This window comes from Loxodonta africana, chromosome 2 (genome assembly GCF_030014295.1).
Source record: "Loxodonta africana isolate mLoxAfr1 chromosome 2, mLoxAfr1.hap2, whole genome shotgun sequence".
Classification (NCBI taxonomy): Eukaryota; Metazoa; Chordata; class Mammalia; order Proboscidea; family Elephantidae; genus Loxodonta; species Loxodonta africana.
In genome coordinates, this window is record NC_087343.1 from 3,866,264 (window position 1) to 5,019,696 (window position 1,153,433).

The 1,153,433-nt window shown below is 43.4% G+C and overlaps 6 protein-coding genes and 1 pseudogene across 15 annotated transcripts; 4 read left to right on the top strand and 3 right to left on the bottom strand.

Annotated features, from left to right (window-relative positions):
- Window positions 1-19,761: 19,761 nt before the first annotated feature.
- Window positions 19,762-85,284, bottom strand: LOC135230418 (transcription factor SPT20 homolog). Its single transcript, XM_064279678.1, has 5 exons — window positions 85,213-85,284; window positions 84,305-84,418; window positions 26,217-26,324; window positions 21,315-21,479; window positions 19,762-21,042 (listed from the first exon to the last, which is right to left on the bottom strand). Exons 1-5 carry the CDS (start codon window positions 85,282-85,284, stop codon window positions 19,762-19,764), a joined length of 1,740 nt encoding a protein of 579 aa, XP_064135748.1.
- A 101,873-nt stretch (window positions 85,285-187,157) lies between these two features.
- On the bottom strand, window positions 187,158-234,884 carry MTRR (5-methyltetrahydrofolate-homocysteine methyltransferase reductase). 8 transcript variants are annotated; one of them, XM_023545372.2, is made up of 15 exons: window positions 234,801-234,884; window positions 230,737-230,900; window positions 225,744-225,897; window positions 223,296-223,413; window positions 220,796-221,174; window positions 215,868-215,990; window positions 211,850-212,003; window positions 210,797-210,885; window positions 207,131-207,311; window positions 204,936-204,978; window positions 203,372-203,558; window positions 196,127-196,245; window positions 194,118-194,210; window positions 193,819-194,001; window positions 187,158-192,485 (listed from the first exon to the last, which is right to left on the bottom strand). In XM_023545372.2, exons 2-15 carry the CDS (start codon window positions 230,863-230,865, stop codon window positions 192,341-192,343), a joined length of 2,097 nt encoding a protein of 698 aa, XP_023401140.1. In that variant the 5' UTR covers window positions 230,866-230,900; window positions 234,801-234,884; the 3' UTR covers window positions 187,158-192,340. The 8 variants fall into 8 exon arrangements, with proteins under 8 accessions (XP_023401140.1, XP_023401139.1, XP_023401142.1 ...); XM_023545371.2 differs by having other exon boundaries at window positions 234,842-234,872; XM_023545374.2 differs by having other exon boundaries at window positions 234,822-234,867.
- Window positions 234,885-234,943: 59 nt separating this feature from the next.
- On the top strand, window positions 234,944-247,068 carry FASTKD3 (FAST kinase domains 3). 3 transcript variants are annotated; one of them, XM_010588061.3, is made up of 8 exons: window positions 234,972-235,046; window positions 235,712-235,774; window positions 236,682-238,146; window positions 238,806-238,891; window positions 243,823-243,997; window positions 245,148-245,217; window positions 245,542-245,656; window positions 246,662-247,068. In XM_010588061.3, the coding sequence occupies exons 3-8, from the start codon at window positions 236,709-236,711 to the stop codon at window positions 246,758-246,760; spliced, it is 1,983 nt and encodes a 660-aa protein (XP_010586363.2). In that variant the 5' UTR covers window positions 234,972-235,046; window positions 235,712-235,774; window positions 236,682-236,708; the 3' UTR covers window positions 246,761-247,068. The 3 variants fall into 3 exon arrangements, 2 of the variants coding, with proteins under 2 accessions (XP_003407994.3, XP_010586363.2); XM_003407946.4 differs by lacking the exon at window positions 235,712-235,774 and having other exon boundaries at window positions 234,944-235,046; XR_002785101.2 differs by lacking the exon at window positions 246,662-247,068 and having other exon boundaries at window positions 234,965-235,046; window positions 245,031-245,217; window positions 245,542-245,593.
- Window positions 247,069-247,535: 467 nt separating this feature from the next.
- Window positions 247,536-252,813, top strand: LOC135230419 (uncharacterized). Its single transcript, XM_064279679.1, has 4 exons — window positions 247,536-247,616; window positions 249,354-250,310; window positions 250,378-252,387; window positions 252,562-252,813. The coding sequence occupies exons 1-4, from the start codon at window positions 247,536-247,538 to the stop codon at window positions 252,811-252,813; spliced, it is 3,300 nt and encodes a 1,099-aa protein (XP_064135749.1).
- A 7,043-nt stretch (window positions 252,814-259,856) lies between these two features.
- Window positions 259,857-280,318, top strand: CFAP90 (cilia and flagella associated protein 90). Its single transcript, XM_064279681.1, has 3 exons — window positions 259,857-260,051; window positions 277,987-278,103; window positions 280,139-280,318. Exons 1-3 carry the CDS (start codon window positions 259,857-259,859, stop codon window positions 280,316-280,318), a joined length of 492 nt encoding a protein of 163 aa, XP_064135751.1.
- Window positions 280,319-289,647: 9,329 nt separating this feature from the next.
- On the bottom strand, window positions 289,648-805,034 carry ADCY2 (adenylate cyclase 2). Its single transcript, XM_010588063.2, has 25 exons — window positions 804,831-805,034; window positions 771,137-771,334; window positions 649,477-649,638; window positions 551,395-551,544; window positions 472,989-473,137; window positions 462,580-462,691; window positions 458,339-458,466; window positions 439,618-439,776; window positions 438,678-438,810; window positions 436,891-437,067; window positions 430,092-430,135; window positions 425,679-425,759; window positions 412,659-412,728; window positions 409,953-410,050; window positions 383,069-383,153; window positions 371,480-371,617; window positions 358,815-358,934; window positions 353,538-353,707; window positions 338,578-338,662; window positions 335,096-335,254; window positions 316,984-317,130; window positions 315,163-315,270; window positions 299,504-299,618; window positions 293,307-293,431; window positions 289,648-290,114 (listed from the first exon to the last, which is right to left on the bottom strand). Exons 1-25 carry the CDS (start codon window positions 805,032-805,034, stop codon window positions 289,962-289,964), a joined length of 3,270 nt encoding a protein of 1,089 aa, XP_010586365.2. The 3' UTR covers window positions 289,648-289,961.
- A 241,955-nt stretch (window positions 805,035-1,046,989) lies between these two features.
- Window positions 1,046,990-1,049,189, top strand: LOC100672603 (vesicle-associated membrane protein 3-like; annotated as a pseudogene).
- Window positions 1,049,190-1,153,433: the final 104,244 nt, after the last annotated feature.

Below are 1,153,433 nucleotides of genomic sequence, written 5' to 3' on the forward strand. Positions count from 1 at the left end.
ATACAGATTAAATAGGTATGGTGAAAGGATACAACCCTGACATACATCTTTCCTGACTTTAAACCAGTCAGTATCCCCTTGTTCTGTCCAAACAGCTGCCTCTGGATCTATGTAAAGGTTCCTCATGAGCACAATTAAGTGTTCTGGAATTCCCATTCTTCCCAATGATACCCATAGTTTGTTATGATCCACACAGTCGAATGCCTTTGCATAATCAATAAAACACAGGGAAACATCCTTCTGGTATTCTCTGCTTTCAGCCAGGATCCATCTGACATCAGAAATGATATCCCTGGTTCCACGTCCTCTTCTGAAACCAGTCTGAATTTCTGGCAGTTCCCTGTCGATATACTCCTGCAGCCGTTTTTGAATGATCTTCAGCAAAACTTTGCTTGCGTGTGATATTAATGATATGGTTCTATAATTTCTACATTCAGTTGGATCAACTTTCTTGGAAATAGGCATAAATACGAATCTCTTCCAGTTAGCCAGGTACCTGTCTTCCAAATTTCTTGGCATAGATGAGTGAGTACCTCTAGCGCTACATCTGTTTGTTGTAACATCTCAGTTGATACTCCATCAATTCGTAGAGCCTTGTTTTTTGTCAGTGTGGTTTTTTTCAGAGCTGCTTGGACTTCTTCCTTCAGTACCACCAGTTCCTGATCATATGCTACCTCTTGAAATGGTTGAACATCGACTAACTTTTGTTGGTGTAATGACTCTGTGTATTCCTTCCACCTTCTTTTGATGCTTGCTGCATCATCTAATATTTTCCCCATGGAATCCTTCACTATTGCAACTCGAGGCTTGAATGTTTTCTTCAGTTCTTTCAGCTTGAGAAACACTGAGCATGTTCTTCCCGTTTGGTTTTCCATCTCCAGCTCTTTGCACATGTCATTATAATACTTTACTTTGTCTTCTCGAGAGGCCCTTTGAAATCTTCTGTTCAGTTCTTTTACTTCATCAATTCTTCCTTTTCCTTTAGCTGCTCAACGCTCAAGAGCAAGTTTTAGAGTCTCCTCTGACATCCATCTTGGTCTTCTTTCTTTCCTGTCCTTTCAATGACCTCTTGCGTTCTTCATGTATGATGTCCTTGATGTCATTCCACAACTCGTCTGGTCTTCGGTCACTGGTGTTCAATGCGTCAAATCTATTCTTCAGATGGCTTCTAAATTCAGGTGGGATATACTCAAGGTCATATTTTGGTTCTCATGGACTTGCTCTGATTTTCTTCAGTTTCAGCTTGAACTTGCATATGAGCAATTGACGGTCTGTTCCACAGTGGCCCCTGGCCTTGTTCTGATGATATTGAGCTTTTCCATCATCTCTTTCCACAGATGTAGTCAATTTGATTTCTGTGTGTTCCATCTGGTGAGGTCCATGTGTATAGTCACCGTTTATGTTGGTGAAAGAAGGTACTTGCAATTAAGTAGTCATTGGTCTTGCAAGATTCTATCATTTGATCTCCGGCATTGTCACTATCACCAAGGCCATATTTTCCAACTACTGATCCTTCTTCTTTGTTTCCAACTTTCACATTCCAATTGCCAGTAATTATCAATGCATCTTGATTTCATGTTCAATCAAATTCAGACTGTAGCAGCTGATAAAAATCTTCTATTTCTTCATCTTTGGCCCTAGTGGTTGGTGCTTAAATTTGAATAATAGTTGTATTAACTGGTCTTCCTTGTAGCCGTATGGATATTATCCTATCACTGACAGCGTTGTACTTCAGGATACCTCTTGAAATGTTCTTTTTGACAATGAATGCAACATCATTCCTCTTCGAGTTGTCATTCCCAGCATAGTAGACTGTATGATTGTCTGATTCCAAATGGCCAATACCAGTCCATTTCAGCTCACTAATGCCTAGGATATTGATGTTTATGTGTCCCATTTCATTTTTGAGGATTTCCAGTTTTCCTAGATTCATACTTTGTACATTCCAGGCTCCAATTATTAATGGATGTTTGCAGCTGTTTCTTCTCATTTTGAGTCATGCCACATCAGCAAATGAAGGTCCCGAAAGCTTTACTCCATCCACTTCATTAAGGTCGACTCTACTTTGAGGAGGCAGCTCTTCCCCAGTCATCTCTTGAGTGCCTTCCAACCTGGGGGGCTCATCTTCCAGCACTATACCAATGTTCTGCTGCTATTCATAAGGTTTTCACTGCCTAATGCTTTTCAGAAGTAGACTGCCTGGTCCTTCTCCCTAGTCTCTTAGTCTGCAAGCTCAGCTGAAACCTGTCCTCCGTGGGTGACCCTGCTGGTATCTGAATACCAGTGGCATAGCTTCCAGCATCACAGCAACACACAAGCCCCCACTGTACGACAAACTGGTAGACACGTGGGGGAGTAAAATACATATAAAGCAGTAAAACCTGCGAAAGCCAGAACCTGTGTAAGGTCAAAACCCATCCAAGAAGGAAAACTCAAATATTTTCCATTAAAATGAAAGATAGAAAAGTGGTAAAATTGTACTCTGTTGAAGGCAGAAAACTTGTGAGATCCAGAAAAACAAGGTGGTCCCATCGAATTCCAAGTAAATTTTTATACATAATATAGTAAAGTAAACACATAAGTTGTTGTAAAGTATTTAATATATTATAATCTATAATGGAACATAATATTATCTCACTAACCAAATATAAACCATTTAATTTAGAGCTTTGAAAGACAATTTTGACTGAAAATAGGAATTATATATCCATAAAAATTTTATATTCGTTAGTAATCTATAAGACGAAAAATTTAATTAGAATCTACTTGAATAAAACTTCTAGCAGTTTCAAAATGCAAGTTCTAAAGTATAAATATAAATAAACGCAAAATAAATAAACAACAATTATGAATGGACAAAATACAAATAAATATTAAATAAATTATAATAAACCCATATTTCAATGTATTGACATGGAAAGTGTTTAAAAGGTATATATGAAAAAGTTACACAATAAGGTAATAAATATACTTTGAGAGCATTTATAATAAACACACAAGATAAAGGAATGTAATACACCCCCAGGGATCTTACTGTACTACTATGACTTTCGCTTGATAAGGACTATGGCATACAGAAATTGCTGTTACAAGTCATCCAGTTCTGCATGGGCCTAATGACTGCATTGACTGTGAAGTAGTCTATGTCCTAGTGAAAGCTTTCAATATATTGTCCCGTTTTCCTTGGCCCTGCCAGATTTCAGGATATGCCAGACAGGTATGGCTACAAATCTTACAAACCTTCCATATGAAATATTTGGTACAGCCATCACCTATGATAATGAAGAAGGCCTAATACATGCACCTAATGGACCTGAGGTTCCGGTAGACTGTCAGATTTAGCATACACAAATGCAAGACACCCAGTTTAATCTGAATTTCAGATAAACAATTTTTTTTTTTTTTTTTAGTATATCCTATGCAATATTTCAGGAACGCTGCTGGCACAGTGGAAAACCCTGTTGGCATAGTGGTTAAGAGCTATGGCTGCTAACCAAAAGGTCGGTAGTTTGAATCTACCAGGCACTCCTTGGAAACCCTATAGGGTACTTCTACTCTGTCCTATGTGGCCACTATCAGTGGGAATCGACTCAATGGCAACAGGTTTGGTTTGGTTTAGTGGTGCAATGGTTAAGTGTTCAGCTGCTAACTGAAAGGCTGGCAGTTCGAACCCAGTAGCAGCTCCTCAAGAAAAAGATGTGGCAGTCTGACTCTGTAAAGATTAAAAAAAAAAAAAAAAAAAGCCTTGGAAAACCCTATGGGGCAGTTCTACTCTGTCCTGTAAGGTCGCTGTGGCAACAAGTATGCAATATATAGATCCCTGGGTGGCACAAATTGTTTGTATTCCACTGCCAACATAAAAGTCATTGGTTCGAAACCACCCAGCAGTCCCTTGGAAGAAAGTCCTGGTGATCTGCTTCTGTAAACATTATATCCCAGAAAACCCCACGAAGCAGTTCTACTCTGTAACACATGAGGTTGCTATAAGTTAGAATCAACTTGATGGCAAGCAACAAAAACAATAAATATTATATGGAAGTGTGGCTATACATGAGCATGATGTATAGGGTCAGCTCTTCAAAGTTGAAAAGGAGAATTTCTAAAATTTTTAAGGAGTCAGATATGGCCATCAGTTCTGAGGAAAAGTTCTTAGAACTTACATTGCCTAAATGGGAAATGATGTTTTAAAATAGACGAAGTCATAGAGATTTCTGAAAATGATGTACAATCTTTGAAACACTCCTTATTCTGAACATGATGACTCTTTGTGGCCTTCCTTTAGACACTGCCCATTCGTAATCCTGGCCAAACTGGAAAATGTGTTGTTCCTGAGATCACATCTGAACCTTCTCACTGCCTTGAGTTTTCTACCCCAGATTCCCTGTGCAGTCGGGAGGGGAACCAATTCCGTTACTGCCACCACCTCACACACTGGTAAACACAGAGTTGTTGTTGTTGTTGGGTGTTGCTGAGTCAGCTCCAACTAACAGAAACCCTACATACAACAGAACGAAACACTGCCCGGTCCTGCGCCATCCTCACAATCCTTGCTATGTTTGAGTCCATTGTTGCAGTCACTGTATCAATTCCTCTCATTGCAGGTCTTCCTCACACACACACAAAAAAAAAAAAGTGAAAGAAAGAAAAGAAAAAAAGCACAGAGTAGATTCAGGATACATATGTTAAGCCAATGAATGAAGACATATTTGTCCTAACTATAAAAAAAAAAAAAACTATAATGATCAAGAAATATGGAAGACAGCTTCCTGGTCAACTGACTGGAAGAGATCCATATTTATGCCTACTCCCAAGAAAGGTGATCCAACCGAATGTGGAAATTATAGAACAGTATCATTAATATCACACGCAAGCAAAGTTTTGCTGAAGATCATTCAAAAATGGCTGCAGGAGTATATTGACAGGGAACTGCCAGAAATTCAGGCCGGTTTCAGAAGAGGACGTGGAACCAGGGATATCATTTCTGATGTCAGATGGATCCTGGCTGAAAGCAGAGAATACCAGAAGGATGTTTCCCTGTGTTTTATTGATTATGCAAAGGCATTCGACTGTGTGGATCATAACAAATTATAGATAACGTTGCGAAGAATGGGAGTTCCAGAACACTTAATCGTGCTCATGAGGCAGTTGTTTAGACAGAACAAGGGGATACTACATGGTTTAAAATCAGGAAAGGTGTGTGCCAGGTTGCATTCTTTCACCATACCTATTCAATCTGTATGCTGAGCAAATAATACGAGAAGCTGGACTATATGAAGAAGAACGGGGCCTCAGGATTGGAGGAAGGCTCACTAACAACCTGCATTATGCAGACGACACAATCTTGCTTGCTGAAAGAGAAGAGGACTTGAAGCACTTACTAAAGAAGATCAAAGAGCACACAGCCTTCAGTATGGATTGCACCTCAACATAAAGAAAACAAAAATCCTCACAACTGGACCAATGAGCAACATCATGATAAAAGGTGAAAAGATTGAATTTGTCAACGATTTCATTTTACTTGGATCCACAACCAACAGCCATGGAAGCAGCAGTCAAGAAATCAAAAGACGCATTGCATTGGGCAAATCTGCTGCAAAGGACCTCTTCAAAGTGTTGAAGAGCAAAGATGTCACTCTGAAGACTAAGGTGCGCCTGACCCAAACCGTGGTATTTTCAATCACATCATATACACGTGAAAGTGGGACAATGAATAAGGAAGATCGAAGAAGAATGGATGCCTTTGAATTGTGGTGTTGAAGAAGAATATCGAACATACCATGGACTGCCAAAAGAACGAACAAATCTGTCTTGGAGGAAGTGTGGTCAGAATGCTCCTTAGAGGCAAGAATGGCAAGACTGCATCTTACATACTTTGGACATGTTGTCAGGAGGGATCAGTCCCTGGAGAAGGACATCATGCTTGGCAGAGTACAGGGTCAGCGGAAAAGAGGAAGACCCTCCATGAGGTGGATTGACACAGTGGCTGCAACAATGAGCTCAGGCATGGCAAGGATTGTAAGGACGGTGCAGGACCTTTGTTCTGTTGTGCACAGAGTCGCTATGAGTTGGAACCAACTCAACGGCACCTAACAACAACAACAACATAATGATCACCATTTCTTCAGTGTCTATGTAACTCTAGGCTATACTCCAAGGTCAGCTCTGACTCTGTTTTCTTGATGAATCCTTTGGAAATGATCTCCATCCTTAGGGATGTTACTCTCCTATGACTTATAGTTCATTTGGACTATGGCATATTACTGTCATAAATCACCCAGTTTTGCACAGGTCTTAGAATTTAATTAAACTCTGCTTTCCTCTCTAACTCATCTTTTTTTAATTTTTTCTATTACATCCCAAAAGTTCACAGTCCATGAAGTGAAGGATTAGGTCTTATTATTTTTGTAGCTTGAATAATGATTTGCCCATGTTTAAAGTTCCGTACATATTTTTTTTTTTACTGCTAATAACTTTAGGTAAGTAAAGCACAAATAAATACATGCACACACAAATATTTTCTCCCCTACATGTCTGTCAGTCTGTCATACTGTGGGAACTTGCTTGTTGCTATGATGCTGGAAGTTACACCACCAGTATTCAAACACCAACAGGGTCACCCATGGCAGACAAGTTTCAGCTGAACTTCCAGACTAAGACACAAATAGGAAGAAGGACCTGGCAGTCTACTTCTGAAAAGAATTAGCCAGTGAAAACCTTATGAATAGCAGTGGAGCATTGTCTGATATAGTGCTGGAAGATGAGCCCCTCAGGCTGGAAGGCACTCAAAAGGCGACTTGGGAAAGAGCGGCCTCCTCAAAGCAGAGCTGACCTTAATGATGTGGATGGAGTAAAACTTCCCAGACCTTCATTTGCTGATGCGGCACGACTCAAAATGAGAAGAAACAGCTACAAACATCCGTTAATAATCAGAACGAAGTACAAAGTATGAATCTAGGCAAATAGGAAATTGTCAAACACGAAATGGAACACATAAACAGTGATATCCAAGGCATTAGTGAGCTGAAATGGAGTGGTAATGGCCATTTTGAATCAGACAATCATATGGTCTACTATGCCAAGAAGGACAACTTGAAGAGGAATGGTGTTGCATTCATCATCAAAAAGAATATCTCAAGATCTATCCTGAAGTACAATGCTGTCAGTGTCAGGGTAATATCCATACACCTACAAGAAAGATCAGTTATTAAGACTATTATTCAAATTTATACACCAACTACTCAGGCCAAAGAAATAAAAGATTTTCACCAACTTCTGCAGTCTGAAATTGATCAAACACGTAATCAGGATACATTGATAATTACTTCTGATTGGAATGCAAAAGTTGGAAACAAAGAAGAAGGATTGGTAGTTGGAAAATATGGCCTTTGTGATAGAAACAATGCCAGAAATTGCATTATAGAATTTTCCAAGAACAATGACCTCTCCATTGCATATATCTTTTTTCACCCACATAAACGGGGCTTTTTATACACATGGACCTCACCAGATGTAATACACAGGAATCAAATTGACTACATCTGTGCAAAGAAACCAGGAAAAAGCTTAATATCATCAGTCAGAACAAGTCCAGGGACCAACTGTAGAACAGACCATCACTTGCTCATATGCAAGCTCAAGTTGAAACTGAAGGAAATTAGTACAAGTTCACAAGAGCCAAAGTACAACCTTGAGTACACCCCACCTGAATTTAGAGACAATTTCAAGTATAGATTTGACACATTGATCAGACAAGTTGTGGAATGACATCAAGGGCATCATACATGAAGAAAAAAAAAAAAAAAGCAAGGGCTAATTAAAAAGACAGGAAAGTAAGAAAAGACCAAAATGGATGTCAGAAGAGACTCTGAAACTTGCTCTTGAACATACAGTAGTAAGGATGGTGCGGGACCAGGCAGTGTTTCATTCTGTAGTGCATAGGGTCACTATGAGTCGGAATTGATTCAACAGCATCTAACAACAACACAGAACTGAAGAAAAAATTCAAGCCTCGAGTTGCAATATAGAAGGATTCTATGTGGAAACCCTGGTGGTGTAGTGGTTAAGTGCTACAGCTGCTAACCAAATGGTCGGCAGTTCGAATCTGCCAGGTGCTCCTTGGAAACTGTATGGGGCAGTTGTACTCTGTCCTATAGGATTGCTATGAGTTGGAATCAACTTGACGGCATTGGGTTTTTTTATGTGGAAATTATTAAACGATGCAGGAAGCATCAAAACAATATGGAATACTAGAGTCACTATGCCAAAAAGAATTAGTTGATGTTCAACCATTTCGGGAGATAGCTATGATCATGAACCCATGGTACTGAAGGAAGAGGTCCAAACTGCACTGAAAGCACTGGTGAAAAACAAGGCTCCAGGAACTGACGGAAGACCAACTGAGATGTTTCAACAAATGAGTGCAGTGCTGTAGGTGCTCAGTCATCTACCTCAAGAAATTTGGAAGACAGCTTCCTGGTCAACTGACTAGAAGAGATTCACATCTGTGCCCATTCCAAAGAAAGCTGAATCAACAGAATGTTGATATTATCAAACAATATCATTAACATCACACGGGCATAAAATTTTGCTGATGATTATTTAAAAGCTGTTGCAGCAGTAAACTGACAGGGAACTTCCAGAATTTCAAGCTGGATTCAAAAGTCAATGTGGAACCAGGGATATCATTGCTGACATCAGATGGATCTTGGCTGAAAGCAGAGAATACCAGAAAGATGTTTACCTGTGTTTTACTGACTATGTAAAGGCATTTGACTGTGTGGATCATAACAAATTACGGATAACATTTCAAAGGATGGGAATTCCAGAACACTTAATCGTGCTCATGAGGAACCTGTACATAAATCAAGAGGCAGTTGTTCGAACAGAATAAGGGGATATTTCATAGTTTAAAGTCAAAAAAAGGTGTGCCAGGAATACAAACCATTACTAAAAATGCCAAAGAGAAACCAAATAACTGGGAGCTCCTAAAAATCAAGCACCTGTGCTCATCCAAAGACTTCACCAAAAGAGTAAAACGACTACCTACAGACTGCGAAAAAGTTTTCAGCTATGACATCTCCAGCCAGCGCCTGATCTCTAAAATCTACACGATTCTGCTAAAACTAAACCACAAAAAGACAAATAACCCAATTAAAAAATGGGCAAAGGATATGAACAGGCACTTCACTAAAGAAGACATTCAGGCGGCTAACAGATACATGAGGAAATGCTCTCGATCATTAGCCGTTACAGAAATGCAAATCAAAACTACAATGAGATTCCATCTCACTCCAACAAGGCTTGCATTAATACAAAAAACACAAAATAATAAATGTTGGAGGGATTGTGAAGAGATTGGAACACTTATATACTGCTGGTGGGAATGCAAAATGGTACAACCGCTTTAGAAATCGATTTGGCCCTTCCTTAAAAAACTAGAAATAGAATTAACATACAATCCAGCAATCCCACTCCTTGGAATATATCCTAGAGAAATAAGATCTTTACACGAACAGATACATGCACACCTATGTTTATTGCAGCATTGTTTACAATAGCAAAAAGTTGGAAGCAACCAAGGTGCCCATCAACGGATGAATGGATAAATAAATTATGGTATATTCACACAATGGAATACTACACATCGATAAAGAACAGTGTTGAATCCATGAAACATTTCATAACACGGAGAAATCTGGAGGACATTATGCTGAGTGAAATCAGTCAATTGCAAAAGGACAAATATTGTATAACACCACTATTTTAATAACTGGAGAAATAGCTTAAGCAGAGAAGAAAATACTCTTTGATGGTTACGAGGGGGAAGGCTGGAGGGAGGGAGAGGAGTATTCACTAATTAGATAGTAGATAAGTTTTATTTTAGGTGAAGGGAAAGACAATACACAATAAAGGAGAGGTCAACATAAATGGACTAAACCAATAACAAAGAAGTTTCCTTCAAAAACTGAACACTTCAAAGGCCAGCACAACAGGGGCAGAAGTTTGAGGACCATGGTTTCAGGGGACATCTAAGTCAATTGACATAATAAAATCTATTAAGAAAACATTCTGCATCCCACTTTGGAGAGTGGCGTCTGCAGTCTTAAACACTAACAAGTGGCCATCTAAGATGCATCAGTGGGTCTCAACCCACCTGGAACAAGGAAGAATGAAGAACATCAAAGGCACAAAATAATTACGAGCCTAAGAGACAAAAAGGAACACATAAACCATAAATCAAATGCGATACGGCATTTGATTTCTTGACTGCTGCTTCCACAGGATATTGATTGTAAATCCAGGTAAAATGGAATCCTTGACAATTTCAATATTTTCCCCGTTTATCATGATGTTGCTTACTGGACCATTTGTGAGGAGCTGAGACCAGAAGAGCTAGATGGTACCTGGCCACAACCGATGACTGTCCTGACAGGGAACTCAACAGAGAAACCCTGAAGGAGCAAGAGAGCAATGGGATGCAGACCCCAAAATCTTGTAAAAAGACCAGACTTAATGGTCAGACCAGGAGTGAAGGAACCCTGGAGGCCATGGACCCCAGACCTTCTGTTACCCCAGGGCAGGAATCATTCTCAAAGTCAACTCCTCAGACAGGGATTGGACTGGAATAGGGGATAGAAAATGAGACTGGTGAAGAACAAGCTTCTTGGATCAAGTAGACACATGAGACTATGTTGGCATCACCTGTCTGGAGGGGAGATGAGAGGGCAGAGGTGTCCAGAAGCTGCCCAAATGTACACGGGGTGGGGGGGGTGGGCAGGGAAGTACTGTTCTATCTCATCAAAGGGAGAGCAATTAGGAGTGCATAGCAAGGTGTATGTAAATTTTTGTATGAGAGACTGACCTGATTTGTAAACTTTCACTTAAAGCACAATAAAAAAAAAAAAGTGTGTCAGGATTGTATCCCCTTTCACCATACCTATTCAATCTGTATGCTGAGCAAATAATCTGAGAAGTCTGACTATATGAAGAAGAACTGGGCATTAGGACTGGAGGAAGACTCATTAACAACCCGCTTTATGCAGATGACACAACTTTGCTTGCTGAAAAAGAGGAGGACTTGAAGCACTTACTGATGCTGGAAGTTATGCCACCAGTATTCAGACACCAACAGGGTCACCCATGGCAGACAGGTCTTTACCGTATTCAGTATGAATTGCACCTCAACCAGAAGAAAAAAAATCCTCACAAATGGTCCAGTAAGCAACATCATGGTAAATGGGGAAAACATTGAAATTGTCAAGGATTCTATTTTACCTGGATTTACAATCAATGTCCCATGGAAGCAGCAGTCAAGAAATCAAATGCCGTGTTGCATTAGGCAAATTTGCTGCAGAAGACCTCTTTAAAATGTTAAGGGGCAAAGATATCACTTTGAAGACTAAGGTGCACCTAGCCCAAGCTATCTTGAGATCTTGAAATGTTCTTTTTGACGATGAATGCAACACCATTCCTCTTCAAGTTGTCATTCCCAGCATAGTAGACTCTATGACTGTCTGATTCAAAATGGCCAATACCAGTCCATTTCAGCTCACTAATGCCTAGGATGTCGATGTTTATGTGTTCCATTTCATTTTTGACGATTTCCAATTTTCCTAGATTCATACTTCCTACATTCCAGGTTCCAATTATTAATGGATGTTTGCAGCTCTTTCTTCTCATTTTGAGTCATGCCACATCAGCAAATGAAGGTCCCAAAGGTTTGACTCCATCCACATCATTAAGGTCAACTCTACATTGAGAAGGCAGCTCTTCCCTAGTCATCTTTTGAGTGCCTTCCAACCTGGGGGGCTCATCATCCAGCACTATGTCAGACAATGTTCCACTGCTATTCATAAGGTTTTCACTGACTAAAGCTTTTCAGAAGTAGACTGCCGGGTCCTTCTTCCTAGTCCGTCTTAGTCTGGAAGCTCAGCTGAAACCTGTCCTCCATGGGTGACCCTGCTGGTATCTGAATACCAGTGGCATAGCTTCCAGCATCACAGCAACACACAAGCCCCCACAGTACGACAAACTGACAGACACTGCTGCAGCAGTGTATCCACAGGGAACTGCCAGAAATTCAGGCCGGTTTCAGAAGAGGACATGGAACCAGGGATACCATTGCTGATGTCAGATGGATCCTGGCTGAAAGCAGAGAATACCAGAAGGATGTTTACCTGTGTTTTATTGACTATGCAAAGGGATTTGACTGTCTGGATCATAACAAACTATGGATAACACTGCAAAGAATGGGAATTCCAGAACACGTAATTGTGCTCATGAGGAACCTTTACATAGATCAAGAGGCAGTTGTTCGGACAGAACAAGGGCATGCTGATAGGTTTAAAGTCAGGAAAGGTGTGCGTCAGGGTTGTATTCTTTCATCATACCTATTTAATCTGTATGCTGAACAAATAATACGAGAAGCTTGACTATATGAAGAAGTACGGGGCATCAAGATTGGAGGAAAACTCATTACCAACCTGCGTTATGCAGATGACACAACCTTGCTTGCTGAAAGTGAAGAGGACCTGAAGCACTTACTAATGAAGATCAAAGACCACAGCCTTCAGTATGGATTGCAACTCAACATAAAGAAAACAAAACTCCTCACAACTAGACCAATGAGCAATATCATGATAAAAGGAAAAAAGATTGAAGTTGTCAAGGATTTCATTTTACTTGGATCCATAATCAACAGCCACGGAAGCAGCGGTCAAGAAATCAAAAGATACGTTGCATAGGGCAAATCTGCTGCAAAGGACCTCTTCAAAGTGTTAAAGAGCAAAGATGTCACCTAGAAGACTAAGGTGTGTCTGACCCAAACCATGGTAATTTCAATCACACCATATGCATGTGAAAGAGGGACAATGAATAAGGAAGCCCGAAGAAGAGTTGACACCTTTGAATTGTGGTGTTGGTGAAGAATATTGAATATACCATGGAGTACCAAAAGAACAAACAAATCTGTCTTGGAAGAAGTGTGGTCAGAATGCTCCTTAGAGGCAAGGATGGCGGGACTGCTTCTTACATACTTTGGACATGTTGTCAGAAGGGATCAGTCCCTGGAGAAGGACATCATGCTTGGCAGAGTACAGGGTCAGCGGTAAAGAGGAAGACCCTCCACAAGATGGATTGACACAGTGGCTGCAACAATGAGCTCAAGCATAACAAGGATTGAAAGGATGGCGCAGGACCGGGCAGTGTTCCGTTCTCTTGTGCATAGGGTCGCTATGAGTCGGAACCGACTCGACAGCACCTAACAACAACAACAACCCAAGCTATGGTATTTTCAATCCCTTCATATGCATATGAAAGCTGGACAATGAATAAGACTGAAGATGAACTGATGCCTTTGAATTATGGTGTTGATGACGAATATTGAATATATCATGGATTGCCAGAACAAAAGTCTGTCTTGGAAGAAGTAGAGACAGAATGCTCCTTAGAAGCAAGAATGAGGAAACTTCATCTCACATACTTTGGACATGTTATCAGAAGGGACCAATCCCTGGAGAAGGACATCATGCTTGGTAAAGTAGAGGGTCAGCAAAAAAGAGGAAGACCCTTAACAAGATGGATTGACACAGTGGCTGTAACAATGGGCTCAAGTATAACAACGATTTGTGGGGATGGTGCAGGATTGGGCAGTGTGTTGTTCTATTGTACATAGGCTGGCCATGAGTTGGAACCAATTCACTGCACCTAATAACAAGTGTCACACTAACCTAATCCCACTTTCTTTCCATTACACTTATAAAAATCTTCACATTCATACTAAAACCCAAAAAACATTTATACTGCATATTATTATTTTTTATGTTTAGACTCTCCCAACTAGAATCTAATTAGGATATAAGCCCCAAGATGAATTTCAGTCTGTTTTATTAGTTGTTGAAACTCCAATGCTGAGAACAGTGGCTGGCACACAGAAGGAACTCTACATATTTGTTTAATTAATTAATTAGTCGAGTAGTACCATGTGGTCATCCAGCTTATGGTTAAAGCCTCAGTGAATAGATATTAAATACCTCCTTACCTAATGAAATCTTAAATAGTTCTATTGGGAAATTATCAAGGAAAATCCATCATATTTATTTCTAAACAAATGTTAATACGTTCAAAAATAGACCTCTACTAAGCCAGCTGCCACAGTGTTGACTCCAACTCATGACAACCTCATGTGCCTCAGAGTAGAACTGTGCTACAAAGGGTTTTCAATGGTTGAATTTTTTCAAAAGTAAATTGCCAGACCTTTTTTCCAAGGTGCTTCTGGGTGGGTTTGAACCTCCAGGCTTTCCATTAGCAGGTAAGTGTGTTAACCTTTTTCATTACCCAAAGACTTCTCTAGTCACAAAGACTAGTCTAAATCTCTCTTCATTCAGATATTTTCTGACAGCTTTGGATACTATCTTTACTAATATTTGTAAAAAAAAGAATTTCTGATAATTGTAAACTGAGAAAACACACAAATTTGAGCAACATACTGCATGAGATGTGGGTACAGTTTCTGTTACAAGTCATCTTGTACTCTCCTTGGTCAATAGCCATTGTTCGATGTTGATCACAGGGACACATTTACGTTCTCAAAAATACTCCTGATTTAGCTCATATTCTTCCAGCTCCTTTCATATTTCTGCTGAACATTTGTTTAAAATAACCCTCCTACCAAACCAAATTAAAATGCAACAGAGGCAAATTTGATGCCAGGGTCTAAAAATGAAGTTTTCATAAAATGTGTCAGTGATAGCTGGATTGAAGGAAGAAAAGGCAAGAATAATAAATAATAAAAAAAAGGGCTATTTTCAAGGTTCAGAACACCCATAAAAATTTCCAAGTCATGTAAATCTTAACATGTGGAATGGAGTAGTAAATAAAAGTATGTATTCTAGAACAATACCTGGGTACCTAGATCCTGGCTCTAGCAGCCACCATCAAGCTGTCCCCCAATAATCCTGTTTAATTTCAAAATTGTTATAGAGCCATGACTCATGTGTGCCTCAATTTCACCACTTTTTGAGTTTACAGTGGTTATCCTATTCTTGTCCCACCATTGTGTATTGAATGGGGGCTGGGGGGCAGGTGACTTGTGTCTTTAGTTCACAGGTCTGCAGATGGAGAAAGACAATGCTCAATTGTTTGTACTCAAGGAACCATACCTGATGAGCCTCACCCACAACAGAACTGAATTTAGATTCAATGGTAGAATTCTCACCTTCCATGCAGGAGACCCAGGTTCGATTCCTGGGCAATGCACCTGATATGTGGCCACCACCCATCTCTCCGTGAAGACTTGTGTGTTGCTGTGATGTTGAACAGGTTCAGTGGACCTTCCACACTAAGGCAAACAAGGAAGAAAGGCCTGACAATCTATTTCCAAAAATCACCTACGGAAACCCTATGGAACATGATGCTCTGATCCACAAATGACCACTGGGGATGGCACAGGACCAGTCAGCATTTCATTCCATTGTGCCTGGGGTCCTCATGAGTCAGGAGCCAACTCGACGGCAGCTAACAAGAACATAATAGGGTGGAACTTACAAAGGGATGAGTCATAGCTCTCTCATGGCAGAGAGATATGAACCATTGGTGCCAGAGGGTGGAGTATGATAACCAGCTCCAAGACAGCCTCCAATAATTGCCATCATCTGGCTCTTGTGTAGTCCCCTCACACACTGAATCAGGGATAACTTATATAGAATACCATGAAAGTGATAGTGTATTACTTCTGAGGTTATCTCATAAAGGGCATTATAGTTTCTGCCTTGTGGTAATTGGTTATGTTTTCTGATTAATGATACAGTGAGTTGAAAGTTATCAGGAGAAAATGCCACCACCCCCCCGCCCCCACACTGGGGTGCACGCTTAGTACAACAAAGTGGCCATGAAGACGGTGCAAAGTGAAACTCACACTGGGAAAGCAGCTGCTTTCCTTCAGCTCCCATGATGTAAGGCCACACAAGCAGCCCTGTGCCGAGTCCTACGTGAAGACAACCTGAGGCTTCCTGTCCAGCATCAATTTATTAGTCACATTACTGGATCTTCTTGCAAATTTTCCATGTCCTGTCAAGTCTTCACATGACTGCAGCCAGCCAACATCTTCCTGGAATCTAGTGAGAAACCTTAAGCTAGAATCATCCAGCCAACATTCTCCCAAATTCCTGACCCGCAGAGACTGTGAGAGATCATAAATGATTATTGTAGTTTTCAACCACCAAGTCTTAGGGAAATTTGCTACTCAAAATAACTCTTATATTGGCTCTTCCTAGTCTATTTTGGTAGCCTTGGGCAAGGTATTGAAACTCCATAAGCCTCAGCAGCTTCATCTGATTGCAAACCCTCCCTCCTATTTAGGTTGTAAACCACTGAAGAGCAGGCCTGACATGAGTGGGGCTTGAATCAATGTTAACTGCTGTTATTCAGTGTTCTAGATAACAAGTGGGATATAATAAGTCCTTTTTCTAGGTAAGATGATATGTTTATTTATAATAAATAAGGTTCCCGGGCACTCACCCTCCAGACCAGCCTCTGAAACAATATCCCATATACTTGGTTGCTTTGCACAAAGTAGATAACAGCACTGAACTGCTAGCTTAACTTCCACAGTGTTGGAAAGAAAGCCACAAACAATCATCTGATCTTGTATAAAATGCATCTAAACTCACATTAATCAGACTCCATTCCAGTCAAATGTGAAAGCCCCTGAGAGGTTTCTTAGCTCATAGTTGGTAGAACATTTATAAATGTTCAAATATTTTTCATATATGTCTATCTTACTAGAACCTCACAATAGTATTAGTTACAGCTGATGTTATTATGCTGATGAGACAAAGTTCAGAGTAATATGGTCAATAAATGCCCATTAACATTTAATTGGAAGAGGAAAAATTAAACCCAGGTTTTAATATTGAAACCCAAAGCTTTCCCACAATGTTACACTGGCCAGTCATTGTATGTGGTCCCTTCATTACGCAAAGTGTAATCTCCAAAATTAACCCTTATGATTTAGGTCCCAAAACAGCTCTCAGTTAAATTTAATCTCAAATTCTTCTCAAACAAAAATTGTTTATTACATCCTAGGATTGTGAAAGAGCTCAAAAAAAATCTAGGTGTTTGGCATAGGAGAGGCTTCTACTCGGGGTGCAGGCCGAACTCCACTTTTGTGTTGTGCTAACAGACCAGAAAAAATAATGTGGCATTTAAGCAGAGCTCACAGTAATGGGTTATTCTGCATTGACTCAGGCAGAAAGTGGGGGAGGAGCGACAGAACTGTAGCTGGTCTCAAAAAGAATGTTTTTGTACAAACTGCCCCAATCCTTGAAAGATAATTAAAACCATTTTCCCAAAATGCGTACACAAGCTAGCTCCAGGAGAGGACATCCAAATATCAACCAATGTATGACTTACAGTTACTAATGTATGACTGAGGGTTACTATTTCCCTAGACTTCTCCTATGTAAAAGCCCTTCTCATTCTCTGTTCTTTGGAGAAACTTGCAATTTTGCATATTGTTGCCCATCTGCAGTTGTAATATCCTTCAATAAATCTCTTTCATTTTAATTTTAACATAGGCTCCAGTACTACTTTTTGACATGTGCTCCACACATGTTGTCCACACACGCACTCCTCTGGGCCGTGTGCTTCCACTGCAACTGGACGCAGGAATTGTGCAAGATCCTCAGAAGCCTGTGGCCTGTGGGCACCCGAAGTCTCCCAATTTACCAAGCTAAGCCCCAAAAGAAAAGGGACAATTCCGAAGATGATCTGAGATAGTCTCCTTGTTTAACTTGGCTGACACAGAAATAGGTTTATTGCCAGAGGAACTGAAGCCGTTTCAGGGAATGTGGCCACTGCTGAGGAGCATGGAGCAACATTGTGAGCTGCTTCAGGCCAGGAAAGAAAACACCCATCCAACGGGAATCTCAGAAGGGGATCTCAGTGGAAACAGGGATGTCTCCAAACTCTGGAGAAGGGCGGAGAAGAGCAGGGTCAGATGCTCAGTCTGAGAGCTCGAGCCAGGGGGGCCACCTGCCCAGGGTCTCAGCCAGTGGAGTCCTCAGCTTGGAGGAAACTGCAGTTCCCCAGGAGTTGGACCACCAGTTCCCAGGGCTGTGCAGTCATGAGCACCAGGACAAGAGGGACAGTGCACAGGTTCTCAGAGGTAAGATCACCTGCACAGGTGCTGGTTTACAGACCTGTCCTCAGGGGATGGGAGTCCATGTGGATTTGGATGTGCCAGATGACTGGTGAAACTATTGGCCTACCCACTTGCCCCAGGTTTAAGGAGTTGGTTTTGTTTTTGTTTTGTCTGTTTGCTAGCCCTAGAGATCAGAGAGTCATGTTTATAAATTTTGTGTTTCCACCAACTCTAACTAACTACCTTGGGGTAATTATAACAGACAACAGAAGACATTTGAAGTGGACCACTACCTCTACCTGAAAGACAGAGGGAGCTCATTTCTCTCTAGACAAAGGTCCCTTGTGTCTGGTGACAGGAATTCTTTGTGTCACCTTTGGGGAAGGACAGCTGGGTCCTTGACCCACCCTCAGGGCCAGACACACTCACTCCCCAGCCCTGGCCCCATCCATCAGTAAAAGCACATATTCCTCAAAACTCATCTCATGGGACCCCGGCAGGCTCAGGGGACAAACCTGAGCAGCTCCGCATCTACGATGTGAGGCAAGGGCTATTCTCACTCCCCTGTGAGGCCATCAGCAGTCACTTTACCACCATTTCTAGTCTCTTCTGAATCACGGCCTTTTCCTTGTTCTTTCACTCTAAGTTTTCCAGGACTCACAGGATTATTAGAAGAAGGTAGTAGGTATGAGAGACACAGAACCCTGCGTTAGGGGCCTCTCAACCCAGTGTTCAGACACTCGGTGACCTCATGGCCTTTGTGATGACTCTTCCATCTGGATTCCATCCTCCTCAGACAAACATGGGTTTGGACTCCCATGGCTTCCAGACAAGAGCATGACTGATCACACAATGTGACAGAATTAAAATCTTATTATCTTTCTTGTCACACTGTGACAGGTTATTAAACCCTGAGACAATTACAGTGTCCAACTCAAAAATTAAGATGCCCAACTTGTGTCCTCAAATCTAGGACTTTAACAAAAACACAACGACACTCTATGACATGTAGCATTTCCCCAGTAGCTGTCAAGTGGGACATCGAGTTCTATCATCTCATAAGTGTGCGAGGTGCATGGCTATTATACCCACTTGACAAATGAAGGAACTGGCGCTCCAGAAATTTACTGTATTTTTTTACTCAAATAGCTTTCGAGTTACATGTTTTTTGCCAACCATGCAACTTCCCAGCTATTTTTATAAGCGAACCATTTTGCATGTCATATGTGTGCACCTTATTTGTGTATGTGCATTATTTGCAGAAAAATTCTGCAGTGACCTTGGATTTTCCAGCTGGTGAAGGGAATCAGTGAAGATTGTTTTTTTAAGTTGAAGTCCTGTTTGCTGAAATAAAGGACGCCACCCCAACGTGACCTTTCTTCAGTCAGTGATTTCACTCAGGGGCACATTATATTGGGGTGTGCATCGTAACTACCAACTGAGCAGTTTCTTAGGGTAAAGCTCAGCTGTCTCTCTGGTGGCCCCTTTACCCTTATATCTGCAGCTCCTTGTGGCTACAGCTCTTTCCTTGTATGTCTGTGTCTACCTCGGTTTTCAGCTGTTCTCTGCGGGGCTGCCCAGATCCTGTTCTCTAAAGGGTCAGCTCTGTTCTCTGTGGGCTGTCAGGGGTGGCAGCTCTGTCCTCTGTGGGCTGTTCCTGTTCCTGCTGCCTGAGGCGGCAGCTTTGTCCTCTGGGGGCTGTTTCTGTTCCTGTTCCTGCTGTCTGAGGCAGCAGCTCTGTTCTCTGTGGGCTGTTCCTGTTCCTGCTGACTGAGGTGGCAGCTCTGTTCTCTGTGGGCTGTTCCTGTTCCTGTTCCTGATGTCTGAGTTGGCACCTCTGTCCTCTGTGGGCTGTTCCTGTTCCTGTTCCTGCTGTCTGAGGTGGCAGCTCTGTTCTCTGTGGGCTGTTCCTGTTCCTGTTCCTGCTGACTGAGTTGGCAGCTCTGTCCTCTGTGGGCTGTTCCTGTTCCTGCTGTCTGAGGTGGCAGCTCTGTCCTCTGTGGGCTGTTCCTGTTCCTGCTGCCTGAGGTGGCAGCTCTGTTCTCTGTGGGCTGTTCCTGTTCCTGTTCCTGCTGTCTGAGGCGGCAGCTCTGTCCTCTGTGGGCTGTTCCTATTCCTGTTCCTGCTGTCTGAGGTAGCAGCTCTGTCCTCTGTGGGCTGCTCCTGTTCCTGTTCCTGCTGTCTGAGGCAACATCTCTGTTCTCTGTGAGCTGTTCCTGTGTCTGCTTCTGCTGTCTGAGTGTCAGTTCTGTCCTCTCTGGGCTATTCCTGTTCCTGCTGTCTGAGGTGGCAGCTCTGTCCTCTGTGGGCTGTTCCTGTTCCTGTTCCTGCTGTCTGAGGCGGCAGCTCTGTTCTCTGGGGGCTGTTCCTGTTCCTGCTGACTGAGGTGGCAGCTCTGTTCTCTGTGGGCTGTTCCTGTTCCTGTTCCTGCTGTCTGAGGCGGCAGCTCTGTTCTCTGGGGGCTGTTCCTGTTCCTGCTGACTGAGGTGGCAGCTCTGTCCTCTGTGGGCTATTCCTGTTCCTGCTGACTGAGGTGGCAGCTCTGTCCTCTGTGGGCTATTCCTGTTCCTGCTGTCTGAGGCAGCAGCTCTGTTCTCTGGGAGCTGTTCCTGTTCCTGCTGACTGAGGTGGCAGCTCTGTCCTCTGTGGGCTGTTCCTATTCCTGTTCCTGCTGACTGAGGTGGCAGCTCTGTTCTCTGTGGGCTGTTCCTGTTCCTGTTCCTGCTGTCTGAGGCGGCAGCTCTGTTCTCTGGGGGCTGTTCCTGTTCCTGCTGACTGAGGTGGCAGCTCTGTCCTCTGTGGGCTATTCCTGTTCCTGCTGTCTGAGGCAGCAGCTCTGTTCTCTGGGGGCTGTTCCTGTTCCTGCTGACTGAGGTGGCAGCTCTGTCCTCTGTGGGCTGTTCCTATTCCTGTTCCTGCTGTCTGAGGCGGCAGCTCTGTTCTCCAGGGGCTGTTCCCGTTCCTGCTGTCTGAGGCGGCAGCTCTGTCCTCTGTGGGCTGTTCTTCCCCCTCCTGCCCCTGGAGGTGTCATCTCTGTTCTCTGTGGGCTGTTCTGCCCTGTTCCTGCTGTCAGAGGTGGCAGCTCTCTGCACATCTCTGGTGAGGTGAGTGCTCAGTGTCCATAGCAAAGGGCAAGAGAGCCCGGCTTCACAAAAAAAAAAAAAAAATCACAAACCAAGCTATCATCAGCCCACCGGGAGAAAGACTTGGCTGTTTCAGAGGAAGCACACTCTGGTATGGTCAGATGCGAGAGCCACAGCAGCTCACCCACAGCCCGGTGCAGAGGAGCCAGGGGAACCTGTTCACTCAGCATGGGTCCCACACAGCCCGGGTGGCTCTCCTAGTGAAGGACGCCAAGTGCAGTGGTCACGGTCATCCACTCAGCATGGGTCCCACACAGCCCGGGCGGCTCTCCTAGTGAAGGACGCCAAGTGCAGTGGTCACGGTCATCCACTCAGCATGGGTCCCACTCAGCCCGGGCGGCTCTCCTAGTGAAGGACGCCAAGTGCAGTGGTCACGGTCATCCACTCAGCATGGGTCCCACTCAGCCCGGGTGGCTCTCCTAGTGAAGGACGCCAAGTGCAGGTCACGGTCATCCACTCAGCATGGGTCCCACACAGCCCGGGTGGCTCTCCTAGTGAAGGACGCCAAGTGCAGGTCACGGTCATGAGGAGGAATAGCTCGCTCCACCACCAACAGCTTCTGAGGGCAGGTCCACACCAGATGTAGCCAGACCTGGTCAGATGAGTCAGAGAGCAGGGCCAGCAAGAACATGTGTATGATTCCTTGTGTTTGCGAGTGTGTGGGTGTGTGTTGTGCACATGATTGTGTGTGTGTTCTTGTGTTTGTGTTTGCTGTGTGTGTGTGTCTTTGTGTTTGTGTGTGGGTGTGTCATTGTGTATGTGATTGTGTGTGTCCTTGTGTTTGTGTGTTGTGTGTGTCTCCTTGTGTTTGTGTGTGTTGTGTGTGTCTCCTTGTGTTTGTGAGTGTGTAGGTATGTGTTGTGTATGTGATTGTGTGTGCCCTTCGGTTTGCGTTTGTTGTGTGTGTGTCCTTGTGTTTGTGAGTGTGTGGGTGTGTGTTGTCATATGTGTGATTGTGTCCTTGTATTTGTGTGTATGTTGTAATGTGTGTGATTATATGTGTCTTTGTGTTTGTGAGTGTGTTCGTGTGTGTTGTGTGTGTGATTGTGTGGGTGGGTGTTCTTGAAAGTGCTCGTATGTGTGATACTGGGAGTGTATGTTTGTAAAAGTGTGTGTCAGTGACTGTGAGTACATGTGTGTGAGTGGGTTTCGTGCTTGTGCGTGGGAGCAGGCATGTTGTACAAGAGTGTATGTGAGTAAGAAAGTGCTGTATGTTCTGGACGACTGGGAGTTGTGGTAGAAAAGCATAGAGGGAGCCTTTTGGCACTTCCCCAAGGGCTGTGACACTGGGATCTCTCCTGGTCCCTGCATGCGCGTCTTGCTGAAACTTCATGGTGCCCCAGGAGCCTGGAAAAATGATGGGAAACTCTTCTCTATGAGAGAGAAGACCCCTTGTACCTACAGTGGTATCATTGTTTATGCTCATCCTCACCTGAAGTGCCTCTCTGTTCTCGGTGTGGGTTTGCCTCCTCAGTGGGAAGAACGTCAGCTGGAAACAGTGGTGCAGATTGTTTTCTGTCTTACCTCATTCTCCTTCCATTCCCTTTTGTAACGTGATTTTATCACATGCAATTTTAATCACTTCATGTTAATAACTTTCAAAGACAGATGATTTGGAAAAGTCTGCTAATTTCAGATTGTGCCTCAGTGTACCTGGTAAATCTGCCTCCATAGCAAAGTCAGCAGAAAAGCGCAGGCAGGTTTTGAACGAGCTCTATCCACTGTGCCCTGAAGATAGTACTGTATTTGGTCACTATGAGGTTGGGGAAGTTCTGACTGAGCTCAGTGTGGTGTTCATCTTCATGGGAAGGACATGGCTCCTCCATGGGGAAGGGCATCATCTCACAGGGCTGGCTTTGGGGGATGCTGTGGATGGGGAACACTAGCCCCAAAGCTGCCCCTCTTCTGAGTTGGGCTGAGGAAACAAAGGTGACAGCTCACACACCCCAAAAACGACTTCTTTCAATTCACAACTTCTCAGAACAGAGGGAGACATGCTCACTCAGGGAGAGGGCTGGAGTGAAACAATCACAGGGAGGAGACAGATAGCAGGACTTTCCACAGTGAGAACCACAAACAGGGAGCCAATGTCCGAGGCCTCCTCTCCAGACTGCATCCTGAAATGCTCAAGTTATAAAATATCTATACCTCATGTGGAGGTGTTTAATAATTTTTGAGAAAATATGCATTAGCCAGTGAGCACCACTCATACAGGAGCGCCACGCTCACACAGGAGCACCACACTCCACAGGAATACCAGTCTCGCACAGGAGCACCACACTCACACAGGAGCACCACTCTCACACAGGAATACCAGTCTCACACAGGAGCACTACTCTCACACAGGAGCATCACACTCACACAGGAGCACCACACTCACACAGGAGCACCACTCTCACACAGGAATACCAGTCTCACACAGGAGCACCACACTCACACAGGAGCACCCCACTCACACAGGAGCACCACTCTCATACAGGAGTACCACACTCACACAGGAGCATCACACTCACACAGGAGCATCACTCTTACACAGGAGCAACATTCTCATATTGCTGCAGGCTTTTGAGTCCAAACCTGAGAGATGCTGGTGGCAGCCCCACAGAGTGGGGCAACCCTGTGACAGCGATGTTGAGATTAGGCCCCAGAAATGGGCTGAGAATGGTCCAACTTGGCCCCCAGGAACTTCAGTGTCCCCTCTGCAACTTCACACAGTGACTGCTGCCATTCTTGCAGGGACATTTCCTCCATGGAGAAGTTGCTGAGGTGTAGGGTCAGGGTCTGTTCGCCCCCAGAGGTGGCAGCCCCACCCTATCATTGTGCATGAAAATGTCCATGATACCTGTGCCCCATCCAGTGGAGTCAGCGTACCTATGATGAAACATTGAAATGGCTGAGCAAATTGGGAGACTACTGCCCATGATGCATTTCTTCACGGGTTTTCATTTTTGTTTTTTTCTGGTTTAAAGATACAACTCAAAGGCAAAGAGAACATACCTAGTAATAAGATGAAAGGCATTTTAGTGTGGTTTCTAGCATTTTGGGAAGCCAAGATGCTTAAATTTCCAAGAAGAAAGAGATGTTATACCCTGAGGTATGAAGCCTCTTGCCCTGAGTTTTTCTTATGGACTTAATATAGAGACCTAGGAAGATTTTATAGACATTTTAATTGAAAAATGTAGGGGAGAGCTAAGTTTCAGATATTAAGACCTCTGTAAAATTATCTGTGTCACCTGTACAGGGTCCATCTGAGTCTTTCTGCACCAAAGCCTGAGGACATAGACTTGTTTTCCTCCAGCCTCAGAAAGGCACTCCAGCATTCTTTACTGTGTGGCATATGATACAAAGCATTGAGAGAGAAGGAAGACAGACAAAAACCAGATTCCACGTTGATAAGTAGAGTGTTTTTTTTTTACCACTGTTGTTGTTAGCTGTCATTGAGTCAACCCCCAACTCATGGTAACCCCATGCAGAACAGAAAATGGTGCCCAGTCCTGCCCCAACCTCATGATCATTTCAAATCAGATCATTCCATTGGAATGCTTATGATTTTCATTGGTTGAATTTTGGACATAGATCGCTAGACCTTTCTTGCTAGTCTGCCTTAGTCTGGTAGCTCTCCTAAAACCTGTCCACCACAGGTGACCTGCTAGTATTTGAAATGCCAGTGATACAGCTTCCAGCATCACAGCAACATGCAAGCCACCGATGAAGGATGGGTGGTGGCTTTTATGATTAGGTGAAGTACATTCAGCTGATCAAAACTCCCGTGTTGCTTTACAATAACCAGGTTTATATCCAGTAAGAGATGTGAGAATGTAGACATTCTCCTTTAATGAAGCTGGAAATAGTGTCTCAGTTTAAGCTGGTTTTGATTTATTACTCACTGAAAATTTATTACTCTGATTCCTTAATACATGTTAAAAACAATCAATAAATGTTATCTATACAGGAAAAAAAATAACTCAGATTTCTAAAATGGTACACTCAGGGCTCATAGAATATGGATGAAGAGAAGGACTTTATGCAAAGCACTGATGAGGTTAGTTTCTGGAATGTATGAAAATTGTAAGGGTAAGGTCCAGGAAAGAAAATGAAACAGAAAAATCAAATTCAGATTTGTCATCTTGGACATTAAGCCAGGAGACATGCACATGGAAACCAAGCAACTTAATTACCAATCAATGAATAATAAATTAGGCTCCAAGGAAACAGAGATACATTTGCTTAGGTAGACCCACACATAAGAGTTTTTCTCATGTTGCCCTAATGTACCATGACCATTTCAGTTTCTGTTGCATTTACTGACTCCATATTAAGTTGGACAACTGGATGTTGATGCTCTGTGTTCTGAAACAGAAAGCTGAGAGCTGAATTTGTAGGCTGTGAAAGAAGACTGGATCTTTCCTACATTCAGAAAATCCACGGCCACAAGGGTACATTTGATGCTCCTAAAACATGCTTTCCTGTTGGTCATTTCTTAGCCCCCATGGTGAGATGGCTTAGTGCAAAGTGAAGAGAATGGAGAAGCCAGGGTATTTCTTCCTCCTTCCACCTTGGGTGGGGTCTCTGCTGGGGCCACGTCTCCTCTATGTACTCAGACACTCCTGTGGTTACACTTGCCCTGAGTGACCCGACCCTGGGCTCTGGTCACCTTCTTCTGCCTTGAGCCTCCTGCCTAGGATGGTGGGAACTTTCTGCTGTGACAGATCACTGGGTCACCTCACCAGCTTCTAAGTAGATTGTCAAGATTTCTATCATCTTTGTAAACAACTCCTTGAGATAGATTCTATTTGTTTGAAATACTCAGAAAAATCTCTGTTTCACTTTGGCTCCTGACCAAAGTCCCAATGAGAAATATATGGTAGTGTCTTCTCTCTTTTTCCCTACCCCTATTTCATCTTCTCCTTTTTCTTCTCCTTGGCCTTCCTTGCCGTCTCCTCGTCTTCCTCTTCTTTCCCCTCCTTCTTCTTTCTCTCTTCTTCTCCTTTTCCTCCATCTTCTTCATTTTCTTCTTCTTCTTTCTCTGTCTCTCTCTCTCCCTAAATAGTACCCAGGCATTATATTTAAATCAAAAACAGTGCTTGAATTTATTATGATTAATACAGACATTTAAGGTTTTCAGTGCAGCAAATATTCTAAAGAGATCGGGAATAGAAAAAGCAAGGGAATATAAAAAGTATTAGCAGCACCTTGGGCATGCATAAGAAAGACAGTAACATCAGTCCACCCACCTATTCACTGAACAATCATTTTTAGAACGCTCTTTTGGGGAGATCGGGTGGATGGGGAAATCACGCAACCAAAACAACCTGGTATCTGCCTCTGAGGAGCAAACATTAACCACAGAGGAGAGAGTAAATAAATAATTTCTATAATTCCCATCCAGGTGCTCTACCCCAGTAACACCCACTGGGGAGGAGAAGGCAGTCAGCCAGCCAGCTAAATGCCCTCACAATCCCCTTCCACTAAAGGCCAAAATCCAAAAAACCAAACTCATTGCCATTGAGTCATTTCTGACTCATAGTGATCCTATAGGACAGAGTAGAAATGTTTCGTAGGGTTTCCAAGGAGCAGCTGGCAGATTCGAACTGCCAGCTTAACCACTGCGCCACCAGGACTTCCCACTGAAGGCATAGGGATTTAAAAAATATTTATCTACTTCTCGTGTGTTTACCCCGACTGCAATTCATTTCTATGCATCTTCTGTTGGACTTTTTCTAACCAGTTTGATGCTCAAGTGGCCAACCCTGCAAGCCCTATGTTCTCACAGCTGTGAAGGGATGATGAGTCCACATTTTTGTACTAATTTGCAATTATCATGAAGGAAAGAAATGTTACACTGCCAAAAGACCAGAACACCCCTACAGCAAGACCTCCTTTCAAATTCGCTGCATCCTGTTTTAATTCATTGTGTTTTTCCAGTTCATTGAATATTTCCCATGGCAGAAATAAATTTATATTTGATGTTTCATAGACTTATCTGTATACCGCCCAAACACCCTACCTCATTTCACTTAGAGTTGACTGCAGCCTAAGCCATAACACACACCTTTCATGAAAGCCCAAGGCATGCAGCAAGCCTCAGAGAATCGCAGCTGGTGAGTGCTGCTGTGTGAATCTCCTCAACATCTGGGAGACCCTGAAAGCAAACAAATCCTGAGACCCGCAGCTCTGAGCACAGTTTAAAGAAGGGAATGTAGAAACAATTTTAGAATCAACCATGATTTCTCTGCCTTCTCTTTGCATTTAACCTGCTGTGAAGGATGTACTCAGGTTTTTAAAAGCAGATTAATTTTCAGAGCTTCAAAGAGCAGCATCTGAGAGAGTCTGGGAAACTGCTTGTCAGACCCTGTTAACTCTTAAGACAGTGCTTCGAATAAGCCCAAAGAAACGCATAAAACGAGAGCCCTACTGGGACTGTGCCATCTGAGCAAAGCTGATATGTTCTTATAGGAACAAAAGCTAAAGAGGTGAAAGAAGCAACCCAGAGAACAGCTCTGCCACACAACGAGAGCCCTCTAGGAGAAAATATGAGAGGAAGAGGGTGGTCTGGAACACGGGAAAGGATCTGGCAACCTCCTTATAGTGTCCATTTCCAATAGGAGATGGCCATCCATAGAAGACACTAGCAGAGAACCTCAGTCTACATCACAGATTTAAAGGAGTCCCTGGGGGTGCAAACGGTTGATGGCTGCTAACCAAAAGATTGGAGATTCAAGTCCACCCAGAAGTACTTCAGATAAAAGGCCTGGCAATCTATTTCCAAAAAATCAGCCATCGAAAACCCTATGGGGCATAGCGCTACTCTTACACTCGTGGGGTCACTGTAAGTCAGAGCTGACTTCATGGCATTTCATATGTATAGGTTGTGGAAGGGTGAGGTAACTCATTTTCGTTTGCTTCAAACTACAAAACAGGTTCAACTTTGATGGAGTAAAAATTCATTTAAATATGTGCACTTTTAAAAATATTCCAAATTCATGCTTTTTGGATGGAGGTTAGACTAGATGGTACCAAAGGCTGCCTGTCTCTGAGATTTATGATTCTTATGATTCTACCCAACTACGATTATTTTGGGGGGATTATAAAATACCTCCCCCACATGTTTGTCAGTTTATCATACTGTGGGGGCTTGTGTGTTGCTGTGATGCTGGAAGCTATGCCACCGGTATTCAGATACCAGCAAGGTCACCCACGGAGGACAGGTTTCAGATGAGCTTCCAGACTAAGACAGACTAGGAAGAAGGACCAGGCAGTCTACTTCTGAAAAGCATTAGCCAGTGAAAACCTTATGAATAGCAGCGGAACATTGTCTGGTATAGTGCTGGAAGATGAGCCCCCCCAGGTTGGAAGGCACTCAAAAGATGACTAGGGAAGAGCTGCCTCCTCAAAGTAGAGTCAACCTTAGTGATGTGGATGGAGTCAAGCTTTCGGGACCTTCATTTGCTGATGTGGCAGGACTCAAAATGAGAAGAAACAGCTGCAGACATCCATTAATAATAAGAACCTGGAATGTACGATGTATGAATCTAGGAAAATTGGAAATCCTCAAAAATGAAATGAAATGCATAAATATCGACATTCTAGGAATTAGTGAGCTGAAATGGACTGGTATTGGCCATTTTGAATTAGACAGTCATATAATTTTTTTTAGTTTTTATAGTCTACTATGCTGGGAATGACAACTCAAAGAGGAATGGTGTTGCATTCATTGTCAAAAAGAACGTTACAAGATCTATCCTGAAGTACATTGCTCTCAGTGATATCCATACACCTACAAGGAAGACCAGTTAATACAACTATTATTCAACTTTATGCACCAACCACTAAGACCAAAGATGAAGAAATAGAAGACTTTGATCAGCTGCTGCGGTCTAAAATTCATCGAACGTGTATGTAATCAAGATGCATTGATAATTACTGGTGATTGGAATGTGAAAGTTGGAAACAAAGAAGAAGGATCAGTCGTTGGAAAATATGGCCTTGGTGATAGAAACAATGCCAGAGATCGAATGATAGAATTTTGCAAGACCAACAACTTCTTCATTGCAAATAGCTTCTTTCACCAACATAAATGGTTACTATACACATGGACCTCGCCAGATGGAACACACAGGAATCAAATTGACTACATCTGTGGAAAGAGACGATGGAAAAGCTCAATATCATCAGTCAGAACAAGGCCAGGGGCTGACCGTGGAACAGACCATCAATTGCTCATATGCAAGTTCAAGCTGAAACTGGAAAAAATCAGAGCAAGTCCAAGAGAGCCAAAATATGACCTTGAGTATATCCCACCTGAATTTAGAGACCATCTGAAGAACAGATTTGATGCATTGAACACTAGTGACCGAAGACCAGACGAGTTGTGGAATGACATCAAGGACATCATCCATGAAGAAAGCAAGAGGTCACTGAAAAGACAGGAAAGAAAGAAAAGACCAAGATGGATGTCAGAGGAGACTCTGAAACTTGCTCTCAAGTGTCGAGCAGCTAAAGCAAAAGGAAGAATTGATGAAGTAAAAGAACTGAAGATTTCAAAGGGCCTCTCGAGAAGACAAAGTATTAAAATGACATGTGCAAAGAGCTGGAGATGGAAAACCAAAAGGGAAGAACATGCTCGGCGTTTCTCAAGCTGAAAGAACTGAAGAAAAAATTCAAGCCTCAAGTTGCAATAGTGAAGGATTCCATGGGGAAAATATTAAACGACCCAGGAAGCATCAAAAGAAGATGGAAGGAATACACAGAGTCATTGCACCAAAAAGAATTAGTGGATATTCAGCCATTTTGAGAGGTGGCATATGATCAGGAACCGATGGTACTGAAGGAAGAAGTCCAAGCAGCTCTGAAGGCATTGGCGAAAAACAAGGCTCCAGGAATTAATGGAATATCAACTGAGATGTTTCAACAAACAGATGTAGCGCTGAAGATGCTCACTCGTCTATGCCAAGAAATATGGAAGACAGCTTCCTGGCCAACTGACTGGAAGAGATACATTTTTATGCCTATTCCCAAGAAAGGTGATCCAACCAAATGTGGAAATTATAGAACAATATCATTAATATTACACACAAGCAAAATTTTCCTGAAGATCATTCAAAAACGGCTGCAGCAGCATATCGACAGGGAACTGCCAGAAATTCAGGCCGGTTTCAGAAGAGGACGTGGAACCAGGGATATCATTGCTGGTGTCAGATGGATCCTGGCTGAAAGCCGAGAATACCAGAAGGATGTTTACCTGTGTTTTATTAACCATGCAAAGGCATTCAACTGTGTGGATCGTAACAAACTATGGATAACATCGCAAAGAATGGGAATTCCAGAACACTTAATTGTGCTCATGAGGAACCTTTACATAGATCCAGAGGCAGCTGTTCGGACAGAACAAGGGGATACTGATTGGTTTAAAGTCACGAAAGGTGTGCGTCAAGGTTGTATTCTTTCACCATACCTATTTAATCTGTATGCTGAGCAAATAATACGAGAAGCTGGACTATATGAAGAAGAATGAGGCATCAGGATTGGAGGAAGACTCATTAACAACCTGCGTTATGCAGATGACACAACATTGCTTGCTGAAAGTGAAGAGGACTTGGAACACTTACTAATGAAGATCGAAGACCACAGCCTTCAGTATGGATTACACCTCAACATAAAGAAAACAAAAATCCTCACAACTGGACCAATGAGCAACATCATGATACACGGAGAAAAGATTGAAGTTGTCAAGGATTTCATTTTACTCGGATCCACAATCAACATCCATGGAAGCAGCAGTCAAGAAATCAAAAGATGCATTGCATTAGGTAAATCTGCTGCAAAGGACCTCTTCAAAGTGTTGAAGAGCAAAGATGTCACCCTGAAGACTAAGGTGCGCCTGACCCAAGCCATGGATTTTCAGTCACATCATATGCAAGTGAAAGCTGGACAACTAATAAGGAAGACCAAAGAAGAATTGATGCCTTTGAATTGTGATGTTGGCGAAGAATATTGAATATACCATGGCCTGCCAGAAGAACAAACAAATCAGTTTTGGAAGAAGTACACTCAGAACGCTCCTTAGAAGCAAGAATGGCGAGACTACATCTCACGTACTTTGGACGTGTTATCAGGAATGATCCATCCCTGGAGGAGGACATCATGCTTGGTAAAGTAGAGGATCAGCACAAAAGAGGAAGACCTTCAATAAGATGGACTGACACAGTGGCTGCAACAATAGGCTCAAGCATAACAACGATTATGAGGATGGTGCAGGACCAGGCAGTGTTTTGTTCTATTGTACACAGGGTCGCTATGAGTCAGCATTAACTGGACAGCACCAAACAACAAAAAAACATCTGCAGGATCCAAAGTCTATGGTTATTCAGGGGCACTCAGATCACTTCCCTGTGTGGAGGTGGCCGCAAAAGAAGCTCAGCGTCTGCGTCACAGAGGGTGACAGTCCTGACCCCCCCAGCTCAGTACCAGGCCAGGGAAGAACCTTGTATCCATCCCAACCTTCCCTGCTCAGGGACCAGGTCGCACCTGAGAGCATTTCCAGAGACCCACCGGGATGGCAGGGACCATGTGAGGGACCACATGCTTAGCCTCAGGAGCACATATAACAGATCTTTTACCTGAATCCAAGTTTCTGGCAAATTCTCAGATGAAATGAGTCTTCTATACGTATTTAGTGCCAGAGTACTAACCAAAACTAAATCAAACCCAATGCAATAAGTCAACTCCAACAGACTAGAACTTCTGCACAGGGTTTGCAAGGCTGTTAATCTTTACAGAAGCAGGCTGCCACATCATTCTCCTGCAGAGTGGCTGGTGGGTTCAAACCAACAGCCTTTCAGTTAGCAGCCACTCACTTAGCCATTGTACCACCAGGGCTCCTTCAAAGTACAAAACAGAATAGTTATTTAAAACTTCAGAGAGGGAAATTTCCTCTCAATGTAAGAAAGAACTTTATAAAAACTAGAAGTGCCTAAAACTGTAATTGGCTGCCTTTGGAAATTTCCCTTCCACTCAGAGTATTCAGTAAAGACAAAGTTAGCACTCAGAAATAAGCAGGACAGTTTTGCGGTGGGCTTTCTCCTACAGCTGATTTTCTCTGGACTTCTAAATTGAGACAACACATACAGATGTTATGGATTTCTCTTCTAAATAAGGTAGAGAATTTAAGCTTTTGTGATTATTCTGAGTGAAGTGTTGCAACCACAAAGCCTTTAAGTAAAGGCGTGTTCTTCTATAAATAAGCACTAACCATGTTCAGTTAGCTAGGGTGATGACAAAGCAGAGTAACATCTGTAAGCTTTGGCAGATTAAAAGCACCGTGTTGTACTCCACAGGATGCTACTTTGAACAATTAGTTATCTGTCACAAACAGGGCTAATTAAAGGATGAACTTGGAAGATGCTGAAAAGAGCTAACAAAAAAACAGATGTAAACACCTCAAACAATCATCAACACTCCCAACTACAGTTTTCATAAGAAACCCACCATTTGAGATGTTTTGATACAAAAAAAAAGTGAAAATATAAAAAGACACTTCTGAATACGTATAGCCCACTTTTGAATTTTCGATGTATACATAGGCATCTCCAATACCTATAGGCTATCTATATCGTCAGTATAAATCCCACATTTTAGACCATCTGTCCATCCCATCTACATATCTAGACATATAGATGTTGATCCTGAAAGATATGTAGATATTCTGCATTTTGGACTACCTCTGTATCCCAGATCGTAGCCTACTTTTTCACCACCCACCTGTTTGTGTGTCCTACTGTGATGGCTTGCGTGTTGCTCTGATGCTGGAAGTTATGCCACCTATATTTCAAATCCCAGCAGGATCACCCATGGTGGATAGGTTTCAGCAGAGTTTCCAGACTAAGACAGACTAGGAGGAAAGGCCTGTAAAATTAGCCAATGAAAGCCTTATAGATCACAACAGAATATTGTAATATCTAGTGTTGGAAGAGAGCCCCTTAGGTGGGAAGGCATTATACAACTTCTACAACAATGGACTCAGACACACAAATTATCATGAAGATGGTGCAGGACTAAGCAGTGTTTTATTCCATTGCACATAGGGTCACCATGACACAGGGGGCCATCTCAACAGCAGTTAACCACAACAGCCTACATCTCAGAGCCTACCTTGTTTTTTAAAAAATCAAAGTTATGGAAAAAGTGTGACACCAAGACTTTGGGAGTCACAGAGGGGAGTTTCTTTACTAAAGAAAAGAAAGTCTTACTATTGCAGAAACCAATGCTAAATCCCACCTGTTGGAGAAGAGCTGGGCCTCTTTTAGGCTTCACTATTACAAGCCCAAAATAAGTTGTTCCCCTTCCTTGGAGCATGAAAGCATTAACCCATCTCTCAAGACTTTTATCAGCCAGATATGGCCCCTATTTTGCTTGTGACAACTCTTTTCCATCCTTTCTTTTCTCAGCATGCAGTTAGGCTAAATGATGCGGGCTCCTACCTTCTGCATCGAGAATGTTTGCTCCATGTGTGCTCTCCGATATTTGCAGTAATTCCACCAGAAAAATAATACATAAATCTTCAGATGATATCAAAGCTCTCGTTAAAGTCTGATTTTACCCACTGGGAAAGACATTGTTCTCAGTGCACTGCAACTGCAGAGTGAGGGTTAATACTCCCTAAAAACCAGTGCATTCCTGTCACCTATGGTGACAGCTCTCAATGGCTGTAAAGCCCTAAGTACAGACCACAGGGCGCCATGGGCTGAGAACTTGGTAACAAGGTGGCTTGATATCTCTCAGCTCCTCCACGTGGACAGTAGCTCCATCAGCCACCAGCCCTAATGGAATGTGCAATGGAGGATCAGTGAGGGTCTCCTTAAGCAAATGGGCTCATTAGGAACCGCTCATGCTCATTACAGCCATCACACTCCTCCATGTCAAAGCGAGCAGGAGCAGATCCAGACAGACTGTTCACAGGCCAGGTGCCTGAGCCAACACCAGGACTGGCAGCTGTAGGGAAAGAGTTACCTTCTGATTTTGGCCCTATTACCTTGTATTGCTTTGGGCACAGCTACTGCACAAGACCTCTTTAAAGGGTTAAAAAGCAAAGATGTCATTTTGATGACTAAAGTGTGCCTGGCCCAAGACATGGTCTTTTCAATCACATCATATGCAGTGAAAAAGGAAGACAGAAGAATGAATGCATTTGAATAGTGGTGTTGACAAGGAATATTGAATATACGGTGGACTGCTGGAAAAACTAACAAATCATTATTAGAAGAAATACATCCAGAATGCTCCTTAGAAGTGAGGATGGTGAGGCTTAGTCTCACTTACTTTGGACACATCATCAGGAAAGACACAGCATCATGTTTGGTAAAGTAGAGGCTCAGTACAAAGGAGGGAAACCCTCCATGAGATGGATTGACATAACACCCACAACGATGGACTCAAACATACCGATCACGAAGATGGCACAGGACCAGACAACTTCTTGTTCTGGTGTACATGAGGTCGCCATGAACTGGAGCTGACTTGACGGCAACTAACAACAACAACAAAATCTGTCTGTAAGGAACTTACCCTGAGTGAGTAGGATATTTGAATCACCAAAATACTCTTTTTCGTTTTCATTTCAGTAGATGTATTTTCGTACAAAATAAACTCTTACATGAAAGGCATGATCAGCTAGTGATCAGCAACCTTGTTGCCTTGTAATTCTATTGGACTGGGAAAAATCTCTGGAGAAATGAAATTTGGTGGCAAGAGGATTTGCTTCATCATCGGGGAGCCGTAAACAAAGTCTTCCGTTTATTCACTGTCTGCTGGGGCTTGCTATTAATACCAAGTTGGGTTTTTCGTATTACTAAAAATAAACTTGCATGGCAAGCAAGGCAAGAAGAAACAGACAAGCCTTAGGAAAGAATGAAAGCTAATCAGTTCAGGTATAAGGAGAAACTCTCAGGAGGAACACAGGAGTCGGAAGTGAATTCTTCAATGGCCGAGGCATGACAATGCAAAGGGGCTTTGACTTGCTGATTCTGCTCTCTGCTTTCCTGCAATTTTGGTGTTTGTTACTGTGTGAACGTGTTATGTGGCCTCAGGTTCCTGCTCAGCGTCTGTCCACAAAGGGTAATAACTGTTGCTGGAAAGCCACGCACAGGAAGTTGTGAGGATTAATAACAAAAAGTCCCCAGCTTGGTGCTCTGCAGAAAAAGTGGAATCAAACTAGAGGCCTTGTTGCCTTGCATCCTGGGAGGAGTATGTGCTGAAATAAAGCCTTTTCTTCTTGAGTAGGTAGAAAGTTGTCCTGCTCATTTGGGCAGGAGGTCCTGATGTTTAATGTACTGTGACTCTGGATCACTTCTGTGTCTGAGCAGAAGCATTTCTTCTGATTTTCATGCCTAAGTGCCTGATTGTTTTCCTCTGATAACTTGGAACCTGGCATTATTTGCGTTCACAATGAATGCCAGAAAATGTAGAAAACATGCTGAGCACTATACAAACACCTTTATAGCAGAAAATTAGCATCTTATATACAGCTCCATTTTAAGTGTGAAAATCCCATGCCAAAGCAAACAATGAGGGCATGCTTTCAAGCTCTCCACATTATGACATAATACCCATTATGACGTAATATTCATTGACTGTTCTTGTCCAAATGACTTTGTTTCTTGCCTCTTTTCTATCTCGATTATCCTAGTTATTTAATTGACTATTTCTCATATGTTTTGAACCCAATTATAACACACACCAACTCTGTACTTTTTGTATTTTGTGGCTTTTCACTAATACCAAAGAATTTGGTATGAATTGGGGGTCCAGAATCTTGCCAACAGAATTGGACACTAATATACTGAGTTCAGGCTGAACGTACTCTTCACAGTCAAGATGTGCACTCGTTGCTTGTTCTTTTACTTAATGCAACTCTGTTAAGTTGGTCATTTTAGGTTAGTCCTGTTGCCTTTACCCAAATCAGCAGCCCCACCCCCATCTACTCTGAAGTCTTACTTGCGAAGCAGTTTGGCCGCTCACCAACTGCGCAGTTAACAATAATCTATCCATCCAAATCGACGTCTTAGTTTTTTCAGATACAGTGCATGGGTTTGATAAGGCTCTGATAATGAGTTTAGGAAGTGATTGAAACACAGTAACAACAGGATTTAAGAGATGAAACACATTTAATTATCACCTTGATCACATCTATCATAGTGAAAATGATTCCTAAACCACAACGTATATTTCAGGATTACGTCAAGAAAAACTGTGGGATGAAAATATGTGATGCTCTTTTACAGCCACATCAAGGGCAACTTATCTAAGGAGTGGCTGGTGGCAGCAGAGCGCAAGGTGGAAGCCACTCTATTCCACGTGGCCCCTGTCATTACAAGATCCCAGATGAATGATGATGTGAAGGAACTCGTATTTCCCGATGGCAGTGAGCGTGGGTCAGGAGGAGGAAAGTCACAGAGTGTAGGTCCTCATTCAGGAGCTCTAAACTCAGCTGTAGGTTAGAATTACCTGGAGAGTTTGAAAGCTGGAAAATGAATAAGGCAGATAGAAGAAGAAATGACACTTTTGAATTATGGTGCTGGCCAAGAATATCTAATATACCATGGACTGTTGGAAAGATGAACAAATCTGTCTTGGAAGAAGTACAGCCAGAATACTCCTTGGAAACAAGGATGATGAGACTTTGTCTCATGTAATTCGGACATGTTATCAGGAGGGTCGTGGAGAAGGACATCAAGCTTGGTAAAGTAGAGGATCAGCAAAAAATAGGAAGACCCTCAATGAGATGGACTGACACAGTGGCTGCAAGGATGGGCTCCAACATAACAACGATTGTGAAGATGGTGCAAGACCAGGCAGTGTTTCTTTCTGTTGTACGTAGGGTTGCTGTAAGTCAGAACTGACTCGATGACACCTAACAACACTGGCAGGGTGGCACCCAGAGATGCTGAGGTACTCATTCTAGGCAGGGCTGGGGTGCATATATTTAAAGAACTCCCAAGGTGATTTTACTATACAGCAAGAACTGAGGTTTGTATGTAGTTCTGTCCACATAAATCAAGGCTTTACATTCTGGTCTGTATTTCTTCTCTTCCTTTTGCCCAGGAGCAAATGACCCACCCTTTGTGACTTGTGTCATGGCAAGGATCCTCTGTGACACTTGTCATCTGTGAGAGCCATCGCCCAGGCTGGCACTTCTCACACTTCCATGAGCACAGGGACCACTGGGACGGGCTCAGCGCTGGCTTTTCTAATAAGCTCCCAGGGATGCTGATGGTCAAGAAGCCACACTCTGAGTAGCAAAATTCTAGGTTTTATTTTGCTTAATGACTCTTCTTTCCAAACACCATCAAAATTTCTTTTGAATGTGTCTGTATTTGTGGGGATTATTGTTGTTAGGTGCCATCAAGCCAGTTCCAACTCATAGTGACCCTATATATAACAGAACAAAACACCGCCTGGTCCTCCACCATCCTCACAATTGTTATTATGCTTGAGCTCATTTGTTGTAGCCACTCTGTCAATCCATGTCATTGAGGGTCTTCCTCTTTTTCACTGGTCTTCCACTTTACCAAGAATGATGTCATTCTCCAGGGACTGATCCCTCCTGATAACATGTCCAAAGTATGTGAGATAGAGTCTTGTCATCCTTGCTTCTAAAGGGTATTCTGACTGTGGGAACAAAGGGAGTCAATAGACTGTCAATTTATAACTATCGACAATAATAACTATAATGTGGATGTCTTGATTTCTTTGGTAGTTACATGCAATGTGGGGTCCTAGGGTGGCACAAGCAGTTAAGTGCTTGGCTACTAGCCAAAAGATCTGAGGTTCAAATCCACCCAGAGGCATGTCAGAAGAAGGTCCTGGCCATGTGCTTCTGAAAGTTCTCAGCCGTGAAAACCTTATGGAGCACAGTTCTGTTCTCCACACATGTGGCTGCCATGAGTTAGAATCAACTTGACAGCAACTGAGAAAAAAATTATGTATATATACTATGTGAGTATAATAGCTATTTAAACAAAATTAAATTCTACCATCGTGTGAATCAAAGCAACAGGTTCCACTTCCTTGCTGGAGAATTCTGAGCTCACGCCTCCTTACGTCCATGTGACTTCACGTGTGCTAGGAGAGCTGTTACGGACCTCAGTCAAAACATTCACATGTGCAAAGAATAAACCTTCATTTACTGCAATTTAATGTAGTCTTGGAGCTATCAAGCCAGGCAAATAAATAAACTCAGTGATATTTCTTTGACCATTGAAATGTGAATGTAAGTAAAACATGGAACCGTAGGATAGAAGCTGTAAGAGCTAATACAGAACTGCTGACATTCTCTTCTACCTGCTGTGACAACTGTGGTGACTCATGCTGTGTAGCTTTTGTCAGTCTGAATCTCAAATCACTATGACGAGCAGGACACCCCTGTCAGCCTGCAGTGGACCAGTAGCGTGAATGAGAAATAAAGCTCAGGTATGTTTAGTCACTGAAATTCCTGGGTTGTTTGTTGCTGCAGCAAAGCATACTTTATCCTGAATGATGCTTGTCATGGATTGAATTATGTCCTCCAAAAAACATGTGTATCCGTTGGGCTGGGCCATGATTCCCAGTATTGTGTGATTTTCCTACATGTTGTAAATCCTGCCTCTATGATGTTAAGGACGGAAGATGGGCAGCAGTCAAGTTATTGAGGCAGGACTCAATCTACCAGATTAGATTGTGTCTTGAGGTAATGGCTTGAGACAGAAAAGAGAAAAGGGACCAGAGAGACAGGGGGACATCACATCACCAAGAAAGCAGTGCTAGGAGCAGAGTGCTTCCTTTTGACCCGGGATCCCTGCACGGAGAAGCTCCTAGGCAGACAGAAGGTTGATGAGAAGTCTGACAGAGAGAGAGAAAGGCTTCCACCAGAGGTGACGCCCTGAATTTGGACTTTTAGCCTACTTTACTGTGAAGAAATAAATTTCTCTCTGTTAAAGCCATCCACTTGTGGTATTTCGGTTATAGCAGCACTAGATGACTAAGACAATGCTCTAGCCCAGCTTCTAGAAACTTAAAATGTTTGTGCCTGCTGAGAATTTTGGGACAATATGTGATAACGATGATGATGATGAGATGGTGATGATGACGATTGTGGTGATTCTAATAGAGTAAATGTGTGTGGCTTATGAAAAAAGAGACAGCCCTTTTGTTCTGTTGTTTTTATGGTGCAGCACCAGTAAGACATATTTATGGCTTCACTGGCAATTTCTAGGATTTTGACAATGAAACTTATAGATCTCCAGAAGTTCCCAAGTTTTCTAATTCTGAGTCTGAGGATTGCCAATATTAGCTTCTTGAAGAAATATGTATGACTCTAAAGTGACGACAGACACAGGGGCAGTGAGAACTACTGTTGCAATTCTGCAGTCAGTGAGTTGGATTGTTAGGGTTGTAGAATTTATAGAGAAGGTTTCTGGAAATACATTATTATTGTTTTAGGTGTCAAATTGATTCTTATTCATACCGACCCTTTCTCCAACAGAAGCAAACACTGCCTGGTCTTGTGCTATCCTCACAATCGTTGTTATGCTTGAGCCCATTTTTGCAGTCACTTTGTCAATCCATCTCGTTGAGGGTCTTCCTCTTTATCATCTACCCTCTACAAAGCATAACGTCCTCCAGGGACTGGTCCCTCCTAATTACATGTCCAAAGTAAGTGAGATAAAGTCTCTCCATCCTCACTTCTAATGATATATAATGGGATTATTTTCCCCCTTTGGAATTATACTGTATTAGGCTTAACATTCTGTCCCTGAGATTTGTGATTAGCTAATGCTTTTGGCAATGAACTAGGTAGACGGCATTCAGGGGAGATCATAAGCATACAATTACATGAAAAATTAAAGTAGCAGGGTTTGTTTAGCACAGTTGCTTGTTAATGGAGATACATTCCTAATGAAGATGACTCTCCAATAACTGGAACTTCCACCAGAGGGTCTTAAAGTTTGGAGATGTGGCATAGCCATCAAAGAGATGGGTGAACTAAGACAGAGAGATGAGAGGTTATTCCCAATCAAGCAGTTGCTGAAACTTTAGAAACCTCAGTTGCTGAACCTTGGGAACTAGAATGAATTGTTCACTCTTTGTGAATGTTGCTGTTGTTGTTAGTTGCCATCAAGGCACTTCCAATTCGTGGCAACCTTATACACAACAAAAGGAAACACTAACCGATCCTGTGCCATCTTCATGATTGTCACTATGTTTAAGTCCATTGTTGTGGCCATTTTGTCAATCCATCTCATTGAGGGTTTCCTTCATTTTCATTGACCCTCTACTTTACCAACCATGATGTCATTTTCCAGCGACTGGTCTTTCCTGATGTTGTGTCCAAAGTCAGCAGGTCAAAGTCTCACCACCCTCACTACTAAGGAGCGTTCTGGTTGTATTTCTTCCAAGCCTGATTTGTTCATTTTTCTGGCAGTAGGGAACAAGAAACCCCCTAAGGATGGGTCTTGCTGCTGTCATTCTGCACTGATTTGAATTTGAAATCGCAAGTGTGCTCTGTCTAGACAAGTCTTTCAAGCAAAGCTCTATCTACCCATCGCTGCTGTCCTTTTTAATAAGATTTCTTATGTTTTTGCCTCTGGTTCATGCATTATAAAGTAAGGCAATGAAATACGGATCAGTCCTCAGCTGAGCTTTAAAATCACAGCAGTGACAGCAGCAAACACGTCTTGCCTTTGTTTTCTTTCCTGTCCTGGAGATACTAAATAACTGTTACCTGCCAGAGTCAAAGCAGGGCCTATAACTTGTTTGATAACTGGAAATGCAACTATCTGTTTTACTAATCTTAACAATGTGCACTTGCACTGGAGAATTACATGATAAAACAGGTTAAAAAAATGTTTCATATTCCCGAGAAAGCATCCAGAAACCACAAGAATAACAGTTGCTGAGGCCATTCAGGTTGAAGCAACAGTGGAGATGGCAGGGAAGTCAGGTGAACACAATTAGGGGATATGAGCAGGATGGAGCCTGGAGTTCAGAGAGTATCCCTTGCCACAAGCATAGTTGGTTGTGGAGTCCCAACCCATTGGAGGAAGGCCGAGCTAATACCCACAGGGTAGTTGTTCAATCGTTGATCTTGCTGTTGCTGTTGCTGTTGAGTCAATTCCGGCTCCTAGCGACACTATAGGACAGAGCAGAACTGCCCCATAGGGCTTCCTAGGCTGTGATCTCTATGGGAGCAAACTGTCAGGTCTTTCTTCCTCAGAGCTATTGGTGGGTTTGAACCTCCAACTTTTGCTTAGTAGCCCAGTGCTTAGCCATTGTGCCACCCAAGCTCCTGTAATCATTGATACCTTGGTGGAAACCCAAAACGAATTTCTCCAGAATATCCTGGTGAAGGTTAAAACACAGATTTGCTACAGATATCCAAGCCTGCCTTGGTTTGGGTGTGCAGGGCGCCTGTCCACACCAGCCATGTATTAATGACATTTTGGGTATTAGTGCTCATCCAGGAAGTCCCTGGGCAGCACAAATGGTTATGCACTCGACTACTAGCTGAGAGGTTGGCAGTGTAAACCCACCCAGAAAACAAACCAAACCAAACCAAACCTGTTGCTGTTACATCAATTCCAAATCATAGCAACCCTATAGGACAGAGTAGAACTGTCCCATAGGGTTTCCAAGGAGCGCCTGGTGGATTCAAACTGCTGACCTTTTGGATAGCAGCTGTAGCTCTTAATGACTATGCCACCAGGGTTTCCAAACACACCCAGATGCACCTCAAAAGACAGACCTGACAACTGCTTCCAAAAGGTCACAGGCTTGAAAACCCTATGGAGCACAGCTCTACTCTGCATGCACGGGGGTCTCCATGAGTCAGAATCAAATTGACAGCAACTAACAATGAAAACAACAGCTCATCCAAGTCATCTATTTGTTGGGCTTGAGGATAGAAAAGTCTACAAGACATGGCCCTTCCTTTCAGCTTACTACTAAGAGACTAACTTAGTCGGCCCTAAAAACAACTTCCTTCACCTTTTCGATAGCTTAGCAGATAGGTAGCTCAGTGGGTCACAGTAGAACAGGCTGGAACCAGCCACTCCCCTTTCTAACAAGGCCTCTTCTCCAGCCAGGGAGTGTCCATTGGCACCTAGTCACCCAAGTGTCCCTGCCCCCCAACCCTATAAACACAAACAGCATCAGCTGAGCGGCCCTGTGCACTGCAGTGTGGCCCATGAGGTAAGGAGGCTGAGACACAGAAAATGAGAGGTGGGGCTCCTAAGACTTCCCAGTGAACCTCTGGTTTTACCTGCACTCCATGGGGCTGGTATCTGACAGGCACCTCAAGCACAATTCAGGAGGGGCACAGGCAGGTAAAGGACTGCTAAGCAGGCGTTAAATCCCTGTGGAAGCAATGTCTGTTCTAGCACAGGGGAAAGCATATTAACCCCATCCACAGTTCATGGTGTCTGGGAGCAGGAGGTCACAGGCTGCACCCTGGGGCCACATGGGATGTGGATGGAGGAGGAGAGAAGGTGCTGGGGGGGGTGGGAGGGGGTAGGTGTGGCCCTGGGAAATGGGCGGGGTGCTGGGGGAGGAGCCCAGCAGGGCTTGGATGTAAGTACTCTCAGCTATTACCTCTCCTAGATGGCCAGATGGGGAGGGCTGCAGAGTAAACACACGTGCACTGGATGATGTCACCTCAGCCCTCTTGGAACACGGTCAGCCAGACAGTTACCAATGGGAAATCCCAGAACACAGAGCTGCCCTGGACCCAGAGATAAGTGAAGACAGATTTCTCTTTGCATCACTGTTTTCCATTTCTCCTTCAAGACATTGCACCTGCTAAAGTGTAGAGTCTTGGGGTCTTATATGTAGCACATATCTTATAAATGTTCCTTTATTTTTTAAAAAAGGACACGTTTGGAGGAGGAGCCAAGATGGCAGAATAGATGCTTCCTGCAAGCCCTCTTTACAACAAAGACCCGAAAAAACAAGTGAAACAAGTATATTTGTCACAAGCTGGGAGCCCTGAGCATCAAAGGCAAGCTTAGACAATGAACTGAGAGGCACGGGGAGAAACAGGTCATTCAGAAGTGGAGAAGAGTAACTGGACCTGAATCGCAGGGAGCCCCCAGACACCATTCCTGGAGTGGCGGTGGCAGTGGTGGGCTGGTACTAGCGTTCAGCTACAGTTTCCTCAGGGAGGAGCAGCCAGTCACACAGCCTACTCACACCTCCAGAACCTGAGCATAAGGGGCTCTCAGCAAAAGCTAAGTACCTGTGTATATTTTACCGCACCCCCCCCGCCAACAAGCCGGCTTCAGTGGCTGAATCCCTGAGCCTGAGATAGACCCTGGTGAGCACCTAGAGCCATCCTCCCGAAGTTGGGGAAGGAAAAAATTTGCAACTGGGGGAAAAGAAAATTTGCTAGCTCCATTAACTGGAGGAGCTCAGGTCAGAAGTGTCTCCTGTCCAGGCATAAACCATCCGTGGACCTTGAGCAACTTTCCCTTCTGCATGGACCTATGTGGGCCTATTTTGGGAGAATAGGCCCTTGATGGAAAATTCCAACCATTTCAGCTGTGCAGTGGAAAGGTGGGTGTTTGATGTTTGACATTGCTTTGCCTATTAAACAAGGTCCTCAGCTACCCACATCAGGGACCTAAGGAGTGGTAGCCCCACTCAGGTCACCCGGCCACCCATGACAGGGGTCCAAAGATAACTGGTACCTCCCATCCTTACAATCAAAAACTTTGGGTGTCCATGGTCCATCTGCAGAACCCACCCACCAGCATGCTATAGGGAACAGAGACGCGTTTTCCTCAGAGACACTTGGAGGTCGGTTCTCAGCCCCCTGCCTTGTTCAGAGCATGATGCCCTGCTGCGATCAGATACCAGTATATACACCAATCACCCCTGCCCCTCTAAGACTGTAGGACAGACCCTGTACCACACACTTGATGATCAGCTACCTGGAAACCTGGCTGAATTCATACAAGAAAACTGAATGGACTCCTAGACTGATATACCTGATAACAGCTCTAGCCAGCTGGGGACAGGACATCAGAGCTCCAAAGGTGAAAATAATCAAGCTAGCTCACCCAGGCAACCTATAGGGGTATACCAAAACAAAACAAAGCAAGCAGCTATGACACAGTAAGCAAGCATAAACTAATACAATAACTTATAGATGGCTCGGAGACAACAGTCAATATCAAGTCACATAAAGAAACAGACCATGATCACCTCAACAGGCTCTCAAAACAAAGAATCCAGGGATCTTCTAGATGAAAGTGCATTCCTGGAATTACCAAATGCAGAATACAAAGGTTTAATATACAGAACCCTTCAAGACATCAGGAGCGAAATGAGGAAATATGCAGAACCAGCCAAGGAACACACAGATAAAGCAACTGAAGAAATTAGAAAGATTATTCAGAAACATAATGAAAAGTTTAATGAGCTGGAAAAATCCATAGACAGGCAGCAATCAGAAATTCAGAAGAGTAACAATAAAATTACTGAAGTAGACAACTCAATAGAAAATCAGAGGAGCAGAATTGAGCAAGTAGAAGCTAGAATTTCTGAACTGAAAGATAAATCACTTGGCACTAATATATTTGAAGAAAAATCAGATAAAAGAATTTAAAACAATGAAGAAACCTTAAGAATCATGTGGGACTCTATCAAGAGAAACAACCTCCAAGTGATTGGAGTACCAGAACAGGGAGGGATAACAGAAAATACAGAGAAAATTGTTGAAGATTTGTTGGTAGAAAGCTTCCCTAATATTGTGAAAGATGAGAAGATATCCATCCAAGATGCTCATCGAACTCCACATAAGGTAGATGTTAAAAGAAAGCCACCAAGACATATTATAATCAAAGTTGCCAAAACCAAAGATAGAGAATTATAAGAGCAGTGAGGGATAAATGAGAAGTCACCTACAAAGGAGAGCCAATAAGAATAAACTGGGACTACCTGGCAGAAACCATGCAGGCAAGAAGGCAATGGGATGACATATTTAAAAAATTGAAGGAAAAAAATTGCCTGCCAAGAATCATATATCCCACAAAACTGTCTCTTAAATATGGAGGTGAAATTAAAACATTTCCAGATAAACACAAGTTGAGGGAATTCATAAAAACCAAACCAAAACTACAAGAAATACTAAAGGGAGTTCTTCGGTTAGAAAATCAATAATATCAGGTATCAACCCAAGACTAGAACACTGGGCAGAGCAACCAGAAGTCAACCCAGACAGTGAAATCTGAAAAAACAAAGCAAAATTAAAAAAAAAAAAGAAGCCCAACACAGGGTAACGGCGATGTTATTATATAAAAGAAGACCACATTAAAATAATAAAGAGGGACTAAGAAATGTAATCATACACCTTCCATATGGAAAGGAAGATACAGCAATACAAAGAAATAAAAGTTAGTTTTAAATTTAGAAAAATAGGGGTAAATAATAAGGTAACTACCAAGGAGACAAAGTATCCTACTCATCAAAATAAAATACAAGGGAAAAATACAGACTCAGTAGAAACAAAATCAACAACAACAAATATCAGGAAAGGACGATATATAAAGATAATCTACTCAGCACATAAAATCAAGTGGAAGAAGAAACTGTCAACAACACACACAAAAAGACAAACAATGATAGCACTAATTTCATGCCTATCCATAAATACCCTGAATGTAAATGGACTAAATGCACCAATAAAGAGACAAAGAGTGGCAGAATGGATTAAAAAACAAGATCCGTGTATATGTTGCCTACGAGAGACACACCTTAGACTTAGAGCCACAAACAAACTAAAACTCAAAGGATGGAAAAATTATATCAAGCAAACAACAATCAAAAGCAGGAGTGGCAATATTAATTTCTGACAAAATAGACTTTAAAGTTAAATCCATCCAAAAGGATAAGGAAGGACACAATATAATGATTAAAGAGACAATACACCAAGAAGATATAACCATATTAAATATTTATGCACCCAAGACAGGGCTGCAAGATACATAAAACAAACTCTATCAGCACTGAAAAGTGAGATAAAAGTGAGATAGACAGCTCCACAATAATAGTAGGAGACTTCAACACACCACTTTCGGTGAAGGACAGGACATCCAGAAAGAAACTCAATAAAGACATGGAAGATCTAAATGCCACAATCAACCAACTTGACCTCGTGGACATACAGAACACTCCACCCAACAGCAACCAAGTATACTTTCTTTTCTAGTGCACACGGAATATGCTCTAGAATATACCACATACTAGGTCATTTATTTTTTTTTTTAGTTCATAAAGCAAGCCTTAGCAGAATCCAAAACATTGAAATATTACAAAGCATCTTCTCTGACCATAAGGCCATAAAAGTGGAAATCAATAACAGGAAAAGCAGGGAAAAGAAATTAAACACTTGGAAATTGAACAATACCCTACTCAAAAAAAGACTGGATTATAGAAGACATTAAGGATGGAATAAAGACATTCAGAGAATCCAATGAGAATGAAAACACTTCCTATCAGAACCTTTGGGACACAGCAAAAGTGGTGCTCAGAGGCCAATTTATATCAATAAATACACACATCCAAAAAGAAGAAAGGGCCAAAATCAAAGAATTATCCCTACAACTTGAACAAATAGAAAGTGAGCAACAAAAGAAACCCACAGGCACCAGAAGAAAACAAATAATAAAAATTAGAGCTCTACTAAATGAAACAGAGAACAGAAAAATAATTGAAACAGTTAACAAGACCAAAAGCTGTTTTTTTTGAGAAAATCAACAAAAATTGATAAACCACTGGCCAAACTGATAAAAGAAAAACAGGAGAGGAACCAAATAACCCAAATAAGAAATGAGTTGGGCGATATTACAACAGACCCAAATGAAATTAAAAGAATTATATCAGATTACCACGAAAAGCTGTACTCTAGCAAATTTGAAAACCTAGAAGAAATGGATGAATTCCTAGACACACACTACCCACCTGAACTAACACAAACAGAGGTAGAACAACTAAATAGACCCATAACAACAAAAAAAAAACATTGAAAAGGTAATCAAAAAACTCCCAGCAAAAAAAAAGCCCTGGTCCAGACGGCTTCACTGCAGAGTTCTACCAAACCTTCAGAGAAGAGTTAATACCACTACTACTAAAGGTATTTCAGAGCATACAAAAGGACGGAATACTACCAAACTCATTCTATGAAGCCACCATATCCCTGATACCAAAACCAGGTAAAGACACCACAAAAAAAGAAAATTATAGACCTATATCCCTCATGAACGTAGATGCAAAAATCCTCCACAAAATTCTAGACAATAGAATTCAACAACATATCAAAAAAATAATTCACCATGACCAAGTGGGATTCATACCAGGTATGTGGGGATGGTTCAACATTAGAAAAACAATTAATGTAATTCACCCCATAAATAAAACAAAAGACAAGAATCACATGATTTTATCAATTGATGTAGAAAAGGCATTTGACAAAGTTCAACACTGGTTCATGATAAAAACTCTCAGCAAAATAGGAATAGAAGGAAAATTCCTCAACATAATAAAGGGCATTTATAGCAAGCCAACAGCCAACATCACCCTAAATCCAGAGTGAGGCTGAAAGCATTCCCATTGAGATCGGGAACCAGACAAGAATGTCTTTTATCACCACTCTTATTCAACACTGTGCTGGAAGTCCTAGCCAGAGCAATTAGGCTAGATAAAGAAATAAAGGGCATCCAGATTGGCAAGGAAGAAGTAAAAGTATCTCTATTTGCAGATGACATGATCTTATACACAGAAAACCCTAAGGAATCATCCAGAAAACTACTGAAACTAATAAGAAGAGTTCAGCAGAGCATTGGGATACAAGATAAACATACAAAAATCAGTTTGTTTTTTTTCCCTCTACATCAACAAAAAGACCATAGAAGAGGATGTTTATCTGTGTTTTATTGACTATGAAAAGCCATTTGACTGTGTAGATCACAACAAATTATGGATAACATTCCAAAGAATGGGAATTCCAGAACATTTCATTGTGCTCATAAGAAACTGTACATAGATCAAGAGGCAGTTGTTCGGAAAAAACAAGGGGATACTGCTTGGTTTAAAGTCAGGAAAGGTGTGTGTGAGGGTTGTATCTTTCACCATACCTATTCAATCTGTATGCTGAGCAAATCATCTGAGAAGCTGGACTATATGAAGAAGAATAGGGCATCAGGATTGGAGGAAGACCTTATTAGCATTTGCTAATGAAGATCAGAGACCACCACAGCCTTCAGTATGGATTGCACCTCAACACAAAACAAAAATCCTCAGAAGTGGACCAATGAGCAAAATCATGATAAAAGGAAAAAAGATTGAAGTTGTCAAGGATTTCGTTTTACCTGGGTCCACAATCAACAGCCATGGAAGCAGCAGTCAAGAAATCAAAAGATGCATTGCACTGGGTAAATCTGCTGCAAAGGACCTCTTTAAAGTGTTAAAAAGCAAAGATGTCACCTTGAAGACTAAGGTGCGCCTGATTCAAGCCAGGATACTTTCAATCACATCATATGCATGTGAAAGCTGGACAATGAATAAGGAAGACCGAAGAAGAATTGACGCCTTTGAATTGTGGTGTTGGCTAAGACTGTTGAATACACCATGGACTGCCAAAAGAACCAACAAATCTGTCTTGGAAGAAGTACAGCCAGAATGCTTCTTAGAAGCAAGGATGGCGAGACTGCATCTTACATACTTTGGACATGTTGTCAGGAGGGATCAGTCCCTGGAGAAGGACATCATGCTTGGCAGAGTACAGGGTCAGTGGAAAAGAGGAAGGCCCTCAACGAGGTGAATTGACACAGTGGCTGCAACAATGGGCTCAAGCATAACAAGGATTGTAAGGATGGAGCAGGACCAGGCAGTGTTTCGTTCTGTTAGGCACAGGGTCGCTATGAGTTGGAACTGACTCGATGGCACCTAACAACAACATACAGCAGTTGTGGGGTATTCCATAAAGACTTGTCATTTTCTAGTAAAGCTTATTGATAGCACTCTTAGTAGTATAAATGCTAAGAAAAAAAAAGTGAACATTCAATTGCTTCTTTATATCTTTTTCTCAAAAATGTACACCATTAACACAGGTTAAGATTTTAAATTGAACTAAACTTTCCATCTGTCAGGTGTTGACAGCTGCAGGTGTTGGCAAACAAAAGTTTTAAAGATTTGAAGTCAGGGCAAAACTGAACTTTGTAGGAGAGCTCAAGTTGGGCTATTGAAGTTTCGGCAGACGGAGCATGAATTGGTGAAAAGGGCAGGTTTATCACATTATATTACAAATGGGCAGAACATTCTTTCCCTACCTCTCATTCTAACTGCTTTAATTTCTTTATTTGCAGCTCACTTTGACCTTCTCAAATATCCATCCTCAGAAGCTAGTCAGCTAGTCTTTGTGAACCGAGTCTGAGATGAGGATACATTTCAGTGTTCACCATGGATTTCCATCACGAATTTCCACAAAGGAACAACTGTCCACCTAGAATTCTATATTCAGCTATCTTTTAAACATGAAGGTGAAATAAAGGCATTTCTAGACAAGAACAAAGACAAACCACCGCCAGCAACCTGTACAAAAAAATGTTAAAGACATTTCTCTGGAATTCACAGGAACTTGCATGTACATGAAGGAAAGGCAAGCAGTGGAGATGATAGGTATGTGAGCTAATATGGCGGGCCCTTAAAAATTAATTTTAAAGCTTACAGAAGCAATTCTCAAGCTTTGTGGTCTCAAGACTCCCTTACATTTATAAAATCATTGCAGACACCAAAAAAAAAAAAAAAAGGATGCTTCAGAAAAAGTAGTTACATTTCTTTTAAAAATTGTTTTCATTAATAAACATATTATTTTAGTTAATTATATATGTATAAAATTTCTGCTTTGATTTTTAATGTGTTAAATATTGTAGTCGATAGGATCCATATAAACAATAGTGCTTTGGTGTCCCAGGGTAGCACACATGGCTAAGCACTTGACTACTACCCAGAAGGTTTTAGGGGCAGTGCCAACTCACCCAGCCCCGATGCATCAGAAAAACTACTTCCGAAAAGACATGAATCAGAATCCACTCAAAGGCAATTGGTTAGGTTGGATTTTTTTTTTTTTTTTTAACCAGGGAAGGACAGGGGAGGGAAAGGGTGACTCTATGCTTAGGAGGCGATAAGATTTTGTAAAGGATGATGGGAATATTTGGAAATGGATAGTGACAGTCACACAACACGATGAACACAATTAATATCACTGAATTGTGTATGTGAAGAATGTTGAAATGGAAAATGCTTTGTTGCTTATATATTTTCCACAATGAAAATAGAACAGACAGCAAATCACCAGGGATCTCCAATATTGTCCCGAGCCAGCATGTGTCTGTGCCATCCTCACAATCGGGGCTGTGTTTGAGCCCATTGTTGCAGCCACTGTATCAATCCATCTTGTTGAGGGTCTTCCTCTTTTCACTAACACTCTACCTTACCAAGAATAATGTGCTTCCTCAGGAACTGGTCCTTCCTGATAACATGTACAAAGTACGTAAGACAAAGTCTTTCCATCCTACCTTCTAAGGAGCATTCTGGCAATTTTAATTGTTGTTGTTCTTGTTGATAGGTGCCTTCGAGTCAATTCTGACTCATAGCAACCCTATGCACAACTGAATGAAACACTGCCTGATCCTGCGCCATCCTCACAATTGTTGCTATGCTTCAGCCCATTGTCACAGTCACTGTGGCAATGCATCTCATTGAGGGTCTTCCTCTTTTTCACTGTCCCTCTACTTTACCAAGCACGATGTCCTTCTCCAGGGACAGATCCCTCCTGATTACATGCCCAAAGTATGTGAGACATCCATCCAACAGCAGCCAATTATACTTTCTTTTCCAACACACATGGAACATTCTCTAAAATAGACCACATATTAGGTCATAAAGCAAGCCTTAGCAGAATCCAACACATCAAAATATTACAAAGCACCTTCTCTGACCGTAAGGCCATAAAAGTAGAAATCAATAACAGAAAAAGCAAGGAAAAGAAATCAAACACTTAGGCACCAGAAGAAAGCAAATAATAAAGATTAGAACAGAGTTAAATGAAATAGAGAACAGAAAAACAACTGAAAGAATTAACAAGACCAAAGTATGTGAGACATAGTTTTGCTATCTTTGCTTCTAAGGAGCATTCTGGCTGTACTTCTTCCAAGACAGATTTGTTGGTTCTTTTGGCAGTCCATGGTATATTCAATAGTCTTAGCCAACACCACAATTCAAAGGCATCAATTCTTCTTCTGTCTTCCTTATTCGTTGTCCAGCTTTCACATGCAGATGAGGTGATTGAAAATACCATGGCTTGAGTCAGGCACACCTTAGTCTTCAAGGTGATATCTTTGCTTTTCAACACTTTAAAGAGGTCCTTTGCAGATTTGCCCGATGCAATGTGTCTTTTGATTTCTTGACTGCTGCTTCCATGGCTGTTGATTGTGGATCCAAGTAAAATGAAATCCGTGATAACCTCAATCTTTTCTTCATTTATCATGATGTTGCTTTTTGGTCCAGTTACAAGGATTTTTGTTTTCTTTATGTTGAAATGTAATCCATACCAAAGGCTGTGGTCTTTGATCTTCATCAGTAAGTGCTTCAAGTCCTCTTCACTTTCAGCAAGCAAAGTTGTGTCATCTGCATAATGGGTATTGTTAATGAGTTTTCCTCTAGTCCTGATGCCCCATTCTTCTTCATATAGACCAGCTTCTTGTATTTTAAATAGAGTTCTGTATATTTTAGATCAATTCCTGAGCTATAACCCTGATCCAAGATGATGGAAACACATGACAAATACAATGATAGTGAATACTAAACATCGGGGGCGGGGGGGGAGAACAAAACTTGATGGTGGGTTAGATCAGTTTTGGGAGAAAATAAACTGAAAATTCTAGTAGAGATTGAAGGAGAAATCTGGAGATAATGTAGTAAATTTCAGGAGGAAACACTAGTGAATGCCTGCCAGGCCACCCACAAAAACAGAAACCCTGAATCTCGGGAACATTTAGAGACAGCTTCCACACCAACCTGGAAGGACATTAGTGGAAAGAGTACTCTGCATACAGAGTGAAACCAGAGTGGGTCAGAAGACCAAATCCTTGGGAAGGGTCACCAAGATAAGTTAACATTCCTTACCTGGAAATGATTAATACTTGACTGTGTTTCATGTCCACATGTCAGTGGAATTTTGTAGGAGGATAGCCCAGGACTGCACAAACCAGAGATGTCATATATCCCACTTCTGGGTAGCCTGTGCGAGAAAGACAGCCATTGAGCTCGTTGTCTTGTCTCCCAGCAAAAATATGTTCCTATGAAAACATAAAAATTCTCCTTGCTGAGCTCCCTCCATCTCTTCTTCCTTCTCTCTTCCCACATCCCCCACTCCACCTAAACCAGAGTGCCATTTGCACTCTCTGTTACTTCTCCTAATCCAGATTGAGATTTCCAGGCTCCAGTTTGACTTTCTTTGTTGATTCCCTAACTTAGGGGGACATCCAGGATGACCCTCTCTTTGCCCTCTGGTGGGCCATTATTGAAGGGTCCCCCGACAGGAAAACTTGTGAAAGAGATCAGTGTGGTTTCTTCAATCAGTGGGCCAAACATCTCTTTGGTCCACATACCTTCCTGGAGAAGAATTCACCTTCCTTACAAGTTTCCCAAAATGTCTATGTAGCTTTCACATCTAGTGGTCTCAGAACTGGTGGTGCAGTAGAGAAGGTAAAAAAATGTTTCACACATTAGCGAAGGTGTGTTTTCTCTTTCTTTGCTTGGAGTTGTTTGCCAACTTCATAGGTTGATTCAAATTTAATGACATATATTCATTTGCAAGCCTCAAGTTACAATACTAAATAATTCTATGGGCAAAAGCCTGAATGACTCAGGAAGCATCAAAATAACATGGAAAGAAAATAGATTCACTGTACCGAAAAGAATCAGTTGATATTTCACCATATCAGGAGGCAGCATATGATCAAGAACTGATGGTACTGAAGGAAGAAGTCCAAGCAGCAATGAAGGGAATGACAATAAATAAATAAATAAATAAGGTTCCAGGAATTGACGCAATACCAATTGAAATGTTTCAGCAAACAGATGCAGCACTGGAGGTGCCTACTTGTTGTCTTAGTCACCTAGTACTGCTATAACAGAAATACCACAAGTGGATGGCTTTAACAAAGAGAAATTTATTCTCTCACAATCTAGTAAATTACAAGTCCAAATTCAGCGTGTCGGCTCCAGGGGAAGGACTTCTTTATCTGTCAGCTCTAAAGGAAGGTCCATTGTCCTTGATCTCCCCCTGGTTGAGGAGCATCTCAGGCATGGGGACCCAGTGTCCAAAGGATGCGCTCTGCACCTGGTGCTGCCTTCTTGATGGTGTGAGGTCCCCAATTCTCTGCTTGCTTCCCTTTATCTCTTGAGACATAAAAGGTGGTGCAGGCCACACCCCAGGGAAACTCCCTTTACCTTGGAGCAGGGAGGTGACCTGAGTAAGGGTGGTGTTACAATCCCACCCTAATCCTCTCAACATAAAATTACAATCACAAAATAGAGGACAACTACACAATACTGGGAATCATGGCCCAGCCAAACTGATACACAAATTTTGGGGTGGACATAATTCAATCCATGACACTTGTCTATGCCAAGAATTAGAAAGATAGCTACCTGGCCAACCGACTGGAGAGATCCATATTTGTGTCCATTCCAAACAAAGGTGACCCAGTGGAATGTGGAAATTATCAAACAATTTCATTAGTATCACACGAAAGTAAATTTTTGCTGAAGAGAATTCTAAAGTTGTTGGAGCAGGACATCAACAGGGAATTGCCAGAAATTCAAGTGGATTCTGAAGACAATGTGGAACAAGAGACATCATTGTTGACATTGTAGATATCAGATGGATGTTGGCTGAAAGCAGAGAACACCAGACAGATGTTTACCTGTGTTTTATTGACTACACAAAGGCATTCAACTGTGTGGATCATAAAAAAATTATGGATAACATTGCAAAGAATGAGAATTTCAGAAGTCTTAATTGCTCTCATGAGGAACCTGTGCATAGAATAAAAGGCAGTCATTCGAACAGAACGAGGGGATACTGCATGGTTTGAAATCAGAAAAGGTATGTGTGAGGGTTGTATCCTTTCACCATACTTACCCAATCTGTATGCTGAGCAAATAATCTGAGAAACTGGACTATGTAAACAAGAATGGGGCATCAGGATTGGAGGAATACTAACAACCTATGATATACATATGACACAATCGTACTTGCTGAAAGCAAAGAAAACTTGAAGCACTACTGATGAAAATCAAAGACTACAGCCTTCAGTATGGATTATACCTCAACATATAGAAAACAAACATCCTCACAACTGGACCAATAAACAATATCATGATAAACAGAGAAAATATTGAAATTGTAAAGAATTTCATTTTACTTGGATCCACAATCAAAGCCCATGGAAGCAGCGGTCAAGAAATCAAAGGCGTATTTCATTGGGCAAATATACTACAAAGGACTTCTTTAAAATGTTAAAAGTGAAGATGTCATTTTGAGGACTAAGGTGTGTCTGACCCAAGCCATGGTATTTTTGATCACCTCATATGCAAGGGAAAGCTGGACAAGGAATAAGGAAGACTGAAGAAGAATTTATGCCTTTGAATTACGGTGCTGGGGAAAAACATTGAATATATTATGGACTGCCAAAAGAACAAACAAATCTGTCTTAGGAGAAGTACCGCCAGGATGCTCCTTTAGAAGTGAGAATGCTAAGACTTTGCCCACTTACTTTGGACACATTATCAGAAGTGATCAGTCCCTGGAGAAGGACATCATGCTTGGCAAAACAGACAGTCAGTGAAAAAGAGAAAAACCCTTAATGAGATGGATTGACACAGTGGCTACAACAATGGGCTCAAAAATAGCCACAATTGTGAGAACAGCACAAGACTGGGCAATGTTTTGTTCTACTGTACACAGGGTCACTATGAGTCGGTGCCTACTTGATGGCACCTAACAACAAAAATAACATCACATATTCACAGGTGTGGTATCTCATCCTGACCAATTTGGTGGGATTGAGGTGGCACTTTTAGAATTCTGCCTGTAACACAAGGCTTAGTCAAACAGTGTTCTGTTTTGATCCATAACTTTTCATTGGGTAATTTTTGGAAGTAGATGGGCAGGGGTTTCTTCCTAGTCTATCTGAGTCTGGAAGCTCCACTGTAACCCGTTCACCATGAGTGGCCCTGCTGGTAATTGAAATATCAGTGGCATGGCTTCCAGCATCACAGCAACATGCAGTCCACCACTGTATGGCAACCTGGCTCAACTGCCACAACAATGGATTCAAACACACCAATGATCACGAAGATGGCATAGGACTGGGCAAGATTTCCTTCTCTTACACATAGAGTTGAGTTGGAGCCAGCTCGACAGCAACTAACAACAACATTAGTCAAATGTTTCATGGTTCATTTTTAATTCATTGTACATATTGCTGGAACCATAAGGCTTTCTGTTCTAATTATGGTAATTATGGGACTAAGTTTGGATACTCATTTTTGTTTTTTGGTCGGGGGAGGCTTTAGCTCTTTTTTTTAAGTGGTCTGGAGATTATTTTTTGTCTTGTTTCTCTTTTTAAATCTACAGACTATTATACACCTTCTTAACAATGATTTACTATGATTACTGTTACAAATTTTCAAAACAATTTTGTTCCCAAATTTTAGAAAATGCTAATGTATTTCTATTTCACTTTTTAATTTAATTTTTTATTATGTATTTGATCATCTTACTGTCTGCTTAAAATATTTCAAAATCTCCCCCTAACACTCATGTCCATATGCCATATGGCATTGTTCTGCAGATCCCATTTCAGCTAGTGCCCTTTTTTACTCTATCTCTGCTATGCAGGTCTCAGGATGCTATAAACAATTTCAACAACATGAAGCTAAGGTCCCCATGACTCCCCTGAGCAATGGGCCCATTAGCACTGAGACCAGCAGCACCTCTAAGTCCAGAGCTGAGCCCAAGGTTCCTCACTGTTCCTGTAGCTGGAGCCCCCCCTCTCCCCCACCAGCATGGTTCATTGTTCTCCACCCTGAGAGAATCACTTCTTTCCAATTAAGTGGACAATACGCATAGACAAAGAGAAGCACCCAGTGGGCTAAGTCCAGGAGGCTTAACCTAATTAGGAGGCCCAGCTCCAGAAACCAACTTGCCTTTTAATTATGACTGAATTAGTTATTTCCCCATTCCATGCTCTGTCCTTCCCTTGTTCTGAACATCAAGTCGGTTAGAAAAGTTATTCTGTGGGACTCGGTGAGTATGTAAATGAAGGGCAATATCCATATGAAGCCAATTATAATTAAGTTTATCATGCTTCCAGCTTTCTCTGGTTCATTATGAGAAGGTACATTTTCAGATGACTTTGTATTAGTGCTAGAAAGGTATTATGGTCCCCAGCCCCTCCCCTCGAAGCACTATTCAGGGTCAGGCTGTTAATTTAAAATGCATTCTGTTTGGAAGTCTGCCAGAGAAATCCCCTCTAGAAGTGAGAGGAAAGGAAATAACCTGGTATCTCCATAAGCTTCTTTCTGAAGTGCATGCCAGCAAAAATCCTCCAATGTGTTTGTAATCTGACTTCACAATATGTTGATTTGAGTCTGGCCGTGTTTTCAAGGAACTCAGTCTACTAATACACGTCTTCGTGAAGTAAAGATGTAGACTTTACCTTCAGAGGTAAAGTCTACATCTGTGGAGGGACCAAATGTTATACGGCTGTTTGTAGTAGCCCGTTTAAAGAGATTGGCTTAGATGCAGTCAAGCGAATGTTCTCTCCCAGGTCTTTGCAACCTTCAAGCAGACACTTCTTGTGGGGAAGCCAGTTGAGTCATCTTGATCCAAAGGCAGCGATGATGGTGTGCAGACGAGACTCTTCCCACTTCAGGTGCTCAATCTGCTCACCGCTGCCCAGCCACATTGGAGCCTGTCCTCTTCCCAAACTCTGTCTTTCAGCTTTTTCTGAGTTCCTGAGAGGGTTTCAGTAAATTTTATCTTTGACTAAGATGTCCAAGATCAATTTCCACAGACAGTCAGGCTCCCTGCTTCCTCAGACTCAGAGAGTCATTATCATGTTGGCAGGATTCCAAAACTTCCCTCCATACTGTAAAGGAAGTGACACAAAAAAAATTTGCCATTGTCTTAGTTATCTAATGCTGCTATAACAGAAATATCACAAGTAGATAGCTTTAACAAAGAGAAATTTATTTTCTCACAGTCTAGCAGGCTAGAAGTCCAAATTCAGGGTATCAGCTCCAGGGGAAGGATTTCTTTCTCTGTTGGCTCTGAAGAAAGGTCCATCTCATCAATCTTCTCCTGGACTAGGAGCTTCTCCGTGCAGGAATCCTGGCTCCAAAGGATGTGCTCTGCTCTCGGCGCTCCTTTCTTGATGATATGAGGTCCCCCACCCTCTGCTTGCTTCCGTTTCCTTTCATCTCTTGTAAGATAAAAGGTGGTGCAGGCCACACTCAAGGGAAACTCCGTTTACATTGGATCAGGGATGTGATCTTAGTAAGGGTGTTACAATCCCACCCTATTCCTCTTTAACATAAAATAACAGTCACAAAATGGAGGACAACCACACAATACTGGAAATCATGGCCTAACCAAGTTGACACATATTTTTTGGGGACACAATTCAATTCATGGCAGCCATTAAGTTGGACCCTATAGGACAGAGTAGAATTGTCCCATACGGTTTCCAAGGAGCGGCTGGTGGATTCAAACTGCTGACCTTTTTGGCTAACAGCCGAGCTCTTAACTACTGCACCAAAGGAAGTGAAGACAGAGAAAAATGAGTGTTTTTGCTCTATCCAAGAAGATTGATGACAACGTGAGGCTGACCCTGGCATATCTAACTGAACAGGATTATTGCTCCAATTCTCACCATTTTCACCCTGTGTATGTCATCATGAGATCTCTCCTGAACATTTTAATAGAGCCCAGAATTCAGCAAAGGAATGGAGCTCAATGGCTTTGGAGCCAGCAAGACCCAAGTCTGAATCTCAATCTTTACCCTTGTTAGTTTGGCCATCTGTGGCAAATCCCGTAACCTCTCTAACTCTCACTTCTTTAAAATGTATATGATGTTTCTTAACTTGCAAGCTTACTGAAAGGGTGGCAGGTGCAGAGGTGGTAGCTGGCACGTGTGGGTGCCTCATAAATGGTAGCTGCTATTAGTAGTAGTACCTTTAAAGGCCCATTCCTCTGATGTATCCCACTCTAATCTGGCTGCACACCAAAGTCAGAAGAATGGCAATCTCATCCATTTTCTGTGGACTAGTACAGTGGCAGAATCAGACAGTCTGGAGGTGTTGGGTGGGTCTGCTTTGAAGTTTAGGCCTGCCAACTTCCTGTTGTTTGAAAATTCAAGCATGAATGAAGTTCAAAAAGTTGGCTATTTCCATTTGGCAAGCACCTACCATCTCAGAGCCTCCGTCTCCTTTACTGTAAAATGGGGATAAACTTGCCACTGTCAAGATTTGTGGGAGCTTAACTTAGTAAGTTTACAGTATTAGATTAAAAATATAGATAGTATTTTTAACACCCAGCACCCTGACTGCCTTGCTCACCAGAGATGTGTACTTTCCAGTAGCTTCCTCTTTTTTTTCCCTCCTTTTCTTCTCACAATCCCCCTCAAATAACAACATCCATTGAGTCTGGTACTCACGTTCCTACTGACCTTGGCTCCAGTTCACCTTTAATTTCACCTTTGACTTGTCTTATAACAACTCTTCCATTCTCCCCAGAACCATTGCTACCCATCTTCTAGTCCTAAGCCCAACTGCCCCTCCTCCCTCTGTCTACAATGCCTCCCTCCCTAGGAGGCACCTTTTCTCAGCCCCCTAGACCTCCAAGGCCCAGAGCTCAACTGCGTCCTGCAGGGCTCTCTCCCACCCAAGCCCTCAGGTGGCTCAGAGCTGGGCCTTCTCTGTTGGACATGCTCCCTCACAGGCTGTCCTAGCCACACCAGGCCCACCACTTTCTCCAACTTCAGTCTGTTTTCTCTTACTCTAGTTAGAGCTAAGTTTCTATAGGGCAGAGGTACTATGTAATCCTCTGTCTCTCTCTCTGTGGCCACAGAAATGTGGGGTCCCTCCCTCAACTATTGATGTTTTCACTCATCTCTTCCCCAATAGAAGTCCCTAGGTGGTACCAATGGTTATCACTCTCCACTGCTAACTGAAATGTTGGAGGTTCAAGTTCACTTAGAGGCACCTCAGAAGAAAGGCCTAGAGATCTACTGAAAAATCGGCCACTAAAAACCCTGAAGGATGGGTAGCTGGAAAACATGGCCTTGGTGATAGAAACAATGCCGGAGATCGAATGATAGAATTTTGCAAGACCAACAACTTCTTCATTGCAAATACCATCTTTTGTCAACATAAATGGCAACTATACACATGGACCTCGCCAGATGGAACACACAGGAATCAAATTGACTACATCTGTGGAAAGAGTTGATGAATAAGCTCAATATTATTGGTCAGAACAAGGCCAGGGGCCAACTGTGGAACAGACCATCAATTGCTCATATGCAAGTTCAAGCTGAAACTGAAGAAAATCAGAGCAAGTCCATGAGATCCAAAACATGACCTTGAGTATATCCCACCTGAATTTAGAGACCATCTCAAGAATAGATTTGACGCATTGAACACTAGTGGCCGAAGACCACACAAGTTGTGGAATGACATCAAGGACATCATCCATGAAGAAAGTAAGAGTCATTGAAAAGACAGGAAAGAAAGAAAAGACCACAATGGGCGTCAAAGGAGACTCTGAAATGTGCTCTTGAACGTCGAACAGCTAAAGCAAAAAGAAGAAATGATGAAGTAAAAGAACTGAACAGAAGACTTCAAAGGGTGGCTCAAGAAGACAAAGTAAAGTATTATAATGACACGTGCAAAGAGCTGGAGATAGAAAACCAAAAGGGAAGAACACTCTCGGTATTTCTCAAGCTGAAAGAACTGTGGAAAAATTCAAGCCTTGATCTGTAATAGTGAAGGATTCTATGGGGAAAATATTAAGAGACGCAGGAAGCATCAAAAGAAGATGGAAGGAATACACAGAGTCATTGCACCAAAAACAATTAGTCGATGTTCAACCATTTCAAGAGGTGGCATATGATCAGGAACCGATGGTACTGAAGGAAGAAGTCCAAGCAGCTCTGAACGCATTGGTGAAAAACAAGGCTCCAGGAATTGATGGAATATCAATTCAGATGTTTCAACAAACAGATGCAGTGCCAGAAGTGCTCACTAGTCTGTGCCAAGAAATATGGAAAACAGCTTCCTGGCCAACTGACTGGAACAGATCCATATTTATGCCTATTCCCAAGAAAGATGATCCAACTGAATGTGGAAATTACTGAACAATGTCATTAATATCACACGCAAAAAAAAACTTTTTCTGAAGATCATTCAAAAACTACTGCAGCAGTATATCAACAGGGAACTGCCAGGAATTCAGGCTGGTTTCAGAAGAGGATGTGGAACCAAGGATATCATTGCTGATATCAGATGGATCCTGCCTGAAAGCAGAGAATACCAGAAAGATGTTTCCTTGTGTTTTATTGACTATGCAAAGGCATTGGACTGTGTGGATCATGATAAATTATGGATAACATTGTGAAGAATGGGAATTCCAGAACACTTAATTGTGCTCATGAGGAAACTTTACATAGATCAAGAGGCAGTTGTTAGGACAGAACAAGGGGATACTGAGTGGTTTAAAGTTAGGAAAGGTGTGCATCAGGATTGTATCCTTTCACCATACCTATTCAATCTCTGTACTGAGCAAATCATCCAAGAAGCTGGACTATATGAAGAACGGGGCATAAGGATTGGAGGAAGACTCATTAACAACCTGCATTATGCAGATGACACAACCTTGCTTGCTGAAAGTGAAGAGGACTTGAAGCACTTACTAATGAAGATCAGAGACCACAGCCTTCAGTATGGATTGCTCCTCAACATAAAGAAATCAAAATCCTCACAATTGGACCAATAAGCAACATCATGATAAACAGAGAAAAGATTGAAGTTGTCAAGGATTTCATTTTACTTGGATCCACAATCAACAGCCAAGGAAGCAGCAGTCAAGAAATCAAATGACACATTGCATCGGGTAAATCTGCTGCAAAGGACCTCATTAAAGTGTTGAAATGCAAAGATGTCACCTTGAAGACTAAGGTATGCCTGACCCAAGCCATGGTATCTTCAATCGCATCATATACATGTGAAAGCTGGACGATGAATAAGGAAGACAGAAAAAGAATTGACGCCTTTGAATTGTGGTGTTGGCTAAGACTATTGAATATACCATGGACTGCCAAAAGAACCAACAAATCTGTATTGGAAGAAGTACAACCAGAATGCTCTTTAGAAACAAGGATGGCGAGACTGTGTCTTACATGTTGTCAGGAGGGATCAGACCCTGGAGAAGGGCATCATGCTTGGCAAATTACAGGGTCAGTGGAAGAGAGGAAGACTCTCAATGAGGTGGATCGACACAGTGGCTGCAACAATGAGCTCAAGCATAACAATGATTGTAAGGATGGTGCAGGACTGGGCAGTGTTTCATTCTGTTGTACTTAGGGTCGCTATGAGTCGGAACTGACTCGACAGCACCTAAAAACAACAACAACAAAAAAAAAAAAATCCATGGAGCACAGTTCTACTTTGATACCCGTGGGGTCTCCACGAGTCAGAGTCAACTCAATCGCAACTGGTTTTTGTTTTTACTCCTCAATAAGAGATCGTACTAATTAATTAATTTTCTCTCTCTTTACCTTGACGATCATACAGGATATTCTTTATTAAACAGGACAGAATTGAAGAAAACAGTACATTTCTCAATTTGGACCTGTATACTTTTGAACTGTAAAACAAAATCCTCAGATCAAAATTGATAAGCTTCATCCTTTTTGTTTTCAGAACACAAATTATTTTCTAAATGAACAAGACAAACTATTGTTTTGGGCATCTTCAGTTGTTTTTATGAACATGCTCATCTTCTCATTGTGACTGGAGAGGCCATGTAGCATGGTAGGTAAGAGCATAGCAAGTCCCCACTCTCCCCCTTACTCATCATGTGACCCTGGCAAAGGAGGAACCACCCCTCCTATTGGCAGGACCGGCTCTGGTCAGCAATGTGTGAGATGTGGGATAAAGGTAGGTGCATGGTAGTGACTCTCCCATTTACAAAGCTTATGCTTGGGGCTGAGTGTCTCCTTTTTTTAGATGAGGGATATTGAGTAAGGGGTTTTTCCTTTAATCCTGTTAGGGGCTTTATATTTCCTCTCTTAAGCTACCTCTAGCCACTAGGTGAATCTGAGCCAGCTAGGTTTTGTTCATCAACTGCCCGACTTGACAGTCGGCCCACTGGAGGGGAAGGTCTGATGAAATGGCCTCTCAGTTCAAATCATCTGTAAGGATATTACCATACTTCGGCAGTGTGGGGAGCCCTGGTGGTGGTGCAGTGGTTAAGCATTCGGTTGCTAACCAAAATGTTGGCAGTTTGAATCCACCAGCAGCTCTTTGGAAACCCTATGGGGCAGTTCTGCTCTGTCCTATAGGGTTGCTATGAGTCAGAATCAATTCAATGGCAATGAATTTGGTTTTGTCTTGTTTGGCAATGTGGAGGAGAACTCCAACCAAAGTGGCTGCAAACTAACAAGCTAGTCTTATACATTCTTCAGATGCTCACAAAATACACGAGAGTCCTGGTTCAGAGACAAAGGACTTGTTACAGTAGGATTGATTATTAGCATTGCCCCACTGTTGGTTTTTACTGGTTCCTCAATCCCCCAATTCCACTGGACAACACAGAAGGCCAGGTGGAGGCTGAATGTGCAGTGAGGTACCCCACAGAAGAGGAGTCCTGAGTATTGGGGATCTTCCACTTCTCTAGTAAGTACTAAGCAAGCCTGTTAGTTTGTCCAGAGGGAGGTCGGGACATCGAGGACCACAACATGCATTCCTGTGCTGAATTATCTCACCTCTCAGAATTGGAAGCTGTATAAACATTCCTGAGAAGTGGCCCAGATGAAAGCAGAGCCAGGGCCTTGAGACTCTGAGACACTCATCAAGAGTATAGGAGTGATAGATAGAGGTCCATGGCAGCTGCCTCCCAACACTACCTACCTAGTAAAATGCTGCCTTTCCCACCATATACCATGACTCGGCCCTCACCAAAAAGTTTTATTTGTCAGCACAAGTGCATACTTTCACTGCATAGATTCTTTTTTTTTTTCTTCTTGGAAAGGAACAAAAGAAATGATCATTTTATGAATTTAAAAATATTACAATATGAGAAACAAATGGCCTGATTTGAGCATACTTACTTCAATATTTGTCACAGAGCAACACACTTATCCTGAATGTTGCAGGAGAATATTATTATAAGGAAAATTCATTGTTTACTTAGAATTATCATTCATATTGCACACATTTGTTGGCCAAAAAAATTTCCCAAACCAAGAATATAATGATTTATAGCAACCAAATTGAGAAGTTCTGGTTTAGTAAAATGCAATCAAGGTCTGGATTGAGGTTAGATACTGTGCCTTGAAGTGCTTCACAAATCAAAATTGGCAAGCAATTGCTTCATCCATATATTGTTATTATGAAATATTTATAATTGAATTCTTGATTTAAGTGCATTTCGGTTGCACACATGAGGGACACTTCTCATAATTGAGGAAAAAGAAAAAACTACACACCTAGATATTATGGCATAAATGTTTTAGTAGATTTTTTGAAAACTGTCATTCCACAGAGGTGACATTTATAACTTGATATAAATTGTGAATCCAGTACATTCAGATGTGTAAAATTGGAGGCTACATACATAAATATTAATCTAAGATGTGTGATACCAGATAAAAGGAAGAACAAATAGAGGTATGACAAAGTTGACAGAGCTATGACACAGGAATTGTGAAACCCTTCCATAGAATTCATGCAGAAATCTCACTGACTCCATTAGAAAGACAAGAACAGCAGCCCTAGAATTTTCATGATAAGGAGAAAGTAATAGCATGTAACTGAATACTTACCATGTGCCAGGCACTGTTCTGAGGATTTTACACAAGGTTCTTATTGGATCTTCAGGACACCCCCATGAAGTCTGTACCAATCCTTCTGCCATCTTCCCCATTTCCATTGAGGTCAGCTCCATTCTTTGGTTGCTCAGGCAAAGTTCCTAGTCATTCTTTTTTGTTCACACACCCTGCATCCAGTTCACCAGCAGGTTCTTTCTGTTGTACTATCCTATCTGTTGTACCGTGAATTCACCATTTCTCACCACATGCACTGACTCCCCTGTGGTCGAAGCACTGGCATGGCCAGCCTGTGATAGGCTGGTCCTGCATGCCCCCTGCCAGTGTCTATTCTCCACAGAATCAAAGGGCCCCTCAAAACTTAGTCTGACCTGTACCTCCTCCAGTGCCCACATCACATGGAGTGAAAGCAGAGCCTCCTCCCTGACAGCATCCTGGCTTGCTTGCCTCTTGGCCCTGCCTCCTCCTCTAAGGCCTACCTCTGTCCTCTGCCCCAAGGCCCTGGTTTCACTTGATTCTAGGATCCACCAGACAGCCTCCAGCCTTAGGGCCTCAGTTCCATCACATCCTTCAGGGATTTGCTCAAAAATCACTTTCCCAATGGGGCAATTCCTGGGCAAAATTTCAACTCCTCTCCTTCTGAATTTTCATGCCCTATTCCCTGGTTTGCATTTACATCACTTGTACACATTAACCCAGATATTCCTTGGGTCCATCTATAGTGTGGTCAGTGTCATCTCTCACCATCTGGAACAATGCCACTAATGTCCACTCTTGATCTATTTTGTCTAGGACCTGCCCTGAGTAATGCACGTAAATTATATACCTTAACCTCCACAACATCACTGTTACGAAAGGAATTTGTGTCTCCCACCTGTCCATCTCATCCCCTTCCCTCCTCATTCCCCACCTCCCCTGTTGAAGTCCTAACCCAGCACCGGTGAATGTGACCTTATTTGGAGAAATAGAGTTTTTCTGGAAGATGTTATTAGTTAACGAAGTCATACTAGAAGAGGGTGGGCCCCGATCATAATCCTTTCTGAGTGATGACTTGTAAAAGAGAAGGACAAACACAGAAACAGACTCACACACTCGAGAAAGATGCCACGTGAAGATGCTTCTACAAGCCAAGGAATGCCAAGAGACTCCTGGGGCCATCAGAAGCTGAAAGAAATAAAGAAGGCTCTTCCTCTAGAGCGGACAGAGAGCATAGCCTTGTGGATGCCCTGAATTCAGACTTTTAGCTTCCAGAACTATGAAACAACAGATTTTTGTCCTTGTAAAGCCACCCACTTTGTGGTATTTTGTTATGGCAGCCCTAGGAGAGATTAAGTCAGCCCTTATAAGGTATGAGTCATGTTTATCCCCACTTTAGAGATGAAGACACTGAGGTCACAGAGGTTAAATAGCATACCATTGTGGTGCTTGTACACAGGGTCGCTATGAGTCAGAACCGACCTAACAGTACCAAACAACAATATATAGTGCTTAGTAAACATTGTAGTCCAAGGCGCCTGGTTTTGCTGGTGTGTGGTACTCCACCTCAGGGTGGTTCTGGGCCCGGGCTCCTTCTGGCTCTCAGCTCACCATTCCCAATAGTCTTGTCATCATATCTGTCTTCATCCAGCAGAAGGGGTAAGAGAAAAGAAAAAAGCACATGCAACTCTGGAAAACCTCAGACCAAAGTGCACCTATCACCTCTGCAACAACACACTGCTGAGACAGCCTCCCCAGACCAGGATCCAGCCCACAGCAGGAGAGGCTGGGAGTGTGTTCAACCAGGAGCTTGGCTACATGCCATTTCCAAAGATTAAAAAAAAAAAAAAAAAAACAGTAGAGTCAGCTCCAACTCATGGCACTCCCATGTGTGTCAGAGTAGAACTGTGCTTCACAGGGTTTTCATGGCTGATTTTCCAGATGTAAATCCCTAGGCCTTTCTCCTGAGGCAACTCTAAGTGGACTTGAACCTCCAACCTTCTGGTTAGCAGCCAACCGAGATGACCACTTGGGCCAAAGAGGATAAAGGATAAAGACGATAATGTTGGCGGATGCCTGGCAGATTCTGCCAGGGGCTAACTTAGAAGAAATTGATTAAAGTAAGGACAAATGGAGTGACACAGACCTGCCCACTCAATGATGGGAAAGGACATCTACTGCAGGCTACAAACATTCAGTCACCTGCCCCGGTCAGACACAGAATGAAGGAGCAAAGAACTGTGCTCCCTGCAGGCAAGATCGCTCCCAAGAAAAGGTAGGAGCTTAGCCAACAGTTCCAGTTCATTCTTTCTAAATTACCAACTTAGTCACTTGATAAATGCTGGGCAAGAGAAAGGAAATGGGGACAGAGGTCAGAGTGTCACACCAATTGGGTTCTCCCCACAAAGAAGGAAATATCAGGAATGGGAAAGAATGGTTGGTTTCTCACAACAACCTTCAGGAACAAATTCAACTGCCCACCTACTTCTGAAAGATATTGATCCCACAGGTAAAATCAGTCACCCTTTCCTCTGATTTCCATATAGTTGCGGACTGTAATGGAGCTTGCTTTCTTGTTCTTATATCACAGACATCTGTGTGTACATCCAATTTCCCTGAATAGACTGTAGGCTCATACAAAAAAAATTCGTTGTCTTTGGGTTAATTGAGACTCATAGCAACCTTATAGAACAGAGAAGAACTGCCCCATAGGGTTTCCAGGGAGCAGCTGGTGGCTTAGAACTGTTGACTTTTTGGTTAGCAGCCGAGTTCTTAACCATGTGCTACCAGGACTCCAGGCTCATACAGAAAGTGTTCTTAGCATTTTGTATTAGTCTCAGTAACTAACACTTGCCCTTATTTACAGTAAAATCTTGATGATGAAGAAATAAAAGATGAAAATGTGAAATACACATTTAGCAAAACAGATTGATGTGTATTTAGGACAGAAGCTGTTGGTTTCCCCCACCTTATGCCACCATGAGCTTTACACTCGGTGCACTGAATGCTACTAAAAAGAAAGTCGTGGTTTAAATTCTACTCATGTCTCAAAACCTGAATGACATGAAACCAGCCCGGAATCTAAAAAGGCGTGTTGATTGCTAAAATTGAATGCACAGTCTTAGCATTTCAGTGTAGCTCCTGGATTTCTAATACAGTGAAGCAATTACTTGGCAGTTAGCAAACCAAATAGCGTGGGTTGGCCACAGTTTTTTAAAGCCAATGTGAATATTTTCTGTCCTTGAATATCTCATTTTATCCAATTCTTAAAACACAATGAATTATTAATATGACTGAACATTTTAAGGACAAAGCTTATTGAATGCTTTGTTAATTACAGAAGAAGGAAATATTAGATTTGGCATTTCTAAATTAAAACTTTCAGAAATACCATTCAATTTTTGTTGGGAAGAGAACATTTTGATTTAAGGGAATAAAGGTAATATTTTCAACTTGGAAAGTCAGTCCTTGGAATCATGAATTACCAGACATCATTTTAGAATAAAGTGATAAAAGAATGTAAAACTAACGAAAATTCATAGTTTGCATCTTCTACTTTGTAACATAAGCTTGAAAAGGAAATACCTCCACTGTTATTGATAGTACCAATACTTTGCTTTACTAACTCTCCTGTAACTATCCACATTATTTATCAGCAAAGACTCTTCCAGTTTCTCGGGAGCCAAGACTTCCCCCCCTTGGAGATCTCTCAATACCTCGTGCACAGCTCTGGACTCCCATCCATTTTATCGGCTATGGTTTTGCATGTCTACCTTCCACATTAGATAGCAAGATGTTCATGGGTGGGGACCATCTCATTCAACAATGTTATGGATTGAATTATGTCCCCCAAAATATGTATTGAAATCCTAATCCTTGTACCTGTAAATATGACCTGTTTGGGATTAGGGATTTTCGTTTTTTTGTTAATGAAGTCATACCAGAGTAGGGTGAATCCTAATTATTTGTGAGTTACAGAAAGAGCAGAATAAACACAGAGACGCACTCAGGGGGGAAGATAAATGCCAAGGAACAAGGAATGCCAAGGATCATTGACAGTCACCAGAGACCAGGAGAGAGACCCACAGAAGGAACTGACATGGCCAAGGCCCTGATTTGGACTTTCAACCTCCAGAACTGTGAAACAATAAATTGCTGTTCTTTAAAGCCACCTACTTGTGGTATTTCTGTTTCAGGAGCACTAGGAGACTAAGACAGCCTGCATGGTTCCAGGAAGATGATGGGTGTCTCAGTCTTCTTGTGCTATTATAACAGAAATACCACAAGCGAATGGCTTTATCAAACAGAAATTTATTCTCTCAGAGTCTAGAAGGCTAGAAGTCCGAACTCAGGGGGCAACTCCAGGGGAAAGCTTTCTGACTCTGTTGGCTCTGGGGAAAGGTGCTTGTCATCAATCTTCCCCTGGTCTGCAAGCTTCTAAACATAGAGATCGTGAGTCCAAAGGACACGGTCTGCTCCTGGCTCTTCTTGCTTGATGGTAATGAGGTCTCTCTCCTCTCTGCTTGCTTTTCTCTTTTATATCTCAGAAGAGAATGACTCAAGATATAACCTAATCCTGTATATTGAGTCCTGCCTCATTAGCAGAACTTTGTCTAGTCCTGCCTCATTAACATCATAGGGGTTAGGATATACAACACATAGGAAAATTACAACAGATTCAAAATGGAGGACAGTCACGCAATAATAGGAATCACGGCCTAGCCACGTTGATGTATATTTTGGGGAACACTATCTAATCCATGACAATGAGTGCTTGATGACTGATATTCCTCAGACTAAATCATGCTTCTTGTGGTCTTCGTGTTCCTCAGCTCAACATGTACTGGTTCTGTCTTCCCAAATAGTAAACTAGGGAGGGCTTAGTCTCCTAACAAAGTCATAGACTACAGCTCTCGGGAATTTGTCAGCATTTCTCTCTGCACTTTAGAGGGATTTGTTAGATTACTGGATAGTAGCAAATTATTCATCTCCTGGAAATGAGTTGATTTTTGATTATTACCCATATTTCAAGATCTATAGAAGAGATTTGATGTGCACATAAAAACTATAATGTTGGTATTATACTCCATTTTATACAGATTTGGTAAAAACTAGTATCTTCAATACTAGCAGAAAATAGCGGCACTGCTATCATGGATGCAACAGAGTAAACTAAGTTTTGTTTTGTTTTGTTCTGATTTTTTGTATACCCATGGGTGAATGAAAGGCACATTACAAAATGTATCAGTCACTTCACAAGTGGAAAAGAAAGAAATTTATGAAAATGTTTACTGTGGGAAAATCACTTAAAGGACGAGGAATTGCAGATGGCTTAAGTACCGCTTGTGAGAGAGCAGGCACCTTCGCTCCCTGCCAGCTTGAAAGAAGAGCATCAGGAGAGCACGTAAAACCAGGGAAGAAATCATCTAGAGGATATTAATAATGAAGGCAAGCTGACAATCTGAAATGGGCAATGCTGGAAAGCTGAAGGCATTGTAACTCCAAATTCTGTTGTCTGCACACTTTATTGGGAAACTCTACATGGTTTTGTTGATATATCTGCAGTATAAAGGTTCCTTTCATAACTGCTGTCATTGGCAAAATGGTCAAAATGCTATTTTTATTGTATTGAATTTGAGGTTATGAAAACCTGCCATTTCTTGTAAACTAATAATGTCGTCCATATAAAAGCAAATAAAAGAAAAAAGATAAAATATCAATAAAGTTATAATTTTGATAATTATGGCATGCTTGGGAAAAAGATGTGGCAATCTGCTTCTGTAAAGGTTACAGCCTTAGAAACTCTATGGGGCAGTTCTACACTGTCCTGTAAGGTCATTATGAGTCAGAATCAACTCGATAGCAATGGGTTTCTGTCGATGCTCACCCTTTTCAGGAGGTAGCATATGATCAAGAACCAATCAAGAACTGAAGGAAGAACTCCATGCTGCTCTGAAGGTATTGGCAAAAAAAAACATAAAAAAAAACCCAAGGCTCCAAGAATTGACAGAATACCAATTAAAATGTTTCAACAAATGGATGCAATGTTGGAAGTGCTTACTTGTCTATGCCAAGAAATTTGGAAGACAGCTACCTCACCAACCAACTGGAAGAGATCCATATTTGTGTGTATTCCAAAGAAAGGTGATCCAACAGAATGCAGAAATTATCAAAGTATATCTACTAAAGTGGAATTTTGCTGAAGATAATTCAAAAGCAGTTGCAGCTGTACATCAACAAGGAACTGCCAGAAATTCAAACCTGATTCAGAAAAGGACATGGAACCAGGGATAGCATTGCTGATGTCAGACGGATCTTGGCTGAAAACAGAGAATACCAGAAAGATGTTTACCATGTTTTATTGACTATGAAAACGCATTCCACCGTGCACAGCATAACAAATTATGGGTAACATCTTGATGGATGGAAATTCCGGAAGACTTAATTACGCTCATGAGGAACGTATACTTAGAAAAAGAAGCAGTCATTTGAACAGAACAAGGGGATGCTGCGTGGTTTAAAATCAGAAAAAGTGTTCATTAAGGTTGTATCCTTTCACCACACTTATTCAATGCGTTTGCTGAGCAACTAATCCAAGAAGCTTGACTATGTGAAGAAGAACGTGGCATCAGGATTGGAGGAAGACTCATTAACAACCTGTGATATGTAGATGATACAAACTTCCTTGCTGAAAGTGAAGAGGACTTGAAGCCCTTACTGATGAAGATCAAGACCACAGCCTTCAGTATGCATTGCACCTCAGCATAAAGAAAACAAAAATCCTCACAACTGGACCAATAAGCAAGAGCATGATAAATGGAGAAAATACTGAAGTTGTAAAGAATTTCATTTTACTTGGATCCACAGTCAATGCCCATGGAAACAGCAGTCAAGAAATCAAATGACATATTGCCTTTTTGCTGAAAAAGACCTCTTTAAAATGTTGAAAAGTAAAGATATCACTTTGAGGACTAAGGTGAGCCTGACCCAAGCCCATGGTATTTTCAATTGCCTCAAATACATGAGAAAGCTGGACAATGAATAAGGAAAACCAAAGAAGAGTTGATGCCTTTGAATTATGGTGGTGGCAAAGAATACCATGGACTTCCAGAAGAACTAACAAATCTGTCTGAGAAGAAGTACACCCAAAATGCTCCTTAGATGCGAGGGTGGTGAGACTTTGTCTCAAGTAGTTTGGACATGTTATCAGGAGGGACCACTTCCTGGAGAAGAACATCATGCTTGGTAAAGTAAACGGTCAGTGAAAAAGAGAAAGATCCTCAATGGGATGGATTGACAAAGTGAATGTAACAGTGGGCTCAAACACAGCAACAATGATGAGGATGGCGCAGGACCAAGCAGTATTTCATTCTGTTGTACATAGGGTCGTTATGAGTGGAAACTGACTGGTCAGCACCTAACAGCAATAACAATATGAAAGGCACATGTAAGAAAACTTTAGAAAAGTACCAGTGGCAAATAAAAACTTATGATATTGCTACTGAAATATCACAGAATCTTATCAGACTGAATTAATATGAGAGAAACCCAATGGTTGGGTAAATTGACTGATTAACAGTGAATAAAATAAGAGCCAATTTTCTTTTGTAGCCCAATCACCGTACATTCATTTCTTGTGGAATTACATTACTCTTCCTATGAGTAAAAGGAAGAATTACCAAAGCTTTTCAAGTTAGAATTGCAAGTAACTGTCAAAAGCTTTTAGTCTAGAAGAAGTTTTTATTCAAAAAGAGTCATGTTCTTTCCTGTTGCTTATACTGCTTCCTTCTCCGAATAGGAGTTGAAAATTCTGTCTGACTTCACCAGTTAACCACACGCACCTGGTCCTTCGACCTGCAAAATATATCCTGGGCCCTCCCATCTCTTTCCTTGCCTCTGGATACAGTCTTTCTCCCTCACACCTGCACTGGGATGCTGCCCTCCCTCCCCCACACCTGGACTGGGGTACTGCCCTCCCTCCCTCACACCTGACCGGGGTTGCTGCCCTCCTTCCCTCATACCTGGGCTGGAATGATATCCTCCCTGATCCACCTGCTTCCTCCTGCTCCCCTCCTGCACTCTGTGCATAATGGCCCAAGTAAGCTTTCCATGCTTCCTTGGATCTTGCTGTTTACCTGTTGAATTTGCAACAAGTAGACACCCACCAGGGGAAAAAAAAAATTATCCCAGAAGGAAGAATAAACATAACAGGAAGAATTAAAAGCAGTGAAAATGAAAAATATGTGGGTAACTCTAAAATAATATGGACTTTGTAAAATAATATTATATTGGCTTTGAAATATCTACATAATGAAAATTCAGGGAAGCCAAGCACAAAATACGAAAGGAGGTTAAATGGAGTTAAAAGTAAGTTCCTTGAAGTAGTAAAGCAGAAATTTATGTTATATTCTATAAATCACACATTCATGTTGGAAATTCTGCAGTCACTACTAAAGAATAGAACGAGAATGTATAAATTGTAAACTATGGGTCGAGTGAAGAACAACAACAAATTTATTTAGTACAAAATAAGTCATAAAAGGAAAGGAAGGGTGAATGTGGTACAGGTGGGACAAATAGAAAACAAGTAATAAAGTGATAGATTTTCTAAATACAAATATATGTGATTGTATAAATATAAACCAACTAAATACTACAACTAAAAAGGCTGTCAGACTGCATTTTAAAAAGAAAAACATATGCAGAAAATCTATGACCAAGCCAGTATTCAGAAAAAACATTCAAATAATTTCAACACCCTTTATAAAAATAAATTCCTTGTAAAAAAAAAAAAAATATGATGGAACTTTCTTTATATATTAAAGTGTATCTTCAAATAACCTACAAAAGAAATCATACATAATGATGAAATATTGAAGCTTTTTCCCTGAAATGAGGAATGACTTAAGGAAAGCATTTTCCTTCAATAGCATTCTAGAAATTCTGGCCAGAACAAAAAGCAAGAAATTTAAATAACAGGCTTAAAGATCAGAAAGGAAGAAATAAGTCTGTCACTATTTGCAGATATCATACGTATGTATTTAGTGAATCAAAACTAATCTATAGAAAAATTATTGTAGTTAATAAGTCGATTTTGCAAGGCTTATAGATTGAAGATCAATATACAAAAATATATTATAACTCAATATACTTAGAACACAACATTTTCTAAATATCACAGTAGTATAAAAATCTTAAATTGCTAGGAATAAATCTAAAGAAAGTTTTGCAAAACCTCAACACAGAAAACCAGATAACATTAATGAGAGAAATTTAAGAAGAAAAATTAATGGAGAGATAAACCATGTAAATGGATTGGAGCATGCAATACTTTACAAATGCCTATTTTTTCAAATTGATCACTATATTCAATGTAATCCCAATTAAAATTCCAACAGGACTTTATGTAGAAATTTAAATGATGGAATTAAAATTCATGTGCAAATGCAAATGTCCAAGGGTAGCCAAGAAAATCTTGAAGAAGAGTAACAAAGTTGGAAGAAGTTTTTATGGGACTGGACACTGACACTAAACAAATGGAAAAATGTAATACTTTAGAATCTAGGTAAAGACCCACCTATAAATTAATATTTATCCAGAAGCTGGTACAGCAGTTCAGTGAGGGAGAGGAAAGGCTTTTCAATATATCATCATGGGTCAACTGAATACTCCCATCGAAAAAGAAATAAATATTGGCACCAATATCAAACCATAGACAAAACTCAGTTGAAGGTACAACCATAAAGTTTCTAGAAGATAATAGACGAGAATGTTTTTGACCTTGGGAATAGGCAACACTTTCCTACCCAAGACACAAAAAGCACTAACCGTAAAGGAAGATAGTGACGAATCAGATTACATTAAAATTAGGAACTTCTGAACTATGAGAGATACCAAAAAGAAAGTGGAAATGGATAACACAGTAATGTATTTTCAACACATATACCCAACAAAATTTTGTATGCAGAATTTTTTATGTCTACAAATTAATAAGTGAAAAAGATATCAAGATAAAAGACTTGACTGACAAAATTTACTTTCATATCCTTAGCACCTAAGTCAAATAACAGAAATGAACAACTATGATTCTTTCTATTCTAAATTTTTACTAGAACATTAGATCTCTAAATATTCTAAATACTTATCCTAACATAAAAAGCAAATAATACATGAAAGTTGGAATATTTTCACTAGGATATAAATCACATTTTTGTAAAGTTGCTAAGAGGTGCAGTTTCTTTTTATTACTTTAAACTTTCTTCCCATCACTATTTTTTTTACATTGAACCATGTGGCCACAAAATGACTTTTTCCAGTTATTTTTTATTTCCAGGCAAAAGTATAGGGGTTGAACTATATTATTATTATATTGTTCTTTTGTTCGATTTTGTCTTTTATGTATTTGTTTATAAAGCCACTGGTCTTTATAAGTCAAGCTCTACCAGATTCTTAGAAGTTCCAGGTGTCAAACACGGTTTAAACCAAAAACTTGTTGCTGTCGAGTCGATTCCAACTCATAGCGACCCTAAAGGACAGAGTAGAACTGCCCCATAGAGTTTCCCAGGAGCGCCTGGTGGATTCAAACTGCCGACCTTTTGGTTAGCAGCCATAGCACTTAACCACTACGCCACCGGGGTTTCCAAAGCGGTTAGTACTTGACTGTTAGCCAAAAGGTCTTTGGTTCAAACCCTTCCAGAGGCAGCTCAGAAGTAAGACCTGGAGACCTGCCTCCTAAAGTCACGGGCTTGAGAACCCTACGGAGCGTAGTCCTACTCCGCACACACAGGGTCGCCATGAATCAGAGTCGACTCTACGGCAACTAACGACAACAAACCAGATTTTTATAGAACTGGTTAAGGGGAAAAGAAATAAGCAGCAGACAGATAAGCCATGTCCTGTTCCTAGGGGACCCACTTTATATTTTCACAATCATTCCTAAAACTGTGACAAATAAATGGTGTATTTTTACAGTAAAAATAGAAATGTTGAGGAGAAAAATTTCTCTAGATGAAAATAAACCAGAATGGAAGGAGATTTCATTCCCTTCCAATCCATTTAAGTCTCTAAGCTATAACCAACTCATTTTCCCATTTCTATGATCATTATTTCAAATATTGCCCTGCTTCTGAAAGCTCTGTGCATTTTTCAACAGAAGTTTTTGTTTCTGACATCCCTGAGAGATAAGTCAATGATCTGTCTCAGATTTGTGTCACCAGCTCCACAAACCCACCTGCATTTCATTCATCATTTTTTTCCCCTCCTATTAATTGGGAGCAGATGCCCCGTCTTGAAGTCCAGCTTCTCCCCAGGTGTGCTGGGACTCCTCTATCACTACCTCCCAATCGCCAGGAGCTCCTGAATTACCAGTTATTTCCTTTCTGCTGTGCCTTCAACCTCCCCTGCTGTTATGGACTGAATTGTGTCTTCCAGAAAGATGTGTTATAGTCCTAACTCCTGGCCCTGTGAATGTAATCCTGTTTGGAAAGAAGCGTTTCCTTTTGTTGTGTTAATGATGTCACAGTTGAGTGGTGTGGGTCCTAATCCTTATCCCATCTAAACAGTGATCTATAAAGGGACACAGAGACAGACACACAACAGGAGACATAATGTGATAATGCATCCTTTAGCAGCAAAGGAATGCCAAGGATTGCTGACAGACACAGAACAGACTCTCCCTCAGAGACGTCAGAAGTAATTGACATGGCCAAAATCGTGATTTGGATATGAAATTCCAGAGCTGTGAGAGAATACTTTTCTGTTCTTTAAGACCGCCCGTTTTGTGGTATTCTGTATGGACAGCACTGGTGGCACAGTGGTTAAGAGCTCAGCTGCTAACCAAAAGGTCAGCAGTTCTACTCCACCAGCCACTCTTTGGGAACCCTATGGGGCAGTTCTACTCTGCCCTATAGGGTCGCTAAGTCAGAATCGACTCAATGGCAACAGGTATGGCAGCACTAGTAAACTTTCTGTCCACTCATTAGCATTTAAAATTTTTCGAGAATCTTCTTTCTTTAAACAAAAAAAAGTCTCTTGGCTCCTTATCTTCCTCTTGTTATCCATGTGGCTGTTCCATCCCTCTGTCCCCGCAATATGCAGTTGAATCTGCTGTATGAAAAGAGCCCAGTGAACTTCCTGTAGCTATATCCAATCACTGTTTTTGTATCTTTACCTCAAGGCTGATCCTTCATCCTTATTCCCTATGTCAATAAATTATTGTTAGGTGCTGCCGAGTTGGTTCTGACTCATAGTGACCCTATGCACAACAGAGTGAAACACTTCTTAGTCCTGCACCATCTTCACAATCATTGTTATGCTTCACCCCATTGTTGCAGCCGCAGTATATCATTGAGGGTCTTCTTCTTCTTCTTCTTCTTCTTCTTCTTCCTCTTCTTCTCTGACCCCCTACTTTACCAAGCATGATGTCCTTCTTCAGGAACTGATCCCCCCTGATAACATGTCCAAAGTATGTGAGACATAGTCTTTCCATCCTTGCTTCTAAGGAGCATGCAGGCTATACTTATTCCAAGACAGGTTTGTTTGTTCTTTTAGCAGTCCACAGTATATTTAATATTCTTCACCAACACCAAAGTTCAAAGGTGTCAATTCTTCTTCAGTCTTCCTTATTCATTGCCCAGCTTTCGCACACACATGAGGCAATTAAAAACACCATAGCATTTGTCTGGCACACCTTAGTCTTCAAGGTGACATCTTTGCTTTCTAACACCTTAAAGAGGTCTTTTTCAGACAGTTTGCCCAACCCATACATCATGTGATTTCTTGACTGCTGCTTCTGTGGGTGCTGATTGTGGATCCAAGTAAAATTAAATCCTTCACAACTTCAATCTTTTCTCCATTTATCATGATGTTGCTTAAATGCAGTTTCTTTATGTTGATGTGCAATCCATACTGAAGGCTGTGGTCTTTGATTCATCAGTAAGTGCTTCAAGTCCTCTTCAGTTTCTGCAAGCAAGGTTGTGTCTTCTGCATAACGCAGGTTGTTAATGTCTTCCTTCAGTCCTGATGCCCTGTTCTTCTTCATATAGTCCAGCTTCTTGGATAATTTGCTCAGCACACAGATTGAATAAGTATGGTGAAAGGATACACACCTTTCCTGGTTTTAAACCACACAGTATCCCCTTGTTCTGTTCGAATGACTGCCTCTTATCTACGTACAGGTTCCTCATGAGCACAATTAAGTGTTCTGGAATTCCCACTCTTCTCAATGTTATCCATAATTTGTTATGATCCAAATGGTCTAATGCTTTGCATAGTCAATAAAATGCGGGTAAACATCTTTCTGGTATTCTCTGCTTTTGGCCGAGATCCATCTGACGTCAGCAATGATATCCCTGTAAAACAGATCATCAATTGCTCATAGGCAAGGTCAAGTTGAAGCTGAAGAAAATTAGAACAAGTCTGTAAGAGCCAAAGTACCACAATGAGTACATCCCACCTGAATTTAGAGACTATCTCAAGAATAGACTTGACATGTTGAACACTAATGACCAAAGACCAGATGAGTTGTGGAATGACATCAAGGACATCATACATGAAGAGAGCAAGAGGTCATTTTAAGAAAAGAAAAGAAAGAAAAGACAAAAGTGGACCTCAACAGAGACTCTGAAACTTGCTCTTGAAGCTCAAGTAGTTAAAGCAAATGGAAGAAACGATGAAGTAAAAGTGAACAGACGATTTCAAAGGGCAGATTGAGAAGGCGAAGTAAAGTATTATAATGACATGTGCAAAGACCTGGAGATAGAAAACCAGAGAGGAAGAACACACTTGGCATTTCTCAAGCTAAAAGAACTGAAGAAAAAATTCAAGCCTCAATTTGCAATATTGAAGAATTCTATGGGGAAAATATTAAACAATGCAGGAAGCATTACAAGAAGTTGTAAGGAATACACAGAGTCATTATACTAAAAAGAACTGGTCAATGCTCAATCATTTCAAGAGGCAGCATATGATCAGGAACCGATGGTACTGAAGGAAGAGGACCAAGCTGCACTGAAAGCATGGGCAAAAACGAGTCTCCAGGAATTAATACAAATTGAGATGTTTCAACAAATGGATGTAGTGCTGGAAGTGTTCACTCATCTATGCCAAAAAATTTGGAAGACAGCTACCTGACCAACTGACTGGAAGAGATCCATATTTGAAAGAAAGGTGATCCAGCTGAATACGGAAGTTATCAAACAATATCATTAATATCATATGCAATTAAATTTTGCTGGAGATCATTCAAAAGTGGCTGCGGCAGTACATTGACGAGGAACTGCCAGAAATTCAAGCTAGATTCAGAAAAGGCGGAACCAGGGATATCATTGCCGATGTCAGATAGATCCTGGCTGAAAGCAGGGAATACCAGAAAGATGTCGATAAATAGGTGCTATATAATTTTTTTTTTTAATCAAATAGGTCCTACCCAATTTTTCATGCCAGAACCCTATGGAAGGATGATGTTGAGCTGGGAGTCCCACAGAGTAGTAACCCTTCACCTCACCACCAAGTCCCTGTGAAATTCTGACGTATTTATATGGGAGACGGATGATGTGGGTTAAATGCCAAGAAAATTTTAAGACTTTTAAAACATTTTTTCAGCTACCCCAAAAATGTGTCCGTAGATATTTCTGCATAGAAGGGAGTCAGTTCCCACATACCTTTGACATTATTGAGACATTACCATTCTCTTTCGCCTTGACCAACATGTTGTTGTTGTTGTTGTTGTTAGAGGCTGTCAAGTTGGTTCCGACTTATAGCAACACTATGTACAATAAAACAAAACACTGCCCAGTCCTGCGCCACGCCCACAATCGTTGTTATGCTTGAGCCCATTGTTGCAGCCACTATGTCAATCCGTCTCCTTGAGGATCTTCCTCTTTTTCGTTGACCCTGTACTTTACCAAGCATGATATCCTTCTCCAGGGACTGATCTCTCCTGACAACATGTCTGAAGTATGTAAAACACAGTCTCACCATCCTTGTTTCTAAGAAGCATTCTGATTATACTTTTTCCAAGATAGATTTGTTTGTTCTCTTGGTAATCCATGGTATATTCAATACTCTTCACCAACACCACAAATCGAAGGCATCAATTCTTCTTCTGTCTTACTTATTCATTGTCCAGCTTTCACATGCATATGATGCTATTCAAAATACCATGGCTTGGGTCAGGCACACGTTAGTCTTCAAGGTGACATCTGTGCTTTTCAACACTTTAAAGAGGTTTTTTGCAGCAGATTTGTCCAATGCAAAGGGTCTTTTGATTTTTTTGACTGCTGCTTCCATGGGTGCTGTTTGTGGATCCAAGTAAAATTAAACCCTTGACAACTTCAATCTTTTCTCCATTTATCATGATGTTGCTTACTGATCCAGTTGTGAGGATTTTTGTTTTCTTTATGTTGAGGTGCGATCCATAATGAAGGCTGTAGTCTTTATCAGTATTTCAAGTCCTCTTCACTTTCAGCAAGCAAGGTTGTGTCATCTGCATAACGAAGGTTGTTAACGAGTTTTTCACCAATCCTTATGCCCCGTTCTTCTTCATATAGTCCAGCTTCTCAGATTATTTGCTGAGCATACAGATTGAATAAAGTATGGTGAAAGGATACAATCCTGATCCACACCTTTCCTAATTTTAAGCCACACAGTATTCCCTTGTTCTGTCCAAATAACTGCCTCTGGATCTATATACAGGTTCCTCATGAGCACGATTAAGTATTCTGGAATTCTCATCTGTCACAATGTTATCCATAATTTGTACGATCCACACAGTGGAATGCCTTTGCATAGTCAATCAAACACAGGCAAATATCTTTCACAGGTAAATATTCTCTGCTTTCAGCTGAGATCCATCTCGCATCAGGAATGATACCCCTGGTTCCATGTCCTCTTCTGAATCTGTCCTGAATTTCTGGCAGTTCTCTGCTGATAAACTGCTGAAGCTGTTTTTGAATGATCTTCAATGAAATTTTACTTGTGCGATATTAATGATATTTTTTGATAATTGCTGCATTCAGTTGGATCAGTTTCTTGGGAATAGGCATAAATATGGATCTCTTCCAGTCAGTTGGCCAGGTAGCTGTCTTTCAAACTTCTTGACATAGATGAGTGAGCACTTCCAGCGATGCATCCATTTGTTGAAACATCTCAATTGATATTCCGTCAATTCCCATAACCTTGTTTTTTGCCAGTGCCTTCAGTGCAGCTTGGACTTCTTCCTTCAAGTACCAACAGTTCCTGATCATATGCTACCTCTTGAAATGGTTGAATATCGACTAATTCTTTTTGGTGTAATGACTCTGTGTATTCCTTCCATCTTCTTTTGATGCTTCCTGCATCGTTTAATATTTTCCCCATAGAATCCTTCAATATTGTAACTCAAGGCTTGAATTTTTTCTTCAGTTCTTCCAGCTTGAGAAATGTGGAGCGTGTTCTTCCCTTCTGATGTTCTATCTCCAGGACCACCATGGAGAGTGAGAAACGGGGTTTTGCAATTTTGAATCCCAGTGATACTAGTCCTCTGTCCACAAATGTGTTGGTCCTTTGTATTTTTGAATTCACACTTCATCCTTTTCTCATTTTTCTATTATTGTGTCATCTTGTTGTTGATTTGCAAACACCTTAAAATTGATACAAATCCTGGAAGAGGAGCTTTGCTAACTGATGGAATGTACCGAAATGGTACATTGCTCTCAGTCTGTATCTTCCTATTGAGTCATACATCCAAGATATAATCAAATAAAAATGACTCAAGGCATGAGAGAAAAATGCAGTATAACGATTAATGAAATATCAATGTCATTGTAGACCCAGTTTTGGCACAGGGCAGAGACTAATAGGACCCATGAATTATGGACTTAATTCAGACTAAAGAAAAACTTTGAGCGTTTTACCACTTCATCCTACGACAAAAACTGTATTGCTTTCCATTGAACCTCAAGTTATTGATTTCGGTGAACTTTCAAGGCGACAAGATTGTTGTCTTAATTTATGGTGAGCTGTGAAGTGCTGCCCCTCCCCCCCCTTCTGTGGATCCATCATTTTGACCAGTGCCCTCTGCTCCCCACCCAGGGCTCCATGGGGACAATATTGGATGGGGGACAGGAGTGAGTATGCAGGCCCTCTCATCCATCCCCTCCACTCTGCAAAGTCCATGAACACCAGCATTTACATGTTTTATACAATTCTATAATCCAGTTACTTACCAAGAATAATATGTGGAAATCTGGACAAAACCAGAGCTTATTGTTCAACTCTCGTCATTCTGGACCCTGCTGCCTTCGCCCAGCTCTCTCCACCCTGGAAGGTGCAGTGGGCCCTGCTAGCTCCTGCCTCCCACCCCTCCACACAACCCTCTGACAAGTTTTTCTAAAATTTGGGAAATCACTGTCCCTTTACACACACTGAAGAATGCGGAGAAGAGCAGGTTTAAGGTACCCAGCTCTACATCTGGCAGCTATTACACGAAGGAAACATTAATTCCTTTCCCAAATTTTTAATAGTAATGCAGTAAAACCTGTGAGACCTGCAACTCCACAGGACTGCCTTGTTTTTCCAGGTCTCACGAATTTTCCGCCTTTGGCAGGGCGCAGTCTTACCACTTTTCCATTACTCACTTCAGTGATAATATTTGTGCTTTCCTTCTCTGATAGGCTTCTGCCTTACACAGGATCCAGCTTTCACAGGTTTTGTTGTAACAATAATCACCACAATTCATGGAATCCCCAGCCTATAGAGGGCTGAAGCATCTTAAGGCATGTTCCTGGCCTTTCACTCACAGATGGTCATTCCCATCCTGCTGGGATACTCTTGAGCACTCCCACCCCGCTCCACTCCTGCTGAAGGACCTGAATCCCCCTGCTCCAAGAGAGGTCCGAATTCCTGAGAAATTCAGCCCTCCCGGGATGCTCTGGACTCTGGCTGTGTCATTTGTCTGCTCTCTGCCTCCGTTTCCAGAGCTGCTTTTCCTCCAGCCTGGAGGTCCCCAGAACTCCATCCTTGCAGCCCAGTTTGAGGGGCAGCTCAACGTTTCCAGGGTGTGGGGACCTGAACCTTGAACCCCCAGACCCGAGGCCAGTGTTTCAGCAATGTCCCCCAGGCCCACTGATGTTCATTCAAGCCCCAGAAGAGCTTCTAGCCACCCCAGCCTGGGGGTCCACCTGTGATTACAGAAAATGGTCCTCAGCCTGTTTTGTTAATTAGTCCCCAAAAGGTCGCCCCTCGGCTGGCTCCCCGCCTGAGTCCCCTTGGGCTCCGCCCCATGTCTTTCAGCCTCACTGTAGATGGTGTGGGCTGCCTCCTGGCTTACCAGGAGCTCCAACTGGATCTCCCACATTAGCCTTGGCCCCTCGGGGCTCCTCCTTCCCAAGGCATCTGCAGCTCCGTCCCTGGTAGCTTCCATCATGGCTGGTGGCCCTGCCTGACTGATATATCTGAGCTCACTGCCCTCCAGGCAAATGATAAGTAAATGCCACCTTCTGTTTCAATTCCTCCATCCTTGCTCCTAGAGTAATAAATAAACTTCCTGGGTCCTGATTATATTACTTTCTGAGCTGATGTCATTTAAATGTAATTGTTCAAATACCAGCTCCCCTTAGCTTTACAGGAAGGCTTAAACGCTCTGTAGGATTGTTTTCATATCTTGAATGGCCATGTTTTTAAATCTATTATTAAGTATCAAATCAAAAACCACCATTATTTAAACAGCTTCCTTTTGAGTCTTTCTTGAACTTATTTTATTTTATTTTTTTGTATTAACAAGCCACCACCTTTCAACTCTTCAGTATCTTATTTTGCATGTCTTTCTTCTCCATAAACAGTAACTGCATCTGTGATACCAAGAAAAGACAGAGAAATAAAATTCATCGCTTAGATGCCACATGCTCTGCCTCTGCAGCTCTCACCACTCAGAAAAAAGAGAGAATGATGAGTAAAAAAAGAAAAGGCAGAGCAGCATTTGTACTGTTATCAGTAACATAAAAACTAGACCATTCTCATGGTGAAGCCACCACCTGCCTCCTGCCTGATGGGGTTTAATCTGCCTGATTAGCATATGTGGGGGATGATTTAAAATAACAAGATTAAATATTTATGAGGATCCATATTCACATAAACCAACTCACATTTATTTCCTGTGGAATTGGAGAGTCTGGTTCAAGTTGGGAAGGCTCGTCATCCCACAGTTATTGTCTCCAGTGGCAACTGTCCAGGTTGATAATTCAGGTGAAATTGGAGTCTATTTCACGCTTCGGTCATCAATGTTCACTGATCCTTGTGATTCTGCAATAACAGAGCAAAATAGAAAGTCATTTGGTCTAGCCGTACGACAATGAAGAACCCCCCAGCAGGGCTAGTCCTTCTAATTTTGGCATTTATACACATTTTCTGGGAAATTTTTAATCCTATTTTCTCTCTCCATCCCCCCTCCTTTCTTTTCTTTTTTCTTTCTTTTGCTAAAAAATAAAATAGGGAAGAGTTCACTGTTTTATTCTGGCATACTAAAACATTTTTTTTTTTTAACATGAAGTCCTAATGCCCAGTGATAGAAAATCAGTTAAAAAACAAGAAAACTGTGTGGGTGTGAGTGTGAGTGTGTGTGTGTGTGTTTAGTGTGTGTCTGTGTGAGTATGTGTGAATATGTGTGTTATTGTGTGTGTGTGTTTAGTGTGCGTATGTGTCTCTCTGTGTGTGTCTGTGTGTGTGAGAGTGTGTGTGTGCTTAGTGTGTGTGAGAGTGTGTGTGTATGAGCTTAGTGTGTGTCTGTGTGTGTGTCTCTGAGTGTGTGTGTGTGTATGTGTGTGTGTGTGAATGAGTGTGTGCATCTGTGAGTATTTATGGCTTACCTGCTTTGTGAGGTTTGCCTGGGTTTCCGTCTGGGAAGGAAAACTTCCAACATGCATCTCCTCTCCAGATTGGTACGTGGACACCAGCCATCCATGCTTCCCTTGAGGAGTCCTCTAGTGATGAGAAAAATAGCACAAGTGCAGCAAAGGCAAAAATAAAATAATAACAAAATGCACAAATGCACCAACACACAGCCTCCCACCCACAGGGGGCTGTGCCGCAGGGGTCTGCCGACTGGACTCTGAAGTCACGATTTAGAAAACAGATATGCATTCTTTTTAGATAAAAGTCTGCTCGTTTTCAGTCCATGGTATTCTGCCACTTTTTTGTTCTCAATCAATGCAAAACAAATTTGGGTATTTAAAGAATGTCCTAGCTCATATTACACTGTTTTTTTTACCAGGAAAAGAAGCACTTTCCATCTTTGATAATACACAGGCTCTTCCTTTCACCTGGCATCCCTGATACAATCAGGTCACGTCGCACGGATGCTATCCTGCAACGACTGCAGAAATGCCATCCTAAAGCAAGCTCTTCTTCTGGAGGAGCTGGGAGCTCTTGCATTTAGATCACCATGACCTCCCCTCACTCATTTCCACCGCACTGTGAGCGCGAACACAGCTTTCTCAGTATGTCCTAATATATGTTGTTATTGTGGTTGCTGTTGTTGTTAGGTGCCATCAAGCCACTTCCCATGCATAGTGACCCTACGTACAATAGAACAAAACACCGCACCATTCTCACAATCATTGTTACATTTGAGCCCATTGTTGCAACAAGTGTCCATGCATCTCTTTGAGAGTCTTCCACTTCTTCATTGACTCATTACTTTACCAAGCGTGATGTCCTTCTCCAGGGATTGGTCCCTCCTGATAACCTGTCCAAAGTAAGTGGAATGAAGTCTCACCATCCCCACTTCCAAGGAGCATTCTGGCTGTACTTCTTCCAAGACAGACTGGTCATTCATCTGGCATTCCATGCTCTATTCAATATTTTTTCCCAACACCATAATTCGAAGGCATCAATTCTTTTTTAGTCTTACTTATTCATTGTCCATCTTTCACAGGCATATGAGGCAATTTAAAATACCATGGCTTGGGTCAGGCACACCTTAGTCCTCTATGTGAAATCTTTGCTTTTCGACATTTTAAAGAGGTCTTTTTTGCTGCAGGTGTATCCAATGCAAACATTATTTGATTTCTTGACTGCTGCTTCCATGGGAGTTGATTGTGGATCCAAGTAAAATGAAATCCTTGACCATTTCAAAATTTTCTTCACTTATCATGATGTTACTTATTGGTTCAGTTGTGAGGGTTTTTGTTTTCTTACGTTGAGGTGCAATATATACTGAAGGTTATAATCTTTCATCTTCATCACTAAGTGCTTCAAGTCCCCTTCACTTCCAGCAAGAAAGGTTGTATCGCCTGCGTATTGCAGGTCGTTAATGAGTCTTCTTCCAATCCTAATGCCCCATTCTTCTTCATATAGTCCAGCTTCTCAGATTATTTGTTCAGCATACAGATTGAGCAAGTATGGTGAAAGGATACAACCCTGACATACACCTTTCCTGACTTTAAAACACAGAGTATTCCCTTGTTCTGTTCAAAAAACTGCCTCTGGCTTTATTTACAAGTTTCTCATGAGCACGATTAAGCATTCTGGAATTCCTATTCTTGTCAAAATTATCCATAATTTGTTATGACCCACACAGTCAAATGCTTTTGCGTAGTCGATAAAACACAAGTAAAAATCTTTCTGGTATTCTCTGCTTACAGCCAAGATCCATCTGACATCAGCAATGATGTTCCTCATTCCATGTCCTCTTCTGAATCCAGCTTGAGCTTCTGGCAGTTCCCTGTGGAAGTACCACTGCAATAGTTTTTGAATTATCTTCAGCCAAATATTACTTGAGTGTGATATTAATGATATTTTTCAATAATCCCCACATTCTGTTGGATCTCCTTTCCTTGAAATGGGAAGGAATATGGATTTCTTTCAGTCAGTTGGCCAAGTAGCTGTCTTCCAAAATTTCTTGGCATACATAAGTGAAAGCTACCAGCATTGCATCTGTTTGTTGAAACATCTCAATTGGTAGTCTGTCAATTCCTGGAAACTTATTTCTCACCAATGCCTTCAGTGCAACTTGGAATTGTTCATTCCGTACCATCAGTTCTTGATCATATAATACCTCCTGAGATGACTGAACTTCAACCAGTTCTTTTTGGTGCAGTGACTCTGTATTATTTCCAACTTCTTTTAATGCTTTCTGAATCGTTGAATTTTTTGCCCATAGAATCCTTCAATAACGCAACTCGAGGCTTCAATTTTTAATTCAGTTTTTTCAGCTTGAGGAATGCCAAATGTGCTCTTCCCTTGTAGTTTTCTAACTCCAGATCTTCAAACATGTCATTATAACACTTTACTTTGTTCTCTCAAGCTGCTTTTTGAAATCTTCTATTCAGTTCTTTTACTTCATCATTTCTTCCTTTCACTTTAGCTATTATATATTCATTTTTTTATTATTATTATATATTCAAGATCAAGTTTCAGCATCTTCTGATATCAATTTTGGTGTTTCCTTTATTTTTAATGACCTTTTACTTTCTTCATGTATAATACCCCTGATGTAATTCCACAGCGAGTCTGGTCTTTGGTCATTAATGTTTAATGTGTCAAATCTATTCTTGAGATGGTCTCTAAATTCAGATGGGATATACTCAAGGTCGACTTGTTATAATTTTCTTCAACTTCAACTTGAACTTGCTTGAGAGCAATAGATGGTCTGTTCCACAGTTAGCCCCTGGCCTTATTCTGACTGATGATATTGAACTTCTCCATCTTCTCTTTCCACAGATGTAGTCAATTTGATTCCTGTGTATTCCATTTCATGCGGTCCATGTGTATACTTACCATTTGTGTTATCAAAAAAGGTATTTCCAATGAATAGGTTGTCGATCTTGCAAAATTCTATCATGTGACTTCTGGCCATCATTTTTATCACCAATGCCATAGTTCCCAACTACTGATTTTTCTCATTTCCAAATTTCACATTCCAATCACCAGTAATTACCGATGTACCTTGATTGCATATTTGATCAATTTCAGACTGCAGAAGTTAGTAAAAATCTTCAATTTCTTCATCTTTGACATTAGTGGTTGGTGCATAAATATGAAAAATGCCCAGACTAACTAATCTTCCTTCTGGTATATGAATAGTATCTTGTCACTCACAGCATTGTACTTTAGGACAGATCTTTAAATGCTCTTTTTGACAGTGAATGTGACACCATTTTTCTTCAATCTGTCATTTCCAGCATAGAAGGCCATATGATATTTTCCAATTCAAAAATGCCAATACCTGTCTATTTTAGCTCACTAACACATAGGTACTATGATGGGTTGTGAGTTGCTCTGATGCTGGAAGCTATGCCATCAGTATTTCAAATACCAGCAGGGACAGGTTTCAGAGGAGCTTGCAGGCTAAGACAGACTAGGAAGAAAGACTGGAAGTCTATTTCTGAAAAAATTGGCCAGTGAAAACTTTATGAATACCAGCAGAACACTGTCTGGTATAGGGCAGGAAGATGACGCCCTCAGGTTGGAAGGCACTCAAAATACAAAAGAGGAAGAGTTGCCTTCTCAAAGTAGAGTCAACGTTAAAGACGTGGATGAAGTCAAGCTTTAGGGACCTTACATGCTGAGGTGGCATGACTCAAAATGAGAAGACACAGCTGCAAATATCCATTAATAATCAGATAATGGAATGTACAAAGTATGAATATACAAAAATTAGAAATCATCAAAAATGAAATGGACCACATAAAGATCAACACCCTAGGCATTAGTGAGCTGAAATGAACTTGTATTGGCCATTTTGAACAGAACAATCATTTGACCGTAGCAACAACTTGAAGAGGAATGGCATTGCATTCATAATCAAAAACAGTATTTCAAGATCTATCCTGAAGAACAATGCTGTCAGTGATAGAATAATACCCATACACCTATAAGGAGGACCAGTTAAAGACTATGATTCAGGAGGCAGAGCCAAGTTGGTGGAATAGACAGACGCTTCCAGTGAGGCCTCTTTATAACAAAGACCTGAAAAAACAAGTGAAAGGAATATATTTGTGACAACCTGGGAGCCCTGAGCATCAAAGACAAGCTTAGAAAATGGATTGAGAGGCAGGGGGAGGAAGATACCATTCAGAAGCGGAAAGGAGTTACCAGACCTGAATCGTGGGAAGCCCTCGGGCACTATTCCTGGAGCGATGGATGCAACAAGCTGGTACTAGCATTCGGCCGCAGTTTCCTCACGGAGAAGCAGGCAGCCACACAGCCTACTCACACCTCCGGAAACTGAGAAGAATGGTGCTCCCGGCAAAAGCTAAGTACTTGCATATATTTTACCCCCAAACCAGCTTCAGCGGCTGAATTCCCTGGGCCTGATATAGGTCCTGTTGAGCACCTAGAGCCATCCTTCTGGCCTTGGGGAAGGGAAAAATTTGCAATTGGGGGAAAAGATAATTTGCTAGCTCCACTAACCAGGGGAGCTCAGGACAGAAGCAGCTCCTATCCAGGCATAAACCGTCCGAGGACCTTGAGCACCTTTCCCTTCTGCATGGACCTGTGTGGGCCTATTTTGGGAGAATAGGCCCTTGTTGGCAAACTCTAGCCATTTCAGCTATGCGGTGGAGAGGTGGGTGTTTGACGTTTGACATTGCTTTGCCTATTAAACAAAGTCGTCACCTACCCACATCAGGGACCCAAGGACTGGTAGCTCCACTCAGGTCACCCACCCACCTGCAACAGGGGTCCAGAGATAACTGGCACCTCCCAGTTCATACAGCCAAAAACTTTGGGTGCCCATGGTCTGTCTGCAGAAACCACCCCCCTGCACGCTATAGGGAACAGGGACACGCTTTCCTCAGAGACGGTCGGGGGTCATTCCTCAGCCCCTGCCTTGTTCAGAGCGTGGCCCCCTACTGCAACCAGATACCGGTATATACGCCAATCACCCCTGCCCCTCTAAGACTGTAGGATAGACCCTGTACCACACACTTGATGATCAGCTACAGGAAACCTGAGCTGAATTCATAGAAGAAAACCGAATGGACTCCTAGACTGATATACCTGATAACAGCTCTAGCCAGCTGGGGACAGGATGTCAGAGCTCCAAAGGTGAAAATAATCAAGCTAGCTCAATCAAGCAACCCATGGGGTATACCAAAACAAAACAAAGCAAGCAGCTATGACACAGTAAGCAAGCATAAACTAATACAATAACTTATAGATGGCTCGGAGACAACAGTCAATATCAAGTCACATAAAGAAACAGACAATGATCACCTCAACAGGCTCTCAAAACAAAGAATCCAGGGATCTTCTAGATGAAAGTGCATTCCTGGAATTACCAGATGCAGAATACAAAGGTTTAATACACAGAACCCTTCAAGACATCAGGAAGGAAATGAGGAAATATGCAGAACAAGCCAAGTAACACAGAGATAAAGCAACTGAAGAAATTATAAAGATTATTCAGGAACATAATGACAAGTTTAAAAAGCTGGAAAAATCCATAGACAGACAGCAATCAGAAATTCAGAAGATTAACAATAAAATTACAGAAGTAGACAACTCAATACAAAGTCAGAGGTGCAGAACTGAGCAAGTAGAAGGTAGAATTTCTGAACTCAAAGATAAAACACTTGGCACTAATATATTTGAAGAAAAATCAGATAAAAGAATTTAAAAATATGAAGAAACTTCAGAATAATGTTGGACTCTATCAAGAGAAATGACCTTTTAGTGATTGGAGTACCAGAACAGGGAGGGATAACAGAAAATACAGAGAGAAATGTTGAAGATTTGTTGGCAGAAAACTTCCCTAATATCGTGAAAGATGCAAAGATATCTATCCAAGATGCTCATCGAACTCCACATAAGGTAGATGTTAAAAGAAAGTCACCAAGACATATTATAATCAAACTTGCCAAAACCAAAGATAAAGAATTTTAAGAGCAGCGAGGGATAAACAAAAAGTCACCTAAAAGGAAAGCCAATAAGAATAAGCTCCAACTACTCAGCAGAAACCATGCAGGCAAGAAGGCAATGGGATAACATATTTAAAAAATTGAAGGAAAAAAAACTGCCTGCCAAGAATCATATACCCAGCAAAACTATGTCTTAAATATGAAGGTGAAATTAAGACATTTCCAGACAAACACAAGTTTAGGGAATTTGTAAAAACCAAACCGAAACTACAAGAATACTGAAGGGAGTTCTTGGTTAGAAAATCAATAATATCAGGTATCAATCCAAGACTAGAACACTAGGCACAGCAGAACAGGGAAATCCAAAAAAACAAAGCAAGATTATTTAAAAACAAAGAAAAAAACTCAAAAAAGGGTAATACTGATGTTAGTATATACAAGAAGACAACATTAAAATAATAAAGAGGGACTAAGAAATGTAATTATACACGTTCCATATGGAGAGGAAGATATGGCAAAACAAAGAAATAAAAGTTAGTTTTAAATTTAGAAAAATAGGGGTAAATAATAAGGTAACCACAAAGGAGACAAACTATCCTACTCATCAAAATAAAATACAAGGGAAAAATATACACTCAGCAGAAACAAAATCAACAACAACAAATATGAGGAAATGACAATATATAATCTACTCAGCACATAAAATTAAGTGAGAAAAAGAAACTGTTCACAACACAAAAAAAGACATCAAACTGATAGCACTAAATTCATACCTATCCGTAATTAACCTGAATGTAAATGGACTAAATGCACCAATAAAGAGACAAAGAGTGGTAGAATGGATTAAAAAACAAGATCTGTCTATATGCTGCCTGCAAGAGACACACCAGAGACCTGGAGACACAAACAAACTAAAATTCAAAGGACGGAAAAAAATATATTAAGCAAACAACAATCAAAAGCAGGAGTGGCAATATTAATTTCTGACAAAATAGACTTTAAAGTTAAATCCATCCAAAAGGATAAGGAAGGACACAATATAATGATTAAAGAGACAATACACCAAGAAGATATAACCATATTAAATATTTATGCACCCAAGACAGGGCTGCAAGATACATAAAACAAACTCTATCAGCACTGAAAAGTGAGATAGACAGCTCCACAGTAATAGTAGGAGACTTCAACACACCACTTTCGGTGAAGGACAGGACATCCAGAAAGAAGCTCAATAAAGACATGGAAGATCTAAATGCCACAATCAACCAATTTGACCTCATAGATATATAAAGAACATTCCACCCAAAAGCAACCAAGTATACTTTCTTTTCTAGTGCACATGGAACATTCTCTAGAACAGACCACATATTAGATCATAAAGCAAACCTTAGCAGAATCCAAAACATTGAAATATTACAAAGCATCTTCTCTGACCATAAGGCCATAAAAGTGGAAATCAATAACAGGAAAAGCAGGGAAAAGAAATCAAACACTTGGAAACTGAACAATACCCTGCTCAAAAAAGACTGGATTATAGAAGACATTAAGGATGGAATAAAGAAATTCAGAGAATCCAATGAGAATGAAAACACTTCCTATCAGAACCTTTGGGACACAGCAAAAGTGGTGCTCAGAGGCCAATTTATATCAATAAATGCACACATCCAAAAAGAAGAAAGGACCAAAATCAAAGAATTATCCCTACAACTTGAACACATAGAAAGAGAGCAAGAAAAGAAACCCTCAGGCACCAGAAGAAAACAAATTATAAAAATTAGAGCTGAACTAAATGAAATAGAACACAAAACAAAAAAAAAATTGAAAGAATAAAAAAGACCAAAAGCTGGTTCTTTGAAAAAATTAACAAAATTGATAAACCACTGGCCAAACTGACAAAACAAAAACAGGAGAGGAAGCAAATAACCTGAATAAGAAATGAGAGGGGCCATGTTACAACAGACTCAACTGAAATTAAAAGAATCATATCAGATTTCTACGAAAAACTATACTCAAACAAATTTGAAAACCTAGAAGAGATGAATGAATTCCTAGACACACACTACCTACCTAAACTAACACAGAGGTAGAACTAAATAGACCCATAACAAAAGAAGAGATTGAAAAGGTAATCAAAAAACTCCCAGCAAAAAAAAAAAAAAAAAAAGCGCTGGTCCGGATGGCTTCATGGCAGAGTTCTACCAGACTTTCAGAGAAGAGTTAACACCACTACTACTAAAGGTATTTCAGAGCATAGAAAAGGACAGAGTACTACCAAACTCATTCTATGAAGCCACCATATCCCTGATACCAAAACCAGGGAAACACACCACAAGAGAATTATAGACCTATATCCCTCATGAATGTAGATACAAAAATCCTCAACAAAATTCTAGACAATAGAATTCAACAACATATCAAAAAATAATTCACCATGACCAAGTGGGATTCATACCAGATATGCAGGGATGGTTCAACATTAGAAAAACAATTAATGTAATCCACCCCATAAATAAAACAAAAGACAAGAATCACATGATTTTATCAATTGATGCAGAAAAGGCATTTGACAAAGTTCAACACCCATTCATGATAAAAACTCTCCTCAAAATAGGAATAGAAGGAAAACTCCTCGACATAATAAAGGGCATTTATACAAAGCCAACAGCCAACATCACCCTAAATCAATAGAGAGATTGAAAGCACTCCCATTGAGATCAGGAACCAGACAAGGAGGTCCTTTATCACCACTCTTATTCAACATTGTGTTGGAGGTCCTAGCCAGAATAGTTAGGTTAGATAAAGAAATAAACGGCATCCAGATTGGCAAGGAAGAAGTAAAAGTATCTCTATTTGCAGATGACATGATCTTATACACAGAAAACCCTAAGGAATCCTCCAGAAAACTACTGAAACTAATAGTTCAGAGTCTCGGGATACAAGGTAAACATACAAAAATCAGTTGGATTCCTCTACACCAACAAAAAGAACATCAAAGAGGAAATCACCAAATCAATGCCATTTACAGTAGCCCTCAAGAAGACAAAATACTTAGGAATAAATCTTGCCAGAGATGTAAAAGACATATACAAAGAAAACTACAATACACTTCTGTAAGAAACCAAAAGAGACTTACATAAGTGGAAAAACATAGGAAGACTTAACATTACAAAAATATCTATTCTACCAAAAGCGATCTATACATTTAATGCAATTCCGATACAAATCTCAATGACATTCTTTAATGAGATGGAGAAACAAATCACCAACTTCGTATGGAAGGGAAAGAGGCCCCAGAGAAATAAGGCATTACTGAAAAAGAAGAACAAAGTGGGAGACCTTACTTTACCTGATTTTAGAACCTATTATACTGCCACAGTGGTCAAAACAGCCTGGAACTGGTACAACAACAGATACATAGACCAATGGAACAGAATTGAGAATCCAGAAATAAATCCATCCACATATGAGCAGTTGATATTTGACAAAGGCCCCAAAACAGTTAAATGGGGAAAAGACAGTCTTTTGAACAAATGGTGCTGGCATAACTGGATATCCATCTGCAAAAAAAATGAAACAAGACCCATACCTCACTCCATGCACAAAAACAAGCTCAAAATAGATCAAAGACCTAAACATAAAATCTAAAACGACAAAGATCATGGAAGAAAAAATAGGGATGTTAGGAGCCCTAATACATGGCAAAAACAGTATACAAAACATTATAAAGAATGCAGAGGAAAAACTAGATAACTGGGAGCTCCTAAAAATCAAACACCTGTACTCGTCCAAAGACTTCACCAAAAGAGTAAAAAGACTACCTACAGACTGGGAAAAAGTTTTTAGCTATGACATTTCCGATCAGCGTCTGATCTCTAAAGCCTACATGATACTGCAAAAACTACCAAAAGACAAATAACCCAATTAAAAAATGGGCAAAAGATATGAATAGACACTTCACTAAAGAAGACATTCAGATAGCTAACAGATTGATGAGGAAATGTTCACGATCATTAGCCATTAGAGAAATGCAGATCAAATCTACAATGAGATTTCATCTCACTCCAACAAGGCTGGCATAATTCAAAAAACACAAAATAATAAATGTTGGAGAGGCTGTGGAGAGATTGGAACACTTATACACTGTGCGTGGGAATGTGAAATGGTACAACCACTTTGGAAATCAATTTGGTGCTTCCTTAAAAAGTTAGAAGTAGAACTACCATACGATCCAGAAATCCCACTCCTCCGAATATATCCTAGAGAAATAAGAGCCTTTACATGAACAGATATATGCACACCCATGTGTATTGCAGCACTGTTTACAATAGCAAAAAGATGGAAGCAGCCATGGTGCCCATCAATGGATGAATGGATAAATAAATTATGGTATATTCACACAATGGAATATTACGCATCGATAAGGAACAGTGAGGGATCTGTGAAACATTTCATAACATGGAGGAACTTGGAAGGCATTATGCTGAGTGAAATTAGTCAGTTGCAAAAGGACAAATATTGTATAAGACCACTATTATAAGAACTTGAGAAATAGTTTAAACTGAGAAGAAAACATTCTTTTGTGGTTTTGAGGGGGGGAGGGGGACGGGGGGGAGAGGGGTATTCACTAATTAGATAGTAGATAAGAACTACTTTAGGTGAAGTAAAAGACAACACAATACAGGAGAGGTCAGCACAACTGGACTAAACCAAAAGCAAAGAAGTTTCCTTACTGAATGCTTCGAAGGCCACTGTAGCAGGGGCAGGGGTTTGGGGACCATGGTTTCAGGGAACATCTAAGTCAATTGGCATAATAAAATCTATTAAGAAAACATTCTGCATCCCACTTTGAAGAGTGGCATCTGAGGTGTTAAATGCTAGCAAGCATCCATCTAAGATCCATCAATTGGTCTCAACCCACCTGGATCAAAGAAGAATGAAGAACACCAAGGACACAAGGTAATTACAAGCCCAAGAGACAGAAAGGGCCACGTGAACCAGAGACTACATCATCCTGAGACCAGAAGAACTAGATGGTGCCTGGCTACAACTGATGACTGCCCTGACAGGAAACACAACAGAGAACCCCTGTTGGAGCAGGACAGCAGTGGGATGCAGACCCCAAATTCTCATAAAAAGACCAGACTTAATGGTCTGACTGAGACTAGAAGGACCCCGGTGGTCCTGGCCCCCAGACCTTCTGTTGGTCCAGGACAGGAACCATTCCCGAAGCCAACTCTTCAGACAGGGATTGGACTGGTCAATGGGTTGGAGAGGGATGCTGGTGAGGAGTGAGCTTCCTGGATCAAGTGGACACCTGAGAATATGTTGGCATCTCCTGCCTGGAGGGGAGATGAGAAGGTAGAGGGGGTTAGAAGCTGGCGAAATGGACACGAAAAGAGAATGGAGGGAAAAAACGGGCTGTCTCATTAGGGGGAGAGTAACTGGAAGTATGTAGCAAGGTGTATACAAGTTCTTGTGTGAGACTGACTTGATTTGTAAATTTTCACTTAAAGCACAAGAAAAATTATAAAACGAAAAAAAAAGACTATGATTCAAATTTAAACAACAACCATTAATGCCAAAGATGAGGAAATTAACACTTTACCAATTTCTGTATAAATTCAACAAGCATTGATAATTACTGGTGATTGGAATGGGAAAGTTGGAAACAAAGAAATATTGGTAGTTGGAAAATATGGCTTTGATGACAGAAACAATGCCAAAGATTACGTGATAGAATTTTACAAAACCAATAACTTCTTCATCGCAAACACCTTTTTTCAACAACATAAATTGCGACTATGCACATGAATTTCACCAGATGGAAAACACAGGAATCAAATCAACTACACTGAGGAAAAAGATCATGGAGAAGCTCAATATCATCAGTCAGAACAAGGCCAGGGCCAGTCTGAGGAACAGACCATCAATTGCTCATACGCAAGCACAAATGGAAGCTGAAGAAAATTAGAATAAGTCCATGAGAGCCAATATATGACACTGAGTATATCCCATCTGAATTTAGACACCACCTCAAGAATATCTTTGACAGAGTGAACACTAATGACCAAAGACCAGATGTCATCCATGAAAAAAACAAAAAGTCATTGAAAAGACAGGAAAGAAAGAAAAGATCAAAATGGATGTGAGAAAAACACTGAAACTTGCTGTTGAATATAGAGTAACTTAAGTGAACAGAAGAAATGATGAAGTAAAAGGACTGAACAGAAGATTTCAAAGGGCCGCTCGAGAAGACAAAGTAAAGTATTACACTGAAATGTGCAAAGACCTGGAGTTAGAAAACCAAAAGGGAAGAACGCACTCAGTATTTCTGAAGCTGAAAGAACTAAAGAAAAAATCAGGCTTGGATTGCAATATTAAAGGATTCTACAGGGAAAATATTGAACATCACAGGAAGCACCAAAAGAAGACGGAATGAATATACGCATTGTACCAAAAAGATTTGGTCAGCGTTCAATCATTTGAAGAGGTAGCATACGATCAAGAACCAATGGCACAGAAGGAAGTAGTCAAGGAGCACTGAAGGGAATGGTAAAAATCTAGGCTCCAGGAGTTCACGGAATATTAATTGAGATGTTTCTACAAATGGTTGTAGTGCTGGCGGTCCTTGCTCATCTATGTCAAGAAGTTTGAAAGACAGCTATCTGGCCAACCAGCCAGAAGAGATCCATATTTGTGCCCATTCCAAAGAAAGGTGATCCTACAGAATGTGGAAATTATCAAACAATATCATTAATCTCACACAGCCAAATTTTGCTAAAGATCATTCAAAAGCGGTTGCAACAGTACATTCACATGGAATTGCCAGTTCAAGTCAGATTCTGAAGAGGCCATAGAAAGAGGGATGTCATTGCTGATATCAGAAGAATCTTGGCTGAAAGCAAGAGAATACCAGAAAGATGTTTCCCTACGTCTTATTGACTATGCAAATGCATTTGGTTTCATGGATCTTAGCAAATTATGGATAACATTGTAAAGAATGGGCATTCCAGAACACTTAATTATGCTCATGAGAAACCTGTATTTAGAACAAGAGGCAGTCATTGGAACAGAACAAGGGGAAACTTCATGGTTTAAATTCAGGAAAGGTGTGCATCAGGGTTGTATCCTGCCACCATACTTATCCAATCTGTATGCTGAGGAAATAATCCCTGAAACTGGACTATATGAAGAATAACTTGGCATCACAATTGCAGGAAGACTCACTAACAACCCGTAGTATGCAAATGACACAATCTTGCTTGCTGAAGGTAAAGAGGACTTGAAACACTTACTGATGAAGATCAAAGACCTCAACCTTTAGTACGCATTGCACTTCAACACAAAGAAAACAAAAATACTCACAACTGGACCAATAAGCAACATCATGATAAACGAAGAAAATATTGAGTTTGTCAAGGATTTCATTTTACTAGGATCCATAATTAATGCCCATGGAAATGGCACTCATGAAATCAGAAGACATATTGCATTGAGCAAATCTGCTGCAAAAGACCTCTTTAAAGTGTTAAAAAGCAAAGATGTTACTTTGAAGACAAAGGTGCTCTTACCTAAGTCACGGTATATTCAATCACCTCATATGCATATGAAAGCAGACAATCAATAAAGAAGACAGAAGAAGAATTGAAGCCTTTGAATTGTGGTGTTGCCGAAGAATATTGAATATACCATGGACTGCCAGAAGAATGAACAAATCTGTCTTGGAAGAAGTGTAGCCAGAATGCTCCTCAGTACAAAGAATGGCAAGACTTGGTCTCACGTATTTTGGACATGCTTTATCAGGAGGGAACAATCCATGGAGAAAGACATCATGCTTGGTAAAGAAGAGGATCAGAGAAGAGTAAGACCCTCAAAGAGATGGATTGACACAGGAGCTTCAAGAATGGGCTCATGCATAACAATGATTGTGAGGATGGCGCAGGACCAGGTGGTGCTTTATAAATGGGGTCACTACTGGAACTGACTGGAGGGCATATAACAACGATGGTCCCTAAGGATATTGATTTTGAAGCATTCCATTTCATTTTTGACAATTCTCTGCATTCATATTTTTTACATTCCACATTCCAATTACTAATGGATGGTTGCAATTGTTTCTTCTCATTTTGAGTCTTCTCATATACTCACTTTAAAATACAACCTTTTGATTCACTATTTCAAATATCCATGTAGAAACATGGGTAACTTCTAGAACTCTCTGACGAGGTATGTTTTCATGTTGACAAAAAAATCACCTGATTTACAGGTATAGCCCATATTCCATAAAAAAATGACAGCTGAGCTTATGTCTTTAGGTGGTAATTTAGTAGCATAGGTGGAGCTAAGTGGATTTACACATGTAAAAATAGATTTGGAATTATTTTATCCCATGATCACAGTCTTACTTACCTAGTGCTCCCATAACAGAAATACCAGTGGAGGACTTTAAAGAACAAAAATTTGTTTTCTCACTGTTCTGGGGGCTATAAGCCCAAATCAGGACCTCACCCTTGTCAATTCCTTCTGTGAGCCTCTCTCCTGCTTCCAGGATCTACCAGTGATCTTTGCTATACTCTTTTTTTTTTTTTTTAAAGACAATCCTTACATATCATCTATCTTCTGCTATGCATATGTCTCTGTGTCTATTCTGATCTTTTTATAACTCAGAAGTGATTGGGTTTAGGATCCACACTACAATGGTATGACCAAAACTGACTGACTGATTGCATCCTGTTAGATTGCATTGGGAACATGATTACATGAAAACACGTCCCGTCCCGTCCCGTCCCGTCCCGTCCCGTCCCATCCCATCCCATCCCATCCCATCGTATGGAAATCCATCTGCTTTACCCAAGACCAACTGATTTAATCACATGTAACTACTCCATGACAGCAACTAGACTAGTGTTTGGCCAAGCTACTGGGAACCACAGACTGGCCAAGTTGACACATAAAATTAACCATCACAATTACCTTTCCAGTATTATTTTTCTCAGGTCCAAAATCCATAAACAGAAAGAAATGAGCTTCATCTTCCCTCCTTCCCACACCTGTATTCGAATCATATGAAAAGAAACACAGCTTTAGTTCTGTCTGAGAATCTCAGGTATATCACTGTCTCTTCATGGTGATATGTCGTTTCTCTTGCTTATCAGAATGTTCTTCTTCCTGATCAGGATCCCTCTGCTAGGATTAAGTATCTGTCACGACTGGAATGAATAGCAAATTCACAGAGTACATTGTTTTCACTTCTAACAAGCCAGACCGCCCAGTGCCAAGAGCACCAGTTTAACTAAATTACCTCTGTAAATTATCACCATTTATCTGACACTCTTAAAACCAATGATTGAAGCCACAGTCGCGATTTGTTTTGTGTTCTCTTCTTTCCCTCTGGGCTTACCAGGGTATAAGAGGTTTGTATAGCAGATTAAATGAAATCCAAATTGTACTTTGATCTTTTTTCCCTAGGAGGTAGGGGTGTCACATGGCTACACAGGGGTCAGCTATCTCATCCTACAGATTCTGTTTGTTTCTGAAATGGGAGGCCAAATTTAATGAGGGTAAAGTTTGCCTTACTCAGGGTGAAAAAGGTGAGACTCAGGGCATGGTCTTGAATGTGTGTGTTTATGTTTCTACTGCATGAGGCCATCGAGGGGTGTCAGGGAGCCCCCCGTGAGCAATGACTGAAGGGTGAGGTAACCAGAAGGCCTGCTGAGAATTGTGACAGTAGAAACATAATTGTGAGGTCTCCAATGTATGCATCCATATTTCCCCTGCATGTGGTCATTGAGGGGCCCCTGAGGGAGCTCAGTACCCCGTGAACACTGACAGGCGGGTGACCAGAGGGTCTACAGAGAATTGCGACAGTGCATCTACAAGTATTGGGTCTTCAGCAGTTACCTTATTAAAAGCAGATAGAATTTGTACCTCAAATTCAATGCCCATAGAAATACTTGAATGAATCACCAAGGAATCGATTTCTACCAACTTTCACAACCACAGGGGGAATCGTCAAAAGCCCAAAACAATTTCCTCCTATGCACTGTGATGAGCTTAAAAGACCAGGGGGTGAACAGCCATGACCCTACCTGTTTTTACTGCTCCTTCCTTCCCCTATACTTGGACAGCGGGTTAGAGCATTTGGCACTTAGGACCTGAAGATAAACACAAATCTATTGTCAAGTTAATCAGGTCTGCAAACCAATAGCTAGGAAGGCAGAACAGATCTGATTTCCCTCAATGATGTACCAATAAAATCAGTATTTGGCAAGATAAAATGAATTTAATATGAAGCTATTAATAACAATTGTAATATATTCAGGAAAACAGGAAACAAATTTCATTGTACTAGTATAACCCTGTATCCTCTGTTCATTTGTTACTCAATGACTGATTGATTTCATATTTAATTCAATAATTGTATTATTGCTCTTATGATTCATAGTACTAGTTGAAAGCACAGGCACTTAACATTCATTATTTTATTTATTTATTATTTTACTTAATCTCACCCAACTGGAAGAAACCCATATCTATGCCTATTCCCAAGAAAGGTGATCCAACCGAATGTGGAAATTATCAAATAATAGCACAGACATGACATGCAAAAGTTTGCTGAAAATCATTCAAAAGTGGCTGCAGCAGTGTATCGACAGGAAATCAGCAGAAATTCAAGCTGGATTCAGAAGAGGACGTGGAACCAGGAATATCATTGCTGATGTCAGATGGATCTTGACTGAAAGCAGAGAATACCAGAAAGATGTGTTTACCTTCATTTTATTGACTATGCGAAGACATTCAACTATGTGGATTGTAACAAATTATGCATAACTTTGCAAAGAATGGGAATTCCAGAACACTTAATTGTGCTCATGAGGAACTTGTACATAGATTAAAACGGAGTCATTCGAGCAGAACAAGGTGATACTGAATAGTTTAAAATCAGGAAGGGAGTGCATTAGAGTTGTATCCTGTCACCATACATATCCAATCTATGCTGAGCAAATAATCCCAGAAGCTGGACTATATGAAGAAGAATGGGGCATCAGGATTGGAGGAAGGCTCATTAACAACCTGTGTTATGCAGATGACACAACCTTGCTTGCTCAAAGTGAAGAGGACTTGAAGCACTTACTGATGAAGATCAAAGACCACAGCCTTTAGTATGGATTACGCCTCAACATAAAGGAAACAAAAATCCTCACAACTGGATCAATAAACAACACTGTGATAAATGGAGAAAAGATTGAAATTGTCAAGGACTTCATTTTACTTGGATCCACAATCAACACACATTGGAAGCAGAATCAAGAAATCAAAAGACGCTGGGGGTCTTAAACGCTAGCAAGCGGCCATCTGAGATGCATCAATTCGTCTCAACCCCCGTGGAGCAAAGGAGAATGAAGAACACCAAAGACACAAGGTAACTATAAGCCCAAGAGACAGAAAGGGCCACATAAACCAGAGACTACATCAGCCTGAGACCAGAAGAACTAGATGGTGCCCAGCGACAACCGATGACTGCCCTGACAGGGAACACAACAGAGAACCCCTGAGGGAGCAGGAGAGCAGTGGGATGCAGACCCCAAATTCTCTTCAAAAGACCAGACTTAATGTTCTGACTGAGACCAGAAGGACCCCAGTGTTCATGGTCCCCAGACCTTCTGTTAGGCCAAGACAGGAACCATTCCCAAATCCAACTCTTCAGACAGGGGTTAGACTGGACAACGGGATAGAAGATGATATTGGTGAAAAATGAGCTTCTTGGATCATGTAGACACATGACTCTATGCTGGCATCTCCTATCTGGAGGAGAGATGAGCTGGCAGAGGGGGTCAGAAGCTGGTGGAATGGACACAAACAGAGAGAGTGGAGGGAAGGAATCTGCTGTCTCATTAGGGGGAGAGCAATTAGGAGTATATAGCAAGGTATATATAAATTTTTGTTCGTCGGAGCTCCTTCCTGCAAGAAAGCAAGTGGGCCTGGCTGGCATACGGGCGTGGAAGAGGCCCCTCCCCACCCCGCCGCACGGTGGCCAGAGGGGGCTGACCGACCCCTGCTGGCCGCCGCACACCACCAAGAGGACTGCCGGGGGGGCAGGACCGGCTTCTCCTAGGGCTGCGCCTGAGGTGGGCGCGACAGCGGCCCTGCGAGGGGTCAGCGGCCCGGGCACAGGCAGCCCCAGCGCGCTGCCACCCGAGCTCACACGGAAAAAGGGTCGCGGTGTCACCTTCCAGGGACGCAGGGACTGTGACCGAGGCCGGCCTGGCCAGCCAGGACCCAGTGGCGCTCCGACGCGCACACCAGACCCGGGAGGAGAGGCCGCTCTGGGAGAGCTCCCTTCCCACTGGTGACACACCACCAACGGGCAGCGGCGGGCGCAGAGCTAGGGACCGCCAGCACACCGGGAAGCGATACACACAGGGGCGCGACCCCGGGTCTGAAGCCGGACAGAGAACGAGGCAAGGGCAGGTGGCGAAGGAGGAGGAGGGGCGGGCACTGGGAAGGCAGAGGCGCGGAGGGGCATCAAACTCCCTGACTTGCCGCAATCACCGAAACCCAGAGACCTCTCCATTGCTCCCTTTCTGTAGACCACCATTGGACAACCCTTGCACACTCTATGGCCCCACACCGCCTACCAGCCCAGCGTGTATGCGGCATAGGCCTGGGTCCGAGGGCGCTTTGCCAGGGGACGCCACTGGCCAGAGAGGCCCGTGGCAACACCCAACCTGGTAAGTCTGGTTCATGGTTCGGGGCCAGGAGCCACGTGTGCACGGCCAGTCCAACGACGGGGGCGATCGATGACGGCGAGGGAGACGCTGTGGGGACAGCCCCCAGCACATCCATCCATCCTGCCCAGGGGCACTTCGCTGGGAACGCTCCCCAGCGAGGAGGCGGCCCATGTCCCTGCACTGCCAGCTGCAGGGAACGCAGGTGGCCCGAAAGGTGGCACCAAGACGGGGGGGGAGGGGCGGGCTCTGGGACAGGCCCCAGTCCCCTCCCCCACCACCAGGCATCATACCAAAAAGAATTAGTGGATGTTCAAACATTTCAAGAGGTAACATATGATCAGGAACCCATGGTACTGAAGGAAGAAGTCCAAGCTGCTCTGAAGGCACTGGTGGAAAAACAAAGCTCCAGGAATTGATGGAATATCAACTGAGATGTTTCAACAAACAGATGCAGCACTGGAGGTGCTCACTTGTCTATGCCAAGAAATATGGAAGACAGCTTCCTGGCCAACTGACTGGAAGAGATCCATATTTATCCCTATTCCCCAGAAAGGTGATCCAACCAAACGTGGAAATTATAGAACAATATCATTACTATCACACGCAAGCAAAATTCTGCTGAAGATCATTCAAAAACTGCTGCAATATCAACAGGGAACTGCCAGAAATTCAGGCCGGTTTCAGAAGAGGACGTGGAACCAGGGGTATCATTGCTGATGTCAGATGGATCCTGGCTGAAAGCAGAGAATACCAGAAGGATGTTTACCTGTGTTTTATTGATTATGCAAAGGCATTTGACTGTGTGGATCATAACAAACTATGGATAACACTGCGAAAAATGGGAATTCCAGAACACTTAATTGTGCTCATGAGGAACCTTTACATAGATCAAGAGGCAGTTTTTTGGACAGAACAAGGGGATACTGATTAAAGTCATGAAAGGTGTGCGTCAGGGTTGTATTCTTTCACCATACCTATTTAATCTGTATGCTGAGCAAATAATACCAGAAGCTGCACTGTATGAAGAACGGGGCATCAGGATTGGAGGAAGACTCATTAACAACCTGCGTTATGCAGATGGCACAACCTTGCTTGCTCAAAGTGAAGAGGACTTGAAGCACTTACTAACGAAGATCGAAGATCACAGCCTTCAGTATGGATTACACCTCAACATAAAGAAAACAAAAATCCTCATAAATAGACCAATGAGCAAGATCATGATAAACAGAGAAAAGATTAAAATTGTCAAGGATTTCATTTGACTTGGATCCACAATCAACAGCCATGGCAGCAGCAGTCTGGAAATCAAAAGATGCATTGCATTGGCTAAATCTGCTACAAAGGACCTCTTCAAAGTGTTGAAGAGCAAAGATTCACCCTGAAGACTAAGGTGCACCTGACCCAAGCCATGGTATTTTCAATCGCATCATATGCATGTGAAAGCTGGACAATGAATAAGGAAGACTGAAGAAGAGTTGACACCTTTGAAGTTGTGGTATTGGTGTCTTACATACTTTGGACATGTTGTCAGGAGAGATCAGTCCCTAGAGAAGGACATCATGCTTGGCAGAGTACAGGGTCAGTGGAAAAGAGAAAGACCCTCAATGAGGTGGATTGACACAGTGGCTGCGACAATGAGCTCAAGCATAACAACGATTGTGAAGATGGCACAGGACCAGGCAATGTTTCGTTCTGTTGTGCATAGGGTCGCTATGAGTCGGAACTGTCTCAATGGCACCTAACAACAACAACAACAAGGCAACAGGGGCTGGGAGATAAGTGGACTGCTGGTTTTCAAAGACATTGTTGGGTACTTCACTAGCGCTGGACTTGTTGTTGTTAAGCTGGTTCCCACTCATAACCTCCCTACGCATAACAGGACAAAACACTGCTCAGTCCTGCACCATCTCACAATCATTGTTATGCCTGAGCCCATTGTTGCAGCCACTGTGTCAATCCACCTTGTTGAGGGTCTTCCTTTTTTTTGCTGACCCTCTATTTTACCAAGCATGATGTCCTTCTCCAGGGACTGGTCCCTCATGATAACATGTCCAAAGTATATGAGACATGGTCTCACCATCCTTGCTTCTAAAGAGAATTCTGGTTGCATTTCTTCCAAGAGAGATTTGTTCATTCTTCTGGAAGTCCATGGTATATTCAATATTCTTTGACAACACCACAATTCAAAGGTGTCAATTCTTCTTTGGTTTTCCTTGTTCATTGTCCAGCTTTCACATGCACACACATACCATGTCTTGGGTCAGGCACACCTTAGTCTTTAAAGTGACATCTTTGTTTTTCAATACGTTAAAGAGACCTTTTTGCAGCAGATTTGTCCGATGCAATGCTTCATTTGATTTCTTTTTTTTTTTTAATTGTACTTTAGATGAAGGTTTACAGAACAAACTAGTTTCTCATTAAACAGTTAGTAAACATATTGTTTTATGATATTGGTTAACAACCCCACAATATGTCAACAGTCTCCCTTCTCAACCTGTCCTCTCCTGCCTTCTAGTCTTTGCTCCAGGGCTGGTATGCCCCTTTAGTCTGGTTTTGTTTTATGGGCCTATCAACTCTTTGGCTGAAGGGTGAAGCTCAGGAATGACTTCATTACTGAGCTAAAATGGTGTCCAGGGGCCATACTCGCAGAGTTTTTCCAGTCTCTGTCAGGCCAGCAAGTCTGGTCTTCCTTTTTGAGTTAGAATTTTGGTCTACATTTTTCTCCAGCTCCATCTGGGACCTTCTGTTGTGATCCCTGTCAGAGCAGTCAGTGGTGGTAGCCGGGCACTATCTAGTTGTACTGGGCTCAGTCTGGTGGAGACTGTGGTAGATACAGTCTATTAGTCCTTTGGATTAATCTTTCCCTTGTATCTTTAGTTTTCTTCATTCTTCATTGCTCCCAAAAAGGTGAGACCAGTAGAGTATCTTAGATGGCCACCCACAGGCTTTTAAGACCCCAGACACTACTCACCAAAGTAGAATGTAGAACATTATCTCAGCTGGTTTAATTTTACACCATTCTTGAATAAGAGTCCAGTTTATTCTTCAAACCACAACATGCAATTCTCTGAATAGTAAACTTTCCATATATTTTGTTACTCACAAAGCATTTTCCTAAGTACTATCTCATAGGATTGGCATTAACATCATCCACATACCAATATTTTTTCTTTTTTAGACTATTTCCATCTTTTTCTGCCTGCCCCCCCCCCGCCCACACACACACAGTTTATAGGCTGGGCCACCTTTCAAGTAAAGAACTTTCCCTCCTGATCCCTGGTATTGAGTATTATAAGAATGTAATTCTCTAGCTTAACATACACAGACATACACACACACAAACCCATAATCCACATTGGTATTATAACCACATTTGTTGTATCTACATTTTTAAAAGTATTTGTCACAATGATGACTCAGATATAGATATGAAAAGGCCCTTAAAATAGTCTACTAATATTTTTGTAATAGTGTTAAAATATTTTATTGTCTTAAGTATCCTTCTCATCCAATTTCACTGACATTTAAGCACCTCATATTAAACAGGTAGCGCCCAAAACAGTGTGTGGTGAATGGAAATAAAACTGGGCATTCTTGTGAGTTTATGAATGGAGATACTTGTTATTTCCAGGTGTTCTAGCTGCTGAGGAATTGAAAAGTAATGAAGTCACCTTTCTGTGCAGCTTGACTGCTCTTCCTGGAAAAACAGCTAGATTAACAAAAGGATTTTTGAGCTAGCCAAAAGGTGAAGGCAGTGTTATCAGCAACACTACAAAACTACCCCTAAAAAACTAGAAAGCATTTTCCTTGCTTCAGAAATAACGTGTCTGTGCATTTAGCATCCTCTCTCTCTCCCTCTCATGCATACATAGAGATACACACACACACACGAGCGTGTCTAAGTGTCAGTTTCTTCAGCATGTATTCTGTCTGCAGAACTGAAAAACATGCAATTAGTAAACATCCCACCAGAATCCCTTCTGGCTTAAAGCAGCTCATTTCTTTGTTTGCTACCAGTTCCATTTTCAAAATTCAGTGCTTCCTAAATCCAAGACAGGAAAAGTCTTCAAGAACTAAAGGCATTCTTGTCTCCACATTGATTTCTCCCAGCTCCATTCCATTATTTCCTTTACTTTCTCTCATTCTTTTGCTTCCTTACCAATCATCAGCAGATTCTCTCTGTCCCCTCTGTCCAGAGAAAAGGGACAGGGTAGATCTTTAGTCTGAGCCCATGGCATGTCCCCCCACTTTCTAGAGGTAAACAGAACACAATAGATCTTTGATAAACACCAGTCACATTCCACACAAAAAAGTATAAAGCCCTCCACATTGCTTAGGGGTCAGAACCATGTGCTGAGAAAGTGGACCTGGGGGGCTGTGTTTGTCTCCTTTACCCCCTGTGGTCACAGGCCGTATTATTGCAGTCTTTGCACAGTATAAGGCTAGGCCTCCTGGGTTTCAGCTCCTTCAAGATAAAGGAAGCAAAGCCAGAAAAGAATTTTTATGTCTCATTTACTCTTCCACATGAGTGGATAACCAGTGAAGACCTAACGTTTGAAGAAAATCTCTAATCTGAATGGTAGTGAGAAAAACTACAAATAGAAAACAGCAAATACAGAGGCAATTCAGGAAGCAAAATGGAATTATGTGAAAATAAATAACCTCCTCAAAGAGATAAGGAGAGATACAGCACTATAAAACAAAGACAGGATGCTTAAAAACAAAACTTTGAAAGGAAAAAATAGAGAGCTTGCAAAACTTACGAACAGAAAACTAAGGCATTGGTCTCTAAGATCTTACAATTGCTGAACTAGGAATAGAACTGCTGTTTGAACTGCTGGTTTCTGGTTCAAAAGTTGGTTACTGGGTTTGGTTCCAAAGTTATCCTGCCTCAAATTTACTTTCCATTATTTTCATATTTATTTTAATTTGATACTCTAATATAATTCTACTATGAGAATGTCAGAAAATAACCCTTATATTTGCTATTATTTTAATCTCTCTCCACACTTGGGCATCAGCCCCTTTTTCTTCCCAAAGTTGTGACTTAGCTTCAGGTTCCTTTTATCTAAGCTGGGTGCTATAAACCCCCAGAGCCACTGGTGAGTAGAATCACAGTGGGCTTTGCTGGCCTATGTCAGGGTTAGTCATTGATTTTCTAAGACCTCAAATCATGGCTTCAATATTCAGAAGGTTTTTCTCCTTAATTGTGTTTAAGGCATCTCCTTAGAATTCTGAAATCTTGTAGTTTTTATTTCTCATAAATTTCATAATTTCTGTGAAGCCAAGAGTGATTTTCACAAGGACTTAACACTGTAGATACTGGAATTCATCATAGACCCTGACTTTGAGGAATTCAAAATTGTGGCATAGAAAGTCTGTCTCTTCAAAAAATAATACATGGTTTCTTGCAGTTTGTTTCTTATTAACAAACATTTGGAAAAATACATGTTCAGTAAATTCAAAGACTTCTAATAAAAGGCAGCTATTTTAACATTATGCCTCTGTTGATATCAAACAGGCCACTTACAGAATTTAAAAAAAATGTTCTTCAAAAATGTTAGTTTTCTTTTAAACAAATCAGTGCCCGTATTCCTAATATGTGATGCATGTTTCTGTGTTGTCGTTGTTGTTGTTGTTAGGTGCCGTCAAGTCAGTTCCCACTCATAGCAACCCCATGTACAACACAACTAAACACTGCCTGGTCCTGCACCATCCTCACAATCATTATTATGCTTGAGCCCATTGTTGCACCACTGTGTCAATCCATCTAGTTGAGTATCTTCCTCTTTTTCGATGACCCTCTACTTTACCAAGCATTATGTCTTCTCCAGGGACTGATCCCTCCTGATAACATTTTCAAAGTATGTGAGACGCAGTCTTGCCATCCTTGCTTCTAAGGAGCATTCTGGTTATATTTCTTCCAGGACAGATTTGTTAGTTCTTTTGGCAGTCCATCCTACATTCAGTATTCTTCTCCAACACCATAATTCAAAGGCATCAATTCTTCTTAGATCTTCCCTATTCATTGTCCAACTTTCTCATGCATATGAGGCAATTGAAAACACCATGGCTTGGGTCAGGCACACCTTCATTTTCAAGGTGACATATTCGCTTTTTAAGACTTTAAACAGGTCTTTTGCAGCAGATTTGCCTAATGCAATGTGTCTTTTGATTTCTTGACTGCTGTTCCCATGGGTGTTGATTGTGGATGTTTCCCTAGAACTACAGAAAAATTTTAAATGATGTCCCAGTGAGAATTAAGGTAAATAAATTGCTTTAACAAATGGATCCAAAGATGTACAGTGATTCAAACATCACAGAAGTTGGTTTTTGATTGTTTGTGTTTCTGTTTCTTTTTGGTTTTTGTTCATGTAAATTCTTACAGGTCAGCGATGAGAGCACAGAGGAGGTCTCTAATCTACACAATCATTTGGGAACCCAGGTTGCAGGGGCTCTTCCCTTGACAACATGCAGCATCCAAGCTCTGTCCATTTTCAGTGAGATACTTTTGCCCCTAAAGGTGTAGGCCTCGGTGTGGGGTAGCTTTATATTTGCCTCTGTCTAGACTCCTAATGGAGTCTTGGTGGCAGAGTGGTTAAGAGCTCGGCTGCTAACCAAAAGATCAGCAGTTCAGATCCACTAGCCACTCCTTCAAAACTCTATAGGGGCAGTTCTACCATGTCCTATAGGGTCAATAAGAGTCAGAATTGACTCAGAAACGATGGAGTTTTTTTTGTTTGTTTGTTTAGACTACAGAAGTCCCTGAGTGGCCCAACCAGATAAAATTCTTACTGGTAACTGAAAGGTTGGAAGTTCAAGTTCACCCAGAGGCACCTCAGAAGAAAGGCCTAATGGTTTACTTCCAAAAAAATCAGCCATTGAAAATCGTATGGAACACAGTTCTACTCCAACATAACATGGGAGCACCTTGAGTCAGAGCTAACGGGATGGCATCCTGTTGGGGTTTGTTTTTTGTTTTTAGGTTCCTAATATCTTTTTAATATCTTATCAGTTATTTTAATCAGATATATTGAGTTATAAATTGCATAAAAGAAAATTCAACAATTTTAAGTATAATTCAGTGAGTTTTGACAAATATATATATTCATGTAACTACAGTACACAGGAATCAAATCGACTACATCTGTGGAAAGAGATGATGGAAAAGCTCAATATCATCAGTCAGAACAAGGCCAGGGGCCAACTGTGGAACAGACCATCAATTGCTCATACGCAAGCTCAAGTTAAAACCTAAGAAAATTAGAACAAGTCCACGAGAGCCAAAGTACAACCTTGAGTATACCCCATCTGAATTTACAGACCACCTGAAGAATAAATTTTACACTTTGAACACTAGTGACCAAAGACTAGATGAGTTGTGGAATGACATCAAGGACATCATACATGAAGAAAGTAAACAGTCATTAAAACAACAGAAAAGAAAGAAAAAACCAAAATGGATATTAGAAGAGACTTTGAAACTTGCTTTTTAATGTCAAGTAGCTAAAGTAAAAGGAAGAAATTAAGTAAAACTGCTGAACAGAAGACATCAAAGGGCACCTCAAGAAGACAAAGTAAAGTACTATAATGATGTGTGCAAAGACCTGGAGATAGAAAACCAAAAGGGAAGAACACGCTCAGCATTTTTCAAGCTGAAAGAACTGAAGAAAAAATTCAAGCCTCGAGTTGCAATATTGAAGGATTCTATGAGGAAACCAACCGAATGTGAACATTATCAAACAATATCATCAATATCACATGCAAGTAACATTTTGCTGAAGATCATTCAAAAGTGACTGCAGCAGTATATCAACAGGGAACTGCCAGAAATTCAAGCTAGGTTCAGAAGAGACGTGGAACCAGGGATATGATTGCTGATGTCAGATGGATCCTGGCTCAAAGCAGAGAATACCAGAAAGATGTTTACATGAGTTTTATTGACTATGCAAAGGCATTCGACTGGGTGGATCATAACAAATTACAGATAACTTTGCAAAGAATGGGAATTCCAGAACACTTAAGTGTGCTCATGAGGAACCCATACATAGATCAAGAGGTAGTCAGTCAAATAAAACAAGGGGATACTGCATGGCTTAAAGTCAGGAAAGGTGTGTGTCAGGGCTGTCCCCTTTCACCATTCTTATTCAATCTGTACGCTGAGCAAATAATATGAGAAGCTGGACTAAATGAAGAACGGGGTATCAGGATTGTAGGAAGACTCATTAACAACCTGCATTATGCAGATGACACAACCTTGCTTGCTGAAAGTGAAGAGGACTTGAAGCACTTACTAATGAAGATCAAAGACCACAGACTTCAATATGGATTACACCTCAACATAAAGAAAACAAAAATCCTCACAACTAGACCAATAAGCAACATCATGATAAACGGAGAAAAAAATTGAAGTTGTCAAGCATTTCATTTTATTTGGATCCACAATCGACACTCATGGAAGCAGCAGTTAAGAAATCAAAAGACACGTTGCCTTGGGAAAATCTGCTGCAAATGACCTCTTTCAAGTGTTAAAAAGCAAAGATGTCACCTTGAATGCTTAGGTGTGTCTGACCCAAGCCATGGTGTTTTCAATCGCCTCATATGCATGTGAGAGTTGGGCAATGAATAAGGAAGATTGGAGAAGAATTGATGCCCTCGGATTGAGGTGCTGGCAAAGAATACTGAATATACCATGGACTGCAAAAAGAACGAACAGGTCTGTCTTGGAAGAAGTACAACCAGAATGCTCCTTAGAAGAAAGGATGGCAAGACTATGTCTCATACACTTTGGACGTGTTATTAGGAGGGATCAGTCCCTGAAGAGGACATCATGTTTGGTAAAGTAGAGGTCAGTGAAAAAGAGGAAGACCCTTAAGGAGATGGATTGACATAGCGGATGCAATGATGGGTTCAAGCATAATGATTGTGAGGATGGTGCAGGATTGGACAGTGTTTTGTTCTGTTGTATATCGGGTTGGAACAAACTTGATGGCACCTAACAACTACTACAGTAAGCTATAGAACATTTCTATTACCCCTCAAAAACTATCCTTAGCTCCTTTTCAATCAATATAGTTTCCAGCCCTCCACCCCCTAGCAAGTAATGCTTTGTTTTCTGTCATTTTACTTTTGCCTTTTCTAAAATTTTGCATAAATGGAATCATTCATTATGTGATTTTTGTGTGTCTGGCTTTTTCATTTAATATAGTGTTTTAAGGATTCTTTCCCGTTTTTGCGTGTATACAGTGTGTTCTTTTTTGTTGTTCAGTGGTATTCAGTTGTATGAATGTAACCCAAAAAAACCCACTGCACGTACAACCCAGAAATCCCACTCCTCGGAATATACCCTAGAGAAATAAGAGCCTTCACACAAACAGATATATGCACACCCATGTTTATTGCAGCTCTGTTTACAATAGCAAAAAGCTGGAAGCAACCAAGGTGTCCCTCAATGGATGAATGGGTAAATAAATTGTGGTATATTCACACAATGGAATACAACGCATCGATAAAGAACAGTGACGAATCTGTGAAACATTTCATAACATGGAGGAACCTGGAAGGCATTATGCTGAGTGAAATTAGTCAGAGGTAAAAGGACAAATATTGCATAAGACCACTATTATAAGATCTTGAGAAATAGTATAAACTGAGAAGAACACATACTTTTGTGGTTACGAGGGGGGAGGGAGGGAAGGTGGGAGAGAGTTATTTACTGATTAGTTAGTAGATAAGAACTCTTTAGGTGAAGGGAAGGATAAGACTAAATACACGGAAGGTCAGCTCAGATGGACTGGACCAAAAGCAAAGAAGTTTCCGGGATAAACTGAATGCTTCAAAGGTCAGCAGAGCAAGGGCGGGGGCTTAGGGACTATGGCTTAAGGGGACTTCTAAGTCAATTGACAAAATAATACTATTATGAAAACATTCTGCATCCCACTTTGAAATGTGGCATCTAGGGTCTTAAATGCTAACAAGCGGCCATCTAAGATGCATCAATTGGTCTCAACCCACCTGGAGCAAAGGAGAATGAAGAACACCAAGGTCACACGACAACTATGAGCCCAAGAGACAGAAGGGGCAACATGAACCAGAGACTTACATCATCCTGAGACCAGGAGAACTAGATGGTGCCTGGCCACAACCAATGACTGCCCTGACAGGGAACACAACAGAAAACCCCTGAGGGAGCAGGAGATCAGTGGGATGCAGACCCCAAATTCTCATAAAAAGACCAGACTTAATGGTCTGACTGAGACTAGAGGAATTCCGGTGGTCATGGTCCCCAAACCTTCTGTTGGCCCAGGACAGGAACCATGCCCGAAGACAACTCATCAGACATGGAAGGGACTGGACAATGGGTTGGAGAGAGATGCTGATGAAGAGTGAGCAACTTGTATCAGGTGGACACTTGAGACTGTGTTGACATCTCCTGTCTGGAGGGGAGATAGGAGGGTAGAGAGGGTTAGAAACTGGCAAAATTGTCACAAAAGGAGAGACTGGAAGGGCTAACTCATTACGGGGAGAGTAAGTGGGAGTATGGAGTAAGGTGTATATAAGCTTATATGTGACAGACTGACTTGATTTGTAAACATTCACTTAAAGCTCAATAAAAATTATTAAAAAAAAAAAAAAAACACTGCCGTCGAGTCAATTCTGACTCATAGCAACCCTATAGAACAGAGTAGAACTGCCCCATAGAGTTTCCAAAGAGCACCTGGCAGATTTGAACTGCTGACCTTTTGGTTAGCAGCTGTAGCACTTAACCACACCACAATTTATTAACCATTCATCAGTTGATAGACATTTAGAGTATTCCCAGTATGGGACTATTGCTATGGAAATTCATATAGTTTTTTGTGAACATGTTTTCACTTCTCTTTGAGTAAGTAGCTAGAAGGGATTGCTATGTTGCTAGAAGTATACGTTTAGCTTTATAAGAAACTGCCAGAACGATTTCAAAATGACCGTACTATTTTGCATCATCTCCGGCAATTTATAGGAGTTTAGCTTGTTCCAAATTCTTGTCAATTCTTTGGATTGCCAATGTTTTTAACCATTGTAATAGTTATGCAGTGGTAGCTCATTATGGTTTTAATTAGCATTTGTTTAAAAACTAATGATGTCATTTTTTCATTTGCTTATTTGCCATATGTATTTCTTCAGCAAAGTATCTGCTCAAATATTTTGTCCATTTTTTAATTGTGCTCTTTGTCTTCTATTATAGAGTTGTGCTTCATGTACATTCCGGTTAAAATTTTTTTATTAAATATGTTTTGCAAATACTTTTCCCTGTCTGTGCTTACCTTTTTGTTTTTAACAGTCTTTTGAGAAGAAAAGTCTTTAAATTTACTTTAGTCCAGTTCAATTTTATTTTCTTTCATCGTTTACGCCTTTTGTGTCCTACTTAAGAAATATTTCCTAAACCAAAATCACAAAGATGTTCTCCTATGTTTTATTCTAAGAGTTATAGCTTTTGAATTCAAGTCAATGATTCATACTGAGTTAACTTTTGTATATGGTATGAAGTAAGGGTCAAGGTTCAACTTTTTACATATGAATATCCAACTATCCTAGCACCATTTACTGAAAAGATGATGCTTTCCCCTGTTGAATTACTATGGTACATTTGTATCATGTATAGCCGTATGTGTGTGGACCTATTTCCAGGCCTAAAATACTACTTTCTGTTTTCTACCCTCTTCTTATGGGCTGTTGTTATACATTTTCATTCAACTCATTAAATCTCCACAACACATTGTTATTGTTTAAACATTCAATTTTCTTTGAAGGAGTTATAAAATGAGAATAATATCTTTAATTTCTATCTACATATTTACTATTTCCAGCACCCTTCATTTCCTCTGTGTAGGCCCATGTTTACACCTGGTATCATTTTTCTTCTTCCTGAAGGACTTTCTTTAACGTTTCCTATAGTTAATGTCTACTGATAATGAGATCTTTCAGTTTTAGTTTGACCAAGAAAAAAAAAGGCTTCATTTTTTCCTTCTTTTGAAAATATATTTTTGCTAAAATTAGAATTGCAGACTTCCAGTTTCAGGCCCACCATGTAAAGAACTTGGAAGCCATCCCTTTCCATCCTCACAATAAGAAGAGAGCTGAAAAAGTGAAAATCAACAACTTAGATTCATCAGAAAAGTGATGTCACAAGCAAAAGGATGCTCCCAAAACTGAAGAATCAGGCTGACACAGAGAACTGTTTATTGGGAGCAGAAACAACCGCCACTGGAGCTAGTACCGAGTAAAACTACTCTAAGAATAATGGGCTAATCGCTGGGGACTGAGCATGGACTAGCTTGAGAGATTAAAAATTCCTTGAAGCCCAGTCTCAGGAGAATCCCACACTTACTCGAGTTTTACCTCTAGGAGTTTCACAAGGTTCTCACTATGAAGCATGAAGAAAATATCTTTTATGCTTTCAGCAGGGAGAGGGGGAAAATAACCATTTTGAAAGAGTGCCCCATTCTCCTTAACAATGGCCTTCCCTCAAGGGAAACTAATTTACCAGAGTCTAATCAAAGCCTTTAATCAAAGCCAGGTTTTGTCAGAGCCTAAGAGATGTAGAAGAAGGGAATTATCCAACTCTAAAAAAAAACCCTCTAATTTTCTATGTGAGGAAAGGAAATTATCTAACTCAAGCCCCCTCTAGCTTCAGATACAGACAAAAGGAAATAACCAATTCCAGCCACCCAGCCTTCTTGTGTCACCTAATAAGTGAAAAAAAAGTCATTAAGTTCATAACCCAGGGGCATAGACTCACTAAAAGAGTGAGATCTAACCTTAAAACTATAGAATGCTTCTCCTACTCCCATACATTACCATCACATCAATATCTACAAGACTTTACAGGAAATTGAAACAGAAAGAATCTCAGTTAATTTTACTTGATACATCATGTCTGGCTTTCAACAAAAAAATTACAGGATGTGCTAAAAGGCAAAAAATTAAAAAACAGAAATAATACGGCAAGCATCAGAAACAGTTTCAGGGTATGGAAGATATTTTGTAATTATCAAACAATGGACCTAAAATAACTATGAATAATATATAGACGCCCTGGTGGCACAGTGGCTAAGCATTTGGCTGCTAACCAAAAGGTTGGCAGTTCAAATTCACCAGCCACACCTTTGAAGCCCTATGGGCAGTTCTCCTCTGTCCTATAGCAGGGTCGCGATGAGCTGGAATTGGCTCAAAGGCAATGAGTTTGTTTTCATTTTGTTTTATGATTAATATGCTAAAGGCTCTAATTTAAAAAAGTGAAGATCATGCAAGAACAGATGGGTAAATGTAAATAAAGGGATGGAAATTCTAAGAAAGAAAAAAGTTCTAGAGATCAAAAACATTAACATAATGTTTTTAATGGGCTCAACAGTAGACTGGACATGGCTAAGGAAAGAATCAATGAACTTGATATGTTGATAGAAACTTCACAAACTGAAAAGCAAAGAGAAAAAATACAGAAAACACAATAAAATAATAACTGCAAGATAACTGCAAAAGGTGTAACATATATGTAATAAGGATTTCAGGCAAAGAAGAAAGAGAGAAAGGAACAGAAGACATGTTTGAAGTAAAAATGGTTGATAATTTTCTAAAATTGCTGACAGACACTAAACCATAAGTTTAGGAATCTCAGAAAACAACAAATATGATAATACCAAAAAATGTACACCTAGGAATACTATATTCAAACTGCAGGAAATCAAAGACAATGAGGAAGTCTTGTAAGAAGCCATAGTTAAAAACAGCACCATATGTATAAAAGAAAAAGGGTATGAATTATATCAGACTTCTGTTTAGAAACCATGCAAGCAAGAAGGGAGTGGACTGAAATATTAAAAGTATTGAAAGAAAAAAAAAAAAAAAAAACACCAACCTATAATTCTGTACCTAACAAAATTATCTTTCAAAAGTGAAGGACTTCAAAGGACAGCATAGCAGGGGCAGGGATTTGGGGACCATGGTTTCAGGGAACATCTAAGTCAATTGGCATAACAAAATCTATTAAGAAAACATTCTGCATCCCACTTTGAAGAGTGCCGTCTGGGGTCTTAAATGCTAGCAAGCGGCCATCTAAGATGCATCAATGAGTCTCAACCCACCTGGAGCAAAGAAGAATAAAGAACACCAAGGACACAAGGTAATTACAAGCCCAAGAGACAGAAAAGGCAACATGAACCAGAGACTACATCATCCTGAGACCAGAAGAACTAGATGGTGCCCGGCTACAACCGATGACTGCCCTGACAGGGAACACAACAGAGAACCCCTGAGGCAGCAGAAGAGCAGTGGGATGCAGACCCCAAGTTCTCATAAAAAGACCAGACTTATTGGTCTGACTGAGACTAGAAGAACCCCGGTGGTCATGGCCCCCAGACTCTCTGTTGGTCCAGGACAGGAACCATTCCCGAAGCCAACTCTTCAGACAGGGATTGGACTGGACAATGGATTGGAGAGGGATGCTGGTGAGGAGTGAGCTTCTTGGATCAGGTGGACACTTGAGACTATGTTGGCATCTTCTGTCTGGACGGAAGATGAGAAAGTAGAGGATTAGAAGCTGACAATACGGACATGAAAAGAGAAAGTGAAGGGAGGGAGTGGGCTCTCTCATTAGGAGGAGAGTAATTGGGAGTATGTAGCAAGGTGTATATAAGTTTTTGTGTGAGAGATTGACTTGATTTGTAAACTTTCACTTAAAGCACAATAAAAATTATTAAAAAAAAAAGTGAAGGAGAAATAAAGATTTTCTCAAGGGAAAAAAAAATGAGAGAAGTAGTCACCACTAGACCTGCCTTGTAAGAAATGTTAAAAGTTCTTCAGAGATAAGGAAAATGATATAGATCAGAAAATCAAATCTACATAAAGAAAGGAAGAGAGGTTGAAAGGCAAAATAAAAACTTTCATTTTCTTCATTCTTAAATGATGTAACAGATAACAACTTATTGAAAATAATATTAGCAATAATATATTGAATGATTGTAGCTTTCGGATAAGTGAAAGGAATTATAGCAATGTTATAGGGGACTGCAGGGAGGAATTGGGAATTATCTAAGATACCAGTACTACCTGTGAAGTAGTTATTTGAAAGTAGACTTAGATTAGTTGTAAATGTATATTAAAAACCAGTAAAAACATTTTTAAGAAGTATAATTGATATGCTAAGAAAGAGGAGTCCCTGGGTGGTGCAAACAACATGCTTAGCTGCTAACTGAAAGGTTGAAAGTTTGGGTCCACCCAAGGGTGCCTTTGAAGAAGGGTTTGGTGACTTTCTTACAAAAAATCAGCCACTAAAAACCCTCTGGAGCAGTTCTACTCTGATATACATGGGGTGGCCATGAGTCAAAATTAACTCAACGGCAACTGGTTAAGAGAGGAAAGAAAATGGAATCATAAAATGCCCAATTAAAACCAAAGAAGACAAAGAGTGAGTGAAAAGAATTATAGGTGACTTGAATTGTAAACGTTCACTTGAAGCTCAATAAAAGTTAATAAAAAAAAAAGAATTATAGGGTGACCGCTTTTTTCTTGCCATGCTTTAAAAATATCATTTCCATATTCTGCTTTGTACAGCTTCTAAGAAGTCTGCTATAATCTTATCTGTGTTCTTCTGTATGTAATGTGTCTTTTTTTATTTTCCCCTTGGGCTGTTTTTAAGATTTTCTTTTTATCACCGTGTCTTAGTTATATAGTGCTGTTATAACAGAAGTACTACAAGTGGATGGCTTCAAAAAACAGAAGTTTATTCTCTCACAGTTTAGTAGGCTAGAAGTCCAAATTCAGGGCATCACCTTCAGGGGAAGGCTTTCTCTCCCTGTGGGCTCTGGAGGAAGGTCATTGTCATCAATCTTTCCCTGAACTAGGAACTTCTCAGCATAGTGACTCCAGGTCCAAAGGATGTGCTATTCTCCTGGATCTTGTTTCTTGGTGGTATGAGGTCACCCTGTCTCTCTGCTAGCTTTTCTCTTTCATATCTCAGAAGAGATTGATTTAAGATAAAACCTAATCTTGTAGATTAAGTCCTGCCTCATTAACATTACTGCCTCTAATCCTGCCTCATTAACATCATACAGGTAGGATTTACAACATATAGGAAAATCACATCAAATGACAAAATGTTAGACAATCACACAATACTGGGAATCATGGCCTAGCCAAGCTGACACATGTTTATGGGGAACACAATTTAATCCACAGCACATTGGTTTTCAGAAATTTTATAATACTATCAGAAATTTTTTCTTTTTTTTTTTTTTTATCTTTTGGTGTGCTTTTGTTTATTTTTCTTCTACTTTTGTCTGGTTGACCTTCTTGGATCTTTGGATTTATCATTTTCTTTAAATAAAAAATAGTAATAATAATTGGCCACTATTCTTCAAATATTTTTCACTCCTCTCCTTCAGATTCCAATTATATATACCACTTCATACAAGCCACTGATACTCTGTTCATTATTTTCTAATCTTTCTCTGCTTCATTTTGGATAATTTCTACCCTTATGTTGTTTCTTCTACAGTGTGTAATCTAATGATGCTATCCAAAAAATATTTCAGATATTCCATTTTTCATCTCTAAAATTCCATATTTTTTGTTTTTTCCTCATCATGTTAATGCTTTCCTTTATGTTCTCGAGTTTATGGAGAATATTTATAATAGCCTTTTTAACATCTTTGCCTGCTAATTTCATCATGTCTAGATTGCATTGTTTGCATGTTTGGTAGTTTGAATGGATGCTGAAAATTATGAGTTTTATGTAGGTTGGATGCTGGATTTTTTTTTTTTTATAGTCCTTTATAGGGTGTTCGGCTTTGTCCTGGCATTCAGTTAATTACTTTAGATCAGTGTGGTTCTTTGGAGGCTTGGTTTCAAACCTTGTTTGATGGGTCCAGAGCAGTCTTTGACTTGACAGGTCTTTTCTTTCTTTCTTTTTTTTTTTTTTGACATTAATCTCTACACTACATTTTTCATTACTTGTATTATGAATTGAGAACCCAAGTCAATACATATTACATACTGGGGCTCTGCTTTCTCATGTTTCTCTTTTCTAAATATAGTTCACGACTTGCCTCGAGTGGGTACTACATTTCTAAACAGCAAGCACAGATTTTCTACTCCTCACATTTGGCTTTACAAAAAAAAAAAACCCAAACCTACTGCCGTTGAGTCGATTCTGACTCAGAGTGACCCTATTGGACAGAGTAGAGCTGCCTCACAGAGTTTTCAAGGGGCACCTGGTAGATCTGAACTGCCAACCTTTTGGTCAGCAGCCATAGTACTTAACCACTACACCACCAGGGTTTCCACAGAAGTTTAATTCCAGTTCTCCCCAGCTGGGACTTGAGAAGTTTGCCAGCTCAAGAGAATTCTGTCCTTGCAGGGAGATTGAACACCTAGTACCTAAAGATGTTTTTTTCTGATATCCCCATAGGGATATTCTACTCCCATGTTTAATATATTCAGTGCCCACTCATGCTCTGGATTTAAACCGTGTCTCATTTTAGACACTTGTGGTTTTATTTTTCTTTCTTTAAATCTCACCTATGCATCTTAATTTTACACTGACTGTATTTTATTCAGCATTTGCATGTTTGCAGCATGTGTTTATTGGTGAGAGGTTGAGGAAAGAGGCACTCCAGGTCATCATACTCTCCCATCCACTGGAAGTCTCATGACACTAGGAGAGATGGTCCCAGAGAATCATGGCTGCCATGGTTACTGGGAGGTATATTGACCAAGAAAAGTTAGTCCTATATGAGACTTCACCGGAATATAATGAAGATGTCTTCGTCTTTCTCAGAGTGTCCAAAATAAATGTAGTATCTCTTTATAGTAAAAATTGATATATACTGTGTTAGGAAAAGTGAATGCACGGGAAACTCAAGAATTTTATATGCCTGAATGTTAATCAGTACTCTACCTGGAGGTCACCTTCTGAAACTTTTGTTACTCTTCATTTTAACTATGTAATTCAAAGAAGCAGTAATAATATAACATGGAAATGAAATGATTTCTTAAATTTTGGGATGAGGAGCACCCCTAAATTGTACTTCAATTCCTCTGCCTTCCCATGATGCAAAAAATCAGCTTGGGAGAGATCAGTGAGTAATAGCCTATAGCCATTCTTGCTAACCTCAACATAGCCTACCTGTTTCCATCGAGTCAATTCCAACTCATAGTGACTATCTTAGGCTGGGTTCTGTAATGAAGCAAAACCAGTAAATCATATGAATACAGAGAGAGAGATTTATAACAATGAAATAGTTCACATGAATGTAGAGGCTGAAACTTCCCAAGTCCACAGATCAGGATAGAGATCTCTCCCAATTCACTCAGCTGCAGAAGCTGGCAAACCCAAGGTCAGTAAATCAGAGAGCAGGGCTCCCACACACAGGCTGTGAAGGCTGACGAATCCCAGGCAAGACGATCAGCAGGCAAGACGGCAAGGTTTCTCCTGACTCACCTAGCTGCAGGGGCTGGCAAATCCAAGATCGGGAGGTCAGGGAGCAGGACTCTTGCTCGAAAACTATGAAGATTGATGAATCCCAAGATCAACAGGTAAGCTGCTAGCTCAAGTCTCAAGAACTGGAGGTCAGATGACAAGAGAGAGCTGCTGGATCCAGCACAAGCCAAAAGCCTTGGCAAGGCCAGCAGGAAGGAAGTAGGTGGCAGAGGGTGGAGAATGAAAGCTGAGGGGGTGGTGAGCTGCCATGGGCCCCACCCCCACAGGTCCCACTCAGGAGATTCCATCATGGGGGTGATCACATATCAAAGTTCAAAAGGAAAGTGATCACAACATTATACAACTGCCAAAACACTAAGAATCATGGCCCAGCCTAGATGACACACAATCTTAACCACCACAGCAACCCTATAGGACAGAGTAGAACTGGCTCATAGAGTTTCCAAGGAGCATCTGGTGGATTAGAACTGTTGATCTTTTAGTTAACAGCTCTTGCTCCTAACCACTGCACCACCAGGGCTCCTCTACATGAGTAGGAAGTAGAAAACAACTCTAAAATTCCTCAAGTACAGTCTATCTTAATTCTAACTAACAAAGTCTTCTGTTTTAAGAAATGGTTTAGTTCAAGAGATTTTAGGCATTTTTTCTTATAACAGCCTGGATGGTAAAGTGTTAGGTATCACAACTTTCTCTGTAAATTTATTTTATTTCCATACAGCTATTCTTTGATTAGAATAGACTGCAAGAAAATAGGAAGCTTATTTCTAGGATACACTGGTCAAAGTATTTTGGAGGTAATATGAGAGCAACATAGACCAGAGGAAATAGTTTCCATCCTCAAATCCTATCTCAAAAGGGAAAATTGGATATAATTTAGCAGATATAATAATCTTCTTCCCAAAAGAAACAAAAATTGGCAACCTTTCTAATACATCCATTTGAGAGTTAGACATCTTAACTGAGTTTTCACTTCAAACTATGAAAAATTTGTAGACGTCAATGCCCAGGACTGGCAGAATGAATGTAGGATTGAGACATGCCCTGGATTTTTTTTCCCCTAAATCCCTTCCTCCCCACTGTTTTCAACCATCTAATCTTTTTCTTTCTATTCCCCAAAGAAAGCATGGCCAATGTGGGCAAATGTTGCATCTTCACCTGGGTTGAGTAATAACTCCTTGTTGGTTCCAAATGACTTTCACAGTCACTCACAAAAGATGACCATCACAAGTTCCAATGATAGGATTTATTGTTGCCTAGGTCTCATTTTTATTACACAGTTGAAAACTTTTTTTTAAGCTTTCAGAAAATTGTAAAGCTAGCAGTGATGAGTTTTAAGATAAACAAGATTGTTGGCTATTTTCTAAGCTTTGAAAGATCTCCCCTACAGCCTCATCTCCAGATTAGCAATTTGACATTTGCTGACTACAACAACCCAGGGACAGTCTTTAATAAAGCTCCAGTCCTTTGACCAAAGGACCTTCCATTCTCTCAACATATCTATCGTCTTCTCTTCTTTCTTGTACTCTATAATTACAGAGCCCTTCTCCCCTAGTTGTGCTGTATTTATTGTCTCCAAGTCTAAGAACAGACTATCACTTTTCAGTGATGTCTTCCAAGGTGTTGATTTTTCCTGAAGCAGCAATTTGATGTGGAGGTTTAGATTGGTGTTAGCAGCCTCTAGTCCATGAGTAATAGAATAGAAAAATACAGAACTCTCCCACACCTCAACCACACCAGCTCCAACTTGAGCTGTTCTGTATATTTGTGTTTCACATAAAATTTTATTTGTAAAAAAAAAAATGGGTTCCACAAACTAAAAAAAGAAAAGAAAGAAATTAAAGCACTTGTCTATAGGAGTAAGGGTTGTTTTCTTTTTGTGTGCTAACAAAGGTACCTAAGCCTTCATTGTGGGTCTCCCCCTAATGGTTCTAATTCTCTCCTCCCCTCTCTCCTCTTCCAGAGAAAAGCTTTATTCTTCTCAAGCTCTTCTCTTTACTGTACTCCTTTCATTGGGTCTCTACTGGTGTTTCCTTTTCCAAAAATACACAACTACTTGAAACCCAATGTTTGCCCTCAGGACTTGCTCAATTCCTGCCAATTATTCCCCTCTCTCATGGGTCTCCTTCTTCTTCCATCTCAGCAACTTCATGGCAGCACCTCCGGGAGAGTCCTCCTTCCTTCTTTTCTGGAGCTCCACACAGTAGACTTGGTTCTTTCACAGCACCTGACTCCTCAGTACTCCTGCACACCAGAGACAGAGCCTGGGGTGGCTGAGCAGTCATTACCAAATGCATTTAAGCCTTAAGGCCCTTTTTTCACATATTTTAGATAAAAATTTGAATTTTCAGAAGGGCTGTTCTTCCTATGAGATTGCTCATACCAAAAGAGCTGATCTGTTTTTAGACCCAGCTGCTGGAAAGGGTGGTTTTTCGGTAAATAACATTTATCCAATGAAGCACTGGTACTTCTGTGGTGGTGGGGGGGGGTACCTTTTAGGTTCAGGTCCCTCTGCAGGGGAGCTGTTTTGCTCAAGTGGCCTCCATTTTGTGAAGAGGAGAAGAAAAGGATGCAGGAGAAGAGGAAGGGAAAAGCACTTAACTCGCATTTCTTAATGAGTCCCAATCACCCCTGGATGGAGGCAATTGTTAAACCTATTAAAATGCATCAGTGTCTCTCAGGCTGGTCATCATCACTGCAGTCCTCTCCCAGGAGGGCTCCCACAAGAGCTTCTCACAGGGGTTCAGGACCTTCCCTGCCCCTGCACTCAGTGATGGCATCATTGTGCTCAAGGACCATCGTCCTCCCATAGTCATGTCCACAACTGCACATTTGTATGTGATGCTGCTCTCCATGAGCCCACAGAGGTTACTCACGCCAAGTGTGTATTTCAGATCTAGTCCACGGCATCCACCGTCTCTGACCCGTTCACTAGAGAGAGAAGGAGGAGGTGGGTGGGCGGGAGCGGACATGCTCAGGCATCCAAGGGACACCAGCATTCCCACCAATGCCACCCCACCTGCCTTCAGGTGCTCCAGCCCCGCTGCCAGGTTCCCCTGGGACACCAGAAGCCCACAGTGCTGCATCCATGTGCAGAGCCATATTCGCAGCCACACTGCACCCTCTTCCCCCTGGATCCTGTCCCCTTCCTCAACTCAGTAATGTCTGTACCTGCTTCTGCTCGGCACTGCAACATTTCAACATAGCTGCTCTGAGGCCAGTGGCCACGGAAGGGTGCTGCCATGTCCCCAGGTCCCCAGATCTCAGGGGACAGAGAACTCTGGGTTCCACACAGAGTGGAGGACAACATATCCCTAACTCATGTTGCTTATTGCTGCCAAAGCAAAACTGTGTTTTATTTCCCCAGAGAGTCATAAATCCCTTGTGGAAAACAGCTCCATCAGGACCCTGGCACGATAGCCTCACCCACTAGGATTTTCGATTCCAGGGCTTGGGAAAAAGATCAGACCCACCACTGAACCAGCTCCCCTCACTGGCTTCACTATCCACACCAGCCACACACAGCCAAGACTCCCCATGATATCTGCCTTCCTCCTTGAAACCCTTGAAAAGCACACAAAAATACACAAAACAGACATAGATGAAGGTCATTTGCTTACCTGAAAACAGCAAACTCTGAATTTCCATCTTCTGTCAAAACAAAAAACTGCAAGTCCCTATTTTTTAAACACATTTGTCTTCCTTTGGTTATCTCAGGTGCAAAGAACCCAAGGTAACTCGCAACCTTGACTTATTGAACACAAAAAATGTATCTTATTCATAATTTTTCAAGGAAGTGAAGCATCTCAGACTCTTCTTTTGAAGAATACCTGCTAATGAGGAAATACGTCTTAGTTGTAAAGAAAGCCCTTTCTTCTAACAACTATAAGAATTTTGTGTGTGTGTGAGCAAGCTCCTCCGTCCTCAGCTGAGGGCAGGAAAGAACTTTGTATTCCACAGAGCAGTGGAGAGTCTAAATGTTCCCTTTCACATCTCACCTCTGTAATGGATCATTGCACTTTGATTTATGATTTTCCTGAACCTGAAACAATTCCAAGAGTGCCTCTTTGACCAAAAAGATGCAGTTCTTTTCCTGCTATGGATATGTGTCTCTTCTGATGTCTACTCTGTCACTTCTGTGACTGCCGGAGTAATAAACTTACTGGATTTGAACCGACTGTCTGCCACTCCCCAGTGTACCCCAAGCTAGAAGCAGCGAGTTTTCGGAGTCTATTAAAAAAAAATTTTTTTTTTTTTTTTTTTATTAGCATGGTTAGGTGGCAGAATCAGACCCAAATCATGTTTTCACGTCAAATTGATTCTTGCATGTGCATCTCCATTTCCACTGCTCCAGACACTTTGCTGGCACACATCAGTTTTTTAATTCCAGATGTATTCTGGGTCAAATAGCCACATCAGGACCTGAGCAGATGCAGCTGTCACAGCTGATGGGATGGCCTTGTTCTGAGCACAGGGCCTTTCTTCTGAACTGTCCTTTACTCACTGCAGCCTCCTCCTTCTTTGACCACAGCACTGTCAGTCACTGCTGCAGTTCTGTCCTCAGGGAGCCCTAAGCCTCTCCTGGGAGGTGACCCCTGAGCCTCTCCCAGGAGGTGACTCCTGAGCATCTCCTGGGTAGGGACCCCAGAGCCCCTCTCTGGAGATGACTCGCCAGCCTCTTCTTGGAGGGGACCCCTGAATCCCTCCCTACAGGTGACCCCCGGGTCTCTCTCTGGAAGTGACCCCTGGGCCTCTCTCTGCAGGCAACCCCCAGCCTCCACCTGGAAATGACCACCAGGCCTCTCCCTGGAGGTGACCTCAGGGCCTCTCCTGGGAAGTGACGCCCAAGGCTCTCCCTGGAGGTGATCCCCAGCCTCTCACGGGAGGTGGCACCAGGGCCTCTCCTGGGAGGTGACCCAAGGAAATGCCCAGCCTGGCCCACAGCCAGTGGTATGTCCCCCGCCCCAGGGAATCCACACACAGGTGGTCATTGTGCATTCCCTCTCCTTCCCCCAGTATGACCTGCTGGGCTCGAGGGCCTTCCTGTTCTTCATCTTGGGTGCTAAATGCTGACCCTCAGCACGGTCAGCCCCTGAAAGCTGCTCTCTTTTCTAGTCAATAGTGAGGGAATTTGTCACCACCAGTCTTGCTGCCTCCAACTGCTCCTACTGTGAGTTTCCACTTGGGGGGGTGCTGCCCTCAGTAGACACGTCTCCCCAGGGGCTCCTGGTATGAGCTTCCACTCAGGGGCTGCCCTCAGTAGACCTGTCTCCCCAGGGGCTTCTACTGTGAGTTTCCACTCAGAGGGTGGAGGGGTGCTGCCCTCAGTAGACACGTCTCCCCAAGGGCTCCTGCTGTGAGCTTCCACTCAGGGGCTACCCTCAATAGACAGGTCTTCCCAGGGGCTCCTACTGTGAGGTTCCATGCAGGGGACTGCCCTCAGTAGACACTTTTCCCCTCACAACCTTCTGAAAATAAAGGGCTGCTCTTTCCTGTCACTCTGTGGATTGCTTCTTCCTCAGTGGCCTCTTGCGAAGGAATTAGCAAACTCCTTTCGAAACTAGATAAAGTTGCATGTCTGGATAAATTATGACTCCTGAACTTGCTTTATTGTTGTTGTTAGTTGCCACCAAGGTAGCCCCAACACTCGTTGATCTCATGCACAATGGAAAAAAATGCTGCCCCATCCTGCACCATCTTTGTGATTGTTGGAGCTTTCAAGTCCACTGCTGTGACCACTGTGTCTTTTGAATGCCTTCGACCTATGGGGCTCATCTTCCAGCATAAAGGACAATATCCTGTTGTGATCCATTAGGTTTTCTTTGGCTGATTTTTGGAGCCATAGAGGCTGAATCCCCCATGTGTCGGTCAGTTTGTTGTACTGTGGGGGCTTGTGTGTAGCTGTGATGATGGAAGCCATGCCACTGGTGTTCAGATAGGAACAGGGTCACCCATGGCAGCTAGGTTTCAGCTGAGCTTCCAGACTAAGATGGACTAGGAAGAAGGACCCAGCAGCCTACTACCGAAAACATTATGAATACCAGCAGAACATTCTCTGATATAGTTAGTCCCAGTAAATTAGCTTCCCAAGTTGGAAGGCTCTCAAAAGACGACTGGGGGAAGAGCTGCCTCCTCAAAGTAGAGTCTACATTAATGGCGTGGATAGAGTCAGGTCTTTGGGACCTTCACTTGCTGATGTGGCACAACTCAAAATCAGAAGAAACACCTACAAACATCCATTAATAATTGGAACCTAGAATGTATGAAGTATAAATCTAGGAAAACTGGAAATCATCAAAAATGGAATGCATAAACATCGATATCCTAGGCATTGTTGTTGTTCTTAGGTGCCGTTGAGTCAGTACCGACTCATAGCGACTCTATGCACAACAGAAGGAAACACTGCCTGGTCCTGCGCCATCCTTACAAACGTTGTTATGCTTGAGCTTATTGTTGCAGCCACTGTGTCAGTCCACCTTGTTGAGGGTCTTCCTCTTTTCTGCTGATCCTGTACTCTGCCAAGCATGATGTTCTTCTCCAGGGACTCATCCCTCCTGACAACATGTCCAAAGTATGTAAGATGCAGTCTTGCCATCCTTGCCTCTACGGAGTATTCTGACCACACTTCCTCCAAGACAGATTTGTTCGTTCTTTTAGCAGTGCATGGTATATTCAATATTCTTTCCCAACATCACAATGCAAAGGCTTCAATTCTTCTTCGGTCTTCCTTATTCATTGTCCAGCTTTCACATGCATATGATGTGATTGAAAATACCATGGCTAGGGTCAGGCACACCTTATCTTCAGGGTGACATCTTTGCTCTTCAACACTTTGAAGAGGTCCTTTGCAGCAGATTTACCCAATGCAATGCATCTTTTGATTTCTTGACGGCTGCTTCCATGGCTGTTGGTTGTGGATCCAAGCCAAATGAAATCCTTGACAACTTCAATCTTTTCTCCGTTTATCATGATGTTGCTCATTGGTCTATTTATGAGGATTTTTGTTGTCTTTATGTTGAGGTGTAATCCATACTGAAGGCTGTGATCTTTGATCTTCATTAGTGAGTGCTTCAGGTCCTCTTCACTTTCAGCAAGCAAGGTTGTGTCATCTGCATAACACAGGTTGTTAATGAGTCTTCCTCCATTCCTGATGCCCCAATCTTATTCATATAGTCCAGCTTCTCAGATTATTTGTTCAGCATACAGATTAAATAGGTATGGTGAAAGAATACAACCCTGACACGTACCTTTCCTGACTTTAAACCAATCAGTATCCCCTTGTTCTGTCCGAACAACTGTCTCTGGATCTATATAAAGGTTCCTCATGAGCACAATTAAGTGTTCCTGAATTCCCATTCATCGCAGTTTTATCCATAGTTTGTTATGATCCACACAGTCGAATGCCTTTGCATAGTCAATAAAACACAGGTATAAACCTCCTTCTGGTATTCTCTGCTTTTAACCAGGATCCATCTGACATCAGCAATGATATCCCTGGTTCCACGTCCTCTTCTGAAACCAGCCTGAATTTCTGGCAGTTCCCTGTTGATATACTGCTGTAGTCGTTTTTGAATGATCTTCAGCAAAATTTTGCTTGCATGTGATATTCATGATTTTGTTCTATAATTTCCACATTCTGTTGGATCACCTTTCTTGGGAATAGGCATAAATATGGATCTCAAAATGAGAAGAAACAGCTGCAAACATCCATCAATAATCGGAATTACCAAAGTATGAATCTAGGAAAATTGGAAATTGTCAAAAATGAAATGGAATGTACAAACATCGATATCCTAGGCATTAGTGAGCTGAAATGGACTGGTACTGGCCATTTTGAATTAGACAATCATATAGTCTACTATGCTGGGAATGACAACTCAAAGAGGAATGGTGTTGCATTCATCGTCAAAAAGAATGTTTCAAGATCTATCCTAAAGTACAACACTGTCAGTGATAGGATAATATCCATAAGCCTACAAGGAAGACCAGTTAATACGACTATTATTCAAATTTACACACCAACCACTAGGGCCAAAGATGAAGAAATAGAAGATTTTTATCAGCTGCTGCAGTCTGAAATTGATCGATCACGCACTCGAGATGCATTGATAATTACTGGCGATTGGAATGCAAAAGTTGGAAACAAAGAAGAAGGATCAGTCGTTGGAAAATATGGCCTTGGTGATAGAAACAATGCCGGAGATCAAATGATAGAATTTTGCAAGACCAATGACTTCTTCATTGCAAATACCTTCTTTCACCAACATAAACGGTGACTATACACACATGGACCTCGCCAGATGGAACACACAGAAATCAAGTTGACTACACCTGTGGAAAGAGACGATGGAAAAGCTCAATATCATCAGTCAGAACAAGGTCAGGGGCTGACTGTGGAATAGACCATCAATTGCTCATATGCAAGTTCAAGCTGAAACTGAAGAAAATCAGAGCAAGTCCATGAGAACCAAAATACGACCTCGAATATATCCCACCTGAATTTAGAGACAATCTCAAGAATAGATTTGATGCATTGAACACTAGTGACCGAAGACCAGATGAGTTGTGGAATGACATCAAGGACATCAACCATGAAGAAAGCAAGAGGTCGCTGAAAAAACAGGAAAGAAAGAAAAGACCAAGATGGATGTCAGAGGAGACTCTGAAACTTGCTGTCGAGTGTCGAGAAGCTAAAGCAAAAGGAAGAATTGATGAAGTAAAAGAACTGAACAGAAGATTTCAAAGGGCCTCTCGAGAAGACAAAGTAAAGTATTATGATGACACGTGCAAAGAGCTGGAGATGGAAAACCAAAAGGGAAGAACACACTCGGCATTTCTCAAGCTGAAAGAACTGAAGAAAAAATTCAAGCCTCAAGTTGCAATAGTGAAGGATTCCATGGGGAAAATATTAAATGATGCAGGAAGCATCAAAAGAAGATGGAAGGAATACACAGAGTCATTATACCAAAAAGAATTAGTCGATATTCAACCATTTCAAGAGGTGGCATATGATCAGGAACCGATGGTACTGAAGGAAGAAGTCCAAGCTGTTCTGAAGGCATTGGCGAAAAACAAGGCTCCAGGAATTGATGGAATATCAATTGAGATGTTTCAACAAACAGATGTAGCACTGGAGGTGCTCACTCTTCTATGCCAAGAAATGTGGAAGACAGCTTCCTGGCCAACTGACTGGAAGAGATCCATATTTATGCCTATTCCCAAGAAAGGTGATCCAACCAAATGTGGAAATTATCCTAGGCATTAGTGACCTGAAATGGACTGGTATTGACCATTTTGAATCGGACAGTCATATGGTCTACTATTCTGGGAATGACACCTTGAAGAGGAATGGCGTTGCGTTCATTTTCAAAAAGTAAATTTCAAGATCCATCCTGAAGTACGATGCTGTCAGTGACAGGATAATACCCATACGCCTATAAGGAAGACGAGTTAACATGACTATTATTCAAAAGTATGCACCAACCACTAAGGTCACGGGGGAAGAAACTGAAGATTTTTACCAGCTTCTGCAGTCTTAAATTGATTGAACATACAACCAGGATGCATTGATAATTACTGGTGAGTGGAATTCAAAAGTTGGAAAGAAAGAAGGGTCAGTAGTTGGAAAATATGGCCTTGGTGATAGGAAAAATGTGGAAGATTGCATGATAGACTTTGCAAGACCAACGACTTCTTCATTGCAAATACCTTTTTTCACTAACATAAACGGTGACTATACATATGTACCTCACCAGACGGAATACACAGGACTCAAATTGACTACATCTGTGGGGAGAAATGATGGAAAGGTTCAATATCATCAGTCAGAACAAAGCCAGGATCTGACTGCAGATCAGATCATCAATTACTCATATGCAAGTTCAAATTGAAACTGAAGAAAATTAGAACAAGTCAACAAGAGCCAAAGTACGACCTTGATTATATCCCACCTGAATTTAGAGACAATCTCAAGAATAGATTTGATGCATTGAACACTGATGACTGAAGACCAGATGAGCTGTGGAATGACATCAAGTATATCATCCATGAAGAGAGCAGGAGGTCGTTAAAAAAACAAGACCAAAATGGATGTCAGAAGAGACTGAAACTTGCTCTTGAATGTTGAGCAGCTAAAGTGAAAGGAAGAAATAACAAAGTAAAAGAATTTAACAGAAGACTTCAAAGAGTGGCTTGAAAAGACAAAGTAAAGTAATATAATGACATGTGCAAAGAACTGGAGATAGAAAACCAAAAGGGAAGAACACGCTCAGCATTTTTCAAGCTGAAAGCACTGATGAAAAAATTCAAGCGTCGAGTTGCAATAGTGAAGGATTCCATGAGGAAAACATTAAACGATGCATGAAGCATCAGAAGTCTTTTAAAACCAAGCAATAGTTTAGCTTAACTAGTAAAGAATCTCTGCCTTGAGCATTATGCTCTTTTAAGTTCTATCTATATGGGATCAAATCAACAACAGCAACTAGAAAGACTAGATAGGAAACTTAGGGGGCAATTAATTTATGTTAATGGGGGAGGAACAATTCAGAAAATGAGGGTGATGACGGTTACGCAACTTGAAGAAATGTAATCAATGTCACTGAATCGTACATGTAGAAACAGTTGAATTGGTGTATGTTCTGCTTTGTATATTCTCAACAACAATTTAATAAAAAAGAAAAACAAAAAAATGCAATAAAAGGATTAGTATTCAGGAAGAAAAGAAGTGCCTGTAAATACTTTAGAAGTACTCTTTATAGACTGGGGAAATACCAACATCTATTTTAACACCTTTCTGGAGCTGGAAGATGAATTTTCTTAGCAACTTTCTACCAGAAGTTGATGATATTTGAAATGTTAGATAAAAACAATGAAGCTGTGTGTTCCATAACTTGGCTCATTTAACAAAGTGTTAACCAAAGTGAGAGATATTTAAATTTTAGATACGGGTTTGATTCTTTTGACTAATAATCAATTAGCACTAAATGTACAATATCTTACAGTTTCTGAATTGAGATATTTTTAAAATTATTGAAATCATCAGGGTTTATAGCATTTCTTAAGTTTCAAAACATTTGTACTCAGTCTTCGAAAACAACCACCTCATTTCAAAGAAAGAGTAACTACAAATCCTATTCAAATATATCATAATGTCAGCCTAGACCTGGATATTGTTTTATCTTAAATTAAGTTTGGAAAAGTTCCAATCTTCTGTGTATTCTTGGGTAAAATAGACCTAAAATCTCTCAATTTATTTGTTATTATTTTGGTCAATCAATTTGATACTTTAAACTCTTTCAGAGAAAAATTACACTGAAAACCCAAATCTTGCTTTGGGAACCCAAGTAAAACCTCCAGTGCTCAGTAAGACACTCATGCACTGTCTTACATCTGGGGAAGTTTTTAGATGTAGGAATTTCATTTCTCACAAGGAAAACCAGAAAAACTGAAACTCTGCTTGAATTGAGCGAGATAAAGGAACAATCCTTGGGGCTGGTCTGACTCCACAATGCTTATGTTGCCAAAACCAGGGAGGTGGGCCCTTTTATAGTGTGCTCAGACTTGCCAATGATCCGGACACCAGTCTTTGAGAAAGAGAAAGTAACTTTATTGAAATGCACAGAGCAAGGAGCTGGGAGGAAGCTCCTCAGATCCGATTCCCGGAACGATGGGAAAGCAGGGCTTATATAGGATTTGGGTAGTAAGATGGCATCCGAGCAGGCATACTGTGGAGGGAATATTCTAGAAGGAAGATGTTGCAGGAATTATGGCAGCCAGGAAACAGGAGGTGATGTGGTTCTTGTCAGACCTCTCGCCTCGGAATGGGATCCAGATGATGATTTTCCTTCTGATTCATTCCACCTGTTGCTGAATCCTCTACTGAGGTCAACTAACAGTCGCAGCTGGCCCTTCTGCATATGTGGGGTGGGTCAAATATGTCTTGGGCTGGTTTAAAGCACTAATGGAAATTTACTTGTATTCATAGGGTCAGGTTACACCTACTCCCCATTGACCCCTTCAGCACTGGCAACAAAGGAAAGGGGATCAGGGAGCATCCTCAAAGCCACCTTTTCCACTTCTCTCCCCCAACCAGTATTGTGTGATTGTCCACCATTTTGTCATCTGTTGTGATTTTCCTACGTGTTGTAAATCCTATCTCTATGATGTTAATGAGACAGGATTAGAGGTAGTTATGTTAATGAGGCAGGACTCGATCTACAAGATTGTATTGTGTCTTAAGTGAATCTCTTTTGAGATAAAAAGAGAGAAGCCAGCAGAGAGACATGGGGACCTCCTACTACCAAGAATGCAGAACCAGGATGGAATCATATCCTTTGGACCCGAGGTCCCTGCACTGAGAATCTCAAAGAACAATGGAAGATTAACGAAAAAGACCTTCCCCCAGAGCTGACAGAGACAGAGAAAGCCTTCCCCTGGAGCTGGCGTCGTGAATTTGGACTTCTGGCCTCCTAAAGTGTGAGAGAATAAGTTCCTATTTGTTAAAGCCAGCCACTTGTGGTATTTCTGTTATAGCAGCACTAGATAACTAAGGGGAAGTTCCTTCCTCCTGGCTCCCAGCCTACATTTCCTCTCTTTGTGCCCCATGGTGATACCCCACATCTCTCTGCAATGCTGTGGTTTGCTCTCAGTTCCCCCTCTTGTTTAGGGACAACTCTGTGTTCTCACCTCCACAGTGTCCCCTCTAGCACCAGAATTTCCAGCACCTCCACATTTGTGTCCAATTGGCACCATGATGCATGGCCCCTCAACCTCTCAAATCCAGTGATGTATCACCTCTAGATATGATTGTCTCCAAACAGTGCAACCACCTCCCAATAGTGTCATTGCCCAGGAAGTCTCCATCCTGGAAGGTCTCAGTCTGAGATTCTCCCCTCTGACGACAACCCCTTTCTGGGCCTCTCCCAGTGCCCTGGTGCATGCACAGCCACTCTTGACTCTGTGATGAATTCCTTCACATTCTCTAGTGCTCAACCTCTCTAGGTGTACCTGTCTCCACTCACCACCTACCCTCAGCTCACCTTCTCATCTGAAAGCTCCTGAAGTCTACATCCTGCCTCTCTTGGTAATCCCCCTCACCTGTGTCAAATAAATAGCCATCTAGACTTCAATGTGGAGACACTTTATTCAGGGGGAAAAAAAAGGAAAGGGGAAGGAATTGTTCTAACAGTGGAGGAGAGCAGCTACTGCAATAAGGAGAACATTTCAACCATCAGATCTGCAAGCGTCTCAAAGAGTTAGGGAAACCTACTTTCTTTTATAGAGATTAAAATTAAATAATGCTATAAAAACCCACGTGTGGGGAAGGGGGATAAAAGAGCGACATCATTAGACTGTAAATTACAGCATGTTCTACAGTTAGGCCAGTGTGTCCTCCAGGAGGGAGGGCCCTTCAGGAGCGCTGTGTGCTGGCTCAGGCTGAAGGGGCAAAGCTCAGGGACCTGGGGAGGGAGGGAAGCCTAACCCAAGTTTGGTTCACAAGCACTTGTTTCTAATTGATCAGTGGAGAGCAGGCTTTCTAACCCTTTCTTTCCAGTTTGAAACTCTGCTGAGAATTTCAATTTCTACCCAGTTTCTGAAGCTCTTGGTGGAACAGTGGTTAACAGCTCAGGTTGCTAACCAAAATATTGGCAGTTCACCAGCTACTCCTTGGAAACCCTGTGGGGCAGTTCTACTCCATCCTACAGGGTCACTATGAGTCAGAATCAACTTGAAAGCAACAGGTCTGGTTTGTTTTTGGTTACAAGTTCCCAGGTAGAAATAATACAGCTGGATAGGGACCAATTCTGAGAACCACTAGTAGAGCAGTAGTTCTCAAAAATTATTATACATTAGAATCACCTGGGGATCTTTTTAAAAAGTAGATTATGATTCAGTATATCTGGTGTTTAAGTTTCTTCAACTTGAATATGAGCAACTGATGGTCAGTTCCACAGTCAAACTCTGGCCTTGTTTAGACTGATGATATTGAGCTTCTCCATCATCTCTTTCCACAGATTTAGTTGATCTGATTCCTGTGTGTGAATAAGGAAGACAACATAGATCTCCCACTATCTCCCATCTGAGTGTTATTGTTGCTGTTAGGTGCTGTTGAGTCAGTTCTCACTTGGTATTAACCCTGTGTACAACAAAACGAAACACAGCCCAGTCCTGCGCCAACCTCACAATCGGTGTTATGCTGGAGCCTATCGTTGCAGCCACTGTGTCAATCTATCTCATTGAGGGTCTTCATCTTTTTCACTGACCTCTACTTTGCCAAGCATGATGTTCTTCTCCAGGGATTGGTCCCTCCTGAGAACATGTCCAAAGTGTGTGAGACAAAGTCTCACCATCCTCCCTTCTAAGAAGCATTCAGGTTGCACTCCTTCCAAGACAGATTTGTTTGCTCTACTGGCAGTGTGTGGAATATTTAATATTCTTGCCAACACCATAACTCAAAGGCATCATTTCTTCTTGGGTCTTCCTTATTCACTGTCCAGCTTTCGCATGCATATGAGGCAATTGAAAATACCATGGTGTCGGTCAGGTGCACCTTAGTCCTCAAAGTGACAACTTTGCTTTTTTAACACTTTAAAGAGATCTTTTGCAGGAGATTTACCCAATCCAATACATTTGATTTCTTCTGCTTCCATGAGCATTACTTACAGATCCAAGTAAAAAGAAACCCTTGACAACTTCAATTTTTATTCTTTTTGTCATGATGTTGCTTATCGGTCCAGTTGTGGGGATTTTTGTTTCTTTATATTGAGGTGTAATGCATACTGAAGGCCGTAATGAGTCTTCCCCTTAAGTAATATTGTGGAATTCTGGAAGCAGCTTCTGTGTTTGGACTTGGGATGAACCTTGCTGAAGAAGGCAAGAGACTATGGTCCAGCACGTGAGACTCTTAGCCCTTGCTCTTTGAAGTCACTGTCACTGTCAGTGGAGGTGACAATAAAAGCACAGGCACAGACACAATGAAGAACAGAGTGTTCTGAAGGCTGCTGACCAACTACCCTTGTTCTGACTGCTCAAAATGAAATGGAACACAAAAACACTGATATCCGAGGCATTAGTGACCTGAAGTAGATTGGAGTTGGCCGTTTTGAATCAGATAGTCATATGGTCTACTACGCCAGAAATGACAAATTGAAAAGCAATGGCATTGCGTTCATTATCAAATAGAACTTTTAAAGATCTGTATCGAAGTGCATCGCTGTCAGTGATGGGATAATATCCATATACCTACAAGGAAGACCAGTTAATAAGACCATTATTCAAATTTGTGAACCAACCCCTAAGGCCAAAAGTGAAATTAAAGATTTTTACCAACTTCTGCAGTCTGAAATTGATCAAACATGCAATCAAGATGCGCTGATAATTACTGGTGATTGGAGATTTGGATAAAAAGAAGGATCAGTAGTTAGAAAATATGGTCTCGGTGATAGAAATGCCAGAGACCACATGATGGAATTTTTCAAGATGAACGACTTCTTCATTGCAAATACATTTTTTTGGCAAAATAAACAGTGACTATACACTTGGACGTTGCCAGATGGAATACACAGAAATCAAGTTGACCACATCTGTGGAAAAAGACTATGGAAAAACTCAATATCATCAGCCTGAACATGTCCATGGGTCAACTGTGGAACAGCAGTCATATGCAAGTTCGAGTTGAAACTGAAGAAAACTAGAACAAGTCCATGAGAACCAAAACCTGTTGTCATCAAGAGGATTTCAACTCATAGCAACCCTACAGGAAAGAGTAGAACTGCCCCATAGAGTTTCCAAGGAGCACCTGGTAGATTCGAACTGCTGGCCTTTTGGTTACCAGCCATAGCTCTTAACCACTACTCCACCAGGGTTTCAACCTTGGGTATATCCCACCTGAATTTAGAGACCATCTCAAGAATAGATTTGACCCATTAAATACTAATGCCCAAAGACCACACAAGCTGTGGAATGATATCAAAGACATCATACAGGAAGAAACCAAGAAGTCATTAAAAACATAAGAAGGAAAGAAAACACCAAAACAGATGTCAGAAGAGACTGAAAGTAACTCTTCAACGTGTAGTAGCTAAAGCAAAAGGAAGAAATGATGAAGTAAAAGAGCTGAACAGAAGATTTCAAAGGGTAGCTCGAGAAGACAAAGTATTACAATGACATCTGCAAAGACCTGGAGATAGAGAACAAAAAGGGAAGAGCATGCTCAACATTTCTCAAACTAAAGAACCAAAGAAAAATTCATGCCTTGAGTTGCAATACTGAAGAACTGAATGGGGAAAATATTAAATGACACAGAAAGCATCAAAAAAGATGGAAGAAATACACAGAGTCACTGTACCAAAAAGAATTGGTTGATGTTCAAACATTTCAGGAGGTAGTATATGATCAAGAACCAATGGTAATAAAGGAGGAGGTCCAAGCTTCACTGAAGATATTGGTGAAAAATAAGGCTCTAGGAGTTGACGGAATACGAATTGAGATGTTTCAAGAAACAGATGCAACACTGGAAGTGCTCACTTGTCTACACAAAGAAATTTGAAGACAGCTACCTTGCCAACCTACTGGAAGAGATCCATATTTATGCCTATTCCTAAGAAAGGTGATCCATCTGAATGTGGAAATTACTGAACGATATCATTAATAACCCAATCAAGTAAAATTTTGCTGCAGATCATTCAAAAGTGGTTGCAGTAGTACATCAACAGAGAGCTGCCAGAAATTCAAGTAGGATTCAGAAGAAGACATGTAACAAGGGATATCATTGCTGATGTCAGACAGATCCTGGCTGAAAGCAGAGAATACCAGAAAGGTGCTTACCCATGTTTTATCGGTTAGGCAAAGGCATTAGAATGTGTGGATCATAGAAAATTATGGATAACACTGCAAAGAACGGGAATTCAGAATGTTTAATTGTGCTCATGAGGAACCTGTACTTCGCTCAAAGGGCAGTCATTTGAATAGAACAAGGGGACACTGAGCAGCTTAAACTCAAGAAAGGTGTGCATCAGGCTTGTACCCTTTCACCACACTTATTCAATCTGTATGCTAAGCAGATAATTGGAGAAGCTGGACTATATGAAGAAGAACGGGGCATCAGGATTGGAGGAAGAGTCACTAACAACCTGTGATATGCAGATGACACAACCTTGCTTGCTGAAAGTGAAGAGGACTTCAAGCATTTACTGATGAAGATCAAGGACTACAGCCTTTAGTATGGATTACATCATCCCAACACAAAGAAAACTAAAATCTTCAAAATTGGACCAATAAGTAACATTGAGATAAATGGAGAAAATACTGAAGTTGTCTCGGATTTCATTTTGCTTGGATCCACAATCAACACCTACGGAAACAGCAGTCAAGAAATCAAATGAGAGGCAGGGCCAAGATGGCGGAGTAGTCAGACACTTCCAGTGATCCTTCTTACAACAAAGACCCAAAAAAAATGTGAAAAGATTATACATACTACCGGCTAGGAGCCCTGAACATCAAAGACAAAGTTAAAAAATGGACTGAGCAGAAGAGGGAAGGAAAGACGGTTCAGAAGTGCAGAATTGTTGCTGGACCTGATTCAGCAAGAACCCTCAGGCATGATCCCCTGGAGCCACTGTGGCGGGGCTGGTGATAGCATTCAGGATGCTGTTTCCTCAGGCCGAGACAGTGAACCACACAGCCTACTCACACCTCCAGAACCGAGAAGAACGGTGCTCTTGGCAAAAGCTAAGTACTCGTGTTTATTTTACCACACCCCCAACCCCAAAGTGGGCTTCAGTGACTGTTGAATTCCCTGGGCCTGAGAAAGGTTGGGCTGCATGCCCTGAGCCATCCCTCTGGCCTTGGAGAAGGAATAAATTAACAACTGGGAGAAAAGATAATCGTCATCTCCACTAAGCTGGGGAGCTCCAGACAGAAGTGGTTCCTATCCAGACACAAATGGCCTGTGAACATGAATACCTTTCACCCCTGCATGGACCTGTGTGGGCACATTTCAGGGGAATAGGCCCTTGTTGGCAGGCTGCAACTGCTTCAGCTGTGTGTTGGAGAGGTGGGTTTTTGATGTTTGACACCATTTTGCCTATTAAACAGGGTCCTCACCTACTCACATCAGGGGCCTAAGGACTGGCGGCTCCACCCATGTCACCTAGCCACCTGCGACAGGGGCCCAAGGATAAGTGATACCTCCCAGTCCTGACAACCAAAAGCATTGGGTGTCCATACTCTGGCTGCAGAACCCACCCACCCGTGCACTCTAGGGAAGAGGGATGCACTTTCCTCACAGCCACACGGGGGATGGTTGTCAGACCGACCCCTGCGTTATACACAGTGTGGCCCCCTGCTGCAACCAGATCCTGTACCTACACCAATCACATCTGCCCCTCTAAGACTGTAGGACAAAGCCTGTACCACACAATTGATGACCAACTACCTAGACACCTGAGCTGAATCCACACAAGAAAAGTGAATGGACTCAAAGGCTCATATATCTGGTAAAAGCTCTAGCCACCTGGTGACAAGATGTTAGAGCTTCAAAGGCGAAAATAATCAAGCTAGCTCGCTCAAGCAACCTATTTGGGCATATCAAAACAAAACACAGCAAGAAGCTAGGATACACTAAGCAAACATAAAATAAATTAATACGATAATTTACAGATGGCTCAGAGACAACAGTCAATATCAACTCACATAAAGAAGCAGATCATGATCACTTCAACTAGCTCTCAAAAAAAAAGAATCATGGAATCTTCCAGATGAAGGGGTCTTCCAGGAATTACCAGATGGAGAATACAAAAGATGAATATACAGAACTCTTCAAGACATCAGGAACGAGATCAGGCAAAACACAGAACAAGCCATGGCATACGCAGATAAAGCAGTTGAAGAAATTAAAAAGGTCATTCAAGAACATAATGAAAAACTTAATAGGCAGCAAGAACCCGTAGAGAGACAGAAAGCAGAAATTCAGATAATTAGCAATAAAATAACAGAATTAGACAACTCAAAAGAAAGTCAGAGGAGCAGAATTGAGGAAATGGAAGGCAGAATTAGTGACATAGAAAATAAAACACTTGGCACCAATTATTTGAAGAAATATCAGATAAAAGAATTAAAAAAAATGAAGAAACCCTAAGAATCATGTGGGACTCTACCAAGAGAAATAACCTACAAGTGATTGGAGTACCAGAACAGAGAGGCATAACAGAAAACACAGAGAATTGTTGAAGATTTATTGACAGAAAACTTCCCTGATATTGTAAAATATGAGAAGATATCTATCCAAGATGCTCATCAAATTCCACATGAGGTAGATCTCAAAAGAAAGTCACTAAGACATATTATAATCAAACTTGCCAAAACCAAAGATAAAGAGAGGATTTTAAGAGTGGCTAGGAATAAATGAAAAGTCATCTACAAAGGAGAGTCAATAAGAATAAGCCAGACTACGTGGAAGAAACCATGCAGGCAAGAAGGTAATGAGATGACTTATTTAAAGCCCTGAAGGAAAAACTTGGCAGGGAAGAATCATGTATCCAGCAAAACTGTCTCTCAAATATGAAGGTGAAATTAGGACATTTCCAGATAAACAGAAGTTTAACCAAAAGTATAGGAAATACTAAAGGGAGTTCGATGGTTAGAAAATCAATAATATCTGAGATCAACCCAAGACTAGAACACAGGACAGAGCAACCAGATGTCAACCCAGATAGGGAAATCATAAAAATAAAGCAAGATAAAAAAAACACTCAAAACAGGGAAACAGCGATGTCATTATGTAAAAGAAGACAACATTAAAACAATAAAGGGGGATTAAAAAATGTAGTCACAGATGTTTCATATGGAGAGGAAGTCAAGGCAATATAAAGAAATAAAAGTTAGGTTTAAACTTGGAAAAATAGGGGTGAATATTAAGGTAACTACAAAGGAGACTAACAATCCTACTCATCAACATAAAATACAAGAAAAAAAAAGACACAGCAAAAAAAAAATTGCAAATAAGAGGAAAAGGCAATATATAAAGATAAACTACTCAGCACAAAAAAATGAGGTGAGAAAAAGAAACTGTCAACAACACACAAAAAAGACATCAAAATGACAGCACTAAACTCATACCTATCCATAATTACACTGAATGTAAAAGGACTAAATGAGCCAATAAAGGCACAGACAGTGGCAGAATGGATAAAAAAACACACTCCATCTATATGCTTCCTACAAGAGATACAACTTAGACTTAAAGACACAAACAAAATAAAACTCAAAGGATGGAAAAATATATACCAAGCCAACAACAATTGAAAAAGAGCAGGGGTGGCAATACTGATCGCTGACAAAATAGACTTTAAAACTAAAGCCACAACAAAGGATAAGGAAGGACACTATATAATAACTAAAGGGACACTATACCAGGAGGATATAACCCTATTAAGTATTTACGCACCCAATGACAGGGCTTCAAAAAGCGTAAAACAAACTCTAGCAGCATTGAAAAGTGAGATAGAAAGCTCCACAACAATAGTAGGAGACTTCAACACACCACTTTCGGTGAAGGACAGGACATCCAGAAAGAAGCTCAATAAACACACAGAAGACCTATATGCCACAATCAACCAGCTTGACCTCATAGACATGTACGGAACACTCCACCCAACAGCAGCCAAGTACACTTTCTTTTCCAGCTCACATGGAAAATTCTCTAGAATAGACCACATATTAGGTCACAAAGCAACCCTTAGCAGAATCTAAAACATTGAAATATTACAAAGCATTTTCTCTGACCATAAGGCCATAAAGGTAGGAATCAATAACAGAAAAAGCAGGGAAAAGAAATCAAACACTTGGAAATTGAACAATACCCTGCTCAAAAAAGAATGGGTTATAGAAGACATTAAGGATGGAATAAAGAAATTCATAGAATCTAATAAGAATGAAAGCACTTCCTATCAGAAGCTTTGGGATGCAACTAAAGCAGTGCTCAGAGGTCAAATTTAGCAATAAATGCACACATACAAAAAGAAGAAAGGGACAAAAATCAAAGAAATACTCCTACAACTTGAACACATAGAAAGAGAGCAACAAAAGAAACCCTCAGGCACAAGAAGAAAGCAAATAATAAAAATTAGAGCAGAATTAAATGAAATAGAGAACAGAAAAAAAATTGAAAAATTAATAAGACCAAAAGCTGGTTCTTTGAAAAAATTAACAAAACTGATAAACCATTAGCCAAACTGACAAAAGAAAAACAGAGGAGGAAGCAAATAATCTGAATAAGAAATGAGATGTGAGACATCATAATGGACCCAACTGAAATTAAAAGATATCAGATTACTATGTTGTACTCTAACAAATTTGAAAACCTGCAACAAATGGATGAATTTCTAGAAACACACTACCTACCTAACACAAACAGAGGTAGAACACCTAAATAAACCCATAACAAAGAAGAGATTAAAAAGGTAATTAAAAAACTCACCCCCCCCCCCAAAAAAAAAAGCCCTGGCCTGGACAGCTTCACAGGAGAGTCCTACCAAACATTCAAAGAAGAGTTAACACCACTACTACTAAAGGTATTTCAGAGCATAGAACAGGACGGAATATTACCAAACTCATTCTATGATGCCACCATATCCGATACCAAAACCAGGTAAAAAAAAAAAAAAAAAGATACTACATAAAAGAAAATTAGAGACTTATATCCCTCATGTACTTAGATGCAAAAATCCTCAACAAAATTCTAGCCCGTAGAATTCAACAACATGTCAAAAAAATAATTCAACATGACCAAATGGGATTCATACCAGGCATGCAGGGATGGTTCAACATTAGAAAAACAATGAATGTAATCCATCTCATAAATAAAACAAAAGACAAGAACCACATGATCTTATCAATTGATGTAGGAAAGGCATTTGATAAAGTCCAAAACCCACTCATGATAAAAACTCTCAGCAAAATAAGAATAGGAGGAAAATTCCCCAACACAATAAAGGGTATTTATACAAAGCCAACAGCCAACATCATCCTAAATGGGGAGAGCCTGAAAACATTTCCCTTGAGCACAGGAACCAGATAAGGATGCTCTTATTCAATGTTGTGCTGGAAGTCGTAGCCATAGCAGTTAGGCTAGATAAAGAAATAAAGGGCATCTAGATTGGTAAAAGTATCTTTATTTGCAGATGACATGATCTTATACACAAAAAACCCTAAAGAATCCTCAAGAAAACTACTGAAACTAATAGAAGAATTCAGCAGAGTATCAGGATACAAGATAAATACACAAAAATCAGTTTATTCCTCTACACCAACAAAAAGAACATTGAAGAGGAAATCACCAAATCAATAACATTTAGAGTAGCCCACAAGAAGATAAAATACTTAGGAACAAATTTAACCAAAGACGTAAAAGACCTGTACAAAGAAAACTGCAAGACACTACTACAAGAAACCAAAAGACCTACTTAAGTGGAAAAACATACCTTGTTTATGGATAGGAAGACTCAGCATTATAAAAATGTCTATTCTACCAAAAGCAATCTATAGATACGATGCAATTCTGATCCAAATTCCGATGACACTTTTTAACGAGATGGAGAAACAAATCAACTTCATATGGAAGGGAAAGAGGCCCCAGATAAGTAAAGCAATACTGAAAAAGAAGAACAATGTGGGAAGCTTCACACTACCTGATTTTAGAACATATTATACCACCACAGTAGTCAAAAGAGCCTGGTACAACCACACACACATAGACCAACGGAACAGAATGGAGAATCCAGACATAAATCCATCCACGTGTGAGCAGGTGATGTTTGACAAAGGCCTGAAGTCAGTTAAATGGGGAAAAGACAGTTTTTTAACAAATGGTGCTGGCATAACTGGGTATCCATTTGCAAAAAAAGGAAACAAGACCCATACCTCACACCATGTATAAAAACTAACTCAAAATGGATCAAAGACCTAAATATAAAATCTAAAACAGTAAAGATCATGGAAGAAAAAATATGGACAATGCTAGGAGCCCTAATACATGGCATAAACAGTATACAAAACATTACTAACAATGCATAAGTGCCCGAAGAAAAACTAGATAACTGAGAGCGCCTAAAAATGAAACACCTATGCTCATCTGAAGACTTCACCAAAAGAGTAAAAAGATTACCTACAGACTGGGAAAAAGTTTTTAGCTATGACACCTCCCATCAGCAGCTGATCTCTAAAATCTACATGTTACTGTAAAAACTCAATGACAAAAAGACAAATAACCCAATTAAAAAATGGGCAAATGATATGAACAGGCACTTCACTAAAGAAGACATTCAGGTAGCTAACAGATACATGAGGAAATGCTCACGATCATTAGCCATTAGAGAAATGCAAATCATAACTACAATGAGATTCCATCTCACACCAGCAAGGTTGGCATTAATCTAAAAAACACAAAACAATAAATGTTGGAGAGGTTGTGGAGAGACTGGAACGCTTATATACTGCTGGTGGGAATGTAAAATGGTACAACCACTTTGGAAATTGATTTGGCACTTCCTTAAAAAGCTAGAAATAGAACTATCATACCATCCAGCGATCTCACTCCTTGGAATACATCCTGGAGAAATAAGAGCCTTTACACGAACAGATATATGCACACCCGTGTTCACTGCAGCACTATTTACAATAGCAAAAACATGGAAGCAACCAAAATGCCCATCAATAGAAGAATGGATAAATAAATTATGGTACATTCACACAATGGAATATTACGCATTGATAAAGAACAATGATGAATCTGTGAAACATTTCATAACATGGAGGAATCTGGAAGGCATTATGCTGAGCAAAATTAGTCAGTTGCAAAAGGACAAATATTGTATGAGACCACTATTATAAGAACTCAAGAAATAGTTTAAATAGAGAAGAAAATATTCTTTGGTGGTTACGAGAGAGGGGAGGGAGGGAGGGAGAGGGGTGTTGACTAGGTAGTAGATAAGGACTATTTTAGGTGAAGGTAAAGACGATACACAATACAGGAGAGGTCAGCACAACTGGACTAAAGCAAAAGCAAAGCAGTTTCCTGAATAAACTGAACTCTTCGAAGGCCAGAGCAGCAGGGGCAGGGGTTTGGGGACCATGGTTTCAGGGGACATCTAGGTCAATTGGCATAATAAAATCTATTAACAAAACATTCTGCATCCCACTTTGGTAAGTGGCATCTGGGGTCTTAAATGCTAGCAAGCATCCATCTAAGATGCATCAATTGGTCTCAACCCACCTGGAGCAAAGGCGAATGAATAACATCATAGACACGAGGTAATTATGAGCCCAAGAGACAGAAAAAAGAGACAGAAAGGGCCACATAAATCAGAGACTACATCACCCTGAGGCTAGAAGAACTAGATGGTGCCCAGCTACAACTGATGAGTGCCCTGACAGGGAACACAACAGAGAATCCCTGAAGGAACAGTGGAATGCAGACTTCAAATTCTCATAAAAAGACCAGACTTAATGGTCTGACTGAGACTAGAAGGACCCTGGAGGCCATGATCCCCAGGCCTTCTGGTAGCCCAAGACTGGAACCATTCCCAAAGCCAGCTCTTCAGACAGTGATTGGACCGGACTATAAGATAGAAAATGATAGTTTTGAGGAGTGAGTTTCTTGGCTCCAGTTTACACGTTAGACTAAGTGGGCAGCTCCTGTCTGGAAGGGAGAAGAGATGGCAGAGTGGGACAGATGCTGGTTGAGTGGACATGGGAATACAGGGTGGAGAGGAGTGTGCTGTCTTATTAGGGGGAGAGCAACTAGGAGTATATATCAAGGTGTATATAAATTTTTGTATGACAGGCTGACTTGATTTGTAAACTTTCACTTAAAGCATAATAAAAATAAAATAAATCAAATGATGCATTGCATTGGGCAATTCTACTACAGAAGATCTCTTTAGAGTGTTAAAAAGCAAAGATGTTACTTTAAGGGCTAAGAGGCTCCTTACTCAATCCATGGTGTTTTCAATCGCTTCATATGCATAGGAAAACTGGGTAAGGAATAAGGAAGACTGAAGAAGAATTGATGCCTTTAAACTGTGGTGTTGATGAAGAATATTGAATATACATGGACTGCCAGAAGAACGAACAAATCTGACTTGGAAGAAGTACAGCCAGAATGTTTATTAGAAGCAAGGAAGGCGAGACTTTGTCTCACATACTTTGGACATGTTTTCAGGGGGGGCCAGTCCCTGGAGAAGGACATCATGCTTGGGAAGTAGAGGGTCAACAAAAAAGAGGAAGGCCCTCAAAGAGATAGATTGACACAGTGGCAGCAACAATGGGCTCCAGCATAACAATGATTATGAGGATGGCACAGGACTGCACTGTTTAGCTCTGTTGTACATAGGGTCACTATGTGCCAGTAGTGACTCATGGGCTTCTAACAACAACTAACAACATTCAACAAAATGTTCAATCCCCTTGATGAAGGGTGTCTTAGTTATCTAGTGCTGCTGTAACAGAAATACCACAAGTCGATGGCTTTCACAAAGAGAAACTTATTCTCTCACATTCTAGGAGGCTAAGATTCTGAATACAGGGCGTCAGCTCCAGGGGAAGACTTTCTCTCTCTGTGGGCTCTGGCTGAAGTTCCTTGTCATCAATCTTACCCTGGGGTCTAGTAGTTTCTCAGTGTAGGGATTCTGGGTCCAAAGGATGCACTCTGCTCCTGGCACTACTTTCTTGGTGGTGTGATGTCCCCCTGTCTCTCTGCTTGCTTCTCTCTTTTATACCCTGAAAGAGATTGACTTAAGACACAACCAAACCTCACAGGTTGAGTCCTGCCTTATTAACATAACTGCCTCCAATCCTAACATCATAGAGGTTGGATTTACAACACACAGGAAAATCACATCAGATGACAAAATGGTGGACAATCACACAATACTGGGAATCATGACCTAGCTAAGTTGACACCTATTTTTCAGTGACATAATTCAATCCATGACAGGAGGGCTATATGGCCCTCTGCCGGAATCCAGAGCACTGCTGGTGGATGACGCTGGCTTTCTGTGGCACGTGGCGGTGCATGTGGTAGTGCTGCCCATGCTGTTGTTTCTGACTCCTGGTCAGGGAGGAGGTGGTGGGCGGTGCCTGGCTCTGGTGCTCCTGCTCCTGCTCTGGACCTCAGCACATTTCAAGGTGCACCTCTGAGAAGGAGGGCAGCTGAAAGCAAGGTTTTTGGTGGTTCCTGTGGCTCTGAGCATAGTTCATTGATAAACATTTCAGAGTGTTTTAACACAACTCAGTAGATGTCCTCAGGAGAAAATAAAGATAAATTACTCACAAACAACTGATATGTAACATATGGCAGTCAGTTGAATAATTACTGAAAGTAAGAATAAGATTGAAAATATTCATCTGATGTCTCTGGGCATACTGATAAAGGCCTAGGTAGACATGAAAACATGCTCTTATTGATAAAGAGACCTTCGTATTTGTGAAAATATATAGGACAGGTGTTAGGAATATAGACTTTGTTAGCATACATGTTTTTTTCCTATACAGTTTAAAGAAACAATTTCAGAAAGCGTTGGAGGAATTCCCATGTTTAGTAACGAGTTTTGTTGAGTTCAAAATATCTTCATATACTCACGTTTGTGGAAAAATTCATTGCTGTCAAGTAGATACCAACTCATTGCCAACCTACAGGACAGTGTAAAACTGCCCCCATAGAGTTTCCAGACTGCCACGTATTTCTTCTGTGGAGCAGCTGGTGGGTTTGAACCGCTGGCTTTTCGGTTAACAGCTAAGTGCTTTAACCATTGCACCACCAGGGCCACCAGGGCCCCCTATATACTGTAGATGCTATAATTCTAAGCTTATATTTTTATAATTTATACACCTTTATTAATATTCTTCTTGCGGTACGGCATCATTCTCATTCTTTCCTTTAATTAGACATATTTTTCTTTAGTTTTTTGAACATGTTTACAATTGCTGATTTAAAGTTTTTGCCTAGTAAATACAATATCTGGGCTTCATAGGGGACATTTTATGTTGACTACTTTTTTTTTTTTTTTCCTTTTATAGGTGATACAAAAGGAAAATGAAAAATACTGCTCCAGGATCTGTTGTAGCTGTTGCACATTGGTATTGTTGTTGCTGCACTTTGTTTAGTAACTTTGATCCTTTGAAATATGGTGTTGGTGAAGAATACTGAATATACTGTGGAGTGCCAGAAGAACGAACAAATCTGTCTTGGAAGAAGTCCAGCCAGAATGCTCCTTAGAAGCAAGAATGGAAAGGCTTCATCTCATATACATTGGACACGTTATCAGGAAGGACCAGTTCCTGGAAAAGGACATCATGCTTGGTAAAGTAGAGGGTCAGCAAAAGACAGGAAGACTCTCAATGAGATGGATTGACACAGTGGCTGCAATGATGGGCACAAATATGACAAGAATTATGATGATGATGAAGGACTAGGCAGTGTTTTGCTCATAGGGTCACTAAGAGTTGGAACCAAACTTGACTGCACCTAACAACAACATAGGTAATACTTTCCTTTTTGTGTGTCTCATAATTTCTTTGCTGTAAACTAGACATTTTTAATAAGACAATGTCCAACTCCGGAGATCAGACACTGTTCCAGGAGCTGTTGTAGTTGCTGCATGTTATTGTCATCTGTGGTGGTTTTGCTGCAGCTTGTTTAATTGCTTTGCTCGATTAATTCTATAACATCTATTACCTGTCATGTGTGGTCACTGAAGTCTATGCTCTTAGCTTAGTGGTCAGCTAATGTTTTGATACAGATTTCCTTAGATGTCTTGGACCAATAACATTCCCATACCTTGCCGCTTGGCTCTGTTTGTGTTGTGACATGACTTGAATGCATACAATTTACAACCCTGCCTTAGCCTTCACTGCCTGCACAGCTCAAGACCAGCCAGAGGTGAGAGATTAAGACCTTCTCAGGTCTTTCCTCAGCCTGCACGTAGCCCTGCATGTGCACATGTACTTCTTGCTTCCTAGGAATATGTAGAACTTCTCAATGGCCTCTGTGAGCATCTCATTTCCTAGATCCTTCTTTTAAGGTTTTTGGCCAGCCTATTATTAGCCACAAGTGATAACACCACCCAGGTAGGTGTGAATACAGTTGCGAATATGAACATCTGCTTCTGGTTGTTTTTAACAAACACCCTGGGGATAGGGCTGATACACAGAGTGAGCTCTGAGTCAGGTCAGTAAAGACAAGCCTTGAGAATTGAACTTTCCTGGGAGTTGACAGACAAGAAAAAAATTAAGGCAATTTTCTTGGGACATGGCTTTCTGAGAAGCCCCAAACCCATTCTTTCTCCTCCAGTGGGTGTTAGGGCGCTGGTTTTCACAGATACTGTGTTTCTTAAGGTCGTTTTGGAGTGGCGGGGGGGAGGAATTAGGGCAAGTGAAAATGCCACAAAACTCACTATTTTTTGTCAAGATTCAGTCATTTTCCTTGGATTGCTGCAAGTCTTTTATTAATTTCTAGACTTCCAAAAAACTTGATTTTAACAATTTTTGCATGTGCTCTCGCTGCTTTTATGATTTTCAGAGGTCATTTCTCTGTCATTCCAGAATGAGAAAATTTCTTATCCTTCATATGCACACATTTTTCATTCTCTCTACATGGATAAGGAGCCCTGATGGTGCACTGGTTAAGATCTTGGCTGCCAACCAAAAGGTCGGCAGTTGGAATCCACCACCTGCTCCTTGGAAACCCTATGGGGCAGTTCTACTGTCTTTTAGGATCCCTATGAGTCAGGATCAATTCGACAGCAGATTTGGTTTAGCTTGGTTTTATACGGGAATAAAAACATTTACTTCATACAGATAGCATAACCCAACACATGTGAAGCATGTGGAATATCCCAGCAACACATCAGCACCCACTGAATATTAGCTGCTGTTATTATGCAGAGAACCAAATGTGGAAGGATATACATCACAGTGTCAATAGTAGTTGTTTTTGGGTTGGTAAGATTATGGGTATGAATTTGTAAATATTTATCTTTCTGTATTTTCTATGTATTCCATAATGATTATGCAATAATCATTGCATAAAATAATAAATTTATTAAAAATAATAAAACCAAACTCAAACTAAACCCAAACCAAACCCGCTGCTGTTGAGTTAATTCCAACTCACGGTGACCCTAGAGGACAGAGTAGAATTGCCCATAGGGTTTCCAAGGAGCAGCTGGTGGATTCGAACTGCCAACCTCTTGGTTAGCAGCCATAGCTCTTAACCACTGTACCACCATAAACATAACAGAGGAATATCTGCCATTTTTTGTTTTTCTTTTTTCGTCTAATATATATATAAAAAATATATTTAAAGCAATTATGACTCTGTCTATACATAAATATTTCATTGTTTAAATTTTTTAATAAATACAAGGAAAGGAAGTGTGGTTAGCAAAGAATTTGAAATATTTCATTCCTTGCACTTCCTAGTGATTTAGCCTCATCTGAATGACTAGATGAGCAGGAAGTTTTTCTGAGAGTTGCATATATAGTTTTATTCCCCACATTTTCACCTTTCTCTTTTCCTACTCAATCAGGGGCAGGCTGCACACCACTTGTCCCAGGGAAGGCGGGTAGCAGGGCAGAGACAGAAGTGTCCCAATATATACTTCCCTCAGTGTCTTCTGTTTCCAAGAACATTAGTCCACTTCAGACTAAGATGTTCAGTCTGGGACCAAGGATGTGTGTTGGATTCCCAAGAGCAGCAGAGACCTATGCACAACTTTGTGTTGATGTCCTGGGAAAGGGGTCAAGCTCAAGGAGGTGGCTGCGTATGCACGTTAGAAAAGGCAATCCAGCTCAGGGGACCCTAGCTTCACCAAAGACGCTCATTCCCTAAACAGTGCTTATAATGTTGAATGGACCACATGACCTCAGTTGATAGTGTCTTGGCTGTAACCAACGCTACTATGTAACGAAGCACTAACGGTGTCCTTCATTTTCCAATTTCCTATTCTTTGTCTTCTTTGGTCTGTGAAAGGCTTGTTTCAGCATGAGAAGAGGGATGGAGTTGAAGAAATTCCAAGAATAACTGAGGTTAACTTTTCCATGAGCTGGGGAAAAAAATTATTTAACTGATTCAAAGGAAATAAAGATGGGTTATTTTTTGTACACCTGAGTGTGTATACATCTCAGTTGTGAGACTTGTGGATTCTTACACTATATATACTTCTTATTGTACATTTAAGTTACTTTTATTTAAAAAATTCTTAAAGATGCATAAACTCTTGAAAAAAATGATTTTTTTCCTGTTACACTAATAACTGGTAATACTAAGAAAAAATAAAACGTGACTGGGAGAATTCATTTTTGAGCCTGATATTACTTTGAATTACAGATTGTCAGATCAAGAAACTTTCTGTGTACCAATTGATTTAAATTAAATGATGTCTAACTAATCATATTCCACATATTTCTTCTTCTTCTCCACTCTTTGACCACTTTGACTCCACCTTGCCCCTTTCCTGCCTTCTTGAGATACCTACTTCCTTCTCATCTCTTTTGTAAGTCTTATCTGAGATCTCATTTCATCTTGGCTGTCTACTCTGCTCTTACCTTGCTTGGGTGCCTGTATTTTAACAATCAGATAGAAAGGCCTTATGTCTACCCATGGATGACTTGTGACATAATCAAAATCATTTGGCCCATTACAAAAAACCGACTAATACGGTCAAGCCCACATACATTTAAAATTGAACAATAACAAAAAAAAATCAAAGTTTTCTCTGTGTCCTATAGCAAGACTTATATTCATAATATCTGTAGCAGCTTTTTAAAGCATAGATCAGGGTTTCTCATTAGCAACACTACTGACATTTTGGGTTGGATAATTCTTTTTTTTCCTTTTTTTTTGTATTTTAGATGAAGACTTACAGAGTAAACTAGTTTCTCATTAAACAATTAATATGCATATTGTTTTGTGACATTGATTGCCAACTCCACAACATGTCCACACTATCCCCTTCTCAACCTTAGTTCCCCTATTACCAGCTTTCCTGTCTCCTCCTGCCTTCTAGTCCTTGCCCCTGGGCTGGTGTGCCCCTTTAGTCTCATTTAGTTTTATGGGTCTGTCTGATCTTTGGCTGAAGGGTGAACCTCAGTGACTTCATTACTGAGCTGAAATGGTGTCCAGGGGCATACTCTCAGGGTTTCTCCAGTCTCTGCCAGGCTGGTAAATCTGGTCTTTTTTTGTGAGTTAGAATTTTGGTCTACATTTTTCTCCAGCTCTGTCTGGGACCCTCTATTGTGATCCCTGTCAGAGCAGTCAGTAGTGGTAGCAGGGCACCATTTAGTTGTACTGGACTCAGTCTGGTGGAGGCCATGGTAGATGTGGTCCATTAGTCCTTTGGACTAATCTTTCCTTTGTATCTTTAGTTTTTTTTTCATTCTCCCTTGCTCCTGAAGAGGGGAGACCAGTGGAGTATCTTAGATGGCCACTCACAGGATTTTAAGACCCTGGACGTTACTCACCAAAGTAGAATATAGAACATTTTCTTTATAAACTATGTTATGTCAATTGAGGTAGATGTTCTCTGAGATCATGATCCCCACAGCCCTCATGGGCTAGACAATTCCATGTTGTGAGGGACTGTTCTGTGCATTGGGGGATGTTATGCCTACTAGATTCTGGTAACACCACCGTGCCCCCATTTTTGACAACCAAAAATGTTTCCAGACATTGCTAAATGTGCCCTGAGGAGAGGTGGGTAAAATCACCCCTGGATAAGAACCACTAATATTGGTGAACTCTTACAGTTCCTGTGTATTGAGCAAGGAACATCTTTACAAAGGATTATCTTTGAATTTTATTTCCTTTGTGATTCTTTTAGCAACAGCAATCTTAAGAGCCCTGCAGCAACAGAACGATGTTTATTAAGTCCTGGTGTGTTTGGGAAGATGTAAACTTAGAGTGAAGTCAGTTTCTGGAAGGCTAAGACTGGGTTAGCCTAAATCCTAAACATGCCTTGCACCGATTCTGGTGCCACATCCAAGGGGTAGAGAGGGTGGATGTAAGAATCATACCTGACAACGATGTGCTTCTTGGTCATGTTGTACTCCTGAGTTCAAAGAGGTGGATAAGAGTGGTTTTCTTTACGGTCTACCCAATTGATTTTCTGCCTCTAATTGGAACCAAAGACATTCAGAAATGATAATTCATCATCTTAGGCAAGGCGCTGGCAACTTTTGTAGGAAATTAAAAAATCTGTACTTGTAGAGAGGGCAGCTCACATTGTTTTTCTTAGCGACATGGTGTAAGGATAGTTTGGCTCTTCCAGAAACCAGATCTCTCTCCTGCCTTGAATTTTTATCTAACACTGGGTCGCTTTAAGTTTTATGTGTTTCATAGTAAGTTGAGAAGAAGTTGAGAAAGAATGGGATCACATCGGAACCAATAGCCTCTTGTTACTGACTAAATAAGGACAAGTGGAACAAAGTTTCTCACCTGACCTACACTTTAGTTCAAGAAGTACCCTAGAGTGCCTGCCACTAGCAACTTGTAAAGGATTTTACACTGTTTTTCTCCTTTCTGCTCTGAAAATTTCTTTCTTCTTGCCAGAGAAGCAAGGGGCTCAGAATTGTTCTCTGGGGTTTCCCATAAAGTATTCATGCCTCTATACTGATATAAATAAATGATTGCATCAGTGAATAAATGCAGGAGAATATACAAACCTCCCATGCAGAATTCCAGATAATTTACGTAAATACTGTACACTAAAGGAAGTGGAACATAATTCCCAACTCCTTTAGGGGGGCTGTGCAGAAAGACTTCATTCCAAAGAGTACAGTATGGAATGGGGGAAGGGTAACATTACAGTGAAGAAACCTGACAGATACTACCTCAACCAGGTGATCAAGTTCAACATTGACAGTAATAACTTATTATCCTTGATATGATGTGATAGAAAGGTCTCTTTACCTCCATAATCCTCCTCCGCAAAACCCATCACCCCAGTCTAATCATAAGAAAAACATCAGACATATCCATTGAGGGACATTCTAAAAAACACCTAACCAGCACTCCTCAAAACTTTCAAGGTCATCAAAAACAAAGAAAGTCTGAGAAACTGTTGCAGCTCAGAGGAGCCTAAGGAGACATGACAACTGTCATGTGGGGTCCTGGGTGAGATCCTGGGCCATAAAAAGAATGTTAGGAAAAAACTAAGGCAATCTGAATAAAGCATGGACTTTAGTCAGTGAGAGGAGAGACAGACAAGAATAACTTCCTTTGAATAGAATGTCAGGGAACAAAACTGAGGGGAATTTTTAGCAGTGATAGTCTCAAAGATTTATATTGTCAACATGGAAACTGGGGGCGGGGGAGGGAGTTTCCAGCCATTGCGTAGGATTGATTAGCAGACCAGCTGGGATGTCATTTAGAGAAAATTTCTCATCAAGTTCAGGGAAGCTTTCTTGAAATATTAACATCCTCATTCCTAAGGGAAATAAAAATCACCTTTCAAGCTTAGAAAGTATCCAGGAGTGGGAGGGAAAGAAAGGAGCTAAAATGTTTCTCTTCTTATGGGAGAGTGATGAAATTGGCTATCATGTCCAGGGAAAATCCAGCCCTGGAACAAGCAGGAACCCTCAGATGAATTCCACCACTGTGTGTGATGTGGACTCTGAGCACAGATGGAGCAGCCTCACACTGTGGACAAGAGCGTGGAGATGCAGCCTGACTCTCCTCTGGGAGGACCCTGGGCGCTCTCATTTTCACCTATCGGACCTCCCAGAGCACACTGGTAAATTTAATTTTAATAGACTTGTTTCCACAAAAGAGGCCCTGGTGGCACAGTGGTTAAGCACTCAGCTGCTAACTGAAAGGCCAGCAATTTGAATACACCAACTGCTTCACGGAAAAAAGGTGTGACAGCTGACTTCCATAAAGATGACAGCATTGGAAACCCTATGGAGCAGTTCTACTCTGTCCTGTGGGGTGGCTATGAGTTGGGACTGAATCAACAGCAATGGGTTTTTCCACAAACGTGAGTATATAAAGATATTTTGAACTTAAAAAGACTCATTACTAAACATGAGACTTCCCCCAACATTTTCTGAAATTGTTTCCGTAAATTGCATGGGAGAGAAACATGTGTGCTAATAAAATCTGTGTTCCTCAATACCCATCACAAATCTGAAGGTCCCTTTATCAATAAGAGCATCTTTTCATGTCTACCTAGGCCTTTATCACTACGCCCAGAGGCATCAGATGAACATATTCAATCTTATTCTTACTTTCAGTAATTATTCAACTGACTGCCATATGTTATATATCAGTTGTTTGTGAGTAATTTATCTTTATTTTCTCCTGAGGACATCTATGAATAGTATTAAAACACTCTGAAATGTTTATTTTATCAATGAACTATGCTCAGAGCCACAGGGATCACTGAAAACCTCACTTTCAGCTTCTCTGCTTCTCCAAGGCGCACCTTGAAATGTAGCCGCCTGTGCAGAGAGAAGTGGGACGAAGAGGCGCTGAAGTCCACAGCAGGAGCACCAGGGCCAGGCACCGCCCATCACCTCCTCCCTGAATGGGAGGCAGACGCGACAGCTTGGGCAGCACTTCCACATGCACAGCCACGAGCCACAGCCAGCCAGCGTCACCCACCAGCAGTGCTCTGATTTCCGGCAAAGGGCCGCACATCCCTCCCATCAAGGGGATGGAAAATAAAAAGATGCTTTTCACTCAACGTTAGCCCTTTCCGTATTTTCCATAACATGGAAAGTGAAAAGTTGTTTCCATTACATTTCGGTTCTTTCAATATTGTTGTTAGATGCAGTGTAGTCGGCTCTGACTCATGGAGACCTCAGGTACAACAGAAGGAAACACCGCCCTGTCCCATTCCATCTTCATGATCTTTGTATGTTTGAGTTGATTACAGCAGCCATTGTGTCAATCCCCCTCATTGAGGGATTTCCTCATTTATGTTGGCCTCTGCTTTGCCAAACATGATGTCCTTTTCTAGCAACTGGTCTTTCCTGATGACGTGTCCAAAGTAAGTGACACTAAGTCTCATCATCCTCACTTCTGGTTGTATTTTTTCTAAGGTGAAAGTACTGTTCTTCTGACAGTACTTTCAATACTGTCCGTAACTGAATACCATAAATGTTCAAAATTTTTGTTATTGGGAAAGTCTATCCAAATTCTAAACAAGTGCTTATTTTACAGGCTGGCTCTTGAAGACGTTACTATGGACCAGACAGCGGGTTTCTGGGCCAACAGCATGGCAAGGATGTAACAAAATTGGTAAAATGGATGGCAAGAATACTGTGAGATCCACAAGTCAGAATAAGACTAGTTGACCAGCAGCCTGAAGAATACTTTGTTCTCCATTGGCTCTGTGCCTGGGCTTTTACTGTCACCTCCACCAATAATAACACAGTTCCTTCAATAACCAAGGGCTAAGGGTCTCACACACCAGCCCATCATCTCTTGCCTTCCTCAGCAAGAATCATCTCAAGTGCAAACACACAAGTTGCTTCCAGAATGCCACGGTATTATTCAGATGGGGGACCATGGGAGACCTATGGGGGATAACTCTGTGGCCATATTTACTTTCTTCATTTTAACAAATACTACGGACTTAAGTAAAACCATTAAACCAAAAACACCAAACCCATTGCCTGCAAGTCGATTTTGACTCATAGTGACCTTATAGTACTCATTCAGAGGAGGGAAATTATTCTCAGATAAAGTTCCTATTGTCTTGAATTAAAACATCTTGATCATTCACATTCAAAAGTGAGATGTTCATATTTCTAAACTTCTATAAGTTTGGGTGGCATTTTGATATTTTAAAAAAGCGCAAGAAAATAATCAACATGTTAGAGAAAACAGACTGGACACAATGAAAACCTCACATTGTGGCTAACAGTGCTTTTCATGGCTCATTCAACAATGACCACATGTTCTACACCAAATGGTCACTCCACTATACATAGTTTTCTGTTGCTGTTAAGAGATGTACGTTTCTGGACAGGAATGAGCACTTATGCCTTGGAGAGTGCTTGAAATGGATCAACTTCATCTCAGAAGGCTCAAAAACCTGGGGAGTTGGGGAACACATGGCATAGGGCATTGCAGAATTATGAGAGACCAAATGTATAAGAACTACTAGTATTCATTAGAATGATCGAGATCTATTAAGTAGGCATTACAATACGTCTTTCCATGAGGTGTGGGCTGAAGTATTTGTTTCTTTCCTTCAGAATCAGGTTTGTTGTTGTTTTTGTCAAATTCCAGGGGGAAAAAATAAGGCGACTTTGAGAAAGGTACTATGACATTAGAACCTGAACCCTGAACTTTCTCCTAAGAGCCCATCACGCTAAAATGTGTTTTTTCTTATTACTTAGCTTTGTTGTTGTTGTTGTTAGGTACCGTCGAGTCAGTTTCAACTCATAGCAGCCCTGTGTACAACATAACGAAGCATTGCCCGATCCTGCGCCATCCCCACAATTGTTGCTACGCTTAAGCCCACTGTTGTAGCCACTGTGTCAATCCATTTTGTTGAGGGTCTTCCTCTTTTCTGCTGACCCTGTACTTTACCAAGCATTATGTCCTTCTCCAAGGACTGATCCCTCCTAACGACATGTCCAAAGTATGTAAGACTCAGTCTCGACATCCTTGTTTCTAAGGAGTAGTCTGGTTGTACTTCTTCCAAGACAGTTTTGTTCATTCTTTTGGCAGTCCATGGTATATTCAATATTCTTCTCCAACACCACAATTCAAAGGCATCAGTTCTTCTTCAGTCCTCCTTATTCATTATCCAGCTTTCACATGCAGATGAAGCAACTGAAAACACCTTAGCTTAAGTCAGGTGCGCTTTAGTCCTCAAGGTGACATCCCTGCTTTTTAACACTTTAAAGAGATCTCTTACAGCTGATTTGCCCAATGCAATGCGTCTTTTGATTTCTTGATTACTGCTTCCGAGGGCATTGATTGTGGATCCAAGAAAACTGAAATCCTTGAAAACCTCAGTCATTTCTCCATTTATCATGATGTTGCTTATTGGTTCAGTTGTGAGGATTTGCTTTCTTTATGTTGAAATGTAAGCTGTAGTCTTTGATCTTCCCAGTAAGCACTACAAGTCCTCTTCACTTTCAGCAAGCAAGATTGGGTCATCTGCACAACTCAGGTTGTTAATGAGTCTTCTTCCAATCCTGATGCCCTGTTCTTCTTCATATAGTCCAGCTTCTTGGATTATTTGCTCCGCATACAGATTGAATAGGTATGGTGAAAGGATACAACCCTAATGCACACCTTTCCTGACTTTAAACCATGCAGTAGCCCCTTGTTCTCTTTGAACAACTGCCTCTTGATCTATGTACAGATTCCTCATGAGCACAATTAAGTGTTCTGGAATTCCCATTCTCTGCAATGTTATCCATAATTTGTTATGATCCACACAGTTGAATGCCTTTGCATAGTCAATAAAACACAGGTAAACATCTTTCTGGTATTCTCTGCTTTCTGCCAGGATCTATCTGACATCAGCAATGATATCCCTGGTTCCACGTCCTCTTCTAAATCTGACTTGAGTTTCTGGCAGTTCCCTGTCGATACACTGCTGCAGCCACTTTTGAATGATCTTCAGCAAAGTTTTGCTTGCATGTGATATTAATGATATTGTTTGATAATTTCCACATTCGGCTGGATCACCTTTCTTGGGAATAACCATAAATATGGATCTCTTCCAGTCAGTTGGCCAGGTAGCTGTCTTCCATATTTCTTGGCATAGACAGGTGAGCACCTCCAGTGCTGCATCTGTTTGTTGAAACATCTTAACTGGTATTCTGTCAATTCCTGGAGCCTTGTTTTTCACCAGTGGCTTCAGTGAGGCTTGGACTTCTTCGTTCAGTACCATCGGTTTCTGATCATATGGTACCTCCTGAAATGGTTGAACATCAACCAATTCTTTTTGGTGTAATGGCTGTATGTATTCCTTCCACCTTCTTTTGATGCTTCCTGAATCATTTAATATTTTCCCTGTAGAATCCTTCAATATTGCAACTCGAAGCTTGAATTTTTTTTTCAGTTATTTCAGCTTGGGAAATGCTGAGTGTGTTCTTCCCTTTTGGTTTTCTATCTCCAAGTTTTTGAACATGTCATCATAATACTTTACTTTGTCTTCTCAAGCCACCCTTTGAAATTTTCTGTTCAGCTCTTTTACTTCATCATTTCTTCTGTTTGCTTTAGTTACTTGATGTTCAAGTTTCAGAGTCTCGTCTGACACCCATCTTGGTCTTTTTTTCTTTCTTGCCTTTTTAATGACCTCTTGCTTTCTTCATGTATGATAACCTTGATGTCATTCCACAACTCGTCTGGTCTTTTGTCATTAGTGTTCAATGCGTCAAATCTATTCTTGAGATGGTCTTTAAATACAGGTGGGATATACTCAGGTCGTACTTTGGATCTCATGGACTTGTTTTCATTTTCTTCATTTTCAACTTGAACTTGTGTCTGAGTAATTGATGGTCTGATCCGCAGTTAGCCCCTGGCCTTGTTCTGATGATATTGAACTTTTCTATCATCTCTTTTCACAGGTGTAGTCGATTTGATTTCTGTGTATGCCATCTGGTGAGGTCCTTGTGTACAGTCATTATTTATATTGGTGAAAAAAGGTATTTGCAATGAAGAAGTCATTTGCCTTGCAAAATTCAATCACAGAATCTCCAGCATCATTTGTACCACCAAGGCCATATTTTCCAACTACTGATCCTTCTTCTTTGTTTCCAGCTTTCACATTTCAACTACCAGTAATTATCAATGCATCCTGATTGCATGTATGATCAATTTCAGACTGCAGAAGTTGGTAAAAATCTTCAATTTCTTCAACTTTGGCCTTAGCAGTTGGTTCATAAATTTGAGTAATAGTCATATTAACTGGTCTTCCTTGTAGGCGATGGATATTATCCTATCACTGACAATGTTGTAGTTCAGGATAGATCTTGAAATGTTCTTTTTGAAAATGTATGCAATGCCATTCCTTTTCAAGTTGTCATTCCCGGCATAGTAGACCATACAATTGTCCGATTCAAAATGACCAATACCAGTCCATTTCAGCTCACTAATCCCTAGGATATCAATCTTGAATAAGTTTAATGAAAAGATACAGCCCTGAGCAAAACTTTCTTGATTTTAAACCATGTAGCATCCCCTCGGTTTGCTTGGAAGATGACGATTGTACATATTTCTGCACAGTCCCTTTCTCACTACTGGTGGTTAAATTAAGCTGAAATTTCAAATAACCGCACTTGTGCAAGTGGAAGGTAAATGCTGAGAGGACCAGAAAAATGACATAGGATGGTGGGCAGAGGCCAGCTGTCCCAGTCTAGCCATGGCCATAAGACGGAAAGGTTCTAGGAGACTCAAGGTGAAGGTCCATGCCACCACCATGCTCTGCCCACATTGCAGCAAGATTTCTGATTAACTTAAAGGGCTCCTACCTTAGTTTCCTAGGGCTGCTGTGACACAAACACCACAAGTGGGTGGCTTTAAAGAACGGAAATGTATTATCTCACAGCTCAGGAAGACAAAAGTCCAAATCAGGATTTGGCCATGTTGATTGCTTCCAGGACAGAAGCCCAGGCTTCCCTTGGTTCCTTGGTGATCCTCACATGTTATCTGTCTTTGTGTGTGTGTGTGTGTGTGTCCATTCTGATCTGTCTACAACTCGGAAGTGAGTAGGCTTAGGGTTCACTGGTATGACCTCAACTGAAATTAACTGATCATTAGATTGTGATTATATTAGATTGCATTATGGAAGCTGATTACATTACATTACAACCACAGATATAGAGGTTAGGATTCCAACACATATTTTGGGGGAACACAATTCAACTGATAACAGCTCCTGTATCCCAAGAATGCCGAGGACCAGTTAAATCATCTTCCGGGTACCTGAAGTAACAGTGAATATAAGGCTATCACGCTGGGATCACATTTGAAGGAATTCCATTTCTACTGTTCTGGAAATTCGTTTAAAAAGTTCTCAAGAGCTCCACATCACTCTCTAGACCAGGGAATGTGGGAGGTCCATGCAAAACAAACCAGACTTCATTTCCCTCCTCTTTGTGCTCTGAGAGGCCAGTTCTGAGGAGCTGTGAGGGACGTGTTATTAACTTATGGAACTTCACTCCTGGCTCTTTCACCTGACTCATGTGAGGAGCTGATGGATTCAGGAGCCTGGTTTATCCTGAGGCCAGTGAGTCAAATCCAACTGGTTGGAAGGAACCTTAATTATGAAGAAAAATGGCATGGATAGAGCAGGGAAGACATCAGAACACTCCCTAAGGTTGTAAGAGAAATAATTAATTGATTAAGAAAAATCAACTTTTAGTTTATTTAGTATGGAAAAATGTTCTTTGTTCCTATGTGTGATATAGTAAGTTAAATGCAGATGACAAGAGCCCTTGGCCTCTCATACCACGGCACAGGGCTTTAAACACATCGACCAAAACAACCAAATTTGTTGCCTTCGAGTTGATTCTGACTCACGTGTTACAGAGTAGAACTGAGCCCCACGGGGTTTTCTTGGCTGTCATCTTTAAAGGTGGAAGCAGATCGCCAGGCTTTTCTTCCCCGGTGCCAAGGGGTGGGTTCCAACCACCAACCTATAGGTTAGTAAAAAAAACAAACCAAACCCGTTACTGTCGAATCAATTCCGGCTCATAGTGACCCAATATGACAGAGTAGAATTGCCCTGTAGGGTTTCCAAGGAGAACCTGGTGGATTTGAACTGCTGACCTTTTGGTTAGCAGCCATAGCTCTTAACCACTATGCCACCAGTGTTTCATGTAGGTTAGTAGTCAAGTGGAAATCATTTGTGCCACCCAGGGACCTTAAACACATCAGTCCTTTTAAATCTTACAACAATACGGAAATGCATATTGCTATGTCCATTTTAAAGATAAAGAAACTGAGGTATAAACAAAGATAAATTCCTTGACAAGAGCCACACAGCTAGTAAGGATGTGCTGTCAATCGTCTTGTTCCAAACCTCATGCTCTGAACCACCACACAAAATGCCTCAAAAAAAGGCCCAAATTTAATGAGCACTTACAAGCCAGACACTATTCAAGGCATTTTACATCAGCTACCTCACCTGCCCCTACACCAGTCCTGTAAAAAAGTTGTTATCTTCAGTTTATACACCAGGACACGGAGGCTCAGAGGGAGGGAATAACTTGCCCAGGTGGGGAAGGACCCTGCTGCACTGCGAACCCAGCTCAGTCATGTCCACAGCTGATGTCCTTCGCACCCGTTCCTCCTGTTCGTCTGTACAAAATCTCTGCATTAAAAACTAGTGCTGTAATTGTCCCCGGGGAAAAAATGAACACAGTACACCACCTCACACAAGAAATGTACACAAAGAACGTTTACTACACGTGAAGATTTGAAGGGAAAGTTGAAATGAACACAAAAGTGGTCTTGGGTCGCCATCTAGGGGACATTTTCTGAAGTGGCGCCTGCTTCTCAATCCTTTGGCTGGCTGCAACGGGTTGTCCTCGGACTCAGAACGCAAAGCGTTTGGGGAGGCAGAGCTGGACACTGGGCAGCTGTCCTCTGCTGGGCAGGTCTTCATCTCTTGCTTTCACCGTGTCCCTTTAACACCTCCATGCCTGTATCAGTTATCTAAGGCTGCTGTCCCACAGCACTGCAAACCAGGCTGTTTAAAACAGCAGGCATTTATGGTCTCACAGTTCTGGAGGCCAGAACTCCAAATTCAGGGTGTCCTCAGGACCACTTTCCCTCTGATGTCTCTAGGAAAAGACCCTTTCTTGCCTCTGCAGCTTCTGGCAGCGCCGGGCATTCCTGGCCTTGTACAGGCAGCATAATTCCATCTCTGCCTGTCTTCACCTGGCCTCTTCCCTCTGTCTGTCTGCCTCCTCTCTTTTATAAGGACACCCTTCAGGTGGGATTAGGACCCCTCTACTCCAATAGAAAAATAAAAATAAAATTTTTTTTTTTTTACTCCAGTAAGACCTCATGTTAACTTGTGACTGGGGACATCTTCAAAGACTCTGTTTCCAAACAAGGTCACATCCACAGATACCAGTGGTTAGAACTTTTTGTAAATTTTAAGGGACACCATTCAACCCATGACAATGCCCAAGGTGCGATGCCATCACTCACAAGCAAAGCTAAACTAATGAGGCCACCCGCCACGCCATGTTCCCACCCTGTCTGCCCTGCCGCCACCACCACCACCTCGGAGCTCTGCTAACACCCCCAGGGCCCACCTGCCTCCTGTGCGCACCTGGCTGAGGCCGTCCCTGCCGATCCCTCACCTTGATGGCTTCCACAGAGTCGTACTTGTCCAGCTTGTTGATGTGGTTGGTGACACTGGTGTTGAGAGGGGTGGGCCAGAGGGGGGGGATGACGGTGGTGTCGTGGGCCTGCTGCTGAGCGCGCTGGCAGTAGGTGTAGACAAGCAGCGTGAGCAGGCAGCCGAGGGTGGAGCTGCCCAGCCCCACGGCCATCACGAGGAACACGTGGAACCAGCTGCCATCAAGCCCACCCTGATTCAGGGCAACCCCACGTGTGTCAGAGCAGAACTGAATCCCACAGGGCTTTTAGTGGCTGAGTTTTTCAGAAGTAGATGACCAGGCTTTTCTTCCGAAGCACCTCAGGGTATACTCAAACTGCCAACCTTTCAGTTAGCAGCCGAGCACTTGACCATTTGCACCACCCAGGGACTCCAACAAAGGGAGAGGAATTCATAAAGCTTTGCACTTGGCTGTTTTTTTCAGGAAGCCTCTAGGACTGGAGAACCCAGCCTGCAGCAGCTGAGAAAGCACTCTGGGCAGCACTCAGCTGCTGCGTCTCAGATGGGCCAGCGGTCTCACCTGCCGTCCTTTCTCACGTTAGCGCCAGCACTCCCCAGGGTCAGTGCCATGGACCTATGAGATAGTCTCTGCCGTGTCGGTATCTCACGCTTCAACATCACATGCTGCAGATGGTGGGGCTTCCACACGCGGCTGCCATGTGCTTGGTCACACCGATCATTCCTGCAGGTGCCTGGGGAGGGCGGGCAGCTGACATCTTTGTGACGATTATATCATCTTTTGTGTCTCATGCAGCTAAAAATAGCTACATTGAGAAACCAATAGAAGCACGTTTTTCTACATAAGGGAAAAATTGTGCCCATTAAAAACCACACACACGCAAAAAAAACTGTTGCTGTCAAGTCTACTCGGACTCATAGCAACCCTATAGGACAGAGTAGAACCGCCCCATAGGGTTTCCAAGGAGCCGCTGGTGGATTCGACCTGCCAACCTTTTGGTTAGCAGCCGAGCTCTTAACCACTGCGCCACCAGGGCTCCATGCCTATCAAATCCCTTTGGAATTGCTTCGCGCGGCTCTTTTCTTTTGAGTATGCTTTGATTTTTCTTTTTTTGGACAGTAAAGCTGGCGTAGAGACCAACCACCCGGTTAGTCCAGGTGGCTGCTTTCCTGCGCAGTCTGGTTGACTTCTCGACAAACAGAAGAGCAACGTCTGCATTGTCTCCTGAAGCATCCTAAAGCATGACTGCTGGGTAATTGTTCGCTTTTTCCGAACAGTCCTGAAATAATCTCTCACCTGCCTCTATTGATGTGTTAACCTCAGGAGCACCATCTGTGAGGACTGGAACGTTTCTGTAGGTTAATCAACTGCCTCGAAAGCCTTGCTTCTGGGATGCCTGCCTGTTGGCACTTCCTCACCTTCATGACTTTATGTAGTGGTTCAGATGGAAACAGCATTTTAGGATGGGGATGGCTTTGCATCCTGTTCTCCTGGGCTCTCAAGGCCCCTGAGGGACCCCACATCCTAACCCAGTGAGGGCACCCTGGCCATATCGATAGTACCTCAACTACCACACAAGGGCCACTTGACCCCCCTGACCCAGGTGGGTTTGCAGTGTAGACAAGTATTTTAGGGGCCTATGGATGGTATGATTTTGATTTCTTGACTGCTGCTTCCATGGCAGTTGATTGTGGATCCAAGTAAAATGAAATCCTTGACAACTTCAATCTTTTGTCCATTTATCATGATGTTGCTCATTGGTCTGGTTGCGAGGGATTTTGTTTTCTTTATGTTGAGGTGCAATCCATACTGAAGGCTGTGGTCTTGGATCTTCGTTAGTGAGTGCTTCAAGTCCTCTTCACTTTCAGCAAGGAAGTTTGTGTCATCTGCATAACGCAAGTTTTTAATGAGTCTTCCTCCAATCCTGATGACCCGTTCTTCTTCATATAGCCCAGCTTCAAAAGATGCATTGCATTGGGCAAATCTGCTGCAAAGGACCTCTTTAAAGTGTTGAAGAGCAAAGATGTCACCTTGAAGACTAAGGTGCGTCTGACCCAAGCCATGGTGTTTTCAATTGCATCGTATGCATGCGAAAGCTGGACAATGAATAAGGAAGACTGAAGAAGAATTGATGCCTTTGAATTGTGGTGTTGGTGAAGAATATTGAATATACCATGGACTGCCAAAAGAACAAACAAACCTGTCTTGGAAGAAGGACAACCAGAATGCCCCTTAGAGCAAGAATGGCAAGACTGCGTCTTACATACTTTGGACATGTTGTCAGGAGGGATCAGTCCCTGGAGAAGGACATCATGCTTGCCACAGTACAGGGTCAGCGGAAAAGAGGAAGACCCTCAATGAGGTGGATTGACACAGTGGCTGCGACAATGAGCTCAAGCATAACAACGATTGTGGGGATGACGCAGGGCTGGGCAGTGTTTCATCCTGCTGTGCATGGGGTCATTATGAGTCAGAACTGACTCGACGGCACCTAACAACAGCAACATGGATGGCACGTTCAAACAGAACAAGGGATACTGCATGGTTTAAAGTCAGAAAAAGTGGCATTAGGGTTGTATCCTTCCACCATACCTATTCAATCTGTATGCTGAGCAAATCATCCAAGAAGCTGGACTATATGAAGAAGAACGGGGCATCAGGATTGGAGGAAGACTCATTAACAACCTGCATTATGCAGATGACACAACCTTGCTTGCTGAAAGTGAACAGGAATTGAAGCACTTACTGACGAAGGTAAAAGACTTCATTACGGATTACACCTCAACATACAGAAAACAAAACTCCACAACTGGACCAATAAGCAACATCATGAAAAACAGAGATAAGAATGAAGTTGTCAAGGATTCCATTTTACTTGAATCCACAATCAACACCCATGAAAGCAGCCGTCAAGAAATCAAAAGACGCGTTGCATTGGGTAAATCTGCTGCAAAAGGCCTCTTTAAAGTGTTAAAAAGAGAAGATATCACCTTGAAGACTAAAGTGTGCCTGACCCAAGCCATGGTGTCTTCAATCACCTCTTATGCATGTGAAAGCTGGACAATGAATAAAGAAGACCAAAGAAGAATTGACACCTTTGAATTATGGTGTTGGCGAAGAATATTGAATATACCATAGACTGCCAAAAGAACAAACAAATCTGTCTTGGACGAAGTACAACCAGAATGCTCACTAGAAGCAAAGATCGTAAGGCTGTGTCTTACATACTTTGGACATGTTGTCAGGAGGAATCAGTCTCTGGAGAAGGACATCATGCCTGGTAATGTAGAGGGTCATTGAAAAAGAAGATCTTCAAGGAAATGGACGGACACAATGGCGGCAACAATGGGCTTAAGAATAACAAGGATTGTGAGAATGGCTCAGGACCAGGCAGTGTCGTGTTCTGTTGTACATAGGGTAGCTATGAGTCAAAGTCGACTCGATGGCACCTAACAACAACAAAAACTTGGATGGCACAGACCGAAAAGTCCAAATTTATCATGGATTGGAACCAGGTAGTGTGTTTTTTGCCACGCAGGGTTCTGGAAATTTTGAAAAGTGCCTCTCAGGTGTAGGTGAAACCTCATGCCCCGTTCGTTATAAGGTAGTTGTTCCGGAGGTCTGGAGGCTCAACTTTGTCTGCAATGAAATTTCACAAAATGCTACCCCAAGACTATGGCCCCAGACACACTTTTAACTCAGTACTGAAGTCACTCCTGAGGTTCACCCTTAAGCCAAAGATTAGACAGGCTTATAAAACAAAATGAGACTAAATGGGTACACCTGCCCAGGGGTAGGGATGAAAAGGCAGGAGAAGACAGGAAACTTGGAAGAATGGAAATGGGGAACCCAAGGTAGAGAAGGGGAGAGTGTTAACATGTCATGGGGTTGACAACCAATGCTACAGAATATATGTATTAATTGGTTAATGAGAAATTAATTTGCTCTGTACACCTTCATCTAAAGCATAATCGAGAAAAAATATGCACAGAAATGCTTTAATTCCTTTTTAATCTAGATCCTAGACTAACATCTATGTTTTTTGAGAAAAACATGCTTTTCCTCGGTGGTCAAAACCAGGACTCCAGGTGCTATCTTGATGTCAATTACTGAATACTGGCACACATTTCTGACTCACAGTGACCCTACAGGACAGAGTAGAACTGCCCCACAGGGTTTCTGAGGAGCGCCTAGTGGATTCGAACTGCTTACCTTTTGGTTAGCAGACACAGCACTTAACCACCATGCCACCAGGATTTGAGTCAGAATTGAGACAACAGCAATGGATTTGGGTTTTTTTGGTTTGACATGCATTTAATTACATACAAGATGATTGGGACCCTTTGCATATCTCCAGTCTGCCAATCTTGGCCACCAGAAAAAAGGAACAACACATAGAATAAAACAAACAGAAAAACAGTTGCCACAAGGTTGATTTCAACCCAAAGCAACCCCATATGTTAGAGTAGAAGTGTACTCAATAGGGTTTCCTGGCTTGTGACCTTTATGGAAGCAGATCGCCAGGTTTTTCTTATCTGGTGCTGCTGGTGGGTTCAAAGCACCAGCCTTTTGGTTAGCAGCTGAATTAAAAGCATTTGTACTACCCTGGGACCTTTATACATAGAAAAGGGGAGAAGAAATGATTGGAAAATATCAGAAACCAAGTAGACAGCTGAAAGAAATGACCTCCAACCTCTTTTATTCTAAGTACTGGATCTTGTTACAGAAACTTCTGGAAGAACAAAGAGGATGACCGGAAGGTATGAAGGGTGTGGGAAGGAAGATAACTGATGTGTCTCTTTAAAAACACCTAACATTTTTACTTTTACGTAACTTGAAGTTCTGGAAACATGCTGTATGGTAAAAAGTATGGATCTTCCTACTTGGTTTTTATATTTGTTGGCTTTGTCTCAGGAAAAGACAATTTTCAGTGTAGTCAGTGAGAAAGAGGCAAAATACACTGACCGTGCTGCCTAATTTTAATCTAGATTCTAGACTAACATCTATATTTTTTGAGAAAAACATGCTTTTCCTCGATGGTCAAAACCAGGATATGAAACCATGTGCCCCGAGAGGTCTTGACCAAGTGACCATCTGCACCCCTCAAAATGCACGTACTCAAGAAGAGTGCTGTCTGGATGCTGTTGCCAAGAAAATATTTTTTGCAAGAGAGACAAAGACAATACATGTAAGCGTCTTGTGACCATGATCTAAGCATCCTGTGAAGCTATCTGTAATCACTAACTATACTATTAATAACCAGTAACCAATCAGAGTGTGATTATTACAATATTCATTCATTTTCCTGTAATTGCTCTCCTATATGGTTTGGTTCCCTTTTTACTCCATGTGATGGTTAAGATTGTGTGTCAGCTTGGTTGGGCCATGATTCTCAGTGTTTATGTGTGATCACTTCCATGATTGGATCTGCTGTGAGCAGCCAATCAGTTGGAAGAGCATTTCCTTGGGGGTGTGGCCTGCATCCAAATATAAGCAGATGTTCTGATTTCTTTGCTCACTCTGGATCCTGTGCTGCCTCCTGTTCGTCTGACCTCCAGCTCTTGATCTTGAGCTATCAGTTTATCTGCAGATCTCTGAATTTGTCAACCTTCACAGCCTAAGAATAGAAGCCCCACTCTCTGACCTGCCAGTTGGGCTCGCCAGGCCCTGTGCCTACGTGAGCTGAAAGAAGCCTCTATCCTTATACATGGACTTGGGACGTTTCAGTCTCTACAACCGCATGAGCCATTTCCCTGATATAAATCTCTCTACATATATATTTACACGCTTTACTGGTTTTGCTTCTCTAGAGAACCCAGCCTAAGACATCTTGTAAGAATGCCTGTATAACAAATCGCCCCAGGACTGCCTGGTTCCATTTTCAGTGGGCTCCGTAGTTCCCCAGTTGCCATTGTTTTAAACCCTTAATAAACCTCTCTGTTTTAACTTGAAATGGCGTTCAGGCTTTTCTCTACAGTGGTTTATATGGACGGGCGGGCGGGCGGGCTGGTGGGCGGGCTGGCTTGGTCAGGGCTGCCTTGAGGGGAGGTGAGTACGGCCCCACTGGCTGAACCCATGGCACTCCAGTTGCTATGGAGCTGACTCCGACTAACGGTGATCACGTGTGTCAGAGCAGAACCATGCTCCATGGGGTTTTCAGTGACTGCTTTCTTGGAAGCAGAATACCCGGCATTCCTTCTGAGGTACTTCTGGGTGGATTCAAACCTCCAACCTTTCAGTAAGTAGCAAAGTGCCTAACTGTTTGTGTCACCAAGGGACCTATGTGCTCTCATAGCCCGTTAATAATAAAAAAAAAAAAAAAAAAAAACACAGTTGTGCCAAGTCAATTCTGACTCCTGGTGACCCCGCATGTGTCAGTGTAGAAGTGTGTGCCATAGGATTTCCAGTGGCTGATTTTTCAGAAGTAGATCGCTAGGTCTTTCTTCCAAGGGGCCTTTGGGTGGACTTGAACCTCCAACCTTTGGTTAGCAGCCACGAATGTTACCCATTTGCACCACCCAAGAACTCTCCCTTGGCACTACCCTCAGCCAACCCCCAGGCTTGTGTAATTTCCTAGTAAAATGCACACTTCCTTCTGTGGAATCCTGGGTAGTGTTTCCTCCATCTTCAAATTCCTTATCTCCTCAGAGCCCGTGTGCCTCCTGCAGTGGAAAACCAAAGGAAATTGCCCGAACAAATAACACCACCCTTCACGATCCCCTCCCTGCTCTCCAGCGCACCACACATGAAATCCACACGTGAGATGCCAATAAGAGCATGGATCTCCTGACTGTTCTAGCCCCAAGGATAAAATAAAACCCCGTTTCAGGAGTCAAGAAATGTTCTCTCCTGTACTGAATTTTCATTTAAAAATGAGAATTAAAAATAAGTCACGGCTGTGGAGAATGTTGAGATGGCAAAGGTTATGTTACATATATATTTGCCACAACAAGAAAATGATTAAAAAAATAGGTCATGGTTCAATAGAAAAGAAATACACCCTTACAGTTCAGTTCCAACATCTAATCAAGGTGTCCGATAAGGCTGAAGCTGATGACTGTCTTTAGAATAGTGTTGTCTTTGCCACAAATAAAGGGAGGTAATAAGCATGAGGAATAGAGTTTAAAAGTGCCCTGTTTCACAGGTTGGTCTTTGCATCAGAGTCTTGGCTGTGTATGAAATAGTTTATACCTGTATAGCACTATTCCTGAATAGAGATGCTCCTCCCCCCTTGCCCTGTTGCTGTTGAGTCGATTCCGACTCATAGGACCCTCTAGGACAGAGTAGATATAGTACATGGAAAAGTAAGAGCAACCAAACTCTTAGCCGTCCAGTCAACTCAGACTCATAACAACCCTATGGGACAAAGTAGAACTGCCCCATTGAGTTTCCAAAGAGTGCCTGGTGGATTTAAACTGCCAACCTTTTGGTGAGCAGCCATAACTCTTAACCACTACACCACCAGGGTACAGTGGTCTTCTACCGTCTCAGGTATACAAGAATCTCTCAGAGTAAATGGTCCCGTTTTTCTGTATAAAATTGCATAATCATAGAACTTAACTCAGTATTAAAATGACAAAAGGGAAGACTTTCATTCTTAAGAGCAAAATTGACTAAAACATAGTCAATACACTGTGGAAGCCATTGTTCTAGAAAAGCAATCATAACATAGTAAACTAAATTCAGCTTTGAAGCTGTTGTTTTCTACAAGTCTATACCCTAAAGACCACAAAACCACAAATGTTGATAAACCTAGAGGGGCATTTTGCCAAACAGGGCCTCAAAGAACAGAAATAATCTGACCTATGAATCCTATTCTCTCTCAATTTTTGGAAAAGACTTTATTCATGCTGACAAACACCTCTGCCCTTACCTGGAATGAAGTTAGAATCAAAAGCGCACAGACAACTTTCTGTGGTGTTTCAGAAACACCGGCTGCCCGCAGGGAACAGAAGGACACATTGCCAGGTGCAGACCTGGACTCCAGACCGTCACACTCAGACCCTTCTAACCACTCCGACCAGCTCTCTGCAGTGTCCAGATAAGGGACAGAGGGCAGAAATGACCTGTTAATATCCATGAAACCATAAACTCTGGCAGGGTCAATATGCTATTCTAGGTTTTCAGATAATAGTTTTAAAGTTTCTATATATGAACAAACTGTGATCATATCATTGGACCAATCCAATAAATACAACACATATGAGGATACATAAAAGCACATTTATGTCCTTTAAATACATCTAACGCATTTAAAGTAAATTTTGTAATATCCACATTATTTTAACGTTGTTAAAAAAAAAATACCACTTAGACTGTGAATATGCTAGTCCTTCACACAAATGATTTAATCATTAATGCATACACCATTTCCCACAGGGTAACAACCCCCTTAAAAGACAACAGCCCTCAGACACATTCCTGAAAAATCCCCACAGGCGTCAGGGTTCAGGGCAAGAGAAATAACTGTGTATTAAGGAGAAAGCCCAGTTGTGGAATTGGAGATTTAAGTTATCGCAAGTGCGTTCCCTTCCATTATAAAACTATTCTGTACAGTTCAATGTTTGAGAGTCAGGTCATGTCAGAGTTAGAATTTACTTTCTCCTATGTTTACTGTCAGGGACATTTCCTATAAAACCCCCATCACAGAAAATCATATAGTCAATACGTGAGTCTTATTTTTACTGGGTCAAAGCCAACAGACGAGCAGTACAAAGTTATTTTGCCCTGAAGTGTAAAATTTACTAAGACTTGTTAAATTAACTCTGGCGTACACATGTGTGAAATGAGAGGAAGAAAGAATAAAGCTAAGAGAAGAAATCAATAATATAAAACAGAAACATAATAGAGAAAATAAGTGAAATGCCAGTTCTTTGAGAAAATCAATAAAATGGATAAACTTCTAGACAGACTAACCATAAAAAAAAATAAAATAAAACAGAGAAGACATCACTACGGATCATACAGACATTAGAAGGGTAATAAGAGAATATCATGAGCAATGTTAGCCAGTGAACTTTACAACTTAGATGAAACAGACTAGTTTGTTAAAAGAGAAAAACTACCAAATCTCACTCAGGAAAAAAATAGATAACCTGAATACCCTAATATCTATTTAAATTTTGTATTTTTTTTAATTAAAGCCTTTTCTACAAAGAAAACTTCAGGCCCAGGTGAATTCAACAGTGAATTCTACCAAACGTTTAAGGAAAAAAAAACAGTTCTACCCAAACTCTTCCAGAAAGAAAGAAACAGTCCCCAACTCATTTATGAGGCAAGCATTACTCTGATACGAAAACTGAGGGGGAAAAAAGACACTACAAAATATAAAACTGTTGTTGTTAAGTGTCATTGAGTTTGTTCCAACTCATAGTGTCCCTATGAACAACAGATGAAAACAATGCCTAGTCCTGCTTCATCCTCACAATTGTCGCTATGTTTGAACCCACTGTTGTAGGCACTGTGTCACTGCATTTTATTGCTGACCCTCTGCCAGGCATGATGTCCTTCTCCAGGGACTGATCTCTTCTGATAACATGGCCAAAGTATGTGAGATGAACACCATCCTTGCTTCTAAGGAGCATTCTGGCTGTACTTCTTCCAAGACAGATTTGTTTGTTCTTCTGGCAGTCCATGGATATTCAATATCCTTCACCAACACCATAATTCAAATGTGTCAATTCTTCTTCAGTCTTCCTTATTCATTGTCCAGATTTCATAACAAATACTGGGGGGAAAAAAGACACTACAAAACAGAAAACTACAGACCGATACATGTTATGAATGTAGATAAAAAGTTTCCTTTAAATAATTTTAAAATCAAATTCAGCAATATAGTAAAAGGATAACAAAACATGACCAGATGGATTTTATCTCATTAATGCAAAATTGGTTTATCTTTCAAAAATCAAACAATGTAATTTACCATATTGGGAGATTAATAAAGAAAAACCTTATGAGCATCTCAATAGATGGAATAGATATTTTAAAACATCTGCTTGTGACAAAAACTCTTAGCAATGTGGGAATAGAACAATGATGGAAGACTACAGCCTTCAGTATGCATTACACCTCAACATAAAGAAAACAAAAATCCTCATAACTGGACCAATAGACAACATCATGATAAACCGAGAAAGGATTGAAGTTGTCAAGGATTTCATTTTACTTGGATCCACAATCAACACCCATGGAAGCAGCAGTCAAGAAATCAAAAGACTCATTGCATTGACCAAATCTGCTACAAAAGATCTGTTCAAAGTGTTAAAAAGCAAATATGTCACTTTAAGGACTAAGGTGCCCCTGACACAAGCCACGGTGTTTTCAATCACCTCTATGCATGCAAAAGCTGGACAGTGAATAGGGAAGACAGAAGAATTGATGCCTTTGAACTACGGTGTTGGCAAAGAATATTGAATATACTTTGGACTGCCAGAAGAACAAACAAATCTGTCCTGCAAGAAGTGCAGCCAGAATGCTCCTTAGAGGCAAGGATGGCAAAGAGTTTATCTCACATACTTTGGACATGTTATCAGGAGGGACCAGTCCCTGGAGAAGGACATCATACTTGGTAGAGGGTCAGCAGAAAAGAGGAAGACCCTCAAGTGGATGGATTGACACAGTGGCTGCAAAGATTGTGAGAATGGCACAGGACCAGTGTTTCGTTCTGTTTTAGGTAGGGTCTCTATGAGTCAGAACCAGCTCAACATACCTAACAATCATGAAGTATAGCATTTTCCTGAGTTCTGTGAGTCATTCTAGCAAAACGTCAAACCTGAGGAGGTAGTAAGTTATATATTCTGGACACAAGTCTTTGTTGTTGTTAGGTAATTATAACCAGTGAACAGAGCATCCCCCTACTCCCTGCCCTCCCTGGACCAGGGCTTCCTTTGCTGACATCTTCCTAATGGCTTGTCTGCCTTTCCCTTTTAGTATCCCAGTGCTCATCTGTCTGCATGTAGTCTGCCCCAACTCTAGGGGAGGGGACTGTACTTGAATAGCTTCCACCTGTCTGTCCGTCTTCCACTTCTCACACCCTCAACGGTCAGAGCGTCTTTAACCCGACACATCATGGCCACACCAGGTATTGCTGTCTATTATGCATGCTGTCTGTCCCTGTTGCCTGAGTGAAATCCCCACCACGTCTGTCTCTCTCACTACAGTAACCCCAGCTTCTGACATGGCCAGAAACACACAAGAACTATAGTTGTTGCTAGTTACCATGGAGTCAATTCCAACTCATGGTGACCCCATGCACAACAGAACAAAATGTTGCCCAGTCTTGGACAATCTTCATGATCGTTGGCATGCTCAAGTCCATTGTTGTGACCTCTGTGTATTTTGAGCGCCTTCCAACCTAGAGGGCTCATCTCCCAGCACTATATCTGACAATCTGTTGTAATCCACAGGGTTTTCACTGGCTAATTTTCAAAAGTAGATCACCAGGTCTTTCTTTCTAGTCTGTCTTAGTCTGGAAGCTCTGCTGAAAACTGTCTACCCTGGGTGGCCTTGCTGATACTTGAAATATTGGTGGCATAGCTTCCAGCATTGCAGAAATACATAAACCACTACAGTAGGACAAACTGACAGCTGTCGCTGTCATCGTTAGGTGCCATTGTGTCACTTTCAACTCACAGCAGCCTTACGCACAACAGAACAAGACACTGCCCCGTTCAGTGCCATCCTCACGATCGTTTTTATGCTTGGGCCCATTGTTGCAGCCACTGTGTCAATCCATCTCTTTGAAGGTCTTCCTCTTTTTTGCTGACTCCCGACTTTACCAAGCATGATGTCCTTCTCTAGGGACTGGTCCCTCCTGACAACATGTCCAAAGAATGTGAGATGAAGTCTCACCATTCTCTCTTCTAAGGAGCATTCTGGTTGTACTTCTTCCAAAACAGATTTGTTTGTTCTTTTGGCAGCCCATGGTATATTCAATATTCTTTGCCAACACCATAGTTCAAAGGCATCAATTCTTCGTCTTCCGTATTCACTGTCCAGCTTTTGCATGCATAGAGGTGATTGAAAACACCATGGCGTGGGTCAGGAGCATCTTGGTCCTTAAAGTGACATCTTTGCCTTCTAACACTTTAAAAAAGTCTTTCGCAGACTTGCCCAATGCTATGCATCTTTTGATTTCTTGACTGCTGCTTCCATGGGTGTTGATTGTGGACCCAAGTTAAATGAAATCCTTGACAACTTCAATCTTTTTTCCATTTATCATGATGTTGCTTAGTGGTCCAATTGTGAGGATCTTTGTTTGCTTTATGTTGAGGTGTAATCCATACTGAAGGCTGTGGTCTTTGATCCTCATCAGTAAATGTTTCAAGTCCTCCTCACTTTCAGCAAGTGAGGTTAAGTCATCTGCCTAACATGGGCTGTTAATGAGTCTTCCTGCAATCCTGATGCCCCGTTCTTCTTCACATGGTCTAGCTGTATAACTGACAGTACCCAAAAAACACCCGACAGTAAAAAAAATTAAAAAAAAAATTTTTTTACAGTAGGCTATGTTAATTCTTGTTTTGTATCAGCTGCCTCTGTATTTCTGTAACTACATGCTCAATTCCAGTTTAGAACTTTTGACCATTAATAAGGTGAAAATGTAGGTGAGTGACAACCTGCTACAATCTTGGCTTATTTCTCTCCAGTAGCAATACGGGTGCAAATGAGAAAACAATTTGTGTATATGGCAAAGACCGTTAGCTTTATTAGGTCTTTTGATGCTAATTTGCATATTTACTGAGAAACTTCTTACAAAGCAAATGCAACTTTTCTCAACTCCCCTTGAAATTACTGAGGAGAAAAAAAAATCTTAATAACCTGCAGATGTGTTCTGAAATACAGGAGGGTTTAACTGCTCTTATATGTCATGGGGTCCTGCTCTTTTGTTAAAGCCAGCCATCTGGAAAAATAGAAACATGATTTAGACCTTTTCTGAACCTGTTCCTTTACCTGTTAACCTTTGGAAAGTGAATTAAAGCTGGAGGAAGGTGCTGAGCTAATGGTTACGGAATCAGGGACTGTGGAGACAGATGTCTGTTCCAAAAACATGCAGTGGGCTGGGTACATGCCAGGGGAACAAAAACGTACCAAAATGACCTTGCTGTACAGCAAACACTCCTACGCAATTCACCTGTCAGAAAAGGGTGCTTCTCCAGAACAAGTGTGGTGGTGACAGTAGTATTAGGAACAGCGATAACGACAGTAGCAGTAAATAATAAAAACTAAAAACCTGTTGCTGTCAATAGATTCCTACTCATAGTAACCCATTAGGGCAGAGTGAAACAGTCCCACGGGGTTTCCAAGGAGCAGCTGGCGGATTCGAACTGTAGACCTTTTAGTTAGCAGTCAAACACTTAACCACTGCACCATACTAAATAGTATATGCCAGACACAGCTCTAAACCTTTTACATGCGTTAAATCATCTAACAAACCATCATCGAAATTCATGTTCATTGGAGTTGAAATTCCTACCCGATGGCCAATATTGGAAAACATATAGCAACTTCCTCAAAAGGTAGGCAATGAGACAAAGCCTCCTACACGTCTGCAAGCCAACATTGAAAAGGCATGTAGACCAAGAGGTCAAGCTTTACCTCTTTGTTATTGACCTAAATCTTCTAGTTCTAAAATGTAGCCAGGGTTCTTTACAGAGAAAAAGAATGAGAAGTTTCACTTTTAATGTATCGTTAACTTTTTAGTTAATTACTGATAAATACTACCTGATGAAGTCGCATTTTGCATGGCCAAGTGAAAGAGTACCTGTTACCTTCTCACAACACCTATCCCCCAAAAATGTGTGGAGTGTTGTGATGACCTTGAAGCCATAAAGACACAAGAGTCTTCAACTTTTTAAGCCAGGTTCTTCATGCATAGAGAGAATAAAAGGTGTCTTTTATAAATGAGTATTGCATTTGTCCTTGGTGACTAGTCTAGTACAGGTCCCCGAGTGGTTCAAATGGTGTTATGGATTGAATTAAATCCCCCCAAAATATCTGTCAACTTGACTGGGCTATGATTCCTAGTATTGTGTGATTGTCCACCATTTTGTCATCTGATGCGATTTTCCTGTGCATTGTAAATCCTATCTCTATGATGCTAATTAGGTGGGATTAGCTGCAGTTATGTTAATAAAACAGGATTTTAAGATAAGGTTGGGTCTTAAGTCAATCTCTTTTGAGATATAAAAGAGAGAAGCGAGCAGAGCAGATGGGGATCTCATCCCACCAAGAAAACAGTGCCAAGAGCAGTGCATGTCATTTGGCCCTGGGGTTCCTGTGCTGAGAAGCTTCTAATCCAGGGGAAGATGGATCACAAGGACCTTCTTTCAGAGCCAACAAAGACAGAAAGCCTCCTCGTAGATCTGGCACCCTGAATTTGGACTTCTAGCCTCCTAAACTGTGAGAAAATAAATTTCTTTGTTAAAGTCATCCATTTGCAGTATTTCTGTTATAGCAACCCTAGACGACTAAGACAAATGTGTGCTCGGTGACTAACCTGAAGATTGGTGGTTCAAACCCACCCAGAGGTTCCCGAAGAAAGGGCTGGCGATCGGTTTCCAAAAGTTCACAGCCTTTGAAAACCCTAAGGAGCACAGTTCTACTCTGCACACGGGGACGCATGAGTCAGAATTGACTTGACAGCAACTGATTTGGTGTTTTACCTAATAATCTAATATTTACATTGATTAGTCTTGGTTATATGTGTCTGAACACTGAAGTTTAAAGGTGATATTCAGAAATCAGGGTGCAATGAATACACAGAGAGACCATTCTCCATGTTCTCCTCCTCAATGTGGTGTGATAAAAACTGAAAACACTGAGCAGTTGACTCTGCAGTGAGAGGATGAAGGGATGAGCCCTGGCCACACTGGAAGGTCTGCTGTGCAGTGAGAAGATGAAGGGAGGAACCCTGGTGAAACCGGGTGGTCTGCTCTGCAGTAACAGGATGAAGCGATGAGCCCTGGCCACACTGGGAGGTCTATTCTGCAGTGAGAGGATGAAGGGATGAGCCCTGAAAACACTGAGCAGTCTGCTCTGCAGTGAAAGGATGAAGGGATGAGCCCTGGCCACACTGAGCAATCTGCTCTGCAGTGAGAGAGGACGAGATGAGCCCTGGCCACACGGGGAGGTCTGCTCTGCAGTCAGAGGATGAAGGGATGAGCCCTGGCTACACTGGGAGGTCTGCTCTGCAGTAACAGGATGAAGGGATGAGCCCTGGCCACACTGGGAGGTCAGCTCTGTAGGGAGAGGATGAGGGGACGAGCCCTGGCCACACTGGGAGGTCAGCTCTGTAGGGAGAGGATGAGGGGACGAGCCCTGGCCACACTGGGAGGTCTGCTCTGCAGGGAGAGGATGAAGGGATGAGTCCTGGCCGCACTGGGAGGTCTGCTCTGCAGGGAGCGGATGAGGGGACAAGCCCTGGCTGCACTGGCCCCCAGGGAGCTCAGCACCTGACAATCCCCCCCCAGGCCTGAGCTCCGGGTGACTTCAGAAGCCGTCAGGAGAAGTAATGTGCGACGGTGAGTGACTTCCGGATTGTTCTGCCTGGAGGAAGGAGAGACTGTGCCACTGTGTTGGTGCCACGCACGTGGTCAAATATGCCAAAGGGCACACACATTCCTGGGCAAATTTTCCTTCATTTTCTGATTTAAATTATATTATAAACCAAAGCCAGAGGCCATGGACTCTGACTCCTTGCAGCCCGTGTGTCAGAGCAGAACTGGGCTCCACGGGGTTCTCAATGGCCGGTTTTTTGGACGTAGATCACCAGGCCTTTCTTCAGAGGCAGCTCTGGATGGACTCGACCTCCCAACCTTCCCGTTAGCGTTCCGAGTGCATCACCGTTTGCACCGCCCAGGGACTCCGAAGCTATACTAGTAATGAAGTTACAGCAGCCCTCGAGCAACACTTGGGCAACCTCGCTCACCACCCACCATTCCTGGGTAGTGTAAGGAGCTTTATTATTACGGAAATCCACTCTCCTGAAATGACAACGAAAGCAAGGAATGGCGTAATTTGCTCGATGTTCTCCATGCTAATGTCTGTACTTTAACAAAGCATGCTAAAGAAAATGATGACATTCGCTTTTGCTTTTTTTAAATGGAATCCTTCCTGTTGCAGGATAGAAAGCCCTTCCTTCCATCAGGACAGTGCGTGCTAGGGTCCCCGTTGCTTGCCCTTTCTGAAGCCATGCTTTGTGTGCACAGTGTGGGGAAGTTACTGTCAGTAGTAATTACGTGATGAGACGCACAGTGATTGCAATTAGAAAAGAGACAGGGAAACCTTTCTTTCATTGAATTATAAACACTCCTTTTATATGTCCTGGTGGCACAATGGTTAAACACTCGGCTGCTAAATGAAAGGTTGGTGGCTCGAAGCCACCAGCCGCTCCACGGAAGAAAAGATGTGAAAGTCTGCTTCTGTAAAGATTCCCGTTGCCATCAAGTTGATTCTGACTCATAGCAACCCTATAGGACAGAGAACAGCCCCACAGGGTTTCCAAGAAGTGGCTGGTGGATTCAAAGTGCTCACCTTTTGATTAGTAGCCAAGCTCTCTTAACCACTTCACCACCAGGGCTCCCCATAAAGATTACAGCCTAGGAAACCTTACAGGGCACTTCCCTGTCCTATAGGGCCGCTATGAGCTGGAATCAAATAGATGGCACAAAACAACATGGATCTATAAATAATGCCAGGAAAAACTGAAAAGTAAAATCAATATTACAATCCAAAAATATTTTTAAATGGTTTATTTTTATTGCATTAATGAATTGTTTGAAAAAAGAGGAAAAACATCTACATATTGGTCTGACTCCTCAAGGAATTACATTCCACTGCCGTTTTCCATCTATAATGTTTGCATATTTGTCAAAACTAATCTTTTGCATATTCAGTTTCAATAGACATCTCTTTTCACTCATACTTTATCATAAACACTTTTTAAATTTTAATCTTGAAAAGGGTTTTTTTTTTTTTAATTAAGTATTGGATGGATGAATAGTTAGGAAAAACCTAAAACACAAGGACAAGTTTGTCCGAGACTCATAAAGATCACAGTTCACAGTAAGTTTGAGAAGTTGCAATGCTGTTCACGTCTTTGTTTCTTCAGGATTGATGTCAATGCCTCTCAAATAGCTCTGTGGTTGAAGAAATTCTTCTAAAACACCAGAAAATCATATACCTTTCTATTATGTTTGGTGAAATGTACATTTGGTGAAAACTTCCAAACTTTTTCTTCTTCTGATCAAAGAATTGGAAAAAACGGCTGAACGTTAGCAAACACTGAGAATATTTAATCCATTGCTTTAGTATCAATGTTTAGATCTTGGGGGAAATAATACCAGTGTTCAAACATGCTCTGATACTCCTTCTGGTGATGAGAAGCCAGCAATTTTTGCCCTTTTTCTCCTGATATTCTTCCGCGGAATTGGCTTTTTTTTTCCCCCTAGTTAAATGTCTTTCTTTATATTTGATTGTTGCATAGTGTTAGGTGTTCAAATTCCAGCCACAATTTGGCCAATCTCAAAGTAACCTCAGACATCCCCCAGGGCTGTTTTCCAAAGCAGCACCAAATTTATGGTAAAAAGAGGCCTTTCAAAGAGATAAACGCCCATGGTTGCTAGTGGCCAACTCAATTCCTGAGTGGAACTGCTCCATGGGGTTTTCAAAGCTGTGACCTTTCAGATGCAGACTGCCAGTCCTGTCTTCTAAGGTCCCTCTAGGGTGGTTTGAACCACTAACCTTTCCATTAGCAGTCCATCACTTAGCCATTTGTGCCATCCAGGGGCTCCTCCATAAACTTTTGTTATTGCACGTTAGGTGAAGGTTTACAGAGCAAATTAGTTTTCTGTTCAATAATTTATACACAAATTTTCCTGTGACATTGATGCACTCAATAAATCAGCACTCTCCCCATTACCACCCCGAGCTCCCCGTTCCCATTCGTCCTACCTCTCATTGTCTTTGCCTTGGTCATGTTGTGCTGACTTCCCCCACATTGTGTACTGCCTTTCCCTTCACCAAAGTTAGCACGCTGTCTACTACCTAGTTAGTAATTTTTCCTCCCTACCTCTCCCCTCACTGGTAACCATCAGACAATGTTTCTTTCTGTGCATAAACCTGTTCTTGACTTTTTATAATAGTGGTCTCAGGCAATACTTGGTGTTTTTTTGTGATTATTTCATTTAGCATAATGTCCTCCAGATCCATTCATCCCAGTCTGCAGGTTCTCTTTTTAACTCTTTTGGCAGTCTTTGGAGGAGTGTAATTGTTTAATTTTTAGGAGCTTCCAGTTACCTAGTTCATCTTCTGCTGTTTGTGCACTGTTAGTAATGTTTGGTATTCTATGTATGCATATTTTACGGTCCCTAGGATTTTCCCTATTTTTTCTTCCATGATTTTTATAGTTTTAGGTTTACATTCAGGTCTTTGATCCACATTGAGTTAGTTTTGTGTATGATGTGAGGTACGGATCTTGTTTCATCTTTCTGCAAATGGATGTCCAGTTTTGCCAGCACCATCTGTTGAAGAGAATTTCTCTCCCCCATTTAATGGACTTTGACCCTTTGTGGAAAATCAGCTGTCTGAAGGAGAAAGGACATACTTCTTGTTCCCGAACCTCTCCCACTGGTCTTTGTGTATGTGGTTGTACTAGTATCAGGCTGTTTTGACTACCATGGCTGTATAGTAGTAGGATCTGAGATCAGGAAGTGTGAGGCCTCCTAATTTGTTCTTCAGTAATGCTTTGCTTATCCCAGACCTCTCACCTTTCCTTATAAAGTTGATGATTAGTTTTTCCAGCTCATTAAAGAATGTTGAAATTTGGATCAGGATTGCATTTTAGGTATAGATCACTCTAGATAGTATTGATGATGTTTTTGTAATGTTAAGTCTTCCTATCCATGAACATGGCATGTTTTTCCATTTATGTAGGTCTCTTTTGGTTTCGTAGTGTTTTGTAATTTTCTATGTACAAGTCTTTTATGTGCCTGGTTAGATTTATTCCTAAGTATTTTATCTTTTGGGGGACTATTGTAAATGGTATTGCTTAATTTTCTTTTTGGAGTTCTCATTATTAGTGTAGAGGAATCCAACTCATTTTTGTATGTTGATCTTGTACCCTGCCGCTTTTCTGAATCCTTCTGTTAGTTCCAGTACCTTTCTTATTAAAATCTCTGGGATTTTCTAGGTATAGGGTTATATCACCTTCAAACAGGGACAGTTTTACTTCTTCCTTACCAATTTGGATGCCTTTTATTTCCATTTCTTGCCTTACTGCTGTAGCTAGAACTTCCAGTACAATATTGAACAAGAATGCAGACAAAGGGCATCCTTGTCAGGTTGCTATTCTCAAGGATAATGCTTTCAGTCTCTCTACATAGAGGGTAACGTTACCTGTTGGTTTTGTATGTTGTTGTGAGTGGCCATGGAGTCAGTTCTGACTCATAGCAACCCTATGTACAACAAAACACTGCCTACTCCTGTGCCATTCTCATAATCATTGTTATGCTTGAGCCCACTGTTCCAGCCACTGTGTCAATCCATCTCATTGAGGGTTTTCCTCTTTTCCGCTGACCCTCTACTTTACTAAGCATGATGTCTTTCTCCAGGGACTGATCCCTCCTGATAACATGTCCAAGGTATATGAGATGGAGTTTCAACCACCCTTGCTTCTAATGAGCATTTTGGTTGTACTTCTTCCAAGACAGATTTGGCTTTTCTTCGTTGTTTTGTGTTTACTAAGTCTTTATGGTTTTCTTCATTTTTTATCTTGGTGAGTAGGTTTATTATTTATTTATTTATTTATTTTTGTGGTTACTCTGAAATTTACCTTTATATCTTCCTAAGTTTAAAACAGTGTTATATCTTGGTATCACCTTGACTTCCTCTCTATACCGAAGTCCTGTAACTACGTCATTACTAGAGCTGCAGCTGCTAACCAAAAGGTCAGCAGTTCAAAGCTACCAGGCACCCTTGGAAACTCCACGGGGCAGTTCTACTCTGTCCTACAGGGTCGCTGTGAGTCGGAAACGACTCAAAGGCAACAGGTTGTTTTTAGTTTGGTTTTCTTATTACGGAGTGGTTGTCTTTTACAGATTGATGCCTCCAGTTCCCTGTTTCCAGTCTTGCAGCTTTGTTTGGAGAATTCTTTATCTTTGCTGGTGTCTGAGTGACGCTGTCTTGTGTCTAAACCTCGGGTTGCTGTCTGATGCTGTTGGTTCACCATCCGAAGAACCCCCTTTAATATTTCTTATAAGGTTGGTCTGATTTTTACAAATTTCCTTAATTTGTGCTTATCTGGAAATGTCCTAATTTCACCATCGTGTTTGAGAGACAACTTCGATGGATATATAGTTTTGTTCGGAGATTTTTTTCTTCCAGGGTTTTATATATGTCATCCCATTGCCTTCATGCCAACATGGCTTCTGCAGAGAAGTCAGAGCTGAGCCTTACTGATTCCCCTTTGCAGTGACAGTTCACTCTTCATCAGCTGTTCTCAGGACTCTTTGTCTTTGGTTTTGGAAGTTTGATTACGGTATGCCTTAGTGTCCTCCATACACTTCAGAAGATCCTAACTGAGACTTAAAGTCTGGTTAATATCAACTTGTTGACTAGAGTGTTTCTGACTCAATATACCAAAGTCAAACTAATCAGAAAAAAAGAATGTTCAATGTACTCAATGAATTAGCTTTTCCCAGTTCCATAATCCCTTCCCCAAAATTAGAGACTTCTCGCTTAACCAATTGCTTAGAATTTCTTTGATCACTTACCCAATCTCTTGAATTTGGGCTGATCTCCTCTGATGGTAGAATTATCCCCTTAGCATACACTTTTTAAAGGATTCTAACTATCTTGATTATTTTGGTATTCAACAATAGATAATGGCTTTCTCCAGAATTTCTGTGTGCTGAACAATTTTAAAGTTTGATGTTTCCCTAGACTATCTTAGGACTGACTCTAGTTGTCTAGAATTTTACATTAGGAAAGAAAATAGCTCAGGAAAAAGAAAATTACATGAGCAGAGAACAAACCGTAGAAGGATGCTCTGCTCCCACATTAGCTTTAGGACTGCACTGCACTTCAAAGGTGATCTGAACCTTTCAATGTTTGTCTTTCCAGCATGCAGAGCCTTGTAATGAGCACACTGGGTCACTGGGGACAGTCTTTTCACCGTTGTACCTATAATATAAAGCATTTTTCATCTATGAGATGAGACAGAAATAAATTTTTTTTCTAATTTTTCAAAAACATTAACCATGAGGAAAAAATCTAAGGGGTCGCAAAGAATAGCACGACTGAAGTAATAAGTTGCAATTCTTTGTTTTTATAATCCCTGCACTGTCATTTTTAAATTTTATATCCACTATTTAAATGCAATAACATTCAATGTCACAGGGATGGGAGACACAAACTGTACTCAAAGCAAGCTCTCACAATGTTAAACTCTTACAAATTTACTCTCAAAAAAACCTAAAAATTGTGGGTTTGAATGCAAACTGAGACAGTCACTTTGGAAGACAGTTTGGTAATTTCTTATAAATTTAAAAATACACTTACCATATGACCCAGAAACCCCACTCCTAGATATGTACCCAAATGAGTTGAAAATAGATGTCCACAAAAAAAATCTGTGCACAAATATTCACAACAGCTTAATCATAATCACCACAACCTAGAAGCAGCCACGATGTCCTTCTGTGGTGTACGCAGTGGAATACTATCGGGGTAGAGCCATAAGGTGGGTACTAATCAGTAATAAAGTGCGAAACAGACTGACACAGCGGCTGCAACAATGGGCTCCAATACAGCAATGATTCTGGGGATGGTGCGGGGCCAGGCAACATTTCGGTCTATGAGTCAAAACCAACTCGATGGCACCTAACAACATATCCATATACTATACACAGGTGGCTTAAAAATATTTAAATTATCTGTTTTCATAGTTTTGATAAAAATAGGGCACTTGGGTGTATACTTCCACATACATAAGAAAACTGCACTGAGTGACTCAGGAGAGTTTGAACTACCAGGGTTCAAATCTCCATGACTCACAGAGAAGAAGGGAAACTGGATTACCCAGATCTAGGCCCATGGGACCAACTCCTGGCAGCCAGCAGGTGACGGATGGCATTCATCTCACCAACATTTCCCATCATCCAGCTCTGGAGTGTGTGCTTCAAGTCCTTCTCACTTTCAGCCAGCAAGGCTGTATCATCTGCATAACGCAGGCTGTTATTGAGTCTTCCTCCAGTCCTGATGCCCCGTTCTTCCTCATATAGTCCACCTTCTTGGATTACTTGCTCAGCATACAGATTGAATAGGTATGGTGAAAGAACACAACCTTGATGCACACCTTTCCTGACTTTAAATCACTTAGTAGCCCCTTGTTCTGTTGAAACAATTGCCTCTTGATCTGTGTACAGATTGTTTATGAGCACAGTTAAGTGTTCTGGAATTCCCATTCTTCACAATGTCATCCAGAATTTGTTATGATCCACACAGTCAAATGCCTTTGCACAGTCAATAAAACACAGGTAAACACCCTTCTGCTAGTCTCTGCTTTCAGCCAGGATCCATCCAGCTGACATCAGCGATGACATCCCTGGTTCCATGCCCTCTTCTGAGTCCAGGTTGAATTTCTGTGGATATACTGCTGCAGCTGCTTTTGAATGATCTTCAGTAAAAAATAGTATAATAATAGTAGCTATATCTATGTATCTTGGAAGAAGTACCCAGAATGCTCCTTAGAAGTGAGGATGGTGAGACTATGTCTCACACACTTGGGACATTTTATCAGGAAGACCAACTCCCTGGAGAAGGACATCATTCTTGATAAAGTAGACTGGCAGCAGAAGAGAGGAAGATTATCAATGAGACGGACTGACACAGTGGCTGCAAAAATGGGCTCAAACATAATCATTGTTAGAAAGGCGCAGGACCTGGCAGTGTTTCCTTCTGCTGTACACAGGGTCACTGTGTTAGTTATCTAACGCTGCTGTAACAGAAATATCACAAGTGGACGGCTTTAACAAAAATTTATTCTCTTACAATTTAGAAGGCTAGAAGTCTAAACTCAGGGCACCAGCTCCCAGAAGATTCTTGTCATAAATCTTCCTCTGGTCCAGGAGCTTCTCAGTACAGGGATCCCAAGACTTCTTTCTTGGTGGTATGAGGTCTCCCTCCTCTCTGCTCACTTCTCTCTTTTACATCTCAAAAGTGATTGACTCAAGATACAACCTAATACTGTAGATTGAGTAATGCCTCATCAACATAACTGCCTCCAATCCTCCCTTATTAACATCACAGAGGTTAGGATTTACAACACATAGGATTATCATATCAGATCACAAAATGGTGGATAACCACACAATACTGGGAACCATGGCCTAACCAAGTTGACACACATTTTGGGAGGACATAATTCAATCCATAACAGTTGCTATGAGAAAGAACCCACTCGAAGGCAGCTAACAACAACATAAATATGTTGTTACATGCCGTCAACTCTGACTCATAGTGACCTCACATATAACAGAACAAAATGTCGCCCGGTCCTGTATCATCCTCACGATCACCAGCCTGTGAGTCCATTATTGTGGCTACTGTACCAATGCACCTACCAAAGGTCTCCCTCACCCTCGCTGGCCCGCTACTTCACCAAACATGATGTCCTCTTCCAGTAAGTGAGCCCTCCTGATGAGGTGTCCAAGGCAAGTGAGTGGGGCCATATTCTGTTGTGATTTATAGGGTTTCCATTAGCTAATGTTCAGAACTAGATCACCAGGCCTTTCTTCCAGTCTGTCTTAGTCTGGAAGCTCTGCTGAAACCTGCCCATCACGGGTGACCCTGCTGGTATTTGAAATATTGGTGGCACAGCTTTCAGTATCACAGCAACACACAAGTCACCACAGTATGAGATAACTGACCTGTTTTAAAATAAAGTTTTATTGGAACACAGCTACTTCCTTTGTTTATGTATTGTCTGCAGCTGCTGTCCCACTAAAAACAAAAGCAGTAAAATTAAATAGCTGTGACACAGACCCTCGCATCTGCAAAGTATAAACTATTTACTCTTCACAGAAAAAGTTTGTCAGCCCTTAAGAGGATTGTGCTTCTTTCATCCTTTATTCTGTAAATGTGTATCACATTGAGTTTTGAGTATTAAATCAACCATGTATTCCAGGAATGGCCTCCAGAGTGACGTACGTTCTTTTTACATATTACTTGATTTCATTTGCTAATATCTGGTTTAGGATTTTTACAGCTCTTTTCATGAGAGATATAATGACCTATATTTTTCATTTTTTGTAATGCCTCTGTGAAGACTTCGTACTGTGGACATGCTGACCTCGTTAAATGTGTCTGAAAATGCTCTTCTTCAATCTAATGCAAGGGTTTAATGAGGTGGGTGTTCTTTCTTCCAAAAAGGTTTGGAGGACAACACACCATGTAGCCATCCGTCCTGACTTTGCTTTGTAGGAACGATTTTAATTAGAGATCCTATATTTTAAACAGCTACTGAAATTACAATTGTTTTTCTATTTCTTTTTGTCTCAGTTCTGGTATGCTGAATTTTTCAAGGAATTTGTCTAAATTTTCAAATTATTGATATGGTCATTATATGCTCTTAGAATCTTTTCTAAGTCTACAGGATATGTAATGTTAGTTCGTTCATTCCTGATACTGGAAACTTTTTCTTTTTTCCTGATTTGTTCTTGTTAGGAATCTTTTTTTTTTAAAAAACTAACTTTTGCTTCCTTGGGTTTCTCTATTGTATATCTTTTTTTCTATTTCATTGAATTCCTCTTTCATCTTTATTATATCACTTCCACTGTATTGTTTATTTTACTAGTTCTTTTCTAACTTCCCAAGATAGAAGCTTAGATCATTGACTTTTAAGTTTTCTTCTCTTATAAGCATTTAGACTCATAAATTTCCCTCATAGCACTGCTTTAGCTGCATAGCACAAGTTTGGGTTGTTTTTTTTTTTTCTTTCCTTCATCAAATATTTTCTAATTCCCCTTGTAATTTCTGACTCATGGACTATTTAATGTGTTGCTTATTTTCCAAATATTTGGGAATTATTCTAGTTACATTTAGTAATTAACTTCTGGTTTAATTCTAAAAAGAACAAATGTTGTATGGTTTCTACCACTATAAATATTGGCCTATATCCTGATATTTAATGTGAATTAGAAAATAACTTATATACTTAAATCATTGGTTTTAATGTTCCATAAATGTTAATTAGATCCAGTTGGTTAACTGTGTTGTTGATAAATTTCTATACGCTTACTATTTTTTCTGCTTTTTCTTTCGCTACTGTTGGTGTTGCTGTTAGTTGCTGTTGAATTAATTCCGACTCATAGCAACTCCACGTGAGCAGAGCAGAACAAGGCTGTGACGTTTGGAAAAAGATCACCAGACCTGTCTTCTGAGGTGCCTCTGGGTGGGTTCAAGCTGCCAACCTTTTGCACAGTAGTCAAGCATTTAATGGTTTGCATCACCAGGATCTCCTACTACTAAGAGTGGCTAAATTCTCCAACTAATTTCTGGCAACCTTTGCCTTTTATACTTCTAAGCTTTGTTATTAAGTACACACATATTTAGGGTTTTTGTGTCTTCATTTGCTTCCTTAACCATTATCTCCATTTAACTATTGTCTCCATCTCCAGTAGTCTCTTTTATATTAATTTAGCTACACCTGTTTTCTTTGTGTTTGTATGGCCTATCCTTTTCCATCTCTTAAAATTGAATCTTTAGTTGATGATGTGTCTCTCCTCAACAGGACATTGGTAGGTTTATTTAATAACCTTTCATTTGCTTTGTTTAGTCCAATTACATTTAATAGAAAAAATATATATAAACCTCTGGTTGTACAATGGCTAAGCGCTCAGCTGCTAACAACTGCAGGGTTGGTGGTTCAAACCCACCAGCTGCTCCGTGGGAGAAAAGACTTGGTGATCTGCTCCTGTACAGATTACAGCCTAGGAAACCCTATGGGGCAGTTCCACTGTGTCCTACAGTGTTGCTATGAGTCAGAATTGACTTGACAGCACCCAACAACAACATACAAAATAAACAGACTCAAACATATCAGTGATGGCACAGGACCAGGCAGCACTTCATTCTGTTACATATAGAGGTCACCCCACAAGTTGGAGCCAACTCAACGGCAACTAATGACAACATAAAATAATGATAAAATATAATGTCATATAATTGTGTAGAGTGCTCACCGGAAATAAACCTGGGATTGTACACATGGAGCACGACTCTCTGGAAAATGTCACATTAGCTGTGTCATTTTGGGAGCATAAAACCAAGACATTTCATGACCTAAACAGCTGCTTTTGTGTAAGCGATGCCCACATGCATCATGTTTAACCTTTTGGGGGTCAGTGGTGGCCCCGCGTGGCTAGAAGCAGCCAGGGAGTTTATATGTGACTTGCGTGACTAAGTAGATGCACTGGGGTCCCCGGCCCGTGGTGCCTGCCTTTGCATTACTGCAGCACACGCACTGCACGCCTGCCTGTCAGGTGCCCCTGGGCGTGGGGAGTGTCGTCAGGACCTCCGCGTTCACCCTTCATCTCTGTCCCTGGTCAGGACAAGCGCCTAACAAGCACCCTGCATATTACTGAAACTGTAGGTGCGTTAGGGGCTTACTAGAATGGTGGAGGTAAGAAAAGGTCCCTCGCTGGTTAAAAACTGGTGTACTCAGGATTTGTCAGTGGGCACGCCCCACCCTCCACGAGCAAGGCCCTGAGAGGCGGAGGGCTGGCGGGGGGCGCTGGCAGGGACCAGCCCTCCCCTGAGATCCACCATCACAGCCTTCAGGACACTTCAGAAAGCCATGGCTGATCACCTAAGAGGGCCTGGACTTTATCAAGCTCACAGAGCTGGCTGTGGGAACAGGTCTGCCCCTGGCTGCTAATGGGTTTGTAATAAATGTTTCTGTGTGTGACAGAATTGGGGCTGAGATCTATTTTCTCCATACCCTGCTGACAAGGCTGTGGGGGGCGGGGGGCAGCTGGTCAGTATCCACCTCAAACTTAATATTTATCAATATCTAACAGAAAAAAATTTCATAACTGTGTATAAACAAATTAGGTTAGATCAGTTTTCAACAACCAGTAAGTACATACATCTACAGACTGGGAGTCAGGTATTTATAAACGATACTGGAACGTGGATACAAGTTTGTGATTGTTAAATTTTCTCGTTATAGCTACCAATAAATACAGCTCTTCATTCCTTTTAATGTTTTCACCTTAAGTGTATTTTGGCTGATGTATACAACATATGAATATAATTATGTACGTAATACAGTGTTTCTATGTTTTCTATTCTTTGAGATTGGTTTCTATTGTGAAATACATGCAATACGTAAGATTAAAGAGTAATGTAACGAATAGCCACAAAGTATTATCAAATCTTAAGATTATGCCATATTTCCTTCAGATCCTCACTTCCTGAAATGACCAGAAGCCTTTGACAGGTTGTCATGGTTTCCGTGTGCCACTGAGTCAAATCCTGCTTGTTTTTTAAAACGCCAATGTCTTGAATAAAAACATACTGCATACTAGAACCCAGGAAAAAAGTTACCATATGCCTTTATATTTTGTTTCTTACTGTGACAAATTCTGAGAGAATGTTGTCATTGCCAATTTAAGACATATAAGGCTAGTAACTGAATGGGTATTTTAAGACTGGGATAAAGTTTGAGTAGTATCACGGAGATCAGGATGAAGGGTGCGCAGAAATGCTAACCCGTGCCGAGGCGGCGGCAGGAGGAGAGTCAGGGAGGAGAGGGAGGACAAGGCAAGACCTTCTTCACTAGAACATGTATGTGCCACGTCTTCACATTCAATGCGAATTCCCCCGGATTCTGGAATTCTGATATTAAAAAGAAGTGACTGATAGATAAATCATATGTCTGAGCGGAATTTCAAAATATATTTCACATTTCTAGCATCATTTTTAAAAAATTCTGTAAGTATTACCTTAAAATATCAGAGATAAGAGTTTTGGTAATAAATAACCATCTGATAAAATTACACTAACTCGTAACGGAAATGTTATGCACGTATGAACACGTGCATCTGAGTACTCTTTATGGGTACACTTCATATCAAGACGATAACTTATGTTTACATTATTGGAAATCTTTGGCAGCATCGGTTCACAGGCACTAACCACCAGCCAGTGACCCCAGGCCCGCTCCCACAGCGGACAGCCTGAGTGTACAGATCTGGACTACCCCACCCCTGAGCTGGCCAGGCCTCTGCCAAGTGCTCCAGGGTGTAGGGGAGGCCTGGGCGCCGCTGAGGTTGGGGAGCACCACCTGTCAGCTGGGAGCGGGGTGGGGAGAGGGCCTGCAGGCAGAGGGTCCTTTCGGGGGGTCACAGGCACAGGGAGGGAGAAGAGAGCAGATGCCTAACGAAATTGGTTTTAGTATTTTTACCCATAAAAGCCAAATTCTCTTCCTTTAATTTCTGGGTTTTATGACCAAATGTCCTGAAGATACCGTTTTTCTTCTTTTAAAGCAGCCAATGTTTTCATTGCTTCTAGTTTTTCAACTCCAGCCTCTTTGCTTATTATTTCCACAAGAGTATCGTTTACATCTTTGGCCATATTCTTTGCATCTCTAGGAGAGAAAATAATAACATTAAGTTTAAGAAACAAGATTTTTTCTTCTACCAAATCCTCCTGAATTCAGTAACTTAATTCCCTCTGACACCTTAGTTCTTCCCCATTTTCCTTGGAGAGCTGCCAGTTTCCCAGCAGGTGTCCTGGCTTCAGGCATGTATCACTCCCTCCCCAGGCCTTCCTTGGGTGACCGCTCTAAAGCCACGCTGACCACGGCGTTCCTGATGAAACCCCTCAGAGGTGCCCAGTGTCCCCAGGAGCACCCCATCTTCAGTGAGCATCTAAGGGCCTCCGTCATCCAGTCCTGCCCACCCGTCGGCTCATCCTCTCACTCTCGGAGCGAAGCTCCCTCCCGCCTCCACCTGTACACACACACCTGCAAGCGTACTGTCAGCATCCATGAGAGGCACGTCTGAGCATTCATCCTGTGTCGCCCTCTTCCAGGCTCCACCCGCCAACTCACAGGATGAGCCCCACCCCCACGCTCCTGCAGCCCCGACACAGCTCTCTTTTTTTAATGAGACAATAAAACAAAACAGACTAGAAATGATCAGAATACGTTATACACAGAAAAGCTGTTTTTTTTTCATGGAACTTTTGTTCTTACTATATTCATACGTATCCAGGGTCACTATGTCAGCATTTCTTTTTATGGGTCACAGTTAAAAGACAAAAGTAGCAGACCTCGAGAATGTGTTAAATGTTAAAAGACACTTAGAGTGAAAGAACTTCTTTCTTATTTCCAAACCATCAGGAGAAATTTTGAGTTCCATTAAGGCAAGGAAGTAAGTGGAAATTCTTGGACTTCCCAGGGCGGCTACGGTTTCCCCGATGGGTCTGCCTCAGAGAACACCTAACATTCCCAAAATGACTCATGGCTGATGGCGAGACACCAAAGATTCTGCCTGAAGCAAGAGGACCCCGGTGCCCACGTTCTCAGTGTGAAAACCACGCTTCTCTTCTTAGCTGGTTCAACTGCACAGAGCACATAGATGCTTGTTCATAACAAAAATCCGTCCTGAGACTTCCAGGTCAAAGACCCATGACTTAACGCAAAGTCCATCTCTTAGAGGCTGAAACACATATCTGAGGTGGCCAAAGCATGCCGCAACCTAAGAACTAACTTTTCACAAATACTTCCCTGAAAGTGACAAGTTCCGGGCTGTTACACGTTTGTTAAAGTCATTTCAAACTCACATTTCTATGCCTGCACTTGAGAACCAATGGCTCATGACCACATGACAAGATCATTAACCTCTCGGTCTTTAATTTTGTTTATAAGCTTCCCTGACTCCTTTGTCCCATCTGACAGATACCTGAAGGCCACTCACCCACACACGTAAATAGAACCGTTCTCCTGGAGAAGGATCCTGGCCACCTGCTTGGCATGAAGCCGCAAGTTGTCCTGCACGTACTTGGCCGGAGCTGTCTCCTCGCCCACTGGGGCATCTCGTGAGAAGGACACCTTCAGGTGAGTTAGGACCCCATGCTTCAGGAAACGCCTGAGCTCATCTCTGGAATGCAACATGCAATGGGTCACTAGAAAGTCTGTCATTTCAAGTTTAAAAAACCTAACTCTGGAATTCCACACTCAGTGACTGAGCAGAGAGATGCCAGAACCGCACAGTACCTGAATAAATAATCCCGGTCCTTATGTCTGCAGCCAAAGAACAGCCACATTGCCCCAAAGATGCGATCCGGGTGTTGTTCCTGGAGTTTCTCTCTAAACGAAAAATAATGTAAGATGTTTGATGTGAAGAATACGTAAGACCAACCACAGTCTTATTAGGAAATGCCACAACCAAAGCCAGACAGGTCTGCAAAAATCACCTTTGCAGTCACTGCAGTTCATCCACTCAGCTAACATCAGTTAACAGTCACGGGGTGCCGTGGCCGCCCCAGCAGACACTAGTTAGTGACCACACAGGCTGCAGAGCCGTGAGCCACGTACAGTCCACGGGGTGCCGTGGCCGCCCCAGCAGACACTAGTTAGTGACCACACGGGCTGCAGAACCGTGAGCCACGTACAGTCCACGGGGTGCCGTGGCCGCCCCAGCAGACACTAGTTAGTGACCACACGGGCTGCAGAACCGTGAGCCACGTACAGTCCACGGGGTGCCGTGGCCGCCCCAGCAGACACTAGTTAGTGACCACACGGGCTGCAGAGCCGTGAGCCACGTACAGTCCACGGGGTGCCGTGGCCGCCCCAGCAGACACCAGTTAGTGACCACACGGGCTGCAGAGCTGTGAGCCACGTACAGTCCACCGGGTGCCATGGCTGCCCCAGCAGACACCACAGTGAGCCAGCACACAGAATGCACACCTGTGAGCCATGCATAGTCCACGGGCTGCCGTGGCCACCCCAGCAGACACCAGTCAGTGAGCAGAGGCTGCACAGCTGTGAGCCACATACAGCCCATGGGGTGCCATGGCCGTGAGCCACGTAAAGTCCACGGGGTGCCGTGGCCACCCCAGTAGACACCAGTCAGCCAGCACACAGAACGCACACCTGTGAGCCATGTACAGTCCATGGGCTGCCATGGCCACCCTGGCAGACACCAGTCAGTGAGCAGGGGCTGCACAGCTGTGAGCCACATACAGCCCATGGGGTGCCATGGCCGAGAGCCACGTACAGTCCACAGGGTGCCGTGGCCGCCCCCGCAGACACCACAGTCACTGTGCAAGCAGGCTGCACAGCTATGAGCCACGTACAGTCCACGGGGTGCCGTGGCCTCCCCAGCAGACACCACAGTCAGCCACCACAGGAGCTGCAGAGCTGTGAGCCACGTACAGGGGTGATATGGGACACATACATCATATAACGAGGATAACTCAGGTGTCGCACTTTGACACAAAGACTAATGTCAACGTCAAGTAACATTAACAGTGACTTCTATGAATTAACACTAACTCTCAGTTAACAGGAAATGCACAGGCAGTCTGGGCTTTAAGAGGACAATGTCTGTAAAAATTAGTTCTGAAATGACAGACACACCACTGAGACAACTGTTGGCCTCTGTTCATTTGCTTTCTTAAGGAAAAAACAAACAGCAAAATAAAACAACAACAGAATGACTTTTTCCAAGGAAACTACCCTACCATCTAGGGAACAGTACATAAGAACTGCTGACTACTTCGTAAACAGAAGTACTGTTTTATTTTTTTTGTATCAAATAGTTCTCTTCTGACAGTGAGTTACATCTTTAATATCATTCTGTTGAAAAACCCCTGACGACTGCGGTTTAACGTTGCCATTTCTGGTATAACTGGGTCTGTTACTAACACCTCCATCTGGTTAAGGAATATATGAAATGGCCTGTACGTCATCACAGCATGATGTCACGCCCCGTGTGTCCCCAGCTACATGTGCTGTGACCCACAGTGCAGCTGGGTGCTGCAGGGAAAAGGGAAGTCCCATCAGGAAGCACAATGTCCACAACACACGGTGCTTACCTGCCCCATGGAGACAGACTGTTTTATGCTATTGCATATTTGATAATCATTTATTTCACACAAAAACTTGGCAGCCAAAGTCCAATACCCTAAAACTGCTAAGAAAACCACAGAGGCTCCCTACTCTACCTCCCCTCAGGGTCACAGGGGATGCTGCCCTTCGCGGACCACCAGGAACCCACTGACCTGTGCTGCAGGAAGCCGATGAAGGGCGCGACGCCAGTGCCTGGGCCCACCATGATGACGGGCACCGCAGGGTCATCTGGTAGGCGGAAGGAGTTTGTGGCCCGAGGAGAGATGAAGATCTAGAATGTTAAACGAACCACGCCAAAAAGTCTGAAAAGAAGCTAGGTCAAGAGTATGCGACCAGGACTTTCTCTGCTAAAATAATCACAAAGGCAAGTTCCCCTCAAAGAAATATCAGTGAATGTAATAGTGGCATTAAATCTTATGGACACCATGAACACATCTGTCTCTACAGAGAAATAATCAAATTTGCCTTGCAAATTTCCGAAAATCATGTGTTTTTAAAATGATAGGCATGCTATTTTTGAGGTAGAAGGCTGAAGAGGTAACAATCCAATTCTAAGCCCATGGGTAAGATCTGCTTTCTAACAGACAGCCCAGAGTACAAGTTCCAGGGAAACGCACGAAGGAAAAAACGAAGACACGATTCTTCATGTTTACATGCAGAGGGCCAAAGAAGACGAGCATCACATCAGGTGAAAAATACTTTACATGAAAATCAGGCAACCAAGAGATGTTAGAGAATTGTGCTATACTCATTTGGGGGCCAGTATTACCCAGAATTACTCATGCCTGTGCAGAGCTAGTAGAACGCGTGATGTAGACAGTTAATGAAAACCTCTCTGTTCAGGAGCGTTTCCTGTATCATCTATGCACCAAGGATACTTAAAAGGAACCAGTGTGCAAATGTGCTTCACGTCTACCTTTATGCTAACCCTCAGGCACACTGAGGGACCTAAGGGGTAAGAACGGTATTATTCTGCTCTACATGGTGTGGCGTGTAACTGTATACAAAAACAGTTAATTCTAGGAAAACTGTATGACCTCAAGAATGGGCTGAACACCACGGCCCTGAAACGCAGAGCCGGCTGAGCTGTGACTAATTACGACTTTCTCATCTGGGAGAGAACCTGCAAAGACTGCTGCATTAGCTTCGTTCACTTGGCCCGTCTAGTTAGCTGTTTTATTGAAGGCACTCAATATGATAACCCCTGGGGACACGGAGCTCCGTGCTGGTGGGAAGAGCCAAAAACCATCGCTAGAATGGCAAGTGAGCCAACCCCTACAGACACGCAAGAACTACAGCGGAACGCTAATGCAAACACCCCTGTCGGTGAAGGTGTGGCATCATGAGCATTTACGTGGCCTTTGGCCTTGGTTCTTTGGAAAAACAGCTTGGGAGATTCCCCCTAAGCCCTGAGGAGATATTACCTTAGCCCTAATTCCTTGGAGAAGCCAACTGGGGGACCTCTGTCAGGTTGCTTTCTACCCCAGATGGTTGTTACTTTTGCCCAGGGAGGTGTCGCCTGTCTCTGCCTGCAGAACACGTTACTTTTACATATGAGTTGACTGACATCTCATGGGTAATTGAGGACTGGCTGAACACTGGTCTGGTAGCAAGCCCCCACCCTGTAGCTAATGAGGTCTGGGCTATATAAACAACTGAAACAGATGTTTCTGAGGCCTTCTGAATGACAGGAGCTGGGAGAAGGCATGTCCTTCAGGACACAGTCCCCTCCCAAGCCTGGTAAAAAAAAAGGCTGCAGTTGAGAAAGCTGCTGGCTAAGATCTCGGCAGGTTAGCTAAAAAAGCTGCAGCTGAGAGATGCTAGCTGAGAGCTGGGCTCGCAGAGCAGAGTCATGTGGGAGCTGAGCTGTCCTGAAGGTGCTGCACTGGCTGTGAGCTGGGCCAGTTTGCGGCAGAGACACCTGGCAGCAGAGAGGAGCCGAGAGTTAGGTGGGCTGCCACACTGCCCGTGAGCTGGGCCAGTTTGCGGCAGAGACACCTGGCAGCAGAGAGGAGCCGAGAGTTAGGTGGGCTGCCACACTGCCCGTGAGCTGGGCCAGCTAGCAGCAGAGAGGCCAGTGGTGGGGAGGCCTGACAGGAGAATGCAGCTGAGAGAACACTCCTGGTCAGAAGCTGTCCTGCACTGAAGGAGGGAGGGATGTACTCTCCACTTTGGGGTGCCTTCCAGGTCGTGGATACATGCTTCCTGATTCTGATTCCAAGTTGTTCCTGTTATTTCCAAGTGGACTGTGATCCTGAGTTGTAGCCTGTTATTTCCTTAGTAAATCACTTAACTGCGAGTATGGTCTGAGTTCTGTGTGGCCATTGCAACAATTATGGAGTCCAGCAGAGAAGCAGAGAGTCCAGCGAAGAAGCTGGAGAGTCCAGGTATGCCTGACCTCCACCTCACGGCAACTAGCTTTTTGCCGATGTGGTGTCTCATCCCTCAGGAATTTAGACAACTCACAACGCAGCACCACACAAGACCTCTGGTGAGAGTCAAGGGAGAGTCACACGCTGTGTCTGAGAGAAGCACACCAGGGCAGAGAGGAGAGAGAGCACAAACACCTCATGATGAGAACACACTTCCCACAGGCCGGGGTGGCAAGGGGGCCAGAGTATTCGCCAGCCTTGCTGCAGTGACACTGGCCCCCCATCTCAGATGGCTCACAGCCCCAAACGCTTGTATCTCGCTCTCGGATGGCTGCAGCTCTGCCATCCCTGACCTGGATCCTCCTGTCCTTAGGGTGCAGGGATGAATGAGAGGGCAGGCCACACCAGGCCATATTCAAGATCATCCCACTCGGGCCGCGTGCCCTGTCTGCTCACACGTCCCTGGCCAAAGCTGGTCAGACGGCCAGGCTAGTACAACGGACAGTGGGCATCTGTGAACATCACTCCTCCCATGGGCTGGAGGGTACGGGCAGAAGGGAAAGGGGTACCAGTGAACAATAGCACAATCTACCAGTTGGGGGAGGACTTGTGGTCGATGATACAAACACTGACAGTGTCCACACTCTGTGATCGAGCAACGTTACTACTACGTGAGTGCCAGGCAACGGAGATGGCTTCCCACTGTGTCCTTGGATCTGTTATCTCCGGTGCCTGCAAACTGGGCAGTCAGTAAACATCTGTGGAAATGGGGAGGGAAGGGAGAAGGGATGGAAGAAGGGAAAGGAAGAACATGTGAAACACACCCAGGCTTATTGCTTGGGGTAATTACCAATGTAGGTTCTTTTAACTCACTGGACGCCATCTTTCTCTGTTGTTGTTGTTGTTGTCGTTAGGTGCCATCGAGTCGGTTCCGACTCATAGCAACCCTACGCACAACAGAACGAAATGCTGCCCGGTCTTGCACCATCCTTACAATCGTTGTTATGCTTGAGCTCATTGTTGCAGACACTGTGTCAGTCCACCTCATTGAGGGTCTTCCTCTTTTCCACTGACCCTGTACTCTGCCAAGCATGATGTCCTTCTCCAGGGACTGATCCCTCCTGACATGTCCAAAGTATGTAAGACGCAGTCTCACCATCCTTGCCTCTAAGGAGCATTCTGGCTGCACTTCTTCCAAGACAGATTTGTTCATTCTTTTAGCAGTCTATGGTATATTCAATATTCTTCGTCAACACCACAATTCAAAGGCGTCAACTCTTCTTTGGTCTTCCTTATTCATTGTCCAGCTTTCACATGCAATGATGTGGTTGAAAATACCATGGCTTGGGTCAGGCGCACCTTAGACTTCAGGGTGACATCTTTGCTCTTCAACACTTTGAAGAGGTCCTTTGCAGCAGATTTACCCTATGCAATGCGTCTTTTGATTTCTTGACTGCTGCTTCCATGGCTGTTGATTGTAGATCCAAGTAAAATGAAATCCTTGATAACCTCAATCTTTTCTCCATTTATCATGATGTTGCTCATTGGTCCAGTTGTGAGGATTTTTGTTTTCTTTATACTGAGGTGTAATCCATACTGAAGGCTGTGGTCCTTGATCTTCATTAGTAAGTGCTTCAAGTCCTCTTCACTTTCAGCAAGCAAGGCTGTGTCATCTGTATAACGCAGGTTGTTAATGAGTCTTCCTCCAATTCTGATGCCCTGTTCTTCTTCATATAGTCCAGCTTCTCGGATTATTTGTTAAGCATACAGATTAAATAGGTATGGTGAAAGAATACAACCCTGAGGCACACCTTTCCTGACTTTAAACCAATCAGTATCCCCTTGTTCTGTCTGAACAACTGCCTCTTGATCTATGTAAAGGTTCCTCATGAGCACAATTAAATGTTCTGGAATTCCCATTCTTTGCAGTGTTATCCATAGCTTGTTATGATCCACACAGTTGAATGCCTTTGCATAGTCAATAAAACAGAGGGAAACATCCTTCTGGTATTCTCTGCTTTCAGCCAGGATCCATCTGACATCAGCAATGATATCCCTGGTTCCACGTCCTCTTCTGAATCCAGCCTGAATTTCTAGCAGTTCCCTGTCGAAATACTGCTGCAGCCGTTTTTGAACGGTCTTCAGCAAAATTTTGCTTGCATGTGATATTAATGATATTGTTCTATACTTTCCACATTCAGTTGGATTCACCTTCCAGTCAGTTGGCCAGGAAGCTGTCTTCCAAATTTCTTGGCATAGATGAGTGAGCACCTCCAGCACTGCATCTGTTTGTTGAAACATCTCAATTGATATTCCATCAATTCCTGGAGCCTTGTTTTTCACCAATGCCTTCAGAACAGCTTGGACTTCTTCCTTCAGTACCATCGGTTCCTGATCATATGCCACCTCTTGAAATGGCTGAATATTGACTAATTCTTTTTGGTATAACGACTCTGTGTATTCCTTCCATCTTCTTCTGATGCTTCCTGCATCGTTTAATATTTTCCCCATGGAATCCTTCACTATTGCAACTCGAGGCTTGAATTTTTTCTTCAGTTCTTTCAGCTTGAGAAGCGCCGAGCGTGTTTTTCCCTTTTGGTTTTCCATCTCCAGCTCTTTGCACATGTCATTATAATACTTTACTTTGTCTTCTCAAGCCGCCCTTTGAAATCTTCTGTTCAGTTCTTTTACTTCATCAATTGTTCCTTTTGCTTTAGCTGCTCGATGCTCAAGAGCAAGTTTCAGAGTCTCCTCTGACATCCATCTTGGTCTTTTCTTTCCTGTCTTTTCAGTGACCTGTTGCTTTCTTCATGGATGATGTCCTTGATGTCATTCCACAACTCGTCTGGTCTTCGGTCACTAGTGTTCAATGTGTCAAATCTGTTCTCTAGATGGTCTGTAAACTCAGGTGAGATATACTCAAGGTTATATTTTGGCTCTCGTGGACTTGCTCTGATTTTCTTCAGTTTCAGCTTGAACTTGCATAAGAGCAATTGATGGTCTGTTCCACATTCGGCCCCTGGCCTTGTTCTGACTGATGATATTGAGCTTTTCCATCGTCTCTTTCCACAGATGTAGTCAATTTGATTTCTGTGTGTTCCATCTGGCGAGGTCCATGGGTACAGTCGCTGTTCTTGTTGGTGAAAGAAGGTATTTGCAATGATAGAATTTGGTCTTGCAAAATTCTATCATTCGATCTCCGGCATTGTTTCTATCACCAAGGCCATATTTTCCAACCACTGATCCTTCTTCTTCGTTTCCAACTTTTGTATTCCAATCGCCAGTAATTACCAATGCATCTTGATTGCATGTTCAATCAATTTCAGACTGCAGCAGCTGATAAAAATCCTCTATTTCTTCATCTTTGTTGGTGTGTAAATTTGAATAATAGTTGTATTAACTTGTCTTCCTTGTAGGCGTATGGATATTATCCTATCACTGACAGCGTTATACTTCAGGATAGATCTTAAAACGTTCTTTTTGACGATGAATGCAACACCATTCCTCTTCGAGTTGTCATTCCCAGCATAGTAGACTACATGATTTTCTGATTCAGAAAGACCAATACCAGTCCACTTCAGCTCACTAATGCCTAGGATATCTATGTTTATGCATTCCATTTCATTTTTGATGATTTCCAATTTTCCTAGATTCATACTTTGTACATTCCAGGTTCCGATTATTAATGTATGTTTGCAGCTGTTTCTTCTCATTTTGAGTAAAAAAAAAAAAAAAAATGATCTTTCTCTACTGTTTATAAATCACATACGCTACAAGGTCATCAAGCAGCAGAGTATGTCCATGCCCGTAATATCGTGTTTCAGCCATGCCCAGTGAACCCAGGTGTGTGCGTAGGGACGGAGGCGGCGTGATACACTGTAAAGCACGTCTCTGTTCCAGCAGCAGGTCAGGAAACGTAAAGCTAAAGGGCAATTTCAAGCAGTTGTCTTCCCTTAAGGCCTCTCCAATACACATTAGAAGTCTTCATTTTCCCTCAGAGTTGTGAACTGTTCGACTGCAGTAACTTCCGGGTACCAAGGTGGTAAGAAGATAAAGCTATCAATGACACATTTTATCAGCAACATGGAGGATGAACACTTGACAATAAAGCCTGAAATGGTTTTTTTGTATTTCAACCATCCTTATGGGCAAGACAACCAAAAACTAGCCTTTGAGTCAGTTTCAACTCATAGCAACCCTATAGGACAGAGAACTGCCCCACAGGGTTTCCAAGGCTGTAATCTTTACAGAAGCCAACTGTCACATCTTTCTCCCACAGAGCGGCTAGTGGGTTCAAACCGTTGACCTTTCGGTTAGCAGCTGAGCACTTAATCACTGCGATACCAGGGTTCCTCAGGCAAAGAGGGACATACTTAAATTGCTCCCCATGCATGTGGCCTCAAGCGAGACTTTGCTGAGTGCTCTATCAAAATATAAAAGATGTCCCTAAATACTGATTAAATGTGTCGACAATCTGTTCAGAAAAATCAAACCCCTTTTTTTCCCAGATGTTTTAAGTGATTTCCCACCTGTAGTTTCTTCGCACTAACAGCACTTAGTTCAGATCCTACACACCACAGCTATGACAAAAAGGGAAGAGACAGGGACAGGAAAAACCCTGCCGCCCCAAAATGAAGAATAGAAAACTAATCTCTGGCCGTCACCAGACGGTCACTCTCAAACCACTCATCTGGGAAGTGTGATGGAACCTGGGCATAAAGGGATGCCACCTTCATCACCTCCCTGGCCCATCTGCGAATACTAACAGAGAAGGTCTGCTCTCCTGTGAGTATGACAAGCAGGAGGAGAATGGAATATCACATCACAGCCATGCGTGTCACACGCAGGACATAACGTGAACAGCTGCACTGAGAGTGGAGGTCACCACATCTTCCTGCCCTGACAACGGAGACCTTAAAATTGAGGCAAGCACGCATTTTCTTTGGATGACCTTATGACAACAGTCAACGCAGGAGGGCACGTTTCCTTCTCTAACCAGAAGACCGTAATCGCACTGTCTGGTACCTGAGGAGCCAGGGCTGTCCCGCTGTCTGCGGGTGACACGTGCGCAGCTGGCTGAAGAAGCGAGGCAGCCAGCGTGGCCAGCCAGCCCGTGCACACTCCCTTCCGCAAGACCACCGCTGGGGTGTAGGACAAAAACTCCACGATGTTAAAAACAAAATGAAGCTTCCCTGGGTGAAACAGACTTGAGCTGCAAAGACAGAGACAAAATTTTAAAGTCTGTATCAGGACTCATATACAGGTGCCAAAGTAAGCCCCGTTTCACTGCAGTGAAGGGTACTTCCTTACGGGCTCTAAACCACCTTTCAACTCCCCACCAGGAACAGCTACCTTGCTTACGTAAAATTCCTCCCCACCCCCGTTTTGTGACCAGTCAGAAGAGTTTCCAATTATTTGTCTGCCTTTTTTTTTTTCAGGATGAGGTAAGCTTTATAAAACTGACTTGCCCTGGAGAGCCCGTGTGTGAAAGGACTCGGTAAGCGTCATGAACTTTTACCACGTGAACGGACAGCGGTTAACTCCCGACAACTCTCCCACATGTCATTTACTGCTTTGTTGTCAGTTCCCGCCCAGTCGATGTCGACTCAGAGTGACCCCACGTGCGAAGAGCAACTCCCGACAACCCTCCCACACGTCATTTACTGCTTTGTTGTCAGTTCCCGCCCAGTCGACGTCGACTCAGCGTGACCCCACATGCGAAGAGCAACTCCCGACAACTCGCCCACACGTCATTTACTGCTTTGTTGTCAGTTCCCGCCCAGTCGACGTTGACTCAGCGTGACCCCACGTGCGAAGAGCAGGGCTGTTTACGGCGTTTTCAAGGCTGTGACCTTTCAGAAGCACATCACCGGGCCTTTCTTCCGAGGCACCTCTGGGTGGGTTTGAACCGCCAACCTTTCAGTTAGCAGTCGAGCATTTAACCATTTACACCACCCAGGAACTCCTATTATTTACTGCTAAACAGATAAAAATTGAAAATGCCTATATACACCAAGAAAGCTGACTGTTCAAAGTGGAAACACTTAAAAGGTATTACTACAAAGACGTGTTTCTCTTCCACATATTACCGCTGAAAATGCAAGGGAAGCCCACACCTGAGAGAACGGTGTACTTCCTGTGTCAGCACTGAGCTGGGCTGAGGAGGAACAGGGCAGGAGAGTGCAGAGGCTGGGAGTGCAGTGGAGGCCGCCTGGGGGGTCTGGCCACCTGGTGCTTTAGGGCAGACTCTTCTCTCCCTGTCCATCCCTGCAGGTACTCGGCACACCACGCAGAACCCCAATAAAGGGGGCAGTGGGATCTGGGGATGCACCATCCTCAGTGGAAAAAACAGTAGTGGACCGCCGGGAGCCCATGAAGATTTTAATCTCTATGAGCTCCTGGAGGACAGGAGGCCCACGGTTCACTTCTTCACAGCTCCTTACATCCGGTATTGTCTTGCACAAATCGGGTAAGTTTTCACTGAATGGATTAGTAAATTCTCACTGAATGCATCAGTAGCCCCTAAGGACTTAGAAGTCAGAGTTTTGGGGAAAAGATGCAAAATTACTATGTTACCACGTATTAGTACCTTGCACATGAATACGGCCTGGGCTGCAGCTTAGGAAGATGTTCTAGAAAAAAATAAAAGCAAGCAAGTATTAATCAGTGCTTATTAAAATACTCTTCTATCTAAGTGTGAATGAGAAGCCTACATGTGATTTCTGCTTTCTCTTGTTCAGAACATTCACAAATAACATATATTTTGGTTTTAAATCATCTTTTAGAGCACATATAAAACCACTGTGACTAAGTACGATATTAAAAAAAACACATTTCTGACTCCAGTACCCTATTACTGAATACTCTAATTCCTAGAATTAAAAGCCAGACACACTGCATTTCTCTGCTCTGAAATTTGTGCCCAAGTGCTGGTCCTCACTTAAGCCAGCAGGTGCCGAGAAGAATGTTGGGAACGGGCCTCAGCGCCCAAGAGACCACCAAGCTTGCAAGTGTGCCTGCGGTCTGCTGGGAAGACGCGTCAGCACGTTCTGATCTCCACCTCTCAGATTTGAAATCTGACCCCCAAAAGATAAAAGACAACTATCTTAAGGGTTACAAGAAATATTCTGCCTTCGAGTACTTTTTCTTCATAAATATGTACGTATATATAACATGAATAAAAACACACACGTAGTGGTGGTGGCTGTGTGCCATCGAGTTGACGGAGATGCACCGTGACCCTATACAACGGAGTAGAACCGGCCCGTAGGCAATCCTTAGGGGACAGGTCGCCAGGCCTTTTTTCCCGCAGAGCAGCTACTAGGTTCAAACCTCCGACCTTCTGGTTAGCAGCCAAGCGCTTCACTGTTGCGCCACCAGGGCTCCTCATATGTAGAGGTAGATATTATTAAACCAAATTATTTCGCAACCCAGTGGCTTCAATATGCGTAAGTATTCTTTTAAAAGGTGAAAGAATATTTGAATACTGAATTGTCCACTAATAAATTTTTAATTTTTTTTGTTCAGTGTTCTATTTTTAGTAGTTATTTAAACAAAAATCTAACAGACTTTTCATTTTCAAAGTGGATGAGTTTTAATAAATTTTGAAATATAATAGTAAAGGACTCAAATTAATGTTAAGTCTTAGATAATTTTCCTTAAAGAAACTAGAAAGTAATTTAAGTTCTAGTAAATCAATCCCAAGGCCTCTACTCAATTTTCTTACAAAACTACGTAATAACATATTTTTATAAACATTAAAGGTAACAGAAACACCACAAAAAGAATCGAAACTTAATGGAAAGTGCCCAGGGTGCTAGTCTGAGTACAGGAAAGCAGGCAAAGCCACCTCGATTAGTAACGTGTTTGACCCCGTGGGGAGGAGGAAGAAGCGAAGAGAGCGAGCAGGGCCCGCCTTCCCAAGGAGGGCGCCATCATGGTACCAGATGCCACGGGGGCCTGGCCCAGCAGCCAGATGGGTGACATCCTGCTCACATCAAAGAGACATGCAGGTTTTAAAGACCTCACTAGGTATGGCTACAGGAAACACAGGACAGAGAAAAGGCTAAGAAATCTTCTGAGGCTCTTGGTTGTTGTCCCCAGAAGGCATTCCAGGGTCCCTCACGGAGGCTGCCACTGAAGGCCTCCCTGACTTCGATGCTTCAGGGAGGTCTCGCAGACCTGAAGGAGACCATCAGGGCAGAAAACAGGACTGGCTTCCACGTGTGCTATTTTGTGCCGGGTCTCTCTGAAGAGCCTGAGGACGTTAGCTCGCATTGGAACAATGTGAGGAGCCCCTTTGCTCTTGAAGAGCTCCAGGTCCAGATCTGCTCAGGTGCGGGTATCGCGTCCTGCCCACGACACCAGCGCCTGGTGGACCCCCAACCTTCATAGCTGATGCCCATGACCTTTGATAGTTCTGAGGTTTTTTGAAAGTTCATTTTTAGACAAAGTTTGGCTCAACGAGCTTTATGAAAAACAGTTAAATTAGAAAAGATGCTGAATTGTGAGCAAAGAAAGAGAACTCAGACTGGCCTTTGGACAGAAACTGATAGTGACATTGACAGAAGAAAACAAGGACTCAGGACTGAAGTAGGATCCTTTCTGACCTCCTGGAGCACCGAGCAGACAGACAGGAGGCCCCCCTGACTGATTTTCCCCTCCTTTGGACACGTCCCCACTGCAGCTGCACAGAAAGAGCCACTACTGCTCTTCAACCCAGACAGCCCACCTGCCCGCCACACCGGTGCTGGGACACTGAGGTGCTGGCCTGGAGCCCCTCACCTAGCAGCAGACTCAGCGGAGGCCGGCACGTTGGGAAGGCGTGCAGCAGGTCCACCAGGCTGACGCGAGCATCTCTCACAAAACGGTTGTAGTCAGCAGCTCCCTGCTTACTGCACAGCTCCTGCAGCCTCCGCTTCTGGGCGCCGTCACTGGTACAGTCCACGAGGGCGCGCAGGAAGGCCTGTGGCCAAGAGGGGGGCAGAGTTAGACCCCATGTGCGCTGAGCTGGGCCTGTGGAATATTTGGCCAGTACCTGTCTGGGGACGTGCTAAATTATCCAAAAAGAGATGAAAGCCACCAGGGGTGTTATCCGGCAAACATAACTGCTATCTGCTTTCACATCTGCCTGCCGTCTGTGGTCTCTTTTTCTATGTCTGGACGCAATCTAACAGGTCACAAATGTGAACTCGAACTACACAGCAGCTGTATCAGAGTGTGATCAGAAAGTCACTTAAGTTTCCGGACACAACACTTTTCTTGCCTTAGCTGTTGATTACAACGTGGACTTCCACATTCATCTGACAACTGTCAAGTGCTGTTTATACGCAGACACCAGGCAGGTGAGGCACTAGGGACAGATGACACTCAGACCTGCCCCCGGGGGTTCCCAGGTTGCCGAGAGAAGCAGAAACATCAATAGCAGTTAGTGTGCAGGGCTGATGGCTACCACAGTGGCACACCAGCACGTTAGGGACTGCCCAGAAAGCAAGCCTGAGTTCAACGCTGGCCACGTGAAATGAAGGCAGCCAGAATGTGTAAATAGGTGGCACAGTTCACACCAACGCATGGGGGCAGGCAAAAGCACAGTGCTTGGGACCACGTGTAATTCAATGAGGCTGCCGTGACTAAGCACGTTGGTCAGAGGCTGAGGAAGCAGTCGGGGCGGGAACATCATGGACCCTCCAGCTGGTGGAGCCTTAGGCACTGCAGACCCACTGTGGCAGAGGAGGAGAACACTAACAAAACAACAAACCCCTGAATCCCAAGTCTCCAAGCATGGATCAAGTCCATACTCCTGGGCAAAAACCCAAACTTGCCCATCAGAGTTTCTGGTTTCAACACAATTATAAGTTTATTCATTGCATGACACATGTAGCTCTTATTATTCAAAGGCTCTTTATAAACAAAATACTTCAGCTAGTTATTTGCATCAAGTTTTATTTTAAACGGTAATAGGCACGGCTAATTTTTATGCTGCAACTCAAGCACAGCGTGCCACGACAGGGCAGACAAGACTGCTGTTCTGGGCCTCACAGAAACCCTGGTAGGGCACTGGTTAAAGAGCTCGGCTGCTAACCAGAAGGTTCACAGTTCACATCTACCAGCTCCTCCTTGGAAACCCTATGGGGCAGTTCTACTCCATGCTAGACGGTTGCTATGAGTTGGAATTGACTTGATGGCCATGGGTTTGGGTTTTGGTTTAGCAGGGAAATGGACCCCTGGTGGTGCAGTGCTTAAGAGCTCGGCAGCTAACCAAAAGGTCAGTAGTTCCAATCTACGAGCCACTCCTCGGAAACCCTATAAGGTAGTTCTACTCTTTCCTACAGGGTTGTTTTGAGCCGGAACCGACTGGACGGCAACAGGTTAGGAGAGGACTAGACTTCTAATAGCCTTGTGTAAGACTCACTGCCTAAAAGAGCCAGAGACTAACAGATTAAATGTGTGCGGGACACAGTGCTGAGCAAAAAACAAGAAGCCAGTAAAATGCTGTTGAATGGATAAATGAGTGCCCCAAATTTCTGCACAGACCTTTAGAGATAATGAAGAGCTTACCAACAACACTTAGCATCACAAATTCTACCGCCAACACTGCCAATTATTAAAACACCAGTTGCCGTCAAGTAGACTTCGACCCGCGGTGGCCCCATGTACGCAGAGTAGAACTGCGCTCCGTAGGGATTTCAACGCGATTTTTCCAAAGCACATCATCAGGCATTTCTTCCAAGGCACTTCTGGGTGGACTCGAACCTCCAGACGTTCAGTTAACAGCCAAGCATGCTGACCATCTGCACCACCGAGGGACTCTAATGCCAACTACAAATCCTTTAAAATATTTTTCACTTTTTGAACTAGAAACTTTATACCGCTAAATAAGGAAACAATGCCCTTTTTGGGAAAGCAAGCTGACAAGTATTTACCAAAATTTAAATTATAAGTATTTGTTAAATAACGATTTTATTTCAAAGAATTTATGATATAAAAAACTTCCAACAAATGTGCAAAGATGAACATAGTTTGAGAATGTTCACCTGGCGTTTTTCAGTGAAATCCTGGAAACACCCCAGTTTATAAAGCAGCACACAAACCAAACCAAGCCCATTCCTGCTGCGTTGATCCTGACTCACAGCGACCCTAAGGACAGAGCAGTAGCTGCCCACAGGGTTTCCAAGGAGTGGCTGGTGGATTCGAACCGCCGACCTTCTGGTTAACAGCCATAACTCTGAACCACTGTACCACCAGGGCTCCAAAACAATAACATGTCGTATCCATTAATACTCATCATAGCAGTAGAGTATTAATGGATACTGAGTATTAACGGGTACTACATGTTATTTTTTTGGAGATGAGTCGGAATCGACTCAACGGCACTGGGGTGCTGGGGCTTATCCATTAATAATTATCTCCACTATCTTTCCATGTAAGGATATACAGAGCTCTTGATGGCTTTTTTAAGGAAAAAAAAAAGGCAACTCACACAACAGCACACATAGTATAGGACCCGTTTTTCTTCCTAGCAAAACAAAATCTAAGTATTAACTCCTGAGGGTTTCACCATAAAGGATTTCCACTTTCTGAGTTACATATTTCTGTACCCGGAATTTTTTTTTTCCAAACAGCATATTAATTTTACAGTCAGGAAATAGAAATATATTTACAAAATTTTTTTAAATGGTAGAGTTGAACTAAAGTTATGAATTTAACAAATTTAATCAAGAAGTGCTCATCATAGTGAATTCTAAATTTACTCAAATTATATTTCAGGCTGTGCTTCCTAAGTAGTTTGCTTAACCACATTATGTCAAACAAATCTGATAAACAGCAGACTCATAAAACAGAGAATGAAAACCTCACTGGGGACAGGGCCGCCTGATGAGAGCACTGTCTACGCCCACTGAAGATACAAACCTGGCAAAGAGCAGCCTGGAGTTTCACCCATCCAAATCCACTTGAGGGACCTGGTGCAAAGTCACTACAAGCACTGTTTAACACAGTCCCCTGAGCAATGCTGACATCTAGGGGACAGTTCTTTCCCAGAGACATCCAGAGACCTGTCAAAAGCCTTCAAGCTCTTGCAAGCTTCCTGTCATCAATCAGATGAAAACAAACTAATAAACTGGGGGTTTGTAGCTGGTGCACCCAAGTCACCTGGGGTTATCTTCGTCACCGTTTAGTGTGTTGTATCGAGTCAACGTCTAGTAAAAAAAAGGTTAAGAAAAAGTCCCACTTACAGAAACCTCATTTCAATAAAAAGTATAAATGTCTCAATGGAAGCACAAAATAAAAATATCTGCCCATGACAATTAAAAAGATAGCATACACACTGGGACTACTTTTGAAAACATGCTGTGGAAACATATTTTGAGGTCCGAAGGGCAGTTACGAGGCCTAATGAATGAATCCCACACAGAACTTCGCCAGTTTTCCAACAGCCACCTGAAGAGATACCTTTTTCGGGACTGCTCGTATTTCCAGGCACCAGGTAAGGATGGATTGGAGGGAACTCCTCTCAGGGATGTGCTGAGGCAATGCTGCTCCTTTCCAGGTAAAGACAGGAAAAAGGTTCACAGCATGAGAAAAAGAAGAAAAACAGATTTTGCATTCCTTACAAGTAACTCTAATACCATACAGTACTGTACTATCAGAGCCCAGTATGATTTGTGGCAGTTTATTCAGCCAAAACATTTCTCTAAAGTGAATGCAGCAGAAAACCCGCCTTACAAAATGATAAATTACAAATTCAAAAGCATCATTATATTAGCCACGCCACTGAATCCAGACATGCCACAGAAAAGAAAGAACTACCTCAAACCACGGAACGACATGCCAAAAGATGGCAAAGTGCCATCAGATTTTACGACACGTTAATCTTCAAAAGAATGAGAGAACTTAAGTTTAAAATTCAAGAAAATAATTGTCGTTAGATCTAAAAAAAAAAACTTAGTTACAAGAAAATCAAATATACATTCAACAGGAAATAATAAATGTGCTGTAAGAATTAAACATAACAGAAAACAATTTTTAAAAAATGGTTTTAGGCTATTGCTTACTAAAGGCTACACGGAGACACATTAACTTCGAATGTTCAATAATATCCAGTAAGTAGAGAAGCCACTATCATCTTATTCAGTGCAATTAACGCAGAAGTTAATTTTCCATAGAGCCCTGGTGGCGCAGTGGTTAAGAGCTACGGCTGCTGCTAGCCAAAAGGTCAGCAGTTCGAATCCACCAGCTGCTCCTTGAAAACCCCATGGGGCAGCTCTACTCTGTCTTATAGGGTCGATCTGAGTGGGAATCAGCTCAATGACAATGGGTTTGGTTACTGTTTTTAACACAGAAGTTAACATACGGAAACATTAGCGAGCGCCTTCGCCCCAGCCTACACGGCACGAGGGGTGCCTGATGGGACCTCCAAGAGGGGGCATCTCGCCCATGAGCGCCGATCCACAGGCCTGAGGGGGACTAGGGAGTGAACCGATGCCCTCGGGCTGTGGGCTGCACCTTTCTTCCGCGTGTCTGCCTTCATCTCCAGGAGGACGTGGTGCTCTCTCCGGTCCATAAGCTGCAGCCTCTGGAGCAGACTCTGGACCTCCATGTCGCTGTTAGGACAGACCACGTGGAAGGCATCTCCAGGCCGACAGGAGAAGGCTGTTTTCTAGGGGAGAACCGCAAGGGAGACAGTGGGCACAAAGCTTAACTTGCGAGGTAAAAAAACAAACACAAACATAAAACCACGTGTCACTGTATGACCATTTTAATATACAAACTTAGAAATAACTCTAACTGTAAAAATCAAACCAATAAATACGCTCAACTAACAAAGGAGCCTACTTTCAATAGGAGGCATCCAGTATTGCAGTAATCAATAGTTCACTTTCTAAATTGAGTGTTTACAGAATGACCATTAAGATGTTCGGCATTTTCCACAAAGCAAGGGGCCTCAGGAAGTGGTGTTTTCTGTTGATCCATTTAACTGTCTCCCTACAAACACACACAGACACATAAATTGTGACCAAAAATACCTAAGGTCATCTGTTTTGGTTTTCAATTTCCTTCTCCTTACTTTACTCCTTTTGTTTTTTTTTGGGGGGGGGGGGGTGGGGCGAGGGGGTGGAGGAGGAAGGGAGAAGACACGTTCTTTTTCCTTAATGAGCATAAAACATCATACGATCTGGCTGGTCACAAGCAGACATGGCTGAAGCTGAGCCTTCTGTCAAGTCTACCGATGGTGTCCACTGGCTCCAGGCCTCGGGCAGTTCTGGCCATGGACGCAACCGGGGTCCTGGAAAGGACCTGTGACCTTGACAAAGACTCACACTCCTCACTGCCAGGAGACTCAGCAATGGGCCAGCCCTGCCTCTCTGTGACAAAAAATGTACACCATCAGAACAAAAAATAAAACAGTGTGGCTTATGTAGTATAAAGATTTGACAGTACAGATTATTAAAGTGTTGGAAGAAACTTGGAACTGCTCGATAGTACGTAAGTAAAACCATCCAGTTTTGACACCAGTCATAGTTCTTTTTCTACTAGTAGGAAGATCACATTGCTGATGTCAGATGGATCCTGGCTGAAAGCAGAAAATACCAGAAGGATGGTCACCTGTTTTATTGGCTATGCAAAGGCATTCGACTGTGTGGATCATAACAAACTATGGATAACATTGTGAAGAACAGGAATTCCAGAACACTTAATTGTGCTCATGAGGAACCAGTGCACAGATCCAGAGGCAGGTGTTCAGACTGAACAAGGGGATGCCGAGTGGTTTGAAGTCAGGAAAGGTGTGCGTCAGGGTTGTATCCTTTCACCATACCTATGCAATCTGTATGCTAAGCAAATAATCCGAGAAGCTGGACCTTATGAAGAAGAACGGGGCATCAGAATTGGAGGAAGACTCATTAAGAACCTGCGTTATGCAGATGACACAACCTTGCCTGCTGACAGTGGAGAGGGCTTGAAGCACCTACTAATGAAGACCAAAGACCACAGCCTTCAGTATGGATTGAACCTCAACACAAAGAAAACAAAAATCCTCACAACTGGACCCATAAGCAACATCATGATAAATGCAGAAAAGGCTGATGTCAAAGATTTCATTTTACTTGGATCGACAATCAACACACATGGAAACGGCAGTCAAGAAATAGAAAGACGCATTGCATTGGGCAAATCTGTTGCAAAAGACCTCTTCAAAGTGTTGAAGAGCAAAGATGTCACCTTGAGGACTAAGGTGCCACCGATACAAGCCATGGTGTTTTCAATCGCGTCACATGCAAGCGAAAGCTGGACAATGAATAAGCAGGATCGAAGAATTGATACCTTTGAATTGCGGCATTGGCGAAGAATATTGAACACACCACGGACTGCCAAAAGAATGAACAAATCTGTCTCGGAAGAAGTACAACCAGAACGCTCCTCAGAAGCAAGGATGGTGAGATCATGACTAACATACTTTGGACATGTTACCAGGAGGGATAGTCTCTGGAGGACATCATGCTTGGTAAAGTAGAGGGTCTGAGATAAAGAGGAAGACCCTCAACGAGATGGGCTGACACAGTGGCTGCAACAACGGTCTCAAGCATAATAAAGATTGTGAGGATGGCACAGTGTTTCATTCTGTGTGCTATGAGTCAGAACCAATGCGACGGCACCTGACAACAAGAAGGAAGATCACTTACCCACCCTGCTGTGATGACTTTCTGAAAGCCAACCCACTCAGCCTCCCAGGGCCTCCCCGAAAGGCAACTCTGAAGATGCTCCCAGGCCCGAGGTTTAGGGTTATCACTCAGTGTTTTAATCTGAGGTCCGTGGATTCTGGTGGGGGAGGGGGTGAGTTCAGCGCAGGAGGGCAGCACCCCCTGACACTGCAGGAGAACTTCACATGCCCTCACTTTCCAGGAGAAAGTCTGTACTTTCTTCCAGGCTCTCACAGGACGTGGAGAGCCAACACTCTGAAAAACTAACCTTTACATAACGGTCCCTGGTCTCTTACGTGTAAAATCCCGCTGACTCCATTTTCCTTTCGAGGCTCCACGACGGAAGCAGCAACTCTGTCCTCTAGCAGACTGCCTCCAGAGTCACTGTCAGCCCCACTGAGGCACAGTGAGGGGAGTGTGAGGGGGGGTGTAAGGCTGGTCCACAGCCAGCAGCCAGGGGCCATAGAAGCCCTCTCCTGAGTGTGTAACAGGGTGGGGTGTAAGGCTGGTCCACAGCCAGCAGCCAGGGGCCGTCAGAGCCCTCTCCTGAGTGTGTAACAGGGTGGGGTGTAAGGCTGGTCCACAGCCAGCAGTCAGGGGCCATAGGAGCCCTCTCCTGAGCGTGTAACAGGGTGGGGTGTAAGGCTGGTCCACAGCCAGCAGCCAGGGGCCTTAGGAGCCCTCTCCTGAGCGTGTAACAGGGTGGGGTGTAAGGCTGGTCCACTGACAGCAGCCAGGGTTTGTCACAGACCTCTCCTGAGCGTGTAACAGGGTGGGGTGTAAGGCTGGTCCACAGCCAGCAGTCAGGGGGCGTCAGAGCTCTCTACTGAGCGTGTAAAAGGGTGGGTTGTAAGGCTGGTCCAGAGCCAGCAGCCAGGGGTCGTCAGAGCCCTCTCCTGAGTGTGTAACAGGGTGGGGTGTGGGGTGTAAGACTGATCCACAGCCAGCAGTCGGGAGCCGTCAGAGCCCTCTCTTTAGTGTTTAACGGGGGGGGTGTAAGGCTGGTCCACAGACAGCAGCCAGGGGCCTTAGGAGCCCTCTCCTGAGTGTGTAACAGGGTGGGGTATGAGGCTGGTCCACAGACAGCAGCCAGGGGCCTTAGGAGCCCTCTCCTGAGCGTGTAACAGGGTGGGGTGTAAGGCTGGTCCACAGACAGCAGTCAGGGGCCGTCAGAGCCCTCTCTTTAGTGTTTAACGGGGGGGGTGTAAGGCTGGTCCACAGAAAGCAGCCAGGGGCCTTAGGAGCCCTCTCCTGAGTGTGTAACAGGGTGGGGTATGAGGCTGGTCCACAGACAGCAGCCAGGGGCCTTAGGAGCCCTCTCCTGAGCGTGTAACAGGGTGGGGTGTAAGGCGGGTCCACAGACAGCAGTCAGGGGCCGTCAGAGTCCTCTCTTGAGTGTTTACCAGGGTGGGGTGTAAGGCTGGTCCACAGCCAGCAGCCAGGGGCCTTAGGAGCCCTCTCCTGAGCGTGTAACAGGGTGGGGTGTAAGGCTGGTCCACTGACAGCAGCCAGGGTTTGTCACAGACCTCTCCTGAGCGTGTAACAGGGTGGGGTGTAAGGCTGGTCCACAGCCAGCAGTCAGGGGGCGTCAGAGCTCTCCACTGAGCACGTAAAAGGGTGGGGTGTAAGGCTGGTCCACAGCCAGCAGTCAGGGGCCATCAGAGCCCTCTCCTGAGCGTGTAACAGGGTGGGGTGTAAGGCTGGCTCTGAGCAGCAGGCCAGGGGCCATCAGAGCCCTCTCCTCAGTATGTAACAGCACTGCACAAGCCCTCTGCACGACCTTGGGGATCTAACTGTGCCGGGAGATAAATGCTGTAACTCACCGAAATGTCCAATTCCAACAGCAGAGTGGTTTTTACGGCATCATTCATAGTAAGTTGAACTGCCTTTGAAATCGGAACTTGAAAGACCGAATCCCCTGAAGTCACACATGCTTGGCTTTCCTCCTTAAAAGAATGAGATAAAGTATAATTAATTGCAATTTTCTCTCACACCGTTCTTTTACTTAGCTTATCTACAGGATCTGGCAAAGCTTTCTGGTCATTTCAGCTTCCTTTCTGACTGCAGACATTAATTTTAAAAGCCACATGGCTCTCTTCCGGAAGAGCAGCTCTTCTATATTCCTGACTCCTTGTCTATCAGACGTTGGAACGTCTGAAATGCATACTGAGATTATCAGGCATGAGCGTTTTCAGGTGACGGTCTAGTCATCCTCCTAGTAAAACAGGTAGAAGGAAACAGCATGCATGCTAACCTTTCAGGAAGGCGACCCTAGAAGAAATGACAGGTGTTTAGAGGTTGAAGTGCGCCTGTGCAGGTGGTCCCGGGGACTCCTGTGGTGCCTGACAGTGCTGCCCAGCAGAGAAATGCCCCACCTCTGCACTGTCTAATACAGGGGCCACTAGCCTCACGTGGCTACTGAGCCTTGCGATATAGCTAGTGTGGCTGAGAAGCTGAGCTCTTAGCTACTCAGTTTCCACCAGTTTAAGCTTAAATGGCAGCCTGTGCCTGTGGCTCCTGAACATGACGGCACAGACCTTGGGTAGCTGCAGAGATGCAAGTCCCAGTACTAGCACCCCACCCTTTCCTAACTCATTGTTGCAAACTTTACAAATAGAACACAACATTTAGAAAGTGCCAGTGAATTAACCCTGGATAACTGGGATACCCTGGCAGATGCGGAAGCTAGGAGGGTCTGAACGCCATGGGCACCGAGAGGCGCCAGCCCACCTGCTCTGAGCAAGGGCTCCTGGGGTGCAGCTGGAAGAAGGTCCTGCTGTCAGTCACCCCCGCGATCACTCAGTGCTCTCACAGGCAGCCAGTCAGTGACTGATCAATGACTATGAAGGCCCAGGCCCTTGACGCTGCTCAGGGTGAGTCTGAGGGGCTGAGTCTGAGGGGCTGGGTCTGAAGGAAGGGCTGTCCCAGGATAGAGACCTCAAGGCCATCAGAGTCCTCTGCTGAGACACTGCATTGCAGCTCAGCAGAGGACCCCAGGAGGACACCATAGAAAAGCTCCCTGTGACCCCAGGAACCCAGCCTAGACAGTAGGTGTCAGTGTGGGAGAAGGAAGGCACTGAGGTGGGATCTAGAGCTGACCGCTGCCTGGCTGAGCAGATCCATGGGGACAGGGCCCAGGCCCCAGAAAGCAGGGGGCTGTACCCGGGGAAGGGAGGGCACTAGCTGTGTGACGCTGGAGAAACACGGGGCCCCAGTACCTGCAAGGCCAGCGGAACCGGGTGGCTACTGCTAAACTCCAGGGACACTTTAGAAAACAATGCAAGCACTGAGAATGATTAACCCACAACTAGAAACGAGGCGTGAAAGCCAGCAAGGCGCTCTCACCTCCCGCAGCCGGAGGGTGGGTGGGGGATCCTACACCCGCCCTGACTGGAAAGAGCGGGGTCCTGACCACTTCGAGAGGGCACTGGGCTGGACGTCTTGAATCCTGAGGCTCCCTGGGCACACTAAGCCCGCAGAAGTGGCCCTCCTCTATGAAGACTAGACAATGGCGAGACCTCTGCCCTGCAAGGCACGTCCCCCACCCCGTGCCCACCCCAACTCCTGGCTACTGGGTCAACAACTAAGGGTAAGACAGCACGCCCGGCTGCAGAGGCGCAGGCGTGGGGTGGGCGGTCCGAGATTGCACCAGAAGGAGCCAGGAGAGCCCACAGAAGGAGCACTGTGGTGCTGGACCCAGGAGCCAGGAGGGGTGTACATGCAGATAAAGGAGCTTTTGAATTGGGGGCACTCTCCAGGGACACAGGGTTTAACACCCAGCAAGTGCCCCTCGCCAGCAGCGGTGAATGTGCTGACAGCCTGGCCACCAGAAGCACAGAAAGAACGAGAGCCAGCATGGAGTGAGGCAGAAACGGGGCAGCCACAGATGGCAGGAAAGAGTACGAGCCAGCACGAAGTGAGGCAGAAAGGGGGCTGCCACAGATGGCAGGAAAGAGTACAAGCCAGCACGGAGTGAGGCAGAAATGCGGGGCAGCCACAGATGGCAGGAAAGAGTACGAGCCAGCACGGAGTGAGGCAGAAATGCGGGGCAGCCCAGATGGCAGGAAAGAATACGAGGCAGCATGGAGTGAGGCAGAAGCAGGGCAGCCACAGATGGCAGGGAAGAGTACGAGCCAGCACGGAGTTAGGCAGAAATGCCGGGCAGCCACAGCAGCATAAGGGGCTAGGGGGCTCAGAGAGATGGGCGCATTAGTGAGGGTAAGCTACAAAAAGCCAGACACCACCAGGACGCCCCCTCCAGGTAAAGCACGCATTATTGCATCTCACACCTCATTCCCCTAGAAAGAAACCCAGCGCTGGTTGGCTTCTTTAGGATCTGGTGGCACACATTCCACAGGGAGAACTACCGCTCTGACCCAAATGCCAGGTGACAGGGAAGCTGCAGGCTTGGAGTGGGGCTGAGCACAGGAAAGGCTCTGCAGCAGGTCCGAGGGACGGCTCTCTAGAGGGCCTGGTGCTTGTGCCACACGATCCAGGACACTGCAGCATTACAGGGACAGTGGTGGGGATGAGGCGCCCTGTGGACCATCATGCTGCAGACCCTGCCGCTCTGGAGCAAGGCCACGCCACAGAGAACGACACTCCTGAAAAACCAAGCCTGATGTACCAACGGGCCCCAGAGGAGACGGAGCGCCTGAGCGTGGCCCACGACCAGATGGCATGGCCAGAGCGGCCCACCATGAGCTGGGTTCTGTCAGGTCCACCGAGTCACAAGGCTGGGCAAACCCAGCAGTCACCTGTTACAAGAAACTGGTTCCTCTGGCATTAAGCCCTACTAGGCTGAGTGAGCAGGTGGCCCAGTAATCCATGTGACCACGCCCTGTAGCTCACACCTTTCGTGGCACGGAGGCTCTCTGGCCAGCTGAGGCTCCTCTTTAGATACACCTACGACGATCTCAACAGGGACAGACTGTAGGGACAAGACTCAGACGACTCGCCAGGAGCTAGAAGTAGGGATAGGGGTCAGCTCTCGGGACGCTGACTCAGCAGCGCCTTGGACTCGGACACAGGGGAACCAGCCTCAGAGTCTGCAGGGAGCTGGCACAGGAAGCAGGCCTGCCATCCAGCCCCACTCTCAGCAGTCTGGAAAACACTGAATTTTCACTTCCATTTCTAACTTCCTGCTTAGTCTGTGTGTCTGTAAAATGGGAAGAACGGATCTTTTTCCAGCTCTTTAGCCTCTATGTGTATCTTGTATATAAAATAAATCTGCCTAAAATAGTTCACACTTAAAAAACCATTTAACCACATTACTAACAGCTCAAGTCAATTAAGTGACACTTAGTGTCAAAGCAAGTTCCTCACAGACCACCCCCAACAGAAGCGGCTTGTCAGGCTCTCCAGAACGCTCTGCCCTATCTGCCCTCACGCTGATCTGGGCCGCCTGCGGGAGGGCTACCGTCAGGTGCGTCTGCAGGCTCCCGCCCCCGCCCGTGGAGTCCGGTGTAGGTTTACCAAAGTCAGCTCTGTCTGCTCCCACCCTGATTAAAACTCCAGTAGTATTTGCTACTGTAATTACCTCACTTAGTCACACAATTCACAAACTAATGAAGTTTAAGGACAAAAACAAAAGCCCATAGTTGCTGCCATAAAAATGTACTTGTTTACCTGCTTTAGAAAGACACACAAAAAAACAAGATGCTAGAAAATTACTACCACTACCAGATGCTTCTGAAATAGCTCTAATACATCAGATGGATGCCGTGCTCAAATGTGTTCTCAAATGCCTTTGGGTCGTTGTTCATTAAAAAAAAAGAAAGAAAGAAACCAACAGTGATGCATCAAGGGCGTGGTTTAGGCCAGGGGGCCAGCGTGGCCCTCCAGCCCGCCACTCTAAAGAACGAGGTCTGGGCCATGCATTAAAAGACTGGCTGCAGTGGAAATGTATTCCAACTGTGTTAAAGGGAATTTCAGGGTGACTAGATCCTGGAGGTAGTAGGGATAAAACTAGCTGTTATTCAACTTGATGCTCAAAAAATTTACAGAGCATTTTAAAGGGTTTTTTTTTTTTTTTTTTTCATTTTTGATGGGGAAAAAAAGACAATAAAAACAAAGCAGGTCTCTAAAATATTACCTACAAAAAGAATAATCCCCCAAACAGGGCATCCCAGGACACCAGAAATCCATGCAGGAAAGAGGTTTTACTGTTAATAAGCCCTTTCAGTTCAGCTACGGAGACAATGCGCCGACAGGTCACTCTGCCTTGCACCACTCACATCTAAAATGAGGAACCAAGGGGACAGTTCTTCAAAATATTGCAGAAACTGAGCTAATTCTCAGCCATTTACTTCAAAGATAGAAACAGTGTAAAGATACAAGTACTTTTGCAATGCAGCGTGGCCAAACGTTTTGTGTAAGGTTCCAGACTGCAAACACCTTAGGTTGTGGAGGCCACACAGTCTCTGTCACGACTACTGAATTGCGCCATAGTCAGCGCGAAAGCAGACATTGAAAACAGTAAACACATAAGCACGGCTATGTTCAATAAAACTATTTAAAAAAAACACCTGGCCGCATGCTGCCCTGTGCTGACTCTACTGTAATGTACCAACAAACACAGAACAAATAAATATCCACGGCCTACGGGACAGAGCAGAACTGCCCCCACAGGGTTTCCAAGGAGTCCCTGGTGGATTTGAACTGCTGACGTTCTGGTTAGCAGCTGCAGTTCTTTATGACTATGCCACCAGGGTTTCCAATGTAGTAACAAAAACAGAACACAACCACTTACCTGGGCAAGTGGCTCCTGCAGACACACCTGCAAATACCCGGGGGGTAGAGCGGGGATACTGAGGGAGGCCTGTGAGAGTGGGGGTCCTGAGCAGGTGAGGGAGGGCTCAAAGTCTTCAACCAGGGCACCTGTCTGATCGCTGTTTGCTGTGTCTTGTTCCGAAGCCTGAGAACCCCTCCCTTCTGAATCATCTAATCGCAGAAGTTCGATTTGTGATTCAACGTGTAAAACTTCCGGCTTTACGGGGTCTGTCCTCAAGGAGGTGTGGGCTGCCGTTGCGGGAGCTCCACCCATGTCTTCTTTCCCTCTCCTCGACATGAAGTGCTTCGTCAGGGCGGCCCAGAGTCCATCAATCCACGGCTCAACCACAAGTTCCAAACTGGATTGGTCAACGGAAGAGACAACAAGAAGCAAAGACCTGAGTTCTCCAGCTCCGGTGTGCAGTAATGGCTAACAGCAGGTCTGCCCATTCGACAGAGTGCTGCTCAGCTGTTAATACTCAATATAAAGACAACTCAAAACAAAAAACACTCGGGAACAATTAGGTAAAGAAAAAAAAGAAACAACATTGTTATGTGCTTACCAGTATTGTCACTGTAAAAAACACATACACACATAAAGATCAGAAAACAAATAAAGAGGTTTTAGTAATAGGTTAAGAAAAATATCAGCTTGTCTTAGTTTTCTAAAATAGTTATAACCTTTAAGATTTTAAAAACTTTGTTTTTAAGAAGTTATACTTTTAAACGGCCATGGAAAATCCTGATGTGGCTGACAAAACTTAACCAAAATTCAAGTTGCTTCTAAATATCGCCAACAACAATCACATCAGTCAAGGGCACCGTATTTGTCACCCAGCCAACACTGGCCTCTACCTTAGCATGACCCACGCTACAATCTCACTGCATTCACTAGGTGTCACGCAGTACACAGCTCCAGACTTGGTTATACATCACATCTGTCTTTGAGGAGCCTTTGGGAAGGTAGGTTTATAAAGTTATGGATTCAATTACAACAGCTATTTGAAATACCATCTCACCGCTCAGGGGGTGGTATCCGTAACCCTAAGGACAGCCGCCATCCACTGAGGGCTTGCTGTATGAGAGCCATGTGCTAAGAGGAGGCCTGTGCTCATCTGTGAACCCTTCCCTGAACCTTACACAGTGCACACTAGCATGACCCACTCACAGACACAGAAAGTTCACATAGTTTGGCCAAGGTGTCACCGTCAGTGCAAGTAGGATCGAGGGTTTGAACCCAGACAATGGGATGCCAGAGTCTGCATTCTTAACCCTACAATGTGGTGATACATTAAGCAAGGATGCCCTCTTAAAGATATCTTAATTTTAGAAAAGGAAAAATTTTAAGTCATTAGGTAGAAATGTTAAGATGTGTCAGCTGCTCAAGTAAACGTCTAAGAACTGTAACACTTGTCCAATACACGGACAGGGAAACTGAAAGCCTACAGGGAGAAGTGAAGCACGACTGAGCGAGTGATAGGCCTAACGGGTTATGAGGAGTTAGCAATTAAACACAGCTGCTACAAGACCATAAACATGTAATGTCAATGGGCTCCCAAAAGAAAAGCCATGTGAAGGGACAAAACTAAAAGACCGCACACAAGGAAAGGTGCAAGAATCTGCAGTGGGTGTGGGAATGTCCACACCACCACGGCTACAGAAAACGGCTGAGGAGGAGGACCCTGAGTGTGAGTTTACAGGGAGGATTAGAGAGGTCTCAGACACAGTAAGTGTAAAGGGTTAATATGGAGAAAAGTTAAGACCGCAGCTGAATTTGTCGTGATTCATAAAAACAGTGCTACTACGTGCACATGCATTTAACACACGCACCCAGTAGAAAAAAACCAAGTGGCTGAGACAGTTACTAAGCCTAGATGACAAAACAGGTTATGGGACCAGGCCTCTAAGATAACTGAACTGACACGCTAAGAGGATTTAAAAGGTAGCACACAGGGGAAAACGCTGAGCTGTAAAAACAAAAATAATGAAAAGAGAAATTGCATTTTCGGTTGGTGAAGTGGCGAATAGAAACTCAGATGGAAGGAGACTGAGCCAGGAAAAGCGCCCTGGTCAGCACGTGGCAACTCGTGTGTACTGTCAGCAGTCGTGGAATGGGACACCCCCCACAAGAAGACACGTGTGCACAGAGAAGCACGGGCACACACCGTTCAATTTCCTGAGTGATTTAAGTACATTTCCTAAAGAAAATGCCACACTGAAACCCATGCTCTAAAATACAGGGGCACCTTTCTAATCCCTCCCATTAACAGATACTGAGGATGAAACACGCTCAAAAAAAGAAAATCAGCAAAATAGGTAAGTGCGGCTAACCTTGAGTCCTAAAGCTAAAACAGAAATATGCCTTTCAAGATGAAAGTTTCAGTGCTAAGCTGAAGCCCCCCATGTTTCCGCACTCGCTGATGCCGCATATAGACAAGGTACTACTGGAAAAGCAGGACAGAAGGGTAGACTGCTCTTACCCTACACAGTCATCCGCATGTCCAGTGTCATAGAAATGCCGGGCGCCGAGTTCTTGAAGTCGTCTATCAATTATTTTTCCCCCATTACAGAAGTAGGTGTATTCTGAGTCACCCAGACCTGAAGAACCCCAATCAGTTATTAGCGCATATTAACCTTTAAAGATATAAAGATGCAAATAAAATATTTAAAACAATAATGTTCTATGCTCTTATCCACGGAGCCCTGGTGACACAGTGGTTAAGAGCTTGGCTGCTAACCAAAAGGGCAGCAGCTTGAATCCACTAGCTGCTCCTTGGAAACCCTATGGGGCAGTTCAACTCTGTCCTACAGGGTCACTATGGGTCAGAATAGACTCATCAGCAGTGGGTTTCATTCTTATCGATAAGAGGAAGAAATAATATGTAGCTTCATATTTTATTAATTCTTTTCCTGGTTAATACTAAGTATACAATTATCTTGCTCAACAGTGTAAAAGTAATAACACATGGAAACAAAACATTCTGACCACTATCAAAATAAACACATTTCACGCTTTTGTTTCCATGAATCTATGTATGAACAGAAGTCTTAAAAAAAGGATTAGGTGGGTTTAAAAAACATAACATCTCCAGAGCAGGGGTTGGCAAATGCCAGTCTGTGGGCCAAATCCCCCCACTGACCATTTTTGTAAATATAGTTTTATTGGCGCACAGCCACACCCATTTGTTCATGTGTTGTTCTGGCTGCTTCTGAGCTCCAACAGCAGAGCTGGGTAGCTGTGATGGAGACGACACGGCCTGCAGAGCCTTCAGTATTTACTATCTGGCCTTCGCAGAGAGAGACTGCGGATCCTCATGTGGACTATGTCTGGAGTACAAACAGGCACTCGCTGTAAATGCTTCTATGTCGGGTAAGTTATGAATACCTTCTGTGTCTCCTGGTAAGAAAATGGACTTATTTTCATACTTGGTTTGTATTTTAAAATTAAAAGCTTAATTTTTCAGTTGTTATCTCCACATTCTTTCCCAACAAGGGCACGGTGAAAGATTGGTGGATCCATATACAGGCCTTATGAAACCAAAAACCTGCCACATCGAGTCAATTCCGACTCATGGCAACCCTACAGGCCAGAGTAAAATGGCCCGGTAGAGTTTCCAAGGAGCCGGTGGATTCAAACTGCCAGCCTTTTGGTTAGCAGCCATAGCACTTAACCACTACACCACCAGCGTTTCCATAAAAAACAAAACAAAACAAACCAAACCCAGTGCCATCGAGTCGATTCCAACTCATAGGGTTTCTATATAGGCCTTAAATTGACCAAAACAGTTGGACAGGCTACAATCTTTTCTGTTTAATAATTTTTTTGAAGAATTCTCAAAGTAGCATGTATTAACTGCTGAAAATACAGCAAATGGAAAATAAAAGAATATAAACACCAGACTTCCATAATTCTATGTAAATATAACCACTATTAACTTCTATTACTCCAACATTACATTTTTAGTAGTGTCTGACCTTAACACAGACATAAAATTTTACACTCTATTTTAGTCAGCATTTTCATAAAAGCTTGAGTAAGAAAAAAGCTATACTCTCTTGACCACGTTAGACATGACAGATCTAGGCCAGGGTCTTGAATCTCAAATGTCCCATCAACCATTTATTACAGCGAAACCCATCTTTGCTAGAGACCCCCCCAGGGGAAAAAAAAAATCCTCTAAAATGAACACTATAGGTCACAAGTGAGGAACATGGACCCTGAATTCCCTCCCTGGCGCCAGTCTCGCTGTGGCGGTCCTTTGGAGCCTTTGTCTTCATATTTTAAACTACACAGAGCTGAGGCCAGTGGTTCTAACCCGGGCTGCCCGTTAGAGCCAGCTGGGAATTTTTAGAGAGGCCTGTGCCCTACCTGAACACCAGAATTACGGCTGGTGTTTCGCAGTGATGGGCTTTACTTAAAAACTCCCACTCTCTTGGGAGGAATGATACTTCGATCAGTGTCCCTGGGAGCCTTTTACAGAGATGAGGGGAGGATCAGTGTCCCTGGGAGCCTTTCACAGAGACAAGGGAAGGATCAGTGTCCCCAGGAGCTTTTTACAGAGAACAACCACACAGCCTTCCTCCCTCGGGGACTCTGCGTCAGCAGGTATGTGGGGGAGCAGGGCACGGCCACTCATGTGTTGAGCATGTTTTCGTGCTTCATGACTGAGCCTGACATACTTCCCTGGTTATGGATGCAACTAAGGGGGCCCCACAGAGATCCTCCTGTGGGGAGAAGAAGGGGCAGGCATTCATACCAGACAGTACCTGTTTACTTACATATATACTTAGTAATGTTTTAAATACTTCTGTTTAAAAAAATAAAATGAGAAAACCCGTACAAGTTCATTTCGTGGTTTTGAAAAAGCCCCCAGGCCCCCGCTGCAGCCAATAAGAGAGCACGGTAAGAAAGAACGCAGGTTCCTTACCCAGCAATCCGTACCGCAGGTGAGCCAAGAAATCAGCTGGCAACGTCTTGTCCTGTATTTCCTTGACAAACTTGCGGGCCGTGTCGGGTGGGTCTCCAGTACCCGTGGTAGACACGACGACAACGAGCGGAGCTGTTTCGGTTTTTAGATTATACTACAAACACATGATAAAGGGGAGGATCAGCAAAAACGAGGGAAACCTTCAAGGGGATGGACTGACACGAGAGCCACGACAACGGACTCAAGCACATCAGTGATGGTGAAGATGGAGCAGGACTGCGCAACGCCTCCCTCTGTTACGCAGGTCGAGGAGTCGGAGCAGACGGGACAGCAACTGACAACCACACACAAACACGCGGATGTCATCTCAGGCGCTGACTGCTGTAGGTATGTTTTGATTTAACACGTCAGGAAAGCAATCGGCATCAGTTCCTCTGTCTTGTAACTCCTTCTGTTTCCCTTCTTACCCGGTTATCAGAGATGCACACCAGAGTGACAGCCAGTGATCAGGGAAGGGGGTGGGTCATGCATCCCCTGATGAACTGAGGTGCCCAGACTGGAACATGACTCAGTGGGCCACGTGCACCTGCTTTACTGACGCCCACCAGGAGGTCAGGGAGTTTAACATTTCCCTCCCTCCTTGTAGGCCACCTGAGAAGCAGAGCTGGGCCCCACCACAGGCTTCCATTTAGTCCAGCCCTCCATTTCTAGGAAAATCAGACAGAGAAGGGACTGATAAACCAACTATTTGGAGCTGTATCTTCAGTCAACTATTACCCTGGATGCTAACGTGTAAGGCCACTTCTGGTGCTATCAAAGTGGCAAAACCCAGCTTTCGACACACTTGGACCTGTGGGGCAGTTTGGACACCAGAGACAACCAGACAAACCTACTGCCCCAGCCATAAAACCAGCCCAGTCTTCAGAAGGGGAGAAACAGTCACTGAAGAAGCCCCCAACACCACAGAGCCCGGCAAAGAGCCAGTGACTATGCATTACGGCGAGCTGTCGTGAGGAAAACGGCTGCGTCAGCGGGAATATCTTCCCATCACAAAGGAAAACAGGCAGCAAAGAGGTTTTTTTAAAAAAGACACAAACTGTGGAAGAATCTTGATCAAAAGGGGGAGAGTGCAGGATAGAATTTTAAATTCCCACGGAATCCAGACTTCCTAGAGCCATGTAGGCTGAACGAATGCCTCAAATTACTGCCTTGAGATAATCTTTAAACCTTAAACCAAAGACATCCCCTGAAGTCTTTTTAAAACCAAACAATAACTTAGCTTAACTAGTTAAAAAGAAAAAAAAGCCTTCCTTGAGAATTATGGTCATTTAAGTACTACCTATCTGGAATCAGGAAACCCTGGTGGCACAGTAGAGTTCAGTGCTACAGCTGCTAACCAAAGGGTCAGCGGTTCGAATCCGCCAGGTGCTCCTTGGAAACTCTGTGGGGCCGTCCCACTCTGTCCTGTGGGGTCGCTGTGACTCGGGATCGACTCCACGGCACTGGGTTTGGGTTTGGTTTATCTGGAATCAAACTGACAATAGCGACTGGGGAGGCGTGATAGGAACCTTAAGGGGCAGTGAGTTTATGTTAACGGGGTAGGAACAACTCGGAAAAGGACGGTGAGAATGGTCACTAAATCGCACGTGCAGAAACAGTTAACTGGTGTATGTTTTACTGTGTACACTCTCAACAACAATCAAATGAATAAAACTAAAAAAGCACAGGTAACCAGGTGATCAGGATTAAAATGGCCAGACAAGAATGGAACAACCAATAGGATATTCCGGCAAAGAACAGAGCACTGAAAACAAAACACCTCTGGAATCTTCAGCAAAATACAAAAACCCAGCAAGGCTGGTCGCCTGTCCTGCGTGCGGCACAGGGCTTCGGGCTGGGAAACGAGACACGGTAATCCTCACCATCAGGAACCTGGCTCTGGACGACGGCTCCCTAACTCCCTGAGGGTTCCAGAGAGCTAAGTGTCAACTGTAAATGAGACCACTGGTGCTGCCAAGTCTTATAAACCAAGCTTCTCCATTCTAACTCTCTCCTAAATTCACATATTTCAAACAGACGGGTTCACTGCTTCTATTTATGACCCCACAAGCTCTGCTGCTCTGGAGCATCACTCAACATGGCTCCATGGAATTCATCTGATTTTTCATGCTGATACAACAGACAGGGATTTCAGCCCACCTTTTACCAGGCAACATGCTTACAGGACACTACAGAAGTTGCGTATTAGGGTCTACACAGAATTTGTGTAAGTAAATAGGATTACCGTGGGCTAGAAAGCAGAGACCTATCTGCTGAGACAGAGATCATGAACAAGTAGAGAGACCAGTGGCTGAGGAGGGCCAAGCGCATGACCAACATGCCTTAGAAACCCATCACACATGTCACTTTCTAATGGTGCTCAGCTAGCTGGTGAGGTCAGCCTCAGGGGCTAAGTCTGGGCCACTTTTACGATGCCAATGGATTTGTTTGCTTGGGATTGACGGATTCGGGTTATGTCCCATCATCTGGCTCCCACAGTGTAAATTAAAGTTACTGCGGGGTAATGATACAGCCTGCCTATGGGTCACTGTGCTGTCCTCGGGCCATCCCCTTTTGTGTAACTGAGTTCACCTGGAGTCATCCACGCAATGCGCCTAAGGAAACTTCCCTGGGTCTCCTTCCTTGAGCTGGGTTTACAATTCACCTGTGCTGTGGACAGTCTAGCCTTCTGAACTAACTCTGGGACAGGAGAGAGAAGACTGTGGAAGCGTGCGGAGGTAAGAATCAAATCTGCTTTTTCTGATTCAAACTGAGGAGTCAATAATCATCAACCTAATCAAAACCTCCGCTTTTCTGTCCCTTCTGTTCAGACACCAGCTGCCTTGGACCCTAAGCACCTGGAGCTGGGTCACAGCTCACAAGTTAAAGGACACAGTCCTCTAGACTGCCGAGGAAGTCCAAGACTTCAGACACCATTCGTAAATCTGAGTTCTCCAGGGCGTCCCTTGCATCTGACTTATTGGCTACAGATTTAGGTTTTTCTCTCTACCCCTTCAGTTTGCTGACTACAAGCTCAAGTCCCGCCCCTGGACTCCTTCACTTCTGACCCACTGGCTACAAACCTGAGGGTTCCCTCTGCTGCCTCAGGATACCAGCCATAAGCTGAGGGGTTCCTAGCCTCCCTCACTTCTGATTTGCTGACTCACACTACTCCAATGGGTTCGATAATTTGCTGGAACAACTCACAGAACTCACTGTATGAAAACAAAGTACAAACAGACACGTACGGTGAGGTCTGGGAAGGTTCTCACTGTACAGCTTCTATGTCCCAAAAAGGGACATACTACCATCCCGTGAGCACCACGAGCACCAATGTCTTCCACAGACCAGGAAGCCCAGGAGCTTCGTGTCCAGAGCCTTTACTGGGGACCCATTAGGTAGTCATGGTTACTGGATCCTCCCACCTTTCCTGAGGTCAGCTAATACCAGGTCACTTGCTGGTCTCTCTGGTCAGGCCAGCCCCACCTCACCAGCACAAACCCTCGAGTGTGGCCTGGAGGCCTCTTAGACAACAAAACTCAAAAACCAAACCCGCTGAGGCAGGGTCAATTCCAACTCACAGCAACTCTATAGGACAGAGTAGAACTACCCTACAGGGTTTCCAAGGAGCGGCTGGTGGATTCAAACTGCTGACCTTTTGGTTAGCCACAGTAGCTCTTAACCACTGCACCCCACTAGGGCTCCTCTCTTCAAAGACAAAGGCTTAGAGTCATCTCTCAGGAACCTAGGACTAAGACCAAATTCTTTGGGTAAAGCTAATATAAGCCCCACAACTGAGTGAGTGGTGCTGGCAGGATAGTTTCTCACAACTCAGTGGTTAGCACATCGTATCTGTTACAGCCTGAATTGTCTGGAACAGTAAATCTGGAGGTGTCAATCTGGATAACTAGAAGGAGAATACAGAACTGTTAGAGCCTGGGTACCCTCAGGTAGAAACTTTTGCAAAACCTGAACTAGAGTACGACTAGTCCCTAACCTTAAGAAGCTGAGTCTCCTCAGACCCTTACACTTCTACTTTAAGTTCTATTTCAAAAAAGAAGTGTCATGAATTGAATCGTATCCCCCAAAATATGTGCATCAACTTGGCAAGGCCATGATTCCCAGTATTGTGTGACTGCCCAGCATTTTGCCATCTGATGTGATTTCCCATGTGTTGTAAATCCTATCAATATGACGTTAACGAGATGATCAGCAACACTTATATTGATCAGATCTACAAGACTAGATTGTGTCGCAAGCCAATCTCTTTTGCGATATAAAAGGGAGAAGTGAACAGAGAGACGGGGACCTCATACCACCACCAAAGCAGTGCTGGGAGCACAGCGCATCCTCTGGACCTGAGTTTCCTACACGGAGAAGTCCAGGGGAAGACTGATGATGAGGACCCTCCTCCAGAGTTGACACAGAGAGAAAGCCTTCTCCCGGAGCTGGCACCCTGAATTTGGACATGTAACCTCCGAGACTGAGAGAATAAACTTGTCTTTGTTAAGCCACCCACCTGTGGTATTTCTGTTACAGCAGTACCACATAACCAGGGCAAGAAGGTAGGCAGACTTTCACTTGGTGGAACTCTAACGAGCTGTTCCTTTTGGGAGAACATACGAGGGACATGTACACACACAGCCCTGGCGCTGCAGTGCTTTCACACACACCTCACTTGCTCTCAGAGTCTCCCCGTGAGATAACACACACATACGCTACTTCAATTCATAGTAAACCAAGCAATATTCCTTGCTTTGGTTTTTTAGAATGTTTCACCTAATTCCAACGTACATTTTTATGTAATAAAAAGCTAGCAGAAACCTGACAATATAGCTGATAAGTTCTGGGCTATTTTAAGAAAAGCGCTGTGGTGCTCTCACTGTCGCACGTTGCACAGGTCACCTCGTTTTCAGAGCATGAGACAGAGACTCCCCAGGGTAGCAGCTCCTACCTTGTGGGACTCACTGATGCAGTGAAGGTCTGCCGAGAACCCGCGTGCGGCCGCCTGCTCACAGATTTCTTCCGCTATGGCTTTTGCCTGTCCTTGCTGTGTGGCGTACAGTAACAAAAACCTCCTCATCCTGCAAGACACACGCTGTGGCTGCGACAGCTGCACTGAAAACCACAAAAGGAGGGGAAAAAAACACTAAAGGAGGGGAAAAAGGGACTCCCTTTTCAACGAAGTAGTAACAGCCGCAGGTATTAGGTCCCTCATAATCTTTAACAACTGGTCCCTGGGTAGCAGGAGCCCTGGTGGCACAGTGGTCAAAGCCCTCGGATGTGAGCCAAAAGCTGGTGGTTAGAATCCACCCAGAGGCACCTGGGAAGAAAAGCCTGGTGATTTGCTTCTGAAAAAGCACAGCCTTGAAAACCCTGTGGAACACTTCTACTCTGACACATTGGGTCGCCGTGAGTCACAGTCGACAAAACAGCAACCAACAACCACCTTTAACAAAGACTGCAACAATCTCTGCATATGATAGAAACGGCCTCTCTAAACGCGTTTGTTAGCATCGATTCTAAACGAGTCTAGAAAGGTGAATTCATCAAACTAGGGAGGATACAGGGATTAAACTCCACGGTCCAGAACCACATTCTGGGGTTAGACTACCTGGATCTGAAGCGACCTTCTGCTGCTCACAGCTATACTTTTAGGCGAGCTACTTCACTGATCCGTGCCTCAGCTGCACTGTGCTCAAAATGCAGATGGAACCCACCCGACAAGTGACGTAATACGTGACCAGCGCTTGAAACAATACCTGGACCATAGCAGTGCTCACTAAATCTGAGATATCTTTTTCTTTTTTTAAAAAAAGAGAAGAGTAAAAATTCCTACAATTAAAATTGTATGATTCTTGGTTTCTCTTGATGCTAGTGCTAAATAAACTAATCACAGAACCAAAGTTAATTGAAGCAAAACTCTCATTTGTTATTTGATTAAATGTCACACATACAAGCATGTGTATAGGTACACATTTATATACACGTATATACATTTCCGATCCAGTCAAACATTTTACTAGTTCACGTTTTTCCTCAACAAGATGGCCTGACACAGTGGCTGCAACGATTGTGAGGATGGCGCAGGACCGGGCAGCCTTTCGTTCTGTTGTGCATAGGGCGGCTATGAGTTGGAACTGACTTGAGGGCACCTAGTAAGTTTTTTCCCGAAAAAGTAACCAGGAGCAAAATAATAGTCACTCACAGACTTTTGCCAATACTCACTCACTATGCCTAAACCTTGGGACTGTTAGTTTTGACAGATTAAACGATTAAACTGAAACCCAAACCCAAATTTTGGCTTTTGACAAATGGGCAACCAACAGTTTATGCCCCCCAGTAGCGGCTAAGAGCTCAGCTGCTAACCAAAAGATACGCAGTTCGAATCCACCAGCCACTCCTCGGAAACCCAATGGAGCAGCTCTACTCTGTCCTATAAGGTTGCTATGCCTTGGAATCGACTTGAGAGCAATTTTTTTCTTTTTCCCGGCCAATTATACCTAAGAACAAATTACACCATAAAGAAATTAACAGATAAAATAATTGTTAGGTAACAAGATAAAAAGTAAAAGTGCAGGCTACCCTTATGGGCCACAACAGCTCCTGGCACACAGTACGCGCTCAATAAGATAAACAAATGGACGAGCAAACAGCAAAGAACAACATGAAGACACCACACACACAGAAGCGACCAAGTACTGCAGAAACGTCAACATGAAAACCCCATCGCTTATTACTTTAGGTAACACTGAACACTTCCTAGGAGCCAACCTATGTTCCAGACACTTTAGAGGATTAATCCTTGTTGTTGTTAGGTGCCATCGTCGAGTCGGTTCCAACCCAGAGCAACCCTATGCACAACAGAAGGAGACATCGCCCGGTCCTGCGCCATCCTTACAATCATTGTTATACCTGAGGCCATTGTTGCAGCCACTGTGTCAATCCACCTCGTTGAGGGTCTTCCTCTTTTCCGCTGACCCTGTACTTTGCCAAGCATGATGTCCTTCTCCAGGGAATGATCCCTCCTGACAACATGTCCAAAGTATGTAAGATGCAGTCTCACCATCCTTGCCTCTAAGGAGCATTCTGGCCGTACTTCTTCCAAGACAGATTTGTTCATTCTTTTGGCAGTCTACGGTATATTCAATATTCTTCACCAACACCACAATTCAAAGGCGTCAATTCTTCTTTGGTCTTCCTTATTCATTGTCCAGCTTTCACATGCATATGATGTGATTGAAAATACAATGGCTTGGCTCAGGTGCACCTTAGTCTTCAGGGTGACAGCTTTGCTTTTCAACACTTTAAAGAGGTCCTTTGCAGCTGATCTGCCCAATGCAACGTGTCTTTTGATTTCTTGACTGCTGCTTCCACGGGTGTTGATTATGGATCCAAGTAAAATGAAATCCTTGACAACTTCGATCTTTTCTCCATTTATCATGATGTTGCTCATTGGTCCAGTTGTAAGGATTTTTGTTTTCTTTATATTGAGGTGCAATCCATACTGAAGGTTGTAGTCTTTGATCTTCATTAGCAAGTGCTTCAAGTCCTCTTCACTTTCAGCAAGCAAGATTGTGTCATCTCCATAATGCAGATTGTTAATAAGTCTTCCCCCAAACCTGATACCCCGTTCTTTTTCATATAGTCCAGCTTCTCGTGTTTTTTGCTCAGCATACACATTGAATAAAAATAAAAAAATTATTTATTTTTTATATTTTTATTTATTTATTTAATTAATTTAGGTATGGTTAAAGAATACAAACCTGACGCACACCTTTCCTGACTTTAAACCAATCAGTAGCCCCTTGTTCTGTCCGAACAACTGCCTCTTGATCTATGTAAAGGTTCCTCATGAGCACAATTAAGTGTTCCGGAATTCCCATTAATTGTAGAGCTTAATCCTTAATTCCTACAAAACCAAACCTTAGAGTGGATTCTGACTTAGGGCAACCCCACGAGTGCAGAGTAGAACTGTGCTCCACAGGGTTTTCAATGGCTGTGACCTTTCGAAAATAATGTTCTTGGGTGCTGTCCTCTCAATACCAACTCACAGCAACCCCACGGGACACAGCAGAGCTGCCCCTTGGGGTTTCCTAGGCTGGAATCCTTAGGAGAGGAGATGTCCAGGCATTTTATCCAAGGAGAGGTGTCGGGTTTGAACCGCAGACCTTTCAGCTTGGCAGCTTAGTACTTACCCTTAAGGGGACAGACACCCAGGCCTTTCTCGTGAGGAGCCTCTAGGTAGACAGGAACGAACAACCTTTTGGTGAGTAGCAAGCAAAGTGCTTAACCTCTTGCACCACCGAGGGGAGCCTCCTTAGCCCCTGCAACCACCTTGTAAAGAAGGTAGTTCCTCTCAGGTTTCTCTGGGACTGGCCGGCCCCAGGTCACACGGAGAGTCAGTGGGGCAGGAGTCACCAAGGCTTGTCAGGAACATTCCAGAGTTTCCAGGGCACGCACCTTCCAGACACCCCCAGTTCCCCGCGCCCCCGATGTGCATTTACTCAAGTCCTGAAAAGCACGCGGAAGGAAGGACACACGCGGTAGGAGGAGGGACAGACGCCACAGAAGGAGGGATAGATGCCATAGGAGGAAGGACGCCCGCCGAGGAGGAGGGGCGCTCGCCTCTCAACGTTGCAGGCTCGCACTTCTAAAAGAAACAAACGACGCGGCGGGGCGGGGAGGCCCCAGGCGGGGGACACGGGGAGACGGGGATCTCGGACCGGCCTACTCCGGAGCCCGACGGGGCGAGAACCAGGCCGGGAACGGCGCCGAGGGGCTCACCTGCTCGCCGAGCGGCCCCACCTGCCCGCCGAGCGCCCTCACCTGCCCGCCGAGCGGCCCCACCTGCCCGCCGAGCGCCCTCACCTGCCCGCCGAGCGCCCTCACCTGCCCGCCGAGCGCCCTCACCTGCCCGCCGAGCGGCCCCACCTGCCCGCCGAGCGCCCTCACCTGCCCGCCGAGCGCCCTCACCTGCCCGCCGAGCGGCCCCACCTGCCCGCCGAGCGCCCTCACCTGCCCGCCGAGCGCCCTCACCTGCCCCCGGAGGCCCTTACTTGTGTGTGGCCCGCCCGGAAGGCTCTCGAAGCGCGCATGCTCTGTGCCCGGACCAATAGGAAACTCGGCCCGGGGAGCCGAAGCCAATCACAGCGTGCTGGGCGTGGGGGCGGTGCCCGGACGACCTTCTCCGCGCATGCCCGGAAGCTCGCCGCGGTCGCGCGCGGAGCCCACGCAGCGCTTGTCACCCGGGAGCCGGGCCAGGTAGGTATCGGCCGGCTGCGGGCTCGGGGCTCTGCCGTCAGCTCTCCTCGGGCGCGGCTCCGGGCCCCAGCGCAGCTCACGGTGGACCCGGTGTTGGGGCCGTGGGTTTGGGGGCGTCGGGTGTAGGCGTGAGGGTGTGTGGGCGCCAGGTGTACGGGTGCCCGGACGTGGGTGCAGGGTCCGGGGTCCACCCGCTCCCAGGGGCCCGTGGGTGTGGGGGCGCCAGGTGTACGGGTGTCCGGACGTGGGTGCAGGGTCCGGGGTCCACCCGCTCCCAGGGGCCCGTGGGTGTGGGGGCGCCGGGTGTACGGGTGCCCGGACGTGGGTGCAGGGTCCGGGGTCCACCCGCTCCCAGGGGCCCGTGGGTGTGGGGGCGCCGGGTGTACGGGTGCCCGGACGTGGGTGCAGAGTCCGGGGCCCACCCACTCCCAGGGGCCCGTGGGTGTGGGGGCGCCGGGTGTACGGGTGCCTGGATGTGGGTGCAGGGTCCCAGGTCCGAGGTCCCGGGCCCACCCGCTCCCAGGGGGCCGTGGGTGTGGGGGTACAGGACTCCCCTCCCTGTGTTCTGCAGACTTCTCTCCCAGATTTCCAGAGGGGGCTCAATTCTGGCCAGATGGCCCCCACTTCCCCCCTCATTGCTCTTGTTGTTTTTTCCATTTTCAAAGCCTGATCTCGACCTTCCTCAGTCCTAATCCAATCCCAACTCCGAGGAGAAGTCCGCACCTCAGGTCGGTAGATGCTTTCTTTAGGCATGCCTTGCTTCCGCCTGTCTGGAATGAGACCATTTAACGTTGCCATTTTCTAGTAGATTTACTTTTACCTAAATGCAGTTCTTTTTTTCAACCAATATTTAGGGGGTGTTGTCAAGAGAGAGCCCTGGTGGTGCAGTGGTTAAGTGCTTGGCTGCTAAGGGAAAGGTTGGAGGTTTGAACCCACCCAGTGGCTGTGGGGAAGAAAGACCTGGCTATCTGCTCTTATAAAGATTACATCTTAGGAAAGTCTATGGGGCAGTTCTGCTCTGTCACATGGGGTCGCTATGAGTCAAAATCAACTCAACGCTAATTTTTACTGTTGGTCAAGAGCTGGATAGCCTCATTTTGAATCCCAGCACTTAGGCGAGCGGTGTCAGCTTGGCAAAATAACTTGTCTGTGCTGCGCTAGGCTCACTGGTGAAACAAGAATGGAAGGGCCTCGTTCGCTGTGTTGTGTGGAGGGCTAATTCACGCTCATGAAGCCCTCACGCCTGGCTGTGGAGTCAGTTCGGACTCCCAGCAGCCCCATGTGTCACAGAGCGGAGCTGCTCCATGGGGTCTTCTTGGCTGCAGTCTTTACAGCAGCAGGCCACCAGGCCTTTCTTCTGCGGGGTGGTTCAGAGCGCTGACCTTTCGGTCAGTAGTCAAGTGCAAGCCTTCTGCTCTAGCACTGGCAACAGTGCCTGGCAAATGAAAGCCATTTTTCTAGGCTCTGGGATATAGAGACCCTGCCCTCCTGGTCTTCTATTTCAGTGGGATTTTTATTAACCACTTTTTTTTTTTTTTTTTGGTACTCAGCCTTAGTTTCGTGGACACTGATGTTGAGTGGAATCACGTTCTCAATGTCTTTGACCGTGTTTTTTTTCCTTTAATTTTGTTATAGATCAAGAGGCATTGAGAACCTGGCGACATGGCTTTAGTCACTCTGCGGAGGAACCTTTCTCACTTGTGTGATTTCCGGATACAGGGAGCCCTGGCCGCTCTGAAGAGTCAGCCTGTGAGCCATTTCCACAAGGCATTCAGGGAGCATCCCTGCTACTGGTTCTTTTCACTACAACCAGCCCCCTCCAGGGTCAGGTCCCATCACGCCTGTTGTAAAAACTTCCATTCTGAAAACGGAAATGAGCCTCAGCCAGTTGGCCAACCAGCATCTTCTCGAGTGCACGACTGGGACAGGCTTGAACAAAACATTAAACACATGGACGAACAGGTGTTTTACAGGAGGCTAAATGACTTCAGTTCATCGGAAGAAGTGCTGAGTTTTGTAGGCACCCTGGAAACGCTGCCTGATGCTGGGGCAGCAGGAGCTTTACAGAGGATCTGGGAAGTAGAAAAGAAAGATGGCACTGGAAGGCTGCCAGAAGAAATCCTGGAGAATCACGTCTTCAAGGCTTTATGCTTTCGGTGTGAACGGGAATCTCCAAATCTGACCAACGCTGCTTTGGTGACAGCTGTGCAGGCCCTGACTCTGGCACGTGTAGATCCTCAGGGTAGCTTGTTAGAGAACCTAGTGGCAGAATGCCAGAACCGTCTCCAAAAGGGCGGCCTGGAAGTCCACCATCTTTGTATTCTTGGGGAAAGTCTGATTAAATTGCGGGATCCAAGCTGTGTGATGCTCGAACAGATTATAGGTCAACTGCAAGGTGAAGAATTGGAAAAATTTTCCCCAGAGGATATCATGGCCCTTTATAGAATACTCCAGGCATGTCCTGAAAAAGTGGACCAATACCAGACGTTTCTGAGTAAGATAAACAGGCTCTCTCTGTCGGTTGTTTACAGCCTGAGTCCTAAGTCCATAAGTCAGTTACTCAGTGCCCTAGTGACTCTCGATCAAACCCAGGCGCTTCCTCTGGTGATAAAGCTGGGCAAGTATGCAGTGAGGCACATCCCCCGTTTCACTAGTGAAGAGCTGGGCAATGTCTTAGAGGCTTTCATATACTTTGGGCACAACGACAGATTTTTCATGAAAGCCCTTGAGCAACACGTACCCGCGCTTTGTCTGGCTTTGAAACCTGAGGTGGTCAGCAAAATCACCAAGTACTGCAGTACAAAACTGATTCTTTCAAAACCCATCTTGAATGCAGTGGCAGAAAGTTTTGTTTGCCAGTCAGAAAAATTTTCACCTTGTCAGATTTCTGAGTTAATTGAACCATTTGGCAAACTCAATTACTTGCCGCCAAACGCCCCTGCGTTATTTAGGAAGCTAGAAAACACGCTGTTCACTCACTTCAGTCACTTCCCACCCAAGATGCTATTGAAACTCCTCCATTCATGTTCGCTTATTGAACGCCATCCCGTCAACTTTATGGCAAAAATTTTTAGCCCTTATTTCCTTCAACAGCTGCAGGGTGAGTCGGTTGTAACTTGTGAGAGGGAAAAATTAACATTTGGGCTTGTAATGTTTCGAAGTCTGCCCCTTTGCCTTTATTTCTCTTGCAAAACAGTTTGGAGGAAGATGTGAAGTGGCAGACGCTGTAAGCGCAGGTCTCGCAGGTCAAAGACCGCGAGGACATCGTGCAGAGGGAGGAAGGTGGTTCGGGCGGACTGACTGCTTCCCTAGCTGCGGGGCTGCCACGTCCTTATGGGCACATGGTGCGGCGGTGTGGTGATACCCACCGTCACGTTACAGTCTTTGATGAGAGAGCACCTGTCACCCCCCTACCCCGATGCCCCCCCAGAGGATGGCATTGTTCATCTTCATTCAGGGCCACCCAAATACATCAAATTTCTGAATCTCCATAGTTTTGGGAAATTTGTAATTCCACTAACATATTTTGTCACTTTAGGTTATATTCTGTAGTTCGGGTCTTGGGTTCTTAGAAGTCAAAGTGAGATTTCATTGGTGACAAATAAGGGCATAATTAGTTCTAACAAGCTTATTTCCTAGTATCCCATAAAAATACATGATTTCTGGAGCGGCTGGATTCATGGTGCACGTACACGATGTCCTCTCACTGTGCATACCGCAGCTCAAACTCAGCCGTGACTTGGGTGCTTTTTATTTCAGGTCAAGAGCCCTATTTGGACAGGTTGAGTCGGGCACAACTGACACAGCTTTCCCTAACCTCCATCCTAGAATGCCCCTTCTATAAGGTAAAAAAAAAAAGTTTTCTTTGGCCCCCCCGTGAAATCTTTTAAGTTCTCTCTCTCTCTCTCTTTTTTTTTTTTTAGAAAATTATAAATCTGTGTCTAACGTGTAGATTGTTAATAATTGAGGAAATTAAGATGCAGGGAGGGAAAAATCGGCATTCTGTAGCACTTTCTGCCCGTGCCATGTATTTCTTTTTTATTGTGCTTTAGGTGAAAGTGTACAGCTCGAGTTAATTTCTCATACAAAAATTTATACACGTATTGTTACATGAATTAGTTGCAATCCCCACAATGTGACAGCACCCTTCCCCTTTCCCCCCCAGATTCCCGGTGTCCGTTTGTCCAGTTCCTGTCCCTTCCTGTCTTCTCATCCTGCTTTTGGACAGGAGCTGCCCACACTTGGTCTCATGTATCTGATCAAACAAAGAAGCACTTTCCTCACATGTATTGTTTTTTGTTTTATAGTCCTGTCTCATCTTTGTCTTGAAGAGTGAGCTTCAGGAATGATTTCCATCCTGGGTTAACAATGTGTTTGGGGGCCATAGTTTTAGAGGTTCCTCTAGTCTCTGTCAGACCAGTACGTCTGGTCTTTTAATGTGAATTTGAGTTCTGTTCTACATTTCTCTCCTGCTCTGTGCAGGACTGTGTTGTGTTCCTTGTCAGGGCTGTCATTGGTGGTAGCAGGGTGGTAGTTGGGCACCATCTAGTTTTTCTGATCTCAGGCTGATGGAGTCTGTGGTTCATGGGATCCTTTAGTCATTTGGGCTAATATTTTCCTTGTGTCTTTGGTTTTCTTCATTCTCCTTTGCTGCAGGTGGGATGGGACCAACTGATGTATCTTAAATGGCCATTCGCAAGCTTTTAAGACCCTAGACGCCACTCACCAAAATGGAATGCAAACCATTTTCCTAATAAACTTTGTTATGCCAGTTGACCTATATGTTCCCCAAAACTATGGTCCCCAGCACCAGCACCAGCTACTCTGTCTCTCAAGTGTTTGGATGTGTCCAGGACACTTTTTAGCTTTTGCTTTGGTCCAGTTGTACTGACTTCCCCTGGGTTGTGTGCTGTCTTTGCCTTCACTGAAGTTGATTGTCTACTGTCTAGTTCGTGATTTCCCCCTCCCTCCCTCTCTACCTTCATAACCATCAAAGAATGCTTATTTCTAAGTTCTTACAATAGTGATCTCATACAACCGTTGTCCATCTGTGAGTAATTTCACTCAGCATAATGCCCTTCAGATTCATGCATGTTGTGAGGTATTTCATGGATTCATCATTGTTCTTTATCATTGCGTAGTACTCTTTTGTGTGTGTGTACCATAATTTGTTTATCCATTCGTTTATTAACGGGCATTTAGGTTGTTTCCATCTTTTTGCTATCATGAATAGTGCTGTAGTGAACATGAGTGTGCGTATGTCTATTCGTGTGACAGCTCTTATTTCTCTTGGGTATGTTCCTAGGAGTGGGATTGCTGTATCATATGGTATTTTTATTTCTAGTTTTTAAGGAAGTGTCAAATCATTTTCCAAAGTGGTTGTAGCATTTTACATTCCCACCAGCACTGCATAAGATTTCCAATCTCTCCAACATTTGTTATTTTGTGTTTTTTGGATTAGTGCCAGCCTCGTTGGGGTAAGATGATATCTCATTGTAGTTTCAGTTTGCATTTCTCTAATGGCTAATGATCATGAGCATTTCCTCATGTGTCTGTTAGCCATCTAAATGTTGTCTTTGGTGAAGTTTCTGTTCATATCTTTTGCCCATTTTTTAATTGGATTGTTTGTCTTTTTGTTGTTGCGGTATTACAGTATATTATAGATATTAAAGATTAGACCCTTATCAGATATGTTGTAGCCAAAAATTTTTCCCAGTCTGTAGGTTCTAAGTTCCTTCTCTTTCGACCTATCTCAATAATGTCATTAAAAAGTAAAAGTTTCATTTACTTGATACCTACTGCTGGCTAGTCAATTCCAACTCATAGTAACCCCATAGGACAGAGTGGAACTGCCCCATAGAGTTTCCAAGGCCGTAATCTTTACGTAAGCAGACTGCCACATCTTTGTCTCACGGAGCAGCTGGTGGGTTTGAACTGCCAACCTTTCAGTTAGCAGCGGAGTGCTTAACCACTGCACCATCAGAGCTCCTTTTACTCGATGATTGCCACAAAATAGCCTTTTCAGTGATAAATTCACCCCATGCCTGTATTCTTGCACTTGTAAAACCAATTTCTTGCTATATGAGATTTCTTAGACGGTTCTGTCAAGTGCTGAGGGTATAATATAGGAGTCTTAGTATTCCTAGATTCGCTGTGAGGGTTTTAGTTTTTGCACCCTGATAGCTGTTAGGTATGTAGTTGTTTGGTGCTATCGAGTCAATTCTGACTCATAGTGACTGTCTTTGGCTGGGTTCTCTAGAGAAGCAAAACCAGTAAAACATATAAATATATATATGCTTCAAGGAAATGGCTCACACGGTTGTAGAGGTTGGAACATCCCAAGTCCGTGGGTCAGGTTTCTCCTGATGAATGTAGCCACAGAGGCTGATGGACCCAGGATCAGCAGGTCAGAGGGCAGGGCTCTTGTTCACAGGCTGAGAAGATCAAAACCAAAAAACCAAACCCATTGCTCTCGAGTCGATTTCAATTCGTAGCAACCCTGTGGGACAGAGTAGAACTGCCCCGTACAGTTTCCAAGGAGCACCTAGTGGATTCAAGCTGCTGACCTTTTGGTTAGCAGGCATAGCTCTTCACCACTGTGCCACCAGGGTCTCCTGTTCACCTGATCTCCGGCTCTTGGGACTTGAGCTAGCAGCTTAGCTGCAGTCTTGCCTGCTGATCTCTGGGACCCATCAATCTGTGATCCCAAAGATCGGCAGGCAAGCCCACAGGTAAGCTGCTAGCTCAAGTCCCAAGAACCGGAGATCAGGTGAGCAGGCGCCAGCTGCAGGATCCGGAACGAGCAAAAGCCACAAGCCTTGCCAGAATACCCACTTTCATTTGATGCAGCCCACACGCCCAAGGAAACGCCCTCTCAGCTGATGGGCTGCTCATCATAGAGGTGATCACATAATATCAAATCTCATCACGGAAGTGATCACACCATCGTATGACTGTCAAATCACTGAGGATCGTGGCCCAGCCAAGTCGACACACAACCTCAACCACCAGAGTGACCCTGTGTACAAAAGAACAAAACACTGCCTGGCCCTGCGCCGTCCTCACCGTGTGCCCGTTGTTGCAGCCACTGTGTCAGTCCAGCTCACTGAGGGTCTTCATCTGTTTCAAATGCATCGTTTCTTCTGTTTGATGTAAAACTGTGACTCTCTGGAATGACCAAACCCTAAGTCATTTCTGAGTACGTTTTAATCCAACCTGGAAATGTTGCCTTACCTGGTAGGGTTTAGTTCAGGCGGAGGTGAACTTTCTGTATAAGTACTTTCAAGATTGATTCTCCTAACTACTGCACACCTTGTCTGTGATGAGAAATAGCATCACCAGGCTTGGTCCTCCCCTGACTGGCCCTCCATACTTAAATCTGCATCACATTTAGGGGTATCTGATGATAATGAGAGAAGCTGGACTATGTGAAAAAGAATGCAGTATGAGGGCTATTGGGAGATTCGTTAACAACCTGTGATACACAGATGGTACAACCTCGCTTGCTGAAAGTGAAGAGACTTGGAGCACTTATCGGTGAATATCAAAGACTACAGCGTTCAGTATAGATTACACCTCAACATAAAATAAAAATCCTCACTACTGGACCAATGAGCAACACCATGATTAATGGAGAAAGGATTGAGGTTGTCAAGGATTTCATTTTACTTGCATCCACAATCAACACCCATCAAAGCTGCAGTGAAGAAATCAAAAGACACATTGCACTGGGCAAATCTGTAGCAAAAGACCTCTTTAAAGCAAAGATGTCACCTTGAAGACTAAGGTGCGCCTGACCCAAGCCGTGGTGTTTTCAGTCGCCTCCTATGCATACAAAAGCTGGACAGTGAATAAGGAAGACAGAAGACGAATCAATGCCTTTGAATTATGGTGTTGGCGAAGAATATCAAATATACCGTGGACTGCCAGAAGAACAAACAAATCTGTCTTGGAAGAAGTACAGCCAGAATGCTTAATGGAAGCAAGGATGGCAAGACTTCATCTCACATGCTGTGGACATGTTATCCAGAGGGATCAGTCTCTGGGGAAGGACATTGTGCTTGGTAAAGTGGAGGGTCGGTGAAAAAGAGGAAGACCCTTAACGAGATGGATTGACACCGTGGCTACAACAATGGTCTGAAGCATAACGAGTGTGAGGATGGTGCAAGACGGGGCAGTGTTTCCTTCTGTCGTACCCAGGGTTGCTGTGAGTCAGAACCGACCCAACAGCACCTAACAACAGTACATATATTTTATTAATTAAAAAAAAACAGTTTTCCTTACTCAGATTTTTAATCTGCCTTGGATTTATTATCATTTGTGGTATCTGATAGGAGTTTAACTTTGTTCTTTTCCAGATGGATAAGCAATTTGCCTGCATAGCTGTCACCTTCTCCTTGAATTGAAATGTCACTTTTATCATAGTTTCCTTTATTAAAAATTTAGTTGGGCATCCTTAAGGTCCTTAAGGCAATTCTAAGAGTTACAGATATGTTTCTGGAACCATGATAGCATTGCAGTAATATTTATTTTTTATGGTGACCAGTGACTACTTTTAAAACACATTTAAAAGAAACTTTGATCTCTTAGACTTAACCTATAATAAGAGTATTCTGCATTATTATTTCAAGAAAGATACCTGTCCTGAGTTGTGGAAGACTATCAAGCCTATAATGTAATTTCGTATCTTTTATACCCAAGGACCTCATTACCTTCTATCTATTCCCTGATTTTGTACCTTACTCATCTTTCTCACATTTGTACGTGCAATTTTTAGGGTCCCAGGCTTCTTCCTAAATATCAGGTGAAATCGTTCCTTACTCCGTGCTGTTCCCTGGAAACCCCTGTGGATTTTCAACTTTATAAATCTGTGATGATTGGACTGCTTGACCTTCTAGGAGCGAGACCATATTTTGCTTCAAAAGTGTTGACACCCTATTGTTATACGATAGGTAAGCAGTAGGGAGTTTGTTGTTTCCTGGATCTCAGCAGTCCTGTCCCCTTTTGAGATCTATATGGAACTTACTAGCCCATAGAAGGTCTCTGAAATACAAAATGGAATATCCCCTCTCCTGAAGGCAGATAAGACTCGTGGGCACTAGGGTCACAACTGTCTGGGTTTGAATCCCAGCTTGCCACATAGTAGCAGAATGTTGACCAGTGTGTTTGATATTTTTCTCCCTGCTTCCTCATCTGTAAAATGAGTAAGAAGACTATCTACTTCAAAGAGTTGTAAGTACTAAATGAGATAATACATAATCATACTAAGAGCTCATAATTAGTGCTTAGTAAATGTTACTGTTTATAATCTAGGTTGTGTTGTCCACTATAGTGGCTACTAATAAAAAAAAAAAAACTCGGGGCTATTTAAATTAAATTAAATTCAAAATTCACTTCCTTAGTCACACACTGCACATGCTCAGTAGCCGTGTGTGGTCAGCGGCTACCATATTAGCCCAGATAGAAGCATTCCCATCATCATGAAAGGCCTACTGGGCAGTGCTGACTGGAGAGGCCAGGTCCTCCCATACAGGTTTTTCTAATTGATGAGTAAAAGAAAACGGTCTCAAAGAGGACTTAAGAGTTCCATAGGCTCAGTGGTCACACTGCACACCTCTCCTGTAACGGGCTGTCTTTACAAAGGAATGGCAGAACACCCGACGGGAAGGAAGGGGAGTCTCCCCCCACCATGGACCATGTGTTCAGATGCAGGGTGCCTTACCGCTTCCTGGAACACAGGTGATGAGCTCTGTGGGATGCATAAATGTCTAATTTTGCTTAAACTTTTGGTGACTGGTGGTCCTCTGAAGGAGCCTGCTGTTTGTAAGGAGAAAGAGAGAGAGTAGTTCCTGTTAAACAGAAGATAACCTAGAACCCCGTTGCTTGTTTTAGTCTGGTTGAGCCTCCTTAATTTCAGGCTGACTTGGTTAATCGTACAGCTGGTTAAATTCTCACCCTTCTTTGGTTATGGTCATTACTTTGCAGCCTTCAGCCATATTGATAAATGCAATTTGGAAGAAACTGATACAGAGCAAAGGAGTAAAGGAAGACAGTATTTGTGAGGGTATCACAGGAAGATTTTTCCCTTTCTTCTCTTGCCAGATGTTGAAATTAAGTTAGATGAAGAAGGATTTGTATTACCATTTACTGCTGATGACGATGCCCATAAAAGGTAAAGAAAACTGTGGTTTTCACATTATAAAACTTGTTTGAGGTTAATAAGCAATGATCTTTTTTTCTTTGAAAGGTAAAAAAGCATAATTCTGGAAATTAAAACACTACTTTTCAACATAGAATTTTTGGAAATTCTTTGCAGTTTTTCTAAACATCAACGTTGAGTATATTTTTTAATAGATTATAACACATTATTTATTTGAAAATGGAATCGGCACATAGGACTAGCCCAGTTCCAAATAAACTTTGGCAAGTAAAAATATGTAAATATTTTGATTGTTTTAAAAATTAAGCTTTTTTTTTTTTCTTTTGGATGTTTCAGGGTAGCACTGTGCATTGACGGTCCAAAAAGATTTTGTTTTAATGGCACAAACTTACTCGGAAAAGAAGCCATTAAACAAAGACACCTACGGCTACTTGGTTATGAAGTTGTTCAGGTATAGTGTCACCTGCTTCTTTTTTTTTCCAGAAGTAAATCCCTAATTCAGACTGACTTCCTCCAAGGTAGTAGATGGTCTGCCAGCCCAGTGGACCAAGAATCTTACACTTGTATATATCAACTTTGCTAATTAGGCATTTCAGAATGCTTAGTGTTTTCTTTAGACATAGAGAATTTTCAGATTCTTGGTTTTCCAAAAGTGGGGCGTGCCTGTGTTCTCCATAAACTGTGCTTCACGCTGCTTTTAGCAGTTTAACATTATTGGAGTATCTGCTTTGCGTTAATTTCTCCCTGATTTAATGACTGTCCATCTCGCTCATCCCAACATTAATCTCCCTAAGACTTGAATCACGTCAGCGTGTGCTCAGAAACCTTCATCACCTCTTTACTGCTCACGGGATAAAGTGAAGCCTCCTCTACATGGTAACGTTCACAGCTCTTCATGGTTTGTGCCGGACACACACCCATCTTCTAGCCCCTCTGCTCCAGGCTGAGTGGTCTCTTCCCTTCCACCAAGCCCACTGCCTTCTCTTGCCTATGGTGCTTCCACCACCAAGCTGTGTCCCACCTGAGTATCTGCGATCGGTCCCTTCATCAGCACGCAGCCCCAGGCTTGTCCCATCACCCTCACCTAAAACACCAGCTCCCTCTGGGTGCTGGCGCCCTGATGATCCTGGCACAGGCTGCTTCACACTAACGTTTACTGTTTGTATTTATTGTATATGTTCTTTTGACAACTAATTTGTAAGCTTCTCAAGGACAGTGTTCACGTTTGAATTGTATTTAGATAGCCCACTTCTTCATTCAGCAAATACTGAGTCCGCGTCATATGCCAGGCACCGTTCTGAGTGCTGGGATACAGGGTGGATAAGATAGACATGAACTTGCCCTTGGGGAGCTACCACTCTGTTATAAGGCTGGGAGGGTGGGGAACAAGTTCACAGAAAAACAAGGTCATTACAGATTGTGAAGGATAATAGCCCTTTTTTCCCTTCCCTAATAGATCCCCTATCATGAGACTGAGATGTTAAAATCAAGACTTGAATTGGTGGAATATTTACAAAGAAAACTGTTTTCTCAAAACACTGGGGTTCAATGGTAACAAGAAGGAATACAGACATCAAAACTCAGATAATGAAAGAACTTGTGTTTTTATGGGACTCACATAAAGAGAAGAATATGTGAATTTGCCATTTGGCAGAATTATCCTTATGGAAAAAACTCGTTAGGACTGTGGAGAGGCTGTGTGCAGGCCCTAGGTGAACAGGAGGGCCTGTGGTCTTCCTTATGCTGTGTACACCATGTATCAGTGGGCGGTTTAAAATGAACTTCAATACAGAATCATAGATACTTGTTTTTTATACATCAAACAGAATGGATCAAGTGCAATAAAGGAATGTAATGCATAAACTTGTTTTTAAATTTTTCATCTTGGAATAATTATCTGCAAAATGAAAATAGCGTGCTCTCTTAGAGACCTTTGTTTCTGCCTCTTGTGCAGACGAGGGGGCATTTCCCCGCCATTTTCTTATTCCGCATTTTGTTAGTGGAAGTAATGTATGATGTATGCTGAGAAGGAGCCATGAGAAACCGACAGCAATGCTTTGGATATAAAAGTATAATCACAGGATTATGCAGAAATAGCCCTTTAGTTAAAAAAAAAAGAAAAAATTGATACTAGCTTGGGGACTTTCTTCTTTTTAAAAATACAGGTACAAAGAAGTAAAAAAAACAACGTAGGGTTTTTTTTTATGGCGAGCGGGCGCTGATTAGAGGGAGAATCGGATGCGAGTTGTATTTAGTTCATTGCGGACTCTTCACTGTCCCCTTAGGATCAGGTCGGGATTCCCAGGTAGTAGAAGGGGCTCAGGTCAGGGATGTGGGTTCTATCACCACCTAGTCCTGTGACCCTGAACAAGGAAGCAGCTGCCGTTTATTACGCACGCCATGCTAAGCCTGTACTGAGCCGACCGTGACATAGTGCGTGTGCGATTCTCACCTGCCTTCTTATTTGGGTATTGCTCCCGGTTCTTGCAGGGTAATGGACCAGCTCAGAGAGGATAAATGCCCTGCCCCAGATCTCATTCCTCACAGGTGGTGAATGGGAGATTGACATCTGTCCTGAGAAGCAGTACAGCACACGCCATAGTCCAGGAACCCTGCAGCCTGCGCTTGGCTGCAGCTCCACCACCGGCTAGCTCTGTGTCCTTAGTGGGGTTGAGGTGAGAGTTAAGTGAGCTAATATGTAGGAGACACTTAGAAGAGTACCCAGCCCAAAGTAAGCACAGCACAGGTCAGCTGGTACGGCCTGAATTCCATGCCGTCATGCTGTGCTTCACTACCTCTGGGTCTTTTTAGAATAGGAAACAGACTGGCAGAGCCCTAAGGGACTTTGAAAGTGTCTGCTGCTTCAGTCAGAGAAGGAAGAGGCCTGGAGATAAGTAGAGACTGAATATGAGGTTCACAACAGGCTCTGACCTGCCATTCCCAGGTGACCTGCTGCTGGCCAGAGGCTCGGCCTCGAGGGTCTCACACCACTCACCTCTGGGTCACAGCCCCTCATACAAGCATCCTTGACTTGGGTCTAAGATCTCTGGATCATGTCTGTCTCAGAAGCCCTTTTCTGAGGATTTTCGTGTCAAAATCGAGTCCAGGGTTGTGTTCTGAGTCCTGTAAATCCATTCCCTCCGTCCAGCTCCATTACTGCTCCTCGCTGACCTTGCGTCCCCATTACTGAGCTCATCCTCCAGTGAGAAAAGAAATCCCGAGTGTGTGGGGTGAGCAAACCAGCCTAGCTGATTAAATAGCCACGCCGACAGGCAAGGGCGGCCAGGTGTAAGTGCCGTGAAGTGCAATCCAGCCTACAAGGCTCTTCCCCCACCTTCTCTACTATCAGGGCTCCACCTCCTTCATAGCCTTTCTTCTCGCCCTCACCAGAATCAGACGGTTCTCCCTCTACATTCGGGTTTCGTCCCCTTTGAGCCTCTGGCCTCTTCCTCCTCACTTCATCAGACAACTCCAGCAGTAGGCAAGGCTGAGTGCCAGAGCTGAGAGGTGAGAATCAGACAACTCCAGTGGCAGGCAAGGCTGACACCAGAGCTGAGAGGTGAGAATCAGACAACTCCAGCAGCAGGCAAAGCTGAGCACTGGAGCTGAGAGGTGAGAATCAGACAACTCCAGTGGCAGGCAAGGCTGACACCAGAGCTGAGAGGTGAGAATCAGACAACCCCAGTGCCAGGCACAGGCTAAGTATGTGCTAGGTGAGAGGAAAGAGCCTGCCCAGGGGTCTAGGGTTGTGAGAGGAAGCAGGTGAGGGAGCAGACAGCTCAGCCAGGTGCCCACTTGCTCCTAAGCATGGGCGACCCTGGGAGTGCTGGAAACTTCAGGCCTGCCAGGTGAGAGGTGGGAGGCTGCTGCTTGGAGCGGTTTGTGAGCTGGAGTTTAGAAGGAAGAGTGCAGAGTCCTGTGGGTAGAAAAGCACCATCACCGCCTGGAAGCATAGGGCCTGCAGGGAAGCCCTGGGAAGGGAGGCTAGCCCTAACCCTGACTGTTTAAAATGAATCTGAATCCTGAAATGTGCCTGTGCGTGGAGTGAGGATTAATTAGGCTCCAAAGGGATACAAGTTTGCTGGCTTCACCAGGTGGAGTGCATTGGACAGCTCTGCCAAGTCCCAAAGCCAAGCCCGTGTTCACAGAGTCCCCACACGGCCGAGGCGGTGTCCGCCCCGTGTAAACCGAGTCCTCACACGGCCGAGGCGGTGTCCGCCCCGAGTAAACCGAGTCCTCACACGGCCGAGGCAGTGTCCGCCCCGTGTAAACGGAGTCCTCACCCGGCCGAGACGGTGTCCGCCCCGAGTAAACCGAGTCCTCACACGGCCGAGGCAGTGTCCGCCCCGTGTAAACGGAGTCCTCACCCAGCCGAGGCGGTGTCCGCCCCTTGTAAACCGAGTCCCCACACGGCCGAGGCGGTGTCCGCCCCGTGTAAACGGAGTCCTCACCCAGCCGAGGCGGTGTCCGCCCCTTGTAAACCGAGTCCCCACACGGCCGAGGCGGCGTCCGCCCCGTGTAAACCGAGTCCCCACACGGCCGAGGCGGCGTCCGCCCCGTGTAAACCGAGTCCCCACACGGCCGAGGCGGTGTCCGCCCCGTGTAAACGGAGTCCCCACACGGCCGAGGCGGTGTCCGCCCCTTGTAAACCGAGTCCCCACACGGCCGAGGCGGTGTCCGCCCCGTGTAAACCGAGTCCTCACACGGCCGAGGCGGTGTCCGCCCCGAGTAAACCGAGTCCTCACACGGCCGAGGCGGTGTCCGCCCCTTGTAAACCGAGTCCCCACACGGCCGAGGCGGTGTCCGCCCCGAGTAAACCGAGTCCTCACACGGCCGAGGCGGTGTCCGCCCCGAGTAAACCGAGTCCTCACACGGCCGAGGCGGTGTCCGCCCCTTGTAAACCGAGTCCCCACACGGCCGAGGCGGCGTCCGCCCAGTGTAAACCGAGTCCTCACACGGCCGAGGCGGTGTCCGCCCAGTGTAAACCGAGTCCTCACACGGCCGAGGCGGCGTCCGCCCCGAGTAAACCGAGTCCTCACACGGCCGAGGCGGTGTCCGCCCCAAGTAAACCGAGTCCTCACACGGCGAGGCGGCGTCCGCCCCGTGTAAACCGAGTCCTCACACGGCCGAGGCGGTGTCCGCCCCAAGTAAACCGAGTCCTCACACGGCGAGGCGGCGTCCGCCCGGTGTAAACCGAGTCCCCACACGGCCGAGGCGGCGTCCGCCCGGTGTAAACCGAGTCCTCACCCGGCCGAGGCGGTGTCCGCCCCTTGTAAACGGAGTCCCCACCCGGCCGAGGCGGTGTCCGCCCCTTGTAAACCGAGTCCTCACGCGGCCGAGGCGGTGTCCGCCCCTTGTAAACCGAGTCCTCACACGGCCGAGGCGGTGTCCGCCGCGTGTAAACCGAGTCCTCACACGGCCGAGGCGGTGTCCGCCCCGTGTAAACGGAGTCCCCACACGGCCGAGGCGGTGTCCGCCCCGTGTAAACCGAGTCCTCACACGGCCGAGGCGGTGTCCGCCCCGTGTAAACGGAGTCCCCACACGGCCGAGGCGGTGTCCGCCCGGTGTAAACCGAGTCCCCACACGGCCGAGGCGGCGTCCGCCCCGTGTAAACCGAGTCCTCACGCGGCCGAGGCGGTGTCCGCCCGGTGTAAACCGAGTCCTCACGCGGCCGAGGCGGTGTCCGCCCCGTGTAAACGGAGTCCCCACGCGGCCGAGGCGGTGTCCGCCCCGTGTAAACCGAGTCCTCACACGGCCGAGGCGGTGTCCGCCCCGTGTAAACGGAGTCCCCACACGGCCCAGGCGGCGTCCGCCCGGTGTAAACCGAGTCCTCACACGGCCGAGGCGGCGTCCGCCCCGTGTAAACGGAGTCCCCACACGGCCGAGGCGGTGTCCGCCCCGAGTAAACAGAGTCCTCACACGGCCGAGGCGGCGTCCGCCCCGTGTAAACGGAGTCCTCACACGGCCGAGGCGGTGTCCGCCCCGTGTAAACCGAGTCCCCACACGGCCGAGGCGGTGTCCGCCCCGTGTAAACGGAGTCCCCACACGGCCGAGGCGGTGTCCGCCCCAGGTAAACGGAGTCCCCACACGGCCGAGGCGGTGTCCGCCCCGAGTAAACCGAGTCCTCACACGGCCGAGGCGGTGTCCGCCCCGTGTAAACGGAGTCCCCACCCGGCCGAGGCGGTGTCCGCCCCTTGTAAACCGAGTCCTCACGCGGCCGAGGCGGTGTCCGCCCCGAGTAAACCGAGTCCCCACACGGCCGAGGCGGTGTCCGCCCCGTGTAAACGGAGTCCTCACACGGCCGAGGCGGTGTCCGCCCGGTGTAAACCGAGTCCTCACACGGCCGAGGCGGTGTCCGCCCCGTGTAAACCGAGTCCTCACGCGGCCGAGGCGGTGTCCGCCCCGTGTAAACGGAGTCCCCACACGGCCGAGGCGGTGTCCGCCCCGTGTAAACCGAGTCCTCACACGGCCGAGGCGGTGTCCGCCCCGTGTAAACGGAGTCCCCACACGGCCGAGGCGGTGTCCGCCCGGTGTAAACCGAGTCCTCACACGGCCGAGGCGGCGTCCGCCCCGTGTAAACGGAGTCCCCACACGGCCGAGGCGGTGTCCGCCCCGAGTAAACCGAGTCCCCACACGGCCGAGGCGGCGTCCGCCCCGTGTAAACGGAGTCCTCACACGGCCGAGGCGGTGTCCGCCGCGTGTAAACCGAGTCCTCGCACGGCCGAGGCGGTGTCCGCCCCGTGTACACGGAGTCCCCACACGGCCGAGGCGGTGTCCGCCCCGAGTAAACCGAGTCCTCACACGGCCGAGGCGGTGTCCGCCCCGAGTAAACCGAGTCCCCACACGGCCGAGGCGGTGTCCGCCCCGAGTAAACCGAGTCCCCACACGGCCGAGGCGGTGTCCGCCCCTTGTAAACCGAGTCGCCACACGGCCGAGGCGGTGTCTGCCCCTTGTAAACCGAGTCGCCACACGGCCGAGGCGGTGTCCGCCCCGAGTAAACCGAGTCCTCACACGGCCGAGGCGGTGTCCGCCCCGAGTAAACCGAGTCCTCACACGGCCGAGGCGGTGTCCGCCCCGTGTAAACCGAGTCCTCACACGGCCGAGGCGGCGTCCGCCCAGTGTAAACCGAGTCCTCACACGGCCGAGGCGGCGTCCACCCCGTGTAAACGGAGTCCTCACACGGCTTAGGCGGCGTCCGCCCCGTGTAAACGGAGTCCTCACAGGGCCGAGGCGGTGTCCGCCCCGAGTAAACCGAGTCCTCACACGGCCGAGGCGGTGTCCGCCCCGTGTAAACCGAGTCCTCACACGGCCGAGGCGGCGTCCACCCCGTGTAAACGGAGTCCTCACACGGCTTAGGCGGCGTCCGCCCCGTGTAAACGGAGTCCTCACAGGGCCGAGGCGGTGTCCGCCCCGAGTAAACCGAGTCCTCACACGGCCGAGGCGGTGTCCGCCCCGAGTAAACCGAGTCCTCACACGGCCGAGGCGGTGTCCGCCCAGTGTAAACCGAGTCCTCACACGGCCGAGGCGGCGTCCGCCCAGTGTAAACCGAGTCCTCACACGGCCGAGGCGGCGTCCACCCCGTGTAAACGGAGTCCTCACACGGCTTAGGCGGCGTCCGCCCCGTGTAAACGGAGTCCTCACAGGGCCGAGGCGGTGTCCGCCCCGAGTAAACCGAGTCCTCACACGGCCGAGGCGGTGTCCGCCCCGTGTAAACCGAGTCCTCACACGGCCGAGGCAGCGTCCGCCCGGTGTAAACCGAGTCCTCACACGGCCGAGGCGGCGTCCGCCCGGTGTAAACCGAGTCCTCACACGGCCGAGGCGGTGTCCGCCCCGTGTAAACTCAGTCCTCACACGGCGGAGGCGGTGTCTGCCCTAGAGGCAGAATCGATGTTCACATGCTTGTTGCAATTACATCTCCAGGCTGATGGCTACTGGTACAATAATATTTCATATTGTTTTTGAGTATGTCATAGTGTATGGAAATAATCAAATGTCAAATCCACTTTTTCTGTCACCTCTGAGAGGAAAATAATCAACATACATCAAAATTCCCAGTCTTTATTTCTCTGCTTAGTTCTGCCACCAGCTGCCCACAAAGCACTTCATCCCCTGACCCTAACCACCCAGAGCAGTGAGGTCAGCACTCACAGGGTTTACCCCACTTCGGGGTCAGCCTGAGACCTCAGATGCCAGACACAAGCTTCCCACTGCGCCACAAGCTTAAAAAGAAAACCACTGCCTTAGGGGTCCACAAAACACCCTGACTTCTGACCTGCTGGCTAGTCACTTGGGAGTTCCCTCTACTACCCAAAGACACCATCCGTAAGCTTGGGGGTTCCCAGCCCCTTCACTTCTGACCTGCTGGCTCCCACTTCTCCCTGGGCTCGGCAGCTCACTTGCATGACTCAGAGCTCACAGAAAATGCTGTATTTATAATTACGGTTTTATCGTAGGAGAAAGGAAACAAATGAAGAGCCGCACAGGGGAAGGTCTCGGAGTGTTCCCAATGTGGAGCTTCCATGTCCCAAAGGAAGTGCTCCCTTCCCCACGCATCAGTGTCTTTCACCAACCAGGAAGCCCCTGGAGCTTCCGTGTCCCAAAGGAGGTGCTCCCTTCCCCATGCATCAGTGTCTTTCACCAACCAGGAAGCCCCTGGAGCTTCCGTGTCCAGGGCGTTTACGGGGATCCTCATTACGTTATGCAAACCCCATCCCCTCTCCCCTGAGGTCGGTTGATATCATGAGGTGATCACGAGATGGGTTTGTCTGGTCATGTCATCACGAGGTGGGGCTCTCCAGCCTGGCCAGCCCCCCACCCAGAGCCACCCTTCTGGCATAACCTGTCAGGCCTAGAAATCTTGTCAAGGGCACTTACACCATTATAGAAATTCCAAGGTTTTAGGGATTATTATCTCAGGAATCAAGGGCAAAGACCATATTCATTGGGTACGTTTAAACCCTAAACCCCACAGGCATAATCTTGCTGTATTAGCTTTCAAAAGTAGAACGGAGGAAGAAAAATGGGAGAAAAAATGTGCTACTTGCAAGTGTAATCTCTGAAGCAACTGCGATACTCTTTAGGACTGTCGCTAGGCGGCAGCAAAGTTGAGGACATTTATCCGGCTGCAGCAGTGGACATTTTCCTGGGTGATCCCTGGAGAAGGGGAGAGTAGGTCCTGTGTGTATGCGTGTATGCATGTGTGTTATGTGTGTGTGTGTGCATGTGTGCATGTGTGTGCCTGTGTGTGTGCGTGTGTCAGGCGGGGGGGCGGAATGAAGCTGTGGAAGGGGGTCAGTAACTGTGCAAGGTGCGTTACGGTACTGCCTGAAAAAAACAGGCATCTCTCCTTCCCTTCCCTTTTAGTTGCTTGTTGCCACCAAGTCAGTTCCAAATCATGCCGACTGTCTTCATTTGGGTTCTAAAAGAGAGAGATTTACTTTGAGAAAATGACTCAGATAATTACGGGGCTGGCAAGTTGCAGTCGGTGGGTCAGGCAACACGCTGGAGACCTCTGCTGCTCGTGGGTCACAGGGTCTGGTGAATCCAAGATCTGCAGGTCAGGCAGCAGGCCGGAGATTCCTGTGGGTTAACACCCCAAGAACTAGAAGTCAGGCAATGAGAAGAGTGCAGGGTCGAGAGAGAACATCCACTGATACACTGGTGGCAGGACACACTCCCAAGGAAACGCCCTTTCAACTGATTGGCTGATCAGGTCAGAACACATCATGGAATGTGGTTACATTATTTTACATGATGGAAGAACTCTCAGTCCAGTCTCTACCAAACCACTGAGAACCATGGCCTAGCCAAGTTGACACATAACCATCACAGCGACCTTAAGTACAACAGAATGAAACGTTTCCTGGTCCTGCACTGTGTTCATGATCATTACTATGTTTGACTCGATCGTAACCACTGTGTATTTTGAGTGCCTTCCAACCTACAGGGCTGTTCTTCCAACTCTATACCAAAAATCAAACCTGTTGCCATCGAGTCAATTCCAACTCAGACTGACCCTACAGGACAGGGTAGAACTGCGCCATAGGGTATCTAAGGAGCAGCTGGTGGATTTGAACTGCCAACATTTTGGTTAATGGCCACGCTCTCAAAGAGTGCTATATTGAACAATATTATGTTGTAATCCATAGGGCGTTGGTTGGCTAATTTTCAGAAGTAGATTTCCAGGCCTTTCTTCCTAGTCTGTCTTACTCTGCTGAAACCTGTCCACCATGGGTGACCCTGCTGGTATTGGCAATATCCATGGTGCAGCTTCCAGCATCCCAGCAACACACAAACCACCACAGTATGACAGATTGACAGACAGGTGGTGGCACTTTTCTTTCCCTCCCTGTCAGTAAGGGGCGCACTTTCTCGAGCCAGGCCTGGACGGGAGAGGAAGGTGGCACCCTGGGACAAAGAGGTACCTACTGGAGTGTGAACTCCTTGCAGACAGACCCTGGCTTCCATGTTCTCGTATGCCTGGGCGCATGTGGACTTCCATAAGTCTGTGTTAGATAGAAGGAAACAAAGGAAGGAGCAGGAATCAGCATGTTTGATGGAGTACTAGGAAAACAGGAAAGCCGGCAGCTCCCCTAAAAAAAGCTACACCCACTGGAACAGTTGGTCGAAAAATCCAGATGGAGCATCTTAGCTCAATGGGCGTGAATGAGGGAAATCAGCTCTGAAGGCTGAGATTTCCCAAGACTTGGAATAAAGTACAGCCAGACCCACCTGTAGGCTGAACGCTTAGGGCAGGATAGCTAAACGAGGCACAACTCGTAAAATGCTCAGCCCCAAAGCATAAAAAAACCAAACCCATTGCTGTTGAGTCTATTCTGACGCATGGCAACCCCATGTGACAGAGTAGACCCGCCCCACAGGGGTTCCTAGGCTGTAACCTTTACAGGAGCAGATCACCAGGTCTTGATGGATTCACTGGGTGAGCCGAATTACCGTGCTTTCGTTAGTAGCCAAGTGCTTAACCACTATGCAAACAGGATACTTTTTTTTAGGCTTAGCCCAACCAAAAACCAAACCAAACCCACTGCTGTCGAGTTGATTCTGACTCATAGTGAACCTATAGGACAGAGTGGAACTGCCCTGTAGGGTTTCGAAGGAGCCGCTGGTGGATTCAAACTGCCAACCCTTTGGTTAGCAGCCAAATGCTTAACCACTGCACCACCAGGGCTCCGTGCTTAGCCCAAAACCAAAAAAAAAAAAAAAAGCCAAACCTGTTGTGGTTGAGTCAGAGCTAACTCAGAGCAACCCCTGCAGCCCAGGACCTGGCAAATGGTAAAAAGTCAGTAAACGTCCAGTGCTGTTGTTGTTATTGATTACTGTGCTGTGGTATATTGCATTTTCAGTTCTACTTCGTTGATGTAACTTTAGGGGAGGGCTAGGGGTGGGTTAACCCGTGAACACGTTCAGTTCCACGTCATTGATGTAACTTTAGGGGAGGGCTAGGGGTGGGTTAACCCGTGAACACGTTCAGTTCCACGTCATTGATGTAACTTTAGGGGAGGGCTAGGGGTGGGTTAACCCGTGAACACGTTCAGTTCCACTTCGTTGATGTAAGTTTAGGGGAGGGCTGGGGGTGGGTTAACCCGTGAACAGGGTCTGTGCCGGCTTACAGTGAGCACGGCACCCACAGGCTTAATTGCACTCACTTGCTAATTTGTGATGAGCAATTTCACACGTGATTTCATCACATCTTTAACATGGTAGGTGACAGGTGAAACTGTGCACTGCACACGGGCGGGAGGGCACCACTGAGCCCGTGCGTGCCTTGTTTATTGGGTAATCTGGCCCTAATGAGGGTGCATGTAAAGAGTGGTCTGTAAGGAGGAATACGGACTGACTTACAGCTTAGTACCTGCGTAGCACAAATGGCTAAGTGCTTGACTACTAGCTAAAAGGCTGGCGGTTTGAACCAACCCCGAGGCACTTTGGAACACAGGCCTGGTGATGTACTTCCATAAAGGTCACAGCCTTCAAAGCCCTATAGAGCAGTTTCTACTCTGCACACAGAGTCACCATGAGTTGGAACCAACTTGACGGCAACTAACAACAACAGCAATAACTAGGGGATACCATTGTGGACCTAGGACAACTGGCTTGTTACTTAGCATCAAGGACACAGTGCTGAGAAGCCTCGTTTTCTAAAAGTGTTGCTGTTTGAAATCATAGCACACCCGGCCACTGCCTACAAGATCTGAGCCACGTGGGTCATTTGGTCACAGAGAAGAAACTTTGGTTAACATCCCTGATGGAGAGCTTCAGATAAGGGTTCTTGACACCACATCACAGGTTTATCTCACTTTTGTGATCCTGAGCCCCCTTCTCAGACCAGGCCTAGAATTAACCCTTTCCATACCACCTTGCTCTGCTTTGAGTTGATCCAAGACAGCTTCATGAAATCTTACCTCAATCTAACCGTCCCTCCAATCCTAGAATAGCCCTGCCAATTCCTTTGTTTGGAGCCCTGGTGGTGCAGTGGTTAAGAGCTCTGCCGCTAACCAAAAGGTCAGCAGTTCGAATCCACCAGCCACTCTTTGGAAACCCTAGGGCAGTTCTTCGCTGTCCTATAGGGTTGCTGTGAGTCGGAATCACCTCGAGGACAACGGGTCTGCCTGTCTATTCCTTTGGTTATATGCCTCTTGGTCCCTCTGGTGTGTGTTCTCCCTTGCTGCCCCAGTCAATAACTTGACTTTGTTGGACAACAGATATATTCCTGGTGCCCTTTGGCTATTGGGCTTTATAAGAGAACCTGTCTTAAGTTTGATGAAAGGTAAGACAGTACACAATACTGGGGAAATCGGCACAACTTGACCAAGGCAAGGTCGTGGAAGGTCCACAGACACATCCAAACTCCCTGAGGGACCAGATTACTGTGCCAAGGGCTGGGGACCATGGTCTCGGGGAACATCCAACTTGAATGGCAAAGCATAGTTTATAAAGAATACATTCTCCATCCTACTTTGGTGAGTAGCATCTGGGGCCTTAAAAGCCTGTGAGCAACCATTTAGGATACTCCACTGCTCTCACCCCATCTGGAGCAAGTGAGAATGAAGAAAACCAAAGACATAAGGGAAAGATTAGTCCAAAGGACTAATGGGCCACAACTACCACAGCCTCCACTAGACTGAGTCTAGTACAGCTAGATGGTGCCCAGGTACCACCACTGACTGCTCTGACAGGGATCACAATAGAGGGACCTGGACAGAGCTGGAGAAAAACGTAGAACAAAATTCTAACTCACAAAAAGGACCAGACTTACTGGTCTGATAGAGACTGGAGAAACCCCAAGAGTATGGTCCCTGGACACCCTTTTAACTCAGTACAGAAGTCACTCCTGAGGTTCACTCTTCAGCCAAAGATTAAAAAAAGATTAGGCGGGTCCAAAAAACAAAACGAGACTAAAGGGGCACACCAGCCCAGGGTCAAGGACCAGAAGGTAGGCAGGGTCAAGAAAGCTGGTAATAGGTAACTCAGGGTTGAGAAGGGTGAGTGTTGACATGTTGTAGGGTTGGCAACCAATGTCACAAAACGATATGTATATTGTTTAATAAGAAACTAATTTGCTCTGTAAACCCTCATCTAAGGCACAATAAAAAATAAAAAAGAAAACCTGCCTTAATATACTTCTAATTCCATCTCTCAGAATGGTGCACAAATTGTGAATTTCCAGCTCAATGAATTTTCAACAAATGGAACACACCTATGGAGCCAGCACCCACATCAAGAAACAACACAGCCACGTTCTCAGGGGTTCCCGCAGCAGCTCAGATCTGCGGGAGTTTGCACTAGGCTGATGTAACTCATCGAAGCTTTACACCTGCGCCGCCAACACCGCAACCAACAGGTGGCGATGGAGCACCTGAGAGGTGCCCAGTACACTGCGTTCAAACGATAACGTTTTGGACAGACTGAGTTCAATACACGCCTTATTACAGTGATTTTCGCCTGCGTCCTTCTGCCCTCTCAGCGTGGCTGCTGGGAAAGGCAAAACGACGTCCCGGCTCGCAGTGCATTTCGATGGCACGGTGCTGCCTTCGCCCTTCTGAAGCCACTCATTGTTGCCCGTTTTATTTGCCTCCGTCACCAGACAGGGAGGCCACCTCGGGAATGACTGGTCCCAGGCTGCGCCCCCAGCCGCCACCGCAGGGCAGCGCCCCCCGCCCCACCCCAGGGCTGCCTGCGGGCGCTCTGGCCTACCCAGGAAGGGACGGGCGCTGCGGGGAAGGCGGAGCGCCCTACCTGGACCCAGGCCCATACCTGCTGAGCAGGGGGGCTGCTCCCGGCGCAGATGGAGGGAGGCCCAGCGTGGTTGTTCCACGGAGCGGCGAGGATGAGGGTTCTGGCCCGTCCCAGATACACCTCCTCTCGACCTCAACCCCGGCCCGGCCCGCCCTGTCGCCTTTGATCACCGGGGCTCCACTCCCGGCCCCGCCCCCTCATCGAGGCCCCGCCCCTCCCAACCACGCCCTCCTCCCGGCCACGCCCCTCCTAGCGGCTCCGCCCCCAGCCCGCCTCCCTCCCTGCGAGGTGGGCGGAGTCCCTGGTTTCTTGGCAACCTGAGGACGCGGGTGGCCGGCGAACCCCGGAGGCTGGTGAACGCGGCCGGCGGGCACTCTGTGGCAGGCCGACGGAGCATGGCCTCGGCGGAGGCGCTGACCCGGGCCCGCGCGGAGGACGTGGACGAGGACGAGGACGAGGAGGAGATCACGGCCGCCACGCTGCGGGGCCAGCCGCGGCCGCTGCCCATCTCGGCGCTGTCCGCCTTCAGCTACATCCCGCCGCGGCGCCTGGACCCCAAGGAGCACAGCTACTACTACCGCCAGGGCAAGGTGGGTGCCGGGGGAGACGGAGGGGGCAGGACGATCAGCGGGGAGGTGGGCTGGGCGCCTGGACCCCAGGGAGCACAGCTGCCACTACCGCCAGGGCAAGGTGGGCCAGGGGCTGGGGTAGACGGAGGGGACAGGACGATCAGTGGAGAGGTGAGCTGGGCGCCTGGACCCCAGGGAGCACAGCTGCTACTACCGCCAGGGCAAGGTGGGCCAGGGGCTGGGGTAGACGGAGGGGACAGGATGATCAGTGGAGAGGTGGGCTGGCTGGGCGCCTGGACCCCAGGGAGCACAGCTACTACTACCGCCAGGGCAAGGTGGGCGAGTTGCGGGGGAGGCAGTCTGGAAGGCCAGAGGCAGAAAGGGGCGGGGGCGGGGGTAGGGGATAGCACGGTGCTGGGGGCGGGCTCGGGGCGGAGCTCGGGGGGAAGGTTGAGGACAGGATGTTTAGCAAGGGAGGGTAGACAGGCGCCTGGACCCAAGGAGCTCAGCTGCTACTACTGCCAGGGCAAGGTGGTCCCCCTGGGGAGCGAGGAGGGACCAGGGTGGAGCCCGGGGCTCAGCTGGGGCAAGAGGGGGCAGAGGTGAGGTGGGATGCCAAGGAGGTGAAGAAGGCAGAGGACCTAGATGTCTGGACCCCCAAATCCACAGCTATGACTATCTGGAGAGCAAGGTGATGCTTCCCCAGGGGAAGAGCGGTGCGGGGCGCGCGGAGTCAGGCGGGGGGGCGGGAAGGCTGGGGACTGCTTATGTGGGTGGAGGACTGCACAGTGTGAAAGAAGGGTCAGGGAGGGGCGCGCAGTTCCAGGTTCTGGGGACGCTCACAGGGGAGGGGCAATCCAACCGGGCGCTAGGACACAGAGGGGATGCTCAGAAGGGCAGGAGGTACCAGAGGAGAGAAGGAGGGCGGTTTTCACGGAGGGGTCTGAATTCCCGAAGAGGGCTCGGGACACCCAGGTGCACAGTTCGGAAAAGGAGGCAGGCGTGTGGCCTCCTCTGCTTTGTGTCTGCAGTCCGCACGGGGGCCAGGACGGTCCTTGGCAAGGGGACCCTCTGCCCACCTTCAAACCTAAGGAGGGAGGTGTGACCAGATGCGCAGGGAGGTGGATTGGGGGTGGTCTCGGATTCTGAAGTGGCCCGGGGGATCTGGGAGAAGGGCCCTGCGTGTCTGCAAAGGGCCTTACACCCAGCACCTCCCACCAGCAAAGAGGAGCAGGAGGAGCAGTCCAAAGAAAATGGAGCAACTTCAGGGTCTGCGGGTGCATCCTTCTTGCCCTGTTTCCAAACATCTCCAGGATGTCTGTCAGTCAGGATGCAGGGCCCCCATTATTAAACAGGAAGATGGCTGGGCCCAGCCTGCAGGGGTAACTTGGACCAGGCCTTTCATGCCTGCTAGCTACGGCTGCCAACCAAAAGGTCGGCAGTTCGAATCCACCAGGCGCTCCTCGGAAACTCTATGGGGCAGTTCTACTCTGTCCTATAGGGTCGCTAGGAGTCGGAATCGACTCGATGGCACTGAGTTTTGGGTAGCCACTCTGGTGGCTTGAGTGACCCAGGTGAGGAGGGGAGAGTAATCTGGTGAGAGGAGGAAGGAGGCCTTTCCCTGGTGCTGCACAAGATATTCCCACAATGCATCCTTGCCTTCCTCCTCTCACCACCATCAGTAGAGTCCAAACAGGTCCAGGTGCAGGTCAGCTCAGCACACTTCTGAGTCCTTACCTTGTGAGGGCTGGAAGCACATCACAGGGCTTTGCCTTACAGACATCTTCAGTTTCCAGTTTAGGGACCACCAACCTCAGCCTGCACCTCTCTGGGTGGCCTGGAGTGGTATGGAAGGAGAAAGAGGACCTCAGGGGGCATCTGGAAGTATCTGCCTTCGAAGCCCTGTTTGCAGACTCTCCCAGGCTGGAATATCCACTGAATATTAAGATGATTGGGGGTAGGGAATTTAAAGTGATGATACCCAACCTTTAAGGATCTCTACTTTTTCATCCATGAGCAAAATGTTTTGAAAGAGCTCTTAACTGTAAATAACTTCATTTATTAAATGAATTTACATTTTAAGTATAGTTGATGTTGTTAGTTGTTGCAGATTCTGATTCCTGGCTACTCCATGTGTGTGTTACAGAGAAGAACTGCTCCCTAGGGACTTCTTGCTCACCTAGAGATATCCATTTTAAGTATACTATACTTATATTCCCCCACGTGTCTGTCAGTTTGTCATACTGTGGGGGCTTGTGTGTTGCGGTGATGCTGGAAGCTATGCCACCAGTATTCAAATACCAGCAGGGTCACCCATGGAGGACAGGTTTCAGCTGAGCTTCCAAACTAAGACAGACTAGGAAGAAGGACCCGGCAGTCTACTTCTGAAAAGCATTAGCCGGTGAAAACCTTATGAACACCAGCGGAACGTTGTCTGATATAGTGCTGGAAGATGAGCCCCCCAGGTTGGAAGGCACTCAAAAGAAGACTGGCGAGGAGTTGCCTCCTCAAAGTACAGTCGACCTTAATGACGTGGAGTAAAGCTTTCGGGACCTTCATTTGCTGATGTGGCACGACTCAAAATGAGAAGAAACAGCTGCAAACATCTATTAGTAATCGGAACCTGGGATGTATGAAGTATGAATCGAGGAAAATTGGTAATCGTCAAAAATGAAGTGGAACGCATAAACATTGATATCCTAGGCATTATTGAGCTGAAATGGACTGGTATTGGCCATTTTGAATCGGACAATCATATAGTCTACTCTGCTGGGAATGACAACTCAACAAGGAATGGTGTTGCATTCATTGTCAAAAAGAACGTTTCAAGATCTATCCTGAAGTATAACGCTGTCAGTGATAGGATAATATCCATACGCCTACAAGGAAGACCAGTTAATACAACTATTATTCAAATTTATGCACCAACCACTAGGCCCAAAGATGAAGAAATAGAAGATTTTTATCAGTTGCTGCAGTCTGAACTTGATTGAACATGCAATCAAGATGCATTGATAATTACTGGCAATTGGAATGTGAAAGTTGGAAACAAAGAAGAAGGAGCAGTTGTTGGAAAATAGGGCCTTGGTGATAGAAACAAAGCCAGAGATCAAATGATAGAATTTTGCAAGACCAAATTCTATCATTGCAAATACCTTCTTTCACCAACATAAACGGTGACTATACACACGGATCTCGCTACATGGAACACACAGAAATCAAATTGGAAAGAGATGATGGAAAAGCTCAATATCATCAGTCAGAACAAGGCCAGGGGCCGACTGTGGAACAGATCATCAATTGCTCATATGCAAGTTCAAGCTGAAACTGAAAAAAAAATCAGAGCAAGTCCACAAGAGCCAAAATATGACCTTGAGTGTATCCCACCTGAATTTAGAGACCATCTCAAGAATAGATTTGATGCATTAAACACTAGTGACTAAAGACCAGACAAGTTGTGGAATGACATCAAGGACATCATCCATGAAGAAAGCAAGAGGTCACTGAAAAAACAGGAAAGAAAGAAAAGACCCAGATGGATGTCACAGGAGACTCTGAAACTTGCTCTTGAGCGTCGAGCAGCTAAAGTAAAAGGAAGAATTGATGAAGTAAAAGAACTGAACAGAAGATTTCAAAGGGCCTCTCGAGAAGACAAAGTATTATAATGACATGTGCAAAGAGCTGGAGATGGAAAACCAAAAGGGAAGAACACGCTCAGCGTTTCTCAAGCTGAAAGAACTGAAGAATAAATTCAAGCCTCGAGCTGCAATAGTGAAGGATTCCATGGGGAAAATATTAAACGATGCAGGAAGCATCAAAAGAAGATGGAAAGAATACACAGAGTCATTATACCAAAAAGAATTAGTCGATATTCAACCATTTCAAGAGGTGGCATATGATCAGGAACCGATGGTACTGAAGGAAGAAGTCCAAGCTGCTCTGAAGGCATTGGCGAAAAACAAGGCTTCAGGAATTGATGGAATATCAACTAAGATGTTTCAACAAACAGATGCAGCGCTGGAGGTGCTCACTTGTCTATGCCAAGAAATATGGAAGACAGCTTCCTGGCCAACTGACTGAAAGAGATTCATATTTATGCCTATTCCCAAGAAAGTTGATCCAACCGAATGTGGAAATTATAGAACAATATCATTAATATCACTTGCAAGCAAAATTTTGCTGAAGATCGTTCAAAAACGGCTGCAGCAGTATATCAACAGGGAACTGCCAGAAATTCAGGCCGGTTTCAGAAGAGGACGTGGAACCAGGGATATCATTGCTGATGTCAGATGGATCCTGGCTGAAAGCAGAGAATACCAGAAGGATGTTTACCTGTGTTTTATTGACTATGCAAAGGCATTTGACTGTGTGGATCATAACAAACTATGGATAACGCTGCAAAGAACGGGAATTCCAGAACACTTAATTGTGCTCATGAGGAACCTTTACATAGATCAAGAGGCAGTTGTTCAGACAGAACAAGGGGATACTGATTGGCTTAAAGTCAGGAAAGGTGTGCATCAGGGCTGTATTCTTTCACCATACCTATTTAATCTGTATGCTGAACAAATAATCCGAGAAGCTGGACTATATGAAGAAGAACGGGGCATCAGGATTGGAGGAAGACTCATTAACAACCTGTGTTATGCAGATGACACAACCTTGCTTGCTGAAAGTGAAGAGGACTTGAAGCACTTGCTAATGAAGATCAAGGACCACAGCCTTCAGTATGGATTGCACCTCAACATAAAGAAAACAAAAATCCTCACAACTGGACCAGTGAGCAACATCATGATAAACGGAGAACAGATTTAAGTTGTCAAGAATTTCTTTTTACTTGGATCCACAATCAACAGCCATGGAAGCAGGAGTCAAGAAATCAAAAGATGCGTTGCATTGGGCAAATCTGCTGCAAAGGACCTTTTCAAAGTGTTGAAGAGCAAAGATGTCACCCTGAAGACTAAGGTGTGCCTGACCCAAGCCATGGTATCTTCAATAACATCATATGCATGTGAAAGCTGGACAATGAATAAGGAAGACCAAAGAAGAGTTGACGCCTTTGAATTGTGGTGTTGGCAAAGAATAGACTGCCAAAAGAATGAACAAATCTGTCTTGGAAGAAGTGTGGCCAGAATGCTCCTTGGAGACAAGGATGGTGAGACTGCGTCTTACATACTTTGGACATGTTGTCAGGAGGGATCAGTCCCTGGAGAAGGACATCATGCTTGGCAGAGTACAGGGTCAGTGGAAAAGAGGAACACCTTAAACCAGGTGGATTGACACAGTGGCTGCAACAATGAGCTCAAGTATAACAACAATTGTAAGGATGGTGCAGGACTGGGCAGTGTTTCTTTCTTTTGTGCATAGGGTCGCTATGAGTTGGAACCTACTCGACAGTACCTAACAACAAATACGTATATTACTACCAATTAATTTATGATCAGCATGAGAGAACCACCCAAAAACCATGGACTCTTCATGTTTTCAGTGGGCCTATGTTGTTTTCCGAATCAGAATCGACTCGACAGCAACTAGTTTGGTTTTCTTTTTGATATGTTATTTAAAGGAGTCCCTGGGTGACACCTGACTACTAGCTGAAGGTTTGGTGGTTCAAACCCACCCAGAGGCTCCTTGGAAGACAGGCCTGGCAATCTGCTTCTGAAAGGCCACAGCCTGGAAAAACCCTATGGAGCACTTCTACTCTGCTCACGTGGGGTTGCCATGAGTCGGAGCAGACTCCAGGGCAACCAGCAACAGCAACGGCATGCTGTTGTATTGAGAGAATACAAAATGTGTGGCCAGTTTGAAATAATGAAAACAACTCACAATACACCGTTCTGGTTTTTACTTTGAGAGGCCATGTTAAATAGAACCTTGAAGCTATCGAGAAGACAAAAGACTAAGCAAATGAAGGCAAGATCTCTGTATTGACAAGAAAGGCCAGGAGAAGACTGCTAAGGATGCTGGGCAAATGGCCTTGTAGATAAGGAATCTTGGAATGGGCAGATCTTCCCACTCGGACAAGCAGCGCAGCCCCCGGCCCTGTGGGCCAGGCACTACCAAGGGGAGAAGGGCAGAGCTGAGCATGGTGGGCTCAGTGTGTTCTAAGTCTACCAGTGTGGGCAGCGGCTCCACTTGCCTGGGCAGAATCAACCAAGGGCAGACAGAGGCGGGTGGTGTGAGTGACCAGGCCCTCATCATTTGGGAGGAGTGCAGGAGTGGGCAAGGAGCCCACTTGAATCCAGGGTTGGCACGTGTATATGGCCCACTGCCTGAAGTAATCAATAAAGTTTTATTAGAATACAGCCAGGCTTGCCTAATAAAAACACATACAGACTTTGATAGTAAAAAGCTTTATTCAGAAAGAAAAAGGGGGGAGAGGAAGGGGTATCGTAAGATGGGGAAGGGGACTGTCATGGATTGAATTGTGTCCCCCAAAAATATGTGTATCAATTTGATTAGGCCATGATTCCCAGTATTGTGTGGTTGTCCACCATTGTGCCATCTGATGTGATTTTCCTGTGTGTTGTAAATCATACCTCTATGATATTGATCTTGGAAGAAGTACAACCAGGATGCTCCTTGGAAGCAAGGATGGCAAGACTACGTCTCACACACTTTAGACACATTATCAGATGGGATCAGTCCCTGGAGGAGGACATCATGCTTGGTAAAGTAGAGGGTCAAAGAAAAAGAGGAAGACCCTCAATGAGATGGATTGATACAGTAGCTCCAAAAATGGGTCCAGTGTAGCAACAATTGTGAGGATGGCACAGGACCAGGCAGGGTTTCAATTCTTTTGTGCATAGTGTTACTACGAGTCAGAACTGACTTGATGGCACCAAACAACAACAATGATGCTGATGAAATGGGATTAGCAGCAGGTATGTTAATGAAGCGGGACTCAATCTACAAGATTGGATTCTGTCTTGAGCCAATCTCTTTTGAGACATAAAAGAGAGAAGCAAGCAGAGAGACATGGGCACCTCATACCACCAAGAGAAAGCACCAGGAGCACAGTGCATTCTTTGGACCTGGGATCCCTGCGCAGGGAAGCTTCTCAGCTGGGGAAGTTTGATGACAAGGACCTTCCCCCAGAGCTGACAGAGAGAAAGCCTTCCTCTGGAGCTGGCGCCCTGTATTTGGACTTCTAGCCTCCGATACTGTGAGAGAAAAAATTTCTCTTTGTGAAAGCCATCCACTTGTGGTATTTCTGTTAGAGCGGCACTGGATGACTAAGCCAGGGACCATGACAACAGGAAGAACGCTCCAACCATAGATCTGCAGATGCTTGGAGACATGGGCAGAACTTACGGTTGGTTGGCAAGAGTTTCCAAGCGTTAGGGAAAAAACACCTTCTCTCATGGAGACAGAGTCAACAAGGCTAGGAAAAGACCCAGGTGTGGGGAAAAGGGATGAAGGGGTACTGTCTTTGGATAGTAAATAAGAGCACATGCTATCCTGAGACCAGCTTGTCCTCCGGAAGGGGCCTTTAAGGAGGGTTAGTGTGCTGGCTCAGGCTGAGCGGGGCCAAAGCTCAGGGCCTTGGGGAAGGAGAGAAGTCTAACCAAAGTTTGGTGAACAAGCACTTTATTTCTCATTGATCAGTGGGGACAAGCAGTTCAGTTACTTATTTAGGAGACAAGGAATGGGAGCGCTCAGTTGCTATCCAAAAGGTTGGCGGTTCTTTAAACCCTCCAGCCACTCTTCAGGAGAATGACCTGGCGATCTGCTTCCATAAAGATTACAGCCTTGGAAACCTTATGAGGCTGTTCTACCCTTTCCTATGGGGTCACTATGAGTTGAAATTGATTCGACAACAATGGGTTTTTTTTTGGGGGGGGGGGTCTGGCTTTCAGGGGCCCTGGTGGTGCAGTGGTGAGGCGCTTGGCTGCTAACTGAAAGGTTGATGGTTCAAACCCACCAGCTACTCCTCGGGGGAGAGATGTGGCAGTCTGCTTTCATAAAGAAACTATATGGGGGATCAATTGGAATCAATCAGATGGCAACTAGTTTGGTTTTTCTGGTTTGGTATCTGGCCTTGTATCAAAGTCTGGTAAGCAAGGGGACATCTGTGAGTCTTACCTGGGAAGAGAGTTCTTTCCTGAACTCAAAGGGTGGGAGAATTTCTTTAACCATCTCTGTATTCCAGTGTCAGGGGTTCAGGTACAATTCCACATGGGCACACCCATTCGTTTACATACATGAAGGGTTGAGTAGCTGTGGCAGAGGCCCAAAGGCTCAAAAAGCTAAAATAGTTACTCTGTGGCATTTTACCAAAAAAGTCTGCCAAACTCTGTTCTAATGTATTGCATTAGGACTAGAATTAGAACAAATTAATTCAAAGTGGATTTTTAAAAAAGCATTTCAGCACGGTTTGGCAAGCCGGGGTCACAGTCAATTTTAAGCCTAAAAGCTTGGCTGCTAACCAAAAGGTCAGCAGTTTGAATCCACCAGCTGTTCCTCTGAAACCCTATGGGGTAGTTCTACTCTGTCCTACAGGGTCGCTATGAGTCGGAATTGACTCGACGACAATGGGTTGGGAAGTGTGACCCTGGGTAGCGAAAATGGCTTTTTGCTCTCGGCAACTAACCTAAAGGTTAGCTATTCAAACCTACCCAGCGGTGCCATGGAAGAAAAGTTTGACGATCTACTTTTGTAGAAATTACAGTCCAGAAAACTCTATGGAGCACTAAAAAAGAAAAAAAAACCACTGTCGTCCAGCTGATTCCAACTCACGGCAACCCCATACATGTCAGAGTAGAATGGCTCCATAGGGTTTTCTTGGCTGTGATCTTTATGGAAGCAGATTGCCAGGCCTTTCTTTGTGGAGATGCGGTGTAGATTCAAACCACCAACTTTTAGGTCAGTAGCCAAGCGCAAACCGTTTATGCCACTCAGGGACCTTGCAGAGGAGTGCTGGGTAAAAACATAGGCTCCATGCTCACGAGCTGTGTGGGCTTGCCCAAATCACAGACTCTCTGTCTCCGGTTGCCTGTCTGTAAAACAGGGATCAAACAGTGCCTGTGTCCGTTAGCTCCTGTGAGAAATAATTTAATACTAAGTGTGAAAGTATAAAGTGCTTATGTGTAAAGTGGCACATAAGCAAAAACAACTAAACCCCTTGCCTCGCCGTAGAGTCGATTCTGATTCATAGCTAGGTATTAAAAAAAAAAAGGTTGCCATCAAGTGGATCCTGACCCAGGGCAACTCCGTGGGTGTCAGATTACAACTGTGCTCCATAGGTTTTCTTTTTCTTAATTGTACTTTAGATGAAGGTTTACAGAGCTAATTAGTTTCTTATTAAGCAATTAATCCACGTTATTTTGTGGCATTGGTTGCCAACTCCACAACTTGTCAACATTCTCCCCTTCTTGACCTTGGGTTCCCCATTTCCTGTCCCCTCCTGCCCTTTCATCCTTGACCCTGGGCTGGGGTGCCCATTAATCTTGTTTTGTTTTATAGGCCTGTCTAATCTTTGGCTGTAGGGTGAACCTCAGGTGACTACAGGGCTAAGTTAATAGGGCGTCTCTCAAGTCTAAGAGCTACGTTGGAGTCCCTGTGGGGCCATACTCTCGAGGTTTCTCCAGTCTCTATCAGGCCAGTAAGTCTGGTCTTTTTTTGTGAGTTAGAATTTTGTTTTACATTTTTCTCCAGCTCTTTCTGGGACCCTCTGTTGTGATCCATCAGAGCAGTCAGTGGTGGTAGCTGGGCACCATCTAGTTGTGCTGGACTTGGTCTGGTGGAGGCTGTGGTAGATGTGGTCCATTAGCCCTCCGGACTAATCTTTCTCTTGTGTCTTTGGTTTTCTCCATTCTCCCTTGCTCCAGACAAGGTGAGACCAGTGGAGTATCTCAGATGGCCACTCACAGGCTTTTAAGACCCCAGACGCTAATCACCAAAGCAGAATGTAGAACGTTTTCTTTATAAACTATGTTATGTCAGTTGAGCTAGATATCCCCCGAGACCATGGTCCGCAGTCCATTCCGTAGGTTCTCAATGGTTCATCTTTTGGAAGCAAGTCATCCGAGGTGCCTCTGGGTGGACACAAATGCCCAACCTTTACCGTTAGCACCACCCAGGGTCTCCTATTTATGAACAACTACTATAATTGCCGGAGGCAGTGATGGTTTGGGGGTAGAATTCTCTCCCTCCATGTGGGAGACCTGGGTTCGATTCCCAGCCCATGCACCTCATTATGGCCACCACCTGTCTGTCGGTGGAGGCTTGTGTGTTGCTGGGATGCTGAACAGGTTTCAGTGGAGGCCAACACCACCACTGTTACTATTATTTGTTCTCGTTAGTGATTGTGAGAGTGTTTTTTTCAGTGAGGGTTGGGTTCAGGTGGCCAATCTTGTATGTCCCAGACCCTGTGGGAGGGCAGATGATAAGAACATCATCTGGTGGCTTCTAGTCTCTAGAGCACCTCACCTCGGAGCCCAGAGAGCTAACCCCCTGAACACTGCACATTTGGTTAACCCCAGTGATGCCCCAGCAGAAATGTGACCAGCCCTGCCCCGATCCCTCGGGGTCTCTGGCAGTGAGGCTTTTCCTATCAAACACTGTTCCAGTGGCGGCAGACTCAGCTCAAAGCTGATCTTAAGTTACTTTTTCCTTCTTCTGCCTTAGGCAGCATTTCTGCTACTGAAATGGAGAAGCAGAGTTAAAGTGGATCCCCTTTTGGGAAGGTTGTGAGTAAATCCCTCAAGTCTAAGAGCTACATTGGAGTCCCTGTGGTGCAGTCAACATACTTGGCTCCTGATGGGAAGGTTGGAGGTTCTAGTCCACCCAGAGGTGCCTCAGGAGAAAAGCCTGGCAATCTACTTCTGAAAAATCAGCCAGTGAAAACCCTGTGGAGCACAGTTCTACCCTGATACACATGGGGCTGCTGAGAGTCGGCGTCAACTCGACAGCACTGGTAAAAAAAAAAAAAAAAAAGGAGGGCGGTCTACATTAAAAAATCCTAAGAGGTTTTGTTGTTATTGTGTGCCATTGAATTGATTCTGACTCATAGCAACCCCACGTGACACAGTAGAACTGCCCCATAGGGTTTCCTAGGCTGTAATCTTTATGAGAGCAGATCGCCAGGTCTTCTTCTCATAGAGCCATTGGGTGGGTTCCAACCGCCAACCCTTCTCTTAACAGCTGAGCACTTAACTGTTAAGCCACCAGGGCTCTTTGAGAGGTTTTAGAGATGGTGATAAGGCGGGCTGTGGATAGCTCTGTCTTAAGGGAAGCTTTTCTCTGAAGGCCCCGTCTTGGTTATCCAGTGCTGCTATAACAGAAATACCACAAGTGGATGGCTTTAACAGAGACAAATTTATTCTGTCTCAGTCTGGTAGGCTGTAAGTCCAAATTCAGGGTGTCAGCTCCAGGGGAAGGCTTTCTCTCTGCTGGCTCTGCAGGAAGGTCCTTGTCAAGGTCCTTGTCCCCCAGTCTAGGAGCTTCCCAAGCACAGGGACCCTGAGTCCAAAGGATGTGCTCTGCTCCCAGCACTGCTTTCTTTCTGATATGAGGTCCCCTCTCTCTGCTTGCTTCTCTTTCCTTTTATCTCTTGTAAGATAAAGGGTGGTACAGGCCACACTCCAGGGAAACTCCTTTACATTGAATCAGGGATGTGACCTTAGTAAGGGTATTACAATATCACTTTAATTCTCTTTAACATAAAATTACAATCACAAAATGAAGGACAACCACGCAATACTGGGAATCATGGTCTGACCAAGTTGACACATTTTTGGGGGACACAACCCAATCCATGACAGCACCCTTCAGTTAGGGGGATCATTCAGCTTTCCTTCCCCTGGAGTGTGGTGTCCATACTGAGGTGAGGGCCTTGTGTTTCTTTAAACATCATTGCATTTCCCTTTGCCACGTGCAGCCAGGCACTTTGTAAATGTGACCACGTGCAAGGACCGTCCAGAGTGTCCTGCATACAGCAGGTGCTCAATATGTGCTCCCCTGAGCCATTCCTTGATGTGGATTTTTGACCTTTAAGCACTAAGCACATTAACCCCTGTCATGGATTGAATTATGTCCCCCCCAAAATGTGCGTACCAACTTGGCTAGGTCATAATTCCCAGTATTGTGTGGTTGTCCTCCATTTTGTGATTGTAATTTTATGTTGAGAGGATTAGGTGGGATTGTAATACCATCCTTACTGAGGTCACCTCCCTGATCCAAGGTAAAGGGAGTTTTCCTGGGGTGTGGCCTGCACCACCTTTTATCTCTCAAGAGATAAAAGGGAAGCAAGCAGAGAGTGGGGGACCTCATACCACCAAGAAAGCAGCACCAGGAGCAGAGCGCATCCTTTGGACCCGGGGTCCCTGAGCCTGAGAAGCTCCTTGACCAGGGGAAGATTGATGACAAGGACCTTCTGGAGCCAGCAGAGAGAAAGCCTTCCCCTGGAGCTGATGCCCTGAATTTGGACTTGTAGCCTGAGAGGAAGACTGAGGACAAGGACCTTCCTCCAGAGCTGACAGAGAGAGAAAGCTTTCCCCTGGAGCTGACACCTTGAATTTGGACTTTTAGCCTACTTTACTGTGAGGAAATAAATTTCTCTTTGTTAAAGCCATCCACTTGTGGTGTTTCTGTTATGGCAGCATTAGATGATTAAGACACCCCCCCCAACACACACGCACATGCACACACACAGAGGCACACCCATACACACACACATGCACACTAATCCGCACACACATTCACACACACACACGCTTTTGCTCCTACAGACTGTGGTGCTCTAGTTCTGTGTTTTCCTAGTCTGCCTGTTTAAATCTAGGTGGGGTAGTCTGTATTACATCCAGCAGGCTCTTGCACCCACACACCTTCTGTGAGGGATTGAACTGTGTCCCTCAAAAAGATCTGCTGAGTCCTAACCCCAGAACCTGGGAAGGTGACCTTGCTTGGAAACAGGGTCTTTGAAGATGTTATCTGTTAATGCGAGGTCATACCAGAGTAGGGTGGGTACTTATCCAATCTGAGTGATGTCTTATAAGAGACAGAGAGAAGATACACCATGTAAAGATGCATCTACCAGCCAAGAACTGCCAAGGAACGCCTGGGGCTACCACAAGCTGGGAGAGACAAGGAAGGATCTTTCCCTAGGGCCTTCAAGAGAGAGCATGTCCCTGCTGACCCCCTGAATTCAGACCATATCCTCCAGAACTGTGAGACAACAAATTCCTTTTAAAGCCATCCACTTTATGGTATTTTGTTTTGGCAGCCTTGTTGTTGTTGTTAGGTGCCACTGAGTCGATTCTGACTCGTAGCAACCCTATGTACAACAGAATGGAACACTGCCCAATCCTGTGCCATCCTCACACTCAGTGTTATGCTTGGGTCATTGTCGCAGCCACTGCATCAATCCATCTCGTTGAGGGTCTTCTTCTTTTTTGCTGACCCTCTACTTTACCAAGCATAATGTCCTTCTCCAGGGACTGGTCCCTTCTGATCACATGTCCAAAGTGTGTGAGATGTAGTCTCACCATTCTCGCTTCTAAGGAGCACTCTGGCTGTACTTATTACAAGAAAGATTTGTTCATTCTTTTGGAAGTCCATGTTATATTCAATATTCTTCACCAACACCACAATTCAAAGGCGTCATTTCTTCCTCAGTCTTCTTTATTCATCGTCCAGCTTTCACATGCATATGATGCAATTGAAAACACAATGGCTTGGGTCAGGCGCACCTTAGTCTTCAAGGTGACATCTTTGCTTTTTAACACTTTAAGGAGACCTTTTGCAGCAGATTTGCCCAATGCAATGAGTCCTTTGATTTCTTGACTGCTGCTTCCATGGGCGTTGATTGTGGATCCAAGTAAAATAAAATCCTTGCCTTAAGGAACATAGAAGATTTATCCTCTGTGTAGCCAGAAGTAGAAGAGAATTGAATATTGGTAATGTGTGGTTGTGCAGTGGTTAAGCGTTCAGCTGCTAACCAAAAAGTTGGTGGTTTCAATCCATCCAGCGGCTCCACAGGAGAAAGATGTGGCAGTATGCTTCCATAAAGATTGCAGCCTTGGAAACCCTGTGGGGCAGTTCTACTTTGTCCTATAGAGTTTCTGTGCACTGGAATCAACTGGAAGGCACACAACAATAACAGTTGTCTACCAAACCAGTTTGTCTGCCAATTTGTTCACCTGGGGGAGAGCTCTCCTAGGTCGGGTCTCTGGCTCCGCTGTAGTTACCCTTCGTTCATCTCCATTCTTACTTTCCACTGTTCAAAAGGTGATGTGCTAAGTTTCTGGAGCTACTGTAACAAATTACCACAAACTGGGTGGCTTATAACACAGAACTTTATTCCCTCTCAGTTCTGGGAGCTAGAAGTCTGAAATCAAGATGTCGGCAGGGCCGTGCCCTTACTCAAAGCTCCCGGGAAGCTCCTTCCTTGTCTCTCCCAGCTTCTGGTGGCCCTCGGTGCTCCTTGGCCTGTGGCTGCAGCAGTCCAACCTGTGCTCCATCTTCATGTGGCCGTCTTCCCTTGTTTGTCTGTGTCCCTGTCTCTTTTCTTCTCATGAGGACACCTATCATATTGGCTTAGGGCCCATCCTAGTGAGCTCATCTTAGCTTGATTACATCTTCAAAGACCCTATTTCCAAATAACGTCACATTCACAGTTACTGAGTGGTTAGGACAACCTTAGGCCTTTTTTGGAAACACAATTCAACACGTAAAAGATGGTAACTCCTCCTGACCAGGAGGTCACTCACCCACTGGTCCTGTCTGTAGTGGGAGGTATAGCCTCCCTGCCTCAGCTTCTGCCACAGCCACCTTCTGCCCCAGCTGAAACCAGAGCGGGCCTCCCTGCGATGCCAGCGCCGTACTTACATCTGCCTCCCTTGCTTCATTTGTACTCAGCTGTTGTTTTACTATTGGGGTCATCTCCATGGTTAGACTCTGGTGTCCTTAAGGGCAGGGGCTCCTTTCTTCTGAGCAGGAGCCTAGCTAGTGCCTCACATAAGAGTGGGGCTAATGAGCTTTGGGCAGGAGCCCTAGTGGAATAATGGTTAAGTGCTCAGCAGCTAACCAAAATGTTGGTGGTTTGAATCTATCCAGCAGCTCCACAGGAGAAAGACGTGGCTATCTGCTTCCATAAAGATTACAGCCTAGGGAACCCTTGGAGCAGTTCTACTCTGTCCTATAGGGTTGCCGTGAGTTGGAATTGACTTGATGGCACACAACAACAACAATGTGCTTTGGAGGTTGTCTTGGTTATCTAGTGCTGCTATAACAGAAATACCACATGTGGATGGCTTTAACAAACACAAGTTTATTTTCTCACAGTCTAGTAGGCTATAAGTCTAAATTCAGGGTGCCAGCTCCAGAGAAAGTCTTTCTCTCTCTGTTGGCTCTGGAGGAGAGTCCTTGTTATCATTCTTCCCCTGGTCTAGGAATGTCTCAAAGCAGGAACCTTGAGTCCAAAGGATGTGCTCTGCTCCTAGCATGGCTTTCTTGGTGGTATGAGGTCCCCCATGTCTCTTTGCTGGCTTCTCTCTTTTATATCTCAGAAGAGATTCTTAGGACACAATCTAATCTTGTAGATCTCATCGACGTACTGCCGCTAATCCATCTCATTAACATCATAGTGATAGGATTTACAGCACGTAGGAAAATCACATCAGGTAACAAAATGGTGGACGATCACACAAGACGGAATCATGGTCTAGCCAAATTGATACACATATTTTTGGGGGACACAATTCAATCCATGACAGAGGTTGAAATTTGAAGGCCTCCACCAGACTTAAAGCACGCAGTCTACAGGCTAGAGTGACATTTCATACTAGGCATGGGGTCACCATGAGGGAAACAGATGGTAGATCAACCAGTACCACAACCAGTATGAGGCCCTTGTCTTAGCTTCCTGGAGCTGCTGTAACAAAACACCACACAGTGGGTTGCTTCGAAGAACAGAAAATTGTTTTCTCATGGTTCTGGAGGCTAGAAGGCCAGATCATAGAAGTCCTGGCCACACTGACTCCTTGGAGGCTGTCTCCTACCTTCTGGGGGTGCCAGCAATCCCTGGTGCTCCTCTGCTGTTCATTAATGCACCTGCCTTTCTTGCCGCATGGCGCCTGTCTTCCCCCCGGTGCCACCCCTTTTTATAGACACCATTCAGAGGAATCAGGACTAGGACCCACCCCAGTGTAAACTTGTTCCACCTAACTGATAACAAAGACCCTATTTCCCCAAACAAGGTCACATTCCTAGGAACAGGGTTAGGACTGCAATGTATCGATTTTGGGGGACACAATCCAATCCATAGAAGCCATATTTAATTTTAACAACACTCAAAGCCCAGAGAGACTATAGGAGATCACAAGAGAAAAGTAAATGGCTTTGGTTTTGCTTTGCTTTGCTTTTTAACAGACACATCATGTGTGAAAGAGAGGGAATGCCTTGAGAGATTTGAATAGCAAAATATCAGCAAAACCAGAGCTCTGCTTTATGAGAGCATCTAACTCCAGACTGGTTTTTATTAATATCAGTTTGCTTCAAACTATAAAGGAATGAAAGAAAAAGGGAGAAAAGAAGGAAAATTAACCATTAAAATCTGGGAAAAGGTGCTCAGTTTGATTAGGTTTTGGAAATGGGCGGTCACATGGCTAAAAGAGGGTGCCTGGTGGTGGCATTTTTCTTATATTTCAGTGATAGAAAAATTCATTTTTCATCCTGGAAAGTTCTGAATATGCAAAATCCCCACTACGAAAAGATGTCTAAGATTCTGGTCACGCCCTCGGTGGTGAGATTCCTAAAAAAGATTATCCTGAGCAATAGTGGGCTCTGGTAACTAACCCGGGCATTGCGGGGCCGGCAGCAAGGCTTCTTCAGGGCACTGCTTTATGGAGTGTTCCAGGGGACCTGATTTCAATGAGAAATGGGCATTTTTATAACAGTGCACATGACACCAGCTTCCTCCAACTTAGAGGACAAAATGCAGTCACGTTTCCTTGCACGTTCAGACCACAGTGATGGCATCTCATTCTGTTCTGGGGCCCGTCCTTCCCTCTTCAGGGACTCCCTCCCAGGATAAGCCCCAGAGCCCCAGGGGGGCTTACTCAGTTCAGAAGGGCAGGCCAAAACCAAATCTATTGCTGTCGAGTCGATTCTGACTCATAGAGGGACTTCAGGACAGAGTAGAGATGCCCCATAGGGCTTCCAAGGAGCAGCTGGTGGATTCGAACTGCCGACCTTTTGGTTAGCAGCCGAGCTCTTAACCACTGCACCACGAAGGCTTCCCATCTATCATGCATCTATTTATACGGATTATATGCAATTTCTGGGTCATGAAAACAGTTAATGCTCTCGGCTGCTAAGCCAAAGGTTGGAGGTTCAAGTCTACCCAGAGGCACCTCGGAAGAAAGGCCTGGCAATCTATTTCTGAAAAATCAGCCACTGAAAACCCTGTGGAGCACAGTTCTACTTACACACACGGGATCACCAGGTGTTGGAGTCAACTCTTGGCAACTGCCTTAAAAAGAGCTGAGGGAAAGAAATGAAAGTTCCCATGGAAGTGCCCCTACCCCATGCCCATCAGCTCTTGCAGAGACCCTGCCCCTGCTGGGCTGAGCTGTGACTGCCCCCTGCTGGGCTGGGCTGTGACTGCCCCCCCCTGCTGCTGGGCTGGGCTGTGACTGCCCCCCCTCTGCTGCTGGGCTGGGCTGTGACTGCCCCCTGCTGGGCTGGGCTGTGACTGCCCCCTGCTGGGCTGGGCTGTGACTGCCCCCTGCTGGGCTGGGCTGTGACTGCCCCCTGCTGGGCTGAGCTGTGACTGCTCCCTGCTCTGGGTCATGGCCGCTCCCCCCCTTGGTGGGTGACCATCCTGACCAAGTGCAGTCATGACAGTCCAAAGACTCTATGCCCCCAGCTCCATCAGGTCAGCATTGGCTCCATCAGGCTTTCCAGGCTCAGTTTTCAAATAAACCCACAGCTTCTTTTCTCCTTTTATTCCCAGACAGGAATCGTTTCCCTCTATGACTGTGTTTTCAAGAGGCGCCTAGATTACAACCAGATATCGCACCGTGATGACAGAGAGCACGCGAAAAGCATAGGGCTGTGTGTGAACGAGGAGGTAACAGGGTGCTAACAGATCAACATAAAATGCACATTTTAATACTGGGTTCCCTTTGCTTCCTGTAACTCCAGGAGTCTGGCACCTCACCTGGATTTTACTGTCCCCAGAAACCAAGATGAAACTGTTATTTTAGCTCAGTGTATTCTGTCTTGCTATTGTGTATTAACTTTTGTGATTCTGTTTCGTTGTACAGAATTTAGCAATTAGTGAGAGAAAAACAAAGAGCCCCTGGGTGGTACAAATGATTAAGGGATGAGCTACTAGCCGAAAGGTTGGAGGTTCAGGTCCACCCAGAGGGGCCTCAGAAGAAAGGCATGGCGACCTGCTTCTGTAAGGTCACAGCCTTGAACACACCACGAAGCGCACTTCTACTCTGCACGCATCGGTCGCCACAGTTCAGAACGGACTCAGTTTAGTGGCAACTGACTTTTTAGCATAGTTGTTTTTGTCATTAGGCGCCATCGAGTTGATTCCAACTCAGCGGCCACATATGATGGAGTAGAACTGCCCCACAGGAGTTTCTAGGCTGAAAGGAGCCCTGGTGGTGCAGTGGTTAAGCACTCGGCTGCTAACCCAAAGGTCAGCAGTTTGAATCCACCAGCCTGCTCCTCGGGAGAAAGATGTGGCGGTCTGCTTCCATAAAGATTTACAACCTTGGAAACCGTACACAGCATTTCTGCTCTGTCCTGTAGGGTCTCTATGAGTCAGAGCTGACTTGATGGCAGGGTTTTTTTTTTTTTTTTTTATCTTTATGGAAGCAGATCTCCAGGTCTTTTCTCCCTCGGAGCTGCTGGGTGGGTTTGAACTGCCAGCTGTTCATTTAGCAGCAAAGCACTTAACCATTGGGCCACCAGGGCTCCTTTTCTAAGCATTACTTATATCCATTTAAAGGAGCCCTAGTGGCACAGTGGTTAAAGCGATTCACTGCTAACCAAAAGGTCAGTAGTTTAAAACCACCAGCGACTCCATGGGAGAAAGATATGGCAGTCTGCTTCTGTGAGATTTACAATCTGGGAAACCCTATGGGGTTGCTATGAGTCGGAATCGACTTGACAGTAGTAGGTTGTTTTTTTTTTTTTCATTTTGGTATACCTATTTATTCAACAAATGCTTCCTGAGCACCTCCTGTGTACCGGGCATAAAAGGAATAAGACAAAAGTCTCTGCCTTCTTAGAGCTTCTGTTCCCATGAGGAGACTGAAAAATCAGAGGCAAATTTGTAATGAACCTAATTCCAGGTAGTGGTGATTGGTGTGCAGAAGAATGAAGCCATCTAAGGGGCGAGGGCTGAGCAGGGGGCAGGGGGTGCTCCTTTAGCTGGGTGGGTGGGTGGGGTCAGGAACAACAGTGACAGTTGGTGAGAAGGTGGCTGCAGGAGAGGAAGGGGCAGAGGTGTGCCCAGGAAGAGCAGACAGGCCAGGCAGAGGCCCCGGGTCCGTGGGCTGGGGGAAAGAAGGAGCCAGGCTGACAGCAGAGTGGGCAGGAGAGGGCAGGAGAGAGGAAGGATATGGCTCTAAGTCAGAGGTACCTGGGCTCAGGTCTCAAAGCTGGAACCACTGCAAGACCTCGGCTCTTCCTTGGAAGGACCTGAGGGCAGTGGAGGGCTCAGAGCAGGAGAGTCCCTGAATGGGGCGAATGTGAATGCACTCGCTGCTAGCCAAGAGGCTGGAGGTTCGAGTCCACCCAGAGGTGCCTCAGAAGAAAGACCTGGCAATCTCCTTCCAGAAAACCAGACCTTGACAACCCTGTGGAGCACAGTTCTACTCTGGTACACATGGGGTCTCCGTGACTTGGAGCTTACTCCGTAGCAACTTGTGTTTTTTTGGAGCAGAGGGCCTGAGTCCAGCATTTAAGGAGGTCCCTCTGGCTTCAGTGCCGAGTAGAGGAAGTGGCCAGGTGGAGTCAGCTCAGTTTGCAGGCTCCCAGGTGGTTCACCTTGCTGAGCTCCGGGCAGATGCACTCAGCACCCTGGCCGTGGGGTGGGCTGAGCTGAGGTCACCGTGTGTGTGACGGTGCTGTGGGTGCCCCCACAGGAGCGGGAGCGGCCCGTCGGGGTGCTGACCTCCTCTGTGTATGGGAAGCGTATCCACCTGCCAGTGGAGCCGCTGAACCGGGACCACGGGCGCGTCAACCACGTGAAGGCCGACTTCTACCGGAAGAACGACATCCCCAGCATCAAGGCCCCTGGCTTCGGGCACATCTCTCCAGTCTGAAGCCCCCAGATCCAAACGGCACGTCGGGGAGCCCGCCACAAGTGAGGCTGTCGGGGGTGGGTGGGGGTGCCGGGCCTTACTGCACCTGCTCATGGCCATGTAGTCATTGCAGCAGGTGTCTGTCCATCTCCGGGGAGGACCGCATGTGGGCAACTTCCTGCACGCTGGCTGCCTCGTCAGGAACCTGGCCCTGTGCCTCTGATGCTTACAAGCATGGGCCTGGTGACAATTTTTATGTGACGTTACTTGGATTAAATGATGCTGGGAGACTGATTCATTGAGCGCACCATACGTAATAAAGTTAAGACTCTGTTCCCATTTTGTAATGTTGCCTTGAAGTCAGCTCACGGACCTTGCGTTTGGAAGTATTATGGGGGAGAAGGGGCACATGGAATATGTGCTATGGAAATAGTGACTGAACGTTAGTGCGAATGGCCTTTAACTTGCCTTGCTTTCTCCGGGAGCCCTGCTGTGCAGTGCTTAAAAACTATGGCTACTGACCAAAAGGTCCGCAATTCAAATCTACCAGCCACTCCTCGGAAACCCTATGGGGGCAGCTCTACTCTGTTCTAGAGCCAGAATCGACTCAACTGCAATGGGTTTTTTTTTTTTTTTTTCTGGTTTTGTTCTCTCCAAGAGCAGAGGCACAGTGGAAATAGCCTTTGGTGCATCTGAACTCTAGATACTATCATGCTCTCCCCTCCCCACCTTCAGAGCTGCAAAGAATGGGATTTTGCACAATGGGGGGCAAGAGCCAGGGTAAGGACGGGTGGCCTCAGTGGCCAGCCATGCGTCCCTCTGTCCCTCCTCAAGTGAGAAGCCACCAGGGTCCCAGGGAGACCTTGGGAGTTTGTGTGGGAAATGATGAGCTAGTAGGGTGTAGCTGTCACCCAGGTACTGCACAGATCCTCTCCTGGCTCCGAGCAATCTCACCACAACAGCGACTCTGAGCTGCTTTCTCTCTGGAAGCAGATAATTTGAAAACCATTCAAGTATTAAAAGAGATCAGCTACATTTTTAATGAATTGATCCCTTGGAAGAAATCATCTCTCTTTTATGATTTAATTTCCACAGTTTAGCAGTTAACAGGCAGGTAAGCTAATTAATTTCAACGCTGATTCCAACAATCCTGGTTTTATTGTTCAGAATTCTCAGATGACCATGGTACTGAACTGCTGGCAATTTCAAGGCTGGGTGACTCCTAAATATTCCTTTATTCTTTTGAAAGAGGCTTTTCACTGTAGGAGCCTTTTGTTCTTTTCCAACAAATAGCAGATCATTTGAAATGCTTTTGGGTGTTCTGTACTGTATTTATAATAACATAGTGGAAATTATATATAGTTTGAGTTATAGAAATTTTTAATAAATTACTCTTTCTTCAGTCTTGATTATCAAGAAAGACAAGGTATCTGTAAGAAATGCCTTCGTTTCAAATGGCTGCAATACATTAACATCAAACTAACTTATTTTTAATTGACTTTAAGTTGGACCTAGTCCTTTAATCTCTTGGTACTTACTTTTAAGAAGCATGCTTGAATTGGGAAGGATTTTGGAAGTTCTTGCATTTTTTAGGCAACAAGGTAATATTAAATGTATTTATAAGGAAACCCTGGTGGTGTAGTGGTTAAGTGCTATGGCTGCTAACCAAAATGTTGGCAGTTCAAATCCACCAGCCATTCCTTGGAAACCCTACAGGGCAGCTCTACTCTGTCCTATAGCATTGCTATGAATCATAATTGACTCAATGGCAATGGGTTTGGTTTTTTGTTTATATGGGTATCGGGGTCCCTGGGTGGTGCAAATGGTTAACACGATTGGCTTCTAGCTGAAAGGCTGGAGGTATAAGTCCATCCAGGGTGCCTGGGAAGAAAGGTCTGATGACCTACTTCTGAAATATAAGCTATTGAAAACCCTGTGGAATGCAGTTCAGCTCTGACACACATGGGGCCACCAGGAGTCAGGGTCGATTCAACGGCAGCTGGTTTGGTTCATGGGCATCAAGAGCTTAACAGCTTTTAAAAATAACACATGAACGCCCAGTCCAGTCACCTTATCAAAGAGAAACCTAGACAAAAAGAACTTGTTCTGATTTACAAATTCCCACCACTAGTTGGTGAGGTCTCCTGGTCATCAGATGTACCTGAAACAAGGGAAACAGTGGTTACCACCTTTTAGGGAGGCACATGGAGCTGGGAAGAAGAATGGCAGGACTCAGGACAAAGCCCAGACATTTCTACCCAGGTACATTAGAACACCGCAGGCTGTAAGGGGTCCAGACTCGAAGCACTTGTGATAAGAGAAGGCTTCCTATGAGAGATAAAGGTTACAGAGAGCTTTGAGGAGGCATTTTTACTTGCCTTTACCAATGGCGCAGTGGCTAAGTGCTCGGCTGCTAATCGAGAGGTCCGTGGTTCAAACCCACCAGCCGCTCCACGGGAGAAAGATGTGGCAGTCTGTTTCCATAAAGATGACAGCTTGGAAACCCTATAAGGCAGTTCTACTCTGTCCTACAGGGTTGCCATGAGTTGGAATTGACTCAGCGACAACAGGTTTGGCTTTGTGTTTTTACCAATGTCACAAAGGCTGTGGTAGAATTCTCACCTTCCATGTGGGAGACCCAGGTTTGACTCCCGGCCAACACACCTCATGTGCAGCCATCATCCGTTGCTGTGATGCTCAAGAGGGTTGAGTGGGGCTTCCAGACTGAGATGGACTAGGAAGAAAGGCCTGGTGATCTACTTCTGAAGGTCAGCCAGTGAAAACCCATGGACCACAAAGGTCCTATCCTGTTGTACATGGGAATTTCACGTTACGGCCGCGCTGACGGTAGCTAACAACAACTGCAGTGTCAACTCCGGAGTCACAGGGACCATGGGCCAGAGGGAAGTGAAGTGCCAAGCCTCCAATTTGCATTTCAGCCTACAGGGGTGTTTTCAGATGCCCAGAGGGTACGGAGCTCATTCGTTAAAAGCAGGGGTTGGTCTAGGCCCTTGGCTCTGGGCCAGTGGATCACAAGCTTGGCTGTGAATCAGGATCACCTGAAGGATTTGTTAAGAAGCACACGGGCCCCATTCCCGGAACTCACGTGATTCGGCAGGTCTGGGGTGGATTTGCAACTCTGACAAATTCCCGGGTAATGCAGCTGCTGCTGGTCTCAGGGCCACCGTGAGAGGCCTGGGCAGGCACGGAGCTTTGAAAGGCAGGCTCTGACCGTGATTTTGATTGATTTTAAAAGTCTGTTGTTTAGTAAGGTGGATGAGACAGCTTTGGGAAATAAGTCGCCTTCTGAGTTCTTTTCAGCACAAATCCAAGTTCATCACATCCTGTAGGGTGAGGATGGGGGGCAGTGGGACTGTTTTGGAAAACCTGGCAACTCGCCCAGCCGTGGGTGGGTGGCTACTAAGGGCAGGTGGCCTACAGCAAGGCCTGGATGGACTCTGTGCTAAAGAGTAAGGGCCTACCAGGCACACTCCCTGATCTCATTACATATGGCAAATGCAGCAGTTTGAGCTCACGGAAACCCAAGGTGCCCTATTCCAGATATGGGAGACAGTGAGGAGAAACGCACTTGTCATGTTTCGTTCTTCCATCACCTTGTGGAGATTTAAGTGGATTAAGGGCGATGCTGAGCTGCCTAATGCTATAAAAAAGTTCCTGACTGAGGCAGAAAATAGAACAAATCACACTGAATTCAGGCTCCAGTGCTGAAGGATAGTTACTAGTTTCAATAAATAGTTTAAACTGAGTGTGGGACAGAGTATGGACAGGCAGCTGGCCCATGGTGCAGATACGCTGGCAGGAATAGCCCCAAATTTTGTTGTGTTATTCATAAGGTTGTCATGAGTTGGAGAAGACTTGAAGGCAACTGAGAACAACAACTTGCCAGGCTCCCTCACAAACCCCCACCTCCACCACCACTGCCACCACTGTCACCACCACCACGACCACCTCCACCACCGCCTCCACCACCTCCACCTCCTCCTCCACCACCTCCACCTCCTCCATCATGACCATCATCATCGCCACCACCATCATCACCTCTACCACCTCCACCTCCATACCACCTCCACTACCATCACCATCACCACCTCCACCACTACCACCGCGACCGCCTCCACCACCACCTCCACGTCCTCTACCATCACCTCCACCTCCTCCATCATGACCATCATCACCACCATCATCACCTCTGCCACCTCCACCTCCACCACCACCTCCACCATGACCATCATCACTGCCACCACCATCATCACCTCCACCACCACCACCACCACCACTACCTCCACCTCCACCTCCTCTGCCATCACCACCACCTCCTCCATCATGACCATCATCATCGCCACCATCATCACCTCTGCCACCTCCACCTCCACACCACCTCCACCATGACCATCATCACTGCCACCACCATCATCACCTCCACCACCACCACCACCACCACCTCCACCTCCTCTGCCATCACCACCACCTCCTCCATCATGACCATCATCATCGCCACCATCATCACCTCTGCCACCTCCACACCACCTCCACCATGACCATCATCACTGCCACCACCATCATCACCTCCACCACCACCACCACCACCACCACGACCGCCTCCACCACCACCTCCACCTCCTCTGCCATCACCACCACCTCCTCCATGACCATCATCACCGCCACCATCATCACCTCTGCCACCTCCACCTCCATACCACCTCCACCATGACCATCATCACTGCCACCACCATCATCACCTCTACCACCTCCACCACCACGACCGCCTGCACCACTACCTCCACCTCCTCTGCCATCACCACCACCTCCTCCATGACCATCATCACTGCCACCACCATCATCACCTCTACCACCTCCACCCCCATACCACCTCCACTACCATCACCTCCACCTCCACCTCCACCACCACGACCGCCTCCACCACCACCTCTACCTCCTCTACCATCACCACCACCTCCTCCCTCATGACCATCATCATTGCCACCATCATCACCTCTGCCACCTCCACCTCCATACCACCTCCACCATGACCATCATCACTGCCACCATCATCACCTCCACCACCACCACCACCACCACAACCACCTGCACCACTACCTCCACCTCCTCTGCCATCACCACCACCTCCTCCATGACCATCATCACTGCCACCACCAGCATCACCTCGGCCACCTCCACCTCCATACCACCTCCACTACCATCACCATCACCACCTCCACCACCACCTCCACGACCGCCTCCACCACCACCTTCACCTCCTCTACCATCACCTCCACCACCTCCACCTCCTCTACCATCACCACCACCACCTCCACCATGACCATCACCACTGCCACCACCATCATCACCTCTGCCACCTCCACCTCCATACCACCTCCACTACTATCACCTCCACCTCCACCTCCACCACCACGACCGCCTCCACCACCACCCTCACCTCCTCTGCCATCACCACCACCTCCTCCATCATGACCATCATCACTGCCACCACCATCACCTCTGCCACCACCATCATCACCTCTGCCACCTCCACCACCACCATCTCGACATCCTACTGTTGAGTCAACTCCAACTCATGGCGACACCATGAGTATCAGGGTAGAACTATGTTCCTTAGGGCTTTCACTGGCTGATTATTCTGAAGTAGACTGCCAGGCCTTTCTTCTGAGATGTCTCCGGGTGGACTTGATTAGCAGCTGAGCGCATTTACCGTCTGCACCACCCAGGGACACGTCACAAACCTCAGCTCATTTAATCATGACTCAATCCCATAAGTTTAGGGGAGATTATCCCCATTTTACCAATGAGAAAATACTCCTATGAAGAATTAAGAGACATGTTCAAAGTCAGACAGCTGGTAAGAAAGCAAGTCAGGAACCAAACCAAAGGCTGTGCCTTCCAGTCTGAGTTCCCACCACAAAGTGCTTCCAAACCAGTCACCTGTTTCATCTGCCTACAGCTGCCATGAGCTAACGAGGCGGAGGTCAAATACACCCCAGACGTCCACATTCTCTAGGCTGCTGAGCTACTCCATCTCTGAAACTGACCACTCTGCCTCCCATCAGCACTCTCTTCTACCCCGTTTGGGTTTGGCAATTCACTGCAGTATCTCACAGGACTCATGAGCTGTACTTACGGTTAAGTGGCTTACTAACGCAGAGGACACAACTCAGGATCAGGAAGCATGTAGGCAAAGTCTCCCCTCTTCAGTGCCCGGCAGCTCTCTCTGGTCCTCTCAGCCATGCAGCCCTCCTTGGCCCTGCCGTCTGTTGCCGCTGGCTCTGCCACTGGGCCCTTTCCAGGGCTCTCTCTGTCCTCAGTGTTACAGCTCTCTCCGGAGGCTCCTCGCATCCTCTCTCTCTGCTTCTTCTTCTTTCTTCCTTCTGCTTCTTTCTGTCTGAAAAACCTCTGTGGGATAAGCCCAAAAAACCACTGCCGTCCAGTCGATTCTGACTCATAGCGACCCTACAGGACAGAGTGGAACTTCTGTGGGGTAGGCTGCTTAAACACACAAACTCAACAATCTCAAGGCATGGCCCTCCCACCAGGGCCACAAACTGACCAATCCCCTCTCAGTAGGCCACAGACACTTCATTTGGATAGTAGGCTACAACTCCTCTCATTTGCATAGTATATTAACCAATCCCTGCAAAGTGCACACCAATCATAGGGCAGGCTGCAGTCTAGGATCAGACAAAAAGTATCAAACCACAGATTGATTACAGCTTACCTAGGAAATGTCAATCAACCTGACAAAAGTAACAAACCCTCTGGAGTAGAAAACTGGGACAAAAGTAACTCCTCAGGGCTCAGGGGCAAAATCTCTCAAGCCATTTTTCCAAAGAACCGAGGCAAAAGGCCACAGGAAGGAATTCGTTTCACCATAAAGTTACAAAGAGGAACCAAGGTGACTGACATGGCTTGTATTTGCAGCTTTTTTTTTTTTTTTTAATAAACAAATTAATTTTCTTACAGTTTAGGAGGCTACAAGTCTGAATTCAGGGTGCTGGTAGTAGGGGAACGCTTTCTCTCTCTGTCAGCTCTGGAGTAAGGTCCTTGTCTCTTTGAGCTTCTGCTCCTGGGAGATCTTCATGTGGCTTGGCATTTCTCTTACCTCATCTCTCCTTCTTTGGCTTACTTGCTTCATCTCCTTTATATCTGAAGAGATTGTCTCAAGACACACTCTACACTAACTGTGTCTCGTTAACATAACAAAAATACCCATTCCAAAATGGGATTGTAACCACAGGCAAAGAGGTTAGGATTTACAACCCATGTTTTGGGGGGACACAATTCAATCCATAGTAGCTGCTAACTGAATGGCTGGCAGTTTTAACTCACTAGCCACTACATGGGAGAGATGTGGCAGTCTGCTCCCGTAAAAATTACCTCCTTGGAAACCCTATGGGGCAGTTCTATTCTGCCCCATTGCTTCACTATGAGTCAGAATCAACTGAACAGCTGTGGGTTTGGTTTGTTTGGGTTTTTTTTTTTTTTTTAAATAATTTTTATTGTGCTTTAAGTGAAAGTTTACAAATCAAGTCAGTCTCTCATACAAAAACCCATATACACCTTGTTACACACTTCCAGTTACTCTACCCCTAACGAGACAGCATGCTCCCTCCCTCCACTCTCTCTTTTCATGTCCATTTCGCCAGCTTCTAACCCTCTCCACCCTCTCATCTCCCCTCCAGGCAGGAGATGCCAACATAGTCTCAACTGTCCACCTGATCCAAGAAGCTCACTCCTCACCAATATTCCTCTCCAACCCGTTGTCCAGTCCAATCCCTATCTGAAGAGTTGGCTTCAGGAATGGTTCCCATCCTGGGCCAACAGAAGGTCTGGGGGCCATGACCACCGGGGTCCTTCTAGTCTCAGCCAGAACATTAAGTCTGGTCTTATGAGAATTTGGGGTCTGCATTCCACTGCTCTTCTGCTCCCTCAGGGGTTCTCTGTTGTGTTCCCTGTCAGGGCAGTCATCGGTTGTAGCTGGGCACCATCTAGTTCTTCTGGTCTCAGGATGATGTAGTCGCTGGTTCATGTTGCAGCTTTGTTTTTAAACGTTAGATGGCTCGTGATTGCTCTATTGTCCACCGTTTGGCAAAGTACGACCTCTTTATGTAAAAAAAACTCAACAGCTTAGAGTTAGATTTACAAGAACAAAATGTCCTGAGTCTTCTTTCTTCAAAAGTGCATGCACTCTGGCTCTGTGCCTTCTTCGGCCTCCTCAGACATGACAGGCAGGTTGTCCAGGTCAGTTCAGGCTACGTGGTCGCTGATCTGCACTGTCAGTTCCAAACCATTCTCCCATGGTCTGTGTGCGATGGCTCCATCACGGTATGACTGTAGCAAGAGCCTGCTGAGCAGAAGGGGCTTTCCCAGGTAGTAGCAAATCTCTTTACTACTAAAATATTTTTTCCCTGAAAATCTTCCTGTTTTTGTTGTTGTTAGGTGGTGTTGAGTCAGTTCCGACTTATAGCTTACACTACGTACAAGAGAACGAAACACTGCCCAGTCCTGCGCCATCCTTACGGTTGTTGTTATGCTTGAGCCCGTTTTTGCAGCCACTGTATCAATCCATCTCATTGAGGGTCTTCCTCTTTATTGCCGACCCTCTACTTTACCAAGCGTTATGTCCTTCTCCAGGGACTGATCCCTCCTGATAACATGTCCAAAGTAAGTGAGATGAAGTCTCACCACTCTCTAGAGATATCAGAATTAAAACCAGACCTCCAAGTACATCACGCACACTTTCTTTCTTTCAAGGGTGTTGGATTCTCAATTGTCTGGATCACAAACTTGTCTGGATTGGAGTTACTCAAGGAGACCCTAACACTGGCTTCTAGAGAGTTCATCTGAAGCAACTACCAATCACATCTCAAAAGGCAAGAAGGGAAAACAAACCTTGATTCTGGAACAGACCCGTGGGAGAAAGAAGAAAGGAGACAACAACAGCAAAAAGATACAGACGCTGTAAACCAAACTACATAAAATCTTTAATGAATTAACCTTACAAAAGACAATGGCATTGAAACATCAGATGTGTCTGGTACAAAACCGGTCCTATGGGGTGAGCACTAACTGTGGTGATGATGGCGGCGTGCTGCTGGCGTGAGACACGGCTGAGCGGGTGACGAGAGCCACGGGGCCAGCAGCGCTGGGGACAGCCACTGGCAACGAGACGTGGGGGCGGGGTGGGGGGCACACAGCACACTTCAAATGGGGAGACAGAATCAACTTATCCACAAATACTGCCTGTTTTAGTATCGGACTAGCAGATGCGGTTGGCGAGCTACCATATTTTCCAGAAAATAACATGCACCAGAAGATAATATACACCCCCTAGTTTTATTGCCGTAAGAATTTTTGTTGGTTTCACCTCCCTGTCTTCGTGCAGGCTCTGAAAGCATCCCTTCTAGCGCGCTCCTCTTCCTTCTGCTCAGGAGTAAGCACAGTGCGAGTGGCAGGCGGTCTTGGCACACGTCAGACACCAAACGGTATGCCACTGGGTCACAGAAACAAGTCTGCAGGCGCTCCGCAGCGCACACGGAGCACGGACGTCAAGCACGGGGCGAGCGTTGCAGTCTGAAAGTGCGAGTACCTCCCTGGAAACAGTCTCCTCCGGCCCAACGGACGTGGCTCTTCAGGACGCCAGGTTGCTCTGGGAGAGAGACCGGGACATCTCCGTGTTCACAAAGTACGTCTTCAGCTCCCCTTTGCCTTTCACGTTGATTATCCCTCGACAGGAGCAGGTGTACCCGAGGGTCTGGAGGACAAGGCTTGTTTCCTCAGTCACCTGAAAGTCACGTTAAAAAATGAAAAAGCATTTAGTAGGTAAGTTAACAGACGGCAGTGGTGGTTCTGGGGTAGAATTCTCGCCTACCATGCAGGAGACCCGGGTTCAATTCCTGGCCAGCGTGCCTCATGCGCAGCCACCACCCATCTGTCTGTGGAGGCTTGAGGGTGTTATGATGCTAAGCAGGCTTCATGGAGCTTATAGACTAAGGTGAACAAGGAGGAAAGGCCTGGTGATCTACTTCAGAAAAATCAGCCACAGAAAACCCTACAGATCATAATGGTTTGATGTGCAGCCGATCACAGGGATGGTGCAGGACTGGGCTGTGTTTCATTCCACTGTGCATGGGGTCACCGTGAGCTGGGAGCTGACTCAATGGCTACCACCAACAAGGACAGCAGCATGTAAACACAGCCCCTCTGAATAAGCCATTTCAGTTCAAGAAAAACAGCCAAAAAATGCTCATGTGTTTTGACCCAGTGGTTCCACTTCTGAGGAGTTAGTTGAAGAGGTACTAGACCATGGAAAGACAAGCTTTTTAAGCACAACTCAGGGCTCAGTTCTGCGTTGTGAAAGTGCAAAACTGGAAATGACCTGAAATTGAGTGATCTCCAGGGTTAAGTAAGCCACGGGGCCATCATGATCAGCATTTTAGATGAGGTAAGGGAAGAATATCCAGTCATTTCACCCACAGAAAGCAGAACAAAGCCTGGGCCTTTGCAATGATTTCAACCCTGCAAGATTACGCCTGCACAGGTGACAGACAGAACCTGGGAGAACCCTGGAGAAATGAAAGTGCGTGAAGATACGCTGGAGCAGTGGGATGGTGGACGATGTTACACGTGGTCATGGGTATCATTATCCATGCCAAATAAACAGATACCATTAATAAAAAACAAAGCAAAACCAGGTGCTGTCAGAGTAGAACTATGTGTCAGGGGAGAACGGTGCTGCTCCCCAGGGCTTTCAATGGCTGATTTTTCAGAAATAGATTGTCAGGCCTTTCTTCTGAGGTACCTCTGGGTGGACTTGAAAGTCCAACTTTCCTGTTAGCGGCTGATGGCATTCACTGTTTGTACCACCCAGGGACTCCTGATTCCTAGGAGAAGCACTACTCTGTTGAGAATTGAGTTCCCGCTGTGCTTTCCCTGGGGAGTCCCACGTGGGTACTGGGGGCCAGAGTGGGTGTGTTAACCGTGCTACCCAGAGCAGGAAGGGAAAGTCACGGAGGTGAGGGATCAGGTGGCAGACACGTCCTGCTCTCCCCAGCCGGTCTACGTCCCAGAGGGAGGACCGGTGTAGCCAGAAGCACCAAAGGGCTTTGGGCACCAGAACAGAATATGGAGGGGGTCAAGGCACTGGGACTATGAATATGTGTTTTCTCATGCTCCGAGTTCTCAGGGGTAGTTAGAGTTCTGCCTTCCACATGGAGAACAAACCTCTTTTGGGGTCTTTGAGGTTAATTTTATGGAGTCCCTGAGTGGTGCACATGATTATAAGCACTTGACTACTAACCGAAAAGCTGGAAGTTCAAGACCACCGAGAGGTACCTTGGAAGAGAGGCCTGGTGATCTGCTTCTGAAAGGTCACAGCCTTGAAAACCCTACAGAGCACAGTTCCACTCAGCACACGTGGGGTTGTCATGAATCGGAATCGACTTAATGGCAACTGGTTTGAAATTAATTTTGCAGTTGAGGTATTCATTGACGCTGACTAGTATACTTTTTTTTTTTTTTTTAGTATACTGGCCATTGCTGAGCTATCCACCGGTGTTTATAACACCAAACCAGCAAGCAATCTGCACCACAGCACACCAACGGGGGGAGACGGCTGTCGGCTTTGAGTGACACCAGCTGGGGCCCTCCTGCCTGGGGGCCTGGCTGGGACGCTGAGGGGGCCTTCTGTGTGGACTTGGGGCCTCACAGCTGGATCGCATATTGGGAGTGTGATGCTGACTAATACAGAGAATGTCTTCCTCGGGCTCGGCAGAACCTTTAGTGGTCTCAGCCTCATTTTTCATTTTTCTTGGCATCTCACGACTTTTTCTGCACATAAATGCAGAGAGCCTGCTGGAGCTAGAGGAGCTACACCATCAGGAGGAAGCACACCTTTCTTCTCCTGAACCTTCCGGGGCTGAGCTCTGCTCACACACATTGCGTGGCTGACAGGCAGAAGCCTGTCTCACTGGGATCCGAGGTCACTGACCGCTCCAGGGGCTGATCTGCTGTAAATCACACGAAGCTTCATGATGCCCAATACCCCCTGAGAGGCCCACCTGAGCGTAAGCTCATTTTCAGTGTTCACCTGTAGGGGATTTACGATTTCCAGGAGAGAAAGCATTCCTTGACCAGCCTCCCTTACGTTGCTTTTGGTACTTAGCCCAAGTGCTGGAAAATGAACCGAGCTGGGAAGCATATGAAAAACTCCCCCCTACCTTCTGGGCGACCTGGTGTGTGATGGGGCATCGGCTGGCCTGCGGGTGGGAAAGTGCCCTCAGTATGGGCATGCCTCTCAGTACCCACCCCCCAAATAGAAGGGGCTGGGTTGTCCAGGATTGCTGGAGTGGCCCTGGACATTGAGAGTGGGCATTCATCTCATGCAGAGGGTCCCAGATGCTGGCCGCCATTGGGCATGGTTGACTTGGCAGCCAAGAAGGCAGACCACTGCTGTCAAGGGTGGGCAACTGGGTGGTCTCCCGCCCATAGTGGGAAGGAACCTAGCTATCAGTTTCCCGTGACAGGAGAGGGGGCGTGTAGACTGTTCCCTGGGCAGGATCTCACGAGCAGAGCCAGCTCTCCTTTCCTCCTGGCAATGCTAAATTAACTGTGGAAGGTCACAGCCAGATGCCTGCAGAACTCTACTCTGACTGCCGAGAGCTTGGACCATGAGAAAATATTTATAACCCGCGTTTCTTGACTGTCTCCATATTCTCCCAGTTCTTATCTGAACTATTCAATCCAGAGGCTAGTTAACATTTCCCCAATGATAAAGATCTGATTAAATACCATGCAGACTTGGGCTTACCTTCGTTTTACTCTACGGCTGTCATTATTACCATTGTTATGCTCGTTCACAGCTTCTAAGAGCAGGAGCAGTGCACCACGGCAGAACACACCGCCTTACCACAGCAGAACACACCGCCTTACCACAGCAGAACACACAGCTTTACCATCGCAGAACACACTGCCTTACCTGTATTTTATCCAGGACGCCCGTGCTGTCCATCCGACTGGCCACATTGACGGTGTTGCCCCAAATGTCATACTGTGGTTTCTGAGCGCCAATTACACCAGCGATTACAGGCCCGTGGTTAATACCTGTGACATGACATTCTGGTTAACAAGGTTAGCTCGCAGCAACCGTTTTAAACCAGAAGTGTTTCTTTACTAATTTGTTTATGGCATTTCTTTTTATAATTATTTTTTGTTGTTGTTGAGAGTATACACAACAGAACATACACCAATTGAACTATTTCTACAAGAAAATTTAGTGACACTAATTCCATTCTTTAAGTTGGGCCAACGATTCTCATTGTCCTTCTCTGACTTGTTCCCTCCTCCACCATTAACATACTCACTGCCCCTGAGCTTCTTATCTAACTGCTGTTGTCGATCTGATCCCATATGGGTAGTTAAAGTCTAAGACTCCTTTTGGGAATTGTCATTTGACATAAACATTTGCTAAACTCATGGCTCAAAGCGGTCCTACATACAAGAGAACAAAACACTGGCCAGTCCTGCGCCATCTTCACAATCCTTGCTATGTTTGAGCCCACAGTTAAACCCACTGTGTCAATCCATCTCATTGAGGGTTTTCCTCTTTTTTTGGAAACCCTGGTGGCTTAATGGTTAGGTGCCACAGTTGCTAACCAAGAGGTTGGCAGTTCGAATCCTCCAGGTACTCCTCGCAAACTCTATGGGGCAGTTCTACTCTGTCCTATAGGGTCGCTACGAGTCGGAATCAACTCGAAGGCAGTGGGTTTGGGTTTTTTTTTGTTTTGTTTTATTTTAGAAGCCTTGGTGGTGCAGTGGTTACAGTGATTGACTGCTAACCCAAAAGGTTGGTGGTTTGAAACCACAGGCAGGTCCACCAGAGAAAGATATGGCATTCTGCTTCCTGAGAGATTTACGGCGTTGGAAGCCCTACGGGGTCGCTGTGAGTTGGAATCGACTTGATGACAGTGATTTTTTTTTGGGGGGGGTTACTTTACCTGTGTTTTTAGGATGATGTCCTTCTCCAGGGACTGTTCCCTCCTGATAACATGGCCAAAGTAAGTAAGACAAAGTATTACCATCCTCACTTCCTCACTTATTAGGAGCATTTTGGCTCTACTTCTTCCAAGACAGATTTGTTCATTCTTCTAGCAGTCCATGGTATATTTAATATTCTTTGCCAACACCACAATCCAAAGGCATCAGTTCTTCTTTGGTCTTCCTTATTCACTGTCCAGCTTTTGCATGCATATGAGGCAACTGAAAATACCATGGCTTGGGTCAGGAACACCCTAGTCTTCAAAGTGACATCTTTGCTTTTTTACACTTTAAAGAGGCCATTTGCAGCAGATTTGCCCAACACAATGTGTCCATTGATTCCTTGACTGTGGCTTCCATGGGTGTTGATCGCGGATTCAAGTAAAATGAAATCCTTGACAACTTCAGTGTTTTCTCTGTTTATCATGATGTTGCTTATTGGTCCAGTTTGAGGGTTTTTGTTTTCTTTATGTTGAGGTGTAATCCATACTGAAGGCTGTGGTCTTTGATCTTCATTAGTAAGTGCTTCAAGTCCTCTTCACTTTCAGGAAGCAAGGTTGTGTCATCTGCATAACACAGGTTGTTAGTGAGTTTTCCTCCAATCCTGATGCTTGACAGTCCAGCTTCTCGGATGATTTGCTCAGCATACAGACTGAATAGGTATGATGAAAGGTTACGACTCTGACACACACCCTCCCTGACACTGAACCAACATTCGGGCAGCATTTTCTATTTGTGGTGCACTATTTTTTTTTATTGTAAGTGCTCCACGTGTATTAACCCTTTCAATTCCCAGAAGGACTCTAGGAGGTGATACTTTCATTGTCACCTCCATTTTTCAGATGAGAAAGAGGAGGAATGGCACAGACGCACTGCTCGTAGAAGGCGGAAGAAGACTGCAAAGCCCTGTAATTTGCCCCACAGCCCTGCTCAAAAGGACTGCAATTTCCCATGTCTTCCCTTCCCACGGTTAGGGATGTTGTGTTTGACAACATCTCGCTGAGAAATTTAATGAATCCAAGAAAAGCAGGTTAGTGGTTTCGATTCTGTTGCTAAACCACTTTCCAGAAGGACCCCTCGATTTGCACTGTGGCTGGTGCGGGAGTCCTCTGATGTCATCAATAAGAAATTCTTTCCTTATGTGCAAAAGAGTCTTTGATGGGATACAGACTTTGGGAAAACATTTACATGGGGGAATGACAGTCACCTAAAAATACAAAACTGGGAAAAGACAAGAAGGCAGACATAGAGCCAAGGGGAGGGGGGCCCTGAAGCAGACACGGAGTCAGGAGGGGGTCCCTGAGGCAGACACGGAGTCAGGAGGGGGTCCCTGAGGCAGACACGGAGTCAGGAGGGGGTCCCTGAGGCAGACACGGAGTCAGGGGGGGGTCCCTGAGGCAGACACGGAGTCAAGAGGGGGTCCCTGAGACAGACACGGAGTTAGGAGGGGGTCCCTGAGGCAGACACGGAGTCAGGAGGGGGTCCCTGAGGACAGACATGGAGTCAGAAGGGGGTCCCTGAGGCAGACATGGAGTCAGGAGGGGGTCCCTGAAGACTCACATTTGAAGGCGATGCTGGGGTGCTGGGGATTCCAGAGGAGGGCAGGCTGGTCCCCCTTTCCAGGCCAGCTTCTCCCACACGGGTTCTTGGCCCTCTGGAAGCTGGGCTTTTCTGCTGTGCGTTCACCAGAGAAGGAAAAATGAAACCTCTAGCATGTGAGTCGCCTCAGGAGCTGTGATTCTCCAAGGAGACTTAGCCAGAAGGTGCCCAAAGGAAGCCCTGGACACGAGTGGTATGCAGCAACAAGAGACAAGGCTTTAGACAGTTTCTGGGAAAGCTGGGGTACACGGCACCATGGGTTAGCTCCCCAGATCATCAGGACCCCGGGCAGCACTAATGGGGAAGGGACAGTGATGGCCTCTCAGTCATGGCAACTGAACAGGATTGTCATTAACGGATGTTCCTGGTGGGTGGGTTCACGAGGGGCGTAGAGGCAGAAGTAGGGATACGGAGAGACACTGATTATTCCTGCCATATCATCTCTTGAATCCAGGATACACCTGACCACATTAGTCAAACTGTTGACTGCTGAGGGTGTTTCTGAGACAATCATCCCCATTACTAACTGCCTCGCATACCACTGTCCACAACGGATCTCAGGCAAAGCTCCCCGACAGCAATGGGAAGTCAGGCCAGGAAACGCAGCACAAAGGTGTGCCCAAGATGAGAAACCTGCTCTTTGGTGCTATGGAACACCCAGTTCCTGCACACCTCTGCTTCAGACACCCACATCCTCGGTTCCAGCTGTATCTCTGGGTTCCCAGCTCCAGGAGTCAACAGCCCTTCCTGCCACCAGCTTTTCTTCCAGCGGTCTCTGTGACGCTAACTAGGTCAGCAGCTGGGGTGCAGCAGGGGACCCCGCACTGTGCACTGCATATTGCTGGTGATGGGCAATCTCTACTTAGGGCGGACGTGCGTGCCTTGTGGTTCCAACTAGCCGGCTGGCTCTCCACCTTGATGTGTAGACCAGGAGGGCAGGCGCAGATTCAGCATTTATTTATTTTCGCTGTCTCCTTTCTGTTTGTGCTGGCAGCATCACACTTCCGAGTTTCTACCCGGGAATGGCCACTGGAGGGCACTGTGCTCCAAGCCCAGCAGGGATGCGGCCTCCTGAAGAGGCTGGGTTTTAGGGGATGGGAAGGTCCAGGCCAGCAAAATGTCCAGTCGGGCTTACTCAGGAGTCTAACTGGACCAATAGGTGGGTTGAGTATAGACAATAATTACTTCATGCATAATCAGTGTGAAGCAGGCAGTCAACAAGCATTGAAGGAGCTCCACTCAAATGCTCACATTAATTTAGAAAGTATTATTAGGGTTTGTCGTTGTTGTTAGATGCCGTCGAGTCAGTTCTGACTCTCAGCGGCCCCAGGTACACCAGAAGGAAACACTGCCCAGTCCTGCACCATCCTCGCGATCATTGCTATGTTTGAGCCCATTGTTGCGGCCGCTGTGTCAGTCCATCTCATTGAGGTTCTTCCTCTTTTCCGCTGATCCTCTACATCATTAGAGCTTAGATCAAGAAAACTTCTCTGGGTGTAGCGCAGCTGACTGACAAGGCCAGTCTCATTCCCATGCTGCAGGGAACAGCGATACTGTCTCGGCCCATATGTATTTATAGATGAGGTCGCTCTGCCATGAAATAAATGTAAACAATAAAAGGTGTGGGGAATAGTATGAACGCTTGAGAAGCCCATTTTCAAGCTGTCCAGAGAATAAAGGAGGTTCTTCAGCCCAGGTGAAGCTCTGGGGTCAGAGGTGGGGAAGGTCCTGTCACAGGACCCCCCGGGTTGGATCTGGGAGGTGGCTGCCCAGAGGGTGGTCCCCTGCCTGCCTGCCTGTCTGGCCCATGTCTCCTTGGCACAAAGGTGGGAGAGCATGAAGGAGAATATGCTGAGGGTGCTGACAACAGCGTCTGCAGAGAAGAGACTACCATTTCCTAAAGAAATGTAAAATATTTCTATGCTTTTAAATTCAGAACACACATACAACCAAAGGAAGAAAACAACCCTAAACATCAGGATTAAAACTTGAAATCTGTACGCAAGAGAAAGCTAAAAACCATTCGGATGGAATTTGTTAAAAGAACTTTCATTTGTACTTACTTTCAGAAGCTGCAAAACGTGTGCCAAGAAAAGCAGAAAATGGTCAAAGAAGCCTTTACAAATCATGAATGTTCGTGAAGAGCTGGGCTCGCAGCACCAGCAGCTGCAGGCTAATTCGATGCTTTAAAACACTTTTTTTTTTTTGATACAAGTTTGTAAAAGGCCAGTAAGTAGTCATAAAACCCAGACCAAGCCATTGCCGTCAGGTTGACTCCGTCCTGATGATCCCACGTGTGTCAGGGCAGAGCTGTGCTGCACAGGGTTCTCAGTGGCTGGTTTCTCTGAAGTAGACCCCCACGTCTTTCTTCCTGGGTACTTCTGGGTGGACTCCACTCTCCAACCTTTTGTGTAGAAGCCGAGCTCGTTCACCGTTTACACCACCCAGGGACTCCACGACAATCGTGAAATGCTACAGAATCAGCTTAAAGTAAGTGAAGAACTGACTAGAAATCAGGACTTTTTTTTTAATAGTTTTTTTTTTTTTTTAATAGAAAGTTGGATTTTTCTTACATTTGGGCATAGAAGTTGAAAGCTATCTTTATTCAGGACCTCAGGCCTATATTTGGTGATCTTGTAGGTCGTGACCCAGGAGTGTGACTGTATTCAACAATTCCAAGATGCACATTTTTTCTTCCTATCTCTCCGTCTCTGAAAGCTGGGTGCAGCTCACAGTCGATACGGCCCTAGTTCCTTTGGCAGTGGTCCATGAAATAATGAAGTCGCTGTCAGCCGATGAGTTACAGTCATTGGCTCTGCAGGATGGCTTCAGGCTGGGTGGGCTGTGCCTTACAGAAGGGGCCCTGGGTTGGACAGAGGCGGGGGACCGAGCTGGACCAAAGTCCAGCCCTTGCTCTACTTGCCAAGCCAGTGCCTGCTGCCTGCATCCAACAGCCCCTTGCTGATGAGTGAAATCTGACTCACAGTGACCCTATAGGACAGGGTAGAACTGCCCCACAGGGTTTCCAAGGCTGTAAATCTTTATGGGAGCAGAATGCCAGGTTTTTCTTCCACAGAGCAGCTGGTGGGTTTGAACCACCACCATTTCGGTTAGCAACTGAGTGCTTTAACCACTGCACTACCAGGAATCCTTGCATCCAACCAAAGGGGATGCCAAAAGCCAAAACCAGTTGCTGTCAAGTCTATTCCAACTCCTAGTGACCCTGTAGGACAGAGCAGAACTGCCCCATAAGGTTTCCGAGGAGTGGATGGTGGATTCGAACTGCAGGCCTTTTGGTTAGCAGCCAAGCTCTTAACCACTACACCACCAGGGCTCCACCAAAGGAGACTGGGGATGTCTTTTCCTAACTTCCACAAAAGTACCTCAGGGGCTGGCAGCTGCCACCCAGTCCTGGTGCCCTAGATACGCACTTGTAATTGGTCTACTCCATTATCGCTGGAGGACTACAGACATTCCCCCACACCCTTACTCTCCAGGCCAAGCTTTTTCTCCAGCTAGATCTTCGACGGCACAACGTACCCACTCGCAGCTTGAAGTCGTTGAAGGAGTGCTTGTTGATGGCCTCCAACTTCGCCACCAGCGCGAAGGCAAATTCCACCATGGTGCCAATGTGCAGGTACTGCCTCTCTGGCTCCTGCAACACACACACAGAGGGCTAGGGCTCCACAGATCTGCACACACACAGAGGGTTAGGGCTTCACAGGCCCACACACACAGAGGGTTAGGGCTTCACAGGCCCACACACACAGAGGGTTAGGGCTTCACAGGCCCACACCCACACAAAGGTTTAGGGCTCCACAGACCTGGGCACACACACAGAGGGTTAGGGCTCCACAGACCCCCCCACACACACAGAGGGTTAGGGCTTCACAGATCTGCACACACAGAGGGTTAGGGCTCCACAGACCTGGGCACACACAGAAGATTAGGGGTCCACAGACCTGGGCACACACAGAGGGTTAGGGGTCCACAGACCCGCACACACACAGAGGGTTAGGGCTTCACAGATCTGCACACACAGAGGGTTAGGGCTCCACAGACCCACACACACAGAGGGTTAGGGCTTCACAGGCCCACACCCACACAGAGGTTTAGGGCTCCACAGACCTGGGCACACACACAGAGGGTTAGGGCTCCACAGACCCCCCCCCACACACAGAGGGTTAGGGCTTCACAGATCTGCACACACAGAGGGTTAGGGCTTCACAGGCCCACACCCACACAGAGGTTTAGGGCTCCACAGACCCGGGCACACACAGAGGGTTAGGGGTCCACAGACCCGCACACACACAGAGGGTTAGGGCTTCACAGATCTGCACACACAGAGGGTTAGGGCTTCACAGGCCCACACCCACACAGAGGTTTAGGGCTCCACAGACCCGGGCACACACAGAGGGTTAGGGCTCCACAGACCTGGGCACACACAGAGGGTTAGGGCTTCACAGATCTGCACACACAGAGGGTTAGGGCTCCACAGACCTGGGCACACACAGAAGATTAGGGGTCCACAGACCTGGGCACACACAGAGGGTTAGGGGTCCACAGACCCGCACACACACAGAGGGTTAGGGCTCCACAGATGTGCACACACAGAGGGTTAGGGCTCCACAGACCCGCAAACCCCCCCGAGGCTCCAGGCAGAAGGGACACATGAAGATGATGCTGTGCGTGTGCTGCAGAGACTGTAGGAATTTACATCTCAGTTCAGAGCCCTGGTGGTGCAATGGTTAAGTGCTTGGCTGCTAACTGAAGGGGTGGCAGTTCAAACCCACGCATTGGCCCGGTGGGAGAAAGCCCTGGCGCTCTGCTCCCATAGAGATTACAGCCAAGGAAACCCCATGGGGCAGTTCTACTCTGTTGCTATGAGTTGGAATTGACTCTTTGGCACACAACGTCTCATCTCAATGGAGTCTTGTACACAAATTCTTTTTCATGTGGCCGAAGGAGACACTAGAAGACATTGGCTTGCGTCTCTCAGGTATCTTCAAACTAAAAACATTCTGTGGACTACTGGCTATACCCGATGGCGACAGGTGTTTTTTTTTTTTTTTTAATTCATATTACCATTAATTTAGATCTCCTGTTATATTTGTATTTACTTCTGGAGTTCACCCGTTTTAAGTTTCTATTTCTGGTTAGGTTTTAAAAACGGGTTTTCTACTAGTATATGTGTGTAACTTATAAAACGCATTAATTTCCATGTTTTGAAGGTTCACGTCTGCCAAACATGTAAGGACCAGGTGCACTGACAAGGCTGGTGTGCTACTCAGCCTCCCAGGCTTGGCCAACATGTGCCCCAGCCCAGCCTGGGGAGGGCCAGCACCATCCGCCTGCACCCCTTGTTGCTGGAATGAGTGTCTAGTTCGGCACTGCCATCAGTGCTGTGTCTCTTTCAAAGTCTCAGTGGTTTGTGAGCTCCAAAAGGGTAGTGCCTGTGTTTGATTCATCTGTACATCTCCACGGTTATAACCGCGTCTGCACAGGGCAAACGCTTAATGAGCGCTAGTTTACTGGATGACCACCCTTAGGGATAAGCCTAGTGCTTGATCCACTTCTGAAAACCAGCCAGTGGAAACCCTATGGATCACAGGATATTGTGCAACATAGCACTGGAAGATGAGCCCCTTAGGCTGGAACCAAAACCAAATCAAACCCCTTGCCGTTGAGTCAATCCTGACTCATAGCAATCCAACAGGACAGAATAGTACTACCCCACAGGGTTTCCAGGGAGCAGCTGATGGATTCAAATTGCCCACCTTTTGGTTAGCAGCTGTAGCTCTTAACCACTGCACCACCAGGGCTCCCTGATGTTGGAAAGCACTCAAAATAGTGGCTGCAACAATGGACTTGAGCACCCAAATGACAGTGTAGATGGTGCAGGACCAGGCAACGTTTCGTTCAGCTGTCCATGGGGTCTCCATAAGTCAAAGCTGACTCAACGGGAACTAACAAATTAACTAACTAGCTAACACTTAGGTTGACAGCTGGGTATCCCAGAGGAAATAGCTTGGAGGAATGCAGGAAGTGAGTCTTCAGGGTCTGGTGGAGGTCAGAGCTGTCTGATGCTCATATTTGGGAATCATCTCTCAGAAGGACCATTGAGGTGTCCACTAATGTGGGTGAGGGGTGGGCCCAGGGGAGTGCCCCCAGTGGTTAATAGGCCAAGGCAGGGGAGTCAGTAGGGAGAACTGGGAAGGAGTTCCAGGACAGACTTGTTTGGGCCTCAGGTAATGACTTCCGGGATGCGTATTAAATCCCACTGGGCCCTGGAGGACCTCAACCAGAGCTGAGAAGGGGATGGGACGCACCAGATGGGAGGCAACTGGTGAGCCTGGGGGAGAGTTCTCCATGGACGATGAGGATGGAAACCACCTCTGAGAGGTGACATGGAAAATGGGGACAGTGGATATAAACCATACTCGAGATGACAGGAAAACAGAAGAAGCCAAGGCAGCAGGTAAAGGGAAGGTAAAGTGACGGGACTGTATTCCCGCAGGACACACAGTCTTTCAATAAGGACAGTGAGTCACAGCACTAAGGCAGGGTTCTCACCCCAGTACTATCAGCATCCGGACCGCATTGCTCTCTGTGGTGGGGGGAGGGTAGGATGTTAGCCACATTGCTGGTCTCCACCCTCTAGATGCCAGTAGCATCCCCTCAACCAGAAATGCCCCCAGACATTGCCAGCGTCCCCGGGGGACAGAATTGCTTTCGTTTGGTTGAGGAGCCCTGCACTATGTAATATAAACATGAATAGACATGAGGAATTAAATTTCTGGTCAAGAAAGAAAGATTTCTTCCTGGCTTTAGGTGAATTTCATCCCTTGAGAAAAAGATGAACGAACAGTACTGCTGCCCCAGATCCTCAACATAAAATTGGGGGAGAAAAACCAGACCATTTAAAAATGAGAAATAGGAAGCAGACTGTCCACTACCTTTGGCTGAAATGGAAAGGGTTTTTCTTTAAGTACACTTGCTCTTTTCTCTCATCGCTTGCCAATATTTCTAGTCTCATGACTCGGAGGGAAAACAGAGCTTGGAGGGGTGTTCTGGAAAACATCTTGCCTCTTAACAGGAAGCAAGAGCTGTTAAATCCACAAGCAGAATTCTGGGCCTAAAAACTGCAAATATCCTAGTAGGGAGGAGACATTTGCCATGGGAGAAACGGTTTGCATTTTCCTGAATCTAGGTGTCACAAAGGAGGTCCTGTCTGGAAGCTTCGTTGGCCTCAGCGATAAAGGATGAGATTGGGTCCTGGGAGTAGGGTTTCAATCCAAGTCAATAACTGATTTGGGCTTAGTATACCCTGGAAAAAATGATGGTCAGTCCCCAGAAGAGGCCAAGTCAATTCACAAAGTCCTTATAACTGAGCTTTTGATAGCTATTTGATGGTGGTACCAAACAGCTGTCTCTCCCACCACCCAAATAAACCCTTAGGTATCTCCAGATATTCAACAGACTTCCAGCTACACAGCAAGACCCAAAGAATACCTTAAAAGCCAAAAAAAAAAAAAACCTAAACCCATTGCTGTTTAGTCGATTTTGACTCACAGCGAACCTGTAGGAGACAGCAGAAGTGCCCCACGGGGTTTCCAAGGACGTAAATCTTTACGGAAGCAGGCTGCCACATCTTTCTCCCACTGAGCAGTTGGTGGGCTGAAACCGCCGGCCCTCTTTGGTTAGCAGCTGAGTGCTTAACCACTGTGCCACCAGAGCTCCTTAAATAATCCCTTAGTTATCTCCAAATATTCACCTGACTTCCAGCTACACAGCAAGACGACTCTCTGGTTACATGGAGCGCCTTTTGCTTTGCAGGTCCCACCAGCAAGGAAGCTTTCTTAATGCAGGTGGCATGCTTACTGAGGTTGTTCTACGGCCCATGTGGCTGTTTGGTAACAACTGAAGTGATTTTCTGGGCTAAAATTAATAGGACCTTCCTCTCCTATTCTCTCCCCTCTTTTCTCCTTCCTTTCTTTCATTCGTCAAATATTTATGGACCACCTTCTGTGTGCCTGGCTCTGTGTCTATGCTGGAACACTTCTGATGTTCAAATCTCCATTTTTCTGACCTGGAAGAGGACTCTGCATTGCTAAGGCACATCTTGTCCTCCTGCCCTGGGACCACTCTCTCTCTTCCATCAACGTGGGGACATCGGCTCAGACACCCTGGTTCTCCACAGGGGGTCCACCCTCTCCTGGGGGAGTGGCCTTCAGAGTGTGCATGTCTGTGCTCACTTGGTGGCTGCAGACACCTGAGTTCAGTACCTGTTGGGCAGCAGGACTTGAACTCTCAACCTCCTGGGTTTACCAACCCCAGAGGCAGAAATGATACATGGAGAACTGCCGTCCATAGTGCCTCTTGGTTCACTGAACTTGGATTAAGCTGGATGCTTGCTGTGCTCCACCTGCCCACAGAAAATGGGCAGGAAGCACAGAGCCTATTGTGTTAAAATATACCTTACTATATTGTACACTAAGGGGTGACCGGTGAACCCCCAACACCCACTGCTTTAAAAAAACAGTCGCCACAAGGTTGGAACTAAGCTCCCTGCTCACTACAGAAGCGTCCTCACCGTTACGGGGCCTCTTTGTCAGGGTTTGGGTTCCAAACCCATGGAGGGTCCAACTCCATCCTGACCCAAACTGGTTTTCAAATATATCAATGAGTGAATGATCTGATTTTATTTGACTGACGCTGAAGCATGGTTCTTGTTCTCCTCCCTGTTTTCACTGCTAGAAATTTCAAAACTAATAATAGTAATAATGTATGTGTATATGTAGATATGTATGTATGAATTTATGTATTTTCTGCTACCATGTGTCTGTCAGTTTGTCATACTGTGGTGGTTTGTGTGTTGCTGTGATGCTGGAAGCTATGCCACCAGTATTTCACACACCATCAGGGTCATCCATGGTGGACAAGTTTCAGTTGAGCTTCCAAACTAAGAAAGACTAGGAAGAAAGGCCTGGTGATCTACTTCCAAAAATCAGCCAGTTAAAATCCTATGGATCACAACAGAACACTGTCTAACTCACTTGCTTTGATGCGGACTCACAGCATCAGGGGGGATCAATCACTGGAGGAGGACATCATGATTGATGAAGTAGAGGGCCAGTGAGGGTGGAGCAGACCCTCAGTGACATGGATTGACACCGTAAACATAATGATGGACTTGAACGTGTTGGGAATCATGAAGATGATGCAGGACCAGGCAACGTTTTGTTCTGTTATACGTAACTTCACCATGAGTCAGAATTGACTCGATGGCAGCTATTTATCTCTATTTATGTGTTTGCAGATGACCCAACCTTGCTTGCTGAAAGTGAAAAGGATTTAAAGCACTTACTGATGAAGATCAAAGACCATAGCCTTCATTATGGATTATACCTTAGCATAAAACAAAAATCCTCTCAACTGGACCAATAAGCAACATTATGATAAATGGAGAAAAGATTGAAGTTGCTAAGGATTTCCTTTTACTTGGATCCACAATCAACACCTATGGAAGCAGCAGTCAAGAAATCAAAAGACACATTGCATTGGGCAAATCTGCTGCAAAAGATCTCTTTAAAGTGTTGGAAAGTGAAGATGTCACCTCGAAGACTAAGGTGCGCCTTACCCAAGCCATGGTGTTTACAATCGCCTCCTACCCATGTAAAAGCTGGATGATGAATGAGGAAGACCGAAGAAGAATTGATGCCTTTGAATTGTGGTGTTGGCAAAGAATATTGAATATATCATGGACTGCCAAAAGAACGAACAAGTCTGTCTTGGAAGAAGTACAACCAGAATGTTCTTTAGAAGCAAGTATGGCAAGACTACATCTCACATACTTTGAACATGTTATCTGGATGGACCAGTCCCTGGAGAAGAACATCATGCTTGGTAGAGGGTCAGAGAAAAAGGGGAAGACCCTCAATGAGATGGGTTGACACAGTGGCTGCAAAAATGTGCTCAAGCATAACAATGATTGTGAGGATGGCACAAGACCAGGAAGTGTTTTGTTCTGTTGTAGACAGGCACACGATAAGTCGGAACTGGCTCAAGGGCACCTAACAACAACAGGTATGTATACGGAGCCCTGGTGACGCACTGTTTAAGAGCTCAGCTGCTGACCAAAAGGCTGGCAGCTCGAATCCACCATCCACTCCTTTAAAACCTATGGGGCAGTTTTATTCTGTCCTATAGGGTCGCTCTGAGTCAGAATTGGCTGGAGGGCAATGATTCTGGTGTTTTTGGTTTGATGTGTGTGTATAGTCTCCACAGTGACTCCCTGAAGGAGTTCCTATTTTTATCCTCATTGTGTAGATGGGGAAGGGGGCACAGAGAGGTTAATGAGGTGTGTAAGTGGACCATTCAGCTTCCCAACCAGCCAGTTCAACTTCCTGCAGTCATCCTGCCTCTCTCATGTGTGCAGACTTCTAGAACATGTCCAGGGCCTTGTTATTTACATCCTGTGTTTCATTCTTAACTTTGGTTTCATCTTATTTTTCACGTTTCCTTAACTCCAGTTTCTTTATTAATTTTAAAATATTGTACTATATTAATTTTTATAAGCTTTTTAAGAGAGAGATTTAAATAAAGCATATATAAACACTAGATAAATAGGGAAGCAGTGTTCTTGACATCCCTGCTGATAAAATGACAGGTGGGCTGGATGATGAGCCAACAGGTATGTAAGACCCAACTTATGGAGAACTATAACCAAGAATTGTTGACTAATGGCTTCGAGACAAACCACCACCCATGTGGACGGTTCTAACACAAACCTGTGTATCTAGGTGTGTGACTATCGTTTCCTCTCCCACAGGACAACTTTATTCTCCATTCTCCTACTTCTGTCAATTGCATCATCAATTGCAAATCCCTTAAGTTGGAAACCTGAGATTCAGCTGCATTCTTCCTTGTCTCCCTCCGTCCTCAGCTCCCAAGTCCACCTCCACTGACATGTTTCTTCCCTTCACCTTTTCTTTTCTCTTCCTGGGGTCATTTTCCACTCTCCAACCACCACTTCCTTAAGTTCACTAATTAACTGACAGGGCTTTTGAGTCATGCAAACTGGGCTCAACTCTAGGTTCTGCAATCACTAGTTGTATGGCCTTGGCCAAGCCACTTAACTTCTCTGTGCCTCAGTTTCCTCATCTGTAAAATGGGACAGACTAGGAAGAAGGACTTGGTGGTCTATTTCTGAAGAAACTTAGCCAGTGAAAACCTTATGAATAGCGGTAGAACACTGTCTGGTATAGTGCCAGAAGATGAGTCCCTCAGGTTGGATGGCACTGAAAACATGACTAGTGAAGAACGGCCTATTCAAAGTAGAGTTGACCTTAATGACATGGATGGAGTCGAGCCTTCAAGACCTTCATTTGCTCATGACTCAAATTAGAAGAAACATCTGCAAACATCCACTAATAATTGGAACCTGGAATGTATGAAGAATGAATCTAGGAAAATTGGAAATTGCCAAATATGAAATGGAATGCATAAACATTGATATCCTAGGCATTGGTGAGCTGAAATGGACTAGTATTGGACATTTTGAATCAGACAGTCATATGGTCTACTATGCCAGGAATGACAAATTGAAGAGGAATGGCTTTGCATTCATCATCAAATAGAATATTTCAAGATCTATCCTGAAGTACAACACTGTCAGTGACAGGATAATATTCATAGGCCTACAAGGAAGAACAGTTAATATGAATATTATTCAAATTTACGCACCAACACTAAGGCCAAAGATGAAGAGATTCAGGATTTTTACCAATTTCTGCGGTCTGAAATTGATAATTACTGGTCAATGGGATTTGAAAGTTGGAAACAAAGAAGGGTGGGTAGTTCGAAAATATGGCCTTTGTGATAGAAACAATGGAGATCACATGATAAAATTATGCAAGACCAATGACTTCTTCATTGAAAATACCTTTTTTCAACAACATGAACAGTGACTATACACCTGGACCTCACCAGACGGCATATCCAGGAATCAAACTGACCACATTTGTGGAAAGAGATGATGGAAATGCTCGATATCATCAGTTGGAACAAGGCCAGGGCTGGCTGCAGATCAGACCATCAATTGCTCATATACAAGTTCAAGCTGAAACTGAAGAAAATTAGAACAAGCCCATGACAGCCAAAGTACAATCTGAGTATATCCCACCTGAATTTAGAGACCATCTCAAGAACAGATTTGACACACTGAACACTAATGACCAAAGACCAGACGACTTGTGGAATGACATCAAGGACATCATACATGAAGAAAGCAAGAGGTCATTAAAAAGACAGGAAATTAAGAAAAAATCAAAATGGATGCCAGAAGAGACTCTGAAACTTGCTCTTGAATGCTGAGTAGCTAAAATGGCTGGAAGAAATGATAAAGTAAAAGGGCTGAACAGAAGATTCCAAAGGGCGGCTCTAGAAGAGAAAATAAAGTACTATAATGACATATGCGAAGACCTGGAAATAGAAAACCAAAAGGAAAGAACACGCTTAGCATTTCTCAAGCTGAAAGAACTGAAGAAAAAAATTCAAGCCCTGAGTTTCAATACTTAAGAATTCTACGGGCAAAATACTGAACGATGAAGGAAGCATCAAAAGAAGATGGAAATCTAAGATGCATCAATTGGCCTCAACCCACCTGGAGCAAAGGAAAATGAAGAACACCAAGGCCACACGACAACTAAGAGCCCAAGAGACAGAAAGGGCCACATGAACCAGAGACCTACATCATCCTGAGACCAGAAGAACTAGTTGGTGCCCGGCCACAATCGATGACTGCCCTGACAGGGAGCACAGCAGAGGACCCCTGAGGGAGCAGGAGATCAGTGGGATAAAAGATACAGACCCCAAATTCTCATAAAAAGACCAAACTTAATGGTCTGACTGAGACTAGAGGAATCCCGGCGGCCATGCTCCCCAGACCTTCTGTTGGCACAGGACAGGAACCATCCCCGAAGACAACTCATCAGACATGAAAGGGACTGGTCAGCGGGTGGGAGAGAGACGCTGATGAAGAGTGAGCTAATTATATCAGGTGGACACTTGAGATTGTGTTGGCAACTCTTGTCTGGAGGGGGGATGGGAGGATAGAGAGAGAGGGAAGCCGGCAAAATTGTCAAGAAAGGAGAGACTGAAAGGGCTGACTCAAGAGGGGGAGAGCAAGTGGGAGTAGGGAGTGAGATGTATGTAAACTTATATGTGACAGACTGATTGGATTTGTAAACGTTCACTTGAAGCTTAATAAAAGTTATTAAAAAAAAAATACAAACCACCAATAAAAAAAAAAAAAGAAGATGGAAGGAATAAACGGAGTCACTGTACCAAGAAGAATTGGTCAACATTCCATCATTGCAGGAGGTAGCATATGGCCAAGAAACTATGGTACTGAAGGAAGAAGTCCAAGCTGCACTGAAGACACTGGTGAAAAAAGAGCTCCAGGAATTCACAGAATACCAACTGAGGTGTTTCAACAAATGGATGCAGAGCTGGAAGTGCTCACCCATCCACGCCAAGAAATCTGGAAGACAGCCACCTGGCTGACTGACCGGAAGAGGTTCATATTATGCCTATTCCCAAGAAAGGTGATCCAAATGAATGCGGAAATTAGAGAATAATATCATTAATATCACAAGCAAGTAAAATTTTGCTGAAGATCATTCAAAAGTGGCTTCTGCAGTATATCAACAGGGAGCTGCCAGGAATTCACGCTGGATTCCGAAGAGGGCTTGGAACCAGGGATGTTATTGTTGATGTCAGATGGATCGATCCTGCACGAAAGCAGAGGATACCAGAAAGTGGAATTCCAGAACACTTCATTGTGCTCACGAGGAAACTGTGCTTAGACCAAGAGGCAGTCATTCAAACAGAACAAAGGGGCACTGCATGGTTTAAAGTCAGGAAAGGTGTGCATCAGGGTTGTATCCTTTCACCATACCTATTCGGTCTCTATGCTGAGCAAATAATCCAAGAAGCTAGACTATATAAAGAAGAATGGGGCATCAAGATTGGAGGAAGACTCATTAACAACCCGAGTTATGCAGGTGACACAACCTTGTTTGCTGAAAGTGAAGAGGACTTGAAGCACTTACTGATGAAGATCAAAGACCACAGCCTTCAGTATGGATTACAACTCAACATAAAGAAAACAAAAATCCTCACAACTGGACCAATAAGTGGCATCATGATAAATGAAGAAAAGACTGAAGTTGTCAAGGATTTCATTTTACTTGGATCCACAATCAACGCCTGTGGAAGCAGCAGTCAAGAAATCAAAGGACCTATTTCAGTTGGAAAATCTGCTGTAAAAGACCTCTTTAAAGTGTTAAAAAGCAAAGATGTCTCCTTAAGGTCTAAGGTGAGCCTGACCCAAGCCGTGGTATTTTCAATTGCCTCATCTGCATGAGAAACCTGGACAATGAATAAGAAAGACTGAAAAAGAACTGATGCCTTTGAATTATGGTGTTGGCGAAGAATACTGAATATCCCGTGGACTGCCCAAAGAATAAACAAATCTGTCTTGGAGGAAGTACAGCCAAAATACTCCTTTGAGGCAAGGATGATGAGACTTTGTCTCACATACTTTGGACATGCTATCAGGAGGGACCAGTAGTGGAGAAGGACATCATGCTTGGTCAAGTAGAGAATCAGGAAAAAACAGGAAAAGCCTCAGTGAGATGGACTGACACCGGGGCTGCAACAATGGGCTCAAGCATAACAATGATCGTGAGGATGGTGCAGGACTGGGCAGTGTTGTACACAGAGTCTGTTGTACACAGAGTCATGATGAGTTGGAACCAACTTGAGGGTACCTAACAACAACAACAATATCCAATTTGCTGCTTCCTCTCAGAAGTCTAAATGTGACGGAAAAGAACAAGGAGGGGCTGCAACCTGCTATGGTCTAGAGGGTACAATGAAGAGCTGTGGAGGTGGGCAAGCTCTGTCTCCAACGTTCATGACATTATGGGAAGTGGGGTTAGAATGCAAGGGTATTCTCTATGTATTCCATTTCTTGACAAACGCCTGTTTCTTGTAAAAACAGCCATTACTGCTTACACATAATGCAACCATTTAGCCAAGTTGCCTCTAAGCTTAAAATCAGAATGCATTGCTTCATCTAAAAATACAAATGAGGCAAAACAAATGGGGAGGTGAAAGGCCAGCCCCGACTAGGCACTGATAGGTTCAGGTGCATCTATTTTTCCAAGGGATATGTACATTGCTACTGCAAGGAAAAAATGCAGAGCTAACAACACATCAAAGCCAGATTTTAAAAGGCTATTATCTAGATGGCTTTGCCTTTTTTTGTGTGTGTGTGATTTAAGAACACACAAATCAATGGAAACCCAATATATTTTGCAAATTGAATTTTTTTGTTGTTGTTGCCAAATTAAAGATTTGGCTAAACAATAAGCAGAACGTGTTTTGTTTATAACTAGAGAAAGAAAGTCTTAAAGCTTATTTCAGACAGGCTGCAAAAGGCAAAGGCAACACTAATGTCTTGTTAAAATACCTGCTACGGCATTAATATTTATCAGGCACGATACTTGCCCTCTAATCAAAAGTAATGAATGTTCCTTTCAGAAAACCTTCACTGCACTTCAGAATATTTCTGGGATGACCTTAACTAGATTCAAATTAAATGCTCTAATTAAAAATAGCTCATATTGAGAAAAAATTCCCTGCGTGGATTTGATGACATACCGTATTTCATTTGTCCCCAAATCCTGGTATCCGTTCTGTTGAAGGGGGCAATGGTGCCAGTATGCTAAATGGTATACAAACCACAAGCTAGATGATTACCATACTACTGGTAAATTGGTAACATTTTCAAGACCTACATGCCCAGCGAGTCTAGTAAGTATTTTATGTATTAAATGTAAACTTCACAACAGCCTAATGAAAGGGGTATAAGCACCATTTTACACATAAAGAAACTGAATTGCTGTATTTATAAGTAATGAGTCCTCTTATTGGAAAGCCATGCTCTTTCAACTGCACCATGGAAATAGTCATTCACCAACAACAGCGGCTGAATACTAGGTAAGCACGCACTTCAAGGATAATGAAGAAGGCCAGTTTTGTTGTGGAGGTTGATGAGGGCAGAAGCAACGGACACGAACTGCCTCCAACTCACGGCTCCCCTCTGTGTGTGAGAGTAGAACTGTGCTCCTGAGGGTTTTCAATGGCTGCTCTGCTGAAAGTAGACTGCCAGGTCTTTCTTCCGAGGTGCCTCTGGGTGGACCTGAACCTCCAACCTTTGAGTTAGCAGCTGAGTGTGTTAACCATTTGCACGACACAAGGGCTCCCAGGAGTGAAGGGCACCTGATAAAAAATTGGTTTTCCCAGGCAGGCTGGAAGCAAGGATGAGTGAATGGTATAGATACATACACACCTGGGCACATCTGTGAACATGGCAAGTAGGGCGGGATTGGTGAGGGAGCAAGGTGAAAAGTGGAGGAGGAGACGCAGCACCAGAGGTGGCCCTGTTGAGCTCAGACACTCCGACAGAGATGAGCCCAGGTCTGTGACCCCATGTACAACAGGACAAAATGCTGCCCAGTCCTGTGCTATGCCCATGATCGGTTACAGATTGGACTGATGTGATCCATAGAGCTTTCGTTGAATGATTTTCAAAAGCCGATTTCCACGTCTTTCTTCCTAGTCCATCTGAGTCTAGAAAGTCCTGTGAAACCTGTTCAGTACTGTAGCAACACACAAGTCTCCACCTGCAGACAGGTAGCGGCTATGTGTGAGGCACACTGGCTGGTAATTGAACTCGGTCTCCTGTATGGAAGGTGAGAATTCTACCACTCAACCACCAATGCCCTCCCTTCTCAGCTCCATTGCTTATTATTCCCATGACCCTGGGCAAGTTAATTCTCTGTTCCATGCCTTGGTCTCTCCATCTGTAAAATGGGAGGATGGCATTACCACCTACCTCAGAGGCCTGTTGTAAAGGCTCAGGAGGCGTTTGGTAATTGTTCTAAAACATTAGGGAGAAAAGCAGAGGGCTTGCACTGGGAGTAGCAGCTTTGAGAAACAGAGGGAAGGAAGGAAGGCCCTGCTCTGGAGGCAGGCTGGGTACAGGATCCATCACTCAGTCAGCAAACGTGTGTAACCTCTCTGCACACGACCCACTGCTGGGGGCTCTGGGGATACCACCTGGGACATGGCATCTGCTGTAATGTGGGTGGTGGGTGAGAAACAGAAACCACACATTTATAGGAAAGCTGACAACGACCGCAGCACACAGGGAGAGAAATCAGATCTGGACATGGGCCAGGTGAGCAGAACTCTCCGGAGGTTTGGGTACAGCACAGGGGCCAATTATCTAATAGGCAAGGTAAGCATGGTGCTCACCTTGCTTACCAGATCATCTTTAGTGAATAATTTCACATTTTTTCACCACATCGAGAATTCTGCTTCCAGGTATGGCTGGCATATGTCTCTCTCCCAACCCTACAGCACCCCTACAGAATCAAAGCCTTCTTTCTAACGTACAGTCCCTCAGAGAGAAGGCTGACCCAGTAATCACAGGAAAGCACAGGCTCACTTGTGCTTACTCACTAATCTGCAGTTGACAATTTCACATGTGTTTTTTCAAATTATGTGAAATTGGTCACTAGAGATTAGTAAGTAAGCACAAGTAAGCCCGTGCTTACCTTGTTACTAGGTAATCTGGCCCTGGCATGCAAGAGAGGCCTCTAGGACGGGCTGAGCTGTGAACTGGAGTTGACTCCAGGGCAACTGATAAGTGGCCCCTGCCCACAGAAGGCTGTGTTCCGGCAAGTTCTAAGCCTGTAGCAATCCTGGGCTGGATGCCAGCCAGGCTGTCCTCTGAACCCTGAGGGTGGTGTTTACTGACCCTCTCAAAAATCCCAACAAGTTACACAGAATATTTACACACACATACATACACACAAACACAGAGAGAGAGAGAGAGAAACAAAACGTAACTGGAAACCCCCACCAAAACCCTAGTGACTAAAGACAGTTTTTCCAAAACATCACTTCTCCCAAATTTCTGTGTGACCAACCTGTTTTTGTACCATACTCTTTTTAATTAAAAACAAAACAAACAAACCCAGGGGCTATCCCTTACTGAACCTTCTTTAAATAAATGGTCTAATTTTCTAGTTTGTTGTATATTCACCTCGTATCCTGTGGGACAAAGAACTCAATCTGGCCTTTGCCTCTGGTTCCTGAAAGACAGCCCTTGGAATCCCCCAGCTGAAAATGCGCACAAAAGAGTGGGAGCTACGCAGAGCCCCCCTGACAGCAAACCTCAGGACGGGAGGAAGGCATGAGGCAATCCATCGTGCATATTCATGGATTCCACTGATCACGACTATGCCATGAGGTCCCATCATGACTACAATGTCAAAAACGGCCCTGGACAGGGAGGCAGTTGGATTTCCTGGGTTGGTGAGAGGATATGCTTGCAGGAGGAGGGTGGCACTTCCCTGGGGACAGTGAAGTCTTATGCCTGGCCCCTCCCAGACCAAGACCTGTGCATCTCTTCATCCTGCTGGTTATAAAAAATGGGTAACTGTTGGTATAGATGATTCTCCAGGAATTCTGTGAGCCATTGAAAGGAATTAACAAGTCCACAGGGGGCAGCGAGAGCCAGCAGAGGTTGGCATTTGCCTACATGGCACTCTGAAGGACAGAGTCCTTCCAACTCCTGTGGGCTCTGATTTAGCAGGATGGCTAATTCAGAGAAGGGCTGCACGGGCAGCTGATCTGAGGACAGATCCTTCTAACGTGTGAGCTCTTATCCACCTCTGGGCAGCTCATGGGGTGGCAAGGAGGAAAGAGACGTGGGAAGGTGAGGCCTGGATCCACTCCCAGATGGGAACTGGATTCATGCTGATCCTTACTGTATAGTGAGCAATGAAGGTGGGATTAGCCCGCCTGGCCCGTTTAGTGCAGTTAAAGCATAGCCCAAAGACACTACCAGTTGGTTTTCCCTCCCTGTGCTCACCAGAGGAAGGAGGTCTGTGAATACCCACCGATCCTTGGAAGTTCCTGGAATTCTCGCCTTTCTTCAAAGGACCCTCATCACCGAGCACTAGTTGCTCACACAGCACAGTGTGTGGGCTTTGGCCCAGGAGGACCTGCGGGTGGGGCTGGGGCTCAGGTGTGCCATTGCACAGCTGTGTCCTCGGTACCTGGGCAAGCTCCTGGCTGGGCACCGCGCTCAGACCCGTCGCCGCCATGTATGTGCTGCCGATGGTCTTGATCTTTTCTACTCCACTGAATTTCGGCTTGGACAACAGCTGGGAAGCAATGACAATTACTCAGTTACTCAGACAGATGCTGACTCAATGCTGGGCGTCTAGAGACATCCTTGAGTTCAGGCTTACAGGGACGTGAAGGCACTTGTGCACCCTTCAAACTGGGGCTTTGTTAGAAAGAATACTTTACGCTTTCCACAAAGAGCGTGCCCTTCGAATGAAATACAGCACCCTGATTTACTTCCAAAATCTGGTAGTGAAGGAACAGGATAAATTATGAGGTGAGTAATTATAGCCTCAAATAAATCTCCTGATGTGGGCTTGACAGGCCTATGTACAGATGCGTGATTCAGTGAGTGAGGCCTCCTTGGCAAGGGCAGGCTGGTTTAAGAGCAGGCATTAGTGCTGAGGGTTGGCTTTGCTGTCTACTTGCTTGAGGTGAGGATAAAGATCTACAATGGCTCCTCCCACTAGCCCTGACCACCTCATCCCTTCTCCACACACCAACCAGTCACCTGCCTCCCACTGGACTCCTTCCCCATGTGGTGCTTTAGGGTACTGGGGGTGGAAAGAAACAGAGGTAGAAATAAGAGAAGCTGCTATAGGTATGAGTGGGGAAGACTCCGGAAGGTTCTGCATCTGCTCAGAAGGTTAGGGCTCAAGATAATGTCTCCAACTGAAGACATTATCTTTGAGTTTCTTCCTTGCTACTTCTGCTTTCGGAGGGGATTTTTTCAGGGTTACACGTCAGAGAAGCTAATATTTGGGAACAAATCCCCGTATCACATATCCACGAGCCAGTCTAACCTGAAAGACGGTATTGCTCACTCACTGGGACCAGGAACATGTATTTTATTGGGGGGCAACTGGAGCAAGCATGCCACCAGTTCTCACTACATGCCTGGTGTTAGGTGGGAGCCACTGGTTGGCACTACTTCACTGTGGTTTTCTGAAGCCAACCTCTCAGTGAGGATGGTGGTAGAGAAAAGCATGTACCATGCTGCATACTTAGAAGGTTCACTTAGAACAATCATATCACACAATTTCACCCCTGTATTCCAAAACTCTGAACCACCATGAACACATGCTCATGGTTGCCAATGTCCCTATATTTTGCACAATAATGACAAGAACAGAGTAGCAGCAATATCCTCAAAACTAGAGTTGTGTTTGTTCTTAGCAGAAAACACAGTATTCTCCATGTGGACAGAACACTGAAAGTTGAAATACAACATCTAATTCATATACTAAAACATATACTTGGTCCCTTCTAAAATATGAGGTGTTATCCTATGTACACATTGTTTTTTCAGTAATAAACTAGGTCACTCATGCACAGTTCAAGAACTTGAAATGATAAAGAACTTGATGTGTGCAGAAATATGCTAATAATCTACTATGTGATAAATACATTCATTATCTTTTTATATATAAAGGGGTGGAGGCAAGCATTTTCTCTGGAGTTCAAGCCTTTCTAGAAAATTCACTAGTACTTTGGATAGATATTTTACTTATTTAGTAGATTTTGGTAGCTGTTCATATCAGCTTCAAAAATAAAATGTATTTTTGCCTTTAAAATTAGTCAGGGACCTAAACAGAACAAAAGACTTCAACGGCAGCCACCAGAAATTACACCAAAAGACAGTGTTGAGATACGAGACATTGAACTAACTTCAAAGGTACTGGCTGCAGAAATCCCCAAGTGTATGACTGAGACCTGCGCCCTGCCTGTCACAGGTAACCCTTGGTACCTACATCATCAAAATCAGCAATGATCTCGTTCAGGAGCCGAAGGCACTCCAAGCCCTCCTTGTTCACATCTGATTCGGTGTAAAATTCTTTGAAATCTGGGATGGAGGCAAACATGACGCAGACACAATCATAGGATTGGTGGTACAGGTCCTGCCAGGAGAAAAGGAAGGCTGAGAGTTAACCAACCTCTCAAACAAAATGTTCCTTCATACCGGGATCTGCAAAGAAATCACCAGTGTGCCACATTCCACCTACCCCAACCCCAACCCCAGGCCCACTCTGACCAACCAACCAACAAGCCAATCAACCAGCCAACCAAACAACCAAGCAACCAACTAGCCAACCAACCAACCAGCCAGCCAGCCAACCAGCCAACCAGGCAACCAACCAACCTACCAGCCAACCAGCCAGCCAATCAGCCAACCAACCAGCCAACCAACCAGCCAACCAACCAACCAGCCAACCAAACAACCAAGCAACCAACTAGCCAACCAACCAGCCAGCCAGCCAGCCAGCCAACCAACCAACCAGCCAGCCAGCCAGCCAGCCAACCAACGAACCAGCCAACCAACCAACCTACCAGCCAACCAGCCAGCCAATCAGCCAACCAACCAACCAACCAGCCAGCCAGCCAACCAACCAACCAGCCAGCCAATAAGCCAACCAACCAGCCAATCAGCCAAACAACCAACCAGTCAACCAACCAACCAGTCAGCCAATCAGCCAACAAGCCAACGAATCAACCAACCAGCCAACCAACCAACCAGCCAGCAAACCAACCAGTCAACCAGCCAGCAAACCAACCAGCCAACCAACCAGCCAATCAACCAACCAACCAACCAACCAACCAACCAACCAACCAACCAACCAACCAACCAACCAGCCAACCAACCAACCAGCCAACCAGCCAACCAGCCAATCAGCCAACCAACCAGCCTACCAGCCAGCCAGTCAGCCAACCAATCAGCCAACCAACCAACCAGCCAACCAACCAACCAAGCAACCAACCAGCCAACAAACCAGCCAGCCAACCAGCAAGCCAATCAGCCAACCAACCAACTAGCCAACCAACCAACCAAGCAACCAACCAGCCAACCAACAAACCAGCCAATCAACCAGCCAACAATGAGTTCCCATTGAGTCAATTCTAACTCAAGGCTACCCATGTGTTTCAGAGTACAACTGTGCTCCACAGGATTTTCAATGGCTGATTTTTCTGAAATAGACTGCCAGGTCTTGTTCCAAGCCACCTCCGGATAGACTTAAACCTAGTGACCCTATATGACGAAGCAGAACTATCCCATAGGATTTTCTAGGCTGTAATCTTTATGGGAACAAATTGCCAAGTCTTTCTTCCACGGAGCCACTGAGTGGATTCGAACCACCATCCTTTCAGTTAGCAGCTGAGCACTTAACCACTGTACCACTAAGTCTCCTTACACGTGTAAAATTGCAATGGCTTATAAACATGGTTTCAAGGTGTTTCCCATAATTTTACCCACACAGAGTGAAGCCTTTGAAAGGGTGAAAGCTTCCAAGAAGGGTTGTGTGGGCATTGGGAGGGGGTTGTAACCCCAGTTTCTGGGTGTACAGGGTCTTCCTCCCCCTGCCTCATTGGCCATCAAGGGCCGGCACAGGCAGAATGGCCAGGTGCCATGTTGGGCGCAGTGCATTCTGGGAAATACTCTCTGTAGGATATGTGAAGAGAGTGCTGTCAAGCAAGATGGCTGCCCCCTGTCTCTTCCTGTGTTCCTGGCACAAGACAGCAGTAAGCTCTGCTCTCAGGGCACCCAGATGAATCCCTCAGCAGGGAGTGAACCATTTAAACGGCACTGCAGTTCCGAGGTCTATGGAGTTTCTCTGAGGCACTCTTTTTCCTCCAGGGCTACACTGACCCAGTTGAAGGTCTAGGTCCTACAACAGCATTGAGGAAAAGCTAGACCATGCCATGTGTCTGTTCTCAGGGCTACATGTCCTGTAATGCCTTCTGCTACCTCCTCGTCATCTTTACCAAGCACATGAACAATTCAGTCAGGCTGTCTTGATTTCCAATATGGGTGAGCTGTCTCACCGGGCAGACCTGAGTTATGTTTGAGGACATTCCTATCCTGGGCAGATGGCCTGTGGCATGTGTGATTGCCAAGTTTAGATTCCAGGAATGTGGATTACAGGTGGGAGCCAGGGTGACAGGGTAGAGCTAACCTTCCAAGAACCTGTTCTAGTAAAAATACCAGATTTATGAAATAGGAAATCCATCCACTTCCCAGATCCCAGAAAAAGTGGGTACACATAGCAAGGCAAGGACACGTTTTCTTGCGTTTACCCTGTGTTTCTCTGCTGTGTGCTGCTGTCAGCCAGGGTGACCCCTCTGGGGAACGATGACAATGATAACAATATACATGATAATAACTGGCACTCCCGAGTGCTTACCACATGCAGGAGGGCTCTGCTCTGAACATGCTACACGCATTAACTCACCTCAACCACAATCCTAGGCAGGGGCTATTATTCTCATTCTGTTGTTAGGTGCTGTCCAGTCCAATCAGACTCATAGGGATCCCATGCCACAGAAACAAACTACCCCATAGAGTTTTCCAGGCTGTCGTCTTTATGGGAGCAGACTGCCAGGTCTTTCTCCTGCAGATCCACTGCGTGGGTTTGAACCGCCAACCTTTTGGTTAGCAACTGAGCACTTAACCACTGGGCCTCCAGGGCTCCTTAGTCTCATTCTATGGGTGAAGAAACCAAGGTGCAGAGCGGTTACATAACTTGGCCCTCTGGAGCCACTATGGTCATTTATCCTTTGTCTCCTGATGACCACAGGCCAGCTGCCTGGATTCGGGGGCAATGTCAGGCATCCCGTCTCCTGCAGGCCATGTCACTTTACCTCTTCCTTTTCCCTGGGGTCTTGATAGGGGCCTGGGAGCAGCAAGCAGTGGAACACAAGAGGCACAAGACAGTCTCCTGGCCGATTCCCATCCTCCCTACAGGTGAAGGGCTAAGAGTCATGCACCTTGATTTCAAGAGGGCCTCTGCAGGTTCTGCCCAATGCTCACCTTCGGAATATGAGAGCTACTGTCTCTTGGCGGCACTGGTTGAGGAGCACTTTGCTGTTGTTGTCATTTGCCATTGAGTCTGCTCTGCTTTGTGGCAACCTTATGAACAACAGAATGAATTGTTGCTGGGTCCTGCTCTGTCTTCATGATCATTAACATGCTCGAGTCCATTGTGTCTATTGTGTTAATCCATCTCTTTGAGGGTTTCCCAGTTTGTTTTTTTTTTTAATTTATTGTGCTTTAAGTGAAAGTTTATAAATCAAGTTGGATTCTCACACAAAAATTTATAAACACCTTGCTATATACTCCTAATTGCTCTCCCCCTAATAAGACAGCACACTCCTTCCTTCCTCTATTTCTTTTCACATCCATTCGGCCAGAATTCTGACCCTCTCTACCCTCTCATCTCCCCTTCAGACAGGAGATGTCAACATAGCTTCATGTGTCTACTTGATCCAAGAAGTTCATTCTTCACCAGTATCATTGTCTATCCTATAGTCTAGTCCAATCCCTGCCTGAAGAGTTAGCTTTAGGAATGGTTCCTGTCTCGGGTTAAGAGAAGGTCTGGGAACCATGACCTCCAGGGTCATTCTAGTCTCAGTGAGACCATTAAGTCTGGTCTTTTTACGAGAATTTGGGGTCTGCATCCCACTGCTCTCCTGCTCTCTCAGGGGCTACCTGTTGAGTTCCCTGTCAGGGCAGTCATCGGTTGTAGCCAGGTACCATCTAGATCTTCTGGTCTCAGGCTGATGTAGTCTCTGGTTTATGTGGCCCTTTCTGTCTCATGGGCTCATAGTTACCTTGTGTCTTTGGTGTTTTTCATTCTCCTTTGCTTCAAATGGGTTGAGACCAATTGATGCATCTAAGATGGCCGTTTGCTGGCGTTTAAGACCCCAGATGCCACTCTCCCAAGTGGGATGCAGAATGTTTTCTTAATAGGTTTTATTATGCCAATTGACTTAGATATCCCTTGAAACCATGGTCCCCAAACCCCCACCCCTGCTATGCCGGCCTTTGAAGCATTCAGTTTATTTAGGAAACTTCTTTGCTTTTGGTTTAGCCCAGTTGTGCTGACCTCTCCAGAACTGTGTGTTGTCTTTCCCTTCACCTAAAAGAGTTATCTACTATTTAATTAATGAAAACCCCTCTTCCTCCCTCCCTCCCAAGCCCCTCCTTGTAACCATCAAAGAATATACTCTTCTCTGTTTAAACTACTTGAGTTCTTATAATAGTGGTCTTATACAATATTTGTCCTTTTGCAACTGACTAATTTCACTCAGCATAATGCCTTCCAGATTCCTCCATATTATGAAATGTTTCACAGATTCATCAGTGGTCTTTATTGATGAGTAGTATTCCAGTCCGTGAATATACCATAATTTATTTATCCATTCATCCATTGACGGGCACCTTGGTTGCTCTCAACTTTTTGCTATTGTAAACAGTACCGCAACGAACATAGGTGTGCATATATCTGTTTGTGTAAAGGCTCTTATTTCTGCAGGATATATTCTAAGGAGTGCGATTGCTGGATCCTATGGTAGTTTGATTTCTAGTTTTTTAAGGAAGCGCAAAATCGATTTCCAAAGTGGCTGTACCATTTGACATTCCCACCAGCAGTGTATAAGTGTTCCAGTCTCTCTACAACCTCTCTAACATTTATTATTTTGTGTTTTTTGGATTAATGCCGGCCTTGTTGGAGTGACATGGAAACTCATTGAAGTTTTGATTTGCATTTCTCTAATGGCTAATGATCGTGAGCATTTCCTCATGTATCTGTTAACCACCTGAATGTCTTCTTTAGTGACGTGTCTGTTCATATCCTTTGCCCATTTTTTAATTGGGTTGTCTTTTTGTAGTTGAGTTTTTGCAGTATCATGTAGATTTTAGAGATCAGACACTGATCTGAAATGTCATAGCTAAAATTTTTTTCCCAGTAGGTAGGTAATCTTCTTACTCTTTTGGTGAAGTCTTTGGTTGAGCATAGGTGTTTGATTTTTAGGAGCTCCCAGTCATCTAGTTTCTCTTCTGCACTGTTAGTAATGTTTTGTATACTGTTTATGTCACGTATTAGGGCTCGTAGCTTTGTCCCTATTTTTTCTTCCATGATCTTTATCATTTTAGATTTTATATTTAGGTCTTTGATCCGTTTTGAGTTTGTTTTTGTGCATGGTGTGAGGTATGGGTCTTGTTTCATTTTTTGCAGATGGATATCCAGTTATCCCAGCACCATTTGTTAAAAAGACTGTCTTTTCCCCATGTAACTGACTTTGGGCCTTTGTCACATATCAACTGCTCATATGTGGATGGATTTATGTCTGGATTCTCAATTCTGTTCCATTGGTCTTGTTGTTGTTGTACCAGTACCAGCCTGTTTTGACTACTGTGGCAGCACAATAGGTTCTAAATCAGGTAGAGTGAGGCCTCCCACTTTGTTCTTTTTCAGTAAGGCTTTACTTATCTGGGGCCTCTTTCCCTTCCATATGAAGTTGGAGATTTGTTTCTCCATCACATTAAAAAATGTCGCTGGAATTTGCATCAGAATTGCATTATATCTATAGATGGCTTTTGGTAGATTAGACATTTTCACAATGTTGAGTCTTCCTATCCATGAGCAAGGTATGCTTTTCCACTTATGTAGGTCTCTTTAGGTTTCTTGCAGTAGTGTCTTATAGTTTTCTTTGTTGTAAGTCTTTTACATCTCTGGTAAGATTTATTCCTAAGTATTTTATCTTCTTGGGGGTTACTGTAAATGGTATTGATTTGGTGATTTCCTCTTTGATATTCTTTTTGTTGTTGTAGAGGAATCCAACTGATTTTTATATGTTTATCTATCTGGATACTCTGCCGAACTCTTCTATTAGCTTCAGTAGTTTTCTTGAGGATTCTTTAGGGTTTTCTGTGTGTAAGATCATATCATCTGCAAATAGAGCTACTTTGACTTCTTCCTTGCCAATCTGGATGCCCTGTATTTCTTTATCTAGCCTAGTTGCTCTGGCTAGGACCTCCAGCACAATGTTGAATAAGAGTGGTGATAAAGGGCATCCTCATCTGGTTCCCGATCTAAAGGGGAATGCTTTCAGGCTCTGTCCATTTAGGATGATGTTGGCTGTTGGCTTTCTATAAATACCCTTTATTATGTTGAGGAATTTTCCTTCTATTCCTATTTTGCTGAAAGTTCTTATCATGAATGGATGTTGAACTTTGTCCAATGCCTTTTCTGCATTGATTGACGAAAGCATGTGGTTCTTATCTTTTGTTTTATTTATATGATGGATTACATTGATTGTTTTTCTAATATTGAGCCATCCCTGCATACTTTGGTCATGGTGAATTTTTTTTTTTTTGACATGTTGTTGAATTCTATTGGCTAGAATTTTGTTGAGGATTTTTGCATGTAAGTTCATGGGGGATATAGGTCTGTAATTTTCTTTTTTTGTAGTGTCTTTACCTCATTTTGGTATCAGTGATACACTGGCTTCATAAAATGAGTTTGGGAGTATTCCATCCTTTTCTATGCTCTGAAATACCTGTAGTGGTAGTGGTGTTAACTCTTCTCTGAAAGCTTGGTAGAACTCTGCAATGAAGCCGTTTGGGCCAGGGCTTTTTTTTTGTTGGGAGCTTTTTGATTACCTTTTCAATCTCTTCTTTTGTTATGGGTCTATTTAGTTCTACCTCTGTTTGTGTTAGTTTAGGTAGGTAGTGTGTTTCTAGGAATTCATCCATTTCTTCTAGGCTTTCAAATTCATTAGAGTACAATTTTTCATAGTAATCTGATATGATTCTTTTAATTTCAGTTGTGTCTGTTGTAATATCGCCCATCTCATTTCTTATTCGGGTTATTTGCTTCCTCTCCTGTTTTTCTTATGTCAGTGTGGACAATGGTTTATCAATTTTGTTAGTTTTTTCCAAAGAATCAGCTTTTGGTCTTGTTAATTCTTTCAATTGTTTTTCTGTTTCATTAATTCTGCTCTAATTTTTATTATTTCCTTTCTTCTAATGCCTGAAGGTTTCTTTTGTTACTCTCTTTCTGTTTGTTCAAGTTGTACAGATAATTCTTGGATTTTGGCCCTTTCTTCTTGGATATGTGGATTTATTGACATAAATTGACCTCTGAGGATTGCTTTCTCTGTGTCCAAAAGGTTCTGATAGGAAGTGTTTTGATTCTTATTGGATTCTATGAATTTCTTTATTCTATCCTTAACATCTTCTATAACGCAGTGTTTTTTTCTGCAGGGTTTTTTTTTATTGTTCAGCTTCCAAGTGTTTGATTTCTTTTCCCTGCTTTTTCTGTTGTTAATTTCTACTTTTATGGCCTTATGGTCAGAGAAGATGCTTTGTAATATTTCAGTGTTTTGGATTCTGCTAAGGCTTGCTTTATGACCTAATATATGGTCTATTCTAGAGAACGTTCCATGTGTGCACTAGAAAAGAAAGTATATGTGGCTGTTGTTGGATGGAGGGATCTGTATGTGTCTACAAGGTCAAGTTGGTTGATTGTGGCATTTAGATCATCCGTGTCTTTATTGAGCTTCTTTCTGGATGTCCTGTCCTTCACTGAAAGTGGTGTGTTGAAGTCTCCCACTATTATTGTGGAGCTGTCTATTTCACTTTTCAATGCTGTTTGAGTTTGTTTTATGTATCTTGCAGCCCTGTCATTGGGTGCATAAATATTTAATATGGTTATATCCTCCTGGTATATTGTCCTTTTAATCAATATATAGTGTGCTTCCTTATCTTTTGTGGTGGATTTAACTTTGAAGTGTATTTCATCAGAAATTAATATTGCCACTCTTGCTCTTTTTTGATTGTTGTTTGCTTGATATATTTTTTTCCCCATCTTTTGAGTTTTAGTTTATTTGTGTCTCTAAGGTATGTCTCTTGAAGGCAGCATATAGACAGATCGTGTTTTTTTATCCATTCTGCTACTCTGTCTCTTTATTGGTGCATTTAGTCCATTAACATTCATCGTAATTACAGATAGGTATTTTTTTTATGGGTTTAGTGCTGTTATTTTGATGTCTTTTTTTGTGTGTTGTTGACAGTTTCTTTTTCTCACTTAATTTTTTGTGTTGAGTAGTTTATCTTTATATATTGTCTTTTCCTCTTATTTGTTGTTGTTGATTTTGTTTCTGCTGGGTCTCTGTTTTTTTTTTTTTCTTGTATTTTATTCTGATGAGTGGGATAGTTAGTCTTCTTTGTGGCTACCTTAATATTTATCCCTATTTTTCTAAGTTTAAACCGAACTTTTATTTCTTTATATCTCCTTGTTTTCTTCTCTATATGAAAGATCTATGGGTATATTTCTGAGTCCCTTTTTATTATTTTAATGTGGTCCTCTTTCACATAATGACATCCCTGTACCCCCGTTTTCAGCATCTTTTTTTTTATCTTGATTTATTTTTGTGATTTCCCTGTCTAGGTTAACATCTGATTGCTCTGTCCAGTGTTCTAGTCTTGGGTTGATACCTGACACTATTGATTTTCTAACCAAAGAACTCCCTTTAGTATTTCTTGTAGTTTTGGTTTGGTTTTTATGAATTCCCTAAACTTCTGTTTATCTTGAAATGTCCTAATTTTACCTTCATATTTGCTAGATATATGATATGTGATTCTTGGCTGGCAATTTTTTTCCTTCAAAGCTTTATATAAGTCATCCCATTGCCTTCTTGCCTGCATGGTTTCTGCTGAGTAGTCCAAGCTTATTCTTCTTAACTGTCCTTTGTAGGTGAATTTTCATTTATCCCTAGCTACTCTTAAAATTCTCTATTTTTGGTTTTGGCCAGTTTGATTATAATATGTCTTGGTGACTTGCTTTTAAAATCTACCTTATGTGGAGTTCGATGAGTATCTTGGACTGGTATCTTCTCATCTTTCACGATATCAGGGAAGTTTTCTGCCAACAAATCTTCAACAATTCTCTCTGTATTTTCTGTTAATCTTCCCTGTTCTGGTACTCCAATCACTCGTAGGTTATTTCTCTTGATAGAGTCCCACATGATTCTTAAGGTTTCTTCATTTTTTAAAATTCTTTTATCCGATTTTTCTTCAGATATATTGGTGCCATGTGCTTTATCTTCAAGGTTCCCAATTCTGCCTTCCGCTTGCTCAATTCTGCTCCTCTTTCTTTTGAGCTGTCTACTTCTGTAATTTTATTGTTAATCTTCTGAATTTCTTGTTGGTGTCTATGAATTCTTGCAGCATATTAAATTTTTCATTATGTTTTTGAAGGCCCTTTTTAATTTCTTCAACTGTCTTATCTGTGTGTTCCTTGGCTTGTTCTGCGTATTGTCTGATCTCCTTCCTGATTTCTTGAAGAGTTCTGTATATTAATCTTTTGTATTCTGCATCTGGTAATTCCAGGAAGGCACCTTCATCCAGAAGATCCTTTGATTCTCTGTTTTGAGAGCTTTTTGAAGTGATCATGGTCTGTTTTTATATGGTTTGGTATTGACTGTTGTCTCTGAGCCATCTATAAGTTATTGTATTAGTTTACTTTATGTTTGTGTACTATATCCTAGTTTCTCACTTTGTTTTGATATGTCCAAATGGGTTGCTTGAGTGAGTTAACTTGATTATTTTCACCTTTGGAGCTCTGATGTCCCGTCCCCAGATGGCTAGAGCTGTTATCAGGTATATCAGTCTAAGAGTCCATTCACTTTTCTTGTAGGAATTCAGCTTAGGTGTCTGGGTAGCTGATCATCAAGTGTGTGGTACAGGCTCTGTCCTACAGTCTTAGAGGGGTAGGGGTGATTGGTGTAGGTATTGGTATCTGGTTGCAGCAGGGGGTCCTGTCCTAAACAAGGCATGGGGCTGAGAATCATCCCCCAGGTGTGTCTGACGAAAGCATGTCCCTGTTCCCTAGAGTGTACACATGGGTGGGTTCTGCAGAAGGACCATGGGCACCCAATAGTTTTGCTTGTAAGGACTGGGAGGTACCAATTATCCCTGGACCCCTGTCGCAAGGCCTGGGTGACCTGGGAGGAGCCACCAGTCCTCAGGCCTTTGATGTTTGTAGATGAGGACCCTGTTTAATAGGCAAAGCTGTGTCAAGTATCAAATATCCACCTCTCCACCGCACAGCTTAAACAGTCACAGTCTGCCAACAAGGGCCTATTCTCCTGGAATAGGCCCACACAGGTCTATGCAGGTGGGAAAGGTATTCAAAGTCCACGGACTGCTTATGCCTGGACAGGAGCCGCTTTTGTTCTGAGTTCCCCAGTTTAGTGGAGCTGGCAAATTATTTTTCCCCCTGTTGTGAATTTATTCCTTTTCCGAAGCTGGGAGAACAGATCCAGGTGGTCAGCAGGGCCTATCTCAAGCACAGGGAAATCAGCAGCCACTGAAGCCGGCTTGGGGGTGGGGGGCCCAGTAAAATATACGCAAGTCCTTAGCTTTTGCCAAGGGTGCTGTTCTGTGGTTCCAGAGGTGTGAGTAGGCTGTGCGGCTGGCTGCTTCTCCCTGAGAAAACTGTGGTGGAACGCTAGCACCAGCCTGCCACAGCTGCTTCTGGGAATGGTGCCTGAGGGGTCTCAGCGATTCAGGTCCAGCAACTCCTCTCAGCTTCTGAACCATCTCACCCTCCCCCTGCCACTTAGTCCGTTTTCTAACTTTGCCTTTGATATTCAGAGATCCTAGTTTGTCATAAATACAATCGTTTCATTTGATTTTCCAGGTCTTTGTAAGAGGGATTGCAGGAAGCATCTGGCTATCCTGCCATCTTGGCCCTGCCTCCCTGCTTTTTTTAAGAACCTCTACTTTACCAAATATGCTGTTTTCTAGCAATTGGCCTTTCCTTTCCTTATGATGTGTCAAAAAGTAAGCAGGCCAAAGTGTCGTCATCCTCACTTCTAAGGAGCACTGTGGTTGTATTTCTTCTAAGACTTATTTGTTCCTTCTTGTGACAGTCCACGGTATATTCAATATTCTTTGCCATGCCAACACCACAGTTCAAATGTGTCAATTCTTCTTCAGTCTTTCTTTTTCTTTGCCCAGCTTTTGCATGCAAATGAGGTGACTGAAAAGTTTGGGTCAGGTGTACCTCAGTCATCAAACTGACACCTTTGCTTTTTAAGATTTTAAAGAGGTCTTTTGCAGCAGATTTGCCCAACGCAATACGTCATTTAATTTCCTAACTGCTGTTTCTGTGGATGTTGATTGGAGATCCAAGTAGAATGAAATTCACTCTAGCATCTTTTAGGCACGCGCACACACACACGCACACACACTCCAACTGAGTACCTACTATGTGCTAGGTTTCATGCCACACAAAGAGCAGAGGCCTGGCCCCAGGAGCTCGGAGTCCCCCTGGAGAGTGAAAGCAAGTACAGAGAACATCAAAGCAGGCTGTGGTCAGCGCCGCTCATGTCCAGGCCTCGGTCAGGTCTGGGACCTCAGAAGAGGGGCTTCTTACCCAAGCTGGCAGGGCTTCGTATGTTCTAGAAAAGGCACACAGTTGCATTAAGCCCAGGGTTTATGAGTCTCCAGGCCAGCCCTGTCCCCCTGATATGGGTGCAGCGATAGGGGCTCTGGTCACCACATTCCCCCAGTTGATCCATGTGCTAAGAGTTCAGCACCTTGTCCTAAATGGCCAGCTAACACTTAACTGATCCACCAGTCAAGGCTCAGGGGAACTAAACTACCAAGAAACAAAAAAGAACCTCTTTAGGCATCAGAGTGGCATTCTAACCTAACAGAAACTGGTGGCAATGCTTTTGCGTGACTGTCTAGCGACCGTCTGGGGCCTTTTATGGTTCATTGAATGGTGGCTGCCGTCTGTGCACAGGTGTTTCCTGGACCCCCATAGTGACATCAGTGGCTGGCGGGATCAAACCTTAGCTTCCTCGGGATGAGGTGCCTGGCTCACAATCATACACACACAGTCCTCCCACCCAGCACTCAGCTGCCGGAGGACCGGGTGACTAGGGGCAGTGTATTCATCTTGCGGTGAAAGCTGGTGCTGAGGTCTGCTCAAGGGCCTCTCGGAGGTGTTCTTGCTGTAACACAATGGTCTCAGAAGTGGGCTTCACAGCACAGAGCGGTTGGCATCTTGTGTGGCCAGGAGCCTCCCGCTGAGCTTGGGTGTCAGTGGGGCCCGAATGTGATCATGCCAGTTACTGCTGGTGGAAAAGCTCAAGGGGGTTCTAAGAAACACACCTGCCCCTTGAAAGAAGAGGAGGAAGAGACACCTGCAAACCTGGGCTCAGACCCAGTGGCGGTCCTATGTCCCTCGCTCTGAGCACAGACTTAGGATCTGTGTTTCAGCAAAACAAAAAGCTTTCTGGAATGCAGTGTCCCTGGATAAATCGTCTGCCCTCCCTTTTTTCTGAGGGAGTGGATTTGCTCCGTGCGTTGACACCATGGGCAGGAGAACAGAAATGCCACTTCAGACTCTGCCTGTTAACGTAGGTCATGGCTCACGTCCCATGCGTTTTTTCCTCAAGAATTGTTCCAGAAAACCATGAAGTGGGGGGAGATTCACAGCACCCCCACCTACCCCTGATTGAGACGATCAACAACTATAAACTACGTCTTGAAGAGAGACGGAGGCTGCTCCCCGGGTCTCCCCCAGAGCATTGGTTCTGGTCCAGGGAAGCTGCCATTGCTCAGAGCAGGAATTACACAGTGGAGTGGCTCCGGTCCAGGGCCTCACTGTGAGTCAGAAGTGAAGTGTGTGTAATCTGATTTCACAGAGGGAAATAAAAATGAAGCCTGGTCCGATTCCTTTTCTTTCCTTTCCTTTCTTCCTCTTTCCCTCCCTCCCTCCCTCATTTCCTTTTTTGATTTTCTATTTTTGGCCCAAGTCTGGCTTCCTATGATTATTCCTAAGAGACTCACAGACCAGCAGGACCAGAGTCTCCCTAGACGCATCACAAGGTGCTCATTCGAAATGGATTCGTGTGGCGTGAGCTGCCGTGACATTTACGTTGGGACTGAAAGTATCACTGTCCGTTCCTCATCCACCCCCACTCTAAAATACCAAGTCTCTCCGTGCAGAACGAGGTGAGGGTGCTGGGACTATGACGCTGCCCTGAGTCCCTTGGTGAATGTCTCCAATGTCAGATACTGGAGCAATGTAAACACAATGGTTTTTGTTCTCCACTTTATTCAGGTCCTAAACAGGTAGAGAAGGAAGCCATTCCTATGACCCTCATATTTTGCATAAGTTTGCATACTTGCTTGGTTAAAGTGCTGGATGTTTTCTTGAGGGTTGGAGGTTCAAGTCCTCCCAGAGGCACCTCAGAAGAAAGGCCTGGTGATTTAATTCCAAAAAATCAGCCATTAAAAGCCCTGCGGAGCACAGATCTACTCTGACACACGTGGTCGCCACGACTTGGAATTGACTTGATGGCAAGTGGAAAAAAAAAATTCATATGAGGATCATAGTTAACAGAATCTTCCTACATGATTTGATCCTCAGCTGTGGCACATGTGTGGGATCTCTCACTGGACAGAGGGGCCTCCTCTGACTTCAGGGAGCTCTGGAAACCTTTAATTTCTTTCTGGAGCTTTTTTAATTTCCTTGAGGCCTTACTCTGACTATTGAGTAGCCTCCCGATATCGACCCTAACCAGTAAAAATTGGCAGTAAAACATAGAACATTATAGCCAGGGGGAGCTCCATGTTGAGTAGCTGAATAGAACCTGCTGCCCATAGCCGGGCAGAATAGGCTAACCATTTGAAGGTCGTCTCATTAGTCTGAAGTCCCCAATTTAAAACTGAGTGCCTGTCCTTCCATCCTCCTAGTCAGCAGTTTGACAGTGCAAATCCAAAGATGTTGTGAATTGCTGGGCTCGTAGCAACATTCAGAGCCCATTCATACAGTATCGTGGGATGCAGGGCCATTTCTCATAGTTAGAATCTGGAAAGCCCTGGAGGCTGAGCTGCTGCTCATTCTCCTGTGAGCTGTAGGCTGGGCTCATTCAGATTTATATTTAGGGGACCCAGGTTTCCTGAATGCAGGAATGAGCAGTCTCCTTGAGCCACACCTGGGAGCTTGGTGGACAGGTGCTGATTATTTGCAGGGGGATCATTCGAATGCTTGAAGGTGGGTTCCCAGCAGGGTTTTCAACTGGTTCAAACTGGTTCAGTTATGGCCAACACAATGAAATCAGAACAGAACCAAATTTGTAATATGTGGGTATACTGGAATGATAACTGGAAAAGGAAAAGTAACAGGTGAAAGCCCTGGAATGGGAGATTCAGAAGAGGTGTAGTGAGCCCTTTCAGGAGCCTCATATGGTTGGCTGCCATCTTTGAACGGGGCACCACTGTTTCTGACTCTGCTGGTCAAAGGATTTGGTTGCTATGCAATGCACGTGCTGCCCTTGTTTTCTAAGAGGAAGATGAAATTTCTAACAGGGCATTGACCGTAATTTTTCCTGTTCCATTTATCGTTCTGGTACACCCACATGTTGGAAATTCTTGTCTGTTCTGGTTTTGCTTTGTTGGCCATGATTGAGCCAGGAAGAACCGGTTTGAAGCTCTAGTTCCCAGTGTGCACAGGATGACACAGGATGACATTCAAATGATCCCCCTTCAAATAATCAGCACCTGTCCACCAAGCTCCCAGGTGTGGCTCAAGAAGACAGCTCATTCAGCTCAGTCCTGCATTCAGGAAACCTGGGTCCCTTAAATACAGGCCCCAAGGGACTCATTCTCCTTCATGTGACACAGAGCTAGTATCCCCTAAAGGTACTGCTCCCACCCTGCCTGTGAGAAGTTTCCAAATGTCCATGCAGCAAGTGGTGAATGATCCAGGGCTCGAACTCACGTCTCTAGTTCAGGGCTCATGAGAGCTAGGCTGGCATTTCCCCGTGATGAGGACAACATGGGTGAAGGCACAGGAGACTTGTGTGAGGCAGCTGGGCGTATTTAACAGAAGTAACCAGTACTAGGAGCCATGGAGTTGGCTCCTACTCATGGCAACCCCATGTGTGCCAGAGTAAAACGGTGTCCATGGATTTTCAGTGGCTTATGTTTTAGAAGCAGATCCTTGGCACACCTGGGTGAACTTGAGTCTCCAACCTTTCTGGTTAGCAGATGAGCATGCTAACTATTTGTACCACCTAGGGAATCCATACTCCTTTTGTCATTGTTACTATTTGCCGTGGTGGCGACCCCACGTACAACAGAACTGAACGTTGCCTGGTCCTGCGCCACCTTTGTGATTGTTGGTATGTTTGAACCCATTGTTGCAGCCATAGTATTCTTTTCAGCTCACTGCAAAAAGAACTGATCCTCCCCTTCCCCTCTTCCTGCCTGCCCCACTGGGCTCTTCGCAGGTCTTGAACAAGGCGCTCTCCTAGTGCCTGGACAAAAAGAGCTGCTTGGAGCCTGGATGTTCTCTCTGCCCCTCCTCCTCCTTGTCACCCATCTCCCAGTTAGTTTCTAGCACTTTCTTTTCAGGTTCAGAAGTCATCTCCTCACAAAGGCCTTTCTGGACTTCTGTGTGTATGCTCCTAGGGCCCTTTTGGGGAACAAGACCCTGTCCCCTCCCCAAGACTGGGAGTCCTGAGGGCAGGGCCACCTCTGTCCCCTTCAGTCTGCACCCAGGCCCCAGCATCAGTACGGCCACAGGGCAGAGGTCAAACTGTGCACATGTGGAACTTAAACACTGGATGCAAAGTTAGTATGATGTCTAGGCCATGGTGCCCAGTGGTGTGGTCAAACGCTAGTTAGACCCTGTGATGAAGTAGTCATATGTGATGAGGTCGGCTGGCCTAAAGTAAAGCAGATCACCCTCCATAATGTGGGTGGGCCTTATCCAATCAGCTGAAGGACTTAACAGCAAAAGGGGAGTTTTTATGAGAATGTATTCTACGTCCAGACCATAAACAGACATTTCGTCAGAATTCCTCTGTTCTTCATTCTTCCCCTCATCTGACCTAAGGATTTTGGGATGCAAGCCTACAGGAGTCTCCAGCCTGTAGTCTGACCTACGGATTCTGGGCTTGCCAGCCTCCACAATTGTGTGAGCCAATTCCTTGAAGTAAACTTCTGTGAGTGAGTGAGTGTGTGCGTGTGTGTGTATACATATATACATATATAATTTTACTGGTTCTGTTTCTCTAGGGGACCGTGACTAAGACAGTTAGACATGCAGATGTAAAGATACTCCTGTATTTCTAATAAAAAACTGATGATTTGGTCAAAGATTCTATAGAAGAACCCTGATCAAAAGGGGGAAAAGTGGTACAGAATTTGAATTCTCGTCGAATCCAGACTTTCTGGAGCCACTTAGGCTAGATGAGTCCCTGAAACTATTGCCCTGAGACAATCTTTAAACTTTAAGCCAAAAATATCCCCTCAAGTCTTCTTTATAAAAAAAAAAAGAATAGTTTAGCTTAATTAGTAAAGAATGTCTACCTTGAGCATCGTGCTCTTTTAAAGAGCTATCTATATGTTTAAATGGACAACCAAACCAAAAAAAAACCAAACCCACTGCCATCGAGTCGATTCCAACTCACAGTGACAGACTGGACAGAGTAGAACTGCCCCACAGGGTTTCCAAGGAACACCTGGTGGATTCGAACTGCCTACCTTTTGGTTAGCAGCCATAGCTCTTAACCACTACACCACCAGGGTTTCCAAATTGCTCGAAAGATTAGATACAAAACTTAGCGGGCAATGAATTTATGTTAATGGGGGAGGAACAACTCAGAAAAGGCGGGTGAGAATGGTTGCACAACTTGAAGAATGTAATCAGTGTCACTGAATTGTACGTGTTGAAATTGTCATCTTAGTATATGTTTTGCTGTGTATGTTTAAAAATCTCAAGAGATGAACAGGTGAATAAAGAAACAAACAAGGCAAAGGAACAGAAAAGAGACAGAATGTATTCTGTCACGTGTGCCCTGGGACTGGGGGTCACACACTGTTGCCTCCACGCAGACAAGAATCATCACGTCCAACACTTCACCTCCCGCCTGATGTTTCCCTAAGTCAGCTTCAAATACGCCACAGAATCGCTTTTCAAAGCCTTCTCACGTGAAGTTGCTTTGTACTGTAGTATCAATAGAGTGGAGCTTATCTGTTAACAAGTTTCTTTATCAAGAGGCCCCCTCTGCTTCTTCCCAACTTCCCCCGACTCCCATTTAAAATTTCCTAAACTCAGAGACTGTGTCTTATCCATATCCGAAGTTCTACAGTATGTAGCACAACTTTACATGCAGTAGGTGCTTAACTGTGTGCTTCTTAAGTTGATAAAGTCCCACAGTGGACACATGTGGTTACTCTTCCAAGTCAACAATATTAAACAGATTTCATGACATTTCACTTCATCAGCCAACTCAACATCTAAATGGCACCTTAGTCTTTTCCACTCTAGTTAAATATTCATTTCTTTGAACTTTCCATGAGATTCCCATTTCCATTAGTGGCTCTGATCTGCTCTTGGATGGGTAACTCCCAAGTCCTTTCTATCTCATTTGAAATTCTGAGATCCTAGGGGCTTTCCTGAGTTGCTGGGTGGTACAAACAGTTGACACACTCAACTAGTAACCAAAAGGCACCTCAGAAGAAAGGCCTGGAGAGCTACTTCCAAAAGGTCACAGCGCAATTCTACTCTGACACACACGGGCTTGCCATGAGTTGGCGTCTACTTCACGGCAACTTGCTTGGTTTTTGTTTGGCAAGGGGCTTTCAGGGAAGTCGAGAGCAGGGAAGCGACCGATGTGTGGAATGTGTAGACTTATGGCCTTGTCTCTTGATTTGGGCCTCGCACACCAGGGAGGTGGGAAGTGGCCACTTTGACAGCATGCCTGGGACCACAGCACCTCATACTGTACATTCAGAACCTCCCTCGAGTGAGGAAGAAATCTTAGGTGTGAGGACTTCTTGGACAACCATTTAATAATGAACCAAATGCAGGCTAATCCTTTAGAGATGACTCTAGCTCATGGCCCCCAGAGGCTTCCAGAGGCCCTCCTGAGATCTACCGGATGCTGGCCACGCTGGGTGTGTCCCCAAGCCCGGGCATTTGCAGGGCACCGTGTCTCAGTCACTGCGGGGGCCCTGCCACCTGTCCCTGCCACCCCAGCCCCAGCCCCCGACCTGACCTCGTTCTTCAGGCTCCGTGCCAGGAAGTGCTCAGCCACGTGGGCGGGAAGCACATTCTCCAGCAGCACGCGGTTCAGGTTCTCCATGGTCTCGATCTCCTCCCGCTCTTTTTTGAACTTGTTCTTCCACAGGAAATCTAACCTACAGTAATATTCATTCTGTTACAAGAGGACACAGAGGTAAAGACACAGTAGGCATCTTGTCCTGCCAGAGACGGAGGTTTTAAAGAGAAAAAAAATAAAAAAAGAACCAAACAAAACCAAAAAAGAATCCCAAACAGTATCACCACCCCACCGCTAAACCCCCTGTCCCCCCAAAATGTCTTTCCGTCAGCCTCTCGCAGTGACTGGCAAAAACACAAAGACAGGAAAACAAGTAAAGAACCAGCCTCAGGAATGGAGAAAACAGCTCTATCAGAGGCTTGGAAGTAACGATGGCATGAAAGGTTCCTATGTAGTTACGTTTCTGACAGAAGGCACAGTCACGTATAAATAATGAATGCAGGAAAAATCAGAACTGGGTTGGCAGAGACAGTGCAGGGTTTAATGATTTACACCTTAAAACTAGTAGTGTTCGTCTGTGGGGTTCTGCCTTTAATATTTACAAATCAGTTTTCCCTCCACAAGTTTTGTAATTAAATATTCATTTTAAAAACGTGCACTTTTTTTTCATTTGGGACTGCAGAGTCCTGAGAGAATGCCATTAAATTTAGACCAAATCCTTTTTTATATCATTTAATTAAGACAGTGCCTGCTAGTAAAATCAGACTTGTTCATGCTTTATAAGGTATTAAAATTTTTATCTTTTCTAACCAGTTATTATTAACGTGGAAACCCTAGTGGCGCAGTGGTTAAGTGCTACGGCTGCTAACCAAACGGTCAACAGTTCAAATCCACCAGGTGCTCCTTGGAAACTCTATGGGGCAGTTCCACTCTGTCCTATAGGGTTGCTATGATTTGGAATTGACTCGATGGCAGTGGGTTTGGTTTTTGGTTTTTTATTATTAACATTGCAGACGTGGAGAGGCCCGCTTTCTGACAAAGGGTCTTTTTGGTCTTGGCATTGTTTTGTGCCTCCTATGACATAAATAAGGAGCCCTGGTGGTGCAATGGTTGAGCATTTGGCTGCTAGCTGAAAGGTTGGTGGTTCAAAGCCATCCAGCGGCTTTGTGGGGAAAGATCTGGCCATCTACTCCCATTAAGATTACAACCTAGCAAAGCCCGTGTTCTAGTCTGTCATACACGGTCGACATGAGTTGGGATCGATTCTACGGCACACGGCTACAACATGACATAAATAATGTAATGATATATCCCTGAGTGGCTCTCCCCAGGGCCTAACACAGAGGGTTCTTCTCAGCACAGATAATGACTTAAAACAAATGCAGCAGAGGTGAGTTAAAAAAAGGTTTTTGTTTTGCTGGTTTGATGAACTCAATCAATGACAGTGCAAAAAACACACACCCACACACAAGCAGACTCTCACCCACAAATGGGAATTTAAAAAAGATCCACGTTCTGAGATCTGAAAGAACAATGATCAATTATCAATTTATACATGAGACACTCAAAATATATTCCTCTTCCCCTGGTGTGGCATTTATTTCTACCTCATGTAGCCAGATATTTTCAAAAGACTGCAAAACAGAAATTTTAAAAGTTTGCTTATACTGAAAGTTTTACATGAGCGCAAACTTTTTCACACTCTGTCCTAACAGGAATGGTGCTATGCAGTCACTAGACAAGGCCTCTAACGTGGAAAATACCCATTCCCAACGAGGTGATTCTGGATCACAGTGACCCTTTGGGACAAGTAGAACTGCCCCATAGGGTTTCCAAGGAGTGGCTGGTGGATTCGAACTGCTGATGTTTTGGTCAGCACAGCTCTCACCACTGTACCACCGGGGCTCCATTGATGATCTCAGTGGCTGAGGAAGGGAGGACGCAGCTCAAGCGGAGGTTCCTGAAGGTATGGTGAGGAGGGGATCTGAGCGTGGACTTGAGCAGGTGCCACTGCAGAACAACGCAGTCCCCGCAGGGAACGAGTAATGTGCGGCCCACTGAAGGATAGCTGTGTGGGATCCTGAGCCAACTGTCTGGGGGGTCTTCTGCAAGGAAGTCCCTTATTTCACATCAAATGAGAGGTGTTCCTCAGTGGAACACCGCTCTTTCCTATGAGTGGGAGCAGAAAGCTCACCAGTAGTGGAGAGAAAGGCAGGTATCAGGAGGAAACAATGGGCACCAGAGATGCAGCACTATGGTGCTGTGGGGTCAAGGAAACCTGCAGGTGGTCAAGGCTGCAAGCTGAAAGACCCAGAACTGAGAAAATTCCAGAGATGGAGGCAGGGAGGCTGGGGAGGGAAGAGACTGGGAACAGCAGGGCTGCACAGCACAGCCCAGGAGAGACTTGGAAAGACAGTGAGGACAGAGCTGGACAGACAGCCTGGATGAAGACTGCACTGACTGTGTGAATATTAACAGCTCTCTAGTGGGGTGAGGCTGGAAGCCACAACTCAACTCAGGAGTCCATAGTTTGCCCCTCAGATATATATGCTGTTGTTGTGTGCTGTCAAATCGATCCCAACTCATAGCAACCCTATAGGACAGAGTAGAATGGCTCCATAGGGTTTCCTAGGCTGAAATCTTTACAGAAGCAGATTGCCAGGTCTTTTCTCCTGCAGAATCGCTGGGTGGGTTTGAACCGCTGACCTTTTAGTTAGCAGCTGAGTGCATAACCATTGTGCCTGCCACATAGTTAATGCACCTGTTTAGTAGTGTGTGTATAATTCACTCCGTATCATCTCTTAATTTATTGTTTCCAAATATGTCTCTCTTTTGTTCGTGTTACAACACTCATTAAAGAACTTAAAGCAGGCTTTGTTGAGGCCGAGCTGCCTGGCCAGGGCGAGTCTCGTCTGCCTGTGGGGGCAGAGGGAGAGTAAGTGCCCTGGGCAGTCCTGCCTCCCAAGTCCATGGGGCAGCCAGCTGGGGGAGCACCCGAGGAAGGCTGCTATGTCCTCAGCACAAAATCACATTTCAGAACAGAGGGCCATCCTTCTCAGAGGGACTGAAAACAACAGCAGAGGTATTGGTACACACTTCAAAGGGAGACAAGTGAGCGAAGCATCTGAAATGCAGGCAGAAACCCACCTGTCAAGGGAAGATTTTCCCAAATAGTGCCAGCTACTGGGGAACACCTGTCGGCTCACAATACCGACAGCATTTATTTTCAGATTTAACAGGAAATGAATGGATTCACATCTCTGACATTCACAAAGTTTGCCTTGTGGGGAGAAAAGCAGTGACTTTTTCCTTTTGTCTATTTCTAAGCACCCATAGCTCGTGATGCTTTATGCAATATAGGCTACCTGCTTTTATCCTAAGGGACGAGATCATTCTTCAACATCGGTTTGCATTGAAGTAACTACAACGCACATCAACAAAGCACTCAGAGGAGGTATAAAAAGTAACAGACTTCTTACCTGCCGACCCAGGACAAGCAGTGTGATGAAGAATATAAAGAGAGACACGGAGCCCATGGTCTTTAAGTCTTTCCAAATGCCTGGTCTATTAAAAGAACAAACAAAAACACGACAAAACAAAAAGCACACAGAACTTAGAATTCGTGTATCAGCAAACCAGAATCTCTAAGGCATCTCTACCCCTACACCAGCCAAACACATACACGGGAATTTCAATTTTATCTTCAAACCCTGATTGCATTGAAACCAAACCAAACAATCCCTATTTCAAGAGAACAGTAATAGAAAACATTTTTCCAAATTAATATAAGCATCTCACTTCACACCAAACTCTAACAAATGTAAAAGGAAGGCGTAGCAGGATGTTAGTGACATTTTCTTTATACCTCTGGGATCTATATGGATAATTTGATATGTGACTTCCTAATATTTTTAGTTACTGCTCTAAGAAAGAGACGGTAGGCCTGAAATTCATACTCACATGAGCTATGGGCATGAAGTAGGGAAGTTAATTTCCATTAGCTATAAGCTCTCACCCATGAATTATACAGTTCCATATGACTTTTCAGCAGGCACCCATTATTTCACATCACAAGGCACAAGGGAGATGGAAACCCCTTGTCCATCTGCCGTCCTGGCATCCCATCTGCTAATTTACCCCCACCCAGGTCCCTGCTGCTCTGGGGTGGGCCCTTCCATCATTCCTGCAACACCCCATACAGATATTCCGAACCCCTGAGTTGGCGTGCAAGGAGAAATCTCTCTCCCAGGAGACTCCTACATGAGCTAAGAAGTGACAATTTCCCACCGAAGACCCGAAAAATAAAAGCCTATTATATATGGACACCATATAACATAAGCAGCATGCTGTTGTTAGTTGCTGTCGAGTTGGCTCCGAGTCATGGCAACCTTATATAAAACAGAATGAAACGTTGCCTAGTCCTGCTCCGTCTTCATGATCGTTGGTATGTTAGAGTCCACTGTTGAGGCCACTGTGTGCACCTATCTCATGGAGGGTTTCCCTCACCTTCTTTGGCCCTAAAATACTTCACCAGACATGATGCCCTTCTCCAGCAATCAGTCCCTCCTGATGACATGTCCAAAGCAAGCAAGTAGAAGCCTTGGACAATATTCAGTGATCCACAGGGTTTTCACTGGCTGATTTTTGGAAGGAGACCACCAGGTCCTTCTTCCCAGTCTGTCTTAGTCTGGAAGCTCTGCTGAAACCTCTCCACCATGGGTGGCCCTGCTGGTGGCACTGCTTCCAGCATCACAGTGACACACAAGCCACCACAGTACCACACACTGACAGGTGGTGGTGTAAGCAGCACACTGCATATGTAACCAGGTGCAAATACCAGGTAGTCACTCCGTTTGTGAGCTGCCTTGCTCTGCCATTTCCTGGTTTCTCCACAAAGGGGTCCACAGAGGATTCCATGCATCAGTGTGTCGTTCACAGGGGCTTAGAAGTAAGGTCCCCTGGAGGGAGCCATGGCTCTACCGGCTCTGATAAGCTGTGGGACCTTGGGTAAACACCAGCAGGGAAGTGGGGTACCCTGCCTGTCTCAACACATCAAATACAAAGTGCCTGGCATGGCCCTGACACACAGGTAGCACCCCATAAGCAGCCATAGTTTTTATTAGTGAAGGCAGAGCGATAAAGGAGGGGTGGGCTTAGAGAACTGGACACAGAGATGCTGACTGGTGACGGTCACTGACACCAGGAAAGCTGCAAGTGCCAAGGAAGTGCGGATTCCCTCAGAAACCTTCAGAAACGAGGAGACAGAACCGTCAGAACCAGTGTCTTGAGGACCAGGGGCCACAGCAGATGCTCCAGCAAGACTCTGTTTGCATATGGGGTTCACTCCTCCCTACCCACCCAACGTGGTAGGGAGAGCCCCCAGTCATCATCACAGAGGGTACCATTTTCTCTCTGAGAACGAAATGAAGCATGCTGAGAAGTCCTGCTCTCCTGGTTCACAAAAACACAAAACCAAACCTGTTGCCACGGAGTCGATTGTGACTCATACTGACCCTATAGGACAGAGCAGAACTGCCTCATAGAGCTTCCAAGGCTAGAATCTCTAAGAAGTAGACTGCCACATCTTTCTCCTGAGGAATGGCTGGTGGATTCGAACCACCAACCTTTTGGTTGGCAGCTGAGCGCTTTAACCACTGCACCACAGGGCTCCTTCCCTGTGCCACAAGTACTGACTTTAAGAATGAAGTTGCATCTTTTAGCCCAATGCAGCTGAGTTCAGCACATGGCTGAAGTGTGTGTGTGTGTGTGGCGGGGGGATGTTTAAAAACAACGCTAGCTTCCATGAATTTTAGCCTCATTTCCCCCAGGCTGGCTAATCAGCAAAAGTAGTACAACACTGCCAATGTCTCATGAAGCCGGTGCAGGCTGGGTTTTTAACTTCCAGGTCACTTCATGAACATCTAACAGCTTTACGATTCCAAGGGCGAGAGAAACAGCTATGAGGCCCGCGCCCCCCACCCCTGTATGCCCCCAACCAAAAACAATGTGCAAACTCTCAGTCAGGATTTTCCTGTAGCTTTATCAGTGAAACAAATCAGAATCCAGGTCCTGCTTGCATTCTGGGGCAAGGGATTGAGGCCACCAAGGCCTAGAGCTGGCTCAGAGCCTCTCACTATAGGACATGGAGTGAGAAGTAGGAGCCTCTTAAATAATTCAGGGCCTGGCTAGGCTCCCAGCCGGTCACACAGAAAATGCATGCAAACAGCCTGGTGGTAAAAATCCTTTTGGAAATCTCCTTAAATTAATAGTGACAATAATAAAAAAACAAACAAACAAAATAAACGGTTGCCATTGAGTCAACTGCAACTCACAGTGACCCCACGTGTGTCTGACTACAATTGTGTTCCACAGGGTTTTCAATGGCTGAGTTTTTGGAAGTAGATCGCCAGGGCCTTTCTTCTGGGTTGACGTGAACCTTCAACCTTTTGTTTGTCAGCCAAGTGCTTTAACTGTCTGTACCACCAAGATATTAATGCACTCGGACTCCACTCCTGAGCTGTGGACCGCCCTGCTCTGCCTGTCACCCAGGTCTTGCTTCTTACTGAGAGACAGTGATGGGTGGAGTTGGAGATCTGGAGAAGGGAACAGGAGGGAAGGCTCTAGTTGTGGGCTAGAGAGTGGGTTTGAAAGTACAGGCAGAATGGGCCCTCCCAGCCTGCAGGAGAACTTGGACATCAATACAAGGATGCCGTTGTTTCTTCTGAAATTCTCTGTCTACTAGGAAGGGCTCTGTCTTATTTTCCTAGTGAGACAGATAGGGATAACTGGGCTGGCAGAACAAAAGAGCTGTTAAAAGATTGCCATCTAGAAGTTCGGTAAATAGGAACCACGCACTGTCAACACGAGATAAGGTTAAAACAACCCATGCGTTACTATCTCCTTCTTAGTGTTTTTCTAGTCCCTTCCCCCTTTACAGGCTCCCACAGGTGCAGAAGAACAAAGTGTGACCACAGTTTAACCTTTCTTAGCCCTCCAAAGGTGGTGATGTAGTGCCAAAGATCAGTGCGCTTACACTATATCCCATAATAAGTGATGCCAAGGGCTGTTGAGAGGACTCAGTCTTGAATATCAGTGGGTTCCATCTTGGATTACAGATGTGTGCACAACCTGATTAGTGTGCATAGCCATTCTGAGAAGTACCCACCCCTTGAAAAAAACCCACTAAATATTTATTACTCTATTGTCTCCACCTTGCTTCCCTTTTCGAGTTGGTCTTTTGGAGAGGCTTAGTCCCCCGCTAACTCCTTTTGCTTTACTCAAGCAAAATAAAGCTTGCTGAGGATAAAATTTGTCTTTCATGCATATTCTTACTCAGGAAAAGACAAGGGCCTTTTTTGTCAGATTGGCTATTGGTAACACTAGGGTGGCTGTAACAAAAGAACACCAAAAGTGAGCAGCTTTAAATAACAGACATGTATTCTCTCACAGTTCTGGAGGCTAAAAGTCCAAATCGGGGTCTCACCGTATTTATTTTTTCCATCTGACTCTCTCCCAGTTTCTGGTGTCTGCTGGCAATCCTTGGCGTTCCTTTGCTTGTAGGTGATCCTCACATCGTGTCTGTCTTCCCCCTGTGTGTGTCTCTGTGTCTAGTCCACTCTTCTTACAACTCAGAAGGAATTAGGTTTAGGACTTACCCTACTCTGGTATGACCACATTAACATGACAAAAACCAATCCCTTGTGTGTCAGAGTAGAACTGGTTTTTCAGAAGTAGGTCATCAGGCCTTTCTTTTGAGGATCCTCTGGGTGGACTCAAACCTCCAATCTTTCTGTTAGCACCTGAGTGCTTAAGAAAACCCTTATTTCCAACCGAAGACATATTCACAGGCTCCGGGACAAGGCTTCGACATGACTTTTTGGGAGACAAAATTCAATTGACAACAGACTCCATCTTGCTGTCTGGATTTCACTTAGACTCCTCAAAAATGTCTTTTATTCATTTAGCAAAGAACTGCCAGCCCCCACTGGAGCCCTTCTCCCGACCTAGAATGCCCATGGACACGAGCAGTTGGGGCTCCTGTGATCTGAACGGTTCATTTCTCCATTCACAGATCCACTCCTGGCCTCTCTGTTCTTCCTGTGCACACGGGAGGGATGGGAGGAGGGGGAGTGGGTAGCGTGGAGACAGTACTCAGAATAGATGGAATAAAGTCTCAGGACATTTTCTGGGCAGATTCTGGCCAATTTTGTGGATGTGCTGGCAATTTATATGAAAATGACAGCTAGCTGGGAATGAGGCCCTTTCTCCCCTTTCAGCTTTCAGAATGGATTCCACTTTGGATGCCCACGTGTTGGGGTCTGTGCATCACTGTGGTGTGAGAAAACACAGCTAAGTGTACAGAGAAAGTGAGAGTGTTTCCATCTCTACCACAGCGGTTACCAAATATGACCAGTGATGCTTCCTCTTATGTCTAAAAATTAGGCTCAGGGGGACTGAGTCATTCAGCTGTGCCTGTGGCCATATACTAATTTACCGCAGCTTCTCCTGCCCCAGGCTGCTAATGTAACAACATTCTGGTCCTAAAGTTTCAAGATCCGAGAAGAACAAAATCACTAAACAAATTGGGTGAGAACTACGGAGGAATTCCTTGGTGAACTCGTCTCTAACCCGAAGGCAAGCAGTTCAGGTGAGGCAAAGACGACATTCTCATTACTCTCAGGAGTGATGCCCAGGTGTGTGGACTCGAACATAGTCCTACTTTTAAAAACTTTATTTATTTTTTTTAATAGATGAAATGAGCATCTATGTTTTAGGGAGAAAAGTACCAAAAGAGCTGTAGTTTCTGTTGTGTTGGTAACAGTAAGCTTGTTGTTGTTGTTAGCTGCCGTTGAGTTGGCCCCGACTTGTGGCGATCCATGCACAATGGAAAGAAATGCTGCCAAGTCCTTTGCTATTCTCTTGATCGGTTGTGGATTGGATCATGGTGATCCACAGGGTTTTCACTGGCTGATTTTTGGAAGTAGATTGCCAGGCCTCTATTCCAAGTCCATCTTAGTCTGCAGGCTCCAGTGAAACCTGTTCAGCATCAGAGCAGCACACAGGCCTCCAGTGACAGCAAGCAGTGGCTGTGCATGAGGTGCCTTGGCTGGGAATCAAACCTGGGTCTCCCGCATGCAACGTGGGAAGTCTACCAGTGAACCACCTAACTGAGGTAAAATCAGACCTTCTGGGGTCACTGACTGGGGTAGAAATGAGTCTGTCTCCTGGGACCCTGATTCCCTGAAGGGCCTGTAAGGCACCAAGAAGACACCAACAAAGCAATGGTCACTGTGGCCCACCTTCGTCAGCCCTCCCACACGACACCCTCACGCTCTGCAGCTCACATGTCCTGTATCTCTCCTGGCTACTTCTCTGTTGGACCAGGAAGTTGGGAAATGCCTGGTTTTGCCAACAAGAGATCCCTCAATTCTCAGGAATCTTCAGTGTCAAACGATGCAAACACTAATCGGATAAAGTTCTGGTCAACTTGGTGATGCCATGAGGATTCATCTGCTCGCTGAACCTTGCCAACCGCAGGTGGACTCCCCAGTCACACTGTCAGAAACAGCAATGCCCAGAGTATAACACAACAAATCCAGACACTCCCCCAAAGAACTGGACGATGGGGCTGGAATGAGTAAGGTAAAATAAGGACAGCAGTGCGCCTTGCCAGTAAACCTTCATCTTAGTCAGCTTGAGAAGGAGCAAGGGGCTGCTGAGATGCACACGTACTTCAGGATGTGATGCTCGCTCCTGCTGTGTTACCGAAGTGGCATGCAGGTACGCAGGGACTCTGCAGGTCTCCTCTTCAGGACTCTCCTCTCCTGTCCCGAGCCTAAGCCTTCACCCTGGCTCTGTTCTTGCTGGTAAGGAAGCGTGAGGAGGACAGCTCAGCCAGGGATCAGTCAGTCAGCGCCCCAAAAGCAACCCTGCTTCCTGATGGACAATCCAGGCATTTCCACTGCCTCAGGGCTCTCAGCATGCGGAAAGCTCTAACAGGATCTCACAGTCATTCTGGAAGCACCACCCTTCTAGCCTCTGTTAGTGTTGCACCATGGTATGATTCCTCCACCAAGACTGAGTCACCCTCACGTGAGTGTGAGTGCCCTGTGTAGAGCCCTGTGTGTACTCTGACCTATTCCACTGTCTCTCGGGGTCTTTCCGGTGTCACAGTCAATGCCAGGCCTCCCGCTGTGGTCTCTGGCCAACATGCTCACTTACTTCCCAGATTCACTGCAGGAACTGAGCCAAGCTCCCCTGACAGTTCTCCCTCCACCTTTCTGGGAGAACACAATCTTCGTATGAAGTGTTTTTCTCCTCTTCTTGAGGACAGAGGCTTTATTTTATGCACCTCTGAGAGTCCAGACCCCAGCAATCAGGCCTGGCATATAAACGCTCTTCAATACAAGCATGTTGAATGAAAAGCAAATCAATGCATGGCCGTGTCACCGTGGTTGCTTGGGAATGGCTCCTCTCCTCATTGCTCCCTCACTGGACACAGATTCACTGGAATTCTGCAGTTAAACATGAAATCCACCACCCGGCTGTCAGTTGTACTGGGGTGGCGTGCATGTTGCTGTGGATGCTGGAGACTACGCCACCAGTATTTCAAATACTAGAAGGGCCACCAAGGTGGACAGGTGTCAGCAGAGCTTCCAGACTAAGGCAAACCGGAAAAAAGGCCTGGTAATCTACTTCTGAAAATCAGCCAATGAAAACCCTATGGATCACAATAGAACATTGTCTGATACGGTGTTGGAAGACGAGCCCTCTAGATTGGAAGGCTCTCAAAACACACAGTGATCGCAACAACAGACTCTAGCATGCAAACAATCAGGAAGATGGTGCTGGATTGGTCAGTGTTTTGTTCTGTTGTACATCAGGTCGCCATGAGTCAGATTCAACTTGACAACAACCAACACGATGTGAAATGAGATCAGCCTAGAGACAACATGGGTTTCCAGACACAAAAACTTCAAGTGAGGTGACCCAGTGCCATCCAGGGACAGACAGCTCACGGTCTCATGCTTTTCCGAGCCGTATTCATAAATGCCCAGCAAGATATTCCTGCACTGTACACAGGCAGACACCACTGAGGGAGAGAGGCTCAAGCTTAGACTAGAGCCCTGCAGCAGCTGAAGGTCAGGAGGGATGCCGCCTTCGTTGTGGAGACTGTAGGGTGGTGCATTAATGCAGCCCAGGTTTCACTCCCTGGAAAATAGGGCTTTTCAATGGAACTGGTACTTCAGTGAGTATGATATTCTGGGCTTTGTACGGCTTCACCATCCAAGGTGGAAGAGATAATGGTAAGACGTACATATTCTTTCTATTCTGTGGGCACAAACTGCATTAAGTCTACTCCCACTCCCCTCTCCCCAGTTTTAAAGATGAAACAAAACAAAAAAAGCCTAGAAACCCAGGATCTTCCTGCGGTTGAGCCCAAACCACAGAGCATTTTCTTTTTTAAGTTGGATAATGAAGTAGACAAAGTCTCATCTACTTCATTATTAGACTTAAAGAAAGAAGACTTTGTCTCACATACCTTGGACATGTTATCAGGAGGGATCAGTCCCTAAAGAAGGACGTCATGCTTGGTAAAGTAGAGGGTCAGCAAAATAGAGGAAGACCCTCAATGGGATGGATTGACACAGTGGCTGCAACAATGCGCTCGAGCATAACTACAATTATGAGGATGGTACAGGACCTGGCAGTGTTTCTTTCTGTTGTACATAGGGTAGCTATAAGTTGGAGCCAACCTGAAGGCACCTAACAACAGTGAAGTAGACTGCTAACAGTTGCTTTTTGTACAAGAAAGCTTGGTAGAACTTGAGTACCCCCAGAAAGACTCACTCTATTGTCTCGGTTAGGGTCACGTACCCCATGCTCCCAGCTGGCTCAGGGGTGCTGGGACGTAAGACGAGCCACAGAGAAACGTGTTGTATTCTGTGCTTTCCAAAAGATGGCATGAGGCATGGAACATAGGTGGGGATGGAAGCTGAGATTTGAAAACTTGCAAGTAATTTTTAATCATTTTGTCATTTACTTGGATATACTAGAATATAAATTTGGAATGCTTTGTTATTTGAGAGAGGAAGCTTTAAAGAAATTTCAGTGCTTTGGAATATCCACAGACCTCCCCAGAGGTAGATGGCTATGCCCCCCGTTTTCTCCTGGGTGTGATCATTTCTGCGTGTACGTCCCCCTCAAGGCTTTGGGCTAGGTCATTGTGATGGTTAAGGTTGTGTGTCAACTTGGCTGGGCCATGATTCTCAGTGGTTTGGCAGCTATGATGTAGTTTGGCAGTCATATGATGTTGTGATCACTTCCCTGTTGAGATTTGATATAATGTGATCACCCTCATGATGGGATCTGCTGTGAGTAGCCAATCAGTTGAAAGGGAGTTTCCTTGGTATGTGGACTACATTGAATATAAGTGGACATTCTGGTAAGGCTCGTGGCTTTTGCTCGTTCTGGATCCCGCAACTGGCTCATGTTTGTCTGACCCCCAGTTCCTGGGACTTGAGCTAGTAGCTTAGCCGCCATCTTGACTGCTGATCTTGGGATCTGTCGATCTTCACAACCTGTGAGCAAAAGCCCTGCTCTCTGACCTGCTGATCTTGGGTTCAGCAGCCCCTGTGGCTATGTGAATCAGGAGAAGCCTCTATCCCAACACGGGAATTGCTAAAATATGTCATAACATCTAGGATTCTAGCAATTGGGATTCCTATGAGACACAGGAAAAACATGGAAAGCAGAAACTTTCCATGTTGATGGAGCTTCCTGCAGAATGTCTTTCAGTGAGTAACGCTAGTTTGCACACCTCCACTGCCCCTTGATGAGGAACTGCTGTTAAGCTGGGAAGTGTCTTAGTGTCTGAGGGCAGCCACAATCAAAGACACAAAGATGGTGGCTTTAAAGAACAGAAATTCATTCTCTCACGGTTCTGGAGGCTAGGAGTCTGAATTCAGGGTGTCAGCAGGCCATGCTCTCACTGTCGGCTCCAGGAGAAGATCCTTCCTTAAGTCTTCCAACCTCTGGTAGCCCCAGGCATCACTTGGTGCTCCTTCAGATTTAGATGCATCTTCACGTGGTATAGGAGCCCTGGTGGCACAGTGGTTAAGCACTCAGCTGCTAACCAAAAGGTCGGTGGTTCAAAACCACCAGCCACTCCATGGAAGAAAGATGTGGCAGTCTGCTTCTGTAAAGATTTACAGCCTTAGAACGGGCAGTTCTACTCTGTCCTATACAGTTCTTATGAGTTGGACTCAACTTGAGGGCAGTGCGTTTTCACATGGTACCTTCCTGTTGGGTGTCTCTGCCCTGTTCCCCACTCTTATACACACCACTCAGAAGGGATGGGTATCCACCTGACTCTGATATGACCTTGTTAACTGATAATGACCTTGAGCCTCCGTTGACACTGGGCACTGGATAGGACCGCTGTTGATGATCCTTGTTTATATGCTGCCCACAAATTGTTCATCTTATTAGGTGTGGCCTCCAAAACAGCTGGTTGGTTAGTCCACCTGGCTCCCTGCTAGCTTCCCTGCCCATCCCACGCAGAATTAAAGGCACTTTTCTAGTCTTTCATTGAATTAACATAATGGCAGAGTTCCCATGATGACAACACCAACCCCTTGAGACTTTCCAGCTCCACAAGAAAAGAAACCTCAGGAAAAATTAGACAACGCCTTGCACACTCTGTAGCAAGCCTTTGCCACGGGAAGACAAAGTGTCTTTGAGAAGATACCATTTCACGAAACAGCTTCTGGCAATATCAACTGTCATCAACATCACTGTCACCCCAATGAGGACTTGGTGTCCTCAGCTACTTTGGCTCAGGGCTTTGGGAGAGCATGTTACAGTTAGGAGCTGGAACAGTTATCGACTGATTCTGCAAAACATCTTGTACTCAGAGACGATTTGGAGGACTGTTGAAATGCCTAGGAATTAGGAAACATCTTCTTGTGGACCTTCTAAACCCCAGAAAGTTCTGGGTTCCATTCCTCTGGAGGTGGCTGCTCAGAATTCCCCAACAGCAAGTGATGCTGAGCCCTGGGATGCTGCCGCCTCCTGTCTAATGGGTTTTAATGGCACATCCATCCCTAGGCAGCCTTTGTGTTTCCCCAAAACAACCTGCTTCCCACTTCCTGAATCTGTAAGTGTATCCTTGATGTGATTTTCTAAATTATTCATGGACCTGAAGTAGTGCACACCTATCCTGTTTTTCTGCTAAAAATGCCCTGTTGGCTTCTATCATCTTGATTTATCCATTTTAAATGCCACACTTAAAGCATGTTCAGAAAGGGCCCTGCCCGAGGGGTAATTGTGAACTCACATTCTCAGCCACAAAGTGTCCAAATCGTGTGTGCAGAAGGTGGCCCTTCACTGCCTCATAAACAGAGATGCTCTCACCAACCTTTTTTTCTTCTTTTTATTGTGGTCTATATGTATATATAACTATTGATAAACTCCTGTCAAGTTGATTCTGCCTCATAGCTACCCCATGTGACAGAGTAGAACTGCCCCATAGGGTTTCCTAGGTTCTAATCTGTATGGGAGCAGATTGCCAGGTCTTTCTCCTGCAGAGGCCTTGGATGGGTTCTAACCTCCAACCTTTTGGTTAGCAGCTGAGCACTTAACTGTTTGTGCCACCAGGGCACGCTCTCTCTTTCTATTCCTCATTCTCTCTCTATATTTTGTTGTATGTGTGTTGACACCTTTGAATTATGGTGTTGGCGATGAATACTGAATATACCATGGACTGCTAGAAGAACGAACAAATCTGTTTTGGAAGACATACAGCCAGAATGTCCCTTAGAAGCGAGGATGGTGAGACTTCTGCTCACATACTTTGGACATATTATCAGGAGGGATCAGTCTCTTGAGAAGGACATCACGCTTGGTAAAGTAGAGGGTTAGTGAAAAAGAGGAAGACCCTCAACAAGATGGATTGACACAGTGGCAGCAACAATGGGCTAAAACATAGCAATGACTGTGAGGATGGCGCAGGACTGGGCAGTGTTTCATTCTGTTGTGCATAGGGTCGCTATGAGTTGGAACTGACTTGATGGCACCTAACAACGACAAATATATATGTACACACACAAACACACAATAAAATATTTGCCTTCTCTCTGGCCTGATTGAGGACAACCAGTGCTGAAGTGCTCAGCCTCTAGCCCACAGGAGCAGAGCTGGCTGGCGGCAGAGGCCACCTTGACTTCTTCCAGGATGGGGGACGGGGCAGAGGGCTGCTCACTCCTCGGCATACCTTGGTGAGTGCTGGAGCTCCAAGTAGGTGCACTGGGGTGAGGGGTCAGGCCAGATGCTGCAGGGCAGCACCAAGGACACTGACCGGGTACAGCCCAGCACAGGCGCCAGGATGGGAAACCACGAGTGAGCAAGGCCATGGATATGACAACCAGGAATCAGAAAATGGATGGACCACCAAGTAACTTCAGATAGAGGTGAGCTCACTCAGAAATGCGTGCTGCTTAGGCACCCTGTGAACCGGTTCACTCCATGCAGGGCTCCTCTGTGCTGGGCATTAGCGAGGGTCGCTCTCAAGCCACTGGCAGGTTTTTTGTTTTAAAGATCTGACTTTCATATCTGAAAGAGTTGCCTCACCATCAGTACAACAGGGAAAGCGTGAGCAAACCTTTATTCATAGTTTGCTAGGGGAAATCTACCTCTTTGGCTCTTGAATCTCGGAAAGAAAAAAGAAAACATTGACATTGATCAGTTTTTCCTGACATATGGCTTGATATCCTACAGGCACCGAGATGGGAGAAATCACGACGTCATTTTAAACTCCTGGGGCAATGCCAACTGTTAACTTGCTCTGCTACTAACCAAAACGTTGGATGTTTGAGTTCACCTTAGAGGCACCTCGGAAGACAGGCCTGGTGATCTACTTAAAATTTAGCCGTTGAAAACTTTATGGAGCACAGCTCTACTCTGACATGTGTTGGAGTCGACTTGATGGCAACTACTCTTTTTTCTTTTTTATTGTGGTCAAAATACACGTAACAAAACATATGCCATCTCAACAATTTCTTCATGTACAACTCAGTGTCATCCATCCCATTCTTCAACTTGTGCAACCATTTTCGATATCCTTTCTGGAGTGTTCCACCAACTGGCTACTCTCAAGGGCCTCTCAACTGGGTTGGCTTTAAACTGAATTGGAGAAAATGTGAATTTGGAAGTATCATCTACGTCAGAAGTGCTCCTCCTTCCTCGGGTCTCTGAGTGCCTCTGGGAGTGTGGTGCCCGCTCATGGAGGGAATGTGCCGGAAGTCCCAAACCACAAGACCAAGAGGAGGAACCAGGAATCAGGCTCACCCCCTGAGAGGACCCTGTTTACTGGTGGATGTAAAGGCAAGTAAGGTTATTATAAAGCTCATAAGGTTACTCCAGAGATCAAGCCAAGAGGGCAAGCCCAAAAGTACTGTGAATAAAACAAAAAGTGTCTTAGAAGTAAAATGTTCTTTTCTTCAAGTTGATTAACTACTTGACTGCTGCTGGGATTCTTACCAGAGATTGTATCTCTTAATGTGCCCCATTCTACTCCCCAGAAGTAAGTGTCCTCCCATCAAAAACTTCCTAATCTAATTCCTTCTTATGAATGTGTTAGTGTGTGCAACATATTCAAGAGCTTTAAAGCTAATACAGGGAAATGTACTACTGTCGCTGGCTGCGCGTAAAAGGCAGGGCGGCTATGTCGATTTAGGGATGCCACGAGGCTCTTTTCATAAAGCAGAGAAATGCTACAGTATGTCTGGTTGGCTGTTTTGGGAATTACTGGAGACTTAACTTTCGACTTCGTTGTCATCTTGGATAAGAAATCATCAAATTTCCTTTATACGATTATCCATGTTTGCCACTCCACGAGCCTCAGCTTGATTACAGATTACTAGGGTTCCAGGGTGTGGAGGACAAGGCAAATTAAATCAGATGGTGAGGATGTGCTGCGGTGATGCTTCTAAAACGTGTCCTTTCAGAAGCACAAACCAGTTGCTGCCAAGTCGGCTTTGACTCACGGTGACTCCATGTGTGTCAGAGTAGAACTCTTCTCTGTGGGGTTTTAGTGGGTGATTTTTAGGAAATAGATTTGTAGACCTTTCTTCTGAAGAGCTACTGGGTGGACTTGAATCCCCAACATTTTGGTGAGCAGCCAACTACATTAACCTGGGTTTGCACCATCCAGGGACTCCACCAAACATCCAGTAGTAGTACAATGACGCTAGGTAACAACCATGGCCTCCTGGTGGCACACAGCAGGTGGCTGTGGGCTGGCTGGGTGGTTCTGTTCCTCGTGCCTCTCATCTTCCCGGGACCAGTAAGCTAGCGGTAGCGTGTTCTTTTCCTCTGGGTGGATGTGAACTTCCAACCTGTAGGTTAGCAACTGGGTGGGTAGTGTTCAACACCTAGGTATTGAGAACATTGCCGTTATGGACACTGGGCACCACTGGGGGAGTGAGTGGCCACATGCCCTCAACACAAGGCCCCTTTCTGGAGGGACAAATTTAAGCAAATCTTTGAGACACTTATTTTAAGTGAAAAGCAACACGGAAATATGATGAAGGAGATTGTAAAGCACGCACAGAAAATAACTTGAAGCCAACGGATCTAGACATAACCCGAATACTTGGTGTAGAATGGGGTTTTGCTACTGAGACGTGAGTTGGAGAATGCCAGAGTGATTAAAATAAATTCTTTTTTCAAGCTGGGAATAAAATATTCATGATAAGCTTCTGGGAATAATTAGATAACATGAAACCTTCCCAAACCCCAGTGAGTGAATGTGACAAGACCATTCTTACAGCACCCAGCCCTCATGGCAGGGGGTCAACACAATCAGGCCCTCCTTGGACATCAATTTCTCCATAGAACAAGGAATGACCAGGACTGACTCTCACCCCTCTCCCCAGAAGCATTTTAGGAAATCTATAATTAGAAATTCAGCACCACAACTTGTCAATATAACCACATCTTTTTCCAGTATTTTTGTGCATATTTGATTCAGTAGTTCTTCAACCCAATTAGGTAATGTCTGAGGACATCTTTGTTGTTATGACTGGGAGAAAGGCCTCTAGTGGGTAAAGGCCAGGGATGTTGCTAAACATCCTAAAAACAGAGAATGGTCCAGCCCCAAACACCAATAGTGCTGAGTTTATCTTTATTCATATAAGACAGTTTACAACGCAAATCCTCTCTCTAAACAACTTCATATCTTCTAAGTGTATTTGATAACACATATTCTATGTAATCCATAATGTAACACCTATCATCTTTCTAAACTGTCACTTCAGACAATCTCTCTCGCAACGATTATCAGTGAAAATGACATGGTTAATTTGCATTTACTGAACATACACTCACGTTCTCTTCATCCCTGGAAAGAAGGAAAGAGCATGAGGAGGACGCAGCTTACCTCTGGAATAAGACCTGGCTGTAGCCGTCCAGCACGTGGGCATGAGTGTGGAGCAGGATGGTGTTGTAGCCCACCAAGGCGGCCGTCATGATTAGCATCTTCAGCTCATAGTTCACCCGCAGGAACACCGAGCAGGAGATCAGTCCCAGGATGCAGCTGTATATAAAGTACTGGAACAGGCAGAAATGTCAGACCAATGCTTAGGATCTAGCTGAGAAACGCTGGAGCAGGAGCTGAGATTACGGACCACCACATGCTTGCTTGGGCAGTTTATAAGCTGGCTGTAAAGCAGAGGCCTTTTTCTACGCCATGATCTAGTGGTACAAGCCTTAGCACGTCAGACTCAGAGGATAATTACTCAGCCCTTGGTTTTCTGACCCAGGCTAGCATACACTGTCAAAGTAGTCACATATACCGACAATTAAAAAAAAAGAGAGAAAAAACTATACTGGATGACATGTCATTATAAGGTATTTGCTTCTTGAAAATAAAAACAATATGGCCCCTATATATTTATGGATTGAAATTTTTTTTTTCTGTAGCATATAGATTCTTTTTTAAATTTTATTCTTTTTTTATTGTGGTAAATACGTAGGAAACAAAACATTTGCCATTCCAACAATCTTTCGATGTACAGCTCAGTGACATTAATTATGCCCGTCACGTGGTTCAACCATCCCCAGTAACCCTTCCTGAATCTTTCCATACCCCCAGCTTGGTGTTGTCCTTTCCTCCTCTCTCTCGTCCACCCCTGGTGACCACTAATAAACTTTGATCTCTACACACTGGGCTATTCTAGATATTTCATGTATAGTATATAGATTCTTTTTTGGTTTTTCTACTCTTCAATTCGTTAAGAGGCATCATTACAGATAACTCTGTTGAAAGCTCAAGGAAGCTCTGACATTTTGCTAAATAAAAGACAAATGTGTATCAGAAGAGTCTGTCTAAAACAGAAAGGATTTAAACTAAAAGCTTTGGCTGGGATGAGTCAAGATTACTCCAAAAGGTGACAGGCACCAGAAGAAGTTGGGAGAACCAAATGTTTGGAAGAAAGCTGACACATTCCGTATTTTGTCATCACAGAAAGAGGAGACTTCTGTTTAACACAAGTGACACAGCAGAGCCCTGGACTCAATCCTGTTTCAGTCCCTTATTAGTTGTCTTACTTTTGACAAATGGCTTAACTTGCCTGTGTTTCAGTATCTCCATCTGTCAAAGGACAGATCTGGTAAAGTCGTTGTGAGGAATGGAGATAGGCGAGAAACCTGGGGCGCCTCCCTGAATGCTAGCAGGGGCTCACTAAATGGAAGCAGTGGCCATTTTCATGAAGTTTTTTTTTTTTTTTCCTACATTATGAGGGTCTTGTGAACAAGAGGTTGTTTCACTCTCTTAGCATTCCTGGCACAGAGAAAGCACTCAATAAAGTTTAACAAATTTTAGTAAAAAGGAAATCTGATTGTTGTTTGAGAAACCTTGTCTTTAGAAGGTAGCTCAGTTTTTTAGTTACTCAATTTTAGTTTCATTGTACTGAATAACAAAAAACCAGTTGCTGTCGAGTAGATTCTGACTCAGGGCAACCCCGTGTGTGTCAGGGTAGAACTGTGCCCCATAGGTTTTCAGTGGCCGACTTCAGAAGGAATCTCCAGGCCCTTCTTCTGAGGTGACTCTGCATATCAGCAGAGTGTGTTAGCTATTCGCCCCACCCAGGGACTCCATTATATTGAATAAAAACAAACAAACCTAGTGCCATCGAGTCAATTCTCACTCATAGCAACCCTACAGGACAGAGCAGAACTGCCCCATGGGTTTCCAAAGAGCACCTGGTGGATTGGAACTGTCAACGTTTTGGTTGGCGGCTGTGGCAATTCAATATATATATATTTTTTATATTGAAGAAGATACGTACAAATGTTTATTCTGTCATCCTTAGCTCTGACTTTTATCTCCCTATCCAAGACCATCTACATAAAGAATACTTATTAGTTCTCTTCACAGGGAAGAAAGGAAAGGCAAAAACTGTGCCCCAGAGGTGGTGCCCACGCTTCCTTCTCTGTCAGGGGTGGTGTAAGTTAGCTGCCACCCAGGAATTCATATCAATCCCTTACCAATGAGGACCTGGACCTGGCGTGTCTGCTTCCAAAGATCAGCAATTCCTCAATGGATGGCAGGATCTTGGTGGCCACTGGATTCCAACAACTGAGTCACCCTTCAGAAAATGGGTTCCCTCGGCATGGGAGAGTGAGGAATACTCTTCATTACAGGGACAGCATTTAAGGGACATGGAGTATCGCAAGCACAGTCTCTTGGCCAGAAGTGTGGGCTTTCCCGCTTCTTGATGGCTATTATAAACCACCATTAACAAAAGTGCTATCACTTCACATGGCCACCAGCAATGAACACAGCCCTTTTCCCACTCCCTTGCAGATGCTCCCAGTACCTGAGCATGAGGCCTTCCTTGGCAAAGCCCACCATGATCCACTTCCTTAGGACCAATTATAGGGACAAATGTGGCCCGCGGGCTCAATTTTACCTATGCTTAAAGGGTCTGTTGTGTGTTTTTTCAGAATTGTTTAAGGCTGAGTAAATGCTGCCTTCCCCACCCAAGGCTTCTAATTAATTGCTTCTACTGAAAATACGTGATACACAGGCTTCCCTAGATGGAGTTCACTTCATTATTGCTTTTAGCGATGCCATCCGTGGGGACCTGAGTTCCATCCAAACATATTGGATGGGCAGATTTGGAGATTTTTTTCTTAACATTCTTCGGCACTCATATTTTTTTCCCCCCCATGAGAATGAATCTTTAAACCTTTAAATTTAAAATGCCATGTGAATGCTGGATGGGGACTGCTCCACAGGGCTCCCTCTCTCCACCGTTTACCCCATCATCAAGTGGCTTCTGATGTCATTGGTTCAAAGACGAAGTATCAGGCAACACCATCCACCTAAATCTTTCTCTAAAGAAGAGGGCTACAAACTGCCCACTGTGAGGTGTCAGCCAACACATCCTCATCATAAATCCTTCTGGTGTCTTACTTTTTACCTCACTAAAGAGAAAATATGTCTAATCCTCATTGAGGAGCCTTTGTGGCACAACGATTAAGCACTTGGCTGCTAACCAAAAGGCTGGACGTTTGAACTCATCAGCTGCTCTTCGGAAGAAAGACCTGGTGATCTCCTTCCATGAAGATTACAGCCTAGGAAACCCTATGGAGCAGTTCTGCTCTGTCCTATAGGGTCACTAAGAGTCAGGACTGACTTGATGGCACAACAACAACAACAATGGCTTTAAAACATTAGTGGGGATATTAAAGAAGTATACATATTACATTTTCACTTTTAGTCCCCAAAATCATTTAGGGGTCTCAAAACTTTGAGTGTATGTGAGACAAAAGCCAAATGGGAGTGACCTATGCCACTTTTAGATGATCTCTCAGAAGATAAAAGGACAGTGTCAAAGGACAACATTTTTCTTTTTCCACAAACAATACATGGAAGAAAGAAATTATTAAGCAGGAAACAATTGCTTTAACTCTTTTCACTGAAAAGACGGGTGCGTTAAAAAGTTTTGAAATTTCAGCCTAATTCCTTCATGATTCTGGTTATAATGAGTCAGCAAGAACTTCTCGAGGATAAGATCACTGGCAGTGTTGGCCGTTAAAGGAGAGGGAGAAATATGAGCTGTCCTCACCATTTAAGAGTCAGAAGAATGGCGCAAATTCACAGTACAAGTAGCAAAATCTATAAGCTGCGAACCCAGAACTTCAGCGACATGTAATTGAGTGCTATACAGTGGGATACTGTTGTTGGGTGTTGTCAACTCCAACTCAGAGCGACCCCATGTGACAGAGCAGAACTGCCCCATAGGGTTTTCTAGGCTGTGATCTTTCCAGGAGCAGGTTCCCACGTCTTTCTCTTGCTGAGCTGCTGGTGAGTTCAAACTGCCAACCTTGACCACTGTACCACCAGGGCTCCTTAATGGCGGAATGTAGTCTGTAAATGTGGTAGCAGTTAAGAGGAGAAAGGCAAGAAGAGTCAGTGACCACATTAAAATCGCATTAAATCAGTTGCTGTTGAGTCAATTCTGACTCACGGTGACCCCATGTGTGTCAGAGTATAACTGTGCTCCGTAAGGTTTTCTTTTTTGCTCTGATGCATTTTTTTTTAAGTTGTACTTTAGAGGAGAGTTTACAGAACAAAATAGCTTCTCATTAAACAGTTAGTACACATATTGTTCTATGACATTGGTTAACTACCCCATGATGTTTCAACACTCTCCCTTGTCGACCTTGGGTTCCCTATTACCAGCTTTCCTGCCCCCTCCTGCCTTCTAGTCCTTGCCTCTGGGCTGGTGGCCCCTTTTAGTCTCGTTTTGTTTTACTGTCTTTGGCTGAAGGGTGAACCTCAGGAGTGACTTAATTATTGAGCTAAAAGGGTGTCCAGGGGCCATACTCTCAGGGTTTTTCCAGTCTCTATCAGGCCAGTAAGTCTGGTCTTTTTTTGTGACTTAGAATTTTGTTCTACATTTTTCTCCAGCTCTGTCTGGGACCCTCTGTTGTGATCCCTGTCAGAGCAGTCAGTGGTGGTAGCCGGGCACCATCTAGTTGTACTGGACTCAGTCTGGTGGAGGCCATGGTAGATGTGGTCCATTAGCCCTCCGGACTAATCTTTCCCTTGTATCTTTAGTTTTCTTCATTCTTCCTTGCTCCTGAAGGGGTGAGACCAGTGGAGTATCCTACATGGCAGCTCACAGGCTTTTAGACCCTAGACACTACTCACCAAAGTAGAATGTATAACATTTTCTTTATAAACTCTGTTATACTAATTGAGCTAGATGTCCTCTGAGACCATGGTCCCCACAGCCCTCAGCCCAGCAGTTTGGCCCCTCAGGGAGTTTGGATGTGTCTAGCTCCATAAAGGGTTCAATGTCTGATTTTTCAGAAGTAGATCCATCCTCAGGCCTTTCTTCTGATGTGCATCTAGGCGAGCTCAAATAGCCAGCTTTTCAGTTAGCAGCCATGTGGACTCCAGAGAGATTCCAAAAAATGGCATTACAAGTCTGCAAACACAGGTCTAATCCATCCCGCCTATCACCAGGACTTCTCCCAGCAGAGGCTGATGCTTTTTAACCGCTCAGGGCCCTCTCAGGTACTGACATCGAAGAAGAAAAGTGAAGCCTAGAACAGCTCAGAAAGTGGAGGCCCTGCATTCTACCAGCTAGTAGTTCACAGGGAAGCAACACAAACAATAACAGTGAGAGTAAAACGTTCTTACCGGGAGGAAAAACAAATTTTGCGCACGAAGAATAGCCACCTGATCGTTTGAGGCAGGAAAACTTGTGTTCGATGTATTGGCAGTTGGAGGGATAGCTTCTTCTGGATTGCTCAGGAAAAACTACAACAGCAACAAGAAGGATTTTCCTATTGAATTAGTGCAAATTAGATTAATAAGTTCGTCTGGAGATGCTAAATGCATTAATTCTGTGTTCCTTATGTGAGGGAAGCAGGCTTGTTTCTGTGGACAATCCAATGTGTCTATCAGATGCTAGCTGCTTTCATCCTTTCCTTGTGAAACTCTAGGAATTTCTATTTGGATAAGCACCATATTTTTGCTGCAAACACCACAGGCCTTCTATGTTTGTTTGCAAACCGCTCCGTCCCCGTGGTGAGGTATTTTCATCAATTATTTTTTACTTGTTGCTGTAAAAGTAAATGCCTGCTTTCTGATGAGCTACGCACTTAATGATGAATTCTAGAACTACAAGATATATGTTAAATAAAATGGATGTACCTCCGTTAAATGTTAATTTAAAGATGTAAAAAGCACAGGCTGAAGGGCTTGGTTAGAATTACGGATGGAAGGTGACATCACCCTGTATAAAGACACTGGGCTCCTCACCAGGAAGCCAAGCCTTCAGAGTGTTTGCTGTGGTATCTTCATCAACTTGGTTCAAATATTAAACAAGTCAATGGATTTATATGAGCTTTTGATTTTACAAAAGGATATTAATTTGATGGGTAGAACGCAATAACTGGCGTCAGAGATGGTATCTGTGATTCGTGAAGTCTTGGCAGCTCAGGACCATGATGGGTTCAGAGGCCTGAGAGGAGGGACTCTCCCAGGATTGTAGGGAAGGGGTGGGGGGTGGGGGGGGGGTCTAATAAAAAAACAAAAAGATCAACCTGAGAAGGTAGAGATAATCTGCTTTTACAGGGTGGTGGCCAATATCAGCACCTGGAAGGTGGCAAGGTGGGAGAAATTCACTCATTCTTTCTCTCTTCCTCCCTCCCCCTCTCTCTCAATCTCTCTCTGTATCTCTGTCTCTCTGTCTCTCTGTGTCTGTCTCTGTGTTTCTTAATCTCTGTCTCAGTATTCCTGTCATTCTCTCCCTCTCTCTCTCCTCCTCTGTTTCTTTCTGTTTCTCTCAATCTCTCTCCTTCTGTCTCCTCAATATCTATGTCTCTCTCAATCTCTCTCCGCCATCTGTCTTGCTCTCTCTCCCTCTCTGTCTCTCTTTCAACTCCTGTTTCTTTCTCTGTCTCCTCAATCTGTCTCTGTCTCTCTCAATCTCTCTCCCCCTCAGTGGCTGCACACTGTTTAAGTGTTGAATAGCCCCTCACTCGCTCATCTGCCATGTGCCCAAGCGTCAGAGGAGTGTTACGGAAAGATAAACCAGAAAATTGTGCCTTGGCCAGGTTGCCCTGGCTGAAGAGATTCCTCTCATCCATCCATCAATGTGTTTCCTGCACAGGACTAGCCATGCTTATCCACGGGTTAAAAAGTAAAACTTTTCTAATTTCAATTGTTGCTTCTGTTTGCTTGATATGATTGATTTCCTTTGATGGTAGTAGCTAAGAGCTTGGCTGCTAACAAAAGGTTGACAGTTCGAATTCACCAGCCTCTCCTTGGAAACCCTGTGGGGCAATTCTACTCTGTCCTATAGGGTCACTGTAAGTCAGCATCAGCTCGATGGTGATGAGTTTTAGTTTACAGAAGTAGATAAGGCAGCATTCATTTAGGATATCCTTGTGAACATTTCTCTCATATTCTAAGAATGATGTTAAGTTTAGTGTTTCTTACCCCATTATGTCATTTGATAACTTTCTGCCAAATGCTGATTTAAAAGAAATGTAGTGGATTTTTAAAATTTACGCTAAAGAATTAATCCAAAAACAACACAACCACTGGTTTGGCTATAAATGTGCTAATTCTTTGGGAAAAAAAAATATCAAAAGAAAATGAATGGAGTAATTGCTTAGAAAACATGGGACTCCAAAATGTTACAAAGTTAGATTTGAGGGACAAAAATTACAACTGACTTAAACATTAACAAATCACAAAATGACAAATAGGTCACTAGTCTTAGGCACTCTCGATCATAAAATAACTACAAAAAATTCTTGATTATATCATCATATAGAGAAGAAACCAAATAACTAACACGAGGCTTTAAATTTTTGCTGTCAGATGAGTAGAAATACACTCTTTGAAAGCTGTGTCTCACAAGAAGGTTGTACAATATGTGATGGCTTGAACATGTAGAACAGAACAGAAAACTTCAGTGATGACACACAGCCATGCTTCCTTAACCCCCTTCTGCTAGCTTTTCCTGGTATTTATTAACTTTCCATAAAAACAAGAAATTCTTTACTCCTTCTATCTAGAATCACATCATGATTTTGAATCAATTTCTCCTGTTCTGTCATCTTTGTTGTTGTTTTTAGGTGCCATTGAGTAGGTTTTGACTCACAGCAACCCTATGTACAACAGAAAGACACACTGCCAGGTCCATACTGCCCGGTCCTGTACCATCCTCACAATCGTTGCTATGTTTGAGCCCATTGTTGCAGCCACCGTCTCAGTCCATCTCATTGAGGGTCTTCCTCTCTTTCACTGACCCCCTACCTTACCAAGCATGATGTCCTTCTCCAGGGACTGGTCCATTCTGACAACATATCCAGAGTACGTGAGACGAAGTCTCGCCATCCTCGCTTCCAAGGACCACTCTGGCTGTACTTCTTCCAAGACGGACTTGTTCCTTCTTCTGGCAGTCCACGGTATATTCAATATTCTTTGCCAACACCATCTTAGTCATGTTAAAATAACAAACTCATGCCGTCCCCTGATTATACTAAGTCAAATACTGAAGACAGCATTTTAGTTCTGGGTCCCTCTTCTTTCCACCTTAAATTACCATCACTTTCCACACGGAATTAACTTCTAGCATCATAATTTTTTTTGGGAATTCTTCTCTGAATTCTTTCAGTTTTCTACATCTGTGGTAATAATTGGGAAAATGATAGCCTGATACTGAACAGAATATCCTAATAAAGTGCTAATGAACACTGCCTACTTTTAACATTACTTCCAAATTTTACACTTCCCAGGTGTTATGGACTGAATGGTGTCCCCTCAAAAAAATATGTTCAAGTCCTTGCCCCCGGAACCTGTGAATGTGACCTTGTTTGGAAATAGGGTCTTTGAAGATGTTATCAGTTAACATGAGATCGTACTGGAGCAGGGTGGGTCCCAATCCATCTGAGTGGTGTCCTTATAAAATGAGACACAGAGATTGACGTAGAGGAAAGACGCCATGTGAACACAGGCAGAGACTGAAATGATATGGCCACAAGCCAAGAACACCTGGGGCCACCAGAGGCTGGAAGAGCCAGAGAGGGATCCTCCCCTAGAGGCTTCAGAGACAGTCTGGCCCTCTGACACCTTGATTTTAGACTTTCTGCCTTCAGAACAGAGAAAATGAATTTCTGTTGTTTTAAACAAACGCCCAGTTTGTGGTACTTTGTCATGGCAGCAGTTGGAGAGTAATACATCAGGTATTTAAAATATCTTGGAATTATGTTTTTAAGATAATATTGAATTGTGAACACACACTTTAATATCGTGCTTTATGCCTTATGACACCATTGCATTTCTCATCTAGCAGGCTGAGGTGCACTCCTTGGACACGTGGCTCAAAAAGCTCTGCAGTTTATAATAAATCTCTTGGAAGTGTCTCAGAAGAGATTGCCAGATGATGGGGCATTCACTTGATGACACTGTCACGATGGCAGAAAAACATGGCAGCAGGCTGAGCCTCTCAGGCGTGATTCTAAACAGTAGCTGGAAATGAAAATGGAACAGGACTTACCGATCATTTGCCATTTCTGCATAATTGACGGTTCTTGTCCACTGTTTATTGGGTGTTGGTGTTGCAGAGGTGAACATAGGTGTTGAAAGCGTCCTGGTACAATCTCACAATTTATTTTAAATAAACTGGACTTGGGAGTTTGGTCATTCAATATCAGAGTAAGGAGATGAAAACTACCTGTCCTGTGTGCACATGGTTCCTGTGGACCCTGCTCTCGGAGGCTGCTAAGGTGTTGTTAGTAACTAACCATCAGTGTGGAGCCTCGTGTGCTCGTCTCCACAGCCAGGGTGGAGGGGAGTCACCGGGAGCCTCGGCCCTCTAGTGTGATCCCTGGCACATCTCCCCATGAGATGTAACGAGGGTGCCGGCAGGCAAGGACAGAGGAGGCCCTCCTGCCACTCGGGGAGACCAAGGGCCAACAGCTTCCGAGGAGCTGGGCCACCAAAGAGAAAATGGAAGCATCCTCCTTTGTCCCCGGGGAACTGGAAAATCACAGGCTGAGATAGACCTGAGTGAGGCTGTGACTTCAGGAGATCAAAGCTCTGACAGAAAATGAATTCTTCTTTCCGGTGAGTTATGAAACACACACTCACACACAGACTCATTCACATACACACCCACATGCAAACACACATACCCACGTATACTCACACATTCATGCACACACACCCATGTACACACGCACTCATGTATACACACTCACATATATACACATATACACACACTCATACGAACAGTCACCCCCATACTCACTCACATACACATGCGTACAGTCACATACACACATCCATGTGCACACTCATGTACACACACACGTCAAGCCTTATTTCTCACATTCATATACTCATGTACACACAACACACTCATGTACACACACTCACACACATGCACAACATACTCACGTACGCACACTTACACACTCACATATACGCACATAGATACACTCACACATATACACATTTTCAAACCCATACACACACTCTCACACACATATACTCACACATATTCATATACACACTCGCGCGCAGTCTCACACATGAGCACACACCCATATACACACACTCGTGTACACACACACGCATTCACATATACATACTCACATTCATACATACATATTCACACACACTCATATGCATGCACACGTTTTCACACACATTGGACACACGTGAGCTACTCTTCTTGCTGAAATGTGAGTCTGATGCCCAGAGCGGCCTCAGAAAGATGACAGATACCAGGAAATAGCAGAGGTACAACCCGAGAGCGAGTCTGGAAAATGTGTTCCCCAGGGAAGTACCGAGCTGTGCTGCATCATCCAGGACAGGGTGTCTGGAATGGGGCTGGGAAAAAAGGCCAGCAGTGCTCCCAGGAACCGCAACCACATGCAGATGGGGACTTGCTTTACCGCATCCCATGAAGGTGCCACCACTCCTGATCGGGGTGCCTCCCTGCACTGTGCTTACAGTGCTCAGCCCCAGCCTGCCTGTCCCACCAGGTCCTTCCTTGGCACCAGTTGTGCTGTGTGCCTGGCCCAGGGGTCCTCATAGCACCTGGAGGGGAGGCTGCAGCACCGTTGGGCATCATGACTGCCCCAAGCTGTCATAACTCAGGAGGGCAAGGGGTTGAAATAGGGGAGGCACTGCTCTGCCAACTATCAGACGGGACCAAAGGAAGATGCTGAAGGACAAGCCCAGCCTTCTGTCCTAATACGGAATTACAGAAAGCTCCACACCAGGAGAGGCTATTTCTTATCTGCACTTAATACCAGGCTCCCATACCATCTGTATGGGAAAGGACCACGATTTCATGGCACTGGGTGTCAAGCTAAACACTGCTTCCCAGCCCCGTGGAGAAGTTCCTGGCTGGGGCTCTGACTTCCTCCCTCTCCACTGATGGGTGGAAAATGCAATTCCACTCACGCCTGGGCCTCAGCCTCGGTGTGTGGAGCAAGCCTTATTTCATCCCTCTCTCGAAGACTATCCATCATCCTCCTCACCTGCCACTCGCTGACATCTCTGTCTCACTCGGCAACGAACCTCTTTCTCTGTGAGAATGGAAACAATGGGAAGATGTATTTCTTTTCCCCAAAGGGATCACGGTTACACAGAAAAAAAAATCCACTCTAAATGCTTACTGCGTCAAATACTTATAGACAGTGACTGAAACGCCAGTCAGTCAGGGCTAACTGTGCTTTAGAAAACACATCAGTCTGTTGCTGCTAAGATTCTCTTTCAAAAAAAAAGTAGGTGATCAATCCTGGCTTTATAAGGTTGAATAGGATTTTAGAAGAAGGAGTAGTTTCTGTCAAAAAAATAAATAAATAAATAAAGTGTGTGTTTTTCCATTCATTCATTTATTCCTTTCGTAATAACTGTGGAAGCCCTGGTGGCATAGTGGTTAAGAGCTCTGCTGTTAACCAAAAGGTCGGCAGTTTGAATCCACCAGGCGCTCCTTGGAAACTGTTGGGCAGTTCTACTCTGTCCTATAGGGTTGCTATGAGTCGGAATTGACTTGACGGCAATGTTATTGTTGTTGTTGTTAGGTCCTGTCGAGTCAGTTCCGACTCATAGCGACCCTATGCACAACAGAACGAAACACTGCCTGGTCCTGCACCGTCCTTACAATCATTGTTATGCTTCAGCTCATTGTTGCAGCCACTGTGTCAATCCACCTCGTTGAGGGTCTTCCTCTTTTCCACTGACCCTGTACTCTCCCAAGCATGATGTCCTTCTCCAGGGACTGATCCCTCCTGACAACATGTCCAAAGTATGTAAGATGCAGTCTCACCATCCTTGCCTCCAAGGAGCATTCAGGCTGCACTCCTTCCAAGACAGATTTGTTCATTCTTCTGGCAGTCCATGGTATATATTCAATATTCTTCACCAACACCACAATTCAAAGGCATCAACTCTTCTTCGGTCTTCCTTATTCATTGTCCAGCTTTCACATGCATATGATGTGATTGAAAATACCATGGCTTGGGTCAGGCACACCTTAGTCTCCAGGGTGACATCTTTGTTCTTCAACACTTTGAAGAGGTCCTTTGCAGCAGATTTACCCAATGCAACGCGTCTTTTGATTTCTTGACTCCTGCTTCCATGGCTGTTGATTGTGGATCCAAGTCAAATGAAATCCTTGACAATTTCAGTCTTTTCTCTGTTTATCATGATGTTGCTCATTGGTCCAGTTGTGAGGATTTTTGTTCTCTTTATGTTGAGGTGTAATCCTTACTGAAGGCTGTGGTCTTCGATCTTCACTAGTAAGTGCTTTAAGTCCTCTTCACTTTCAGCCCCCACGGTATGGCAAACTGACAGACACGTGGGGGTATCATGGCAATGGGTTTGGTGTTTTGGGTTGAGTAACTGTGGAAGGGCTGCTCCTGACATAGAAGGCACTTTCTTTCCTGTTGTTGTTAGGTGCTGTCAAGTTGGTTTAGACTCACAGCAACTCTATGTACAACAGAACAAAACACTGCCCAGTCCTGCACCATCCTCACAATCATTGGTATGCTTGAGCCCATTGTTGCAGCCACTGTGTCAATCCTTTTTTTTGCTGACCCTCTACTTTACAAAGCACAATGTCCTTCTCTGGGGACTGGTCCCTCCTGATAACATGTCCAAAGTACCTGAGATGAAGTCTTGCCATCCTTGCTCCTAAGGAGCATTCTGGCAGTACTTCTTCCAAGACAGATTTGTTTGTTCTCCTGGGACTCTGTGATATATTAAATATTCTTCACTAGCACCATAATTCGAAGGCATAAATTCTTCCTCAGTCTTCCTCATTCACCCTCCAGCTTTTGCATGCCTATGAAGTGATTGAAAACACTAAGGCTTGGGTCAGGTGCACCTTAGTCCTTAAAGTGACCTCTTTGCTTTTTAATACTTTAAAGAGGTCCTTTTTTAGCAGATTTGCTCAGTGTAATCCGTCGTTTGATTTCTTGACCTGCTTGCACGGGTGTTTCTTTCCTAAAACACGTGGAAATATACAGGGAAAAACTCTGCCACTGAAGAGTGTGGTTGTCACATGGAATCTCTTGGTCCATCATTGTAGGTGCTGCTATTGCCAGCAGAGAAGGCTGGTCTCAGGGAGTGGGCTGCGCTGGTTCTGTGCGGGCACCAGTGAGCGCCATCCCGACGATGAGGGGGTGGCGGGAAGCAGCTCCTTGTTGGCGTAACAGTGCTTCTAGGTTAATGCTGTAAGACATTGGGATTCAGGGGTAGAATTCTCATTTTCTGTGCAGAGACCCAGGTTGGATTCTCAGTGAACGCGCCTCATGTACAGTCACCATCTGGCTGCCAGTGGGGGCTTGTGTGTTGCCATGATGCTGAACAGGTTTCAGTCCAACTTGCAGACTAAGACAAACTAGGAAAAAGGCCTGGCAATCTACTTCCAAAAATCAGCCAGTGAAAACCTTTTGGATCACAACGGTCTAATTTGCAACCAATCATGAGCACAGTGCAGGACCATGTCTCAATTCATTCTGTTGTGCATGGGTTCACCACAAGTTGGGGGCGGGGTGAGCTATAACCACAACAACATGGAGCTGTCAGACTGTCTCAGAACTCTGGTCAGTGCACGCCGTTGTCCTTTAGGGTGTTCTGTCCCTTCTTGTGAACTTCTCATCCCACTCTCTCCGAACCCTGGACTGACCCAGCTCTGTCTTGAGCTATTCAGTGCTCTCCTAGGCTCCATCTGGGTCTCGGAGGGGCAGGGCAGATGCACAAGGTCAGGCGTGAGGAGCCATGTTAGAGAAGACACTCCTCGCCCCGTCTGCAGTCAGCTCACCCCATCTCTGTCCACCCTCCTCCACAGACAGCTGCCTACTCTCGCATTGTCCACAATCTGGCTGTGTGGCAAGGTCTAGAGATCCCCATGGACAGCCAGGCAATTGCAGAAGGTTCTGTCTCATTCCGCTGAAGCTGCTGTGACGGACATACCACGAGGTGGGTGGGGGGCTTGTTCTTTTTCTTTCAATGTTTTTAAATTGTGCTTTAAGTGAAAGTTTACAAATCAAGTCAGTCTCTCATACAAAAACTTATATACACCTTGCTATGTACTCCTAGTTGCTCTCCCCCTAATGTGACAACACACTCCTTCTCTCCACCCTGTATTCCCTGTGTCCATTCAGCCAGCTCCTGTCCCCTTCTGCCTTCTCATCTCGCCTCCAGACAGGAGCTGCCCACATAGTCTCATGTGTCTACTTGAGCCAAGAAGCACACTCCTCACCAGTATCATTTTCTATCTTATAGTCCAGTCCAATCTCTGTCTGAAGAGTTGGCTTTGGGAATGGTTCCTGTCTTGGGCTAACAGATGGTCTGGGGACCGTGACCTCTGGGGTCATTCTAGGCTCAGTCAGACCAGTAATCCTGGTCTTTTTACGAGAATTTGGGGTCTGCATCCCACTGCTTTCCTGCTCCCTCAGGGGTTCTCTGTTATGTTCCCTGTCAGGGCAGTCATTGGTTGTAGCTGAGCACCATCTAGTTCTTCTGGTCTCAGGCTGATGTAGTCTCTGATTTATGTGGCCCGTTCTATGAGTCTGAACCGACTCGACGGCAGTGGATTTGGTTTTTGGTTTTAGTTCTGCCTCGTGGGCTCATAATTACCATGTGTCTTTGGTGTTCTTTTTCTTTGCTCCAGGTGGGTTGAGACCAATTGATGCATCTTAGCCGCTTGCTAGTGTTTAAGACTCCAGACGCCACTCTCCAAAGTGGGATGCAGAATGCTTTCTTAATAAATATTATTATGCCAATTGACCTAGTTGTCCCCTGAAACCATGTTGCGGGGGGAGAGGCTTTGAAGAACAGAAATTATATCTCACAGCTTTGAAGGCTAGAAGTCCAAATTAAGGGCAATTCCTTCCTTGCCATTTGAGCTTCTTCCGGCAGCTACAACAACGCTTGGCATGGCTGGGCTGTGGCTGCCCCTGTCTCTGGTGTCTGTCTTCCTCTCCCCTGTGTCTCTGTGCCTAATCCACTCTTCTTATAACTCTGAAGTGATTAGGGCTAGCACCCACCCTACACTGGTATGACCTCATTAGCACAACACAAGAAAAGCTCCTATTTCTAAACAGGGTCATATTTACAGGTGCCAAAATAGAAACAGAGCAACCCTATAGGACAGAGTAGAACTGCCCCATAGGGTTTCCAAGGAGGAGCTGGTAGATTTGAACTGCCAATATTTTGGTTAGCAGCTGAGCTCTTAACCACTGCACCACCAGGGCTGCATTTATAGGTACAGGAGTTGGGATTTCAACACACAAGCTTTTTTTGTAGAGGACACAATTCAACCCAGAACAGACTCTGTAGGAAAGTCCTTCTTATACTTGACGTGTGTTCCTTCATCTTGTGTCACCCCTCTGCTGACAGCTTCAGGGCCACAGCAACACTGCCCTGGGGTCTTTGCACAGGAAGGCCCCTGGCCACCCAGGCCTGACCACACGTGAGCATGAGCATTAGCCTCGGCTGACTGGTCGACCCTCTGTTTCAGCCCTGGCATTGAGTCCCTCTGAAGTAGGGCAGCATTCCATGGGATTGCGTTGTGCCCAGAGGTGGCCTCATTTCCCAGATATCTCCAGGCAGTCTGGACTGAGGCCTGGTTGGAAATAAAAGGTGTCACGGGCCAAGCACATCTGAGGCGTAGAGGACATGGCAATCACCTGAAGGGAGGCCCACCGTCGTCCCCAAGGCAGGAGGATGGGGCCTCAAGGCCACTAGGTGCAAATGGCTCATGTCATAGATGGGCAGGAGGAGGCACTGATGTGGAGTTCCCTCGGTGAACTGGAGGCACCACGACAGCTCCACACAGGACAGTGCAGTCACGGGCCAGCTGGTGCCCACTAGGACCCCACCAGCCTTGTGGCGTGGCTGTGAGCCCTGGGACCCCAGTCCTAATTGCCTACAAGGAAACACTGAGCAGCCTCTTCCCTGAGCTGACCCCTGTGGTGGACTGAGGGTGGAGGGGATAGCATGGGTGGCACTGTTCCTTGGCCCATACGCCCAGGGAGGCTGACTTTCAGGACCTGCCCTCCTCTCCTTCCTCAGGCAGCCCTGAGACAGAGGGGCATGCTGTCAGGTGAAGGGGGTGATCAGGGAGGCCAGGTGCCTGCGGTCGATGATGGGGATGGACAGCCAGAATTCCAGACACCTAGCTCCTGGCCGGGCAGAAAGGGTGGAAGGACGAGCTGAGGTCTCTTGGGTACCACCTTTCCAGGCATCCTTCACGTGGGTTTCTAGGCAGGGTGGATGGAGGCGGGCATGTGACCCATGGTGGCTTCTGCTGGCTTCGCCCCCACCCAAGTATCTGGGAGGAACTGGACTATCTGTAGCAGAATCTTAGAGATGGATGCAGCACAAACACCAGGTCCTCAACTACTCCGTAGCCTGGCTTTTCACTGCTTCTTCATGCAAAATGTCTGCTCTTGCCGGAGACACCAAATGCTTTCCCTCCTTCTCATCTCCTGTCCACGTCTGCGCCTGCCTCCCGCCTTCCAGGTGACCTGGTAGGCCCTGGTCTAGCGGTGTGCAGTTGGCTCCCAGTCTTTGGACCTCTGCAGTGCTCTGTGGTCAGTGTTCTCACGTGTTACGATGACGTCGTGATGGCTGGAGGCTCTCTGTCCCCTTTTCTCCACTCTCAGCTCCGGGAAGGCGGGAAGCTGAATTTGCCTGGGCCTCCAGCAATGTGCACATATTTATGTTCAATCAATCTGTTTTTGCTAAATAAATACCATCTGTTTCTAAAAAAACGACGTCATTATCATTTAATATATATGGGGTATCTTGTCAACCTGACTTTATGTTTCTGGTAGGCAAGGATACGTGTGCCTTAATTGTATTAATAGAATCACTCACACACACACGCACGCACACACGCACACGTGTACACTATAACATAATGTCATAACAGTCCACATTTCCAACAACTAGCAAAGTGTCGGAAAACTTGGTGGCATAGTGGTTAAGAGCTATGGCTGCTAAACAAAAGGCCAGCAGTTTGAATCCACTAGGCCCTCCCTGGAAACCCTATGGGGCAGTTCTACTCTGTCCTATAGGGTCTCTATGAGTCTGAATCAACTTGACAGCAACGAGGTTTTGGCTTTTTGAGCAAAGTGTCTGGACAAGTAAAGTGTCATAACCCCTCACTGCTGCTGCAGCTGATGTGAAAATACCATGTGTCTCAGGGTTCAGTGATGACTTCAGTGTCTACTTTGGGGGTGTATAACGTAAAGATTACAGCCTTGAAAACCCTATGGAGCACAGTTCTAGTTTGTCAGATGGGGTCGCCATGAGTCAGAATCAATTTGACAGCACCCAGCAACAACGACAACTGGTGATAACCATAACACTGACATACTAAGAGTGGTCACTGCGTAAACGTTCACACAACGCCAGGGAATGTCCTGAGTGTGGGGTGACATGGGCTCACTCCATCCTCACAGCCACCTCGGCAGACACATCTCAGCTCTCGTTTTTGGGACAGGGAAAGGAGTCTGAGGGAATTTTGTGGAAAGTTTCCTCCAACACCACAGCCGGTACGTGTGGGGATGATGTTGCAATCAGCCGTCGGCTCCCCAACAGGCCACCTTGCTCACTGCCCTCTCCCAGTTGGTGACTCCATCATCCCTGAGTGGAAGCCACGATGGGCATGAAGGGAGACTCCTGGAGACCAGCCCCATCTCAGGGTGGCATCCAGAGGGGCCTTTCCCAGGGACATGGCTGCAGAGCTTCAGGCAAGATTCCCAATGTCTGTCAGGACAGACAGCAGAGGGAAGGATGCCCCCCTTGCACGCAGTACTCACCATGTTGAACACGGCCATGGTCAGGACGATGGCTGTGGTGATGACAGTGAGGGAGACCCGCGGCCAGGGCCGGTTGGCGATGATGCCCGACGACTTCAGGAGCCACCTGAGCAAGGTGGATGCCTTCTTACTGCACCGCTGGTGGAGACAGAAAGAAAAGGCAGACGGTACTCTTTATGCTCTCCCGTCTCTTCACCATGATGTTCACACACCCGCTACTGTCGAGTGGATTCTGACTCATGACAACCCCATGTGTTACAGAGCAGAACTGCTCCATAGGGGTTTCTTGGCTATAGTCTTTATAGGAGCAGTTGGCCAGGGCTTTCTTCCATGGCACCAATGGGTGGTATTGAACCACCAACCTTTTGGTTAGTAGTTGAGTGCAAACCATTTCTGCCACCCAGGGACCTCAAAACCACAAAAGTATCAGTAACTCTCCCAGATAGAACAAACGGTCCTGTCTTCCCTGGTGGTCCCATATCAGGGTCACTAACACTAGTAAGGAAACCCTGGTGTGGTGTACTGGTTAAGAGTTACGGCTGCTAACCAAAAGATCGGCAGTCTGAATCCACCAGGTGCTCCTTGGAAACTCTGTGGGGCAGTTCCACTCTGTCCTCTAGGGTCACTATGAGTTGGAATCGACTCAACGGCAATGGATTTAACATTACTAAAATCACTGCTTTATGGCATCATTATTGCTAATTAAGAACAAATTAATTAAATTTCTATGTCAAACATATGATACGCTTGCTGTTGTTTTGTTTCCACCAGATTGGTTCCGTCTCATGGCTACCCTACGTACAACAAAATGAATCACTGCCTGGTCCTGCACCATCTTCAAGATTGTTGGTGTGCTCGAGGCCATTGTGGTAGCCACCATGTATTCTGTGTGCCTTCCAACAGAGGGGCTCATCTTCCTGCATACAGAAACCTGTCGCTGTTGAGTCAGTTCTGACTCACGGTGACTCCATGGACTACAGAGTAGAACTGCTCTGTACGGTTTCTTTGGCTGTAATCTTTACAGAAGCGTATCACCAGGCCCTTCTTCCATGGAGCTGCTGGGCAGGTTTCAACCACCAATTCTCAGGTTAGTAGTCGAGCACAAACCGTTTGCACCACCCAGGGACCTATACTGGACAATATTCTGTTGTGATTCAAAGGGTTTTCATGGGCAAGTTTTTGGAAATAAAACCTTTCGTCCCAGTCTGTCTTAGTCTAGAAGCTCTGCTGAAATTTGTTCAGCATCATAGCATCCCAGCGCGAGCATTCTGCTCATGTGACATCCTGGTCAAAATAACACATCAACGGCTACTGGAGCTACTGTCCACGCACGCCCCCGCATGTGCGAGGGACTCCCAGGAGAACGGCCATGTTCCTGTCTGCTCCTATACGGAACACTCGGAGCTGCTCACTGTCATGTGTGGGCTTGGTATGTGCTGAGTTCAGGACAGCAGACTCAGGGTGCAACTGGTCCCATTCTATCGCCTGCAGAGTGGTGCAAACAGTTAAGCACCTGCCTACTGAACCGATAGGCTGGCGGTTCAAACCCACCTAGAGGTGCCTCAAAAGACAGGCCTGGTGATCTGCTTCTGAAAGGTCACAGCCTTGGAAATGCTATGGAGCAGTTCTGCTCTGCATGTGTGGGTCACCATGAGTTGGAATCGACTTGATGGCAACTAACAACAACAACAATATGCCTCACGTACCCCTATGCAGTCGTTTTTAAACTATGGAGACAAATATTCACACCAGCATTGTCCTGGAAGGTCAGTCAGGGAGGCAGGAACATGCTTCTTTTCATTACTAAGTAGACGTAGGAAGGAAAACTGCTCTGTGATATAAAGGTTGGTAAGAACTGCTGGTGGTAAGGACAAGGAGATATAGGAAGATGAGGGTAGGAAGATGAGGGGTGGAGATGTGTACCTGGAGGTACAATGAGAAGCTCTGTACCCGGAAGTACAATAACAATGAGAAGCTTTGTACCCGGAAGTACAATAACAATGGAAGGGGAAGGAGGAAGATAAAGATGTCAGGGGCAAGGTAAGAAACCAAAGACCAGCAAGAGAAAGGAAAAAGACTATGTTCTTAATACAGAATGAACCTGAGTAAGGAAAAATGGGAACGCTGATTCAATTTGCACCTGTTTATAAAAATTACGACTTGAGCTTTGATAAGATAATTTAGTTCAATTTATTAGGCTTTAGGTTTAGTATGCAAATAAAGTTCCTGGTGGAGAAATGAAGTTACCAAAACCTAGACTACCTCTAATTAAACATAATAAATGATCACATTCCAAAATATACTTTGGCATTTACGCAGGAGACACTATTCAACTGAAAACTGGAGAATGCCTGCTATGAGTCCAGCAGTTTAGCCATTTTACTCGGTCTTTGTTTCCTGCTGGCCTAGTTTCAGCCAAATCTGTTTTTTCCCTTTGTTGATCCTCAGGGGGTCTCACGGTACGCTGTGATTGGCTCTTACAGGGAGCCTAAGGAGCCCTGGTGGCTCAGTGGTTAGGTGCTCGGCTGCTAACTGAAAGCTTGGTGGTTCGAACCCACCATCTGCTCTTGGGGAGAAAGATGTGGCAGTGTGCTTCCACAAATATTTCAGCCTTGGGAACTCTATGGGGCAGTTCCTACAGGGTCACTAGGAGTTGGAAGTGACTCGATGGCAAAAGGTTTGTTTTGCAGGGAATTCACTGTGTACCTTCTAGAAATGGTCTTGGCTGTTAATGCCACTCTCATCCACTAACAGATATGAGCTGGGTACTAAATGGGTGGAGATGCAAAAAGGATCTGAACGTAGAGGAAAGCTCTATCGTAGAGGTGGTGCCAGCACAGGAGCGGTATATGTGGTGAGGCAGGAAGGGTGTGGGGTGAACATTAGTGTTTGTAATCCAGCACAGATAGCGGGTTCTCCTCAGAAAAATAAAATGCTCAAACATTTTATTTGGAGAAAAAAATAAAAAGGAAGAACGTCTACCCCGAACATTAGATTTTCTTTCTTCTTCCTCTCTACCTTTCTATCATCCTCTCCTCTCCCTTTCTCTTCCCTTCTTTCTTTCCCTCCCTCCTTCCTGTCCCTTCTCTTTCTTTATTCCTCTTTATCTCCCTTCCTCTCTCTCTCTTTCCTTCTTACCATTTACACTGGAAACAACTGGAAGTTTCTCACTCAGAAATTCGTAATACAGTAAAACCTGCAAAAGCCGGAACTGGTATAAGGTGGGAACCTGTCAGAGGAGGAAAACGCAAATATTTTCCACTAATAGAGAGCGATAGAAAGGTGGTAAGACTGCAACCTGTCAAAAGTGGAAAACTTGCGAGACCTGGAGAAACAAGGCAGTCCCGTCCAGTTCTGGCTCTCACAGGTTTCGCTGTCCTTTAACTTAATCATTAACAAAGTTGATGGCATTCACAATTTCATTAGTGCCCATTTAAAAAACAAGTTGAGGAGCCTGAAGAGAAGTCGATGCTTATATTAAGTGAAGTTTAATAAAAGAAAAAACATTTGGAAAACATTTAAATATCTCAAAGTGACTCTGCAGCAAACTTTCATGATTAGAAAAACAAAACTCATGCTAAAATCTTGCCTGAACAATATGGTGGTGAAGCCATTCCTATAAACACGAGTTCTTATACGTTTTCCTAAAGGAGCATCTACCTCAGCATTTTAAAGATCCAAGGACAGTCTTCCTGACTAGCAGCGATGAGCTCGAGTGATAAGCACACATTTAGAGCCCCCCAGACTGGCATGTGTACCTCGATTATCTGTCTGTGCTTTAATTTCCTATGGGAAGACGTCCTCATTGGAATCAATATTTTACAAAATCAGCCTGCATCCCTCAGTGGTCCTCCACCGTCAGGGACCTTATAACACTGTCCATGTTGTGTTATCTTGGCTGACGTGTTTGTCTTGGGCCACATAAAGAGCTAGGTGAGGGCTCTGACCACATCATACTCTTCCCTGGATTTCCAGAGCCTAGCACAGTGCTTGGCAAACAGTAGGGACTCAATAAATGCCAGCTGAACGGATTCATTATCTTAATGGTTAACCCAAAGAGGAATTCCCAGGGGCCAAAGCCCTGGTAGCAGAGCGGTTAAGAGCTTGGCTGTTAAACAAAAGGTCAGCAGTTTAAATCCACCAGCGGCTCCTTGGAAACCCTATGGGGCAGTTCTATTTTGTCCTACAGGATCACTATGAGTCAGAATCAACTCTATGGAATTTTTTTTTTCAGAGGCAAAAAAGGAGCTTCATGCTGAGGGCCTGGGGCTGAGGGGCTGGCCCAGGGGTGTCCTGGCCTGGACCCAGGATATAGCATCTAGAAAGTGGGCTTTTAGCACCCACAGAGAAAAGGAGATGCTGCCATCAATCTGCAAGGGGGGGTGGGGGGCGGCAGCTGGGACTGAAATCCCTGAATAGAACCAGCAATCTTGAAAGGCTGGCTCTTCCATATGGGCATTTTAGAGAAGCTCCCCACCAGCCATCTGTCAGTGTGTTGTACTGTGGTGGCTTGTGTGTTGCTGTGATGCTGGAAGCTATGTCACCAGTATTTCAAATACCACCAGGGTCACCCATGATGGACAGGTTTCAGTGGAGCTTCCAGTCGAAGTCAGGCTAGGAAGAAAGGCCTGGAGATCTACTTTTAAAAATTAGCCAATGAAAACCTTGTGGATCACAAAAGAACATTATCTGACTCGCTTGCTTTGAACATGTCATCAGGAGGGATCAATTACTGGAGGAGGACATCGTGTTTGGTGAAGCAGAGGGCCAGCGAGGGTGCAGGAGACCCTCAGTGAGATGGACAGGCACAGGAGCACAGAAATGGACTCAAACATTGTGAGGACAACTCAGGACTGGGCAGAGGGCCCACGAGGGTGCGGGAGACCCTCAGTGAGATGGACAGGCACAGGAGCCACAGAAATGGATTCCAACATTGTGAGGACGACTCAGGACTGGGCAGAGGGCCCGCGAGGGTGCGGGAGACCCTCAGTGAGATGGACAGGCACAGGAGCCACAGAAATGGATTCCAACATTGTGAGGACGACTCAGGACTGGGCAGAGGGCCCGCGAGGGTGCGGGAGACCCTCAGTGAGATGGACAGGCACAGGAGCCACAGAAATGGACTCAAACATTGTGAGGACGACTCAGGACTTGGCAGAGGGCCCAGGAGGGTGCGGGAGACCCTCAGTGAGATGGACAGGCACAGGAGCACAGAAATGGACTCAAACATTGTGAGGACGACTCAGGACTGGGCAGAGGGCCCGTGAGGGTGCGGGAGACCCTCAGTGAGATGGACAGGCACAGGAGCCACAGAAATGGACTCAGACATTGTGAGGACGACTCAGGACTTGGCAGAGGGCCCGGGAGGGTGCAGGAGACCCTCAGTGAGATGGACAGGCACAGGAGCCACAGAAATGGATTCCAACATTGTGAGGATGACTCAGGACTGGGCAGAGGGCCCGTGAGGGTGCGGGAGACCCTCAGTGAGATGGACAGGCACAGGAGCCACAGAAATGGACTCCAACATTGTGAGGACGACTCAGGACTGGGCAGAGGGCCCGCGAGGGTGAGGGAGACCCTCAGTGAGATGGACAGGCACAGGAGCCACAGAAATGGCCTCCAACATTGTGATGACGACTCAGGCCTGGGTAACGTTTTGTTTTGTCGTATATGAGGCTGCCACGAGTTGGAGTGGACTTGAAGGCAGCTAACCATAAATCTATCTAGAGTAACTCCATGTTTTAACTACCTCAGGGAAGTGTCAATCAGCTTAAAATGATAAATAAAAATTCTAAATATGGGTTGTTATTCTTGTTGAGTGCCTTCGAGTTGATTCCGACTAGTAGTGACACCATGTGACAGAACTTTCCCGTACAATTTTCTTGACTGTGATATTTAAGGAAGCAGAGCATTAGGTCTTTTTTCCACAGAGCTGTGAGGTGGGTTCAAACCACCAACCTTTTGGTTAGCAGCTGAGTGTGTAGCCATTGTACCACTAGGGTGTTGGGTTAGAAATTACATTATCTCCGTGATGATGAGAGTCGCATAATGAGGTAAAACCCAGAGAAAGTCCTTGAGACTCTGGCAGAAGCAGGATGGACACTGTTTGTAGATGATACTTTATAAGCCAGGGTACAATGGACATCCCAGTTGGGAGGGTGGGGGGCAGCCCCTTTGAATATGGCCTAAAAAAATTATGAATTGCATGAAGCAATGCACCTGATGTGAGAGAGTCGGCAGGCATACCCATAGCAGAATTAGCACCATGAGAACTTCAGATAACTCAACAACCTAAAGTGGACTATAAAATAAAATAAGGCTAAAGTAATGAAAGAGGGGTTAGAAGCCATAACAAACGAGCAGGTTGTTAAGAGAAAAAAATAGGCATACTTAAAAAATGAGCCATACAGACTTTGGAGATGAAAATGTGGATACTGAAATAGAAATCCCAGTGGTTATGCTGAGGCACGTGTTGGTAATCTGAGAATAAGAAAAGAGCTGAGGAAATACCCTATAAAATGGCATGGACAGAGAGTTGTAACACAGGTAAGCCAAGTTGTGACACAGAGGATACGATGAGGAGACGCCACAAACTTCTAGTAGGTGTTTGAGAAAAACAGAACTGCAAGACCAGGAAGAGGCAAAATATGAGGAGATATCGGCCAGCCATGAGCGGTTGAGTGCTTGGCTCCTAATTGAAAGTCCGCAGTTTCACAGGGAACACAACAGAGAATCCCTGATGCAGCAGGAGAGCAGTGGGATGCAGACCCCAAATTCTTGTAAAAAAAACCTGACTTAATGGTCTGACTGAGACTAGAAGGACTCCAGAGGCCATGGTCCCCAGACCTTCTGTAAGCCCAAGACTGGAACCATTCCCAAAGCCAACTCCTCAGACAGGGATTGGACTGGACTGTAAGACAGAAAATGATAACTGGTGAGGAGTGAGCTTCTTGCTTCAAGTAGACACATAAAACTGAGGGAGGTTCCTGTTTGGAGGGGAGATGAGAAGGCAGAGGGGGACAGGAGCCGGCTGAAGGGACACAGGGAATACAGGGTGGAGAGGAGTATGCTGTCTCGTTAGGGGGAGAGCAACTAGTAGTACATAGCAAGGTGTACATAAATTTTTGTATGAAGAGACTGACTTGATTTGTAAACTTTCACCTAAAGCACAATTAAAAAAAAAAAAAGTTGGCGGTTTCGAAGCCACCTAGTGGCTCCATGGGAGAGAGCCCTGGTGATCCGCTCCTATAAAGATTACAGCTTAGAAAACCCTATGGGGCAGTGGTACTCTGTCACATGAGGTCACTATGAGTGAGAATCGACTCAATGGCACCTAGCAACAACAGCAACATTGGCCAAACACTGTGAGGACTGGGAGCAGAATATGAGTTCTCTGGTTGAGGAGACACACCAAATCTTTAACTGGAAAAAGGAACATAACCCTAAACATGAATACAAGGAATCTGTTGCCTGTGGCAGACACAAATCAAATCATGCAAAAAAGACTAGAGAAAAAAAGACGTATTATCTACCGAGGGACAACAATTAGACAAGATGGTAGACTTCGTCTCGGTACATTAGATGTCAAAGAAAGATGGAGTCATGTTTTTAAAAGGCTAAAAAAATTATGATAAATTATCCCTTAATGAAGAAAAAATAAAGAGCTCTTCTTTTTTTTTTTTTAATACAAAAACTGGGCAAGGATATTATTCACCGTCTCTTATGGAAAGGGTTATAAAACCAAGTGCTTTAATAAGTGAAATTGAGTCCTGGGGAAGGAATGATATTCGGGAAGAATGAAGAAGAGAAACTGCTAGACAACAATAAGAATAATGAGAACAATGACTAATCTGAGCAGTTTAAATCTGGAAAAATTTAACAATACTCACACGGAAGGTGAGAATGGATGACCAGACTTAGAACATGGTGCCAGTATCATTCAACATGAGGATGGAGGTATTAATAGGCTCTGTCAACTCAGATCAACATGTTACATGTTTAAAGGTAGCCTCTAAAAGAATAGACTAGAATATAGAACTTTCAAGGCATTGGAGGGATAAAGAGGAATAAATAACGCCACTGGTCCAAGAGAAGAAAGAGACAGGAAAACTATACAGAAGCAAATAAGACACATGATGGATTAAAAACAAAACAAAAAAGATTGGAGAAGTAATTATAACACACAGAAACGTGATATACTTGTCAGGTGAAAGAGAGAAATTTTTGGATCAGAAAAAAAAATGTATGGCCATGTGTTCACCAGAGACACACCTAAAACCCGCACAATGACAAGGAAGAGTTGAAAGTAAAGACAGGGAGAAACAGACTCTGGGCAGATACTAACCGAGTGAAAGCTGGCGGGGTTGTACTGACATCAGAGAAAACAGGCTTCAAGGGAAAAACACTCCTGGGGGCTAGAGGGCTTCTCCATTAGCTGGGCACCTGACCTACTTCTTCTTCCCCAGGTAACTGCCATTTTTGTGCTTTCATCTCTGCCTGGTCAAGGCTGCTGGATGGCCTCCTGTTACCTCTGCTAGACTAAGCACAAGGAAACAACCTGGGCAGGAAACGCTCTTCTGATGTTTTCTAGAGTTTTCATTTGCTCTATCTGACATAGGTGTTCCAGGAGATGCTTTGCAGATAGGTGTGTGTGCTATTTTTGGTTGGAGTTATTCTCTTTTATTTGGTACAGAGATAGAAGTCCACCTAGGGGAGTTTTGTGAATTTAAATCTGGCAGTAAGTGTGCATTTACTGCTCCTCCTACTGGAGTCCTGGTGGCACAATGGTAAAGTGCTCGGCTGCTAGCCAAAAGGCTGGTGGTTTGAACCTACCTAGCGGATATCCTTCAAGATACCTTAAACAGTAGAACAAACCCTATTATCAGAATGAGACCCACAGCAAAACCACCCCCAAGAATTCCTTGCAGGATTTTACAAGGATTAAATCTGGACTAAGGATTACACCTGGCCACTTGGGGGAGGCTCCTTCACGGATCATACTCATTCCAGTTTAGAAAGACCAGAAGCCTTCACATTTAGTCTTTGTAACAAATTTGGCAAAATACAGGCTTCTTGTGAGGAGGAGGTAGGCAGAGTTCATCTGTAGCCTGGAAATCTTCTCTTTGTGAGACCACAGAGCTAGCAAGAGCTGCCCAGCATCTGCTGTGTGCTGCCAAGGTTCTGGGGAGTCTCCTGGAATGGGAGAATGAGGAGCTCTGGGTGTTGGTGGTGACAGTGACGAGGGGCCACTGGCTATGGCAGGTTCAACAGTGAGGTCAGATGATACTGAGGCCGGGTTGGGGGGGGCACTGCACAAATACAGAACATTCTGGCAAAGCCAGCAAAGTTGCTCTTGAGATTCCTTTTATGGCATGCAGCTTTGTGTTACTTTTCTACAGCAGCTTAGAAGGTGGAAAGAAAAAAAGGCAGCTTGAAACCTAGATACAGTGAAGCGTGCAAAAGCTGGAGCCTGTGTAAGGCAGAAACCTGTCAGAGAAGGAAAACTCAAATATCTTCCAGGAAAACAAGCTATAGAAAAGTGGTAAGACTGCACCCCATCAAAGGTGGAAAACTTGGGAGACCTGGAAAAACAAGGCAGTCCCATTAAATTCTGGCTCTCACAGGTCTCACTGTATATATTCTGACCTGCCTCCCCAGGACTGGGTTCTTTGGAAAAGACAATGAAAAATATGGCCAGTCAGGCACAACGGCATGAGCTGCTTTAGCTACAACTAGGTTTGGATTTCCAATGCAGCCATCACAATGGGTTCTCGTTCTAGAGATCTGAGAAGTGGCCTCAGAGCAGAGGCCTCACGGGCAAAGAAAAGAGGGGGTGACCACGTGTGCTCTCCCACTCAAGGAGTCACTCTGTGGACACTTCGCATATCAAGCACTTAGAACTCTGAAAGGCTCCCATCAGAGCATCTCAGAGTGGGTCAGACGCCCAGTCCCCTCTTCCTTACAATATTTTTAGGGGATTCAAAAAACTCCAGATGCCAAGTGTGCGTTGAGTAAATCAGAAACTACGCCTTCATTCTCCTAAGAGCTTTCAATCCAGTTTGAAACTATTATGTCGAACAGTGTACTGCTCTGGACAAATCTGCTGCAAAGGGCCTCTTTTAAGTGTTAAAAAGAAGTCATTTTGAGGACCAAGATGCACCTGACCAAGCCATGGTGTTTTCAGTTGTCTCATTGCATGCAAAAGCTGGGCAATGAATGAGGAAGACTGAAGAAGAATTGATGACTTTGAGTGAATTGTGGTCTTGAGGAGGAATACTGAGTACACCACGGGCTGCCAGAAGAATGAACACATCTGTCTTGGAAAAAGCGCAACCAGAATGCTCCTTAGAAACGAGGATGGTGAGACTGCATCTCACATACTTTGGACATGTTATTAAGAGGGACCAGTCCCTGGAGAAGGACATCATGCTTCGTCAGCAAAAAAGAGGAAGACCATCAACGAGATGGACTGACACAGTGGCTGCAACAATGGGCTCAAGCGTAGCAACAATTGTCAGGATGGCAAAGGACCAGGAAATGTTTTGTTCTGTTGAATACATGGCTGTTATGAGTCGAAACTGACTCCCAAGCACCTAACAACAACTATTGTATTGTAAATAAAATCCACAGAAGTTTGTGAAGGTAAGAAAGGAATGGACAGTGTCCAGGGCAGAGAGAGAGGCACGCTTGGGAATCTGAAGCCTGTTTGGGCAAAAGATTTGAACACATCAGACTGGGATGCAATGGAGAGGCTGGGCTCCAGGGGGTACTGCTTTTCAGAGCCTTTGAACATAGGGGGAAGGTTTAAAGAGGCCATGTGGCACTGAAAAGGGCATCATGGTTGGTAAAGAAGGGGGCCAACAAAAATGAGGGAAACCCTCAACGAGACAGACTGACACAATGGCCTTAACAATGGACTCAAACATACGAAGATCATGAAGATGGCACAGGACAAGGCAACACTTTGTTCTGTCATACATAAGGTCGCCATGAGTTGGAACCGACTCGACAATATCCCATTGTTGGCTTTCTTAGGACACTCTCGTGCAGAGTAGCCAGCTTGCAATACATGCTCTGGATTCAGAAAGAAGCTTAGATTTAATTATTATGTCTAGATCCAGCACTTAAGCCATAAGACCTTAACATGTTTGGGTAAAGTGAAAACATCAATAAAAAAACTTTTAGATTAGCTATTTTCAAACGTTCTGAAAATTTTAAATCTTAAAAGTGTGTGTAAAACACGCATTTGACTTAAATTTTAATCCTGTACACCAAGAGCCTCTTATAACATTTGTCCTCTTTACTAGAAATACTCTAAAAACTTGAGATGACACAAACAAACATAAATATGATTTAATGGTGTAACACTCCACATTTAAAGTGATTCTCAAATGAAAGTCTTGGTTACATATGAGCTGCCTCAGTTTATATTCTGAGCTGTTAACATGAAGGGAACATGTTTCTTTCCTGGGCTCTGTATCTCCTGAAATACTAAATGCAAAACTGCCTGTTTTGGAAAGCTTTAAGCAAGATGCCAGCTTTCTTCAAGTGAATACACTTTCAAAGAAGTTTCATTTTTGAAGTACCTACCAGAAGCTGCCCAGCGAAGCAGACGAACAGGATGAAGGTGAGTGAGAGAAATGCAGCTCCAAAGGAAAGTCCCAGGATGGTGGTTCTATCAGGAAACAGAAAAGGATGGATTAGTGTGGGGGCAGTTTCTACGATTCTGAAAATATTGTTTTTAGCTATCATTGAGTCAGCCCTGACTCATGGTGACCCCATGCACAATGGAACAAGATGCTGCCCACTCAGTTACGGATTGATCGTTGTGATCCACAGGGTTTTCACGGGCTGATTTTCAGAAGTAGATCTCCAGGCCTTTCTTCCTTGTCTGTCTTAGTCTGGAAGCTTCCACTGACAGATGGGTGATGGCTTCACATGAGGTGCATTGCCCAGGAATCAAACCTGGGTGTCTCATGGAGAATTCTGCCACTGAAGCACCAATGCCCCTACCGTTGTAGCACACCATCTCACAAATGCTGTCCTGACCAGTTCTGAGGCCCTGGCTGGAGCCTGGTCCATTCTGCTGCCTGAGCAGAAGATTAGGTCCACTGTCCCTCACTCCCTTTACTGGGCTCTCACACTCTGGCCCACCATACACTCACCCTGATTGCTCCAGGGCCAGGTACCCAACAACCAGGGACAGCCCCTATGCCCTGAGCCTGCAGAATTATTCAACATGCCCAATCTTTAAAGTGTTGAAAAGCAAAGATGTCACTGTGAAGACTAAGATGTGCCTGACCCAAGTCAGCCATGGTATTTTCAACCGCATCATATGTATGTGAAAGCTGGACAATGAATAAGGAAGACCAAAGAAGAGTTGATGTCTTTGAATTATGGTATTGGTGAAGAATATCGAATATACCATGGACTGCCAAAAGAATTAACAAATCTGTCTTGGAAGAAGTACAATCAGAATGCTCCTTAGAAGCAAGGATGGCAAGACTACGTCTTATATACCTTGGACATGTTATCAGGAGGGATCAGTCCCTGGAGAAGGACATCATGCTTGGTAAAGTACAAGGTCAACAAAAAAGAGGAAGACCCTCAACAAAACGGATTGACACAGTGGCTTCAACAAGGGGCCCAAGCATAACAACAATTGTGGGCATGGTGCAGGACTCGGCAGTGTTTCATTCTGTTGTACATAGGGTTGCTATGAGTTGGAACTGACTCCATGGTACCTAATAACAACAACACAACTATTTAGACTATATACTCTGTGCCACATGTACATGAAGAAAATGAAAATCTTCACAACTGGGCCAATAAACATCATGGTAAATGAAGAAGAAATGGAAGTTGTCAATGATTTCATTCTACTTGGATCCAAAATCAATGTCCATGGAAGCAGTATTCAAGAAATCAAATGATGTATTGCACTGAGCAAATCTGCTGCAAAAGACCTCTTTAAAGTTTTAAAATGGAGATGTCACTTTGATGACTAGTTTGTTTCTGACCCAAACTACTGTCTTTTCAGTCACCTCAGATGCATGTGAAAACTGGACGATGAGAAAGCAAGGCCGAAGGAGAACTGATGCATTTGAATTGTGGTGTTGGTGAGGAATACTGAATATACCATGGACTGCCAGAAGAATGAGCAAATCAGTCCTTGAAGAAATATAGCCAGAGTGTTCTTTAGAAGCAAGGATGGCAAGGCTTCTTCTTGCTTACTTTGAACATGTAATCAGGAAAGATAAATTGCTAGAAAAGGACATTATGATTGGAAAAGTAGGGGGTCAGCAAAAATAAGGGAAACCCTTAACACAAAAGCTGGAACAATGGGCTCTGAGATATCAATGATCATGAAGATGACGCAGGACCAGGCAACATTTAGCTCCGTTGAATGTGGAGCTGCCATACGTCGGAGCCAACTCAACAGTAACTAACAACTATGTGCCAAGTACTGTTCTAGGGCTTTACTTGTATAGTTTATTTAATCCACTCAAAAATCCTACACGGTAGTGTCTTGGTCATCAAGTGCTGCTATAACAGAAATACCCCAAATGAATGGCTTTAACAAAGAGGAATATATTTTCGCACAGTCTAGTAGGTTACAAGTCCAAATTCAGGGTGTTAGCTCAAGGGGAAGGCTTTCTCTCTCTGTCAGCTCTGGAAGAAGATTCCTTGTCATCAGTCTTTCCGGGTCGAGGGATTTCTCAGGCTCAGGGAACCCAGGTCCAAAGGATATGCTCTGCTCCTGGTGCTGCTTTCTTGGTGGTATGAGGTTCCCCTGTCTCTCTGCTCACTTCTCTCCTTTATATCTCAGAAGAGACTGGCTTAAGACACTACCTAATGTTGCAGACCTCCTCAATACAACTACCGCTAATCCATCTTACTACATCATAGTGATAGGATTTACAACATATAGGGAAATTGCACCAGAAGATCTAATGGTAGAAAATCATACAAGGGAATCATGATCTAACCAAGTTGACAGATATTTTGGGGGGACACAATTCAACCCATGACAGGTAGTTACTATTATTACCTCGAGGAGCTCTGGTGGAGAAGTAGTTCGGTGCTTGGCTACTAACCGAAAGGTTGGTGGTTCAAACACGTCAGTGGCTCTGCAGGACAGGGACCTGGTGATCTGCTTCTGTAAAGATTACAGTCTTGGAAACCCTATGAGGCAGTTCTACTCTGTCCTATAGGCTCACTATGAGTTGGAACTGAATTGATTCGATGGCAATGGGTTTTGGTTTATTACCACCTCATTGTAACAAATAGAATCTGAGGTCCAGAGAAGTTGAGAAACTCACCTAAAGTTACACAGCTATTCAGTGATGGAGTTGGGATTTGTAGCCATGAAATTGTATTCCCGACCCAGGTTCTGTTTCTAGGAGTAGACACTGTACGTTTCTGCCATGTTTACTGCTTTACTTCATGAGTCAATTTTTGATAATTTTCCTAGAAATTATCCATTTTGTTTAGATTCTCAAACATTAAAAAAATTCTACATAGTATTCTTTTATAATTTTAAAAAAGCATCCATATCTGAAATAATTTCTGCATGTTCTTTATGTTATTTTTCTCTAGATCAGATTTCTGAAGCTTTGCACGTTTTGTTGATCTCAAAAAATGAGTGCGTGGTTTTATCATTAAAATCTGTGCTTTCTGTTCATTTTCGATACTATTAACTTTTGTTGTAACTTAAAAAAATCTTTCCTTCAACTTTATTTAGTTTGATATTATTCTTTTTCTTGATTGTCATTTATTGCCAATCTAAGGATATAAATATTCATATAACTACTATTTTGGCCAAATCCCACAGCTTTTGATTTATAACTACTCATTGCCATTCTTTTCTAAAAAGCCTATTATTTCAATTTTTATTTTCTTTAACACAAGAGTCTTGGAGAAATGTGATTTTTGAATTCCAAAAGAAGATTAATTTTGATCTGTCCTTGTTATTTCTAATTTCATCAGATTTGATCTGCAACCGTGGACCCTATCATTTCTACTTCAACAATTTTTCTTCCGGGCTGTGATAAACATGTTCTACTTCCGTTATATCTATGGAGTTCTGAAAATGATGTGTATTTTCTTTTTTCTGGAAACAAAGCACGTTCTCTAACTACATGGATTGACGAGCCTGCTAAGGTAGTCAGATCCCCAATGGGATGACTTATTGGCTCAATTTGGTTTGTCGATTTTAGAATGTATTAACGTTTCCAGCCAGGATTGTGGTTCTGTCAATATATCTGAAAATTTTAACAATTTTTACTTTATTTCAAAGAGTTGCTGTGGTACATAAAGTTTTATGATTGTTAAAACTTCCTTGGTGACTGGAGCTTTGCTCACTATACATTGTCTTTCACGATGGATGTCTTTCTTCTGAATTCTGTCTTGTCAGAAATTTATACTACTGTTGCTTCCTTCTTTAAGTAAGGTCTTCCCAGAATAGCTATTTTTACCCTTTATTTCCAGTCTTTCTGTCTCTTTTTTATTTTAGTTGGATCTCCTATATGTAGGATAGAGTTGGCCTTTGGCTTACAGTCTCAATCCACGAGCCTCTTTCTTTCAATAGGGCATTTTTATCCATTCACAATTATGAAAATTATTAACATTTGACCAGTTCATTCCATCTTATTTTCTGTTTTCCATTTACGTGTTGCTATCCCCTCCCCTTTTCTAAGTTTAGTTAAATGATTGAGCTATTTCTTGCTCAGCCTTTTCCTCCTATTTGTTCAGAAGTTTTACACCTATGTTCTTACGCTCTTAAACTGTAAAGATTTAGATGCATTCATAGCCTGCTTTTTGTATTGATTCTATTTTTCTCCTCCTCGCTTTCTGCCTTCTCCTCTTCAACCTCCTAGGGGCCAATGGTTTTGTGTCTAAGGCCTGAAGTCGTCATTGCTCTTCATTATGTCACTGCAATCATGTAAACTTAACAAAGTTTTGTTTTTTTGGTTGAGCACCATCGCTTATATTTTTCCTCCCATCTCTGTCTTTCCTTTAATTTTTACATTAATGTCAAATTAAATTAAATTTACATGAAGTAAAATGCATAGATCCCCAAAGTGAAATTTGATGACTTTTGATTAATGTATATATATATACACATGTATGTATATGTGTGTAACCAACACCCCAATAAATACATACATTTTCACTGCCTCCTCTGGAAACCCCCACATTCCCATAGGCAACCACTGTTCTGATTTTTATCAACATAGATGACTTTGGCCTCTTCTAGAACATCATATAAATAGAATGATAAACTATAACCTCACGCATGTCTGGCTTCTTTCACCCAACATATTTTTGAGATTTTTCATCCATGCTGTGTGTATCAGTGTATTTAAAAAAAAAAAAAAAAAAAGTGACTTGTATTGCATTATATGAATGTACCTGTAATTTTCTTCATTTTTTTGTTAATGAATACGGTAGCTACACAGGGTGTCAGTAAACACTCTGACACTCTTCTGTTCAAAAGTTGACCCATTTCCCCTCCCTTTGCCTGTGAGTTAGAGTTAGTGATAACTTTTAATGACTAGGAACCCTGGTGGGTCAGTGGTTAAGAGCTTGGCTGCTAACCAAAAGGTCAACGGCTCGAATCCACCAGCCGCTCCTTGGAAACCCTTTGGGGCAGTTCTACTCTATCTCATAGGGTTGCTATGAGTTGGAATCGACTTGATGGCAACAGAGTTTTAATGAATAGACAGTGGCAGTGATGGTATATGACTAATATTTGGGGATATTTTAGCTATGCTATTGTTATCGATAAGTGATTTGATATTGTGGTTAGAGAACGGACTGTGAGCTTTTTATTTTTTCAGATTTATTTCAATCTTTTCAAATCTATTGAGGCTCTTCTACGGCCTAGCATGTTACACCTTGTTCAATGTCTCACGTGAAGTCTAAGAGGATGTGTATTCTGTAGCTGGGTTTAGTGTTTTATGAATGTCAGTCAGCTCTAGGAGTTGATCTTCTGTATCCTTACTTCAGTAGTGAAGGACAAAAAAGAGATTTCAAACATCTAATTATGCCTATGGATTTGTCTAATTCTTTCTGGTTCTGTCAGTGGTTTTTTCTCTCATGTACTTTACAGCTCTGTCATTAGGTGTTTCCCTGTTTTATGATTTTTATGTCTTTTTGATGAACTGACCCTTTCATCATGATCCAGTGTGTCTCTATATCTTTGGTAAAATTTCCTGTCTTTATCTGATATCAGTCTAGGTATAGTAGCTTGCTTATGCTTAAAATTTATGTGATAGATGTTTTATCCTTTTACTATCAGCCTAACTGATTTTTATAGTTAAAATGCATCTCTGGTAGACAGCATGTTGTTTCATCGTACTTTTATTTGGAGTGTTTAGTCTTTTCACATTTCATGACATGGTAGATTTCAAGCTTACCATCTTACTATTGGTTGCCTATTTGTGCCACCAAATAGCACACCACACCATGACCAAACAGGATTTATATCAGGGTTATGGATTAAATTGTGTTCTCCAAAAATGTGTGGGATTTCTGGCCCTTGTACTTGTGGATGTAATCTTGTGTGGAAAAATGATTTTTCTTTGGTATGTTAATGCAGTCATACCATATAGGGTAGATGTTAAACCTAATCATTTCTGAGGTATAAAAAGGCCAGAATAGACAGGTACCAGCATAGGGGAAAACAAATGCATGGGAAGATTGTCTACAACTCAAGGAATGCCTGGGGCTGGAAAAAAGGAAAGAATTGATACGGCAGAGACCCTGATTTGAATGTCCAGCCTCCTGTACTGTGAGAAAATACATTTATGCTCTTTACAGCCATTCACTTGTGGTATTTCTGTTACGGCAGCACCAGATGACTGAGCCATCCAAGAATGAAGGTTGGTTTAACTTCTGAAAATCAATTAATGTAATCCACCACATTAACAGAATTAAAAAAAAAAAAAAGTCATCAATGGATGCAGAAAAAGCATTTGACAAAATCCAATACTCCTTCAAGATAATAACACTCGGCAAACTAGGAACAAATGGGAACTTCCTCAACCTGATAAAAGGCACCTATGAAAACCCACAGCTAACATCATACTTAATGGCCAAAGCCTGGAAGCCTCTCCTCTAAGATTATGAAAAAGACAAGCATATCTGCTCTTGTCACTTCAATTCAGCATTGTCCTGGACAGGACAATTAGATAAGGAAGGAAAATAACAGGTATCAAGACTGGAAAGGGAGAATTAACAACATCTTTATTTGTTGTGTTCACCACTTATCTGTCAGTTTGGTTTGGTTTTCAATCACCTCATATGCACGCAAAAGCTGGACGGTGAACAAGGAAGACCAAAGAAGAATTGATGCCTTTGAATTATGGTGCTGGCACTGACTAGACCATGGACCGCCAGAAGAACGAACAAATCTGTCTTGGAAGAAGTACAGCCAGAATACTCCTTAGAAGCAAGAAGGGCAAGGCTTTGTCTCATGTACTTTGAACATGTTATCAGGAGTTATCAGTCCCTGAAGAAGGACATCACGCTTGATAAAGCAGAGGGTCAGAAAAAAGAAGAGTCTCAACAAGATGGACTGACACAGTGGCTACAACGATGGGCTCAAACATGGCAACAATTGTGAGGATGGCACAGGAATGGGCAGTGTTTCCTTCTGTTGTACACAGGGTCATCATGAGTTGGAACCGACACGCAGCACCTAACAACAATAACAACATATTTGTCGCTTGTAAGATCTTGTGTACAGAAAAGTGTGCTACAACCCAAGTTCAAGACTCAAAGGCTGCTTACACTCCTGTTGACTCGCTCAGACTGAGTGTGCGCTTGTGTCCATGACATGCTGACACTCATGTTTGGATGGAGGTACCTCTCATCCCATGAATCCTCGAACAAGAAATATCAGGAGGCATAGTGATGGTTGGTCAAAAGCTCTTAATTAGAACCATTTATCCTACTTGTTCTAATGAAAGCATGTTCAGGCCCATTGAGCATACCAAGATGTTTGTGTAAATTAATCAATTTTAATTAACATTCTGGTTGCAAAGCTGTTTTCTTTTTATGACAGAAGCATAATTGATTTATACACACACTAAAAAGCAAACTTGACATGAGGCAGGGACAATTACCCTCTCTAGTGATCATTTTGGATGTCGGCACTTTAATCAAGAATATTGTTAGCTATATGGAAGAGGCCATTTCTCCTTCCTCTCTCTCTTCTTTCCCAGTTCATTGCTTAAAGGCAGTCCTGACAACGATGAGGGGGTACATTTGTTGACAGGAAAAGCCCAGCAGAAATACACATCCCCTCAAAAAGTCTAAAAATTATATTAGTAATAAACCCTTTCTATTATGACGCAGGTCCAGGCAACATGTAGTTGTTATACAGAAGGCCACCATGAATTGGAGCTGACTCAAAGGCATCTAACAACTACAACATGAGAAAATAATTATATCTTTCTCTGAAATTTAATTTATTGTGATGAGTTGCATTCCTTCTCTTTCTCTCTGCCCTCACCTTCCTGCAACGGATGATTCAAGATTTTCTTATTGACGCCATGCTCACATCTGTTATACGGACGACGAGATTTATAAGCCAACATGAAATGACAAAAACTCTTCTTTTTTTTTCTTTTTAAAACAACAAAATTTCAAAGTGGAAGGGAATTTGGTCCAAAAGGAATCACAAAGTGAAAACGAAAGAGGCTTTTAAATATCCATCACTACTACGGTAGCCTTTCTCTGATGATAGGACTTAGCAGCTCTGAGACATTCTGGACACTGAAGGTTCTGTGATGTGGAAAGGAGAAAAGAATGATATTTGGCCCAGTAAGAAAGCTTCCACTTTATAGTGACAATAGAGACTGAAGACTTAAATTTTCAGACACACTCTATCCCCCAGAAGGCCCAGTCTTCTATTCTACACTTACACTTCAGTTGAGCTCTTTCCATCCATGGATTTAAATACTACCTATGTGCTGAATGTTCCCAATTACATCTCTACCTCCAGTCTCTCCCATGAACCCCAGGCTCGTCACTCCACTCCCCTCCCCTCCCCACAACACTCCACCATCTGGACATCTGATATGCACACACGTCTTTAATGCTCAGGACTAAACCCTGGATTCTATAGGTTCCTTCCAAAATCTGTTTCAACTCCAGGTTTCCCCCTCTGTGTAAATGCAACTCCATTTTTCCAGTTGCTCAGGCCCAAAATCATAGAAGTTAACTTTCTCTTACTCCTCACATCCAATTCAACAGCGAGGCCTGTCTGTATCACTCCTCACAACACAGCCCAGGATTTGAGCACTTGTGACCACGTCCATTGCTGCCCTGTGCAAAACACCATGGTGTCTCACCTTGCCTCCCAGTTTCCACCCTTTCTCCCCACTCCTGTAGCAGCAAGAACAACACTTTCAATGAGCCAGATCATAAAATAAAGCAGAAGAGACTAGAGAGTGATGGAAAGTGGCATTTCAGATGATAGTGACCACCACTGCTCATTGGTGACACTGAAACAGAGTCCTGAATGAGCTAAAATAGGAAATATGTGGATATCTGGCCAAAGAACCTTCTAGATGATGAGAGCTACAAGTGTATTCAAGGAACAGTAAGGAGGAAGGGTGGCTGGGGTAGAGTGAGCCAAGGTGAGAGAGGTGGAAGCTGGGATCAGAGGCGCTGTTGGAGAGGGGATGACCATGCTGGCCTTGTTAATCACTGTAAGAACTCTGGATCCATTCTGAGTGGGATGTGAAGCCCAGAAGGATCTGAGCCCAGGGCATGATATAGCTCTTTTGAAAGTATTGTTCTTGCTGCTACAGGAGTGGGAGGAAGGGTGGAAACTGAGAGGCCAGGTGAGGGACCATGGTGTTTTGCACAGGGTGGCACTGGAGGTGGCCAAAAGTGCTCAAATCCGGGGCTGCTTTGTAAAGACTGATGTAGACAGGTTTCGCTGCTGGATTGCATGTGAAGAGTAAGAGAAAGTCAACTTCTTTGATTTTGGGCCTGAGCAACTGGAAAAATGGAGTAGCATTTACAGAGAGGGGAAAACCTAGGGAAGAAACAGTTTTGGAAGGAACCTATGGAATCAAGGTGTTTAGTTCTGGGCACTAAAGACGTATGTGCATATCAGATGTCCAGGTGATGGGGTGCTGTGGGGGGAGGAGTGATGAGCCTGGGATTCATGGGAGGGACTCGGGGTGGATATAATTGGAAACATTCAGCACATAGATAGTATTTAACCCAGCAACCCAGTGCCGTCGAGTCGATTCATAAAGAGAGTTATTTAGCACTACTGAATTACTACACAGTCATGTGTCACTACATGTGTCTTCACTAATAGAATGTAAGTTACATGAGAGAATAGAATTTTTCAGGTTGCTGCTGTGTTCCATCATCTCTAACTACGCTTGGCATGTTATGGTGCCCAATGGATAGCTGTTGGATGATTCCACAAATGCCTCATTGAATGCGTGCATGAGTGTCTAGGGTGAATTTCTATTTCTATTATAAATGCTCAGAATATGCCTGTGGATACAAGGTAAAGGTAAACTGGTCTGTTGCATCAAGTAAAAACACACTCAGCTCCTTTTTGTTGTTATTACCTCTCAAATCTCACTATACTCATGCCATCTAGCTAACAACAAAATTGGTTCTCATTTCCAGTGACAGTACTGGTTTTCTTTTATATATACATACACAAACAATTTTGTTGTTGTTAATATACATAGCAAAACATACACCAATACTAATTTTTCCATAATAACAACTTTTAGCCAGGCAACGGGCAACTCAGACTAAATACTAAATGTATCAGACTCCCTTGCGGCTAGGTTTGGCCATGGGACTAAGATCTTGGTCTTGGTATGTACACTGAAGTGTCATGAGATGGCAGGCACGAGCCCTTTCCACCCTCTGTGTCCTAGCCTGTTCATCTATCCTGCTGCTCAGGATAAGGATGCTGCCATCTTAGAGAATGACAATGACAAACAAAGCCTTAGGGGCAGCATAGTGCTGAGCAGAGGAGCTCGTGTGTCCAAGGACTCTGAGGACCAAAGTGTTATACTAACCTCCGGCAGCTTACTTGGGGTTTTCATTTACGTGGGTGAGAAAGAAACTCCTAACTTATGTTTAAGACATAAGTACGAGGTATTTCCTCATTCTGAAATGAACCTAACCCAAACTAGTATGTTGTTCATCTCTGTAAAAGCTATGTAGTTCATTTATCTTGGGCAGTGATAATCAAACTTCTTTTTGTTGGTCTCTCTTTCTCTTTTCCTTTCTTCCTTTTTCCTCCCCTCCCTCCCTCCCTCTCTTCCTTCCTTTCTTCCTTCCTTCCCTTTCTACTTCAGAACGACAATAAGGACCAAAGACTTAAATTTCTTCCTTGTTTTCTTTTTTTTTTTTTTTACCTTAATACTCTCTTCTACTGAATCAGATACACAGAAAATAATTTACTTTCCTGGTATTGACTGTTTGGACCATAAATCTGTTTGTCCACCAAAGCCAACTCCCTCGTTTGTGTTTAGAAAACCAAGACTGGGGACAGTGGTAGAATTCTTGCCTAGTAAGCAGGAGCCTGCAGTCCTGTTGGCATAGTGGTTAAGTGCTACGGCTGCTATTCAAAAGGTTGGCAGTTCAAATCCACCAGGCACTGCTTGGAAACTCTATGGGGCAGTTCTACTTTGTCCTAAAGGGTCGCTATGAGTCGGAATCGACTCGACAGCAGTCGGTTTTTGGGAAGCAGGAGCCCCGGGTTTGACTCCCAGCCAACGGACCTCATATGCAGCCACCACTTGTCTGTCAGTGGGGGCTTGCCTGTTGCTATGACACTCAGTAGCACAAAATCAATTCAGTCAATATGTCAGAAACTCACAAATAAAATGCCATTAAACTTTGTCCTACTTTTTCCCTTTTCAAGACAAAAATCAAAGTAAAAGTATCTCTTTTGAAATGAGTATTTAAGTCAAAAAGAATCTAAGTAAAAAAACAGTTCTAAGATATTTAAGATTCTAATTTGGCTACTAATTTTTTAAAAGTGTTATTCTTAATTCAACATGATCAATAAAACACCTGATATTTAGCAATACTTTACTTATTGTATTTTAGATGAGGGTTTACAGGGCAAATTAGTTTCTCATTAAACACATTAATACACATATTGTTTTGTGACACTGGTTGCCAACTCCACGACATGTTAAAACTCCCCACTTCTCCACCGTGGGTTCCCCATTACTAGGTTTCTTGTTCCCTCCTGCCTTCTCGTCCTCGTCCCTGGGGTGTGTGCTCATTTGGTCTCATTTTGTTTTATGGGCTTGTCTAATCTTTGGCTGAAGGGTGAACCTAAGGAGTGACTTCGGTACTGGGTTAAAAGGGAGCTCTTGGGGTTTCTCCAGTTTCTGTCAGACCAGTAAGTCTGTTTCGTTTCTTTTTTTTCCTTGTGAGTTAGAATTTTGTTTTACATTTTTCTCCATTTCTGTCCAGGACTGTCTATTGTGACCCTGTCAGAGCAGTTGGTGGTGGGAGCCAAGCACCATCTAGTTGTGCTGGACTCAGTTTGGTGAAGGCTGTGGTAGTTGTGGTCCATTAGTCCTTTGGACTAATCTTTCCCTTGTGTCTTTGGTTTTCTTCATTCTGTCTTGCTCTAGATGAGACCAGTGGAGTACCTTAGATTGCCTCTCGAAAGCTTTTAAGACCGCAGATGCTGCTCACCAGAGTAGGATGTAGAATGTTTTCTTTATAAAAAACTATGTTATGCCAATTGAGCTACATGTTCCCTGAGACCATGGTTCAATGGGCCTTCATCCCAGTAATTCGGTCCCTCAGGGAGTTTGGATGTGTCTATGGAGCTTCCATGACCTTGTCTTGGTCAAGCTGTGCTGGCTTTCCCAGTATTATGTACTGTCTTACTCTTCACTACAGTTAACAATACTTTATTTACTTTTTAAAGCATCATTGTTTTAAGAATTATGCATGAATGGCTTACTGCTACTATTGTTAGGTACCATTCAGTTGGATCCAACTCATAGAGATCCTATGCACAACGGAAGAAACACTGTCTGGTCCTGTGCCAATTGTTGCTACTTTTGAGTCCACTGTTGCAGTCACTGTGTCAATCCGTCTCATCAAGGTCTTCCTCTTTTTCGCTGACCCTCTACCTAAACAAGCATGATGTCCTTCTTCAGGGACTGATCTCTCTTAATGGCATGTCCAAAGTTTATGAGATGAGGTCTCACCATCCTTGCTTCCAAGGAACACTCTGGCTATACTTCTTCTATGACAAACTTGTTTGTTCTTCTGGCAGTCCACGGCATATTCAATATTCTTTGCCAATACCGAAATTCAAAGGCATCATTTATTCTTTGGTCTTCCTTATTTCATTGTCCACCTTTCATATGCATATGAGGTGACTGAAAATATGGGTTGGGTCAGGTGCACCTTAGTCCTCAAATTGTCATCTTTGCTTCTCAACACTTTAAAAAAGGTCTTCTACACCAGATTTGCCCAATACGATATATCATTTGATTTCTTGACTTCTGCTTCCATAGGCATTGATTGTGGATCTAAGTAAAATGAAATCTTTCAGAACTTCAGTCTTTTCTCCCTTTATCATGATGCTGTTTATTGGTGCAGTTGTGAGGGTTTTTGTTTTCTTTATGTTGAGGTGTAATCCATACTGAAGGCTGTGGTCTTTGATCTTCATCACTAAGTGCTTCAAATCCTCTTTGCTTTCAGCAAGCAAGGTTGTGTTATCTGCATATCACAGGTTGTTAATGAGTCTTCCTCCAACACCTCCACAGCATACAACAACAGCAACAACAACCAATACCGATGCCACATTCTTCTTCACATAGTCCAGTTTCTCAGATTATCTGCATGCCATACAGTTTGAATAAGTATGGTGAAAGGACAAAACCCTGACACACACCTTTCCTGACTTTAAATCACGTAGTATCCCCATGTTCTGTTTCAATGACTGCCTCTTGGTCTAAGTACAGATTCCTCACGAGCACACTTAAGTACTCCAGAGTTCCCATTCTTTGCAATGTTATCCATAATTTGTTATGATCCACACAGTTGAATGCCATTGCACAGTCAATAAAATACAGGTAAACATATTTCTGGTATTGTCTGCTTTCAGCCAGGATAGATCTGATCTCAGCAATGATATCCCTTGTTTCACATCCTCTTCTGAATCAAGCTTGAATTTCTGGCAGTTTCCTGTTGATATACTGCTGCAACTGCTTTTGAATGATTTTCAGCAAAATTTTACTTGTGTATGATATTAATGATATTGTTTGATGATTTCTGCATTCTGCTGGATCAACTTTTTTTGGAATGGGTACAAATATGGATCTCTTTCAGTCAGTTGGCCAGGAAACTGTCTTCCAAATTTCTTGGCACAGATAAATGAGCACCTCCAGAGATGCATCTATTTGTTAAAACATCTCAATTGGTATTCCGCCAATTTCTGGAGCCTTGTTTTTTGCCAATACTTTCAATGCAGCTTGGATTTCTTCAGTACCATCAGTTCTTAATTCTATGCTTCCTCATGAAATGACTGAACATCGACCAAATCTTTTTGGTATAGTGATTCTGTGTATTCTTTCCATCTTCTTTTGATGCCTCCTGCATCTCTTAGTATCTTCCCCGTAGAATCCTTTAATACTGAGACTTGAGGCTCAAATTTTTCCTTCAGTTCTTTCACTTGGAGAACGCTGAGCATGTTCTTCCCTTTTGGTTTTCTAACTCCAGGTCTTTGCATATGTCATTATAATCCTTTACTTGGTCTACTCGAGCCGCCCTTTGAAATCTTGCATTCAGCTCTTAGACTTCATCATTTCTTTCATTCGCTTTAGCAGCTCTACCTTCGAGAGCAAGTTTCAGAGTCTCTTCTGACATTCATTTTGGTGTTTTCTTTCTTTCCTTTCTTTTTAATGACCTTTTGCTTTCTTTGTGTACGATACCCTTGATGTCATCCCCCAACTTGTCTGGTCTTTGGTCATTAGTGTTCAATGCTTCAAATCTATTCTTGAGATGGTCTCTAAATTCAGGGGGCATACACTCAGTTTTATACTTTGGCTCTCATGGACTTGTTTAGTTTTCTCCAGCTTCAACTTAAACTTGCATGGCTTAGGATAATCCATTTAGTTTGGTAGACAAGATGAATGAAACTACTAAAAATGCGAAACCAATAAATGTTTAATCTTTATTGGATTTTGAGTGTAGCTCAGATTCTGATAAAGTTATACGTACTACAGTTACATGACAGACAGAAGTGAGAAAAACTCCAAAAAGAGGATCCAATAAATAATTTAATTATATGGCTTCAAATTCTGAAACCAGAGTCAAATTTGATTACGGAACAACAGGAAAGATGTAAGGCATTCTTTCAGGAAAGTACTTCCTATTACTAGTCCTTCCAAGGTTGTATATTCTTCATTATTGGTTATCCCATCATTCATTCATTCACGCACCCATTTAATAATTTTTCTCTTTAAAAAAAAAAAAGACATTTTACAAACAAAATAAGAAAACCTACAATACAAGTATGAGGATGTCAATCGATATGTGAGGGATTCATCAGAAGTGAGAAGCACCATTCTCCCAATTAAAATGTATCACATCTGTTGCCGTCAAGTCGATCGGCCTCATAGAGACCCTATAGGCCAGAGTAGAACTGCTTCATAGAATTTCCAAGGAGCACCTGGTGGATTCAAATTGCCGACATTTTGGTTACCAGCCATAGCACTTAACCACTATGACACCAGGGTTTCCAAAATGCATCATACATATGACAAAATTTTTTCATAAGGGGGACAGAGGAGCTACCAGATATAAAGAGGGTGTGCGAAGGCAGAATGCTAAGCGTCCTTAAACTAAATGGCCCGGGGTGGAAGCGGTCAGGAGCTGATACATTCCATAGAGCTCGAGTTGTAACATCTACACAAGGTAGGGTTTTCTCGAGCATTTTCTTAGTTGGAACTGGGGCAGAGCTCTTGAGTAAAGACAAGCCATGAAGTGCTGTCACACCTGAAAAAAGGGAACAGAAACTCTGTACACCGGGCTGACAATTTTCAGGGAAGCTGCCTGTCTAGGACCATGAGTGGAAAAAAAGCCCAGGATGGTGAAACAGGCTGCTCAGCCATATTGAAACCCCAATCAACACCCCCTCCCCTCTCTCTGTCTTGCTAACCACAAGCTTGTTTTGAGCAGGAAGTCACAGCAGGTAGTGGCTCCATCCACTGCGTAGCCCTAGTTACACCTTGAAGCATGCACAGATTGAAATCACATTCTTCAACTGACCCCCCCTCCACCCCCATGGGAGGCATGGGAGGGCTAAAGGCAGAAAATTCCGGGTACCAAACCCAACCCCCTGATGCCACTGGAAACAAAAAGCTCCCCGGCCCCCCTAGTCAGCGAGCACATGGCCTTAAGATCAATAGACCCCACGCGCTCCTTGTATGCACAGACAATAAACTTGCCACTTTCTGTTTCCCTTGGAATCAGTGTCCATCTTATTTCAATCAGCTAATAAGACAAGAACCTGAGTGGCGTTCGGTTACAGTGGCACAGTGGTTAAGCACTCCACTGCTAACCGAAAGGTTGGCTGTTTAAACCCACCAGCCACTCCAGGGAAGAAAGGTGTGGTAGTCTGCTTCTGTAGAGATTGTTGTTATGTTGTTGTTTGGTGCTGTTGAGTTGGTTCTGACACCTACTGACCCTCTGTACAACAGAAAAAAATGCTGCCCAGTCCCGCGCCATGCTCACAATCGTCATCCTTGAGACCACTGCTGCAGCCACTGTGTCAATCCATCTCGTTGAGGGTCTTCTTCTCTTTTGGTGACCCTGTACTTTACTAAATATGATGGCTTCTTTAGGGACTGATCTCTCCTGACAACATGCCCCAAGTATGTAAGACACAGTCTCGCCATCCTTGCTTCTAAGGAGCATTCTGGTTGTACTTCTCCCAAGACAGATTTGTTCATTCTTTTGGCAGTCCACAGTATATTCAATATTCTTCACCAACACCACAATTCAAAGGCATCAATTCGTCTTTGGTCTTCCTTATTCATTTTCCGGCTTTCACATGCATATGATGTGACTGAAAACACCATGGCTTGGGTCAGGCACACCTTAGGCTTCAAAGTGACATCTTTGCTTTCCAACACTTTAAAGAGGTCTTTTGCAACAGATTTGCCCCACACAATGCATCTTTTGATTTCTTAACTGCTGCTTCCATGGGTGCTGATTATAGATCCAAGTAAAATGACATCCTTGACAACCTGAATCTTTTCTCAATTTATCATGATGTTGCTTATTGGCCTAGTTGTAATGATTTCTGTTTTCTTTATATTGAGGTGAAATCTACACTGAAGGCTTTCAGCAAGCAAGGTTGTGTCACCTGTATAATGCAGGTTGTTAATGAGTCTTCCACCAATTCTGATGCCACATTCTTCTTCATATAGTCCAGTTTCTCTGATTATTTGCCCAGCATATAGATTGAATAGGTATGGTGAAAGGATGCAACCCTGATGTACATCTTTCCTGACTTTAAACCACAACAGTACCCCCTTGCTCTGTCCGAACAACTGCCTCTTAGTCTATGTACAGGTTTCTCATAAGCACAATTAAGTGTTCTGAAATTCCCATTCTTCCCAATGTTATCCGTAATTTGTAGTGATTCACACAGTCAAATGTCTTCGCATAGTCAAAAAACACAGGTAAACACCTTTCTGGTATTCTCTGCTTTCAGCCAGGATCCATCTGACATCAGAAATGATATCTCTGCTTCCATGTCCTCTTCCGAATCCAGCCTGAAGTTCTGTCAGTTCCCTGCCAATATACTGCTGCAGCCACTTTTCAAAGATTTTCAGCAAAATTTTACTTGCATGTGGTATTAATGATATTGTTCGATAATTTCCACATTCGCTTGGATCACCTTTCTTGGGAATAGGCATAAATATGTGTCTCTTCCAGTTGGTTGGCTAGGTAGCTGTCTTCTAAATTTCTTGGCATAGACGAATGAGCACTTCCAGCAGTACATCCATTTGTTGAAACATCTCAATTGATATTTCGTCATTTCCTGGAGCCCTGTTTTTCGCCAATGCCTTCAGTGCAGCTTGGACTTCTTCCTTCAGTACCATCAGCTCCTGATCATATGCTACCCCTTGAAATGGTTGAACGTTGACCAATTCCTTTTGATACAGTGACTCTATGTATTCCTTCCATCTTCTATTGATGTTTCCTCCATTGCTTAATTTTTTTCCCATAGAATCCTTCACTATTGCAATTTGAGGCTTGAATTTTTTCTTCAGTTCTTTCAGCTTGAGAAATACTGAGTGTGTTTGTCCCTTTTGGTTTTCTATCTCCACGTCTTTGCACTTGTCGTTGCTGTTGTTAGGTGCCATCGAGTCGGTTCCAACTCATAGCGACTCTATGCACAACAGAACGAAACACTGCCTGGTCCTGCACCATCCTTACAATCGTTGTTAAGCTTGAGCTCATTGTTGCAGCCACTATGTCAATCCACCTCGTTGAGGGTCTTCCACTTTTCCACTGAACCTGTACTCTGCCAAGCATGATGTCCTTCTCCCGGGACTGATCCCTCCTGACAATATGTCCAAAGTATGTAAGACGCAGTCTCGCCATCCTTGCCTCTAAGGAGCATTCTGGCCACACTTCTTCCAAGACAGATTTGTTCGTTCTTATGGCAGCCCATGGTATATTCAATATTCTTCCCCAAAAGCACAATTCAAAGGTGTCAATTCTTCGTCAGTCTTATTGTCCAGCTTTCACATGCATATGATGTGATTGAAAATACCATGGCTTGGGTCGGGCGCACCTTAGTCTTCAAGGTGACATCTTTACTCTTCAACACTTTGAAGAAGTCCTTTGCAGCAGACTTACCCAATGCAATGCGTCTTTTGATTTCTTGACTGCTGCTTCCAAGGCTGTTGATTGTGGATCCAAGTAAAATGAAATCCTTGACAACTTCAGTCTTTTCTCCGTTTATCATGATGTTGCTCATTGGTCCAGTTGTGAGGATTTTTGTTTTCTTTATGTTGAGGTGCAATATTTACTGAAGGCTATGGTCTTTGATCTTCATTAATAAATGCTTCAAGTCCTCTTCACTTTCAGCAAGCAAGGTTGTGTCATCTGCGTAATGCAGATTGTTAATGGGTCTTCCTCCAATCCTAATACCCCGTTCTACTTCATATAGTCCAGCTTCTCGTATTATTTTCTCAGCATACAGATTGAATAGGTATGGTGAAAGAATACAACCCTGATGCACAACTTCCTGACTTTAAAACATGCAGTATCCTCTTGTTCTGTCCGAACAACTGCCTCTTGATCTATGTAAAGGTTCCTCATGAGCACAATTAAGTGTTCTGGAATTCCCAGTCTTCGCAATGTTATCCATAATTTGCTATGATCCACACAGTTGAATGCCTTTGCGTAGTCAATAAAACACAGGTAAACATCCTTCTGGTATTCTCTCCTTTCAGTCAGGATCCATCTGACATCAGCAATGATATCCCTGGTTCCACATCCTCTTCGGAAACAGGCTTGAATTTCTGGCAGTTCCCTGTTGATATACTGCTGCTGCCGTTTTTGAATGATTTTCAGCAAAATTTTGCTTGCGTGTGATATTAATGATATTGTGCTATGATTTCCACATTTGGTTGGATCACCTTTCTTCGGAATAAGCATATATGTGGACCTCTTCCAGTCAGTTGGCCAGGAAGCTGTCTTCTATAGTTTTTGGCATAGACAAGTGAGCACCTTCAGTGCTGCATCTGTTTGTTGAAACATCTCTATTGATATTCCATCAATTCCTGGAGCCTTGCTTTTTGCCAATGCCGTCAGAAAAGCTTGGACTTCTTCCTTCAGTACCATCGGTTCCTGATCATATGCCACCTCTTGAAATGGTTGAAGATCGACTAATTCTTTTTGACGTAATCACTCTGTATTCCTTCCATCTTCTCTTTATGCTTCCGGTGTCGTTTCATATTTTTCCCATTGAGTCCTTCGCTATTGCAACTCGAGGCTTGAATTTTTTCTTCAGTTCTTTCAGCTCGAGAAATGCCCAGCGTGTTCTTCCCTTTTGGTTTTCCATCTCTAGTTCTTTGCACATGTCATTATATTTCTTTACTTAGTCTTTTCGAGCTGCCCTTTGAAATCTTCTGTTCAGTTCTTTTACTTCATCAATTCTTCCTTTTGCTTTAGCTGCTCGATGTCCGAGAGCAAGTTTCAGAGTCTCCTTTGACATCCATCTTGGTCTTTTCTTTCTCTCCTGTTTTTCAATGACCTCTTGCTTTTTTCATGGATGATGACCTTGATGTCATTCCACAACTCGTCTGGTCTTCGGTCACTAGTGTTCAATGCTTCAAATCTATTCTTCAGATGGTCTCTAAACTCAGGTGGGATATACTCAAGGTCGTAGTTTGGCTCTCGTGGACTTGCTCTGATTTTCTTCAGTTTCAGCTTGAACTTGCATATGGGCAATTGATGGTCTGTTCCACAGTCAGCCCTTGGCCTTGTTCTGACTGATGATATTGAGCTTTTCATCATCTCTTTCCACAGATGTAGTCAATTCGATTTCTGTGTTCCATCTGGTGAGGTCCATGTGTATAGTCGCTGTTTATGTTGGTGAAAGAAGGTATCTGCAATGAAGAAGTCGTTGGTCTTGCAAAATTCTATCATTCGATCTCCGGCATTGTTTCTATCACCAAGGCCATATTTTCCAACTACCGATCCTTCTTCTTTATTTCCAACTTTCGCATTCCAATCACCATTAATTATCAATGCATCTTGATTGCATGTTTGATCAATTTCAGACCGCAGCTGATGAAAATCTTCTATTTCTTCATCTTTGGCCCTAGTAGTTGGTGTGTAAATTTGAATAATAGTCGTATTAACTGGTCTTCCTTGTAGGCGTATGGATATTATCCTATCACTGACAGCACTGTACTTCAGGATAGATCTTGAAACATTCTTTTTGACGATGAATGCAACACCATTCCTCTGCAACTTGTCATTCCTAGCATAGTAAACTATGTGATTATCTGATTCAAAATGGCCAGTACCAGTCCATTTCAGCTCAATAATGCCTAGGATATCGATGTTTATGCATTCCACTTCATTTCTGACGATTCCCAATTTTCCTAGATTCATACTTTGTACATTCCAGGTTCCGAATATTAATGGATGTCTGCAGCTGTTTCTTCTCATTTTGAGTCATGGCACATCAGCAAATGAAGGTCCTGAAAGCTTTACTCCATCCACGTCATTAAGGTTGACTCTACTTCAAGGAGGCAGCTCTTCCCCAGTCATCTTTTGAGTGCCTTCCAATCTGGGGGGCTCATCTTCCAGCGCTATATCAGAGAATGTTCCACTGGTATTCATAAGGTTTTCACTGGCTAATGCTTTTCAGAAGTAGACTGCGGGGTCCTTTTTCCTAGTCTGTCTTAGTCTGGAAGCTCAGCTGAAACCTGTCCTCCATGGGGGACCCTGCTGGTATCTGAATACTTGTGGCATAGCTTCCAGCATCACAGCAACATGGAAGCCGCCACAGTATGACAAACTGATGGACACGTGGGGGGCACTTGTCATTATAATACTTTACTTTGTCTTCTCGAGAAGCCCTTTGAAATCTTCTGTTCAGTTCTTTGGCTGCATCAATTCTTCCTTTTGCTTTAGCTGCTCGATGTCCGAGAGCAAGTTTCAGAGTCTCCTCTGACATCCATCTTGGTCTTTTCTTTCTTTCCTGTCTTTTCAGTGACCTCTTGCTTTCTTCATGGATGATGTCCTGGATGTCATTCCACAACTCGTCTGGTCTTCAGTCATTAGTGTGCAATGTGTCAAATCTGTTCTTGAGATGGTCTCTAAATTCAGGTGGGATATACACAGTCATAATTTGGCTCTCGTGGACTCGTTTTAATTTTATTCAGTGTCGTCTTGAACTTGCATATGAGCAGTTCATGGTCTGTTCTGCAGTTGGCCCATGGCCTTGTTCTGACTGATGATATTGAGCTTTTCCATCATCTCTTTCCACAGATGTAGTTGATTTGATTCTTGTGTATTCCTTCTGGTGAGGTCCATGTCTATAGCTGCTGTTCATATGGGTGGAAAAATGTATTAGCAATGGAGAAGTCATTGGTCTTGTAAAATTCAATCATGTGATCTCCAGCATTGTTTCTATCACCAAGACCATATTTTTGAACTACCAATCTTTCTTTGTTTCCAACTTCTGCATTCCAATCACTGGCAATTATCAATGCATTTTGATTGCACGTGTGATCAATTTCAGACTGCACAAGTTGGTAAAAATCTTCCGTTTCTTCATCTTTGGCCTTAGTGGTTGGTGTGTAAGTTAAATCATAGTCGTATTAACTGGTCTTCCTTGTAGGCGTATGTATATTATCCTATCACTGACAGCGTTGTACTTCAGGATAGAGCTTGAAATGTTCTTTGTGACGATGAATGCAACAGCATTCATCTTCAAGTTGTCATTCCCGGCATAGTAGGTCATGTGAGTGTCTGATTCAAAATGGCCAATACCAGTCCATTTCAGCTGATTAATGTCCAGAATACTGATGTTTATATGTTCCATTTCATGTTTGACTACATCTAATTTTCCTAGATTCATACATTCCAGGTTCAGATTATTGTTTTTTTTGCAGCTGTTTCTTCTCATTTGGAGTCATGGCACATCAGCAAATGAAGGTCCTGAAAGCTTTACTTCATCCATGTCATTAAGGTCAAATCTACTTTGAGGAGGCAGCTCTTCCCCAGTCATCTTTTGAATGCATTCCAACCTGGGGGGCTCATCTTCCAGCAGTATATCAGACAAAGTTCTGCTGCTATTCATAAGGTTTTCGCTGGCTAACTCTTTTTAGAAGTAGACTGCCAGGTCTTTTTTCCTAGTCTGTCTTAGTCTGGAAGCTCAGCTGAAACCTGTCTGCCATGGGTGACCCTGTATCTGAATACTGGTGGCATAGCTTCCTGCACCACAGCAACACGCAAGCCCCCACAGTAGGACGAAGTGACAGACACATGTTGTTGTTGCTGTTTCTGTAACGAATATAGCCTTGGAAACTGTATAGGGCAGTTCTATTCTGTCCTACAGGGTCACTATGAGTCGGAGTTGACTTGATGGCAACAAGTCTTTTTTTTGGTTTATGAAGAGTAAGATCTCTATTTTGTTCCATTCCAGGCAATTGACCTAAATTAATATGTTTCATTTTTCATGCAGGTGCATTGATTTAAGGATTTAACAAGAGATTGTGGCTTGAACTGGTGGACCCCATAAGTAGCTATCAGAAATAAACTGAAAAGTATCCCATGGAGGTCCTTTTACATCACAGAACATATGAGATTCCCACAAACCACAAGCCCTGCTGCTGCTGGACTCACATTCATGTTAAAGGTAACAGAAGAAAACACCCATCACAGGAAAGTCAACAGACAGATTAAAGGGCAGAATGTACGCATTTATGAACCATGAATAACAGAACAAAACAAGTCATATTTTCAAATATACACTTAAATGTCCAAAGAAATGAAAACGAAAGACCAGAATTCATAAGACAAAATAAGAAAGTATAAGAAACGATGGCAGGTTTTGTAAAGAATAGGCTCCTTATGTTGAAGAAGTAAAAACAAACAAACAAAAACACAACAAAAACTTCAAAGTTAGAAATTTAATGCAGTTGAGATCACCAGAATGCAGCATAAATAAAGAGGTGGAAGCTTGGAGGAAAAAGTACAAGGCTTGGAGGGAGCACACACACAAAAAAGCACAATGTGCAGCTAATTGGAGGGAAGCCTATAAGAAATAGAAGAGTAGCATTTTGTAAGGAGATAAAGGCAGACAATTCTCCCAAACTAGGAAAAGACATGAGTTCTCAGTTTGAAAAATCACACTGAGTCAAGTAAGAACAAACACACCTAGAAACAATGTAGTGAAAATGTAGCAGAGGGAAAAAAACAAAAACAAAGACTATATGCAGACACACATGAAGGAAAAATAGAGTACCTAAAAAGGAGTTTCATCTTACTGACAGAAGACATTTCATTAACAACAACAGAGGCTGGAATACAATGGAATAATACCATCAGAATATTGAGGGAATCTAAGAATTCACCTGGAATTTTATACCCTGCTGAACTATTATTCAAGACTGAATGTGGCATAAAGAAGAGAAAGATACTTTAATGCAAAAAATGGCAGTTATTGTTACAGACCTTCAATAAAAGAATTAACAAGTTATATATATATATATATACACACACATATATATCAGTAAAAAGAAAAATAAACTAGAAGAAATAATTTTTAAAAAGCAATGGTAAGCAAATAAATTGGTAAAAATGTGGGTAAATCCAAGTAAATATTAACTGTTTGAAACCATCTGGAACCAAAATTCTAGGAAATGATTAAATAGAAGATATAAAGATTTGATCAGAAATAAATACTTCTAAGGCACTGGAAAAGAGAGAGTACGATCAACCTTGGAATTTAATAAATTAAGAATATGAATTAAAGATTCAATGGCCATCATTAAAAGATAAATACAAAGATAGGTGGAAACTCTGGTGGCGCAGTGGTTAAGAGCTACAGCTACTAACCAAAGGGTTGGCAGTTTGAATCCACCAGGTGCTTCTTGGAAGCCCTATGGGGCAGTTCTACTGTGTCCTATAGGGTCGCTATGAGTCAAAAACGACTCATGGCAACAGGTTTGGTTTTTTATATAGACATGCAAGTTCCTAACCAGTAAAAAAATCAACAGAAGCTGATCAATCCTTTAGAAGTTAGGCAAGAAAGTTTGGCAGGAAAATGGACCAAAGAATAGTCAGGTAATTGCAACCCAAAATTAGATGACAGAAATGGGTCCGAGCACATCGGTAAATAAAAGTGGAATGAAGCCACATTACCGTGCAGCAAAATATCAGCTTGCAATAATTCAAATAGAAGCTGTTTTTAGGTAACAGTAATGGTCCCAAGGGCAAAGAGGCACATCTAAACACAATATGGCACTGATATCTGTAGTCTGGACTCAGGCATACATGTTTGTTATATTACTGTGTACTTTTCTGTACCTTTGATATACTTCACCACAGTAATTATTTTTAGAAAAAATAATGACATTACAGTGAAACAAGAATGAAGGGAGAAGACTAATATAACATGAAAGACGAGGTGCAGAGAAAGCGCAGCTCTCAAAATTCTCTCTCCTTACTGGAGGCCAGACATCTTACTCAGGTCCCCCTAACTGCCAAATCAAAGAGATAAATGCAACCAGACCAGGTTTCACCATGTTCATGCTCAAAACTCAACTTTCTGTTCAAGGAAAAAACAAACAAAAAAGAAATAATACTTATTTGGCTGCTAACCAAAAGATTGGAAGTTCAAGTGCTCCCAGAGGTACCTTGGAACAAAGGCCTGCTGGTCTACTTCCAAAAAATCAGCCACTGAAAATGCCGTGGAGCACAGTTCTACTCTGACACACATGGGGTCATCATGAGTCACAGCAGCTGTTTTATTTTTGTTGGTGCTGAAGCCTAAGAGAACAAGCTTCCCTGGGTCCTCGTACAGATACAACACAACAAAATAAAGGCAGACACATCTGCCTGATGTGCTTTTTAAGGTTGTAATTCCATGAGATGTTTTCCTTGGTCCCAGGAAGACTTTTTGTCTTGTTGGGTGGTCCCAGGAAGACTTTTTGTCTTGTTGGGTGGTCCCAGGAAGACTTTTTGTCTTGTTGGGACCCATCACTTAGTATCCTAGTCATATTCTCCTCCCTCAGCTTCTTCTCACGGGCGACAGATCCCTGTAACTATGATGTTGGTAACTGACATCCAGTCAGCCCCCAACTCATGGAGATCCCATCCGCGACAGAACAAAATGTGCCTGGTCCTGAGCCATGCCCATGATGAGTTGCAGATCAAACTGTTGAGTTCCATAGGGTTTTCATTGTCTGATTTTCCGAAGTAGGTTGCCAGGTTTTTCTTCCTAGTCTGTTTTAGTCTGGAAGCTCCTCTGAAACCTGTTCTACATCACAGCAACATACGAGCCTCTGCTGACAGATGGTGGTGGCTGCACGTGAAGAGCATTGGCCCTGAATTGAAGCCGGGTCTCCTGCGTGGGAGGCGAGAATTCTACCACTGAACCACCACTGCCTCAACTATGAGGTAGGGAATATAAAAATACTCTTAGAACAGGAAGATGTAGATAAATGAATACATTTACCTACTTGGGAGTAATAATAAGGGCCTATCTCTCTTGGCAATGCTTGCTTTCCTTATGTAACTTCTTAAATGCCCTTCTATGTTGGGTGGCTAGCCCTACCCCTTGGTGACAGTCGTCTCTCTACCATGTGGCACCAGAAGGAGCTGGATTGGTTCATTTTTTTGTTTGTCTGGAATAGAAAATGTGTATGCTCACATCAGGAAATTTCGCTTAAGGATTTGGCCCATGTACTTCAATGCTAATATTTGGGGAAAATCTATCTTGGAGAAAGTACAGCCAGAATGTTCCTTAGAAGCAAGGATGGTGAGCTTTGGCTCACTTATTTGGACATGGCATCGAGCAGGACCAAGTGCTGGAAAAGGACATCACGTTTGCTAAAGTGGAGGGTCATCGAAAAAGAGAGAAACCATCCATGAGATGGACTGACACAGTGGCTACAACAACAGACCCGGGCATAGCAATGTTGCGAGGATGGTGCGGGACCGGGCAGCGTTTTGTTCTATTGTATGCAGGGTCGCCATGAATCAGAGCTGACTTGATGGCAACTAACAACAGTAAACAATAGATATGTCTATTAGCAACAATCTCTGCTGACTTTGCTCTTTCTCATTCAAGTTTACTGGGCCAAATTTCATAGGTTTCGTATTAGATAATACAGAGATCAAAGTAGGAATGTTAAATTTATTATTCTTATTTCTTAAATATCCTTGGAAGCAAGAATGGCAAGACTTTGTCTCATCCTTTGGACATGTTATCAGGAGGGACTTGTCCCTGGAGAAGGACATCATACTTGGTAAAGCAGAGGGTCAGCAAAAAAAAGAGGAAGACCCTCAATGAGACGGATTCACACAGTGGCTGCAACAATGGGCTCAAACATGATGATTGTGAGGATGGTGAAGGACTTGGCAGTGTTTCATTCTGTTATACACGGGGTCACTATGAGTCTGTTATACACAACTGACTCAGTGACACCCAGCAACAACAATAAGAAATATCCCTAAAATGTAAATCAACATGTCCACCTTGAAAATTCAGTTATCACTGTAAGTAAGCCTCTTCCCTTCTTCCTGGAACATGAGCTAGCTCTGCTGTGACACCACAGACAACCCCTGAGTTTGGAAATTAGCACCACTGGAGTCCCTCAAAAGTAACTGGACCCCAATGGGAAAGAACCCTGCCAAGCCAGTGGCAGAATCCCCAGAAAACCCGGCCACTTACTTGGGTAACACGAGGATCTGCACGAGGAAGATGCAGAAGAAGATGAGGCAGGCGCAGGTCACGTAGTACTTGAATGCTGGCAGGGCCGTTGCTCGGTACTAAGGGGGAGAGAGAAGCCACCGATGAAAGACCTCCAGGGAGGGCTGCACACAGCTGCCTAGCTGCCTCACTGCCCCAGGACACAGTGCTCTGGTCAACTGCAGACGTGGCAGCAATGCGCTGAGGACAACGGCTGTTCATAGCAGGCCTTGAGGGCGCCTCCCCTAACTGAACTGTAGCAGAGTGAATTCCAGAGGCCACCCTTTGTATGGGTGAAACTCTTCGGAAATCCACTGATGTCACTGAATCATTCCATTGAGGGGAGAGAGGGCCCCTGGTGGGAAAAGTGAGTGAGCGCACTGAGGGACCAATGGATCGTTCAGGTGCCCTACAATTAAGTCTGATGCCTACAATTTTGTGAAGAAAAGGCGTGACTTTTCACATAATAATTAGTATTGAAGAACTTCAGGGAAATTTATTAACTTTTCGGTCTTAAAGCTACTTAGAGGTAGTGGTGAAGTTTCCAGACAGAGATGGCTGGTGGACTTTGTTCTAGGTTTATGACCATTCCCTTTGCTTCTCCAGAGCCTGGCTGGCCGGCAGTTCTCTTGTCCAGCAGAGTCAGCAGGGGGCCACACAGCTTTTCCCACCATCCAGGACAGTAAACGGACCTGTGGGCAGTTCTACCACCTGGCAGTGGGCCTGGTTGGTGTAGTTCATGTAGGAAAGAAGTCAGACAGGGCCACACTCAGAGGGTGGTAACAGTGATCTCGAAGGCTTAGCACCCTTATCACATGCCAGGACCATAGATGGTCTCCATGCTACTCATCAATCCTCACAACGCCCAACAGGCAGGAACTAGATTGCCCTTATTTTTGGGTGAGGCAAGTCTGGCCCAGAGCACTGGGTACCATGCTCACGGAGATAGTTAGCTCATGGCCAACAGTCAGCACACAGAGAAACCAGGATCTTCACCCAGACAGACTGACCCCAGAACTTAACTTCCAATCCTAGCACAAAACTGACTCTCAAAAAAGAGGGTTTTACAATAAAATTAAAGGAAGTAGAGTCTTCTAGACACTGCCAAGGGGTTTCCTGGAAATATCGGCAGGTTGCATTAGCTATATTTGCCCAGATGTTTCCCAAGTTATGGAGAAGCATTTGTATTTCTTGGGTTTCAGGCTCAGGAGTGCTGAGTGGTGGCTTTCCAGTTGCTCCTTTGCTCTTTCCTCCCCATGTCCCTGTGCCTCTTACCAGTCTGCGGCCTGAGGAGCAGTGGGGTCAGGTGGGCGGAAAGTGAGCTTAAATCTCTGTGCTCTCTAACGTTGGCCTCACAGTTGGCCTCTGCAAATGTGTGCATGCGGAAAGTGAAGCAAGGGCTGCAGGTTTTTATGATGACTGCCTTCTGCTTACTAGAATATTTTTGGTGGCTTTTGTGACTTAGTAGCCAAGGGAATTTACAAGACAATGAAGAACCTATGTCAGCCTAATGGCTGAAATGTGATCACATCCTATGCATCTGATCAAACCCTTATCTTTCTTAACTTCTCCAGGACTTGGAAGAGAGATAGAGTGGGAACTGGCATTATGGTCTTAATAAAGAAAAACAGACATCTACTAGAAGGAAGTAACCTAACATTTAAACAATAACTAGCCATTTGTATTTGTTAAACTAATTCAAGGATAAGATGGGCAATGAAAATAAATCATATTAAACATCCATGTTTCTTTGATATCTGTCAAAGTCCTTTACTCAGAAGGAGACAACTGACCTTATAGACCATTAACACAGAAGGCTTTAATGTAACCATACAATCTAATACTGATGAATTTTGGAAGGAATTGTGATATTTGATATTTCCATTCAATATCCATAAAACGATGAACTGAATTTTCTCAACAGAATTTTAATAAGAGTGCTGCCACCACTGCTATTAATATAATAGCTTTTGTTCAAACCAAGCCCGTAATTATGTGGCTGGAGGGTGGAAATTATCTCCAGCTCTTGTTCCCTTTCTGATCAGCACAAAACAAAAGGCAAACGAAATAAGGCTGACCTAGAGGAATGGCTGTCCTTTCTACAGTAATTCATTTTAGCAAATCCTTGTTAAGTTTGACGTGGAAAACTGTATGTCTACTTATTTATTTGTGCCTGAGATAGTTCTTACTGTAGGAGTCATAAAGTGGAAGTACTAAAGTCCAAGAAAACTTAGAAGTTTGGGTTTTCTAACTTTTCCAAAAAGGTGCTGAATACACATCTCATATTTTTGTCAAAAAGGTTAAAAAAACTTATTTGTGTAAAGACACTGTAGATCATGAAGAATTTCTTATTTATTTTTAAACATTGTCTAAGAAAATTTCACATGGAGAAAGCAGAGATCCCTTCCTGGCCCTTTTCCTTTGCCCTGTCCCGGAGGTGTTGCAGACACTATTAACTGCCGGGAGTGTTAAAGAGTAGCAGCTAGCCACAGGAGACACTTGGAAGTAAGGAATATGATAAAACAACATATGCAACGAAAACCACGAGAAAAGCCAGAAAGAAGCCTGGATACAGTCAAAGGTGTTTAGGGGCCACACGTAAAACAAAAAACATGAACACAATTTCACGAAGGAATTTAAAAAAAATTTTCAGAGACATCAACTGATTTTGAAGAAGAAATAGCTTACTTCTTTTTCCAGTATTTTATTGTAGAAAAATAGCGAGATTCTCTGGATGTCTTCGGATTTGAGCCACTGCCTGGAAGTAAAAAGAAGAGACACTTCATAAAACCTCCACCCCAACGTGGAATGACGTCTTTTTCACTTTTTTTTTCTTTTTAAATAAACCACATTCTTCTGTCCTTAGGGTAGAACATCCAGTACCAAATATTTTTTGAAAATGGATAATACCAACTAACTGAATACAGAGTCTGTGTACTGTTATCGGAATCTGCAAACCCTACTGATAACTAATAGACTCATATTCCTTTGCTGCCCTCCCTGGGAAATTCCACGTCACAAACCAACTGTCACAGCAAATTGAAACCCAGGTTCTCCATGTTCAGTGACCGGGGAGCTACATCACAGAGAGGATGCGAGTGCGCCCAGAGTCATCCGCTGGCACGTCACTGAATCGCTGGCGGCGTCATCTCCTGAAGAAGCGGGTTTCTGGAGAAGCACTATCGTTTTCAGCACGACAACACACAGAGCGTCCACACCACTGGAGTGTCTTCAAGCTCTGCGCGAGGAGGTTTTGCTCCTGTCACACTTACTGCCATTTTGTCCAGTTCTTCAAAATACAAACATGGTTCTGAATACGGTTTTCAAAAAATTGGTAAAAATGCTCACGGAACACGAGATCAGCTCAGGCCACCAGCAAAATATGGCTGTGCACGCACACACACACACACACACACACACTCGGGTGTTGGAAACGTAAATAAAAATGATACAGAAGCATGCATTCTTACGCATCGATGGGCTTCCAGGAATCTGACTTAAAAAGGACGTTGCAAGTAGAGAAAGAGCTTACGGACAAAACTTTTCACTAGACTGTCTCATGTAGCTGCAAGCTAAACAGGGACTCCAGGTGTTCAGCTAAGTCTGCTGTGCACGGCGTAACACCAGACACAATCACACCCTTGGTGATAAACACACGTTTTATGAAACAAAGTTAAGTGGAATAGGAAGATACACGTTTTATACTGACAAGAACAGGAATGTAAGAAAAAATCCCAACCTATGCATCAGAAAAATGTCTAGAAATAAATACCAACAAAATACATTACTCACTTGTTGGGGTCATAAGTCACTGAGGAATTTATAGGTCTACATTCCTAATTTCTCTTAAATACTTTTATCCTTTAAAAATATATAATCTCAGAGGCATATATCTGTGCATATATCTAGACGTCCGTATCTATACTTCTCTATAGCTAGAGAGATAAATGCTGCTGTTGCATGTCTTTGAGTCGATTCTGACTCATAGCGACCCTACAGGTCACGACAGAGCTGACCCATAGGGTATTCTAGGCAGGAGTCTTTATGGGAGCAGATCACCAGGTCTTTTCTCCCATGACGAGCCGGTGGATTTGAGCCACCAACCTTTCAGTTAGCACTGGAGTGTTTAACCACTGCTACACTGGGCCTCCTTTATACATGCAGATATATAGATATAAATACAGATATAGAGAATATTTATATCAGGACATCACAGAGAAAATTGTTTATATGTATTTCCAAAAGAATTTATAACCATTGAAGCAATTGCCAATTTACGTGACTCCCTAAATAAAATACTTGAATATAATACAATATTATGGATTCTGACTTGCTGAGACATGTTTGGGAGATAAAGGAAGGGTGAAGGCTTTTGAAGACCCAGGAAAAAAGGCCAAGTGGAACTGTTACACTTAATCCAATAATCAGCAAGAGAGGCACCCTTTGTTTTCAGACAAAAGAGACCAGCTGCTGTAGAGCTGACCCCAATCCATGGAGACTGCCTGTGTGAGAATAAAACTGTGCTCCATAGGGTTTTCAGTGGTCAATTTTTTGGAAGTAAATTGCCAGGCCTTTCTTCTCAGTGTTCCTGGATAGGCCTGAACTGCCAGCCTTTCCTTTAACAGCCAAGCACATTAACATTTGCACCAATCAGGGACTGAGTTCAGATTGTTGTTGTTGGAGCCATCAAGGCGGTTACCACTCATAGTAACCCTGTGCACAGAAGGACAAGACAATCCCAGGTCCTGCGCCATCCTCACAATCATTGTTACATTTGAGCCCATTGTTGCAGCCACTGTGTCGATCCAGCTCATCAAGAGTTCTCCTCTTTTTGCTGATGCTCTGGCAGTGGTTAATTGCTCGGCTACTAGTCCGAAGATCACTAGTTCATATCCACCAGCCACTCCTTGGAAACCCTATGGGGGAGTTCTACTCTGCCCTATAGGATTGCTATGAGTCAGAATCGACTTGATGGCACCGGGTTTGGTGTTTTTTTGGTTTTCTCTACCTTACCCAGCTTGATGTCCTTCTCCAGGGACTAGTTACTCCTGATAACATGTCCAAATACATGAGAAGAAGTCTCACATCATCCTCACTTCCAAGGAACACTCTAGATGTACTTCTTTCCAGACAGACTTGTTCATTCTTCTGGCAGTCCATGGTACACCCAATATTCAATATTCTTCGCCAACACCATAATTCAAAGGCATCAATTCTTCTTCAGTTTTGCTTATTCACAGTCCAGCTTTTACACATGTATGAGGCTGCTGAAAATATCATGGCTTGGGTCAGGTGTACCTTAGTCCTCAAAGTGACATCTTTGGTTTTTAACACTTTAAAGAGGTCTTTTGCAGCAGATTTGCCTGATGCAATGCGTTATTTGATTTCTTGACTGCTGCTTCCGTGGCTGTTGATTGTGGATCTAAGTAAAATGAAATCCTTGGCAACGTTAATATTTTCTCTGTTTATCATGATGTTGCTCATTGGTCCAGTTGTGAGGATTTTCGTTTTCTTTATGTCGAGGTGCAATGCATACTGAAGGCTGTGGTCTTTGAGCTTCATCAGTAAGTGATTCAAGTCCTTTTGTCAAGCAAGGTTGTGTCATCTGCATAACACAGGCTGTGAATGAGTCTTCCTCCATTCCTGATGCCCTGTTCTTTTTCATACAATCCAGTTTCTCAGATTATTTGCTCAGCATACAGATTGAATAAGTATGGTGAAAGGATACAACCCTGATGCACATCTTTCCTGATTTTAAGCCATGCAATATCCCCTTGTTCTGTTGGAAGGACTATTTCTTGGTCTACATACAGTTCCACATGAGTACAATGAAGTATTCTGGAACTCCCATTTTTCAAAACGTTATCCATTAATTTGTCATGATCCACACAGTCAAATGCCTTTGCGTAGTCAATAAAACACAGGTAAAGATGTTTCTGTTATTCTCTGCTTTCAGCCAGGATCCATCTGACATCAGCAATGATATCCTTAGTTCCACGTCCTCTTCTGAATCCAGCTCACATTTCCTGCAGTTCCCTGTTGTACTGCTGCAACCTTTTTTGAATAATTATCAGCTAAATTTTTTTTTTAATTTTACTTGCATGTGGTATTAATGATATTGTTTGATAATTACTGCATTCTGTTAGATCACCTTTCTTTGAAATGGGTGCAAATATGGATCTCTTTCAGTCAGTCGGTCAGGTAGCTGTCTTCCAAATTTCTTGGCATAGACAAGTGAGCACCTCCAGTGTTGCATCCATTTGTTGAAACACCTCCATTGATATTACCTCAGTTCCAGGAACCTTGTTTATCACCAAGGCATTCAGTGCAGCTTAGACTTCTTCCTTCAATATCATCAGTTCTTGATCATATGCTACCTCCTGAAGTGGTTGAACACTGACCAATTCTTTTTGGTACAGTGGCTTTGTGTACTCCTTCCATCTTCTTTTGATGCTTTCCGCGTCGTTCAATATTTTGTCTGTGGAATCCTTCAAAATTGCAGCTGAGGGTTTGAATTTTTTCTTCAGTTCTTTCAGAGAGAAATGCCAAGCATGTTCTTCCCTTTTCGTTTTCTACGTCTTTGCACATTTCATTATAATGCTTTACTTTGTCTTTTTGTGTTCCCCTTTGAAATCAGTTCTTTTATTTTGTCATTTCTTCCATTCACTTTAGCTACTCTAAGTTTGAAATCAAGTTTCAGAGCCTCTTCTGACATCATTTTGGTTTTTCCTTTCTTTCCTGTCTTTTTAATGACCTCTGGCTTTCTTCATGTATGATGTCCTTGATGTCATTCCACAACTTGGGTGGCCTTTGTTCATTAGTGTTCAATGTGTCAAATCTATTCTTGAGATGGTCTCTAAATTCAGGTGGGATATACTCAAGGTTGTATTTTGGTTCTTGTGGACTTTTAAAAAATTTTCTTCAGCTTCAACTTGGACTTGCATATGAGCCGTTTTTGGTCTGCTCTGCGGTCAGCCCCTGGCCTTGTTCTGACTGATGACATTATCTTTTCCACTGTCTCTTTCCACAGATGTAGTTGATTGGATTCCTGTGTTTTCCATCTGGTGAGGTCCATTTACGTTACTGAAAAAAACATTTGCAATGAAGAAGTTGTTACTCTTGCAGAATTCTATCATGGGATCCCACTGTCATTTCTATCACCAAGGCTGTATTTTCCAAATACTTATCATTCTTCTTTGTTGCCAACTTTCACATTCCAATCACCAGAAATTAGCAATGTATCTTGACTGCACGTTCGATCAATTTCAGACTGCTGAAGTTGGTAAAAATCTTCAATTTCCTCACCTTTGGCCTTAGTGGTTGGTGTGTTAATTTCAATAATACTGATATTAATTGGTCTTCCTTTCAGATGTCTGGTATCATCTCATCACTGACGGTGTTGTACTTCAGGCTAGATCTTGAAATGTTCTTTTTGATGATGAATGTGACCTCATTCCTCTTCAAGTTGTCATTGTTGGCATAGTAGAACACATGAATGTCTGATTCAAAATGGCCAATATCAGTCCACTTCAGCTCACTAATGCCTAGGATGTTGATCTTCATGCATTCCACTTCATTTTTGATCATTTTCAATTTTCCTAGATTCATACTTTGTGTATTCCACATTCTGATTATTAAAGGATGTTTGTAGCTGTTCCTTCCCTTTTCGAGTCGTGCCACAGCAGCAAACAAAGGTCCTGAAAGCTTTATTCCATCCATGTCATTAAGGTCGACTCTACTTTGAGGAGGCAGCTCTTCCCCAGTTTGTATTTTGAGTGCCTTCCAATCTGAGGGGCTCATCTTCCAGCATTATATCAGACAATGTTCTACTGCTATTTATAAGGTTTTCACTGGTTAATTCTTTTCAGAAGTAGGCTGCTGGGTCTTTCTTCCTAGTCTGTCTTAGCCCGGAAGCACCATGGGAGGCCCTGCTGGTATTTGAAATACGGTGACATAGCCTCCAGTGTCACAGCAACACGTAAGCCATCACAGTATGACAAACTGACAGTATGACAAACTGACAGACAAGTGGCGGAATAGTAATTACACTACTTTTTAAAACAACGTACTTATCACTGAATATCAAACTATGCATAATGTATGCAAGTATCTTATTAAACACATTTTTTTTCCTTACTGAGAGTAGAAAATCTAGTTTAAAAGAGCTCCTGAGTAACATAAGCTTGGAAATAAAATAAGAGGGTGATTTATGAAGTGGAAATGCCATAAGGGTCTCATTTGTTGGCAGCTCCAGTCTTCCAGGTCCTGAGAAGGTACCTGTGCCTCCAGGTAGGTGGCCAGGGCTCAAGCCAGCCCTCCATTCCTCCTGTCCCCAGTAGCATCGTGCTTCCTACACTGTGAGGCCGGGATTGGTGCCTCGGGAATCAGCTGGATTCCACCCGGCTTCTCCTCTCGTCCTGTTTTCACAGCAAGTCCAGTTTGCTCTGCCAGTTTCCTTGTCAAAATACCTGACAGGCCTAACTCTTCTCACCTCGTCCTCGGAATCAGGGAGGGTGCATTCTTCCTACAGGCCTAACCTGCCTCTGAATTCTCCAAGATGGCCTCAGTCCTCATTACTAGCTTGTAGAACATTCTAGAAAGATTCTCGTGAGCTAAGGACAAGTGCTTTTTTGTAGGGGTGGATTAGTTGAGAGAGAAAGAAATAGAGGTAGAGAAAGAGATAGAAGGAAAGGGACAGAGAGACAGAGACACACAAAAACAGAGACAGACAGAGTGATAGGGGGAGATAGGGCCCGAGGGTCGCTATGAGTCGGAATCCACTCAACGGCAGTGGGTTTGGTTTTAGTTTAGAGAGAGAGAGAGACAGAGAAGGATAGGGAAAAACAGAGAAAGAGTGGGAGAGATAGGAAGAGACAGAGAGACAGGGAAAGATAGGGAGACAGAGAGATAGAGAGACAGAGAAAGATAGGGAAAAATAAACACAGAGAGATAGGGAAAGACAGAGAAAGATACAGAGAGACACAGAGATAGAGAAACAGGGGAAGACAGGGAAACAGAGAGAGATAAGGAGAAATAGAGAGATAGAGAGACAGGGAGACACGGAGAGATAGAGACAGTGAAACACACAGAGAGACAGGGAGAGATAGGGAGATAGAGAGAGACAGAGTTTGCAGTGCATGTTCCAGTCACGATCTCGTGGCATTTTTCCTGACACATGTGGTTGGTGACATGAAGAAACTCCCTGCACCCCTGGGCTATACAATAGGCAATCCCTGTTAAAGTATTTGAAGGAGACCTGGTGATGCAGCGGTTAAGCATTTGGCTGCTAACTAAGAGGTTGGCAGTTTGACTCTATCAGTTACTCCTTGGAAACCCTATGGGGAAGTTTGACTTTGTCCTGCAGGGTTGCTATGAGTTGGAACTGACTCAACAGCAACAGGCTTAATTTTCTTAACGTACATGAAGCTGTTTTCACCAGGCCCAATGGAGGAAATTCCGAAAAGAAAACCCAAAACCAAACCCACTGCTGTCGAGTCGATTCCGACTCATAGCGACCCTATAGGACAGAGTAGAATTGCCCGGTAGAGTTTCCAAGGAGTGGCTGGTGGATTCGAACTGCCGACCTTTTGGTTAGCAGCCATAGCACTTAACCACTACGCCACCAGAGTTTCCAACAGAAGGCTCCTGTTATGGATTGAATTGTGTCCCCCAAAATATATGTTGTAAATCCTAACCTCTGTACTGGTGGCGCGGTGGTTAAAAGCTATGGCGAGCGACGGCTGTTCGACTCCACCAGCCGCTCCTTAGAAACCCTACGGGGTAGTTCTACCCTGTCCTACAGAATCACTGTGAGTCCGAATCAACCTGACACGACAGGTTTTTTTTTTTTTTTAAAAAGCAGAGACAGGGGAAACCGAATGAAGGCTGCTGATAAAGAACTGAAAAGAGACATGGACCTTCCTCCAGAGCTGACAGAAAGAGAGCTGGCACCCTGAATTCAGACTTCCGGCCTCCTAAACTGTGAGAAAATAAATTTCTGTTTGTTAGAGCCACTCATTTGTGCTAGATAACTAAGACAGCTCCTAACTCAAATTGAGGGGTGCAGGCATCCCCACATTCTCCTGGGAGTCATCTGGAATGTTACAGCGCAGCATCTCACAGCAGAGGGGATGCTGGGATAGAGGGACCACCACGTTGCAAGTGTTCACACAGCGTGAACTCAAAGGCCTCCATGGCCTCCACTGTGCACACTGGCCCAGGAGACCACCGCATTTGGGACGGTGGTCTGTGATCCAGAAATGAAGTAAGGATGCTGGTCAGGTGGCCCTCGGTGTGGGGTTCAACTCTCCCTCAGCCCTGCGGTCTGAGACCCTCTCCTTTGACTGTAGTACATGTGTGGGTCAGCTACAACACACTCAGACATATTCAAGCACATGGACCACATATTCCCCACCACCCACCAGCTACTTGTGCCCTTGACCTCCAAGGCCAAGGTTTTCCCCTCAGAACTAGTGATATCACCTCCTTCCTACTGTATTTTATACACACACTGGGGAGGCATCACATGCTTTATTGAAATGGGAGTCCCTGGGCGGTGCCATAATGCACCTGGCTGGTAACCGAAAGGCTGGAGGTTTGAGTCCACCCAGAGGCACCTCGGAAGAAAGGCCTGGCAATCTACTTCTGAAAAATCAGTCACTGAAAACCCTGTGGAGAGTAGGTTTATTCTGAGACACACGGAGGCGCCAGAAGTCAGAGTCAACTCAGTGGCAACTGGTTTGTTGAAATGTATCTTACAGAACAGTCTGATTCCTAAGCGACAAAACTGCTGCTGGGAATAAAGTAGGGACCAGCCTGAGCCCTGAGCACCCTCCTCCCGCCATGCTGGCCCTCTCCTCACTCCCTGGCTCCCAGGAGGAGAGGTCCTTACCTACGCAGGCTGCGACCAGGTACCTCTCCTGAACTTCTCCTGCCTCAGCCATCTCTTGCTTGGCTTGGGCAGGAGTCTGAACCTCTGCCCTGGCCCCGTCCCCTAAGTGGGGCATGGCCATCTCCTGCTTGGCTTGGTCAGGAGTCTCCGCAGGTCGACCTGTCTCAAGCCTCGCCTCTCTGCCATCCTCCATGGGCCCACAGGATGGATCTGCGCTCTCGCTGGCTATCAGCTAGTCAGGCCCCAGCTCACGGCCACTTAGCACGCAATGGAACAGAGCACTGCCTGGTCCTGCGCCATGCCCATGATCGGCCGTGGGCTGGAACACTGCAACCCACAGGGCTTTCAACGTCTGAGTTCTCCGAATAGATCACCAGGCCTTTCTTCCCAGTCTTTCTTATTCTGGAAGCGCCGCTGAAACCTGTTCAGCGTCACAGCAACACGTGAGCCTCCACTGACATGTGGGTGGTGGCTGCACACACGGTGCCCTGGCCGGGGATAGAACCAGGGTCTCCTCGTGGAAGGCGTCACGGCCCCACTCACTGCTGAGAACACTTGAGTGGCATCCACTTCCAGCCTCCTTTGGGCGACGTACAAATTGCTGAGCAGTGAACCTGACTGTCAGCTCTCAGCTCTCACCGGAGAGACATCTGCAGGTGTGTCTGGCTGGACCCTCAGGACCTGGAGAGGTACCCACACATTGTGCTCCCCATTGGCCTTTCCTTCTCTGTCTAGCTCTTGTTATCTTCCAGGGCTTAGCTCAGGGGTCACCTCATCCAGAAAACTCACCACTCTACAGTCCAGCTTTCATGGCTTCTCTCTGGGCTGTCATCACCACCTCTACATTGTTTTATCATCGCGTACACAGTGCGATGACTTTTATTTCCCCTTACTTAGACTCTGCCACCCGTCTGTCAGTCTGCTGTACTGTGGTGGCTTGCACGTTGCTCTGACGCTGGAAGCTATGCCACCAGCAGGGTACCTCATGGTGGACAGGTTTCAGCAGAGCTTCCAGACTAAAACAGAATAGGAAGAAAAGTCCTGGAGACCTACTTCTGGAAATGAGCCAGTGGAAACCTTACGGATCACAACAGAGCACTGTCTGATTTGGCTGCTTTGCATTGGTTGAGGCAGAGCACCAGCCAGGGTGAGGAAGACCCTTGGTGAGATGGGTTGGCACAATAACCGAAATGATGGGCTCAGAGGTGCCAGTGGTCATGAGGACGACGCAGGACCGGGCACCGTTTAGCTCTGTTGTACAGAAGGTTGCCAAGAGTTGGAGCTGTCTTGATGGCCGCTCTCTGTCTACGCACTTGGACTATCAGGTCTCTGAGGGAAGCCTGTGCTGCCGTCTTGCAGTGCCTTCTGCTGAGCAAATGGCTGACGTCTACTCGGGCTTTACAAATGCGTGTGCAAGGAATAAACGGATGCACCAATGGGAATCTGCACATAAATAACCCTGATTTCGTGGGCAGGACAGAAGCGAAGGGTGCATCAAGCCTGCATCCCTGCTGAATCCTCAAGAGAAATGCAAACAGGAGCAGAAGGGTGTCATGTAAGGGCACAAGAAGACCAACCCACTGCTGTCGAGTCGATTCCGACTCATAGCGACCCTAAAGGACAGAGTAGAACTGCCCCAAAGAGTTTCCAAGGAGTGCCTGGTGGACTTGAACTGCCAACCTTTTGGTTAGCAGCCGTAGCACTTAAGCACTATGCCTCCAGGGCTTCCAGCACAGGACGGGTCAACGAATAAGGCAGAAGCCAAGCGGACTGAAGATGATCATAAACTATATGCAAAATGGGCTCCATTTTTTAAATTCCCTTTTTGTTTTTTGAGAGCTGTATGGCGTTTTTGGAGCCCCGGTGGCACAGGAGTTAAAAGCTCTGCTAACCAAAGGTCGGCAGTTCAAATCTACCAGCTGCTCCTTGGAAACCCTATGGGGAAGTTCTACTCTGTCTCACAGGGTCATTTTGAGTCGGAATTGACTCAACAGCAAAAGGGTCTTCTTATGACATTTTTACTATTTGATTTCAGAAATTCGTTTGGAAAATTGTAGCATCAGCAGTTATACCAATGTTAAGACTCCCTTTAGAATGAAACTACCTTGAAGCACAAAAGTGTTCACTAGACGTGAATCGAGATACTAAATGATACAAAGCAAACAGACAATTCCAACACAACCATGACAAAAATACAGCAAAGCAAGTGTTTGGGCTTTCAATGATGGAAACATGCTCAAGAAGGTGGGTACAAAAGTATTTTAAGAAGGTGTGTGCTTTTGTGTCCTGCATAAAGGCATGCTGAGATTGATTTATATATGTTTATTATTATTGTAATTTACTAAACTTTGTCAGGGACAGGAGGAAGATCCCTTCTTCTTCCCATGTTGCATTGTGTTCTGCTGGATCACCGAGGACCAGCTGCCATTTCTCTGGCTGAATGACTATATCCTTCCCCTACATGATATGAAATCAGATTTTTCCCTGGGTGTCCCAGTTATCTAGGGCTGCCATAACAAAAAATAACAAGGTGGTAAATTTCAAGAACAGAAGTTTATTTTCTAACATCTCAGGAGGCTAGAAGTCCAATTCAGGGCGTGGCTCCTAGGGGATGGCCTCCTTGTCTATTCCAGCTTTTAGTAGCTACAGCAATCCTTGGTGTTCCCGGGCTTGTATCTGTCTTCGTCTTAACGCCACGTTAGGATGCAGTCTGTGTCCCAACATGGCTGTGGGTATGTGTGTGTATGTGTGTGTCTGTCTGCCTCTATTTTGCTCTTTTTATAAAACACCACTCAGACGTGATTAGGTTTAGGACCCACCATACTCTGGTATGGTCTCGCTAACATAACAAAAGAAAACCCTATCTCTAAACAGAATCACATCCACAGGTACAAGGTCCAGGACTTCAATACATATTTCTGGGGACACAATTCAATCCACAACACTAGACTTTACCTGCTGGGAGATTCCAGGTAATGGCTTGTTTCTGTATGTAGTGGCTCTAGGTTTCCACTGGGAAGGGGTACAGGCTGTTTCTTACAGTGCTCCTGGGTACCAGGCAAGGCAGAGCACCTGCCCAGGCCCCTGCTGGTGGGACCCCAGGACTCTATGACAGGTGGGAAGGCAAGAGAATGACCTCCAGGCAGGTGTTAATATGATGTGCCAGGATATCTGCACTGCAACTTTGGCCGACCAAGAGACCCAATTGCAGAGATACATATGCACATGCACACACACACCACACACACAACACACACGTGCACATATACCAGACACATACACGTACCACACACACACCACACACACACACTCTACACACACCACATACATCTCCATATATGCATACACTCATACGATTCTTTTATAAGCCCTGTAAATTTTCTAAAAACAAATACCTTCAAGGAACAATCTAGAACAGGCGTGCATTTTGTAATGCCACATACTAACGGAGATTCTTTAACCTAATTTTGCAGCCCTGGTGGCACAATGATTAAGTGCTATGGCTGTTAACCAAAAGGGCAACAGTTTGAATCCACCAGCTGCTCTTTGGAAACCCTATGGAGGAAGTTCTACTCTGTTCTATTGGGTTGCTATGAGAAGCAAATTGTTTTAGGTGGAAACCATTTATACTTTCTATGAATCAGCTTTCTGTATGAAAATTAAATAGTTAGGTTTTCTTAAGGGTGGAAACTTGCCCATGAAGGGTTTTCATATGGGCCTACTGGGGCTTCTGCTACAATTCAATTCAGCAAATGTGTGCTGAGTGTCTCGTGTGCCCTCTGCCTTCAGGGCTCAGCTAGGATGCACACATCTCAGAGGTGTATGGCTGGTGAGTACGACCATCCTTCTTTATACTTTTGCGCCCACATCTCCTGAGCTATTTAAGGAGCTTTGGTGGCACAAAGGTTAAATGCTTGTCTATTAACACAAAGGTTGGTGGATCGAACCCACCCAGCGGCACCATGAGAGAAAAATCTGGCAATCTGTTCTCGTAAAGATTTAAAAAAAGATAAAGAAAAAAACTGTTGCTGATGAGTCAATCCTGACTCGTGGCGACCCTATAGGACAGAGTAGAACTGCCTCCTAGGGTTTCCAAGGGGCAGCTGGTGGATTCAAACTGCTGACCTTTTGGTTTGCAGCCATACCTCTTAACCACTGCACCACCAGGGCTCCCCTGTAACAATTACTGCCTAGAAAAGCCTATGGGGCAGTTCTACACTGTCACATGGGGTCACTATGAGTCGGAGTCAACTAGGTGGCACACAACAACAAATGGCACTTTTAAAAACCACAAAAGCAGCTCTTCACCTCACCGACTGAATGATATTTAGCTCCCCAAGAGTCATCCTCTTTCCGTTGCCCTAGGTGAATTCAGACTCTCATGCTAAAGACCCTCTTCCAGGGTTTAGAAGGTGGATATTGCCACACTCTCTGACTTTGCAGGGAATAGATGGATGATGTCACACAGTACAACTTAGAGAGTTTTGCCTAGAGAATTCCCACTGAGCTTTGAAAATACCACTTGATGATCACAGTATCCATAATGTTTCTCTCTATATCTCATTCGCTTATCAGTGTCTTACTTGGAGAATACATTTTGCAGAAAGGAACTAGAAATTTTTAAAAAAGATGAAATGCTATTAACAGGACTTATTATTAAGGACAATGGCAGTGAAATGAATGAATTATCTCAGGCAACCTGATTTTGCCATGTAAGTATTACGGAGCTTGCTGTGAAATATTTTTGGAAAATATGACATTTTCAAATAGGTTTGAAATAAGAGATGAACGTTAATTTGAGATTTAAAAGTACTCACTTCTGAGCATTGATTCCGTCAATGGCTTGGATCATCCTTTCATTCAATTCTTCTTCAAATCTTTTCTTTTGTGACTTGGTTCTATAAAAAATGAAATATTATGGGTAAGAATATTATTGCTAAAGTAAATACTAAGGCTATTTCTCAATGATGCCAAAATCTCTTTAATCCTGCTAATAAAGTAAAAAAAGAAAAAGAAAATGACAGTTTATGAGGAAGCTTTTCTCTATGAACGTGCAGCTACTCTGTGTATTGAGTAAATCGATGAGTAAATTGCCAACTAAAAGGTCAGCAGTTTGAATACACCCACCAGCTGCTCCTTGGAAACCTACAAGGCAGTTCTACTCTGTCCTACAGGGTCACTATAAGTTGGAATCGACCCGACATCAATGGATTTTCAGTGTTTTTATCACAGAAAATCCCACTTATCTGCACTGATCACTCACTTGACTCAGCAGCAGATAATCTCAGCCATAACATAAGATACTTTATAAATAAGTTATATCAAAATAATAACAAGAGTTCCTCACAGTTCATTTGACAATTGACATGAGAACAATGTCAATAAGAAAATCGAAAATACACCTATTTTTAAAAGTTAAATATCTACTGCAAAGCTCATGTATCTCCCTGCAGTTTGCCTAACCATGCCTGTGACTAGAGCCCAGTGTTGGCAAAGATTCCAAGTCAACTGTGGAATGAGCACTTCACTTCTCTGCGTTCTGGCTGGTTAAGTTATGAATTGAACAAGGCTGCTAATCTGGAATGAAGATACCATTCTCTGAGTTCGGAATTGCTTGTAGATATCCACAGACAGCAATCACACTGAATATGCAATGTCACATTAACCTGCAGCCAAAGCTCACAGGATCATTACTGATGAGATGGACAGGCTTTCCAGTTCCATCATCCCACCTTGATGGGTTGGTGCCTTCTTCAGACACGCCAAGGGCAGTGTTGGTTCAGAAAAAACAGAATGGTATTAAGTGATCTACTCACAGGTATCAAGCCAACTGAATGAAAGAGTTTAGCATGCCAAATTATAAACTTTTTCAAGAGGTGAATTTTGTTTTTTGTCTTCCTTCTTAAAAAAAGCAAGGGACCATGTAAGTCATGTAGGCTGGCTCGCACATTCTCACTTTATAGCATTCTCACTTTATAGCTGGGAAGCTGGGATCCTCACAAGTGGCGTGATGTGCAACCACAGACCTTTCGCGGTATTTTATCAGCTCCGAGTCTAGACTTCAAGCCTCCTGACTTCAATTTTGCTACTTTCCATTTTGCAAAGTGTTTAAATGCCTAGGAGTGAGCAATGGATTTAAACATGTTGGCGGTCATGAGGATGATGGACTGCTGCTCATAAGGTCGCTATGAGTTGGAGTGACTCGACAGCTGCTATCTGTCCATCTCAGGAGGGCATGGTGTAGGTACCTTGGGGTACACAGGAAATGTAATTCTTCCCTGCCTTGCTCAGGGCTAACAGTGGCCTCACCTTGCTGAGTCTGTTTTGAGGATTAGCTTAGAGAATGCTGGGCTAGTGCTCAATACAGCAATGCCAGCTATCCCTACGCATTATTTGTATTTGGTAGTTATCTGGACAATTCATGACACTCCTCAGTTCCCATAATTTTATGATATGATCTCTGCTGTGGAGGTGATAGAACACCCTGAGGGGCTATTAAACTGCCCACCAGGAATTCTTGGTTTGCTACCAGGACTTTGTCCCTCTTATACTCTGCTGTCTGATTTTCTGTCCTTGTCCTGCTGTGGCACCTACCATCTGACCCCCTTTTTGCTCCTTGCCCTAAACCCCTGTTTCCAATTTCACTCCATAGTACCACCACCATGAGTAGCCATTATATCTAAGGAGCACGGGAGAGGTGGCCCACCTTCTCAGTGAATGCTTCAGGATCCTGTAAGGCCAACTTATGGCCAAGCTGGAGGCTCAGAGAGGGTTTATAATCTCATTGGTGTTATAGGGCCCTGAAGTGTCACCTGGAATCCTGGGTGGGTCTGACTTAAAAGCAGTGTTCTCTCCCCGAGACCACGAGGTCAACAAGGATTAACACTCTCAGAGGTAGGTGGGGTAAACAAAGATGGCGGTGGGTGTGATGAATTGAATTATTTTCCCCAAAATATCTGTCAACTTGGCTAGGTCATGATTCCCTTGTATGTCTGTATGTTTGTCTACCATTTTATCTTCTGATGTGATTTCCCTATATGTTGTAAATCCTATCACTATGATGTAATAAGACGGATTAGTGACAATTACACTGATGAGGTCTACAACATTAGGTAGTGTCTTATACCAATCTCTTCTGAGATATAAAGAGAGTAGCGAGCAGAGAGACATGGACACGTCATACCACCAAGAAAGCAGCACTGGGAGCAGAACGCATCTGTTGGACCTGAGGTTCCTGCGCTAAGATGCTCCCAGACCAAGGAAGACTGATGACAAGGACCTTCCTCTAGAGCCGACAAAGAGAGAAAGCCTTCCCCCGGACCTGGTGCCCTGAATTTGAACTTCTGGCCTACTGGACTGTGAGAGAGTAAACTTCTCTTTGTTAAAGCCATCTACTTGTGGTATTTCTGTTATAGCAGCACTAGATGACCAAGACAGCAGGGCAGGAGAGCAGTGAGGAAGGTAGGCTTTGGAGTCACTATGACAGGCACAAGGCTGGGCCTCATCTCCACCAGCGGTGTTGTTGTTGGGTGCCATCGAGTCAATTTGGACTTATAGTGACAGAGTAGAACTTCCCCATAAAATTTTCTTGGCTGTGATCTTTAGGGAAGCAGATTACCTGGCCTTTCTACCACAGAACTGTTGGGTAGATTTGACCCACCAACATTTCAGTTAGTAGCCAAGAATTTAACTGTTCTGCCACCAGTGCTCCTTGACAGCATTGTGGTTCTGGGCAATTCTCATAACCATCAGTACCTCAACTTCTTCCTTTCTAAGGTGATCAAGGGAATAGCATCTACTCATCCCAGAAGACATCGCCCAGGCACACTACTGGGAGCTCCACGAGGCATCTCCCATCGTGATTTTAAAATAGACCCTTGAAGTATAATTGTGGGCAGCAGGACTAGGTAACAGAAGAGGTAACCAATTTCAAGTGAAAGGCATTCCATGGAACGCCCACGGAACTCCCATGGAATGCCCATGGAATGTGCATGGAATGTCCATGAAATATCCAGGGACAGTTGCTCCTGGATGATCCAGACTCTTGCTGGGCTTAGGAGTCACTCATCCTACAGCAACTATAATATTCCTAAAATTAGCTTAAATTCTCTTTAATATGCTACATGTTACTTAAAAACTAATGCTGCGAAAGCCCAAGAATCCAATGATATGTACAACATAAGGACTCTAAGCACTATATCTTAATGTTCCAATTTCAAATTTTAACAAAATACAGATTAGAACTTGGTGCAACAAACGCAGGGACAGAGGTGGATTCCGGAGTGATGCGCATCACTGCCATTTTGGCAAGTAGTAATGAAACTGTTTATTTTTTTCTACAAAAATATATATGTTGGGCCTTATATTTTTCCTTCCTTCCTTCAAAACTACTGATACCTCCAATAAACTGACCTACCTTTGGGGAAAGGAAGGCTGGTGAGTTCTGGGCCTTTCATTAGGTATCCTAACCTCTTCAATAAGAAATACCTTAATTTCCAAACCAATATTAAAGTAAAACTCTAAGTTCTAAAGATAGAGGAACACTGCAAAGGAGAAGGACCCATGAGTGTGATTTTGTGGTGGATGGTGGCAAGTGTGGGTATTCTGGGGAGCTTTTTTGCTTTGGTCAGAAGCCCTTCTTTTCACTATAGAAAGGCTGGGTTTATCTTGAATTTGGAGTCTCTGGATGTTGGAAACAGTTGACACGGTTGGCTGTTAACCATAAAGTTGGAGGTTCAAGTTCACCCAGAGGCTCCTTGGAAGACAGTCCTGGTGATCTACTTCCAGAAAGTCTGCCACTGAAAGCCTACGGAGTGCCTTCTACCCTGATACACGCGGGGTTGCCGTAAGCTGGAGTCAGCTCCATGGCAATTGTTTTTTACTGTGCTTTTATCTCTAGAATTCAACATAAGAAAATAAAATTTTAAGCAACATATTCATTTTAAGAAAATGCAGTTTTTTCCTACACATTAATATTAAGAAAAGTCATTTTAAGGAAACAACACAAAGTTCTGAAGTGTTCACCAGGTGGTGTTCTCCTTTTCCCTCTCAGTTCGAACGACGCCACACGAATCATCCTATTTTTAGAAGCTGAAAGCAATTTAATGAGGCCTTTCACAAGTCGTCGCTTTTAGAAGTAGCCTTCGAAATTACTATAATTGATGATAATTACTTTCAGAAATAAACTAAAATAGGCCTTTAAAAAGGAGGTGGCAGAAGATAGACCGTACCTTAAAGTGCGATTCTGAAAATTATGCCGGCCCATTGGTACATCCTATCGAAAAAAGAAAAGTTATTAGTTGCCGAAAACATATTTCAAGAAGAATTTTGCAATAGTAACAAGGTATAATATTTCTTCTTTTATCGTGAAAAACATCTTTTTTATTGTGGTAGAATATATACGGGAAACCCTGGTGGCATAGTGGTTAAGTGCTATGGCTGCTAACCAAAGGGTCGGCAGTTCGAATCCGCCAGGTGCTCCTTGGAAACTCTACAGGGCAGTTCTACTCTGTCCTGTAGGGTCGCTGTGATAGGAATCGACTTGATGGCACTGGGCACTGGGTTCAGAATACATATAACATAAAATTTGCCGTTTTAATCATTTTTAAGTGGACTAATTACATTCACCATCACTACCATCTATTTCCAAAGGACTGTATCTTTTAGGGAACAAATGATTACCTACATAGAGAAAAAAAGCTTAATCATAAATGTGAAACAAGGTTAAATATGCCGTGTATATTAGAAATGTCAGTGCTATCTATAAACCCTGGGCGTTGAAGGCGTAGAGACTGTGGTCTGGATTTTTACAATTTACATGCTGACATTTACAGATATGATTTCTGACGTTGGCCTGCAGAGGACTTGGGTTCAAGTTATTGTAAGCTACTTAAGATCATGTCAAAATGTAGTTTGGCAGCAGACAAAAATATTAAAAAGGTTTTAAACCACAAACATAAGCATGAAACCTATAGCCAATCTTTAGCATTCAACTGGGCTGCTAAGAAATGGTACCCATCAGCTAAGTAATGCAAAATTATGAATTACTGGGAAAAAGAAGAGATCAATAAATGAGTGTAAGAGTTCCTGAGACAGGAATGGCAGAAGGTGCTGGTCAGGGCTAACAGGTGGTGCTGAGGGGGGACCCACTGTCAAATGTTCAATACACTTAAAAATTATAAGATTCACTGTAATACATTTTTGGTGAAAATGAAAATAAAATCAGAACTAAGGGACGCCCAAAAAAATTTTGTTTGAAATATGGATCTCCAAGGTTAGATGAGAAAATATATTTAGCCTAGGGGAGGTTAAGGTTTTTTTTTTTTTTTAATAATTGAACTCCAAGCTTTATTATATAAAGTATAATAATCCATTACTCATTAGCACTATCAATGTTGAATCAAGGAATAGTGGATCTCTGCAAGGGGGATAAGATAAAAGAAATGAGTTTCTTGCAATGGCAGTCATTTGACCTTGGAAGGTATCCACAAGAATGACGATGGTTTCTTCCTGAAAGTGAACAAGAGATGAGGCAAAGTAACAGTGTGGTATGGGGTTCATGGGCTAACCAAAGCCTTGGGCTTTCCTTAAGATATTGTAGATTGCTTCTAAAGCTGTCCCTATGCATGCACCCATGGCTGGAGAGACCAGCAAGGTAAGAAAGTTGAGTTCCTTAAGAGGTCCTCTATATTCATAACTGGAGGACCTGAAGCCCAAAGCACTAGACAGTTACAACTGTATACTGTGAGACATCTCCATCAAAACATAACAACAGATGAAGTCACATTGAAATTATACCTACTGCCTCATGCTCAGATAATAATGGAGATTGTTGTTGTTGTTAGATACCATAGAGTTTTCTAGGCTGTAATCTTTATGGGAGCAGAACACCAGGTCTTTCTCCCTAGGAGAAGCTGGGTGGGTTTGGACCGCCAACCTTTCTGCTAACAGCTGAGTGCTTAACCATTGTGCCACCAGGGGTCCCTTTTAAGGGAGATTACCACTGCCATCGAGTTGATTCTGACTCATTGCAATCCTACAGGACAGATCAGAACTGCCCCATAGTGTTTCCAACGATGTAATCTCATGAAAGCAGACTGCCACATCTTTCTGCCTCGGAGTGGCTGGTGGATTCGAACCACTGACCTTTTGCTTAGCAGCCAAGTGCTTAACCACGGCACCGCTAAGGCTTCTTGTAAGAAAGATTCCAAAAAACCCATCGCCGTTGAGTCAATTCTGGTTCACAGTGACCCTATAAGACAGAGTAGAACTGTTCCATAGGGTTTCCAAGGGCTATAAATCTTTCCAGAAGCAGATTGCCAGCTTCTTTCTCCAGTGGAGCTGCTGGTGGGTTCTAACCACTGACCCTTCGGTTAGTGGCTGAGCGCTTTCAGCGCTGTGCCACCAGGGCTTCCTTGACAACAATAACACACGTGGAAAAGTGGGTAAGCTGTTTTCATCACAGATATACATAAGAAACAGTTCAGGACATCACTTTCAAATACTAATACATGATTCTTATTTCTTAAAAAACCAACCAAGCAACTACCCAACCAACCAACCATTGTGGGAGTGTTATAAACCTCAATGAGATGCAGCTATAAGCCACTAGCATTAATAGTAAATGCAGCATTGAGGCAAAATTACCCAAAGTATTTTTTATCCAAGTCCTAGGAGGGTTCCTCTAAGAGGCATCTAAGTGCCAGAGCGCCCAGGCCCCTCCTTGGATCTGCTCTTGTCCAGATGAAATCCTCAAGTGCCACGACTCCGAATGTCCTCTTCCATTGGATGCCTCTCACATCCCTGTCTCCAGCTTGGGCCTGTCCCCTGAGCTAGAGTATCCAGCTGCCTATTTGCTGGCTGCACTTGGGTGTCTCAAAGGCTTACTGATTTTAACATGCCTTTTAGCAAAGGCTTGATTTTTCCACCTTCAGCATTTGTCATCACGGTGAGTGGCACTGCGTTTCTGTCAGAGGTGCAGCTGCAAGACTGTGGAGTCATCTTTGATCCTGGCTTTCACGTGCGCCCTCTTACCACCAAGTCCAATTTGCCCTACTTTCCAAATTAGATGCTGAATTTGCTTCTCACTGTTCCCCCTGCTGAAATCTTAGCATAAGATGGCATCATTCTCACTTGGAGATAGCCTCCTAATTTGTCTACTACCTCCACTTTCGCCCCATTTTTCGAAAGCATAAATTGTACCACGTCCGTCCCTTGCTTATGATCCTCCAATGTCTTCCCATGACTCTTATCATGAAATAGGGACCCTTTACCTCAGCCTACCTCTCCTGATACCTCCTTACTTGATCTTGTGCCATTCTGCTCATTGTTCATGACGTGGTGGCCACACCAGCCATGGCTCTGCTCCTTCTCCGAGATGTCCTCAGCCCTCCAGCCAGAGTGGCCACCCCACTCACTCTCAACACCACTAGGCAGCACTCAAAATGATCTTTTTGTTTATTTGTTTTCCTACTAATGGTCTGTCTTTCACATTATAATGCAAGCCCCTGTAGGGCTTGTTCTGGCTGTTCCACTTGTCGACTTTCTGAAGGATCACGACTTTTTGTCAGATTACATTTCTTTTCTTAGTTAAGAAAGGAGCGAAGGAAATAGAGAAGAGAAACATAAGTAAGCGAGAACAAGAACACTGGTCCTTGCCAGCTGGGGGCACAGTTGTTGGAGGCTGGGAGCTGTGGGGCACAGGGTCCCTGTGGGGTTTGCCGTGTGCTCTTTTTTTTTTTACATTTATATACTGACATATATCATCGGCATATTAATAGTATCTTCTCATGTTTTTGGTGAAAGCTTACAAAGAAAATTAGGTTCCCATTTGACAGTTTCTGCACGAATTGTTCAGTGGTATTAGTTACATTTTTCAGTGTCCACATTCCTTTTAATTGCGTTCTGGTTGCTCTGTTCCCAGTACTGTAGTTTCCCTGGCCCCCTTATCTTCTCACCTTTACTTTAGAGTGATTGTTGGCCTTTTGGTCTCATATAGCTGGTTTTTTTACTGGAGCACCATACTCATGGGTAATATCCTTTGTGCCATTCTGTTACTTCATTAAAAGTGACCTCAGGAGTAGTTTTGGTTCAAGGTTTAAAGAGTATCTTAGGGCGATAGTCTCAGGGAGTCCTCCAGTCTCAACTAGTCCAGTAAGTCTAGACTTTTTAAAAAATTTGAGTTTTGTTTTGCATGCCGTGTGTTCTTGTTGTTATTATTGGCTGCCTTCAGGCCTTTTTTTTTTTTTTTTCAGGCCTGCCCCTGAGTCACAGTGACCGCATGCACAATGGAAGGAAATACTGCCCAGTCCTGCGCCACCCCCACGATTCATTGTAGCTTGGACCCTTGTGGTCCACAGGGTTTTCACTGGCTGATTTTTGGAAGCAGATTGCAAGGTCTTTCTTCCTAGTCTGTCTTAGTCTAGGAGCTCCACTGAGACTTGTTCGGCCTCATAGCAACATGCAAGCCTCCACTGAGGAATGGGTGGTGGCATGGCCTTCTCCTGGGTGCATCCAAGGTTAGACTCGCCTGTGACCCACAAGAGGGGCTGTGAGGAGCCCTGGTGGCCTCAGAGCTCCCTCCATACCTGGGCAGTGCTAAGTGTGCTAATAAATGTCACTAAAGCTTTTCCTTTCCAAAGCATCACTTCCTTCCCTGTCATGGCTACACAACGACGGAGCAACTTGATAAACACAACCAGGCGTGACCTTCAGGTGCCCCAGAACACATCTTTCTGCTCAAGTCAGTGGGAGCTCCGTCTCCCCTGTGCTGATGACAAACGTCAAAGAGGCCAACGGCCCCACCTTCTAATCACTGCCAGAAAGAGTACCTCAATTCAGCCATGCCAAAACAGGAACCGTGGACTTGGCTTTGTAGTTGTTGTTGGTTTTATTGTGGTTATATGTATTATCTATATATCATATCGACTTGATGGCAGCGGGATTTTTTTTTTAATATATCATAAAATTTGCCCTTTTAATCATTAATTGTATAATTAAGTACACAATTCAGTGACATTAATTACATCCACCGTGTTGTACAACCATCACCTCTCTTTCTATCCATAGTGACACTTTAATGCTGAGCTCTTGGCTTTTCTGAGCGTGCTGGAGGACTCAGGAAATGAGGAACTCACTGTACTGCTGGTGGCACAGCAGTTAAGCACTTGACTGCTGATTGAAAGGTTGGCAGTTTGAACCCACCAGTGGCTCCATGGGAGAAAGACCTGGCGATCTGTTCCCATAAAAATTATAGCCTAGAAAACCCCACGGGTCAGTTTACTCTGTCTCATAGGGTCGCCTTGAGTCGGGATCAACTTGATGGTACCCACTGTTCTGTACATCTGGTCAAACCCTTGTGTAATTTACTAACAGAACAAATTCAGTTTCCTGACGGCCCAGCGTGTCTCTTTTCAGCCGCCAATGAGAACTAGGTCACGTTACATTTTCTTTTGTCCCTCAACTGCATGCCTAATACAGTTAACTCCATTAAATGTGAATTTACACTTGGAGAGAGTCTCAAAATCTAACAATACGATTGGGATTGTTCTAGGTGCTTAGATAAAAGGGCTTTTCTTTCCTCCTACGTGTCTATGGATTCACACTTACCAACGATTGTGAAGATGGCACAGGACCAAGCAATATTTGGTTCTGTTGTACATATAGGTTGGCGTGAGTTGGCGCCAACCTGACGGCAGCTAACAACAGCATGTGTCTTCCTATTTTCTGTCTCCATTTCAGTGATCTTATGGCACATGTCCCTGTGGTAAGGTGCTTAAGTGTTTTATTTTATGTTGAAGTAGAGTCATGTAAGAGAGAGACAACAGTAAAAGAAGGCACAGGGCCTGAATTTGCATTACAAAGACCCAGTCTTGATGGTGCCTCTCAAACTCCAAGGGTACCATATGTTTATATGTCTTTTTATTAAGATTTCCAAGGCTTTCGACTTCATGGCAGCAAAAAAAAGAGAATAAAAAAATTTCAACTGTATTCAGTAGCCATTTTCAGTCGTATGGAATGCTGTGTTGGTTTATCAATTTATAATGCAAAATCATTCTAGGCTGAAACCCTCAGGGGTGCAGGCTTGATGCTCACTAATATCCCAACAGCTGTGTGGGAAAAAAAAAAAAAAAAAGACAGACACCTAATTTCGACTTCAAGGGGATTCTCTTATCCATGAACCCAAACTGCAAAAGTCTTCACTTGTTTTTTTTTTTTTTACCAAGAGCTGTTCTGCGACATTCTAAATTTGTCTTTCCTGGCGCAAAAGTGGTAGTCAATAACAAAGCCATTCATTACTCGTGATTTAATGGAAAAGACTGCATTTCCTTAATTTTAATTTTAAGAGGTCTCATAGTTACAAGTGGGTAAAGGGTCAGATTTTCAGGGATTGCTTTTTAAATGCTAAATCAGAAACCAGTAAGTACTTTGTGTCCATGGACGCTTGTATTCATTCATTAAGCAAAAAGTTATCTGAGCTTCTGTGAAATCTCCAGTCCTTGGGAGCATTTTTCTTCATGGGGGGAGACTTGAGCTCCCCCGGTTTCCAAATTGCTTATTAAATCATGAAACAATAAAATATTACATTATTGTTTTGAGCTAATTTGAAAGTTTATTTTTTTAAACAATTGTAACTGGCCTACTTTGAGCCACTAATTTTTAGAGACAATACAATCTCCCTGCATGCATACAGAATGCACTCGGAATAAAACTTATGTCTCAATTTCTTTGTGTTTTGATTGTTTTTAACAGGCTCTCTGAGAAGGAGATGGTGAGCGTGGTCCTCTGGCATGGGATCGGCAGCCTCTGCTTTGGGGATCAGCTGTCCTCTAGTGCTGGGGCTGTTGGGGTGCATGGAGGGACCTACCGTGGTGCTGTTGGGGTACATGGAGGGACCTACCGTGGCGCTGTGGGGCAGCACAGAAGTACCTACCGTGGTGTTGTGGGGTGGCATGGAGGGACCTGTTGTGGTGCTGTGGGGTGGCATGGAGGGACCTGTTGTGGTGCTGTGGGGTGCACGGAGGGACCTACCGTGGTGCTGATCTTGCCGTTCTCGGTGGTCATGCTGTCCCTGTGGTGCAGGTGTGCGAAGGGCTTGGCTGCTCCCCAGGACTCCAAGTACCGGGTCATGCGCACAGATGCCCTCATCTTGGCTCCGTCCAGGGTGTGGCGGGGCCGGAAGAGGTGCTGGGGGCTCCGTCGTTCTCCCTGTGGGAAGAAACAACGATGACACCAGGTGGGCCACAGGTGCACCTGCAGCCCTTCTTCTAGTAGATGCGTGTCCATACCCAGCCCTCGGAGACATTCCACTCGGCTACGCTGATTCCTTTAAGATCACTGCGTTTGTTCTTTTGGCTTCTGCCCTCATGCCTTCAGAACTGTTGGGGCCAAGCTGTTTGAATGGGTAATTCTTCCAGAGAAAAAAACTTACTCTAATTAAAACTTAGGAAAGACTACAGCCATTTTAATGAGCGGTTTCATAAATTAGAGTCTTAAACAGAATATGCTGATCCATTTTACTTTTTCTTGATGGCTGTGTTTTCCTAACGCGAGTATTGTAGGGATTGGGGGCTGTTTCTCTCATGGTGCGTAGTGTCACGTATGGGCGCTTTGGTGTTCTCTGCCTAAACACGACGTCCTTTGTACAGGTTTTCTGGGCCTCTTTTCCTTGCTGTTCTTCCTGCTGGGATGCATGTACGCCCAGGTCAATTATCGAGTTAGCTGGATGTTTAACTCCCCCCTGGATGGGGTCTCAGGGGCACTACCATAAGGACAAGCCCATGAACTTGATCCTACTGATTTTATGATTTGGGTTTTGACTGCTCAGAGGACTTTCTGGCTATATTTGCAGTACTTACTAGCTGTGTGATCCTGAGAAATTTATACAACCTCTCTGAGCTTCAGAGTCTTAATCTGTAAATAGGGATGATGTCCACTTGGCAGGGATTTGGGAAGGGTTAAAAGAGATGGGGGCTCTACCTACCCCTGCTCTGGTCTGATTCCTGGTGCAGACACAGTGAGAGAGAGCTCACTGACACTATGACTGGCTCAGTGTCTGCCAGGTAACAGAGGTTCTTACTGTACAGAAGTTAAATACGTCTGCACACACACACATGCACAAATATGTGAGAGTTATTTATCTTCTAAAATTTTCTTCTGTGGCCCTTTTTTTTAAATGTTCACCCTACGTCATCTCATTAGGTTTTTATCTCCTGAGGGCTTGGTCAAAATAGACCTTTCTCTTTATGTAGTGTCCCACCTGCCGGATACTCAAGGCTGGGCACATTACGAGACTTTCTGAAGCATCATTGACTGACATAAACACATGGCGACTCAACACCAAGAACGCACACTGATCACCACCTTCATTGTACGGACAAATGGCTCAGTCCAAATGTTTCTTTAATGAATATTTAAATTCATGTCTAGAGGCTTTTTTTTTGCCATAATGGAACCACCACGTGCATTTAGTGTTATTTTAGAGGCAAAAACTAGCAAAGAATTACATTGATTCTTTATTAAAAACACTTAACCATATAAGTAATCTGCCCCTCCTCTCCCAGAAACCAGGGGCCGTGGAGTTGATTCTGACTCATGGCAGCCCCATGTGTGTCGGAGTAGAACTGTGCCCCATGCAGTTTCCAATGCTGATTTATTGGAAGTAGGTTTCCGGGCCTTTCTTCCAACATGCCTGTGGCTGGCCTTGAACCACCAACCTTTTGGTTAGCAGCCAAGTATACTATATGTACCACCCACGGATGCCCCACTCTAACCCCAGAAATACTAAGCTAATCATAGCTCTCTACAACAACGCTGACCTTGGGGTTGATGACAAAGTAGGTTTTCACCAGGTGCTGTTTTAAATACGGGTCCCTGATATCACCGTCTCCCTCTTCCACCTTGTAAGCTCCATTCAAGTGCTCCAAGGTCACCGAAGAAATGTGAACACGCCTGAAATTCCATTTTAAAAGCAAAATCAACACGTACAGAGGTAAATGTGAAGACAGATTTTCTATTCATCTGTGACTTCAGAAATGATTTCTTCTCTCCCAAATGAAGGAATGGCTTTATGCTCATGGGAACAGTGACTTTAATTGAAGTTTATATTCTATTAACTATTTTGGAAAGATGTCCCTAGAGACCAGGTGCTACTAATACTTGGAGCTTCTCTGCACTCACAGGAACCACGGAGGGTGTGGTGAGCTACCGCAAATAAAGCTAGATGATGCTGAATTTTTGTGTGAGAAGACTGTCTTCTGAAACACATGGCAAAGGTATTTTAGAAAGTGTGCTGATTGGTGTAAAAGTATGGGTTTTCTTTCTCAACACTTGCCCTTAAGTTCCTCCAAATGATAGCATTTGCACCAAGACCCTCTTGTCTGAAAGACACACTCTTTTAACCAGAAATGGAAGCTACATTTGCTCATTTTAATAGTACTGGGTTTGGAGGTCATCAGTAACAGAGACACTGCACTTCTGGACTGCGTGATACAACATATTTAAGTCAGTTCTCCAGCCATAAATTTGCAAATAAGGAAGAGTGTATAACTGGAAGCTTGCTTCTACAGTCTTTGGCCAATGGCCATGGGGGTGGTGGAGTCCATATTTCACTAAGTAACTTCAGGGGCCAACTGGGAGTAACACGGCACTAGCAGGGATGATGGGAACCCACTGACCTTTAAGCAGCCACTAGCCTATTGACCCACCACTCTTAACCTGATGTCACCCTGGAGCGGGAAACCCAATGCTCTGCCTTACCCGGGGACCCCTCCGGCTTCCATGTGGTTGGCGAGCGTGACGTCATGTGACCACACATCGTACTGCCACTTCTGCAGCCCGATCACGCCACAGAGCACATTCCCAGAGTGCACGCCCACACGCATGTTGATGTCGACTCCGGTGGCATCCCTCACTTTCCTAAGGAAAGAAAAATGACATCATGATCCAGTAATGTCCTTTTTCTTCTCTATCTTGGGGCTGCTTTTCCTGACATCTTATTACTCTGAATCTCTCAGACTGTCAACAATGTTTTTGTGAATTCATTCTGGGGCAAAGGGTAATGCCATGAGCCAAGAGAGGGATTTTCTGTCCTGTTACTCCCAGGCTTAAGCAGAAGCTCCAGTGCTCTGGTTAGTAAAGACAGTTCAGGCCAAACCACGGCAATGACGCAGCAGTTCAGCCAGAATGTTTAGTTTTCCAACTGACATGTACCAAGCACCTCTCATAATTAGCACCTGTCCTTCATTTTTATGCTAGAATCCTGCCAGCTAGCCTCAAAATGTCCTGCCATATCAGAAACAGTCTGGGACATCATTTGTAATTCTAGTGCTCAGCACAATGTAAGTTCCCAATCAATATTTCTGTTGATAAAAGAATAATATGGTTTATTTGTGAGCTTAACAATGACTTTAGCATGTACAGTGATTTTTAAGAATAACAAGATGAAAGCTTTACAATTGTGCACATTCTTTAACAAAAAAGGAAAAATTATGCTTTAAAAAGCTTTAAGGTACCATAGAAAAGAAAGTCATTTAAAAAAACATCTAAAGGTAGAGTGAACGTGGCACTACAGACAGATGAACCATGCCGTCCCTCTGCATCAAAGACCCGAAAGGCTTAACAAAAGAGATACAAACATCAATCCTTGAACCTTAGGCATCAAATGAAGGGATAAAGAACTAGATCAAGCACCAAAAAGAAAGAAGAAACCGATGGAGAACAGAGAACGAGGAAAGCTATGGAATGGAGGTCACCTGCTAGCTAATATGGCACAGTGTCACCATCTTGGAGCACAGCCAGCAATGGCTCTTGATAGGGGGTATAGGAAAGCAACTTTCACGGAGCTCTGAACAGGAGACAGAGCACTGGGTAACCAGAGAAACACACTTTCCCAACCCTCACCCTTATGCCCCACACCCTACCTGCACCCCTTCCTGATGGGCCATGCTAGGCTGCTCAGCTAGAGAGACACTGACTCAGGGTCACCCCGGTCCAATCTGTCCCACCGGCTGGCTCCCACCATGCCATTTCTTTCCCTCTTTCCCTTTTACTTCTCCCTCCCACTTAGCCCCCTACACCACCACCACCCCCCCCTCCTAAAGGGCCATGCTGCACCGCTGGCTAAAGAGCCATCAGCCCACAACCTCCCTGGGTCTGCCCCGTCCCCACCTGCCAGCTTCTGCAGCACCACTTTTTTTTTTTTTTTTAACTTTTGTTTCTTTCTTTTCTTTCTCCCTCCCACCTAACCCCACACATCATATCTCTTCCCGTCCAACCTGACCTTGGGTCTGCCCCATGCCCACTTGCTGGCCCCCACCACACTACCAGTTTTTTTTTAGATTAAAAGTGTTTTTCTCTTCTCTTTCTTCCTTTTCCACCTCCCTCTGACCTAGCCTCATACACACCTCCGCCCATCACTGGACCCTACTCTGCTGCTGTGGCTAGAGAGCCACCAACAGTTGGGCAGGTAGCTGTCTTCCAATTTCTTGACAGACAAGTGAGTGCTCCTAGAGCTGCATCCATTTGTTGAAACATTTCAATTGGTATTCTATCAATTCCTGAAACTCTGTTTTCCACCAATGCCTTCAGTGCAGCTTGGACCTCTTCCTTCAGTATGATTGGTTCTTGATCACATGCTACCTCTTGAATGCTTGAACACCGACCAATTATTTCTGACATAATGACTTCTTTTGATGCTTCCTGTGTCGTTTAATATTTTCCCCGTAGAATCCATCAATATTGCAACTTGAAGCTTGAATTTCTTTTTCAGCTTGAGAGATGCTGAGCATGTTCTTCTGCTTTGGTTTTCTATTTCCAGGTCTTTGCACATGTCATTGTAATACTTTATTTTGTCTTCTCAAGCTGCTCTTTGAAATCTGTTCAGCTCTTTAACTTCATCATTTCTTCCTTTTGCTTTAGCTACTCTGCATTCAAGAGCAACTTTGAGAGTCTCTTCTGATATCCACTTTGGTCTTTTCTTTCTTTCCTGTCTTTTTAATGACCTCTTGCTTTCTTCACGTATGATGTCCTTGATGTCATTCCACAACTCATCTGGTCTTCGATCATTAATGTTCAATGCATCAAATCTATTCTTTTTTTTTTTAAATAATTTTTATTGTGCTTTAAGTGAAAGTTTACAAATCAAGTCAGTCTGTCACATGTAAGCTTATATATACCTTACTACATACTCCCATTTACTCTCCCCCTAATGAGTCAGCCTGCTTCCTTCTTCCAGTCTCTCCTTTCATGACTGTTTTGCCAGTTTCTAACCCTTTCTAACCTCTCTACCCTCCCATCCAAATCTGTTCTTGAGATGGTCTGTAAATTCAGGTAGGGTATACACAAGGGCGTACTTTGGCTCTTGTGGCCTTGTTCTAATTTTCTTCAACTTCTACTTGAACTTGCATATGAGCAATTGATGGTCTATTTGCAGTTGGCCTTCTCCTGACTGATAATATTGAGCTATCACCTCTTTCCACAGATGTCTGTCAGTGCGTCCATCACGTATCTGTCTGGGGGGGCTTGCGTGTTTCTGTGATACTGGAAGCTTTGTCACTGGTATTTCAAATACCAGCAGGGTCACCCTTGGTGGACAGGTTTCAACTGAGCTTCCAGAGTAAGACAGACTAGAAAGAAGGACCCGACAGTCTACTTCTGAAAAGAATTAGCCAGTGAAAACCTTATGAATAACAGCAGAACATTGTCTGATATAATGCCACAAGATGAGCCCCTCAGGTTGGAAGGCACTCAAAAGATGACTGGGGAAGAGCTGCCTCCTCAAAGTAGAGTCAACCTTAATGATAAGGATGGAGTCAAGCTTTTGGGACCTTCATTTGCTGATGTGGCACAACTCAAAATAAGAAGTAGCTGCAAACATCCATTAATAATTGAAATATGTAAAGTATGAAGTATGAATCTAAGAAGTTGGAAGTCATCAAAAATGAAATGGAACGCATAAACATTGATATTCTAGGCATTAGTGAGATGAAATGGATGGGTATTGGCCATCTTGAATCAAAAAATCATATAGTCTACTATGTCAGGAGTGACAAATTGAGGAGGAATGGTGTTGTTTTCATCGTCAAAAAAGAATATTCCAAGATCTATCCTGAAGTACTACACTGTCAGTGATAGGATGACATCCATACACCTACAAGGAAGAAGGAGCCCTAGTGGTACAGTGGTTAAACGTTTGGATGCTAGCCAAAAGGCTGACAGTTTGAATTCACAAACTGCTCCTTGGAAACCCTATGGGGCAGTGCTATACGGTCTCTAAGAGTTGGAATCGACTTGACAGCAAGCTTTTTTTTTTTTTTAAGGAAGACCTGTTAATAGGCTATTGTTGAAATTCACGCACCAACCACTAAGGCCAAAGATGAAGAAACTGAAGATTTTTACCAACTTCTGCAGTCTGAAATTGATCAAACATTCAATCAAGATGAATTGATAATTACTGGTGGCTGGAATGTGGAATTTGGAAACAAAGGATAAGGATTGGTAGTTGGAATATATGGCTTTGGTGATACAAACAATGCTGGATAACGCATGACAGAATTTTGCAAGACCAATGAGTTCTTCATAGCAAATACCTTTTTTTAACAACATAAATGGTGACTATACACGTGGATCTCACAAGATAGAATACATAGGGATAACACTAAGGGATCTAATATACGGCATAACTAGGATACAAACCATAACTAACAATATACAAACACCAAAAAGATAAACTAGATAACTGGGAACTCCTAAAAATTGAACACTTATGCTCATCAAAAAACTTGTCAAAAGGGTAAAAAGAGAATCTATAGACTGGGAAAAATTTTGGCTACGATATATTTGCCAAAGGTCTAATCTCTAAAATGTATAAGATACTTCAACACCTCAACAATGAAAAGACAAATAATCCAACTGAAAACGGGCAAATAATATGAACAGACACTTCACCAAAGAAGACACTCCGGAGGCTAATGGACACATGAGAAAATGCCCGAAATCATTAGCTATTGTTGCTGTGTTGCTGTTAGGTGCCCTCAAGTCGGTTCCGACTCATAGCGACCCCACGCACAACAGAATGAAACACTGCCCGGTCCTGCGCCATCCTTACAATCCTTGTTATGCTTGAGCTCATTGTTGCTGCCACTGTGTCAGTCTACCTCATTGAGGGTCTTCCTCTTTTCCGCTGACCCTGTACTCTGCCAAGCATGATGTCCCTCCCCAGGGAATGATCCCTCCTGACAACATGTCCAAAGTGTGTAAGACGCAGTCTTGCCATCCTTGCTTCTAAGGAGCATTATGGTTGTACTTCTTCTAAGACAGATTTGTTCTTTCTTTTGGCAGTCCATGGTATATTCAATATTCTTCGCCAACACCACAATTCAAAGGCATCAACTCTTCTTTGGTCTTCCTTATTCATTGTCCAGCTTTCATATGCATATGATGCAATTGAAAATACCACGGCTTGGGTCAGGCACACCTTAGTCGTCAATGTGACATCTTTGCTCTTCAACACTTTGAAGAGGTCCTTTGCAGTAGATTTGCCCAACGCAATGCATCTTTTGACTTCTTGACTGCTGCTTCCATGGCTGTTAATTTTGGATCCAAGTAAAATGAAATCCTGGGCAACCTCAATCTTTTCTCCATTTATCATGATGTTGCTCATTGGTCCAGTTGTGAAGATTTTTGTTTTCTTTATGTTGAGGTGTAATCCATACTGAAGGCTGTGGTCTTGGATCTTCATTAGTAAGTGCTTCAAGTCCTCTTCACTTTCAGCAAGCAAGGTTGTGTCACGTGCATAATGCTGGTTGTTAATGAGTTTTCCTCCAATCTTCATGCCCTGTTCTTCTTCATATAGTCCAGCTTCTCAGATTAGTTGTTCAGCATACAGATTAAATAGGTATAGTGAAAGAATACAACCCTGACACGCACCTTTCCTAACTTTAAACCAATCAGTATCCCCTTGTTCTGTCTGAACAACTGCCTCTTCATCTATGTAAAGGTTCCTCATGAGCACAATTAAGTGTTCTGGAATTCCCATTCTTTGCAGTGTTATCCATAGTTTGTTACGATCCACACAGTCGAATGCCTTTGCATAATCAATAAAACACAGGTAAACATCCTTCTGGTGTTCTCTGCTTTCAGCCAGGATCCATCTGACATCAGCAATGATATCCCTGGTTCCACATCCTCTTCCGAATCCAGCTTGAATTTCTGGAATTTCCCTGTCGAAATACTGCTGCAGCCATTTTTGAATGATCTTCAGCAGAATTTTGCTTCCTTGTGATATTAATGATATTGTTCTATAATGTCCACGTTCAGTTGGATCACCTTTCTTGGGAATAGGCATAAATATGGATCTCTTCCAGTCAGTTGGCCAGGAAGCTGTCTTCCATATTTCTTGGCATAGACGAGTGAGCACCTCCAGCAGTGCATCTGTTTGTTGAAACATCTCAGCTGATATTCCATCAATTCCTGGAGCCTTGTTTTTTGCCAATGCCTTCAGAGCAGCTTAGACTTCTTCCTTCAGTACCATTAGTTCCTGATCATATGCCACCTCTTGAAATGGTTGAATATTGACTAATTCTTTTTGGTATAATGACTCTGTATATTCTTTCCATCTTCTTTTGATGCTTCCTGCATCATCTAATATTTTCCCCATGGAATCCTTCACTATTGCAACTCGAGGCTTGAATTCTTTCTTCAGTTCTTTCAGCTTGAAAAATGCTGAGTGTGTTCTTCCCTTTTGGTTTTCCATCTCCAGCTCTTTGCACATGTCATTATAATACTTTATTTTGTCTTCTCAAGAGGCTCTTTTAAATCTTCTGTTCAGTTCTTTTACTTCATCAATTATTCCTTTTGCTTTAGCTGCTCGATGCGCAAGAGCAAGTTTCAGAGTCTCCTTTGACATCCACCTTGGTCTTTTCTTTCTTTCCTGTCTTTTCAATGACCTCTTGCTTTCTTCATGGACGATGTCCTGGATGTCATTCCACAACTCGTCTGGACTTCGGTCACTAGTGTTCAATGCTTCAAATCTATTCTTGAGATGGTCTCTAAATTCAGGTGGGATATACTCAAGGTCATAGTTTGGCTCTCGTGGACTTGCTCTGATTTTCTTCAGTTTCAGCTTGAACTGGCATATGAGCAATTGATGGTCTGTTCCACAGTCAGCCCTTGGCCTTGTTCTGACTGATGATATTGAGCTTTTCCAATGTCTCTTTCCACAGATGTAGTCAATTGATTTCTCTGTGTTCCATCTAGTGAGGTCCATGTGTATAGTCACCGTTTATGTTGGTAAAAGAAGGTATTTGCAATGAAGAAGTCGTTGGTCTTGCAAAATTCTATCATTCGATCTCTGGCATTGTTTCTATCACCAAGGCCATATTCTCCAACGACTGATCCTTCTTCTTTGTTTGCAACTTTCGCATTCCAATCGCCAGTAACTATCAATGCATCTTGATGGCATGTTCGATCAATTTCAGACTGTAGCAGTGATAAAAATCTTCTATTTCTTCATCTTTGGCCCTAGTGGTTGGTGCGTAAATTTGAATAACAGTCGTATTAACTGGTCTTCCTTGTAGGCATATGGATATTATCCTATCACTGACAGCGTTGTACTTAAGGATAGATCTTGAAACATTCTTTTTTTTTTTTATTAACTTTTATTGAGCTTCAAGTGAACATTTACAAATCAAGTCAGACTGTCACATATAAGGTTATATACACCTTACTCCGTACTCCCACTTGCTCTCCCCCTAATGAGTCAGCCCTTCCAGTCTCTCCTTTCGTGACAATTTTGCCAGCTTCCAACTCTCTCTATCCTCCCATCCCCCGTCCAGACAGGAGATGCCAACACAGTCTCAAGTGACCACTTGATATAATTAGCTCACTCTTCATCAGCATCTCTCACCTACCCACTGTCCCGTCCCTTTCATGTCTGATGAGTTGTCTTCAGGGATGGTTCCTGTCCTGTGCCAAAAGAAGGTTTGGGGACCATGACCGCCGGGATTCCTCTAGTCTCAGTCAGACCATTAAGTATGGTCTTTTTATGCGAATTTGGGGTCTGCATCTCACTGATCTCCTGCTCCCTCAGGGGTTCCCTGTTGTGCTCCCTGTCAGGGCAGTCGTCGATTGTGGCCAGGCACCAACTACTTCTTCTGGTCTCAGGATGATGTAGGTCTCTGGTTCATGTGGCCCTTTCAGTCTCTTGGGCTCTTAGTGGTCATGTGACCTTGGTGTTCTTCATTCTCCTTTGCTCCAGGTGGGTTGAGACCAATTGATGCATCTTAGATGGCCGCTTGTTAGCACTTAAAACCCCAGACGCCACATTTCAAAGTGGGATGCAGAATGTTTTCATAATAGAATTATTTTGCCAATTGACTTAGAAGTCCCCTTAAACCATGGTCCCCAAACCCCCGCCCTTGCTCTGCTGACCTTTGAAGCATTCAGTTTATCCCAGAAACTTCTTTGCTTTTGGTCCAGTCCAGTTGAGCTGACCTTCCATGTATTGAGTATTGTCCTTCCCTTCACCTAAAGCAGTTCTTATCTACTGATTAATCAGTAAAAAACCCTCTCCCACCCTCCCTCCCTCGTAACCACAGAAGTATGTGTTCTTCTCAGTTTATACTATTTCTCAAGATCTTATAATAGTGGTCTTATACGATATTTGTCCTTTTGCCTCTGACTGATTTCGCTCAGCATAATGCCTTCCAGGTCCCTCCACGTTATGAAATGTTTCAGAGATTCGTCAATGTTCTTTATGGATGTGTAGTATTCCATTGTGTGAATATACCACAATTTATTTAACCATTCATCCATTGATGGACACCTTGGTTGCTTCCAGCTTTTTGCTATTGTAAACAGAGCTGCAATAAACATGGGTGTGCATATATGTTTGTGTGAAGGCTCTTATTTCTCTAGGGTATATTCCGAGGAGTGGGATTTCTGGGTTGTATGGTAGTTCTATTTCTAACTGTTTAAGATATCACCAGATAGATTTCCAAAGTGGTTGTACCATTTTACATTCCCACCAGCAGTGTATAAGAGTTCCAATCTCTCCGCAGCCTCTCCAACATTTATTATTTTGTGTTTTTTGGATTAATGCCAGCCTTGTTGGAGTGAGATGGAATCTCATCGTGGTTTTAATTTGCATTTCTCTAATGGCTAATGATCAAGAGCATTTTCTCATGTATCTGTTAGCTGCCTGAATATCTTCTTTAGTGAAGTGTGTGTTCATATCCTTTGCCCACTTCTTGATTGGGTTGTTTGTCTTTTTGTGGTTGAGTTTTGACAGAATCATATAGATTTTAGAGATCAGGCGCTGCTCGGAGATGACATAGCTGAAAATTCTTTCCCAGTCTGTAGGTGGTCTTTTTACTCTTTTGGTGAAGTCTTCAGATGAGCATAGGTGTCTGATTTTTAGGAGCTCCCAGTTATCTGGTTTCTCTTCGTCATTTTTGGTAATGTTTTGTATTCGGTTTATGCCTTGTATTAGGGCTCCTAAAAAAAAAAAAAATTTTTTTTTTTTTTTTTTAGGGCTCCTAAGGTTGTCCCTATTTTTTCTTCCATGATCTTTATCGTTTTAGTCTTTATGTTTAGGTCTTTGATCCACTTGGAGTTAGGTTTTGTGCTTGGTGTGAGGTATGGGTCCTGTTTCATTGTTTTGCAAATGGATATCCAGTTATGCCAGCACCATTTGTTAAAAAGACTATCTTTTCCCCAACTAACTGACTCTGAGCCTTTGTCAAATACCAGCTACTCGTATGTGGATGGATTTATATCTGGGTTCTCAATTCTGTTCCACTGGTCTATGTGCCTGCTGTTGTACCAATACCAGGCTGTTTTGACTACTGTGGCTGTATAATAGGTTCTGAAATCAGGTAGAGTGAGGCCTCCCACTTTCTTCTTCTTTTTCAGTAATGCTTTGCTTATCCGAGGCTTCTTTCCCTTCCATATGAAGTTGGTGATTTGTTTCTCTATCACCTTAAAAAATGCCATTGGAATTTGGATCGGAAGTGCATTGTATGTATAGATGCCTTTTGGTAGAATAGACATTTTTACTATGTTAAGCCTTCCTATCCATGAGCAAGGTACGTTTTTCCACTTAAATATGTCCTTAATTTCTTGTAGTAGAGCTTTGTAGTTTTCTTTGTATAGGTCTTTTACATCCTTGGTAAGATTTATTCCTAAGTATTTTATCTTCTTGGGGGCTACTGTGAATGGTATTGATTTGGTTATTTCCTCTTTGATGTTTTTTTTGTTGATGTAGAGGAATCCAAGTGATTTTTGTATGTTTATCTGATAACCTGAGACTCTGCCAAACTCTTCTATTAGTTTCAGTAGTTTTCTGGTGGATTCGTTGGGGTTTTCTCTGTACAATATCATGTCATCTGCAAATAGAGATAATTTTACTTCCTCCTTGCCAATCCAGATGCCCTTTATTTCTTTGTCTAGCCTAATTGCTCTGGCTAGGACTTATAGCACAAGGTTGAATAAGAGCGGTGATAAAGGGCATCCTTGTCTGGTTCCCGTTCTCAAGGGAAATGCTTTCAGGTTCTCTCCATTTAGAGTGATATTGGCTGTTGGCTTTGCATAGATGCCCTTTATTATGTTGAGGAATTTTCCTTCAATTCCTATTTTGGTGAGAGTTTTTATCATAAATGGGTGTTGGACTTTGTCAAATGCCTTTTCTGCATCTATTGATAAGATCATGTGGTTTTTGTCTTTTGTTTTATTTATGTGATGGATTACATTAATGGTTTTTCTAATATTAAACCAGGCTTGCATACCTGGTATAAATCCCACTTGGTCGTGGTGAATTATTTTTTTGATATGTTGTTGAATTCTATTGGCTACAATTTTGTTGAGGATTTTTGCATCTATGTTCATGAGGGATATAAGTCTGTAATTTTCTTTTTTTGTAATGTCTTTACCTGGTTTTGGTATCAGGGAGATGGTGGCTTCATAGAATGAGTTGGGTAGTATTCCGTCATTTTCTCTGCTTTGAAGTACCTTTAGTAGTAGTGGTGTTAACTCTTCCCTGAAAGTTTGGTAGAACTCTGCAGTGATGCCATCCGGGCCAGGGCTTTTTTTTGTTGGGAGTTTTTTGATTACCGTTTCAATCTCTGTTTTTGTTATGGGTCTATTTAGTTGTTCTACTTCTGAATGTGTTAGTTTAGGTAGGTAGTGTTTTTCCAGGAATTCATCCATTTCTTCTAGGTTTTCAAATTTGTTAGAGTACAATTTTTCGTAATAATCTGAAATGATTCTTTTAATTTCAGTTGGGTCTGTTGTGATGTGGCCCTTCTCGTTTCTTATTCGGGTTATTTGTTTCCTTTCCTGTATTTCTTTAGTCAGTCTAGCCAATGGTTTATCAATTTTGTTAATTTTTTCAAAGAACCAGCTTTTGGCTTTGTTAATTCTTTCAATTGTTTTTCTGTTCTCTAATTCATTTAGTTCAGCTCTAATTTTTATTATTTGTTTTCTTCTGGTGCCTGATGGATTCTTTTGTTGCTCACTTTCTACTTGTTCAAGTTGTAGGGACAGTTCTCTGATTTTGGCTCTTTCTTCTTTTTGTATGTGTGCATTTATCGATATAAATTGGCCTCTGAGCACTGCTTTTGCTGTGTCCCAGAGGTTTTGATAGGAAGTATTTTCATTCTCGTTGCATTCTATGAATTCCCTTATTCCCTCCTTGATGTCTTCTATAACCCAGTCTTTTTTCAGGAGGGTATTGTTCAGTTTCCAAGTCTTTGATTTCTTTTCCCTAGTTTTTCTGTTATTGATTTCTAGTTTTATTGCCTTGTGGTCTGAGAAGATGCTTTGTAATATTTCGATGTTTTGGATTCTGCAAAGGTTTTTTTTATGACCTAATATGTGGTCTATTCTAGAGAATGTTCCATGTGCGCTAGAAAAAAAAGTATACTTTGCAGCAGTTGGGTGGAGAGTTCTGTAATTAGGTCTTCCGTGTCTCTATTGAGCTTCTTACTGGATGTCCTGTCCTTCTCCAAAAGTGGTGTGTTGAAGTTGCCTACTATAATTGTGGAGGTGTCTATCTCACTTTTCAGTTCCGTCAAAATTTGATTTATGTATCTTGCAGCCCTGTCATTGGGTGCATAAATATTTAATATGGTTATATCTTCCTGATCAATTGCCCCTTTTATCGTTATGTAGTGTCCTTCTTTATCCTTTGTGGTGGATTTAACTTTAAAGTCTATTTTGTCAGAAATTAATATTGCTACTTCTCTTCTTTTTTGCTTATTGTTTGCTTGATATATTTTTTTCCATCCTTTGAGTTTTAGTTTGTTTGTGTCTCTAAGTCTAAGGTGTGTCTCTTGTAGGCAGCATATAGACGGATCGTGTTTCTTTATCCAGTCCGAGACTCTCTGTCTCTTTATTGGTGCATTTAGTCCATTTACAGTCAGCGTAATTAGAGATAAATAAGTGTTTAGTGTTGTCATTTTGATGCCTTCTTATGTGTGTTATTGACAATTTCATTTTTCCACTTACTTTTTTGTGCTGAGACGTTTTTCTTAGTAAATTGTGAGATCCTCATTTTCACAGTGTTTGACTTTATGTTTGTTGAGTTGTTATGTTTTTCTTGGCTTTTATCTTGAGTTATGGAGTTGTTATACCTCTTTGTGGTTACCTTAATATTTACCCCTATTTTACTAAGTAAAAACCTAACTTGTATTGTCCTATATCGCCTAGTATCGCTCTCCATATGGCAGTTGTATACCACCTGTATTTAGTCCCTCTTTTTGATTATTGTGATCTTTTATGTATTGACTTCAATGATTCCCTGTTATGAGCATTTTTTTTTTAATTAATCTTAATTTGTTTTTGTGATTTCCCTATTTGAGTTGATATCAGGATGTTCTGTTTTGTGACCTTGTGTTGTGCTGGTATCTGATATTGGTTTTCTGACGAAACAATTTCCTTTAGTATTTCTTGTAGCTTTGGTTTGGTTTTTGCAAATTCTCTAAGCTTGTGTTCATCTGTAAATATCTTAATTTCACCTTCATATTTCAGAGAGAGTTTTGCTGGATATATGATCCTTGGCTGGCAGTTTTTCTCCTTCAGTGCTCTGTATATGTCATCCCATTGCCTTCTTGCCTGCATGGTTTCTGCTGAGTAGTCTGAACTTCTTATTGATTCTCCCTTGAAGGAGACCTTTCTTTTCTCCCTGGCTGCTTTTAAAATTTTCTCTTTATCTTTGGTTTTGGCAAGTTTGATAATAATATGTCTTGGTGCTTTTCTTTTTGGATCAATCTTAAATGGGGTTCGATGAGCATCTTGGATAGATATCCTTTCGTCTTTCATCATGTCAGGGAAGTTTTCTTTCAGCAGATCTTCAACTATTTTCTCTGTGTTTTCTGTCCTCCCTCCCTGTTCTGGGACTCCAATCACACGCAAGTTATCCTTCTTGATAGAGTCCCACATGATTCTTAGGGTTTCTTCATTCTTTTAAATTCTTTTATCTGATTTTTTTTTCAGCTATGTTGGTGTTAATTCCCTGGTCCTCCAGATGTCCCAGTCTGCATTCTAATTGCTCGAGTCTGCTCCTCTGACTTCCTATTGCGTTGTCTAATTCTGTAATTTTATTGTTAATCTTTTGGATTTCTACATGCTGTCTCTCTATGGATTCTTGTAACTTATTAATTTTTCCACTATGTTCTTCAATAATCTTTTTGAGTTCTTCAACTGTCTTATCAGTGTGTTCCTTGGCTTTTTCTGCAGTTTGCCTTATTTCATTTCTGAGGTCATCCCTGATGTCTTGAAGCATTCTGTAAATTAGTTTTTTATATTCTGTATCTGATAATTCCAGGATTGTATCTTCATTTGGGAAAGATTTTGATTCTTTTGTTTGGGAGGTTGTAGAAGCTGTCATGGTCTGCTTCTTTATGTGGTTTGATATCAACTTCTGTCTCCGAGCCATCACTAAGATATAGTAGTGGTTTATTTTGTAATTGCTCACTGAGACTTATCTTGTTTTGTTTTCTTTCAATGTACGTGGATGGGCTACTAGATTGTGCTGTCTTGTTTGTTGTAGCCCTTGACTTACTTATGACCTATTACCAGCTGGTTTGGGCTGTTGCCAGATATATATGCCTGAGTCTATTCACTATTCTTGAGTAGAATCTGATTTTGGGTCATCAAGTGTGTGCTGCACCCTAACACTTATCCACCTCGAGAAGTAGTGGTGATAGTTGTGTGCATCAGATTCTATTAGCAGCTGGGGTTCACCCTCCGGGGGGGCAGGATGCTGACCAGCTTCCCCCAAGTGTCAGTGAGGTAGGTGTGTCTCTATTCCTGTAGCACCTTGGTGGGAGGGCACTGCAGCTGTACCTTAGGCCCCCAATGCAAGTAGCTCTACTGATTGGTAGGTGTCACCCTCCTTAGACCCATAAGGCAAGAGGCTAGGTGGGCTGGGGGGAGCTTCAGCCCTCAGTTCCCTGTTGTGGGTCAGTTAGGGCTCTGTTGAATAAGCAGAGATATCAGACCTGGGAAACTTGTTTTTCCAGAAAATCCGCTAAAAAAAAAAATGCAGTCAGATCCCTATCAGAACTGCCTTTGGATTATAACCACCACCTTGTTCCCTGTAAGGATGAAAGTCCGAGATTTGGATCATATATGCTTGGCTGTAGCTGTTTCTGTGTTTTGAGTCCAATTAGGGATGGATTTTTGGTCCCTGGGTTTTTTGTGTTTCCTTCTCTCAGGCCGGAAGAATGGGTTAGGAAAAGACCAAAAAAAAAAAAAAAAAAGGGAAAAGCAAAGCCGCCGCGGAGCCAGAGCCATTCTCCCTCTGGCTCAGGAAATTCCAATGTTAATGAAGCCGCCTGGGAAGGGTGGGGGAGGGTTCAGAGAAACAGGAGAGTAGCACCCCGGAATATAGCCAAAGTTGCTTATCTTGCTTGGAATGACTATTTTATCTGAGATTCCTGAGGGGCATGTTGCGTATGTGTGCTGGCTGTGTGGAGATTGCCCCCGAGGGTCTGGCCCACTGAAGCCATGGTCAGATCCTCCGCTGCCAGTCCGAAGCCCAGCGTCAAGGTTCCCCTGCTAGGACGCTGCACTCCCGGCTCCAAAATCAGTCGCTGCCTCCCGGGAACTTCTCATCCCACCAGCCGCGTCACTGTGCCGCCTCTGCGGACCGGCTGGGTCCCCTCCTGGGGTTAGTTCAGGGCATTAGGGCTACGCCCCATGCTTGCGCCGTGACAGCGCCCAGTCAAAAGCCCGGCGCCAAGGTTCCCTGGCTGGGATGCTGCACTCCTGGCTCCAAAACCAGTCACTGCCTCCCTGGGATTTCTCCCACCAGCCGCGTCGCCACGCCGCAAGCGCGGACCGGCTGGGCCCCCTCCCGGGGTCAATTCATGGGGGTAGGGCTGCGCCCCTTGTTTGCGCCATCACAAGATTTTGAGTTCAGCTCTCCTGGGCCCAGACCTAAGCCCGGCGCCAAGGTTACCTGACTGGGACGCTGGCTCCAGGCTCCGAAAACAGTCGCTGCTTCCCCGTATTTGTTCGTTCTCTGTCTCTAAATCTGTGTTTGTTGTTCAGGGTTCGTAGATTGTTATGTATGTGATTGATTCACTTGTTTTTCCAAGTCTTTGTTGCAAGAGGGATCCGAGGTAGCGTCTACCTAGTCCGCCATCTTGGCCCCGCCTCCGAAACATTCTTTTTGATGATGAATGCAACACCATTCCTCTTTGAGTTGTCATTCCCAGCACAGTAGACGACATGATTGTCCAATTCAAAATGGCCAATACCAGTCCATTTCAGCTCACTAATGCCTAGGATATCGATGTTTATACATTTCATTTCATTTTGGATGATTTCCAATTTTCCTAGATTCATACCTCGTACATTCCAGGTTCTGATGAGACCCCCATGTGTCTGTCAGTTTGTCGTACTGTGCGGGCTGTGTGTTGCTGTGATGCTGAAAGCTATGCCACCGGTATTCAGATACCAGGCCAGGTTTCAGCTGAGCTTCCAGACTAAGACAGACTAGGAAAAAGGACCCGGCAGTCCACTTCTGAAAAGCATTAGCCCGTGAAAACCATTAGCTATTAGGGAAAAGCAAATCAAAACTACGCTGAGATACCATCTCACCTGGGCATTACTGACACTAATCAAATGTCAGAAAATAACAAATGCTGGAGAGGCTGTGGGGAGATTGCAACTATTATGCGGTGTTGTTTTTGTTGTTAGCTGCTGTTGACTTTGACTTATAGTGACCCTATGCACAACAGAACAAAACACTACCCCGTCCTGTGCCATCCCCACAATCATGGCCATGCTTGAGCCCATTGTTGCAGCCACTGAGTCCATCCATCCCATTGAAGGTCATCTTTTTTTTTTTGTTGACCCTCTGTTTTACCAAGGATGATGTCCTTCTACAGGGACTGATCTCTCCTGATAATATGTCCAAAATATATGAGACACAGTCTCACCATTCTTGCTACTAAGGAGCATTCTGGCTGCACTTCTTCCAAGACAGACTTTTTCGTTCTTTTGGCAGTCCATGATATATTCAATATTCTTTGCCAACTCTATAATTCAAAGCCATCAATTCTTCTTTGGTCTTCCATTCATTGTCCAGCTTTCACATGCATATGAGATGACTGAATACACCATGGCTTGGGTCAGGTGCACCTTAGTCCTCAAGGTGACATCTTTGCTTTTCAACACTTTGAAGAGGTCTTTTGCAACTGATTTGCCCAATGCAATGTGTCTTTTGATTTCTTGACTGCAGCTTCCATGGGTGTTGATTGTGGATCCAAGTAAAATGAAATCCTTGACAACCTCAATCTTTTCTGTTTATCATGATGTTGCTCATTGGTCCAGTTGTGCACTACTAGTGGGAATGTAAAATGATACAACCATTGTGGAAAATGATATGACACTTCCTTAAAAAGCCAGAAATGGAAATATCATAGGATCCAGCAATCCCACTCCTAGGACTATGTCCTAGAGAAATAAGAGCCATCGCATGAATAGACATGTGCACACCCATGTTCACTGTAGCATTATAACAGCACAAAGATAGAAACATCCTATGTGCCCATCAACAGATGAATGGATAAACAAATTATGGTATATACACAATGGAATACTATGCAATGATAAAGAACAATGATGAATCTGGGAAACATCTCACAACATGGACAAGTCTGGAGGGTATTATGCCGAGTGAAATAAGTCAACCACAAAAGTACAAATACTGTAGGAGACCACTATTATAAAAATTCAGGGAAAGGTTTACACACAGAAAAAAACAATCTTTGATAGTTATGAGGGAGGGGCGGGTCAGGGAGGGGAAATCACTATCTAGATAGTAGATAAGTGTTAACTTTGGTGAACGGAAAGGGAGTACCCAATGTAGGAGAAGTCAGCACCATTTGACCGAGACAAAGTCATAGAAGCTTCATAGGCACATCCAACTTCCCTGAGGAACTGAATTGCTGGGGTTGAGGACTTGGGACCATGGTCACGGGGGTCATCTAGGGCAACTGGCATAACAAAGTTCATAAAGAAAATGTTCTACATCCAATTTTGGTGAGTAGTGTGTCTGGGGTCTTAAAAGCTTGTGAACGGCCATCTGAGCTATAGCTACCGGTCCCATCCTGTCTGGAGCAAAAGAGAATGAAGAAAACCCAAAACACAAGGGAAATATTAGTCCAAAGGACTACGAGACCACAAGTTGCACAGCCTCCACCAGCCTGAGCTCAGAACGACTAGGTGGTTTCTGGCTACCACCACCAGCTGTCCTGACAGGGATCACAATACAGCGTCCAGGACAGAGCAGGAGAAAAATGTAGAACGAAATTCACATTCACAAAAAAAAAAAAAAAAAAAAGAAAGAAAAGATTAGACTTATTGGTCTGACAGAGACTAGAGGAACCCCTGAGACTGTGGCCCCTGGATACCTTTTTAACTCAGAACTGAAACCACTCCCAAAGTTCATCCTTTAGCCAAAAAGCAGACAGGTCAATAAAACAAACAATGACACACGTGAGGAACGTGCTTCTTAGTTCAATCATGCATTGGAGACCAGATGGGCAACTCCTGCCAGGACACAAAGACAAGAAGGCAGGAAGGGACAGGAAAAATGGATGGCTGATAACGGGGACCCGGGGTAGGGAAGGGGAGAGTGTTGACACACCACAGGGACTGCAACCAATGTCACAAAACAATTTTTGTATGAATTGTTGAATGAGAAACTAATTTGCTGTTGTAAACTTCTACCTAAAGCACCATAAAAAAAAATTATTTAAAAAATACTCTGAGACCCTGCCACCTACTCTCTAACAGAGACACAAGAGGCTTCAATGAAGGGGATGAAAACGCATGGCAATGACAATTTATTTCTGCCAGACAAGTACATCCCTCAGTTATCAAATGTCATCATAAAAGATGTATACAGGAAGTTGTCCCTCGTTACCTGGTTACTCACAGGACAGTGTGGAGGGGGAATGATGCTGATAACAGTAGCTTAAGGAGGAAGAGGCTGAAGGTGGTATTGTAGTACCAGGAACTATGACAACCGCCAAAATGACATAGGTGTGTATGCCATGCTTAACTGATAAAAATGATAAGCAACAGGCTCATTATGGAAAAATAAATTGCATCCTGAAAAGAAAGTACAGGAAGTTGTTCTCTCCCCTCTCCTTCCTTCCCCTCCCCTCCTCCTCTTTCTCTCCCTTTCCCCTTTCCTCTTTTCCTTCCCCCTCCTTCTCTCATTTTTGTCTGTAGTTTACAATAAAAAAGAAAAAAAATCCCATCAGCTAAAATCTTTCAACTGGGCAGTCAGCAATCAAAAAGTTGTATCATTTTTGAAAACGATTCTGGCTTCTGAGAAGGGCGTTACTCCAGAAGGGTGTGCTATGGTGCTGCTAATAAAAACAAACTCTCTACCTTATCCTTCACTCTGTGCGTGTGGATGGTAATGGCTATTCCATACCAGCAATCATCTCTAGAATTATACAGAGTCTATAGGTGTAACACAAAAAAGATATAACCTGAAACTAAACTCACAGAAGTGCATGTTTTTAGGTAGACGAGGTGATTTTGGAGTGGATTTTTACATTGACTGCACTCTAGTGGTAAACACGACTTCATCTTTTAGGATCTGTGGGTAGCATATTGCTTGTTAAAAATCAAGGAGGTGCTGAAAGGGCAGATGTTTTCTTAAGATGAAAGAATACATTGAAATGAAAACAAACAAAAAAAGCTCACCTTTGAAAGCCAACAAAGCCATCCCTTCCCATAAATTTCCAACTCAGTTCTGTTGTCATGTCAGGCTTTTAATAACAACAACATAAAACATGCCCAGAGCTCTTACTTGGACAGTTACTCACACACCAGTCAATGGGTCTCCACACATTTCTATTTGCACTTACCAGTAGACTGGAAGATAGAAGAGGGCGGGTGAGAATTATAACTCAGCGGTGTCCTTAGGTTTAAAAAGATCCGACTAAGCACTTACTTGATGGCTTCGCACATGTCCAATCCCATTTTCACACAGTTCTTGGCGTGGTTGGGGAGTGATATGGGGAGGCCAGACACGCAGTAGTAGCAGTCTCCTAGAATCTTTATTCTCATGCATTCGTTCTCCTGGAAGAGGAAACCATGGAGTTTCAGTTGCATGAGGCTTTTATGTTGTGGCGAGGACTCACAAATACCATCCAGAGATATTCCACCATCACTGCTACAGGCAACAGGGCCAAGCTAAGGAGACATCAAAACTAATGGTCTCCCCTCACTCCCTGACAAGGACAAGCCACCCTCACCCACACACCCACAGGACAAAGCAGGAAGAATGAAGGAAAAGGGGAGGAAGGAGAAGAACATCTCAGGTGGGGATGCAGTCATGGAGGCTGTCACACCTGTCAAGCAGATCGGTATGTTTTTCCTAACGTGACCAGGTAGTCCAACAAAAGTGACCTTTTTAAAAATCAATCCAGAGAATGTTCCGGAACGAGTTATACTTACTAAGAGCAGGGTAGTATAACGATAGGGTCTTCCCCATTAGTCAGAACCCCCTCAAACACCGACAGTGAAATAAAACAGAAAAGCAGCAAACCCTCCCAGGTACAAAAGGACGAGCAGGACCCAGTTTTATTGTGAACTGCCTGTCCTTCCTTCCTACGCTCATGGTTTTATTCATTTACTTATTCCTTTATTTTAACATCTGATAAACATCTCCACAATACAATAGGCCACCTTTCAACATTGCCATGTAATTTAAAACCTAATTCTGGTCTTAGGCTAAACATTTTTACTATAAAGGTCTACAAACCCTGCTTGTTTTTCTTGCCTGGGTTGTATTCATGTTACTATATTTAAATCAGCTGCGTTCTTATGCATCAATCCCACATCGGCTCCTAACCTTTTCAACCAGCTTATGGACTCATCGTTAAAACAAAAAAAATAAAAAACAAAGATGTGTAAAACACAGATTTTGCCCCTAACAATAGCACAGGCTTATGTATAAACTGAATAAATTTGAAAAAAGAAAGTGAATGTCGTATCTTATTCTTATGCTGAGTTTGCTGAAGCTTTTGGGCACGTCCTCCCCCGTCTGGTAGAGATCTCACAAGCTAAGGTGTACCTTCATGCTTATTTGTGGCACTCGAAATGATGTGTTTAGTAATTTCTGGTAACAATACCATAAATAATACAAAGGCAAACAATTATTTATTAATACTACTTCCCTCCCATACTTCCTGAATACGTATTCTGAGCCTAGAAAACACTAGGGCTAATAACAGTGAAAGGGCAATGATTTTGAGTTCATGAGCTTGAAGTTATTTGCTTTACATAGTATTCACCCAGTGTACCAAGCCATCTGTTTGCCTAAGACACTCTCCATCCCGTATTCTTCAGTGATTAGCCAGGAACTGATATCCAAAGCATGCTGGCCCTCTGACCAACAGTGGATGGAACGAGCTACTGAGACTGGACTCAGATGCTCCCTGGACTTTCCTTTATTGCAACAGGAATCAGGATGTCACATGGAGCACCTCTAAGTAACCCAAGAGAGTCCCAGTACGGAGGGTAGTGGTAGGAAGACTTCTCCCTATCTTGGCTATTTTATGGTGAGAGGGAAGGTGTTTGCCCCTCATCCTCCACGGACTGTTGGGTTAGGGCAAAGCGGGATTTATTGTCATCTGGTGCTACTGAAGTCTTTGCCTTGACTGTAGATCTGAGATTCAGCCAAGATTCAGATCCAAGATTCAGGGTCCTGCAGGGAATGTGTGTGTGTATGTATTCTGGATGGGAATTGCTAGGGGCCTCTAAGGTCAGTCACTGGGGACTTTGCACATGGCACAAATGAGCACTACTTTAAAAGTTCCAAGCGGAGGTGTGGTCATTGATGTCATCAAACCTGCCCAGTAGATTGGTATGTTTTTTTTTTCCCCTAACATGACCAGGTAGTCCAACAAAGATGATCTTTTATAAATTCAAGCTCTTGAAATATTTAAGTTTCAATCTTTCTTTTGCCAAAAAATTGAGCACCCATAAACTCCACCTTGTCCTTTGGTTTGGTAGAGAAAGGAAGCGACGCTGCACATGTATTGATTTTTAAGGTCCCCCGCATGACTGCCCTGGTCAGCTGGAAAGCAGAAGACGCCTCTTGGGGTGCTTGACACAAGAGTGACTATGGTGACACCAGACAGCCAGGCTTCTTCCTAAAAGGATGGGCCAGAATTGTCTGTGTTGTTTCCGTGAACTATATTTCACAGTGAGTTAAATTTATGACTAACTCTTCTATACATAACTAATTTTAACTGGCTTAACGAAGTCTCTCTCGTTGGGAATAATTCAAAGGAAGGATTGGGCTGACCAGAATTTTTTTTTTATGAAAAATAAAGGGCAGGCAAGGAAGAGAACATTTTTTTCATCAATGCTCCCACCAACAACAATAACTCCAATAAGTAAGCTCTAGAATGATTTTAGATGGCGTCGTATCTTTGAAATTTCCCTAAGTGAGCATATGTCACTGCTGTGGACTGAATTCTGTCCCTCCAAAATATGAGTTGTAAATCTGATCCCATTTGGGAATGAGTTCCCTTCGTTGTATTAATGAGGCAGTATTAGTATATAAATAAATAAATAAAATTAAAAAAAAAAAGTATTAGTACAGGGTGTGTTTTAAATCAATCTCTTTTGAGATATAAAAGTGCAGATTAAACATGCAAGCCCAAACAGCGCGGAAGATACACGCCACATGATCACCAAGGAACCTAGGAATAGAAGCCAGAAGGAGACAAGGGCCTTCCCCCAGAGCCTACATTGACAGAGAGCCTTTTCCTAGAGCCTGAGCCCTGAATTTGGACTTCGGGCCTCCTAAACTGTGAGAAAATAAAATTCTGTTTGTTAAAGCCATGGACTTACAGCATTTCTGTTATAGCAGTACTAGATGAGTAAGAAAGACACAGAACGCCCTGTTCTTAATATTTTTAGTCAAGTGCCACAAGGGTGAAGGGACAAAAATGCGATGCTAGTAAGTAAAGGGCTGAGACAGAAGGTATACATCCTACTTCAAACCAAACCAAACCCATGGCTGTCGGGTCGAACTCCAGCTCAGAGAGACCCTATAGGACAGAGCAGAACTGCCCCATAGAGTTTCCAAGGAGTGCCTGGTAGATTGGAACTGCCAACTGTTTGGTTACCAGCCATAGCACTTAACCACCATTCCACCAGGGTTTCCACATCCTGCTTAGGTACAGCTAAAATGAGGGAAACCCTCTATGAGATGGATTGACACGATAGGTGCAACAATGGGCTCAAACACAACGACAACAATTTTGAAGATGGTGCAGGACTGGGCGATGTTTCCTTCTGTTGTACAGACCTTGAACACAACTAACAACAGCAACAACAATGGAGTCCTATTTCGGGGTGTTTCCGAACTGCTGCTTAACACTGTGAGTACACGAAGCGTACAACCGGGTGAGAGGACGTGATTTTACCACCACCTCCCCCTTGGCACGCAGAAACCTTAAAGAGGACCTTAAGATGGAACAGTGCAGAGAGATTTGCAAATTGAATCTCATCTCCTTAATTGCGTTTATCATGTTGTTGCTGTTGTTAGTCGACTTGGACTCATGGCGACTTCACGTGTGCAGATTAGAAGTGCTCCATAGGGGTTTCAAGGCTGTGACCTTTCTGAAGCAGATTGCCAGGCTCTCTTCCCAGGCACCTCTGGGTGGGTTCGAACTGCCAACCTTTTGGCTAGTAGTGGAGCGCTTAACCATTTGTACCATCCAAGAGCTCTATATTTATCATAAATGTGTTGAATTCACACAAGCAGAAGTATTAAAAATAGAGGACAATATGTGATTATCATATGCTATGTCATTTCTCGGAAGCCCTGGCGGCGTAGTGGTTAAGTGCTACGGCTGCTAACCATCGGGTCGGCAGTTTGAATCCGCCAGGTGCTCCTTGGGAACTCTGTGGGGCAGTTCTACTCTGTCCTGCAGGGTCACTATGAGTCGGAATCGACTCGATGGCACTGTTTTTTTTTTTTTTTAATGTCACTTCTCTTTCCTAACACAGGTGTGAGATTCACTGGGACGCAATGGCAAATGAATCCAGTGAATTTATGAGCAGAATTGCTAAAGGACACTCTTCTGAGAACGCAAAAAACTGAAAACAGAGCAGAGTGAAAGTCAGCACGGCCTTTGTGTAGCTTTGGAGCAGTCAGTGCTCTGTAATACTCACCTTTGCAATCTGATCAAACTTCCCAAAGAGTTCATTCAGCATGTGGACAAGCTCTCCTGGGGAGCAGTCACTCGCCAGCCGCGTGAACCCGACAATGTCAGCGTACAAGATGCTGCGGGAATGGGGGAAAGAACAGGGTTTGCAAGTTTATACTCATAAAGGAAGCCAAATGATTTTTCCCATATAACGTGTAATTTTTGCATATTTTATATTTTTATTTTCATGAGAAAAGGTCATTTCTTTGAATAGGGAATGCATGAATACTTTGCTACACTTGTCTACATATTTACTTTTTTTTTTAACTTTTTATAACTTAGTTATGAATTTTTTATAACTAAGATGATGTAGCGGTTGAGTGGTGTCCTCCCAAAAGATATATCCATCTGGAACCTCAGAATGTGAACTTATTTGCAATAAGGGCCTCTTCTGGTGTTAATTAAGGCCAGGGTCTCAAGATGAGATCATCCCGGATCAGGGTGGATCCCAAATCCAGTGATGAGTATCCTTATGAGACAAAGAAAAGAAGACGCAAATAGGGACACAGAGAGAGGAAGGCCATCAGAAGATGGAAGGTGAGTTGGAGTGATACTGCCACATGCCAAGGATTGCCAGGAGCCACCACAGGCTGGAAGAAGAAAGGAAGAATCTTCCCCTACAGGGAACATGGCCCTGCCAACACCTTGACTTTGGACTTCTGGCCTCTTGAACTATGAGAAAATAAATTTGTTGTTTTAAGCCACCGAGTCTACGGTAACTTGTTATGACAGCCTAGGAAACAAATACAAATGGAGAGTTAACAGGAGAAGAGAAGGTTGGGCAATGGGTTTTCTCCATTCTTGGTGCTCCTCCAGACCCAACTTTCCCCCTTGGTACCAGCCTCTCTGTGTATGTGGTGCCTACCTGGTAGTTCATGGCACTGCCATAATATTGATAATCAATACACATGTGTCTACTTAAATTGTCATATGGATTTACGTTATAAGAATGCCTAAAATAGAAGAAGCAAAAGAACAAAAATCAAATCCTGTTCTCATTAATTCAAAGAAAAAAAAAGGAATAAAAATTGCCTTAAAAACGATTTTGGAGTGCTTTCTACCTGCCACACCAAGTAGATACGTGGATCTTCATGAAGCTCAGAGTTTGGCTGGGGCAATGCGTTAAACAAGTAATGCTCAATAAATGTTAAGGTCCAAGTGTTAATAAGCGCTATGAAGGAAAACAGCAAGAGGCTATGGGGAAGACTGTGCAGGCAGATCAGAGAATGGAGGGCCAAAGAGAGTCACACTGGGGGTGAGGGACCAGGGATAGTCACTCTAGTGTGAATTAGAGAGTAGGGGACAGGGGAATTATACTGTGGATGAATTAGAGAATAGAGATCCAGGGAGAGATTCTGGGGGTGCATAAGAGAGTGTCACCCACGCATCTCAGTTTGTCATACTGTGGCAGCTTGTGTGTTGCTGTGATGCTGGAAGCTATGCCACTGGTATTCAAATACAAGCAGAGTCACCCATGGAGTACAGGTTTCAGCTCAGCTTCCAGACAAAGACAGACTAGGAAGAAGGACCCAGCTGTCTATTTCTGAAAAGAATTAGCCAGTGAAAACCTTATGAATAGCAGTGGAACACTGTCTGATATATTACTGGAAGATGAGCCCCTCAGGTTGGAAGGCACTCAAAATCTGTAGAAGAGCTGCCTCCTCAAAGTAGAGTTGACCTTAATGACGTGGATGGAGTCAAGCTTTCGGGACCTTCATTTCCTGATGCGGCATGGCTTAAAATGAGAAGAAACACCTACAAACATCCATTAATAATCAGAACCTGGAATGTACAAAGGATGAATCTAAAATTGCAAATCATCAAAAATGAAATGGAATGCATAATGATTGATATCCTAGGCATTAGTGCACTGAAATGGAATGGTATTGGTCATTTTGAATCAATCATACGATCTACTCTGCCAGGAATGACAACCTGAAGAGGAATGGCATTGCATTTATCCTCAAAAGGAACATTTTAAGATCTATCCTGAAGTATAGCACTGTCAGTGATAGGATAATATCCACATGCCTATAAGGAAGACAAGTTAATACGACTATTATTCAAATTCACTCACCAACTACTAAGGCTAAAGATGAAGAAATTAAAGATTTTTACCAACTTCTGCAGTCTGAAATTGGTCAAACATACAATCAGGATGCATTGACAATTACTGGTGATTGAATAAGAAGGTTGGAAAAAAGAAGGATTGGTAATTGGAAAATATGGCCTTGGCAACAGAATGATCGCATGATTGCATTTTGCAAGACCAAGGACTTCCTCACTGCAAATGCCTTTCTTCACCAACATAAACAGGAACTATACACGGGGACCTCGCCAGATGGAATACACAGGAATCAGATGGACTACATCTGTGGAAAGAGCTGATGGAATCGCTCAGTATCATCAGTCAGAACAAGGCCAGGGGCCCACTGCAGATTAGACCATCAATGACTCATATGCAAGTTCAAGTTGAAACTGAAGAAAATTATAACAAGTCCATAAGAACCAAAGTACGACCTTGAATACATCCCACCTGAATTTAGAGGCCATCTCAAGAATAGATTTGACATGTTGAACACTAATGAATGAAGAACAGAGGAGTTATAGGAGGACATCATACATGAAGAAAGCAATAGGACATTAAAAAGACAGGAGAGAAAGAAAAAACCTAAATGGATGTCAGATGAGACTCTGAAACTTACTCTTGAACATTGAGTAGCTAAAGTAACAGGAAAAAACAATGAAGTAAAAGAGCTGAACAGAAGATTTCAAAGGGCAGCTAGAGAAGACAAAGTAAAGTATTATAATGATAGTAGGGAAGAACATGCATGGCATCGCACAAGCTGAAGGGACTAAAGAAAAAATTCAAGGCTCGAGTTGCAATACTGAAGGATTCTATGGGGGAAAATATTAAATGATGAAGGAAGCATCAAAAGAAGATAGAAGGAATACACAGTCACTATACCAAAAAGAACTGATTGACGTTCAACCATTTAAGGAGGCAGCATATGATCAGGAACCGATGGTAATAAGAAAGAAGTCCAAGCTGCACTGAAGGCACTAGCAAAATACAAAGCTCCATGAATTGACAGAATACCAACTGAGATGTTTCAACAAATGGATGCAGTGCTGGAAGGGTCACTCATCTATGCCAAGAAATTTGGAAGACAGTTACCTGGCCAACTGACTGGAAAAGATCCATATTTATGCCTACTCCCAAGAAAGGTAATTCAACCAAATTCAGAAATTACAGAACAATATCATTAACATCACATGCAAGCAAAATTTTGCTGAAAATCATTTAAAAGTGGCTGCAGCAGTACATGAACATGGAACTGCCAGAAATTAAAGCTGGATTTAGAAGAAGATGGGGAAGCAAGGATATCATTGCTGATGTCAGATGGATCCTGGCTGAAAGCAAAGAATAGAAGAAAGATGTTTTCTGTGTTTTATTGATTATGCTAAGGCATCTGGATGTGTGGATCATAACAAATTATGGATAACATTGAGAATGTGAATTCCGGAACACTATGGATCAAGGGGCAGTCGTTCAAACACAACAAGGGGATATTACATGGTTTACAGTCAGGAAAGGTGCATGTGAGGGTTGTATCCTTTCACTATACTTATTCGAACTGTATGCTGAGCAAATAATTCGAGAAGCTGGACTATACAAAGAAGAATGGGGCAACAGGATTGGAGGAAGGCTCATTAACAATCTGCATTTTTTTTTTTATTATGCAAACGACATAATCTTGCTTGCTGGACAATGAATAAGGAAGACCAAAGAACTGACACCTTTGAATTGTGGTGTTGGTGAAGAATATTGAATATACCATGGACTGCCAAAAGAACAAACAAATCTGTTTTGGAAGAAATATAACCAGAATGCTCCTTAGAACCAAGGATGGTGAGACTACGTCTCACATACTTTGGACCTGTTGTCAGGAAGGATCAGTCTCTGGAGAAGGACATCATGCTTGGTAAAGCAGAAGGTCAGCAGAAAAGAGGAAGACTCTCAAGAAGATGGATAGACACGGTGGCTACAATAAGGGGCTCAAGCATTGCAGTGGTCGTGAGCATGGCGGAGGACCAGGTAGTGTTTCGTTCTGTTGTGCACAGAGTCACTATGAGTCAGAACTGCCTGGCTGGCACCTGACAACAACATTAGAGAGTGGGAGGCCAGGGGAGTCACTCTGGGTTAATGACTGTGTAGCCTCCTTTTGTGGGGAGTATATGTGGGGAGTATAGACTAGTGGTGACAAATTAGAGGTTCCTGTAACTTTTGTCCTTGTTCAGCTGACCTCGAGGGGTAAGAATAGGTGAACAGAGCACCAGCGTGTGCATTACATCATTTCCCAAACAATTGTAAATTCATGATTTATATAAAGGCCATATAATGAAGTCTACAGAAGCTGGGCTATATGAAGGAGAATGTGGCAACAGGATTGGTGGACGATTCATTAACAACCTTTGATATGCAGATCACATAATCTTGCTTGCTGAAAGCAAAGAGGACTTAAAGCACTTACTGATGAAGATCAAAGACTACAGCCTTCAGTATGGATTACACCCAACATAAAGAAAACAAAAATTCTCACAATAAGCAACCTCATGATAAACAGAGAAAAGATTGAGGTTGTCAAGGATTTCCTTTAGTTGGATCCACAATCAACACTCATGGAAGCAGCAGTCACAAAATCAGACAACATATTGCATTGGGCAAATCTTCTGCAAAAGACCTCTTTAAAGTGTTGAAAAGCAATGATGTCACCTTGAAAGCTAAGGTGCTCCTCACCCAAGCCATGGTATTTTCAATCGCCTCATAGGAATGTGAAAGCTGGACAATGAATAAGGAGGACCGGAGAAGAGCTGATGCCACTGTGTTGTGGTGTTGGTGAAGAATATTGCATATACCATTGTCCGCCAGAAGAATGAACAAGTCTGTCTTGGAAGAAATATACCCAGAGTCCTCCTTGGAAGCAAGGATGGCGAAGGCTTTGTCTCATATATTTTGAACACGTTATTAGGAGGGATCAGTCCCTGGAGAAGGACATCATGCTTGGCAAGATGACGGTCAGTGAAAAAGAGGAGGATCCTCGACGAGATAGATTGACACACTGCCTGCAACAATGGGCTCAAACATAGCAATGATTGTGAGGATGGCAGAGGACCCACAGTGTTTCATTCTGTTGTACGTAGGGTCACTATGAGTCAGAACCAACTTGATGGCACCTAACAATAACAACAATGAAATCTAAAAGGCCTGCTGACAGTTTGAGATTCAGAGAGCAAATGTGTCATGGCTAAAACGTACCATGAATAGAATATAAGAAAGGTCCTGGGCCAAGCAGAGCCTGCTCTCTGTCATCAGTCTTATTCCCTGTGCTTCTGCTGAGCACAAGGCTGCAGCTTCACCTCAGGGAAGGGTGGAGAATAAGATTGCTCCTGAGCTGATGGGGCCGTTGTGCTCTCCACCCTATCCCTGCGATGCCCTAAACTCAACTCCACTTTTCCCCTGCTCCCTGGGAGAAGGAGGATAACAGAAGTTAAGCAATGGTCCAGAAGGAAGAATCCATTCTGCTGTCTCAGGGAAGGAAGGCCTGTCCTAAAGCAGCACAGGAAGAGAAAGTGCGGGCACGGGTGGCTGAGTCCATTTCCTTCTTGCTCGTGTCATGACAGCACTCCATGTGGTAAAATGTGTAGTGGACAAAGAAGTCCCAAGACAGGCTGGCTATAGAAATATGAAACTGTTCCAGAGGATATTTTGCAGCAGGGAGACTAGGAAAACAAACAGACAACTGTGAAAGCATGTGCATAGCCTGGGGGAGCCTATGGTAGAGGAAGCATAGCACAATAAGGAGTCACACAGGAAGGAAATGCTTCCAAGACTTGGACCACGCCATCCCTTTAGGAAGATAATTCTGGTTGATGCAACCTGTTACTTGTTATTATAGTTAGGTGTCCTTGAGTTGGTTCTAGTTCACAGTGACCCTATGTACAACAGAATGAAACACTGATCCATCCTGCGCCATCCTTACAACTATTGTTATGCTTGAGCCCACTGTCGCAGCCATTGTGTCAATCCATCTCATTGAGGGTCTTTTTTTTTTTTTTTTTTTTTGATGACCTTCTACATTACCAAGCATATGTCTTTCTCCAGGGACTGATCACTCCTGATAACATGTCCCAAGTATGTGAGATGTTGTCTCACCATCCTTTTTTGAAAGAAGAAAGATCTGTCCACTCTTTGCCAACACCACCATTCAAAGGCTTTAATTCTTCTTCAGTCTTCCTTATTCATTATCCAGCTTTCACATGTGTATAAGGCACTTGAAAATACCATGTCTTGGGTCAGGAGCACCTTAGTCTTCAAGGTGACATCTTTGCTTTTCAACACTTCAAACAGGTCTTTTGCAGCAGATATGCCCAATGCTATGTGTCTTCTGACATGACTATTGCATCCACGGGTGTTGACTGTGGATCAAAGTAAAATGAAATCCTTGGCAACTTCAATCTTTTCTCCGTTTATTACGATGTTGCTTATTGGTCCAGTTGTGAAGATTTTATTTTCTTTATGTTGAGGTGTAATCCATACAGAAGGCTGTGGTCTTTGATCTTCATCAGTAAGTGCTTCAAGTCCTCTTCACTTTCAGCAACTAAGGTTGTGTCATCTGCATAATGCAGGTTGTTAATGAGTCTTCCTCCAATCCTGATAACCCATTCTTCTTCATATAGTCCAGCTTCTCGGATTATTTGCTCAGCATACAGACTGAATAGGTATGGTGAAAAGATACAACCTTGAGGCATACATTTCCTGACTTTAAACCACGCTGTATCCCCTCGCTCTGTTCAAATGACTGCCTCTTGATCTACATACAGATTCCTCATGAGCACAATTAAGTGTCCTGGGATTCTCATTCTTTGCAATGTTATCCATAATTTGTTATGATCCACGCAGTCGAATGTCTTTGCATAGTCAATAAAACATAGGTAAACATCTTTCTAGTTTTCTCTGCTTCTAGTCAGGATCCACCTGATATCAGCAATGATATCCCTGGTACCACGTCCTCTTCTGAATCTGGCTTGAATTTTTGGCAATTCCCTGTCCACGCACTGCAGTAGCCACTTTTGAATGATTTTGAGCAAAATTTTACTTGCCTGTGATATTAATAATATTGTTCGATAATTTCTGCATTTGGTTAGATCACCTTTCTTTGAACAGGCAGAAATGCGGATCTTTTCCAGTCGGTTGGCCAGGTAGCTATCTTCCGAACTTCTTGGCATACATGAGCAAGCACTTTGAGTGCTGCATCTGTTTGTTGAAACATCTCAATTGGTATTCCTTCAGTTCCTGGAGCCTACAAACATATTCTAGGCAGTTTGTGAGAGAAACCAAGGCAGTTGAGATTTTCTTCACCAAATTTTTTCTTACATAGTTTGGTAGTCAGCCTCCAAGATGGCCCCAGTGATCTAACCTTCTGGGATTCATGCCCCTATATAATCTCCTCCCACCCTGGGTGGAAGTGTCCTGTGTAACCAATAGGATACATCAGAAACTACCGAAGTGTGACTTCAGAGGCTAAGTCATAAAAGACATGTGGCTTCAATCTAGCTCTCTCTTGGATGTCCTGCTCTGATGGAAGCCAGGGGCCATGTTGTGAAGACGCTCCAACTGCCTATGTAGAGGCCAAGTGATGAAGAACTGAGGCCTCCAGCCCATGGCCAACATAACCTGTTACACAGGTGAGAGCAGCAGATCCTTCAGCAGCCACAGCTGATGTCATCCTGCAATTTCTGAGACACACTAAGCCAGAACACCCAGAAAACCATCCCCAAATTTCTAACCCACATAAACAGTGAGGTAATGTTCATTGTTGTTTTGAGCACCTGAATTTTGGTGTGATGCTTTACAGAGATGTTGATCACTAATACAGACACCACGAGTACAACAGTTCATTAACTATATGAGGCTGATGGTGTCTTCAGTTGCTTATAGAGATCGAGTGCTTTCTGTGCATGCAAAAGCTGGACAATGAATAAGGAAGACAGAAGAAGAATGCAAGCCTTTGAATTGTGGTGTTGGTGAAGAATATTGAATATACCATGGACTGCCAAAAGAACGAACAAATCTGTCTTGGAAGAAGTTTGGCCAGAATGCTCCTTAGAAGCAAGGATGGTGGAACTATATCTCACATAGTTTGGACATATCAGGAGGAATCAGTCCCTGGAGAAGGACATCATGCTTGGTAAAATACAGGGTCAGTGTAAAAGAGGAAGACCCTCAACCAGATGGACTGACACAGTGGCCGCAACAATTGGCTCGAGCCTAGCAACAATTGTGAGGATGGTGCAGGACCAGGCAGTGTTTCATTCTGTTGTGCATAAGGGTCGCTATGAGTCAGAACTGACTCAATGGCAGCTACCAATGACAACATTTGTTCCTGCATTGTATCAGATACTTAAAGCTACCCCGTGACCCTATTTAGACAAAGCTGCATTCAGCTTTACATGCTTCGAATACCTAATAAGTGACTTCAAAATATTTCCTGAGATAAGAGGGCAGCTGCAAAATTTCAGTCAGGTAAGGAGGCAGGCACTCTTAGTAGTGCACTGCACCTTGTCAGGTGCTATAAATCTTGCTTTATTTAATTCTGTAGTCATCATGCAGAAAGCCTGAAGGCGGGCCAGTGATTTAAACCATTTTATTCCTTAACATCCGTGACCTTTCTGTAAATACATTTAGTTTTTTTTTTTTCTATTATTCCAAATAATAGCAGCAACATTTTATTATCCAAGGGGACTTCCTTGTTGTTGTTGTAGTTTGGGGTTATCAAGTCAGTTCCAACTCATAGGGACCATATATACAACAGAAGGAAACACTGCCTGGTCCTGCTCCATCCTCACAATCCTTGCTATGCTTGAGCCCATTTACAGTCACTGTGGCAGTCTATTTCGTTGAGGGTCTTCCTCTTTCTCGCTGACCCTCTACTGTACCAAGCATGATGTTCTTCTCCAGGGACTTCCTTATACTACTTGACATGCAACTGCTTTTTCTGTTATCACCTGCTGGATATTAACCACTTACTGTCCATTTACAGCTACGTGTGCCTGGACTGCGTATATCGTCAGTGCTATATATCCTTTGCACATCTGGTGTCAGAACGGTATTTGTCCTAGCGATGTGTTTCAATTACAGTGAATTTGTTTCTATTAGTGAACTTCGAACACTGTTGCCCTGAAGTAACCAGAGCAGAAAGCAGCATCATGCCGGGACTTGGGGTAAAAAGGCCTGGGTTCCAATTCTAGCAGACGATCAACAAAGCAGAGCTGTTACTGTCACTGCTGCCATTGGACCATCAACCTGGGGAGGGGGTGACAAGGTACCTGGTCTGGCAGCCGATCTAACAACATCGGGACCTGATGGATGAGGTCAGACATATATGGGATTGCTTAGTGAGATACCCAGCTAAAAGGAAAATCACAACTTCAACATAACCCAATAGATGGAAGAGTAAACCCAAGGAGGAATACTGGGAATGCGAGTGACACAGAAAATGCGGATGAATGAGGGCACCATGGTCTGTACCTGCCTTGCTCTGTCTGAGCTGGGACATGTGGAGCAGGTGCATCCTCTCCAATGCAAGTGAGTGCCCCCCAGGCTGCCGCAGAGAGCTTAGGGAGGTGGACGCCCACACCCTTCTCCTTCCTTGCTACAATCCCATGCTGCTAACACATTCATTTCCAGGCATGTGATCCCAGGAATGGCTCCCTGGGAAGTAGGTATGGCTATGCCAGCCTCAGAGGAGCAGCAGTGACCACCCCTTGTAAATTCGTGAAGGTGTTCATCAATCTCTTGTCATGCTGGTTGCTGGTTGGTCATATCCCAGAAGCCCAGCATCCCTGATGGGAGTAGAATGCAGATTCCCTGCAATGTACTGGCTTCATAGAGTCCCCATCCCAGAAAAGCTCATCTTGAGTCCTCGTTCCTTATGCTAGAGAGCCCACTAACTTTCCCTTCAACGCTTCCATAACACCTAGCATCCTAGACTTCATAGATGCATGAGATCTGACTGCAGAGGTCCAGAATAAGATCTTTAAGGTCCACCTCTCACCCTTCTGTGGCTGATGGCAAGTCACAGAGAGTAGGACTGCGAAAGGGTACCTTAATCCAATAAAGTAAAGAGGATCTTATTTCCTTATCCTCATATGAAGGCAGCATACATGTGAGCAGAGCAGTAAATACTCTACTTGCAAAGAATTGACAGTTACATAGGAGATGCCATCATGTTGTAATGTGTGCACACCAGTTAAAAAAACATCACCATCAGGCAAACAGACTTGCTGACAACTACGCACAGGGCTGCATACCTGACATTGGTGTGCCTCTTGACGTACAGGTTGTGGAAGTTGTTGGTGTTCTCCATCTGTCCCGCTTTGGGGCCCTGTAGCCTCTGGATGATCTCAGCTTTCATTTCCATGGCTATATGAGCTGGCAGCAAGGAGAGGAGAAGACGCTCCTAAAAAAACATGAAGAAGAAAGAAAAAGACATTTCAATAACTAAAATAAGAGACCCATTTGAAATCATCACTCAACTGTACTGCAGCCAATTTGGGGAACTATTTGCAAGTTAATATCCAGATTCCAAAATACATGATGAAAAAAATAAAATTTTCTAAAGTTAGAGTGGGGCCCTGGTGGCACAGCGGTTAAGAGCTCGGCTGCTAACCAAAAGGTCAGCAATTCGAATCCACCAGCCGCTGCTTGGAAATCCTATAGGGCAGCTGTACTGTGTCCTACAGGGTCGCTATGAGTCAGAATAGACTGGACAGTAATGGGTTTTGTTTGTTTTTTTTGTAAGTTTGAGTGTGTTATTATATTATTAATATTTGTTGAGTTCCAAGTATGTACTCTTTACTCTTTAGTGTGGAGAATAAAGGAAGGAAAAAATATTTCCCCAAAGATATTATTTATCTATTTTAAAGGAGTGAAGCAAAAATAATATTAAAATACCAGAATCCAGGGGTCAGTCTAAGGTAAGGAATACTCAGTTTCCCCATCTCACTTATTTGAGAGATAAAGTACAAGTTTTATAGCACTTTAGAAATTCAACCAATATTGTACATTCCACAAATAAGATAGCCAAATATTTTCTAATATTTCATTTCCTCTGTGATGAATCCCCAAACCCTTTTAGTGATTCTAAATCATTATAAAAATGAAGCCAGAGATATTGTTACGTTTTTTATTATTGTTAGGTGCTATCAAGTCAGATCTGACTCACAGTTACCCTATGTACGACAGAACAAAACATTGCCTAGTCTGTGCCATTCTCACTATCACTGCTATATTTGAGCCTGTTGTTGAGGCCACTGTGTCAATCCATCTCATTGAGGGTCTTTCTCATTTCCACAGAGCCTCCACTTTACCAAGCATGATGTCCTTCTCCAGGGACTGGTCTCCTGATAACATGTCCAAAGTACATGAGACAAAGTCTCTTCATCCTTGCTTCTAAGAAGCTTTCTGGTTGTACTTCTTACAAGACAGAATTGTTTGTTCTTCTGGTCCAATCAAAACCAAACCCAGTGCCGTCAAGTTGATTCTGACTCATAGCAACTCTATAGGACAGGGTAGAACTACCCTATAGAGTCTCCAAGGAGCACCTGGCGGATTCGAACTGCCGACCCTTTGGTTAGCAGCTGTAGCACTTAACCACTACACCACCAGGGTTTCCGTTCTTCTGGTAGTCCATGGTATTTTCAACATTCTTTGCCAACATCACAATTCAAAGGCATCGATAATTCTTATATTAGCTGTGGTAAAATATCACCTATAAGAAGCTACAGGTAGAATACAAGAAATGATAACAGGGATTTTTCTAATAATTTTTGGTCTCTAAATTCAGTAATCCAGTGAGCATTAAATATGAGTGTGCAGTATTGCACTTACTTAATATGTATTTATTTTAGTTAGAGTGCCACTTTTTCATTCTCTCCAAAGAAAATACAAAGTGTGTGTACACACACACACACATATTTTACATTGCAAAGAATGGGAATTCCAGAATGCTTAATTGTGCTCATGAGGAACCTTTACATAGATCAAGAGGCAGTTGTTCGGACAGAACAAGGGGATACCACATGGTTTAAATTCAGGAAAGGTGTGCCTTAGGACTGTATCCATTCAGCGTATCTATTCAATCTGTATGCTGAGCAAGTAATCCAAGAAACTGGACTATATGAAGAAGAATGGGGCATCGGGACTGGAGGAAGACTCATTAGCAACCTGTGTTATGCAGATGACACAACCTTGCTTGCTGAAAGTGAAGAGGGCTTGAAGCACTAACTAATGAAGATCAAAGACCACAGCCTTCAGTATGGATTACACCTCAACATAAAGAAAACAAAAATCCTCACAACTGGACCAATGACCAATATCATGATAAACGGAGAACAGACTGAAGTTGTCAAGGATTTCATTTTACTTGGATCCAAAATCAACAGCCATGGAAGCAGCAGTCAAGAAATCAAAAGATGCATTGCTTTGGGTAAATCTGCTGCAAAGGACCTTTTTAAAGTGTTGAAGAGCAAGGATGTCACCTTGAAGACTAAGGTGCGCCTGACCCAAGCCATGGTATTTTCGATTGCATCATATGCATGTGAAAGCTGGACAGTGAATAAGGAAGACCGAAGAAGAGTTGATGCCTCTGAATTGTGGTGTTGGCGAAGAATATTCAATATACTGTGGACTGCCAAAAGAATGAACAAATCTGTCCTGGAAAAAGTAAAACCAGAATGCTCCTTAGAAACAAGGATGGCAAGACTTTGTCTTACACACTTTGGACATGTTGTCAGGAGGGATCAGTCCCCAGAGAAGGACATCATGCTTGGCAGAATGCAGGGTCAGCAGAAAAGAGAAAGGCCCTCAACGAGGTGGACTGACACAGTGGCTGCAACAATGAGCTCAAGCATAGCAACGATCGTAAGGATGGCGCAGGACCGGGCAGTGTTTCGTTCTGTTGTGCAAGGGGTCGCTATGAGTCGGAACCGACTCTATGGCACCTAACAACAACAATAACATACATATGTTTTAGGAAATGTATCACAGAAAGGCAGTATTTGGAAGCTTATATTCATCCTGTTGCTGTTGTTAGGTGGTGTCATGTCAGTTCCGAACCATAGTGACCCTGTGTACCACAGAACGAAACACGGCCCAGTCCTGGGCCATCCTCACAATCCTTGTTATGCTTCAGCCCATTGTTGCAGCCACTGTGTCAATCTGTCTCATTGAGGGTCTTCTTTTCTGCTGACCCTGTACTTTACCAAGCATGATGTCCTTCTTCAGGGACTGATCCCTCCTAAAAACATGTCCAAAGTGTGTAAGACCAAGTCTTGCCATCCTTGTTTCTAAGAAGCATTCTGGTTGTACTTCTAAGACAGATTTGATCACTCTTTCAGCAGTCCATGGTATATTTGATACTCTTTGCCAACACCACAATTCAAAGGTGTCAATTCTTCTTCGGTCTTCCTTATTCATTGTCCAGCTTTCACATGCATATGATGCGATTGAAAATACCATGGCTTGGGTCAGGCCAACCATAGTCTTCAAGGTGACACCTTTGCTTTTCGACACTTTAAAGAGGTCCTTTTGCAGCAGATTTGCCCAATGCAATGTGTCTTTTGATTTCTTGACTGCTGCTTCCATGAGTGTTGATTGTGGATCCAAGTAAAATGAAATTCTTGCAAATTCAATCTTTTCTCTGTTTATCATGATGTGGTTTGTTGGTCCAGTTGTGAGGATTTTTGTTTCCTTTATGTTGAGGTGTAATCCATACTGAAGGCTGTGGTCTTTGATCTTTATCAGTACATGTTTCAAGTCCTTCCTGTTCACTTTCCACAAGCAAGGTTGTGTCATCTGCATAACACAGGTTGTTAATGAGTCTTCCTCCAATCCTGATGTCCCGTTCTTCTTCATATAGTCCAGCTTCTCAGATTATTTGCTCAGCATCCAGACTGAATAGGTAAGGTGAAAGGATACAACCCTGACGCACACCTTTCCTACTTTAAACCATTCAGTCTCCCCTTGTTCTGTCCAAACAACTGCCTCTTGGTTCCTCATGAGCACCATTAAGTACTCCAGAGTTCCCATTCTCTGCAATGTTATCCATAATTTGTTATGATCCACACAGTTGAATGCCTTAGCATAGTCAATAAAACACAGGTAAACATCCTTCTGATATCTCCGCTTTCACCCAGGATCCATCTGACATCAGGAATGATATCCCTGGTTCCACATCCTCTTCTGAATCTGGCTTGAATTTCTGGCAGTTCCGTGTCAATATACTGCTGCAGCTGCTTTTGAATGATCTGAGCAAAATTTTGCTTGCATGTGATATTAACAAGACTGTTTGATAATTTCTACACTCAGTTGGATCACCCTTCTTGGTAATAGGCATAAATATGGATCAGTCAGTTGGCCAGGTAGCTGTCTTCCAAATTTCTTGGCATAGACAAGTGAGAACTTCCAGCACTGCATTAGTTTCTTGAAACATCTCAACTGATATTTCATCAATTCCTGGAGCTTTGTTTTTTGCTAACACCTTCAGTGCAGCTTGGACTTCTAGGAATATCGTAGGACAACGATATTGATCCTAGAGCATTTAAAATGTTAACCTATTGTAGAAAACACTATGTTCTTCAGGTATTGAGAAGTTTAGCCACTGGCATTTGGTTTGATAAATAAACATTTGTGGAATTAGAAACTGTCTTTATCTCCCACATTTACTTCTCTCTCCTTCTCTTAATTTTCTTTCTTGTGGACAAAGTGGTGAGAAAGTAGGGGTGGAATGGAAGCTGGCCACAATACCATGTATCCGTCTCTTTGTCCCTCTACTCAACCTAGGGCAGATCCCGTGGGAGCAGGGAGTAGAACAGAAGTCCATCTTGATGAAGCCAGGATGGCCTTCACCACAGCCCACCCCTGGCTGCTCTAGGGAAGCCAAGTGGAGAGTCAGCAGGAGACCAAGTGCACTGCGAGTAGACTTCTGTCCGAAATAGGGACTATCTTCCTCTTCACTGGTATAAGCAAGTGTTGATAATTTGTTCATCTCATTCATCCATCTATGTGGCAGGCATCCACCAGGACCCTTTTTAAGCACTGACGATTTGCATGTGAGGAATGAGAAAAGGTCCCTTTAAGGATTGATTTGTGTCCCCCAAAAATGTGGGTCAACTTGGCTAGGCCATGATTCCCAGTATTATGTGGCTGTCCTCCATATTGCGATCTGATCTAATTGTCCCATGTGTTGTAAGTTCTGATTTCTGCCTGTGGTTAATGAGGCAAGATTGTTGCTGTTGTTAGGTGCTGTTGAGTTGGTTTTGACTCATAGCAACCCTATGCACAACAAAGCGAAATACTACCCACTCCTGCGGCATCATCACAATCATTGCGATGCTTGAGCCCATTGTTGCAGCCACTGTGTCAATCCACCTTGTCGAGAGTCTTCCTCTTTTTTTTCTACTTTACCAAGCATGACGTATTGACTGATCCCTCCTGATAACATGTCCAAGGAATGTGAGATGCAGTCTCGCCATCCTTGCTTCTAAGGAGCATTCTGGTTGTACTTCTTCTAAGGCAGATTCGTTTGTTCTTTTAGCAGTCTATAGTATACTCAATATTCTCACCAAAGCCACAATTCAAAGACTTCAATTCTTCTTCAGTCTTGTTTATTTGTTGTCCAGCTTTCGCATGCATACGTGGCAATTGAAAACACTATGGTTTGGGTCAGGTACACCTTAGTCCTCAAGGTGACATCTTTGCTTTTCAACACTTTAATGAAGTCTTTTGCAGCAGATAGGCCCAATGCAATGTGTCGTTTGATTTCTTGACTGCTGCTTCCATGTGTGTTGATTGTGGAACCAAGTAAAATGAAGTCCTTGACAAACTTGATCTTTTCTGCATCTACCATGATGTTGCTTATTGGTCCAGTTGTGAGGATTTTTGTTTTCTTTATGTTGAGGTATAATCCATACTGAAGGCTGTGGTCTTTGATCTTCATCAGTAAGTGCTTCAAGTACTCTTCACTTTCTGCTAGCAAGGTTGTGTGTCATCTGTATAACATAGGTTGTTAATGACTCTTCCTCCAATTCTGATGCCCTGTTCTTCTTCATATAGTCCAGCTTCTCGGATTTTTTGCTCAGCATACAGATTGAATAGGTATGGTGAAAGGATATGACCTTGAGACATAGCTTTCCTGACTTCAAATCGTGCAGTATCCCCTTGTTTTGTTCAAACGACTGCCTCTTGATCCGTGTACAGATTCCTCATGCACACAATGAAGTATTCCTGAATGTTATCCATAATTTGTTATGATCCACACAGTCGAATGGCTTAGATAGTCAATAAAACACTGGTGAACATCTTTCTGATATTCTCTGTTTTCAGCCACAATCCGTCTGACGTCAGCAATGATATACCTGGTTCCATGTCCTCTTCTAAATCCGGCTTGAATTTCTGGCAGTTCCCTGTTGATATGCTGCTGCAGCCGCTTTTGAATGATCTTCAACAAAATTTTGCTTGCATGTGATATTAATGATATTGTTCGATTATTCCGGCATTAGGTTGGATTACCTTTCTTGGGAATAGGCACAAATATGGGCCTCTTCCAGTCAGTTGGCCAAGTAGCCGTCTTCCCCATTTCTTGGCATAGACAAGTGAGTACTGAATCTTTTTGTTGAAACATCTCAATTAGTATTTTGTCAATTCCTAGAGCCTTGTTTTTTGCCAATGCCTTCAATGCAGCTTGGACTTCTTCCTTCAGTACCATCGGTTCCTGATCACGTGTTACCTCCTGAAATGGTTGAACGTTGACCGATTCTTTTTGGTATAGTGACTCTGCGTATTCCTTCCATCTTCTTTTGATGCTTCCTGCATCATTTAACATTTTCCCCATAGAATTCTTCAGTATTGCAACTTAAGACTTGAATTTTTTCTTCAGTTCTTTCAGCTTGAGAAATGCCTAGCATGTTCTTCCATTTTGGTTTTTCTATCTCCAGCTCTTTGCACATGTCATTATAATAATTTACTTTGCCTTCCCAAATCACCCTTTGAAATCTTCTGTTCAGCTCTTTTACTTCATCAGTTTTTCCTTTTGCTTTAGCTACTCGACATTCAAGAGTAAGTTTCAGAGTGTATTCTGACATCTGTTTTGGTCTTTTCTTTCTCTCCTGTCTTTTTAATGACCTCTTGTTTTCTTCATGTATGATGTCCTTGATGTCATTCCACAACTCATCTGGTCTTCGGTCATTAGTGTTCGACACGTCAAATCAGTTTGAAACCACTGACCACTCCTTGGTAGAAAGACGTGGTAGTCTGTTTCTGTAAAGATTACAGCCTTGGTAACCTTATGGGACAGTTTTACTCTGTCCTAAGGATCGCTGAGTTGGTATTAATTCGATGGAAATGACTACTAATTATAAGAGACACATCTTAAGTATAAAGATACAAAAAGATGGCATTGTGAGATTTCCCATGTGGGCAAGTGGCTGGTAAATATTAGTAACTGCTTGAAAATACATTTTAATTGATTACTATTCTGAGGTGTCTCTTCTATTATTCCCAAAAGTGCACTAATGATCCAATAGAACAGCAGAATCACGCTAGCTTACAGTGAGGAGGTCAGCTCACATTTTTAACCCAAGAGAATCGCTGAAAAGAACAGTATCCCGACTGTGTACGAGGCACCAGCCTGGAGCTGGTGCGAGGTAAGCAACAACAGGAGGATACAGAATACTGGGCTTCCCACAGTTCTTGGGATGAGAAATCAAGCAATTGTTTTTGTGTGTGTGTATTGAAGAAATGGGTGATGGCAGAAAAATGCAGCCACTTGGAACTCAGGTTATCATGACAGGATTGTTGTTATTGCTGTTAGCTGCCATGGACTCAGCTCCCCGTCATGGCGACCCCATGTACAACAGAATGAACGCTGCATGGTTCTGCACCAACTTCACGATGGCTGGTACGCTCCAGTCCACTGTTGGGGCTACTGTGTTCTTTGACAGCCTTCCAAACAGGGAGCTCATGTCCCAGTACATCAGACAATGTTCTGTTGTGAACCATTGGCTTTAATTCTTTTAATTAGGTTTTAATTTTCAGAAGTAGATTGCCACGTCTTTCTTCCTAGTCTGCCTTAGTCTGGAAGCTCCGTTGAAACCTGTCCACTTGGGTGACCCTGCTGGTGTGTGAAATATTGGTGCCAGAGCTTCCAGCATCACAGTGACACACAAGCCACCATAGTACTACACACTGACAGACAGGGGCTAGAAGAAACTGCTAATGACGTGAAAATAGAAATTCACATTTGAAAACTTATAAAAGAGAAAGCTGTGTCCTTATTATGTAGAAATCGAGTGTTTGACACATGTGGTTGATGTCCTGGTGTCTACACAAGCCTGTGCCTCTGTGATCTCAGAGCCCGCCTGAAGAGACAGGGGTTTAACTTCAAATAAACGGCACTTTTTTTACTAACTTTTGTACCCTTGATATAAAGAACTATCTCATCATCTACTCATCTTCACTATTCACCCCCAAAACACATAAATTTGCCACTTGTCTTCGACGCCAAATTTTTTGTAACCTCTGTGAGTGCATCAGTTTCCTGTGACTGCCTTACTAAAGCACCAAGAAGTGGATGGCTTAAAGCAACAGAAATCTATTCTCTCACGGTTCTGGAGGCTAGAAGTCCAAAATCAGAGTGTGGGCAGGGCCATGCTCCTTCCAAAGACTCCAGGGAGGCATCTGTCTTTGCCTCCTCTGACTTCTGGTGGTTGCCAACGATCCTTGGCATTCCTGGCTCTGTGGTATCATAACTCCAGTCTCTGCCTCTCTTCTTCACGTGGCTCTCCCCTGTGTCTGGGTCAAGTTCCCTTCTTCTTACGAGAACACCAGTCATTGGACTAGGCCCCACTTTAATCCAGGATGACCTATCTGAACCTAATTATATCAGCAGCAACCCTATTTCCATATGAAGTCACATTCACAGGTCCCAGGTGGACATAAATTTGGGGGGGAACACGACTGAACCCAGCACAGCGATCAACTCCATAGTTAAGAGATTTTGAAAATCTAAAAATGATAAAACTCAGAATGTAGCCAAGCAAATCCCTGGCTGACAAATGCTGTACCTTGAAGCCTGAAGATTTTGTTTTCCTAGCATTGTGTTCAAGGGGCCTTGGTGGTACAGTGGTTAAGTGCTCAGCTGCTAGCTAGAAGGTCAATGGTTCAAACCCACCAGCCGCTCCGTGGGAGAAAGAGGTAGCAGTCTACTTCCGTAAAGACTACAACCTTGGAAACCATACGAGGTAGTTTTACTCTGTCCTATAGACACTAGGAGTCAGAATCGACTCGACGGCACACGGTAACAACAGTAACAACAACGACAGCACTGTGCTCAGTGATTTCCTTTCCATTGGTACTGATCTCACACAACAACGAGGGACTGTATGGTGTGGTCATTGTTTCTCCTTTCTGTTTATTGATCAGTATACAGGATGATTCGGTGTGAGGACAAGACACTACAAAGGAGTTGTAATGTTCAAAACCTATTTAGGCAGATGGAGTAAAACTACTCCAGGAGACCTGTGTGGCCCCTCTCAGAAGGTAGCACAGCAATCCCTGAGGGAGCTCAGTGAGCCAGGTCCCTCCTAGGCCTCCATCCAACCTCCGTCACAACCTAGCAAGGAGACACTGAAAATAAATTCCTATTAAGTTCTGAAACAGTGACAAGGAACGCAGAATTTAAAAAACAGAAACATCTGGACAGAGGGCATCCATTTAGAAATCCCAGTGGAATACGGCTGAGCCCACAAATGCCTAGAGATGTCTGGTGATTGGCTTAATTATATTAAAATCAATTTTACGCTTTTCCTGATGGGGGATGAATTAAGGGCTGAGAAACAATCAAATGCCCCGGGTCACAGGTGCTCCATTTATTGTGTTCCGCAGCAGACTACATTGGGCAAATCTGCTGCAAAGACCTCTTTAAAGTGTTAAAAAGCAAAGATGTCACTTTGATGACTAAGGTGCCCCTGACTCAAGCCCTGGTCTTTTCACTCGCTTCTTATGCATGTGAAAGCTGGACAATGAATAAGGAAGACCAGAGAAGAACTGACCCATTTGAATCACAGTGTTGGTGGAGAATATTGAATATACCATGGACTGCCAGAAGGACAAACAAATCTGTCAGAAGAAGTACAGCCATAGTGCTCCTGGGAAGTGAGGACAGAGATAGTTCGTCTCACGTACTTTGCACAAGTTATCAGGAGGGACCAGGCCCTGAAGAAGGATATCACGCTTGGTAAAGTAGAGGGTCAATGAGATGGACTGACACAGTGGCTGCAGTAATGGGCTCAAACCTAGCAATGACTGTGAAGATGGCACAAGACCGGACAGTGTTTCATTCTGTTTTACACAGGGTTGCACTGTTGTTGTGCGCTGTCACGTTGAGTCTGACTCATAGTGACCCTATAGGACAGAGTAGCACTATTCCATAGGGTTTCCTAGGCTGTAACCTTTATGGCAGCAGATTGCCTGGAATTTTCTCCAGCAGAGCAGCTGGTAGGTTTGAACCACTGGCTTTGGGTTAGCAGCTGAGCGCTTAAACACTGCACCACCAGGGCTCCTTTGTTCCACTTTGCTGCCTCATCATGACAACCTATGTGTGTGCATGAGCTCAGTGCAGTCTTCTGCTGGGCTTAAAACCACCACTAGACTTTGACACACTTGGATTAGGTTCTGGTTGTTCTACCTGTAGTCAACGTTGCCAGTGGCCTGACCACATCACCTCTGCTTCCTTGTGGTGGCCTGCGACTGTTCCTTTCAAAGCCTCCACCAGTGAGGGAGGGGGTTGATGGATAAACGCCCCAGTGTCCACACCCCTCAGTGGGCAGGTCTGAGCCTCTCAGAGGCTGCCCAGCAGGAGAGAGCCCCCCTTGTCTCCAGAGGCTCCTCTCACTAGCTCTCCTCACTCCTGGTGCCAGACCCCATTGCTTCACAGGGCTCCCTGGAAGCGCCCCCAAACAGACGGCTGCACTCAAACCCTTGATTAGCAGCATTGCTTAAGCATCTTCTCTCCCTCCTCCTATGTTCTCTAACACAATCATACCGAACCCTTTGAATTGTGGTGTTGGCAAAGAATATTGAATAGACCACGGACTGCTAGAAAAATGAACAAATCTATCCTGGAAGAAGTACAGCCAGAATGCTCCTTAGAAGTAAGGATGGCGAGACTTATGTCTCACGTACTTTGGACATGTTATCAGGAGGGACTGGTCCCTGGAGAAGCACATCATACTTGGTAAACAGAGGGCCAGCAAAAAAGAGGAAGGCCTTCAATGAGATGGATTGACACAGTGGCTGCAACAATGGCCTCAAACATAGCCATAATTGTGGGGATGGCGCAGGACCAGGCAGTGTTTCCTTCTGTGTACATGGGGTTAGTAAGAGTCAGAACTGACTCAACGGCAACTAACAACTAGAACAACAAACCCCGAAGCACAGAGCCAACTTTCCTGATAGACCCAGACTCCACGAACAAAAAAGAAGAATTAGATATAGTTTTGTCTTCTATTCCACTGGCCTCATTTAATGTAGATCACATGATCCTTTGTAAATTATGGTCTTATTTTAGGCCCAAATGAAAGTGGACAACTGACTTTTGTAGGTGGCTTGAAAAAATAGGAAACAAATTGCCTATGTTACATAAAACAAAATTTTCTCTTTTAAGTGTTAAAGAACCCGGGTGAATTTAGATCAAAATAAAGCTTTGGGGCCAGGACTCACTGTGGACAGTAGCAACCAACCTGCCAAATAAAAAGCAAAGCTTCCACACCACCATGAGATCTGGTGCTGTGATGGATGGGCAAACCTCCAAAGAGAATTTCGGAAGGGGATCCCCCTGTCTTGGTGGTCAGAGCCTTGGGCAATGGGGTGAACAAACATAACCGCTTGAACTGAAAAGCAGCAAATCAAGACACTTTCTTTTAAATTTGTCTTTCTCTCCTTTTAAAATGTTACTTCCTGAAAGAAAAGCCCAACATTATGGTACACATGAAACATTTCAACCCACTTAGTAATCTGACAGGGCTAATGTTCCCGCTAGTGCTTTAGCTTGTTATTAACGTAACTGTGTGCCCTGCCAAACGATCTGAAAGCAATGCCGAGAGCTAAGTGCTTCATACACCAAATATAACTTAGCTATGTGATCACTCCATGTACACTGGGCAAATTCTTAGCTGTATTATTGCCCCAAGTACATTGGACGAATTCCTTCAAAGACTGGAAAACCAAGTTGTCCTTAGTTGATTGATGGACAGCATTATTACTTCCTTCTCTTGTTAGAAAGGCTTGTCAAACTGCAGAACATTTGGTTAACTCTGGCATATTCCAAGGTTATCCCATTACTAACTTGACCTTAGTTTTGGGGCTCCATTTCAACACATCCGTTACTTAATCTCCTCTTATTATTCATTAGCATGAACATTTTTCTAGAACTCATCCTTTTTAAACTGTGCCTCATAGAAAAGCTGCAGAGCTAATGTGGTAATTTTCAATGTACTATTGATTTTAGAGTTCAGGATACTCTATGTGTTCTTATGCCTTTCTAATAAGTGAATCCAAGCAGATATTACATCATATCTCAAGGCTATTTTTAAAATTTCTATCTTATTTTTTTGTTGTTGTTAAGAATACATATAGCAGAACATACTCCAATTCAAAAATTTCTAAATTTACAGTTCAGTGACATTGATTATATTCTTTAAGTTGTACAACCATTCTCACACTACTTTTCCAAAGTGTTCCTCCTGCACTAACATAAACTCACTGCTCCCTATGTTTCCTATCTAATTTTTTCAGTTGCTGTTGTCAACTTGATTCCATATAGACAGCTCTTAAAAGAGCACAATGTGTGCAGGGAAACAGACTCTTCACTAACTAAACTACTGTTTGGTTTAAAAAAGACTTCAGGGAATACTCTTGGTTTAAGGTTTAAAGTTTAACACATTCAAACACTTTGAGGGACAGCATAGCTGGTGCTGGGGCCTGGGGGCCATAGTCTCAAGGGACATCTAGGTCAATTGTCATAACAAAGTTTATTAAGAAAATGTTCTACATCCCACTTTGGTGAGTGGTGTCTGGGGTCTAAAAAGCTTATTAGCGGCCATCTAAGATGCATCAATTGGTCCCAACCCACTTGGAGCCAAGGAGAATGAAGAATACCAAAGACACAAGGAAAATATTAGCTCAAGAGACTAAAGGTCCACATAAACCAGAGACTCCACCAGCCTGAGACAAGAAGAATTAGATGGTGCCCAGCTACCACCAATGACCGCCCTGATAGGGAATACAACACAGAGTCCCAGACTGAGTAGGACAAAAGTGTGGAGCAGAACTCAAATTCACGTAAAAAGACCAGACTTAATGGTCTGACAGAGGCTGGAGGAAACCCCAAAACTGTGGCCCCCAGATGCTCTGTTAACCCAGAAATAAAACCATTCCTGAGGCCCACTCTTCATACATAGATTAGACAGGACTATAAAACAAAAAATAACACATGTGAGGAGTGTGCTTCTTAGTTCATTCAGATACATGAGACCAAATGGATGGCTCCTGTCTGAAGGCAGGATGAGAGAGCAGTAAGGGACAGGAACTGGTCGAATGGACACAGGGAACCTGGGGTGGGAAGGGCGAGTATGCTGTCACATTCTGGGGATTGCCGCTAATGTCACGAAACAATATGTGTATAAGCTTTTGCACGAGAAATTAACTTGAGCGATAAACTTTCACCTAAAGCACACACACACACACAAAAAAAAAAAAAAGGAAAAGAAGAAAATGAGGGTAATATCTGTCATGTCTAGTTCACAGGGTTGTTTTTAAGTCTAATTGTGAGCCTGTTTGAGAAGAAACTGAAAACTCTAAGCCATATACAACTGCACAGTAGTCTGGACCCTAATGGCCCTGGGAAACTCTAATTCATGTCATGGTATTATAGCTGCTGGGTTTCTTGTTTGGTCTCCCTCCTGGACTATAAATTCCTTGAGAGCACGGATTGTGACTTACTCATTTTTGTATTTCCTGTTGTGTGAAGAGGGGCTCAGTATTGCTATTGAACTTGTCACGTGAGGGTAGAAATTCCTTCTCTATGTGGTTTGGTTTGGTGCTACACACAGATTGAGCAAACACTTTGGATGACATGGATATAGGGCAGTTTGAAGAATGACACGTGAATGTGATCAGAGGGGTTAGGGAGACATACATTAAAACGCTAATGGTGGGTGAAGGCAGACCTTCAATTTACATTATATACATTTCTGCATTGCTTGCATTTTTGACAAATGGAGCATATATTATTTTTTTTTGTTGGTTTAATCTTTATTAGGGTATAACATGTACACAGTAAAGTGTACAAATCTTAAGTGTACAATTTGATGAATTTTTACATATACATACACTTGTATATGTGTGTGTATACATATATACATACACACACACATATATGTACGTATAATCACCACCCAGAACAAGATAGAGAGCATTTCCAAACCCCTGAAGGCTCCATTGTGCTCCTTGCCAATCAATGAAGGAAAAAAAAAAAAAAAAGATTACTCAGGGCAATGCTTTGGGGGTTTATTCAGCTTCAAAGGCTCCAGAAAGTTTAGATTCCATGATAATTTGAAATTCTGTTTTGCATTTTCCCCCTTTGGATCAGGATTCCCCTACAGAATCTTTGATCAAAACGTTCAGTGAACAATGACCTTTGCCATGAGACTAGAACTGATGGTGCCTGGCTATACCATTAATTGTTTTTGAGATTATTTGGGTTTATAATTTAACCCATTTTAAACAAAGACATCTGCTACTTTAATTTTGAGCTATGATCTAGCAATGCATATATTACCCTGTCCCTTCAATAAACCACACGTGTAATATATACTAAAATCTGCTTTATTTTTCAAAATCGGGAATGGCAGTCACATGCTCATTTTATAAGATGTTTTTTGTATTTCTTCTTCAAAATTCTTATCTCTATTGAATTTATATTTTAAATTCATTTTGTGATTGGAATGCATTGTAGTTGTCATTAGCTGCTGTTGAATTGATTCTGATTCAGGGTGACTCCATGTGTGCAGGGTAGAACTGTGCTCCACAGGATTTTCAAGGAGGTGGCTTTTTGGAAACAGAGAACCAGGCCTGTCTTCTAATGTGCCTCTGGGTGGATTCGAACCACCAAACTTTCAGCTAGTAGTCGAGCACTCCACCGTTTGCACCAACCAGTGATATCCATATCCATATTTATATCATTATAATTTGCACTAGTTGGTGTGCAAAGATTTCCAGAGAAACTAGGGCAGGTGGAGAGGGTTTCTATTCTTTCATCTGCTTTTCTTAAAAGTCTTCTGAATCTGATCTTTCTGGAGTTGAAGACTCAGTCCCCTCCACTTGATTTTCTGCAGGTAGAAGTCCACATGTTTATGTAGATTACAATGGAGATGCTGCCCCTGCCCACATGCAGAGTGGGGAAGAGAGAGGGTAATGAATAACTTATGTGTGCAGCCCTACCAACATGAGAAGAGGCTGAGCTTCCTGCCAAGAAACAAAACCCAAGATCAGCACGAAGTGAAAGCCACGGGTGATGAGACGATGCCCGACAACATTTAGAAACACATGTTTATTTATGAGCTAGAACAATGACATCAGCCTATATTATCCTGCAAATTCTCAACTTTCTCAAGACAATAAAAATATTTGTCAAACAGTAAAGATATTTTTAAAAGCATTAAATTGATGACCGATAAAATATTGACTCCTGTGTCTTCATTTCTGTAGAGAATGGCTGTCAGTTTGCTGTACTGTGCTGGCTTGAGTGTTGCTGTGATGCTGCAAGCTGTGCCACTGGTATTTCAAATACCAGCAGTGTCGCAGTGGGTGGAGAGGTTTTAGCTGAGTTTCCACACTAGGACAGACTAGGAGGAAGAACCTGGCAGTCTAGTTCTGAAAAGAATTAGCCAGAGAAAACTTTATGAATAGCAGCGGAACACTGTCTGATATAGTGCGGGAAAATGAGCCCCTGAGGTTGGTTTTTTTCAGGTTGGAAGGCACTCAAAAGGCGGCTGGGGAAGCGCTGCCTCCTCAAAGTAGTCAACCTTAATGACGTGGATGGAGTCAAGCTTTCAGGACACTGATTTGCTGATGTGGCATGAATCAAAATGAAAAGAAACTGCTGCAAACATCCATTAATAGTTAGAATGTGGAATGTACAAAGTATAAATCTAGGAAAACTGGAAGCTGTCAAAAATGAAATGGAACGCATAAACCTTGATATCCTAGGCATTAGTGAGCTGAAATGGACTGGTATTGGCCATTTTGAATCAGACACTTGTATGGTCTACTATGACAGGAATGACAAATTGAAGACAAATGGCACTGCATTCATAGTCAAAAAGAACATTTCAAGATCTACCCTGAAGTACAACACTGTCAAAAATAGGATAATACCCTTATGCCTACAAGGAAGAACAATTAATAGACTATTATTCAAATTGATACACCAATCACTAAGGACAAAATGAGGAAACTGAAGATTTGTACCAACTCCTGCAGTCTGAAATTGATCAAATATGCAATCAAGATGCATTGATAATTGGAATGCAAAAGTTGGAAACAAAAAAAGAAGGACCAGTAGTTGGAAAATATGGCCTTGGTGATAGAAATTACTCTGAAGATCTATTGATAGTATTTTGCAAGACCAAGGACTTCTTCATTGTGAATACCTTTTCTCAACAACATAAACAACATACACATGGAATTTACCAGATGGACTACACAGGAATCAAATCAACTACATCTGTGGAAAGAGACAACAGAAAAGCTCAGTATTGCCAGAGGGAACAAGGCCAGTGGCTGACTGTGGAGCAGACCATCAATTGCTCGTATATAAGTTTAAGCTGAAGCTGAAGAAAGTTAGAACAACTCCACCAGAGCCAAAGGATGACCTTGAGTATATTCCACCTGAGTTTAGAGACCACCTCAATAATAGATTTGATGCATTGAACACTAATGACTAAAGACCAGACAAGTTGTGGAATGACATCAAGGACATCATACCTGAAGATAGCAAAATGTCATTAAAAAGACAGGAAAGAAAGAAAAGACCAAATGGGTGCCAAAAGAGACTCTTTGAAAGTTGCTCTTCAACATAGAGTAGCTAAAACGAAAGGAGGAAATGATGAAGAAAAAGATCTAAATAGAAGATTTCAAAGTGTGGCTCCAGAAAACAAATTAAAGTATTATAACGAAATGTACAGAGACCTGGAAACATAAAACCAAAAGGTAAGAATATGCTTGGCAATTCTCAAGCTGAAAAAACTGAAGGAAAAAAACTGAACTTTGAGTTGCAATATTAAAGGATTGTATGGGGAAAACATTTAAACAATGAAGGAAGCATCAAAAGAAAATGGAAAGAATACATAGAGTCACTGTAACAAAAAGAATTGGTTGACGTTCAGTCTTTTCAGGAAATAGCATATGATCAAGAATCAATGGTATTAAAGGAAAAAGTCCTAGCTGAACTGAAGACACTGACAAAAAACAAGGCTCCAGGAATTGACGAAATACCAATTTGAGATATTGCAACAAACGGATGCAATGCTAGAAGTACATACTTGTCTACACCGAGAAGTTTGGAAGACAGCTATGTAGCCAACCAAAAACTGGGAAGAGATCCACATTTGTACACATTTCAAAGAAAGGTGATCCAAAAGAATGCAGAAATTACAAAAAAAAAATCATTAATATCACACACAATTAAAATTTTGCTGAAGATCATTCAAAATGGTTACAGCAGTATATTGACAGGGAACCTCCAGAAATTCAAGCTGGATTCAGAACAGGACGTGGAACCAAGGATATCACTGCTGATGTCAGATGGATCCTGGCTAAAAGTAGAGGATACCAGAAAGATGTTTCCCTATGTTTTATTGCCTATGCAAAAACATTCAACTGCGTGGATCATAACAAATTATGGATAACCTTGCAAAGAATGGGAATTCCAGAACACTTAATTGTACTCATTCAGAACTGTACATAGACCAAGAGGCAGTCATTCGAACAGAAAAGGAGGGTACTGTGTGGTTTAAGTCAGGAAAGGTGTGTGTCAGGGTTGTATCCTTTTATCATACTTATTTAATTTGTATACTGAGCAAATAATGTGAGAAGCTGGACTATACGAAGAAGAACAGAACATCAGGATTGGAGGAAGTCTTTGCTTGCTGGAAGTGAAGAGGACTTGAAGCACTTTCTGATGCAGATCAAAGACCACAGCCTTTAGTATGGATTACACCTTAACATAAATAAAACAAAAATCCTCACACCTGGACCAATAAGCAATATCACAATAAATGGAGAAAAGACAAGTTGTCAAGGATTTCTTTTTACTTGGATCCACAATCAACACCCATGGAAGGAGCAATCAAGAAATCAAAACATGCATTGCACTGGGCAAATCTGCTGCAAGGATCTCTTTAAAGTGTTAAAAAGCAAAGTTGCCACTTTAAGGACTAAGATGCACCTGACCCAAACCATGGTGTTTTCCATCACCTCATATGCGTGTGAAAGTTGGACAATGAATAAGGATGACCAAAGAAGAATTGATGCCTTTGAATTATGGTGTCGATGAAGAATATTGAATATGCCAAGGACCGCCAGAAGAACGAACAAGTCTGTCCTGGAAGAAGTACAGCCAAAATGTTCCTTAGAAGCGAGGATGCCGAGACTTCATCTCACACACTCTGGATACGTTATCAGGAGGGATGAGTCCCTGGAGAAGGACATCATGCTTGGTAAAGAAGAGGATTTCCTAAAAAGAGGAAGACCTTCAATAAGGTGTATTTATACAATGGCTACAACAATGGGCTCAAACATTACGACGGCTGTGAAGATGGTGCAGGACCAGGCAGTCTTCAGTTTTGCTGTACATAGATAGAGTTGTCATGAATTGGAACAAGCTTGATGATTGTTCAAAATCTGTTGATTTCTACAGAGAGTAACATGTTATTCTCACCAGCTCTGGACACGGACTCGTTAGAGCTCAGTCCTGGTTTGGATTGGGAATTTTTTGCAGTTATATATTGTTGCAAAACAAAACACCCCAAAACTTAGTGGCTTACATCAATGACATATTTATTTCTCATGCTTCTCTGGATTGACTGGGTGGCTCTTCCGCTGCTTTCACTGTGTGTTAACCCCACAACAGCAGGTGACTGAGGATCACTGGGCTTGAAGGTGCAAGATGGCCCTGCTTGCAAGTCTGACAGTTGCTGCTGGTGGCCGAGGGGCTGCTGGTTCCCTCCATATGGCCACTTATTTTCCAGTAGGCTGGATTGGCTTCCTCAATGCGGGTCTTGGGTTCGAATGAGAGACAGAAGTCTGTCTGCTGGCCCTCCTAAGGCCTGGGCTCCAGAAGTCACACAACGTCAAGTGATGTCTCCCTATTTTACTCTTCAAAGCAAGTCACAGCCCAACCAGATTCAGGGATGAGGAAAAACTGTAGCCATGTTTCCCATCTGTCTTAGTCTCTGAGGGCTGCTAGAACAAAATACCACAAAGTGGTTGGCTTTATAGAGCAAAAATTTACTGTCTCACAGTTCTGGAGCCTAGAAGTCCAAATTCAGGGCCATAATCTGTCTGCTCTAGGGGAAGATATTTCCTGGTCTCTTCCAGTTTCTGGTAGCCCCGGACACCTCTTGGTGTTCCGTGGCTTGTAGAAAGATCCTCACATGTTGCCTCCCCCGTGTGACTCTGTCTCCGTGTCTGCTCTCCCCTTTATAAGGCACCACTCAGAAGGGACTAGGACTCACCCTACTCTGGTATGACCTTGTTAACTGATCACACTGCAAAGAAAGACCCTATTTCCAAACAAGGTCACGTTCACAGTTACAGGGGATAGGACTTCAACGTGTCTTTTGGGGGCATAATTCAATCAAACCACCACGCCATCTAACACAGCTTGGATGACAGACTCTTCCAAAGTCCATGTTTTGAAGGGCTTGGTGGATCTAGGGGTGAAATAATTTACTCAGCAAACCTGGGGGCTCAGAGCCTCCCCATGAGGGACCTCAAGTGCAGATCCATCTGGAAACCCCAAGTTCACACCAAGTGGTACCTACCTTGAATTCCAGCTTGGGTTTCAATGAATTCATCTTAGTCCAGCTATGTACTTAATGAATCTCTCTTAGGCTTGTGCTTGTCCAAACATTTTTTTCCAGGCTGGGCTCAAACTGCACAGGCTGGGACCCTGGAGGATCAGCTTCTTTGGGATTCAGGAGGCCTGGCTTTTTCGGGACTGATTTATCAGGTGAGCCAATGAGTCAAGTACTGTTGGGACCTCTTTCTCTAACACTGTGGTCACATTTGTTTCCAACTCCAACTAACCTTGGCAAGTAACTCTTAGAATGTCTTAACACAAACACAACAGACAATGGAAATCAAAGTAGCTGACTATAAACGCAATAAATCACTTTCAATTTATTTGATTATTTTAAATATAAATCCGCATGAATTTAACCAAGAAAATTTTGTTTCTTAATTTTTGAACTAATATTGACTATGTCATGAAAATTAAACAAAAATTGAACAGGATTGAGGAAATGTATTCTAGTAACAAGTTTTGGAAGGAAAGGAGGAAATGAACGAGATGGCATTCTCAGATATGTCTCATGCTTCACTCTCACGTGATCCATTAAAGTATCGGAAACGTTCTGTTCTCTGTGCAGTGATTTTACTAAAATACTTTTTTGGTAGCTGATAAAAACGTACCATGCCACACTACCCAAGGCATATGTTCTTTGCATATAATGCATGGCTTTAGGGTTGGTTTAGGATACAGCCCAAGATCTTTAGAAGAAGCATCCAGCGCCTTCAATTCAAGAGCTGGAGCTCAGGATTCTTACTATTTTTTAAATTCAAAACTATGAAATTCGCATAAAAAAAGCATATGCTTCTCAGCATCCTCGACTCACCTGTGCAAGGCTACAGAATAAGATTCATGCTTTACAGTAGCCCAACTCCAAAACATGATATACAATTGTCTATTAACTTTTGGGGCAACCAGAAGCTGGAAAAGACAAGGAAGGATCTTCCCCTCGTGCCAACAGAGAAAGAAAACAGAGCTTTGCTGACATCTTGAGTCTGGAATCCCAGCCCCCAGGACTGTGAGAGAGTAAATTTATGTTCTTCAAAGCCACGCACTTGGTGGTGTTTCGTTACAGCAGCCCTGGGGGACTAAGAGAGCAGGCCAGCTTTGTCTGTGCAGGACCAGGCAGGGAAGGGCTTAGGGTTTGTGGCCCATGCCAGCTGTGTCTCGGCCACTGTGTTGTCGTAGGGCAAAAGCAGCCACAGCAGATGCGTGGTGAGAGCATGACCATGTTCACTAAGCCTCTATTCACGTCACGAACACTGAAATTTTAATTTCATAACCTTCATTTTTCAGAAAATATTCTTCTTCTTTTGATATTTTCCAGCCATCTAAAAATGCAAAAAAGCACTTTTAGCTCCTGAAGCCAGACAGGAACAGGTGGCGGGCCGGATCTCGTTGGGGCTGTAGTGTAATGGCTCCTGGCATGGAGAGGGGTCCCTTGAAAAAGGTAGGGCCATCTAAACTGTCACGATTAAAGCGAAGACAACACAGGATACGTTCTTCATCCAACGGGTATTTCCACGATTATTTCCTTAATCTGCACCACACATGTCCCTCAACAGCCCGCTGCTGTTGTTGGTTGCCGCTGAGCTGGCTCCGACTCACGGTAACTCCACGTACAACAGCACGAAACGCTGCCCGGCCCTGCGCCGTCTTCAGGATTCTTGGAACGTTTGAGTCTCTCGTTGTGGCTATTGTGCCAATTCATCTCATTTTCGCTGACCCTCTGCTTTACCGACCATGATGTCCTTCAACACTCTGGACTCTACACTAAAAGCTATAAATAGATCTTCTTGGAAAAGGATAAGGTGCCAGTTATGATGCAGTGCTCGTCTAGGGCCCGGGGAACAGTGGTTCAGAGCGTGGACTCTGCAGTTGGCGGATCTGGCTGAGAATCCCAGCTCTGCCGCTGCCTGGCGTCTAGATGATATTTTCTTATATAGGGATCTGGTGACTTGTCTTAGTCTCCTGATGCTGCTGTAATAGCCCAAGTGGGTGATTTTAAAGAACAAAAATGTATAGTTTCACAGTTCCGGAGGCTGAAAGTCCAAACCAGGGTCTTGGCTGTGCGGATTCCTTCTGTGGCCTCTCTCCTAGTACCTGGTGTCTGCTGGCGATCCCTGAAGTTTCTTTGCTTATAGGCGGGTTCTCACATGGTGCCTGTCTTCCCCTGTGTATGTATTTCTGTAGATTCTAGTCTTTTTGTAGGATACCTCTCAGAAGGGATTAGGTTTAGGACTCATCCCACACTAGTATGATCTCATTAACATAACAAAATAAAAACCTCTATTTCCAAACGGGGTCATATTTACAGGTACGGAGATTAGGATTTCAATACATATTTTTGGGGGAGACAATTCTATCTGTAACACGGCTGGCTGTTGATGACATGGCCATTTTGCATGCATAACTCCTGGGGACGGTGGGTAGCAAGATCCCTCCCTGCTCTCAGAATTCAAGCCGAGTTTGGCCACTAATTTGGTTGACAGCTTGGTCCACTGTCCCTCTGCCTCTCTGGGCTTTGTTTTCCTCACCTCAGAATGAAGGGGCTGGACTCAACAATCCGAAATTCCTTCCAGCTACAGAAGCTGGAGAATCAATAGCTCTGCAACGTGTATTTTTAGATAAAGCAAAAAAGTCAACTTGGTTTAGCTGCAAACAAAAGTATCTCATTTCCCCACTCAATAGCTAATTCTCTAGCAGTCAGAATTCAGAACACACGTTGCTTGATTTACAGTGGCAACCAGCAATTTATGTGAGAAAGACTTAATTTGGAAGAAGGCGCGTGTCATTTTTTTTCATAACCAAGTAAGAGTTACAATTAGTTTGATTCATACGCAGTCATGGGTGTCTCCTGCGTAAGCAAAGTAAACAGTGGGAAGTTTCAAAGCCGCTGTCTGATAGAACTGCCCCTCGGGTCGGTAATTAATACTAACCATAAATCCTCCTCCACCTCCCTTTTGAAGATCCCATGCTCACTCGAGCTGTATCTACTATGAGCGCATTATTAGGTAAGAAAACCACTAAAGAGACTCGCTTTTTACTGAATTTTGTCCCGTAGCCTTCTGCCTTTGTGAGATTACCAGAATAAGGAGTGTCAAAACATCCAAAGTAATGGAACAAAACAAGAAATACCTCAACTTCTTCTCTTATTATCTCATACATCTTAACAGGTAGCAAACTCTTTAGTATCATTCTATCAAAAACCAGATGAGTCAAAATGTTTCTCAATGTTTGACTTAGAAATAAAAGTGATTCCAGACAGGGTTTGAAATAAGAATGGACACATTGTTAATAGTTGAGGGATAGAGGTGTTAATGACCACATCATTCCTGATTGCAAAATGCCTCCCTTGCGTATCAGCTATCTGTATTACTCAAAAGTTAAATAATTAAAATCACTGAAAGGACTGATTTCATCAAGAAGAAATTAAAAGAACCACCTACAAATTAGAGACCCTGGGTGGTGCAAACATTTAATGTGCTTGCTTCTAACTAAAAGATTGGAAGCTTGAGTCCACCCAGATGTACCTCAAAAGAAAGGCCTGGTGATCTACTTCTGAAAAATCAGTCACTGAAAACCCTCTGATACACATGGGGTCTCCACGAGTTAAGGTCAACTTGACGGCAACAGGTATCTACAGACCAAACCTTAAGAATTTATTATATAGGATATGGGATAGTAGATAGGGATAAATGGAGTTGATTTAAGATGCACAAGTGTGTGTGTAAATACAATTCATATACCACTGAGCACTCTATTCTTCGTATATGAAGCAAGTTTCTGTCATCTATTAAACAGTTACATAATAGTAAAATATGTAGGTTTTCCCCCACATGTCTGTCAGTTTGTCATACTGTGAGGACTTGCATATTGTTGTGATGCTGGAAGCTATCCCATTGTCATTCAAATGCCAGCAGGGTCACCCATGGAGGATGGGTTTCAGCTGAGCTTCCAGACTAAGACAGTCTAGGAAGAAGGACCGGCGGTCTACTTCTGAAAAGAATTAGCCAGTGAAAACCTTAGGAATAGCGGTGGAACATTGATAAAGTGTCAGAAGATGAGCCCCCCAGGTGGAAGGCGCTCAAAAGATGACTGGGGAAGAGCTGCCTCCTCAAAGTAGAGTTGACCTTAATGACGTGGATGGAGTCAAGCTTTCGTGACCTTCATTTGCTGATGTGGAACAACTCAAAATGAGAAGAAACAGCTGCAAACATCCATTAATAATCAGAACCTAGAATGTAAGAAGTATGAATCTAGGAAAATTGGAAATTGTCAAAAATGAAATGGAATGCATAAACATCGATACCCTAGGCAATAGTGAGCTAAAATGGACTGGTATTGGCCATTTGAAATTAGACAATTGTAGTCTACTATGCTGGGAATGACAACTTGAAGAGGAATGGTGTTGCATTCATCGTCAAAAAGAACATTCCAAGATCTATCCTGAAGTACAATGCTGTCAGTGATAGGATAATATCCATATCCCTACAAGGAACACCGGTTAATATGACTATTATCCAAATTTACACACCGATCACTAAGGCCAAAGATAAAGAAAATGAACACTTTTATCAGCTTCATTTTTTTTTTTCTGCAGTCTGAAATTGATCGAACATGGAATCGGGATGCATTGATAATTACTGGTGACTGGAATGGAAAAGTTGGAAACAAAGAAGGATTGGTAGTTGGAAAATGTGAAATTGGTGATAGAAATAATGCCGGAGATCAAATGATACAATTTTGCAAGACCAACAACTTCTTCATTGCAAATACCTTTTTCACCAACATAAATGGTAACTATACACATGGACCTCGCCAGATGGAATACACAGGAATCAAATCAACTACATCTGTGGAAAAAGACAATGGAAAAGCTCAATATCATCAGTCAGAACAAAGCCAGGGGCTGACTGTGGAACGGACTATCAATTGCTCATATGCAAGTTCAAGCTGAAACTGAAGAAAATCAGAGTAAGTCCGTGACAGCCTAAGTACGAACTTGGGTATAACCCACCTGAATTTAGAGACCAAGTCAAGAACCGATTTGACGTGTTCAACACTAATGACTGAAGACCAGATAAGTTGTGGAATGACATCAAGGACATCATACATGAAGAAAGCAAGAGGTCACTGAAAAGACAGGTAAGAAAGAAAAGTCCAAGATGGATGTCAGAGGAGACTCTGAAACTTGCTCTTGAATGTCAAGCCGCTAAAGCAAAAGGAAGAATGGATGAAGTAAAAGAACTGAACAGAATATTTCAAAGGGAGGATTGAGAAGACAAAGCATTATAATGACAAGTGCAAAGACCTGGAGATAGAAAACCAAAAGGGAAGAACGCACTTGGCGTTTCTCAAGCCGAAAGAACTGAAGAAAAAATTCAAGCCTCAAGCTGTAATAGTGAAGGATTGTATGGGGAAAATACTAGACAATGCAGGAAGCATCAAAAGAAGATGGAAGGAATACATGGAATCATTATACCAAAAAGAACTGGTCAACGTTCAACCATTTCAAGAGGGAGAATAAAATCAGGAACCAATGGTACTGAGGGAAGAAGTCCAAGCTGCACTGAAGGCACTGGCGAAACACAAGTTTTCAGGAATTGACAGAATATCAATTGAGATGCTTCAACAAATGGATGTGGCACTGGAAGTGCTCACTTCTCTATGCCAAGAAATTTGGAAGACAGCTACTGACTGAAAAAAGATCCATATTTATGCCTATTCCCAAGAAAGGTGATCCAACTGAATGCAGAAATTATCAGACAGTATCATTAATATCACACGCAAACAAAATTCTGCTGAAGATCATTTAAAAGCAGCTGCAGCAGTATATCAACAGGGAACTGCCAGAAATTCAGGCTGGATTCAGAAGAACTGGAACCAGGGATATCATTGCTGATGTCAGACGGATCCTGGCTGAAAGCAGAGAATACCGGAAAGATGTTTACCTGTGTTTTATTGACTATGCAAAGGTATTCAACTGTGTGGATCATAACAAATTATGGACAACATTCCGAAGAATGGAAATTCCAGAACACTTAATTGTGCTCATGAGGAACCTTTACATAGATCAAGAGGCACTTGTTCGGACAGAACAAGGGGATACCACATGGTTTGAATTCAGGAAAGGTGTGCCTTAGGGCTGTATCCATTCAGCATATCTATTCAATCTGTATACTGAGCAAATAATCCAAGAAACTGGACTATATGAAGAAGAACGGGGCATCAGGATTGGAGGAAGACTCATTAACAACCTGTGATATGCAGATAACAACCTTGTTTGCTGAAAGTGAAGAGGATTTGAAGCACTTACTGATGAAGACCAAAGACCACAGCCTTCAGTATGGATTGCACCTCAACATAAAGAAATTCTCACAACTGGACCAATAAGCCACATCATGAGAAACAAAGACTGCAGTTGTCAAGGATTTCATTTTATTGAAAGCAAGTCAAGAAATCAAAAGATGCATAGCACTGGCTAAATCTGCTGCAAAGGTCCTCTTCTAAGTGTTGAAAGGCAAAGGTGTCACCTTGAAGACTAAGGTGCACCTGACCCAAGCCAAGGTATTTTCAATTGCATCTTATGCAAGTGAAAGCTGGACAATGAATAAGGAAGACCGAAGAACTGATGCCTTTGAATTGTGGTGTTGTCAAAGAATATTGAATATACCACGGACTGCCAAAAGGACCAACAAATCTGTCTTGGAAGAAGTACAACCAGAATGCGCTTTAGAAGCAAGAACGGCGAGACTTTGTCTTACATACTTCAGACATGTTGTCAGGAGGGATCAGTCTCTGGAGAAGGACATCATGCTTGGTAAAGTACAGGGTCTGCGGGACCTTGACAAGATAGATTAACACAGTGGCTGCAACAATGGGCTCAAGCATAACAACGATTGTATAGACGGCACAGGACAGGGCAGTGTTTTGTTCTGTTGTACACAGGGCTGCTATGAGTTGGAACTGACTCAACGGCACCTAACAATAACAGTAACAACATGTGGGTCTTCAACACAGCCATTTAGTCCATGCCTATATTGCCATAAAATTCAATATAAGTTACTTTAAAAATACTATAAAACTCCTTGCACACAGTGTGCACTTAATAAATGTTAAGAGAATGAATTTTTAGATACTGCCCTAGTCCCATCTCCCTGAGTTATACCAAACCAAATCAAACCCACTGCTGTCAAGTCAATTCCAACACATAGTGACACTGCAGGACAGAGTAGAACTGCCGCATAGAGTTTCCAAGGCTGTAAATCTGTACATAAGCAGACTGCCACTTCTTTCTTCCGTGGAGCAGCTGGAAGGTTTGAAAAGCAGATATTTTGGTTAGCAGCCAAGCACTTAACTGCTGTGCCACCAGGGTTCCTGCTTTGGGTTATAGCAGCCTTCAGATTGGATGCACATGAAACAAATTAAATAAAGAGCGAAGACAGGGAAGGTGTAAAGGGGGCCATCTCTCAGAACCAACAGGGCCCATCATTCAGATGCTGAGATGGAAGCACATAGCACCCCCCGTGCTATTCCTGTACCATCTTGTTTGTACAAGTCTCATTTACAAGGCCAACCTTTAGATTAATCATGCCACATATTTCCTATACCAGGCACAGCATTAAACGTAATTATATTAAATACATTAAAAACAAGAACATTAAGCTGGTGAAAACACAACACCAGCAGCAGGTAGCCCGTCTCGATCAGCTGCTCTGAGCCAGGCACTGCGCCCCGTGCTCACATGCACTAACCCTTTATTCTCTACCCAAAGCCCATGGGCACTGCAAAAAAAAAAAAGACCCAAACCAAACTCATTGCGATCAAGTTGATTCTGACTCAAAGATACCCTACAGGACAGAGTAGAACTGCTCCAAAAGGCTTCCAAGGAGTGGCTGGTGGATTCAAATGGCCAACTTTTTGGTTAGCAGCTGTAGCTCTTAACCACTGTGCCACATGGACATTGTTGTTGTTATTAGATGCCGTCCAGTGGTTCCGACTCAAAGCGACCCTATGTACCACAGAAGGAAACACTACGCGGTCCTGCGCCAAGCCCATAATTGCTGTTATGCCTGAGCCAACTGTTGCAGCCGCTGTGTCAATCCGCCTCCTTGAGCATCTTCCTCTTTTCCACTGACCAAGCATGATGTCCTTCTCCAGAGACTGACCCCTCCTGACAACATGACCAAAGTATATAAGATGCAGTCTCACCATCCTTGCTTCTAAGGAGCATTCTGGTTGTACTTCTTCCAAGATAGATTTGTTGGTTCTTTGGGCAGCCCATGGTATATTCAATATTCTTTGCCAACACTGCAATTCAAAGGCGTCGGTTCTCCGGTCTTCCTTATTCACTGTCCGTCTTTCGCATGTATATGATGCAACTGAAAATACCATGGCTTGGGTCAGGCGCACCTTAGTCTTCAAGGTGACATCTTTGCATTTCAACACTTCAAAGAGGTCTTTTGCAGCAAATCTACCCAATGCAATGCATCTTTTGATTTCCTGACTGCTGGTTCCATGGGTGTTGACTGTAGATCCAAGTAAAATGAAATGGGCATTAGAAGATTTATATCACCCATGTAAGAGTTGAGGACACTGATCCATGCTCACATGCCCTGGAAAGCTTTCATCTCCTTCAGGCGTGACTCATCAAACCCATTTATCCTTCTGGCTCTCCTCACTGTGCTTGGCAGTCGCTGCCAAGTCATCTCAGACTCATGACCACCTTACGTGTAACAGAAGGAGACACTGCCCAGTCCCGCACCATCTTCATGATCGTTGGTGTATTTGAGTTCATTATTGTAACTCTTACGTCAATCCATCTCATTGAAGTTTCCCTTGTTTTTGCTGACCCTCAAACTATCAAACGTGAAATCCTTTTCCAGGGACTGGTCTTTCCTGGTGACATGCCCAAAGTCCCATCATCCTTGCCTCTAAGGAGCATTCTGGTTGTATTTCTTCTAAGACTGATTTGTTCATCCTTCTGGCAGTCCCAGAAAATTCATTATTCTTTGCCAAAACCACAATTCAAATGTGTCAATTCTTCTGACAACTCAAATGCGTCAATTCTTCTGTCTTCCTTTTGCATTGTCCAGCTTTCACATGCATATGAGGCGATTGAAAAGACCATGGCTTGGGTCAGGAGCACCTTAGTCATCAAAGTGACATCTTTGTTTTATAGAACTTTAAAGAGGTCTTTTGCAGCATATTTGTCCAGTGCAGTAGTAAGCTGTTTGATTTATTAACTGATGCTTCCATGGATATTGTTGATCCAGGCAGAATGAAATCCTGACAACTTCCATTTTTTTTTCCTCCATTTATTCTTTCTCATTGCCTCTTTTAGGAAGCACCCATAGTTCAGGTAATTCTCACAAAAGTCATGGGACCCACTATTTCACACCACCAGTCCCATGGTTCTGACTTACTCTGCTTCCTAAGACTGGGTCCAGGTGGATCAGGTACATTTCAGTTTTTCATTCTATTTTTGGAAATTAGTGGAGTAGTGGTAGATTCCAAGCTATCCCCAAATTAGTAAAAACTTAATAAGTCATTGATAAACATCAGATCTCTCATCAGACTTCACGTTTTGAGGTCGGAATTTCAGCATACCTGGCTTCTTCTAGGGCCAAGCCAATCTCAGATGACTGGGAAATAAATTGACAAAAAACAGCTGAATGGACAAAATTCCCAGTCATAACATCATGTAAGCTTTTCTTTCGACAATTAAATAATCACTCTTTTTTGCAACACCATTAGTGCGAATGTATGCTTACTGCTTTTCGTTGCATCTTTTGAATTCCTGACTTCTGCTTCCATGGGTGTTGATTATGCATCCAAGTAAAATGAAATGGACATTAGAAGATTTATATCACCCATTTAAGAGGTGAGGACACCAATCCATGCTCACATTCCCTGGAAAACTTTCATCTCCTTCTTCTGATAATGCATGATCTCTCCAGTACCCATGGTCTCAGATAGCTTAAATGATGGAACACATAAATGATAGCAAAAGAGTAATATTGTCCTCACAGGCTGTGATGATTAAGGCTATGCGTCAGCTTGGCTGGGCCATGATTCTCAGTGGTTTGGCAGTCATACGATGTTGTGATCACCTCCATGATGGGATCTGCTGGGAGTAGCTAATTAGTTGAAAGGAATTTTCCTTGGGTGTGTGGTGTGCATTGAATATAAGTGGACATTCTGGGAAGACTCGGGAACTTTTTGCTTGCTCTGGATCCTGCAGCTGGCTCCTGTTTGTCTGACCTCCAGTTCTTCTGACCTGAGCTAGCAGCTCACCTGCAGTCTTGCCTGCTGATCTTGGGATTTATCAGTCTTCACAGCCTGTGAGAAAGAGCCCTGGTCTCTGACCTGCCGATCTTGGGTTTGCCAGCCCCTGTGGCTATGTGAATCAGGAGAAGCCTCTATCCTGACCCACGCACTTGGGATGTTCCAGCCTCTACAACTGTGTGAGCCATATCCTTGATATAAATCTGTTTGTATATATGTATTTATATGCTTTCCTGGCTTTGCTACTCTAGAGAACCCAGCCTAAGACAGAGGCTTTGCACTAGAACTGTTTGAGTAGAGACCTAGGGGGGTTATTTGCATTGTTTTTCCTGCCTTGTTCTCCAGAGAAGCAGCACAATCATTGGAGGAATGGGAAATATGAGAGGTCACAGGCAAAAAGAGAGTGGAAATCCATGGAACTTGGCTGGATCACCGTGGAGACATCCCTGCACCCCAGGGCCTGCCTGCAATGACTTTTGATGTAATGCCTCAGGTCTACCATCAACGTGTGGAGCATCTTCATATTCCCAACAGAGGAAGGAAGGTTACATAAGTAACAGCTTCACACTCCCTAACCTTTACACCTCACGGAACACTTTAGTTTCAATTAAGGGCTACTAAGTGGAAGGTAATGATACACAAACCCATACATATAAGGTTGTTACTTTATTGAGCTACTCACATTGGTACTGATGTATTCATTCCCATCAAGGCGATGGATTCTCTACTACACAAAGGGTATTTGGCCTGTCACTGTATTATTTTAAAAGGGAATGTTATTGTGTTAAAATTAATAAAATCAATGAGTCATATAGGCAATGCTGAGAAGCAGTTATGCAAAAAACTAAGCATCTTTTGGCATTGGAAAGCAGATGAACCATCACCAAAAAAATGCCTCTCTTGCCTGATGACACAACCTTACTTTCTGAAAGTGATGAGGACTTGAAGCACTTACTGATGAAGATCAAAGACTAAAGACTTCCACATGGATCACAACTCAACAAAAAGAAAACAAAAAATCCTCACAACTGGACCAAGAAGCTACATCATGACAAACAGAGAAAATATTGAAAATGTCAAGGATTTCATTATACTTGGCTCTGCAATCAACATCCATGGAAGCAGCAGTCAATAAATCAAACAACACATTTTGCATTGGGTAAATCTGCTGCAAAAGACCTCGTTACAATGTGAAAACAGCAAAGATGTCACTTTGAGGACTAAGGTGGTGTCTGACCCAGGCGTAGTGGTTCAGTGCTACGGCTGCTAACCAAAGGGTTGGCAGTTCAAATCTGCCAGGCGCTTCTTGGAAACTCTATGGGGCAGTTCTACTCCGTCCTATAGGGTCGCTATGAGTCGAAATTGACTTGACGGCACTGGTTTTCTGGGACCCAAGCCATGAAATTTTAATTGCTTCATGTAACATGGGAAAGCTGGACAATGAGTAAGGGAGACCGAAGAAGAACTGATGCCTTTGAATTATGGTGCTGACAAAGAATGTTGAATATATTATGGACTGCCAGAAGAATGAACATATTTGTCTTGGAAGAACAGCCAGAATGCTTCTTGGAAGCAAGGGTGGCAAGACTTAAACAGGGTTGCTATGAGTTGGAACTGACTCAATGGCACCTAACAACGATAACAACAACATGGTTCAATACTTAAGAGCCTGGCTGCTAACTGAAAGTTCAACAGTTTGAAACTATCAGCTACTATACAGGTGAAAAGACCCAGTGATCTGATCCTGTAAAGATTAAAACCTGTTGCCCTCAAGTAGATTTTGACTCATAGAAACCCAAGAGGACAGAGCAGAACTGCCCCATTGGTCCTCCAAGGCTGTAATGTTTACGGAAGCCAATTGCCACTTCTTTCTCCCTTGGAGTGGCCGCTAACCTTTCACTTAGCAGCTGAGCACTTAACCACTGCACCACCAAGGCTCCTTCCTGTGGGGCAGTTCTACTCTGCACACATGGGGTCGCTATGAGTCGGAATGGACTCAATGGCATTCAACAACAACAAAGAGGAAGCCATCACTGTTTGTTTCCAAAACTCTGTCATCATCCCAAACAGAAACTCTGTCCTCATTAAGCACTGACTCCCCAGTCCTCTCAGGCCCTGGTCACCACTAATAACCTTGGTCTGTATGCATTTTCCTTCTAGATATTTCATATACATGGGATCATACAATATTTGTCCTTTTGCTTCCAGCTTCTTTCACTCAGCATGATGGTTCCAAGGTTTATCCATGTTGTAGCATGTACCAGGGCTTCATTTCCTTATAGCTGAGTAATATTCCCTTGTATGTATGGACCACACTGTGTTCATCCAGTCATCTGTGATGGACACTTGGCTGTTCCTGTATGGTCATTGTGAATAGTGACCATTGGCACACAGGATCTGTTTGTATATCTGCATTCAAGTCTTTGGGGTATACACCCAGGAGCGGAATTGCTGGGTAGTTTTTTGCTTGTGGTCCATTAGACTCTGAGCTTGGTGCCGGGAGTCTGCCCCTAACAGTCAGGTGCATATCCCGTATGCTCACAAATGAAGTTTCTGAGTCTGCAAAGCTGCAGGCCAGCCCCAGCTGGGGTGAAAGTTTCGGCAGCCATGTGGGACACTATCCAGGTGGGCAGCCAAGCCACTCCAGGGACACTTGTGGTCGGTCACTCAGGGCCTTACAATACAAAAGAAGAAAGGAGGAAAGGTCTAATGGTAGACCAGCACTCCCTAGCATGGACAGTCTCATTCCAACTGCTGAGAAAGCAAGCTTTCCTGTGGTTTTTCTCTGAAAGTGAGTCTTATTGGAGGACAGAAATAATTCTTTGCTATTGTTAGGACCCTTGGAAACTCTATGGGGCAGTTCTACCCTGTCCCATACGGTTGCTATGAGTCGGAATCTACTCGAAGGCAACAGGTTTGGTTTTTTGGGGGATTGTAAGGACAAGAGCAAATGGAAAACAAACAGGTAAATTCCCCAGGTGAAAACAGGGGAAGAAGCTTCCCTCCTCCACTGCTTTCCCTAGATGTCACCAGATTACAAAATGCTTTGTCATGGTAACTTTTTTGTCTTACTAAAAAAGCTTATGAAGGTGACTTCAGGCAATTCTCCTCTATCCTCCTGCTCTTCCAGGAAGGAGATTAGCATGAACTCAGGTGGCCCAGCCCTATCTCTGGGCCAGAAGGATTAGAAAATTAACAATTACCTTTAAAATATGGATGTACTGACTGTACCTCCTTTCCTATATAACGGTTACGATTTCTTTCTGTCTTTGCAATCTCCTTAGTGGACTGCCTGTGATACCACATGCTGGTTTAATGATTACTCAATAATCCAACTGTTCTTTCTCTTCCCTTTTTTGTGGAGATGGTTCCTGGGTTGGGTGTAGATTTCATTACTAATAACTTTTCCCCAACAGCACTGAAGTAAAATTCTAAAAATAAGTGTTCAATTCAGCAATAACGAAAAAAAAAAAAAAAGCTCATGTTTTTCAGCTTGAACAATTTGTGCCTAAGTTCCTTAGAAATTTTGCCCCGTCTTTTCCCATGAAATGTTTTTATCAGAAACTTTATTTAGAGAAGAAGAATAGTAGTGAAGATGGGGGACAGGAAAATCACGTGTTCCCACTTATATACCTGCTGCTGTTGAGGCAACTCCTACTCATGGCGACCCCATGCGCTCAGAGTGGAATTTCTCCACAGGGTTTTCAATGGCTATAGCCTTTCCAGAAGCAGATCACCAGGCCTTTCTTCCTAGGACTCAGGTAGGTAGGCTCTGTAGGCAGCAGAGCTAATGGCTGAGATTCATCCAAGAAGGCTCTTAGCCCACCCCCATTTTCCCATTGCATCCCTATAGCTACCTGCGTCCCCATAGTTAACCTTGTTGTTGTTTTTGTTAGGTACTGTCCAGTCAGTTCCACTAATTTCCTGAGTCTGAGTGGAAAAGCTGGGATTTGGGAGCACAAAAGCAAAGAATGATAGTGAAGATCAGAGCCACGAAAATGATGCGTTTGCTCTTACCTAAGTGGTTCCAAGTGATCATCATACTTACCTAGGCCTCTTTGATCCTCATGCCAGAGCCAATTAATGGCACACCTGGTGTGGAAAGCTGCAGTATGTAAACAAAGTCTCCACGTAAGCGACTAAGCAATACGTGTGGCTAGACCACGATGCTAAGTGTACGTGCTACTTTGCCAAGTACGCATAGCGTGTTCCCCTTTTGTATAAATCGTGTCAGATTAGTGAAGCTACACCGTGTAACTTGCGTCACTCCTCAGAGCTGGCTCAGAGGAGAGGCGTCATTTGTCATGAGCAACACAATGTCCTCTCCCACAGTGTCCTCTTACAAGCCAGGATATTTGAGGACTCATTGGCAAGTCTAACTCTTAGAAACCACAGGGCCGTGTGTCAACACAAACCACCAGAGGGCTTCAGCACGTTTATAGAGAAGCACACAGTGCTATGGGTATCAATTTTCCCAGCCTGCTTTCATTTCCATTCCAAAGCTGATGGAAAACAAGTTACAGCCAACAAGGTGCAGTAATCTGAGTACCATGAAGCTCTCGACTACAGGAAGAGTGTTACACACACGGAGACATGCACACTCACACTCAGAGAAGACACCGTGGTTTGGGCCAAACCTCTCAAATTACACCGCTTCGCGAAGAGCTACGTAATCACATATTATCTTACTGAAATGGAGCTGAGAAGAGTGAACAGTTGCAGAACAAGGGGAACAATGTTGTTTTGCTAGGTGCTGACGAGTCGGTTCCGACTCAGAGTGACCCTGTGTGCAACACAGGAGACACTGCCTGGTCCTGCGCCTCCTCACAATCCCTGTTATGCTCCAGCCCATTGTTGCAGCCACTGTGTCAGTCCACCTTGCTGAGGGTCTTCTTCTTTCTCACTGACCCTTTCCTGGGGAGGGTCCCTGTCTCTCTCAGCTTCTGCAGCCCCAGAGTTCCGCAGTTCCTTGGTGATCTCCACGTGGCACCTGTCTTCCCTGTCTGTGGCGCTTGTCTCTGTGTCTATGCTGCTCCATATATCTCAGAAGTGATTCGGGTTGGGATGAACCCTACATCCACAGGGCCTCATTAACATCACAAAGACAACCCGATTTCCAAATGGGATTATGCCCACAGGTACAGGGCTCAGGACTCCAACATATATTTTGGGGGACACAATTCAGTCCATAACACAGACTTGCTTCAGAATCTGTCGGCCTGGAAGAGGACTCCTGCTTACAAGTGAGGGCCAGCTACATTCCCTGTAGGAAACCCGAGAAAGGCGGGGTTCCAGCTACATCTCAGGGCTGAGGCCTTTACACCAAGGATGTTCATGCCCCACATATGGTGTCTCCTATGGCTTGCAGGCATCTGGATTTCTTTTTTCTTTTTACTTTTGGTGAAAACACATGCCTATTCATCAGTTTCTACGTGTACAATTCAATGACTTTGGTTACAGTATTCAGGCTGTGTCACCGTTCCAGCTGTCTCTACCCAAATTGTGTCTCCACCATTGACTTGGACTCACTACGCTCTAAACTTCTCAACTGTGCTTTAGAGCTACTGGTGACAATTGGATCTCATATATGTAATTCTTTCAAAGAGCACAATGGTCTTGGCGAACATTCTGTACTTATTTTAGGTAAACAGCTGTTCAGTTTAAAGATGACTTCAGGGGATAATTTTCACTCATGGTTTGAAGATTTTCTCAGAATGAAAGATTTGGGCGTTCCTAAACCCTGGTGGCATAGTAGTTAAGTGCTACAGCTGCTAACCAAAGAATCGGCAGTTTGAATCCACCAGGTGCTCCTTGGGAACTCTATGCAGCAGTTCTACTCTGTCCTAGAGGGTCGCTATGAGTCAGAATCGACTCGATGGCACTGGGCTTGGTTTTGGTCTGGTTCCAGTCTAGACAGGTTCAGTAAGTCTGGATTCTGTAAGAATTTTACATTCTGTTCCACTTATTCCTCCTTTTGATCAGGCTTCATCTATTATTCCTCGATGATAAAATTCAGTAAAGGTAGCTGGGCACAATCCAGTCCTTCTGGTCTCATGGCTAAGGTGGCAGTTGTTCATAGAGGCAGTTAGATCTGCAGTCCTGGCATCTGGTTTTCAACTGAACAGGAAAGCAAAGGTCTGGACTGTGTGTGCCTGAGCAGATTCTGTGAGTCATCTCAGATACAGGTGGGTGTTTGCTTAGTTCCCCAGTTCCCAAGCTTAGGTGATGAATCTTTCCTGTGCTTAAACCTTAGTAGGAAACATTGAAAGAACACAGCTCCATTGACTACTTTGCTTCAGATTAAAAATAAAAAAGGTGTATGTACGTGCATGCATACTTGTGTGCATGTGTGTGTTGTGGGTGGGGGGTGAGGGAAAGGACAGGAGCCCAGGCAGAAAAGGAAGGCATGGGAAGCAGAAAGAGGGTGAGCCTTCTAGGGGTGTCAGCCATTCTAGGGCATACTGAGCCCTCTCATCCCTCTGTCAGCCATGCTAGGGCATACTGAGCCCTCTCGTCCCTCTGTCAGCCATCCTAGGGCATACTGAGCCCTCTCCTCCCTCTGTCAGCAGTTCTAGGGCATACTGAGCCCTCTCCTCCCTCTGTCAGCAGTCCTAGGGCATACTGAGTCCTCTCCTCCCTCTGTCAGCCATCATAGGATATACTGACCCCTCTCACTCCTCTATCAGCTGTCCTAGGGCATACTGAGCCCTCTCATTCCTCTGTCAGCTATCCTACACATACTGAGCCCCACATTCCTCTGTTGGCAACCATAGGGCATACTGAGCCTTCTCATTCCTCTGTCAGCCAACCTAGGGCACACTGAGCCCTCTCATCCCTCTGTCAGCCATCCTAGGGCACACTGAGCCCTGTTCATTCCTCCCTGCTCCTCCGAGTTCCAGAGAGGTTTCCTCATATCACACTTTTCCTCCTATTTTTTCCAGAAGAAGAATTCACTCTAAAAATTCACATCCATCTGTAGGGAAGTGTCCATGATGAGGGACACCTGGTGTCCCAGTTAAGCCACAGATACTCCACTCAACAGATACTCAACTACCTACCATTATCCCTGTTCAGACCCACTGTTGGCAAATACATTCTACATGCAAACTTCAGTGGACAGTATTACAGATAGAATTGTGTCCCCTAAAAAGATATGTTGAGGCCATAACCCCTGTAGCTGTTAATGTGACCTTGTTTGGGAAATGGAGTCTTTCTTTGAGGATATTATCAGTTTAGTCATACCAGAGTAGGGTGAATGCTCGTCCTAATTCCTTCTAAGTGGTGTCTTAGAAAAGAAAAGGACAGACACAGAAACAGAGCCTCTCGCAGGGGGAAGACACCATGTGAAAATACATCTACAAGCCAAGGAACGCCAAGAGTCGCCCAGGGCTGCAGAAGCTGAGAGAGACAGGGAGGAGCCTACCCTGGAGCTGACAGAGTATGGCCCTGCCAGTATCCTGAATTTGGATTCCTATCCTCTAGAACTGTGAAAACATACATTTCTCTTCTTTAAGGCTACCCATCCTGTGGTATTTTGTTATGTAAGATCTAGAGAACAAAGAGGGTATGTGTCAGTGTTAGGTGTTCAGAATTTTAAAAATCAATCATAGAAGGTGGCCATCTGTCCTAGTTAATTAGTGCTGCTGTAACAGAAATACCACAAGTGATAGGTTTTGTTGTTGTTGTTAGGCGCTGTCTAGTCACTTCCAACTCACAGCAGCCCTATGTACAACAGAACAAAACACTGGCCAGTCCTGAGCTATCCTCACAATCTTTGCTAATTTTGAGTCCATTATTGCACAACTACAGTGTCGATCCATCTCATTGAGGGTATTCTTCTCTTTTGCTGACCCTCTACCTCACCAACCATGATGTCCTTCTGCAATAGAGGGTTCCCCCTGATAACATGTCCATTCTGGCTTCTAAGGGGAATTCTGGCTGTACTTCTTCCAAGACAGACTTGCTTGTTCTTATGGCAGTCCGTGGTGTATTCAGTATTCTTCATCAACACTGTAATTCAAAGGAGTCAATTCTTTTTGGTCTTCCTTATTCAGTGTGCAGCTTTTACATGCATATGAAGTGACTGAAAATACCATGGCTTGGGTCAGGTGCACCTTAATCCTCAAAGTGACATCTTTGCTTTTTTTTTTTCCATTTTTATTTTTTCTCTCTTCCACCTTCCTTCCCTCCCCACTCTCGTAACCACAAAAGAATGTTTTCTTCTCAGTTTAAACTATTTCTCAAGTTCTTATAATAGTGGTCTTATACAGTATTTGTCCTTTTGCAACTGACTAATTTCATTCAACATAATGGCTTCCTGCACGTTATGAAAAGTTTCACAGATTCCTCACTGTTCTTCACCGATGTGTAGTATTCCATTGTGTGAATATACCATAATTTATTTATCCATTCATCCATTGATGGGCACCTTGGTTGATTCCATCTTTTTGCTATTGTAAACAGTGCTGCAATAAACATGGGTGTGCATATATCTGTTCATGTAAAGGCTCTTATTTCTCTAGGATATATTCCAAGGAGTGGGATTGCTGGATCGTATGGTAGTTCTATTTCTAGCTTTTTAAGGAAGTGCCAAGTCGATTTCCAAAGTGGTTGTACCATTTTACATTCCCACCAGCAGTGTATAAGTGTTCCAATCTCTCCACAGCCTCTCCTACTTTTTTTATTTTGTGTATTTTGGATTCATGCCAGCCTTGTTGGAGTGAGATGAAATCTCATTGTAGTTTTGATCTGAATTTCTCTAATGGCTAATGATTGTGAACATTTCCTCATATATCTGTTAGCTACCTGAACGTCTTCTTTAGTGAAGTGCCATATCTTTGCTTTTTGAAGACTTTAAAGAGGTCTTTTGTAACAGATTTGCCCAGTGCAATATGTCATTTGATTTCCTGACTGCTGCTTCCCTAGATGTTGACTGTGGATCCAAGTAAAATGAAATCCTTGACAACTTCAATCTTTTCTCTGTCTATCATGATGTTATCTATTGGTGCAGTTGTGAGGATTTTTGTTTTCTTTATATTGAGGCGTAATCCATACTGAAGGCTGTGGTCTTTGGTCTTCATCAGTAAGTGCTTCAAGCCCTCTTCACTTTTAGCAAGCAAGGCTGTGCCATCTGCCTACTGAAGGTTGTTAATAATTTTTCCTCCAATCCTGATGCTGCATTCTTTTTCACATCGTCCAGAAATAACAGTGAAAACAACAAGAACTACAACCAGATAAAACACTGAAAAAGGAGAGTTCCTCTCCAACACAATCAGCTTGGGGTTACTGCTGGATCACTTGGTCCTAGCCCTGAGGCACAGGAGAGGTTCTCTCAGGACTTCGGCTGAGGCAACAGCCAAGGGACAGTCTGTGGAATACATCAATCACCAACCCTCCTAGTGCTTCTTGTCTGCATACCCAACGAGGATCTACGAATGCACTAAAAACTTGATTAAGTACTTAGGTTTCAGCCAGTAACACATACGTCAACAATGTACAATTCTGCAAGGAAGCCATGCTCTTCATGTTTTTTCCACGCAAACATTTCCTTGATTCAAGGTTTGGTCACACTATTTCCAGACGTCCTAGGTTGTGTACTCCACTACGGATGTTGGTATCTGGGGAGCCACAGTCCTGGGGGTGCTCAGATTTCCGACGACAGAGATCTTTTCTGACTGTTCAAGTGGTGCTGCCCTTGGTGTTTGTGGGGCTGTGGGTGAGACAGTGGGAGTGCGAGGAGACCCAGAGATGAATCCAACTAAAAGCAAAAGGAACTGAAAAGCTAGTAAACTGAGAAGCTAGGAACACACCTACCATTAAGAGAAGATGGGCAGGATATGCACCTGCAGGCATCTACACCATGTTGTCCACTGACTACCTTTAGGTGCAGGTGGCCCATCCTCTCTCCTCTGAGCTCTACCCCTCCACACAGCACTGGAGCTCAGCATTTCTTTCCCACTCGGCAATCTCCCCCTCTCTGACAGCATCAGCTTTTCCTTCTCTTTTGGCTCATTCATGACGCAGTGGTGGCTCAGCGGCAGAATTACTGCCTTCCATGCAGAAGACCTGCGTTTGACTCCCAAGCAATGTACCTGAGGCACAGCCACCACCTGTCTGCCAGTTGTGCCTTGCATGTTGCTATGATGATGAACAGGTTTCAGTGGAGCTTACAGACTAAGACGGACTAGGAAGAAACACCTCGTGATCTACTTCTGAAAATCAGCCACAGATCTCAATGGTCCAGTCCCCAACCGATCCGGGGGTGGTGCAGGAGGGGCAAGCATTTCGTCTCATTGTACGTGGGGTTCCAGTGACTTGGGAGCCGACTAGATGGCAGCTAACAACAACCACCACCTGTGCCAGGGAAGAGCAAACTCCACACATCTCACTCAATTAACCCTCATTAAATACTGTGGACGACAGCACTGGGTTAAATACTGTGGGATGGAATGGGGTGAGCATATTTTTACATCCAGGAATTTTGAACAAAAAGGTCCAATTTTGTAAACATAGACTTGCTTAACCTCTCACAAGAGAGCCAAACCCATCCTCGGCCGGCCCAGTGTCCACATTCCTGCCTGGGATATGATTGTCGCTGTGGGAAAAGGAAAGGAGCAGAGAAGAAAACGTTGTGAAATCCAAATTTCTTAGCAAATGCATTAAATATAAAAATTAAGCTCCTGCTGACTGAGCTACCAGTTCTCTGCACTTACGGTCAAGCCATCCCCCGTCTACTCCCACCGGCCCAGTGGGTCCAATTCCTGCACACATTGGGAGAACTGAGAATCATGGAAGTTATTCTGTCTGTCCACCCAATACTTCTTTTCTCTGTTTTTCCCATTGCTTTTAAAGTTATTCTTTTCCCTCGGGAATTATTTTTATTGCTTTTTCTATAAAGCTTACCGCAGAACACGGAACAATGGAAGAAGGGTCACCAGGTCATCTTCAGGGTAAGTCAGAGAGGACGTGTGGAAATGAAGAGATGTGACATTTCCAGGGTACTCATAAAGAATGCAATGCAAGCATTGCGATTTTGATTCCCTGTGGGTACGTCTCACCAAATGAAATCTATGTTGGGGACCTAAGCTCACGTAAGAGACGGACAGTGGATTCTACATGCCCACTCAGTCAGCTTGGTGCCCACTGGCTTAATCAAACAAAGTCTAGATGTTGCTGTGAAGGTATTTTATAAACGGGATTTAAATTTACTATCAGCTGACTCTAAGCAAAGGATATCGCTCTTAATAACGTGAGTGGGCTTCATCTAATCACTTGTAGGTCTTAAAGAGCAAAAACGGGTTTCCTGGAGAAAAAGGAATTCTGCCTCGAGACAGTGACATACAAATTCTGAGTTTCCAGCATGCCTCCTGGGCCATGGATCTCGAACTCAAGACTGCAGCATCAACTCTGTGCCGAGATCCCACCCTACGGCCTGCCCTAAGGATTTCGGACTTGCCAGCCCCACAACTGCCTGAGCCAATTTGTTAAAATAAATCCCTATATACGTCCATGTCTATTGGGTCTGTTTTACTGGAGAACTCTGACTGACTGCAGAGACCCAACAGACAATCTCTCTGAGCTTCATCCATCTTCCTCATAGGTAAAAGGAGGCCAATCCAACAAGCGCAGTGATAAGGGCATAGGGAATGAGGCCCAGCAACACAAAATGACTGCCTGTCATCAACACCGATAACAATCACAGAGAAAAAGCCACAGTGATCTTTGAATAACATATCCAAAACTTATCCTACCTTTAACCCGCTGCTGTCAGCTTGATTTTGACCCACAGCAATCCTGCAGGCCAGGGTAGAGCTGCCCCACAGGGCTCTCAAGACTGTAACCGTTACAAGAGCAGGCTGCCACATCTTCCTCCTGCGCTGCTGCTGGTGGGTTTCAGCCACTGCCATTTGGTTAGCAGCCTTAACCACTGTGTCCCCAGGTCTCCAGGTCTCCTTACCCTACCTTTAAGGGTAGGTAAAGGAAATATTTTCTGCATCATTATTACAACATTTATTATCTCTCCACACCTTAAAACAGACCAATGACAAAACGTATTTTATGGTTACTGCTTGAAAACTAGATTTTCATTCAGAAATAGTCCTTTTAGTCAGTCTCTCAAGTTTGTCTCACTCTTCTTCTGTTTTCTCTGCCTCCGTCCTATAATGTGAAAACGCTCAACAGCTTCATCCACATCCCTCCTTAATGGGAAAGGTAATGGAAGTGCCCCTGGCTATAATCAGAGAGTGATCTGAAACCTTGGCCTTTTACACTCCTATTGATTAGTTGCTGTGCCGGTGATAAATGTTTGTATACCTTCTTGCTCAGGGCAGGAACCCTCAGCAGGTTGAAATGACTTTTAGAAGAGGTGGAGCTGGGATCAGATCTTTATTAATAGATAGGCAATTTATTGATTATTAAAGGAATTGTGGTCTTTTGCTTCGTTTCCTCTGTCTGTGGTACCTCTGATATGCCTGCAGACACAGGGCTTTAAAGGACAACGCTTTGATGCTGGTTTCAAAGCAGGATTCCCAGGCCCTGGGCTGGCTTTAGAGACACTTGCTTTGATCACTCAGTGGTTACACGAGCCAGAATGAAGAGGAAACTGCAAGCTGGTAGACAAACCCCACATACTACTACCCTCTGTAGGCCTGACCTTGGCCACATTGCCAAGGAGAGGTAAACTGACCACAGAACCACATCTTGTCACTGAATCGTCCCATGAGCATCAATTCATGTAAAAACCCAACGCTCCCCAGGCAAGATAGGTTTCTGTTCTCAGGCAGGAGTTCCAGAAAGCATGCTGCCTTGCCAATTCTATTTTGTTAGGAAGTGGAAAAAAAGTCCCTTTGTCTAACTCTATTTTCTTTTTAAATTGACCCTATTCCATGAGGCTCTGAAGAACTGAATTATTCCAGAGAAAGCAATTTTCCCCACTCTCCAGTGATAATCCCATTGACAATAACAACAGCAGCAACAATGGGAGTGGACAAGGCACGAGGCACAGGAGAGGAAGGCGGGGGGTGGTCAGCCTCAGTGGGTTCACGACTGAGGAAAACTTTGGGGTTCCACTTCTTTAAAAGCACAGCTGTGATAATCAAATCTTTTCCACTTACTGCTGGAGATTCCCTGGGTGGCCCAACTGGTGAAGCACTCTAACCAAAAGGCTGGAGGTTCGAGTCCACCCAGAGGCATCTCAGAAGAAAGGCCTGACAATCTACTTCTGAAAAACCAGCCACAGAAAATCCTCCAAAGCACAGTTCCAATTTGTACACCTGGGGTCACCACGAGTCAGGATCAGGTTAGAGTTGTATTTTTCCAGCATCATTCCCCCTGATTTTTAACTAATCACCTAACTTAATTCATTCTCACTTAGTGCAAATGACCAAAGATCACAAATTAATACTTACACCAATGGCCCCCAAGCATCAGTTTGTCCTACCGTGGGGACTCACATGTTTCTGTGATGCTGGAAGTTCTGCCACCGGTATTCAAATGCCAGCAGGGTGACCCATGGAGGACAGGCTTCAGCAGGACTTCCAGACCAAGACAGACTAGGAAGAAGGGCCTGACTGTCTGCTTCTGAAAGAATTAGCCAGCAAAAATCTTCTGAATAGGCACAGAAAACTAAATGGAAGGCATAAACATTGATATTCTAGGTATCAGTGAGCTGAAATGGACCGGTATTGGCCATTCTGAATCAGACAATCATATGGTCTACTATGCTGGGAATGACAACCTGAAGAGGAATGGTGTTGCATTCATCATCAAAAAGAACATTTTGAGATCTATCCTGAAGTACACCACTGTCAGTGATAGGGTAATATCCATACACCTACAAGGAAGACCAGTTAATGCAACTATTATTCAAATTCAGACACCAACCATTAAGGCCAAAGATGAAGAAATTAAAGCTTTTTGCCAACTTCTGCAGTCTGAAATTGAGTGAACATGCAATCAGGATGCATTGAAAATTACTGGTGATTGAAATGGGAAAGTTGGAAAAAAAAAAAAAAACAAGGATCGGCAGTTGGAAAATACGGTCTTGGTGGTAGAAATGATGACGGAGATCTTATGGTAGAATTTTGCAAGACCAATGACTTCTTCATTGCAAGTACCTTTCTTCAACAATGTAAATGGTGACTGTACACATGGACCTCACCAGATGGAACACACAGCAATCAAATCAGCTACATCTGTGGAAACAGACAACAGAAAAGTTCAATATCATCAGTCAGAACAAGCTCAGGGTCTGACTGTGGAACAGACCATCAATTGCTCATATGCAAGTTCAAGTAGAAACTGAAGAAAATTAGAACAAGTCCACAAGAGCCAATGTATGACTTTGAGTATATCTCACCTGAATTTACAGACCATCGCAAGAACAGATTTGACACGCTGAACACTAATGACCGAATACTGAACGAGTCCTGGAATGACATCAAGGACATCGTACATGAAGAAAGCAAGAGGTCATTAAAAAGACAGGAAAGAAAGAAAAGAGCAAAATGGATGTCAGAAGAGACTCTGAAACTTGCTCTTGAACATCAAATAGCTAAAGCAAATGGAAGAAACGATGAAGTAAAAGAGCTGAACAGAAGATTTCAAAGGGCGGCTGAAGAAGATGAAGTATTGTAATGACATGTACAAAGACCTGGAGATAGAAAACCAAAAGGGAGAACATTCTCAGTATCTCTCAAGCTGAAAGAACTGAAGAAAAAATTCAAGCCTAGAGCTGCAATATTGAAGGATTCTACAGGAAAAATATTAAACCATGCAGGAAGCATTAAAAAAAAAAAAAAGATGGAAGGAATACACAAGGTCACATATCAAAAAGAATTGCTCAACGTTCAACCATTTCAGGAGGTGGCATATGAGCAGGAACTGATAGTACTGAAGGAAGAAGTCCAAGCTGCTCTGAAGGACTTGGCAAAAAACAAGGCTCCAGGAATTGACAGAACACCAATTGAGATGTTTCAACAAATGGATGCAGCCCTGGAAGTACTCACTTGCCTATGCCAAGAAATTTGGAGGACAGTTTCCTGGACAACTGATAGGAAGGGATCTGCATTTATGCCTATTCCAAAGAATGGTGATCCAACAGAATTTGAAATTATTAAATAATATCATTAATTTCACACGCAAGTAAAATTTTGCTGAAGATCATTCAAAAGCAGCTGCAGCAGTACATGGACAGGGAACTGCCAGAAATTCAGGCCAGATTCAGAAGAGGACATGGAATCAGGGATATCATTGCTGATGTCAGACGGATCCTGGCTGAAAGCAGAGAATACCAGAAAGATGTTTACCTGTGTTTTATTGACTATATAAAGGCATTTGACTGTGCGGATCATAACAAATTACGGATAACATTTCGAAGAACGGGAATTCCAGAATACTTAATTGTGCTCATGAGGAACCTGTACATAGATCAAGAGGTAGTCGTTCAAACAGAACAAGCGGATACTGAGTGGTTTAAAGTTAGGAAAGGTGTGTGTCAGGGTTGTATCCTTTCATCATACTTATTCAATCTGTATGCTGAGCAAATAATCCGAGAAGCTGGACTGTATGAAGAAGCTTGGGGCATCGGGATTGGAGGAAGACTCACTAACAACCTGCATTATGCAGACGACACAACCTTGCTTGCTGAAAGTGAAGAGGACTTGAAACACTTACTGATGAAGATCAATAGACCACAGCCTTCAGTATGGATTACACCTCAACATAAAGAGAACAAAAATCCTCACAACTGGACCAATAAACATCATGATAAACAGGGAAAAGATTGAAGTTGTCAAGGATTTCATTTCATTTCCACAATCAACACCAATGGAAGGAGCAGTCAAGAAATCAAGTAACGTATCCCATTGTGCAAATCTGCTGCAAAAGACTTCTTTACAGTGTTAAAAAGCAAAGATGTCATCTTGAGGACAAAGGTGCACCTGACCCAAGCCATGTTGTTTTCAATCACCTCATATGTGGGTGAAAGCTGGACAATGAATAAGAAAGACTGAAGAAGAATTGATGCCTTTGAATTATGGTACTGGCGAAGAATACTGAGTATACCATTGACTGCCAGAAGAACAAACAAGTCTGTTTTGGAAGAAGTATAGCCAGAATGCTCCTTAGATGCAAGGATGGACTGACTTCATTTCCTGTACTTCAAACATGTTATCAGGAGGGACCACTCCCTGGAAAGGGTCAGTGAAAAAGTGGAGAGCTCTCAACAAGATGGACTGACACAGTGGCTGCAATAATGGGCTCAAGCATAGTAAGGACTTTGAGGATGGTGCAGGACCAGGCAGTGTTTTGTTCTGCTGTATGTAGAGTCACTATGAGTCAGAGCTGACTAGAGGACACCCAACTACAACAACAACAACAATCTTTATTGATGCAGATTGCCGCATCTTTCTCCTGCAGATCAGCTGGTGGCTTCGAACTGCTGTCGTTTTGGTTAGCAGCTGATCCTTTAACCACTGTCCCAGCAGGGCTCCTTCAGGGCTCCTTCTAGTGCGTATAAACCATTGTGTTTTTGACATACATTCCCTCTATGACTAATGATTTGCATTTCCTTGATGGCTGGTTGATTCTGCATCTTTATCTTGTACAATACAATCTTGCTGAACACATTTATTAGCGCCAGTAGTTTTTTAGCTAATTTCTTAGGATTTTCTATATATAAGAATAAAAAAAAAAAGAATAGTCAGCTGTAAATATAGATGGTTTTACTTCTTTCTTTTCAACCTGGATTTTTTTTTTTTTTCCTGCCTAGTTACCTTGAGTAGCATCTCAAGTGCAATGCTAAACTGAAATGGTGAGAGTAGACATCTTTGTCTGATTTTTAATCTTAGGGGAAAGTACTCAGTCTTTCACAATTAAGTCTAGCATAGCTGTGTGGTTTTAGTAAATGCCTTTTATCAGGTTGAGGACGTATCCTTCCATTCCTAGTACATTCAGAGTCTTTGTCATGACTGGGTGTTGAGATTAGTCAAATGCCTTTTCTTAATCTTGGGAATTCTGTTCTTTATTCTATTTATATGTTGATTGTATTAATCTTTTTACCTTTTTGAATGTTAAACCAAAATGTATTGCTGGAATAAATCTCACTTGGTTATGGTATATAATCTTTTTTTTATGAATTTAGTTTGCTAGTATTTTGTTGAGGATTTTGTATGCACACGCATTGGCGACACGGTACCACTGCTGTTTTGTAATGTCTTGGCCTGGTTTTGGTGTCAGGGTAATACTAGTCTCATAGAATGATTTGGGAAGCATCGGTTACTCTTCTATTATTTGAAAGAGCTTTTTATAAAACTGGTACTAATTCTTTAAATATTTGTTAGACTTCTCCAGTGAATCCATCTGGGCCTGGGCTTTTCTTCATGGGTGGCTTTTTTTTTTTTTTTGATTATTTATTCAATCTCTTTCCTTGTTAGAGTTCTATTCAAATTTTCTATTTCTTTTTGAGTCAGTTTTGGTAGTTTGTGTCTTTCTAAGAATTTTGACATTTCATCCAAATTATGCATACATTATTTCATTATATTCCCTTACACTTCCTTTTCTTCCTCCAAAGTACATAGTAATGGCCTCTCTTTCATTCCTGATTCTAATCCTTCCTTCCTTCTTTCTACATGTTTTGAGTTCAGATTTCTCTTATTTTTCCAGTGTCTTAAGGTGGAATGGTAGGTTATTGATACAAGATCATTTTTCTATTTTTTCTAGGCATTAAAGGTAAAAATTCCCTCTCCACACTGCTTTAGTCTCATCCTATAAGTTTTGATATGTGTGACTTCATTTTCATTCATCTCAAAGTGTTTTTTGATTTCCCTCTTGGTTTATCCTCTGACCTACTTATTATTTAGGAATGTGTTAATTTCCACATATTTGGGAGTTTACAATTTTTTTTTCTATTATTGGATTATAATTTCATTCCATTGTGGTTGGAGAACATACTTTGTATGATTTCTCTCTTTTTAAATTTATTGAGGTTTTCTTCTTTTTTTTGTGGTCTAGTATATGTTCTGTCCTGGAGAATGTTCCATGTCACTTAAGAAGAACATGTACTCTGCTGTTGTCGCGTAGAGCATTTTATAGATGCCTGCTAGGTCTAATTGTTTCAGAGTGTTGTTCAAGTCTTCTGTTTCCTTGTTGATCTTGCCTTTTTGTTCTGTCCGCTACTGAAAGTGAATTTCCAAGTCTCCAACTATTATTGTTGAATTGTCTATGACCAAAACCAACCAAACCCAACTGCTGGCAAGTAGATTCCGACTCATAGCGACCCTATAGGACTGAACAGAACTGCCCCAAAGGGTTTCCAAAGCCGTAAACCTTTACAGAAGCAGACTGCCACATCCTTCTCCTGTGGAGAGGCTGGTGGGTTTGAACTGCCGACTTTTTGGTTAGCCGCCGGGAGCTTTAACCACTGCGCCACTAGGGCTCCTTTGAGTTGTCTATATCTCCTTTCAATTCTGTCAATTTTTGCTTCATGTATGTTGGAGCTCTGTTGTTAGGTATATGTATGCTTATATTTTCCTAATTGCTGTATTTTCCAAATGAACGACCCATTTGTTACTATAAAATGACCCTCTTCTTGTAGATTGTTTTGTTCTATTGTAAAGTCTAATTAGTCTGTATTAATATACTCACTGCATTTTTTTTATGGCTGGCTTGCACGGTTTGTCTTTTCCCATCCTTTTACTGTGAATCTATTTGCATCTTTCAATCTAAAGTGTTTCCTTTGTAGACAGCATAGGGTTGGATCTTCTACTTTTTTAAATTTTATTCCAGTCTGACAATTTCTGCCTTTTAACTTGATGATATAACCTATTCCCACCATTGATACAGTTGGATTTATTTACATCTGCCATTTTACTTTTTGTTTTCTGTGTGTCTCACATGTTTTTTGTTCCTCTATTCCTCCTTTTACATTAACTGTTTTCTAGTGTGGCATTTTAATTTCTTTTATGATTTTTTTCCAGAAAAAATTAAGGTGGAAGGTCCTTTGGGTTCAGGTGTACTTTGAAGGCAGAGCCAGCACGACTTGCTGAGGGTCTGGGTATGAGCAGTAAGAGAACAAGAAGATCCTGGCATGCCACCTCCCAGGGTTCTGGCCTGGGCAAGTGGATGAGTGGGAGTGCCGTATACTAAGGGGGGGAAGTAGGGGAAAACAGTGTCCATTTTAGACATCTTAAGTTTGAAATGTTCACTAAGCATTCAGTGAAAGCATGGACTAGGTACTGAGAATTTAAGTCTGGTTTCAGGGAGAGATCAGTGCTGCTGAGTCATCAGAGTCATCGGTATATAGATGGTTCTCAGGTTATGAGAAGGAGTGAAGTCCCCAAGGGGGTGAGGGACAAAACACAGATCAGAGACTTCAGCCCTGACACAGGGCAACTTTTAGAGGTGTTGGGCAAGCGAGGCATCCTCCCTGTGAACTACTACACTGCACAGTCCTTCATTGCTCACCTCCCACAGAAATAAAATCTGTAACAGGAAAAAGGACATAGTTTCGATTCCCTCTCTCTGGAAATGTATACGATAGTACACAGATCAGTGAATGTTCCTCAGACCTTTAGAGTTTGTTAAATTTGCCTTGCTTGACGAAGAACGTCATAATTTCAGTTGTGCTGGCTCTGAACTGACTTTGCATCCGTAAAGGAAGAGTGTCCAGAGAACTAAAAACTTCCACGCTTCTGCCTTTATGAAATCAGAATGTGAACAGAAATAATTTTTATATCAGTGCTCTGTTCCACATCAACAACACACTGGTAGTTCAGGTGGCTGGGGAGAACATTTTACTCAATTATTATCTGAATGAGGAGCAATACAGGAAAATAACATTACCTATCCTTTCCATGGAGACCCTGATGGTGTAGTGGTTAAGTGCTACGGCTGCTAACCTAAAGGTCGGCAGCTCAAATCCGCCAGGCGCTCCTCGGAAACTCTATGGGGGCAGTTCTGCCCTGTCCTGTAGGGTCGCTATGAGTCAGAATCAACTCCATGGCAATGGGTATGGGTATCCTTTCCATATTTCAAGAAGAAAGGACAAAGGAGGTCTTTCAGTGAAGACATAGCTCTGCATGTGGGTTCTACTTATGTGACCCAGAAAATGTAAAAATGATAGTATTTTCGTAGCCAGACAAGTGATTTATAACAACATGCAAAAATTAATAGACTAACTTTACGTCTGTCAGTTTTACATCTAGGGCCACCATTTTTGCCTGAGCCATAAGCATGAGTAAAAGGCCCTTATCCAACTTTATTATTATTATTTTCAGAACTTGCCAGGAAATCTATTTTGCCCACAATGGCAAACACGGATTGCCTCACAAATTTCAAACTATGTGTTCTTGCTCATCAGCATTCTACGAAACGACACAAAATGGTTTTAACTAATTTTATCCACAGTAGTATTTTCTGGGTTTTACGATTTGAGACTTGAGGCTGGTTGATTTATATTTATATATAAATACATAAACTTTTATATATTTAAAATGTGTCCAAGTACTGCAAATTTCCAAAAGTTGGCACTGGGGCTACTGTTCCCCACAGCATTTCGGGCTAATACTGAGTGCTTCCTACGTCAGGGGAAGCTCTATGCAAAACCATCCATTCACAAGTCATGGGAACACAGGGTTGATGGAAGATAAGCACGTGCACAGATGCTGCATGGTGGTTAGCAGCCCCATGTTCCGCGCGCTGGCTGTGCGTCAGGGGCTGCTCTCAATCCCAGAAGTATACACCTGTTCCCAGGAACAACCCTTTGAGGCAGATACCACCATCACTCACATATCACAGGTCAGGAAACCGAGGCACAGAGAGGTTAACAAACAAAACCGATTGACACTGGTGCAGGGTGGGTGATCATCAGACAGAGTTTGACATGCAGAAGCTGAGAGGCGCACCCCACATTCCTGGAAGGACAATGGGTCTGCTCGAGGAGGGAATTCTGGGCAGCACGAGGCCTGCCCTTTCCTAAAAGCATCGGCGTTTTCCACAGCAGCTCTCAGGGTGAAAGCTCCAGGGAAATGACGCCGGACAGGTGGTGCAGAAGGCACACACTCCCAGGAGCAATTATTCCCAATAAAACCTGGTCTCCAAGATGTTGGGTGAAATCGCCCGTTCTCTCAAGCTTTTGCTCAAACCTCGCTCTTTCCCCGTCCTGTGCTTTCATGGCAGTAAGACTGCACTGTGAGTTAATTCTCAGGCATGTGATATTTGAGAAGGACTTACTTCCCTCAGAAAGATGCTACACAAATGCAAATCCCAGTAAGGCTGAACCGGATAATGTGCCGCAGGCGGTCTTGACTTCTCTGCTGAAAAGTAATAAGCACTATTTACCTGACCCTTAAATGGAGATTTTATGTATACGGATGGTAAAAAATATATTAAAGACCCAGTGTATTAAAGTGCATAATTCAAGAAGCTGTCTTGTCCTTATATAAATAATGCTTTTCTTTTTCTTTGCATTGGATTTTGAATTACCACCAAATGAGAGTTTTTCAAACCTCCTAGCCCATAGTTCACTTTGATGAAGGTAAAAATCTAATTCTCTCCTTTAAATGTTGCTTGAAATGAAAAATATTCACTGCGACCAAAACCAGTGGGATAAACCATTTTATTTTTATATCGCTTTCTAGAAGTACTCAGTTCCTTCTCCAGACAAAATACCTATCACCCCAATATCTGCCAGTTGAAATCATCAGATTTTTTAAATAATAATTTTTGTTCTACTTGCTGTTTTAATTAAAAGTTAAATATTTACATCGTTAGGCGTCTTCAAGTCATTTCTGACTCATAACCACCCTGTGTACAACAGAACGAACGCTGCCCAGACTTGTGCTATCCTCACAATCATTGCTGTGTTTGAGCCCACTGTTGCAGCCACTGAGTCAATCCATCTCGTTGAGGGTCTTCCTCTTTTTTGCTGACCTTCCACTTTACCAAGCATGATGTCCTTCTCTAGGGACTGGTCCCTCCTGACAACATGTCCAAAGTAAGAGATGAAGTCTCATCATCCTCGCTTCTAAGGAGCATTCTGGCTGTACTTCTTCCAGAACAGACTTGTTCATTCTTCTGGCAGTCCATGGTATATTCAATATTCTTCACCAACACCATAATTCAATGACATCAATTCTTCTGCCACCCTTGCCATGCATATGAGGCAATTGAAAAGATCATGGTTTGGTGCACCTTAGTCTTCAAGATGACATCTTTGCTTTTTAACACATTAAAGAGCTCTTTTGCAGCAGATTTGCCTAATGAACGTGTCTTGATCTTGACTGCTGCTTCCGTGGGTGTTGATTGTGAATACAAGTAAAACGAAGTCTTGGACAACTTCAATCTTTTCTCCATTTATCATGATGTTGCTTATTGGTCCAGTTGTGAGGATTTTTGTTTTCTTTATGTTGAGGTGTAATCCATACTGAAGTCCTTGATCTTCCTCAGTAAGTCAGTAAGTGCTTCAAGTCCTCTTTACCTTCAGCAAGCAAGATTGTGCCATCTGCATGTTGCAGGGTGTTAATGAGTCTTCCTCCAATCCTGATGCACCATTCTTCTTCATATAGTCCAGCTTCTTGGATTATTTGCTTAGCATACAGATTGAATAAGTATGGTGAAAGGATACAATCCTAACACACACCTTTACTTGCTTTAAACCATGCAGTATCCCCTTGTTCTGTTCAAACAACTGCCTCTTGATCTGTGTACAGGTTCCTTGAGAACACAATTAAGTGGAATTCCCATTCTTTGAAATGTCATCCATAATTTGTTATGATCCACACAGTCAAATGCCTCTGTATAGTCAACAAAACACAGGTAAGCATTTTTCTGGTATTCTTTCCTTTCAGCCAGGATCCATCTGACATCAGCGATGATATCCCTGGTTTGATGTCCTCTTCTGTATCCAGCTTGAATTTCTGGCAGTTCCCTATCAATATACTGCTGCAACTGCTTTTGAATGATCTTCAGCAAAACTTTACTGGGTGTGATATTAATTATATTGTTCCATAATTTTGCATTTGGTTGATCACCTTTCTTGGGAACAGGCATAAATATGGATCTCTTCCAGTCAGTTGGCCAGGTAGCTGTCTTCCAAATTTCTTGGCACAGATGAGTGAGTACTTCCAGTGCTGCATCCATTTGTTGATTACAGACTTAGAAATCATATGGGGGCAGTTTAGTCTGTCTTATAAGATCACTATGAGTCAAAAAAGAATCAATGGCAATAAGTTTTTTTTTTTAATAGATTTGTGCGAATGGCATTTTTTGAATCCATGATGCCTGCAAGTCTTTACTTGACCTTCTTCTCTGAATGGTACTTTGACTTGGTGTACAAAAATCTAAGTGCAAAATATTTTTCTTCAGTATTTTTTTTTTTTTAATATTTTGCTTTTGTGTTTTCTAACATCTGGTGGTGTTGATGAGATGTTCAGTGCAAGTCTCATCCCACAGCAGTTAACCTAGTTTCTTCCTCTTTCTAAAAGCATTTAGAATTTCTCTCTGCATCCTTAGCATTGTAAGCAGCATAGCAATGAGTCTGATATGCACATCTGGGGTGTCTGTGGAATAAATAAAGACCCAGGCTCATCTGCCAAGTGCCTTATCATGCTTCATTTTTTTTCCCAGTATAAACAAGTATCTCTAGATCATGACTTAAAAAAAAAAAAGAGATAAAGATATTCCTAGAAAGAAGGTGATGCATGTGATTAGAGATTTGTTCACTGGTAACTCGGTGAGATTCAAGAGCCATCTTCCTGCTAAAAGTTATTGATATAAACGTGGGCACCACCTCACTGACAACAAGGCCTGGAGTCCTTTAATGTCCCCAGGTGTGATGGCTTATTTTATGTGTCAACATGGCTAGTGTATGGTTGCCAGTGGTTTTGCCAGACAGTAGATTATACACATGGGCCTCACCAGGTAGAATACGCAGGAATCAAATCGACTACATCTGTGGAAACAGACAATGGAAAAACCCAATATCATCATTCAGAAGGCAGCCAGGGGCTGACTGCAGAACAGACCATCAACTGCTCATATGCAAGTTCAAGTTGAAACTGAAGAAAATTAGAACAATTCAATGAGAGCCGAAGTACGACCTTGCATATAACCCACCTGAATTTAGAGATCATTTCAAGAAGAGATTTGATGTGTTAAACGCTAATGATCGAAGACCAGAGGAGTTGTGGAATGACATCAAGGACACCATACATGAAGAAAGCAAGAGGTCACTGAAAAGACATGAAAGGAAGAAAAGACCAAAATGGATGTAAGGAGAGGCTCTGAAACTTGCTCTTGAATGCTGAGTAGCTAAAGCAGAAGGAAGAAATGATGAAGTAAAAGAACTGAACAGAAGGTTTCAAAGGGCAGCTCGAAAAGACAAAATAAAGTATTATAATGACGTGTGAAAAAACCTGGAGATAGAAAACCAATAGGGAAGAACACACCAGGCATTTCTCAAGCTGAAAGTACAGAAGAAAAAATTCAAGCCTTGAGTTGCAATAGCAAAGGATTCTATGGGAAAAATATTAAATGACGCAGGAAGCATCAAAAGAAGATGGAAGGAATACACCAAGCCATTATACCAAAAAGAGCTGGTCGACATTCAACCATTTCAGGAGGTAGCATATAATCAGGAACCAACAGTATTAAGGAAGAAGTCCAAGCTGCACTGAAGGCACTGGTGAAAAACAAGGCTCCAGGAATCGATGGAATGTCAATTGAGATGTTTCAACAAATGGATGCAGCCCTGGAAATGTTCACTCGTCTATGCCAAGAAATTTGGAAGACAGCTACCTGGCCAACCGACTGGAACAGATCCATATTTATGCCTGTTCCTAAGAAAGGTGATCCAACTGAATTCAAAATTATTGAACAATATCACACGAATTATTGAATATTTGAAATTATTGAATTAACATCACACGCAAGTAAAATTTTGCTGGCAATCATTCAAAAGCACCTGAGGCAGTATGTCAACAGAGAACTGCCATGAATTCAAGCCAAATTCAGAAAAGGACACAGAACCAGGTATATCATTGCTGATGTCAGAAGGATCCTCTTTGAAAGTAAAGAATACCAGAAAGTTGCTTACCTGTGTTTTATTGACTATGCAAAGGCATTTGATTGTGTGGATCGTAACAAACTATGGATAACACTGCGAAGAATGGAAATTCCAGAACGCTTAATTCTGCTCATGAGCAACCTGTATACAGATCAAGAGGCAGTTGCTCAAACAGAACAGGGGGATGCTGCATGGTTTAAAGTCAGGAAAGGTATGCATCAAGGTTGTATCCTTTCACTGTACTTATTCAATCTGTATCCTGAGCAAATAATCTTAGAAGCTGGACAATATGAAGAAAAAAGGGGCATCAGGATTGGAGGAAGACTCATTAACAACCTACGTTATGCAGATGACACAACCTTGTTTGCTGAAAGTGAAGAGGGAAATGAAGTACTTAATGATGATCAAAGTTCACAGTCTTCAGTACGGACCACGCCTCAAAATAAAGAAAACAAAAATCCTCACAACTGGACCAGTAAGTAACATCATGATAAATGGAGAAAAGATTGAAGTTGTCAAGGATTTCATTTTTACTTAGATCCACAATCAACACTCATGGAAGCGGCAGTCAAGAAATCAAACAACATATTGCATTGGGCATATCTGCTGCGAAAGACCTCTTTAAAGGGTTGAAAAACAAAGGTGTCATCTTGAAGACTAAGGTGCTCCTGACCCAAGCCGTGGTGTTTGGCACGCACGTGAAAGCTAGACAATGAATAAGGAAAGCCGAACAAGAATTGACACCTTTGAACCGTGGTGTTGGCCAAGATTATTGAATATACCATGGACTGCCAAAAGAATGAACGGTTCTATATTGGAAGAAGTACAACCACAATGCTCCTTAGAAGCAAGGATAGCGAGACTGCATCTTACATACTTTTGGATCAGTCCATGGAGAAGGACATCATGCTTGGTAAAGCAGAGGGTCCGCAAAAAAGAGGAAGGCTGTCAATGAGATGGACTGACACAGTGGCTGCAACAATGGGCTAAAGCATAACAACAATTGTGAGGATGGCACAGGAACACGTGGTGTTTCATTTTGTTGCACATAGGGATTCTATGAGTTGAAACCAACTCAAAAGCACCTAACAAGACCAGCTGCTGTTTTATAATGTCATGTAATCGTCTTCCATAATGTAATGTAATATAAGGGATCGATCAACCAGTTGAAAGAGGAGTTCCTTAGCGTGTGCCTGCCTTCAGACTATAAAATAGATATTTTGGAAAAACTCTCTCTCTCTGGACTCTGCACTCTTTCTGTCGCTTGACCTATGGAATTTGGGATACAAGCCAGCATAATTTGCCAGCCTACTCCCTGATCTACAAATTTGGGGCCTTCCAGTCCCCACAGTTGTGGGAGCTAATCTCTTAAAGTGTATCTCTCTCTCTCTCTGTCTGTCTAACATCTATCTATCTATCTATCTATCTATCTGTCTGTCTGTCTGTCTGTCTGTCTGTCTGTCTGTCTGTCTATCATATCTATCTATCTGCCTGCCTACCTACCTACCTATCTATCATCTAGGTATGTATGTATGTATGTATTTGTCTATCTACCTACCTATCTCTCTACCTACCTACCTATCTATATCTACCTACCTGTCTGTCTATCTCACTGGCTCTGTTTCTCCAGAGAACCCTAAGACACCAGCTTTGACCATTTCCTTCTTCCGTTTGTCACTGAAAAACATGCATCGTGGCCTCATGGGCTGCTCCAGATGTTTCTCTTCTGAGGACTTTGAAGATGTGGATCCTGGTTCTCCTCTTACTGCCACTCTTGAAAATTTCCCAGTGAAGCCACTGACACATCGAATGGGCCTCTGTTAGCCTTCCACCTCTGAAATAAAGTGCCAGCTAATTTCTATGGACTTCCCTTGAGTCATTTGGAATTAAAAGAATAACAGTATTTACTGAGCATGAGTACTCTGAATAATAAGAAAATGTATTAGGTATCCAAAACTCTACTGAGAGAAATAATGCTACTATCCCCACTTTACAGATGGTGAAACCGAGGATCGGAACGTTTAAGGACTTTCCCAAGGTCACAAAGGTACCAAGCGGTGTCAAAGGATTCATGTCCACGGTGGCTCCAGAGTGAAGCTCGTAACCACCGCACATCCTGCTCTCAACAGACAATCCAGAGGCCCCCACAAAGGGCACTGCACTGCTGCCCAGACCAGGGTGCTGGCTGGCTCTCAACAAACAATCCAGAGGCCCCCACAAAGGGCACTGCACTGCGGCCCAGACCAGGGTGCTGGACGGCTCGGGCTGCCTGATATAATGTGTGTGGAGGGATGACATGATGCTCCAGGTGGCACGCATTTGAGAGTGAGAGGATGTGATGAAAACCTGAACTAAGGGGGTGGCATTGCAAATGACAAATATAAACTACAATGTGAGGAAAGAATCTACACAACAGAGCAATGGGCTGTATGGGGACTATCTTAGTGTCCTGGGTCTGCCACGACCATATACCACAAAGGAGGTATTTTGCTGTCTCACAGCTCTGGAGGCTGGAAGTCCAAATCAGGGTATCAGCCATGTTGATACCTTCTGAAGGCCCTGAGAAGGAACTGGTCCAGGCCTCTCTCCCAGCTTCTGGTGACTCCCAGCAATCTCTGGCATTCCTCTGCTTCTTGTACAAGCACCTTGTCCTCACCCCACCATGTGTGACTGTCTGTGTCTGTTCCCCCCTTTTATAAGACCACTGAGAAGAGATGAGGATCCACCCTACTCTGGTATGACCTCATTAACTTTACTGATAACAAAAGAAAACCCCCATTTCCAAGCAATGTCACATTCACAGGTATAGGGGTTAGGACTTCCACACGGCTTTTTGGGCGGTGGGGGGGGGCACAATTCAGTTCGTAACATTGACACAAAGAAGAAAGCAGAGTCAAAGAAGGAAAGAAGGGGGATTTAGAGTGTGGGTGAGAAGGGAAGGGTAGAATCATTAACAGAAACAGGGCAGGGGAGAGAACAATGTGATTTGGGGAAAGATGGGTTTTGGACCTAAGGAGTTTATGGTATCAGTGAAAAATCGGTCAGGAACACAAGGAGACGTGAAGGGCCACAATAGTGGGTTAGGAGTCAATAGCCCAGACTGGAGACTTGAATATGTGAGAGGAGATGAAATTCCAGACCAGCGCAGGTATGGAGAAAAGATGCCCTCGGGCAGAACCCTGAAGGGGTAGGTGTTTTTGGTGGGTGGGAATAGAAAGAACATCAATCGAAGGGTAGGCAGAGAGAATAAACTCAAAGAAGTGGAGGGAGATCCCAGGTGCTGACAGATGAAAGGGACCAAGAAAGGGAGTGTTTTTGTTTTAACCTCCAAGAATTAAAAAAAAAAAATTCTCCCAAAGGGACAAAAATGTGGGCAACAAAAGGAACACTGCTAAGATCAACGATGAGGAAAGAAAACAGCTTTAAATTTAGCAAGTGTTTTCAGCTGAACAGTGAATTTAAATGGCAGTTGAATAGTGAGGGTAAGAAGTGGGCAAGTATTAACAAAAGGGAAACAAAGAGAATTAACTCATTTTTCCAGAAGTTTAGTGATGAGTAGAAGGAAGCAAGAAAAAAGACATTGTAGGATTAAGAAAAGTTACCTTTTTTTCTCATTTTATTTACTTGTAAGAGGAACTGAAACGTTTATAAGCAAGGAAGACTATATCAAAAAAAAAAAAAAAGAAGAAAACATAAAAAAACTCATTGCTGTGGAGTCAATTCCAGCCCTCTGTAACATTATGGGACAGAGCAGGGCTGCATGTATCATTGGGGTGATTTATGGAGCACAGTTCTCTGCCATACATGGGGCTGCCACGAGTCAGGGTCCACTGGATAGCAACTGTTTTCTTTGAGTAAATAATAATTATGATGTTAACACATTGATGGCATATTCTAAAATGCTCATAAGATATATCAGAAACCAGAAAGAAGCCTAACAAATCATACTTAAGAGGAAAAGGAAATACAAATTAGCATAACATTAAAAAAAAAAAAAAAACACTAAGTATCAGGAGGCAGGATGAGAGATAACAGATATGGTATCTTGACAATGACAAGTGCAAAGGTCTAAATTTCTCCAAAGATCAAAGTACCATATTTTTCGAAAATAGTGTGCCCATATAAATAACATGCACACACACACCCAAAAAAAACCAAACCTAGTGCCGTCGAGTTGATTCCGACTCATAGCAACCTTATAGGACAGAGTAGAACTGCCCCATAGAGTTTCCAAGGAGCGCCTGGTGGATTCGAACTGCCAACCCTTTGGTTAGCAGCTGTAGTACTTTACCACTGCACCACCAGGGTTTCCACACACATAGCGCATGGAAATGATGAAATTATGTTTTTTAAAAAGTCCTGGCATAATGTGCCCATGCATATACTGTGCCCGTCCCTTGACATCTCCAGAAGTGAATTTCAGCCTCATTCACCCTCATTCAATAGTCCGAAAATGTTACTATTGATCACACATGTGTAATAAAGGTATAAACCATAGTCAAGAAGTCATGCAACGAGTTTGGTAGTACTCTGGCAATTGGAAAATAAACAATTGAAACTATACATTTGTTTCTATTAATTTAAGTTGATAATTATCTCTTTATCGCTTTTGAGCCATCAATCAGAACCATGAAGCTACTGAAGCCTGTCCATAAATCACACGCTGTCAACTGGAAGCATAAACAAAGCCGAGCCAGCCCTGGCATTAACGGCACGAGTAGCTATCCGTGGGAACCTCGAGTCAATCCGCACTGACATAATTATCACAGTCAACTTCCAGCTCTGCCTTTTAATCGGAGGAATAAACAAAGCAAAACTGATGCATGGTCCTCTCTGCTCAACAGCTGAACTCAAAAACCTTATCAGGTCATCGTAAGTGAAACCATTAAGCTATAGGTTCTGCTTATTTCACAGTCTAATTGTGTCTTATTAGTGCCATGTCTTTGATCAGTGATCGTAACTCACCTGAGTCAGACACTTCCGAGCCTATAGCAAGGCCTCTGCTTCTTGTACACCTCAACGTTGAATTTCACCATCTCTTTACTAGAACCAGCCAGTTATCGATTATATTGTGCACATTTTTTTTTTCAGTTTAAAAACCTAAATCTTAGAATCCCTTAGGATCATGTCAGGAATTAAATGCAAGTCCTACACTGTCATCATGAGCCCCTTCAGTTCTCCTTTGATTGCATTTCCTTTAGGAAAATACCTCCCTTAAATGAAGTTTCCATGAGATCAGTTTTATCCTGGTAACATTAAATCCATTGGACAGAAAAAAAAATTGCAACTGAAGTCAGCAACCTGTAAAAAAACATTAGTATAGCACACTTATGAAAATAACGTGCGGGGGTGTTTTGTGGTCTGCAAAAACGTATAACATGCATATTATTTGCATAAAATATGGCAAGTTTATATTTAAAAGCAAAATCAAAATGACATGGCTTAAAAAAGAAAGGTTTGGAGAAGATAGAAAATGCTTCATCACACATACTTTTAAAATGTTTTTTTTGTATGCATTTATAAAAAAGAACACAAATGGCACTTCCTGTAACCAAGGGAACTAATAGAACTTCCGGGTAGAATCATGCCAGTCCGCAGAATTTTGGAAGCTTTCAACAACACCTGAAGGTGTGCAAATTCAAGGTAGCAAAACAAGATGTGTAGTCTGAAGGTGGTAACTGTGTATCCATCCTAAAAACAGCAGTATTAGAACTGATGGAGGATTTATGAAGCGTCTGGTGGGAGATAAACATAACACCTCTACAGTATTCACGTAGAGTGCCTCTAATCAGGTAAAGGCATTTAAAGGCTGATACAGTTTTCACAAGAGCACTGTCACAGGTGAACTCTGTCTCCCAAAAGATATGCTGAAGTCCTAACGCCGGTGAACAGGACCTCGTTTGGAAACTGGTTCTTTCTTTGCAGCTGTGACCAGTTAACATGAGATCACATGCAGCAGGATGGTCCTAATCCCTTCTGAGTAGGATTATAAAGAGGAGAACAGACACGGAGATTCATCTGGTGTGGGGTGGGGCGTAGGGGGACGCCACATAAAGATGTGTCTATAAGCCAAGGAAAACCAAGCGGTGCCTGGGGCTACAGAAGCTGAGAGGGACAAGGAAGGATCTTGCCCCAGAGCAGAGAGAGACAGCATAGCCCTGTAGATGCCCTGAATTTGGACGTCTGTCCTCCAGAACCGCGGGAAAATAAATTCCTGTTCTTTAAGGCCACACAGTGTTTGGTATTTTGTTGCAGCAGTCCTAGGAAGCTAAGAAAAGCACTTTTTTTTTTTTTCCATTTGTCACTGTGTCAACTCTGGCAGAGTAGACATAGGGTTTTCAAGATTGTAACCTTCTAGACACAGATTGCCAGGCCTGTCTTCTGTGGCACCTCTGGTGGGTTCAAACCACCAACCATTGGGTTAGTAGTCAAGCACTTAACCATTTTCACCACCCAGGGACTCCAAAGGCATACACTAAAACCTAATAAAAATTCAAAATAAACTTATAAACATTTTGTGAGAATTCTGCAGAGAAAACCCTGAAAACCTGCTGCTTGATTTAATGGTATTTTTTCCTAACAGAGAACCACCTTGTTTCTGTATGGGAAAGCTAAGGAATTTACTTGGGAACCTGACAAAAGGGTCCCACAGTCTATGCAGAAAAAATAAACAGGCGAAAAATTAATCACGTGATTGGCTTGTAGCTGTACCTTTGCGTTGCATCAAATCAAAGAAACTCAAACCAAAAAAACAAAATAAAAGGAAGAACAGTGGTATTGCACAAGCTATAGGAAGTATTGCAAAATACTGCCATTAAAACCTCAAAGCTATCGGGACAGGGGCATAGAGACAAATCTACAAATAAAATAGATGGTTCAATTTGATCTAAATAGTTAAACAAAAAAATTAAAATGAGGAGATGCCATCATATGGTAGAGAACAGAAGGATAACTCGTCAGCAAGATTAACACCAAACAAAGATGCAAGTTCTCATGTGTACTATGATTGCCCATGCTATCCTTTAACTTTAAACTTGGAGTTCTGGGTCACTCCTGTGTTTCTGATCTTTTTCTAAAAACTCCAGTTTTAGTACAACCTAGAATCGACAGTTCACAGAACCCACCAGTCTCAGGACAGATGCAAGCAGCAAGCCCTTTGAACAATAGTCATGACAAATGGCCTGATCACCCTGTCATGGATTGAATTGTGTGCTACCCCCCAAAATGTATTCAAATCTTAACCCCTGTATCTGTGGGTATGATTCAGTTTGAAAATAGGAGGTTTTCTTTTGTTAATAAGGCCATACCAGTGGAAGGTGGTTTCTAAACCTAACCACTTCTGAGATACAGCAAGACCAGTCTAGACATGGAGACACACAGGGACAAGACAGATGCCAAAGAAAGCAAGGAACTCCTGGTCTACTGACAAGACCCTCCCCTGAGAGCCACTGAATTTTGACTTCTCTCCTCCAGAACTGTGAAGAAAATATAATTTTGTTCTTTAAAGCCACTCGTGCCGTTTTTGTTATGGTGGCACTAGGCAGATGATGTACCCCACATGAGGGCCTCTCAAGGGCGCCAGGCTGCCAAGGGGTGTGCCAATTCCCTGCTTCCTGAGAGCCTAAGCACCCTCCCCCCACCCCGGCCAAAAAAGGGAGGGACATACACTCCAGAGCTGGGTCCCGGCTTTTGGCTCATCTGCTGTCAAGGACAAGGGGTGGCTATGAAGACATGAACTGCATTCCCAACCATACGACGAACTGAAAACCTGGCCACACACTGTTTTACAATTTGATCGTGTGATTAAATCAGTTAGCCTTGGGCAGATGGCCTTCCGTAACGCAATGTGATGCAGCTCCATCAATCAGCCCTTTGTAGTCACACCAGTGTTGGGTGGGTCCTACACCTAATCACTTCTGAGTTATACAGACAGCAGCAGAGATACAGAGACATACACAGGGGAAAAAAGATGCCACAGGAGGCCTGCCAAAGAACTCGGGAATACCTGGGACTGCCAGCAAGGAAGGAATTGGCACAGCCAAGACTCTGATTTGGACTTTTAGCCTCCTGAACTGTGAGAAAACGAATTTCTGTTCTTTAAAACAACATACATGGTAGCACTTTACTGTCAAATTCTTCATCTCTCAATTGGTGCCCCAGTGAAAAACAACTGGGCAGGGCAAATACAGAAGTCTCAAGTGTCAGAAAGCAGGTTTTCTGAGTGGTCTCAGCTGGACAACTGGACTAGGGTGATTTCTTTAGACTTAGGAGACACTGAGCCCACCACCCTCCATTCTCCAGATAAAGACATTATGAGGTGAAATGATTAACTCTTCGTTCTGCAGAGAAAACACCCACAAGACACCCGAAAACGAGTATTTTTCTCTTCTTTGCATGATGGTATTCCCGATTTGGGCTGCTCTAGTTCATTCTCGTACTGCTCATTTCTCAGGCAAAACACTTAAAATAAAACCATGATGTCAACAAAGGCAGAAGACAGCAGCTATAAATGCTAACTTACATGGGAAATGAAAGGAATATTTTTCAAAAATACTGAGGAAAGCATAGAAAAAGCAAACTGTATTTAAAGACAAGTTTTAAACTTTTTTTTCCATTATTCATCAGCAACTTTGAGAGAGCTGCCAACTCTTGCTCCTATGGAATTTGTCACATTTTATATTCATTTCGAGCAGCTGATGAAGCATTTTGCTCTTTAATGAAAGGCTTTTCCTCTGTTTTTCAATCAGGCACTGAAAATCCTACTCACAACATCTCAGAAGTCCCACTCACTTGAAAGTGCTGCATCTTAGGAGCCCAGATAGAATCCTCAGGATTGGCCTGCCCCTTTCTAAAAGGTCGAATCTGTTGACATTCGCTTCTGCGTACTGTCCCATCCTTTGGAAGCCCTACTCCAAAACACTCCTCTAAACACTTATTCCCCCCTCAACGTGTTAATAAAATTCACCAGCAAAGAACTGAAATAGTAATTATGTTAAGTACTGTTCTCATCAATGTCAAAATCTAACACTGTTTTAAAAATTCGTTACCCTGCAAACTGTCATCACAATTGTGTCCCTGAGCCAGCCTCGTGTGTTAATAAAGCCTCGTTAAAATGCAGGTCCTCCGGCAGATACAGGTGAAGTTAACAGGCTGGTATGATTTCAAGCTTGCAGCTCTTCTCTGACATAGAAACTGCGTCATTCCTATTACACAAAAGAAACCCTTTATCTTGACTTCCTACTGGGAAGATATTGATCACTTCTCTGAAAACGAGGCTAAAATAACTCAACTTTAGAGAATACTTGAGCAAAAATTACAATAGAAACTACTGGGGAGAGGAATACAGAGACCAGGAAATGTAAAACCTTTGGTGTTTATTTTTTGAAGTTTTAACGTGATCCGTATTGCTTTAAGGAGCCCTAGCGGTTCAGTAGTTAAAAGCTTAGCTGCTAACCAAAAGATTACAACCTAGGAAACCCTACGGGGCCATTCTACCCTGTCCTATAGGGATGAGTCAGAATCCACTTGATGGCAACTGGTTTTAATGCTTGTGGTGGGTTAATTACTTTTGTGTGTGGCCTTTTTTGTGTGTGGTCTTGTAACTCCCACCCAGGTGACTGGGTGGGACTGTGATAGGGTAATTGTCACTCAGTAAGGGTTGCTATGAGTCGGAATCGACTCGATGGCACTGGGTTTGGTTTTTTTTTTTTTTTTTTGGTAAGGGAATTGGTTAGTTTTGCCTTAAAAGAGAGCCAATTCCAGAGCAGAGAGAAGGACCCTTCCATCACTGAGAAAGAACACCCAGGAGTGGAGAGCGCGTTCTTTGGACCCGTGATCCCTGCTCTAAGCAGCTCCTGGAAGCAGCAGACCGAGAGACACAGAGAGAGAGCTGTAACCATGAAGACAGTGAGAAGCGATGGCAGGAGAGACTTGACAGCAGAGACCCGGCAGCAGGACACAGCGTGGAGGGCTTCCCAGCCCACGGAGAAAGAATAGTGAGGGCCTTTGGGAGAGGCCTCGGGCCGGGGAGAGGCCTCGGGCCGGGGAGAGCCGTGTCTGCAAGCATGGCTGGGCAGAAGCTGTCCTGGTGGAAGAACTTTGCCCTGAGTGCTCCTCAGCCATAACTGTAACTTGCTGCTTCCCTAATGAAACCCTAGTGGCATGGTGGTTAAGTGCTATGGCTGCTAACCAAAGGGTCGGCAGTTCGAATCCACCAGGTGCTCCTTGGAAACTCTATGGGGCAGTTCTACTCTGTCCTATAGGGTCGCTATGAGTCGAAATCAACTCCACGGCACTGGGTTTGGTTTTCGGTGTTTTGGCTTCCCTAACAAACACTGTAATTGTGAGTATAGTCTGTAATTTCTGTGTGGCCACTGCAATTAATTATTGAACTCAACAGAGAAGTAGAGTGCCGTGGGAGGGACAGTTGGTGTCAGAGTTGGTAAAGATGGTGGAGAAAGGAGGCTTGTCTGGCCTCTGCCTCACGGGAGTCAGCCCTGTGCTGGTGACCGTGGTTCTCCTTCCCCCTTGTGGGGTTGGAGGAGATCAGACACTGCCCCACACCACTTTGATGCTGTTGCTTTGGCAAATGATAAAGTGAGTCTCATCACAGGCAGACATGTCTAATAGTGCCTGGGCTCGGTGAGAACCATCATAAAGTGTTTGCAGGTTACATTTAACCAGCACAGAATTCAGAAGAGATAGAGCGAGACGCATTGGCTCTCCATGAGTCAGAATGAACTCCACAGCAACTATCAAGGACAGAGTGAGGCACTTAAGAGTGAGACTCAGGATGGTGCGAGGCCATTAGGGACTGTGAGGGTGGCTATGGACCATGAGGCGTGCGCAGTGTTGCTGTGTGTTATGGACCATGAGGCGTGCACAGTGTTGCTGGGTGTTATGGGCCATGAGGCGTGCACAGTGTTGCTGGGTGTTATGGACCATGAGGCGTGCTCAGTGTTGCTGGGTGTTATGGGCCATGAGGCGTGCTCAGTGTTGCTGGGTGTTATGGGCCATGAGGCGTGCACAGTGTGGCTGGGTGTTATGGACCATGAGGCGTGCTCAGTGTTGCTGGGTGTTATCGGCCATGAGGCGTGCGCAGCGTTGCTGGGTGTTATGGACCATGAGGCGTGCGCAGCGTTGCTGGGTGTTATGAACCATGAGGCATGCGCAGTGTTGCTGGGTGTTATGGACCATGAGGCGTGCGCAGCGTTGCTGGGTGTTATGGGCCATGAGGCGTGCTCAGTGTTGCTGGGTGTTATGGGCCATGAGGCGTGCACAGTGCTGCTGGGTGTTATGGGCCATGAGGCGTGCGCAGTGTTGCTGTGTGTTATGGACCATGAGGCGTGCACAGTGTTGCTGGGTGTTATGGACCATGAGGCGTGCTCAGTGTTGCTGGGTGTTATGGGCCATGAGGCGTGCTCAGTGTTGCTGGGTGTTATGGGCCATGAGGCATGCTCAGTGTTGCTGGGTGTTATGGGCCATGAGGCGTGCACAGTGTGGCTGGGTGTTATGGACCATGAGGCGTGCTCAGTGTTGCTGGGTGTTATCGGCCATGAGGCGTGCGCAGCGTTGCTGGGTGTTATGGACCATGAGGCGTGCGCAGCGTTGCTGGGTGTTATGAACCATGAGGCGTGCGCAGTGTTGCTGAGTGTTATGGACCATGAGGCGTGCGCAGCGTTGCTGGGTGTTATGGGCCATGAGGCGTGCGCAGCGTTGCTGGGTGTTATGGGCCATGAGGCGTGCTCAGTGTTGCTGGGTGTTATGGGCCATGAAGCGTGCACAGTGCTGCCGGGTGTTATGGGCCATGAGGCATGCGCAGTGCTGCTGTGTGTTATGGACCATGAGGCGTGCACAGCATTGCTGGGTGTTATGGACCATGAGGCGTGCACAGCGTTGCTGGGTGTTATGGGCCATGAGGCGTGCTCAGTGTTGCTGTGTGTTATGGACCATGAGGCGTGCACAGCGTTGCTGGGTGTTATGGACTATGAGGCGTCCGCAGCAGTGTTGCTGTGTGTTATGGACTATGAGGCGTCCACAGCAGTGTTGCTGTGTGTTATGGACCATGAGGCGTGCACAGTGTTGCTGGGTGTTATGGACTATGAGGCATCCGCGGTGCTGCTGTGTGTTATGGACCATGAGGCGTGCACAGCGTTGCTGGGTATTATGGACTATGAGGCGTCCGCTGTGCTGCTCTGTGTTATGGACCATGAGGCGTGCACAGCGTTGCTGGGTGTTATGGACTATGAGGCGTCCGCAGTGCTGCTGTGTGTTATGGACCATGAGGCGTGCACAGCGTTGCTGGGTGTTATGGGCCATGAGGCGTGCGCAGCGTTGCTGGGTGTTATGGGCCATGAGGCGTGCACAGTGTTGCTGGGTGTTATGGACCATGAGGCGTCCGCAGTGTTGCTGTGTGTTATGGACCATGAGGCGTGCACAGTGTTGCTGTGTGTTATGGGCCATGAGGCGTGCGCAGCGTTGCTGGGTGTTATGGACCATGAGGCGTGCGCAGTACTGCTGTGTGTTATGGACCATGAGGCGTGCACAGCGTTGCTGGGTGTTATGGGCCATGAGGCGTCCGCAGTGCTGCTGTGTGTTATGGACCATGAGGCGTGCGCGGTGTTGCCGGGTGTTATGGGCCATGAGGCGTGCGCGGTGTTGCTGGGTGTTATGGACCATGAGGCGTGTGCGGTGTTGCTGGGTGTGGTTTTAACATTGTACATAATGTTGCTGTTGATATCTTGCCCAGTCCTGCACCACATTCATGACTGTGTGCTCGAGTCCATTGTTGCAGCTGCTGTGCGCTTTGAGTGCCTTCCAACCTAGGAGCTCATCTTCCAGCACTATATCAGACAATATTCTGCTGTGATCCACAGGGCTTCCACTGGCTAATTTTTGGAAGTAGATCGCCAGGTCCTTCTTCCTAGTCTTGGTCTGGAAGCTCTGCTGAAACCTGTCCACCATGGGTGACGCTGCTGGTATTCGAAACACTGATGGCATAGCTTCCAGCCTCATAGCAACGTGCAAGCCACCGCAGTTCAGCAAACTGCCAGACCGATAACACTGTCAGACTGATTACTCTAGGTATATTATACGGTTTATCACAGAGGGAGAGGGCACAAGTAAGCTGGTGCAGGGGATATCGATGACGTTTGTCAGACAGTGTTTGCAGAGTGTGTGTTCACTCCCTCTCTATCCATGCAGGTCATTGTACTGGGTTCTAGGAACATAAAGACGAGTAACAAAATAAAAGACAGCTCTTGCCACCAAGGGATTCACAGTCTGGTTTCAGGGTGGCAAGAATGGGTCCAGGCAGCCTGCTAGAGGGAAATGGACCCTGAAGCATTTTGTCTTCTGGTAAATTCTCAAGTGGCTGCCAAGATGGCTTCTGGATCCTGAGCCTTGGTGGTCAGCAGGTATGCAGATGGGCAGGGCCAGAGAAGGAGCCTGGGCTAAGGCACCAGCAGGGACCTTCACACACTGGACCCCTCTCGTGCCAGGTGTGTGTTTTGTGCTTCATTCTAAGGCACATTTCTTCCTCTGGCTATTGCTTCCTGTCTCAGATTGAGAAAAAGTCAACACCACTCACCAAACCTTTTCTCTGGGGTGGGGTAGTCATTTCCATCAGAACCGAGATGCCCCCATGGCCCGCTGAGCCTTAGATTCCAGCAGAGCTCATTTGGTGGTCAGCGATAACAAGGCTCATGTGTGGTGGTCAGCGATAACAAGGCTCATGTGTGGTGGTCAGCGATAACAAGGCTCATGTGTGGTGGTCCGCGATAACAAGGCTCATGTGTGGTGGTCCGCGATAACAAGGCTCATGTGTGGTGGTCCGCGATAACAAGGCTCATGTGTGGTGGTCCGCGATAACAAGGCTCATGTGTGGTGGTCCGCGATAGCAAGGCTCATGTGTGGTGGTCAGCGATAGCAAGGCTCATGTGTGGTGGTCAGCGATAGCAAGGCTCATGTGTGGTGGTCAGCGATAGCAAGGCTCATGTGTGGTGGTCAGCGATAGCAAGGCTCATGTGTGGTGGTCAGCGATAGCAAGGCTCATGTGTGGTGGTCAGCGATAGCAAGGCTCATGTGTGGTGGTCAGCGATAGCAAGGCTCATGTGTGGTGGTCAGCGATAACAAGGCTCATGTGTGGTGGTCAGCGATAACAAGGCTCATGTGTGGTGGTCAGCGATAACAAGGCTCATGTGTGGTGGTCAGCGATAGCAAGGCTCATGTGTGGTGGTCAGCGATAGCAAGGCTCATGTGTGGTGGTCAGCGATAGCAAGGCTCATGTGTGGTGGTCAGCGATAGCAAGGCTCATGTGTGGTGGTCAGCGATAGCAAGGCTCATGTGTGGTGGTCAGCGATAGCAAGGCTCATGTGTGGTGGTCAGCGATAACAAGGCTCATGTGTGGTGGTCAGCGATAACAAGGCTCATGTGTGGTGGTCAGCGATAGCAAGGCTCATGTGTGGTGGTCAACGATAACAAGGCTCATGTGTGGTGGTCAGCGATAACAAGGCTCATGTGTGGTGGTCAGCGATAACAAGGCTCATGTGTGGTGGTCAGCGATAACAAGGCTCATGTGTGGTGGCCAGCGATAACAAGGCTCATGTGTGGTGGTCAGCGATAACAAGGCTCATGTGTGGTGGTCAGCGATAACAAGGCTCATGTGTGGTGGCCAGCGATAACAAGGCTCATGTGTGGTGGTCAGCGATAACAAGGCTCATGTGTGGTGGCCAGCGATAACAAGGCTCATGTGTGGTGGTCAGCGATAACAAGGCTCATGTGTGGTGGTCAGGGATAACAAGGCTCATGTGTGGTGGCCAGCGATAACAAGGCTCATGTGTGGTGGTCAGCGATAACAAGGCTCATGTGTGGTGGCCAGCGATAACAAGGCTCATGTGTGGTGGTCAGCGATAACAAGGCTCATGTGTGGTGGTCAGGGATAACAAGGCTCATGTGTGGTGGCCAGCGATAACAAGGCTCATGTGTGGTGGTCAGTGATAACAAGGCTCATGTGTGGTGGTCAGTGATAACAAGGCTCATGTGTGGTGGTCAGCGATAACAAGGCTCATGTGTGGTGGTCAGCGATAACAAGGCTCATGTGTGGTGGTCAGTGATAACAAGGCTCATGTGTGGTGGTCAGCGATAACAAGGCTCATGTGTGGTGGTCAGTGATAACAAGGCTCATGTGTGGTGGTCAGCGATAACAAGGCTAGTGTGTTTAGTCTATGCTACCTGTTCAGAAAATGAAGTCTTTATTTCCAACAGGTCCTGGTACACAGAGGCCAGAAAGGTGCCCAGAACAGGTCTGCAAACGCCGAGGAAAATTGGACAGTGAGGCCAGATGTCATTCCCAGGGCTCCTGTCACTTGGAAGGGTCCGCCACCACAGCAGGAGTTGTGGTACAGGAGAGAGAAAGCTTGTCTGCCCGCAGCTGCGTTCTTACGTAGCCTAAGGCGATGGCCAAGCTGTTGCCCACTGCTGTTTTGCTTTTGTTTGGACTCCAGTAATTCCACTGCCTAAGTGATTTTTATCTTCATGTGGAACGCCTAGCTTTGCTTTTTTTCATTCTTATAAAGAAGGTACGCTGTTAGTAAGGAGCCCTGGTGTCCCAATCATTAAGTGCTCGGTTGCTAACCAACAGGTTGGCAGTTCAAATCCCCAGCTGCTCCATGAGAGAAAGACCTGGAGGTCTGCTTCTATAAAGATTACAGCCTAGAAAACCCGATGTGGCAGTTCTACACTGTTACACGGGGTCACTAAGAGTTGAAATCAATGCAACAGTGCCCAACAACCAACGCTTTTAGTAAAACTGCCCAACCTTGAAAATTCTAAGCTCTGGGTATCTATCCCCCTAGGAATATGGTTATAATGGCCTACCCATTCACGTGTGCTGATTTTCTGCTAAGAAAAAATTATTTTTTTAATATTTAATCTGATATTTAACATTTAATATATTTATATATAATACTTATAAATATAAATAACATTTTATAAATATAAAACAGTATTTATATAAATATACGGAAACCCTAGTGGCATAGTGGTTAAGTGCTATGGCTGCTAACCAAAGGGTCGGCAGTTCAAATATGCCAGGCGCTCCTTGGAAACTCTATGGGGCAGTTCTACTCTGTCCTGTAGGGTTGCTATGAGTCGGAATTGACTGGACGGGACTGGGATTGGTTTGTTTATATAAATATATTTAATATATTCCTAAAAAATAGTTAATACTAGTAGAGGCTTGAGTTTCTGTCCTATGCCATTAATTATTTTACCAATTTTCCAGTCAAATTTGATCTCCATTCATGGTTTCCATGTTGTTATTATTAGTTGCCTATTTTAAAATGTCTCCCTGCTATTCATAAGGTTTTCACTGGCCAATGTCTTTTAGAAGTAGACTGCCAAATCCTTCTTCCTAGCTTGTCTTAGTCTGGAAGCTCTGTTGAAAACTGTCCACCATGGGTGGACCCTGCTGGTTTTAGAAATACCAGTAGCATAGCTTTCAACATCACAGTAACATGGAGCTCAGCACAACACAACACACTGACGGATGAGTGGTAGTTTTGAAATATTTAAAAATAACTTTTTCATTATTTCTACCTCGGTTAAAACCTTTCGAGTAGCGATTACCAGAGAATGAGATAGCACTTACAACTACAGCTGTAATTTTTTAATAAATGTTCAATCCAGGAATGCAGCTGCCTTTCTAGAAAAATCAATCAGCCCCACTGCCCGCCCCTTCCCGAGTCTCAACAAACAATTCAGAAAGCAGCAAAGACACAGTGGGGAAAGCACACCATGGTGGAAACCATTAGTGGGCAGTTTAAAATGTACAGCCAGAGATACCAAATACAGATGCTGGTACGGGTTAAAATATTTCCCCAACATACATGTTGGAATCCTAACTCCTGTCCCTGTGGATGTGATCCCATTTGGTAATAGGGGATCACTTTTCTTGTGTTGAGACCATATTAGTGCAGGGTGTGGTTTAAATCTAATCATTTTTTACGTATAAAAACAGCAGATTAGCACAGAGAAAAGGGGAGCAACAGGGAGAAATCAGATGACAAGGGAGGCAGAAGTATCTACAAATCCAGAACCTCCAAGGACTGCTGGCTACTAGAAGCCGAAATAGACAAGGACCTCCTTCTAGAGCCATACTCTGAATTCAGGCTTCTAGCCTCCTAGACTGTGAGAAAATAAAGTTCTGTTCTTTAAAGCCCCCACTTGTGGTATTTCTGTTATAGCAGCACTAGGAGACTTAGACAGATATGTAATACGGCGTAACACATTGGGATGGTCACTTACAATGCAGGCCTGCTCAGGCCAGGGTAGAAGCTGATTTCTGTTGCTTAATGCTACTGCTTAAGGGTTCAATGGCCAGGCCAGCTACTGACCACTTTCTTACCAGGATGTCATTTACATGCTGGATAGACAGTTTTAGAGCTGGCCAGGGACTAAGCCATGATATTCTCAGTCCCCTCATATGCATGTGAAAGCTGGAGAATGAATAAGGAAGACCAAAGGAGAACTCATGCCTATGAATTATGGTGTTGGCAAAGAATATTGAATATACCATGGACTACCAGAAGAACCAAAAAATCTGTCTGGGAAGAAGTACAGTCAGAATGCTCCTGAGAAGCAAGGGGGTGAAACTTCGTCTCATGTACTTTGGACATGTTATCAGGAGGGACCAGTCGTTGGAGAAGGACATTATGCTTGGTAAAGCACGCAGTCATCGAAAAAGAGGAAGACCCTCAATGAGATGGATTGACACAGTGGCTGTAGCAATGGGCTCAAACAAAGCAATGATTGTGAGGATGGCACAGGACTGGGCAGTGTTTCCTTCTGTTGTATATGGGGTCACTATGGGTCACAGCCAACTGGACAGCACCTGACAACAATAACAACAACCTGTTAAGCACCATGCGTTTCACGCTGGGGATGTGGCTACTTGCTTCGGTTCTCATTTTACCCCTTTTGAAAAGGAACAAATAATTAGCAGCATGAATCAAAAACAACTTCTAGAACACCTTACCTAAGAACGTGATGAAACAACGTGTACGATGCACTCAGTAACGCCGTAATGTTACCTGCTATCACACTGGCATGAAGATGGATCTGTTAACCTGTCCATCCAGCCGTGGACATGCAAGCCCACTCAGGTGCTCCACTGAAGGCTGCAGCGTAAAAAAAACTTTGCATCTAAGGAAAACCTCAAAGTCTCCTGAACTCACTAAACCCCCACACTAGGGAGAAAAATCCAGGGAAACACAGGGTCCCAGTGGCTCGCTTAACTACTACGTTGTATGAGAACATGCAGGCTGTCCTGTCTAATCCCAGGGTGGTTGCAGGTTAGGGTAGACCAGACAACTCTCTGAATTACACCAAAACAAAGACAACACATAAATTGTTGTTATTTGCCATTGAGTTGATTCCAACTCATGGCGACCTCACATACAACAGAATGAAAGGTCACCAGGTCCTGTGCCATCTTCATGGTTGTTGAAACTTTTGTGACCACTGTGCGTTTTGAGCGCCTTCCGGCCTAGGGACCTTATCTTCCAGCACTTATCAGACAATGTTCTGTTGTGCTCCACAGGGTTTTCACCAGCTGGTTTTGAGAAGTAGATCACTAGGCCTTTCTTCCTAGTCTGTCCTAGTCTGGAAGCTCTGCTGAAAACTGTCCATCATGGGTGGCCCTGCTGGTATTTGAAATACTGGGGGCATAGCTTCTAGCATCACACAGCAACACATGAGCCACCACAGAACAACAGACCGACAGACGGGTGGTCCACGTAAGTTAACGAGGGTTTATTTTCTTTACATAAAAATTCACAGCAGGTTTGTCCTCCCACAGAAGCCACATTTATTTCCACCGCTGAGGCAGTGAGGAAGGACAGCACTTGTTTTGCTGGGAGGCTGGCTGCCATCCACTCCTGAGAGTCTATTCCATATTCCAGGTCTGACAAAGAAGCTTCTGTGCACAGTCAGGGTGCTGTAGAGATGGTTTTTACTGCGGGATGTAAACTCAGGACAAAAGTCACAACTCACGGAGAACATACTCATCCCCGAGGATAGCCTCAGCCCCAACGCAACGCGTGACTTTTCCTACCTAGCAGAAAAATAACACTGTCTATAGTTTACACATGAGGGCACATTTAGGGCAAGAACTAAACTCAGAATCTCTCTGCCAACGTTTTTCATTCCCTCCTCCCCTAAAACCTCAGGGTACAAATAGCCACTTCATTCAAACATTTTTTTTTCATTTCTAGAAATTCATGTTATTTGCATAGAGGGAAAACATCACAAAATTGGAAACAAAGAAAGGACAGTGCTGAGCAGTTCTGAGATGCTCTCAGCACCCCTAGACAACCCCCGATAATGCATCCTGGGCTCTGGAGGGGCCGCTGCCGAGGCTCACTGGTCCCTTGCACTGCCCCTGAGGATGAAGGGCAGCAGACACAAACCGCTAAGTAGCTATGCAACAGCATTCAAAAACACTGAGTAACTGTTCAGCAACCATTCAAGATGTGGTCCCCGGGGGTGCAAACAGTTCAGTGCTGGGCTACTAGTCGAAAGGTTGGTGGTTTGAACCCACCCAGAGGCACCTCAGAAGACAGCCCTGGCAATCTTCTTCTAAGAGGTCACAGCCTTAAAAAACCTGTGGAGCAGTTCTACTCTGCACCCACGGGGTGCCCTGAGTCGGACTTGACTCCACGGTAACCACAAAAACAACCATTCAAGACGGCAGTCTCCCAACCATTAGGGGTGTCAGCTTGCTCTGAGGCAGCTGCTGACACGTAACATTAAATAGGACAGTATTTCTTTTATCTTACCAACGGCTGAAACCAAGTGCACTGTGGCTGCTCACCGTGTGTTCCCTGCCCCGGAATATAGCACATTGAAGGACATCCCTCTCGTTGATGGTGACTGTGGATGAAGAAAATGCAGTGTGTGGGGAGCGGTGGGCAGGAAGGACACGTGGAAGCTCCGAACCCTGACAAGCTGAATTTGGCCTGTGGCCCCACCCGGCACCATGTTTTGGGGACTGCTCCCCTCTGTGAAGCCCACATACACGGCCACTGGCCAGTTCTTCTCTGTCTCTCTAAAGCCATCATGTTATACCACCTTGATGGTTTCAAGACAATTTCTCATTCCCATTTAATTACATACTGGTCTGAAAAAAAAATTTTATTCCAATTTTAGGAACATATTTTCTAAACAAGAAAAGTAGTGTTTTTTGTGACTAGAGTTGGAAGTTGGCTCCCCAATTTTTTGTGGCAAATTACTTTTGAGATGTCATATTATATTTTATTATAAAACCCGCTGCCGTCAAGTCGATTCCGACTCATAGTAGAACTGCCACACAGAGTTTCCAAGGAGGGCCTGGTGGATTCGAACTGCCAACCTTTTAGTTAGCAGCCATAGCACTTACCCGCTACGCCACCAGGGTTTCTGTATTTTATTATAGATTCTTACTATACCAGAATGCTCCTCAGAAGCAAGGGCGGCAAGACTTTGGCTTGCTTACTTTGGTCATGTCATCAGGAAGAGCAATCACTTCCTGGTAAGGTTAGCGAAAACGAGGGAAACCATTTAGCAAGGTAGGTTGACACAATAGCCTCAACAACAGCCTTGAACATACCAGTGATCATGAAGATGGCACGGGGAGGCGGGGGGGGAACCGTTTTGTTCCGTTGTGCATAAGGTCAGAGCTGACGTGTTGGCAACTAACACACAACAGCAATGTAACTTCTTATTTCCCTTTTGCCTTATGAAAGATCATTCGTTCCTTTTAAAAAAAAAAAAATAGTAAGTGCACGCCTGTGTAATATCTCCCATGATGTTCCCACCCTGGTCTAGCTGATGAGCTATGTAAGGACAAAGTGTGGCATGAGTGACCCGGTGAACCCCACAGCTCTAGTGACAAAGATGTTTTTGGCTGTTCAAGGTCTCTTCAGAGAAATATGAAGTGCAGATGACGTCAGTAGCGGGACTTAGGACTTTTGTCAAAGTTGGTACTATAAATATGAGGTTATGTAACCTGTCTTCTTGGAATTCCATTTCCCCAGCCTTATTGCCATTTGGAAGTGGATTCTGGAGTGACGGAGAAAAGAACTAAAATGACTGTCAGGACTAAGCTGATCCAGTGTTTACTGTTTGAGAAAAGGAAGCCATCTATCTCAAAACTGCTGAACTCTATATAGCACATAGACTATAAGTTCTGTTTGTTGAAACTATAGAATTTTCTAAAACCCACATTTAAAACATAGCTGAACATGAAGTATATGAAAAGATGCTGGATAACAGACCCCACCGAACAACTGGTTTTGTCTCTTAATATTGACTCTAGAGTTCGATATACATATAGGCCAAGGAACTAAACACCAGTTACTGAATATCTTTGTTGCCCCTCTAAATGCATTTTTAAAAAGACAAACCACTAAATTTGCTAATCATACCAGTGAGAAAGCAATATTCACAGCCATACCCCAGTGCCTAGAATCATGCCTGAACTAGCTGCTTCATAAATATTTGTTGACTCAATGAACAAACACCCCCGTTTTCAAAAAGGAATTTGATATTATTCATTATTCCATGCAAAAACAAAAGTTCAGTTCCAAAATAAAAGGGTGCGGTTTGCTTCTACCATCATCATATATTTTGATGCAATTCTATGGGACACACTAATCCGATACAATTTAAGGATCGGTAGTATAATAACAAACATTAAACACACTCTAGCTGCCAAATGCTGGTAATGGCACAGGTATGATGACGAGTGGTTGAGGAGTGGAGTACAGTGTTCACAGAGAACAGACCGGGCTCCTGGTGACAAATAAAACCTACCCATGAAAAAGAAAACCATTTCAATGGATATCCTGCCATCCCCTGAAGCTAAGGATGTCCAACACGGGACCCCTTCGTGGGTGGATTTCCCTTCAGAGTGTAACCGCTTGCCCTGCTAGCCCCACCCCTGATGACACTGCCCAGCTTTGTCTCCCCACACAGTCTACTCATCTTCATGCCTTGTTTTTCTGTGACTTTTCATCACAATCTATGCATTTCTCCAATGTACATTTCTACGCCTCATCCTAGGGCTGCCCCCACCATCCACAACGACAAGGTCCTTCTAGACCTGTCTCCCTGACTCCAGTTAGCCTGCTCAGGAATGACTGTGATCACCTCCTCCTTTGTGAACAGCAGTGTTATGGACTGAATTGTGTCCCCCCCAAATCTGTGTCAACTTGGTGAGGTCCTGATTCCCAGTATTGTGTGGTTGTCCTCCATTTTGTGATTGATGTAACTTTCCTGTGTGTCATAAGTCCTAACCTCTGCCTGTGGGTAACGAGACAAGATTAGATTATGTTAAAGAGCATTAGGGTAGAATGTAACACCCTTACTCAGGTCACAGCCCTGATCCAATGTAAAGGGAGTTTCCCTGGGGTGTGGCCTGCAACACCTTTTATCTTGTAAGAGACAAAAGGAAAGAGAAGTGAGCAGAGGACTGGGTACTTTGTACCAGCAGGAAAGTAGCACCAGGAGCAGAGCATGTTCTTTAGACCCAGGATCCCTGCATCTGAGACACTCCTAGGCCAGGGAAGATCTTCTCCCAGAGCCAACAGAGAGAGAAAGCCTTCCCCTGGAGGAGGCCTGAATTTGGACTTGTGGCCTACTAGACTGTGAGGGAGTAACTTCTGTTTGTTAAGCCCATCGCTTGTGGTATTTCTGTTACAGCAGCACTAGATGACTAAGACGGGCGGGTACTGTACAAAGGGCCGAGAAGGCACAGAGCGGGGGGACTCCCGTCTCAGCCGGGGCAAGCTGTCACACCAACGCTGTCACAGAGAAATAAACGTGCTTTCGCAGAAACCGAGTGTTCCCATCAAGTGCTGTTATGTGAATCCCCAGCCACATACTGACGGTGGATGTGGCATCTACATGGGGGGTCCTGGGGTCCTGCTCTGAAGGACCCAGTGGGCGGATGCCATCCTGCTCTTGTGTTTGTGACGCCACCCCTCCCCCCAGGAACAGAGCCCAGCTGGGCATGGGGAGTCCACACCCCTGCTTTCCTTCTGACACCAGGCAGGAATGAGCTGCAAACTTAACATGGGCAGTCACGACGCCACCTCTAATCATGCCCCAGGCCGTGGGAAATGGGATCGAACATGTATGTTACCTGCTGACGTTTTTCAAACTCCAACTTGATGCGGGACTTGATGCAATTACAGGTGTCCTGATAGGTCTGCTGCAGAGCCAGCTCCATGAGATGCTTGTGGTAGGCGCCCGCCAGGTTCCCGCAGATGAAAATGATCACGTTGGCCAGTATCTGAAGGGACAGAGAGAGCCGACGGCAGGGTGAGTGCCTCTACCACAGCAGGAAAACACTTATTCGCAGCAGTCTTCCAAGATGGGGCTCTGCAGGAGTTTAATTTTATTTGTTTTCATGCTAACATTTTTACTCACTTAACGAAAGCAGCTACCTTCTTAGAGATTCTACTCCGTTCTTCTACTACCTGTCATCTGTCATACTGTGGGGGCTTGTGTGTTGCTGTGATGCTTGAAGCTATGTCACCGGTATTCAAATATCAGCAGGGTCACCCAGGGCTGACAGGTTTCAGCAGAGCCTCCAGACTTAGACCAGGAAGAAAGGCCTGGTGATCTACTTCTGAAAACTAGCCGGTGAAAACCCTGCGGAGCACAACAGAACGTTGTCTGATACCGTGCTGGAAGAGGGGCCCTCTAGGTTGGAGTCAAAAAAAAAAAAAAAAAAACCAAACCCTTTGCCCTTGAGTGTATTCTGACTCATAGCGACCCTATAGGACACAGTAGGACTGCCCCATAGGGTTTCCAGGCACTCAAAATACACAGTGGTCACAACTGACTTGCGTATACCAACAATTGTGAAGGTGGCGCAGGATGGGGCAACATTTCATTCTGTTGTACACGGGGTTGCCATGAGTTGGAGGTGACTCAAGGGCAACTAACAACAACAAACTCCCCTGTTGGACCCACGCCCTTGGAAAGGTGAACCTGAATACCTCCCTTGACTCTGGGCTCAGCCCTGTCATGTGCCACGGCTAATGCTCTCAGATGGGAGCCGTTGTGTGCTCTGGGCCATTCTCTGGTCCCTGTGTCATTGCCAGAAAAGAACATGCCCAGGAAGACAAGAGACACGTGGAGCAGAGCCTCCCTGCCAGCCCACAGCTGCCTCCTGTGTGCCACGCAGGCTGCACGGCTGTTACACAGCATCTGCGGTACTGGACGCCGGACGCAGGGTGCGTTCTCGCCAAAGCTGCCTTCGCTGAGCCTAGGTGAGTGATACCTCTCCTTATAGTTTGTTCATATGGGGCAACGGTAGCCTTTCCAAATACACCCGCTCATTACTTACCGACATGGTTGGATTCCAAAGACCAGGTCCTTCCTGCCCTGGCCTCCCCTCCTCCCTGGCCCCAGCCCTCCCAGCTGGGGGGCCACAGCTCCTCTGTATCTGCGCTGGTCACTGGCTCATCCTCGCTCTGCTCCCCAAAATCTGAATCTGTGCTGCGGGCTGCTGGCCAGGTGTCCTCAGCCACCTGGTACACTCTGTGCGGGAAGCAGGGTGGGCTGGCTGGGCAGTACTCAGTGGCCTCGGCCAGGGGCATCTCTGCAGAGGCAAGTGCCACCCATTGCCCGCACCTCACTCCAGGTGGTGCCCACATGTGAGGCCAGCGTGGGGCAGAGGCTGGGGCGCACCAGGCAAGAGCCAGGAGGAGAGAGGGAGGCACAAGCGAGGAGGAACCAGAGTGTCAGCTACCCGGAGAGTTCCAGACTCAGGTTAAATACACCACTCCTCCCTCCGCCTGAGCCCTTGATGAGCTGTGCGTGGCGAGGGTGTGCACAAAACAGTCAGGTAGCAGATTTTTTTTATCGTTGTCGTCATGTGAAATGTCAGATTACTAGTGAGTGCAGGAGCAGGTGTATACAATTCATTGCTCTCTTACCCTGATAATAAAAATAGTCCATATTCACAGAATAACCGGGGCGGGGGGGGGGGGAAGTACCTAACTACTAACCTAAAGACTAGCTGTTTCAGCCCACCCAGCAGTGCAGTGGTAGAAAGGCCTGGCAATCTGCTTCTGTAGAGATTAAACCAAAAAACCAAACCAACTGCCACTGAGTTGATTCCAGCTCATAGCGACCTTATAGATTACAGCCAAGCAAACCCTATGGAGTAGCTATACTGTAAGTCATGGGTCGCCATGAGTCAGAATCAACTCAATAGCAGCGGGCTTTTTAGGTTAGTAGAACCAGCCCAGTCACTTTAATAACTAATAAACATGCAGATTTACACATACAACTGGCGCCTGGAGCATCTTTCTTTCTAAAGGGTGCGTTAGTAAGAAACCTAGGGCATCCACGGAGTGATGAGGTGACAATTTTCTTTTCAAAAATAATATCAAAGCATTTTTATTTCCTAGAAGACTGCTAAGCAGAGCATATGATAAAAAGGCCTATTTTGGGTTTGTTTTTTTATAACATCTCACTGTCTTGACATCTTCTTTTATCTTATGGCTTCATTTAGCTACTCTCTCACCGTCAGAAAACAGACGGGGAAACCTGGTCTCCACGAGATGTCTCGGAAGAGAATGAGTTCTTTAAGACACAAACACTAGTCGAGGTTCACCCCACAGACTACAGTCGGCCTTGAAGTTGAATGCGTATAAGATCTGCAGCCTTCACAACTGGGACTGTGCCAAGACGGCTCCAGCCCCCCCGTCTTCACTTTATACAAACGTGGGTGATCTGTCAACACTTCTGTAGGCTCTCGGGAGATGCATAATTACCAAACTCTGTGCTGGCGGAAAGGCCGGTAGCTGCCGTCAAATTACGATCCCACCTCTGTCTTAGGGACCACCCACCACTGCCCTTCCAAACATGTTGTTAACTGCTGTCAACCCAGCCCCTGCCTCATGGCAACCCCGGGCACAACAAAACGAAACACTGCCTGTGGTGTATCATCTCCATGCTTGGCTGCGGATCAGGCTGTTGTGATCCACGGGGTTTCCGCTGGCTGATTTTCAGAAATAGACCTCCAGGCCTTTCTTGCTTTTCTTAGTCTGGAAGCTCTGCTGAAACCTGTTCTGCATCATAACAACACGCAAGGCTCCACCGACAAATGGGTGGTGGTTGGCGCGTAAGGTGCATTGGCCAGGAATCGAACCCGGGTCTCCTGCGTGGAAGGTGAGAATTCTACCGCTGAGCCGCCATGGTCGCTTATGAAGGCAAATAGGCCTAAACGTGATATCAAATGACAACAGAGGCATGCACGTACATAGAGGCAGAGGCAGAGGAATAAAAACATAGGCTTAGCATGACCAAACCTGCACGTCAACCAAAATGTGACATCAGCAAGCGTGTTCATAGTGAAATGTCAGATTGCAAAATCCTGCAGAACAGCCATGGACTTCAAAGAGAGGAGAAAAACAAGGGCTGTGCTTCACAAAAGTCTATTTGAATTTAAATGTCCTTCTCTGTTAAACCCAAACACGCTCCACAAAGTCACTCTGTCATCAGCAATACTAAATAGCCACTTGGAAGCATAACTGAGACCTTTCGCAAATCAGGAAACAAACTATTTTTCATTACAAACTAAACTCTAGCTGTTCCATTATCAGTACATTATGTTCCATTATGGCAGGGGTGCCTGGTAGCAGCTCCCCGTTCACTGGGATAAAGGGCAAAGATGGACATAAACATACTCGCTCCCCAGGGCGTATGCGGGGGTCACCTCCACCGCTTTCCTTCCACTCGCACTGCGTGTTTTCCTGGAGACCGTGATCTGTGAAGGTGCAAAGACAAGCGTCCAACCACTGCCACAAGCCTCTGACTTCTGGTCCGTGATCGACAATTTCAGGGAATACACACTGGATCAGGCCAGATCGCCGAGCTACATCTCAACGTTCTCCCAAATGCCAGGATGGCAGCTGCTTTTTCCCTCCAGCGTTCAGAGAGCATCATAACAGGGAATGGGCTTTGCTTTACATGTTACTGAGTTTTAAAGATGCTTTTATTTATAAATTGCCATAGAATCCACTTGAAAGATATACCTGTGTTCCCTGGAAATTTGGGGCTGGTACTCCTTTGGAGGGAAATGGTGGTTCAGTGGTAGGATACCCCTGTTCCATGCAGGAGACCCGGGCTCGATTCCCGACCAATGCACCTCACGCACAGGCACTGCCCGTCTGTCAGTGGAGGCTTGCACGTTGCTGTGATGCTGAACAGGCTTCAGCGAAGCTTCCGGTCTGGGAGGGACTAGGAAGAAAGGCTTGGTGACCTACTTCTGAAATCTTCTGGATCATAATGGTATGACCCGCAGTGATCCCGGGGATGGCACAGGACTGGGCATCATTTTGTCTCCTTGTCCATGGGGTTGCCATAGGTCGGGGCTGACTCCACAGCAGCTAAAACAACGGCTCCTGTGCTACACACTGATGATGACGGGGTAAGACAGACCTAGGTGAGGAAGTCATCCCGTTACTTTATTCCTTTAACTAACGATTCTTGAGCACTTATTTATGACTGACTACATATATATTTTTTTTTATATTTTGTACCCCAAAACCTTGGTTGGAGTAAAATATGTAAAACATACCAATAATAAAGGTCAATAAAACAAGGAAATGAACAAATATGAGGCAGGGCAGGCTTCTCATGAGCTTGTGAGGGAGATTTTCATTGTAGTTCCTTGGTGATCGCTCAGGGTGATCTCTCAGGGTGATCACCACCATCCCTCAGAATGATCACTGCCATCCCTTAGAGTGATCACCACCCCCTCTCAGGGTGATCACCACCATCCCTCAGAGTGATCACCACCATCCCTCAGAATGATCACTGCCATCTCTCAGAGTGATCACCACCATCCCTCAGGATGATCACCACCATCCCTCAGAGTGATCACCACCATCCCTCAGGGTGATCACCACCATCCCTCAGAGTGATCACCACCATCTCTCAGGGTGATCACCACCATCCGTCAGGGTGATCACCACCATCCGTCAGGGTGATCACCACCATCCGTCAGGGTGATTACCACCATCTCTCAGGGTAATCGCCACCATCCCTCAGGGTAATCACCATCATCTGTCAGGGTGATCCCCATGCACATTTCATTATAGGGGTTCCCACTATCCAGCTGTCTTTTTGAGAACATATGGATGCTTGCAGTGGAAGGAAAAGAAGTGATAAACATGATTATAAAATTTCACTTGAAAAAAATAAAAGCACTAACACAGAGGTTCCCAAATACTTTTGTTTCTCAGTACTTGTAGTGCCTCAGTAATTTTTTCATGGCATCTCAAGGCTAGAAGAAATATCTAATGGTTTTGTTTATTAAGCAGTAATAAGTAGGCTTCCCCCACATGTCTGTCAGTTTGTCGTACTGTGGGGGCTTGGGTGTTGCTGTGATGCTGGAAGCTATGCCACTGGTATTCAGATACCAGCAGGGTCACTCATGGACGACAGGTTTCAGCTGAGATTCCAGACTAAGACAGACTAGGAAGAAGGACCCCGCAGTCTACTTCTGAAAACCATTAGCCAGTGAAAACCTTATGAACAGCAGCGGAACACTGTCTGATATAGTGCTGGAAGATGAGCCCCCCAGGTTGGAAGGCACTCAAAACATGACTGGGGAAGAGCTGCCTCCTCAAAGTACAGTCGACCTTAATGACATGGATGGAGTAAAGCTTTTGGGACCTTCATTTGCTGATGTGGTACGACTCAAAATAAGAAGAAAGAGCTGCAAACATCCATTAATAATTGGAACCTGGAATGTACGAAGTATGAATCTAGGAAAATTGGAAATTGTCAAAAATGAAATGGAACGCATAAACATCGATATCCTAGACATTAGTGAGCTGAAATGGACTGGTATTGGCCATTTTGAATCAGACAATCATATAATCTACTACGCTGGGAATGACAACTCGAAGAGGAATGGTGTTGCATTCATCATCAAAAAGAACGTTTCAAGGTGTATCCTGAAGTACAACGCTGTCAGAAAAAAAAAATAATGATAGGATAATATCCATACGCCTATAAGGAAGACCAGTTAATACGACTATTATTCAAATTTACACACCAACCACTAGGGCCAAAGATGAAGAAATAGAAGATTTGTATCAGCTGTTGCAGTCTCAAATTGATCGAAAGTGCAATCAAGATGCATTGATAATTACTGGCGATTGGAATTCGAAGAATGAATGAATGCAAAGAATGAATGAAGAAGGGTCAGTAGTTGGAAAATATGGCCCTGGTGATAGAAACAATTCCGGAGATGAAATGATAGAATTTTGCAAGACCAACGACTTCTTTATTGCAAATACGTTCTTTCACCAACATAAACGGTGACTATACACATGGACCTCGCCAGATGGAACACACAGAAATCAAATTGACCACATCTGTGGAAAGAGATGATGGAAAAGCTCAATATCATCAGAACAAGGCCAGGAGCTGACTGTGGGACAGACCATCAATTGCTCATATGCAAGTTCAAGCTGAAACTGAAGAAAATCAGAGCAAGTCCATGAGAGGCAAACTATGACCTTGAGTACATCCCACCTGAATTTAGAGACCATCTCAAGAATAGATTTGATGCATTGAACACTAGTGACCGAAGGCCAGACGAACTGTGGAATGACATCCAGGACATCATCCATGAAGAAAGCAAGAGGTCACTGAAAAGACAGGAAAGAAAGAAAACACCAAGTTGGATGTCAAAGGAGACTCTGAAACTTGCTCTTGAGCGTCGAGCAGCTAAAGCAAAAGGAAGAATTGATGAAGTAAAAGAACTGAACAGAAGATTTCAAAGGGCGGCTCGAGAAGACAAAGTAAAGTATTATAATGACATGTGCAAAGAGCTGGAGATGGAAAACCAAAAGGGAAGAACATGCTCAGCGTTTCTCAAGCTGAAAGAACTAAAGAAAAAATTCAAGCCTCGAGTTGCAATACTGAAGGATTCCATGGGGAAAATATTAAACGATGCAGGAAGCATCAAAAGAAGATGGAAGGAATACACAGAGTCATTATACCAAAAAGGATTAGTCGATATTCAACCATTTCAAGAGGTGGCATATGATCAGGAACCGATGGTACTGAAGGAAGAAGTCTAAGCTGCTCTGAACGCATTGGCAAAAAACAAGGCTCCAGGAATTGATGGAATATCAAGTGAGATGTTTCAACAAACAGATGTAGCACTGGAGGTGTTCACCTGTCTATGCCAAGAAATATGGAAGACAGCTTCCTGGCCAACTGACTGGAAGAGATCCATATTTATGCCTATTCCCAAGAAAGGTGATCCAACTGAATGTGGACATTATAGAACAATATCATTAATATCACATGCAAGCAAAATTCTGCTGAAGATCATTCAAAAATGGCTGCAGCAGTATATCTACAGGGAACTGCCAGAAATTCAGGCAGGTTTCAGAAGAGGATGTGGAACCAGGGATATCATTGCTGATGTCAGATGGATCCTGGCTGAAAGCAGAGAATACCAGAAGGATGTTTACCTGTGTTTTACTGACTATGCAAAGGCATTCGACTGTGTGGATCATAACAAACTATGGATAACATTTCGAAGAATGGGAATTCCAGAACACTTAATTGTGCTCATGAGGAACCTTTACATAGATCAAGAGGTGGTTGTTCATACAGAACAAGGGGATTCTGATTGGTTTAAAGTCAGGAAAGGTGTGTGTCAGGGTTGTATTCTTTCACCATAAACCTATTCAATCTGTATGCTGAGCAAATAATATGAGAAGAGGGACTATATGAAGAAGAACAGGGCATCAGGATTGGAGCAAGACTCATTAACAACCTGCGTTATGCAGATGACACAACCTTGTTTGCTGAAAGTGAAGAGGATTTGAAGCACTTACTAATGAAGATCAAAGACCACAGCCTTCAGTATGGATTGCACCTCAACATAAAGAAAACAAAAATCCTCACAACTGGACCAATGAGCAACATCATGATAAATGGAGAAAAGACTGACGTTGTCAAGGATTTCATTTTACTTGGATCCACAATCAACAGCCATGGAAGCAGCAGTCAAGAAATCAAAAGACGCATTGCATTGGGTAAATCTGCTGCAAAGGACCTCTTTAAAGTGTTGAAGAGCAAAGATGTCACCTTGAAGACTAACGTGTGCCTGACCCAAGCCGTGGTATTTTCAATTGCATCATGTGCATGTGAAAACTGGACAATGAATAAGGAAGACTGAAGAAGAATTGACGCCTTTGAATTGTGGCGTTGGTGAAGAATATTGAATATACCGTGGACTGCCAGAAGAACGAACAAATCTGTCTTAGAAGAAGTAAAACCAGAATGCTCCTTAGAAGCAAGGATGGCGAGACTGCGTCTTATACACTTTGGACATGTTGTCAGGAGGGATATGTTCCTAGAGATGGACATCATTCTTGGCAGAGTACAGGGTCAGCGGAAAAGAGGAAGACCCTCAACGAGGTGGACTGACACAGTGGCTGCAACAATGAGCTCAAGCATAGCAACGACTGTAAGGATGGTTCAGGACAGGGCAGTGTTTCGTTCTTTGTGCAAGGGGTCGCTATGAGTCGGAACCGACTCAACGGCACCTAACAACAACAACAAAGCAGACTTAATGAGCATATGTGTTAACAATTCAGTAGGTGTTTGGAAAAAATACACATGTATTGAAGTAAAATATATTTTTTATTCCATTTTTAAATAACACGGTAACTTCTTTTTGGGATTTATGCATCTGTTGGGCATTGCACAACCTCTCAAACTTTGGATTCCAATTAGACACTGCCAACCACATTTCCTGTTCCATATTGATTTCCACATGGCACTTGATTTTGATCTCAGCTACTGCGAAAAACCCAGCTTTGTAGAGACATGACATCGTGGAAGGAAATGAAGTGTGATCTGATGTTGGCACCATGAACCCTCTCGAACCAACAGGTTGTGTGGAGTCTGGCAGATGCCAAGTGTCTACATTTCCCTGGAGAATTTAAAATATTCTGGCATGCCTCAGGGTGACTTGGCACACAGTTTGGGAACCACAACACTGAAGAAATACAGTTTTAACAAAATAAGTAAACGTATTTAATAATTAATTGAACAAAATAAAATGTGTTATTAGATATATACAGAAGTGTTTGTTTCTGCTGCATAAACCTGGCTCTTTTTTAGGTTGTGCTGATTCTTAGAAGATACTAGTGTACAGATTCTTTGAAGACACGTCTCAGAGCAGAGGTTGCCACCCCATGGGGGAAAGTCTTCTCTGCATTACTGGGGATACCAGGTACTACCTCTTCAGGTCCCCTTGTCTTCTTCTAACAAGAGGGAATCTAATGCGCCCCAGGAGACCTGTTTCAGTCAACGTCCTCACCACAAAATAATGGCATGTACAAAAGTGGTAAAGTCTCATGAAGTGACAGTTTACAAAGGTGATGGCAAGGTGAGGAACATCAACAAGGAAGAAGGAAGTGACCCTGGTGTTATGGATTGAGTTGTATCCCCGTCAAAATATATGTATTGGGATCCTAACTCCTATTCCTTGGATGTGATCCTCTTTGGAAATAGGGATTTCTTTGTTATGTTAACTAGATCATACCCTACTTAAAAAAAAGACAAGAAAAAAACCAAACCAAACCCATTGCCGTCGAGTTGATTCTGACTGATAGTGATCCTATAGGACACAGTAGAACTGCCCCATAAAGTTTCCAAGCAGTATCTGGTAGATTTAAACCACTGACCTTTTGGTTAGCAGCCAAGCTCTTAACCATTGCACCACCAGGGCTCCATACCCAACTAGGGTGGGCTCTAAATCTAATCACTTCTGAGTTATAAAAAGGGCAGATGAGACAGAGATATGCACACACGGGAGTAGACAGACGTCAACTGCAAATCATTGACAAAGGAATGCCATCGAATCACGGGAACACCAAGGATCTCCAGCAGACACCAAAAACCAGAAGAGAGGCTCAAAGAAGGGTGGCCCAGACCCTGATAGGGACTTTTAGCCTCCAAAACAGTGAGAAAATAAGTATCTGTTCTTTAAAGCACTGTTGTGATCTTTCTGTTACCACAGCACTAGTTGACGCAGACAGCAGGGCAGCAATGGAGGTGATGTTACTGCTCATCCATGTGAGGAAGCAAGACAGGGAGGGTTACCGGGTCCCAGAGAGTTGTCCTTATTAGAGAGGGTGCCGGACAGGAGCTGTTCATGGCCAAACGGTGCCCCTGGTGAGAGACAGCCGGGGACTCAATCCCTGACCCCCTCTCACCCTGGCCTGCGGTCTCCTGCCCATGCCTTCCCTTTGCCTAACCCAACCAGAAGCTGGAGGGTGGGGGAGTTGGTGACACTCTACTTACATCAGTCTCCCAGGGAGAAAGCAGAGAGAGCATGGACAGCTAACAGGGCCATCAGCCAAGTCCACTACCTTAAAACCAGTTGCCATCAAGTTGACTTCAACTCATGGTGCCCCCATGTATGTCAGAGTAGAACTGTAGTTCATAGTTTTCAATGGCTGATTTTATCAGAAGTAGATTGCCAGGCCTTTTTTTTTGAGGTGTATCTGAGTGAACTCGAGCTTCCATCCTTTCGGTTAGCAGCCAAGTACGCTGACCAATTGCTCATCCAGGGATTCACTACCTTAACCTTCCATAAAACCACAGGTTAAGAAACCAAAGATGAACTCCTGGGCTAACGGACTCTCTCCGGGGATTTGGGGTTGAGTCTTGAGTCTGAGCCAGGAAGCTGAGGGCATCAAGAAGACCATACAGACCGGGGGCTGAGGCTACCATTTTGGGACGTCTGGATGGAACCTTGTACAGACCGAGGTGAAAAGAGAATCCAACCTTTAGAAAGAGAAGACCAGGGAGAGAAGAGAGATGGGGCACTCAGAGGTGACAGCAAGAGACAAGTCTGAGGACTGCTTAGTCCTAGGAAGCTCCACCAAAGTTTAAAGAGGCTGAGACATTTCTGCATAACTCCCTTCTCCAGATTTACTACAAGATTTTTGGTTTTTGTTCCACAGTATTAGTCGACACTATCATCAGATTCATGGGCTCATCTCACAGTTTAGAATTAACTCCAATGTCCATGGATAATGCTAAGTAAACCCAAGACATGTACTTCTCCCACTGGTCAAATGTAGAGTTTCACTGACACTCCCAAGCCCTTGGTTACAGAGGTTTCAGGTTACCTTCTCCACATGTCACGTTAACCTACACCTACTCTCCACACAGCTGTCTTCCTTCCATGGAGTTCCATCGGCCAGGTGAGAGCTGCCTCTCTGGATTGGAGACTCTCGTGGTAGGACTTCACCACAGTAACTGTTGCTGGTGCGCCTGCCCCTAAGCATCTGCGGTCCACCTGCCCGAACCCTCCTGCAATCCCTTTGGCTTCCCCAGTGTGCCCATTTCACAGCTCTGCTTGCAGCTAACAATCAAATATTATGGCTTTCTCCGGGAGTCTACACTTGGGGGACCAGACCACCTCTCACCCCACCCTCCCCAGACAGCCAATGGCTAATGACTGATGAACACAGGGCTACAAAGCCTAACTGGTGCCTCCAGGCAGAACACACTCCAAGGCTCCCTGTGGGGTAAGGTGGGGGCAGCTCGCCTCGACCCACTGAGCCCCAGCCTTGCTTCGTGTCTCCCTGTCCTGTCCTGCATCCCTGGCTCCAATGAAGGTTTTCCCCCCATTCACCATGTGCACAGGAATCCACATCTCAGGGTCTGCTTCTAGGGAACCCAACTGCCTCCGTCATCTAGAGCTGCTATAGCAGAAATACCACAAGTGGATGGCTTTAACAAAGTGAAATTTATTCTCTCACAGTCCAGTAGGCTAGAAGACTGAATTCAGGGTGCCGGCTCCAGTGGAAGGCTTTCTGTCTCTGTTGTTTCTGGAGGAAGGTCCTTGTCATCAGTCTTCACTTGGTCTGGGAGCATCTCAGCACAGGAACCTCAGATCCAAAGGACGCACTCTGCTCCCAGCACTGCTTTCTTGGTGGCATGAATTCCCTGTCTCTCTGCTTAGTGCTCTCTTTTATATCTCAAAAGAGATTGGCTTAAGACTCTATCTAATCCTGTGGATCTCATCAATATAACTGCCACAATCCATCTTATTACACCACAGTGATAGGATTTACAACACATAGCAAAATCACACCAGATGACAAAATGGTAGACAATCATACAATACTGGCAATCATGACCTGGCCAAGCTGGCAGATATTTTTGGGGGACACAATTCAATCCATGACACCGACCTAAGCCACCTGTGTATTTGCACGGCACAGAGACGAAAGAGCCCACTATTTAAACCGGTGTCTGCCTTTTTATCTCAACTGGTAAAGACTGGTCTTTCTGGAGGAAGTTAGATGTGGTTCCCTATTTCTACTGCAAGGTGTTCTAAATTCCCAACGACGTCATTGCTAGAAGGGAAAGGATTCCTTTTTATAAGATCCAGGGTACCTCTTTGTCTTGCTGGTACCCAATTTGAAGAGGCTTCTAAGTATTAAAAAATAATTAATAAACTCATGCTTTTGAAAAGAAGGAAATTTTGCATTCAAAAGCTCTGTATATTGCTGACAATTCATTTCAATTATGTTTATTTTATTGTGTGCCCTTTATCACACTAAGATTGCCCAGGAGTTATTAGGCATTGGGCAGTATAAGAAACAGTCTCTGCCACATTAATTAGGGTCTAGGGTCAGCTTCCAGAACCATCTTATTTTTGTGTGGGGGTGATATTTGGGTCACTTGTCTGCTTTATCAAATAATGTGATTTATAAAGTAATGACTTGATTACCAGGCACATTTCTCTCAGGACACACAGCAATGTTCGCCTTATGGTGGGCTTCATGTATATGTCTTCAGTTGTATAAAAATAAGACATGGAGCTCCAACTCTTATGTTTGGGACCTCACAAGTGGAAGTCAGTATCACGATCATATTTTAAAACTCTCAAGAGTATCCAAGTCTAAATGTATTTCTGTGACACCTTAAAATGCTTCCTGATGGTACAGAACTGCTGCAAGCCAGGGACCAATGAGACACGCATCCAAGCCTGTTCCCGTTCTAGGGGTGAGCACAGAAAGTTAAAAAAATATTCACTTCTATGCTCCATTGGATGCTTCACATAATAAACAGGTCCACCCAAAGATCAAGAGTAAAACCATTAGCTGACCAGTCCAAAGGCACATGATAGATACTGGGTACCCTAGCTGAAGCTAAGGAAGTTTCTTTTTTTGCATCTAATCTTAAATAAAGAAGTCCTGGTTCAGTGGTTGGCTACTAACCAAAAAGCTGGGACCTGGTGACCTGCTCCTGTAAAGATTACAGCCAAGGAAACTCTATGGGCAGGTCTACTTTGTCACCTGAGGTTGCTAGGAGTCAGAATCAATGAGACAACAACAACAATCTTAAATAGACACTGATTGCAGCAATATTTACTGTTGCATAATTTAAACCATTTGAGAAACATTTTAATGTTCTGTCCCTATACATATTTTATGTCACTGTTATTGTTGTTAATTGCAATCGGGCTGGCCCCTGACTCTTGGGGACCGCATGAACAACGGAACAAAACACTGCCCAGTCCTGTGCCGTCCCCATGGCTGGCTGCAGGTTGAACCACTGTGACTGGGTTTTCATTGTCTGATTTTTGGAAGTAGATAACCCGGCCTTTCCTTCTAGGCTGGGAGCTCTGCTGAAACCCTGTTCAGCACTGTAGCAACACACAAGCCTCCGCTGACAGATGGGTGGTGGCTGCGTGTGAGGTCTCCCACGTGGAAGAGGAGCTTCCTACCGCTCACCCACCTCCGTCCCCCTTGCAGATTTCATAGTACTTAGCAAGAGATATTTTTCAAAATTTAAGAAAATAAGGTTTTGACTTATATATAGCCTCAGCCGATGCACCGAGCTGGTATGAACTTCAGTTCTTATCCCTTATGTGTGAATACCTTCCTTACTGACTTCTTATGACTGCTGAAATTACACAGAAGCAGCAAAAAGTTTACTGAAATTTTAAAAGAGAGAGAAGCACGAGGAACTACATTTACACTGGAAAGGAGAAGAGACGGTCAGCGCAGGGTTCTGCCGATGGTCAGGTGGCCCTGACCGCGGAGTCCCTACCAGCAGAGAGACTGAAACGTCGTGCTTGCTACAGAGAACTGTTTTCACACCACAAGCGTGAAAACACGCTACCGGCAATCGCTCCATGAAAGGTGCTGATGAGAAAGAAGCGTGCGCTGCCTCCGAACCACACGGGAGGACAACTGCAATGGAGGAAGGAGTTTGCTTTTAGAATACCCACTTAGAGATCCATTTATTGAGATCAGATTTGACAACCAAACTCTACAACCTACAAGTAAAAAGACTTTTTCACTCCACCTCAGTGCATAAGAACCCCACAGAGACTTCAGCCCCCATCATGGTTATAAACCAGGCAACAGGGATTCAGACGAGTCTTCCGGTCCGGTCCCTCCCAGCCACCTCTGTGTCATCAACCTCTCCCCCTGAATGGCCCCAACAGCAAGCCAGCCTGTACCTCACCTCCTCCAGCACACACAGCTCCGTCTGTTGCTCCATCCCTGGACCGCCAGCACAGCGAGGCTTCTCCCTCAACTTCTCGGACGCCTGGCTCTCCTATCCCACTTCCTGCTGGGCAGCAGCCCCAAAGAGTGCCTGGGTGGGTGGTGCAAATGGCTAATGTGTTCGGCTGCTACCCAGAAGGAGCCCTGGAAAAAAGGCCTGGTGATCTACTTCTGAAAAATCAGCCATTGAAAACCACATGCATCACGGTGCTACTCTCACAAACACGGAGTCACGTTGAGTTGAAATTGACTCAACAGCAACGGATTTTTTTTTTTAATTTCTCCAAGAGTCCTTGGGTGGTATAAACTGTTAATGTGCTTGGCTGCTAACTGAAGAGTTAGAGGTTTGAGTGCACACATGGGGTCGCCAGGAGTTGGAACTGACTTGACAACAACTGGTAACTGGTTGTTGTTAGGTGCCATTGAGTCGTTTTTGACTCACAGCTAGTGTAGGTACAACATAACGAAACACTGCCTGGTCGTGTGCCATCCTTATGATTGTCGTTATGGTTGAGCCCATTGTTGCAGCCACTATGTCAATCCATCTCATTGAGGGTCTTCCTCTTTTTTGCTGACCCTCTATTTTACCATGCATGATGTCCTTCTTCAGGGACTGGTCACTCCTGACAACATGTCCAAAGTATGTGAGACGAAGTCTCGCCATTCTTGCTTCTAAGGAGCATTCTGGTTGTACTTCTTCCAAGACAGATTTGTTTGTTCTTCTGGCAGTCCATGGCATATTCAATATTCTTCGCCAACACCATAATTTAAATGCATCAATTCTTCTTCAGACTCATCCTACGCTGGACTTTTCATACCACCTGCCCCCCCCGCCCCCACCAACCGTCTGCATCTTGGACACCCACTCCTTCTTCTCCCCTCCTCACAGAGGCCTCCTTTGGGTCCTCCAATGTGCTGATCTCCCCAGAGTCAACACCTTCCAGGTGTGGTTCTCTCTGCCTGACATGCCCCTTCCTCCCCCTTTCCAGGGGCCTCTGTGGGACCCCTCATTTCCTCCCTGGCTTCAAAGCCAGGTCCTCCTCAGGGCTCTGAGTGCCTCCACACTGTCCACTGTTCTGCGTCCTGTACAGTCTGAATTGCTGTCGGCGGTAGGAAAGGTAGGATAAAGATTTGCCAGGGCCTTCTCACAAGACTGCCCTGCACTGCTGCTCTGAAGCAGGCTTCCTGTTAGGACCACCGGGCGCCATCGGAAGCCCACTCCTGGGGAGACAGTGGGTTGTAACATTTTTTAACATCTATCTCCCTAAGTGAGCTTGTTGTGCACTGCCAATGGAGAAACTATCATCAGATAAAAACCAGACGTCTAAACCTGAATGCTTCGAGAACAAGCCCCAGTGCAGGTAGACAGGAGAGTTGAGGACTGGATAAGGGATTGAACAATGGCCGGTGCTACTGATGATAAGCCTACTCTGCAGGAGGCGGCTTTGCTACTCAGACCAGAGGCTGTGAGGAGTGGTGTCATTTTTTAAACCAAAGGAGACAAACCCTTTTGCTCATTTCAGATGGCTCCCACTCTGATTGGGGAGGAAGACAGGCCCTGCAGTTAGAGGACTATGAAGTGAACCTGGAGAAAGCTGAGGCTGAGCGGTGGGGCGTGGGGAGAAGAGGCCCAAGGAAATTAATAAGGGATGAGTCGAGGCCCACCTGGAGATACTCACATTTGCACAAGCAAATGGAACCTCAGAGAACCAGAAATATGGCCGACCTAAGGCCAGGGGTGATATGGCCAACCTGAGGCTCTGGTGGCACAGTGGTTAAGCACTTGGCTGCTAACCAAAAGGTTGGCAGTTCAAACTGACCAGCTGTGCCATGGGAGAAAGATGTAGCAGTCTGCTGCTGAAAGATTACAGCCTTGGAAACCCTATGGGGAAGTTCTGCTCAGTCCTAGAGGGTCACTGTGAATCAGAATAGACTCAGTGGCAACAGGTAAGACCAGAGGGGAACAGAGAAGGCAGTGTATACTTAGTGTGATGTCCGAGATACAATCCAGAGAGGACTGGCTTCCTTGCACCTCTAGAGGAAGATGTTCAAATGCACTTTTGGAGAATTATGTAAGTTCGCACTTAAAATATATAAATAAATTTACTTTTGAAAGCAAATAGCAGACATACAGTTGCTTCTAAGACAAACATAAAGCATTAAGTTAAAACTAGTTCACAAACCAGCATTCTGAATTCACTTAGCATTCTCTTCTACCCTTGCAAGAGCAAGCTACCGTCCTGAGCCTCATGTCCTTTGGATGAAAGTTTGGATTACTAACGAGGTCGTACACAGAGCCCGAGAGGTGGAGGGTCACCCCCCACAGGGCTGGATGCTCCCAGATCAAGCTTTGTTGATAATAAAGGTTGCACTGAAGGGATCGCTGACCGAATTTGGACTCAAATGTGAAATTAACTGGACTTGGTTTCCCTTTCACAAGTATCATTAACTTTTGCATAAGTTACACTTTGCACCAATTAATTAATTTTTGCTACAGAGAAAGGCTGTGAGAGGTAGTTTAATACAGCTATCTGTCCTACTCGATTGTCACATTTCTCATGATGAATGGATAAATTAGCACTCTGGGTAACTTGTTAATCAATGCAGGTAAAATACTGCCTGCAGAATGTGTTTGTGCCCAGGTCTCCCCTTCTTCTGCACCCTGACATCACCTTTGGCTGCAGGAGAGCATCCTGGGTGACCTCTCCCCTGCAGTGAAAGAAGGGGTCTCACGGGACTCTTCCTGACCCCAGCTATGATGCTCTGTCCCTCACACTGTATAACACCAGCAACAAGCATCGGAAGAAAAGACTGGCGATCTACTTCCAAAAATTAGCGAGTGGAAACCCTGTTGAACACAACAGAACACTGTCTGACTTGCTTGCTTTGAACACATCTTCAGGAGGGGTCAATCACTGGAGGAGGACATCGTGTTTGGTGAAGCAGAGGGTCAGTGAGGGTGAGAGAGACCCTCAGCGAGATGGACTGGCACAGTAGCCACAGAAATGGACTCAAACGTGCCAGCGATTGTGAGGATGACACAGGACCAGGCAATGTTTCCTTCTGTTATACATAGGTCACCATGAGTCAGGGTCAACTCGATGGCAGCTAACAACATTCATAGCTGTTTTTATAAATCTTACCACCCAATGAAATGACAGTATTATGTGGTATCACAGATTGAATTGTGTCCCCAAAAAATATGTGCATCAATTTGGGTAGGCCATGATTCCCAGTATTGTGTGGTTGTCCACCATTTTGTTATCTAATGTGATTTTCCAATGTGTTGTAAAGCCTACCTTTATGATGTTAATGAGGTGGGATTAGCAGCAGTTATGTCAAAGCGGCAGGACTTAATCTACAAGATGAGGTTGTGTCTTAAGTCTATCTCTTGAGATATGAAAGAGAAAAGCGAGCAGAGAGACATGGGGACCTCATACTGCCAAAAAAAACGAGAGCCAGGAGAATAGTGTGTCCTTTGGATCTGGGGTCCCTGTGCTGAGAAGCTCCTCGACCAGGCAAGATTGATGACAGCTAACAGTCCTGGCTTTCTGTTTCTTGCATCCAAATGTAAGGCTGACTCACATGGAGGAGACAGCCCAATTTAGTCAGCAGACAAGTTATCCCTCTGCTGTGGTATAAGCTTCCCTCATGTGTTGTTTGTTGAGTGTGCTTAGAGTAAAGCAAATGAATAAGCTGAGACCATACAGAGAAGTTATGGAGGGAATGTACCTTAAATAGGCTTGCAAACCCTAAGAGAAGGGTTTGACCAACCTGGAAAAAAAGTAACCTCCTTATGCAGGCAATTATGCAAAGAGTGATTGAAGGGGATGGTGTGGGTTGGGTAACGTGTAGAGCCAGCTAAAGGGGACTACTGAAGGGAACCCTTGAAGAAAGTATTAAAAGGTTGGAGTGAGGTGTCCTACTCGGGAAGGTCTGCAATTTGAGAGGAGGCAAATCAGCTGAAATGGGAAGACATCCTGGAATATACCAGTTGTAGGGATTAAGAGACATAAATAGGAAATAATCTGAGAAACTGGACTATATGAAGAAGAACGGGGCATCAGGATTGGAGGAAGACTCATTAACAACCTGCATTATACAGATGACCAACCTTGCTTGCTGAAAGTGAAGAGGACTTGAAGCACTTACTGATGAAGATCAAAGACCACAGCCTTCAGTATGGATTGCACCTCAACATAAAGAAAACAAAAATCCTCACAACTGGACCAATGGGCAACATCATGTTAAATGGAGAAAAGATTGAAGTTGTCAGGGATTTCATTTTACTCGGATCCACAATCAACAACCATGGAAGCAGCAGTCAAGAAATCAAAAGACGCATTGCATTGGGTAAATCTGCTGCAAAGGACCTCTTTAAAGAGTTGAAGAACAAAGATGTCACCTTGAAGACTAAGGTATGCCTGACCCAAGCCATGGTATTTTCAATCGCATCATATGCACGTGAAAGGTGGACAATGAATAAGGAAGACCAAAGAAGAATTGACGAATTTGAATTGTGGTGTTGGCAAAGAATATTGAGTATACCATGGACTGCCAAAAGAACGAACAAATCTGTCGGAATAAGTACAGCCATAGTGTTCCTGGGAAGCGAGGACAGAGAGACTTTGTCTCACGTACTTGGACATATTGTCAGGAGGCATCAGTCCCTGGAGAAGGACATCATGCTTGGCAGAGTACAGGGTCAGCGGAAAGAGGAAGACCTTCAACAAGGTGGATTGACACAGTGGCTGCAACAATGGGCTCGAGGATAACAACGATTAAGAGCATGGTGCAGGACCTGGCAGTGTTTCGTTCTGTGGCGCACAGGGCCACTAGGAGTCAGGACCGACTGGATGGCACCTAACAACACCAAACAGAAACAGGAGACACATCCTTCCCCTCAAGGAACTTGCTCCACAGTACGGAGGGGAGAACAGACTCATAAAACGCAAATGCCAAGAGAAGCTTTGCTCCGTTTCCCTTCTTTGATATGCACTACTTTGATACACAACCACCAGTTGCCATCGAGTTCATTTTGACTCCTGGTGATCCCACGTGGTCAGAGTATAACTGTGCTCCATAGGGTTTCCGGTGGCTGACTTTTTGGAACTAGGTTGCCAGGCCTTTCTTCCAAGATACCCCTGGGTGGACTGGAACCTCCAAGCTTTTTAAGGATCAAGTATAGGCTTCTTAAAAGGCCCCAGCCTTTCTCTGGCACCCCATTTACATTCGCCACTCACCTTGGAGCCACCCCACAGGTCTGAGGCCACCCGTTCTCACCTCTGCCCTTGCACTTGGTCTCCATTGCTCATTCTCCTTCCCCTCCCTCCCTTCTGTTCCCTTTCCAGTGCTTGGTCTGTCGGTGCCCGAGAGGCCACAGCTCAGGGTGCAGGGCGGTGGGGGGTGGGCTCCTCTCCTTTGCATACTGTTACCCGGGTGAGACTGCCATTGCAAGGCCATCTCCCCCAACAGGCTTTGCAGAGAACAGGAACTCCTCCACCAGCAGGCAAGATACACGGCAGCACCCAGAGGCCGCTCCGTTAGTGACGGCTGAATGAGCCGCGAGATGAATGAGCCGCAGATGAACGAATGAATGGCCTGTGGCAGCTCCATGCCTCTATCGCATGTTCCATTCCTCCTGGCTCTGCTGCTCCTGGACTCCGTCGTTGTGCGCAGAAGCAGCAGAAACAAGAACTGGGGCCCACTAGTCTCCACAGCCCCTCCCCACAGTCCTGGGACCCCCTTCTCACCACAGCCCCTCCCCACAGTCCTGGGACCCCCTTCTCACCACAGCCCCTCCTCACAGCCCTGGGACCCACTGTTCTCCACAGCCCCTCCCACAACCCTGGGACCCCTTGTTTTCCACAACCCCTCCCCACAGCCCTGGGACCCCCTGTTCTCTACAGCCCCTCCCCACAGTCCTAGGACCCCTTGCTCACCACAGCTCCTCCTCACAGACCTGGGACCCCCTTCTCACCACAGCCCCGCCCCACAGCCCTGGGACCCCCTTCTCACCACAGCTCCTCCCCACAGCCCTGGGGCTCCCTTTTCTCCACAGCCCCTCCTCACAGCCCTGGGACCCCATATTCCCCACAGCCCCTCCTCATAGTCCTGGGACCCGCTGCTCACCACAGCCCCTCCCCGCAGCCCTGGGACTCCCTGTTCTCTACAGCCCCTCCTCACGGCCCTGGGACCCCCTGCTTTCCACAACCCCTCCTCAGAGCCCTGGGAACCCCTGTCCTCCACAGCCCCTCCCCATAGCCCTGGGACCCCTGCTCACCATAGCCCCTCCCCACAGCCCTGGGACCCCCTGTTCTCCACAGCCGCTCCTCACGGTCCTGGGACCCCCTTTTTGCGCAACCCCTCCTCAGAGCCCTGGGAACCCCTGTCCTCCACAGCCCCTCCCCATAGCCCTGGGACCCCTGCTCACCATAGCCCCTCCCCACAGCCCTGGGACCCCCTGTTCTCCACTGCCCCTCCTCACAACCCTGGGACCCCCTGTCCTCCAGAGCCCCTCCTCACAGCCCTGGGACCCCCTGTTCTCCAGAGCCCCTCCCCACAGCTCTGGGACCCCCTGTTCTCCATGGCCCCTCCCCGCAAACCTGGGATCCCCTGTTGTCCATGGCCCCTCCCTATGGCCCTGGGACCCCCTGTTCTCCAAGGCCCCTCCCCACAGCCCTGGGAACTTCTGTTCTCCATGGCCCCTCCCTACAGCTCTGGGACCCCCTGTTCTCCATGGCCCCTCCCTACAGCCCTAGGATCCCCTGTTCTCCACGGCCCCTCCCTATAGCCCTAGGACCCCCTGTTCTCCATGGCCCCTCCCCACAACTCTGGGACCCCCTGCCCACCAAGGCCCCAAGCCTACAGCCCTGGGACCCCCTGTTCTCCACGGCCCCTCCTCACAGCCCTGGGACCCCCTGTTCTCCACTGCCCCTCCCCACAACCCTGGGACCCCCTGCCCACCAAGGCCCCAAGCCTACAGCCCTGGGAACCCCTGTTCTCCACAGCCCCTCCTCACAGCCCTGGGACCCCCTGTTCTCCACTGCCCCTCCCCACAACCCTGGGACCCCCTGCCCACCAAGGCCCCAAGCCTACAGCCCTGGGAACCCCTGTTCTCCACGGCCCCTCCTCACAGCCCTGGGACCCCCTGTTCTCCACTGCCCCTCCCCACAACCCTGGGACCCCCTGCCCACCAAGGCCCCAAGCCTACAGCCCTGGGAACCCCTGTTCTCCACGGCCCCTCCTCACAGCCCTGGAACCCCCTGTTCTCCACTGCCCCTCCCCACAACCCTGGGACCCCCTGCCCACCAAGGCCCCGAGCCTACAGCCGGAGCATCTGCCTTTCAGAGAAAGCTCTGTGTAGCCGCCTGTGGAACCTGCAGGAACATTTGCTTGACTCCAGCCCAAAGCACAGCCCCAGACTCACAGGCCCATCCTGCTCCTTCCCCTGCCTGTAGGCAAAACCCAGAAATAGCAGTGACAGAGGAAGGCAGCAACAGCACACACCAACGTCGCTTCCTTGCCCTTCAGATGTCAAAAAGTATCAAGATAAAGAGCAGCTTCTGGATTTTTCTCCTGACAGAGCTTCGATCTGAAGGAAGTCTTTGGGGCTCAGCTCTACTGGGCGCGCGGTGAATTGCTTGCCCTGGTTCACTTGTTTTTCCTGCACCTCACTCTCCCCACTTACATGAGATCTGTTTAATTACCTTGGGTTATTTGTCGGTGTAGGAGCCTTAGTGGTTCAAACGGTTAAAGCGCTCAGCTGCTAATGGAAATGTTGGTGGTTGGAGCCCACCAGTCCCTCCAAGGGAGAAAAGACCTGGGAATCTGATCCCATAAAGATTATAGCCTTGGAAACCCTATGGAGTAGTTCTACTCCGTCCTGTAGGGTCCCTAGGAGTCCGAATCCACTCTACAGCAAGGTTTTCTTTTTTTTGTACATAAAAACCTATTGCTGTCGAGTCGATTCCAACTTGTAGTGACCCTATGGGACAGAGTAGAACTGCCCTTTAGGATTTCCAAGGCTGTAATCTTTATGGTGACCAATGGCCACATCTTCCTTCCGTGGACCTGCTGCAGGGTTCAAACTGCCAAACTTTCAGTTAGCAGCCAAGTGCTGGGTAGGCCATCCCACTTCCTGTCTGAAATACCTAAACTATTTTAGGTCAGCTCAGTGACTCAGGGCAGGCAGGGGATATGCTGTCTGTGACATTTAGTTCTGGAACTACGGATTGACAATATCAACAACGACAACTCCAGGTGAGGTATACCCAGCACTTATTGTGTGCCTGGCATTGTTTCAAGTACTCTATATTCATTAACTCATTAAATCATTATAAGTCCCCATTTTACAGGTGAAGATCTGCAGATGGGAGAGGGAGGTGCCTCACCCAGCTGGCAGCAGGTCTGGGGCCCCGCGACATTGGGGCCTACCTGGCCTGAGTCCAGGCCCACAGGCTCAGCTGCCCGCATCTGTCTCAGAGGGGGATGCCACAGGACTGACCATAATGAACATACTCTAGAACTTTGCTGCTGTTGTTCTCATTTCCTCAAGTAACTAGCAGACAGTCGTTTTGGTCAGATGTCACAGTTATAACTGGAACATTGTTATAAATATCAGCTGTGCAGTTACTGGGCAAGCCACGGAGCTATTTACTAGAACCACAGGGAGTTTTGTTTTGACCTGGGTTTAGGCGGCCCATGTTGTTGTTGTTGTTGTTGTTGTGAGTTGCCATCAAGTTGGCTCCAGTTCATGGCAACCTCATGTGTGCTGCGCGGAACTGCTCCATAGGTTTTTCAAGGTTGTGACCTTTTGGAAACACATCACCAGGCCTTTCTTCCAAGGCGCCTCTGGATAGGTTGGAATCTTCGACTTTTTGGCTACTTGGCAAGCGCTTAACAGTTTGTGCTGTCTACATACAGGCTGAGTGGACAGAACAGTTTTGGTAGTCATTTCATTATCATGGGAAAGTATCTGCAGACTATGATCATTTTCTATCTCAGGTTACCATCCGATAAACAGACATTAAGAAATTATTATATTTCCTAATAAATAAAAAAATAATATATATTTTTTTTATTTCCTACTTTCTTCCAAAAGGAACTCTGAGATACAGCTTACCAAACATGGAAGGATAAGGATGAAGGGATATATAAAAATACTTTATAAGTAAAGGAATACATGACCACAAAATAATTCCTACTGAGAATTTTCTGGAGATACGAACACACACACACACACACACACACACACACAGAGTCCTCGGATGGTGTAACTGGGTAACGTGCTCGGCGCTAACTGAAAGGCTGGAGGTCGGAGTTAACAGAGAGGTACCTTAGAAGAAAGATCTGGTGAGCTATTTCAAAAAAAATGACCCACTGAAAGCTCTGTGGAGCAGTTCTACTTTGACACACATGGGGTCGCCATAAGTCAGAGCTGACTCAACGGCAACTGATTTTTTTTAATATAAACACACATATACACACAAGTGCTTTCTGCATATATACATACACTGACATGTTTCTATGTATATGTTCTCTCTCTCTCTCTCTCTATATATATACGTTCTAACTCTCTATCTATACACACGCCCACATTTGTTGTTGTTGTTAGGTGCCAGTGAGTCAGTTCCGGCTCATAGCGACCCTATGCACAACAGAACAAAACACTGCCCAGTCGTGCACCATCCTCACAATCGTTGCTATGTTTGAGCCTGTTGTTACAGCCACTGAGTCAATCCATCTCATGGTCTTCCTTTTTTTTTTTTAATTATTGTACTTTAGATGGTTTACAGAACTAGCTTCTCATTAACAATTAGTACATATATTGTTTTGTGACATTGTTTACTGACCCCATGACATTTCAACATGCTTCCCTTCTTGACCCTGGGTTCCCTGTTACCAGCTTTCCTGTCCCCTCCTGACTTCTAGCCCTTGCCCCTCGGCTGGTATGCCCCTTCAGTCTCATTCTGTTTTTATGGGCCTGCCTAATCTTTGGCTGAAGAGTGAACCTCAGTAGTGAATTTATTACTGAGCTAAAAGGGTGTCCGAGGGGCACCAGTCTCTGTCAGGCCAGTAAGTCTGGTCTTTTTTTGTAAGTTAGAATTTTGTTCTACATTTCTCTCCAGCTCTGTCCAGGACCCTCTATTGTGATCCCTGTCAGAGCAGTCAGTGGTGGTAGCTGGGCACCATCTAGTTGTGTTGGTCTCAGTCTGGTGGAGGCTGTAGTAGTTGTGGTCCATTAGTCCTTTGGACTAATCTTTCCCTTGTGCCTTTGGTTTTCTTCATTCTCCCTTCCTCCAGACAGGAGAGAACAGTGGAGTATCTTAGAGGGCAGCTCACAAACTTTTAGAGGGTCTTCCTCTTTTTTGTTGGCCAGTACTTCTCTAGGGACTGATCCTTCCTGATAACATTTCCAAAGTATGTGAGATGAAGTCTCGCCATTCTTGCTTCTAAGGAGCATTCTGGCTGTACTTCTTCCAAGACAGATTCGTTTGTTCTTCTGGCATTCAATATTCTTCTCCAACACCATAATTCAAAGGAATCAACTCTCCTTTGGTCTTCCTTATTCATTATCCCGCTTTTGTATGCATATACACAACTGAAAACACCATGGCTTGGGTCAGGCACATCTTAGTCCTCAAAGTGACATCTTTGCTTTTTAACACTTCAAAGAGGTCCTTTGCAGCAGATTTGCCCAGTGCAATGTGTCATTTTATTTCTTGACTGCTGCTTCCATGGATGTTGATCATGGATCCAAGTAAAACAAAATCCTTGACAACTTCAATCTTTTTTTCTGTTTATCATGATGTTGCTTATTGGTGTAGTTGTGAGGATTTTATACATACATATTCAAAGTGTTTTCTGGAGATATATTTTATATATAAATGTTTAATATATAAACATATATATGATTGATACATAAACTCATATGTACATAAGTTGTTGTTATGTGCCATCAAGTAGGTTCCGACTCATACACATATATGTGTATATATCTATGTATATGTGTGTGTGTGTGTGTGTGTGTATACATACACATACATATATACACACACATATACATAAATGTTTCCCTGTATTGGAAAGGCACATGGCTGACAAGGGGACCGTCATGTTAGTCAGAGCTGACAAGTCTGTGCCCATCTTGTCCTCCTACCTTGGGCAGTGCTGAACCCCTGCAGACAGGTTCTGCTGGGGAAAGGCTTCCGGAGGGGGACAGGACACCAGGCTCTGAGAAAACTGAGAAAGCACCCTGTTTCAAACAACAGCACCACAGAAAACACCGGGTATGCCTACATAATTTACTACAATTAAAAAGTTCAGCCATTTGTAACTTAGAGACACCCATAGCTTAGATGTCAGAGGCTTGTACCTTGGTTTCTGAACACTAAAGGAAAGAGGAATTCTTACCTCCAATGAGAAGATACATGTGAGAGAACGAAATGACAGATCGCGCTTTCCTCGACGGTTCTCGCACCATTTTTTTTTTTACAAAGCCAGGACTGAAAACACTAAATGTATATTGGGAAGAAGCAGATTTAAATGATCCTAAATATTGCCCAGGCTCGGAGGATTCGCATAAATGAAGACCTACAGGCAATGACTCATTAAACTATCAAATGCTTGAAATTTAGCAAGGATGACAGTCAACAAGGAATGTGCTGCTTAATGAAAGGAAGCAGGGCTAGTAAGGTCCTTGGGCGAAGTGAAAGGTTCACACTACACTGCTAACCTAAAGGCTGGTGGTTGGAACATACCTGGCGGTACTGTGGAAGAAAGGTCTGGCAATCAGCTTTGACAAGGATTACAGTTTTGAAGACCCTACGGAGCAGTTCTACCCTGTAACACACGGGGTGGCCAGAAGTCTAACAACAACAGCATTGACCAGGCTAGTGACAATGCTGTTTACTTTTTAATTCCGCCCTCCTTTATGTCAAACAGTGTGCACTCGTGTGTGATCAGGTGTTTGGATGCCTGCTGCAGTGTGCTCATTATAAGAAATATAAGAAGACAATTATAATTAGATAATGAACAAAACCACGAATCCCTCTTAAACCACTTTGTCTTGAAGGAGGAAGAAAACAGATTAGAAGGGAGGGGGGGAAAAGGCAGACCAATTTAGAATGATATACCAATGTCCCCAGTAATTGGCTCAGCGGAGCTGTCAGGGCCACAGCAGCTAACATTTAGCAACTGTGAATTTCCTCCCTAGAAGCTGGGCTTGGCCTCCATGCTTTCTCAGACACGGTATCTCTTCTTGCTATGAAAGAAGGCTCATGATGTTGGTCCATGAGGGGAAAGGGGTCCAGCTCTTTTTACAAGAGCTTCGGATTTATTTCCTTAATAATTTTCAATTGTATCTTTAGGGTGCAGGTTTCCCAAGTACAGACGATTCCATCCTCCTGGTGAAGTTTGGATCATTGGGTCATTGACTATCAAACGTTTTATTGAAGACGAAAGTGACAAATTCAGATTCACATTCTGGGTGAGGTCAAAGGCAACAAGCATGTGTGCTTGTTAATTAAGTAGGTGATTAACCACAGATCCAGTGAAAGCAAGGAAAGGCAGTGCTATGATTTTTCACGGAGCCCCCACACGTGTCAGAGTAGAACTGTGCTCCGTAGGGTTTCCAATAGCTGATTTTTTGGAAGTAGATTTGCCAGGCCTTTCTTCCAAGGTGCCTCTGAGTGGACTCAAACCTCCAACCTTTCGGTTAGCTGTAGAGTATGTTAACCGTTTGCACCAGCCAGTGCTGTGACAGAGAATCACAGAAGAGTTCCTGTCTGCTTACACGAATTACAGAGAACGGCTGGGACATTTATGTCAAATATCGGTTACCATTATAAAACCAGGAAGCCTTCTCCAGGGCTTCCCTGCCTCATGCAATTTGTGCTTCTCAATTTGCTTCACTTCCAAAGGTTGGCCAGGCACCTGTCTGCCCAATGTCCCCAAACCTTGGACCCTTCTCGAGGCCCCAGATTCTCTCATTCTCTACATCTGCTTGGTTAGGAAATCAACTGTTCAACCCTCAAAACGTATCCCATGTCACCCATTTCCACTGCTGAACCCAGGTGCCCACCATCCCCCAGATGTTCTCATGACCTCGCCCAGCTCTGGGGCCTGCCTGTGCCCCCAACCTGCTCCTCTCAGCACAACAGCCAGTGGCGCAGTTTGAATCAACATCAGACCCTGTGATCCGTTTACTCATGGTGCTCCGGGGGCTTCCCACGTCAACTCAGGGCAAAAAACACCACCTGCTCTGGACTGAATGATGTCCCCCAAAAGACATGGTGAGGAGCTAACCCATGTACCGGTGAAGGTGGCTCTGTTTGGGGATGTAGGGTCTTCTTTGCAGATGTTATCAGTTACCAAAGTCATACCAGTAGGGTGAGTCCTAGTCTTCATCCCTTCTGAGTGTCATTTGATAAAAGACGACAGAATCACACACAAGGGAAGAGAGCATATAAGGAGCTGTCTACAAGCCAAAGGAGCCCTGGTGGCACAGTGGTTAAGAGCTCAGCTGCTAGCCGCAAGGTCAGTCGGTGGTTTGAACTTACTGGTCGCTCCGCAGGAGAAAGATGTGGCAGTCTGCTCCTGTAAACATTACAGCTTTGGAAACCCTATGGGGAAGTTCTACTCTGTCATATAGGGTCTATAGGGTCACTGTGAGTTGGAATTGACTTGAGGGCAATGGGTTTTGGTTTGGTCTACAAGCCAAGGAACCCAAAGAACACCAAGAGATACTGGGGCTAGAGAAGCTGGAAGAGATCAGGAAGGACCTTCTCCTGGAGTGGACAGAGGACGAGCATAGCCCTGCCACCATCCTAAATTCAGACTGCTAGCCTCCAGAACTGTGAGACAATCAATCTCTGTTCTTTAAAGACACCCATTTGTGGAATTTTGTTAAGGCAGCCCCAGGATACGAAACAAAAACCCCACCTGGTCCTCCCAGGCCCACCTCTCTCCTCTCACTGTGCCCCACTCCTGCGTGCTGGCCTCCTCACCGCTCTTTCTACCTAAACGAGCTGCTGTCACATTAACTCCGACTCATGGCGACCCAGGGAAGCCCATTTCTACCTGGAACTCTCCTAATTCAGATACAGCCTCCTTCAGAAGCTCTTGTGAGGAAGAGGAGAGCGAATACCCTCACCACGTTCATCAGAGAAAGACGCAACTCTGCGCTGCACAGCTTCTCTGTAGGTCGTGAGGTGATCTCAGCCAAGTTGACGCCAACACCTATTTTACGACAACTCTAGCAAGACAAGTTTACTTTCTTAGCCCACAGTCCCTGCTTACGGGCTAGTTTCACTCATTACGCTGAAATAATTTCCACCGAGCTCATGAGATAAGAAATTTCTTTTGGCTTAATACTGTTAGCTGCCATCAAGTCAACTCTGACTGAAAGCAATCTTACGTATGACAGAACCAAACGTAGCCCACGTATGACAGAACCAAACGTGGCCCACGTATGACAGAACCAAACGTGGCCCACTCCGGTACCACCTTCATGATCGGTGGTGTGGGTGAGCTCACTGTGGGGCTGTCTTGTCCATCCATCCCACTGAGGGTTATCGGTGGTGTGGGTGAGCTCACTGTGGGGCTGTCTTGTCCATCCATCCCACTGAGGGTTATCGGTGGTGTGGGTGAGCTCACTGTGGGGCTGTCTTGTCCATCCATCCCACTGAGGGTTTCCCTCTTTTTCGCTGACCCTCCATTTTATCAAACATGATGTCCCTTGGTAGTGACTGGTCCCTCCTGACAATGTGTGTCCAAAGTAAGTGAAAGGAACTCATGCCATTCTTGCTTCTGAGGAATACTGCCTGAATACTAAAGCCCTCAATATTAGACAATTTTACACAAGAAAAGTATCTTTTGGTAATGTTTTAAAAATTCCTGGTAGAGTTTACTGATAGGAACAACACCATCTGTGGAAAATTTGTCACAGTGTTTTATTGGGGAAAAATAACTGGCACTTTTATACCCCAAACGTCAAACTTGTAGCCATTTTGGATGTTCAAGCATATTTTTTGCCACTTGACCTCATAGTTGTTGATGCAAATTTTACATTCCAGAGACATAAAAATAAAAAATCTGTGCCTGGACAGCAGGCACTGCAGGTTTCTGGAAAGAACAATGCCTTACCCCTCCCTCCCCAAAGCTTCCCTTGCCTGGAGGCTCCCGGGCCAGTCATGTCTCCTGACCTTGGCACCTCTTCTGGTGCCCCACCCTGGGGACCACACCCTGTTGGCCGCCTTTGCTTCAGTCCCTGCCCTGGGGAACTCTGTCTGCCCCTAACTGGTTACCTCTGCCACAACCAACACAGGTGTTTGCTACAAGGGATGAAAAGAGGCTGGACTCTAATAGCACATAGATATTGCTGGATGAATGGCCTCTCCTTTGTATGTGAATAACAAGCTTTGAATTGTATGTATAACAGCAAGGGTAAAGACTAATGCTGCCCTAAACCAAAGCATCTACACCAGCTGCTGCCCTGTTGACTCCGACCCATGGTAACCCCGTTTGTCAGAGTAGAACTGTGCTCCACAGGGTTTTCAATGGCTGAGTTTTCTGAAGCAGATCACCAGATGTTTCTTCTGAGGTGCCGCTGGGTGGACTCAACCTCCAACCTTTTGGTTAACAGCCAAGCATGTTCACCGTAAGCACCATCCAGAGACTCCCCTATGACACAAGGCGGGTGCATGTTTACCACCAAGAGGGAACGGAGCAGCTGCTTCTATGGTATTGCTGACACTCTGCGCGCTGCTGCTGGTTCCTGAGCCTACCTTGAGTCCCAATAAAGGGCAGAAAACTGGCATTTTATCTCCCAGAGACACAAGGCTTCATACCAGCAATGCCTGCTAACTATGAGACGTATTTAAGTCAAATAAAACCTCATGTGATACATTCTATTACATCTTACATCACATGGTAAATGAAGCTACCATGAGAATTCTCTCCCTCATCAGCTTAAATCAATCATATTTTACTACTATTTTATCTAGATACCTTTGTGTCTTTGTGTGGGCGTGTGGGGGTATACGTGGGTGGGTTTAATGTTCTACATGATTAAATTTCGATACTCTCCACTGCCTGGTCCCAGATGAAGTACAGAATTTTGGGTCAAATTTGCTTAATTCTAAAAGGTCACCCCTTCCTAATTTCCCTCTGGTTTGCATCTGTGTGTGGTTCCCTTACTCAGTCTACTGTTCTGCTTGTTTCTGAGTCGGTACCAACTCTAACTTGATGGCATGTTGTTGTAACAGGCAAGCAAGTACCCCTTTACTATCCTCCTTACTTTACAATTTTTTTTAATTTTTTGACATAAATGGGGCGGAGCCAAGATAGCAGACGCTTCCGGCAAGCCCTCTTTACAACAAAGACCCGAAAAAACAAGTGAAATGAGTATATTTGTGACAAGCTGGGAGCCCTGAGCATCAAAGGCAACCTTAGACAACGAACTGAGCGGCAGGGGGAGTTAGAGACCGTTCAGAAATGGAGAGGAGTTACCAGATCTGAATCGCGGGGAGCCCTCAGGCACTATTCCTGGAGCTGTGGTGGTGGTGGCGGTGGCGGCGGCGGGCTGGTACTGGCATTGGGCTGCAGTTCCCTCAGGGAGAAGCAGCCAGCCACACAGCCTACTCACACCTCCGGAACCTGAGGAGAACGGTGCTCTCGGCAAAAGCTAAGCACTTGCATTTATTTTACCGTACCTCCTCCACCCCCAAGCTAGCTTCAGCAGCTGAATCCCCGGGCCTGAGATAGACCCGGGTGAGCACCTACAGCCATCCTCCTGGCCTTGGGGAAGGAAAAAATTTGTAATTGGGAGGAAAAGATAATTTTCTAGCTCCATTAACCAGGGTAGCTCAGGACAGAAATGGCTCCTGTCCAGCCATAAACCATCCAAGGACCTTGAGCACCTTTCCCTTCTGCATGGACCTGTGTGGGCCTATTTCAGGAGGATAGGCCCTTGTTGGAAAATTCGAACCTTTTCAGCTGTGCAGTGGACAGGTGGGTGTTTGATGTTTGACATTGCTTTGCCTATTAAACAAGGTCCTCACCTACCCACATCAGGGACCTAAGGACTGGTAGCTGCACTCAGGTCACCCAGCCACCCACGAGAGGGGTCCAAAGATAACTGGTACCTCCCAGTCCTTACAGCTAAAAACTTTGGATGCCCATGGTCCGTCTGCAGAACCCACCTACCAGCATTCTCTAGAGACGCGTTTTCCTCAGAGACACTTGGGGGTTGGTTCTCAGCCCCCTACCTTGTTCAGAGCGTGATCCCCTGCTGCAATCAGATACCGGTATATACGCCAATCATCCCTGCCCATCTAAGACTGTAGGACAGAGCCTGTACCACACACTTGATGATCAGCTACCTGGAAACCTAAGCTGAATTCATACAAAAAAACTGAATGGACTCCTAGACTGATATACCTGATAACAGCTCTAGCCAGCTGGGAACAGGACACCAGAGCTCTAAAGGTGAAAATAATCAAGCTAGCTCACTCAAGTAACCCATAGGGGTATACCAAAACAAAACAAAGCAAGCAGCTACGACACAGTAAGCAAGTATAAACTAATACAATAACTTACGGGTGGCATGGAGACAACAGTCAATATCAAGTCACATAAAGAAACAGACCATGATCACCTCAACAGGCTCTCAAAACAAAGAATCCAGGGATCTTCTAGAGGAAAGTGCATTCCTGGAATTACCAGATGCAGAATACAAAAGTTTAATATACAGAACCCTTCAAGACATCAAGAAGGAAATGAGGCAATACGCAGAACAAGCCAAGGAACACACAGATAAAGCTACTGAAGAAATTAGAAAGATTATTCAGGAACATAATGAAAAGTTTAATAAGCTGGAAAAATCCATAGAGAAACAGCAATCAGAAATTCAGAAGATTAACAATAAAATTACAGAATTAGACAACTCAGTAGAAAGTCAGAGGAGCAGAATTGAGCAAGTAGAGGCTAGAATTTCTAAACTCGAAGATAAATCACTCAGCACTAATATATTTGAAGAAAAATCAGATAAAAGAATTAAAATAAATGAAGAAACCTTAAGAATCATGTGGGACTCTATCAAGAAAAATAACCTACGAGTGATTGGAGTGCCAGAACAGGGAGGGATAACAGAAAATACAGAGAGAATTGTTGAAGATTTGTGGGCAGAAAACTTCCTTGATATTGTGAAAGATGAGAAGATATCTATCCAAGATGCTCATCGAACTCAACATAAGGTAGATGCTAAAAGAAAGTCATCAAGACATATTATAATCAAACTTGCCAAAACCAAAGATAAAGAGAGAATTATAAGAGCAGCGAGGGATAAACAAAAAGTCACCTACAAAGGAGAGCCAATAAGAATAAGCTCGGACTACTTAGCAGAAACCATGCAGACAAGAAGGCAACGGGATGACATATTTAAAAAATGGAGGGAAAAAAACTGCCTGCCAAGAATCATCTATCCAGCAAAATTGTCTCTTAAATATGAAGGTGAAATTAAGACATTTCCAGACAAACACAAGTTGAGGGAATTTGTAAAAACCAAACCAAAACTACAAGAAATACTAAAGGGAGTTCTTTGGTTAGAAAATCAATAATATCAGGGATCAACCCAAGACTAGAACACTGCGCAGAGCTACCAGAAGTCAACCCAGACAGGGAAATCTAAAAAAACAAAGCAAGATTATATATATATATATATATATATATATATATATATATATATATATATAAAGCCCAAAACAGGCTAACAGCAATGTTATTATATAAAAGAAGACAACATTAAAATAATAAAGAGGGACTAAGAAGTGTAATCATACATCTTCCACATGGAGAGGAAGATATGGCAATACAAATAATAGTTTTAAATTTATAAAAATAGGGGTAAATAATAAGGTAACCACAAAGGAGACAAACTATCCTACTCATCAAAATAAAATATGAGGGAAAAATATAGACTCAGCAGAAACAAAATCAACAACAACAAATATGAGGAAAGGACAATATATAAAGAAAATCTGCTCAGCACATAAAATCAAGTGGGAAAACGAAACTGTCAACACACAAAAAAAGACATCAAAATGATAGCTCTAATTCATACCTCTCCATAATTACCCTGAATGTAAATGGACTAAACGCACCAATAAAGAGACAGAGAGTGGCAGAATGGATTAAAAAACAAGATCCGTCTATATGCTGCCTACAAGAGACACACCTTAGACTTAGACACACGAAGAAACTAAAACTCAAAGGATGGAAAAAAATATATCAAGCAAACAACAATCAAAAAAGAGCAGGAGTGGCAATATTAATTTCTGACAAAATAGACTTTAAAGTTAAATCCATCTTAAAGGATAAGGAAGGACACTATATAATGACTAAAGGGACAATACACCAAGAAGATATAACCAAATTAAATATTTATGCACCCAATGACAGGGCTGCAAGATACATAAAACAAACTCTATCAGCATTGAAAAGTGAGATAGGCAGCTCCACAATAATAGTAGGAGACTTCAACACACCACTTTCAGTGAAGGACAGGACATCCTGAGAGAAGCTCAAGATCTAAATGCCACAATCGACCTACTTGACCTCACAGACATATACAGAAAACTCCACCCAAGAGCAACCAACTATACTTTCTTTTCTAGAGCACATGGAACATTCTCTAGAACAGACCACATACTAGGTCATAAAGCATAAAGCAAGCCTTAGCAGAATCCAAAACATTGAAATATTACAAAGCATCTTCTCTGACCAGAAGGCCATAAAAGTGGAAATCAATAACAGGAAAAGCAGGGAAAAGAAATCAAACACTTGGAAACCGAACAACACCCTGCTCAGAAAAGACTGGATTCTAGAAGACATTAAGGATGGAATAAAGAAATTCAGAGAATCCAATGAGATGAAAACACTTCCTATCAGAACCTTCGGGACACAGCAAAAGCGGTGCTCAGAGGCCTATCAGCTCCGTATGAGATTCCCTTGTCTCCTGGGATGAAATGAAGCCCTGTAGCAGAGCCGACCAAACTTAATTAACCGTACATTTTCTTTCTGTCGCATCTGTCAGGATCACAGAGTGGCTTAGAGTTCCCTGACGCAGATGTATGCTCTCGCTGATGACACCCCGGGAAGGAAGTAATGGTGACTGCAGTGCGGGAGAAGCTGGTAAAAAGGGCAGGCTCATCAACACACTCGGGAGCTTACAACTGACTGCCTTTCAAAATCACAGTTCTGGTTCGAACTGCCGTATGAATTACTTAGTGGAATTTTTTCCCCTGTATCCCTAAACTGTTTCCATAACTTATAATAGATTAGTCCATATTTTCAATACTGGTCTGTCACAAAAAAGAAAATGAAGCAGCCATCTAAGATGCATCAATTGGTCTCAACCCACCTGGATCAAAGGAGAATGAAGAACAGCAAGGACACAAGGTGATTACGAGCCCAAGAGACAGAAAGGGCCACATGAACCAGCGACTACATCATCCTGAGACCAGAAGAACTGGGTGGTGCCCGGCTACAACCTATGACTGCCCTGACAGGGAACACAACAGGGAACCCCTGAGGGAGCTGGAGAGCAGTGGGATGCAGACCCCAAATTCTCATGAAAAGACCAGACTTAATGGTCTGACTGAGACTAGAAGGACCCTGGTGGTCATGGCCCCCAGACCTTCTGTTGGCCCAGGACAGGAACCATTCCCGAAGCCAACTCTTCAGACATGGATTGGACTGGACAATGGGTTGGAGAGGGATGCTGGTGAGGAGTGAGCCTCTCGGATCAGGTGGACACTTGAGACTATGTAGGCATCTCCTGCCTGGAGGGGAGACAAGAGGGTGGAGGGGGTTAGAAGCTGGCGAAAAGGACACAAAAAGAGAGAGTAGAGGGAGAGAGCAGGCTGTCTCATTAGGGGGAGAGTAATTGGGACTGTGTAGCAAGGTGTATATGAGTTTTTGTGTGAGAGACTGACTTGATCTGTAAATTTTCACTTAAAGCACAATAAAAATTATTAAAAAGAAAATGAGATGAATTTTGTACATTATTTTACCTACCCAATATTGTTGGTATTGTTGTTAGGTACCGTGCAGTCAGTTCTCACTCACAGCTACCCTATGCACATCAGAACGAAACACTGCCCGGTCCTGAGCCATCCTCACAATCGTTACGCTTGAGCTCATTGTTGCAGCCACTGTGTCAATCCACCTTGTTGAGGGTCTTCCTCTTTTTTACTGACCTTCTGATTTACCAAGCATGATGTCCTCCTCCAAGGACTGATCCCTACTGATAATGTCCAAAGTATGTGAGAAGAAGTCTCACTATCCTTGCTTCTAAGGAACATTCTCGCTGTACTTCCAAGACAGATTTGTTCATTCCTCCGGCCCATTAATGCATTGCTGTCAGTCAATTCTGACTGAAAGCGACCGTATAGCCACCTTCTTCTGGCAGTCCATGGTATAGTCAATATCCTTAGCTAACACCATAATTCAAAAGCATCAATTCTTCTTCACATTTCCTTATTCATTGTCCAGCTTTCACATGCACATGAGGCGACTGAAAACACTATGGCTTGGGTCAGGTGTACCTCAGTCCTTAAAGTGACATCTTTGCTTTTCAACACTTTAAAGAGGTCGTTTGCAGCAGATTTGCCCAACGAAATACATCTTTTGATTTCTTGATTGCTGCTTCCGTGGGTGTTCATTGTGGATCCAAGTAAAATGAAATCCTTGACTTCAACCTTTTCCCCATTTATCATGTTGTTTTTTTTTTTTTTTTTTGCTTATTGGTCCACTTGTGAGGATTTCTGTTTTCTTTGTGTTGAGGTCTGATCCATAGTGAAGGCTGTGGTCTTTGATCTTCATTAGTAAGTGCTTCAAGCCCTCTTCACTTTCAGCAAGCAAGGTTGTGTCATCTGCATAACGCAGATTATTAATGAGTGTTCCTCCAATCCTGATGCCCCATTCTTGTTCAAATATTTCAACTTCTTGGATTATTTGCTCAGCACAGATTGAGTAAGTATGGTGAAAAGATACAACCCTGACACACAACTTTATTTTAAACCACTCAGTATCCCCTTATCCTATCCGAACAACTGCCTCTTAGACTATGTGTAAGTACCTCACGAGCACATTTTGAATACCTTTGGATAGTCAATAAGACACAGGTAAACATCTTTCTGGTATTCTCTGCTTTCAGCTAGGATCCATGTGACATCGGCATTGATATCCCTGGTTCCATGTCCTCTTCCGAATACAGCTTGAATTTCTGGCAGTTCCCTGTCACTGTCCTGCTGCAAGCACTTTTGAATGGCCATCAGGAAAATTTTACTTGTGTGTGATATTAATGACATTGTTCGATAACTTTTGCATTCTGCTGGATCATTTTTCTTTGGAATGGGTACAAATATGGATCTTTTCCAGGATACTCTTATTTATATCCATCAGTCATCAGTCAGGACAAAATATAAAACACAGTGGTTGTATTTGGGAGTAAGTCTACTTTTGTCTAACACAGAATCAAGTATTCTGTGTATTCTTTCATAATCAGGTTTGGATTTCCTGGCTTCATATATAAAAATTGCCTTTAATTTACTGCTTTTTCCAACAACTGTTGAATATAAGGTGGGTCTCATGAGTCAATGAAATGAACACTTCATTTTTGCTCCCCAAGAGTCCATTAGAAGACATTGTGATAGTAAGCACAAAACAGCCTGGATTTACATCTGCAGTGTTAGCTTCTAGTCAACTATCAAAAGAAGAATTTTTTTTTAGTTGCTTTTAAAAGAATTCAAACTAAGAAAATTTGATCTTTGACAATTGCAGGTGGGGAATCCCAGCTAGCAGTGTGAGAATTATTGCTAAGATACCAGAGGGCAAAGAAAAAGCAATACCTGCAGAAATCCTCACCCATTTAAAGTAGTTCCCTTTTATATTTGTTGATTTCCTTTCGTCTATAACACGTGCATGTGAAATCTTGCATTATCTGAAAACCTAACAGAACACCGTTTTCACTTCCTCGCTGTACCCTTTCTTTCTAAATGATAAAAAATAAGGGAACACATCCACATCTTTGGAGTTCACCAAGAATACTTATTTTTTTATCTCAAGTGATAAGACGAACTCCCCTAGATGAGGAGGAAGGGTCCAGCGTCTCCACCAACATGTGGATGATGGCAAATGCAAAGCGCTGGATAGAACCTAGGTTCTTCTAGGTGTTATGGACATGTGAAAGCTGGACAATGAATGAGGAAGAGCGAAGAAGAATCGATGCCTTTGAATCATGGTGTTGCTGAAGAATACTGAATATACCATGGACTGCCAGAAGAAAGAAGAAATCTGTCTTGGAGGAAGTACAGCCAAAACGCTCCTTAGAAGTAAGGATGGCGAGATTTTATCTCACATACTTGGGATGTATTATCAGGAGGGTACAGTCCCTGGAGAAGGACATCATGCTTATTAAAGTAGGGGGTCAGCAAAAAAGAGGAAGACCCTCAGTGAGATGGATTGACACAGTGGCTGCAACAATGAGCTGAAACATACCAGCAACTGTGAGGATGGTACAGGACCGGGCAGTGTTTTGTTCTGTTGTACACAGGGTAGCTATGAGTCAGAACCGATTCAATGGCACCTGTTATGGATTAAATTGTGTCCCCCAAAAATGTGTGTCAACTTTGCTGAGCTATAATTCCCAGTATTACGCGATTATCCACCATTTTGTCACCTGATGTGATTTCCCTGTGTGTTGTAAATCCTATCACTATGATGTTAATGAGATGAATTAGTGGCAGTTGTGTTGATAAGATCTAGAAGATTAGATTGTGTCTTAAGCCAATCTCTTCTGAGATATAAGAGAAGCCAGCAGACAGACAGGGGAACCTCATACCACCAAGAAGGCAGCGCCAGAAGCAGAATGCATCCTTTGGACCTCAGGTTCCTGCTTGGAGAACCTCCTAGACCAAAGGAAGATTGATGACTAGGACCTTTCTCCATAGCCAGCAGACAGAGAAAGACTTCCCCTAGAGCTGGCACCCTGAATTTGGACTTCCAGCGTACTAGACTGTGAGAGACTAAACTTCTCTTCGTTAAGGCCATCCACTTGTGGTATTTCTGTTATAACAGCATCAGATGACTAAGACAGCACCTAACAACAATAACAACAGGGGTTATGGATTGAATTGTGTCACCCCCAAAATATAGGTTGGAATCCTAACTCCTATACCAGTGGAGGTGATTCTATTTGAAAATAGGGTTTTCTTTGTTGTGCTCATTAGATCATGAATGGGTTCTAAGTCTAATCACCTTTGAGTTATAAAAAGAGAAGAATGGACACAGAGGCGCACACAGGTGAAGACAGATGCCATGTGAGAAAAAAAATAAATTTTTTTTTTTTCTACCATGTACAAACCAAAGGGCCACCCAGGGCATTCCACATGAAAGAATCCGTGTATGCCGACTCCTATTTTGGGCTTTCAGCCTTCAGAACAGTGAGAAAGTAAATTTGTCCTCTTTAAAACCCCCACTTGCGGTATCTGTGTTACAGCAACAGTAGGATACTAAGATGCCAGGTAGGTTTCATGGTTCACAAGCCAGCTACAGAACTCTTAGAGCTTCAGTTTTCACACCTTGAAACATAAAAAAAAAAAAAAAAATTTTTTTTTTTTTTTTTTTGAAACATGGGCACCATCTATTCTGCAGAGCTGACTGGATGACTGAAGGAGATGAAGCACCTTGGACACTAATCCAGGAATTATAGACATGCCCCTTCTACCTTGCTCATCTCTCTCCCATTCAGCTCAGGGGCAGCTGATCTGACTTAGAACAATAGCAGCTAGTGTATAAACAATAATGACTAGGAGGATTCACAGGTCAGAGTGCTTCAGTGGACCACGAACACATCCCAGAGCGTTCCCTGTACTGCTTCATTCAATTTTCACAAAAGCCCTGTGAGGTATTAAACCAAAAAACCAAACCCATTGTCGTCGAGTAGATTCCAACTCATAGTGACCCTATAGGACAGAGCAGAAGTGCCCCACAGGGTTTCCAAGGAGCGCCTGTGGATTCCAACTGCCGACCTTTTGGTTAGCAGCCGTAGCTCTTAACCACTGCGCCACCAGGTAATACCATGCGGTATTACCCATAGTTTATTATGATTGTTCACATTTAATTTTCTTAAAGATCGATTGAACATTTTGCTAATTCTTCCCTAATGTTTCATTATGAGAAATTTCCAACATATTGAAAAGTTGAAAGAATTGGAAGGTGAACTCTCATATAGATTTAAAATGCACATGTCTCTCTCTATATTTGCTTTATCACATATATACACCTCTTTTCATTTATTTATCCATCTATCAGTCCATCTTATTTTTCAATGTGTTTCAGTGTAACTTGTTGACACTGGCACACTTCAGACCTAAACACTTAAGCGTGTCTGTCATTTAGTTTGTTGTCATTAGCCCTCATTGAGCTGGCTCCGACTCATGGAGACCTTATGTATAACACAACAAAATGTGGCCTCATCCTATGCCATCTTCAGGATTACTGATATTTTTGAGTCTATTTTTGTGGTTATTATGTTTCTACCAAACATGATATCCTTTTCTAGCAACTGGACTTTCCTGATGACATGTCCAAAGTAAGTGACCAAAGTTGTACTGTCCTTGCTTCTAAGGAACATTCTAGTTGTATTTCTTCTAAGACTGATTTGTTCTTCTGTAGAGTTGAATATCTGTATATGACTGACTTTTTGAGATCAAACTGTACATATGGTTACATGTACATATCTTAAGTCTATCATCCAATAATTTTTGACAAAGGCATCCATCTGTGTAGCCAAAATTCCTATAAAGATTCAGAGCAGCACCATACTGCAAAAATACCCCATCCGCGGTCTCCCCCTGACCCCTGACACATCTGTCAGTGTGTCATCCTGGTGGCCTGCATGTTGCTGTCATGCTGGAAGCTATGCCACCAGCGTTGCAAATACCAGCAGGGTCACCCATGATGGACAGGTTTCAGTGGAGCTTCCAGACTAAGATAGGCTAGGAAGAAGGACTTTGCAGTCTACTCCTGAAAAAATTGGCCAGTGAAAACCGTTTGAATAGGAGTGGAACACTCGCTGATGTAGTGCTGGAAGATAAGCCCCTCGGGTTGGAAGGCAGTTAAAATATAACTGAGGAATTTGTTGTTGTTGTTAGGTGCCATCGAGTAGGTTCTGACTCAGAGTGACCCCATGTACAGCAGAACAAAACACTGCCCGGTAACACGCCATCCTCACAATCGTTATGTTTGAGCCCATTGATGTAGCCACTATGTCAATTCGTCTCATTGAGGGTCTTCCTTTCTTTCACTGACCCTCTACTTTACCAAACTTGATGGCCTTCTCCAGGGACTGGTCCCTCCTAATAACATGCAGATATATTAAGAGCCAAGAAATAAAATACCGAGTGATGTACTCTAAAAGCATTCTCAACTCATCTGTCTTTGGTCCATAAATATGAAGGTAATATAAAGTGACCAGGGTTGCACGAGGTACACGGCAAGGAGCCTGCACCCTATCGATTTGCTGGAGACAGATGGAAGCAGCTCTGTTGAGAGTCTCCTGAGAACTATGGACCGTTCCTTAGAGAGACTCAGAGGTGGGATTCTGCTGCCCTGCCCAGCTGTGACAGCTAAAAGGTTAATGCACAGCCAAAATCTGGTCACATCTTGTTCTTCAGTCTTGTACCATTTCTTCTCTGTGATGGGGCCTAGAATTTCACTACCCTTTTATTCTTGTCAGTAATCAAATTACAAGTGCCTTTAAGGAAACAATCTTCTCTTCTCTGGTCCACTGGAATCTTGTAACAAGCCCTCAAAGCTTCTCCCTTCCTCCTGTTTTAGAGGTAGCCCATGTCCCTTAATTTTTCTTGTAGGTGCCTGGTCCTGCGCCATCCTCATGATCATTGTTATGCTTGAGTCCATTGTTGCAGCCGCTGTGTCAATCCGTCTCATTAAGGGTCTTCCTCTTTCTCATTCACCCTCTACTTTACCAAGCATCATGTCCTTCTCCAGGGACTGGACCCTCCTGATAACATGTCCAAAGTACATGAGACAATGTCTCGCCATCTTCACTGCTAAGGAGCATTCTGACTGTACTGCTTCCAAGACAGATTTATTTATTCTTCTGGCAGTCCATGGTATATTCAATATTCTTCTCCAACACCATAATTCAAAGGCATCAATTCTTCTTTGTACCTCTTTATTTATCGTCCAGCTTTCATACGTGTATAAGGTGACTGAAAATTTCACGTACATATGGAGTGATTGAACTTCCACACACATGAGGTGTGTCTTAGTCATCTAGTGCTGCTATAACAGAAATAACACAAGTGGATGGCTTTAACAAAGAGAAATTTATTTTCTTACAGTTTTTAGTAGGCTAGAAGTCCGAATTCAGGGTGCTGACTCCAGGGGAAGCCTTTCTCTCTCTGTCGGCTCTGGAGGAAGGCTGTTGTTATTAATCTTCCCTTGGTCTAGGAGCTTCTCTGAGCAGGATACCTCAGGTCGAAGGGATTCACTGCGCTCCCAGCACTGCTTCCTTGGTGGTATGAGGCCTCTACTCTCTACTTGCTTCCCTTTCATCTCTTGTGAGATAAAAGGTGGTATAGGCCACACTCCAGGGAAACTCCCTTCCTATTGGATCAGGGATGTGACCTTAGTAAGGGTGTTACAATCTTATCCTGATTCTCTTTAATATAAAATTACAATGACAAAATGGAGGACAACCACACAAGACTGGGAATCATGGCCTAACCAAGGCTGACACGTATGTTTGGGGGACACAATTCAATCCATGACAAGGTGACTGAAAATTTCTAAGTTTTCTTTTTATTATCATTATTGTCATCATCTTACTACTGACAGTTACAAGTAAAGCGTCAAGGGAAAAACCGCAGGTACAAAGGATATTTATAAAGTCAGGAGACAGACTTCTCAGAAGTGTCTCCAGGTGTTGTTTTACACGTGACTGGAGCCAGGGCTCACACCCCCACCCCCCCACCCCTCCCCACCCCCGCTCCCCTCCTACTCTGTCAGGTTCCTCATCACCTACCCTCCTTCCTTGAGGGCAAATCACAGACACCTCTGCCCTTTATAAAAAGCCCATTTCCTGGCTACAGGGGTAGAAACATCGTCTTTGTGCTTGTTAGCTGCACATCTAAAACAAGGTACAACTGTTTTGGAAAATATCACAAACATAAGGTTAACTAACCTAATTTCACGCTTTCTATGGAATATAAGATAGTCTCATGTTATATGATTTAAAGACTAACCTTTTTTTGTTTTGTTTTTGATCATATATTTGATATCAAATTAAAATTGAAATATTCTTTTACTTGATTGTAATAAGTTCTTTCTAATCCTGTACTTCCCTGACCACCATGGTACACGTTAACAGTCCCATTTTTGTCTACACAGTCTGACCGATGTTTGAAACACGAATTGGTCTATGAAAAATAGAGGGAATAACACCAGCCCTATCAGGAACTCAAGGGAAACAGAAAAATTTTCAATACAAATCAACGAGAAAAGAATTGATATCCTTAGATGTTGTAATCACTCAGTTAAACATACATTGAGATGCCATTACATTAAAAAGATACATTTTCAGTAATTATAAATCTATTCAAGGAGCCCTGGTGTTGAGTGGTTAAGCGGTTGCCTGCTCACCAAAAAATTGGTGGTTGGAACCCACCAGCCACTCCCTGGGAGAAAGTTGTGGCAGTCTGCTTCCATAAGGATTGCAGCCTTGGAAACCCTATGGTGTAGTTCTACTCTGTCCTACAGGGTCCTGATGAGTCGGAATCAACTTGATGGCAATGGTTTTTGTTGTTGTTGTTATAAATCTATTCAGATGGATAGATTTGGACAAGCATTTTCTTAAAAATAGTCTACCAACTTCAAATATGTTCATTCTACCTGTTACCAAGACAAAAGTCTTCACTACTGGACCAATAAGCAACATCATAATAAATGGAGAAATGATTGAAGTTGTTAAGGATTTTGTTTTACCTGAATCCACACTCAACACCCATTGAAGCGACAGTCAAGAAATCCCATAACATATTGCACTGGGCAAGTCTGCAGCAAGAGACTTCTTTCAAGGGTTGGAAAGCAAGGATGTCACCTTGAGGTCTAAGGTGTGCCTGATCCAAGCCATGATATTTTCAATTGCCTTATATGCAGGTGAAAGCTGGACAATGAAAAAGGAAGACTGAAGAAGCGTTGATGCAGTTGAATTGTGGTGTTGGTGAAGAATATTGAATATATACCTTGGACTGTCCAGAAGAATGAACAAATCTGTCTTGGAAGAAGTACAACCAGAATGTTCCTTAGAAGCAAGGATGGCGAGACTTCGTCTCACATACTTTGGACATGTTATCAGGAGGGATCAGTCCCTGGAGAAGGACATTATGGTTGGTAAAGTAGAGTCAGGGAAAAAGAGGAACGCTATCCATGAGGTGGATTGACATTGTGGCTACAACAATGGGCTCAAGCACAGCAATGACTGTGAGAACGGCGCAGGGCCAGGCAGTGTTTCGTTCTGCTGTACACGGGGTCACAATGAGTTGGCACTGACTCGATGGCACCTAACAACAGCAGCAACAGCCTGTTACGCACCATGTGTTTCACATCAGGGATGTGGTTAGAATAAATCCCAGTTAGGAAGGATCTTTTCAGAGATATGATGGGGCAGGTTAATAAAATGGTAATATGTCTGGCTCCATTTACAGCCTGCATGACCTTTTGTAAGTTGTTTGGCCTAGCTGAGGCTCGGTTTCATATTATGTAAACTGGGAATAGTACGGTTTTTCACATTTAAAACAAAATACGTTGTGCAATATTGTTTTGTACAGTGCCTGGCAAAAAACAAGCCCTCCAAAACGATAGTTTTGGGTATTATGCACCCAAAACTCCTTGGAATGCGTGGATGGTTTTACCGGCTCCTGTGCAATGTACCGTGAGAGGAATGTTGACTTTCCGTCACCGTTTCACCTAACCCGATCTAGTTTGCCACCGCGCTGCGGATTCCACACCCACACCTGGATACAGATGCAAGAAGGAGGACGGAGGGCGTCTGGAGCTGTGATTAGCGGGCTCCCTCTGCCCACTGACCTCCTGAGAGGCTCTGGAGGTGCAGGATCACAGCTCCCCACAGCTCATCCTTCCCCCAGAAGCACCCGAGCCTGCAGATTTAACACAGAGCCATCGTGGCAGCCCGGTGACAGCTCTGTTCCTGCCACTGCGTCTGGGGAGGGTCCATGAGCAGTGCAGGAATCCAGAAAGAAGACATTTCTGGCTCCGCTTCGGTGGGGGCTGGTGGAGGGAAGACAGAGAAGCCCAAACATGCAGGCTTTGTGGTAAAGAAATCTACAGCCCAGCACAGGCACCTCACCAGCCCCCAAGGATCGATTTCAAAACATTTCTGTCTAAACGGTACTTCCTTGTTCCTTTATACACAACAGGAGAATAACATACACTAAATGACAATTTTCTCTCTCTCTCTCTCTCATGAAGAGGCTCAGTATTTCTTAATACCTGAAAAATCCCAACCTTATTTTAGAGCTAATTCATGTAAAAAAAAAATCAATTTTGTTTTCCCTTGGATTGTGGTTAATTATAGTCAATTAGAGCTCTGTTTTTAGCATTGGTGTTAAAATAGCACGTTTTGGTAAAGATGGTCCATGGTGCGTAAGTGATTGTAAAAGTACAGTTTAGGTTGCCTTTTTTAATCTGATCTATAACTGGACACGTAGAAGTTAGCCCCTTTACAAAGAAAAGAGTAAGTATAAAACGAAGGCCTTTTCAAAGTTATGTATCACAACAGAATATTTAGTCTGACTCTGAAAACCCCCAAATTTTGGAATACTTAGGAGATAATCTTCAGTTAAATCAACAAAATGAGAGCAAGAAATTAACCACTAACAAATAAATGCAGAAGTCATTCATGTCTCACCAACTCTAGAACGTTATTTTTGTGACATCAAAGTAATATTATCACTGCTATCAGGATGCCTTTTTATACTGAAGTAATTATTTGATTTTTGATTTGGACAGGATTATATGCTTATTGTAAAACAGAGAACACAGACAATCCACAAGAGATTGTTAGAAATCATTGCATTCTCACCACTTCAACACAACCCCCATCAGTATCTGGGCGGACATCTGTCCATGAGTTTGCATTCATTTGCAGACAATTTTTCTTTACAAAACAGAATTGTGATATTTCTATAATCTTGAAACCTGTTTTTTCACACAAGAACATAAATATGTCCCCATATTGTTACTCTTCAACGTCTTTATGTTACTCACTTTGGATGTAATGAAACGTACTGAACCCACCCCCTGTGGTCAGGCTTTAATTCTTTCCTTTTTTTTGCTGTTAGAATATATACTGTGATCAACTGTCCTAGAAGCTAAAGCTTTGTGTCCCTTCACTGCTGCTTCCTTGGGATATAGGAATAAAAGGCCACTGGCAGGTCAAAGGGCTTTCACATATGAAGATCATTGCTATGTTTTACCAGATCATCCCAAATATATCGTTTTAACAGAAATATCATATTTTTAATGAATTATGACCAACATATTGAGAAAGTTTCCAGAAGCGTATTCTAGGAGGGTGAATTCTATGACTTGGGGTCCGAACATATTTAAATATCCCTTTGTAGCTTTGGAACCCTGGTGGCGTAGTGATTAAAAGCTCAGCTGCTAACCAAAAGGTTGGCAATTCAAATCCACCAGCCACTCCTTGGAAACTATGGGCAGTTCTACTCTGTCCTATTGGGTTGCTATGAGTCAGAATCGACTCGACAGCAATGGGTTTAGTATTCGGTTGTGTAGTTTTTTTTTTGCCTTGACTTCTTCCCACCTTGCACAGCATCTTATTAATTCCCCATCTTCTTTTTCCATTGCACTTCTTCCTCACCGCATCCTCATTTTTCCCATCTTCCTTTGCTCCTATTTACATTTCACAAAGGACTCCACCTTTTCGTGACCTAATGAACTGGGGGAGTGCCCGCTCTATGCTCATCTGAGCCTAACCTTGTAGAAGTCTAAATAGCAATGGTTACACTACAGCAAAGAAATGTAAACCAGATTCATTACAACAAAATTGCAGGATGTTACAATAGTCTAGCTAGTCCCTCTTGTTCCTTAGGACAACAATTAACCCACAGCTCAGGTGTTCCAGTCCACAAATAAGGGACCAAGCGCCTTTGACCCAAGTATCTCTGCGTTTTTCTTTGGCCCCTGAAAAATGGGTGACCATCAGACATTAAATAGGATGGCATGATTTCCCCAGAGAGCAAGACATGACTGAAAAGGGGGGGGGGGGGGCTCTCACTATGCTAATTCCTGTATCAGCCTTAAGAATAACACCATTTTCAGGGCATTAACTTTCTCTGAAGAAAAGGCACGATGGTTAAGTGCTCAGTTGCTAATTGTAAGGTCAGAGGGTCAAACCCACCCAGCGGCTCAGCAGCATGGCTATCTTCTCCCATAGATTGATTGCAGCCTAGGAAACTCAATGGGAAAGTTCTACCCTGTCTTATAACCTGTCACCATCAAGTCAATTCCATAGGATAGAAGTGCCCCATAGGGTTTCCAAGGTGCAGCTGGTGGATTCAAACTGCCGACCTTTCAGTTAGAAGCTGAGCTCTTAATCACTGAGCCACCAGGGCTCCTAGAAGTAAACCAGAAGCTCCTCGGAAGAAGGGCCTGGAAACCTACTTCTGAAGAGTCAGCCACAGAAAATCCCATGGAGCACAGCTCCCCTCTGACACACATGGGGCTGCCACGGGTCAGAGCTGACTTGACTCGGTGGCAGGGTTGACTACAAAGTGGGGCTCATGTCCACAAACAAGCTTAGTATGAAAACGCCGGAGATGGGATGTGCACCAACTCATCAGAATAGTGCGGGTCTACAAAGAGAATCATAAGCTGGTCTTGTGGTGCTGCCTTCAGACTGTGCTGGCCGCATCAGCTCAGGTCCTGCTCAACCCGCATCTTCTTCACCGACAGTCCCCCGAGCAACTGCCTCCCTTTTACAGAATTTCCTGTTCGTTACTGGACACATAAGACTTTATAGGTTTTTTTTTTTTTTTTTTTTGGTCTTCCATTTGGGGAAGGAAAGCTAAGTTACGTTTCTCAAAGCACATTTCTGAGACTGAAGATGCTACTACAGTGTTAAATGGGAAATGTTTCCATGGTCCAATCCATTTGCGAGGAGCTGTGTTGCTCAGGGATCAGCAGACAAGTTAAATTTCTACACCATTTATCATGATGTTGCTCACTGGAACTGGGTTTTTGTTTTCTTTATGTTGAGGTGCAGTCCATACTGAAGGCTGTGGTCTTTGATCTTCATCAGTAAGTACTTCAAGTCCTCTTCACTTTCAGCAAGCAAGGCTGTGTCATCTGCATAACGCAGGTTGTTAATGAGTCTTCCTCCAATCCTGATGCCACAGTCTTCTTCACATAGTCCAGCTTTTCTGATTATTTGCTCAGCACACAGATTGCAGAAGTACGCCGAAAGGATACAACCCTGATGCATACCTTTCCTGATTTTAAACCAGGCAGTATCCCTTTGTTCTGTTCAAATGATTTCCTCTTGGTCTATGTACAGGTTCTGGAATTAAGTGTTTAGGAATTCCCATTCTTTGCAATGTTATCCATAATTTGTGAACACAGTATATAGTCATCCCCAAAACCACTAGACACAAGACCCTTCTTTCATGGAGCATATCCTGAAAGCAGGGACAGATTGTCCAATAGACAAGGTAAGCACAGTGCTTACCTTGCTTGCCAGGTCATCTGTAGCGAACAGTTTTACTAAAGATTGCTAACTAACTACAAGTAAGCCCATGGGTCATCCTTACTGGGTCATCTTCCCTTGTCAGGGATTACAAATATGAAAAGAGGCTTTCATTCTGTAGGAAGGTGCTGTGGGGTTGGGAGAGAGATAGATGCCAGCCATACTTAGAAGCAATCTCTGATGTGGTGAAAAGTGTGAAATTGTTCACTACAAATGATCTGGTGAGCAAGGTAAGCACCATGCTGACCTTGCCTATTGGATAATCTGCCCCTGTCTGGAAGATTTGGGTCCGTGGGCACGCTTGGGCAATGCTTGGTCTGTGCTGTTATATGTCTGGTGACCTCTGCACTCTACTAAAGCAGGCTGTTGGCCCTAATTCAATTTTATTCGTAGCTCAGACAACAGTATTTTATTTTTAACAGTTTTGGATCTCCACATTCTGTTTTCAAAACTTCTGGAGCAAAATAATGCTGGAGAAAACAAGCAGCCCCAAACAGTGTTCACACGAGCATTTTTCTTCTCCCCATTGTTACTGAATAAAGTGGGTGCCATGAAGCGTCCATCAGAACCAAAGGTGGATCTAAGTTCTGTGGTTATTTTAGCGCATACAAAAAGGAGGCCTGATGAGAAGCCCTCAATCCTGCATTTACTTTTCTAGCTTTGAAAAGAAACCGAAGGAGCTTTTGATAAACATCTTAATGAGTTGCCCAGGAGTTCATTTATGTGCTTATGTGTGGCTTGAAAGTTGCCCAGGAGTTCATTTATGTGTTTATGTGTGGCTTGAAAGGCTCTTGAATAAAACCTAGTAAATTCATAATTAAATTCCTAACTTGAAAAGACGGGATCTGAGGATCCAGGCGAGGGAAAAGGAGTGACTTGTCTTAATCCACCAGGTGACCTACAGGACTCTCCCACCTGCATGCAGGCTAATCCGGCCACGTGCTGGTGCACGCCTTCCGGTCTCCAAGTGTTGAGCCCTGATATAGAAAGCCCTCTCTCCCACCTACTTCAGTACTTGTCTTTGCTAAGTGGGAGCAGAGGAATAAAGCAGGCACGTGCACGTGAGGAAGGCTGTTAGGTAATGCCACCGTTCACAACTCTGAGAGATGTTTACCTGACATCACTCTTTCTTGAGGTTATCATTTACCTTTATTTATAGTATCAGCTGGAGTGCCACAGTGGCAAAATAGTTAAGTGCTTGGCTGCTAATCAAAAAAATGGCAGTTTGAGTCTACCCAGAGGTGCTTCAGAAGAAAGGACTATCAATCTACTACCAAACTTCAGCTCCTGGAGAGCCTGTGGAGCACAGTTCAACTCTGAGACACACGAGGTGCTGTGAGTTGGAGCTGACTGAAGACAACTAGCTGGCTGTCTCTAGTACCAGTTAATTAATGCCCATTGATTTGTCTCTCGGTAACAGTCCTACACACCATGACGCTGTTGTTTGTGTGCATCTTCAAGAACAGAGTGAGACCTTCCAATTTCTTTGAGGCGACCTTCCCTATGGCTTATTCCAGCTCTGTTGGGTCACAGCACTGCCTGGAAGCCCAGGGAATGACTCAGAATATCTCTCTTCATCCCCATGGCCTTGAGCAGGCAGTGTGGCTGGTCAACATGGTGGTGTAGGAATCAGTTCACCACCAGAGAGGCCAGGGCCACACCCAGAGAGGGTTCTCACGTGCACAGAGGCTGGGGCCGCACCCTCTGTGCCCAACAGAAACTAAAAACCAAACCAAACCCAGTGCCGTCAAGTTGACTCCAATTCATAGTGACCCTACAGGACAGAGTAGAATTGCCTCATAGAGTTTCCAAGGAGCCCCTGGTGGATCCGAACTGCCGACCCTTTGGTTACCAGCCATAGCACTTAACCACTATGCCACCAGGGTTTCCGTGCCCAACAGGGTGTTGTAAAAAGTAAATGAGTGAGGATCTGGTGAGGTCTCAGTACACTTGCCTGTTCTAGATAACTTTACTAGTGACTACCAAGGGAGGTTACCAAGGGAGGGGGAAGAGAGAGTCACTGCTTAGGGGCACTGAGTATTTGTTAGGGGTGATGGAAAAGTTGGGAACAGAGAGTGGAGATGGCTGCATAACATGAACATCAATGTCACTGAGTTGTACACGTGCCAAATGCTGACATGGCAAATGTTTTATATCAACAAGCGTGTGTGTGTGTGTGTGTGTGTGTGTGTGTGTCATGGATTGAATTATGTCCTCCCAAAAATGGCTATCAATTTGGCTGAGCCATGATTCCTGGTATTATGTGATTTTCCTATATGTTGTAAATCCTGTCTCTATGATGTTAATGAGGGAGGATGGGCAGCCGATCTATGAGATTGGGTTGTGTTTTGAGGCAATCTCTTGTGATATAAGAGAGAAAAGGGAGCAGAGAGACAGAGGGATCTCATACCACCATGAAAGCAGTGCCAGGAACACAGTCCGGAGGAAGATTGATGAGAAGGCCGACAGAGAGAGAAAGCCTTCCCCTGGAGCTGACACCTTGAATTTGGACTTTTAGCCTGCTTTACTGTGAGGGAATAAATTTCTCTTTGTTAAAACCATCTACTTGTGGTATTTCTGTGATAGCAGCGCTAGATAACTAAGACTATATATATATATATATATTCACACACACATATACATACTTACCACTATAAAAAAAATGTACATAAAACCACCCTGGTGGTGCAGTGGTTAAGTGAGTGACTGCTAACTGAAAGGTCGGCGGTTGGAAACCACCAGTGGCTCTGCTGGAGAAAATATGACAGTCTGCTTCTACAGAGATTTACAGCCTTGGAAACCCTATGGGGTTGTTGTAAGTCAAAATCAACTTGACAGTGGGTGGTGGTGGTGGTGGGTATATAAGGAGCCCGGTGATGCAGTGGTTAAGCACTTGGCTACTACCCAAAAGGTAGGTGATTCACACCCACCAGCCGCTGCGCTGGAGAAAGATAGAGCAGTTGGCTTCCGTAAAGACTGCTGTTGCCCTTGTTAGATGCCCTGAGAAGGTTCCAACCCATAGCAACCCTATGTACAACAGAACGAAACACTGCTTGGTCGGTCCTACACCATCCTCATAATTGTTGCTACGTGTTAGCCCATTGTTGCAGCCACAGTGTCAGTCCATCTCCTTGAGGGTCTTCCTCTTTTCCCTACTTTCCCTCTACTTTACCAAGATGAATTCTGTCTTAGTTATCTAATGCTGCTACAACAGGAAAACCACAGGAGGATGGCTACAACAAACAAGTTTATTTTATACTTCTGCTTCTTAAAAGCTACTGTATATTAAAATGGCTACAAATATACTGCCAAGAGAATTGCACATTTGATTCTAAAAGTCAAACAGGAACTTTCAAATAAACGTCTGGGCTGGAGCAGGTCAGCTAGGGAAGGTCTCCTGGTCCTAGAAGGTGCCCAGACAGCGTCTCCCATGGATGCGGGAACACGTCAGAGCGAAGGCCTCAGTTCTCTTACATGGGCGTGCTCAGCACAATGTCTCTCCTGAATTTTATTTTTACTTACCTTCTAGAAAGTTCTATGTTGCTGGGCCCTGGGGGACTATGAAGAAATAGGGATTTCTGCTAGTCATAAAGGCAGAGGATATTTTTGGAATGGCATTCATAAATATTTAGCGGGCTCATATTGGTTCTTATTAAAGCAGTGTGATTTAGTAATTCCTTTTGGCTTTACTTTCTGAAAAAATAAATATTGTGGATCATATCTTTTATGAATAGTTGCCAAACACAGTAGACCAAAGCTTAAATCTTCCCTCACAAATGTCAGGAAAGAGACAAAAACTAAGAATTAAAAAAAAAAAAAAAACTAAAGGGAAGGCCTCCATGGGAGGAACTGGCCATTTTTCATAGCTGAGATTCTGATATTGTTCTACAGGGCAGTTCTGGGAAATAAAGAAAAAAATCTAATGATTTATTAATGGATTCCCAGAACGAGGGGAGAAAACAGTTCATAAATACACTGAGACTGTAAGTGCAGAAAACCATTTTATAAAAATTTAAAGCCCAGGGGGTCTTGGCTAAACTAACAACTGTTGCTATTTTGAAATAGGTTTCAGCAATGTCATGAATTTGTTTATCTACTTTTTCAAGCTTTATTTATTTATTTATTTTCTGGATAGAAATGATTCAAAGGAATTACTTACCTGTAAACCCTTTAAAGGAAACGGGATGGACGGGCGTAGTTTACGTTCAGTGTTGAGCACACCAATGGCACTAAACCGTGAGTGACCAGGGGAAACAGAACGTCACAGCTTCGGACTAAAGTGAAGCAGGAGAGGCCCTGCCACTGACATCAGATCACACACTCATGTCCACCTGACAACTTCTAGTTATGTCAGCCTAGGAGTTTAACCCATTGACCATAAGAAAAGATATAAATATCAAAAATGAGCTAGCAAAATGACCATTATTCCCATATATGTTTAGCCACTCGGGAAAAAAAAGACCAAAAAAGCCACAGGATTATTCAGACTGCTAAGTTAGCTGGCCTGTTAGAAGCTACAAACATTAAAATTGAGAGTTTTCTATGTAGAAGCCATAATTAGTTAGAAAATATAATTTAAAAATTAAAAACTCACTCACAAGGTGAATGAAAATATGTTAAATACTCCAACTGCAATCTATAAAAAAAAAATGTATAAGGTTTGTATAAATGAGGAATCAGGGGATGTCATACAAACACACTGAGAATGTGAAACACAATATTCCTGGGTGAAAAGACTTGGTATTGTAAAAATTTCACAAAGCGTGACGCAAAGTTAGTGTGGACCCAATCAAAATTTCATTTTTTAGTTAATTAAAGTTAATTTGAATGAGTAAGCACAGAAATGAAAGCAGGAAAATTCTAAAAAACGAATTGAAAAGGCAATTAATTTGCTATAATCTGCTCTTGCCTTTTTTTGGAATGAGATATAATTGGCGTGCCACAAAATTCATCCTTCTGAAGTCCACAGCAGGAGTCCTCAGATTGCACAAACAGTTAAGCGCTCAACTACTAGCTGAAAGGCTGGTGGTGTGAACCCACCTACCTGTTAACTCACGGCCATCAAGTCCCTTCCAACTCAACAGCGCCCCCAAGCACCTCAAAAGACAGGCCAGGTGATCTGTTTCACTCGGCCACTGAAAATCTGCTGGGGCAGTTCTACTCTGCAACACATGAGGTCGCCATGAGTCAACTCACGCTAACGACAAAGTGTACTGTCCAGTTTCTCATTTTTAGTATACTCAAAGGCTGTGCAACCATCGCCATTATCTAATTATAGAATATTTTCATCACCTCTAAGAGAAACCAAACGACGCATTGCATTGCCCTGGGCAAATCTACTGCAAAAGATCTCTTTAAGTGTTAAAATGCAAAAATGTCACTTTGGGGAGTAAGGTGTGCCTGCCCAAACCACAGTATTTTCAATCGCCTCATAAGCATCTGAAAGCTAGACAACGATAAGGAAGACCCAAGACGAACTGATGCCTTTGAAGTGTGGTGTTGGCGAAGAACACTGAACTGTGGTGTTGGTGAAGAACACTGAATATACCGTGGACTGCCAGAAGAACGAAAAAGTCCTTCTTGGAAGAAGTACAGCCAGAGTGCACCTTGGAAGCCAGGATGGTGAGGCTTCGTCTCACATTCTTTGGACACGTTATCAGGAGGGATCAGTCCCTGGAGAAGGACATCATGCTTGGTAAAGTAGAAGATCAGTGGAAAAGAGGAAGACCCTCAATGAGATGGATTGATACAGTGGCTGCAACAATGGCCTCTGACATAGCAACGACTGTGAGGATGGCGCAGGACGGGGCAGTGTTTCATTCTGTTGTACACGGGGTCCCTGTCAATTGGAACTGACTGGACAGCAGCTAACAGCAACAAAAGAAACTCAGTATCCAATAAGCAGTCGCCCCCTTCCCTCCTGCCTGCAGCCGCTGGCAACCACTGATTTGCTTCCTGTCTCCCTGCTTTGCCTCGTCTGACACCTCACAGAACTGGAAGACAGGTGGCTCTGTGTGTGTGTCTGGCTGCTTTCACTCAGCACAAGGTTTTCAGAGTTCATCCATGCTGTTGCGTGCATTAGAACTTCGTTCTTTCCGTGGTAGAACAGTATTCCACCGGATGAATGTGCTGTATTTTGTTTACCCATTCATCAAGTGATGGATATCTGGGTTGGTTACGGCTAGAGCTGCTAACCAAAGGGTCGGCAGTTCAAATTCACCAGTCACTCCTTGGAAACTCTGTGGGGCACTTCTACTCTGTCCTATAGGGTTGCTATGAGTCAGAACTGACTTGACAGCAATGGGTTTGGGGTTTTTTTTGGTTTCCACTTTTTGGTTATTCTGAATAATGCTTCCATGAACATTTGTGTACACGTTTTTGAATGAACATATCTATCAATTCTCTCGTGTATATACTCCTGACTTTTTGAACTACCAAACTTTTCCGAAGGGCCTACACTATTTTAAACCCTCACTTGCAATGTATGAGAATTCTAACTTCTCTACGTCTTCGCCAACATTTGTTGTTGTCTGTCTTTGTGATTATAGCCATTCTACTGGTTGTGAAATGGCATCTCACTGTGGTTTTGATTTGTATTTTCTTTATGACTAAAGATGCGATGCATATTTTCAGGTACTTGTTGTCTATTTGTATTGGAGAAATGTCTATTCAAATCTTCTGCCCCTGTTTTAATTAGGCTGTCTTTTTAATGAGTGGTAAGCATTCTTTACATATCCTGGATGTTGTTGTGCTAGAAACACAAAGCGGCCCCATGTGACAGAGCAGAACTACCCCATAGGGTTTCCAAGGCTGCAATCTTTGCGGGAGCAGAACCTCAGGCCTCTTCTCCCACAGAGCTGCTGGTGGGTTTGAACCACTGACCTTGTTGTCAGCAGCCGAGTGCTGAACGATTTTTCCACCAAGGCTCCTCATTTTCTAGATACTATACCTTTATCAAATGTATTATTTGCAAATATTTTCTCCATTCCATGGGTTGTCTTTTCCCTTTCTTGATACCAAGAAAAAAACCCATTGTTGTCAAGTCAATTCTGACTCACAGCCACCCTACAGGACAGAATAGAACTGCCCCATAGGGTTTCCAGGGAGTGGCTCGTAGACTCAAACTGCCAATCTTGACAGCATCCTTTAATGCAAAGAAACAAACAAAAAAGACGCAATTTTTTTTTAATAATTTTTATTGTGCTTAAAAAAATGTAATTTTGTTGAAGTCCAATTTATCTATATTTGCTTTGGTTGCTTGTGCTTTTTAGGTGCCATATCTCATAAACCGCTACCTAATCCAAGGTCGGAAAGATTTATGGCCGCATTTTCCTCTAAGGATTTTATAGTTTTTGATCTTAATTTAGGCCTTTGATACATTTTGACTCAACTTTAGCACGTGGTGTGAGGTAGAGGTCCAACTTCATTATTTTGCCCCTGGAGGGTTGGTTGTCCCGGCACGTTTGCTGTAACTTAGAAACAGTGTAGGTGGCGCTGTGACAGTCGTAGCAGCAGGGCAACAGGTGTCTTCAAGCCACTGCAGCTCCTGTGGCACCAATGACAAGTCCAACAGTGTTCGCAGAACTGTGGTCTCCTGGATTCCTGCTCAGCAACAGCCACACTCATTCCAAACAGCAGCACTGACTAGTGAATAACTCCAGCAGTGTCTGTGCCAAGAGGTCTGGGTACCATATTTCTCCTTTGTCTTCTTGCCCCATGGTCATAACAGCTTCCTGCAGTCACCGATCCCAATAACATCACCTGTCCCGTTTCTCATCCTCCCCATGGAACACCATTATATTCAATGTCCTCTACTAATTCTTCCCTATCAGAAATACCCAGAGTGGTTTCTGTTCCCTTGACTGAGCCCTGGATACAGGGAACCTGGAGGGACTCTATTGGGAGAGTGATTTTAAGCCAGAACAAAAGGACGAGTGCCCCTGGGTGGCGCAAACGGTTAAGCACTTGACTACTAACAAAAAGGCTGACAGTTTGAACCCGCCCAGAGGCCCCTTGGAAGAAAGGCCTGGCAATCTGCTTCTGAAAAGTCACAGCCATGAAACTCCTATGGAGTGCAGTTCTACTGTGCAACACATGGGGTCATCACGAGTCTGAATCAACACAACTGGTTTGAATTTTTTTTTTTTTAAGAATGAGTAGGAACTTTCTTGCTGTTGGGTGCCACTGAGCAGGAATGAGCCAGGTGAAAAAGAAAAGGAAAGAGCATCCCTGAGAGAGGGAGTAACACAGAAAAAAAATCCTGAGGTGGAAACAACTGGGCCCTTCGGAGGAGGAGAATAACTCAGTGTAGCTGGAGGGAAGACAGCCATGTGGCAGTGTGGCTAGTCAATACTACAGTTTCTCCCTAAAGGAGACCGTATCAGCATGATGCCACATTTATCTTTCCTGGCTGCCAAATACGTAACTTGGGTACCATTTGAAACCTCTGTTATTCCACCACTGTACTATAAAAACCAAGCTTAAAGACCAAGTACATTTGGGCATTAACAACTTATTTGTATATCCTAAGAGTTCTGGAAAGAGAAAAATAATATTTACTATTTTCCTTCGTAAAATATCATATTTTACCTTACATTTATGTTTGTTGCAAGTCACTGAGAAGACAAAACCATTGTTAAATAATATCTAGCTCCAGAAGGAAACCAAGTCAGTCCTCTCGGGGCATGTTTAATCGTAGTCCTGCCCTTCCGTATTGACAGTTAAAAACAAAGTTCTAATATATATATTTTTAAATTAATTTTTATTGTGCTTTAAGTGAAAGTTTACAAATCAGTCAGTCTCTCATAAAAAATTTTACATACACCTTGCTATACACTCCTAATTGCTCTCCCCCTAATGAGATAGCACAGTCCTTCCCTTCACTCTCTCTCCTCGTGTCCATTAGGGCAGCTTCTGGCCCCCTCTGCCCTCTCATCTCCCCTCCAGACAGGAGATGCCCACATAGTCTCATGTGTCTACTTGATCGAAGAAGCTTGTTCTTCACCATCCCATATTCTGGTCCAATCTCTGTCTGAAAAGTTGGCTTTGGGAATAGTTCCTGTCTTGGGATAACAGAAGGCCTGGAGACCATGGCCTCCAGGGTCATTCTAGGCTCAGTCAGACCATTAAGTCTGGTCTTTTTACAAGAATTTAGGGTCTGCATCCCACTGCTTTCCTGCTCCATCAGGGATTCTCTGTTGTGTTCCCTGTCAGGGCAGTCATCGGTTGCAGCTGAGCACCATCTAGTTCTTCTGGTCTCAGGCTGATGTAGTCTCTGATTTATGTGGTCCTTTCTATGAGTCTGAATTGACTCGACGGCAGTGGATTTGGTTTTTGGTTTTAGTTCTGCCTCTTGGGCTCATAATTACCATGTGTCTTTGGTGTTCTTCTTTTCCTTTTGCTCCAGGTGGGTTGAGACTAATTGATGCATCTTAGATGGCTGCTTGCTAGCGTTTAAGACCCCAGATGCCACTCTCCAAAGTGGGATGCAGAATGTTTTCTTAGTAGATTTTATTATGCCAATTGACTTAGGTGTCCCCTGAAACCATGGTCCCTAAACCCCTGTGCCCGCTACGCTGGCCTTCAAAGCATTCAGTTTATTCAGGAAACTTCTTTGCATTTGGTTTAGTCCAGTTGTGCTGACCTCTCCTGTACTGTGTGTTGTCTTTCCCTTCACCTAAAATAAAACTTATTTACTATCTAATTAGTGAAAACCCCTCTCCCTCCCTCCTCTCTCTCGTAACCATCAAAGTATATTTTCTTCTCTGTTTAAACTATTTCTCCAGTTCTTAAAATATCAGTCTTATACAATATTTGTCCTTTTGCAACCAACTAATTTCACTCAGCATAATGTCTTCCAGATTTCTCCATGTTATGAAATGTTTCATGGATTCATCGTTGTTCTTTATCGATGCATAGTATTCCATTGTGTGAATGTACCATAATTTATTTATCCATTCATCCCTTGATGGGCATCTTGGTTGCTTCCAAAAGTTCTAATATATTTTCAAAAACAAAGGAAAAGTTAAATATTAGGAGACTTTCTGAATTCAGAGAGGCCTCTTTTCATCATTCTTCTCCATAAGAGACATACTCGAATGCCTTCCATTCAGGCTCATTCAGAAGTCTCGAGGCCATAAATTTCAAAAGATAATGTTCAAAATTACAGATGAATAACCAGCATGTGAATAAAGGGTGAATACTGTTAAAAGAAACTCCACGGTGACTTCTGGGGAGATGAGTGCTGGACTTTTCAAAGGGGCATTTTGTTTTCTTACGCGAAGGCACTAGGGTAGTTGTCACTCATTTTCAAATGCTTTTCAGATTACAGTAAACATTTAGATGAAAGAAAAGTAATACAACAAACACTTGTAAGCCTGCCCTCCACACCTATAAGAACAAGCCAAATGATTACTGAGAAGCGCCCCTTCTTCCTGCTCTCCACAGTCCACTAGTCTGAGTCCACACTTGAGCCATATGTGAATACTGCCACAGACAAAACACAGTACTGCTCTGTATGTTTTAATTTTACAAAAGCAGCCTACCTTCTACCCAGCATTCAGCAATCTGCTGTTTTCTTAATTCAACGTTTTGCATGCTGTCTCAGCTAGAACACACAGACCAGTTCATTTTACTAACCCCTGATCAGTATTCTTGTCTTTGAATATACCACAACCGAAAGACTGGGTTTCCTACCAATGAACACTTACTGGTTGCTTTCTCCTTTCGCTATTGCAAACACAGCTGAAATGACTATTCTGGTGCCTGTCTCGCTGAGGACACCACTGGAGTCTCTTCAGGTACATCAGGCAGGTGACATCTCGGGTTTGAAGGCGAGCATCTTTTTATCTTTCTAACGACATTATTCTCATTTACACCTCCAACAGCAGTACACCACTTCTCATTACATCACACGCAGTCTCATTTCAGGTAATGTTACCAGTCCAACCGTTGTACAATCACGCCTCCTTGTTATTAATTTCCAGTCAAGAAATTAAACCATGTATTGCATTGGGCAAATCTGATGCAAAAGACCTCTTTAAAGTGTTGAAAAGCAAAGATGTCACTTTCAGGACTAAGGTGCGCCTGGCCCAAGCCATGGTATTTTCAATCACCTTACATGCATGCGAAAGTGGGACAATGAATAAGGAAGACCCAAGAAGAATTGATGCCTTTGAATTTTGGTGTTGGTGAAGAATGCTGACTATACCACGGACTGCCAGAAGACTGAACAAGTCTGTCTTGCAAAAAGTACATACAGCCAGAACGCTCTTTAGAAGTAAAGATGGCAACACTTTGTCTCTACTTTGGACATTTTATCAGGAAGGTCCAGACCCTGGGGAAGGAGATCATGCTCGGTAAAGCAGAGGGTCAGCGAAAAAGAGAAAAACTCTCAAGGAGATGGACTGACACAGTGGCTGCAACAACGGGCTCAAGCGTAGCTGCCGATCGTGACAATGGCTCAGGACTGGGCAGTGTTTCTTTCTATTGTACATGGTGTCGCTATGAGTCAGAACTGACTCGATGGCACATAACAACAACAATCACTAGGGAAGGAGCTCTGGTGGCACAGTGTTTAAGCACTCAGCTGCTAACCAAAAGGTCAGTGGTTGGAATCCAACAGCTACTCAGCGAGAAAAAGATGTGACTGTCTGCTTCCATAAAATTACAGCCTTGGAAGCCGTATGGGGCAGTTCTACTCTGTCCTACTGGGTTGCTATGAGTGGGAATCGACTTGATGGCAATGGGTTTGGTTTTTGGGTTAATAACTAGAGAGGTGGAGCCTCTCTTCCCATGTTTATGTGCCTTACCCACAAACATATTTCACATCCGTTCCTATTTGTTTACTGTTTTTTGCTTTATAAGTCATAGGAGAGGTACCCTTTGTCAGCTGTGTTCACTGCAGACATCTTTTCTCCATACTGACAGTCTCTCCACAGTTCTAGTGTGTCTTTGTACAGACTGAAATTTTACATTTTAACATGCTAAAATTATCGATTGTCCCTATATAGTTAGTGCCTTTTGGGCCTAGAACTCCCACCAAAGCATCAAGCATAAAGGAAAGGGTTTAAGCATTTAATTAGATCACGTTAAAGCCTTCCCTATGACAAGGTTATCACAGGCTAGCGGATATTTACAACCATAAGCGTGGCTCAAGTAGTATCTACTTTTCAAACCTATTTTATGCCAATTTATTCATGTATTTATTTGCTTATTTATCTGTTCATTTTTATTTTGTTAACTGTTTATTTTCTAGAACATAAGTTCCATGCTCCTTGAGATTTTGGATGCTTTATTTATTGCCGTACAACCCTTCTAGACATAGCTGAGATGCTCTCTGAATATTCACTGGATGAATGGACAGCTGAGGATGCCATAAGCAGATACAAGAGATGCGTGCAACAACTTATGTATAAGGTTGCTCATTACAGCACTCCACCGCCCTTCTATCAGTTTGTTGGACTGTGATGGCTTGCGTGTTACTGTGATGCTGGAAGCTATGCCAATGGTATTTCAAAGACCAACAGGGTCACCCATGGTGGACAAGTTTCAGCAGACCTTCTAAAGTAAGATAGACTAGGAAGAAAGGCCTGGCAATTTACCTCTGAAAATCAGCCAATGAAAACCCCTGTGGCTCACAACACAAAACCGTCAGATCCACTTGCTTTGGACACGTCATCAGAAGGGATCAACAGCTAGAGGAAGACGTCATGTTTGGTGAAGTAGAGGGCCAGGAAGGGCAAGGGCAACCCGGGCAGATGGATTGGCACAGTGGTTGTAACACCGGAGGTGAATATGCCAGCAATTGTGAGGCTGATGCTTAACCAGGCACATTTCTTTCTGTTGTACGTGGGGTCACCGTAAGTCAGAATCAACTCACAGCAACTATCTACCTATCTACCTATCCACCTATCATCCATCCATCCATCCATCCAACCATCCATCCACCTACCTATCATCCATCCATCCATCCATCCATCCATCCATCCATCCATCCATCCATCCATCCATCCATCCATCCATCCACCCACCCACCTATCATCTATCTATCATTATTGCATTATTAACAGTATTGAAAGCTGCTATTCACAGGTTTTCATTGTCTAATTCTTTTCAGAAGTAGACCGCCAGGTCCTTCCTCCTAGTCTGTCTTAGTCTGAAAGCTCAGCTGAAACCTGTCCACCATGGATGACTCTGCTGGTATTTGAATACGGGTGGCATAGCTTCCAGCATCACACCAACACACAAGCCCCCGCAGTACGACAAACTGACAGACAAATGGGGGAAGAAAGAAGTCCAAGCTTCAATATTTAGATCTGGAGTTAGAAAACCAAAAGGCAAGAACACACTCAGCATTTCTCAAGCTTAAAGAACTGAAGAAAAAATTCAAGACTTGAGTCGCAATACTGAGGGATTCTATGGGGAAAATATTAAACGACGCAGGAAGTATCAAAAGAAGATGGAAGGAATACACAGAGTCACTATACCAGAAAGAATTGGTCGATCTTCAACCATTTCAGGAAGTAACATGTGATCAGGAACCGATGGTACTGAAGGAAGAAGTCCAAGCTGCTCTGAAGGCATTGGCAAAAAACAAGGCTCCAGGAACTGACAGAATATCAATTGAGATGTTTCAACGAATAGAAGCAACTCTCAAAGTGCTCACTTGTCTATGCCAAGAAATTTGGAAGACAGCTCCCTGGCCAACCGACTGGAAGACATCCATATTTATCCCTATTCCCAGGAAAGGTGATCCAACCAAATGTGGAAATTATCGAACAATATCATTAATATCACATGCAAGTAAAATTTTGCTAAAGATCATTCAAAAGTGGCTGCAGCAGTATATCGACATGGAACTACCAGAAGTTCAGGCCAGATTCAGAAGAGGACCTGGAACCAGGGATATCATTGCTGATGTCAGATGGATCCTGGCTGAAAGCAGAGAATGCCAGAAGGATGTTTACGTGTGTTTTATTGACTATGCAAAGGCATTCAGCTGTGTGGATCATAACAAATTAGGATAACATTGCAGAGAATGGGAATTCTGGAACACTTAATTGTGCTCATGAGGAATCTGTACATAGATAGAGAGGCAGTTGTTCGGACAGAACAAGGGGACACTGTGTGGCTTAAAGCCAGGAAAGGTGTGCATCAGGGCTGTATCCTTTCACCATACCTATTCAATCTGTATGCTGAGCAAATAATCCAAGATGCTGGACTATATGAAGAAGAAACTACGTCTCACATACCTTTGGACATGTTATCAGGAGGGACCAGTCCCTGGAGAAGGACATCATGCTTGGTAAAGTAAAAGGACAGTGAAAAAGAGGAAGACCCTCAATGAGATGGATTGACACAGTGGCTGCAACACTGGGCTCAAGCATAGCAACAATTGTGAATGTGGCACAGGACGGGGCAGTGTTTCATTCTGCTGTGCAGAGGGTCGCTATGAGTCGGGACCAGTTCAATGGTACTTAACAACAAGAACAACAGTATTGAAACATTGGAAATTACCTATATGCACAGCTAGGGGAGGCTTGGTAAATAAATGATGTTCTTTATCTGAGCTGCCTGGTATGGCCACATAGGAATATTAAGCACGTGAAATAGGGCTTGTGTGGCTGGAAACTGAATTTTAACTGTATTTAAGTTAAATTATTTTTAAATCACCACATGTGGCTAGGAGCTGCTGTGCTGGACAGTACAGGTCCAAATAGTGGGACTTAACGCAAAGTACTGGTTATGTTTATTCTCTGGAATTCTGTTGCTAGTATAATCGTCCAGGAGCCGCATCTCTTTCTCTCTGCGTGTGCATGTGAGCATTAAAGTGGGGAAACTACTGATTCAGCTGAATTGGGTTGAAATTTAAAACTAAGCCCTATTCTGAAAAGATACATGAACATTTTATACCACATTTAGTTACAAGACACAAATGCTGGCTAAAGTTAGTCGGCTGCAATATTCTTGAAATCAATTATACATGCTTGGAAAGAACCTAACCTGACCATTTTAAAAGCATCTTTTAAATTTGTTTCCTATATATTTAAAATTTTTAATGCTTTTTACTATGTGCATATGAAATTACGTTTAAGTATCCACAATCTTTACAATATTACCTAATGCGAAATAGAAATTACAAAATAGAAAATAGGTACCAAAGTATCTATTTTCTATTTAAATTTAAACAACGGGAAACTACATAATGAATCAGCTTTTACCAATTTAAAAGCAAAAGTCTGAACAATTTGCCAAAAATCCATTACTGCCCCAACACAGAAGTGTGCTGAATACTAAGTGCTACTTAATTTCCATAAATTTTGTGGGAATAGATGCTTGAAAGCAAACACAGGAATGTGTACTCCCCGGACGTGCAGTAGGCAGTGGGTAAGTACTCACCGAGCGAGTGAATGGCTGTAACTGCCTAAAGGATGCGCTCCTTCCCTGCACAGCAAACTTGTCAATCAAGGGACCTCCAGGGGCTGCAGGGCAATTCAACAGGACCATCACAGACCAACGAGTTGGACCCAAACCAAAAACCAAACCAGGTGCCATGGCGACCCTATGTGTGTGCCATGGCGACGCCTGCTGGTGAGCACCCTCCTTAAGAGGGCTCGGAACCACTGCCGCTGCTTGGTGGTCTTTGCCGTGGGTGCTAGCTGGGAGGAGCTCACCTGTCACGGCTGTTCACATACTGTGGAGGGGGCCACCGCCTGGCCAAGCCCCGGCTACCTCACAGGCAGTACCTGCTGTCCACTGCCTGGTTCTGATTTCAGGCCCACTGTGCTCCCCTCAAAGCCCTGGTGGCAAAGTGGTTAAGAACTCGGCTGCTGACCAAAAAGTCAGCTGTTCGAATCCACCAGCCACTTCTTGGAAACCCTATGGGGCACTTCTACTCAGTCCTATAGGGTCGCTATGAGTTGCAATCGGCCTGATGGCCATGGGTTAACAGGTGGTCCCCTCAGAGTATCTGGAGGAACGTGCTGCTTGTTGGGGGGGGAGGGGGATGGGGAGCTTTGTGATGCTTCTTGTACCCGTTATCCAGGCCCAGAGGTGTTAGGTTTTTTGTTTTTGATGGAAGAAAAGGATCAGGTGTTCTATGGGGAAGCCTGATTCAAAGACCTTGACTTTCCTAATTCAAGTTGAGACTGTTGAACAGAGGATAAAGCTCCAAGAGCATACCCTTGAAAGAACACAGTGGGGGAACCATAACCCAAGGCCTCTGAAATTCATCAAGGAGATGCTCTATGTCTTCCCTGTGCTGGGGTTTTACAGCTGCACCGACTGGTCAAAGCTCATGGAAAGACACACTTATAACGAGAGCATCTCATTGTACGTAAGCCTCACCTTGGTGACACTGACTCAGTCTTCAGGACTGCAGGTTCTGGAGGCCGTGCAGGCCTTTGGACAAGACCCTTTGGGATTATCTTATTTGGCTTTCTAACTAGGCCCAACAAAAGGGCTACCCCAGACATGGCCAGTGAAGGCCTCGCAACTTGACCAATACCAGGACTGGCCCTTGTCCTCAGGAGTAGGATAGGACATGGAATTTCATTGCATTTAAAAATGAAAATAGACAAAAGAGACAAAAACAGATAAATGGGACCTTACGAAAAATTAAATTAAAAAGCTTTTGGTGTTCAAAGGACTTTATCTAGAAAGTGAAGAGACAACCTATATACCGGAAAAAAAAAAATTGGAAACCATATATATTGCAACAACGGGCTCAAGCATAACAACAATTGTGAACAAGGTTCAGGACCGGGCAGTGTTTCGTTCTGTTGTACGTAGGGTCACTATGAGTAGGAACCGACTCAACAGTACCTAACAACACAAAGGCATATATTGGATAAGGGCTTAATATCCAGAATTCTTATAACTTAATGACAAAAAGACATACAAACCCATCCAAAAATTGGCAAAATACTTAAACATACTTTTATCCAAAGAAGAAATACAAATGGCCGACAAGAACATGAAAATATGCCCAATATCATTAATCACTGGGGAAACGCCAACGAAAACCACAAGGAGATGCCACCTCGCCCACTAGGATGGCTATGATTAAGACAGACAAAAAAACGAAAAACAACAGGTGTGGGAGAAGATGTGGAGAAACAGGAGCCCTTATCCATTGCTGGTGGGACTGCAAAATGGTGTAGCCACTGTGGAAAACAGTTTGGCAGTGCCTCAAAAACTTAAACATAGAATTATCTCTAATATGAGTAGTCAACTTAAGGGAAAAAAATAGCTTTTTTTTTTTTTTCCCCCAAACTTCTGAGCTCTCCTAAAAGTTAATAAGAAGGCCAAGCCATAGTGGTGCATTTCTGGTTGCAAATATTAAGATATGATAAAATACTCTTAACGGAGAGCCCATTTAAGCACACCTCTTCCTACAGAGCTCTTCTTCCATCTAACTTGAGCTATCAGACCAGAAAGAGATGTCTTGGTACTGGAAGGAGCAACAACAGAACACTTACAAGAAGTGTGACATTCAGATACGATTGCTTCCAAGTCTAAGTTGTGTTGTATTCAGAAAGCTTATAAGCATGGAACGCATTGCAGGCCCAACTTCTCCTGATGCCCTTAAAATGTTATTTGGGGTATTTTACTTCCTCGGGTGGGGGGAGAAGGGAAGACTTGCAACAAATGAAGACTTATGCTCCTTAGTCTTCACACATGAAAATATGTTCAAAGAAATTCTGTCAACCACCAAAACATTGCTTTTCACTAATGAAAGACTCTGAATCCTAGACTCTCATTTCCAGAGGAATTTCAAAAAACAGTGTAATTAAAATGTGGATGAAGGGGAGATGTTTTTTTTTTCTCTGTCTTAACAAGTCGGTTTATTTGAAGAGGTTTATACCGTACTTCAGCTGGTTCAGAGAGCAGGCTGTGTCCTGTGGAAGCAATACAACAAATATGCTGCTCACTCCAATCTATAGCCCCAATAAAACCAACCTCCAATATTACAAATTCTCATTAAGCCACTGACAAAAACCTTTTAATTAAATGGTACAACTCTGTACCGGTTTCATTATTTTCAGCTAACGCACTGTTCAGGGAATAAACTTAAGGATACAGAGCAAAGAATGAAGCTCTCGCAGGCATGCACATATAGAATAAGAATAAAAGATACTAGGTATAATTTTAGACAAGGTTTACTCATAGACCTATAGTCTATGTGGGTCTCACCAACTCTATTCAACCAGTTACTGAATAATTCTGTACTGGGTGCTCTAGGGCAGACATACAGTGGAATAAAATATAGACTGTCCAATCAATTACCCCAAAGGTTGATGGATTGAACCCACACAGAGGCGCCTTGAAAGAAAGACTTGGTGATTGGTTTCAGAATGGTCACAGCCATTGAAAAACCCTATGGAGCAGTTCTACTGTGAAACACACGAGGCACCATTAGTGAGTATCAACTTGGCGGACAGGGGTTTTTTTACGTTGTTGTTTTTATGGCCTCCAAAATCTCTTGAAATAAGCTTCCTCTGAAAATATGACTTTCCAGACACCTGGGAACAATTTCACCATTTTTTTTTTTATGAGAGAACAGTGCCTTCCATCTCATTGTTGTGTGGCTTTGTTAAGTGATCTGTGGTGCCCTCTCCACTGTGGTTGTTGCTACTAGGTGCCGTTGAGTAGATTCTGACTCACAGCGACCCCAGGTGACAGAGCAGAACTGCCCTTTAGGGTTTCCTAGGCTGTAAACTTTATAGGAACGGGCTGCCAGGTCTTTTCTCCCACAGAGCTGCTGGTGGGTTTGAACTGCAGACTTTTTGGTTAGCAGCCAAGCATTTAACCACTGCACCACTAGGGTTCCTTTCCCCATCCACTAGGGGACTTACAGTCCCTGCTCAACCGATTCAAAGGATGAGTGAAAGTGACATGACCCCCTCCCGAGCAGAGGCATTCAGAGTCGCATGATTCTGCCCTCTCTCATGCCATTTGCCACAAGCCCAGCCATGTCCCAGATGGGACCGCTCCCTTAGCCTGGGCCCTGCACGGGTGTGGAGACATCCCGGGCCATCTCTCCACGATGGAAGCATAACGTGAGCGAGGAATGCAGCTCTGCTGGCATGGCGTGGAGATCTCAAGACCGTTTGTTATGGCGGCACAGCCCAGCCCATCCTGATGAATACGCCAGGTTCATGGCCTTTAGAGTTCTGTGAGGGAATTGTACCTCCAACAGGACAGCATTATAGCTCTTACACAACACACTGGCTTCGTGGATGCTTTTCTTTTTTTCAGTATCATTATCCTCGCCTACAGAAACACCACCTGTAATTATTTGCTGTTAGCTACAGATGCAGCGAGAAGGCCTCAGGCCCAGGCTTCACCGTAAATGCATGAGTCGCCTACGGCTTCTACCCCCAGGGCACACAATGAGGGAGGACAAGCTACGATTATGGCTGCATGTGTATTTTTAATTTCACAAAAGTTCTTTATATGCAAATCACAGGTGGCTTTGGGGTTCTAGGCAAGTTGCCAAGAAGACTCCAAGGCCTAAAGTCTGGGTGTGCAGTCTTGATTTCACTGCACTTTCAACATATTTCAGGGATGAAAGTGCTTGAGCCTCAAGGAAAGTTTCCAATACACCACTGTTAGAATAAGTTTTAAAGTTACCGGCAAAAGCTAAGATCCTAATAGCTTGTTCTGGAAGAAACAAAACAATTAGGGATCACCAGAGAAAAACTGGCGTAGCAGCTGTTTAGGCAAACACGGACGCACAACACAAATAACGAATTGGTTCACGGTGTTGATATTTGGCCAGCCATCAGAAAACAAATCTATGGTAAACCTTCACATCTGTTTCTCTGCAGGATTCCATTTTCTCATTTTACATTCATATAGAAAAGGCCAAAATGGATGTCAGAAGAGACTCTGAAACCTGCTCTTGAACATCAAGTAGCTACAGCAAACAGAAGAAAGGATGAAGTCAAAGAGCTGAACGAAAGATTTCAAAAGATGGCTCAAGAAGACAAAGTAAAGTATTATAGTGAAATCTGCAAAGACCCCAAATAATAGACTGGCTTATAAAATAAACACTATCATCTGTGAGGAACGTGCTCCCTTAAATAATCAACTAGATGAGAACAAATGTCAACAATTACCCAAAAGCAAAGATGAGAAGGCAAGGAGGAACAGAAAACCTAGATGGATGGAAACAGGACAAACAGAATGGAAGTAATGAGAATGCTGACACATTACAAAAGAAATTGTAACCAATGGCATGGAACAATTTGGACAAAAATTGTTATATGGGAATGTAATTTGCTGTGTAAACTTTCACCTAAAACACAATAAAATATTCAAACAAATAAAGAAATACAACTAGAATGTTCCTTAGAAGTGAGGATGGCAAGACTTTGACTCACTTGCTTTGGACATGTTATCCATCCCTGGAGAAGGACACCATGTTTGGTAAAGCAGAGGGTCAGCAAAAATAAGGAAGACCCTCAATGAGATGGATTGACACAGCAGCCGAAACAGCGACTTAAACATACCAACAATCATGAAGACGGCCCGGGACCACGCAGTGTTTAGTTCTGTTGTACACGGGATTGCCGTGAGTCAGAGCCAACCCAACAACAATATCCGCGACCCTCCCCAGTGAAAAGCACTGAGCCCTTGGGAAGGGCCATTCAGTATGAACAACTTCATGGTCCTACAGCAGGAAGTCCAATGTGGCGGGGAGGGAGCAGCTGTATTTCCAAAAGGGAGGACTGAAGGAGCCCTGGTGGCAATGGGTAAGCATTTGGTTGCTAACTAAAAGGTCAGCGGTTAGAACCCACTAGTGGCTCTGCAGGACAAAAGGCCTGGCAATCTGCTCTCATAAAGGTTAAAGCCTAGGAAACCCTATGGGGCAGTTCTGCTTTGTCACACAGGGTCACTAGGAGTCAGAATCAACTGAGAGACACACAACAACAAAGCAGCTACTGAAAGTCAAAGCCAGGTCAGCACCAGCTGGCAGAAGTCTCAGGTTCAAACACTCTGGGCATCAGTCTAAGGGGGACTCAGCTAGGGTCTACCTGCTTCAGGGGCGGGGCACCGGGTGGGCCACTGATAACGTGGGGAACATGAAGCCAAGCCAGGGGCTCTCTGATTTTTCAGGCCTGGTAGAAATTCCTGAAAAGCCCATCTTTCTGCTTATGCTGCAGCCTCAGGGCACCTGGCAGCTGTGGCTCTATCACGTCCACCTGCCAGTCCTTGTCCTGAGACATGCAGGCAGGAGAGACATAGGTGCTAGACTCAGGCCAGCATCTGCTACAGGAACCATCCAAGGCCTCCTGGTCTGGCTCAGGACCTCCCCACCATACCACCAAGCCCCCGATCACCTCTGTGGCACAGAGACTGCCCTACTGTAATTACCCTAGGATGTGCCTGCCCAGTCCAAATGAGCAGCATAGAAACTGCCCTACTGTAATTACCCTAAGATGTGCCTGCCCAGTCCAAATGAGCAGCATAGAAACTGCCCTACCGTAATTACCCTAAGATGTGCCTACCTAGCCCACCAGATAGCTAGTTCACTGAGGACACAGAATTGGTTCTACCAGAGTCACCGCCAAAAGGTATGCAGGTGAGTGTACTACTCATGTCCTGGCTGGTAAGTTAGCATGGTGGGTATGTAGGTGAGTGTACTGCTCATGTCCTGGTTGGTAAGTTAGCATGGTGCGTATGTAGGTGTGTATTTGTTCATGTCCTGGCTGGCAAGTTAGCATGGTGGGTATGCAGGTGAGTGTACTGCTCATGTCCCGGTTGGTAAGTTAGCATGGTGGGTATGTTGATGAGTGTATTTGTTCATGTCCTGGCTGGTGAGTTAGCATGGTGCGTATGTAGGTGAGTGCTGTTCATATCCCGGTTGGTAAGTTAGCATGGTGGGTATGTAGGTGAGTATACTGCTCATGTCCTGGTTGGTAAGTTAGCATGGTGGGTATGCAGGTGAGTGTACTGCTCATGTCCTGGTTGGTAAGTTAGCATGGCGGGTATGTAGGTGAGTGTACTGTTCATGTCCCGGTTGGTAAGTTAGCATGGTGGGTATGTAGGTGAGTGTACTGTTCATGTCCTGGTTGGTAAGTTAGCATGGCGGGTATGTAGGTGAGTGTACTGCTCATGTCCCGGTTGGTAAGTTAGCATGGTGGGTATGTAGGTGAGTGTACTGTTCATGTCCTGGCTGGTAAGTTAGCATGGTGCATACGTAGGTGAGTGTATTTGTTCATGTCTTGGTTGATACGTTAGCACGGTGGGTTTGTAGGTGTGTGTACTTGCTCGTGGGAAGAACACAGGGTGCATTTAGGGGTGAGAGTGCATTACATCAGAAAAAAAAAATTCTCCCTCTCTACATATATGTACTGTGTGTGCATCTATATACAAGGAATCTTGGTGAAGTAATGGTTAAGCACTCAGCTCCTCACTGAAATGTTGGTAGTTCATCCCCACCCAGTGCCTTCATGGGGAAAAGAATTGGCAATCTGTTCCCATAAAGATTACAGGCAAGAAAGCCCTACAGGGAATTTCCACTCTGTCACATGGGGTCACTACGAGTCAGAACCAACTCAATGGCACCTAACAAGAACAGCAGCATATCTATACACGCAATGTATGTGTATATGGATATAGACAGCTACATAACAAAACTATCTCCGTTACCTCTCCTTCTATTTGGAAATCTATCAGCTATCCCTGGAAAATAATCATTTGGGAACCACAGTTCTTGCAAGCCAAAAAAAACAGTAGAAATATACCTCTTTTCTAAGCTACCATTCTTGTTACTTTTGGGACTGGTGTAGGGCAGATTCATACAGGGGGTTATTCACTGGAAATCCCTGAGAGCCTCCAGAGTAAAACAAAAATGCCCCTTTGCTTCATCCAAGTGCTAGCAACGTCACTTTCTCTCAGCTCTTCCGGTAACATTTCCCCTCTGCCTCTCTGATGGATGAGTGTCTCTCTTGGTTGGTTTTGAAAGAAGAGGGGCCCTACAACAGCAACGAGTTCAGTGTGTGTGAGGGGGATCCACAGCTCTGCTCGGGAATCTTCAAAGTGGCAGCTGTGCCCGCTCTGGGTGTAAAACTAAAGCTCAATTTAGAGCCAAAGTCAAATAAAATTGAGTTTTTAAATATGTGAGCTTCAAGACAAGTTAAATAAAGAAATCCTGTGGGGTAATGCTATTCAGCTGTACACATCCCCTCCTAATGGAATCAGCTTTGCTCTTCCCCGAAGCATGCTGGGGATGAATTTGGGATGGACTCAGGCTAAGATACAATGCTGAGTGACACAACTGGGCCAGCAGCCAAGGCCAAGGAATGCCTTAGCAACAAGAAGGAAAACATCTGGGCCTGGATGTGAAGTCCCTGGGAACACCAACTGCCCAAGGACATGGGAGAAAATGATGAGCCTTGGTCCCAGCTGGAATGGTATATAAGCTTGTGTCCCTTGCTAGGTGGTTGAGGAGTGCCAAACTGGTCCAGCCACCGCCCTGGGCCACAGTCCTGTAAGTAAGCTTCCCAAATAAACCGTATGTCATGATCGCTGGTTCCGGAGTCTTTCTTCGGCCTCTTGGAGATGCGGCTGACCTTGGGTTCAGGTGCCTCTGGGTTGTTACCCAACAAATCCTGAATGAAATAGTCATTAAACAAGGTAAGGTACTGAAGCAGCATTGTTGTGAGCACGTTTATTTTAATCATGTCTTGGAACGTAACATGTGCCAAGCAGTGTAATAAAAATCTGGCTGACATGTTCTGAGAGGAAGATTATGCTCCATACACATGCTGGACACTTACTGAGGCCCTCCACCATTATGCCTGTGGTTTTCTTAGACAAAAGGATCAGCTCCTGCAAAACTATGTGCGTATTTATACACAGCCACACTCATCTATGTCTTAATTCTTGCATTTTTCCACTACTCTCCTCTATTCCTGCTCCGGCTGCACCAAGGAACCACAAAGCTCTTTGTCTGTCTATTCCAACACCTTTGCTCATAAGAACAGGGCCAGGTTACCAAAGAAACATGGTATGCAAGGCTCAATTGTGTCTTCCCACCCATCTTCAGTGCACAATTTCACCTGTCCTCCACCACGTCAAAGACGTGATGAAACCCACGTGAAATTGCTTACCACAGATCAGTAACTAAATACAATTAAGCCCATGGGTGCCTTGCTCAATGCAAGCAGGTACATATTATGCTTACTGGTTAATCCACCCCTGCATGACAGCATCCCACACACCTCCACACCTGGCCCTCCAACCTTTCTCCCTGTCATGGCTTGAGTTGTGTCCCCCAAAAGTATGTGTCAACTTGGCTAGCCCATGATTCCCAGTATTATATGATTGTCCACCATTTTGTCATCTGATGTGATTTCCCTATGTGTTGTAAATCCTATCTCTATGATGTTAATGAGGCAGGACTAGAGGCACTTATGTTAATGAGGCAGGAGTCAATTTACAAGTTTAGGTTGTATTTTGAGTCAATCTCTTTTGAGATATAAAAGATAAAAGTGAGCAGAGAAAATAGGGGGACCTCATACCACCAAGAAGGCAGTACCTGGAGCAGAGGGTGTCCTTTGGACCCAGGGTCCTTGCACTGAGAATCTCCTAGACCAAGGGAAAATTAATGACAAGGACCTTCCCCCAGAGCTGACAGTGAGAAAAAGCCTTCCCTTGGACCTGACTCCCTGAATTCAGACTTCTAGCCTCCCAGACTAAATTTTTGTATTAAATTTTTGTATGTAACTGCAAAATCACTAATTGTGCTTTCACAGCTATTTACAGACAAGCACACAGTGGCAAACATTTGAGTTGCCCGACACACCTGTTCCTGGCTGACACTGAACAAGGTGACGCTTTGCCACCTCCCTTCAACTCTCATACTGGAAACAAGTGTCCTTTCGAGGGTCTACTTAGTGCCACATTTTTCATATCTGTGTGCTTTTTTGCTGGCAATTACACTGTTTAAAATGGCCTTCTGGCATGGAGTTAAGTGCTGGCTAGTGCCTTACCGAGAAAACACGTATATGTTAGATAAGCGTTGTGCAGGCAGGAGTTACGGTGCTGTGGGCCGGGGGTGCAATGTCAATGAATCGACAATATGTATTAAATAAGGTATCTTTAAACATAAGCACACACAACACAAAGCTGTGTATCCATCGATTGACAAAAACGTGACCAGACACTCATAGGACTCCAACTCCATAAGTCCCCTACAGCACCGGCTCCACATTCCCTAACTCAGTGTTCATGGTGATTTTACAGAACATAACTGCCACGAACGAGGAGCCCTGGTGGTGCAATGGTAAAGCACTCAGCTGCCAACCAAAAGGAGAAAGATGTGGTGATCTGCTCCCGTAAAGATTAAACAAAAAAACGGCCCAGAAAACCCTCTGGAGCAGTTCTACTCTGTCACCTGGGGTCAAAATCCACTTGGTGGCACCCAACAACAACTACCGTGAACAATTGAGAATCAGCTGTTTATTTTCTCTCAAAGATGATTAAAACCCACTAGAAATATCTGCTACATGCTGGGTTATCTGACAGTAACCGCATGGGAACTCATAGGATGATGATTAAAAAAAAAAACGTTGAGTCAACAGAAGCAGGAGCAGCAAGCGCTCACACCATTACACAACACTTATGAGCACTTGTCACGTGGCGGTGCTATTCCACAGGTGACACACAGGCATCTGATCCTCATCCACCGTCAGCCTTGGTTTATGGATACGGAAACTGAGACAGACAGCCCCAGCGCGCAGCCCAAGACCACAAAGCTGTGGCGGTGGAGCCAGGATCCCAACCTCGGACGTCTGTCTCCAGAGCCCAGGCTTCCTCCGCTGTGGCCTTCCAGCACTTTCCCCAGCATATCCGCGCCAGATTGCACTTTAAATGTCGCAGTATTATGCATTTTCCAAGGGAAAATCATGTTTGTAAAGTTTCTAAAGTTTTCCCACTGTTGATTTAAATGGACTGAGATTTGTCTTTTCAGGTGCTTCACTGGCCCTTCTCAGCATCATTTCTGATGCACTAATGTCTGGCTATCATAGAACCAGACACATGTACAAGGTCCATACGGAGAAGCAGAAAGCGGGTACCAGGCAAGGGGACAAGAAAAGAAAGCAGCAAGTCATAACTAAAGAAGACGATGGTGGGGTGGAGACAGAGCGGCAGTGAACCCCTGAGGTCTGGGGGCTCCAGATTGCTGTGAAGCTTTTTCCAGAGCCCTGTAGCCTTGTCCATGGTGAGCTGGTGTCTATATTAACAATATTCCCCACAGTACTTAGCACAGTGTTTTGCCCCATAGTAGAAACTCAATGAACAACACCTGTTTTATCACCAAATCCTGAAACAGACCTGTTCATTTATAGTGAAAAAACAAACCAACAAATAAAAAAGCCAATATATAAGATCACCTTTCATTTCTGAAAGACAGTGAATGCAACCCAGTTATTTATGTATTAAGCATCATTCTACTTGATGGGCGTGAATGAGTGCCTTCTAAGATTTGGTCGTGCTCAGCAGTTTCAATCAGAAGAGGCAAACGGAACTGCTCCTCTGAATGAAAACACACATTAGAGTCAGCCCACAAGCACGGTCTGAATATAAGAGTCAGAATGTTGGAAAGAATATGGAGTTCATCACTAATTTAAAGGCGAGAAAACAGAAGCCCAGAGAGGTCAGCACCACACAGGAAATGGCAGAAATCAAATCAACCAGAGAAGGAAAACCATGAACGGGGGAAGAGGAACTGGGGTTTAAAGATCCAGCTGTGACTGGGTCCCAGTGTCTCACAACCTGCTCCAAAGCTCTCTCCTCTTAGCCATGGCTCCTCTCCTGGTAAACTAAAGTCAGGTGGAAATGAAACACCAACAGTATTTATTCCTAAGAGACACTTTTGCACTTTACCAACAGAGGATAAAAGTTACAGTCAACCTCATGTCAAATATCATGTAAGCAAGAAGACAGGAGACTGAAACATTTGAAGTGCTGAAAGAATAAAAATGCCAACCCGGAATTCTATATCTAGTGAAATTACCCTTCAGAGGTGATGAGGGAAATACAGACTTTCTCAGTAAAACAAAAATTGAGGGAATTCTCTGCCAACAGACCTGCTCCACAACAGAGATAAAGGGAATTCTTCAGGCAGAAAGAAAATTATATATGTCAGAAACCTGGATGAAGATAAAGGAAAACAGCACACCAAAAAAGAAATAAATGAAGCTAAAATAAAACCTTTTAGCTTTTTATCCTTATTTTCTTTAAAATATAACTGACTCTTTAATGCATTAAAGCAATAATAAATTTCGTGTTTACAGCATAAGCAAAATCGGAATAAATGACGACAGTGTCACAAGCGATGGGAGGAAGGAATTAGAATATTCAGGGTGTTATTCTACTCGGCTGCTAACTGAAAGGTAGAAGGTTCGAGTCCACCCGGAGGCACACTGGAAGAAAGGCCTGGAAATCAATACTTCTGAAAGATCAGCCATTGAAAACCCTACGGAGTGCAGTTCTACTTTGACTCATGGAATCGACTCAGTGACAGCTGGTTGGGTGGTTATAAGGCAGCTGCTCTGTCTGTGAAGTTGTATGGTGTTACCTTAAGGTGAACTTAGATTATTTAAATTTATGTTGCAAACCCTAGGGCAATCACTGAAAGTTTGATTTAAAGTAGTATAAATTATAAGTCCAGAGAGTAGATAAAATGGAATCATAACAAAATGCTCTATTAAAAAACCACAGGAAAAAAAAAAAGGCAGCAGAAAGAAATATGGAACAAACACAAAAACCTATAAAATAGAAAGATGGGAGATTTTAACCCAAGTATATTCATAGTCACTTAAAATATGTATGGTTTAAACACAGCAGTAAAAAAGACAAAGATCATCAGATTTTGGATTTAAAGAGAAAAAGTCCCAACTATATATTCTGTATAAGCAACCCACTTTAAATATAAAGACTCAGGTTAAAAGTTAAGGACAGAGAAAAGTATACTATGATAGCAGAAACCAAATAAAAAATGGTATAACCATAATTTTTCAGACAAAAAAGACTGCAGAACAAGGAAGATTATCAAGATTATCACAACGAGTTGTGACATCACGTGATGATAAAGGAGTAAATTCTTTAAGGATACATAACAATCCTAAATGTGTATGCACCTAACAAGAAAACATCAAATTAGGTGAAGCAAAAACAGAACAGAAAGAATGGACAGCTCCAATATTATAGCTGGAGACTTCAATAGCTCCCTCTCAGTAACTGCTAGATGAAGCTGACAGAAAACCAGTATGGGTATAAAGCACCTGGGCAGCACCTCCATCAACTTGATCTAACTGACATTTATAGAACCCCCCATTCATCGACAGCAGAATACACATTCGTCTCAAGCTCACCTGGGACACTGGCCAACACACAACGTTCTAGGCCATTGAACAATCCTTCAAAAATTTAAAAGAATATGAATCAAACAGTTCTCAGGCGAAGGTAGAATTAAACTTGAACTCAAAGGTAGGTAGTGGGAAAATTCCTAAATATTTGCAATTCATATAACATACTTCTAAACAACCCATTGGCTACAGAAGAAGTCTCATAAGAAATTCAAAATTATTAGAACGAAACAAAAATTCAGTTTATCAAAATGTGTGGACTTCCGCTAAAGCAGCGCTCAAAGGGGAATGTATGGTATTAAATTCATATATTAGAAAAGAAGATCTAAAATCTATAACATAAGCTTCCATCACAGGAAAGTAAAGGAAGAAGAGCAAATTAAACCTAAAGGAAGGATGAGGAAAGAGAAAATAAAAATTAGTGCAGAATTTCATGAAATTGAAAACAGGAAAATAAAAGATTAAATCCAGAAAACCAAATCTGATTTTTTTGAAAAGATCAGGAAAATCAGTAAACTTCTAGCCAGGCCAACCAACAATCTTAGAACGATGGAAAGAATTTACTATGTATTTGATCAGTATAGTGCGCTATCTTGGTGTTTTAAAGAATTATGCTACGTTTTCCTCCCAGTTTGGTTACTGAATTACTTGGGCTGTAGAGCAGCAGAATGATAGCAATGAAACACAAATACCGCATTGTCACTGCCTTAGTTTCTTAGTGCTGCTGTAACAGAAAAACCACAAATGTTTGGCTTTAATGAACAGAAATTTACTTCCTCACTGTTTAGGAGGCCAACAGTCTGCATTCAGGGTGCTGGCTCTAGGGGAAGGCTCTCTCTGTCTGCTCCAGGGGAAGGTCCTTCATTCTTTTCAGCTTCTGGTCTTTAGCCATCTTCAGGCAGCATGCATCTTCTCTCTGTGCTTGCTTGCTTGCTTCTGTGCCTAATCTGTTCCTTTAATATCTCAAGAGTGATTGGCTTAAGAGCCACCCTACACAGATATGGCCTCAGCAACATAACAAAGAAAACCCTATTCCCAACTGGGATCACATCCATTGCTATAGGGTTAGGGTTCCAACATACATTTTGGGGGGGCACAATTCCCCCCACAGTAATCACTGTGCCTGTAATTTTGGCGACTCCCATTGGATGAAAAGCCCAGGTGCAGCTTCTCACACAGATCAAGGAGGCGGTCCTTACCACAGGGACCTATGGGGCATCACTTTGTTTCTGGAACCTGAATTCTATGACTATCTAGTCATGCTGAAATTTCACAAGAAGGTTCTGGTTTTCAAAAGGTCCTTCAGGGTGAATTGACTTTAATTCTTCTTAGGTCTCTTTTTTTTTTTTTTCCTTCTTTTTTATTAACAACAGATACAGAAAGCAAGAAAAAAGAAAACAAAAAGCTATTGTGCCTGGGCCTGGGAAAAAAGCATGCATCCATCTCTTTCTAACTGGGTCTTGATACGACTTCCAGTGTAATTTTCTCGGCATTGTTCTACCAGGAATGTCTGAGCTCCACCATCTTACATGCCACTACCAGAAACCTCCTTTTTCCTCTCTGTGGACCCTCAGAGTTTCACCTTTCACTAGTTTACAGAACAATGTTGAAACAGGTGCACTGCATTTTGTCCACATCATCGGGGAAGGTAAGAGCTGGTTGAGATCTCAGAATCCCTTTCTCCAAGCCCCTCACCTTTATAGGCTTGGACTTTGAAAATGGGTGGAGTGACGGGGTGGGGGGGGCGGTTCTATGAGCCTGAACCCACAGCTGGCTGGCGTGACACAGCCCAGAGCCACATCCACAGACTCCCAGGCCAGGGCTGTGTCCTCTGCCCCTGAGGTTTCTTCTTACTCTTCTTACTGTCACAGTCACTAGAGGTGGTAGGTCTACAGCAACAGTCTTCACATATAGAATCCAAACAGCAAGACTGGGGATGGTTCCTCTAGCTTTGAAATGACCCGTTGTTTTTGTAATAATTTAAGTGTTTTTTCATTTCAATTATAAGCTCACATATCTAGTTAACGACCCTGTGCCAAAAATTTAACTCATCCCCAGACTGACATTAAAGTCAAGAAAATCATCTAAGATTCTATTTTCACCATGTGGATTCTGGGGAAGCTCATTCTTCTACTGAATGATGTAAAGCAGCTAGGGTCTGAGGAATTCCACACTGGTTAGGGGTGTGTACGGAGCCCTGGTGACACAGTGGTTAAGGGCTTTTAACCAAAAGTTGCTAACCAAAAGTTTTCCACTTCATAATCCACCAGCCACTCCTTGGAAACTCTACAGGGCAGTTCACTCTGTCCTACAGGGTCGGTATCAGTGGGAATCGACTTGGCAGCAGCAGGTTTGGGTTTTTTTGGTAGGGGTGTGTGCAGTCAGATGGCCTGCTCACAAACTGTCCAGGTCTGTACTCCCAGCTCCCTGCTTCAACTGGCCACCTTAGGTTTCTCCCTGAAATAGGGACAGGATAAGCCCTGCTCAGAAGGTTGTGGGGCAACTAAATGAGTGGGAACTTGTAAAGAGGTTGGAAAAGCTAATGTAAATTATGTTAATTAATTAAATGTTCCTAAATAGTAACATTTGAAAATGTTATTTAATTTGTTGTTGTTGTTAACTACCATTGAGTTGGCCCTTACTCTTGGTGACCCCATGCACAACAGAACAAAATCTGTGCCATCCCCATGATCGGTTTCAGACTGGACCACTGTGAGCCATAAGATTTTCATTGGCTGATTTTTGGGAGTAGACATCAAGGCCTTTCTTCCTAGTCTGCGTTAGTCTAGAAGCTCTGCTGAAACCTGTTTGGCGTCACTGCAACTCGCAAGCCTCCAGTGACAGATGGGTGACAGCTGCACGTGAGGTGCACTGGCCGGGACTCGAACCTGGGTCTCCTGTGTGAAGGGTAAAAATTCTATCACTGAGCTACCACTGTTCACCGATAGTAACTAATCAACAGGTGTTAATCAATTAGCTTATTACCAGCCCATTTCCTGGAAATAATTGCATTTCATAATAAAAAATGGAGACAAGAGATATTTCTGTTTATATTATTTTTGTTTTTTCTTTCTGTAGACAAACACCCCCACATGGTCTTACTTGGGAGACACTGATCACTTTGTTTTAGTTTAAAGGAATCACTTACAACTTGCAGCCCACTAAGATCCCTTAGTCATTTTTCCAAGGGATTCCATTAAGCCATGTTTCTCTGTTTGTGCTTATGCAGCACACATTCTGACTTTCATCTATCTGAACAAATTTAATTTAATTGATTTGTCACATGTTCCAAGTGGAAGAAATTCCTCTAGCACTGTATTCTGTTTCCATCACATCTAGGACCTCCTCCAGACTCCATGACACCCAAAACTGCACTAGGACTGCTCTTGGCATCTGGGAGGTGTGGAGTCACCTTGCAATTTGCCCTATGTTCTGGGGTCCTGAAAGCTGAACCACACCTGAGGCTAATGAATGAGGGCTGAGCAGCCTACCTGGGAGCCTGATACTGACTAGTTTCAGAAGGCATGATATAATCTATCATGGCCGCATGGGTTGGCCAAGAAAAGCCCTGAGCCCTGAGGCTCAAGTGAGCTTCCTGGTTGGTGGCCATGCACAGGACAGAATGGGGCATCCCTCTTTGGATATGGAAGCTCTGCATTGAGACCCCTCCCACACCTCACTCTATGGGTCTCTTCGCCTTGTAGTAAATATGGCATATTCTCTGTGATTTCTGTGAGTCATCCCAGTGAATTAACAATGATCAGCAGAGGCTGGTTTCTGCTTATTTGGCAGTCTAAAGGAAGGTGTCCTTCTACCTTGTGACCTCTGACCCAGCTCTGGGTGGCTAGGGTCAGAGAGAGAGACAGCCACTTGTGTGGCTGGCAACGAGGATGGAGAAGTGGGAAGGTGAGGACTAGATCCATCCCCACATTTCGGGGATTGAATTCATGCTGATCCTTACCACACAATTATCCATGGGGGTGGGATTTACCCACTCTGCCCTTTCCTTAGTGCAGCACCGTGTCTGTCCCCACTCACAGCCTTTGATTTAACACCTGGGACAGGTGGAACCTGGAATGACCCCTGCCACACGCACCTAAGGACATCCTTCCCCAGGGGCACATGGTTGCTCGCACACTGTGAGTGTGAATGCTTCATCAATGAGTCCCAGGGCACTGCAGCCCCAGCCCACCTTCTCTACCTTGTCCTCAAAGACATCATGCAGGAGTGTGCCAATGGCCCTACTAAGACCCAGACACCCTCTCTCTCCAACACCCCTCTGATCTAACGGCCCACCTCGTCTACCAGGAACACGTGTTCCCATCAGACCTTTAACAAACGGGAAAGGATGTGCATCTCAGTGAACACATTTTCCTTTCACAGCCTTGCATTCTACACCATCTGCCGAGCTGGGCATTGCTGCCAGTCAGCTGAAATCTTATTTTTAGATGCCAGCTTTGGGCAGACCAGGAAAACTCTGCAGGCCAAATCCTCTGATGTTCTCAACAAAATGTCTCCAGGGTCTTTTAAGATCCCGTGAGTGTGGGCTGTGTCAGAAGTCAAGATCACACAAAATGACTCTGTGGTTATTTCATGGAAAGCGAAACGAAAGCAGATGCTGGTGAGACAGGATCAAATAGAGGGTGCTTACATAACTATGCAGCGTACACCGGTCAGGGGGTTGACGATAAACAAGCAATTGTATGTGAGACACAGGCATGAATAGAAAGTTCTCTGCAGAGAGAATTAAACCTGGCAGCCACATGGGCAGATTCTGGGATGACCACAATGCACAGGACAGAAACCCTTGAGGGCCTTTTCTCCAGAAGCAGGCTCTGCCCCACCCCCGCCCCTCACTCAATCTGGATTAAAGAAACGGGGGCGGAGGGGGGCAGCGTTCAGAGTCATCGACCCTTTAATAAAATATACGTGCAGCTGTATTTCACCAAAAGCCACACCTCCTTCTGCAGAGAAACTACAGCCGACCAGGAGGCCCTAGGATATTTCTGGTCTGCTCTTTTGGAGACCTTTGGGGAAATGCTAAGCAGTGCCCTGCAAGCTGAAACATTTATGGCATCTGTGCCTGCATCTCCTGGCCAGCTGAAGGCGTCAGAAAATGTAAATGTGTCACACGAACTCCAGGCAGATGCTTGGGATCCGGCAGAGGGTGTGCAGACACGGGGGCATGGCTGGAGCCAGGGATGGGAAAAGGATGGGGACCCAGAGCCTGACAGCAGAGTGAGATGCTGGAGCAATTTGTGACAAGTGACCTCACCTTCACAGGGAGTTAGGGCAGGAGAGGCTTATCCCAGGGGGCACAGACCACAGCGTGGGGGTGCGTGTCTAAGAGAAAGGGCTTATTGTGGATTGTGTTGCCTTAAAATATGTCCTTGAAGCCTAACCAGTGCACGTGATCCTTTTTGGAAATAGGACTTTCTTTGTTATATTAATCATGCCATAGGTAGGGTGTATCCTCAACCTAATCGCTTCTGAGTTATAAAACAAACAGATGAGACACAGAACAAAGCAGAAATGGGGGAAGACAGATGCAATGCCGAGATGGCCAAGGAACCAAGCTACAGAAGCTGAGACAAGGACCTTCCCTCAGTACTGACACTCGGACAGCCTTGCCCAGTGGCCAATGCCCTGAATTTGGACTTCCAGCCTCCCGAACTGTAAGAAAATAGATCCCTGTTCTTTAAAGTCACCCACTTGTGGTATTTCTGCTACTTCAGCACTCGGGTTGCTCTGAAAGTTGCATATTATATGTTTTTGAAAAACATAATAAACTGCTCAGAAACAATTTTAATAGAAGGCATTTAAAGATTTTTGCAGGGTGATAAATTCTTACAGAGAGAGTAAAAATAAGATTGTTATTATCTGAGAACAGGGGTTGGCAAATGATGGCCCTGGAGCCAAGTCTGGCCACTCTCTGTTTTTTGTAAACAAAGCCACCCCCATTTGCTCACATATTGTCCATGGCCCACTGATCTGAAAATATTTGCTCTTCCAGTGGAATAACTCTCAAGTCCTGCTGGAGAACACACAAGTTCTTTCTCTGTTGCTCACGATATTACTTTTGAGTCCTGCTCACGGCCTTGTAGTTGAGTGAGTAGAGTCCACACATTATTCTAAAGCACCCTGTTGTCACTGCTGTTAGCTGCTTTGCAGTCGGTCGGCTCCAACTCAAGGTGACCCCATGTACACTGGCAAAACATTGACAGGCCCCGTGCCATCTCCACGATTGTTGGTATGCTCCAGTCAATGGCTGTGGCCACTGTGTATTTTGGGTGCCTTCCCACCTACGGGGCTCATCTTCCAGAACAATATCAGACAATTTCTGTTGTGATCCATAGGGTTTTCATTGGCTGATTTTCAGAAGTAGATTGCCAGGTCTTTCTTCCTAGTGTGTCTTAGTCTGGAAGCTCTGATGAAACCTGTCCATCCTGGGTGACCCTGCTGGTATTTGAAATACTGGTAGCATAGTTTCCAGTATGGCAGCAAAACACAAGTCGTCGCAGTACGACACACTGACAGAAGGGGGGTGGTTTCAACCCATTAACCAAAAACAAAAACAAAAAAAAGCAACAACAACGAAAAAAACAACCGGTTGCGGTTGAGTCGATTCTGAGTCATAGCAACCCTACAGGACAGAGTAGAACTGCCCCACAGGGTTTCCCAGGAGTAGCTGGTGGATTCCAAGTGCTGTCTTTTAGGTTAGCAGCTGAGCTCTTAACCACTGTACCACCAGGGCTCCTGTTTACAGGATGTCGTTGTTAGGTGTCGTTGAACTGGTTCTGACTCATACCGACCACCAGGGCTCCTTCAACCTACTAATAAACTTTAAATCAGAGTTTTATATCCCATAGCTCAGAGTATTAAGTGCTTCGTTGACACAATTTCCTGAGCTATATGTAAGGCAATTCACTTCAGATAAACGCACTCAAGGCCTCCTATAGGATTTGTGAAAATTCCTTTATTTCTCTATAAGTAGGAAATCAAATTGGTGACCTTCTCTGCCTACTGAACAGCTAAAATAAGGAAATCTATGTTGATACAGACGCAAACCCCTCAGGGGCTGCTTGATATACGGCACCCAGCCCCTAATCTGTTTGCAGGCTATGTGAGCACCATCGACGCCAGTTCAATTTTTATCTCATTTTTCTGCCTATGACAAGTAATCCCAGATCCTTGAACTTTTCTCCATAAACCCTATGTCCTTCTTTTCCAGTCATTGCTCTGCACCTTTCCCCTGATACTTCCATAATACTATAAATTTGAAGAGCTCAGAGAGGGATTAAAATCCATGTAAGGATTTGACTTAACTTGACGAAAATGAGAGAATAACCCAGACGTTTGAAGTGTCTGGATTTCCGTCACTCCTCGTGATTACGTTTAAAGGACACCATAACCTACCTCCTGGCACTCAGCTGCCCACTCAGACGTGATGGGGACGACTGGACAGACCAGTCCATCCCTGCCCTGCTTTCCTTGGGCAGTGCAAACAGTTAATGTGCATAACTGCTAAGCGAAGGCTGGAAGCTTGAGTCCACTCAGAGGTGCCTCAGAAGACAGGCCTGCTGATCTACTGCTGAAAGCTCACAGCTTTAAAAGCCATGCGGTTGCAGTTCTACTCTGACGCACACGGGGTCTCCGGAGTTGAAGTGGACTTGACAGGACCTGTTGCTTTTCTTTTGGTGACATCAGCAATGCCCAGGTGCACACCTACTGCGTCTCTCCCCTTGGGCGTGTGTATGTGGGCTCGCCCATTCAGTCACTCAAGCGTTCACTCATGCGTGCATCATGTAAAAGTATGCACCAAGCACCTGGCACTGCGATGAATGAAAACATTCCAAAGCCTTGGTTCCAGCCACGGGTCTCCGAAGCTCAGCTCAAGGATCAGGAATGCTGAGCAGAGGAAGAGCAAGAAGGAAGTGCACAGAAGCATACTGGAATATGATGCGATGACTTTTGCAAGAAATAATAACCACAAAGAGCAGGGTGCTGGGGAGCAAGGAGGGCTTCCCCCCTGAAGCCTTCATGTGCAAACCAGTCAGCCTCCACTGGCCACTTGGGTCCAGGGACATGACACCTTCACCATCTGAACACTATCCTGGTGCACTCAGGCCTCCGCTGGAGAAGAAACTCAGAGGAAGAAAGGGAGGTTGGAACGCTCCAGAATTACAACAGAAGGCTTTGGAGCATGAGCTCTTTAAACAACAACGGGACTCGGGCCTTCTGAACTCTGAACTAAACCCAACAAACCAACCATGGCTAAGAGCCTTAGAAGAATACTGTACACTGTGAAAACTCTGTCCCATCTATCTTTTCTTTTCTTCTCCCCTTTTCCCATCTTAGGCCAACATCTCGACTTCGAGTTTGGGGCTCAGATATGGCAGGGAAGCCAAGGAAAAGGTGAAGAACTAGGGGACCTTAGGCCAACATCTTGCCCTCGAGTTTGGGCCTCAGACATGGCAGGGACAGAGACGTTTTCAGAAACCAAGGAAAAGGCGAAGAACTAGAAGAAGCGTTTCCAGCATGTCACATGAAGAAAACACTCTGTCTTCCCTGCTGGAGATCATGTGGAAGCTCCAAGAAGAAAAGGTGTCAATAAAAAATCCCCGGACTTCAAAATAAGCACGTTGTTGCTGTTGGGTGCCATCAAGTCAATTGCAGCTCCTGGCAACCCCATGTGGCAGAGCAGAACTGCCCGTACGGTTTCCTAGGCTCTAATCTTTACAAGAGCAGATTGCCAGGGCTTTTCTCCTGTGGAGCCGCTGGGTGTGCTCTAACTGCCACCCTTTTGGTTAGCATAAAGATTATCAAAAGTAAGTGGAGGGTGGAGGGCAGTCAGAGGAAGCTGAGGAAAGACTGGAAGAGAACTCTCATAGAGGAGGCACCAGTGGTCCAGATGGCAGAAGGACCCAGAGATGTACTTCCATGAAGCGAAGGCACACCCAGGGTGGAAACACCAAGGCCCAGGTGTGCTGGAGGGAGTCTGCCGGACCCAGCTTGTTCAGGAGGCTGGGCTTGGGGGTAAGGCACTGGGCGGGTGTATTTGTAGGACACAATCTACCTCTGTAGCGTGGAAGGTCTCAGAGTTGGCATCTCCGTGGGCTACTGAGAAACACAAATGACTTGAATATCACTAAGAGCTTGGTAAGCAAGGAGCAGTGGCGCTTCAGTGGTAGAATTTTCACCTTCACGTGGGAGACCTGGGTTCCATCTCCAGCCAATGCACCCATCTGTCGGTGGAGGCTTGAGTGTTGCTAAGATACTGAACAGGCTTCAGAGGAGTTCCCAGACTAAGACGGACTAGGAAGAAGTGCTTGGTGATCTTCCAAAAATCTGCAAAAAAATCCCTACGGAACACAACAGTCTGATCTGAAACTGATCACGGGACTGGCAAGGACCAGGCACCGCTGTGCTCCACTGTGCACGGGGTGTCCGTGAGTCAGGAGGTGAGCAGCCAACTACAACAAAGTGTGCAACAAGTGCTACGCCAACCGTGACAGCGTCAGCGGTGCCAGCAGCAGCACAGAGTTAATACTCAAAGGGCACTCTGGAAAAGGAAAAACGAAGCCAGAGTGTCAGTAAGAAAATAAAATCCCAGTAAAACCGTGGAACTTCAGAAATGAAGGAGCCCATTGGGCAACCAGGCAGAAAGATCACTTCTGCTGTAAGGAAATAGCCTCGGCTAGCCTTAGGTTAGAGAAGCCCTGGTGGCGCAGTGGGTAAGCGCTCAGCCGCCAACAAAAAGTCGGCAGTTTGAACACACTCGCGGCTCCCTAGGAGAAAAGAGCTGGTCTTCTGCTCCTGCAAAGATTACAATCGAGGAAACCCTATGGGGCAGTTCTACTCTATCACATAGGGTCGCTATGAGTCAGGATCAACTGGACGGCACCTGATTAAAACACCCTTAGATTACCAAACAATGACCTCAATGTATTACCCAAAGCAGGAAGAGCAGAGACAATTCTCTAATATTTTGCAGTGAAATGAAAATTAATAATAAAACCAGGAAAGAAAAATCCTGTTACTTGAAAATAAGAAGTTTATATTTCATCAAAAAATAATTTCAGACCAAAAATACCTACAAAGTAACAATAACGAACAAATACAAGGGCTAGAGCTTAAGAAGGTTTCGGAGGAAAATCTACAACCTTCAGTACTTACGTTAATAAACAAGAAAAAAAATAAATGGATTAAGCTTCTAACACAAGAAGTTAGGAACACAACACAAAACAAAATAAAACCAAAAGGATAAAGAAAAAAAATGAAATTAAAAAAAAAAAAAAAACCTATTTTTGGTTTACTCCAGAAATTCAAGAACGGTTCACACTGTCACAAAACCAAAACCAAACCCACTGCCATAGAGTTGATTCCAGCTCATGGCGACCCTGTAAGACAGAGTAGAACTGCCCCACAGGGCTCCAGAGAGCGCCTGGTGGATTTGAATGGCTGACCTTTTGGTTAGCAGGCAAGCTCTTAACCACTGCACCACCAGGGTTCCCACGATTACAAAAGGAGAGAGAAATCGTACAAACTTATACGGGTGCTTAAAAAGATTTCTGATAGAATTCAAGACCCAGTCTTAAAAACAAAACCCCTCTAAATAGGAATAGATTTTTACCTCATATTTTAAAAAAAAAAAAATTTTAAACTTAATCTAAAAGCCAGCATAATGCTTAAACAAAAACCACTAGTCCTATAAAAACAAACAAAAAAAACCAGAAACTAGACAAGCGTGTCTGCTACCACCGCCATTCTCTTCACTTTTTTCTAGAAGTACTGGGTAAAGCAACTGGGACGGAAAAAAGATTTTAAAAATTAGAAAGGGCAAAAAGTTAGACCGGGAGGACCCCGATGCTCATGGCCCCCAGACCTTCTGTTGGCCCAGGACAGGAACCATTCTCTAAGCCAACTCTTCAGACGTGGATTGGACTGGACAATGGGTTGGAGAGGGATGCTGGTGAGGAGTGAGCTTCTTGGATCGGGTGGACACTTGACACTATGTTGGTATCTCCTGTCTGGAGGGGAGGTGAGAGGGTAAAGGGGGCTAGAAGCTGGCGAAATGGACACGAAAAGAGAGAGTGGAGGGAGGGAGCGGGCTGTCTCATTAAAAAAAAAAATTAGGGGGAGAGTAATTGGGAGTGTGTAGCAAGGTGTATATAAGTTTTTGTGTGAAAGACTGACTTAATTTGTAAACTTTCACTTAAAGCACAATAAAAATTAAAAAAAAATTGGAAAGGGTAGATCCATGTACAAATGATGAGATTATACCTAGAAAACCTAAGAGAATCTAATGAAGACAAAACAAAACAAATACAAGCAATGACAGAATTCACAAGTAGTTGGCTGAACCATAGTCACTGAAAACCTCTTGAAGCCTTCTTTCCTTCCTTCCTTTTTTTTTTTTTTGTTGTTGTTGCTGTTGAAAATGTGAACCTATCACCTAGTTTTAAAACTAGGGCAAAGTGCCAAGGGCGATTTTTAGTGCCCTGCCTATCTGCAATTACCCATCGGGAACTTTCTGCTTGCCCATGGATGACACTTTTGTTCACACAAGGGTGAAATTTCCATATGCTTCCTCACTCTTTTTTTTTTTTTTTTTCCTCACTCTGGATTCTTCTGGTTTGGCTTTTCTTTTCCTATGGGTTACTGTAAATATCTCCCAAAGATATACCTTCATATGCTGTGTACCACAGAGCTCAGTGCTGCCTGGCCAGGCAAGAGAAGGGTATGCCCAGAACTCTGTCTTGGAGAATACCTGGGTGGTTCACAGCAGCCCAGGCAGGGAGAGAGCACCCAGCCCAGCTGTGGTGTTGGTATCCCAGCTGGGCCTGGTGGGAGAGACTAAAGGGGATGGAACAGGGTAGGAACATGCCTTCACGATCCCAAAACTGAAATGCAGGGCGGTTAGATCCATCCTGTTTAGGTACCTGGGCAGTGGCAGGATGGGGGAAGAGAGCACGTCCAAGGATGGCCAGGGAGCCAGGGTAGGCTTCCCCAGGGCTCAGGAGACTCAGGAGGGAGAGAAGAAGGGGGTCCCAGCTGGCGGGGACCCAATAAATTCTGATTCTGGCGGTGCAAAGAGTTTGCACTCATCTATCTACCTAAAAGTTGCTGGACAGAACCCAACCCCACAGCGCTGTGGAAGAGAGGCCTGGAGATCTGCTTCCATAAATATTACAGCCAGGAAAACCCCATGGGGCAGTTCTACTCTGTAACACATGGGTTCGCTAGGAGTAGGAATCTACTCAGTGGCAACGGGTTTTTGTTTTGAGGTTTCCTCCTCTCATGCCCGCCAAGGAGTGGATTTGGGCAGCTGTGTCTCAACGGTTTCCAAAGTAGGTGTCCCATTAACCTATCACAGCTCAGATCCTCTCATCAGTGGAGAACCAGTGGCTAGTGCCTCAGCAGGAAAACACTCAATGCCTTGAGCGGGGGTGGGGTGAACCACAACATAGCCCTTGGAGCTATCAGACAAGGACTTGAGACCAACTGTGAAGTGAACTGTACTCCCCAAAAAGATATGTTCAAGTCATAAACCCCGGAACCTGTGAGTGTGACCAGGTTTGGAGATGGAGTCTTTACCATGAGGACCTACTGAAGTAGAGTGGGTCCTAACCCCGTGAGACAGGAGTCCTAGAAGAAGAGGAGAAGACCCAGAGAGAGGTGGGAAGAAGATGCCTTGTGAAGGTGGTGGCAGATACTGGAGGGATGCATTTACAAGCTGAAGAACACCAAGGGCTGCGGGCATCACCACGAGCTAAGACAACCAAGGAACAGATTTACCCCCAGAGCTGCCGAAGGAGCTGACGGGCCAGTGCCTCCAGAACTGAAATAAGACAGCACATTTATGTTCTCAAAAGCCACACATTTTGTAGGAAACTAATACAGGACCTGTTTTCACATATCTATAGTCCAACTCTTGCCCTACTCAACTCCACAAGGTCATTTGGACTTTGATTATTACCATATCCTCCTAAGTATTTGTACATTCCATTTCTCTTAGTTCCCACAAAATCATTTAAGCTTAGTGAGATACTTCACTGCTGCTGACTACTCTTCACTGAGGGCTAAGCGAGGAGCCTGGTTGGATAACAGGTTCTTCACACACACCATCTCCTGCGATCAGCACCATGGCCAGCGATCATGTGTGGATGGGGTTGTGGCTGCGGCCACTTTACAGATGAGAAAACTGAGCAGGAGAAAGAATTAGGCCAAGTCCCTGAGGTTTTCTGGGGAGCACATTCAGAAACAGAGTCTGGTGTTAATTAGGGGCTGTCCTTGGGATCGTTGCTCGTGGAAGGCATGAGGAGACAGTGAAGTCCAGCCTCCATTGAATCCACAGGAAGCCCCAGAGCGAAACAGCCCGTCGGAACCGTCCTGTGTTGGGCCAAAATGGCTGGGATTTTTACCCCAATCTTGATCTGTCAAATATGTGGGCCACCTTCCTCAAAAGGGCATGATGTTGGGCCCGGTAGCTCTCTGCAGCTGAGGCCAGCCTTGAAGGAGATGATAGCTGGCTGTGGCAATGGCCCCAACCACTGGGCATTACATCTTTCCTTGATGGGGTCTGGGTGGTCCATCTCCCTGTCCGTCATATGCAGATACAATGTGGGAGCCGCAGAATCCGAGCCCAGGTCTGCCTGGAGTCACCATGCTTTGCTCTGCCCACCGTCCCACAGTCTGCATGTCAAGAAGCTCATACACTGCTGACAAGGTTCACAGAAATAACTGACCCAGAGCCTGGCTCACAGATCTCCCACCTCCCAGGAGAGGCGAGACTGGTGCTCACTGTTCTCAGCTAAGGAGCGCTGTGCTGACTGCTGCAAGGATGGAGAGAATGTGCGTCCCTCCCCCTGCTACCAGTGTGTCTGCCAGGTGTTGCCCTCTGCAGACCTGAGAGTGGGGTTGGGTCTATCACCCAGAGTTAGTAATAGCTGATGTTTCCTAAGTATGACCCTGGCCCAGTGAAGTCCTTGTCCCACTTCACAGATGAGTAGGTCAGCCCAGCCTTGTCTCACTGGAATGTCTCACCTGGCTCCACTCAGGTGCGCCCTCTATCCTCTGTGCCAACTCTCCAGGGCTCTCTCTTCTCTTTAAAGAGAATCCCCTCAGAGCCAGAGCAAAGTCATGGCTCACGTCAAGCTGCAGATACATGGCCGGCATCAGGTTCTCATAACTGAGCAGAGCCACCACGCTGTCCTGGGAGCTCCATGGAGGAGGAAGCCACCACAGGTGAGTCCCCACCCGGAGCTGATACCTCACTGTTTTCTAGGCGTTTTCAAGAGCAGTTGCTGATGGTTTCTGTCATGGACTGAACTGAGTCTCCCCAAAATATGTGTCAGCCTGGTTAGGCCATGATTATAGTATTGTGTGATTGTCCTTCATTTTGTGATTGTAATTTTATGTTAAAGAGGATGAGGGTAGGGTTGTAACACCCCTACCCAGGTCATATCCCTGATCCAATGAAAAGGAAGTTTCCCTGGGGTGTGGCCTACACCACCTTTTATCTCTCAAGAGGAAAAGGAAAGGGAAGCGAGCAGAGAGGAAGGACCTCATACCACCAAGAAAGCAGTTCCAGGAACAGAGCGTGTCCTTTGGATCTGGGGTCCCTAAGCAGAGAAGCTCCTAGTCCAGGGGAAGATTGATGAGAAGGCCGACAGAGAGAGAAAGCCTTCTCCTAGAGCTGATACCCTGAATTTGGACTTTTAGCCTCCTTTACTGTGAGGAAATAAATTTCTCTTTGTTAAGCCATCAACTTGTATTTCTGTTATGGCAGCACTAGATGACTAAGACAGCTTCATACATGCTTAGAGGCAGTATCTTATAAAAATTAAATAAAACTGAACAAAACCCACTGCCATCAAGTCTGTGCCAACTCATGGAGACCACATGTGTGACAGAGTAGAAGTGCCCTCCATAGGGTTTTCTTGGCTGGAATCTTATGGAAGCAGATTGCCAGGCCTTTTCTTCCTCAAGTCTGCTGAGTGGGTTCAATATGCCAGCCTTTTGGTTAGTAGTTGGGTGTAAACTGTTTGCACCATGCAGAGACCTACAAACTAAATAACAACAAAAAAAAAAAAAAAACACTCACCGTTGAGTCAATTCCGACTCATAGAGACCCTATAGGACAGAGTAGAACTGCCCCTATAGAGTTTCCAAGGAGCTCCTGGTGGATTTGAACTGCTGACCTTTTGGTTAGCAGCTGTAGCACTTAACCACTATGCCACCAGGGCTTCAAAAATAAACATGTGAATGGACAGAGCCTCCAGTATTTGTATATAATTGAACAGGATCAGAGAAAGTACGAGGAAAATCAACTGTCAACCGTGGACCAGCCAACATTTCATCAATTTGTACTAAAGCGTCTTGTTTGACATGGACGCATTCCTTTGTATGAAAAACAGGGCTCAAAGACAGAGTCAAGAAGAGGATAGAGACAGCTCACTTTTCATTTTTAAAAAATCTCCTTTTTCATACTCCTTTGATCAAATCTCCAAGGCAAAATGCATGGCCTCCATGGGGCTTCCCTTTTCCTCTTCATAGGGCTTCCCTTTTCCTCTGTTCCTTCAATCCCCTTCTCACAGCAGCCCCACAACTGCTAGAGAATAAGCCAGGTCCCAGCCCACCGCCGCAATCAAATCGTTAATTACCAGCATGAAATTTGTATCTCTCAAACCTCTATGTTGTTGTTGGCTTAAGTCATTCCCCAACTCATGGTGACCCCAGACACGACAGAACAAAACAGTGCCTGGTGCTACACCATCCCGTAATCAGGCTGTTGTGATCCAGAGAGTTTTCACGGGCTGATTTTGAGAAAAGTAGATTGCCAGGCCTTTCTCCCTAGTCTGTTTTTGCCTACAAGCTCTGCTGAAGTCTATTTAGCATCACAGCAGCACACAAGTCTCCATGGACAGACAGGAGGTGGTCGTGCAGGAGGTGCCCCGGCCGGAAACTGAGGCCGTGTCTCCTGCAGGAAAGGCAAGAATCCTACCACTGAGCCATGGCTCCCTACCCAGCTCTCCGGTAGAGAGAAGGCACAATGCTCTTGCCACTTAGAGGAGAAGGAAGTATGTAGGTTGAGTTGGGGTAGGGGGAGAAGGAGGAGGCAGGAGAGGAGGAAAGTGAAGTGCGTTTCCATTTGCCGTAGAATTTAGTTGCATTAGGCAATTTCTTATTTTTATACCTCTTTTCCTTCTGTTCCCCCCCTCCTCTTCAATCGTAACACCTTTCGCACAGGTAAACACCAACTGGCTAAAATGGGATGGGTTATCGTCAGTCAAGAGCTGGGTGCTGCCCAGAACGGACAGGGCACAGTCTCCTCTCCCTCCTTGTGAAAACAACTAACATTCTGGACTGCTCCAAAGACAGGGGAGTAGGCGACCAGATCCGAATTCCTCACGATTAGTCTCTCCCGCAGCCAGGAACGGGCCAGCTGGCAGCCTGCTGTTTCTCCTCTGAGCTTTTTAGATTAGATCATCAGTGTAATTTAATTCCAGACTCCAATATACACTTCCTGAATTATCCCTAAAAAGACCCAGTTATGTAACAAACCCTCATTACTATTGATAACACGCCTGCCTGCCATGGAGGACAGACCATACAGTCTATTTTAGGTGCATGGAGAATTTTTCAAATTGTATCAGAATTAAAACATATTAAAGAGTCCATCATGTTAAGGAATCCTTTAAAATTTCCCTGAAATATGAGTAATCCTGTCAGAAAACCAATAAGCACTCTTTAGCTTATTCTCATTAATAAATACGGATTCTCACAGAGCTGGCTCGCTTGAGTAAATCTACATTTAAATTCCCCCCTCTCTCAAGGGCAAATGAAAGATATATGAAATGAAAATTCAAAACGTGCAATGAATACCAGGGAAATAAAAATGCAGGAAGAACAAGTATGTTTCAAATACAAAATGCACTCATGATATAAACGGGAACATTTGAAAAATTCCTTGAGCTTGGTTCAATTTCATGCCTACGGTGACACTGACCTATGAAAGAGGCTGGAAAATAAAGGCGAGACGTATGTTTGAGATGAAATAAGTGTTTTCCTGTGTGCATAGGCTTCAGGCTGGACAAGGGTTCTGGCCCACAGACCCCTCTCCGGGCTGGAGGCGCGATTCCTGACCCGCTTCCAGATCTCAGCTAATTGCTACATAACTGTCGCTTCCCAGCCCCAAGCAGGAGGCAGCTTCCACAGCATCAGGTGGGCGTTTTCAACTTGTTTTCCTGACTCTGGTTTCCCTTTGGGGACACTGATGGTTCAGTGGCAGAATTCTCGCCTTCCGTGTGGGACACCTGGGTTCGATTCCTGGTCAATGCACCTCAGGCCACCTGTCTGTCAGTGGAGGCTTGCGTGTTGCTCTAATGCCGAACAAGTTTCAGCAGAGCTCCCAGACAGACTGACTAGGGATGAAGGCTTGGTGATCTACTTCCAAATATTGGCGAATGAAAACCGTGTAGTCTGATTCCACTGTACATGGGGTCACCATGAGTCAGAGCCAATTCACTGGCTGCTAACAACAACAACAATAATCATAGCTACGCAGCAGAACGGTTAAAGCATCCAGGGGTGACAGGCATCAGACTGGAAACCCTGGTGGCATGGTGGTTGTTAAGAGCTACATCTGCTAACCAAAAGGTTGGCAGTTTGAATCCACCAGTCCCTCCTTGGAAACCCTATGGGGCAGTTCTACTCTGTCCTATAGGGTCACTACCAGTCAGAATCAACTCGACAGCAACGTTTTTTTTTTGGTTTTTTGGTTTTTTGGGCAACAGACCGACAACTTATCCTTAAATAGTTTAGGAAAAAGTAATTCTCAGTATTGCATTTGCAGTTTTTTTTATAGGTGTGTGATCATCTCAAAATAAGATTTAAAAACGTATCAGGTATAGCTCCCAATAAAATACTGACAGTGTAATTGGCAATGCCATCTGTAATTTTCAGTTACTAAGAAGCTTTTCTGAGGTGGAGTATATACCCTCGCCTGAGCATGAATTCTACTTCGAGGCAGGTGCTAGTAAAACGCGGTTCCCAAGAACAGTCAACTCGTTAGGCAGCATGGAAGGGAAGCAGGTTTCCACGGAGTCAGTGTTTAGGTGAGCAGACAAGTTCTGCACTCTATAATGGACTGACAATTTTGCAAGAAATAAAATGAGCGAAAAATTCCTAACATGGGTCTAGGCTAAATGAAATGCGATCTTTCTTTGATGTTTTAGAAGGGAGGCTGACACTCATCTTTGCTATGGGCAGCCTCTTTCTATAAATCAGACCAGCCTTTTATTTCGAATAGCTTTGCTGTGCACAATTACACCACAGCCACTCACCACCTAATCTGTAGATTGGAATTTACGTATACTGTAGACAAGAGGGATTCAATGAGTGTTTTTTCTGTATCGCAAGTCGGTGCTATTTTAGGTTGTATTTCCAGCAGCGGCCAAAGATACTTCAACAAGCTCTTTTCTTCCTTTCTTTGACATTCACCTACCAACCTTCCGCTTTATATTTGTCAGCATCTTTTCCCTTTCCCAGCCCTTTGAATCACTGTGAAATTATTTCCGAAGGGACAGAAGACTGACCTGATGCTCCTTTGTTCCTTTTAATGCTATCCTAACACGAAATGCTCTAAGATAAAGAATTTTTATTTACCGTGCTATTCCACAATTATTCTATCCATGGCTGTCCACTGATAAGTATTTTCCATTGTTGGTTTTGGAAATTAAGTAAATAAAAACATAAGGTTACATTTTCCCCCAAACTTTTCCACGAATGCGAGAAAAAGGAAGTGCTTTAAAAAAAGCAAAAATAAAACTAAACGCGATTCAGTACTGGCTGACCTAGAATACACCAGGTTCTTGGCAAAGTGCTTACTCTCTTTTTTTTTTAACTGCATTTGATCCTTACAGGCAGGTCTCATAAGCCTCACTTTCCAGGTATTTTCTTCTCCTACTTGGACACAAGCAGCTGCATTATTTATTTACGAAGGGCCAGAAGAGGCACATACGAAATGTTCAGGGGTCGTGTTCCAGGTAAACCAAGATTATGAAGGGACTGGGGGCCGTGAAATCTGAAGTCCTGGTTACGCTGCGAGGAGGACTTGACAGCCTTTGTGGGAAGAATCAACAGAAATCGACCCCCAAAATACAAACATTAATCTAACTTCCACTTGACGACTTGTCCAGCATCTCTGACACCCCCTCTCTGCCTCCAGCCACCCCAAGCGAAGTCAGAGCTTACAAGCTGAAAGGACACTGTCCTTCTGACTGACAAGCTCTGGAGTCCACACGACACCCCAAACTTCTGACTGGCTGGCCACAGATTTGGGGTTTTCCCACTACTCGTTCAGGATGCCAGCTGCAAGCTGGGAGGCCTCTCCTGGGTTCTCTCATGTTCACCTGCTGTTCCCTCCCCCTTCTCCTTTGGTTTGATAATTTGTTGAATGACTTCAGAACTCACAGAAAGCACTGTACTTGTGATTACAGATTTATTACGGCAAAAAGATAGACATCGGGGTATCACAAGGTGGACACAGGGGCGAGGTCTGAGAAGGTCTCCAATGTGGAGCACCTACGTCTAAAAGACGGCCTACCAGCCTCCCTCTCAGAGGACCAGGAAGCCCTCTGAGCCTCAGTGTTCTGGGCTGTGACCGGCCAGTGCTGCATGACAGGCTGAATCAGGCCCCCCGAGGCTAGGTGATATCGATCCCCAGCTGAGTTTTGCTGGTCTGGCCAGTCACCACTGGTCAGCACAAATCCTCAGGTGTGGCCTGGAGCCCCAGACTAAGGCACCCCCAGTGATCCAAGGGCTATTTCTCAGGAACCAAGGTGCAAGGCCACCCTTACTTAGGGGCAAGCTACATTCTTCTCCCCACACTCCTGTTACCTTCCTGGTGTAAATGAGTTGAGCAGATTATACTCCCATGCTGATCGTGGAGACCTACCCACCACCCTCACCTGTATGGTCACCCCCTCAGGCTGAGCTTTCCTGCCCAACTCACAGGGAAAAAGGAAGCATGGAATTTATGGGAGAAAGGAGAAATGCCCCATAAATCACCTCAGGGGAGGCTCCAAAATGCAGAAAAAGGAGACAGAAAGTGGGGGCATTCTCTCACTTCTTCCCAGGTGGAGCTAGATTGATTTTCCTTTTATTCAAACATCCGCCTTCCTTCTCTCATTTGATGAGTCACTGCGTGGCCTCCGTGTGTGCCTCAGGGGCTGCAGATCACGGGTGTGTGTGTACTCTGCTCAATCAAAGAGAACCCCGAGGAGCAATGACTGCCCTCACTTCCTGGGGTGCATGCTCCTTAGGGAATCCCAGACAGAGGAGGTGAAAACTGGGTTCACTGTGTGCTCAGAGGCACCTGCCAGGTATTGACAAGGATGCTGAATGAGGGCAGGTCTTTCAAGGAAATCCCACTGGAAGCTGTATTGTGAGCACCCTGAGACCAATACTGAGAAAGCGATCCTAGAAAGCTTTCAAACTAAGAGAGGTGACTACAGACCCAGGGGGAAACACCTGGTTCCATATCAACGGACTCTCAGCCGGGTCTCTCAGACCCACTGGGCCAGATGATCCAGGCGTAAATCCCTCTCTGTTCCTCACTGGAATTCTCCCAGGCTCACCCCCAACACCTACATTTTATACTAAGATTGCACGAGTTACATTTTACTCCAGTAGAGAAAAATTACTTTCTACAGGTAAAAAAAGAGACCGTTAGGAATAACTCCAAACCACTGACCGTGACGTTTACTGATGTACATGACAGGAAATCAAATAGCTTTTTAAATGCTTTTAACTAATTCAACAGAATGGCTTCTTCCAAATGGCATTTATCCTCAGAGCTAAATCTGCTGCAATAGCATTTTAAAGAACTATTTTTTTAATGCCCATGGATGAGCCAAAGGCTTTAAGAGTGAAGAAATCTGTGGTCCTCTGTGAAGAGTAGGTTTAGCATACAAAGGAGGGAGAGATGCAGGAGAATTAGGGATTTAATTGTACACATTATTTCACTCTAAAAATAAGAGCACTAAATTAATTTTAATGAGGACAGATTTTAACCATCAAAATCATAGCACCATTCAGCCATCAGCAAACGAGCTGCCATGTCCCATGTTCCTGCTAACATCTGTTTCCACCTTCCTAAATACTGAGTCACCATGGATCCCGCTGAGGGGGTGGGGTGGAGCAGGCCACCACGACTGGTCCTCAGAGTCAGGCCCCAAGAGCAAGAAGTGAGCAGCTTCCAGGCACCACACAACACCGCACGGCCTCACCAGGTGAGTGGCACCACACCACCCCCTCCGCCCCCACGGGAAGCACAAGTCATGGGGGCTGACGGAAGGGACACCCACCTGCCAGACCAAGTGCTCCCTGGTCCCCGGCGTCGCAGACAGGCAGACGCTGAGCACGATGGTGTGCGAGGCGGAGGTGAGGACGCTGGCGATGATGGCATCTCGCATGTTGAAGGGCAGCATGGTGTACACCACAAAAATGATGAAGAGGAAGAAGGACACCTGCAGACAGATGAGGAACAAGGACAGGGTGGGTCACCAAGAGGGCTGATACCCCAGGGTTCCCTCGTTCCTCCCCACTGATGGCTGCATAAAGCAACCCTAACGGTGCCCACCTAGGAAACGGTATTGACAACAGAAGACAGCGCAATCAAGCCAATCACTGGGCAACCATAAAGGATTAACCACTGTGATGCCAAAAAATCGTTCTTCTTCAACAACTTGAGATTTGCAGTTACGGTTTCCCGAACACTGTAAACATTTAGGTTAATCTGAGCACCTCACGGTGTCCTGGTGGTGCAAACGGTTAACCACTTGGCTACTGACTGAAAGATTGGTCATGTGACCACCTCAGAGCTGCCTTGGAAGGAAGGCCTGGGGATCTACTTCTGAAGCGTCATAGTAATAAAATCCCTGTGCAGCACAGTTCTACCCTGCGCACATGGAGTTGCTACAAGTTGGAAATGACTTGGCGGTGACTGGTTTGGTTTTGAGCACTTCGTGGGTATGAATGCAAAGCTGATCCTGTAAGGCCAGAGTTGTGTACCCGTACTTACAAACACGTACTGTGGATCCTTTGAGTTATTGATCACATTGTATTGGGAGACCCAGGGAGGGGAGACGGGTGTCGTCCAAAGGGCTGGTGAGAGCTGATGCTAAGAGCACGAATATGTAATAACACAGCTTCAGGAAGGACTTGGAGTGGAAAAGGAAACGGCTGAGGAGGTAAGAAAGCAGACTGCCTGTGTGACAAAATAAGCAGCAGAGAAGAAGATCATAAAAGGCTAAACGGCGAGGAATCAAGGAAAGGCAAGGACTGAGGGCAGGGAAACAGGAAAAAGAGCATTTGGGGGACATCATCCCACAACTGTTCATCCCCCCCCAAAAAAAGGGAAACCAAAGGAAGTTCCTTGCCCCACTTTCAATGCCTGGCCGGTGTTACCTTAAACGCACCCACTGATGGCTAGACAGGTTTCAGTGGTGCTTCCAGAGTAAGACAGACTAGGAAGAAAAGCCTGGTGATCTGCTTCTGAAAATTAGCCAGTGAAATCCATGTGGATCACAACGGTTCGATCCACAACCGATCACAGGGATGGTGCAAGACAGAGCAACATTTTCTCCACTGCGTGTGGGGTCACCACAAGTCGGGGGCTGAGTTGGTGGCAGTTAGGAGCGGGAACAAGGACAAACGTTCGGCACAGCACGAGAAGGGGAGCAGGCCGTTAAAGCAGCAGTTCCTTAGCCAGGCAGACGAGAGGGCGTGAGGAGGCTACTACGGGTGAGCAGATCCCAGTGGGCTTCAGGAGGGGCCAGCCGGGGAGGACGCCAGCTCGTTTCCCACCCTGCGTCGTCGCAGGAACTGCCTGTGTATTAAAATCTAAATCTAAAGTCGCCATTCCTCCCCATTTCAGAGCCCTGGTGGTGCAGTGGTTAAGAGCTAACCACAAAAAGTTCAGCAGTTTGAATCCACCAGCTGCCCCTTGGAAACCCCATGGGGCAGTTCTACTCTGTCCTGTACGGTTGCTATGAGTCGGAATCAACTCAATGGCTTTAGTTTTTTGTTTATCCATATTCCATTATTCAAGAAAAAAACAAAACCGTTGAGTCCATTTCAACTCAGGGGATCCTATGAGACAGATCAGAACTGCCCCGTAGCATTTTCTTGGCTGTAATCTTCATGGGAGCAGATCACCAGTTCTTCTGTGGTGCCAGTGAGTGGGTTCAAGCTGCCAACCTTTAGGGGGACTCACTATTCAAGGGAGGTGTCTTATGGACTGGGATTATAAACTGTCTCAGAAAAAAGGAGCCCATGAAAGATCCGCGTACATGCCTAGCAGTCCAGCTTGACCCCAAATTGCTCCCCTGCATTTCCCTCAGGGCCCTCCACCGGAACCCCACCCATTCGCACATCCAAACATGCGTGCAGGTCTCTGACAAGGAGCAGGGTCCTGGGGGTAGCGGGTGGGAGGGCACAACTCATCCCAAGGGCTCCATTCCAGGGAGGTCAGTCATGCCTGCCACCCAAGAGTTACAGTCCGGGTCCTCAGAGGGCACGCCTGCCACCCAAGAGTTACAGTCAGGGTCCTCAGAGGGCACGCCTGCCACCCAAGAGTTACAGTCCGGGTCCTCAGAGGGCACGCCTGCCACCCAAGAGTTACAGTCAGGGTCCTCAGAGGTCACGCCTGCCACCCGAGAGTTACAGTCCAGGTCCCCAGAGGTCACACCTGCCACCCGAGAGTTACAGTCCGGGTCCTCAGAGGTCATGCCTGCCACCCGAGAGTTACAGTCTGGCTCCTCAGAGGTCACGCCTGCCTCCCGAGAGTTACAGTCTGGGTCCTCAGAGGGCACGCCTGCCACCCGAGAGTTACAGTCTGGGTCCTCAGAGGGCACGCCTGCCACCCGAGAGTTACAGTCTGGGTCCTCAGAGGGCACGCCTGCCACCCGAGAGTTACAGTCAGGGTCCTCAGAGGTCATGCCTGCCACCCGAGAGTTACAGTCCAGGTCCTCAGAGGGCACGCCTGCCACCCGAGAGTTACAGTCAGGGTCCTCAGAGGTCATGCCTGCCACCCGAGAGTTACAGTCCGGGTCCTCAGAGGTCATGCCTGCCACCCGAGAGTTACAGTCCAGGTGCTCAGAGGGCACGCCTGCCACCCGAGAGTTACAATCAGGGTCCTCAGAGGTCACGCCTGCCACCCGAGAGTTACAGTCCAGGTCCTCAGAGGGCACGCCTGCCACCCGAGAGTTACAGTCAGGGTCCTCAGAGGTCATGCCTGCCACCGAGAGTTACAGTCCAGATCCTCAGAGGGCACGCCTGCCACCCGAGAGTTACAGTCCAGGTCCTCAGAGGTCACGCCTGCCACCCAAGAGTTACAGTCAGGGTCCTCAGAGGTCATGCCTGCCACCGAGAGTTACAGTCCAGGTCCTCAGAGGTCACACCTGCCACCCGAGAGTTACAGTCAGGGTCCTCAGAGGTCATGCCTGCCACCCGAGAGTTACAGTCCAGGTCCTCAGAGGGCACACCTGCCACCCGAGAGTTACAGTCCGGGTCCTCAGAGGTCATGCCTGCCACCCAAGAGTTACAGTCCAGGTCTTCAGAGGTCACACCTGCCACCCGAGAGTTACAGTCAGGGTCCTCAGAGGTCATGCCTGCCACCGAGAGTTACAGTCAGGGTCCTCAGAGGTCACACCTGCCACCCGAGAGTTATAGTCAGGGTCCTCAGAGGTCATGCCTGCCACCCGAGAGTTACAGTCCAGGTCCTCAGAGGGCACGCCTGCCACCCGAGAGTTACAGTCCAGGTCCTCAGAGGTCACGCCTGCCACCCGAGAGTTACAGTCAGGGTCCTCAGAGGTCATGCCTGCCACCGAGAGTTACAGTCCAGGTCCTCAGAGGTCACACCTGCCACCCGAGAGTTACAGTCAGGGTCCTCAGAGGTCATGCCTGCCACCCGAGAGTTACAGTCCAGGTCCTCAGAGGTCACACCTGCCACCCAAGAGTTACAGTCAGGGTCCTCAGAGGTCATGCCTGCCACCCGAGAGTTACAGTCCAGGTCCTCAGAGGGCACGCCTGCCACCCGAGAGTTACAGTCAGGGTCCTCAGAGGTCATGCCTGCCACCCGAGAGTTACAGCCCGGGTCCTCAGAGGTCATGCCTGCCACCCGAGAGTTACAGTCCAGGTCCTCAGAGGTCACACCTGCCACCCAAGAGTTACAGTCAGGGTCCTCAGAGGTCATGCCTGCCACCCGAGAGTTACAGTCCGGGTCCTCAGAGGTCATGCCTGCCACCCACGAGTTACAGTCCGGGTCCTCGGAGGGCACGCCTGCCATCCAAGAGTTACAGTCAGGGTCCTCAGAGGGCACACCTGCCACCCAAGAGTTACAGTCAGGGTCCCCAGAGGGCATGCCTGCCACCCAAGAGTTACAGTCAGGGTCCTCAGAGGTCACGCCTGCCACCCGAGAGTTACAGTCCAGGTCCTCAGAGGGCACGCCTGCCACCCAAGAGCTACAGTCAGGTCCTCGGAGGGCACGCCTGCCATCCAAGAGTTACAGTCAGGATCCTCGGAGGTCACGCCTGCCACCCGAGAGTTACAGTCAGGGTCCTCAGAGAGCACTCCTGCCACCCAAGAGTTACAGTCAGGTCCTCGGAGGGCACGCCTGCCATCCAAGAGTTACAGTCAGGGTCCTCAGAGGGCATGCCTGCCACCCAAGAGTTACAGTCAGGGTCCTCAGAGGGCACGCCTGCCACCCAAGAGTTACAGTCAGGTCCTCGGAGGGCACGCCTGCCATCCAAGAGTTACAGTCAGGGTTCTCGGAGGGCATGCCTGCCACCCAAGAGTTACAGTCAGGGTCCTCAGAGGTCATGCCTGCCACCGAGAGTTACAGTCCAGATCCTCAGAGGTCACGCCTGCCACCCGAGAGTTACAGTCAGGGTCCTCAGAGGTCATGCCTGCCACCCAAGAGTTACAGCCCGGGTCCTCAGAGGTCATGCCTGCCACCCAAGAGTTACAGTCCGGGTCCTCAGAGGTCATGCCTGCCACCCAAGAGTTACAGTCCGGGTCCTCGGAGGGCACGCCTGCCACCCAAGAGTTACAATCAGGTCCTCGGAGGTCACGCCTGCCACCCAAGAGTTACAGTCAGGTCCTCAGAGGTCACGCCTGCCACCCGAGAGTTACAGCCCGGGTCCTCAGAGGGCACCTTCCTGGTCCAGTGAGACAGTTGTGGAGGTGAATCCAGCTGCCTGGTGATAACCCGCAAGGAGAGGCCCACTGTAAACACGAAAGCCACCAGGGGTCCTCTTCAGGGAGCCAGCAGCCAGTGTCAGCCCCCTGTTCCACGCCCCTACACCCTCCTAATTCAGCCTGTATCTATAAGGGTCCTCGAGCCAAAAAAAAAAAAAAAGTGGGCCAACAGATTAAAACCAAAACCAAATCTGCAGCTACTGAGTCCCTTGCCTTGCCATGGCGACCCCATGTGTCACAGAACAGGGCTGCTCCGTCAGGTTTCTCGGTGGTAACCTTGACAGAAGCAGATCCCCAGGGCTTTCTTCTAAGGCAGCTGGATAGGTTCGAACTGATGGCGTTTAGGTGAGTAGCTGAGAGCAAACTTCTTGCACCACCTACCACAATGGTTATTTTTTTTCCTGGTGAATATATATAAACACTTTTACTTCTTTAAAAATAAATGACTTTGAAGACTTTTTCATCAAAGCATTAGCAATTAGCGGGACGTTCACATCACTCGTGCCATTCCACATATGAAAGGCGAAACGAAGGCAGACGCTTGTCCATACAGAGAGTTTACACGCGGAGAGGCAAAGCGGTGCCATTAGCTGCTGGGCAGTCGGCTCTGACTCACGTCTCAGTCTACAAGCTCCGTCGAAATGTGTCCACCACGGGTGAGCCTGCTGGTATCTGAAATACCAGCGGCACAGCTTCCAACGTCCCAGCAACACGCAGGCCACCACAGGGTGACAGGCTGACAGTCGGGTGGACTGAGTGTGGCTCAGAAGAAACAGGAACCCTTTAAGGAGCAGGTGCTGATCCGCACAGGCAGGCGGGGAGCCTCTCTGCTCGCGCGTTCCACAGGAAGGTATGCAGGATGAGCTCTCAGAGTCTAAACCCTAGAGTTTAAAACCTCTAACAACCAGCAGTATTGCAGTTGTCCAGGATTTCATTTGACTTGGACCCACAATCAACACCCATGGAAGCTGCAGTCAAGAAACCGAAGGATCATACTGTCCGATACATGTTATTTGGAGACTGGAAAAAACAATAAAAAGAAATCAAAGGATGTGTGGGAAAGCTGGACAAATGGAAATGGGGAACCCAAGGTTGAGAAGGGGAGAGTGTTGGCACATGGCGGGTTGGCAACCAATGTCACAAAACAATAAAATGAGAAACTAATTTGCTCTGTCAACCTTCACCTACAGTGCAATTTAAAATAAAAAGAAATCAAGAGTATCCAAAAAAAAAGAATCACTGCCGTCGAGTCGATTCCGACTCATAGGGACTCTATAGGACAGAGGAGAACTGCCCCATAGGGTTTCCAAGGAGCAGTTGGTGAATTTGAACTGTCGACCTTTTGGTTAGCAGCCAAGCTCTTAACCATTGCACTACCAGGGCTCCAAAAGATGTATAACTCGCTGCTGTTGAGTTGATTCTGATTCATAGCGACCCTATAGGACAGAGTAGAACTGCCCCATAGGGTTTCCAAGAAGCACCTGGTGGATTTGAACTGCTGAGCTTTTGGTTAGCAGCCGTAGCACTTAACCGCTACACCACCAGGTTTCCAAGTGATGTACAGCATTGGGTAAATTTACTGCAAAAGACCTCTTTAAAGTGTTCAAAAGCAAAGATGTCACTTTGATGAATAGGGTGGGTATCCCTAAAGCAAAATGCAATGAAAGCTGGACAATGAAAAAAAAGATCAAAGGAGAATTGACACATTTGAATTGTGGTGTTGGCAAAGAAGACTACTGAATATCCCAGGGACTGCCAGAAGAACAAACAAATCAGTCTTGGAGGAAGTACAGCCTCAATGACGTGGACTGATCGGGTGGCTGAAAGAATAGGCTCAAATATATCAATGATTGTGGGGATGGCACAGGACCAGGCAACGTTTCCCGCTCTCGTACATAAGGTCGCCATGAGTGGGAGCTGACTCAAAGGCACCCAACAACAACAGCAACAGCGAGCTCTAGCATTTACTGGGTGTTTCGTGTGCACGTCCCTTCCGAGCTTCCACCTGCAGCCTCACTTCATCTCTGCCATGACTCCCTGAGATCGAGGAGGTCCACCCCCGTTACAGAAAAGGGAGCTCTGGGCCCCAGAGACGGGAGGCTTGCCCGACATCCCACCCTCATCACCGTCGGAGCTCAAATTTGAATCCAGGAGTCTCAGGTTACCACCTGTGCTTATGAACGTTTTACAGCATTTCCCTCCTCTGTTAGATACAAATCTCAGTAATTAAGAGAGACCAAAACTTTAAAAACAAGTCCTAACAAGACACAAGTGCACACTAGCCGTTTCTTCCACTCGAGAGCCAGAATGACAGCGCGCACGCTCTTACTGCTGAGGAAACAACCTAGGGAAGAGCCTGGCCTGGGGCCCGAGGTCCTGAATTCCCCCAGTAAACGGGGTCTCTCTCTTTTTATTTATTTATTTATTGTGCTTTAAGTGAAAGTTTACAAGTCAGTCTCTCATACTTGCTGTGTACTCCCAGCTGCTCTCCCCCTAATGAGACAGCACACTCCTTTGCGCCCTGTATTTCCTGTGTCCGTTCAACCAGCTCCTGTCCCCCTCTGCCTTCTCATCTCCCTCCAGACAGGAAAAAAAAGAGCTGCCCCAAAAGTCTCCTGTGTCTACTTCAGCCAAGAAGCTCACTCCTCACCAGCATCATTTTCTGTTTGATAGTCCAGTCCAATCTCTGTCTGAAGAGTTGGCTTTGGGAATGGTTCCAGTCTTGGGCCAACAGAAGGTCTGGGGACCATGACCTCCGGGGTCCCTCTTAGTCTCAGACCATTAAGTCTGGTCTTTTTTCTAAACAGGGTCTCTCTAACAGTTCACTTCAAAACGGCTCCTATTTCAAAGACAGGCTCATACTCCCTCCTGAACATACATACCCTTTAGTTTGTGTTTACAGCATGAAACCAAAAAACCAAACCCACTGCAGACGGGTTGATTCCAACTCACAGTGACCCTACAGGACAGAGCAGAACTGACGTATAGGGTTTCCAAGGCTGTAATGACGGCACAGTGGTTAAGCATTTGGCTGCTAACCGAAAGGTCGGCAGTTTGAAACCCTCAGCCGCACTGCAGGAGAAAGATGTGGCAGTCTGCTTTCGTAAAGGTTTATAGCCTTGAAAACACTATGGGGCGGCTCTACTCTGTCCTGTAGGGCCACTATGAGTTGGAATTGATTCCATGGCCATGGGATTTTTCTTTCTTTCTTTTTTTTAAATCTTTATGGAAGCAGGTTGTCAGGTCTTTTTCCTGTGGAGCGGCTGGTGGGTTCAAACTGCTGACCTTTTGGTTAGCAGGTGGCACTTAACCATTGTGCCACCAGGGTTCCTGTTTATAGGATGTTGTTACAAATGTCCTCAAGTCGAGCTGGTTCTGACTCATACTGACCCTGTGTACAACAGAATGCAACACTGCCCGGCCCTGCGTCGTCCTCACAATTGTTGCTAAGTTTGAGCCCATTGTTTCAGCTGCTGTGTGTTACAGGATGCTGTTGTTGTTAGGTGCCTTCAAGTCAGTTCCGACTCATAGTGACCCTGTGTACAACAGAACAACTGCCAGGTCCTGAACCATCCTCACAATCATTGTTACATTTGAGCCCATCGTTGCAGCCACTGCGTCAGTCCATCTCGTTGAGTGTCTTCCTCTTTTTTGCTGACCCTCTACTAAGCATCGTGTCCTTCTCCAGGGACTAACCCCTTCTGATAATATGTCCAAAGTATGTGAGACAGTCTCGCTATCCTTGCTTCTAAAGAACAGTTTAATTGTACTTCTTCCAAGATAGACTTGTTCATTCTTTTGACAGTCCATGGTATATTCAATATTCTTCCCCAACACCATAATTCAAAGGCATTGATTCTTCTTTGATCTTTCTTATTCATTGTCCAGCTTTCACATGCCCACGAGGCAATTGAAAACACCATGGCTTGGGTCAGGTGCACCTTAGTCTTCAAGGTTACTTCTTTGCTTTTCAACACTTTAAAGAGGGCTTTAGCAGCAGATTTGCCCAATGCAATGAATGCATCTTTGGTCTCTTGACTGCCGTTTCCATGGGCGTTGACTGCGGATTCAAGTAAAATGAAATCCTTGACAACTTCAATCTTTTCCCCATCTATCATGATGTGGCTTATTGGTCCAGTTGTGAGGATTTTTGTTTTCTTTACGTCGAGGTGTAATCGATACTGAAGGCTGTGGTCTTTCATCTTCATCCGTAAGTGCTTCAACTCCTCTTCACTTTTAACAAGCAAGGTTGTGCATATCGCAGGTTGTTAAAGGATAAAAACCAAACCCACTGCCGTCAAGTCGAATCCGACTCATAGCGACCCTTTAGGACAGAGCAGAACTGCCCCATAGAGTTTCCAAGGAGCACCTGGTGGATTCGAACTGCCGACCTCTTGATTAGCAGCTGTAGCACTTAACCACTATGCCACTGGGGTTTCCAAAAGGTAAATAACAATCTACAATGAGCGTTTAGGAAATTCATGAATCAGAGAAAATACTGGAGAACAAGGAGCTGAAGCTGGGTGTTAGAGGCTGAGCAGCAGCACAGATCCTGCTAAGCTGGGTTTCTCAGGCTCGGCCCTACTGACATTTTGGGCTGAATAATTCCTTGTTGTGGGCAGTCTGGGCATTGTAAGATATTTAGCAGCATGGCTGGTGTCCACCCACTGAATGTCAGTAGGACCCCCACATTTGTGACAGCTAAAAATGTCTCCAGCTGTCACCAAATCGTCTGTAGGGGCCAAAACCGCCCCCAGCTGAGAGCCACTGAGTTACAGGAGAGGTTTCTTTCAGGAAGGAGAAAAACAATTGTTGCTGGCTCGCGCCTTCTCAGAAAATTAAACATACTTTGGGGTCCACGATATCGACCCAATTTACAAAAAAAAAAAAAAAAAATCTTAAGATATTATTATTTCTAAATATAACATTTACACAAAACTTTTACTCCGGAAGAGGTACTGAATGAATGTTATCAAGTATCAGATTTGAACAATCAATTACGAAAGAAACCATCTCCTTTACAACTCTGTCTTCTTCTTCTTCTAATGCAAAGCCTGTAGCATTTCTCTGAAATTATTATAACTTTCGAAAAGCTTCGTTTGGGGCAACTTTACATTTCTAACATTGTCTCAATTAATATGCCCAGGTTCTGTAAACATTTGAGCTTTAAAACAGAATAACCAAACGGGGAGTACACCTTCGGCTTTCCGAACACAGTTTTTGTTGCTGTTGTTAGGTGCCCTGGAGTTGGTTCCAGCTCACAGCGACCCTAGGTACAAGTGAACGAAACACTCCCAGCCCTGCACCATCCTCACAATCGCTGTTAGGCTTGAGCCCACTGTCGCAGCCACTGTGTCAGTCCACCTCGTTGAGGGTCTTCCTCTCTTTCGTTGACCCTGTACTTTACCCATCATGATGTCCTTCTCCAGGGACGGGTCCTGAACACAGCGGCTCTTGTTAAATATTCATTTTCAGACAAGGTGAATTTTTAAGGTCAGTTGAGCAAAGTGCAGGGCGGTTCGTTCGTGATACCCGTAGCAGCCTTCAGGAGGCTGGGCAGCGTCCCCCAGCTGCACAGAGAGGAAGAAAGTCAAGCACGGGTTCAAGTTCCACAAGAGAAGTGTCTTCACTTTTTATTACTCGCAGAGGGTGCTAAACTTTTCAGTCTCTTTCCAATACTTCAAAAATGACCATATGTAAAATCAAAATGGATTTGGCACATGGAGACACTGTGTGGGTAAGAAGCTCCCAAAGACGGATCAGACATGGGGTTTCCATGTTACTGTGGGGACATTTCTGTGACTGAGATTCCTGGTGGAGGTACTTCCTTCCAGAGTCTGAAGAGAGAGAAGCCCTGGACCCACCACTGCCCTGCTGCATAGAAACTCCTGACTAACACAAATACCTGAAATGGCAGCAGAAGTCCCAAGAAAACCCCGATTTTGTGTTTCTCTTAACTCCAGTCCTGCATTTGCCTTTTTCAAAACATAAGAACACCTTCCCACAGATCTCCTGCACCCACCTCAAGCTGAGCAAGTTTCAAACCAGCTCATAACTACTCCTTTACGTTTTCCTCTTGAAGGATCATGCCCTTCTGCCTGTGACGGTCCAAACACCCCAGGTGCAGGCCCTGGAGCATGCCCTTTGCCAGTTCTCTCTCCTTCACATGTACAACCATGAACAAGGTCTTCTCGCCTGAGGGCTCCAGCTCATGGAGTCCTTCTCTCTGCTTCACCCTATCTTCGCTGCGCTGTGCTGGCTCATCACCTTCCCACTGTGAAGGAATATTCTCTCACTTCCTCTTCTCCCCATGTTCACAACAGAGAGCCAGAGTGTTTATCTTTATTAGCTCCTCAGGCTGCCAGAACAACTTACCACAAACTGGATGGCTTAAAACAACAGAAATGCCCTGGGCTCCGACTCTGCCTTCAGAGTCTCAGAGCTTACCCGCAAGGAGCAGATGGACCCCTTCCCATCCCCACTCAACTCCCCCTTCTCACAGCACATCAACTGACAGGAACTATGCTTGCTCTGCCTTCCCACAACACAAATGCTTCCAAAGAAGGTCTCTTCTGAAGAGGTCAGAAGGCAAGAGTTGAGTGGAATTTTGTCACTGCTTTCCCCTGAAGGAACCTGGTTTGCCCAAAGAAGCTCATTTTGTTCCTGGAAGACAGGCAGTGCTCTTAGTTCCTTGCCTTGTAGACGATCCTCATATGGCATCTGTCTTCTCCAGTTTGTGTCTCTGTGTCTAATCTGCTCTTTTTATAACTCAGAAGTGATTAGGTTTAGAACCCACTCTACTCAGGTATGACCCAATCAATTTAACAAAGAAAACTTTATTTCCAAACAGTATTACATTCACAGGTATAGGTTAGGATTCGAGCACATAGTTTTGGGGGTCACAATTCAATCCATAACATGCCTTGTGCTCCATCCCCAAGTCAGGGATTCAAATTAAAAGTCCAGAATGTCAAGGTTATTTAAAGTTTGTTGTTGTGTTGCTGTTAGGTGCATCGAGTCGGTTCTGAGTCATAGCAACCCCATGTACAACAGAACGAAACACTGCCCAGTCCTGTGCCATCCTCACAGTCATTGTTATGCTTGAGCCCATTGTTGCAGCCGCTGTGTCAATCCATCTCATTCAAAGTCTTCCGCTTTTTCACTGGCCCTCTACTTTACCAAGCATGGTGTCCTTCTCCAGGGACTCATCTCTCCTGATAATATGTCCAAAGTATGTGAGACATAGCCTCAGTCTCGACGTCCGTGCTTCTAAGGAGCGTTCTGGTTGCACTTCTTCCAACACAGATTTGTTCCTTCTTTTGGCAGTCCGTGGTACATCCAATATTCTTCGCCAACACCACAACTGAAAGGTGTCAGTTCTTCTTCAATCCTCCTTATTCATTGTCCAGCTTTCACTTGCATGTGATGCAATCGAAAATACTGCGGCTTGGGTCAGGGGCACCTTAGTCTTTAAGGTGACATCTCTGCTTTTCAACACTTTAAAGAGGTTTTTTTGCAGCAGCTTTGCCTTATGCAATGCATCTTTTAATTTCTTGACTGCTGCTTCCATGGGTGTTGATTGTGGATCCAAGTAAAATGAAATCCTTGACAACTTCAATCTTTTCCCCATTTATCATAATATCGTTTATTGGTCCAGCTGTGAGGATTTTTGTTTATGTTGAGGTGTAATCCATACTGAAGGCTGTGATCTTTGATCGTCATCAGTAAGTGCTTCAAGTCCTCTTCACTTTCAGCAAGCAAGGTTGTGTCATCTGTGTATCGCAGGTTATTAATGAGTCTTCCTCCAGTCTTGATGCCCTGTTCTTCTTCATATAGTCCAGCTTCTCGGATTATTTGTTCAGCATACAGATTAAATAGGTGTGGGGAAAGACTACGACCCTGACGCACACCTTTCCTGACTTTAAACCACTCAGTATCCCCTTGTTCTGTTCGAACGACTGCCTCTTGATCTATCAACACATTCCTCATGGACATAATTAAGTGTTCCAGAATTTCTGTTCTTCACAAAGTTATTCATAGTTTGTTATGATCCACACAGTCGAATGCCTTAGCATAGTCAATAAAACACAGGTAAACATCTTTCTGGTATTCTCTGACATCTGTCAGGATCCATCTGACATCAGCAAGGATATCCCTGGTTCCATGTCCTCTTCTGAATCCAGCTTGAATTTCTGGCAGTTCCTTGTCAATATTCAAAACAGCCACTTTTGAATGATCTTCAGCAAAATATTACCGGCATGTGATACTAATGATATCATTGGATAATTTCCACATTCAGTTGGATCACCTTTCTTGGGAATAGGCATAAATCTGGATCTCTTCCAGTTGGTTGGCCAGGTAGCTCTCTTCCAAATTTCTTGGCACAGAAGAGTGAGCACTTCCAGCACTGAATCCGTTTGTTGAAACATCTCAATCGGTAGTCCCCCAATTCCAGGAGCCTTGGTTTTCACCAATGCCTTCAGCGCAGCTTGGACTTATCCTTCAGTACCGTTCAGTTTCTGATTTTACGCTTCCACCTGAAGTGGCTGAACTTTGACCAATTCTTTTTGGTACAGTGACTTTGTGTATTCCTTCCATTTTCTTTAATGCTTCCTACGTCATTTAATATTTTCCCCACAGAATCCTTCATTATTGCGACTCGAGGCTTAAAGCTTTTCTTCAGTTCTTTCAGCTTGAGAAATGCTGAGTATGTTCTTTCCTTTTGGTTTCCTAACTTCAGGTCTTTGCACATATCATCATAACACTCTTTGTCTTCTGGAGCTGCCCTTTGAAATAGTCTATCCAGCTCTTTCACTTCATGAAAGAAATGATGAAGCAATTTAAAGTTTATGAACCAAAATTATTTCATAAAGATGAAAAAAAATTCTTTTGGATTGCGTAACAGAAAATTACTTTGAACATGAAGATGAGCTGAGCTAGAACTTAAGCAAGGGTGACAGAGCCACGGAAATGGGTTTGGCTTGACTCTCCAGAAACCAGGTCCACTGTGGTCACATATCATCTCAGGCCTCTGGTAAGATGCCTGTGGAATTTCACAGAGATACTTCATATTTCTTTCATAGTCCAATGCCAAGCAAAAAGCTCCCCGACATGCCAACAGTAGCTTAAAAGATGGAGCTTCTGGTTTTTCCTTTGAAATGGTGCCTCAGCTCTAATATCTTAATGAAGCTTAGCTATTTATTCCATTTTCTTCTAGAATATATAAACAAGCATCATTAGCGAGAGAATCAGGATTAGTTATCTAAATAGCCGTGGTTCTGTCCAGAAATAGCCTGTCAGAGAAGTATTTCCTATTTTTGTTATGCTAATAATGTTAAGGAAACCCTGGTGGCATACCAATTAACCACTATGGCTGCTAACCAAAGGGTCGGCAGTTCAAATCTGCCAGGCGCTCGTTGGAAGCTCCATGGGGCAGTTCTACTCTGTCCTACAGGGTCGCTATGAGTCAGAATTGACTCGACAGCACCGGGTTTGGTTTTTGGTTTGAATAGTATTAAGGGAAATAACATCCCCGTGATGTACTGTACACCTTTTATAACAAGATGCAGAGCAATTCAAATCATTTTCAGCTCTAACAAACCTCTGAGAAATTATAAAAAAAAAAAAAGATCATGTTATTTAAAGTAGTAGCTTACCTTTCCACGACACATAGATTTTACCAAGAACTGTTTAGGTCCTGGGGTAGCACAAACACTTTGCACTGGACTACTAAGCTAAAGGTTGGTGATGAAAACCCACTGAGAAGTGTCACGGAAGAAAGCCTGGCAACCTCCTTCTGTAAAGACAGCCAAGAAAACCCCGTGAAGCAGTTCTTGCCTGTAACACACAGGGTCGCCATGAGTCAGAACTGACGTGACAGCAAATGCTTGGTTACCTACAATATCAGAAGGTGGTTCTTACAAGAGTTTTGCATTTCCGAAAATCATTTTTATTTCAGGATATAACTAGAAATGTCAAATTTTAATAAAAACCTGCCTAAGGACAAGATAGAATTCTTAAACATATTTATCTGGTCGAGCATTCTGGAAGGTAAGTTGTAAATTCAAAGGAAAAATTTCTCACTGGAGATATTATTTCCATCTCAAAGAATTCGATGTTTCTTAGAATGTTTTTCCAGTTACTAGTGAGAACATTTTTTAAAAAAAAACTTTCTGAAAACAGTCAGAAAGCTACCTAGCCAGTAATGGGCTTTACCTTTTTAAAAATCAAAATATGCAAAATGAGGTATTTCTCTTATCACATAGATTAGTATTTTCTTAGCTTGTGCCTTGATTATACTTCATCTAAGGGTTACTGACATTTTGGAGTACAAATATCACAAACGGTGTATAAGATTCTTTTCTTAACTGCAGTACCTTCCATCATCCTTCCAATGTTCACAGTTAAACCACGGGCCAATTTGAAGGCACACTTACACACACATGAGTCCCTCTGTTGCACAAATGCCTAAGCACTCCACTACTAGCTGAAAGGTTGGTGGTTTGAACTCACCCACCTCTGAAGTGCCTCGGAAGACAAGCCTGGTGATCTGCTTCCGAAAGGTCACGGCCTTGAAAACCCTATGGAGCAGTTCCACTCTGCACACATGGGATCGCCGTGAGTCAGAACCTACTCGATGGAAACTAACAACCATCACAAAGTTGCCCTGTGCACCTTGATATTCTCACTCATCACAGGGAGCATGTGGTGCCCAGCAACACACGCTGTCTCTTTCTTCAGTTGTACCCACTTCTCAGCTTCAGAGGAAAATCAGGAAGCCCTTTGGTCCACAGCTTTTGTGTGAACGAACTACAGGAAGGAGGGCCAGAACTCTTTTGTTAGTTCTACTCTGCATCCATGGGGTCGCTATACGTGGGAATCAACTTGATGGCAACCAACAGCCAACACACACACACACACACACACACACACACACACACACACACACTCTGAAGAGTCCACCCCATTGAAATTCTATCCTCAGCTCTGGTGCTAAGCCAAGAAGCCACCTCTTCCCAGGTAAAAGACAGAGGCTGATCCACAAGGACAAAATCAAGGGAAAGTGACCTCGTCTGCCCCCAGCCACCAACTCCTCCAAGGAAAGTGTCATCCTCAAACTCACCGTCCTCCTCCTGGAGACCCACATCCCTGACACTGCCACCCTTCCTGCCCAAAGCTGCTCAGGCCTGACAGCAAAGTGGATCCCTCTCTCTTTCTTCCAGCAGCAATCACCTTTCTGTCAACCCTGACGCCAGCGCTCCCATCATTTGATTTTAAACACTTCAAGGTTATTTTCTAAATTTCTATTCAGCTTCATTTCTACTAAATAAGCACAAAGGACCAGGCCAACAATTACCGACAGCAGGTTCACACAGGCTTCACACAAGCTCCTCAGTGAGCTCATTACTCCATTCTGCCATCACCATGACTGACAAGGGTGCTCATTTCAAAGGAGGTCACCATACTCGCCATCTGAGTCATCAAATCACAGAGTAGTAAGTCAGTGTCTGAACACTTTAAGCAGGGCCCCATCTTCCTTACTGTGCAAAGCATACTTAGAAATTCTTGGAAATGAACGTTGTACCACTCCAAAAACACTTTACGACCATAATTCAATAACCCAGGGGCACCTGATGACTAATAATATGAGAGAGAGTTTTCCTACACAGTTATCTTCAGCCCAGAACTCTTTCTGAATATCATCGCTATAGAACACGAAAACATTTCTTTAAACATTATATCATTAAACAAAGGAACCCATATTATCTTCTCTGACGGAAGGCGTGGATTCAAAGCGGTAATGATGGAACCATGAATCACTGGGTAGCTTTCATTCTTCTTCTGAAAATGTTATTCAGACTCAGAGAGATTGATGATGGTATCAGAAGTAAAACAATAGCTTTCACTGTGCCTTTTTTACTTAAAATAGGTAGGAGGTATATCATACATTTTTAAAAGCTTGAGAAAAAAGAACAATAGGAAATTAAAAAAAAATTTTTTAAATCTGACAACATTCCAGGGAAACAGAGATGGCCGGCTGTGTTCTACAGCCCTTCTGCTGGGCTTCACCCCAGTCCCACCTGGTGCGGGCAACGACCGATGTGTTTTCCCAGCTACGGTCCCTTCTCTGCCTCCCAATTCCTTGTTCAGCTTTGGATATCCATCTACCTGTGTGTGTTATCTCCCCTTCTTCACGCCTCACTTGTATCATCATTTATTCTTCAGCATGTATTTTATCTCTGTCTCCAGGAGGCATATTATTAGCTATTATGGATTCTACGCACTACCCATCTGTCAGTTTGTCATACTGTGGTTGCTTGTATGTTGCTGCGATGCTGGAAGCTATGCCACCAGTATTTCAAATACCAGCAGGGTCATCCATGGTGGACAGGTTTCAGCAGAGCTTCCAAACTAAGACTGACTAGGAAGAAGGGCCTGGTGATCTGCTTCCGAAAATTAGCGAATGAAACCTCCATAGATTACAACAGAGCACTGTCTGACTTGCTGGCTTTGAACACATGACCAAGAGGGATCGATCACTGTAGGAGGACATCATGTTTGACTAAAGAGAGGGCCAGAGCAGGCAAAGGAGACACTGGGTGAGACAGACTGGCACAACAGCCACAAAGACGGACTCAAACATGCTGATGATCGTGAGGATAACACAGGACCAGGTAACATTTTGTTTTTTCATAACCTCACCGTGAGTTGGAGCAGACTCACAGGCAGCCAAAAACAACAATAAAATTACAAGGTCCCTGTTCTCGAGACACTTGAAATCTCTTGAAGTGAAGGACACATCCCCAACACGCCCACTCACTTCCCACATACCTTCCTTCCCCCGATGCAAACGTAACAACTGCGGAGTCTACCTGCAAGTCTGCTCTTCTCAGAATTGGCATCTGCAGACTCTGCACCGTAATTAACAAGCTGCTGTCTTAATGTCTGAATTTGGGCCACCCTTTCCACCCTTACTGTTAAAGCATTTAACTGTGTCCCCTGGGCCTGGAAGGAGAGTATGCTGTTCCCACTTTATACTCCCATTTCCCACACGCTTGTTGTTGTTGGATGACATCCAGTCATCCAACTCATAGTGGCCCCACGTACAACAGAATGAAATGCTGCCTGGTCCTACACCGTCCTCACAATCCTTGTTATGCTTCAGCCCATGGTTGCAGCCACGCTGTCAATCCATCTTGTTGAGGGTCTTCCTCTTTTTTGCTGACACTCTACTTTACCAAGCATGATGTCCTTCTCCAGGGGCTGATACCTCCTGATTACATGTGGAAGTACATGAGACAAAGTCTCACCATCCTCACTTCTGAGGAGCACACATTACCTGTTCAGATTTTTAAAGACCTGATTTGGAGAGTGGTTCCATGGCCAGCACAAAAATGAGACCACAGGACATTCTTGCATTTTTCTCAGTGAGGCACAGCTTCTCAATGCAGGAATCATGTAGAATACATTATGAGTCTACAAGTCCTTCTTCTCTCCCTGCCCTTGCGTGGAACTTCCTCACCCCATTCACGTTGGACTAGGCCATGGGACTTAACTTTGAGTAAAGGGATAGGGAAGAACTAACAGTGTCCCAGCTCAGAACTGACTCTTTAAGAAGCTTCCACTAGTCCTCTTAGAACTGTGGCCTTCCACAAGAGGAACAAGGCTCAGAAAGTCAAATCACTGTCAACTGAGTCTTGGACTGAAGGTGAGCCCTGGTGAGACTAGCATATTTCAGATAAACAGCAGACAACCTGCAGAGCTGTCGGTATGAAAATGAAAAAAACCAAACCTATTGCTGTTCATTGCTGTCAAGTCAATTCCGACTCATAGAGACCCTATAGGACAGTATAAAGCTGCCCCATAGGGTTTCCAAGGAGCAGCTGGTGGGTTCCAATTCCATCCTTTTGGTTAGCGGCCAAGATCCTAACTACTGTGCCACCAGGGCTCTGTGGGTATGAACTAAGTTATTATTTCTATAAGCCACTGAGATTTGGGGACTGTTTGCTATTCTGCATTGCCAGAGCAAAACCTGACAAATACAACATTTGGTATCAGAAGTCAGGTGTTGTGATAACACAAACCTAGAATATGTGCTATGCCTTTGGGATTGGCAAGGGATGTGTTACACGGCCCTGGCAAGATGTGCAGCAACTGGCAAAACAATTGGTCAACATGACTTCTAAGACAGCCAACTTGTCAAAAACGCCCGGCTTTACACAGTCTTTGAACTGAATGATAGCATGTTTAGAAAAAGTAGAAGAATGGAGAAAAGGTAGAGCTTTCTCAGAAATATTTCTCAGTCCACAGAAAGAACATCATACCACCTAAAACTGATCTTTGGTCAATCTCAAAATATTTCACAAGTAAAATTTATTGACAAGTATTGTTTTATTTTACAACTAGGAAAAGCAAAGTGCTGAGGGGTTAAGTGCTTTGTCCTCGGTCATAAAGCAGCATAGGAACAGGCCACGATCTCCTGCTGCAGCTCAAAGTCTATACCAACATAATCCCTGAAGGTTAATGGAATACCACTAGGTAAGTTTCTCTCTGGGCACGGGGTATTCATTTATTCAAAATAAAAAGAACTCTGAGGATCCATCTGCCTTACCAAAAACAACCTCTTCCCACACCATGAAGCTCTTCCTTAAAAAAATCATTGTTCTCATCAAATGCAAAGAAAGAAAAGAGAAAATTCATCTGGGAGCAATCAGGCAAAGTAAGGTTTATTAGAAAGGGTCTACTTACAGTTTTCTGGTTACATGATTAGAAAGTAACATGCTCTTTGATTTCTTATTTCTTTCTGGAGCTCGCAAGTAACATTCTGCCTTCGGACCTTAGATTTTTACAGAAGTGGCTCCATTAACATTTCACATCTCCTTTGCCCCATTCTAGGGGTCTCCACGCATTTGTTGTTGTGGTTGGGGTCCAATGAGTCAGCCCTGACTCACAGCAACACTGTGTACAACAGAACGAAACACTGCCCGTCCTGCACCATCCTCACAATCATTGTTATGCTTGAGCCCATTGTTGCAGCCACTGTGTCAGTCCATCTCATTGGGGCTCTTCTTCTTTTTCGTTGACCTCTACTTTACCAAGCACGATGTCCTTCTCCAGGGACCACTTCCTCCTGATAATATGTCCAAAGTAGGTGAGACGAATTCTCACCATCCTTGCTTCTAAGGAGCATTCAGCTATATTTCTTCCAAGACAGATTTGTTCATTCTTCTGGCAGTCCATGGTATATTCAATATTCCTCCCCAACACCACAACTGAAATGCATCAATTCTTCTTCAGTCTTCCTTATTCATTGTCCAGCTGTGGCATGCATATTAGGTGACTGAAAATATCATGGTTGGGTCAGGTGCACCTTAGTCATCAAAGTGACATGCATTGACTAATTTAGATTTAGTGATAGCCCTGTGAGGCAGGGACAGGCAGTGGACAGGGAAAGTGAATCACAGGTCCACCTGGACAGCAGATGCAGCACGTGGGTGGAAGCCCTAGAACTCTGGCGCCAGAGCCTACACCCCTAATGCTGGTCCCTGCTGCCTCTCGGCATGACTTTATGATGCTCCTGGCTATTCTCCCCATTTATTTATGTATTCAATCATTTACATCAGTGTGGACTCATAAGTATTTATCTTATACTCTGGACTGTGGTCGGGTCCTACCCGATGTATTTTGGTGTACAAATTGTCCCAGTTGTGATTTTCCTTGGAGAAAAGGCTGATGTGAGGGCTGGAGCAGGAAACACACATGACAAGCTCTGAGCATCTTGTAGTGCCAGAGAGGAAGTGCTTTAAGACCCCTGACAATGATGGAGGTGTGTCGAAGGGACACAGCGCAGGCGACAAATGTAGGAGCTCCCCATTTCCAGCCTGGCTGAATCACGTTGTTTTAAGCGAGTCTTTCACAAAAAGCATGGAGCCGGGTTTTATTTTGTGAGCCAATATGAAGATTTTTTCTTTTTAAATTTTGGTGAAAATATACACAACAAAACATATACACCAATTCAACAATTTCTACCCACACAATGCAGTTACTTTGGTTCTGTTCTCCTGGCTTGCTGTGTGCTGCCTGGGGCCTGAAAGCTTGTTAGCGGCCCTCCAAGTTACTGTTCGCCTGGGGCAGCAGAGGATGGAGAGTCAGGAATCGGAGAAGAACTGAAAAATGTTTTTCTTTTTCAAAGTGGATTAAGCCATTTACATTAAAGGATATGACTGCAGTGTTATAACATGGCCATATATTTTATATTAAGTTTACTGGGTACATTATATCCTATTTATTGCAGCTCTTCACCTATGTGGGCAGTTTGCCTTTTTGTTATATCTATTTGCATTTTAAAAGTTTTGTGCTTCTGTTTTACCGACTCATAGCGACCCTATAGGGCAGAGTAGAACTGCCCCAGAGGGTTCCCAAGGAGCACCTGGCAGATTCAAACTGCCAACTTTTTGGTTAGCAGCCATAGCACTTAACCATTACGCCACCAGGGTTTCCTGTAAATTATATACACATCTATTTTAGTGCCATTAGTTCTTCATTTACTTACCAGGTGTACAGTATCACTTTGTCAGCTTTAATGACACCGTTTATCCCCATCTGTTTGCCTCAGCAGTGATCCATGAGTTCATGGAATTTTTCCTTTTCTTTATAACTCTTTTCCTCCCAACGGTGAACCTTGGATTACCACACAAAGATGCAGAAGTCCTAACTGCACAGAATGACAAGCTTCACAGAGGGAACACCACGGTATAACCAGAACCCAGAACAAAACACAGACTATTTCAAGCATCCGAAAAACCCATCCTGGCTCACCCTCTATAGCTACCACAGCCACAAAGGAACCGCTATCCTTAAACTTCAAATGCCATACATTCATAACCTTTATATGAATGGAGCCACACCACATATATCATATCTTTTTGCTTTTCTGATGAACACGGTAGTTGTGGAATTCATCCGAATAGCTGAATGTAATCATTGTGGTTCCTTCATCCTCGCTGCTGTCTAGATCCCACTGTATAAATATTGTTGTTGTTAGGTGCCATGGAGTTGGCTCAGACTCACAGGGACCTTGTGTACATCAGAACAAAACACTGCCCGGTCCTGTGGCATTCTCACAATCACTGCTATGTTTCAGCCCGTTGTTGCAGCCACTGTGTCGATCCATTTTATTAAGGGTCTCCCTCATTTTCACTGATGCTCTACTTTACCAAGCAGGATGCCCTTCTCCAGCAAAGGGTCCCTCCTGATAAACGTGTCCTAAATACGTGAGAAGAAGTCTCGCCATCCTTGCTTCTAAGGAGCATTTTGCCTATACTTCTTCCAAGACAGATTTGTTCCTTCTTCTGGCAGTCCATGGTATAGTCAATATTCTTTGCCGACACTACAATTCAAATGTGTCAATTCTTCTTCAGGTTTCCTTTTTCTTTGTCAAACTTTCACATGTGTATGAGGTGATTAAAAAGACCGTGGCTCGTGGTCTCAGGGAACATCTAGCTCAATTGGCATAACATGGTTTATAAAGAAAATGTTCTACATTCTACTTTGGTGAGTAGTGTCTGGGGTCTTAAAAGCCTGTGAGCGGCCATCTAGGACACTCCACTGGTCTCACTCCTTTGGGAGCAAGGAAGAATGAAGAAAAGTAAAGACACAAAGAAAAGATTAGTCCAAAGGACTAATGGATCCCATCTACCACCGCCTCCACCAGACTGAGTCCAGTACAATGAGATGGTGCCTGGCTACCACCACTGACTGCCCTGAGAGGGATCACAATGGAGGGTCCCGGACAGAGCTGGAGAAAAATGTAGAACAAAATTCTCACTCAAAAAGAAAGACCAGACTTGCTGGCCTGACAGAGACTGAAGAAACTTGGAGAATATGGCCCCCAGACACCCTTCAGCTCAGTAATGAGGCCACTCCTGAGGTTCACCCTTCAGCCAAAGATTAGACAGGTCTGTAGGGCCAACAACACATGTGAGGAATGTACTTCATGGTTCAGTCATGTATATGAGACTAAGTGGGCATACCAGCCCAAAACCAAAGACAAGAAGGAAGCAAAGGGCAAGAAAACTCGATAAATAGAAACAGGGAACTTGGGGCGGAGAACAGCAGGGTGTTGACACATCATGGGGTTGGCAACCAATGTCACAAAATAACTCATTTATTGTTCAATGAGAAAAGAATTTGCTGTGTAAACTTTCACCCAAAGCACAATTTAAAAAAATGAAAGAAATTGTATAAAATGATAAGCTCACATAAAAAAACCTATTGAGTTTCTTAAAAATATTGTTCTACTGTTATCTTTCATAGTATATTACTGCAGAGAATTCTAGATCAACCCGATTTTTTTTCTTTGTAAGCAATGGATCTTTTTGTGTGGAACCCTGGAGATTTTTCCTATTTTTAAAATCTGGTAGGCTTACCAGAAGTGTCGCGGCACTGATAATTTTAGATCTTTTTTTTTTTTTTTTTTTTGAGCTCTTGGAACTTAATTTTATTGCACTTTAGGTGAAAGTGTACAACGCAAATTAGTTTCTCATTCAAAAATGTATACACAATTGTTCTGTTACATTGGTTGCAATCCTCCCAATGTGACAACATGCCCCCCCCCCTTCCATCCCGCCAGGGTTGTCATCTTTATGGAAGCAGACTGCCATGTCTCGCTCACTCTGAGCGGCTGGTGGATTCAAACTATGACCTTTTCATCAGCAGCTGAGCTTTTTAACCATTGTACCACCAGGGCTCCTGAAATACTTGATTTAGATCACCATTTATTTCCCAAAACTTTCTGTATGTTACTTCTTTTATATAAGCTCTGTCCTATTATATTGCTTTTGTCTTCAGAGCTCCAGTTACATGAACACTGAACCTTCTCTGCCTATCTTTTATACCTACCCCTTTTCTCTCTAAGCCTTTTTACCTTTTTATTACATCTTAGTTCTCTTGGCTATTGTCAATCCTAATGCCCTTTATTACAGTTTCATTACATTTTGCCCTACACACCTTTGTCTTTTTTTTTCAAATTCTTCCTTGTGATTAGTCAATTCTCGTTTCATATCTCCCTGTTTTTTTGTGTTATTTTTTAACATTTTTGTTCTGAGTTTTTTTAATTTCTTACTTAACACTTTAACACTGATTTGAAAATGCTTCTTTAAGGATGGGAATTCATTTGGAGCGGAGTATCACATTTTGCCCCTAGGTTCTGGTTGTTCTGGGAGGGGTTTCTCAGACCCGTTTTCTGTTATCTTCTCATAGAAGCTTAGTAAAGATGTTACCTGTCACTTTATGTCCGTTAGAAATATGCATGGACAAACAATGCCAATGCAGGCAGGACCGATGCAGGCCAATGCCTTCCTCTTTGGATATAATGAAGTGCACTCTCTGTAATCAATGGCTTCTTGGGAGAAAGCAGAGTGGGTTCTGATTTTGGATTCTTCTGTTTCCACAGGACTTGAATTTCCATTTTCATTCTTCTTCCCTTTCATCACTATGCATCCAAGGAACACGCCCACCCCTCAAAGGAAACGTGGTGTATTCCAAGACTACTGCCTCAGCCCCTATGCACTTTCAAATGGCTTTTTAAAATTTCTCACTAGTCACTGCCTAATCCATGGTTTCAGGCCAGGTCTCGGTATTTTCCTTCTCATGTGACTCCTTCTCGGGTGCTTTTATATGTATATGTATGTGGAGACCAGATGGCATAGTGATTAAGAACTCAACTGCTAACCAAAAGGTCGGCAGTTCAAATCCACCAGCCACTCCTTGGAAACCCTATGGGGCAGTTCCACTTTGTCCTATGGGGTTACTATGAGTTGGAATCAACTCAACGGCAACGGGTTTGGTGTTGGTTTTATATATAAATATACATACTGTATATTTTTTTATACATACTGTTTTTTCCTGCCACCTCTGGGCTCTCCTTTCTTTTCTGTGTAATTTCCTCCTGATTCCACTAACGCATGATCTACACGTCTGGCTCACTCTTCTCTGAACGTGCATACAAATGGCAGAGCTGTCTGTCAGATTCCGCCTCCCAGTTATGCTTCTGTCATGCGTTATGTATGTTTTCATTTACTCTGTTTATTGATGTGACTATTTCTGGAGGGCTGTGTGGAGGGATCTGGACTCTGGAGCCACGGAAATGAGAGCATTGACACCAAAAACTGTAATTTCCTGTTTTTATTCCCAAATGGTTAGCTAACACTGTTTTTGAGGGCTTAACTCATTCCCCACTGATTTGAAATGACACATATATACTTGTGACTATTTCTGTTCTATCCATCTGTCTATTTTTGTTCCAGTAGCCTAATCTTGTAATTATTATAACTTTCACACATTCTAATATCACACACACACACACACACACACAAAAACTGTCTACGGGTCTGCTTTACATAAGTTCCCTGGTTACTCTTGTTTATTCTTCCATATTAACGTTAGTGACATGTAAGGAACTTCACCACACTTACATGTGCACTTTGGTGGAGATTACGGTCAATTTAGAGATTGGGGAAATTTGACACCTTTTTTCCCAAGTACTTAATTTTCATATGTGAAAATATGCTTTATCTCTTGATGAATATCTTTTCTTATGACACTCCTTAAAGTTCTGTAGTTCTCTTCCAAGAGAATCTGAACTTTCTTCTTACGTTCATTCCCAGATATGTTAATATATATATGTTAATAGATACGTTAATACATATGATACAACATTACATTTCTAGACATACTATTTGTTCATGTACATAGGGCTGTTGCTCTTGCTCGCTGCTATTGAGTTGGCCCCCAACTCATGGAAACCCCACGTACGATGGAATCAGATTGCTGGGATCCATAGGGTTTTTATTAGCTGACTTTGGGAATTGCATTGCCAGGCCTTTCTTCCTAGTTTGTCTTAGCTGGAAGCCCTGTGGAAACCTGTTCAGCATCACACAAGCCACCATTGAATGAGTAGTGGCTGCACTTGGCAGGGAGCCAAACGTGGGTGTCCTGCACCGAAGGCGAGAATTCTATCTTTGCTAACTTTTTGTTATTTGGATAGTGGACGGCACATAAGCTTTGTCTATGAACTCTGGACACACTGACTCTGGAATCTCTCCATTAACACTACTGCTTTTCAACTGAGCATCCCCGGTTTCTCAGGAGGTAATGTTGTTATTGTTGTCGGGTGCCGTTGAGTTGGTTCCCACTCAAAGTGACCCTAAGTACAACAGAACGAAATACTGCCTGGTCCTGCTCCATCCTCACAATCGTTGCCATGCCTGAGCCCATCGTTATAACTGCTGTGTCCATCCATCCCTTTGAAGGTCTTCCTCCCTTTTGCTGACCCTCCTCTTTATTAATCGTGATGTCCTTTTCCAGAGATTCATCTCCCCTGATAACATGTTCAAAGTATGTGAGACAGTCTCGTTACACTCATTTCTAAGGAGCATTCTGGCTGTACTTCTTCCAAGACAGAGTTGTCCATTCTTGTGGCGGTCGATGGTATATTCAATATTCTTTGCCGACACCATAATTCAAAGGCATCAATTCCTCTGTGGTCTTCCTTATTCACTGTCAAGCTTTTGCATGCATACCAGACCACTGAAAATATCATGGCTTGGGTCAGGTGCACCTTAGTCCTCAAAGTGACATCTTTGCTATTTAAAACTTGAAAGAAGTCTTTTGCAGCAGTTTGCCCAATGCAATACATCTTTTGATTTCTTGACTGCTGTTTCCATGGGTGTTGATTGTTGATCCAAGTAAAATGAAATCCTTAACAATTTCAATATTTTCTCTGTTTATCATGATGTTGCTTATTAGTACAGTTGTGAGGATTTTTTTTTTCTACATGTTTAGGTGTAATCCATAGTGAAGGCTATAGTTTTTTATCTTCATCAGTAAGTGCTTCAAGTCCTCTTCCCTTTCAGCAAGCAAGGTTGTACCGTCTGCATATCACATGTTGTTAATAAGTCTTTCTACAATCCCGATGCCCTGTTCTTCTTTGTATAGTTCAGCTTCTTGGGTAATTTGCTAAGCATACAGAATGAACAAATGTGGTTAAAGGATACAACCCTGACGCACACCTTTCCTGACTTTAAGCCGCACAGTATCCCCTCGTTCTGTCCCAACAACTGCCTCTTGGTCTATTTAGAGTTTACTCATGAGCACAACTAAGTGTTCTAGGAATTCCTATTCTTCACAGTTCACAGTGTTATCTGTAATTTGTTATGGTCCACACAGTTGAATGCCTTTGCATAGTCAATAAAACACAGGTAAACATCTTACTAGTATTCTCTGTTTTCAGCCAAGACTCAGCTGACATCAACAATCATATCCCCCATTCCACGTCCTCTTCTGAATACAGCTTAAATTTCTGGAGTTCATGTCCATATGCTGCTACAACCAGTTTTGAGTGATCTTTGGCAAAATTTTACTTGCATGTGATACTAACGACATTGTTCAATAATTTCCACATCACCTTTCTTGGGAATAGGCATAAATGTGTATCTCTTCCAGTCGGTTGGCCAGGTAGCTGTCTTCCAAATTTCTTGGCATAGATAAGTGAGCACTTCCAGTGCTGCACCCATTTGTTGAAACATTTTCATTGGTATTCCATCAATTTCTGGAGCCTTGTCTCCCACCAATGCGGTCAGTGCAGCTTGGACTTCTTCCTTCATTCAGTAGCACTGGTTCTTCGTCATAGGCTACCTCCTGAAATGGCTGGATGTCGATCAATTCTTTTTGGTAAGGTGACTCTGTGTACTCCTTCCACCTTCTTTCGAAGCTTCCTGCATTGTTCAATATTTTGCCCATTAATAAAAACAAACAAACCCATTGCAATTGAGTCAATTCCAACTCATAGCGACCCTATAGGACAGGGTAGAACTGCTCCATAGAGTTTTCAAGGAGCACCTGGTGGATTTGAACTGCCATCCTTTTGGTGTGCAGCCACAGGACTTAACTGCTGTGCCACCAGGGTTTCCATTTTGCCCACAGAATCCTTCAAAATTGCAACTCAAAGCTTGAATTTTTTCTTCAATCCTTTCAGCTTGAGAAATGCCAAGCGTGTTCTTCCCTTTTGGTTTTCTATCTCCAGTCTTTGCACATTTCACTATAATATTTTACTTTGTCTTCTCAAGCTACCCTTGAAACCTTTTGTTCAGCAATTTTACTTCATCATTTTTTCCTTTTGCTTCAGTTACTCTCTATTTAAGAGCAAGTTTCAGAGTCTATTCTGACATCCATTTTGCTCTTTTCTTTCTTTCATGTCTCTTTAATGACCTTTAGCTTTCTTCATGTATGATGTCCTTGATGTCATTCCACAACTCATCTGTTCTTCAGTGATTTGTGTCCAGTGCATCAATTCTGTTCTTGAAATGGTCTCTAAATTCAGGGGTGAATTTTTTTTTTTTATATCCAAGGTCGCATTTTGGCTCTCATGGACTTTTTTAATTTTCTTCAGCTTCAACATGAACTTGCATATAAGCAACTGATGGTCTATCCCACAGTCACCCCTGGCCTTGTTCCAACTGATGATATCGAGGTTTTCCATCATCTCTTTCCACAGATGTAGTCAATTTGATTCCCATGTGTTCCATCTGGCGAGGTCCATGTGTATACTCACCATCCATGTTGTCTGTAAAAAGTATTTGCAATGAATAAATTGTTGGTCTTCCAAAATTCATTTCTATCACCAAGGCCATATTTTCCAACTACCGATCCTTCCTTTTTTGTTTCCAACTTTGCATTCCAATCATCAATAATTATCAATGCATTTTTGACTGCATGTTTTATCAATTTCACACTGCAGAAGTTGGTAAGAGTATTCAATTTCTTCATCTTTGGCATTAGTGGTTGGCATAGATATTTGAATAATAGTCTTATTAACTAGTTTTCCTTGTAGGCCTATGGATATTATCCTATCACTGACAGCGTCGTACTTTAGAATAGATGTTGAAATGTTCTTTCTGACGATGAATGCAATGGCATTCCTCTTCAGTTTGCCATTCTCAGCACAGTAGACCATATGATTGTCTGATTCAAAATGGCCAATACCAGTCCATTTCAACTCACTAATGCCCAGGATATCGATCTTTATGTATTCCATTTCATTTTTTATGACTTCCAATTTTCCTGGATTCATACTTCATACATTCATTTCCCATTATCAATGGATGTCTGCAGCTGTTTCTTCTCATTTTGAGGTTCACTACATCAGCATATGAAGGACCTGAAAACTCTACTTCATTCACGTCATTGAGGTCGACTCTACTTTGTGGAGGCAGCTTCCTCAGGTGTCCTTTGAGTGCCTTCCAACCTGAGGAGCTCGTTTTCTGGCACTGTATCAGACAGTGTTCTGCTGCTACGTGTAAGGGTTTCACTGGCCAATTCTTCCAGATGTAGACTACCAGGTCTTTCTTCCTAGTCTGTCTTAGTCTGGAAGCTCTGCTGTAACCTGTCCACCATGGGTGACCCTACTGATATTTGAAATACTGTTGGCATAGCTTCCAGCATCACAGCAACTCACAAGCCACCACAGTATGACAAACTAACCTGTGAGTGGTGGCAGGAGATAATCATAAAAATGAATGACATTTAGTGAACTCCATTTGCCAACATAGGCACTATCTTATTTGCTTTAGCGACGTCCTTGTGAAGTATGTGGTTTTAATATTCTCAACTGAGAGATTCAATATTAAGGGTTAGAGAGGTTGAATAACCTGCTGACAATCACACAGCTCTCATATACTGAGGTCAATATGTAACAGCCACAATTCATGGGGATCTTTCCTAATCGTTTCTGATATGTGCGCTTCATTTTTCTCCTTGTTCAATCACAGTTTTTAGCAGTGAAGTAGAACGTTTTCCCACAGGGTTGACAGCACACGTCCTTCTTGGTCTTCGTCTTCACGTGGGTTCTCAAATGTTACAGCCTTAAGAATTATCTAGAGGCTGAGCTTGAGTTCCATGTTTTTGTACAACGTTGAGGATTTTCTTTTTTAATTTTTCCCTGCCAGAATTGTTGAAATTCTGAATCATTTTTGAGCACATATTAAAATGGCCTTTTAATTTTACCCTTTGATAGATTAAGATATTAAACAATACTATTAGATTTTCTAATGTTGAACTTGCCACAATACTATTAGATTTTCTAATGTTGAACTTTCCTTGCACTCCCAGAAAAAAATCTATAGTTGTGTCGCATATGTTTGGCCTGAGGAAATGTCCTGACTTCCATTTACACAGAATGGGAACAGTAATAGTATCAGCTGCATATTGTTGCTGTGAAGATTAATTCATTTATTCAACAATACAGTTGAGTTCTTGTTTTGTGCCAGATGCCACTCAAGGCTCCTGTGTTAGCTACACCAACGAGCAAAACAGACAAGGACTTAATGAGCTTACATTCCAGTTAATACGGTAGCATATGTAAAGAACTTAGAAGAATGTCTGGAACCAAGCCGAATTGATTTTCAACTAATAGCGACCACATATGACATAGTAGAACTGATCCGTGGGGTTTTCTTGGAGGATTCCTGTTGGCCAAACACTTGGCTGCTAATCAAAAGGTCGGTGGTTCAAATCCACCAGTTTATCTGTGGGAGAAAGACCTTGTGATCTGCTCTTGCAAAGTTTATAGCCTAGGAAACCCTCTGGGGCAGTTCTACTTTGTCATATACGGTTGCTATGAGTCAGAATAAACTTGAAAACACACACAACAACCTTTAGGGAAGCATATTGCCAGGTCTTTCTTCCACAGACCCAGTGGGTGGGTTTGAACTGGCCTTCAGTTAGCAGCCGTGCACTTTACCATTATGCCACCAAGGCTTCTTTAGTCACTATTAATATCATATCTGTAAGTTTTAATTATATTTTTAAATTTAAAACATTTAATATAAACTCTTTGCTGATATTTTTCATAAGAAGTTGCATCTTCAGCCATGAGGCTGGTCAGCACTACTGTTGTGTTATCTTTTTCAGGTGAGAATATCAGGATTATGTCAGAGTCATAAAAATGAAGTGGCAAGCTTTTCTTTTTCTGTTTTGTAATATGTTAAACATTACAGAAATTGTCTAGTCCAAGAGTAAACCTTTCTGATAATTTTAAAAGATAAGTTCTCTCTTTCTAAACTTTTCAGGTGTGTATCTGACTATGCCCACTGCCTGGATTTTGTCTCATTAGAAATCCAATCATTTTATGAAGATTTTCATATTTATCAGCATTGCTGCTCTTGTTAGCTGCCATCGAGTCAGCTCTGGCTCATGGAGACCTTACGTACAACAGAACGAATGTCGCCCGGTCCTGCCAGCAGAGATTTGTACACATTGCTGCTCTGTGGTTCCCTAAGATTTGCGTATTGCTATAGCAGTGAAACAAAGGACCACAGAGAGGGCAAGTTAGAGAAAACTGAGAGCTTTGTTACTGCCTCTACTGTCGCTCCCGATGGGAACGCTGAAACCTAGGAGACACCCACGAACCGTCAGAAATGGGCACATACGACGCACTATGATCAGCAAACCGTCGTGGGTTGCATTGCGTCCCCTCGGAAGGTAGTTGGCTTCGTCACCTGTGTCCTCACATAACTAGTAAGACAGACACATGGGGCCATGTGATGATGAAGCAGAGACTGGAGCAAGGCATCTATAAGCCAAGGACTTCCATGAACAACCTGAAGACAGGAAGGCAAGGAAGCACCTTCTCCAGAGCCTGCAGAGAGCACATGGTGCTGCCAACACCCTGACTCCAGACTCCTGGCCCCAGAACTGCAGGACGATGGATCTCTGTTGTTTTAAACCACCCTGCTAGTTGTGCTTTGGAAACACAGAATGGGTAGTGCCTGACTTACCATGTATTCAAGTTATCATGAGTAGAATCTATGACCTTTTTTTTCTTTTTTTACATCTGATCGTTAGTAACATGTTCTGCGTACAATGTTGCAGTGTGTTAACTTACTGATGTTACCCTTCTCAGATGGTCACTCACATATGTTCAATTTTATGATTTACTGTTCAAAACGCTACTGTATAGATTTAGTTTTCCAAACTCAATCAGGGGCTTCAGTTGCTTGAGAACATGGACCCACACGCTGATCGCTTTGCTGAAGTCAACAGGCAGATGTGGGAAGTAGTGAGATGTTACCGTGAGACAGCTGGAAAAAAAAAAAAAAAAACAGAAAAGGACCACACAGGCAACTCTCACTAATTTTCTGACTAAAAATGTCATCCCCACTCCCAGGGATAGTCCAGATGGTCTAGACCCTTCCATAAATGGAGTTATTAACACAACTGACAAAACGCCAACATTGTCCAACTCTTCTTCATTGTTGGAGTAAACTTTTATGATTTGTGTTTATTTTTTTACCTATGTATTAAAATATATCTGTAAATTTATATGCACTGTTTCCAATCCCCAAAGCGAAATAATTATTGGATTTATAAAGACACTGAAGATAAAAGGCAATAATAATGCAAATTAAAAAAAAAATGAGGTACTCAGCTTACGTTAGAACCAAATCACGGTGCAGTCATCAGTACGAAAACCCGTCATAAGTCAGGGGCTGCCTATAAACAGACTAGCTCACAAGCTCCAGGCAAATTACACCATTCAGACTCACCAATGGGAAGAACACCAGTGGAGCCAGGGGATGAGTATCCCACGGTCAAGGTTACTTCTGAGTCCTCAAGTCTGTGCTTTGACAATCCAGGGTGGGAGTTATGTTTGTGCACTGACCTCAGCGTGGAATCAGCAGTCCCTTGAGGCAATACTCATTTTTCTCTCTGTCTGTCTTTCTAGCGATCTATTTGTCTTCCAGGGCATCAATGTATGAATGCACTTAAAAAATAACTTTTAAGTTAAGTCATCACCTATAGCATAGTGATTTTATTTCTTCTCTTTTAAAATGCTCTTTTGCACGCTTTTTTGACTTCAAAGTAATGTATTTAATAAAAACCGTAAAGTCTAATGGGCCAATCCCCGAAAGTTCTCATCTTTCATTTTTAAATTTTAAATATTCTATACATATTTTGGAATCCATGGGTGGCACAAATGGTTGCGCACTCAACTACAAGCTGAAAGGTTGCTGGTTTGAAACCAGTTAGAGGCACCTGAGAAGCCAGGCCCGGTGATTTGCTTCTGAAAGGTCACACAGACTTGAAAACCCGGCGGGGCAGTTCTACTCTGCACACAGGCCTTGAGTTAGAATCAACTGGAGAGTAACTGACAACAACAAAAGCCAACATCCATATTCTACAGGGCATGGTGGTTCAGGGGTAGAATTCTCGCCTTCCGTCAGGGAGACCCGGGTTCAATTCCTGACCAAGGTACTCTGTGCGCAGCCACCACCTGTCTGTCAGTGGAGGCTCTCCTATGGCTCTGATGCCGAACAGGTTTTCGGCGGCGCCTCCAGACTAAGACAGGCTAGGAAGAAATGCTTGGTGATCTGCTTCTGAAAATCAGCCAGTGGAGACCCTGGAGATCACAACGGTTCAGTCTAGTTGTTCATGGATTCACTGTGAGCTGGGGGCCGACTGGACGGTACCTAATAACTACATCCCTATTTTACCCTTGGAAGATGTCTTTTTGCAACAACACAAATCCTCTAGCTCACCACGAGGCGCACCGCGCTTCCCTCGGGTTACCTTGTGGAGAGGGGCACACGCTTCCAGCAGCCATGGAAGGAAATGATTGTTGTCAGCCCAGCCATCCTTTAGGAGACCACTCCTGTCTCCGAAACGAGTGAAACTTTCCCCTGATGGGCAAAATGATTCATGAAGTGGCCTCCAGATCAACCTCTAAATTGAAGAAATAAAAACTATTACATGAACTAATTTTAGGTAAGAATTTCAAAATCCCCAGGCTTATAAAAAAAAAATACTCTCTGGTAAAATTTCAGAGACATTGAAAAGGTACAATATGATTTTTTTTTCCAGGTTTCACTGACAAATAGACCCGACTCCATGGAGAACAAAACGCTACTTAAGACGAACATTTTATTGTCAACATACGAAATCAATTATTCTCGTCAAGTTTAGAAAACATCATAAATATATTATCTAGGTCATTTTATCTAAAAATAACTATCCTTTGCCTATTTAGTTACAATTCCTGGGAATAAGCCATAATTTCCAGAATTGTGGGCTATTCTTCTTGCCCAGTGATATTTCTTTTTAAGCTTACAAAGAACTGATGTTTAAAAATAACTAATTTGTTCTGTCTTAAGTCCCTAGGAGGCTCAAATGGTTAACGGCTTGGCTGCTAACTGAAAAGTTGAAGGTTCAAATCCATCCAGAGGGGCCTCACAGCAAGGCCTGGAGATCTGCAGTCCTTGAAAACCCTGGGGGCTCTACTCTGACACACACGGGGTCACCGTGAGCCAAGATCAACTCCAAAGCGACTGGTTTTGGGACTGGTAAGAGTTCACAGAGGCACCAAAACAAAAACTACACCCATTGCCACTGAGTGGATTCCAACTCGCAGCAACCCTACAGGACAGAGAGAAACTGCCCCAAAGGGTTTCCAAGGAGCACCTGGTGGATCTGAACTGCTGACCTTTTGGTTAGCAGCCAAGCTCTTAACCACCGTACGACATAGGGGTCCATGAGGTCCAAATGCTTGGGCTTCATGAGCTAATAAGGTTTGCGATTCCTGACGCAGAGACAGAGAAGCTTCCTGACACAAAAATGCGCAAGGGGCTCACCTTCCCACAAAGCAGGTTAAACTTGTTATTTAGGGCATATTCGCGAGTTGAGTCTCAAGTTCAGAACTCCATGCAGGCGTGATGCCAGGGGACACGAGGCCTACATATATGAGGATGTGCTTAAATACGTCTTACACTCTAGACCAAGTAAAAGTGGACGCTGGGGCATCGGATACACGTTTACGTGGGACTCGTTTTATTTTGGGGGTGGGGAAGTATTAAGGGAGGACCACAAAACGGGAAGTGGCACAGAGATGAGAAAGAGTTGGACAAATCCCCAACAGGGTCCGGCCAGGAGCAGAGGAGGACGGCTGGCACAAGAGTGGGTGTAGAGTGGGTTTTCGGGACTCCCGTGTGGGTGCTGTGTTAACACCATGGTGCTGGGCTCCACTTCAGTCACAGAAAAGCGTGGCCCCAACAAGTGGGCCGACATGTCTGCCCACTGCTTCTCCCTGTCGTCCAAAGTGCACTCAAAGCCCTAAGTCCAACTAATCAAAACGAAGTTTGTTTCTTTCTCTTCACCATGTGTTGAGTTCCGTTACTGGGTGCCTGGGGAGCTCTTCAGACAGTTCGCACTTCGCTGGAGAACAACAAGAGAGGGTGCTGCTATTGTTGTTAGCCGTCCTTAAGTCGATCCCACTCCTAGAGGTCCCATGCACAACGGGTGGAAAAAGACTGCCAGGCCTCTCTTCCTAACCTGTATTAGTCTGAACACTCTATTGAAACCTTTCCAGCATCTTAGCAACACTCAGGTTCCCACTGACAGACGGGTGGTGGCTGGGTATGAGGTGCACTGGCTGGGAATTGAACCCGGGTCTCCCGCATGGGAGGTGAGAATTCTACCACTGAACCACCACGGGCCCCTCATAAGAGAGATCACCAGGTGTCACGCAGTTACTGCATCCCATTGCCTGGGTCAGGGTTGGACGGAAATGTTGTTCTTGTCAGTTGCTGTTGAGTGGATTCTGACTCATGGCAACCCCAAGTGTGCAGAGGAGAGCTGCCTCATCCCCGAGTGTGCAGAGGAGAGCTGCCTCATCCCCGAGTGTGCAGAGGAGAGCTGCCTCATCCCCGAGTGTGCAGAGCAGAGCTGCCTCATCCCCGAGTGTGCAGAGGAGAGCTGCCTCATCCCCGAGTGTGCAGAGCAGAGCTGCCTCATCCCCGAGTGTGCAGAGCAGAGCTGCCTCATCCCCGAGTGTGCAGAGGAGAGCTGCCTCATCCCCGAGTGTGCAGAGGAGAGCTGCTTCATAGACTGTGACCTTCGGGAAGCAGATCACCAGGTCTGTCTTCCGAGGCAACTCTGAGTGGGTTAGAACCGCCAACCTCCTGGCTGGTAGTCGAGCACTCACCATTTCTGCCTATCTCTAGCCACTTAGGAATCCCTTGAAGTATAATAAACAAATAAATGAGACCTGTTGCCATTGAGTCTATTCTGACTTATAGCAACCCTGTAGGACTGGGTAAAACTGCCATATCCTTCTCCCTCAGAGTGGCTGGTGAGTTTGAATCACCCACCTTTCAGTTAGCAGCTGAATGTGCCACCAGGGCTCGGACTGCAGTAGCCACCCAATAAATACATGTGGTCAATCAATTTATCTTTTTGTTCCGGTCTGTTTTTTTTTTTCCTGCCTGATGGTAAATCCCTTCAACTAAACTCTGAGAACCCTCAATACCATTATTCAACCAACTGGCCGATCCCCAAACCTCAAAAACACAAATAATCTTTTCCTTATCTTGTTCTTGGAATGTTCCACAGTCCTGGATAAACTAACATGCTGTTGTTAGCCGCCGTCGAGTTGGCTCCCACTCATGGTGACCTTCTGTATAACAGAATGAAGTGCTGACCAGTCCTGCACCATCACCATAACCATCGGTACGTGTGAGACCATTGTTTTGGCCACAATGTCAACCCTTCTCAATGAAGGTTTCCCTCATTTTCTCTGACCTTCTACTTTACCAAACATGATGTCATTCTCCAGTGATTGGCCTTTTCTGATGATGAGGCCAAAGTAAGCATGCCAAAGTCTCAGCATCCTTGCTTCTAAGGAGCATTCTGGTTGTATTTCTTCCAAGACTGATTTGTTCCTTCTTCTGGCAGTTTCATGGTATATTAAGCATGCCTGGTCTACACCACATTTCAGATGCATCAATTAGACCTCCTTTTTGCAGTCATGGACTAGATCACAAGCAGGAAAAGCACCTGGAGCAAGTCTGTGTCCACACCCACTGCCCCTTTACACGACACTCTAATCCCAGACACACAACTCCTCCTCCTCAGGGAGATGAGGCCGTTCACTTCCAGGAACTGAGAACACAAATGAACCGCTACCCACAATACACACACCACTTCATTGTGACTTGCCCCCCTTGGACCAGTGGGGGCCACAATCACACATGGTCTCTAACCACTAGCTTCACCTAATGCCCGCATCTTGAACCCATTTGCTCTGAGAGTAGTGTGCACTCCAAAGTCAATATTTTTTGTAATTTTTTTTTAAATGTTAGAATTTATGGAGACCAGGATTGATGGTGTTGCCCTGAAAGAGGTGGGGCTAGGCCTGAATGTTCAGGGCACCGTCCCCCTCCTGAAGCAAGTCCTGTTTCCACTGTGACGTCAGTGCGTGACGTGTGGGAGCATTCACAGCTTCCCCCGCGGCTGCCAGCTGGAAAGAGAGGGCGTCGCTCTTTGCTACATACCGTCTGAAAACCCCAGCTTTTAAAGCACCGTTTCTTTGGATTAAAATTCATTTTTAGAAAAACTCATAATAAAGTTTATAAACCAAGTGTCAGCAACGTGCCAGGAGACTCAAAGTGTACGTACCTACGTGCATGTGTGCGCATGTATGTCAAGTGTGTGCATGTGTATGTGTGCATGTGTGCGCATGTATGTCATGTGTGTGCATGTGTGTGTGCATGTGTGCCTGCATGTGTGTACACGTGTTTGCAGGTATGTGTGCATGTGTATGTGTGTGCATGTGTGCATGCATGTGTGTACACGTGTTTGCAGGTATGTGTGCATGTGTATGTGTGTGCATGTGTGCATGCATGTGTGTACACGTGTTTGCAGGTATGTGTGCATGTGTGTGTGCAGGCATGCATGTGTGTATTGTGTGCATGTGTGTATGTGTGTGCGTGCAAGTGTGTGCACATTGTGTGAGTGTATGTGTGTGCATGTGTGCACATGTTGCGTGCACGTGTGTGCATGGTTGTGTGCAGGTATGCGTGCAGGTATGTGTGTATGTGTGCACATGTGTTTGCAGGTATGTGTTGTGTGGTATGTGCAGGCGTGCATGTGTGTATTGTATGCATGTGTCTGCATGTGTGTGTATGCATGCAAGTGTGTGCACATTGTGTGCATGTGTGTGCATGTGTGTATGTGTGTGCATGTGTGTGTACATGTGCATGCTAACTCCTGCACATGAGCATTCAAGTATATATACATGTGTGTGCATGAACATATATTTTGACGGCCTAATATCTCTTGAAATCTGTAACATTCATAAAAACAGAAATATGGAGGAAGAAAGAAAGTCTGGCTGTGCACACTTTGATTGCTCAAAGCCCATGGAGATAACACACACTTTGCCCAAAACTCATTGCCATCGAGTCGATTCCAACCCACAGGGACCCTACAGAACAGGGCAGAACCATCCCTTAGGGCTTCCAAAGCTGTAATCTTTCAGGAAGCAGACTGTCACATTTTTATCTCTCTCAGACCTGCTGGTGGGTTTGAACTGCCAACATTTCGGTGAGCAGCAGGGCGCTTTACCACTGTGCCACCAGACCCTCATAACTCATAATTCTCTCAGTCTTATGTGTTCTTAATGAATAAAACTGCAGATATTTTAATCTTGTATTTAAATACAGCTTGAATTATATAGTCCCCTTCCAAAGAAAAACCCATTGCTGTCAAGAAGATTTCAACTCATAGTGACCTTATAGGACACAGTTTGAATCCATCGGGTACTCCTTGGAAACCCTATAGAACTGCCCCATAGGAGCACCTGGAGGATTCGAACTGCCAGCCTTTCGGTTAGCAGCTGGGCACTTACCCGCTGAGCCACCAGGGCTCCATAGTCCCCTTAACAAATAAAAATGTTGTAACTTTGTCTGTTGTAATATTTCAAATCCATAAGTGTTAGATATTCATTAAAGAAAACCTAGAAGATTCAAATGAGGAAGAAAGCCAACATAAATATCACTAATGCCGAGACAGCACGCCTTTTATTATCACCATATTTATCCCTTTTTCTGACATAAACTTAAGAAGAAAAACAGGATTGCACTGTATACATTGCTGTGTAGTGATGTATCACAATTACCCTATGTTAACAAGCCTCCACATTATAATTTTACCTAATGTAACACTGTTGTTGTTGGCTGCCACTGGATCAGCTCCAACTCACGGTGCCCTTGCTACGTGCAACAGAAGGGAAGGTTGCCCGGTCCTGTTCCATCCTCAGGATCACTGGCATGCTGGACTTGAGTTCACTGTTGTGGCAACTGTGTCAACCCATCTCACAGAGGGGTTCCCTCATCTCTGCTGACCCTCTACTTCAGCAAACACGATGTCCATAGGCATGCTGGACTTGCGTTCACTGCTGTGGCCACTGTGTCAATCCATCCCATTAAGGGTTTCCCTCACCTCTGCTCACCCTCTACTTTAGCAAACATGATGTCCATAGGCATGCTGGACTCGAGTTCACTGTTGAGGCCACTGTGTTAACCCATCTCATTGAGGGTTTCCCTCATCTCTGCTCACCCTCTACTTTAACAAACATGATGTCCACTGGCATGTTGGACTTGAGTTCACTGCTGTGGCCACTGTGTCAACCCATCTCACTGAGGGTTTTTCTGATCTCTGCTGACCCTCTACTTTAACAAACATGATGTCCACTGGCATGCTGGACTTGAGTTCACTGTTGTGGCCACTACGTCAACCCATCTCATTGAGGGTTCCCCTCATCTCTGCTGACCCTCTACTTTAACAAACATGATGTCCACTGGCATGTTGGACTTGAGTTCACTGCTGTGGCCACTGTGTTAACCCATCTCCTTGAGGGTTTCTCTCATCTCTGCTGACCCTCTACTTTAGCAAACATGATGTCCATAGGCATGCTGGACTCGAGTTCACTGTTGAGGCCACTGTGTTAACCCATCTCATTGAGGGTTTCCCTCATCTCTGCTGACCCTCCACTTTAACAAACATGATGTCCACTGGCATGTTGGACTTAAGTTCACTGCTGTGGCCACTGTGTCAACCCATCTCACTGAGGGTTTTTCTGATCTCTGCTGACCCTCTACTTTAACAAACATGATGTCCACTGGCATGTTGGACCTGAGTTCACTGTTGTGGCCACTGTGTTAACCCATCTCATTGAGGGTTTCTCTCATCTCTGCTGACCCTCTAACAAAATAATGTCCACTGGGCATGTTGGACTTGAGTTCACTGTTGAGGCCACTGTGTCAACCCATCTCATTGAGGGTTCCCCTCATCTCTGCTGACCCTCCACTTTAACAAACATAAAGTCCTTTTCTAGCACTATTCTTTGCTGATGATGTGTCCAAGGTAAGCAAGACAATCTCATCATCCTCATTGGGTGCTTCACAGGCGCCTTCTGGCTATAACGAACCACAGGCATTCATCTAACCTAGCAAGTCTCTATTACAGAGAACATTCAGCTACATATTTTGCATATTTGTGTAATTATGTTCTTCGGCTAATCTCCCAGATGTGGAACTGATGTGTCAAGGGAGATGCACATTTAAGACTTAGAAAAATACTCCCAAAGTTGCCAACAGAAAGGTAGCGAGCGACGCTCCATCTGCAGCGTGTGCCCACACCCATTCCGTTTTACTTCTAATTGTTTTGGAAATGTCACATCCTCTGTGTGATGGTTTTAATGAGACGGAACTTAATTTTTTTTTCATTTAAATTTGTTCTGTGAGTTTTATATTCACGGCCTGTGTCAATTCCTCTTTTCTGGTATTGACCTTTTTATTAGTCTGAAAAGCACTCTAAAAATCAAGAATATTAATCCTTTTATCTCTTGGTTATATTCCAAGTATTTTTCCCAACTGGCAGTTTATCTTTTAAAATTGTTTACTACGTGTGTGTCTGTGTTTTCTTCTGAGATTTATACAAGTTTTAAGTGGCCACATCTACCCTAGCTTTAGAGGGAGAAGGGGGTCAATGGTAGAGACAGAACAAGTCCAAGGAAGGCTGAGAACTGAACACTGGGTTTGGCAACATGGAAGTCACTGGTGCCCTTGACAGGTGACCTTGATAAGAGCAGTTTCAGTCAAAGGGGCTGGGTCTGTGGACCTCTTTTTCTGTCTTCTCTTACCTGCTCACTGACGGCATCCGGTTGTGACTGGTGTGGGGCTCAGGCGAGGCTGGGATCAGCAAGTGAAGACAGCTCCACCAGGGAGTTTTGCTATCAATGGGAGGAGAGGAGGGAAATGGAAGTCTTGGGGGGGGGGAATGGAATGGTAGTTCACGGGGGATGGGGTCAAGAGTGCTGTTTTCTTAAAGATGTAAGAAATAACACCTTAGTGTCCTAAAGGAAAAGATCAAGTAGGCAAGGAGATTTAAAAAAAAAAACAATTTTTTTTTTTAATAGACCGTGGGTGGCACAAACTCACTCGACTACTACCCTAAACGTTGGTGACTTGAACCCAAACAGCAGCACCAAGGAAGAAAGGCTTGGTGATCTGCTGCCATAAAGATTTTTTTTTTTTTTTTTAGTCTTTACAGTCAAGAAAACCCTGTGGGGCAGTTCTGCTCTATAACACACGGGGTCATCATGAGTCAGAATTGACTTGATGGCAATAGGTATGGTTTTTGGGTTTTATTTTTCAGAGTAGTTCTAGGTTTACAGAAAAATCATACAGAAACTATAGATAAACCCCATAAAGCCCTGCCCTTGGTCTTGGCACAAACTACTAACCTGGTGATACAGTGGTTACAGTGCTCAGCTACTAACCAGAAGGTCGGTGGTTTGAACCCACCAGCCACTCCAAGGGGGCTAGATGTGACAGTCTGTCTCCGTAGAGATTTACAGCCTTGGAAACCCTATGGGGCAGCTCTACTTTGTCCTATAGGGTCGCTGTGAGTCGCAGTGAACTCTGTAGCAGTGGGCCTTTGTTTGGCACTAATCTAAAAGCTGTCGGTTAGAATCCACTCGTGCCACGGAAGGAAGACCTGGTAATCTACTTCTGTGACCATTTCAGCCAAGAAAACCCTCCGAGGCAGCTCTACTCTGTAACACTTGGCGTCGCCATGAGTCAAAATCAACTCAGGGACAATGGGTATGGATCCTGTTTTCCTGTTACCATCTTGCATTCCTGCTGTGTGTTTGTTACAAGTGATGACTTCATATTGATACATTATTATTAACCAGAGTCCACAGTTCACATTACTCTCTGTGCTGCACAGCCCTGTGGGCTCTGACAAATGCACAGTGCCATGTGTCCAAGATGCAGCGTCATTCAGGATAGCTTCACTGCCCTAAAAACGCTCTGTGCTGCAGGGAGGGAGGTTTCTATGATTCAGGAGAGAACGCAGGAAATTGCCAGAGTGTGCCCTTGAGCAGCTGAGAAGATGTGAAACCAATGTCCTAGTGGAGGGGTCGGCCCAGAAGGGAGACACAGGACAGCCAGGATGTCGGATGCTGGGGAAGGAAATGCTACAAGGTAGCAGAGTGGCTGCAGGTAGGTACTGCAAGTGGTGACCGGAGTGCTTCAGACTGCGTAAAATGCTCCAGAGAAGCTGGAGACAAGGTCTTCAGCTGCCAGGGAGGGCTGGGGGGGGAGGGGTAACAACAAAAGGTATGAGGCAGGCACCTGAGGGCAGTCACCTTTCTGGAGAATTCAGGGAAGGTGCAGGGCTACGTCCCTGGATAGCAGGATGTCACGGCTCCTCACTTTCTCCAGGCTTCTTTTAGGTCAGTCAATGCTTTGAAGCAATTTCACTATTTCCCCCATCAAGGTGATGCATATTTTCTATAAAGTTTATTCTTAAAAATGTTTTAATGCTTTAAAAAAAAAACTAGTGCCATCAGCTCTTGTTAATTGAATTATTTCTCCATAATACACAGTTACAGATAAAATTGTGTCCCCCAAAATGTATATCAATTTGGCTAGGCCATGATTCCCAGTATTGTGTGGTTCTCCTCCATTTTGTGATGTGATGTGATGTTGTAAATTCTAACCTCTTTGATGTTAATGAGGCAGGATTACAGGCCGTTATATTAATGAAGCAGGATACAATCTACATGATTAGGTTGTATCTTGAATCAATCTCTTTTGCAATATAAAAGAGAGAAGCAAGCAGAAAGGAGAGGGACCTCATTACCACCAAGCAAGAAGAACCAGGAGCAGAGCGAGTCCTTTGCTGAGAAGCTCCTAGACCAGGAGAAGTTTGATGTCAAGGACCTTCCCCCAGAGCTACAAGAGAGAAAAAGCCTTCCCCCGGAGCTGGCGCCCTGAATTCAGACTCCTAGCCTCCTCGGCTATGAGAGAATAAATTTCTGTTATGGCAGCACTAGATAAACGAGACATATGTATTCCAAGGGGCTCAGTGGTAGAGTTCTTGCCTTCCATGTGGGACGCCTGGCTTTGATTCCTGGCCAGTGCATCTCAAGTGCAGCCACCTCTTGTCTGTCAGTGGAGGCCTGTGGGCTGCTATGATGCTGACCAGGTTTCAGTGGAGCTTCCTGACCGAGGCAGGCGAGGAAAAAAGGCCTGGTGATCTACTTCTGAGTATCAGCCAGTGAAAACCTAAGTCACAATGTTCTAATCCACAGTTGACGATGGGGACCGAGCAGCACTGGGAAGCATTTTGTTCCATTGTGCACGAGGCTGCCACCGGTTGGGGCTGGCTTGATGGCAGCTAACAACAACATATCTTCTAACTGAGCATTACTGGTATATAAATAAACCTTGAATGTTGTATATTTACTAATTGGTCACTTCAAAGACTTCTCAGAGCTGTAGATATGTTAACTCTCATGGTGTCCTGGTTATCTAGTGCTGCTATAACAGAAATACCACAAGTGACAGTTTTAACAAGCAGAAGTTTATTTTCTCACAGTCTAGGAGGCCAGAAGTCTGAATTCAGGGTGCTGGCTTCAGGGGAAAGCTTTCCCCCTCTGTTGGCTCTGGAGGAAGGTCCTTGTCATCAATCTTCCCCTGATCTAGGAGCTTCGCAGTGCAGGAACCCCAGGTCCAAAGGACTTTCTCTGCTCCTGGCTCTTCTTGCTTGGTGGTAGTAAAGTCCTTTCTTCTCTGCTTGCTTCTCTCTTTTATATCTCAAAAGAGATTGACTCGACATACAACCGAATCCTATAGATGGTGTCCTGCCTCACTAACATAACTGCCTCTAACCCTGACTCATTAACATCACAGAGGTAGGACTTACAACACGTATGAAAACCACATCAGATCACAAAGTGGTGGACGACCACACAATACTGGGAATCATGGTTCAGCCAAGTTGACACATTTTTGTGGGACGCAATTCAATCCATACCATGGGGTTTCAATTCAATACAGCTATAAGTTGAATAAATGTTTGAGAGGTTATAATTAATTTAATGCTATGTTTTGTCAACAGGAAGAGTATTTCACATAAGAACAAACAGGGGAGATGTGAATACTGACACCCTACAGTATCCTGAAGTTCCCAGAGCCTGGGTCTCCTAGCCTATAAAAAAAAAACACCCCACTGCCGTGGAGTCGATTCCAACTCATAGCGACCCTATAGGTCAGAGTAGAACTGCCCCTCCCCACCTGTAAGAGAGGTATAAAAAATCCTGCTATTTCAACTGTAAAGTGATGTCAACAGTACGAGCTCTTGTGTAAAATTATTAGAAAACTGCCTAGTCGTACACACACAGTAGTTGCTATCTCTAGCTACGAGAGAGATGACTGCTGATCAGCAAGTCTTGACAGAACAAAAGACAACTGAACTGCAGCCAGGTTGCTGATGCGGCCTTGGCCTGAAGAGAGGAAGCAGGAGTCTTCCCGGAGGGGGACAAGGAAGGACAAGGCGGGACGCGCTCCTGGTGGAGGAACGTGGAGTAGAAGACCCCCAGGGGCTGCCGTGTCTGGAGTGCCTGAGAGTGCTGGCTTCTGCGCCCTTGGCCCTGGTCACCCCACCCTGGGTCCCTCCTTCAGCTCCACACGCATCTCAGGCACGTCAGGAGCGACGCAGACTATCCTAACGGGAAGGGGATTTCAAGCCCCGTGACCTTAACCAGCTAAAGATCCTCTTACGCTTTTGGTTGACATTCATGGGACAAAATGCTTTCAGTATCAGGTTAACAGTGCTGCTGCTGGTAGTTGCCGTTGACTGGATTCTGACTCGTGGAGAACCCGTGTGTGTGTGCCCCACAGGGTCTTCAGTGTTGTGACCTTTCAGATCATGTGTGCCCCACAGGGTCTTCAATGTTGTGACCTTTCAGATTGCCAGGCCTGTCTTCTGGGTCGCCTCTGGGTGGATTCAAACGCAAACCTTTAGAGCAGTAGTCAAGTTAACAGTAATTTGAAACAAAATATAATTGGTCTTTCTAAGATAGAACACACTCTCCCTTTAAATGTATTGCAGTTTTCAATCACCAAAAAGCTAGAATGTTCTCTATGACATTACAAAAATTGAAAATTCTTAAGTCACAGCCTTCCAGCATACCGTATTTTTGGAAAACCCAAACCTTGTACCATTGCTAAATCAGAAGGGAAACACACATACTGACAGACCAAGGACTATGACAAACCATGACGCTTCGGGCTTCATTGAAAGCACATCCTACAGTGATTTCTCCATCCCATAAAGAAACAAGATGAACTTCATCGACGAACAGATTTACGAAGCTTGGAATTGCAGCTAAAATTAGATCCCTCTTGAGAGAGTAGCTGGGTTTTATTTTTAACACATGAGTAAATAATCTTATGATCTCAGCACCTGAACTATAAAGAATGAGTCAACCCAATAGATCCAAGAGGTCCTGGTTTCTTTATAAATCTTGTCACTTTTCTCAAAATGTATCCCTTTCAAAAAAGTCAAAATTTTGTTCTGTATATTCTTATGCTGAATTTGAGCCATTAACAGCATCAACACATTAAACATCTACACAAACCAAGCATATAATACACTGATACTCCTTTATGGTATACACCATCTTCCATACTGTTATATGTAATGTATAAAGTTTGTAGGTTCAAGTTCACTCAGAGACACCTTGGAAGAAAGGCCTGGCAATCTAGTTCTGGACACTCAGCCACTGAACACTCCACGGAGCACAGTTCTGCTCTCACACACGTGGGGTCGCCGTGAGCCTAGACCAACTGCACGGCAACCGGCTTTCTTTTTATGTAATGTAATACCTTATAGTCCAAATATTTCACCAATAATACATCGTAAATCTAATTATGCCTTCTGCTAAGCTTTAATCATCAAACCCTTGACAACTATACAATATGTAAAAAATTGTGCATATAGAAAATGAGAGATAACTACTAAATTCCATAAGATCCTATTAATTATAACCCCAGGCAGTATTGTACTGGTATAAATGCTGCCCTAAACAATCAAGTTAAAATTTAAACCTTCCCTCTCTTGGCCAAGACCACAGGCTGTTGCCCTGTCCTGCCTGTAGCTGCAGCCCTCGAGAAGGATCGGCACTTTACTATAACCCAGATACATGACAGAAAATTGATCATCACCAGGGCAAAGCAAACATACTTTTGGCGCCAAATTTATTTCAGGCCAGGGGCTCGCCTTTAAAAAAAAAAAAAAAAAAAACATTATCCATGTGCTTTTTTTAAATAATCCTACACAAACAGAGGTGCCTTTGTTCGCCTACAGAGACTAGCCTCACCGTAAAACTCTGGATGACGACATGGATTACCTTACGCCTATTTCAATCACACATGGAACATTCACCAACACAGATAACATTCTTGGCCATAAAGCAAACATCAACAAATGTAACTGAACTGAAATCTTATAAAGTACATAAAGGACGCTCTCTGACCATAAACTAGACATCAATAGCAAAGATACAAAAAATAATTACGTAACTTGTGAAAACGATCTACAACATAAATGGAGAGAAGCATTTCTCAGAGCCTAGGCAGTGGGTGGGTTTAATGCTGAAACAATGTTTTACCGCAAAATAAATAGATATTCTGGACCACATCTGTTTTGTGCCTTGAGTACAACCCATAAAAATATTCAGTCTATGAAATAAGGGACAAAAGTGATGAGAAAAATAGCAAAACAAAATGCTAAAAGAGCAAAGCTTCGAAGCATGCAAAAATAAAAAGAGGGAGTAGGGAGAGAAAAAATGACTATATTAGTTATCTAGTGCTGCTATAACAGAAATACCACAAGTGGATGGCTTCCACAAACAGAAATTGATTCTCTCACAGTCTAGGAGGCTTGAAGTCTGAATTCAGGGCGTCAGCTCCAGGGGAAGGCTTTCTCTCTCTGTCAGCTCTGGGGGAAGGTCCTCGTCATCAATCTTTCCCCTGTTGAGGAGCTTCTTAGCACAGGGACCCTGGGTCCGAAGGATGCACTATGCTCTCGGTGCGTCTTTCTTGGTGGTATGAGGTCCCCATGTCTCTCTGCTTGCTTCTCTCTTTTCTATCTCCAAAAAGATTGGCTTAAAATAGCCTAATCTTGTAGACTGAGTCCTGGCTCATTAACATAACTGCCACTAATGCCATCTCATTAACATCATAGAGGAAAATCACATCAGATGACAAGATGGTGGACAATCATATAATACTGCGAATCATGGTCTAACCAAACTGACACACATATTTTTGGTAGACACAATTCAATCCATGACAATGACACACTAAAAAGCTGTGTACAAAATTACAGTCAACAACCAAAGTCAGAATCATGTTCAATGAAACCCCAGAGGCATGGCCACGAGAGTTACGACAAGACACTACCACCACCGTCATCTGTGTTACTTAATATTGCTCTCTGAGGTCTAGCCAAGGAAATGAGAAAAGTTTATGAGCTACGACTATCAGAAAGCGGATGGAAAATCTTCCTTTCTTGCATTCAGCCAAGCAAAATAAGTGAACAAGAATTAGAATTAACAAAGTTGCCTAATTAAACTATGAACTAAAATAATAACTTTTCTAGATATTATTAACAACATAAAAAAATCTGGCTAAAGTAGTCTCATACAATTTTTAAGAATGAAACATGTCTAGAAACAAACACTATAAATGTCTAAGAATTATATGAGGAAAACTGCAAAGCTTTACCAAAGATCAGGAAAAAATGCATGTAATTGTGACCTATACACCCAGTTCTCCTATAAGAAGGGTTAATATTGTGAGTCTGCAGATGCTATGCAATTCCAACAAACTTACAAAGAAAAAATGATTCTCAAGTTGTCCAGGAAAAATAATCTAAAATAAAATACAACAACAGAATAATGAGAAAGGGTTTAAAATGTCAAACACCAAACAAGAACAAATGCAACTAAAGCCAAAGCTTAAAAAACGTGTACGCCCTTCTAGAAACTCCACTCAGAGGGTTTTATTCAACGCAATGATCTGAGATGCATATACGGACAGGTTTATGATCACAAACAACTGCGAGCAACTGAGATGTCTCACAGGAAGTGAGCGTTACGTTATGACTCGCAGGAAAGGACAACACGCCATGACACCATTAGGAGCCCTGGTGGTGCAGTGGTTAAGAACCAAAAGGCTGGTAGTTCGAATACGCCAGCGGCTCCCTGGAAACTCTACGGAGCGGTTCTACCCTACCGTATAGGGTCACTGTGAGCTGGAATCCACTCCACAGTGACGGTTTTTCTTTTTTTTTTAATGTTAGAAGAATATTACTGCTAAGTGAATCATGAGTAAAACTAAAACAATATGAACTCTGTGATCACATTTTTGTAAATATATAAAAGAAATTTTCTTCTTTTTATATAAAATACACATTCAGATTAGTAATTAAAACCATGGCACTTAAGGCTGAATATGCAGTCATTAATGTTAAAATGATTTGAGTGAATCATAAATAAAACTATATGAACTATATGATCACATTTTTGTAAATACTTAAAATACATATTTAAATATATAAATATGTGTCAACTACATGTAAATATGTAAGAATGCATCAACGAATAAAGCAGAAGCATACAGGGTCTTGCAAAAATATTAATAGTAGTTATGGATGGGTGGCTGGCTAATTAGTCAGCTTTGTTTGTATCTCTGTCTTTTGGTTGACTTCCAACTGGTCTGGAATAAGCGCAGATTACTTTTATGATCAAGAGGGAAGAAATGAACGTTTGCTGTTGAAATTCACAGTAAATGCAAATTTAGCCATGAACCTGACCACTCCACTGGGGCTATGTTACTTCACTGCAGGGAGTGAAGAATAAAGTAGATTTTGTCAACACTCTGCCTTTACCTGGTGGGCACAGTGTGGGCTAGTCTAATACTGTGTGCTGCTTCGGCTTCAGCGTTTATTCATAGGCTGCTTAAAAATTACACAACCTTTCCTGGATGTGAAATGTGCAAATATTTTAGAAGGTGTTCTTTATCTAAGACCGTCATCTCAGCATCTGGTTTCCCATGAATTTGTTTAAAACATGAAGGGTTTGAGCATCTGGCTTGGAATCACCAAATAATTGCATTTCTGTAACAGAGTCTGAATTCCCGACTCCTGGGTCTCTCTGTCCTTTATGCCAATTTCTGGAGTTGGCAGATACGTGGGAAGTTTTAAACTTGGCAACAAGATACAAATTTGGAACAGTAAGGTTCCACCTACTGTTGGTTAACTTTTCCTTTTGCATTTAACCACCTCTTCTCATTTGTGACATAAGACTCTTTTTCAAGAGACACATTTTATAACAGCAAAAAATAGAAAAATAATAGTAAGGTATAAAGTGGAAAAAAAAAAAAAAAAGCCCAAAATCAAACTTGCAAAAGCCATAAAAACAAATATATCTGTTTATCATTTCCCTGCCAAATTGGTATGAAATCTGCCACAATAATTTAAAGAATGCTTTTTCTTCCCTTCCCCTGAGCATCTTTTCTTTAGTAAGTGTTGCAGCGACGGCCCAGCTCCCTACTTTCTTCCTAAAATAGAGAGCCCTTCACCACAGTTCCCTCACTCAGACGTTCACACTGCATTCCCTGCGTGTTTCTCGCGTCCTGTCTCCTGTCTTAGCTCCAGCATCACCTATGTCACGGAAACTGGAGGCTTCTCAGTACGTTCTCCAAAAGGCTGTTCACATGGTGTCAGGCCTATTTTGGCTCTAATTGAGATCAGAGATGTTTATGGAGGGCTGGTGGATTTTTTTCCTCTCCTAGAAGACAATCATAACCCTCAACGATAATCAATACCACACACAGATCACAGACTTTTTTAATAATATTTAAAGAAAAGGAAATGTTTGTCCAACTCCTCTTAGAGGATGGTGTGCGTAACAGCAGGTTTTCATTTCTTGTCTTCCTTCTCCTCATAAAGCATCAACATTTTAATTAACCCACACCCATTCTCACCCAGATCTCTCTGTCGTAACGAGCACTGTACTGTTCTGGTCTGCTTCTGCGTACCAGCTGTTTTGATATATTTTTTAATTGTTACAAGTTAGGTCGATCCTTTAACCAACTGAAATCTCAAAGTTTTAGAAATGCCATTTCCCAATACACATACAAATCATTAAGGAAATGCACATGAAGTAATATTTATTTATTCAGAAACTCTGGGTGATGGTAGAAAGAATAAGACCCTGTCCTCTCAAGAAGTTTTAAAAAAACCCAAAAACCAAATCCACTGCTGTCGAGTCGAGTCTGACGCACAGTGACTCTATGGCCACTCTACAGGACAGAGTAGAATTGTCCCATAGGGTTTCCAAGAAGTGGCTGGTGGATTCGAACTGCTGACCTTCTGGTTAACAGCCGAGCACTTAACCACTGTGCCACCAGGGAGTCTATAATCCAATAAAATACGAAAGTGAAAGGGTTCCTTTAGGAATTCAACAAAGGATGTTAGAAGAATCCGAAGCCTTATTTCTATGTCTTTCAGAGGAGACAGAATTCATTTGTCAGGAAACAAAGCCAAATCAGAGAATTCTTTCCTGAGCAGAAATCCAAGGACTCGGGGCTGGATAAACTCACTCCCAGTTCTTTGAAGGCATCGCGGCACTGGTTTCATTTACACACACAGTGGCCCAGAGGTTCACACCAGCGTGGGTGGCACTTGTCCGAGGCAACCAAGTACAGATACAACAACCAAAGCCTACTGCACACTCAGGGCTTAGCAGGTGCAATCATCCATGGGTGGGGTGGGGAGCAGAGACTGCCTAGATGTGTCGGAGAGGGGGCTTGGGCAAAAGTGAAGGTCAGCTGACATTTGTTTTCTTGGCTTGGAGGTTTAAGGTCAGGGTTGCGATGAATTTGTAAAAAACCATCCCAGTCCATCAGCCTAACATTGTTTCTCAGTACTTCTGTGGGTTCAAACTGGTAACCTTTCGCTACTAGTTGAGCACTTTACCATTTGGGCCACCCAGGGACTCCAAGGGAAAAATCAGCCAATTGAAAAGAAAAAGGTTGAGTTTAATTCTCAAGTTCGTGGGCTTCCTGGCCTCCACCCAGTGTTGCAAAGTCCTCCACTGAGTTCCCCTGAGCCCTGTCTCTGGAAGCCAGGCCCTCTCACCCAGACTCCCTGCATGTTGCTGGTGGGTCTCCTCCTCCCCTTGTCCCCTTCATCACCTAACCACAGCCTCTCATCTGGGGTCTCCCCCACCAAGGGGAAGGGCCACTGACATGCCAATCCCACTGAAGTGCCTCCGTTCTAAACCAGCCCCCACAGGATCAGAGAAAGGGTCCCAGTTAACAGAGAAGTGAGTCCACTTCATGAATGAGCCCCTGCTGCTGGAGAGAACGAAACTGAAACAAAGCAAATACTAAAAACACACCGGATATAACCTCACCCATTTGATGATTCATAGACACTTCAGAAATTTTAGATTCCTCAGTAATTATTACCATCCGTTAACCTTACAGACTCAAAAGTTTTCATTAATAAAATGTCAAATAATTTTATTTTCTGATAGCTATGTTTGACAACCTGCATTCCTTCATGACGAGGGAAAAATACTTCCTCTAAGAGATAAGTCTCAGCTAATGTTTAACATTAGTAAACGGGAATAAAATAGCAATATTAGGAACATCATTTCATCAAGAAATTAAGACTTGGCAACTGACCTAGTGTTATCAATCAGTAGCTAAAATACACAATTTGGGGACTGACATGTTTGTTGCTTTCATCTGCCAGTGTTTTAAAAACATTACCATTAATTAGCCTGAGAGATTTATGACTGCCTTCCAAGTGTTATTCAACTGCTACTTGAAAGTAATAAGGTTAGGCATTGTAGACTCAGCGTTGGGGTTCGTCTGCTGTTGTTAATTAAAACACATTAGGCCTAATCGAATACTTAGTCGGCTTTTGTAGACAGGACCACGCTGCTCCATTTACACGTCGACTCTGCTCAGAGGAGAGCCAGGCTCAGCTGCAAGCTGCACACGAAACGTGCAGACCACACGGGCCCCAGACAGGAAAGCATCTTGGTCCTGTGTCCATCCTTGGGTCTCATTAACAAGTCAGATGATGCACAACGGTCTCCCCTCAACCTTGTCATTCTCTTGCAGACCTGGCGATGCTCCAAACTAGCCCAGCACGAAACAAGACTTTTCTCTCAAATGTGTTTTGGTGATCATGGAGATGAAAACACCTGATACTGACATGCATCACTTAAGTTATTAGAAATCAAATAATGCTTCAAATGTAAACTGAGAAATATCACTGGAACCTGTTTAAGTTGCTCGGGCAATGTCTTAGTTATCTAGTGCTGCTATAATGGAAATACCACAAGTAAATGGCTTTAACAAACAGAAATTTATTCTCTCACAGTCTAGGAGGCTAGAAGTTCAAATTCTGGGCACCTGCTCTAGGGGAAGGCTTTCTCTCTGTGCCAGTTCGGGAGAAGGGTTCTTGTTATCAGTCTTCGCCTGATCTAGGAGCTTCTCAGCACAGGGACCCCGGGTCCAAAGAACATGCTCTGCTCCTGGCTCTGCTTTCTTAGGGGTATGAGGTCCCTCTGTTTCTCTTTTGGCTTCTGTCTTTTGTATCTTAAAAGAGATTGGCTCAAGATACAACCTAATCTTGTAGATTGAATCCTGCCTCATTAACATCACAGAAGTAGGATTTACAAAAGCAAGGAAAATCACGTCAGATGACAAAATGGTGGACAATCACACAACACTGGGAATCACGGCCTAGCCAAGTTTACACACATTTTGGGGGGACACAATTCAGTCCATAACAGACAGTATAACCAGCATTCATTACTCAAGAAGAGAAATTCAAAGCTTGCCTAATAAATTCCCACTCCCAAACAGTGAGGAAATCAAAAGAAAAAAAAAGTTTAATTTTTCCGTAAAGATGCACACACAAAGTAACTCAACTAAATCCCCTGCTTTGTTAAAAAGCTGGTTTCATTCACTTGGAAGCTACATCTCCTCTGAGATACGGTGCCAAAGCACATATGGGGAACCGCAGTCACGGCTTCAAGGCATCTCAGAAAATAAATAAAATTAGGAGGAGACAGACTACTAGGCCAAATTGTTACGCCCCTCTGAGCACAGGGGGAGACCGGCGTTCCATGCATCTGGCGACGTGCCGTCTGACGACGCACTCAGAACGTCTTCTAAAGAAACCGGGCCACGTGCACGGAGGCCAGGCTGGCCAGCTGCCCCGGAATCAGGTCTTCCCTCTAGCAGCGGAACGAGAACCTCAGCCCTTCGCCACCTCAGCGACTGGACAACACACCCCCCTCCCTCTCAGCTAAAACCAACTGCCTTCCGGTCGACTCCAGCTCACGTGGCACCACGTGTGTCAGAGCTAGACTGCGCTCCATGGGTTTTCAGTGGCTGAGCCTGAAAGATCATCAGGCCTTTCTTCTGAGGCACCTCTGGGTGGACTCCAACCTTCAACCTTTCGGTTACAGCAAGTATGTAAACCATCTTCACCGCCCAGGGCCTCCCTCTTTCAGAGAACTGTGGTCATGTGACCGAATTCAGCCAATGAGATGGAGGCAGAGCAGCTTCCAGTTACCCCCAGAAAGTTCCTTTGACAAGGAGGGTGAGTGCCTTCCTGCACCTGGAATGCTCTGTGGTGGTCACAGGTAGAGCTACCACCTGAGAAGGTGATGGGGATGGGTCCAAGAGCCAGGTCTCTGCTGTATCCTCCAGCAACCTCACCAGCTCTCGAAGCCTACCTCTGGATCCTTCTTACGTGCAATGCAGACAAATGTCTTGTATAAACGACTGTTTGCGGTCTGCTGGCTCGCTTTCGTGTGTGGCTGTTCTAGCCACAATCTTGTAACTCCCACCCAGGGGATTGGTAGTACTGTACACATAGGGTAGTTGTAGCCCACCAAAGGGGCTGGTCAGCTTTGCCATCCCGCTGGGCTTCAAATGAGCCACCCCAGAGGCAGGAAAGAGAGAATCCCACCACCATCAGGGAAAGACAGCCAGGATCCCTGCACTGAGAAGCTCCTGGAAGCAGAAGGCCGAGAGAGGGGGCCCGCTGTAACCCTGAAGATGGTAAGAAGTGGTGGGAGCAGAGCCCCGGCAGCAGGAGAGGGTGCTGTGGCTTCCCGGCCCATGGAGAGAGAAAGCTGAGTGCCTTTGGGCAGAGACTGAGGGCCAGAGAGAGGCGTGCCTGCGAGCACAGCCGGGGAGAGGCTATTCTGATGGAAGAACCCTATCCTGAGTGTTCCTAAGCCTGAATTGTAATTTTCACTTCCTGTGAGTCAGAATCAATTCAACAGCAACAGGTTTGGGTGTTCTGGGGTTTTTAATAAACCCCCTAGTCATAAGTACGGTCTGTGAATTTAATGCGGCCATCGCAAAGAATTATCAAACCAGCATAGAAGTAGAGAGTGCTGTGGGAGGGCCGGTTGGTGTCAGAATTGGTAAAGATAGCAGAGAGAGGAGGCTCCTCTGTCCCCTGCTTTATGCACATCAGCCTTGAGCTCTTGGTCTTGATTCTCCTTCCCCTTGTGAAGTCATTAGAGCTCAGATACTGCCTCCCTGCTGTTTTTACACTGCTGTTAGGGACTGTTTCTACTCTTAAATGCAGAGGAATTGCCATGGATAGAGGTGACCCTAGAAGAAAGAATTTCAAATGCCCCTCACCATTCCAACTCGCCCCCCCCATCACTATCCCAACTCCCCCTGTTAAACTTGTTCTCCCTGGGCCAGCTTCTAGGAAAAGAGTGGCTAGGGACATTATAATAATTCCCAACACAGAAATACACATCTGTGTATAGTATGTGTCATGGATTATGTCCCCCCAAATATGTGTGTATTAACTTGGTTAGGCCATCATTCCCAGTATTCTGTGGTTGTCCTCCATTTTGTGATTGTAATTTCATGTTAGAGAGGATTAGGGTGGGATTGTAACACCCTTGCTCAGGTCTCATCCCTGATCCTATGTAAAAGGATTTTCCCTGGGGCATGGCCTGCACCACCTCTTATCTCTCAAGAGATAAAAGGAAAGGGCAGCTAGCAGAGAGTTGGGGACCTCAATCACCAAGAAAGCAGTGCCAGGAGCAGAGCTTATCATTTGGACCTGAGGTTCCTACGCTGAGACATTCCCAGATCAAGGGAAGACTTAGGACAAGGACCTTGCTCCGGAGCCGACAGAGAGAGAAAGCCTTCCCCTGGCGCTGGCGCCCTGAATTTGAACTTCTAGCCTGTTGGACTGTGAGAGAATAAACTTCTCTTTGCTAAAGCCATCCACTTGTGGTATTTCTGTTATAGCAGCACTAGATGTCTAAGACAGTATGCCATTGTTACCAAAAAAAATAATAATAATAATTAATATTTAATCTGAGTAAAAGTAAAACACTTAATGCTTAAAAACAACAACAAACAGATAAATACAAAGGTTGGAAAGGGGACCCACATTTAGGCTTTTGTCCTTCTTGACACCTGCATTTTGAATACACTCCTTAAAAACTGGCCAACCATAATTACTGAATAACTAATATCATGGTCCTGGGACACTGTACAGTCTTATAAAATTATAACTCAGTACTTCTAATTTTAAAAATGCTGAATATTTATATTGTTCATATTTTTAGGTTAAAAAAGGAACAATGTTTTCGTTCTCACTGTGCATCAAAGGGTTATCAATTTACTAATTAGATTTCTGGAAGACACAGGTTGTCTTGTATATGCAGTAGAATTATATTTCCAAAAGGCAAAAAGAAAAAACTCTCTTAAGTTTGTATGCATAGTGCATTCAACTTGTTAATGTTATATATTGGTAAAGTTATATTTTATGTTTTATGTTGTTAATGTTATATATTATGAATGTTATATGCCATATCTAGAGATTTCAAGAAATCCTTGGGTGGTACAAAGAGTTAACACGCTTGGCTGCTAATGGAAAGTACAGTGGTTCCAGTCCACCCAGAGGCACCTCAGAACAAAGGCCTGGCAACCTGTTTCTGAAAAGTCAGCCATTGAAAACCCTATGGAGCAAAGTTCTGCTTTGACACGCAGGATCCATGAGGGTTTCAATTTACTTTTTCATATAAATTCTCTAGTATGGGTCTGGGTTAGTTACAGCCCATTCTTTTTGGGTCAAAACCAAAAAAAAAAAAAAAAAACCCCAGGGCCATCAAGTCGATTTGGACTCATAGCAACCCTTATAGGAAAGAGTAGAACTGCCCCGTAGAGTTTCCAAGGAGCACCTGGCGGATTCAAACTGCTGACCCTTTGGTTAGCAGCCGTAGCACTTAACCACTACGCCACCAGGATCAAAGCAAGAAGAAATCCTGATCTCAGCTGCTCCTCAAGTCGCCGAGACTGTTCCTGGAGAAAATTCAGCCACTCAAATCTGCTGCTGCTAACAGGACCACCTGCTTGGAGGTAATCACATAAAGGGAAAAAAAATCTCACAGGCTCTTCAAAACATGAGCTAGGGGCTTGAAGTGAATAACTGGAAGAACAGATAACTACATTTTGTATTATCGTGTCGTTGTTGTTCTTGTTGTGTTGCACTTTTTTCCTCAGCTGCATTTGAGTCAACTCCGACCCACGGCTATGCAGTGTGCGTCAGAGGAGAACTGTGCTCCATTGGGTTCGATGGCTGGTTTTCAGAAGTAGGCAGCCAGGCCTTTCTTCCAAGGTGCCTCTGAGTAAACTTGAACCAACAACCTTTGATTAGCTGCCGAGCGCATTACTGTTTATACCACCCAGGATAAATATCCACTTCACAAAACCCCTGACTCTCCAATTCTGTCTTAGTTATCTATAGCTGCTGCAACAGAAAAACCACAAGTGGGTGGCTTTAACAAACAGAAATTTATTTTAGTTTAGGAGAGAAGAAGCCCGAATTCAAGGCGCCAGCTCTAGACAAAGGCTTTCTCTCTCTCAGCTCTGGCGGGAGGTCCTTGTCTCTTCTCAGCTTCTGTTTGTTCTTTGGCTCCTTAGTGATCTTCATGTGGGATGGCATCTACCTTCCCCCAGCTCGGTCTGCATGCTGCTTGCTTAATCTGCTTTTATATCTCAAAATAAGATTTAAGACATACCCTACATGAATCCTACCTCATTAACATAACAGAGAAAACCCGTTACCAAATGGGATTATAACCACAGGTTTAAACCAAAAATCCATTGCTGTCGAGTCAATTCTGTCTTATTGTGACCCTACAGAACAGAGCAGAACTGTCCCATATGGTTCCCAAAGAGTGGCTGGTGAATTCGAACTGCCAGCCTTTTGGTTAGCACTGTAAGCTTTTAATCACTGCACCACCCAGGCTCCGAAGGGGTTAGGATTTATAACACATATTTTGGGGGGTCACAATTCAATCCATAACACATTCCTACTTATCGCAGTCTAGACTGTGACTCAGAAAACGTCCACACTGCCTGCCCCCACCACCACTATAGACAGAGCACACCCCGCTCCCTTGATGGTGGGCTTGCCTGTGTGACTTGCTTCGGCCATTGGATGGTTGGCACGCACAATGTGAGCCAAGAACTTAAATGTGTGCTCACAGCTCTGCGTGGGCCTGGTGCTCCAGTGATCCACCATGAGAAAATAGCCCTGGCAACTACTGATCCACGGAGAAATGTAGAAGTGCGTGGGAGATATCTGAACCCACCCACAGCCTAGAGGTAGGGCCGGCCAGGAGCAGCCGACCCACGGACACAAGTGAGCTATGGATTCTTCACCATTTAAGCCACTGAACTTGGAGTGATTTGTTCCACAGCATTATCTTGGCAATGGCTGAGAGAGAACTCTTGGAGCAGTTCTGGCCCAGCCCTGGAGCAGCTTGCCCTGCTCCAAAGACATGAGCAACCTCCTGGCCTTAAGTCCAATGACTTCAGTCTGGACATGTCTCTCCAGGTCACCTCAAAATGATCCCACAATTCTTTCCCAAATGATCTCAGGGAGTTAAGCAGTCTTTCCATACTATCTGGACTTTTGTCATTGCCTCATAATTGTTTGATAATGGTACTGCCTATGTTGTATCTCAGCACTCACATACAAGCTCCCTGAGGGCATTGACATTTCTGGCATAGTGGTTAAGAGCTACAGCTACTAGCCAAAAGGTCAGCAGTTCGAATCCACCAGGCGCTCCCCTGGGGCATTTGTACTCTGTCCCATAGGGTCACTATGAGTTGGAATCGACTCAATGGCAACGGATACTTTTTACAAAGCAACAGTTTTAGACAGAAAAGTCATTCATCATATGCTGGCTGAATTGATTACAACTCGAGACCTGGCAAGCTGAAGTTCAGAGCAGAATCACAAAATCCCAGCAAACACCTCTTATTTTCCTTAAACATACATGATGGAAAAAACAAAAACGCGGCTCTCAAAATGTAAGTTCCTTACTTGAAGTAATATATGCTGGTGGAATCCATCTGATGATGGTTCGCCCATCGTTGCTTTAATGCCACATTAGCAAGTTACATGAAAAGGCCAGTAAATCTCATTTCCTCATTAGGTAATATTACCGTATGAAAATGGTTATTGCTACTGTTAATGATTTAATGCATAATGCGAACTAGTCAAAACTGCTAATTATTATAAATAAGACAAAAGACCATATTATTTTTTTCTCCAAAGCTTATTCATCAAGAACACACTTATTTTTTTCCTACTATTTTTACTGCCACAAACACTTTCATAATGTACACAGTAGCAGGCTAATATCAGAGAAACACACGTTATTAAGGAGAAGGCCATCATGCTTGGTAAAGTGGAGGGTCACTGAAAAGGAAGAAGACCTCAATAAGATGCATTGACACAGTGGCTGCAGCAATGGCATAAAGCATAGCAACGATTGTGCGGATGGACCAGGCTGTGTTTTGTTCTACTGTAGATACGGTCACTATGAATCAGAGCCTACTCCAGGGCTCCTATCAACAACGTACATTATTAAAGTCCATTCATGACGACTAACATGGGTTTAACTGCATCCCCCCAAAAAGATGAGTAGAAGTTCTAGCCCCCGTTCCTGTGAAGGAGACCTTGTACGGAACCAGGGTTTTTGAGGATGTTATAGTTAAATCAGGATGAGGTCAGCCTGAGCAGGATGAGGGCGAGTCCAGTCAGGCTGATGCCGTTTCTAAGAAGAGGAGAGCAGACAGACTGACACAGAGGGAAGAAGTCACCTGAGGATGGAGGCAGAGGCTGGAGAGATGGTGTTGCCTTGGGACAAGGAACCTAGAGCCACCAGACACTGGAAGAGACATGGATCTAAGGATCCTCCCTAGAGACTTCAGAGAGAGCGTGGCCCTGCCAAGGCCCTGAATTCAGACTTGCAGCCTCCAGAACTCTGCTCTTTAAGCCACCCAGTGTGTGGCGTTGTGGTACAGCAGCCCCAAGAGATGATTACGGTGACTGTGGCTCACAGCCCCCTCGTTTCCCTAAGGCCATACCTGCTTCAGGTGGGACCCTGAGCACAGCAAGCATACAAGTCACTCTGTAAAAGAAGACATTTCAGAATCCCCTAGGACACCAGGGCTGGGAGCGAGGAAGCTAAACCTGAAATAAAACGCACATTTGTACTGGTTTCTGTCATACAAAATGCACTCTGAGGATGATCGGTTTGTTTTCTGTGCTTTTATTGGTCGATTTTTGAGGCTCACTGGGCTTTTGAGTTCCTGGGTGGCTCAGTTAAGCCGTCGACTAGCAGCTGAAAGGTTGGAAGTTCTGACCCACCCAGAGGTGCCTCGGAAGACAGGTCTGGCTATCTGCTTCTGAAGGCCTTGGGAATTCGGTGGAGCAGTCCTACTCCGCACACACGAGGTCACCATGAGTCAGGGTCAACTCAAGGCCAAGTAGCAACAGCGACAACATTGCCCTCTGCACACATGGTATCCTCGTCATCACAGGGAGGGTGTAACAGATTGAACTGTGTTCCCCAAAAATAGGTGTTATCTTGGTTAGGCCATGTGTGGTAGTCCTCCATTTTGTGATTTTCCTACGTATTATAAATCATAAACTCTGCCTGTGGTTAAGGAGGATGAGGGTGGGATGTAATACCCTTGCTCAGGCCACAACCCTGATCCAAGGTAAAGGGAGTTCCCCTGGGGTGTGGCCTGCATCACCTTTTATCTCTCAAGAGATAAAAGGAAAGGGAAGCAAGCAGAGAGTGGGGGACCTCATACCACCAAGTACGCAGAACCAGGAGTAGAGCACATCCTTTGGATCTGGGGTCCCTGCGCCTGAGAAGCTCCTCAACCAGGGGAAGATTGAGGACAAGGACCTTCCTCCAGAGCCGACAGAGAGAGAGAGAGCTTTCCCCTGGAACTGACACCTGAATTCAGACTTTCAGCCTACTGGACTGTGAGAGAATAAACTTCTCTTTGTTAAAGCTGGAAACCCTAGTGGTGAAGTGGCGAAGTGCTACGGCTGCTAACCAAAAGGTCAGCAGTTCAAATCCACCAGGTGCTCCCTGGAAACTCTATGGGGGGCAGTTCTTCTCTGTCCTATAAGGTCGTTATGAGTCAGAATTGACTGGACGGTAGTGGGTTTGGTTTTTTTGGTTTGTTAAAGCCACCCACTTGTGGTATTTCTGTTGTGGTGGCAGTAGATGACCAAGACAGAGGGCGTGGTCACTATGAAGATACTGTGTCTCTTTCTTCAGTGTGTCACACTTCTCAGCTTCAGAGGAAAATTGGGAAGCCCTCTGGTCCACAGCTTTTGAGTGAGTGGACCACAGGGAAGGGGGGCCAGGACTCTTTAGCCAGGAAATCTTCAGTTGTGACTCTGATCCCCAGATGTGGTGAACTGTTTGCAAAAATGTTCTCAGTTAACCCCTCCTTGTACCCTTGCCCCCTTACTGGGCTACCACCCAGCAAGAGGTGGAGTCCACCTCTCCATTATCTAGTGCTGGGATGGTCAACAGGAACTGCAGAAGGGGTCGGGAGCCTGTTCTGAGGTTCCGCGTGTGTCTCTCCATTCTCTGGGAGCCCTATGAACAGGCTTGGATCAGTCTGCTGGAGTTGGAAGACCACAGAGAAAACAGAAAGGCCACCCTCGCTGAGGCATCCCAAGCCATGTAGCCTCAGCTGGCCGGCAGCTGACCACAGACAGGAGAGAGCCCAGCTACGGTCCGTACAACTGCTTGGTTGAGCCCACATGGCTATTTTAAGCCGCTAAGTTCTGGGTGGTTTGTTACACTACGAAAGGCAACTGATAAACCAGGTTTTTTTCCAAAACTTTAAATATAGTCAATTCCCTAACACCCGTTAAAAAACCCATTGCCATCCAGTCAATTCCAACCCATAGTGACCCTATAGGACAGAGTAGAACTTCCCCATACAGTTTCCAAGGAGCGCCTGGTGGATTCGAACTGCCGACCTTCTGGTTACCAGCCATAGCACTTAACCACTACGCCACCAGGGTTTCCTCCCTAACACCAGGAGGCATCAGTGCAGTAAAATAAATGTTCGAGCAGAAATATCTGTGCAAGGATTTGACACCAGTGGTTCTCAAACTGTACTAAGCATCAGAACCACCTGGAAAACCAGTGGCCGTGAGTTGACGCCAACTCACGGCGACCCCATGTGTACCAGAGTAGAACTGTGCTCCACTGTGCTTTCAATGGCTGGTTTTTCAAAAGCAGATCACCAGGCCTTTCTTTCGAGGTGCCTGTAGGTAGACTCAAACCTCCAATCTTTCAGTTAGTAGTTGAGAGCTTAAACTTTTGTGCCACCCAGCGATTCCTAAATCACCTGGGGGGCTGGATAAACACAGAGTGCTGGGGCCACCCCCAGAGGTTCAGACTCAATTGTCTGGGGAGGGGCCTGAGGACGTGCACTGCCTACCAATGCCCAAATGCTGACGCTACTGGTGGTCATCCCTCATACTGACCTTCATGTTCTACGTCACTGTCATGGGCTGAACTGCGGCCCCAGAGAGTGGGTATCAATTTGGCTAGGCCACCATTCCCAGTGTTCTGCGGCTGTCCGCCATTCTGTCATCTGATGTGATTTTCCTGTGTGTTGTAAATCCCACCTCTATGACACTGATGAGATGGGATTAGCAGCAGTTACACTGATGAGGAAGGACTCCATCTTCAGGACTGGATTGTGTCTTGGGCCAACCTCTATGAGATGTGGAGGAAAGAGGTGAGCAGGGAGATGTGGGGACCTCATGCCACCAAGAAGCAAGAGCCAGGAGAATAGCATCCTTTGGACCTTGGGTCCCTGGGCTGAGAAGCTCCTAGTCCAAGGGAAGGCTGATGACAAGGACCTTCTTCCAGAGCTGACAGAGAGATGAAGCCTTCCCGTGGCACTGACACCCTCAGTACAGACTTCTAGCCTACTAGACTGTGAGAGAATAAACTTCGCTTTGTTAAAGCCATCCACTTTTGGTATTTCTGTCATAACAGCACTAGATGACCAAGACAATCACCAAGTATGCAGACAGTCCCTGGGGTTACAAACAAGATCCATTCCTGAGTGCGTCTTTAAGTTGAATTTGTAGGATCAGGTGCGTATGGTGCTCATTTAGCCTTACTTTAGCGCATGGAAGGGGAGCCCTGGTGGTGCAGTGGCTAAAGTGATCCACTGCCGAACTGAGAGGCCAGTGGTTCAAACTCACAGGCTGCTCCAAGGGAGGAAGATGTGGCAGTTTGCTTCTGTAAAGATTTACAGCCTTAGAAACCCTGTGGGGTAGCTGTGAGTCGGACTGGAAGGTACTGGGTTTGGTTTCTGGTATTTTAGCCTAAGAAAATGTTCAAAGCATTTTCAGTGATTCAAAAGCTGTGTAGCAAGTAAAGGTCATTGTAATGAAGAATTTGTTTCCAGCAGGGGTTGGTTCAATCATTTCAAAGTGAGGGCACATTTACATAACAGTAAAGGGCAACTAACAGTTGTCCATGGAGCCCAGGTGGCCCAGTGGTTAAGAGCTATGGCTGCTAAGCAAAAGGTCAGCAGTTCCAAACTACCAGCTGCTCCTTAGAAACCTTATGGGGCAATTCTACTCTGTCCTGCAAGGTTGCTACGTGTCAGAATCAACCCTACAGGAACTGTTGTGTTTTTTTTTTTTTTTTTTGGAAGAGTTGCCCGTAAGCCAGAAGTTCATAACCCAGGGAACACCTGTATTGCCAACATTAAATTTCCCAACAGAACAGTGATCTTACTAAACTTAAAGAACAAATATGTCTTTAAAAATCCAATCACACTAAGGAGTCCTAACAAGTTTCAACATAAATATAAAGTCAATTATATTTATTATTCAGACTTGTTGGGCAAAATGAGCATTGGAATTGAAAACAATAGTTTATCCCTCCTAGGACCACCAAGACTTCATCAAAGGATTTACGGCTGTATTTAAGCCTAGAGCATTTTTGTACATTGTAAAGAATACGCACCACAAAAAAATTACAAAACAGCATAAACAGTGTTTCTATATATTACCAATATTTGAATTCTGAAAACTGCAGGCAGCATTTATTTTTTTAAGGCTGATTGCAACAATATTTCGGACATTATTCACGTTGTTGATGCCATCCATGGTGGATGGAGCGAATACACTTTCATCCTGAATGTCTCACTTCAGTAAGCTAAACATATCTGCCTTCTCCCAGGCTCTGAGTTTATGCACTGTCATTCCCGACTTTTTTTTAGGTACATAAAATTATTTCTGCCAGTCTTCTTCAATCTGTGCATTTACTAAAACATTACTGCACAAGGTATCAGTGAAGAAATACAACTATCCAAGGGGAATTCACTGCGTCCAAATTAATATCATAATTTACAGTTAAAAAAAATACTGACCTGTATTTTTTTTAAAATAAACATTTTTGTGTGCCGTACTCCTTTCAAACTAATGATTAAGACTCCAACTTATGGCAGTTTAAGTGTCATTATTTTATAAACTAGAATTATATCTAGAGAACAGTTTGAAATCAAATTTTGTGTTTATGTGATGGGATTCCTCACCTTCTCACAGAAACTCTAAAATAAGTATTTTATTTATTTTAAATTTTAATTATACTGAACATTTTCCAATCACCACACTTCATGTTGTTGTTGTGAGGTACTGTTGAGTCAGTTCTGAGTCACGGCAACACCGTGTGCAACGTAACAAAGCACTGCCTGGTCCTGCGCCATCCTCGCAATTCACGCTGTGCTCGAGCCCACCGTTGTAGCCACTGTGTCGATCCATCTCACTGGTGGTCTTGCTCATTTTTGCTGACCCTCTACCTCACCAAGCATGATGTCCGTCTCCAGGGGCTGGCCCCTTCTGATATCGTGTCCAAAGGACATGAGGCTCAGCCTCCCTAAGCCTCCACATCCCCGCTTCCAAGGAGCCTTCTGGCTGTGCTTCTTCCAAGACAGGTTTGTTCATTTTGCGGGCAGCCCGTGGTACATTCAATATTCTCTGCCAACACCACAGTCTTTCTTATCCACTTTCCAGCTTTCACATGCACATAACGAGGGGACTGAAAATACCACAGCTTGGGTCAGGCATACCTTAGTCCTCAAAGTGACATCTTTGCTTTTTAACACTTTTAAAGAGGTGTTTTGGAGCAGATTTTCCCAAAGCAATACTCTACATAGGACCTTACGGAATCCTCTTTTGGACCCACAACTTCACTTCTGTCATCTATACAGAGATATTGCTATAAAATGCACAAAAATGTTTTATACATAAGGAAGATTTATCACAGTATAATTATAACAATGAGAAAATTTTAAAATAACCTAAATGTCTAAAAAAAAATACAGGAGGGGTTGAGTAAATTATGCAGAAAACTCAAATCATGATTATGAAGAATTTTAATCAAATGTGGAAAAGGCAAGCAATTAAACTGAAGATTGAGAACGAACTCGAGTACACGCCAAGGCAGAGGAAAAACCCTGACAGGAATTTCCAGACCGGGATATTACGGATTGAATTGTGGCCCCCAAATCTGTGCTGGAATCCTAACTCCTACTTCTGTGGATGTGATCCTGTTTGGAAAAAGGGTTTTCTTTGTTATGTTAATTAGACCCTACCCTAGTGAGGTGGGCTCTAAATCTAATCACTTCCAAGTTATAAGAAGAGCAGATAAGACACAGACACACAGACACAGGAAGACAGACAGATGCTACCTGATGACAGTGTTGCGTCTACAAGCCCAGGAGCTCCAAGGATTGCCCGCAGCGCTTAGAAGCTGAAATAGACAGGGAAGGTCCTCTCCCTAGAGCCACACTCTGAATTTTAGCTTCCTCGTTACTTCTCCTCAAGTTGGTTCTGACTCATAGTGACCCTACGTACAACAAAACGAAATGCTGCCAGGTCCTGCACCATCCTCACAGTCATTGCTACGTCTGAGCCCATCGCTGCAACCACTGTGCCGATTCATCTCATTGGCGTTCTCCCTCTTTTTCACTGACCAACTTTATGGAGCATGATATCCTTCTTCAGCACTTCAACCTTCCCGATAAGGTGTCCGAAGTAAACGAGCTGAAGTCTCTCCATCCTCACTTCTAAGAAGTGTCCTGCTTGTATTTCTGCTAAAATTGGTTTGTCCATGGTATATTCAATATTTTTTGCCAACACCACAAATAAATGCATCAATTCTTCTGTCTTCTTTATTCATTGCCCAACTTTTGCAAACATAGGAGGCGACTGAAAATACTGTGGCTTGGGTCAGGCACATTTTAATCACCAGAGTGACATCTATGCTTTTTAAGATTTTAAAGAGTTCTTCTGCAGCACATTGGCCCAGTGCAGCACACGTAACTGTGAGAAAGTAAAGCTCTGTTCTTCAAAGCCACCCACTTTGGTATTTCTGTTACAGCAGCACTAGGCAACTAAGAGACAGGACTAGTTTTGTCTGTGCAGGTAGGAATTACCCGAGAATGCTGCCTCTCTACATTTCTTAATGTGTTTTATTATTTTATACTTTTTGTAATAACACATTATTTTACAAAGTAGCATACATGAATACCTTCCCCACACAAGTCTTCTACCAGCTGATATGAGAACAGAAACGTTTAATATGTATAGAAGGTGGATGGAAGCCTGGAGGGGTGAGGTAACAAAGCAAACCCACAGAGAATGACACCTTGAATTTAGAAATATCTGAAAACTGTTTTCCCAGTTGGTAACTGAAAACCAAACACTCCACATAAAGCTGGCTGTTTTTCAAAGTGGAAAGTCAATTTTGTTTTTCTCCCAGCTCCAGCATCAGTTATTATGTATCTCAAAAGAGGAAGAAAGATTTCCCATTTATTACTGGTATTAGTTTTGCTATTCTTGTCCAGTTGTATAGCCCGGGAGTGGAGCTGGAGCTTGTCATTCTTTGTTTTGTTTTGTTTTGTTCATAGCAGGCTAATAGAGTCCTGCATATGAAAAGCTAAGGTGGTGTACACTTCTGGTTACCTATATTAAAACAGGTACCAAACACACTGAAAACACATTTGAAGTGCTTATTCCAAAAAGAAAGGTGGTTTTGTTTTTTGGTCTTTTTTTGTTGATAGTTTTTAAGGTAACATTTAAAAAAACAGATGAACACGTGGTTGTTCCGTGGTGGATACAGACAGACAACGGCTATCAGTCAGTTCGAACTCATGGCAACCTCATAATCAACAGCACGAGGCCCTGTCTGGGTCCCGGCCATCCTCACCATTGCCAACACGCACTAGTCCACCCATCGGTGCGGCTACTGTGCCAATCTATCCCACCAAGGGTCTCCCTCACCCTCGCTGGTCCTCGGCCGCACCAAACACGAAATCCTCCTCCAGGGATGAGTGATCCCTCCTCATGACCTGTCCCAAGAGACTGAATCAGACAATATTCCATTGTGATCCATAAGATTTTCTCTGCTTGATTTTCCAAAGTAGATTGTCAGGCCTTTCTTCCTACTCTGTCTTAGTCTGGAAGTTCTGCTGAAAAATGTCCACCGTGGGTGGCCCTGCTGGTATTTGAAATGCTGGTGACCCAGCTCCCAGCATCACGGCAACACACAAGCCACCACAGTTGGACAGACGGACAGACAGGTGGGGTGTTTCTGGATGTGTTCCCCGTGCTTTGGAACTTGAGAAGACAAAAACCTATGAAGAATGAATCTGCTAAACACCGAGAGGTTACATTGTTATGGGCTGCAGATACACACAACAAACAGGCACCTGGTAACCGGAAGAGATGCAACCAGGCGGTCCTAAGCAGAGAATGGTTTCTTGCTCTGGTAACTCTGAGCACAGGGATGACAGCAGAGCCACCACCTGGTACAGACCTAGAACAGATGCCCTTCAGTGTTCCTTCACGTCTGGTACAGGCCTGGCACAGATGCCCTTCAGTGCTCCCTCGCGTCTGGTACAGGCCTGGCATGGACGCCCTTCAGGGCTCCCTCGCATCTGGTACAGGCCTGGCATGGACACCCTTCAGTGTTCCTTCACGTCTGGTACAGGCCTGGCATGGACGCCCTTCAGTGCTCCCTAGCGTCTGGTACAGGCCTGGCATGGATGCCCTTCAGTGTTCCCTCGTGTCTGGTACAGGCCTGGCATGGACACCCTTCAGTGCTCCCTCGTGTCTGGTACAGGCCTGGCATGGACGCCCTTCAGTGCTCCCTCGTGTCTGGTACAGGCCTGGCATGGATGCCCTTCAGTGTTCCCTCGTGTCTGGTACAGGCCTGGCATAGACGCCCTTCAGTTCTCCCTCACATCTGGTACAGGCCTGGCATGGACACCCTTCAGTGCTCCCTCGCATCTGGTACAGGCCTGGCATGGACGCCCTTCAGTGTTCCCTTGTGTCTGGTACAGGCCTGGCATGGACGCCCTTCAGTTCTCCCTCACATCTGGTACAGGCCTGGCATAGACGCCCTTCAGTTCTCCCTCACATCTGGTACAGGCCTGGCATGGACGCCCTTCAGTGTTCCCTTGTGTCTGCTGCAGGCCTGGCATGGACGCCCTTCAGTTCTCCCTCACATCTGGTACAGGCCTGGCATGGACGCCCTTCAGTTCTCCCTCACATCTGGTACAGGCCTGGCATAGACACCCTTCAGCTCTCCCTCACATCTGGTACAGGCCTGGCATGGACACCCTTCAGTGTTCCCTTGTGTCTGCTGCAGGCCTGGCATGGACGCCCTTCAGTGTTCCCTTGTGTCTGGTACAGGCCTGGCATGGACGCCCTTCAGTGTTCCCTCGTGTCTGGTACAGGCCTGGCATAGACGCCCTTCAGTGTTCCCTTGTGTCTGGTACAGGCCTGGCATGGACGCCCTTCAGTGTTCCCTCATGTCTGGTACAGGCCTGGCATGGATGCCCTTCAGTGTTCCCTCGTGTCTGGTACAGGCCTGGCATAGACGCCCTTCAGTTCTTCCTCACATCTGGTACAGGCCTGGCATGGACACCCTTCAGTGCTCCCTCACGTCTGGTACAGGCCTGGCATGGACACCCTTCAGTGCTCCCTCACATCTGGTACAGGCCTGGCATGGACGCCCTTCAGTGTTCCCTTGTGTCTGGTACAGGCCTGGCATAGACGCCCTTCAGTGTTCCCTCGTGTCTGGTACAGGCCTGGCATAGACGCCCTTCAGTGTTCCCTCGTGTCTGGTACAGGCCTGGCATGGATGCCCTTCAGTGTTCCCTCGTGTCTGGTACAGGCCTGGCATGGACACCCTTCAGTGTTCCCTCGTGTCTGGTACAGGCCTGGCATGGACGCCCTTCAGTGTTCCCTTGTGTCTGGTACAGGCCTGGCATAGACGCCCTTCAGTGTTCCCTCGTGTCTGGTACAGGCCTGGCATAGACGCCCTTCAGTGTTCCCTCGTGTCTGGTACAGGCCTGGCATGGATGCCCTTCAGTGTTCCCTCGTGTCTGGTACAGGCCTGGCATGGACACCCTTCAGTGTTCCCTCGTGTCTGGTACAGGCCTGGCATGGGCGCCCTTCAGTGTTCCCTCGTGTCTGGTACAGGCCTGGCATGGACGCCCTTCAGTTCTCCCTCACGTCTGGTACAGGCCTGGCAGGGACGCCCTTCAATGTTCCCTTGTATCTGGTACAGGCCTGGCATGGACGCCCTTCAGTGTTCCCTCGTGTCTGGTACAGGCGTGGCATAGACGCCCTTCAGTTCTCCCTCACATCTGGTACAGGCCTGGCAGGGACGCCCTTCAATGTTCCCTTGTATCTGGTACAGGCCTGGCATGGATGCCCTTCAGTGTTCCCTCGTGTCTGGTACAGGCGTGGCATAGACGCCCTTCAGTTCTCCCTCACATCTGGTACAGGCCTAGCACGGATGCCCTGCAGTGTTCCCTCGTGTCTGGTACAGGCCTGGCATGGACGCCCTTCAGTGTTCCCTCGTGTCAGGTACAGGCGTGGCATAGACGCCCTTCAGTTCTCCCTCACATCCGGTACAGGCCTAGCACGGATGCCCTGCAGTGTTCCCTCGTGTCTGGTACAGGCCTGGCATGGACGCTCTTCAGTACTCCCTCACGTCTGGTACAGGCCTGTCATGGACGCCCTTCAGTGCTCCCTCGCATCTGGTACAGGCCTGGCATGGACGCCCTTCAGTGCTCCCTCGCGTCTGGTACCGTCCTGGCATGGACGCCCTTCAGTTCTCCCTCACATCTGGTACAGGCCTAGCACGGATGCCCTTCACTGTTCCCTTGTGTCTGGTACAGGCCTAGCACGGATGCCCGTCGGTGTTCCCTCGCCTCTGGTACAGGCCTGGCATAGACACCCTTCAGTGTTCCCTTGTGTCTGTTACAGGCCTAGCACAGATGCCCTTCGGTGTTCCCTCGCCTCTGGTACAGGCCTGAAATGGACGCCCTTCAGTGTTCCCTTGTGTCTTTAATGAATTCCACCACAAATCCTTTGCACCAGGCAGGACCAAAGTTTTAAATCCCCTTTAAAAGGGAGGAATTTGAGAACCATAGCTCTGGGACGCAGAGACGGGGATGACAGGTCTTGGATGGAGCTTAGGACTTGAGTCTAAGAGCAGCTGAAGTCCTAGGTATTCCAGACAGGGCTTAAGTCCCAGGAGCCCCACAGGCGGGCACAAGAGGGCCTGGGTGCACCTGGAGCCTTCACAGTCAACCCTCAAACACCCCCTCCCTCATCAGCAGAGCTCTCAGTAACCCTCTCCCACCTCCCATCTCCCTGTGTGGGAGCCCCAGGCCTGCTGTGAAAAGCAGCTGAATCCCAGTGCTGTGGGTCGAGTTGTATCCCCGGAAAACACTGGTGAAGGTGACCCTGTTTGGGGAAACAGATTTTTTTTCTTTGCAGATGTTATCAGTTAATGAGGCCATACCAGAGCAGGACAGGTCCTAACCCTAATCCCTTCATAGTGGCCTTTCATAAACAAGAAGACAGACAGGGAAGCAGTCACACAGGGAAGCAGCAAGACAGTCCCTCTACGAGCCAAGGAACAGCAGCAGGCGAATGGGGCTGCAGAGGCCGGAAGAGGCCAGGAAGGATACTGCTCTAAAGCGGACAGAGGGGGCCTGGCCTTGCCAACACCCTGAATTTGGACTCCCAGCCTCCAGATCTCTGGAACCACAAATGTCTGTTCTTTAAAGCCACCCATTCTGTGGGGTTTGTTCTGGCAGCCTGGGACATTCAGACTTCAGGGAGGTCTCCCTCGCCGGGCTCCCAGCTCTGAGGGACCTGCGCACTTTCCTGGTGATCTGCCTTCCAGCCGCATCCTCAGGCAATTTGTGGGAACATGTAGGGTAGAACGATGAAGTATCTACAATGGGGGGTGTTTACTAGATAATTTCCGTACTGCTTATCCCTGGTGGCCCAGAGGTTAAAAGCTCAGCTGCTAACCAAAAGGTCTGCAGTTCAAGTACACCAGCCCCTCCTTGGAAACCCTATGGGGCAGTTCTACTCTATCCTATAAGGTTGCTATGAGTTGGAATCGACTTGGCAGCAATGGTTGTTTGTTTTTTAAAATCAGAATAAGAAACCAATGGAAAGGGGCCTCTCAGGAAAGAGGGAACTGAAGGTATGATATAAAAGTGTATAAAGAATCTTGGGTCAAGGTGGAAGTACAAAAGGAAATTAAAATGATGAAAACACGATATCGGAATCTATAAATGTATTCGTATAACGTAAACACTGAGACAAAACTATAATTCTTTCCAAGGATCAAAAGAAACCACCCCCAACCCCAAGCAAAAACAAAAGCAAAGCAAACGGACGGTAATGGGAAGATTGTAGTTTTGCTCCAGGTCCGCAGTGTGCATGGGGTCGTATGTGTCCTTATTTATATATGACACAACTGAGATCAAGGGTATCCAAAACACCAAGCCCAGTGCCGTCGAGTCGATTCCGACTCATAGCGACCCTCTAGGACAGAGTAGAACTGCCCCATAGAGTTTCCAAGGAGCGCCTGGCAGATTTGAACTGCTGACCTCTTGGTTAGCAGCTGTAGCCCTTAACCACTATGCCACCAGAGTTTCCCAAGGGTAACAAGAATACTAATAAATACAAACAGCCCTAACTCATGTATTAAAAAGAGAAATTTCCACATTGGGTGTAAAATGACAGCTCTCTACCACATGCAACAGACTCTTTAAGACTGCAGCAATATTAAAAATAAAAGGACATGAGAGAATATACTGGGCAGAAGCAATAAAATTGAATCTAGGGTAATAATTTTGATATCAGACATGCTTGAATTCAGGCCAAAAATTATTGAAAAATAGACAAATAAAGGTACTTTACAGTGGCAGAGACTACAATGAGCACCAAGTTTAATATATTTCTGTGCGGCAGACTGCTTTTACATGGTCTTCCTCACCATGGTCTTGTAACTCCCACCAAATGACTGGGCAGGCCTATGCAAAAAAGGTACTGTGGTCCACCAAGGGGATTGGACAGCTTGCTAATAATGCTAATTGGGTGCATGGGACCCTTGTGGGAGTGGGACCATGAAAATAATGTGCACTGAACCCTAACGAGGGGATTGGTCAGTTTTGCCATTTCGCTAGGCTTAAAGCAAGCCATCCTAGAGGTGGAAAGGGGGGCACCACACTACCGCCAAGGAAGAGGAGACAGGAACAGTGCACGTCCTTTGGATCCGGGGAACCTGTGCTGAGAACCTCCTAGACCCAGGAGACAGAAAAAATCTACAAAATAAAAAATCTTGGGTCAAATTGGAAGTACAAAAGAAAGCATGATGATGAAAACACAACATCAGAATCTACAAGCTACAATTCACACAACAAATGCTCTGAGCTAAATCTGAAAATAGAATAAATGAACTAAGCATGCAACCAGAACAGCTAAAAACCCACCAGCAAAATGGGCCATCAGAAAGCAAGAAGTGAAGTAATAAAGATAAAAAAGAAATGAAGGAATTAGAAAACAGAAGAGCAGAAATAACTACAAATAATTAAAGTATGTCTTCTTTAAAGAAAAAATCAACAAAATACATATACCGCTAGCCAATTTAATTATTAAATATGGGAGGGGGGCACAAGTACGTATACTGGAAATGATAGAGGGAAAATAACCACTGAAACAAAAGAATTTTAAAAACCTGAAGAAACTTCACATGCTCTATGCACATAAAGGAGCCCTGGTGATGCAGTGGTTAAGAGCTTGGCTGCTAACCGAAAGGCTAGCAGTTCAAATCCACCAACCACTCCTTGGAAACCCTGTGGGGGCAGTTCTACTCTGTCCTATAGGGTCACTCTGAGTCAGAATCGATTCGACAGCAACGAGTTTTTTTAATGCATATAAAAGAGAAAACAATCAAAAGGAATAAACTTTCTATGAAAATATAATCTACCAAAAGTGACCTTCATGGAAATAGAAGGTCTAAACAATCAGTTACAGAAGAGTTCCCCCGGGTAATAAAAAAATAAGACCAACAGTTGCAAAGAGGGAGGCTATCAAATCTTTCAAGATAAGCCAATGGTACTTAAACTATTCCAGATCACAGAAAAAGATGAAATACTCCCAAATCCATTGTTTTTGTCTTTGTTTTTTTAATAAAGTAAGTATAACATTGACACTGAAATCTTAGAGATTATATAAAAACTGCACGTTAAAACAATATAAGCCTACCTCAGTTATGAATACTCATTGCCGACAAGTCCATTCAGATTCATAGCAACCCTATACGACAGAACAGAACTGTCCCATAATGTTTCTAAGGACCGGCTAGTGGATTTGAACTGCCGATCTTTTTGGTTAGCAGCCGAGCTCTGGTGGTGCAGTGGTTAAGAGCTATGGCTGCTAATGAGAAAGGTCAACAGTACAAATCTAGCACCACTCCTTGGAAACCCTATGGGGCAGTTCTACTCTTTCCTGTAGGGTCTCTATTAAGTCGAAATGGACTCAACAGCAACGAGTTTGGTTTGTTTTCTCAATTACGAATATTGATACAAATAATGTTTTTTATTAAGAAAATAGCAAACAACAGGCTGAAATATACACTCAAACAAGTAGGATTCATTCCCGGAATAGATGATTCAGTATTATGAAATCCTTTACTATAACTAATTATATTCATAAATCTATGGAAATCATTTCCATAAATGTCAAAAAGTCATCTAGCAAAATTCAACCATCATTCTTTATAAAATCACCCAGGAAAAGAAGAGTTGATGGACACTTATCTAACATTAAATGTAATTACACAAATGTATAAATCTTAGTTCAAATGCCAGGATCTCACTTAATAAGGAAATCCTGGAGAAATTCCTAGTCGAGTGATAAAATGACAGGGATGCCGACGGCCACCACTGCCGTTAAACACAGGAATGAATGGATTAGACAATGCAAGGAGACAAGAGAAAGCAATTTAGAGGCATAAGAATTAGAGGAAAAAAATAAAACAGTCTTTATATGCAGATAACAAAACTGTCTGTCTGGAAATTCAAAATTATACATTGAAAGACATAAACAAAAAGAATCTAGTCAAACGGCAGGGTATATACGTAACAGGGAAAAATCAATCAACCTTGCTTATAACAAAAATATGAAAAAATAGAAACAGGAGAGAGTAGAAAACAAATACCCTAGTTACAAAAGCAAATAACTGAATGAATTAATGGCAAACACAATACTTAGACACAAAGTAAATTAGATACGTGGAAAAATGTCTATAAGGAAATATCAGAACACTCCTGAAAGACAAAAAAAAAAGTGAACTTGAGTAAAGGGAAAATATACCATATTTTCGGAAAATAAGATCACAAAGCTGTCCATTCTCCAAAAGTTTGGTCATAATTTTAATGAAATTACAATAAAAACACCAACCTGACTTGGTTTCCCCTGAAGCTAGAAAAGTTCATTATAAAGTATCCAAAAGATCACCGGATATTACAGAAGTCCCTGGGTGGTACAAACCGTTAATGTGCTCGTCTGCTAACTGTTTAAGGTTGGAGATGCCTTAGAAAAGGAGCCTGGCGATGATGCACTTTCCTGAAAATCCAGTAGCCACTGAAAGCCTTCGGCAGCACAGTTCTACTTGACACTCACGGAGGCGTCATGAGTCAAAGTCTACTCCGTGGCAACTGTCTTTATTTTTTTTTTTAACCAAACATATTATAAAGTCCCCAAAGTTAACACAGAGTGGCACTGGCACACAGAGAGACCAACAGAAGATACCAAACCAAACCTGTTGCCGCTGAGTCAACTCCAACTCATAGCGACCATATAAGTCACGGTACAACTGCCCCACAGGGTGTCCAAGGACCAGCTGGTGGATTTGGACGGCTGACCTTTAGGTTAGCAGCCAAACACTTGACCAGTGTACCAGCGGTCCAGAGGGTCAGTGAAAAGAGGAAGACCCTCAACGAGATGGATTGACATGGTGGCTGCAACAATGGGCTCAAACATAACAATTGTGAGGGTGGTACAGGACCAGGCAGTGTTTCCTTCTGTTGTTCATGGGGTCGCTATGAGTCAGAACCTACTTGATGGCACCTAACAACAACAACAACATAAAAATGGGCAACTCTGTGAACAGCTCAGAGAAGAAGAAATTATAGTGCCTTTAAACATAGGCAGAGTTGATCAAGCACACCCATAACAAAAGAAACACAAATTACAACTGCCCTGGTACACCAGGTAGTTCCCAGTGTGTAACAACACGCTCTGGTGACTGGAAGGGGGCAAAACAGGCGCTCTGACACACTGTTGGTGAGAAGCAAAATGGTTCAAGCCCAGAAGAGGGAAATCTGACATTATCTCCCCAAGTTGTGTTTGTCCTTTAACATAAAAACCCTACTTCTAGGAGGCTATCCGAAAGATAACCAGCAAAGATGTACAAGATCATTCATGGTTGCTTTATTTCTGAGAGTAAAAGGTTGACGTCAAGGTCGATCAATGTTACGGTGATTAACAAACTAATGCCAACACGTAAAATAGAGTGTACAGCCTAAAAAGAACCTTACGTACTGCTACAGAGTGTTATCTCTACAATATAAATTAGACCAAAAAAAAAAAAAAAATTACTGGCAATATAAAAAACTAAAGCTGGCAATAACGGTTACCAAAATGGAAAGCAACACGCTGAAGGTAGGGAAATGCCCTTGCTATTTAGTTATAACTTTGTAATTATGTAATTATTTCACATATTCAAAATGCCAAATTAAATTTTGCAAAACAAGAATCCCTCAAAATTGAAAACAAGCTGTACCCCACCATATAGCAAGCACTGCTGTCAACTCACAGAGACAGTAATTATTCCAAGGGACATTAGAACACAGTATTTTAACCTCATGTACTTAGTGGAATATATTTCTGGGACAGACAGAGCCACAAAGGTTAAAACCCATAGAGTGGTGTCTCTTTATTAACATTAATATTAATGTAGATATTTAAAAACTACATCATTTATAGTATATATATGTACTCTAGAATAAAACAAGTAAATATTATGTTAAAATTGTTGTTAGGTGCCATCAAGTCAGTTTCCACTCACAGCGACCCTATGTACAACAGAACAAAACACTGCCTGGTCCTGCGCCATTCCTCACAGTCATTGTTACGTTTCCATCCATTGTTGCAGCCACTGCGTCAGTCCATCTCATCGAGCGAGCGTCTCCCTCTTTTTTGCTGACCCTCTACTTTACCAAGCATGATGTCATTCTCCAGGGACTAGTCCCTCCTGATGGCATGTCCAAAGTAAGTGAGACAAAATCTCGCCATCCTCACTTCCAAGGAGCAAGGATTCTGTCTGTACTTCTTCAGAGACAGATTTGCTGGTTCTTCTGGCAGTCCATGGTATATTCAATACTCTTCACCAACACCATAATTCAAAGGTGTCAATTCTTCTCTGGTCTCCCTTATTCACTGTCCCGCTTTTGCACGCATATGGGGTGCCTGAAAATACCACGACTTGGGTTAGGCACACTTTAGTCCTCAAAGTGACATCTTAGCTTTTTAACATTTTAAAGAGATCTTTTGCAGCACGTTTGCCTAATGCAGTACAATTGTTTGATTTCTTGACTGCTGCCTCCATGGACGTTGACTGTGGATTCAAGTAAAACGAAATCCTTGATGACTTCAATATTTTATCCGTTTATCATGAGGTTGCTTATTATGTTAAAGTTGTTAGGTACATAGATTTTCAATGTATGTAACAATGAACCCAGGCCAGGTTCGTCAGTGGATGAAACCGTTAGATGAGAGGTAGATGGCAAAGAATCCAGGGTAGGGCTCGGTGTGTCACCACCCATATCCACTGACCAACCTCAGCACTACAAAGATGGTGGCAGACAGACACCACACACCTCCACACGTGATACCGTAGGAAACACATCACCATCAGTACAGCATTTGTGCCCGCCCACCCCAAAATGTTGAACCTGAATCTAATCAACCCTTTTCAAGGTAACTTCTAGTTTATAGATAACAGTACAAAGATACAAGTTAAATGACCTATGGAGGTAGCAACAGACAACCCTGAATGTGAGGCTTTCTGCCACCTAAAGACCCAGCCACTCCAACAATCTGACATTGGCAGAAAGAAGGGAGGAGAGACCAGTCCAGACAAAGACACGCTGGAGACACCACAGCCAAATACAATTTCTGCGTCTTGTTTGAATCCTGGTTACGTCAAACCAAAGGTTAAAAAATAAAAAAAGACATAGGTGAGACAGCTAGGGCAATCTTAGTATGGACAGGTATGGTATGAGAGCAGGAAGGTATTGCTCATTGTGTAAGGGTGACAATGACATGCTGGTTATGAAAGAAAATGTAAGTTTTCAATATGTAGGGGGTCAAATGACCACGTACTTTTGTTAAAAAAAAGCCGAACCAGGTGCTCGCAAGTTGATTCCACCTCATGGCAACCCCATGTGTTCAGAGAGTAGAGCTGTGCTCCACAGGATTTTCAACAGCCGTGATCTTGCAGAGGCAGATTGCCAGGCCCTGCTTCCAAAGCACCTCTGGGTGAGTTTGAACCACTAACCTTTTGGTTAGTAGCCAAGCACTCAACTGTTTATGCCATGAGTCACTCCTACAGTAAAATATACTTCAGCAAAAATAAAGGAAGGAGATGGATAAGGCCAGAATGAAGATTTTTGGCTGATGGATACAGGAGGACTCATCATTCTGTTCTCTCCAATCCTGAGTATATTTGAACGTTTTCATAACACAAATTTTTAAGAGACGCTGAGATGGACTGGACAGGCCTTTGCAACATGTGGAAAAAACATCAATACATCAACTCCTGTATGAGCACAGCCTTGGTTAAAATGGTTTTTCTGTCCCTAGCACCATGAAGATTGGTGTAAACAGACACTCAAAGCCTTTCCAAGCTTTTGCTTTCTCAGTGGGGCCTTCTGCGTTCCTGTGGGTTCTATTCAGTGGTGTGCTAAGCCAGACCCTACGGGCCTCAAAAGCTGATGGTCAGGAATTTTTCTGAGCTGGTGGCAGCTTGGAGTCAACCACTGGAAAGTATTTACACCACGGAAATAGAAAACACTACTTATCGGGTTTTTTCCCCCGAGAACTCGTTTACCAGCACATTACTGTTCTGGTTATTCTTTATCAATTTAAGAAAATGTTTGAGACGTGCCCATTAACTTACAGACGTAAAGCTTAACCGATAATCTCTTTTTAAAGTTAATTTGACCCATACTTCATGCAGCATCACTCGAGCAGACATCTTCACTCTAAGGCATGAGCCTATGATCACAGAATATTGGATTCCCAAACTCAGCAATTTTAGCCATTAGAACACAGGCCATGGCAACGCCTGGTGTCATGGATTGAACTGTGTCTCCCCAAAATATCTGTCAACTTGGCTAGGTCATGATTCCCAGTATTGTATGATTGTCTACATTTTGTCACCTGATGTGATTTTCTTATGTGTTGTAAATCCTGTCACTATGATGTTAATAAGATGGATTAGTGGCAGTTATATCGATGAGATCTACAAGATTAGTGTCTTAAGCCAATCTCTTCTGAGATATAAGAGAGAAGCCAGCAGAGAGACATGGGGACCTCACACTACCAAGAAAGCAGCACCGGGAGCAGAGCACATCCTTTGGACCCACAGTTCCTGTGCAGAGAAGCTCCTAGACTGGGGAAGTTTGATGACAAGGACCTACCTCCAGAGTCAACAGAGAGATAAAGCCTTTCCCTGGAGCTGGCGCCCTGAATTTGAACTTCTAACCTACTGGACTGTGAGAGAATAAACTTCTTTCTGATAAAGTCACCCACTTGTGGTATTTCTGTTATAGCAGCACTAGGTAACTACAACACCTGGTGATTTATTCCCATCCCCTAGTCTCAACTTGCTTACTTTGGACATGTTATCAGGAAAGACCAATTGCTAGAAAAGGACATCATGGTTGGTAAAGCAGAGGGTCAGTGAAAACGAGGGAAATGCTCAATGAGATGATTGTCATAATAGCCACAACAACAGACTCAGATATACCAATGATCATGAAGATGGAGTAAGACCAGGCAGCATTTCCTTCTTCATAAGGTTGCCACGAGTTGGAGCCAACTCAACTGCACCCAACAACCACAACCTGGTTTCCCATACGGCAGTCTCACCAAATCACTGTCGGCAAACAGCTGACCATACATTGCTGGAAGCCTCACCTCCAAACCTCAGAAGTGCTCAGGAGTCAAGAAGTCACCTGATATTTCAAAATTCCTTTCCTAAGGAGTGTGCCTTCAGAAACACCTGCCCTTCACAGCCTTATCTTCAGCTCTGGCTTACATCCTCACATTCCTGGCCAGGTGGGCTGAGTCACCTACTGAGACTGAGCCCCTTCACCTGTCACATGGAGCAGCAACATCTCCTGCCTAAAGAGCTGGTGTACCAACACCTCTCTGCCCATCTTCCCCTCCTGAATGTACGCAGGCTCCCCAGACAAGACTTCTCTTTTTCCAGCTCACCTGAGTCAGTGAGCTCTTTGTATCCTAAATTCTGTTTTTCGACTTTAGAAACACATCTCTATGCTTCTTAGATTATTTTCTGCCTCTGTTTATGAAATTTGTCACGATGAAATGCCACTGGAGTTTTGAATCTTCATGCATGGATTTGTCGCTGTATTTCCTCTTCTGAACCAACACGGTGGTAAAGTAGAGGGTCAGTGAAAAAAAAAGGAAGACCCTCAACAAGATGGACTGACACGACGGCTGCAACAACAGGCTCAAGTATGACAACCGTTGTGAGGACGGTACAGGGCCAGGCAGTGTTTCCTTCTGCTGTACATGGGGTCTCTATGAGTCGGGACCCACTCGAGGGCACCTAACAACAACGAAGGAAAGTTGTGATGAACAGGACACAGTGATCACCCAGAACGCTGTCCCCATGCACAGCCGTGCTGAAGGAACGGGCCCCAAATGTTCAGGGTAAAATAAGCTCAGATAACAATTCACCTTTTAAAGTGCCTGCTGCAATTCTGAAAAGTGAAATGAAAAGGTTAAACAAGTAGCTTAGGGGAAAAATAAAACCTGAAAGGCTTCCATAGTTAAACATCTTAGGGCTTCGTCATAAAAGCTGTGCCCACAAAGCGCATTTCTCCAGTGAATCATCTATCTCGCTGCGAGAGAAAACCAGGAACATCCTTTGCTAACGGACTGTAATGCAAACTGTAGACGGGGCCTGAAAACATTATCATTGCTTTTAAGTAAATAAAAAAGCGGTGCAGCATTAAAACCTCCTCTCGAACAAATGGGCGTTCATTCTATTTAATTTCAGATTTTAACGGCCAAGCCTCAGTGGCCTTTCCTCCATCCTGCATGCCTTGACGTCTGTGCAAGCTGTCTCCTTTTTGGGATTCTCTCCTTCCGGGACGTGGTGGGCATCACTCTTTTCCAGACACCGCTCACCTCTAACTGTTGCTGTGGGGCGTCGCCGTCTGTGTTCTTCTCCCCCGTCCCCTTTCTGACTTCACAACTCTGGGTCAGATCCTAGTTTCAAGCAGCCTCCTTACTGAGCTCCCAACTGTCCCGACTCCTAGGTAGCCCCACATGGACAGCACAGCATTCCTTCACCCACCTGAGTCTCCATAGCTTCCTGCTGCTCCTCACCTCCAGGATGCAAAGCTCACCCCAGTCTCAGCTCCCCTCCTTCCTCACCCGTCCACGACGTGCAGTGCCGCCCACTCTTCCCGACAACGTCCCCCACACCCACACTGCTGTCTGCATACCACACGGGCTCTGGGCTCGCTCCCTCTGTGACGTCTTGCCACCAACGACAGATATCATTGTTTCATTTCATTTTGTGTGACATTCAATCTACAATTTTAAAACCTATTGAGTTCTTAGAATTTTAATAATAAAAAAAAACCCACCGCCATCAAGTCAACTGCAACTTGTAGCACCCCGTAAGACAGAGTAAAACTACCCCACAGGGTTTCCAAGGAGCGCCTGCTGGATTCGAACTACTGACATTTTGGTTAGCAGCCATAGCTCTTAACCACTACACCACCAGGGTTTCCAGAATTTTAATAAGGAATATTTATTTTTATTAATGAGGTTTCACTCTATATAATATACGAATATGTGTGCACTCGTGTGTGTGTGTGCGTGTAAACATCTTGCCCCATACCTACAGCTCTCTGTACACAATGCTGTCACTGTTAGTTGCCATCTAGTCGATTCCGACTCCTGGAGATCCCGTGTGTGCAGACTAGAACTGTGCTCACAGGGCTTCCAAGACTGTGAACTTTGGGAAGCAGATCGCCAGGCCTGTCTTCCAAGGCACAGCTGAGTGGGTTCAAACTGCCAGCCTTCTGGCTAGTAGTCGAGTGCTTAACTCTATGCCCCACCCAGGGATTCCTGTACACCATGTCACCAAAAATATAAAAGAAACTGCACCCCACGGCCACGATTTCACATAATGAGGTGGTCCCCATAGGGCCTCTTCTCCCTGGCGTGTCTCTCCTCCCATGTGCACTCTCCCTTTTTATAAGGCATCACTCGGCTGGGAAGGGGACTGACACCCATGCTACCTGGGTATGACCCACTGGTGATGACTCAACGGATGACTATATTCAAACAAGGTCAGGTTTGCAGGCATCGGGGGCTAGGACTTCAGCATACCATTTTGCCCCCACAGAATTCAGCCAGCAGCAGCACTCCTGGCAAGAGTCCGTGAAGCTACACCTGCGTGTCACTCTAGAGCTGACACCCAGAAGCAGAGCTGTGCCTGCTCCCAACAGACCCCTTAGAGGTCTCTCTCCCCAAATGTCACTGGACGGACAAAACGGCCCCGTGAGGAGCTGACCCACACTGCGCCATGTGGCGAAGGTGGCTCTCAGGAGGCTGACCCCAACCCCTTGGATCCCCAAGCACGCCCCAAGGAAGGGCAGCTGTTCTACCTGGGTTCAGACCCCTCTCATAGGAGTGTCCCCCAACACACTGTCCACACCTGGATGCTGCCCTGGAGCTCACGGGCACACAGGTGTTGGTCAGGAGCCCACAGTGTGCTGGGATGGAGCGCTGCCCAGCACAGCAACCTGCCAGCTCGCTGCCTGATCGCCCATCCTGAAGAGCAAAGACGGCACCACCCACGCTGGTGGCCACTCACTGGGGACATCCCGCCTGCAAGATTTCTGTTTCAGAATTTTAATCCTGCAAGTCCTAACAGGAAGCCCCAGTGGTGCAGTAGGTAAGGGCTACGGCTGCTAACCAAAAGGTCAGCAGATGGAATCCACCAGGCGCTCCTTGGAAACCCTATGGGGCAGTTCTACTCTGTCCTTTAGGGTCGCTATGAGTTGGAATCAACTCGATGGCAATGGGTTTTTTGGTACATCCTAACTGGCCTTGGTTTTCAGGTATTCTGAGAGCATAAGTGGTTTACTATATTTCAACGAGGTGCTGAAATGGAGTGGGACAAAAACGCATCTCCCAGAAATATCACTGCCAAGGCCCCCGCTGCTTCAATTTATCAGACAGGGGACTGGAAACGGGGCAAAAGACTCAGAAATGTGGACCCCACTGTCCCAACATCACTCCAGGCACTACCTTATTAATATCCTTCTTCTCGTCCCTCAAGACCAGGCATTCCCACACCATGCTGCCTACTCAGAACTGAGGGAAGAACCCTGAGATTTGAAGGGCTTCTAAAATTTTAATGTGGTCTTTATCTGCAGCCACCACCCGTCTGTCCGTTGGTCGTACTGTGGTTGCTTGCGTGTTGCTACGATACCGGAAGCTCTGCCACCAGCATTTCAAATACCATCAGGGTCACCCATGGTGAACAGGTCTCAGCGGGGCTTCCAGACTGAGACACACTAGGAAGAAAGGCCTGGCAAATTCTGAAAATTAGCCAGTGAAAGTCTTATGAGTCACAACAGAACAGTGTCCAACTGGCTTGCTTTGGACACGTCATCCGGAGGGATCAATTGCTGGAGGAGGACATCATGTCTGACAAAGCGGAGCGTTGGTGAGGGCAAGGAAGACCCTCGGTGAGACAGACTGGCAAAAAGATCATTACAGTGGACTAGGGCATGTCAGAGATGATAAGGAAGACGCAGGACTGGGCGCCATTTTGTTCTGTTGTACATGGGGTTCCACAAGCTTGAGGCGACTATCCTTAGCTACAGGAATCCACTATTACTAAGTAACTTCATTACCTGCTGGGGGAAAAAAAAACACTCACCCATTTGTGGGCTTTGCTGATGTCTCATTGTTATAAACACTCAAGGCTCTGCAGTTACATTATCTCTCAGCAGGCCCAGCAAAATTGCAACTTGTTTGGCCACCAGGTATGGGGGCATAGTCCACATTGCTGGCCATATGTGGACAATGTCTTACAATCCAAACAGAGTGTAGCTCAAAGCCTAGGCTGTTCTTTCAGTAGTCAGCACCTCTCAAGCTCTTCCTAGGGCCATGGCTCTTTGATCAGAGCTAATTAGCAATCTCAGGGACTCTTAAGGAAAAGACATTCCCTTAATTAAGGAACGGCTTACATTCAATGGGAATTCCTCCAGGGACAGAAGTGGTCGATACCCTGGGCTGTCCCTGCTGGCCACAGCCTCCACATACTGCCACAGCCTCCACATACTGCTGGCCACCTCGGCTGGAAATTCTGATGGCTTGATACAACTTGGAAGAAGTACAGCCAGGACTCTCCTTGGAAGAAAGGATGGTGAGACTTCGTTTCCATACTTTGGACACATTATCAGGAGGGACCAGTCCCTGGAGAAGGACATCGATGCTTGGTAAAGTGGAGGGTCAGTGAAAAAGAGGCAGACCCTTAACTAGATGGACTGACACAGCGGCTGCAACAATGGGCTCAAGCACAACAACAACTGTGAGGACGGCGCAGGACCAGGCAGTGTCTCGTTCTGTTGTCCACAGGGTCACCATGAGTTGGAACTGACCAGAGGGCACCTAACAACAATATGACCAAAAGGACAGGGTCCCACAGTAGTGGAAATGGGTATCCAGAAGGGAAGACGCCAACAGAAGTCAAGCCAAACGAGGACTAACGGCGCTGCTTTTCTAAAACACTCAACATCTTCCCTGAGCCACATTTCACATAAACCATCTGCCCTCGAGTCAACCCTGACTCTTGGCGACCCCACGTGTGCAAGCACAACTGCGCTCTATAGGGTTTCCTGGCTGGGTTTTCAGAAGCAGACTGGTAGGCCACTCTTCTGAGGCACCTCTGGGGGGACGCAAACTGCCAACCTTTCAGTTAGCAGCCAAGGCCATTAACTGTTGGCACTACTCGGTTCACCCAGAGGCACCCAGAAAGAAAGGCCTGGCAATCTACCTCTGAAAACTCAGCCACTGAAAACCCTGTGGAGCACAGTTCTGCTCTGACACACATGGGGTCGCCAGAAGTCAGGGTAGACTTGGTGGCAACACTTCACATAGGAAATGGTTTCGCGTGAAATATTACAGACGTTGAGGCCAATGCTGCAGAATCTCTGCAGAATCTCCAAGTAACGCAACCTAAGACCGTTGTCCAACATAACCTGTGAAGGGTTGGTGCCGCATAGTGACGTTCCTCAGGCTCTGGTACAGCAGCATGACGCGCCCAAGGAGAGCTTGTGCTTCCCTTTGTTCTCATGGCATCCTCAACACACATCCAGCTGAATAGGTTTCCCAGGTAACCTAGCACCAGCAGGAAGGTATTGGGTTAGCAGACAGGAGCATTGTGTTAGCAGCCACAAAACCGTCAACTGGCATTCTGGAAGAAGGAGAATTTATTTCTCAGTCAGATCATCCTTGTAAAGATACAAAGAGATTCTGGGCCCATGGAGACACCCCACAGGACAGATGCCCAGGAAATCTTGGCCGAAACAACCCACACTTTTTTTAAGCAACAAGTGTGGAGACACAACTGTGTAGCATCTCCTACTTCAACCCCATGAGGTCTAGGTACTCTGTGCCTCTCCTGAAACTCACAAACAACCAGACAAGAACACACCTGGAACGAGCGGAGGCTGTGCTCTTTATTATAAAGGACAAATTCACTTTGGGTTTACCAGGTGGGCCTTGGAGTCTATGCTCGCATTCCCATAGCCTGGAGAAGCCGTGTGGTGACTGCTGGCCAAGGTCCTCTATGGGACCCACGCTTTTATGGGCTGAATCATGTCCCCCAAAGTGTGTAGGAATCCTAACCCCTATACCTGTGGATGTAATCCATACAGGGTTTTCCTTATTATGTTAATTAGATCAGGCTTGGATTGAGTGAGTTCTAAATCTTATCACTTCTGAGTTATAAAAAGAGCAGAATAGACACACAGACACACACAGGGAAGGCAGATGTCAGGAGGAACCTCTACAAACCACAAGCCAAGGAACACCCAGGGCTACCGCCAAGGAAGGAGTCAGCACGGCGGAGACCCTGCAGTGGACTTTTAGGCTCCAGAGCCGTAAGAAACGTCTGCTCTTTCCAGCCGCCCGTTGTGGTGTTTCTGTTACAGCAACATCAGGAGAGTGACCCCTTCCTACGTGTATCTGCAGTTAAACTCAATCCCACACCTCAAAGGGAAGACGTGCAGAGGATGACAGGGGGAGGGAGGCGCTTTGATCCATCTACAAGTATTTTATTCCATTCTTCCACGCTCCTATATTTGCTATCATAATGGGTCACCAGAGAAATATGTCAAAACTGTAACCACGTCACACTCAACAGCACGCATGTCCACAGCCAGACGGCCCAGGAGTCTCGTTTCAATCCTTCGCTGTCATGACTTTCGTGTGAGTAGTTTTTTGTTTGTTTGGATGGTTTTAAAGGAATAATGGGGAATCAAAAAACACAGGTAACATTCAATAATAACAACAGTAACTTTACAGGATTGAAGAATTATGGCCATTAATTAATCCTGCAAACAGTGTGTTCTGAATAAAGGTAATAATATCACCTTCTAGTTATCTTTTCAATGTTCCTGTTCCTAAAACATTTTGAATTGGTTTTCATTCATTGTTAAGTGTAGGTCACAGTTACAAAACGCTGCTGTCACAGGGGGGTCCTGTTCCCTGGCATTTGAACCACATTATACAACTCATGAGGGCAGAGGTGGCTCAGAGGTAGAATTCCTGCCTTCCGTCCAGGAGGCCCAGGTTCGATTCCTGGCGAGCGCACCCCACGTGCAGCCACCATTGGAGGCTTGTGTGTTTCTATGATGCTGAACAGGTTTCAGCCAAGCTTCCAGACCGAGACAGACTAGGGAGAAAGGCCTGGCGATCTACTGTGGAAGATCAGCCAATGAAAAGCCTACGGACCACAACGGTCTGTTCAGAAACCAATTATGGGGATGGTGCAGAACCGGGCAGCTTTCTGTTCTGTTGTGTCTGGGGTCCCCATAAGTCGGGGGGCAACTCAACAGCAGCCAACAACAATAAATACAACTTTTACAAAGCCTGCAAAACAGAACACATCTTACTAAAGCTAGTAACAATGACACACATTCAGGAAAAAAAGGTGTTTTTTTTTATTCACCAGGGTGAACAGCAAAAGCAACAAGAGAAGCCGTGGGGCAAGGGACAAGGGAGGAGAGACAGCTAAACGGCTGAGTCACAGACGACAGGCGCTTCTAAGAAGGAGATTGTGGGCCCACAACACTGAACGCCAACACAGGATAGAAAAGGCAAAGGGGTACTCAGCAGACCTGGTGTCCATTTTATTTATTTATTTTACTATAAACTGTAAAACAAACTATTAAACCAAGAAAAACATGAATAAATAAAAAAAAAATACTCAAGCCTTGAGTAGTAATACTGAAGGATTTTATGGGAAAAATACTGAATGACGAAGGAAGCCTCAAAAGAAGGTGGAAGGAATACTCAGAGTCACTGTACGAAAACAGAATGGATCGAGATTCAACCATTTCAAGAGGTGGCATATGATCAGGAACCGACGGTACTGAAGGAAGAAGTCCAAGCTGCTCTGAAGGCATTGGCGAAAAACAAGCCTCCAGGAATTGATGGAATATCAGTTGAGATGTTTCAACAAACAGACGCAGCACTGGAGGCCCTCACTTGTCTATGCCAAGAAATATGGAAGACAGCTACCTGTCCAACCGACTGGAAGAGATCCGTATTTATGCCTATTCCAAAGAAAGGTGGTCCAAGAGAATGCGGAAATTATCAAACAATATCATTAATATCATATGCAAGTAAAATTTTGCTGAAGATCATTCAAAAGCAGTTAGAACAGTACATCAACAGATGTTCAAGCTGGATTCAGAAGAGGACGTGGAACCAGGGATATCATTGCTGATGTCAGATGGATCCTGGCTGAAAGCAGAGAACACCAGAAGGATGTTTACCTGTGTTTTATTGATTATGCAAAGGCATTTGACTGTGTGGGTCATAACAAATTATGGGTAACATTGCAAAGAACTGGAATTCCAGAACACTTAATTGTGCTCATGAGGAACCTGTACATAGATCAAGAGGCAGTTGTTTGGACAGAACAAGGGGATACTGATTGGTTTAAAGTCAGGAAAGGTATGCGTCAGGGTTGTATCCTTTCACCTTACCTATTTAATCTGTATGCTGAGCAAATAATACGAGAAGCTGGACTGTATGAAGAACGGGGCATCAGGATTAGAGGAAGACTAACAACCTGCGTTATGCAGATGACACAACCTTGCTTGCTGAAAGTGAAGAGGACTTGAAGCACTTACTGATGAAGGTCAAAGACCACAGCCTTCAGTATGGATTGCACCTCCACATAAAGAAAACAAAAATCCTCACAACTGGACCAATGAGCAACATCATGATAAACAGAGAAAAGATTGAAGTTGTCAAGGATTGCATTTTACTTGGATCCATAATCAACACCCATGGAAGCAGCAGTCAAGAAATCAAAAGACACATTGCACTGGGCAAATCTGCTGGAAAACACCACTTTTAAGTGTTAAAGAGCAAAGATGTCACATTGAGGACTAAGGTGCGCCTGACCCAAGCCATGGTGTTTTCAATCACCTCATATGCATATGAAAGCTGAATGATGAATAAAGGAAGACTGAAGAAGAACTGATACATTTGAATTATGGTGTTGGAGAAGAATATTGGATATACCATGAACTTCCAGAAGAACAAACAAGTCTATCTTGGAAGAAGTACAGCCAGAATGCTCCTTAAAAACAAGGATGCTGGGACTTTGACTCATGTACTTTGGACACGTTATCAGGAGGGACCAGTCCCTGGAGAAGGACATAATACCTGGTAAAGTGGAGGGTCAGTGGAAAAGAGGAAGACCCTCAATGAGATGGATTGACACTGTAGCTGCAACAGTGGGCTCAAACATAGCAAGGATTGTGAGGATGGCGCAGGACCAGGCAGTGTTTCGTTCCGTTGTACACGGGGTTGCTATGAGTCACAACTGACTCAAGGGCATGTAACAACAACAACTAAAACCATAATTTTTAAAGTACAGCAAATTATATGACAGCCTCTATGAACCCACCTCATAGACTGAAAAATATACTACACTAACTTTTTTTTTTTTTTTACTTTAGATACTTTTTTAAACAAAAAAACAAAAAAAAAGACCGCGAGAGAAATTGAGAAAAATTAACAGCTGAAGTCTCCCCTTCACATCCTCGTCTCTCCTTCCCCAGAAATAACCACAAGGCTGAAATCACTGGTACCCTTCCTATCCATGGTTACACACTTTCAATATTTGTATTTCAAATACAGTACATGTGTTATGATTATAAGTTTTCAATGTCCTTTGTCACTCAACACTAGCCTTTCAAGGTTTATCAGTGTTGATATATGCAGATCTATTTTACTCATTCAACTTTTTCTTAGTTTTTCACTGAATGAATAGCTTGTAATCTATTTATCCAGTTCCCAGTTGATTACCATACAGCTATTTTTTTTTTTTCTTTTTTTCCTCCTGGAGTGGACAATGGAGTAAATTATGTTAGGCTGATTCATGGGTTCCTACAGAGAAATGGAACTGCTAGGCAGGGGCCCTTCTTTCTATATTTATCATTTTTTGTTTCACATAACCAAAAAAAAGCCAAGTTTGTTTCCGTCAAGTAGATTCCGACTAACAGCGACCCTACAGGACAGAGTAGAACTGCCCCATAGAGTTTCCAAGCAGCGCCTGGTGTATTCAAACTGCCAACCTTCTGGTTAGCAGACGTAGCTCTTAACCACTACACCACCAGGGTTTCCTTGTTTCACATGTATATAAATATAAGTATATACACATAAAAAAAATGCAGATTGCTTTTCATGACTTATGGTACTTAGCAGATCCTTCAGTATCCTACCGTCATAAAGAAATTTCCTTCTTTTTATGAAAACTTGAATGATTTGTTTTTGATATTTAGATGTTAATCCACCTCGGTTTCTTATTTTTATATAGGTTGTTGTAGAAATCCAATTTTTCCATAAGATAGCCTTTTTTTTTTTTTTTTTCGTTTCTCTCATTTATTTCACTCATCTGTCAGTCTGTCATACTGTGGTGGCTTGCCTGTTGCTGTCATGCTGGAAGCTATGCCACCCCTATTTCAAACACCAGCTGGGTCACCCATGGTGGACAGGTTTCATCAAAGCTTCTAGACTGAGAGAGACCAAGAAGAAAGGCCTGGAGATCCATTTCTGAAAATCGGCCAATGAAAACCACGTGGATCACAATAGAATATTGTCCAATACCGTGTTGGAAGATAAGCCCCCTAGGATGGAAGACACTCAAACAGCGGACACAACAATGACTCTGGCACACCAATGGTTGTGAAGACGGTGCCACACCGGCAACATCTTGTTCCGTTGTACACGGGGCTGCCATGAGCCAGAGCTGACTGAAAGGCAGCCAGTGACAATCTCCACTGTGCTTTAACTCCACCAGAGCTGACTGAAAGGCAGCCAGTGACAATCTCCACTGTGCTTTAATTCCACCTTGATGGTATAACATGTGTCCCTGCATCAGCTTTCCATTTTGTCTCCAATGCTGTATCCATCTGTATCTGGGCCAACAGAACACGATTTGACTTTACGAGGGTAAGTCAAAAAGCACTGCTACAAAATCACAGAAACCTTTATTAAACAAAAACATCAATATGTGAAGCTATTGTCTCTCGGCATATCCTCCACCTAGGTCTGCACGCTTCTGAAGGAGACGTTTCCATCTCTCTAACCCCTCCCTGAAGAACTCTGCACTCCCATTTACACCACGTCAGAAAGGTGGTTCTGGTGTCCTTGATGGACTCAAATCGAGTTTCCTTTAAATATTCTTTGAGTTTGGAGAACAGTAAGAAGTCTAAAGGGCCAAGATCTGGGATGTAGGGTGGATGGGGTAGGGTTTCCCAACGAAATTCTTGTAGGACGGCCCTTGCTGCCCTCGAAGGATGAGCAGATGCATTGTCATGACAGGAAAAAATTTCTAGGTTGAGATTTCCTGGCCTTTTTCTCACCAATGCAGTTTTCAATTTTCTGAAAACTTCTTCATAATAAGTCCCCCTGACTGTCCTGTGTCCTTCGAGAAAATCTATTAAGATTACTCCTCTGGAATCCCAAAAAAACAGCCTCCATAACCTTCTGAGAGGTCTTTCCTCTCCTGACTTATCTTTGAGGTCTTCCCGGCCTTCTGTAAAATGCTTCGTCCACCTAAAAACTTTTATGTGGGGTAGCATTCCCAGAAACTTGTTGCAAAGCTTCAGTGATCTGGAAAGATGTCCACTTGAGTTTTGTTAAAAAATACTAGCCCTGACCTCAAAATCGTTTTTTTTTCCCATGGCAAAAAAAAATCCTTTTTTTTTTTTTTTTTGTGATGGCACCCTAACAAGACTAAGACAACTGCATCACATAGAGGGCCTGTCTGCAGCCATCCACTGATTGCAGAGACAGGTGTAAACACATTTCTTTGGAATAAACCCGTGCAGGTAGGAACTGGAAACTTAGCAGCAATACTTTTTTACTTACCCTTGTATAAGTTTATTTATCTTATTATTTTACTTATCCCACATTTACTTCCCTTCCACAAGAAATGCACTTTGTCTACAAAAATAAAAGCAATCGAATTGTTTCATGACTTTTAGAGTAACACAATCTGTATTTTACGCTTTTTAGAATGTTCAGCCCTTTAGTTCTCTCTCCTATCAGGAGGTAAAAACCATGATTAATTTAGTGACCTAGGCATTGTGTGAGAGTGTGTGTGTGTGTGTATGTGTGCAAGCGCACTATTTTCAAAAAAAGAAAAAATTCTTTTAAGTGATGGGCTAAACAGAGATTCAATTTCAAATGACTCAGTAATTGATTTGCCAATCTTTTAAAAAATTTAACAGGTAATTTTGCTGAAGGAATCGAGTCCTGATAAAGATGAAAATACTTCCAGCCTCATAGAGCATCTGTGTAGCTTTGTTCTCTTTCATTATCTACTGGCTTCTCTTAGCTGTCATGGAGGCAGCAGGAGACAGGGCTGAGAGTCAATGTTGGCATATCTAACAGAAAGACGGGAGGACAGCAGGTCCCAGCGCTAGATGTCCTCACGTTTATACCAAGCCACGAAATCTCTTTTTCAGGCTTGTTTTTTTTCCCTCATGTTTAAAATGATAACAATACCTCCCCTCTTGAGACCACCATATTAATAACCTGGGATGGGGTATGTGAAAGATTTTTATGTGCTACAAAACCCTTTACACGTTTTTTAAACTTTTGTTGAGGTGTAATTTATGTACAATGAACTTCACCTATTTAAAATGCAAAATTTGATGAGTTTTGACACCTGTTAATATCCGTGAAACCATCACCACAATCAAGGTAATAAACACACACCCAACCCAAAAGCTCGCTGGCGTTGAGTCCATTCCGACTCATAGTGACCTCACAGAGCTCCCAAGTCTGTAAATCTCTCGGGAAGCTGACTGCGCCATCCTTCTCCTGAGGAGTGGCTGGTGGTTTCACACTGCCGACCTTTCAGTTAGCAGTCGATTGCTTTAACCACTGCACCACCAGGGCTCCTAATAAACATACACATCGCCCCCAAAAGCCTCCTTGTGCTCTTTGCACTCATCCCTCAATATTCTCACCAGCATTTGGTACAATTGGCTTTTTAACTTTAGCAATTCTGCTGAGTGAGCAGTGCTATCTCACTGAGCTTTTAAATTCCCTATCCCTAGCTCCTATGGGGCAGTTCTACTCTGCCCCATAGGGTCACTCTGAGTCGGGATTGACTCAAAGGCAACGGATTTAATGGCTAATAGGAGCCCTGGTGGTGCAGTGGTTAAGAGCTTTGCTGCTAACCAAAAAAAGCTGGCAGTTTGAATCCACCAGCTGCTCCTTGGAAACCCTATGGGGCAGTTCTACTCTGTCCTACAGGGCCACTATGAGTTGGAATAGATTTAACACCAATGGGTTTGGGTTTTTTGTTTTTGTTGTTTTTAAGGACTAATAAGGAGTCACTGGATGGAGCAGTTAATGTGCCCGGCTGCTAGCTGAAAGGTCAGAGGTTCAAGTCCACCCAGAGGTACCTATGAAGAAAGGCCTGGAGATCTGCTTCTGAAAAGTCACACCCTGGAACCCTACGGAGCATAGTTCTACTCTGACACTAAGTCAGTCAATTCAGCAACTGGAACGGCTCATGATATTGAGCATCTTTTCCCGTGAGCATTTTTCATCCGTCTTCTTTGGTGACGTGTTTCTTCAAATGTTTTGCCACTTTTTTGTGTTATTTGTCTTCTGATTACTGAGACGTGAAGTCCAATTACATACCCTAAATAGAAGTCTTTGTCAGGCGTATGTTATGTAACTACCACTTCTCTGTGTTTTGCATTCTTATTTTAATAATATCAGTGCCTTTGAATAGTAAGCTTTTAATTTTGATAAAATCCTGTTTATGAGGTTTTTTTTGTTTGTTTTTGTTTATAAATACTCACATGATTCTATGTCCTAAAAATGAAATGGTTTCCTAACCAAAGGGCACTAGGATCTTCCCTCGTGTTTTCTTCTGGACATTTGATAGTTTTAGATCTAACACTTAAGTGCATGGTCCATTTTGAGTTCATTTTTGTGTACCGTGTGAGACAACGGTGGAGGTTTATTCCCTGGCACATGGCGATCGCATTTTTTTTTTCAGCAGCAACAGTTGAAAAGACTATGCTTTGCTCATTGAATTGGCTTGGCATTTTGTTAAAAATAAATTGGCCATATACATCTGGCTCTATTTCTGGACAGTCTATTGTATTCCATTGGCCTAAATGTCTGTTTTTACCCCAACGCCCTCTATCTTGATTCCCGTAGCTTTACAATAAGTCTCCACGTCTGGCAGAGCAAGATGGCTGTGTTCTGCTTTCTCAAACCTGGCTATTCTAGGTATGTTGCATTCCCCCACATTTTTATAGAATCAGCTTGTTACTTTCTACCAAAAAAAAAAAAAAGCCCTGCTGAAATTTTGATTAACATAGTAACAACACTGAGTCATGATCTATGAACAGTCTGTCTCTCCAGTTTAGTTCCTTATTTTCTCTCAACAATATTTTGTTGTTTCCAGTATATAAAACTTGAACACATTTAATCAAATTCACCCCAAGAATTTCATATATAAGGAGCACTAGAGGCGCAAAGGTGAAGCACTTGGCTGATAACTGAAAGATTGGTGGTTTGAACCCGCCCAGCTCCCGTAAATATTACAGCCAAGAAAACCCCATGGGGCAGTTCTACTCTGTCGCATGGGGTTGCTAGGAGTCAAAACCAATTGGATGGTGCCTGACAACAACAAGAACATTTCATATATAAATGAAATATTGAGTTGAAAATTAAATGATATATTTAATTAATATGGTAAATATATTATTTGTTGTTGTTAGGTGCCATCAAGTCAGTTCCAACTCACAGCGATCCTATATACAACAGAACTAAACACTGCCCAGTTCTGTGCCATCCTCACAGTTATTGTTATGCTTGACCATGGTTGCAGCCACTGTGTCAATCCATCTCATTGAGGATGGATTCACTGGCCCTTCTTCACTGGCCCTCCACTTTACCAAGCATGATGTCCTTCTCCAGGGACTGGTCCCTCCTGATAACGTGTCCAAAGTATGTGAGACAAAGTCCCACCATCCTTGTTTTTAAGGAGCATTCTGGCTGTACTTCTCCCAAGATAGACTTGTTCGTTCTTCTGGAAGTTCATGGTATATTTAATATTCTTCTTCAACACCATAATTCAAATGTATCAGTTCTTCTTCAGTCTTCCTTATTCATTGTCCAGCTTTCCTATAAGTATGAGGTGACTGAAAACACCACAGCTTGGGTCAGGCGCACCTTAGTCTTCAAGGTGACATCTTTGCTCTTCAACACTTTAAAGAAGTCTTTTGCAGCAGATATGCCCAATGCAATATGCCTTTTGATTTCTTGACTGCTGCTTCCATGGCTGTCGATTGTGGATCCAAGTAAAATGAAATCCTTGACAACTTCAATCTTTTCTCCGTGTATCATGATGTTGCTCATTGGTCCAGTTGTGAGGATTTTTGTTTTATGTTGATGTGTAATCCACACTGAAGGCTGTAGTCTCTGATCTTCATCAGTAAGTGTTTCAAGTTCTCTTCACTTTCAGCAAGCAAGATTGTATCATCTGCATATCACAGATTGTTAATGATGTCAAATCATTGTTTGTTGATAGTTTTTTATTATTTGAAATGGGGTGCCAATTGCAAGCGGGCCATCTTGGTCCCCGTTCCATGAAGCACATCACACGTGGTACATATCAGTCCCACGGCCCAAGAAGTGCATCATAAACTGCTTTCAGGGAGGCAAGCACTTTATAAAAGATGTCATCAGGGAGGTGACTAAGGCAAGTGGGCCATATCAGTCCCACATTCCATGAAGCACATCACACATGGCTCAGGAAGTGCGTCGCAAACAGTTTTCACCAGAAAAATAACTCATTTACTTGAATATTTCTGAATGCCAGTAATAGTACCTTCACAATAACACAAAGGAAATAGTAAACATACTTGCAAGCGTTATCTCACTATACAGAAGCCATAGACACAGAAGTTTCCCATAATCGCTACTCCAGGAAGCATCCCCTCACACGAATAGCTCTCAGCACTCAAACGCGGCTCAAACTAACTTCCTTGTCCTTTAGGCAAAAAAAAAAAAAAAAAAAATTTTTTTTTTTTTTAGCAGCTGCACCATTATCCACAACGTCACACACTAAGGCTCGAATGCCTGCCAATAAACATCCAGGGCAGAAAACGTAACACGGGCGTGTATGTCCCGGAGCCCATGAAAGAAGTAAAGATTACAGCCTTGGAAATCCTATGGAGCACTCCTACTCTATCCTATAGGTCCTATAGGAGTCACCTTGATGGCAATGGGTTTAGTTTTTTTGGTTTGGTAATAGCTCTTTCTAGGGTCCTTGGGATTTTCACCACAGATCAACACTGTCCAATAAAAATATAATGCAAGCCACACGATTAATTTTAAATTTTCTAGCAGCCACTTTAAAAAGTAGGTGAAATTAATTTCAATAATGTTTTATTTAACCTTTTTTCCCAAAATATTTTTATCTTATCATGTAATGAGTAAAATTTTTAATAAATAAATGGTCTATTTTCTTCTCTTCATACTTTGTCTTCAGAATTCACTGTGTATTTTACGCTTGGAGCACACCTCAATTTGAAATCACAGCATCTGATGTGCCCAACAGCCACACGAGGCACGTGGCTACCATAATGGACAGTGCAGGCACAGACGTCATATCGTTTGCAGATAAAGACAGTTTTACTTCTTAATTTGTAATCATGTCGTGTTTTTGTTTTTTTTTTCCATGTTTTTTTGCACTATGTTGAAGAGAGCTGGTGAGTGGGAGCACCTTATTTTGCTCCTGATCGCAGGATGATTCAGTTTTTCATGATTAAGTGTGATGATATCTATGAATTTTTTTTTTTAATTGCCCTTCATCATTCTGAGACTGGTCCCCTTTTTTCCCTCATTTGCAGAGTGATGCTTTTGTGAGCACGTGCTGAATTTTGTCAAACGTCTTCGAGCATCTGCTGAAATGATCACGTCACGCACCTACTGAAATAATCCCTTAGTGTGGTGACTCACATACATGGATTTCTGAAAGTTGAACCAACTTTGCATCTTGAGATAAACCCCACTTGGTTATGACACATATCCTTTTAATGTATTGGTGGATTCCATTTTCTGAAAATGTGTTAATATTTGTGTCTATGTTTTCAAGAAATAGTGGGCTTTGATTTTCTTTCCTTGTGATGTCTTTGTCTGGCTTTGGTATCACAGTAATCATAGCTTTATTAACTGAGTTGGGAAATGTTCCCTCTTTTCTATTTTGTGGAAAAAAACTGTTTAGTATTGGGGTTGTTTTTCCCTTCAATTTAGGTAGAATTCACCATGGAACCCATCTAGGTCTAGAGTTTTCTTTGTGAGAAGGCATTCAACTACAAATTCATATTATTTTATACACATAGGGCTGTTTGGGTTATCTACTTCTCCTTGAGCGAGCTTTGTTAGTTTGTCTTTCAATGAATTTGTCCATTTCATCTAGATCATATAATTTATTACCATGAAGTTGTTCATAATATTTCCTTATTATTCTCTTAAAGCCTATAGCCTTTACAGTAATAAACCTTTCCAGATTCCTAATATTGGTAATGTAACATATGTCTTTTGTTCCAATCAGTCTGGATAGAGTTTTATCAATTTTACTGAGAGTTTCAAAGAACCAGTTTTTGGTTTCATTCATAATCTATTGTTTTTCTGTTTTTAATTTCATTGTTTTCTACTCCAAACCACTTCCTTTCTTCTGATAATTTGCTCTTCTTTTTCTAGCTTCTTAAGGTGGAAGAAGTTATTGATTTAAGCCCTTTCTTCTTTTGTAATATAAACACTTATTGCTACAAATTTTCTTCTAAGCACTACTTTAGATGCACCCCATAAACAGCAATGTTTTCATTTACTCATTTTAATACACTTTCTGATTCCCCTTGTAATGTCTTCTTTGATTCATGCATTATTTAGAGATGAATTACTCAGTTTCTGAATATTGAGGCCTTTTCCAAACTTCTTTATGTTATGGATTTCTAATTGAAGCCCATTAGGCCCAAAGACCCCCACACATCTGTCAGTTTGTCTTACTGTGGGAGTTCGTGTGTTGCTGTGATACTGGAAGCTATGCCGCCGTTATTCAGATACCAGCAGGGTCACCCATGGTGGACAGGTTTCAGCTGAGCTTCCAGACTAAGACGGGCTAGTAAGAAGGACCTGGCTGTCTACTTCTGAAACGAAATGGCCAGTGAAAACCTTATAAATAGCTGCACAACATTGTCTGACATAGTGCCAGAAGACGAGCCCCTTAGGTTGGAAGGCACTCAGAAGACGACTGGGGAAGAGCTCCCCAGTCTAGAGTCGGCCTTAATGAGGTAGATGGAGTCAAGCTTTGGGGGCCTTCATCTGCTAGTGTGGCATGACTCAAAATGAGAAGAAACAGCTGCAAACACCCATTAATAATTGGAACATGGGCAAATCTGCTGCAAAAGACCTCTTTAAAGTGTTGAAAAACAGAGATGTTACCTTGAGGACTAAGGTGCACATGACCTAAGCAAAGACGGTGAGACTATGTTTCACATATTTAGGACATGTTATCAGGAGGGATTAGTCCCTGGAGGATGTCACGCTTAGTAAAGTAGAGGGTCAGTGCAAACGAGGAAGATCCTCAAGTAGATGGATTGACACAGTAGCTGCAACAATGGGCTCGAGCATAACAATGATTGTGAGGATGGTGCAGGACCGGCCGGTGTTTCTTTCTGTTGTACATGGGGTTGGTACGAGTTGGAACCAAATGGACAACACCTAACAACAACACAGCCAAAGAATATACTTTATATGATAGCAAACTTTTTCAATTTAATGAGACTTTTATGTCCCAGAATATAGTCTACCTTGGTAAATATCCCATATGCATTTGAAAGAATATATATTCTTCTAATGTTTGATAGAGTTCTCTATAAACAAACAGGTCAACTCATTTGACAGTATTGTTTAAATCCTCTATATCCTTATTAAATTTTTTAAGATGTCTCAGTTACTAAAAGAAGGGAACTGAAATCTCTGGGTAAAACCATGGAGCTGTACATCTGCATTTGAATCTCTGACTAGGTCCATCCACATTTAGAGCTGTCGGTCCTCGTGATGAACTGATTCTTTTATCATTGGGAAATGGCCCTCTTTGTCACTGGTACTTACTCTCCAGGCCTTGTGTGAGTCCAGGAATGATTCCATCTGCTCTGTCCTGGAGGCTCTGTCCTCGGCCTTGGTAGTTCCCTCCCAGGCATATGCTGAGGGGCTCTCAGCTGAAGCCTTGAAGGAACCCCTGCAAATCTCCAGAGCTCACGCCCTTTCACAGCTCTCTCTTCTCTGGTCGTCTGCCCTGAGAATCCTGGCACCTTCGCCTTCCCAAGCTCTCAACTCTTGTTTCCTCAACCCAGTGAAACTGCTGAGCTCTGCGTTATGGACGGAATTGTACCCTCCCCCTCCCAAAACATGTGGGATTCCTAACCCTGGATCTGTGGATGTAATCTCATTTAGGAATAGGGTCTTCTTTGTTGTGTTAATACAGTCATATCAATGCATACTGTGTCCTAAACTTAATCCATTTTGGGATATAAAACAGATTAGACACAGAGATAGGTGAGCACAAACGAAGACGGCAGACACCACATGGATATCACCGAGGAGCCAAGGAAAGCTGGGGCTAGAGGAGCTCAGACAAGGACTTTCCCCCAGAGTCGACACAGGGAGAAAAGCCTTCTCCTAGAGCCAGTGCCCTAAATTCGGACTTCCAGCCTCCGAAACAGTGAGAAAATAAATGTCTGTTCATCAATGCCTCCACTTGTGGTATTTCTGTCACAGCAGTATGAGGAGACTAAGGCCTCTCTTCGGGGTCTTCTGCCCTTGATGCAGCTAACACACCCTCCCCGGCCGCACAATGGGGCTGTCCTAGGGCTCACCTCTCTGTCCCCTTCTCATTAGGGTCGCTATCCTAGAGCACCTTTGGACCAGTATCTGAAAACCACGATTTCATGTTATTTGTCTCATTTTTAGTTGTTCCAAGTGGGAGGTCAATCTGGACTCTTATTCACGATGACTGGAGTGGAAGTCTAAAACACCACCAACGTGTAGTGGAATTATCACGTTCCTGGCTTTAAAACGATACTTATTAACCTCAGCTTTGAATTTATTAAATGATAACAATGCTAAAGCCAGCTTATTAGAAAACAATTTACCATAATTTGTACTAATTATACAAAGTGGTATCCCTGGGTGGCGCAAACGGTCAAGCCCTGGATTACAGACCCAAAGGTTGACCCAGAGGCACCTCAGAAGACAGGCCTGGCGATCTGCTTCCCAAAGGTCACAGCCTTGAAAACCCTATGGAGTAGTTCTACTCTGCACACACGGGGTCGCCATGGGTCTGAATCGACTCACTGGCAACTGACAACAACTACACTGCTGATGGAACTTCAGGACCTACAGTTTGTCTTTAACCTAAGTGCTAAATTAAAGCAAGCAAAGCAAAGTGTCATAAACTGTTGAGTAGCATAGCAGAGATTCTGGGCAGAGACTCTACCCTCAGCTCGGTGGTCGGTCTTTTTCATTTTTCCCAGCAGAAATAAGCAACCTTTTCAAAACTCATCTTATCCCCGCCCATCTCCTTTTCCACGAGTCCCTCTGTGAGGATCAGTCTTTGCACTTCAGCTGGCTGACACTCCCTTCTGCCAGCATCAATCATCTCTTCCCTGAAGCAAAGTCACGGACCAGGAAGGTAAGTGGCTCTCAGATCCCCATCGACTTGCCTCTAGCAATTCAAGCCTATAGCCCACAAACCTGAAATCATCTTTCTGTTGTCCTCAGCCCCTCAGCACACAGCACACAGACGGGCCGGCTTCACAGTGCACGACCCGAGCAGTCCACCGGCCCCATACTCACAGGGCCCTGTGTGGGGTTAGCTATGCGGCTGCCATTTTGAAATACTTAATAATTCTCAACCAGGGGCCACATTTGCATTCTGCGCTGGGCCCGGCAGGTATCGTGGTGGGTCCTGTGCATGGACTGGGTAAAGATGTGTGTTTTATGTCCACGAGGCCTCTTAACAGCCCCGAGTAAATGAAGAGACAGAAATAATATCCCCTCAGTTCCTGCCTTGCAAATATTGCACAGCGGCGTGCTAGCTCAGGGGCCTAACCCAGCGCACCACCGCGGGCAAAGCTCTTCTCTCCTGAGCTCTGCTCCTGGGGAGTCATCCATCGTTTGGAGAGGTCAGGGACAGTCACGGTGGAGGGAGGGTAAGAGGCAGTGCTGGGGACTCACTGGGGGATTTGAGCATGCCCTGAGAGCAGGGAGAAATGCCAGGGTCTCCATGTCCGAGGTGCTGAAGCTAAGATCCAGAAACAACTACAAACTCCATGTCAAGGCCAAAAAGGTATAAACAATGGGGACCCCAATATTCACCCATAATCTCAGAGAAATGTTCTATTCTCACCATAACCCCTATAGCATCTTAACGTGTTCAACTGCCAACCAGAAGGTTGGAAGTTCGAGTCCATCCAGAGATGCCTTGGAGGAAAGGCCTAGTGATCTACTTCCAAAATATCAGCCATGGAAAACCCTGTGGAGCACAGTTCTACTCTGACACGCAAGGGGCTGCCATGAGTCAGACCCGAATGCCCTCCCAACAAAAATAAATAGAAGGCAGATTCTGTTTGAAGGAGCCCTGGTGGCACCGTGGTTAGGCACTTGGCTGCTCACTGAATGGTCCTCAGTTCAAACCCAACAGTGGCTCTGCAGAAGAAAAGACCTGGCAAACTGCTCCGATAAAAATTAACCCATTGCTGCCAAGTTGATTCTGACTCACAGTGACCTCAAGGCTGTAATCTTTATGGAACCTAATTAACACACATAATGGCTGGTGGGTTCAAACCACTGACCTTTCTGGTTAGCAGACGAGCTCTTAACCACAGCGCCACTAGCCTACAAAACCCTGTGGGGCAGTTCTACTGCGTCCAATGGAGTTGCTATGCATCGGAATTGACTGAACAGCACACAACAACAGACTCTGGTCACCACAGAGCTTAAAAGTGGCCTTCCCACACCTTCTTGCCTCGACTGCTCACCCCCACCCCCTGCCCTGGGTCTGCACCACTCTCTGTGGGCTGGGGCTGGGAATCAGGGTTCTAGCAGATGGCCCAAAGCCCCAGTGCCAAAGGAGCTTACGGCACAGTTGACAGATCAAACACAACAAGCTAATTAAAACTTACAGTATCTGGGACGCTCTAAGCCCTTTCTACAAATAGGAGAATTACGTTTGGAAAGAGAAGACATTCGTTAACCAAGTACTGCAAACAGAAAGGAAGAAATGAAAAAAACTACGATATTCAACTGTTCACCCGATGTTTATTTACCACGACTAAAAGTTTACTCGGAAGTCTCCTCCGTGCGGACGGCTTTATTTGATTTGGAGGTGTGGGCTCCGTTCCTCCCTTTCACAGTCAGCAAGGATGACATCAGTGGCTGCTGAGAATAGGAAATCTGAAATACTGAATACCAGGGAAGCTAAGTGGGGTGTTGCCTAGCAACTCTTAATAGGAAATCATTTCAACTCTGCTTGTCTTTTCTCCTGAGAAGTTGCTGCTCTAGCCTGGAGTCTGGAATGTCCTCCCCTTCCTTCCAGCAGTTTCACTGCGTGCACACACAGCCACTCACACTCAGACACACGTACACACACTCAGCCACTCACATATGCTCAGACACACGTGCACACAAGCCACTCACACTCAGACACACGTGCACACACAGCCACTCACATATGCTCAGACACATGTGCACACAAGCCACTCACACTCACACACGTGCACACACTCAGCCACTCACATACGCTCAGACACACGTGCACACAAGCCACTCACACTCAGACACGTGCACACTCAGCCACTCACATATGCTCAGACACGTGTACACACAGCCACTCACACTCAGACACGTGCACACAGCCACTCATGCTCAGACACGTGCACACACAGCCACTCACACTCAGATACATGCACACACAGCCACTCACACGCTCAGACACACGCACACACAGCCACTCACACATGCTGAGACACACGTGCACACACACAGCCACTCACACTCAGACACACATGTACACACTCAGCCACTCACGCTCAGACACGTGCACACACAGCCACTTACACACGCTCACACATGCACACACACAGCCACTCACACTCAGACACACGTGCACACTCAGCCACTCACACACAGACATGTGCACACACAGCCACACACACACGCTCAGACACATGTGCACACCCTCAGCCACTCACATACGCTCAGACACACGTGCACACACTCAGCCACTCACATACGCTCACACACACCCTTAGCCACTCACACTCACATTCAGCCGCACATGCACACACTCAGCCCTCAGACACTCACATACATTTGCACACACTCAGCCACTCATTCAGACACACACACTCAGCCACTCACTCAGACACACACAGCCACTCACACTCAGACACATGCACACATCCAGCTACTCACACTCAGCCATTCACACACTCAACCACTCTCAGACACACACACCCCCACACATGCTCTCACACCACATACACTCAGCCACTCATTCAGATGCACACACATACACACTCACACACACCACATACACGGACACACAACACACGCTCTCACATACACCACATATGCACTCGGGCACATATTCAGACACACATGCACACACACACTCAGACATGCTCTCACACACACTACACATGCACATACATACACACACCACACACGCTCACATACCACATACACATACATACACACATACCACATACATGCTTTTACATACCACATATGCACAGACATGCTCTCACACACCAATACACACATACATACACAGAAACCACACACACTCTCACCACATACGCACACATATACACAACACACACCACATGCGCACAGACTCCCACACACATCACATATACACACGCCACATACACGTGTACACACATGCACACGTGCCCACCCACACCCCCAACAAACCCAACACGCCACATAACACACATTCACACATACACACTAACACACTCACACATATACACACTCACAGCCCTAACCTCATGGTAACAAAGTTGCTTTATACCAGTTTCCTAAACCTCATTCCTCTGGATACAATAACACCATCCGTGATTCAAGGCAAACGGAGCTGGAATTCCAGGTCAAACATTTTATAAAATCATACGGCAAACACAGGGGGCATGCACCACAGGAAGCCCTAAGGCTGAGACAAAAACCTTCCAAACATCCATTTAAACTGAGTCCATAAAAGATGTGTTAGACGTCTACAGAGCGTTTTCTCTCTTGGAAAATTCCAGCTCCTTCAGGAAAACACTAGGAATCCCAGGCCCCCATCTCCACCCCTTCTTAACAACCCCTCACTCTGATGCCCCAGGCTGCCATCTCCAACCCTTCTTAACAACACCTCACCCTCATGCCCCAGGCCGCCATCTCCACCCCTTCTAACAACACCTCGCTCTGATGCCCCAGGCTGCCATCTCCACCCCTTCTAACAACACCACACTCTGATGCCCCAGGCTGCCATCTCCAACCCTTCTAACAACACCACACCCTCATGCCCCAGGCTGCCATCTCCACACCTTCTAACAACACCTCACTCTGATGCCCCAGGCTGCCATCTCCACCCCTTCTAACAACGCCACACTCTGATGCCCCTGGCTGCCATCTCCACACCTTCTAACAACACCTCACCCTCATGCCCCAGGCTGCCATCTCCACCCCTTCTAACAACACCTCACTCTGATGCCCCAGGCTGCCATCTCCACCCCTTCTAACAACACCACACTCTGATGCCCCTGGCTGCCATCTCCACACCTTCTAACAACACCTGACTCTGATGCACCAGGCCCCCATCTCCACCCCTTCTTAACAACACCTCACTCTGATGCCCCTGGCTGCCATCTCCACACCTTCTAACACCTGACTCTGATGCACCAGGCCCCCATCTCCACCCCTTCTTAACAACACCTCACTCTGATGCCCCAGGCTGCCATCTCCACACCTTCTAACAACACCTCACTCTGATGCCCCAGGCTGCCATCTCCACACCTTCTAACAACACCACACTCTGATGCCCCAGGCTGCCATCTCCACACCTTCTTAACAACACCACACTCTGATGCCCCAGGCTGCCATCTCCACCCCTTCTTAACAACACCACACTCTGATGCCCCAGGCTGCCATCTCCACCCCTTCTTAACAACACCTCACTCTGATGCCCCAGGCTGCCATCTCCACACCTTCTAACAACACCTCACTCTGATGCCCCAGGCTGCCATCTCCACACCTTCTAACAACACCGCACTCTGATGCCCCAGGCTGCCATCTCCACACCTTCTAACAACACCTCACTCTGATGCCCCAGGCTGCCATCTCCACACCTTCTAACAACACCTCACTCTGATGCCCCAGGCTGCCATCTCCACACCTTCTAACAACACCTCACTCTGATGCCCCAGGCTGCCATCTCCACACCTTCTAACAACACCTCACTATGATGCCCCAGGCTGCCATCTCCACACCTTCTAACAACACCTCACTCTGATGCCCCAGGCTGCCATCTCCACACCTTCTAACAACACCTCACTCTGATGCCCCAGGCTGCCATCTCCACCCCTTCTTAACAACACCTCACTCTGATGCCCCAGGCTGCCATCTCCACACCTTCTAACAACACCTCACTCTGATGCCCCAGGCTGCCATCTTCACCCCTTCTTAACAACACCTCACTCTGATGCCCCAGGCCCCAATCCTCACTGCTTCTTAACAACACCGCACCCTGAGGCCGCAGGCCCCAATCCTCACCCCTTCTTAACAACACCTCATTCGGATGCCCCAGGCTGCCATCTCCACACCTTCTTAACAGCACCTCACTCTGATGACCCAGGCTGCCATCTCCAACCCTTCTTAGCAACACCTCATTCTGATGCCCCTGGCTGCCATCTCCACACCTTCTTAACAGCACCTCACTCTGATGACCCAGGCTGCCATCTCCACCCCTTCTTAACAACACCTCACTCTGATGCCCCAGGCTGCCATCTCCACACCTTCTAACAACACCGCACTCTGATGCCCCAGGCTGCCATCTCCACCCCTTCTTAACAACACCTCACTCTGATGCCCCAGGCTGCCATCTCCACACCTTCTAACAACACCTCACTCTGATGCCCCAGGCTGCCATCTTCACCCCTTCTTAACAACACCTCACTCTGATGCCCCAGGCCCCAATCCTCACTGCTTCTTAACAACACCGCACCCTGAGGCCGCAGGCCCCAATCCTCACCCCTTCTTAACAACACCTCATTCGGATGCCCCAGGCTGCCATCTCCACACCTTCTTAACAGCACCTCACTCTGATGACCCAGGCTGCCATCTCCAACCCTTCTTAGCAACACCTCATTCTGATGCCCCAGGCTGCCATCTCCACACCTTCTTAACAGCACCTCACTCTGATGACCCAGGCTGCCATCTCCAACCCTTCTTAGCAACACCTCATTCTGATGCCCCTGGCTGCCATCCTCACCCCTTCTTAACACTTTACTCTGATGACCCAGGCCGCCATCCTCACCCCTTCCTAACAACACCTCACTCTGATGCCCCAGGCCGGCATCTCCACCCCTTCTTAACAACACCTCACTCTGATGCCCCAGGCCGCCATCTCCAACCCTTCTTAGCAACACCTCATTCTGATGCCCCTGGCTGCCATCCTCACCCCTTCTTAACAACACCTCACTCTCATGCCCCAGGCCGGCATCTCCATCCCTTCTTAACAACACCTCACTCTGATGCCCCAGCCCGCCATCTCCACCCCTTCTTAAGGACACCTCACTCTGATGCCCCAGGCTGCCATCTCCACCCCTTCTTAACAACACCTCAGTTTGATGACCCAGGCCACCGTCCTCACCCCTTCTTAACAACACCTCCCTCTGATACCCCAGGCTGCCATCTCCTCTCCCTCCTTTCACCTCACCCCAAGTGCCCCAGGGGGCTCCTGCAGACAGCCTGGAGCTCTACCTATAGGAACAAGGTTCCCATAAAAGCTGCCTCCCCCAAAGCAGATGATAAAGTGTGCAAGCTTCCAGCAAAGGCAAAGGCCACACCCCGAGCAGACACATGTGGGGACAGGCTAGTGACAAGCTGGATAGAACTGGCATCTGGCAACTGTCCTCCTGGTGTCCTTTGAGTCTGGTGGGGTTTTCCCACATGGCAGTGTGGTGGCAATCACAGACATATGGGGGGCTAAGGAAGAATCAATGAGAGAACTGGCATAAAGAAGGGAAACTCTAAGGAACGTGCTTAAAAGGAAGTGAAGTGACTTTGGTATCAAAGCAGAAGCTGATTCCAAAATGATAATACCGCCTGATATCTACACCCACCACCCGTCTCTCAGTGTGTCGTACTGTGGTGACTGGCATGTTGCTGTGACGCTGGAAGCTATGCCACCAGCATTTCAAATACCAGCAGGGTCACCCATGGTGGGCAGGTTTCAGCAGAGCTTCCAGACTAAGATAGACTGGGAAGAAAGGCCTGGAGATCTACCTTGAAAATTAGCCAATGAAAACCCCATGGAACACAACAGGGTACTGTCCAGTATGGTGCTGGAAGATGAGCCCCCTAGGTTGGAAAACCCATTGATGTCGAGCAGATTCTGACTCACAGTGACCCTACAGGACAGAGCAGAGCTGCCCCATAGAGCTTCCTAGCCTGTAATCTTTACGGGAGCAGAGAACCAGGTCCTTCTCCAGCACAGCAGCTGTGGATTTGGACCGACAACCTTTCAGTTAGCCGTCAGTGCTTAACCACTGCGCCACCAGGGATCCTTCCTAGGTTGGAAGGCCCTCAAAACACACAGTGGCCACAACAAAGGGCTCCGGCACACCAATGACCACGAAGATGGCACAGGGCTGGGCAGTGTTTTGTTACACTGCACATGGGGTCACTGTGAGTCAGAGCCAGCTCTCCGGCAACTGACAGGAACAGAAGTTTAGTCAAGGTTCCCTGCTCCTCTCTGGAAAGCGCGGTGGAGAGAAGGCGAGGAACAGGGAGGTCCCTGCGGAGACTGACAGAACGGTCCGTTCAGGCAAAGTCAGGGCCGCGAAGGCCCAGCCAAGGGGACGGCAAATCCAGCCTCGCCACCGCCAGCATGACTCCCCCAGCACGTGGCTGGGAACCAACACCAGGGAGAACACAGACACGCCACCTCCCCTCTGCACGGCCAGGGACACGCGGCACCTTAAAATAACTCCCTCAGCTCTGCTTCGCTTCCGGAAGATTCCATGGCTCATCACTATGTGCTCTGCCATAGAAAGCAAACAAACCAACCCTTGCCTTTGTTAACTAAAATAATCTTTTTTAAATAACTTTTTTTTTTTTTCCTTAGGTGTGTGCTTCTTCCAATTAAGTCCAAAACACCCATTAGAAATCACCCTGGTGCACAAAAGCATAAACGCAGATGGGCTTTGTGGGTGCCCAGGGAGGGGCTCCCAGCGGGCTTTTCTTCCTTCTGTCCATACATTACGGGTTCCCGCCAGTGGGAAACACACTCTTTAACAGCGTTCTGAGGGACAGCACTAAAGGAAGAGCAAGCCGCTTCTGTACCATTTAAAGGCAGCGAGAGACCTTTATTTTCTTTCATTTTCAGTGAAAAAAGAAAAAAAAAAAGATGTTTGCACACTGAGGTTCTATTTTTATCAGAAAACATACATTTGCACATGATGAATGTTTGCCGTCCTTTCAGATAGTAAGCTAAAGAAAGCCTCTCCTTCCTGAAGTAAACGTTAGCGTCTCGGGTTGGTGGTGATTCAACAAATCTGTACACTCAGTGCACCTTGACCTGCTCACCGAGGCTGAAGAAGGGGTTGTCAGGAATGGAGGTCTGTGTTTAACACTATCCATAAGCTCTTACTAGGCAGGGCAGGCAGAAAACAGGAGTCAGACGCAAACAGACCTCGCTCTCTGCTCTGCACTTGGCCAGCAGTGACCAGGCTCCTCGGGTGTATTTAGAACCATCAGCAGTTGTGGGCAATGCCTTTGGCCTGGCCAAACCTCCCCTTCTAACTCTTGAATGCTACTCCCAAAACAGAAGACGTTCCTAAGTCAGGAGTCATCAGCTGAAACGAAACGGACTCTCTCGTTAGAAATTCATTAATTAAAACATAATTTAAAACCTCAGGCCTTTGCAAAATGAACCACCGAAGACACCAAAAAGGTTTATCAGGCAAGAAGGGCTTATTCTGATGCCTTAACAACAACAACAAAAAAAAACCATTTCCTTCGACTCAATTCCCACTCACAGCAACCCTATAGGACAGAGTAGAAATGCCCCATACAGTTTCCAAGGAGTGGCTGGTGGATTCAAACTGCTGACCTTTTGGTTAGCAGCAGTCGCTCTTAACCACTACACCACCAGGGTTTCCATTCTGATGCCACTTATGTAAAAACAGAAAAAAGGTAGTTCCATTATCTGAAGTAGACCCACATTCTCTGCATCGCAGATGCTCCTTGTCATGGATTGAATCGTTTCCCCAAAAAATATCTGTCAACTTGGCTAGGTTGTGATTCCCAGTATTGTGTGACTGTTCTCCATTTTGTCATCTGATGTGATTTTCACGTGTACTGTAAATCCTGTCTTTATAGTGTTAATGAGCTAGGATTAGCGGCAGTTATGTTAATGAGGCAGGACTCAATCTACAAGATTGGGTTGTGTCTTAAGTCAATCTCAATTTTAAGACATAAAAGAGAGAAGAGAGCAGAGAGACAGGGGAACCTCATACCACCAAGAAAGCAGTGCCGGGAGTAGAGTGTGTCCTTGGACCCGGGGTCCCTGTGCTGAGAAGCTCCTAGGCCAGGGAAAGATTGATGACAAGGACCTTCCCCTAGAGCCAACAAAAAGAGAAAGCCTTGCCCTGGAGCTGGCACCCTGAATTCAGACGTCCAGCCTCCAAGACTATGAGAGAATAAACTTCTACTTGTTAAAGCTGTCACTTGTGGTGTTCCTGTTATAGCAGCACTAGGTGACTAAGACCTTCCTTAGAGCATTCTCTGTGGATCTGCATGTCTATACGATCTGGGAGGTTATGTTCTCTTTATAAGCATAAGTGTGGATTTATTTCAACACGACATTCACCAAACCAAAAAACCAAACCAATTGCCGTGGGGTCAACTCCTACCCATGGAGACCCCATGTGTGTCAGAGTACAATTGTGCTCCACTGGGTTTTCAATAGCTGGTTTTTCAGAAGTAAATCACCAGGCCTTTCTTCCAAGGCACCTCTGCATAGACTTAAACCTCCAACCTTTCGGTTAGCTGCCGAGGGCATTAGCGGTTTGCATCACCCAGAGACCCCTATGGCATCCACCCAGACCCAAAAAAACCAACATCCCTTATTCCCAGTGGATACTGGGTTGAAAATGTGTCAAAACATCCATGGCATACATTAATTCAGGGTGGATTTGGAGTCAAATGAAGGTCCCCATGGACAGCACTTACTAAGATCTAAGACGGAAGAGTGACAATAAGCAATATGCCGGCAAGATGGAAGCGCACGCCCTGCATGAGAAGAACACCCACTCAGGGAACACTGTGGTTTTCAGTGAGGTAGTATCTACACGTGGGAGAAAGGACTACTTTTCTGAAACGAGTGATGTGCCTCCACCGCCGTGTTTTCTGTCCCAGCCTCCCTGCTCCTCCTCATCCAATTGCTGGGGCCTAGAAGGCACCGGAGCTTTCCGAGGTGGGTATTTGCTCCAGGCACTGTTTGCCAACCTCCATTAAAGCCTTTTCAGGTGGGACATGTCCATCAGGACGCCGTCAGGCCCACATTGTAGAGGTTCCTGGGTAGGGGCCACTGGCTGCACTGGGTAACTGCATTGGGCCATATGCACTGTCACTGGTTTCTTAAAAAATTATCCCATTTACTTGACCAAACAGGACAAAATGGTGATTTGGAGTAGAATTCTCGCCTTCCATGTGGGAGACCCGGGATCGACTCCAGAACAACACACCTTATGCATCAGTTAGTGGAGGTTTGCATGTTGCTATGATGCTAAATAGGTATCAGTGGAGTTTCTGGACTAAGACTACGAAGAAAGGCCTGGTGACCTACTTCCAAAAATCAGCCAGTGAAAACACTATAGATCACAAGGGTCAGATCTGAAACCCCATGTGGGGATGGTGCAGGACTGGGCAGATCTGAAACCCCATGCGGGGATGGTGCAGGACTGGGCAGATCTGAAACCCCATGTGGGGGTGGTGCAGGACTGGGCAGATCTGAAACCCCATGCGGGGATGGTGCAGGACTGGGCAGATCTGAAACCCCATGTGGGGATGGTGCAGGACTGGGCAGATCTGAAACCCCATGTGGGATGGTGCAGGACTGGGCAGATCTGAAATCCCATGTGGGGATGGTGCAGGACTGGGCAGATCTGAAACCCCATGTGGGGGTGGTGCAGGACTGGGCAGATCTGAAACCCCATGTAAGGGTGGTGCAGGACTGGGCAGATCTGAAACCCCATGCGGGGATGGTGCAGGACTGGGCAGATCTGAAACCCCATGCGGGGATGGTGCAGGACTGGACAGATCTGAAATCCCATGTGGGGGTGGTGCAGGACTGGGCAGATCTGAAACCCCATGTGGGGATGGTGCAGGACTTGGCAGATCTGAAACCCCATGTGGGGATGGTGCAGGACTAGGCAGATCTGAAACCCAATGCGGGGATGGTGCAGGACTGGGCAGATCTGAAACCCCATGTGGGATGGTGCAGGACTGGGCAGATCTGAAACCCCATGTGGGGATGGTGCAGGACTGGGCAGCATTTTGTTCTGTTGGACACAGGGTCGCCAGGAGTCGGAGCTGATTCGACGGCAGCTAACAACAACAAAAGGATGAAAAAAAAAATACCTTAAACACTCCTTTATTGATTTGGAGCTCAAAATTATTCAAGTATTTTAACCCATTCAGAAGAAATAACAAAATGAAGACTCTTTATCATCACCTTCTTCTCCTGGAGCTCCTCCTTGTGAACCGCGAAGTGGTGTCACAAACACAAGGCATTTTAGCAAAGCCGTCTGACCAAGATGTAACCAGAAATGAGCTCCATGTAAAATACAAAAAAGCTGCCCCAAAAGAGCTTGAGCCAAACTCTCCAATCTGCTGCCAGGCTTCCCTCAGAGCTGCAGACCCATCACCCAAATATCATCCGTAACGGCTTTCCGTTAGGGAGTGGGAAATGTGGGGCCAATGGGCTCAGATGTAGAAGCACAGAGAAGGGCATCTAAATGGGATTGGTTGTGTTTAATTAAAAAAAATGCCAGGGCTCAGAGGCCAATTTATATCGAAAAATGCACACATACAAAAAGAAGAAAGAGCCAAAATCAGAGAACTGTCCCTACAACTTGAACAAATAGAAAGTGAGCAACAAAAGAATCCATCAGGCACCAGAAGAAAACAAATAATAAACCTTAGAGCTGAACTAAATGAATTAGAGAACAGAAAAACAATTGAAAGAATTAACAAAGCCAAAAGCTGGTTTTTCAAAAAAATTAACAAAACTCATAAACCATTGGCTAGACTGACTAAAGAAATACAGGAAAGGAAACAAATAACCCGAATAAGAAACAAGAAGGGCCACATCACAACAGACCCAACTGAAATTAAAAGAATCATATCAGATTATTACGAAAAATTGTACTCTAACAAATTTGCAAACAAGAAATGGATGAATTCCTGGAAAAACACTACCTACCTAAACTAACACAATCAGAAGTAGAACAACTAAACAGACCCATAACAAAAAAAGAGATAGAAACGGTAATCAAAAAACTCCCAACAAAAAAAAGCCCTGGCCCGGACGGCTTCACTGCAGAGTTCTACCAAACTTTCAGAGAAGAGTTAACACCACTACTACTAAAGGTATTTCAAAGCATAGAAAATGACGGAATACTACCCAATTCATTCTATGAAGCCACCATTTCCCTGATACCAAAACCAGGTAAAGACATCACAAAAAAAGAAAATTACAAACCTATATCCCTCATGAACATAGATGCAAAAATCCTCAACAAAATTCTAGCCAATAGAATTCAACAACATATCAAAAAATTAATCCACCATGACCAAGTGGGATTTATACCAGGTATGCAAGGCTGGTTTAATATTAGAAAAACCATTAGTGTAATCCACCATATAAATAAAACAAAAGACAAAATCCAAATGATCTCATCAATTGATGCAGAAAAGGCATTTGACAAAGTCCAACACCCATTTATGATAAAAACTCTCACCAAAATAGGAATTGAACGAAAATTCCTCAACATAATAAAGGGCATCTATACAAAGCCAACAGCCAACATCACTCTAAATGGAGAGAGCCTGAAAGCATTTCCCTTGAGAACGGGAACCAGACAAGGATGCCCTTTATCACCGCTCTTATTCAACATTGTGCTAGAGGTCCTAGCCAGAGCAATTAGGCTAGACGAAGAAATAAAGGGTATCCGGATTGGCAAGGAGGAAGTAAAATTATCTCTGTTTGTAGAGGACATGATCTTATACACAGAAAACCCCAACGAATCCTCCAGAAAACTACTGAAACTAATAGAAGAGTTTGGCAGAGTCTCAGGTTATAAGATAAACACACAAAAATCACTTGGATTCCTCTACATCAACAAAAAGAACATCGAAGAGGAAATAACCAAATCAATACCATTCACAGTAGCCCCCAAGAAGATAAATACTTAGGAATAAATCTTATCAAGGATGTAAAAGACCTATACAAAGAAAACTACAAAGTACTACTACAAGAAATTGAAAAGGACATACTTAAGTGGAAACACATACCTTCCTCATGGATAGGAAGACTAAACATAGTAGAAATGTCTATTCTACCAAAAGGCATCTATACATACAATGCACTTCCGATCCAAATTCCAATGTCATTTTTTAAGGTGATAGAGAAACAAATCACCAACTTCATATGGAAGGGAAAGAAGCCTCGGATAAAGCAAAGCATTACTGAAAAAGAAGAAGAAAGTGGGAGGCCTCACTCTACCTGATTTCAGAATCTATTATACAGCCACAGTAGTCAAAACAGCCTGGTACTGGTACAACAACAGACACATAGACCAACGGAACAGAATTGAGAACCCAGATATAAATCCATCCACATACGAGCAGGTGATATTTGACAAAGGCCCAGTGTCAGTTAAATGGGGAAAAGATAGTCTTTTTAACAAATGGTGCTGGCATAACTGGATATCCATTTGCAAAAAAATGAAACAGGACCCATACCTCACACCATGCACAAAAACTAACTCCAAGTGGATCAAAGACCTAAACATAAAGACTAAAACGATAAAGATCATGGAAGAAAAAATAGGGACAACGCTAGGAGCCCTAATACAAGGCATAAACAGAATACAAAACATTACCAAAAATGACGAAGAGAAACCAGATAACTGGGAGCTCCTAAAAATCAAACACCTATGCTCAACTAAAGACTTCACCAAAAGAGTAAAAAGACCACCTACAGACTGGGAAAGAATTTTCAGCTATGACATCTCCGATCAGCGCCTGATCTCTAAAATCTATATGATTCTGTTAAAACTCAACCACAAAAAGACAAACAACCCAATCAAGAAGTCGGCAAAGGACATGAACACGCACTTCACTAAAGAAGATATTCAGGCAGCTAACAGATACATGAGAAAATGCTCTCGATCATTAGCCATTAGAGAAATGCAAATTAAAACTACGATGAGATTCCATCTCACTCCAACAAGGCTGGCATTAATCCAAAAAACACAAAATAGTAAACGTTGGAGAGGCTGCGGAGAGATTGGAAGTCTTATACACTGCTGGTGGGAATGTAAAATGGTACAACCACTTTGGAAATCTATCTGCCGTTATCTTAAACAGTTAGAAATAGAACTACCATACAACCCAGAAATCCCACTCCTCGGAATACACCCTAGAGAAATAAGAGCCTTCACACAAACAGATATATGCACACCCATGTTTATTGCAGCTCTGTTTACAATAGCAAAAAGCTGGAAGCAACCAAGGGGTCCATCAACGGATGAATGGTTAAAGAAATTGTGGTATATTCACACAATGGAATACTACGCATCGATAAAGAACATTGACGAATCTGTGAAACATTTCATAACATGGAGGAACCTGGAAGGCATTATGCTGAGCGAAATCAGTCAGAGGCAAAAGGACAAATATTGTATAAGACCACTATTATAAGATCTCAAGAAATAACTGAGAAGAACACATACTTTTGTGGTTACGAGGGGGGGAGGGAGGGAGGGTGGGAGAGGGTTTTTTACTGATTAGTTAGTAGCTAAGAACTGCTTTAGGTGAAGGGAAGGACAATACTCAATACATGGAAGGTCAGCTCAACTGGACTGGACCAAAAGCAAAGAAGTTTCCAGGACAAACTGAATGCTTCAAAGGTCAGCAGAGCAAGGGCGGGGGTTTGGGGACCATGGTTTAAGGGGACTTCTAAGTCAATTGGCAAAATAATTCTATTACGAAAACGTTCTGCATCCCACTTTGAAATGTGGCGTCTGGGGTCTTAAATGCTAACAAGCAGCCATCTAAGATGCATCAATTGGTCTCAACCCACCTGGAGCAAAGGAAAATGAAGAACACCAAGGCCACACGATAACTAAGAGCTCAAGAGACAGAAAGGGCCACATGAACCAGAGACCTACATCATCCTGAGACCAGAAGAACTAGTTGGTGCCCGGCCACAATCGATGACTGCCCTGACAGGGAGCACAACAGAGAACCCCTGAGGGAGCAGGAGATCAGTGGGATGCAGACCCCAAATTCTCATAAAAAGACCATACTTAATGGTCTGACTGAGACTAGAGGAATCCCGGCGGCCATGGTCCCCAAACCTTCTGTCGGCACAGGACAGGAACCATCCCCGAAGACAACTCATCAGACACGGAAGGGACTGGACAGTGGGTAGGAGAGAGATGCTGATGAAGAGTGAGCTAATAATATCAGGTGGACACTTGAGACTGTGTTGGCATCTCCTGTCTGGAGGGGGGATGGAAGGATAGAGAGAGTTGGAAGCTGGCAAAATTGTCACGAAAGGAGAGACTGGAAGGGCTGACTCATTAGGGGGAGAGCAAGTGGGAGTACGGAGTAAGGTGTATATAAACTTATATGTGACAGTCTGACTTGATTTGTAAATGTTCACTTGAAGCTCAATAAAAGTTAATAAAAAAAAAATAATAATCCAGGAAAACAAAAACAAAAAAAAAGATCAAACAAATTCATGACAGCCATCACCGGAACATAATGAATCTGGTACATTCTCTTCTCGTATCAAATTAAAAAAGAAGATTTCATCTTTAATGTTCAATAAAGAGTCTTTGATATTTACGGGAAAAATTTGCTTTCAAAATAATTGTTCTTTATTGCAAAACAATATTTATTAAAGATCTTTTTTAGTCAAAGAAAAAAAAAAACACATGCTGGGAGGACATCACGTATAGGTCAGGCTGGTGAGAACAGATCCCCTGGAGGGTTTTTTCTCATTTTCCTTATTTTCCCAGTTACTCCTTCCAAACCAGGTTGCTGACCTCCCCCCAAGCTGCTATAGCTTCTCAGCATCCCACTGCAAATTCACACTCTCTGCCTGATCAAAACGGCCGACACTGCACTGAAATCGTCCTGGAGGCCCCTACAGTTGCTCTAACTGAGGTCTTAAGGGCATCACTGAGGACCAATGCCATATAACAAAGTTTCTCTGCCTCGGTACTGTGGACATTTGGGCCTGGACCATTCTCTGATTTGGGGAGGGGGCGGCTGCCCTGTGCATTGTAGAATGTTTAATAGTATCCCTGGGCCCTACCCCTTAGCTGCCGCAGCACATACATCCTCACACACCCCCCGTGACAACGAAAAATGTCTCCAGACACTGCCAAACCTCGCCTGGGGGACAAAATCATCCCTGCTCAAGAACCACCAGTCTAATGAATAAGAGCCAGTCCCTGGCACCTGACCCCCTGGGTTCAAATCTCCTCTACTACTCACTAGCAGCTTGGCCCTGAGCAAGGGACTCCATTTCCCTGTGTCTTTGATTCTGATGGTGCCATGTTTAAGCACTCAGCTGCTAACCTAAAGGTCGGTGGTTTGAACCCACCAGTGGCTCCAATAGAGGGAAGACCTGGTGATCTGCTCCCGTGGAGATTACAGCTTTAGAAACCCCATGGGGCAGTTCCAATCTGCCCTATAGGTCACTATAAGCTGGAGTCAACTAGGCAGCACACAACAATAGCAACAACGATCTGGACAAAATGGTGCCCATCTCATGGAGCTGTGTGGGGTTAAAAGAGCCAGCACACAGCTGAGCCAGGCACTGCCTGTTTGTATCTGTAACATGTTGACGATGCTGGTCCTCCCCACGTCTCCTGAGTAGTGAAGAGCTAGCCTCACCCGAAAGGACGGCTGGCCTTTGCCCTCGGCTATTGGGAGGTGACTTCTGGGCCCTCTAACATCCTGCTTCTGTTAAGGGTGATGGAACAATCTGGGAATGGATAATGGTGATGGTTGAACAATGTGATAAATATATTGTAACTGAATTATATGTGTGAACAATGTTAAAGGGGCAAATGTTTTGTTACATGTTGATTTACCATAATTTAAATTAAAAAAAAAAAATCAGAGGCATTCACAGTATGATTTCAGGTGCTAGGAGTCACCCTAAGTGCCCAGAAACTCTCACGCAGGAAGGGCGGGGCCGCCCAATGAGGGGTACCTGGGTGTCAGATGAAGAAGGCTGCTCTGGGAAGGAGTCTGGGAGGTTAATGAAGGCCACGCAGGACCCAGGCATCACGTGGAAGAAAACATTCCAGACTGAGGGGCGGTGCTCATCTTGACGAAAAGACTCTACTATAAAAACTAAAGCAAACATCGTGTTGGGGAAATTTTAGCTGTTCTAGTGGAAATGGAAATGGAGCCTTGGTTGCACAGCGGTTAAGAGCTCCACTGCTAACCAAAAGGTCGGCAGTTCAAATCCAGCAGCCACTCCATAGAAACCCTACGGGGCAGTTCTACCGTGTCCTATAGGCTCGCTAGAGGTCAGAATCGACTAGACAGCACAGGGTTTGTTTTTGTTTTTTTTCAGTGGTGACCGAAGCAGGCACAGACAGCCACTACCACTGTGTCGCTCCCCTCTGCGTTAGAAGTCCTGGGTGGAAGAGTTAGACCACACAGAACACAAACACAGGACTTAAAAAGGAGAAAACAGATTTTAATTATCTGCATACAGTAAGGCTGTCTACATAAAAAAAAAATCTAAGAAACTCGCAGATAAACTAACAGAACTAATTAGAGTTCACCAAGATTGCTAAATTCAGTAACATAAAAAATCGCATTTTTGTACATCAACAATAACCAATACAAAAAAAATAATAAGAAACAATCTCATTTATAAATCAAAAAAACACTTAAGGTACCTCAAAACAAATCTTGGGAAAACTGTTATTTATTTTATGAAGGGGAAAAAAAGTCTTTGAGTGATATGAAAGACCAGAATTATTGGAGAGACATGCCATGTTATTCAACAGGAAGACTTGATAAGGAAAGATATCAAACTTCTGGATGTTTTTTATAGCATTGTCTTTTTTTTACTATTATTATTTCATACATTTTAAATCCACCAGTGGCTCTTTGGTAGCCCTACGGGGCAGGTTACTTTGTCCTTTAGGGTTGCTATGAGTGGGAATCGACTTGACAGCAATGGGTTTTTTTTTTTTTTTTTTTTTTTTGAGGGGGGTATATTTTAAATATTTTTTAAAGCAAAACCTCAGAAATTCAATATAATTTCAATCCAGATCCTAACGGAATTTTTCATTGAACATGACAAACGGGTTCTATGATTCATAGGGAAAAGAGAACTAAGAAAATTCTGAACAAGAAGAAGGGAGAACAGGTAGAGGAGAGAGAGAACGCTGACCCAGATAGCGAGGCTTCTTACCATGTTGTCATGGGTTGAACTGTATCCCCCAAAATACGTGCTGGAGTCCTAGACTCCATGCCTGTGGATCTGATCCTGTTTGGGAAGAGGGTTTTCTCTGCTATGTTACCGAGACCATATTAGTGTAGGGTGTGTCCTAAACCTAATCACTTCTGAATTATAAAAACAGCGGGTTAGACACAGAAGCAAACACAGCCTGGGGAAGACAGACGCCACAGGAGGATCACCAAGGAACCAAGGAACACCAGGCCTGCTGTTAGAAAATAAATGTCTGTTCTTTAAAGCCACACCTTTGTGGTGTTTGTCTTACAGCAGCACCAGGAGACTAAGATGCTGTATTAGTAAAGCAATGTGGTTCTAGTGAAGGAGCACAAGCAGTTCCAGGCCAAGGGACACGAGGTGTGGCGTGGGTGCCAGCCTGGAGGAAGGAGGAGACGTGGACCACTGTAGGTAGGGCAGAAGCATGTCTGTGTGAATAAGAGACAGGGAGACAAGGCAGGGAAGAACTGGCCAGCCCCCTAGGGGCATGGATGAGAGAGAAGTGAGAACGGAGACTGGGTGAGCTTCCTCGACCACCACAGGAGAGGAAACACATCTGTCCAGTCACCTTCGGTTCACTCAGACGGCACCATTCCAGAGCTGAGAGACTGACTTAGCGTTCATTCAGTCCAGCCCTTTCCCTATGCCAGGCTGGGGCCCCTTGAAGGCTGACCTACAGAACCCACCAGGGCCCTCAGCCTCAGATCTCTTTCCCACAGAGTACATTAATAATACTCTGCCCCTTTCCATCCAGGATACTTCTAACCTTTGTCCACTGTCATCTTGACTCTCTCTTCTCCCTTAGGCTTGAAAATAACCCTCCCTCATTAGATCTCTGCTCCCTCCGAGGGCTTCTCCTCTTCCTGTTCCCAGTGCCTGGTCCTCTGCACCCCCAGCTCTTGATGTCCCCGCCAACTGCTCAATTCACTGGGTGGTGACAGAACCTATGGCTCCCACTACAAGCTCCATGCTGCTGTTAGGTGCTGACAAGTTGGCTTCCACTCATGCTGTTGTTGTTGTTAGGTGCTATCGAGTCGATTCCGACTCATTGCAACACTATATACAACAGAACAAAACGCTACCCGGTCCTGTACCATCCTCACAATCATTGTTATACTTGAGCCCATTGTTGCAGCCACTGTGTCAACCCATCTCATTGAGGGTCTTCCTCTTTTTCATTGATCCTCTATCAAGCATGATGTCTTTCTCCAGGGACTGATCCCTCCGGATAACATGTCCAATGTACTTGAGACAAAATCTCACCATCCTCGCTTCTAAGGAGCATTCTGGCTGTACTTCTAAGGCAGATTTGTTCCTTCTTCTGGCAGTCCATGGTATATTCAATATTCTTCACCAGCACCATAATTTAAAGGCATCAATTCTTCTTCGGTCTTCCTTACTCATTGTCCTGCTTTTGCATGCATTTGAGGTGACTGAAAATACCATGGCAACCTTACATGCAACAGAACAGAACGTTGCCCAGTCCTGTGCCACCTTCATGATCTTTAATATGTTTGAGTCCATTGTTGCAGCCATTGTGTCAATCCTTCTCTTTGAGGGTCTCCCTCATTTTCATTGCTCTCCTACTTTACCAAACATAATGTCCTTTTCTAGCAAATGGTCTTTCCTGATGACACATCCAAAGTAAGCGAGCTGAAGTCTCGCTATCCTCATGTTTATGGAGCATTCTGGCTGTATTTCTTCTAAAACAGATTCGTTTGTTCTTCTGGAAGTCCACGGTATACTCAATATTCTTTGACAACACCACGATTCGAATGCATGAATTCTTCTTCTGTCTTCCATTTTCACTGTCCTGTGATCACATGCATCTGAGGCAACTGAAGAGACCATGGCATACATTACAGGTCCTCAGTCCACGTCTCCTGGCCAGACCTGTCTCCTGAACAGTCGAAAGTTATATCCATCTGGCCAGGTGGAGACCCTGGGAGGAAGCACCCAAATGGGAGCAGCACTAGGGAAAAACCCAGTTAGACTAACACTCCTGAGGATGTGACATCAGCCAGAGGCAGTAATTTCCCAAGCCCAGAACTTTACCAGATTCAAAATTAAAGAATGGGGGTTTCCCAACAGGTCTGTGGATCAATGATATTGACACGATGCACTCACAATGACATAAAGTCAGTACCACAGAAGTCTGTCTGCATATAAGAAGACTCCAGTAACTGAGAAAGAATTCAAGGGCAAGGACCAGGCTTTGAGAGTTAGCACATGGAGTAAGGCTCCAGTCTCAGGAGAATTCTGGAATAATGGAAGCCTAAATGTGGCACTTGGAAACCCTGGTGGTGCAGTGGTTAAGTGCTATGGCTGCCAACCAAAAGGTCGACAGTTCGAATCCACCAGGTGCTCCTTGAAAACGTTATGGGGCCGTTCTACTCTGTCCTATAGGGTCGCGATGAGTCAGAAATAACTCGATGGCAATAGGTATAGATGTGGCACTCAGGGCACAGGTGAAGAACTGAGTGACCAAAACTGTGGTGTGAAGTGTAAACCAAACCTCTGGGCCATGCAGAAGGTCAGTTACCTAAAACAAGCAGCAAGAGGAGACCCAGACAGTGCCCTGGCTCCCAGCAGTTTGATGAGTTGAAGTGGATTCTGCATCCAACCCTCAAGTGGGCACCCACTGGCTCCCACCATGGGGACACAGCTAAGACAGTGCTATAGCAATGAACCAAAGATGGGCTCTTTGCACTGGTTCCAGGCTTTTACTTCTCCACAGCAAGCTGAGGCATCTTAGCCCAGAACAGTCTGCTGGCACCAAACTCAAATTTGTACATGTCAATTGTTTTCAAAACAGCCCAAAGAAGTAGACTTTTAGCCATGTGAAGCCTGCCTGCTTTGCATACCCTGTGAAACTGTGCCCAACATCTGTTGGCCAGGTTGTGTTGGTGGAGTGTGCCATTGAGTCAATTTAAACTCACAAATACTCTAAAGGACAGAGTAGGACTCCCCCATAGGGTTTCCTAGGCTCTAAGTCTTTATGGAACAGACCTTTTCTCCCACGGAGCCACTGGTGGGTTCGAACCTCCAACCTTTTGGTTAGAAGCCAAGGGCTTTAACCATTGCTCCGCCAGGGCTCCTTAGATAAGCCCTGTAGTTGTAAGAACCACAAGCTGACCCAGAGGCTCCCCCGCTTGCTGCAGAAGGACCTCACCTAGGCAGATACAAGCCCCCTTCCTTTTTTCCCTTCTCCCCTGCTTCTTCTTCCAGTGGCTCCCTGAACCACCTGTATCTGGAGGGCCTCCTGCTGCGGGGACCACACCCTGCATGGGGCCATCAATGCTTCTGCCCCATAAAGAGTTTGTTGTGCAGCGCTGCTGACTCACCATCTTATTTTTTTCTTCCATCAGCCCCACCCAACCCCCTCAAAACTACAGACAGCTAATTTAACAACTTTATTCTCAGCGAGTAGTCTCCTGTTTGCAGTTTAGAACCGAGTTTACCAAACTCCGCATGTTACAAACCAAGGCACCCAACAAAGAAAATACAAAAATATCCGCACACCTTACCTGGTCCCAAGGAGAGACGGTGCCTCCAAAACACATGAACAGGTATCCCATGGCAACAAGACATATCCATATCACCAAAGAGAAAAGACGGAGCAGCTTCTTAAACACGGACTCAATGCAGACAAGGATAAATATCGCGAAGAAGATTGCCAGGGCCGTGGGAACCGTTATTAAAAATGCCACATGGTCTTCCACCTCCTAAGGAGAGAAAAAAGTATATAAAAAAATTACCACTTACAGACACTCTGATCCCAGTGATTTTGGTGACCAGAATTTCACCAACATTAATCAATGTCAGAAGATACCGGATTTTAAAGAATTATCTCAAAAGCAGGACTGTGCAAACTTCTACTAAATAACCACATTTTTCTGTATAAATAACCCAATATTGAATATTTAAATTATGCAAAATGGATATAACATCAGTTTTCAATTTTCCCTGATAAATGGAGAAACGAATTTTATCCAAAAGTAGAAGAAAGAGAAGTATATTAGAAACCAAACCCCTTGCTGTTGCGTCAATTCCAACTCATAGCGATCCTACAGGACAGAGTAGAACTGCTCCATAGGGTTTTCACGGAGCAGCTGGTGGGTTTGAACTCCTGACCTTTTGGTTAGCAGCTGAGCTCTTAACCACTGCACCACCAGGGGTCCAAGTATATACAAAGACATGCTAGTATCTGGAGAAAATAAGACAATCAACCTCCCTGGATCAGAGGGTCATAAATACTTTGGCCTTAGAACATTACTGTAAAGATATTTTATGTCTTCCAAATGGATCCAAATTAAAAAAAAAAAAAATTAAAAACCATCTCAGCCTGTAAAGTGATGAACTTTTATTTGAATCCCTGACAATTAATGTTTTAACAGGATCATAGGCTAATAGAAAAAGGTCAAAGAGGGCTAAACATGGACACTGAGAAAACGGGAAACACTTAGAAGAACGTGCAACACTTTCTGGTTCGTGCTCCCCACCTCCCTTAGGCTCCGGCAACAAACACAAAACGGGCATTTATTATTAGCCTCTGACTAATGCTTTTTTAAAAAACCCATTCGCACACACTAATGCTTATTTTCTATTTATCTCTTTCTGACCACACTCCAAAAAAAAAGTAGACTGCTTGAGTTGTCCACAATTTCGGCACAGTGAAGTGGACACACCGCCTCCTTGGCTTACATGTGCACGGAGTTAGGTGTTCACTCTGGCGAGGCATTCTGCTGGGACCTTGCCGCAACAGCACTCACTATGGGACTGGACGCTGGTTAAGCCGTTCATTCTCACCAAGCATGTTTAGTAACCCAGAGGATTTTTGATCCAAAAACCACGCGGTCTGGACCTGAAGAACTGCCACTGAGGTCTTAATAGCAAAATTTTGGACTCACGGAACAGCTGTCTTAGATATACTACAGCCTGGTGATCCGTAACCTTTCCTTGTGGGTCCATGGTTCATTCAGTTCCATTAGCAGCTCTAGCTTCATGCTGGACTTGGCACAATCCAGATCCCAAGCAACTAACCAAGGGGAGACGGAGAGCAGAGCAGAACACCGAAATAACCGTCTGCACCCAGGTTAACATCTGGGGAAAAACAGGCGGCCAGGCCCTCCCGCAACCCATTCCATTTCCTTTCTCTCTCACGGTCATACACGCGCTCGATGAAATCTGGAAACCGGTCAACAGCAACAACTAGAATGGCAAAGGAGTCCCTGAGTGGTGTGACTGGTTAAGGCACTTGGCTATACTGAGGAGAACGCTGAAGGTTCGAGTCTGCCCATAGGTGCCTCAGAAGAAAGGCCTAGCAATCTACTTCCAGAAAAACCAGCCACTGAAAGCACGGTGGAGCATAGCTCTACTGTGACACACATGGGGTCACCATGAGTTGGAATCGACTCAATGGCAACTGGTTACCCGTAACGTTACTATCTGTTGATGCTAAGCACTCTTACATATATGAACCTGTTTAATATTCTCGATGGCCCTATGGAGGAAGAATGGTGTTAGCACTGTTCTACATGTGAGAAACCGAGGCACCTGCCATGGTTGCACAGCTGATGAAGGTCACATGAGGACACTAGCCCCACAGGTTGGCTATAGGGTCTGTACCGATGACTCCCAGGGTGCACCTCCCCTAGGTTATGCAGCAGATGGTGAGCTAAACCCAGTACGTGCCAGTCCTTGAAAGGCTAAAGAAGGTGGCAGGAAACAAGAGGATCAAATGGAACATTCTTGTTCTCTCCCTCAATTTCTATTTTCATCCACATTTAAATGCCTAGGTCATTGTTCGTACCCTCAGAGACATTTCGTAGTCATTGTGAAAGGGTGTCATATCTCCACCACATTGTTCTCCAGCGCTCAAACCTCATAAATAAGTGCACACATGCATGGAACACGAAGCTTGTCTTCTAAAAACATCTCCTTTGAAATGACGGTGCTACACAGACGGGGCCATGAGAACTGATGAATTTATTTTAAATATCCAAAAAATGCACTGAACTGAGCTGTGGACAGAAACATAAGCAGTAACTAAGCAGGAAAGCTGCTTTCCTGCTGTGACTCTTCACTTATATCATTAACCCAGTAGGGGAGACCCAATCACTGACTTCACTTGTCCTTATTCTTCCAGGGAGACTGAAAACAGGTGCAGATGTGTGCATGGCTGCAAAGTGAAAGTCAGCAGCCAAAGGAGCTGAAGGTTCTGATGGAGCCCTTCCAGGAGGCGAGAGAAGAGACTGAGTTGCCTGCTGTAGTTCTTGTACAAAAGATCCAGCTAAACGTGACAAAGCATCCTGTCTTGTTTTGCTGGGTACAGTATGTCATGAGACTTGATGTTATGCATTAAGTTGTATCTGAAAAATATGTATGGAAATTCTGGCCCCTATGGTGCAAAAAAAAAAAAAATGAGTCGGAATCGACTCGACGGCTCTGTGTTTTTTTGTTTTGTATGGTGCAAAAAGAGCCCTGGTGGCACCATGGTTAAAGAGCCTGGCTGCTAACCAAAAGGTCAGCGGTTTGAATCCACCAGCTACTCCTTGGAAACCTTATGGGGCAGTTCTACTCTGTCCTATAGAGTCGCTATGAGTTGGAATCAACTTGACAGCAGTGGGTTTGGTTTTTTTCTGTGGTGCAAATGGTTAACATGCTTGGCTGCTAAATGGAAGCTTAGAGTTCAGGTCCACCCAGAGGTGCCTCAGAAGAAAGGCCTGGTGATCTACTGCCCAAATACCAGCTACTGAAAACCCTATGAGCACAGTTCTACCCTGACACACATAGGGTTACCATGAGCCAACTGGTTTTTATACCCGTAAATATGATCTTGTTTGGAAATAGGGTTTTCTTTGTTTCAGAGTGGGTACTAAACCTAATTACTTCTGTGTTATTAAAAGAACAGGTTGTTTGTTATTGTCGTTAGGTGCCGTCGAGCAGGTTTCCACTCATAGTGACCCTGTGCAAAACACTGCCCGGTCCTGCGCCATCCTTACAATCGTTGTTATGCTTGAGCTCACTGTTGCAGCCACTGTGTCAATCCACCTCGTTGAGGGTCTTCCTCTTTTCCACTGACCCTGTACTCTGCCAAGCATGATGTCCTTCTCCAGGGACTGATCCCTCCTGACAACATGTCCAAAGTATATAAGACGCAGTCTCACCATCCTTGCCTCTAAGGAGCATTCTGACCGCACTTCTTCCAAGACAGATTTGTTCGTTCTTTTGGCAGTCCATGGTATATTCAATATTCTTCACCAACACCACAATTCAAAGGCATCAACTCTTCTTCGGTCTTCCTTATTCATTGTCCAGCTTTCACATGCATATGATGGGATTGAAAATACCACGGCTTGGGTCAGGTGCACCTTAGTCTTCAGGGTGACATCTTTGCTCTTCAACACTTTGAAGAGGTCCTTTGCAGCAGATTTGCCCAATGCAATGCGTCTTTTGATTTCTTGACTGCTAATTCCATGGCTGTTGATTGTGGATCCAAGTAAAATGAAATCCTTGACAACTTCAATCTTTTCTCTGTTTATCATGATGCTGCTCATTGGTCCAGTCGTGAGGATTTTTGTTTTCTTCATGTTGAGGTGTAATCCATACTGAAGGCTGTGGTCTTTGATCTTCCAGAGTCATTACACCAAAAAGACTTAGTCAATATTCAACCATTTAAAGAGGTAGCATATGATCAGGAACCGATGGTACTGAAGGAAGAAGTCCAAGCTGCTCTAAAGGCATTGGTGAAAAACAAGGCTACAGGAATTGATGGAATATCAATTGAGATGTTTCAACAAACAGATGCAGTGCTGGAGGTGCTCACTCATCTATGCCAAGAAATATGGAAGACAGCTTCCTGGACAGCTGATTGGAAGAGATCCATATTTATGCCTATTCCCAAGAAAGGTGATCCAGCCGAATGTGGAAATTATAGAACAATATCATTAATATCACACGCAAGCAAAATTCTGCGGAAGATCATTCAAAAACGGCTGCAGCAGTATATCGACAGGGAACTGCCAGAAATTCAGGCCGGTTTCAGAAGAGGACGTGGAACCAGGGATATCATTGCTGATGTCAGATGGATCCTGGCTGAAAGCAGAGAATACCAGAAGGATGTTTACCTGTGTTTTATTGATTATGCAAAGGCATTTGACTGTGTGGATCATAACAAACTATGGATAACACTGCAAAGAATGGGAATTCCAGAACACTTAATTGTGCTCATGAGGAAACTTTACATAGATCAAGAGGCAGTTGTTCAGACAGAACAAGGGGATACTGATTGGTTTAAAGTCAGGAAAGGTGTGCGTCAGGGTTGTATCCTTTCACCATACCTATTCAATCTGTATGCTGAACAATTAATATGAGAAGCTGGACTATATGAAGAAGAACGGGACATCAGGATTGGAGGAAGACTCATTAACAACCTGCGTTATGCAGATGACACAACCTTGCTTGCTGAAAGTGAAGAGGACTTGAAGCACTTACTAATGAAGATCAAAAGAACAGATTAGACACAGGGATACACACAGGGAGAAGAGGCAGTCGGATGGCAGAGACAGATGCCCCTACAAGCCCAGGAACACCAAAGATTCTGCAGCTGCTAGCGGCCGAAATTGTCAAGGAAGGACCTTTCCCCACAGCCACACTCTGATTTCGGACTTCTCACCTGCTGAACTGTGAGAAATAAATTTTTGTTCTTTAGAGCCACCCACCTGCGGTATCTGTGTTAGGGAAGCACCAGGAGACTAAGACACTTTTCTCTTTTTAGGAGGAGGTGTTAAAATACTGTGTATTTCTCTATCTCCCTTGTTTTCAATATTGGGGTCTCAACTTCATGGAGATGTGACTTCATGTGGGCTGCAGGTGACCTTTTCACTAGGCAGCGTGGCTGCAGTACCCAGGGACCACAATACTCTTAGGAGCCCCTAAAGTGTTTTAAAATCAGAGGAAAAGAAATAAACTTTCAAGGTCAAAGAGTGCTCATCTTTATCCCCACACAGCTCTAAGCTATAATTTTAAATATACTGAGGCAGGGGCCATGAGGCACATACGGTAAGCCACCCTGCAGGGTTGGGTGGTGCCCATGTTTGTCCCATGAGCCATACACACCCGCTGCTGTGGGTGGCCTTAGCCCCAGGGTGCCAGAGGCATGAAACATCAGCCTCTGCTCAGGAGACCCAGGGCCCTAACCACTGGACACCTGGCCCCCTGAACAGCAGCTATTCCTCTAGAAAGAAAACAGCCGTCGATTTATTCTGCACTTGCCTCCTGAAGTCTAACTCTGAACGAGTTTTAATATAGACTTGTCCACAGAATAGGCTCTTTTATAAGGGTGTCAAGGCCAAAACAGTAGAGCATTCACTGAAGAACGTACACGAATTTAAAGGACATTCTCCCCTACCCTCACTGTAGGCATCACGCGTTTTCCTTAAGACTGAGTAAATGAAACCAGGGAAGGTCCTCAGACATGGAAGGACCCCACAGCTTGCCCCGCCCCTGTCAGTTCCCAGCGGACGGGGAGATGATGAAGGCACAAGGCTTGGCTGCATTCTGAGCTAGCTGCCTTTTCAAAACACTGAGTACAAAACAAAATGGAGTAGCTTAAAATAAGCCAATGAAAACTGATCAAATACACTGTTAATCTAACTGAAGTATTTTTATGTACCCCAATCCCTTCTCCTGTTCCAGGGGACGGAGCCAGGGAGATGGCCATACAGTGAAAACTAAACAGAATGTAGGAAAATGCCTTTAAAAGGGGAAATTTGAGCATGGGATCATGTACTGTAATAATAATGGGTTCCCACAGCTCTTTTCAAATATTTTAACCTTTCCTTGTCAATGCATTTTCTGGAAATTTCGTGTTGCTTCTAATTGCTAGGCCCATTAAGTACCCATCACTTTTATTTATTATGTGAAAAAGCCTTTATGTCTTAGAGGATTTTTTCTGTGAGCAGGAGTTTATCTGTATTTTCATTCTTTTCCACAGCATTTTTCAGTATTTGCTAAACAGAGCAGCCTTTCATTTAGATGGTAAAGGACCTTCTTATGTAGAATAACACTTTCCTATGGAAAACCTACTTTAGTGATGTGCTTTGAAGTCAGGGGGATGGAAGGTCAAACCTATTTCCATCACTCACTGCCACATGCCTCAGGGTAGGTAACTGAGTCCCCCCAGTCCCTCTCTTCTTGTATAAAGCAATACGGACTTAGTGTGCCTATTGGGTGTTTTTTCTCACTAAGGCTATATATTATTATTGGAATCATGCCTACATTACACCCTAAATAATTGTTTCCTTTATTGCCACAAGTTATTTTGAAGAGCTCTTATGGGGTGGGGAGGGGGGGCCGGGGAGAAATCAGTCTTTACCTATGATAAGCACTTGACTATAAGAATGTCTTCGGAGATTTATTTATATATATATAAAATTTCACTCTGTCTTAGTCTCCTAGTGCTGCCATAAAGAAACAACACAAGCGGGTGGCTTTAAGGAACAGAAATGTATTTTCTCACAGTTCTGGAGGCTAAGTTGAGGGCGTGGCTCTGTGCGAAGGCCCGTCCTTGTCACTTCAGCCTCCGGCAGCTGCAGCAATCCTTGGCGTGCCTGGGCTTGTAGACACCTCTGCCTCCATCGTCTGCCTTCCTCTTCCCCTTGTGTGTCTCAGTCTAACCTGCTCTTTTTATTTCTCAGAAATGATTAGGTTTAGGATGCACCCTATTCTCATATGACCTCATTAACATAAAAAAAAAAGATCCCCTATTTCCAAACAGGTACAAGGGTTAAAATTTCAACACATATTTTGAGGGCGCAATCCAATCTATAACATATTCTTACCCACCAACATGGTCACACTCTACTTTGGTATGAGATGGGAAATAAGGAAATAAATATCCTGAACATTCTCAAACCATAGTCAATTTTTTGTGCTGACCAATCAACAACATAGAAATATACAAAAAACAAGCAAAAAAATTATAGGTAGACGAAAGATGGACCAGTTTCCACTCACTGTGATATATCTGTGTCAACCACTGCTTCCAGCTGCTTAAGGAATTTACTTCATGTACACCGATCACAGTAGGGTGTGTCATAAACCTAATCACTTCTGAGTCATAAAAAGATGAGAACAGACACAGACACATACACAGGGGAAAGAAAACAGACAATGGAGCCAGATGCATCTACAAGCCCAGGCATGCCCAGGACTGCTGGAAACTACTACAGAAAACATGGCCTGACATCTTGGTCATGTTGACTTACTCTCAACATGTATTACACAGGCCACTATTTTCACTCACATTTTAAGAATACAGATAAAGGCATGGAATGATTGAGTTTTCTAGGGGAAATTGGCCCCACATCTGGTATCGTCCTCTAAAGAATCCTTCCCAATTACAACAGCTATATCCTTGGCGGTGCAGTGGTTAAGAGGTTACCTGATAACCAACAGGTCAACAGTTCGAGTCCAGCAGCTGCTCCTTAGGAACCCTATGAGGCAGTTCTACTCTGTCCTATGGGGTCGCTATGAGTTGGTATTGACTCGAAGTCCCAGGTTTGTTTGTTTGTTTTTTTAATACCCCAAGAAAAACACTTCTGAAGGCATGTCATTTCGTGGATGTCTGAAGAGATTCTGAAACTTGCTGTTGAAAGTAGAGTAGCTTAAGTGAAAGGGGGAAATAATGAAGTAAAAGAGCTGAACAGAAGATTTCAAAGGGTGGCTCAGGAAGACAAAATTAAGTATTATAATGAAATGTGCAAAGACCCGGAGCTAGTAAACCAAAAGCTACGAAAGCATTCGGCATTTCTCAGGCTGAAAGAACTGAAGAAAAATTTAAGCCTCGAGTTGCAATATTGAAGGTTTCTATGATAAAAATATTGAATGACAAAGGAAGCATCAAAAGAAGATGGAATGCACAGTCACTGTATAAAAAAGAATTGGTTGACATTTAACCATTTCAGGAGGTAGCATATGATCAAGAGCCAATGGTGCTGAAGAAAGAAGTCTAAGCTTCACTAAAGGCATTGGTGCAAAACAAGTCTCCAGGAATTGACGGAATACCAATTGAGGTGTTACAACAAATGGATGCAGTGATGGAAGTGCTCATTCATCTATGCCGAGAATTAGGAAGACAGTTACCTGGCCAGCCAACCGACTGGAAGAGATCCATATTAGTGCCCATTCCAAAGAAAGCTGATCCAGTCGAATTTGGAAATTATCGAACAATATCATTAATATCACATGCAAGTAAAATAATGTTGAAGACAATTCAAAAATGGTTACAGTAGTACATCGACAAGGAACTGCCAGAAATTCAAACCAGATTCAGAAGAGAACATGGAACAAGAAATACAACTGCTGATGTCAGGTCAATCTTGACTGAAAGCAGAGAATACCAGAGGGATGTTTACCTGTATTTTACTGACAATGCAAAGGCATTCAACTGTGTGGATCATAACAAATTATGGATAGTATTGTGAAGAATGAAAATTCCAGAACACATAATTGTGCTCATGTGGAACGTATACATAGACCGAGAAGCAGTTGTTGGAAGAGAACATGGGGATACTGCATGGTTTAAAATCAGGAAAGGTGTGTGTCAGAGTTGTATCCTTTCACCATACTTATTCAATCCGCATGCTGATCAAAGCTGGACTATATTAAGATTAGGGCATCAGGATTGGAGGAAGACTCATTAACAACCTGTGTTATGCAGATGACTCAACCTTGCTTGCTGAAAGTGAAGAGGACTTGAAGCACTTACTGATGAAGATCAAAGGTTACAGCCTTCAATATACATTACAAATCAACATAAAGAAAACAAAAATCCTCACAACTGGATCAATAACCAACATCTTCATAAACGGAGAAAATACTGAAGTTGTCCAGGATTTCATTTTACTTGAATCCATAATCAACGCTCACAGAAGCAGCAGTCAAGAAATCCAACGATGTGTACCATTGGGCAAATGTGCTCCAAAGACCTCTTTGAAGAGTGAAAAGCAAAGATATCGCTCCTGGACTAAGATGTGCCTGACCTAAGTCATGGTATTTTCAATGGCCTCATATATATGCAAATCAGGACAATGAACAAGGAAGACCAAAGAAGAATTGATGCCTTTGAATTATGGTGCTGGCAAAGAATAATGAACATACCTTGGACTGTCAGAAGAATGAAAAAGTCTTTCTTGGAAGAAGTACAGCCAAAATGCTTCTCGGAAGCAAGGATGGCTAGACGTGATCTCACATACACTGGACCTTATCAGGAGAGACCAGTCCCTGAAGAAGGACATCATTCTTGGTAAAGTAGTGGGTCAGCAAAAAAGAGAAAGACCCTCAACGAGATGGACTCACACAGTGGCTGCAACAATGGGCCCAAACATAGCAACAATGGTGAGGATGGCACAGGACCGGGCAGTGTTTTGTTCTGTTGTACACAGTCACTGTAAGTCAAAACTTAGTTGAAGCCATCTAACAATAACACAGTAAAATTTCAAGGGTGCCTACCAAAAGAATAGAAATAAAATGTATAAATTCCATTTCATCAGATGAAAAAAAAAAAGAGAGAGAAAAGGAAAAAAAAAAAAAAGTGAAATCAGGAAATAAAAAAGAAGACTCATAAACCCATTGCCACTGAGTTGATTCTGACTCATAGCGACCCTATAAGACAGAGTAGAACTGCTCCGTAGAGTTTCCAAGGAGCGCCTGGTGGATTCGAACTGCTGACCTTTTGGTTAGCAGCCGTAGCATTTAACCACTACGCCACCAGGGTTTCCAAAACAGAAGATGGGAGAAAAAAAAATCAGAATAAATAGTAATCAAAAAAGCAAAATGGTAGAAACAATTTGAAATCTATCAATGATCACAATTCAATAAGTGGTTTGAACTTCGATTAAAATACAGATTCTCAGACTAAATTATAAAACAAAATCCAACTCATTGCTACTCATGAGAGACAGAGTTAAGCAAAAACACACAGAAACGTTGAAAGTAAACAGATGGAAAGACAGCCATCTTAATATCTTAACAAAATATACACAGGTAAAAAGATCATTTTAAGGATAAAAATAAAATGATAAGCTGCTCAATTCACTGGACAATTACACAAATTTTAAAGGTGCATGTAGCTAATTAAATAAATAAATAAATAGATAAATAACATACCCCTAAAATATAAAAAACAAAATCTATAAAACTAGAGAGAAGGAAACCCTGATGGCGTAGTGGTTAAGAGCTATGTCCGCTAACCAAAAGGTTGGCAGTTCGAATCCACCGGGCACTCCTTGGAAACTCTATGGGGCAGTTCTACTCTGTCCCATAGTGTCGCTATGAGTTGGAATCAACTCGACCGCAATGGGTTATGGGTAGAGTGAGGTAAACAAATCTACCAAGAGTGGAAGATTTTAACACTTCCGTCCAGCTACTGATATGCCAAGTAGACAGAACAAAAATAAAAACAAAAGGATAAATAAAAGATTTGAACATCTTAAGAAGTAAACTCTAATTAAAAAATATAGAATTATACATCCAACCATTAGAGAGAACAACATTCCTCTCAAGTGCACATGGAATATGGATACAAATCATGTACCAAGCAACTTGCAAAAAATTTGAAAGAAGAGGTATCATACAGGCCCATGCTCTTTGATTACGATAATCTTAAATTAGAAGTTTATAATAAAAACATAAATCAAAAATTACCATATATTTGAAAAACAAAAAGCACCATGTATCAAAAAATAAATAATAATGTGAATTAAAAAAAATAGTGAAAACAGGACATAACACTCATGGTATGCAGTAAAAGTAGTGCTTTGGGGGAAATTTATAATTTTAAAAGCTGAGCTGAACATTCAGAAGAAAATCAAGATCCATGCTTCATACCATACACACACACAAAAAAAAATTCAAAATGACTCAAGGACCTTAATGTGAAAACTAAAACCACAAAATTCTTAGAAAAAAATGTAGGAATGTGGTTGCAGAACCTAGTTTTTAGCCGTGGGTTATCAGATATGACAATAAAAACACAGGCAGCAAATAAACAAAACAGGTAAATGGACCTCACAAAAAGTAAATACTTTTGTTCATTGAAGGACTGTATCAACAAAGTGAAAAGACAACCTACAGGCTGGGAGAAAATTCTGGGGAACCATATATCTGATAGGGTCTAATGTCCAAAATACATAAAGAACTGCAACTTAACAATGAAAAGACAAATTATCTAATTAAAAAAATAGGTAAAGGACTTGAACAGACATTTCACCAAAGAGGGTATTAAAATGGTCAACAAGCGGATGAAAAGGTAATCAATATTATTAGCCACTGCTGCTGCTGTTGTTGTGTGTCCTCAGGCTGATTCTAACTCATAGTGACCCCATGTGACAGCATACAACTGCCCCACAGGTTTTTCTTGGCTGTAATATTTACAGAAGCATCCCGCCAAGTCTTTCTCTCACTGAGTTGCTGAGAGATGCAAGTCCAAACCACGGGGAGATATCACCTCAGCTCCACTAGAATGGCAATGATCAAAAGAATGAAAACCACAAGTGGTGGTGAGGTTGTGGAGAAACTGGAACTCCTGTCCACTGCTGGTGGGAATGTAAAATGGTGCAGCCCCTGTGGAAAACGGTTTGGTGGTTCCTCAGAAAGGTGGACACGGAATTATCATATGACCCAGCAATCCCAATCCTAGGTACACACCCAAAGAAGAAGTGAAGGCAGGAACACAAAGAGAAACCTGTACCCCAATGCTCATTGCAGCTCTTTTCACAATAGACAAAAAGTGGAAACAACTCAAATGCCCATTAACAGATGAAGGGATAAACCATATATGGTGCATACATGAATGGAATATTACTCAGCCATAAAGAAAAATGAAGTCCTGATTCACGCCACAACACGGATGTACCTTCTGCTGAGAGAAATAAGTCTGTTGCAGAAGGGCAAATACTGTATGATCTCACTTACATGAAATAAAACGTAAGTGGTTACCAGAGGTGGGAGAAAGGGGGAAACAGAAGTTTTTTGCTTAGGAGGCATTGAGTTTATGTTAACGGAGGTGGAATAACTTGGAAAAGGATAGCAATATGTTTACACAATATGAAGAATGTAATCAATGTAACTGAATTGTACACGTAGAAATTGTTGAACTGGTGACTGTTTTGTTGTGTACAGTTTTATCACCAAAAAATAAAAAATAAAAACCTGAACTGAATTGTTCTGTATCAAGCTGAAGCCCTGGAGGTGCAGCGGTTAAGAGCTGGGCTGCTAACCAAGAGGTCAGCAGTTCAAATCCACAGCCACTCCCTGGAAACCCCATGGGGCAGTTCAACTCTGTCCTGGAGGTTCACTATGAATCGGAATCGACTCAAAGGCAACGGGTTTTATTATCAAGTTTGTTTTGCTGGGAATTACATTCTCCAGAATCCCTTTCCCTCTGTGGTTCTTGGTTATCACTGAACAAAAGAAGAATTTGTGCAAATTTGGGAGGCAAACGTGAAGCAAGGTCTCACAAGGTTCTTCACAGTCAGGTATGGTCACAGGCAAACGCAGCGGACCCCACAGGCTTCAGCTTGCCCTTACGCCCCCTGCTCCCCGTCTTGCTCTTCCTCCAACTGCTGGCCACTGGTGAACAGTGACCCAGCGGACACTTGACCGAAGAATCACAGAGGCCATAGCTACAGAGAAGCAACAGGTCCTCAGGAACCTTTCAGAGAAGCTCCCCATTCTGGGTCGCCCTTTGGAAGGCCAGACAGAATGCAGAGTCTGCCCAGAAACAGTGACCAATACGTGGTGCTGGTTCTCCCACGGCCAGGATCCACAGGTTTGGGCATCCAGAGGTGGAAACAGGACTGGCTGCTCTCACTAACAATCCTTCAGCAAAATGTTTCCTTTCTCATTGCTGTAACTGTGGCTGTTCTGACTTAGAGGTCTTAGCTGCCAAGAAAGAACTGCCTCCACCAGGGACTACGATGACGACGTTTTCACTAAAATGGAAGCTGATATGGGCCGTCTGGCCACACTACGCTTCTCACCTCGCCAAACCAATGGGCAGAGAAGAGGTTTCTGTACTGGCTGGGGGGCCAATCCTGACCCTCAAGGGAGGCTAGGCTGCTTAATTGTACAATGGAGGCAGGAAGAGGGTGATCAGAACGTGTAAGCTCCTCAGGGCGTGTCTCACAGCTCCTGTGCCAGGTCAGAAAAGTTCCCGGCAACGCCTAACAGCACGTGCTGGCTAACTGCAATGCACCTTGTGGACAGAAGGATCATGTCACCCCACTGGGCAAAGAACAATGACCAGGTGAGGTTCTGGCTAACAGCAAGGGACCATGGAATGGGTGGTGGAAGCAGGAACTGAAAATACCAGCTACAACCATGTGATCAGTGGTATAATTGAGAATGGCAGTAGTTAGAAGTATTTTTAACCCCCCAGCCGCTCCGCGGGAGGAGGATGTGGCAGTCTGCTTCCATACAGATTTAGACCCTTGGAAACCCTATGGGGCAGTTCCACTCTGTCTTATAGGGTTGTTATGAGTTGGTATCCACTTGACGGCAATGAGTTCGGTTTGTTTCTTTGTTTTTTTATATTAGATAATTATTTTTTTCTTTCTCCTTTTCCATATGACATAACATGATATATTAACGTTGGTTACGTAGTATGCAAGATAATGCCATTTCTATCTAAAGACTTAGAAGAGAAATCAACGCCCAAAGAGAGATAAAGTGACTCTTGGTATATCCTCTTTTAGGGAAAGTGGGTTTTCAGCTGTACCAAGAACAGTTGTTATCCTACTAGCTGGACACATGATTTTTCACTCTTCTTATTTGGAAGTTGAACGCAGTTAAAGACATGAATGTGGACGCCTAGTTGACAAGCAGTAAACTATGCTGGATTGTTCTATTGACAAACTAGTTAAAGCTTGTGCGCCCACTCCAGAGGTCTGAAAGGACTGGTTAGTGGCTCCTTCTCCGACCCTCCAATTCCCCCTTCCAGTAAGTATCCCTCTTCCAGAGTCCCTGGATGGTGCTGGCAGTTAAGCACTCGGCTGTTAGTGGAAAGTGGAGGTTGGAGTCCACTCAGAGGCACCTTGGAAGAAAGGCCTGGCAATCTACGTCCAAAAAGTCAGCTGTTGAAAACCCAGTGGAGCACAGATCTATTCTACACACATGGGGTCACCATGCATTGGGATCTCCTCAACAGCGACTGGTTGTTGTTCTTGTATCCTGCTTTGGAAGTGAGAAAAAGAACAACAGAAGAAACCCACAGGATGGAGGGGGAAGGAGGTATGGCACTCACGATCTTCAAAAATATTCCTCATTTCCTCCTTCTGGGTTCCTTCTGGGTAGCATTTCCTACTCCCCTTAAAGTTAGGAGTGACCATGCTTCAGCCAAAAAGCTGTGAACAGAAGTAATGTGTCTCTCCCCTGGGAAAAAGCACATAAATGTCACCATGAGGCCCACTTTCTCTTCCCTGGTGCAATGACTGCAACAGCACATGTCATGATGACACTCCTAGTCTCCCAGTGATTAAGGCAAGTTAAACCCCTACTGGTCCACACCAGCCAGGAACAAACCTCTGGTGTGTTAAGTCAAATGTGGGGTTTGTTTGTGACCCCATCATAGCCTGTAACATCCTTACTGACTACGAAAACAGGCACATAGCATAAGTAACTGCCCTACGAGGATATAAAACGTGTGGCTCACGGAGTAAGTAAACGCCATGCCAGGATATAAAACGTGTGGCAATAGAGAACCCCTGAGGGAGCAGGAGATCAGTGGGATGCAGACCCCAAATTCTCATAAAAAGACCAGACTTAATGGTCTGGATGTGACTAGAGGAATCCCGGCGGTCATGGTCCCCAAACCTTCTTTTGGCACAGGACGGGAACCATCCCCAAACACAATTCATCAGACATAAAAGGGACTGGACAGTGGGTGGGAGAGAGATGCTGATGAAGAGTGAGCTAATTATATCAGGTGGACACTTGAGACTGTGCTGGCATCTCCTGTCTGGAGGGGGGATGGAAGGATAGAGAGAGTTGGAGGCTGCCAAAGTTTTCACGAAAGGAGAGACTGGAAGGGCTGACTCATTAGGGGGAGAGCAAGTGAGAGTAAGGAGTAAGATGTATATTAACTTATATGTGACAGACGGACTTGATTTGTAAACGTTCACTTGAAGCTCAATAAAAGTTAATTAAAAAAAAAAAAAATGTGTGGCACATGGAGTAAGTGAACGCCATACCAGGATGTAAAACATGTGGCACACGGAGTAAGTAAACGCCATACCAGGATATAAAAACGTGTGGCACACGGAGTAAGTAAACACCATGTCAGGATATAAAACGTGTGGCACACGGAGTAAGTAAATGCCATACCAGAATGTAAAACGTGTGGCACGCGGAGTAAGTAAACACCATACCAGGATATAAAACATGTGGCACACGAAGTAAGTAACTGCCATACCAAGATATAAAATGTGTGGCACACGGAGTAAGTAAACACCATGCCAGAACATAAAACGTGTGGCACACGGAGTAAGTGAACGCCATACCAGGATATAAAACGTGTGGCACATGGAGTAACTGAACGCCATACCAGGATGTAAAACGTGTGGCACACAGAGTAAGTAACTGCCATACCAGGATGTAAAATGTGTGGCACACGGAGTAAGTAACTGCCATACCAGGATATAAAACGTGTGGCACACGGAGTAAGTAACTGCCATACCAGGATATAAAACGTGTGGCACAAGGAGTAACTGCCATACCAGGATATAAAACATGTGGCACACGGAGTAAGTAACTGCCCTACGAGGATATAAAACGTGTGGCACACGAAGTAACTGCCATACCAGGATATAAAACGTGTGGCACAAGGAGTAAGTAACTGCCCTACGAGGATATAAAACGTGTGGCACACGGAGTAACTGCCATACCAGGATATAAAACGTGTGGCTCACGGAGTAAGTAAACGCCATACCAGGATATAAAGCATGTGGCACGCAGAGTAAGTAAACACCATACCAGGATATAAGACACATGGCACTGACAGCTGGGGGTTGTATGGCAGCAAGGAAGCTGTTATCAGAAGAAGGAAAATGGCAGCCCAAGTTATGCAATGGCCCAAAAAGCAGTGAACGTCTTCAAATCTATCTTGGAAGAGAGAAGACGCCCCAATGTAGTGCCATTAGTTACTTTTGTGTGTAGCCTTTCTAGTCGTGGTCTTATGATTTCCACCCAGGTGACTGCGTGATAGGGTAATTGTGGCCTACCAAGGGGACTGGTCAGTTTTGCCTTATAAGAGCTGAGAGGGAGAGAGCCCACCGCCACCAAAGAAGGAGAGACCAGCAGGGGAGACCCAGAAGCAGAGACCCTGCAGCAGCAGGCGGCTTGTTGGGCTTCCTAGATCACGGAGTAAGAAAGCTGAGTGCCTTTGGGCAGAGACCAAAGGCCAGGGAGAAGTCTATGCCTGACCCATGAATTTGGGACTTGCCAGCTTCCACACCCACGTGAGCCATTTCCTTTATGTGGTTCGTGAGTTCTGTGAGATGTTGCAGTGAATTAGGGAACCCAAAGATGGGAGGGCGAGTGCTGACAGCAAAGGGAGCAGTTGATGTTAGAGATGATGGAGTGGGACAGCAGCTTGGAAAAGTTGGAAATTTGGGACATCTTTTTTTTTAACCTCCGCCTTGAACTCTGCTGTGTAGCACGGATGCAAACACAGACAGTACATAAATCCACATCGGCTCATGGCAGCCTCACGCACAACATGAGGTCATTCACACCGCTGCCAGCGTGTTCAAGTCCCTCACTGCAGCTACTGTGCCAGTCCATCTCACTGAGGGTCTCCCACACCCTCGCTGGCCCTCTACTTCACCAAACACGTCTTTCTCCAGCGATGGATCCCCCTCCCACAATGACACATCCAAAGCAAGCAAATCAGGCAATGTTCTGCTTCTGATCCATAAACTTTCACTGGCTAACTTTTGTAAGCAGGTCATCAGGGCTTTCTTCCTAGTCTGTCTCACTCTGAACACTCCCCTGAAACCTGTCCACCAGGGGTGACCCTGCTGGTGTTTTAAATACTGGCTGCATAGCTTCTAGCATCATAGCAACACACAAGCCACCATGGACAGGCAGGCAGTGGAGTCTGGAAAAGGAAGCCATTAAACAAAATGTTAGAAGTGGGGTTTGTGCTGCTGATCGTATTTTTTAAAGTACTACGAGAGAGAGAGGGAAATCAGAAAACAACTGATAAGGAGGAATGAAAGCGAAGCAGTAGAGTCCAGAACTGCATGGGTTTGTCAGGCTGAGAGCAGGAAATGTCTCCACCAGTAAATGATAAAGCTTGGGCTCTGGAATGACAAAGGCTGATTAAAACTAAGCCATGTGAGGGGAAAAAAATCAAGCCCAATGATAAAAACTACAGGGATTAGGGTTCCTCCGAGTAAAAGTGTAAGGAAGAGTGTAATACTAGTAAACCCCTTCCATTGTACAAAACGGCTCAGGGAAAAGAGAGCTACGGCAGTGTCTTTCCCAGACAGACTCAAAGTGCAGACAAGCCAAGAAAAAACAAGGGAGGGACGAGGGGCAGGAAAGCCAAGAAACAGAGCAAATCTGAGAACTACGTTTTGAAAAGAACCATGGGCACAGCCTCTGACACCTGAAGATCACTGGAATCAAACAGGTAAAAGGCTTAATTAGTTTTTTTGTGTTTTTTTTTGAGAAATATCTACCTCCAAAAGAAATACCAACCTGAGCTCTGGCTGTTCTAGACTTAAAGGGAACGTTGCGTTCCCTATCATCTAGTCAGGAATGGCTGAGAAAGCTGCTCACTCCCAAGAAGGGAATACCCCCAATACTTAATTCAGATGTGGTTAAGAGGACGGTGAACAAAGAACCTCCCAGAGGGATGATTCTGAGGTCACAGAAAATGACAGACAAGGTAGCTATTTCCAGGACAAGAGTCAGGGTCTAATGTCTGCCCAGAGGGATTTAGGATTTAGTAATGGTATGGCTGAAGAAGCAACATCATGATAAATGGAGAAAAGATTGAAGTTGTCAAGGATTTCATTTTACTTGGATTCATAAGCAACATCCATGGAAGCAGCAGTAAAGAAACCAAATGATGTATTGCATTTGGAAAGTCTGCTGCCAAAGATCTCTTTAAAGTATTAAAAAGCAAAGATGCCAATTTAAGGACTAAGGGTGCCTTACCCAAGCCACGGTGTTTTCAATCACCTCATATGCATGTGAAAGCTGGACAATGAATAAGAAGACCAAAGAAGAGCTGATGAATTTGAATTGTGGTGTTGGGGAAGAATATTGATTATACCATGGACTGCCAGGAGAATGAACAAATCAGTCTTGGAAGAAGTACAACCAGAACCACCAAGTGAGGATGGTGAGACTTCCTCTCACACACTTTGGACGTGTTATCAGGAGGGACCAGTTCCTGGAGAAGGACATCATGCTTGGTAAAGTAGAGGGTCAGCGAAAAAGAGGAAGACCCTCAACGAAATGGCCTGACACAGTGGCTACAACAACGGGCTCAAACATAACAAAGACCACGAGGATGGCACAGAACCGGGCAGTGTTTCATTCTGTTGTATACAGGGGCGCTAAGAGTCAGAAATGACTTGATGGCACCTAACAATGGTGGAGGAACTAAACTAACATGTGTCATTCTTCTCTTGGGGTGACAGGAATGTCTACTGTGGTCACCCCTCGTATGTTGAATAATTCAGTGGATGGGTGATATGTCTTTTTAGTCCATAAGTCTCCAGAGTAAGAGAAGCCATTGCTACACTTGTAGAAATTCCTGGTCATCGTTCTCTCTGAATAAACTAGTGCACTTTACTCAGAGATCCTAGATTGTGAGCTTTTTTTTCCCCACTACTGGGAGGGACTTTTGAGTTGTCTCTCTTAGGGAAGAGGTATGCATGTTTTCATAAAGAGGGAGTGAACTAAATAGTTGATGATCAGTTGGGTGGACTGTGGTAGTAATTATTGTTGTTGCTAGGTGCCGTCAAGTCGGTTCCAGTTTTTGAGTGCCTTCCAACCTGAGGGGCTCATCTTCCAGCACTATACCAGACAATATCCCACTGCGACACATAAGGTTTTCACTGGCTAATTCCTTTCAAAAGTAGACCACCAGGCCCTTCTTCCTAGTCTGTCTTAGTCTGGAAACTCCACTGAAACCTGTCCACCATGGCTGGCCCTGCTGGTATTTCAATACCAGTGGTATAGTTTCCAGCATCACAGCAACACACAAGTCCCCACAGTATGAAAACTGACAGGCACATGGGGGTGGCAGTAATTTGGGCTGTTCAGTACTCCAGTTCACCCCTCTGTGACTGTTTCATTGGCTAAGCTTGCTGCAATAATGTCCTTCCCTGTGTCCACGCCCTTGTGAAGTACCTCCTCCAACAACACGCTGACTCTGTCTTTGGCTAACGTGACAACAGCAAAATGACACAAAGATTTGAGAACACTTGAGTATTGGGGCTTGCCCACTTGTTCACTACTCTTTGGAACTCTGTGAACTCCAGACCAAGAAGCCCAGACCAGCCTGTTGGATGACCGGAGACATGCAGCCCAGTGACCCTACCACCACAGCTTACAGCCCCAGGTGACAGCCTCCAACTGACCACTCGGATGGAAATGAAGCCATCATAGGTGATCCGACTTCCACCTGACCTGTCAAGTGATCACATGAACAGGAGTTCAACCAGCAGAGGTCAACTGAGCTGACTCAGACCAGAAGAATGAAGAGTTAAACCATAGAATTGTGAGCTAAGTAAAACAGTAGTTGTTCCAAGCTGTTAAATTTGAGGAAAATTTTGGGGTGATTTGTTACAGAGCAAAAGCTAACTGATACATCCTCCTTCCAGGCATATGGACATTTGGCACATATATATAAGGTGCTGTGTAGTACCTCCACCAAAGATGGGGCCACACTACGCTCCATCCCACCTGCAGGTGACACTGCCTCCACCAAACGAGGCTCCATGTCCACGGTGCTTGAACCTGGGTGGATCTATATGACTGTCTCACCAACATAGCGTGGTAGAATTAGAGTTGTTGTTGGTGTCGTTAGGTGCCGTTGAGTCAGTCCCAACTCAAAGTGACCCTTTGTACAACAGAATAAAATGCTACCCAGTCCTGTGCCATCCTCATAATCACAGCTATGTTGGACTCCATTGTTGCGGGCACCATGTCAATACATTTCGCTGAGGACCTTCCTCTTTTCTGCTGACCCTCTACTTTACCAAGCATGACGTCCTTCCCAGGGACTGGTCCCTCCTGATAACATGTCCATAGTACGTGAGACAAAGTCTTGCCATCCTTGCTTCTAAGGAGCATCCTGGGTATACTTCTTCCAAAACAGATTTGTTTATTCTTCTGGCAATCCATGTTGTTGTCATTGCTGTGTGCCACTGAGTTGATTCTGACTCACAGTGAGCCTGCAGGACAGAGTAGAACTGCCCCATAGGGTTTCCAAGGAGTGGCTGGTGGATTCAAACTGCCAACCTTTTTAGTTAGCAGCCTGAGTTCTTAACCACTTCACTGCCAGGGCTCAAGCAGTCCATGGTATATTCAATATTCTTCACCATCACTATAATTCAAATGCATCAATTCTTCTTCAGGAGCTGGTTCATAAAAATGGCATGCACTTCCATCTTGTTCTTTCAGGATGATCCTTCTTGGAACCCAGCTACCATGCTGTGAGGAAGCCAAGTGAGCATAAGCAGCAGCCACATGAAGGCATTCCCACCTAGAGGCCCAGCTGGTAGTGACCACCAGGTATGTAAGCAAGCAAGCCTTCAGGGGCTTCAGCCCCCAGGCCTGGAGTCACACCAGCCTTCCAGCCACCCCAGCTGATAATGCATCGAGCAGGAGTGAGCAGCCACTGCCACGTCTACCTAAACCACAGATTCGTGAGGAGAACCAGTGATGATTGCTGTCTAAAGTCTCTAAATTCTGGGATGTTTTTATATGCAGCCATAAATAACTGGAACACACACTTCGGCTGATGAAAAACAAGTGACAGTGATGTGGCACTTCCATGCCGACTCTAACTGGCAGTGGTAAGGCACTGAAGCACTCTTCCCCCCGGCGAGGTGATGCAGGCAGGACGTGGCCACAAGACACAGCTTCCCTCACCCTCAATCCCTGAGTGACTACCTGGAGAGAGTCCCTCCACTGACTTGCATCCCTGCGTGGCAGGAGCAAAACGTAAACCTTTGTTGTGTTAGGCCCCTGAGATTTTGGAGCTGTTTGTTTCCATAGAATAATCGAGCACATTCTGACTCACAGGAGATAACTGAGAGAAAACCAAAAGCAGATAAAATAGAAAAAAAAGTGCAAAAAGAGAGGATCAACAAAGGCAAAGGCTGCTTCTTGAAAACGCTAAAACTAGGAGGACATCTGATGGGATTAACTGAGATTAAAAAAAGCACGTAAGATACCATTATGAATAAAAACCAAAGATAGAGTAGACATTAAAACGATAAAAAAAAATAGCAAATGCGTGCCATTAAATTTGGTACATTGGATGAGATGCAAAAATCCCTAGAAAAATTTCTTATCAAAGATGACTCAACAAATTAGAAATACTAAATAACCCTCTTATTATCAAAGACCCAAAGCAGAAGTATAAAAATCTCCCTGCAAAGAAAGCAATAAGCCCCGTGGTTGTCTTGACAAATTCCATCAACGCATTCCAACATAATGACAACTCCTTCAGAAAATTGCAAAAGACAAGCTTTCTGACTTATTGTATGAGACTATTAAAACTTAAATTAAAAAAAAAAGGTCAGTTTGAAAAAGGAATATTTCAAACTCATTTAACCTAAAAATATTTGCAAAAATCTTAAACGAAATGTCTGCAAGTTACCTGCAACACTGCATAAAAACATACCATGAAAAGTGTGTCGTTCCTGAAATATAAAGATTATTTCATATTAGAAAGTCTACAGTTACTATTCACTTTATTGGCAGATCAAAAAACAAAAAGTATATGATCATCTCAGTTTGGTAAAATTCAACACTCGTTTCTTGTTTTTTGGGTTTTTTTTTTTTGTAAATTAAAATAAAAGAGAATCTTTTTTTTAAAAAAAAAATTTCTTCAAAGTTTCTGCATTCAGCCTGGGGTTGTCAGACAAAGGCCGGAAGCCTGACAATCACCATTCTGTCACTTCTGTCTTAGCATTCGTAGTCAGATAAAAAGAAATGAAAGGCCTTAGTGCTGGGAAAGAGGAAACAAAGCTCCCATTGTTTGCAGATGATGGGACTGCCCAAAAGGAGACCTGAAAAACTCACCAATTCAATTACTACTAAAAATAGGATATGACAGCAAGTTGATAGAGGTAAGATGAATACCTGAAATTCATTTGTATTACATTTGCAGCAAAATAACAGAACTCATAATTAAAAAAAAAAAAAATTATAGTAAACAACATTTCTTCATTATGTTTTGTGCGTATTCCCTCGAACTCTTTATTCCCTGAAATTTTAATATCAGTAGTGTGTTCGATTTTCGTAATAATTAGTTTAACCTTTTCTGTTTCTTTTATAATGTCCAGAAACCCTAGTGACGTAGTGGTTAAGAGCTACAGCTGCTGGCCAAAAGGTCTGCAGTTCGAATCCACTAGGCGCTCCTTGGAAACTATGGGGCAGTTCTACTCTGTCTTATAGGGTCACTATGAGTCGGAATCAACTTGATGGCAACAGGTTTTGTTTTGTTTTTTTATAATGTCTACAGGTAATTAGCATTTTGAATCTTAACTATGTTCCCTTTGTTTATGCATATGGATTTTTTTGTCAATATAAAACAGGACATTAAAAAATAATAACACAGTCTGAGGGGTAAGCACGTAACAACAAAACCAGAACTCGGCTCATCTTAGCTGGGATAACCCAACATCATTATTGTCAGAGGAACACAGAAGGGTGCTGAGGCAAATGGGCAGAAGTTCTAACTCCAAGGTTGTCTTAGTTACCCAGTCCTGCCATAACAGACATCCCACAAGTACATGGCTGTAAAGCACAGAATTTTATTCTCCTAGTTCTGGAGACTAAAAATCCAAATCAGCATCTGGTCTGCACTGATTCCTTTGAGGCCTCTCTCCTGGTGTCTGGTGTCTGCTGGTGATCAATCCTTGGAGTTCCTTTGCTCACGTGGCATCTGTCTACTTCTGTGTCTGTTCAGCTCTTTTTACAAGGCACCACCCAGAAGTGATTAGGTTTAGGACCCACCCTACTCTGGTATGATCTCATTAACAAAAGAAAACCTCTATTTCCAAATGGGGTCACATCCACAGGTATAGGGGTTTAGCATTTCAACGCGTATTTTTGGGGACATAATTTGGTCTGTCACAAGGACTTGCAGGCAGGGGTTCCCACTGCAATCACAATGATCTGAGCCTTTTCCACCAGGAATCTTCTGTAGGGCTGTGACCCCAGACACCTGATTCATTCATCGGATTCTCTGACAATTGTGACCATCCTGAGAAATCTTCTTAAGAATTTCAATGTGTTACAAAGACACCACTGTACCTTAGGTCTGCATGTTTCAAATGCAACAAATTATAACCGTGCTAATAACTGAAAACTCCCATTTCAAGTATCAAGGTTTTAAAAAGCGGCTCTTTTGGCCTTTGAGATACAATCTGCCTGTGTGCTCCTAACAGCTGTGACCCAGGTCTGTACTCTCCTCTCTGCCCTGGTACCGTCACTCTAGAACCCTGGGTGGAGTCAGAAACCAGTTAGCAAAGCTGCTCACGATGGATTTTCAGGTTGAAGTACTTAAGAGCATTGTACCCAGGGCTCTTCCACCTGAGTCTGGCTCCTGGGAACAGAAGTGTAAAGAGAATTTCAAAAAGGTAGCAAAAAGGATTATTTTGCAGTATGGCCAGAAACAGCTGGACTCCTGAAGTCTTCCTGCTAGCATCTCCTCATCTGGTTGTGATTTTATTTTTACACAAAGAGGGCACTGGAGCAACATCACCCATTGCTGTTGAGTTTATCTCAAGTCAGAACGACCCTACAGGACAGACTAGAACTTGCCCATAGAGTTTCCAAGGCTGTCATCTTTACGGAAGCAGACTACCATATCTTTCTCCCACAGAGTTGCTGATGAGTTCGAACCATCAACCTTTTGGTTAGCAGTGCAGCACTTAACCACTGCACCACCAGGGCTCCCTGGAACAACACTGTTGCTGTTAAGTGCCGTCAAGTCGCTTCCCACTCATAGCGACCCTACAGGACAGAGTAGAACTGCTCCACAGGGTTTCCAAGGAGCGGCTGGTGGATTTGAACTGCTGACCTTTTGGTCAGCAGCTGCAGCTCTTAACTGCTTTGCCACCCAGGCTCCTGTAACAACATTAGCACAGGCTTAATTTGGTCAAACGGACCAAATGCAAGAGCTGGCACAACAATCCTTGTCTCTCCTCCCAAATGCACCTTGTGGGTGTACACCCAGGCCAGCCAGGCTTCAAGCTCCAGTTCCACCCGGAGAACTACACGCTCGATACCATCTTACTCCTCTTAATAATTTTATGTGAAATTACCCAAAGCTGACAAAATTGAAAAATATGAAGTATGTCAATTTGGCAAGAATTTCAGTGCCAGCGAATGTCAGTTAAGCTTATGTCAAAATGTGACTTTTAATTAAATGATCCAGGTTCTTCCCTGTCTCCTTTTTGTAAATAACTCAAAGCTACACGTGCAACACAGATCATATAAATAGGAACATACCCCTGCTCTTTCATACCCAGGATCAGAAATCCTTGTACGCAAACGGTGAAGTGCTCGACTACTAGCTGAAAGACTGGCAGTTCAAATCCACCCAGAGGTGTCTCGGAAGAAAGGCCTGGCAATCTGCCTCTGAAAGGTCACAGCCTTGAAAACCCTAGGGAGCACAGTTCTCTGCATGCATGGGGTCGCCGTGAGTCAGAATCTAATGACAACTAACAACAGTACTTGTCCAGGTCTCAGCCTCCGCGAGACCACGGCCAGGAGAACATTCTGTGGTGCACACAGAATCACGCCAGGGGCTCACACTTGTCTGGGGTTTAATGTGTGCCAGGCACTGTGCCAGGCGCTCCTATGTTCTATCTCATTTATTCCCCGTGAGCCGGGCTCTGTTACCTAGTGTACCTCACAGGTTGAGGTACAGGAGGCTGGAACAGATCAATGAACCCATCAGAAACACACAGCAAGTGTCGCAGCTGGGCCTGCATCCAGTCTACCAGCAAGGCTGTGCTCTTACCTGCTCAGCTGTGACCTGACGGCTGCTGAGGAAACGGGCCACCACCGGTTCTGTTGTGACTCTGACTCGTGGCGACCCCACGTGTCAGAACAGAACTGTGCTCCATGAGGTTTTCAATGGCTGATTTTTCAGAAGCAGATCACCAAGCCTTTCTTCTGAGGCACCTCCCGGTAGATTTGAACCTCCAACCTTTCAGTTAGCACCCAGGGATTCTAAAGAAAATAACTACCCTGTAAATTATACACAGGTTAATTGTTGTGGTTAGGTGCCGTTGAATCGCTTCCAACTCATGGTGACCCCATGTGATGGAGTACAACTGCCCCACAGGGTTTTCTAGGCTGTAATTTTTATGGGAGCAGACTGTCAGGTCTTTCTCCTGTGGAGCCACGGGCTGGGTTCAAACCAGTGACCTTTCAGTGAGTAGTGGAGCACCTGACTATTGACTAGTGCACCACCAGGGCTCCTTCACACCTGCAACACGGTCAGCACTGTATAAGCACTGACGGGGAGCACTCTAAGTTTCTTCCCGGACAGAACCAGCCGCCAGCTACGGAGACAACACTAACCCGCCGTGTGATTCTCAACTTCAGATGAAGAATGTTATATGATGTTTTACAGTCCCAGAACTTTGACGGGGTCAGAGCAAAAACAACACAGACAGGAGTGTTCACTACGGCTGGCTGCTCAGCTCAAGGAAGGGCAGCGTGAATGTGAATGCGCACTTGGGAGGGCAGCAGGAGCCTCAGGGTGACGGGAGCCTCCAAGGCAGGACTCCGAGGCCTGTGAGGCCAGATGTGGGTGTTCTAAACCCACGGGTCCAAGCAGATAGATCACCCTAGAGAGGTAAGAAGGGGCCCTGGTAAGCAACCATTAAGAGCTCAGCTGCTAACCAAAAGGTTAGTGGTTTAAACCCACCCAGTGGCTCTGTGAGAGAAAGGCTGGCAATCTGCTCCTGTAGAGATTGAAGTAAAAGAAAAAAGGCTTTTTTTTTTCTTTTACTTCAATTTTACAGCCTAGGAAATCCTATGGGGGAGTCCTACTCTTGTCACATGGGGTCGCTGTGAGCTGGAATCCACTCGACAGCACCCAACAGCAACAACAACAGAGGGGTAACCGTCAGTGTAGAAATTCTATCAGTTTATCAGCGATGAATACTTCAGGATGGGAGGCCACCCTGAGTCCCAGACAATCACAGTGCCTGGACCTAAGAGACACTCAGCAAATACTCGAGGAAGAAAAGAACCAAGTGCCTTGAATTGTCCCAGCACCAACATTGAGTCATAGCAGGACGACTAGATGAGTAGGCTCTGCTTAGCCATCTAGTGTTGACTCTCCTGTCACTGGCAATTACTCATCAAACATATTGAGGTGATTAACGCAACCATTAAACACCTTTAACAGAGTACTATGTCGGCGCTAACCCAATTATTGGGAGAAAGGCCTGGAGACCTACTTCTGAAAAATCAGCCAGTGAAAACCCTACATGTGACAACGGTTCAATTCTGTTGTACATGGGGTGACCATAAGTTGGGGGCCAACTTGACAGCAGCTAGCAACAATGATGACAACCTAATTATTATACTTTATAGAGTACGTGATTTTAAAATATTAGTAAGAATCAATGAGCTTCACAGACAGCCCAGTAGGAACAGGCCTTGCAAGCCATGTATGTACACTAATGACTTCCAGGTAGATCCTCTGCGTGATGGGGAAGTGTTATGGACTGAATTGTGCCCCCCAAAAGTATGTGTTGTAAATCCTAACCCCTATTATGCTTGTGGTTATAATTCCATTTGGGAATGGGTTCTCTTTGTTACGTTAATGGACAGCATTAGTGTAGGGCGTGTTTTAAATCAACCTCTTTTGAGATATTAAAAAAAAAAAAAAAGCAGATTAAACAAGGGAGCAGAGTTGGGGGGAAGATAGATGCCAGACCACACGAAGATCACCAAAGAAGTAACCAAGGAACAAGGACATTCTCCCAAACCCAAGAGACACAGAAAGCCTTCCCCTAGAGCCAGCACGCTGAAAATGAATTTCTGCTTGTTAAAGCCATCCACCTTGTAGTGTTTCCGTAACAGCAGCACTGGATAACTAAGACAGGAAGATACCGGGAATATTGAGCATAATGAAAATAAATAATGCCGCCACTATGAGTTAATCATGCGAAGACATTTCTACCCAAATTTCTTTCTACATTAAAAATAAAAATAAAAAGAGATGAAATGAAACGTAACTCCACTTATCTTGGATTCCAAAAGTGAAGAGAAATTGAGGGAGTTCTTATCAGCTTGATCTTTCACCAAGAAAGGTGGTATCATGCCAAGAATAGGGCTGGAATTCTAGACGTACAATGTTCTCCAGGAAATTTCATGCAGGAAGAAGAAAAATGTCCTGGGGCCTGGTCCCAGCTCTGCAGCAGCTGCCTGGCCTTGAGGAAACGATTTTACCTCCCCAGGTCTCAGTTTCCACATCTGTAGAATGGATTCCCTTCCTGTTCTAATAATACATGACTGTATGTTTTCATGTTTTTATAACTAAATTGCAACTAAAGACAACCTGCTAATGGCTAACAGCTCGTGGAGGGTTATTCTGTGCCAGCCATTTCCCTAAGTGCTTCTCATGTACTAACTCTGACCACCACCTTAAGAGGTAGGTACCACTCCATTTAACAAATAAGGAAACTGGGACACAGAGAGGTTAAACAACTTGTCCGGGGTCAGAGAGGTGGAAAGGGGCAAAGCCCCGATTCTCAGAAACGCGGCTCTTCTCACTCATTGCACCCCACTGCATTTTTAAACCAGGGAAGGCAAGGTGTCAGGTCCATATCCAAAGGATGCTTCCAAGTCCCCTCTTGCTAGCCCTCTAACCTGTAATAGCCTTTCTGCGGAAAGTTAGTTTTTTTTCTTGGTCTGTGTTTACACAGTTAAATTATAACTAAAATGATTCAGCGAATTACCGGTTGCAAATTACAAACACCTGCCAAGTTAGATTTTCCTGGCTATACAGAAATGGACCCAGAGCTGTATCTTTGCCTATCTTTACTTCAACACCAGAGTCCCCGAGCAGTGACTGTTAACGCACTTAGCTGCTAACCAGACGGCTGGAGGTCCCAGTCCACCCAGAAGTACCTCAGAAAAATCAGCCACAGAGAACCCTACGGAGCACCGTTCTACTCTGACACACGTCGGGTTGCCATGAGTCACAGTCCACTCGACAGCAGCCAGAATTTTTTCTTTTTCTTTTTTTACTCCAGTACCTAAGACGACTCACCCACTCCTCACGAATCCCAGAGTCACGTGCACACAGAAAGTACGCACAGGTTTTCCACCTCCTCAGAGGAGAAGGCAAGCATATTCATCTGCCTTCTCCAGCCTTCACCCCAAATTACGGCGAAGGGTTGGTTTCTCCCCGCGGACATCCTTCCACCCACAGGGGGCGCTAGAAGTGTGTCTGGAATAATTAAAGTGGTTTCCCTCTCCAAACCACTGGTGGATTGAGAAGAATTAGCATTCTTTCTCCAAGCAGAGATAACACAAACAGTCTGACGTCCCTGCCCCTAGAGAAAAACCCTGGAAAACTGGCTTGTGAGGAAAAGTGCTCTGGTTACTGTGTTTTAAGATCCATCACCATAAAAGCAGGGAGGTAGACCATATTCTCAGTCAAATCATACATATTCCCACATTTAATAAAAGTGTATGTTCTCAGATTTCAATATCGTGTGAAAATAAAACCAAATTTTTAAAAATTGATTTTATTTCAATATCTGACTATTTAAAATTTATAGGTATAGATGTTTTCCATTTAAATTCAAATACTGCCTATTTCTAATCATAAATTTTAGCCAGCTAGTGTTTTGACAACCTAAAACATTTATGCCACCCTTTCCTAATAAGGGCAGTGCAGTCGTTAACAGCTCAGCTGCTAACTAGAAGGTCGGCAGTTCGAATCCATCAGGCGCTCCTTGGAAACTCCATGGGGCAGTTCTACTCTATCCTATAGGGTCACTATGAGTCGCAATCGACTCGACGGCAACGGGCGATGGGTTCGTAATAATGACAGGGAAATTTTGAGGGGAGCTGGTTGGCTGCGGGCATGTTAAAGGAGGGGGTATTGAATTTTAGGAAAGTGTTTTCATGCATTTAGGGATGAGAAACAGTTCTGCGGAGCTGAAGTGAAATGTTAAAGACAAACTGAAAGTTTGGTCTCATTCTTTCTAAGCTTGGTAATGCCAGGGGTCAAGTTTATTTTGCTTATGACATCCCAGCACTTGCACATGGTAGGTACTCAATGAATTAATGTTGAAGGAAGTATAAATCAGATTTTTTATTAACTCTCTACGAGAAGCAGCCAGGAGCTCTGGTGGTGCAGTGGTGAAGCACTCGGCTGCTAACCAAAAGGGCGGCAGTTTGAACCCACCAGCTGCTCACGGGAGACAGACGTGGCAGTCTGCTCTTGTAAAGATTACAGACTTGGAAACCCTGTGGGGCAGTTCTGCTCTGTCCTGTAGGGTCACTGTGAGTGGGAATCGACCCGACGGCAACGAGTTTGGTTTGGGGATGATAAGCAGCAAAAGATACCTTTCGTATGATTAATCCAACTAGTAAAAGTCAAGACATGCTGTCGTGTGTTTTATTTACTTTGGTTCATGTCTTCAGGTATTCTTCAAAAATGTTAAGCCTATAAACCCATTACCCATTGCTGTCGAGTCGGTTCCGACTCACAGTGACCCTACAGTGTAGCTTTTTATACAGAAAATAACCAATTAAGTCAGACTGTGAAGTTCCAGTTCAGCCTTTGTTTTTACAGCATAATAAAAATACTGAGGATGACTTTACCATCACGGCTAACAGTGTGGAATGGTGCATTGGCCATATATGAAAATTAAGCCAAACCACGTTGTGAACAAGGGCTATAAGGAAATACTAAATCAAAGCAAAGCTTTCTTCTTGCTGTGATATCTCAAAGCACCTCAAAGGCATTTATACGTAGCAAAAAAAATCACCCTGTACTCAGAAGGCTCTAGAACCATTCCGCAGTCTGAATGTTGTAGCAGACTACGGACGTGTGTTAAGAAAACTGCCAGACTTTACTACAAGAACTGATAAAAGTCTAATGGAAGTCAAAATTAGGCGGATTCAGGGGAAAAAAGGAATCAGTCCAAGACTTCAGGCAGCAAAAACAGATCTGCTTGGCTCCTGACTTACCTCCGAGCCCGGCTATTCCAGCAGAGTGCTCCGAGGTGCACACCTGGGCAGGGCCCAGACAAGCTATTCCCCCACCCCGAGCTAGGACTCCAGAGGGCGAAGCTGCTCAGTCTAAGAGGAACTCACCCTGCTCCCCAGGGCACACTTCTAAGGCAGCATCACCCCGTCTTCAGTCGTCCCTACACCCTACTCCAACCAGCTTGGCTGATCAGGACAGAGAATATTTTTGGAACATGAAGATGTTCTTTTTGATATTAAAACCAAAGCCAAACCAATGGCCGCTGAGTCGATTCTGACTCATGGTGACCCCATGTGCATCAGAATAGGACTGTGTCCCAACGGATTTTCCACGGATCATCAGGCCTTTCTTCAGAGGCCCCTGTGGGTGGATTCAAGTGGCTTATGTTTAGGCTAGTAACTGAGTGCTTAACCATTCGGGCCACCCAGGGACTCCTGTTCATGATACTACTAAAAGCAAAACAGAAGTGACCTCTTGAGAGTCCAGAATTGTCCCTGCTCTTCCAAAGGTCGAGTCTGGAAGGACGCTACCCCGTTTTCTGCCAGGCATTTCCCACATCTGCCTTGGCCCTTCAGCTGAAGACAGCTCTGCACCAGGTAGAGGCACCTCACTTGGGTGACAGACGCCTGGCACGGACCTACTCATACATATCACAGCCCAGAGACCAGGTACAGCAAAGAGGAAGATCCCTCTCCCTGTCCCTGGACCCCACCCTGGGCTCCAGCCATGCCTGGGAAATGCCACTTAGTGCTGAAAACAGATTTAGCCGAATGCAAGGAAAATGAGGAAGGATGGATTAATAAAGGAAGAGCAAAGATGCCTGGATACTTTTTTTTTAAAGGATACCACTCTAAAAATGGCACCAAAATGGAACATAAATACAAAGGGGGGAAAAGAAAGAAAAGTTAAAGAAGGCTGCTTCCAGCTGGATTAGACTGTATCGCTGACCTGTAAAGAATACCTGTATCAATGAGGTTGAACAAATTAGTTTGTCTCAGAGAAAATCAAGCAGCTGTAGAGGGAAGCGTGAACCTCACTTGTCTCTAAATAAATATATTAAGGGTGCTATAAATAGGCCATCACCTGCTGCCCTTTCCAGCAGAAGAGAACAGCCAGCCCAGGTTTGAATTACAGACTGAGGAGAACCACAAGCAGAAAGGTCCTGAGAGAACAGAGCTCCAGAGGAAAACTCTGACTTTTTTCTTCCCTGCAGGTAGAGGGGGAAAGAGGAGATGACTCTAGGGATCCTGCTGCCAACGGGTCTGACAGAAGTCCCCTCCAAGTCCTTCTCCATGACAAAGGAGTAAAGAGACATGGGGGTGCCATTTCAGGGGCATTCAAGGCTAGACACTGCCCAGATGTCAGGGCTCAGGAACCCCTGCTCTGGTTTAGAGTGCAAGGACCCCCTTGCCATCTGTGACGTCATGGCCACCTGCATTCTATTTTCTCTTCTTCCTGTCCCTCACTGATCTCCATCAGAAGAGAGTAAAAACCAAACCAAACCCGTTCCCTTCAAGTTGATTCTGACTCATAGAGACCCTACAGGACAGAGTAGAACTGCCCCATAGGGTTTCCAAAGCTGTAATCTTTAGAGACTCAGGCTGCCAGGTCTTTCTCCCATTGAGCAGCTGGTGGGTTGCAACTGCTACCTCTCAGTTGGCTGCGGAGCTGCTTAACTGCTGCACCACCAGGGCTCCTTGCTCAGAAAGCAGCAGTGTGAGGGAAAAGAAAACTCCACTTTTTAAAGAACCCCATGGTGGTAACAAGTGTTCCCATGCATAATATCTGACCACCATCTGCCACAAGATTTCAGAAGCGAATTACCAAATGCCAAGGACAACTATCATGAGCACCTGGAGAGACCTAAGCAAATATCCCCTTCTCTGCCCATGCACACAAATTCATATAGGGGCATATTTATTTCTAAGCTCAAAAAATATCCTGTAGTGGAGACATTCCCAGATCATCAAGGCACCCGCACCGCACTTGGGTGAGGGATCCCTGGCGCAGATTTGCTCACGTTTTCACAGGCGCTGCAAAAGTTTGAACCACACACATCAAGAGACCGTCACAGGAAGTTTACTGCCATCTACAGGCCCCCTCGCTGCTGCTGGGCCGAGCGAGCCAAGGATCTCTGCTTGGAAAATATAAATGGGCAAAATTGACATCAGCTGTGGAGTTGGATTAGGCTCCCAGCGATGAAATCCACATTAATAATCCGTATCGAGCAGTCATCTCCATCAACCACCTCCCCAGAAACAGGCAGGCAACTGTGTGCCCGCAACGCCGCTTACTTGGGGACCCTGCGGAGGAAGATTCTTTCTATCACTTGCTGTCTTAAGGGGCTAAATACGTTCGTATTTAGAGGCCACGATGTGCAGTAATAAAGCATTTCATTTTCCTGGCCGTTAACCACTTTCCCAGGCAGGCTTTCGGCGGAGTTCAGTAATGCCCAGCCCCAAGTGCAGGGCCAGCGCCGGCCGCGCGGTGGAGGGACCGGCAGCCGCCCCGCGGAGGCGCGGAGGAGGGCTCGGCTGGAGCCCCTAGGACGCGCTCGGACAGCGGCGCTGCGGGCGGCGCGGGGAGCGTGCCGACGAGGGGGCCCGCGCGCAGCCGTCCCCTGGGGACACCGGCAACTTTATCTGGGGCAGGAGCTCCCCGGGAAAGTTCGCCCGCCCGCCCGCCCGCCGGGCCGGGACCCGGGCACTCACCAGCCCGAGCGCGAAGAAGACGGCGAGCAGGGCCAGGCAGGCGCCCATGACGATGAGCAGCAGGAAGACGATGAGCGGGTGCTGCTGGCTCATGCAGTAGTAGGACTCGTAGAGCCAGTCCCCGGAGCGCGGCCGCCCGCCGCCCGCCGCCGCCTCGGCGCCGTCCCGCAGGTAGCGGCGCCGCCGCATCGCCTCCCGCCACATCGGGCGGCCGGCGCCCCGCGCGCCCGGGCCGTCTCCCCGCCGCGCCCGCGCCCTCGCCCGCTGCCGCCCGCGAGCTGCGCGCACGGCCTCGGGGCGCCGGGCGGGAGGCGGGCGGAGCCGCGGGCGGGGCGCGGGGGGCGGGCTCCCGGCCCCGCCGCCCCCTCCGCCCCCGACGGCCGCGGGGCGGGGACAACGCTCGGGAAGCGGGCGCCCACCCTCGGCGGCCCGGGACGCAGCGAGCGCTGGGGACCGGCTTCCTCCCGCTGCCCCTCACCGCCTGCGCTCTCTGAGGGCGACGAGGCGGGGCGCCGGCTCCCCACCGTCTCAGAGGGGCTGCCACCCTCCCTCCGCTCTGGTTTCACAAGGTGGGGGCCGCCCGGGTCCCCACTGTCTCAGAGGGGCTGCCACCCTCCCTCCGCTCTGGTATCACAAGGTGGGGGCCGCCCGGGTCCCCACTGTCTCAGAGGGGGCTGCCACCCTCCCCGGTACTATCGCAGGGAGCGCCCCCCCCCCGCTCTTCACTATCTCACACCCCCCAACTTAGCAGACAGCGGGGGACTCCTTCCTGTTCTCTAGGTGGGAGCCCAGGCCAGGGGGCTTCGCCGGCGGCCTCCACCTCCCACCGCTCTCAGAGGGCAGCGGAGGGGCGCCGCAGGCTCTCCACTATCTCAAAGGTTGATTCCGAATCCTTCTCTTTTGTCACAGGGAGGGGACGCCCACCCTGCTCTCCACTCTCTCAGAGCACATGGGGAGGGGGCTCCCACCCTTCCTTCCCTCCCCGCCCCGCCCCCGAAAGCAGTGGGGGACTTCCTTCTCCTGGCTGTCTCCCAGAGCTCAGAGGGGGGTTAGAAGGAAGGGAGGGGAGTCTTCTGGCCTCCAGCTCCCTCTCTACCATCCAGCCTCCCCCAGATTCTCTCGGTGCGGAGTGGGGGAGGCGGGTCACAAGCTCCTCTCCAGGCTCTGAGGCCGCGGGACTTCCCTGAGGGAGGCGGGACGCCAAGAAGGACCCCTTCACGCCCCAAATGCGCAGCCGAGGAGCGGAGCGGCGGGACGCGATGGGGACCTCGCCACGTCCTGCAGGACAGCCCGCATCCGTCCTGCTCTGTCCGCCGGACTCACGCCGTGGAAGTGCTGATTGGGCCCTAATGTTCCGTGTGGGAGGTTTGCGGGCCGAGGGGGGCGCCCTCCGTCCGGCAGTCGCCATCCTCGCGGAGGGCGCCCGGGGAGCGTGGCCAGGGGCTGGACCGGGCGGGCGCCTCTGGGGCCGGTCCCTGCGACGCCACCTGGGGGACGGAGGTGCGCGAGGGGGCTGCGGCCGCGTGGGGCAGACATCTGGGGCAGCGTAGCCTCCCCAGGCCAGAGGACGCATTTCCGGTCTCTTAATGAGCCTGCTTTTCTGCAGGTTTCCTCCTATTTGGGCGGTGCCTGGCCCCTCAGGCCACAAACCCCACCTCCCCCTGGAATCTTTCTCCAAGGCATCGAGGTGGTGACCCTCTACTCTCAGGCCACCGGCAAGCAGCGGGGGTGGGGGGGCGGGCTTCTCCTGCAGTCTTGCCTCCTCGGAAGCAACCTGCCCTCTCAACCCTGCGCCCCAGGCACCACCTAGGAGCTAAGAGAACTTCGCGAGCTGCCTGCCCGCGCCGCCCTGTCCCCCTCGCAGCAGGAGCGTGTGACCTGGGTGGCTTCGTGGCCTGTGATCGCAGGGCCAGACGCAGAGACAGGTCCAAGCCTCCCAGGGGTTCTATTTTTAGCAGCAGTTAATGCCTGCTGGCCGCGGGTGTTCTGGACGCGAGGGGGTACAGCTCTGCCTTCAGCTGCGGAGGATATCTGCAAGGCTGCGCTGGTCGCTTGTAGGGGCTCCTGGCCCTGCAGGCTCCACCCTGGGGTCTGAAGGCCTTCTTCACTCCTGCTGCAGACGTGAAGAGAAGAAATGGGGGAGGCGGTGGAGGGGAGGGGTCCCTGAACATCTCCCATTGGTCCCCTTGCATACATCCCAGACGGGTCCAGCCCCCCCCCGCCCCCCCCCAAGCAGATCCAACACTTTTGGGTCCAGCTGCTCTCAGCCTCATAGCCCTGCGCTCTAACACCCACCAGTGATCTTAAGTGGGGTTGTTCCAATCTCAGCCTCCCCTCCCCCAACCCCGCGCAGGTCAGCCCCCGCCCCACCGGTCTCCATTCTTCTTTCTGGCGCTAAGGTGGCCTCTGACCGCTCTACTCCCTGGTTTAGGTGTTGGGTGGTTCACAGCGCCAGCGTCAGTGACGACCCTGAGGAGCGACTTGTGCCAACCTAGTACTGCCTCACTCGTAAGAAAACACGTGGAAATGGAGGTGGCATTGGGCTCTTTCATATTCCTTGTGTCCTTTCCTCCTGTTCTGCTCAGTCTCTTTCTGGGAGGCACCTGGCTGCTCACTTCCAGGGCTTCCCTTTGCTACCAAGATGCTGGTCATTCATCTTCTCCCCGCTCCTTGCTGCTGTTTCATCCCTTACATTGACAAACGTCTGCCTTCGCCCACTCAGGAAGGAAGAAAAGTAAATAACCTGTAATTCAGGGACGTGGAAAAAAGAACTGAAAGACTTGTTAGGGAACATAAATGCTTAATTAATCACATTCTCTTTCATTCTAGGGCAACTGGGTTATTTTAAACTCAGGGATCTATATACCATGTACATATTCTCCATATGGCAAAGGGGGTGTTGCAGGACTTTCAGGGTTTTGCTGAAATTTGATGCTAAAATGTAAGAGAAACTCCTTTGCCTGGAGGGGACTTTGCACTTCCCCACGATGAGATATTTTCACTCATTCCTTCATTAACTCATGCAACAAGTATTTATTTTGTGAATATCAAGTGCCAGAGATTCAAGGGAAAAAAAAAAAAAGGCCAGGGCCCTGGGATCCTTGTAGGAGTTTCCATCTGGTTTGAAACGTAAAATAAATAAAAAGTTGCCAAGTAGCCCCTGACTCATGGTGCCCCACGTGTGTCAGAGCAGAACTATGCTCCACAGGTTTTCAATGGCTGGTTTTTCAAAAGTAGATCACCAGGCCTTCTTCTGAGTCACCTTCAAGTAGACTGGAACTCCCAACCTTTCCGTTAGCTATTGATGGCTTTAAACATTTATACCACCCAGGGACTCCAGTTTGAAAAGTTGTTGCTAGGTGCCCTCGAGTCATAGTGATCCTATGGAAACAGAAACAAGACACTGCCCGGTCCTGTGCCATCCTCACAATCTTTGTAATGCTTACGCCCACTGTTGCAGCCACTGTGTCAGTCCATCTCGTTGAGGGTCTTCCTCTTTTTCACTGACCCTGTACTTTACCAAACATGATGTCCTTCTCCAGGGACGGATCCCTCCTGATAACATGTCCAAAGAATGTGAGACTAGGCTCTCCATCCTTGCTTCTAAGGAGCATTCTGGTGTACTTCTTCCAAGACAGATTTGTTCCTTCTTTTGGCAGTCCATGGTATATTCAATATTCTTCACCAACACCATAATTCAAATGCATCAATTCTTTTTTGGTCTTCCTTATTCATTTTCGAGGTTTCCCATGCATACGAGGTGACTGAAAATACCATCACTTGGGTCAGGTGCACCTTAGTCCTCAGAGTAACACCTTTGCTTTTTAACTCTTGGAAGAGATTTTTTGCAGCAGATTTGTCCAATGCAATGTGTCATTTTATTTCTTGACTGCTGCTTCCATAGGTGTTGATTGTGGAGCCAACTAAAATGAAATCCTTTACAACTTCAATATTTTCTCTATCATGATGTTGCTTATTAGTCCATGTCATAGATTGAATTGCGTCCCCCCAAAATACGTGTCAACTTGGTGCGGCCATGATTTCCTGTATTGTGTGGTTGTCCTCCATTTTGTGGTCTTCATATGTGTTAAAAATCGTAATGTTTGCCTGCGCTTAAAGAGGATTAAGGTGGGATGTAACACCCTTGCTCAAATCACATCCCTGATCCAATGTAAAGGGAGTTTCCCTGGGGTGTGGCCTGCACCACATTTTATCTTACAAGAAATGAAAGGGAGGGAAGCAATCAAAGAGCTGGGAACCTCACAGCACCAAGAAAGCAGTGCCAGGTGGGAGCAGAGCATATCCTTTGGACCTGAGGTTCCTGTGCTGAGATGCTTCCAGGCCAGGGGAAGACTGATGACAAGGACCTTCCTCCAGAGCCGACAGAGAAAGCCTTTTCCTGGAGCCGGCACCCTGAATTTGGACTTCTAGCCTCCTAGACTGTGAGAGAATAAATTTCTTGTTAAAGCCATCCACTTGTGGTATTTCGTTACAGCAGCGCTAGGCAATTGAAAGAGTCCTGTTGTGAGGATTTTTTTTTTTTTTCCTTTATGTTGAGGTGCAATCCATATTGAAGGCTGTGGTCTTTGATTTTCATCAGTAAGTGCTTCAAGTCCTCTTCGCTTTCAGCTAGCAAGGTTGTGTCATCTATATAACACAGGTTGTTAAGGAGTCTTCCTCTAATCCTGATGCCCTGTTCTTCATATAGCCCCGCTTCTCGGATTATTCGCTTAGCATACAGACTAAATAGGTATGGTGGAAGGATACAACTCTGATGCACACTTTTCCTGACTTTAAACCACACGGTATCCTCTTGTTCTGTTCAAATGACTGACTACCTCTTGGTCTATGTATAGGTTCCTCATAAACACATTTAAGTGTTCTGGAATTCCATTTTTCACGATGTTATCCATAATTTGTTATGATCCATATAGTTGAATGCCTTTGAATAGTCAAAAAACATAGGTAAACATCTTTCTGGTATTCTATGCTTTCAGCCAAGTTGCATCTAATATCAGCAATGATATGCTTTGTTCCATGTCCTCTTCTGAATCCAGCTTGAATCTCTTGGCAGTTTTCTGTCACTGTAGTGCTGCAAGTTAATATTGAAGCTGAAGAAAATTAGAACAAGTCCACGACAGCCAAAGTATGACCTTGTGTATATCCCACCTGAATTTATTTAGAGGCCATCTCAACAGCAGAGTTGACGTGTTGAACACTAATCACCGATGACCAGACAAGTTATGGGATGACGTAAAAGACATCATACATGAAGAAATCAAAAGGTCATTAATAAGACAGGAAAGAAAGAAAAGACTGACATGAATGTCAGAACGTTGAGTAGCTAAAGCAAATGGAAGAAATGGTGAAGTGAAAGAGCTGAACAGAAGATTTCAAAAGGTGGCTCAGAAAGATAAAGTATTATAATGAAATTTTTTACCTGGAGGTAAAAAATCAAAAGGGAAGAACAAGCTCTGCATTTCTCAAGCTAAAAGAACTGAAGAAAGAATTTAAGCCTTGAGTTGTAGTATTGAAGTATTGTATGGGGAAAATATTGAATGATCCAGGAATCATCAAAAGAAGATGGAAGGACTACACAGAGAAACCATAGCAAAAGGAATTGGTCGAAGTTCAACCATTTCAGGAGGTAGCATATGATCAAGAACCAATGGTACCGAAGGAGAAAGTCCACCAGGCATTGGAAAAAAAAACAAGGCTCCAGGAATTGACAGAATACTAACTGAGATGTTTCAACAAATGGAGGCAGCCCTGGAAGCACTCGCTTGTCTGTTCCTTCTGTGACTCATGGAACATATGGTGTCCCACCCACTTTTCATGTCTCTGGCATTCTTTGGGAGTATATGTTTCCCGCTGAAAGTATATGCTTCCCTCCAGTGGGGATTCGTGTCATTGTGGAAAGGCAAAGAAAACATTTGTTGAAAAAAAAACAGCTGAAGTATTAGGCAAAACCAGAGGTGCCCCATGTACCCAAATGGAAGGCGGCCGTCAGCAAAGCCTGCTACCCAAGACCAGTGGGCCAGACAGGCTCTCACATATCATGCATTTCCCAGTATTTTCACATAATGTTTCTCAAAATCTATATCACCAACCTAAAATTTAAACACAGTCAGTGACTTAGCATGCATTCCACTACTGAAAACACATGGTATCAGCAAACATCTCAGAGCAAAAATAATTGGGCATTGAAAGCGTTAAGCCAAGAAATTACCTGGCCAACTGACTTGAAGAGATTCATATTTGTGCCCATTCCAAAGAAAGGTGATTCAACAGAATGAGGAAATTATCCAACCAAAAAAAAAGTTTGAAAAGTGGGACTACCAAAAGCAAACCAGGAGCAAAATTAACCTGTTCCCCCGCAATTAAAATACCATCATGGTAGATACTCCTGGAGGAAATACAATCTAAAAATCACGGTTGTGTCGTGTTTCTCTGAGGATCTGTTTCGGTTTCTGTGTCCTCTTTGGTGTTCACCTGGGTTCTATGGCATTGCATCATGTTTTGTCCAATAAATGTGAACCAGTATAGCGCTACCAGGGTTCTAGGATCTATTGCACCAAGCATGCCTGTTAAAAAGTTCACATTTTTTTATTCTGAAAGAAAGAAAAAAAAACAGAATAAGGCATAAGCAGCACAAAGTGGATTTAGTGTGAAACCAGGGCATGACATGTAGACCCCTGCAACTAAACGTACCCCAAGAAATCTTCTAATTCATTTGCACACCTTTGGGTAGCAGGACTGCGGAGCTAAGGGCAAGGCAACGGAGAGCAAAAGGGTTCTCCCAGGGATTTACTATGTGTTAATTTATTTGTGACAAAACACACAAAGAAAGCCAACGTAGATGCTCTATCCAGGCCTGAGGGAGTAAAACGAAAAAGAAAGAATAAGCAGTGCCAGTGTTAGGAAGGAGAATTCATCTTCCCTACAACGCTGGAGGGCAGCACTCTGTTCTGCCTTTGGGGCCTGTGACGTGCAGACCCACAGGGCCCTGGCTTGGTTCAATGTTCTGCTGTCACTGCCTTGATATTCTCAGTCATTCATTGATAGGAGGGCTCCCATTTTCGTTTTTCTCTGGGCCCCCAAAATTACGTAGCCAGGCCTGCCAGCCCGTCACAGGGAACAATACTCCCACCTATTCCTGCCAGCACAGCCTGGTAACAAGGCCACCTCTGCACCGGGCAGCCCAGGCCACCTCTAACCTCCTGAACTGACCGTCTTTCACCCACTTCACACACCGGAGTGGTTATAAATCCTTTAAATTGATGACGCTGCTGGACAGGTTTTTGAATCGATGGCTTTTGCTTTGTAAGTAACCCAGTTTCCAGTTCCTACTCGGACAGCCAGATTAACCCAGGCAGTAAGGATGCCACCGTGCAGAGCCCACAGAGCCCTCGCTGAGGAATCGAAGGTGGCCCCCGCAGCCCTGCGCCAAGGGCAGAAGAAGACAGATGTCGGCCCAGAGCATATATGGTGCTCAGCAGCAGGTCCCGGTCTGTTCATTTTCCTCGCTGGCAAATGTATCACTAAAATTTGTATAATAAAGTAGGAATAGTATGTCAACAGATTCATTATCACCATGAAATACGTTTTGTGTACCCAGAAAACATTCACGTTTTTTATTGAACTAGCGTCTTAGAATACACCAAGCCCTCTCAATGGCTTTCCAAAGTCAAATGAACTCTTTCAGCTCACCAAGTGTTTTGCAGCTGAGTTTTTGGAGCATCAGAAAACCACGGCTGAACTTGACATGGATATTTTCCTTTTCTTCCCCACAGGGTGCAAAGCGACCTCTATGTGCCCTTGAAAGTCCGTACTTGCTTGGCTTATCGGATGGATTATTTCCCAAGGGGCAAAAAAGAGTGCATATTTAATAGAGCACAGCGCTGATTTTACCATCTGGGTTTCAGGTGATAGACTGGGACTTGGGGTCCTTAGTAGGTGAGCAGATGGGGCAGCATTTCAGAAGAGAACTTTCACAGCATCCTGGGCCTGTTACTGGTACCTTGTCAGCGTCCACGGAGACATTGGAATTCCTTTTGCGAGCCCTGGCAGGAGGGGGAATAAGTTAATGACTCAACAGTTTCCAGCGCCTCTACAACCTTGCAAGAGAGATCGATTTCTCTGGCCCTTGCTCAGGCAATAGGATCCAAAACGCAATGAATGACTCACCCACCAAGCGGGGGTGTGAGTTCAGGATTTGTTAAGTAGAAGGGTCCAGGAAGAGGGCCTTACTCAGCAAGCGTAAGCGGATAGTCGAGATACCTTGACTTTTATTTCAGTGCCCTTTACGTATCCCTTAACACAGCCAATGCAAGACTAATTTAATCGCACTCTAAAATGGAAAAATAGTGTACTCTGGGGACAAGAAATGGTCTCGAAGAAAAACAACACTGTGATATAGTCCATAAATATTTTTGCTCTGTTCCACTCCCCTCATTCAATTCAGATAGCTTAGCATAACACTCTAAGTTCTTCTGCCACTGTTTGAGCCGAGGTTTTATTTTGGAAACTGAAATTACATCAAGCCCACGTCTTGCAGTATTCTGCAGTGTGCAGTGTGATTGTCCATGGTCGTGCAGTGACTGCTGTAAAGCTCTGGGGCAACGTTCCAGCTTTCATATCAGCTGTGCATCCTTGAAGAAGTTGTGCACCATCTCCGAGTTTCTGTTATTTATCTGTAAAGTAAGGAAAATGGATCAATTTTTCTAAGTGTCTTCCTAGCAAGTCGGGTAAAGGGATGGACTTTAATCAACCTTTTTTAGATCAAGGAGGAAAAAAAATGTGCGTTTAATGCAAACATATACGTGTAAGCCAACTGAACTGCACAAAAACAGTTTGTTAAATTGCATGTAAGCATTTAATAATAAGTACTATTTCCTTAGGTGTAAATGCAAGAAAGAAAACCTACCAGTGGTGCACCATGGTAATTTAAAAGACACACAAAAGTCCTACTTTTGTATTAAAGTGGCAGTCTGTCTTCTCCCTCTAGACGGTAAGTTAGTAAGGTGAAGAGATTTGGGTTCTCTTGTTCACTGACGTATCCCAGTCACGTGAAACTTGCAAAACACATAACCAAAACCAAATCAACCCCGTTGTCCTCAAGTCAATTCAGACTCATGGCAACCCCAAGTGTCACAGAGTGAAACTGCTCCATGGGGTCTTCTTGGCTGTAATCGTAACAGAAGCAGATCTCCAGGTCTTTCTTCTGCTGGGTGGATTCAAACCATCGGCTGTTAGATTAGTCACTGAATGCAAACTGTTTTCATCAGCTAGGGACCCTGCAAAATTGTTGTCATTGTTGTCGTGTGCCATCCAGTCGATTCCGACTCATAGCAACCCTATAAGACAGAGCAGAACTGCCCCATAGGATTTTCTAGGCTGTAATCTTTATAGAAGCAGATCACCAGGTCGTTCTCTCACAGAGCCACTGGTAGGTTCAAACCACTAACCTTTCCGTTAGCAGTCTAGTACTTAACTTTGTGCCACCAAATTCCTTGCAAATACATAGCAAGTGCTTAATATTTATTAGATGAATGGACAAGTGTGTGAGTGGAGTGAATTAATAAAAGAGGAAGAGAGCTAGAAGGTAACTTCATTCTTTTAAAAAGAGAGTATTATTGATAAATAATGCTTCCAAATTACTTTCCACCCCCCATCTGTCAGTTTGTCATACTGTGGTGGTTTGGGTCTTGCTATGATGCTCGAAGCTATGCCACCGGTATTTCAAACACCAGCAGGGTCACCAATTATAGGTGAGTTTCAGTGGAGCCCCCAAACTAAGACAGACTAGGAAGAAAGACCTGGCTATCTACTTCCAAAGATTAGCCAGTGAAACCCTGTGGGTCACAACCGGACGTTGTCTGACATGATGCTGGAAGATGAGCCCTCTAGGTGAGAAGGCACTCAAAGTACACAGCAGGCACAACAATGGACTGGAGCACATCAATTACGGTGAGGATGGTGCAGGACCTGACGATGTTTCCTTCCTTTGTGCATGGGGTCGCCATGAGCTGGAGCCGACTGGACGGCAGCAAACGGTCACAGGCTGCTTTAATGAGAACTCAGTTCGACAAAATGTTCCCCAGGCCCTGAAGAGGTTATACGTACACAAATGTTTGCTGTTTCTGCTATATTGAAGAGTGCACCCCAGTATATGTTTTTTAAACAATCTCACAATGTCTCCAAATCCTAAAATAAGATATCCGTGAAATATTGAACACCTGTTGCTACCTATGGAGCCTTGGTGGCACAGTGGTTACGAGCTTGGCTACTAACAAAGAGGTTGGCAGTTCAAATCCACCAGCTGCAACCTGGAAACCCTATAGAGCAGTTCTGCTCTGTCCTATAGAGTAGCGAAGAGTCGGAATCAACTCGACAGCAACAGGTTTGGTTTTGAGTTTTTTACTGCTGCCTATTCCATCCAACCAATAAAACAATGGGTGACAGCATGTATGAGGTGATGGTGAAGAAACAACCTTAAAATAAATGTGTTCAGGACAGGAGATTGTCTGGAGAAAACACTTTTCATCTGGAGCTGGTGTTCATCAAGGGAAAATGGTTTCCAGCACTGTGAGGAACCCAGACGGTAACACACCCGCAGGCTTGACAATTCCAGGCAACATCAGTGGGGTCTCCAGGGTGTGAGTTCCATCCTTTCTGCAGCTTCCCTGTGGTGGAGAACCTGACAGGCAGCAGGCAGGTTCAGGACGGAGCGAGGTGCGTGCAGCCTGTGTGTGATCTCCGCGAACCACGGAGACCAGCGCTGAGGCGGAGCAACAGCTCAAGGCAGGCTTGTGCAGGTCGCGGGTGTGTGATTCGATTGTTACTGCTAGCAGTTTTTTAAAGTGAGATACTTCTAAATTTTATTTAAAAATTTATGACGCTTGTGTCTATGGACTCAGTTACAAAGTCCACACTATAAATTCAGGAACTTCCGCTCTTACTTGGAGGGTTACAAAAAGAAATCCAGTTTTGTTTTGTTTTGTTTTAATAATAATTTTTGGTGTGTTTTAAGTGAAAGTTTGCAAATCAAGTCAGCCTCTCACATAAAAACTTATATACGCCTTGCTCCCGTAAAAGAAATACAGCTTGCTACATACTCCCAATTACTCTCCCCGCCATGAGACAGCCCGCTCCCTCCAGTTTTGTTTTTGTTTTAAGTAGTACCTTGAGTATTAGAACATGCAATGCGTATAAATATCCTCACATCTAAGTTATTAGGCAAGAGCTCTGGTGGCACACTGGACTGCTAACCGAAAGGTTGGTGGTTCGAACCCGCCCAGTGGCGCTGTGGGAGAAAGACCTGGCAGACTGTTACTGTAAAGACTACAGCCTGGGAAACCCTATGGGGCAGTTCTACTTTATCACAGGGGGTTGCTAATGGTCAAAATTGACTTGACAGCACCCAACAACAACAACAACGAAGTTATTAGGCCCTTCCCTTGTGTAAAAATGGCATGGTGGGGGCAGCGTCTGGCCTCCTCTCTCTCCACAAGAGGGAAGGAGAATCAACAGGCCAAGGCTGATGCTCATGAGGTGGAGGTCAAACTCGCCTCCTCTCTCCACCGTCTTTACCAATCCTGACACCAACCATCCCTCCCACTGCACTCTCTGCTGGGCGTGATAATTCATTGCAGTATCCACACAGAACTCACAGACCATACCCACAATTATGGGGTTTATTAGGGAAGTAACAGCTACTATTCAGGCAGCCTCTTCCCAGCCACGCTCAAGGTCACGTCTCTCCCTGGCCCTGTGTCTGCCCAAGGGCACCCAGCTTTCCCTCTCCATGGGCAGGAAGCCCACCGCGTGATCCCCTGCTGCTGGTCTCTCCTTCCTTGGTGGTGGTGGGCTCTTCTCTCCTTTCCCATCTCTGGGTTGGTTCATTTCAAGCCCAGCAGGATGGCAAAACTGACGAGTCCTTTTGGTGAGCCACAATTACCATGTCTCCACAACTCTGAGGAATCACCTGGATGGGAATTATAAGGCCATGGCAAGAAAGGCCAAGCAAAAGTGACCCATCACACCGCGCCTTCCAACTGGGACTCCATTCACACACGACAGCTGGAATAATGGACGACTAATTTTATATCACCCAGGCTTACTTGGCAGCCTTGTTATTGTTATACACCCAGGCTTACTTGGCAGCCTGGTTATTGTTATACAAGAACGAGCATTCGTATCAACATGGACAAGTGTTTCTAAACAGTTTTTTTTGTTAATCGGACATTTAAATACATAAATAGTGATTCAATTTTAATTTAAAATAAAGACCATGCTGCTATGGTAATAGATACGGCATTTCCAATGAAGAACCGATTGGACCTTCCTGAAAGAGAGGGAGTCTGCTTTCTCTTGCCCGTCACGCCCTGAGGTGCACTTTTCCCGGCTCCCACTTCGGTACAATGTAGTGCCTGGGACGATGGTGGGACAGGTTGCTGGGCTCACGTGGCCAATTGCCTTGGACTAAATAACCTCCAAATGGCCAGATACGTTAACGTGCCAACTGTATCTGGACAGGTTCTATTTACATTGTTACCAGGAAACATTGAAGATGTTTCCGTGCTCAGCAGGCCGAAGGAATAAAAAGGCAGTCTCAAACCCTGGTGCTCATGACTGCGCTGCAGTCCAATACCTAAAACACGAAAAACATCTGCTTTCTCTGCTGTGGTGCGCTGCTCTTCAAGTTACTTCTAAATATCTTTTTCTCAGCAGCCATCAAATGGAGGGCTCATCTTTAAAAAAAAAAAAAAGTTAGAGTTTTAAAAAATATGAATATTAAAATATTTGGACTAAAATATAGAAAATAGACATTGGACTTGGAGGTTGGCCAATGCGGATGCAAACTGCATTAGATCAAGATTTGTTGGAGTGCAAAGTGTCTACTATTCTTAAGACAGTTTCCAACTGAATATCTGTTTAGTGTGAGGCATTTGCTTTCGGGCAAAAATCACACAGTTATATTTAGTCTTTTCTACTTTGCAAGTACTAAATGCGATTATGTCTCTTCTGGACACAATTTTACAAATTTAAGTTCTAGTTCCTTCTTGTTAATCCTCTGTGTAGATGGTGTAAAAAAAATACCCATTAGCCTTCTTGACCCTCTGTCGGTGGTGTTTTAGAGGAAAATCTAAGGAATCGAGGAGTTGCGAGGTGTGGCGTTAGGACTCACGCATGTGAGCAGACCATCTGGAGTGAATAGAAGCCAGGGTGGCTCACTGGCTCACCCATTTTCCACCGGACGTCTTATCGGTTCGATCCTTCAAGGAGGCTTTTCCTTCCTGTGAGTAGACGATTCTCGACCCGAACAGTAGTCACCTTCTTCCTTCTGTAGAGCTCGTTTCAATCATCTTCTGCTAACTACCTGACGGGGCACTGGTGGTGCACTGGTGGAATTCTCACCTTCCATGTCGGAGACTTGGGTTCGATTCCCGGCCACGGCACTTCGTGCACTTTCACCAGCTATATGTCACTGGAGGCCTGTGTGTTGCTTTGGTGCTGAACAGGTTGCAGTGGAGCTTCCAGACTAGGACACACTAGGAACAAAGTCCTGGCGATCTACTTCTAAAAATTATCCAGTGAAAACCTTGTGGGTCACGAGGGTCAGATCCACAACCAATCACGGGCGGGCGGTGCAGGACCCGGCAGAATTTTGTTCTGTTGTGCATGGGGTTGCCACGGGTCGGGGGCCAACTTGACGGCAGGAAGCAACAATAATTCACCATATCCGCGAAGGAGCAAATCCTGCCCTAGGGTTATGGGGATGGCTGAACGCGCAGCACCTGACCTTGGGAAGGGGAAAGGTACAGCAGTGTATTAGTCACAGGTACTCACAGCCATGCAGGGCTGCGGGGGGCTGCCCTCAGGAGCACAGAGAACAGCAGGGGCTGTGGGAGGCAGGCTTTGTAGCATCAGGAGGGCAGGGTGCCCCCTGGTTCCCAGGGGAGGATGTAATTCACTTGTTAAAAAATTCCAGGGGGCTGGCAGAAAACTGAAACCAGGTACTCAGAGATAAGCAGGAATTGCATCTGGCCCGTGATAAGGAGGGTCCTTTGGGAAAGAGACCTTATCCAGGTGATCAGAGCCAGGAGGGGAACGTGCTATTAGTCCATTCGAAGCCCTCCAGGTTTCACCAGACATCAAGGCAGCAGGCAACATTGGGCCTTAATTTTAGGCCCTGCACCACAGCTCTACCAGTCATAAATGGTACTTCAATGAATTGCATCTAAATAAAAGTACAAAACGAAAATTTATAAAATGCTTTGTGTACTTAGCCTGGTAGCAGGACTCCTTTCAGAGCGCAGAGTTCAGGAATGGGCTCTCGGCACCAAAACTTAAATAACCATAAGGATTTGCACTAAGAAGTGCTAAACTTTCATGTATTTCCTGTCAAATATGAAGCTACAACCAAAAGCAGTACTGGGTTCCAACTCTGTCCCATCCTTTTAACCTGGTGATTGTTGGATGAATAAATGGTAGGGATTTTTAACATTTTTTAATTAAGCATTTAAAGGACTGCTACTTGTGCTTGCTTATTTTCCTTTCGATCATGGAACCCAGCATCCATAAATCCCTATACACACCTTACAATGTCTGTAGACAAGGGGCCTACAGTTTAAGCTGTTGGAGAAACTGGACCATTCACAGCGATGATGTCATTTATTTATTTATTTTTACTGTGAAACATATGTCATTCTGTAATACTGGTTTTTAATCCCTTGAGTTTCCTCGTTTCTCGTTACCAGATGGAAGCTTTTTTGCTGTCATTGTTTCTAAATTGATGACTGATTGGTGCCCCACCCACTGTCCAAGGATTAGTGGATTAGTGGCAGCTCTCTGTTCTATTTTAAATAGCGCTTAATTGAAAAGTTAATTCCATCTACTTTGGAAATAGGCAGAATAGAAATTTCAATTAAACATAATATAGTTTGTGGGAGACAGAAACTGTCATTAAAATATAGCTAATTGGCAGTGGGTTGGGTTTAGGGTAATGTAGAAATGATTAAGAAGCATGCAAGAGACCTGGATTATTTTAACCCCTTGACCTCAAATCAATTCTGACTCACAGTGACCCTGTAGGAGAGAGTGGAACTGCCCCATGAGTTTCCAAGGCTGTAATCTTTATGGAAGTAGACTGCCACATCCTTCTCCCATGGAGAGCTGATGGGTTCCAACCACCATTGTTTTGGTTCCCAGCCGAGTGCTTAACCACTGTACCACCAGGGCTCCTTGTTAATTATTTAAGGGTAGGTATATTTCGTTCTTGAAACTAAAATTCTGAACTAGCGTTGACAAAGGCTGCTACAAGGCCGGTAACCTTGGCAATGCAGAACCGTTGCAGTGACGGAGTCGGAATCGCCCTGATGCAGTTTATCTCATGAAGCCCTGGTTGGGGAACTTTACCTGGAAAAGACAGAATTCGCTCAGGTGCAGCAGTGATGCGTTTGCTCCCATGGCGCCAGATATGCAGAGAAACACGCTTCTTTATTTTCCTATAAGAGCGTCACACTTTTTCACAAGCCCCTTCCCTGCTGGGTAGAGGGGAGAGAAAGTCAATTTAGTCCAATAGAGTCCTTAGTCTGATTCCTAATTGAACTGTCTCTTTACGTAACCCAAGCTCTGAGCGGATAGCCAGCACTCTCGGAATCTGAGCCTCCTTCCCCAAACCTCTGGAAAGTGGCCTGGAGATGTAAGGGGAAAGGGACCTAAGGTGGGCGTGGCCTTGTGGTCGCTGGGGCAGGAGGAGCTTTGGATCCTCATAAAGGCTGTTATTCTCAGTCATTGAACTGCTCACTGGACTAGTGACTTCCAAGGTGTGCCTGCCTGAGGATTCCGCTGGCATCCGTTGATGCGAGGTTGTAGCCATGGTCAGCTGCGTCAGACTGATCAGAGCTCTCACTGAGTATGTTCCATGCCTGTGGTCTGGGCAACACTCCCTGTGCTTCTGGGTGACTTTCTTTGAACCAGTGGACCCATGTAAGATTGCTGGCTCTCACCTGAACTGCCTGCAAGACCCTCTGAGACCCAGAAACATGCAGGGAATTCTGAGTTCCATCCAGGCCACAGTAATTTGGGGGAATATTCAGGTGCTAAACCTGCCCTCCCCTTGCCTACCTACCTGTATTACTGATGTCACTCTGAGGCAGCAGTCCTTGGTGCTCGCAGGGCAGTGAGCCGCGCTCAGATCAGGGGTGTACATGTCATACCGCTTGTTGAATATATCAGATATCACACGTCTTAGTCTTTTCAACACCTGCCTCCTACAGTCGTGGACAGGTTATCAGAACAAACACCTCATTTCTTGATTCTCCCTAGTTCTCTCTCTTTTCCTTCTTGTTGTGTGTCTTTGAGTTGGTTCCAATTCATAGCAAATGAATAGGATAGCCTAGAACTGCCCCATGGGGTTCCCTAGGCTGTAATCTTTACGAGAGCAGACTGTCAGATCTTTCATTCCATGGAACCGCTGGTGGGCTTGAACCTCCGACCTTTCAGTTAGCAGCCAAGCTCTTAACCACTGTGCCACCAGGACTCCTTTTCATCCTTCTTACCACCCAATTTGGACTTTCTAGTTCCTGTATTTCATATACTCCTTTTCCCTGTCCTGGAAACTAAACAAAATGTTGAATCTGGGCCCCTAAGCCTGCCTTTTGGTATGCAGAAAGTGCAGTAGTATTTAGGGTTGCTTTCAGCTGCAAGGAAACCCTGGTGGCGTAGTGGTTAAGTGCTACAGCTGCTAACCCAAGGGTCGGCAGTTTGAATCCACCAGGCGCTCCTTGGAAACTCTACGGGCCAGTTCTACTCTGTCCTATAGGGTCGCTATGAGTCGAAATCGACTCGACGGCACTGGGTTTGGTTTTTGGTTTTGGTTCAGCTGTAAGGAAGAGGATTCCTGACTATCCACAACTTAACAATCAAGATGGTCCTGTCTCACCCATCAGAAAGTCTGGAGGAAGGTGGTTTTGGGCTTGGTGTTATGGCTCTGTTGTGTCCCCAAGCATTCCAGGCGCACCCATCTCTTTGCTGTACCATCCCAAGCATCCTGGCTGCTCCTAAGACTGTCACCTCTTGGGTACAAGTTAACTAATACAGCTAGAGGTGTCACGTCCTCACGGTACAGTGTTCCAGGTAAGAAAGACATGGCCACATGGGTTCTTCCCGCAGCTTCCTCTCTTGTGTTAGTTGGGAAATCTTTCTTCCACAGGTACAGAAGAATTCTTCCTACTCATTTGTCAGAACAAGGCTGCATACTCAACCTTTAAACCATCCCTGGAAAGTAAATGAGATCACCATAGTGGTAAAGCCCATCATGGTTCACTTCCTGTGGTCTACCCTCCCAGAGCATACTGTTGACCAGGTGCCTAGACTAAATCAATGTTGGTTGAGTTAGGAAGGAAAAAGAGAAAGTATTGATTACACTGGCAAACTCCAGTGACTGCCCCAGGGGACATAAAGGAACTCAGAAAACTCTTTTTTTCTTCTGATAAGCCTGGTTTTTACAATCATTGCCTTGCTAAAGAGGCAAAAAAGGTCCATTTAAGAGTAAAAAGTAATCAAAGTTCTCTTTGTCCTTAGCAACATACATGCTCAACTCCTGTGGGGCTACAACGGCCCATGGTTTAGGAAGGGAAATAAAGACTTCTTGGTTTATTATTTGTAAAATTAAAGAGCTATTTTGAGATATTTCCAGGCTTGTGATTTTATCATTTATTCAAATAATGGGTGTACATTATGAACTGGTACTGAGCTCTGGGCTAATAGGTGAAAGCAGCTTCTTTGAGAAGCTTCATGGTTACAAAATTAAAAATGATAAATTGAAACGAACGGGAGATAATCTTTGGCTCAGTATAAGGCAGAACTTTTGCCCTAATGCAAGTTATTAAAAATGTGACCCGTTATCTATTGAGCCAGTAATTTTGAAGCACAAGTTCCATGATGGACTGGCATAGCAAGACTGGACAAAATAACTTCTGAGTCTGTGATTCCAATATTTCAAAGTACTTGGACCAAAACTGGAAATGCTGGTGGCGTAGTGGTTAAATGCTTCGGCTGCTAACTAAAAAGGTCAGCAGTTTGAATTCACCAGGCGCTCCTTGGAAACTCTGTGAGGCAATTCCACTCTGTCCTATAGGATCACTATGAGTTAGAATTGACTTGATGGCAATGGGTTTGGTTTTTTTTTTTTTTTTTTTCCTGGACCAAAACGAAAAACATGACCACCACAAAGGGGCAGACGATGGATAGTACCACGCCATTCTATGGGTGTCCTATCTGTGTTAAAACTCTGTATATGACACCATGAATTTAGATAGTGCACAGGTATCCTTTGGTACTCAGTGCAACCAGCTGGCAACAAATCTAGTTTTATGACCATTTATTTTTAGAAAATGCACACACGGTGAACTTCTAAATATTGCCATATACTTTAACCTGCCAGCAAAGCTTGCCATATTTTCATGGGATCTGTCCATTATACAGACATAATGTAAAACATTGTAAAACCATCTCAAAAGTAAACATGGTTCAACTCCATTAAAAAAAAAAAATTCTTTCAAAGAATGTGAAATGACATTCTAAAACCTACATTAGAATTTAGATTTTAGAATCAAGACAAACAGCACTAGAAAAATCAAATAAATACTTGTGGTTGTAAATATCCTTTATTATCATAAATGGTTACCTTCTTTCACAGAAGTTTTGAGTAAATTATTTAATCCAATTATAACCAAGTCAATAATAAAGTTTGTTATATTTACAAATTCAATTTTCTCTGTTGGAAACCTTCCTCATTAACCTGAGGTTTGCTTTTAGAATTCCCTAGTTTTATTTTCCAAGGACAAAAGTATTTTGACCAGGAAAGTCATTGATAAGAATTATTGTGTGGAAACCAGTTCTACTAAACTACAGTAAGGGTTAATTCAAAACAATCTTTTAAAAAGTCACTGTCATTATAATTGAATCTCTTAAATTTTTTTTGAGTACACTTTTACTTCAGATTAAATTTAAACTCTCTTCTTAGTATATTTTTACTCTCTGCTTAGTATATATTATACACGAATCTGGAAAAGTGTTATAACCTCATTGACATAATTTTTAATTATACTTTTAAGTTGTTGTTGTGTTGTTGTTGTTAGGTGCCATCGAGTCGGTTCCGACTCATAGCGACCCCTTGCACAACAGAACGAACCACTGCCCGGTCCTGCGCCATCCTTACAATCGTTGTTATGCTTGAGCTCATTGTTGTAGCCACTGTGTCAATCCAGCTCTTTGAGGGTCTTCCTCTTTTCCACTGACGCTGTAGTCTGCCAAGCATGATTATTTTTAAGTAGTAGTCTATAAAGTCCTGATTTCCATGATAAGAGGGTAGTTTTTATTGAAATAATGATAGTAATGATAAACTCTGAAGATACACACGTGCACACATGCACACGCACACACACATTTGAACATGCTGGAGAGTGACTAAAGTCAGCAAGCATGAACTGGGTGTGTGTGGGAGGGGGACTAAGTGCTTCAAAGAAGGAAACTGCACTGGGTAAGGCCATGTTGCTTACACAGCATTCCACCTGAAGGCACTTCACAGCACGTGACAGCACAGCTAGAGCTCAAACGGAAAACCATGGCCTTATTGGTGTGAGATGTCAGAAAAATGAGTTTGAGGCTACAAGAGCAGATGAAACTTGAGGAATGAAGCCCCCAAATGTAGAGAACCACAGAAGAAGGAGCCCCCATATCTAAGTATGTCGTTGTTGTGTGCTGTAGAGTTGATCCCAGCTCTACAGGCAACCTCATATGACAGAGTAGAGCTCTCGCATAGGGCTTCCGTGGCTGTGATCTTTACGGGAACAAATCACCGGGTCTTTTCTCTTGAGTTGCAGGTGGTGGGTTTGACCTATTGACCTTTGGTTAGTAGCCAAGCTCTTACCCAATGCACTACTAGAGCTCACGAAATCTGAGCATAAATGTCCTCAAATGCTTGACTGAACTCTGGACTGCCCATATTTGGGGGCAATGGAAAGCACCATTTGAAAAACTGAAAGAGCTGAACCAGCAAGCTTGATGGACTCAGTGAATACATTAGACTTTTCAGAGAATGACCAAAGGGCCACACCTATGGAGTAAAACTATACCTAGGACTAAGATTTCCTTTTATGCCCTTTATGACTGACTTGAAAAATAAAACACACCTCAGGTTAACAAATACGAACTCTGAGGAAGGTGAAGGTGATCAGCCAGGAACAGCTGCCTTCTGAAACAAAAACCAGGACTCTTTAGAGGAAGGTATCATAGCCCACAATTTTTATAATGTTTCTTTTACAAAGTCCAATTTATAACATAATGACCACGAGAAAGGCAAAGAAACAGGAAAATGTAACTTGTAGTCAAGAGAAAAAAACAGTTGATAGAAACTGACTTTGAGATGACTCAGGTGGTATAATTAGCAGACCAGGACTGAGAAGATCTATCATAAATATGTCCAAGGATGTAAAGGAAAAGATGGCTATGATAAGTAAATAGTAAATAGTCTCACCAAAAATTCAAAACTATTGAAAAGAACCTAATGGAAATTCCACAACTTAAAAATAAAAATATCTGAAATAAAAGATTCATTGGATGGGCTTAACAGCAGATTGAAGAGGGCAGAAAAAAGGGTCTTTTTGAATTTGAAGACTGTGCAGCAGAATTAATCCAAAATGAAAGACAGAAAAGTTTTAAACAGTGACTAGAGAATCACCAACCTGGGAGAGAATATAAAGAGGCCTGAAGTATGTATAACTGGAGTATCGAAAGAAGGAGAGAATGTGGCAGAAAAACATTTGAAGAAATAATGACCTAAAGTTTGGTGGAAAACCTCAATTTACAGCTAGAGGCAGCTGAGAAAATCTAAGGTAGAGTAAGTACAAAGAAAACCACACCTAAGCACATTATAATAAAATTTCTACAAATAAAATATAAAGAGAAAATCTGAAAAATAGAAATTAAATATATATATATATAAATCTAGGGAATAACAACATGAGTAACTGACTTTTCATGAGACACAATGGAAGCCAGAATGGAATGACTTCTTTAAAGTACTGAAAGAAAAAAAAAAAAAAAACATAATTCTATAGGAACAAAACATGAATATGAAATAAATGCGTTTTCAGGTAAATAAACCTTGAGAAAATTAACTACAAGTAGACTTGCACTGCCGGTAACAATATAATACAAGTTTTCAGATTGAAGGGAAAGACCATCTAAAGAAATAATGGAACTATGTGGATAACTATAAAAGACTATTTTGTTTCTTCTTTTAATTGCTCTAAAAGAAAACTATATAAAACAAAGACTATAATATTACAATGTTGAGTTTTTAGCATATGTATTAAAAATATTTGTTGTTATTGTTTCTAGGTGCTGTGGAGTCAAATTCTGTGTGACAGAGTAGAACTGCCCCATAGGGTCTTCTAGGCTGTAATCCTTACAGAGGCAGATCTCCAGGTTTTTCTCCTGCAGAGCTGCTGGGTGGATTTGAACTGCCAACCTTTCAGTTAGCAGCAGACTGCTTATTGCTGTGCCACCATGGCGCCTTTAAAATACATGACAAGAGCACAAATAGGTGAGTAAATTAAATTACATTGTTGCATGGTTTTACATTTTATGTGCAATAATAGTTATTAGGTTAAAGTAGACAGTGATTCGTAAGGAATGCATAATTTAATTCTTAGAGAAATCACTAAAAAAAAGATGGTATAGCAAAAAATCCTGTAGAAATATTGAATTGAAATTCTATTCTAAAACTATAGACTAATTCTAAAAAAAAAAAGAAAAAAAAAAAAGGCAGCAAGGGAGAAACCGAGTATAAAAACCACATGAGACAAAATGAAAACAAATTTCAAACTTATAGAAGTATGCCCAACCACACTGCTATACCAAATCTAAACCAAAGCACACCTGTCAATTCTGACTCACGGTGACCACATATGTTACAGAGTAGAACTGTGCTCTGTACGGTTTTCTTGGCTGTCATCTTAAAGGAAGCAGCTCACCAGGCCTTTCTTCTATGGTGCTGTTCTGCTGGGTAGATTTGAACTACCAGCCTTTAGTTTAGTAGTTAAGCACAAATTCTTTGCGCCACCTAGGAGCTTCTTGCTATGTTGTTGTGAGGTGCCATTGAGTCGGTTCCAACTCACAGTGGCCCTACGTATGACAGAATGAAACACTGCCTGGTCCTGTGCCATCCTCACAATTGTATTACTATAAAACTGATAAAATCCTTGCTTCAGAATCTTCAGTGTTCCTAAAAGATGAGATAAGCAAGCTCCTAACCCACCCTCTCGCTGATATGGCCCTGAGTTACCTTCCCAGCCATACCCTTCTCTTTCCTAGGAAGTTTGCAATCCACCATTAAACAGCTGTTGTTCCCCACACTTTCCACGCTCCAGCCAGTTGAATGGCCTACTTACGGTCCCTCCATAACAACCAAAAATTGGAAACAACTCATGCGTGCATCAACAGGAAAACTGAAAGAAAATAGAGGCATATGAACATAATGGAATACAAGAGAGTCACCGTTCCTAAGTCTGTCTTTAAGCTGAATTTGTACGTAAGTTGGAAGAGGTACCTATGGTTCTTATTTAGCATCAGTTAGTCAAATGTTTGTCTTAGTATAAAAAAATCTTAGTATATAGTATGCATTTTGCTTTTTGGAGCCCTTGCGGTACAGTGATCAAGAAGAGCTATGGTTGCTAACCAAAAAGTCGGCAGTCTGAATCCAACAACTGTTCCTGGAAACCCTATGGGACAGTTGTACTCTGTCCCGTACGGTCTCTATGATCCAACAACTGCTCCTGGAAACCCTGTGGGACAGTTCTACTCTGTCCCGTAGGGTCTATGATCCAACAACTGCTCCTTGGAAATCCTGTGGGACAGTTCTACTCTGTCCTGTAGGGTCTCTATGATCCAACAACTGCTCCTTGGAAATCCTGTGGGACAGTTCTACTCTGTCCTGTAGGGTCTCTATGATCCCACAACTGCTCCTGGAAACCCTGTGGGACAGTTCTACTCTGTCCTGTAGGGTCTCTATGAGTAGGAATTGGCTCCATGGCAATGGGTTTGGTTTTTCGGTTTATGTGAGGAGGGTGCAGGACTGGGCAGTGTTTCATTCTGTTGTACATAGGATCGCTAAAAGTCAGAACCAACTCTATGGCACCTAACAATAACAATAACAACAATACACATAAAACACTTCCAAATAGTGCAATGTTTTCCTGAGCATCACAAAGTAGTATGTTTGTTATTACGAAACATATTTATCTCAAATTTTTAATATAATAGGCTTTATGACAGTCTGTTCTTAAGCATGAGTTGTCCATAAGTTGGAGGTTCAGAACCTGGCGAGTTCCTGTACCACACAACAATACAAAGTATGGGCCACTGATACAAATGACAACATGAATGAATCTCAACAACTACGAGCAAAAGAAGCCAGACGCAAAAGGACTACAGTCTACATGATTCCATTTCTGTGAAGTTCCATCAAAACACTGGTTGCCCAAGGAGAATGGGGGTTGACTGGGAGGGGGTATGAAAAACTTTTTGGTGTCATGGGTATTTTCCCCGTCTCGACGGATGTGTACATTGATCCAACCTCATTGGATGCCATAGTTAAGGTCTGTATGTGAAAATAAGAAAAGGAAGCATTTTATAGATTCAATTATCCCCATGTAAGCATAAATCCAACTAAAAACTAGGCTTAAAAAATATAAATAATTAATATACTATTTGATATATTTAATATAAAACCCACTACACTTCAGGGAATGTGTCCATTTAGAAATTTCTTAGTACACATTTTCATGTTTTTTTTTTCCTACATTTCATAAATTTGGTACTTTGACAATGGAAGAGTTTGACATTCCAAACCGTCAGAAACTCTGGGCTACAATCAAATTATATTATGAGTAAGAATAATAATAGCCAAACCACTAATAAAGAATAGAAACATCTCAAAACTTCAATTTAATATATAACATATGAAAATAAAATTAAAAGAAAACCATTTTTCTTGTACTTAGAGACACCAAAATAGATGGAAAAAATGTTAAGTTCTATCAAGCTTAAACATCAGTTGTGATCACAAAGGAAATAATAATTTTCAGTAGCAAAGCTCCTATCATAATAAAAGTTCATTCAATAAATCTTAACTGAATGTAAATATTTAATTTGGTTGAACTAGGTGTTGGCTTAAAGTATAAATATATTCAAATAAGGAAGTCATAGGTCTCTGTTAACTGAATGGCCCAAGTAATTAAACTCCATGGCCTGAGGATCACTGTTCTCACCCTCTAATTTACTTCCTTCTGGTTCCGTACCTGGCCCCTCTTCTTGGTTCAGTAAGGCCGCCTTCCCGAATCACAGGGTCCTGAGTTAGGCACTGTCTACATCCCGGGGGTTTTCTCTCTGCCTACTCTAGGAGGTCATGAGGGGAAGGACACTCTTTTCACATAAACCTCAGGCAGCAGCTAGCCCTGAAGGCCTCAGCCCTTTCCTTCCTGTGGACATTGAATATTCCCTTTCCACCTGAGTGCTGCCCAGGTGCCCAGCAGTGCCCACTGGTGCTTAAGTGCAATGTCAATAGAAGGTAAGCTGGAGGAATTCTCGGTCTTTCTCCATTCACGGCTCTCCCTGGGAAGTGAGTCAGCTTCCTAGTGGTGCTGTAAAAGAAATACACAAGGCAGTAGCTGTAAAGAACAGAAATTAATTTTCTCACAGATAGGAGCCTGGAAGCCCAAATTCAGGGCACCGGCTCTAGGGGAAGGCTCTCTGTGGGCTCTGGGGGAAAGTCCTTGCCTCAGCTTCTCTAGCCTGCCATCCTTGGAGTCCCTGGGCTTGTAGAATGGTCTGTCCCCACGTTGTTTTCGGGAAGTGTTGGCCTTTCCCTTGTGCCTTTTATACCTCAAAGGTGATTGGCATAAGAAACACCTACACTAACATGACCTCAGTAACATAACAGAGAAAACTGTTCCCAAATGGGTTTGCATCCACAGGTATGTTGTTGTTGCTGTTCGGTGCCATTGAGTTGATTTCTACTCATAGCAACCCCATGTGACAGAGTAGAGCTTCCCCACAGGGTTTTCTAGGCTATAATATTTACAGGAGTAGATTGCCAGGTTTTTCTCTCAAGGGTGGGTTCAAACCGCCACACGGATCTTTCAGCTAGCAGTCGAGTGCTTTGTCATTTGTGCCACCAGGGCTCTTGGTCCACAGGTATAAACCCATGGCCAGCAAGTCAATTCCAACTCATAGCGACCCTATAGGACAAAGTAGAACTGCCCACAGGTGTAGGAGCTAGGATTTAAAACATATAGTTTTAGAGGACACAATTCAGTCCCTAACACAAAGAGAACCCTATTCCAAGTGGGATTACATCCACAGGTATACGAGTTAGGATTCTAACATATATTTTCGAAGGGACACAATTTAATCCATTAAAAGTGTGTCCACACAAGGGTGTGATCCTCCTGACTCACTCTCTGGGAGGAGCTGCAGGCTTGCCATGGCCTTTCTAGACAGTTCCTTGATGGTGGTTCTCATTACAGACCTCTCACAGGAAGGCGTGTGTGAGCCAGGGAGGCCCACCGTGGGCCTAGTCACCAATCACATCCTCAGGTCACAGATATTTGTGTGTGTGAGTACATGTGCATTTGATAATGTTTACCCACAGCACACATGAATGTGATTTGTTAGTTTAATAGAATTTTGCATTGGGAGGAGAGAGAAATCAATCTTCTGATATAACAGATATGGAGCCTTGGTGGTGCAGTGGTTAAGAGCTTGGCTGCTAATCAAAAGGTTGGCAGTTTGAAGCCACCAGCCGCTCCTTGGAAACCCTATGGGGCAGTTCCATTCTGTCTATAGGGTCGCTATGAGTCGGAATCAACCTGATGGCAATGGGTTTTGTTTTGTTTTGTTTTAATATGACAGATGTAGTGTGAGTTTCTAACAGTATTTTCTAAGTAACCTGAATGTAATTAGACAGCTTATAATAACCACCCTGAACTCATTTGGAGTGATTTGGAGAACTATATGTTCAGTATACACCATCCCTGACACAACATGGTCACAGTCAATCTTCCTGGGATAGAACGAATAGTTTTACAATCCGAATTAGGAAAAATACAGAAAACCTAGTTGTGTTGTTGTTAGGTGCCTTCTAGTCGGTTCCAACTCATAGTGACCCTGTGTACCACAGAACAAAACACTGCCTGGTCCTGCACCGTTCTCACAATTGTTGCCATGCTTGAGCCCATCATTGCAGCCACTGTGTCAATTCATTCACTGAGGGTCTTCCTCTTTTTTGCTTACCCTCTGCTTTGTTAAGCATGATGTCCTTCTCCAGGACGGGTCCTTCCTGATAACATGTCCAAAGTATGTGAGAAAAAGTCATACCATTCTTGCTTCTAATGGGCCTTCTAGCTGTACTTCTTCCAAAACAGATTTGTTCCTTCTTCTTCTGGCATTCCATGATATATTCAATATTCTTTGTCAACACCATAATTCAAAGACATCAATCCTTCTTCAGCCTTCTTTATTCATTGTCCATCTTTCACGTACATATGATGTGACTGAAAAGACCATGGCTAGGGTCAGGCACACCTTAGTCCTTAAAGTGACATTTTTGCCTTTCAACACTTTAAAGAGGTCTTTTGCAGCAGATTTGTCTAATGCAATCATTGTTTCATTTCTTGACTGCTGCTTCCATGGGTGTTGATTGTAGATCCAAGTAAAGTGAAGTCCTTTACAATTTCAATCTTTTCTCTGTTTATCATGATGTTGGTTATTGAGCCAGTTGTGAGGATTTTTATTTTCTTTATGTTGAGGAGTAATTCATACTGAAGGCTGTGGTCTCTAATCTTCATCAGTAGGTGCTTCAAGTCCACTTTACTTTCAGCAAGCAAGGTTGTGTCATCTGCATATCACAGGTTGTTAATGAATCTTCCTCCAGTCCTGATGCCATGTTCTTCTTCATACAGTCCAGCTTCTTCGATCATTTGCTCAGTATACAGACTGAATAAGTATGATGAAAGGATACAACCCCGACACTTAACTTTTTTAACTTTAAACCACACAGTATTCCTTTGTCCTGTTCAAATGACTACTTCCTGGTCTAAGTACAGGTTTCTCATGAGCACAGTTAAGTGTTCTGGAATTTCCATTCTTCACAATGTTATCCATAAAGAGTGTCTAATTAAAGGCAATAAAATGACTAAATATTGGAAAACAAAAAGTGATGAAATTATGGTGATAAACCATGATTAATTATGAAGTTACTTAATATTGGTCCTTTCTTTATCAGTTCAATTACACTTTTCATTGTACCCTTTATGGCAAAGCTAATACATGGTTGAGAAAGTTGTCTGGAGTTAGGAAGATATAATGTGGGGTACATTGAAGTAGACTTGCTTTATTAGCACTTTGCTCTGATCCATCCATCAGACATAATTCAAATTGAGGGTTGCTTTACCCTTTGTACTGTCTTGAAATTGATTCAGTAGCGATAGAGCTCAGACATCACTTAGTTATTTGTTGACAAATATCAGCCCTGGAATGATGAAAAAGAAAATAATTCATTAAATGCTTATTGGATGTTGCCAATGGCATGAAAGTGAGACACCATGTAATTGAGTAAGACAGGGAGGCTCTCAGGGCATATGTGACATTCAACTCAGCCCAGCATTTTTGTGTCTAAGGTGTAAATGATCATTACGTTCAGAGAATAATTTGCATAGAATTACTGACAAATGGGGAGAAAAGGAAATTTTGCAAGACTTCAGGATGATGACAGAAGTTAGGAGATGGAGAAGGTGGGGAGACAGTGAGGGAAAAAGTCAGGGATGAGCAGCAGAAGTGTGGATGGAAGAGCAGAAAGGAGAAATGAGAATGAAAGACTTATTCCCTTAAGGAGCCCTGGTGGCACAGTGGTTAAGCACTAGGCTGCTCACTGAAATGTTGGCGGTTCTAACCTACCAGGGCTTCACAGGAGAAAGACCTGACCATCTGTTCTGGTAGGGACTACAGCCTTAGAAACCCTACAGGACAGTTCTCTCTCTGTCCTACAGGGTCAACGTGAGTTGGAATTGACCAAACAGCAATGAGTTTGGCTTTGATTTATTTATCCCTTTCTTTTCTCCCTTCCTTGCTTCTCTGCCCCAATAGGTGCTTGTCACCTGCTTTTCCCCAAAGCCTGTCTTCTGGAAAAACTCCACAGATGTTTGAAGTGTTTCTAGAAACATCTGGATGGGGAGTCCTATGGCAGCCTGATTAGAATTTTTTTTTAACAGAGTTTTGTTATTTTTAACACCGTTACTGCATTCTGTCACCATCATGGTTGATTTTTTTCTTTCAGAAAAGCAGTATTGCGAAGGAAGAAAGGAAAGAAAACCAAAAGGAAGGGACGGAGAGTGTGGAGATATCCTAAGACAGCTGGGCAAGGCTGAAAGAGAAAGCGATAACATTAAAGGTAAAGGTATCATGGACAATGTGTGTTCAGGTGAGGATGAGATGGTCCAAGCAGCAGAGCTCCTAGTGAACAGCACAAGGAAAGAAGAACCACAGCTCTGTCCTCAAGGGGCGATCTCGAGGAAGCTGTGTCGTGGACAATGGGGAGTTGGAGAAGTTGCTCCTGCTAGCCTGGAGGGCAAGCGTGGAGTATGGAGGATCATGGGTTAGGAACTGAGCAAACACAGGCTCAATACTGACTCTGCTTCTATCTGTGTGGCCTTGGGCAATGTCTTAACATTGGTGGACCTCAGGTGAACTATTATTTCTTTATTCTTATATTTTTTACTTTCCATATTTTCTTAGAAAACCATGTATTACTTTCATACTATAGTTCTGTTGTTGTTAGGTGCCTTCTAGTTGGTTCTGACTCATAGAAACCCTATGTACAAGAAAATGAAACACTGCCTGGTCCTGTGCCACCCTCACAATTGTTGTTATGCTTGAGCCCATTGTTGCAGCCACTGTGTCAGTCAGTCTTGTTGAGGGTCTTCCTCTTTTTCTCTGACCCTTTACCAAGCATGATGTCCTTCTCCAGAGACGGGTCCCTCCTAATAACATGTCCAAAGTACGTGAGATAAAGTCTCCCCATCCTCACATCTAAGAAGCATTCTGGCTATACTTCTTCCAAGACAGATTTGTTCATTCTTTTGGCAATCCATGGTATATTCACCATTCTTCGCCAACACCATAACTGAAAGGTGTCAATTTTATATTTTTAGAAATCATAAAAATAAATGAACAAAACACTCTGGTGTTAGTCAAAGACTAGAAACTATAACTGCAATATTATTATTATGTCCACAAACATAGACATAACTTTTGAAAATAGTAGGGTCTGGTTTCAACTGCTCACTATGATTAGAGAGAAATAGGTCACTTTTCGACATGGCTTTCAAAACACCTGGCACCCATTTTTAAGGAATCCAGTTGGCGTTCATTTATTAACTACAAAATAAGATTGCCTTTTACGCAGATCTCTCAGATTCTTAGGGAAATCTCTAGGTCTGAAAGATAAAGGGTTTTACTCCTTAATGTACTGAACTCCGAATGTAGTCTGTATCTAGCTGTTTAGAAGAAATTAAGTGTGTTAATTCTATCAGTGAGAAGGCAATGAAGTAGTCAGCAAAAACACCATTTTCTTTCTCACAAACTTTTTTGTTTCAGTAAGAATTTACAGAAGACCTCTGCGTTCTGAAAGACATCAAGGTAATTCTTAGACATGACCCTGGGCCAGCCACCCCCACTTGGTAAAAGATAAAAGACCAAGCAAGAAATATGATGCAAATAACTTCACCGTTCTTAGCTGCCCTGGTAGCAAGCGGTAGCACCTTTGATATTGTATTTGATCATGTAAGATCATGCTCTTGCTAATTTTCCATTCCCTGCCTTCTCTGGGCTTTGTACTTGTACAGGAGGAAATATTTCACCTGTGCTGATGGTTTCTCCTTAGTTGTATTAGCTCTGGGGACTGTAAGAACCTCCACCCCCACCGCACCAGCAGGAATACAACTAGTAAAGGTGTTCGATCTTGGCTCATTCCTTGTTGACCCAAGAATCAGAGCTGGTGACGGTGGACTATACTATGAGTAGTAAACAGAGGGGGTCTAGGGATTAACCTTTCTTAGTCCCTTACCCCAAATGGAATAGAACTGGTGACTTAAGTTATCTGTCTTTGATTTAATTTCCCAATCTGGATGCAGGAAGCAATGTTGATGTTCATGTGAACATTTCTGTATGAGCCTTTATGATAAATACTTTTAATATTTTGACTATACATTTTTCATAATACCTTTATTAATAAAGCACCGTGATTATTTTGATTCTACAATGAGTCACTCCCTTATCTGAGAACTGATTGGAAAAAAAAAAAAGACCTTGCCCTTCAACAAGAGAGTTAAAGCAGATTTGATGTGGGTATATCTCAAAAAACCCCTGGCGTGAGGTGCACCCTGGGTGACCTGTCAGAAACCAGGAGCCCCCACGTCCTTCTCCTGGGCCGGTGGCCATCAGGAGCCTCTGCTCCTCTCTCTGCTTCTGGGTGGCTCTCTTTCTATCTCTCTGCAGAGCATCTGGCTCCCCTGATCCACCTGCACATGGTTCAGACTTAGCTACTGTCTTAGTCTCCTAGGGCTGTAAACAAAGTACCACAAAGTGGGAAGCTTATAAAAACAGGAATTTAATGTCTCACAGTACTGGAGGCTGGGAGTCCAAGATCAGGGTATCAGCTGTGTTGATTCCTTCTGAGGCTCTGCAGGAGAATCATTTCCATGCCTCTCTCCTAGTTTCTGTGATGGCCAGGGATCCTTGATATTCCTTGGTTTACAGCTCTGCCTCCCACAATCTCTGCCTCCACGACCACATGGATGTCTTCCCTTTCTCTGTCTCTCTCTGTGTCTTCTATTTTGTAGGGCATCGCTCACATTGGGCTAGGATCCACCCTACTGCAGTATGGCCTCACGTTAACTGATAACACCATCAAAGACCTTATCTCCAAACAGGGTCACGTTCACAGGTACCGGGGGTTAGGACTTCAAAGTATCTTTTTGGGGGACACATTTCAATTCATAGCAGCCATGCAGCCCTAAAATTATAATGAATAAATAAATAGAATTAGGTTCAGTCTCTGTGTCTCTGAGTGTGAGATCTGGAGGGAACGTTGGCTGGAGGGGGGGTCTAATCAGCTGGATGGCGGGCAGGAATGAAGCCCCTGGGTACCTAGAACAGTCATTTCTGGGGTGGAGGGAGGACCAGTTCATTAAGATGGCATCCAGGAGCAGACAAGATATTTCTGGTATCTCTGGAAGAGTGATAACCATCATTTTTTTAGGTCTGTAACAGAACAAAACTCAATGCTGGCCACAAAGTAAAATTTAGGTAAAGAAAGTGTACTTTAATTAAACCCCAGGTGACACCTGTCCCTAACACGAGGTGGATTTCCTGTCTAACCATATCAGCCATGTCCATGTAATATACATATTTAGGCCAGGTTTCCCAGAAGCGGAGTCTGAGGAGGGGCTCTTGGGGGTGGTTTAATGAGAGGCTTCTCAGGAGAGGGCCCAGGGAAGGCAGGGCAGGGAGGGGAAGCTCAGCAAGGAAGTGGTCCAGATTCAAGAGAAGATTCACCTCGGCCCCAGCAGCCACATCACAGAGTCCCACCTTTGGAAGCAGGCCAGCCTCAGCTGCCCCTTGTAAGCCTGTCATGGCTGCTGCTGCCCAGTGCTCTGGGGAAGGGGCAATAACCTCTGGGCAAGGCAGTTCCTGACCAGCTGAGGGCCACACACCAGAAAGAGGGCAGTTGGGACCTGAACTGCCACAACCATAGCACCTGGACCCTGAGCGTCACACCCACAGCAGCTGGGCCCTGATCTGTCACACTCACAGCAGCTGGGCCCTGAGCTGTCACACTCACAGCAGCTGCGGGCTGAGCTGTCACACCCACAGCACCTGGACCCTGAGCTGTCACACCCACGGCAGCTGAGGGCTGAGCTGTCACACCCACAGCACCTGGACCCTGAGCTGTCACACCCACAGCAGCTGAGGGCTGAGCTGTCACACTCACAGCAGCTGGGGGAGGGGAACATGGGAGGAGGGGCACTGTACCCTATAGCTCATCACCAAGACCCCCAGGGTCCTCCATGCAGGGCTAGTGCTGCGCAGAAGTCAGGTCAGGGTGAGCGTGACTGGTCTCTTTCCTCTTCCCCTTGTTCCTGCTCACCTTCCCTCAGCCTCGGTGTCTGCCTTGTCCTCACATCCAGGCCCTCATGTCCTCAGGCTTAGTTCTTTGGGAGGCTAAGGTATCACTCTGAGAACTGAATGAGCCAATCCAAGTTCTTTGTTCATGGAGAGGACTGGGGTGCACTCCCAGAGAATATGTTGTTCCAGTCACTGTGTCTGAGAAACAGATCACCCCAACACTTAATGGTTTAAAACAACAAGGATCTCCCATTATCCGCCATGGTCCCTGTGGGCCAGAACTTCAGACAGAACTAGCAGAATGGCTTATCTCTGGTCCATGATATCTGGGGGGTTGGCTCAAGGATGAGGGCTAGGGTGGACTAAAAGCTGGTTCATTATTAATCGGTAGTTGATAATGGCTGTCCACTGGAGGCCTAGACATCAAACACAGCTTCTTCATGTGGCCTGGATTCCCTCACAACATGGTGGCTGGGTTCCAAGGGAAAAAGATGGGAGAGAGAGAGATGAATAAGAAAAAGAGGAAGAGGAAGAAGGAAAAGGAGGAAGAGGAGAAAGAATTCTTAGAAGGCTACCTGGCACCCATGGATGCACTGCGTGCTCCTTGGACTGCATTACATTTTTTGTAATGTGTATGCTTTTGTTCTTGACTCTATCCTCGATGCCTATTGTAGTGTCTGACACGCCATAGCTCTCAACAAATACTGATTGAACAAACTTCCAAGACTCTGTCACATAAGCCACCTGTGCGTGCTATCAGGGGAACAGCACTTATTGGGTGTCATGGATTGAATTGCGTTCCCTGAAAATACCTGTCTACTTAGTTGGGCCATGATTCTCAGTATTGTGTGACAGTCCACCATTTTATGTGATTTTCCATATGTTGTAAATCCTATCACTATGATGTAAAAAGATGGATTAACAGCAGTTATATTGATGAGGTCTACAAGATTAGATAGTGTCTTAAGCCAATCTCTTCTGAGGTATAAAAGAGAGAAGCGAGCAGAGAGACATGGGGACCTCATACCACCAAGAAAGCAGTGCCAGGAGCAGAGTGCATCTTTTGGGCCTGAGGTTCCTGCTCTGAGATGTTCCCACACAAAGGAAAGGCTGATGACGTGGACATTCCTCCAGAGCTGACAGAAAAAGACTTCCTCTGGAGCTGACACTCTGAATTTGGACTTGTGGCCTACTGGACAGTGAGAGTATAAACTTCTCTTTGTTAACTCTGTCCACTTGTGGTATTTCTGTTATTGCAGTACTAGATGACTAAGCCACAGGGGTTCAGGTGTTCCAGTGAGTTAATGGCAGAGAAGATGCAGGGGTGTTTCTGCCAGAAAAGCTTGCCCTCTTGTGCTTCACAGTGGTCAGCCTGGTACCAGTCAGTGGTCAGAATGGGCCAGTTGATACTTCATGTCCTGCGGGCTCAAAACAGAGCATAAGTAGGTAAGGGTAACCAAAGACAATGAGCAAAACCAAAGACAATGAGCAGAAGCATCTAAATCAAGCAAAACAAGCTTTTGATCCATTCTTTTTTAGAAGAATGCTTCCTTTGATCCAAGCCCCCAGCAATTCCACAAAGAGTCCAGTGTGCCTGGTCTAGGAACTACTGAATTGTCTCTTTTATTCAGAAATCTCCTTCAGCCAAACCAGGTGGGAATGGTATGAACCGTTAGCACATTTGATACCCAGATACCCTACTTTAGTCATCTAGTGCTGCTACAACAGAAATACCACAAGTGGATGGCTTTAACAGATATTCATTGTTTTACAGTCCAGTAAGCTAGAAGTCCGAATTCAGGGAAGCAATGCCAGGAGAAGGCTTTCTCTGTCGGCTCTGGAGGAAGGTCCTTGTCATCAGTCTTCCCTTGGTCTGGGAGCATCTCAGCACAGGAATCTCAGGTCCAAAGGACGTGCTCTGCTCCCAGCATTGCTTTCTTGGTGGTATGAGGTCTCCACGTCTCTCTGCTTGCTTCTCTCTTTTATATCTCAAAAGATATTGGCTTAAAAAAAAAATCTAATCTTGTATTTCTCATCAATATAACTGCCACTATCCATCAGCACTGGGTTTTTTTTTTAAATCCATCTCATCTCATCATAGTGATTTACGACACATAGGGAAATCACATAAGATGACAAAATGGTGGACGATCATACAAGGGAATCATGACCTAGCCAAGTTGACAGAAATTTTGGGGAGGACACAATTGAATCCATGACATACCCTAACACAGAGGACAAATTAAGTTTCTACTCTTCCAAAGACAAGAGTCCTATCCTGAGTCCATTATCACTGAACTAAAGGTTTATTTCCTGTTTTGACTGTGATGGCCCCAGATCGCTCAGTCATATACAACACCCCACTTCATTGCCAGGCCAGTTCTTAGGGAAGGGACCTAGCACAGGCCATTTGCTTTGCTTCCTCTGCACATGCAGAACTACTGATGGAAGCTACATGAAGGCAGATTTAAAGGGAATTAAAGGAAGGCTGGTTAGCCAGTGGAAGCTGTACCATATGGAATGGGTGCCTCACAGAGGCTGATTCTCCATCATCAGAGGTGTCTACCTGCTGACCCAGGGGCCATTGCTGCCTGCAAGAGCAGTTTCAAGAGTTTCTATAAAGGCTGAAGCTATGGATTGAATTATATCCCCCCAAAATAAATGTGGGAGTCCTAACCAAGGCACCTGTTTGGAAATAGGGGTTTGCTTTTGTTTTGTTCATGAGACGATACCAGAGTAAGGTGAGTCCTAAACCTAATCTCTTCTGAATGGCATCTTTTCAAAAAGCAGAATAGACAGAGACACACACACACGGGAAGACAGGACCCATATGAGGACACATCTAAGAGCAAAGGAATTCCAAGGATTGTCAGCAGACACCAGAATTAGAAGAGAGGCTCATGAAACAAATCAACATGGTCAAGACCCTGATTTGGATTTGTTGTAAGATAATAAATTTCTTTTCTATAAGCCACCACTTGTGGTGTATTTTTTCACTGCAGCACCAGAAAATGAACAGAGTTGGTACGATATGGCTCCTTGCCTCATCACCATTCTTGGCACGGCAGTGGTTCCATTGACCTCACTGTGGCACTTGCTCTCACGTTGCAGTGTAGGTTTATGAGACTGCCTTCATGAGGTGGTTCTGCCCTCTCCCCAGTCCTGTGTCTACAATTTGACCCATTAGGGCACCACTGAGATGTATCTACAGTTCACTGGTCCAAAGTACTGGTTTTTCTTTACTCATAATTACGCAGGGATGTGTCAGTGAAGAAAATGACTCTGCACATTGAAAAATTATCACCCTTCAAGGCACAGGGAAACTCAAGCTGACAAGCTACTTCTATTCCAGAGCCTGCCCCTGTCATTTCTGTGTGGGAATAATTATTATATCTTAGGTTTTTCTTTTGAGAGGAAAGTAGAAGTTCAACTTTCACAAAATGTTAACAGCATTTTTAAAACATTCCTTATGTATGAAGAACATGACTTGAACATGTGAGTCTGGGTAAAAGGGTATAATTTTGTGTAGGAAGGGGATTCCAAATGAAACACTGGTGTTATTTTAAACAGGAGTGGAATTTACTTCAAAGAAGCTCATATGTATGGGAACTGGTTTATTTTTTCCAAATTTCCTATCATTAAAGAAAACAGAATAAATTTATTTGGAAATAATTATACATTTATTTCATTAAATACAGATACATTCTGCAAAAAAATCAAGTGACAGGCTACAAATTCCGGCAGTCTTGTGTCCCACATCAGCAGGTCAGGAGGCGGAAGAGCAAGAGAAATTCTGGCAGGATGTATATTTACAGTCTTGAAGCAAAATACTTTTCCCTGGGAAACCTTGAGTGTTGCCTGTAAAGGCTTCACACTGATTGGATGAGGCCCACCCACGTTATGGAGGTGAACCAGCTTTACTTAAGGCCAACTAACTTAAATGCTGTTATTGTTAATTGCCTTCAAGTCAGCTCTGACTCATGGAGACCTTAAGTATAACAGATGTAATGCTACTAGGGTATCTTATTTATCTAGTGCTGCTATAACAGAGATACCACAGTGATGCCTTTAAGAAACAAATTTGTTTTCTCCCAGTTTAGGAGGCTAGAAGTCCAAATTCAGGGTGCGGCCTCTAGGGGAAGGTGTTCTCTCTCCCTTGATTCTGGGGGAAGGTCTTTGTCTCTTCTGAGCTTCTGCTCCTGGGCGATTTTCATGTGTATTGGCATCTCTCTGCCCCCATTTCCGCTTCTTTGCTTCCCTCTTAATCTGCTACTTTTATACCTCAGAAAAGATTGATTCAAGATGCACCCTATACTAATACTGTCTCATTAACATAACAAAGAAAACTCATTCCCAAATGGGATTATAATCGCAAGTATAAAACAAAACAAAAAAAACTTATTGCTGTTGAATTGATTCTGACTCATAGTTAAATCAACTGATCCACAGGGCTTCGAAGGAGTGCCCGGTGGATTGTGTCAATCTGTCTCATGGAGGGCTTCCCTCATTTTTGCTGACCCTCTGCTTTACCAAGCATAATGTTCTTATCTAGTTGTTGGTCTTTCCTGATGACATGTCCAAAGTAAGTGAGCTCAAATCTCAACTTCCTTGATTCTAAGGAGCATTCTGGTTGTATTTCTTCTAAGACTGCTTTGTTCTTCTAACAGTCCATAGTGTATTCAATATTCTTTGCCAATACCACATTTCGAATGGATCCATTCTTCTTCGGTCTTCCTTATTCATTGTCCAGCTTTGCATGCATACGAAGTGACTGAAAACACCATGGTGTCTTAGCTATCTAGTGCTGCCATAACCGAAAACCACAAGTGGATGGCTTTAACAAAAAGAAATTTATTCTCTCACAGTCTAGGAATCTAAAAGTCTGAATTCAGTGTGCCAGCTCCAGGGGAAGGCTTTCTCTCTCTGTTGGCTCTGCAGAAAAGTCCTTGTCATCAACCTTCCCCTGGTGAAATAGCTTCTCAGAGCAGGGACCCTGGGTCCAAAAGACATATTATTCCCCTGGCTCTTGTTTCTTGGTGGCATGAGGTCTCCCTGTCTCTCTACTCCTTCTCTCTCAGAAGAGACTGGATTAAATTGTAGATTAATCTTGTAGATTGAGTCTACATAACTGCCGCTAATTCTATCTCATTAACATCTTAGAGACAGGATTTATTGCACCCAGGAAAATCACATCAGATGACGAAATGGCGGACAATCACACAATACTGGAAATCATGACCTAGCCATATCGACAGATATTCTTGGGGGACACAATTCAATCCATGACACATGGCTTAGGTCAGGTACACCTTAGCCATCAAAGTGACATCTTTGCTTTTTAAGACTTTAAAGAGATCTTTTGCAGGAGATTTGCCCAATGCAACCCATTCCTTGATTTTTTGACTGCTGCTTCCATGGACAATTTTAATGCTACTCACATGTAAAGACTATATAGCAACATCTAGACTCATGTTTGACCAAACAACTGGGCACCAGGGCCTAGCCAAACTGATGCATAAAATTAATCATCATAATGTTTTACCACAATCAAAAAAAAAAAATTTAATAGACCTGAACAGACACTTCTCGAATGAGCTATATGAATAGCCAATAAAAGACATGAAACATGTTAGACATTGTTAGTTTTCAACAAACTATAAACAATACCCAGAATGAGATACTGCTGCACACCTACAAGAGTGGCTTCAGTGTAAATGCCTTTCCACACCAAATGCTAGAGAAGATGCCAACGGACTGCTCTCCGACGCTGCTGGTGGGAGAGGAACATGGCGCCATCAGTGGTTTTTAATAAAACTAAACAACCTTATGATCCAGCAATTTCAGACCAAGGTACCTTCCCAGTAGGAATGAAAACATAAGCCCACACAAACATTTGTATAAAATGTTTATTGCAGCTTTCTTCATAATAGCAGTTTTTGAACAATCTAGAAGTCCAGCAACAAGAGAATGAATAAACAAATCCTGGTGTGTTCATGAAGATCCCTAGGTGAGGACCTTGTACCACCCAGGGATCTCTATGAACCAAAACATAGCTCTGCTAGCCTAAAGGTTGCAGTTCAAACCCAACCAGCCTCGTCATGGAAGGAAAGCCACTGATGAGCACTATTCCATCGTATGAATATACCAAACTCCCCCCCACCACCAAAAAAAGGAAAAACTCAAGCCTGTTGTCATTGAGTTGACTCAGTAAAAAGAAATGAATTATTGAGGCACACAACATAAAAAAAATAATAATAATTTTTATTTTATTTTTTTACAACATGAGTGGACATAAAAAATTCTACTAAGTGAAAGAAGCCAGACTTGAATATATTGCCTACATCTCCATTTTTTATGAAGTTCAAGAACATGCAAGGCTAATTTGTGGGAACATAACTCAGTATGGTGCTTGCTCTGGGGATGGGGAGGGGAATAGGCCATTAAGGGACATGACGGGCTTTATATGGTGATGGCCAACCTCTGTGTCTTTGTTGGACGCTGGTTCCACTTATACATGATTTAAAAAAACAAAAAACTGATCGCCAAGTATAAGCTTAAGTTCTACACATTTTAGTATGCATAATTATACCTCAATTAAAAAATATATATATATATATATATAAACACTTACCCTAGTTATCGCCACAAGTCTTATGAATATTTTCTTGGCTTATTAACTGAGATGTTCAATCAAATCTGCATCTTGATTGCATTATGAGTATGAAACGTGCTGATTACCAATTCATATTCATTTGGAAACCTACCGGCTGAAGAGAAAACTACAGTATGTGACAAGATGGACTTACTCAGCCTTCAGTGTTTCCAATCTCTTCTCTATTAACATGGTAATTGCCTTTAATGACTTTGTTCTTCTGAGCGTAATCAGGCAAGAATCTTTAGATGGAAAATGCGTAAATTATTCTAGCTCCTGCCAGGAAAATAATCCAAGACTTTAATCAACACCTGTGCGCTTTATCCTTCTATTTAGGAAATTTTCTCTGCATTCTTACTTAACCAACAGGTCCTGTGTCTGGAAGGGCAATCATGGTTCTTGCTCACAATAATGCTATGTCCCTAAAACCAGAGGCCAAATACCATTCTTGTTCAAAGAGCGTCATATATGCTACTGAAAGTGTGTCAACTCATTGACTCTCTCTGCTGTTTTTAAATATCATGTGTTGTTCGGTGCCCTCGAGTTAGTTCCAACTCATAGCAACCCTATGTACAACAGAACAAAATGCTGCCTGGTCCTGTGCCTTCTTCCCTATCGTTGGTATGTTTGAGCCCATTGTTGCAGCCACTGTGTCAATCCACCTCATTGAGGATCTTCCCTTTTTCGCAGACCCTCTACTATGATGCCCCTCTTCAGAGACTGATCCCTCCAGGTAACATGTCTAAAGTACACAAGATGAAGACTCCCCATATTTGCTTCTAAGGACCATTCTGGCTGTACTTCTTCCAAGACGGATAAATATTAGAAGTCACTGGGTGGTGCAAACGGTTAATCACTGGCTTTACTAACCGAAAGGTTGGCAGTTCAAACTCATCCAGAGGCATCTCGGAAGAAAGGTCTGGTGATCTCCTTCAAAAGGTCACAGCCTTGAAAACCCTGTGGAGCACAGTTCTGCTCTGTTACACAAGGGTCGCCGTGTGTCATAGTCAACTCAACAGCAACTTTTTTTTTTAAATATACATATTTAAATATCAGCGCCATGAATGCTAATAACTTCATATAGTTCTTTTCAGTTTATGAAACTTTATGCACCACAAACAAACATCTGGGAGGAAGTTAGGAAAGACACCTTTCCCCTATTCTGCAGATAAAATAATTAACGTTCGTGCGTTGAAGCTCATTCATCATCGCATCAGAGAATTCGGGTTGTGCTTTATGTCTGTTGTAAACACAACTGAAACAGCTTTTTCCCCTAAAGCCTTTGTAAACTGAGCTTCTCTCCCTTCTTGCAAAACCTGCACAGCCTGCACGCTCAGTACTTGAGGCGGCAAGCAGTCCCTGCATTTAAATCCCTATCTAACATTGGAAGGAGCCCTGGTGCCGAAATGGTTAAAGCCTTTGGATGCAACCAAAAGGTTGATGATTTGAACCCACTAGCTCCTCCGAAGGAGACGAGACCTAGTGATCTGCTCCTACAAAGATGGTTGTTGTTGTTGTGGGCTGTTGAGTTGGTTCTGACTCATGGTGACCCTATAGGGCAGCGTAAAACTGCCACAGGGTTGCCAAGGAGCAGATGATGGATTTAAACTGCCGACCTTTTGCTTAGCAGCTGAGCCCTTAACATCTATATCACCAGGGCTCCATAAAGATTGTTGTTGTTGTTGCTGTTAGGTGTCGTCGAGTCGGTTCCGACTCATAGTGGCCCTATGCACAACAGAATGAAATACTGCCTGGTCCTGAGCCATCCTTACAATCTTTGTTACACTTGAGCTCATTGTTGCAGCCACTGTGTCAATCCACCTCATTGAGGGTCTTCCTCTTTTCCGCTGACCCTGTACTCTGCCAAGCATGATGTCCTTCTCCAGGGAATGATCCCTCCTGACAACATAGCCAAAGTATGTAAGACGCAGTCTCGCCATCCTTGCCTCTAAGGTACATCCTGGTTGTACTTCTTCTACGACAGATTTGTTTGTTCTTTTGGCAGTCCATGGTATATTCAATATTCTTCGCCAACGCCACAATTCAAAGGTGTCAATTCTTCTTCAGTCTTCCTTATTCATTGTCTAGCTTTCACATGCATATGATGTGATTGAAAATACCATGGCTTGGGTCAGGAGCACCTCAGTTTTCAAGGTGACATCTTTGCTCTTCAACACTTTAAAGCTGTCCTTTGTAGCAGATTTACCCAATGCAATGTGTCTTTTGATTTCTTGACTGCTGCTTCCATAGCTGCTGATTGTGGATCCAAGTAAAACGAAATCCTTGACAATGTTAATCTTTTCTCTGTTTATCATGATGGTGCTCGTTGGTCCAGCTGTGAGGATTTTTGTTTTCTTTATGTCGAGGTGCAATCCATACTGAAGGCTGTGGTCTTTGATCTTCATTAGTAAGTGCTTCAAGTCCTCTTCACTTTCAGCAAGCAAGCCTGTGCCATCTGCTTAACACAGGTTGTTAATGAAGTCTTCCTCCAATCCTGATGCCCTGTTCTTCTTCATAGTCCAGGTTCTCATATTATTTGCTCAGCATACGGATTGAACAGGTATGGTGAAAGGATACAACCCTGACGCACACCTTTCCTGACTTTAAACCCATCAGTATCCCCTTGTTCTGTCCGAACATCTGCCTCTTGATCTATGTAAGATTCCTCATGAGCCCAGTTAAGTGTTCTGGAATTCCCATTCTTCGCAATGTTATCTGTAATTTGTTATGATCCTCACAGTCGAATGCCTTTGCATAGTCAATAAAACACAGGTAAACATCTTTCTGGTATTCTCTGCTTTCAGCCAGAATCCATCTGACATCAGCAATGATATCTCTGGTTCCAAGTACTCTTCTGAAACCGGCCTGGATTTCTGGCAGTTCCCTGTCGATATACTGCTGCAGTCATTTTTGAATGATCTTCAGCAAAATTTTGCTTGCATGTGATATTAATGATATTGTTCTATAACTTCCACATTCGGTTGGATCACCTTTCTTGGGAATAGGCATAAATTTGGATCTCTTCCAGTCAGTTGGCCAGGAAGCTGTCTTCCATATTTCTTGGCATACACAAGTGAGCACCTCCAGCGCTACCTCTGTTTGTTGAAACATCTCAATTGGTATTCCATCAATTCCTGGAGCCTTGTTTCTCGCCAGTGCCTTCAGAGCAGCTTGGACTTCTTCCTTCAATACCATCAGTTCCTGATCGTAAAGATTACAGCCTAGGAAATCCTATGTGGGCAGTTTTACTTTGTCCTATAGGGTTGCTATGAGTCAGAATCAATTCGATGGCGCACAACAACATCTAACACTATAATCCTGGCCAGGAGGGGGGTGGGAGATCCAGGTGGGATCCACTTACAAGGCAAGATGAATAAAAAACTGGGCATGGTTTTGATGGGTCTATGTGCCAAGCAGTGGTGAAGGAAGCCAGAAAGCAAATGAGGGCCCTTTCTTTCCATTAGGAAGTGGGCCCTTTCTTCTACTGGTTTGCAATTCAGTTCTCACTGAGTTAAGGAGACACTGAACAGAGAACCTCTTACTATTTGGAACTGCACCATCCTATGTATTGATTGCCAAAGGATCCCCTATGCAGAACAGCTTTAATTGTGCAAATACTACTACAGGAACCCAGTGCATGCCCACATCATGGAAGAAAAAAGATATCATTCAGATAGTGCAAGTTTTGGTAGAAAGAAGTATCACTAGCCTAAAGGGCAAGCTTGGGTCTTAGAAAGAGTTTGGAGTCAGGAATGAGAGTATGGGGATGAAAGCTAAAGCTAGAACAGGCCAAGTCAGCAGCCTGGTCATGGAACAGCTACAAACATCAGAGTCCTCAACTGCTAAATGGAGATAATGCCATCCTAAGGCATCTATAGTCCAGGGGGAGCTTCCAGGGAAGTGGAACATAAACAGAAAGCAGTTTCAAAGCTCAAAGCATTGGTGGTGTTGTTGGGTGCCCTCAAGTTGACTCCTGCTCAAAGCAACCACAGGTGACAGAGTAGGACTGGCCCATAGAGTTTTCTTGGCTGTAACCTTCATGGGAGCAGATCTCCGGGTCTTTCTCCTGTGGAGCTGCTGGGTGGATTCAAACCTTTCAGTTAGCAGCTGAGTGCTTAACTGCTTTGCCACAGAAGCGCCTTCCTTAAAGCATTGTGGACACTAAAGCTGTGGTTGCCATGGCTATTTGCCACTGTTTCTCAGTCTTTCTTCTAAGTTGGTGATGTTGTTGTCTGATGTAATCTTTACAGAAGAAGATCCTCAGGACTTTTCTTTCATAGTGCTGCTGGGTGGGTTTGAACTGCTAACCTTTTGGTTACTAGCCAAGTACAAACCATTTGTGCCACCCAGGGACCTTAGGTTGCTGATAGGTTTGGATTTCTTTTTGAATGATCTTGGTTTGACTTTTATCTTCTTAGGCGCCAGGGCCTTCACCTTATGGAAGCTTGTTTGGAGGCCTGTGGTTGATTTTCTGCTTTTTAGGTACTTTTATTTTCTCTTACCTTTCTCAATGTCCACAATGGCATGTGCGTTTGTGTGTGTATTAGTGGCAAAGAGAACATTCTTGGTTGCAAGTCAAACTTCATCAGAGTGACTTAAGCATAAGAGAAGAGGTCCCGGTCCACACAGTTGAAGGACCAAAGGGTTTGTGGGGCTCAGAAGACGTCCCCAGGTTTCTCTCAGTCTCACTCTCTCCACTGTTCAACTCTGCTTCTTTGGTCTTGCCTTCATTGTCAGAAGGACTCATGCTATCCCTGTCGTTGTTGTTAGCTACCATTGAGTTGACCTCCAACTGATGGTGACTTCATGCACAATAGAATGAAAAGCTGCCCAGTGCTGCACCATCCCCATGATGGGTAGTGGATTGGACCATTGTAATCCATACAGTTTTCACTGGAAGTAGATTGCCAGGTCTTTCTTCCTAGTCTGTCTTAGTCTGGTAGCTCTGCTAAAACCAGTTCAGCATCACAGCAAGCCTCTACTGACATACTGGTGGTGGTTATGCATGAGGTGTTTTGGCCAGGAATCAAACCCGAGTCTCCCATATGAAAGGCAAGAACTCTATACTCAACACCAGTGCCACCAGGCTCTCCCCTTCTGCTCACTGTTCAGGAGACCAGAAGTCTGAATTCAGGACACTAGCTACAGGGAAAGGTTCTCTCCATCGCTCTGAGGGAAAATCCTTGTCTCAACTTCTCTAGCTTTCTTTTCGGGGTTCCTCAGTTCCTTGGTGATCTTCATGTGGCATCTATCACTCCCTCATTTTTGCTTACTTCCTTCTGTGCCTGATCTGCTCTTTTTATATCCAAAAGTGATTAGGTTTAGGACACAGCCTGCACTAATATAACTCCATTTACAAAAAGAAAACTTTATTCCTAAATGGCATTACATCTACAGGTATGTTGTTTTTGTTAGGCTCCTTGAGTCAGTTCCGACTCATAGAGATGCTATGTACTATAGAATGAAACACTGCCCAGTACTGCACCATCCTCACAATCATTGCTATGCTTGAGCCCATTGTTGCAGCCACTGTGTCAATCCATCTCTTCAAAGGTCTTCCTCTTTTTCACTGACCCTCTACTTAACCAAACATGATATCCTTCTCCAGTGACTGGTCTCTCCTGATAACATGTGCAAAGTACATGAGATGAAGTCTTTGTCATCCTTGCTTCTAAGGAGCATTCTGGCTATACCTCTTCCAAGACAGATTTGTTTGTTCTTCTGGCAGTCCATGGTATATTCAATATTCTTTGTCAACACCACAGTTCAAAGGCATCAATTCTTCTTTGGTCTTCCTTATTCACTGTCCATCTTTTGCATGCATACGAGGCAATCGAAAATACCATGGCTTGGGTCAGGCACACCTTAGTCTCAAGGTAGCATCTTTGCTTTTTGACACTTGAAAGAGATCTTTTGTTGTAGATTTGCCTAATGCAATATGTTGTTTGATTTTTTTGTGTGTGATTTAGGTGAAAGTTACCAAGAGGAATCAATCCCTGGAGAAAGACATCATGTTTGGTCAAGTAGAGGGTCAATGAAAAAGAGGAAGACCCTCAACGAGATGGATTGACACCGTGGCTGCAACAATGGGCTCAACCACGACCATTGTGAGGATGGTGCAGGACCAGGCAGTGTTTCTTTCTGTTGCACAAATGGTCGCTATGAGTCAGAACCGACTCAATGGCACCCAACAACAACAACAGGTAAAAGTTTACAGAGCAAATTAGTTTCTAACTAAACAGTTAATACAGAAATTGTTTTGTGAATTGGTTGCCAACCCTGCGATGTGTCCACATTCTCCCCTTTTCCACCCCAGGTTCCATGTTTCCATTTGTTCAGTTTTCCTGTACCTTCCTGCCTTCTGGTTTTTGCCTTTAATGGGCTGGTGCACCCATTAGTCTTGAATACATGATTGAACCATGGTGCATGTCCCTCACGTGTATTATTGTTGATCCTATAGACCTATCTAATCTTTGGGTGAAGGGTAAGCCTCAGGAGTGACTTCAGTACTGAGCTAAAAGGGTATCTGGGGGCCATAATCTTGGGGTTTCTCAAGTTTCTGACAGACCAGCAAGCCTGGTCTTTTTTGTGTGTGTGAATTTAAATTTTGTTCTTCATTTGTCTACTGCTCTGTCCTGGATCCTCTATTCTGATGCCTAGCAGAGCAGTTGGTGATTGTAATCAGGCACCATCTAGTTGTTCAGCGCTCAGACTGGTGGAGGTTGTGGCAGTTGTGGTCCATTAGTCCTTTGAGCTAATCTTTCTCTTGTGTCTTTGGTTTTCTTCATTCTCCTTTGCTCCAGCCAGAATGGGACCAGTAGAAGTATCTTAGACGGCCACTTACAGGCTTTTAAGACCCCAGTTGCTACTCATCACGGTCAGATATTGAACATTTTCTTTATAGACTATGTTATGCCAACTGAGCTAGATGTCCCCCAAGATCATGGTTCCCAGCCCTCAGGCCAATATCTTGGTCCATCAGGGCATTTGGATGTGTTCGTGAAGCTTCTCTGACTTTGCACTGGTCAAGTTGTGCTCACTTCCCCAGTATTGTGTACTCTCTTACCCTTCACCATTTGATTTCTTGACTGCTGCTTCCCTGGGTGTTGATTGTTGTTGCTAGGTGCTGTTGAGTCAGTTCCAGCTCATAACTACCTTATGTACAACAGAATGAAACGCTGCCCAGTCCTGAGCCATCCTCACAATCATTTTTATGCTTGAGCCCATTGTTGCTGCCACACACTTTGGAGATGTTATCAGAAGAGACATCATGCTTGGTGAAATAGAGGGTCAGCAAAAAAAGAGGAAGACCCTCAAGGAGATGGATTGACACAGTGGCTACAACAATGAGCTCAAACATAGCAAAGATTGTAAGGATGGCACAGAACTGGGCAGTGGTTTGTTCTGCTGTAAATACAGTCACTATGAGTCAGAACTGACTCAGGGGCACCTAACGACAACAGTAACTAGAGCCCTATAATATTCCAGATGTATTCTCACATACCCATGGTGTGCTTGGAAGATAAACCAATCTGAAATGTTATTTTATGTCACATTACTTACTTTTCTCCATTTATTTTTGTAATTGTAAAAGAATCTAGAAACTAATAGAAAAGACGACAACCTAAAACTAATTTTGGTTATTTTCATAAGTGAGCAAAATAGATCAATATTATTTTCGTTTTGAATAATCATTTTTCTCTTTGTTATTTTGTGCATTATATTCAGATGAAAAATTTCAGTAATGTTAGTTAGTGTGTAGTTTAAAAACTTGGCTATTGATTTGTTGGTCTAGAATAGATATTAGAATCATTGATTTACATAACAAAGCTCCTAACTGGGCTGCTGACATCACACTTTTAATATAAAGTTAACTTTCCATATTACTAATTTTATCTTTCTTTAATGATTCCTAGAGTGCATTTCAGATTCTTTGTAGTTGTTGTGTGCCATCAAGTCAATTACAACTCATAGAGACCCTATAGAACAGAGTAGAACTGCCCCATAGGGTTTCCTAGGATACTTTAGAATGTGCTTTTTATAAGTCTACGTCTAGAAGTAACTGAACAAGTCACTGTTTCATTCATCGATCCATTTAGGAGTCCTGCATCCTTGTTCCACATTGTAGTCCTTTATTAAAATTTTTATTAATATTTGAGAAGAATTTACTGATGCTCTCCCATGTGCCAGGCTTCCTGTTTGACCGAGTGAGAAGCTGGCTCTGCGCTGAAGGAACTCACCAGCCCTGGGGGAGGCGACGCATACTGAGCTGTAAGTAGTCTAATAGAGGTTCTTGGAAAATGTGGAAGCTCCAACTACAAGGAAATGTGTACTTTTCAGGACTATATAGATAGATGATACACGATAGATGGATGAAGGGATAGGTGGGTGGATGGATGGGTGGATAGATGGATGGGTGGGTGGGTGGGTGGGTGGATGGATGGGTGGGTGGTTGGCTGGATGGGTGGGTGGGTGGCTGGATGGATGGGTGGATGGGTGGATGGGTGGATGGGTGGATGGGTGGATGGATGGATGGGTGGATGGATGGATGGATGGATGGATGGATGGATGGATGGATGGATGGATGGATGGGTGGGTGGGTGGGTGGGTGGGTGGGTGGATGGATGGGTGGATGGATGGGTAGATGGGTGGATGGCTGGGTGGATGGATGGATAGGTAGGTAGGTGGGATAGACAGACAGACAGACGATAGATGATAGACAGATAATAGACAGACGATAGACAGATGATAGACAGACAGATAGATAGACAGGTAGATACTTAGGTAGGTAGGTATGTAGACAAGTCGGTACGTAGGTAGGTAGATAGATGCCATCAGGTCAACTCTGATTCATGGCAACCTTATGTACAACAGAAAGAAGTGTTGCCCAGTCCTGTGTCATCCTCACAACTGCTGGAATATTTGAGTCTATTATTGTGGCTATTGTGCCAATCTATCTCACTGAGGGTCTCCCATTTCCTCACAGGCCCCCTACTTTACCAAACATGAAGTCCTTTTCCAGTGACTGATCCTTCCTAGTGATGTGTCCAAAGAAATCGAGTCAGACAAGGTTCTGTTATGACCCATAAGGTTTTCATTGGCTAATTTTTGGTAGTAGATCACCAGGCCTTTCCACTTAGCCTGGTTTAGTCTGAAGCCTGTTGCCATGGATTGAATTATGTCTCCCAAAAAATGTGTGTATCAACTTGGTTAGGCCATGATTCCCAGAATTGTGTGGTTGTCCTCCATTTTGTGATCGTAATATTGTGTCGAGAGGATTAGGGTGGGATTGTAATGCCACCCTTACTCAGGTCACCTCTCTGATCCACGGTAAAGAAAGTTTCCCTGGGGTGTGGCCTGCACCACCTTTTATCTTCAAGGAAAGGGAAGTAAGCAGAGAGCTGGGGACTTCATACCACCAAGAAAGCAGCACCAGGAGCAGTGCGTGTCCTTTGGACCTGGGGTTCCTGCACCTGAGAACCTCCTTGACTGGGGGAAGACTGATGACCAGGAATCTTCCTCCAGAGCCGAAGAGAGAGAAAGCTGTCCCCAAGAGCTGAAACCCTGAATTTGGACTTGTAACCTGCTAGACTGTGAGAAAATAAACTCTTTGTTAAAGCCATCCACTTGTGGTATTTTCGTTATGGCAGCACTAGATGACTAAGACACTTGTGTACCATGAGTGACCCCGCAGGTACTTGAAATACTGGTAGCATAGCTCCTAGCATCATAGTGTCTTCAAGCCACCACAAAGTACAACAGACTGACAGATGGGTGGTGTTGGGAGTGGCATACACATCAGACGACGCTGGAATTCTTAATTTTCCTTCAGTAATCAAGGGAGTAAGGAGATAAAAAATTGCTAATGTAGAATAAATGAGCAACACTATTAATGAGCTTGGCTTAATTGACATTTATAGGAGTGAATAACCGCATAACGCACATTCTTTTCAAGTACATGGGGGAACATTCGCAGGATGGACCATAAGCTGGACTGTTAGACAAACACAGCCAGCACCATCTACATTGTTTTCTTTCCTCCAGGGCCATCTTCCCACTTCTATATCTTTTACAGACCTTTGAAAATGAACCCTTACTTCCATTCCCAGTTCCAGCACAGCTTTCTAGTATTTTCGCCATATTTAATCAAATATTATAAAAAATATAGGGCTATTAAATTTGAGTAGGCTCGCTTTAGCGTTCTTTTAAGCGTAGAGTGCATGACAATTTGATGAGCTAAAGGCTGACCACCGAGGCTGTTGTGTTGTGACTTTAATGTTTTTCCCTTCAAGCAGAAGGATTTAGCTTAAATACAATTTAGGAAGAAAGAAGAGTAGAGGAAGGAGGGAAGATGTATGAGAGCCGCACACCAATGAATGTGATGTTTGTCGATACCTTCCTTCTTAGCATTCTTTTGTTGCCAAGAAAGAATATAGTTAGCATTCGAGTGATTCATTAGTTAGGGCTCTGCCAGCCCCGGATTTTGAAATGATAGGCTGTGTTTTTTTTCATGTTTATTTCCCAATAACTAACGTGTCACATTTATCAAACGGTGCTTCTTTCCTGCTTTTTTTCTTTTCTTTTCTTTAGCTCTTAGAAGTTTTTTCTGGAAATTCCTTTCAGGTACTCCTAATTGGATTTAATGTTAAACTTTGATAACTTACTTGGCACAGTGCCTTTTCAACTTCTAAAAATAAAATAAGAATGGCTTGTTTGTACCAAAGACACAAGGTTATTATGAGCCCAGGTGACAGAAAAGGCCACATAAATCAGAGACTACACCAGCCTGAGACCAAAAGAACAAGATGGTATCCAGCTACAACTGATGACTGCCCTGACAGGGAACACAACAGAGAATCCTTGAGGGAGCAGGAGAACAGTGGGATGCAGACCTCAAATTCTTGTAAAAAGACCAGACTTAATGGTCTGACTGAGACTAGAAGGACGCCGGAGGCCATGGTCCCCAGACCTTCTGTTAGCCCAAGACTGGAACCACTCCCAAAGCCAACTCTTCAGATGGCGACTGGACTGGACTATAAGACAGAAAATGATACTGGTGAGGAGTGAGCTTCTTGGCTCAAGTAGACACATGAGACTATGTGGGCAGCTCCTGCCTGGAGGGGAGATGAGCAGGCAGAGGGGAACAGGAGCTGGCTGAATGGACACGGGAAATACAGGGTGGAGAGAAGGAGTGTGCTGTCTCATTAGGTGGAGAGCAACTAGAAGTACATGGCAAAGTGTATTTAAATTTTTGTATGAGACTGACTTGATTTGTAAACTTTCACTTAAACCACAGTTAAAAAAAATGGCATGTTTGTATTAAAAAAAAAAAAAAAAGCCGTCTGCCCCTAGTTAGATAAAGATAGACAGGAGTCTTCTCTTTGTGTTATGTGGAAGACCTTCGGGTGCCTCAGAAAATGCCAGGACTGACACTTCCATATGACTCCGAGGTCAGAGAGTAATTAAGAAGAGAAAGGCAGACTGGCTACAGCGTGCCCAAATGATCAGATGAGCCCTCTGCAGGTGTTGTTTCCTGTTAGGAAAGCAGAAAGGCATAGCGCTCATACCTTGTACTATATGGCAATTACCGTGAAAGAGATAGAAGAGCAGAACTGGCCCAGAAGTAGCTTCATTAATCAACTGAACATTTTTTCGAGCCTCAGTCAAGTGAGAAAATATGTCTTGCTGTAGTAAGAAAAGCATTTAGAGGACAATAAGGAAATTGCAAGTCCTCCTACGGTGTCCTTCGAACTTGTCCAAGTCTTCCTGTGATTTCATTTTATTCTAATTATGCCCATTAGCTGAAGCACAGAGCATCTTTGCTACCACCACAGAAAATAGTAGAAGGGAAATAAATACATTTAATCCTGGCCCCTTCTTTTATTATAAGCCCCGCCAAAACCTGCTTAGTTAATATGACCCGAAAGCACACGGCACCATGTTAAAATTGCCTCGGCTAAAAGCAGGTAACAGGCACCAGCAAGCATCATGTAGCAATGCCTCCTGCAGACACATTGTGTGATTTGAGGAGGAAGTGTGAAAATTTGCTCTTTTTTTTTTAATTTCAAAGAAAACACCCAACAGATGCTTTGAGCTTTTAAAAACGCTTTGTGGTTGCACAGGGGCCAGTTTCTACAGAAAGGTTGGATTGATGGAGCAGAAAAAACGTAAAAAAGTTTTTTTCTTTTTTATCCTGAGGTGGACAGCTTCGTGTACAGACTCTGGAAGCACCACGGGATGCAAAGATCTGGACAACGGGCTCTTAACATAAAATTCTGATGCTAAAGGTGGAGAGTACATTCTAAGCTATAATAAGAGGTAGGTGTGTGTTTATTCCAATGAGAAAGGCTTAAGAAGCAATCATTAACTTCGGGCGATTCAAATATTATTTCCTTAATGGAACAATTGGAACTTTGAAACTGAGTTTCTTAATCCTTCAAAAAGGCTGGTCATTACCCCATGCCCTACCCAGAGCCCTCTCCTCTGGCAAGTTGCTGGCCAATATGGTGGGTGGACCTCACCCTCCCAGGGTAATTCATCAAAAAAAACCCCAAAAAAACCAGTGCTGTCAAGTTGATTCTGACTCATGGTGACCCTATAGGACAGGGTAGAACTGCCCCATAGAGTTTACAAGGAGCACCTGGCAGATTCAAACTGCCAACCCTTTGGTTAGCAGCCATACCACTTAGCCACTACGCCACCAGGGTTTCCAGGTAGTTCATCGGCAGCCAGTAATTCTGTCCCCATTTCCTTCTCTTCCCCCAGATATCCGAGCATGGCCATTCAAAGACTCGCTTACTCCTGGGCAAAGAAGCTAGGTGCTAAGACTTCTCCTGGCTTCAGTGTAGGTGTAGAAACATGGATAGCTTGTTGTTGTTGTTGTTGTTAGGTGCCGCTGAGTTGACTCCAACTCATAGCCACCCTATGCGCGACAGAACAAAACACTGCCCGGTCCTGCACCATCCTTACAATCATTGTTATGCTTGAGCCCATTGTTGCAGCCACTGTGTCAATCCACCTCGTTGAGGGTCTTCCTCTTTTCCACTGACCCTGTACTTTGCCAAGCGTGATGTCCTTCTCCAGGAACTGATCCCTCCTGACAACTTGTCCAAAGTATGTAAGACACAGTCTCATCATCCTTGCTTCTAAGGAGCATTCTGGTTCTACTTCTTCCAAGACAGATTTGTTCGTTCTTCTGGCAGTCCATGGTATATTCAATATTCTTCACCAACACCACAATTCAAAGGCATCAATTCTTCTTCGACCTTCCTTATTCATTGTCCAACTTTCACATGCATACGATGCGATTGAAAGATACCATGGCTTGGGTCAGGCGCACCTTAGTCTTCAAGATGACATTTTGCTCTTCAACACTTTAAAAAGGACCTTTGCAGCAGATTCACCCAATGCAATGTGTCTTTTGATTTCTTGACTGCTGCTTCCATGGCTGTTGATTGTGGATCCACAGTCTTACTACTGAGTAAAATTTCTTCAACTATAAGAAATGTGCTCATCTTTACAGCTGGTATTTCCCCCATGGGTATTGGAAAATTCAGTAAAAATTTTGGAGGATGGCCTGTCACTGATAACATTTTAATATAGTTCTTAGATCTAAAACTAAGTGCCCAAGAATCCAATTTCATTAGTATGTCCTGAGTCTGAGAACATCTAATTCAAAAGTTGTATGTATTTGTTATATTAAAATATTTCCCATAAGGTCTAACCAATTCTTTTCTATGTTCGTGATGAAATTTATACACAAGGAAACGCCAACGTGATGAAAAATTGCCCACTTGCAGTTAGCGATGTCAACATATGCAACAAAATGTCACAGAGATTGTTGAGATGTCTTTCCTAGAGCAGTGCAGGATTTTAGGCCATCATTTCATGTTAAAAAAAAATAGATGAGATAATGCATGTTTGGACAATGTCTTATTTGAGCAGTGGAATCATGAATAGTTTCTGATCATGTGTTGTCGCATTCTTTGACAAACCATGTAGGTTTATGACTGACGATATGATCGACATTCGAAGTGTCTAGTGTTTCCTTTTCTTCTTCTTTTAGTATTTTAGATAGTAGTGCCAACAATCCCCTTAACTAACTAACCTTAACTACATATTATAAATTATGGCAATGTTATGTCTGTAGTTAATTCCTTTAGATAGAGAACAAATACACCACCTCCCTAGATTTCCATTCTCATATTCTCTCCCAGGGCAGTTTAAATTTAGAAATGGGTCTTTGATGTTGACTTTTGACTCATTGTCAAGGGCTTTAGAGGTCCATATCTATAACAACCACCACGTACATCTGAAGATGTGAATGAGACGTGTACACACAGAGTTGTATTACTTCCTGTTTTATTATGCCACTCTTCAGCCAAGCCCTATGGAGCAATTCTACTTTGCACACTTGGGGTCGCCATGAGTCAGAACAGACTCGATGGCAACTAAGAAAAATAGCAACAACTTCAGCTAAAAGGATTTCCCATTTGCTTTTTGACTCAAATCTAAACTCTCCAGTCACGACATTTAGGTGATCAATAAGCACACTTGACAACTATCCAGTATTCTCTTCCGACTTCCACCAAAACAGCTTTAGTTCTAATAAAACTGGTCCCTTTAACTTACTCTGCTCAGTTCCTTCAAATATCCAAACACAGCCTTGTTTCATCTCCCACTTCCAAAACCCATTTGGATGGCTGTCAGCTGTCCTCCCTCTGCCAATTCATGTCCTGCAGGTGAAGGCTAAGCTGAGGGCTCTCACCACACAAGCAGACATTTTAAATTAACTCCAATTCAGCTCACTTTTCCCTAACTCTGAATTCATGCAGCACTGAAATATACCATACTTGCTCCTGTTTAGCTTTTTTGGTTTCTTAATCAGTATCTGGATCTTCCTCCCCCTCCCCGTCTTCTTTCCTTCCTTCCTGTTGCCTCCCCTTCTTCCTTCTTTCCTTCCTTCTCTTCCTTCTTCCCTCCCTTCCTTTCTTTCTTTTTATGTATATGAATCTTGTTTCTCTGTGGGAGAATGAGGTCATCTATTCCTTTTGGATAGCTCACAGCACCTTGTATGATTCTTTGCTACAGTACAAGTTCATAACGTTCTTGTTGAGCTGATTTTCACTGTACAATGAAAAAATAATGACTTGTGAATGACATTTCATTAACCTTTTACAACTCCCTCAAACATAACTTTTCTACTGAATGTTAGTACTAATCTAAAAATGAATAATAAAAATTATTTACAAAAAAGTAAAATTTATAGAAAACCACTTACTGTTAATACAGATATATTCCTATTTGTTAGGTTATTTATATTCAGTAGTGAGAGCCAAAGTCCAGGGAACAATCCAAAATAATTATCAAATACAGTTGCAAGACAGTATCGATGAAAGGGAATTAATACATTTAATAGAAATGTTTCCCTATGATTGAATAAGGAGTGCTTTTCATTTGAAACCCCGGGTGGCATTATTTTGATCCAAGCCTCTACCTATTGATAGACAGGTCAAGTCAAAGGCATTTTACTAAATATATATATATATATATAAATTAAGACAACATTTTAGTTGTATTTTTAGACATTAAAAGACATTAAAAACAGAAATAGAAACTGGCCTGGGAAAACCTCATAATAATTAGTCTAAACATAATATAGTAGAACCATGCTTTAGCTTTCTGTAGGCAAGGACCAAGATTTTTATTTCCCACTGATCACGGACTAATACCTCTGTAAAACACAAAGACATCCTCTTGCATGCCACAAGTCTCAGGCTAGGTTCTCTAGAGAAGCAAAACCAGTGAAGTGTGTGTGTGTGTGTGTGTGTGTGTATATATATATATATATATACTGAGAGAAAGAGAGAGAGAGTGATAGATTTGTATCAAGGAAATGGCTCACGAGGTTGTAGAGGCTGGAAAGTCCCAAGTCTGTGGGTCAGGCTAGATGCGCCTCCTGACTCACTTGGCTACAGGGGCTGGCGAACCCAAGACCAGTAGATCCAATAACAGGCCTCCAGTTCACAGGCTGTGGAGGCCGACAAGTCCCAAGATTGGCAGGTAAGCTGCTAGCTCAAGTCCCAAGAACTGGAGGTCAGATGAACAGAAGCAGGATCCAAAGCAAGTCAAAGCCAGCAAGCTTTGCCAGAAAGTCCACCTATATTGGATGCAGGCCACACCCCCAGGGAAATTCCCTTTCAACTGATTGGCTGCTCATAGCAGATCTCATTATGGAGGTGATTACATCATAGTATGACTGCCAAACTACGTCATAGCTGCCAAACCACTGAGTATCACGGCCCAGCCAAGTTGACACACAACCTTAACCATCACACCACAGTAATGCAGAATAGCTAAAAAACTTTGCAGATGTTTCCTCTCACTTTCTGTACTTGTCTCACGGGTGGTAACAAACGCTTCATCGCAGCCAAAAATGTGTGGACTGGACCTTGAGTAGCAGAACCATGGACTTGTCTGCAACAAAAGAATCACACCTGGAAAAGACCTGCTATCTTTTCCTAGGAGGAGGAGAAAGAAAAACTTTAAAAATTAAGTGAAGTATAAGTAAAGCTTAAGCAAAGACATGTCTGTAGGTGAAGGTGGGACAGTTGATAATCTGTGAAAGAAATTTATTTGGCAGTAACTACTGTAAAATGTTCTAGGCATCAGATTCAATTCTCTCTGAGCTACTTCGCCAGTGCAAAATGAAATGGGCCAAGAAGTCACAGAAGGCCTGCCAACTCCTCTTGTGAAGTTCTTTTTCAGGGGAGTAGATGAATACACAGGATAAAGCTGACCAGCCAACATTGATGGGAATCAGGTGCATGAATGGCTAGCTGTAAACATCCTTGGCAGCCACTTCTGCATCTGGACACTGGCTTTCCCCAGCCTTTCACTGTTGTCTCCACTTCTGAGGATGTTCCATGTGGCAGTGGCTGAGAGGCACAGGATGGAGTGGGATCTGGGACACAGAGCAGCTAAGGTTGGGGCAGGTGTTCCAGGGTACTTTGGCCCTAGAGAGTAGCCATCACCAGGAGGGAGAAGCTGATTCTCAGATTTGCAGGTGCAGAAATCAACTTCTGTGAGTGTATCTAGGGCAGGAGGACACCACTCATCCCACAACTCTACAGCATTCACATTGATTATTAAAAACAGGAACCAAGATGGCCAACAAGCTAGCATGTTTATATGAACTGGCAGATGCATGGAAACCCTGGCGGCATAGTGGTTAAGTGCTACAGCTGCTAACCAGAAGGTCAGCAGTTCAAATCCACCAGATGCTCCTTGGAAACTCTGTGGGGCAGTTCTACTCTGTCCTATGGGGTCGCTATGAGTCAGAATCGACTCGATGGCAACGGGATTTTTTTTTTAGTGGATGCATTTTCTCCCTGTTAGAGACTCCATGGAAATTCAATAGAAATTGGAAGTTATTTCGTAAGCACGGAATTACCACATTAAGAAATGGAATGCTATTTGAATGATTTTAATGGCTCATGTTGTCAGCCTATGAGAATTAGAGTTCTACATCTCTCCCCCACGTGTCTGTCAGTTTGCTGTATTGTGGGGGCTTGCATGTTGCTGCGATGCTAGAATCTATGCCACTGGTATTCAAATATCAGCAGGGTCATCCATGGTGGACAGGTTTCAGCTGAGCTTCCAGACTAAGACAGACTAGGAAGAAAGGTCCAGCAGTCTACCTGTGAAAGGATTAAGCCAGTAAAAACCTTATGAATACCAGCAGAACATTGTCTGATAGAGTGCCAGAAGATAAGTCCCCCAGGCTGGAAGTCACTCAAAATGAGACTGGGGAAGAGTTGCCTCCTCAAAGTAGAGTCGATTCTTAATGACTTGGAGTCAAGATTTTGGGACCTTCATTTGCTGATGTGGCATGACTCAAAATGAGAAGAAACAGCTGCAAACATCCATTAGTAATTAGAGCCTGGAATGTATGAAGTACGAATCTAGGAAAATTGGAATTCATCAGAAATGCAATGAAATACATAAACATCGATACCCTCGGCATTAGTGAACTGAAATGGACTGGTATTGGCTCTTCTGAATCAGGGAATCATACGGTCTACTATGCCGGGAACAAGAACTTGAAGAGGAACGGTGTTGTACTCATCATCAAAATGAACATTTCGAGTTCTATCCTGAAGCATCAACCACTAAGGCCAAAGATGAAGAAACTGAAGATTTTTACCAGCTTCTGCAGACTGAAATTGATTGAACATGCAATCAGTTTGCATTGATAATTACTGGAGATTGGAATGCAAAAGTTTGGAACAAAGAAGAAGGATAGGTAGTTGGAAAATATGGCCTTGGTGACAGAAATTATGCCAGAGATTGCGTGATAGAATTTTTCAAGACTGAAGACTACTTCATTGCAAATGCCTTTTCTCACCAACATAAATGCCAACTATGCACATGGACCTTGCCAAATGGAATACACAGGAATCAAATCAACTACATCTGTGGGAAGAGACAGTGGGAAAGATCAGTATCGTCAGTCAGAACAAGGCCAGGGGCTGACTGCAGAACAGACCATCAATTGCTCATATACAAGTTGAAGTTGAAACTGAGGAAAATTAAAACAAGTTGACAAGAGCCAAAATATGACCTTGAGTATATCCCACCAGAATTTAGAGACCATCTCAAGAAGATATTTGATCTACTGAACACTAATGACTGAAGACCAGATGAGTTATGGAATGACATCAAGGGCATCATACATGAAGAAAGCAAGAGGTCATTGAAAACACAAGAAATAAAAGTCCAAAATGGTTGTCAAAAGAGACTCTGAAACTTGCTCTTGAACGTTGAGTAGTTAAAGCAAAAGGAAGAAATGATGAAGTAAAAGAGTTGAACAGGAGACTTCAAAGGGCAGCTCCAGAAGACAAAGTATTGTAATGACATGTGCAAAGACCTGGAAATGGAAAACCAAAAGGGAAGAACACAATCTGCATTTCTCAAGCTGAAAGAACTGAAGAAAAAATTCAAGTGTCAAGTTGCAATAGTGAAGGATTCTATGGCAAAAATATCAAATGACTCGGGAAGCATCAAAAGAAGATGGAAAGAATACACAGAGCCACTATACCCAAAAGAATTGATTGACATTCAACCATTTCAGGAGGTACCATATGAGCAGATACCAATGGCACTGAAGGAGGGAGTCCGAACTGTACTGAAGGCATTGGCAAAAAACAAGGCTCCAGGAATTGACAGAATTCCAACTGGTATGTTTCAACAAACGGATACAGGGCTGAAAGTACTCACTGGTCTATGCCAAGAAATTTGGAAGACAGCTACCTGGCCAACAGACTAGATCTATATTTATGCCTATTCCCAAGAATATTCCCAAGAAAGGTGATCCCACCAAATGTAGAAATTATCGAGCAATATCATTAATATCACATGCAAGTAAAATCTGGCTGAAGATGGTTCAAAAGCAGCTGCAGCAGTATATTGACAAGGAACTGCCAGAAATTCAAGCTGGACTCAGAAGAGGACCCAGGATCAGGGATATCATTGCTGATGTCAGATGGATTCTGGCTGAAGGCAGAGAATACCAGAAAGATTGGGTCTGTGTTTTATTGACTATGCAAAGGCATTCGACTGTGTGGATCATGACAAATTATGGATAACATTGTGAAGAATGGGAATTCCAGAACACTTAATTGTGCTCGTGAGGAACTAGTACATAGATCAAGAGGCAGTTGTTCAGACAGAACAAGGGGATACTGGGTGGTTTAAGGTTAGGAAAAATGTGCGTCAGGGTTGTGTCCTTTCACCATACTTATTCAATCTGTATGCTGAGAAAATTACCCAAGAAGCTGGACTATATGAGGAAGTTTTCCTCCTCAAGATTGAAGGAAGACTCATTAACAACCTGTGTTATGCAGATGACACAACCTTGCTTTCTGAAAATGAAGAGGACTTGAAGCACTTACCTATGAGGATCAAAGACTACAGCCTTCATTATGGGTTACACCTCAGCATAAAGAAAACAAAAAACCTGACAATTGGACCAATAAGCGACATCAGATAAACAGGGAAAAGACTGTATTTGTGAAGGATTTCATTTTACTTGGATTCACAATCAACACCCATGGAAGCAGCAGTCAAGAAATCAAAGCCCAATTGCGTCAGGTGAATCTGCTGCAAAAGACCTCTTTAGTGTTGAAAAGCAAAGACGTCACCTTGAAGACTAAGGTGTGCTTGACCCAGGCCATGGTGTTTTCAGTCATCTCATAGGCATGCATAAACTGGAGGATGAATAAGGAAGACTGAACAAGAATTGACACCTTGGAATTGTGGTGTTGGTGAAGAATATTGAACATACCAGGGACTGCCAAAAGAATGAACAAATCTGTCTTGGAGGAAATACAACCAGAATGCTTCTTAGAAGCAAGGATGGTGAGACGATGTCTCACATGCTTTGGACATGTTATCAGGAGGGACCAGTCCTGGAGAAGGACATCATGCTTGGTAAAGTAGAGGGTCAGCAAAAAAGAGGGAGACCCTCAATGAGATGGATTGATGCAGTGGCTGCAGCAATGGCTTAAGCACAACAATGATTGTGAGGATGGCACAGGACTGGGCAGTGTTTCATTCTATTGTACATAGGGTGGCTATGAGTAGAAACTGACTGGATGGCACCTAACAACAACATCTCTATCTGTAGTCTACATCCACATCCATATCTATACGTATGTTTATAGTTATAGGTAGATAAACAGCTACCATCGAGTTGGCTCTGACTCATGTTGACCCCATGTACAAAAGAATGAAATGTTGGCTGGTCCTGCATTATCCTCAGGGTCTCCAGCATGTTCAAGTCCATTGTTGGTGGCTGTTGTGCCAACCCATCTCAGTGAGGATCTCCCTCACCCTCACTAGCTCTCTTCTTCACTAAACATGATGTTCTCCTCCAGCAATTGATTCCTCCTGATGACATGTCCAAAGCAAATGACTCAGACAATGTTCCGTTGTGATCCACGGGGTTTTCACTGGTGATTTCTCAGAACTAGATGACCAGGCCTTTCTTCCTAGTCTGTATAAGTCTGGAAGCCCTGCTTAAACCTGTCCACCATGGGTGACCCTGCTGGCATTTGAAATACTGGTAGCACAGTTTCCAGCGTCACAGCAACACGCTAGTAGTCACCAGCGTACGATTAATTGACTGAGTCAACATGCCAGCATTTTTCTCCAATTACATGAAGAAAATTAAAGATACTATCCCCTGAGTAATTTCCTAGTCTTTCCATTTTGAGGCAGCAGCATGGCTGCCCAAAGACCTCCTCCAAGGCTTCAAGGATACCAATTCAGTCAGCCAATAGCAGAGCAGTTCCTGAGAGTTACTGCTATATAATGCTGAGTGAACTTTGTCCCCAGTAGGGTGGGCTGAAAATTAGAGGGAAGGAGCCACAAACTGCTCCTGACTGCTTATTACAAACTCCAGTGGGACTGTGATGATTAAGATTGTGTGTCAGGTTGGCTGGGCCATGATTCTCAGCAGTTTGGCAGTTATGATGTACTTTGGTAGTCTTATGATGATGTGATCACCTCCATGATGAGCTGTGATACAATGTGATCACCTTCATGATGTGAAGGGATCTGCTGTGAGTAGCCAATCAGTTGAAAGGGAGTTTTCTTGGACGTCTGGCCTGCATCCAATATAGGTGGGCTCAAAAAAAAAAAAAAAAAATTTTTTTTTTTTTTCCTCTGAAAAGGCTTGCTGGCTTTTGCTCACTCTGGATCCTACAGCTGACTTGTGTTCATCTGACCTCTGGTTCTTGACATTTGAGCTAGCAGCTAACCTGCCTTTTTGCCTGCCGACCTTGGCATTCGTAGGTCTTCGCAGCCTGTGAGCGAGAGCCCTACTGTCTTACCTGCTGATTTGGGTGCGCCAGGCCCCGCGGCTTTGTGAATCAGGAGAAGCCATTTCCTTGACATAAATCTCTCTATGTAGATATTTATACACTTCTGATTTTGCTTCTCCAGACAGCCCAGGCTAAGGCAGGGGAAGTGAGACAATACTGTCATTCTCTGCCCCTCCTCATCATCACCACTGATGGGCTCAAACATAACAATTGTGAGGATGGCACCGGACCAGGGTTGCTATGAATCAGAACCAGCTTGATGGCACCTAACAACAACAACAATGTCATCACCCAGAACCTCCTCCCTCTCCCTTGCTTTGACCTTGCTCTGGTCCTCCTTTCCTGAAGTTCAGATACCTCAGCTTCAATCCTAAAACCCGGGGGGAAAAGAAATACTAACTATCTGAGTACCCTACAGTTCTGCTGTGAAGTTCTGCTCTGGCACACGGGCCACTGATGAACTCCCAGTGGCCTTCACGGAGCTGGCTCTGTGGTTGGTCCTCAAAGCCTTTTCATGGTAACGTCACCTGAGTGTGTCAGGACACTAGAACAAAATGCTGCCCAACCACAGCCGCCCCACTCTCCTGGCCCTGATACCTGTTGTCTCCTGTCTCTGTGGCAATGGGAGTGAGTCTGGTAGCTCTCTCTTGTTCATTAGCCAGAATGTGTGCATGCAAAGCGACCAGGAAGATATTTGATGAATGAATGTCGATATTTCCCCTTCCAATGTAATTAGATATTCTGTTCCAATCTAAGGTACTTATTACAGCCAAAAAGGAGTAACGAAGCTTTCAAACATGATACAGCTGGGCAAATTTCAGCATCTGCTCAGAATGAAAGCTGGTGAGCCTACTGACAAGCTGCAAAACAAGGTAGTGCAGCCAAGGGGTGGGGAGAGAAAGCCTGGCTCCTTGTATGGGAGAGAGTGGCTTTAAGGAGCGCAGGTCCAGATACAGAGTATGTGGTTCTAGCTGCTTGTGGTTGAAAATCTTAAAAAGGCAAAGCAAGATTTAGATGAGGGGCAGAGGGGATTAGATGAGAAAATTCTTTTACCAATTCAGGAAAAACAACTTAATTCTCATACGATGTGGTTTGCTCCTTCCCTATCGCCATGAAACCAAGTGCCATCAAGTTGATTCTGACTCACAGTGACTTCATGTGTGTTAGAGTAGAACTGTGCGCCATAGAGTTTCCGGTGACTGGCTTTTCAGAAGATTGCCAGGCCTTTTTTCCGAGGTACCTCTCCAACCTTTCAGTTAGTGACCAAGTATGCTCATTGCTGGCACCACCCAGGGGCTTCCGCCACCCCCTAGTCTTCCCGGAGAAGACCCTAAGGTGCTGATAAGGTGCACAGACATCTGTGAGTGTACAATAAGAGAAGGATGTTGGGAGGGTGTCGGAGCAGCTGCAAACACAGCTGAGCTTCTGAAAGGGGGGCCGTTAGATTCGGGGATGGTTCTGGGGTCTCAGAGGCTGTGAATCTGTTGCATAGTAAAGAGATGCAAAGGACAGGGCACATGAGATGTTAAGGTGAGCAGACAGTGGCCCCTCAGGCTGGGCTCCAGCTGCCCCCCGGGGTGGGTGGCTGCATGGGGCTGAGCTTTTGGGGGGAAAGAAAGCCCAGCCTCCAACCCTGACTCTACCACCTGCTGTCTGTGTCATACTGGGGAGGCTCTCCCACTACTCTGAGCATCAGTGCCCTTTCCTGAAAGTGGGTACACAACCCACAGCACTGGTCATTCAAAATGTAAATAGGAAAGTCTGTGTAGGCCTGAGTCCGACCAGAGTCACCTTGGAAGAAAGGCCTGGTGATTTACATCCAAAGATCAGCTGCAGAAAACCCTGTGGAGCACGGTTCTACTCTGACACACACCTGGTTGCCTTTAATCTGAGTTGACTTGATGCCAAGTACATGAGACGAAGTCTTGTCATCCTCACTTCTAAGGAGCATTCTGGCTGAGCTTCTTCCAAGACAGATGTGTTTGGTCTTCTAGCAGTCCATGGTGTATTCAATATTTTTACCCAGCACCATAATTCAAATGCATCCATTCTTCCTCGGTCTTCCTTATTTATTGTCCAGCTTTTGCACGCATATGAGGTGACTGAAAATACCATGGTTTGGGTCAGGTGCACCTTAGTCCTCAAAATGACATCTTTGTTTTTTAACACTTTAAAGAGGTCTTTTGCAGCAGATTTGCCCAATGCAATATGTCTTCTTCCACCACTCCTCTGTCAGTTTGTCCTACTGTAGTGGATTGCTTGTTACTGTGATGCTGGAAGCTCTGCCACCAATATTTCAAATACCAGCAGGGTCACCCATGGAGGACATGGAGCTTCCAGACTAAGACAGACTAGGAAGAAGGACCTGGTCACCTACTTCTGAAAAAATTGGCCAGTGAAAACCTTATGAATAGAAGTGGAACATTGTCTGATACAAGGCAGGAAGATGAGCTCCTCAGCTTTGAAGGCACTCAAAATACAGCTGGGGAAGAGCTGCCTCCTCAAAGTAGAGTCAACCTTAATGACATGGATGGAGTCAAGCTTTCAGGACCTTCATTTGCTGATGCGTTCCTTCTTCTTAGCCTATCTGAGTCTGGAAACCCCATTCAAACCTGTCCTCCATGGATGACCCTGTAGTATTTGAAATACTGGTGGCAGAGCTTCCAGCACCACAGTGACAAATAATCCACTACAGTAGGAAAAACTGACAGGGGGGTGGTGGAAGACAACATATTGCATTGGGGAAATCTGCTGCAAAAGACCTCTTTAAAGTGTTAAAAAGCAAAGGTGTCATTTTGGGAACTAATGTGCACCTAACCCAAACCATGGTATTTTCAATCACTTCATATGCATGCAAAAGCCGAACAATGAATAAGGAAGACCAAAGAAGAATGGGTGTATTTGAGTTATGGTGTTGGGTAAGAACATTGACTATACCAGGACTGTTAGAAGAACAAACAAATCTGTCTTGGAAGAAGCATAGCCAGAAATCTCAAGAAGACATTTGATGCGTTGGACGCTAATGACTGAAGATAAGACAAGTTGTGGGATGACATCAAGAAATCATACATGAAGAAAGCAAAAGGTTATTAAAAAGACAGGATAGAAAGAAAAGACCCAAATGGATGTCAGAAGAGGCTCTGAAACTTGTTTTTGAATGTAGAGTAGCTAAAGCAAATGGAAGAAATGTTGAAATAAAAGATCTGAATGGAACGTTTCAAAGGGTGGTTAAGAAGGCAAAGTAAAGTATTATACTGAAATACGCAAAAACCTGGAGTTAAAAACCAAAAGGTAAGAACATACTCAGCATTTCTCAATCTGAAATAACGGGAGAAAAAATCAAGTCTTGAGTTGCAATATTGGAGGATTCTATAAGGAAAATATTGAACAACTCAGAAAGCATCAAAAGAAGATGGAAGGAATATACAGAGCAACTGTACCAAAAAGAATTGGTCAATGTTCAACCATTTCAGGAGGTACCACATGACCAAAAACCAATGACACGGAAGGAAGAAGTCTGAACTGCACCGAAAGAAATGGTGAAAAGCAAGTCACCAGGAATTGATGGAATACTAGTCGAGATGTTTCAACAAATGGATGTAGTGCTGGAAGTGCTCACTCATCTATGTCAAGAAATTTGGAAGACAGCAACCAGCCAACCACCTGGAAGAGGTCCATATTTGTGCCTATTCCAAAGAAATATGATCCAACAGAATGCAGAAATTATCATTAATATCACACACAAGTAACATTTTGTTGAAGATCATTCAAAAGCAGTTGCAGCAGGACATTGACAGGGAACTGCCAGAAGCTCAAGCCAGATTCAGATAGAGGATGTGAAACAAAGCATTGCTGATGTGAGATGGATCTTGTCTGAAAGCAGAGAATACCAGAAAGATGTTTACTTGTGTTTTATTGACTATTCAAAGACATTTGACTATGTGGATCATAACTAAATATGGATAGCATTGTGAAGAAAGGGAACCCTTCAATATGGCAACTATAGGCTTGAAATATTTCTTCAGCTCTTTCAGTTTGAGAAACGCCGAGTGTGCTCTTCCCTTTTGGTTTGCTAACTCCAGGTCTTTGCTCATGTCATTGTAATACTTTCCTTCGTCTTCTTGGCTGCCCTTTGAAATCTTGTGTTCAGCATTTTTACTTCATTAATTCTTCCATTTGCTTTAGCTACTCAACATTCCAGAGCAAGTTTCGGAGTCTCTTCTGACATCCATTTTGGTCTTATTATTATTTTTTCTGTTCTGTCCTTTCAATGACCTTTTGCTTTCTTCATGTATGACACAACTTGTCTGGTCTTCAGTCATTAGTGTTCAATGCTTCAAATATCTTCTTGAGATGGTCTTTAAATTCTGGTTTGATATATTCATGGTCTTACTTTGGCTCTCATGGACTTATTTTAATTTTCTTCAGCTTCAACTTGATATAAGCAATCAGTAGACTGTTCAGTAGTTGGTCCCTGACTGATGATTTTGAGTTTCTCTACTGTCTCTTTCCACAGATGAAGTTGATTTGATTCCTGTGTATTCCATCTGGTGAGATCCACATGTATAATAGATGTTTATGTTGTTGAAAAAAAGGAATTGTCAATGAATATGTTGTTGGTCTGGCAAAATTCTTTCATGTGATCTCCAGCATGGTTTCTATCACCAAAGCCATATTTTCCGACTACCAATCCTTCTCTGTTTCCAACGTTCCCTTTCCAACCTCCGGTAATTATCAATGCATCTTGATTTCATGTTTGATCAATTTCAGCCTGTAGATGTTGGTAGAAATGTTCAATTTCTTCAACTTTGATATTAGTGGTTACTGGGAAAATTTGAATAATAGCTGTATTAATGACCTTCCTTGTAGGCATATGGACATTATCCCATCACTGACTGCATTGCATTTCAGGATAGATCTTTGAGTGTTCTTTCTGGCAAGAAATGAGATGCTGTTCCTCCTCAAGCTGTCATCCATGTCATAATAGATCATAGGATTATCTGATTCAAAAGGGCCAATACCAGTCCATTTCAGCACACCAACGCCTTGGAAACCCTGGTGGTGTAGTGGTTAAGTGTTACGGCTGCTGACCAAAAGGTCGGCAGTTCGAATCCAATGGGAGCTCCTTAGAAACTATGGGGCAGTTTTACTCTGCTCTACAGGGTCACTATGGGTCGGAATTGACTTGACGGCAATGGGTAATGATAAAGATATTGATGTATTCCATTTCATTTTTGAAGATTTCCAATTTTCCTGTATTCATACTTCGTAATTCCATGTTCTGATTAATAATGGATGTTTGCAGCTGTTTCTTCTCATTTTGAGTCGTGCCACATCAGCAAATGAAGGTGCCTAAAACTTTACTCCATTCAGGTCATTAGGGTTGACTCTGCTTTGAGGAGGTAGCTCCTCCCCAGCTGTATTTTGAGCGCCTTCTAAGCTGAGGGGCTTGTCTTCCCGAACTATATCAGACAATATTCTTCTGCTATTTATAAGGTTTTCACTGGCTGATTTTTTTCAGCAGTAGATGGCCAAGTCCTTTTTCCCAGTCTCAGTCTGGAAGCTCTGCCTAACTTGTCCACTGAGGGTGACCCTCCTGGTATTTGAAATGCCAGTGGCAAAGCTTTCAGTATCACAACAGCAAGCAAGATGCCACAGTATGACAAACTGCTCTTTAAGAATATGCAAATCTAGACTTCGCATTCTATAGTCGACCAGCAAATCTTCTCTTTATCTTTGGGGTCCAGTCTGCGTTCTTGTCCTTGATCCCCTCAGTTTAATTTCTCAGCTGAGTGGGTTTATAAGCCATGTGGTTTCAACAGGAGGTGAAGTCCGCTTCCTGAGAGTAGGGACAGAGAAGGTTAATGCCCCTCCTGTCCACTCAACTCACACAGGAGGGTTGGGGACATGAGAGCAGGGCGTACATGAGGTGGGGGTGCCGTGGGCTCCCTGTAGTGTCTCACCCAGTTCACATCTTGATTCTTTCCTCTAAGGAGTATGTAAGGGAATCTGAAATAAAGTGCTTTTGTAGAATAAAAAACAAACCCATTGCTGTCGAGTCAATTCCAACTTATAGCAATCCTACAGAGGAGAGCTGCCCCATAGGGTTTCCAAGGAGCACCTGGTGGTTTTGAACTGCCAACCTTTTGTTTAGCAGCTGTAGCTATTAATCATTCGAAAACACAAAATTGATAATTTACAAAACATCTGAATTACAATACCACCACTACCGAAAAGAGCCCAAGTGGCACAATTGTTAAGTGTTCTGCTCCTAACAGAAATGTTGGTGGTTTGAACCCACCCAGAGACTACGCAGGAGAAAAGACCTGGCGATCTGCTCCCGTATAGATTACAGCCAAGAAAACTCTATGGGGCAGCGCGACTTTGTCACATGGGGTACCTATGTGTTGAAATCCACTTGAGGGCAACTAACAACAACAGTAACAATAATGGGCATTAATGAACGCTCATTACCTGCCGGATATTGTTCTGGTCATGTTATATGCATTTAACTCGCACAGTCTCCCCAACAACCCAACAAGGCAGGTACTGTTAACTCCCTAATTTTAGGCAGAGGAGAGGGTCGGGAATCATCACGGCCACGGTGCTCTGGCACAGCAGGCATTCAAACCCATGACAGACTAGCTCCAAGTCTGGGCTCTTGCAGTTCATTTGCTTCATTGGTTACTATCATGGGGATCATTGGTATAACTCTGCTCAGGGAAAAGCCCTTCACTAATCCTTAAGCTTAAACCCTTAGATTTATTCCGTGTTGGTATAGGGTATTAAATAACCAGAATAAAAATAGTCTAGGCAAAAAGCAATTGTGGCCTTATTTTAAATTCAAGTACATTAAGCATTGCTGATTTTATTTTCAGGTAAAATAAACTTTCGGTTATGTTTACCTATTGGTCATTACTTTTCAGCATTTTGTTCAGTGGCAAACAAATCTTATCTATGTTAGTCATATTGAACAACAAAGAAAAATCTGTTCCTTTTATTAATTGTCTCTGAAGTTGTAAGCAAGGATGCAGCATTCCACCAATCCCCTGACAGGGGCAAAAGACAGAGAGCCGAGATTTGAGGCTAAGCACAGCCTGTGGGTGCCCAGTTAGTATAATTTCAGAGCTCAGAGAAGCAAAGAGAAGACATGGGGAATACAAATTAAAATAACACCAACAATATTGACAGCCAGTCCTGACGTAGCCCTCCCAGGATGCGAAGCCTGGTGGATGGCCAACATGTGTAACTCACTCAACCTGGTCCTAGGGAGAAGGTCCAATCGGTACCCCACCCTGCAAAATTCTACCATTTACCCTATTTTCCCCAAAGTGAAACGCTGATCTGGCCCCAGGGCTACGATGTAGGTCTGGACACCAGCATGTATCAGTGCCATGACCAGTGGCAAATTTTCACTTAGTTAAAGTATCTGAACCTCCGTTTCCTCATCTGCTAATGGCAGTAATGGCACACCTGCGATGGTTGACAGGTCACATGAAACAACACAAGGAGAGTGCTCTCACCGCTCCTGGCAAATAGTGATCAGCAAATGGAAGCATTATTATTTTTACCTGGAATGCCCTAAAAAATGATCAAGCTACTACCAAAACACTACACCTGTTGTGGTCAAGTTGATTCCGACTCATGGCAACTTTACACGTTACAGAGTAGAACTGTGCTCCATAGGGTTTTCTTGGCTGTAATCTTTACGAAAGCAGATCACCAGGCCTTTCTTCAGTGGGGCTGCTGGGTGGGTTTGAACTACCAGCCTTTCAGTTAGTAGCTGAGTGCAGATTTTTTCCACCACCCATGGACCCATCGTTATCTAAATTTTACCTAAAGACTGACCTTTTCCTCTGAGCAGCTTCTGATAAGGAAAAGAGGGGAGGGCAGCCTCGGGATTTGGGTAATGAGTTGTCACTGATGAGGTTGTTGTTGTTATGTGCCTTGAGCTGATTGAGACTCATAGCTACCCTACAGGACAGAGTAGAACCTCCCGTAGGGTTTATAGGAGCCCTGGTGGTGAAGTGGTTAAGAGCTTGACTGCTAACCCAAAGGTCGGCAGTTTGAATCCACCAGCCACTGCTTGGAAACCCTATGCGGGCAGTTCTACTCTGTCCTACATGATCGCTATGAGTCGGAATCAACTTGATGGCGGTGGGTTTGGTTTGGCTTTTTTGTTCAATCTTTACAGGAGCAGACCGCCAGGTCTTTTCTCCTGTGGAACTACTGGGTGGGTTCTAACTGCTGACCGTTCTGTTAGCAGCCGAGTGCTTAATCATTGTACCACCAGGGCATGGAAATCTACAAAGGAAACTGTTTCTTACTGGCTCTGTGGGCCAGCATTCTTTGGGAATTCTGTCTGCCAGTTCTTAGTTTACTCTTCTTGGATTCAAACATATCCTTTACCAAAAACTGCAAAATTGCAGCCTCATTTTTGGAATTCTCAAGGTTACAATGACAAAAAAAAAAAACATTTTCCAGTTATTAACATTGAAAAAACACTCAAGTCTGAACCATCATGGAAGCCAGTAACAATAGAGGAGGTTCAGTGGATCCTACCCCAACAAACCTGCACTTCTTGGTGTGTTTCCAGGTTCTGGTTGCCAGCCTCCAATGCAGCCCTTGACGGCGGCTTTGGGAACACCTGGATGCAATTAGCACTGATCTAAATCTACACACGCAGAGGAGAGAAAAACTAAGGCATTGAGCAATTTCAATCCTTACTGGAATTTGTATAATTAGTCCACAGTAGTCTTCTTTAATAAAAAAAAAAAAAAAAAGCCGATGTTGGTAAACCTCTCTTCCTCTCCGTTTTGATGTTGAAGATGTGGGGCATCGTTGCTATCTGGGAGGTGGACAATGGAACAGTTTTGTCAGGGCTGTCTCTTGGCAGAGCTACATCTTCTAGGCCATTCTCTGTCTCAAGTGGGCATCTGTGTCTTCCAGATCCTTACTGAAAATCAGGAAAGAGGTGAGAGAATATGCTGCTAGCGGGGAAGGGTCTGTCCCCTGGGAACACAGGTGGGTCAGAGATCGCCCAAAATAGTTAATTTGCTGGTAGGAAACCACCGCGCAATCACACAGCTGGAGTGGAGATAGGTCTGAAACCTGGGTTTCTTTTTATTTACGGCTGCAAAAGACCTCTTCATTTTATTTTACTTATTTATTTTTTAATTTTTATTGTGCTTTAAGTGAAAGTTTACAAATCAGGTCAGTCTCTCATACAAAAATTTTGTATACACCTTGCTATGTACTCCTAGTTGCTCTCCCTCTAATACGACAGCACACTGCTGCTTCTCTCCACCCTGTAGTCCCCGTGGCCATTCAGCCAGCTTCTGTCCCCCCTCTGCCTTCTCAGCTCCCCTCCAGACAGGAGATGCCCACGTAGTCTCATGTGTCCACTTGACCAAGAAGCTCAGTCCTCACCAGTGTCATCTCCTATCTTATACTTCAGTTCAATCCCGGTCTGAAGAGTTGGCTTTGGGAATGTATCCTATCTTGGGTTAACAGTTCTGGGGATCATGACTTCCATGGTACCTCCAGTCTCAGTCAGACCATTAAGTCTGGTCTTTTTATGAGAATTTGAGGTCTGCATCCTACTGCTCTCCTGAACATTCAGAGATTCTCTGTCGTGTTCCCCATCTGGGCACTCATCAGTTGTAGCCGGCCACCATCTTGTTCCTCTGGTTTGAGGCTGACGTAGTCTCTGATTTATGTGGCGCTTTCTGTCTCTTGGAAACCCTGGTGGCGTAGTGGTGAAGCGCTACGGCTGCTAACCAAAGGGTCAGCAGTTCGAAACCACCGGGCGCTCCTTGGAAACTCTATGGGGCAGTTCTACTCTGTCATATAGGGTCGCTATGAGTCGGAATTGACTCGACGGCACTAGGTTTGGGTTTTTTTTGGTTTTCTATCTCTTAGGCTCATAATTACTTTGTGTCTTTGGTGTTCTTCATTCTCCTTTGCGCCAGGTGGGTTGAGACCAATTGATGTATCTTAGATGGCTGCTTGTAAGCATGTAAGATCCCAGATGCCACTCACCAAAGTGGTATGCAGAAAGTTTTCTTAATAGATTTTATTATGCCATTTGACCTAGATGTCCCCTGAAACCATGGTCCCAAAACCCCTGCCTGTGCTACGCTGGCCTTTGAACCGTTCAGTTGTATTCAGGAAACTGCTTTTGGTTTAGTCCAGTTGTGCTGACCTCACCTGTACTGTGTGTTGTCTTTCCCTTCACCTAAAATAGTTCTTGTCTACCATCTAATTAGTGAATACCCCTCACCCTCCCTCACTCCCTATCCTTGTAACCATCAAAGAATGTATCTTCTCTGTTTAAACTATTTCCTGAGTTCTTATAATAGTGGTCTCATACAATACTTGTCCTTTTGCAACTGATGCCTTCCAGGTTCCTCCATGTTATGAAATGTTTCACAGATTCATCATTGTTCTTTATTGATGCGTAGTATTCCATTACGTGAATATAACATAATTTATTTATCCATTCATCCTTTGATGGGCACCTTGGTTGCTTCCATCTTTTTGCTATTGTAAACTGCTGCAATGAACACAAATGTGCATGTATCTGTTCCTGTAAAGGCTCTTATTTCTCTAGGATATATTCTGAGGAGTGGGATTGCTGGATGGTATGGTAGTTCTATTTCTAGCTTTTTAAGGAAGCTCCAAATTGATTTCCAAAGTGTTTGTACCATTTTACATTCCCACCAGCAGTGTATAAGTGTTCCAATGTCTCCACAGCCTCTCCAACATTTATTGTTTTGTGTTTTTTGGATTAATGCCAGCCTTGTTGGAGTGAGATGAAATCTCACTGTAGTTTTGATCTGCATTTCTCTAATGGCTAATGATCATGAACATTTCCTCATGTATCTGTTAGCTGCTTGAATGTCTTCTTTAGTGAAGTGTCTGTTCATGTCTTTTGCCCATTTTTTAATTGAGTTATTTGTCTTTTTGTAGTTGAGTTTTTGTAATATTGTGTAGATTTTAGAGATCAGGTGCAGATCGGAAATGTCATAGCTAAAAACTTTTTCCCAGTCTGTAGGTAATCATTTTACTGTTTTGGTGAAGTCTTTGGATGAGCATAGGTGTTTGATTTTTAAGAGTTCCCAGTTATCTAGTTTTTATTCTGCATTGTTAGTAACGTTTTGTATACTGTTTATGCCATTGTGTTAGGGCTCCTAACGCCTTCCCTATTTTTTCTCCCATGATCTTTATCATTTTAGATTTTATATTTAGGTCTTTGATCCATTTTGATCTCATTTTTGTGCATGGAGTGAGGTATGGGTCTTGTTTCACTTTTTTTTGCGGATGGATATCCAGTTATGCCAGCAGCATTTGTTAAAAAGACTTTCTTTTCCCCATTTAACTGTTTTGGGGCCTTTGTCAAATATCAACTGCTCATATGTGCATGGATTTATGTCTGGATTCTCAATTTTGTTCCATTGGTCTATGTGTCTGTTGCTGTACCAGTACCAGGCTGTTTTGACTACTGTGGAGGTATAATAGGTTCTAAAATCAAGTAAAGTAAGGCCTCCCACTTTGTTCTTTTTCAGAAATGTTTTACTTATGCAGGGCCTCTTTCCCTTCCACATAAAATTGGTGATTTGGTTCTCCATCTCATTAAAAAAATGTCGTTGGAATTTGGATCAGAATTGCATTAAATCTATAGATCGTTTTTGGTAGAATAGACATTTTTATAATGTCTTCCTGTCCATGAGCAAGGTGTGTTTTTCCACTTTTGTAAGTCTCTTTTAGTTTCCTGCAGAAGTGTACTGTAGTTTTCTTTGTATAAGTCTTTGACATCTCTGGTAAGATTTATTCCTAAGTATTTTATCTTCTTGGGGGCTACTGTAAATGGTATTGATTTGGTGATTTCCTCTTTGATGTTCTTTTTGTTGGTGTAGAGGAATCCAACTGATTTTTGTATGTTTATCTTATATCCCAATACTCTGCTGAACTCTTCTATTAGTTTCAGTAGTTTTCTGGAGGATTCCTTAGGGCTTTCTGTGTATAAGATCATGTCATCTGCAAATAGAGATATTTTGACTACTTCCTTGCCAGTCTGGATGCCCTTTATTTCTTTATCTTGCCCAAATGCTCCGATTAGGACCTCCAGCAAAACGTTAAATACGAGTGGTGATAAAGGGCATCCTTATCTGGTTCTGGATCTCAAGGGGAATGCTTTCAGGCTTTCTCCATTTAGGATGATGTTGGCTTTTGGCTTTGTATAAATGCCCGAGAGTTTTTATCATGAATGGGTGTTGAACTTTGTCAAATGCCTTTTCTGCATCAATTGATAAAATCCTGTGATTCTTGTCTTTTGTTTTATTTATGTGATGGATTACATTAATTGTTTTTCTAAATGTTGAACCATCCCTGAATACCTGGTATGAATCCCACTTGGTCATGGTGAATTATTTTTTTTGATATGTTGTTGAATTCTATTGGCTAGAATTTTGTTGAGGATTTTTGCATCTATGTTCACAAGGGATATAGGTCTATAATTTTCTTTTTTTTGTGATGTCTTTACCTGGTTTTGGTATCAGGGATATGGTGGCTTCATAGAATGACTTTGGTAGTATTCCGTCCTTTTCTATGCCCTGAAATACCTTTAGAAGTAGTGGTGTTAACTCTTCTCTGAAAGTTTGGTAGAACTCTGCAGTGAAGCCGTACAGGCCAGGGCTTTTTTTTGTTGTTGTTGTTGGGAGTTTTTTCATTACCTTTTCAATCTCTTCTTTTGTTATGGGTCTATTTAGGCATTCTACCTGTTTGTGTTAGTTTAGGTAGGTAGTGTTTTTCTAGGAAATCATCCATTTCTTCTAGGCTTTCAAATTTGTTATAGTACAATTTTTCATAGTAATCTGATATGATTCTTTTAATTTCAGTTGGGTCTGTTGTAATATCGCCCATCTCATTTCTTATTTGGGTTATTTGCTTCCTCTCCCGTTTTTCTTTTGTCAGTGTGGCCAATGGTTTATCAATTTTATTGATTTTTTCAAAAAAACAGCTTTTGGTCTTGTTAATTCTTTCAATTGTTTTTCCGTTTTCTGTTTAATTTAGTTCAGCTCTAGTTTTTATTATTTGTTTTCTTCTGGTGCCTGTGGATTTCTTTCGTTGCTCTCTATTTGTTCAAGTTGTAGGGATAATTCTTTGATTTTGGCCCTTTCTTCTTTTTCGATGTGTGCATTTATTGATATAAATTGACCTCTGAGCACTGCTTTTGCTGTGTCCCAAAGGTTCTGATAGGAAGTGTTTTCATTTGCATTGGATTCTCTGAATTTCTTTATTCCATCCTTAATGTTTTCTATAATCCAGTCTTTTTTGAGCAGGGTATTGTTCAGTTTCCAAGTGTTTGATTTCTTTTCCCTGCTTTTTCTGTTGTTGATATCCACATTTATGGCCTCATGGTCAGAGATGATGCTTTGTAATATTCCAATGTTTTGGATTCTGCTAAGGCTTGCTTTCTCACCTTGTATGTGGTCTATTCTAGAGAATGTTCCATGTGCACTAGAAAAGAAAGTATAGTTGGTTGCTGTTAGGTGGAGAGTTCTGTATATGTCTATGAGTTCAGGTTGGTTTATTGTGGCATTTAAATCTTCTGTGTCTTTATTGAGCTTTTTTCTGGATGTTCTGTCTTTCACTGAAAGCGGTGTGTTGAGTCACCTACTATTATTGTGGAGCTGTCTACTCACTTTTCAGTGATGATAGGGTTTGTTTTATGTATCTTGCAGCCCTGTCATTGGGTGCATATATACATAATATGGTTATATCTTCTTGGGATATTGTCCCTTTAATCATTATATAGTGTCCTTCCTTATTCTTTATGATGGATTTACTTTAAAGTCTATTTTGTCAGAATATTGCCACTCCTGCTCTTTTTTGATTGTTGTTTGCTTGATATACTTTTTTCCATCCTTTGAGTTTTAGTTTGTTTGTGTCTTTAAGTCTAAGGTGTCTCTTTTGTAGGCAGCATGTGGACGGATTGTGTTTTTTTTTTTAATCCATTCTGCCACTCTCTGTCTCTATTGGTGCATTTAATCCATTTACATGCAGTGTAATTATGGGTAGGTATTAGTTTTTTTTTTATTAGTTTAGTGCAGTCATTTTGATGTCTCTTTTGTGTGTGTGTTGTTGACAGTTTTTTTCCCACTTAATTTTTTGTGTTGAGTAGTTTATCTTTATATATTGTCTTTTCTTATTCGTTGTTCTTTATTTTGTTTTAGCTGAGTCTTTATGCTTTCTTGTACTTTATTTTGCTATGTAGGCTTGTTGTCTCCTTTGTCGTTACCTTAATATTTATGCCTGTTTTTCTAGTTTTAAACCTAACTTTTATTTCTTTATATTGCCTTGACTTCCTCTCAATATGAAAGATCTATGACTACAATTTTGAGTCCCTCTTCATTGTTTAATGTTTTCATCTTTTCAATAGTGACATCACTGTTTCCCTGTTTTGAGCATTTTTTTTATCTTGATTTATTTTTGTGATTTCCCTATCTGGGTTGACATCTTGTTGCTCTGTCCTGTGTTCTAGTCTTGGGTCAATATCTGATATTATTGATTTTCTAACCAGAGAACTCCCTTTCATATTTCTTGTAGTTTTGGTTTGGGTTTTACAAATTCCCTAAACTTCTGTTTATCTGGAAATGTCCTATTTCACATTCATATTTGAGAGACAGTTATGCTGGATATATGATGCTTGGCTGGCAATTTTTTCATTCAATCCTTTATATAAGTCATCCCATTGCTTTCTTGCCTGTATGGTTTCTACCTAGTAGTCTGAGCTTATTCTTACTGACTCTTCTTTGTAGGTGACTTTTTATTTATCTCTAGCTGCTCTTAAAATTCTCTCTTTATCTTTGGTTTTGGCAAGTTTGATTATAATAAGTCTTGGTCACTTTTTTTTTTATAACTTAGAAAACATATGTAATTAGCAAACAGGAATATGAAAAAAAATTCACACGTACTGACTATCAAAGAAATAAGAGTTGTTTGGGGACTTTCTTTTGACATCTACCTTATGTGGGGTTAGAAGAGCATCTTCGATAGGTATCTTCTCACCTGTCATGATATCAGGGAATTTTTCTACCAAGAAATCTTCAACAATTCTCTGTATTTTCTGTTAGCCCTCCCTGTTTTGGCCCTCCAATCACTCATAGGTTATTTCTCTTGGGATGGACGACCAGTGGGTGGTCAGTTGTGTCACTTTTTCCATTGGGGCTGTTCCCATGTTTCATTTTGTACTCTGGCCTCTTAAGTGTTGTTTTCCAGGTGATATGTGATAATATAAAACACTGCAGTTTATCTGTTTATCATCTGTAGGTTGCACTGGAGAGGTTTTCCCTCAGTCTGTAAGTTTTACGTGAGCTTCTCTCTAAACCAGTTTCCTCTGCTGGCCCCAGGGCTGCCATGCTGCAGAAGACTGTCTCTGCCCATGAGCAGGTGAAGTTTGCTGTCGTTGTTGTTCGGTGCCATCAAGGTGTTTTCAAAGAAGAAGTCATGGGTCTTGCAAAATTCAATCATGCTATCCCCAGCATCGTGTCTATCACCAAGTCCATATTTTCCAACTACCAACCCTTCTTCTTTGTTTCCAAGTTTCCCATTCCAATCATCAGTAATTATCAGTGCTTCCTGATGGCATGTTCGATCAATTTCAGACTGGAGAAGTTGGTAACAATCTTCTATTTCTTCATCTTTGGCTTGAGTATTTGGTGCATAAATTTAAATAATAGTTGTATTAACCTGGTCTTCCTTAGGCATATGGATATTATCCTGACAGCATTGTACTTCAGGATAGATCTTGAAGTGAATGGAATGCCATTCTTCTTCAAGTTGTCATTCCTGGCATAGTAGACCATATGATTGCCTGCTTCAAAATGACCAGTACTAGTCCATTTCAGCTCACTAATGCCTAGGATATCGATGTTTATCTGTTCCATTTCATTTTTGACAATTTCCAATTTTTCTAGATTCATACTTCGTACATTCCAAGTTCCAATTATTAATGGATGTTTGCAGCTCTTTCTTCTCATTTTGAGTCATGCCATATCAGCAAATGAAACCCCCAGAAGTTTCACTCCATCCACGTCATTAAGGTTGACTCAACTTTGAGGAGGCAGCTCTTCCCCAGTTGTCTTTTGAGTGCCTTCCAACCTGGGGGCTTATCTTCTGGAACTACATCAGACAAAATTCTCCTGTTATTCGTAAGGTTTCCACTGGCTAATTCTTCTTAGAAGTAGACCACTGGGTCCTTCTTTCTAGTCTGTTATAGTCTGGAAGCTCAGCTGAAATCTCTCTGCCATGTGTGACCTTGGTGGTGTTTGAATACCGGTGGCATAGCTTCCAGCATCACAGCAAAATGCAAGCCCCCACACTATGACAAACTGACCGACGAGTAGGGGTGAAATTTAGGGAGAATGAAATGGATGTAAGCAAGCCCTCATCGTCCAACATGGCACATGATCCTCAAGTGTTGTATCTGTTAGGTTTTCCTGCAAGTGTTAAAATACTAGTGAAGGGATATTCAGGAAATATTTTTGGTTGAAGATACATTTGAGCCATCATTCACTCCAATTTAGTAAGTATTTGGTTTTTTGTTTCGGTTTTTAAGAGAAAGAAAGCAGTGAAATAGAATATACTTCCATTTAGTTGAGTGTTAACTTTGACTTGGTAAGAATAAAGGACAAGTGGATTATATATTTTTAGAATGTAGCCTTAATTAATCCATGATGTTATTGTTAGGTGCTGTCCAGTTGATTCCAACTGATAATGATCCCATGTATAACAGAACAGAAAGTTGCACAAACCTTTGCCATCCTCACAACAGTAGGTATGTTTGAACCCATGGTTGCAGCAACTGTGTCAATCCACCTCCATGAGGATCTTCCTCTTTTTCTCTGACCCTCTATTTTACCATGCATGATGTCCTTCTCCAGGGAATGGCCCCTCCTGATACCATGTACAAAGTAAGTGAGATGAAGTCTTTCTCTCCTTGCGTCTAAGGAGACCTCTGGCTGTACATCTTCCATGATACACATATTTATTGCTTACTGGGTGCAGGGCTAGATTCAGGGGCATGTGAATAGTGCAGTCTACAGGGCCCTATGCTGAGAGAGACCCCCCACACACACTCGATTGAAGGCTTTGCTGGTGCCATTTTGATGTTCTTAATATTTTTTGAACAAGGGCCCAGCTTTTCATTTTACACTTAGCCCTGAAAATTACAAAGCTGGTTCTGAGGAGGTATCAGGCACCCTGCTAGGCTTGGAGAACCCTCAGATTTACGCACAGCAACATCTTTGAGAGATGATATTTCTTCTTCTTTTAGAACTTATCTGTGCTTTCGAATTTTCTCTAATGAATCCAAATTGCTTTCGTTAAAGAAAGATAGAGTTGTTTTTATTTTAAAAGACTTGTGCTTTTACAGGTAAATACATTTTGACATGAAAAATATTCAACAATGTAATTTTGGTAAAAAAAAAAAGAATACTATGCAGATGTGTGCATGTGTGGTGTGTAATTCCTTTTCTGTAGTTATATAATTTATATTGCACATTTATTAAACATATGTTTAAATTTTAGAGGCAATGCCTGAGAGTCCTAAGGTGATTCTGATTTTTCTTTCCCCAACAAATTCCTTGTGAGATGTTTTCTTCATCTTTGTAATTCAAGAAAAAACACAGAATTCCTCTAGGTGTGAATCATGAATCTTTTATTTTATATTTTCCTGGAATGCTATGATCCCCTTTACCTCTGCTTATTCCACAGATCTTTTTTCAACTCAGGAATATCTTGTATCTATATGCATAACTATATCTATACACACACATACATGTGTGTATATATTTAGCTAATTATTGTGCTATAATTCATATACTATACGATTCCCCTATTTAAGTGTAAAATTCAGTATTTTTAGCGTATTTACATAGTTGAGCACTTATCACCGCAATGTAATTTTAGCACATTTTTCACATCCAAAAGAAATCCTGTACCTATAAGCAGTCACTACCCATTCTTCCCCTCAACTGCTCCCTATCTTGGCCAACCACTAATCTTTCTGTCTCTATCAATTTGTCTGTCTGGACATTTCTTATAAATGAAGCTATACCATACGCACTTGTTTGTGACTCGCTGCTTTCACTTACAATGATTGCAAGGATCATCCGTGTTGTAGCACTTGTCAGTACTTCATTCTTTTATATTGTCAAATAATATTCCATTGTATGGTTATACCACATATTGTTTTTCTGTTCACTCACTGAGGAACATTTGGGTTGTTTCTACTTTTTGACTGTGCTACATAATGCTGCATTATTAATAATGAACATTCATATACAAGCTTTTGTGTGAAGGTATGTTTTCATTTCTCTTGGATATATGCCAAGAGTGGAATTGCTGAGTCGTATGGTAACTACGTGGTTAACATTTTGACAAATCATGAGAATTCTCCAGTGTGAGTGCATCATTTTACATTCCCACCAGCAATTATGAGGGTTACGTTTCTCCACATCCTCACAGAAACTTATTTGACTATATCCATTCTAGCAGGTATGAGTAGTCCCCGGGTGGCACAGATGTTTAAGCAGTCTGCTAGTAGCTGAGTAGTTAGAGATTCTATCCCACCCAGAAGTGCCTTAGAAGAAAAGCCAGGTGGTCCGTTTCTGAAAGCTCACAGACATGAAAACCCTACAGAGTGCAGTTCTACCCTGACACACGTGAAATCACCATGGATCAGAGTCAACTCAGTGGCAACTGGTTTTGGTTTAGTGGATATGAAGTGGTAACTAATTATGGTTTAGATTTGCACTTCCTAAATAAATGGTAATGTTAGAATTTTTTCATTTGCTTATTGGCAATTTGTATATCTTCTTTGAAGAATGTCTTCTCAGAGTCTTTGCTCATTTTTAAATTGAGTTATTTACTTTATTATTATTATTATATAAGGTTGCTATGAGTCAGAATTGACTCCGCAACAACTGTTTTTTATTTTTTTTTTAATTTTATTATATAAACATACATACATATAAGTGAAATCATTGCTTATATTTCATTCATTCTGTTGTTTTCTTCAGGGTCGCCAACTATCTATACCTTAGCCTTAGAAGCTTGGATATTAAGTTATTACTACAAATGCCCTTCTGGACACTGCAGTGAGTCATTTGCAGAGGGGGGTTCTTCCTCTGAATCATTAGCAATGTTTTTCCCTTTTCTCTTCATGGCATTTTTTCATGGGTCTCGCTTAATTTCCAGGGGAAATTTAGTGCTTGCTAATAAAAAAAAAAAAAATTTTTTTTTTTTTTAATAGATATGGTGTAAGGTTGGCACTTGGCCCTGTTTTTCTCTACATGAAATATACTAAGATCCAAACTTGAGGCTGTCGTGGTATACTCACATCAGCCTGGTGAGTGCTTGTCTCCTGCAGTTCTGTGCTGTGAAGTGGCATCTCTCCTAGGCTGAGTTTCTTAGCATCTCACCAGTGTCTTGCTCCTCGCTCTGTTCCCACCCCTGCACTGTCTCTGCATGGTCACCCTCATCTTCCTCACCCCTGCCACATTGTCCTCTGTGCATCTTTGCCTCTAAGTGGAGGTAGAAATATGCCACTGTGGAGTCTGTTGAATGGAGAAGAGAAAAGGATCTGGTCACCAGAAAGACTGAGGGCTGTGAGATCTTGAGGGTGCAGATGGCAGGGAGAGGACCTGGCTCTCCACACTTTCCTTGGAAGTTTCTCTTTCATGGGACTACCGTGGGACTGCTGTGACGTGAGACTGTAGACTGAACGCAATGTCCACAAAGATTTGGCCATTAGGCTGTCAGGATTCATTCTCATTTCTATAAGATTTGTCTTCTTGTTATTACCTTTCTATGTATTTAAAAGTATTTGGGGGAAAAGTTTAGAGAGACAGTGTTGAGTGCTGCTAGCTGGGAATATATTAATAGTAGAAAGTCCCATAAACTCCCTTTCAAAATGTAAAGCTTACGTTAGTATTCCACTAGACAAGATACAACAAAGATTAAAACATAATTTTTATAACATAAAAATATAACATAATTATAACAGTAGCTAAGATATAAAAAATTATAACATATTTTCTGTCTTCTGGCTATGATAAAGGAGATGCCTTGATCATGCAGCTGTCTTCCCTAAAATGGGACAGTCTTATGGGTTGAGGCAGCTTTGTCTTCTGGTTCTTTGAGAACTAATCATCTTCAGTGCTTTAAAAGATACCAACCAGGGCTTTTTGGGAAATAGTGTTATAATGAATCACTAATCATTGATCATGTTTGGTAAGTAGCAGGTGAAGAATTTAGGCCCATGAAACAAACCCTTCAGTGTACCGAAGTCATACCAGTGAACAAGCCCAGAATTAGAAGTGACGCTTTTCTAAATGCAAATGGCTTCAGAACCATTTCCCAGCTTCTGAAAAATGAGCTGTCTGCTCCAAGAAGTCACTTTCCACTGATGGATAGTTCTTGGGGCCATTTGCTGCCACAAGGAACCAAGAGACAAGCAGAGGCGTTATTGGGAAGATGAGCCTTCCTCCTCTGATGGCATGTGCTGGCTACTTAGCATAATTTTGACATAAGCTGTCTAGCCAGGCTCCAAGTCGCTTGTATTCATCAGCAGATCCATTTTCCAGGAGGACTTTGACTTGCAGATTTCCTCTGTAGCATGGGTTCTCTGTCACCCACACCCCCTTCTCCCATCTAAAGGATAAAGCTTCTCTCTTCTAAATGGATATGTGCTGTGCTCCATTAAAGCAGAAAGCCTATAGAAGTTGCAGCAGAATCCTGGCTTCCTTGTTAAAAACACACACACACACTTATTGGTGGTGTGTTGCAGGGTGATTTCCCTTGGAAGCTGACTCTAAGGTGGCGATGTGTGAGCAGGACATTTATTAGGGGGTGCTGTAGGGGATGTCACCGGTGGGGGGGCAGGATTGGAAAGAGAGAGAAGTGGACCTTTGATGCTGTTCCCAACGTGGTCTTCAATAGGCTTCACAGGGTTCCCTAAAGCTTGGATGACCCTTCAGGATGTCCTGCTTAGAGGGAGGGGCTGGGTCTTTATAGTCCATACTGACCCATTAGGAATCCCTGATGGTACAAATGATTAACATACTTGGCTGCTACTACAACGGCTGGCAGTTTGATTCCACCAGAGGTGCCTTGGAGCAAAGGTCTGGTGATGTACATAAAAAAGTCAGCATAGAAAATCCTGTAGAGCACAGTTCTAGTCTGACACATATGGAGCAGCCATGAGTTTGAGTTGACTCAGTGGCAACTGCTAGTTTGGCTATCTATCCATCATGGAATGTGGATAGCCCTGGAAGGGGGGCAGGGCTTGGGAAAGGCAATTTCATCAGCCAAGACAATCCCCAAGAAGACTGACAACGGAGGGCTGTGTGCTTGGCAAAGTGTCCAGTGGCTGGGGAAAGTCACTGCCAAAGAAGAGTCTTGAAGGCACTGGGCAATGTCCACTATACCTCCTGGCCTCAGACAAGTTCTGTATCCACCCTCAGCCTTAGTTTCTTCCTTGATAACTGGGTGAGTAGAATGCCTGTTTCACAGGGCGATGAAAAGGAATTTTAAATGTCAGAATGTCTGCAAAATGTTTATCTTGTAAGTATGGATTTCTTCACCAACTCGGACTGTGGAAAATGAAAGAGCAGATATTGTTCTTAAAGAAGGCTCTATCCTGGTGTAGACTCTATTAACTGTCTCCTTCTGAGGATGGATTCTTACAATGAAAATGACTTTTCTCTCACCAAAACCTTGTTATATTTTGAAGCTCAGTCCCCACTAATATTTTCTGACCCCACATCTGAGGGGTGACTCATCTTTTATGTGAACCCCTTCATTAGCTTCTTATGACTGCTGCAACAAGTTAACCGTGAATTTTGTGTCTGAAAACACACAGATCTAGTCTCTTACAGTTCCAGAAGTCGGAAATCCAAAATGAGTCTTATGGGGCTAAAACCAAGGTGCCAGCAGAATTGATTCCTTCTGGGGGCTCCAGGAGAGAATCTGTTTTCTTGCGTTTTTCATCTTCTAGAGGCCACCAGCATTCCTTGGTCCATGGGCGCATATCACATCACCTTTTCTCCTCCTGCTTCCCATTATCACACTGCCGTCTTCTCTTCGGTAGTCAATACTCCCTTGGCCTCCCATGTGTAAAGACAATTGTGATTACATTTAGGGCCCATATGGGTAATCCAGGATAATCTCTCAATTTCAAAATCCTTACTTATTCACACCTGCAAAATTACTTTTTGCCATGTAAGGTAACATTCACAGGTTATAGGGATGACGACCCAACGGCACTGGGTTACTGGGTTAGGGATGAGGGTCTTTGGGCCATTGTTCTGCTGTGCATACCCATAGCTCTTATCTTTTAAGACACACTGTGACCTGCCTGTATTAATCAGTGAGCTTCAGGAAGACAGGGATGCTCATCTAGGTTTTACCTTCAGGACTAATGAGTGTTGTATGTGCAAGATGCTCCAGATCACCTGTGTGCTGAACCCAAAGCTTACTGTTCCTACTCCAGAGCAATTCATTCTGACACCAGATTTGTCGTTACACTAAAGCAACATCAAAGATCGTAAAGACGCAGCAGGACCAGGCAACGTTTGGTTCTGTTTTATACAAGGTTGCCTTGAGTTGGAGCTGACTCAATAGCAACTAACAACAACACAGCAAAGCAGTAACTCATCACAAGGAATCATCAAGCCAACAAAGGCTCCTCTGTCTGGGGGGCTAAGTTATGAGGGGCTTTTGCTCTTTCAAAATGCAGGATAGTTGCTCAGCCGTTCAGGCACTCTTTCTAAGCATTGCCCTGAGCCTCAGGACCAATGGTGACCCCACCTTCAGAGAGCTAGCTGGTGGGCTAGTATGCATGTGATTGAAACCATTCAATCAATGAGAACTTGTAGAACCCAGACTGAGGCCTATTTAGCTGAACTCAATCATCAGAGGTCTGAGAATCAGAAGGAAGTGAGAAATCAATGGATCCGCCATCCTGATATCAAACAGGTGAGTGAGTGAACTGGCGATACACACCTTTAGTACACGCTGTGCTCTAGGTCCAGAGAGATTATAGAACTCACCCACGTTGGATGGCAGTGAGTGATGGAGTGAGCCTAAGGACTGGTCCCTCTCTGCTCTTTCCTCGGCCACACTGAAAGCTGTGGTGGTTATTCCATGGACCAAACACATTGTGTGGAAGCTCTCTCACAGCCGCCTTGCTTCTGGATGAAAACTCAGGTTGTGCCATGACTCTCCCTGCCCCTCTCAGGTAAGTATATTCTTTTACAGATTTGAGTGCTTGGGTCCATGTAATAGTCAATACCTAGAGTGTGTTTCAAAGTTAATTCCTGTCCCCAGTGGTGGCTTGCATGTTGCTATGATGTTGGAAGCTATGCTACCAGTATTTCAAATACCAGCAGGGTCACCCATGGTGGACGGGTTTCAGTGGAGCTTCCAGACTAAGATAGACTAGGAAGAAAGGACTGGTGAAGTACTTCTAAAAATCAGCCAGTGTAAACTCTGTGGGTCACAATGGTCCGATCCCTAGTCGATCCAGTGGATGGTGCAGGACTGGGCAGCATTTTGTTCTGTCGTGCAAGGGGTTGCCCTGAGTTGGGGGCTGACTCGACAGCAGCTAACAACAACAGAACAATCCATCCTGGGTGCTCTGGAAGCAAGGAGAACTTCAGCCCAGTAACGTGGGAGGAGACACCCGATGACCATTTGTTATGCTCTTTGTCTTTGTGGAATTTCTGCTTCCCTTCCCACCACATACACTGATCAGTTCTCTGATTTCTGACCCCTATGGCATTGACATGAGAGAGACAGAGGCAAAGGGCAAGGCGAGGAATTCTTACTTGCTTCAGGTGGACTCTAGAGGGGCCTGGAAGATGTCCAAAGTAGACTCTCCCTCTGGTGCTTTGTGAGTTCTTTGGGAACCTGTCCCCAGTAGAGACCTTTGTCTGCAGCTTCTCAAAGTGGGCAAATGCTCATTTCTTCTGGTCTGTCTCACTACCGCTTCCTCAGTGCCTAGAAACTCACAGTCTCTCACAAGCCTCTTCCCTCTTGCACAGAACTATGGCGACCCCACTGCCAATCCCTCCAGGTGCAGCCACACCTGGTCCATGGCAAAGCCTCCTGCACCCCTGAGCCTTGGCACAGTTAGGGGCTGCAGGTTGATGGTCCACTCCACAATCCCTCCTTGAGCTAGTCCCCCGCTGTGGGGTCACTCACTAAACTCTTGGTAATCTTACTTACCAGGCTTGAGGTGCAAGGCAGACACCCCTCCCCTTCCACTACAGCAGAGGAAGGTGAGACATGCGCACACACACACATAGACACATTCACACACAGAGATACACGCGCACACACACACAAACACACAGACACATACAGACACACTCACACACACAGACACACAGACACATACAAAAAAGTTAGACATACATGCACACACACACGCTTACACACACATACTCAGGCACACTCACATACACACATGCATGCTTTCACACAGATGCACTTACATAGGTATACATGTGCTCACACTCATGTACACACTCACACACATAGACATACACATGCTCTCACATGCTCACACACAGATGCACTCACATAGGCACACACATGCTCACACACACTCATTCACACAGTCACACACATAGACATGAATGTACACAGACATGCACACACGCGCTCACACATGCTCATTCACACACACACATAGACATACATGCATAGACATGCACACACAGGCTCACACATGCTCATGTACACTCATTCACACACATAGACATACACAGACCTGCACACACACACTCACACACATAGACATACTAACACACAGACATGCACACACATGCTCACACTCTTAGACACACACACATAGTAGACATGCACACACATGCTCACACACACTCATTCACACACGCACAGACGTACACACAGACATGCACACACACGCTCACACTCTCATTCACACACTCACACACATAGATAAGCACACACATGCTCACACACACAGACATACACACATAGACATGCATACACACGCTCACACACACTCATTCACCCACATACAGATGTACACACACGCTCACACACTCATTCACACACTCACACAGAGACATGCACACACACGCTCACACACACACACAGACATGCATACACACACTCACACACACTCATTCACACACTCGCATACATAGACATGCACACACATGCTCACACACTAGTGAGAATCTCCAAAAACCTCTTCGAGTACCTCCCTGTCCTCAGCTTCTCGTGTCTTTGTTCTGGCCCATGGTTTGAAGAGTTTTTAACGAGCTCTCGCCAAAACCAAACCCAATGCTGTCCAGTCGATTCCAACTCATAGCAACCATCTGGGATAGAGCAGAACTGCCCCATAGGATTTCCAAGGAGCGGCTGGTGGATTCAAACTGCCGACCTTTTGGTTAACAGCCAAGTTCTTAACCACTGCACCACCAGGGCTCTCGGTGGTCATTTTTCAAGTCCTGCAGTGTGGTCCATCTCAAAATGAACTGAGGCATCTGATAGTTGTGGGCTCTCAGCCCACATGTCCATCTTGACACCCTTTTATCGGATTTTGTAAGCAGGACAGATGAAGTCCTGCCTAACCTACTGACAATCTTGTAGGCCGGAAGCGGGAGAGAAAGAAAGAAAGAAATACAAGTTGACTCTCAAATTAATATTTGATATCACATAGTTAATATAATATTAGTTGGTTTATAAAGGTTTGTTTGGATATTACCTTTTATAGATTAAGCCTTAATGTGAACAAACAACAGAGTTCTGTTTCTTTCTTTTTTTTTTTTCTCATTGGAGAGCAATTAAAACTGAGCCCTACAAGACAAGCGGTAGCAAGAGTTCCTTAATCTTGCAATTCCAATCTCCAGTTTTTCAGGCCTGTTTTTCCACTGAGGTGCCCTGATTTAGTCAATCACACACGATAATCTCTGTTTAACCACCCAAGACACAGAACACTGGAAACAAGGAGGGACAATGCGTGCTTCACAGTTCTGCTCTCTCCATCCGTGGAGTGGAGCGTCACCACAAAGCCCTGGGGAAAGGATCCACAACAGCCCTGACTGTGAGCCCACACTCACTGCGCTACACACAAGGCCAGGGAGACTCAGCAAACAGTCACCCAAGACTCTGCTCCATAAGCAGTAACTTATTCCAGGGTGGCCGCAGGCCAAGGCGGGGCCCACAGACAACACTGCCAGGGTTCCTGGGGCACACCAGCTTAGCAAAGACAGAGAGCACACCCTTAACGCTACTTGTGGAGACGGAGTAAGATGAGCTCTGATGCCCAATAAACAACCTCTTGCTTCTCTCACAAAAGAAAAGGCAGCATCAAGACTCTATACTGCCTTTTAGGAGACAAAAATATCACCCAGGTCTTAGATGCAAACCAAAACAAACCTTTGAGGAGCACAGAAGTCTGAAAAATATTTTCTACATCAAAATAACAAGACATTTTCTTTTCTTATACTGCTTAGAATCGCAATAATTACCCTTGTAAGGATATATATATATATATGTAAAAGGAAACTGAAGAAAGAATAAAGAATGCATTAAAGAGAAGTGGAAAACGTTTTCCTCTCTAGAAAACTGGAAGAGAAATAAGTCACATGTTATAGCTTTCATTTTAATGGAGAACTTGCAAGTAAAAAACACATGTAGAAAATTATGGTGCTTTATGCTATGAAAATATAGTTGAAGAGTCAATAAATTAGAAAGGTTTTCTTTTTTATATGTAAATTCGTTTAATGGGTTCTGAACCATTGCCCTGCTGGCACAACGATTAAGTGCTCAGCTTTTAAATGACAGGTTGGCGGTTCGAACTCTATCAGCAGCTCCGCGGCAGAAACACCGACGATCTGCTCCCTTACAGATTACAGCCTAGGAAACCCTGTGTGACGGTCCTATGCTGTCTCACGGGGCAGCTATGAGTCAAAAATTGACTTGACGGCAACTAACAACAACAATAACAAATCTCACCAATGCAGTGATTGAGTGAAAAGTTTGTCTTATTTATGGGACCCTGGTGGAGCAGTGGTTAAGCACTCAGCAGCTAACTGAAAGGTTGGCAGTTTGAACCCGCCAGCTGCTCTGAGGGAGAAAGATGTAGCAGTCTACTTCCAAAAAGACTGCAGCCTTAGAAACCCTATGGGAGGTTCTACTCTGTCCTGTAGAGTCACTATGACTCCGGCTTGACTTGATGGCAAAGAGTTTGGGTTTTTTGATTTGTTTTATTTGAATATATTCTAAATTTGGGTGATGGTCAAGAGTGTTCCATGGGATGGTTTAGGGGAACATCTAGTTCAATTGGCATAACATAGTTTATAAAGAAAATGTTCTACATTCTACTTTGGTGAGTAGCGTTTGGGGTTTTAAAAGCCTATGAGTGGCCATCTAAGATTCTTCATTGGTCTCATCCCTTCGGGAGCAAGGAAGAATGTAGAAAACTAAAGATACAAGGTAAAGTTTAGTCCGAAGGACTAATGGACCACAACTACCACGGCCTCCACAGGCTGAGTCCAATACAATTAGATGGTGCCCGGCTACCACCACTGACTGCTCTGACAGGGATCACAATAGAAGGTCCTGGATAGAGCTGGAGAAAAATGTAGAACAAAATTCTAATTCATAAAAAAAGGCCAGACTTACTGGCCTAACAGAGACTGAAGAAACCCCAGGAGTATGGCCCCTAGACACCCTTTTAGCTCAGTAATGAAGTTCATCTGTCATCCAAAGATTGGACAGACCCATACAACAAAATGACACTAAAGGAGCACACCTGCTCAGGGTCAAGGATGAGAAGGCAGGAGGGGACAGGAAAGATGGTAATAGGGGACCCAAGGTCAAGAAGGGAGAGTGTTGGCATGTTATTAACCAATGTTATAAAACAATATGTGTACTAACTGTTTAATGAGAAGCTAGTTTGTTCTATAAACCTTCACCTAAAGTACAACTAAAAAAAAAAAAAAAAGAGTATTCCATGGGAATCCACTGTGAACCGAATGGATTAATGTTTGTGTCTTTAACCATTGGGAAAAGGGCCTCGTGCCCTCACCCCTGGAGCTGAAGGACGATAGGAAAGGGCAACAAACTCCAACACAGCTGGGGAGAGTTTCAACCCATGCTTTTCCAAGTGATGGTGACACTCAGCCTTGCTGAGTTCCTGCACAACATACTTCTAGAGGATAGGGTTTGGAAAACTACACTAAGGGCTCTATTTCCTTGCTCCTTTGTGGCCATGATTCCTTTTTGCCAATCTGATGGGAAAAAAGCAAATTGCAAGATCCTCATTTGTTGGTGTAGATGGTGACGGGGGTGGCACAGATCTGTAGCCTGCAAATGTAGCTGAAGCCCTGAATTCAGCAGATGGCTTCCAGATGGTTCCGGATGCTTTAGCAGCAGTGGTGGGAGTTTTCCTGATTTTGGCAGAAGCAGTGCAGTTCTGCAATCAGTATTGGTTCTAAAATCTCCCTGAATTACTAGGAGGAGAACAGTCTGGCAACTGAGAGGTGTTCCTGGAGGCTCTATACTCCACCCTTTCCAGTGATTTTGTAAGCTTCTAGTTCCTAATACTTGTGCCTAAATCTACTAGCATGGATACTATTTTAGGCAACTAGACCCTAACCAAAGCATACGTGGAAAGCTGGCCAAGATGAATTCCAAAGCACTAAAATATGTGTCATTCTTGCTGTATATGATATTTCTTTGTACAAAGAAGGTGGATAATAAAAGAGCAGACCTTGCTTGAAGATGAGGTAAAAAACCAAAAAACCAAACCTATTGCTGTCGGGTTGATTCTGATTCATGGGGACCACACGTGTTACAGAGTAGAACTGCTCCATAAGGTTTTCTTGGCCATAGTATTTACAGAGTTCGTCAGGCCTTTCTTCCACAGTGCTGCTAGGTTGGTTCAAATCACCAATCTTTAGGTTATCAGCTCATCTCGAAAAGCTTGCATCCAGAGACGTGCTGAAGGATGTGCTAGGGCACAGTTGTTCAGACGCCTCTGGGTGAAACATAAGCAGTTATCATCACAGCTGAATAAGGGTGGGAGTCTCCAGGTCTCTCTGTGTATAGTTCCTTTTCCTGGAATAGTGTGGATGCTCAACACCTGGGGAAAACATTACCTGGAGAGAGAGACCCCACGAACGGGTGGTCTGGGAGCCAAATATCCTCGTGCACATGAAGCACACTGTTGGGTAAGGGCACACGGCCCCTTCTTCAGGTTGGCTGTAGACTCCACAGGCCCCGGAAGGGAGAACAACTCCTGCCCAAGACAGGATCTTGTCATCTTTGTGGTTTACAAGTGGTGAGTTTAAAAGCCCACCACCTACCTATCAGTTTGTTGTAAATGGTGGCTTGCATGTTTCTTCGAAGCTGGAAGCTATGCCACCAGTATTTCAACAACCAGCAGGGTCACCCATGGTGGACAGGTTTCAGTGGAGCTTCCAGACTAAGACACACTAGGAAGAAAGGCCTGGTGATCTACTTCCAAAAATTAGCCAATGAAAACCCTGTTTAAAAACCACCGGGTAATAGAAGAAACCAGAAATGGAATAAAAAAATTCCTAGAATCAAATGAGAATGAAAACATATCATACCAAAACCTTCGGGACAGAGCAAAGGCAGTGCTCAGAGGTCAATTTATAGCAGTAGGTGCACACATCAAAAAAGATGAAAGGGACAAAATCAAAATGTTAGCTGCACAATCTGAACAAATAAAAAAAAATTTTTTTTTTTTTAACAAATAGAGAACAGCAAAATAAGCCCACAGCCACCAGAGGAAAGGAAAGAATAAAGATCACAGCAGAAATAAATGAAATAGAGAATAGAAAAACAATAGAAAGAATCAACAAAACCAGAAGTTGGTTCTTTGAAAGCATAAACAAAATTGACAAACTACTGGCCAAACTGACAAAAGAAAAACAGGAGAGAACGCAAATAAGCCAAATAAGAAATGAAATGGGGACATTATAAGAGACCCAACTGAAATAAAAAAGTTCACAACAAAGTACTATGAAAAGCTATACTCCAACAAATTTGAAAACCTAGAGGAAATGGACAAATTTCTAGAAACACATTACCTACCCAAACTAACACAAGATGATTTTGAAAATCTGAACAGACCCATAACAAGAGATGAGATTGAAAAGGTAAAAAAAAAAAAACCAACAAAAAAAGCCCTTGCCCAGATGGCTTTACTGGAGAATCCTACCAAACATTCAGGGAAGAGCTTACACCAGTACTACTCAAACTATTTCAGAACACAGAAAAGGAAGAGATACTTCCAAATTCATTCTGTGAAACCAGCATAACCCTGATACCACAACCAGGCAAAGACACCACAAAAAAAGAAAATTACAGACCAACATCTGTCATGAATATAAATGCAAAAATTCTCAACAAATTCTAGCCAATAGAATTCAGCATCATATCAAAAAAATAATACACCACAACCAAGTAGGATTCATACCAGGTATGCAAGGATGTTTCAACATCAGAAAATCAACATAATCCACCACATATATAAAAAGAAAGAAAAGAATCATATGATCATCTCAATCGATGCAGAAAAGGCATTCTACAAAGTCCAACACCTATTCCTGATAAAAACTCTCAATAAAATAGGTATAGAAGGAAAATTTCTCAACATAATAAAGGGCATGTATACAAAACAAATGGCCATCATTCTTAATGGAGAGAGACTGAAAACATTCCCCTTGAGAATAGGAACAAGACAAGGATGCCCTTTATCACCACTCCTATTTAACATTGCATTGGAAGTCCTAGTTAGAGCAACAAGGCAAGAAACAGAAATAAAGGGAATCCAAATTGGTAATGAAGGAATTAAACTGTCCCTTTTTGTGGATGATATGATACTATGCATAGAAAACCCAAAAGACTCAATGGGAAAATTACTGGAACTAATTCAGCAGAGGAGCAGGATACAAGATAAACATACAAAAATCATTTGGATTTCTATATACCAATAAAGAGAACAATGAAAAGGAAATTGAGAAAACAGTACCATTTATAATAACCCCTAAAAAAAATAATAAAATACTTGGGAATAAATCTAACCAGGGATGTAAAAGACCTATACAAAGAAAACTACAAAATACTACTGCAAGAAAGCAAATGAGATCTACATAAATGGAAAAATATACCATGCTCATGGATAGGTAGACTCAACATTGTGAAAATGACAATTCTACCCAGAGCGACTTACAAATACAATGTAATCCTGATCCACATACCAACAACGTTCTTTAAAGAGATGCAAAAAATTATCATTAACTTTATAAGGAAAGGGAAGAAGCCCTGGATAAGTAAAGCACTATTGAAGAAGAATAAAGTAGGAGGACTTGCACTACCTGACCTCAGAACCTACTATACAGCTACGGTAGTCAAAACAGCCTGGTAGTGGTACAATGACAGATACATTGATCAATGGAACAGAATTGATAACCCAGATGTAAATCCATCCACGTATAGTTACCTGATCTTCAACAAGGGCCCAAAGTCCATCAAATGGGGAAAAGACAGTCTTTTTTAACAAATGGTGCTGGCAAAACTGGATGTCCATCTGCAAAAAAATGAAACAGGACCCATACCTCACACCATATACAAAACTAACTCAAAGTGGATCAAAGACCTAAATATAAAGCTAAAAACCATGAAGCTCATAGAAGAAAAAATAAGATCAACGCTAGAGGCTGTAATACACAGCATTAACAAGATACAAATCACAACCAGCAACACACAAGCTCCAGAGGATAAGCTAGATAAGTGGGATCTTCTAAAAATTAAACACTTCTGCTCATCGGAAGACTTCACCAAAAGAGTAAAAAGAGAACCTACAGACTGGGAAACAATTTTGGGCTATTACAAATCAGACAAAGGTGTAAACTCTAAAATCTGCAAGAAAATTCAAACCTCTACAACAAGTAGACAACCAATTAAAAAATGGGCCAAGGAAATGGACACTTCATCAAAGAAGACATTCGAGCTGCCGACAGACACATAAAGAAATGCTCAGGATCTCTAGCCATTAGAGAAATGCAGATCAAAACCACGATGAGATACCATCTCACCCTGACGCTACTGGCACGAATCAACAAAACAAGAATTAACAAATGTTGGAGAGGCTGCGGGGAAATCAGAACTCTCATGCACTGCTGGTGGGAATGAAAATGATACAACCATTTGGAAAACGATGTAGTGCTTCCTTAGAAAGCTAGAAATAGAAATACCATATGATCCAGCAATCCCACTGCTAGGAATGTATCCTAGAGAAATAACAGTCGTCACACAAATAGACATATGCCATCCATGTTCACGATAGCATTGTTCACGATAGCATTGTTCACAATAGCAAAAAGATGGAAACAACCTAGATGCCCATCAACAGACGAATGGATAAACAAACTATGGTGCATACACACAATGGAGTATTATGTAACGCTAAAGAACAACGATGAATCTGTGAAGCATCTGATAACATAGATGAATCTGGAGGGCATTTCGCTGAGTGAAATAAGTCAATCACAAAAGGACAAATATTGAATGAGATTGCTACTGTAAATACTCATGAAAAGGTTTACGTACAAAGAGAAACAATCTTTGATGGTTACGAGGGAGGGGAGGAGTGGGAATGGAAAAACACTTAATAGACAATAGATAAGTGGAAACTTTGGTGAAGGGCAAGACAGTACACAATACTGGGGAAGCCAGCACAACCTGTACAAGGCAAGGTCATGGTAGCTTCATAGACACCTCCAAACTCCCTGAGGGGCCGAATTGTTGGGCAGAGGGCTGTGGGGACCATGATCTTGGGTAATATCTAGCTCAATTGGCATAACATAGTTTATAAAGAATACATTCTACATTCTACTTTGGTGAGTAGCGGCTGGGGTTTAAAAGCCTGTGAGCAGCCATCTAGGATACTCCACTGGTTTTGCCCCTTTGGGAGCAAAGAAGAATGAAGAAAACTAAAGACAAAAGGGAAAAATTAATCCAAAGGACTAATGGACCACATCTACTACGGCCTCCACCAGACTGAGTCCAGTACAACAAGATGGTGCCCGGCTACCACCACTGACTACTCTGACGGGGATTGCAGTAGAGGGTCCCGGACAGAGCTGGAGAAAGATGTAGAATAAAATTCTAACTCAAAAAGAAAGACCAGACTTGCTGGCCTGACAGAGACTGGAGAAACCCTGAGAGTATGGCCTCCAGACACCCTTTCAGCTCAGTAATGAGGTCACTCCTGAGGTCACTCTTCAGCCAAAGATTGAACAGGCCCATGGAACAAAACAAAACTAAAGGGGTGTACAGCCCTGGGGCAGGGACTGGAAGGCAGAAGGGAACAGGAAAGCTAGTAATAGGGAACCCAGGGTTGAGTAGGGAGAGTGTTGACATGTCATGGGGTTGTTAACCAATGTCATGGAACAATGTGTGTACTAACTGTTTGATGAGAAACTAGTTTGTTCTGTAAACCTTCATCTAAATAAATAAAAGTAAAGATGTCACCTTGAAGACTAAGGTGTGCCTGATCCAAGTCATGGTGTTTTCAATCACATCACATGCACGTGAAAGTTGGACAATGAATAAGAAAGATAGAAGGATTGATGCCTTTGAGTTATAGCGTTGATGAAGAATATCGAATATACCATGGACTGCCAGAAGAAGGAACAAATATGTTTTGGAAGTACAGCCAGAATGCTTATTAGAAGGAAGTATATTGAGACTTCATCTCGTTGTACTTAGCATGTTATCAGGAGCTATCGGTCCCTGGAGAAGGACATCATGCTTCGTAACGTAGAGGGTTAGCATAAAAGAGAAAGACCTTCAACTAGATTGACACAGTGACTGCAACAATGGGCTCAAGTATAACAGCGATGGTGAGGATAGTATAGGACCAGGTAGCCAGTGTTTCCTTTTGTTGTACATAGGGTCACTATGAGTCGGAATGGACTCGACTGCCCCTGATAACAACAGCAACTATGAAGGATGCCCAAATGAGGTATTATGAATGCCATCTTGATAAAATGTACTTTCCAACTTTTAAACCTGAGAGTATTAATGTTAGGATCTAGTTTCCACATAATGAAGTTAATCCATGTCCATGATTGTGACTAGCTGAAGTGGTGTTATAGAAATTATTGTTAATATGGACATTTTTGCATTGAGATAAATTTCAAAGTACACAGAAAATTTAAATATGTAAGGCTTGTACAAGGAACCTTGCTGGCGCAAACATCAAGTGCCCTGCTGCTAACTGAAAGCTTGGTGGTTTGAAACCACCCAGCCATTCTGTGAAAGAAAACCCTGGCAACATCCTTCTGTAAAGATTACAGCCAAGCAAACCCTGTGGGGGCAGTTCTGCTCTGTCACGTGGGGTTGCTGTGAGTTGGAATCAACTCTACAGCACCTAAGAACAACGACAAGTACTAATCACCTAATGCATTGTGGAATAGCATATGTCGGATTGAGTGGTTAGGACGTTGCGCTTTTAGCTGTGGTTCTGGATCTAATATCTGTGTGGCCTTGGGATAGTTACTCACCTCTATAAACCTCACTTTTTTACTGGTAAACAGTAGGATGTGCCAGAGTGACTGAGAAGAAAGGCCTGGTGATCCACTTCCAAAAATTAGCCAGTGAAAGCCCTATAAGGCATTAGTACTTGTTACTTGTGTGCTGTGGTGGTTGCAGCCTTCGGTGTGGATTACAGCATAAAGAAAAGGAAAATCCACACAGCTGGACCAATAAGCAACGTCATGATAAACAGAGAAAACACTGAAGTTGTCAGGGATTTCGTTTTACTTGGATCCGTAATCAACATCCATGGAAGCAGCTTTCAAGAGATCAAGGACACACTGCATCGGGCAAATCGGCTGCAAAAGATCTCTTCAAAGTGTTAAAAAGCAAAGATGTCACTTTAAGGACTAAGGTGCCTCTGACCCAAACCATGGTTTTTTCAATTACCTCATATGCATGTGAGAGCTGGGCAGTGAATAATGAAGACTGAAGAAGAATTGAAGCCTTGGAATTATGGTGTTGGTGAAGAATATTGACTATACCGTGGACTGCCAGGAGAACAAACAAATCTGTCTCGGAAGAAGTACAGCCAGAATACTCTTCTGAAGCAAGGATGGTGAGACTTGGTCTCACATACTTTGGACATGTTGTCAGGAGGGATCAGTCCTTGGAGAAGGACATCATGCTTGGTACAGTAGGGGGTCAGCAAAACAGAGGAAGACCCTCAAACAGAGTTAATATGCTTCTAAAAGTTTTTATCTGCTCTGGTCGGCTGGCGGGCATATTGAGGGTGGAAAGCAGACTGTTGCTTTCCCTATGTAGCAACCCTATGTACGACAGGACAAAACTCTGCCAGGTCCTGTGCCATCCTCACTGTTGTTGCTATGTTTGAGCCCATTGTTGCAGCCACTGTGTCAGTCCATCTTGTTGAGGGTCTTCCTCTTTTTGGCTGACCCTGTACTTTACCAAGTATGATGTCCTTCTCCAGGGACTGATCCCTCCTGACAACAAGTCCAAAGTATGTGAGATGAAGTCTCACCAACCTTGCTTCTTAGGAGCATTTTGTACATCTTTCAAGACAGATTTGTTTGTTCTTTTGGCAGTCCATGGTATATTCGATATTTTTTGCCAACACCATAATTCAAAGGCATCAATTCTTCTTCAGTCTTTCTTATTCATTGTCCAGCTTTCACAGGCATATGATGTGATTGAAAATACCATGGCATGGGTCAAGTGCACATAGTCCTCAAGCTGACATCTTGTTCGGTCCCTATAGTTCTGCCTTTTCTAGAACGTCCTATAAATGGAATCGTGCAGTAGTTGCCTTTTGAATCTGGCTTCTTCCACTCAGCATCAAGCCTCTGAGTTTCCTCCATGCTGATACGTCGTATCAGTACTTCATTCTCTCCTATTGCTGAGCCACCGTTATAGGGAAGTAGCACTGTCTGTTTCAGCTTTCACCAATCAATGGACGTTTGGATTTTTTCACAACAAACTTTTAACTATCATTCCTTCAACTGTGCACTTGTATATAGTGTTCTGGGCTCAGTTGTTAGGGAGTAAGTTGCATTTTTTTTTTTTTTTGTCATATATCAAGACCCTCATCCAATAGACTGGTCCAAACCACAGACACATGGATTGGAGACAATTATTGTGAGCCAGGCTGTCCACACACATTTTCTCCTTGAGTCCCCACTGCCTCCTTTTGAGGTAGGTAATAGTTTCTCCGTTGCACAGATGACAAACCGAATTGTCCACAATCGCCTAAATTTAAGAAGTAGAGATGCAAGTTTAACTTACGCTCTCTGACTCCTTGCACGTAACCAAACCAAAACCAAACCCATTGCCGTTGAGTTGATTCTGACTCATAGAAACCCTTTTGGACAGTGTAGAACTGCTTCGTGGGTTTCCAGTGAGTGGCCGGTGGACTCAAACTGCCAAGATTTTGGTTAGCAGCTGTAGCTCTTAACCTCTGCACCACCAGGGCTCCCCTTCGCACATAAGCAGTGTAAAAAATCTGTATATTATCCGGAACGAACTCATGTGTATCTGCAAATTTACTTAATAACATGAGGATTTCCAGCCATTGTTTTATGTGCGTTTGAAGGAGTTTTGGATGACATCTGGTCCCCAGGTCCTGAAAGACAGGTGCTAACACTTCTAAGCGTATTGCTGACCATGAGACACAGACAAGGCTGCTGAGGTTGCCATTTCTTCTGAAGAACCCCAGCTCTGCCTAATCACACCCTAATTTGATTGGTTAAAATTGCTGTTTGGGGAGAATTCAAGTTTTGTGGGATACCCAAAAGCCCACTGCCCTTGTGTCGATTCCGACTCATAGCTACAAGGGAATTTTTTCTTAATATAAAGAACACAAAACTATGAAAAGACCTTTGTAAATGAGGGACTACGGAAATTAAGTTTCATTAGCTTCGTGGTAAATTCATCTCTGATGCAATTTACACTTTTTTTTTTAACAACACCAATAAACATTTCAAAAAACTTTAAGAGAGATTAATTCAATAGACTCAACTGTACCTTATTGTGGAGTTGATATTTTTAATGCTTTTCTCTAAACAAGGGAACTTGAACCACATGGAGGAGTCTGTGAGATCCAACAGATAGAAGCCAATTGGAATTGATGAGCTAAGTCTCAGGGTCTATCCCTACATACAACCAAAAAACCCCTTTGCTGTCCAGTCAATTCCAATTCATAGAAGCCCTATAGGGCAGAGTAGAACTGCCCGATAGGGTTTCCAAAGAGAACCAGTAGATGCAAACTGCTGACCTTTTGGTTAGCAGCCATACCTTTAACCACTGCACCACTAGGGCTCCGTCCCCAGATATACCACTAACATTTTACCAGACCACAAGCTCAGCTTAGCAAAAAATGTAAGCTGTTCTATAGAACTGATATATATATATATATATATATATATATATATATATTAAATAAAACTAAAAGGAGCCCTGGTGATGCAGTGGTTAACGTGCTTGGCTCCTAACCAAAAGGTCAGTGGTTCAAGCCCACCAGCTGCTCCTTGGGAGAAAGATGTGGCAGTCTGCTTCCATAAAGATTACAGCTTTTGAAACACTATGGGCAGTTCTACTCCATCCTATAGTGTGGCTATGAGTCAGAACCACTTGACAGCAATGGGTTTGTTTTGGTTTATAGAACTTAACTAAAATTTGCCGTTAGCGTCTTCTTCCCTCAATGGTCACAGGTTAGTTAGTTCTGGACACATCCAGACAATTATAAATTTTCTGAGTCATTTTAAAATTCCCTCTTCAGTCCTTTTCTACAGCTTTGTGTTTAAACTTGGAGTGGTGGTAGGTGGAACAGGAAGATTGGTTGAGCACAGATCAAGATTGTGGTGGCTGTGCGTACTTGGTCCTCAGTCATCAACTCTCAGTAGCAGCTCTCCATGGATGGGATTCAAGGACTGCCTTTCCTCCACACCAGCATCCCTAGAGGGGTCTGTGTCCTTTCTGTCCCTGGTTGCCAGTCCTTGGTCCAGTAGCTGTCTTTCAGGATCATGCTCTGTCCTTCTCTTGGCTACAGTGAGAAATATCATTGATGCATTCAAACTGAGGTGTTGGCAAAGAATATTGAATATTCCATAGACTGCCAGAAGAACAAACAAATCAGCCTTAGAAGAAGTACAGTCAGAATGCTCGTTAGAAGCTAGGATAGTGAAACTTCACCTCATTTCTTTGGACATGTCATCGGGGGGACCAATTGCTAGAAAATGGCACCATGTTTGGTAAAGTAGAGGGTCAGTGAAAAAAAGGAACACCCTTAATGAGAGAGATTGACAGAATAGCCACAACAGTGAAATCACACTTACCAACAACCATGAAGACGGAACAGGACTGGACACTTTTTTGTTCTATTGTACGTATGGTTGCAGACAGTTGGAACCAACTTGATAGCAACTAACAACACACTGCACTGCACCGCATCACTCAAGAAAGGTGTGAGGTTTTCTTAGGACCACCCCTATGCTGTTTTTTTTGGCACCATGCTGGATGTCAGACAGGCTCCATGAGTCTTATCCTTTCCTGGGCCCCGGATGGTGAACACAAATCTTCTCTACTCTAAGATCCCCAAATTGATCTAGGTGTCCTACAGAAAATACTTTAGAGGAGGCAGAGCCAACATGGTGCTATCGACAGAAGCGCCATGCCTTTCCTCCACAGCAAAGACCTGAGAAGCTGAGTAAAACAGAGAATCTCAGAACAATAAAAGAGGGAATAAACAGTGTAGGTACAGAACTTTCTAATGGAGAGGAAGGAAAGGCAATGCCAGGTAGTAGAAGACTGGTTCAAACTTGGGAAGATAAGGGTAAATTTCAAGATAACCATGAACAAAGTTAACATATCTACTAACCAAAACAAAAAAGAAAAGCATAAAGTCTCAGTAAACACAAAATCTACAAAAACAAAAGAAATGAAAAAAAAATCCACAAACAAAAGGAGTTTGGCACAAGAGAGTAACAGTAACAAGGGAAATGGCAGCACCACACACACAAAAAAGCACTACAAAATGACAGCAATAAACTCACACCTATCGATAATTACACTGAATGTAAATGGCCTAAATGTACCCATAAAGAGAGTGGCAGAATCGATTAAAAAACAGGATTCATCAATATGCTGTCTACAGGAGACACATCCTAGAAACAAAGATGTAAATTTCTTAAAAATCAAAAGATGGAAAAAAATGCATCAATCAAACAGCTACCAAAAAAGAGCAGGAGTGGCAATACTAATCTCAGATAAAATAGACTCTAAAACAAAATCTACCATAAAAGACAATGAAGGGCATTATATAACGATTAAAGGGATGATCCATCATGAAGACATAACTATAATAAATATCTACATATCCAATGACATGATTCCAAAATACATAAACTCAGCACTGAAAAGAGAAATTGACAGTTCCACAGTAATAGTAGGAGACTTCAACACACCTCTCTCGGTAAAGGACAGAACATGAAGAAAGAAATTCAACAAAGATACAGAAGTTTTTAAGGCTGTAATCAGCCTACTTGACCTCATAGACATATATAGAAGACTCCACCCAACAGCTACAAAGTACACATTCTTTTCCAATGCACATGGAAAGTTCTCCAGAATAGACCACATCTTAGGCCACAAAGCAACCCTCAACAAAATCCAAAACATTGAGATAATACAAAGTATCTTCCCTGATCATAATGCCATCAAAGTATAAACTAACAAGAGGAAGAGAAATGAAAAAAAAAAAATCAATTATATGGAAACTGAATAACACCTTGCTTAAAAACTACTATGACAATGACATGGACTGACAGAGCAGCTACAACAATGGGCTCAAGCATAACAATGATTGTGAGGATGGCACAAGACTGGGCAATGTTTTGTTCTGTTGTACATAGGGTCACTATGAGTCAGAATTGACTCGATGGCATCTAATAATGACAACAACTAAAAACCACTGGGTAATAGAAGAAGTCAAAGATGGAATCAAAAAATTCCAAGAATCAAAGGAGAATGAAAACACATCGTACCAAAACCTTTGGGACACAGCAAAGGCAGTGCTCGGAGGTCAATTTATAGCAATAGATGGACACATCAAAATAGGAGAAAGGAACAAAATTAAAACATTAGCTACACAACTCAAATAATAGAAAGAGAACAGCAAAAGAAGTCCACAGCCACCAGAAGAAAGGAAATAATAAAGAGCAGAGCAGAAATAAATGAAATAGAGAATAGAAAAACAAAAGAAAGAATCGACAAAACCAAAAGTTGGTTCTTGGAAAGAATCAACAAAGCACTGGCCAACTTGTCCAAAGAAAAACAGGAGAGGATGCAAATAACTCAAATAAGAAATGAAATGAGGGACATTACAACAGACTCAACTGAAATGAAAAGGATCATAACAGAGTACTATGAAAAACTATAATCCAACGAATTTGAAAATTTAAGAGGAAATGGACAGATTTCGAGAAACACACTACCTACCCGAACTAACACAAAATGATGTTCAAAGTCTGAACAGACCCATAGCAAGAAAAGAGATTGAAAAGATAATTTAAAAAACTTCCAGCAAAAAAAAGCCCTGGCCCAGATGGCTTCACTGGAGAATTCTACCAAACATTCAGAGAAGAGGTTGCACCAATACTACTCAAACTACTTCAGAACAGAAAAGGAAGGGATACTTCCAAATTCATTCTACAAAGCCACATAACCCTGATACCAAAAACCGGGCAAAGACATCACAAAAACAGAACAATGCAGACCAATATCTCTCATGAATATAGATGCAAAAATTCTCGACAAAATTCTAGCCCGTAGAATTCAGCATCGTATCAAAAAAATAATACTCCGTGGCCAAGTGGGATTCATACCAGGTATGCAGGGATTGTTCAACATAGAAAATCAATCGACGCAATCCACCACATAGAGAAAAGAAAATCATCACATGCTCATCTCAATAGATGCAGTAAAGGCATTCGACAAAATCCAACACTCATTCCTGAAAAAAACTCCCAATAAAATAGGTACAGAAGGGAAATTCATCATCATAATAAAGAGTATCTATACAAAACCAACAGCCAACATCATTCTTAATTGAGAGAGGCTGAAAACATTCCCCTGAGAACAGGAACAAGGCAAGGATACCCTTTATCACCACTCCTATTTAACATTGTGCTGGAAGCCCTAGCTAGAGCAATAAGGCAAGAAAAAGAAAGGGTATCCAAATTGATAATGAAGAAGTAAAACTGTCCCTATTTGCAGATGATATGTTACTATACGTAGAAAACCCAAAAGACTTCATGAGAAAACTACTGGAACTAATAGGAAGAGTCAGTAGAGTAGCAGGATACAAGATATACATTTAAAAATCAGTTGGATTCCTATACAGCGATAAAGAGAATGATGAAAAGGAAATCAGAAAAACAATACCATTTATAATAGCCCCTAAAAAAAAAAAAAAAAAAACTTAGGAATACAACTAACCAGGAATGGAAAAGACCTATACAAAGAAAACTACAAAACACTACCGCAAAAAATCAAGGATTCTACATAAATGGAAAAACATACCGTGCTCAGGGATAGGAAGACTCAACATTGTGAAAATGACAATTTTACCCAAAGTGATTTTCAAATACTATGCAATCCTGATCCAAATACCAACAACATTCTTTAAGGAGATAGAAAAACTCATCGTCAACTTTATACGGGAAGGGACGAGGCTCCAGAAAAGTAAAGCACTATTGAAGAAGAAGAACAAAGTCGGATTCACACTACCTGACCTCAGCCTGGTACTGGTACAACGACAGATACATTGACCAAGGCCAAAACCACTGCCATTGAGTCAATTCCGACTCATAACGACCCTATAGGACAGAGTAGAACTGCCCCATAGAGTTTCCAAGGAGCGCCTGGCAGATTTGAACTGCCGACCTCTTTGTTAGCAGCTGTAGCTTTTAACCACTACGCCACCAGGGTTTCTGATACATTGATCAATGGAACAGAATTGAGAATCCAGATGTAAATCCATCCACCTATGGTCACCTTCTCTTTGACAGGGGCCCAAAGCTCATCGAATGGGGAAAAGACAGTCTTCTTAACGAATGGTGACAGTAAAACTGGATGTCCATCTGCAAAACAATGAAACAGAATGCATACATCACACCATACACAAAAAATAATTCAAAATGGATCAAAGACCTAAATATAAACCCCAAAACTATGAAGTTCCTAGAAGAAAAACAAGATCAATGCTAGAGGCCCTAGTGCACAGCATTAACAGAATACAAACCATAACCAACGACACACAAGCTCCAGAAGATAAGCTAGATAACCGGGATCTTCTAAAAATTTAACACTTATGCTCATCAAAAGACTTCAACAAAAGATTAAAAAGATCATCTAAGATGCATCAATTGGTCTCAACCTACCTGGAGCAAAGGAAAATGAAGAACACCAAAGACACAAGGTATACATGAGCCCAAGAGACAGAAAGGGCCATATAAATCACAGACTACATCCGCCTGAGACCAGAGGAACTAGATGGTGCTGGCTACCACCGATGACTGCCCTGACAGGGAACACAGCAGAGAATCCCTGATAGTGCAGGAGAACAGTGGGATGCAGACCTCAAATTCTCATAAAAAGAACAGACTTAATGGTCTGACTGAGACTGGAGGTACCCCAGAGGTCATGGTCTCCAGGCTCTCTGTTAGCCCAAGACTGAAACGATTCCTGAAGCCAACTCTTCAGGCAGGGATTAGACTGGACCATAAGACAGAAAATGATACTGATGAGGAGTGTGCTTCTTAGCTCAAGTAGACACATTAGACTATGTGGGCAGCTCCTTTCTGGAGGCGAGATGAGAGGGCAGAGGGGGACAGGAGCCAGTTGAACGACACAGGAAATAAAGGGTGAAGGAGAGGAGTGTGCTGTCACATTAAGGGGAGAGCAGCTAGAGGTACATAGCAAGGTGTATATATGTTTTTGTATGAGAGACTGACTTGATTTGTAAACTTTCACTTAAAGCACAATAAAGGAAAAAAAGTTGGAAAAAAAAGCAACTACCATTCATCATTTAATTTAGTTGGAAAATCCAATAAAACATGGTTTTAATAAAAATGATGCAAAACAGTATACTTAGCAGGAAATTAAATTTAGCAGTTAGTTTTTTATGATGGTGAGTCTTAATTAGAAAACCTATTAAAATGTTTTTCAAACTAAAAAAAGAACCTATAGACTGGGAAAAAAATTTTGGCTATTACGAATCAGACAAAAGTCTAATCTCCAAAATCTACAGGAAAATTCAACACCTCTACAACAAAAAGACAAATAATCCAATTTAAAAAATGGGCAAAGGAAATGGACACTTCACCAAAGAAGACATTCGAGTATTCAACAGACATATGAGGAAATGCTCACAATCACTAGCCATTAAAAAAAAAAAAAAAGCCATTAGAGAAATGCAAATCAAAAACACAATGAGACAACATCTCACCCTGGCATTAATGGCACAAATCAAAAAAACAGAAAATAACAAATGTTGAAGAGGCTGCAAGGAGATTGGAACCCTTATGCACTGCTGGTGGGGATTAAAAATGGTACAACCATTTTAGAAAACCGTATGGTGCTTTCTTAGAAAGCTAGAAATAGAGATACCATATGATTCAGCAATTCCATTCCTTGGAATATATCCTAGAGAAATAAGGGCCATCACATGAATAGACGTGTGCACACCCATGTTCATTGCTGCATTGCTCACAATAGCAAAAAATGGAAACAACCCAGATGGCCATCAACAGATGAATGGATAAATAAACTATGGTACATACACACGATGGAGTACTACACAATGATAAAGAACAATGATGAATCCGCGGAAGCATTTCACAACGTGGATGAATCTGGGGGGGCGTTATGGTGAGTGAAATAAGTCAATTACAAAAGGGCAAATATTGTGAGGCCACTATAAAAACTCATGAAAAAGTTTACACACAAAAAGAAACAATCTTTGATGGTTACGAGGGAGGGGATGGAAAAACACTAAAGACAATAGATAAGTGGTCACTTTGGTCAAAGGTAAGACAGCACACAATAATGGGGAAGCCAGCACAACTTTTACAAGGCAAGGTCATGGAAGCTCCATAGACACATCCAAACTCCATGAGGGACCAAATTGCTGGGCTGAGTGCTGTGGGGACTGTGGTCTCAGGGAACATCTAGCTCAACTGGCATAACATAGTTTATAAAGAAAATGTTCTACATTCCACTTTGGTGAGTAGTGTCTGGGGTCTTAAAAGCTTATGAGCAGCCATCTAAAATACTCTAATGATCTCACCCCATTGGAAGCAAGCGAGAATGAAGAAAACTAAAGATACAAGGGAAAGATTAGTCCAAAGGACTAATGGACCAGAACTACCACGGCCTCCACCAGACTGAGCCCAGTACAACTAGATAGTTCCTGGCTACCACCACTGACTGTTGTAACAGGGATCAAAACAGGCGGTCCTGGACAGAGTTGGAGAAAAATGTAGAACAAAATTCTAACTCACAAAGAAAAGAGCAGACTTACTAGCCTGACAGAGATTGGAGAAACCCTGAGAGCATGGCCCCTGGACACCCTATCAGCTTAGCTATGAAGTCACTCCTGAGTTTCACCCTTCGGCCAAAGATCAGGCAAGCCCATAAAACAAAATGAGACTAAAGGGGCACACCAGCCCATGGGCAAGGGCGAGAAGGCAGGAAGAGATGGGAAAGCTGGTAATAGGGAACCCAAAGTTGAGAAGGGAGATTGTTGACATGGGGTTGGTCATGGGGTTGGTAACCAATGTCACAAAACAATGTTTAATAAGAAGCTAGTTTGTTCTGTAAACCTTCTTTTAAAGTACAATTTAAAAAAAAAAAAACTCTAAAATGAATCCACATAGAATTGGCAAGAAAGTAAGAATTCCACAGAGATTAAAAAAATGTACAAAAGCAGAAAACCTTGCAAGTGTGGATTAGGACAAGCCTAGCCAATCTCTGCTCATTTTCAACAATCTGAAGACTGGGGCTTGGGCTCCCAGCCGCTTCATGTTCACACATCAGATCCACCCCAAATCCTTCTCCGCTAGGACTGAGTGAAATCAGGCTCATTTAAACGCAGATACCTGATCAGCTCTATACAAACATGCAGCAGCCTAATTATGTTGTAGTGGCTGGATTACCCCCAACAAGGACGATAATATTGAATTTAAATCTCTCCCTGAAAATTCAGTTCTTGGAATTGTCCTCACTACCAATGTTGACGTGGAAGGGTAACTAATTCCCTAGGTAAATATTTACTAAGTCATTCATAGTTAATCCTAAACTAATGATGACGCGTTTCTAATGAAGATTTTAGTAATATTCTCCAACCCATCCCAGTTATTTTAATAGTTCTAACTTCTGTGGTGAGAGGTGGTTTTCCACTCAACACTGTTAATGCTGCCATCTATACTGAACAGATGTCTGCTATTTCATTAGGCTTTATTATCTGTTTATTCATTCTAGTATTCTGCTTAAAAAAAAACAAAAACAAAAACCCTTGCTGCGAATGGATCTGGACTCATAGCGACCCTACAGGACAGAGCAGAACTATCCCATAGAGTTTCGAAGAAGCAGCTGATGGATTCAAACTGCCGACCTTTTGGTTAGCAGCCGTAGCTCTTAACCAATATGCCACCAGGGCTTCCTAGCATTCTGATAGGACTTGAAAAAAGGAAAATAATGACAAGACCAGCATCTCTTGTCTATTATTCAATAGAGCTGGAGAATTGACTTGTTTTGGCAGCCTATAAAGTAGCCATATACAAGAACGTTGCTCCTATACAAGAGTTTAAATGAAACAAGTATGCCTCCAAGGAAGGGAAGCCAATAGCCCCTGGAGAATATCTGAGGGCAAAATTTAAATTTAGCAGTCACCTTGCTTTGCTAAATCAATACCATTTCTGGAGATAGTCTGGAGCACTGATAGGAAGATGCTTTAGATTTTATTTTAGTTTCTCCGGACACGTTTATGTTGAAGAAAATGTGCTATCACTGTGTCACAAAATAATTTAAGCTTACTGATGGTGGCGCAGTGGTTAAGCGCTCTGCCACTAACCAAAATGTTGGTAGTTGGAATCCAGTAGCCACTCCTTGGAAACCCTATGGGCCAGTTCTACTCTGTCCTATGTGGTCGCTTTGAGTCGGGATCGACTTGATGGCAACAGGTTTGGTTTGGTTTTTTGGTATTACCATTTAGTCCATAAAGAGTAAGCCTAAAGCCACAGCCGTGAGAAAAGGAAACATGCAGAGCCCAGTAAAACTTCAGGTAAGTGATCAGGACAAAAATTTCAGAGTGGGTTCACACCTCAGAACTCCAGGAAGAAGTACCAAAGGTATAGGTGTGATGTCACGGATGCGAGTTTGTGGATTCAGAAGGTGACCTCCTGGAAGTCATGTGATAGTGGAAGAGAAAGCAGATGTAAGTGTGGGCAGATCAGGCTGTGCATGGCGTTACGACATTTAGATTGTGCAGTGAGGCCCATCTTCCCACACACTTCCGTCTCTGGGCCACAGCTTGCTGTGTGTCCTCCACCCACCTCTTGGTGAATGTAGGTCTGTGCACAGACACGGGACCAAGAAACCATGGCGTTGAGCTGGGCTGCATGTTGGATAGTGTGTGTTTCAATACAGAAGGAGGATATTATAGAAGGAGTCATCATCGTCGTTTGTGCTGTTGAGTCAGTTCCAATCCACAGGGACCCTGTGGACAACAGAACGAAACACTGCCCAGTCCTGCGCCATCCTCATGATCCTTGTTATGCTTGAGCCCATTGTTGTAGCCACTGTGTCAATCCATCTCACTGAGCGTCTTCCTCTTTTTCACTCACCCTCTGCCAAACATGATGTCCTTCTCCAGGGACTGATCCCTGCTGACAGCACGTCCAAAGTATGTGAGACAAAGTCTCACCATCCTTGCTTCTAAGGAGCATTCTGGCTGTACTTCTTCCAAGACAAATTTGGTCATTCTTTTGGCAGTCCATGCTATATTCAATATTCTTTGCCAACACCATAATTCAAAGGCATTGATTCTTCTTCAGTCTTCCTTATTCATTGTCTAGCTTTCACTTTCATATGAAGTGACTGAAAACACCTTGGCTTGGGTCAGGCTCACCTTAGTCTTCGAGGTGACATTTTTGTTTTTTAACACTTTAAAGAAGTCTTTTGCAGCAGATTTGCCCAATGCAATGCAACTTTTGATTTCTTGACTGCTGCTTCCATGGGTGTTGATTGTGGATCCAAGTAAAATGAAATCCTTGACAACTTCAATTTTTTTCTCTGTTGATTATGACATTGTTTATTGGTCCAGTTGTGAGGACCCATAAGGAGTAACAATAACTTTATATATCAGATTTTTTACTCACAGTAATGGTAGCTGAGTGCTTATCTTTCATGTATTATCTCATTTAATCCTTATATTTAATTAGCCAATAAGGCTATCAGAGGCAATTCAATTTGCCCAATTTCACCAACTAGAAGTATCAGGGTCAGCATTTGAACCCAGAGCTTTGATTTGCCAACTCAAGGCTTGGACCTCTACACTATGTTGTCGTTTTCTTTCCAGTTGGTCACAAGAGTCCTTATGTGGGATTTTATAGAGACTGTGATGTAGCCACTGCTTGAAGCAAAGGGAAGTCCTGTATTGTTGAAAATTACACGTCAGATACCAACACTGTATTTAATGCCCTCCATTTTCAGCTCCTTGCCTGAGCATCTGAGCACCAGTGACCAGCTGCCATCGAGTCGGCTCACTCACAGTGATCCCACATGTGCCAGAGTAAAACGGTTCTGCATAGGGCTTTCAATGGCTGATTTTTCAAGACTAGATCTCCAGGCCTTTCTTCCAAGGCACCTCTGGGTGGACTCGAACTCCTAAGCTTTCGGTTAGCAGTTGAGCACTTTAACCGCCTCCACTACCCAGGACCCTGGACTGATATACCAAAATAAATAAATAGATAAACCCAAATCGGTTGCCATAGGGCCGACTCTGACTGCTGGCAACCCCGTGTGTGTCAGAACGGAACTGTGCTCCATGGGGTTTTCAATGGCTGATTTTTAGGAACTAGATGGCCAGGCCTTTCTTCTTAGGTACCTCTTGGTAGACGTAAACCTCCAACCTTTCAGTTAGCGGCCAAGTGTGTTAACTGTTCCCACCATCCAGGGACATCCCCGTGAGAAGCCTCTCTTGTTTCGACGGTTCTACTCTGTTCACTGATTTTTCTAAGATACTCCCCCACCTACTCCTTGCTTAGCTTTCTGAACCCCTCTTTCTATTGGGGCAAACCAGTTTCGCATGGCGCTCATCCAGGACCATAGCCTTTGCCTGGCTTGTGTGACTGGTTCCTTTCACAGCTGTAAGAGTTGTAAGGAAGTGCGGAATTTCTCCATCTTCGTTACACCCTGATGGCATCCTTGCCACTGCCGGGCTATCCATCATTTAGGAAAGGATGACGGGACCACTTGCCGATAATAAATGTGTCTCCTCGGTAGGCTCTCTATAAATATCTGTGCTCAGTGTGCTTATTTAGAGTTGCCCACACTGAGGTGGTGAGTGCTCTTTTCATTAGTCAGCATTGAGCTTTGTGGTCCATAATGTTCCAAATTTAATGTCAAACAATTGCTTTTCCAAAATATGAATCTAAATGTCCCCGATAACAATAGGAACATCAGAATCTTAAATGTACTGCTCTGTTATTCATTTTATATGCACGATAGCAAGTGAGATTTATGTCAATGGAAAGAAAACTGCTTTTTTTAATTAAAAATACTTTTCTTTCAAGCTGACAAAATTTTAATAGAAAAGAGGAAATGAAAAAAAACTTAGAAAATGTGTATTCCTCTCTTCTAGTTTCAGTGTGATGGCTTACTGTACTGAAGCTTATCTAAAGCTGTAATTTTGTAAATACAATTCATTTCTGAATCGATACATTTCGGTGGCTGTTTTCCAGGATTTCTCAACCTCAGCATTATCGAAGTGTTGGGCTGGAGGGCTGCCCTGTACGTTGTAGGGTATTTAACAGCATCGCTGGCCTCTGGCCACTAGATTCCGTGATGAAATGCCTGTTGTGACAACCAAAAGTGTCTCCAGACAACAGTGCCAAAAGTCCCTTTGGGGACAAAGCCACCCTATTTGACAACCAGTGAGATATACGCACATACACGGTATATATATGAAACAACAATATATGGTAATAATAAACACATATGTACACACTTTATATGTGTGTGTATTTTTTTTTTTTTTTTTACCTTGGTACGAAAGTCCTGACAGAACCATTTTTTAAGTCAGAAAAGATCCTGGAATAGGAAATAAGAATTCTGGAACCAGGCCTTTTACCTGTTCTTGGGCGTCATTTTGGGCAGGTGGCTGGATATCCACTGGCTTCATTTCCCTAAGTTTACAATGAATAAGGTGTTTTTTTTTTTTTTTTTGTGTAGACGAGGTAATTTCCAAGGCCAGGTTCTATTATATTTTAAGCTATTCATCTTGCTATAAATAGTAATGTCATGGAAAAAAATAATCACCCAGTAGAGCAGGCAAGACTTTCTAGAGTACGCCCATGACTCCCAGTCTCTATGCCAAGCTACGTCGTCGTTGAGTTGACCCCACTCACGGCGACCCCACTTGTTACAGAGCTTCTCCATAGGGTTCTCTTGGCTGTAATCTTTAACGAAGCTGATCGCCAGGCATCTGTCTCTGGCACTGCTCAGTGGGTTCAAACTGCCAAATTTAAGTGAATAGTTGAAGGCAAACCATTTGTGCCACCATTTTTTGTTGCTGATTTGTTCTGGTTTTTAATCTCAAACTAGGTCTACATGATTTCACCACTGCTTACAAACCACAACGAGGAATTGCAGGGAAACCAGATGCATACGAGTACATGCTGTACGAGTCAGAGGTGTAACTAGGACACTGCAGGTGTGCTAGGAATCGCACCTGCCCTGGGCGCATGGCACCACTGAGCAGTTCCGATTAACCTGGTACGGTCGGCTGCTTATCGGCAGAAAATGGTGCCTGTGGCAAACACTAAAATTGCCCTCCTGCCCAAATATCTGACATCCCACTTTTAGATAACTTCTCCGTAATATCAGCTCAAAAATACAAGTCAAGCTCTTTAATCTTTTTTTTTTAGTTATTTGCATTTTTGTCTGTTGTGAGTAATGCTACTGGAAACATTTGCGTCCAGGTTTTTGACTGGACATACGTTTTCATTTCTCTTGAGTGTATATCTTGGAGTGGAATTGCTGGGTCATATGCTAAGCGTATGTTTAATCATTTGAGGAACTGCAAAATGGTTTTCCAGAGTGGGTGCACCATTTTACATTCCCACCAGCTGTGTATATAAGGCTTTCATTGTCTCCACATCCTTCCTAACACTTGTCAGTATATGACTCTTTGATTCTAGCCTTCCTAGTGGCTGTGAATTAGTATCTCTGTGGTTTTGATCCAACTGATGACTAATGATGGTAAACATCTTTTCATGTGCGTATTGGGCATTTGTGTACTGTCCTGGAAAAAAATCTATTCAGATCTTTTGCCAACTTTTTTTTACACTTTTTATTGTGCTTTAAGTGAAAGTTTACAAATCAAGTCAGTCTCTCACACAAAAACCCATATACACCTTGCTACACACTCCCAATTACTCTCCCCCTAATGAGACAGCCTGCCCTCTCCCTCCACTCTCTCTTTTTGTGTCCATTTCGCCAGCTTCTAACCCCCTCTACCCTCTCATCTCCCCTCCAGGCAGGAGGTGCCGACATAGTCTCAAGTGTCCACCTGATCCAAGAAGCTCACTCCTCACCAGTATCCCTCTCCAACCCATTGTCCAGTCCAATCCATGTCTGAAGAGTTGACTTTGGGAATGGTTCCTGTCCTGGGCCAACAGAATGTCTGGGGGCCATGACCCCTGGGGTCCTTCTAGTCTCAGTCAGACCCTTAAGTTTGGTCTTATGAGGATTTGGGGTCTGCATCCCACTGCTATCCTTCTCCCTCAGGGGTTCTCTGTTGTGTTCCCTCTTAGGGCAGTCATTGGTTGTAGCCGGGCACCATCTAGTTCTTCTGGTCTCAGGATGATGTAGTCACTGGTTCATGTGGCCCTTTCTGTCTCTTGGGCTCGTAATCGCCTTGTGTCCTTGGTGTTCTTCATTCTCCTTTGATCCAGGTGGGTTGAGACCAATTGATGCATCTTAGAAGGCTGCTTGCTAGCGTTTAAGGCCCCAGATGCTACTCTTCAAAGAGCGATGCAGAATGATTTCTTAATAGATTTGACTCAGATGTCCCCTGAAACCATGGTCCCCAGACCCCTGCCCCTGCTACACTGCTCTTCGAAGCATTCTGTTTATTCAGGAAACTTCTTTGCTTTTGGCTTAGTCCAATTGTGCTGACCTCCCCTGTATTGCGTGCTATCTTTCCCTTCACCTAAAGTAGTTCTTATCTACTATCTAATTAGTGAATGCCCCTCTACCACTCTTCCTCTGTCCCCCTTCTCGTAACCACAAAAGAATGTTTTCTTCTCAGTTTAAACTCTTTCTCAAGTTCTTATAATAGTGGTCTTATACAATATTTGTCCTTTTGCAACTGACTAATTTCAGTCAGCATAATGCCTTCCAGGTTCCTCCATGTTATGAAATGTTTCACAGATTCCTCACTGTTCTTTATCGATGCGTAGTATTCCATTGTGTGAATATACCATAATTTATTTATCCATTCATCTGTTGATGGGCACCTTGGTTGCTTCCATCTTTTTGCTATTGTAAACAATGCTGCAATAAACATGGGTGTGCATATATCTGTTTATGTTAAAGGCTCTTATTTCTCTAGGATATATTCCAAGGAGTGGGATTGCTGGATCATATGGTAGTTCTATTTCTAGCTGCTTAAGGAAGCACCAAATTGATTTCCAAAGTGGTTGTAACATGTGACATTCCCACCAGCAGTGTATAAGTGCTCCAATCTCTCCACAGCCTCTCTAACATTTATTATTTTGTGTTTTTTGGATTAATGCCAGCCTTGTTGGAGTGAGATGAAATCTCATTGTAGTTTTGATCTGCATTTCTCTAATAGCTAATGATCGTGAACATTTCCTCATATATCTGTTAGCTACCTGAATGTTTTCTTTAGTGAAGTGTCTATTCATATTTTCTGCCCATTTTTTAATTGGGTTATTTGTCTTTTTGCAGTTGAGTTTTTGCAGTATCATGTAGATTTTAGAGATCAGGCACTGATCGGAAATGTCATAGCTAAAAACTTTTTTCCGGTCTGTAGGTAATCTTTTTACTCTTTTGGTGAAGTCTTTGGATGAGCATAGGTGTTTCATTTTTAGGAACTCCCAGTTATCTAGTTTTCCATCTACATTCTTTATAATGTTTTGTATAATATACTGTTTATGCCATGTATTAGGGCTCCTAATGTCCCTATTTTTTCTTCCATGATCTTTATCGTTTTAGATTTTATATTTAGGTCTTTGATACATTTTGAGTTAGTTTTTGTGCATGGAATGAGGTATGGGTCTTGTTTCATTTTTTTGCAGATGGATATCCAGTTATGCCAGCACCATTTGTTAAAAAGACTGTCTTTTCCCCATTTAACTGTTTTGGGGCCTTTGTCAAATATCAGCTGCTCATATGTGGCTGGATTTATATCTGGATTCTCAATTCTGTTCCACTGGTCCATGTATCTGTTGTTGTACCAGTACCAGGCTGTTTTGACTACTGTGGCGGTATAATAGGTTCTAAAATCAGGTAAAGCAAGGCCTCCCACTTTGTTCTTCTTTTTCAGTAATGCCTTATTTATCCGGGGCCTCTTTCCCTTCCATATGAAATTGGTGATTTGTTTCTCTAGCTCATTAAAGAATGTCCTTGGGATTTGAATTGGAATTGCATTAAATGTATAGATCACTTTTGGTAGAATAGACATTTTTATAATGTTAAGTCTTCCTATCCACGAGCAAGGTATGTTCTTCCACTTATTTAAGTCTCTTGGTTTCTTACAGAAGCGTACTGTAGTTTTCTTTGTATAAGTCTTCTACATCTCTGGTAAGATTTATTCCTGAGTATTCTATCTTCTTGGGGGCTACTATAAATGGCATTGATTTGGTGATTTCCTCTTCAATGTTCTTTTTTTGGTGTAGAGGAATCCAACTGATTTTTGTATGTTTATCTTGTATCCTGATCCTCTGCTGAACTCTTCTATTAGTTTCAGTAGTTTTCTGGAGGATTCCTTAGGGTTTTCTGTGTATGAGATCATGTCGTCTGCAAATAGCGCTACTTTGACTTCTTTCTTGCCAATCTGGATGCCCTTTATTTCTTTATCTAGCCTAATTGCTCTGGCTAGGACTTCCAGCACAATGTTGAATAAGAGTGGTGATAAAGGGCATCCTTGCCTGGTTCCTGATCTCAATGGGAATGTTTTCAGGCTCTCTCCATTTAGGGTGATGTTGGCTGTTGGCTTTGTATAAATGCCCTTTATTATATTGAGGAATTTTCCTTCTACTCCTGTTTTGCTGAGAGTTGTTATCATGAATGAGTGTTGAGCTTTGTCAAATGCCTTTTCTGCATCAATTGATAAAATCATGTGATTCTTCTTTTGTTTTATTTATGTGGTGGATGACATTGTTTTTCTAATATTGAACCATCCCTGCATACCTGGTATGAATCCCACTTGGTCATGGGGAATTATTTTTTTGATACATTGTTGGGTGTTGAATTCTATTGGCTAGAATTTTGTTGAGGATTTTTGCATCTACATTCATGAGGGATATAGGTCTATAATTTTCTTTTCTTGTGGTGTCTTTACCTGGTTTTGGTATCAGGGAGATGGTGGCTTCATAAAATGAGTTTGTTAGTACTCTGTCTTTCTCTATGCTCTGAAATACCTGCAGTGGTAGTGGTGTTAACTCTTCTCTGAAAGTTTGGTAGAACTCTGCAGTGAAGCTGTCTGGACCAGGGCTTTTTTTTTTGTTGGGAGTTTTTTGATTATCTTTTCAATCTCTTCTTTTGTTATGGGTATTTAGTTGTTCTACCTCTGTTTGTGTTAGTTTAGGTAGGTAGTGTGTTTCTAGGAATTCATCCATTTCTTCTGGGTTTTCAAATTTGTTTGAGTATAGTTTTTCATAGTAATCTGATATGATTCTTTTAATTTCAGTTGGGTCTGTTGTAATATCGCCCCTCTTATTCTTATTTGAGTTATTTGCTTCCTCTCCTGTTTTTCTTTTGTCAGTTTGGCCAGTGGTTTATCAATTTTGTTGAGTTTTTCCAAGTACCAGCTTTTGGTCTTGTTAATTCTTTCAATTGTTTTTCTGTTTTCTATTTCATTTAGTTCAGCTCTAATTTTTATTATTTGTTTTCTTCTGGTGCCTGTGGGTTTCTTTTGTTGCCCTCTTTCTATTTGTTCAAGTTGTAGGGATAATTCTTTGATTTCGGCCCTTTCTTCTTTTTGGATGTGTGCATTTATTGATATAAATTGGCCTCTGAACTCCACTTTTGCTGTGTCCCAAAGGTTCTGATAGGAAGTGTTTTCATTCTCATTGGATTCTCTGAAATTGTTTATTCCATCCTTAATGTCTTCTATAATCCAGTCTTTTCTGAGCAGGGTATTGTTCAATTTCCAAGTGTTTGATTTCTTTTCCCTGCTTTTCCTGTTATTGATTTCCACTTTTATGGCCTTATGGTCAGAGAAGATGCTTTGTAATATTTCAATGTTTTGGGTTCTGCTAAGGCTTGTTTTATGACATAATATGTGGTCTATTCTAGAGAATGTCCCAAGTGCTCTAGAAAAGAAAGTATACTTGGTTGCTGTTGGGTGGAGTGTTCTGTATATGTCTACGACGTCTAGTTGGTTGATTGTGGCATTTAGATCTTCCGTGTCTTTATTGAGCTTCTTTCTGGATGTCCTGTCCTTCACCAAAAGTGGTGTGTTGAAATCTCCTACTATTATTGTGGAGCTGCCTATCTCACTTTTCAATGCTGATGGAGTTTGTTTTATGTATCTTGGAGCCCTGTCATTGGGTGCATAAATATTTAATATGGTTATATCTTCTTGGTGTATTGTCCCTTTAATCATTATATAGTGCCCTTCCTTATCCTTTCTGATGGATTTAACTTTAATGTCTATTTTTTCAGAAATGAATATTGCCACTCCTGCTCTTTTTTGATTGTTGTTTGCTTGATATATTTTTTTTTCACCCTTTGAGTTTTAGTTTGTTTGTGTCTCTAAGTCTAAGGTGTATCTCTTGTAGGCAGCATATAGACAGATCTTGTTTTTTAATCCATTCTGCCACTCTCTGTCTCTTTATTGGTGCATTTAGTCCATTTACATTCAGGGTAATTATGGACAGGTATGAATTTAGTGCTATCATTTTGATGTCTTTTTTTGTGTGTTGACAGTTTCCTTTTCCCAGCTGATTTTATGTGCTGAGTAGATTTTCTCTATGTATTGTACTTTCCTCATTTTTGTTGTTGTTGATTTTGTTTCTGCTGAGTCTGTATTTTTCCCTTGTATTTTATTTTGATGAGTAGGATAGTTTGTCTCCTTTGTCGTTACCTTATTTTTTACCCCTATTTTGCTAAATTTAAACCTAACTTTTATTTCTTTGTATCACCATATCTTCCTCTCCGTATGGAAGGCTTATGATTACATTTCTTAGTCCCTCTTTATTATTTTAATGTTGTTTTCTTTTATATAATACCATCTCTGTTACCCTGTTTTGGGCTTTTTTTTTTATATAGTCTTGCTTTGTTTTTTTGGATTTCCCTGTCTGGGTTGACTTCTGGTTGCTCTGCCCAGTGTTCTAGTCTTGGGTTGATACCTGATATTATTGATTTTCTAACCAAAGAACTCCCTTTAGTAGTTCTTGTAGTTTTGGTTTGGTTTTTACAAATTCCCTCAATTCGTGTTTATCTGGAAATGTCTTAATTTTACCTTCATATAAAAAAAAAAAAATTTTTTTTTTTTTTTTTTATTTAAGAGTTTTGCTGGATAAATGATTCTTGGCAGGCAATTTTTTTTTCCTTCATTTTTTTAAATATGTCATCCCGTTGCCTTCTTGCCTGCATGGTTTCTGCTGAGTAGTCTGAGCTTATTCTTATTGGCTCTCCTTTGTAGGTGACTTTTTGTTTATCCTTCGCTGCTCTTATAATTCTCTCTTTATCTTTGGTTTTGGCAAGTTTGATTATAATATGTCTTGGTGACTTTCTTTTAACATCTACCTTATGTGGAGTTCAATGAGCATCTTGGATAGATATCTTCTTATCTTTCACAATATCAGGGAAGTTTTCTGCCAACAAATCTTCAACAATTTTCTCTGTATTTTCTGTTATCCCTCCCTGTTCTGGCACTCCAATCACTCATAGGTTATTTCTCTTGATAGAGTCCCACATGACTGTTAAGGTTTCTTCATTTTTTTTTTAATTCTTTTATCTGATTTTTCTTCAAATATGTTAGTGCTGAGTGATTTATCTTCAAGTTCAGAAATTCTAGCTTCTACTTGCTCAATTCTGCTCCTCTTTCTACTGAGTTGTCTAATTCTGTAATTTTATTGTTAATCTTCTGAATTTCTGATTGCTGTCTATCAGTGGATTTTTCCAGCTTATTAAACTCTTCATTATGTTCCTGAATAATCTTTCTAACTTCTTCAGTTGCTTTATCCGTGCGTTCCTTAGCTTGTTCTGTGTATTGCCTCATTTCCTTCCTGATGTCTTGAAGGGTTCTGTATACTAAACTTTTGTATTCTGCATCTGGTAACTCCAGGAATGCACTTTCATGTAGAAGATCCCTGGATTCTTTGTTTTGAGAGCCTGTTGAGGTGATTATGATCTGTTTCTTTATGTGACTTGATATTGACTGTTGTCCCTGAGCCATCTATAAGTTATTGTCTTGGTTTATGCTTGCTTACTGTGTCGTAGCTGCTTGCTTTGTTTTGTTTTGGTATACCCCTATGGGTTGCTTGAGTGAGCTAGCTTGATTATTTTCGCCTTTGGCGTTCTGGCGTCCTGTCCCCAGATGGCTAGAGCTATTATCATATATATCAGTCTAGGAGTCCATTCAGTTTTCCAGTATGAATTCAGCCCAGGTAGCTGATCATCAAGTGTGTGGTACAGGCTCTGTCCTACAGTCTTAGAGGGGCAGGGGTGATTGGTGTATATACCAGTATCTGGTTGCAGCAGGGGGTCACGCTCTGAATAAGGCAGGAGGCTGAGAACCAACCCCCAAGTGTCTCTGAGGAAAAAGCGTCTCTTTTCCCTAGAGCATGCTGGTGGGTGGGTTCTGCAGATGGACCGTGGGCACCCAAAGTTTTTTGTTTTAATGACTGGGAGGTACTGGTTTTCTTTTGACCCCTGTTGCGGGTGGCTGGGTGACCTGAGTGGAGCTACCAGTCCTTAGGTCCCTGATGTGGGTAGGTAAGTACCTTGTTTAATAGGCAAAGCAATGTCAAATGTCAAAGGCCCATGCAGAAGGGAAAGGTGCTCAAGGTCAAAGGACAGTTTATGCCTGGACAGGAGCCGCTTCTGTCCTGAGCTCCCCTGGTTAATGGAGCTAGCAAATTATCATTTCCACCCAATTGCAAAATTTTTCCTTCCCCAAGGCTAGGAGGATGGCTCTAGGTGCTCACCAGGGTCTATCTCAGGGCCAGGGATTCCGCCGCTGAAGCAGGCTTGGGGGTAGGGGGATGTGGTAAAATATATGCAAGTACTTAGCTTTTGCCAAGAGCGCAGTTCTGCTCAGGTTCCAGAGGTGTGAGTAGGCTGTGTGGCTGGCTGCTTCTCCCTGAGGAAACTGCGGTGAACACTAGGACCAGCCCCCCGCCGCTGCTGCCACTTCCGGGAATGGTGCCTGAGGGCTCCCTGTGATTCAGGTCCAGTAACTCCTCTCCACTTCTGAATGGTTTCTTCCTCCTCCGCCCCTCAGTTAGTTGTCTAATCTTGCCTTTGATGCTCAGGGCTCCCAGCTTGTCAAAAATATACTTGTTTAACTTGATTTTTTGGGGTCTTTGTTGTAAAGAGGGCTTCCTGGAAGAGTCTGTGTATTCTGCCATCTTGATTCTGACTCCTCAAGCTCATTAATCTTTTAATTAACACGTTACTGTGCTTGAGGATGGACGTCGGGCAGTACCGGGTTAATAGAAGCTGTTCAGTGGCGTCCAGGGCTGGTGCAGTAACCTAGATACGGTATTGACATGGAGTGAACTAACGTGTGTGACCATTTCCTTCAGCAAAAAAGTGAATATTCAAGCACAACAACAGTGATTTTGGCATTTACCGGATTGCCCTATTGGAATGAAAATGTCATGAGGGCAAGGACTGGTTTCGTCTTGTTCATCCCGGGATCCTTGAATTAGCAGAGAGTAGAGCCTGAGGAATTATTACTGAATGAATCAATCCCACTTTGAAACTCTACTGGTTAAGAGCATAGGCTCTGAACCCCTGTGGCCTCTTGCACCCGGCTGTGGGTGTAAATTCAGGCACTTTTTCTGTCCTTTCTGTGCCTCAGTTTCCTCATCTGTGAACAATACTCATTGCTATCGAGTCAATTCTGACTCATAATGACCCTATAGGACAGAGTAGGACTGCCTGCGAATTATAAAAAAAAATAAATAAAATAGGCAATACTATTTCCTGCTTCAGATATGTGCTGTGAGGATGAAATGAGTTAACACTCAAAGGAGTGCTTAGGTCGTGACTGGCCCCCAGTGTGTGCTGGTTAATGCCCACTGTCTCTATGTTGGGTTATCACTGGGCCCACAGGGCCTCTTCAGTTCAGTGTGGTTTTTGGAAGGCAATGACCCCGGGCACTCAAGGGCCCTTAAGCAGCCACTCGCCTGGTGGAAAGTTGCTTGTGGGAGGCTTCCCAGTTGGTCGGCACATGGTTTCCTGCTACTGCCTCAGTCTCAACCAAGGTGGCCCTGGTCAGTGCATGCTGCTTTACCCTTTCTGGCAGATCCCTGCACAGCACCCTGATGCCGCAGGCTAACCTTGGGCTGTGGGTGACCCGGATGGCTTCTTTCTTGGGTCACTGACCCTGATCTGTCTTTGATTTTGCCTCAGCCATGCTCCCGTGCCTTTGCCCTGGTGCTCAGAGACACCTTCTAAAGGTGCTTTCCAAACCTCCTATCACGAGGTAGTGTTCTAGTATCCCTGCTCTGCCTTCTCTCCATCTGAGGTTCTCGCTGGGTTACCTTCTTGGGGCTGCGGTAATATAACAGCAAAAGCTGGGTGACTTACAAAATCAGAAATGTGTTGTCTCACCATCTGGAAGGCTAGCATTGCAAATTCAGGGTGTCAGCAGAGCTGTGCTCTCTCTGGAGGCCCCAGAGGGAGATGTGTCCTTGTCTTTTCCAGCTTCTGGTAGCCCCAGCTGTTCCATGGCTGCAGCAGCAGCTCAACTCGGTCATCACATGTCCATCTTCCCTTTGTCTGTCTGTCTATCTGTGTCCTTTCTCCTTGTTTATAATGACACCACTCAGATTGCACTAGTAGCCATCCTATTCCAGTATGACCTCATGTTAACTGATAGCATTTCCAAAGACCCTTTCCAAACAAGATCATATCCACAGGTACAAAGGCATTAGGACTTCAACATGTCTTGTTTTTTTCCTTTGGGTCTGGGGGCACAATTCAATCCATAATGCTTACAGACAAGTGTTTGAGGTTCTATAATGGTAGCATGGCCATCCCAGTGAGATGGGGATAGTACAATAACTGCAATGCATTCTTAGTGGTCCAGTCTAAAAGCTTTAATGAATATCACTTAAGTGGCTACAGGAATTGATGTAATACCAACTGAGATGTTTCAACAAATGTACTCAACACTGTAAGTGCTCCCTCCTCTATGCCAAGAAATTTGGAAGACAGCTACCTGTCCAACTGATGAGAAGAGATCTATATTTATGCCTGTTCCAAAGAAAGGTGATCCAACTGAATGTGGAAATTATTGAACAATATCGTTAATATTGAACGCAAGTAAAATTTTACTGAAGATCATTCAAAAGCAGCTGCAGCAGTACATCTACAGGGAACTGGCAGAAATTCAAGCCAGATTCAGAAGAGGACATGGAACCAGGAATATCATTGCTTAAGTCAGTTGAACCCTGGCTGGAAGCAGAGAATACCAGAAGGATGTTTACTTGTGTTTTATTGACTATGCTAAGGTATTTGACTGTGTGTATCATAACAAATTGTGGATAACATTGCCAAGAATGAGAATTCCAGAACACTTAATTGTGCCCCAGAGGAACCTGTACATAGATCAAGAGGCAGTTGTTCGGAGAGAACAAGGGGATACTGCGTGGTTTAAAGTCAGGAAAGATGTGTGTCAGGGTTGTATCTTTTTGCCATACCTATTCAATCTGTATGCTGAGCAAATAATCTGAGAAGCTGGACTATATGAAGAAGAACGGGGCATCAGGATGGGAGGAAGACTCAAAGGACACATTACATTGGGCAAATCTGCTGCAAAAGACCTCCTTAAAGTGCTGAAAAGCAAAGATATCACCTTGAAGGCTAAGATGCGCCTGACTCAGGTCATGGTGTTTTCAATCACCTCATAGGCATGTGAAAGCTGGACAATGAATAAGGGAGACCAAAAGATTGATGCCTTTGAGTTGTGATGTTTGTGAAGAATGCTGAATGTATCATGGACTACCAAAAGAATGAAAAAATCTGTGTTGGAAGAAGCACAACTGGAATGCTCCTTAGAAGCAAGGATGGTGAGACTACTTCTCACATACTTTGGACATGTTATTGGAGGGATCAGTCCCTGGAGAAGGACATCACGCTTGGTAAACTAGAGGACCAGCACAAAAGAGAAAGACTGTCAATGAGATGGACTGACACAGTGGTTGGGACAATGGGCTCAAGCATAACAAGGTTTGTGAAGATGGTGCGGGACTGGGCAGTGTTCGTTCTGTTGTACACAGGGTTGCTATGAGTTGGAACCAACTCGACAGCACCTAACAACAGCAGCAGTACCCGATAGTGCTAACCTTCTAGGGGTATATAGTGCAAACCGATTCTATATCTAATTGTCACTGGCAGGTAGCACTGCCAATCTTGAGCTAGAAGAAGAGGAAAAAAATCTCTGGAATTGAGTCTCTGACTAGTATTCTCCTTGCCATTCCAAGGGACTTATGAGGAGCCCTGGGCTACACTGTGACCTTGCCCCAGGCTGCATCCACAGGGGTGAGCAGGGCTTACATTTTCTCTTACTAGAAAACAAAATCCAAGCCTATGGCCAGAGAGTCAATTCTGACTCATAGCAGCCCTATAGGACAGAGTAGAACTTCTCCGTAGGGTTTCCAGGGAGCACCTGGTGGATTCAAATGGCCGACATTTTGTTTAGCAGCCATAGCTCTTAACCACTACACCACCAGGATTTCCTCTCTTACTGAGGCTAATGAAATACCTTTAATTTCATCAGTTTACCAGAGTGGTGTTTATAATCTGCACAGTGTCTCAGGAGAAGAATTCCAAAATGATATTGGTACTGGGTGGCACTTCCCCAGTAATATAACTAAACTTGTTGGTATATGAGCCATATATACACTGAAGTGGTAAGTGGCTCCAGAAGCAACAAAAATTGTATTAACAACTCTTAAGACAATTGATAATGATTAGTTCAAAAGCATTTGAGGAAATTATGCCTGGCACTCTAGGCACATTATACATCGAGAAGTTATAAAAAGATTTTTCTTCCTAAGAGAAAACAGATCTTTCAAGCAATATGTTCAATAACTAATTAGTGGATAAAGACACATAAAATGCTATCTTTTACATAAATATATTAAAAATATCCAGTTATTCAGCAAAAGTGATTAAGTAACAAAGAGTCCCATCAGTGATGACACCTCCTGTAAAGATGAGGTCTAAAACTTCTTCTGGAAACGGCAAAAACTGTCAAACAAAATGTCGCAAGAAGCACAGCATTTATTTGAAAATCAATTAAAGCATTCGTTATTAATTTTATCTGCTTTAAAATGTCTCTAAGTTGAAGAAAAATAATGTTTTTATGAACGATATATGTTCTGTCTTCTATTATAGAATCAATGCCTCTCTTTGCATGACCGAGAATGTCCTAAAACCTAATGAAATATATTTTTTTAAAAAATCAGGTAGATGTATAGTCGGTGGAAGAGTTGTATAAATAATTTGTCTGTCTAGAGGGTTCTAATTTGGATCCATATTAAAGATAAAATAAATACAATTAGATCGCTTATTTCGAGACACTTGAGGGCAATGGGTTATTGTGTGTATGCGAAGTAGGGAAAAAAGATTGATGATTGAGGAGGAAGTCATTGAGGGACAAAATAAGAATGAAAGCCATGTATCAAAATTTGGAAAGATCACTATGTACCAGCCTAATAAGGAGGGTCCTTAGAATTTGCTCCCACATATCATGAGCCAATCTTTGCCAGAAGCACTTCATCCTCACTAACTCATTAAAGCACAAAAAGCAGTGGTCTTGCACAAAGAAAGCAGAAAAATGCCCAGGAATGCGGGGGAGCTTTCACAATGAGATCAGGACCAGGTTGGCCACAAATGGAACAACAACAACCAAAAAAGACAGAGAGGAGACAGCAAAGTACAGTTATACGTACATATATATATTTTTAAGGTCCCTGGATGTTGCAAACGGTTTTCACTTGGATACTAACTTACTAACTAAAAGTTAGGTGGTTCTAATGCACACAGTGGGACCACAGAAGAAAAGCCTGGCCAACTGCCTGTGTAAAGATCACGGCCAAGAAGCCCCTATGGAGCAGTTAGTTCTAGGCTGCAACATGTGGCGCTGCCACGAGTCAAAACTGGCACCACAGCAACAGGCTTGGTTTTTAGTTCTATACACATTTTATAAAGAGTTTTCCTGCTCCAAGAAAGACTACCAAAACCAAAAAAAAGCTGTCACCGTTGAGTCAATTCTGTCTCACAGTGACCCTACAGGACAGAGTAGAACTGCCCTATACAGTTTCCAAGGTTGTAATCTTTACGGAAGCAGACTGCCACGTCCTTCTACCTCGGAGCTGCTGATGGGCTCAAACCGCGGACCTTTCGGTGAGCAGCCAAGGGCATAACCACTGCACCAACAGGGCTCCGCAAGAAAGACTACATTTATAAAAAATTAAGTTAAATTTCGTCACCTGGTAAAGGTGGGTAAAAACCCTCCTATTTGAGAATGCCCAAATACTATATTAAACTGGGAAATGGTAGAATTTCTTCCTTATCATCTATGTCTTTAAAAATAAGACAAACCCTGTTTATCTGATGTAGACAAAGTTATGTCCCAAGGCGAGAGAATGGCAGAGATGACCCCTTAAAGTTCTGCCTAGCTTTTCAAAACAAGAGTCTGTGGTTATCCATTATTTTTATTAGAACAAGTCAATAAAATTGTTCATAAACAAAGGCAAGCTCTTCTCCCTGAACACTTTAGCTCAGCTGGGAAATGTAACGGCAAACCCCACATTCCTCTTGGTTCTTTTATGAAATTAAAAAAAAAAATTCAATATCATGAAGAGTGCTCTTTTGACCAGCACAAAACACCTAGACTAATGGAGGAGGGAAGCAACCGTCTTTATTGAAGCTCTCTGGGAACGTCCTGAGGCCTGACCGTTGACTGTGAACATCTCAGCACAGGAGAAGTGGGGTTTTCTTTTCCTGTTGGCCCCACTGTGGAAGTCAACAGAAGTCGCTTCTCCAAGTTCAGAGGAAAGGAAAAGAAGCTCGTGCTGACGGAGCCACCTCCTGGCCCGTCTGGAGGAGGTGTCAGTGTGTTGCACTCTGGTGGCTTTCATACTGCTGCGATGTTGCAAGCAGTGTCATGGGTGTTTCAAATACAAGCAAGGTCACCCAAGGTGGACAGGTTTCAGCTGAGCTTCTAAACTAAGACAGGCTAGAAAGAAAGGCCTGGTGATGTACTTCAAAAAAAAAAAAATAGCCAATAAAAACCTTATGGATCCCAACAGGACACTGACTGGCTGGCTTGCTATGGACATGCCATCAGGGGGAATCAATCGCTGGAGGAAGACATCATGTTTGGTGAAGTAGAGGGCCAAGGAGTGATAGGAGGGCCATCAGTGAGATAGATTGGCACAGTAGCCACAATGATGGACTCTAACATGCCCACAGTTGGGAGAATGGCATAGGCCCGGGCAACATTTCATTCTGCTGTACATGTGGTCACCACGACTTGGAGCTGACTTAATGGCAGCTGACAACAAGATCGTGGACCAGGCACTACGTTAGGCACTTTTGAGTGTCTGTTTCCTGTATCAGTGCAAACAGGGTGTCCTTATCCTAACATGAGAAGTGAGGAACTTACTGCAAAGAGCGTGAGCAGGACTGCATACAGAGACGCACCTCTTTCTGCTTCCAAAGCTCACACTCTTTACATCACTGTCACCTAAAACTGCCAAGCAATTAATTACACACAGCCTCTACAAAACACAAGGCCCACTGATGGCTGATCTGTGATGGCTTCGAGCTCCAGAGAAAGCACTGGTGGCATGTTGATATCCATTTTGCCATTCTACTGTTGCACCCCAGTGTTTGTGGTGAGTCATCATGCTAGCCCGAATTCCCCACCAAGCTGTTGCCAGGATGCTGTTTATCCTCTGCAGATAAACTTACCTTCCCATCTCTTGCAGACAACTTCCTGGTTTTCCTGGGCCCTTTAGTACCTTGGTACCTTCCTACAATCAAACATCCGCAAATGGGTGGAAAGTTCAGTTTATGGGATGTGGAATTACACATTAATGTGTAGATTTCAAGCTTCAAGTTTTCACCTCTTTCAGAATTAAGTTGATCTATGTGCTGACCTGGAGCCCAGGTGGTGCGGTAGTTAAAAGGTTGACTGCTAACCAAAAGGTTGACAGTTTTAATCCACCGGCTGCTCCTTGGAAGCCCTGTGGGGCAGCTGTACTCTGTCTTACAGGGTCACTATGAGTTGAAATCGACTTGACAGCAGTGGGTATGTGCTGACCTAAAACTTTTCACAGGACTAATCTTCAAGTTAAAAAGAGCTAATCAAGAAAAAATAAAATGTATCAATACTTGAGCCCAGCCCAAGACAAGGAAAATCACACACCATGGGGGACAAATTGTTAACATAAGTTAACAATGAATTACAGATATATTATAGACATAATGCCAGGGATATAAATAATTGCTCTTTAATCAGGATTTCTGAATTATATTGTGTTTTAATTCACCAAGATTCCGTTTTACATGGTTTGGCCCTTCATGTTTTACCTCATTGGACAATTCATCTTTTTGTTTGTTTGTTAAGATAGCTTACTTATAAAATCAATGGCAATTAAGAACTCTTGTTAAACTAAAAAAAAAAAAATCACTGGGTATAGACTGGGATTTATTACAAAATCATGGATATCAGAGAAAGCAATGAAGATTTTTGTTTTATATTCATTAAGGGTTGGCATTTTAATTTTTATCTTTAGGCATTTTCTAAACTGTGCTTACTGTTTTGGAAAATAAGGGAATTGATACAAGTGGACTTTTCCCTGGGCTGTGGGACTCCACCTTGGAGCCTGCTGAAGCCCACAGCCCTGTGTTTGTCCTTCATGTGGGTCTCCAGGCAATGGGCAGAGAAAGACAAAATAAAGGGTGACTCATTGCATCTGGTGCCCCATAATAATAAAAGTACCCCGTCAGCCTACATCCTGCTTGGTAAAAGGCCAACCTCAGGATCAACTAACATGTGGGTGTGCAAGGAACAACTTGGTTTCTTAGATTTAAAAAAAATTGGCCCAGAAAGGATGCATTTAAAACATCTGGCCTGCTTTGCGGGAGACATTTGAAGACTGTATTTACCACTTCCCTGAGCTTTGGTGAGATAACAAACATGAAGGAGTGTTCCAAATCACCAGTATTTACCGCTAGGGCAGGGTGAAGCTGCCATGCTTTTTTCTTCATAATGAGGAAGAGAGAGGCACAAAGAGAGTGGAATAGCAAGGGCTGGAGGGTCAGAGGAGAGAACTCTTGACTTCTAGGAAACAGCTGTTGTTCTCATGAAAAGCAAGGGTGAAGCTTGTTCCGAGAAGATGTGTAGGTTCAGTGCCTCCTCCCTGTGGTCGTTCCAGGGCCTGGCTGATGGAGCCTCTTCTACTCCATACCTGGCTCTTAAGAGAGTTTGGTTGTCTGCACCCCAGTAGTGAATCAGCACCATGGGTGGCTCCGTGGGCCAGTGCGGGAAGACACGCGCATCCCCCCTTCACCAGCTCTATTGCTTGGAACCCTGCTACAAGGCCAAACCTAACTGCAAGGGAGACTGGGAAATGCCATCTAAATGTGTGCTCAGTAGGACACACACAGATGCTGCGAACTGCGAGTGGTTTTAGAGTAAAAAAGGAAATGAGCAATAAGGTTGTCCTCAAGGATAGTTGTGTCCATGGAAGCAGCAGTCAAGAAATCAAATGATGTTTTGCATTGGACAAATCTGCTACAAAAGACATCTTCAAAGCATTGAAAAGCAAAGATGTCAGTTTGATGACTAAGGTGAGCCTGACCCAAGCTATGGTCTTTTCAGTGAAAGGGGAACAATGAAAAAGGAAGACAGAAGTACTGATGTGTTCGATCTGTGGTATTGGCAAAGAATATCGAACATCCCATGGACTGCCAGAAAAACAAACAAAAACCAGTCTTGGAGGAAGTACAGCCGGAATGCTCTTTAGAAGCAAGAATGGTGAGACTTCAACTGGCTTACTTTGGACCTTCCATCGGAAAAGACCAGTTGCTACTAAGGACATTATATTTGGTAAAGTAAAGGGGTCAATGAAAACAAGAGAAACTCTCAATGAGATGGCTTGACACAGTGATCACAATAATGGGCTTAAACATACCAGTGATCATGAAGATGGCACAGGATCGGGTAAGGTTTCGTTCTGTTATACACAAGGTTTCCATAAGTTGGAGCCAACTTGACAGCAACTAACAACAAGGATAAGTTAAAGTTTGTTAGGTAACAGCACTACATACAGGAAAATAAAATACTTTTAAGTGTAGATGGTTTGATATAGGAGGGAGCATATCGCCTAGCCTGAATGCCCCAAAGCTGACTCTCACCTTTAAGCCTACCTCAGTTTCTGAAAATAAGCACTCGCCCTGAGGCCATTAGGCTCCCAAACAAGTACAAACTCATGGCCATCAAGTTGATTCTGACTCATAGGGACTCAATAGGACAAAGTAGAACTGTTTCACAGGGTTTCCTAGGCTGTAATCTTTACAGGAACAGATTGCCAGGTCTTTTCTGGTGGAGCTGCTGGTGGTTTTGAACCCCTGACCTTCAGTTAGCTGCCAAGCTTAACCACTGCACCACCAGGGCTCCCTGAGCAGGTATAAGATAATGAGAAATGGACTTGGAGTCCGACCACGGGACTGCTGGGTACGTAGGTACATATCGGTGCTCTTTCACCTCACTTAGGTATCATCTGTGAAAGACTTCTTTAGCTGAATAGAGTCCACTGCAGAAAATGGACTCAAACGTACCAATGACCACAAAGATGGCACAGAACCGTGCAACGTTTCCCTAAGCACTAACCAGTCATATTAGGAATTAGAAGCAGAAAGATATTTCTCATGGTGTTCTGTTATACACAAGTTCACCATGAGTTGGAGCTGACTTGACAGCCACAAATAACAGCAGAAACTATAGCAACAGCAGAGGAAAGCTGCCTCCATAGACCAATGGGGCCCGCTGTCTTAGTACGGCTCCTCATTTCCTATCAGTGTGACCTAATATTCTTTTAAAGACTCCTCTCTGACATGCTACTTTGCATTATCAACAAATGTGATTTTATGAGGAGAGTGTACAAAGCTACAGTCTCTTTTCCCTGAGGACCTTCCTTCCTGCCTTCATTATTCTTATCTAATTGCATCACTAGGATACAGATGCGAGCTTTAGCTTTGGACTCAGCCGTGACCAGCCAATTCTGTTCCCTGCTACCTCAGCAACAGTGCTTTCTGCCTCTAAATCTGTCAAGGCCAACGAAAGCAAAGCAGCCCACATCTGAATTTAGTGTTTTATGAGGGCGGGAGCCTCATAAGGAAGCTGATCTGGAGCCAAAAAAGGAATAATCGTTAGACTCAACTTTTTATCTGTAGACCATTTAGTTACTCTAGTGGACATCGTTAGCTTTGTTTCTCATCACGTGTAACCTCTCAGGGAGAGGCACCTTCCCATCTGAGAATTCTTTCTCCACGCCATGTGACTGGAAAGGAGCACCCACAGTATTTTTCATAGACCCTGACACGCAGGCCCCCGCAGTTGGCCAGGACATGTTCCCTCCGTTCTTGAGCGAACTGGCTAGTCTGGCTCCTGCACTGTTTATGCTGTGATGAGGAGAGTGTACTCTTCCCTGTCTTCAGCAGGCAGGGGCACTTGTTGGAGTTTAATCACGCTCTTTTACTTCCATCTTATTTATTTTTACATTTACTGTTTTTATGTGATGAGTGATGTTGACTATCTGTTTTTGGTAGTGATGAAAAATATCATTTAAACATGAGCTATTTAGGCAAGTGAGTCAATTAAAAAAAAAAAAGAGCAATGAAGTAAATAAGAAAATATCCTCGAGGGAATCTCTACTACCCGTCTATCAGCTTGGTGTACTGTGGTGGCTTGGTGTTGCTGTGATGTTGAAAGCTAGGCCACTGTTATTTCAAATACCAGCAGGGTCACCCATGGTGGATAGTTTCAGTGGAGCTTCTGGATCAAGACGGATGAGGAAGAAAGGCCAGGTGATCTACACCTGAAAATCAGCCTGTGAAAACCCTGTGGATCACAACAGACCATTGTCTGATACGATGCTGGAAGACAAGCCCCTAGGATGGAAGGCACTCAAGCCACAATGGACTTGAGCACACCAACAATTGTGAAGGTGGCACAGGACCGGGCAATGTTTTGTTCTTTGGTGCATGTGGTCGCCATGAGTCAGAAATGACTTGACGGCAACTACCAAGTGGTTACCAGAAGGTATGAGGAAGACTAATGTACTTCAACTGAAAGGATCTAGGACGATGTTTTAGAAGTGATAAGACTGGAGCTGAAACGTGGAGGATGTGAGTCAGGAGAACTGACTCCTTTGGTTCAAGCCCAGCTCCACCACATAGGCACTGAGTGCGTCTCGGGCAACTTACTTAACCTTTTGCACATCAGTAACAGCACCCACTTTACAGGTTTGTTGAAATGATCACATCTAAAACAGTGCCTGGCACATGGTAACCATATCTATAATTCTGTATTCAGGTGTTTGTGGCACAAATTGGGAAAAAAAGGCTACTGAGCTTGGTAAAGAGCATGTCCTGTGAAACTTCCTTGTAATATTTTTTAGGCACGCAATGGGAATTGTCTGTCTCCCTTTGTCCTGAGAAGGCTGAAAGTGTCCCTGATATCTGTGGCTCACTGGAGTTTCCCAGGTCCAGTTTTGGATAGTTTTTCTAGAAAATCTCCATGTGTGTAATTTCAGCGTGTTCAATCACTCTAAGCTGTGGTGGCTCCTGTGCTTTCTTCATCTGCGGTGTGAGCATGTGGAGACCGGGCAACCTTTCAGTCCCCACTGCCTTTCCTGCTCTGAGTCTCAGAGCAAGGATGGGCGTCTGCACATATGGCTCTCATCAGAAAATAAGTGACCATGTTACATTACAAGGAGCTTCTCCTCATTAGAAAAGAAATGAAATTCACCAAAATGGGGCACTGGGTATATATAGCCTAGGAAAGTCATTCGTGTAGTATAATTCGCATTGCTGGAATTTGGGAATACCAAGTATTGTTGAAAACAGAAAACTTGAAAGGAAGGATAAATATTTCAGAGAAGAGGAAGTGTTGTGATTTAATTCTGATGTGCCAAACTAGGCCACCTGCAGTAACGTGATCACGGTTTCACAGTTACCTAGCCATCACTCTAAATTGATCTAGTTGGCCTTCCAAGAGAAGTTATTTATGAAAAGAAAACCATTCATTTGTTTTATGGTATCTTTCAACAATCTTTGATTTTCTTTTCCTCGAGAGCAGTGTATACCCTATCTTATCATTAAATGACACCCTGGTATGAGATGGGAACACACAGTACTCCCTGGACTCACTGGCTGAGTTGCACAGGGGAGGGGGAGATTTCCAGGGCGGAAAGATCTGATGTAAACACAGATCAACCAAGATAATCCTTTAAATGTCAGCCAATGTGTTTGTGAACAATACATCCAAGAAAATCTTCTTCAAGGATATGGAGAAAACATCTTCAATTATTAAAAAGAAACTCAATCATTTTTGAAAAACTAATACATGCACATTATAAAGAATTTAAGCAATGAATAAAAGTACAAAATAACAAAACAGCATACAACTCTAAATACAACCTTCTGAAGTACCAATCATTAATATTAGGTGAAAATCATTTCATGGTTCTATGCATATATGCAGATGGCACAACTTTGTTTGCTGAAAGCGAAAAGGACTTGAAGGACTAATAGATGAGGGTCAAAGATTATGTCTTCAGTATGGTTTACACCTCAACGTATAGAAAATAAAAATCCTCACAAAAGGACCAATGAGCAACATCATGATAAATGGAGAAAAGATTGAAGTTGTCAAGGATTTCATTTTACTTGGATGCACAATCAACAGCCATGGAAGCAGCAGTCAAGAAATCAAAAGACGGATTGCACTGGGCAAACCTGCAGCAAAAGATCTCTTTAAAGTGTTGAAGAGCAAAGACGTCACCTTGAAGACTAAGGTGCGCCTGACCCAAGCCATGGTATTTTCAATCACCTCATACGCATGCAGAAGCTGAACAATGAATAGGGAAGACCGAGGAACTGACGTGTTTGAGTTATGGTGCTGGCGAAACGTATTGAGTATGCCATAGGCTGCCAGGAGAATGAGCAAATATCGGAAGAAGTACATCCAGAATGCTCTTAAAAAATGAGGATGGCAAGACTTCATCTCATGTACTTTGAATATATTATCAGGAGGGTTCAGTTCCTGCAGAAGGACATCATGCTTGGTGAAGTAGAGGGTCAGGGAAAAAAGGGGAAGACTCTGACAAGATGACTTGAAACAGTGGCTGCAACAATGGGCTCAAACATAGCAATGATTGTGAGAATGGAGCAGAACCAGGAAGTGTTTTGTTCTATTGTGTATAGGGTCACTAAGAGTAGGAACTAACTTGACGGCACCTAACAACAACAAATAAATACAGGAGTACAGCCTAAAATACCCTTAGGTGTTGATATGTCACTGTTCTTTTCGACTCTCATGCCCTAATTGTCTTAGTTTTATGTTTGTTAAAGCTATATAAATCCCTGTTTGAAACTAACCTCTGTCACATATTTGGAATGCAGATAAATTCTTGGGAGACATCCTAGAATTATCTAGCACGGAGAGACGTTATATCTAGAAACTTTAAGGTCAGCTCTATCAACTATATAAATGCCTCTCATCACACTAATAAATGTACCTTACAAATCTGGATATTTGTCCTGCAGAAATGGAGTGTGTTCTGTGACAGCATAAAATGAAGAGCCATACCCCGGTGAGGAGAGGGTGTCAGGGATGGCTTCTCTGCAGAACGAAATAGGGGAGTTAAATGACCAGAGGCCAAAGCTTTCATTTAGGAGCAGTAGCCTGTGTAAGGAGTCCCTAAAGTGCTTAGCTGCTAACAAAAAGGTTGGAGGTTTGAGTCCACCCAGAGGAACCTTGGAAGAAAGACCTGGTGATCTGCTTCTGAGAAACCAGCCACTGGAAACCCTATGGAGCAGCTCTACTCTGACACAGAGCCGGTCGACGTGGGTCAAATTTGATTTGTGGACAATTGGTTATTGATGGCGTGTACAAATGCCTGGTGGCAGGAACCACTCTGAGGAGCTGAACAAGAGTCTGAATGGCAAAAGCCTCCCCCAAAAACCCACTGCTGTTGAGTCAATTCTGTGTCAAAGCGACCCTGTAGGGCAGAGTAGAACTGTCCCTCCAGGGTTTCCAAGGCTGTAACCATTACAGGAGCAGAATGCCACATCTTTCTCCGGTCCAGCCACTGGTGCGTTCGAAGCACTGCTCTTCTGAGTGCTTAACCACTGCGTCACCAGGGCTCCTTGGTGGAAGCCCAGAGAGAACATAAAAGGACATGACGATGCTGCAGAGGCATGGGGACAGCAGATCGTTGGGGACTTGCAGGCTGCCCTGTTCGTGTGTGGTTACAGCCATTGACAGCTAACTGAGAGCTTGGCCGTTCGGAGAAAGATGTGGCAGTCTGCTTCCGCAGAGACTTACAGCCTTGGAAATGCTATGGGGTCACTCTGAGTCAGAATTGACTCCAGGGCAGTGGGCTTTTTGGTTGATATTTGACAAGAAAAATGAGTGGAAGATTGTGTGCTTTTAGCAGAGGGATGACAGGCTCTTATCTGCATTTTCAAATGATTCTGTTTTGTGTGTGTGCATGCGTGTGTGTGTGTGCGTGTGTAGAATTATACTGGGAGGGATGCAATAATAGTAACTATTGCCGAAGACGATGTGAGAAAGGATGGGCTGGTGTGATTACATGATACAAAATCTATGCAGATGGAGAAGATTTTGGACTTTCAGAACAAAATAAGAAGTGTGGGATAGAAAGAAAAGCAGAGGAAAAAGCAGCATTTGCATAAAATTTAGTATCTTTAAAAATTTGTTTAAAATACCTCAACTTCAGGGAATCAGGCTGTTTCAAGCAAATATAGTGATATCCATCAGAGATCATGAATATTTATGTACTAAATTCAAAAGCCATGAAAATGTAATACTGCTGAGTCTAAACCAGTGTTAGAGTTGAGAGAATTTTGATGTTGCCTTTCTGTTTCATTGTCTTTCTGGGGGTTGTGCTGGGTAGACCTCTAGACGCAGAATCCTTCAAGAAGGATTCTTGAAAGTTGTGCTTTCATTTTCATACAACCCTAAGTATTTTCTGATTTTCTTTTGAATTTTTCCTTGACCCATTGGTTGTTTAATAGTGTGTTCTTTAATTTCCATTATATTTGTGTATTTGCTCTTTTTCTTTCTGTGATTGATTTCCAATTTCACTCCATTGTGGTTAAAGAAAATACTTTGCATGGTTTCAACCTTTCTAAACTGATTGAGTCTTGCCGTGTGACCTAACATACGATCTATCCTGGAAAATGTTCCAGGTGTACTCGAGAAGAATGTGTGTTGTGCTGTTGTTGGGTGGAGTGTTCAGTACATGTCTGTTAGGTCTAGTTGGTTTATAGTGTCGTTCAGGTCCTCAGTTTCTTTAATGATCTTCTTTCTGGATGTTATGTCCATTATTGAAAGCAGTCTATTGATTGCCACAACGCACATTAAAAAAGAAAGAAAAAGTGACACTCTATCAGCCTCATTTTGATAGGCTGCCTCTATGGGTTTATCTTCCTTTTTTAGAAACCTACGCCTTTTCACCACCTGTGTTTTGTTCTGTTATACACAGGGTCGCTATGAGTTGGAACTGACTCCACGGCACCCAACAACAACATTACAAATATTATAAGAAAAAGACTTACTGACATGGAAAAACGTTCCTGATAAATGGCAAAGTGGGAAAAAACAGCTACAGAGTAATATACATATATAGTTCAAAACCAATAATTTATTTATGTGTGCACTGTGCAAGCTAAAAGGTCAGCAGTTCAAACTCACCAACCACTCTGTGGAAGAAAAACCTGGCCATCTGCTCCTGTAAAGATTAAAAAAAAAAAAAACTTACAGCCTAGGAAACCCTATGGGACAGTTCTACCCTGTTCAATAGGGTCACCAAGAGTCAAAATCAACTTAACAGCACACAACAAGAACAATAATTGTATATTCTGTGAAGTTACAGACCATAATATTAAGACAGATTATCTTTGGATGGTGGCATTTTATATAACTTTTTTCATTTATATTTTCTTTGTACCTCTCTGTGTTTTCCAACTTCCTTGCATTAAAAATGTATTACATTGTCAAAGAAAAAAAGAAAAAGCCAACAGGAAATATTGTTCTTCAAATCTATCACATTTTCAGAACTCATTTTTGTATTTAATATCTACTTACTTCTGAAATCGTATGACTGAAATCACAATTATATTCCTATGAATCACACCCAACCTGCACACCATTCAAAGGATTCTCATTGTGGTAAAGACACCCATCAAACTCAATCATGCCACTAGCTCAGAGGTAGTAATTTCAAGTAAAGAGAACCTTTGATCTCTTAGCTTTTATGTCATGGGACTGCCATCTTTCTGTATGATTATGAGGAAAAACCCAGTTACTAAATTGACTAGAAAAAAACCTGGTAAAAAACTCTGCTCTCTACCTAGAAAGGACAATTACAGGGGAAAAACACATTAAAATACAGGGAGAAATGGACAAGTTTTAATAGTTCTATTTCCCAAAAATAAGACTTCACAATGTGTATTATTTTTCTGCCTTGATACTGTTGTGTGAATGTTCTATTTACAAAAGAGGTTTTGTCGAAGGAAGTTCAGTAACAACGACATAATGTTCTGTTTGCTTCCAAGAAAATAAAGAGACACACTAATATCTTCTAAAACAATATAACAGGCACTATTTGACTTATTTGCATAGGCTCTCATTTTACAGCATCCAAATTGCATCAAAAGATATGACATTGTTTAATAATTTATGTTATTACAAAATACCACTAACATGCCTAGAATACGAACCATGAAACCTAAAATTAACACTTTTTTGTCTCCTTCTTGGAAATCTGAAGACCGTTTTAGGATGATTTGAATTGTACAAAGCTTAAAAATGTGTTCCAAGAATTTTCCTTCTGTTTTCTCTCAATATACTCCAAGTTAGAGACAGAGGCACTTGGTATCATTCTACTGACCTTAGAAATTTTTTCAAAGTACCATTAAAAAAAAAAGCCCCAAACCCATAAATTACTAGGTTGTTGGCGTTTAGAAGAGATTATCTAACTTGGTCATTCAACTAAGGTATCAGGAAAGCAAGGTAAACATAAGATAAGAACTGTGTCAGTTTTATACGAGAAGGGTTTCCACTTTGGTTCAGAAATACCCTATGAGTATATTTTAAAGCGTAGTGTAATTGGAATCCCAGAAAAAGAGAATAGGAAGAATGGAGCAATATTTGGAGAGAAAAATGGGAATCATCCAAAACTGTTGAAAGACACTAATCCACATATTAAAAAACCTCAGAATGACCAGGCAGGATGAATACAAAGAAAACCTCATCATATGCAAAGACATCAGAAAAAAATATAAATAAATAAATAAAAGGAAACCTTAAGAGGAACCAGAGGAAAAAGCTACATCAGTGTCAGGGAAACAATGATCAGGACGATAGATGACTTTTCAGCACAGAGTGTGGAAGTCAGAAAGTGTCTTTAAAGCTTGGATAAAAGACATACACATGTTGGCATCTAGAGAAAATATTCTTGAAAATATTCTCAAATAAAGACAAAAAAAAAAAAACCCAAAAAACAAAAAACCCACTGTCTTCAAGGCATTCCAACTCCTAGCAACCCTATAAGACAGAGTGGAACTGCCTCATAGAGTTTCCAAGGAGTGGCTGGTGGATTTGAACTGCCAACCTTTTGGTTAGCAGCCAAATAGTTAACCATCACATCACCAGGGTGATGAGATAGAATTGACTCTATGGCAATGGGTTTTTTTTTTTTTTTTTTTCTGGTTTTATAGGGTCACAATGAATCAGAATCAACTCCACGGCAATGGAGTGGTACAAATGGTTGGCTCTCAGTTACTAACCTAAAGGTTGGTGGTTCGAACTTACCCAGCCAAGCCATAGAACTAAGGGCTGGCTATCTGCTTCTCTAAAGATTGTTGTTGTTGGTAGGTACTGTCAAACGTATTTTAACTCATAGAGACCCCATGTAACAGAGTTGAACTACCCCATAGGGTTTTCTAGACTGTAATCTTTACCGGAGCAGATTGCCAGGCCTTCCTTCTTGGAAGCTGATGTTGTCGTTGTTAGGTGTTAGGGTCTTCCTCTTTTTCTCTGACCCCCTACTTTACCAAGCATGATGTCCTTCTCCAGGGACTGATCCCTCCTGATAATATGTCCAAAATAAGTGAGACTTAGTCTCTCCATCTTCACTTCTAAGGAGCATCCTGGCTGTGCGTCTGCCTAGACAGATTTGTTCGCTCTTTTGGCAGTCTACAGTGTATTCAAAATTCTTGGCCAACACCACAACTCAAAGGTGTCAATTCTTTGGTCTTCCTTATTTGTAGTCAAGCTTTCGCACGTATGTGAGGTGATTGAAAACACTATGGCTTGCGTCAGGCACACCTTAGTCCTTAAAGTGACATCTTTGCTTTTGGACACTTTAAAGAGGTCTTTTGCAACAGATTTGTCCAATGCAATGTGTCTTTTGATTTCCTGACTGCTGCTTCCATGAGTGTTGATCGTGGATCCAAGTAAAGTGAAATCAATGACAACTTCAGTCTTTTTCCCATTTATCATGATGTTGCTTATTGGTCCAATTGTGGGATTTTTTTTTTTTTTTTTATGATGAGGTGTAATCCATACTGAAGGCTGTGGTCTTTGATCTTCATTAGTAAGTGTCTCAAGCCCTCTTCACTTTCAGCAAGCAAGGTTGTGTCATCTGCATATCGCGGTTTGTTAATGAGCCTTCCTCCAATTCTGATGCCCCGTGTCATGGTTTGAATTATGTTCCCCCAAAATGTGTGTATCAATTTGGTTAGGCCACGATCCCCAGTATTGTGTGGTTGTCCTCCATTTTGTGGTTGTAATTTTATATTCAGAGGCTTAGGGTGGGATTGTAACACCACCCTTACTCAGGTCACCTCCCTGATCCAAGGTAAAGGGCGTTTCCCTGGGGTGTGCCTGCATCATCTTTTCTCTTTTAAGAGATAAAAGGAAAGGGGAGGAAGCAGAGAGTGGGGACCTCATACCACCAAGAAAGCAGCACCAGGAGCAGAGCACGTCCTTTGGACCTGGGGTACCTGCGCCTGAGAAGCTCCTCGACCAGGGGAAGATTGAGGACAAGGATCTTCCTCCAGAGCAGACAGAAAGGGAAAGGCTTCCCCTGGAGCCGACGCCTTGAATCTGGACTTTTAGCCTACTTTACTGTGAGAAATACCACTTGTGGTATTTCACTTGTGGTATTTCTGTTATGGCAGCACTAGATGACTAAGACACCCCATTCTTCTTCATGTAGTCCAACTTTTCGGATTATTTGGTCATCATGAAGATTGAAAAAGTATGGTGAATGAGTCAACCCTGACACACACCTTTCTTGACTTTAAGCCATGCAGTATCCCCTTGTTCTGTCTGACCAACTGCCTCTTGATCTATGTACAGGTTCCTCATCAGTACAATTAAGTGTTCTGGAATTCTCATTCTTTGCAATGGTATCCGTAATTTGCCTTTGCATAGTCAATAAAACACACGTAAACATCTTTCTGGTATTCTCTGCTTTCAGCCAAGATCTATCTGACGGCAACAACGATATCTCTGGTTCCACATCCTCTTCTGAATCTGGCTTGAATCTCTAGGTACTGCTGCAACTGCTTTCGAATGACATTGTTTGATAATTTCCCAATTCAGTTGGATTACCTTTCTTTGGAATAAGCGTAAACATGGATCTCTTCTAGTTCATCGGCCAGGTAGCTGTCTTCCAAATTTCTTGGCATGGGTGAGTGAGCACTTCCAGAGCTGCAACCGTTTGTTGAAACCTCTCAGTTGGTATTTTGTCAGTTCCTGGAGCCTTGTTTTTTGCCAATGCCTTTAGTGCAGCTTGGACTTCTTCCTTCAGTACCACTGGTTCCTGATCATATTCTACCTTCTGAAATGATTGAATATTGACCAATTCTTTTCGGTACATTGACTCTGTATATTCCTTCCATCTGCTTTTGATGCTTCTTGTGTCATAGTATTTTGCCCATAAAATCCTTCACTATTGCAATTGGAGGCTTGAGTTTTTTCATCAGGTCTTCCAGCTTGAGAAATGCCAAGCATGTTCTTCTCTTTTGGTTTTCTAACTCCAGGTCTTTGCACAAGTCATTGTAGTACTTGATTTTGTGTCTTCGGCTGCCCTTTGAAACCTTCTGGTCAGCTCTTTGACTTCACCACTCCTTATGTTTGCTTTAGCTACTAGGGGTCACTGGGTGTGTTCAGATTGCCAGTCTTTTGGTTAGCAGCTGAGTGTTTAACCGTTGCACCACCAGGGCTCCCTCCATATCTAGACAGGAGAACTGCTCCTATCGACAGCAGTTCTGTTCTGTAACACATGCAGTCACCATGACACAGAAGTCACTCTAAGGCAATGGCCTTTGCTTTGGTTTTGATAAAAGAAACATAGATTTATTAAAGAGACATTAGTGACAACATGTATTTGAGGGTTTACAGCACACATGGAGTTAAAACACATGGTATCACTTGCACTAACTACAGGAGAAGTAAGTGGAATTATATCATTGTCATTAAGTGGCAAAATACTAATTCAAGATAGATATAAGAAGCTAAGTGAATATTGTCACCTCTAAGGGAGTCACTAAAATAATAATACAATAATTGTAGCTAAAGACAAAAACCAAAACAAATCAAACCCGTTGCCATCGAGTCGATTCTGACTCATAGGGACCCTATAGGACAGGGTAGAGCTGCCCCAAGGGTTTCCAAGGAGCCACTGGTGGATTCAAACTGCCAGCCTTTCTGTTAGCAGCCTGAGCTCTGAGCCACTGCACCACCAGGGCTCTAAAAGACAAAAGAGGATATAAAATGGAATAATAAAAATATTTTACTAATTGGAAAGAAAAAAAATCAAAAAGCAAAGAATAGATGAGACAACTGGAAAACAAATGGCAAGACACTAAACTGAAAATTATATTAGTAATTAAGTTTAATGCCAATAGACTAAACAGTCCAATTAAAGGCATACATTTTTCAGACTGGATTAAAACAAACAAAAAAACCGAAGACTGAACTGTGTGGTGTTCACAGAAGATATTTTTACATGTAAGAACATAGGCTGAAAGTTAAAGGAATAAAAATTATATATCATTAGAGCGTGAAGTTATATTTATACCTGACAAAGATTTTAAGACCAAAAAGTATAAAAGAGGAACAGTTCATAATGAGAAAACAGTCAATTCCACAGGAGGATATAGCAATCCTAGGCATCCAGCACTTTATGCAGAGCTTCAAAGCGTGTGAAGCAAATGGTCACGGGATGAGAGCGTAGAAAAGTGAGCAGACGTAGTTGAAGACTTGGACTTAGTACCTTGAGTTTTATAAGTCGATGCTACATGGCAGTCATTTGAACAGAATAAGGGAAAACTACATGGCTGCCATGAGTCGGAGCTGAAAAGGTAGGTAGGTAGGTTGGTAGGTAGATAGACGGATGATAGATGGGTGGGTAGGTAGGTAGGTAGATACATAGATAGATAGATACATAGATCGATCGATAGATAGATACATAGATACAAGATCGATCGATAGACAGTAGATGATAGATGGACAAGCGGACAGATAGAAGGGACAAAAATCAGTAAAGACGTAGGATTTTTTAAAAACAGTTGTATTGAGGCATAGCTGACCCACAATGAACAGTGCATATAAACGTGCACGTTTTGGTAAGTTTTGACACCCATGAAGCCATCACCCCCAAAGTTTCATTATGATCCTTCCCTCAAGTATCTCTTTTCCAACCCACTCCCCAAAGAAAACCTCAGGCCACCACTGGTCTGCTTTCTGGCAGTGTGTATTGTTGTTTTCTAGAATTTCATGCTCATTGAATAATGTCTTGCTGGCTTCACTCACTATAATTGTTGTGGGATTCATCCATGTTGTTATGCATATCAATAGCTGATTTTTTAAATTACTGAGTAGTATTCGAGGAGGCAGTCATTTGATCCGAACAAGGGGATACTGCGTGGTTCAAATTTGGAAAAGGTATGTATCCTTTCACCTTATTCAATCTGTACGCTGAGCAAACGATCCAAGAAGCTGGACTACATGAAGAAGAACATGGCATCAGGACTGGAGAAAGACCCATTTACAACCTATGCAGATGACACGGCCTTGCTTGCCAGAAAAGAGCGCAACTTGTAGCACTTACTGATAAAGGTTAAAGACTACAGTCTTCAGTGTGGATTACGGCGGCGGAACATAAAACAAACAAACAAAAAACCTCCCAACTGGGCCCATAAACAACACCATAATAAATGGCGAGAAAATTGAAATTACCAAGGATTTCCTTTTGTTTGGATCCACAATCAACGCTTATGGAAGCAGCAGTCAAGAAATCAAAGGACGCATTGCACTGGAGAAATCTGCTGCAAAAGGCCTCTTTAAAGTGTTGAAAAGCAAGGATGTCACCTTGAGGACTAAGGTGCACCTAACCCAAGCCATGGGATTTTCAATCACCTCATACGCATGTGAAAGCTGGATAATGAATAAAGAAGACCAAAGAAAAATTAATGTCTTCGAATTGTAGTGTTGGGAAAGAATATTGAATATACCATGGACTGCCAGAAGAACATGTCTTCGAAGAAATAAAACCAGAATGCTCCTAAAACAAAATCGTTCCATTATACGCACATACCACAATTTGTTTATCTACTCATTTGCTGGTGGATATTTGATTGGTTAACGATTTTGTACTATTACAAATAAAGTCGCTACAAACATTGATTTATACACCTTTCATTTTCCTTGGACAAATAATTAGGAATGGAATTTCTCATTCATGTGGTTGGCACTGGAGTCCCTGTGTGGTACAAATGGTTGAAGTGCTTACAGCTAACCTGAAAGTTGGAAGTTGGAGTCCACCCAGAGGCTCCTCAGAAGAAAGGCCTGGCAATCTACTTTAAAAAAAATCACCCTTTGAAAACTCTGTGGAGCGCAGTTCTACTCTGACATACATGGGGTCGTCTTGAGTCAGGATTGCCATGAGTCGGGGCCAGTTAGATAGCAGCTCTTTTTTTTTTTTTCCCTTTTCTCTAGTGGGCACGAGCCTGTTTTTCTTTCTGTTTAAATAAAAGGGAGCCTTGTTTACTCATTTCCAGCACTCCAGGACTCTTTATACCCCCTTTGATTTCTGAGAGAGTGTCCAGCTTCTGAGATCTCAGTGGCACCCTGCTCCCTTGCAGAGAGTGAGGCTGCCTCCCGTTCCCTCCCCAACCAGGGCTCCTTTTCCTCCAGATGGAAAAGCAGTACCAGGAGCTCAGGAGTTCTGCCTCCTTTCCTGTCATCGCTGGAATCAAGTTGTCTTCCAAAGATTGAGCTTTCATCTCCACTTCCCTCTTATTTACTCAAATACAGAGAGGAATTAGGTTTATTATTTTTAATATGATCGACAAATCCTTTTATCATGTTGGTAGTTAGCCTTCCTGAGAGAAGGATTACAGTATTTGTCCTTGTTCTTGGGTCTGTACGGCTTCTTTAATCTTTGCTATTTACTCTTTGAAAACTGGAGCTGATTAGAAATCTCTTAGTGATGTGATGCCGGTTTCATGGAGTCAGTGAAACAAAGACTAATTAGCAACAACTGTGCTAGATAACCGGAGCCCCTGGATGGTTCAGACAGCTAGGTGCTTGGCTGCTAACCAAAAGGTTGATGGTTCAAGTCCACCTGTAGGCTCCTTGGAAGAAAGGCCTGGTGATCTACCTCTGAAAAAATCAGTCAATGAAAACCCCGTGGAGCACAGCTCCTCTCTGACACACGTGGAGTTAACACCTACTGGAACAGACCCCAAGGCAACTTTCGTTACTGTTTCTAGGTAACATGATAGGTTCGGGAACGAATACTGCAGCTTTAGAAGCAGAACATCATTGGCTTCTTACTCCTGTCTGTAAGTTTATTATAATTATTTGAAATGAAATGTTCATTTAGGCCATATCCTCACTGATTCCGTTCTCACCTATGCTAGAATTCTGTTCTCAGTCTTAAGAGAATCAGACCTTCCTATGTAAAGAAGAGAAGCCCGGACAGACAGGCACAGGGCTGTGGATGTAAGTGCAGAAGGAGAAAGAACTGTAAGCTTAAAGCCATTTCAAGAGACTCCATTTTTAAAGCTGAAGTCAGAAAAAGAACGTACAAGAATATAATCCTTTTTTTGTATTTAATAGCCACAACACTTTGGTTCTGCATACAATATCTTTGTGAGATCATCTGTAAAACTCCTTTTTGGATATCTGGATTTCAGAGTTTTGACATATCTCTTGGAAACCCTGGTGGCATCGTGGTTAAGGGCTATGGCTGCTAAACAAAAGGTCAGGGGTTTAAATCCACCAGGCGCTCCTTGGAAACTCTATGGGGCAGTTCTACTCTGTCCTATAGGGTCGCTATGTGTCAGAATTGACTCAGCAGCAATGGGTTCTTGTAGAATTACAGTATTTAACCTCTTAAAGGCTTTTATCCAAGTTGGTCACCAGGGGTAGCAATTTTCAAGTTGACAGCTTTAACTCTCAAAGACAGACAGTGTCTACTTTTTCATTACAGAGAAGGGTCAGACCATTGTTGTTTCTTCCTCCTTATCCTTTCAGTGTCTTCACTGATGGCTCTGGTATGTTCCTTAGTTTAAAGAGATGTGCACATGAAGCTCATTCTCTCCCCTAGGGACCTGCACTCAGATGACCCAGCCAAGGGGCAGAGACAGGAGATATGGGCATGGGAGATTTGCCCCCAGATCTTCTCTGAGGCTGCTGGGCTCCTTCTTGACCCATCTTCTTCATCTACCCATCTCCACATGGTGGAAGACCTGGGTTTCAGGCCTCGGACCTCTCCTAGGCTCTGTCATCCACTTGTAAGGCTTCCCATCTATCCATACGCTGATTATTCACTATCAAACTTCTGCCCAGACATTTTCCCTGCTCAAAACTTTCACACCCAACTGCCTACTTGACCTCTCATATATTTGACACATCTACAAAGTCCCCGGTTCTCCCTATCACAGTTGAGGGACATGCCATTCTTCTGGTTACTCAACTCAAAATTTTACTTAGACTTGCAATCTCTCCCTCGAATATTAGGTCTGTTTGAAAGTCCTGTCAGCTTTACCTTCAAAATGTATCCAAAATATGACCATTTCTCACCATTTCCACTGCTACCATCTTTGGTTATTGCAACAACTTTCTAGCTGGTCTCCTAACTTTGTCCTTTTAGCCCATCACCAGCCCAGGAGCCAGAGTGGTCTTGTGTCCATGTAAGTGGGTGTCGGTCACTTCTCTGCTCATACTTGCTCCATGGTTCCCAAACTTACTTCATGTTAGGATTGAATCCCTGACTCTGTACCCCACCTCAACCTCGTAATCTCCCTGAATTTACCACCCGCAACTCCCTCCCCTGACACTCTCTCCAGCCACTCCAGCTTCCTCACTGTTGTTCACATGTGCCCGCTGTCTTCCTTCTGCCTGGACCACTTTTCTCTAGATATGTATGTGGCCTGCTTACTCCACTGTCCCCAGATCTTTACTCAAAAATTACCTTGTCATGAGGCTTCCCTGACTACCTTATCTAAAATTTCAGCTCCCTTCCTTAATACATTCTATGCCTTTCCTTGCCTTGCACTTCCACCTTTGTACTTAGCACTAACTAGGATAGGATATATTTCACTCATTCACCTTGTCTATTGTCTGTCTCCTGCAAAGAACACCGGCTCCATAAGGCTAGGTGTTTTTGCTTCGTGGTGTCTTTGGGGTATCTCTTGGGTTTGATGAGAATGTGTTGAACAAACGAATGAACGAGAAGAAAACACAACTGACCCCGATGAAGCACCCAACTTCCTAAGTGTTATTTATTGTTTTTGTGTGCCCATTGAGTTGATTCTGACTCATAGCAACCCTGTAGGACAAAGTAGAACTGCCCCATGGGTTCCCCGGGCTGTGAACTTCCCAGGGGCAGACCGCCAAATCTTTACTCCTGAGGAGCCGCTGCTGGTTTGAACCACCAGCCTCTCGGTTAGCAGCTGAGCACTTAAAAATTGCGCCACCAGGGCTCCTTATACATGTCATAACCCAGCACAAAATGGTGTGGGAAATGGAGAGACTCCTAAAGTTTGAGGGATAGAGAGGGGTTTCCTAACGACAAATCAGGAAGACCATCTAAGACAAGGGAGCAAGAAAACCAGGGCCCAGAGCCAACGACCACGTTGTTTTAGGAGAATGGACATCTTCTCACTTGAGATTGTTTTCCATTTTTTCAGAATTTTAATTTTTTATTTTCTCTTTCATCTTGAGTCATATTCAATTTTAGTTTTTTATCTAGGGAGCATTCTTATCATTCCTCTCAACCCCTTGAAATTAACATTTTTTTTCCTTTTTTCTTCTTTTTGCTTTCCGTTTTCAAGGAACGATAACTGACTCTTCTCCCAAGAGCACAAGTGTTTACTCCTTTGCTTCTGTGTCTCTCTACCTTGACTGGTGGACCAGGCTCACCTTTATTGTTGCAGCGCCTTGATGAAGTATCTTCTTTAGGAAGCGTTCTGTATTTGGTCTCTGGTGACCCCCTTGATCTCTGTACATAGCCTCATCAAGGAACTGGGACGGTGTTGCTGCATTTTTTATTCACGTGGGCCCTCCCCATTCACTTGTGGTTGGGGACCATGTCATATCTTTGCATTGCCAACAAGTGCTGTTTGAATGAACAGATACTCGAGTTAGCCCTTTGATAGGTCAGGATTCAACAACGTCTGCAACACTTTCCCTGGCATCAAAGGCTTTTGCTATGTCACCAAGCCCTTTGTCATATATGACCAATTCATAATAGTCAGTGATCATAAGCTCGGGTATCTGAGTCTTATTTAGGGGTTCCATGCAACCAGAGACCTATATGGATAAAGCCCCACATTGTCCCCTGTTCCTACTGGTCTTTGGTTTTCTTAATACTGACAGCTAAAAATATCAGATATCATGGGACTAAAGAACCAAATCACACACAGGACTGGTGTGAATAGCTGGATTAACTCTGCCAGCCTGCTGGTCTCTTTTCATTTCCTTTCCTTGTTTCAGGTGACCCATTCTTTCTTCCCCATTACAGTGATATAGCAATATCGCCTTGCCTTTTATCTTAGGCACTGTGACACAAATATGACAGGTGGGTGGTTTTAAAGACAGAAATTTATTTTCTCACAGTTCTGGGTGCTAAAAGTCCAAATCAAGATATTGGCCATGTCAATTCCTTCCTTGTCGGTAGTCCTGGGCATTCTTTGGTTCCTTGACTTGTAGGTGGTCCTCACATGGCACCTGTCTTTCCCTCTGTGTGGGTCTCTGTGTCTATTATTACTTTTTTGTGATTCGGAAGTGATCAGGTTTAGGATCCATACTACACTGGTATGACCTCATTAAGGCAACAAAAAAAGAACCCGATTTCAAAATAGGATCACATCTACAGGTACAAGGGCCAGGAATTCAACACATATTTTGGGGGGACACAATTCAATCCATAGCACTTTGGGAGATGCCATTTTTATTATATTTTTGGGGGACACCATAGAGAAACTTGAAAGGCCATAACATTGGCTTGTGCTCATTTTTGATATAAAAGTAAAAATCCAAGTTTATTTTTTTATATCACAGGGATTTATTACATCATAAGCTCTTTTTTATAGACAATAAGTAAAAAATTAGAGAAAATCCTGAGACTTGTATTAAGAGAATGAAAAAATATTTTAAAAATCCTTTAAATATTAGGTTTTAAAATGCAATTGACTGCTGATCCTTCCTACTTTTGCCTTCCCTGAATATCCTGTAAGAGAATGCTCAACAGTTGTGTGTTAGGTGGTTTCGTTTCATTTAATTAACAGAGCTGAGTCTTCAGGGAACCTTTCCCATTACATCCGAGCGGCTCTGTAAATGGAGAAGCGGTTCCCAGAGAGAAGGCCAGCTCATCCCTTCCAAACCACCTGCTGACACTTTCACAGAAATAATTGCATGTTGAAAAGAGAGCCCCAGGGTGACGTTAGAGCAGTTTTAATCATAGCTGCTAATTACGAACAATAAGTCACTTCAAGAATTTCTTGTATCTTAAATATAATAAAAGGAATAATTAACAGTCACTTATAATGTTCAGGCTGCTAGAGTTTTATAGCCAAGGAGCCTGAATGTTGTACCTCAACAAAGTAAAACCCTTTCCAGAATATCCCTCTATCTGGCTTACTATCAGAGGTCTTTTACCGAAGGGCAGGTACTCCTAAAAGCACTCAGGATATTATCCACCAACCATTGGGACATTATTAGAGGCTCATGGATGACAATGCTAAGAAAACCCAGTTAGTAATAGGCAGTAGCCGTTAGTTTAAGATTGTAAACCAGGAAAATGCAAGCCACCCTAGAGGTGCTCCCGATGCTGATGTACGTTTGAAGCAAATGCTACCAAGAATCAACAGTGGCTTATAGAGAAAACGCTACCACTCATCTGTCAGTTTGTTGTACTCTGGTGGCTTCCGTATTGCTATGATGCTGGAAGCTATGCTACCAGTATTTCAAATACCAGGAGAGTCACCCGTGGTGGACAGGTTCAGGAACAAAGGCCTTCCTGATGATATGCTTCTGAAAATTAGTCAATGAAAACAACAGAACATTGCCCAACTGGCTTGCTTGTGACAGGTCATCAGGAGGAACTAATCGTTAGAGGAGGACATCGTGCTTGGTGAAGTAGAATGCCAGCAAAGGCAAGGGAGAGCCTTGGTGAGACAGACTGGCATAATAGCCTCCATGAGGGACTCAAACATACTGGTGGTTGTGAGGATGACACAGGACCAGGAAACTTTTCATTCTGGCAGCCATGAGTTGAAGTCAACTCGACAGTAGCTAACAACAACAGCATGTAGATAATGATTTTCATGTTCTTCTTTATACTTTATTATTTGTTAAATTCTGTACAATGAATTAGTATTGCTTTTAGAATCAGAAAATGATGAATTCTCCATATCAGAGAAACCTAAGAGGTATTTAACCTTATGCACATCCTTCAAGCTGCAAATCCTGCGAATGTCCACCTCTTTTGAGATTTCCAGACTTGCCCATGCTCTCCAGCCTCTGCCTGTCTATCACTCAACCTCCCCCATCTCCTTGACTCTGGACTTGTCCTCCTTAATGCTGGCCTTCTGCAGTGGCAGGAAAATGTTTTAAAAGTGCAAGATCTTACCTATTGCTATACCAAACCCAAGCCAAACCAAACCAGCTGATTCTGTCTCATGGCGACCACATATGTTACAGCTTAGAACTGTGCTCCGTAAGGCTTTCTTGGCTGTAATCTTAAAGGAAGCAGATCACCAGGACCTTCTTCCATGGTACTGTACTGCTGGGCTGGTTTGAACTACCAACCTTTAGGTCAGTAGTTGAGCACAAACTCTTCGTGTCACCTACAAACCTTTTGCTATAAAACCTATAAAATCCTTGCTCCAGCATCTTCAGTTTTCTTAAAAGATAAGATAAACGGGCTCCTCACCCACCCTTTTGTTGATTTGACTCTGAGTTACCATCCCATACCATTCTCTCCCAGGAACTTTAGAATCTACCAACATAAGCAACTGTGGTTCCCACATGTTCCATGTTCCCACCAGTGCAATGGTCTACTTACAATCCCTCTTCTTGAAACTACTTGAGGCGCCTGGTCAACTCTTCCTTGTTCTCTAAGACTCTCAAGTCAGGAGACGTGTCCTCCGAGACAGGCTCTCTCTCTGCCCCTCTCCCCCCCCAATCCTGCTGGCTACGTTGCTGCATCTCTGCATTCCCCTTAATTACCTATATTACTGCTACCATTTCATTCCATTATAATTATCATTTCATGTACCATCCTCACTAGGTACATGGACTCCTTTATGGCAGGAAATGGCCTTATTCTTTGTTTACTCCACACATATATGATTACAAGTCAATATATTACTTGAATGAATGGATGGATGAGTGAAAATTATTGACGAGCCCACCAGCAGTATTATACATTTCTTTTGTTCAACAGTTTTTGGAGGGTAGAAGTTAGCATAAGGAATTTCTTCGAGTCCTGTTAGAAATGTCTGCCAGAGAATCAAAGTGGAGCTATTGAAGATAGCACTGTAAAATTTACTGTAATGTGGAATTATAAGACCACAATGTAATCAGTGCTTTGTGAGTGTGGCATATACCACAATGTGCTATTGCAATGCGATACCACAGCATAAGACCAAGACCTAATACTATGGTGAGCTATAACGGCGCGATATCGCAATGGTGGAATACCATAATGCATTAAATACCACAGTGTAATGTCTCTGTGTAAGGTTTGCAGCGTTACAATGTAGTTGCTGGTCAGGATGGGTTAGGCAATGTAGTGATGGCACAATGTAGAAATCTCCATCATGGGGGACAGCTTTGCTCCTACCGTGGTTGGTGAAAGCCAGGCAACTTCCTCCAGCCATGGTTCAACCACTAGACTGTCCATTCCTTTGCAACCTCGGATCTCTTTACTTCTAGCCATGCAGACAGTGTGAGAGGAAAAGGGTTCCAGGGGAGGTGGGGCTTATGGTCAGACCTAGAGTTGACTTCTCTGACTTTCACCCAGATTCTGTTGGTCAGAACCAAGCGCACATTTTTTAAAAATCAGAAAAATACCAGTTGTCACTGAGTCAACTCTGACTGACGGTAACCCCATGTGTTACAGAGTAGAACTGCTCCATGGGGTTCTCAGTGTCTATAATCTTACAGAGACAGATCTCCAGAACTTTCTTCTGTGGCACTGTTTGGGTGAGTTCAAATTGTCAGCCTTTTGGCTGGTAGCTGAGTACAAACCATTTGGGTGACCCAGAGCCCCTGCCTAACTGCAAAGACAGCAGAGAAATGGGCTTCTCTTGCCTGCCCAGATAGAGTGCAATTGGTGACTACCTAGAGAGACCTTCAAGGTAAGATCAGAGGGCAAAAGTATGTCAGTACGCTGCGGGGGGCGGTACGAGACCACGGAGGGACCCCACCAGGGAATGCCCCAGTGCTCTGCTCCCCCCGTGGACTGTGCTATGATCCATTGATCTCTGCTGATGAGGGCTTCTTTCTCAGCAGTCTCAAAGATCCATTCCCAGTGTACAGCACTGGAGAGACCATGGCTACTGAAAACTCAAACATCTGGACACGTAACTAACACCTTGATTAGTTATTTCTTCAGGGCAAAAGGGTGTGTATGCAAAACCCCCAAAGTAAACCTGCAAACTAAAGACCCTAAGTTGCTTTAGATATTTTTTTATTCCCAATATTTCGAGTAACTCCTTCTCCTTCTTCATTCAACCATAATTAGATTTATTTGCAATTTATTTTTTTTCTTCTTCTGTGGGCATAAGGATATAACAATGTGAATTTAGCAGAAGTGATTCAAACAACAACATTTTACTTTTGTTGAATTAAATTATTGCTGTATCCAAATGGATCCTTATTAGAAATAGAGTCAAAACCTTACAGCACAGCGGATGCCAGTGCCGCTGGTTATAAGGCACCATTTCAAGTAGTAGGGTCTGTGCTCAAACTTTCCCTACATTCTCCACACTCTTCTTTTATGACAATGTAGAAAATTTTCTCTAGAACACTGATTTAGATTGTTAGGGCATTTGACCTTACAAAGGAGCCCTGGTGGTGCAGTGGTTAAAGTGCTCAGCTGCTAACTGAAAGGTTGGTGGTTCAAACCTACCAGCTGCTCTGCAGGAGAAAGATATGGCAGCCTGCTTTTGTAAAGCTTTACAGCCTTGGAAACCCTATGAGGCAGTTCTATTCTGCCCTATAAACCAAAAACCAAACCAAACCCAGTGCCGTTGAGTCAATTCCGACTCATAGCGACCCTATAGGACACAGTAGAACTGTCCCATAGAGTTTCCAAGGAGCACCTGGCGGATTCGAACTGCTGACCCTTTGGTTAGGAGCCGTAGCACTTAACCACGACTCCACCAGGGTTTCCACTCTGCCCTATAGGATCACTATTAGAATAGACTTGACAACAATGGGTTTGTTCTTCGTTGAACTTACACTGCAATTAACCCCAAAACTCTTGCAAGTAAGCAGATAAATAACACCCCGATAAATGGAGAAGAAATTGAAGTTGTGCAAAGTTTCATTTTAGTTGGATGAACAATCAACGTCCATGGAAGCAGCAGCCAAGAAATCATACTATGTATTACGTTGGGCAAATCCACCGCAAAAGACCTCTTCAAGGTTTTAGAAAGCAAAGATGTTACTTTACTGACTAAGGTGGATCCGGCCCAAGCACCTTGGATTTTTGTGTTTTATGTTTTGTTAAAATACATTGTCTTCTATTGTTGGCCAAGGTTTCATCTTTCTTCAGTAATTTGGGAGGTGAATCACTATAGATTTTATAATTGGGTATTTATAAAATATATTCTTATGGCGAATACAATTCTGTCTTAGTTATCTAGTGCTGCCATAACAGAAATACCACAAGTGGGGGGCTTTAAAGAACAGAAATTTATCATCTTAGAGTTCAGCAGGCTGGAAGTCCAAACTCAGGGTGTAGCTCTAGGGGGAGGCACTTCTTTGTCTATTTCAGCTTTTAGCAGCCAGCAATCCTTGCTGTTCCTGGGCTTGTCAACCCATCTGCCTTCCTCATCAGATACCATCTGCCTTCTCTTCCCCCGTGTGTGTCTCAGTGTGTATTCCGGTCTTTCACAATTCAAAAGTGATTAGGTTTAGGATCCAGCCTGCACTGGTATAATCTCATTAACATAACAAAGGTAAACCCCTCTTTCCAAGAAGATCACATCCACAGGTACGAGGGTCAGGAAGCCACTACATGTTTGGGGTGACACAATTCAATCCATATCAATTTCCAAATGTAGTATAAATGATACTCATGTTGCCAAAGGAAAATTCTAAAAAGGAATCATTGACACGATAGTCTAATGATACCATGTGACATTTAGTAACCCTCCCTGACATCTCTATCTATGAATGATGGAGGAAAAGACCCTGAGTCCTCCTCTGAGCACACAGCCCCTAGAGCCCGTGAGTGGATGTCCCTTGTGTTTGTGAGCTCCCTGAGAGTCTACGCACAGGAGTGTGTGTTTGGATGTGTGTGTGTGTTTTGTGTGCCTGTGTGAGTATGTGCATGTGTATATATGTATGGGAGTGTGTATTTGTGTATGTGTATATGTACCTATATGTGTATGTATGTGTGTTTATATGTGCATATACACATATGTGTGTTCTATGTGTGTGCATGTGTATGTCAATGTGTGTATTGTGCATGTTTATGAATGTGTGTGTACAAGTGTGCATGTGTGTGCATTGTGTGTGTGCATGTGGATATGTAAATGTGTCTATGTGCATGTTTTTGTGTACTTGTGTGTATGTTAGTGTGTGTGTGCATTTGTGTACATCAATGTATAATGTGTACATGTTTAAGTGTGTGTGCACATGTGCACGTGTGTGCATATTGTGTGTGCACATGTGTATGTGAATGTGTGTACTTGTGCATGCTTATGTGTGTTCTTATGTGCACGTGTGTGCATATTATCTACGTGTGTACATGTGTATGTCAATGTGTGTATGTGTGCCTCTGCATATGTTAATGTGTGCGTACATGTTTATGTGTGTGCGTATGTGCACATGTGTGCATATCACGTATGTGTGTACATGTGTATGTCAAAGTGTGTGTGTGCATGTGTACATGTGTGAGTGCACATTTCAGTGGGTGCAGCTTATAGAGCTTTTTTGAATTTCCAAAGGGGACTCAAATAAAGAAGAAGAATCCTTGGAATGGATCGGTCCTCAGTCTCTTTTTATTCTTGTTTTTATCTGACTTATACCCAGGCATTCCCAGGCAATCTGCCTAAAAAAAAACTTTCCTCAGCATAGTGTGTTGGAGTGAAATCATTATTTGAATGAAATGAGATAGCTAATGAAGTGAGACAGTGAGCTGTCACATTCTGAAGTCTTGCTTCTGACAGTGAGAACAGAGGTTTGTGATTAAAATGAGATTAAGACCTGCACGTGGTCCACCCTCGGAAATTATGGCACGTCTTTCTCGCAACTCGTAGGGCATCTGCCCTCATGCCTCTTACTTACGCTCTAAGCAGAGATGTTTCTTGTTTTTATCCACTGCTGGCCTTGTCTCTGCTGCCATTTTTAGAGGGATTGCTTTACTTAAGACACACTTTAGGGCATCTGTGTCATGGTCATTCTGCAGTCTCCGCTGCCCTGGTGATGCCAATATGGACCAGTTCACCTTTCTGCCTGCCCTGCCCCCAGAGCAGGGACCCCTGCCCCTCTGTGCTCTGTACCCATAGCTTCAGCCCATAATCTCCTTGTGTCTTCAATCCTTCCCTCATACATCAGTCCCTTCTGATCTGCCTTGTCCTTTAGTCACCTTCCCTGGAAGCTGGAGATGCATGAGATCTCTTGACTCCTTTTCTTACTGAACAAAGACTCTACGGCATATGACTCTATGCACTCAGCTTTCACCTAACCTCCCCCTCTCCTCAAAAAAAAAAATCCAAAACGGTTGCCTTTAAGTCAGTTCTGACTCACAGTGACCCTATAGGACAGAGTAGAACTACCCATAGGATTTCCAAGGTATAATCTTTATGGAAGCACGCTGCCACATCTTTCTCCAGAAGAGCGGCTGGTGGGCTTGAACTGCCAACATTTATTTGGGTTAGCAGCCAAGTGCTTAACCGCTGTCCCCGTTTTTCTTACTAAACTCCTCTTATGGGCCAGGGATTCCCAATCGTCTCTCTCTAAGAAGACCTGCTTCTGAGCTCCAGACTCGTCTCTCAGTGTCCAGCTGACATCTCCACTCCTGTGTGCGATATGCATTTCAAACTGACCATTTCCTCACACGACAACTGAGTTGCTGGGTTAAACCCCAGCTCTGCCTCTCCCTGGCTTTGTGCTCTTAGACGAGTTGCTACTCGTCTTTCTGCCTCAGTTCTCTCTTTCATAGAATGGAGGTGGCACTGGGGCTGTGGGAAGATGATACACTTCAAGTGCTTCGGACAGCCCTGACAGGCAGGTGTTAACTGGGACCAGTTGCCACCGAGTCGACTCTGGTTCCTGGTGACCCCATGTGTGTCAGAATAGATCTGTGTGCCACAGGATTTTCAATAGATGGTTTTTCACAAATAGATTGCCTGGCCTTTCTTTTGAGGCACCTCTGGGTGGACTTTAACATCTAACCTTTTGGTTAAGAGCAGATCAGTTTAGCCATTTGCACTACCCAGTTGCTCCATTAACTGATAATGCTGGCCATTTCCATTATCACTGTTATTTTCTTCTCCTGCCCCAAATTATCCTTTTCCAGTCTTCCCCTCCTCAGCAAAATGACATCTCCAGCTTCTTGGGCCAGATATTCGACAACCACCCCTACTCTCCCATGTACGTTACTAAATTCTGCCAATAGTCTCCCAAATATGTCTTCAATAGGCCAAGTTGCCTCTGTTTCCAGGTCTCTCCCAAATTTGCCTAGATCATATGACCTTCCTGGCTGTCCCCTACTACCATTCTTGTCCTCTCTCAATCCATTTGAGTGACCTTTGATTATTATTATTGTGGCAAATATATATAAACATGGCATAGGACCAGGCAACATTTTGTTCTGTTATACATAAGGTCACCACGAGTTGGAGCCAACTTGATGGACAACGAACAACAACAAAATATATATATGTTGTTGTTGTTAGGTGCCCTTAAGTCGGTTCCGACTCATAGAGGCCCTATGCACACAGAACGAACACTGCCCAGTCCTGCACCATCCTCACAATCATTGTTATGTCTGAGCCCACTGTTGCAGCCACTGTGTCAATCCATCTTGTTGAGGATCTTCCTCTTTTTTGTTGACCTTTTACTTTTCTAAGCATGATGTCCTTCTCCAGGGACTGGTGCCTCCTGATAGCCTGTCTAAAGTATGTGAGATGAAGTCTCCCCATCCTTGCTTCTAAGGAGCATTCTTGTTGTGCTTCTTCCAAGACAGACTTATTTGTTCTTTTGGCAGTCCACGGTATATTCTTCTCCGACACCACGATCCAAAGGTGTCAATTCTTCTTCAGCCTTCCTTATTCACTCTCCAGCTTTCGCATGCATATGAGGCGATTGAAAACACCAAGGCTTGGGTCAGGCATCAGGCAATGAGTGTGACATCGTTCTTCTTCAATTTGCCATTCTCAGCATAGTAGACCATATGATTGTCCAATTCAAAATGGCTAACACCAGTTCAATTCAGCCCACTATTGCTTAGGATATCAATCTTCAAGAGCTCCTTTTCACTTCTGGTGACTTTAAATTTGCCTAGATTCATATTTTGTACATTCCACTTTCTGATTATTAATGGGTATTTTCAACTGCTTCTCATTTTGAGTCATGCCATATCAGCAGACGAAGGTCCTGAAAGCTTAACTCCATCCACACCATTAAGGTGGACTCTACTTTGAGGAGGCAGCTCTTCCCCAGTCACATTCCGAGTGCCTTCCAACCGGAGGCGCTTATCTTCCAGCACTATACCAGATGGTGTTCCGCTGCTATTCATAAGGTTTTCACCAGGCAGTTTTTTCAGAAGTAGACTGCCAGGTTCTCTCTCCTAGTCTGTCTTACTCTGAAAGCTCTGCTGAAACCTGTCCACTATGGGTGACGCAGCTGGTATTTGAAATACCAGTGGCATAGCTTCCAGCATCCTGGCAACACGCAAACTACCGCAGTACGACAAACTGATAGACGAGCGGTGGTATCTCTGTATACACATACACCGGAAATTCAGTTTGTATTATTTTTAATTAAGGTTATGTCACTTCAAATATAATGTCTCATCTGAGCAGGTATTTATTGAATGAAGGCCTTTTCATCGTCTAAATATCTGAATTAAAAATGCCGTTTCTGTCATGTTCATAGTCTTGGGTCAGGACTTGCTCTGAACTCAGAGTTTAAACACTGACTTAGCTAATTTGCTTGCTGTCGAAACATGGAAGTTAATGCCCTTGAACTTCCAATTAAGTGCATGTTTTTGAAGAAAACGCATCATAGTTATTCAGGGCAGGCATAAATGAGGGAAGGAGATAATAACCATTCAAGACAGCAAGTGAAGTGTAGTTTTATAAGAACAATAAGAAGGATATTTGGAGATGGAACTGTTCTCAGCCTTGAACTTGCACATCTGATTAAGCCATCTACAACTAAACACACACACATGCAATATCACTCACAGACACACATAATAACACACAGACATACACAATTGTATACAATCACACACACACAATATCACTCACAGATGCACACACATACCGATGTACAGACACACACAATAACACACATACACAATTGCAAATAATCACACACACACACTTGCATATAAACACAAAATCATACAAGGGAATCTACATGTGCATACGCACAATGACACACAGATACACATACAATCATACACAATCACACATATGAACATGTATGTACAAAATCACACAAAGGCAAACACATGCATATACACACACAATAACACACATACACACAATTACACACACACACACCAGTAAGTAAAAGTAACAGGGAGAAATCTGAGTAAGATCAATGGGTTGCATCAATATCAATGCCCTGACTGTGATATTGTTCTATAATTTTGGAAAACTTGGTGGCATGGTGGTTAAGAGCTACGGCTGATAACCAAAAGGCTGGCAGCTTGAATCCACCAGGTGCTCCTTAGAAACTCTATGGGACAGCTCTACTCTGTCCTATCGGGTCACTATGAGTTGGAATTGACGGCAATGGGTTTGGGGATTACTATAGCGGATACTGCGTAAAGGATATGTTGGATCTCTCTGTATCATCTCTTACAAATGCATGTGAATCTACAGTTATCTCAAAATAAAAAATGTAATTAAAAAAGTAAGTGGTAGCAAAGTACCAACTTTTACAAACTATTTAACGTATTTTAATGGAGTCAGCTATCTCTGAAGGGAAATTGTGCACAGAGGACACAATTAAAATTAACGACTTTACATAAGTGGGAAATGATATAAAATATACTGCATCTCCTTATCATGGCCAGTTAAATAATAATTCATTTAAAATTAACAAAAAAATATATATTGGGTAGATTAAAAAGCTTTTCATTGGAGAAAGAATAAACAAACAAAAAAACCCACACAAATCATCTTGATTCTTTGTGAAGGTTCTAGGTGTTGTGACTTCCTAAATTTCCTTTCGGATTCCCTATCATGGTTGTCTGGCATGCGTGATATCTTGCTGAGTCATACGTATAAAATTCATTCATAGTTCTTATAGCACTTGCTGAAAGTAAAGAGGACTCGAAGCACTTAGTGATGATCAAAGACCACAGCCTTTAGTATGGGCTACACCTCAACATAAAGAAAACAAAAATCCTCACAAGTGGACCAATAAGTAGCATCATGATAAACAGAGAAAAGATTGAAGTTGTCGAGGATTTCATTTTACTTGGATCCACAACCAACATCCATGGAAGCAACAGTCAAGAAATCAATCACTCATTGGATTTGGCAAATCAGCTGCAAAAGACCTCTTTAAAGCGTTAAAAAGCAAAGATGTCACCTTGAAGACCAAGGTGCGCCTGACATAAGTCTTGTGTTTTCAGTTGCCTCATATGCATGTGAAAGCTGGACCATGGATAAAGAAGATCTAAGAATTGCAGCCTTTCAACCGTGGTGTTGGCTAAGAATACTGAATATGCCATGGACTGCCAAAAGAAGGAACAAATCTATCTTGGAAGAAGTACAGCCAGAAAGCTCCTTAGAAGCAAGAATGGTGGGATTATGTCTCACATAATTTGGACGTGTTATCAAGAGAGATCAGTCCCTGGAGAAGGACATTATGCCTGGAAAAGTAGAGAGTCAGTGAAAAAGAAGGCCCTCAATGAGATGGATTGACACAGTGGGTGCAACAATGGGCTCAAACATAACAATGATTGTGAGGATGACACAGGACCGGGCAATGTTTCATTCTATTGTACATAGGGTAGCTATGAGTCAGAACTGACTCGACAGTACCTAACAACAACAACAACAATATAATTTCTACTCTTCTGGAAAAGAAGGGCACCACATATTCACATTATAGCTTTGTTGTCGTCATCGTTGTTAGCTGTCATTGAGTTGGCTCCCAATGGATGGCAACCCCGTGCATAGTGGGATGAAATATCGCCCCTTTCTTCCTAGTCCATCTTAGCCTGGAAGCTCTACTGAAACCTGGTCAGCATCACAGCAACTCCCAAGCTTCCACTGACATGTGGGTGGTGGCCATGCATGAGGTACATTGGACAGGAATCGAACCCAGGTCTCCTGCATGGATGGTGACAATTCTACCACTGAACCAACAGTGCTTTGCATGACAGACAAACTTAGGGAGGAAAATGTAGAGTAGGGTGGAACATGTAAAATCTTACTATTGTTGTGCATTCTGCATGGTTCACAAGCAATGGTTGGTTCTTCAGTGTTTACAGCTTTACACAGCCAACTAAGCACAAACTGATAAACCAGGAACACAACACAATCAATGTACAAGACTGTTACACAAGAAAGCTCCCACATCTCTCACCTGCCTGACACCTCCTCAGCGGGTATCCTGGATGGAAGCTCTCTTGCACTCCCCTAATGCATTGGCCACATCTCAGCCAGAGTAATCTTTAAAAACTTAAACTGAATGACATCACTTTCTCCTTAAAACCCTCTAAGACTTCTCAGTACACGTAGAATAAATTCCACATGCTTTCCCAAGGCCCACAAGGACCACTATATCTCTGATGTTGTTTTGAATTCTCCACCACTCACTCTCTAAGTTTCAGCCAGGAGTCTACTCTCTTCTCCATCATTCCAAGTCTAGTCCCACTCCAAGGCTTTTGTGATGGCTAAATTTAGGTGTCAACTGAGCTAGGCTGTGGTTCTTAGTGGTTTGGCAGACAGTGGACTGGTTGTTCTTCCATAATGTAATATAATGTATTCACTTTCCATGATGTGATCTGATGTGATAAGCCAATCAGCTGAAAGGGGTGTTTCCTTGAGAGTGCAGTCTGCCTCCAGAATATACATGGATATTCTCCTTGACCCTATGCTTTTGTCATCACCTGACCTCTGATCTTTGGGACTTAAGTCTGCAGAATTCTCTGGCCTGCCACCTGACCTAGGTATTTTATACTCATCAGCCCCCACAATCCCATAAAGCCAGAAGAGGTCTCCAGCATGCTGTCTGACCTACGAATTTGAGAATTGCCAGCCCTCACAATTGCATGACCCATTTCCTTGAAGTAAATCAAGTAAACCCCTCCCCTGTCACTCTTTATATCTGTATCTATGGATATCTGTTGGCACAGTGAATAAAGTACTTGGCTGCTAACCAAAATGTGGGCAGTTCAAATCCACCAGCTGCTCCTTGGAAACCCTATAGGGTGGTTCTTTCCCTCACAAATCATTTTGTCTGTTTATTTATTTACTTTCTATGTATCATTTTTTCCCCCTCCCTCCATGCCCTCAATACTCGTAGACCATGACAAGGACCCCCTGTCTTTTTTTACAAATATACTCTCAGTGACTGGAAAAAAAGATATGTGACACAGTATGGTGATTCATACATGTTGAATACCAAATAAACTAAGGTAGCATGCCGCTGGACTCACATATGTATTTTGAGGAGAATAATTAAGAATAGGTTGTCACTGAATTCTACATGTAGAAGTTGTTGAGATGGTGTTTGTTTGGTTATGTATATTTTCACTACATTAATAGTAATAATCAAAAAGAATAGGTTGTAAGAAAGCCACATTTAAGCTACTCCACATAAGGAGACATCTTTCCCACTCTTGATTAGAAGCTGCTGGAAAATCAGCCCTCAAGGAGTCTGTCTTAGTCTCCTGTTGTTGTTGTTCGGTGCCTTCGAGTCAGTTCCTACTCATAGCGACCCTAGGCACAACAGAATGAAACACTGCCCAGTCCTGTGCAATCCTCACAATCTTTGTTATGCTTGAGCCCATTGTTGTAGCCACTCTGTCAACCCATCTTGTTAAGGGTCTTCCTCTTTTTTGCTGATCCTGTACTTTACCAAGCATGATGTCCTTCTCTAGGGACTGATCTCTCTTGATAACAGGTCCAAAATATGTGAGACATAGTCTCGCTGTTCTTGCTTCTAAAGAGCATCCTGGCTGTACTTCTTCCAAGACAGGTTTGTTCATTCTTTTGGCAGGCCATGGTATATTCAGTATTCCTCACCAACACCACCATTTGAAGGTATCAATTCTTCTTGGGCCTTCTCAGTGTCTTAGAGAGGCCATAACAAAAACAGCACAAATGGGTGTCTTCAAAGGACAGAATTTATCATGTCACAGTTTAGGAGGCTAGAAGTCTGAATTCAGGGCATCGGCTCTAGAAAAAGGGCCTTCTTTGTCTCTTTCAGCTGGCAATCCTTGGCTTCCTGGACTTGAGGATGGTTCTGCCTTGGTCTTCACGTGGTGTCTTTTCCCTGTGGGTGCCTCTGTGTCTCTCCTGTTTTTATAATAAAACACCACTCTGGAGGGAGTAGATTTAGGACTCACCCTACTCTGGCATGTCCTCATTAACATAACAACTGAAAACCCCTAATTCCAAACAGGGTCATATTTACAGGTATAGGAGTTAGAACTTCAACATGTCTTCTTGATGGACACAATTCAGAATCTTCTTCCTGCCTTCATCTCCACCTTTCCTCTTACAAATGTTGAAATCTCACCATGAAAAAAGAGGGGCCTGTCCCTCAACCCTGTCCTGTGGCTCTCCAGCCTACTTTCCTACCCTAGTCTTCCGCTCACTGCCCCATTTCCTGAAAGCTGTCTTTTTTCACCACCCCAGTGGTCAATTCCCACCCACTCTAACCCTGAGCACCCTGACCTCTGCCCTCACTGCTCCACCAAAAGCACTTTAACAATGCCACCTCTTAACTGTCAAATCCAGTGACATACCTGGGTAAATGCTGTGCCCAGGAGAATTCTTGAGATATCTGACCTTGCTCCAGTTTCCTTTTTCCATGCAGATATCCAAGAAAAGACTCAAACCTGCTGGCATAGTGGTTAAGACCTACAGCTGCTAACCGAAAGGCTGGCAGTTCAAATCCACCAGCAGCTCTTTGGAAGCCCTATAGGGCAGTTCTGTTCTGTCCTACAGGGTTGCTATGAGTCGGAATCGAGTAGATGGCAATGGGTGTGTTTGTTTTTTTTTGTCTTAGAGTCCCAACGGAAGCCTTTCCAAGTTTAGTAATTCTGGCCTCCAGGACCGTGAGAGAATATATTTCTGTTGTTTTAAGCCCCCAAGTTTATTGTAATCTGTAATAGCAGCCAGAAGAAACCAGCACAACCACTCACGTCAATTTCTCAATATGTAAGAAGGTTGAGAAAATATCTCAATCTCTCCTCCAAGGAGGTCTTAGCAATATTACATATAAAGTTAAACATTGCAAGTAACCCATCTGGGTTCTACAACAGGAAATTGCATAAGATAAAACACATGAAAATTCAAATAACATTTATAAACACTTAGAACACAGGAAATGGAGCTACTATACTGTTAAGTGATAAAATGAAGATAAAAAATTTTATATGCCTCAACTTTTTAACAAAGCTCTTAGAAATCACTGGTTGGAAAACACCAAAATGTTAATAGTAATTGCTTATACGTGGTGAGAGTTACGCATGGTTTTAATTTTATCTTTACGTTTTCTGAATGTCCTTTCTCAAAGCAAACATATTTCACTTTTATAATCAGAAAAAGGGGACATTTATAATGTAAAATTTAGATATCAGAGTGTTACCTAAGAGAGGTGTTTATTTTAATCAAGACTGTGTAACTCCTGTAGCTTATCAAACTTCACTGTGTCATAGACACATAATCATATACACATCCTATGTGATCAAAGAATCACGACAGCAAGAGTGCCCCCTCTGATCACAGCACATGACTGCACACACCCCCTGTGATCACAGACACACGACAGAGTACAACCCCCACCATCACAGACACATTACAGAGTACTTTCCCTGTCATCACAGACACATGACCGTGCACATCACCCATGATCACAGACACATGACAGAGTACACCCCCCATGATCACAGGCACATGACTGCACATGCCACCCACGATCACAGGCACATAACAGAGTATGCCCCCCATGACCGCAGACTCATGACAGAGCATGCCCCGTGTCTTAGGCTGGGTTCTCTAGAGAAGCAAAACCAGTGAAGTGTATAAATATATAGAGAGATTTATATCAAGGAAACAGTTCACACTATTGTAGAGGCTGGAACATCCCAAGTCTGTGGATCAGGATAGAGTCTTCTCTCGATTCACGTAACCAAAGGGGCTGGTGAATCCAAGATCAGCAGGTCAGAAAGCAGGGCTCCTGCTTTCAGGCTGGGGAGATCCATGAATCCCAAGATCTGCAGATAAGCTGATAGCTCAAGTCCCAAGAGCCAGAGGTCAGATGAACAGGAGGCAGCCACAGGATCCAGAGTGAGCAAAAAGCCAGAATGTCTGCTTATGTTCAGGTGCAGGCCACATCCCCAAGGAAACTCCCTTTCAATTGATTGGCTACTCACAGCAGATTCCATCATGGGAATGATCACATATAAACACTGAAAAGCATGGCCCAGTCAAGTTGACACACAACGTTAACCATCACAGTCCACCCCTTGTCAACTTGGCACATGTACTCATCTCCTGAAACTGTACATAATTTCTGAATAAAGATAATTATAAAGTCATACTTGCACCTAACATGATACAACTAACATGCATACAACCGAAAATGTACTAGCCCAGTTTACCTCTTATATTTTATAAGTGAAGAAAACAAAAATATTTGATGCATACATACAAAGCAGAAATACTCATAACAGCTACAGTTCTCATATCTGCAACTGGTCACTTGGCCGTAACTGGTATTTAGAACTACCTTTTTCCACCACCCCTACTGTATTCCCTTTGCCCTCAGCAAGCACCTCAGCTGGTCGTGGTTCTTTGCCTGGCACGGTGACCCAAACCTTCATTCCTGAAGGGTCTGGGTCATTAATAGTCATGTTGGAACTGGGTTGTTGTAGTTTTCCATTGACTTTAATCACAGGGCATGGTAGTACTAAGAGACGCCCAAAGGGACCTCCTGTATTCAGACATACTCTTCTTTACTTCTATTATGTAATATCAATCCAATTTTCTCTTCTGGTAATTGGGATCAATCACACCATCCAGTGTGGTAATGGCCTTCTTTGCCTTTGATCCAGAGGCATAAGGAACCCAAAGTGGCTAGGTGGCATTCTTAGCTCCCAGTCCAATGGAATCTGTGATGTGTCTCCAGGTAGGAACATTCCTTCCTTTGGAACTAAGACCTCTAGACCAGCAGAGCATAATGTCGCAGGGACTGGAAGCAAAAATCTTGCAAGTGGGTCACTAGGGGTAATAGTGAGTGGTGTCACTCCCACTTCCAACCCTTGATTCCTGGGTCCATGAATCTTGCTTTGAGGGAAATAGCACCATGTATTGGACACTGGTTTAGAGCATATACAGCCTCCTGGAGAGCACTGCCCCAACCGTGCAAGGTACTGCCACCTAGCTGACACTGTAATGTGTCTTTACAAGGAAGGCCATTCCATCATTCTATCAAGCCAGCTGCTTCAGGATGATGAGGAACATGGTAAGACGAGTGAATTCCATGAGCATGGGCCCACTGCCCCACTTCATTTGCTGTGAAGTGAGTCCCTTCATCTGAGGCAATGCTCTGTGGGATGCCATGATGGCGGATAAGGCATTCAGTAAGTCTATGGATGGTAGTTTTGGCAGAAGCATTGCATGCAGGGAAGGCAAATCGATATCCAGACTAAGTGTCTATTCCAGTAAGAACAAAACACTGCCCTTTCCATGATGGAAGGGGTCCAATGTAACCAACTGCCACCAGGTTGCTGGCTGGTCACCTCGAGGGATGGTGCTATATCAGGGACTCAGTGCTAGTCTCTGCTGCTGGTAGATTGGGCACTCAGCAGCGGCTGTAGCCAAGGCAGCCTTGGTGAGTAGAAGTCCATCTTGCTGGGCCCATGCATAACCTCCATCCCTGCCACCATGGTCACTTTGTTCATGAGCCCTTTGAGTGATGAGGGGAGTGACTGGAGAAAGAGGATGACTGGTTTCCACAGGAAGTGTCTTCCTATCCACAGGAAGTGTCTTCCTATCCACTTGATTGTTAAAATCATCCTCTGCTGAGGTCACCCTTTGGTGAACATTCACATGAGACACAAATATCTTCACTTCTTTTGCCCATGCAGAGCAGTCTATCCATATACATCTTCCTCATAGATCCTAGTCTCCAATTTTCCAATCACATTCCTTCCAAGTTCCTGACCATCCAGCCAAACCATTGACCACAGCCCATGAATCAGTATACAGTTGCACATCTGGCCATTTTTCCTTCCAAGCAAAGTGAACAACCAGGTGTACTACTTGAAATTCTGCCCATTGAGAGGATTTCCCTTCACCACTGTCCTTCAGGGAGGTCCCAGAAAGGGGATGTAGTGCTGCTGCTGTCCATTTGCAAGTGGTACCTGCATATCAGGCAGAACCATATGTAAACCAGGCACAGATTTTCTCTTCTTCAGTCAACTGATCATAAAGAACTTCCCATGAGGCCATAGGTGCAGACTGGGAGATGCAAGGTAATGTGACAGAAGTGGAGACCGTGGGCATTTGGGCCACTTCCTCATGCAACTTACTTGTGTCTTCCAGTCCTATCTGGGCCCAATCTCGTATATACCACTTCCATTTATTGATGGCGTGCTGCTGTGCACGTCCAACTTTATGACTCTGTGAGTCAGGCAACACCCAGTTCGTGATGGGCAGTTCATGTCTCATGATGACTTGGTATTCCATGGTTAAGCGTTTAGTCTCTACTAAGGCCCAGTAACAAGCCAAAATCTGTTTCTCAAAAGGACAGTAGTTATCTCCAGAGGACAGCAGGGCTTTGTTCCAAAATCCTAAGGGTCTGCACTGTGCTTCACCAATAGGTGCCTGCCAAAGACTCCAAACAGCATCTCTATCTGCCCCTGACACTTCAAGCACCATCAGATTAGCTGGATAATATGGCTCAAGTGGCAGAGTGGCTTGCACAGCAGCCTGAACCTGTTGCAGAGTCTTTGCTACCAATTGCCAATCTGACGCAAGGCGTCCTTGTCTTTTCCCAAGTAAGAATACAAGTGAAAGACAAACTTTATCTTCAGCAAGCTTTATTTCCCCCACGTGTCTGTCAGTTTGTTTTACTGTGGGGGCTTGCATGGTGCTATGATGCTGGAAGCTATGCCACCGGTATTCAGATGCCAGCAGGGTCACCCATGGAGGACAGGTTTCAGCTGAGCTTCCAAGCTAAGACAGAAGAAGAAGAAGGACCTGGCAGTTTACTTCTGAAAAGCTTTAGCCAGTGAAAACCTTATGAATAGCAGTGGAATATTGTCTGATAGAGTGCTGGAAGATGAGCCCACCAGATTGGAAAGCACTCAAAAAATGACTGGGGAAGAACTGCCTCCTCAAAGTAGAGTCGGCCTTAATGACGTGGATGGAGTAAAGCTTTTGGGACCTTCATCTCCTGATGTGGCACGACTCAAAATGAGAAGAAACAGCTGCAAACATCCATTAATAATCAGAACCTGGAATGTACGAAGTATGAGTCTAGGAAAATTGGAAATCGTCAAAAATGAAATGGGACACATAAACATCAATATCTTAGGTATTAGTGAGCTGAAATGGACTGGTATTGGCCATTTTGAAGCAAATAATCATATAGTCCACTATGCTGGGAATGACAACTCGAAGAGGAATGGTGTTGCATTCATTGTCAAAAAGAAGGTTTCAACATGTATCTTGAAGTACAACGCTGTCAGTGATAGGATAATATCCATAAGCCTACAAGGAAGACCAGTTAATATAACTATTATTCAAATTTTTGCACCAACCACTAGGGCCAAAGATGAAGAAACAGAAGAATTTTATCAGCTCCTGCAGTCTGAAATTGATCAAACATGCAATCAAAATGCATTGATAATTACTGGCAATTGGGATGCGAAAGTTGGAAACGAAGAAGGATCAGTAGTTGGAAAATATGGCCTTGGTGATAGAAACAATGCCAGAGATTGAATGATAGAATTTTGCAAGACCAACGACTTCTTCATTGCAAATACCTTCTTTCACCAACATGAATGGCGACTATTTTATACACACACAGAAATCAAATTGACTACATCTGTGGAAAGAGACGATGGAAAAGCTCAATATCATCAGTCAGAACAAGGCCAGAGGCTGACTGTGGAACGGACCATCAATTGCTCATATGCAATTTCAAGCTGAAACTGAAGAAAATCAGAGCAAGTCCACAAGAGCCAAAATATGGCCTTGAGTATATCCAATCTGAATTTAGAGACCATCTCAAGAATAGATTTGATGCATTGAACACTAGTGACCGAAGACCAGATGAGTTGTGGAATGACATCAAGGACAGCATCCATGAAGAAAGCAAGAGGTCACTGAAAAGACAGGAAAGAAAGAAAAGACCAAGATGGATGTCAGAGGAGACTCTGAAACTTGCTTTTGAGTGTCGAGCAGCTAAAGCAAAAGGAAGAATTGAGGAAGTAAAAGAACTGAACAGAAGATTTCAAAGGGCCTCTCAAGAAGACAAAGTAAAGTATTATAATGACATGTGCAAAGAGCTGGAGATGGAAAACCGAAAGGGAAGAACATGCTCGGTGTTTCTCAAGCTGAAAGAACTGAAGAAAAAATTCAAGCCTCAAGTTGCAATAGTGAAGGATTCCATGAAGAAAATATTAAACAATGCAGGAAGCATCAAAAGGAGATGGAAGGAATACACAGTCTTTACACCAAAAAGAATCAGTCAATATTCAACCATTACAAGAGGTGGCATATGATCAGGATCTTATGGTACTGAAGGAAGAAGTCTAAGCTGCTCTGAAGGCATTGGCGAAAAACAAGGTTCCAGGAATTGATGGAATATCAATTGAGATGTTTCAACAAATGGACGCAACGCTGGAGGTGCTCACTCATCTATGCCAAGAAATATGGAAGACAGCTTCCTGGCCAACTGACTGGAAGAGATCCATATTTATGCCTATTCCCAAGAAAGGTGATCCAATTCTGAATGTGGAAATTATAGAACAATATCATTAATATCACATGCAAGCAAAATTTTCCCGAAGATCATTCAAAAACAGCTGCAGCAGTATATCAACAGAGAACTGCCAGAAATTCAGGCTGGTTTCAGAAGAGGACATGGAACCAGGGATATCATTGCTGATGTCAGATGGATCCTGGCTGAAAGCAGAGAATACCAGAAGGATGTTTACCTGTGTTTTATTGACTATGCAAAGGCATTCGACTGTGTGGATCATAACAAACTATGGATAACACTGCAAAGAATGGGAATTCCAGAACACTTAATTGTGCTCATGAGGAACCTTTACATAGATCAAGAGGCAGTTGTTCAGACAGAACAAGGGGATACTGATTGGTTTAAAGTCAGGAAAGGTGTGCCTCAGGGTTGTATTCTTTCACCATACCTTTTTAATGTGTATGCTGAGCAAATAATTGGAGAAGCTGGACTATATGAAGAAGAACGAGACATCAGGATTGGAGGAAGACTCATTAAGAACCTGCATTATGCAGATGACACAACCTTGCTTGCTGAAAGTGAAGAGGACTTGAAGCACTTACTAATGAAGATCAAAGACCACAGCCTTCAGTATGGATTACACCTCAACATAAAGGAAACAAAAATCCTCACAATTGAACCAATGAGCAACTTCATGATAAACGAAAAAAAGATTGAAGTTGTCAAGGATTTCATTTTACTTGGATCCACAATCAACAGCCATGGAAGCAGCAGTCAAGAAATCAAAAGACGCGTTGCATTGGGTAAATCTGCTGCAAATGACCTCTTCAAAGTGTTGAAGAGCAAAGATGTCACCCTGAAGACTAAGGTGCACCTGACCCAAGCCATGGTATTTTCAATCGCATCATATGCATGTGAAAGCTGGACAATGAATAAGGAAGACTGAAGAAGAGTTGACGCCTTTGAATTGTGGTGTTGGTGAAGAGTATTGAATATACCGTGGACTGCCAGTGTGCGCTTTGGTGGAAAACTGAAGGAGTATCAAGGCAGTTTTTCACATGGTGAAATCAAAATAGGAAGAAAGAGGTTCCTAAGAGATAGAAACCTCGGGGCTTCCTTCTGGCAATGTCTACAATGGAATGACCAAAGGAAAAATGGTCGGAAGGCTTTAGAAATGTGTGCACAAATTTCTATTTGGTGCATACAATATCATGGTCTTGAAGGAAAGTTAACGTATTGGCAGGTTTCGGGAGAAGAATTTTCATCATTGGAGGAACACTGGGGAATAGCCTGGCTCTGAAAGGATGTATCCATTGGCCTCAAGTAACTTAAGGGTGAATAGAGATATTAGCTCCACATGGGGTTGTAGCATGAAACAGGGCCTCATTATTGTCCAGAAAAACAGAAAAAATGTGGCAGCATGTTTCCAAAGTAAAACTCAAGTAAAATTTCATTTTATTTGGGTCCACAATCAATGCCCATGGAAGCAGCAGTCAAGAAATCAAACGACGTATTGCATTGAGCAAATCTGCTGTAAAAGACCTCTTGAAGTGTTAAAAAGCAAAGATGTCACTTTGAGGACTAAGGGGTGCCATGGTGTTTTTACTACGTATGGGAAAGCTTGACAAGGAATAAGGAAGACCAAAGAAGAATTGATGCCTTTGAATTGTGGTGTTGGCGAAGAATATCGAATATACCACAGACTGCCAAAAGAACGAACAAATCTGTCTTGGAGGAAGTGCAATCAGAATGCTCCTTAGAAGTGAGGATGGCGAGACTCTATCTCACATACTTTGGACATGTTTTCAGGAGGGGCCAGTCCCTGTAGAGGGATGTCATGCTTGGTAAAGCACAGGGTCAGAGAAAAAGAGGCAGCCCCTCACTGAGATGGATTGACATAGTGGCTGCAACAATGGGCTCGAGCAAAGCAACATTTGTGAGGATGGCGCAGGACCGGGCAGTGTTTTGTTCTGTTGTGCATAGGGTCGCTATGAGTGGGAACCGACTTGTTGTCACCTAGCAATAACAACAACAACAACTACGGTTATTTTGCTTGAGTCAAGCAAAAGGAGTCAGAGAGGATCTAAGCCTCTCCAAATGACTGACGCAAAAAGGGCAACAAGGCTAGGGCTTATATGGGTTGCAGGGAGACAATAGAGTAATGAATATTTAGTAGGCTTCTTTCAAGGGGTGGGTACTTCTCAGAATGCCGGTATACGCTAATTAGGTTACTCGGGAATCTGGATTCTAAGATGGAACCCGCTGATATTCAAGATGGAGTCCTCTCGGCAGCCCTTGGCATCACTTATTATGGGATATAGCGCACCCGCACTTGATCTTCGGCACTACATCCCCATCTTTGGAGGGCTAAGGATGGTCAAACAGCAGTCACACTCTACTCCTCTCTGGTGGGAAGCCTGCAAAGTAGGAAGGGACTAGAAAGATAAAGAAAGACATTAAGGAGATAGTAATTCACGGGGCTGCCCCAACCCTATCTCATGCTGACAGGTGGGTTACTGTTTACCCAACTTCTAGATGGTAATCTTTTTAAAAGCTCTTTTGTTCCCCTAGCACAGTTAATGCTATCTGTCTCACAATAGGGTGTGGTTTCTGTTTACCCAACTTCTAGACAATAATCTTTTTTTTTTTTAATAACTTTTATTAAGCTTCAAGTGAACGTTTACAAATCCAATCAGTCTGTCACATATAAGTTTACATACATCTCACTCCCTACTCCCACTTACTCTCCCCGTCTTGAGTCAGCCCTTTCGGTCTCTCCTTTCTTGACAATTTTGCTGGCTTCCCTCTCTCTCTATCCTCCCTTCCCCCCTCCAGACAAGAGTTGCCAACACAATCTCAAGTGTCCACCTGATATAATTAGCTCACTCTTCATCAGTGTCTCTCTCCCACCCGCTGACCAGTCCCTTTCATTTCTCATGAGTTGTCTTCGGGGATGGTTCCTGTCCTGTGTCAACAGAAGGTCTGGGGAGCATGGCCGCCGGGATTCCTCCAGTCTCAGTCAGACCATTAAGTTTGGTCTTTTTATGAGAATTTGGGGTCTGCATCCCACTGATCTCCTGCTCCCTCAGGGGTCCTCTGCTGTGCTCCCTGTCAGGGCAGTCATCGATTGTGGCCGGGCACCAACTAGTTCTTCTGGTCTCAGGATGATGTAGGTCTCTGGTTCATGTGGCCCTTTCTGTCTCTTGGGCTCTTAGTTGCCGTGTGGGCTTGATGTTCTTCATTTTCCTTTGCTCCAGGTGGGTTGAGACCAATTGATGCATCTTAGATGGCCACTTGTTAGCATTTAAGACCCCAGACGCCACATTTCAAAGTGGGATGCAGAATGATTTCATAATAGAATTATTTTGCCAATTGACTTAGAAGTCCCTGCAAACCATGTTCCCCAGACCCCCGCGCTTGCTCCGCTGAGCTTTGAAGCATTCATTTTATCCTGGAAACTTCTTTGCTTTTGGTCCAGTCCAATTGAGCTGACCTTCCATGTATTGAGTGTTGTCTTTCCCTTCACCTAAAGCAGTTCTTATCTACTGATTACTCAATAAAAAACCCTCTCCCACCCTCCCTCCCTCCCCGCCTCGTAACCACAAAAGTATGTGTTCTTCTCAGGTTTACTATTTCTCAAGATCTTATAATAGTGGTCTTATACAATATTTGTCCTTTTGCCTCTGACTGATTTCGCTCAGCATAATGCCTTCCAGGTTCCTCCATGTTATGAAATGTTTCAGAGATTCGTCACTGTTCTTTATCGATGCGTAGTATTCCATTGTGTGAATATACCACAATTTATTTACCCATTCATCCGTTAATGGACACCTTGGTTGCTTCCAACTTTTTGCTATTGTAAACAGAGCTGCAATAAACATGGGTGTGCATATATCTGTTTGTATGAAGGCTCTTGTATCTCTAGGGTATATTCCTAGGAGTGGGATTTCTGGGTTGTATGGTAGTTCTATTTCTAACTGTTTAAGATAACGCCAGATAGATTTCCAAAGTGGTTGTACCATTTTACATTCCCACCAGCAGTGTATGAGAGTTCCAATCTCTCCGCAGCCTCTCCAACATTTATTATTTTGTGTTTTTTTGGATTAATGCCAGCCTTGCTGGTGTGAGATGGAATCTCATCGTAGTTTTAATTTGCATTTCTCTAATGGCTAATGATCGAGAGCATTTTCTCATGTATCTGTTGGCTGCCTGAATATCTTCTTTAGTGAACAAAAGCTCTTTTGTTCAGCCACAGTTCCACTAGCACAGTTAACTCTATCTGTCTCACCTTCTCTTGTTCTGGGCCCCACTCAAAACTAGCAGCTTTTTGAGTCACTTGATAAATAGGCTGTTGCAAAAGACCTTTTTAAGTGTGGAAGAGCAAAGATGTCACCTTGAAGACTAAGGTGCGCCTGACCCAAGCCATGGTATTTTCAACCGCATCATGTGCATGTGAAAACTGGACAATGAATAAGGAAGACTGGAGCAGAATTGATGCCTTTGAATTGTGTTGTTGGCAAAGAGTATTGAATATACCATGGACTGCCAGAAGAACAAACAAATCCGTCTTGGAAGAAGTAAAACCAGAATGCTCCTTAGAAGCAGGGATGGCAAGACTGCGTCTTACATACTTTGGACATGTTGACAGGAGGGATCAGTCCCTGGAGAAAGACATCATGCTTGGCAGAGTACAGTGTCAGCAAAAAAGAGGAAGACACTCAATGAGGTGGGTTGACAGAGTGGCTGCAACAATGGGATCAAGCATAACAATGATTGTAAGCATGGCGCAGGACCAGGCAGTGTTTTGTTCTGTTGCGCATAGGGTCGCTGTGAGTCAGAACCAACTCAACAACACCTAAGAACAACAACAACAGTACACCCAAATGAGGGATATTGTCTTGGTCATCTAGTGCTGCTATAGCAGAAATACCACAAGTGGATGGCTTTAACAAAGAGAAGCTTATTTTCTCACAGTAAAGTAGGCTAAAAGTCCAAATTCAGGGTGTCAGCTCCAGGGGAAGTCTTTCTCTCTCTGTTGGCTCTGGAGGAGGGTTCTTTTCCTCAATCTTCTCCTGGACTAGAAGTTTCTCAGGTGCAGGGACCCAAGGTCCAAAGGACATGATCTGTTCCTGGCACTGCTTTCTTGGTGGTATGAGGTCCCCCACTCTCTGCTTGCTTCTCTTTCCTTTTATCTCTAAGATAAAAGGTGGTGCATGCCACACCCCAGGGGAACCCCCTTCACGTTGGATCAGGGATGTGACCTGAGTAAGGGTGGTTTTAAAATTCCACTTTAATCCTCTTAACATGAAATTAATCACAAAATGGAGAACAACCACGCAATACTGGGAATCATGGCCTAACCAAGTTGACACACACATTTTGGGGGGGACACAATTCAAACCATGATATATATGTTGTCTCCAAAATCCAAAGAGGCCCATTAGACATTGTGCCTCCTTTTTAGTTGTGGGAGGAGCCAGATGCAATAATTTATCCTCCACTGTAAAAGGAATATCTCAACATGCCTCACACCACTGGACCCCTAGAAATTTCACTGAGGTGGAAGGCACCTGAATTTTGGTGAGATTAATTTCCCACTGTCTAGTATGCAAATATTTTACCAGAAAGTCCAGAATCATTGACACTTCTTCCTTACTAGGTCCAATCAGCATAATGTCATCAATGTAACAGACCAGTGTGATGTCTGTGGAAGGGAAAGGTGATCAAGGTCCCTTCAGACTAAATTATGACATAGGGCTGGAGGGTTGATGTAGCTTTGAGGTAGGCAAGTGAAAGTGTATTGCTGGCCTTGCCAGATGAGGGCAAACTGCTTCTGAAACATTTTGATAGCTGCACACCAGGTTCCAGGAGATGTACTGATCTGCTCAAGCAACGAGACTACCTCTGGAACAGCAGCTGCAATTGGAGCCACCACCTGGTTAAGTTTTCAATAATCTACTGTGGTTGTCCAAGATCCATCCTTTTTTTGCACAGGCCAAATAGGCAAGTCAAATGGGGATGTGGTGGGAATCACCACCCTTGCATCTTTCAAGTCTTTGATGGTGGCAGTAGTCTCTGCAATCCCCCCAGGAATGTGATATTGCTTTTGGTTTACTATTTTCCTATGCAGGGGCAGTTCTAATGACTTCCATTTGGCTTTTCCTACCGTAATAGCCCTTAGTCTATTTGTCAGAGATCCAATGTGGGGGTTCTGCCAGTTGCTGAGTGTATCTATTCTAAGTATGCATTCTGAAACTGGGGTAGTCACTACAGGGTGGGTTCAGGGACACACTGAGCCTACTGTGAGATGGACATGAGCCAAGACTCCATTAATAACTTGACCTCCATTTACCCCCACTCTGACTGGTTGACCACAGTGGTGTTTTGCGTCTCCTGGGATTAGTGTCAATTCAGAGCCAGTATCCAGTAATCCCTGAAAAGTCTGATTGTTTCCTTTTCCCCAGTGAACAGTCACTCTCATTAAAGGCTATAGATTCTTTTGGGGAAGGCTAGGAGAAAGATTAAAAGTAAAAATCTTTGGCAGTGTATTGGAATCCTTCCTCAAGGGGACCTGGCCTCCCCTTCATTCAAGGGGTTTTGAGTCTTTAAACTCGCTCAAATCTGGGAATTGTTTGAGGGACCATGACTCTCTATTCTGGCAATTTGAGTTAGACTGCTGTTCACCTGACATAGAATTCATTGGCTTGTACAGATCAAGTAAATATTTAGCAGATTTCCTATCTATTTCACTTCTAGGGACACCATGACTAAGCAGCCAATGCCGTAAGTCCATATGAGTCAGACTATTCTGATTACTGCTTTGACTCCACTGTCCTTTACTGAAACCACACTGACCTTGCCTTTGTTGATTGAGTGCAGCCACTTTGCCCCTACTGCTACGGCATCCAATCAGCCCCATTGTAGTTAGGTGTCTTAATTCAGTTAGAGCAGTTTCCACTGTCAAATCTGATTTACCTAAAATAGCAGTCACAGCAGTCTTCAAGGATGCTGAACCCCCTTCACAAATTTGTTCCTCACAGTTGTGGCAAAAGATGTGTCCTCTAGGCACTCCATAAGTGGGTCTGTGGGTCTAACCTGATAAATCCACTCTAGCATGCCAATTTCCCTAAGCCTTTGGATACCTTCTTCTAGAGTATACCAAGGAAGGGGTGGTACTTCAACTTGATTTAGTGTAGGCCACTGGGTAATCCATGCTTCAGCAACCCAACCAAATAAGGTATTAGATCCTTTCCCAACTTCTCGAGCTGAAACATTGAATAAAGAACCTGTGCTTAGTGGACCCATATCAGTAAACTCAGACTGATCCATCTTTATGTTCCTTGCACCATCCCACATCCTTAATAGCCTTTCGCACACATATTCCCTAGGTTTCTGTTTGTACGTATTAGAAAATTCAAGCAGTTCTTTTGAAGTGTAGCGTACCTCCTCCTGGGTCACACTTTGTACTTCTCCTTTTGGGGATCACTGGGACTTAAGTGTAGTTACAGGTCTAGAAGCCAGAATTGGTAGCGTGGAATTGTTTTGAGAACATTCAGCATTACCTTTTAAAGCACGTGCCTCAGGCTGTGCCCCAGGCAATGACTCAGACAAAGGCTCTTTAGAGACAGCTGGGCTGATCTCATTAGATGGAAGTGGAGGGGCTAATGGATTTACTGGGCAGGGTGGTTTGGTGGACAAACATGGAGTAAGCTCTTCAGGTGGGAGTGACAGGGCTGGTTCTGTTGGTGGGAGTGATTCAAGGGAATTTGGGGCTCAGTGTCTCCAGCTTCCTGGTTATCTGCCCTTATGTCCCCATCCCAAGTTTCAGGATCCCATTTCTTCCCAATCAATGCCCTCACTCCAACTTCAGACACCTCTCGAGGTTGGCAGTTGAGTTGGTGTTGTAATTCAGCCCCTCTTACAATAATACTCTGGGTTTGGTTGTTGGCAATTTCAGCTCTGTTGCTATAAGAAATAAGCCTTTGTTTCAAAGCACAAGTGGAAACACTGAGGTTGATTATTTGGCACTTGAGCTTTGACTCTGAAGCCCTGAGTGCATCTCTTTCTTTCACCAGTTTCTCTAGTGAAAGTAGGACCAACCAAGCAGCTTCCTTACACTTCTCTTTCTGATTAGAATTGTAGAAAGATATCACAGATGTGTTCACCTGGAGCCTCGCCTTTCATCAATACTAGATCTACTGGTGGTGACGTTTTGGGTAATTGTATCACCACCTCACACCATGACTTAGCAGCGCCCTTTTTACTGCTGGAAGTAGAGTCATCAACATCTTTAAGTCTAACCAGACTTGAGAACCAATTTCAAAAACACATCCTTACAGTTTTGCTTCTCTAGAACCACTCTCAGTACCAAATATCTTAGGCTGGGCTCTCTAGAGGAGCAAAGCCAGTAAAGCATATAAATATATATAGACATTTATATCAAGGAAACAGCTCACACAATTATAGAGGCTGGAAGTCCCAAGTCTGTGGATCCAGATAGAGGCTTCTCTTGATTCACGTAGCCAAAGGGGCTGGTGAACCCAAGATTGGCAGGTTGGAGAGCAGGGCTCCCACACTCAGGCTGTGAAGATCTATGAATCCCAAGATCAGCAGATAAGCTGATAGCTCAAGTCCCAAGAGCCAGAGGTCAGATGAACAGGTGGCAGCCATGGGATCCAGAGTGAGCAAAAAGCCAGAACATCTGCTTATATTGAGATACAGGCTACATCCCCAAGGAAACTCCCTTTCAACTATTAGCTACTCACAGCAGATTCCATCATGGGAATGATCACATACAAACACTGAGAATCATGGCCTAGCCAAGTTGACACACAATGTTAACCACCACACCCCCATGGAAACAGACACATGACAGAGTATGTCCTCTGTGGTCACAGACCCATGACAGAGTACACCACTTGTGATCACAGACACATGGCTGCGCACACCCCCTGTGATCACAGACACATGGATGTGCGCAGCCCCGTGATCACAAAAACATGACCATACGCACACCCCCCGTGATCACAGGCATATAATTGCATGTGTACTCTCTGTAATCACGGACACACAATCACACCTGTGCTCTCTGTAATCACTTCTTATTGCCGTTGGACACAAAGGCTGGGTCAGCAACTTCAGAAAGAAGAGTGACTCTGGTGAAAACTGTCATCTTCCCCAATTTTTACACTCCTATATTTTTAATATCAACATAGTTTCCCAGATGAAAACAAGATCATGGAAGTTCATTTCTTCCAGTCTTTTTTTAAATAGTCCTTGGAGAATGGAATATCAAACTGTAGCTTGGCTACAGGAAGGCAGTGTTTCTGTAAGTGCTGATCCACAGAGGACAATGTAATGAGATTTCACTGGCTCTTGGGCTGCAGGCTGCTTTTGCAATTATTCTGATCAAAGAACTTCTTTAGTATACTTAGAAAGCTCTGCGCTTGGAGATGAGCACTTCCATACTTCCATCTTTGCGTAGCTGAACACATGCTTGTTTTCTTGTTTGTCTTAATTCCATGCGTGTTTGTGGGATTTCTCTGTTTCCTCCCAACCCTTTTGTTCCGAAATGAGTGTCAGTTGAGAACAAAGTCAGTATCTGGGTATTGCTATGCCATTACCTGTCATGTATTTAAGCAGAGGATGACTGTACACCACATATTTACAAATTGCTGACTACACATATCAAACATATTTTTAAGAAAGGATGGAAAGAGTGGGTAGTTCAGAAACCAGCTAGGGAATAGACTGTTTAAACAAATTTTAATATAGATACTTGGTTATACAGTGATGATAAAAGAAGTGGGAAACCAAGGGAGGATGAAGGAACCCAGAACATGGCAACTAAGGGAGGCTACCACCAGCCCTAGTTTGGAAGAACAGAGACAAAAATAAATAGATCATTATTAATTGTCACCAAGTTGGCTCCAACTCATGATGACCTTGTGTACAAAAGAATGAAACATTGCCCCACCCTGTACATTGCCCACCATGTTAATCCCTCTCAGGAAAAGTTTCCCTCATTTTTGCTGACCCTCTAGTATACCAAACATGATGTTTTTTTCTAGTAATTGGTCTTCCCTGATGACATGTCCAAAGTAAGCAAGCTGAAGTCTCACCATCCTTGCTTACAAAATAAATAGATAGAGCGAGTTAATGGATCACCAAACTCAGTTGTAAAGATTTACTTCTCCCAAAATTGTAGATTCAAAGCAATCTTAATCAAAGTGCCTGCAGGATTTTCTCCAGAAATTTATAAGCTTTATCTAAAGTTTATGTGAAAATTCAAAGGGCCTAGAATAGCCAAAATAATATCAAAAAAGAACAAATTTGGAAGAATTTTAATTGCTGACTTCAAGAGTCACCAAAAACTATAGTAACCAAAGGAGCATGGTATCGGCATAAGGGGAGAAAGTTCAATGAAGCAAACAAAAAGTCTAGAAAGAGACTTTCACTTATATAATCAATTTAGTCAGGAGGCCTTTTGAGATATCGATGTAAGTTACAGATCTCATTCCAGAACTATTCTCATACAGCAACTTTCATGTATAATTTTATAGGATTTACAGAGCCCTCTCTAAAAAATCTGATTATCCTTTCATAGCCCACACAATTGAACAGTAATTTAAGGCATTTGACAAAAGCGGTTTCCTGTCAGATACGACCCACTGAATGCATGTGTTTATCTTTGCTTTCTCCTCAAATTCCACTGTTGTCAATAAAAGAAATCCTCACAATAAACAACATCCTGATAAATGAAGAAGAAATTGGAATTGTCTATGATTTCATTCTAATTGGATCTACTATCAACACCAGTCAAGAAGTCAAACACTACATATTGCATTGGGCAAATCTGCTGCAAAAGACTTCTTTCAAGTATTGAAAAGCAAGATGTCGCTTTTAGGACTAAGGTGCACATAACCCAAGTCATGGTATTTCCAGTCACCTCATATGCATGTGAAAGCTGGGCAATGAATAAGGAAGGCCGAAGAAAAATTGACGCCTTTGAATTATGGTGTTGGTGAAAAATATTGAATATACCATGGACTGCCTAACGAACAAACAAGTCTGTCTTGAAAGATGTACAGCCAGGATGCTCCTTGGAAGCAAAGATGATGAAACTTTCTCTCACGTACTCTGGACATCTTATCAGGAGGGGCCACGCCCTGGAGAGGGACATCATGCTTGGTAAAGGAGATCGTAAGTGTAAAAGAGGAAAACCCTCAACAAGATGGATTGACACAGTAGGTAGAACAACGGGCTCAAACAACAAAATTGTGAGGATGACACAGGACCAGGCAGTGTTTCGTTCTGTTGTACATAGGGCCACTGTGAGTCGGAACTGATTCGACAGCATCTAACAACAATAACAACTAGAACTAACAAACGAGTCTTGGCAGAAATACAACCAGAACGCTCCTTAGAAACAAGGATGGTGTGACTTTGGCTGGCTTACCTTGGACGTGATATCAGGAAAGATCAGTTGCTAGAAAACGACATCATGTTTGGTAGAGTCAGTGAAAACGAGGGAAACCTTCTCTGAGATGAACTGACACAATGGCTGGATGGACTTAAGCACACCATTGATTGTGAAAATGGTGCAGTACGGGATAACTGAGGCACAGAGGTGTTAGGTAAATTGTCCAAATTACATGACTAGGAAGTACCTGGGGCTGAGATCAAAGCCTTACATTTTAGCTCAAAAAAAAAAAAAAGAAATTCAGACTCATGGCGATCCTATAGGACAGAGTAGAACAGCCTCATAGGGTTTCCAAGGAGCAGTTGGTGGATTCCAACTGCCGACCTTTTGTTTAGCAGCTGTAGCTCTTAACCACTGTGCCACTATTTTAGCTCAGGGTCCTTGCTTTCAAACCACCTCTCAAAGGGGAAGTCCCCAGGGGTGTGTGTGTGTGTGTGTGTGTGTGTGTGTGTGTGTGTGTATGTGTGTGTGTGTGTGCGTGTGAGGAGGAGGGGGAGGGCAGTGGAAGATGGTCAGATCACATACAAAGAATTGGGAATCAGACTCTAAGCCTCAAAACCGGAAGCCAGAATCCAGAGAAAAAATTGCTCCCAAATACTCAGGCATGCTTGGCAGGTGCCTCCTCCTTCCTCTAACCTCCTAAAATATGCTCATTCACATACACATGTCTTACTTTGATAAAACTTAAAGAAAAGGAGCATCTTTAGAATGTCTCGGCACAGATGGAGAGGTGGCAGGGATCACTTCCTCCTTGCTGCATCCTCGGCTCCTCCCCCCTTCGTCTGTCTTCCCAGGCATGGCGCCAGGGGAACACCGGACACCTGAGAGTTGTCTGAACCCACACACCACATGCCCCAACCTCAGAAACGCTGATGCCCTCCCCCGCTGTCTGCATATGTGACATTTTCACAGCGCTAATCTGAAGTGAAGTGAAGGAGCCCTGGTGGCTCAATGGTTAAGCCCTTGGCTGCTAATGGGAAGGTTGGTGGCTTCAGCCCACCCAGCAGGGCTTTGGAAGAAAGGCCTGGTGATCTGCTCTCCTAAATATTACAACCTAGAAAACCCTGTGGGGCAGTTCTACCCTGTCATGTGAGATCACGGTAAGTCAGAATCCACTTGACAGCACCTAACATGGGCAATCTGAAGTGCTCTATTTAATCGGCATAAGGTTGTATCTTTAGAGCCCTAAAACAAGCGGTTTGATGCTGCCTCAAAATTCCTCCAAAAGGACAAAGCTTTTCCATCAAAGATGAGCGAGTTGCTATTTTGAACGCCCAGTTACTAGACTACATCAGTTGAATAACAAACGCACAATTCGAACACCAAAAGCATACTTTTGTGGTGCTTCCAGCAAAAACAAAGTAGATGTGAACCGGCTCAGTAACCAGCCTGCATGTTGCTGCTGTTGCCCTCCAGTCGGTTCCGACTCCTAGCGACCCTACAGACAGAGGAGAGCTGCCCCGCAGGGGTTCCCAGGCCTTAGTCCTCACGGAAGCAGATCACCAGCTCTTTCACCTGCGGAGCTGCTGCGTGAGTTGGAAATGCTGACCTTTGGTTAGCAGCTGAGCGCTTAAGCACTGTGCCACCAGGGCAGATTTAAATCCATTCGGTGAGCAGCCAGCAGACCTAACAGAGCAGAAGCTTTCAGGGTCATTCTCTCTGAAGTTCTGCAGTCAGCCTCTGTAATCTAAATCTTCCCTGGACGACTTCTGAAGTAGGCAGATTCTGAGTGGGACTTGTCCCTGTTCTTCAGCTGCAGCACACCCCACGGGCTCCGTTCACTGAGACCCTGCTTGGTCTCAGGAGCCAGGGCTGTCCATTTCCCCACGTGCCTGAAGTTCTGTCTGTCCTCTGTGCCAGAGGCCTACCTGAGGAGGCCCCCAAGGTAACTGGATGTGGCCCCTCACCCATGAACCCACCTCTACCAAGTCTCCTGTCCTCGGAACCAGGACCAGGGCAAGGTGGTTGGATAAGAGGGGTCGTGTCACCCAAGTCTGTAAGGACCTGGTGGGGCCGATCTGAGGTCCTGCCCTCTCAGCTACCAGTCCAGTTGCTGTTGAGTTAGTTCTTACTCATGGCACCCCTATGTGTGTCAGAAAAGAACTGTGCTCCGTAGGGTTTTAATGGCTGATTTTTCAGAAGTAGATTGCCCGGCCTTTCTTCTGCAGTGCTTCTGGGTAGACTTGATCCTGCAGCCTTTCAGTTATCAGCTGAGCACGTTAGCCATTTAAACCACCCAGGGACTCCATTACCATTATTACCAGGGCAATGTCTGAATTCTCTCTCCAACGTTTGGAAACAGATCGAAAAGGGAAGATGACAGGATGGGTTTGTGATAAGGTATTTTACTGTGGGTCTGGGACATTGTGGGACAGCCTGTACCTCTCTACCTTGGTTAAATCACTTCGTTTGCAGCTCTGTGTTCTTCCTGTGCATGAGAACAATGAAGGTGGGAGGTGTTGGTCTGCAGCCCCCAGCCTTTCCGAGCGCTCTCCATCACCTTGGACAGGTGTGACCGTCAGCCTCCGGATGGCTCTGGGAAGCATCAGTTCTCCATATGGCCCCTTACAGGGCAAAGAGAGCACTGGTATGTGGTGATCGGTGCAATGGCACCACCCCCATAACCTTAATTTATAAGGACCAGAAGCACAGGGGGCTGAGAGCTGGAGAAGCCCTGAGCTGACTCAGCAGCTGCCCTTGGGGATCCTTTTAGGTAAAAAATGAGCAAGAAGGTTTGAAGCCTATTTGTAAAACCAACCAGTACCAGCTGCTATCGAGTACATTCTGACTCATGGAGACCCCATCCATGTCAAAGTAGAACTGTGCTCCGTGTTTGTTTTATTGTTGTAAAAAATGTAGATAGCACAGCATTTGCCAAGTCTACATCTTTCACATGTACAATTCAGTGACACCAGTGACATCGATTGTACTGTGCAACTGTCATCAATAACCAAACCAGACCTAGACCAAACTTGTGCCTGAATTAGCAGTCCAAATTTACTCTACGCAGGAGGTGTGGGGAAATCTAATTAAAGGAATTAATTTAAAAATTGGTCCTAGGCCAATGATATTGCTGAGCCATCTGGAAAAATTAAATGAAGAAATACTTCAGCCATCGAGACTTCATGGATTGACACTTTAAAAGCACAATCACGTTGCTGTCTAGTCGATTCCGACTCAGAGCAAACCTACATACCACTTTAGAAATTAAAAGACACGTGTGGAAAAAATCTTGCGGGAAAAATGGACAGAAAATACAGGAAGTAGAAGTACCAACTCCAGAGGAACCTGAAATTGTAAAATATGAATTTGAAAAATTAAAAAGTAAATATGTTTGAAAATAATTAAAAAGATGAGTAAATTATAGAAGACATAAAGGAAAAACAAGACACAATTAAAAAAAAAGAGAGAGAATTGTGCTGAGAAAAAAAGAAAAAGTTAGCCATAAGGAGAAAAAATAAAATTAGCTTTCCACCTCATGTCATAACAACAACAAAGATATTCTAAATAGATAATAGATCTAATTGTAATATGAAACTTTAACAGTTTGGAGTTTCAACTTCCATTTGGGGATGTGGGAGAGCTGGAAAAGCTTACATTCTTAGAAAAGGAGCCCTGAGACAAAAATGGTTAAACGCTTGGCTGGTGTTATGGATTGAATTGTATCCCTCAAAAGTGTGTGTTGCAAATCCTAACCCCTATATTTGGGAATGAGTTTTCTTTGTTACGTTAATGAGACAGTACTAATTCAGGGTGTGTTTTGATCCAACCCCAAAAAAGATATAAAGGGAGCAGATTAAGAGAGCAGAGATGGGGAAGCTAGATGCCAAGCCCAAGAAGATCACCAATGAACCAAGGAACAAGGACCTTCCCCCAGAGCCAACAGAGAGGGACTTCCCCTAGGGCCGGTACCCTGAATGCAGACTTCTAGTTTCCTAAACTGTGAGGGAAAAAAAAGAAAAATTCTGTTCATTAAAGCCATCTAGTTGTGGTATTTCTGTTATAGCAGCATCAGATACGAAGACAGCTGGTAACTGAAAGTTTGATGGTTCAAACCTACCCAGACATGGTGATCTGCTTCTGTAAAGATCGCAGTCTAGAAAATCCTATGGGACAGGTTGACTCTTTCACATGGGGTAGCTAAGAGTTGGCAATGACTCTGTGGCACCTAACAACAAGCGTGCTTAAAACAATAATAAAGCAGACAAATTTCCAGACGAGGATTCAGCGGGACCCAGCGTACAGCAGAGGTCATGGGGAGACCAGCTCACCAGACTTCTGGGAGAGAGCAATGCCTGCTGGAGAAAAGAGCCCCAGCAGTCGTTGACCTGGGGCAGGCGCAGCTGGCCCACTAGGGGAGCGCGTGGGAAGAACATGTCCCTGGGACCCAGGGATAGACGCCTGTCTACAATGGAGGCATAATCAAAACATGAGGAAACTCCACCGACTGCGCCTACCCCTTCTCCAGGCAGGCAGTAAGCATTAAGTAAGCTTAACAGGGAAATACTACTGGGAAAGCTGCAAGAGGCCAGCTCTCTCAGCTTCTAATGGACTATAACTCACAGAATATCGTAAATATTCCTGAGACCATACTTCACCACCATTCCGTCAGCTTGCTGTACTGTGGTGGCTTGCGTGTTGCTGTGATTCTGGAAGCTACGCCACTGATATTTCAAATACCAGCAGGGTCACCCATGGTGGAGAGGTTTCAGCAGATCTTCCAGACTAAGATAGACTAGGAAAAAAGGTATGGAAATCTTCTTCCAAAAAACAGCCAATGACAATCCTATGGATCACAGCAGAGTATTATCCAAAATCGTGCTGGAAGATGAACTCCCTAAGTTGAAAGGTACAACACTTGACTCAAACACACCAGTAACTATAAGGATGGTGCAGGCAGGACTAGGCAACATCCTGTTCTGTTGTACTTGGGGTTGACGTGAGTCAGAACCAACTCGATGGCAACTAGTAATAACTAATAAGGCCATACTGATGAAAACAGATAACTGAACAAACGAACAAATGGGGGGTGGGCAGCTCGTTCTTACAGAAGAATTCAGTTAATGAATGTAGAAGAAATTAGAGAAATAGAAGACAATTTTAATAATTGTTGGAGATAAGATCCACATACGGATGCTAAAATTACTGGGCAGAAGTTAAAGGAGAAAAGGACGTTCACTGACAGATGAGTAGTGGGACAACAAAGAAGATCTTCAAAAACAAATATTTATCAGTTACACAGGGGAAAAAAGTAAATTTACAGTGAGAAAAACCTGGTAGGCAAGGTAAACATTACCAGTAATAAGACATGTTAGTATCCGGTACCCCCTGATACAATGCATCAGGAAGGGGGCATCACTAACTAGAAGAAAACAACAAAGAAACCTAAGATAAGGAGCAAGGTTCTACAAAAGAAAAAAAAATCCCTTCCAAAATATCAAGGTCGTGAAAGACAAGGAAAGATGGAGAATATGTTATAGATTGAAGGAGACAAAAGAGGTAAGACAACCAAGTGCAATGTGGGATCCTGGGCTAGACCTTGGAATGTAAAAGGGGTGTTAGCTTAAAAAACTGGCAAAGTCCAAATAAAGTCTGTGAGTCATACTTGCTGTATAGTCTAGCTATGGTTTGTTCACTTTCCCTTCTAGTTGGTATTCCATTGTATGAAGATCACCAATGTCATGAGGAAAAAAGTCTTAGAAAGCACAGAATATTTTAATGGTGTAAGACCGGGAAAGTCATTTCAATAAGACACAAAAATATTTACTATAATGAAAAACATTGATAAATTTGACTACGTTACTATTAAAAACTGGATGTTACCAAAGGCATTGTATATACAGAACTCTTAGATTGAGAAAAATACATTTAATGCATTTAACTGAAAAAAGAAAAAAAGGAATAGGACTCAGTCTGTATAGTCACTCTGGCATATACTAAGAGAAAGGCCAGGGACCCAACAGGCCAATGGTCCTGAAGCGGAGAATAGTCAACCACTATTGAGCTGAATGATCCGGGAACTATGGAAAGATGCTCCGTAGGAATCATGCTATTGAAAAGTGTGTTTCTATTTCAAATGTTTCCTATTGACAAAAATCAGAAAGACAATACTTCTAAGTCTAACAGGGATGTGGGATACAGGAAATCTATACCTCCTAGGATGTGTGAATAATACAACCACTTGGCTGAGATGTTTTCCATACCCAGTGAAGTTGCAAGTGTACACAATGCTCCAACTCCCCCCTTGCCTGCTAGGTGTTTGCTGTAGAGGCACCCTGTGCAAAAGACAGATTTTATACATACATATATATATTTGGATGTTGCTGTTGTTGTTAGGCGTCATTGAGTCAATTTTGATTCACAGTGACCTCATGTTGAATCTCAAAAAGTAATTGCTATGCAAAAAGAAAAAAAAAAAAAACTCCTCTGGTCCCAGCCAAACAAAGAGATAAAACCAAAATCTAAGAATTAAAAAAGGTTTTTTTTTTTTTTTCTAAATTACCCTACTTTTTATACAAGGGAAATGCCAGTTCCTGTCTTGTAGGAATCCGACAGAGAGATGAATTTTCTCTCTTTCTGGGCACTGGTCTTTTAGCGACTACAGAACTGTGTGTAGTTAAATGGTTGTTCCCAGCGAGGAGGCCATTGGAAGGGGGCTTGGCCAGCCTTCATCCTTCACAGTGATGTCTTATAATGTCAGTAAGCTTAGAAAACTTACAAGGAAGACAGCAAAATGGTAAACCAGGACACCTTTTGTCCTTTTCCTGAGAAGATTACTCGTGGACAAGAAAACTGCTTGTCAATATTTTCATGGGGCCGTATTCTTTAGCTTTTTGCGTTTACACTCAAATATTTTAAAGCGTTTTTTTGTACCAGACTTCTACCAAAAAAACCAAACCCGTTGCTGTCGAGTCGATTCTGACTCGTAGCAACCCTGTAGGACAGAGTAAAACTGCCTCGTAGGGTTTCCAAGGGTTGGCTAATGGATTTGAACTGCCGACCTCTTTATTTGCAGCCAAATGCTTAACTGCTGTGCCACCAGGGCCCCAGATTCCTATGGTCACACTAAAAAGTCTACCATTATAACTCAAGTTGGACTGCCAGTTGAATGCTATTTATATAAAAAAAAAATAATAATTAGAGGTAATAATGACACCTGGTCTTCGTGGCTTAGTAGGGTGTGGCTCACAGAAGCCTCATTCTTGCAAAGTCTAACATTGAATTCAGACTTATTCTTCTTCCAAGTCTGTTTTGTTCTTGTGATTTCTGAACCTCTTTCTGTAATTGATAGATCAGTGGTCCATGGCAATCACTGCCAACATGCCAGTTTCAGAGGAATTTTCTTACCCTTATGAGTCCCTGGGTGGCACAAATGGTTAAGTGCTCAGCTACTAACTGAAAATTTGGCGGCTTGAGTCCACCCAAAGGTGACTTGGAAGAAAGGCCTGGCTATCTACCTATGAAAAATCAGCCATTGAAAACCCTACAGAGCACAGTTCTACTCTGACACATAAGGGGTCACCATGAGTTGGAGTCCACTCCATGGCACCTTTTTTTTTTTTTTTAATTATTCTTGCATTCTTAGAAACACACACTTTCTGGGAATATTTGCTTCTACTGAGGTGAGTTAGGAAAGTGACCCCCTTGAAAGGTTCTCAGTGTATTGTAGAACAGATTGTGTCAGTAACACCCTCATTACCCAACCAAGAGTGAACGGTGTTTTACTCCTCACTGCTTCCATTGAGCCCCCATGATTCCAGGAAGAGTTGGAGCCTTATATTCCAGGATACTTTTCTGATCCACTCATTTGCTTAGCACTCACCAAGTGCTCGCCTGTGTCAGGTGTTGCCTGATACCGTGGATGCTCAGAGAAGGCATGGATGGACCCTGTCCGTGAAGAGTTCACAGTTGAGTGGAGACCACAGACAAGTTAGCAGAGAGGGTTTCATAAACAAGGAAAAAGGAAGGTCCATTGGAGCATGAGGAAGGGTTTCTACTTCTGTCGGTAGGAATGTGAGTGGCTTTGTCTTACAATGCCCCTTTCTCTCCCTGGGATATAACACACAGAAGGTGTGAGACAGGGCACCGACTATGCCTTGGTGACTCTCAGTCTTCCAGATCAGCTGCTATCCCACTTGGCATTCATTGTTTAAACGGGAGATCAAGGGGCACTCTTTCAGTCTTGTCTTTTGGTCATTAGAACTTGAACAGCTTAACATTGCACCATCCTCACACTCTCTTGCAGGGATTTTATTTGAAGATAGAATATTTAAGTGTCCCATAAGTATAGAGGAATTAAAGAAGCTTTAAATAAATTCTTGTTGTTGAACAAAAATGAACACGTTAACAGTAAACTAATAGACTTCGTAAGTATATTTCAGAGCTGCTGAGTTGAAAAAGAACATTAGAATGCCCTAGCTTATTTAATCAAGAAGATAGAACACACCCACAGAGAAGTTTAGCAATAAAAAGAAGACACATAATCTTTGAGGCACAAGAGATAGTAAATGCTTAAGCAAACCCCAGTATCTAGTTCACCCCCATGACCACCTGCCCCTACAGAGCCTGTCCTGATTGACCTAACCTAAATGGCATAGTCCCATCTTCTACACTGCTAAAACAGTCAGGATGAAGTTCTGTGTGTACTTGGATGAGTTCAAGGAAGGGGGCACTTGAGGCTTGGAATTTGTGCTGTAATGTGAGATCGTAAATTGGAGTCTGAGTCTTCTTTCCTCTCCGCAGGGTTTGCTGACTCTTTTCAAGATTACTATGAAGACATCCACAAATCCATGGTTGGTCTTTCTGTGGTAGATTCCAAACATCAGAAACTTTGAGTAGAAGGGTGAAACTTTGGTTACCTCCTTTTCCTCCTTTCCCAGGCTGCAGGCTAACAAGGAAGCAGGGAAGGGAAGGAGTGCTCTTTTTGTTTGTGTTGCCAGGTGGTGGTGATGATGATGGGTGTTACAGATTGAATTATGTCTCCCAAAAATATGTATTGTAAATCCTAACCCATATACCTGTGGATGTAATGCCATTTAGGAATAGGGCTTTCTCTTCTATATTAGTGAGGCCATATAAGTGTAGGGTATATCTTAAGCCAATCACTTTTGAGATATAAAAAGAGGAGATTAGGCACAGAGACAAGGAAGCACAGATGGAGGAAGACAGATGTCTCATGGAGATTGCCAAAGAACTGAGGAACAGAAGCCGAAAAGAGACAAGGACTTTCCCCCAGAAATTACAGAGAGAAAAGTCTTCCTCTAGAGCTGATGCCCTGAATTCTAGTCTCCTAAACTGTGAGAAAATACATTTCTGTTCATTAAAGCCATCCACTTGTGGTATTTGTTGTTACAGCAGCTCTAAGAAAAGATAATGGAGATGATGACGGTGGTGATTGTTAGTGATTATGGTGACGGTGAAGATGAGGATGATGGTGATGATGGTTGGTGGTGATGGTGATGGTGAAAACGAGGATGATGGTTCATAGTGATGGTGGCAGTGAAGATGAGGATGATGAGGATGATCATTGGTGATGATGGTGGTGGTGGTGATGATGGTGATGATGATTGGTGGTGATTGATTAGATGGTGAAGATGAGGATAATGAGGGTGACGTGATAGCAGTGGTGGTGAAGATGTTGGTGATGATGAGGCTGATGATGATGATGGTGATAGTGGCGATGGTGATGTTGATAATAGCAAGAACTAGAAACTCATATTTAGTGAGCAGGCAGTCTGAGCCAGCTTAAGAACCTTGAATTTATTGACCCTCTTGATTCTCATAATCACTTCGTGAGGTAATTACTGTTTTTTCCACTTTATAAAGATGAGAAAAGTGAACGAAATCCACTTCTGGATTTTATAGGATTTTATGAATCCGATTTTATGAATTGGAACTGACTTGATGGCACCTAAAAGCAACAAACACTTTACCAAGCATTATGTCCTTCTCCAGAGACGAACCCCTTATGATAACTCGTCCAAAGTATGTGAGAAAAAGTCTTGCCATCCTCACTTCCAAGGAGTATTCTGGTTGTACTTCTTCCAAGACAGGTTTGTTTGTTCTTCTGGAAGTCCATGGTATATTCAATGTTCTTTGCCAAGACCATAATTCAAAGACATCAATTCTTCAGTCTTCCTTAAAGTATAGTATAAAGTAATTGTCTTTGTTCTTAGGTGCCATCGAGTCAGTTCCAATTCATAGAGACCCTATGTACAGCAGAACAAAACACTCCCTGGTCCTGTGCCATCCTCATAATTGTTGTTATGCTTGAGCCCATTGTTGCAGCCACAGTGTCAATCCATCTCACTGAGGGCCTTCCTCTTTTTCCCTGTCCCTGTACTTTACCAAGCATGATGTCCTTCTCCAGGGACTGATCCCTCCTGACGACATGTCCAAAGTATGTGAGGTGATGTCTTGCCATCATTGCTGCTAAGGAGCATTCTGACTGTACTTCTCCCAAGACAGATTCGTTTGTTCTTCTGGCAGTCCATGGTATATTCAATATTCTTCGCCAACACCACAATTCAAAAGTGTCAATTCTTCTTCAGTCTTCCCTACTCATCATCCAGCTTTCGCGTGCATTTAAAGTGATTGAAAACACCATGGCTTAGGCACGCCTTAATCTTCAAGGTGACATCTTTGCTTTTCAACACTTTAAAGAGGTCTTTTGCAGCAGATTTGCCTGATGCAATGCATCAAGGTAAAGTAGAGGGTCAGCAAAAAGAAGAAGGCCCTCAATGAGGTGGATTGATACAGTGTCTGCAACAATGGGCTCAAGCATAACAAAGAATGTGAGGATTATGCAGGACCAGACAGTGTTTTGTTCTGTTGTACACAGGGCCACTATGAGTTGGATCTGACTTGATGGCACATAACAACAGCAACAATTTTATGGAGAGCTTATATCTTCTCCTATTTCAATACTCTTCAGCAGAAACTCATCAACCATGCTCTGAGCACATCTGTAAGTCAGCCCACTGAGGCATTCAAGGCTTTGAAGTCACAATCAAATACAAAGGAAAAAATTACTAAATACTAAAGAACACAAGCCTGATAATCCTAGAAAATATGTTTTGAAGCTAAATCACAAATACTAAAGTCAAAAGCATTTTCTTTCCAATTTACATATTCTTTACCTCTCCAGGTATCAGAGAAACAATAGTAGCAATTAGTGTTTGTTATGCACTCTCCCTGTGAGCATGGGTCACTTCAAGACCCAGGGCTGACCAATCAGGGGGAAGGATTTGAACACAGGGGTTCTGGTGCCAGAGTTCATAAACTTCATCATGGCTCATGAAAGGCCATCTCTATGTCTCTTCAGGAATCATGAATGTGACTGAGAAGCGTAAACAGGGGCCTTCAGTGGAAGCCGATTAGTTCTTAAATAGTCTCTTCTCATTTGCATAGGGTATGCTCTGGGTTGAAATGTTTACCTTCAAAAGCACTGAGAAATGAGGGCTGTTTCTAGCTTCTAGGTTACTTAACAAACTCAAAGTATGATGATCGGAGAGAAGTTCTGCTTATTCAATATCGCTGCTATGGGTAGTCGATGCAAGGTTGAAGGTCATCTGTCCCTTAGAATGAGTCATTAGTCACCCTTTCATGTTGTCCCTACCAAACACTACCAAAGGAAAAAGCTTCATGTTATGTATTTTGCGCAAATGTAAGATTTCTATTCAGAAAAGTGCTGGTCAGGATATGGCAAACCCATCATCAAAGCATCAGACAAACATTATTTATCAGATGAAAAGGCTTCCAGATTATTTTCAGAGTTGAATTAGGATCGAAAAGTTGGAAAGGACTTTGTCTGACTTCTTGAAAAATGAAGGGTGCTAGAAAACATCTCACTGACTGAGATTTCGCCAGTCTGAGGTGAGCTCACTGCTCACTGGTGGATGCCTGTCCCATTTAGGGCAGATCAGAGTGTGAACAGGATTCCCTTCCTGGGTGGACATCTGCCTGCCTACCTTCCTGGGTTCCAGATGCTCCTCGAAGTCACCAGAGCCAGACCCCACCCTCCTGCCTGCAGCTCTTCATCTGTGCGGATGGCTGACTGGCCTATCCTCCCAGGGGAACCTCATTCTCCTCATATATCCAAATGTTTACATGGTGTCATCAGAGATAATGCCACAGTACACACTATACCTGTGCATAACAATAGACAGAAATAATACTTTGTAGTTTCTTATTGATAATAGTCATCTCTAATATACAGGGGTTAATTTCACAAATTAACATACTTTCTAAAAGGCCATCCAACTCAAGCCCACAGTTTGAGCCACTCTATGATGCTGTATCTCCAGTAAACGAAAAATGATGGAGATAACTCTTTCTTCCTCACCATCGAGCTCATTCACTTCACATTGGCAGTGCACAAGTCCTGTGTAAATGAGCTGTTCCCTATAGAAGAGATGCTGCTGCTTCTCAACTGATTAGTCTAATGGAGATGATGAGCTAACAGACAAATGAGGAATAGTTAACCATACAGTTCCCATTTCAAGTTACTATCACAGCCAATTTCTTCGGGGCCTTGTTAATGATTCATTGCTTGGTTATTCACAAAGCTGGGTGGAATATTTCTGGGAGATCTGAAGTTGTTCTCTTCTACACAAACACATGCACACACATATGCATACACACATGCACACACACATGCATGCACACACAGCCACCGTCTAGCCATGAGCTCACAGAAAGATTGAGAAGCAGGCTGATCCTTGCAGGGTTTCTCCTTTTGAGCCTCATTGCATACTCCCGCAAATATTGCTTTGGTTTTGATTGGGATGATAAATTGACCACAATCTGATTACAATCAGGAGGACAATGGGAAAAGAAGAACATGGAAGACAGCGGGCAGAGATTAGGAGAATAGGGTTTAGAATAAGACTTAGGGAGTGGTTGCAATGCATTCTTTAGCAAGGAAGTAAGAAAATTAAACTTCATGGAAAGAGCCAGAACATCCTTGCCCATGACTCATCTTTGTCTTAAACACTGATGTCTAAGCTCAGGATGTTCCAAATGTCATCTTTCTCTTTCACCATTGGTCATTTCACCAAAAGATGTGGCCACTTCACTTTGCAGACCGCTATCACATAGTAAGTGAAGGCAGCAACAGCTTCTCTTTCCTTTACTGAGACCACAAAACGAGAGTGTTAGGTTCTGATTGTCTGAAACAGGACACACAATGCTATTGCCGGCCCTACAGAAACAGAAAGGTGAGTGAATGAGAAGGTCTGCAGGAGATGACACCCATGACCAGGGTTGTGGCAGGAAGAAGTCCACTTGCTGGCTTTTATGCAGAGCACATCCAGTTGGTTGTAGCAGGCAGAATTTGAAAGTGGCCCCAAGATTCCTGCCCCTTGGTGGGCCTGCCCCATACAATCTCTTCCCCTTGAGTGGGTGGGACTTGTGAACATGAGGGGGTTTCACACCTGCCATTATGTTACCTTATATGGAAAAAAGGGATTTAGCAGATAAAATTAAGCCTGTCTTAGGCTTGGTTCTCTAGAGAAGCAAAACCAGTAAAGCATATAAATATATGTATATATATATAGAGAGAGAGAGAGAGAGAGAAATTTATATCAAAGAAACAGCTCATGCGATTGTAGAAGCTGGAATGTCCTAAGTCTCTCCTGATTCACGTAGATGCAGGGGCTGGTGAACCCAAGATCGGCAGGTCAGAGAGCAGGGCTCTTGCTTGCAGGCTGTGAAGGTCAATGAATACCAAGATCCGCAGGCAAGACTGCAAGGCTTCTCCTGATTCATGTAGCTTCAGGGGCTCATGAACCCAATATCTGCAGGTCAGAGATCAGGACTCTTGCTCACAGGCTGTGAAGATCAGTGAGTCCCAAGGTCAGCAGGTAAGCTGCTAACTCAAGTCCCAAGAACTGGAGGTCCAACAAACAACAGGCAGCTACAGGATCCAGAAAGAGCAAAAGCCAGATCATCTACTTATATTTGGATGCAGGCTACACACCCAAGGAAACTCCCCTTCAACTGATTGGCTACTCACAGCAGATCCCATAATGGGCTGGTCAAATATAAACACTGAGAATTGTGGCCCAGCCAAGCCAACAGACAATCTTAACCATCACAGTCCTTAATCAGTTATCTCTGAGCTAATCAAAAGAGAAATTATCCTGGATAGGTATGACCTAATTGGGCAAGCCTTTTAAAAGGTCTGGACCTTCGAAGTCAGAGAGGTTTGAAGGAACACCATAAGCTCTCTTGCTACCTGTAGTGAAAAAACTGCAGTATTGTGGAGAGGGCCATTTGGCAGGGAATACCTTTGCCGATGTTGTAAATGTCCTTGCTTAACTTATTGAACTGAACACATGATATCTTAATGGCCAGTTTATAAACCATGACTGTAAATCTTGGAGGAACTATTCTAGATCTATTTCCTATTTGTTTTTCCAACATGTAGCAAAATCCTCATCTCATAGTAAGCGCTCAAGAAATATTTTAATATGATACCAAGTCTCTTTATAATTTGTGTAATGGCTACACAAGAATGGCCATTAAAAAGTCAAAGAGGTTTCTAGAAATCTTTTATGTACAAGTGTATCTGTTAAAAAAAAAATAGAGATATTAAATGGCACTTTGGAAAGAAAGAAACTTGGCCCATATGTGAGGGAAAATATATTTGCTGAGGGAAATGCATGCTCTTATGATTTAGTTCCTTCCAGGTCTAAGAAAAGAGCTCTATGATTCTACAATTCTGTATTATTATTGTTTACCAGATTTCGGCTCTCAGGAAGATTACAGTAAACAGAGAAAGCCAAGAACTGGAGGAGTTCAGTTTGCGGGGAGAGCGCGTGGCAAAACCTCTGAATAAATATCATGTTTCATACAAAATACAATTGAGTCAGTATAATTTAATGGTGAAAATTGAGGACATTGTTTAAGGGACACCTCCCCCTAGTGATTTTGAATAAGTTAGTGCTAAAGAATAATTAATGGGCCTTGGTGGTATAAGTGGTTTGTGACTAGCTGCTAACCGAAAGGTTGGCAGTTCACACATACCCAGCGGCTTTGCGGAAGAAAAGGCCTGGGGATCTGCTCCTGTAAAGATTGCAGCCAAGAAAAACTTAAGGAGCAATTCTACTGTTTAACACATGGGGTTGCCATGAGCTGGGGGCCAACTCAATGGGAGCTAACAGCAACCACGAGAATAAGAATAAATGAGAAGTTTAGCAATAAAAAAAGCCTTCTGAGATGTGACACCAGCTCCAAGTGTGCTCTAAAAACCTAATGCACAGAACAGATATGTGAGTTTTCTTATCCCTAAAGTCCATCAGTATAGAGGATGAAAACAACTGATAGTGTGTAAGTTGTGTAATTATCCTGACATGGATCTGCTGTTATGGACTGAACTGTGTCCCCCCAAAATACATGTTGGGATCCTAACCACTATACCTGTGGGTGCAATTCAGTTTGGGAATTTTATGTTAATGAGAACATCATCAGTGTAGGAGGTGTCCTAAAACTAATCGCTTCTGAGATGTAAAAGGAGCAGATTAGACATAGAGACACACATGGGGGAAGGCAGATGCCATGTGAGAATCATCTACAAGTCAGGGAACCAAGGAATGCCCAGGACTACTTACAAAGAATGAATCAACATGGCTGAGTCCCTACTTTTAGCCTCAAGAATGGTGAGAAAATAAGTTTCTGCTTTTTAAAGTCACCCACCTGTGGTATTTATATTACAGCAGCCCTAGATAACCAAGACATAAGGTATGTTTCCATCACTGTTACAGAGGGAGGCACTCAAGAACGGAGCTTGAATATTGGTACAGTCTCTGCAATGAACAAACTCTGTAGCCCTGTGCAAGTCACCACTTAGTCCCCCAGGATACCTGTTTCTCAACTGTATCGTTGACAGTTTCTTCGTTCCACTTAATTTTCTGTGCTGAGTCATTTTTCTTTATGTATTTTCTTTTCATCTTTTTCATTGTTGTTGACTTTGCATTTGCTAAGTCTTTACGTTTTTCTTCTTTTTTTATTTTGATGTGTAGGGTTGTTAGTTCCCTTTGTGGTTACCTTAATATTTACCTCTATTTTTTAAGTTTAAACCAATCTTTTATTTCTTGATATCGCCTTGACTTCTTCTCCATATGAAAGTTCTACGACTACATTAGTGTCTCTTTTTTTGTTTTAATGTTGTCATCTTTGACACATTGACGTTTCTATTTCCGTATTTTAGCTTTGATTTATTTTTGTGACTTCCACGTCTGGACTGATATCTGGTTGTTCTGTCCTGTGTTCTAGTCTTGGGTTGGTACCTGGTGTTATTGATTCTTTAACTGGAGGACTCTCTTTAGTATTTCTTGTAATTTTTGTTTGGTTTTTACAATTTCACTTAACATCTGTCTGTCTGGAAATGCCCTAATTTCACCATCGTGTTTGAGAGACAGTTGTTCTGGATATATAATTCTCGGCTGGCAATCATTTTCCTTCTAGGCTTTATATATGTCATCCCATTGCCTTCTTGCCTGTATGGTGTCTGCTGAGTAGTCAGAGCATAGTCTTACTGACTCTCCTTTGTAGGTGACTTTTTGTTTATCTCTAGCTGCTCTTAAAATTCTCTCTTTATCTTTGGTTTTGGCAAGTTTGATTGTAATATGTCTTGGTGACTTTCTTTTGGGAACTACCCTGTATGGGGTTCAATGGGCTTCTTGTATATATATCAGCTTATCTTTCATGATATCAGGAAAGTTTTCTGCCAATAAATGTTCAACTATTCTCTCTGTATTTTCTGTTATCCCCACCCCCCCCGCCGTTCTAGTATACCAATCATTCATAGGTTATTCCTCTTGATAAAGTCTCACATAATTTTTAGAGTTTCTTCATTTTTAAAAATTCTTTTATCTTATTTTTTCTCAAATAAATTGGTGTCAAGTGCCTTATCTTCAGTGTCACTAATTCTGACTTCCATTGCCTCAATTCTGCTCCTACAACTTTCTATTGAGTTGTCTAATTCTGAAATTTTGTTGTTAATCTTTTGTATTCCTATTTACTGTCTCTATATGAATTCTTGCAGCCTGTTAATTTTATCATTACGTTCTTGTATAATCTTCTTAAGTTCCTCTCTTGGCTTGGTTTGTGTTTTGCCTGATCTCCTTCCTCATCTCTTGAAGAGCTCTGTGTATTAATCTTTTGAATTCTACCTCCAGTAATTCCAAGGCCTTATCTTCCTCCAGAAACCCTGGTGGCATAGTGGTTAAGTGCTATGGCTTCTAACCAAAGGGTTGGCAGTTCAAATCCACCAGGCAATCCTTGGAAACTCTATGGGGCAGTTCTACTGTGTCCTATAGGGTTGCTATGAGTTGGAATCGACTCAATGGCCCTGGGTTTGGTTTTTTTTTTATCTTCGTCCAGTAGGTTTCTTAGTTCTTTGTTTTGATCTCTTGCTGAAGCCGTTATGATCTGCCTCTTTATGTGATTTAATATTGACTGTTGTCGCTGAGCCATCAATAAGGTATTATATTTATTTAATGTTTACTCACTGTGTTCTAGCTTCTTGTTTTATTTTGTTTTGATATGACCAAATAGATTGGTTGTGTGAGCTAGTTTGATTATTGGCATCTTTGAAGCTTTTACATCCTGTCACCAGGTGATTAGAGCTGCTACTAGGTATGTGAGCCCAGGAGTCCATTTACTTTTCTTATGTGGATTCAGCTCTGGTGTCCAGGTCATTGGTCACTGACTATGCAGTGCAGGCTTTTACCCGTAGTCCTAGACAGGCAAGGCTACATATGGGTGATTGGAGCAGGCACAGGTATTTGGCTGCAGTAGGGGGTTATGTGCTGAGCAAGGCCCTTGAGTGTCTTGGTGGAAGGTATGTCCTTGTTCTATAGAGAATGTAGGTGGGTGCTTTTTGCAGCTGGACTTTGGACACCCAGTGCTGTTGGCTGAAAGGTCTGGGAGGCACCACTTATTCTTGGAGCCCTGTCTTGGGTTGCTAGGTGGAGTGGGTGGAGCCACCAGTCCTCGGGCTTCTGATGCAGGTAAGTGAGGACCCTGCTTAATGAGTAAGGTGGTGTCAAATGTCACTAATCTGCCACTCCCCCTTAGCTGATGCAGTTGAAAATAGGATTCAGGTATGTAACTTGTTATACTATGCTAATGAGGGCCTACATTGTTGAAATGGGCTCACACAGGTCTGGGCAGGGGTGAAAGGCATTCAAATTTTGTGGACCCCTTATGCCTGTGCCTAGGCAAAGGAGTTGTATCTGCCCTGAGGTCCCAGTTTATGGAAGCTTGCAAATTATTGTTTTTTTGTTGTTGTTATTCGTATATTAATTTGTTCCCTCTCCAAAGGTGGGAGAATTGCTCAGGTCATCTGACAGGTCCCACTTCCAGACCAGGATGCACAGCAGTTGCTGAAGCCAGACATGGGACCAGAACAGAGTGGGGAGGGGGTGGGTAAATGGGAGAGAGGCACTTCCCAGCGGGGGGAGGGGGGAAGGTTTTTTTTTGACCCCGTGCAGTAAGTTAGATGCTTGCACTTAACTTTCACAGATCTAGTGCTGCTTTCCCCTGGTTTCACAGGGTCATGCAGACTCTCTGCTCCGTTTCTCCCTATGTGGAAAATGCATCCCAAGTGCTACTGCTTGCCTCAGCCTGTGCCAGCCAGGTCAGGTCTGGCAGATCCTTGTTGCTTCTGAACTGTCTCTCTGTCCCCCTGCCAATCAGTACAGATCTTCAACTTTGTCTTTGACGTTCAGGGCTCCTAGATTGTCATATATAATCTATTCACTTGTTTTTTCAGTACTTTGTTATAAGAGGGACCACAGGAAGTGTCTGACTACTCCACCATCTTGGCTCTGCCTCTGTTTCTCAACTGTAAACCAAGAGGTTTGGAATCAATATCTCTAAGATCCTTTTCTCTGATGATGTTGCTATTAGGTGCCTTCAAGTCCATCCCCACTCACAGTGACCCTAGGTATAACAGAAAAAAAAAAGCTGCCTGGTCCTGCACCATCCTCATAATCATTGCTATATTTGAGCCCATCATTGCAGCTGCTGTGTCAATCCATTTCATTGAGGGTCTTCCTCTTTTGCTGACCCTCTACTTCACCAAGCATGATGTCCTTCTCCAGGGACTGGTCCCTCCCGATAACAAGTCCATAGCAAGATGAAGTCTTACCATCCTCCCTTCGGAGGAGCATTCTGGTTGCACCTGTTCATTCTTTTGGCAGTCCATGGTACATTCAATAATCTTTGCCAGCACCATAATTCAGATGCATCAATTCTTCTTTGGTCTTCCTTATTCATTTTTCAGCTTTTGCAAGTATACGAGTCAATTGAAAATATCCTAGGTTTGGTCAGGTGCACCTTAGTCCTCAAAGAGACATCTTTGCTTTTTAACACTTTAAACACTTTAAAGGGTCTTTTGTAGCAGATTTGCCCAATGCAATACATCATTTGATTTCTTGACTGCTGCTTCCATGGGCATTGATTGTGGGTCCAAGTAAAATGAAATCCTTCACAACTTCAGTATAGCATCTAGTTGTGTGTTAAGATTTTATAATTCTGCTATTAAATGCTTTTTGTTATAAATTTTTAAATATTTTTATAAAGATAGCAATAAATGCAATATTTTGCTTAGCTATTGAAACACTGGCTCAGCTGCTGAATTTTTTCCAAATATTAATGTTAAGGGCACCATCTTACAGATAAACGATGAATGAAAGCTTCTAACTTTTCTTTGTTCCAAGAACACAGTTGGAAAGCAGGATCTCTTTTGAATGTCACAAGTAAAAGGACCTGAATTGTCTCAAAACTTCTCTGTAGAACTGTAACTCGATAATAACATTCACACAAGGTAGAAGCCTGTCCAGCAAGCCAGGTGTACTGCAGAGAAGTGTGAAAAGTCATACTGCACCATTAAAAACATTGTAATAGGTTATTACACTTCAATAATGATGAAGATATCAAGTTACCCATTTGCTAAGTTGAGCAGAGAAAAAACAATACACATTTTTGTAGGTAATTATAAGATATAAATGCTTTAGAAACATTTTTGGAGTTTTAAAGGGGATAGAAGTCATGTCCTACCAAAAACAAACAAACAAATAGAAATTTAGGATGTCGCATTGGGTCAAACAGTTTCTCAAAAAATTCTTGTCTACCTGGAACCTCAGGAGGTGACCTTATTTGAAATAAAATCTTTGCAAATGTAATTAGTGAAGATGAATTCAATGACTAGAGTCTTTATAAGAAGAGGAGAGGACACACAGAGACACTTAGGCAAGAAAGCCATGTGAAAACAGAGGCAGAGATTAGAGTGAGGTGTCTACAATCCAAGGAACACCAAGGATTTCTGGGAGACACCAGATTATAGTGTTGGCAAGGAATATTGAACATACCATTGACTTCCAGGAGAATGAACAAGTCTGTCTTGGAAGTACAGCCAGAATGTTCTTTAGAAGCAAAGATGGAGAGACTTCGTCTCACGTACCTTGGACATATTATCAGGAGGAACCAGTCCTTGGAGAAAGACATCATGCTTAGTTAAGCAGAGGGTCAGCAAAAAAGAGGAAGACCCTTGATGAGATGTATTGACACAGTGGCTGCAAAAAATGGGCTCAGCCATAACAATGATTGTGAAGATGGTGCAAGAACGAGCAGTGGTTCTATTGTTCATGGGGTTGCTATGAGTTGGAACCGACTCGATGGCACCTAACAACAACAACTAGAAGCTGGAAGAGGCAAGGAAAGATCTTCCCCGAGAGCCTTCAGAAAGAGCATGGTCCTGCTGATGCCTTTGTATTGGACTTCTAGCCTTCAGAAGTGTGAGAGAATAAATTTCTATTGTTTGAAACTACCTAGGTTGTTGTACTTCATTATGAAAATTTGCCCTAGAGAACTAAGTTAGATGTAAAACTGCCGAGGCGGGCCATTTCTTAAACTCCTTAACATCTAGTGGGCCCTAAGGTTACTTTTGTGTCTCCATTTCATTTTTTTTTTTTTTTTTTTTGATTTCTGAACACCCAGGATCAGGTCTTGCAATTTCTGTGATGCCCGGTTTGCAGAGAACACCCAGCAGTATTAATTAAGCCTGTTCCTTTTTTTTTTTTCACTTTGTTTAAGCATTAACCAAACCTGGGCAAGGACAATGGTCAAGCAGACCATCTACAGAAGGACATGCAGCCTGAGTAGACAGACACCTAAAAAAAAAAAAAAATCAAAGGCCAATACAAACTGTCCAGTCCTAAACATAACTTCCTTTAGAAAATGTGCATTTTATACAATTCCAGAACACTTCCCTATAAAACAGAATAGAGCATAAAGGCCAATTCTGGAAACTTTATTGTATCCACAGCTTCTAAAAACAATGTCAACAAACCATGGTTGCCTAAAGAAAAAAAAAAAGTAAATTTCTTTAATTTTCTATATGTGTGATATACATACACACATATATATGGATATATTTCATATAAGTGAGATATATATGTGTCATATATATGAGATATATATTCACATATATGCATATAAATGATGGATATGCATTGATTTAATGATCAGGAAAAGTGCCACTTTGTTAAAAATAAGCCCTCCTGGAATTTGCCCCTATGAATTAAAAGATTAAAAACATATGCATACTTTGACCAAGCTATTATTCTTTTCAGAACTTATGCTGAGAAAACAGAAATATTCCAAATTGTGTATTCAAAGATATTTGTTATGGCGTTACTCTTTTTTTTAAAAAAAAGAGCAGAAATTAAGAACAACTCGTAGATCTAACAAGAGACTGGTTTAATCAATAATGATACATTACGAACATTATGGAGAGAAAAGTGTTATTAAAACATCCTTAAAAATGGGGATCATTACCCAGGCTATGTCTGCTGATAGAGCAATTCTGAAATTTCAGCCACTTCACTGCCACTTGTGAAATGTACTCCACCCCCACCCCAAGTGGCTGATAACGGCCTTATTTACAATCCATTTAGGCTCCAAAATGGGGAAAAAAAGAGACAGCCCTGCTTAGTTCCAGCTTAGCGGTCAAAACCCATTTCATGTGATTTGTTTTATCTATGAAACAGCAGGCGCGTGCAGCGAGCAGAGATCAAATAATTTGATGTTTGTTGAGGAGGACACCCAGTCCCCAAATCCCATCTGGACAGGGAGTCCACAATTGTCTGGTCACTGTGTTCAATGGACCAGGAAACGGGTGCCTGTGAGGGGCCTGGGCAGACTCCAGCTACCTGGTCATGGGTCCCCTAGTAAGTATATAAAATGTAAACACAGGGCTAGGGGGAGGAACCGATCTTTAGCTGTTTGCCCCATTTTCCTTTCTTCCCTACTGTCATCCAGGCATTTACTCTTAAAAATCTCCTGGTTTTCCCTTAAAAGGTAGGCTCCCTCTGCCCTCTAATCAGCATAAATAGGCAGGGAGGGGTTTTGAGAGTGTTTCCTATGGGGCCTCTCCTCTGAGGGGTTGTGGTAGATGGTACAAGGACCCCCACCTAGGGCTGCTGAAGAAGGGTCAACATGTCCCACCATCTCGGCTGGTGCCGTCTCCCTCCTGGGGCCTTGGGTGGGTGACCAGAAGACTTGGACACAGGGAAGAAAGTCTGCTCTGTCCTATAGGGTTGCTATGAGTCAGAATTGACTCAATGGCAACAGCTTGGTTTTCGGGTTGGTAGCTGTTATGGATTAAGCTGTGTCTCCCAAAAGGATATGTTGAAATCCTAACCCTATTACCTGGACTGGAAACCCTGGTGGCATAGTGGTTAAGAGCTATGGTTGCTAACCAAAAGGTTGGCAGTTCGAATCTACCAGGTGGTCCATGGAAACCACATGGGCAGTTCTACTCTGTCCTATAGATTCACTATGAGTTGGAATCGACTTGACAGCAACGGGTTTTTGTTTTTGTTTTATTACCTGGAATGAGACCTTGTTTGGGGAAATAGGGCCTTTCTTTGCAGGTGTTATCAACTAAGTTAATGAGGTCATGCCAGAGTGGGATGTATTCTAATTCCCGCCTAGTGGTGTCTTATAAAGGGAAGAAGAGACAAAGAGACAGAAACACACAGGGAGAAGATGCCATGTGAAGGAGAAAGGACAGGTCTTCCCTAGAGCCAACAGAGAGAGACCATGGCCCTGCTGACACCCTGAATGTAGACTTCCACCCTCCAGGGCTGTGGGAGAATAAATGTCTGTTCTTCAAAGCCACCCAGTGGTATTTAGTAATGGCAGTCCTGTTGTTGTTAGGTGCTGTCAAGTTGGTTCTGACTCATAGTGACCCCACATACAACAGAATGAAACACTTCCCAGTCCTGCACCATCCTCACAATCCTTGTTATACTTGAGCCCATTGTTGCAACCATTGTGTCAGTCCATCTCTTTGAGGGTCTTCCTTTTTCTCGCTGACCCTGTATTTTACCAAGCATGATGTCCTTCTCTGGGGACTGATCCAAACATGTCTAAAGTATATGAGACTAAGCCTTGACATCCTTGCTTCCAAAGAACATTCTGGCCGTAAAAACCAAAAAAAAAAAAAAAAAAAAAAAAAACCTCACTGCCCTTTAGTTGAATCTGACTCCTAGTGACCCTGTAGGATAGAGAAGAACTGCCCATTTGGGTTTCCAAGTCTGTAATCTGTACAAAAGCAAACTGCCACATCTTTCTCCTGCGAAGTGGCTGGTGGGTCCAAACCACTGACCTTTCAATTACCAGCAGAACACTTAACCACTGCACCACCAGGACTCCATTCTGGCTGTACTCCTGCCATATCCAAAACTTGCACTTTGCTCTGCATCAGGACAAGGGCAGAGAAAGCCTCGGCGCCCATGGAGACTTGTACCAATTACAGCTGTTGAACCTAAAAGCTTTGTTCCATTAGAGCCCAGAAGCTAGAAATAAATATTCAGACACAAATCGCTCCTAAGCATAAATGCCTAATGACATTATGACATTATGAAAAAAAAATCAGAGATCTGAGGCTAGGGATAAAAGTCTACCTATGGAAAAAAAATCATAAAATCTAATTATTGATCATAAGACCTTTTTCTAAAGAATAAACAGGCAGCTCAGTCTTTCATGTTCCTATCTCACAATCTTCCTGTCCATCAGGTTCTAAGTTGATAATTTAATGGCACTAAAGTGAGGGTTTTAAGTGCTAAAAAGCAACGATGTCACCTTGAAGACTAAGTTGCGCCTGACCCAAGCCATGGTGTTTTCAATCACCTCATATGCATGTGAAAGCTGGACTATAAATAAGGAAGACCGAAGAAGAATTGGTGCCTTTGAATTGTGGTGTTGGAGAAGAATACTGAATGTACCATGGACTGTCAAAAGAACTGACGAATCTCTCTTGGAAGAGGTACAACCAGAATGCTCCTTAGAAGCAAGGGTGGCAAGACTACATCTCACATACTTTGGACATGTTATCGGGAGGGATCAGTCCCTGGAGAAGGACATCATGCTTGGTAAAGTACAGGGTCAGAAAAGAAGAGGAATAGCCTCAACAAGATGGATTGACAGAGTGGCTATAACAGTGGGCTCAAGCATAACGATGATTGTGAAGATGGTTCAGGATTGCACAGTGTTTCATTCTGTCGTATGTAGGGTCCCAGTGAGTTGGAACTAGGCAGTGCAAGTGGTTTGCAATGGGCTGTTAACCTAAAGGTTGGCAGTTCAAACCTGCCCAGAGGTGCTGCAGAAGCAAGGCCTGGTGATCTGCCCCCTTAAAGGTTACAGCCAAGAAAACCCTATGGAGCAGGTCCGCTCTATCGCTGGGGTCAGAAGTGACACGTCAGAATCACCTACAGGCATACCTCGAAGACACTGCAGGCAGAACTCCAGACCAGCACAGTAAAGAATGTCACACGAATTTTTTTGGTTTCCCAATGCATATAAAGTTATGTTTTATACTATACTGTAGTCTATTAAGTGTGCAATAACATTATGTCTAAAAACACAACGTACATACCTGAATTAAAAAATACTTTATTGCTAAAAAATGCTAACCATCATCTGAGCCTTCAGGGAGTCATAATCTTTTTGCTGGTGGAAGGTCTTGCCTCAGTGTTGGTGGCTGCTGACTGATCAGGGTGGTGGTTGCTAACGGTTAGGGTAGCTGTAACAATTTCTTAAAATAAGACAACAATGAAGTTTGCTACATCAACTGATCCTTCCTTTCATGAACGATTTCTCTGTAGCATGCAATGCTATTTGATGCATTTTATCCACAGAATAACTTCTTTCAAAATTGGAGTCAATCCTCTCAAACCCTGCTGCTGCTTTATGAACAAAGTTTATGTAATATTCTAAACCCGTTGTTGTCATTTCAACAATGTTCACAGCATCTTCACCAGGAGTAGATTCCATCTCAAGAAACCACTTTCTTTGTTCATCCATTAAATCTTTATCATGAGATTGCAGCAATTCAGCCACATCTTCAGGTTCCACTTCTAGCTCTAGTCCTCTTGCTGTTTCTACCACATCTGCATTTCCTCCATTGAAGCCTTGAACCCTTCAAAGTCATCCATGAGGATTAGAATCCACTTCTTCCAAACTCCTGTTAATGTTAATATTTTGACCTCCTTCCATGAATCATGAATGTTCTTAATGACATCTACAATGGTGAATCTTTCCAGTAGGCTTTCAATTTAGTTTGCCCAGATCTGTCAGAGGAATCACTATCTGTGGCAGCTATAACCAAAAAACAAAGAAACAAACCCATTGTAATCTGGTCGATTCCAACTAATAGCAACCTTATAGGACAGACTAGAACCGCCCCATAAGGTTTCCAAGGAATGGCTGGTGGATTTGAACTGCCGACTTTTGGTTAGCAGCTGAGCTCTTAACCACTGTGCCACCAGGGCTCCATGACAGCTATGGCCTTATGAAATGTATTTCTTAAATAATAAGACTTGAAAGTCAAAATTACTCCTTGATTTATGGGCCGCAGAATGAATATTCTGTTAGCAGGCATGAAAACAACATTACTCTCCTTGTATATCTCCATCATAGTTCTCTTGGGTGACCAGGTGCATTGTCAATGAGCAGTAATATTTTGAAAGGAATCTATTTTTCTGATCAGTAGGTCTCAACAGTGGGCTTAAAATATTCATTAAACCATGTTGTAAACAGATGTGCTGTCATCCAGGCTTTGTTGTTCCACTTATAGAACCCAGGCAGAGTAGATGTAGCATAATTCTTAAGGGCCCTAGGGTTTTTGAAATGTTAAATGAGCATTGGCTTCAACTCAAAGTCACCAGCTCCATTAGCCCCTAACAAGAGAGTCAACCTATCCTTTGAAGCTTTGAAACCAGGCATTGACTTCTCCTCTAAGCTGTGAAAGTCCTAGGTGGCATCTTTTTCCAATATAAGGCTGTTTCATCTACACTGAAAATCTGCTGTTTAGTGTAGCCGCCTTCATCAATTATCTTAGCTAATTCTTCTGGATAACTTGTTGCAGCTTCTACATCAGCACCTGTTGCTTCACCTTGCACTTTTATGTTATGTAGATGGCTTATTTTCTTAAACCTCAAGAACCAACCTAGCTTCAAACTTTTCTTTTGCAGCTTCCTCACCTCTCTCAGCCTTGATAGAATTGAAGAGAATTAGGGCTTTGCTCTGGATTAGGCTTGGTTTAAGGGAATGTTGTGGCTGGTTTTATCTTCTATCCAGACCACTAAAATTTTCTCCATATCAGCAGTAAGGCTGTTCCGCTTTCTTATTATTCATGTATTCACTGGAGTAGTACTTTTAATTTCTTTCCTGAAATTTTCCTTTGCATTCACAACTTGGCTAACTCTTTGGTGCAAGAGGCATGGCTTTTGGCCTATCTAGGCTTTCAACATGCCTTCCTCACTAATCTTAATCATTTCTAGCTTTTAATTTCAAGTGAGAGATGTGAAACTCTTCCTTTCATTTGAACACTTAGAGGCCATTGTAGGGCTATTAATTGACCTAATTTCAATATTGTCATGTCTCAGGGAATAGGGAGGCCTGAGGAGAGGGAGAGAGGCCTGGGAACAGCCACTTGGTGGAGCAGTCAGAATACACACATTTATTAAGTTCGCCATCTTACATGGGCACAGTTAGTGGCTCCCCAAAATAATTACGATAGCAGCGCCAAAGATCACTGATCACAGATCACCATAACAGATATAATAATAATGAAAAACTTAGAAATATTGGCACATAAATGTGACACAGAGACATGAAGTGAGCACACACTGTTGGAAAAATGGTGCCCATAGACTTGATCGATGCAGGGTTGCCAGAAACCTTCAGTTTCTAACAAACACAGTATCTTCCAAGTGCAATAAAGTGCAACAAAATGAGGTATGCCTGTAAATGGCATCAGGTTTTTTTGTTTGTTTAAAGTGGAGGTTGAATGGCAACATCCACAATTTAACATACCCCTTGCCTGACTTTGACCAGCCCGTAGTCCATCAGGATGCAGAGCTCCCCACTCTCTTGGCAAACTTCTCTCATTTCCATGTCTCTGCCCCATTCTCTGACAGGATGCCACTGAGCCCAGGAAAACCCTCAGACCCACCACTGCCAACTGCATAAGAGATCAATCCACAAAATGGTTATCCATGCCCGACTAACTGACCCTTGGGAAAGCCTACCTGTTTTACCTCAGTTGAGACAACACCATGTCGGCTCTCTCCCCATGAGACTGAACCTTACTCAGCCTACACCCCTTTTTCCACTCACTGCCCCTTCCTCAACTCTTCCCAGGTGCCCCATGGCTGTCAGCTAAATAGGGCAAACAGGAGTCCCTGGGTGGCACACGGTTAAGTGCTGAAGTACTAATGGAAAGGTTATTCAAACCCATCCAGAGGTGCCTTGGAAAACAGATCTGGTGATCTGCTTCCAAAAAATCAGCCATTGAAAACCCTATGGAGTGCAGGTCCAACCTGACACACATGTGGTCACCATGAGTTGGAACAGACTCAACAGCAACTAACAACAACAAAATGTGGCAACCAAGTCCAATAAAATCTGACTGCACTAGGATCATCAAGCCTTTGGCTTGACCTATCCACGTGGCTTGGATTCCAGGGTCCCTCCTTGCTCATTACTCCCCACCATATTGGCTGCAACCCTAGTTAAATCAACTTCTCCGCCTCCTCTGTGCAGGCACCTGAGTAGCTTGATGTGGATCTAGAAAAACATGTAATTGTGCTTACCCCATTGTACTGAAGAGTAGAATTGCTCCTCCACTCACCTATGTAGCAAACTCCTCAACAGAGTTGCCTGTAAATCATCCAGCCATTCTATTACGAAGCAGGTTCTGATTCAGCAAGTTCGAGGTACCACCAGTTACCATTGAGTTGATCCTCATGGCAACCCCATGTGTGTCAGAGTAGAACTGTGCCTCATGGGTTTTCGCTGGCTGATTTTTCAGAAATAGATCACCATCTCTTTCTTATGAGGTATCTCTGGGTAGACTGGAACCTCTAATTTTTTGGTTAGTAGCCGAGTGTGTTAACCATTTGTGACCACCTGGGACTCCAAGTCTGGGGTAGAGCCTGAAATTCTGAATACATCGCAAGCTCACAGGCTCTGCCAGTGCTACTTTTTAAACCCCTCCAAGCAGACTTCTGGAAACCCTGGTGGTATAGTGGTTAAGTGCCACAGCTGCTAACCAAAAGGTTGGCAGTTCAAATCCAGCAGGCGCTCCTTGAAAACTCAATGGAGCAGTTCCACTCTGTCCTACAGGGTCACTAGGAGTTGAAACCTACTCAACAGCAATGGGGTTTGGTTTAACCAGGCTTCTATTTCCATGTTGCCCTCTGAGGGTAACCACTGACTGCCATCTGGCCAATTTAAATGTCCATTCTTATTTCTTCTTGACTGAGTGCCTTGCAGCAGTTGACACTCTTGAGAGGGTCTTCTGCCCTGTCTTCTAGGACAAACCCCACCTGGTGTCCTCCTGTCTCATTGATTGCTCCCATTTGTCTTCTTTGGTGGTTCCTCAAGTCTTCCCACCATCTACACAATGAAGGCTCCAGGGTCGAGTCACCCCCTCATGTCTGTCTACACTCTCTCCCTCTCTCTCTCTTTGTGATCTCACCCAGTCTGATGATTTCAAATCCCCCTAAAAGCTGATAGCTCCCACATGTGTGTTTCCACCCCTGACATCTCCCCAGAGCACCAGAATGTAAATATAATGGCTTCCTTGATATTTCTACCTGAATACCTAAGGAGTCTCAATCTTCTGAAGTCCAAAACTGAAGTTTAAAATTCTCTTCACAAACTTTCCCCTCTCAGGAAATGACGCCATAATCCACCCAATTTCCCAGACCAGAAATCCAGGAGTCGTCTTTGTCTCCCCATGTTTTCTCACCTTCCACAACCAGTTCATCAGCAAATTCTACTCCCAAAATATATGCTGAGTCTAAAGCCACTATCTAGGATGCTGCCATCCTCATCTAAGCCTTTATTTTCTCTCCCTGGGATTACTGCACCAACCTCGTAAAGGGGTTCTTCTGCTTCTACTTGGATAAGACTGTGTGTCTGCCCTATAAAATTATTTTCAAAAAGATCTCTTATATATCAGGACCAAAAGGACTTAGTTCCCTTCAGGAATTTCCTGAATAATATTGGTAAATAGTCAATATGCTCATCTATGAGAAATTCATGCAAAATCATATCTTTTTGTTTCAGAAACATTATACTTGATAGTTTCAAATGAGACATCAGCACTACCATTACAAGGAGAAAAATTACAGTGATTTCTCTTCTAACCACTGATTTGAAATATTGTCTTGGCTTCTACAATATCATTTTCAAGAACAAGGCAATTAGTTTTGTTTTCAAGTGTTTTATGAGATCAAAGTCTCATAAACCATTATACAAAGAAACATATGAAGGAAGGATGTATCTCAGGAACAGGACATCATCAATATTTTGAGTCCACTTTAAAAATACCAGTTATAATTCCATAAAATCAGATAAAGCTAAATTTCCTCCTGAGAACCCCAGTCAATCCTATTCCATATTCTTGCCTTTAGAGGCAATTAGTTTAACTCGTTAAGAATGATAGTCAGACATGAGGTACTTTATTAACTTTAAGGTGACATTTTACTTAACTTCAGTGAATCTGTAAACTTAAATTCACTCAGATCTAAATTTCTTCTTTTTTCTTACTTTTGTTTTCTTTTAAGAGAAGATGTATTTCCCACCTACACTAACCCCTTATAAGCAGTGGTTAGGAGACTATGTCCCATGGGCAAAATCTGGCTTGCAATCTATTTTTGTACAACCCACAAGCCCAGAATGGTTTTTATATTTTTATATGGTAACATTTTAAACAGTTGCTTGAGTACCTACATAACATCGTCAAGTTCGCCTCTCGTCCCACAAAGCCTAAAATATTTACTATTTTTTTTTTTTAATCTCTTTAAGAAATAGTTTCCCCAGATCTGCAGTGAAGACTCACCTTAGATTACTTCTGGAGTTCCAATTTCCATAACCTGAAGAGGAACAGAAAATCAAGTAAGCTTTATGTATATTTAAGGTGACCCTTCCCCCAAAAAAGATTGTTTTTATTTATTAATTAAGTTTTGAATTTATTCTCCGGTTCATTTGTAAGGAAGGCATAAAACCACTTACTTGCATCTCCAGTATTTGGTCTACAGTGTACCAGGATCCATATAGATGAACCTCACTCCACTCACAGCTATGAGTCTCCTCCTTAGCACCCCGAGTACTCTCACCCCCAATCTCCCAGGAAGGAAGAGAACTGACACATGTATGTTAAATTAAGAGACATTTACTGAATTACAGCATCTTTGGAAAGAAATTCTGGTGTGACAGTTGGGGAAGCTAAAGGTGGAGAAGTCTTCTTTTCAAATGCCTTCCACTTTCAGTCCCTTGTAGTACAGGTAATTAGGAAATGCATTTGTGTTCTCCATGTATGTATCTCCCTTGGGAACATCTAAGGGTATGGAGAGGGTTGAGATGGGGGAGGTGAAGATTCAGGAATCCACTCATCCGTTCTCAGCCAAATACTAATATCACAGACATAAATCACAGAAATAGGTGAGCTTGGGTTCAGCTGGGTCTGAAGAAGTGTCTATGTCTAAACTGCTCTGGTTAGGACTTCTTCTCTTTTACGGTTGACTAGAGTAATAAAAAGAAAGACAAAATAAGAATTGATGCACTCATGAAGAATATTAAAAATATCATGGACTATCCAAAAAATGAACAAATCAGTCTTAGAATCAATACAACTGGAATGCTCTTTAGAAGTGAGGGTGGTAAGACTTCAACTCACTTACTTTGGATGTATCATCAAGGAAGACCAGCCTCCAGAAAGGACTTCATAGTTGGTAAAGTAGAGAGCCAGCAGGAATGAAAGAAGCCCTCCATGAGATGGACTGACACGTAGCCACAACAATGAATTCAAACATACCATCATGAAGATGGTGTAGAACCGGGTAATGTTTTGTTCTGTTAAATATAAGATCATCATGAGTAGAGCCAACTTGATGGCAAGTCACAACAACAGGGTTGGCTGATGCTACAGCTCTGGCACAATGATTTATTCCCTGCTAAACAGAGATACCCAGTCATAATCTGCACCTCCCTCTTCCTGAATGCTCTGTCTTCACCTTTCCTCTTGCTGATGCCCAAAACCTATGTATTTTTGTTATGGTCCAGAGCTACATCCTTGGTGCCAGATCCTTATTTGTTCACATTTGTTTGCTAAATATTATATGATACCTTGGGCTCTGAAGCAAACATTTTTGATTAACTAAAGAAGAGTCAAGTGGCAGGGGACATGCCTTAATAGTCAACCTCGTTGTTATGGTGATGGAAGGCGGCTGAAATGTAGAATCATAAAACATTGTAAGGAGAGAAGGGCTGTTTTATTTCCCTCTAAATTGTGTGTTTTTTCTCAAAATACACCCTTCTGAAATAGGCACCTTACTTCCCTAGCCTTACAGGTCAATTACTATGACATCAAAAGATTTCTCAAGAATGCCTAAGGCACATAAAAACAAGTAAAAAAGAGCTTCTTGTATGGGTAACAAGAAATATCGTCAATCTCTCAAACTTGTTCTGCCCAAGTGATTAATGTTGCATCATTGGATAAGGAACTAATCGTATGTAAGCTCAACACTTTTGAAAATAAAGGACTTTTATTTAAGCATAGAAATGGTGGCTCCGTGTTTGTTAAAATGCATCAAACGCCAAGACAAAATTATGCTTTTTGAATTATTTTCATTTAAATGAAAAGCCAGTTGCATTTGAGACATTACTATCGTCACGCGCTGTCGAGTCGGTTCGGACTCACAGCAGACCCACGTGCAACAGAACAAAGCACTGCCCCGTCTTACAGCATCCTCACAATCAGTGTTGTGCTTGAGAACATTGCTGCAGCCACTGTGTCAATCCGTCTCATACACGGTCTTACTCTTTTTCACTGACCCTTTACTTTACCAAGCATGATGTCCTTTTCTAGGCACTGGTCTCTCCTGATAACGTGTCCAAAGTATGTGAGACGAAGCCATCCTTGCTTCTAAGGAGCATTCTGAGACACTGGTGTGTTGAAATTGAGTGCCGGAAAAACATTGCTGCTCAACATTCCAGCCAGCAGACCCACAGCCTGAGGAAGATGAGGCAAATGGCATTTGTGGTCCTGTTTTACCTTTTGGAAATAAGGCAATAGGAGTAAATTAATTTTATTTTATATTTCCCATGCTGCATGTATGTTCATAGTTTGCTTGTCTCTTCTCCACTTCCCTTTGAAAACATAGTTAGGAAATATAATAGGACTATTTGAAAAATTCAGATCTATGATATGATTTATTTACTCCATGCTAAGCACCTCCTCCTCCTTCTAATTGGCTCAACAATAATTAAGTCACCATTTGTTTAACATCTACCATGTTCTAGCCAACCTTATAATCATGGAGGATACAGAAGGGAATAAGACAGACAGGTCTCTGTTCTCATGTGCCTTCTATTATAGTGAAACCTGTGAAAGCTGGAACTTGACAGGACTGCTTTGTTTTTCTGGGTCTCACAAATATTCCACCTTTGACAGAGTGCAGTTTACCACTTTTCTATCACTCTCAACTAGTGGAAAATGGTTGAGTTTTTCTTCTCTGACAGGTTTCTGCCTTACTCGTGTTCTGGCCTTCTCAGGTTTTACTGTATATTTGCTACTTATACAAGAGATCAGTCCCTGGAGAAGGACATCATGCTTGGTAAAGTAGAGGGTCAGCGAAAAAGAAGACTCTCAACAAGTTGGATTGACCCAGTGGCTGCAACAATGGGTTCAAGCATAGCAGCAGTTGTGAGGATGGCACAGGACCGGGCAGTGTTTCAATCTGTTGTGCATGGGGTCACTAAGAGTTGGAACTGACTGGATGGCACCTAACAATAACAACAGTGTAAAGGAGAGGAGCCCTGGTGACACAGTGGTTAAGTGCCCGGCTGATAACTGAAAGGTCAAGGGTTCAAACCCACCAGCTGCTCCATGGGGGAAAGGTTTGGCAATCTGTTCTTGTAAAATTACAGCCTTGAAAACCCTACGATGCAGTTCTACTCTGTCCTATAGAGATGCTGTGAGTTGGAATTGACTAGATGGCAATGAGTTTTAATGGAATATGAGGACAGAGAGCATAATTGTCAACTGCTGTCTGAGGAATGCTGTTGAGTGAAAGACTCTCTACTTGTCATAGTGTCTTGATAGGTCAGAGTATGCACATTTAAGATTAGGAGCTCATTCTAAGTGACCGAAGGAGAGGAAGGGAGTGCTCATAGAGAAATCTTGGAAGAAGATGAGGAGGAGAAGAGGGAGGTGAATGAGAAAAGAGGAAAAGCGAACAAGACTGGAAAGCCACATCTTCACTGTGACCCCTCCCAAAGTCCAAAGTTTTTACTAAAGTCTCCTAAACTCATAAAATCAATGGCACAAGTGGATTTCTTATGAAAAATTGTGGCAGTGTTGTTGTTGGATCTAAATTAATCTAGAACAAAGCAGACAGTGGACAAGAATTGAGCATAGAGGGAATCTTGAGAATCTAGATCCACCATTACAGCAGACATTGTGGAGAGGATTGTGAACTGCTCCAAGCAATGGAAGTGAGGAAATTAACCAAGTTCGACTAGTCTTTTGACCCCCACCTGCAATCTGATTACTCTTAGAAACACAAAAAAAGTGCAATGTTGTTATTGTTAGCTGCCATCAAGTTGGCTCTGACTCATGGTGACCTCATGTACAACATGATGAAATATAACCTGAAAATGGTCCTGAAACATCTTCATGACCACTGGTATGCTCAAGTCCATGGTTGCAGCCGCTGTGAATTTTAAACCCTTCCAACTTGGGGGGCTTGTCTTCCAGCACTGTGTCAGACAATATTCTATCGCGATCTGTAGATTTCCATTGACTGATTTTTGGAAGTAGATAACCAGATGTTTTTTCCTCGTTTGTGTTAGTCTGGAGGCTCTGCTAAAACCTGTGCAGCATCATAGCAACATGCAAGCCTCCACTGACAGACTGATGATGGCCGCACTTGAGGTGCATTGGTCAAGGATCAAACCTGGGCGTTCCACATGGAAGGGGAGAATTCTATCACTGAGCAAGCACTGCCACATGGTTAACAAGAGCAGTGTGTGTAGCTAAATCCAACACAACTTAAAATTTAAATGGTTTAAATCATTTAGCACACACAGATTTGTGTGTGTGTGTGTGTGTAGCTACAAAAGGAGTAAAGAACCCATCTCAATATGACTGTTTCATATCGCCCCATATCTTTGATGGGGAAACTCTGAGAACTGGCATGTTGTGAGGAGTGCAGGAGGAGGAAAACCAAAATAGCAAGCCTATGTTCTGAGAAAGGAGGCCCCCATGCAGTATTGATGGGCCCAGATAACAGTGATAATATTTGGCAAAAAACCTGAACACACAGCAAGCTCTAAAGAATACCAGATATTGAGTATTGGGCATTGCCTCAAAAACAACATGATTTTGAACTCCAACTGTCCCCCATAAAATAGATGAGCATAATATTTAAAATAATTTATAGGAATATCAAAGATAAACTTTTATAGGGAGGTTTCAGAGCTATGTACTTCTTGGCAGTGTACAAAAATAAGCCATTTTGAAATTGCTGGGCTGATTATGTGACACTGGATCTCTCTAATTAATTTCAAGACAGAAAACTCACTTCTTGTGTGGATGCCAGGATTTTAATGCACTCTAGTATTTTTTTTTTTTTAGTATTAAACAAAGGGCATCTTGTTTTATTTATTACAGTTTTATTACAAACTATTGCATTGATTGTTGAAGCTTGCACGATACCTTCAAATTGCTGTGTGCTTGAGGACCTCTCAGAGATGGGCCTATCCGAGCTGATTCCTCACAGTGGGTAATTGCTGGTCAAGGAGTGTGGCTGGGGCTGTCTGTGTCCACCCCAGCCAGACCAGATCCTATCAATTCAGCAAGTCGATGGCAGTAAGAATTATAACCACTTGCATTCCATACCAGAATGCACTGCCAGCTTAATGATATCTGCCAGCCCTAATGGAATGTAGACATCAGCCAACATTTTATCCCAGGCAAGCAGGAAATGGTAAATACAATTTTCTGTAGAACAGGCAAATGTGGATTGGATTTGTGGTCTCAGACACGAAGGAATTTGATTCTCCAAAGACTTGGGGTGACTTGCCAGGCATCTGATCATCTTACATCAGACTTTAAATTGGGTCAATGAGGAGATGCTCAGCTAGCGATGAAACACGGGAAGAAATGTTTTCCTTCAAAAAATTAAAAATAGCTACATACCATGCCTCTATGCACTAAGTCACCCAGGGTAAGCAGGGGCCACATGTGTTCTCTGTAAGCAGGTCACCAGAGTCTCTAGGTGGTGACATACAAACCTGAGTGAGGCTCTGGAGCCCCTTTTGTCTGTCTCACTCTTCAACACAGTGCTGAAGATGGTATTCACATCTGTGCTGTGAGTTCCTCTAGAGCATCCTCTTCCCTTAGCTTGCTCCCTTTGACCAGATATCCTTCTCTCATCAGGGAAGATCCAAGAAGGAAAGCCACTCTCTCACCTTCACTGGTTGCTGGCTCTGCGAACTTGGGTGTGCCATTACTCCAAGGCTCCACTCCTTTATCTTAAATTGGAGATGGTGGCAGTGCCTGTAACATGCAGTTTTAATGTTGTTAGATGCCATCAAGTCACCTTCCATGCATAGTGACCTTATTATAACAGAACAAAACTTTGCCTGATACTACACCATCTTCTTGATCCTTGTTATGTTTGAGTCCATTGTGGCTATTAAGTCAATTCATCTCATGGAGGTTTTCCCTCATTTTTGCTGACCCTCTACTTTACCAAACATGATGTTCTTTTCTAAGGATTGGTTTTTCCTGATGATGTGTCCAAAGTAAGTAAGCTGAAATCTCGCCATCCTCCCTTCTAAGGAGAATTCTGGTTGTATTTCTTTTAAGTCTGATTTGTTCATTCTCTGGCAGTCCATGGACTATTCAGTATGCTTCACCACCACCACCACAGTTAAAAAAAAAAACCACAGTTAGGATACATCAATTCTAATAATAATTAGATAAACCATCCTTGGAAAGCAAGCAGTACAAAGCCTGAGACATAGTACAGTTTTCACAAGTGATTGCCTTATCTTTATTACTCACTATTGTTGTTGTCGTTGTTAGGTGCCATTGAGTCAGTTCTGACTCATAGTGACCCTATGTACAGCATAATGAAACACTGCAAGGTCCTGTGTCATCCTCACCATCGTTATGCTTAAGCCCATCGTTGCAGCCACTGTGTCAGTCCATCTTGTTGAGGGTCTTCCTCTTTTCAGCTGACCCTCTACTTTACCAAGCATGATATCCTACTCCAGGCACTGATCCCTCCTGATAACATGTCCAAAGTATGTGAGACGTAGTCTCGCCATCCTTGCTTCTAAGGAGTATTCTGGTTGTACTTCTTCTAAGACATATTGGTTCTTTCTTTTGGCAGTCCATGGTATATTCAATATTCTTTGCCAACACCACAGTTCAAAGGCATCGATTCTTCTTCAGCCTTCCTTATTCATTGTCCAGCTTCACATTCATAGGAGGGGATTGAAAACATCACGGCCAGGTGCACCTTAGTCCTTAAAGTGACATCTTTGCTCTTCAACACTTTAAAGAGGTCTTTTGCAGCAGATTTGCCCGCTACAATGCATCTTTTGACTTCTTGACTGCTGCTTCCATGGGTGTTGACTGTGGATCCAAGTAAAATGAAATCCTTGACAACTTCAATCTTTTCCCCATTTATCATGATGTGGCTTATTGGTCCAGTTGTGAGGATTTTTGTTTTCTCTATGTTGAGGTATAATCTATACTGAAGACTGGTCTTTGATCTTCATCAGTAAGTGCTTCAGGCCCTCTTCATTTTCAGCAAGCAAGGTTGTGTCCTCTGCATAATGCAGGCTGTTAATGAGCCTTCCTCCAATCCTGATGCTTTGTTTTATTGTTACTGTTATCATTGCAGTTGTTCCATCTTCCTTTTAGTTCAATTTTATTTTAGCAAACATTTACTGAAAGCAAGCTTCCTACAGTTTAACAGGTTAGCTTTTATTTCTTTAGTGTACGTGACACACATCTATTTAATTTTTTCCCCTGAGTTCTCTCCATTAATGCGTAGAATCCTAAAACCCTCAGGATAGGCAGGATATGAAGTTCATTATCACATTCTCTTAACATTCCTTTCAGTTCCGCCCTTAACAACACTCATCTCTGGAGGTTTAGAATCCAAAATGTATTGTCAGTGTTTAAAAATTGCAAAGAGTGTAAGACAAGTTGAGCATTAAAAAAAGTTCTCTCTCTCAGTAATTGCCCATCAGCATTCGATAGCATTAAAGGCACGATAGAGGAAAGGAAAATAGAGAAGCTCTTAGAAACCCAGGTGCACTTTGGGTTGATAACAGCTGTGAGGTATTAATTTGTGTTTATTTCGGTGCCTGTATTATTTGCCCTGATATATTTGAAAGGAAATGGCGTCACTCTTGCTCACATCACAGTGCTGAGGCTCTGACGTGTGTCAAAAAACCATATGGAGAAGTTCTACTTTGTAACACTTGGGGTCACCATGAGTCTTAATCAACTCAATGGCAACTGAGTTGTTTTTAGATTAGATGCCTCTGCTTGCCCTCCTATCCTTCTCTCTGGAGACCCTCTCCAGTCAGGAGGCCCCTCCCCCCATCACTTTCTGCACAGTGATCTCCTTAATGCCAGGTCAGGTCATCTGGTCTCAGACCTCTTTTAAGACTTCTTTTAGAAGTCCTATAGTTTTTTTTTATAGTTTTACCTCTATGTTTAGGCCTATGATCCATTTCAAGTTATTTTTCGTATGTAGCATTAGGTAAACATAGAGTTTTGTTATGGTTTGTTTTCCCATGCATGTATCTGTTTGTTCCAGTGCTATTTGTTGAAAAGACAATTCTTTCCCTATGGAAAATGACCTAGAAATCATTGGTGAAAGTCAACTGTCAGTGTAAGCATGTTAGTTTATAAATTTCTTCACACAAGACAGCTAGGATTTTGATTGGATTACATTGAACCTACGAAGAAAATTGCCATTTTAACAATATTGACCATTCTACTCCGTGACCATGTATATGTCTCCATTTGTTGTGCCTTTTAAATTTCCTTCAGCAGTGTTTTACAGTTTTCAGTATTCAAGTCTTGCACTCCCCCCCAAAAACTAAACCAAACCAAATGATTCCTGCTCATGCAACCCTATATTTTGCAGAGTAGAACTGCTCCATAGAGTTTTTGGGCTGTCATATTTATGGAAGCAGTTCACCAAGTCTGCAGGCTGCTGGGTGGGTTCAAACCACAGACTTCTAGGTTAACGATCAAGGGCAAATCATTTGTGCCACCTAAACAGAAGCTCTAAAAATAAAACAAAGACATAAAATAATCTGCCTGAGATGTTGCTTTTGTTCCATGTTTCAGGAAAAAAAGCGTAGAAATTGAAGTAAATATGTATGTATATAAATTTGCTCTATAAATTAAATGAATCATTTATGGTTTTTCTACAGTTAAAAAAGTAGGGAGAGAATAGGGAGAAACTTGTCTATTCTAATAACCTGTAGCTTTCACTTGAGGGCCGTGAATGATTCAAATTCAAGTTTACTCACTCTTTCAGTCCACATACTTTAAAGAACTCACTAAATATGAAGTTCCACCACCTGTCTGTCAATGTGTTGTACTGTGGTGGCTTGCGTGTTGCTGTGATGCTGGAAGCTATGCCATCGGTATTTCAAATACCAGCAGGGCCAGCCATGATGGACAGATTTCAGCAGAGCTTGCAGACTAAGACAGGCAAGGAAGAAAGGCCTGGCAATTGGCTTCTGAAAATTAGCCAATGAGAACCTTATGGACCACAATAGAGCATTGTCCCACTCACTTGCTTTGGACACATCATCAGGAGGGATCAATCTTTGGAGGAGGACATCACTCTCAGTGAAGTAGAGGGCCAACAAAGGTGAGCTGGGTGACATAAACTTTCTGGTGATTGTGGGGACGATGCAGGAGTAGCAACATTTTGTTGTACATAAGGTCACCATGAGTCGTTGTTGACTCAGTGACAGCTAACAACAGATGTGAAACTCTGTGCCGCTGCTGCAGATACAGGCAAAAGACTGTCTCAATAATTAAGCTGATGAAAGTCTGGTGGAATGGACACCACAGGGTGAAACATGACCCTTAGCCAGCATGAGGGGACGGCCATCAAGGTGCCTGAGAGTAAGTTGTTCTGCTGAGTTCTAATGGCACTGACAAGACTTGGGTACCAACTGAATATGGAGCACACAGCCATGGAGAACTCCCAGTTTCTCTATTCAAGGTAACTATAGTGAAATTCATCAACACAGGAAACATAGGAAGAGGACAGGCTTGGAGGGTAGGATGAGGATGGTAACTTCCGATAGGAAAATAATATATTGGCTCTAAGATTTAATACAACGTAGGTTGAGAAAGCATTGTTTAAGGAAAGGCTGAGAAACAGGAAGATAAGATTATGAAGACAGAGGTGTACTTGAAGTTGTGGGTAGGATTAGTTTGCTCACAGAAAGTACATTAGGTTAATGGAAAAATAATTACTGCCTCTGGCCTATGTTTTGCCTGCAGATGGAATATGTGTGGGGCTGATTTTCTAAGAATTTGTTTCAAATCAAACAGTAAAGCTATTATACAGAAATCAGGTCGAGAAGGAGCTGAGATGTCAAGATTCTCCCTTTTCATCTTCCATAAATTCCCTCCTTGCAAGCTGGCAGGTATTCAGCACTGACAACCACAGCAAGAACCAATGCACGCAAAAGGGTCCTTAGTGATTGGGCTTCTAAGGACGCATCCAAAATTAATTACAAGAGCAACACACATTATACAATTCATTTTTGGTAAACCTAAAACTAAGAATATATTGACCCAACAAGTAGATAGCTTTACAAAGGTATCCTGCAAAAAGTGTGCATTTGTTTATCTCTTATATTATGCTGATCCCATTCTCATCCATCAGAATTAGTTTGAACTATGTATGAAAGAAAAACCAACTTATTCGAGATTAGCATTTGTTCTTTTCTAATGTAAAAGAAGTCTGGAGGTAAGCTAAGACTGTGCTCCTTGATGGTCAGGATTCCAAGCTTATCTGTGGAGTTGCTTCACCCTTCTCATCACTGGCTTCCACCTTGTGCCTGCTGGAGTTCCAGCTATCTCATCCACATCCCAGCCAGCAGGAAGGAGGGAAGTTGCCCAAGACCCTTGACTCTCTATCCACTGATCAGAACTTAGACACATGGCCAAGCCTAGCCGCAAGGAAGATGAAAAGTGTGGACTTTCTTCTGAATGGTTGATTGCTCAGCTAAAAATGAAGTCTCTAATTACCAGGGAAGAAGTCCCTCAGTGGTTCAAATGGGTAAGTGCTTAGCTGCTAACTGAAAGGTTGGCTGTTTGAACCCACCCTGCAGCACCTTGGAAGAAAACCCTGGCGATCTGCTTCCATAAAGATTACAGACAAAAAAAAAAAAAAAACCTATGGAGCAATTTCTCTGTAACACAAGGGGTTGTGAGTGAGAATTGACTCAAGAGCAGCTAAGAACAACAACAAATTACCAGGGAGGAATCGGGAGAGTAAGTACTAGAGGCAATGAGCAGCCTCTATCATACCACAGCCTTTAAGATTGGGATGGTCACAGAGGAGAAGAACTGATTTCTAGATAAATATTCTGTTAAGTTATATTTGTTGTTGGTGGTGGCTGTTGAGCTGGCTCCAACTCACAGTGACCTTATGTATAACAAAACAAAATATTGCCTGGTCCTGCGTCATCCTCACAATCACTGCTATGCTTGAGTCCATCATTGCAGCCAATGTGTCAGTCCATCTCATTGAGGATCTTCCTCTTTTTCGCTGACCCTTTGCTTTACCAAGCATAATGTTCTTCTCCAGGGGCTGGTCCCTCCTGATAACATGTCCAAAACGTGAGATGAATCTTGACATCCTTGCTTCTAAGGAGCATTCTGGCAGTACATCTCCTAAGACAGATTTGTTTGCTTTCATCTGGCAGTTCGTGGTGTATTCAATTTTCTTTGCCAACACCGTAATTCAAATGCATCAATTCTTCTTCCATCTTCCTTATTCATTGTCCAGCTTTTGCATGCATATGAGGTGACTGAAAAGACAGCGGTTTGAGTTAGGTGCACCTTATTCATAATGAAAACGAAAATCCTTGCAAATGGACCAATAAGCAACATTATGATAAATGAAATAAATATTGAAGGTGTTAAGGATTTCGTTTTACTTCGATCCACAATAAACGCACCCACGAAAACAGCAGTCAAGAAATCAAATGATGCACTGGCCTGGGCAAATCTGCTGCAAAAGACCTCTTGAAAGTGTTAAAAAGCAAAGATGCCACTTTGAGAACTAAGGTGTGTCTGACCCAAGCCATGATACAAAGCAGATAGCAGTGACCAGCATGAAAATAGACCCATCCTCACAGAGCTCACATTCCAACGGGAGAGCGCTGTGCTTTGTCCCTCAGGTTTAGGCCAGCTGTTAATCACAACAGGGGCACAGCCTGTACCAGTCATGTCCTCTGTCAATGAACATATAAATCCATGCACTCTGCTCTGGCTTAACAATCTCTGGCTCAGCTGAACAATCACACCACCTAACACATACAGCTTCATGGGTAGAAGAATAATACTCCTAAAAAAAAAAAAAGGAAAGCTGACCCTCTCCAATCAGCACTGAAACCAAAAAAACAAATCTGTTGTCGCAGAGCTGATTCTGACTCACAGCAACCCTACAACACAGAGCAGAACTGCCCCATAGGGTTTCCAAGGCTGTAATCTGCTGCAAAGGACCTCTTTAAAGTGTTGAAAATCAAAGATGTCACCTTGAAGACTAAGGTGCGTCTGACCCAAGCCACGGTATTTTCAATCGCACTATATGCATGTGAAAGCTGGACCATGCATAAGGAAGACCAAAAAAGAACTGACGCCTTTGAATTGTGGTGTTGGTGAAGAATATTGAATATACCGTGGACTGCTAAAAGAACGAACAAATCTATCTTGGAAGAAGTACAACCAGAATGCTCCTTAGAAACAAGGATGGTGAGGCTGTGTCCTACATAATTTGGATGCGTTATCAGGAGGGATCTGTCCCTGGAGAAGGACCTCATGCTTGGTAAAGTAGAGGGTCAGCAGAAAAGATGAAGACCCTCAACGAGGTGGATTGACACAGTGGCTGCAACAACGAAGTCAAGCATAACAACGATTTTAAGGATGGCACAGGACCGGGCAGTGTTTCGTTCTGTCGTGCAAAGGGTCGCTATGAGTCGGAACCAACTCGACGGCACCTAACAACAACAACAACAATCTTTGTGGAAGCAGACTGCCATCTTTCTCCTGTGGAGTGGCTGGTGGGTTTGAACCACGGACTTTTTGGTAAGCATTGTGCTACCAGGGCTCCTCTGAGCACTGAATAGTCTTCCAATTCTGTGTCTGTTAAACATTTAATAACAAAACAAAGAGATAGCAGGATTAGTGATCTTCTTTGTGTCTTCCTCGGCTATGATACTAGAGGTTGCAGACAGCATTGTCTTGATCCCTGGTCGGGGTGTCATGAAATTACTCAGGTAAGGGGGCAAGCAGTATGAGGTCATTATGTGTCATTTTCAGGTCATAATGGGCACTAGTTTTTTTTTTTTTTTAATGGGCAGGGTATGATGTAACGCTGTAAGCCACTCTGGAAGGAGGAGGAAGGATCAGGTTTCACACATGATGCCGGGGCCCATCTGTCCATCCTGTGTCTGCCAGTAATAGTGACAGCCGTGAAATAGCGTTCTTCAGTCTAAGAATTCATGCGCGATCATGTGATATAATGGGAACTTTGGTTTGCCACATTGGCTGTATGTTTTCGAGCCAATCATGTCCTTTGTTTGGACTACATTTTTGTTATCTAGAATAAAACAAGAAAAAGAATGTTTCCTATCTCACAATGATGTTTTGAAAATGAGTAAGATCACACATATGGACATACTTTCTATTCCGTAAAACATTAATAAAAATGTCAAAGGTTGGCAGTTTCAAATCCACCAGGTGCTCCTTGGAAACTCTGTGGGGCAGTTCTGTTCCGTCCTATAGGGTCACCATGAGTCGGAATTGTCTTGACAGCAAAGGGCTTGGTTTGATTTTGGCTTTTTAGTTTATTATTATTAATGAAATGCAAGTTCTTTGGTAAAATTATCAAAGAAACAAAGATATTTCATAATTAGTGTGCACATTATGTTATCTTCCAGAAAAATACAATCACTTTAACCTTTTTATTTGTAGAAGGTGTTTAGATAAGCTTGGCTGACCTTTTCCCAAATCCTGACAATTAGGGGATGAAATGGGATATGCCCCTGTGAGGAGACTGCCTGGGGTACTTTACTGCCTCACTAAGACAAACAGGAAACCCAACCCCAAGAGAACGCTGTGAAGGCAATTAAGCTTTGCAGAGGGTGACAGTTCAACCTTCAACCAGGTAAACACAGCAATCTCTGAAACGAGTGCTGCTTTGATTTGCCAGGAATCTTTTATTCTCCCGGGTAAAAGAGCTGAAATTATGTTTACTGGATAAAGTTCACGTTTCCCCAGAACAAAGTTTATTTTTAAAACCAGATTTTCCAAAGCCATCAGGCTGGGCTCATCTTCCACGTTTGTGGAGCACTCTAATATTTGCAGTGTCTAAGCTAGACAGCGTGTTGTTTAAGGCTATTTTTTATTTACAAGCATGCCTTTCACTCTGGCTGCCCCGTGTAAAAGAGTGGGATGGAGATAGGAGGTGAACAGGCAGCAGGTAGAAGATCCAGAGAATTACTGAGATAAAAAGGAAAAAAATAAAAAACTCTAACAATATGAAGTTGTTCAAACCCAGAGAGGCCCTGATTCTGACCAGCTTTTCTAAGGTAGCAAAATCAAAAACTAATTGCCGTGGAGTTGATTCTGACTCATAGAGGCCCCATGTGTGTCAGAGCAGAACTGTGCTCCACATGGTTTCCAACGGCTGATTCTTCGGAAGCAGGCCAGCAGGCGTTTCTTCTGAGGCACCTGTAGGTGAACTTGATCCTCCAACCTTCTTGTTAGCAACCAAGTTCTCAACCCTGTGAGCCATCCAAGGACTCCTTATAGGGCACAGTGATGGTCTTTGTTGGTTGCTTGGGCTGCTGTTTTCTTTTAAGAGGATGATACCATGTCCTTATAAGACATGGCCAAAAGTGCTGCTTATCTCCGCTGGCTATACTGATTTATTCTTTGACAAAAATTAAAAATTAGCCTATGCAAGATGACTTTAGAATACTTTTCACTTTTATCATATCACCAGGAGGTCAGAGATCTCGCGATCTCAACAGTAACCTTTGGGTGATGTAGGAGTTTTCTGCAGACAAAGGATTTACAGACACCTGCCCTGGGAAGGTGCTGGACAGGCTTGTGTGATTCACTGATTTGGGATTCCAGGATCCCGGAAAGGTGTCCCAGGAATCAAATGAGACCATCAGAGATGGGGTCAGGCACAAGGACATGCTGCAGGTGCCGGAGCATCAGCTGACAACTGTGGAAGGGTGGTCCCTTCATGTCCAGGGTGAAGGTTGCTCTAAAGATCTTGTTGGGTTGTCCAGTCACTTGGGAGAACCCCTACGGCTCCAGCACCAAAGTGCTGCCTGGTGTTAGATAGCCCTCCCAGGGAGGGTCTGCTGGAGCAGACACTCAGTCTCCCCCTAATCAGGGTCCCCATCTCTAAAAGTCCCATAACTGCTCTCCGTCAGTGAGAAAGGAGCATTCCCATTGGTGAGCTTAGCCCTAGAGCAAAGCTGGGGAAGCTAAGGCCTCCTCCACTGTTGTTGTTAGGTGCCGTCGAGTCGGTTCCGACTCATAGCAGCCCTATGCACAACAGAATGAAACACTGCCCGGTCCTGAGCCATCCTTACAATTTCTGTTATGCTTGAGCTCATTGTTGCAGCCACTGTGTCAATCCACCTCGTTGAGGGTCTTCCTCTTTTCTGCTGACCCTGTACTCTGCCAAGCATGATGTCCTTCTCCAGGGACTGATCCCTCCTGACAACATGTCCAAAGTATGTAAGACGCAGTCTTGCCATCCTTGACTCTAAGAAACATTCTGGCCGCACTTCTTCCAAGACAGATTTGTTCATTCTTTTGGCAGTCCACGGTATATCCAATATTCTTCGCCAACACCACAATTCAAAGGCGTCATCTCTTCTTTGGTCTTCCTTATTCATTGTCCAGCTTTCACATGCATATGATGTGACTGAAAATACCATGGCTTGGGTCAAGCGCACCTTGGTCTTCAGGGTGACATCTTTGCTTTTCAACACTTTGAAGATGTCCTTTGCAGCAGATTTACCCAATGCAATGCGCCTTTTGATTTCTTGACTGCTGCTTCCATGGCCATTGATTGTGGATCCAAGACAAATGAAATCCTTGACAATTTCAATCTTTTCTCTGTTTATCATGATGTTGCTCATTGGTCCAGTTGTGAGGATTTTTGTTTTCTTTATGTTGAGGTGTAATCCATACTGAAGGCTGTGGTCTTTGATCTTCATTAGTAAGTGCTTCAAGTCCTCTTCACTTTCATCAAGCAAGGTTGTGTCATCTGCATAACGCAGGTTGTTAATGAGTCTTCCTCCAATCCTGATGTCCCGTTCTTCATCATATAGTCCAGCTTCTCAGATTATTTGCTCGGCATACAGATTAAATAGGTATGGTGAAAGAATACAACCCTGACACACACCTTTCCTGACTTTAAACCAATCAGAATCCCCTTGTTCTGTCTGAACAACTGCCTCTTGATCTATGTAAAGGTTCCTCATGAGCACAATTAAGTGTTCTGGAATTCCCATTCTTTGCAGTGTTATCCATAGTTTGTTATGATCCACACAGTCGAATGCCTTTGCATAGTCAATAAAACACAGGTAAACATCCTTCTGGTATTCTCTGCTTTCAGTCAGGATCCATCTGACATCAGCAATGATATCCCTGGTTCCACGTCCTCTTCTGAATCCAGCCTGAATTTCTGGCAGTTCCCTGTCGATATACTGCTGCAGCCATTTTTGAATGATCTTCAGCAGAATTTTGCTTGCATGTGATATTAATGATATTGTTCTATAATGTCCACATTCGGTTGGATCACCTTTCTTGGGAATAGGCATAAATATGGATCTCTTCCAGTCAGTTGGCCAGGAAGCTGTCTTCCATATTTCTTGGCATAGAAGGGTGAACACCTCCAGTGCTACATCTGTTTGTTGAAACATCTCACTTGATATTCCATCAATTCCTGGAGCCTTGTTTTTTGCCAATGCGTTCAGAGCAGCTTAGACTTCTTCCTTCAGTACCATCGGTTCCTGATCATATGCCACCTCTTGAAATGGTTGAATATCGACTAATCCTTCCATCTTCTTTTGATGCTTCCTGCATCGTTTAATATTTTCCCCATGGAATCCTTCACTATTGCAACTCGAGGCTTGAATTTTTTCTTCAGTTCTTTCAGCTTGAGAAACGCCGAGCGTGTTCTTCCCTTTTGGTTTTCCATCTCCAGCTCTTTGCACATGTCATTATAATACTTTACTTTGTCTTCTCGAGCCGCCCTTTGAAATCTTCTGTTCAGTTCTTTTACTTCATCAATTCTTCCTTTTGCTTTAGCTGCTCGACGCTCAAGAGCAAGTTTCAGAGTCTCCTCTGAAATCCCATCTTGGCCTTTTCTTTCTTCCCTGTCTTTTCAGTGACCTCTTGCTTTCTTCATGGCTGATGTCCTTGATGTCATTCCACAACTCATCTGGTCTTCGGTCACTAGTGTTCAGTGCGTCCAATCTATTCTTGAGATGGTCTCCACTACGTAATCAGATTTATGCAGTTAATGCAGGTGGTTCTTTTTCCTTAGATGATGATGTTCTCAAGCGCAAAGAGCTCGTTGTGGAGGTTGCATTGTTACCAAAGAAGGAAATTAATTTAAAAGAAATCATCCTTGTTTTTGGGTGTGCCCGAAGGCGGCAGTAGAGTTGGATATATAGGAGATTAGAGGAACTTGACCATTAGCTTAAGCACCATAGACTTAAAACCTTCTTAAATATCTTTAATGCTAATTACAAAATTGTCCCGGGTTCTCCTTTTAAGATTTACATGGTAATATACCAAATATCTGATGTGTTGTTGTTGTTGGGTGCCCTTCAATCAATTCTGACTCATAGTGACCCTGTGTACAACAGAACAAAACACTGCCCGGTCCTGCACCATCCTCAAAATCTTTGTTATGCATTAGCCCATTGTTACAGCCACTGTGTCAGTCCACCTCGTTGAGGGTCTTCCTCTTTTCCTGCTGACCCTGTGCTTTACCAAGCATGATGCCCTTCTCCGGGGACTGGTCCCTCCTAACAACATGTCCAAAGTATGTAAGATGCAGTCTCACAATCTTTGCTTCTAAGGAGCATTCTGGTTGCACTTCCTCCAAGACAGGTTTGTTGGTTCTTCTGGCAGTCCATGGTATATTCAAAATTCTTTGCCAATACCACAACTTAAAGGGGTCAATTCTTCTTTGGTCTTCTTTGTTCATCATCCAGCTTTTGCATGCATGTGAGACGAGTATCTAATGTAGCGCTTGACATTCCTGCAACATGTCCTAGTAGCACTCTTTGTTGTAATCAACCATCGTTTTTATCGTGTCTGCCAAGTTTTTTTTGTGCCAAATGCTACCAATGACACTATGAATTCAGATTCCCCCATTTTCTGAGCTCAGGAGCAACTATTAACACACTTCTGGCACCCAGGGGTTATCCTGGTTTTAGAGCATTCTCAAGATAAATCATTTTCCCTGAATTAGAGATAAGTTGAAATTAATTAATAAGATAAGCAGAACATGCATTTAAGTAGTTTTTAAAATGCACTTGACCTAGTTTTTTTTTCAGTTAACCCAGACCTTAAGATTAAAAGTTATGGGTAGATTTAAATCAACAGATTCCCACTAAATACCGCTACAAATATTTTAGAACCAGCGTTTGTACATTAGTGATTCGTATTCCAGTAAAAGGCACGTATTTAAATGCGGGGAAGGAGGAAAGTTGGACCAGTGTTTTTAAAATAGCAGTGGAATTGTGGATTTATGGGATTTCCTTGGCTTTTAAAGATTTTGCAGCCTGACTTGTTATTGTTTCTGGAAGTGAAATATGCTCAGAAGCACATTAAGTGATGAAAATTCATTATTAAGGTGCCAAGACCACAGATCCAGTGACTTAGGAGAGAGGGTGGAAGCCTGGGGGAGCTTGGTTCGGATGGTGGCGGTGGGCACATTACTTCCCTGCCTGTCCTGTGCTCACTCTCCTAATGAGCTGTGACCAGTATTGGCCCAAATATTGATTTTTCCATCTCCTTTTTATCAACCGCCCATTTGAGAAGAGTTGCTCCAGGCACCCGTCACAGTCTCTGTGACTCACAGCCAGTGTTTTGGGATTTTTTTTCTTCCCCATTCAGCTTAACAAGAGGACTTCTAGCTTACCTCTGACTTTCCATGGCCTAAAAAGCAACCGATGTTTTAGCAAGCTTAGATCACTATTACATGCAAACCATGAAATGAATTTGTCACTGTTAATACCAAGATCTTAAGACTAATTCTTCTCTCCGCCGTAGTAGTTAAGAACAACAGGCAGAGGGAAGTCAAGCAAATGGAAGTATAAAGGCAAGTCTTTTGCTTGTTGAGGCAGAAATCAACCTTAGTTGTTGTTGTTGTTAGATGCCATCCAGTCAGTTCCAATTCATAGCTACGCTACGTACAACAGAACGAAACACTGCTGGTCCTGCGCCATCCTCAAGATCATTGTTATGCTTCAGCCCATTGTTGCAGCCACTGTGTCCATCTTCTTGAGGGTCTTCCTCATTTTTGCTGGCCCTCCACTTTACCAAGCATGATGTCCTGCTCCAGGGACTGATCCCTCCTGAAAACATGTCCAAAGCATGTGAGTTGTGGTCTCACCATCCATGCTTCTAAGGAGCATTGCGGCTGTACTTTTTCCAAGACATGTTTGTTCATTCTTTTGGCAGTCCATGGTATATTCAATATTCTTTGCCAGCACCATAATTCAAAGGCATCATTTCTTCTTCCATTTTCCTTATTCATTGTTCAGCTTTTGCAGCATATGAGGCCATCGAAAACACCACATCTCGCACCAGGCACACTTTAGTCTTCAAGGTGACATCTTCACTTTTCAACACTTTCAAGAGGTCTTTTGCAGCAAATTTGCCCAATGCAATGTGCCTTTTGATTTCTTGACTGCTTCTTCCATTGGTGTTGATTGTGGATCCAAGTTAAATGAAATCCTTGATGACTTCAATAATCTCTTCACTTATCATGATATTCTTATTGGTCCAGTTGTGAGGATTTTTGTTTTCTTTATGTTAAGGCAAACAATCTTCCTCCTGATACATAGGTATGGATAGAGGCTAGGAGTGCGGTGGACCATGACCGCATTGAATTCTGTTTTCTATTGATCAGACCCTTCACGTCTATGAGATGAAGAAGGAAATCAAAGAAAATAACGGTTGTCTCATTTTTCAGGTTCTTTAGAGCCTGTCTTGGTCATCTAGTGTGTTATAACAAAAATACCACAAGTGGATGGCTTTAACAAAGAGAAGTTTATTCTATCATAGTTCAAGGGGCTAGAAGTCCAAATTGAGGTGCCAGTTCCAGTGGAAGTCTTTCTCTCTCTGTTGGCTCTGGGAGAAACTCCTTATCATCAGTCTTCCCTTGGTCTGGGAGCTTCTCAGCACAGTAACCTCAGACCCAAAGGAACGCTCTGCTTCTGGCACTGCTTTCTTGGCGGTATGACATCACCATGTCTCTCTGCTTGCTTCTCTCTTTTATATCTCAAAACAGATTGGCTCAAAACACTATCTAATCATGTAGACCTCATCAATATAACCACCGCTAATCCATCTTATTACATCATAGTGACAGGATTTACAACATATAAGGAAATCATATCACATGATAAAATGGTAGACAATCATACAATCATACAAGGGAATCATGACCTAGCCAAGGTGACAGTTATTTTTGGGGGACAAAATTCAATCCACGACAGAGCCACACAAACGTGATGCAACAACAAGGCAATAACAAGATGAATATCATTTGCAAACTTCTAATAGGATAATTTAATTAACTAAATTATATAATGCCCTAAGAATGATAAAAATTTAGACTGAATTTCAGGGAATGGTTCCTGATAATAGGAAATGTATGATTGATTGGAAGGCTCCCAGGAGGATGGGTGGAAGTTCTGCCACTCAGGACGTTTTGAATTAGAGCTAAGCCAGAAAAATGGAAGCTGGGCTTTTTGTTTAGATCTGGGTATCATTTTGTTTTCCTTATCCAGAACTGCCAATATAGGAGTGAGAAAATTCTATTTTAATTTTGGAAAACACTGTATATTAAGCTGTTGTTGATGACAATGTTCTTTCAATATTAATCACACCATTCAATTTAGGAGCAAAGGCCATCCTTACAACATAATTGAAAATGAACGATTTTTCTGAATTTGGGAAAATATAACTAGTTTTCCTCGAGTTGATTCTGACTCATGGCCACCCCATGAGTTTCAGAGTAGAACTGCATGTAGAGTTTTCAATGACCTTTCAGACGTAGATTGTCAAGTCTTTCTTCCAAGGTAACTCTGAGTAGACTCAAACCGCCAGCTTTTCTGTTAGTAGCAAAAGAAAAAAAAAAAACTAGCCAGTTGTGCTACTAAGTAACCAAGCTGCGCTATGGCATTGGCAAAAAACAAGGCTCCAGGAATCGATGGAATATCAATTGAGATGTTTCAACAAATGGATGTAGCACTGGAAGTGCTTACTCCTCTATGTCAAGAAATTTGGAAGAGAGTTCCCTGGCCACCTGACTGAAAGAGATCCATATTTATCTGTATTCCCAAGAAAGGTGATCCAACAGAATGTGAAAATTATCAAAAATATCATTAATATCACACACAAGCAAACTTGTGCTGAAGATCACTCAAAAGCCGCTGTAGCAGTATATTGACAGGGGAACTGCCAGAAATTCAAGCTGGATTCAGAAGAGGACGTGGAACCGGGGATATCATTGCTGATGTCAGATGGATCCTGGCTGAAAGCAGAGAATACCAGAAAGATGTTTACCTGTGTTTTATTGACTATGCAAAGGCATTCAACTGTGTGGATCATAACAAATTATGGATAACATTGGGAAGAATGGGAATTCCAGAACACTTAATGGTGCCTGTGAGGAACCTGTACCTAGATCAAGAGGCAGTTGTTCAGACAGAACAAGGAAATACTGCATGTTTTTAAGTCAGGAAAGGTGTGTGCTAGGGATATATTCTTCTACCACACCTATTCAATCTTATTTTTCAATCTGTATGCTGAGCAAATAATACGAGAAGCTGGACTGTATGAAGAAGAACGGGACATCAGGATTGGAGGAAGACTCATTAACAACCTGCATTATGCAGATGACACAACCTTGCTTGCTGAAAGTGAAGAGGACTTGAAGCACTTACTGATGAAGATCAAAGACCACAGCCTTCAGTATAGATTACACCTCAACATAAAGAAAACAAAAATCGTCACAACTGGATCAATAAGCAGCATCATGATAAATGGAGAAAAGATTGAAGTTGCCCAGGATTTCATTTTATCTGGATCCACAATCAACACCCATGGAAGCAGCAGTCAAAGAAATCAAAAGACGCATTACATTGGGCAAATCTGCTGCAAAAGACGTCTTGAAAGTGTTAAAAAGCAAAGATGTCACCTTGAAGACTAAGGTGTACCTGATGCAAGCCATGGTATTTTCAATCACCTCATATTCGTGTGAAAGCTGGACAACAGATAAGGAAGACCGAAGAAGAATTGGCACCTTTGAATTATGGTGTTGACAAAGAACATTGAATATACCACGGACTGCCAAATGAAGGGAACACATGTGTCTTAGAAGAAGTACAGCCAGAATTCCCCTTAGATGCAAGGATGGTGAGACTACATCTCACATACTTTGGACATGTTGTCAGGAATGATTAGTCCCTGGAGAAGAACACCATGCTTGGTAAAGTAGAAGGTCAGCGAAAAAGAGGAAGACCCTCAAGGAGATGAACTGACACAGTGGCTGCAACAATGGCCTTATGCATAAAAACGATTGTGAGAATTGCTCAGGACTGGGCAGGCAGTGTTTTGTTCTGTTGTGCATAGGGTCAGTATGGACCTGACTCAGGGGCACCTAACAACAGCAACATAGATTGAATAAATAGGGTGAAAGGCTACAACCCTGACACACACCTTCTCTGGTTTTATATCACTCTGCATTCCCTTGTTCTGTTTGAATAACTGCCTTTTGGTCTATGCACAGGGTTTCCATGAGCACAATTAAGTGTTCAGTAAAGACTTCAGTCTAGCAAAACATATGGGGCAGTTCTACTCTGTCCCATAGGGTCTCTATGAATTGGAATTGACTCAATAGCATTAGGCTTGGGTTTTTTGTTTTTCTATTTTTTTCTCTTCTGCAAAGAATGGTGTAATAAATATTGTTCTTTCCATATCTTGTACATGAGTGTGAACATTTCCTAACAGTAAAGGGCATTTACTCTGTTCAGGCATTGTTCTTCACATTTGCAAATACAGCCTCATTTGATCCTCACAGCATCTTCGTGAGGCAGATACTATGATCATCCCCATTCGTTGCTGAGGAAACTGAGGCACAAATAAGCTAATTCACCCAACCCCGATGTAAACTCAAGCTGACTAGTACAGAATTCAGTCTCCTAACCACTTTGTTATATTGCCTCTTAGGTTTACTATTTATTTTTAATTAATTTTTTTTTTTTGTAGTATTTGTTGCTCCTAAAATCAGGAGCTTTTTTCCATTAAATTTTGTAATTGGTTCTTCTTGGTTTATGTGAAAACTATTGATTTTTGTACATTCATCTTTTACTAATCTTTGTATTGAATCTACTCATTGAATTTAAAGGTTTTTCAGCTGATTCCATTGATTTTTCTAAATAGCCTTGTTGAGGTAATTTACATTCCTAAAATTTACTTGCTTCAAATGTGCAATTGGATGATTTTTGAGTAAATTTACTGAGGTGTGCAGCTATCACCAGAAACCATCTGTAAAACATTTTCGTCACTATAACAAGATCCCACCTTCTTATTTATACTTCATCCCCTCTTCCACCCCTGTAATGCACTTTCTGCCTCTGTAGATTTGCCTTTTCTGGGCGATTCATTTAAGTGGAATCATAAGCTATGTGGTCTATTGTCTCTGGCTTCTTGTACTTGGCATAATGTTTCTGAGGCTCATCCCCATTTTGGCATGTAAATTATTCTGTTCCTTTTTTATTACTGAATATTATTACATTGGAAACCCTGGTGGCGTAGTGGTTAAGTGCTACGGCTACTAACCAAGAGGTCAGCTGTTTGAATCCGCCAGGCACTCCTTGGAAACCCTATGGGGCAGTTCTATCCTGTTCTGTAGGGTCGTTATGAGTAGGAATCGACTCGACGGCAGTGGGTTGGTTTTGGGTTATTACTACATTGCAAGGATTTAAAAAGAATAGCAGTTGAGTTGAATTCTGACTCATAATGACCCTACAGCACAGAGTGGAACTGCCCCATAGGGTTTCCAGGCTATAATCTTACAGAAACCCACTGCCACATCTTCCTTACCCAGAGCAGCTGGTGGGTTCCAACTGCCGACTTTTAGGTCAGCAGCCAAACGCTTAACCACTGTGCCACCAGAGCTCCTATTGCAAGGGTAGACCACGCTTTATTTATCCGTTCACCAGCTGATGAACAATTTGGTTTTTTTTTCCATATTTTGGTTAATATGAATGATGCTACTTTGAACATAAGCACGTGAGTCTTAGTGTGAATATCTGTTTTCACAAATCAGTAAAATTGCTGGGTTTTAAGGTAAATATATATTTAATATTTTAAGAAACACTTAAACTGTTTTTCAAAGTGGTTATAATATTTTGCATTTCTACTACCAATGCATGTTGCTGTTCCTGTTGATGTTGTTAGGTGCCTTCGAGTCGCTTCCAATTCATATTAACCCTATGTACAACAGAACAAAATACTGCACCGTCCTCACAATTGTTGTTATGTTTGAGCCCATTGTTACAGCAACTATGTCAGCCTTTCTCACTGAGAGTCTTCCTCTTTTTCCCCAACACTCTATTTCACCAAGGATGATTTCCTTCTCCAGGACTGGTCCCTCATGATAACGTGTCCAAAGTACGTGAGACAGTCTCCCCATCCTTATTTCTAAGAGAATTCTGTCTGTACTTCTTCCAAGACAAATTTGTTTTTTCTTCTGGAAGTCCATGATATATTCAATATTCTTCACCAACACCATAATTCAAAGGCATCAATTCTTCTTTGATCTTCCTTATTCATTGTCCAGCTTTCGCATGCTTATGAGACAAATGAAAAAACATCATGGCTTAGGTCAGGAGCACCTTAGTCCGCAAAGTGACATCTTTGCTTTTTAACACTTTAAAGATGTCTTTTGCAGCAGATTTGCCTAACGCAATACATCATTTGATTTCTTGACTGTTGCTTCCATGGGCTTTGATTGTGGACCCAAGTAAAATGAAACCCTTGACAACTTCAATAATTTCTCCATTTGTCATTATATTCTTATTGGTCTAGTTGTGAGGATTTTTGTTTTCTTTATGTTGAGGTGTAATCCATACTGAAGGCTGTGGTCTTTGACCTTTATCAGTAAGTGCTCCAAGCCCTCGTCACTTTCAGCAAGGAAGGTTGTATCTTCTACATATCTCTGGTTGTTAATGAGTCTTCCTCCAATCCTGATGCCCCGTTCTTCATATATTCCACCTTCTCAGCATACAGATTAAATAAGTACGGTGAAAAGATAGAACCCTGATGCACACCTTTCTTCATTTTACACCACACAGTATCCCCTTGTTCTGTTTAATCAACTGCCTCTTGGTCTATGTAGAGGTTCCTCATGAGCACAATCAAGAGTTCTGGAATTCCTATTCTTCTCAATGTTATCCATAAGTTGTTATGAACCACAGAGTCCAATGCCTTTGCAAATGCAATAAAGCACAGGTAAATATCTTTCTGATGTTACCTGCTTTTAGACAAGATCCATCTGACATCAACAATGATATCCCTTATTTCACGTCCTCTTCAGAATCCAGGCTGAATTTCTGGCAGTTCCCTGTCGATATACTGCTGCAACCTTTTTAAATTATCTTCAGCAAAATTTTACTTGCATATGATATTAATGGTATTGTTTGATAATGTCCACATTATGTTGGGTCACCTTTCTTGGGAATAGGCATAAATATGGATCTCTTCCAGTTGGTTGGCATGGTAGCTGTCTTCCAAATTTCTTGGCATAGATGAGTAAGTGCTTCCAGCTCTCCATCCGTTTTTGAAACATCTGAATTGGTATTCCATTGATTCCCGGAGCACCGTTTTTCACCAATGCCTTCAGTGCAGCTTGGGTTTCTTCTTTCGGTACCATCAGTTTTTGATCATATGCCACCACCTGCAATGGTTGAACATCTACCAATTCTTTCTGGTACAGTGACTCTGTGTTTTCCTTCCATATTCTTTTGATGCTTCCTGCATTGTTCAATCACTCTAGGTCTATCATATGTTCAATTTGGGTCTAGTATTGTTATGGAATTCCTTCCCAACCCCAGCAGTACTCTCATCATGTTCATAGTTGCTCTTTCTACTATATTAATTGCCCAAATCTGCAAAATAATTAAAATATTCTTTAAATCCTATCAAACTGTAGGTCAAAACTTGAAACTTGCTCACGACACAGTGCTATTCCAGAGTTAGTAATGTGCTGTGACTTGGATAACACTGCAGAATAGTTAGATTGGGAGTTATGGCAAATCTTCCTCTAAAGAGCCAAAGTATCTGATCTGTGTGATTATTCTAGGCATTTATTTATTAAAATCTATGGGCTAAACACAAGCATCACAAAGGGTTCCCACAAGGCTTGCTTTATACGGTACAGGTTCTGAAGAAACTGTATCTGTAAATACACTGAGTGGGTATATGCAATGAGTTTTTTAACATCATTGTAGGTTATTTACTTAAACTCTGGATCTTAGCTGAATAAATAATTGTCAAGATGTTTAACAAAAATACATATGGGTTTTCTGTGAATCACCTTGAATTCAAGCAAGAATGCCATAGTTAACTTCAAAGAGAGTACAATCTTGGCATACAGCTGTAGAAAAGAGGCAGAATGGTTTTTAGGACACCCTTCCTGATATGGGTTGATTTATGTCCCCCTAAATCCTAACCTCTATGCCTGTGGTTATGTTTATTTTAAACTGCATGTTGTAAATCCTAACCTCTATGCCTGTGGTTATAATCCCATTTGGAAATAGGTTCTCTTTGTTCTGTTGATGAGGTAGGATTAGTGTAGGGTGTATCTTGTGCCAATCTTTTTTGAGATATAAAAGGGATTAAACAAGTGAGCAGAAGCAGAGTTGGGGGAAGAGAGATGCCAAGCCACATAAAGATTGCCCAGAAGCAGAAAAGCTCAAAGGGACAAACACCTTTCTCCAGAGCCCACAGAGAGAGAAAGCCTTCCCTTACACAGGACGCCTGCCTCCTAAACTGTGAGAAAATAAATTCTGTTTGTTAGCCATCCACTTGGGGCGTTTCTGTTATAATGGAACTAGATAACTAAGAACCTGCCATCCAGACACCTACTGCTATTCATCTCCAATTTACAAAAGAAAGCAAAAAATATTAAATAAACCAAATGAACAGGCGGCAAGAAACCAGAGAAGACAGTTGGAGATACTTTTGACATTTTTCTGCTAGTTTACAAAGTCCACTGATGAAATACTACGTAGCTGTTGGAAGTGCTTTGGTGAGAGCTATTGTTTCTTTGGTGTTTAAAGGACTCCCACCTTACCTATTTCCACAACCGAGAGCTCATACATGACGTTCCTTAAATCTTAAGAAAAGTCTTGTTTTCAGTCGCCTATGTCTTTTCTTTATTTTGAATGTCAAATATGTTTGAATTAAAAAGTGTTTTGTTTTAAAAAATTGTGATCTTTACTAAGAAGTGGGCAATAAAAAAGCCTTTAATTAGAAAAGAAAGTCAAAACAAAAGATTCAGGTATAATGCTATAACTGTGCTTCAGTTTATTCTTTTTATGGGCTTACGGTTGATAAAAATACTTATGTTAATGGAAAGAATGATTTTTTTGGAAAAAAAACTTTGAACTTATATTTATTATCATAATTAATACTTATTTTCTCAAAATTCATTTTAATTCAATTAACTTTTGTGCAAAAATTTGAGTTAATTTATTACAATAAATAGGATAAGAAGTTTTAAAATATCTAAAGGAGTTTAATATGTAGAAGTATTACTGGATGAGAAACCGTGGTGGTGCGATGGTCTAGCTCTCGACTGCTAAAGGTTGCAGGCTTGAACCCACCCAGAGGCTCCAAGGGAGAAATACCTGGTGCCTCCATAAAAATTAGAGCCAAGAAAATCATATGGGGCACTTCTAGTCTGTCACATGGGGTCACTATGAGTCAGAATCGACTTGATGGCACCCAACAACAGCATTACAGGAAAACATACTTTAGCAGCATTGTGATTCTACATTCTGTAGTTGAAAATTTGTGAACTTTTTTCAATTTCCAAGAAAGCTGTATTGGCAAGTTTGATTATAATATGTCTTTAAAAAAAAAAATTCTTTTTTTTTTGTGGCTTTCTTTTAACATCTATCTTACGTGGCGTTTGATGAGCATCTTGGATAGATATCTTCTCATCTTTCACAATATCAGGGAAGTTTTCTGCCAACAAATCTTCAACAGTTCTCTCTGCATTTTCTGTTATCCCTCCCTGTTCTGGTACTCCAATCACTCGTAAGTTATTTCTCTTGATAGAGTCTCACATGATTCTTAAGTTTTCTTCATTTTTTAAAATTATTTTATCTGATTTTTCTTCAAATATATTAGTGTGAAGTGATTTATCTTCGAGTTCAGAAATTCTAGCTTCTACTTGCTTGATTCTGCTCCTCTGACTTTCTATTGAGTTGTCTACTTCTGTAATTTTATTTTTAATCTTTTGAATTTCTGATTCCTATCTATGGATTTTTCCAGATTATTAAACTTTTCATTATGTTCCTGAATAATCTTTCTAATTTCTTCAATTGCTTTATTTGTGTGTTCCTTGGTTGTTCTGCATATTGCCTCATTTCCTTCCTGATGCCTTGAAGGTTCTGTATGTTAAACTTTTGTATTCTGGCTCTGGTAATTCCAGGAATGTACTTTCATCTAGAAGATCCCTGGATTCTTTGTTTTGAGAGCCTGTTGAGGTGATCATGGTCTGTTTCTTTATGTGACTTGACATTGACTGTTGTCTCCAAGCCATCTGTAAGTTATTGTATTAGTTTGTGCTTGCTTACTGTGTCATAGCTGAACTAAATGAAATAGAAACCAGAAAAACAATTGAAAGAATTAACAAGACCAAAAACTGTTTTTTTAAAAAAAATCAACAAAAATTGATAAACCACTGGCCAACCTGACAAAAGAAAAACAGGAGAGGAAGCAAATAACTTGAATAAGCAATGAGGTGGGCGATATTACAACAGACCCAACTGAAATTAAAAGAATCATATCAGATTACTATGAAAAACTGTACTCAAACAAATTTGAAAACCTAGAAGAAATGGATGAATCCCTAGAAACACACTACCCACCTAAGCTAACACAAACAAAGGTAGAAAAACTAAATAGACCCATAACAAAGAAGAGATTGAAAAGGTAATCAAAAGACTCCCAAGAAAAAAAGCCCTGGCCTGGACAGCTTCACTGCAGAGCTCTACCAAACTTTCAGAGAAGAGTTAACACGACTACTACTAAAGGTAGTTCAGAGCATGCAAAAGAATGGAATACTACCAACTCATTCTATGAAGCCACCATATTCCTGATATCAAAACCAGGTAAAAACACCACAAGAAAAGAAAATTATAGACCCATGTCCCTCATGAACGTAGATGCAAAAATCCTCAACAAAATTCTAGTGACCAGAATTCAACAACATATCAAAAAAAATAATCCACCATGACCAGGTAGGATTCATACATTTTTTTAATGCAGGGATGGTTCCACGTTAGAAAAACAATTAATGTGATCCACCACATAAATAAAACAAAAGACAAGAATCACATGATTGTATCAATTGATGCAGAAAAGGCATTTGACAGAGTTCAACACCCATTCATGATAAAAACTCTCAGCAAAAATAGCAATAGAAGGAAAATTCCTCAACATAATAAAGGGCATTTATACAAAGCCAACAGCCAACATTACCCTAAATGGTGAGAGCCTGAACACTTTCCCATTGAGATTGGGAACCAGGCAAGGATGCCCTTTATCACCACTCTTATTCAACATTCTGCTGGAGGTCCTAGCCAGAGCAATTAGGCAACATAAAGAAATAAAGGGCATCCAGACTGGCCAGGAAGAAGTAAAAGTATCTCTATTTGCAGATGACATGATCTTATACACAGAAAACCCTAAGGAATCCTCAAGAAAACTACTGAAACAAATAGAAGAGTTCAGCAGAGTATCAGGATACAAGATAAACATACAAAAATCAGTTGTATTCCTCTACACCAACAAAAAGAACATTGAAGAAAAAACTAGAGGCGGGACCAAGATGGCGGACTAGGTGGATGCTACCGCGGATCCCTCTTGCAACAAAGACTCGGAAAAACAAGTGAATCAATCACATACATAACAATCTACGAACTCTGAACAACAAACACAGACTTAGAGATGGAGAACGAACAAATACAGGCAGACAGCGATCGTTTTCAGAACCAGGAGCCAGCGTACCAGGCAGGTGACCTTCGGAGCCCGATCTGGGGCAGAGCCCGGGGGGGCAGACGGCACAGACAAGGGGCCCAGCCCTACCCCCCAAACTCATCCCGAGAGGGAGCCTAGCTGGTTGGCGCGGGCGGTGTTGTGGCGCAGCCGGTGGGAGAAGCACCCGGGAGGCAGTGACTGATCTTGGAGTGGGGAGAGCAACGTTCCAGCCGGGGAGCCATCCCGCCGGGAGTTTGGTGGGAAGCAGGCATGGCGCGAGCGTGGGGATCAGCTATATTTCCCTAAAGCGACCCCGGGGGCGGGCCCAGCCATTCGTGCAGGCACGCCCACCCAATTTGCGCGAGCGGTGCAGCGCACCGGAGGGAGAAGTCCCCGAGAGGAAGTGACTGGTCTTGGAGCGGGGAGAGCAGCGTCTCAGCCAAGGAGCCGTCCCGCCGGGATTTTGGCAGGCGTGGGCGGAGCGTGAACGCTGGAATCAGCTCTATATTCTGAGGTGCTACACTCCTAGCTCTCTGATCCCTCTCCCACCCTCCCCAGGGGGCTTCATTAACATCCGAATACCCTGAGCCAGAGGGAGAATTCAGATAGGGATCTGACTGCATTTTTTTTTAGCTGATTACCTGGAAAAACTAGTTTCCCAGTGAAGGCTCGGAGACAGCAGTCCATATCAAACCACATAAAGAAACAGACCATGACAGCTTCTCCAAGCCCCCAAACAAAAGAATCAAAATCTTTCCCAAATGAAGATACAATCCTGGAATTATCAGATACAGAATATAAAAAACTAATTTACAGAATGCTTAAAGACATCACAAATGAAATTAGGCTAACTGCAGAAAAAGCCAAGGAACACACTGATAAAACTGTTGAAGAACTCAAAAAGATTATTCAAGAACATAGTGGAAAAATTAATAAGTTGCAAGAATCCATAGAGAGACAGCATGTAGAAATCCAAAAGATTAACAATAAAATTACAGAATTAGACAACGCAATAGGAAGTCAGAGGAGCAGACTCGAGCAATTAGAATGCAGTCTGGGACATCTGGAGGACCAGGGAATCAACATCAACATAGCTGAAAAAAAATCAGATAAAAGAATTAAAAAAAATGAAGAAACCCTAAGAATCATGTGGAACTCTATCAAGAAGGATAACTTGCGAGTGATTGGAGTCCCAGAACAGGGAGGGGGGACAGAAAACACAGAGAAAATAGTTGAAGAACTCCTGACAGAAAACTTCCCTGACATCATGAAAGACGAAAGGATATCTATCCAAGATGCTCATCGAACCCCATTTAAAATTGATCCAAAAAGAAAAACACCAAGACATATTATCATCAAACTCACCAAAACCAAAGATAAACAGAAAATTTTAAAAGCAGCCAGGGAGAAAAGAAAGGTTTCCTTCAAGGGAGAATCAATAAGAATAAGTTCAGACTACTCAGCAGAAACCATGCAGGCAAGAAGGCAATGGGATGACATATACAGAGCACTGAAGGAGAAAAACTGCCAACCAAGGATCATATATCCAGCAAAACTCTCTCTGAAATATGAAGGAGAAATTAAGATACTTACAGATAAACACAAGTTTAGAGAATTTGCAAAAACTAAACCAAGACTGCAAGAAATGCTAAAGGAGATTGTTTGGCCTGATGACCAATAATATCAGGTACCAGCACAATACAAGGTCACAAAACAGAACGTCCTGATATCAACGCAACTCAAATAGGGAAAGCACAAAAACAAACAAATTAAGATTAACTCTAAAAAATAAATAAATAAACAAAATAATACACATAACAGGGAATCATGGAAATCAATAGATAAACGATCACTATAATCAAAAAGAGGGACTAAATATAGGAGGCATTGAACTGCCAGATGGAGAGTGATACAAGGCGATATAGAACGATACAAGTTAGGTTTTTACTTAGAAAAATAGGGGTAAATAATAAGGTAACCACAAAAAGGAATATCAATTCCATAACTCAAGACAAAAGCCAAGAAAAACGTAACGACTCAACTAACATAAAGTTAAACATTATGAAAATGAGGATCTCACAATCTACTAAGAAAACCATCTCAGCACAAAAAAGTATGTGGAAAAATGAAATGGCCAACAACCCACATGAAAAGGCATCAAAATGACAGCACTAAAAACTTATTTATCTATAATTACACTGAATGTAAATGGACTAAATGCACCAATAAAGAGACAGAGAGTCACGGACTGGATAAAGAAACACGATCCATCTATATGCTGCCTACAAGAGACACACCTTAGACTTAGAGACACAAACAAACTAAAACTCAAAGGATGGAAAAAAATATATCAAGCAAATAATAAGCAAAAAAGAAGAGGAGTAGCAATATTAATTTCTGACAAAATAGACTTTAGACTTAAATCCACCACAAAGGATAAAGAAGGACACTATATAATGATAAAAGGGACAATTGGTCAGGAAGACATAACCATATTAAATATTTACGCAGCTAATGACAGGGCTGCAAGATACATGAATCAAATTTTAACAGAATTGAAAAGTGAGATAGACACCTCCACATTTATAGTAGGAGACTTCAACACACCACTTTCGGAGAAGGACAGGACATCCAGTAAGAAGCTCAACAGAGACACGGAAGACCTACTTACAACAATCAACCAACTTGACCTCATTGACTTATACAGAACTCTCCACCCAACTGCTGCAAAGTATACTTTTTTTCTAGCACACATGGAACATTCTCTAGAATAGACCACATATTAGGTCATAAAACAAATCTTTGCAGAATCCAAAACATCGAAATATTACAAAGCATCTTCTGAGACCACAAGGCAATGAAGCTAGAAATCAATAACAGAAAAACTAGGGAAAAGAAATCAAATACTTGGAAACTGAACAATACCCTCCTGAAAAAAGACTGGGTTATAGAAGACATCAAGGCGGGAATAAGGAAATTCTTAGAAAGCAACGAGAATGAAAATACTTCCTATCAAAACCTCTGGGACACAGCAAAAGCAGTGCTCAGAGGTCAATTTATATCGATAAATGCACACATACAAAAAGAAGAAAGAGCCAAAATCAGAGAACTGTCCCGACAACTTGAACAAATAGAAACTGAGCAACAAAAGAACCCATCAGGCACCAGAAGAAAACAAATAATAAAAATTAGAGCTGAGCCCTCTCCTCGGCTGTGGTCTCGGCTGTTTGCTATCGCCGACCTTCGCCCACCGTCTCTACTGCCGCCGAAATGTCTACAGGTGTGCCTGCAGGTTCAAGCGCTGCCTCTGGCAGTAATCGAAGACTGCAGCAGACACAAAACCAAGTGGATGAGGTGGTGGACATCATGCGTGTCAACGTGGACAAGGTATTGGAAAGAGATCAAAAGCTTTCTGAGCTAGACGATCGTGCAGACACGCTGCAGGCAGGAGCATCCCAGTTTGAAACAAGTGCTGCCAAGTTGAAGAGGAAATATTGATGGAAGAATTGCACGATGTGGGCAATTGGGATTACCATTGTGGTTATCTTCTTCATCATCATCATCGTGTGGAGTCTTTCTCCATGAATATCCTGTGAAACACAAGTCTGCTGTCCAAGAAGCCTCTCTAAGACTTTTGACTTACAACCTGCTATGTTATCAAGCTTATCTACTGTTATTTCTAAAATGATTATTTTTTGGTTAGTTAATATAAACTTTGATTTCTATGAAATGTGCCTCTGTTTTTTTAATATGCACTCGAAACTAGAACTGTGGTCGGTCCAGCCCACATTTTGTACAGTGTCCTTACAAATTTACATACGGGCTGATGAAGAGGACTTCTAAAGTTGCAAAGTGTTATAATCTACAAGAAACGTTGTCACTGATTAATTCCTGTTGATTCCAGTTAAGGGAGTGTGTTCCAAGTTAGCTGCCCTCTTCAGATGATATTGTCTTCAGAGCCACATCTTAAACCTTTGTGTAATCAGATTTCCGACTTGTGCCTTCCTGAAAGAACACTACTACCTAGTCTAAATCTGGGAAAGGAACAGGCCGTGCCTTATTTTGATATTTTTCTGAGTCCCTCTAAAAGAACCCACTACTGTTTATAAGCATTACTGGTGTTTTTGTTGAATTTAAAATAAGATGCTGGTAAAGGACTTTTGCTCTTATATTAGATATGAAGATGTTTATCTTATTATTCTGTATGACTTGCTAAAAAATAGTATTTTAGTCAGAAATAATAACACCTTTAAAAGCACTGTTTCTACAGAACTATGGCTATGACCAAAGTTTCTATTTTGCCAAAAAGTTAAATCCCAGTAAATGTCCTGTAAGTCTGTTCCTGACAGATAAATGCAGAAAAGTGCCAAATGGAACTCAGGGTGCCCTTCAAAATTAAAACTGTAATATTGTGCCAAAGCCTCTACGTCTTGGCAGGCCATCCTTGCCTTTGAGATGCTGTAGATGATGTGACTGCCCTTCCAATTCAGCGTTTTCCCAGGAGCTGGAGGAGGTTTGTGCCAGATTCTATCCGTCTCATACCATAGATAGGCAGTGTTATCCAGCAGTTTGCAGATTATTGGCTGTGGGCTCCAAGAATTACATGAGAAACAACTCTGTAGCTTCAAGTAAGACCCTCTATGCATTTGATCCCTATCTGGCCCAATCCTCTTAGACAGTTGCTTTTTGGAGTTTGTTTCCTATTTTTACTCCATGTTCCACTTCCTGAATCAGTCTTCTAAATTACGCTTTCAATTAGGCATCGGTCAGGAGTGGATGGTTTTTACAGAGGATAGCTAACCAGAGACCCTGATGTGATAAACTGTTTGCACAGGGTGCTGCTTGGTAATAGCTGCTGCCATTTGAGAGCCTTTGTTGTGCACCGTGAGACTTCCAACCTCAGGGCATGCAGCTTAAAGACCGGAGTGCAGGTATGAAGGAAAACAGGCAAGGGGGCACAAGGGAGCCACACAGAGGTTCACCACTCTGTGGCCTATTGTTATTGGAATGTTCTAAAATTCTTATTCATAAGCTATTATGTGACTTAAAAGCAAGAACAGCTGAGGTGTCCCAGGACACTGCTTCCATTTCTTTAATACCTGTCCCCTAACATCACTAAAATGATGTAATGTTGAAGACTTGCCTTACAGTGAGAGCAGGGAGCAGCTGTCAGTGTTGGGACATTAGCTGTCGTCAGCACAGGGTCTCTGGCCAGGTCTGACTCTGAACTGTGGTGCTCTCTCGGTGGCCTCAATGTTGAGTCCCATGTAACCCACTGGCTCCTGCGTTAACCTAGGATACCTCGCTTGTACCTGTGCACTTAGCTGGGAACTTTCCCGTTATAATGGACTGAATAAAGTGTTTATAAACATAAAAAAAAAAAAATTAGAGCTGAACTAAATGAATTAGAGAACAGAAAAACAATTGAAAGAATTAACAAAGCCAAAAGCTGGTTCTTTGAAAAAATTAACAAAATTGATAAACCATTGGCTAGACTGACTAAAGAAAAACAGGAAAGGAAACAAATAACCCGAATAAGAAACGAGAAGGACCACATCACAACAGAACCAAATGAAATTAAAAGAATCATTTCAGATTACTACGAAAAATTGTACTCTAACAAATTTGAAAACCTAGAAGAAATGGATAAATTCTTGGAACAATACTACCTACCTAAACTAACACATTCAGAAGTAGAACAACTAAATAGACCCATAACAAAAAAAGCGATAGAAACGGTAATCAAAAAACTCCCAACAAAAAAAAGTCCTGGCCCAGACGGCTTCACTGCAGAGTTCTACCAAACCTTCAGAGAAGACTTAACACCACTACTACTGAAGGTATTTCAAAGCATAGAAAATGACGGAATACTACCCAACTCATTCTATGAAGCTACCATCTCCCTGATACCAAAACCAGGTAAAGACATTACAAAAAAAGAAAATTATAGACCTATATCCCTCACGAACATAGATGCAAAAATCCTCAACAAAATTCTAGCCAATAGAATCCAACAACACATCAAAAAAATAATTCACCATGATCAAGTAGGATTTATACCAGGTATGCAAGGCTGGTTTAATATCAGAAAAACCATTAATGTAACCCATCACATAAATAAAACAAAGATAAAAACCACATGATCTTATCAATAGATGCAGAAAAGGCATTTGACCAAGTTCAACACCCATTTATGATAAAAACTCTTACCAAAATAGGAATTGAAGGAAAATTCCTCAACATAATAAAGGGCATCTATGCAAAGCCAACAGCCAATATCACTCTAAATGGAGAGAACCTGAAAGCATTTCCCTTGAGAACGGGAACCAGACAAGGATGCCCTTTATCAACGCTCTTATTCAACATCGTACTTGAAGTCCTAGCCAGGGCAATTAGGCTAGACAAAGAAATAAAGGGTATCCAGATTGGCAAGGAGGAAGTAAAGCTATCACTATTTGCAGATGACATGATCGTATACATGGAAAACCCTAAGGAATCCTCCAGAAAACTACTGAAACTAATAGAAGAGTTTGGCAGAGTCTCAGGTTATAAAATAAACATACAAAAATCACTTGGATTCCTCTACATCAACAAAAAGAACACCGAAGAGGAAATAACCAAATCAATACCATTCACAGTAGCCCCCAAGAAGATAAAATACTTAGGAATAAATCTTACCAAGGATGTAAAAGACCTATACAAAGAAAACTATAAAACTCTGCTACAAGAAATTCAAAAGGACATACTTAAGTGGAAAAACATACCCTGCTCATGGATAGGAAGACTTAACATAGTAAAAATGTCTATTCTACCAAAAGCCATCTATACATATAACGCACTTCCAATCCAAATACCAATGTCATATTTTAAGGGGATAGAGAAACAAATCACTAATTTCATATGGAAGGGAAAGAACCCCTGGATAAGCAAAGCATTACTGAAAAAGAAGAAGAAAGTGGGAGGCCTCACTCTACCTGATTTCAGAACCTATTATAGAGCTACAGTAGTCAAAATAGCCTGGTACTGGTACAACAACAGGCACACAGACCAATGGAACAGAATTGAGAATCCAGATATAAATCCATCCATGTATGAGCAGCTGATATTTGACAAAGGACCAGTGTCAGTCAATTGGGGAAATGATAGTCTTTTTAACAAATGGTGCTGGCATAACTGGATATCCATTTGCAAAAGAATGAAACAGGACCCATACCTCACACCATGCACAAAAACTAACTCCAAGTGGATCAAAGACCTAAACATAAAGACTAAAACGATAAAGATCATGGAAGAAAAAATAGGATCTACCCTAGGAGCCCTAATACAGGGCATAAACAAAATACAAAACATTACCAAAAAGGATGAAGAGAAACCAGATAACTGGGAGCTCCTAAAAATCAAACACCTATGCTCATCTAAAGACTTCACCAAAAGAGTAAAAAGACCACCTACAGACTGGGAAAGAATATTCAGCTATGACATCTCAGACCAGCGCCTGATCTCTAAAATCTACATGATTCTGTCAAAACTCAACCACAAAAAGACAAACAACCCAATCAAAAAGTGGGCAAAAGATATGAACACACATTTCACTAAAGAAGATATTCAGGCAGCCAACAGACACATGAGAAAATGCTCCCGATCATTAGCCATTAGAGAAATGCAAATTAAAACTACGATGAGATTCCATCTCACACCAACTAGACTGGCATTAATCCAAAAAACACAAAATAATAAATGTTGGAGAGGCTGCAGAGAGATTGGAACTCTCATACACTGCTGGTGGGATTGTAAAATGGTACAACCACTTTGGAAATCTATCTGGCGTTATCTTAAACAGTTAGAAATAGAACTACCATACAACCCAGAAATCCCACTCCTAGGAATATACCCTAGAGATACAAGAGCCTTCACACAAACAGATATATGCACACCCATGTTTATTGCAGCTCTGTTTACAATAGCAAAAAGCTGGAAGCAACCAAGGTGTCCATCAACGGATGAATGGGTAAATAAATTGTGGTATATTCACACAATGGAATACTACGCATCGATAAAGAACAGTGACGAATCTCTGAAACATTTCATAACATGGAGGAATCTGGAAGGCATTATGCTGAGCGAAATGAGTCAGAGGCAAAAGGACAAATATTGTATAAGACCACTATTATAAGATCTTGAGAAATAGAAAAAACGGAGAAGAACACATACTTTTGTGGTTACAAAGGGGGGAGGGACGGAGGAAGGGAGAGGGTTTTTTATTGATCAATCAGTAGATAAGAACTGCTTTGGGTGAAGGGAAAGACAACACTCAATACAAGGAAGGTCAGTCTAATTGGCAAAGAGGTTTCCGGGATAAAATGAAAGCTTCAAAGGTCAGCGGAGCAGGGGCTGGGGTCTGGGGAACATGGTTTGAGGTGACTTCTAAGTCAATGGGCAAAACAATTCTATTATGAAATCATTCTGCATCCCACTTTGAAATGTGGCGTCTGGGGTCCTAAATGTCAACAAGCGGCCATCTAAGATACATCAATTGGTCTCAACCCACCTGGAGCAAAGGCAAAGGAAGAACACCAAGGTCACACGACAACTAAGAACCCAAGAGACAGAAAGGGCCACATGAACCAGAGACCTACATTATCCTGAGACCAGAAGAACTAGTTGGTGCCCGGCCACAATCGATGTCTGCCCTGTCAGGGAGCACAACAGACAACTCCTGAGGTAGCAGGAGACCAATGGGTTACAGACCCCAAATTCTCATAAAAAGACCATACTTAAAGGTATGACTGCGACTAGAGGAATCCCGGAGGCAATGCTCCCCAGACCTTCTGATGGCACAGGACAGGAACCATCCCCGAAGACAACTCATCAGGCATGAAAAGGACTGCTCAGCGGGGGGGAGAGAGATGCTGATGAAGAGTGAGCTAATTAAAGCAGGTGGACACTGGAGAGTGTGTTGGCAACTCTAGACTGGAGGGGGGATGGGAAGATAGAGAGAGAGGGAAGATGGCAAAATTGGCACAAAACGAGAGACTGAAAGGGCTGACTCAATAGGGGGAGAGCAAGTGGAAGAAGGGAGTAAGATGTATGTAAACTTACATGTGACAGACTGATTGGAATGGTAAATGTTCCCTTGAAGCTTAATAAAAATTAATTAAAAAAAAAAAACTAACCCCCCCCCAAAAAAGGAACATCGAAGAGGAAATCACCAAATCAATGCCATTTACATTAGCTCTCAAGAAGATAAAATAATTAGGAATAAATCTTACCAGAAATGTAAAAGACTTATACAAAGAAAACTACAGTACATTTCTGCAGGAAACCAAAAGAGACTTACATAAGTGGAAAAAATACCTTGCTCATGGATAGGAAGACTTAACATTAAAAAAAGTCTATTCTCCCAAAAGCAATCTACAGATTTAATGCAACTCCAATCCAAATTCCAATGATATTTTTCAATGAGATGGAGAAACAACCACCAACTTCATATGGAAGGGAAAGAGGCCCTGGATAAATAAGGCATTACTGAAAAAGAAGAACAGAGTGGGAGGCCTTACTTTACCTGATTTTAGAACCTATTATACCGCCACAGTAGTCAAAACAGCCTGGTACTGGTACAACAACAGATACATAGACCAATGGAACAGAATTGAGAATCCAGACATAAATCCATCCACATATGAGCAGATGATATTTGACAAAGGCCCCAAAACAGCTAAATGGGGAAAAGGCAGTCTTTTTAACAAATGGTGGTGGCTTAACTGGATATCCATTTGCAAAAAAATGAAACAAGACCCATACCTCACTCCATGCAGAAAAATGAGCTCAAAATGGATCAAAGACATAAAAACATAAAACGATAAATATCATGGAAGGAAAAATAGGGGCATCATTAGGAGCCCTAATACATGGCATGAACAGTATACAAAACATTATAAAGAATGCAGAAGAAAAACTAGATAACTGGGAGCTCCTAAAAATCAAACACCTATGCTCATCCAAAGACTTCACCGAAAGAGTAAAAAGACTACCTACGGACTGGGAAAAAGTTTTTAGCTATGACATTTCCAGTCAGTGCCTGATTTCTAAAATCTACATGATACTGCAAAAACTCAACTACAAAAAGACAACCCAATTAAAAAATGGGCAAAAGATATGAACAGACACTTCACTAAAGAAGCATTCAGGTAGCTAACAGATACATGAGGAAATGTTCATGATCATTAGCCATTAGAGAAATGCAGATCAAAACTACAATGAGATTTCATCTCACTCCAGCAAGGCTGGCATTAATCAAAAAAACACAAAAGAATAAGTGTTGGAGAGGCTGTGGAGAGATTTGAACACTTCTACACTGCTGGTGGGAATGTCAAATGGCACAACTACTTTGGAAATCAATTTGGCACTTCCTTAAAAAGATAGAAATAGAACTACCATATGATCCAGCAATCCCAGTCCTTGGAATATATCCTAGAGAAATAAGAGCCTTTACACGAACAGATATATGCACACCCATGCTTATTGCAGCACTGTTTACAATAGCAAAAAGATGGAAGCAACCAAGGTGCCCATCAATGGATGAATGGATAAATAAATTATTATAAATTCACATAATGGAATACTACACATCGATAAAGTACAGTGATGAATCTGTGAAACCTTTCATAACATGGAGGAACCTGGAAGGTATTATGCTAAGTGAAATTAGTCAGTTGCAAAAAGACAAATATTTGTATAAGACCACTATTATAAGAACTTGAGAAAGAGTTTAAACTGAGAAGAAAACATTCTTTTGTGGTTATGAGAGGGGGGAAGGAGGGAGGGTAGAAGAGGGGTATTCACTAATTAGATAGTAGATAAGAAATACTTTAGGTGAACGGAAAGACAACACAAAATACAGGGGAGGTCAGCACAACTGGGCTAAACCAAAAGCAAAGAAGTTTCCTGAATAAACTGAATGCTTCAAAGGCCAGGATAGCAGGGGCAGGGGTTTGGGGACCATGGTTTCAGGGGACATCTAAGCCAATTGGCATAATAAAATCTATTAAGAAAACATTCTGCATCCCTCTTTGAAGAGTGACATCTGGGGTCTTAATTGCTAGCAAGCAACCATCTAAGATGCATCGGTTTGTCTCAACACACTTGGATCAAAAGAGAATGAAGAACACCAAGGGCAGAAGGCAATTATAAGCCCAAGAGACAGAAAGGGCAACATGAACTAGAGACTACATCATCCTGAGACCAGAAGAACTAGATGGTGCCCAGCTACAATCGATGACTGCCCTAAGAGGGAGCACAACAGAGAACCCCTGAGGGAGCAGGAGAGCAGAGGGATGCAGACCCCAAATTCCCATAAAAAGACCAGACTTAATGGTCTGACTGAGACTAGAAGAACCCCGGTGGTCACGGACCCAAGACCCTCTTTTGGCCCAGGACAGGAACCATTCCCAAAGCCAACTCTTCAGACATGGATTGGACTGGACAATGGGTTGGTGAGGGATGCTGGTGAGGAGTCAGCTTCTTGGCTCAGGTGGACACATGAGACTATGTTGGCATCTCCTGCCTGGAGGGGAGATGAGAGGGTGGAGGAGGTTTAGAAGCTGGTGAAATGGACATGAAAAGAGAGAGGGGAGGGAGAGAGCGGGTTGTCTCATTAGGGGGAGAGTAATTGGGAGTGTGTAGCAAGGTGTATATAAGTTTTTGTGTGAGCGACTCACTTGATTTGTAAACTTTCACTTAAAGCACAATAAAGGTATATAAAAAAAAGACAATTCATTGACACAGAAATGGAGCCAAAAGGACAATTTAGGAGAGAATGATATGCAAGGAGACCAGAAAAGCTACAGGCTAAAAACCTTCTAGAAGATAATCAGGGATTGAAAGTGGTGGGATTTGAAAGATGACAATGTTAGTCATCTTCGTGCCTGGACTCATGTCAGCTTTCTCTCTAAAAGTAATAGTGTTGCCCACAAAGCTATGAAAATCCTTGAAGTTATCAGTACAGTTACTACTGTTATTGTCTGCAGCAAAGGACCACCTTGAATAGAAGCACGAAATTAATGTACAAAATTTTCTCATTATTTATAGTTGTAGTTCTATTTATATTTACATATGTATATTTATTAATATGTTTATATTTTTTTAATTTAGGTCTCCACCCCCTTGAGAATGTTAGAAGTAGCCACTCAGTCCATGGATCTATAAAGTTCTACCTATGATATAATTTGTGGAAAACATACCATATTAAACCATTCTAGTGAGTGCAAAGCAGCGCCTCTGCACTTAAAGGAGGATCCTATTTAGTTATGAATATTCTGCATATGAAAATCCTAGAATCTACTCAGAGTGCTTAAAATGTGGGAACTCTGGGAAACAGCCAGTCTCTGAAACAATAACAGCAAAGGACAGTATATGAAGTGTGAGCCCAGCTCTCTGCAGAGCGGCCTGCTCTAAGAAGTGGTTTTCATGTGGACCTGATCAAGTCACCATCAGGGTCCAGGGCAGGATTCTCAGGAAACACACCTGGAATGTAATGGTGTGCTCCTTCTGTGGACTGTAAGCCAATTTTTAATTGACAACATGTCTTCATCAATATCCAAAACAATGTCTGTGGTTTTCAAAATTTCTTTTGGATTCGTGTTTAAGTGAACCTTCTGCCCACACAGACCCCTGTTCAAATGGAATGGCATGTATAAATGAGGTGCATTTGTCGAGCTTCACGGAGTACAGGTGATAGTGGTGGGCAGGGAGCAGGACAGTGGCCCACTCACCTGGTCTGGGCCACCTCCACGAACCTCAAACTGCTAAGACATTTTGAAGCCACTTCCTTAACAAATGATTCATGGAGGCAGGCCCCATTTGTTGGTGTGTTAATGGGAGATAGCCCAACATAACATTGCAATCTGTCTTTAAAATCTTTTTTTTTTTTTTGTAAATAGTATTTTATTGTGTTTTCAGTGAAAGTTTACACAGAAGTTTAGGTTTCCATTAAGCAATTTCTACAGAAATTGTTTCGTGCCATTGGTTACAGTCTTCAAAATGAGTGAACACTCATGATATTCACTCTGGTTGTTCCATTTCCCTTAGTCCAGTTTCCCTGACCCCTTACATTCTCGTCTCTGTTTTAAAGCAGTTGTTGGCCATTTGGTCTCAAATAGATGATTTTTAAAAGGAGCACAGTACTCAAGGGTGAAATTATTTTGTGAGCCAATCTATTATTTCACTAAATGATGACCTCAAGGGCTAGTTTTATTTCAAAATTTAAGAAGTACCTCAAGACAACAGTCTTCGGGAGTCCTCCAGTCTCAACCGGTTCAGTAAGTCTTTTTTTTTTTTTAGGAATTTAAGCTTCTGTTCCATATTTTATCCCATTCTATCAGGATCCATCTATTGTGGCCCTGCTCAGAATGGTCAGTAGTGGTAGCAGTGCATCATCTAGTTCTTCTGGACTCTTGGTAGATGTGGCAGTCTGCTCCTGTAGATATTACAGGCTTGGAAACCCTATGGGGGAAGTTCTACTCTGTCATATAGGGTCTCTATGAGTCAGAATTGACTGGACAGCAACGAGTTTGGTGGGTTTCAGGTTCACATTATAAGTACATTATTTAGTGCCCATTGCCAACCCCACGCTTCCTCTCTTCCCTTTGGGAAATTATGGCTGCTGTATTAGTTAGGGTCCAACCAGGAAAACAGAAACTGCTCTAAAGGAATTTAATGCAGGGAATTGGTTGCTTGATGACAGAAGAAGATGAGAAACCAACAGGAGACTGTGAGTCCACCAGCAATTGGCAACAGCAGGAAGCTGCTACCACAACTGGGCTTGATATTATGTGAACCCAGGGGCAGGAATGGGGTCACTGAGAGCTGTGTGGTAGGAGCTACAGCCTCAGATGAGCCATCAGCCAAGGCTGAAAAAAAGAGGAAGAAATATCCCAACTTTTCTCTTCTCCCCACCCTCTTATCTCCTGTCATTAACCTGACTGAGGTCAGGATCCAACTATGCACCCCAGAGGGATAGAATCCACATAATACAGAGCAAATCAGGGGAAGAGTGAGGAATGGATATGACAGAAGGACAAATCCAGGGTCAGCAGGATTGCCTGCTTATCCTCTTTAAATACAGTACACACTACTGGTCACCACAAAAACCACATTTTGGAAAAGAAAAAAAAAACCTTAGATCAGTAGATAGAGTTGCACAGGATAGATATCATGTGGGGAAAATGGTATTATATTTGGCAAGCAAAGACCTGTTGAATTCTGTGGCTGATCTCTCTGCTCATATTTGGATTCGAACTTTGGAATTTTGGATTATCAGCTGAGTTCTTAACCAGTGTACCACCAGGGCTCCTTTTAAAGCGTAGGTGAAGAATAACTTTGAAGAACTACAAAACCATGCTTCTCTAACTTCTAAAAATGAAGCCGACCAAATATTCAGTCTGTATTTTATAGAAATAGTTACCTTCAAGAGAAAACTGTTTCAAAAATGATTGTCTAGTGGTCTATAGTGTTTTCCAGTAATTTCTAGCATAGTATTTTCAACTAGTTTAGCTTAGTCACACAAAACATAGGTAGGTCTATATGTGTGCAAAGCCAACACTTTTCATAAGCTAGTTCTCCAGTGTTTTGGAAATTCTTATATCCTGCTATTCCTTTGCAGCCATCCATGCTTTTAGTAACTTAATATTTATTGTCTTTAACATTGTGAGATATACAAATATGAGTAAGACAGCCACTTCCTAGAAGAACATAGGGTTTATTTGGGGAGGATGTAGGACAAGAGAGCAAGAATATTACGACATAAAATACAGCTAGAGAGAAATGATGTATTATAGGGGAGGGTTAAACTCTGAAATTTGGAACTTGTTTTTGTTTGTTGCCATCAAATCAGCTCCAGCTCACAGTGAGCTTAGTATGATAGAATGAAACTTGCCTAGTCTTGCACCATGTTCTCGATTGTTGGTATGTTTGAGCCCATCATTATGGCTGTTGTGTCAATCTATCTCATTGAGGGTTTCCTCATTTTTATTGGCCCTCTACTTTATCAACCATGAAGTCTTTTTCTAGCAACTGGTCTTTCCTGATAATGTGTCCAAAGTAAGCCAGCTGAAGTCTCACCATCCTCTCTTCTAAGGAACATTCTGGTTGCATTTCTTGTAAGACTGATACGTTCATTCTTCTGGCAGTCCATGGTTTTTCAATATTCTTTACCAACACCACAGTTCAAATGCATCAATTTTACTTTCATTCTACTTGGATCTACAATCAACATCCATGGAAGAAGCACTAAAGAAATCAAACAACGTATTGCATTGGACAAATCTGCTGCCAAAGATCTCTTTAAAGTGCTAAAAAGCAAAGATATCACTTTGATGGTTAAGATGCACTTGATTTAAGCCGTGGTCTTTTCAATCGCCTCATATGCATGTGAAAGCTGGGCAATGAAAAAAGAAGACAGAAGAATTGATGCATGCAGACATTATAAAGTCCATGAAATCTAAAACAAAATACCCTTTGTCGCTCCTCATCTCAGCAGGAGGGTGGGGGGTTCTATAGACAAGCAGAGGGGAAGGTAGTCTGTTCTCGTCTCAGCAGGAGGTGGGGGTTCTATAGAGCAGCAGAGGGGAAGGTGGTCTGTCCTAAAGCTGTCTTTGCTCATCTCCTCTCCTTCTGTTCCAAGCTTCAGGGTCTGGGATAAAGAGAGGAAAACTAGAGGAAAGGGGGCATTTTGATTTGCTGATGCTGGATTTTTAACAATTTCTCTTGGCTACTGAAGGCTGTCTTTCATGGGAGACACCCCCAAGGAGCTCTGCCTCTCCTAGTGCTTGTGTGGGTTTGGAGACCCTCCTCCAGGCATCACGACCCTACACAGTTTGCTGACTCAGGTGATGTTCCCCCAGCAGGCTCTCTCCACACCTGCCTGCTGGGGCACCATGAACAATGTCCTGGGCAGGGTCTTTTCATGGCACCTGCCACTGCCCACCCTCCCAAGACAGAAGAAAAGGTGGTGCCCACTGCAGCCCTCTCCCTGGTCCCTCCATCATGGCTGCTCCAGCAAGCTTTCCACCTTCACTTTCGTCAAGGCAAGGGCCAGACACTGGTTGCCATACCCCCAAACTTGGAGGACACAAGTCCAGCTCTTTCACTTATTTTCTTATGCTATATTTTGATAGCATCCCTCCAGCTAAGGTGAGATGCTCTCCTTCCTTTTCACAAGTAACCCCCTCTTATGGATTGAATTGTGTCCTCTGAAAAGACATGTTGAAGTACTAACCCCCATAACTTGTCAATGTGACTTTCTTTGGAAATAGAGCCTTTGAAGATGTTATCAGTTAAGTTCACATGAGGTCATACTGGAGCAGGGTGGGTCCTGACCCAATATGACTGTTGTCCTTACAAAAGAGGAGAAGAGACACAGAGAGGCAGAGAGAGGGAAGATGTCCAAGGATCGGCGGTGATCACCAGAAGCTAGGAGAAAGGAATGGAACAAACTATTCCTCAGAATCCTCAGAAGGAATCAACACTGGTGACATTCTGATTTTGAACTTTCAGCCCCCAAAGCTGTGATACCATAAGTTCATGTTCTTATAAGCCACCCACTTATAGGACTTTCTTCTATCTGCCCTAGGAAACCAATACATCTCCCCCCACCCCCTATCTCTCCCCAGGGGTTTCTCTTGAAGTCCTCCTTTCCTGACTTTGGTGGTATGGGATGATGTCCACATTAGTTCCTAGGGCTGACAAAACAAAGTACCATACACTGGCTAAACATAAGAGAAATGCATTCTCTCACAGTTCTGGAAAACAGAAGTCTGAAATCAAGGTGTGGACCAGGGAGTTTTGTCAGGTGAGGGGCAATGACCCCAATCCCTACTCATCTAGAAGAATCTCTCCGAGTAAAGCCTGAGCCTTCTCTTAGAGAGCTGTTCAGGATGGTGGTCACGAGAACACATTGGCCATCTCCTGAGAGTTCCCTTGGGGTCATGTCTAGAGCATCTCTTTAGAACTGGGGTTGCTTAAAAAAAAAACAAAAAACAAAAACACAAACGAAACATGTTGCTGTCAAGTCGATTCTGACTCATAGTAACCTTATAGGACAGAGTAGAACTGCGCCATAGGGTTTCCTAGAAGCAGCTGGTGGATTTGAACTACTGACCTTTAGGTTAGCAGCCAAACAGTTAACCACTACACCGCCAGAGTTCCTGGGGTTACTTAGCACCCACTATTCTCTCCTTCAAAACTTTAGCCAAAATTCACAACAATAAGAAAACTCCCATCCCATGTTTGATCACTTTGTAAATGTACATTTTTTTTTTCCCTGATGGGATCTGCAGCTCACTGCAGGGGTGGTATAGGGCCCTAGAAAGCATTTACCGCTGAAGGCTAACCCTGTTCTCCAAACCTTATTCTTCCTGCAGGCCAATTTGTTCATTTAATTATTTTTAATCTTTTTATCATGATAATATGTGGAGACAAGGTAGGATTCAAAAAAATACATACACATACCCACTAAATATCAGTCACTGACCTTAAAACATAAATGAAGATGATGCTAGTACTATCTCCATTTATCTCAGTGGGAACCTGAGGGAAAATTAGGATAAATGAGCTGCTCACATCTACCCAGCTTGCATTCCCGAGTACAAACACTTTCTGGCCCTAGAGTTCATACCCTGAACATTATATTATAAATAAAGTTTAGAAGGAACATTCTTGATGGTTGCCTGAATCTCTTTGAGCAGATATTTTTATGGAAATTTGTCTTTGTCACATGTTTGTAAAATAGCTCCGGTACAGTTTGTCACACTATGGTGGTTTACGTGTTGCAGTGATGCTGGAAACTATACCATCGGTATTCCAGATATCAGCAGAGTCGTCCACGGTAGACAGGTTTCAGCGGAGCTTCCAGACTAAGGCAGGCTAGGAGTAAGGGCTTGGTGATTTACTTCAGAATATCAGGCAATGAAAACCCTATGAATCACAACAGAACATTGTTTGACTCATGCTTCAGACATGTCATCAGGAGAGATTAATTGCTGGAGGGTGACATCATGTTTGGTGAAGTAGAGGGTCAGTGAAGGTAAGGGAGACCTTCAGTGAGTAAGGCGGATTGGCACAATGGCCACAATGATGGACTTAAGCACACCGTCCATCTTGAGGATGACACATGTCCAGGCAACACTTCATTCTGTTGTACTTGAGGTCACCACGAGTCAGAGTTCACTTAACAGCAGCCATCTCGCTCTCCTTCTCTCCCTATCTCTCTTTCTGTATAAATATATGTGAACATATATATATATCCTTAAAAGCATGTGTTTAGATTGGATCTTATTTTCCTTTTAGAAAACTACCAGGGACTTAACTGAGTATACAAAGAGTCTTTCTGGAAATCCATGGCTCCTCAGGAGAAATCAGGAGCTTTGTAGCACAGCTTACCAAGCTAAATGTCCATGTCTGCATAGAAATCATGGGGGTGGCTTCCTGTGCAGGCTGCTGGTGAGCCATTGAGAGCAAAGCTCTTTATATTAAAGCAGGCCCTTCAATGAAGAGAGGTGTTTTGTTTTTTTTAAACTTTCAGCAATTCTACTTGCATGCAAATCCTACATATATTTGGCTGAAGTTAAAAACTGGGATTAAACAAAATGTGCCTGGTGTCCCCTGACTATTGCAGAAAGAAAGTAAGAACAGCTTTAACTGGTCTTGCTCTTCTCCTCTCTTGTCTGTGAAAATACGACAAAGTTCTGCTTTGTGGAAAAGTATTAAGAACCAGCCCCAGCCTGTCTACAACAAGGCCTGGGTTTCAAAGAATTAGTTAAAAATAAATAAATACATCCAGTGTTCCTATGGTCTGGGGAGATAGAAGGAATATTGCTATGGGACTTGGGGACTGAAGGTTTGAATACAGCGTCCTCCACTCACAGATGGCCCCTGTATGAGTTCCTGTGGCTACCGTACCAAAGTACCACAAAGTGGGTGGCTGATGAGAACAGAGATTGGTTCTCTCACAGTTCTGGAGGTAAGAAGTCTGGAATCAAGGCCATGCTTTCTCTGAAGGCTCTAGGGAAGGATCCTCCTTTGCCTCTTCCAGCTGCACGTGAACCCAGATGCTCCTTGGATTGTAGATACAGCACTCAGATCTCTGCCTCCATCCTTGCATGGCCTTCATTCCTCTGTGGCTGTCTGTCTGGTGTGACTCTTCTCTTCTTTTTATAAAGATCCCAGTCACATTGGAGTCCCTGGGTGGCACAAACAGCTAAGCACTCAACTACTAGCTAAAAGGTTGGTGGTTTGAACCCACCCAGAGGCTCCTTAGAAGACAGAGCTGGTGGTCTGCTTCCGAAAGTTCACAGCCTTGAAAACCCTATGGAGCAGTTCTACAATGCACATGAGGGGTTGCCATGAGTAAGAATGGACTTGACAGCAACTAACAACAACCAGTCTTATTGGATTAGAGCCCACCCTCCTCCAGCATGACCTCATATTAACTGATTACGTTGGCAAAGACCCTATCTCCAAATGAGTCGAATCCAGGATCAGGCGTTGGTTTCGTCATCATGGCTCACCAGTTGCCTTTAATCTAAAACATTTTCTCACCTTCTCTTTGTCTTTCATGATGTTGGTTTTTTTGAAAAGGACACAGCCTTAGCTTTGTAGAGCACACCTCCGTTTGGATTAGTCTGATGTTTCCTCATGTTCAGACTCGGGTTGTGCATTTTGGCAGGAAGACCACGGGAGTGAGGCTGTGTGTTTCCTGGTGCCTCACTACAGGAGGCTGTGATGCCAGCTTGCTGGTTGGTGATGGTATTGATGACTTGGTTGAAGTGGTATCCACTGGGTTTCTCCATTTCAAAATGACCATGTTTCCCTTGGTATAAGTAATAAGTGATAACGGGGAGATCCTTAAAGACTGGGTATGTATCCTCTTTCCTCATCAGACTTTCATCCATGAATTTAATGTTCTTTGATGAAGAATGCCTGAAGCAGCCACTATAATGATGGCTATAAAACACAGGTTTTCTATCATTCTTTCTACATTTATATACTACAGTCATTGCTTGGTGTCCAAGAGGGATTGGTTCCAGGTCGCCTCATGGATACCAAAACCCACCGATGCTCAAGTTCCTTAAATAAAATGGTATTTGCATATGACCTACACACATCCTCCTGTATATTATAAATCACCTCTAGATTACTTATAATATCTCATACAATGTGAATGCTCGGCAAATAGCTGTCACACTGCCTTGTTTAGGAAATAATGAAAAGAAAAGAAAGTCTTTTTTTTTTTCCGAGTATTTTTGATCCGCAGTTGGTTGAATCGTCGGATGCAGAACAGGCAGATACAAAAGGCTGACTGTGTGTAATATACATACATACATATATATGTGTGTGCGTGTGCCTGATACTCCAGGAAGAGGTTTCCCCTGACATGCTGAGTTTCTTAGTTATTGATCTATCTGTTTACTTTTATTAGTATGTAGTACGGACTTGTGATTGAAGCAGACTTTTTTGAGATAATAACATCAATGAACCATCTCTCCAAAAAAAAAATGCACCTACTTACAGACACCCATCGAATCCTCTATATTTTCTGGTGTTGATGGATCTTGAAGCCCATTCATGGCCCAGATCCTAAGGTAGCTAAGGAACCTCGTATGATGACACTTCTGGCTCTAAGGTACGTCTGTGCATGGTGCAATGATGCCAAAAGGAACAGATGGTAGGCCTAGGAAAATGGATATGACAGGTGCAGCCATACCTCCTCAATTAGAAGACAGTTTCTTAGAAAGCAGGTTATTTTGGTTTCTTTTATGAATACCATTGTGTGAGTGCTTTCAACCACAACTTAAAAAGCCTATACTTTCCCCTAAACACTCAGTAATTAACAGGACCCCTCCCTTTGACTCTTCATCCTTCAAATTTCAGTCTCTGATGCTTGGGGGATGGAGGGTGGGATCTGTCTCATGATACTCATAGTATCTTCCCCAATACTCCCCAGCAAAGCTTTGCCTCACATTTTGTTTTTAGGCTATTTACTAGAAAGGAGAGCAGGATGAGATCTCCCAAGAGTGGCCTCCAGACACAGTCTCACCTTTATTCTGAAGGAGAGGAAATCAGTCGTGGCTGGGAACTGCTGAGCTTGTGTTTCCAACTCCAGAGACAGACAGATCTGAGTTCCAGACCCAGCTCAGCATCATGGGCCTCGATGGGGATAAGAATCTCACTCACTGATCTGTGCTCCCTGAGATTGACTTTTAAAGGAATTATTCCGGCAGCACATGTAGTCTTGGATGATCTTGCTGCTCTTATTTCTCCTTTTTTTGTGTGTTTGTGTTCATTTGTAACTCCATCTGCTCGGGAGAGTGGGCTCTCCACAAGGGAACCTGCTGTGAACTTCATTGCAGCAAGGATGTAGAGAGAAATAGGACTTAATCCACTAGGGGCTCTCATCTCACACCTTAAGGAGAGAAAGGAATTTCTTGAAAAATTGGGCCAGATTTTCTTTGTTCTCCATTGTTTTAACGTGGCAAGCTATTTAGCTTTCCGGCTCTGACCTATGTTATATTCCTTCATGATGTGCCTGAAAAGAAAAAAATACCAATCAGTGTCTCTATTTTATTCTTGATCCCTCTCAGTTTCTTCTTGATTTTCAGCATTTGTTGGATTACTAAATTTGGATACAGGTTAGCAAATTTAATCTTTATGTTTATACCCTACCCAGGGGACTCCCCAGATTCTGAACTTGAGCTAGACTTGAAAGGAATCCATGAGGTGCTATCTGGCCAAATTTAAGTGGGTTCTATTTCCTTGGTTCTCCCTCTCCCTGAGGACCTCTCATTTTATTGTCCCCAGATTTGAGTATGTTGAGGTTTGTTGAGAAGGAGGTTGGAGAGTGGGTTAGCAAAGTTCCAAAAGCGAAATTACAGTGTGTTGTTGGAGTGTGGGGGGAAAATTAGTCTTATTTTTCCCTACATGGGATACAACACTGTGAAATTCAATCTTCAACTGAAAGCCCTGCAGTTCTCCTAAAACATAGTTCTTTGTTTATCTTTCTTTAACCAAGTTTAAGCTAGTGTTAATAAATTAAAAAGAGAAGTTGCTTGTCTGTCCACTTCAGCTTTGTTTTATGCCCATTTCATATTGTTGTCTGTGTTGTAATTCATACTTTTGATACCATTTCTGATGAGTAAAATTGGGTGTCTTGTAAATATCTTATAAAGAGTTCAATTGTAAATAATAAAAAAAAAAGAATCTGGCTTTGACCCAAGTGAGTTTTGTTTACTCAACAACTTGTTCATTCGAACAACTAGACAGGACGGTAACAGTGAAATTTTATTAAAATTTTCAATTAACATGTATAGGGACATGTAACGTATATCACTGAAGCTTTATATGGAACGTAAATTTAGTAAGATCTCACAGAAATTCATATCCAATACTATTTTTTTGGTGCTAATAGGATATCAATTCATTTTGTGTAGGGAAGTTACTAATACTAAATATGAAAATGACAGAATATATTGTTCACATCATCACATTAAAAAAATTGGCTCAGAAATAATAAAAAATAATGATTCTCAAATAAAAATATCCAATGCTTTCTCCAATCAGGAAGGCATCAGCAGGAAGCAGGCTTGAAAGAAAGGAGGGTTCAGACTGCATTCCGTCTACATATACTGCCTCTGTTTCCTGCTGGCAAAACGTTGGTATTAAAAGTCTTTCTTGGGAAAAATTAGCCCAAAGGACTAATGGACCACGACTACCACGGCCTCCACCAAACTGAGTCCAGTACAATTAGATGGTGTCCAGCTACCACCACTGACTGCTCTGACTGGGATCACAACAGAGGGTCCCAGACAGAGCTGGAGAAAAATGTGGAACAAAATTCTTTCTAACTCACAAAAAAGACCAGAGTAACTGGTCTGACAGAGACTGGAGAAGCCCTGATAGTATGGCTCCCAGACACCCTTTTAGCTCATTAATGAAGTCTCTCCTGAGGTTCACCCCTCAGCCAAAGATTAGAGAGGCCCAAAAAACAAAATGGAATAAAGGGGCTCAGGAGCAAGGACAAGAAGGCAGGAGGGGACAGGAAATCTGGCAATAGGGAACCCAAGGTCAAGAAGGCAGAATGTTGGCATATCATGGGGTTAACCAACATCATAAAGCAATATATGTTCTGTTTAATGAGAAGTTAGTTTGTTCTGTAAACCTTCATCTAAAGTTCAATAAGAAAAAAAAAAAAAGTCCCTTTCACAACTCTGTTTTTGAGCATCAAAAAAATTTTCCTCCAAGCTGGCTCTGACTCATGGTGACCCTATGTGTGTCAGAGTAGAACTGTGCTCTGTAGGGTTTTTCAGTAGTTCGCCAGGGCTTTCTTCCAAGGTGCTTCTGGGTAGATTTGAACCTCCAACCTTTCGGTTAGCTGCTGAGCACATTAACCATTTGTACTACCCCTGTAATTCATGTCAAGTGTTTAGGACACTGTTGGACACATCATAAACGTTCAATGAAGGTTAGCAATCACATTCTTCTTCCTAACTACTGAAAGCTGGTTTGGGGCTACAACAGAACAATCCCCAAGTTGTTTGATAGCTGTCACTGCTCTTCGCTTGTTAGGGGTAGGCCTGGATTCTGTGATTACCTGTATGTATTACTCAAACAAAGAAGACACAGTTTTCGTCTTCACGAGACCCAGTGTCAGTGTAGGGTAGTGCCCTGTGTCCCCCAGTATCTTACCTGCCCCTTCTTGCTTAGTAATAAAAACTATGCCTGGTGGCACGGTGGTTAAACACTTGACTGCTAACTGAAAAGTTGGCAGTTCAAACCCGCTAGCCGCTCCACAGGAGAAAGACGTGGCAATCTGCTTCCATAAAGATTTACAGCCTTGGAAACCCTATGGTGGCAGCTCTACCCTGTCCTGTAGGATCACTATGAGTCGGAATCGTCTCAAAAGCAGTGGGGCCGGTGTTTGGTTTTTGGTATATATCTGCCTTGGGTCCCTGGGTGGTGCAAACAGTTAACGTGTTTGGGTTCTAACAGAAAGATTGGCAGTTTGAGTCCACCCAGAAATGCCTTGGAAAAAAGTCCTGGTGACCTACTTCCCAAAAATCAGCCACTGTGAACCCCATGGAGTGGAGTTCTGTGCTGACACAAACCCCATGGAGTAGAGTTCTGTTCTGACACAAACGGGGTCACCATGAGTCAGGGTCGACTCAACGGCAACCGGTAGTGGTGGTAGATACAGCTGTGGAGGAAAAGGCTACATTCCCTAGCCCTCTTGACGTTAAGGATGGCCATATGGCAAAGGCTGGGCCACAAAGATGGAAGGGAAAGGTCCTGCGCGCTTCCGGTAAAGCGAGAGGCTTGCCTGCTTCCTCCTTCCTGCTGACTGGACTCCAGAGGCAACGACGCAATGACGGCTGGCTGCCCGCTAAGGACAGACAAGATCCAAGACCGAAGAGGTCCGGGTCTGGTGACCATAGAGATGCCACCTCGGCCTATGATTGCCTCCTTTCACTTTCTTTTATGGGAGAGAGAAAGAGACCTGCATCTCGTTTAAGCCACTGTTTTGTTGTTTGTGTTTTAATATTTAATTATTTGCAGCTGAACTTAATCCTCCCAGTAGAAGCTGTCTTGTTCAAAATGTAAAAACATATTCCTTTTTTGTTTAGCTTAAGGAAAATCCCTGAAGTTCTGCGATTGTATTACTTGGTAAACTAACATAAATATACATTAACTGATGATGCTTTTCTTAGCCCTATTGCCAAAAAAAGATAGAGCCAAATACGAAAATCCTTATAACTTACGACTTTATTTGAAAAGAAAATACTACATATCACATCTTCCTCTTATTGCTTAATCTCACCAGGAGATAACAGGAGTGATGGGTAACTTTATCTTCAAATAAATGAAAATTATTTTTTAAATTAAATTTTAAATGCAAAGGGATAATGGTGTTTTGCATAGAGAAGTTAGTGAAAAAAGAAAAGCATTGATTGAAGAAAAGCAAAAATTACTACTGAAGAAACTTAGCTTCTCGATATGTTGAAATCGATTTGTAATTATATGAAAATAAATATCTAAAAATTAAAGTCCAGTAAATGAATATTGACTGAAATCTCCAAAAGGAAAGAAAAGCTCATAATTAGAGGAAATACAGTAGGTCTGTGGTAGTTTCCCACCAGCGTCTGTGGGTTTGTCGTACTGTGGGGGCTTGCATGCTGCTACCATACAGGAAGTTTTGCCACCTGTATTTCAAATACCAGAAAGGTTACCCTGGTGGATAGGTTTCAGCAGAGCCACCAGGCTAAGAGACTAGGAAGAAGGACCTGGCAGTCTACTTCTGAAAAAACTGGCCAGTGAAAGCCTTATGAATAGCAGCAGAACACTGTCTGATATAGCACCAGAAGATGAGCCCCTCAGGCTGGATGGCACTCAGAATACGACTGGGGAAGAGTTGCCTCCTCAAAGTAGAGTCGACCTTAATGACGCAATGGAGTCAAGCTTTCAGGACCTTCATTTGTTGATGTGTAATGACTCAAAATGAGAAGAAACAGCTGCAGACATCCATTAAAAATCATGACAGGGAATGTACGAAGTATGAATCTAGGAAAATTGGAAGTCATCAAAAATGAAATGGAACGCATAAACGTCGATATCCTAGGCATTAGTGAGCTGAAATGGACTGGTATTGGCGATTTTGAATCAGACAATCATATGGTCTACTATGCCGGGAATAACAAATTGAAGAGAAATGGTGTCACATTCATTGTCAAAAAGAACTTTTTAAGATCGATCCTGAAATACAGTGCTGTCAGTGATAGAATAATCTCTATACCCCTAAAAAGGAGTCCAATTAATGTGACATTATTCAAATTTACTCACCAACCACTAAGGCCAAAGACGAGGAAACTGAAGATTTTTACAAATGTCTGAAATTGATAGAACATGCAATCAAGATACATTGATAATTACTGGTGATTGGAATGCAAAATTGGAAACAAAGAAGAAAGAGCCATAGTTGGAAAATACAGCCTTACTGGTAAAAATGATGCTGGAGATCACATGAAAGAATTTTGTGAGACAAATGACTTCTTCATTGCAAATGCCTTTCTTCAACAACATAAAGAGGACTATACATGTGAACCTCCCCAGATGGAATTCACAGGAATCTAATCGACTACATCTGTGGAAAGAGACAATGGAAAAAATTGATATCATCATTCAGAACAAGGCCAGGGGTGACTGCTGAACAGACCATTAATTGCTCATATTCAAGTTCAAGTTGAGGCTGAAGAAAATTAAAACAAGTCAACAAAAGCCAAAATATGACCTTGAGTATACCCCACTTGAATTTAGAGACCATCTTAAGAATAGATTTGACACATTGAACACTGATGACTGAAGACCAGACAAGTTGTGGGAAGATATCAAGGACATCATTCATGAAGAAAGCTAAAGGTCATTAAAAAGACAAGAAAGAAAAGACCAAAATAGTTGTCAGAAGAGACTCTGATATTTGATCTTGACCATCAAGCAACTAAAGTGAGTGGAAGAAATGATGACGTAAATGAGCTGAACAGAAGATTTCAAAGGACAGCCTGAGAAGGCAAAAGTAAAATATTATAATGAAATGTGCAAAGACATGGAGTTAAAAAACCAAAAATGAAGAGCTCGCTCAGCATTTCTCAAGCTGAAAGAACTGAAGAAAAAATTCAAGCTTCAAGTTGCAATTCTGAAGGATTCTATGGGCAAAATATTGAATGATGCAGGAAGCATGAAAAGAAGATTGAAGGAATACACACAGTGACTGTACCAAGAATTGGTCAGCGTTTGTTTCAGGAGGTAACACGTGATCAAGAGCTGATGATATTGAAGGAAGAAGTCCAAGTGGCACTGAAAGCAATTGGTGCTAAACAGGGTTCCAGGAACTGACGAAATACAAATTGAGATGTTAGAATAAAGGAATGCAGCGCTGGAAGTGCTCACTCGTCTATGCCCAGAAATTTGGAAGACAGCTACCTGACCAACCAACTGGAAGAGATCCACATTTGTGCCTATTCCCAAGAAAGGTGATCCAACCGAACGTGGAAATTATGGAATATCATTAATATCACATGCAAATAAAATTTTGCTGAAGATCATTCAAAAGCATTTGCAACAGTACATCAACAAGGAACATCTAGAAATTCAACCCAGATTTAGATGAGGGCACGGAACAAGGGATATCATTGCTGATACCAGGTAGATCATGGCTGAAAGCAAAGACAAGTAAGGTGTTTTCCTGTGTTTTATTGACCACGCAAAGGCATTCAACTGTGTGAATCTTAACAAACTATGGATAACATTGCAAAGAATGGAAATTTCAGAGCACTTAATTGTGCTCCTGCAGACCCTGTACATCAGGCAATCATTTAAACAGAGCAAGTGGATATTGCATGGTTTAAAATCAAGAAATGTTTGTATCAGAGATGTATCCTTTCACCATATTTATTCAATCTCTGTGCTTAGCAAATACTCCGGGAGCTGGACTATATGAAGAAGAATGTAGCATCAGCATTGGTGTAACACTCATTAACAACTTGTGATGTACAGATGACACAAACTTGCTTGCTCAAAGTGAAGAGGACCTGAAGCACTTACTGATGAAGATCAAACACCACAGCCTTCAGTGTGATTACACCTCGGCATAAAGAAAACGAAAATCCTCATATCTGGAGCAATAAGCAACATCACGATAAACAGAGGAAAGACTGAAGTTGTCAAGGGTTTCATTTTACTTGGATCCACAATCAATGCCCATGAAAGCAGCAGTCAGGAAATCAAATAACGCATTGCATTAGGCAAATCTGCGCCAAGGATCTCTTTAAAGTGTTGGAAAGCAAAGATGTCACTTTGAGGACTAAGGTGCTTCTGACACAAGCCATGATAGTTTCAATTGCCTCATATGCATACGAAAGCTGGAGAATGAGTAAGCAAAGAATTGAAGACTGAATTATGGTGTTAGTGAAGGAATACTGAATACAGCATGGACTGCCAGAAGAACGAACATGTCTATCTTGGAAGAAATAAAGCAGAGTGCTCCTTGGAAGCAAAGAGGGTGAGACTTTGCCTCGTGTACTTTGGACCTGTTAACAGGAGGGACCAGTCCCTGGAGAAGGGCACCATGTTTGGTAAAGCAGAGGGGCAGCAAAAAAGAGGAAGACCCTTGACGAGATGGATTGGCACAGTGGCTGTAACAATGGGCTCAGACATAACGGTGATTGTGAGAACGGTGCCGGACAGGGCAGTGTTTCGTTTCTTTTGTATATGTGTCTCCATGAGTCAGAACCGACTCGATGGCAGCTAATAACAACATGATAATTTCAAGTAGCCCTGGTGGCACAATGGTTAAGCACTCGGCTGCTAGCGAAAAGATCAACACTTCAAACCCCTCAGCCACTCTGTGAGAGAAAAGACCTGGCTGCCTACCTGTTGTTTCTGACTCACAGCAACCCTTTAGAACAGAGTAGAACTGCCCCATCAGGTTTCCAAGGAGCAGCTGGTGGATCCAAACTACTGATATTTTGGTTAGCAGCCAAGCTCTTAATCGCTGTGCCACTGGGGCTCCCCCATAAAGATTACAGCCTAGGAAACCTTATGGGGCAGTTTTACCCTGTCATATAGGGTCGATATGAGTCGGAATCAACTTGACAGTACACAACAACAACATGTTTACTTCAGGTCTTCTCAGGTGTGCTTGACTCAAGCCATGGTCTTTTTTTTTTTCTTCATTGTAAAAATATAGATAACACAACATTCACCAATTCAACATTTTCCATATGTACAATTCAGTGACACCAATTACATCAATCAGGTTGTGAAATCATCCCCCAAAATCATTGCCAAATCTCCCATCACCATAAACAGAAACTCACTGCTTCCTTAACAATGATTCCCCCTTTCCCTTCCCTCCAGCTCCTGGTAACCAATATCAAACTTTGGTCTCTATACATTTGCCTATTCTAGATATTTCATGTAAGTGAGCCACGATCTTTTCAATTGCCTAATGTGCATGCAAAAGCTAGAAAATAAGAAAGACGGGAGAACTGATGCATTTGAATTGTGTTGGTCAAGAATATTGACTATATCATGGACTTCCAGAAGAACAAACATAAATTTTAGAAGAAATGCAACCAGAATGTTCCTTTAAAGCAAGGGTGGTGAGACTTCAGCTTGCTTTGATGCGTCATCAGGGGAGATCAACTGATGTTTGGTAAAAGGACATCATGTTTGGTAACCTGGAGGGTCAGCAAAAAAGAGATGGTTTGACACAATAACCACGACAATGGGCTCAAACTTACCAAAGATCATGAAGATGATCCAGGACCAAGCAACGTTTCATCCTGGTACACATAAAGTCGCACTGAGCTGGAGCTGACTCGACAGCATCTAAAAACAACAAGAACATGGTTATTCAAAATGGCAGAAGGTATAAGCTGGAGAATTCAAATCAATAAGAACGGAAATTAATAAGTGGGCCCCTGAGGTCACCTTTTCCTCCATTTCCCCTCTGTGTGTATCACTATATCCATTCTGCTCTTTTGTAATTCAGAAGTAATTAGATTTAGAACCCACAGTACTTGAGTATGGAGTCCCTGGGTGTTTGGAGGTTCGAGGTCACCCAGAGGCACCTGGGAAAAAAAGGCCTTGTGATCTACTTTCCGAAACTCAGCCACTGAAAACCCTATGGGGCACAGTTCTCCTCTGATGCACATGGGATCACCAGGAGTTGGAATAGATTCAACAACAACTGGTTTTAACTTGGATATGATCTAATTAAGAAAGAGAGCCCTATTTTTAAGCAGGATTACATCCACGAGTATAAGGGTCAGGATTCTAACACATATTTTGGGAGGACATAATTTAATCCGTAACTAGGAGAAAGCTTTTCTAATGAAGGCAATTAAACATTGGCTTTGAGGAAAAATGCTTTCATTTTGAAGCATTGATGAGTTGGAATGTTTGTGCTCTGTACCTGTTTGAGGTGCCTCAGTGAGTGGAGAGAGCAGGGAGCTAGAATCAAGAGTGGCACAGGCCAAGGAAAGAGTTATGTGTTGGCGTCATCAATCATTTCTGCATTCCTGTGGAGTCCTTAGAGGACTGGCTCAAATCTCATTTGTGTGTTTCCTTTTTTGTGGATACTGGCTCTCTGCAGCCGTGAACCTGTGGTTACTGAAGTTGTCTGGCAAGTCTGAGCTTTCAAATCACCTGGATTCCAAGTCACCAGCCCTTCAGGAGTGGGGTTTTACCTGACCAGACACAAGAGAGGCTGAAGGTGCTCTGGTAGTGCAGTGGTTAAATTCTCAGCTGCTAACAGAAAGGTCGGTGGTTCAAACCCACCAGCTGCTCTGTGGGAGAAAGATGTGGCGGACTGCTTCCATAAAGATGGCAGCCTTGGAAACCCTATGGGGCAGTTCTTCTCTGTCCTATAGGGTCGCTATGACTAGGAATCAACTCAACGGCAGTGGAATGACGGGAAAGACAAAGAATCAGTGCTCCTGGGTGATGCTGGTGGGTGACCACGTGGCCAAAGTTGAGTTGTTTTCACACCTTCCTTTGGCAGCTCACTGTCCATAGGACATTGACAACCACCATGTTGGGCTGGGTATATTCGGTCATCCGTAGACACCAGTGGTTTAAAGCCAGGAAATCTTTTATCACTGACATTAGTGGTAGAGTGGTAGAATTCTCGCCTTCCGTTCCGAGCCAATGTACCTCATGGGAAGACACCACTCATCTTTCAGCGGAGACTCACATGTTGCTTTGATGCTTGGCATGGATTGAATTGTGTCCTTCAAAAATATCTGTCAACTTGGCTAGGCCATGATTTCCGGTATTGTGTGACTGTCCTCCATTTTGTGATCTGATGTAATTTTCTTAAGTGTTTAAATCCTAATTTCTGTACGTGGTTAATGAGGCAAGATTAGGTTATGTTAAAGAAGATTAGGGTGGGATACAACACCCTTACTCAGGTCCCAGCCCTGATCCGATGTAAGGGGAGTTTCTCTAGGGTGTGACCTGCATCACCTTCTATTAAGCAAGAGATAAAAGAAGAAAGAAGCGAGCAGAGGGATAGGGACTTCATTACCATCAAGCAAGAAGAGCCAGGAGCAAAGTGTGTCATTTGGATCTGGGGTCCCTGCACTGAGAAGCTCCTAGACAAAGGGAAGATTGATGACAAGGACCTTCCTCCAGAGCCAACAGAGACAGAAAGTCTTCCCCTGGAGCTGGTGCCCTGAATTCGGACTTCCAGCCCCCTAAACTTTGAGAGAATAAACTTCTGTTTGTTAAAGCCACCCACTTGTAGTATTTCTGCTATAGCATCACTGGATAACTACAACAATGCTGAACAGGTCTCAGAAGACCTTCCAGATTTAGATGGACTAAGAAGAAAATCTGGTAACCTACTTCTTAAAATCAGCCAGTGAAAACCCTGTGGATCACAACTGCATGGTACAGGATTGGGCATCATTTTGTTCTATCGTGCATGTGGCCACCATGACTTGGGACCAACTTGACAGCAGCCAACCTTAACAACAGATCTTTTATCAGATGCTGGTATTTGGAAGGCCTGCCCATATATCTGGAAGCTTATGGAATCAGACCACGTTGGTACTACAGGCAGCTCTTCCTCTCCAGCTGCTGGATGCATTGTTACCCTTTCACATGGGAAATTGAAGGAATAATACCTCATAGAAAATTCTGCTCAAATTTATGTTTCTCAGCTGTAGGTTCTATTTCTGGGGGTATTCTGAATCTATTTCTGTCCTCTCTGGCTACCTCTGAGACAATTTTCTCTGGTCACAAGCTATAAATCAAAGGTTCTTCGCAGTCATTACCTGAAAGTGTGATAAGAGTTGGGAGGAGGGAAAGGTTTCCTACTGCTGCAAGGGCTACTTCTGGTTCTCAGCAGAGCATAACACGCTAACCTGTTCCTTAACAGCTTCCTTCGGCCCCAAATCAGCTAAGAAAACGGTTGAGCCTTTGCAAAGGATAAGCTTATTTAAATATGGATCGATGCATCCCAAAATTCTTTTTGTTACATTTTTCCTTTTAAATATCACCTTTCCTACATGATAGTCCCCCAGAGGTACAAACTGTTAATTTGTTCAGCTGCTAACCAAATAGTTGGATGTTTGAGTCCACTCAGAGGTGCCTTGGAAGAAAGGCTTGGTGATTTACTGTGAAAAGCCAGCCATTGAAAACCCTATGGACGCGCAGGGCTGCTAGGAGTCAGAGCTGATTCAATGGCAACTGTTATGGTTTCCCAGATGAAGAGAGACTTGATGTTTGTGGGCAAGGCTTACAGAGGCTGTGAGTTTAATACTAATCCTATCATTTAATTGTTGTGTAATCACAGGTGATCCATTTAGTCTGTAGGTATGTATGAAGATTTAACATAGAATTGAATTTCATTTCTTAACAGTTAAGCAATTATGGGAGGAAATCAGATATTTTTTAAATGTTTGTCCATTGGAAAATTTCAACTGTAATTTGTTTCACTAAATGGGCATTAGCACATTAAAGGAGAGTCCACCTGGATTCCACCACAGTCTGTTAGTATGTCACACTGTGGTGGCTTGTCTGTTGCTGTATGCTGGAAGCTATGCCCCCGCTATTTCAAATATAGCAGGGTCACCCATGGTGGACAGGTTTCAGTGGCGCTTCCAGACTAAGACAGGCTAGGAAGAAGGAGCTGGTGATCTACTTAAAGAAAAATTAGTCAGTGAAAGCCTTATTAATAGCAGCAGAACACTGATATACTGCTGGAAGATGAGCCCCTCAGGTTGGATTAAATGGGCTCAAACAGCAGTGACTGTGAGGATGGCACAGGACCAGGCAGCTTTTCCTTCGAGTCAGAACCAACTCGACAGCACCTAACAATGACAGCACCCTGGATTAACTAGATATTAGTCTCATAAACTGAAAAAAAAAAAAAACTAAATCCACAAATAATAAGGTATCACAAAAACTTTGGCCAATGGCTTTATGTTGAAACCCTAAATCACAACTTAAACTCACCATTGCTCAAATCTGCGAGTAGAAAATAAACGAGGAATCGAAGAATCAAATCCCTTGTCTGCAAACAGGAACACATTTTAACTTTCCAGTAATAAAAGGATTTAGTTAGTTTGTCTTTCACCTTTCTGATGAATCAAAACAGAAAAATGTAAAAAAGAAGGCAGTGGGGACAATATAATAGTCTTCAGGGGACCGGAAGTAGCTGATTCTAGCGTTTTGGTAAACGTATTATCAGAAAGTCCTTCCCTGAGTCTAATCTATACTTCTTCTATTTTAATTTAAATATTATTTGGACTTGTTAGAGCTGCTAGGTAAATAAAATATCCTATTTCATTTTTTTTATCCTTTCAGGTTTTATAATTCTGAAATTCTGAATATTTCAGAAGATGTACTTTATATTGCTTTAGTAGATCATGAAAGCCTTTCTCTTAACCCTACGTAGTTTCTCTGCAACTTTTAAACCTGCAATGCTACCGAACTAAGTGTACACACACAAATATACAAACACATGTGTTTCTTTGTGGTCTACCTGGTATCTGAGAAAAATAATAAATTTGGTTCCTACTTCACTGCTTACATAAAAACAAACCCCTGACAAATCTAAGAATTATTTTTTTAATTAAACTTTAAAACATAGTGCAAGAGAATATGGAGATATCACTAATACCCTCTGAGCAGAAGAGGCGTTTTAGGAAAACCCAAGACTCAAAGGGCACTGATAAAGGTTATATTTGGCTACCCCCCAAAATTTAAATTTTCTGCATGGCAAAAATGAACATCAAGAATAAAGTAAAAGAGAAAAGCAATAAACAACCAGCAATACCATCACGATTTCACAAGCACCCAGACGTTTGGCCACTCTCTTACAGAAAGTTACCCTACAGAAGGACTCACACTCACCCGCAAGAGGCAGGGCGGCAGATACGCTGGAGCCAGCTGCGTGACAGAGGGAGGAAGTGCCTCATGGCCACCAACACCTGCCAGAGAAGCAAGTTATGTCTTCTCAGTAAAACTGTGTGACTTCAAAAGGAAGGACGAGGCTTACTTCTTGTAAATAACATTTCACTGTCTGCTGATAAGGGATGATAACTTCTATTTGTGGCTCAGGGTTAAAGTGGTCCACTGCCAACTGAAAGGTCAGCGGTTCCAATCCACCAGCTGCTCCATAGGAGAAGGTTGTGGCAATCTGCTTCCACAAAGATTACAGCCTAGGAAACCGTGTGGGGCAGTTTTATTTTTTATAGGGGCACTGTGAGTCAGAATCAACTCGACGGCGGTGGGTTCTGGTTTGCTATGTTGATAGGAATTCCTAGGTGGTACAGATGGTTAACATCCTTGGTTGCTAACTGAAAGGTAGGGGGTTAAATCTGTCCAGCGGCACCTCCAGAAAGGCCTGACAATCTACTTCCAGAAATTCAGCCATTAAAAACCCTATAGAGTAGAATCCTTCTCCGACAGGCTTGGGCCGCCGTGTTGAAACCGATCTCCACCGCCACGAGTTTTGGCATGTTAGCGTGTTTTCTTCAGCTGCTCATCATCCGCCTGTGTTACATAAGAAAACTGCAGTGCCACAGCCCTTGTGGTTTCTTTTTTTTTTTTCCTAAGAATTCCGTCTAGCAACGTGACGGCAGGAACGTCTTTTACACATCGTTTACAGCTAAGCACATCTCCAAACTATGAGCTTCACGGTCCTTAATTAGCACTTGCTTTTTTCCCAGATGTCCACGGGGCGACACCTGATGCGTTGTTGAATGGATTGTAAATGTGCACTCACTACTGTCCAGGCTCTATTTATAATCTTTTATTCCATGGTTCCCGTAAAAATCTCCGCTTACTGAACACCCCGTACGTGCCAGGCCCTTCCTAGGCACATGATGTTAACATTAAACCAAAAAAGGTTGGCGGGGGCGGGGGGCTGCTTATAGACGTCTAGCTGGCAGCACTTTCTCAGCTTGAACAAAAAGTCCTTCAACAATTAAGCAATCAATAGGACTTCCTGGCGGAAATACTTATGAACGTCTCCATTTCCAAAGCTAACAGTGCTCTCCGTGTCACCTGGAATGCCCCTAGCCTGTTGGAAGCCTTGACATAAAAAACAAAGACTGAATTTTTTCCTGGGGCTCATGATTGGTTCAAGCTCTCTCTCTAAGGTTTAGAAAGTGTTTGATGAGGTTTTCTTTTTTTTGGTTATTTTATTTCAGTTTTTTTTTTTTTTTTCCCAGAGAGCCATGGAACACAACTAGGTCAAGAAGGTTAAAAAGAAAATCATTTTTAGCCGCTTACCTTAGCTAGAAATTTGTTGAAAGTGAATTCTCTGCTGTCAAAAAAAGCTCTGTAATACTGCCGTGTGTTTTGGTTTTAGAGTACATGGTATTTTGAATTTGATTTCCTGGAACAAAAATCAGGTAGGGAGGAACTCCCACTGCCTTCCTTCTTTACATTGCTCTGTTTTGATGTGTCTGCTTTCAAACGCTGTCACTTCATTAGTGTAAAACATGTTAATGTGAATCCTTACTAATTTAGAGTAAATCTGGATGAGAATTACTTACCAAAAGATTAATTCATCAAGAAATAATGATTTAATCAATGCCTATCATAAATGGCATTATTGTATTTTTGTTTTCATATAAAATGATAAAGTCCATAAAGAATAAAACAAAGAAATGTATTTTGGGGAAAAAAATGACAAAATTCTCAACCTGGGAGACTCCAAACTGTGCCACTCTTTGTGGTGGTGTGCTTGGGTGTGTGATCATCCAGATACATTTTTCAATAAAAAAACGTAATTAGGAAACATCACAAAATCATTATGTATTTGAACTGACTGGAAGCAATTCTTTGTTCATTTTCTCTCTCGCACTCTGGGATATTAACCTTCAGAATATTTCCCAGCAGACCAAAGTCATTACTTTTATAGGAAAGGCCATTCAGCTAGGCTCCGCGGCACTGTTCTATATTTATCACCAGTGAGTGGATGCAGGCTCTGGGTGCAGATGGGAGGTTTAAAGGTGACTTGAAGATTGCCAGGTCTGGTTAAGGACAAGGAGACCAGCCAGTGCAGTGTGTTACTGAGAAGTGGTACACAACTCACCAAGTAGTCCAGAAAAACACTAACCAAGAAAGGCAAGGACGGGAATCTCAGCAGAGGGGAGAGCATGACGCTGCCAGCAGGACTAAAACATCACCACACTTTCAGGAAATGCTGGGCTGCCTGAAAATTAGTGCCACTGGACAGGGAGACCATTGAGGTAGGAATTGTGGACAAGAGAGGAAGATAAGGCAGCTTGAGGCCGTCAGATCCACGACCTTGGGCTGCTGGGGAGGCCATGTTATCAACTTCAGTTTAGGAGTGCCCGGGTGGCACAAATGTTTAATGTGCTTAACTACTGACTGAAAGGTGGGAGGTTCAAATCCACCCAGAGACACCTTGGAAGAAAGGCCTGGAGTTCTACTTCCAAAATATGACAACCATTGAAAACCAGATGGAGCACGGTTCTACTCTCACACACACACAGGGTAGTTGTGAGTTGGAATCAACCGGACAACAACTGTTTTTTTGAAGGCATTAAAAGACTCCAAACAATAGTAAACAATTCAATGATCATTTCAACAAATCACTCTTTTGGTATGAAATGGTTTCATTGTCATTAACCACGTCTTTAGGTGTCTTGCCATTCACACTGGAATTTTTCATCATCATTATTGTGATCTCTGACCAGACTCAGGAATGCCTCTGGCGGTACTTTGTTCTGAATCTACGATTTCTCCTGTGTTCTAGCAAATTCATGCTAGCTTGTGACCCACCAAGCTTGAGATTGCTTTGGTGACATCTATCTTCAGACGTGTTCATAACCCTTTGAGGTCTGACATACCCTAGAATGAATTGACACCTTTGAATTATGATATTGGCAAAGAATATTGAATATACCATGGACTACCAGAAGAAACCAACAAATCTATTGTGGAGGAAGTACAGCCAGAATTCTCCTTAGAAGCAAGGATGGTGAGACATCATCTCAAGTACTTTGGACATGTTACCAGGAGGGACCAGTTCCTGGAGAAGGACATCATGCTTGGTAGAGGGTCATCGAAAAAGAGGAAGACCCTCAATGACATGGATTAACACAGTGGCTGCAACAGTGGGCTCAAGGATAACAATAACCATGAGGATGGTGCAGGACCAGGCAGTATTTTATTCTGTTGCGCATAGGGTTGCTCCAAGTCTGGACCAACTAGACGGCACCTAACAACAACAACAACAACAAACCCTACCGGGTGTGCTCTAAGGCTGCTCCTGGCCACTGAGTCTCTGTTCCATGTACACCTCCCCTCGTCACCTCCAAGCTCCTGGCTGGCCAGAGTCATTCCATAGGTGGCCACCATGTGGAGCCCTGGGCTATAGCCCAGCTTGGCAGAATGCAGAGGAATAGAAGTGGGGCAGGTCACAATGACCTTTGCTTTATTGCCTCTGTAACATACTATAGCCCACGAAGGACTTTGATTTTAATGAAGGATAGTCTTCTAAACTAATCTAAATCAAGCCCCACAGCACAATATCTTTTGCACCTGGCTCCCTCATTCCCCACAAATCCATGTCGTTGTACGGAGCTGTCCAGTAATAGGCTAAGTCCTCCACTGTGTTCTGACTATATTCATTTCCATGAAAATTCTACCATCAGCTTGTTAATTTTTTAAATATATTTCTTCTTCTTATTGTACTATAGATGAAGATTTGCAGAGCAAGCTAGCATCTCATTGAAAAATTAGTACACACATTGTTTTCTGACATTGGTTACCAACCCCACAACATATCAACACTCTCCCTTCTAGACTTGGGTTCCCTATTACTAGTTTTCCTGTCCCCTCTTGCCCCTGGGCTGGTGTGCCCCTTTAGACTCATTTTGTTTTATTGGCCTATCTAATCTTTGGCTGAAGGGTGAACCTCAGAAGTGAGTGCATTACTGAGCTAAAGGGTGTTCGGAGGCCATAATCTCGGGGTTTCTCCAGTCTCGGTCAAGGCAGTGAGTCTGGTCATTTTTGTTAGTTAGAATTTTGTCCTATATTTTTCTCTAGCTCTGTCCAGGACCATCTATTGTGATTCTTCTCAGAGCAGTCTGTGGTGGTAGCCAGGTACCACCTAGTTGTGCTGGACTCAGTCTGGTAGAGACTGTGGTAGTTGTGGTCCATTAGTGCTTTGGGCTAAACTTTCCCTTGTGTCTTTAGTTTTCTTCATTCTCCCTTGTTCCTGAGGGGGTTAGACCAGTGGAGTATCTTAGATGGCCACACTCAAGCTTTTAATACCCCAGACGCTACTCACCAAAGCAGAATGTAGAACATTTTCTTTATAAACTGTTATTGTTCTTCTTGTTAGGTGTCATCCAGTGGATTCTGATTCCTAGCGATCCTACGTACAATAGAATGAAACATTGCACAGTCCTGCAACATACTAACAATTGTTATGCTTGAGCCCATTGTTGCAGCCACTGCGTCAATCCATCTCATAGATAATCTTCCTCTTTTTTGCTGACCCTCTACTTTACCAAGCATGATGTCCTTCTCCAGGGACTGATCACTCTGAAGTATGTGAGAAATCATCTCACAATTATTGCTTCTAAGAAGCATTCTGGTTGTACTTCTTTGAAGACAGATTTCTTCATTCTTTTGGCAATCCATGGTATATTCAATATTCTTCTCCAGCATCACAATTCAAAGGTATCAATTCTTCTTTTGCCTTCCTTATCCATTGTTCAGCTTTCGCATGCATATGAGGAAACTGAAAACACCATGGCTTGGGTCAGGCACACCTTAGTCCGCAAAGTGATATCTTTGCTTTTCAAGACCTTAAAGAGGTCTTTTACAGCCAATTTGCCCAGTTCAATGCATCTTTTGATTTCTTGACTGCTGCTTTCATGGGTATTGATTGGGGGTCCAAGTAAAATGAAATCCTTGACAACTTCAATCTTTTCTGAGTTTATCACGACGTTGCTTATTGGTCCAGTTGTGAGGACTTTTGTTTTCCTTATGTGGAGGTGTAATCTATACTGAAGGCTGTGGTCTTTGATCTTCATCAGCAAGCGCTTCAAGTCCTCTTCACTTTCAGCAAGCAAGATTGTGTCATCTGCTTGGCTCAAGCTGTGAATGAGTCTTCCTCTAATTCTGATGCCCCGTTCTTCCTTGTATAGTCCAGCTTCTCAAATTACTTGCTCAGCATACAGACTGAATAGGTATGGTGAAAGGATACAACCCTGATGTACACCTTTCCTGACTTTAAACCACTCAGTATCCCCTTGTTCTTTCTGAACAACTGCCTCTTGGTCTATGTACATGTTCCTCATGAGCACAATTAAGTGTTCTGGAGTTCTCATTCTTTGCAATGTTATCCACAATTTTTCATTACCCACACAGTTGAGTGCCTTAAGCATAGTCAATAAAACACAGGTAAACATCTTTCTGATATTCTTTGCTTTCAGCCAGGATCCATGGGACATCAGCAATGATATCCCTGGTTCCACGTCCTCTTCTGAATCCGGCCTGAATTTCTGGCAGTTCCCTGTTGATACACTGCAGTGGCCACTTTTGAATGATCTTCAGCAAAATTTTGCTGGCTTGTGATATAAATGATATTGTTGGATGATTTCAACATGCGATTGTGGATCTCTTCTAATCGGTTGGCCAGGTAGCTGTCTTCCATATTTCTTGGCATAGACCAGTGAGCACCTCCAGTGCTGCATCCATTTGTTGAAACATCTCACCTGGTATTCCATCAATTCCTGGAGCCATTTTTGTCCGATGCCTTCAGTGCAGCTTGCACTTCTTCAGTACCATTGGTTCCTGATCATACGCCACCTCCTGAAATGGTTGAATATCAACCAATTCTTTTTGGTATAATGACTCTGTGTATTCCTTCCATCTTCTTTTAATGCTTCCTGCATTGTTTAATATTTTCCCCATAGAATCCTTCAGTATTGCAACTGGAGGCTTGAATTTTTTCTTCAGTTCTTTCAGCTTGAGAAATACTGTGCGTGTTCTTCCCTTTTGATTTTCTATCTACAAGTCTTTGCATACGTCATCATAATTCTTTACTTTATCTTCCGTGATGCCCTTTCAGATCTTATCTTTGGCTCTTTTACTTCATCATTTCTACCTTTTGCTTTAGCTATGTGACTTTCAAGAGCAAGTTTCAGGGTCTCTTCTGACATCTGTTTAGGTCTTTTCCTTCTCTACTGTCTTTTAATGACCTTTTTCTTTCTTCATGTATGATGTCCTTGATGTCATTCCACTAATTGTCTGATCTTCAGTCATTAGGGTTCAACACATCAAATCTATTCTTGAAATGGTCTTTAAATTCAGGTGGGATACAGTCAAGGTCCCCATGTGTCTGTCAGTTTCTCATACTGTGGGGGCTTGTGTGTTGCTGTGATGCTGGAAGCTATGTCACCAGTATTCAGATGCCAGCAGGATCACTCATGGTGCACGGGTTTCAGCTGAGCTTCCAGACTAAGACACACTAGGAAGAAGGACCCCACAGTCTACTTCTGAAAACAATTAGCCAGTGGAAATCTTATGAATAAGAAGGGGACATTGTCTGATATGGTGCCGGAAGATGAGCCCCCAAGGTTGGAAGGCACTCAAAATATGACTGAGGAAGAGCTGTTTCCTCAAAGTAGAGTCAACCTTAATAACACACATGGAGTCAAACTTTAAGGACCTTCTTTTGCTGATGTGGCACGACTCAAAATGAGAAGAATCAACTGCAAACATCCATTAATAATCAGAAATTGGAATGTACAAAGTATACATCTTAGAATATTGGAAATCATCAAAAATGAAATTGAATACATAAACATTGATATCCTAGGCATTAGTGGTTTGGTCATTTTGAATGAGACAAACATATGGTCTACTATGATGGGAACAACAACTTGAAGAGGAATGGCATTGCATTCATCATCTAAAAGAACATTTCAAGATCTCTCCTGAAGTACAACGCTGTCAGTGACAGGATAATAACCATACGCATACTAGGAAAACCAATTAATACAACTACTATTCAAATTTCCACACCAAACACTAAGGCCAAAGATGAAGAAACTGAAGATTTTTACTGGCTTTTGCAGTCTGAAATCCATCGAACATAAAATCAGAATGCATTGTGATAATTACTGGTGATTGGAATTCAAAAGTTGGAAACAAAGAAGGATCTGTAGTTGGAAAATATGGCCTTGGTGATAGAAATGATCCCAGAGATTGAATGATAGAATTTTGCAAGACCAATGACTTCTTCACTCCACATACCTTTTTTCATCAACATAAATGGCAACTATTCACATAGTCCTCACCAGTTGGAATACGCAGGAATCAAATCGGCTACATCTGTGGAAAGAGATGATGGAAAAGCTCTGTATCATTAGTCAGAACAAGCCCAGGGATTGACTGTGGAAGAGGCTATGAATTGCTCATATGCAAGTTCAAGTTGAAACTGAGGAAAATTAGAACAAGTCCATGAGAGCCAAAGTACAACCCTGAGTATATCCTACCTGAATTTAGAGACCATCTCAAGAATAGATTTGATGCATTGAACACTAACGACTGAAGACCAGACAAGTTGTTGAATGACATCAAGGACATCATACATGAAGAAAGATAAAGGTCATTGAAAAGACAGGAAAGAAAGAAAAGACCAAAATGAATGTCAGAAGAGAATCTGAAACTTGCTCTTGAACATCGAGCAGCTAAAGCAAAAGGAAGTAACGATGAAGTAAAAGAGCTCAAGAGAAGATTTCGAAGGGTAGCTCGAGAAGACAAAGTAAAGTATTATAAAGGACATGTGCAAAGAGCTGGAAGAAAGTGCTAAGTAATTCTAAAGCTGAAAGAACTGAAGAAAACATTCAAGCCTCCAGCTGCAACATTGAAGGATTCTATGGGGGAAAATATTAAATGGTGCAGGAAGCATCAAAAGAAGATGGAAGGAATAAAGAGTCATTATACCAAAAAAATTGGTCAACGTTCAACCATTTCAAGAGGTAGCATATGATCAGGAACCAATGGTACTGAAGGAAGAAGTACCAGCTTCACTGAAGGCATTGGCCAAAAACAAGGCTCCAGGAATTGATGGAATACCAGTTGAGATGTTTCAACCAATGGATGCTGAGCTGGAAGCGCTCACTCATCTATACCAAGAAATCTGGAAGACAGCTACCTAGTCAATTGACTGGAAGAGATCCATATTTATGCCTGTTCCTAAGAAAGATGATCCAACAGAATGAAGAAATTATCAAACAATATCATTAATATCACATGCAAGTAAAACTTTGCTGAAGATCATTCAAAAGCAGCGGCAGCAGTATATTGACAGGAAACTGCCAGAAATTCAGGCTGGATTCAGAAGAGGACGTGGAACCAGGGATGTCATCGCTGATGTCAGAATGATCTTGGCTGAAAGCAGAGAACAGCAGAAGGATGTTTACCTGTGTTTTATTGACTATGCAAAGGCATTTGACTGTGTGGAGCATAACAAATTATGGAAAATATTGCAAAGAATGGAAATTTGAGAACACTTAATTGTGCTCATGAGGAACCTGTACATAGAACGAGGGGCAGTTGTTCGGACAGAACGAGAGGATACTGCGTGGTTAAAATCAAGAAACGTGTGTGTCAGGGTTGTATCCTTTCACCATACCTATTCAATCTGTATGCTGAAGAAATAATCCGAGAAGCTGGACTATGTGAAGAAGAATTGGGCATCAGGATTGGAGGAAGACTCATTAACAGCTTGAGATATGCAGATGACACAACCTTGCTTGTTGAAAGTGAAGAGGACTTGAGGCACTTGCTGATAAAGATCAAAGACCACAGCCTTCAGTGTGGATTACGCCTCAACATAAAACAAAATCCGTACAACTGGACCAATAAGCAACATCATGATAAACTTAGAAAAGATTGAAGTTGTCAAAGATTTCATTTTATTTGGATCCACAATCACACCCATGGCAGCAGCAGTCAAGAAATCAAAAGATGCATTACATTGGGCAAATCTGCTGCAAAGGACCTCTTTAAAGTGTTGAAAAACAAGATTTCACCTTGAAGACTAAGGTGGACCTGACCCAAGCCATGGTGTTTTCAATTTCCTCAGATGCATGCAAAAGCTGGACAATGAATAAGGAAGACCAAGAAAGAATGGACGCCTTTGAATTGTTGTGTTGGTGAATATTGAATATACCATGGACTTCCAAAAGAACAAACAAATCTGCCTTGGAAGAAATACAACCAGAATGCTCCTTAGAAGCAAGGATAGCGAGACTGTGTCCTACATACTTTAGACATGTCACCAGTAACAACCAGTCCCTGGAGAAGGACATCTTGCCTGGTGTAGTAGAGGGTCAGTGCAAAAAAGGAAGATCCAAATGAGATGGATTGACACAGTGGCTGCAACAAGGGGCTTAAGCATAATGATTGTGGGCATGTCACAGGACCAGGCAGTGTTTGCTTCTGTTGTGCATAGAGTCCCTATGAGTTGGAACTGACTCAACAGCACCTAACAACAACCAGCACTCAAGGTTGTACTTTGGCTCTCATGGTCTTGCTCTAGTTTTCTTCAGTTTAAACTTGAACTTGTGTATGAGTAATTAATGGTCTGATCCTCAGTCGCACCCTGGCCTTGTTTTGACTGATGATACTGAGGTTTCCGCCATATCTTTCCACAGATGTATTTGGTTTGTTTCCTGTGTATTCTACCTGGCGAGGCCCATGTGTATAGTCACTGTTTATGCTGGTGAAAAAGTATTTGCAATGAAGAAGCTGTTGGTCTTCCAAAATTGTATCATGCAATCTCTGCCATCGTTTCTATTACCGAGACCATATTTTCCATTACTGATCTTTCTTTGTTTCCAACTTTTGCATTCCAATTACCAGTAATTATCAGTGCATCCTGATTGCATGTTCGATGAATTTCAGACTGCAGGAGCTAGTAAAAATCTTCAATTTCTTCATTTTTCGCCTAAATGGTTGGTGTGGAAATTTGAATAATAGTCGAATTAACTGGTCTTCATTGTAGGCATATGGATATTATCCTGTCACAGACAGTGTTGTACTTAAGGATAGATCTTGAAAGGTTCTTTTTGACGATGAATGCAGTGTTGTTCCCCTTCAAGTTGTTGTTCCTGGCATAATAGACCATAGGATCCTCCAATTCAAAATGACATATACCAGCCATTTCAGCTCACGAATTCCTAGGATATCGATGTTTATGCATTCCATTTCATTTTTGACGATTTCCAGTTTTCCTAGATTCATTCTATGCTTGATTGTTAATGGATGTTTGCAGATGTTTCTTCTCATTTTGAGTCATGTCACATAAGCAAATGCAGGTCCTGAAAGCTTTACTCCATCCACATTATTCTGGTTGACTCTGAGGAGGCAGCTCTTCCCCAGTCGTCTTTTGAATGCCTTCCAACCTTGGGGGCTCATCTTCTGGCACTATATCAAACAATGTTACTCTGCTATTCATAATGTTTTCACTGGCTAATTGTTTTCAGAAGTGGACTGCTGGGTCCTTCTTCCTAGTCTGTCCTAGTCTGGAAGGCCAGCTGAAACCCATCTGCCATGGGTAACCCTGCTGGTATTTGTATACAGGTGGCACAACTTCCACTGCCTCCCTATATCTTTCTGTTGCACACACACACATATTGAATAGATATGGTGAAAGAATACAAACCTGACACACACCTTTCCTGACTTTAAACCACACAGTATCCCCTTGTTTTGGTCAAACGACTGCATCTTGATCTATGTACAGGTTACTCATGAGCACAATTAAGTGTTCTGGAATTCCTGTTCTTTGCAATGTTATCCATAATTTGTTATGATCCACACAGTCAAACACCTTTGCATAGTTAATCAACACAGGTAAAAATCCTCCTGGTATTCTCTGCTTTTAGCCAAGATCCATCTGACATCATCAATGATACCTCTGGTTCCATGTCCTCTTCTGAATCCAGCTTGAATTTCTGGCAGTTCCCTATGGATGTACTGCTGCAACTGCTTTTTAGTGATCTTTAGAAAAATTGTACTTGTGTGTGATATGATATTGTTTGATAATTTCTGAATTCTGTTGGATCACCTTTCTTTGGAATGGACACAAATCTGGAGCTCTTCCAGTCAGTTGGCCAGGTAGCTGTCTTCCAAATTTCTTGGCATAGGTAAGGGAGCATTTCCCATGCTGCGTCCATTTGTTGAAACATTCCACTTGGTATTCTGTCAATTCCTGGAGCCTTATTTTTCACCAGGGTTTTAATATATACGTGCTTGCTCATTGGCTATCTAGTTGGTTCTGACTCCTGGCAATGTCATGTGTTACAGAGTGAAACTGCTACATGGGGCTTTCTTGGCTGTAATCTTTACAATATCAGATCACCAGACCTTTCTTCTGTGGTGCCACTGGGTGGGTCCAAATTACCAACCTTTAGGTTAATAGCTGAGCGCAAATGGATTGCAACATCTGTGTGTGTATGTGTGTGTATATAGATATATATGCGTATATGCCTATATGCATATATACATACATACCTACACACAGACCAGGCAGTGTTTCATTTTGTTGCACATAGGGTCGCTATGAGCCAAAACTAACTCAATGGCATTTAACAATAACAACAACAACACACACAGAAATATATATAAACACACACACATATATATACACATATACAAGTATGTTGTTGTCTTTGATGTTGTTAGGTCCCATTGAGTTGGTTCCGACTCGTATTGACCCTACGTACAACAGGATGAAACACTGCCCAGTCCGGCGCTATGCCCACAATCATCGTTGTGTTTGAGCTATTGCAGCAGCCACTGTGTCAGTCCATCTCGTTGAGGGTCTCTCTCTCTTTCCCTGACCCTCTACTTTATTAAACATGATGTCCTTCTCCAGGGTCTGGACCCTGCTGATAACATGCCCAATGTAAGTGAGACGAAGTCTCTCCATCCTTGCTCCACCCCTGGCTCTTTTTTCTTGGTGGTAGTGAGGTCCTTCTCCTCTCTGCTCGTGTTTCTCTTTTATATCTCAAAAGAGATTGACTCAGGATTCCACCTAATCCTGTGTATTGAGCCCTGCCTCATTAACGTAACTGCCTCTAACCCTGCCTCATTAGTATCATAGAGGCTAAGATTCACAACACATAAAATAAGCACATCAAATCACAAAATGGGGGACAACTACACAATACCGGGAGTCATGGCCTAGCCAAGATGACACACATTTTTGGGATGCAATTCAACCCATAACAGCCATGTTAAAGGAAAACAGCATGATGCAAATGTGAATACACAACATGATGTAAGTGTATTAAAAACAATCTTGCTGTAAATACAGGAAATGATGCAACTGCCAGTTAACAATGATTGTACTTTGGTGGAAGAACCATGGAAGATTTTTGGGTTCCTTTTTACTTTTTGTATTGAAAAAGTTCTGAGTTAGAATATGAACAGTAGTGTGTGTGTGCAATAGATAGATACATAGAGAGATAGAGATACAGAGATAGATATATTGCATCTCAGCATGCACTTTTTCTCTAAGTGGAAGTATACATACCTCGTGGCAGAGTTGGTGGAGGGGTAGGAACAATTTCAAAATGCATTATAGCTGCCTCCCTATTTACAAAGCCTGTATTTGCTCCTGACTGGGAAGGGAAACGCACTAAACCTCCATAACGCCTTTCATATAGCGTGTCATGAAAACTTTTCAAAAATTGCAAGCATCATTGAAAGAGCACATACAATTAAATCAACCAGAGGAAAACAGAGAACAGTGGGGATTCAATACAAGTGGCATCCACGGAGCCTAATGTACTAAATCTATGTGGGGCTGAATTCTTGCTCTGGGAGCACAGAGCAACAAATGAGAACCCACAATACCCAACAACATGCTAATAGGGCAATACAAGAGCAGGGAGCATGATTTAGTGTCTGAGGAGGTTAAAAACCTGGAAGGAGGCCGTGGAGCCTCAGTCACGGGCAGAGCTTATTGGTCAAAAAAGGGTTGTTTTCAAAAGAGGAGGTCTCCAATCAGTCTTGAGGTTTATGATGAAATTTTTCAAAGTAAAACCTATCACAGACAGAAAAAAAAAAGTCAGAATCCTAGCAAGAATTAATTGATTGATCCATTGATTAATTAACAGTTGAGGAAGCCAGACAATGTGAAACCTTGGGTGAGATGTTGATGTTAGTTGCTGTCGAGTCAGCTCCAACTCACAGAGACCTTATGTAGAGCAGAATGACCTGTTCCCAGTCCTACGCCAACTTCAGTATTGTTGGTATGTTTCAGTCCATTGTTACAGGATTGTGCCAATCCATCTCATTGTCAGTTTCTCTCATCTTTGCCGACCCTCTTCTTCTCCAAACACGATGTCCTCCTCCAGCAATCAATTGCTCCTGATGTCAAGTCCAAAGTAAGTGAGTCAATATTTTGTGATCCACAGAGTTTTCACTAATTTTCAGAAGTAGATCTTTAGGCCTTTCTTCCTACTCTGTCTTAGTCTGCAAATTCCTCTGAAACTTGTCCATCATGGGTGACTTTGCTGGTATGTGAAATACTGGGGGCATAGCTTCCAGAATCACAGCAGCACACAGGCCACCATGGTACAACAGATTTACAGGCAGGTGGTGGTGGGTGGCAAAGTGGAAAACTGCATACAAACCTGAATTACAAGCACCCAATTTCCAGTCTAGCAAAAATTCCTTCTCATTATTTTCTTTTTAATTCTTGAATAGTTTTCATTATTAACATCTAGCACTTATATGATCAAACTATAACATTTTATTGAAGAATAAGTATTAATTCCACAACCATTTATGATCATAGCAAAATGTCTTACCTCAAGGGTTCATGTTCTACAGGGGAGATTAGGTAATAAAAATGTGAATGCAATATGTAGTATCAGGTGTTGATAACAGTTATGAGGAACCATGAAACAGAGAAAGGGGGTAAAATTTAGATAAAGCAGTCCAGAAAAACCTCTGATACAATGACAAGCACCTTGGAGAAAGAGCCTTCCAGGAAGAAGACCTGGGAGTGTGTTTGGGGTGTTGGGGGAACAAGGCAAAGGCCAGCAAGGTTCAGGCAGTGAGAAGAGTCCCAGGTGAGAAGACCGAGATCATGGAACAACAGATAGACCTAGAAGGGCCATTTAGTCCATGAGCAGGATTGTAGGTTTTATTTCGCATGTGATGAGATGTCATCAGAAGGTTGAGTCTCTGATTTAGTAGGATTGTTCTGGTTTCTGCTGGGGGCAAGAGTAAAATCAGGCAAGTGCATTAAAGCAGAAGAGAAAGAGATGAAGCATGGTCCTACAGGCATGTATGATAAGGATGCAGTCAACCAACTTAGCTGACAGACTGCATCTGGCATGTGAAAATAATAAGCCCTAAGTGGGGTCGTATCAACCTCTCCCGAGGAACATCAGCTGCACAGCTGACCGGAGACTCCTGGCTGAATGTTGGCTTATGTTAGGGGGAGCAGGAAACCAATAGTTTATATTATTGGATCAAAGAAACAATGCATGTGAAGAACAAAGAAATGTTTTAAAAAAAGAACAGTGAGGAGGGATTTGCCCTCCTAAACAACAAGGCAATTCATAAAACAACAGTCATAAAATGCACACGATTCACACAGGAATGGACAAGTGAATCAATGAAGGAGAGAGAACAGAATCGAGAACAGACCATGTGTACACATTAGTGTATGATGAGAGGCACTTTGAAACCAGCAGACAACAAATGCGTGAGCCAGTGCATGGTGTCACATGATTCACTATCCATTTTGGAAAAAATAATGTTACCGCTCAACTTCGTGTGCTTGGCAGGGGCCTCCCACTGCACCTGGGCTCTGCAGAGGCCCTGGGCAGAAGGTGGAGAGCACTCCAGGTAAGACGCTAGTGGTACAGGTGAGGAGGAACCCACACAAAACGGTTCTCCACACCCACAGCTCAAATCTGGGGTGAGGAGAGGAGGATGGTTATGGGAAAAGAGGCTTCTTATAAAGAATCAATCTTCATTTTCCATATGTATTAAATGAATCATTTTTGAAATAGTTTGATCCTGAAATAAGTCCTTGCCTTAAAATATGCTGTATTGTTGCTATTATGGATTGAATTGTATCACCCAAAAATGTATATCAACTTGGTTAGGCCATGATTCCCAGTATTGGGTGGTTGTCCACCATTTTGTGATCTGAGGTGATTATCCTATGTGTTGTAAATCCTAACCTCTATGGTATTAACGAGGCAGGACTCAATCTACAGGATTAGGTTGTATCTTGAGTGAATATCTTTTGAAATGTAAAAGAGAATAGAGCAGAGAGGAGAAGGACCTCATACCACCAAGAAAGTAGTGCCAGAATCAGGCCAGGGAAAGACTGATGACAAGGACCTTCCTCCAGAGCTGACAGAGAAAGCCTTCCTCTGGAGCAGGCTCCCTGAATTTAGACCTTTAGCCTCCTAGACTGTGAGGGAATAAATTTCTGCATGTTAAAGCCGCCCACTTGTGGTATTTCTGTTATAACAGCACTAGATAACTAGGACACCTGGCTTCTCCAAAGAGATGGCTAAAACCCCACTGAAACCTTGCTTACAGAGCTGGAAGTAAGGTATTCCCATCAAAAGCAGGGATCCTGGGGTGGGGGTGGAGGGGGGGCAATGGTCCCTCCTACATCATCCTCTTATAAAAAAGACACGGACAGAGGTCTTCAAAACTTCTTCACATAATAAATGCTTCAATTTTACTTAAATGTAGGCAGTATATAGCCAGTGTGTAGAATTTCATCTAACAGATTTGAAATTCTCCTTCATCCCTCCCTCGTTTCCTCTCTGTGTTCTTTCTCCCTCTCTCCCTTTCTTTGGAGAAAAACTCATTGTGTGCCTACCACACCCCAGTCCCTGTCCCAGGCACAGGGAATATCCCACTGTCGTTGAGTTGATTCTGACTCATAGCAATCCTACAGGACAGAGTAGAATTGCCCTATGGGGTTTTCAAGGGTATAATTTTTACAAAAATAGACTACCACATCTTTCTCCTGAGGAACGCCTAGTGGGTTCAAACCTCTGACCTTTTAGTTAGCAGCTGAGTGCTTAATCGTTGCACCACCAGGGCTCCTATGGGGAGTGTAGCAAGGATCAAATGCATGGTAATCTCTGTCCCCTGCATCTCCCAGGCAGACAATGCCATGAAAGGTGGGTGACAGACACCCTGAAGGCACAGGCTGCAGGCCCAAGGAGTGGAGGGGGCCTAGTTTAAACAGAGCAACATGGTAGAATGACCAACGTGTCCTTAGAATCAAGTGGAGATGAGAACCCAGGGGCAGGGGGGACCTGGGAGGCAGGCATGCAGAGGAGACAGGGTTAAACAGGTGAGAAGAGCCAGGTGGGCTGCATCAAGGTGGGCTTGTCCCAGGTAGAGGTGGAGGTGAGACTGTTAGTGGGATGGAGGCAGGTGGGTGCTGAGGAGTCCATCCCCGCCCCAAGGGTGCGGAACGAGGACAGGGATTATGAAGTCAGAACCCTAAGGGGGGTGAGGACGGGCCATCTTTGTCTATATTTTCATTATAAGAATATGTTGTTGTTGTCAGGTTCTATAGAGTCAGTTCTGACTCCTAGATCCCCTCCGTACAACAGAACGAAACACTGCCCAGCCCTGCACCATCCTCACAATCATTATGCTTGAGTCCATTGTGCCAATCCATCCCGTTGAGGGTCTTCCTCTTTTTTCATGACCCTCTACTATACCAAGCATGATGTCCTTCAGGGACTCATCCCTCCTGATAACATGTCCAAAGTATGTGAGATGTAGTCTCATCAGCCTCCCTTCTGAGAAGCATTCCGGCTGTACTTCTTATAAGGCAGATTTGTTCGGTCTTTTGGCAGTCCATGGTATATTCAATATACTTCACCAACACTACAGTTCAAAGGCATCAATTCTTCATCGGTCTTCTTTATTCATTGTCCAGCTTTCACATGCATATGATGGGATTTAAAACACTATGGCTTGGGTCAGTGGCACCTTAGTCCTTAAAGCGGCATCTTCACTTTTTAACACTTTAAAGAGGTCTTTTAAAGAGTATACTTTCTGATTAATCCATCACTAACACAAATAAGATGTTCATTTTCTTTCATGCTTTTCACGTGCATTGTACACAGTAGTACTAATCATAGGCATGCAACTTTCATCCTTTTTTATTCACTTAGATATGTAAGGATTTCTCCATGTTGTTACGTTGTATTTGTGACAAAGCAGCACTAGTCCTTTTCACTGAAATATTCCCCAATACTATACGCAGGATGTTTTAACCCTTTCATGCCCGGCGGTAAGTATAGCGACAATGAATTTTCTTAGCCTCTGGGGTTTATTGGGAAGCTGCTGTACCATTAACAAGGTCTGCTGCCACAAGGCAGGGGCCTTTATGACTATTCAAAACTTCAAATTACTGTTTTGACAGGATATTGCATGAGGAGTCTGAATTTTTGGTAGGAAAATAGGAATTTTGGAAAATTTTTGTTACTTATATGTACCAGTAGGCTCCAGAAGGGGACTCTGGAGTATAATTAGTAGCAATTCATATGTACCACTAAAAACTTAGGGCAGGCTTGTGGGAGGGCACAAGAAAAAAAAATCCATACTACTTACCAAAATTCATACACGCTCAATGATTCAGCATGCTTCCATTAATGAAAACACATGGTATCAACAAAAATTCAAAGAAGATGGTCTCAACCCACCCGGAGCAAAGGAGAATGAAGGACACCAAGGACACAAGGTAGTTATGAGCCCAGAAGACAGAAAGAGCCACATAAACTAGAGACCACATCAGCCTGAGACCAGAAGAACTAGATGGTGCCCGGCTACAACCAATGACTGCCCTGACGGGGAACACAACAGAGAACCCCTGAGGCAGCAAGAGAGCAGTGGGATGCAGACCTCAAATTCTCATAAAAAGACCAGACTTAATGGTCTGACCGAGACTAGAAGGACCCCAGTGGTCATAGCCTCCAGACCTTCTCTTAGCCCAAAACGGGAACCATTCCCAAAGCCAACTCTTCAGACAGGAATTGGACTGGACAATGGGATAGAAAATGATGCTGGTGAAGAATGAGCTCCTTGGATCAAGTAGACAATTGAGACTATATTGGCATCTCCTAACTGGAGGGGAGATGAAAGGGCAGAGGGGGTTAGAAGCTGGTGAATGGACATGAAAAGAGAGAGTGGAGGGAAGGAGTGGGCTGTCTCGTTAGGGGGAGAGCAACTAGGAATGTATAGCAAGATGTACATAAATTTTTGTATGACAGACTGACTTGATTTGTAAACTTTCACTTAAAGCCCAATAACGATTAAAAAAAAATTCAAAGTAGAAAATAATTGAGTCACCAAAGGGTTAAAGGTCATATGTTATGGATTGAGTCGTATGCCCCAAACATATGTGTTGTAAATCCCAACATCTATGCCTGTGGTTGTAACCCCATTTGTGAGTAGGTTGTCTTTGTACTGTTAATGAGACAAGATTAACATAGGCTGCATCTTGAACCAATCTCTTTTGAGATATAAAAGAGATTAAACAAGAAATCAGACATGGAGGGAGAGAGATGCCAAGCCACACGAAGACTGCCCAAGAGCAGAAGCTCAGAAGAGACAAGGACATTCCTCCAGAGCCAATGGAGAGAGAAAGCCTTCCCCCAGAGCCAGTGACCTGAATTCAAACTTCTAGGCTCTGAAATTATGAGAAAATAAATTTCTGTTTGTTAAAACCACCTTTTTGTGGTATTTCTGTTATAGCAGCACTGGATAACAAAGACAGTACAGGATACCACTGTGAAAGATTATCTTCAGAAATAAAGCTTGGCCTCCCCAGAGCACTGGAAATTCTCCACGGTATCTTTGTTCATGTCTATAATAAAGTCACTATTTTAAAGCATTTTACCCAGAACACATCAAGCCTCCACAGTTAAAGAGGAAACTGAGGCAGAGATGGGGAATGGAAGTTTCCCAGCATCACAAATTAGCAGAGTCAGGACCTGAACACAGAAAACCTGGCCCCATACACTGTTCTCATGACCTCTCTGCAACAACCCTCATTCTTATTCCCTCACTGGGACACCTGGACCCATAAGTTTATTGCTTAAACCATACTAAAACATCAGAGAGGAAAAGGAAATTGTTGATATTTTTCTCTCTGTTTTAGCATGTTCTTGTTAGTTGCTGTCGAGTTGGCTTCGACTCATGTTGTTGCTGTTAGGTGCCCTGGAATCGATTCCAACTCATAGCAACTCTATGTACAACAGAACAAAACGCTGCCCCTGTCTCGCTCCATCCTACAGTCCTTGTTATGCTTAAGGCCATTGTTGCAGCCACTGTGTCAGTCCATCCCCTCGAGGGTCTTCCTCTTTTTTGCTGTCCTCTGCTTTACCAAGCATGATGTCCTTCTCCAGGGACTGATCCTTCCTGACAACATGTCCGAAGTATGTGAAATGTGGTCTCCTCATCCTTCCTTCTAACGAGCATTCTGGTTGTACTTCTTCCAAGACAGATTTGTTCACTCTTTTGGCAATCCATGGTATACTCAATATTCTTTGCCAACACCACAGTTCAAAGGCATCAATTCTTTTTTGGTCTTCCTTATTCTTCGTTCAGTTTTCACACGCATATGAGGTGATAGAAAAGACCATGGCTTGGGTCAGGGGCACCTCAGTCTTCAAGGTGACATCTTTGCTTTTAACACTTTAAAGAGGTCCTTTGTAGCAGATTTTCCCAGTGCAATACATTGTTCAATTTCTTGATTGCTGCTTCCATGAGTGTTGAGAGTTGATTAGAGAAGAATGAAATCCCCCTCAGAACTTTAATTTTTCTCCATGCTTTAGCATAAATTGAAATCCGAATTTTCTACTTTATAATTGTGTCAAATTTTGTGCCAGCTCTTTTTTTTTTTTTTGATTGTTAGCGTCTTAATTCATATCTGACAAGGGAAATAATTTTTTTTAAAAGCTATGAAAGATCTCTTCATAGCTTTCCTTCCTGATAATATATCACCTGAAAAGACATAAGAATAAGAAAAATGTTCAGAAAGTTGAAAGAAAAATGTCAAGAATAATGGAAAGAATTACCACCCAAATAAGCAAAGTCAAGAAAACTTCTCATTCGTTGTGGGGAGCAGAACACACTGAAACCCACACTTAGCGAAAAGAAACCACTAGACTGACAAATAAAACTTAAACACAAAAGACAGAGAAATCACAGAAAAATGTGACAGGTTGGGGAGGGAGAATAAGTGATTTTCAAAACATTGGTGCAACTTGACACCTTGGAGAAAAGAAGCAGGAGGATCCAGAGCCATAGACATCCCTCTCAAAGACAGATCTGGCAGCAAAGAGGTATGGATCGCCCACGGTGGGAAGGCTCTCTTTTGCTCTCACGGAATTTTCCTTGGGTACTTGACTGAGCCACTAGATCTTGATGATGGAGAGATGAAATTGGAAGAGATAAGGAGTAAAAAAAAAAATTTTTTTTTTTTTAAGATCGGGGGCTGCTGACAGTTCATGAGAACAGACCCTTGGACCGAATTGTCTCCTCTTGCGTGTGAAAATATCTGGACACATGAAGGCTGAGTTTACTTGTGTTTATTTGATATTTTTCTGCCTCTCCACACTGTCCATTAACCTAACTCACCTTACATAGTTGAAAGGATGCATCCATTGATTTGAATCACTCAACAAATTATCACAAACATGAGTGATTTTTTAATATATCGATTGAAGTGAAGGGAATGCTTTCAAACATCCCCTGTTGCCATCGAGTTGATTCCGACTCATAGCGACCCTATAAGACAGAGTAGAACTGCCCCCACATGGTTTCCAAGGCTATAATCTTTATGGAAGCAGACTGCCACATCTTTCTTCTACGAAGCAGCTAGTGAGTTAGAATAGCCAACCTTTCAGTACGCAGCCAAGCGCTTAAAAACTGTGCCACCAGGAATCCTTCTCTTGAATGTAATGCCCCTTAAAATACCTGGGTAATGCCTGGCAGAGTGAATCTCCAAACCTCCAAAAGAAAAAGAAGCTAGCTGGTGAAAAACCATAGGCAGGAGGGGGATTAGCTGTTCAAGAAATATGAAAACTACACTGCAAACATATTGTTGTGGAATTGTAGAAAGAACTTCTCAGATGACCGAAAGACAAAAAGAGACCCTTTATTCGTTATCCTCCACCTGTCTGTCAGTTTGTCATACTGGGGCAGCTTACACATTGCTGTAATGCTGAAAGCAATGCCACCAGTATTTCAAATACCAGCAGGGTCACCTATGGTGGGCAGGCTTCAGCAGAGCTTCCAGACTAAGACAAACTAGGAAGAAAGGCTTGGCAATTTACTCCTGAAAATTAGACAATGAAAACCTTTATGGATCACCTTATGGAGGTGTACATATGGAAAACATTATGTATATCTCTCTTGCTTTGGACACATCATCAGGAGGGTTCAATCGCTAGAGGAGGACATCGTGTTTGGTGAAGTAGAGGGCCAGCAAGGTCAAGGCTGACCCTCAGTGAGATCGATTGGTACAATAGTCACAACGATTGACTCAAGCACGCTGTAGCGATTGTGAGAATGATGCAGTACCAGGCAACATTTTGTTCTGTTGTACATGGGGTCGTCATGAGTCAGAGTCAACTTGACAGCAGCTCCACCTTTCTCTCTATATATGATATTGCTAAGTATTGTGAATGGCATGCAGATTCAAAACAAAGCATAACAATGATTAAGATGCATTTTAGTGACAAATATTTCATTTAGTTCCCAACTAATATTCCTTAGACAACTTTTCAAATGAACATAATAGTAACTGACCTCTTCACAGAGCACTGTGAGTTAATGTATGTCCCTGTGCTAAACTCAGAGCCTGGTTTATAAAAGAGAGTGAGGGAATGTTAGTTTAATACAAGCGTTCATCATTCCATCCCTAGTGAAAAAAATGCCCCAGGGGTCGACTCCACATAGGGTCAGCGTTTCCGTGGAGCAGCCTTCATTTGGTCTGCAATGGATCCTCAGACATACAAGTGCTCAAATGCCTGGAAATGCATTGTGTAGCATAGGAAGTGGGATGGAGGCATGATATCTGGGCCTTCTTGTGGGAGGAGACTCCATCTTGTAAAAGGTTCAGCATGGCCTTCAGGAAGTGTGATCAGCAGGCGCGAGGGTGTTGTTGAGAATGTTCCCACTCCCAAGGCTGAAGAAAGCAGGGCTTTGTATTCCAGCATGTCTTGTTAGAACTACAGAGCAGGTGGCCAAGATTCACACACTGTATTAGCTACTTTAAGCATTAAAACACTTCCTGTGTGTTTCCTCTCTGCAATTAACAGTAAAAGCCTCCCAAATTAAGCAGGCTTCCCGCTCTGTGGGCAGAGGACACAGCAGCAATGCTTAAGGTCTGGAGAAGCAGGTCCACTCCCCAGGCATCTCATGGTGGAGAGTGCCAGGTAGGGGCGGCTGTCCAAGGGGCCTGGTGCCAGGAAGAAAAGACACCTAGGGATCTAACTGTGCATTGAGCCAGGAGTGAAGTTTTGAGTCTGACTTTCAAAAATATCTGCAATTTTGCTCAGGCCATCCCTCAACCTTATGAGATTTCATTGTCATGTCCTTTGCTTGACCTAGGACAGCTCCTTGGATGGCTTGCAGGCATCCCGCAATCTCATCTGCTTCCTGGAAATGCTTCCCTTCCCTGGAATGCCACTCCCTATGCCTGGAATCCCTGGGTGGCACAAATGGCTAAGCGCTCAACTACTAGTTGAAAAGTTGGTCATTTGAACCCACCCAGAGGTGCCTTGGAAGACAAGTCTGGCAATCTGCTTTTAAATGGTTCCCAACCAACCCCAAACCCACTTCTGTCGAGTCGATTCCAACTCATAGCGACCCCACAGTGTTTCCAAGACTGTAAATCTCTACGGAAGCAGGCTGTTACACGTTTCTCCTGTGGAGTCGCTGGTGGTTTCAAACCACCAACCTTTCAGTTAGCAGTCGAGTGCTTTAACCACTGCATCACTAGGGCTTCTTCCAAAAGGTTACAGCCTTGGAAATCCTATGGAGCAGTTCTACTCTGCACACACGGGGTTGCTGTGAGTTGGGGTTGACTCAATGGCAACTAACGACAACTGTTTATCCAAATCCTACCTTTGTTCCATGCATTCAAACTGTGATGCTTGTGAAGAGTATCGACTGTACCACGGAGTGCCAGAAGAAGGAACAAATCAGTCCTGGAATAAATACAACCAGAATAGAAATACAACCAGAATGTTCCTTAGAAGCAAGAATGGCAAGATTTCAATACACTTACTTTGGACATATCATCAGAAAAGACCAATAGCTAAAAAAGGACATAATAGTTGGTAAAGCAGAGGGTCAGTGAAAATTGGGGAAATGCTCCATGACATAGATTGACACAATGGCTGCAACAATGTGCTCCAACATCATGAAGATGGTGCAGGAGTGGGCAATCTTTTATTCTGTTGTACAGAAGGTCACCATGAGTTGGAGCTGAAATCAAGGGCAACTAACAACAACAACCCTGGCTCAAGGACTGACTTCTTCAGGAAGCCTTTGGTGTCTGCACCATCCCTGGTCACTCTCCCCAGTTTCTAATTTGCCACCACCCTTCTAATGTCAACCAATAACTGCTTGCTGTTCCTGTTCTAAGAGTAGTGACAAAGATAGAACGACTATAAGTAGATTTGTTTTTAAAGAACAACAGTGAATTCATTTAGATAAAGGAGGAGGCCAAACCAGCAGTAACTCAATAAAAGATTAATACAAGAACAAAAATAAACCTTATCATGGAAATAATTGGCAGGCAAGACATAGTTTATAACTGACATTCTTAGCAACCAATGTGAATTTTTTGCTGCTATTGTCAAGTGCCCTAGAGTTGGTAAACACTGCCTGGTCCTATGCCATCCTCACAAACATTGCTATGTTTAAGCCCGTTGTTGCAGCTGCTGTGTCACTTCATCTCAGTTGAGGGTCTTCCTCTTTTTTACTGACCCCCTACTCTACCAAGCATGATGTCCTTCTCCTGGGACTGGTCCCTCCTAATAACAGGTCCAAAGTATATGAGATGAAGTCTCACCATCCTTGCTTCTAAGGAGCATTCTGGCCGTACTTCTTCCATGACAGGTTTATTTGTTCTTTCCAGCAATCCATGTTATATTCAATATTCTTCGCCAACACCATAATTCAAAGGCATCAGCTCTACTTCAGTCTTCCTTATTCATTATCCAGTGTGTAGGTGCATGTGAGGCAATTGAAAACACCATGGGTTGAGTCAGGCACATCTTAGTCTTCAAGGTGACATCTTTGCTTTTGAGCACTTTAAAGAGGTCTTTCTCAGCAGATTTGCCCAGTGCAATGCATCATCTGATTTCTCAACTGTTGCTTGCATGGGCATTGATTGTGGATCCAAGTAAAATGATATCCTTGACAACTTCAGTCTTTTCTCTGTTTATCGTGATGTTACTTATGGGTCCATTTGTGAGAATTTTTGTGTTCTTTATGTTGAGGTATAAACCATACTGAAGGCTGTGGTTTTTGATCTTCTTCAATAAGTGTTTCAAGTTCTCTTCGCAATCAATGTGAACTTGTATATAAATTTAAAAGCAAGGCTAGATAATCTTTAAACTGCATGCCTTCTTGGTTTGGGATTTTTTGTTTGCACCTGTCATTAGGGAAAATGTTTGTGCCTGTTGACGAGGATTTTTCAACCACAGCACCATTGACATTTGGGATCTGATAATCTCTTCTTGAAGGGGGAGGAGTAGAACTGCCCTGTGCATTGTAGGATGTTTATCAGCGTCACCAGCCTCTACCCACTAGGTGCCAGTAGCATCCATCCCCCAGTTATGTCAACAGAAATGTCTCCAGGCACTGACAAGTGCCCCCTGGGAGTCAAAATTGCCCTGAGTTGAGAACCATTGCTATAAACTAATGCTGATTTCTTTTATACTACACGGCAAAGGAGAATTGAACAGTAATGGATACTGAAGGCTATAGTCTTTAACGTTCATCAGTGAGTGCTTCAAGCCCTCTTCAAGAATTAGTAAACTTAATAAGTGATAAGGTTCGATCAGCTCTTTTCAGTGAAATAATTATAGGTCGATATTTCAGTTTGTCCCTAGATCCCACTCCTGACTTTTCTCATACGGACTGGCTGAGTATTGTTTTATGATATGTATCTCCAACATGTGGAAAACCTGCTGAGTGATTTATCGTATTTGCTAGCTTAAAAAGTCATACTGGTGAAGAAACTGCAGATTAAGCACTTCATTATTTATGCTTAATTTGCAAAATTGATTTTTCTAAGTGCAGAGGCCAGTCCTATGACAATGCTGCCAGGATGTCAGGGAGTCATAAAGGCATGCGACAGAAAATTTTAGAATGTAATGAACATGCCATTTTCATATCGTGTGCTGTGCATTCACTTAGTCTGGTAGGACGTAGCACGGTTGATCGTTGTCCGGAAGCAGCTGATTTTTCTTCCTACTGTTCGGTTATTCTACACATTGTTGCTGCCTCTGCTAACCAAAGGGCAGTTCTTAAAACATACTTAGGCAATGATCCATTATTAAAATGTCTTTCTAATACACATTGGGAAGCGCATGCTGTAGCAATGAGTGCAATCTTGGAATCATACACTCGGATTCTAGATGCCTTCGAAAATATTACGGAAGACCCGACACAGAACGGAGATACCAAAAGAGAAGCTGAAAACATCGCCAACAAAACGCGAACAGTAGAGTGTGTTAGTTATGTAGGACGATGTACTGCAGCGTTTTCGTAGGATGAATCAAGCTCTCCAAGATTCAGAAGTACATTTAAAGATGGAAGTGCAATGATTTCATTCTTGTGTGACAACTAAGTTTACAGATTCAGAATTCAGGAAAGACAAATTTTACTCACGTAAGTAAGTATGATTCCATAATAGAAGATAAAATATAACATGTATCTCCTGGTGTTGAAATTGCTTTACACATATTCCTAACTTTAATACTCACCAACTCCACAACAGAAGGCTCATTTTCATCCCCAAAGAAACTCAGAAAAGTTCAGCGTACAGCAGTGGTTCCAGAGAGACTGGGTTCATTACCCTTATTGTGTACGGAAGTAGGTACTGTTTGGCGGCTTCATTCTGATGAAATCATTGAAGAATTTGTAAGAGCAAAGAATAGAAAGAAATGGTTTTAATTAATACATGTTAGAGATGAAAGATCTGTCTGAAAATAAAATACAGTAATTTCGTTGTAATATTTGTTTTCTGATCATTAATTTTTTTTATCTTTTCATTTATTCTTGTATCTTTATAGCATTTATTATAAAGCAAGCATCAAAATTGAAGTGTGAGCCATTTAAAGCAAAATCGGTGAAAGCCACTTTTTCATTGTGGGAGATCAATAGGATTTTGCATTGATTGTTGAAACAACTAAGTACACTCACTCATTTTTTTTGTTATAGACTATGTGGAATATTCTTTCTGTAGAAAATGTGGTATATAGTAAAAAAAACCTTAGTATCCTGCATCCACTAAAAATTCTATAATCCAGTTCATCTCATTCTGATAAAATTACGTACACCACTTTTGCACCCAGTCACTAATACTACAAAACAAAAAAACTAAACCTGTTGCCATGGAGTTGATTCCAATCCATAGGACAGAGTAAAACTGCTCATCATCGGGGTTTGAAGAAGCGTTTGGTGGATTCGACTGCCAGCGTTTTGGTTAGCAGCCTTGTAGCTCTTAACCACTGTGCAAAGAAATTACATCATAGATCACTAAGAAACACACACACACACACACACACATTCGCTATCAGTCAGAATCAACTCGACAGCATTGGGTTTGGGTTATATACGTAAAACTCACATATCTCATTCCGATGCATGAGTAAGCAGAGGAGGGGGCATCACAGATCATCAGTGCTTAGGCCCTCACATGCCTTAATCTGGCCTTGCTTTCCCAAATAAAGCCCCTGCAGGGAGCCCTTGTCTCAGCCTTTCCTTGGGGAAACCCTGCATGAAAACATCGCCTTTCTCTGCCGTTTGTCCCAATACTCGCTCAAATTATCTCTGCTGCTCTCAATAGTCCTTCCACCTGTCTTAAAATTTGTAATGTATATGTCTTCTGGTTCTACGAAAAAGTTGAATTTTTATTTTTTGTTCTTCTTAGGTGGTTTTCATTAAGATAAAAATGGCATACTGAATACACACTATCATGCTATAGCTAAAAGGTGTGAACCACCTATTTCAAGATTAATCCTTTAAGGATTAATGATTGCCATTTTATTTATTTTACAACCTTTCTATCATGTAGGTCTCAAAAAATGTTTAATAAGAAGGTTGGGAAGTTGATTCTGGAAGCTTTTGTTTTTAATCAGAGAAAAACAATTTTCAGTAGTTGACTGGGCAACTTATAAGGTAGGAATAAAACCCCACTCCATTTTGTTTAGCATTCAAAATGTTCATACAAATAATCACTTAACATGAAATCCACCTCCAGCAACTATATGTTTATTCTCTTTAAGGTGATCAGAGTTAAATTAGATAACGGAAAAATTATAGAGTAAAAATTGAGAACTTCTTGGCCCTTATAAATCCAGGAGGAATTGTGTGGCATCATCCAACAGAGGCACTTAACAAGCTCTAAAACAAGAAAGCCATTTGTCTCTTTTTCAATGGCTGTGACTGCTTGATACCAAAATTCTCTGGAAGTCAGCCAATCCAGCTTTACAGATCAGTGAATTCAGTGTGGAAAAAATTATGAGCTTCCCTCCATGTGTAAGGGGCAAAGATTTTCCATCATTTCATCAACTTTATTGGTGTTCTAAAGATCCAGTTTTGATTTAGTTTTGAAGGTCTAGTTTTGGAAGATCTCCTCCAAAACCCTTAGTCAAAAGTAAGTGACATCTGTACTAACTGTTTAATGAGAAGCTAGTTGTTCTGTAAACTTTTGTCTAAAGTACAATGAAAAAGAAAAAAAAAAAAGGGTCATTGATAACAAAGACTCAAAGAAGATAGTAGTCTACAGGATTAATAGTCTACACAAACCGTGACCTCATCTCCCCTGAGACCAGAAAAACTAGATGGTATCCAGCTACCACTACCAACTGTTCTTATCAAGCCCACAATAGATGGACCCTGATAGAATGGGAGAAAAATATGGAACAGAAGCTCAAATTCCTAAAAAACAAAAAAACAGATTTAATGGACTGGTTGAGACTGGAGGACTCCCCGAGACTATTGCCCTGAGATACACTTTAAACCTTGGACTGAAACTAGTCCCTGAAATCACCTGTTAGCTAAACAACAGATAGGTTCACAAAATAAAGAATATCATGCCTCAGTATCATGCTCATTTAAAAAATCATCTATATGAGACCAAATGGTCAACAATTACTTTAAAACAAAGTGAGAATGTAAAGGGGCAAGGATACTAGATTAATGGAATTGGAACAAGCAGAATGGAAATTATGAGAGTGTCCACACATTATCAAGAACGTAACCTATGTCACTAAACAATCTGTATAGAAATTATTGAATGGGGATCCAAGCTTCTGTGTAAACCTTCACCAAGAACACAATAAAACGTTATTTAAAAAAAAAAAAAAAGACATCATCTAGGGCTGATGTTGGGAAAGATGGTATCCCTGGAGAGATTTTCCAATCTATGAAGTGGAATTTTCTGTTGAAATTTTTGTTGCGTCAGCTAAGATCTTTCTGGAATAAGAAATGTCCAGAGTATGGCTGATCCATTTTTTTCCATCTTAATTCTGATTTGTCCCTGGTATAGATGTATCAGATCACTTGGGGAATCTTCACCCTGCATGCGTAAAAGGGAAGTGTATTAAAATTCTTATAAAAAGAAACACATCTCTCTGGCACTAAGAATGATTCATTGACATCATAATCTCCTTAAAAGCTAATCTTGAAGGTTCAGAAAAGAGGGGAAAAAAAGGCAACACACTAAAAGCTTTCATTCCTGTAAAAAAAAAAATCTAAACTTGACAATTGAAAAAAAAAATTTTTAAATGACATATTTTGAACAAGTTGTTCTTATATTTGCCTTAGTCTGGAAATGTCTTTAAAGTCACAGAAATGTTAAAGGACAAACAGCGTTTACAGGAATCTTCCCTAAGAGCTATAAAAAGGAGAAATGCCAGATTCATTGGAACGGTGGGAAAGATGAGGTTCTCTAGTGAGGATGTCCAACATGCTATTGGGGAATAGACAATGGACAAGAAGACTGGAGCAAGAAGCTCTGTTGCTGCCATGTGACTTCAGTCAAATTGGGTTATTTTTTCTGAGCATCTGTTGATCAGTCTATTGACTGGAATAAAACATGTCTGCTGGTTTTAAAATGTGTTTACTGGAGTCTCTACTGGAGTCCCCAAGTGGTTAACTGCTTGGCTGCTAACCAAAAGGTTGGCTGTTTGTGTCCACCCAGAGACGCCTCAGAAGAAAGGTCTAACAATCTACTTCTGAAAAACCTGCCATTGAAAACCGTAGGGGGCACAGTTCTACCCTGACACACATGGGGTCACCACGAGTCAGAGTTGACTTGACAACAACTGGTCAGTTCTAATTCCCATAGCCCACAGAATGAGGTGAACTGACATAAAACACTTCTGCAAGGCCTCCAGTTCAGTGTGGGGTGTACTCAGTGATGCGTTTCTAAGCAATAGAACATGGCATAAGAGATGGTGTGTGACTTCTGAGACAAGGTCGTAAAAGGCAATTTCCACCTTGCTCCCTCTCTTGAATCACTTGCTCTGGGGGAAGCCAGCTACCATGCTGTGAGGACACTCAAGCAGCCCTAGGGAGAAGTCTTGAGGCATGAAACTGAAAGCTTCTCCCAACAGCCACTGAAGAACTGGGTCTCCTGTTTGTAGTCATAGAAGTGACTGTCAGCCCCAATCAAGCCTTCACATGACTACAGCCTAGCCAACATCTCTTCTACAACTTCATGAGAGGCCCTCAGCTAGAACCACTCCAAGAAACCACTCCCAAATTCCTGATTCACAGGAACTGTGAGATAATAAATGTGCATTGTTTAAAGCCATTAAGTTTTTGGATGTGTGTTACACAGCAATAGATAGTTAATGCAGTGCACCATACGAACTCGCAGAATAAATACTGTGATGGTTAATGTTGTGTGTCAACTTGGCTGGGCCATGATCCTCAGTGTTTTGGTAGTTGTATAATGTTGTGATCACTTCCCTGTCGAAATTTGATATGTGATCACCCCCATGATGGAATCTGCTGAGTGGTACCAGTGGGAGTGGGGCCTGTGGCAGCTCACCACCCCCTCAGCCTTCATCTCCCTGCCTTCCTCTGCCTACTTCCTCTTCTGCTTGTTGGCATGTTCTGGATCCAGCAGCTGTCTCCTGTCTGACCTCTGCTTCTTGGGACTCGAGCTAGCAGCTTACCTGTCCATCTTGGGATCCACTGATCTTCATAGCCTGCGAGCAAGAGTCCTGCTCCTCAACCTACCTATCTTGGGTTCTCCAGCCCCTGCAGCTACATGACCCAGGAGAAACCTTGCAGTCTTGCCTACCGACCTCAGGGATTCCTCAACCATCACAGCCTGTGAGCAGGAACCCTGCTCTTTGACTTGCTTATCTTGGGTTCACCAGCTTCTGTGGCTCCATGAATTGTGAAAGGCCTCTATCCTGATCCAAGGACTGGGGATGTTCCAACCTGTACAATCGCGTGAACTGTTTCCTTGACATAAATCGCTCTGTATATATTTATACATTTTACTGGTTTCGCTTCTCTAGAGAACCCAGCCTAAGACAAATACCAAGACCCAAAGAGAGAATGTTTTTGAAATCCCTGAGACAACTGTAAAACCTTATGCAAATCTAGTGTAATCCAAATTCTATACCTGTGGTATAGCTATAGTGGCATTAGAATATTTTTCAAGAGCTTTTTGGAAATTGGCCTATATCAAGACTATAACTCCACAAGGGAAATGATTATATGATTTCTTCCCCTCCTCCCTCATCTCCAGCAACTGAAGTCACTTTTGAAGCAGAGTAGCTGATTATTAAATATCACCTCGTATGAATGTGATTTAAAAAGAAAGAAAGAAAATCCTCACAACTGGACCAATAAGCAACATCATGATAAAAGGAGAAAAGATTGAGGTTGTCAAGCATTTCATTTTACTTGGATCCACAGTCAACACCCATGGAAGCAGAAGTCAAGAAACCAAAAGACACATTGCATTGGGCAAATCAGCTGTAAAAGACTTCTTCAAAGTGTTAAAAAGCAAAAATATCACTTTGAGAACTAAGGTGCGCCTGACCCAACCTATGTTATTTTCAATCACCTCATATGCATGCAAAAGCTGGACAATGAATAAGGAAGACCAAAGAAGAATTGGTGCCTTTGAATTGTGGTTTTGGCAAATAATATTGAATGGACTGCCAAAAGAATAAGCAAATCTGTCTTGGAAGAGGTACAACCAGAATGCTCCTCAGAAGCAAGGATGGCGAGACTACATCTCACATACTTTGGACATTTTATCAGGAGGGATCAGTCCCTGGACAAGGACATCGTGCTTGGTAAAGTAGACATTCAGCAAAAAAGAGGAAGACTACTTTTTCAAGGAGGTGGCTTGACACAGCGGCTACAACACTGTGTTCAAGCACAGCAACAATTGTGAGGACGGTGCAGGACAGCGCATTGTTTTGTTCTGTTGTGCATAGAGTCACTAGAAGTTGGAACTGACTCTATGGCACCTAACAACAACAACATGAATGCGACAGTTAGACAATGAAAAAGGAAAACTGAAGAACTGATGCATTCGAATTGTGATGTGGTGAAGAATATACTGTGGACTGCCAGAAGAATGAATACATAAGTCTTTGAAGAAATAACACCCACAATGTTCCTTAGAAGTGGGATGGTGAGACTTTGTCTCACTTACTTTGAACACATAAATTGTAACCTGTAGCTCCAACCAGGTAAGATCAATCGCTGGAAAAGGACATCATGGTTTGCAGAGCAGAGGGTCAGTGAAAAACAAGACAGAGCTTCCATGAAATGAATTGGCACAATAGCCACAACAAGGGACTCAAACTACCAGTGGCTATGAAGATGGTGAAGAGTTGGGCAACGTTTCATACTGTTGTATATAACGATATATATGACTCACCGCGAGTCGGAGCCAACCTGATGGCAAATTACAAGTGAATGAATCAACACATTTTGAGCAAAGCATTCACTTTCTTTGAACTCCAGTTGCTTCAGTTGTAAACTAAAGGAGCTGGACTGAATAATCTCAAATATTTGTCTGAGGCTTGAAATAGTCCTAAAATGCAGTAGGAAGACATTCACATATACTATTTATTTCTATTGCAAGCTTCCAATTTCCTCCCTGTATTCATCACTTGCTACGTGTGATATGCCAGGCAGCTTATGAAGTGCTCTGCGTTTTTATCTGAATTTATCCTCTTGACAACCCCTTAAGGTAGGTAACACTCTTTTCCTGATTTTACAAATAAAAAAACCACGGCACGAAGGAGGTATGTAACTTTTCTGAAGTAACATATAAGGTAAGCGTGAAATCTGAATTTGAACCAGGGAGACTTGTCATTATAACACAATGTTTGAAGACTTTTGACTTCGTGGGATGGTTGACTGATCTGTCTTCACCACTAGATTCTAAACTTCTTAGAACAAAGGCAATTCTTTTTGTGTATGTGCATTCTCAATGCTTAACATACAGTTAATTCTCCATAAATGCTTGTTCTGATGGCTAATTTTGTGTGTCAACTTAGCCAGTTGTTTGGCCAAACACTAGTCTAGTTTCTATTGCATAAAGAAATCTAATGTAATTATCATGTCATTAACTTCCATAATGTAATCTACTGCAATGTAATAAATCAACGAGTTGGAAAAGGAGTTTCCTTTTTCCATAATCCAACTTTCACATGCTTATGAAGTATTTGAAAAACGATGGCTTGGGTCTTTTTATATTTAGTTCATGGATTTTTTTGCATTAATTTTGATTTTTCAAAACATTGAGTTTTTGGCACCTCCTGCATTTTGCATCTGAAGTGAATGTCTTACTCTCCTTACCATAGTCCTGGATCTGTAAGTTATTGTTGCTCAGAATTAAGTGGATTCCATGCTTTCCTTGACACATGCGTGACTGACAGATGCTGAAGATTTCAAAGGGCAGCTAGAGAAGACAAAGTAAAGAACTATAATGACACGTGCAAAGATAGGAAACCAAAAAGGAAGAGCATGCTAAGCATTTCTCAAGCTGAAAGAACTGAAGAAAAAATTCAAGTCTCAAGTTGTAATATTGAAGGATTCTGCGGAGAAAATATTAAAAGACACAGGAAGCATCAAAAGAAGGTGGGAGGAATATACAGAGATACTACTCCAAAAAGAATTGGTTGATGTTCAACCATTTCAGGAGGTAGCATATGATCAGGAACCGATAGTACTGAAGGAAAAAATCCAAGCTGCACTGAAGGCGTGGGTGAAAGACAAGGGTTCCAAGAATTGACAGAATGCCAATTAAGATGTTTCAACAAACAGGTGCCGAAATTTGGAAGACAGCTACCTGGCCAACTGACTGGAAGAGATCCATGTTTATGCCTATTCCCAATAAAGGTGATCCAACAAAATGTGGAAATTATCAAACAATATCATTAATATTACACACAAGTAAAATTTTTCCAAATAACATTCAAAAATGGATGCAGCAGTATATCGACAGGGAACAGCCAGAAATTCAAGTTGGATGCAAAAAAGGATGTGCAACCAGGAATGTCATTGCTGATGTCAGGTGGATCCTAGTTAAATGCAGAGAATACCAGAGAGATGTTTACCTGTGTTTTATTGACTATGCAAAGATATTCAACTGTGTGGATCATAACAAATTATGGATAACGTTGCAAAGAATGGGAATTTCAGAATACTTAGTTGCGATCATGAGGAACCTGTACATGGATCAAGAGGCTGCCTTTCTTACTGAGCAAGGGGACACTTCCTGGTTTAAATCAGGAAAGGTGTGCATCAGGGTTGTATCCTTTCACCAACCTATTCAATTCTTATGCTGAGGAAATGATCTGAGAAGCTGGACTACAGGAAGCATCAGGATTGGAGAAAGACTCTTTACAACCCGTGTTATACAGATGACACAACCTTGCTTGCTAAGAGTGAAGAAGACTTGAAGCACTTACTGATGAAAATCAAAAACCACAGCCTTCAGTATGGATTACACCTCTACATAAAGAAAACAAAAATCCTCACAACTGGGCCAATAAGCAACATCATGATAAATGGAGAAAACAGTGAAGTTGTCAAGGATTTCATTTTACTTGGATCCACAATCAACACCCTTGGAAGCAGCAGTCAAGAAATAAAAGGACACATTGCATTGGACAAATCTACTGCAAAAGTGCTCCTTAAAGTGTTAAAAAGCAAAGATGTTACTTTGAAGACTAAAGTGTCCCTGATCCAAGCCATGGTGTTTTCAATCGCATCATATGCGTGTGAAAGCTGGACAATGAATAAGGAAGACAGAAGAATTGACACCTTTGAATTGTGGTGTTGGCAAAGAATATTGAATATACCATGGACTGCCAAAAGAACAAACAAATCTGTCTTGGAAGAAGTGTAGCCAGAATGCTCCTTAGAAGCAAAGATTGCGAGATTACATCTCATATACTTTGGACACGTTATCAGGAGAGATCAGGCCCTGGAGAAGGACATCATGCTTGGTAAGGTACAGGGTCAGCAAAAAAGAGGAAGACCCTCAAGGAGATGTATTGACCCAGTGGCTGCAGCAATGGGTTCAAGTATGACAATGATCGTGAGGACGGTGCAGGACCTGGCAATGTTTTGTTCTGTTGTACATAGGGTTGCTATGAATCAGAATTTGCCCAATATCACCTAACAATAACAACAACATCTTTTCTTGTGGATTCTCTCCCTCAGTAATTTATTGTGATTCCCCATTAATTGAGTAAATTTCATCCATCTTTTTTTTTTTTTTTTTTAATGAAGGGCTAATGGGAACTGTATATTCTAAACTTTTTCATTCCTAAAATATCTTTATTCTTCCACGACGATTCAGTGGACTTTAACCCTTTCACTGTTTCATCATTTGGAATACTTAGACACTGACAGTTGCGATGCAGTAGTCAGGGCCCACCAGCTTCCCCTTACGGTTTACTTGTTCACCTTGCCCTTGCGGATCTCACCAGAATTGCCCTGGTACTGAGAATTGTGCATGAACTTTTGTGAACCCGGTGGGCTCATCCAACCTATAGATGAAGTTATCCCTCCAACTCAGGGATTTTTTAAGAAGCTATGAACTCTATTGTGATCTCAACTTCAAGGACAGCAATCCTGTTAGACCACTTTACTCTGTTTCCATATCTACCAGCTTCTCTGGCTGTAATAATTTGTTTTACTTATCTGCACTTTGATCATCTCTGATCATCCCAAGGCTTCTTGGTGAATAACTGGATTTTAGTGTGGGTTGCACTCTCTACCTCAGTGTTTCTGCTTTATTTATTCACTCAGTAAAAATATTTTGTTGCTCAAGTTTGTTTTCTCTGGCATGCCATCTACCTTCTCATTTCATTCTCTTGTTTGCTCACTGTGTCTTTGAGCTATCATTTCTTTGAATGCAGTCACATTAAGTTGTCTCACTACATGACACTGTTGTGACAAATTCTCTAATGCTGCTTGAATTTTGTCACCTTTTTGACTTTGCTGCTTGTATTTTGCATGGTGTATTCTTTTCATATGCTTACTGTGATGAAGGATCTCAGTGGAGTTCCCACATGAGTCTCTTTTATCTCACTTGCTATTGGACCCTTTTATTGGATGTTGTGCCAGCAAATTGTCTTTGCTGTGATGTGGTGTTGATGTCTTGACTTTCTTCCTACTGTATCCAGGACAGATTTGTTTTCCTCTCTGAGCTTAGTCTGTGGTCTGGACATGAGGGTACTCTTCGTTCTTTCTGTGTCAGGGAGACGTCACTATGGCAGGTTCTCAAGTTGCCCTGTTAAGTGCCCTGCATCCAATTGGGGGTGAGGTGCAGTCCATGTGTCTTAGTCTCCTAATACTGTTGTAACAGAAATACCATAAGGGAGATAGCAATCTACTTTCTCACAGTTCAGAATCCTAGAAGTCTGCATTCAGGCTCTAGAGGGAGGTTCTTCTTTGTATATTCCAGCTTCTTGTAGCTGCCGGCAATCCTTAGATTCCTGGAATCATGCATTCGACTACCTCGATAGTCATTAGATAGTATCTGCCTCCTACTGTATGTGCTGGCTTCTGTGTCTAATTTGTTCTTTTTAAAACTCAGAATTGACTAGGTTTAGGAAACACCCTACACTAATATGGCCTGATTAACACAGTCATAGTCATAGTTGCTATGAGTTGGAACCAACTCAATGGCACCTAACAACAACAACAGAATAAGAAAGACAACCGTATTCCCAAATGGGAATGCATCCACAAATACAGGAGTTAGAATTCCAACACGTATTTGGGGGGCAACACAATTCAATCTATAACACCTTCCTAATGAGGAGATGCCTAAAAGCCTCAGGCTGTCCTCCACGGTGAACCATGGAGTCCTTACTTCCCTTGCTCACTTCTTCTGCCTCACCCGTGTCTTCCAGCAGCTCTGTCCAAAACTGCTCAGTTAGAAGAGGGCAAAGATAAGAATGGCCTTTGGTTTGAGCCTCCACAGGTTTGGGAGAGATGGAGAAAAACAACTCATGATCTGTAAGCTTGCCCCTGTGGTTTCTGGGAAATGGGACAGTATTAGGAGTGAGCTGAGCTGACTTTGCTCAGAGCCTGTGTTGATGTCAAGTTTGGTGTGCGTATGGAATTGGGTTCTGTCTACCTTCATGCCCATTTGCTGTAGGTAGTTTGGGAGTAGGGTGTCCAGTTTCTACTAAGTCTTTTCTCTTTAGGTACAAAGAGAGAAAAACTCTATAATGCAATTTCAATTGTCTAACCAAACTTGCAAGTTAATCTTCAGAGCAAACCTCTAGTATCTTTATTAAAAAAAAAAAAAAAAAAACCTCCTTTTTATCTTAGGTTTATTTTGGTGAGTTTGTTCTTCAAAACAAACAAACAAAAATGATTCATTTATGAGATTCTAGTTAATAATTGCCCTATAAGGTTTCCAAGGAGTGGCAGGTGGATCCAAACTGCCTACCTTTTGGTTAGCAGCCAGAGTTCTTAACCTCTGTACCGCCAGGGCTCCATAGTTGCCTTGTTGTTGTCATGGTTGTTAGCTGGCGGTTCCAACTCATACCCACCCACCACCCACTGCCGTCAAGTCGATTCCAACTCATAGTGACCATATATATAACAGAACAAAACACTACCCAGTTCTGCACCATTGTCATGATCTTGGTTATGCTTGAGCCCATTGTTGCATCCACTGTGTCAATCCATCTTGTTGAGGGTCTTCCTCTTTTTTGCTGTCCCTCTAACAAGCATGATGTCCTTCTCCACAGACTGGTCCCTCCTGATAACATGTCCAAAGTATGTGAGATGAAGCCTCAGCCCCCTCTGGCTACCCTTGCTGTGTTGCACCCTCTCTCCAGGCCTGCACCTGAACCCTGGCAACTATGAATCTGCTTTTCTGCTCAGATTTGATTTTAACTTGCTGTTTGGCCCAGCTCACTGGCTTGGATCTTGTTGATAAAGAGTCTCAGCCAGTTTTCACTTGACATTCAGACAAATTAAACATTGAGGAAAAATGAAAGTGGAACGCTGCGACCTTCTAGCAAAGAGAACAAGGTAATTCATTTAATTTGGTGTCCTTTTTTTTTTTTTTCCTAATAGAATGAGTTTGGTTGCTCATTTCTGGAAGTTCAGAGTGAAGGAGCTACCTCAAAGACAATCTGAAGAACAAAGGTTAATTTATAGAAGAAAAATAAAAAACAAACAAAAATCCAAAGTAACAACAGTATAATTTTATTTAAATTAAAAACAAGTCCATTATGCAATAATTTGGCAGAGCATCTTATGAATAGCAGAGAAGAAAATTGGCTTTAGTCATTAACAGGTGTGTTTGTAATGTCCTAATTCTCCAAATTATTAGAAAAGACTCTAAATCCTGGTAAGACCGTCAAGTCTTACTCGTCTACATCAACTGACATCATTTTCAAATAATGACAAGGGAAATTTTAGTGTTCATAGACCAAAGGCCCAATGTGACATAAAATTTCTGGATATTTACAAATAGATGAGTAAGTTTAAAAATGCATTCGACCATTCAGCAAGCTTAAATTGTAAAATATAGTTATTTTTATATTATACATATATAATAATATTATAGTAATGTATATTGCATAGTATTGTTTTATATATTTTATACATTATAAAATTATGTAAGGTAAGTTTCATATTATATAATTATTACAAAATACACGACTATATGATTTTTTATAAATTATTAACATATAAAATATCTTATTTTGTATATATACAATTATGTAATACAAATTATTTATATATATATATATAAGTTGTCACCGCTCGTCTGTCAGTTTGTTGTACGGTGGTAGCTTGTGTGTTGCTGTGATGCTGGAAGCTATGCCACAGTTTTTTCAAATACCAGCAGGATCACCATTGGTGGACAGATTTCAGCTGAATTTTGAGACTAAGACAAACTAGGAAGAAGGACCTGGTGATTTACTCTAAAACTACAGGCCAGCAAAAACCTAATGAATAGCAGCAGAACACTGTCTAATATAGTACTGGAAGATGAGCTACTCAGGTTGGAAGGCACTCAAAATATGACTGGGGAAGAGCTGCCTCCTCAAAGTAGAGGAGTAATGACATGGATGGAGTAAAGATTTCAAGGCCTTCATTGGCTGATGTGGCATGACTGAAATGAGGAGAAACAGCTGCAAATATCCACTAATAATCAGGATGTGAAATGTATGATCTATGAATCTAGGAAAAGTGGAAGTCATCAAAAGTGAAATGGAACACATAAAGATCAATACTCTAAGCATGAATGAACTGAAATGGACTGGTATTCACCATTTTGAATCAGACAATCATATGGCCTACTATGCAAGGAATAACAAATTGAAGAGAAATAGCATCCCATTCATCAACAAAAAGAACATCTCAAGAGCTATTCTGAAGTACAATCCTGTCAGTGATAGGATAATATCCATATGCCTAAAAGGAAGATCAGTTCATACGATTATTATTCAAATTTACACACCAACTGCCATTGCCAAATATGAGGAAATTGAAGACATTCACCAACTTCTGCAATCTGAAATTGATTAAACGTGCAATCAAGATGCTCTGATAATTACCAGTGATTGGAGTGCAAAAGGTAAAAACAAAGAAGGATGAGTAGCTGGAAAATATGGCCTTAGTGATACAAATGATGCAAGAGATAGCATAATAGAATTATGACAGACCAGTGACTTACTTATTGCAAATGCCTTTTTTCCGACTATACGTGTGGACCTCACAAGAGGGAATACACAGGAATCAGATCAACTACATCTGTGGAAAAAGACCACAGAGAAACTCAATATCATCAATCAAAACAAGGCCATGGCCCGACTGTGGAACAACCATCAATTGTGCATTTGAAGCTTGAAGTTCAAGCTGAAGCTGAAGAAAATTAAAACAAGTCCACGAGAGCCAAAGTATGACTTTGAGTATATCCCACCTGAATTTAGAGGCCTTCTCAATAATAAATTTGATACATTGAACACAAATGACCTAAGACCAGACTAGTTGTGGGATGACATCAAGAAAATCATACATGAAGAAAGAAAAAGGTCATCAAAAAGATAGGAAAGAAAGAAAAGAAAAAAATGGATGTCAGTAGAGACTCCAAAACTGGCTCTTGAACATAGAGTAGCTAAAGTGAATGGAAGAAATGATGAAGTGAAAGAGCTGAACAGAAGATTTCAAAGCACAGCTCAAGAAGACAGAGCCAGGTATTATAATTAAATATACAAAGATCTGGAGTTAGAAAACCAAAAGGGAGGAATATGCTCGGCATTTCTCAAGCTGAAAAAACTGAAGGAAAAGTTCAAGACTTGAGTTGCGATATTGAAGAATTCCATGGTCAAGATGACACCTGTCAGTTTGTCATACTGTGGGGGCTTGCGTGTTGCTGTGGTGCTGGAAGCTTTGCCACCAGTATTCAAATACCAGCAGAGTCATGCATGGCGGACAGTTTCAGCTGCGCTGCCAGACTAAGACAGACAAGGAATGTTAAAAAGCAGACATGGAACCTTGAAGACTAAGGTGTATCTGACCCAAACCATGATGTTTTCAATCCTCTCATATGCATGGGAAAGCTGGACAATGAATAAGGAAGACCAAAGAAGAATTGATGCTTTTGAATTATGGTGTTTGTGAAGAATATTGAATATACCATGGATAGCCAAAAGAAGGAACAAATCTGTCTTGGAAGAAGAATGCTCCTTAGAAGCAAGGATGGTGAGGCTACATCTCTCATACTTTGACATATTATCAGGAAGAATCAGTCCCTGGAGAAGGACATCATACTTGGTAAAGCAGAGGGTCAGTGAAAGAGAGTAAGACCCTCAATGAGATGTGTCATGGATTAAATTGTGTACCCTAAAAATATCTGTCAACTTGGCTAGGTCATGATTCCCAGTGTTGTATGATTGTCTATCATTTTGTCATCTGATGTGATTTCTCTACGTGTTGTAAATCCTATTACTATGATGTAATGGGATGGATTGCTGACAATTATATTGATGAGATCTACAAGATTAGATAGTGTCTTAAGCCAATCACTTTTGAGATATAAAAGAAAGAAGTGAGCAGAGAGACAGGGGAACCTCGCACCACCAAGAAGGCAGTGCCGGGAGCAGATCTCATCCTTTGGATCTGAGGTTCCTGCACTAATATGCTCCCAGACCAAGGGAAGACTTATGACAAGGACCTTTCTCCAGAGCCAACACAGAGAGAAAGGCTTCCCCTGGAGCCAGTGCCCTGAATTCGGACTTTTAGCCTATTGGACTGTGAGAGAATAAAATTCTCTTTATTAAAGGCATCCACTTGTGGTATTTCTGTTATAGCAGTGCTAGATGACTAAGACAAGATGGATTGATACAGTGGCTGCAACAATGGGCTTCTGCATAACAACGATTGTGAGGGTACTGCAGGAATGGGCAGTGTTTTGTTCTGTTGTACATAGGGTCATTTTTCACCAATGTCTTCAGTGCAGCTTGGACTTGTTCCTTCAACACCAACATCTTGATCGTATGCTACCTTCTGAAATGGTTGTACCTTTACAGGTATACTGGCTGGGATTTCAAACATATTCTGTGGGACAGACTTCAATCCACAGCATGGCTCATCTTCCGAGGACACAGGGTGCCCCCAACATGATTTCTGGCCTTTGCATGTTTAACACAGAAATTTATTGAGTTCTACAGCTTTCTCTAACAGGAAATAAAATAGATGCTTTAATAAGATTCTTGACCAATTCTTTTATATATTGGTTTTGAACTCCTTGTTTTTGTGGGGTCTTCTGAAAATATTACCATGTACTTTGTATAATAAAGGTTATTTTAATAACAGCGATGCTGATATCTATCAAGTTCTAAAATGGGACAAACACTAAGGGCTTTATGCATAACCTGTGTAATCATTTCATCAACCCTCTGAAGTAGATACATTCATTCCCATTTTACAACTGAGGAAACTGAGGCCTAGATAAGTAGAATTTACCCAGAGCCAGTGAATGACCAAGCTGGATTTCAAATGGGGTCATCTGGCTCCAGAGTTGGCTCTGAAGACATTAAGCTGACTCTAAATCTAAGTCCCATGAAAGAGACCTTTGCTAAGGTGAGCCACTTCAAATGTAATATTGTGTGCTGTGCTGTTTTCTAATTTCTCAGGGGAATCCACCAATCTTATTTGTCAGCTAGCTTCAATGTAATAAACAGTCTGGCTCCAATCTGATATTTGACTGCTGGCTTTTTTTTAAGCCTCACCCTCCCTTTCCTCTTTGGCTCCAGATCTGGAGAGGCTAATAAGACAGCCTGAACACACTCCTCTTTTGACCTGGTAGGAAATTTAATCCTCCCCTGAGCAAAACCTTTGCTGTTGTCTCATCCCCAGCCACTCCAGCTTCCCAGAGCGAGCCTGACCTGCCCGTGCTGGCCTCACGTGGATAATAAGCTTTCTTTCAAGCTCTCTTGCCATGTAGAATGATGTCATGGGGCTCAACATCCAAGTGAAACTTGGGGTAGGGGTCTGTCATGTTCTGTGGACTGACCCGAAAACATTTAAGGAATCTAGATTTGGTTTCATTTTTAGGTCCTTACTATCCACACCACCACTCCACTTATCATTACGTAAAAAAAAAAAAAAAAAAAGCTAATTACGATAGCTTAAGATAAGGGGCATAACATTTTATTGTCCAGAGCCTGTACTTTTTCGTGATTTTCTCCAGACTTCTTTTTTGGGATTCTATTGTTTCAAACCCCAGGTCCCTATAAATCCTTTGATCTCTTTGTGACGTTGTCATATGATTGCCCACAATGTTCTTGGTGTGGGGCTCCAAGTAACCACAGCCTCCCTCGCTCCATGTAGCTGTGCTCTGCCACAGAAAGCCAACGCTCAGGAGCTGTTGGACTTGTAAGTGGAAAACATCTATGATCTTCTTTATGCTAAAAGATTGTGTAATGAAAAGAAAGTGACGTTGGTTTCTAAAACAAATTGTAAGGACTATGTAGTGGATAATCTCTAATCTCATCAAATTCTTTCATCCCCAATGCTGTTAAATGACATCTGTATCTCTCAAACCTGAAGGTCTTTCAGAACTGAAGCCTGGTAGATCCAACTACCTTGTATTTACATTTGAATGATGAGACAAAGGATGCCGGTTGTCTCAAAAAGTCCAATTAGAGAAACAGCTAAGTTGTAGCTGGGCACATGGCCACGCTTCAGAGAACACATTTCCCAGCCTCCCTTGTAGGTAGATGTGGTCATGTGACTTGGTGTGATCATGTGACTTGGTTTGAGCTAATGGGACTTAAGCAGGCATAGTGGTGCTTGCCTTCTATTTCTTCCTTTCTCCTCCCCACGGATGACAACACAAATGCAGAGAACAGCATAACCATTGAGGTGATGGTAAGGCAGCAAATAAAAGGAGCCTGATTCCCAGACTATGTCATGGAACCAGCTGCCCACTGACCCAAAACTGCTGTTTGTGTCCACTGGGCTCCAAACATCTCCCCAAACCGGCCAGGCTCCCTCTGGGCTCTTCCTGGTGTCCAGCAGGCAGAAATCATCCAAAGCAGCTTCACCGTTTGGCTGCCCACCTTGTTAGTAGCATATCTACTTACCTGGTGGCTCAAGACAAGAATCACATTTGTTAAAATTACATATTGATTCCACAACACAGCATCTTACACCTTAATGACTTTGGTGACTCCCTAACTGATCCCCGTGCCTCTTGTTGTCACCCCATCCCCAAGCCCACCCTCTACTTAGCAGCCAGAGCCATCTTTCTTGGAAACCTAAATCAGATCTTCATTGCCCTGCAAGGAACACTCCAGTGAATTCATATTTTAGTTTAGATGCACCAAAATGCCTTGTCCTAGCTTATATAGGTAAGAAGTTTTTATATTCTAGAATTGTGCAAAAAAAAAGGATTAATTACCACTAATTGGGTTATAAATCAATAATCAAACTACTACGGATAATAAAATTTAAAAATTGTTTTCCTCAAGCTTTTAAATTTCAGTTTAAGATCCTCTGCAGGACTCAATGTCTTTGTCTGCAAAGTGGGAATAAGAACAGTACCTGCCTCATGGGTTTGCCATCAGAGCTGATGAGGTCACAAATATAAAGCACTTTGGAGAGTGGTGGATGTCCACTAAGTGTGACAGAAACCCTGCACTTCATGGTTATCATGTCATCAGTCTTCCAAGTCTTCTAAAACACCAAATTCTCCTAGCCATTTCCTATACTCTAAGTACCTAACATATACAAATCACTTCAAAATTTAATGAAAAATGGTGATGTGGGTTTGATTTATTTCACCTTCTCTATATTTAATTGTTCTGCTGCTATCCATAACGTTTTCACTGGCTAATCTTTTTCAGAAATAGACTGCCGTGTCCTTCTTCCTAGACTGTCTTAGTCTGGAAGCTCAGCTGAAACATGTCCACTGTGGGTGACCCTGCTGCTGTCCAGACACCTGTGGCATAGCTTCCAGCATCACAGCAACATGAAAGCCTTCACAGTAGGACTAACTGACAGACACATACGGCAGCTCAAAAAGACAAAGTATTATAATGACACGTGCACAGAGCTGGAGATAGAAAACCAAAAGGGAAGAACATGCTCAGCATTTCTCAAGCTGAAACAACTGAAGAAATAATTCAAGCCTCGAGTTGCAATAGTGAAGAATTCTATGGGGAAAATATTGAACAATGCAGGAAGCATCAAAAGTAGATGGAAGGAATACACAGAATAATTATATCAAAAAGAATTGGTCGACATTCAAACTTTTCAAGAGGTAGCATATGATCAGGAACCAATGGTACTGAAGGAAGAAGTCCAAGCTGCACTGAAGGCATTGGTGAAAAGCAAGGCTCCAGGATTAGACAGAATGTCAATTGAGATGTTTCAATAAATAGATGCAGCCCTGGAAGTACTCAATGATCTATGCCAAGAAATTTGGAAGACAGCTACCTGGCCAACCAACTGGAAGACATCCATATTTAGGCCTATTCCCAAGAAAGGTGATCAAACAGAATGTGGAAATTATGGAACAATATCATTAATATCGCATACAAGGAAAATTTTGCTAAAGATCATTCAAAAGTGGCTGCAGCAGAATATCAACAGAGAACTGCCAGAAATTCAGGCTAGATTCAGAAGAGGATGTGGAACCAGGAGCATCATTGCTGATGTCAGACGGATCCTGGCTGAAAGCAGAAAATACCAGAAAAATGTTTACCTGTGTTTTATCGACTACGCAAAGGCATTTGACTGTGTGGATTTATGGATAACATCACGGACAATGGGAATTCCAGAGAACATAATTGTGCCCATAAGGAACCTGTACATAGATCAAGAGGCAGTTGTTCAGACAGAACAAAGAGATACTGCATGGTTTAAAGTCAGGAAAGGTGTGCGTCAGGGTTGTATCTTTTCATCATATCTATTCAATATGTATGCTGAGCAAATAATCCAAGAAGCTGGACTGTATGAAGAAGAACAGGGCATCAGGATTGGAGGAAGAAAGACCATTAGCAACCTGTGTTACACAGATGACATAACCCTGCTTCCTGAAAGCGAAGAGGACTTGAAACACTGAGGAAGATCAAAGACTACAGCCTTCAGTATGGGTTACACCTCAACATAAAGAAAACAAAAATCCTCACAACTGGACCAGTGAGCAACATCATGATAAATAGGGAAAAGACTGAAGTTGTCAAGGATTTCATTTTGCTTGGATCCACAATCAACACCCATTGAAGCAGCAGTCAAGAAAACAAAAGACACATTGCACTGGGCAAATCTGCTGCAAAAGGCGTTTTTAAAGTGTTGAGAGAGGCGGAGCCAAGATGGCTAAATAGACGCTTCTGGCTAGCCGTCTTTACAACGAAGACCTGAAAAAAACAGGTGAAATGAGTATATTTATAACAAGCTAGGAGCCCTGAACATCAAAGGCAAGCTTAGAAAACAAACTGAGGGGCAGGGGAGGAAGAGATGGTTCAGAAGCAGAGAGGAGTTACCAGACCTGAATCGCAGGGAACCCTCAGGCACCATTCCGGGAGTGGCTGCGGTGGGCTAGTACTAGCATTAGGCCACAGTTTCCTCAGGGAGAAGCAGCCAGCCACACAGCCTACTCACACCTCCTGAACCAGAGAAGAAGAACACTCTCGGCAAAAGCGAAGCACTTGTGTATATTTAACCGCCCTGCCTCCCAGCCCGAGATAGACCCAGTTGAGTGCCTAGAGCCATCCTCCCAGGCATGGAGAAGGAATAAGTTTGCAATTTGCCAGCTCCACTAACCAGGGGCGCTCAGGACAGAAGCTACTCCTCTCCAGGCATAAACAGCCAGTGGACTTTGAGTACCTTTCCCCTCTGCCAGGACCTGTGTGGGCCTATTTCAGGAGAATAGGCCCTTGTTGGCAGACTCCAACCTTTTCAGCTGTGCAGAGGAGAAGTGGGTGTTTAATGTTTGACATTGCTTTGCCTGTTAAACTGTGTCCTCATCTGCGCACATCTGGGGCCTAAGGACTGGAAGCTCCACTCAGGTCACCCAGCCACCTGTGACAGGGGTCCAAAGATAACTGGTACCTCCCAGTCCTTACAACAAAAAACACTGGGTGCCCATGGTCCCTCTACAGAACCCACCCACCTGTACGTTATAGGGAACAGAAACATGTTTTCCTCAGAGACACATGGGGGATGATTCTCAGCCCCCTGCCTTATTCAGAGTGTGACCCCTGCTGCAACCAGATACCGGTACCTACACCAATTACCACTGCCCCTCTAAGACTGTCAGACAGAGCTTATACCACACACTTGATGATCCGCTACTGGACACCTGAGCGGAATTCATACAAGAAAACTGAATGGACTCCTAGACTGATACACCTGATAACAGCTCTAGCCATCTGGGGACAGGATGTCAGAGCTCCAAAGGAGAAGGTAATCAAGCTAGCTCACTCAAGGAATACATTTGGGCATATCAAAACAAAACAAAGAAAGAAGCTCTGACACAGTAAGCAAACATAAAATAAACTAATACAATAACTTATAGATGGCTCAGAGACAACAGTCAATATCAAGTCACATAAAGAAACATACCATGATCGCCTCAACAAGCTCTCAAAACAAAGAATCCAGGGATATTCTAGATGAAAGTGCATTCCTGGAATTACCAGAAGCAAAATACAAAAGATTAATATTCAGAACCCTTCAAGACATCAGGAAGGAAATGAGGCAATACGCAGAACAAGCCACGGAACACACAGATAAAGCAGTTGAAGAAATTAAAAAGATTATTCAGGAACATAATGAAAAATTTAATAAGCTGGAAAACTGCATAGACAGACAGCAATCAGAAATTCAGAAGATTAACAATAAAATTACAGAAGTAGACAACTCAATAGAAAGTCAGAGAAGCAGATTTGAGCAAGTGGAAGGCAGAATTTCTGAACATGAAGATAAAGCACTTGGCACTAATATATTTGAAGAAAAATCAGATAAAAGAATTAAAAAAAAATGAAGGAATCTTAAGAATCATGTGGGACTCTATCAAGAGAAATAACCTACGATGATTGGATTACCAGGACAGGGAGGGACAACAGAAAATACAGAGAGAATTGTTGAAGATTTGTTGGCAGAAAACTTCCCTAATATCATGAAAGATGAGAAGATATCTCTCCAAGATGCTCATCGAACTCCACATAAGCTAGATCTTAAAAGAAGGTCACCAAGACATATTTTAATCAGACTTGCCAAAACCAAAGATAAAGAGAGAATTTTAAGATCAGTTAGGGATAAATGAAAAGTCACCTACAAAGGAGAGGCAATAATAAAAAGCTTGGACTACTCAGCAGAAAACATGCAGGCAAGAAGGCAATGGAACGACTTATATAAAAAATTGAAGGAAAAAAAATGCCAGCCAGGAATCACATATCCAGCAAAACAGTCTCTCAAATATTAAAGTGAAATTAGGACATTTCCAGATAAACAGAAGTTTAGGGAATTTGTAAAAACCAAACCAAAACTACAAGAAATACTAAAGGGAGTTCTTTGGTTACAAAATCAATAACATCAGGTATCAACCCAAGACTAGAACACTGGGTAGAGCAATCAGAAGTCAACCCAGACAGGGAATTCACAAAAAAAATCAAGATAAAAAAACATTCACAACACGGAAACAGTGATGTTATTATGTAAAAGAAGACAAAGAAGAATTGACACCTTTGAATTGTGGTTGGCAAAGAATATCGAATATACCATGGACTGCCGGAAGAATGAATAAATCTGTCTTGGAAGAAGTACAACCAGAATGCTCCTTAGAAACAAAGATGGCGAGACTGTGTCTTACACACTTTGGACATGTTGTCCAAGACTGCGTCTTACATACTTTGGTCAAGTTGTCAGGAGGGATCAGTCTCTGGAGAACGACATCATGCTTGGCAAAGTACATGGTCAGTGGACAAGAGGAAGACCCTCAATGAGGTGGATTGACACAGTGGCTACAACAATGGGCTCAAGCATAACAACGATTGTAAGGATGGTGCAGGACCAGGCAGCATTTCGTTCTGTTGTGCATAGGGTCACTATGAGTTGGAGCCAACTCGACGGCACCTAACAACAACAACAAGAAATGTAGCAGTAGATCTTCCATATGGAGAGGAAGATAAGGCAATACAAAAAAATAAAAATTAGGTTTAAATTTAGAAAAATACGGGTAACTAATAAGGTAACCAGAAGGAGAAAAACAATCCTACACATCAAAATAAAATATAAGAAAAAAATACAGAATCAGCAGAAACAAAATCAACAACAATAAGTATGAGGAAAGGACAATATATAAAGATAATCTACTCAGCACATAGAATTAAGTGGGAAGAAGAAACTAACAACAGCACACAAAAAAAGGCATCAAAACGATAGCACTAAATTCATACCTATCCATAATTACCCTGAATGTAAATGGACTAAATGCACCTATAAAGAGACAGAGAGTGGCAGAATGGATTGAAAAACACAATCCGTCTATATGCTGCCTACAAGAGACACAACTTAAAGTTAGAGACACAAACAAACTAAAACTCAAAGGATGGAATAAAATATATCAAGGAAACAACAATCAAAAAAGAGCAGGACTGTCAATATTAATTTCTGACAAAATAGACTTTAAAGTGAAATCCATCATAAAGGATAAGGAAGGACACTATATAATGATTAAAGGGACAATCTACCAAGAAGATATAACCATAATAAATATTTATGCACCCAACGACAGGGCTGCAAGATACATAAAACAAACTTTATCACATTGAAAAGTGAGATAGACAGCTCCACAATAATAGTAGGAAACTTCAACACAGCACTTTCGGTGAAGGACAGAACACCCAAAAAGAAGCTCAATAAAGACACAGAAGATCTAAATGTCACAATCAACCAACTTGACCTCATATACAGAACATTCCACCCAATAGCAACCAAGCATACTTACTTTTCTAGTGCACATGGAACATTCTCTAGAATAGACCACATAGTAGGTCATAAAGGAAACCTTAGCAGAATCCAAAGCATTGAAACATTACAAAGCATCTTCTCTGACCATGAGGCCATAAAGGTGGAAATCAATAACAGAAAAAGCAGGGAAAAGAAATCAAACACTTGGAAACTGAACAATACTCTGTTCAAAAAAGACTGGATTATAGAAGACATTAAGGATGGAATAAAGAAATTTATAGAGTCCAATGAGAATGAAAACACTTCCTATCAAAACCTTGGGGACACAGCGAAAGCAGCGCTCAGAGGTCAATTTATATCAATAAATGCACACATCCAAAAAGAAGAAAGGGCCAAAATCAAAGAATTATCCCTACAACTTGAACAAATAGAAAGAGAACAACAAAAGAAACCCTCAGGCACCAGAAGAAAACAAATAATAAAAATTAGAGCTGAACTAAATGAAATAGAAAACAGAAAAACAATTGAAAGAATTAACAAGACCAAAAGCTGGTTTTTAAAAAAAATCCACAATATTGATAAACCACTGGCCAAACTGACAAAAGAAAAACAGGAGAGGCAGCAAATAACTGGAACGTGCAATGAGGTGGGCGATATTACAACAGACCCAACTGAAATTAAAAGAATCATATCAGATTACTATGAAAAACTGTACTCAAACAAATTTGAAAACCTAGAAGAAATGGATGAATTCCTAGAAACAGACTACCAACCTGAACTAAAACAAACAGAGGTAGAACAACTAAATAGACCCATAACAAAAGAAGGGATTGAAAAAGTAATCAAAAAACTCCCAAGAAAAAAAAGCCCTGGCCCGGACAGCTTCACTGCACAGTTCTACCAAACTTTCAGAGAAGAGTTAACACCACTACTACTAAAGGTATTTAAGACCATAGAAAAGGATGGAATACTCCCAAACTCACTCAATGAAGCCACCATATCCCTGATACCAAAACCAGGTAAAAAACAAAAACAGAAAACAACAACAACAAAAAAACCAGGTAAAGACACCACAAAAAAAGAAAATTACAGACTTATATCCCTCATGAACACAGATGCAAAAATCCTCAACAAAATTCTAGCCAATAGAATTCAACAACATATCAAAAAAATAATTCACCATGACCAAGTGGGATTCACACTAGGTATGCAGGGATGGTTCGACATTAGAAAAACAATATAATCCATCACATAAATAAAACAAAAGACAAGAATCACATGATTTTATCAATTGATGCAAAAAAGGCATTTGACAAAGTTCAAAACCCATTCATGATAAAAACGCTCAGCAAAATAAGAATAGAAGGAAAATCCCTCAACATAATCAAGGGCATTTAAACAAAGCCAACAGCCAAAATCATCCCAAATGGAGAGAGCCTGAAAAGCATCCCCTTGCAATCAGGAACCAGACAAGAACACCCTTTATCACCACTCTTATTCAACATTGTGCTGGAAGTCCTAGCCAGAGCAATTAGGCTAGATAAAGAAATAAAGGGCATCCAGATTGGCGAGGAAAAAGTAGAAGTATCTCTATTTGCAGACGACATGATCTTATACACAGAAAACCCTAAGGAATCCTCAAGAAAACTACTGAAACTAATAGAAGAGTTCAGCAGAGTATCGGGGTACCAGATAAACATACAAAAATCAGTTGGATTCCTCTACACCAACAAAAAGAACATCGAAGAGGAAATCACTAAATCAATACCATTTACAGTAACCCCCAAGAAGATAAAATACTTAGGAATAAATCTTACCACACACCTAAAAGACTTACACAAAGAAAACTGCAAAACATTTCTGCAAGAAACCAAAAGACACCTACATAAGTAGAAAACATAGCTTGCTCATGGATAGGAAGACTTAACGTTATAAAAATGTCTGTTCCACCAAAAGTGATCTCCAAATTTAATGCAACTCCGATCCAAATTTCAAGGACATTTTTTAACGATATGGAGAAACAAATGGCCAACTTCATATGGAAGGGAAAGAGGGCCCGGGTAAGTAAAGCATTGCTGAAAAAGAAGAACATAGTGAGAGGCCTTGCTCTACCTGATTTTAGAACCTATTATACCACCACAGTAGTCAAAACAGCCTGGTACTGGCACAACAAGAGACACACAGACCAATGGAACAGAAGTGGGAATACAGACATAAATCCATCCACATACGAGCAGTTGATATTTGACAAAGGCCGCGAAACAGTTAAATGGGGAAAAGACAGTCTTTTTAACAAATGGTACTGGCATAACTGGATATCCATCTGCAAAAAAAAATGAAACAAGACCCATACCTCATACCATGCACAAAAACTAACTCAAAATGGATCAAAGACCTAAATATAAAATCTAAAACGATAAAGATCATGGAAGAAAAAATAGGGACAATGTTAGGAGCCCTAAAAATGGCATAAACAGTATACAAAACATTACTAACAATGTGGAAGAAAAACTAGATAACTGGGAGCTCCTAAAAATCAAACACCTATGCTCATCCAAAGACTTCACTAAAGAGTAAAAAGATTACCTGCAGACTGGGAAAAAGTTTTTAGCTATGACATTTCTGATCAGCACCTGATCTCTAAAATCTACACAATATTACAAACACTCAACTACAAAAAGACAAATAATTAAAAAATTGGCAAAAGATAAGAACAGACACTTCAGTAAAGAAGACATTCAAGTATCTAATAAATACATGAGGAAATGCTCATGGTCATTAGCCATTAGAGAAATGCAAATCAAAACTACAATGAGATTTCATCTCACTCCAGCAAGGTTGGCATTAGTCCAAAAAACACAAAACAATAAATGTTGGAGAGGCTGTGGAGAGATTAGAACACTTATACACTGTTGGTGGGGATGTAAAATGGTACAACCACTTTGGAAATTGATTTGGAGCTTCCTTAAAAAGCTAGAAAAAGAACTGCCATAGGATCCAGCATTCTCACTCTTTGTAATCTATGCTAGAGAAATAAAAGCCTTTACACAAACAGATATATGCACACCCATGTTTATTGCAGCACTGTTTACAATAGCAAAAAGATGGAAGCAACCAAGGTGCCCATCAATGCATGAAAGAATGAATAAATTATGGCATATTCACACAATGGAATACTATGCATCAGTAAAGAACAGTGAGGAATCTGTGAAACATTTCATAACATGGAGGAAACTGGAAGGCATTATGCTGAGTGAAATTAGCTGCAAAAGGACAAATGTTGTATAAGACCACTATTATAAGAACTCGAGAAATACTTTAAACAGAGAAGAAAATATTGTTTGATGGTTATGAGAGGGGGTAGGGAGAGAGGGTGGGAGAGGAGTATTCGCTAACTAGATAGCCATTAAGAACTACTTTAGGTGACAGGAAAGACAACACACAATACAGGTGAGGTCAGCACAACTGGACTAAACCAAATGCAAATCTAAGTCAAATGGCATAATAAAATCTCTTAAGAAAACATTCTGCATCCCACTTTGGAGAGTGGCGTCTGGGGTCTTAAACACTAGCAAGCGGCCATCTAAGATGCATCAGTTCGTCTCAACCCACCTGGATCAAAGGAGAATGAAGAACACCAAGGACACAAGGTAATTACGAGCCCAAGAGACAGAAAAGGCCACATAAACCAGAGACTACATCAGCTGGAGACCAGAAGAACTAGATGGTGCCTGGCTACAACTGACGACTGCCCTGACAGAGAATCCCTGAAGGAGCAGGGGAGCAGTGGGATGCAGACTCCAAATTCTTGTAAAAAGACCAAACTTAATGGTCTAACTGAGACTAGAAGGACCCCAGCAGTCATGGTCCCCAGGGCTTCTGTTGGCCCAGGACAGGAACCATTCCCGAAGCCAACTCTTCAGACGGATTGGACTGGACAATGAATGGGTTGGAGAGGGATGCTGGTGAGGAGTGAGCTTCTTGGATCAGGTGGACACTTGAGACAATGTTGACATCTCCTCCCTGGAGGGGAGATGAGAGGGTAGAGGGGATTAGAAGCCGGCAAAATGGACATGAAAAGAGAGAGTGGAGGGAGGGAGCGGGCTGTCTCATTAGGCAGAGAGCAATTGGGAGTATGTAACAAGGTGTATATACGATTTTGTGTGAGAGACTGACTTGATTTGTAAACTTTCACTTAAAGCACAATAAAAATTAAAAAAAAAAAAAAAGTATTGAACGCAAAGCTGTCACCTTGAAGACTAAGGTGTGCCTGACCCAAGCCATGGTATTTGCAATCACCTTACACACATTCTAAAGCTGGACAATAAATAAGGAAGACCAAAGACAAATTGAGAACAGTTCTACCATTTCAGGGGAGCCAATATCCCAGTGTGATTTTCACGTCTGGAAGAATATCACCAGGTCTTTTTCCCTTGGAGCCACTGGGTAGGTTCAAACCGCCAACCTTTTAGTTCTCAGCTGAGTGCCTAACTGGGCCACCAGGGGTCCTTCTTTCTTCTATAACCTCTTTAAGTTTTATCATATTCATTTATCATACAAATTGGATAGCTGGAATTCAGCAACACCACTACCCTGGATTACAGAGAACTTCCTTCAATGATATTCTTTATTACCTGATTGATTTTTGCTGTCTATATTCACCACTCTTATACAGGATCTAGCAGTATCTAGATTCTGAGGGTTTCTAAGTCCTAAATACTGCAGATCTTTCCACCCTATCTGATCTCACCTCCTTCTGCCAACAACACCTCTTCCCACCCACTTACTTCCGCCACACTGGGCTTTCTTCCACGTCTTCAAGAAGCCAGCGTTTTGCTGTCTGCAGTCTTCTCCACTGCCTGGGATACTCTTCTTCTGGATCTGTATTTCCACTGCTGGGCCCTCCACATCATTCAGGTCTCACCGTCCATGTCACCCCCGACCCTGCAATCAAAAGTAGCTCCCAGTCACCCTGCGTTACAGCCTGCTTTTCTTTCTCCTCTTGAATTCTACATTTATTTAGAATCCATTTATCTCCCCTTTGCACCAGGTCTGTGAGTGCTGTGTCTGGCCCATACACTACAGCATCCCCTAGAACAATGTTTGGGGCTGCATCAGTGCACAGGGCATGTTCCATGGATGAGTAAATAAGTGGATGACTTGCTTTGATTTTATTTGCTAGATTAATGGTCCGACTTTTGCTACTAGCTATCATTGCTCAGGAAAACAAAATAAAACAAACATTCACCTGAATAATCCATCTGAATGGCAGGGCTACTTGAACCATGGCCGATCAACCAGTAACCAGTTGCCACTGAGTTGATTCCGACACACGGCACCCCCGTGTATATCGGAGTAGAACTGTGCCCCATGGGGCTTTCGAAGGCTGATCGTTCAGAAGTAGATTCCCAGACCTTTCTTCTGAGGTGCCTCTGGGTGGACTTGAACCTCCAACCTTTCAGTTAGCAGCCGAGCGCACTAACCATTTGTGCCATGCATGTTGTTATTGTTAGGTGTAATTGATTTGGTTCTGACCTTAGTGACCCTACGTACAACAGAACGAAACATGCCCAGTCCTGTGCCACCTTCACAAACCTCATTATGTTTGAGGCCACTGTTGCAGTCACGGCGCCAATCCATGTTGTTGAGGGTCTTCCTTTTTTAGCTGACCCTCTACTCTACCAAGCACGATGTCCTTCTCCAGGGACTGGTCCCTCCTGATAACATGTCCATAGTATGTGAGAAAAAGTCTCGCCATCCTCGCTTCTGATAAGCATTCCTGCTATACTGTCCCAGGAAAGATTCGTTTGTTCTTCTGGCAGTCCATGGTACATTAAAAACTCTTCTCTGACACCATAATTCAAAGGCATCAGTTCTTCCTGGGTCTCCCTTACTCATCCTCCAGCTTTCACATGCATATGAGGTTATTGAAAACATCATAGCTTGGATCAGGTACACCTTAGTCCTTAAAGTGACATCTTCATTTTTTAACACTTTGAAGAGATCTTTTGCAGTGGATTTGCTCAATGCAATGCATCATTTGATTTCTTGACTATTTCCATGGGTGTGCCACCCATACGCCTATACAAAGGGACTGTTCATGTTTCAGTGGCAGAATTCTCGCCTTCCATGTGGGAAACCTGGGTTTAATTACTGGCCAATACACCTCATGCGTAGCCATCATCCATCTGTACGTGGAAGCTTGCAGGTTTCCATGACTCTGAACGGGTTTCAGCAGAACTTTCAGACTAAGATGAACTGGGAAGAAAGGCTTGACAAGCTACTCTCAAAAATCAGCCAATGAAAAACCTGTGGATTGCAATGGTCCAATCTGTAACCTATCACGGGGATGTTGCAGGACCTGTCATATCTGTATAATGGCCCCACAATTCAGAGACAGTAAAAAGTATCCTGATCCAAGCCATGGTGTTTTCAATTACCTCTTATGCATGTGAAAGCCAGACAATGCATAAGGAAAACCAAAGAACTGATGCCTTTGAATTGTGATGTTGGCGAGGAATATTGAATATACCATGGACTGCTAGAAGAACAAACAAACAAAAAAGTGCAGCCAGAATGCTCCTTAGAAGCAAGGATGGCAAGGCTTCATTTCATGTACTTTGGACATGTTATGAGGAAGGACCAGTCCCTGGAGAAGGACATCATGCTTGGTAGAGTAGAGGGTCAGCAAAAAAGAGGAAGACCTTCAGTTAGATGGATTGACACAGTGGCTGAAAGAGAACTCAGAATTTTAAAATATTCAAGCAAGGTCTATGAATATAACTGAAAACAAATGGAAAAGAGTTAAAAAAAAAAAAAAGGCGGTAGCTAGAAATCAATAGCATGGCAATTGGGCATTGATTTGGGTGAAGCATGTGAATGTGTTTAAAAAGAAATATGAAATCTCATCCCCCCAAAAGAGGGGCATCTCGAACATTTTCTGACTAATGGAATTTGAAATTCCCAGCTGTATTCCTGATTTTTAGTTTCTGTTTGGTTTAAGACTTCTCCAGCACAGCGGCACACAGCTGTATCCAGCACTCATGTTGGTAAGACAATGCGGCTGTGATTTCAGAAGATGCTAATTAAGTGTTATTTGAGGGTGGATTATCATCAGCTGCCTCCCATGGATAATGCTCAGGCCAGATGGACATGTGAGCAAATGCAGTGTCATTATTTCAAGTGTGCCAAGTGGAGGAAGCAGGAGAGTAGGCATGAACTTTTAGTGCTACATTCTACGATTCGGGTAACCACATTCCAGCCCTCAGCGACCCAGCAACTCAAGAAAGAATCAAACACCCTCCATGAAAAGTAAGGGCATCAAAGGCAGGCAAACCCCTAACTACGCTACGACCTGAACCACACACGAAACCAGAATATAAAAGAATTGTATTTTAGAAGCCAAAGAAAAATGATAACTAGATTACCATAGGGCCCATCACCAAGCTTTCCTCTGTAGGAAAATCTTTTTAAGATATGAAATGGAGAAGTATAGGCATGTGTTACAAATCTCAACGTAACCAAACCCACTGCCATCCAGTCGATTCCAACTCGTAGCAACCCTTTAGGACAGAGAAGAACTGCCACATAGGGTTTCCAAGGAGCAGTTGGTGGATTCAAACTGCTGACCTTTTGATTAGCAGCCATAGGTCTTAACCTCTGTGCCACCAGGGCTCCAAACTCAATGTATCACATACGAATTTACTGTAGTAGAAATCGTGTTTTAATTTATTTTAGCTATGTAATTCTCTACATTTTAGCATGAATCCGAAACACATATCCTTGGGCAGCAAGATGAAAGGAGGACAATTTGGAAACAAAAATGAACATTTGGAATAAGATCCAGATATTCTTTGATGGGGAGAAGCAAATGGTTAAGTGCTCAACTACTAGCTGAAAGTTGGTGGTTTGAACCCACCCAGAGGTGCCTCGGAAGACAGGCCTGGTAATCTGCTTCCAAAAGGTCACAGCCTTTTGGAGTAGTTCTATTTTGCACACATAGGTTTCCTACTAGTCAGAATCAATTCAATGGAAACCAACAATAACAACAACATTCTTTGATGACTAAGGTTCGCCTGACCCAAAATCTGTACAACGAAAAAGGAAGGCAGAAGAATTGATGCATTTGAATTGTGGTGTTGGCAAAGAATATTAAATATTCTGTGTATTGACAAAAGAACAAACAAGTCAGTCTTAGAAGAAATACAACCAGAATGCTCCTTCAAAACAAGGATGGTGAGACTTCAGCTCATTTACTTTGGACCTATCATTAGGAAAGACCAGTCACCAGAAAAGGACATTATGTTTGGAAAAGTAGAGAAAAAAGTCAGTGAAAATAAGGAAAATCCGCAATGGGATGGATTGACACAGTAGCCACAGCAATGAACTCCGACAGACCAATGATCATGAAGATGGCTCAGGACTGGGCAATGTTTTGTTCTGTTATACATAAGGTCGCCATGACTCAGAGCTGTCTCAATGGCAATTAGCCACAACAGTTGAACTGGGTGGGCCCTGAGCGTTTTTAAGCGTGAAGAAAAAGATGTCTGTGGCAAAACAGATCTCCTGTTCTTCTCTCTTCACCAACATCTGGATAAACTGGCCTTGAGCGTATAACAGCAAGAAAGGACAACAAACATCATTTGTACCAAACCACAAGGACTACACCAGCGAGCAGGAGACTAGTATGTGAATAACTGCAGCATTAGAGTGTTAGACTGAATTGTTTATTCTCTACCCTGAATCCATGGTTCCCGTGCTCAGTCGTAAGCACAAGAACTGCATGAGTGTCAATTCCATTTCTCTTTGTGTCTTTAAGGGTCAGAATTAGCCCGCCTGCTTCCTCCTCCACGTCATCAGGGCATTTTTTGTTCATTTTCTTGCCAAAGCAGTCCCCATGTGGAGTTTTAGTTAGTGGCGTCCTCGCTGCTCTCCTCCATGAGTTCCATGGAGTCAGGCCAGGGCTTCGTTGCCCCAACCCTTAGCATGGTGCTTCATACTGAAGAGTCTTTGCTGTACCATGATTTGAACAAACTGCATATTTTGCAGTAAAATGCGTGTAGATTGCACGGACGAAGAACTTGAAAAGTTCAATCACAGCAACAGTAGTAGCAAAAATTTGGGAGATAATTAAAAACCAGTTGCCTTCGAGTCAACCCTGACTCATGGTGACCCCAGGTGTGCCAGAGTAAAACTGAGCTCCATGGGGTTCTCAATGGCTGATTTTTCAGAAACAGATTGCCAGGTCTTTCTTTCAAGGCACCTCTGGGTGGGCTTGAACCTCCAACCTTTCAGTAGCATCAACAGCGTTAACCATTTGTACCACTCAACTAGAAGATAAATAGGAAAAAAAATCAATGTGTTTTAACTACTTTTGGAACCTCCATAGAGCTGGTAAGAGGTACCCGATGCTCTGTGGTGGTGAAGAACTCATGGGCATAGTAGCTAAGTGATGCCCATTATTTCTCTTGGACTTTGAGGCCAGGTTCTTGCTGCCCTTGGCAACACCATCTCCTGTCCAGACACGTCGCAGTAGTCAGCACAGGCAGGGGGCCAGCTGAAGGAAGGTAAATAAGCCACCCCAGGGTATCCCTCTCAAGTGCAATTCTGAGTCCAAAGGAAAAGTTTGGCTTCTGTGATGGTGAAGGCTATGTGTCAACTTGGCTAGGCAATGATTCAGTGGTTCGGCAAATATTATGTAATCATTCTCCATTTTGTGATCTGATGTGAGCAGCCAATCAGTTGAAAGGGGAGCTTCCTTGGGGGCGTGGCCTGCATCCAATATATTTGCATGTTCTGGAAAAGCTCACGCTTTCTCTCGATCCTGCATTCTCCTGCATCATCCTCTGACCTCCAGTTCTGGGGACTTCAGCCAGCAGCCTGCCATATAACCTACTGATTTTGGGTTCCTGAGCCCCTGCAACCACAAGAGCCAGGAGGAGCCTCCAGTCTGACGCCTGACCCACGGACTTGGGACTTGCCAGCCTCCACAACTGCATGAGCCATTTCCTTGAGATAGATCTCTCTCTGTGTATATTTACATGTACATAAATCTCTCTCTCTCTCTTTATACATATATATATATATTTACGGAGCACTAGTGGCCCAGTGGAAACCCTGGTGGCGTAGTGGTTAAGAGCTATGGCTGCAAACCTAAAGGTTGGCAGTTCGAATCCACCAGGCGCTCCTTGGAAACTCTATGGGGCAGCTCTATTCTGTCCTATAGGGTCGCTATGATTCGGAAAGCAGAAAGCAGGCCACCTGACTCAACAGCAACGGGTTTGGTTTCTTTTTAGTGGCATGGTGGTTAGCACTTGGCTGCTAACCCAAAGGTCAGCAGTTTGTATCCACCAGCCAGTCTATGGGAGAAAGACGTGGCAGCCTGCTTACGCAAGGATACAATCTTGAAAACCTTCTGGGGCAGTTCTACTCTGTCGTGTAAGGCCCCTATGAGTCAGAATCAATTTGACTGAGTGGGTTTTTTTTTTTTTTGTATATATATTTATATATATGTGCTTCACCAGCTTTGCTCCTCTAGAGAACCCCAACTAAGGCTGCATCTGTAGGTACTGTTTGTCCTAAGATAAGCAATTCTAATCGAACATTGTATTTTCCAGAAACACCAGGGAGCTGTTTTTCAAAGGCTGCCTTCTCTGAACGATGGTGCCCAAGGGCCTGCCAATGACCATTTAGCAAGCACCAGTCATCCATCTCAGCCCAGCTTCTGGAAGGGCAGGTGGCCTGCTTTCTGCAATAGCGGAGCAGTTTTATTTTGTTTTTGTTCTTACTTGAAAATAGGATTTATTTTCTCCTTTGTTATTTTTTTTTGTTATTATGTGAAAAAATAACTATGATTTTTTTTATTGTGGTGAGTACATATATAACCAAAAAATGGTATTTCAACATTTTTTACAAGTACAATTCAGTGACATTGATTATTTTCACGATGTTGTGCCGCCATCACAACTGTGCATTTCCAGATTTTTCCATTGCCCTTAAGAAAAGCTCAGTACCCACCAAGCAATGACTCTCCCTCTCCCTTCCATCCCTGATAACCACTAATAACCCTTGGTCTCTACACACTTGCCTATTCTAGATACTTTGTCTAAATGGGATCACACAGTATTTTTCCTTCTGTGATTGACTTATTTTACTCAGCATAATGTTTTCAAGATTCATCCACATTGTAGCCTGTATCAGAACTTCATTTCTCTTTATGGTAGAGTAATACTCCATTGTATGTATGTAGTTTAACGATATACATAATCAGGCTTTGCCTTTTCTACCCCACTCAGAATACCTAAAGCAAAAGCATGATCCATATTCATACAATTGTGAAGCACCCATAGCTGCTCGTTTTCTTCTGAGAGACTGTACCCTCTACTTTGTTGTCACTCTATTCTCACACACCTCAGGATGGTTGAGCTGAGCTCTCTTTAGGTTATATGTCTGCTTTCATGAAAAACAATGCTAAATGCTGTGACAAGGTTGCTTGTGTTAGCAAATGGGCCACCAGAAATTCAAATGGCAAAGCCATTATAACAGCTGAGATGAGAGAAAGCAGTGGTCAGAGACCACACACACATTTACAAAAAATAATTTGCAACAGTGCAAATCTTGTTGTTAGCTGCTGGCGAGTTAACTCCAATTCATGGTGACCTCACACACAACAGAATGAAATGTTGCCAGTCCTGCCTCATCCTCACCATCACTGCAATGGTCAGGTTCATCCTTGCAGCTCTTGTGTCAATCCATCCCACCAAGGATCTCTCACTACTTTACCAAACTTGATGTCTTTCTCAAGCAATTGATTCTTCCTGATGACATGTTCAAACCAAGTGAGTCAGAAAATATTCTGATGTGATCCATAAGGTTTTCATTGGCTCACTTTTGGAAGCAGATTCCCAGGCCTTTTTCCTATTCTGTCTAATTCTGTAAGCTCTGCTGAAACCTATACACCATGGGTGACCCACTGGTATTTGAAATACCAGTGGCATAGTGACACAAATGCCACCATAGTGTTACGCACTGACAGACAAGTGATGGTTCACATATTAAAAACCAAACCCGTTGCTGTTAAGTCAATTCAGGCTTATAGTAACCTTACAGAACAGAGGAGAACTTCCCTATAGGGTTTCCAAGGCTATAATCTTTACAGAAGCAGACAGCCACATCTTTCTTCTGTGGAGCAGTTTGTGGGTTCGAACCATCAACATTTTGGTTAGCAGCCAAGTGCTTAGCCACTGAGCCACCAGGGCTCCTGTTCACATATTAGGTGCCACATAAAGTGGAATTAAAGTGAAAGTTTTATGGAGTTGGTCAGATTCAACTCTTACACGGTCTTCTCTTCTAAAGTCTTAAAAGGAAAATGGGAAAAATCAAATAAGGTTCATCACAAATACCATTTCCTAGTATGAGGAAGAGTCTATGGGAACACATACAGAAATTTCTCTTGGCTCAGAGACTAGCCTTAATTCCCAGGATCAACCATCAGGAATGGGAACGTAGCCTTAATTCCCAGGATCAACCATCAGGAACGGGAACGAAGAGAGCCTATGAAAACTAAATGTTCACTTCTGTTAGTCCTTCAAAAGGTAAAAGTTTCTAACATTAGCAAAATTAAACAGTCATTATATTACCAACCACTACCCGCCTATCAGTTTGTTGCACTGTGGTGGCTTCCATGTTACTATCATGCTGACCAGGTACCAGTGGAGCATCTAGACTAAGACAGACTAGGAAGACAGACCTGATGATCTAATTCCAAAAATCAGCCAATGAATACCCTATGGATCATAGAATACTGCCCAATATGAGTCCTCTAGGTTGGAAGGTACTCAAAATAATACACAGTGGCCACAACAATGAACTTGAGCATACCAATGATCATGAAGATGGTGCAGGACACCAGGAAACATTTCATTTCGTTGAACACGTGGCCGCCACGAGTCGAAGCCAAAGCGAATGAAACTGACAAATATCACCAAAGGGTTCTTGACTTTTACTATCTCAAAAGGCAATGGAATTGATTTTAGATTTTCCAGAACTAAAATGCATAGGTATCTCACTGCCATGTTTGTGAAGTCTTCTTATTTCACTTCCTCGAATGTCCTCTTCTTTGCAATCTCATAAGTAAACAATTTGTGTTGGGAAACCTAAAACAGCAGAGGAAGATAAGTTTATTTTGCTCTTCTGAGTCTACCTGTTGGCCAGCTGGGAAAAACCCAAACTCTCAGTGACCCCTGAGGATGCTGCTCCTCCTCTGGGCTGAATCACCACTCAGCACACCAGAATTTTCCTTATGTCACTGACATTTTGTGTGTGGCTCATCTGGGACAAGGAATTTGATTTGGTCTTCTGTCTCTGGTTTCTGAAAATAGCCTTTGGATTTCCTGAGCAATCAAGGTTCTCTATGTTTTTCTAAAACAGCCAGGCAACACTTAAACATGTTCAAATGAGATGGAAGTCCCCAACTTACCACCTGGCAACAGGCCTTGAAACAAAGCATCTTCCCCTCCTGGGGTGGGGGTGATATCAGGTGGGAAAATCTACTTTACAATCTGTATAGTATGTCACTTGGGTTTTGGGGTATAAAAATGGCTAGGGGAGAAACTTTTGGGGTCGCTCAGCTATGGTGCTAAGCAAAAACATGTATAGCATTTTTCAGCCCCCTAACTAACTCTGAGAGTCAGAATTGACTCGACAGCAAAGGGTTTAACTAAGCCTACTGAGCAGGGGGGAATCAGCTTAAGGTAGACTACCTCACCTATAGTGCCAGGTGGAGGCACACAGAGGAGAGATTTCTGTCTCCACTGGAACAGCTTCCAGAAGCCAGGGGGGACCAACTCTGTGAAACTGTTCCCTTTGAGTCCGTTGGCTATGGTATAAAGTGGGGTGCACCCATGTCACAAACCTAAATGCACAAAGAAACACTAGGAATTAGTGTAACAGAATGTATTCATTGCAAGCATATACGATCTGAATTAGACAGTGTCAAACCAAAGCATCAGGAAAGCACTCTGAAGAGAGGATAGTGAAAGGTTATACAGGTGAGTCCAGGCACGGTAGTCTCCTGAAGGTCATTGTACATTCCTTCCATGTTGGTTCCTCAGAGCATGTGCAGACCTTCAGGGAAGGTCAATTGGAAAAATAGAGTCATTAAGGACATGCGATATATCTTAAAACACAGTTTCTAGTCATATCCTGGAGTTCCTGCTTCTTGAAACTGGCTGCAAGTAGATAATTCTCCAAAAAAGCCAATGCCGAAGGCAAATGGTCTCTGCTAAGCTGAGTACTAGGCTACTGTTTGACCGAGGGTGAGTCCAGGAAAACCAGTTCCTTACAGGCTCAAGGTTGAAAAGGACACCTAAGGGCAGCTGGCCTGGCTGGGTCATCCCAACTCCATGGACTCAGAAACCTGGATTCCAGGAGAATTTAAATGGTTTCTCACCTAAAAGATTCGTTGTCTTAGTCATCTAGTGCTGCTATAACACAAATACCACAAGTAGATGGCTTTAACAAACAGAAATTTATTCTCTCACAGTCTGGGAGGCTAGAAGTCCAAATTCAGGGTTGCAGCTTCAGGGGAAGGTTTTCTCTCTCTGTTGGCTGTAGGGGAAGATCCTTGTCATCCATCTTCCCTGGTCAAGAAGATTCTTAGTGCTGGGACCCCAGGTCTAAAAGACACACTATTCTCCTGGTTCTTGTTTCTCGATGTTATGAGATCCCCCATCTCTCTGCTCCATTCTCTCTTCTATATCACAAAAGAGATTGACTAAAGATGCAGCATAATCTTTTAGATTGAGTTCTGCCTCAATAACATAACTGCAGCTAATACCACCTCATTAACATCGTAGGGGTAGGATTTACAACACATAAGAAAACCACATCAGATGACAAAATGGTGGACAGTCAGGATCCTCATCTCTGCCTGGACTGCCTTTCCAAGTCATAGAGGGTTCCAGCTCAGAAATGGATCAGCACTTTTTTGGTAGGCTCTCTGCTTCTTTTTGTAAATAATGAAGGCTACTTTTCATGCACTAATGCTCTGGGAGTATCTTGTGTGTCCAGGCTCTGGGCAGAGGGCATGATATTCACGGAGGGATCACTATTAGTGATTGGTGTCCTCTTTCTGTTGGCCTCCAGACTATTAGGAATCTGGGACAACTGGTGAGTGTATCACAGCTTATAAATTGTTTATTCCTTAAACTTCTTCATATTTACCCCAAACAAACATACATTTCTCCTTTGCTCATACTATTCTTCTTGGTATTTTTCTCTTGCTGTAATTACCTTTAGCTTGAAAATGGATTTTTTTTTTTCTAAAATGAAAGTCAAAGAAGAAAGCAACAAAGGAAGGAAAAAAAAGCAGTGTTTTGTTTTTTTAAGAAAAAGGAAAGAAAAAAACTACACCAAACTTGTCAGCACTGTTTATACAAGAGACTGCATCATTTTTTAATGAAGATTCTTTTCTGTAAATGAAATTACTTGGCAAGGACCATTTTCTCAAATATACAGAAAATGCACCCAATGGGAATGCCAACATAATACTGTAAGGGATGTTTCTGGGCTGTGCTCTAGCATTGTTGGAAAAAGTAGGACACAGTATTTAAAGCAAGATGGGCTAATAGTGGGCAAACACACACACACAAACAAAACCAGTATGAAGAGGGATGAAGGGCTGTGCTTTTTCCCCACTGCTGGGCTGGGTCCTATTGAAGTTCTCCCTATAAATGTTCTGTGGACTTGCAGTATCACCTACTTAACTATTCACAGCCACCTAAGATCATGTAGGAAAGGACCCTGCAGAATGTGAGCTTTCCAGGGTGTGGACTGTTAAGGATAGTATGATTTATTTCTGTAATCAGAAATGTACCAGAAGAGGAATTTTACATTTTGCTGGCTTAGCACATCATCTGCACCTCAGATGGAGAAACATGTTTGCTCCTTTAGGCTGGCCACGCCCATCCACACACAATGCTGTGGCTGTGAGGTTTGGGTCCCTGGGTGGAGCAAATGGTTAACACGTTTGGCTGCTAACCAAAAGGTTGGAAGTTCAAGCCCACCCAAAGGAGCCACAGAAGGAAGGCCTGGCAATCTACTTCAGAAAAATCATCCAGAATTCCAGCCAACATGGGATCATAGGCAGAAGCACCACGCCATCGCTCCACAGCAAAGACCTGAAAAACTAAGTAAAATAGAAACAAATATCATTCCTGGAACCTGAAATGTCAAATGAAGAGGCAAAGAACTCAGCCAAGAACTGAATGGAATAAGAAACTGACAGAGAACTGAGGGTGAGGAGAGATATGTGCAGAGGTCCCCCACTAGCTAATGCAGTGCAGACCCACCATCTTGGATGCCTTTCAGAGATTGGCTGACAGGGAGCACAGGAAAGCAGGTTCACGGAGATCCCAGCAGAAGACAGAGCACCTGGTAACCAGCAATACACTCTTTCCCACCCCCCATCCTCTTCCTGCTGCTCTACCTCCCAGCTTCCAGGCTGGCTGTGGTGGTTTGGCCGGCCTGGAAGAGCAGCATCTGTGCTGCTTGGGTTCACCCCACCCACATCACTTATCAGCGGGCAGGGAGTACAGGAAAGCCATGTCACAAAATTCCCAGTGGGAGACAGAGCACCTGGTAAAGAGTGATATATGCTTTCCTAATCCATACCTTTCTTCCCTTTCCCCTTATGCCTCCTCTGCTTCCTGCCAGCCACAGTCTCCTGGCCAGGAGACAACTTCTTTCACTCCGGGGCTGCTTAGATTCACCCTTCCCACACTGGCCGAGTCCCTGAGCTGCTGTTGCTTCCTTCCGTCTTTTTTGGTTTCTTCTGTGCCTCCCACAACCTCCCCCTCCTCTCTCTCGAAGACCTTGCTCTGTGTGCCATTCTTTGCATCTTTCTGAAAGGCTGTGAAGCCCCACTCGACTGGGGATCCACCCCCTTGGCCTGTGACACCAAGTTGGTGGGATCCCTGGGGTTTTTTTTTAACTTGTTTTGTTTTATTCTGTTTTGTTTTGTTTGTTTTCTTTCTCTTTTCACACTTGGGAGCCCCTTCTAGCCAGGCTGCACTTCATGGCTTGGGAGCTACTCCCCCAATCTGTGCAGGTATGTAGGCAGGATCCCTGGGGGCATTTCTTTATTCTTTGTCTTTCTTCTTCTTCTTCTTCTCTCTTTTTCCCTTTCTGCCTTTCTTCATTTCTCAGTTCTCCTCTGTCTATATTTACCTTCTTTTTCTATCTCCTGAATACCTGGTGCTGTGTGACATCTCTACCCCCTCTAGCCAGGCTATACTGCACAGCCTGGGAGACTTCCCAGTCTTCGCAACAACACCATATGAACCCCTGGGAGCTTTTTTCCTTTCTTTTCCAATTTTTTATCTAGTTTTTTCTTTTACCCTTTTACTTTTTTTTCCTTTTTGCTTTACTCCATTTCTCGGTTTCTCATCTCTCCATTCCAATGGCAGCTCTCTTTGCACTCTTTTACTTTTCCTTTGTCTGTTTTTGGCTCCTGTTTCTCTCTCTTCTTTCTCATATCCATATTAGCTCCATACATCACAACCTCCACCCTTTCTCCAGCCTACCTGCAACATGCACTGAACATCACACCTCCAAGCACATAGGCACAGCCTACGGAAACCTGCCTGGCACTGATTCCAGGCCCACCTTGTTGGCCCTAGTATGTGCTAAAAACAACCCATCCCAAGCCCTCTGCTTCAGCTGGACCTGCCCTGCTGCACCATAGCTGAATGACAAGGACATTGGACAAGGAGGTGAACAGTATCACAACTACAGATGAGCAAACAACAAAGAACATACAGCCTGCCTGATCAGACATAACAAAATAAAACAAAAAAACCAGGATGATACAAACAAATCTACAATCAAGAAATGAAGAAAATAACTACTGAATGCATGAAGACAGCAGACAATATCAAAACATATTTAAAAAAAAAAGAACAGGATGGTTCCAGTAGGCATCCAAAATAAAACACCAGATAACTTTCCAGTAGAAGAAATGGCACTAAAACTACCTGACAGGGAATTCATATCCCTAATATTCAGAGCTATCCCAGAGTTAAAGCAAAAAGCAGACAAAAACGATGGAAAAAATAGACAAATTCATGGAAAATACAGACAAAAAGTAGAAGAATTCAGGAAAATAATACAGGAACAAAATACCAAAATAAATTCACAATTAGGCATCATACAAAAACAACAATTAGAAATCCAAATGATAAACAACAAGATTTCAAAAATGGACAGTGTCATAGAAGGACTGAGAAGCAGGTTTGAAATGATGGAAGACAGGATCAGTGAAATTGAAGACAAGCACTTGGATACAACTCTGTCTGAGGAAAAATCAGAAAAAAAAAAGAAAAATGTAGAAACCCTGAGAATTATGTGGTAACTAATCAAAAGCAAAAATTTATGAGTGATCGGAGCTACAGAACAGGGAGAGAAAAAGGAAGACACAGAGAGAATCATTGAAGAATTGCTGACAGAAAACTTCCCTAATATCGTGAATGATGAAAAGCTGACCATCCAAGAAGCTTAACAAACCCCATATAAGATAGACCCCAAAAGAAAAATGCCTAGGCATATCATAATCACAATCCCTAAAATCAAAAACAAAGAAAAAATCCTGAGAGCAGCTCAAGAAAAACAAAAGTCACAGAGTAGAAACATAAGACTAAGCTCTGATTATTCAGCAGAAACCATGCAGGCAAGAAGGCAATGAGATGATAGATATAAAACCTTCGAAGAAAAAAATTGCCGGCTACAAATAATATATCCTGCAAAACTTTCATTCAAATATGATGGTGAAATTAGGACATTTCCAGATAAACAGAAATTAAGAGAATATGTAAAAACCAAACCTACAAGAATTATTAAAAGGAGTCCTTTGGTCTGAGAACAAACAACATCAGGCCACAGCCTGAATCTGGAATGCAAGATTGTACCAGCCAGATACCAACATAGGAAATCAACTCTCAAGGACTATCCAAAACCAAAAGAATTACAACAGAGAACCAGACAGCTTAATCTGTAAATAACAACAACATCAGAACAATATAAGAGGGAATAAACAGTGTAGTGTAACTTTCTAATGGAGAGGAAGGCAAGGCAATAAAAAGTAACAGTACACTTGTTCAAATATAGTAGGATAAGGGTAAATTTCAAGGTAACCACAAAGAAAGTTCACAAACCTACTCAACAAAATAAAGAAGAAAAACATGAAGTCTCAATGAAAACACAATCTACAAAAACAAAAGAAATGAAAAAGAAATCTACAAACAAAAGGAACACAGGAGAGTAAGAGAAACAAAGAAAAAGAAAATGTTAGCACAACAACAACAACAAAAAAAGCACTACAAAATGATAGCAATAAACTCACACCTATCAATAATTACGCTAAATGTAAATGGCCTAAATGGACCCATAAAGATACATAGGGTGAGAGAATGGACTAAAAAACAGGATCCATCAATATGCTATTTACTAGGGACACACCTTAGAAATAAAGATGTAAATTATTAAAAATCAAAGGATGGAAAAAAATATATATCAAGCAAATAACTACCAAAAAAGAGCAGGAGTGACAAGACTGATCTCAGATAAAATAGACTTTAAAACAATATCTACCATAAAAGAGAAAGGTCACTGTATAATGATTAAAGAGGCTGTGCATCATGAAGACTTAACCATAATAAACATGTATACACCCAATGACAGTGCTCCAAAATACATAAAACAAACTCTACCAGCACTGAAAAGAGAAATTGACAGTTCCACAATAATAGTAGGAGACTTCAACACACCACTCTCGGTAAAGGACAGAACATTGAGAAAGAAACTCAACAAAGGTACAGAAGAGCTAAAGAGCACAATCAGCCAATTTGACCTCATAGGCGTATATAGAACACTTCTCCCAACAGCTGCAAAGTACACATTCTTTTTCCAATGCACATGGAACATTCTCCAGAACAGACCACATCTTAGGCCACAGAGCAACACTCAACAAAATCCAAAACACTGAGATAATACAAAGTATCTTCTCTAACCACAATGCCATCAAAGTAGAAATTAACAACAGGAAGGGTAAGGGAAAAAAATCAATTACTTGGAAACCTAATAACACACTTCTTAAAAACTACTGGATAATAGAAGAAATCAGAGATGGAATCAAAAAATTCCTAGATTCAAACAAGAATGAAAACATATCATACCAAAACTTCTGGGACACAGCAAAGGCAGTCCTCAGAGGTCAATTTGTAGCAATAGGTGTGCACATCAAAAAAGAAGAAAGGGACAAAGTCAAAACATTAGCTACACAACTTGAACAAATAGAGAACACAGCAAAAGAAGCCCACAGCCACCAGAAGAAAGGAAATAATAAAGAGCAGAGGAGAAATAAATGAAATAGAGAATAGAAAAACAATAGAAAGAATCAACAAAACCAGAAGTTAGTTCTTTGAAAGGATCAACAAAATTGACAAACCACTGGCCAAATTCACAAAAGAGAAACAGAAGAAGATGCAAATAACCCAAATAAGAAATAAAATGGGGGACTTTACAACAGACCCAACTGAAATAAAAAAGATCATAACAGAGTATTATGAAAAACTATACTCCAACAAATTTGAAAACCTAGAGGAAATGGACAAATTTCTAGAAACACACTACCTACCCAAACTAACACAAAATGAGGTTGAAAACCTCAATAGACCCATAACAAGAGAAGAGATTGAAAAGGTTAAAAAAAAAAAAAAAAAAAGAGAGAGAGAAAGAAAGAAAAAAAACTCTCCAAAAATAAAGCCCTGGCCCAGGTGGCTTTACTGGAGAATTCTACCAAACATTCAGGAGAAGAGCTTACACCAGTACTACTCAAACTATTTCATAACATAGAAAAGGAAGTGATACTTCTGAATTCATTCTATAATGGAAGCATAACCCTGATACCAAACTAGGCAAAAAAAAAAAAAAAAAAATTTTTTTTGACACTACAAAAAAAAAAAAATTACAGACCAATATCTCTCATGAATATAGATGCAAAACTTCTCAGCAAAATTCTAGCCAATAGAATTCAGCATCATATCAAAAAAATAATACACCACGACAAAGTAGGATTCATACCAGGTATGCAAGGATGGTTCAACATTAGAAAATCAATCAATGTAAGCCACCACATAAATAAAAGAATCACATGATGATCTCAATCAATGCAGAAAAGGCATTTGACAAAGTCCAATACCCATTCCTGATAAAAACTGAATAAAATAGGTATAGAAGGGAAATTCCTTAACATAATAAAGGGCATCTATACAAAAACAACAGCCAACATCATTCTTAATGGAGACAGGCTGAAAACACTCCTCTTGAAAAGAGAACAAGACAAGGATGCCCTTTATCACCACTCCTATTTAACATTGTGCTGGAAGTCCTAGCTAGAGCAATAAGGCAAGAAAAAGAAATAAACAGCATCCAAATTGGTAATGAAGAAGTAAATCTGTCCCTATTTGTAGATGATATACGATACACAGAAAACCCAAACTACTCCACAAGAAAACTACTGGAACTAATAGAAAGATTCAGCAGAGTAGCAGGATGCAAGATGAACACACAAAAGTCAGTGGGGTTCCTATACACCAATAAAGAGAATGATGAAAAGGAGATCAGGAAAACAATACCATCTATAATAGCCCCTAAAAAAAAATAAATATTTAAGAATAAATCTAACAGGGATGTAAAAGACCTATACAAAGAAAACCACGAAACACTACTGCAAGAAACCAAAAGAGATCTACACGAAGGGAAAACATACCATGCTCATGGATAGGTAGACTCAACGTTGTGAATATGACAATTCTACCCAAAGCAATTTACAAATACAATGCAATCTCAATCCAAATACCAAGAACATTCTTTAAAGAAATGGAAAAACTAATCATTAACTTTATATAGAAAGAGAAGAGGCCCTGGATAAGTACAGCAGTATTAAAGAAGAAGAATAAAGTAGGAGGACTCACACTACCTAACCTCAGAACCTACTATACAGCTACGGTAGTCAAAACAGCCTGGTACTGGTACAATCACAGATACAATGACCAATAGAACAGAAAGATACATTGACCAGTGGAACAGAAATGAGAACCCAAATGTAAATCCATCCACATACAGTGACCTTCTCTTTGACAGTGGCCCAAAGTCCATCAAATGGGGAAAAGACAGTCTTTTTAACAAAAGGTGCTGGCAAAATGGGATGTCCATCTGCAAAAATAATGAAACAGGACACATACCTCACACCATATACAAAAACTAACTGAAAATGATTCAAAGACAGAAATATAAAGCCAAAAACCACAGAGTTCGTAGAAGAAAAAATAGGATCAACACTAGAGGCCCTAATACACAGCATTAACAGAATATAAACCACTACCAACAACGCACAAGCTACAGAGGATAAGCTAGATAACTGGAATCTTCTAAAAGTTAAACAGGTATGCTCATCAAAAGACTTCACCAAAAGAGAACCTACAGACTGGGAAAAAAAAAATTGGCTATTACAAATCAGACAAAGGTCTAATCCCTAAAGTCTACAAGAAAATCCAACACTTCTACAACAAAAAGACTAATAACCCAATTAAAAAGTGGGCAAAGGAAATGAACGGACACTTCACCAAAGAAGTCATTCAAGCGGCCAACAAAGACATGAGGAAATTGTCGCGATCACTAGCCATTAGAGAAATGCAAATCAAAACCACAATCAAATACCATCTCACCCTGGCATTACTGTCACAAATCCAAAAAAACCAGGAAATAACAAATGTTGGAGAGACTGTGGGGAGATTGGAACTCTTAGGCACTGCTGGTGGAAATGCAAAATGATACAACCATTTTGGAAAATGATATGACGCTTCGTTAAAAGTTTGAAATAGATAGATCGGGGCGGAGCCAAGATGGCGGACTAGGCAGACGCTACCTCGGATCCCTCTTACAACAAAGACACGGAAAAACAAGTGAATCGATTACATACATAACAATCTACGAACCCTGAACAACAAACACAGATTTAGAGACGGAGAACGAACTAATACGGGGAAGCAGTGATTGTTTCCAGAGCCTGGAGCCAGCGTACCAGTCAGGTACGGCACAAGCACAGAGAGCTGCTCCACTCCCCTGAACTAACCCCGGGAGGGGGACCAGCCCGTTCTACGGGCGGCGTGGGACGCAGCCGGTAGGAGAAGTCCCTGGGAGGCAGTGACTGGTCTTGGAGCAGAAAGAGCAGCGTCCGAGCCGGGGAACCGTCCCGCAGGGATTTGGACTGGACGCAGGTACGGCATAAACACGGAGAGTTGCTCCACCCCCCCGAACTAACCCCGGGAAGGGGACCAGCCGGGTCGCGTGGGCGGCGTGGGACGCAGCCGGTAGGAGAAATCCCCGGGAGGCAGCGACTGGTATTGGAGCGGGGAGAACAGCATCCCAGCCGGGACACTCGGTCAAGGCACAAGCACGGGGAGCTGCTCCACCCATCTGAACTAACCCTGGGAGGAGGCCCAACTGGCTCTCGGGTGTGGCACGGCCACGTGGCTGGAGGGACGAGAAGTCCCCGGGAGGCAGCGACTGATTTTGGAGTCGAGAGTGCACTGTCCCAGTAGGGGAGCCTTGACGCTGGGTGTGGGGCTGGAAGCGGAGGATCTGACTGTGACTCCAGCGGGCCAGACCCCCCGGGGGCAATCTCCACACAGCCAGCACACATAGGCGACGCGCCCCGCGAGAATCTCAGATATAATAGTCATTCCAAGCAAGACAAGCAACTCTGGCTATATTCTGATGTGCTACTCTCCTATCTCTCTGTTCCCTCCCCCACCCTCCCCAGGCGGCTTCATTAACATCTGAATAGCCTGAGCCAGAGGGAGAACTCTGATAGGGATCTGACTGCATTTTTTTTTTAGCGGATTTTCTGGAAAAACTAGTTTCCCAGTGATGGCTCGGAGACAACAATCCATATCAAACCACTTAAAGAAGCAGACCATGACAGCTTCTCCAACCCCTCAAACAAAAGAATCAAAATCTTTCCCAAATGAAGATACAATCTTGGAATTATCAGATACAGAATATAAAAAACTAATTTACAGAATGCTTAATGATATCACAAATGAAATTAGGATAACTGCAGAAAAAGCCAAGGAACACACTGATAAAACTGTTGAAGAACTCAAAAAGATTATTCGAGAACATACTGGAAAAATTAATAAGTTGCAAGAATCCATAGAGAGACAACATGTAGAAATCCAAAAGATTAACAATAAAATTACAGAATTAGACAACGCACTAGGAAGTCAGAGGAGCAGACTCGAGCAATTAGAATGCAGACTGGGACATCTGGAGGACCAGGGAATCAACACCAACATAGCTGAAAAAAAATCAGATAAAAGAATTAAAAAAAATGAAGGAACCCTAAGAATTATGTGGGACTCTATCAAGAAGGATAACCTGCGGGTGATTGGAGTCCCAGAACAGGGAGGAGGGACAGAAAACACAGAGAAAATAGTTGAAGAACTCCTGACAGAAAACTTCCCTGACATCATGAAAGACGAAAGGATATCTATCCAAGATGCTCATCGAACCCCATTTAAGATTGATACAAAAAGAAAAACACCAAGACACATTATCATCAAACTCACCAAAACCAAAGATAAACAGAAAATTTTAAAAGCAGCCAGGGAGAAAAGAAAGGTATCCTTCAAGGGAGAATCAATAAGAATATGTTCTGACTACTCAGCAGAAACCATGCAGGCAAGAAGGGAATGGGACCACATATACAGAACACTGAAGGAGAAAAACTGCCAGCCAAGGATCATATATCCAGCAAAACTCTTTCTGAAATATGAAGGCGAAATTAAGATATTTACAGACAAACACAAGTTTAGAGAATTTGCAAAAACCAAACCACAGCTACAAGAAATACTAAAGGATATTGTTTGGTCAGAGAACCAATAATATCAGATATCAGCACAACACAAGGTCACAAAACAGAACGTCCTGATATCAACTCAAATAGGGAAATCACAAAAACAAACAAATTAAGATTAATTAAAAAAAAAAATACACATAACAGGGAATCATGGAAGTCAATAGGTAAAAGATCACAACAATCAAAACGAGGGACTAAATACAGGAGGCATTGAACTGCCATATGGAGAGTGATACAAGGCGATATAGAACAATACAAGTTAGGTTTTTACTTAGAAAAATAGGGGTAAATAATAAGGTAACCACAAAAAGGTATAACAACTCTATAACTCAAGATAAAAACCAAGAAAAACGTAACGACTCAACTAACATAAAGTCAAACACTATGAAAATGAGGATCTCACAATTTACTAAGAAAAATGCCTCAGCACAAAAAAGTATGCGGAAAAATGAAATTGTCAACAACACACATAAAAAGGCATCAAAATGACAGCACTAAAAACTTATTTATCTATAATTACCCTGAATGTAAATGGACTAAATGCACCAATAAAGAGACAGAGAGTCACAGACTGGATAAAGAAACACGATCCATCTATATGCTGCCTACAAGAGACACACCTTAGACTTAGAGACACAAACAAACTAAAACTCAAAGGATGGAAAAAAGTATATCAAGCAAACAATAAGCAAAAAAGAAGAGGAGTAGCAATATTAATTTCTGACAAAATAGACTTTAGACTTAAATCCACCACAAAGGATAAAGAAGGACACTATATAATGATAAAAGGGACAATTGATCAGGAAGACATAACCATATTAAATATTTATGCACCCAATGACAGGGCTGCAAGATACATAAATCAAATTTTAGCAGAATTGAAAAGCGAGATAGATACCTCCACAATTATAGTAGGAGACTTCAACACACCACTTTCGGAGAAGGACAGGACATCCAGTAAGAAGCTCAACAGAGACACGGAAGATCTAATTACAACAATCAACCAACTTGACCTCATTGACTTATACAGAACTCTCCACCCAACTGCTGCAAAATATACTTTTTTTTCTAGCACACATGGAACATTCTCTAGAATAGACCACCTATTAGGTCATAAAACAAACCTTTGCAGAGTCCAAAACATCGAAATATTACAAAGCATCTTCTCAGACCACAAGGCAATAAAACTAGAGATCAATAACAGAAAAAACTAGGGAAAAGAAATCAAATACTTGGAAAATGAACAATACCCTCCTGAAAAAAGACTGGGTTATAGAAGACATCAAGGAGGGAATAAGGAAATTCATAGAAAGCAACGAGAATGAAAA

Bases quoted from the DNA above. Each gene is read 5' to 3' on its own strand.
- LOC135230418 (XM_064279678.1), bottom strand. From the start codon at position 85,284: ATGGAATGCCAGATGAATGACCAGTCTGTCTTGGAAGAAGTACAGCCA. The intron at 26,325-84,304 runs GTAAGCCATAAA...GGTACTATTTAG, and splicing joins AGGCAAACCTCACAAAGCAG to GGAGAGAGAGAGACAGAGAA. The intron at 21,043-21,314 runs GTTTGTGATTTT...GAACAGGAATAG, and splicing joins GGTGGGCTGATGATAGCTTG to GAACAGCCCACAGAGGACAG.
- MTRR (XM_023545371.2), bottom strand. The intron at 221,175-223,295 runs GTAAGAGCAGTC...TGACCAATCCAG, and splicing joins CATGCGGATGACTGTGTAGG to TTTGGAACTTGTGGTTGAGC. The intron at 196,246-203,371 runs GTACCAGACAGT...TTAACATTCTAG, and splicing joins GGACAGCCCTGGCTCCTCAG to ATCTTCATCTCTCCTCGGGC.
- FASTKD3 (XM_003407946.4), top strand. From the start codon at position 236,709: ATGGCTTTAGTCACTCTGCGGAGGAACCTTTCTCACTTGTGTGATTTC. The intron at 243,998-245,147 runs GTAAGCAGTAGG...TTCTCTTGCCAG, and splicing joins ACCCTATTGTTATACGATAG to ATGTTGAAATTAAGTTAGAT. The intron at 245,218-245,541 runs GTAAAGAAAACT...TGGATGTTTCAG, and splicing joins GATGACGATGCCCATAAAAG to GGTAGCACTGTGCATTGACG.
- LOC135230419 (XM_064279679.1), top strand. From the start codon at position 247,536: ATGTGGGTTCTATCACCACCTAGTCCTGTGACCCTGAACAAGGAAGCA. The intron at 247,617-249,353 runs GTACTGAGCCGA...CCGTGTTCACAG, and splicing joins ACGCACGCCATGCTAAGCCT to AGTCCCCACACGGCCGAGGC. The intron at 252,388-252,561 runs GCTTAGGCGGCG...CACACGGCTTAG, and splicing joins GTAAACGGAGTCCTCACACG to GCGGCGTCCGCCCCGTGTAA.
- CFAP90 (XM_064279681.1), top strand. From the start codon at position 259,857: ATGGCCTCGGCGGAGGCGCTGACCCGGGCCCGCGCGGAGGACGTGGAC. The intron at 260,052-277,986 runs GTGGGTGCCGGG...TTTTATTCCCAG, and splicing joins ACTACTACCGCCAGGGCAAG to ACAGGAATCGTTTCCCTCTA. The intron at 278,104-280,138 runs GTAACAGGGTGC...GTGCCCCCACAG, and splicing joins GGCTGTGTGTGAACGAGGAG to GAGCGGGAGCGGCCCGTCGG.
- ADCY2 (XM_010588063.2), bottom strand. From the start codon at position 805,034: ATGTGGCGGGAGGCGATGCGGCGGCGCCGCTACCTGCGGGACGGCGCC. The intron at 771,335-804,830 runs GTGAGTGCCCGG...TTCTCTCCTTAG, and splicing joins TCTTCTTCGCGCTCGGGCTG to GAGGTGGAAGACCATGTGGC. The intron at 438,811-439,617 runs GTAAGGCAGAGC...ATGGAATTTCAG, and splicing joins GAAGCCGGAGGGGTCCCCGG to GCGTGTTCACATTTCTTCGG.